Consider the following 975,175-nt stretch of genomic DNA (forward strand, 5'->3'; position numbering starts at 1 on the left):
CACGGATTTTGTATCTTGAAGAAAAAAAACATGCGATTTTTTCGGTACATTTTTAAATGCATTTTTTTCTGGACAAATTTTTTACCGAATTCAGCTTAATTCTCTATAAAATACTCCTTAAAAGTGATTTCATCTCGATTGAACAATAAATAAAAATGTACCTCGATTTTTAATAACATTATCAAAATCGACGTTTCACGGCCAGAAAAGCATATTTTGAGTATTTCTTAACTATTTTCAAATATAGCCACTGAAGCCGTTATTTTTGTACTTTTTGCTTTAATTCAAGCAAATGTAACGATAGTCATTCAAAAAACTGTTAAAATTCAATTTTCAACAAGAAATCGTTGTCACGGATTTTGTATCTTGAAGAAAAAAAACATGCGATTTTTTCGGTACATTTTTAAATGCATTTTTTTCTGGACAAATTTTTTACCGAATTCAGCTTAATTCTCTATAAAATACTCCTTAAAAGTGATTTCATCTCGAATGAACAATAAATAAAAATGTACCTCGATTTTTAATAACATTTTCAAAATCGACGTTTCACGGCCAGAAAAGCATATTTTGAGTATTTCTTAACTATTTTCAAATATAGCCACTGAAGCCGTTATTTTTGTACTTTTTGCTTTAATTCAAGCAAATGTAACGATAGTCATTCAAAAAACTGTTAAAATTCAATTTTCAACAAGAAATCGTTGTCACGGATTTTGTATCTTGAAGAAAAAAAACATGCGATTTTTTCGGTACATTTTTGAATGCATTTTTTTCTGGACAAATTTTTGACCGAATTCAGCTTAATTCTCTATAAAATACTCATTAAAAGTGATTTCATCTCGATTGAACAATAAATAAAAATGTACCTCAATTTTTCATAACATTTTCAAAATCGACGTTTCACGGCCAGAGAAGCATATTTTGAGTATTTCTTCACTATTTTCAAATTTAACCACTGAAACCATAATTTTTGTACTTTTTGCTTTAATTCAAGCAAATGTAACGATATTCATTCAAAAAACTGTTAAAATTCAATTTTCAACAAAAAATCGTTGTCACGGATTTTGTATCTTGAAGAAAAAAAACATGCGATTTTTTCGGTACATTTTTAAATGCATTTTTTTCTGGACAAATTTTTTACCGAATTCAGCTTAATTCTCTATAAAATACTCCTTAAAAGTGATTTCATCTCGATTGAACAATAAATAAAAATGTACCTCGATTTTTAATAACATTTTCAAAATCGACGTTTCACGGCCAGAAAAGCATATTTTGAGTATTTCTTAACTATTTTCAAATATAGCCACTGAAGCCGTTATTTTTGTACTTTTTGCTTTAATTCAAGCAAATGTAACGATAGTCATTCAAAAAACTGTTAAAATTCAATTTTCAACAAGAAATCGTTGTCACGGATTTTGTATCTTGAAGAAAAAAAACATGCGATTTTTTCGGTACATTTTTGAATGCATTTTTTTCTGGACAAATTTTTGACCGAATTCAGCTTAATTCTCTATAAAATACTCATTAAAAGTGATTTCATCTCGATTGAACAATAAATAAAAATGTACCTCAATTTTTCATAACATTTTCAAAATCGACGTTTCACGGCCAGAGAAGCATATTTTGAGTATTTCTTCACTATTTTCAAATTTAACCACTGAAACCATAATTTTTGTACTTTTTGCTTTAATTCAAGCAAATGTAACGATATTCATTCAAAAAACTGTTAAAATTCAGTTTTCAACAAGAAATCGTTGTCACGGATTTTGTATCTTGAAGAAAAAAAACATGCGATTTTTTCGGTACATTTTTAAATGCATTTTTTTCTGGACAAATTTTTGACCGAATTCAGCTTAATTCTCTATAAAATACTCCTTAAAAGTGATTTCATCTCGATTGAACAATAAATAAAAATGTACTTCGATTTTTAATAACATTTTCAAAATCGACGTTTCACGGCCAGAAAAGCATATTTTGAGTATTTCTTAACTATTTTCAAATATAACCACTGAAGCCGTTATTTTTGTACATTTTACTTTAATTCAAGCAAATGTAACGACATTCAATCAAAAAACTGTTAAAATTCAATTTTCAATAAGAAATCGTAGTCACGGATTTTGTATCTTGAAGAAAAAAAACATGCGATTTTTTCGGTACATTTTTGAATGCATTTTTTTCTGGACAAATTTTTTACCGAATTCAGCTTAATTCTCTATAAAAAACTCCTTAAAAGTGATTTCATCTCGATTGAACAATAAATAAAAATGTACCTCGATTTTTAATAACATTTTCAAAATCGACGTTTCACGGCCAGAAAAGCATATTTTGAGTATTTCTTAACTATTTTCAAATATAGCCACTGAAGCCGTTATTTTTGTACTTTTTGCTTTAATTCAAGCAAATGTAACGATAGTCATTCAAAAAACTGTTAAAATTCAATTTTCAACAAGAAATCGTTGTCACGGATTTTGTATCTTGAAGAAAAAAAACATGCGATTTTTTCGGTACATTTTTAAATGCATTTTTTTCTGGACAAATTTTTTACCGAATTCAGCTTAATTCTCTATAAAATACTCCTTAAAAGTGATTTCATCTCGATTGAACAATAAATAAAAATGTACCTCGATTTTTAATAACATTATCAAAATCGACGTTTCACGGCCAGAAAAGCATATTTTGAGTATTTCTTAACTATTTTCAAATATAGCCACTGAAGCCGTTATTTTTGTACTTTTTGCTTTAATTCAAGCAAATGTAACGATAGTCATTCAAAAAACTGTTAAAATTCAATTTTCAACAAGAAATCGTTGTCACGGATTTTGTATCTTGAAGAAAAAAAACATGCGATTTTTTCGGTACATTTTTAAATGCATTTTTTTCTGGACAAATTTTTTACCGAATTCAGCTTAATTCTCTATAAAATACTCCTTAAAAGTGATTTCATCTCGATTGAACAATAAATAAAAATGTACCTCGATTTTTAATAACATTTTCAAAATCGACGTTTCACGGCCAGAAAAGCATATTTTGAGTATTTCTTAACTATTTTCAAATATAGCCACTGAAGCCGTTATTTTTGTACTTTTTGCTTTAATTCAAGCAAATGTAACGATAGTCATTCAAAAAACTGTTAAAATTCAATTTTCAACAAGAAATCGTTGTCACGGATTTTGTATCTTGAAGAAAAAAAACATGCGATTTTTTCGGTACATTTTTGAATGCATTTTTTTCTGGACAAATTTTTGACCGAATTCAGCTTAATTCTCTATAAAATACTCATTAAAAGTGATTTCATCTCGATTGAACAATAAATAAAAATGTACCTCAATTTTTCATAACATTTTCAAAATCGACGTTTCACGGCCAGAGAAGCATATTTTGAGTATTTCTTCACTATTTTCAAATTTAACCACTGAAACCATAATTTTTGTACTTTTTGCTTTAATTCAAGCAAATGTAACGATATTCATTCAAAAAACTGTTAAAATTCAATTTTCAACAAGAAATCGTTGTCACGGATTTTGTATCTTGAAGAAAAAAAACATGCGATTTTTTCGGTACATTTTTAAATGCATTTTTTTCTGGACAAATTTTTTACCGAATTCAGCTTAATTCTCTATAAAATACTCCATAAAAGTGATTTCATCTCGATTGAACAATAAATAAAAATGTACCTCGATTTTTAATAACATTTTCAAAATCGACGTTTCACGGCCAGAAAAGCATATTTTGAGTATTTCTTAACTATTTTCAAATATAGCCACTGAAGCCGTTATTTTTGTACTTTTTGCTTTAATTCAAGCAAATGTAACGATAGTCATTCAAAAAACTGTTAAAATTCAATTTTCAACAAGAAATCGTTGTCACGGATTTTGTATCTTGAAGAAAAAAAACATGCGATTTTTTCGGTACATTTTTGAATGCATTTTTTTCTGGACAAATTTTTGACCGAATTCAGCTTAATTCTCTATAAAATACTCATTAAAAGTGATTTCATCTCGATTGAACAATAAATAAAAATGTACCTCAATTTTTCATAACATTTTCAAAATCGACGTTTCACGGCCAGAGAAGCATATTTTGAGTATTTCTTCACTATTTTCAAATTTAACCACTGAAACCATAATTTTTGTACTTTTTGCTTTAATTCAAGCAAATGTAACGATATTCATTCAAAAAACTGTTAAAATTCAATTTTCAACAAGAAATCGTTGTCACGGATTTTGTATCTTGAAGAAAAAAAACATGCGATTTTTTCGGTACATTTTTAAATGCATTTTTTTCTGGACAAATTTTTGACCGAATTCAGCTTAATTCTCTATAAAATACTCCTTAAAAGTGATTTCATCTCGATTGAACAATAAATAAAAATGTACTTCGATTTTTAATAACATTTTCAAAATCGACGTTTCACGGCCAGAAAAGCATATTTTGAGTATTTCTTAACTATTTTCAAATATAACCACTGAAGCCGTTATTTTTGTACATTTTACTTTAATTCAAGCAAATGTAACGACATTCAATCAAAAAACTGTTAAAATTCAATTTTCAATAAGAAATCGTAGTCACGGATTTTGTATCTTGAAGAAAAAAAACATGCGATTTTTTCGGTACATTTTTGAATGCATTTTTTTCTGGACAAATTTTTTACCGAATTCAGCTTAATTCTCTATAAAAAACTCCTTAAAAGTGATTTCATCTCGATTGAACAATAAATAAAAATGTACCTCGATTTTTAATAACATTTTCAAAATCGACGTTTCACGGCCAGAAAAGCATATTTTGAGTATTTCTTAACTATTTTCAAATATAGCCACTGAAGCCGTTATTTTTGTACTTTTTGCTTTAATTCAAGCAAATGTAACGATAGTCATTCAAAAAACTGTTAAAATTCAATTTTCAACAAGAAATCGTTGTCACGGATTTTGTATCTTGAAGAAAAAAAACATGCGATTTTTTCGGTACATTTTTGAATGCATTTTTTTCTGGACAAATTTTTGACCGAATTCAGCTTAATTCTCTATAAAATACTCCTTAAAAGTGATTTCATCTCGATTGAACAATAAATAAAAATGTACCTCGATTTTTAATAACATTTTCAAAATCGACGTTTCACGGCCAGAGAAGCATATTTTGAGTATTTCTTCACTATTTTCAAATTTAACCACTGAAACCATAATTTTTGTACTTTTTGCTTTAATTCAAGCAAATTTAACGATATTCATTCAAAAAACTGTTAAAATTCAATTTTCAACAAGAAATCGTTGTCACGGATTTTGTATCTTGAAGAAAAAAAACATGCGATTTTTTCGGTACATTTTTAAATTCATTTTTTTCTGGACAAATTTTTTACCGAATCAGCTTAATTCTCTCTAAAATACTCCTTAAAAGTGATTTCATCTCGATTGAACAATAAATAAAAATGTACCTCGATTTTTAATAACATTTTCAAAATCGACGTTTCACGGCCAGAAAAGCATATTTTGAGTATTTCTTAACTATTTTCAAATATAGCCACTGAAGCCGTTATTTTTGTACTTTTTGCTTTAATTCAAGCAAATGTAACGATAGTCATTCAAAAAACTGTTAAAATTCAATTTTCAACAAGAAATCGTTGTCACGGATTTTGTATCTTGAAAAAAAAAAACATGCGATTTTTTCGGTACATTTTTGAATGCATTTTTTTCTGGACAAATTTTTGACCGAATTCAGCTTAATTCTCTATAAAATACTCCTTAAAAGTGATTTCATCTCGATTGAACAATAAATAAAAATGTACCTCGATTTTTAATAACATTTTCAAAATCGACGTTTCACGGCCAGAGAAGCATATTTTGAGTATTTCTTCACTATTTTCAAATTTAACCACTGAAACCATAATTTTTGTACTTTTTGCTTTAATTCAAGCAAATGTAACGATATTCATTCAAAAAACTGTTAAAATTCAATTTTCAACAAGAAATCGTTGTCACGGATTTTGTATCTTGAAGAAAAAAAACATGCGATTTTTTCGGTACATTTTTGAATGCATTTTTTTCTGGACAAATTTTTGACCGAATTCAGCTTAATTCTCTATAAAATACTCCTTAAAAGTGATTTCATCTCGATTGAACAATAAATAAAAATGTACTTCGATTTTTAATAACATTTTCAAAATCGACGTTTCACGGCCAGAAAAGCATATTTTGAGTATTTCTTAACTATTTTCAAATATAACCACTGAAGCCGTTATTTTTGTACATTTTACTTTAATTCAAGCAAATGTAACGATATTCATTCAAAAAACTGTTAAAATTCAATTTTCAACAAGAAATCGTTGTCACGGATTTTGTATCTTGAAGAAAAAAAACATGCGATTTTTTCGGTACATTTTTAAATGCATTTTTTTCTGGACAAATTTTTTACCGAATTCAGCTTAATTCTCTATAAAATACTCCTTAAAAGTGATTTCATCTCGATTGAACAATAAATAAAAATGTACCTCGATTTTTAATAACATTTTCAAAATCGACGTTTCACGGCCAGAAAAGCATATTTTGAGTATTTCTTAACTATTTTCAAATATAGCCACTGAAGCCGTTATTTTTGTACTTTTTGCTTTAATTCAAGCAAATGTAACGATATTCATTCAAAAAACTGTTAAAATTCAATTTTCAACAAGAAATCGTTGTCACGGATTTTGTATCTTGAAGAAAAAAAACATGCGATTTTTTCGGTACATTTTTAAATTCATTTTTTTCTGGACAAATTTTTGACCGAATTCAGCTTAATTCTCTCTAAAATACTCCTTAAAAGTGATTTCATCTCGATTGAACAATAAATAAAAATGTACCTCGATTTTTAATAACATTTTCAAAATCGACGTTTCACGGCCAGAGAAGCATATTTTGAGTATTTCTTCACTATTTTCAAATTTAACCACTGAAACCATAATTTTTGTACTTTTTGCTTTAATTCAAGCAAATGTAACGATATTCATTCAAAAAACTGTTAAAATTCAATTTTCAACAAGAAATCGTTGTCACGGATTTTGTATCTTGAAGAAAAAAAACGTGCGATTTTTTCGGTACATTTTTGAATGCATTTTTTTCTGGACTAATTTTTGACCGAATTCAGCTTAATTCTCTATAAAATACTCCTTAAAAGTGATTTCATCTCGATTGAACAATAAATAAAAATGTACCTCGATTTTTAATAACATTTTCAAAATCGACGTTTCACGGCCAGAAAAGCATATTTTGAGTATTTCTTAACTATTTTCAAATATAGCCACTGAAGCCGTTATTTTTGTACTTTTTGCTTTAATTCAAGCAAATGTAACGATATTCATTCAAAAAACTGTTAAAATTAAATTTTCAACAAGAAATCGTTGTCACGGATTTTGTATCTTGAAGAAAAAAAACATGCGATTTTTTCGGTACATTTTTAAATTCATTTTTTTCTGGACAAATTTTTTACCGAATCAGCTTAATTCTCTCTAAAATACTCCTTAAAAGTGATTTCATCTCGATTGAACAATAAATAAAAATGTACTTCGATTTTTAATAACATTTTCAAAATCGACGTTTCACGGCCAGAGAAGCATATTTTTGAATATTTCTTCACTATTTTCAAATATAACCACTGAAGCCGTTATTTTTGTACATTTTGCTTTAATTCGAGCAAATGTAACGATATTCAATCAAAAAACTGCTAAAATTCAATTTTCAATAAGAAATCGTAGTCACGGATCTAGAAGAAAAAAAACATGCAATTTTTCGGTACACTTTTGAATGCATTTTTTTCAGGACAAATTTTTGACCGAATTCAGCTTAACTCTCTATAAAATACTCCTTAAAAGTGATTTCATCTCGATTGAACAATAAATAAAAATGTACTTCGATTTTTAATAACATTTTCAAAATCGACATTTCACGGCCAGAAAAGCATATTTTGAGTATTTCTTAACTATTTTCAAATATAGCCACTGAAGCCGTTATTTTTGTACTTTTTGCTTTAATTCAAGCAAATGTAACGATAGTCATTCAAAAAACTGTTAAAATTCAATTTTCAACAAGAAATCGTTGTCACGGATTTTGTATCTTGAAGAAAAAAAACATGCGATTTTTTCGGTACATTTTTGAATGCATTTTTTTCTGGACAAATTTTTGACCGAATTCAGCTTAATTCTCTATAAAATACTCCTTAAAAGTGATTTCATCTCGATTGAACAATAAATAAAAATGTACCTCGATTTTTAATAACATTTTCAAAATCGACGTTTCACGGCCAGAGAAGCATATTTTGAGTATTTCTTCACTATTTTCAAATTTAACCACTGAAACCATAATTTTTGCTTTAATTCAAGCAAATGTAACGATATTCATTCAAAAAACTGTTAAAATTCAATTTTCAACAAGAAATCGTTGTCACGGATTTTGTATCTTGAAGAAAAAAAACATGCGATTTTTTCGGTACATTTTTAAATGCATTTTTTTCTGGACAAATTTTTTACCGAATTCAGCTTAATTCTCTATAAAATACTCCTTAAAAGTGATTTCATCTCGATTGAACAATAAATAAAAATGTACCTCGATTTTTAATAACATTTTCAAAATCGACGTTTCACGGCCAGAAAAGCATATTTTGAGTATTTCTTAACTATTTTCAAATATAGCCACTGAAGCCGTTATTTTCGTACTTTTTGCTTTAATTCAAGCAAATGTAACGATAGTCATTCAAAAAACTGTTAAAATTCAATTTTCAACAAGAAATCGTTGTCACGGATTTTGTATCTTGAAGAAAAAAAACATGCGATTTTTTCGGTACATTTTTAAATGCATTTTTTTCTGGACAAATTTTTTACCGAATTCAGCTTAATTCTCTATAAAATACTCCTTAAAAGTGATTTCATCTCGATTGAACAATAAATAAAAATGTACCTCGATTTTTAATAACATTATCAAAATCGACGTTTCACGGCCAGAAAAGCATATTTTGAGTATTTCTTAACTATTTTCAAATATAGCCACTGAAGCCGTTATTTTTGTACTTTTTGCTTTAATTCAAGCAAATGTAACGATAGTCATTCAAAAAACTGTTAAAATTCAATTTTCAACAAGAAATCGTTGTCACGGATTTTGTATCTTGAAGAAAAAAAACATGCGATTTTTTCGGTACATTTTTAAATGCATTTTTTTCTGGACAAATTTTTTACCGAATTCAGCTTAATTCTCTATAAAATACTCCTTAAAAGTGATTTCATCTCGATTGAACAATAAATAAAAATGTACCTCGATTTTTAATAACATTTTCAAAATCGACGTTTCACGGCCAGAAAAGCATATTTTGAGTATTTCTTAACTATTTTCAAATATAGCCACTGAAGCCGTTATTTTTGTACTTTTTGCTTTAATTCAAGCAAATGTAACGATAGTCATTCAAAAAACTGTTAAAATTCAATTTTCAACAAGAAATCGTTGTCACGGATTTTGTATCTTGAAGAAAAAAAACATGCGATTTTTTCGGTACATTTTTGAATGCATTTTTTTCTGGACAAATTTTTGACCGAATTCAGCTTAATTCTCTATAAAATACTCATTAAAAGTGATTTCATCTCGATTGAACAATAAATAAAAATGTACCTCAATTTTTCATAACATTTTCAAAATCGACGTTTCACGGCCAGAGAAGCATATTTTGAGTATTTCTTCACTATTTTCAAATTTAACCACTGAAACCATAATTTTTGTACTTTTTGCTTTAATTCAAGCAAATGTAACGATATTCATTCAAAAAACTGTTAAAATTCAATTTTCAACAAGAAATCGTTGTCACGGAGTTTGTATATTGAAGAAAAAAAACATGCGATTTTTTCGGTACATTTTTAAATGCATTTTTTTCTGGACAAATTTTTTACCGAATTCAGCTTAATTCTCTATAAAATACTCCTTAAAAGTGATTTCATCTCGATTGAACAATAAATAAAAATGTACCTCGATTTTTAATAACATTTTCAAAATCGACGTTTCACGGCCAGAAAAGCATATTTTGAGTATTTCTTAACTATTTTCAAATATAGCCACTGAAGCCGTTATTTTTGTACTTTTTGCTTTAATTCAAGCAAATGTAACGATAGTCATTCAAAAAACTGTTAAAATTCAATTTTCAACAAGAAATCGTTGTCACGGATTTTGTATCTTGAAGAAAAAAAACATGCGATTTTTTCGGTACATTTTTGAATGCATTTTTTTCTGGACAAATTTTTGACCGAATTCAGCTTAATTCTCTATAAAATACTCATTAAAAGTGATTTCATCTCGATTGAACAATAAATAAAAATGTACCTCAATTTTTCATAACATTTTCAAAATCGACGTTTCACGGCCAGAGAAGCATATTTTGAGTATTTCTTCACTATTTTCAAATTTAACCACTGAAACCATAATTTTTGTACTTTTTGCTTTAATTCAAGCAAATGTAACGATATTCATTCAAAAAACTGTTAAAATTCAATTTTCAACAAGAAATCGTTGTCACGGATTTTGTATCTTGAAGAAAAAAAACATGCGATTTTTTCGGTACATTTTTAAATGCATTTTTTTCTGGACAAATTTTTTACCGAATTCAGCTTAATTCTCTATAAAATACTCCATAAAAGTGATTTCATCTCGATTGAACAATAAATAAAAATGTACCTCGATTTTTAATAACATTTTCAAAATCGACGTTTCACGGCCAGAAAAGCATATTTTGAGTATTTCTTAACTATTTTCAAATATAGCCACTGAAGCCGTTATTTTTGTACTTTTTGCTTTAATTCAAGCAAATGTAACGATAGTCATTCAAAAAACTGTTAAAATTCAATTTTCAACAAGAAATCGTTGTCACGGATTTTGTATCTTGAAGAAAAAAAACATGCGATTTTTTCGGTACATTTTTGAATGCATTTTTTTCTGGACAAATTTTTGACCGAATTCAGCTTAATTCTCTATAAAATACTCATTAAAAGTGATTTCATCTCGATTGAACAATAAATAAAAATGTACCTCAATTTTTCATAACATTTTCAAAATCGACGTTTCACGGCCAGAGAAGCATATTTTGAGTATTTCTTCACTATTTTCAAATTTAACCACTGAAACCATAATTTTTGTACTTTTTGCTTTAATTCAAGCAAATGTAACGATATTCATTCAAAAAACTGTTAAAATTCAATTTTCAACAAGAAATCGTTGTCACGGAGTTTGTATATTGAAGAAAAAAAACATGCGATTTTTTCGGTACATTTTTAAATGCATTTTTTTCTGGACAAATTTTTTACCGAATTCAGCTTAATTCTCTATAAAATACTCCTTAAAAGTGATTTCATCTCGATTGAACAATAAATAAAAATGTACCTCGATTTTTAATAACATTTTCAAAATCGACGTTTCACGGCCAGAAAAGCATATTTTGAGTATTTCTTAACTATTTTCAAATATAGCCACTGAAGCCGTTATTTTTGTACTTTTTGCTTTAATTCAAGCAAATGTAACGATAGTCATTCAAAAAACTGTTAAAATTCAATTTTCAACAAGAAATCGTTGTCACGGATTTTGTATCTTGAAGAAAAAAAACATGCGATTTTTTCGGTACATTTTTGAATGCATTTTTTTCTGGACAAATTTTTGACCGAATTCAGCTTAATTCTCTATAAAATACTCATTAAAAGTGATTTCATCTCGATTGAACAATAAATAAAAATGTACCTCAATTTTTCATAACATTTTCAAAATCGACGTTTCACGGCCAGAGAAGCATATTTTGAGTATTTCTTCACTATTTTCAAATTTAACCACTGAAACCATAATTTTTGTACTTTTTGCTTTAATTCAAGCAAATGTAACGATATTCATTCAAAAAACTGTTAAAATTCAGTTTTCAACAAGAAATCGTTGTCACGGATTTTGTATCTTGAAGAAAAAAAACATGCGATTTTTTCGGTACATTTTTAAATGCATTTTTTTCTGGACAAATTTTTGACCGAATTCAGCTTAATTCTCTATAAAATACTCCTTAAAAGTGATTTCATCTCGATTGAACAATAAATAAAAATGTACTTCGATTTTTAATAACATTTTCAAAATCGACGTTTCACGGCCAGAAAAGCATATTTTGAGTATTTCTTAACTATTTTCAAATATAACCACTGAAGCCGTTATTTTTGTACATTTTACTTTAATTCAAGCAAATGTAACGACATTCAATCAAAAAACTGTTAAAATTCAATTTTCAATAAGAAATCGTAGTCACGGATTTTGTATCTTGAAGAAAAAAAACATGCGATTTTTTCGGTACATTTTTGAATGCATTTTTTTCTGGACAAATTTTTTACCGAATTCAGCTTAATTCTCTATAAAAAACTCCTTAAAAGTGATTTCATCTCGATTGAACAATAAATAAAAATGTACCTCGATTTTTAATAACATTTTCAAAATCGACGTTTCACGGCCAGAAAAGCATATTTTGAGTATTTCTTAACTATTTTCAAATATAGCCACTGAAGCCGTTATTTTTGTACTTTTTGCTTTAATTCAAGCAAATGTAACGATAGTCATTCAAAAAACTGTTAAAATTCAATTTTCAACAAGAAATCGTTGTCACGGATTTTGTATCTTGAAGAAAAAAAACATGCGATTTTTTCGGTACATTTTTGAATGCATTTTTTTCTGGACAAATTTTTGACCGAATTCAGCTTAATTCTCTATAAAATACTCATTAAAAGTGATTTCATCTCGATTGAACAATAAATAAAAATGTACCTCAATTTTTCATAACATTTTCAAAATCGACGTTTCACGGCCAGAGAAGCATATTTTGAGTATTTCTTCACTATTTTCAAATTTAACCACTGAAACCATAATTTTTGTACTTTTTGCTTTAATTCAAGCAAATGTAACGATATTCATTCAAAAAACTGTTAAAATTCAGTTTTCAACAAGAAATCGTTGTCACGGATTTTGTATCTTGAAGAAAAAAAACATGCGATTTTTTCGGTACATTTTTAAATGCATTTTTTTCTGGACAAATTTTTGACCGAATTCAGCTTAATTCTCTATAAAATACTCCTTAAAAGTGATTTCATCTCGATTGAACAATAAATAAAAATGTACTTCGATTTTTAATAACATTTTCAAAATCGACGTTTCACGGCCAGAAAAGCATATTTTGAGTATTTCTTAACTATTTTCAAATATAACCACTGAAGCCGTTATTTTTGTACATTTTACTTTAATTCAAGCAAATGTAACGACATTCAATCAAAAAACTGTTAAAATTCAATTTTCAATAAGAAATCGTAGTCACGGATTTTGTATCTTGAAGAAAAAAAACATGCGATTTTTTCGGTACATTTTTGAATGCATTTTTTTCTGGACAAATTTTTTACCGAATTCAGCTTAATTCTCTATAAAAAACTCCTTAAAAGTGATTTCATCTCGATTGAACAATAAATAAAAATGTACCTCGATTTTTAATAACATTTTCAAAATCGACGTTTCACGGCCAGAAAAGCATATTTTGAGTATTTCTTAACTATTTTCAAATATAGCCACTGAAGCCGTTATTTTTGTACTTTTTGCTTTAATTCAAGCAAATGTAACGATAGTCATTCAAAAAACTGTTAAAATTCAATTTTCAACAAGAAATCGTTGTCACGGATTTTGTATCTTGAAGAAAAAAAACATGCGATTTTTTCGGTACATTTTTAAATGCATTTTTTTCTGGACAAATTTTTTACCGAATTCAGCTTAATTCTCTATAAAATACTCCTTAAAAGTGATTTCATCTCGATTGAACAATAAATAAAAATGTACCTCGATTTTTAATAACATTATCAAAATCGACGTTTCACGGCCAGAAAAGCATATTTTGAGTATTTCTTAACTATTTTCAAATATAGCCACTGAAGCCGTTATTTTTGTACTTTTTGCTTTAATTCAAGCAAATGTAACGATAGTCATTCAAAAAACTGTTAAAATTCAATTTTCAACAAGAAATCGTTGTCACGGATTTTGTATCTTGAAGAAAAAAAACATGCGATTTTTTCGGTACATTTTTAAATGCATTTTTTTCTGGACAAATTTTTTACCGAATTCAGCTTAATTCTCTATAAAATACTCCTTAAAAGTGATTTCATCTCGATTGAACAATAAATAAAAATGTACCTCGATTTTTAATAACATTTTCAAAATCGACGTTTCACGGCCAGAAAAGCATATTTTGAGTATTTCTTAACTATTTTCAAATATAGCCACTGAAGCCGTTATTTTTGTACTTTTTGCTTTAATTCAAGCAAATGTAACGATAGTCATTCAAAAAACTGTTAAAATTCAATTTTCAACAAGAAATCGTTGTCACGGATTTTGTATCTTGAAGAAAAAAAACATGCGATTTTTTCGGTACATTTTTGAATGCATTTTTTTCTGGACAAATTTTTGACCGAATTCAGCTTAATTCTCTATAAAATACTCATTAAAAGTGATTTCATCTCGATTGAACAATAAATAAAAATGTACCTCAATTTTTCATAACATTTTCAAAATCGACGTTTCACGGCCAGAGAAGCATATTTTGAGTATTTCTTCACTATTTTCAAATTTAACCACTGAAACCATAATTTTTGTACTTTTTGCTTTAATTCAAGCAAATGTAACGATATTCATTCAAAAAACTGTTAAAATTCAATTTTCAACAAGAAATCGTTGTCACGGATTTTGTATCTTGAAGAAAAAAAACATGCGATTTTTTCGGTACATTTTTAAATGCATTTTTTTCTGGACAAATTTTTTACCGAATTCAGCTTAATTCTCTATAAAATACTCCTTAAAAGTGATTTCATCTCGATTGAACAATAAATAAAAATGTACCTCGATTTTTAATAACATTTTCAAAATCGACGTTTCACGGCCAGAAAAGCATATTTTGAGTATTTCTTAACTATTTTCAAATATAGCCACTGAAGCCGTTATTTTTGTACTTTTTGCTTTAATTCAAGCAAATGTAACGATAGTCATTCAAAAAACTGTTAAAATTCAATTTTCAACAAGAAATCGTTGTCACGGATTTTGTATCTTGAAGAAAAAAAACATGCGATTTTTTCGGTACATTTTTGAATGCATTTTTTTCTGGACAAATTTTTGACCGAATTCAGCTTAATTCTCTATAAAATACTCATTAAAAGTGATTTCATCTCGATTGAACAATAAATAAAAATGTACCTCAATTTTTCATAACATTTTCAAAATCGACGTTTCACGGCCAGAGAAGCATATTTTGAGTATTTCTTCACTATTTTCAAATTTAACCACTGAAACCATAATTTTTGTACTTTTTGCTTTAATTCAAGCAAATGTAACGATATTCATTCAAAAAACTGTTAAAATTCAATTTTCAACAAGAAATCGTTGTCACGGATTTTGTATCTTGAAGAAAAAAAACATGCGATTTTTTCGGTACATTTTTAAATGCATTTTTTTCTGGACAAATTTTTTACCGAATTCAGCTTAATTCTCTATAAAATACTCCATAAAAGTGATTTCATCTCGATTGAACAATAAATAAAAATGTACCTCGATTTTTAATAACATTTTCAAAATCGACGTTTCACGGCCAGAAAAGCATATTTTGAGTATTTCTTAACTATTTTCAAATATAGCCACTGAAGCCGTTATTTTTGTACTTTTTGCTTTAATTCAAGCAAATGTAACGATAGTCATTCAAAAAACTGTTAAAATTCAATTTTCAACAAGAAATCGTTGTCACGGATTTTGTATCTTGAAGAAAAAAAACATGCGATTTTTTCGGTACATTTTTGAATGCATTTTTTTCTGGACAAATTTTTGACCGAATTCAGCTTAATTCTCTATAAAATACTCATTAAAAGTGATTTCATCTCGATTGAACAATAAATAAAAATGTACCTCAATTTTTCATAACATTTTCAAAATCGACGTTTCACGGCCAGAGAAGCATATTTTGAGTATTTCTTCACTATTTTCAAATTTAACCACTGAAACCATAATTTTTGTACTTTTTGCTTTAATTCAAGCAAATGTAACGATATTCATTCAAAAAACTGTTAAAATTCAATTTTCAACAAGAAATCGTTGTCACGGAGTTTGTATATTGAAGAAAAAAAACATGCGATTTTTTCGGTACATTTTTAAATGCATTTTTTTCTGGACAAATTTTTTACCGAATTCAGCTTAATTCTCTATAAAATACTCCTTAAAAGTGATTTCATCTCGATTGAACAATAAATAAAAATGTACCTCGATTTTTAATAACATTTTCAAAATCGACGTTTCACGGCCAGAAAAGCATATTTTGAGTATTTCTTAACTATTTTCAAATATAGCCACTGAAGCCGTTATTTTTGTACTTTTTGCTTTAATTCAAGCAAATGTAACGATAGTCATTCAAAAAACTGTTAAAATTCAATTTTCAACAAGAAATCGTTGTCACGGATTTTGTATCTTGAAGAAAAAAAACATGCGATTTTTTCGGTACATTTTTGAATGCATTTTTTTCTGGACAAATTTTTGACCGAATTCAGCTTAATTCTCTATAAAATACTCATTAAAAGTGATTTCATCTCGATTGAACAATAAATAAAAATGTACCTCAATTTTTCATAACATTTTCAAAATCGACGTTTCACGGCCAGAGAAGCATATTTTGAGTATTTCTTCACTATTTTCAAATTTAACCACTGAAACCATAATTTTTGTACTTTTTGCTTTAATTCAAGCAAATGTAACGATATTCATTCAAAAAACTGTTAAAATTCAGTTTTCAACAAGAAATCGTTGTCACGGATTTTGTATCTTGAAGAAAAAAAACATGCGATTTTTTCGGTACATTTTTAAATGCATTTTTTTCTGGACAAATTTTTGACCGAATTCAGCTTAATTCTCTATAAAATACTCCTTAAAAGTGATTTCATCTCGATTGAACAATAAATAAAAATGAACTTCGATTTTTAATAACATTTTCAAAATCGACGTTTCACGGCCAGAAAAGCATATTTTGAGTATTTCTTAACTATTTTCAAATATAACCACTGAAGCCGTTATTTTTGTACATTTTACTTTAATTCAAGCAAATGTAACGACATTCAATCAAAAAACTGTTAAAATTCAATTTTCAATAAGAAATCGTAGTCACGGATTTTGTATCTTGAAGAAAAAAAACATGCGATTTTTTCGGTACATTTTTGAATGCATTTTTTTCTGGACAAATTTTTTACCGAATTCAGCTTAATTCTCTATAAAAAACTCCTTAAAAGTGATTTCATCTCGATTGAACAATAAATAAAAATGTACCTCGATTTTTAATAACATTTTCAAAATCGACGTTTCACGGCCAGAAAAGCATATTTTGAGTATTTCTTAACTATTTTCAAATATAGCCACTGAAGCCGTTATTTTTGTACTTTTTGCTTTAATTCAAGCAAATGTAACGATAGTCATTCAAAAAACTGTTAAAATTCAATTTTCAACAAGAAATCGTTGTCACGGATTTTGTATCTTGAAGAAAAAAAACATGCGATTTTTTCGGTACATTTTTGAATGCATTTTTTTCTGGACAAATTTTTGACCGAATTCAGCTTAATTCTCTATAAAATACTCATTAAAAGTGATTTCATCTCGATTGAACAATAAATAAAAATGTACCTCAATTTTTCATAACATTTTCAAAATCGACGTTTCACGGCCAGAGAAGCATATTTTGAGTATTTCTTCACTATTTTCAAATTTAACCACTGAAACCATAATTTTTGTACTTTTTGCTTTAATTCAAGCAAATGTAACGATATTCATTCAAAAAACTGTTAAAATTCAGTTTTCAACAAGAAATCGTTGTCACGGATTTTGTATCTTGAAGAAAAAAAACATGCGATTTTTTCGGTACATTTTTAAATGCATTTTTTTCTGGACAAATTTTTGACCGAATTCAGCTTAATTCTCTATAAAATACTCCTTAAAAGTGATTTCATCTCGATTGAACAATAAATAAAAATGTACTTCGATTTTTAATAACATTTTCAAAATCGACGTTTCACGGCCAGAAAAGCATATTTTGAGTATTTCTTAACTATTTTCAAATATAACCACTGAAGCCGTTATTTTTGTACATTTTACTTTAATTCAAGCAAATGTAACGACATTCAATCAAAAAACTGTTAAAATTCAATTTTCAATAAGAAATCGTAGTCACGGATTTTGTATCTTGAAGAAAAAAAACATGCGATTTTTTCGGTACATTTTTGAATGCATTTTTTTCTGGACAAATTTTTTACCGAATTCAGCTTAATTCTCTATAAAAAACTCCTTAAAAGTGATTTCATCTCGATTGAACAATAAATAAAAATGTACCTCGATTTTTAATAACATTTTCAAAATCGACGTTTCACGGCCAGAAAAGCATATTTTGAGTATTTCTTAACTATTTTCAAATATAGCCACTGAAGCCGTTATTTTTGTACTTTTTGCTTTAATTCAAGCAAATGTAACGATAGTCATTCAAAAAACTGTTAAAATTCAATTTTCAACAAGAAATCGTTGTCACGGATTTTGTATCTTGAAGAAAAAAAACATGCGATTTTTTCGGTACATTTTTAAATGCATTTTTTTCTGGACAAATTTTTTACCGAATTCAGCTTAATTCTCTATAAAATACTCCTTAAAAGTGATTTCATCTCGATTGAACAATAAATAAAAATGTACCTCGATTTTTAATAACATTATCAAAATCGACGTTTCACGGCCAGAAAAGCATATTTTGAGTATTTCTTAACTATTTTCAAATATAGCCACTGAAGCCGTTATTTTTGTACTTTTTGCTTTAATTCAAGCAAATGTAACGTAAGTCATTCAAAAAACTGTTAAAATTCAATTTTCAACAAGAAATCGTTGTCACGGATTTTGTATCTTGAAGAAAAAAAACATGCGATTTTTTCGGTACATTTTTAAATGCATTTTTTTCTGGACAAATTTTTTACCGAATTCAGCTTAATTCTCTATAAAATACTCCTTAAAAGTGATTTCATCTCGATTGAACAATAAATAAAAATGTACCTCGATTTTTAATAACATTTTCAAAATCGACGTTTCACGGCCAGAAAAGCATATTTTGAGTATTTCTTAACTATTTTCAAATATAGCCACTGAAGCCGTTATTTTTGTACTTTTTGCTTTAATTCAAGCAAATGTAACGATAGTCATTCAAAAAACTGTTAAAATTCAATTTTCAACAAGAAATCGTTGTCACGGATTTTGTATCTTGAAGAAAAAAAACATGCGATTTTTTCGGTACATTTTTGAATGCATTTTTTTCTGGACAAATTTTTGACCGAATTCAGCTTAATTCTCTATAAAATACTCATTAAAAGTGATTTCATCTCGATTGAACAATAAATAAAAATGTACCTCAATTTTTCATAACATTTTCAAAATCGACGTTTCACGGCCAGAGAAGCATATTTTGAGTATTTCTTCACTATTTTCAAATTTAACCACTGAAACCATAATTTTTGTACTTTTTGCTTTAATTCAAGCAAATGTAACGATATTCATTCAAAAAACTGTTAAAATTCAATTTTCAACAAGAAATCGTTGTCACGGATTTTGTATCTTGAAGAAAAAAAACATGCGATTTTTTCGGTACATTTTTAAATGCATTTTTTTCTGGACAAATTTTTGACCGAATTCAGCTTAATTCTCTATAAAATACTCCTTAAAAGTGATTTCATCTCGATTGAACAATAAATAAAAATGTACTTCGATTTTTAATAACATTTTCAAAATCGACGTTTCACGGCCAGAAAAGCATATTTTGAGTATTTCTTAACTATTTTCAAATATAACCACTGAAGCCGTTATTTTTGTACATTTTACTTTAATTCAAGCAAATGTAACGACATTCAATCAAAAAACTGTTAAAATTCAATTTTCAATAAGAAATCGTAGTCACGGATTTTGTATCTTGAAGAAAAAAAACATGCGATTTTTTCGGTACATTTTTGAATGCATTTTTTCTGGACAAATTTTTTACCGAATTCAGCTTAATTCTCTATAAAAAACTCCTTAAAAGTGATTTCATCTCGATTGAACAATAAATAAAAATGTACCTCGATTTTTAATAACATTTTCAAAATCGACGTTTCACGGCCAGAAAAGCATATTTTGAGTATTTCTTAACTATTTTCAAATATAGCCACTGAAGCCGTTATTTTTGTACTTTTTGCTTTAATTCAAGCAAATGTAACGATAGTCATTCAAAAAACTGTTAAAATTCAATTTTCAACAAGAAATCGTTGTCACGGATTTTGTATCTTGAAGAAAAAAAACATGCGATTTTTTCGGTACATTTTTGAATGCATTTTTTTCTGGACAAATTTTTGACCGAATTCAGCTTAATTCTCTATAAAATACTCCTTAAAAGTGATTTCATCTCGATTGAACAATAAATAAAAATGTACCTCGATTTTTAATAACATTTTCAAAATCGACGTTTCACGGCCAGAGAAGCATATTTTGAGTATTTCTTCACTATTTTCAAATTTAACCACTGAAACCATAATTTTTGTACTTTTTGCTTTAATTCAAGCAAATGTAACGATATTCATTCAAAAAACTGTTAAAATTCAATTTTCAACAAGAAATCGTTGTCACGGATTTTGTATCTTGAAGAAAAAAAACATGCGATTTTTTCGGTACATTTTTAAATTCATTTTTTTCTGGACAAATTTTTTACCGAATCAGCTTAATTCTCTCTAAAATACTCCTTAAAAGTGATTTCATCTCGATTGAACAATAAATAAAAATGTACCTCGATTTTTAATAACATTTTCAAAATCGACGTTTCACGGCCAGAAAAGCATATTTTGAGTATTTCTTAACTATTTTCAAATATAGCCACTGAAGCCGTTATTTTTGTACTTTTTGCTTTAATTCAAGCAAATGTAACGATAGTCATTCAAAAAACTGTTAAAATTCAATTTTCAACAAGAAATCGTTGTCACGGATTTTGTATCTTGAAAAAAAAAACATGCGATTTTTTCGGTACATTTTTGAATGCATTTTTTTCTGGACAAATTTTTGACCGAATTCAGCTTAATTCTCTATAAAATACTCCTTAAAAGTGATTTCATCTCGATTGAACAATAAATAAAAATGTACCTCGATTTTTAATAACATTTTCAAAATCGACGTTTCACGGCCAGAGAAGCATATTTTGAGTATTTCTTCACTATTTTCAAATTTAACCACTGAAACCATAATTTTTGTACTTTTTGCTTTAATTCAAGCAAATGTAACGATATTCATTCAAAAAACTGTTAAAATTCAATTTTCAACAAGAAATCGTTGTCACGGATTTTGTATCTTGAAGAAAAAAAACATGCGATTTTTTCGGTACATTTTTGAATGCATTTTTTTCTGGACAAATTTTTGACCGAATTCAGCTTAATTCTCTATAAAATACTCCTTAAAAGTGATTTCATCTCGATTGAACAATAAATAAAAATGTACTTCGATTTTTAATAACATTTTCAAAATCGACGTTTCACGGCCAGAAAAGCATATTTTGAGTATTTCTTAACTATTTTCAAATATAACCACTGAAGCCGTTATTTTTGTACATTTTACTTTAATTCAAGCAAATGTAACGATATTCATTCAAAAAACTGTTAAAATTCAATTTTCAACAAGAAATCGTTGTCACGGATTTTGTATCTTGAAGAAAAAAAACATGCGATTTTTTCGGTACATTTTTAAATGCATTTTTTTCTGGACAAATTTTTTACCGAATTCAGCTTAATTCTCTATAAAATACTCCTTAAAAGTGATTTCATCTCGATTGAACAATAAATAAAAATGTACCTCGATTTTTAATAACATTTTCAAAATCGACGTTTCACGGCCAGAAAAGCATATTTTGAGTATTTCTTAACTATTTTCAAATATAGCCACTGAAGCCGTTATTTTTGTACTTTTTGCTTTAATTCAAGCAAATGTAACGATATTCATTCAAAAAACTGTTAAAATTCAATTTTCAACAAGAAATCGTTGTCACGGATTTTGTATCTTGAAGAAAAAAAACATGCGATTTTTTCGGTACATTTTTAAATTCATTTTTTTCTGGACAAATTTTTGACCGAATTCAGCTTAATTCTCTCTAAAATACTCCTTAAAAGTGATTTCATCTCGATTGAACAATAAATAAAAATGTACCTCGATTTTTAATAACATTTTCAAAATCGACGTTTCACGGCCAGAGAAGCATATTTTGAGTATTTCTTCACTATTTTCAAATTTAACCACTGAAACCATAATTTTTGTACTTTTTGCTTTAATTCAAGCAAATGTAACGATATTCATTCAAAAAACTGTTAAAATTCAATTTTCAACAAGAAATCGTTGTCACGGATTTTGTATCTTGAAGAAAAAAAACGTGCGATTTTTTCGGTACATTTTTGAATGCATTTTTTTCTGGACTAATTTTTGACCGAATTCAGCTTAATTCTCTATAAAATACTCCTTAAAAGTGATTTCATCTCGATTGAACAATAAATAAAAATGTACCTCGATTTTTAATAACATTTTCAAAATCGACGTTTCACGGCCAGAAAAGCATATTTTGAGTATTTCTTAACTATTTTCAAATATAGCCACTGAAGCCGTTATTTTTGTACTTTTTGCTTTAATTCAAGCAAATGTAACGATATTCATTCAAAAAACTGTTAAAATTAAATTTTCAACAAGAAATCGTTGTCACGGATTTTGTATCTTGAAGAAAAAAAACATGCGATTTTTTCGGTACATTTTTAAATTCATTTTTTTCTGGACAAATTTTTTACCGAATCAGCTTAATTCTCTCTAAAATACTCCTTAAAAGTGATTTCATCTCGATTGAACAATAAATAAAAATGTACCTCGATTTTTAATAACATTTTCAAAATCGACGTTTCACGGCCAGAAAAGCATATTTTGAGTATTTCTTAACTATTTTCAAATATAGCCACTGAAGCCGTTATTTTTGTACTTTTTGCTTTAATTCAAGCAAATGTAACGATAGTCATTCAAAAAACTGTTAAAATTCAATTTTCAACAAGAAATCGTTGTCACGGATTTTGTATCTTGAAAAAAAAAAACATGCGATTTTTTCGGTACATTTTTGAATGCATTTTTTTCTGGACAAATTTTTGACCGAATTCAGCTTAATTCTCTATAAAATACTCCTTAAAAGTGATTTCATCTCGATTGAACAATAAATAAAAATGTACCTCGATTTTTAATAACATTTTCAAAATCGACGTTTCACGGCCAGAGAAGCATATTTTGAGTATTTCTTCACTATTTTCAAATTTAACCACTGAAACCATAATTTTTGTACTTTTTGCTTTAATTCAAGCAAATGTAACGATATTCATTCAAAAAACTGTTAAAATTCAATTTTCAACAAGAAATCGTTGTCACGGATTTTGTATCTTGAAGAAAAAAAACATGCGATTTTTTCGGTACATTTTTGAATGCATTTTTTTCTGGACAAATTTTTGACCGAATTCAGCTTAATTCTCTATAAAATACTCCTTAAAAGTGATTTCATCTCGATTGAACAATAAATAAAAATGTACTTCGATTTTTAATAACATTTTCAAAATCGACGTTTCACGGCCAGAAAAGCATATTTTGAGTATTTCTTAACTATTTTCAAATATAACCACTGAAGCCGTTATTTTTGTACATTTTACTTTAATTCAAGCAAATGTAACGACATTCAATCAAAAAACTGTTAAAATTCAATTTTCAATAAGAAATCGTAGTCACGGATTTTGTATCTTGAAGAAAAAAAACATGCGATTTTTTCGGTACATTTTTGAATGCATTTTTTTCTGGACAAATTTTTTACCGAATTCAGCTTAATTCTCTATAAAAAACTCCTTAAAAGTGATTTCATCTCGATTGAACAATAAATAAAAATGTACCTCGATTTTTAATAACATTTTCAAAATCGACGTTTCACGGCCAGAAAAGCATATTTTGAGTATTTCTTAACTATTTTCAAATATAGCCACTGAAGCCGTTATTTTTGTACTTTTTGCTTTAATTCAAGCAAATGTAACGATAGTCATTCAAAAAACTGTTAAAATTCAATTTTCAACAAGAAATCGTTGTCACGGATTTTGTATCTTGAAGAAAAAAAACATGCGATTTTTTCGGTACATTTTTGAATGCATTTTTTTCTGGACAAATTTTTGACCGAATTCAGCTTAATTCTCTATAAAATACTCCTTAAAAGTGATTTCATCTCGATTGAACAATAAATAAAAATGTACCTCGATTTTTAATAACATTTTCAAAATCGACGTTTCACGGCCAGAGAAGCATATTTTGAGTATTTCTTCACTATTTTCAAATTTAACCACTGAAACCATAACTTTTGTACTTTTTGCTTTAATTCAAGCAAATGTAACGATATTCATTCAAAAAACTGTTAAAATTCAATTTTCAACAAGAAATCGTTGTCACGGATTTTGTATCTTGAAGAAAAAAAACATGCGATTTTTTCGGTACATTTTTAAATGCATTTTTTTCTGGACAAATTTTTGACCGAACTCAGCTTAATTCTCTATAAAATACTCCTTAAAAGTGATTTCATCTCGATTGAACAATAAATAAAAATGTACTTCGATTTTTAATAACATTTTCAAAATCGACGTTTCACGGCCAGAAAAGCATATTTTGAGTATTTCTTAACTATTTTCAAATATAACCACTGAAGCCGTTATTTTTGTACATTTTACTTTAATTCAAGCAAATGTAACGACATTCAATCAAAAAACTGTTAAAATTCAATTTTCAATAAGAAATCGTAGTCACGGATTTTGTATCTTGAAGAAAAAAAACATGCGATTTTTTCGGTACATTTTTGAATGCATTTTTTTCTGGACAAATTTTTTACCGAATTCAGCTTAATTCTCTATAAAAAACTCCTTAAAAGTGATTTCATCTCGATTGAACAATAAATAAAAATGTACCTCGATTTTTAATAACATTTTCAAAATCGACGTTTCACGGCCAGAAAAGCATATTTTGAGTATTTCTTAACTATTTTCAAATATAGCCACTGAAGCCGTTATTTTTGTACTTTTTGCTTTAATTCAAGCAAATGTAACGATAGTCATTCAAAAAACTGTTAAAATTCAATTTTCAACAAGAAATCGTTGTCACGGATTTTGTATCTTGAAGAAAAAAAACATGCGATTTTTTCGGTACATTTTTGAATGCATTTTTTTCTGGACAAATTTTTGACCGAATTCAGCTTAATTCTCTATAAAATACTCCTTAAAAGTGATTTCATCTCGATTGAACAATAAATAAAAATGTACCTCGATTTTTAATAACATTTTCAAAATCGACGTTTCACGGCCAGAGAGGCATATTTTGAGTATTTCTTCACTATTTTCAAATTTAACCACTGAAACCATAATTTTTGTACTTTTTGCTTTAATTCAAGCAAATGTAACGATATTCATTCAAAAAACTGTTAAAATTCAATTTTCAACAAGAAATCGTTGTCACGGATTTTGTATCTTGAAGAAAAAAACATGCGATTTTTTCGGTACATTTTTGAATGCATTTTTTTCTGGACAAATTTTTGACCGAATTCAGCTTAATTCTCTATAAAATACTCCTTAAAAGTGATTTCATCTCGATTGAACAATAAATAAAAATGTACCTCGATTTTTAATAACATTTTCAAAATCGACGTTTCACGGCCAGAGAAGCATATTTTGAGTATTTCTTCACTATTTTCAAATTGAACCACTGAAACCATAATTTTTGTACTTTTTGCTTTAATTCAAGCAAATGTAACGATATTCATTCAAAAAACTGTTAAAATTCAATTTTCAACAAGAAATCGTTGTCACGGATTTTGTATCTTGAAGAAAAAAAACATGCGATTTTTTCGGTACATTTTTGAATGCATTTTTTTCTGGACAAATTTTTTACCGAATTCAGCTTAATTCTCTATAAAAAACTCCTTAAAAGTGATTTCATCTCGATTGAACAATAAATAAAAATGTACCTCGATTTTTAATAACATTTTCAAAATCGACGTTTCACGGCCAGAAAAGCATATTTTGAGTATTTCTTAACTATTTTCAAATATAGCCACTGAAGCCGTTATTTTTGTACTTTTTGCTTTAATTCAAGCAAATGTAACGATAGTCATTCAAAAAACTGTTAAAATTCAATTTTCAACAAGAAATCGTTGTCACGGATTTTGTATCTTGAAGAAAAAAAACATGCGATTTTTTCGGTACATTTTTGAATGCATTTTTTTCTGGACAAATTTTTGGCCGAATTCAGCTTAATTCTCTATAAAATACTCCTTAAAAGTGATTTCATCTCGATTGAACAATAAATAAAAATGTACCTCGATTTTTAATAACATTTTCAAAATCGACGTTTCACGGCCAGAGAAGCATATTTTGAGTATTTCTTCACTATTTTCAAATTTAACCACTGAAACCATAATTTTTGTACTTTTTGCTTTAATTCAAGCAAATGTAACGATATTCATTCAAAAAACTGTTAAAATTCAATTTTCAACAAGAAATCGTTGTCACGGATTTTGTATCTTGAAGAAAAAAAACATGCGATTTTTTCGGTACATTTTTGAATGCATTTTTTTCTGGACAAATTTTTGACCGAATTCAGCTTAATTCTCTATAAAATACTCCTTAAAAGTGATTTCATCTCGATTGAACAATAAATAAAAATGTACCTCGATTTTTAATAACATTTTCAAAATCGACGTTTCACGGCCAGAGAAGCATATTTTGAGTAATTCTTCACTATTTTCAAATTTAACCACTGAAACCATAATTTTTGTACTTTTTGCTTTAATTCAAGCAAATGTAACGATATTCATTCAAAAAACTGTTAAAATTCAATTTTCAACAAGAAATCGTTGTCACGGATTTTGTATCTTGAAGAAAAAAAACATGCGATTTTTTCGGTACATTTTTGAATGCATTTTTTTCTGGACAAATTTTTAACCGAATTCAGCTTAATTCTCTATAAAATACTCCTTAAAAGTGATTTCATCTCGATTGAACAATAAATAAAAATGTACCTCGATTTTTAATAACATTTTCAAAATCGACGTTTCACGGCCAGAGAAGCATATTTTGAGTATTTCTTCACTATTTTCAAATTTAACCACTGAAACCATAATTTTTGCTTTAATTCAAGCAAATGTAACGATATTCATTCAAAAAACTGTTAAAATTCAATTTTCAACAAGAAATCGTTGTCACGGATTTTGTATCTTGAAGAAAAAAAACATGCGATTTTTTCGGTACATTTTTAAATGCATTTTTTTCTGGACAAATTTTTTACCGAATTCAGCTTAATTCTCTATAAAATACTCCTTAAAAGTGATTTCATCTCGATTGAACAATAAATAAAAATGTACCTCGATTTTTAATAACATTTTCAAAATCGACGTTTCACGGCCAGAGAAGCATATTTTGAGTATTTCTTCACTATTTTCAAATTTAACCACTGAAACCATAATTTTTGTACTTTTTGCTTTAATTCAAGCAAATGTAACGATATTCATTCAAAAAACTGTTAAAATTCAATTTTCAACAAGAAATCGTTGTCACGGATTTTGTATCTTGAAGAAAAAAAACATGCGATTTTTTCGGTACATTTTTGAATGCATTTTTTTCTGGACAAATTTTTGACCGAATTCAGCTTAATTCTCTATAAAATACTCCTTAAAAGTGATTTCATCTCGATTGAACAATAAATAAAAATGTACCTCGATTTTTAATAACATTTTCAAAATCGACGTTTCACGGCCAGAGAAGCATATTTTGAGTATTTTTTCACTATTTTCAAATTTAACCACTGAAACCATAATTTTTGTACTTTTTGCTTTAATTCAAGCAAATGTAACGATATTCATTCAAAAAACTGTTAAAATTCAATTTTCAACAAGAAATCGTTGTCACGGATTTTGTATCTTGAAGAAAAAAAACATGCGATTTTTTCGGTACATTTTTGAATGCATTTTTTTCTGGACAAATTTTTGACCGAATTCAGCTTAATTCTCTATAAAATACTCCTTAAAAGTGATTTCATCTCGATTGAACAATAAATAAAAATGTACCTCGATTTTTAATAACATTTTCAAAATCGACGTTTCACGGCCAGAGAAGCATATTTTGAGTATTTCTTCACTATTTTCAAATTTAACCACTGAAACCATAATTTTTGCTTTAATTCAAGCAAATGTAACGATATTCATTCAAAAAACTGTTAAAATTCAATTTTCAACAAGAAATCGTTGTCACGGATTTTGTATCTTGAAGAAAAAAAACATGCGATTTTTTCGGTACATTTTTAAATGCATTTTTTTCTGGACAAATTTTTTACCGAATTCAGCTTAATTCTCTATAAAATACTCCTTAAAAGTGATTTCATCTCGATTGAACAATAAATAAAAATGTACCTCGATTTTTAATAACATTTTCAAAATCGACGTTTCACGGCCAGAAAAGCATATTTTGAGTATTTCTTAACTATTTTCAAATATAGCCACTGAAGCCGTTATTTTTGTACTTTTTGCTTTAATTCAAGCAAATGTAACGATAGTCAATCAAAAAACTGTTAAAATTCAATTTTCAACAAGAAATCGTTGTCACGGATTTTGTATCTTGAAGAAAAAAAACATGCGATTTTTTCGGTACATTTTTGAATGCATTTTTTTCTGGACAAATTTTTGACCGAATTCAGCTTAATTCTCTATAAAATACTCCTTAAAAGTGATTTCATCTCGATTGAACAATAAATAAAAATGTACCTCGATTTTTAATAACATTTTCAAAATCGACGTTTCACGGCCAGAAAAGCATATTTTGAGTATTTCTTAACTATTTTCAAATATAACCACTGAAGCCGTTATTTTTGTACATTTTACTTTAATTCAAGCAAATGTAACGACATTCAATCAAAAAACTGTTAAAATTCAATTTTCAATAAGAAATCGTAGTCACGGATTTTGTATCTTGAAGAAAAAAAACATGCGATTTTTTCGGTACATTTTTGAATGCATTTTTTTCTGGACAAATTTTTTACCGAATTCAGCTTAATTCTCTATAAAAAACTCCTTAAAAGTGATTTCATCTCGATTGAACAATAAATAAAAATGTACCTCGATTTTTAATAACATTTTCAAAATCGACGTTTCACGGCCAGAAAAGCATATTTTGAGTATTTCTTAACTATTTTCAAATATAGCCACTGAAGCCGTTATTTTTGTACTTTTTGCTTTAATTCAAGCAAATGTAACGATAGTCATTCAAAAAACTGTTAAAATTCAATTTTCAACAAGAAATCGTTGTCACGGATTTTGTATCTTGAAGAAAAAAAACATGCGATTTTTTCGGTACATTTTGGAATGCATTTTTTTCTGGACAAATTTTTGGCCGAATTCAGCTTAATTCTCTATAAAATACTCCTTAAAAGTGATTTCATCTGGATTGAACAATAAATAAAAATGTACCTCGATTTTTAATAACATTTTCAAAATCGACGTTTCACGGCCAGAGAAGCATATTTTGAGTATTTCTTCACTATTTTCAAATTTAACCACTGAAACCATAATTTTTGTACTTTTTGCTTTAATTCAAGCAAATGTAACGATATTCATTCAAAAAACTGTTAAAATTCAATTTTCAACAAGAAATCGTTGTCACGGATTTTGTATCTTGAAGAAAAAAAACATGCGATTTTTTCGGTACATTTTTGAATGCATTTTTTTCTGGACAAATTTTTGACCGAATTCAGCTTAATTCTCTATAAAATACTCCTTAAAAGTGATTTCATCTCGATTGAACAATAAATAAAAATGTACCTCGATTTTTAATAACATTTTCAAAATCGACGTTTCACGGCCAGAGAAGCATATTTTGAGTATTTCTTCACTATTTTCAAATTTAACCACTGAAACCATAATTTTTGTACTTTTTGCTTTAATTCAAGCAAATGTAACGATATTCATTCAAAAAACTGTTAAAATTCAATTTTCAACAAGAAATCGTTGTCACGGATTTTGTATCTTGAAGAAAAAAAACATGCGATTTTTTCGGTACATTTTTGAATGCATTTTTTTCTGGACAAATTTTTGACCGAATTCAGCTTAATTCTCTATAAAATACTCCTTAAAAGTGATTTCATCTCGATTGAACAATAAATAAAAATGTACCTCGATTTTTAATAACATTTTCAAAATCGACGTTTCACGGCCAGAGAAGCATATTTTGAGTATTTCTTCACTATTTTCAAATTTAACCACTGAAACCATAATTTTTGCTTTAATTCAAGCAAATGTAACGATATTCATTCAAAAAACTGTTAAAATTCAATTTTCAACAAGAAATCGTTGTCACGGATTTTGTATCTTGAAGAAAAAAAACATGCGATTTTTTCGGTACATTTTTAAATGCATTTTTTTCTGGACAAATTTTTGACCGAATTCAGCTTAATTCTCTATAAAATACTCCTTAAAAGTGATTTCATCTCGATTGAACAATAAATAAAAATGTACCTCGATTTTTAATAACATTTTCAAAATCGACGTTTCACGGCCAGAGAAGCATATTTTGAGTATTTCTTCACTATTTTCAAATTTAACCACTGAAACCATAATTTTTGTACTTTTTGCTTTAATTCAAGCAAATGTAACGATAGTCAATCAAAAAACTGTTAAAATTCAATTTTCAACAAGAAATCGTTGTCACGGATTTTGTATCTTGAAGAAAAAAAACATGCGATTTTTTCGGTACATTTTTGAATGCATTTTTTTCTGGACAAATTTTTGACCGAATTCAGCTTAATTCTCTATAAAATACTCCTTAAAAGTGATTTCATCTCGATTGAACAATAAATAAAAATGTACCTCGATTTTTAATAACATTTTCAAAATCGACGTTTCACGGCCAGAGAAGCATATTTTGAGTATTTCTTCACTATTTTCAAATTTAACCACTGAAACCATAATTTTTGTACTTTTTGCTTTAATTCAAGCAAATGTAACGATATTCATTCAAAAAACTGTTAAAATTCAATTTTCAACAAGAAAGCGTTGTCACGGATTTTGTATCTTGAAGAAAAAAAACATGCGATTTTTTCGGTACATTTTTAAATGCATTTTTTTCTGGACAAATTTTTGACCGAATTCAGCTTAATTCTCTATAAAATACTCCTTAAAAGTGATTTCATCTCGATTGAACAATAAATAAAAATGTACTTCGATTTTTAATAACATTTTCAAAATCGACGTTTCACGGCCAGAAAAGAATATTTTGAGTATTTCTTAACTATTTTCAAATATAACCACTGAAGCCGTTATTTTTGTACATTTTACTTTAATTCAAGCAAATGTAACGATATTCATTCAAAAAACTGTTAAAATTCAATTTTCAACAAGAAATCGTTGTCACGGATTTTGTATCTTGAAGAAAAAAAACATGCGATTTTTTCGGTACATTTTTGAATGCATTTTTTTCTGGACAAATTTTTGACCGAATTCAGCTTAATTCTCTATAAAATACTCCTTAAAAGTGATTTCATCTCGATTGAACAATAAATAAAAATGTACCTCGATTTTTAATAACATTTTCAAAATCGACGTTTCACGGCCAGAGAAGCATATTTTGAGTATTTCTTCACTATTTTCAAATTTAACCACTGAAACCATAATTTTTGCTTTAATTCAAGCAAATGTAACGATATTCATTCAAAAAACTGTTAAAATTCAATTTTCAACAAGAAATCGTTGTCACGGATTTTGTATCTTGAAGAAAAAAAACATGCGATTTTTTCGGTACATTTTTAAATGCATTTTTTTCTGGACAAATTTTTGACCGAATTCAGCTTAATTCTCTATAAAATACTCCTTAAAAGTGATTTCATCTCGATTGAACAATAAATAAAAATGTACCTCGATTTTTAATAACATTTTCAAAATCGACGTTTCACGGCCAGAGAAGCATATTTTGAGTATTTCTTCACTATTTTCAAATTTAACCACTGAAACCATAATTTTTGCTTTAATTCAAGCAAATGTAACGATATTCATTCAAAAAACTGTTAAAATTCAATTTTCAACAAGAAATCGTTGTCACGGATTTTGTATCTTGAAGAAAAAAAACATGCGATTTTTTCGGTACATTTTTAAATGCATTTTTTTCTGGACAAATTTTTTACCGAATTCAGCTTAATTCTCTATAAAATACTCCTTAAAAGTGATTTCATCTCGATTGAACAATAAATAAAAATGTACCTCGATTTTTAATAACATTTTCAAAATCGACGTTTCACGGCCAGAAAAGCATATTTTGAGTATTTCTTAACTATTTTCAAATATAGCCACTGAAGCCGTTATTTTTGTACTTTTTGCTTTAATTCAAGCAAATGTAACGATAGTCAATCAAAAAACTGTTAAAATTCAATTTTCAACAAGAAATCGTTGTCACGGATTTTGTATCTTGAAGAAAAAAAACATGCGATTTTTTCGGTACATTTTTAAATGCATTTTTTTCTGGACAAATTTTTGACCGAATTCAGCTTAATTCTCTATAAAATACTCCTTAAAAGTGATTTCATCTCGATTGAACAATAAATAAAAATGTACTTCGATTTTTAATAACATTTTCAAAATCGACGTTTCACGGCCAGAAAAGCATATTTTGAGTATTTCTTAACTATTTTCAAATATAACCACTGAAGCCGTTATTTTTGTACATTTTACTTTAATTCAAGCAAATGTAACGACATTCAATCAAAAAACTGTTAAAATTCAATTTTCAATAAGAAATCGTAGTCACGGATTTTGTATCTTGAAGAAAAAAAGCATGCGATTTTTTCGGTACATTTTTGAATGCATTTTTTTCTGGACAAATTTTTGACCGAATTCAGCTTAATTCTCTATAAAATACTCCTTAAAAGTGATTTCATCTCGATTGAACAATAAATAAAAATGTACTTCGATTTTTAATAACATTTTCAAAATCGACGTTTCACGGCCAGAAAAGCATATTTTGAGTATTTCTTAACTATTTTCAAATATAACCACTGAAGCCGTTATTTTTGTACATTTTACTTTAATTCAAGCAAATATAACGACATTCAATCAAAAAACTGTTAAAATTCAATTTTCAATAAGAAATCGTAGTCACGGATTTTGTATCTTGAAGAAAAAAAACATGCGATTTTTTCGGTACATTTTTGAATGCATTTTTTTCTGGACAAATTTTTTACCGAATTCAGCTTAATTCTCTATAAAAAACTCCTTAAAAGTGATTTCATCTCGATTGAACAATAAATAAAAATGTACCTCGATTTTTAATAACATTTTCAAAATCGACGTTTCACGGCCAGAAAAGCATATTTTGAGTATTTCTTAACTATTTTCAAATATAGCCACTGAAGCCGTTATTTTTGTACTTTTTGCTTTAATTCAAGCAAATGTAACGATAGTCATTCAAAAAACTGTTAAAATTCAATTTTCAACAAGAAATCGTTGTCACGGATTTTGTATCTTGAAGAAAAAAAACATGCGATTTTTTCGGTACATTTTTGAATGCATTTTTTTCTGGACAAATTTTTGACCGAATTCAGCTTAATTCTCTATAAAATACTCCTTAAAAGTGATTTCATCTCGATTGAACAATAAATAAAAATGTACCTCGATTTTTAATAACATTTTCAAAATCGACGTTTCACGGCCAGAGAAGCATATTTTGAGTATTTCTTCACTATTTTCAAATTTAACCACTGAAACCATAATTTTTGTACTTTTTGCTTTAATTCAAGCAAATGTAACGATATTCATTCAAAAAACTGTTAAAATTCAATTTTCAACAAGAAATCGTTGTCACGGATTTTGTATCTTGAAGAAAAAAAACATGCGATTTTTTCGGTACATTTTTGAATGCATTTTTTTCTGGACAAATTTTTGACCGAATTCAGCTTAATTCTCTATAAAATACTCCTTAAAAGTGATTTCATCTCGATTGAACAATAAATAAAAATGTACCTCGATTTTTAATAACATTTTCAAAATCGACGTTTCACGGCCAGAGAAGCATATTTTGAGTATTTCTTCACTATTTTCAAATTTAACCACTGAAACCATAATTTTTGCTTTAATTCAAGCAAATGTAACGATATTCATTCAAAAAACTGTTAAAATTCAATTTTCAACAAGAAATCGTTGTCACGGATTTTGTATCTTGAAGAAAAAAAACATGCGATTTTTTCGGTACATTTTTAAATGCATTTTTTTCTGGACAAATTTTTTACCGAATTCAACTTAATTCTCTATAAAATACTCCTTAAAAGTGATTTCATCTCGATTGAACAATAAATAAAAATGTACCTCGATTTTTAATAACATTTTCAAAATCGACGTTTCACGGCCAGAAAAGCATATTTTGAGTATTTCTTAACTATTTTCAAATATAGCCACTGAAGCCGTTATTTTTGTACTTTTTGCTTTAATTCAAGCAAATGTAACGATAGTCAATCAAAAATCTGTTAAAATTCAATTTTCAACAAGAAATCGTTGTCACGGATTTTGTATCTTGAAGAAAAAAAACATGCGATTTTTTCGGTACATTTTTGAATGCATTTTTTTCTGGACAAATTTTTGACCGAATTCAGCTTAATTCTCTATAAAATACTCCTTAAAAGTGATTTCATCTCGATTGAACAATAAATAAAAATGTACCTCGATTTTTAATAACATTTTCAAAATCGACGTTTCACGGCCAGAGAAGCATATTTTGAGTATTTCTTCACTATTTTCAAATTTAACCACTGAAACCATAATTTTTGTACTTTTTGCTTTAATTCAAGCAAATGTAACGATATTCATTCAAAAAACTGTTAAAATTCAATTTTCAACAAGAAAGCGTTGTCACGGATTTTGTATCTTGAAGAAAAAAAACATGCGATTTTTTCGGTACATTTTTAAATGCATTTTTTTCTGGACAAATTTTTGACCGAATTCAGCTTAATTCTCTATAAAATACTCCTTAAAAGTGATTTCATCTCGATTGAACAATAAATAAAAATGTACTTCGATTTTTAATAACATTTTCAAAATCGACGTTTCACGGCCAGAAAAGCATATTTTGAGTATTTCTTAACTATTTTCAAATATAACCACTGAAGCTGTTATTTTTGTACATTTTACTTTAATTCAAGCAAATGTAACGACATTCAATCAAAAAACTGTTAAAATTCAATTTTCAATAAGAAATCGTAGTCACGGATTTTGTATCTTGAAGAAAAAAAACATGCGATTTTTTCGGTACATTTTTGAATGCATTTTTTTCTGGACAAATTTTTTACCGAATTCAGCTTAATTCTCTATAAAATACTCCTTAAAAGTGATTTCATCTCGATTGAACAATAAATAAAAATGTACCTCGATTTTTAATAACATTTTCAAAATCGACGTTTCACGGCCAGAAAAGCATATTTTGAGAATTTCTTAACTATTTTCATATATAGCCACTGAAGCCGTTATTTTTGTACTTTTTGCTTTAATTCAAGCAGATGTAACGATAGTCATTCAAAAAACTGTTAAAATTCAATTTTCAACAAGAAATCGTTGTCACGGATTTTGTATCTTGAAGAAAAAAAACATGCGATTTTTTCGGTACATTTTTGAATGCATTTTTTTCTGGACAAATTTTTGACCGAATTCAGCTTAATTCTCTATAAAATACTCCTTAAAAGTGATTTCATCTCGATTGAACAATAAATAAAAATGTACCTCGATTTTTAATAACATTTTCAAAATCGACGTTTCACGGCCAGAGAAGCATATTTTGAGTATTTCTTCACTATTTTCAAATATAACCAAGGAAACCATAATTTTTGTACATTTTGCTTTAATTCAAGCAAATGTAACGATATTCATTCAAAAAACTGTTAAAATTCAATTTTCAACAAGAAATCGATTTCACGGATTTTGTATCTTGAAGAAGAAAAACATGCGATTTTTTCGGTACACTTTTGAATGCATTTTTTTCTGGAAAAATTGTTGATAGAATTCAGCTTAATTTCCTATAAAATACTCCTTAAAAGTGATTTCATCTCGATTGAACAATTACTAAAAATATACCTCAATTTTTCATAACATTTTCAAAATCGACGTTTCACGGCCAGAGAAGCATATTTTTGAATATTTCTTCACTATTTTCAAATATAACCACTGAAGCCGTTATTTTTGTACATTTTGCTTTAATTCGAGCAAATGTAACGATATTCAATCAAAAAACTGCTAAAATTCAATTTTCAATAAGAAATCGTAGTCACGGATTTTGTATCTAGAAGAAAAAAAACATGGAATTTTTCGGTACACTTTTGAATGCATTTTTTTCAGGACAAATTTTTGACCGAACTCAGCTTAATTCTCTATAAAATACTCCTTAAAAGTGATTTCATCTCGATTGAACAATAAATAAAAATGTACTTCGATTTTTAATAACATTTTCAAAATCGACATTTCACGGCCAGAAAAGCATATTTTGAGTATTTCTTAACTATTTTCAAATATAGCCACTGAAGCCGTTATTTTTGTACTTTTTGCTTTAATTCAAGCAAATGTAATGATAGTCATTCAAAAAACTGTTAAAATTCAATTTTCAACAAGAAATCGTTGTCACGGATTTTGTATCTTGAAGACGAAAAACATGCGATTTTTTCGGTACATTTTTGAATGCATTTTTTTCTGGACAAATGTTTGACCGAATTCAGCTTAATTCTCTATAAAATACTCCTTAAAAGTGATTTCATCTCGATTGAACAATAAATAAAAATGTACCTCGATTTTTAATAACATTTTCAAAATCGACGTTTCACGGTCAGAAAAGCATATTTTGAGTATTTCTTAACTATTTTCAAATATAACCACTGAAGCCGTTATTTTTGTACATTTTACTTTAATTCAAGCAAATGTAACGACATTCAATCAAAAAACTGTTAAAATTCAATTTTCAATATGAAATCGTAGTCACGGATTTTGTATCTTGAAGAAAAAAACATGCGATTTTTTCGGTACATTTTTGAATGCATTTTTTTCTGGACAAATTTTTTACCGAATTCAGCTTAATTCTCTATAAAATACTCCTTAAAAGTGATTTCATCTCGATTGAACAATAAATAAAAATGTACCTCGATTTTTAATAACATTTTCAAAATCGACGTTTCACGGCCAGAAAAGCATATTTTGAGTATTTCTTAACTATTTTCAAATATAGCCACTGAAGCCGTTATTTTTGTATTTTTTGCTTTAATTCAAGCAAATGTAACGATAGTCATTCAAAAAACTGTTAAAATTCAATTTTCAACAAGAAATCGTTGTCACGGATTTTGTATCTTGAAGAAAAAAAACATGCGATTTTTTCGGTACATTTTTGAATGCATTTTTTTCTGGACAAATTTTTGACCGAATTCAGCTTAATTCTCTATAAAATACTCCTTAAAAGTGATTTCATCTCGATTGAACAATAAATAAAAATGTACCTCGATTTTTAATAACATTTTCAAAATCGACGTTTCACGGCCAGAGAAGCATATTTTGAGTATTTCTTCACTATTTTCAAATATAACCAAGGAAACCATAATTTTTGTACATTTTGCTTTAATTCAAGCAAATGTAACGATATTCATTCAAAAAACTGTTAAAATTCAATTTTCAACAAGAAATCGATTTCACGGATTTTGTATCTTGAAGAAGAAAAACATGCGATTTTTTCGGTACACTTTTGAATGCATTTTTTCTGGAAAAATTGTTGATAGAATTCAGCTTAATTTCCTATAAAATACTCCTTAAAAGTGATTTCATCTCGATTGAACAATTACTAAAAATATACCTCAATTTTTCATAACATTTTCAAAATCGACGTTTCACGGCCAGAGAAGCATATTTTTGAATATTTCTTCACTATTTTCAAATATAACCACTGAAGCCGTTATTTTTGTACATTTTGCTTTAATTCGAGCAAATGTAACGATATTCAATCAAAAAACTGCTAAAATTCAATTTTCAATAAGAAATCGTAGTCACGGATTTTGTATCTAGAAGAAAAAAAACATGGAATTTTTCGGTACACTTTTGAATGCATTTTTTTCAGGACAAATTTTTGACCGAACTCAGCTTAATTCTCTATAAAATACTCCTTAAAAGTGATTTCATCTCGATTGAACAATAAATAAAAATGTACTTCGATTTTTAATAACATTTTCAAAATCGACATTTCACGGCCAGAAAAGCATATTTTGAGTATTTCTTAACTATTTTCAAATATAGCCACTGAAGCCGTTATTTTTGTACTTTTTGCTTTAATTCAAGCAAATGTAATGATAGTCATTCAAAAAACTGTTAAAATTCAATTTTCAACAAGAAATCGTTGTCACGGATTTTGTATCTTGAAGACGAAAAACATGCGATTTTTTCGGTACATTTTTGAATGCATTTTTTTCTGGACAAATGTTTGACCGAATTCAGCTTAATTCTCTATAAAATACTCCTTAAAAGTGATTTCATCTCGATTGAACAATAAATAAAAATGTACCTCGATTTTTAATAACATTTTCAAAATCGACGTTTCACGGTCAGAAAAGCATATTTTGAGTATTTCTTAACTATTTTCAAATATAACCACTGAAGCCGTTATTTTTGTACATTTTACTTTAATTCAAGCAAATGTAACGACATTCAATCAAAAAACTGTTAAAATTCAATTTTCAATATGAAATCGTTGTCACGGATTTTGTATCTTGAAGACGAAAAACATGCGATTTTTTCGGTACATTTTTGAATGCATTTTTTTCTGGACAAATGTTTGACCGAATTCAGCTTAATTCTCTATAAAATACTCCTTAAAAGTGATTTCATCTCGATTGAACAATAAATAAAAATGTACCTCGATTTTTAATAACATTTTCAAAATCGACGTTTCACGGTCAGAAAAGCATATTTTGAGTATTTCTTAACTATTTTCAAATATAACCACTGAAGCCGTTATTTTTGTACATTTTACTTTAATTCAAGCAAATGTAACGACATTCAATCAAAAAACTGTTAAAATTCAATTTTCAACAAGAAATCGTTGTCACGGATTTTGTATCTTGAAGACGAAAAACATGCGATTTTTTCGGTACATTTTTGAATGCATTTTTTTCTGGACAAATTTTTTACCGAATTCAGCTTAATTCTCTATAAAATACTCCTTAAAAGTGATTTCATCTCGATTGAACAATAAATAAAAATTTACCTCGATTTTTAATAACATTTTCAAAATCGACGTTTCACGGGCAAAAAAGCATATTTTGAGTATTTCTTAACTATTTTCAAATATAGCCACTGAAGCCGTTATTTTTGTATTTTTTGCTTTAATTCAAGCAAATGTAACGATAGTCATTCAAAAAACTGTTAAAATTCAATTTTCAACAAGAAATCGTTGTCACGGATTTTGTATCTTGAAGAAAAAAAACATGCGATTTTTTCGGTACATTTTTGAATGCATTTTTTTCTGGACAAATTTTTGACCGAATTCAGCTTAATTCTCTATAAAATACTCCTTAAAAGTGATTTCATCTCGATTGAACAATAAATAAAAATGTACTTCGATTTTTAATAACATTTTCAAAATCGACGTTTCACGGCCAGAAAAGCATATTTTGAGTATTTCTTAACTATTTTCAAATATAGCCACTGAAGCCGTTATTTTTGTACTTTTTGCTTTAATTCAAGCAAATGTAATGATAGTCATTCAAAAAACTGTTAAAATTCAATTTTCAACAAGAAATCGTTGTCACGGATTTTGTATCTTGAAGACGAAAAACATGCGATTTTTTCGGTACATTTTTGAATGCATTTTTTTCTGGACAAATGTTTGACCGAATTCAGCTTAATTCTCTATAAAATACTCCTTAAAAGTGATTTCATCTCGATTGAACAATAAATAAAAATGTACCTCGATTTTTAATAACATTTTCAAAATCGACGTTTCACGGTCAGAAAAGCATATTTTGAGTATTTCTTAACTATTTTCAAATATAACCACTGAAGCCGTTATTTTTGTACATTTTACTTTAATTCAAGCAAATGTAACGACATTCAATCAAAAAACTGTTAAAATTCAATTTTCAATATGAAATCGTAGTCACGGATTTTGTATCTTGAAGAAAAAAACATGCGATTTTTTCGGTACATTTTTGAATGCATTTTTTTCTGGACAAATTTTTTACCGAATTCAGCTTAATTCTCTATAAAATACTCCTTAAAAGTGATTTCATCTCGATTGAACAATAAATAAAAATGTACCTCGATTTTTAATAACATTTTCAAAATCGACGTTTCACGGCCAGAAAAGCATATTTTGAGTATTTCTTAACTATTTTCAAATATAGCCACTGAAGCCGTTATTTTTGTATTTTTTGCTTTAATTCAAGCAAATGTAACGATAGTCATTCAAAAAACTGTTAAAATTCAATTTTCAACAAGAAATCGTTGTCACGGATTTTGTATCTTGAAGAAAAAAAACATGCGATTTTTTCGGTACATTTTTGAATGCATTTTTTTCTGGACAAATTTTTGACCGAATTCAGCTTAATTCTCTATAAAATACTCCTTAAAAGTGATTTCATCTCGATTGAACAATAAATAAAAATTTACCTCGATTTTTAATAACATTTTCAAAATCGACGTTTCACGGCCAGAGAAGCATATTTTGAGTATTTCTTCACTATTTTCAAATTTAACCACTGAACCCATAATTTTTGTACTTTTTGCTTTAATTCAAGCAAATGTAACGATATTCATTCAAAAAACTGTTAAAATTCAATTTTCAACAAGAAATCGTTGTCACGGATTTTGTATCTTGAAGAAAAAAAACATGCGATTTTTTCGGTACATTTTTAAATGCATTTTTTTCTGGACAAATTTTTGACCGAATTCAGCTTAATTCTCTATAAAATACTCCTTAAAAGTGATTTCATCTCGATTGAACAATAAATAAAAATGTACTTCGATTTTTAATAACATTTTCAAAATCGACGTTTCACGGCCAGAAAAGCATATTTTGAGTATTTCTTAACTATTTTCAAATATAGCCACTGAAGCCGTTATTTTTGTACTTTTTGCTTTAATTCAAGCAAATGTAATGATAGTCATTCAAAAAACTGTTAAAATTCAATTTTCAACAAGAAATCGTTGTCACGGATTTTGTATCTTGAAGACGAAAAACATGCGATTTTTTCGGTACATTTTTGAATGCATTTTTTTCTGGACAAATGTTTGACCGAATTCAGCTTAATTCTCTATAAAATACTCCTTAAAAGTGATTTCATCTCGATTGAACAATAAATAAAAATGTACCTCGATTTTTAATAACATTTTCAAAATCGACGTTTCACGGTCAGAAAAGCATATTTTGAGTATTTCTTAACTATTTTCAAATATAACCACTGAAGCCGTTATTTTTGTACATTTTACTTTAATTCAAGCAAATGTAACGACATTCAATCAAAAAACTGTTAAAATTCAATTTTCAATATGAAATCGTAGTCACGGATTTTGTATCTTGAAGAAAAAAACATGCGATTTTTTCGGTACATTTTTGAATGCATTTTTTTCTGGACAAATTTTTTACCGAATTCAGCTTAATTCTCTATAAAATACTCCTTAAAAGTGATTTCATCTCGATTGAACAATAAATAAAAATGTACCTCGATTTTTAATAACATTTTCAAAATCGACGTTTCACGGCCAGAAAAGCATATTTTGAGTATTTCTTAACTATTTTCAAATATAGCCACTGAAGCCGTTATTTTTGTATTTTTTGCTTTAATTCAAGCAAATGTAACGATAGTCATTCAAAAAACTGTTAAAATTCAATTTTCAACAAGAAATCGTTGTCACGGATTTTGTATCTTGAAGAAAAAAAACATGCGATTTTTTCGGTACATTTTTGAATGCATTTTTTTCTGGACAAATTTTTGACCGAATTCAGCTTAATTCTCTATAAAATACTCCTTAAAAGTGATTTCATCTCGATTGAACAATAAATAAAAATTTACCTCGATTTTTAATAACATTTTCAAAATCGACGTTTCACGGCCAGAGAAGCATATTTTGAGTATTTCTTCACTATTTTCAAATTTAACCACTGAACCCATAATTTTTGTACTTTTTGCTTTAATTCAAGCAAATGTAACGATATTCATTCAAAAAACTGTTAAAATTCAATTTTCAACAAGAAATCGTTGTCACGGATTTTGTATCTTGAAGAAAAAAAACATGCGATTTTTTCGGTACATTTTTAAATGCATTTTTTTCTGGACAAATTTTTGACCGAATTCAGCTTAATTCTCTATAAAATACTCCTTAAAAGTGATTTCATCTCGATTGAACAATAAATAAAAATGTACTTCGATTTTTAATAACATTTTCAAAATCGACGTTTCACGGCCAGAAAAGCATATTTTGAGTATTTCTTAACTATTTTCAAATATAGCCACTGAAGCCGTTATTTTTGTACTTTTTGCTTTAATTCAAGCAAATGTAACGATAGTCATTCAAAAAACTGTTAAAATTCAATTTTCAACAAGAAATCGTTGTCACGGATTTTGTATCTTGAAGAAAAAAAACATGCGATTTTTTCGGTACATTTTTGAATGAATTTTTTTCTGGACAAATTTTTGACCGAATTCAGCTTAATTCTCTATAAAATACTAATTAAAAGTGATTTCATCTCGATTGAACAATAAATAAAAATGTACCTCGATTTTTAATAACATTTTCAAAATCGACGTTTCACGGCCAGAGAAGCATATTTTGAGTATTTCTTCACTATTTTCAAATTTAACCACTGAAACCATAATTTTTGCTTTAATTCAAGCAAATGTAACGATAGTCATTCAAAAAACTGTTAAAATTCAATTTTCAACAAGAAATCGTTGTCACGGATTTTGTATCTTGAAGAAAAAAAACATGCGATTTTTTCGGTACATTTTTGAATGCATTTTTTTCTGGACAAATTTTTGACCGAATTCAGCTTAATTCTCTATAAAATACTCCTTAAAAGTGATTTCATCTCGATTGAACAATAAATAAAAATTTACCTCGATTTTTAATAACATTTTCAAAATCGACGTTTCACGGCCAGAGAAGCATATTTTGAGTATTTCTTCACTATTTTCAAATTTAACCACTGAACCCATAATTTTTGTACTTTTTGCTTTAATTCAAGCAAATGTAACGATATTCATTCAAAAAACTGTTAAAATTCAATTTTCAACAAGAAATCGTTGTCACGGATTTTGTATCTTGAAGAAAAAAAACATGCGATTTTTTCGGTACATTTTTAAATGCATTTTTTTCTGGACAAATTTTTGACCGAATTCAGCTTAATTCTCTATAAAATACTCCTTAAAAGTGATTTCATCTCGATTGAACAATAAATAAAAATGTACTTCGATTTTTAATAACATTTTCAAAATCGACGTTTCACGGCCAGAAAAGCATATTTTGAGTATTTCTTAACTATTTTCAAATATAGCCACTGAAGCCGTTATTTTTGTACTTTTTGCTTTAATTCAAGCAAATGTAACGATAGTCATTCAAAAAACTGTTAAAATTCAATTTTCAACAAGAAATCGTTGTCACGGATTTTGTATCTTGAAGAAAAAAAACATGCGATTTTTTCGGTACATTTTTGAATGAATTTTTTTCTGGACAAATTTTTGACCGAATTCAGCTTAATTCTCTATAAACTACTAATTAAAAGTGATTTCATCTCGATTGAACAATAAATAAAAATGTACCTCGATTTTTAATAACATTTTCAAAATCGACGTTTCACGGCCAGAGAAGCATATTTTGAGTATTTCTTCACTATTTTCAAATTTAACCACTGAAACCATAATTTTTGCTTTAATTCAAGCAAATGTAACGATATTCATTCAAAAAACTGTTAAAATTCAATTTTCAACAAGAAATCGTTGTCACGGATTTTGTATCTTGAAGAAAAAAAACATGCGATTTTTTCGGTACATTTTTGAATGCATTTTTTTCTGGACAAATTTTTGACCGAATTCAGCTTAATTCTCTATAAAATACTCCTTAAAAGTGATTTCATCTCGATTGAACAATAAATAAAAATGTACCTCGATTTTTAATAACATTTTCAAAATCGACGTTTCACGGCCAGAGAAGCATATTTTGAGTATTTCTTCACTATTTTCAAATTTAACCACTGAAACCATAATTTTTGTACTTTTTGCTTTAATTCAAGCAAATGTAACGATATTCATTCAAAAAACTGTTAAAATTCAATTTTCAACAAGAAATCGTTGTCACGGATTTTGTATCTTGAAGAAAAAAAACATGCGATTTTTTCGGTACATTTTTGAATGCATTTTTTTCTGGACAAATTTTTGACCGAATTCAGCTTAATTCTCTATAAAATACTCCTTAAAAGTGATTTCATCTCGATTGAACAATAAATAAAAATGTACCTCGATTTTTAATAACATTTTCAAAATCGACGTTTCACGGCCAGAGAAGCATATTTTGAGTATTTCTTCACTATATTCAAATTTAACCACTGAAACCATAATTTTTGTACTTTTTGCTTTAATTCAAGCAAATGTAACGATATTCATTCAAAAAACTGTTAAAATTCAATTTTCAACAAGAAATCGTTGTCACGGATTTTGTATCTTGAAGAAAAAAAACATGCGATTTTTTCGGTACATTTTTAAATGCATTTTTTTCTGGACAAATTTTTGACCGAATTCAGCTTAATTCTCTATAAAATACTCCTTAAAAGTGATTTCATCTCGATTGAACAATAAATAAAAATGTACTTCGATTTTTAATAACATTTTCAAAATCGACGTTTCACGGCCAGAAAAGCATATTTTGAGTATTTCTTAACTATTTTCAAATATAACCACTGAAGCTGTTATTTTTGTACATTTTACTTTAATTCAAGCAAATGTAACGACATTCAATCAAAAAACTGTTAAAATTCAATTTTCAATAAGAAATCGTAGTCACGGATTTTGTATCTTGAAGAAAAAAAACATGCGATTTTTTCGGTACATTTTTGAATGCATTTTTTTCTGGACAAATTTTTTACCGAATTCAGCTTAATTCTCTATAAAATACTCCTTAAAAGTGATTTCATCTCGATTGAACAATAAATAAAAATGTACCTCGATTTTTAATAACATTTTCAAAATCGACGTTTCACGGCCAGAAAAGCATATTTTGAGAATTTCTTAACTATTTTCAAATATAGCCACTGAAGCCGTTATTTTTGTACTTTTTGCTTTAATTCAAGCAGATGTAACGATAGTCATTCAAAAAACTGTTAAAATTCAATTTTCAACAAGAAATCGTTGTCACGGATTTTGTATCTTGAAGAAAAAAAACATGCGATTTTTTCGGTACATTTTTGAATGCATTTTTTTCTGGACAAATTTTTGACCGAATTCAGCTTAATTCTCTATAAAATACTCATTAAAAGTGATTTCATCTCGATTGAACAATAAATAAAAATGTACCTCAATTTTTCATAACATTTTCAAAATCGACGTTTCACGGCCAGAGAAGCATATTTTGAGTATTTCTTCACTATTTTCAAATTTAACCACTGAAACCATAATTTTTGTACTTTTTGCTTTAATTCAAGCAAATGTAACGATATTCATTCAAAAAACTGTTAAAATTCAATTTTCAACAAGAAATCGTTGTCACGGATTTTGTATCTTGAAGAAAAAAAACATGCGATTTTTTCGGTACATTTTTAAATGCATTTTTTTCTGGACAAATTTTTGACCGAATTCAGCTTAATTCTCTATAAAATACTCCTTAAAAGTGATTTCATCTCGATTGAACAATAAATAAAAATGTACTTCGATTTTTAATAACATTTTCAAAATCGACGTTTCACGGCCAGAAAAGCATATTTTGAGTATTTCTTAACTATTTTCAAATATAACCACTGAAGCCGTTATTTTTGTACATTTTACTTTAATTCAAGCAAATGTAACGACATTCAATCAAAAAACTGTTAAAATTCAATTTTCAATAAGAAATCGTAGTCACGGATTTTGTATCTTGAAGAAAAAAAACATGCGATTTTTTCGGTACATTTTTGAATGCATTTTTTTCTGGACAAATTTTTTACCGAATTCAGCTTAATTCTCTATAAAAAACTCCTTAAAAGTGATTTCATCTCGATTGAACAATAAATAAAAATGTACCTCGATTTTTAATAACATTTTCAAAATCGACGTTTCACGGCCAGAAAAGCATATTTTGAGTATTTCTTAACTATTTTCAAATATAGCCACTGAAGCCGTTATTTTTGTACTTTTTGCTTTAATTCAAGCAAATGTAACGATAGTCATTCAAAAAACTGTTAAAATTCAATTTTCAACAAGAAATCGTTGTCACGGATTTTGTATCTTGAAGAAAAAAAACATGCGATTTTTTCGGTACATTTTTGAATGCATTTTTTTCTGGACAAATTTTTGACCGAATTCAAATTCAAATTCAAATTCAAAAATGTTTATTTTTTACTTTTCATTACATTACAGTTTGCTACGGGGCTAAGTCACATTGTGACTTGTAAGCCCCGTGCCTATCTGCTTAATTTAATTTAACAATTTAATTTGATCAAATAAAAAATAGATTTAACAATGGTGTCTTATAATAATTCGTGTTAAAGATTCATGAAAAAAGATTTAATGAATATATGTTATATCCACTTAAAATTGAACAGTGGCATGGTATATTATAAAATATTTAACAATTGGTTATGCCAAAGGTGGCTTTATAAAAACAAATTAAATAAAAAAGTAAAGGTTTTATTATTTTTTTCTAATATTAGTGATTTTATAGTCTTTTTAAATCTAGTTAAAGTCGGTTTTGCTTAATTCTCTATAAAATACTCCTTAAAAGTGATTTCATCTCGATTGAACAATAAATAAAAATGTACCTCGATTTTTAATAACATTTTCAAAATCGACGTTTCACGGCCAGAGAAGCATATTTTGAGTATTTCTTCACTATTTTCAAATTTAACCACTGAAACCATAATTTTTGTACTTTTTGCTTTAATTCAAGCAAATTTAACGATATTCATTAAATCTAGTTAAAGTCGGTTTTGCTTAATTCTCTATAAAATACTCCTTAAAAGTGATTTCATCTCGATTGAACAATAAATAAAAATGTACCTCGATTTTTAATAACATTTTCAAAATCGACGTTTCACGGCCAGAGAAGCATATTTTGAGTATTTCTTCACTATTTTCAAATTTAACCACTGAAACCATAATTTTTGTACTTTTTGCTTTAATTCAAGCAAATTTAACGATATTCATTCAAAAAACTGTTAAAATTCAATTTTCAACAAGAAATCGTTGTCACGGATTTTGTATCTTGAAGAAAAAAAACATGCGATTTTTTCGGTACATTTTTAAATTCATTTTTTTCTGGACAAATTTTTTACCGAATCAGCTTAATTCTCTCTAAAATACTCCTTAAAAGTGATTTCATCTCGATTGAACAATAAATAAAAATGTACCTCGATTTTTAATAACATTTTCAAAATCGACGTTTCACGGCCAGAAAAGCATATTTTGAGTATTTCTTAACTATTTTCAAATATAGCCACTGAAGCCGTTATTTTTGTACTTTTTGCTTTAATTCAAGCAAATGTAACGATAGTCATTCAAAAAACTGTTAAAATTCAATTTTCAACAAGAAATCGTTGTCACGGATTTTGTATCTTGAAAAAAAAAAACATGCGATTTTTTCGGTACATTTTTGAATGCATTTTTTTCTGGACAAATTTTTGACCGAATTCAGCTTAATTCTCTATAAAATACTCCTTAAAAGTGATTTCATCTCGATTGAACAATAAATAAAAATGTACCTCGATTTTTAATAACATTTTCAAAATCGACGTTTCACGGCCAGAGAAGCATATTTTGAGTATTTCTTCACTATTTTCAAATTTAACCACTGAAACCATAATTTTTGTACTTTTTGCTTTAATTCAAGCAAATGTAACGATATTCATTCAAAAAACTGTTAAAATTCAATTTTCAACAAGAAATCGTTGTCACGGATTTTGTATCTTGAAGAAAAAAAACATGCGATTTTTTCGGTACATTTTTGAATGCATTTTTTTCTGGACAAATGTTTGACCGAATTCAGCTTAATTCTCTATAAAATACTCCTTAAAAGTGATTTCATCTCGATTGAACAATAAATAAAAATGTACTTCGATTTTTAATAACATTTTCAAAATCGACGTTTCACGGCCAGAAAAGCATATTTTGAGTATTTCTTAACTATTTTCAAATATAACCACTGAAGCCGTTATTTTTGTACATTTTACTTTAATTCAAGCAAATGTAACGATATTCATTCAAAAAACTGTTAAAATTCAATTTTCAACAAGAAATCGTTGTCACGGATTTTGTATCTTGAAGAAAAAAAACATGCGATTTTTTCGGTACATTTTTAAATGCATTTTTTTCTGGACAAATTTTTTACCGAATTCAGCTTAATTCTCTATAAAATACTCCTTAAAAGTGATTTCATCTCGATTGAACAATAAATAAAAATGTACCTCGATTTTTAATAACATTTTCAAAATCGACGTTTCACGGCCAGAAAAGCATATTTTGAGTATTTCTTAACTATTTTCAAATATAGCCACTGAAGCCGTTATTTTTGTACTTTTTGCTTTAATTCAAGCAAATGTAACGATATTCATTCAAAAAACTGTTAAAATTCAATTTTCAACAAGAAATCGTTGTCACGGATTTTGTATCTTAAAGAAAAAAAACATGCGATTTTTTCGGTACATTATTAAATTCATTTTTTTCTGGACAAATTTTTGACCGAATTCAGCTTAATTCTCTCTAAAATACTCCTTAAAAGTGATTTCATCTCGATTGAACAATAAATAAAAATGTACCTCGATTTTTAATAACATTTTCAAAATCGACGTTTCACGGCCAGAGAAGCATATTTTGAGTATTTCTTCACTATTTTCAAATTTAACCACTGAAACCATAATTTTTGTACTTTTTGCTTTAATTCAAGCAAATGTAACGATATTCATTCAAAAAACTGTTAAAATTCAATTTTCAACAAGAAATCGTTGTCACGGATTTTGTATCTTGAAGAAAAAAAACGTGCGATTTTTTCGGTACATTTTTGAATGCATTTTTTTCTGGACTAATTTTTGACCGAATTCAGCTTAATTCTCTATAAAATACTCCTTAAAAGTGATTTCATCTCGATTGAACAATAAATAAAAATGTACCTCGATTTTTAATAACATTTTCAAAATCGACGTTTCACGGCCAGAAAAGCATATTTTGAGTATTTCTTAACTATTTTCAAATATAGCCACTGAAGCCGTTATTTTTGTACTTTTTGCTTTAATTCAAGCAAATGTAACGATAGTCATTCAAAAAACTGTTAAAATTCAATTTTCAACAAGAAATCGTTGTCACGGATTTTGTATCTTGAAGAAAAAAAACATGCGATTTTTTCGGTACATTTTTAAATTCATTTTTTTCTGGACAAATTTTTTACCGAATCAGCTTAATTCTCTCTAAAATACTCCTTAAAAGTGATTTCATCTCGATTGAACAATAAATAAAAATGTACTTCGATTTTTAATAACATTTTCAAAATCGACGTTTCACGGCCAGAGAAGCATATTTTTGAATATTTCTTCACTATTTTCAAATATAACCACTGAAGCCGTTATTTTTGTACATTTTGCTTTAATTCGAGCAAATGTAACGATATTCAATCAAAAAACTGCTAAAATTCAATTTTCAATAAGAAATCGTAGTCACGGATCTAGAAGAAAAAAAACATGCAATTTTTCGGTACACTTTTGAATGCATTTTTTTCAGGACAAATTTTTGACCGAATTCAGCTTAACTCTCTATAAAATACTCCTTAAAAGTGATTTCATCTCGATTGAACAATAAATAAAAATGTACTTCGATTTTTAATAACATTTTCAAAATCGACATTTCACGGCCAGAAAAGCATATTTTGAGTATTTCTTAACTATTTTCAAATATAGCCACTGAAGCCGTTATTTTTGTACTTTTTGCTTTAATTCAAGCAAATGTAACGATAGTCATTCAAAAAACTGTTAAAATTCAATTTTCAACAAGAAATCGTTGTCACGGATTTTGTATCTTGAAGAAAAAAAACATGCGATTTTTTCGGTACATTTTTGAATGCATTTTTTTCTGGACAAATTTTTGACCGAATTCAGCTTAATTCTCTATAAAATACTCCTTAAAAGTGATTTCATCTCGATTGAACAATAAATAAAAATGTACCTCGATTTTTAATAACATTTTCAAAATCGACGTTTCACGGCCAGAGAAGCATATTTTGAGTATTTCTTCACTATTTTCAAATTTAACCACTGAAACCATAATTTTTGCTTTAATTCAAGCAAATGTAACGATATTCATTCAAAAAACTGTTAAAATTCAATTTTCAACAAGAAATCGTTGTCACGGATTTTGTATCTTGAAGAAAAAAAACATGCGATTTTTTCGGTACATTTTTAAATGCATTTTTTTCTGGACAAATTTTTGACCGAATTCAGCTTAATTCTCTATAAAATACTCCTTAAAAGTGATTTCATCTCGATTGAACAATAAATAAAAATGTACCTCGATTTTTAATAACATTTTCAAAATCGACGTTTCACGGCCAGAGAAGCATATTTTGAGTATTTCTTCACTATTTTCAAATTTAACCACTGAAACCATAGTTTTTGTACTTTTTGCTTTAATTCAAGCAAATGTAACGATATTCATTCAAAAAACTGTTAAAATTCAATTTTCAACAAGAAATCGTTGTCACGGATTTTGTATCTTGAAGAAAAAAAACATGCGATTTTTTCGGTACATTTTTAAATGCATTTTTTTCTGGACAAATTTTTGACCGAATTCAGCTTAATTCTCTATAAAATACTCCTTAAAAGTGATTTCATCTCGATTGAACAATAAATAAAAATGTACTTCGATTTTTAATAACATTTTCAAAATCGACGTTTCACGGCCAGAAAAGCATATTTTGAGTATTTCTTAACTATTTTCAAATATAACCACTGAAGCCGTTATTTTTGTACATTTTACTTTAATTCAAGCAAATGTAACGACATTCAATCAAAAAACTGTTAAAATTCAATTTTCAATAAGAAATCGTAGTCACGGATTTTGTATCTTGAAGAAAAAAAACATGCGATTTTTTCGGTACATTTTTGAATGCATTTTTTTCTGGACAAATTTTTTACCGAATTCAGCTTAATTCTCTATAAAAAACTCCTTAAAAGTGATTTCATCTCGATTGAACAATAAATAAAAATGTACCTCGATTTTTAATAACATTTTCAAAATCGACGTTTCACGGCCAGAGAAGCATATTTTGAGTATTTCTTCACTATTTTCAAATTGAACCACTGAAACCATAATTTTTGTACTTTTTGCTTTAATTCAAGCAAATGTAACGATATTCATTCAAAAAACTGTTAAAATTCAATTTTCAACAAGAAATCGTTGTCACGGATTTTGTATCTTGAAGAAAAAAAACATGCGATTTTTTCGGTACATTTTTAAATGCATTTTTTTCTGGACAAATTTTTGACCGAATTCAGCTTAATTCTCTATAAAATACTCCTTAAAAGTGATTTCATCTCGATTGAACAATAAATAAAAATGTACTTCGATTTTTAATAACATTTTCAAAATCGACGTTTCACGGCCAGAAAAGCATATTTTGAGTATTTCTTAACTATTTTCAAATATAACCACTGAAGCCGTTATTTTTGTACATTTTACTTTAATTCAAGCAAATGTAACGACATTCAATCAAAAAACTGTTAAAATTCAATTTTCAATAAGAAATCGTAGTCACGGATTTTGTATCTTGAAGAAAAAAAACATGCGATTTTTTCGGTACATTTTTGAATGCATTTTTTTCTGGACAAATTTTTTACCGAATTCAGCTTAATTCTCTATAAAAAACTCCTTAAAAGTGATTTCATCTCGATTGAACAATAAATAAAAATGTACCTCGATTTTTAATAACATTTTCAAAATCGACGTTTCACGGCCAGAGAAGCATATTTTGAGTATTTCTTCACTATTTTCAAATTGAACCACTGAAACCATAATTTTTGTACTTTTTGCTTTAATTCAAGCAAATGTAACGATATTCATTCAAAAAACTGTTAAAATTCAATTTTCAACAAGAAATCGTTGTCACGGATTTTGTATCTTGAAGAAAAAAAACATGCGATTTTTTCGGTACATTTTTGAATGCATTTTTTTCTGGACAAATTTTTGACCGAATTCAGCTTAATTCTCTATAAAATACTCCTTAAAAGTGATTTCATCTCGATTGAACAATAAATAAAAATGTACCTCGATTTTTAATAACATTTTCAAAATCGACGTTTCACGGCCAGAGAAGCATATTTTGAGTATTTCTTCACTATTTTCAAATTTAACCACTGAAACCATAGTTTTTGTACTTTTTGCTTTAATTCAAGCAAATGTAACGATATTCATTCAAAAAACTGTTAAAATTCAATTTTCAACAAGAAATCGTTGTCACGGATTTTGTATCTTGAAGAAAAAAAACATGCGATTTTTTCGGTACATTTTTAAATGCATTTTTTTCTGGACAAATTTTTGACCGAATTCAGCTTAATTCTCTATAAAATACTCCTTAAAAGTGATTTCATCTCGATTGAACAATAAATAAAAATGTACTTCGATTTTTAATAACATTTTCAAAATCGACGTTTCACGGCCAGAAAAGCATATTTTGAGTATTTCTTAACTATTTTCAAATATAACCACTGAAGCCGTTATTTTTGTACATTTTACTTTAATTCAAGCAAATGTAACGACATTCAATCAAAAAACTGTTAAAATTCAATTTTCAATAAGAAATCGTAGTCACGGATTTTGTATCTTGAAGAAAAAAAACATGCGATTTTTTCGGTACATTTTTGAATGCATTTTTTTCTGGACAAATTTTTTACCGAATTCAGCTTAATTCTCTATAAAAAACTCCTTAAAAGTGATTTCATCTCGATTGAACAATAAATAAAAATGTACCTCGATTTTTAATAACATTTTCAAAATCGACGTTTCACGGCCAGAGAAGCATATTTTGAGTATTTCTTCACTATTTTCAAATTGAACCACTGAAACCATAATTTTTGTACTTTTTGCTTTAATTCAAGCAAATGTAACGATATTCATTCAAAAAACTGTTAAAATTCAATTTTCAACAAGAAATCGTTGTCACGGATTTTGTATCTTGAAGAAAAAAAACATGCGATTTTTTCGGTACATTTTTGAATGCATTTTTTTCTGGACAAATTTTTGACCGAATTCAGCTTAATTCTCTATAAAATACTCCTTAAAAGTGATTTCATCTCGATTGAACAATAAATAAAAATGTACCTCGATTTTTAATAACATTTTCAAAATCGACGTTTCACGGCCAGAGAAGCATATTTTGAGTATTTCTTCACTATTTTCAAATTGAACCACTGAAACCATAATTTTTGTACTTTTTGCTTTAATTCAAGCAAATGTAACGATATTCATTCAAAAAACTGTTAAAATTCAATTTTCAACAAGAAATCGTTGTCACGGATTTTGTATCTTGAAGAAAAAAAACATGCGATTTTTTCGGTACATTTTTGAATGCATTTTTTTCTGGACAAATTTTTGACCGAATTCAGCTTAATTCTCTATAAAATACTCCTTAAAAGTGATTTCATCTCGATTGAACAATAAATAAAAATGTACCTCGATTTTTAATAACATTTTCAAAATCGACGTTTCACGGCCAGAGAAGCATATTTTGAGTATTTCTTCACTATTTTCAAATTGAACCACTGAAACCATAATTTTTGTACTTTTTGCTTTAATTCAAGCAAATGTAACGATAGTCATTCAAAAAACTGTTAAAATTCAATTTTCAACAAGAAATCGTTGTCACGGATTTTGTATCTTGAAGAAAAAAAACATGCGATTTTTTCGGTACATTTTTGAATGAATTTTTTTCTGGACAAATTTTTGACCGAATTCAGCTTAATTCTCTATAAAATACTAATTAAAAGTGATTTCATCTCGATTGAACAATAAATAAAAATGTACCTCGATTTTTAATAACATTTTCAAAATCGACGTTTCACGGCCAGAGAAGCATATTTTGAGTATTTCTTCACTATTTTCAAATTTAACCACTGAAACCATAATTTTTGCTTTAATTCAAGCAAATGTAACGATATTCATTCAAAAAACTGTTAAAATTCAATTTTCAACAAGAAATCGTTGTCACGGATTTTGTATCTTGAAGAAAAAAAACATGCGATTTTTTCGGTACATTTTTAAATGCATTTTTTTCTGGACAAATTTTTGACCGAATTCAGCTTAATTCTCTATAAAATACTCCTTAAAAGTGATTTCATCTCGATTGAACAATAAATAAAAATGTACTTCGATTTTTAATAACATTTTCAAAATAAGACGTTTCACGGCCAGAAAAGCATATTTTGAGTATTTCTTAACTATTTTCAAATATAGCCACTGAAGCCATTATTTTTGTACTTTTTGCTTTAATTCAAGCAAATGTAACGATATTCATTCAAAAAACTGTTAAAATTCAATTTTCAACAAGAAATCGTTGTCACGGATTTTGTATCTTGAAGAAAAAAAACATGCGATTTTTTCGGTACATTTTTGAATGCATTTTTTTCTGGACAAATTTTTGACCGAATTCAGCTTAATTCTCTATAAAATACTCCTTAAAAGTGATTTCATCTCGATTGAACAATAAATAAAAATGTACCTCGATTTTTAATAACATTTTCAAAATCGACGTTTCACGGCCAGAGAAGCATATTTTGAGTATTTCTTCACAATTTTCAAATTTAACCACTGAAACCATAGTTTTTGTACTTTTTGCTTTAATTCAAGCAAATGTAACGATATTCATTCAAAATACTGTTAAAATTCAATTTTCAACAAGAAATCGTTGTCACGGATTTTGTATCTTGAAGAAAAAAAACATGCGATTTTTTCGGTACATTTTTAAATGCATTTTTTTCTGGACAAATTTTTGACCGAATTCAGCTTAATTCTCTATAAAATACTCCTTAAAAGTGATTTCATCTCGATTGAACAATAAATAAAAATGTACTTCGATTTTTAATAACATTTTCAAAATCGACGTTTCACGGCCAGAAAAGCATATTTTGAGTATTTCTTAACTATTTTCAAATATAACCACTGAAGCCGTTATTTTTGTACATTTTACTTTAATTCAAGCAAATGTAACGACATTCAATCAAAAAACTGTTAAAATTCAATTTTCAATAAGAAATCGTAGTCACGGATTTTGTATCTTGAAGAAAAAAAACATGCGATTTTTTCGGTACATTTTTGAATGCATTTTTTTCTGGACAAATTTTTTACCGAATTCAGCTTAATTCTCTATAAAAAACTCCTTAAAAGTGATTTCATCTCGATTGAACAATAAATAAAAATGTACCTCGATTTTTAATAACATTTTCAAAATCGACGTTTCACGGCCAGAGAAGCATATTTTGAGTATTTCTTCACTATTTTCAAATTGAACCACTGAAACCATAATTTTTGTACTTTTTGCTTTAATTCAAGCAAATGTAACGATATTCATTCAAAAAACTGTTAAAATTCAATTTTCAACAAGAAATCGTTGTCACGGATTTTGTATCTTGAAGAAAAAAAACATGCGATTTTTTCGGTACATTTTTAAATGCATTTTTTTCTGGACAAATTTTTGACCGAATTCAGCTTAATTCTCTATAAAATACTCCTTAAAAGTGATTTCATCTCGATTGAACAATAAATAAAAATGTACTTCGATTTTTAATAACATTTTCAAAATCGACGTTTCACGGCCAGAAAAGCATATTTTGAGTATTTCTTAACTATTTTCAAATATAGCCACTGAAGCCGTTATTTTTGTACTTTTTGCTTTAATTCAAGCAAATGTAACGATAGTCATTCAAAAAACTGTTAAAATTCAATTTTCAACAAGAAATCGTTGTCACGGATTTTGTATCTTGAAGAAAAAAAACATGCGATTTTTTCGGTACATTTTTGAATGAATTTTTTTCTGGACAAATTTTTGACCGAATTCAGCTTAATTCTCTATAAACTACTAATTAAAAGTGATTTCATCTCGATTGAACAATAAATAAAAATGTACCTCGATTTTTAATAACATTTTCAAAATCGACGTTTCACGGCCAGAGAAGCATATTTTGAGTATTTCTTCACTATTTTCAAATTTAACCACTGAAACCATAATTTTTGCTTTAATTCAAGCAAATGTAACGATATTCATTCAAAAAACTGTTAAAATTCAATTTTCAACAAGAAATCGTTGTCACGGATTTTGTATCTTGAAGAAAAAAAACATGCGATTTTTTCGGTACATTTTTGAATGCATTTTTTTCTGGACAAATTTTTGACCGAATTCAGCTTAATTCTCTATAAAATACTCCTTAAAAGTGATTTCATCTCGATTGAACAATAAATAAAAATGTACCTCGATTTTTAATAACATTTTCAAAATCGACGTTTCACGGCCAGAGAAGCATATTTTGAGTATTTCTTCACTATTTTCAAATTTAACCACTGAAACCATAATTTTTGTACTTTTTGCTTTAATTCAAGCAAATGTAACGATATTCATTCAAAAAACTGTTAAAATTCAATTTTCAACAAGAAATCGTTGTCACGGATTTTGTATCTTGAAGAAAAAAAACATGCGATTTTTTCGGTACATTTTTGAATGCATTTTTTTCTGGACAAATTTTTGACCGAATTCAGCTTAATTCTCTATAAAATACTCCTTAAAAGTGATTTCATCTCGATTGAACAATAAATAAAAATGTACCTCGATTTTTAATAACATTTTCAAAATCGACGTTTCACGGCCAGAGAAGCATATTTTGAGTATTTCTTCACTATATTCAAATTTAACCACTGAAACCATAATTTTTGTACTTTTTGCTTTAATTCAAGCAAATGTAACGATATTCATTCAAAAAACTGTTAAAATTCAATTTTCAACAAGAAATCGTTGTCACGGATTTTGTATCTTGAAGAAAAAAAACATGCGATTTTTTCGGTACATTTTTAAATGCATTTTTTTCTGGACAAATTTTTGACCGAATTCAGCTTAATTCTCTATAAAATACTCCTTAAAAGTGATTTCATCTCGATTGAACAATAAATAAAAATGTACTTCGATTTTTAATAACATTTTCAAAATCGACGTTTCACGGCCAGAAAAGCATATTTTGAGTATTTCTTAACTATTTTCAAATATAACCACTGAAGCTGTTATTTTTGTACATTTTACTTTAATTCAAGCAAATGTAACGACATTCAATCAAAAAACTGTTAAAATTCAATTTTCAATAAGAAATCGTAGTCACGGATTTTGTATCTTGAAGAAAAAAAACATGCGATTTTTTCGGTACATTTTTGAATGCATTTTTTTCTGGACAAATTTTTTACCGAATTCAGCTTAATTCTCTATAAAATACTCCTTAAAAGTGATTTCATCTCGATTGAACAATAAATAAAAATGTACCTCGATTTTTAATAACATTTTCAAAATCGACGTTTCACGGCCAGAAAAGCATATTTTGAGTATTTCTTAACTATTTTCAAATATAGCCACTGAAGCCGTTATTTTTGTATTTTTTGCTTTAATTCAAGCAAATGTAACGATAGTCATTCAAAAAACTGTTAAAATTCAATTTTCAACAAGAAATCGTTGTCACGGATTTTGTATCTTGAAGAAAAAAAACATGCGATTTTTTCGGTACATTTTTGAATGCATTTTTTTCTGGACAAATTTTTGACCGAATTCAGCTTAATTCTCTATAAAATACTCCTTAAAAGTGATTTCATCTCGATTGAACAATAAATAAAAATTTACCTCGATTTTTAATAACATTTTCAAAATCGACGTTTCACGGCCAGAGAAGCATATTTTGAGTATTTCTTCACTATTTTCAAATTTAACCACTGAACCCATAATTTTTGTACTTTTTGCTTTAATTCAAGCAAATGTAACGATATTCATTCAAAAAACTGTTAAAATTCAATTTTCAACAAGAAATCGTTGTCACGGATTTTGTATCTTGAAGAAAAAAAACATGCGATTTTTTCGGTACATTTTTAAATGCATTTTTTTCTGGACAAATTTTTGACCGAATTCAGCTTAATTCTCTATAAAATACTCCTTAAAAGTGATTTCATCTCGATTGAACAATAAATAAAAATGTACTTCGATTTTTAATAACATTTTCAAAATCGACGTTTCACGGCCAGAAAAGCATATTTTGAGTATTTCTTAACTATTTTCAAATATAGCCACTGAAGCCGTTATTTTTGTACTTTTTGCTTTAATTCAAGCAAATGTAACGATAGTCATTCAAAAAACTGTTAAAATTCAATTTTCAACAAGAAATCGTTGTCACGGATTTTGTATCTTGAAGAAAAAAAACATGCGATTTTTTCGGTACATTTTTGAATGAATTTTTTTCTGGACAAATTTTTGACCGAATTCAGCTTAATTCTCTATAAAATACTAATTAAAAGTGATTTCATCTCGATTGAACAATAAATAAAAATGTACCTCGATTTTTAATAACATTTTCAAAATCGACGTTTCACGGCCAGAGAAGCATATTTTGAGTATTTCTTCACTATTTTCAAATTTAACCACTGAAACCATAATTTTTGCTTTAATTCAAGCAAATGTAACGATATTCATTCAAAAAACTGTTAAAATTCAATTTTCAACAAGAAATCGTTGTCACGGATTTTGTATCTTGAAGAAAAAAAACATGCGATTTTTTCGGTACATTTTTAAATGCATTTTTTTCTGGACAAATTTTTGACCGAATTCAGCTTAATTCTCTATAAAATACTCCTTAAAAGTGATTTCATCTCGATTGAACAATAAATAAAAATGTACTTCGATTTTTAATAACATTTTCAAAATAAGACGTTTCACGGCCAGAGAAGCATATTTTGAGTATTTCTTCACAATTTTCAAATTTAACCACTGAAACCATAGTTTTTGTACTTTTTGCTTTAATTCAAGCAAATGTAACGATATTCATTCAAAATACTGTTAAAATTCAATTTTCAACAAGAAATCGTTGTCACGGATTTTGTATCTTGAAGAAAAAAAACATGCGATTTTTTCGGTACATTTTTAAATGCATTTTTTTCTGGACAAATTTTTGACCGAATTCAGCTTAATTCTCTATAAAATACTCCTTAAAAGTGATTTCATCTCGATTGAACAATAAATAAAAATGTACTTCGATTTTTAATAACATTTTCAAAATCGACGTTTCACGGCCAGAAAAGCATATTTTGAGTATTTCTTAACTATTTTCAAATATAACCACTGAAGCCGTTATTTTTGTACATTTTACTTTAATTCAAGCAAATGTAACGACATTCAATCAAAAAACTGTTAAAATTCAATTTTCAATAAGAAATCGTAGTCACGGATTTTGTATCTTGAAGAAAAAAAACATGCGATTTTTTCGGTACATTTTTGAATGCATTTTTTTCTGGACAAATTTTTTACCGAATTCAGCTTAATTCTCTATAAAAAACTCCTTAAAAGTGATTTCATCTCGATTGAACAATAAATAAAAATGTACCTCGATTTTTAATAACATTTTCAAAATCGACGTTTCACGGCCAGAGAAGCATATTTTGAGTATTTCTTCACTATTTTCAAATTGAACCACTGAAACCATAATTTTTGTACTTTTTGCTTTAATTCAAGCAAATGTAACGATATTCATTCAAAAAACTGTTAAAATTCAATTTTCAACAAGAAATCGTTGTCACGGATTTTGTATCTTGAAGAAAAAAAACATGCGATTTTTTCGGTACATTTTTAAATGCATTTTTTTCTGGACAAATTTTTGACCGAATTCAGCTTAATTCTCTATAAAATACTCCTTAAAAGTGATTTCATCTCGATTGAACAATAAATAAAAATGTACTTCGATTTTTAATAACATTTTCAAAATCGACGTTTCACGGCCAGAAAAGCATATTTTGAGTATTTCTTAACTATTTTCAAATATAGCCACTGAAGCCGTTATTTTTGTACTTTTTGCTTTAATTCAAGCAAATGTAACGATAGTCATTCAAAAAACTGTTAAAATTCAATTTTCAACAAGAAATCGTTGTCACGGATTTTGTATCTTGAAGAAAAAAAACATGCGATTTTTTCGGTACATTTTTGAATGAATTTTTTTCTGGACAAATTTTTGACCGAATTCAGCTTAATTCTCTATAAACTACTAATTAAAAGTGATTTCATCTCGATTGAACAATAAATAAAAATGTACCTCGATTTTTAATAACATTTTCAAAATCGACGTTTCACGGCCAGAGAAGCATATTTTGAGTATTTCTTCACTATTTTCAAATTTAACCACTGAAACCATAATTTTTGCTTTAATTCAAGCAAATGTAACGATATTCATTCAAAAAACTGTTAAAATTCAATTTTCAACAAGAAATCGTTGTCACGGATTTTGTATCTTGAAGAAAAAAAACATGCGATTTTTTCGGTACATTTTTAAATGCATTTTTTTCTGGACAAATTTTTGACCGAATTCAGCTTAATTCTCTATAAAATACTCCTTAAAAGTGATTTCATCTCGATTGAACAATAAATAAAAATGTACTTCGATTTTTAATAACATTTTCAAAATAAGACGTTTCACGGCCAGAAAAGCATATTTTGAGTATTTCTTAACTATTTTCAAATATAGCCACTGAAGCCATTATTTTTGTACTTTTTGCTTTAATTCAAGCAAATGTAACGATATTCATTCAAAAAACTGTTAAAATTCAATTTTCAACAAGAAATCGTTGTCACGGATTTTGTATCTTGAAGAAAAAAAACATGCGATTTTTTCGGTACATTTTTGAATGCATTTTTTTCTGGACAAATTTTTGACCGAATTCAGCTTAATTCTCTATAAAATACTCCTTAAAAGTGATTTCATCTCGATTGAACAATAAATAAAAATGTACCTCGATTTTTAATAACATTTTCAAAATCGACGTTTCACGGCCAGAGAAGCATATTTTGAGTATTTCTTCACAATTTTCAAATTTAACCACTGAAACCATAGTTTTTGTACTTTTTGCTTTAATTCAAGCAAATGTAACGATATTCATTCAAAATACTGTTAAAATTCAATTTTCAACAAGAAATCGTTGTCACGGATTTTGTATCTTGAAGAAAAAAAACATGCGATTTTTTCGGTACATTTTTAAATGCATTTTTTTCTGGACAAATTTTTGACCGAATTCAGCTTAATTCTCTATAAAATACTCCTTAAAAGTGATTTCATCTCGATTGAACAATAAATAAAAATGTACTTCGATTTTTAATAACATTTTCAAAATCGACGTTTCACGGCCAGAAAAGCATATTTTGAGTATTTCTTAACTATTTTCAAATATAACCACTGAAGCCGTTATTTTTGTACATTTTACTTTAATTCAAGCAAATGTAACGACATTCAATCAAAAAACTGTTAAAATTCAATTTTCAATAAGAAATCGTAGTCACGGATTTTGTATCTTGAAGAAAAAAAACATGCGATTTTTTCGGTACATTTTTGAATGCATTTTTTTCTGGACAAATTTTTTACCGAATTCAGCTTAATTCTCTATAAAAAACTCCTTAAAAGTGATTTCATCTCGATTGAACAATAAATAAAAATGTACCTCGATTTTTAATAACATTTTCAAAATCGACGTTTCACGGCCAGAGAAGCATATTTTGAGTATTTCTTCACTATTTTCAAATTGAACCACTGAAACCATAATTTTTGTACTTTTTGCTTTAATTCAAGCAAATGTAACGATATTCATTCAAAAAACTGTTAAAATTCAATTTTCAACAAGAAATCGTTGTCACGGATTTTGTATCTTGAAGAAAAAAAACATGCGATTTTTTCGGTACATTTTTAAATGCATTTTTTTCTGGACAAATTTTTGACCGAATTCAGCTTAATTCTCTATAAAATACTCCTTAAAAGTGATTTCATCTCGATTGAACAATAAATAAAAATGTACTTCGATTTTTAATAACATTTTCAAAATCGACGTTTCACGGCCAGAAAAGCATATTTTGAGTATTTCTTAACTATTTTCAAATATAGCCACTGAAGCCGTTATTTTTGTACTTTTTGCTTTAATTCAAGCAAATGTAACGATAGTCATTCAAAAAACTGTTAAAATTCAATTTTCAACAAGAAATCGTTGTCACGGATTTTGTATCTTGAAGAAAAAAAACATGCGATTTTTTCGGTACATTTTTGAATGAATTTTTTTCTGGACAAATTTTTGACCGAATTCAGCTTAATTCTCTATAAACTACTAATTAAAAGTGATTTCATCTCGATTGAACAATAAATAAAAATGTACCTCGATTTTTAATAACATTTTCAAAATCGACGTTTCACGGCCAGAGAAGCATATTTTGAGTATTTCTTCACTATTTTCAAATTTAACCACTGAAACCATAATTTTTGCTTTAATTCAAGCAAATGTAACGATATTCATTCAAAAAACTGTTAAAATTCAATTTTCAACAAGAAATCGTTGTCACGGATTTTGTATCTTGAAGAAAAAAAACATGCGATTTTTTCGGTACATTTTTAAATGCATTTTTTTCTGGACAAATTTTTGACCGAATTCAGCTTAATTCTCTATAAAATACTCCTTAAAAGTGATTTCATCTCGATTGAACAATAAATAAAAATGTACTTCGATTTTTAATAACATTTTCAAAATAAGACGTTTCACGGCCAGAAAAGCATATTTTGAGTATTTCTTAACTATTTTCAAATATAGCCACTGAAGCCATTATTTTTGTACTTTTTGCTTTAATTCAAGCAAATGTAACGATATTCATTCAAAAAACTGTTAAAATTCAATTTTCAACAAGAAATCGTTGTCACGGATTTTGTATCTTGAAGAAAAAAAACATGCGATTTTTTCGGTACATTTTTGAATGCATTTTTTTCTGGACAAATTTTTGACCGAATTCAGCTTAATTCTCTATAAAATACTCCTTAAAAGTGATTTCATCTCGATTGAACAATAAATAAAAATGTACCTCGATTTTTAATAACATTTTCAAAATCGACGTTTCACGGCCAGAGAAGCATATTTTGAGTATTTCTTCACAATTTTCAAATTTAACCACTGAAACCATAGTTTTTGTACTTTTTGCTTTAATTCAAGCAAATGTAACGATATTCATTCAAAATACTGTTAAAATTCAATTTTCAACAAGAAATCGTTGTCACGGATTTTGTATCTTGAAGAAAAAAAACATGCGATTTTTTCGGTACATTTTTAAATGCATTTTTTTCTGGACAAATTTTTGACCGAATTCAGCTTAATTCTCTATAAAATACTCCTTAAAAGTGATTTCATCTCGATTGAACAATAAATAAAAATGTACTTCGATTTTTAATAACATTTTCAAAATCGACGTTTCACGGCCAGAAAAGCATATTTTGAGTATTTCTTAACTATTTTCAAATATAACCACTGAAGCCGTTATTTTTGTACATTTTACTTTAATTCAAGCAAATGTAACGACATTCAATCAAAAAACTGTTAAAATTCAATTTTCAATAAGAAATCGTAGTCACGGATTTTGTATCTTGAAGAAAAAAAACATGCGATTTTTTCGGTACATTTTTGAATGCATTTTTTTCTGGACAAATTTTTTACCGAATTCAGCTTAATTCTCTATAAAAAACTCCTTAAAAGTGATTTCATCTCGATTGAACAATAAATAAAAATGTACCTCGATTTTTAATAACATTTTCAAAATCGACGTTTCACGGCCAGAGAAGCATATTTTGAGTATTTCTTCACTATTTTCAAATTGAACCACTGAAACCATAATTTTTGTACTTTTTGCTTTAATTCAAGCAAATGTAACGATATTCATTCAAAAAACTGTTAAAATTCAATTTTCAACAAGAAATCGTTGTCACGGATTTTGTATCTTGAAGAAAAAAAACATGCGATTTTTTCGGTACATTTTTAAATGCATTTTTTTCTGGACAAATTTTTGACCGAATTCAGCTTAATTCTCTATAAAATACTCCTTAAAAGTGATTTCATCTCGATTGAACAATAAATAAAAATGTACTTCGATTTTTAATAACATTTTCAAAATCGACGTTTCACGGCCAGAAAAGCATATTTTGAGTATTTCTTAACTATTTTCAAATATAGCCACTGAAGCCGTTATTTTTGTACTTTTTGCTTTAATTCAAGCAAATGTAACGATAGTCATTCAAAAAACTGTTAAAATTCAATTTTCAACAAGAAATCGTTGTCACGGATTTTGTATCTTGAAGAAAAAAAACATGCGATTTTTTCGGTACATTTTTGAATGAATTTTTTTCTGGACAAATTTTTGACCGAATTCAGCTTAATTCTCTATAAACTACTAATTAAAAGTGATTTCATCTCGATTGAACAATAAATAAAAATGTACCTCGATTTTTAATAACATTTTCAAAATCGACGTTTCACGGCCAGAGAAGCATATTTTGAGTATTTCTTCACTATTTTCAAATTTAACCACTGAAACCATAATTTTTGCTTTAATTCAAGCAAATGTAACGATATTCATTCAAAAAACTGTTAAAATTCAATTTTCAACAAGAAATCGTTGTCACGGATTTTGTATCTTGAAGAAAAAAAACATGCGATTTTTTCGGTACATTTTTAAATGCATTTTTTTCTGGACAAATTTTTGACCGAATTCAGCTTAATTCTCTATAAAATACTCCTTAAAAGTGATTTCATCTCGATTGAACAATAAATAAAAATGTACTTCGATTTTTAATAACATTTTCAAAATAAGACGTTTCACGGCCAGAAAAGCATATTTTGAGTATTTCTTAACTATTTTCAAATATAGCCACTGAAGCCATTATTTTTGTACTTTTTGCTTTAATTCAAGCAAATGTAACGATATTCATTCAAAAAACTGTTAAAATTCAATTTTCAACAAGAAATCGTTGTCACGGATTTTGTATCTTGAAGAAAAAAAACATGCGATTTTTTCGGTACATTTTTGAATGCATTTTTTTCTGGACAAATTTTTGACCGAATTCAGCTTAATTCTCTATAAAATACTCCTTAAAAGTGATTTCATCTCGATTGAACAATAAATAAAAATGTACCTCGATTTTTAATAACATTTTCAAAATCGACGTTTCACGGCCAGAGAAGCATATTTTGAGTATTTCTTCACAATTTTCAAATTTAACCACTGAAACCATAGTTTTTGTACTTTTTGCTTTAATTCAAGCAAATGTAACGATATTCATTCAAAATACTGTTAAAATTCAATTTTCAACAAGAAATCGTTGTCACGGATTTTGTATCTTGAAGAAAAAAAACATGCGATTTTTTCGGTACATTTTTAAATGCATTTTTTTCTGGACAAATTTTTGACCGAATTCAGCTTAATTCTCTATAAAATACTCCTTAAAAGTGATTTCATCTCGATTGAACAATAAATAAAAATGTACTTCGATTTTTAATAACATTTTCAAAATCGACGTTTCACGGCCAGAAAAGCATATTTTGAGTATTTCTTAACTATTTTCAAATATAACCACTGAAGCCGTTATTTTTGTACATTTTACTTTAATTCAAGCAAATGTAACGACATTCAATCAAAAAACTGTTAAAATTCAATTTTCAATAAGAAATCGTAGTCACGGATTTTGTATCTTGAAGAAAAAAAACATGCGATTTTTTCGGTACATTTTTGAATGCATTTTTTTCTGGACAAATTTTTTACCGAATTCAGCTTAATTCTCTATAAAAAACTCCTTAAAAGTGATTTCATCTCGATTGAACAATAAATAAAAATGTACCTCGATTTTTAATAACATTTTCAAAATCGACGTTTCACGGCCAGAGAAGCATATTTTGAGTATTTCTTCACTATTTTCAAATTGAACCACTGAAACCATAATTTTTGTACTTTTTGCTTTAATTCAAGCAAATGTAACGATATTCATTCAAAAAACTGTTAAAATTCAATTTTCAACAAGAAATCGTTGTCACGGATTTTGTATCTTGAAGAAAAAAAACATGCGATTTTTTCGGTACATTTTTAAATGCATTTTTTTCTGGACAAATTTTTGACCGAATTCAGCTTAATTCTCTATAAAATACTCCTTAAAAGTGATTTCATCTCGATTGAACAATAAATAAAAATGTACTTCGATTTTTAATAACATTTTCAAAATCGACGTTTCACGGCCAGAAAAGCATATTTTGAGTATTTCTTAACTATTTTCAAATATAGCCACTGAAGCCGTTATTTTTGTACTTTTTGCTTTAATTCAAGCAAATGTAACGATAGTCATTCAAAAAACTGTTAAAATTCAATTTTCAACAAGAAATCGTTGTCACGGATTTTGTATCTTGAAGAAAAAAAACATGCGATTTTTTCGGTACATTTTTGAATGAATTTTTTTCTGGACAAATTTTTGACCGAATTCAGCTTAATTCTCTATAAACTACTAATTAAAAGTGATTTCATCTCGATTGAACAATAAATAAAAATGTACCTCGATTTTTAATAACATTTTCAAAATCGACGTTTCACGGCCAGAGAAGCATATTTTGAGTATTTCTTCACTATTTTCAAATTTAACCACTGAAACCATAATTTTTGCTTTAATTCAAGCAAATGTAACGATATTCATTCAAAAAACTGTTAAAATTCAATTTTCAACAAGAAATCGTTGTCACGGATTTTGTATCTTGAAGAAAAAAAACATGCGATTTTTTCGGTACATTTTTAAATGCATTTTTTTCTGGACAAATTTTTGACCGAATTCAGCTTAATTCTCTATAAAATACTCCTTAAAAGTGATTTCATCTCGATTGAACAATAAATAAAAATGTACTTCGATTTTTAATAACATTTTCAAAATAAGACGTTTCACGGCCAGAAAAGCATATTTTGAGTATTTCTTAACTATTTTCAAATATAGCCACTGAAGCCATTATTTTTGTACTTTTTGCTTTAATTCAAGCAAATGTAACGATATTCATTCAAAAAACTGTTAAAATTCAATTTTCAACAAGAAATCGTTGTCACGGATTTTGTATCTTGAAGAAAAAAAACATGCGATTTTTTCGGTACATTTTTGAATGCATTTTTTTCTGGACAAATTTTTGACCGAATTCAGCTTAATTCTCTATAAAATACTCCTTAAAAGTGATTTCATCTCGATTGAACAATAAATAAAAATGTACCTCGATTTTTAATAACATTTTCAAAATCGACGTTTCACGGCCAGAGAAGCATATTTTGAGTATTTCTTCACAATTTTCAAATTTAACCACTGAAACCATAGTTTTTGTACTTTTTGCTTTAATTCAAGCAAATGTAACGATATTCATTCAAAATACTGTTAAAATTCAATTTTCAACAAGAAATCGTTGTCACGGATTTTGTATCTTGAAGAAAAAAAACATGCGATTTTTTCGGTACATTTTTAAATGCATTTTTTTCTGGACAAATTTTTGACCGAATTCAGCTTAATTCTCTATAAAATACTCCTTAAAAGTGATTTCATCTCGATTGAACAATAAATAAAAATGTACTTCGATTTTTAATAACATTTTCAAAATCGACGTTTCACGGCCAGAAAAGCATATTTTGAGTATTTCTTAACTATTTTCAAATATAACCACTGAAGCCGTTATTTTTGTACATTTTACTTTAATTCAAGCAAATGTAACGACATTCAATCAAAAAACTGTTAAAATTCAATTTTCAATAAGAAATCGTAGTCACGGATTTTGTATCTTGAAGAAAAAAAACATGCGATTTTTTCGGTACATTTTTGAATGCATTTTTTTCTGGACAAATTTTTTACCGAATTCAGCTTAATTCTCTATAAAAAACTCCTTAAAAGTGATTTCATCTCGATTGAACAATAAATAAAAATGTACCTCGATTTTTAATAACATTTTCAAAATCGACGTTTCACGGCCAGAGAAGCATATTTTGAGTATTTCTTCACTATTTTCAAATTGAACCACTGAAACCATAATTTTTGTACTTTTTGCTTTAATTCAAGCAAATGTAACGATATTCATTCAAAAAACTGTTAAAATTCAATTTTCAACAAGAAATCGTTGTCACGGATTTTGTATCTTGAAGAAAAAAAACATGCGATTTTTTCGGTACATTTTTGAATGCATTTTTTTCTGGACAAATTTTTGACCGAATTCAGCTTAATTCTCTATAAAATACTCCTTAAAAGTGATTTCATCTCGATTGAACAATAAATAAAAATGTACCTCGATTTTTAATAACATTTTCAAAATCGACGTTTCACGGCCAGAAAAGCATATTTTGAGTATTTCTTCACTATTTTCAAATTGAACCACTGAAACCATAATTTTTGTACTTTTTGCTTTAATTCAAGCAAATGTAACGATATTCATTCAAAAAACTGTTAAAATTCAATTTTCAACAAGAAATCGTTGTCACGGATTTTGTATCTTGAAGAAAAAAAACATGCGATTTTTTCGGTACATTTTTGAATGCATTTTTTTCTGGACAAATTTTTGACCGAATTCAGCTTAATTCTCTATAAAATACTCCTTAAAAGTGATTTCATCTCGATTGAACAATAAATAAAAATGTACCTCGATTTTTAATAACATTTTCAAAATCGACGCTTCACGGCCAGAGAAGCATATTTTGAGTATTTCTTCACTATTTTCAAATTTAACCACTGAAACCATAATTTTTGTGCTTTTTGCTTTAATTCAAGCAAATGTAACGATTTTCATTCAAAAAACTGTTAAAATTCAATTTTCAACAAGAAATCGTTGTCACGGATTTTGTATCTTGAAGAAAAAAAACATGCGATTTTTTCGGTACATTTTTAAATGCATTTTTTTCTGGACAAATTTTTGACCGAATTCAGCTTAATTCTCTATAAAATACTCCTTAAAAGTGATTTCATGTCGATTGAACAATAAATAAAAATGTACTTCGATTTTTAATAACATTTTCAAAATCGACGTTTCACGGCCAGAAAAGCATATTTTGAGTATTTCTTAACTATTTTCAAATATAACCACTGAAGCTGTTATTTTTGTACATTTTACTTTAATTCAAGCAAATGTAACGACATTCAATCAAAAAACTGTTAAAATTCAATTTTCAATAAGAAATCGTAGTCACGGATTTTGTATCTTGAAGAAAAAAAACATGCGATTTTTTCGGTACATTTTTGAATGCATTTTTTTCTGGACAAATTTTTGACCGAATTCAGCTTAATTCTCTATAAAATACTCCTTAAAAGTGATTTCATCTCGATTGAACAATAAATAAAAATGTACCTCGATTTTTAATAACATTTTCAAAATCGACGTTTCACGGCCAGAGAAGCATATTTTGAGTATTTCTTCACTATTTTCAAATTTAACCACTGAAACCATAATTTTTGTACTTTTTGCTTTAATTCAAGCAAATGTAACGATATTCATTCAAAAAACTGTTAAAATTCAATTTTCAACAAGAAATCGTTGTCACGGATTTTGTATCTTGAAGAAAAAAAACATGCGATTTTTTCGGTACATTTTTAAATGCATTTTTTTCTGGACAAATTTTTGACCGAATTCAGCTTAATTCTCTATAAAATACTCCTTAAAAGTGATTTCATCTCGATTGAACAATAAATAAAAATGTACCTCGATTTTTAATAACATTTTCAAAATCGACGTTTCACGGCCAGAGAAGCATATTTTGAGTATTTCTTCACTATTTTCAAATTGAACCACTGAAACCATAATTTTTGTACTTTTTGCTTTAATTCAAGCAAATGTAACGATATTCATTCAAAAAACTGTTAAAATTCAATATTCAACAAGAAATCGTTGTCACGGATTTTGTATCTTGAAGAAAAAAAACATGCGATTTTTTCGGTACATTTTTGAATGCATTTTTTTCTGGACAAATTTTTGACCGAATTCAGCTTAATTCTCTATAAAATACTCCTTAAAAGTGATTTCATCTCTATTGGACAATAAATAAAAATGTACCTCGATTTTTAATAACATTTTCAAAATCGACGTTTCACGGCCAGAGAAGCATATTTTGAGTATTTCTTCACTATTTTCAAATTTAACCACTGAAACCATAATTTTTGTACTTTTTGCTTTAATTCAAGCAAATGTAACGATATTTATTCAAAAAACTGTTAAAATTCAATTTTCAACAAGAAATCGTAGTCACGGATTTTGTATCTTGAAGAAAAAAAACATGCGATTTTTTCGGTACATTTTTAAATGCATTTTTTTCTGGACAAATTTTTGACCGAATTCAGCTTAATTCTCTATAAAATACTCCTTAAAAGTGATTTCATCTCGATTGAACAATAAATAAAAATGTACTTCGATTTTTAATAACATTTTCAAAATCGACGTTTCACGGCCAGAAAAGCATATTTTGAGTATTTCTTAACTATTTTCAAATATAACCACTGAAGCCGTTATTTTTGTACATTTTACTTTAATTCAAGCAAATGTAACGACATTCAATCAAAAAACTGTTAAAATTCAATTTTCAATAAGAAATCGTAGTCACGGATTTTGTATCTTGAAGAAAAAAAACATGCGATTTTTTCGGTACATTTTTGAATGCATTTTTTTCTGGACAAATTTTTTACCGAATTCAGCTTAAATCTCTATAAAAAACTCCTTAAAAGTGATTTCATCTCGATTGAACAATAAATAAAAATGTACCTCGATTTTTAATAACATTTTCAAAATCGACGTTTCACGGCCAGAGAAGCATATTTTGAGTATTTCTTCACTATTTTCAAATTGAACCACTGAAACCATATTTTTGTACTTTTTGCTTTAATTCAAGCAAATGTAACGATATTCATTCAAAAAACTGTTAAAATTCAATTTTCAACAAGAAATCGTTGTCACGGATTTTGTATCTTGAAGAAAAAAAACATGCGATTTTTTCGGTACATTTTTGAATGCATTTTTTTCTGGACAAATTTTTGACCGAATTCAGCTTAATTCTCTATAAAATACTCCTTAAAAGTGATTTCATCTCGATTGAACAATAAATAAAAATGTACCTCGATTTTTAATAACATTTTCAAAATCGACGTTTCACGGCCAGAGAAGCATATTTTGAGTATTTCTTCACTATTTTCAAATTGAACCACTGAAACCATAGTTTTTGTACTTTTTGCTTTAATTCAAGCAAATGTAACGATATTCATTCAAAAAACTGTTAAAATTCAATTTTCAACAAGAAATCGTTGTCACGGATTTTGTATCTTGAAGAAAAAAAACATGCGATTTTTTCGGTACATTTTTGAATGCATTTTTTTCTGGACAAATTTTTGACCGAATTCAGCTTAATTCTCTATAAAATACTCCTTAAAAGTGATTTCATCTCGATTGAACAATAAATAAAAATGTACCTCGATTTTTAATAACATTTTCAAAATCGACGTTTCACGGCCAGAGAAGCATATTTTGAGTATTTCTTCACTATTTTCAAATTTAACCACTGAAACCATAATTTTTGTGCTTTTTGCTTTAATTCAAGCAAATGTAACGATATTCATTCAAAAAACTGTTAAAATTCAATTTTCAACAAGAAATCGTTGTCACGGATTTTGTATCTTGAAGAAAAAAAACATGCGATTTTTTCCGTACATTTTTAAATGCATTTTTTTCTGGACAAATTTTTGACCGAATTCAGCTTAATTCTCTATAAAATACTCCTTAAAAGTGATTTCATGTCGATTGAACAATAAATAAAAATGTACTTCGATTTTTAATAACATTTTCAAAATCGACGTTTCACGGCCAGAAAAGCATATTTTGAGTATTTCTTAACTATTTTCAAATATAACCACTGAAGCTGTTATTTTTGTACATTTTACTTTAATTCAAGCAAATGTAACGACATTCAATCAAAAAACTGTTAAAATTCAATTTTCAATAAGAAATCGTAGTCACGGATTTTGTATCTTGAAGAAAAAAAACATGCGATTTTTTCGGTACATTTTTGAATGCATTTTTTTATGGACAAATTTTTGACCGAATTCAGCTTAATTCTCTATAAAATACTCCTTAAAAGTGATTTCATCTCGATTGAACAATAAATAAAAATGTACCTCGATTTTTAATAACATTTTCAAAATCGACGTTTCACGGCCAGAGAAGCATATTTTGAGTATTTCTTCACTATTTTCAAATTTAACCACTGAAACCATAATTTTTGTACTTTTTGCTTTAATTCAAGCAAATGTAACGATATTCATTCAAAAAACTGTTAAAATTCAATTTTCAACAAGAAATCGTTGTCACGGATTTTGTATCTTGAAGAAAAAAAACATGCGATTTTTTCGGTACATTTTTAAATGCATTTTTTTCTGGACAAATTTTTGACCGAATTCAGCTTAATTCTCTATAAAATACTCCTTAAAAGTGATTTCATCTCGATTGAACAATAAATAAAAATGTACCTCGATTTTTAATAACATTTTCAAAATCGACGTTTCACGGCCAGAGAAGCATATTTTGAGTATTTCTTCACTATTTTCAAATTGAACCACTGAAACCATAATTTTTGTACTTTTTGCTTTAATTCAAGCAAATGTAACGATATTCATTCAAAAAACTGTTAAAATTCAATTTTCAACAAGAAATCGTTGTCACGGATTTTGTATCTTGAAGAAAAAAAACATGCGATTTTTTCGGTACATTTTTGAATGCATTTTTTTATGGACAAATTTTTGACCGAATTCAGCTTAATTCTCTATAAAATACTCCTTAAAAGTGATTTCATCTCGATTGAACAATAAATAAAAATGTACCTCGATTTTTAATAACATTTTCAAAATCGACGTTTCACGGCCAGAGAAGCATATTTTGAGTATTTCTTCACTATTTTCAAATTTAACCACTGAAACCATAATTTTTGTACTTTTTGCTTTAATTCAAGCAAATGTAACGATATTCATTCAAAAAACTGTTAAAATTCAATTTTCAACAAGAAATCGTTGTCACGGATTTTGTATCTTGAAGAAAAAAAACATGCGATTTTTTCCGTACATTTTTAAATGCATTTTTTTCTGGACAAATTTTTGACCGAATTCAGCTTAATTCTCTATAAAATACTCCTTAAAAGTGATTTCATGTCGATTGAACAATAAATAAAAATGTACTTCGATTTTTAATAACATTTTCAAAATCGACGTTTCACGGCCAGAAAAGCATATTTTGAGTATTTCTTAACTATTTTCAAATATAACCACTGAAGCTGTTATTTTTGTACATTTTACTTTAATTCAAGCAAATGTAACGACATTCAATCAAAAAACTGTTAAAATTCAATTTTCAATAAGAAATCGTAGTCACGGATTTTGTATCTTGAGGAAAAAAAACATGCGATTTTTTCGGTACATTTTTGAATGCATTTTTTTATGGACAAATTTTTGACCGAATTCAGCTTAATTCTCTATAAAATACTCCTTAAAAGTGATTTCATCTCGATTGAACAATAAATAAAAATGTACCTCGATTTTTAATAACATTTTCAAAATCGACGTTTCACGGCCAGAGAAGCATATTTTGAGTATTTCTTCACTATTTTCAAATTGAACCACTGAAACCATAATTTTTGTACTTTTTGCTTTAATTCAAGCAAATGTAACGATATTCATTCAAAAAACTGTTAAAATTCAATTTTCAACAAGAAATCGTTGTCACGGATTTTGTATCTTGAAGAAAAAAAACATGCGATTTTTTCGGTACATTTTTGAATGCATTTTTTTATGGACAAATTTTTGACCGAATTCAGCTTAATTCTCTATAAAATACTCCTTAAAAGTGATTTCATCTCGATTGAACAATAAATAAAAATGTACCTCGATTTTTAATAACATTTTCAAAATCGACGTTTCACGGCCAGAGAAGCATATTTTGAGTATTTCTTCACTATTTTCAAATTTAACCACTGAAACCATAATTTTTGTACTTTTTGCTTTAATTCAAGCAAATGTAACGATATTCATTCAAAAAACTGTTAAAATTCAATTTTCAACAAGAAATCGTTGTCACGGATTTTGTATCTTGAAGAAAAAAAACATGCGATTTTTTCGGTACATTTTTAAATGCATTTTTTTCTGGACAAATTTTTGACCGAATTCAGCTTAATTCTCTATAAAATACTCCTTAAAAGTGATTTCATCTCGATTGAACAATAAATAAAAATGTACTTCGATTTTTAATAACATTTTCAAAATCGACGTTTCACGGCCAGAAAAGCATATTTTGAGTATTTCTTAACTATTTTCAAATATAACCACTGAAGCTGTTATTTTTGTACATTTTACTTTAATTCAAGCAAATGTAACGACATTCAATCAAAAAACTGTTAAAATTCAATTTTCAATAAGAAATCGTAGTCACGGATTTTGTATCTTGAAGAAAAAAAACATGCGATTTTTTCGGTACATTTTTGAATGCATTTTTTTCTGGACAAATTTTTTACCGAATTCAGCTTAATTCTCTATAAAATACTCCTTTAAAGTGATTTCATCTCGATTGAACAATAAATAAAAATGTACCTCGATTTTTAATAACATTTTCAAAATCGACGTTTCACGGCCAGAAAAGCATATTTTGAGAATTTCTTAACTATTTTCAAATATAGCCACTGAAGCCGTTATTTTTGTACTTTTTGCTTTAATTCAAGCAGATGTAACGATAGTCATTCAAAAAACTGTTAAAATTCAATTTTCAACAAGAAATCGTTGTCACGGATTTTGTATCTTGAAGAAAAAAAACATGCGATTTTTTCGGTACATTTTTAAATGCATTTTTTTCTGGACAAATTTTTGACCGAATTCAGCTTAATTCTCTATAAAATACTCCTTAAAAGTGATTTCATCTCGATTGAACAATAAATAAAAATGTACTTCGATTTTTAATAACATTTTCAAAATCGACGTTTCACGGCCAGAAAAGCATATTTTGAGTATTTCTTAACTATTTTCAAATATAACCACTGAAGCCGTTATTTTTGTACATTTTACTTTAATTCAAGCAAATGTAACGACATTCAATCAAAAAACTGTTAAAATTCAATTTTCAATAAGAAATCGTAGTCACGGATTTTGTATCTTGAAGAAAAAAAACATGCGATTTTTTCGGTACATTTTTGAATGCATTTTTTTCTGGACAAATTTTTTACCGAATTCAGCTTAATTCTCTATAAAAAACTCCTTAAAAGTGATTTCATCTCGATTGAACAATAAATAAAAATGTACCTCGATTTTTAATAACATTTTCAAAATCGACGTTTCACGGCCAGAAAAGCATATTTTGAGAATTTCTTAACAATTTTCAAATATAGCCACTGAAGCCGTTATTTTTGAACTTTTTGCTTTAATTCAAGCAGATGTAACGATAGTCATTCAAAAAACTGTTAAAATTCAATTTTCAACAAGAAATCGTTGTCACGGATTTTGTATCTTGAAGAAAAAAAACATGCGATTTTTTCGGTACATTTTTAAATGCATTTTTTTCTGGACAAATTTTTGACCGAATTCAGCTTAATTCTCTATAAAATACTCCTTAAAAGTGATTTCATCTCGATTGAACAATAAATAAAAATGTACTTCGATTTTTAATAACATTTTCAAAATCGACGTTTCACGGCCAGAAAAGCATATTTTGAGTATTTCTTAACTATTTTCAAATATAACCACTGAAGCCGTTATTTTTGTACATTTTACTTTAATTCAAGCAAATGTAACGACATTCAATCAAAAAACTGTTAAAATTCAATTTTCAATAAGAAATCGTAGTCACGGATTTTGTATCTTGAAGAAAAAAAACATGCGATTTTTTCGGTACATTTTTGAATGCATTTTTTTCTGGACAAATTTTTTACCGAATTCAGCTTAATTCTCTATAAAAAACTCCTTAAAAGTGATTTCATCTCGATTGAACAATAAATAAAAATGTACCTCGATTTTTAATAACATTTTCAAAATCGACGTTTCACGGCCAGAAAAGCATATTTTGAGAATTTCTTAACAATTTTCAAATATAGCCACTGAAGCCGTTATTTTTGTACTTTTTGCTTTAATTCAAGCAGATGTAACGATAGTCATTCAAAAAACTGTTAAAATTCAATTTTCAACAAGAAATCGTTGTCACGGATTTTGTATCTTGAAGAAAAAAAACATGCGATTTTTTCGGTACATTTTTAAATGCATTTTTTTCTGGACAAATTTTTGACCGAATTCAGCTTAATTCTCTATAAAATACTCCTTAAAAGTGATTTCATCTCGATTGAACAATAAATAAAAATGTACTTCGATTTTTAATAACATTTTCAAAATCGACGTTTCACGGCCAGAAAAGCATATTTTGAGTATTTCTTAACTATTTTCAAATATAACCACTGAAGCCGTTATTTTTGTACATTTTACTTTAATTCAAGCAAATGTAACGACATTCAATCAAAAAACTGTTAAAATTCAATTTTCAATAAGAAATCGTAGTCACGGATTTTGTATCTTGAAGAAAAAAAACATGCGATTTTTTCGGTACATTTTTGAATGCATTTTTTTCTGGACAAATTTTTTACCGAATTCAGCTTAATTCTCTATAAAAAACTCCTTAAAAGTGATTTCATCTCGATTGAACAATAAATAAAAATGTACCTCGATTTTTAATAACATTTTCAAAATCGACGTTTCACGGCCAGAAAAGCATATTTTGAGTATTTCTTAACTATTTTCAAATATAGCCACTGAAGCCGTTATTTTTGTACTTTTTGCTTTAATTCAAGCAAATGTAACGATAGTCATTCAAAAAACTGTTAAAATTCAATTTTCAACAAGAAATCGTTGTCACGGATTTTGTATCTTGAAGAAAAAAACATGCGATTTTTTCGGTACATTTTTGAATGCATTTTTTTCTGGACAAATTTTTGGCCGAATTCAGCTTAATTCTCTATAAAATACTCCTTAAAAGTGATTTCATCTCGATTGAACAATAAATAAAAATGTACCTCGATTTTTAATAACATTTTCAAAATCGACGTTTCACGGCCAGAGAAGCATATTTTGAGTATTTCTTCACTATTTTCAAATTTAACCACTGAAACCATAATTTTTGTACTTTTTGCTTTAATTCAAGCAAATGTAACGATATTCATTCAAAAAACTGTTAAAATTCAATTTTCAACAAGAAATCGTTGTCACGGATTTTGTATCTTGAAGAAAAAAAACATGCGATTTTTTCGGTACATTTTTAAATGCATTTTTTTCTGGACAAATTTTTGACCGAATTCAGCTAAATTCTCTATAAAATACTCCTTAAAAGTGATTTCATCTCGATTGAACAATAAATAAAAATGTACTTCGATTTTTAATTACATTTTCAAAATCGACGTTTCACGGCCAGAAAAGCATATTTTGAGTATTTCTTAACTATTTTCAAATATAACCACTGAAGCCGTTATTTTTGTACATTTTACTTTAATTCAAGCAAATGTAACGACATTCAATCAAAAAACTGTTAAAATTCAATTTTCAATAAGAAATCGTAGTCACGGATTTTGTATCTTGAAGAAAAAAAACATGCGATTTTTTCGGTACATTTTTGAATGCATTTTTTTCTGGACAAATTTTTTACCGAATTCAACTTAATTCTCTATAAAAAACTCCTTAAAAGTGATTTCATCTCGATTGAACAATAAATAAAAATTTACCTCGATTTTAAATAACATTTTCAAAATCGACGTTTCACGGCCAGAAAAGCATATTTTGAGTATTTCTTAACTATTTTCAAATATAGCCACTGAAGCCGTTATTTTTGTACTTTTTGCTTTAATTCAAGCAAATGTAACGATAGTCATTCAAAAAACTGTTACAATTCAATTTTCAACAAGAAATCGTTGTCAAGGATTTTGTATCTTGAAGAAAAAAAACATGCGATTTTTTCGGTACATTTTTGAATGCATTTTTTTCTGGACAAATTTTTGACCGAATTCAGCTTAATTCTCTATAAAATACTCCTTAAAAGTGATTTCATCTCGATTGAACAATAAATAAAAATGTACCTCGATTTTTAATAACATTTTCAAAATCGACGTTTCACGGCCAGAGAAGCATATTTTGAGTATTTCTTCACTATTTTCAAATTGACCCACTGAAACCATAATTTTTGTACTTTTTGCTTTAATTCAAGCAAATGTAACGATATTCATTCAAAAAACTGTTAAAATTCAATTTTCAACAAGAAATCGTTGTCACGGATTTTGTATCTTGAAGAAAAAAAACATGCGATTTTTTCGGTACATTTTTGAATGCATTTTTTTCTGGACAAATTTTTGACCGAATTCAGCTTAATTCTCTATAAAATACTCCTTAAAAGTGATTTCATCTCGATTGAACAATAAATAAAAATGTACCTCGATTTTTAATAACATTTTCAAAATCGACGTTTCACGGCCAGAGAAGCATATTTTGAGTATTTCTTCACTATTTTCAAATTGACCCACTGAAACCATAATTTTTGTACTTTTTGCTTTAATTCAAGCAAATGTAACGATATTCATTCAAAAAACTGTTAAAATTCAATTTTCAATAAGAAATCGTAGTCACGGATTTTGTATCTTGAAGAAAAAAAACATGCGATTTTTTCGGTACATTTTTGAATGCATTTTTTTCTGGACAAATTTTTTACCGAATTCAGCTTAATTCTCTATAAAATACTCCTTAAAAGTGATTTCATCTCGATTGAACAATAAATAAAAATGTACCTCGATTTTTAATAACATTTTCAAAATCGACGTTTCACGGCCAGAAAAGCATATTTTGAGAATTTCTTAACTATTTTCAAATATAGCCACTGAAGCCGTTATTTTTGTACTTTTTGCTTTAATTCAAGCAGATGTAACGATAGTCATTCAAAAAACTGTTAAAATTCAATTTTCAACAAGAAATCGTTGTCACGGATTTTGTATCTTGAAGAAAAAAAACATGCGATTTTTTCGGTACATTTTTGAATGCATTTTTTTCTGGACAAATTTTTGACCGAATTCAGCTTAATTCTCTATAAAATACTCCTTAAAAGTGATTTCATCTCGATTGAACAATAAATAAAAATGTACCTCGATTTTTAATAACATTTTCAAAATCGACGTTTCACGGCCAGAGAAGCATATTTTGAGTATTTCTTCACTATTTTCAAATTTAACCACTGAAACCATAATTTTTGTACTTTTTGCTTTAATTCAAGCAAATGTAACGATATTCATTCAAAAAACTGTTAAAATTCAATTTTCAACAAGAAATCGTTGTCACGGATTTTGTATCTTGAAGAAAAAAAACATGCGATTTTTTCGGTACATTTTTAAATGCATTTTTTTCTAGACAAATTTTTGACCGAATTCAGCTTAATTCTCTATAAAATACTCCTTAAAAGTGATTTCATCTCGATTGAACAATAAATAAAAATGTACTTCGATTTTTAATTACATTTTCAAAATCGACGTTTCACGGCCAGAGAAGCATATTTTGAGTATTTCTTCACTATTTTCAAATTTAACCACTGAAACCATAATTTTTGTACTTTTTGCTTTAATTCAAGCAAATGTAACGATATTCATTCAAAAAACTGTTAAAATTCAATTTTCAACAAGAAATCGTTGTCACGGATTTTGTATCTTGAAGAAAAAAAACATGCGATTTTTTCGGTACATTTTTAAATGCATTTTTTTCTAGACAAATTTTTGACCGAATTCAGCTTAATTCTCTATAAAATACTCCTTAAAAGTGATTTCATCTCGATTGAACAATAAATAAAAATGTACTTCGATTTTTAATTACATTTTCAAAATCGACGTTTCACGGCCAGAAAAGCATATTTTGAGTATTTCTTAACTATTTTCAAATATAACCACTGAAGCCGTTATTTTTGTACATTTTACTTTAATTCAAGCAAATGTAACGACATTCAATCAAAAAACTGTTAAAATTCAATTTTCAATAAGAAATCGTAGTCACGGATTTTGTATCTTGAAGAAAAAAAACATGCGATTTTTTCGGTATATTTTTGAATGCATTTTTTTCTGGACAAATTTTTTACCGAATTCAACTTAATTCTCTATAAAAAACTCCTTAAAAGTGATTTCATCTCGATTGAACAATAAATAAAAATTTACCTCGATTTTAAATAACATTTTCAAAATCGACGTTTCACGGCCAGAAAAGCATATTTTGAGTATTTCTTAACTATTTTCAAATATAGCCACTGAAGCCGTTATTTTTGTACTTTTTGCTTTAATTCAAGCAAATGTAACGATAGTCATTCAAAAAACTGTTACAATTCAATTTTCAACAAGAAATCGTTGTCAAGGATTTTGTATCTTGAAGAAAAAAAACATGCGATTTTTTCGGTACATTTTTGAATGCATTTTTTTCTGGACAAATTTTTGACCGAATTCAGCTTAATTCTCTATAAAATACTCCTTAAAAGTGATTTCATCTCGATTGAACAATAAATAAAAATGTACCTCGATTTTTAATAACATTTTCAAAATCGACGTTTCACGGCCAGAGAAGCATATTTTGAGTATTTCTTCACTATTTTCAAATTGACCCACTGAAACCATAATTTTTGTACTTTTTGCTTTAATTCAAGCAAATGTAACGATATTCATTCAAAAAACTGTTAAAATTCAATTTTCAACAAGAAATCGTTGTCACGGATTTTGTATCTTGAAGAAAAAAAACATGCGATTTTTTCGGTACATTTTTAAATGCATTTTTTTCTGGACAAATTTTTGACCGAATTCAGCTTAATTCTCTATAAAATACTCCTTAAAAGTGATTTCATCTCGATTGAACAATAAATAAAAATGTACTTCGATTTTTAATAACATTTTCAAAATCGACGTTTCACGGCCAGAAAAGCATATTTTGAGTATTTCTTAACTATTTTCAAATATAACCACTGAAGCTGTTATTTTTATACATTTTACTTTAATTCAAGCAAATGTAACGACATTCAATCAAAAAACTGTTAAAATTCAATTTTCAATAAGAAATCGTAGTCACGGATTTTGTATCTTGAAGAAAAAAAACATGCGATTTTTTCGGTACATTTTTGAATGCATTTTTTTCTGGACAAATTTTTTACCGAATTCAGCTTAATTCTCTATAAAATACTCCTTAAAAGTGATTTCATCTCGATTGAACAATAAATAAAAATGTACCTCGATTTTTAATAACATTTTCAAAATCGACGTTTCACGGCCAGAAAAGCATATTTTGAGAATTTCTTAACTATTTTCAAATATAGCCACTGAAGCCGTTATTTTTGTACTTTTTGCTTTAATTCAAGCAGATGTAACGATAGTCATTCAAAAAACTGTTAAAATTCAATTTTCAACAAGAAATCGTTGTCACGGATTTTGTATCTTGAAGAAAAAAAACATGCGATTTTTTCGGTACATTTTTGAATGCATTTTTTTCTGGACAAATTTTTGACCGAATTCAGCTTAATTCTCTATAAAATACTCCTTAAAAGTGATTTCATCTCGATTGAACAATAAATAAAAATGTACCTCGATTTTTAATAACATTTTCAAAATCGACGTTTCACGGCCAGAGAAGCATATTTTGAGTATTTCTTCACTATTTTCAAATTTAACCACTGAAACCATAATTTTTGTACTTTTTGCTTTAATTCAAGCAAATGTAACGATATTCATTCAAAAAACTGTTAAAATTCAATTTTCAACAAGAAATCGTTGTCACGGATTTTGTATCTTGAAGAAAAAAAACATGCGATTTTTTCGGTACATTTTTAAATGCATTTTTTTCTAGACAAATTTTTGACCGAATTCAGCTTAATTCTCTATAAAATACTCCTTAAAAGTGATTTCATCTCGATTGAACAATAAATAAAAATGTACTTCGATTTTTAATTACATTTTCAAAATCGACGTTTCACGGCCAGAGAAGCATATTTTGAGTATTTCTTCACTATTTTCAAATTTAACCACTGAAACCATAATTTTTGTACTTTTTGCTTTAATTCAAGCAAATGTAACGATATTCATTCAAAAAACTGTTAAAATTCAATTTTCAACAAGAAATCGTTGTCACGGATTTTGTATCTTGAAGAAAAAAAACATGCGATTTTTTCGGTACATTTTTAAATGCATTTTTTTCTAGACAAATTTTTGACCGAATTCAGCTTAATTCTCTATAAAATACTCCTTAAAAGTGATTTCATCTCGATTGAACAATAAATAAAAATGTACTTCGATTTTTAATTACATTTTCAAAATCGACGTTTCACGGCCAGAAAAGCATATTTTGAGTATTTCTTAACTATTTTCAAATATAACCACTGAAGCCGTTATTTTTGTACATTTTACTTTAATTCAAGCAAATGTAACGACATTCAATCAAAAAACTGTTAAAATTCAATTTTCAATAAGAAATCGTAGTCACGGATTTTGTATCTTGAAGAAAAAAAACATGCGATTTTTTCGGTACATTTTTGAATGCATTTTTTTCTGGACAAATTTTTTACCGAATTCAGCTTAATTCTCTATAAAAAACTCCTTAAAAGTGATTTCATCTCGATTGAACAATAAATAAAAATTTACCTCGATTTTTAATAACATTTTCAAAATCGATGTTTCTCGGCCAGAAAAGCATATTTTGAGTATTTCTTAACTATTTTCAAATATAGCCACTGAAGCCGTTATTTTTGTACTTTTTGCTTTAATTCAAGCAAATGTAACGATAGTCATTCAAAAAACTGTTAAAATTCAATTTTCAACAAGAAATCGTTGACACGGATTTTGTATCTTGAAGAAAAAAAACATGCGATTTTTTCGGTACATTTTTGAATGCATTTTTTTCTGGACAAATTTTTGACCGAATTCAGCTTAATTCTCTATAAAATACTCCTTAAAAGTGATTTCATCTCGATTGAACAATAAATAAAAATGTACCTCGATTTTTAATAACATTTTCAAAATCGACGTTTCACGGCCAGAGAAGCATATTTTGAGTATTTCTTCACTATTTTCAAATTGAACCACTGAAACCATAATTTTTGTACTTTTTGCTTTAATTCAAGCAAATGTAACGATATTCATTCAAAAAACTGTTAAAATTCAATTTTCAACAAGAAATCGTTGTCACGGATTTTGTATCTTGAAGAAAAAAAACATGCGATTTTTTCGGTACATTTTTGAATGCATTTTTTTCTGGACAAATTTTTGACCGAATTCAGCTTAAATCTCTATAAAATACTCCTTAAAAGTGATTTCATCTCGATTGAACAATAAATAAAAATGTACCTCGATTTTTAATAACATTTTCAAAATCGACGTTTCACGGCCAGAGAAGCATATTTTGAGTATTTCTTCACTATTTTCAAATTTAACCACTGAAACCATAATTTTTGTACTTTTTGCTTTAATTCAAGCAAATGTAACGATATTCATTCAAAAAACTGTTAAAATTCAATTTTCAACAAGAAATCGTTGTCACGGATTTTGTATCTTGAAGAAAAAAAACATGCGATTTTTTCGGTACATTTTTGAATGCATTTTTTTCTGGACAAATTTTTGACCGAATTCAGCTTAATTCTCTATAAAATACTCCTTAAAAGTGATTTCATCTCGATTGAACAATAAATAAAAATGTACCTCGATTTTTAATAACATTTTCAAAATCGACGTTTCACGGCCAGAGAAGCATATTTTGAGTATTTCTTCACTATATTCAAATTTAACCACTGAAACCATAATTTTTGTACTTTTTGCTTTAATTCAAGCAAATGTAACGATATTCATTCAAAAAACTGTTAAAATTCAATTTTCAACAAGAAATCGTTGTCACGGATTTTGTATCTTGAAGAAAAAAAACATGCGATTTTTTCGGTACATTTTTAAATGCATTTTTTTCTGGACAAATTTTTGACCGAATTCAGCTTAATTCTCTATAAAATACTCCTTAAAAGTGATTTCATCTCGATTGAACAATAAATAAAAATGTACTTCGATTTTTAATAACATTTTCAAAATCGACGTTTCACGGCCAGAAAAGCATATTTTGAGTATTTCTTAACTATTTTCAAATATAACCACTGAAGCTGTTATTTTTGTACATTTTACTTTAATTCAAGCAAATGTAACGACATTCAATCAAAAAACTGTTAAAATTCAATTTTCAATAAGAAATCGTAGTCACGGATTTTGTATCTTGAAGAAAAAAAACATGCGATTTTTTCGGTACATTTTTGAATGCATTTTTTTCTGGACAAATTTTTTACCGAATTCAGCTTAATTCTCTATAAAATACTCCTTAAAAGTGATTTCATCTCGATTGAACAATAAATAAAAATGTACCTCGATTTTTAATAACATTTTCAAAATCGACGTTTCACGGCCAGAAAAGCATATTTTGAGAATTTCTTAACTATTTTCAAATATAGCCACTGAAGCCGTTATTTTTGTACTTTTTGCTTTAATTCAAGCAGATGTAACGATAGTCATTCAAAAAACTGTTAAAATTCAATTTTCAACAAGAAATCGTTGTCACGGATTTTGTATCTTGAAGAAAAAAAACATGCGATTTTTTCGGTACATTTTTGAATGCATTTTTTTCTGGACAAATTTTTGACCGAATTCAGCTTAATTCTCTATAAAATACTCCTTAAAAGTGATTTCATCTCGATTGAACAATAAATAAAAATGTACCTCGATTTTTAATAACATTTTCAAAATCGACGTTTCACGGCCAGAGAAGCATATTTTGAGTATTTCTTCACTATTTTCAAATTTAACCACTGAAACCATAATTTTTGTACTTTTTGCTTTAATTCAAGCAAATGTAACGATATTCATTCAAAAAACTGTTAAAATTCAATTTTCAACAAGAAATCGTTGTCACGGATTTTGTATCTTGAAGAAAAAAAACATGCGATTTTTTCGGTACATTTTTAAATGCATTTTTTTCTGGACAAATTTTTGACCGAATTCAGCTTAATTCTCTATAAAATACTCCTTAAAAGTGATTTCATCTCGATTGAACAATAAATAAAAATGTACTTCGATTTTTAATAACATTTTCAAAATCGACGTTTCACGGCCAGAAAAGCATATTTTGAGTATTTCTTAACTATTTTCAAATATAACCACTGAAGCCGTTATTTTTGTACATTTTACTTTAATTCAAGCAAATGTAACGACATTCAATCAAAAAACTGTTAAAATTCAATTTTCAATAAGAAATCGTAGTCACGGATTTTGTATCTTGAAGAAAAAAAACATGCGATTTTTTCGGTACATTTTTGAATGCATTTTTTCTGGACAAATTTTTTACCGAATTCAGCTTAATTCTCTATAAAATACTCCTTAAAAGTGATTTCATCTCGATTGAACAATAAATAAAAATGTACCTCGATTTTTAATAACATTTTCAAAATCGACGTTTCACGGCCAGAAAAGCATATTTTGAGAATTTCTTAACTATTTTCAAATAGCTCTTTCAATAAATTTCTCTCTTCGTGGTTTCCCCCCCGACACGAGAGAAGAGGGGAAACTTTGATAGAAAATTTCTGGCATAGCGCACCCGACCACGCGCTGCACGAGGCAAGCTGCTCGCGCCACCGTCGGTTAAAAAAATCGGTCGCGCCATGCCAAAAATCCAGTTTTTAACGGGTTTTTCTTTGGGAAACCGATGAAAACTTATATTTTTATTTGAAAATGTGTAGCTATTGCATTCGGGAATGCGACAGGTATTTCCCCTAACACGGTTGCACTGATTGAGTCTGTGCTTGAAGTTTACATATTTCAAGTTTTTCTTCAATATCTCACTCCAGAATGAGTAGCAGACGACGCGTTCTTCAAAAGCACAAAGATAAATATGTTGTCTATTCTGCCGCGAAGCTGCATCTCCTGTCCTCGCGTTAGATTATTACTCCTACTTGAAACTTTGATAGAAAATTTATTGAAGCAGCTATATAGCCACTGAAGCCGTTATTTTTGTACTTTTTGCTTTAATTCAAGCAGATGTAACGATAGTCATTCAAAAAACTGTTAAAATTCAATTTTCAACAAGAAATCGTTGTCACGGATTTTGTATCTTGAAGAAAAAAAACATGCGATTTTTTCGGTACATCAAAGTTTAAAGTTTAAGTTTATTTTGGCATAGTTAATACAAAAGCTCATGAGGAGGGACCAAGTCTTCAAGCGACTTATTGCCCTCCTTAAATTTCTTAAGATTAACGTCAATTGTACAACAAAATGATATAAAGAATATTAAATAGAAGAACCATAAAAAATAATATAAAAAAAAATTTAAATAAAGTTTTGCAAATACATTTCTTAAGATTAACGTCAATTGTACAACAAAATGATATAAAGAATATTAAAAGAGAATAACCATAAAAAATTAATATAAATTAAAATTTAAATAAAGTTTTGCAAATACATGAATATAGTTTAATATCTTTTGTAAAGCATGACTTTTTTACTTCGTTTGATATAGAATATAAACGAGTTATGTTTTTCTTTAAATAAAACAATCAAAATCAGGAATAAATAAATATATAAATAATAAATAAATAAATAAATAAATAGATCAAAGATGGCTACACACTGTTATTAAGTATATGAATTTTAAGTTTTTTTTTAACTAAAGCGAAGGATTTGGTATCACATATAAGTAAATAAATTTGGTTGTATTGTTTTACTCCTACATAAAAGATTGAGTTTAGCTTTTTTGAAGTTTTGCATTGGGGGCATTCTAAAATATTGTTTGTTCTTGTTAATATGTTAGAGGATGTTTGATTAAATAGTTTATGTACACCATTAATATTTTTATGAATAAATATTAGATTATTATACTTAATAATTTGAAATATGTCTAACGTTTTACTTTTTGCATATAATATTTTGGTATGTGATAACCAGTTCACGTTATAAATACTTCTGAGAACTCTTTTTTGCAGGATATTGATTCTGTTTAAGTTGTGTTGAGAGGTATTACCCCACGCGACCGAGCCGTATATCAATAAGGAATAGAACATACTATAGTATAGTTCGAATAGAATACATCTTGGGAATAACATACTACCTTGTTTGATAAGATAGGATGTGTTAGATAATTTTTTGCAAAGATAATTTATATGCTCATTCCAATTTACTTGATGGTCAAACCATATCCCCAGGTACTTATACGTATATACTCGATTTATAGCTGTACCACCAATTTCTATCTTACAGATAGTGTCCTCTATTCTTTTCCCATGGTTGGTGAAAACAATATATTCTGTTTTTAATTTGTTCAATTTTAGACCGTTTTCTTCTAGCCAAGAGTTTACAATTTGTAAACACGTGTTTCCTTGCAATACTAAAGCAGGTAAGTGCTTATTTTCCAATAGCAAAACTGTGTCATCGGCATAAAGACGAAGAAGCTCTTTGGGTAGCTTTTCTACTATATCGTTAATATATAGATTGAAAAGCAGTGGGGATAATACCGAACCTTGAGGGACACCGATAGTTATGTCCTGCGAATCTGATATATTATTATTTAATTTGGTTGAGCATTTCCGATTTGAGAGGTAACTTGATATCCATTTCAGAGACAGTCCTCTTGTACCCAGTCGATCCAGTTTATCTAATAGTCTTTTATGAGGCACACTATCGAAAGCTTTTTCAAGGTCAAGAAAAATCCCTAGGCAATACCATGACTTGTCAAGTGCATTCAAAATTGACTTATATAAGTTAGTAATGGCTAGCTCGGTACTACTATCTTTACGAAACCCAAATTGGTTTGTCGATAAGATATTGTATTTATCACAAAACGAGCTCAGCCTATTTAAAAAAAGTTTGTCATAAATTTTAGCAAATGTCGAGAGTACAGATATAGGTCTATAGTTGCTAAGGATAAGAGGATCACCTTTTTTTAAAATTGGTGTTATCATTGCATGTTTTAGTCGTCCAGGATAAACTCCTGTAGCGAACGAGAGGTTGATTAGGAAGACAAGGGGACCTATTAAATAGTTTGCTACAAACTTTATGGGTTTGGGGTGTATTTCGTCTTTTCCTGGTGCAGATGATTGAGGTAGACCGTCAATTACATTCTTTACCTCAAGTTCGAAAGTTTTAAATAGGGCAAAGGTTGATGGGTTTGATTTAAACATAAGCGGTACGTTAAAATTTCGGGTTGAATCAATAACTGTTGTAAAATGTATATTAATAGCGTTAGGTTTGATACTACCAGGAATCTTCGAGTTCGATTTTAGCCTGCCGGTTGCTTCATTTATTATTTTCCACTTGGATTTATTCGATGTGGCCTTAGATATCTTATTTCTAATGTATGTACTTCTAGCATTTCGTATTTGGTTATTTAAAGAATTTCTGTAGGTGGTATATTTCTTATGGTTTTCTATGGTAGGTTTTTTCCTGTAAATTTTAAACAGTTTTCTTTTGATTCTAATTGATTGTTTTAGGTTTTCTGTAATCCAGGATTCGGGGGAAAATTTTATAGTTTTAATTTTGAAACTGTTATTATAGGCGGCGATTATCTTGTCTTCAAAGAAGTTATAAGCAAGGTCTGAGTCTTTCTGGCTGTACAGATCAGTCCAATTAATATTACTGACAATGTTGGCAAATTTTAAAAGATTTGCTTCACTTAGGTCTCTGATTTGCTGGGATTTCCCGGTTGTGACTTTATCATAAGTAAGGAGGATGGGTAGGTGGTCTGAGACATCAATATCACTAAATATTTCAGCATTGGCCAGAGCGCTCGTAAATATATTGTCTATACAACTCGAGGTACTTAAGGTTACCCTAGTTGCGGCATAAATCATTCTCTTGAGACCGTAGCTAGAATAGAGATCTATAATAGATTGTGGGCAGGGAGTGTCTGAATTAAAATCGAAATTAAAGTCTCCAAGTACAGTTTTGTTAACTTTGCAGTTGCCTGCAGTGCATAAAATAGATTCGCAAGTCATTATGAATGTGTCAAAATTTGAAGAATGGGGTCGATATAAAATAACAAAAACGTCCCCAGTGTCTTGCAATTTTATACCATAACTCTCAATATCGCTATTAAATACGCAAGTTCCCTCTAATATAGAGAATTTTATGTCCTTATGAACATAAAAACCCACACCGCCTCCACGTCTGTTTCCAATACCAGTAAAAAGATAGTTTGGGATGTAGACAGAATAATTATTCTGGAACCATGTTTCAGTTAGAGCATAAATGTCAATTTTTATCTTTGCAAAGTGGCTAACAAGGCTAGGGAAATTTAAATTCGCACTTCTTATATTGGCATAAACAGCTTTCATTACAGGTTAAAAAAATGTGGATTAAATTCGAAAGGCTTTGGTTTTTATGCGGTTTTAGTGTTTTATTTGAACTCTGAGCTTAGTTTCGTTAAAATGGTAAATGTTATGTTCAAATTCCACAGTAAAATTAGTTTTAAATTTGGCGTGTTCTTTCCCCTTTTCTCTAACAAAATTTCTTAAGTGATACCTTGCAAGTTCCTGTCGTATTGTAAAGTCATGCGATATATAGATTTTTGATCCTCTTAATTTATAAGCATTTTTTAGAATTAAAGATTTAAGTTCGGCGTTATCTAGCTTTAAGACTATTCGACGGTTTTCGCCTCTCCTAGACACTTGATATGAGAAAATTTTAAAATCAATTCCTAATAACTCCTTAAGTACAGTGTTGACTTCCTTGGCCAGATTATTTCTATCTTCACCTGTTTTTTCTGGTAGACCTGTTATTACTATATTATTTTTGCGATTGTCAGTTTCAAGAATATCAAGTTGTTTTTGTAATTCCTGGATCTCCTTATTTTTCTGATCTAGCTTCCCATTTACCTCTTCAGCGAAAGCCCCTGTTTCAAATTCTAAGGTGTCTATTTTCTCGGCCTGTTTTTCTAGCTTTTCAATTCTCAATTCATGCTCGTTTACTTTCCGACATATTTTATCTATCTTAATATTAGTATCTGAAATTTTACTATTGATAGCTTCAATTTTTTTAACAACATTTTTGAATGCATTTTTTTCTGGACAAATTTTTGACCGAATTCAGCTTAATTCTCTATAAAATACTCCTTAAAAGTGATTTCATCTCGATTGAACAATAAATAAAAATGTACCTCGATTTTTAATAACATTTTCAAAATCGACGTTTCACGGCCAGAGAAGCATATTTTGAGTATTTCTTCACTATTTTCAAATTTAACCACTGAAACCATAATTTTTGTACTTTTTGCTTTAATTCAAGCAAATGTAACGATATTCATTCAAAAAACTGTTAAAATTCAATTTTCAACAAGAAATCGTTGTCACGGATTTTGTATCTTGAAGAAAAAAAACATGCGATTTTTTCGGTACATTTTTAAATGCATTTTTTTCTAGACAAATTTTTGACCGAATTCAGCTTAATTCTCTATAAAATACTCCTTAAAAGTGATTTCATCTCGATTGAACAATAAATAAAAATGTACTTCGATTTTTAATTACATTTTCAAAATCGACGTTTCACGGCCAGAAAAGCATATTTTGAGTATTTCTTAACTATTTTCAAATATAACCACTGAAGCCGTTATTTTTGTACATTTTACTTTAATTCAAGCAAATGTAACGACATTCAATCAAAAAACTGTTAAAATTCAATTTTCAATAAGAAATCGTAGTCACGGATTTTGTATCTTGAAGAAAAAAAACATGCGATTTTTTCGGTACATTTTTGAATGCATTTTTTTCTGGACAAATTTTTTACCGAATTCAGCTTAATTCTCTATAAAAAACTCCTTAAAAGTGATTTCATCTCGATTGAACAATAAATAAAAATTTACCTCGATTTTTAATAACATTTTCAAAATCGATGTTTCTCGGCCAGAAAAGCATATTTTGAGTATTTCTTAACTATTTTCAAATATAGCCACTGAAGCCGTTATTTTTGTACTTTTTGCTTTAATTCAAGCAAATGTAACGATAGTCATTCAAAAAACTGTTAAAATTCAATTTTCAACAAGAAATCGTTGACACGGATTTTGTATCTTGAAGAAAAAAAACATGCGATTTTTTCGGTACATTTTTGAATGCATTTTTTTCTGGACAAATTTTTGACCGAATTCAGCTTAATTCTCTATAAAATACTCCTTAAAAGTGATTTCATCTCGATTGAACAATAAATAAAAATTTACCTCGATTTTTAATAACATTTTCAAAATCGATGTTTCTCGGCCAGAAAAGCATATTTTGAGTATTTCTTAACTATTTTCAAATATAACCACTGAAGCCGTTATTTTTGTACATTTTACTTTAATTCAAGCAAATGTAACGACATTCAATCAAAAAACTGTTAAAATTCAATTTTCAATAAGAAATCGTAGTCACGGATTTTGTATCTTGAAGAAAAAAAACATGCGATTTTTTCGGTACATTTTTGAATGCATTTTTTTCTGGACAAATTTTTTACCGAATTCAGCTTAATTCTCTATAGAAAACTCCTTAAAAGTGATTTCATCTCGATTGAACAATAAATAAAAATTTACCTCGATTTTTAATAACATTTTCAAAATCGATGTTTCTCGGCCAGAAAAGCATATTTTGAGTATTTCTTAACTATTTTCAAATATAGCCACTGAAGCCGTTATTTTTGTACTTTTTGCTTTAATTCAAGCAAATGTAACGATAGTCATTCAAAAAACTGTTAAAATTCAATTTTCAACAAGAAATCGTTGACACGGATTTTGTATCTTGAAGAAAAAAAACATGCGATTTTTTCGGTACATTTTTGAATGCATTTTTTTCTGGACAAATTTTTGACCGAATTCAGCTTAATTCTCTATAAAATACTCCTTAAAAGTGATTTCATCTCGATTGAACAATAAATAAAAATGTACCTCGATTTTTAATAACATTTTCAAATTCGACGTTTCACGGCCAGAGAAGCATATTTTGAGTATTTCTTCACTATTTTCAAATTGAACCACTGAAACCATAATTTTTGTACTTTTTGCTTTAATTCAAGCAAATGTAACGATATTCATTCAAAAAACTGTTAAAATTCAATTTTCAACAAGAAATCGTTGTCACGGATTTTGTATCTTGAAGAAAAAAAACATGCGATTTTTTCGGTACATTTTTGAATGCATTTTTTTCTGGACAAATTTTTGACCGAATTCAGCTTAATTCTCTATAAAATACTCCTTAAAAGTGATTTCATCTCGATTGAACAATAAATAAAAATGTACCTCGATTTTTAATAACATTTTCAAAATCGACGTTTCACGGCCAGAGAAGCATATTTTGAGTATTTCTTCACTATTTTCAAATTTAACCACTGAAACCATAATTTTTGTACTTTTTGCTTTAATTCAAGCAAATGTAACGATATTCATTCAAAAAACTGTTAAAATTCAATTTTCAACAAGAAATCGTTGTCACGGATTTTGTATCTTGAAGAAAAAAAACATGCGATTTTTTCGGTACATTTTTGAATGCATTTTTTTCTGGACAAATTTTTGACCGAATTCAGCTTAATTCTCTATAAAATACTCCTTAAAAGTGATTTCATCTCGATTGAACAATAAATAAAAATGTACCTCGATTTTTAATAACATTTTCAAAATCGACGTTTCACGGCCAGAGAAGCATATTTTGAGTATTTCTTCACTATTTTCAAATTTAACCACTGAAACCATAATTTTTGTACTTTTTGCTTTAATTCAAGCAAATGTAACGATATTCATTCAAAAAACTGTTAAAATTCAATTTTCAACAAGAAATCGTTGTCACGGATTTTGTATCTTGAAGAAAAAAAACATGCGATTTTTTCGGTACATTTTTGAATGCATTTTTTTCTGGACAAATTTTTTACCGAATTCAGCTTAATTCTCTATAAAATACTCCTTAAAAGTGATTTCATCTCGATTGAACAATAAATAAAAATGTACCTCGATTTTTAATAACATTTTCAAAATCGACGTTTCACGGCCAGAAAAGCATATTTTGAGAATTTCTTAACTATTTTCAAATATAGCCACTGAAGCCGTTATTTTTGTACTTTTTGCTTTAATTCAAGCAGATGTAACGATAGTCATTCAAAAAACTGTTAAAATTCAATTTTCAACAAGAAATCGTTGTCACGGATTTTGTATCTTGAAGAAAAAAAACATGCGATTTTTTCGGTACATTTTTGAATGCATTTTTTTCTTGACAAATTTTTGACCGAATTCAGCTTAATTCTCTATAAAATACTCCTTAAAAGTGATTTCATCTCGATTGAACAATAAATAAAAATGTACCTCGATTTTTAATAACATTTTCAAAATCGACGTTTCACGGCCAGAGAAGCATATTTTGAGTATTTCTTCACTATTTTCAAATTTAACCACTGAAACCATAATTTTTGTACTTTTTGCTTTAATTCAAGCAAATGTAACGATATTCATTCAAAAAACTGTTAAAATTCAATTTTCAACAAGAAATGGTTGTCACGGATTTTGTATCTTGAAGAAAAAAAACATGCGATTTTTTCGGTACATTTTTAAATGCATTTTTTTCTGGACAAATTTTTGACCGAATTCAGCTTAATTCTCTATAAAATACTCCTTAAAAGTGATTTCATCTCGATTGAACAATAAATAAAAATGTACTTCGATTCTTAATAACATTTTCAAAATCGACGTTTCACGGCCAGAAAAGCATATTTTGAGTATTTCTTAACTATTTTCAATTATAACCACTGAAGCCGTTATTTTTGTACATTTTACTTTAATTCAAGCAAATGTAACGACATTCAATCAAAAAACTGTTAAAATTCAATTTTCAATAAGAAATCGTAGTCACGGATTTTGTATCTTGAAGAAAAAAAACATGCGATTTTTTCGGTACATTTTTGAATGCATTTTTTTCTGGACAAATTTTTTACCGAATTCAGCTTAATTCTCTATAAAAAACTCCTTAAAAGTGATTTCATCTCGATTGAACAATAAATAAAAATGTACCTCGATTTTTAATAACATTTTCAAAATCGACGTTTCAAGGCCAGAAAAGCATATTTTGAGTATTTCTTAACTATTTTCAAATATAGCCACTGAAGCCGTTATTTTTGTACTTTTTGCTTTAATTCAAGCAAATGTAACGATAGTCATTCAAAAAACTGTTAAAATTCAATTTTCAACAAGAAATCGTTGTCACGGATTTTGTATCTTGAAGAAAAAAAACATGCGATTTTTTCGGTACATTTTTGAATGCATTTTTTTCTGGACAAATTTTTGGCCGAATTCAGCTTAATTCTCTATAAAATACTCCTTAAAAGTGATTTCATCTCGATTGAACAATAAATAAAAATGTACCTCGATTTTTAATAACATTTTCAAAATCGACGTTTCACGGCCAGAGAAGCATATTTTGAGTATTTCTTCACTATTTTCAAATTTAACCACTGAAACCATAATTTTTGTACTTTTTGCTTTAATTCAAGCAAATGTAACGATATTCATTCAAAAAACTGTTAAAATTCAATTTTCAACAAGAAATGGTTGTCACGGATTTTGTATCTTGAAGAAAAAAAACATGCGATTTTTTCGGTACATTTTTAAATGCATTTTTTTCTGGACAAATTTTTGACCGAATTCAGCTTAATTCTCTATAAAATACTCCTTAAAAGTGATTTCATCTCGATTGAACAATAAATAAAAATGTACTTCGATTCTTAATAACATTTTCAAAATCGACGTTTCACGGCCAGAAAAGCATATTTTGAGTATTTCTTAACTATTTTCAATTATAACCACTGAAGCCGTTATTTTTGTACATTTTACTTTAATTCAAGCAAATGTAACGACATTCAATCAAAAAACTGTTAAAATTCAATTTTCAATAAGAAATCGTAGTCACGGATTTTGTATCTTGAAGAAAAAAAACATGCGATTTTTTCGGTACATTTTTGAATGCATTTTTTTCTGGACAAATTTTTTACCGAATTCAGCTTAATTCTCTATAAAAAACTCCTTAAAAGTGATTTCATCTCGATTGAACAATAAATAAAAATGTACCTCGATTTTTAATAACATTTTCAAAATCGACGTTTCAAGGCCAGAAAAGCATATTTTGAGTATTTCTTAACTATTTTCAAATATAGCCACTGAAGCCGTTATTTTTGTACTTTTTGCTTTAATTCAAGCAAATGTAACGATAGTCATTCAAAAAACTGTTAAAATTCAATTTTCAACAAGAAATCGTTGTCACGGATTTTGTATCTTGAAGAAAAAAAACATGCGATTTTTTCGGTACATTTTTGAATGCATTTTTTTCTGGACAAATTTTTGGCCGAATTCAGCTTAATTCTCTATAAAATACTCCTTAAAAGTGATTTCATCTCGATTGAACAATAAATAAAAATGTACCTCGATTTTTAATAACATTTTCAAAATCGACGTTTCACGGCCAGAGAAGCATATTTTGAGTATTTCTTCACTATTTTCAAATTTAACCACTGAAACCATAATTTTTGTACTTTTTGCTTTAATTCAAGCAAATGTAACGATATTCATTCAAAAAACTGTTAAAATTCAATTTTCAACAAGAAATCGTTGTCACGGATTTTGTATCTTGAAGAAAAAAAACATGCGATTTTTTCGGTACATTTTTAAATGCATTTTTTTCTGGACAAATTTTTGACCGAATTCAGCTTAATTCTCTATAAAATACTCCTTAAAAGTGATTTCATCTCGATTGAACAATAAATAAAAATGTACTTCGATTTTTAATAATATTTTCAAAATCGACGTTTCACGGCCAGAAAAGCATATTTTGAGTATTTCTTAACTATTTTCAAATATAACCACTGAAGCCGTTATTTTTGTACATTTTACTTTAATTCAAGCAAATGTAACGACATTCAATCAAAAAACTGTTAAAATTCAATTTTCAATAAGAAATCGTAGTCACGGATTTTGTATCTTGAAGAAAAAAAAACATGCGATTTTTTCGGTACATTTTTGAATGCATTTTTTTCTGGACAAATTTTTTACCGAATTCAGCTTAATTCTCTATAAAAAACTCCTTAAAAGTGATTTCATCTCGATTGAACAATAAATAAAAATTTACCTCGATTTTTAATAACATTTTCAAAATCGACGTTTCACGGCCAGAAAAGCATATTTTGAGTATTTCTTAACTATTTTCAAATATAGCCACTGAAGCCGTTATTTTTGTACTTTTTGCTTTAATTCAAGCAAATGTAACGACATTCAATCAAAAAACTGTTAAAATTCAATTTTCAATAAGAAATCGTAGTCACGGATTTTGTATCTTGAAGAAAAAAAACATGCGATTTTTTCGGTACATTTTTGAATGCATTTTTTTCTGGACAAATTTTTTACCGAATTCAGCTTAATTCTCTATAAAAAACTCCTTAAAAGTGATTTCATCTCGATTGAACAATAAATAAAAATGTACCTCGATTTTTAATAACATTTTCAAAATCGACGTTTCACGGCCAGAAAAGCATATTTTGAGTATTTCTTAACTATTTGCAAATATAGCCACTGAAGCCGTTATTTTTGTACTTTTTGCTTTAATTCAAGCAAATGTAACGATAGTCATTCAAAAAACTGTTAAAATTCAATTTTCAACAAGAAATCGTTGTCACGGATTTTGTATCTTGAAGAAAAAAAACATGCGATTTTTTCGGTACATTTTTGAATGCATTTTTTTCTGGACAAATTTTTGGCCGAATTCAGCTTAATTCTCTATAAAATACTCCTTAAAAGTGATTTCATCTCGATTGAACAATAAATAAAAATGTACCTCGATTTTTAATAACATTTTCAAAATCGACGTTTCACGGCCAGAGAAGCATATTTTGAGTATTTCTTCACTATTTTCAAATTTAACCACTGAAACCATAATTTTTGTACTTTTTGCTTTAATTCAAGCAAATGTAACGATATTCATTCAAAAAACTGTTAAAATTCAATTTTCAACAAGAAATCGTTGTCACGGATTTTGTATCTTGAAGAAAAAAAACATGCGATTTTTTCGGTACATTTTTAAATGCATTTTTTTCTGGACAAATTTTTGACCGAATTCAGCTTAATTCTCTATAAAATACTCCTTAAAAGTGATTTCATCTCGATTGAACAATAAATAAAAATGTACTTCGATTTTTAATAACATTTTCAAAATCGACGTTTCACGGCCAGAAAAGCATATTTTGAGTATTTCTTAACTATTTTCAATTATAACCACTGAAGCCGTTATTTTTGTACATTTTACTTTAATTCAAGCAAATGTAACGACATTCAATCAAAAAACTGTTAAAATTCAATTTTCAATAAGAAATCGTAGTCACGGATTTTGTATCTTGAAGAAAAAAAACATGCGATTTTTTCGGTACATTTTTGAATGCATTTTTTTCTGGACAAATTTTTTACCGAATTCAGCTTAATTCTCTATAAAAAACTCCTTAAAAGTGATTTCATCTCGATTGAACAATAAATAAAAATTTACCTCGACTTTTAATAACATTTTCAAAATCGACGTTTCACGGCCAGAAAAGCATATTTTGAGTATTTCTTAACTATTTTCAAATATAGCCACTGAAGCCGTTATTTTTGTACTTTTTGCTTTAATTCAAGCAAATGTAACGATAGTCATTCAAAAAACTGTTACAATTCAATTTTCAACAAGAAATCGTTGTCACGGATTTTGTATCTTGAAGAAAAAAAACATGCGATTTTTTCGGTACATTTTTGAATGCATTTTTTTCTGGACAAATTTTTGACCGAATTCAGCTTAATTCTCTATAAAATACTCCTTAAAAGTGATTTCATCTCGATTGAACAATAAATAAAAATGTACCTCGATTTTTAATAACATTTTCAAAATCGACGTTTCACGGCCAGAGAAGCATATTTTGAGTATTTCTTCACTATTTTCAAATTGACCCACTGAAACCATAATTTTTGTACTTTTTGCTTTAATTCAAGCAAATGTAACGATATTCATTCAAAAAACTGTTAAAATTCAATTTTCAACAAGAAATCGTTGTCACGGATTTTGTATCTTGAAGAAAAAAACATGCGATTTTTTCGGTACATTTTTAAATGCATTTTTTTCTGGACAAATTTTTGACCGAATTCAGCTTAATTCTCTATAAAATACTCCTTAAAAGTGATTTCATCTCGATTGAACAATAAATAAAAATGTACTTCGATTTTTAATAACATTTTCAAAATCGACGTTTCACGGCCAGAAAAGCATATTTTGAGTATTTCTTAACTATTTTCAAATATAACCACTGAAGCTGTTATTTTTGTACATTTTACTTTAATTCAAGCAAATGTAACGACTTTCAATCAAAAAACTGTTAAAATTCAATTTTCAATAAGAAATCGTAGTCACGGATTTTGTATCTTGAAGAAAAAAAACATGCGATTTTTTCAGTACATTTTTGAATGCATTTTTTTCTGGACAAATTTTTTACCGAATTCAGCTTAATTCTCTATAAAAAACTCCTTAAAAGTGATTTCATCTCGATTGAACAATAAATAAAAATGTACCTCGATTTTTAATAACATTTTCAAAATCGACGTTTCACGGCCAGAAAAGCATATTTTGAGTATTTCTTAACTATTTTCAAATATAGCCACTGAAGCCGTTATTTTTGTACTTTTTGCTTTAATTCAAGCAAATGTAACGACATTCAATCAAAAAACTGTTAAAATTCAATTTTCAATAAGAAATCGTAGTCACGGATTTTGTATCTTGAAGAAAAAAAACATGCGATTTTTTCGGTACATTTTTGAATGCATTTTTTTCTGGACAAATTTTTTACCGAATTCAGCTTAATTCTCTATAAAAAACTCCTTAAAAGTGATTTCATCTCGATTGAACAATAAATAAAAATGTACCTCGATTTTTAATAACATTTTCAAAATCGACGTTTCACGGCCAGAAAAGCATATTTTGAGTATTTCTTAACTATTTTCAAATATAGCCACTGAAGCCGTTATTTTTGTACTTTTTGCTTTAATTCAAGCAAATGTAACGATAGTCATTCAAAAAACTGTTAAAATTCAATTTTCAACAAGAAATCGTTTTCACGGATTTTGTATCTTGAAGAAAAAAAACATGCGATTTTTTCGGTACATTTTTGAATGCATTTTTTTCTGGACAAATTTTTGGCCGAATTCAGCTTAATTCTCTATAAAATACTCCTTAAAAGTGATTTCATCTCGATTGAACAATAAATAAAAATGTACCTCGATTTTTAATAACATTTTCAAAATCGACGTTTCACGGCCAGAGAAGCATATTTTGAGTATTTCTTCACTATTTTCAAATTTAACCACTGAAACCATAATTTTTGTACTTTTTGCTTTAATTCAAGCAAATGTAACGATATTCATTCAAAAAACTGTTAAAATTCAATTTTCAACAAGAAATCGTTGTCACGGATTTTGTATCTTGAAGAAAAAAAACATGCGATTTTTTCGGTACATTTTTAAATGCATTTTTTTCTAGACAAATTTTTGACCGAATTCAGCTTAATTCTCTATAAAATACTCCTTAAAAGTGATTTCATCTCGATTGAACAATAAATAAAAATGTACTTCGATTTTTAATTACATTTTCAAAATCGACGTTTCACGGCCAGAAAAGCATATTTTGAGTATTTCTTAACTATTTTCAAATATAACCACTGAAGCCGTTATTTTTGTACATTTTACTTTAATTCAAGCAAATGTAACGACATTCAATCAAAAAACTGTTAAAATTCAATTTTCAATAAGAAATCGTTGTCACGGATTTTGTATCTTGAAGAAAAAAAACATGCGATTTTTTCGGTACATTTTTGAATGCATTTTTTTCTGGACAAATGTTTTACCGAATTCAGCTTAATTCTCTATAAAAAACTCCTTAAAAGTGATTTCATCTCGATTGAACAATAAATAAAAATTTACCTCGATTTTAATAACATTTTCAAAATCGATGTTTCTCGGCCAGAAAAGCATATTTTGAGTATTTCTTAACTATTTTCAAATATAGCCACTGAAGCCGTTATTTTTGATGTTTTTGCTTTAATTCAAGCAAATGTAACGATAGTCATTCAAAAAACAGTTAAAATTCAATTTTCAACAAGAAATCGTTGTCACGGATTTTGTATCTTGAAGAAAAAAAACATGCGATTTTTTCGGTACATTTTTGAATGCATTTTTTTCTGGACAAATTTTTGACCGAATTCAGCTTAATTCTCTATAAAATACTCCTTAAAAGTTAGTTCATCTCGATTGAACAATAAATAAAAATGTACCTCGATTTTTAATAACATTTTCAAAATCGACGTTTCACGGCCAGAGAAGCATATTTTGAGTATTTCTTCACTATTTTCAAATTTAACCACTGAAACCATAATTTTTGTACTTTTTGCTTTAATTCAAGCAAATGTAACGATATTCATTCAAAAAACTGTTAAAATTCAATTTTCAACAAGAAATTGTTGTCACGGATTTTGTATCTTGAAGAAAAAAAACATGCGATTTTTTCGGTACATTTTTAAATGCATTTTTTTCTGGACAAATTTTTTACCGAATTCAGCTTAATTCTCTATAAAATACTCCTTAAAAGTGATTTCATCTCGATTGAACAATAAATAAAAATGTACCTCGATTTTTAATAACATTTTCAAAATCGACGTTTCACGGCCAGAAAAGCATATTTTGAGAATTTCTTAACTATTTTCAAATATAGCCACTGAAGCCGTTATTTTTGTACTTTTTGCTTTAATTCAAGCAGATGTAACGATAGTCATTCAAAAAACTGTTAAAATTCAATTTTCAACAAGAAATCGTTGTCACGGATTTTGTATCTTGAAGAAAAAAAACATGCGATTTTTTCGGTACATTTTTGAATGCATTTTTTTCTGGACAAATTTTTGACCGAATTCAGCTTAATTCTCTATAAAATACTCCTTAAAAGTGATTTCATCTCGATTGAACAATAAATAAAAATGTACCTCGATTTTTAATAACATTTTCAAAATCGATGTTTCACGGCCAGAGAAGCATATTTTGAGTATTTCTTCACTATTTTCAAATTTAACCACTGAAACCATAATTTTTGTACTTTTTGCTTTAATTCAAGCAAATGTAACGATATTCATTCAAAAAACTGTTAAAATTCAATTTTCAACAAGAAATCGTTGTCACGGATTTTGTATCTTGAAGAAAAAAAACATGCGATTTTTTCGGTACATTTTTAAATGCATTTTTTTCTGGACAAATTTTTGACCGAATTCAGCTTAATTCTCTATAAAATACTCCTTAAAAGTGATTTCATCTCGATTGAACAATAAATAAAAATGTACTTCGATTTTTAATTACATTTTCAAAATCGACGTTTCACGGCCAGAAAAGCATATTTTGAGTATTTCTTAACTATTTTCAAATATAACCACTGAAGCCGTTATTTTTGTACATTTTACCTCGATTTTTAATAACATTTTCAAAATCGACGTTTCACGGCCAGAAAAGCATATTTTGAGTATTTCTTAACTATTTTCAAATATAGCCACTGAAGCCGTTATTTTTGTACTTTTTGCTTTAATTCAAGCAAATGTAACGATATTCATTCAAAAAACTGTTAAAATTCAATTTTCAACAAGAAATCAATGTCACGGATTTTGTATCTTGAAGAAAAAAAACATGCGTTTTTTTCGGTACATTTTTAAATGCATTTTTTTCTGAACAAATTTTTGACCGAATTCAGCTTAATTCTCTATAAAATACTCCTTAAAAGTGATTTCATCTCGATTGAACAATAAATAAAAATGTACTTCGATTTTTAATAACATTTTCAAAATCGACGTTTCACGTCCAGAAAAGCATATTTTGAGTATTTCTTAACTATTTTCAAATATAACCACTGAAGCCGTTATTTTTGTACATTTTACTTTAATTCAAGCAAATGTAACGACATTCAATCAAAAAACTGTTAAAATTCAATTTTCAATAAGAAATCGTAGTCACGGATTTTGTATCTTGAAGAAAAAAAACATGCGATTTTTTCGGTACATTTTTGAATGCATTTTTTTCTGGACAAATTTTTTACCGAATTCAGCTTAATGCTCTATAAAATACTCCTTAAAAGTGATTTCATCTCGATTGAACAATAAATAAAAATGTACCTCGATTTTTAATAACATTTTCAAAATCGACGTTTCACGGCCAGAGAAGCATATTTTGAGTATTTCTTCACTATTTTAAAATTGAACCACTGAAACCATAATTTTTGTACTTTTTGCTTTAATTCAAGCAAATGTAACGATATTCATTCAAAAAACTGTTAAAATTCAATTTTCAACAAGAAATCGTTGTCACGGATTTTGTATCTTGAAGAAAAAAAACATGCGATTTTTTCGGTACATTTTTGAATGCATTTTTTTCTGGACAAATTTTTTACCGAATTCAGCTTAATTCTCTATAAAATACTCCTTAAAAGTGATTTCATCTCGATTGAACAATAAATAAAAATGTACCTCGATTTTTAATAACATTTTCAAAATCGACGTTTCACGGCCAGAAAAGCATATTTTGAGTATTTCTTAACTATTTTCAAATATAGCCACTGAAGCCGTTATTTGTGTACTTTTTGCTTTAATTCAAGCAAATGTAACGATAGTCATTCAAAAAACTGTTAAAATTCAATTTTCAACAAGAAATCGTTGTCACGGATTTTGTATCTTGAAGAAAAAAAACATGCGATTTTTTCGGTACATTTTTAAATGCATTTTTTTCTGGACAAATTTTTGACCGAATTCAGCTTAATTCTCTATAAAATACTCCTTAAAAGTGATTTCATCTCGATTGAACAATAAATAAAAATGTACTTCGATTTTTAATTACATTTTCAAAATCGACGTTTCACGGCCAGAAAAGCATATTTTGAGTATTTCTTAACTATTTTCAAATATAACCACTGAAGCCGTTATTTTTGTACATTTTACCTCGATTTTTAATAACATTTTCAAAATCGACGTTTCACGGCCAGAAAAGCATATTTTGAGTATTTCTTAACTATTTTCAAATATAGCCACTGAAGCCGTTATTTTTGTACTTTTTGCTTTAATTCAAGCAAATGTAACGATATTCATTCAAAAAACTGTTAAAATTCAATTTTCAACAAGAAATCAATGTCACGGATTTTGTATCTTGAAGAAAAAAAACATGCGTTTTTTTCGGTACATTTTTAAATGCATTTTTTTCTGAACAAATTTTTGACCGAATTCAGCTTAATTCTCTATAAAATACTCCTTAAAAGTGATTTCATCTCGATTGAACAATAAATAAAAATGTACTTCGATTTTTAATAACATTTTCAAAATCGACGTTTCACGGCCAGAAAAGCATATTTTGAGTATTTCTTAACTATTTTCAAATATAACCACTGAAGCCGTTATTTTTGTACATTTTACTTTAATTCAAGCAAATGTAACGACATTCAATCAAAAAACTGTTAAAATTCAATTTTCAATAAGAAATCGTAGTCACGGATTTTGTATCTTGAAGAAAAAAAACATGCGATTTTTTCGGTACATTTTTGAATGCATTTTTTTCTGGACAAATTTTTTACCGAATTCAGCTTAATGCTCTATAAAATACTCCTTAAAAGTGATTTCATCTCGATTGAACAATAAATAAAAATGTACTTCGATTTTTAATAACATTTTCAAAATCGACGTTTCACGGCCAGAAAAGCATATTTTGAGTATTTCTTAACTATTTTCAAATATAGCCACTGAAGCCGTTATTTTTGTACTTTTTGCTTTAATTCAAGCAAATGTAACGATATTCATTCAAAAAACTGTTAAAATTCAATTTTCAACAAGAAATCAATGTCACGGATTTTGTATCTTGAAGAAAAAAAACATGCGTTTTTTTCGGTACATTTTTAAATGCATTTTTTTCTGAACAAATTTTTGACCGAATTCAGCTTAATTCTCTATAAAATACTCCTTAAAAGTGATTTCATCTCGATTGAACAATAAATAAAAATGTACTTCGATTTTTAATAACATTTTCAAAATCGACGTTTCACGGCCAGAAAAGCATATTTTGAGTATTTCTTAACTATTTTCAAATATAACCACTGAAGCCGTTATTTTTGTACATTTTACTTTAATTCAAGCAAATGTAACGACATTCAATCAAAAAACTGTTAAAATTCAATTTTCAATAAGAAATCGTAGTCACGGATTTTGTATCTTGAAGAAAAAAAACATGCGATTTTTTCGGTACATTTTTGAATGCATTTTTTTCTGGACAAATTTTTTACCGAATTCAGCTTAATGCTCTATAAAATACTCCTTAAAAGTGATTTCATCTCGATTGAACAATAAATAAAAATGTACCTCGATTTTTAATAACATTTTCAAAATCGACGTTTCACGGCCAGAGAAGCATATTTTGAGTATTTCTTCACTATTTTAAAATTGAACCACTGAAACCATAATTTTTGTACTTTTTGCTTTAATTCAAGCAAATGTAACGATATTCATTCAAAAAACTGTTAAAATTCAATTTTCAACAAGAAATCGTTGTCACGGATTTTGTATCTTGAAGAAAAAAAACATGCGATTTTTTCGGTACATTTTTGAATGCATTTTTTTCTGGACAAATTTTTTACCGAATTCAGCTTAATTCTCTATAAAATACTCCTTAAAAGTGATTTCATCTCGATTGAACAATAAATAAAAATGTACCTCGATTTTTAATAACATTTTCAAAATCGACGTTTCACGGCCAGAAAAGCATATTTTGAGTATTTCTTAACTATTTTCAAATATAGCCACTGAAGCCGTTATTTGTGTACTTTTTGCTTTAATTCAAGCAAATGTAACGATAGTCATTCAAAAAACTGTTAAAATTCAATTTTCAACAAGAAATCGTTGTCACGGATTTTGTATCTTGAAGAAAAAAAACATGCGATTTTTTCGGTACATTTTTGAATGCATTTTTTTCTGGACAAATTTTTGACCGAATTCAGCTTAATTCTCTATAAAATACTCCTTAAAAGTGATTTTATCTCGATTGAACAATAAATAAAAATGTACCTCGATTTTTAATAACATTTTCAAAATCGACGTTTCACGGCCAGAAAAGCATATTTTGAGTATTTCTTAACTATTTTCAAATATAGCCACTGAAGCCGTTATTTTTGTACTTTTTGCTTTAATTCAAGCAAATGTAACGATAGTCATTCAAAAAACTGTTAAAATTCAATTTTCAACAAGAAATCGTTGTCACGGATTTTGTATCTTGAAGAAAAAAAACATGCGATTTTTTCGGTACATTTTTAAATGCATTTTTTTCTGGACAAATTTTTGACCGAATTCAGCTTAATTCTCTATAAAATACTCCTTAAAAGTGATTTCATCTCGATTGAACAATAAATAAAAATGTACTTCGATTTTTAATTACATTTTCAAAATCGACGTTTCACGGCCAGAAAAGCATATTTTGAGTATTTCTTAACTATTTTCAAATATAACCACTGAAGCCGTTATTTTTGTACATTTTACCTCGATTTTTAATAACATTTTCAAAATCGACGTTTCACGGCCAGAAAAGCATATTTTGAGTATTTCTTAACTATTTTCAAATATAGCCACTGAAGCCGTTATTTTTGTACTTTTTGCTTTAATTCAAGCAAATGTAACGATATTCATTCAAAAAACTGTTAAAATTCAATTTTCAACAAGAAATCAATGTCACGGATTTTGTATCTTGAAGAAAAAAAACATGCGTTTTTTTCGGTACATTTTTAAATGCATTTTTTTCTGAACAAATTTTTGACCGAATTCAGCTTAATTCTCTATAAAATACTCCTTAAAAGTGATTTCATCTCGATTGAACAATAAATAAAAATGTACTTCGATTTTTAATAACATTTTCAAAATCGACGTTTCACGGCCAGAAAAGCATATTTTGAGTATTTCTTAACTATTTTCAAATATAACCACTGAAGCCGTTATTTTTGTACATTTTACTTTAATTCAAGCAAATGTAACGACATTCAATCAAAAAACTGTTAAAATTCAATTTTCAATAAGAAATCGTAGTCACGGATTTTGTATCTTGAAGAAAAAAAACATGCGATTTTTTCGGTACATTTTTGAATGCATTTTTTTCTGGACAAATTTTTTACCGAATTCAGCTTAATGCTCTATAAAATACTCCTTAAAAGTGATTTCATCTCGATTGAACAATAAATAAAAATGTACTTCGATTTTTAATAACATTTTCAAAATCGACGTTTCACGGCCAGAAAAGCATATTTTGAGTATTTCTTAACTATTTTCAAATATAGCCACTGAAGCCGTTATTTTTGTACTTTTTGCTTTAATTCAAGCAAATGTAACGATATTCATTCAAAAAACTGTTAAAATTCAATTTTCAACAAGAAATCAATGTCACGGATTTTGTATCTTGAAGAAAAAAAACATGCGTTTTTTTCGGTACATTTTTAAATGCATTTTTTTCTGAACAAATTTTTGACCGAATTCAGCTTAATTCTCTATAAAATACTCCTTAAAAGTGATTTCATCTCGATTGAACAATAAATAAAAATGTACTTCGATTTTTAATAACATTTTCAAAATCGACGTTTCACGGCCAGAAAAGCATATTTTGAGTATTTCTTAACTATTTTCAAATATAACCACTGAAGCCGTTATTTTTGTACATTTTACTTTAATTCAAGCAAATGTAACGACATTCAATCAAAAAACTGTTAAAATTCAATTTTCAATAAGAAATCGTAGTCACGGATTTTGTATCTTGAAGAAAAAAAACATGCGATTTTTTCGGTACATTTTTGAATGCATTTTTTTCTGGACAAATTTTTTACCGAATTCAGCTTAATGCTCTATAAAATACTCCTTAAAAGTGATTTCATCTCGATTGAACAATAAATAAAAATGTACTTCGATTTTTAATAACATTTTCAAAATCGACGTTTCACGGCCAGAAAAGCATATTTTGAGTATTTCTTAACAATTTTCAAATATAACCACTGAAGCCGTTATTTTTGTACATTTTACTTTAATTTAAGCAAATGTAACGACATTCAATCAAAAAACTGTTAAAATTCAATTTTCAATAAGAAATCGTAGTCATGGATTTTGTATCTTGAAGAAAAAAAACATGCGATTTTTTCGGTACATTTTTGAATGCATTTTTTTCTGGACAAATTTTTTACCGAATTCAGCTTAATGCTCTATAAAATACTCCTTAAAAGTGATTTCATCTCGATTGAACAATAAATAAAAATGTACCTCGATTTTTAATAACATTTTCAAAATCGACGTTTCACGGCCAGAGAAGCATATTTTGAGTATTTCTTCACTATTTTCAAATTTAACCACTGAAACCATAATTTTTGTACTTTTTGCTTTAATTCAAGCAAATGTAACGATATTCATTCAAAAAACTGTTAAAATTCAATTTTCAACAAGAAATCGTTGTCACGGATTTTGTATCTTGAAGAAAAAAAACATGCGATTTTTTCGGTACATTTTTGAATGCATTTTTTTCTGGACAAATTTTTTACCGAATTCAGCTTAATTCTCTATAAAATACTCCTTAAAAGTGATTTCATCTCGATTGAACAATAAATAAAAATGTACCTCGATTTTTAATAACATTTTCAAAATCGACGTTTCACGGCCAGAAAAGCATATTTTGAGTATTTCTTAACTATTTTCAAATATAGCCACTGAAGCCGTTATTTTTGTACTTTTTGCTTTAATTCAAGCAAATGTAACGATAGTCATTCAAAAAACTGTTAAAATTCATTTTTCAACAAGAAATCGTTGTCACGGATTTTGTATCTTGAAGAAAAAAAACATGCGATTTTTTCGGTACATTTTTGAATGCATTTTTTTCTGGACAAATTTTTGACCGAATTCAGCTTAATTCTCTATAAAATACTCCTTAAATGTGATTTCATCTCGATTGAACAATAAATAAAAATGTACCTCGATTTTTAATAACATTTTCTAAATCGACGTTTCACGGCCAGAGAAGCATATTTTGAGTATTTCTTCATTATTTTCAAATTTAACCACTGAAACCATAATTTTTGTACTTTTTGCTTTAATTCAAGCAAATGTAACGATATTCATTCAAAAAACTGTTAAAATTCAATTTTCAACAAGAAATCGTTGTCACGGATTTTGTATCTTGAAGAAAAAAAACATGCGATTTTTTTGGTACATTTTTGAATGCATTTTTTTCTGGACAAATTTTTTACCGAATTCAGCTTAATTCTCTATAAAATACTCCTTAAAAGTGATTTCATCTCGATTGAACAATAAATAAAAATGTACCTCGATTTTTAATAACATTTTCAAAATCGACGTTTCACGGCCAGAAAAGCATATTTTGAGTATTTCTTAACTATTTTCAAATATAGCCACTGAAGCCGTTATTTTTGTACTTTTTGCGTTAATTCAAGCAAATGTAACGATAGTCATTCAAAAAACTGTTAAAATTCAATTTTCAACAAGAAATCGTTGTCACGGATTTTGTATCTTGAAGAAAAAAAACATGCGATTTTTTCGGTACATTTTTGAATGCATTTTTTTCTGGACAAATTTTTGACCGAATTCAGCTTAATTCTCTATAAAATACTCCTTAAATGTGATTTCATCTCGATTGAACAATAAATAAAAATGTACCTCGATTTTTAATAACATTTTCTAAATCGACGTTTCACGGCCAGAGAAGCATATTTTGAGTATTTCTTCACTATTTTCAAAATTTAACCACTGAAACCATAATTTTTGTACTTTTTACTTTAATTCAAGCAAATGTAACGATATTCATTCAAAAAACTGTTAAAATTCAATTTTCAACAAGAAATCAATGTCACGGATTTTGTATCTTGAAGAAAAAAAACATGCGATTTTTTCGGTACATTTTTAAATGCATTTTTTTCTGAACAAATTTTTGACCGAATTCAGCTTAATTCTCTATAAAATACTCCTTAAAAGTGATTTCATCTCGATTGAACAATAAATAAAAATGTACTTCGATTTTTAATAACATTTTCAAAATCGACGTTTCACGGCCAGAAAAGCATATTTTGAGTATTTCTTAACTATTTTCAAATATAACCACTGAAGCCGTTATTTTTGTACATTTTACTTTAATTCAAGCAAATGTAACGACATTCAATCAAAAAACTGTTAAAATTCAATTTTCAATAAGAAATCGTAGTCACGGATTTTGTATCTTGAAAAAAAAAACATGCGATTTTTTCGGTACATTTTTGAATGCATTTTTTTCTGGACAAATTTTTTACCGAATTCAGCTTAATGCTCTATAAAATACTCCTTAAAAGTGATTTCATCTCGATTGAACAATAAATAAAAATGTACTTCGATTTTTAATAACATTTTCAAAATCGACGTTTCACGGCCAGAAAAGCATATTTTGAGTATTTCTTAACTATTTTCAAATATAACCACTGAAGCCGTTATTTTTGTACATTTTACTTTAATTCAAGCAAATGTAACGACATTCAATCAAAAAACTGTTAAAATTCAATTTTCAATAAGAAATCGTAGTCACGGATTTAGTATCTTGAAGAAAAAAACATGCGATTTTTTCGGTACATTTTTGAATGCATTTTTTTTCTGGACAAATTTTTTACCGAATTCAGCTTAATGCTCTATAAAATACTCCTTAAAAGTGATTTCATCTCGATTGAACAATAAATAAAAATGTACCTCGATTTTTAATAACATTTTCATAATCGACGTTTCACGGCCAGAAAAGCATATTTTGAGTATTTCTTCACTATTTTCAAATATAGCCACTGAAGCCGTTATTTTTGTACTTTTTGCTTTAATTCAAGCAAATGTAACGATAGTCATTCAAAAAACTGTTAAAATTCAATTTTCAACAAGAAATCGTTGTCACGGATTTTGTATCTTGAAGAAAAAAAACATGCGATTTTTTCGGTACATTTTTGAATGCATTTTTTTCTGGACAAATTTTTGACCGAATTCAGCTTAATTCTCTATAAAATACTCCTTAAAAGTGATTTCATCTCGATTGAACAATAAATAAAAATGTACCTCGATTTTTAATAACATTTTCTAAATCGACGTTTCACGGCCAGAGAAGCATATTTTGAGTATTTCTTCACTATTTTCAAATTTAACCACTGAAACCATAATTTTTGTACTTTTTGCTTTAATTTAAGCAAATGTAACGACATTCAATCAAAAAACTGTTAAAATTCAATTTTCAATAAGAAATCGTAGTCATGGATTTTGTATCTTGAAGAAAAAAAACATGCGATTTTTTCGGTACATTTTTGAATGCATTTTTTTCTGGACAAATTTTTTACCGAATTCAGCTTAATGCTCTATAAAATACTCCTTAAAAGTGATTTCATCTCGATTGAACAATAAATAAAAATGTACCTCGATTTTTAATAACATTTTCAAAATCGACGTTTCACGGCCAGAGAAGCATATTTTGAGTATTTCTTCACTATTTTCAAATTTAACCACTGAAACCATAATTTTTGTACTTTTTGCTTTAATTCAAGCAAATGTAACGATATTCATTCAAAAAACTGTTAAAATTCAATTTTCAACAAGAAATCGTTGTCACGGATTTTGTATCTTGAAGAAAAAAAACATGCGATTTTTTCGGTACATTTTTGAATGCATTTTTTTCTGGACAAATTTTTTACCGAATTCAGCTTAATTCTCTATAAAATACTCCTTAAAAGTGATTTCATCTCGATTGAACAATAAATAAAAATGTACCTCGATTTTTAATAACATTTTCAAAATCGACGTTTCACGGCCAGAAAAGCATATTTTGAGTATTTCTTAACTATTTTCAAATATAGCCACTGAAGCCGTTATTTTTGTACTTTTTGCTTTAATTCAAGCAAATGTAACGATAGTCATTCAAAAAACTGTTAAAATTCATTTTTCAACAAGAAATCGTTGTCACGGATTTTGTATCTTGAAGAAAAAAAACATGCGATTTTTTCGGTACATTTTTGAATGCATTTTTTTCTGGACAAATTTTTGACCGAATTCAGCTTAATTCTCTATAAAATACTCCTTAAAAGTGATTTCATCTCGATTGAACAATAAATAAAAATGTACCTCGATTTTTAATAACATTTTCTAAATCGACGTTTCACGGCCAGAGAAGCATATTTTGAGTATTTCTTCACTATTTTCAAATTTAACCACTGAAACCATAATTTTTGTACTTTTTGCTTTAATTCAAGCAAATGTAACGATAGTCATTCAAAAAACTGTTAAAATTCAATTTTCAACAAGAAATCGTTGTCACGGATTTTGTATCTTGAAGAAAAAAAACATGCGATTTTTTCGGTACATTTTTGAATGCATTTTTTTCTGGACAAATTTTTTACCGAATTCAGCTTAATGCTCTATAAAATACTCCTTAAAAGTGATTTCATCTCGATTGAACAATAAATAAAAATGTACTTCGATTTTTAATAACATTTTCAAAATCGACGTTTCACGGCCAGAAAAGCATATTTTGAGTATTTCTTAACTATTTTCAAATATAACCACTGAAGCCGTTATTTTTGTACATTTTACTTTAATTCAAGCAAATGTAACGACATTCAATCAAAAAACTGTTAAAATTCAATTTTCAATAAGAAATCGTAGTCACGGATTTTGTATCTTGAAGAAAAAAAACATGCGATTTTTTCGGTACATTTTTGAATGCATTTTTTTCTGGACAAATTTTTTACCGAATTCAGCTTAATGCTCTATAAAATACTCCTTAAAAGTGATTTCATCTCGATTGAACAATAAATAAAAATGTACCTCGATTTTTAATAACATTTTCAAAATCGACGTTTCACGGCCAGAGAAGCATATTTTGAGTATTTCTTCATTATTTTCAAATTTAACCACTGAAACCATAATTTTTGTACTTTTTGCTTTAATTCAAGCAAATGTAACGATATTCATTCAAAAAACTGTTAAAATTCAATTTTCAACAAGAAATCGTTGTCACGGATTTTGTATCTTGAAGAAAAAAAACATGCGATTTTTTTGGTACATTTTTGAATGCATTTTTTTCTGGACAAATTTTTTACCGAATTCAGCTTAATTCTCTATAAAATACTCCTTAAAAGTGATTTCATCTCGATTGAACAATAAATAGAAATGTACCTCGATTTTTAATAACATTTTCAAAATCGACGTTTCACGGCCAGAAAAGCATATTTTGAGTATTTCTTAACTATTTTCAAATATAGCCACTGAAGCCGTTATTTTTGTACTTTTTGCTTTAATTCAAGCAAATGTAACGATAGTCATTCAAAAAACTGTTAAAATTCAATTTTCAACAAGAAATCGTTGTCACGGATTTTGTATCTTGAAGAAAAAAAACATGCGATTTTTTCGGTACATTTTTGAATGCATTTTTTTCTGGACAAATTTTTGACCGAATTCAGCTTAATTCTCTATAAAATACTCCTTAAATGTGATTTCATCTCGATTGAACAATAAATAAAAATGTACCTCGATTTTTAATAACATTTTCTAAATCGACGTTTCACGGCCAGAGAAGCATATTTTGAGTATTTCTTCACTATTTTCAAAATTTAACCACTGAAACCATAATTTTTGTACTTTTTACTTTAATTCAAGCAAATGTAACGATATTCATTCAAAAAACTGTTAAAATTCAATTTTCAACAAGAAATCAATGTCACGGATTTTGTATCTTGAAGAAAAAAAACATGCGATTTTTTCGGTACATTTTTAAATGCATTTTTTTCTGAACAAATTTTTGACCGAATTCAGCTTAATTCTCTATAAAATACTCCTTAAAAGTGATTTCATCTCGATTGAACAATAAATAAAAATGTACTTCGATTTTTAATAACATTTTCAAAATCGACGTTTCACGGCCAGAAAAGCATATTTTGAGTATTTCTTAACTATTTTCAAATATAACCACTGAAGCCGTTATTTTTGTACATTTTACTTTAATTCAAGCAAATGTAACGACATTCAATCAAAAAACTGTTAAAATTCAATTTTCAATAAGAAATCGTAGTCACGGATTTTGTATCTTGAAAAAAAAAACATGCGATTTTTTCGGTACATTTTTGAATGCATTTTTTTCTGGACAAATTTTTTACCGAATTCAGCTTAATGCTCTATAAAATACTCCTTAAAAGTGATTTCATCTCGATTGAACAATAAATAAAAATGTACTTCGATTTTTAATAACATTTTCAAAATCGACGTTTCACGGCCAGAAAAGCATATTTTGAGTATTTCTTAACTATTTTCAAATATAACCACTGAAGCCGTTATTTTTGTACATTTTACTTTAATTCAAGCAAATGTAACGACATTCAATCAAAAAACTGTTAAAATTCAATTTTCAATAAGAAATCGTAGTCACGGATTTAGTATCTTGAAGAAAAAAACATGCGATTTTTTCGGTACATTTTTGAATGCATTTTTTTTCTGGACAAATTTTTTACCGAATTCAGCTTAATGCTCTATAAAATACTCCTTAAAAGTGATTTCATCTCGATTGAACAATAAATAAAAATGTACCTCGATTTTTAATAACATTTTCATAATCGACGTTTCACGGCCAGAAAAGCATATTTTGAGTATTTCTTCACTATTTTCAAATATAGCCACTGAAGCCGTTATTTTTGTACTTTTTGCTTTAATTCAAGCAAATGTAACGATAGTCATTCAAAAAACTGTTAAAATTCAATTTTCAACAAGAAATCGTTGTCACGGATTTTGTATCTTGAAGAAAAAAAACATGCGATTTTTTCGGTACATTTTTGAATGCATTTTTTTCTGGACAAATTTTTGACCGAATTCAGCTTAATTCTCTATAAAATACTCCTTAAAAGTGATTTCATCTCGATTGAACAATAAATAAAAATGTACCTCGATTTTTAATAACATTTTCTAAATCGACGTTTCACGGCCAGAGAAGCATATTTTGAGTATTTCTTCACTATTTTCAAATTTAACCACTGAAACCATAATTTTTGTACTTTTTGCTTTAATTCAAGCAAATGTAACGATATTCATTCAAAAAACTGTTAAAATTCAATTTTCAACAAGAAATCAATGTCACGGATTTTGTATCTTGAAGAAAAAAAACATGCGATTTTTTCGGTACATTTTTAAATGCATTTTTTTCTGAACAAATTTTTGACCGAATTCAGCTTAATTCTCTATAAAATACTCCTTAAAAGTGATTTCATCTCGATTGAACAATAAATAAAAATGTACCTCGATTTTTAATAACATTTTCAAAATCGACGTTTCACGGCCAGAAAAGCATATTTTGAGTATTTCTTCACTATTTTCAAATATAGCCACTGAAGCCGTTATTTTTGTACTTTTTGCTTTAATTCAAGCAAATGTAACGATAGTCATTCAAAAAACTGTTAAAATTCAATTTTCAACAAGAAATCGTTGTCACGGATTTTGTATCTTGAAGAAAAAAAACATGCGATTTTTTCGGTACATTTTTAAATGCATTTTTTTCTAGACAAATTTTTGACCGAATTCAGCTTAATTCTCTATAAAATACTCCTTAAAAGTGATTTCATCTCGATTGAACAATAAATAAAAATGTACCTCGATTTTTAATAACATTTTCAAAATCGACGTTTCACGGCCAGAAAAGCATATTTTGAGTATTTCTTCACTATTTTCAAATATAGCCACTGAAGCCGTTATTTTTGTACTTTTTGCTTTAATTCAAGCAAATGTAACGATAGTCATTCAAAAAACTGTTAAAATTCAATTTTCAATAAGAAATCGTAGTCACGGATTTTGTATCTTGAAAAAAAAAACATGCGATTTTTTCGGTACATTTTTGAATGCATTTTTTTCTGGACAAATTTTTTACCGAATTCAGCTTAATGCTCTATAAAATACTCCTTAAAAGTGATTTCATCTCGATTGAACAATAAATAAAAATGTACTTCGATTTTTAATAACATTTTCAAAATCGACGTTTCACGGCCAGAAAAGCATATTTTGAGTATTTCTTAACTATTTTCAAATATAACCACTGAAGCCGTTATTTTTGTACATTTTACTTTAATTCAAGCAAATGTAACGACATTCAATCAAAAAACTGTTAAAATTCAATTTTCAATAAGAAATCGTAGTCACGGATTTAGTATCTTGAAGAAAAAAACATGCGATTTTTTCGGTACATTTTTGAATGCATTTTTTTTCTGGACAAATTTTTTACCGAATTCAGCTTAATGCTCTATAAAATACTCCTTAAAAGTGATTTCATCTCGATTGAACAATAAATAAAAATGTACCTCGATTTTTAATAACATTTTCATAATCGACGTTTCACGGCCAGAAAAGCATATTTTGAGTATTTCTTCACTATTTTCAAATATAGCCACTGGAAGCCGTTATTTTTGTACTTTTTGCTTTAATTCAAGCAAATGTAACGATAGTCATTCAAAAAACTGTTAAAATTCAATTTTCAACAAGAAATCGTTGTCACGGATTTTGTATCTTGAAGAAAAAAAACATGCGATTTTTTCGGTACATTTTTGAATGCATTTTTTTCTGGACAAATTTTTGACCGAATTCAGCTTAATTCTCTATAAAATACTCCTTAAAAGTGATTTCATCTCGATTGAACAATAAATAAAAATGTACCTCGATTTTTAATAACATTTTCTAAATCGACGTTTCACGGCCAGAGAAGCATATTTTGAGTATTTCTTCACTATTTTCAAATTTAACCACTGAAACCATAATTTTTGTACTTTTTGCTTTAATTCAAGCAAATGTAACGATATTCATTCAAAAAACTGTTAAAATTCAATTTTCAACAAGAAATCAATGTCACGGATTTTGTATCTTGAAGAAAAAAAACATGCGATTTTTTCGGTACATTTTTAAATGCATTTTTTTCTAGACAAATTTTTGACCGAATTCAGCTTAATTCTCTATAAAATACTCCTTAAAAGTGATTTCATCTCGATTGAACAATAAATAAAAATGTACTTCGATTTTTAATTACATTTTCAAAATCGACGTTTCACGGCCAGAAAAGCATATTTTGAGTATTTCTTAACTATTTTCAAATATAACCACTGAAGCCGTTATTTTTGTACATTTTACTTTAATTCAAGCAAATGTAACGACATTCAATCAAAAAACTGTTAAAATTCAATTTTCAATAAGAAATCGTAGTCACGGATTTTGTATCTTGAAGAAAAAAAACATGCGATTTTTTCGGTACATTTTTGAATGCATTTTTTTCTGGACAAATTTTTGACCGAATTCAGCTTAATTCTCTATAAAATACTCCTTAAAAGTGATTTCATCTCGATTGAACAATAAATAAAAATGTACCTCGATTTTTAATAACATTTTCAAAATCGACGTTTCACGGCCAGAAAAGCATATTTTGAGTATTTCTTAACTATTTTCAAATATAGCCACTGAAGCCGTTATTTTTGTACTTTTTGCTTTAATTCAAGCAAATGTAACGATAGTCATTCAAAAAACTGTTAAAATTCAATTTTCAACAAGAAATCGTTGTCACGGATTTTGTATCTTGAAGAAAAAAAACATGCGATTTTTTCGGTACATTTTTGAATGCATTTTTTTCTGGACAAATTTTTGACCGAATTCAGCTTAATTCTCTATAAAATACTCCTTAAATGTGATTTCATCTCGATTGAACAATAAATAAAAATGTACCTCGATTTTTAATAACATTTTCTAAATCGACGTTTCACGGCCAGAGAAGCATATTTTGAGTATTTCTTCACTATTTTCAAAATTTAACCACTGAAACCATAATTTTTGTACTTTTTACTTTAATTCAAGCAAATGTAACGATATTCATTCAAAAAACTGTTAAAATTCAATTTTCAACAAGAAATCAATGTCACGGATTTTGTATCTTGAAGAAAAAAAACATGCGATTTTTTCGGTACATTTTTAAATGCATTTTTTTCTGAACAAATTTTTGACCGAATTCAGCTTAATTCTCTATAAAATACTCCTTAAAAGTGATTTCATCTCGATTGAACAATAAATAAAAATGTACTTCGATTTTTAATAACATTTTCAAAATCGACGTTTCACGGCCAGAAAAGCATATTTTGAGTATTTCTTAACTATTTTCAAATATAACCACTGAAGCCGTTATTTTTGTACATTTTACTTTAATTCAAGCAAATGTAACGACATTCAATCAAAAAACTGTTAAAATTCAATTTTCAATAAGAAATCGTAGTCACGGATTTTGTATCTTGAAAAAAAAAACATGCGATTTTTTCGGTACATTTTTGAATGCATTTTTTTCTGGACAAATTTTTTACCGAATTCAGCTTAATGCTCTATAAAATACTCCTTAAAAGTGATTTCATCTCGATTGAACAATAAATAAAAATGTACTTCGATTTTTAATAACATTTTCAAAATCGACGTTTCACGGCCAGAAAAGCATATTTTGAGTATTTCTTAACTATTTTCAAATATAACCACTGAAGCCGTTATTTTTGTACATTTTACTTTAATTCAAGCAAATGTAACGACATTCAATCAAAAAACTGTTAAAATTCAATTTTCAATAAGAAATCGTAGTCACGGATTTAGTATCTTGAAGAAAAAAACATGCGATTTTTTCGGTACATTTTTGAATGCATTTTTTTTCTGGACAAATTTTTTACCGAATTCAGCTTAATGCTCTATAAAATACTCCTTAAAAGTGATTTCATCTCGATTGAACAATAAATAAAAATGTACCTCGATTTTTAATAACATTTTCATAATCGACGTTTCACGGCCAGAAAAGCATATTTTGAGTATTTCTTCACTATTTTCAAATATAGCCACTGAAGCCGTTATTTTTGTACTTTTTGCTTTAATTCAAGCAAATGTAACGATAGTCATTCAAAAAACTGTTAAAATTCAATTTTCAACAAGAAATCGTTGTCACGGATTTTGTATCTTGAAGAAAAAAAACATGCGATTTTTTCGGTACATTTTTGAATGCATTTTTTTCTGGACAAATTTTTGACCGAATTCAGCTTAATTCTCTATAAAATACTCCTTAAAAGTGATTTCATCTCGATTGAACAATAAATAAAAATGTACCTCGATTTTTAATAACATTTTCTAAATCGACGTTTCACGGCCAGAGAAGCATATTTTGAGTATTTCTTCACTATTTTCAAATTTAACCACTGAAACCATAATTTTTGTACTTTTTGCTTTAATTCAAGCAAATGTAACGATATTCATTCAAAAAACTGTTAAAATTCAATTTTCAACAAGAAATCAATGTCACGGATTTTGTATCTTGAAGAAAAAAAACATGCGATTTTTTCGGTACATTTTTAAATGCATTTTTTTCTGAACAAATTTTTGACCGAATTCAGCTTAATTCTCTATAAAATACTCCTTAAAAGTGATTTCATCTCGATTGAACAATAAATAAAAATGTACCTCGATTTTTAATAACATTTTCAAAATCGACGTTTCACGGCCAGAAAAGCATATTTTGAGTATTTCTTCACTATTTTCAAATATAGCCACTGAAGCCGTTATTTTTGTACTTTTTGCTTTAATTCAAGCAAATGTAACGATAGTCATTCAAAAAACTGTTAAAATTCAATTTTCAACAAGAAATCGTTGTCACGGATTTTGTATCTTGAAGAAAAAAAACATGCGATTTTTTCGGTACATTTTTAAATGCATTTTTTTCTAGACAAATTTTTGACCGAATTCAGCTTAATTCTCTATAAAATACTCCTTAAAAGTGATTTCATCTCGATTGAACAATAAATAAAAATGTACCTCGATTTTTAATAACATTTTCAAAATCGACGTTTCACGGCCAGAAAAGCATATTTTGAGTATTTCTTCACTATTTTCAAATATAGCCACTGAAGCCGTTATTTTTGTACTTTTTGCTTTAATTCAAGCAAATGTAACGATAGTCATTCAAAAAACTGTTAAAATTCAATTTTCAATAAGAAATCGTAGTCACGGATTTTGTATCTTGAAAAAAAAAACATGCGATTTTTTCGGTACATTTTTGAATGCATTTTTTTCTGGACAAATTTTTTACCGAATTCAGCTTAATGCTCTATAAAATACTCCTTAAAAGTGATTTCATCTCGATTGAACAATAAATAAAAATGTACTTCGATTTTTAATAACATTTTCAAAATCGACGTTTCACGGCCAGAAAAGCATATTTTGAGTATTTCTTAACTATTTTCAAATATAACCACTGAAGCCGTTATTTTTGTACATTTTACTTTAATTCAAGCAAATGTAACGACATTCAATCAAAAAACTGTTAAAATTCAATTTTCAATAAGAAATCGTAGTCACGGATTTAGTATCTTGAAGAAAAAAACATGCGATTTTTTCGGTACATTTTTGAATGCATTTTTTTTCTGGACAAATTTTTTACCGAATTCAGCTTAATGCTCTATAAAATACTCCTTAAAAGTGATTTCATCTCGATTGAACAATAAATAAAAATGTACCTCGATTTTTAATAACATTTTCATAATCGACGTTTCACGGCCAGAAAAGCATATTTTGAGTATTTCTTCACTATTTTCAAATATAGCCACTGGAAGCCGTTATTTTTGTACTTTTTGCTTTAATTCAAGCAAATGTAACGATAGTCATTCAAAAAACTGTTAAAATTCAATTTTCAACAAGAAATCGTTGTCACGGATTTTGTATCTTGAAGAAAAAAAACATGCGATTTTTTCGGTACATTTTTGAATGCATTTTTTTCTGGACAAATTTTTGACCGAATTCAGCTTAATTCTCTATAAAATACTCCTTAAAAGTGATTTCATCTCGATTGAACAATAAATAAAAATGTACCTCGATTTTTAATAACATTTTCTAAATCGACGTTTCACGGCCAGAGAAGCATATTTTGAGTATTTCTTCACTATTTTCAAATTTAACCACTGAAACCATAATTTTTGTACTTTTTGCTTTAATTCAAGCAAATGTAACGATATTCATTCAAAAAACTGTTAAAATTCAATTTTCAACAAGAAATCAATGTCACGGATTTTGTATCTTGAAGAAAAAAAACATGCGATTTTTTCGGTACATTTTTAAATGCATTTTTTTCTAGACAAATTTTTGACCGAATTCAGCTTAATTCTCTATAAAATACTCCTTAAAAGTGATTTCATCTCGATTGAACAATAAATAAAAATGTACTTCGATTTTTAATTACATTTTCAAAATCGACGTTTCACGGCCAGAAAAGCATATTTTGAGTATTTCTTAACTATTTTCAAATATAACCACTGAAGCCGTTATTTTTGTACATTTTACTTTAATTCAAGCAAATGTAACGACATTCAATCAAAAAACTGTTAAAATTCAATTTTCAATAAGAAATCGTAGTCACGGATTTTGTATCTTGAAGAAAAAAAACATGCGATTTTTTCGGTACATTTTTGAATGCATTTTTTTCTGGACAAATTTTTGACCGAATTCAGCTTAATTCTCTATAAAATACTCCTTAAAAGTGATTTCATCTCGATTGAACAATAAATAAAAATGTACCTCGATTTTTAATAACATTTTCTAAATCGACGTTTCACGGCCAGAAAAGCATATTTTGAGTATTTCTTAACTATTTTCAAATATAACCACTGAAGCCGTTATTTTTGTACATTTTACTTTAATTCAAGCAAATGTAACGACATTCAATCAAAAAACTGTTAAAATTCAATTTTCAATAAGAAATCGTAGTCACGGATTTTGTATCTTGAAGAAAAAAAACATGCGATTTTTTCGGTACATTTTTGAATGCATTTTTTTCTGGACAAATTTTTTACCGAATTCAGCTTAATGCTCTATAAAATACTCCTTAAAAGTGATTTCATCTCGATTGAACAATAAATAAAAATGTACTTCGATTTTTAATAACATTTTCAAAATCGACGTTTCACGGCCAGAAAAGCATATTTTGAGTATTTCTTAACTATTTTCAAATATAACCACTGAAGCCGTTATTTTTGTACATTTTACTTTAATTCAAGCAAATGTAACGACATTCAATCAAAAAACTGTTAAAATTCAATTTTCAATAAGAAATCGTAGTCACGGATTTTGTATCTTGAAGAAAAAAAACATGCGATTTTTTCGGTACATTTTTGAATGCATTTTTTTCTGGACAAATTTTTTACCGAATTCAGCTTAATGCTCTATAAAATACTCCTTAAAAGTGATTTCATCTCGATTGAACAATAAATAAAAATGTACTTCGATTTTTAATAACATTTTCAAAATCGACGTTTCACGGCCAGAAAAGCATATTTTGAGTATTTCTTCACTATTTTCAAATATAACCACTGAAGCCGTTATTTTTGTACATTTTACTTTAATTCAAGCAAATGTAACGACATTCAATCAAAAAACTGTTAAAATTCAATTTTCAATAAGAAATCGTAGTCACGGATTTTGTATCTTGAAAAAAAAAACATGCGATTTTTTCGGTACATTTTTGAATGCATTTTTTTCTGGACAAATTTTTTACCGAATTCAGCTTAATTCTCTATAAAATACTCCTTAAAAGTGATTTCATCTCGATTGAACAATAAATAAAAATGTACTTCGATTTTTAATAACATTTTCAAAATCGACGTTTCACGGCCAGAAAAGCATATTTTGAGTATTTCTTAACTATTTTCAAATATAACCACTGAAGCCGTTATTTTTGTACATTTTGCTTTAATTCGAGCAAATGAAACGAAATTCAATCAAAAAACTGCTAAAATTCAATTTTCAATAAGAAATCGTAGTCACGGATTTTGTATCTAGAAGAAAAAAAAACATGCAATTTTTCGGTACACTTTTGAATGCATATTTTCTGGAAAAATTTTTGACCTAATTCAGCTTAATTCCCTATAAAATACTCCTTAAAAGTGATTTCATCTCGATTGAACAATAAATAAAAATGTACTTCGATTTTTAGTAACATTTTCAAAATCGACGTTTCACGGCCAGAAAAGCATTTTTTGAGTATTTCTTAACTATTTTCAAATATAGCCACTGAAGCCGTTATTTTTGTACTTTTTGCTTTAATTCAAGCAAATGTAACGATAGTCAATCAAAAAACTGTTAAAATTCAATTTTCAACAAGAAATCGTTGTCACGGATTTTGTATCTTGAAGAAAAAAAACATGCGATTTTTTCGGTACATTTTTGAATGCATTTTTTTCTGGACAAATTTTTGGCCGAATTCAGCTTAATTCTCTATAAAATACTCCTTAAAAGTGATTTCATCTCGATTGAACAATAAATAAAAATGTACCTCGATTTTTAATAACATTTTCAAAATCGACGTTTCACGGCCAGAGAAGCATATTTTGAGTATTTCTTCACTATTTTCAAATTTAACCACTGAAACCATAATTTTTGTACTTTTTGCTTTAATTCAAGCAAATGTAACGATATTCATTCAAAAAACTGTTAAAATTCAATTTTCAACAAGAAATCGTTGTCACGGATTTTGTATCTTGAAGAAAAAAAACATGCGATTTTTTCGGTACATTTTTAAATGCATTTTTTTCTGGACAAATTTTTGACCGAATTCAGCTTAATTCTCTATAAAATACTCCTTAAAAGTGATTTCATCTCGATTGAACAATAAATAAAAATGTACTTCGATTTTTAATAACATTTTCAAAATCGACGTTTCACGGCCAGAAAAGCATATTTTGAGTATTTCTTAACTATTTTCAAATATAACCACTGAAGCCGTTATTTTTGTACATTTTACTTTAATTCAAGCAAATGTAACGACATTCAATAAAAAAACTGTTAAAATTCAATTTTCAATAAGAAATCGTAGTCACGGATTTTGTATCTTGAAGAAAAAAAACATGCGATTTTTTCGGTACATTTTTGAATGCATTTTTTTCTGGACAAATTTTTTACCGAATTCAGCTTAATGCTCTATAAAATACTCCTTAAAAGTGATTTCATCTCGATTGAACAATAAATAAAAATGTACCTCGATTTTTAATAACATTTTCAAAATCGACGTTTCACGGCCAGAGAAGCATATTTTGAGTATTTCTTCACTATTTTCAAATTTAACCACTGAAACCATAATTTTTGTACTTTTTGCTTTAATTCAAGCAAATGTAACGATATTCATTCAAAAAACTGTTAAAATTCAATTTTCAACAAGAAATCGTTGTCACGGATTTTGTATCTTGAAGAAAAAAAACATGCGATTTTTTCGGTACATTTTTGAATGCATTTTTTTCTGGACAAATTTTTTACCGAATTCAGCTTAATTTTCTATAAAATACTCCTTAAAAGTGATTTCATCTCGATTGAACAATAAATAAAAATGTACTTCGATTTTTAATAACATTTTCAAAATCGACGTTTCACGGCCAGAAAAGCATATTTTGAGTATTTCTTAACTATTTTCAAATATAACCACTGAAGCCGTTATTTTTGTACATTTTGCTTTAATTCGAGCAAATGAAACGAAATTCAATCAAAAAACTGCTAAAATTCAATTTTCAATAAGAAATCGTAGTCACGGATTTTGTATCTAGAAGAAAAAAAAACATGCAATTTTTCGGTACACTTTTGAATGCATATTTTCTGGAAAAATTTTTGACCTAATTCAGCTTAATTCCCTATAAAATACTCCTTAAAAGTGATTTCATCTCGATTGAACAATAAATAAAAATGTACTTCGATTTTTAGTAACATTTTCAAAATCGACGTTTCACGGCCAGAAAAGCATTTTTTGAGTATTTCTTAACTATTTTCAAATATAGCCACTGAAGCCGTTATTTTTGTACTTTTTGCTTTAATTCAAGCAAATGTAACGATAGTCAATCAAAAAACTGTTAAAATTCAATTTTCAACAAGAAATCGTTGTCACGGATTTTGTATCTTGAAGAAAAAAAACATGCGATTTTTTCGGTACATTTTTGAATGCATTTTTTTCTGGACAAATTTTTGGCCGAATTCAGCTTAATTCTCTATAAAATACTCCTTAAAAGTGATTTCATCTCGATTGAACAATAAATAAAAATGTACCTCGATTTTTAATAACATTTTCAAAATCGACGTTTCACGGCCAGAGAAGCATATTTTGAGTATTTCTTCACTATTTTCAAATTTAACCACTGAAACCATAATTTTTGTACTTTTTGCTTTATTTCAAGCAAATGTAACGATATTCATTCAAAAAACTGTTAAAATTCAATTTTCAACAAGAAATCGTTGTCACGGATTTTGTATCTTGAAGAAAAAAAACATGCGATTTTTTCGGTACATTTTTAAATGCATTTTTTTCTGGACAAATTTTTGACCGAATTCAGCTTAATTCTCTATAAAATACTCCTTAAAAGTGATTTCATCTCGATTGAACAATAAATAAAAATGTACTTCGATTTTTAATAACATTTTCAAAATCGACGTTTCACGGCCAGAAAAGCATATTTTGAGTATTTCTTAACTATTTTCAAATATAACCACTGAAGCCGTTATTTTTGTACATTTTACTTTAATTCAAGCAATCGAGATGAAATCACTTTTAAGGAGTATTTTATAAGGAATTAAGCTGAATTAGGTCAAAAATTTTTCCAGAAAATATGCATTCAAAAGTGTACCGAAAAATTGCATGTTTTTTTTTCTTCTAGATACAAAATCCGTGACTACGATTTCTTATTGAAAATTGAATTTTAGCAGTTTTTTGATTGAATTTCGTTTCATTTGCTCGAATTAAAGCAAAATGTACAAAAATAACGGCTTCAGTGGTTATATTTGAAAATAGTTAAGAAATACTCAAAATATGCTTTTCTGGCCGTGAAACGTCGATTTTGAAAATGTTATTAAAAATCGAAGTACATTTTTATTTATTGTTCAATCGAGATGAAATCACTTTTAAGGAGTATTTTATAGAGAATTAAGCTGAATTCGGTAAAAAATTTGTCCAGAAAAAAATGCATTTAAAAATGTACCGAAAAAATCGCATGTTTTTTTTCTTCAAGATACAAAATCCGTGACAACGATTTCTTGTTGAAAATTGAATTTTAACAGTTTTTTGAATGAATATCGTTACATTTGCTTGAATTAAAGCAAAAAGTACAAAAATTATGGTTTCAGAGGTTAAATTTGAAAATAGTGAAGAAATACTCAAAATATGCTTCTCTGGCCGTGAAACGTCGATTTTGAAAATGTTATTAAAAATCGAGGTACATTTTTATTTATTGTTCAATCGAGATGAACTAACTTTTAAGGAGTATTTTATTGAGAATTAAGCTGAATTCGGTCAAAAATTTGTCCAGAAAAAAATGCATTCAAAAATGTACCGAAAAAATCGCATGTTTTTTTTCTTCAAGATACAAAATCCGTGACAACGATTTCTTGTTGAAAATTGAATTTTAACAGTTTTTTGAATGAATATCGTTACATTTTCTTGAATTAAAGCAAAATGTACAAAAATAACGGCTTCAGTGGTTATATTTGAAAATAGTTAAGAAATACTCAAAATATGCTTTTCTGGCCGTGAAACGTCGATTTTGAAAATGTTATTAAAAATCGAAGTACATTTTTATTTATTGTTCAATCGAGATGAAATCACTTTTAAGGAGTATTCTATAGAGAATTAAGCTGAATTCGGTCAAAAATTTGTCCAGAAAAAAATGCATTTAAAAATGTACCGAAAAAATCGCATGTTTTTTTTCTTCAAGATACAAAATCCGTGACAACGATTTCTTGTTGAAAATTGAATTTTAACAGTTTTTTGATTGAATTTCGTTTCATTTGCTCGAATTAAAGCAAAATGTACAAAAATAACGGCTTCAGTGGTTATATTTGAAAATAGTTAAGAAATACTCAAAATATGCTTTTCTGGCCGTGAAACGTCGATTTTGAAAATGTTATTAAAAATCGAAGTACATTTTTATTTATTGTTCAATCGAGATGAAATCACTTTTAAGGAGTATTTTATAGAGAATTAAGCTGAATTCGGTCAAAAATTTGTCCAGAAAAAAATGCATTTAAAAATGTACCGAAAAAATCGCATGTTTTTTTTCTTCAAGATACAAAATCCGTGACAACGATTTCTTGTTGAAAATTGAATTTTAACAGTTTTTTGAATGAATATCGTTACATTTGCTTGAATTAAAGCAAAAAGTACAAAAATTATGGTTTCAGTGGTTAAATTTGAAAATAGTGAAGAAATACTCAAAATATGCTTCTCTGGCCGTGAAACGTCGATTTTGAAAATGTTATTAAAAATCGAGGTACATTTTTATTTATTGTTCAATCGAGATGAACTAACTTTTAAGGAGTATTTTATAGAGAATTAAGCTGAATTCGGTCAAAAATTTGTCCAGAAAAAAATGCATTCAAAAATGTACCGAAAAAATCGCTTGTTTTTTTTCTTCAAGATACAAAATCCGTGACAACGATTTCTTGTTGAAAATTGAATTTTAACAGTTTTTTGAATGAATATCGTTACATTTTCTTGAATTAAAGCAAAATGTACAAAAATAACGGCTTCAGTGGTTATATTTGAAAATAGTTAAGAAATACTCAAAATATGCTTTTCTGGCCGTGAAACGTCGATTTTGAAAATGTTATTAAAAATCGAAGTACATTTTTATTTATTGTTCAATCGAGATGAAATCACTTTTAAGGAGTATTCTATAGAGAATTAAGCTGAATTCGGTCAAAAATTTGTCCAGAAAAAAATGCATTTAAAAATGTACCGAAAAAATCGCATGTTTTTTTTCTTCAAGATACAAAATCCGTGACAACGATTTCTTGTTGAAAATTGAATTTTAACAGTTTTTTGAATGAATATCGTTACATTTGCTTGAATTAAAGCAATAAGTACAAAAATTATGGTTTCAGTGGTTAAATTTGAAAATAGTGAAGAAATACTCAAAACATGATTCGCTGGCCGTGAAACGTCGATTTTGAAAATGTTATTAAAAATCGAGGTACATTTTTATTTATTGTTCAATCGAGATGAACTCACTTTTAAGGAGTATTTTATAGAGAATTAAGCTGAATTCGGTCAAAAATTTGTCCAGAAAAAAATGCATTTAAAAATGTACCGAAAAAATCGCATGTTTTTTTTCTTGAAGATACAAAATCCGTGACAACGATTTCTTGTTGAAAATTGAATTTTAACAGTTTTTTGAATGAATATCGTTACATTTGCTTGAATTAAAGCAAAAAGTACAAAAATTATGGTTTCAGTGGTTAAATTTGAAAATAGTGAAGAAATACTCAAAATATGCTTCTCTGGCCGTGAAACGTCGATTTTGAAAATGTTATTAAAAATCGAGGTACATTTTTATTTATTGTTCAATCGAGATGAAATCACTTTTAAGGAGTATTTTATAGAGAATTAAGCTGAATTCGGTCAAAAATTTGTCCAGAAAAAAATGCATTCAAAAATGTACCGAAAAAATCGCATGTTTTTTTTCTTCAAGATACAAAATCCGTGAAAACGATTTCTTGTTGAAAATTGAATATTAACAGTTTTTTGAATGACTATCGTTACATTTGCTTGAATTAAAGCAAAAAGTACAAAAATAACGGCTTCAGTGGCTATATTTGAAAATAGTTAAGAAATACTCAAAATATGCTTTTCCGGCCGTGAAACGTCGATTTTGAAAATGTTATTAAAAATCGAGGTACATTTTTATTTATTGTTCAATCGAGATGAAATCACTTTTAAGGAGTATTTTATAGAGAATTAAGCTGAATTCGGTAAAAAATTTGTCCAGAAAAAAATGCATTCAAAAATGTACCGAAAAAATCGCATGTTTTTTTTCTTCAAGATACAAAATCCGTGACTACGATTTCTTATTGAAAATTGAATTTTAACAGTTTTTTGATTGAATGTCGTTACATTTGCTTGAATTAAAGTAAAATGTACAAAAATAACGGCTTCAGTGGTTATATTTGAAAATAGTTAAGAAATACTCAAAATATGCTTTTCTGGCCGTGAAACGTCGATGCGAAACATTTTTCACATAATTGTCCAATTGACGTAATTTTTCCCGAGAACGTAATTTATCCCGAGCACGTAATTAGTCCCGGGCGCGTAATTAATCCCGGGTTTCGGCACCATTTTATGTTGCGACTTCCATCCCAACATAAGAGTTTGTGATAATTCCTGATATCACATCGGCGGACTGAAACACCGATCTAAATCCCTAACTTATGTGTATGTCTTTATTTCAATAACGAAGAAGCTCCAAATGCAATCATCAATATTTTCTTTAATTACTGTATTGTCTTATCAAATCATACTTAAATCAAGATATCATTACAATAATTTTCCTTGAAAACACGTCCGTTTAACTAAAGTTTCTAAGTCTTTCTTTTACAACCTCTCTCGGCAGAGTCGGTTTGCGATCTATATTGCCCGATGGTAACAAGCGCTCTTTCTCCATCAAGAGTCCAATACGTTCTACTCATGCTTTGCTTTTGCTAGTTTTTACACAAAGTTCAAGTTTTTACCCCTATTATTGTTACCAAGCGAGCGCTACCCATAATTCGTCACTCCTAAGTTTTATGACTTTACAGGGCCAGAGGGCCTTTTAACACACTAGTAACAAAAACCATCCGTCGATCCTTTCAAATGCATTACTATAGCCTTTACAATAGGACAGTATTTCTTAGCAATTACAAGCCGTGCTCTACGACAGTTCTTATTTTGGTTTATAGTACAATGTTATTCTTAAAAGTCTTTACATATAAAACATATCAAACATAAGTATTCACTATAAGTAAATCTTAACTTAACCTTAACCTTAACTAAGCTATATCTAACTAAATTTGGACCATAAAAACCCATAGCTTCTGCTTATGGGAAAAAAGGTCCTGGGAAAACCCCAGTGGGGAAAACCATTACTTCAATTATTATTTAAGTCTAAATGACCAGGCTTGTTGTGGATCGCCGGATTCAACATTGTGAGGTCTCAGAAGTAACATAAAAAATCAAAGTTTTTCCAAAATACCTGCCGATCATTTAATTTCTGAGTTTCCGTGGCTCAATGGTTAGCGCGTTCGGCTGTCAACCGAAAGGTTGGTGGTTCGAGCCCACCCAGGAGCGGAGTTGTGAGGCCTCAGATGTAACATAAAAAGTCAAAGTTTTTCTACAATACTGACGACAATTTATTTTCAAAACTTCCGTGGCACAATGGTTAGCGCGTTCGGCTGTTAACCGAAAGATTGCTAGTTCGAGCCCACCCGGGAACGTTGGTGTGTTTTGGTATAAATAACGTAAAAAGTCAAAGTTTTTCCATAATACCTGACGACCATTTAATTTTTGGGCTTCCGTGGGGCAATGGTTAGCGCGTTCAGCTCTTTATCAAAAGGTTGGTGGTTCGAGCCCACCCGGGAGCGGTGTCGTGTTGTCTCAGATGAAACGTAAAAAGTCAAAGTTTTTCTACAATACCTGACGACAATCAACTTTCTAAACTTCCGTGGCACATTGGTTAGCGCGTTCGGCTGTTAACCGAAAGATTGCTAGTTCGAGCCCACCCGGGAACGTTGGTGTGTTTTGTGATAAATAACGTAAAAAGTCAAAGTTTTTCCATAATACCTGAAGACCATTTAATTTTTGGGCTTCCGTGGCGCAATAGTTAGCGCGTTCAGCTGTTAATCAAAAGGTTGTTGGTTCGAGCCCAACCGGGAGCGGAGTTGTGAGGTCTCAGAAGTAACATAAAAAGTCAAAGTTTTTCCACAATACCTGCCGATCATTTAATTTCTGAGTTTCCGTGGCTCAATGGTTAGCGCGTTCGGCTGTTAACCGAAAGGTTGGTGGTTCGAGCAGACCCGGGAGCGGAGTTGCGAGGCCTGAGATGTAACATAAAAAGTCAAAGTTTTTCTACAATACTGACGACAATTTATTTTCAAAACTTCCGTGGCACAATGGTTAGCGCGTTCGGCTGTTAACCGAAAGATTGCTAGTTCGAGCCCACCCGGGAACGTTGGTGTGTTTTGGTATAAATAACGTAAAAAGTCAAAGTTTTTCCATAATACCTGACGACCATTTAATTTTTGGGCTTCCGTGGCGCAATGGTTAGCGCGTTCAGCTGTTTATCAAAAGGTTGGTGGTTCGAGCCCACCCGGGAGCGGTGTCGTGTTGTCTCAGATGAAACGTAAAAAGTCAAAGTTTTTCTACAATACCTGACGACAATCAATTTTCTAAACTTCCGTGGCACAATGGTTAGCGCGTTCGGCTGTTAACCGAAAGATTGCTAGTTCGAGCCCACCCGGGAACGTTGGTGTGTTTTGTGATAAATAACGTAAAAAGTCAAAGTTTTTCCATAATACCTGAAGACCATTTAATTTTTGGGCTTCCGTGGCGCAATAGTTAGCGCGTTCAGCTGTTAATCAAATGGTTGGTGGTTCGAGCCCAACCGGGAGCGGAGTTGTGAGGTCTCAGAAGTAACATAAAAAGTCAAAGTTTTTCCACAATACCTGCCGATCATTTAATTTCTGAGTTTCCGTGGCTCAATGGTAAGCGCGTTCGGCTGTTAACCGAAAGTTTGGTGGTTCGAGCCCACCCGGGAGCGGAGTTGCGAGGCCTCAGATGTAACATAAAAAGTCAAAGTTTTTCTACAATACTGACGACAATTTATTTTCAAAACTTCCGTGGAACAATGGTTAGCGCGTTCGACTGTTAACCGAAAGATTGCTAGTTCGAGCCCACCCGGGAACGTTGGTGTGTTTTGGTATAAATAACGTAAAAAGTCAAAGTTTTTCTACAATACTGACGACAATTTATTTTCAAAACTTCCGTGGCACAATGGTTAGCGCGTTCGGCTGTTAACCGAAAGATTGCTAGTTCGAGCCCACCCGGGAACGTTGGTGTGTTTTGGTATAAATAACGTAAAAAGTCAAAGTTTTTCCATAATACCTGACGACCATTTAATTTTTGGGCTTCCGTGGCGCAATGGTTAGCGCGTTCAGCTGTTAATCAAAAGGTTGGTGGTTCGAGCCCACCCGGGAGCGGTGTTGTGTTGTCTCAGATGTAACGTAAAAAGTCAAAGTTTTTCTACAATACCTGACGACAATCTATTTTCTAAACCTCCGTGGCACAATGGTTAGCGCGTTCGGCTGTTAACCGAAAGATTGCTAGTTCGAGCCCACCCGGGAACGTTGGTGTGTTTTGTGATAAATAACGTAAAATTCAAAGTTTTTCCATAATACCTGAAGACCATTTAATTTTCGGGCTTCCGTGGCGCAATAGTTAGCGCGTTCAGCTGTTAATCAAAAGGTTGGTGGTTCGAGCCCAACCGGGAGCGGAGTTGTGAGGTCTCAGAAGTAACATAAAAAGTCAAAGTTTTTCCACAATACCTACCGATCATTTAATTTCTGAGTGTCCGTGGCTCAATGGTTTGCGCGTTCGGCTGTTAACCGAAAGGTTGGTGGTTCGAGCCCACCCGGGAGCGGTGTTTTGCAATCTCAAATGTAACGTATAAATCCAAAATTTTTCCACAATAGTCGTCAGGTATTATGGAAAAACTTTGACTTTTTACGTTATTTATCACAAAACACACCAACGTTCCCGGGTGGGCTCGAACTAGCAATCTTTCGGTTAACAGCCGAACGCGCTTACCATTGTGCCACGGAAGTTTAGAAAAAAATTGTCGTCAGGTATATAAAAAAACTTTGACTTTTTACGTAACATCTGAGACAACACAACACCGCTCCCGGGTGGGCTCGAACCACCAACCTTTCGGTTAACAGCCGAACGCGCTAACCATTGAGCCACGGAAACTCAGAAATTAAATGGTCGTCAGGTATTATGGAAAAACTTTGGCTTTTTACGTCATTTATACCAAAACACACCAACGTTCCCGGATGGGCTCGAACTAGCAATCTTTCGGTTAACAGTCGAACGCGCTAAATATTGTGCCACGGAAGTTTAGAAAATGAATTGTCGTCAGGTATTGTAGAAAAACTTTGACTTTTTACGTTACATCTGAGACAACACAACACCGCTCCCGGGTGGGTTCGAACCACCAACGTTTCGGTTAACAGCCGAACGCGCTAACCATTGAGCCACGGAAGTTTTGAAAATAAATTATCGTCAGGTATTGTGGAAAAACTTTGAATTTTTACGTTATTTATCACAAATAGCGCGTTCGGCTGTTAACCGAAAGGTTGGTGGTTCGAGCCCACCCGGGAGCGGAGTTGTGAGGCCTCAGATGTAACATAAAAAGTCAAAGATTTTCCACAATACCTGCCGATCATTTAACACCTGAGTTTCCTTGGCTCAATTGTTAGCACGATCGGCTGTTAACCGAAAGGTTGGTGGTTCGAGCCCAGCCGGGAGCGGTGTTGTGTTGTGTCAGATGTAACGTAAAAAGTCAAAGTTTTTCTACAATACCTGACGACATTTTATTTTCTAAACTTCCGTGGCACAATGGTTAGCGCGTTCGGCTGTTAACCGAAAGATTGCTAGTTCGAGCCCACCCGGGAACGTTGGTGTGTTTTGGTATAAATAACGTAAAAAGTCAAAGTTTTTCCATAATACTTGACGACCATTTAATTTTTGGGCTTCCGTGGCGCAATGATTAGCGCGTTCGGCTGTTAACCGAAAGGTTGGTGGTTCGAGCCCACCCGGGAGCGGTGTTGTGTTGTGTCAGATGTAACGTAAAAGTCAAAGTTTTTCTACAATACCTGACGACAATTTATTTTCTAAACTTCCATGGCACAATGGTTAGCGCGTTCGCCGTTTAACCGAAAGATTGCTAGTTCGAGCCCACCCGGGAACGTTGGTGTGTTTTGTGATAAATAACGTAAAAGTCAAAGTTTTTCCATAATACCTGACGACCGTTTAATTTTTGGGCTTCCGTGGCGCAATTGTTAGCGCGTTCAGCTGTTAGTAAAAAGGTTGGTGGTTCGAGCCCAACCGGGAGCGGAGTTGTGAGGTCTCAGATGTAACATAAAAAGTCAAAGTTTTTCCACAATACCAGCCGATCATTTAATTTCTGAGTTTCCGTGGCTCAATGGTTAGCGCGTTCGGCTATTAACCGAAAGGTTAGTGGTTCGAGCCCACCCGGGAGCGGAGTTGTGAGGCCTCAGATGTAACATAAAAAGTCAAAGTTTTTCCACAATACCTGCCGATCGTTTAATTTCTGAGTTTCCGTGGCTCAATGGTTAGTGCGTTCGGCTGTTAACCGAAAGGTTGGTGGTTCGAGCCCACCCGGGAGCGGTGTTGTGTTGTCTCAGATGTAACGTAAAAAGTCAAGGTTTTTCTAGAATACCTGACGAGAATTTTTTTCTAAACTTCCGTGGCACAATGGTTAGCGCGTCCGGCTGTTAACCGAAAGATTACTAGTTCGAGCCCACCCGGGAACGTTGGTGTGTTTTGGTATAAATAACGTAAAAAGTCAAAGTTTTTCCATAATACTTGACGACCATTTAATTTTTGGGCTTCCGTGGCGCAATGATTAGCGCGTTCGGCTGTTAACCGAAAGGTTGGTGGTTCGAGCCCACCCGGGAGCGGTGTTGTGTTGTGTCAGATGTAACGTAAAAGTCAAAGTTTTTCTACAATACCTGACGACAATTTATTTTCTAAACTTCCATGGCACAATGGTTAGCGCGTTCGCCGTTTAACCGAAAGATTGCTAGTTCGAGCCCACCCGGGAACGTTGGTGTGTTTTGTGATAAATAACGTAAAAGTCAAAGTTTTTCCATAATACCTGACGACCGTTTAATTTTTGGGCTTCCGTGGCGCAATTGTTAGCGCGTTCAGCTGTTAGTAAAAAGGTTGGTGGTTCGAGCCCAACCGGGAGCGGAGTTGTGAGGTCTCAGATGTAACATAAAAAGTCAAAGTTTTTCCACAATACCAGCCGATCATTTAATTTCTGAGTTTCCGTGGCTCAATGGTTAGCGCGTTCGGCTATTAACCGAAAGGTTAGTGGTTCGAGCCCACCCGGGAGCGGAGTTGTGAGGCCTCAGATGTAACATAAAAAGTCAAAGTTTTTCCACAATACCTGCCGATCGTTTAATTTCTGAGTTTCCGTGGCTCAATGGTTAGTGCGTTCGGCTGTTAACCGAAAGGTTGGTGGTTCGAGCCCACCCGGGAGCGGTGTTGTGTTGTCTCAGATGTAACGTAAAAAGTCAAGGTTTTTCTAGAATACCTGACGAGAATTTTTTTCTAAACTTCCGTGGCACAATGGTTAGCGCGTCCGGCTGTTAACCGAAAGATTACTAGTTCGAGCCCACCCGGGAACGTTGGTGTGTTTTGGTATAAATAACGTAAAAAGTCAAAGTTTTTCCATAATACTTGACGACCATTTAATTTTTGGGCTTCCGTGGCGCAATGATTAGCGCGTTCGGCTGTTAACCGAAAGGTTGGTGGTTCGAGCCCACCCGGGAGCGGTGTTGTGTTGTGTCAGATGTAACGTAAAAGTCAAAGTTTTTCTACAATACCTGACGACAATTTATTTTCTAAACTTCCATGGCACAATGGTTAGCGCGTTCGCCGTTTAACCGAAAGATTGCTAGTTCGAGCCCACTCGGGAACGTTGGTGTGTTTTGGTATAAATAACGTAAAAAGTCAAAGTTTTTCCATAATTCCTGACGACCATTGAATTTTTGGGCTTACGTGGCGCAATGGTTAGCGCGTTCAGCTGCTAATCAAAAGGTTGGTGGTTCGAGCCCACCCGGGAACGGTGCTGTGGTGCGTCAGATGTAACGTAAAAAGTCAAAGTTTTTCTACAATACTGACGACAATTTATTTTCAAAACTACCGTGACACAATGGTTAGCGCGTTCGGCTGTTAACCGAAAGATTGCTAGTTCGAGCCCACCCGGGAACGTTGGTGTGTTTTGTGATAAATAACGTAAAAAGTCAAAGTTTTTCCATAATACCTGAAGACCATTTAATTTTTGACTTCCGTGGCGCAATGGTTATCGCGTTCAGCTGTTAGTAAAAAGGTTGGTGGTTCAGCCCAACCGGGAGCAGAGTTGTTAGGTCTCAGATGTAACATAAGAAGTCAAAGTTTTTCCACAATACCTGCCGATCATTTAATTTCTGAGTTTCCGTGGCTCAATGGTTAGCGCTTTCGGCTGTTAACCGAGAGGTTGGTGGTTCGAGCCCATCCGGGAGCGGTGCTGTGTTGTGTCAGATGTAACGTAAAAAGTCAAAGTTTTTCTACAATACCTGACGACAATTTATTTTCTAAACTTCCGTGGCACAATGGTTAGCACGTTCGCCGTTTAACCGAAAGATTGCTAGTTCGAGCCCACTCGGGAACGTTGGTGTGTTTTGGTATAAATAACGTAAAAAGTCAAAGTTTTTCCATAATTCCTGACGACCATTGAATTTTTGGGCTTACGTGGCGCAATGGTTTGCGCGTTCAGCTGCTAATCAAAAGGTTGGTGGTTCGAGCCCAACCGGGAACGGTGCTGTGGTGCGTCAGATGTAACGTAAAAAGTCAAAGTTTTTCTACAATACCTGAAGACCATTTAATTTTTGACTTCCGTGGCGCAATGGTTAGCGCGTTCAGCTGTTAGTAAAAAGGTTGGTGGTTCAGCCCAAACGGGAGCAGAGTTGTGAGGTCTCAGATGTAACATAAAAAGTCAAAGTTTTTCCACAATACCTGACGATAATTTATTTTCAAAACTTCCGTGGCACAATGGTTAGCGCGTTCGGCTGTTAACCGAAAGATTGCTAGTTCGAGCCCACCCGGGAACGTTATTGTGTTTTGGTATAAATAACGTAAAAAGTCAAAGTTTTTCCATAATACCTGACGACCATTTAATTTTTGGGCTTCCGTGTCACAATGGTTAGCGCGTTCGGCTGTTAACCAATAGGTTGGTGGTTCGAGCCCACCCGGGAGCGGTGTTGTGGAATCTCAAATGTAACGTATAAATCCAAAGTTTTTCCACAATACCTGACGACCCTTTAATTTTTGGGCTTCCGTGGCGCAATGGTTAGCGCGTTCGGCTGTTAACCGAAAGGTTGTTGGTTCGAGCCCATACGGGAGCGGTGTTGTGAGGTCTCAGAAGTAACATAAAAAGTCAAAGTTTTTCCACAATACCTGCCGATCATTTCATTTTTGGGCTTCCGTGGCGCAATGGTTAGCGCGTTCGGCTGTTAACCGAAAGGTTGTTGGTTCGAGCCCATACGGGAGCGGTGTTGTGAGGTCTCAGATGTAACATAAAAAGTCAAAGTTTTTCCACAATACCTGCCGATCATTTAATTTCTGAGTTTCCGTGGCTCAATGGTTAGCGCGTTCGGCTGTGAACCGAAAGGTTGGTGGTTCGAGCCCACCCTGGAGCGGAGTTGTGAGGCCTCAAATGTAATATAAAAAGTCAAAGTTTTTCTACAATACTGACGACAATTTATTTTCAAAACTACCGTGACACAATGGTTAGCGCGTTCGGCTGTTAACCGAAAGATTGCTAGTTCGAGCCCACCCGGGAACGTTGGTGTGTTTTGTGATAAATAACGTAAAAAGTCAAAGTTTTTCCATAATACCTGAAGACCATTTAATTTTTGACTTCCGTGGCGCAATGGTTATCGCGTTCAGCTGTTAGTAAAAAGGTTGGTGGTTCAGCCCAACCGGGAGCAGAGTTGTGAGGTCTCAGATGTAACATAAGAAGTCAAAGTTTTTCCACAATACCTGCCGATCATTTAATTTCTGAGTTTCCGTGGCTCAATGGTTAGCGCTTTCGGCTGTTAACCGAGAGGTTGGTGGTTCGAGCCCATCCGGGAGCGGTGCTGTGTTGTGTCAGATGTAACGTAAAAAGTCAAAGTTTTTCTACAATACCTGACGACAATTTATTTTCTAAACTTCCGTGGCACAATGGTTAGCACGTTCGGCTGTTAACCGAAAGATGGCTAGTTCGAGCCCACCCGGGAACGTTGGTGTGTTTTGTGATAAATAACGTAAAAAGTCAAAGTTTTTCCATAATACCTGAAGACCATTTAATTTTTGGGCTTCCGTGCGCGCTTTAGTTAGCGCGTTCAGCTGTTAATCAAAAGGTTGGTGGTTCGAGTCCAACCGGGAGAGGAGTTGTTTGGTCTCAGATGTAACATAAAAAGTCAAAGTTTTTCCACAATACCTGACGATAATTTGTTTTCAAAACTTCCGTGGCACAATGGTTAGCACGTTCGGCTGTTAACCGAAAGATGGCTAGTTCGAGCCCACCCGGGAACGTTGGTGTGTTTTGTGATAAATAACGTAAAAAGTCAAAGTTTTTCCATAATACCAGAAGACCATTTAATTTTTGGGCTTCCGTGGCGCAATAGTTAGCGCGTTCAGCTGTTAATCAAAAGGTTGGTGGTTCGAGCCCAACCGGGAGCGGAGTTGTGAGGTCTCAGAAGTAACATAAAAAGTCAAAGTTTTTCCACAATACCTGCCGATCATTTAATTTCTGAGTTTCCGTGGCTCAATGGTTAGCGCGTTCGGCTGTTAACCGAAAGGTTGGTGGTTCGAGCCCACCCAGGAGCGGAGTTGTGAGGCCTCAGATGTAACATAAAAAGTCAAAGTTTTTCTACAATACTGACGACAATTCATTTTCAAAACTTCCGTGGCACAATGGTTAGCGCGTTCGGCTGTTAACCGAAAGATTGCTAGTTCGAGCCCACCCGGGAACGTTGGTGTGTTTTGGTATAAATAACGTAAAAAGTCAAAGTTTTTCCATAATACCTGACGACCATTTAATTTTTGGGCTTCCGTGGCGCAATGGTTAGCGCGTTCAGCTGTTTATCAAAAGGTTGGTGGTTCGAGCCCACCCGGGAGCGGTGTCGTGTTGTCTCAGATGTAACGTAAAAAGTCAAAGTTTTTCTACAATACCTGACGACAATCAGTTTTCTAAACTTCCGTGGCACAATGGTTAGCGCGTTCGGCTGTTAACCGAAAGATTGCTAGTTCGAGCCCACCCGGAAACGTTGGTGTGTTTTGTGATAAATAACGTAAAAAGTCAAAGTTTTTCCATAATACCTGAAGACCATTTAATTTTTGGGCTTCCGTGGCGCAATAGTTAGCGCGTTCGGCTGTTAACCGAAATGTTGTTGGTTCGAGCCCATACGGGAGCGGTGTTGTGAGGTCTCAGATGTAACATAAAAAGTCAAAGTTTTTCCACAATACCTGCCGATCATTTAATTTCTGAGTTTCCGTGGCTCAATGGTTAGCGCGTTCGGCTGTTAACCGAAAGGTTGTTGGCTCGAACCACCAACCTTTTGAATAACAGCGGAGCGCGCTAACCATTGCGCCACGGAAGCCCAAAAATTATATGGTCGTCAGGTATTGTGGAAAAACTATGGCTTTATACGTGACATTTGAGATCCCACAACACCTCTCCCGAGTGGGCTCGAACCACCAACCTATTGGCTAATAGCCGAACGCGCTAACCATTGAGCCACGGAAGCTCAGAAACTAAATGGTTGTCATGTATTGTGGAAAAGTTTTGACTTTTAACGCTACATCTAAAACCCCACAACACCTCTCCCGGGTGGGCTCTAACCACCAACCTTTCGGTTAACAGCCGAACGCGCTAACCATTGAGCCACGGAAGCCCAAAAATTACATGTTCGTCAGGTATTGTGGAAAAACTCTGAATTTAAACGTTACATTTGAGATCCCACAACACCGCTCCCGGTTGGGCTCGAACCATCAACCTTTTGAATAACAGCGGAGCACGCTAACCATTGCGCCACGGAAGCCCAAAAATTATATGGTCGTCAGGTATTGTAGAAAAACTCTGAATTTAAACGTTACATTTGAGACCTCACAACACCGCTCCCGAATGGGCTCGAACCACCAACATTTTGAATAACAGCGGAGCGCGCTAACCATTGCGCCACGGAAGCCCAAAAATTATTTGGTCGTCAGGTATTGTGGAAAAACTTTGGCTTTATACGTGACATTTGAGATCCCACAACACCGCTCCCGGGTGGGCTCGAACCACCAACCTATTGGTTAACAGCCGAACGCGCTAACCATTGAGCCACGGAAGCTCAGAAATTAAATGGTTGTCAGGTATTGTGGAAAAGCTATGGCTTTTTACGCTAAATCTGAGACCTCACAACACCGCTCCCGGGTGGGCTCGAACCACCAACCTTTTGAATAACAGCGGAGCGCGCTAACCATTGCGCCATGGAAGCCCAAAAATTATATGGTCGTCAGGTATTGTGGAAAAACTTTGGCTTTATACGTGACATTTGTGATCCCACAACACCGCTCCCGGGTGGGCTCGAACCACCAACCTATTGGTTACCAGCCGAACGCGCTAACAATTGAGCCACGGAAGCTCAGAAATTAAATGGTTGTCAGGTATTGTGGAAAAGCTATGACTTTTTACGCTACACCTGAGACCTCACAACACCGCTCCCGGGTGGGCTCGAATCACCAGCCTTTTGAATAACAGCTGAGCGTGCTAACCATTGCGCCACGGAAGCCCAAAAATTATATGGTCGTCAGGTATTGTGGAAAAACTATGGCTCTATTCGTGACATTTGAGATCCCACAACACCTCTCCCGGGTTGGCTTGAACAACCAACCTATTGGTTAACAGCCGAACGCGCTAACCATTGAGCCACGGAAGCTCAGAAACTAAATGGTTGTCACGTATTGTGGAAAAGTTTTGACTTTTTACGCTACATCTAAGACCCCACAACACCGCTCCCGGGTGGGCTCGAACCACCAACCTATTGGTTAACAGCCAAACGCGCTAACCATTGAGCCACGGAAGCCCAAAAATTACATGTTCGTCAGGTATTGTGGAAAAACTCTGAATTTAAACGTTACATTTGAGATCCCACAACACCGCTCCCGGTTGGGCTCGAACCACCAACCTTTTGAATAATAGCGGAGCGCGCTAACCATTGCGCCACGGAAGCCCAAAAATTATATGGTCGTCAGGTATTGTGGAAAAACTTTGGCTTTATACGTGACATTTGAGATCCCACAACACCGCTCCCGGGTGGGCTCGAACCACCAACCTATTGGTTAACAGCCGAACGCGCTAACCATTGAGCCACGGAAGCTCAGAAATTAAATGGTTGTCAGGTATTGTGGAAAAGCTATGACTTTTTACGCTAAATCTGAGACCTCACAAAACCGCTCCCGGGTGGGCTCGAACCACCAACCTTTTGAATAACAGCGGAGCGCGCTAACCATTGCGCCATGGAAGCCCAAAAATTATATGGTCGTCAGGTATTGTGGAAAAACTTTGGCTTTATACGTGACATTTGTGATCCCACAACACCGCTCCCGGGTGGGCTCGAACCACCAACCTATTGGTTACCAGCCGAACGCGCTAACCATTGAGCCACGGAAGCTCAGAAATTAAATGGTTGTCAGGTATTGTGGAAAAGCTATGACTTTTTACGCTACACCTGAGACCTCACAACACCGCTCCCGGGTGGGCTCGAATCACCAGCCTTTTGAATAACAGCTGAGCGTGCTAACCATTGCGCCACGGAAGCCCAAAAATTATATGGTCGTCAGGTATTGTGGAAAAACTATGGCTCTATTCGTGACATTTGAGATCCCACAACACCTCTCCCGGGTGGGCTTGAACAACCAACCTATTGGTTAACAGCCGAACGCGCTAACCATTGAGCCACGGAAGCTCAGAAACTAAATGGTTGTCACGTATTGTGGAAAAGTTTTGACTTTTTACGCTACATCTAAGACCCCACAACACCGCTCCCGGGTGGGCTCGAACCACCAACCTATTGGTTAACAGCCAAACGCGCTAACCATTGAGCCACGGAAGCCCAAAAATTACATGTTCGTCAGGTATTGTGGAAAAACTCTGAATTTAAACGTTACATTTGAGATCCCACAACACCGCTCCCGGTTGGGCTCGAACCACCAACCTTTTAAATAACAGCGGAGCGCGCTAACCATTGCTCCACGGAAGCCCAAAAATTATATGGTCGTCAGGTATTGTGGAAAAACTCTGAATTTAAACGTTACATTTGAGACCTCACAACACCGCTCCCGAATGGGCTCGAACCACCAACATTTTGAATAACAGCGGAGCGCGCTAACCATTGCGCCACGGAAGCCCAAAAATTATTTGGTCGTCAGGTATTGTGGAAAAACTTTGGCTTTATACGTGACATTTGAGATCCCACAACACCGCTCCCGGGTGGGCTCGAACCACCAACCTATTGGTTAACAGCCGAACGCGCTAACCAAAGTCAAAGTTTTTCCATAATACCTGACGACCATTTAATTTTTGGGCGTCCGTGTCACAATGGTTAGCGCGTTCGGCTGTTAACCAATAGGTTGGTGGTTCGAGCCCACCCGGGAGCGGTGTTGTGGAATCTCAAATGTAACGTATAAATCCAAAGTTTTTCCACAATACCTGACGACCATTTAATTTTTGGGCTTCCGTGGCGCAATGGTTAGCGCGTTCGGCTGTTAACCGAAAGGTTGTTGGTTCGAGCCCATACGGGAGCGGTGTTGTGAGGTCTCAGAAGTAACATAAAAAGTCAAAGTTTTTCCACAATACCTGCCGATCATTTCATTTTTGGGCTTCCGTGGCGCAATGGTTAGCGCGTTCGGCTGTTAACCGAAAGGTTGTTGGTTCGAGCCCATACGGGAGCGGTGTTGTGAGGTCTCAGATGTAACATAAATAGTCAAAGTTTTTCCAAAATACCTGCCGATCATTTAATTTCTGAGTTTCCGTGGCTCAATGGTTAGCGCGTTCGGCTGTTAACCGAAAGGTTGGTGGTTCGAGCCCACCCTGGAGCGGAGTTGTGAGGCCTCAAATGTAATATAAAAAGTCAAAGTTTTTCTACAATACTGACGACAATTTATTTTCAAAACTACCGTGACACAATGGTTAGCGCGTTCGGCTATTAACCGAAAGATTGCTAGTTCGAGCCCACCCGGGAACGTTGGTGTGTTTTGTGATAAATAACGTAAAAAGTCAAAGTTTTTCCATAATACCTGAAGACCATTTAATTTTTGACTTCCGTGGCGCAATGGTTATCGCGTTCAGCTGTTAGTAAAAAGGTTGGTGGTTCAGCCCAACCGGGAGCAGAGTTGTGAGGTCTCAGATGTAACATAATAAGTCAAAGTTTTTCCACAATACCTGCCGATCATTTAATTTCTGAGTTTCCGTGGCTCAATGGTTAGCGCTTTCGGCTGTTAACCGAGAGGTTGGTGGTTCGAGCCCATCCGGGAGCGGTGCTGTGTTGTGTCAGATGTAACGTAAAAAGTCAAAGTTTTTCTACAATACCTGACGACAATTTATTTTCTAAACTTCCGTGGCACAATGGTTAGCACGTTCGGCTGTTAACCGAAAGATGGCTAGTTCGAGCCCACCCGGGAACGTTGGTGTGTTTTGTGATAAATAACGTAAAAAGTCAAAGTTTTTCCATAATACCTGAAGACCATTTAATTTTTGGGCTTCCGTGCGCGCTTTAGTTAGCGCGTTCAGCTGTTAATCAAAAGGTTGGTGGTTCGAGTCCAACCGGGAGCGGAGTTGTTTGGTCTCAGATGTAACATAAAAAGTCAAAGTTTTTCCACAATACCTGACGATAATTTATTTTCAAAACTTCCGTGGCACAATGGTTAGCGCTTTCGGCTGTTAACCGAAAGATTGCTAGCTCGAGCCCACCCGGGAACGTTGGTGTGTTTTGTGATAAATAACGTAAAAAGTCAAAGTTTTTCCATAATACCTGAAGACCATTTAATTTTTGGGCTTCCGTGGCGCAATAGTTAGCGCGTTCAGCTGTTAATCAAAAGGTTGGTGGTTCGAGCCCAACCGGGAGCGGAGTTGTGAGGTCTCAGAAGTAACATAAAAAGTCAAAGTTTTTCCACAATACCTGCCGATCATTTAATTTCCGAGTTTCCGTGGCTCAATGGTTAGCGCGTTCGGCTGTTAACCGAAAGGTTGGTGGTTCGAGCCCACCCAGGAGCGGAGTTGTGAGGCCTCAGATGTAACATAAAAAGTCAAAGTTTTTCTACAATACTGACGACAATTCATTTTCAAAACTTCCGTGGCACAATGGTTAGCGCGTTCGGCTGTTAACCGAAAGATTGCTAGTTCGAGCCCACCCGGGAACGTTGGTGTGTTTTGGTATAAATAACGTAAAAAGTCAAAGTTTTTCCATAATACCTGACGACCATTTAATTTTTGGGCTTCCGTGGCGCAATGGTTAGCGCGTTCAGCTGTTTATCAAAAGGTTGGTGGTTCGAGCCCACCCGGGAGCGGTGTCGTGTTGTCTCAGATGTAACGTAAAAAGTCAAAGTTTTTCTACAATACCTGACGACAATCAATTTTCTAAACTTCCGTGGCACAATGGTTAGCGCGTTCGGCTGTTAACCGAAAGATTGCTAGTTCGAGCCCACCCGGAAACGTTGGTGTGTTTTGTGATAAATAACGTAAAAAGTCAAAGTTTTTCCATAATACCTGAAGACCATTTAATTTTTGGGCTTCCGTGGCGCAATAGTTAGCGCGTTCGGCTGTTAACCGAAATGTTGTTGGTTCGAGCCCATACGGGAGCGGTGTTGTGAGGTCTCAGATGTAACATAAAAAGTCAAAGTTTTTCCACAATACCTGCCGATCATTTAATTTCTGAGTTTCCGTGGCTCAATGGTTAGCGCGTTCGGCTGTTAACCGAAAGGTTGTTGGCTCGAACCACCAACCTTTTGAATAACAGCGGAGCGCGCTAACCATTGCGCCACGGAAGCCCAAAAATTATTTGGTCGTCAGGTATTGTGGAAAAACTTTGGCTTTATACGTGACATTTGAGATCCCACAACACCGCTCCCGGGTGGGCTCGAACCACCAACCTTTTGAATAACAGCAGAGCGCGCTAACCATTGCGCCACGGAAGCCCAAAAATTATATGGTCGTCAGGTATTGTGGAAAAACTATGGCTTTATACGTGACATTTGAGATCCCACAACACCTCTCCCGAGTGGGCTCGAACCACCAACCTATTGGCTAATAGCCGAACGCGCTAACCATTGAGCCACGGAAGCTCAGAAACTAAATGGTTGTCATGTATTGTGGAAAAGTTTTGACTTTTAACGCTACATCTAAAACCCCACAACACCTCTCAGGGGTGGGCTCTAACCACCAACCTTTCGATTAACAGCCGAACGCGCTAACCATTGAGCCACGGAAGCCCAAAAATTACATGTTCGTCAGGTATTGTGGAAAAACTCTGAATTTAAACGTTACATTTGAGATCCCACAACACCGCTCCCGGTTGGGCTCGAACCACCAACCTTTTGAATAACAGCGGAGCACGCTAACCATTGCGCCACGGAAGCCCAAAAATTATATGGTCGTCAGGTATTGTGGAAAAACTCTGAATTTAAACGTTACATTTGAGACCTCACAACACCGCTCCCGAATGGGCTCGAACCACCAACATTTTGAATAACAGCGGAGCGCGCTAACCATTGCGCCACGGAAGCCCAAAAATTATTTGGTCGTCAGGTATTGTGGAAAAACTTTGGCTTTATACGTGACATTTGAGATCCCACAACACCGCTCCCGGGTGGGCTCGAACCACCAACCTATTGGTTAACAGCCGAACGCGCTAACCATTGAGCCACGGAAGCTCAGAAATTAAATGGTTGTCAGGTATTGTGGAAAAGCTATGACTTTTTACGCTAAATCTGAGACCTCACAACACCGCTCCCGGGTGGGCTCGAACCACCAACCTTTTGAATAACAGCGGAGCGCGCTAACCATTGCGCCATGGAAGCCCAAAAATTATATGGTCGTCAGGTATTGTGGAAAAACTTTGGCTTTATACGTGACATTTGTGATCCCACAACACCGCTCCCGGGTGGGCTCGAACCACCAACCTATTGGTTACCAGCCGAACGCGCTAACCATTGAGCCACGGAAGCTCAGAAATTAAATGGTTGTCAGGTATTGTGGAAAAGCTATGACTTTTTACGCTACACCTGAGACCTCACAACACCGCTCCCGGGTGGGCTCGAATCACCAGCCTTTTGAATAACAGCTGAGCGTGCTAACCATTGCGCCACGGAAGCCCAAAAATTATATGGTCGTCAGGTATTGTGGAAAAACTATGGCTCTATTCGTGACATTTGAGATCCCACAACACCTCTCCCGGGTGGGCTTGAACAACCAACCTATTGGTTAACAGCCAAACGCGCTAACCATTGAGCCACGGAAGCTCAGAAACTAAATGGTTGTCACGTATTGTGGAAAAGTTTTGACTTTTTACGCTACATCTAAGACCCCACAACACCGCTCCCGGGTGGGCTCGAACCACCAACCTATTGGTTAACAGCCAAACGCGCTAACCATTGAGCCACGGAAGCCCAAAAATTACATGTTCGTCAGGTATTGTGGAAAAACTCTGAATTTAAACGTTATATTTGAGACCTCACAACACCGCTCCCGAATGGGCTCGAACCACCAACCTTTTGAATAACAGCGGAGCGCGCTAACCATTGCGGAACGGAAGCCCAAAAATTATTTGGTCGTCAGGTATTGTGGAAAAACTTTGGCATTATACGTGACATTTGAGATCCCACAACACCGCTCCCGGGTGGGCTCGAACCACCAACCTATTGGTTAACAGCCAAACGCGCTAACCATTGAGCCACGGAAGCCCAAAAATTACATGTTCGTCAGGTATCGTGGAAAAACTCTGAATTTAAACGTTACATTTGAGATCCCACAACACCGCTCCCGGTTGGGCTCGAACCACCAACCTTTTGAATAACAGCGGAGCGCGCTAACCATTGCGCCACGGAAGCCCAAAAATTATATGGTCGTCAGGTATTGTGGAAAAACTCTGAATTTAAACGTTACATTTGAGACCTCACAACACCGCTCCCGAATGGGCTCGAACCACCAACATTTTGAATAACAGCGGAGCGCGCTAACCATTGCGCCACGGAAGCCCAAAAATTATTTGGTCGTCAGGTATTGTGGAAAAACTTTGGCATTATACGTGACATTTGAGATCCCACAACACCGCTCCCGGGTGGGCTCGAACCACCAACCTATTGGTTAACAGCCGAACGCGCTAACCATTGAGCCACGGAAGCTCAGAAATTAAATGCTTGTCAGGTATTGTGGAAAAGCTATGACTTTTTACGCTACACCTGAGACCTCACAACACCGCTCCCGGGTGGGCTCGAATCACCAGCCTTTTGAATAACAGCTGAGCGTGCTAACCATTGCGCCACGGAAGCCCAAAAATTATATGGTCGTCAGGTATTGTGGAAAAACTATGGCTCTATTCGTGACATTTGAGATCCCACAACACCTCTCCCGGGTGGGCTTGAACAACCAACCTATTGGTTAACAGCCGAACGCGCTAACCATTGAGCCACGGAAGCTCAGAAACTAAATGGTTGTCACGTATTGTGGAAAAGTTTTGACTTTTTACGCTACATCTAAGACCCCACAACACCGATCCCGGGTGGGCTCGAACCACCAACCTATTGGTTAACAGCCAAACGCGCTAACCATTGAGCCACGGAAGCCCAAAAATTACATGTTCGTCAGGTATTGTGGAAAAACTCTGAATTTAAACGTTACATTTGAGATCCCACAACACCGCTCCCGGTTGGGCTCGAACCACCAACCTTTTGAATAACAGCGGAGCGCGCTAACCATTGCGCCACGGAAGCCCAAAAATTATATGGTCGTCAGGTATTGTGGAAAAACTCTGAATTTAAACGTTACATTTGAGACCTCACAACACCGCTCCCGAATGGGCTCGAACCACCAACATTTTGAATAACAGCGGAGCGCGCTAACCATGGCGCCACGGAAGCCCAAAAATTATTTGGTCGTCAGGTATTGTGGAAAAACTTTGGCTTTATACGTGACATTTGAGATCCCACAACACCGCTCCCGGGTGGGCTCGAACCACCAACCTATTGGTTAACAGCCGAACGCGCTAACCATTGAGCCACGGAAGCTCAGAAATTAAATGGTTGTCAGGTATTGTGGAAAAGCTATGACTTTTTACACTACACCTGAGACCTCACAACACCGCTCCCGGGTGGGCTCGAATCACCAACCTTTTGAATAACAGCTGAGCGTGCTAACCATTGCGCCACGGAAGCCCAAAAATTATATGCACGTCAGGTATTGTGGAAAAACTATGGCTCTATACGTGACATTTGAGATCCCACAACACCTCTCCCGGGTGGGCTTGAACAACCAACCTATTGGTTAACAGCCGAACGCGCTAACCATTGAGCCACGGAAGCTCAGAAACTAAATGGTTGTCACGTATTGTGGAAAAGTTTTGACTTTTTACGCTACATCTAAGACCCCACAACACCGCTCCCGGGTGGGCTCGAACCACCAACCTATTGGTTAACAGCCGAACGCGCTAACCATTGAGCCACGGAAGCCCAAAAATTACATGTTCGTCAGGTATTGTAGAAAAACTATGGCTCTATTCGTGACATTTGAGATCCCACAACACCTCTCCCGGGTGGGCTTGAACAAACAACCTATTGGTTAACAGCCGAACGCGCTAACCATTGAGCCACGGAAGCTCAGAAACTAAATGGTTGTCACGTATTGTGGAAAAGTTTTGACTTTTTACGCTACATCTAAGACCCCACAACACCGCTCCCGGGTGGGCTCGAACCACCAACCTATTGGTTAACAGCCAAACGCGCTAACCATTGAGCCACGGAAGCCCAAAAATTACATGTTCGTCAGGTATTGTGGAAAAACTCTGAATTTAAACGTTATATTTGAGACCTCACAACACCGCTCCCGAATGGGCTCGAACCACCAACCTTTTGAATAACAGCGGAGCGCGCTAACCATTGCGGAACGGAAGCCCAAAAATTATTTGGTCGTCAGGTATTGTGGAAAAACTTTGGCATTATACGTGACATTTGAGATCCCACAACACCGCTCCCGGTTGGGCTCAAACCACCAACCTATTAGTTAACAGCCGAACGCGCTAACCATTGACCCACGAAGCTCAGAAATTAAATGGTTGTCAGGTATTGTGGAAAAGCTATGACTTTTTACGCTACACCTGAGACCTCAAAACACCGCTCCCGGGTGGGCTCGAATCACCAACCTTTTGAATAACAGCTGAGCGCGCTAACCATTGCGCCACGGAAGCCCAAAAATTATATGGTCGTCAGGTATTGTGGAAAAACTATGGCTTTATACGTGACATTTGAGATCCAACAACACCGCTCCCGGGTGGGCTCGAACCACCAACCTATTGGTTAACAGACGAACGCGCTAACCACTGAGCCACGGAAGCTCAGAAAATAAATGGTTGTCAGGTATTGTGGAAAAGCTATAACTTTTTACGCTAAATCTGAGACCTCACAACACCGCTCCCGGGTGGGCTCGAATCACCAACCTTTTGAATAACAGCGGAGCGCGCTAACCATTGCACCACGGAAGCCCAAAAATTATATGGTCGTCAGGTATTGTGGAAAAACTTTGGCTTTATACGTGACATTTGAGATCCCACAACACCGCTCCCGAATGGGCTCGAACCACCAACCTTTTGAATAACAGCGGAGCGCGCTAACCATTGCGCCACGGAAGCCCAAAAATTATATGGTCGTCAGGTATTGTGGAAAAACTATGGCTCTATACGTGACATTTGAGATCCCACAACACCTCTCCCGGGTGGGCTTGAACCACCAACCTATTGGTTAACAGCCGAACGCGCTAACCATTGAGCCACGGAAGCTCAGAAACTAAATGGTTGTCACGTATTGTGGAAACGTTTTGACTTTTTACGCTACATCTAAGACCCCACAACACCGCTCCCGGGTGGGCTCGAACCACCAACCTATTGGTTAACAGCCGAACGCGCTAACCATTGAACCACGGCAGGTCAGATATTAAATGGTTGTCAGGTATTGTGGAAAAGCTATGACTTTTTACGCTACACCTGAGACCTCACAACACCGCTTCCGGGTGGGCTCGAATCACCAACCTTTTGAATAACAGCTGAGCGCGCTAACCATTGCGCCACGGAAGCCCAAAAATTTAATGGTCGTCAGGTATTGTGGAAAAACTCTGAATTTAAACGTTGCATTTGAGACCTCACAACACCGCTCCCGAATGGGCTCGAACCACCAACCTTTTGAATAACAGCGGAGCGCGCTAACCATTGCGCCACGGAAGCCCAAATATATTTGGTCGTCAGGTATTGTGGAAAATCTTTGGCTTTATACGTGACATTTGAGATCCCACAACACCGCTCCCGGGTGGGCTCGAACCACCAACCTATTGGTTAACAGCCGAACGCGCTAACCATTGAGCCACGGAAGCTCAGAAATTAAATGGTTGTCAGGTATTGTGGAAAAGCTATGACTTTTTACGCTACACCTGAGACCTCACAACACCGCTCCCGGGTGGGCTCGAATCACCAACCTTTTGAATAACAGCTGAGCGCGCTAACCATTGCGCCACGGAAGCCCAAATATTATATGGTCGTCAGGTATTGTGGAAAAACTCTGAATTTAAACGTTACATTTGAGACCTCACAACACCGCTCCCGAATGGGCTCGAACCACCAACCTTTTGAATAACAGCGGAGCGCGCTAACCATTGCGCCACGGAAGCCCAAAAATTATTTGGTCGTCAGGTATTGTGGAAAAACTTTGGCTTTATACGTGACATATGAGATCCCACAACACCGCTTCCGGGTGGGCTCGAACCACCAACCTATTGGTTAACAGCCGAACGCGCTAACCATTGAGCCACGGAAGCTCAGAAATTAAATGGTTGTCAGGTATTGTGGAAAAGCTATGACTTTTTACGCTAAATCTGAGACGTCACAACACCGCTCCCGGGTGGGCTCGAACCACCAACCTTTTGAATAACAGCGGAGCGCGCTAACCATTGCGCCATGGAAGCCCAAAAATTATATGGTCGTCAGGTATTGTGGAAAAACTTTGGCTTTATACGTGACATTTGAGATCCCACAACACCGCTCCCGGGTGGGCTCGAACCACCAACCTATTGGTTAACAGCCGAACGCGCTAACCATTGAGCCACGGAAGCTCAGAAATTAAATGGTTGTCAGGTATTGTGGAAAAGCTATGACTTTTTACGCTACACCTGAGACCTCACAACACCGCTCCCGGGTGGGCTCGAATCACCAACCTTTTGAACAACAGCTGAGCGTGCTAACCATTGCGCCACGGAAGCCCAAAAATTATATGGTCGTCAGGTATTGTGGAAAAACTATGGCTCTATACGTGACATTTGAGATCCCACAACACCTCTCCCGGGTGGGCTTGAACAGCCGAACGCGCTAACCATTGAGCCACGGAAGCTCAGAAACTAAATGGTTGTCACGTATTGTGGAAAAGTTTTGACTTTTTACGCTACATCTAAGACCCCACAACACCGCTCCCGGGTGGGCTCGAACCACCAACCTATTGGTTAACAGCCGAACGCGCTAACCATTGAGCCACGGAAGCGCAAAAATTACATGTTCGTCAGGTATTGTAGAAAAGCTCTGAATTTAAACGTTACATTTGAGACCTCACAACACCGCTCCCGAACGGGCTCGAACCACCAACCTTTTGAATAACAGCGGAGCGCGCTAACCATTGCGCCACGGAAGCCCAAAAATTATTTGGTCGTCAGGTATTGTGGAAAAACTTTGGCTTTATACGTGACATTTGAGATCCCACAACACCGCTCCCGGGTGGGCTCGAACCACCAACCTATTGGTTAACAGCCGAACGCGCTAACCATTGAGCCACGGAAGCTCAGAAATTAAATGGTTGTCAGGTATTGTGGAAAAGCTATCACTTTTTACGCTAAATCTGAGACCTCACAACACCGCTCCCGGGTGGGCTCGAACCACCAACCTTTTGAATAACAGCGGAGCGCGCTAACCATTGCGCCATGGAAGCAAAAAATTATATGGTCGTCAGGTATTGTGGAAAAACTTTGGCTTTATACGTGACATTTGAGATCCCACAACACCGCTCCCGGGTGGGCTCGAACCACCAACCTATTGGTTAACAGCCGAACGCGCTAACCATTGAGCCACGGAAGCTCAGAAATTAAATGGTTGTCAGGTATTGTGGAAAAGCTATGACTTTTTACGCTACACCTGAGACCTCACAACACCGCTCCCGGGTGGGCTCGAATCACCAACCTTTTGAATAACAGCTGAGCGCGCTAACCATTGCGCCACGGAAGCCCAAATATTATATGGTCGTCAGGTATTGTGGAAAAACTCTGAATTTAAACGTTACATTTGAGACCTCACAACACCGCTCCCGAATGGGCTCGAACCACCAACCTTTTGAATAACAGCGGAGCGCGCTAACCATTGCGCCACGGAAGCCCAAAAATTATTTGGTCGTCAGGTATTGTGGAAAAACTTTGGCTTTATACGTGACATTAGAGATCCCACAACACCGCTCCCGAGTGGGCTCGAACCACCAACCTATTGGTTAACAGCCGAACGCGCTAACCATTGAGCCACGGAAGCTCAGATATTAAATGGTTGTCAGGTATTGTGGAAAAGCTATGACTTTTTACGCTAAATCTGAGACCTCACAACACCGCTCCCGGGTGGGCTCGAACCACCAACCTTTTGAATAACAGCGGAGCGCGCTAACCATTGCGCCATGGAAGCCCAAAAATTATATGTTCGTCAGGTATTGTGGAAAAACTTTGGCTTTATACGTGACATTTGATATCCCACGACACCGCTCCCGGGTGGGCTCGAACCACCAACCTATTGGTTAACAGCCGAACGCGCTAACCATTGAGCCACGGAAGCTCAGAAATTAAATGGTTGTCAGGTATTGTGGAAAAGCTATGACTTTTTACGCTACACCTGAGACCTCACAACACCGCTCCCGGGTGGGCTCGAATCACCAACCTTTTGAACAACAGCTGAGCGTGCTAACCATTGCGCCACGGAAGCCCAAAAATTATATGGTCGTCAGGTATTGTGGAAAAACTATGGCTCTATACGTGACATTTGAGATCCCACAACACCTCTCCCGGGTGGGCTTGAACCACCAATCTATTGGTTAACAGCCGAACGCGCTAACCATTGAGCCACGGAAGCTCAGAAATTAAATGGTTGTCACGTATTGTGGAAAAGTTTTGACTTTTTACGCTACATCTAAGACCCCACAACACCGCTCCCGGGTGGGCTCGAACTACCAACCTATTGGTTAACAGCCGAACGCGCTAACCATTGAGCCACGGAAGCGCAAAAATTACATGTTCGTCAGGTATTGTGGAAAAACTCTGAATTTAAACGTTACATTTGAGACCTCACAACACCGCTCCCGAACGGGCTCGAACCACCAACCTTTTGAATAACAGCGGAGCGCGCTAACCATTGCGCCACGGAAGCCCAAAAATTATTTGGTCGTCAGGTATTGTGGAAAAACTTTGGCTTTATACGTGACATTTGAGATCCCACAACACCGCTCCCGGGTGGGCTCGAACCACCAACCTATTGGTTAACAGCCGAACGCGCTAACCATTGAGCCACGGAAGCTCAGAAATTAAATGGTTGTCAGGTATTGTGGAAAAGCTATCACTTTTTACGCTAAATCTGAGACCTCACAACACCGCTCCCGGGTGGGCTCGAACCACCAACCTTTTGAATAACAGCGGAGCGCGCTAACCATTGCGCCATGGAAGCAAAAAATTATATGGTCGTCAGGTATTGTGGAAAAACTTTGGCTTTATACGTGACATTTGAGATCCCACAACACCGCTCCCGGGTGGGCTCGAACCACCAACCTATTGGTTAACAGCCGAACGCGCTAACCATTGAGCCACGGAAGCTCAGAAATTAAATGGTTGTCAGGTATTGTGGAAAAGCTATGACTTTTTACGCTAAATCTGAGACCTCACAACACCGCTCCCGGGTGGGCTCGAACCACCAACCTTTTGAATAACAGCGGAGCGCGCTAACCATTGCGCCATGGAAGCCCAAAAATTATATGGTCGTCAGGTATTGTGGAAAAACTTTGGCTTTATACGTGACATTTGAGATCCCACAACACCGCTCCCGGGTGGGCTCGAACCACCAACCTATTGGTTAACAGCCGAACGCGCTAACCATTGAGCCACGGAAGCTCAGAAATTAAATGGTTGTCAGGTATTGTGGAAAAGCTATGACTTTTTACGCTACACCTGAGACCTCACAACACCGCTCCCGGGTGGGCTCGAATCACCAACCTTTTGAACAACAGCTGAGCGTGCTAACCATTGCGCCACGGAAGCCCAAAAATTATATGGTCGTCAGGTATTGTGGAAAAACTATGGCTCTATACGTGACATTTGAGATCCCACAACACCTCTCCCGGGTGGGCTTGAACCACCAATCTATTGGTTAACAGCCGAACGCGCTAACCATTGAGCCACGGAAGCTCAGAAATTAAATGTTTGTCACGTATTGTGGAAAAGTTTTGACTTTTTACGCTACATCTAAGACCCCACAACACCGCTCCCGGGTGGGCTCGAACTACCAACCTATTGGTTAACAGCCGAACGCGCTAACCATTGAGCCACGGAAGCGCAAAAATTACATGTTCGTCAGGTATTGTGGAAAAACTCTGAATTTAAACGTTACATTTGAGACCTCACAACACCGCTCCCGAACGGGCTCGAACCACCAACCGTTTGAATAACAGCGGAGCGCGCTAACCATTGCGCCACGGAAGCCCAAAAATTATTTGGTCGTCAGGTATTGTGGAAAAACTTTGGCTTTATACGTGACATTTGAGATCCCACAACACCGCTCCCGGGTGGGCTCGAACCACCAACCTATTGGTTAACAGCCGAACGCGCTAACCATTGAGCCAAGGAAGCTCAGAAATTAAATGGTTGTCAGGTATTGTGGAAAAGCTATGACTTTTTACGCTAAATCTGAGACCTCACAACACCGCTCCCGGGTGGGCTCGAACCACCAACCTTTTGAATAACAGCGGAGCGCGCTAACCATTGCGCCATGGAAGCCCAAAAATTATATGGTCGTCAGGTATTGTGGAAAAACTTTGGCTTTATACGTGACATTTGAGATCCCACAACACCGCTCCCGGGTGGGCTCGAACCACCAACCTATTGGTTAACAGCCGAACGCGCTAACCATTGAGCCACGGAAGCTCAGAAATTAAATGGTTGTCAGGTATTGTGGAAAAGCTATGACTTTTTACGCTACACCTGAGACCTCACAACACCGCTCCCGGGTGGGCTCGAATCACCAACCTTTTGAACAACAGCTGAGCGTGCTAACCATTGCGCCACGGAAGCCCAAAAATTATATGGTCGTCAGGTATTGTGGAAAAACTATGGCTCTATACGTTACATTTGAGATCCCACAACACCTCTCCCGGATGGGCTTGAACCACCAACCTATTGGTTAACAGCCGAACGCGCTAACCATTGAGCCACGGAAGCTCAGAAACTAAATGGTTGTCACGTATTGTGGAAAAGTTTTGACTTTTTACGCTACATCTAAGACCCCACAACACCGCTCCCGGGTGGGCTCGAACCACCAACCTATTGGTTAACAGCCGAACGCGCTAAGCATTGAGCCACGGAAGCGCAAAAATTACATGTTCGTCAGGTATTGTGGAAAAACTCTGAATTAAAACGTTACATTTGAGACCTCACAACACCGCTCCCGAACGGGCTCGAACCACCAACCTTTTGAATAACAGCGGAGCGCGCTAACCATTGCGCCACGGAAGCCCAAAAATTATTTGGTCGTCAGGTATTGTGGAAAACTTTGGCTTTATACGTGACATTTGAGATCCCACAACACCGCTCCCGGGTGGGCTCGAACCACCAAACTATTGGTTAACAGCCAAACGCGCTAACCATTGAGCCACGGAAGCTCAGAAATTAAATGGTTGTCAGGTATTGTGGAAAAGCTATGACTTTTTTCGCTAAATCTGAGACCTCACAGCACCGCTCCCGGGTGGGCTCGAACCACCAACCTTTTGAATAACAGCGGAGCGCGCTAACCATTGCGCCATGGAAGCCCAAAAATTATATGGTCGTCAGGTATTGTGGAAAAACTTTGGCTTTATACGTGACATTTGAGATCCCACAACACCGCTCCCGGGTGGGCTTGAACCACCAACCTATTGGTTAACAGCCGAACGCGCTAACCATTGAGCCACGGAAGCTCAGAAATTAAATGGTTGTCAGGTATTGTGGAAAAGCTATGACTTTTTACGCTACACCTGAGACCTCACAACACCGCTCCCGGGTGGGCTCGAATCACCAACCTTTTGAACAACAGCTGAGCGTGCTAACCATTGCGCCACGGAAGCCCAAAAATTATATGGTCGTCAGGTATTGTGGAAAAACTATGGCTCTATACGTGACATTTGAGATCCCACAACACCTCTCCCGGATGGGCTTGAACCACCAACCTATTGGTTAACAGCCGAACGCGCTAACCATTGAGCCACGGAAGCTCAGAAACTAAATGGTTGTCACGTATTGTGGAAAAGTTTTGACTTTTTACGCTACATCTAAGACCCCACAACACCGCTCCCCGGTGGGCTCGAACCACCAACCTATTGGTTAACAGCCGAACGCGCTAACCATTGAGCCACGGCAGCTCAGATATTAAATGGTTGTCAGGTATTGTGGAAAAGCTATGACTTTTTACGCTACACCTGAGACCTCACAACACCGCTTCCGGGTGGGCTCGAATCACCAACCTTTTGAATAACAGCTGAGCGCGCTAACCATTGCGCCACGGAAGCCCAAAAATTATATGGTCGTCAGGTATTGTGGAAAAACTCTGAATTTAAACGTTACATTTGAGACCTCACAACACCGTTCCCGAATGGGCTCGAACCACCAACCTTTTGAATAACAGCGGAGCGCGCTAACCATTGCGCCACGGAAGCCCAAAAATTATTTGGTCGTCAGGTATTGTGGAAAATCTTTGGCTTTATACGTGACATTTGAGATCCCACAACACTGCTCACGGGTGGGCTCGAACCACCAACCTATTGGTTAACAGCCAAACGCGCTAACCATTGAGCCACGGAAGCTCAGAAATTAAATGGTTGTCAGGTATTGTGGAAAAGCTATGACTTTTTACGCTACACCTGAGACCTCACAACACCGCTCCCGGGTGGGCTCGAATCACCAACCTTTTGAATAACAGCTGAGCGCGCTAACCATTGCGCCACGGAAGCCCAAATATTATATGGTCGTCAGGTATTGTGGAAAAACTCTGAATTTAAACGTTACATTTGAGACCTCACAACACCGCTCCCGAATGGGCTCGAACCACCAACCTTTTGAATAACAGCGGAGCGCGCTAACCATTGCGCCACGGAAGCCCAAAAATTATTTGGTCGTCAGGTATTGTGGAAAAACTTTGGCTTTATACGTGACATTTGAGATCCCACAACACCGCTCCCGGGTGGGCTCGAACCACCAAACTATTGGTTAACAGCCGAACGCGCTAACCATTGAGCCACGGAAGCTCAGAAATTAAATGGTTGTCAGGTATTGTGGAAAAGCTATGACTTTTTACGCTAAATCTGAGACCTCACAACACCGCTCCCGGGTGGGCTCGAACCACCAACCTTTTGAATAACAGCGGAGCGCGCTAACCATTGCGCCACGGAAGCCCAAAAATTATTTGGTCGTCAGGTATTGTGGAAAATCTTTGGCTTTATACGTGACATTTGAGATCCCACAACACCGCTCCCGGGTGGGCTCGAACCACCAACCTATTGGTTAACAGCCGAACGCCCTAACCATTGAGCCACGGAAGCTCAGAAATTAAATGGTTGTCAGGTATTGTGGAAAAGCTATGACTTTTTACGCTACACCTGAGACCTCACAACACCGCTCCCGGGTGGGCTCGAATCACCAACCTTTTGAATAACAGCTGAGCGCGCTAACCATTGCGCCACGGAAGCCCAAATATTATATGGTCGTCAGGTATTGTGGAAAAACTATGGCTCTATACGTGACATTTGAGATCCCACAACACCTCTCCCGGGTGGGCTTGAACCACCAATCTATTGGTTAACAACCGAACGCGCTAACCATTGAGCCACGGAAGCTCAGAAACTAAATGGTTGTCACGTATTGTGGAAAAGTTTTGACTTTTTACGCTACATCTAAGACCCCACAACACCGCTCCCGGGTGGGCTCGAACCACCAACCTATTGGTTAACAGCCGAACGCGCTAACCATTGAGCCACGGAAGCGCAAAAATTACATGTTCGTCAGGTATTGTGGAAAAACTCTGAATTTAAACGTTACATTTGAGACCTCACAACACCGCTCCCGAACGGGCTCGAACCACCAACCTTTTGAATAACAGCGGAGCGCGCTAACCATTGCGCCACGGAAGCCCAAAAATTATTTGGTCGTCAGGTATTGTGGAAAAACTTTGGCTTTATACGTGACATTTGAGATCCCACAACACCGCTCCCGGGTGGGCTCGAACCACCAACCTATTGGTTAACAGCCGAACGCGCTAACCATTGAGCCACGGAAGCTCAGAAATTAAATGGTTGTCAGGTATTGTGGAAAAGCTATGACTTTTTACGCTAAATCTGAGACCTCACAACACCGCTCCCGGGTGGGCTCGAACCACCAACCTTTTGAATAACAGCGGAGCGCGCTAACCATTGCGCCATGGAAGCCCAAAAATTATATGGTCGTCAGGTATTGTGGAAAAACTTTGGCTTTATACGTGACATTTGAGATCCCACAACACCGCTCCCGGGTGGGCTCGAACCACCAACCTATTGGTTAACAGCCGAACGCGCTAACCATTGAGCCACGGAAGCTCAGAAATTAAATGGTTGTCAGGTATTGTGGAAAAGCTATGACTTTTTACGCTACACATGAGACCTCACAACACCGCTCCCGGGTGGGCTCGAATCACCAACCTTTTGAACAACAGCTGAGCGTGCTAACCATTGCGCCACGGAAGCCCAAAAATTATATGGTCGTCAGGTATTGTGGAAAAACTATGGCTCTATACGTGACATTTGAGATCCCACAACACCTCTCCCGGGTGGGCTTGAACCACCAACCTATTGGTTAACAGCCGAACGCGCTAACCATTGAGCCACGGAAGCTCAGAAACTAAATGGTTGTCACGTATTGTGGAAAAGTTTTGACTTTTTACGCTACATCTAAGACCCCACAACACCGCTCCCGGGTGGGCTCGAACCACCAACCTATTGGTTAACAGCCGAACGCGCTAACCATTGAGCCACGGAAGCGCAAAAATTACATGTTCGTCAGGTATTGTGGAAAAACTCTGAATTTAAACGTTACATTTGAGACCTCACAACACCGCTCCCGAACGGGCTCGAACCACCAACCTTTTGAATAACAGCGGAGCGCGCTAACCATTGCGCCACGGAAGCCCAAAAATTATTTGGTCGTCAGGTATTGTGGAAAAACTTTGGCTTTATACGTGACATTTGAGATCCCACAACACCGCTCCCGGGTGGGCTCGAACCACCAACCTATTGGTTAACAGCCGAACGCGCTAACCATTGAGCCACGGAAGCTCAGAAATTAAATGGTTGTCAGGTATTGTGGAAAAGCTATGACTTTTTACGCTAAATCTGAGACCTCACAACACCGCTCCCGGGTGGGCTCGAACCACCAACCTTTTGAATAACAGCGGAGCGCGCTAACCATTGCGCCACGGAAGCCCAAAAATTATATGGTCGTCAGGTATTGTGGAAAAACTATGGCTCTATACGTGACATTTGAGATCCCACAACACCTCTCCCGGGTGGGCTTGAACCACCAACCTATTGGTTAACAGCCGAACGCGCTAACCATTGAGCCACGGAAGCTCAGAAACTAAATGGTTGTCACGTATTGTGGAAAAGTTTTGACTTTTTACGCTACATCTAAGACCCCACAACACCGCTCCCGGGTGGGCTCGAACCACCAACCTATTGGTTAACAGCCGAACGCGCTAACCATTGAGCCACGGAAGCGCAAAAATTACATGTTCGTCAGGTATTGTGGAAAAACTCTGAATTTAAACGTTACATTTGAGACCTCACAACACCGCTCCCGAACGGGCTCGAACCACCAACCTTTTGAATAACAGCGGAGCGCGCTAACCATTGCGCCACGGAAGCCCAAAAATTATTTGGTCGTCAGGTATTGTGGAAAAACTTTGGCTTTATACGTGACATTTGAGATCCCACAACACCGCTCCCGGGTGGGCTCGAACCACCAACCTATTGGTTAACAGCCGAACGCGCTAACCATTGAGCCACGGAAGCTCAGAAATTAAATGGTTGTCAGGTATTGTGGAAAAGCTATGACTTTTTACGCTAAATCTGAGACCTCACAACACCGCTCCCGGGTGGGCTCGAACCACCAACCTTTTGAATAACAGCGGAGCGCGCTAACCATTGCGCCATGGAAGCCCAAAAATTATATGGTCGTCAGGTATTGTGGAAAAACTATGGCTCTATACGTGACTTTTGAGATCCCACAACACCTCTCCCGGGTGGGCTTGAACCACCAACCTATTGGTTAACAGCCGAACGCGCTAACCATTGAGCCACGGAAGCTCAGAAACTAAATGGTTGTCACGTATTGTGGAAAAGTTTTGACTTTTTACGCTACATCTAAGACCGCACAACACCGCTCCCGGGTGGGCTCGAACCACCAACCTATTGGTTAACAGCCGAACGCGCTAACCATTGAGCCACGGAAGCGCAAAAATTACATGTTCGTCAGGTATTGTGGAAAAACTCTGAATTTAAACGTTACATTTGAGACCTCACAACACCGCTCCCGAACGGGCTCGAACCACCAACCTTTTGAATAACAGCGGAGCGCGCTAACCATTGCGCCACTGAAGCCCAAAAATTATTTGGTCGTCAGGTATTGTGGAAAAACTTTGGCTTTATACGTGACATTTGAGATCCCACAACACCGCTCCCGGGTGGGCTCGAACCACCAACCTATTGGTTAACAGCCGAACGCGCTAACCATTGAGCCACGGAACCTCAGAAACTAAATGGTTGTCACGTATTGTGGAAAAGTTTTGACATTTTACGCTACATCTAAGACCCCACAACACCGCTCCCGGGTGGGCTCGAACCACCAACCTTTTGAATAACAGCGGAGTGCGCTAACCATTGCGCCACCGAAGCCCAAAAAGTATATGGTCGTCAGGTAATGTGGAAAAACTTTGGCTTTATACGTGACATTTGAGATCCCACAACACCGCTCCCGGGTGGGCTCGAACCACCAACCTATTGGTTAACAGCCGAACGCGCTAACCATTGAGCCACGGAAGCTCAGAAATTAAATGGTTGTCAGGTATTGTGGAAAAGCTATGACTTTTTACGCTACACCTGAGACCTCACAACACCGCTCCCGGGTGGGCTCGAATCACCAACCTTTTGAATAACAGCTGAGCGCGCTAACCATTGCGCCACGGAAGCCCAAAAACTATATGGTCGTCAGGTATTGTGGAAAAACTCTGAATTTAAACGTTACATTTGAGACCTCACAACACCGCTCCCGAATGGGCTCGAACCACCAACCTTTTGAATAACAGCGGAGCGCGCTAACCATTGCGCCACGGAAGCCCAAAAATTATATGGTCGTCATGTATTGTGGAAAAACTATGGCTTTATACGTGACATTTGAGATTCCACAACACCTCTCCCGGGTGGGCTCGAACCACCAACCTATTGGTTAACAGCCGAACGCGCTAACCATTGAGCCACGGAACCTCAGAAACTAAATGGTTGTCACGTATTGTGGAAAAGTTTTGACATTTTACGCTACATCTAAGACCCCACAACACCGCTCCCGGGTGGGCTCGAACCACCAACCTATTGGTTAACAGCCGAACGCGCTAACCATTGAGCCACGGAAGCTCAGAAACTAAATGGTTGTCAGGTATTGTGGAAAAGCTATGACTTTTTACGCTAAATCTGAGACCTCGCAACACCGCTCCCGGGTGGGCTCGAACCACCAACCTTTTGAATAACAGCTGAGCGCGCTAACCATTACCCCACGGAAGCCCAAAAATTATATGGTCGTCAGGTATTGTGGAAAAACTTTCGCTTTATACGTGACATTTGAGATCCCACAACACCGCTCCCGGGTGGGCTCGAACCACAAACCTATTGGTTAACAGCCGAACGCGCTAACCATTGAGCCACGGAAGCTCAGAAATTAAATCTTTGTCACGTATTGTGGAAATGTTTTGACTTTTTACGCTACATCTAAGACCCCACAAAACTTCTCCCGTGTGGGCTCTAACCACCAACCTTTCGGTTAACAGCTGAACGCGCTAACTATTGTGCCACGGAAGCCCGAAAATTACATGTTCGTCAGGTATTGTGGAAAAACTCTGAATTTAAACGTTACATTTGAAACCTCACAACACCGCTCCCGAATGGGCTCGAACCACCAACCTTTTGAATAACAGCGGAGCGCGCTAACCATTGCGCCACGGAAGCCCAAAAAGTATATGGTCATCAGGTATTGTGGAAAAACTTTGGCTTTATACGTGACATTTGAGATCCCACAACACCGCTCCCGGGTGGGCTCGAACCACCAACCTATTGGTTAACAGCCGAACGCGCTAGCCATTGAGCCACGGAAGCTCAGAAATTAAATGGTTGTCAGGTATTGCGGAAAAGCTATGACTTTTTACGCTACATCTGAGACCTCACAACACCGCTCCCGGGTGGGCTCGAACCACCAACCTTTTGAATAACAGCGGAGTGCGCTAACCATTGCGCCACCGAAGCCCAAAAAGTATATGGTCGTCAGGTATTGTGGAAAAACTTTGGCTTTATACGTGACATTTGAGATCCCACAACACCGCTCCCGGGTGGGCTCGAACCACCAACCTATTGGTTAACAGCCGAACGCGCTAACCATTGAGCCACGGAAGCTCAGAAATTAAGTGGTTGTCAGGTATTGTGGAAAAGCTATGACATTTTACGCTAAATCTGAGACCTCACAACACCGCTCCCGGGTGGTCTCGAACCACCAACCTTTTGAATAACAGCGGAGCGCGCTAACCATTGCTCCACGGAAGCCCAAAAATTATATGGACGTTTCACGGCCAGAGAAGCATATTTTGAGTATTTCTTCACTTTTTTCAAATTTAACCACTGAAACCATAATTTTTGTACTTTTTGCTTTAATTCAAGCAAATGTAACGATATTCATTCAAAAAACTGTTAAAATTCAATTTTCAACAAGAAATCGTTGTCACGGATTTTGTATCTTGAAGAAAAAAAACATGCGATTTTTTCGGTACATTTTTGAATGCATTTTTTCAGGACCAATTTTTGACCGAATTCAGCTTAATTCCCTATAAAATACTCCTTAAAAGTGATTTCATCTCGATTGAACAATAAATAAAAATGTACCTCGATTTTTAATAACATTTTCTAAATCGACGTTTCACGGCCAGAAAAGCATATTTTGAGTATTTCTTAACTATTTTCAAATATAACCACTGAAGCCGTTATTTTTGTACATTTTACTTTAATTCAAGCAAATGTAACGACATTCAATCAAAAAACTGTTAAAATTCAATTTTCAACAAGAAATCGTAGTCACGGATTTTGTATCTTGTAGAAAAAAAACATGCGACATTTTCGGTACAATGCATTTTTTTCTGGACAAATTTTTGACCGAATTCAGCTTAATTCTCTATAAAATACTCCTTAAAAGTGATTTCATCTCGATTGAACAATAAATAAAAATGTACCTCGATTTTTAATAACATTTTCAAAATCGACGTTTCACGGCCAGAGAAGCATATTTTGAGTATTTCTTTATTATTTTCAAATTTAACCACTGAAACCATAATTTTTGTACTTTTTGCTTTAACTGTCTCAGATGTGACGTAAAAATCCAAAGTTTTTCCACAATATCTGACGACCATATCATTTCTGAGCTTCCTTGGCTCCATGGATAGCGCGTTCAGATGTTAACCAAAAGGTTGGTGGTTCGAGCCCACCAGGGAGCGGTGTTGTGGGATCTCAAATGTAACATATAAAGCCAAAGTTTTTCCACAATACCTGACGAACATTTTATTTCTGAGCTTACTTGACTCCATGGTTAGCGCGTTCGGATGTGAACCAAAAGGTTGGTGGTTCGAGCCCACCCGGGAGCGGTGTTGTGGGGTCTCAAATGTATCGTAAAAAGCAAAAGTTTTTCCACAATACCTGACGACCATTTAATTTTTGGGCTTCCGTGGCGCAATGGTTAGCGCGCTCAGCTGTTATTCAAAAGATTGGTGGTTCGAACCCACCCGGGAGCGGTGTTGTGAGGTCTCAGATGTGACGTAAAAAATAAGAGTTTTTCCACAATACCTGACGAACATTTAATTTTTGGGCTTCCGTTGCGCAATGGTTAGAGCGTTCAGCTGTTAACCGAAAGGTTGGTGGTTCGAACCCACCCGGGACAGGTGTTATGAGGTCTCAGATGTTACGTAAAAATCCAAAGTTTTTCCACAATATCTGACGACCATATCATTTCTGAGCTTCCTTGGCTCCATGGATAGCGCGTTCGGATGTTAACCAAAAGGTTGGTGGTTCGAGCCCACCAGGGAGCGGTGTTGTGGGGTCTCAAATGTAACGTGAAAAGCAAAAGTTTTTCCACAATACCTGACGACCTTTTAATTTTTGGGCTTCCGTGGCGCAATGGTTAGCGCGCTCAGCTGTTATTCAAAAGATTGGTGGTTCGAACCCACCCGGGACGGTAATTTGAGATCTCAGATGTAACGTAAAGAGTCAGAGTTTTTCCACAATACCTGATGAACATTTAGTTTTTGGGCTTCCGTGGCGCGATGGTTAGCGCGTTCAGCTGTTAACCGAAAGGTTGGTGGTTCGAGCCCACCCGGGAGAGTTGTTATGAGGTCTCAGATGTAGCGTAAAAATTCAAAACTTTTTCACAATACGTGATAACCATTTAATTTCTGAGCTTCCGTGGTTCAATGGTTAGCGCGTTAAACAAAAGTTTGGTGGTTCGAGCCCACCCGGGAGCGGTGTTGTGGGGTCTCAAATGTAACGTAAAAAGCAAAAGTTTTTCCACAATACCTGACGACCATTTAATTTTTGGGCTTCCGTGGCGCAATGGTTAGCGCGCTCAGCTGTTATTCAAAAGATTGGTGGTTCGAACCCACCCGGGACGGTGTTTTGAGGTCTCAGATGTAACGTAAAAAGTGAGAGTTTTTCCACAATACCTGATGAACATTTAATTTCTGAGCTTCCGTGGTTCAATGGTTAGCGCGTTAAACAAAAGGTTGGTGGTTCAAGCCCACCCGGGAGCGGTGTTGTGAAGTCTCAAATGTAACGTAAAAAGCAAAGTTGTTCCACAATACCAGACGACCATTTAATTTTTGGGCTTCCGTGGCGCAATAGTTAGCGCGTTCGGCTGTTAACCGAAATTTGGTGGTTCGAGCCCATCCGGGAGCGGTGTTGTGAGGTCTCAGATGTGACGTAAAAAGTCAAAGTTTTACCACAATACCCGACGACCATTTCATTTCTGAGCTTCCTTGGCTCCATGGTTATCGCGTTCGGATGTTAACCAAAAGCTTGTTGGTTCGAGCCCACCCGGGAGCGGTGTTGTAGGGTCTCAAATGTAACGTAAAAAGCAAAAGTTTTTCCACAATACCTGACGACCATTTAATTTTTGGGCTTCCGTGGCGCAATGGTTAGCGCGCTCAGCTGTTATTCAAAAGATTGGTGGTTCGAACCCACCCGGGACGGTGTTTTGAGGTCTCAGATGTAACGTAAAAAGTCAGAGTTTTTCCAAAATACCTGATGAACATTTAATTTTTGGGCTTCCGTGGCGCAATGGTTAGAGCGTTCAGCTGTTAACCGAAAGGTTGGTGGTTCGAGCCCACCCGGGACAGGTGTTATGGGGTCTCAGATGTGACGTAAAAATCCAAAGTTTTTCCACAATACCAGACGACCATTTAATTTTTGGGCTTCCGTGGCGCAATAGTTAGCGCGTTCGGCTGTTAACCGAAATTTGGTGGTTCGAGCCCATCCGGGAGCGGTGTTGTGAGGTCTCAGATTTGACGTAAAAATTCAAAGTTTTTCCACAATACCCGACGACCATTTCATTTCTGAGCTTCCTTGGCTCCATGGTTATCGCGTTCGGATGTTAACCAAAAGGTTGTTGGTTCGAGCCCACCCGGGAGCGGTGTTGTGAGGTCTCAGATGTGACGTAAAAAATAAGAGTTTTTCCACAATACCTGACGAACATTTAATTTTTGGGCTTCCGTGGCGCAATGGTTAGAGCGTTCAGCTGTTAACCGAAAGGTTGGTGGTTCGAGCCCACCCGGGACAGGTGTTATGGGGTCTCAGATGTGACGTAAAAATCCAAAGTTTTTCCACAATACCTGACGACCATATCATTTCTGAGCTTCCTTGACTCCATGGATAGCGCGTTCGGATGTTAACCAAAAGGTTGGTGATTCGAGCCCACCAGGGAGCGGTGTTGTGGGATCTCAAACGTAACATATAAAGCCAAAGTTTTTCCACAATACCTGACGACCATTTCATTTCTGAGCTTCCTCGGCTCCATTTTTAGCGCGTTCGGATGTGAACCAAAAGGTTGGTGGTTCGAGCCCACCCGGGAGCGGTGTTGTGGGGTCTCAAATGTAACGTAAAAAGCAAAAGTTTTTCCACAATACCTGACGACAATTTAATTTTTGGGCTTCCGTGGCGCAATGGTTAGCGCGCTCAGCTGTTATTCAAAAGATTGGTGGTTCGAACCCACCCGGGACGGTGTTTTGAGGTCTCAGATGTAACGTAAAAAGTCAGAGTTTTTCCAAAATACCTGATGAACATTTAATTTTTGGGCTTCCGTGGCGCAATGGTTAGAGCGTTCAGCTGTTAACCGAAAGGTTGGTGGTTCGAGCCCACCCGGGACAGGTGTTATGGGGTCTCAGATGTGACGTAAAAATCCAAAGTTTTTCCACAATACCTGACGACCATATCATTTCTGAGCTTCCTTGACTCCATGGATAGCGCGTTCGGATGTTAACCAAAAGGTTGGTGATTCGAGCCCACCAGGGAGCGGTGTTGTGGGATCTCAAATGTAACATATAAAGCCAAAGTTTTTCCACAATACCTGACGACCATTTCATTTCTGAGCTTCCTTGACTCCATGGTTAGCGCGTTCGGATGTGAACCAAAAGGTTGGTGGTTCGAGCCCACCCGGGAGCGGTGTTGTGGGGTCTCAAATGTAACGTAAAAAGCAAAATTTTTTCCACAATACCTGACGACCATTTAATTTTTGGGCTTCTGTGGTGCAATGGTTAGCGCGCTCAGCTGTTATTCAAAAGATTGGTGGTTCGAACCCACCCGGGACGGTGTTTTGAGGTCTCAGATGTAACGTAAAGAGTCAGAGTTTTTCCACAATACCTGATGAACATTTAGTTTTTGGGCTTCCATGGCGCGATGGTTAGCGCGTTAAACAAAAGGTTGGTGGTTCAAGCCCACCCGGGAGCGGTGTTGTGAAGTCTCAAATGTAACGTAAAAACAAAGTTTTTCCACAATACCAGACGACCATTTAATTTTTGGGCTTCCGTGGCGCAATAGTTAGCGCGTTCGGCTGTTAACCGAAATTTGGTGGTTCGAGCCCATCCGGGAGCGGTGTTGTGAGGTCTCAGATGTGACGTAAAAAGTCAAAGTTTTTCCACAATACCCGACGACCATTTCATTTCTGAGCTTCCTTGGCTCCATGGTTATCGCGTTCGGATGTTAACCAAAAGGTTGTTGGTTCGAGCCCACCCGGGAGCGGTGTTGTGAGGTCTCAGATGTGACGTAAAAAATAAGAGTTTTTCCACAATACCTGACGAACATTTAATTTTTGGGCTTCCGTGGCGCAATGGTTAGAGCGTTCAGCTGTTAACCGAAAGGTTGGTGGTTCGAGCCCACCCGGGACAGGTGTTATGGGGTCTCAGATGTGACGTGAAAATCCAAAGTTTTTCCACAATACCTGACGACCAATTCATTTCTGAGCTTCCTTGGCTCCATGGATAGCGCGTTCGGATGTTAACCAAAAGGTTGGTGGTTCGAGCCCTCCAGGGAGCGGTGTTGTGGGATCTCAAATGTAACATATAAAGCCAAAGTTTTTCCACAATACCTGACGACCATTTCATTTCTGAGCTTCCTCGGCTCCATGGTTAGCGCGTTCGGATGTGGACCAAAAGGTTGCTGGTTCGAGCCCACCCGGGAGCGGTGTTGTGGGGTCTCAAATGTAACGTAACAAGCAAAAGTTTTTCCACAATACCTGACGACCATTTAATTTTTGGGCTTCCGTGGTGCAATGGTTAGCGCGCTCAGCTGTTATTCAAAAGATTGGTGGTTCGAACCCACCCGGGACGGTGTTTTGAGGTCTCAGATGTAACGTAAAGAGTCAGAGTTTTTCCACAATACCTGATGAACATTTAGTTTTTGGGCTTCCATGGCGCGATGGTTAGCGCGTTCAGCTGTTAACCGAAAGGTTGGTGGTTCGAGCCCACCCGGGAGAGGTGTTATGAGGTCTCAGATGTAGCGTAAAAATTCAAAACTTTTTCACAATACGTGATAACCATTTAATTTCTGAGCTTCCGTGGTTCAATGGTTAGCGCGTTAAACAAAAGGTTGGTGGTTCGAGCCCACCCGGGAGCGGTGTTGTGGGGTCTCAAATGTAACGTAAAAAGCAAAAGTTTTTCCACAATACCTGACGACCATTTAATTTTTGGGCTTCCGTGGCGCAATGGTTAGCGCGCTCAGCTGTTATTCAAAAGATTGGTGGTTCGAACCCACCCGGGACGGTGTTTTGAGGTCTCAGATGTAACGTAAAAAGTGAGAGTTTTTCCACAATACCTGAAGAACATTTAATTTCTGAGCTTCCGTGGTTCAATGGTTAGCGCGTTAAACAAAAGGTTGGTGGTTCAAGCCCACCCCGGAGCGGTGTTGTGAAGTCTCAAATGTAACGTAAAAAGCAAAGTTTTTCCACAATACCTGACGACCATTTAATTTTTGGGCTTCCGTGGCGCAATGGTTAGCGCGCTCAGCTGTTATTCAAAAGATTAGTGGTTCAAACCCACCCGGGACGGTGTTTTGACTTCTCAAATAATATGCTTTTTCCAAAACATTACTGTTATGTTATGTTTGGTTTGCTTTGGTTAGGTTTGGTTAGGTTAGGTTTGGTTAGGTTAGGTTGAGCGCCGTAAATGTTTCGTACTTTTCATGAAAATACCATTGGAAACTTACTTTAGGGTAACATTAAAGAAAATGTTGCGGTTAACGGCTTATTTTAGCTTTCCCTTAAATTAACATAAGCCTTTTAAACCGATTCCACGGTTAACTCATTGCAACTTCGTTTTTATTAGAGATAACTAGGCAGTGCACACTAACGTTAAGTGCAGCCTTTCATGGCTATCTCCACTTTTCGTAAACCGCCCAAGGTGCGGGATTGCGGTCCAATGGGACCTCTCTTCTTTGATTTCGGTTGAATGGGATTTCGTTCCAATGGGAGGGAATCGTTCAAACATCCTCATATTGTTAGTCACTTTAGCAGTGTTTACTTAAAAGCCGGACCAATCAGTCACACGCGCATGCTAGTGCTCTTTAATTATGGTCCACCAACCTTTTGGTAAACATCCGAACGCGCTAACCATTGCGCCACGGAAGCCCAAACATTAAATGTTCGTCAGGTATTGTGGAAAAACTTTTGCTTTTTACGTTACATTTGAGACCCCTCAACACCGCTCCCGGGTGGGCTCGAACCACCAACCTTTTGGTTCATATCCGAACGCTCTATCCATGGAGCCAAGGAAGCTCAGAAATGAAATGGTCGTCAGGTATTGTGGAAAAACTTTGACTTTTTACGTCACATCTGACACCCCATAACACCTGTCCCGGGTGGGCTCGAACCACCAACCTTTCGGTTAACAGCTGAACGCTCTAACCATTGCGCCACGGAAGCCCAAAAATTAAATGTTCGTCAGGTATTGTGGAAAAAATCTTATTTTTTACGTCACATCTGAAACCTCACAACACCGCTTCCGGGTGGGCTCGAACGAACAACCTTTTGGTTAACATCCGAACGCGATAACCATGGAGCCAAGGAAGCTCAGAAATGAAATGGTCGTCAGGTATTGTGGAAAAACTTTGACTTTTTACGTCACATCTGAGACCTCACAACACCGCTCCCGGATGGGCTCGAACCACCAAATTTCGGTTAACAGCCGAACGCGCTAACCATTGCGCCACGGAAGCCCAAAAATTAAATGGTCGTCAGGTATTGTGGAGAAACTTTGGCTTTATATATTACATTTGAGATCCCACAACACCGCTCCCGGGTGGGCTCGAACCACCAACCTTTTGGTTAACATCCGAACGCGCTATCCATGGAGCCAAGGAAGCTCATAAATGAAATGGTCATCACGTATTGTGGAAAAACTTTGACTTTTTACGTCACATCTGAGACCCCATAACACCTGTCCCGGGTGGGCTCGAACCACCAACCTTTCGGTTAACAGCTGAACGCGCTAACCATCGCGCCACGGAAGCCCAAAAATTAAATGTTCATCAGGTATTGTGGAAAAACTTTTGCTTTTTACGTTACATTTGAGACCCCACAACACCGCTCCCGGGTGGGCTCGAACCACCAACCTTTTGGCTCACATCCGAACGCGCTAACCATGGAGCCGAGGAAGCTCAGAAATGAAATGATCGTCAGGTATTGTGGAAAAACTTTGGCTTTATATGTTACATTTGAGATCCCACAACACCGCTCCCTGGTGGGCTCGAACCACCAACCTTTTGGTTAACATCCGAACGCGCTATCCATGGAGCCAAGGAAGCTCAGAAATGATATGGTCGTCAGGTATTGTGGAAAAACTTTGGATTTTTACGTCACATCTGAGACCCCATAACACCTGTCCCGGGTGGGCTCGAACCACCAACCTTTCGGTTAACAGCTGAACGCTCTAACCATTGCGCCACGGAAGCCCAAAAATTAAATGTTCGTCAGGTATTGTGGAGAAACTCTTATTTTTTACGTTACATCTGAGACCTCAAAACACCGTTCCCGGGTGGGCTCGAACCAACAACCTTTTGGTTAACATCCGAACGCGATAACCATGGAGTCAAGGAAGCTCAGAAATGAAATGGTCGTCGGGTATTGTGGAAAAACTTTGACTTTTTACGTCACATCTGAGACCTCACAACACCGCTCCCGGATGGGCTCGAACCACCAAATTTCGGTTAACAGCCGAACGCGCTAACTATCGCGCCACGGAAGCCCAAAAATTAAATGGTCGTCTAATATTGTGGAAAAACTTTGCTTTTTACGTTACATTTGAGACTTCACAACACCGCTCCCGGGTGGGCTTGAACCACAAACCTTTTGTTTAACGCGCTAACCATTGAACCACGGAAGCTCAGAAATTATATGTTCATCAGGTATTGTGGAAAAACTCTCACTTTTTACGTTACATCTGAGACCTCAAAACACCGTCCCGGGTGGGTTCGAACCACCAATCTTTTGAATAACAGCTGAGCGCGCTAACCATTGCGCCACGGAAGCCCAAAAATTAAATGGTCGTCAGGTATTGTGGAAAACTTTTGCTTTTAACGTTACATTTGAGACCCCACAACACCGCTCCCGGGTGGGCTCGAACCACCAACCTTTTGTTTAACGCGCTAACCATTGAACCACGGAAGCTCAGAAATTAAATGGTTATCACGTATTGTGAAAAAGTTTTGAATTTTTACGCTACATCTGAGACCTCATAACACCTCTCCCGGGTGGGCTCGAACCACCAACCTTTCGGTTAACAGCTGAACGCGCTAACCATCGCGCCATGGAAGCCCAAAAACTAAATGTTCATCAGGTATTGTGGAAAAACTCTGACTCTTTACGATACATCTGAGACCTCAAAACACCGTCCCGGGTGGGTTCGAACCACTAATCTTTTGAATAACAGCTGAGCGCGCTAACCATTGCACCACGGAAGCCCAAAAATTAAATGGTCGTCAGGTATTTTGGAAAAACTTTTGCTTTTTACGTTACATTTGAGACCCCACAACACCGCTCCCGGGTGGGCTCGAACCACCAACCTTTTGGTTCACATCCGAACGCGCTAACCATGGAGCCGAGGAAGCTCAGAAATGAAATGGTCGTCAGGTATTGTGGAAAAACTTTGGCTTTATATGTTACATTTGAGATCCCACAACACCGCTCCCTGGTGGGCTCGAACCACCAACCTTTTGGTTAACATCCGAACGCGCTATCCATGGAGCCAAGGAAGCTCAGAAATGAAATGGTCGTCAGGTATTGTGGAAAAACTTTGGATTTTCACGTCACATCTGAGACCCCATAACACCTGTCCCGGGTGGGCTCGAACCACCAACCTTTCGGTTAACAGCTGAACGCTCTAACCATTGCGCCACGGAAGCCCAAAAATTAAATGTTCGTCAGGTATTGTGGAAAAACTCTTATTTTTTACGTCACATCTGAGACCTCACAACACCGCTCCCGGGTGGGCTCGAACCAACAACCTTTTGGTTAACATCCGAACGCGATAACCATGGAGCCAAGGAAGCTCAGAAATGAAATGGTCGTCGGGTATTGTGGAAAAACTTTGACTTTTTACGTCACATCTGAGACCTCACAACACCGCTCCCGGATGGGCTCGAACCACCAAATTTCGGTTAACAGCCGAACGCGCTAACTATTGCGCCACGGAAGCCCTAAAATTAAATGGTCGTCTGGTATTGTGGAAAAACTTTGCTTTTTACGTTACATTTGAGACTTCACAACACCGCTCCCGGGTGGGCTTGAAACACCAACCTTTTGTTTAACGCGCTAACCATCGCGCCATGGAAGCCCAAAAACTAAATGTTCATCAGGTATTGTGGAAAAACTCTGACTCTTTACGTTACATCTGAGACCTCAAAACACCGTCCCGGGTGGGTTCGAACCACCAATCTTTTGAATAACAGCTGAGCGCGCTAACCATTGCACCACAGAAGCCCAAAAATTAAATGGTCGTCAGGTATTGTGGAAAAAATTTGGCTTTTTACGTTACATTTGAGACCCCACAACACCGCTCCCGGGTGGGCTCGAACCACCAACCTTTTGGTTCACATCCGAACGCGCTAACCATGGAGTCAAGGAAGCTCAGAAATGAAATAGTCGTCAGGTATTGTGGAAAAACTTTGGCTTTATATGTTACATTTGAGATCCCACAACACCGCTCCCTGGTGGGCTCGAATCACCAACCTTTTGGTTAACATCCGAACGCGCTATCCATGGAGCCAAGGAAGCTCAGAAATGATATGGTCGTCAGGTATTGTGGAAAAACTTTGGATTTTTACGTCACATCTGAGACCCCATAACACCTGTCCCGGGTGGGCTCGAACCACCAACTTTTCGGTTAACAGCTGAACGCTCTAACCATTGCGCCACGGAAGCCCAAAAATTAAATGTTCATCAGGTATTGTGGAAAAACTCTGACTTTTTACGTTACATCTGAGACCTCAAAACACCGTCCCGGGTGGGTTCGAACCACCAATCTTTTGAATAACAGCTGAGCGCGCTAACCATTGCGCCACGGAAGCCCAAAAATTAAATTGTCGTCAGGTATTGTGGAAAAACTTTTGCTTTTTACGTTACATTTGAGACCCCACAACACCGCTCCCGGATGGGCTCGAACCACCAAATTTCGGTTAACAGCCGAACGCGCTAACTATTGTGCCACGGAAGCCCAAAAATTAAATGGTCGTCTGGTATTGTGGAAAAACTTTGCTTTTTACGTTACATTTGAGACTTCACAACACCGCTCCCGGCTGGGCTTGAACCACCAACCTTTTGTTTAACGCGCTAACCATTGAACCACGGAAGCTCAGAAATTAAATGTTCATCAGGTATTGTGGAAAAGTTTTGAATTTTTACGCTACATCTGAGACCTCATAACAACTCTCCCGGGTGGGCTCGAACCACCAACCTTTCGGTTAACAGCTGAACGCGCTAACCATCGCGCCACGGAAGCCCAAAAACTAAATGTTCATCAGGTATTGTGGAAAAACTCTGACTCTTTACGTTACATCTGAGATCTCAAATTACCGTCCCGGGTGGGTTCGAACCACCAATCTTTTGAATAACAGCTGAGCGCGCTAACCATTGCGCCACGGAAGCCCAAAAATTAAAAGGTCGTCAGGTATTGTGGAAAAACTTTTGCTTTTCACGTTACATTTGAGACCCCACAACACCGCTCCCGGGTGGGCTCGAACCACCAACCTTTTGGTTCACATCCGAACGCGCTAACCATGGAGTCAAGGAAGCTCAGAAATGAAATGGTCGTCAGGTATTGTGGAAAAACTTTGGCTTTATATGTTACATTTGAGATCCCACAACACCGCTCCCTGGTGGGCTCGAACCACCAACCTTTTGGTTAACATCCGAACGCGCTATCCATGGAGCCAAGGAAGCTCAGAAATGATATGGTCGTCAGATATTGTGGAAAAACTATGGATTTTTACGTCACATCTGAGACCCCATAACACCTGTCCCGGGTGGGCTCGAACCACCAACCTTTCGGTTAACAGCTGAACGCGATAACCATGGAGCCAAGGAAGCTCAGAAATTAAATGGTCGTCAGGTATTGTGGAAAAACTCTTATTTTTTACGTCACATCTGAGACCTCACAACACCGCTCCCTGGTGGGCTCGAACCACCAACCTTTTGGTTAACATCCGAACGCGCTATCCATGGAGCCAAGGAAGCTCAGAAATGATATGGTCGTCAGATATTGTGGAAAAACTTTGGATTTTTACGTCACATCTGAGACCTCACAACACCGCTCCCGGGTGGGTTCGAACCACCAATCTTTTGAATAACAGCTGAGCGCGCTAACCATTGCGCCACGGAAGCCCAAAAATTAAATGGTCGTCAGGTATTGTGGAAAAACTTTTGCTTTTTACGATACATTTGAGACCCCACAACACCGCTCCCGGGTGGGCTCGAACCACCAACCTTTTGGTTCACATCCGAACGCGCTAACCATGGAGTCAAGTAAGCTCAGAAATGAAATGGTCGTCAGGTATTGTGGAAAAACTTTGGCTTTATATGTTACATTTGAGATCCCACAACACCGCTCCCTGGTGGGCTCGAACCACCAACCTTTTGGTTAACATCCGAACACGCTATCCATGGAGCCAAGGAAGCTCAGAAATGATATGGTCGTCAGATATTGTGGAAAAACTTTGGATTTTTACGTCACATCTGAGACAGTTAAAGCAAAAAGTACAAAAATTATGGTTTCAGTGGTTAAATTTGAAAATAATAAAGAAATACTCAAAACATGCTTCTATGGCCGTGAAACGTCGATTTTGAAAATGTTATTAAAAATCGAGGTACATTTTTATTTATTGTTCAATCGAGATGAAATCACTTTTAAGGAGTATTTTATAGAGAATTAAGCTGAATTCGTTCAAAAATTTGTCCAGAAAAAAATGCATTTAAAAATGTACCGAAAAAATCGCATGTTTTTTTTCTTCAAGATACAAAATCCGTGACTACGATTTCTTATTGAAAATTGAATTTTAACAGTTTTTTGATTGAATGTCGTTACATTTGCTTGAATTAAAGTAAAATGTACAAAAATAACGGCTTCAGTGGTTATATTTGAAAATAGTTAAGAAATACTCAAAATATGCTTTTCTGGCCGTGAAACGTCGATTTAGAAAATGTTATTAAAAATCGAGGTACATTTTTATTTATTGTTCAATCGAGATGAAATCACTTTTAAGGAGTATTTTATAGGGAATTAAGCTGAATTCGGTCAAAAATTGGTCCTGAAAAAATGCATTCAAAAATGTACCGAAAAAATCGCATGTTTTTTTTCTTCAAGATACAAAATCCGTGACAACGATTTCTTGTTGAAAATTGAATTTTAACAGTTTTTTGAATGAATATCGTTACATTTGCTTGAATTAAAGCAAAAAGTACAAAAATTATGGTTTCAGTGGTTAAATTTGAAAAAAGTGAAGAAATACTCAAAATATGCTTCTCTGGCCGTGAAACGTCCATATAATTTTTGGGCTTCCGTGGAGCAATGGTTAGCGCGCTCCGCTGTTATTCAAAAGGTTGGTGGTTCGAGACCACCCGGGAGCGGTGTTGTGAGGTCTCAGATTTAGCGTAAAATGTCATAGCTTTTCCACAATACCTGACAACCATTTAATATCTGAGCTTCCGTGGCTCAATGGTTAGCGCGTTCGGCTGTTAACCAATAGGTTGGTGGTTCGAGCCCACCCGGGAGCGGTGTTGTGGGATCTCAAATGTCACGTATAAAGCCAAAGTTTTTCCACAATACCTGACGACCAAATAATTTTTGGGCTTCCGTGGCGCAATGGTTAGCGCGCTCCGCTGTTATTCAAAAGGTTGGTGGTTCGAGCCCATTCGGGAGCGGTGTTGTGAGGTCTCAAATGTAACGTTTAAATTCAGAGTTTTTCCACAATACCTGACGACCATATAATTTTTGGGCTTCCGTGGCGCAATGGTTAGCGCGCTCAGCTGTTATTCAAAAGGTTGGTGATTCGAGCCCACCCGGGAGCGGTGTTGTGAGGTCTCAGGTGTAGCGTAAAAAGTCAAAACTTTTCCACAATACGTGACAACCATTTAGTTTCTGAGCTTCCGTGGCTCAATGGTTAGCGCGTTCGGCTGTTAACCAATAGGTTGGTGGTTCAAGCCCACCCGGGAGAGGTGTTGTGGGATCTCAAATGTCACGTATAGAGCCATAGTTTTTCCACAATACCTGACGACCATATAATTTTTGGGCTTCCGTGGCGCAATGGTTAGCACGCTCAGCTGTTGTTCAAAAGGTTGGTGATTCGAGCCCACCCGGGAGCGGTGTTGTGAGGTCTCAGGTGTAGCGTAAAAAGTCATAGCTTTTCCACAATACCTGACAACCATTTAATTTCTGAGCTTCCGTGGCTCAATGGTTAGCGCGTTCGGCTGTTAACCAATAGGTTGGTGGTTCGAGCCCACCCGGGAGCGGTGTTGTGGGATCTCAAATGTCACGTATAAAGCCAAAGTTTTTCCACAATACCTGACGACCATATAATTTTTGGGCTTCCATGGCGCAATGGTTAGCGCGCTCCGCTGTTATTCAAAAGGTTGGTGGTTCGAGCCCACCCGGGAGCGGTGTTGTGAGGTCTCAGATTTAGCGTAAAAAGTCATAGCTTTTCCACAATACCTGACGAACATGTAATTTTCGGGCTTCCGTGGCACAATAGTTAGCGCGTTCAGCTGTTAACCGAAAGGTTGGTGGTTAGAGCCCACACGGGAGAAGTTTTGTGGGGTCTTAGATGTAGCGTAAAAAGTCAAAACATTTCCACAATACGTGACAAAGATTTAATTTCTGAGCTTCCGTGGCTCAATGGTTAGCGCGTTCGGCTGTTAACCAATAGGTTGGTGGTTCAAGCCCACCCGGGAGAGGTGTTGTGGGATCTCAAATGTCACGTATAGAGCCATAGTTTTTCCACAATACCTGACGACCATATAATTTTTGGGCTTCCGTGGCGCAATGGTTAGCACGCTCAGCTGTTGTTCAAAAGGTTGGTGATTCGAGCCCACCCGGGAGCGGTGTTGTGAGGTCTCAGGTGTAGCGTAAAAAGTCATAGCTTTTCCACAATACCTGACAACCATTTAATTTCTGAGCTTCCGTGGCTCAATGGTTAGCGCGTTCGGCTGTTAACCAATAGGTTGGTGGTTCGAGCCCACCCGGGAGCGGTGTTGTGGGATCTCAAATGTCACGTATAAAGCCAAAGTTTTTCCACAATACCTGACGACCATATAATTTTTGGGCTTCCATGGCGCAATGGTTAGCGCGCTCCGCTGTTATTCAAAAGGTTGGTGGTTCGAGCCCACCCGGGAGCGGTGTTGTGAGGTCTCAGATTTAGCGTAAAAAGTCATAGCTTTTCCACAATACCTGACGAACATGTAATTTTCGGGCTTCCGTGGCACAATAGTTAGCGCGTTCAGCTGTTAACCGAAAGGTTGGTGGTTAGAGCCCACACGGGAGAAGTTTTGTGGGGTCTTAGATGTAGCGTAAAAAGTCAAAACATTTCCACAATACGTGACAAAGATTTAATTTCTGAGCTTCCGTGGCTCAATGGTTAGCGCGTTCGGCTGTTAACCAATAGGTTGGTGGTTCGAGCCCACCCGGGAGCGGTGTTGTGGGATCTCAAATGTCACGTATAAAGCCAAAGTTTTTCCACAATACCTGACGACCATATACTTTTTGGGCTTCGGTGGCGCAATGGTTAGCGCACTCCGCTGTTATTCAAAAGGTTGGTGGTTCGAGCCCACCCGGGAGCGGTGTTGCGAGGTCTCAGATTTAGCGTAAAAAGTCAAAACTTTTCCACAATACGTGACAACCATTTAGTTTCTGAGCTTCCGTGGCTCAATGGTTAGCGCGTTCGGCTGTTAACCAATAGGTTGGTGGTTCGAGCCCACCCGGGAGCGGTGTTGTGGGATCTCAAATGTCACGTATAAAGCCAAAGTTTTTCCACAATACCTGACGACCAAATAATTTTTGGGCTTCCGTGGCGCAATGGTTAGCGCGCTCCGCTGTTATTCAAAAGGTTGGTGGTTCGAGCCCGTTCGGGAGCGGTGATGTGAGGTCTCAAATGTAACGTTTAAATTCAGAGTTTTTCCACAATACCTGACGAACATGTAATTTTTGCGCTTCCGTGGCTCAATGGTTAGCGCGTTCGGCTGTTAACCAATAGGTTGGTGGTTCGATCCCACCCGGGAGCGGTGTTGTGGGGTCTTAGATGTAGCGTAAAAAGTCAAAACTTTTCCACAATACGTGACAACCATTTAGTTTCTGAGCTTCCGTGGCTCAATGGTTAGCGCGTTCGGCTGTTAACCAATAGGTTGGTGGTTCAAGCCCACCCGGGAGAGGTGTTGTGGGATCTCAAATGTCACGTATAGAGCCATAGTTTTTCCACAATACCTGACGACCATATAATTTTTGGGCTTCCGTGGCGCAATGGTTAGCACGCTCAGCTGTTGTTCAAAAGGTTGGTGATTCGAGCCCACCCGGGAGCGGTGTTGCGAGGTCTCAGGTGTAGCGTAAAAAGTCATAGCTTTTCCACAATATCTGACGACCATATAATTTTTGGGCTTCCATGGCGCAATGGTTAGCGCGCTCCGCTGTTATTCAAAAGGTTGGTGGTTCGAGCCCACCCGGGAGCGGTGTTGTGAGGTCTCAGATTTAGCGTAAAAAGTCATAGCTTTTCCACAATACCTGACGAACATGTAATTTTCGGGCTTCCGTGGCACAATAGTTAGCGCGTTCAGCTGTTAACCGAAAGGTTGGTGGTTAGAGCCCACACGGGAGAAGTTTTGTGGGGTCTTAGATGTAGCGTAAAAAGTCAAAACATTTCCACAATACGTGACAAAGATTTAATTTCTGAGCTTCCGTGGCTCAATGGTTAGCGCGTTCGGCTGTTAACCAATAGGTTGGTGGTTCAAGCCCACCCGGGAGAGGTGTTGTGGGATCTCAAATGTCACGTATAGAGCCATAGTGTTTCCACAATACCTGACGACCATATAATTTTTGGGCTTCCGTGGCGCAATGGTTAGCACGCTCAGCTGTTGTTCAAAAGGTTGGTGATTCGAGCCCACCCGGGAGCGGTGTTGTGAGGTCTCAGGTGTAGCGTAAAAAGTCATAGCTTTTCCACAATACCTGACAACCATTTAATTTCTGAGCTTCCGTGGCTCAATGGTTAGCGCGTTCGGCTGTTAACCAATAGGTTGGTGGTTCGAGCCCACCCGGGAGCGGTGTTGTGGGATCTCAAATGTCACGTATAAAGCCCAAGTTTTTCCACAATACCTGACGACCATATACTTTTTGGGCTTCGGTGGCGCAATGGTTAGCGCACTCCGCTGTTATTCAAAAGGTTGGTGGTTCGAGCCCACCCGGGAGCGGTGTTGCGAGGTCTTAGATGTAGCGTAAAATGTCAAAACTTTTCCACAATACGTGACAACCATTTAGTTTCTGAGGTTCCGTGGCTCAATGGTTAGCGCGTTCGGCTGTTAACCAATAGGTTGGTGGTTCGAGCCCACCCGGGAGCGGTGTTGTGGGATCTCAAATGTCACGTATAAAGCCAAAGTTTTTCCACAATACCTGACGACCAAATAATTTTTGGGCTTCCGTGGCGCAATGGTTAGCGCGCTCCGCTGTTATTCAAAAGGTTGGTGGTTCGAGCCCGTTCGGGAGCGGTGTTGTGAGGTCTCAAATGTAACGTTTAAATTCAGAGTTTTTCCACAATACCTGACGAACATGTAATTTTTGCGCTTCCGTGGCTCAATGGTTAGCGCGTTCGGCTGTTAACTAATAGGTTGGTGGTTCGAGCCCACCCGGGAGCGGTGTTGTGGGGTCTTAGATGTAGCGTAAAAAGTCAAAACTTTTCCACAATACGTGACAACCATTTAGTTTCTGAGCTTCCGTGGCTCAATGGTTAGCGCGTTCGGCTGTTAACCAATAGGTTGGTGGTTCAAGCCCACCCGGGAGAGGTGTTGTGGGATCTCAAATGTCACGTATAGAGCCATAGTTTTTCCACAATACCTGACGACCATATAATTTTTGGGCTTCCGTGGCGCAATGGTTAGCACGCTCAGCTGTTGTTCAAAAGGTTGGTGATTCGAGCCCACCCGGGAGCGGTGTTGTGAGGTCTCAGGTGTAGCGTAAAAAGTCATAGCTTTTCCACAATATCTGACAACCATTTAATTTCTGAGCTTCCGTGGCTCAATGGTTAGCGCGTTCGGCTGTTAACCAATAGGTTGGTGGTTCGAGCCCACCCGGGAGCGGTGTTGTGGGATCTCAAATGTCACGTATAAAGCCAAAGTTTTTCCACAATACCTGACGACCATATAATTTTTGGGCTTCCATGGCGCAATGGTTAGCGCGCTCCGCTGTTATTCAAAAGGTTGGTGGTTCGAGCCCACCCGGGAGCGGTGTTGTGAGGTCTCAGATTTAGCGTAAAAAGTCATAGCTTTTCCACAATACCTGACGAACATGTAATTTTCGGGCTTCCGTGGCACAATAGTTAGCGCGTTCAGCTGTTAACCGAAAGGTTGGTGGTTAGAGCCCACACGGGAGAAGTTTTGTGGGGTCTTAGATGTAGCGTAAAAAGTCAAAACATTTCCACAATACGTGACAAAGATTTAATTTCTGAGCTTCCGTGGCTCAATGGTTAGCGCGTTCGGCTGTTAACCAATAGGTTGGTGGTTCAAGCCCACCCGGGAGAGGTGTTGTGGGATCTCAAATGTCACGTATAGAGCCATAGTGTTTCCACAATACCTGACGACCATATAATTTTTGGGCTTCCGTGGCGCAATGGTTAGCACGCTCAGCTGTTGTTCAAAAGGTTGGTGATTCGAGCCCACCCGGGAGCGGTGTTGTGAGGTCTCAGGTGTAGCGTAAAAAGTCATAGCTTTTCCACAATACCTGACAACCATTTAATTTCTGAGCTTCCGTGGCTCAATGGTTAGCGCGTTCGGCTGTTAACCAATAGGTTGGTGGTTCGAGCCCACCCGGGAGCGGTGTTGTGGGATCTCAAATGTCACGTATAAAGCCAAAGTTTTTCCACAATACCTGACGACCATATACTTTTTGGGCTTCGGTGGCGCAATGGTTAGCGCACTCCGCTGTTATTCAAAAGGTTGGTGGTTCGAGCCCACCCGGGAGCGGTGTTGCGAGGTCTCAGATTTAGCGTAAAAAGTCAAAACTTTTCCACAATACGTGACAACCATTTAGTTTCTGAGCTTCCGTGGCTCAATGGTTAGCGCGTTCGGCTGTTAACCAATAGGTTGGTGGTTCGAGCCCACCCGGGAGCGGTGTTGTGGGGTCTTAGATGTAGCGTAAAAAGTCAAAACTTTTCCACAATACGTGACAACCATTTAGTTTCTGAGCTTCCGTGGCTCAATGGTTAGCGCGTTCGGCTGTTAACCAATAGGTTGGTGGTTCAAGCCCACCCGGGAGAGGTGTTGTGGGATCTCAAATGTCACGTATAGAGCCATAGTTTTTCCACAATACCTGACGACCATATAATTTTTGGGCTTCCGTGGCGCAATGGTTAGCACGCTCAGCTGTTGTTCAAAAGGTTGGTGATTCGAGCCCACCCGGGAGCGGTGTTGTGAGGTCTCAGGTGTAGCGTAAAAAGTCATAGCTTTTCCACAATATCTGACAACCATTTAATTTCTGAGCTTCCGTGGCTCAATGGTTAGCGCGTTCGGCTGTTAACCAATAGGTTGGTGGTTCGAGCCCACCCGGGAGCGGTGTTGTGGGATCTCAAATGTCACGTATAAAGCCAAAGTTTTTCCACAATACCTGACGACCATATAATTTTTGGGCTTCCATGGCGCAATGGTTAGCGCGCTCCGCTGTTATTCAAAAGGTTGGTGGTTCGAGCCCACCCGGGAGCGGTGTTGTGAGGTCTCAGATTTAGCGTAAAAAGTCATAGCTTTTCCACAATACCTGACGAACATGTAATTTTCGGGCTTCCGTGGCACAATAGTTAGCGCGTTCAGCTGTTAACCGAAAGGTTGGTGGTTAGAGCCCACACGGGAGAAGTTTTGTGGGGTCTTAGATGTAGCGTAAAAAGTCAAAACATTTCCACAATACGTGACAAAGATTTAATTTCTGAGCTTCCGTGGCTCAATGGTTAGCGCGTTCGGCTGTTAACCAATAGGTTGGTGGTTCAAGCCCACCCGGGAGAGGTGTTGTGGGATCTCAAATGTCACGTATAGAGCCATAGTGTTTCCACAATACCTGACGACCATATAATTTTTGGGCTTCCGTGGCGCAATGGTTAGCACGCTCAGCTGTTGTTCAAAAGGTTGGTGATTCGAGCCCACCCGGGAGCGGTGTTGTGAGGTCTCAGGTGTAGCGTAAAAAGTCATAGCTTTTCCACAATACCTGACAACCACTTAATTTCTGAGCTTCCGTGGCTCAATGGTTAGCGCGTTCGGCTGTTAACCAATAGGTTGGTGGTTCGAGCCCACCCGGGAGCGGTGTTGTGGGATCTCAAATGTCACGTATAAAGCCAAAGTTTTTCCACAATACCTGACGACCATATACTTTTTGGGCTTCGGTGGCGCAATGGTTAGCGCACTCCGCTGTTATTCAAAAGGTTGGTGGTTCGAGCCCACCCGGGAGCGGTGTTGTGAGGTCTCAGATGTAGCGTAAAAAGTCATAGCTTTTCCACAATACCTGACAACCATTTAATTTCTGAGCTTCCGTGGCTCAATGGCTAGCGCGTTCGGCTGTTAACCAATAGGTTGGTGGTTCGAGCCCACCCGGGAGCGGTGTTGTGGGATCTCAAATGTCACGTATAAAGCCAAAGTTTTTCCACAATACCTGACGACCATATACTTTTTGGGCTTCCGTGGCGCAATGGTTAGCGCGCTCCGCTGTTATTCAAAAGGTTGGTGGTTCGAGCCCATTCGGGAGCGGTGTTGTGAGGTTTCAAATGTAACGTTTAAATTCAGAGTTTTTCCACAATACCTGACGAACATGTAATTTTCGGGCTTCCGTGGCACAATAGTTAGCGCGTTCAGCTGTTAACCGAAAGGTTGGTGGTTAGAGCTCACACGGGAGAAGTTTTGTGGGGTCTTAGATGTAGCGTAAAAAGTCAAAACATTTCCACAATACGTGACAAAGATTTAATTTCTGAGCTTCCGTGGCTCAATGGTTAGCGCGTTCGGCTGTTAACCAATAGGTTGGTGGGTCGAGCCCACCCGGGAGCGGTGTTGTGGGATCTCAAATGTCACGTATAAAGCCAAAGTTTTTCCACAATACCTGACGACCATATACTTTTTGGGCTTCGGTGGCGCAATGGTTAGCGCACTCCGCTGTTATTCAAAAGGTTGGTGGTTCGAGCCCACCCGGGAGCGGTGTTGCGAGGTCTCAGATTTAGCGTAAAAAGTCAAAACTTTTCCACAATACGTGACAACCATTTAGTTTCTGAGCTTCCGTGGCTCAATGGTTAGCGCGTTCGGCTGTTAACCAATAGGTTGGTGGTTCGAGCCCACCCGGGAGAGGTGTTGTGGGATCTCAAATGTCACGTATAAAGCCATAGTTTTTCCACAATACCTGACGACCATATAATTTTTGGGCTTCCATGGCGCAATGGTTAGCGCGCTCAGCTGTTATTCAAAAGGTTGGTGATTCGAGCCCACCTGGGAGCAGTGTTGTGAGGTCTCAGGTGTAGCGTAAAAAGTCATAGCTTTTCCACAATACCTGACAACCATTTAATTTCTGAGCTTCCGTGGCTCAATGGTTAGCGCGTTCGGCTGTTAACCAATAGGTTGGTGGTTTGAGCCCACCCGGGAGCGGTGTTGTGGGATCTCAAATGTCACGTATAAAGCCAAAGTTTTTCTACAATACCTGACGACCATTTAATTTTTGGGCTTCCGTGGCGCAATGGTTAGCGCGCTCCGCTGTTATTCAAAAGGTTGGTGGTTCAAGCCCACCCGGGAGCGGTGTTGTGAGGTCTCAGATTTAGCGTAAAAAGTCATAGCTTTTCCACAATACCTGACAACCATTTAATTTCTGAGCTTCCGTGGCTCAATGGTTAGCGCGTTCGGCTGTTAACCAATAGGTTGGTGGTTCGAGCCCACCCGGGAGCGGTGTTGTGGGATCTCAAATGTCACGTATAAAGCCAAAGTTTTTCCACAATACCTGACGACCATATACTTTTTGGGCTTCCGTGGCGCAATGGTTAGCGCGCTCCGCTGTTATTCAAAAGGTTGGTGGTTCGAGCCCATTCGGGAGCGGTGTTGTGAGGTTTCAAATGTAACGTTTAAATTCAGAGTTTTTCCACAATACCTGACGAACATGTAATTTTCGGGCTTCCGTGGCACAATAGTTAGCGCGTTCAGCTGTTAACCGAAAGGTTGGTGGTTAGAGCTCACACGGGAGAAGTTTTGTGGGGTCTTAGATGTAGCGTAAAAAGTCAAAACATTTCCACAATACGTGACAAAGATTTAATTTCTGAGCTTCCGTGGCTCAATGGTTAGCGCGTTCGGCTGTTAACCAATAGGTTGGTGGTTCGAGCCCACCCGGGAGCGGTGTTGTGGGATCTCAAATGTCACGTATAAAGCCAAAGTTTTTCCACAATACCTGACGACCATATACTTTTTGGGCTTCGGTGGCGCAATGGTTAGCGCACTCCGCTGTTATTCAAAAGGTTGGTGGTTCGAGCCCACCCGGGAGCGGTGTTGCGAGGTCTCAGATTTAGCGTAAAAAGTCAAAACTTTTCCACAATACGTGACAACCATTTAGTTTCTGAGCTTCCGTGGCTCAATGGTTAGCGCGTTCGGCTGTTAACCAATAGGTTGGTGGTTCGAGCCCACCCGGGAGAGGTGTTGTGGGATCTCAAATGTCACGTATAAAGCCATAGTTTTTCCACAATACCTGACGACCATATAATTTTTGGGCTTCCATGGCGCAATGGTTAGCGCGCTCAGCTGTTATTCAAAAGGTTGGTGATTCGAGCCCACCTGGGAGCAGTGTTGTGAGGTCTCAGGTGTAGCGTAAAAAGTCATAGCTTTTCCACAATACCTGACAACCATTTAATTTCTGAGCTTCCGTGGCTCAATGGTTAGCGCGTTCGGCTGTTAACCAATAGGTTGGTGGTTTGAGCCCACCCGGGAGCGGTGTTGTGGGATCTCAAATGTCACGTATAAACCAAAGTTTTTCTACAATACCTGACGACCATTTAATTTTTGGGCTTCCGTGGCGCAATGGTTAGCGCGCTCCGCTGTTATTCAAAAGGTTGGTGGTTCAAGCCCACCCGGGAGCGGTGTTGTGAGGTCTCAGATTTAGCGTAAAAAGTCATAGCTTTTCCACAATACCTGACAACCATTTAATTTCTGAGCTTCCGTGGCTCAATGGTTAGCGCGTTCGGCTGTTAACCAATAGGTTGGTGGTTCGAGCCCACCCGGGAGCGGTGTTGTGGGATCTCAAATGTCACGTACAAAGCCAAAGTTTTTCCACAATACCTGACGACCAAATAATTTTTGGGCTTCCGTGGCGCAATGGTTAGCGCGCTCCGCTGTTATTCAAAAGGTTGGTGGTTCGAGCCCGTTCGGGAGCGGTGTTGTGAGGTCTCAAATGTAACGTTTAAATTCAGAGTTTTTCCACAATACCTGACGAACATGTAATTTTTGCGCTTCCGTGGCTCAATGGTTAGCGCGTTCGGCTGTTAACCAATAGGTTGGTGGTTCGAGCCCACCCGGGAGCGGTGTTGTGGGGTCTTAGATGTAGCGTAAAAAGTCAAAACTTTTCCACAATACGTGACAACCATTTAGTTTCTGAGCTTCCGTGGCTCAATGGTTAGCGCGTTCGGCTGTTAACCAATAGGTTGGTGGTTCAAGCCCACCCGGGAGAGGTGTTGTGGGATCTCAAATGTCACGTATAGAGCCATAGTTTTTCCACAATACCTGACGACCATATAATTTTTGGGCTTCCGTGGCGCAATGGTTAGCACGCTCAGCTGTTGTTCAAAAGGTTGGTGATTCGAGCCCACCCGGGAGCGGTGTTGTGAGGTCTCAGGTGTAGCGTAAAAAGTCATAGCTTTTCCACAATACCTGACAACCATTTAATTTCTGAGCTTCCGTGGCTCAATGGTTAGCGCGTTCGGCTGTTAACCAATAGGTTGGTGGTTCGAGCCCACCCGGGAGCGGTGTTGTGGGATCTCAAATGTCACGTATAAAGCCAAAGATTTTCCACAATACCTGACGACCAAATAATTTTTGGGCTTCCGTGGCGCAATGGTTAGCGCGCTCCGCTGTTATTCAAAAGGTTGGTGGTTCGAGCCCATTCGGGAGCGGTGTTGTGAGGTCTCAAATGTAACGTTTAAATTCAGAGTTTTTCCACAATACCTGACGACCATATAATTTTTGGGCTTCCGTGGCGCAATGGTTAGCGCGCTCAGCTGTTATTCAAAAGGTTGGTGATTCGAGCCCACCCGGAAGCGGTGTTGTGAGGTCTCAGGTGTAGCGTAAAAAGTCATAGCTTTTCCACAATACCTGACAACCATTTAATATCTGAGCTGCCGTGGCTCAATGGTTAGCGCGTTCGGCTGTTAACCAATAGGTTGGTGGTTCGAGCCCACCGGGGAGCGGTGTTGTGGGGTCTTAGATGTAGCGTAAAAAGTCAAAACTTTTCCACAATACGTGACAACCATTTAGTTTCTGAGCTTCCGTGGCTCAATGGTTAGCGCGTTCGGCTGTTAACCAATAGGTTGTTGGTTCAAGCCCATCCGGGAGAGGTGTTGTGGGATCTCAAATGTCACGTATAGAGCCATAGTTTTTCCACAATACCTGACGACCATATACTTTTTGGGCTTCGGTGGCGCAATGGTTAGCGCACTCCGCTGTTATTCAAAAGGTTGGTGGTTCGAGCCCACCCGGGAGCGGTGTTGCGAGGTCTCAGATTTAGCGTAAAAAGTCAAAACTTTTCCACAATACGTGACAACCATTTAGTTTCTGAGCTTCCGTGGCTCAATGGTTAGCGCGTTCGGCTGTTAACCAATAGGTTGGTGGTTCGAGCCCACCCGGGAGAGGTGTTGTGGGATCTCAAATGTCACGTATAAAGCCATAGTTTTTCCACAATACCTGACGACCATATAATTTTTGGGCTTCCGTGGCGCAATGGTTAGCGCGCTCAGCTGTTATTCAAAAGGTTGGTGATTCGAGCCCACCCGGGAGCGGTGTTGTGAGGTCTCAGGTGTAGCGTAAAAAGTCATAGCTTTTCCACAATACCTGACAACCACTTAATTTCTGAGCTTCCGTGGCTCAATGGTTAGCGCGTTCGGCTGTTAACCAATAGGTTGGTGGTTCGAGCCCACCCGGGAGCGGTGTTGTGGGATCTCAAATGTCACGTATAAAGCCAAAGTTTTTCCACAATACCTGACGACCATATACTTTTTGGGCTTCGGTGGCGCAATGGTTAGCGCACTCCGCTGTTATTCAAAAGGTTGGTGGTTCGAGCCCACCCGGGAGCGGTGTTGTGAGGTCTCAGATGTAGCGTAAAAAGTCATAGCTTTTCCACAATACGTGACAAAGATTTAATTTCTGAGCTTCCGTGGCTCAATGGTTAGCGCGTTCGGCTGTTAACCAATAGGTTGGTGGTTCGAGCCCACCCGGGAGCGGTGTTGTGGGATCTCAAATGTCACGTATAAAGCCAAAGTTTTTCCACAATACCTGACGACCATATACTTTTTGGGCTTCGGTGGCGCAATGGTTAGCGCACTCCGCTGTTATTCAAAAGGTTGGTGGTTCGAGCCCACCCGGGAGCGGTGTTGCGAGGTCTCAGATTTAGCGTAAAAAGTCAAAACTTTTCCACAATACGTGACAACCATTTAGTTTCTGAGCTTCCGTGGCTCAATGGTTAGCGCGTTCGGCTGTTAACCAATAGGTTGGTGGTTCGAGCCCACCCGGGAGAGGTGTTGTGGGATCTCAAATGTCACGTATAAAGCCATAGTTTTTCCACAATACCTGACGACCATATAATTTTTGGGCTTCCATGGCGCAATGGTTAGCGCGCTCAGCTGTTATTCAAAAGGTTGGTGATTCGAGCCCACCTGGGAGCAGTGTTGTGAGGTCTCAGGTGTAGCGTAAAAAGTCATAGCTTTTCCACAATACCTGACAACCATTTAATTTCTGAGCTTCCGTGGCTCAATGGTTAGCGCGTTCGGCTGTTAACCAATAGGTTGGTGGTTTGAGCCCACCCGGGAGCGGTGTTGTGGGATCTCAAATGTCACGTATAAAGCCAAAGTTTTTCTACAATACCTGACGACCATTTAATTTTTGGGCTTCCGTGGCGCAATGGTTAGCGCGCTCCGCTGTTATTCAAAAGGTTGGTGGTTCGAGCCCACCCGGGAGCGGTGTTGTGAGGTCTCAGATTTAGCGTAAAAAGTCATAGCTTTTGCACAATACCTGACAACCATTTAATTTCTGAGCTTCCGTGGCTCAATGGTTAGCGCGTTCGGCGGTTAACCAATAGGTTGGTGGTTCGAGCCCACCCGGGAGCGGTGTTGTGGGATCTCAAATGTCACGTACAAAGCCAAAGTTTTTCCACAATACCTGACGACCAAATAATTTTTGGGCTTCCGTGGCGCAATGGTTAGCGCGCTCCGCTGTTATTCAAAAGGTTGGTGGTTCGAGCCCGTTCGGGAGCGGTGTTGTGAGGTCTCAAATGTAACGTTTAAATTCAGAGTTTTTCCACAATACCTGACGAACATGTAATTTTTGCGCTTCCGTGGCTCAATGGTTAGCGCGTTCGGCTGTTAACCAATAGGTTGGTGGTTCGAGCCCACCCGGGAGCGGTGTTGTGGGGTCTTAGATGTAGCGTAAAAAGTCAAAACTTTTCCACAATACGTGACAACCATTTAGTTTCTGAGCTTCCGTGGCTCAATGGTTAGCGCGTTCGGCTGTTAACCAATAGTTTGGTGGTTCAAGCCCACCCGGGAGAGGTGTTGTGGGATCTCAAATGTCACGTATAGAGCCATAGTTTTTCCACAATACCTGACGACCATATAATTTTTGGGCTTCCGTGGCGCAATGGTTAGCACGCTCAGCTGTTGTTCAAAAGGTTGGTGATTCGAGCCCACCCGGGAGCGGTGTTGTGAGGTCTCAGGTGTAGCGTAAAAAGTCATAGCTTTTCCACAATACCTGACAACCATTTAATTTCTGAGCTTCCGTGGCTCAATGGTTAGCGCGTTCGGCTGTTAACCAATAGGTTGGTGGTTCGAGCCCACCCGGGAGCGGTGTTGTGGGATCTCAAATGTCACGTATAAAGCCAAAGATTTTCCACAATACCTGACGACCAAATAATTTTTGGGCTTCCGTGGCGCAATGGTTAGCGCGCTCCGCTGTTATTCAAAAGGTTGGTGGTTCGAGCCCATTCGGGAGCGGTGTTGTGAGGTCTCAAATGTAACGTTTAAATTCAGAGTTTTTCCACAATACCTGACGACCATATAATTTTTGGGCTTCCGTGGCGCAATGGTTAGCGCGCTCAGCTGTTATTCAAAAGGTTGGTGATTCGAGCCCACCCGGAAGCGGTGTTGTGAGGTCTCAGGTGTAGCGTAAAAAGTCATAGCTTTTCCACAATACCTGACAACCATTTAATATCTGAGCTGCCGTGGCTCAATGGTTAGCGCGTTCGGCTGTTAACCAGGTTGGTGGTTCGAGCCCACCGGGGAGCGGTGTTGTGGGGTCTTAGATGTAGCGTAAAAAGTCAAAACTTTTCCACAATACGTGACAACCATTTAGTTTCTGAGCTTCCGTGGCTCAATGGTTAGCGCGTTCGGCTGTTAACCAATAGGTTGGTGGTTCAAGCCCATCCGGGAGAGGTGTTGTGGGATCTCAAATGTCACGTATAGAGCCATAGTTTTTCCACAATACCTGACGACCATATAATTTTTGGGCTTCCGTGGCGCAATGGTTAGCACGCTCAGCTGTTGTTCAAAAGGTTGGTGATTCGAGCCCACCCGGGAGCGGTGTTGTGAGGTCTCAGGTGTAGCGTAAAAAGTCATAGCTTTTCCACAATACCTGACAACCATTTAATTTCTGAGCTTCCGTGGCTCAATGGTTAGCGCGTTCGGCTGTTAACCAATAGGTTGGTGGTTCAAGCCCACCCGGGAGCGGTGTTGTGGGATCTCAAATGTCACGTATAAAGCCAAAGTTTTTCCACAATACCTGACGACCATATAATTTTTGGGCTTCCATGGCGCAATGGTTAGCGCGCTCCACTGTTATTCAAAAGGTTGGTGGTTCGAGCCCACCCGGGAGCGGTGTTGTGAGGTCTCAGATTTAGCGTAAAAAGTCATAGCTTTTCCACAATACCTGACAACCATTTAATTTCTGAGCTTCCGTGGCTCAATGGTTAGCGCGTTCGGCTGTTAACCAATAGTTTGGTGGTTCGAGCCCACCCGGGAGCGGTGTTGTGGGATCTCAAATGTCACGTATAAAGCCAAAGTTTTTCCACAATACCTGACGACCAAATAATTTTTGGGCTTCCGTGGCGCAATGGTTAGCGCGCTCCGCTGTTATTCAAAAGGTTGGTGGTTCGAGCCCATTCGGGAGCGGTGTTGTGAGGTCTCAAATGTAACGTTTAAATTCAGAGTTTTTCCACAATACCTGACGACCATATAATATTTGGGCTTCCGTGGCGCAATGGTTAGCACGCTCAGCTGTTATTCAAAAGGTTGGTGATTCGAGCCCACCCGGGAGCGGTGTTGTGAGGTCTCAGATTTAGCGTAAAAAGTCATAGCTTTTCCACAATACCTGACAACCATTTAATTTCTGAGCTTCCGTGGCTCAATGGTTAGCGCGTTCGGCTGTTAACCAATAGGTTGGTGGTTCGAGCCCACCCGGGAGCGGTGTTGTGGGATCTCAAATGTCACGTATAAAGCCAAAGTTTTTCCACAATACCTGACGACCAAATAATTTTTGGGCTTCCGTGGCGCAATGGTTAGCGCGCTCCGCTGTTATTCAAAAGGTTGGTGGTTCGAGCCCATTCGGGAGCGGTGTTGTGAGGTCTCAAATGTAACGTTTAAATTCAGAGTTTTTCCACAATACCTGACGACCATATAATATTTGGGCTTCCGTGGCGCAATGGTTAGCGCGCTCAGCTGTTATTCAAAAGGTTGGTGATTCGAGCCCACCCGGGAGCGGTGTTGTGAGGTCTCAGGTGTAGCGTAAAAAGTCATAGCTTTTCCACAATACCTGACAACCATTTAATATCTGAGCTTCCGTGGCTCAATGGTTAGCGCGTTCGGCTGTTAACCAATAGGTTGGTGGTTCGAGCCCACCCGGGAGCGGTGTTGTGGGATCTCAAATGTCACGTATAAAGCCAAAGATTTTCCACAATACCTGACGACCAAATAATTTTTGGGCTTCCGTGGCGCAATGGTTAGCGCGCTCCGCTGTTATTCAAAAGGTTGGTGGCTCGAGCCCATTCGGGAGCGGTGTTGTGAGGTCTCAAATGTAACGTTTAAATTCAGAGTTTTTCCACAATACCTGACGACCATATAATTTTTGGGCTTCCGTGGCGCAATGGTTAGCGCGCTCAGCTGTTATTCAAAAGGTTGGTGATTCGAGCCCACCCGGAAGCGGTGTTGTGAGGTCTCAGGTGTAGCGTAAAAAGTCATAGCTTTTCCACAATACCTGACAACCATTTAATATCTGAGCTGCCGTGGCTCAATGGTTAGCGCGTTCGGCTGTTAACCAATAGGTTGGTGGTTCGAGCCCACCGGGGAGCGGTGTTGTGGGGTCTTAGATGTAGCGTAAAAAGTCAAAACTTTTCCACAATACGTGACAACCATTTAGTTTCTGAGCTTCCGTGGCTCAATGGTTAGCGCGTTCGGCTGTTAACCAATAGGTTGGTGGTTCAAGCCCATCCGGGAGAGGTGTTGTGGGATCTCAAATGTCACGTATAGAGCCATAGTTTTTCCACAATACCTGACGACCATATAATTTTTGGGCTTCCGTGGCGCAATGGTTAGCACGCTCAGCTGTTGTTCAAAAGGTTGGTGATTCGAGCCCACCCGGGAGCGGTGTTGTGAGGTCTCAGGTGTAGCGTAAAAAGTCATAGCTTTTCCACAATACCTGACAACCATTTAATTTCTGAGCTTCCGTGGCTCAATGGTTAGCGCGTTCGGCTGTTAACCAATAGGTTGGTGGTTCAAGCCCACCCGGGAGCGGTGTTGTGGGATCTCAAATGTCACGTATAAAGCCAAAGTTTTTCCACAATACCTGACGACCATATAATTTTTGGGCTTCCATGGCGCAATGGTTAGCGCGCTCCGCTGTTATTCAAAAGGTTGGTGGTTCGAGCCCACCCGGGAGCGGTGTTGTGAGGTCTCAGATTTAGCGTAAAAAGTCATAGCTTTTCCACAATACCTGACAACCATTTAATTTCTGAGCTTCCGTGGCTCAATGGTTAGCGCGTTCGGCTGTTAACCAATAGTTTGGTGGTTCGAACCCACCCGGGAGCGGTGTTGTGGGATCTCAAATGTCACGTATAAAGCCAAAGTTTTTCCACAATACCTGACGACCAAATAATTTTTGGGCTTCCGTGGCGCAATGGTTAGCGCGCTCCGCTGTTATTCAAAAGGTTGGTGGTTCGAGCCCATTCGGGCGCGGTGTTGTGAGGTCTCAAATGTAACGTTTAAATTCAGAGTTTTTCCACAATACCTGACGACCATATAATATTTGGGCTTCCGTGGCGCAATGGTTAGCGCGCTCAGCTGTTATTCAAAAGGTTGGTGATTCGAGCCCACCCGGGAGCGGTGTTGTGAGGTCTCAGGTGTAGCGTAAAAAGTCATAGCTTTTCCACAATACCTGACAACCATTTAATTTCTGAGCTTCCGTGGCTCAATGGTTAGCGCGTTCGGCTGTTAACCAATAGGTTGGTGGTTCTAGCCCACCCGTGAGCGGTGTTGTGGGATCTCAAATGTCACGTATAGAGCCATAGTTTTTCCACAATACCTGACGACCATATAATTTTTGGGCTTCCGTGGCGCAATGGTTAGCGCGCTCAGCTGTTATTCAAAAGGTTGGTGATTCGAGCCCACCCGGAAGCGGTGTTGTGAGGTAGCGTAAAAAGTCATAGCTTTTCCACAATACCTGACAACCATTTAATATCTGAGCTGCCGTGGCTCAATGGTTAGCGCGTTCGGCTGTTAACCAATAGGTTGGTGGTTCGAGCCCACCGGGGAGCGGTGTTGTGGGGTCTTAGATGTAGCGTAAAAAGTCAAAACTTTTCCACAATACGTGACAACCATTTAATTTCTGAGCTTCCGTGGCTCAATGGTTAGCGCGTTCGGCTGTTAACCAATAGTTTGGTGGTTCGAACCCACCCGGGAGCGGTGTTGTGGGATCTCAAATGTCACGTATAAAGCCAAAGTTTTTCCACAATACCTGACGACCAAATAATTTTTGGGCTTCCGTGGCGCAATGGTTAGCGCGCTCCGCTGTTATTCAAAAGGTTGGTGGTTCGAGCCCATTCGGGAGCGGTGTTGTGAGGTCTCAAATGTAACGTTTAAATTCAGAGTTTTTCCACAATACCTGACGACCATATAATATTTGGGCTTCCGTGGCGCAATGGTTAGCGCGCTCAGCTGTTATTCAAAAGGTTGGTGATTCGAGCCCACCCGGGAGCGGTGTTGTGAGGTCTCAGGTGTAGCGTAAAAAGTCATAGCTTTTCCACAATACCTGACAACCATTTAATTTCTGAGCTTCCGTGGCTCAATGGTTAGCGCGTTCGGCTGTTAACCAATAGGTTGGTGGTTCGAGCCCACCCGGGAGCGGTGTTGTGGGATCTCAAATGTCACGTATAAAGCCAAAGATTTTCCACAATACCTGACGACCAAATAATTTTTGGGCTTCCGTGGCGCAATGGTTAGCGCGCTCCGCTGTTATTCAAAAGGTTGGTGGTTCGAGCCCATTCGGGAGCGGTGTTGTGAGGTCTCAAATGTAACGTTTAAATTCAGAGTTTTTCCACAATACCTGACGACCATATAATTTTTGGGCTTCCGTGGCGCAATGGCTAGCGCGCTCAGCTGTTATTCAAAAGGTTGGTGATTCGAGCCCACCCGGAAGCGGTGTTGTGAGGTCTCAGGTGTAGCGTAAAAAGTCATAGCTTTTCCACAATACCTGACAACCATTTAATATCTGAGCTGCCGTGGCTCAATGGTTAGCGCGTTCGGCTGTTAACCAATAGGTTGGTGGTTCGAGCCCACCCGGGAGCGGTGTTGTGGGGTCTTAGATGTAGCGTAAAAAGTCAAAACTTTTCCACAATACGTGACAACCATTTAGTTTCTGAGCTTCCGTGGCTCAATGGTTAGCGCGTTCGGCTGTTAACCAATAGGTTGGTGGTTCAAGCCCATCCGGGAGAGGTGTTGTGGGATCTCAAATGTCACGTATAGAGCCATAGTTTTTCCACAATACCTGACGACCATATAATTTTTGGGCTTCCGTGGCGCAATGGTTAGCACGCTCAGCTGTTGTTCAAAAGGTTGGTGATTCGAGCCCACCCGGGAGCGGTGTTGTGAGGTCTCAGGTGTAGCGTAAAAAGTCATAGCTTTTCCACAATACCTGACAACCATTTAATTTCTGAGCTTCCGTGGCTCAATGGTTAGCGCGTTCGGCTGTTAACCAATAGGTTGGTGGTTCGAGCCCACCCGGGAGCGGTGTTGTGGGATCACAAATGTCACGTATAAAGCCAAAGTTTTTCCACAATACCTGACGACCATATAATTTTTGGGCTTCCATGGCGCAATGGTTAGCGCGCTCCGCTGTTATTCAAAAGGTTGGTGGTTCGAGCCCGTTCGGGAGCGGTGTTGTGAGGTCTCAAATGTAACGTTTTAATTCAGAGTTTTTCCACAATACCTGACTAACATGTAATTTTTGCGCTTCCGTGGCTCAATGGTTAGCGCGTTCGGCTGTTAACCAATAGGTTGGTGGTTCGAGCCCACCCGGGAGCGGTGTTGTGGGGTCTTAGATGTAGCGTAAAAAGTCAAAACTTTTCCACAATACGTGACAACCATTTAGTTTCTGAGCTTCCGTGGCTCAATGGTTAGCGCGTTCGGCTGTTAACCAATAGGTTGGTGGTTCAAGCCCACCCGGGAGAGGTGTTGTGGGATCTCAAATGTCACGTATAGAGCCATAGTTTTTCCACAATACCTGACGACCATATAATTTTTGGGCTTCCGTGGCGCAATGGTTAGCACGCTCAGCTGTTGTTCAAAAGGTTGGTGATTCGAGCCCACCCGGGAGCGGTGTTGTGAGGTCTCAGGTGTAGCGTAAAAAGTCATAGCTTTTCCACAATACCTGACAACCATTTAATATCTGAGCTGCCGTGGCTCAATGGTTAGCGCGTTCGGCTGTTAACCAATAGGTTGGTGGTTCGAGCTCACCCGGGAGCGGTGTTGTGGGGTCTTAGATGTAGCGTAAAAAGTCAAAACTTTTCCACAATACGTGACAACCATTTAGTTTCTGAGCTTCCGTGGCTCAATGGTTAGCGCGTTCGGCTGTTAACCAATAGGTTGGTGGTTCAAGCCCATCCGGGAGAGGTGTTGTGGGATCTCAAATGTCACGTATAGAGACATAGTTTTTCCACAATACCTGACGACCATATAATTTTTGGGCTTCCGTGGCGCAATGGTTAGCACGCTCAGCTGTTGTTCAAAAGGTTGGTGATTCGAGCCCACCCGGGAGCGGTGTTGTGAGGTCTCAGGAGTAGCGTAAAAAGTCATAGCTTTTCCACAATACCTGACAACCATTTAATTTCTGAGCTTCCGTGGCTCAATTGTTAGCGCGTTCGGCTGTTAACCAATAGGTTGGTGGTTCGAGCCCACTCGGGAGCGGTGTTGTGGGATCTCAAATGTCACGTATAAAGCCAAAGTTTTTCCACAATACCTGACGACCAAATAATTTTTGGGCTTCCGTGGCGCATTGGTTAGCGCGCTCCGCTGTTATTCAAAAGGTTGGTGGTTCGAGCCCGTTCGGGAGCGGTGTTGTGAGGTCTCAAATGTAACGTTTTAATTCAGAGTTTTTCCACAATACCTGACGAACATGTAATTTTTGCGCTTCCGTGGCTCAATGGTTAGCGCGTTCGGCTGTTAACCAATAGGTTGGTGGTTCGAGCCCACCCGGGAGCGGTGTTGTGGGGTCTTAGATGTAGCGTAAAAAGTCAAAACTTTTCCACAATACGTGACAACCATTTAGTTTCTGAGCTTCCGTGGCTCAATGGTTAGCGCGTTCGGCTGTTAACCAATAGGTTGGTGGTTCAAGCCCACCCGGGAGAGGTGTTGTGGGATCTCAAATGTCACGTATAGAGCCATAGTTTTTCCACAATACCTGACGACCATATAATTTTTGGGCTTCCGTGGCGCAATGGTTAGCACGCTCAGCTGTTGTTCAAAAGGTTGGTGATTCGAGCCAACCCGGGAGCGGTGTTGTGAGGTCTCAGGTGTAGCGTAAAAAGTCATAGCTTTTCCACAATACCTGACAACCATTTAATTTCTGAGCTTCCGTGGCTCAATGGTTAGCGCGTTCGGCTGTTAACCAATAGGTTGGTGGTTCGAGCCCACCCGGGAGCGGTGTTGTGGGATCTCAAATGTCACGTATAAAGCCAAAGATTTTCCACAATACCTGACGACCATATAATTTTTGGGCTTCCATGGCGCAATGGTTAGCGCGCTCCGCTGTTATTCAAAAGGTTGGTGGTTCGAGCCCACCCGGGAGCGGTGTTGTGAGGTCTCAGATTTAGCGTAAAAAGTCATAGCTTTTCCACAATACCTGACAACCATTTAATTTCTGAGCTTCCGTGGCTCAATGGTTAGCGCGTTCGGCTGTTAACCAATAGGTTGGTGGTTCGAGCCCAACCGGGAGCGGTGTTGTGGGATCTCAAATGTCACGTATAAAGCCAAAGTTTTTCCACAATACCTGACGACCAAATAATTTTTGGGCTTCCGTGGCGCAATGGTTAGCGCGCTCCGCTGTTATTCAAACGGTTGGTGGTTCGAGCCCGTTCGGGAGCGGTGTTGTGAGGTCTCAAATGTAACGTTTAAATTCAGAGTTTTTCCACAATACCTGACGAACATGTAATTTTTGCGCTTCCGTGGCTCAATGGTTAGCGCGTTCGGCTGTTAACCAATAGGTTGGTGGTTCGAGCCCACCCGGGAGCGGTGTTGTGGGGTCTTAGATGTAGCGTAAAAAGTCAAAACTTTTCCACAATACGTGACAACCATTTAGTTTCTGAGCTTCCGTGGCTCAATGGTTAGCGCGTTCGGCTGTTAACCAATAGATTGGTGGTTCAAGCCCACCCGGGAGAGGTGTTGTGGGATCTCAAATGTCACGTATAGAGCCATAGTTTTTCCACAATACCTGACGACCATATAATTTTTGGGCTTCCGTGGCGCAATGGTTAGCACGCTCAGCTGTTGTTCAAAAGGTTGGTGATTCGAGCCCACCCGGGAGCGGTGTTGTGAGGTCTCAGGTGTAGCGTAAATAGTCATAGTTTTCCACAATACCTGACAACCATTTAATTTCTGAGCTTCCGTGGCTCAATGGTTAGCGCGTTCGGCTGTTAACCAATAGGTTGGTGGTTCGAGCCCACCCGGGAGCGGTGTTGTGGGGTCTTAGATGTAGCGTAAAAAGTCAAAACTTTTCCACAATACGTGACAACCATTTAGTTTCTGAGCTTCCGTGGCTCAATGGTTAGCGCGTTCGGCTGTTAACCAATAGGTTGGTGGTTCAAGCCCACCCGGGAGAGGTGTTGTGGGATCTCAAATGTCACGTATAGAGCCATAGTTTTTCCACAATACCTGACGACCATATAATTTTTGGGCTTCCGTGGCGCAATGGTTAGCACGCTCAGCTGTTGTTCAAAAGGTTGGTGATTCGAGCCCACCCGGGAGCGGTGTTGTGAGGTCTCAGGTGTAGCGTAAAAAGTCATAGCTTTTCCACAATACCTGACAACCATTTAATTTCTGAGCTTCCGTGGCTCAATGGTTAGCGCGTTCGGCCTTTAACCAATAGGTTGGTGGTTCGAGCCCACCCGGGAGCGGTGTTGTGGGATCTCAAATGTCACGTTTAAAGCCAAAGTTTTTCCACAATACCTGACGACCAAATAATTTTTGGGCTTCCGTGGCGCAATGGTTAGCGCGCTCCGCTGTTATTCAAACGGTTGGTGGTTCGAGCCCGTTCGGGAGCGGTGTTGTGAGGTCTCAAATGTAACGTTTAAATTCAGAGTTTTTCCACAATACCTGACGAACATGTAATTTTTGCGCTTCCGTGGCTCAATGGTTAGCGCGTTCGGCTGTTAACCAATAGGTTGGTGGTTCGAGCCCACCCGGGAGCGGTGTTGTGGGGTCTTAGATGTAGCGTAAAAAGTCAAAACTTTTCCACAATACGTGACAACCATTTAGTTTCTGAGCTTCCGTGGCTCAATGGTTAGCGCGTTCGGCTGTTAACCAATAGATTGGTGGTTCAAGCCCACCCGGGAGAGGTGTTGTGGGATCTCAAATGTCACGTATAGAGCCATAGTTTTTCCACAATACCTGACGACCATATAATTTTTGGGCTTCCGTGGCGCAATGGTTAGCACGCTCAGCTGTTGTTCAAAAGGTTGGTGATTCGAGCCCATTCAAAATCGACGTTTCACGGCCAGAGAAGCATATTTTGAGTATTTCTTCACTATTTTCAAATTTAACCACTGAAACCATAATTTTTGTACTTTTTGCTTTAATTCAAGCAAATGTAACGATATTCATTCAAAAAACTGTTAAAATTCAATTTTCAACAAGAAATCGTTGTCACGGATTTTGTATCTTGAAGAACAAAAACATGCGATTTTTTCGGTACATTTTTGAATGCATTTTTTTCTGGACAAATTTTTGACCGAATTCAGCTTCATTCTCTATAAAATACTCCTTAAAAGTGATTTCATCTCGATTGAACAATAAATAAAAATGTACCTCGATTTTTAATAACATTTTCAAAATCGACGTTTCACGGCCAGAGAAGCATATTTTGAGTATTTCTTCACTATTTTCAAATTTAACCACTGAAACCATAATTTTTGCTTTAATTCAAGCAAATGTAACGATATTCATTCAAAAAACTGTCAAAATTCAATTTTCAACAAGAAATCGTTGTCACGGATTTTGTATCTTGAAGAAAAAAAACATGCGATTTTTTCGGTACATTTTTAAATGCATTTTTTTCTGGACAAATTTTTTACCGAATTCAGCTTAATTCTCTATAAAATACTCCTTAAAAGTGATTTCATCTCGATTGAACAATAAATAAAAATGTACCTCGATTTTTAATAACATTTTCAAAATCGACGTTTCACGGCCAGAAAAGCATATTTTGAGTATTTCTTAACTATTTTCAAATATAGCCACTGAAGCCGTTATTTTTGTACTTTTTGCTTTAATTCAAGCAAATGTAACGATAGTCATTCAAAAAACTGTTAAAATTCAATTTTCAACAAGAAATCGTTGTCACGGATTTTGTATCTTGAAGAAAAAAAACATGCGATTTTTTCGGTACATTTTTAAATGCATTTTTTTCTGGACAAATTTTTTACCGAATTCAGCTTAATTCTCTATAAAATACTCCTTAAAAGTGATTTCATCTCGATTGAACAATAAATAAAAATGTACCTCGATTTTTAATAACATTTTCAAAATCGACGTTTCACGGCCAGAGAAGCATATTTTGAGTATTTCTTCACTATTTTCAAATTTAACCACTGAAACCATAATTTTTGTACTTTTTGCTTTAATTCAAGCAAATGTAACGATATTCATTCAAAAAACTGTTAAAATTCCATTTTCAACAAGAAATCGTTGTCACGGATTTTGTATCTTGAAGAAAAAAAACATGCGATTTTTTCGGTACATTTTTGAATGCATTTTTTTCTGGACAAATTTTTGACCGAATTCAGCTTAATTCTCTATAAAATACTCCTTAAAAGTGATTTCATCTCGATTGAACAATAAATAAAAATGTACCTCGATTTTTAATAACATTTTCAAAATCGACGTTTCACGGCCAGAGAAGCATATTTTGAGTATTTCTTCACTATTTTCAAATTTAACCACTGAAACCATAATTTTTGCTTTAATTCAAGCAAATGTAACGATATTCATTCAAAAAACTGTCAAAATTCAATTTTCAACAAGAAATCGTTGTCACGGATTTTGTATCTTGAAGAAAAAAAACATGCGATTTTTTCGGTACATTTTTAAATGCATTTTTTTCTGGACAAATTTTTTACCGAATTCAGCTTAATTCTCTATAAAATACTCCTTAAAAGTGATTTCATCTCGATTGAACAATAAATAAAAATGTACCTCGATTTTTAATAACATTTTCAAAATCGACGTTTCACGGCCAGAAAAGCATATTTTGAGTATTTCTTAACTATTTTCAAATATAGCCACTGAAGCCGTTATTTTTGTACTTTTTGCTTTAATTCAAGCAAATGTAACGATAGTCATTCAAAAAACTGTTAAAATTCAATTTTCAACAAGAAATCGTTGTCACGGATTTTGTATCTTGAAGAAAAAAAACATGCGATTTTTTCGGTACATTTTTAAATGCATTTTTTTCTGGACAAATTTTTTACCGAATTCAGCTTAATTCTCTATAAAATACTCCTTAAAAGTGATTTCATCTCGATTGAACAATAAATAAAAATGTACCTCGATTTTTAATAACATTTTCAAAATCGACGTTTCACGGCCAGAAAAGCATATTTTGAGTATTTCTTAACTATTTTCAAATATAGCCACTGAAGCCGTTATTTTTGTACTTTTTGCTTTAATTCAAGCAAATGTAACGATAGTCAATCAAAAAACTGTTAAAATTCAATTTTCAACAAGAAATTGTTGTCACGGATTTTGTATCTTGAAGAAAAAAAACATGCGATTTTTTCGGTACATTTTTGAATGCATTTTTTTCTGGACAAATTTTTGACCGAATTCAGCTTAATTCTCTATAAAATACTCCTTAAAAGTGATTTCATCTCGATTGAACAATAAATAAAAATGTACCTCGATTTTTAATAACATTTTCAAAATCGACGTTTCACGGCCAGAGAAGCATATTTTGAGTATTTCTTCACTAATTTCAAATTTAACCACTGAAACCATAATTTTTGTACTTTTTGCTTTAATTCAAGCAAATGTAACGATATTCATTCAAAAAACTGTTAAAATTCAATTTTCAACAAGAAATCGTTGTCACGGATTTTGTATCTTGAAGAAAAAAAACATGCGATTTTTTCGGTACATTTTTAAATGCATTTTTTTCTGGACAAATTTTTGACCGAATTCAGCTTAATTCTCTATAAAATACTCCTTAAAAGTGATTTCATCTCGATTGAACAATAAATAAAAATGTACTTCGATTTTTAATAACATTTTCAAAATCGACGTTTCACGGCCAGAAAAGCATATTTTGAGTATTTCTTAACTATTTTCAAATATAACCACTGAAGCCGTTATTTTTGTACATTTTACTTTAATTCAAGCAAATGTAACGACATTCAATCAAAAAACTGTTAAAATTCAATTTTCAATAAGAAATCGTAGTCACGGATTTTGTATCTTGAAGAAAAAAACATGCGATTTTTTCGGTACATTTTTGAATGCATTTTTTTCTGGACAAATTTTTTACCGAATTCAGCTTAATTCTCTATAAAAAAACTCCTTAAAAGTGATTTCATCTCGATTGAACAATAAATAAAAATGTACCTCGATTTTTAATAACATTTTCAAAATCGACGTTTCACGGCCAGAAAAGCATATTTTGAGTATTTCTTAACTATTTTCAAATATAGCCACTGAAGCCGTTATTTTTGTACTTTTTGCTTTAATTCAAGCAAATGTAACGATAGTCATTCAAAAAACTGTTAAAATTCAATTTTCAACAAGAAATCGTTGTCACGGATTTTGTATCTTGAAGAAAAAATACATGCGATTTTTTCGGTACATTTTTGAATGCATTTTTTTCTGGACAAATTTTTGGCCGAATTCAGCTTAATTCTCTATAAAATACTCCTTAAAAGTGATTTCATCTCGATTGAACAATAAATAAAAATGTACCTCGATTTTTAATAACATTTTCAAAATCGACGTTTCACGGCCAGAGAAGCATATTTTGAGTATTTCTTCACTATTTTCAAATTTAACCACTGAAACCATAATTTTTGTACTTTTTGCTTTAATTCAAGCAAATGTAACGATATTCATTCAAAAAACTGTTAAAATTCAATTTTCAACAAGAAATCGTTGTCACGGATTTTGTATCTTGAAGAAAAAAAACATGCGATTTTTTCGGTACATTTTTGAATGCATTTTTTTCTGGACAAATTTTTGACCGAATTCAGCTTAATTCTCTATAAAATACTCCTTAAAAGTGATTTCATCTCGATTGAACAATAAATAAAAATGTACCTCGATTTTTAATAACATTTTCAAAATCGACGTTTCACGGCCAGAGAAGCATATTTTGAGTATTTCTTCACTATTTTCAAATTTAACCACTGAAACCATAATTTTTGTACTTTTTGCTTTAATTCAAGCAAATGTAACGATATTCATTCAAAAAACTGTTAAAATTCAATTTTCAACAAGAAATCGTTGTCACGGATTTTGTATCTTGAAGAAAAAAAACATGCGATTTTTTCGGTACATTTTTGAATGCATTTTTTTCTGGACAAATTTTTGACCGAATTCAGCTTAATTCTCTATAAAATACTCCTTAAAAGTTATTTCATCTCGATTGAACAATAAATAAAAATGTACCTCGATTTTTAATAACATTTTCAAAATCGACGTTTCACGGCCAGGAACATATTTTGAGTATTTCTTCACTATTTTCAAATTTAACCACTGAAACCATAATTTTTGCTTTAATTCAAGCAAATGTAACGATATTCATTCAAAAAACTGTTAAAATTCAATTTTCAACAAGAAATCGTTGTCACGGATTTTGTATCTTGAAGAAAAAAAACATGCGATTTTTTCGGTACATTTTTAAATGCATTTTTTTCTGGACAAATTTTTTACCGAATTCAGCTTAATTCTCTATAAAATACTCCTTAAAAGTGATTTCATCTCGATTGAACAATAAATAAAAATGTACCTCGATTTTTAATAACATTTTCAAAATCGACGTTTCACGGCCAGAGAAGCATATTTTGAGTATTTCTTCACTATTTTCAAATTTAACCACTGAAACCATAATTTTTGTACTTTTTGCTTTAATTCAAGCAAATGTAACGATATTCATTCAAAAAACTGTTAAAATTCAATTTTCAACAAGAAATCGTTGTCACGGATTTTGTATCTTGAAGAAAAAAAACATGCGATTTTTTCGGTACATTTTTGAATGCATTTTTTTCTGGACAAATTTTTGACCGAATTCAGCTTAATTCTCTATAAAATACTCCTTAAAAGTGATTTCATCTCGATTGAACAATAAATAAAAATGTACCTCGATTTTTAATAACATTTTCAAAATCGACGTTTCACGGCCAGAGAAGCATATTTTGAGTATTTCTTCACTATTTTCAAATTTAACCACTGAAACCATAATTTTTGTACTTTTTGCTTTAATTCAAGCAAATGTAACGATATTCATTCAAAAAACTGTTAAAATTCAATTTTCAACAAGAAATCGTTGTCACGGATTTTGTATCTTGAAGAAAAAAAACATGCGATCTTTTCGGTACATTTTTGAATGCATTTTTTTCTGGACAAATTTTTGACCGAATTCAGCTTAATTCTCTATAAAATACTCCTTAAAAGTGATTTCATCTCGATTGAACAATAAATAAAAATGTACCTCGATTTTTAATAACATTTTCAAAATCGACGTTTCACGGCCAGAGAAGCATATTTTGAGTATTTCTTCACTATTTTCAAATTTAACCACTGAAACCATAATTTTTGCTTTAATTCAAGCAAATGTAACGATATTCATTCAAAAAACTGTCAAAATTCAATTTTCAACAAGAAATCGTTGTCACGGATTTTGTATCTTGAAGAAAAAAAACATGCGATTTTTTCGGTACATTTTTAAATGCATTTTTTTCTGGACAAATTTTTTACCGAATTCAGCTTAATTCTCTATAAAATACTCCTTAAAAGTGATTTCATCTCGATTGAACAATAAATAAAAATGTACCTCGATTTTTAATAACATTTTCAAAATCGACGTTTCACGGCCAGAAAAGCATATTTTGAGTATTTCTTAACTATTTTCAAATATAGCCACTGAAGCCGTTATTTTTGTACTTTTTGCTTTAATTCAAGCAAATGTAACGATAGTCATTCAAAAAACTGTTAAAATTCAATTTTCAACAAGAAATCGTTGTCACGGATTTTGTATCTTGAAGAAAAAAAACATGCGATTTTTTCGGTACATTTTTAAATGCATTTTTTTCTGGACAAATTTTTTACCGAATTCAGCTTAATTCTCTATAAAATACTCCTTAAAAGTGATTTCATCTCGATTGAACAATAAATAAAAATGTACCTCGATTTTTAATAACATTTTCAAAATCGACGTTTCACGGCCAGAAAAGCATATTTTGAGTATTTCTTAACTATTTTCAAATATAGCCACTGAAGCCGTTATTTTTGTACTTTTTGCTTTAATTCAAGCAAATGTAACGATAGTCAATCAAAAAACTGTTAAAATTCAATTTTCAATAAGAAATTGTTGTCACGGATTTTGTATCTTGAAGAAAAAAACATGCGATTTTTTCGGTACATTTTTCAATGCATTTTTTTCTGGACAAATTTTTTACCGAATTCAGCTTAATTCTCTATAAAAAACTCCTTAAAAGTGATTTCATCTCGATTGAACAATAAATAAAAATGTACCTCGATTTTTAATAACATTTTCAAAATCGACGTTTCACGGCCAGAAAAGCATATTTTGAGTATTTCTTAACTATTTTCAAATATAGCCACTGAAGCCGTTATTTTTGTACTTTTTGCTTTAATTCAAGCAAATGTAACGATAGTCATTCAAAAAACTGTTAAAATTCAATTTTCAACAAGAAATCGTTGTCACGGATTTTGTATCTTGAAGAAAAAATACATGCGATTTTTTCGGTACATTTTTGAATGCATTTTTTTCTGGACAAATTTTTGGCCGAATTCAGCTTAATTCTCTATAAAATACTCCTTAAAAGTGATTTCATCTCGATTGAACAATAAATAAAAATGTACCTCGATTTTTAATAACATTTTCAAAATCGACGTTTCACGGCCAGAGAAGCATATTTTGAGTATTTCTTCACTATTTTCAAATTTAACCACTGAAACCATAATTTTTGTACTTTTTGCTTTAATTCAAGCAAATGTAACGATATTCATTCAAAAAACTGTTAAAATTCAATTTTCAACAAGAAATCGTTGTCACGGATTTTGTATCTTGAAGAAAAAAAACATGCGATTTTTTCGGTACATTTTTGAATGCATTTTTTTCTGGACAAATTTTTGACCGAATTCAGCTTAATTCTCTATAAAATACTCCTTAAAAGTGATTTCATCTCGATTGAACAATAAATAAAAATGTACCTCGATTTTTAATAACATTTTCAAAATCGACGTTTCACGGCCAGAAAAGCATATTTTGAGTATTTCTTAACTATTTTCAAATATAGCCACTGAAGCCGTTATTTTTGTACTTTTTGCTTTAATTCAAGCAAATGTAACGATAGTCAATCAAAAAACTGTTAAAATTCAATTTTCAACAAGAAATCGTTGTCACGGATTTTGTATCTTGAAGAAAAAAAACATGCGATTTTTTCGGTACATTTTTGAATGCATTTTTTTCTGGACAAATTTTTGACCGAATTCAGCTTAATTCTCTATAAAATACTCCTAAAAAGTGATTTCATCTCGATTGAACAATAAATAAAAATGTACCTCGATTTTTAATAACATTTTCAAAATCGACGTTTCACGGCCAGAGAAGCATATTTTGAGTATTTCTTCACTATTTTCAAATTTAACCACTGAAACCATAATTTTTGTACTTTTTGCTTTAATTCAAGCAAATGTAACGATATTCATTCAAAAAACTGTTAAAATTCAATTTTCAACAAGAAATCGTTGTCACGGATTTTGTATCTTGAAGAAAAAAAACATGCGACTTTTTCGGTACATTTTTAAATGCATTTTTTTCTGGACAAATTTTTTACCGAATTCAGCTTTATTCTCTATAAAATACTCCTTAAAAGTGATTTCATCTCGATTGAACAATAAATAAAAATGTACCTCGATTTTTAATAACATTTTCAAAATCGACGTTTCACGGCCAGAGAAGCATATTTTGAGTATTTCTTCACTATTTTCAAATTTAACCACTGAAACCATAATTTTTGTACTTTTTGCTTTAATTCAAGCAAATGTAACGATATTCATTCAAAAAACTGTTAAAATTCAATTTTCAACAAGAAATCGTTGTCACGGATTTTGTATCTTGAAGAAAAAAAACATGCGATTTTTTCGGTACATTTTTGAATGCATTTTTTTCTGGACAAATTTTTGACCGAATTCAGCTTAATTCTCTATAAAATACTCCTTAAAAGTGATTTCATCTCGATTGAACAATAAATAAAAATGTACCTCGATTTTTAATAACATTTTCAAAATCGACGTTTCACGGCCAGAAAAGCATATTTTGAGTATTTCTTAACTATTTTCAAATATAGCCACTGAAGCCGTTATTTTTGTACTTTTTGCTTTAATTCAAGCAAATGTAACGATAGTCATTCAAAAAACTGTTAAAATTCAATTTTCAACAAGAAATCGTTGTCACGGATTTTGTATCTTGAAGAAAAAATACATGCGATTTTTTCGGTACATTTTTGAATGCATTTTTTTCTGGACAAATTTTTGGCCGAATTCAGCTTAATTCTCTATAAAATACTCCTTAAAAGTGATTTCATCTCGATTGAACAATAAATAAAAATGTACCTCGATTTTTAATAACATTTTCAAAATCGACGTTTCACGGCCAGAGAAGCATATTTTGAGTATTTCTTCACTATTTTCAAATTTAACCACTGAAACCATAATTTTTGTACTTTTTGCTTTAATTCAAGCAAATGTAACGATATTCATTCAAAAAACTGTTAAAATTCAATTTTCAACAAGAAATCGTTGTCACGGATTTTGTATCTTGAAGAAAAAAAACATGCGATTTTTTCGGTACATTTTTGAATGCATTTTTTTCTGGACAAATTTTTGACCGAATTCAGCTTAATTCTCTATAAAATACTCCTTAAAAGTGATTTCATCTCGATTGAACAATAAATAAAAATGTACCTCGATTTTTAATGACATTTTCAAAATCGACGTTTCACGGCCAGAGAAGCATATTTTGAGTATTTCTTCACTATTTTCAAATTTAACCACTGAAACCATAATTTTTGTACTTTTTGCTTTAATTCAAGCAAATGTAACGATATTCATTCAAAAAACTGTTAAAATTCAATTTTCAACAAGAAATCGTTGTCACGGATTTTGTATCTTGAAGAAAAAAAACATGCGATTTTTTCGGTACATTTTTGAATGCATTTTTTTCTGGACAAATTTTTGACCGAATTCAGCTTAATTCTCTATAAAATACTCCTTAAAAGTGATTTCATCTCGATTGAACAATAAATAAAAATGTACCTCGATTTTTAATAACATTTTCAAAATCGACGTTTCACGGCCAGGAACATATTTTGAGTATTTCTTCACTATTTTCAAATTTAACCACTGAAACCATAATTTTTGCTTTAATTCAAGCAAATGTAACGATATTCATTCAAAAAACTGTTAAAATTCAATTTTCAACAAGAAATCGTTGTCACGGATTTTGTATCTTGAAGAAAAAAAACATGCGATTTTTTCGGTACATTTTTAAATGCATTTTTTTCTGGACAAATTTTTTACCGAATTCAGCTTAATTCTCTATAAAATACTCCTTAAAAGTGATTTCATCTCGATTGAACAATAAATAAAAATGTACCTCGATTTTTAATAACATTTTCAAAATCGACGTTTCACGGCCAGAGAAGCATATTTTGAGTATTTCTTCACTATTTTCAAATTTAACCACTGAAACCATAATTTTTGTACTTTTTGCTTTAATTCAAGCAAATGTAACGATATTCATTCAAAAAACTGTTAAAATTCAATTTTCAACAAGAAATCGTTGTCACGGATTTTGTATCTTGAAGAAAAAAAACATGCGATTTTTTCGGTACATTTTTGAATGCATTTTTTTCTGGACAAATTTTTGACCGAATTCAGCTTAATTCTCTATAAAATACTCCTTAAAAGTGATTTCATCTCGATTGAACAATAAATAAAAATGTACCTCGATTTTAAATAACATTTTCAAAATCGACGTTTCACGGCCAGAGAAGCATATTTTGAGTATTTCTTCACTATTTTCAAATTTAACCACTGAAACCATAATTTTTGTACTTTTTGCTTTAATTCAAGCAAATGTAACGATATTCATTCAAAAAACTGTTAAAATTCAATTTTCAACAAGAAATCGTTGTCACGGATTTTGTATCTTGAAGAAAAAAAACATGCGATTTTTTCGGTACATTTTTGAATGCATTTTTTTCTGGACAAATTTTTGACCGAATTCAGCTTAATTCTCTATAAAATACTCCTTAAAAGTGATTTCATCTCGATTGAACAATAAATAAAAATGTACCTCGATTTTTAATAACATTTTCAAAATCGACGTTTCACGGCCAGAGAAGCATATTTTGAGTATTTCTTCACTATTTTCAAATTTAACCACTGAAACCATAATTTTTGCTTTAATTCAAGCAAATGTAACGATATTCATTCAAAAAACTGTTAAAATTCAATTTTCAACAAGAAATCGTTGTCACGGATTTTGTATCTTGAAGAAAAAAAACATGCGATTTTTTCGGTACATTTTTAAATGCATTTTTTTCTGGACAAATTTTTTACCGAATTCAGCTTAATTCTCTATAAAATACTCCTTAAAAGTGATTTCATCTCGATTGAACAATAAATAAAAATGTACCTCGATTTTTAATAACATTTTCAAAATCGACGTTTCACGGCCAGAAAAGCATATTTTGAGTATTTCTTAACTATTTTCAAATATAGCCACTGAAGCCGTTATTTTTGTACTTTTTGCTTTAATTCAAGCAAATGTAACGATAGTCAATCAAAAAACTGTTAAAATTCAATTTTCAACAAGAAATCGTTGTCACGGATTTTGTATCTTGAAGAAAAAAAACATGCGATTTTTTCGGTACATTTTTGAATGCATTTTTTTCTGGACAAATTTTTGACCGAATTCAGCTTAATTCTCTATAAAATACTCCTAAAAAGTGATTTCATCTCGATTGAACAATAAATAAAAATGTACCTCGATTTTTAATAACATTTTCAAAATCGACGTTTCACGGCCAGAGAAGCATATTTTGAGTATTTCTTCACTATTTTCAAATTTAACCACTGAAACCATAATTTTTGTACTTTTTGCTTTAATTCAAGCAAATGTAACGATATTCATTCAAAAAACTGTTAAAATTCAATTTTCAACAAGAAATCGTTGTCACGGATTTTGTATCTTGAAGAAAAAAAACATGCGACTTTTTCGGTACATTTTTAAATGCATTTTTTTCTGGACAAATTTTTTACCGAATTCAGCTTTATTCTCTATAAAATACTCCTTAAAAGTGATTTCATCTCGATTGAACAATAAATAAAAATGTACCTCGATTTTTAATAACATTTTCAAAATCGACGTTTCACGGCCAGAGAAGCATATTTTGAGTATTTCTTCACTATTTTCAAATTTAACCACTGAAACCATAATTTTTGTACTTTTTGCTTTAATTCAAGCAAATGTAACGATATTCATTCAAAAAACTGTTAAAATTCAATTTTCAACAAGAAATCGTTGTCACGGATTTTGTATCTTGAAGAAAAAAAACATGCGATTTTTTCGGTACATTTTTGAATGCATTTTTTTCTGGACAAATTTTTGACCGAATTCAGCTTAATTCTCTATAAAATACTCCTTAAAAGTGATTTCATCTCGATTGAACAATAAATAAAAATGTACCTCGATTTTAAATAACATTTTCAAAATCGACGTTTCACGGCCAGAGAAGCATATTTTGAGTATTTCTTCACTATTTTCAAATTTAACCACTGAAACCATAATTTTTGTACTTTTTGCTTTAATTCAAGCAAATGTAACGATATTCATTCAAAAAACTGTTAAAATTCAATTTTCAACAAGAAATCGTTGTCACGGATTTTGTATCTTGAAGAAAAAAAACATGCGATTTTTTCGGTACATTTTTGAATGCATTTTTTTCTGGACAAATTTTTGACCGAATTCAGCTTAATTCTCTATAAAATACTCCTTAAAAGTGATTTCATCTCGATTGAACAATAAATAAAAATGTACCTCGATTTTTAATAACATTTTCAAAATCGACGTTTCACGGCCAGAGAAGCATATTTTGAGTATTTCTTCACTATTTTCAAATTTAACCACTGAAACCATAATTTTTGCTTTAATTCAAGCAAATGTAACGATATTCATTCAAAAAACTGTTAAAATTCAATTTTCAACAAGAAATCGTTGTCACGGATTTTGTATCTTGAAGAAAAAAAACATGCGATTTTTTCGGTACATTTTTAAATGCATTTTTTTCTGGACAAATTTTTTACCGAATTCAGCTTAATTCTCTATAAAATACTCCTTAAAAGTGATTTCATCTCGATTGAACAATAAATAAAAATGTACCTCGATTTTTAATAACATTTTCAAAATCGACGTTTCACGGCCAGAAAAGCATATTTTGAGTATTTCTTAACTATTTTCAAATATAGCCACTGAAGCCGTTATTTTTGTACTTTTTGCTTTAATTCAAGCAAATGTAACGATAGTCAATCAAAAAACTGTTAAAATTCAATTTTCAACAAGAAATCGTTGTCACGGATTTTGTATCTTGAAGAAAAAAAACATGCGATTTTTTCGGTACATTTTTGAATGCATTTTTTTCTGGACAAATTTTTGACCGAATTCAGCTTAATTCTCTATAAAATACTCCTAAAAAGTGATTTCATCTCGATTGAACAATAAATAAAAATGTACCTCGATTTTTAATAACATTTTCAAAATCGACGTTTCACGGCCAGAGAAGCATATTTTGAGTATTTCTTCACTATTTTCAAATTTAACCACTGAAACCATAATTTTTGTACTTTTTGCTTTAATTCAAGCAAATGTAACGATATTCATTCAAAAAACTGTTAAAATTCAATTTTCAACAAGAAATCGTTGTCACGGATTTCGTATCTTGAAGAAAAAAAACATGCGATTTTTTCGGTACATTTTTAAATGCATTTTTTTCTGGACAAATTTTTTACCGAATTCAGCTTAATTCTCTATAAAATACTCCTTAAAAGTGATTTCATCTCGATTGAACAATAAATAAAAATGTACCTCGATTTTTAATAACATTTTCAAAATCGACGTTTCACGGCCAGAGAAGCATATTTTGAGTATTTCTTCACTATTTTCAAATTTAACCACTGAAACCATAATTTTTGTACTTTTTGCTTTAATTCAAGCAAATGTAACGATATTCATTCAAAAAACTGTTAAAATTCAATTTTCAACAAGAAATCGTTGTCACGGATTTTGTATCTTGAAGAAAAAAAACATGCGATTTTTTCGGTACATTTTTGAATGCATTTTTTTCTGGACAAATTTTTGACCGAATTCAGCTTAATTCTCTATAAAATACTCCTTAAAAGTGATTTCATCTCGATTGAACAATAAATAAAAATGTACCTCGATTTTAAATAACATTTTCAAAATCGACGTTTCACGGCCAGAGAAGCATATTTTGAGTATTTCTTCACTATTTTCAAATTTAACCACTGAAACCATAATTTTTGTACTTTTTGCTTTAATTCAAGCAAATGTAACGATATTCATTCAAAAAACTGTTAAAATTCAATTTTCAACAAGAAATCGTTGTCACGGATTTTGTATCTTGAAGAAAAAAAACATGCGATTTTTTCGGTACATTTTTAAATGCATTTTTTTCTGGACAAATTTTTTACCGAATTCAGCTTAATTCTCTATAAAATACTCCTTAAAAGTGATTTCATCTCGATTGAACAATAAATAAAAATGTACCTCGATTTTTAATAACATTTTCAAAATCGACGTTTCACGGCCAGAAAAGCATATTTTGAGTATTTCTTAACTATTTTCAAATATAGCCACTGAAGCCGTTATTTTTGTACTTTTTGCTTTAATTCAAGCAAATGTAACGATAGTCAATCAAAAAACTGTTAAAATTCAATTTTCAACAAGAAATCGTTGTCACGGATTTTGTATCTTGAAGAAAAAAAACATGCGATTTTTTCGGTACATTTTTGAATGCATTTTTTTCTGGACAAATTTTTGACCGAATTCAGCTTAATTCTCTATAAAATACTCCTAAAAAGTGATTTCATCTCGATTGAACAATAAATAAAAATGTACCTCGATTTTTAATAACATTTTCAAAATCGACGTTTCACGGCCAGAGAAGCATATTTTGAGTATTTCTTCACTATTTTCAAATTTAACCACTGAAACCATAATTTTTGTACTTTTTGCTTTAATTCAAGCAAATGTAACGATATTCATTCAAAAAACTGTTAAAATTCAATTTTCAACAAGAAATCGTTGTCACGGATTTTGTATCTTGAAGAAAAAAAACATGCGATTTTTTCGGTACATTTTTAAATGCATTTTTTTCTGGACAAATTTTTTACCGAATTCAGCTTTATTCTCTATAAAATACTCCTTAAAAGTGATTTCATCTCGATTGAACAATAAATAAAAATGTACCTCGATTTTTAATAACATTTTCAAAATCGACGTTTCACGGCCAGAGAAGCATATTTTGAGTATTTCTTCACTATTTTCAAATTTAACCACTGAAACCATAATTTTTGTACTTTTTGCTTTAATTCAAGCAAATGTAACGATATTCATTCAAAAAACTGTTAAAATTCAATTTTCAACAAGAAATCGTTGTCACGGATTTTGTATCTTGAAGAAAAAAAACATGCGATTTTTTCGGTACATTTTTGAATGCATTTTTTTCTGGACAAATTTTTGACCGAATTCAGCTTAATTCTCTATAAAATACTCCTTAAAAGTGATTTCATCTCGATTGAACAATAAATAAAAATGTACCTCGATTTTAAATAACATTTTCAAAATCGACGTTTCACGGCCAGAGAAGCATATTTTGAGTATTTCTTCACTATTTTCAAATTTAACCACTGAAACCATAATTTTTGTACTTTTTGCTTTAATTCAAGCAAATGTAACGATATTCATTCAAAAAACTGTTAAAATTCAATTTTCAACAAGAAATCGTTGTCACGGATTTTGTATCTTGAAGAAAAAAAACATGCGATTTTTTCGGTACATTTTTGAATGCATTTTTTTCTGGACAAATTTTTGACCGAATTCAGCTTAATTCTCTATAAAATACTCCTTAAAAGTGATTTCATCTCGATTGAACAATAAATAAAAATGTACCTCGATTTTTAATAACATTTTCAAAATCGACGTTTCACGGCCAGAGAAGCATATTTTGAGTATTTCTTCACTATTTTCAAATTTAACCACTGAAACCATAATTTTTGCTTTAATTCAAGCAAATGTAACGATATTCATTCAAAAAACTGTTAAAATTCAATTTTCAACAAGAAATCGTTGTCACGGATTTTGTATCTTGAAGAAAAAAAACATGCGATTTTTTCGGTACATTTTTAAATGCATTTTTTTCTGGACAAATTTTTTACCGAATTCAGCTTAATTCTCTATAAAATACTCCTTAAAAGTGATTTCATCTCGATTGAACAATAAATAAAAATGTACCTCGATTTTTAATAACATTTTCAAAATCGACGTTTCACGGCCAGAAAAGCATATTTTGAGTATTTCTTAACTATTTTCAAATATAGCCACTGAAGCCGTTATTTTTGTACTTTTTGCTTTAATTCAAGCAAATGTAACGATAGTCAATCAAAAAACTGTTAAAATTCAATTTTCAACAAGAAATCGTTGTCACGGATTTTGTATCTTGAAGAAAAAAAACATGCGATTTTTTCGGTACATTTTTGAATGCATTTTTTTCTGGACAAATTTTTGACCGAATTCAGCTTAATTCTCTATAAAATACTCCTAAAAAGTGATTTCATCTCGATTGAACAATAAATAAAAATGTACCTCGATTTTTAATAACATTTTCAAAATCGACGTTTCACGGCCAGAGAAGCATATTTTGAGTATTTCTTCACTATTTTCAAATTTAACCACTGAAACCATAATTTTTGTACTTTTTGCTTTAATTCAAGCAAATGTAACGATATTCATTCAAAAAACTGTTAAAATTCAATTTTCAACAAGAAATCGTTGTCACGGATTTTGTATCTTGAAGAAAAAAAACATGCGATTTTTTCGGTACATTTTTGAATGCATTTTTTTCTGGACAAATTTTTGACCGAATTCAGCTTAATTCTCTATAAAATACTCCTTAAAAGTGATTTCATCTCGATTGAACAATAAATAAAAATGTACCTCGATTTTAAATAACATTTTCAAAATCGACGTTTCACGGCCAGAGAAGCATATTTTGAGTATTTCTTCACTATTTTCAAATTTAACCACTGAAACCATAATTTTTGTACTTTTTGCTTTAATTCAAGCAAATGTAACGATATTCATTCAAAAAACTGTTAAAATTCAATTTTCAACAAGAAATCGTTGTCACGGATTTTGTATCTTGAAGAAAAAAAACATGCGATTTTTTCGGTACATTTTTGAATGCATTTTTTTCTGGACAAATTTTTGACCGAATTCAGCTTAATTCTCTATAAAATACTCCTTAAAAGTGATTTCATCTCGATTGAACAATAAATAAAAATGTACCTCGATTTTTAATAACATTTTCAAAATCGACGTTTCACGGCCAGAGAAGCATATTTTGAGTATTTCTTCACTATTTTCAAATTTAACCACTGAAACCATAATTTTTGCTTTAATTCAAGCAAATGTAACGATATTCATTCAAAAAACTGTTAAAATTCAATTTTCAACAAGAAATCGTTGTCACGGATTTTGTATCTTGAAGAAAAAAAACATGCGATTTTTTCGGTACATTTTTAAATGCATTTTTTTCTGGACAAATTTTTTACCGAATTCAGCTTAATTCTCTATAAAATACTCCTTAAAAGTGATTTCATCTCGATTGAACAATAAATAAAAATGTACCTCGATTTTTAATAACATTTTCAAAATCGACGTTTCACGGCCAGAAAAGCATATTTTGAGTATTTCTTAACTATTTTCAAATATAGCCACTGAAGCCGTTATTTTTGTACTTTTTGCTTTAATTCAAGCAAATGTAACGATAGTCAATCAAAAAACTGTTAAAATTCAATTTTCAACAAGAAATCGTTGTCACGGATTTTGTATCTTGAAGAAAAAAAACATGCGATTTTTTCGGTACATTTTTGAATGCATTTTTTTCTGGACAAATTTTTGACCGAATTCAGCTTAATTCTCTATAAAATACTCCTAAAAAGTGATTTCATCTCGATTGAACAATAAATAAAAATGTACCTCGATTTTTAATAACATTTTCAAAATCGACGTTTCACGGCCAGAGAAGCATATTTTGAGTATTTCTTCACTATTTTCAAATTTAACCACTGAAACCATAATTTTTGTACTTTTTGCTTTAATTCAAGCAAATGTAACGATATTCATTCAAAAAACTGTTAAAATTCAATTTTCAACAAGAAATCGTTGTCACGGATTTTGTATCTTGAAGAAAAAAAACATGCGATTTTTTCGGTACATTTTTAAATGCATTTTTTTCTGGACAAATTTTTTACCGAATTCAGCTTAATTCTCTATAAAATACTCCTTAAAAGTGATTTCATCTCGATTGAACAATAAATAAAAATGTACCTCGATTTTTAATAACATTTTCAAAATCGACGTTTCACGGCCAGAGAAGCATATTTTGAGTATTTCTTCACTATTTTCAAATTTAACCACTGAAGCCATAATTTTTGTACTTTTTGCTTTAATTCAAGCAAATGTAACGATATTCATTCAAAAAACTGTTAAAATTCAATTTTCAACAAGAAATCGTTGTCACGGATTTTGTATCTTGAAGAAAAAAAACATGCGATTTTTTCGGTACATTTTTAAATGCATTTTTTTCTGGACAAATTTTTTACCGAATTCAGCTTAATTCTCTATAAAATACTCCTTAAAAGTGATTTCATCTCGATTGAACAATAAATAAAAATGTACTTCGATTTTTAATAACATTTTCAAAATCGACGTTTCACTTGTTGAAAATTGAATTTTAACAGTTTTTTGAATGACTTTCGTTACATTTGCTTGAATTAAAGCAAAAAGTACAAAAATAACGGCTTCAGTGGCTATATTTGAAAATAGTTAAGAAATACTCAAAATATGCTTTTCTGGCCGTGAAACGTCGATTTTGAAAATGTTATTAAAAATCGAGGTACATTTTTATTTATTGTTCAATCGAGATGAAATCACTTTTAAGGAGTATTTTATAGAGAATTAAGCTGAATTCGGTAAAAAATTTGTCCAGAAAAAAATGCATTCAAAAATGTACCGAAAAAATCGCATGTTTTTTTTCTTCAAGATACAAAATCCGTGACTACGATTTCTTATTGAAAATTGAATTTTAACAGTTTTTTGATTGAATGTCGTTACATTTGCTTGAATTAAAGTAAAATGTACAAAAATAACGGCTTCAGTGGTTATATTTGAAAATAGTTAAGAAATACTCAAAATATGCTTTTCTGGCCGTGAAACGTCGATTTTGAAAATGTTATTAAAAATCGAAGTACATTTTTATTTATTGTTCAATCGAGATGAAATCACTTTTAAGGAGTATTTTATAGAGAATTAAGCTGAATTCGTTCAAAAATTTGTCCAGAAAAAAATGCATTTAAAAATGTACCGAAAAAATCGCATGTTTTTTTCTACAAGATACAAAATCCGTGACTACGATTTCTTATTGAAAATTGAATTTTAACAGTTTTTTGATTGAATGTCGTTACATTTGCTTGAATTAAAGTAAAATGTACAAAAATAACGGCTTCAGTGGTTATATTTGAAAATAGTTAAGAAATACTCAAAATATGCTTTTCTGGCCGTGAAACGTCGATTTGGAAAATGTTATTAAAAATCGAGGTACATTTTTATTTATTGTTCAATCGAGATGAAATCACTTTTAAGGAGTATTTTATAGGGAATTAAGCTGAATTCGGTCAAAAATTGGTCCTGAAAAAATGCATTCAAAAATGTACCGAAAAAATCGCATGTTTTTTTTCTTCAAGATACAAAATCCGTGACAACGATTTCTTGTTGAAAATTGAATTTTAACAGTTTTTTGAATGAATATCGTTACATTTGCTTGAATTAAAGCAAAAAGTACAAAAATTATGGTTTCAGTGGTTAAATTTGAAAAAAGTGAAGAAATACTCAAAATATGCTTCTCTGGCCGTGAAACGTCCATATAATTTTTGGGCTTCCGTGGAGCAATGGTTATTCAAAAGGTTGGTGGTTCGAGCCCATTCGGGAGCGGTGTTGTGAGGTCTCAAATGTAACGTTTAAATTCAGAGTTTTTCCACAATACCTGACGACCATATAATTTTTGGGCTTCCGTGGCGCAATGGTTAGCGCGCTCAGCTGTTATTCAACAGGTTGGTGATTCGAGCCCACCCGGGAGCGGTGTTGTGAGGTCTCAGGTGTAGCGTAAAAAGTCAAAACTTTTCCACAATACGTGACAACCATTTAGTTTCTGAGCTTCCGTGGCTCAATGGTTAGCGCGTTCGGCTGTTAACCAATAGGTTGGTGGTTCAAGCCCACCCGGGAGAGGTGTTGTGGGATCTCAAATGTCACGTATAGAGCCATAGTTTTTCCACAATACCTGACGACCATATAATTTTTGGGCTTCCGTGGCGCAATGGTTAGCACGCTCAGCTGTTGTTCAAAAGGTTGGTGATTCGAGCCCACCCGGGAGCGGTGTTGTGAGGTCTCAGGTGTAGCGTAAAAAGTCATAGCTTTTCCACAATACCTGACAACCATTTAATTTCTGAGCTTCCGTGGCTCAATGGTTAGCGCGTTCGGCTGTTAACCAATAGGTTGGTGGTTCGAGCCCACCCGGGAGCGGTGTTGTGGGATCTCAAATGTCACGTATAAAGCCAAAGTTTTTCCACAATACCTGACGACCATATAATTTTTGGGCTTCCATGGCGCAATGGTTAGCGCGCTCCGCTGTTATTCAAAAGGTTGGTGGTTCGAGCCCACCCGGGAGCGGTGTTGTGAGGTCTCAGATTTAGCGTAAAAAGTCATAGCTTTTCCACAATACCTGACGAACATGTAATTTTCGGGCTTCCGTGGCACAATAGTTAGCGCGTTCAGCTGTTAACCGAAAGGTTGGTGGTTAGAGCCCACACGGGAGAAGTTTTGTGGGGTCTTAGATGTAGCGTAAAAAGTCAAAACATTTCCACAATACGTGACAAATATTTAATTTCTGAGCTTCCGTGGCTCAATGGTTAGCGCGTTCGGCTGTTAACCAATAGGTTGGTGGTTCGAGCCCACCCGGGAGCGGTGTTGTGGGATCTCAAATGTCACGTATAAAGCCAAAGTTTTTCCACAATACCTGACGACCATATACTTTTTGGGCTTCGGTGGCGCAATGGTTAGCGCACTCCGCTGTTATTCAAAAGGTTGGTGGTTCGAGCCCACCCGGGAGCGGTGTTGCGAGGTCTCAGATTTAGCGTAAAAAGTCAAAACTTTTCCACAATACGTGACAACCATTTAGTTTCTGAGCTTCCGTGGCTCAATGGTTAGCGCGTTCGGCTGTTAACCAATAGGTTGGTGGTTCGAGCCCACCCGGGAGCGGTGTTGTGGGATCTCAAATGTCACGTATAAAGCCAAAGTTTTTCCACAATACCTGACGACCATATACTTTTTGGGCTTCGGTGGCGCAATGGTTAGCGCACTCCGCTGTTATTCAAAAGGTTGGTGGTTCGAGCCCACCCGGGAGCGGTGTTGTGGGGTCTTAGATGTAGCGTAAAATGTCAAAACTTTTCCACAATACGTGACAACCATTTAGTTTCTGAGGTTCCGTGGCTCAATGGTTAGCGCGTTCGGCTGTTAACCAATAGGTTGGTGGTTCGAGCCCACCCGGGAGCGGTGTTGTGGGATCTCAAATGTCACGTATAAAGCCAAAGTTTTTCCACAATACCTGACGACCAAATAATTTTTGGGCTTCCGTGGCGCAATGGTTAGCGCGCTCCGCTGTTATTCAAAAGGTTGGTGGTTCGAGCCCGTTCGGGAGCGGTGTTGTGAGGTCTCAGGTGTAGCGTAAAAAGTCATAGCTTTTCCACAATACCTGACAACCATTTCATTTCTGAGCTTCCGTGGCTCAATGGTTAGCGCGTTCGGCTGTTAACCAATAGGTTGGTGGTTCGAGCCCACCCGGGAGCGGTGTTGTGGGATCTCAAATGTCACGTATAAAGCCAAAGTTTTTCCACAATACCTGACGACCATATACTTTTTGGGCTTCGGTGGCGCAATGGTTAGCGCACTCCGCTGTTATTCAAAAGGTTGGTGGTTCGAGCCCACCCGGGAGCGGTGTTGTGAGGTCTCAGATGTAGCGTAAAAAGTCATAGCTTTTCCACAATACCTGACAACCATGTAATTTCTGAGCTTCCGTGGCTCAATGGCTAGCGCGTTCGGCTGTTAACCAATAGGTTGGTGGTTCGAGCCCACCCGGGAGCGGTGTTGTGGGATCTCAAATGTCACGTATAAAGCCAAAGTTTTTCCACAATACCTGACGACCAAATAATTTTTGGGCTTCCGTGGCGCAATGGTTAGCGCGCTCCGCTGTTATTCAAAAGGTTGGTGGTTCGAGCCCATTCGGGAGCGGTGTTGTGAGGTCTCAAATGTAACGTTTAAATTCAGAGTTTTTCCACAATACCTGACGACCATATAATATTTGGGCTTCCGTGGCTCAATGGTTAGCGCGTTCGGCTGTTATTCAAAAGGTTGGTGATTCGAGCCCACCCGGGAGCGGTGTTGTGGGATCTCAAATGTCACGTATAAAGCCAAAGTTTTTCCACAATACCTGACGACCATATACTTTTTGGGCTTCGGTGGCGCAATGGTTAGCGCACTCCGCTGTTATTCAAAAGGTTGGTGGTTCGAGCCCACCCGGGAGCGGTGTTGCGAGGTCTCAGATTTAGCGTAAAAAGTCAAAACTTTTCCACAATACGTGACAACCATTTAGTTTCTGAGCTTCCGTGGCTCAATGGTTAGCGCGTTCGGCTGTTAACCAATAGGTTGGTGGTTCGAGCCCACCCGGGAGCGGTGTTGTGGGATCTCAAATGTCACGTATAAAGCCAAAGATTTTCCACAATACCTGACGACCAAATAATTTTTGGGCTTCCGTGGCGCAATGGTTAGCGCGCTCCGCTGTTATTCAAAAGGTTGGTGGTTCGAGCCCATTCGGGAGCGGTGTTGTGAGGTCTCAAATGTAACGTTTAAATTCAGAGTTTTTCCACAATACCTGACAACCATATAATTTTTGGGCTTCCGTGGCGCAATGGTTAGCGCGCTCAGCTGTTATTCAAAAGGTTGGTGATTCGAGCCCACCCGGAAGCGGTGTTGTGAGGTCTCAGGTGTAGCGTAAAAAGTCATAGCTTTTCCACAATACCTGACAACCATTTAATATCTGAGCTGCCGTGGCTCAATGGTTAGCGCGTTCGGCTGTTAACCAATAGGTTGGTGGTTCGAGCCCACCGGGGAGCGGTGTTGTGGGGTCTTAGATGTAGCGTAAAAAGTCAAAACTTTTCCACAATACGTGACAACCATTTAGTTTCTGAGCTTCCGTGGCTCAATGGTTAGCGCGTTCGGCTGTTAACCAATAGGTTGGTGGTTCAAGCCCATCCGGGAGAGGTGTTGTGGGATCTCAAATGTCACGTATAGAGCCATAGTTTTTCCACAATACCTGACGACCATATAATTTTGGGCTTCCGTGGCGCAATGGTTAGCACGCTCAGCTGTTGTTCAAAAGGTTGGTGATTCGAGCCCACCCGGGAGCGGTGTTGTGAGGTCTCAGGTGTAGCGTAAAAAGTCATAGCTTTTCCACAATACCTGACAACCATTTAATTTCTGAGCTTCCGTGGCTCAATGGTTAGCGCGTTCGGCTGTTAACCAATAGGTTGGTGGTTCAAGCCCACCCGGGAGCGGTGTTGTGGGATCTCAAATGTCACGTATAAAGCCAAAGTTTTTCCACAATACCTGACGACCATATAATTTTTGGGCTTCCATGGCGCAATGGTTAGCGCGCTCCGCTGTTATTCAAAAGGTTGGTGGTTCGAGCCCACCCGGGAGCGGTGTTGTGAGGTCTCAGATTTAGCGTAAAAAGTCATAGCTTTTCCACAATACCTGACAACCATTTAATTTCTGAGCTTCCGTGGCTCAATGGTTAGCGCGTTCGGCTGTTAACCAATAGTTTGGTGGTTCGAGCCCACCCGGGAGCGGTGTTGTGGGATCTCAAATGTCACGTATAAAGCCAAAGTTTTTCCACAATACCTGACGACCAAATAATTTTTGGGCTTCCGTGGCGCAATGGTTAGCGCGCTCCGCTGTTATTCAAAAGGTTGGTGGTTCGAGCCCATTCGGGAGCGGTGTTGTGAGGTCTCAAATGTAACGTTTAAATTCAGAGTTTTTCCACAATACCTGACGACCATATAATATTTGGGCTTCCGTGGCGCAATGGTTAGCGCGCTCAGCTGTTATTCAAAAGGTTGGTGATTCGAGCCCACCCGGGAGCGGTGTTGTGAGGTCTCAGGTGTAGCGTAAAAAGTCATAGCTTTTCCACAATACCTGACAACCATTTAATTTCTGAGCTTCCGTGGCTCAATGGTTAGCGCGTTCGGCTGTTAACCAATAGGTTGGTGGTTCAAGCCCACCCGGGAGCGGTGTTGTGGGATCTCAAATGTCACGTATAAAGCCAAAGTTTTTCCACAATACCTGACGACCATATAATTTTTGGGCTTCCATGGCGCAATGGTTAGCGCGCTCCGCTGTTATTCAAAAGGTTGGTGGTTCGAGCCCACCCGGGAGCGGTGTTGTGAGGTCTCAGATTTAGCGTAAAAAGTCATAGCTTTTCCACAATACCTGACAACCATTTAATTTCTGAGCTTCCGTGGCTCAATGGTTAGCGCGTTCGGCTGTTAACCAATAGTTTGGTGGTTCGAGCCCACCCGGGAGCGGTGTTGTGGGATCTCAAATGTCACGTATAAAGCCAAAGTTTTTCCACAATACCTGACGACCAAATAATTTTTGGGCTTCCGTGGCGCAATGGTTAGCGCGCTCCGCTGTTATTCAAAAGGTTGGTGGTTCGAGCCCATTCGGGAGCGGTGTTGTGAGGTCTCAAATGTAACGTTTAAATTCAGAGTTTTTCCACAATACCTGACGACCATATAATATTTGGGCTTCCGTGGCGCAATGGTTAGCGCGCTCAGCTGTTATTCAAAAGGTTGGTGATTCGAGCCCACCCGGGAGCGGTGTTGTGAGGTCTCAGGTGTAGCGTAAAAAGTCATAGCTTTTCCACAATACCTGACAACCATTTAATTTCTGAGCTTCCGTGGCTCAATGGTTAGCGCGTTCGGCTGTTAACCAATAGGTTGGTGGTTCGAGCCCACCCGGGAGCGGTGTTGTGGGATCTCAAATGTCACGTATAAAGCCAAAGATTTTCCACAATACCTGACGACCAAATAATTTTTGGGCTTCCTTGGCGCAATGGTTAGCGCGCTCCGCTGTTATTCAAAAGGTTGGTGGTTCGAGCCCATTCGGGAGCGGTGTTGTGAGGTCTCAAATGTAACGTTTAAATTCAGAGTTTTTCCACAATACCTGACGACCATATAATATTTGGGCTTCCGTGGCGCAATGGTTAGCGCGCTCAGCTGTTATTCAAAAGGTTGGTGATTCGAGCCCACCCGGGAGCGGTGTTGTGAGGTCTCAGGTGTAGCGTAAAAAGTCATAGCTTTTCCACAATACCTGACAACCATTTAATTTCTGAGCTTCCGTGGCTCAATGGTTAGCGCGTTCGGCTGTTAACCAATAGGTTGGTGGTTCGAGCCCACCCGGGAGCGGTGTTGTGGGATCTCAAATGTCACGTATAAAGCCAAAGATTTTCCACAATACCTGACGACCAAATAATTTTTGGGCTTCCGTGGCGCAATGGTTAGCGCGCTCCGCTGTTATTCAAAAGGTTGGTGGCTCGAGCCCATTCGGGAGCGGTGTTGTGAGGTCTCAAATGTAACGTTTAAATTCAGAGTTTTTCCACAATACCTGACGACCATATAATTTTTGGGCTTCCGTGGCGCAATGGTTAGCGCGCTCAGCTGTTATTCAAAAGGTTGGTGATTCGAGCCCACCCGGAAGCGGTGTTGTGAGGTCTCAGGTGTAGCGTAAAAAGTCATAGCTTTTCCACAATACCTGACAACCATTTAATATCTGAGCTGCCGTGGCTCAATGGTTAGCGCGTTCGGCTGTTAACCAATAGGTTGGTGGTTCGAGCCCACCGGGGAGCGGTGTTGTGGGGTCTTAGATGTAGCGTAAAAAGTCAAAACTTTTCCACAATACGTGACAACCATTTAGTTTCTGAGCTTCCGTGGCTCAATGGTTAGCGCGTTCGGCTGTTAACCAATAGGTTGGTGGTTCAAGCCCATCCGGGAGAGGTGTTGTGGGATCTCAAATGTCACGTATAGAGCCATAGTTTTTCCACAATACCTGACGACCATATAATTTTTGGGCTTCCGTGGCGCAATGGTTAGCACGCTCAGCTGTTGTTCAAAAGGTTGGTGATTCGAGCCCACCCGGGAGCGGTGTTGTGAGGTCTCAGGTGTAGCGTAAAAAGTCATAGCTTTTCCACAATACCTGACAACCATTTAATTTCTGAGCTTCCGTGGCTCAATGGTTAGCGCGTTCGGCTGTTAACCAATAGGTTGGTGGTTCAAGCCCACCCGGGAGCGGTGTTGTGGGATCTCAAATGTCACGTATAAAGCCAAAGTTTTTCCACAATACCTGACGACCATATAATTTTTGGGCTTCCATGGCGCAATGGTTAGCGCGCTCCGCTGTTATTCAAAAGGTTGGTGGTTCGAGCCCACCCGGGAGCGGTGTTGTGAGGTCTCAGATTTAGCGTAAAAAGTCATAGCTTTTCCACAATACCTGACAACCATTTAATTTCTGAGCTTCCGTGGCTCAATGGTTAGCGCGTTCGGCTGTTAACCAATAGTTTGGTGGTTCGAACCCACCCGGGAGCGGTGTTGTGGGATCTCAAATGTCACGTATAAAGCCAAAGTTTTTCCACAATACCTGACGACCAAATAATTTTTGGGCTTCCGTGGCGCAATGGTTAGCGCGCTCCGCTGTTATTCAAAAGGTTGGTGGTTCGAGCCCATTCGGGAGCGGTGTTGTGAGGTCTCAAATGTAACGTTTAAATTCAGAGTTTTTCCACAATACCTGACGACCATATAATATTTGGGCTTCCGTGGCGCAATGGTTAGCGCGCTCAGCTGTTATTCAAAAGGTTGGTGATTCGAGCCCACCCGGGAGCGGTGTTGTGAGGTCTCAGGTGTAGCGTAAAAAGTCATAGCTTTCCACAATACCTGACAACCATTTAATTTCTGAGCTTCCGTGGCTCAATGGTTAGCGCGTTCGGCTGTTAACCAATAGGTTGGTGGTTCGAGCCCACCCGGGAGCGGTGTTGTGGGATCTCAAATGTCACGTATAGAGCCATAGTTTTTCCACAATACCTGACGACCATATAATTTTTGGGCTTCCGTGGCGCAATGGTTAGCGCGCTCAGCTGTTATTCAAAAGGTTGGTGATTCGAGCCCACCCGGAAGCGGTGTTGTGAGGTCTTAGGTGTAGCGTAAAAAGTCATAGCTTTTCCACAATACCTGACAACCATTTAATATCTGAGCTGCCGTGGCTCAATGGTTAGCGCGTTCGGCTGTTAACCAATAGGTTGGTGGTTCGAGCCCACCGGGGAGCGGTGTTGTGGGGTCTTAGATGTAGCGTAAAAAGTCAAAACTTTTCCACAATACGTGACAACCATTTAGTTTCCGAGCTTCCGTGGCTCAATGGTTAGCGCGTTCGGCTGTTAACCAATAGGTTGGTGGTTCAAGCCCATCCGGGAGAGGTGTTGTGGGATCTCAAATGTCACGTATAGAGCCATAGTTTTTCCACAATACCTGACGACCATATAATTTTTGGGCTTCCGTGGCGCAATGGTTAGCACGCTCAGCTGTTGTTCAAAAGGTTGGTGATTCGAGCCCACCCGGGACCGGTGTTGTGAGGTCTCAGGTGTAGCGTAAAAAGTCATAGCTTTTCCACAATACCTGACAACCATTTAATTTCTCAGCTTCCGTGGCTCAATGGTTAGCGCGTTCGGCTGTTAACCAATAGGTTGGTGGTTCAAGCCCACCCGGGAGCGGTGTTGTGGGATCTCAAATGTCACGTATAAAGCCAAAGTTTTTCCACAATACCTGACGACCATATAATTTTTGGGCTTCCATGGCGCAATGGTTAGCGCGCTCCGCTGTTATTCAAAAGGTTGGTGGTTCGAGCCCACCCGGGAGCGGTGTTGTGAGGTCTCAGATTTAGCGTAAAAAGTCATAGCTTTTCCACAATACCTGACAACCATTTAATTTCTGAGCTTCCGTGGCTCAATGGTTAGCGCGTTCGGCTGTTAACCAATAGTTTGGTGGTTCGAACCCACCCGGGAGCGGTGTTGTGGGATCTCAAATGTCACGTATAAAGCCAAAGTTTTTCCACAATACCTGACGACCAAATAATTTTTGGGCTTCCGTGGCGCAATGGTTAGCGCGCTCCGCTGTTATTCAAAAGGTTGGTGGTTCGAGCCCATTCGGGAGCGGTGTTGTGAGGTCTCAAATGTAACGTTTAAATTCAGAGTTTTTCCACAATACCTGACGACCATATAATATTTGGGCTTCCGTGGCGCAATGGTTAGCGCGCTCAGCTGTTATTCAAAAGGTTGGTGATTCGAGCCCACCCGGGAGCGGTGTTGTGAGGTCTCAGGTGTAGCGTAAAAAGTCATAGCTTTTCCACAATACCTGAGAACCATTTAATTTCTGAGCTTCCGTGGCTCAATGGTTAGCGCGTTCGGCTGTTAACCAATAGGTTGGTGGTTCGAGCCCACCCGGGAGCGGTGTTGTGGGATCTCAAATGTCACGTATAAAGCCAAAGATTTTCCACAATACCTGACGACCAAATAATTTTTGGGCTTCCGTGGCGCAATGGTTAGCGCGCTCCGCTGTTATTCAAAAGGTTGGTGGTTCGAGCCCATTCGGGAGCGGTGTTGTGAGGTCTCAAATGTAACGTTTAAATTCAGAGTTTTTCCACAATACCTGACGACCATATAATTTTTGGGCTTCCGTGGCGCAATGGCTAGCGCGCTCAGCTGTTATTCAAAAGGTTGGTGATTCGAGCCCACCCGGAAGCGGTGTTGTGAGGTCTCAGGTGTAGCGTAAAAAGTCATAGCTTTTCCACAATACCTGACAACCATTTAATATCTGAGCTGCCGTGGCTCAATGGTTAGCGCGTTCGGCTGTTAACCAATAGGTTGGTGGTTCGAGCCCACCCGGGAGCGGTGTTGTGGGGTCTTAGATGTAGCGTAAAAAGTCAAAACTTTTCCACAATACGTGACAACCATTTAGTTTCTGAGCTTCCGTGGCTCAATGGTTAGCGCGTTCGGCTGTTAACCAATAGGTTGGTGGTTCAAGCCCATCCGGGAGAGGTGTTGTGGGATCTCAAATGTCACGTATAGAGCCATAGTTTTTCCACAATACCTGACGACCATATAATTTTTGGGCTTCCGTGGCGCAATGGTTAGCACGCTCAGCTGTTGTTCAAAAGGTTGGTGATTCGAGCCCACCCGGGAGCGGTGTTGTGAGGTCTCAGGTGTAGCGTAAAAAGTCATAGCTTTTCCACAGTACCTGACAACCATTTAATTTCTGAGCTTCCGTGGCTCAATGGTTAGCGCGTTCGGCTGTTAACCAATAGGTTGGTGGTTCGAGCCCACCCGGGAGCGGTGTTGTGGGATCTCAAATGTCACGTATAAAGCCAAAGATTTTCCACAATACCTGACGACCATATAATTTTTGGGCTTCCATGGCGCAATGGTTAGCGCGCTCCGCTGTTATTCAAAAGGTTGGTGGTTCGAGCCCACCCGGGAGCGGTGTTGTGAGGTCTCAGATTTAGCGTAAAAAGTCATAGCTTTTCCACAATACCTGACAACCATTTAATTTCTGAGCTTCCGTGGCTCAATGGTTAGCGCGTTCGGCTGTTAACCAATAGGTTGGTGGTTCGAGCCCAACCGGGAGCGGTGTTGTGGGATCTCAAATGTCACGTATAAAGCCAAAGTTTTTCCACAATACCTGACGACCAAATAATTTTTGGGCTTCCGTGGCGCAATGGTTAGCGCGCTCCGCTGTTATTCAAACGGTTGGTGGTTCGAGCCCGTTCGGGAGCGGTGTTGTGAGGTCTCAAATGTAACGTTTAAATTCAGAGTTTTTCCACAATACCTGACGAACATGTAATTTTTGCGCTTCCGTGGCTCAATGGTTAGCGCGTTCGGCTGTTAACCAATAGGTTGGTGGTTCGAGCCCACCCGGGAGCGGTGTTGTGGGGTCTTAGATGTAGCGTAAAAAGTCAAAACTTTTCCACAATACGTGACAACCATTTAGTTTCTGAGCTTCCGTGGCTCAATGGTTAGCGCGTTCGGCTGTTAACCAATAGATTGGTGGTTCAAGCCCACCCGGGAGAGGTGTTGTGGGATCTCAAATGTCACGTATAGAGCCATAGTTTTTCCACAATACCTGACGACCATATAATTTTTGGGCTTCCGTGGCGCAATGGTTAGCACGCTCAGCTGTTGTTCAAAAGGTTGGTGATTCGAGCCCACCCGGGAGCGGTGTTGTGAGGTCTCAGGTGTAGCGTAAAAAGTCATAGCTTTTCCACAATACCTGACAACCATTTAATTTCTGAGCTTCCGTGGCTCAATGGTTAGCGCGTTCGGCTGTTAACCAATAGGTTGGTGGTTCGGGCCCACCCGGGAGCGGTGTTGTGGGATCTCAAATGTCACGTATAAAGCCAAAGTTTTTCCACAATACCTGACGACCATATAATTTTTGGGCTTCCATGGCGCAATGGTTAGCGCGCTCCGCTGTTATTCAAAAGGTTGGTGGTTCGAGCCCACCCGGGAGTGGTGTTGTGAGGTCTCAGATTTAGCGTAAAAAGTCATAGCTTTTCCACAATACCTGACAACCATTTAATTTCTGAGCTTCCGTGGCTCAATGGTTAGCGCGTTCGGCTGTTAACCAATAGGTTGGTGGTTCGAGCCCACCCGGGAGCGGTGTTGTGGTTTCTCAAATGTCACGTATAAAGCCAAAGTTTTTCCACAATACCTGACGACCAAATAATTTTTGGGCTTCCGTGGCGCAATGGTTAGCGCGCTCCGCTGTTATTCAAAAGGTTGGTGGTTCGAGCCCATTCGGGAGCGGTGTTGTGAGGTCTCAAATGTAACGTTTAAATTCAGAGTTTTTCCACAATACCTGACGACCATATAATATTTGGGCTTCCGTGGCGCAATGGTTAGCGCGCTCAGCTGTTATTCAAAAGGTTGGTGATTCGAGCCCACCCGGGAGCGGTGTTGTGAGGTCTCAGGTGTAGCGTAAAAAGTCATAGCTTTTCCACAATACCTGACAACCATTTAATTTCTGAGCTTCCGTGGCTCAATGGTTAGCGCGTTCGGCTGTTAACCAATAGGTTGGTGGTTCGAGCCCACCCGGGAGCGGTGTTGTGGGGTCTTAGATGTAGCGTAAAAAGTCAAAACTTTTCCACAATACGTGACAACCATTTAGTTTCTGAGCTTCCGTGGCTCAATGGTTAGCGCGTTCGGCTGTTAACCAATAGGTTGGTGGTTCAAGCCCACCCGGGAGAGGTGTTGTGGGATCTCAAATGTCACGTATAGAGCCATAGTTTTTCCACAATACCTGACGACCATATAATTTTTGGGCTTCCGTGGCGCAATGGTTAGCACGCTCAGCTGTTGTTCAAAAGGTTGGTGATTCGAGCCCACCCGGGAGCGGTGTTGTGAGGTCTCAGGTGTAGCGTAAAAAGTCATAGCTTTTCCACAATACCTGACAACCATTTAATTTCTGAGCTTCCGTGGCTCAATGGTTAGCGCGTTCGGCTGTTAACCAATAGGTTGGTGGTTCGAGCCCACTCGGGAGCGGTGTTGTGGGATCTCAAATGTCACGTATAAAGCCAAAGTTTTTCCACAATACCTGACGACCAAATAATTTTTGGGCTTCCGTGGCGCAATGGTTAGCGCGCTTCGCTGTTATTCAAAAGGTTGGTGGTTCGAGCCCGTTCGGGAGCGGTGTTGTGAGGTCTCAAATGTAACGTTTTAATTCAGAGTTTTTCCACAATACCTGACGAACATGTAATTTTTGCGCTTCCGTGGCTCAATGGTTAGCGCGTTCGGCTGTTAACCAATAGGTTGATGGTTCGAGCCCACCCGGGAGCGGTGTTGTGGGGTCTTAGATGTAGCGTAAAAAGTCAAAACTTTTCCACAATACGTGACAACCATTTAGTTTCTGAGCTTCCGTGGCTCAATGGTTAGCGCGTTCGGCTGTTAACCAATAGGTTGGTGGTTCAAGCCCACCCGGGAGAGGTGTTGTGGGATCTCAAATGTCACGTATAGAGCCATAGTTTTTCCACAATACCTGACGACCATATAATTTTTGGGCTTCCGTGGCGCAATGGTTAGCACGCTCAGCTGTTGTTCAAAAGGTTGGTGATTCGAGCCCACCCGGGAGCGGTGTTGTGAGGTCTCAGGTGTAGCGTAAAAAGTCATAGCTTTTCCACAATACCTGACAACCATTTAATTTCTGAGCTTCCGTGGCTCAATGGTTAGCGCGTTCGGCTGTTAACCAATAGGTTGGTGGTTCGAGCCCACCCGGGAGCGGTGTTGTGGGATCTCAAATGTCACGTATAAAGCCAAAGATTTTCCACAATACCTGACGACCATATAATTTTTGGGCTTCCATGGCGCAATAGTTAGCGCGCTCCGCTGTTATTCAAAAGGTTGGTGGTTCGAGCCCACCCGGGAGCGGTGTTGTGAGGTCTCAGATTTAGCGTAAAAAGTCATAGCTTTTCCACAATACCTGACAACCATTTAATTTCTGAGCTTCCGTGGCTCAATGGTTAGCGCGTTCGGCTGTTAACCAATAGGTTGGTGGTTCGAGCCCACCCGGGAGCGGTGTTGTGGGATCTCAAATGTCACGTATAAAGCCAAAGTTTTTCCACAATACCTGACGACCAAATAATTTTTGGGCTTCCGTGGCGCAATGGTTAGCGCGCTCCGCTGTTATTCAAACGGTTGTTGGTTCGAGCCCGTTCGGGAGCGGTGTTGTGAGGTCTCAAATGTAACGTTTAAATTCAGAGTTTTTCCACAATACCTGACGAACATGTAATTTTTGCGCTTCCGTGGCTCAATGGTTAGCGCGTTCGGCTGTTAACCAATAGGTTGGTGGTTCGAGCCCACCCGGGAGCGGTGTTGTGGGGTCTTAGATGTAGCGTAAAAAGTCAAAACTTTTCCACAATACGTGACAACCATTTAGATTCTGAGCTTCCGTGGCTCAATGGTTAGCGCGTTCGGCTGTTAACCAATAGATTGGTGGTTCAAGCCCACCCGGGAGAGGTGTTGTGGGATCTCAAATGTCACGTATAGAGCCATAGTTTTTCCACAATACCTGACGACCATATAATTTTTGGGCTTCCGTGGCGCAATGGTTAGCACGCTCAGCTGTTGTTCAAAAGGTTGGTGATTCGAGCCCACCCGGGAGCGGTGTTGTGAGGTCTCAGGTGTAGCGTAAAAAGTCATAGCTTTTCCACAATACCTGACAACCATTTAATTTCTGAGCTTCCGTGGCTCAATGGTTAGCGCGTTCGGCTGTTAACCAATAGGTTGGTGGTTCGAGCCCACCCGGGAGCGGTGTTGTGGGGTCTTAGATGTAGCGTAAAAAGTCAAAACTTTTCCACAATACGTGACAACCATTTAGTTTCTGAGCTTCCGTGGCTCAATGGTTAGCGCGTTCGGCTGTTAACCAATAGGTTGGTGGTTCAAGCCCACCCGGGAGAGGTGTTGTGGGATCTCAAATGTCACGTATAGAGCCATAGTTTTTCCACAATACCTGACGACCATATAATTTTTGGGCTTCCGTGGCGCAATGGTTAGCACGCTCAGCTGTTGTTCAAAAGGTTGGTGATTCGAGTCCACCTGGGAGCGGTGTTGTGAGGTCTCAGGTGTAGCGTAAAAAGTCATAGCTTTTCCACAATACCTGACAACCATTTAATTTCTGAGCTTCCGTGGCTCAATGGTTAGCGCGTTCGGCTGTTAACCAATAGGTTGGTGGTTCGAGCCCACCCGGGAGCGGTGTTGTGGGGTCTTAGATGTAGCGTAAAAAGTCAAAACTTTTCCACAATACGTGACAACCATTTAGTTTCTGAGCTTCCGTGGCTCAATGGTTAGCGCGTTCGGCTGTTAACCAATAGGTTGGTGGTTCAAGCCCACCCGGGAGAGGTGTTGTGGGATCTCAAATGTCACGTATAGAGCCATAGTTTTTCCACAATACCTGACGACCATATAATTTTTGGGCTTCCGTGGCGCAATGGTTAGCACGCTCAGCTGTTGTTCAAAAGGTTGGTGATTCGAGCCCACCCGGGAGCGGTGTTGTGAGGTCTCAGGTGTAGCGTAAAAAGTCATAGCTTTTCCACAATACCTGACAACCATTTAATTTCTGAGCTTCCGTGGCTCAATGGTTAGCGCGTTCGGCTGTTAACCAATAGGTTGGTGGTTCGAGCCCACCCGGGAGCGGTGTTGTGGGATCTCAAATGTCACGTATAAAGCCAAAGATTTTCCACAATACCTGACGACCATATAATTTTTGGGCTTCCATGGCGCAATAGTTAGCGCGCTCCGCTGTTATTCAAAAGGTTGGTGGTTCGAGCCCACCCGGGAGCGGTGTTGTGAGGTCTCAGATTTAGCGTAAAAAGTCATAGCTTTTCCACAATACCTGACAACCATTTAATTTCTGAGCTTCCGTGGCTCAATGGTTAGCGCGTTCGGCTGTTAACCAATAGGTTGGTGGTTCGAGCCCACCCGGGAGCGGTGTTGTGGGATCTCAAATGTCACGTATAAAGCCAAAGTTTTTCCACAATACCTGACGACCAAATAATTTTTGGGCTTCCGTGGCGCAATGGTTAGCGCGCTCCGCTGTTATTCAAACGGTTGGTGGTTCGAGCCCGTTCGGGAGCGGTGTTGTGAGGTCTCAAATGTAACGTTTAAATTCAGAGTTTTTCCACAATACCTGACGAACATGTAATTTTTGCGCTTCCGTGGCTCAATGGTTAGCGCGTTCGGCTGTTAACCAATAGGTTGGTGGTTCGAGCCCACCCGGGAGCGGTGTTGTGGGGTCTTAGATGTAGCGTAAAAAGTCAAAACTTTTCCACAATACGTGACAACCATTTAGATTCTGAGCTTCCGTGGCTCAATGGTTAGCGCGTTCGGCTGTTAACCAATAGATTGGTGGTTCAAGCCCACCCGGGAGAGGTGTTGTGGGATCTCAAATGTCACGTATAGAGCCATAGTTTTTCCACAATACCTGACGACCATATAATTTTTGGGCTTCCGTGGCGCAATGGTTAGCACGCTCAGCTGTTGTTCAAAAGGTTGGTGATTCGAGCCCACCCGGGAGCGGTGTTGTGAAGTCTCAGGTGTAGCGTAAAAAGTCATAGCTTTTCCACAATACCTGACAACCATTTAATTTCTGAGCTTCCGAGGCTCAATGGTTAGCGCGTTCGGCTGTTAACCAATAGGTTGGTGGTTCGAGCCCACCCGGGAGCGGTGTTGTGGGGTCTTAGATGTAGCGTAAAAAGTCAAAACTTTTCCACAATACGTGACAACCATTTAGTTTCTGAGCTTCCGTGGCTCAATGGTTAGCGCGTTCGGCTGTTAACCAATAGGTTGGTGGTTCAAGCCCACCCGGGAGAGGTGTTGTGGGATCTCAAATGTCACGTATAGAGCCATAGTTTTTCCACAATACCTGACGACCATATAATTTTTGGGCTTCCGTGGCGCAATGGTTAGCACGCTCAGCTGTTGTTCAAAAGGTTGGTGATTCGAGCCCACCCGGGAGCGGTGTTGTGAGGTCTCAGGTGTAGCGTAAAAAGTCATAGCTTTTCCACAATACCTGACAACCATTTAATTTCTGAGCTTCCGTGGCTCAATGGTTAGCGCGTTCGGCTGTTAACCAATAGGTTGGTGGTTCGAGCCCACCCGGGAGCGGTGTTGTGGGATCTCAAATGTCACGTATAAAGCCAAAGTTTTTCCACAATACCTGACGACCATATAATTTTTGGGCTTCCATGGCGCAATGGTTAGCGCGCTCCGCTGTTATTCAAAAGGTTGGTGGTTCGAGCCCACCCGGGAGCGGTGTTGTGAGGTCTCAGATTTAGCGTAAAAAGTCATAGCTTTTCCACAATACCTGACAACCATTTAATTTCTGAGCTTCCGTGGCTCAATGGTTAGCGCGTTCGGCTGTTAACCAATAGGTTGGTGGTTCGAGCCCACCCGGGAGCGGTGTTGTGGGATCTCAAATGTCACGTTTAAAGCCAAAGTTTTTCCACAATACCTGACGACCAAATAATTTTTGGGCTTCCGTGGCGCAATGGTTAGCGCGCTCCGCTGTTATTCAAACGGTTGGTGGTTCGAGCCCGTTCGGGAGCGGTGTTGTGAGGTCTCAAATGTAACGTTTAAATTCAGAGTTTTTCCACAATACCTGACGAACATGTAATTTTTGCGCTTCCGTGGCTCAATGGTTAGCGCGTTCGGCTGTTAACCAATAGGTTGGTGGTTCGAGCCCACCCGGGAGCGGTGTTGTGGGGTCTTAGATGTAGCGTAAAAAGTCAAAACTTTTCCACAATACGTGACAACCATTTAGTTTCTGAGCTTCCGTGGCTCAATGGTTAGCGCGTTCGGCTGTTAACCAATAGATTGGTGGTTCAAGCCCACCCGGGAGAGGTGTTGTGGGATCTCAAATGTCACGTATAGAGCCATAGTTTTTCCACAATACCTGACGACCATATAATTTTTGGGCTTCCGTGGCGCAATGGTTAGCACGCTCAGCTGTTGTTCAAAAGGTTGGTGATTCGAGCCCACCCGGGAGCGGTGTTGTGAGGTCTCAGGTGTAGCGTAAAAAGTCATAGCTTTTCCACAATACCTGACAACCATTTAATTTCTGAGCTTCCGTGGCTCAATGGTTAGCGCGTTCGGCTGTTAACCAATAGGTTGGTGGTTCGAGCCCACCCGGGAGCGGTGTTGTGGGATCTCAAATGTCACGTATAAAGCCAAAGTTTTTCCACAATACCTGACGACCAAATAATTTTTGGGCTTCCGTGGCGCAATGGTTAGCGCGCTCTGCTGTTATTCAAAAGGTTGGTGGTTCGAGCCCACCCGGGAGAGGTGTTGTGGGATCTCAAATTTCACGTATAGAGCCATAGTTTTTCCACAATACCTGACGACCATATAATTTTTGGGCTTCCGTGGCGCAATGGTTAGCACGCTCAGCTGTTGTTCAAAAGGTTGGTGATTCGAGCCCACCCGGGAGCGGTGTTGTGAGGTCTCAGGTGTAGCGTAAAAAGTCATAGCTTTTCCACAATACCTGACAACCATTTAATTTCTGAGCTTCCGTGGCTCAATGGTTAGCGCGTTCGGCTGTTAACCAATAGGTTGGTGGTTCGAGCCCACCCGGGAGCGGTGTTGTGGGATCTCAAATGTCACGTATAAAGCCAAAGTTTTTCCACAATACCTGACGACCATATAATTTTTGGGCTTCCATGGCGCAATGGTTAGCGCGCTCCGCTGTTATTCAAAAGGTTGGTGGTTCGAGCCCACCCGGGAGCGGTGTTGTGAGGTCTCAGATTTAGCGTAAAAAGTCATAGCTTTTCCACAATACCTGACAACCATTTAATTTCTGAGCTTCCGTGGCTCAATGGTTAGCGCGTTCGGCTGTTAACCAATAGGTTGGTGGTTCGAGCCCACCCGGGAGCGGTGTTGTGGTTTCTCAAATGTCACGTATAAAGCCAAAGTTTTTCCACAATACCTGACGACCAAATAATTTTTGGGCTTCCGTGGCGCAATGGTTAGCGCGCTCCGCTGTTATTCAAAAGGTTGGTGGTTCGAGCCCATTCGGGAGCGGTGTTGTGAGGTCTCAAATGTAACGTTTAAATTCAGAGTTTTTCCACAATACCTGACGACCATATAATATTTGGGCTTCCGTGGCGCAATGGTTAGCGCGCTCAGCTGTTATTCAAAAGGTTGGTGATTCGAGCCCACCCGGGAGCGGTGTTGTGAGGTCTCAGGTGTAGCGTAAAAAGTCATAGCTTTTCCACAATACCTGACAACCATTTAATTTCTGAGCTTCCTTGGCTCAATGGTTAGCGCGTTCGGCTGTTAACCAATAGGTTGGTGGTTCGAGCCCACCCGGGAGCGGTGTTGTGGGGTCTTAGATGTAGCGTAAAAAGTCAAAACTTTTCCACAATACGTGACAACCATTTAGTTTCTGAGCTTCCGTGGCTCAATGGTTAGCGCGTTCGGCTGTTAACCAATAGGTTGGTGGTTCAAGCCCACCCGGGAGAGGTGTTGTGGGATCTCAAATGTCACGTATAGAGCCATAGTTTTTCCACAATACCTGACGACCATATAATTTTTGGGCTTCCGTGGCGCAATGGTTAGCACGCTCAGCTGTTGTTCAAAAGGTTGGTGATTCGAGCCCACCCGGGAGCGGTGTTGTGAGGTCTCAGGTGTAGCGTAAAAAGTCATAGCTTTTCCACAATACCTGACAACCATTTAATTTCTGAGCTTCCGTGGCTCAATGGTTAGCGCGTTCGGCTGTTAACCAATAGGTTGGTGGTTCGAGCCCACTCGGGAGCGGTGTTGTGGGATCTCAAATGTCACGTATAAAGCCAAAGTTTTTCCACAATACCTGACGACCAAATAATTTTTGGGCTTCCGTGGCGCAATGGTTAGCGCGCTTCGCTGTTATTCAAAAGGTTGGTGGTTCGAGCCCGTTCGGGAGCGGTGTTGTGAGGTCTCAAATGTAACGTTTTAATTCAGAGTTTTTCCACAATACCTGACGAACATGTAATTTTTGCGCTTCCGTGGCTCAATGGTTAGCGCGTTCGGCTGTTAACCAATAGGTTGGTGGTTCGAGCCCACCCGGGAGCGGTGTTGTGGGGTCTTAGATGTAGCGTAAAAAGTCAAAACTTTTCCACAATACGTGACAACCATTTAGTTTCTGAGCTTCCGTGGCTCAATGGTTAGCGCGTTCGGCTGTTAACCAATAGATTGGTGGTTCAAGCCCACCCGGGAGAGGTGTTGTGGGATCTCAAATGTCACGTATAGAGCCATAGTTTTTCCACAATACCTGACGACCATATAATTTTTGGGCTTCCGTGGCGCAATGGTTAGCACGCTCAGCTGTTGTTCAAAAGGTTGGTGATTCGAGCCCACCCGGGAGCGGTGTTGTGAGGTCTCAGGTGTAGCGTAAAAAGTCATAGTTTTCCACAATACCTGACAACCATTTAATTTCTGAGCTTCCGTGGCTCAATGGTTAGCGCGTTCGGCTGTTAACCAATAGGTTGGTGGTTCGAGCCCACCCGGGAGCGGTGTTGTGGGATCTCAAATGTCACGTATAAAGCCAAAGTTTTTCCACAATACCTGACGACCATATAATTTTTGGGCTTCCATGGCGCAATGGTTAGCGCGCTCCGCTGTTATTCAAAAGGTTGGTGGTTCGAGCCCACCCGGGAGCGGTGTTGTGAGGTCTCAGATTTAGCGTAAAAGTCATAGCTTTTCCACAATACCTGACAACCATTTAATTTCTGAGCTTCCGTGGCTCAATGGTTAGCGCGTTCGGCTGTTAACCAATAGGTTGGTGGTTCGAGCCCACCCGGGAGCGGTGTTGTGGTTTCTCAAATGTCACGTATAAAGCCAAAGTTTTTCCACAATACCTGACGACCAAATAATTTTTGGGCTTCCGTGGCGCAATGGTTAGCGCGCTCCGCTGTTATTCAAAAGGTTGGTGGTTCGAGCCCATTCGGGAGCGGTGTTGTGAGGTCTCAAATGTAACGTTTAAATTCAGAGTTTTTCCACAATACCTGACGACCATATAATATTTGGGCTTCCGTGGCGCAATGGTTAGCGCGCTCAGCTGTTATTCAAAAGGTTGGTGATTCGAGCCCACCCGGGAGCGGTGTTGTGAGGTCTCAGGTGTAGCGTAAAAAGTCATAGCTTTTCCACAATACCTGACAACCATTTAATTTCTGAGCTTCCGTGGCTCAATGGTTAGCGCGTTCGGCTGTTAACCAATAGGTTGGTGGTTCGAGCCCACCCGGGAGCGGTGTTGTGGGGTCTTAGATGTAGCGTAAAAAGTCAAAACTTTTCCACAATACGTGACAACCATTTAGTTTCTGAGCTTCCGTGGCTCAATGGTTAGCGCGTTCGGCTGTTAACCAATAGGTTGGTGGTTCAAGCCCACCCGGGAGAGGTGTTGTGGGATCTCAAATGTCACGTATAGAGCCATAGTTTTTCCACAATACCTGACGACCATATAATTTTTGGGCTTCCGTGGCGCAATGGTTAGCACGCTCAGCTGTTGTTCAAAAGGTTGGTGATTCGAGCCCACCCGGGAGCGGTGTTGTGAGGTCTCAGGTGTAGCGTAAAAAGTCATAGCTTTTCCACAATACCTGACAACCATTTAATTTCTGAGCTTCCGTGGCTCAATGGTTAGCGCGTTCGGCTGTTAACCAATAGGTTGGTGGTTCGAGCCCACTCGGGAGCGGTGTTGTGGGATCTCAAATGTCACGTATAAAGCCAAAGTTTTTCCACAATACCTGACGACCAAATAATTTTTGGGCTTCCGTGGCGCAATGGTTAGCGCGCTTCGCTGTTATTCAAAAGGTTGGTGGTTCCAGCCCGTTCGGGAGCGGTGTTGTGAGGTCTCAAATGTAACGTTTTAATTCAGAGTTTTTCCACAATACCTGACGAACATGTAATTTTTGCGCTTCCGTGGCTCAATGGTTAGCGCGTTCGGCTGTTAACCAATAGGTTGGTGGTTCGAGCCCACCCGGGAGCGGTGTTGTGGGGTCTTAGATGTAGCGTAAAAAGTCAAAACTTTTCCACAATACGTGACAACCATTTAGTTTCTGAGCTTCCGTGGCTCAATGGTTAGCGCGTTCGGCTGTTAACCAATAGGTTGGTGGTTCAAGCCCACCCGGGAGGGGTGTTGTGGGATCTCAAATGTCACGTATAGAGCCATAGTTTTTCCACAATACCTGACGACCATATAATTTTTGGGCTTCCATGGCGCAATAGTTAGCGCGCTCCGCTGTTATTCAAAAGGTTGGTGGTTCGAGCCCACCCGGGAGCGGTGTTGTGAGGTCTCGGATTTAGCGTAAAAAGTCATAGCTTTTCCACAATACCTGACAACCATCTAATTTCTGAGCTTCCGTGGCTCAATGGTTAGCGCGTTCGGCTGTTAACCAATAGGTTGGTGGTTCGAGCCCACCCGGGAGCGGTGTTGTGAGGTCTCAAATGTAACGTTTAAATTCAGAGTTTTTCCACAATACCTGACGAACATGTAATTTTTGCGCTTCCGTGGCTCAATGGTTAGCGCGTTCGGCTGTTAACCAATAGGTTGGTGGTTCGAGCCCACCCGGGAGCGGTGTTGTGGGGTCTTAGATGTAGCGTAAAAAGTCAAAACTTTTCCACAATACGTGACAACCATTTAGTTTCTGAGCTTCCGTGGCTCAATGGTTAGCGCGTTCGGCTGTTAACCAATAGATTGGTGGTTCAAGCCCACCCGGGAGAGGTGTTGTGGGATCTCAAATGTCACGTATAGAGCCATAGTTTTTCCACAATACCTGACGACCATATAATTTTTGGGCTTCCGTGGCGCAATGGTTAGCACGCTCAGCTGTTGTTCAAAAGGTTGGTGATTCGAGCCCACCCGGGAGCGGTGTTGTGAGGTCTCAGGTGTAGCGTAAAAAGTCATAGCTTTTCCACAATACCTGACAACCATTTAATTTCTGAGCTTCCGTGGCTCAATGGTTAGCGCGTTCGGCTGTTAACCAATAGGTTGGTGGTTCGAGCCCACCCGGGAGCGGTGTTGTGGGGTCTTAGATGTAGCGTAAAAAGTCAAAACTTTTCCACAATACGTGACAACCATTTAGTTTCTGAGCTTCCGTGGCTCAATGGTTAGCGCGTTCGGCTGTTAACCAATAGGTTGGTGGTTCAAGCCCACCCGGGAGAGGTGTTGTGGGATCTCAAATGTCACGTATAGAGCCATAGTTTTTCCACAATACCTGACGACCATATAATTTTTGGGCTTCCGTGGCGCAATGGTTAGCACGCTCAGCTGTTGTTCAAAAGGTTGGTGATTCGAGCCCACCCGGGAGCGGTGTTGTGAGGTCTCAGGTGTAGCGTAAAAAGTCATAGCTTTTCCACAATACCTGACAACCATTTAATTTCTGAGCTTCCGTGGCTCAATGGTTAGCGCGTTCGGCTGTTAACCAATAGGTTGGTGGTTCGAGCCCACCCGGGAGCGGTGTTGTGGGATCTCAAATGTCACGTATAAAGCCAAAGTTTTTCCACAATACCTGACGACCATATAATTTTTGGGCTTCCATGGCGCAATGGTTAGCGCGCTCCGCTGTTATTCAAAAGGTTGGTGGTTCGAGCCCACCCGGGAGCGGTGTTGTGAGGTCTCAGATTTAGCGTAAAAAGTCATAGCTTTTCCACAATACCTGACAACCATTTAATTTCTGAGCTTCCGTGGCTCAATGGTTAGCGCGTTCGGCTGTTAACCAATAGGTTGGTGGTTCGAGCCCACCCGGGAGCGGTGTTGTGGGATCTCAAATGTCACGTATAAAGCCAAAGTTTTTCCACAATACCTGACGACCAAATAATTTTTGGGCTTCCGTGGCGCAATGGTTAGCGCGCTCCGCTGTTATTCAATCGGTTGGTGGTTCGAGCCCGTTCGGGAGCGGTGTTGTGAGGTCTCAAATGTAACGTTTAAATTCAGAGTTTTTCCACAATACCTGACGAACATGTAATTTTTGCGCTTCCGTGGCTCAATGGTTAGCGCGTTCGGCTGTTAACCAATAGGTTGGTGGTTCGAGCTCACCCGGGAGCGGTGTTGTGGGGTCTTAGATGTAGCGTAAAAAGTCAAAACTTTTCCACAATACGTGACAACCATTTAGTTTCTGAGCTTCCGTGGCTCAATGGTTAGCGCGTTCGGCTGTTAACCAATAGATTGATGGTTCAAGCCCACCCGGGAGAGGTGTTGTGGGATCTCAAATGTCACGTATAGAGCCATAGTTTTTCCACAATACCTGACGACCATATAATTTTTGGGCTTCCGTGGCGCAATGGTTAGCACGCTCAGCTGTTGTTCAAAAGGTTGGTGATTCGAGCCCACCCGGGAGCGGTGTTGTGAGGTCTCAGGTGTAGCGTAAAAAGTCATAGCTTTTCCACAATACCTGACAACCATTTAATTTCTGAGCTTCCGTGGCTCAATGGTTAGCGCGTTCGGCTGTTAACCAATAGGTTGGTGGTTCGAGCCCACCCGGGAGCGGTGTTGTGGGATCTCAAATGTCACGTATAAAGCCAAAGTTTTTCCACAATACCTGACGACCAAATAATTTTTGGGCTTCCGTGGCGCAATGGTTAGCGCGCTCCGCTGTTATTCAAAAGGTTGGTGGTTCGAGCCCACCCGGGAGCGGTGTTGTGAGGTCTCAGATTTAGCGTAAAAAGTCATAGCTTTTCCACAATACCTGACAACCATTTAATTTCTGAGCTTCCGTGGCTCAATGGTTAGCGCGTTCGGCTGTTAACCAATAGGTTGGTGGTTCGAGCCCACCCGGGAGCGGTGTTGTGGGATCTCAAATGTCACGTATAAAGCCAAAGTTTTTCCACAATACCTGACGACCAAATAATTTTTGGGCTTCCGTGGCGCAATGGTTAGCGCGCTCCGCTGTTATTCAATCGGTTGGTGGTTCGAGCCCGTTCGGGAGCGGTGTTGTGAGGTCTCAAATGTAACGTTTAAATTCAGAGTTTTTCCACAATACCTGACGAACATGTAATTTTTGCGCTTCCGTGGCTCAATGGTTAGCGCGTTCGGCTGTTAACCAATAGGTTGGTGGTTCGAGCTCACCCGGGAGCGGTGTTGTGGGGTCTTAGATGTAGCGTAAAAAGTCAAAACTTTTCCACAATACGTGACAACCATTTAGTTTCTGAGCTTCCGTGGCTCAATGGTTAGCGCGTTCGGCTGTTAACCAATAGATTGATGGTTCAAGCCCACCCGGGAGAGGTGTTGTGGGATCTCAAATGTCACGTATAGAGCCATAGTTTTTCCACAATACCTGACGACCATATAATTTTTGGGCTTCCGTGGCGCAATGGTTAGCACGCTCAGCTGTTGTTCAAAAGGTTGGTGATTCGAGCCCACCCGGGAGCGGTGTTGTGAGGTCTCAGGTGTAGCGTAAAAAGTCATAGCTTTTCCACAATACCTGACAACCATTTAATTTCTGAGCTTCCGTGGCTCAATGGTTAGCGCGTTCGGCTGTTAACCAATAGGTTGGTGGTTCGAGCCCACCCGGGAGCGGTGTTGTGGGATCTCAAATGTCACGTATAAAGCCAAAGTTTTTCCACAATACCTGACGACCAAATAATTTTTGGGCTTCCGTGGCGCAATGGTTAGCGCGCTCCGCTGTTATTCAAAAGGTTGGTGGTTCGAGCCCGTTCGGGAGCGGTGTTGTGAGGTCTCAAATGTAACGTTTAAATTCAGAGTTTTTCCACAATACCTGACGAACATGTAATTTTTGCGCTTCCGTGGCTCAATGGTTAGCGCGTTCGGCTGTTAACCAATAGGTTGGTGGTTCGAGCCCACCCGGGAGCGGTGTTGTGGGGTCTTAGATGTAGCGTAAAAAGTCAAAACTTTTCCACAATACGTGACAACCATTTAGTTTCTGAGCTTCCGTGGCTCAATGGTTAGCGCGTTTGGCTGTTAACCAATAGATTGGTGGTTCAAGCCCACCCGGGAGAGGTGTTGTGGGATCTCAAATGTCACGTATAGAGCCATAGTTTTTCCACAATACCTGACGACCATATAATTTTTGGGCTTCCGTGGCGCAATGGTTAGCACGCTCAGCTGTTGTTCAAAAGGTTGGTGATTCGAGCCCACCCGGGAGCGGTGTTGTGAGGTCTCAGGTGTAGCGTAAAAAGTCATAGCTTTTCCACAATACCTGACAACCATTTAATTTCTGAGCTTCCGTGGCTCAATGGTTAGCGCGTTCGGCTGTTAACCAATAGGTTGGTGGTTCGAGCAAACCCGGGAGCGGTGTTGTGGGATCTCAAATGTCACGTATAAAGCCAAAGTTTTTCCACAATACCTGACGACCATATAATTTTTGGGCTTCCATGGCGCAATGGTTAGCGCGCTCCGCTGTTATTCAAAAGGTTGGTGGTTCGAGCCCACCCGGGAGCGGTGTTGTGAGGTCTCAGATTTAGCGTAAAAAGTCATAGATTTTCCACAATACCTGACAACCATTTAATTTCTGAGCTTCCGTGGCTCAATGGTTAGCGCGTTCGGCTGTTAACCAATAGGTTGGTGGTTCGAGCCCACCCGGGAGCGGTGTTGTGGGATCTCAAATGTCACGTATAAAGCCAAAGTTTTTCCACAATACCTGACGACCAAATAATTTTTGGGCTTCCGTGGCGCAATGGTTAGCGCGCTCCGCTGTTATTCAAAAGGTTGGTGGTTCGAGCCCATTCGGGAGCGGTGTTGTGAGGTCTCAAATGTAACGTTTAAATTCAGAGTTTTTCCACAATACCTGACGACCATATAATATTTGGGCTTCCGTGGCGCAATGGTTAGCGCGCTCAGCTGTTATTCAAAAGGTTGGTGATTCGAGCCCACCCGGGAGCGGTGTTGTGAGGTCTCAGGTGTAGCGTAAAAAGTCATAGCTTTTCCACAATACCTGACAACCATTTAATTTCTGAGCTTCCGTGGCTCAATGGTTAGCGCGTTCGGCTGTTAACCAATAGGTTGGTGGTTCGAGCCCACCCGGGAGCGGTGTTGTGGGATCTCAAATGTCACGTATAAAGCCAAAGATTTTCCACAATACCTGACGACCAAATAATTTTTGGGCTTCCGTGGCGCAATGGTTAGCGCGCTCCGCTGTTATTCAAAAGGTTGGTGGTTCGAGCCAATTCGGGAGCGGTGTTGTGAGGTCTCAAATGCAACGTTTAAATTCAGAGTTTTTCCACAATACCTGACGACCATTAAATTTTTGGGCTTCCGTGGCGCAATGGTTAGCGCGCTCAGCTGTTATTCAAAAGGTTGGTGATTCGAGCCCACCCGGAAGCGGTGTTGTGAGGTCTCAGGTGTAGCGTAAAAAGTCATAGCTTTTCCACAATACCTGACAACCATTTAATATCTGACCTGCCGTGGTTCAATGGTTAGCGCGTTCGGCTGTTAACCAATAGGTTGGTGGTTCGAGCCCACCCGGGAGCGGTGTTGTGGGGTCTTAGATGTAGCGTAAAAAGTCAAAACTTTTCCACAATACGTGACAACCATTTAGTTTCTGAGATTCCGTGGCTCAATGGTTAGCGCGTTCGGCTGTTAACCAATAGGTTGGTGGTTCAAGCCCACCCGGGAGAGGTGTTGTGGGATCTCAAATGTCACGTATAGAGCCATAGTTTTTCCACAATACCTGACGACCATATAATTTTTGGGCTTCCGTGGCGCAATGGTTAGCGCGCTCCGCTGTTATTCAAAAGGTTGGTGGTTCGAGCCCATTCGGGAGCGGTGTTGTCACGTATAAAGCCAAAGTTTTTCCACAATACCTGACGACCATATAATTTTTGGGCTTCCGTGGTGCAATGGTTAGCGCGCTCCGCTGTTATTCAAAAGGTTAGTGATTCGAGCCCACCCGGGAGCGGTGTTGTGAGGTCTCAGATTTAGCGTAAAAAGTTATAGCTTTTCCACAATACCTGACAACCATTTATTTTCTGAGCTTCCGTGGCTCAGTGGTTAGCGCGTTCGTCTGTTAACCAATAGGTTGGTGGTTCGAGCCCACCCGGGAGCGGTGTTGTTGGATCTCAAATGTCACGTATAAAGCCATAGTTTTTCCACAATACCTGACGACCATATAATTTTTGGGCTTCCGTGGCGCAATGGTTAGCGCGCTCAGCTGTTATTCAAAAAGTTGGTGATTCGAGCCCACCCGGGAGCGGTGTTGTGAGGTCTCAGGTGTAGCGTAAAAAGTCATAGCTTTTCCACAATACCTGACAACCATTTAATTTCTGAGCTTCGTGGGTCAATGGTTAGCGCGTTCGGCTGTTAACCAATAGGTTGGTGGTTTGAGCCCAACCGGGAGCGGTGTTGTGGGATCTCAAATGTCACGTATAATGCCAAAGTTTTTCCACAATACCTGACGACCAAATAATTTTTGGGCTTCCGTTCCGCAATGGTTAGCGCGCTCCGCTGTTATTCAAAAGGTTGGTGGTTCGAGCCCATTCGGGAGCGGTGTTGTGAGGTCTCAAATATAACGTTTAAATTCAGAGTTTTTCCACAATACCTGACGAACATGTAATTTTTGGGCTTCCGTGGCTCAATGGTTAGCGCGTTCGGCTGTTAACCAATAGGTTGGTGGTTCGAGGCCACCCGGGAGCGGTGTTGTGGGGTCTTAGATGTAGCGTAAAAAGTCAAAACTTTTCCACAATACGTGACAACCATTTAGTTTCTGAGATTCCGTGGCTCAATGGTTAGCGCGTTCGGCTGTTAACCAATAGGTTGGTGGTTCAAGCCCACCCGGGAGAGGTGTTGTGGGATCTCAAATGTCACGTATAGAGCCATAGTTTTTCCACAATACCTGACGACCATATAATTTTTGGGCTTCCGTGGCGCAATGGTTAGCGCGCTCCGCTGTTATTCAAAAGGTTGGTGGTTCGAGCCCATTCGGGAGCGGTGTTGTCACGTATAAAGCCAAAGTTTTTCCACAATACCTGACGACCATATAATTTTTGGGCTTCCGTGGTGCAATGGTTAGCGCGCTCCGCTGTTATTCAAAAGGTTGGTGATTCGAGCCCACCCGGGAGCGGTGTTGTGAGGTCTCAGATTTAGCGTAAAAAGTTATAGCTTTTCCACAATACCTGACAACCATTTATTTTCTGAGCTTCCGTGGCTCAGTGGTTAGCGCGTTCGTCTGTTAACCAATAGGTTGGTGGTTCGAGCCCACCCGGGAGCGGTGTTGTTGGATCTCAAATGTCACGTATAAAGCCATAGTTTTTCCACAATACCTGACGACCATATAATTTTTGGGCTTCCGTGGCGCAATGGTTAGCGCGCTCAGCTGTTATTCAAAAGGTTGGTGATTCGAGCCCACCCGGGAGCGGTGTTGTGAGGTCTCAGGTGTAGCGTAAAAAGTCATAGCTTTTCCACAATACCTGACAACCATTTAATTTCTGAGCTTCGTGGGTCAATGGTTAGCGCGTTCGGCTGTTAACCAATAGGTTGGTGGTTTGAGCCCAACCGGGAGCGGTGTTGTGGGATCTCAAATGTCACGTATAATGCCAAAGTTTTTCCACAATACCTGACGACCAAATAATTTTTGGGCTTCCGTTCCGCAATGGTTAGCGCGCTCCGCTGTTATTCAAAAGGTTGGTGGTTCGAGCCCATTCGGGAGCGGTGTTGTGAGGTCTCAAATATAACGTTTAAATTCAGAGTTTTTCCACAATACCTGACGAACATGTAATTTTTGGGCTTCCGTGGCTCAATGGTTAGCGCGTTTGGCTGTTAACCAATAGGTTGGTGGTTCGAGCCCACCCGGGAGCGGTGTTGTGGGGTCTTAGATGTAGCGTAAAATGTCAAAACTTTTCCACAATACGTGACAACCATTTAGTTTCTGAGCTTCCGTGGCTCAATGGTTAGCGCGTTCGGCTGTTAACCAATAGGTTGGTGGTTCAAGCCCACCCGGGAGAGGTGTTGTGGGATCTCAAATGTCACGTATAGAGCCATAGTTTTTCCACAATACCTGACGACCATATAATTTTTGGGCTTCCGTGGCGCAATGGTTAGCACGCTCAGCTGTTATTCAAAAGGTTGGTGATTCGAGCCCAACCGGGAGCGGTGTTGTGGGATCTCAAATGTAACGTTTAAATTCAGAGTTTTTCCACAATACCTGACGAACATGTAATTTTTGGGCTTCCGTGGCTCAATGGTTAGCGCGTTTGGCTGTTAACCAATAGGTTGGTGGTTCGAGCCCACCCGGGAGCGGTGTTGTGGGGTCTTAGATGTAGCGTAAAAAGTCAAAACTTTTCCACAATACGTGACAACCATTTAGTTTCTGAGCTTCCGTGGCTCAATGGTTAGCGCGTTCGGCTGTTAACCAATAGGTTGGTTGTTCAAGCCCACCCGGGAGAGGTGTTGTGGGATCTCAAATGTCACGAATAGAGCCATAGTTTTTCCACAATACCTGACGAACATGTAATTTTTGGGCTTCCGTGGCTCAATGGTTAGCGCGTTCGGCTGTTAACCAATAGGTTGGTGGTTCGAGCCCACCCGGGAGCGGTGTTGTGGGGTCTTAGATGTAGCGTAAAAAGTCAAAACTTTTCCACAATACGTGACAACCATTTAGTTTCTGAGCTTCCGTGGCTCAATGGTTAGCGCGTTCGGCTGTTAACCAATAGGTTGGTTGTTCAAGCCCACCCGGGAGAGGTGTTGTGGGATCTCAAATGTCACGTATAGAGCCATAGTTTTTCCACAATACCTGACGACCATATAATTTTTGGGCTTCCGTGGCGCAATGGTGAGCACGCTCAGCTGTTATTCAAAAGGTTGGTGATTCGAGCCCACCCGGGAGCGGTGTTGTGAGGTCTCAGGTGTAGTGTAAAAAGTCATAGCTTTTCCACAATACCTGACAACCATTTAATTTCTGAGCTTCCGTGGCTCAATGGTTAGCGCGTTCGGCTGTTAACCAATAGGTTGGTGGTTCGAGCCCACCCGGGAGCGGTGTTGTGGGATCTCAAATGTCACGTATAAAGCCAAAGTTTTTCCACAATACCTGACGACCAAATCATTTTTGGGCTTCCGTGGCGCAATGGTTAGCGCGCTCCGCTGTTATTCAAAATGTTGGTGGTTCGAGCCCATTCGGGAGCGGTGTTGTGAGGTCTCAAATGTAACGTTTAAATTCAGAGTTTTTCCACAATACCTGACGACCATATAATTTTTGGGCTTCCGTGGCGCAATGGTTAGCGCGCTCCGCTGTTATTCAAAAGGTTGGTGGTTCGAGCCCAACCGGGAGCGGTGTTGTGGGATCTCAAATGTAACGTTTAAATTCAGAGTTTTTCCACAATACCTGACGAACATGTAATTTTGGGGCTTCCGTGGCTCAATGGTTAGCGCGTTTGGCTGTTAACCAATAGGTTGGTGATTCGAGCCCACCCGGGAGCGGTGTTGTGAGGTCTCAGGTGTAGCGTAAAAAGTCATAGCTTTTCCACAATACCTGACAACCATTTAATTTCTGAGCTTCCGTGGCTCAATGGTTAGCGCGTTCGGCTGGTAACCAATAGGTTGGTGGTTCGAGCCCACCCGGGAGCGGTGTTGTGGGATCACAAATGTCACGTATAAAGCCAAAGTTTTTCCACAATACCTGACGACCATATAATTTTTGGGCTTCCATGGCGCAATGGTTAGCGCGCTCCGCTGTTATTCAAAAGGTTGGTGGTTCGAGCGCACCCGGGAGCGGTGTTGTGAGGTCTCAGATTTAGCGTAAAAAGTCATAGCTTTTCCACAATACCTGACAACCATTCAATTTCTGAGCTTCCGTGGCTCAATGGTTAGCGCGTTCGGCTGTTAACCAATAGGTTGGTGGTTCGAGCCCACCCGGGAGCGGTGTTGTGGGATCTCAAATGTCACGTATAAAGCCAAAGTTTTTCCACAATACCTGACGACCATATAATTTTTGGGCTTCCGTGGCGCAATGGTTAGCGTGCTCCGCTGTTATTCAAAAGGTTGGTGGTTCGAGCCCAACCGGGAGCGGTGTTGTGGGATCTCAAATGTAACGTTTAAATTCAGAGTTTTTCCACAATACCTGACGAACATGTAATTTTTGGGCTTCCGTGGCTCAATGGTTAGCGCGTTCGGCTGTTAACCGAAAGGTTGGTGGTTAGAGCCCACCCGGGAGAGGTGTTGTGGGGTTTTAGATGTAGCGTTAAAAGTCAAAACTTTTCCACAATACATGACAACCATTTAGTTTCTGAGCTTCCGTGGCTCAATGGTTAGCGCGTTCGGCTATTAGCCAATAGGTTGGTGGTTCGAGCCCACTCGGGAGAGGTGTTGTGGGATCTCAAATGTCACGTATAAAGCCATAGTTTTTCCACAATACCTGACGACCATATAATTTTTGGGCTTCCGTGGCGCAATGGTTAGCGCGCTCCGCTGTTATTCAAAAGGTTGGTGGTTCGAGCCCACCCGGGAGCGGTGTTGTGGGATCTCAAATGTCACGTATAAAGCCAAAGTTTTTCCACAATACCTGACGACCAAATAATTTTTGGGCTTCCGTGGCGCAATGGTTAGCGCGCTCCGCTGTTATTCAAAAGGTTGGTGGTTCGAGCCAACAACCTTTCGGTTAACAGCCGAACGCGCTAACCATTGAGCCACGGAAACTCAGAAATTAAATGATCGGCAGGTATTGTGGAAAAACTTTGACTTTTTATGTTACATCTGAGACCTCACAACACCGCTCCCGTATGGGCTCGAACCAACAACATTTCGGTTAACAGCCGAACGCGCTAACTATTGCGCCACGGAAGCCCAAAAATTAAATGGTCTTCAGGTATTATGGAAAAACTTTGACTTTTTACGTTATTTATCACAAAACACACCAACGTTTCCGGGTGGGCTCGAACTAGCAATCTTTCGGTTAACAGCCGAACGCGCTAACCATTGTGCCACGGAAGTTTAGAAAATTGATTGTCGTCAGGTATTGTAGAAAAACTTTGACTTTTTACGTTACATCTGAGACAACACGACACCGCTCCCGGGTGGGCTCGAACCACCAACCTTTTGATAAACAGCTGAACGCGCTAACCATTGCGCCACGGAAGCCCAAAAATTAAATGGTCGTCAGGTATTATGGAAAAACTTTGACTTTTTACGTTATTTATACCAAAACACACCCACGTTCCCGGGTGGGCTCGAACCACCAACCTCTCGGTTAACAGCCGAAAGCGCTAACCATTGAGCCACGGAAACTCAGAAATTAAATGATCGGCAGGTATTGTGGAAAAACTTTGACTTCTTATGTTACATCTGAGACCTCACAACTCTGCTCCCGGTTGGGCTGAACCACCAACCTTTTTACTAACAGCTGAACGCGATAACCATTGCGCCACGGAAGTCAAAAATTAAATGGTCTTCAGGTATTATGGAAAAACTTTGACTTTTTACGTTATTTATCACAAAACACACCAACGTTCCCGGGTGGGCTCGAACTAGCAATCTTTCGGTTAACAGCCGAACGCGCTAACCATTGTGTCACGGTAGTTTTGAAAATAATTTGTCGTCAGTATTGTAGAAAAACTTTGACTTTTTATATTACATTTAACAGTTTTTTGAATGAATATCGTTACATTTTCTTGAATTAAAGCAAAAAGTACAAAAATTATGGTTTCAGTGGTTAAATTTGAAAATAGTGAAGAAATACTCAAAATATGCTTCTCTGGCCGTGAAACGTCGATTTTGAAAATGTTATTAAAAATCGAGGTACATTTTTATTTATTGTTCAATCGAGATGAAATCACTTTTAAGGAGTATTTTATAGAGAATTAAGCTGAATTCGGTCAAAAATTTGTCCAGAAAAAAATGCATTCAAAAATGTACCGAAAAAATCGCATGTTTTTTTTCTTCAAGATACAAAATCCGTGACAACGATTTCTTGTTGAAAATTGAATTTTAACAGTTTTTTGAATGACTATCGTTACATTTGCTTGAATTAAAGCAAAAAGTACAAAAATAACGGCTTCAGTGGCTATATTTGAAAATAGTTAAGAAATACTCAAAATATGCTTTTCTGGCCGTGAAACGTCGATTTTGAAAATGTTAGTAAAAATCGAGGTACTTTTTTATTTATTGTTCAATCGAGATGAAATCACTTTTAAGGAGTATTTTATAGGGAATTAAGCTGAATTAGGTCAAAAATTTTTCCAGAAAATATGCATTCAAAAGTGTACCGAAAAATTGCATGTTTTTTTTTCTTCTAGATACAAAATCCGTGACTACGATTTCTTATTGAAAATTGAATTTTAGCAGTTTTTTGATTGAATTTCGTTTCATTTGCTCGAATTAAAGCAAAATGTACAAAAATAACGGCTTCAGTGGTTATATTTGAAAATAGTTAAGAAATACTCAAAATATGCTTTTCTGGCCGTGAAACGTCGATTTTGAAAATGTTATTAAAAATCGAAGTACATTTTTATTTATTGTTCAATCGAGATGAAATCACTTTTAAGGAGTATTTTATAGAGAATTAAGCTGAATTCGGTCAAAAATTTGTCCAGAAAAAAATGCATTTAAAAATGTACCGAAAAAATCGCATGTTTTTTTTCTTCAAGATACAAAATCCGTGACAACGATTTCTTGTTGAAAATTGAATTTTAACAGTTTTTTGAATGAATATCGTTACATTTGCTTGAATTAAAGCAAAAAGTACAAAAATTATGGTTTCAGTGGTTAAATTTGAAAATAGTGAAGAAATACTCAAAATATGCTTCTCTGGCCGTGAAACGTCGATTTTGAAAATGTTATTAAAAATCGAGGTACATTTTTATTTATTGTTCAATCGAGATGAAATCACTTTTAAGGAGTATTTTATAGAGAATTAAGCTGAATTCGGTCAAAAATTTGTCCAGAAAAAAATGCATTCAAAAATGTACCGAAAAAATCGCATGTTTTTTTTCTTCAAGATACAAAATCCGTGACAACGATTTCTTGTTGAAAATTGAATTTTAACAGTTTTTTGAATGACTATCGTTACATTTGCTTGAATTAAAGCAAAAAGTACAAAAATAACGGCTTCAGTGGCTATATTTGAAAATAGTTAAGAAATACTCAAAATATGCTTCTCTGGCCGTGAAACGTCGATTTTGAAAATGTTATTAAAAATCGAGGTACATTTTTATTTATTGTTCAATCGAGATGAAATCACTTTTAAGGAGTATTTTATAGGGAATTAAGCTGAATTAGGTCAAAAATTTTTCCAGAAAATATGCATTCAAAAGTGTACCGAAAAAATCGCATGTTTTTTTTCTTCAAGATACAAAATCCGTGACAACGATTTCTTGTTGAAAATTGAATTTTAACAGTTTTTTGAATGACTATCGTTACATTTGCTTGAATTCAAGCAAAAAGTACAAAAATAACGGCTTCAGTGGCTATATTTGAAAATAGTTAAGAAATACTCAAAATATGCTTTTCTGGCCGTGAAACGTCGATTTTGAAAATGTTATTAAAAATCGAGGTACATTTTTATTTATTGTTCAATCGAGATGAAATCACTTTTAAGGAGTATTTTATAGAGAATTAAGCTGAATTCGGTCAAAAAATTTGTCCAGAAAAAAATGCATTCAAAAATGTACCGAAAAAATCGCATGTTTTTTTTCTTCAAGATACAAAATCCGTGACAACGATTTCTTGTTGAAAATTGAATTTTAACAGTTTTTTGAATGACTATCGTTACATTTGCTTGAATTAAAGCAAAAAGTACAAAAATAACGGCTTCAGTGGCTATATTTGAAAATAGTTAAGAAATACTCAAAATATGCTTTTCTGGCCGTGAAACGTCGATTTTGAAAATGTTATTAAAAATCGAGGTACATTTTTATTTATTGTTCAATCGAGATGAAATCACTTTTAAGGAGTATTTTATAGAGCATTAAGCTGAATTCGGTAAAAAATTTGTCCAGAAAAAAATGCATTCAAAAATGTACCGAAAAAATCGCATGTTTTTTTTCTTCAAGATACAAAATCCGTGACTACGATTTCTTATTGAAAATTGAATTTTAACAGTTTTTTGATTGAATGTCGTTACATTTGCTTGAATTAAAGTAAAATGTACAAAAATAACGGCTTCAGTGGTTATATTTGAAAATAGTTAAGAAATACTCAAAATATGCTTTTCTGGCCGTGAAACGTCGACTTTGAAAATGTTATTAAAAATCGAAGTACATTTTTATTTATTGTTCAATAGAGATGAAATCACTTTTAAGGAGTATTTTATAGAGCATTAAGCTGAATTCGGTAAAAAATTTGTCCAGAAAAAAATGCATTCAAAAATGTACCGAAAAAATCGCATGTTTTTTTTCTTCAAGATACAAAATCCGTGACTACGATTTCTTATTGAAAATTGAATTTTAACAGTTTTTTGATTGAATGTCGTTACATTTGCTTGAATTAAAGTAAAATGTACAAAAATAACGGCTTCAGTGGTTATATTTGAAAATAGTTAAGAAATACTCAAAATATGCTTTTCTGGCCGTGAAACGTCGATTTTGAAAATGTTATTAAAAATCGAAGTACATTTTTATTTATTGTTCAATCGAGATGAAATCACTTTTAAGGAGTATTTTATAGAGCATTAAGCTGAATTCGGTAAAAAATTTGTCCAGAAAAAAATGCATTCAAAAATGTACCGAAAAAATCGCATGTTTTTTTTCTTCAAGATACAAAATCCGTGACTACGATTTCTTATTGAAAATTGAATTTTAACAGTTTTTTGATTGAATGTCGTTACATTTGCTTGAATCAAAGTAAAATGTACAAAAATAACGGCTTCAGTGGTTATATTTGAAAATAGTTAAGAAATACTCAAAATATGCTTTTCTGGCCGTGAAACGTCGATTTTGAAAATGTTATTAAAAATCGAAGTACATTTTTATTTATTGTTCAATCGAGATGAAATCACTTTTAAGGAGTATTTTATAGAGAATTAAGCTGAATTCGGTCAAAAATTTGTTCAGAAAAAAATGCATTTAAAAATGTACCGAAAAAATCGCATGTTTTTTTTCTTCAAGATACAAATTCCGTGACATTGATTTCTTGTTGAAAATTGAATTTTAACAGTTTTTTGAATGAATATCGTTACATTTGCTTGAATTAAAGCAAAAAGTACAAAAATTATGGTTTCAGTGGTTAAATTTGAAAATAGTGAAGAAATACTCAAAATATGCTTCTCTGGCCGTGAAACGTCGATTTTGAAAATGTTATTAAAAATCGAGGTACATTTTTATTTATTGTTCAATCGAGATGAAATCACTTTTAAGGAGTATTTTATAGAGAATTAAGCTGAATTCGGTCAAAAATTTGTGCAGAAAAAAATGCATTCAAAAATGTACCGAAAAAATCGCATGTTTTTTTTCTTCAAGATACAAAATCCGTGACAACGATTTCTTGTTGAAAATTGAATTTTAACAGTTTTTTGAATGACTATCGTTACATTTGCTTGAATTAAAGCAAAAAGTACAAAAATAACGGCTTCAGTGGCTATATTTGAAAATAGTTAAGAAATACTCAAAATATGCTTTTCTGGCCGTGAAACGTCGATTTTGAAAATGTTATTAAAAATCGAGGTACATTTTTATTTATTGTTCAATCGAGATGAAATCACTTTTAAGGAGTATTTTATAGGGAATTAAGCTGAATTAGGTCAAAAATTTTTCCAGAAAATATGCATTCAAAAGTGTACCGAAAAATTGCATGTTTTTTTTTCTTCTAGATACAAAATCCGTGACTACGATTTCTTATTGAAAATTGAATTTTAGCAGTTTTTTGATTGAATTTCGTTTCATTTGCTCGAATTAAAGCAAAATGTACAAAAATAACGGCTTCAGTGGTTATATTTGAAAATAGTTAAGAAATACTCAAAATATGCTTTTCTGGCCGTGAAACGTCGATTTTGAAAATGTTATTAAAAATCGAAGTACATTTTTATTTATTGTTCAATCGAGATGAAATCACTTTTAAGGAGTATTTTATAGAGAATTAAGCTGAATTCGGTCAAAAAATTTGTCCAGAAAAAAATGCATTCAAAAATGTACCGAAAAAATCGCATGTTTTTTTTCTTCAAGATACAAAATCCGTGACAACGATTTCTTGTTGAAAATTGAATTTTAACAGTTTTTTGAATGACTATCGTTACATTTGCTTGAATTAAAGCAAAAAGTACAAAAATAACGGCTTCAGTGGCTATATTTGAAAATAGTTAAGAAATACTCAAAATATGCTTTTCTGGCCGTGAAACGTCGATTTTGAAAATGTTATTAAAAATCGAGGTACATTTTTATTTATTGTTCAATCGAGATGAAATCACTTTTAAGGAGTATTTTATAGGGAATTAAGCTGAATTAGGTCAAAAATTTTTCCAGAAAATATGCATTCAAAAGTGTACCGAAAAATTGCATGTTTTTTTTTCTTCTAGATACAAAATCCGTGACTACGATTTCTTATTGAAAATTGAATTTTAGCAGTTTTTTGATTGAATTTCGTTTCATTTGCTCGAATTAAAGCAAAATGTACAAAAATAACGGCTTCAGTGGTTATATTTGAAAATAGTTAAGAAATACTCAAAATATGCTTTTCTGGCCGTGAAACGTCGATTTTGAAAATGTTATTAAAAATCGAAGTACATTTTTATTTATTGTTCAATCGAGATGAAATCACTTTTAAGGAGTATTTTATAGAGAATTAAGCTGAATTCGGTCAAAAAATTTGTCCAGAAAAAAATGCATTCAAAAATGTACCGAAAAAATCGCATGTTTTTTTTCTTCAAGATACAAAATCCGTGACAACGATTTCTTGTTGAAAATTGAATTTTAACAGTTTTTTGAATGACTATCGTTACATTTGCTTGAATTAAAGCAAAAAGTACAAAAATAACGGCTTCAGTGGCTATATTTGAAAATAGTTAAGAAATACTCAAAATATGCTTTTCTGGCCGTGAAACGTCGATTTTGAAAATGTTATTAAAAATCGAGGTACATTTTTATTTATTGTTCAATCGAGATGAAATCACTTTTAAGGAGTATTTTATAGGGAATTAAGCTGAATTAGGTCAAAAATTTTTCCAGAAAATATGCATTCAAAAGTGTACCGAAAAATTGCATGTTTTTTTTTCTTCTAGATACAAAATCCGTGACTACGATTTCTTATTGAAAATTGAATTTTAGCAGTTTTTTGATTGAATTTCGTTTCATTTGCTCGAATTAAAGCAAAATGTACAAAAATAACGGCTTCAGTGGTTATATTTGAAAATAGTTAAGAAATACTCAAAATATGCTTTTCTGGCCGTGAAACGTCGATTTTGAAAATGTTATTAAAAATCGAAGTACATTTTTATTTATTGTTCAATCGAGATGAAATCACTTTTAAGGAGTATTTTATAGAGAATTAAGCTGAATTCGGTCAAAAAATTTGTCCAGAAAAAAATGCATTCAAAAATGTACCGAAAAAATCGCATGTTTTTTTTCTTCAAGATACAAAATCCGTGACAACGATTTCTTGTTGAAAATTGAATTTTAACAGTTTTTTGAATGACTATCGTTACATTTGCTTGAATTGAAGCAAAAAGTACAAAAATAACGGCTTCAGTGGCTATATTTGAAAATAGTTAAGAAATACTCAAAATATGCTTTTCTGGCCGTGAAACGTCGATTTTGAAAATGTTATTAAAAATCGAGGTACATTTTTATTTATTGTTCAATCGAGATGAAATCACTTTTAAGTAGTATTTTATAGAGCATTAAGCTGAATTCGGTAAAAAATTTGTCCAGAAAAAAATGCATTCAAAAATGTACCGAAAAAATCGCATGTTTTTTTTCTTCAAGATACAAAATCCGTGACTACGATTTCTTATTGAAAATTGAATTTTAACAGTTTTTTGATTGAATGTCGTTACATTTGCTTGAATTAAAGTAAAATGTACAAAAATAACGGCTTCAGTGGTTATATTTGAAAATAGTTAAGAAATACTCAAAATATGCTTTTCTGGCCGTGAAACGTCGACTTTGAAAATGTTATTAAAAATCGAAGTACATTTTTATTTATTGTTCAATCGAGATGAAATCACTTTTAAGGAGTATTTTATAGAGCATTAAGCTGAATTCGGTAAAAAATTTGTCCAGAAAAAAATGCATTCAAAAATGTACCGAAAAAATCGCATGTTTCTTTTCTTCAAGATACAAAATCCGTGACTACGATTTCTTATTGAAAATTGAATTTTAACAGTTTTTTGATTGAATGTCGTTACATTTGCTTGAATTAAAGTAAAATGTACAAAAATAACGGCTTCAGTGGTTATATTTGAAAATAGTTAAGAAATACTCAAAATATGCTTTTCTGGCCGTGAAACGTCGATTTTGAAAATGTTATTAAAAATCGAAGTACATTTTTATTTATTGTTCAATCGAGATGAAATCACTTTTAAGGAGTATTTTATAGAGCATTAAGCTGAATTCGGTAAAAAATTTGTCCAGAAAAAAATGCATTCAAAAATGTACCGAAAAAATCGCATGTTTTTTTTCTTCAAGATACAAAATCCGTGACTACGATTTCTTATTGAAAATTGAATTTTAACAGTTTTTTGATTGAATGTCGTTACATTTGCTTGAATCAAAGTAAAATGTACAAAAATAACGGCTTCAGTGGTTATATTTGAAAATAGTTAAGAAATACTCAAAATATGCTTTTCTGGCCGTGAAACGTCGATTTTGAAAATGTTATTAAAAATCGAAGTACATTTTTATTTATTGTTCAATCGAGATGAAATCACTTTTAAGGAGTATTTTATAGAGAATTAAGCTGAATTCGGTCAAAAATTTGTTCAGAAAAAAATGCATTTAAAAATGTACCGAAAAAATCGCATGTTTTTTTTCTTCAAGATACAAAATCCGTGACATTGATTTCTTGTTGAAAATTGAATTTTAACAGTTTTTTGAATGAATATCGTTACATTTGCTTGAATTAAAGCAAAAAGTACAAAAATTATGGTTTCAGTGGTTAAATTTGAAAATAGTGAAGAAATACTCAAAATATGCTTCTCTGGCCGTGAAACGTCGATTTTGAAAATGTTATTAAAAATCGAGGTACATTTTTATTTATTGTTCAATCGAGATGAAATCACTTTTAAGGAGTATTTTATAGAGAATTAAGCTGAATTCGGTCAAAAATTTGTGCAGAAAAAAATGCATTCAAAAATGTACCGAAAAAATCGCATGTTTTTTTTTCTTCTAGATACAAAATCCGTGACTACGATTTCTTATTGAAAATTGAATTTTAGCAGTTTTTTGATTGAATTTCGTTTCATTTGCTCGAATTAAAGCAAAATGTACAAAAATAACGGCTTCAGTGGTTATATTTAAAAATAGTTAAGAAATACTCAAAATATGCTTTTCTGGCCGTGAAACGTCGATTTTGAAAATGTTATTAAAAATCGAAGTACATTTTTATTTATTGTTCAATCGAGATGAAATCACTTTTAAGGAGTATTTTATAGAGAATTAAGCTGAATTCGGTCAAAAATTTGTCCAGAAAAAAATGCATTTAAAAATGTACCGAAAAAATCGCATGTTTTTTTTCTTCAAGATACAAAATCCGTGACAACGATTTCTTGTTGAAAATTGAATTTTAACAGTTTTTTGAATGAATATCGTTACATTTGCTTGAATTAAAGCAAAAAGTACAAAAATTATGGTTTCAGTGGTTAAATTTGAAAATAGTGAAGAAATCCTCAAAATATGCTTCTCTGGCCGTGAAACGTCGATTTTGAAAATGTTATTAAAAATCGAGGTACATTTTTATTTATTGTTCAATCGAGATGAAATCACTTTTAAGGAGTATTTTATAGAGAATTAAGCTGAATTCGGTCAAAAATTTGTGCAAAAAAAAATGCATTCAAAAATGTACCGAAAAAATCGCATGTTTTTTTTTCTTCTAGATACAAAATCCGTGACTACGATTTCTTATTGAAAATTGAATTTTAGCAGTTTTTTGATTGAATTTCGTTTCATTTGCTCGAATTAAAGCAAAATGTACAAAAATAACAGCTTCAGTGGTTATATTTGAAAATAGTTAAGAAATACTCAAAATATGCTTTTCTGGCCGTGAAACGTCGATTTTGAAAATGTTATTAAAAATCGAAGTACATTTTTATTTATTGTTCAATCGAGATGAAATCACTTTTAAGGAGTATTTTATAGAGAATTAAGCTGAATTCGGTCAAAAATTTGTCCAGAAAAAATGCATTTAAAAATGTACCGAAAAAATCGCATGTTTTTTTTCTTCAAGATACAAAATCCGTGACAACGATTTCTTGTTGAAAATTGAATTTTAACAGTTTTTTGAATGAATATCGTTACATTTGCTTGAATTAAAGCAAAAAGTACAAAAATTATGGTTTCAGTGGTTAAATTTGAAAATAGTGAAGAAATCCTCAAAATATGCTTCTCTGGCCGTGAAACGTCGATTTTGAAAATGTTATTAAAAATCGAGGTACATTTTTATTTATTGTTCAATCGAGATGAAATCACTTTTAAGGAGTATTTTATAGAGAATTAAGCTGAATTCGGTCAAAAATTTGTCCAGAAAAAAATGCATTCAAAAATGTACCGAAAAAATCGCATGTTTTTTTTCTTCAAGATACAAAATCCGTGACAACGATTTCTTGTTGAAAATTGAATTTTAACAGTTTTTTGAATGACTATCGTTACATTTGCTTGAATTAAAGCAAAAAGTACAAAAATAACGGCTTCAGTGGCTATATTTGAAAATAGTTAAGAAATACTCAAAATATGCTTCTCTGGCCGTGAAACGTCGATTTTGAAAATGTTATTAAAAATCGAGGTACATTTTTATTTATTGTTCAATCGAGATGAAATCACTTTTAAGGAGTATTTTATAGGGAATTAAGCTGAATTAGGTCAAAAATTTTTCCAGAAAATATGCATTCAAAAGTGTACCGAAAAATTGCATGTTTTTTTTTCTTCTAGATACAAAATCCGTGACTACGATTTCTTATTGAAAATTGAATTTTAGCAGTTTTTTGATTGAATTTCGTTTCATTTGCTCGAATTAAAGCAAAATGTACAAAAATAACGGCTTCAGTGGTTATATTTGAAAATAGTTAAGAAATACTCAAAATATGCTTTTCTGGCCGTGAAACGTCGATTTTGAAAATGTTATTAAAAATCGAAGTACATTTTTATTTATTGTTCAATCGAGATGAAATCACTTTTAAGGAGTATTTTATAGAGAATTAAGCTGAATTCGGTCAAAAAATTTGTCCAGAAAAAAATGCATTCAAAAATGTACCGAAAAAATCGCATGTTTTTTTTCTTCAAGATACAAAATCCGTGACAACGATTTCTTGTTGAAAATTGAATTTTAACAGTTTTTTGAATGACTATCGTTACATTTGCTTGAATTAAAGCAAAAAGTACAAAAATAACGGCTTCAGTGGCTATATTTGAAAATAGTTAAGAAATACTCAAAATATGCTTTTCTGGCCGTGAAACGTCGATTTTGAAAATGTTATTAAAAATCGAGGTACATTTTTATTTATTGTTCAATCGAGATGAAATCACTTTTAAGGAGTATTTTATAGAGCATTAAGCTGAATTCGGTAAAAAATTTGTCCAGAAAAAAATGCATTCAAAAATGTACCGAAAAAATCGCATGTTTTTTTTCTTCAAGATACAAAATCCGTGACTACGATTTCTTATTGAAAATTGAATTTTAACAGTTTTTTGATTGAATGTCGTTACATTTGCTTGAATTAAAGTAAAATGTACAAAAATAACGGCTTCAGTGGTTATATTTGAAAATAGTTAAGAAATACTCAAAATATGCTTTTCTGGCCGTGAAACGTCGACTTTGAAAATGTTATTAAAAATCGAAGTACATTTTTATTTATTGTTCAATCGAGATGAAATCACTTTTAAGGAGTATTTTATAGAGCATTAAGCTGAATTCGGTAAAAAATTTGTCCAGAAAAAAATGCATTCAAAAATGTACCGAAAAAATCGCATGTTTTTTTTCTTCAAGATACAAAATCCGTGACTACGATTTCTTATTGAAAATTGAATTTTAACAGTTTTTTGATTGAATGTCGTTACATTTGCTTGAATTAAAGTAAAATGTACAAAAATAACGGCTTCAGTGGTTATATTTGAAAATAGTTAAGAAATACTCAAAATATGCTTTTCTGGCCGTGAAACGTCGATTTTGAAAATGTTATTAAAAATCGAAGTACATTTTTATTTATTGTTCAATCGAGATGAAATCACTTTTAAGGAGTATTTTATAGAGCATTAAGCTGAATTCGGTAAAAAATTTGTCCAGAAAAAAATGCATTCAAAAATGTACCGAAAAAATCGCATGTTTTTTTTATTCAAGATACAAAATCCGTGACTACGATTTCTTATTGAAAATTGAATTTTAACAGTTTTTTGATTGAATGTCGTTACATTTGCTTGAATCAAAGTAAAATGTACAAAAATAACGGCTTCAGTGGTTATATTTGAAAATAGTTAAGAAATACTCAAAATATGCTTTTCTGGCCGTGAAACGTCGATTTTGAAAATGTTATTAAAAATCGAAGTACATTTTTATTTATTGTTCAATCGAGATGAAATCACTTTTAAGGAGTATTTTATAGAGAATTAAGCTGAATTCGGTCAAAAAATTTGTCCAGAAAAAAATGCATTCAAAAATGTACCGAAAAAATCGCATGTTTTTTTTCTTCAAGATACAAAATCCGTGACAACGATTTCTTGTTGAAAATTGAATTTTAACAGTTTTTTGAATGACTATCGTTACATTTGCTTGAATTAAAGCAAAAAGTACAAAAATAACGGCTTCAGTGGCTATATTTGAAAATAGTTAAGAAATACTCAAAATATGCTTTTCTGGCCGTGAAACGTCGATTTTGAAAATGTTATTAAAAATCGAGGTACATTTTTATTTATTGTTCAATCGAGATGAAATCACTTTTAAGGAGTATTTTATAGAGAATTAAGCTGAATTCGGTCAAAAATTTGTGCAGAAAAAAATGCATTCAAAAATGTACCGAAAAAATCGCATGTTTTTTTTCTTCAAGATACAAAATCCGTGACAACGATTTCTTGTTGAAAATTGAATTTTAACAGTTTTTTGAATGACTATCGTTACATTTGCTTGAATTAAAGCAAAAAGTACAAAAATAACGGCTTCAGTGGCTATATTTGAAAATAGTTAAGAAATACTCAAAATATGCTTTTCTGGCCGTGAAACGTCGATTTTGAAAATGTTATTAAAAATCGAGGTACATTTTTATTTATTGTTCAATCGAGATGAAATCACTTTTAAGGAGTATTTTATAGGGAATTAAGCTGAATTAGGTCAAAAATTTTTCCAGAAAATATGCATTCAAAAGTGTACCGAAAAATTGCATGTTTTTTTTTCTTCTAGATACAAAATCCGTGACTACGATTTCTTATTGAAAATTGAATTTTAGCAGTTTTTTGATTGAATTTCGTTTCATTTGCTCGAATTAAAGCAAAATGTACAAAAATAACGGCTTCAGTGGTTATATTTGAAAATAGTTAAGAAATACTCAAAATATGCTTTTCTGGCCGTGAAACGTCGATTTTGAAAATGTTATTAAAAATCGAAGTACATTTTTATTTATTGTTCAATCGAGATGAAATCACTTTTAAGGAGTATTTTATAGAGAATTAAGCTGAATTCGGTCAAAAAATTTGTCCAGAAAAAAATGCATTCAAAAATGTACCGAAAAAATCGCATGTTTTTTTTCTTCAAGATACAAAATCCGTGACAACGATTTCTTGTTGAAAATTGAATTTTAACAGTTTTTTGAATGACTATCGTTACATTTGCTTGAATTAAAGCAAAAAGTACAAAAATAACGGCTTCAGTGGCTATATTTGAAAATAGTTAAGAAATACTCAAAATATGCTTTTCTGGCCGTGAAACGTCGATTTTGAAAATGTTATTAAAAATCGAGGTACATTTTTATTTATTGTTCAATCGAGATGAAATCACTTTTAAGGAGTATTTTATAGAGCATTAAGCTGAATTCGGTAAAAAATTTGTCCAGAAAAAAATGCATTCAAAAATGTACCGAAAAAATCGCATGTTTTTTTTCTTCAAGATACAAAATCCGTGACTACGATTTCTTATTGAAAATTGAATTTTAACAGTTTTTTGATTGAATGTCGTTACATTTGCTTGAATTAAAGTAAAATGTACAAAAATAACGGCTTCAGTGGTTATATTTGAAAATAGTTAAGAAATACTCAAAATATGCTTTTCTGGCCGTGAAACGTCGACTTTGAAAATGTTATTAAAAATCGAAGTACATTTTTATTTATTGTTCAATCGAGATGAAATCACTTTTAAGGAGTATTTTATAGAGCATTAAGCTGAATTCGGTAAAAAATTTGTCCAGAAAAAAATGCATTCAAAAATGTACCGAAAAAATCGCATGTTTTTTTTCTTCAAGATACAAAATCCGTGACTACGATTTCTTATTGAAAATTGAATTTTAACAGTTTTTTGATTGAATGTCGTTACATTTGCTTGAATTAAAGTAAAATGTACAAAAATAACGGCTTCAGTGGTTATATTTGAAAATAGTTAAGAAATACTCAAAATATGCTTTTCTGGCCGTGAAACGTCGATTTTGAAAATGTTATTAAAAATCGAAGTACATTTTTATTTATTGTTCAATCGAGATGAAATCACTTTTAAGGAGTATTTTATAGAGCATTAAGCTGAATTCGGTAAAAAATTTGTCCAGAAAAAAATGCATTCAAAAATGTACCGAAAAAATCGCATGTTTTTTTTCTTCAAGATACAAAATCCGTGACTACGATTTCTTATTGAAAATTGAATTTTAACAGTTTTTTGATTGAATGTCGTTACATTTGCTTGAATCAAAGTAAAATGTACAAAAATAACGGCTTCAGTGGTTATATTTGAAAATAGTTAAGAAATACTCAAAATATGCTTTTCTGGCCGTGAAACGTCGATTTTGAAAATGTTATTAAAAATCGAAGTACATTTTTATTTATTGTTCAATCGAGATGAAATCACTTTTAAGGAGTATTTTATAGAGAATTAAGCTGAATTCGGTCAAAACTTTGTCCAGAAAAAAATGCATTTAAAAATGTACCGAAAAAATCGCATGTTTTTTTTCTTCAAGATACAAAATCCGTGACAACGATTTCTTGTTGAAAATTGAATTTTAACAGTTTTTTGAATGAATATCGTTACATTTGCTTGAATTAAAGCAAAAAGTACAAAAATTATGGTTTCAGTGGTTAAATTTGAAAATAGTGAAGAAATCCTCAAAATATGCTTCTCTGGCCGTGAAACGTCGATTTTGAAAATGTTATTAAAAATCGAGGTACATTTTTATTTATTGTTCAATCGAGATGAAATCACTTTTAAGGAGTATTTTATAGAGAATTAAGCTGAATTCGGTCAAAAATTTGTGCAGAAAAAAATGCATTCAAAAATGTACCGAAAAAATCGCATGTTTTTTTTTCTTCTAGATACAAAATCCGTGACTACGATTTCTTATTGAAAATTGAATTTTAGCAGTTTTTTGATTGAATTTCGTTTCATTTGCTCGAATTAAAGCAAAATGTACAAAAATAACGGCTTCAGTGGTTATATTTGAAAATAGTTAAGAAATACTCAAAATATGCTTTTCTGGCCGTGAAACGTCGATTTTGAAAATGTTATTAAAAATCGAAGTACATTTTTATTTATTGTTCAATCGAGATGAAATCACTTTTAAGGAGTATTTTATAGAGAATTAAGCTGAATTCGGTCAAAAATTTGTCCAGAAAAAATGCATTTAAAAATGTACCGAAAAAATCGCATGTTTTTTTTCTTCAAGATACAAAATCCGTGACAACGATTTCTTGTTGAAAATTGAATTTTAACAGTTTTTTGAATGAATATCGTTACATTTGCTTGAATTAAAGCAAAAAGTACAAAAATTATGGTTTCAGTGGTTAAATTTGAAAATAGTGAAGAAATCCTCAAAATATGCTTCTCTGGCCGTGAAACGTCGATTTTGAAAATGTTATTAAAAATCGAGGTACATTTTTATTTATTGTTCAATCGAGATGAAATCACTTTTAAGGAGTATTTTATAGAGAATTAAGCTGAATTCGGTCAAAAATTTGTCCAGAAAAAAATGCATTCAAAAATGTACCGAAAAAATCGCATGTTTTTTTTCTTCAAGATACAAAATCCGTGACAACGATTTCTTGTTGAAAATTGAATTTTAACAGTTTTTTGAATGACTATCGTTACATTTGCTTGAATTAAAGCAAAAAGTACAAAAATAACGGCTTCAGTGGCTATATTTGAAAATAGTTAAGAAATACTCAAAATATGCTTCTCTGGCCGTGAAACGTCGATTTTGAAAATGTTATTAAAAATCGAGGTACATTTTTATTTATTGTTCAATCGAGATGAAATCACTTTTAAGGAGTATTTTATAGGGAATTAAGCTGAATTAGGTCAAAAATTTTTCCAGAAAATATGCATTCAAAAGTGTACCGAAAAATTGCATGTTTTTTTTTCTTCTAGATACAAAATCCGTGACTACGATTTCTTATTGAAAATTGAATTTTAGCAGTTTTTTGATTGAATTTCGTTTCATTTGCTCGAATTAAAGCAAAATGTACAAAAATAACGGCTTCAGTGGTTATATTTGAAAATAGTTAAGAAATACTCAAAATATGCTTTTCTGGCCGTGAAACGTCGATTTTGAAAATGTTATTAAAAATCGAAGTACATTTTTATTTATTGTTCAATCGAGATGAAATCACTTTTAAGGAGTATTTTATAGAGAATTAAGCTGAATTCGGTCAAAAAATTTGTCCAGAAAAAAATGCATTCAAAAATGTACCGAAAAAATCGCATGTTTTTTTTCTTCAAGATACAAAATCCGTGACAACGATTTCTTGTTGAAAATTGAATTTTAACAGTTTTTTGAATGACTATCGTTACATTTGCTTGAATTAAAGCAAAAAGTACAAAAATAACGGCTTCAGTGGTTATATTTGAAAATAGTTAAGAAATACTCAAAATATGCTTTTCTGGCCGTGAAACGTCGATTTTGAAAATGTTATTAAAAATCGAAGTACATTTTTATTTATTGTTCAATCGAGATGAAATCACTTTTAAGGAGTATTTTATAGAGCATTAAGCTGAATTCGGTAAAAAATTTGTCCAGAAAAAAATGCATTCAAAAATGTACCGAAAAAATCGCATGTTTTTTTTCTTCAAGATACAAAATCCGTGACTACGATTTCCTATTGAAAATTGAATTTTAACAGTTTTTTGATTGAATGTCGTTACATTTGCTTGAATCAAAGTAAAATGTACAAAAATAACGGCTTCAGTGGTTATATTTGAAAATAGTTAAGAAATACTCAAAATATGCTTTTCTGGCCGTGAAACGTCGATTTTGAAAATGTTATTAAAAATCGAAGTACATTTTTATTTATTGTTCAATCGAGATGAAATCACTTTTAAGGAGTATTTTATAGAGAATTAAGCTGAATTCGGTCAAAAATTTGTTCAGAAAAAAATGCATTTAAAAATGTACCGAAAAAATCGCATGTTTTTTTTCTTCAAGATACAAAATCCGTGACATTGATTTCTTGTTGAAAATTGAATTTTAACAGTTTTTTGAATGAATATCGTTACATTTGCTTGAATTAAAGCAAAAAGTACAAAAATTATGGTTTCAGTGGTTAAATTTGAAAATAGTGAAGAAATACTCAAAATATGCTTCTCTGGCCGTGAAACGTCGATTTTGAAAATGTTATTAAAAATCGAGGTACATTTTTATTTATTGTTCAATCGAGATGAAATCACTTTTAAGGAGTATTTTATAGAGAATTAAGCTGAATTCGGTCAAAAATTTGTGCAGAAAAAAATGCATTCAAAAATGTACCGAAAAAATCGCATGTTTTTTTTTCTTCTAGATACAAAATCCGTGACTACGATTTCTTATTGAAAATTGAATTTTAGCAGTTTTTTGATTGAATTTCGTTTCATTTGCTCGAATTAAAGCAAAATGTACAAAAATAACGGCTTCAGTGGTTATATTTGAAAATAGTTAAGAAATACTCAAAATATGCTTTTCTGGCCGTGAAACGTCGATTTTGAAAATGTTATTAAAAATCGAAGTACATTTTTATTTATTGTTCAATCGAGATGAAATCACTTTTAAGGAGTATTTTATAGAGAATTAAGCTGAATTCGGTCAAAAATTTGTTCAGAAAAAAATGCATTTAAAAATGTACCGAAAAAATCGCATGTTTTTTTTCTTCAAGATACAAAATCCGTGACATTGATTTCTTGTTGAAAATTGAATTTTAACAGTTTTTTGAATGAATATCGTTACATTTGCTTGAATTAAAGCAAAAAGTACAAAAATTATGGTTTCAGTGGTTAAATTTGAAAATAGTGAAGAAATACTCAAAATATGCTTCTCTGGCCGTGAAACGTCGATTTTGAAAATGTTATTAAAAATCGAGGTACATTTTTATTTATTGTTCAATCGAGATGAAATCACTTTTAAGGAGTATTTTATAGAGAATTAAGCTGAATTCGGTCAAAAATTTGTGCAGAAAAAAATGCATTCAAAAATGTACCGAAAAAATCGCATGTTTTTTTTTCTTCTAGATACAAAATCCGTGACTACGATTTCTTATTGAAAATTGAATTTTAGCAGTTTTTTGATTGAATTTCGTTTCATTTGCTCGAATTAAAGCAAAATGTACAAAAATAACGGCTTCAGTGGTTATATTTAAAAATAGTTAAGAAATACTCAAAATATGCTTTTCTGGCCGTGAAACGTCGATTTTGAAAATGTTATTAAAAATCGAAGTACATTTTTATTTATTGTTCAATCGAGATGAAATCACTTTTAAGGAGTATTTTATAGAGAATTAAGCTGAATTCGGTCAAAACTTTGTCCAGAAAAAAATGCATTTAAAAATGTACCGAAAAAATCGCATGTTTTTTTTCTTCAAGATACAAAATCCGTGACAACGATTTCTTGTTGAAAATTGAATTTTAACAGTTTTTTGAATGAATATCGTTACATTTGCTTGAATTAAAGCAAAAAGTACAAAAATTATGGTTTCAGTGGTTAAATTTGAAAATAGTGAAGAAATCCTCAAAATATGCTTCTCTGGCCGTGAAACGTCGATTTTGAAAATGTTATTAAAAATCGAGGTACATTTTTATTTATTGTTCAATCGAGATGAAATCACTTTTAAGGAGTATTTTATAGAGAATTAAGCTGAATTCGGTCAAAAATTTGTGCAGAAAAAAATGCATTCAAAAATGTACCGAAAAAATCGCATGTTTTTTTTTCTTCTAGATACAAAATCCGTGACTACGATTTCTTATTGAAAATTGAATTTTAGCAGTTTTTTGATTGAATTTCGTTTCATTTGCTCGAATTAAAGCAAAATGTACAAAAATAACGGCTTCAGTGGTTATATTTGAAAATAGTTAAGAAATACTCAAAATATGCTTTTCTGGCCGTGAAACGTCGATTTTGAAAATGTTATTAAAAATCGAAGTACATTTTTATTTATTGTTCAATCGAGATGAAATCACTTTTAAGGAGTATTTTATAGAGAATTAAGCTGAATTCGGTCAAAAATTTGTCCAGAAAAAATGCATTTAAAAATGTACCGAAAAAATCGCATGTTTTTTTTCTTCAAGATACAAAATCCGTGACAACGATTTCTTGTTGAAAATTGAATTTTAACAGTTTTTTGAATGAATATCGTTACATTTGCTTGAATTAAAGCAAAAAGTACAAAAATTATGGTTTCAGTGGTTAAATTTGAAAATAGTGAAGAAATCCTCAAAATATGCTTCTCTGGCCGTGAAACGTCGATTTTGAAAATGTTATTAAAAATCGAGGTACATTTTTATTTATTGTTCAATCGAGATGAAATCACTTTTAAGGAGTATTTTATAGAGAATTAAGCTGAATTCGGTCAAAAATTTGTCCAGAAAAAAATGCATTCAAAAATGTACCGAAAAAATCGCATGTTTTTTTTCTTCAAGATACAAAATCCGTGACAACGATTTCTTGTTGAAAATTGAATTTTAACAGTTTTTTGAATGACTATCGTTACATTTGCTTGAATTAAAGCAAAAAGTACAAAAATTATGGTTTCAGTGGTTAAATTTGAAAATAGTGAAGAAATCCTCAAAATATGCTTCTCTGGCCGTGAAACGTCGATTTTGAAAATGTTATTAAAAATCGAGGTACATTTTTATTTATTGTTCAATCGAGATGAAATCACTTTTAAGGAGTATTTTATAGAGAATTAAGCTGAATTCGGTCAAAAATTTGTTCAGAAAAAAATGCATTTAAAAATGTACCGAAAAAATCGCATGTTTTTTTTCTTCAAGATACAAAATCCGTGACATTGATTTCTTGTTGAAAATTGAATTTTAACAGTTTTTTGAATGAATATCGTTACATTTGCTTGAATTAAAGCAAAAAGTACAAAAATTATGGTTTCAGTGGTTAAATTTGAAAATAGTGAAGAAATACTCAAAATATGCTTCTCTGGCCGTGAAACGTCGATTTTGAAAATGTTATTAAAAATCGAGGTACATTTTTATTTATTGTTCAATCGAGATGAAATCACTTTTAAGGAGTATTTTATAGAGAATTAAGCTGAATTCGGTCAAAAATTTGTGCAGAAAAAAATGCATTCAAAAATGTACCGAAAAAATCGCATGTTTTTTTTTCTTCTAGATACAAAATCCGTGACTACGATTTCTTATTGAAAATTGAATTTTAGCAGTTTTTTGATTGAATTTCGTTTCATTTGCTCGAATTAAAGCAAAATGTACAAAAATAACGGCTTCAGTGGTTATATTTGAAAATAGTTAAGAAATACTCAAAATATGCTTTTCTGGCCGTGAAACGTCGATTTTGAAAATGTTATTAAAAATCGAAGTACATTTTTATTTATTGTTCAATCGAGATGAAATCACTTTTAAGGAGTATTTTATAGAGAATTAAGCTGAATTCGGTCAAAAATTTGTCCAGAAAAAATGCATTTAAAAATGTACCGAAAAAATCGCATGTTTTTTTTCTTCAAGATACAAAATCCGTGACAACGATTTCTTGTTGAAAATTGAATTTTAACAGTTTTTTGAATGAATATCGTTACATTTGCTTGAATTAAAGCAAAAAGTACAAAAATTATGGTTTCAGTGGTTAAATTTGAAAATAGTGAAGAAATCCTCAAAATATGCTTCTCTGGCCGTGAAACGTCGATTTTGAAAATGTTATTAAAAATCGAGGTACATTTTTATTTATTGTTCAATCGAGATGAAATCACTTTTAAGGAGTATTTTATAGAGAATTAAGCTGAATTCGGTCAAAAATTTGTCCAGAAAAAAATGCATTCAAAAATGTACCGAAAAAATCGCATGTTTTTTTTCTTCAAGATACAAAATCCGTGACAACGATTTCTTGTTGAAAATTGAATTTTAACAGTTTTTTGAATGACTATCGTTACATTTGCTTGAATTAAAGCAAAAAGTACAAAAATAACGGCTTCAGTGGCTATATTTGAAAATAGTTAAGAAATACTCAAAATATGCTTCTCTGGCCGTGAAACGTCGATTTTGAAAATGTTATTAAAAATCGAGGTACATTTTTATTTATTGTTCAATCGAGATGAAATCACTTTTAAGGAGTATTTTATAGGGAATTAAGCTGAATTAGGTCAAAAATTTTTCCAGAAAATATGCATTCAAAAGTGTACCGAAAAATTGCATGTTTTTTTTTCTTCTAGATACAAAATCCGTGACTACGATTTCTTATTGAAAATTGAATTTTAGCAGTTTTTTGATTGAATTTCGTTTCATTTGCTCGAATTAAAGCAAAATGTACAAAAATAACGGCTTCAGTGGTTATATTTGAAAATAGTTAAGAAATACTCAAAATATGCTTTTCTGGCCGTGAAACGTCGATTTTGAAAATGTTATTAAAAATCGAAGTACATTTTTATTTATTGTTCAATCGAGATGAAATCACTTTTAAGGAGTATTTTATAGAGAATTAAGCTGAATTCGGTCAAAAAATTTGTCCAGAAAAAAATGCATTCAAAAATGTACCGAAAAAATCGCATGTTTTTTTTCTTCAAGATACAAAATCCGTGACAACGATTTCTTGTTGAAAATTGAATTTTAACAGTTTTTTGAATGACTATCGTTACATTTGCTTGAATTAAAGCAAAAAGTACAAAAATAACGGCTTCAGTGGCTATATTTGAAAATAGTTAAGAAATACTCAAAATATGCTTTTCTGGCCGTGAAACGTCGATTTTGAAAATGTTATTAAAAATCGAGGTACATTTTTATTTATTGTTCAATCGAGATGAAATCACTTTTAAGGAGTATTTTATAGAGCATTAAGCTGAATTCGGTAAAAAATTTGTCCAGAAAAAAATGCATTCAAAAATGTACCGAAAAAATCGCATGTTTTTTTTCTTCAAGATACAAAATCCGTGACTACGATTTCTTATTGAAAATTGAATTTTAACAGTTTTTTGATTGAATGTCGTTACATTTGCTTGAATTAAAGTAAAATGTACAAAAATAACGGCTTCAGTGGTTATATTTGAAAATAGTTAAGAAATACTCAAAATATGCTTTTCTGGCCGTGAAACGTCGACTTTGAAAATGTTATTAAAAATCGAAGTACATTTTTATTTATTGTTCAATCGAGATGAAATCACTTTTAAGGAGTATTTTATAGAGCATTAAGCTGAATTCGGTAAAAAATTTGTCCAGAAAAAAATGCATTTAAAAATGTACCGAAAAAATCGCATGTTTTTTTTCTTCAAGATACAAAATCCGTGACTACGATTTCTTATTGAAAATTGAATTTTAACAGTTTTTTGATTGAATGTCGTTACATTTGCTTGAATTAAAGTAAAATGTACAAAAATAACGGCTTCAGTGGTTATATTTGAAAATAGTTAAGAAATACTCAAAATATGCTTTTCTGGCCGTGAAACGTCGATTTTGAAAATGTTATTAAAAATCGAAGTACATTTTTATTTATTGTTCAATCGAGATGAAATCACTTTTAAGGAGTATTTTATAGAGCATTAAGCTGAATTCGGTAAAAAATTTGTCCAGAAAAAAATGCATTCAAAAATGTACCGAAAAAATCGCATGTTTTTTTTCTTCAAGATACAAAATCCGTGACTACGATTTCTTATTGAAAATTGAATTTTAACAGTTTTTTGATTGAATGTCGTTACATTTGCTTGAATCAAAGTAAAATGTACAAAAATAACGGCTTCAGTGGTTATATTTGAAAATAGTTAAGAAATACTCAAAATATGCTTTTCTGGCCGTGAAACGTCGATTTTGAAAATGTTATTAAAAATCGAGGTACATTTTTATTTATTGTTCAATCGAGATGAAATCACTTTTAAGGAGTATTTTATAGAGAATTAAGCTGAATTCGGTCAAAAATTTGTTCAGAAAAAAATGCATTCAAAAATGTACCGAAAAAATCGCATGTTTTTTTTTCTTCTAGATACAAAATCCGTGACTACGATTTCTTATTGAAAATTGAATTTTAGCAGTTTTTTGATTGAATTTCGTTTCATTTGCTCGAATTAAAGCAAAATGTACAAAAATAACGGCTTCAGTGGTTATATTTGAAAATAGTTAAGAAATACTCAAAATATGCTTTTCTGGCCGTGAAACGTCGATTTTGAAAATGTTATTAAAAATCGAAGTACATTTTTATTTATTGTTCAATCGAGATGAAATCACTTTTAAGGAGTATTTTATAGAGAATTAAGCTGAATTCGGTCAAAAATTTGTCCAGAAAAAATGCATTTAAAAATGTACCGAAAAAATCGCATGTTATTTTTCTTCAAGATACAAAATCCGTGACAACGATTTCTTGTTGAAAATTGAATTTTAACAGTTTTTTGAATGACTATCGTTACATTTGCTTGAATTAAAGCAAAAAGTACAAAAATTATGGTTTCAGTGGTTAAATTTGAAAATAGTGAAGAAATCCTCAAAATATGCTTCTCTGGCCGTGAAACGTCGATTTTGAAAATGTTATTAAAAATCGAGGTACATTTTTATTTATTGTTCAATCGAGATGAAATCACTTTTAAGGAGTATTTTATAGAGAATTAAGCTGAATTCGGTCAAAAATTTGTGCAGAAAAAAATGCATTTAAAAATGTACCGAAAAAATCGCATGTTATTTTTCTTCAAGATACAAAATCCGTGACAACGATTTCTTGTTGAAAATTGAATTTTAACAGTTTTTTGAATGACTATCGTTACATTTGCTTGAATTAAAGCAAAAAGTACAAAAATTATGGTTTCAGTGGTTAAATTTGAAAATAGTGAAGAAATCCTCAAAATATGCTTCTCTGGCCGTGAAACGTCGATTTTGAAAATGTTATTAAAAATCGAGGTACATTTTTATTTATTGTTCAATCGAGATGAAATCACTTTTAAGGAGTATTTTATAGAGAATTAAGCTGAATTCGGTCAAAAATTTGTGCAGAAAAAAATGCATTCAAAAATGTACCGAAAAAATCGCATGTTTTTTTTTCTTCTAGATACAAAATCCGTGACTACGATTTCTTATTGAAAATTGAATTTTAGCAGTTTTTTGATTGAATTTCGTTTCATTTGCTCGAATTAAAGCAAAATGTACAAAAATAACGGCTTCAGTGGTTATATTTGAAAATAGTTAAGAAATACTCAAAATATGCTTTTCTGGCCGTGAAACGTCGATTTTGAAAATGTTATTAAAAATCGAAGTACATTTTTATTTATTGTTCAATCGAGATGAAATCACTTTTAAGGAGTATTTTATAGAGAATTAAGCTGAATTCGGTCAAAAATTTGTCCAGAAAAAATGCATTTAAAAATGTACCGAAAAAATCGCATGTTATTTTTCTTCAAGATACAAAATCCGTGACAACGATTTCTTGTTGAAAATTGAATTTTAACAGTTTTTTGAATGAATATCGTTACATTTGCTTGAATTAAAGCAAAAAGTACAAAAATTATGGTTTCAGTGGTTAAATTTGAAAATAGTGAAGAAATCCTCAAAATATGCTTCTCTGGCCGTGAAACGTCGATTTTGAAAATGTTATTAAAAATCGAGGTACATTTTTATTTATTGTTCAATCGAGATGAAATCACTTTTAAGGAGTATTTTATAGAGAATTAAGCTGAATTCGGTCAAAAATTTGTCCAGAAAAAAATGCATTCAAAAATGTACCGAAAAAATCGCATGTTTTTTTTCTTCAAGATACAAAATCCGTGACAACGATTTCTTGTTGAAAATTGAATTTTAACAGTTTTTTGAATGACTATCGTTACATTTGCTTGAATTAAAGCAAAAAGTACAAAAATAACGGCTTCAGTGGCTATATTTGAAAATAGTTAAGAAATACTCAAAATTTGCTTCTCTGGCCGTGAAACGTCGATTTTGAAAATGTTATTAAAAATCGAGGTACATTTTTATTTATTGTTCAATCGAGATGAAATCACTTTTAAGGAGTATTTTATAGAGCATTAAGCTGAATTCGGTAAAAAATTTGTCCAGAAAAAAATGCATTCAAAAATGTACCGAAAAAATCGCATGTTTTTTTTCTTCAAGATACAAAATCCGTGACTACGATTTCTTATTGAAAATTGAATTTTAACAGTTTTTTGATTGAATGTCGTTACATTTGCTTGAATTAAAATAAAATGTACAAAAATAACGGCTTCAGTGGTTATATTTGAAAATAGTTAAGAAATACTCAAAATATGCTTTTCTGGCCGTGAAACGTCGATTTTGAAAATGTTATTGAAAATCGAAGTACATTTTTATTTATTGTTCAATCGAGATGAAATCACTTTTAAGGAGTATTTTATAGAGCATTAAGCTGAATTCGGTAAAAAATTTGTCCAGAAAAAAATGCATTTAAAAATGTACCGAACAAATCGCATGTTTTTTTTCTTCAAGATACAAAATCCGTGACAACGATTTCTTGTTGAAAATTGAATTTTAACAGTTTTTTGAATGAATATCGTTACATTTGCTTGAATTAAAGCAAAAAGTACAAAAATTATGGTTTCAGTGGTTAAATTTGAAAATAGTGAAGAAATACTCAAAATATGCTTCTCTGGCCGTGAAACGTCGATTTTGAAAATGTTATTAAAATCGAGGTACATTTTTATTTATTGTTCAATCGAGATGAACTCACTTTTAAGGAGTATTTTATAGAGAATTAAGCTGAATTCAGTCAAAAATTTGTCCAGAAAAAAATGCATTCAAAAATGTACCGAAAAAATCGCATGTTTTTTTTCTTCAAGATACAAAATCCGTGACAACGATTTCTTGTTGAAAATTGAATTTTAACAGTTTTTTGAATGACTATCGTTACATTTGCTTGAATTAAAGCAAAAAGTACAAAAATAACGGCTTCAGTGGCTATATTTGAAAATAGTTAAGAAATACTCAAAATATGCTTTTCTGGCCGTGAAACGTCGATTTTGAAAATGTTATTAAAAATCGAGGTACATTTTTATTTATTGTTCAATCGAGATGAAATCACTTTTAAGGAGTATTTTATAGAGAATTAAGCTGAATTCGGTCAAAAATTTGTCCAGAAAAAAATGCATTTAAAAATGTACCGAAAAAATCGCATGTTTTTTTTCTTCAAGATACAAAATCCGTGAAAACGATTTCTTGTTGAAAATTGAATTTTAACAGTTTTTTGAATGACTATCGTTACATTTGCTTGAATTAAAGCAAAAAGTACAAAAATAACGGCTTCAGTGGCTATATTTGAAAATAGTTAAGAAATACTCAAAATATGCTTTTCTGGCCGTGAAACGTCGATTTTGAAAATGTTATTAAAAATCGAGGTACATTTTTATTTATTGTTCAATCGAGATGAAATCACTTTTAAGGAGTATTTTATAGAGAATTAAGCTGAATTCGGTAAAAAATTTGTCCAGTTTTTTGAATGACTATCGTTACATTTGCTTGAATTAAAGCATTCAATCAAAAAACTGTTAAAATTCAATTTTCAATAAGAAATCGTAGTCACGGATTTTGTATCTCGAAGAAAAAAAACATGCGACATTTTCGGTACAATGCATTTTTTTCTGGACAAATTTTTGACCGAATTCAGCTTAATTCTCTATAAAATACTCCTTAAAAGTGATTTCATCTCGATTGAACAATAAATAAAAATGTACCTCGATTTTTAATAACATTTTTCAAAATCGACGTTTCACGGCCAGATCAGTTATTTTGAGTATTTCTTCATTATTTTCAAATTTAACCACTGAAACCATAATTTTTGTACTTTTTGCTTTAATTCAAGCAAATGTAACGATATTCATTCAAAAAACTGTTAAAATTCAATTTTCAACAAGAAATCGTTGTCACGGATTTTGTATCTTGAAGAAAAAAACATGCGATTTTTTCGGTACGTTTTTGAATGCATTTTTTTCTGGACAAATTTTTGACCGAATTCAGCTTAATTCTCTATAAAATATTCCTTAAAAGTGATTTCATCTCGATTGAACAATAAATAAAAATGTACCTCGATTTTTAATAACATTTTCAAAATCGACGTTTCACGGCCAGAGAAGCATATTTTGAGTATTTCTTCATTATTTTCAAATTTAACCACTGAAACCATAATTTTTGTACTTTTTGCTTTAATTCAAGGAAATGTAACGATATTCATTAAAAAAACTGTTAAAATTCAATTTTCAACAAGAAATCGTTGTCACGGGTTTTGTATCTTGAAGCAAAAAACATGCGATTTTTTCGGTACATTTTTGAATGCATTTTTTTCTGGACAAATTTTTTACCAAATTCAGCTTAATTCCCTATAAAATACTCCTTAAAAGTGATTTCATCTCGATTGAACAATAAATAAAAATGTACCTCGATTTTTAATAACATTTTCAAAATCGACGTTTCACGGCCAGAGAAGCATATTTTGAGTTTTTCTTCATTATTTTCAAATTTAACGACTGAAACCATAATTTTTGTACTTTTTGCTTTAATTCAAGCAAATGTAACGATATTCATTCAAAAAACTGTTAAAATTCAATTTTCAATAAGAAATCGTAGTCACGGATTTTGTATCTTGAAGAGAAAAACATGCGATTTTTTCGGTACATTTTTGAATGCATTTTTTTCTGGACAAATTTTTTACCGAATTCAGCTTAATTCCCTATAAAATGCTCCTTAAAAGTGATTTCATCTCGATTGAACAATAAATAAAAATGTACCTCGATTTTTAATAACATTTTCAAAATCGACGTTTCACGGCCAGAGAAGCATATTTTGAGTATTTCTTCATTATTTTCAAATTTAACCACTGAAACCATAATTTTTGTACTTTTTGCTTTAATTCAAGGAAATGTAACGATATTCATTCAAAAAACTGTTAAAATTCAATTTTCAATAAGAAATCGTAGTCACTGATTTTGTATCTTGAAGAAAAAAACATGCGATTTTTTCGGTACATTTTTGAATGCATTTTTTTCTCGACAAATTTTTTACCGAATTCAGCTTAATTCCCTATAAAATGCTCCTTAAAAGTGATTTCATCTCGATTGAACAATAAATAAAAATGTACCTCGATTTTTAATAACATTTTCAAAATCGACGTTTCACGGCCAGAGAAGCATATTTTGAGTATTTCTTCATTATTTTCAAATTTAACCACTGAAACCATAATTTTTGTACTTTTTGCTTTAATTCAAGGAAATGTAACGATATTCATTCAAAAAACTGTTAAAATTCAATTTTCAACAAGAAATCGTTGTCACGGGTTTTGTATCTTGAAGCAAAAAACATGCGATTTTTTCGGTACATTTTTGAATGCATTTTTTTCTGGACAAATTTTTTACCGAATTCAGCTTAATTCCCTATAAAATACTCCTTAAAAGTGATTTCATCTCGATTGAACAATAAATAAAAATGTACCTCGATTTTTAATAACATTTTCAAAATCGACGTTTCACGGCCAGAAATGCATATTTTGAGTATTTCTTAACTATTTTCAAATATAACCACTGAAGCCGTTATTTTTGTACATTTTACTTTAATTCAAGCAAATGTAACGACATTCAATCAAAAAACTGTTAAAATTCAATTTTCAATAAGAAATCGTAGTCACGGATTTTGTATCTCGAAGAAAAAAAACATGCGACATTTTCGGTACAATGCATTTTTTTCTGGACAAATTTTTGACCGAATTCAGCTTAATTCTCTAAAAAATACTCCTTAAAAGTGATTTCATCTCGATTGAACAATAAATAAAAATGTACCTCGATTTTTAATAACATTTTCAAAATCGACGTTTCACGGCCAGAGAAGCATATTTTGAGTATTTCTTCATTATTTTCAAATTTAACCACTGAAACCATAATTTTTGTACTTTTTGCTTTAATTCAAGGAAATGTAACGATATTCATTCAAAAAACTGTTAAAATTCAATTTTCAACAAGAAATCGTTGTCACGGGTTTTGTATCTTGAAGCAAAAAACATGCGATTTTTTCGGTACATTTTTGAATGCATTTTTTTCTGGACAAATTTTTTACCTAATTCAACTTAATTCCCTATAAAATACTCCTTAAAAGTGATTTCATCTCGATTGAACAATAAATAAAAATGTACCTCGATTTTTAATAACATTTTCAAAATCGACGTTTCACGGCCAGAGAAGCATATTTTGAGATTTTCTTCATTATTTTCAAATTTAACCACTGAAACCATAATTTTTGTACTTTTTGCTTTAATTCAAGGAAATGTAACGATAATCATTCAAAAAACTTTTAAAATTCAATTTTCAACAAGAAATCGTTGTCACGGATTTTGTATCTCGAAGAAAAAAAACATGCGACATTTTCGGTACAATGCATTTTTTTCTGGACAAATATTTGACCGAATTCAGCTTAATTCTCTATAAAATACTCCTTAAAAGTGATTTCATCTCGATTGAACAATAAATAAAAATGTACCTCGATTTTTAATAACATTTTCAAAATCGACGTTTCACGGCCAGAGAAGCATATTTTGAGTATTTCTTCATTATTTTCAAATTTAACCACTGAAACCATAATTTTTGTACTTTTTGCTTTAATTCAAGGAAATGTAACGATATTCATTCAAAAAACTGTTAAAATTCAATTTTCAACAAGAAATCGTTGTCACGGGTTTTGTATCTTGAAGCAAAAAACATGCGATTTTTTCGGTACATTTTTGAATGCATTTTTTTCTGGACAAATTTTTTACCAAATTCAGCTTAATTCCCTATAAAATGCTCCTTAAAAGTGATTTCATCTCGATTGAACAATAAATAAAAATGTACCTCGATTTTTAATAACATTTTCAAAATCGACGTTTCACGGCCAGAGAAGCATATTTTGAGTTTTTCTTCATTATTTTCAAATTTAACCACTGAAACCATAATTTTTGTACTTTTTGCTTTAATTCAAGGAAATGTAACGATAATCATTCAAAAAACTTTTAAAATTCAATTTTCAACAAGAAATCGTTGTCACGGATTTTGTATCTCGAAGAAAAAAAACATGCGACATTTTCGGTACAATGCATTTTTTTCTGGACAAATATTTGACCGAATTCAGCTTAATTCTCTATAAAATACTCCTTAAAAGTGATTTCATCTCGATTGAACAATAAATAAAAATGTACCTCGATTTTTAATAACATTTTCAAAATCGACGTTTCACGGCCAGAGAAGTATATTTTGAGTATTTCTTCATTATTTTTAAATTTAACCACTGAAACCATAATTTTTGTACTTTTTGCTTTAATTCAAGGAAATGTAACGATAATCATTCAAAAAACTTTTAAAATTCAATTTTCAACAAGAAATCGTTGTCACGGATTTTGTATCTCGAAGAAAAAAAACATGCGACATTTTCGGTACAATGCATTTTTTTCTGGACAAATATTTGACCGAATTCAGCTTAATTCTCTATAAAATACTCCTTAAAAGTGATTTCATCTCGATTGAACAATAAATAAAAATGTACCTCGATTTTTAATAACATTTTCAAAATCGACGTTTCACGGCCAGAGAAGCATATTTTGAGTATTTCTTCATTATTTTCAAATTTAACCACTGAAACCATAATTTTTGTACTTTTTGCTTTAATTCAAGGAAATGTAACGATATTCATTCAAAAAACTGTTAAAATTCAATTTTCAACAAGAAATCGTTGTCACGGGTTTTGTATCTTGAAGCAAAAAACATGCGATTTTTTCGGTACATTTTTGAATGCATTTTTTTCTGGACAAATTTTTTACCAAATTCAGCTTAATTCCCTATAAAATACTCCTTAAAAGTGATTTCATCTCGATTGAACAATAAATAAAAATGTACCTCGATTTTTAATAACATTTTCAAAATCGACGTTTCACGGCCAGAGAAGCATATTTTGAGTTTTTCTTCATTATTTTCAAATTTAACCACTGAAACCATAATTTTTGTACTTTTTGCTTTAATTCAAGGAAATGTAACGATATTCATTCAAAAAACTGTTAAAATTCAATTTTCAATAAGAAATCGTAGTCACTGATTTTGTATCTTGAAGAAAAAAACATGCGATTTTTTCGGTACATTTTTGAATGCATTTTTTTCTCGACAAATTTTTTACCGAATTCAGCTTAATTCCCTATAAAATGCTCCTTAAAAGTGATTTCATCTCGATTGAACAATAAATAAAAATGTACCTCGATTTTTAATAACATTTTCAAAATCGACGTTTCACGGCCAGAGAAGCATATTTTGAGTATTTCTTCATTATTTTCAAATTTAACCACTGAAACCATAATTTTTGTACTTTTTGCTTTAATTCAAGGAAATGTAACGATATTCATTCAATAAACTGTTAAAATTCAATTTTCAACAAGAAATCGTTGTCACGGGTTTTGTATCTTGAAGCAAAAAACATGCGATTTTTTCGGTACATTTTTGAATGCATTTTTTTCTGGACAAATTTTTTACCGAATTCAGCTTAATTCCCTATAAAATACTCCTTAAAAGTGATTTCATCTCGATTGAACAATAAATAAAAATGTACCTCGATTTTTAATAACATTTTCAAAATCGACGTTTCACGGCCAGAAATGCATATTTTGAGTATTTCTTAACTATTTTCAAATATAACCACTGAAGCCGTTATTTTTGTACATTTTACTTTAATTCAAGCAAATGTAACGACATTCAATCAAAAAACTGTTAAAATTCAATTTTCAATAAGAAATCGTAGTCACGGATTTTGTATCTCGAAGAAAAAAAACATGCGACATTTTCGGTACAATGCATTTTTTTCTGGACAAATTTTTGACCGAATTCAGCTTAATTCTCTAAAAAATACTCCTTAAAAGTGATTTCATCTCGATTGAACAATAAATAAAAATGTACCTCGATTTTTAATAACATTTTCAAAATCGACGTTTCACGGCCAGAGAAGCATATTTTGAGTATTTCTTCATTATTTTCAAATTTAACCACTGAAACCATAATTTTTGTACTTTTTGCTTTAATTCAAGGAAATGTAACGATATTCATTCAAAAAACTGTTAAAATTCAATTTTCAACAAGAAATCGTTGTCACGGGTTTTGTATCTTGAAGCAAAAAACATGCGATTTTTTCGGTACATTTTTGAATGCATTTTTTTCTGGACAAATTTTTTACCTAATTCAACTTAATTCCCTATAAAATACTCCTTAAAAGTGATTTCATCTCGATTGAACAATAAATAAAAATGTACCTCGATTTTTAATAACATTTTCAAAATCGACGTTTCACGGCCAGAGAAGCATATTTTGAGTTTTTCTTCATTATTTTCAAATTTAACCACTGAAACCATAATTTTTGTACTTTTTGCTTTAATTCAAGGAAATGTAACGATAATCATTCAAAAAACTTTTAAAATTCAATTTTCAACAAGAAATCGTTGTCACGGATTTTGTATCTCGAAGAAAAAAAACATGCGACATTTTCGGTACAATGCATTTTTTTCTGGACAAATATTTGACCGAATTCAGCTTAATTCTCTATAAAATACTCCTTAAAAGTGATTTCATCTCGATTGAACAATAAATAAAAATGTACCTCGATTTTTAATAACATTTTCAAAATCGATGTTTCACGGCCAGAAAAGCATATTTTGAGTATTTCTTAACTATTTTCAAATATAACCACTGAAGCCTTTATTTTTGTACATTTTACTTTAATTCAAGCAAATGTAACGACATTCAATCAAAAAACTGTTAAAATTCAATTTTCAATAAGAAATCGTAGTCACGGATTTTGTATCTCGAAGAAAAAAAACATGCGACATTTTCGGTACAATGCATTTTTTTCTGGACAAATTTTTGACCGAATTCAGCTTAATTCTCTAAAAAATACTCCTTAAAAGTGATTTCATCTCGATTGAACAATAAATAAAAATGTACCTCGATTTTTAATAACATTTTCAAAATCGACGTTTCACGGCCAGAAAAGCATATTTTGAGTATTTCTTAACTATTTTCAAATATAACCACTGAAGCCGTTATTTTTGTACATTTTACTTTAACTCAAGCAAATGTAACGACATTCAATCAAAAAACTGTTAAAATTCAATTTTCAATAAGAAATCGTAGTCACGGATTTTGTATCTTGAAGAAAAAAAACATGCGATTTTTTCGGTACATTTTTGAATGCATTTTTTTCTGGACAAATTTTTGACCGAATTCGGCTTAATTCTCTATAAAATACTCCTTAAAAGTGATTTCATCTCGATTGAACAATAAATAAAAATGTACCTCGATTTTTAATAACATTTTCAAAATCGACGTTTCACGGCCAGAAATGCATATTTTGAGTATTTCTTAACTATTTTCAAATATAACCACTGAAGCCGTTATTTTTGTACATTTTACTTTAATTCAAGCAAATGTAACGACATTCAATCAAAAAACTGTTAAAATTCAATTTTCAATAAGAAATCGTAGTCACGGATTTTGTATCTCGAAGAAAAAAAACATGCGACATTTTCGGTACAATGCATTTTTTTCTGGACAAATTTTTGACCGAATTCAGCTTAATTCTCTAAAAAATACTCCTTAAAAGTGATTTCATCTCGATTGAACAATAAATAAAAATGTACCTCGATTTTTAATAACATTTTCAAAATCGACGTTTCACGGCCAGAGAAGCATATTTTGAGTATTTCTTCATTATTTTCAAATTTAACCACTGAAACCATAATTTTTGTACTTTTTGCTTTAATTCAAGGAAATGTAACGATATTCATTCAAAAAACTGTTAAAATTCAATTTTCAACAAGAAATCGTTGTCACGGGTTTTGTATCTTGAAGCAAAAAACATGCGATTTTTTCGGTACATTTTTGAATGCATTTTTTTCTGGACAAATTTTTTACCTAATTCAACTTAATTCCCTATAAAATACTCCTTAAAAGTGATTTCATCTCGATTGAACAATAAATAAAAATGTACCTCGATTTTTAATAACATTTTCAAAATCGACGTTTCACGGCCAGAGAAGCATATTTTGAGATTTTCTTCATTATTTTCAAATTTAACCACTGAAACCATAATTTTTGTACTTTTTGCTTTAATTCAAGGAAATGTAACGATAATCATTCAAAAAACTTTTAAAATTCAATTTTCAACAAGAAATCGTTGTCACGGATTTTGTATCTCGAAGAAAAAAAACATGCGACATTTTCGGTACAATGCATTTTTTTCTGGACAAATATTTGACCGAATTCAGCTTAATTCTCTATAAAATACTCCTTAAAAGTGATTTCATCTCGATTGAACAATAAATAAAAATGTACCTCGATTTTTAATAACATTTTCAAAATCGACGTTTCACGGCCAGAGAAGCATATTTTGAGTATTTCTTCATTATTTTCAAATTTAACCACTGAAACCATAATTTTTGTACTTTTTGCTTTAATTCAAGGAAATGTAACGATATTCATTCAAAAAACTGTTAAAATTCAATTTTCAACAAGAAATCGTTGTCACGGGTTTTGTATCTTGAAGCAAAAAACATGCGATTTTTTCGGTACATTTTTGAATGCATTTTTTTCTGGACAAATTTTTTACCAAATTCAGCTTAATTCCCTATAAAATGCTCCTTAAAAGTGATTTCATCTCGATTGAACAATAAATAAAAATGTACCTCGATTTTTAATAACATTTTCAAAATCGACGTTTCACGGCCAGAGAAGCATATTTTGAGTTTTTCTTCATTATTTTCAAATTTAACCACTGAAACCATAATTTTTGTACTTTTTGCTTTAATTCAAGGAAATGTAACGATAATCATTCAAAAAACTTTTAAAATTCAATTTTCAACAAGAAATCGTTGTCACGGATTTTGTATCTCGAAGAAAAAAAACATGCGACATTTTCGGTACAATGCATTTTTTTCTGGACAAATATTTGACCGAATTCAGCTTAATTCTCTATAAAATACTCCTTAAAAGTGATTTCATCTCGATTGAACAATAAATAAAAATGTACCTCGATTTTTAATAACATTTTCAAAATCGACGTTTCACGGCCAGAGAAGCATATTTTGAGTATTTCTTCATTATTTTTAAATTTAACCACTGAAACCATAATTTTTGTACTTTTTGCTTTAATTCAAGGAAATGTAACGATAATCATTCAAAAAACTTTTAAAATTCAATTTTCAACAAGAAATCGTTGTCACGGATTTTGTATCTCGAAGAAAAAAAACATGCGACATTTTCGGTACAATGCATTTTTTTCTGGACAAATATTTGACCGAATTCAGCTTAATTCTCTATAAAATACTCCTTAAAAGTGATTTCATCTCGATTGAACAATAAATAAAAATGTACCTCGATTTTTAATAACATTTTCAAAATCGACGTTTCACGGCCAGAGAAGCATATTTTGAGTATTTCTTCATTATTTTCAAATTTAACCACTGAAACCATAATTTTTGTACTTTTTGCTTTAATTCAAGGAAATGTAACGATATTCATTCAAAAAACTGTTAAAATTCAATTTTCAACAAGAAATCGTTGTCACGGGTTTTGTATCTTGAAGCAAAAAACATGCGATTTTTTCGGTACATTTTTGAATGCATTTTTTTCTGGACAAATTTTTTACCAAATTCAGCTTAATTCCCTATAAAATACTCCTTAAAAGTGATTTCATCTCGATTGAACAATAAATAAAAATGTACCTCGATTTTTAATAACATTTTCAAAATCGACGTTTCACGGCCAGAGAAGCATATTTTGAGTTTTTCTTCATTATTTTCAAATTTAACCACTGAAACCATAATTTTTGTACTTTTTGCTTTAATTCAAGGAAATGTAACGATATTCATTCAAAAAACTGTTAAAATTCAATTTTCAATAAGAAATCGTAGTCACTGATTTTGTATCTTGAAGAAAAAAACATGCGATTTTTTCGGTACATTTTTGAATGCATTTTTTTCTCGACAAATTTTTTACCGAATTCAGCTTAATTCCCTATAAAATGCTCCTTAAAAGTGATTTCATCTCGATTGAACAATAAATAAAAATGTACCTCGATTTTTAATAACATTTTCAAAATCGACGTTTCACGGCCAGAGAAGCATATTTTGAGTATTTCTTCATTATTTTCAAATTTAACCACTGAAACCATAATTTTTGTACTTTTTGCTTTAATTCAAGGAAATGTAACGATATTCATTCAATAAACTGTTAAAATTCAATTTTCAACAAGAAATCGTTGTCACGGGTTTTGTATCTTGAAGCAAAAAACATGCGATTTTTTCGGTACATTTTTGAATGCATTTTTTTCTGGACAAATTTTTTACCGAATTCAGCTTAATTCCCTATAAAATACTCCTTAAAAGTGATTTCATCTCGATTGAACAATAAATAAAAATGTACCTCGATTTTTAATAACATTTTCAAAATCGACGTTTCACGGCCAGAGAAGCATATTTTGAGTTTTTCTTCATTATTTTCAAATTTAACCACTGAAACCATAATTTTTGTACTTTTTGCTTTAATTCAAGGAAATGTAACGATAATCATTCAAAAAACTTTTAAAATTCAATTTTCAACAAGAAATCGTTGTCACGGATTTTGTATCTCGAAGAAAAAAAACATGCGACATTTTCGGTACAATGCATTTTTTTCTGGACAAATATTTGACCGAATTCAGCTTAATTCTCTATAAAATACTCCTTAAAAGTGATTTCATCTCGATTGAACAATAAATAAAAATGTACCTCGATTTTTAATAACATTTTCAAAATCGATGTTTCACGGCCAGAAAAGCATATTTTGAGTATTTCTTAACTATTTTCAAATATAACCACTGAAGCCTTTATTTTTGTACATTTTACTTTAATTCAAGCAAATGTAACGACATTCAATCAAAAAACTGTTAAAATTCAATTTTCAATAAGAAATCGTAGTCACGGATTTTGTATCTCGAAGAAAAAAAACATGCGACATTTTCGGTACAATGCATTTTTTTCTGGACAAATTTTTGACCGAATTCAGCTTAATTCTCTAAAAAATACTCCTTAAAAGTGATTTCATCTCGATTGAACAATAAATAAAAATGTACCTCGATTTTTAATAACATTTTCAAAATCGACGTTTCACGGCCAGAGAAGCATATTTTGAGTATTTCTTCATTATTTTCAAATTTAACCACTGAAACCATAATTTTTGTACTTTTTGCTTTAATTCAAGGAAATGTAACGATATTCATTCAATAAACTGTTAAAATTCAATTTTCAACAAGAAATCGTTGTCACGGGTTTTGTATCTTGAAGCAAAAAACATGCGATTTTTTCGGTACATTTTTGAATGCATTTTTTTCTGGACAAATTTTTTACCGAATTCAGCTTAATTCCCTATAAAATACTCCTTAAAAGTGATTTCATCTCGATTGAACAATAAATAAAAATGTACCTCGATTTTTAATAACATTTTCAAAATCGACGTTTCACGGCCAGAAATGCATATTTTGAGTATTTCTTAACTATTTTCAAATATAACCACTGAAGCCGTTATTTTTGTACATTTTACTTTAATTCAAGCAAATGTAACGACATTCAATCAAAAAACTGTTAAAATTCAATTTTCAATAAGAAATCGTAGTCACGGATTTTGTATCTCGAAGAAAAAAAACATGCGACATTTTCGGTACAATGCATTTTTTTCTGGACAAATTTTTGACCGAATTCAGCTTAATTCTCTAAAAAATACTCCTTAAAAGTGATTTCATCTCGATTGAACAATAAATAAAAATGTACCTCGATTTTTAATAACATTTTCAAAATCGACGTTTCACGGCCAGAGAAGCATATTTTGAGTATTTCTTCATTATTTTCAAATTTAACCACTGAAACCATAATTTTTGTACTTTTTGCTTTAATTCAAGGAAATGTAACGATATTCATTCAAAAAACTGTTAAAATTCAATTTTCAACAAGAAATCGTTGTCACGGGTTTTGTATCTTGAAGCAAAAAACATGCGATTTTTTCGGTACATTTTTGAATGCATTTTTTTCTGGACAAATTTTTTACCTAATTCAACTTAATTCCCTATAAAATACTCCTTAAAAGTGATTTCATCTCGATTGAACAATAAATAAAAATGTACCTCGATTTTTAATAACATTTTCAAAATCGACGTTTCACGGCCAGAGAAGCATATTTTGAGTTTTTCTTCATTATTTTCAAATTTAACCACTGAAACCATAATTTTTGTACTTTTTGCTTTAATTCAAGGAAATGTAACGATAATCATTCAAAAAACTTTTAAAATTCAATTTTCAACAAGAAATCGTTGTCACGGATTTTGTATCTCGAAGAAAAAAAACATGCGACATTTTCGGTACAATGCATTTTTTTCTGGACAAATATTTGACCGAATTCAGCTTAATTCTCTATAAAATACTCCTTAAAAGTGATTTCATCTCGATTGAACAATAAATAAAAATGTACCTCGATTTTTAATAACATTTTCAAAATCGATGTTTCACGGCCAGAAAAGCATATTTTGAGTATTTCTTAACTATTTTCAAATATAACCACTGAAGCCGTTATTTTTGTACATTTTGCTTTAATTCGAGCAAATGAAACGAAATTCAATCAAAAAACTGCTAAAATTCAATTTTCAATAAGAAATCGTTGTCACGGATTTTGTATCTTGAAGAAAAAACATGCGATTTTTTCGGTACATTTTTGAATGCATTTTTTTCTGGACAAATTTTTGACCGAATTCAGCTTAATTCTCTATAAAATACTCCTTAAAAGTGATTTCATCTCGATTGAACAATAAATAAAAATGTACCTCGATTTTTAATAACATTTTCAAAATCGACGTTTCACGGCCAGAAAAGCATATTTTGAGTATTTCTTAACTATTTTCAAATATAACCACTGAAGCCGTTATTTTTGTACATTTTACTTTAATTCAAGCAAATGTAACGACAATCAATCAATAAACTGTTAAAATTCAATTTTCAATAAGAAATCGTAGTCACGGATTTTGTATCTTGAAGAAAAAAACATGCGATTTTTTCGGTACATTTTTGAATGCATTTTTTTCTGGACAAATTTTTTACCGAATTCAGCTTAATTCCCTATAAAATGCTCCTTAAAAGTGATTTCATCTCGATTGAACAATAAATAAAAGTGTACCTCGATTTTTAATAACATTTTCAAAATCGACGTTTCACGGCCAGAGAAGCATATTTTGAGTATTTCTTCATTATTTTCAAATTTAACCACTGAAACCATAATTTTTGTACTTTTAGCTTTAATTCAAGGAAATGTAACGATATTCATTCAAAAAACTGTTAAAATTCAATTTTCAACAAGAAATCGTTGTCACGGATTTTGTATCTTAAAGAAAAAAAACATGCAATTTTTTCGGTACATTTTTGAATGCATTTTTTTCTGGACAAATTTTTTACCGAATTCAGCTTAATTCCCTAAAAAATACTCCTTAAAAGTGATTTCATCTCGATTGAACAATAAATAAAAATGTACCTCGATTTTTAATAACATTTTCAAAATCGACGTTTCACGGCCAGAAAAGCATATTTTGAGTATTTCTTAACTATTTTCAAATATAACCACTGAAGCCGTTATTTTTGTACATTTTACTTTAACTCAAGCAAATGTAACGACATTCAATCAAAAAACTGTTAAAATTCAATTTTCAATAAGAAATCGTAGTCACGGATTTTGTATCTTGAAGAAAAAAAACATGCGATTTTTTCGGTACATTTTTGAATGCATTTTTTTCTGGACAAATTTTTGACCGAATTCGGCTTAATTCTCTATAAAATACTCCTTAAAAGTGATTTCATCTCGATTGAACAATAAATAAAAATGTACCTCGATTTTTAATAACATTTTCAAAATCGACGTTTCACGGCCAGAGAAGCATATTTTGAGTATTTCTTCATTATTTTCAAATTTAACCACTGAAACCATAATTTTTGTACTTTTTGCTTTAATTCAAGGAAATGTAACGATATTCATTCAATAAACTGTTAAAATTCAATTTTCAACAAGAAATCGTTGTCACGGGTTTTGTATCTTGAAGCAAAAAACATGCGATTTTTTCGGTACATTTTTGAATGCATTTTTTTCTGGACAAATTTTTTACCGAATTCAGCTTAATTCCCTATAAAATACTCCTTAAAAGTGATTTCATCTCGATTGAACAATAAATAAAAATGTACCTCGATTTTTAATAACATTTTCAAAATCGACGTTTCACGGCCAGAAATGCATATTTTGAGTATTTCTTAACTATTTTCAAATATAACCACTGAAGCCGTTATTTTTGTACATTTTACTTTAATTCAAGCAAATGTAACGACATTCAATCAAAAAACTGTTAAAATTCAATTTTCAATAAGAAATCGTAGTCACGGATTTTGTATCTCGAAGAAAAAAAACATGCGACATTTTCGGTACAATGCATTTTTTTCTGGACAAATTTTTGACCGAATTCAGCTTAATTCTCTAAAAAATACTCCTTAAAAGTGATTTCATCTCGATTGAACAATAAATAAAAATGTACCTCGATTTTTAATAACATTTTCAAAATCGACGTTTCACGGCCAGAGAAGCATATTTTGAGTATTTCTTCATTATTTTCAAATTTAACCACTGAAACCATAATTTTTGTACTTTTTGCTTTAATTCAAGGAAATGTAACGATATTCATTCAAAAAACTGTTAAAATTCAATTTTCAACAAGAAATCGTTGTCACGGGTTTTGTATCTTGAAGCAAAAAACATGCGATTTTTTCGGTACATTTTTGAATGAATTTTTTTCTGGACAAATTTTTTACCTAATTCAACTTAATTCCCTATAAAATACTCCTTAAAAGTGATTTCATCTCGATTGAACAATAAATAAAAATGTACCTCGATTTTTAATAACATTTTCAAAATCGACGTTTCACGGCCAGAGAAGCATATTTTGAGTTTTTCTTCATTATTTTCAAATTTAACCACTGAAACCATAATTTTTGTACTTTTTGCTTTAATTCAAGGAAATGTAACGATAATCATTCAAAAAACTTTTAAAATTCAATTTTCAACAAGAAATCGTTGTCACGGATTTTGTATCTCGAAGAAAAAAAACATGCGACATTTTCGGTACAATGCATTTTTTTCTGGACAAATATTTGACCGAATTCAGCTTAATTCTCTATAAAATACTCCTTAAAAGTGATTTCATCTCGATTGAACAATAAATAAAAATGTACCTCGATTTTTAATAACATTTTCAAAATCGATGTTTCACGGCCAGAAAAGCATATTTTGAGTATTTCTTAACTATTTTCAAATATAACCACTGAAGCCTTTATTTTTGTACATTTTACTTTAATTCAAGCAAATGTAACGACATTCAATCAAAAAACTGTTAAAATTCAATTTTCAATAAGAAATCGTAGTCACGGATTTTGTATCTCGAAGAAAAAAAACATGCGACATTTTCGGTACAATGCATTTTTTTCTGGACAAATTTTTGACCGAATTCAGCTTAATTCTCTAAAAAATACTCCTTAAAAGTGATTTCATCTCGATTGAACAATAAATAAAAATGTACCTCGATTTTTAATAACATTTTCAAAATCGACGTTTCACGGCCAGAAAAGCATATTTTGAGTATTTCTTAACTATTTTCAAATATAACCACTGAAGCCGTTATTTTTGTACATTTTACTTTAACTCAAGCAAATGTAACGACATTCAATCAAAAAACTGTTAAAATTCAATTTTCAATAAGAAATCGTAGTCACGGATTTTGTATCTTGAAGAAAAAAAACATGCGATTTTTTCGGTACATTTTTGAATGCATTTTTTTCTGGACAAATTTTTGACCGAATTCGGCTTAATTCTCTATAAAATACTCCTTAAAAGTGATTTCATCTCGATTGAACAATAAATAAAAATGTACCTCGATTTTTAATAACATTTTCAAAATCGACGTTTCACGGCCAGAGAAGCATATTTTGAGTATTTCTTCATTATTTTCAAATTTAACCACTGAAACCATAATTTTTGTACTTTTTGCTTTAATTCAAGGAAATGTAACGATATTCATTCAATAAACTGTTAAAATTCAATTTTCAACAAGAAATCGTTGTCACGGGTTTTGTATCTTGAAGCAAAAAACATGCGATTTTTTCGGTACATTTTTGAATGCATTTTTTTCTGGACAAATTTTTTACCGAATTCAGCTTAATTCCCTATAAAATACTCCTTAAAAGTGATTTCATCTCGATTGAACAATAAATAAAAATGTACCTCGATTTTTAATAACATTTTCAAAATCGACGTTTCACGGCCAGAAATGCATATTTTGAGTATTTCTTAACTATTTTCAAATATAACCACTGAAGCCGTTATTTTTGTACATTTTACTTTAATTCAAGCAAATGTAACGACATTCAATCAAAAAACTGTTAAAATTCAATTTTCAATAAGAAATCGTAGTCACGGATTTTGTATCTCGAAGAAAAAAAACATGCGACATTTTCGGTACAATGCATTTTTTTCTGGACAAATTTTTGACCGAATTCAGCTTAATTCTCTAAAAAATACTCCTTAAAAGTGATTTCATCTCGATTGAACAATAAATAAAAATGTACCTCGATTTTTAATAACATTTTCAAAATCGACGTTTCACGGCCAGAGAAGCATATTTTGAGTATTTCTTCATTATTTTCAAATTTAACCACTGAAACCATAATTTTTGTACTTTTTGCTTTAATTCAAGGAAATGTAACGATATTCATTCAAAAAACTGTTAAAATTCAATTTTCAACAAGAAATCGTTGTCACGGGTTTTGTATCTTGAAGCAAAAAACATGCGATTTTTTCGGTACATTTTTGAATGCATTTTTTTCTGGACAAATTTTTTACCTAATTCAACTTAATTCCCTATAAAATACTCCTTAAAAGTGATTTCATCTCGATTGAACAATAAATAAAAATGTACCTCGATTTTTAATAACATTTTCAAAATCGACGTTTCACGGCCAGAGAAGCATATTTTGAGTTTTTCTTCATTATTTTCAAATTTAACCACTGAAACCATAATTTTTGTACTTTTTGCTTTAATTCAAGGAAATGTAACGATAATCATTCAAAAAACTTTTAAAATTCAATTTTCAACAAGAAATCGTTGTCACGGATTTTGTATCTCGAAGAAAAAAAACATGCGACATTTTCGGTACAATGCATTTTTTTCTGGACAAATATTTGACCGAATTCAGCTTAATTCTCTATAAAATACTCCTTAAAAGTGATTTCATCTCGATTGAACAATAAATAAAAATGTACCTCGATTTTTAATAACATTTTCAAAATCGATGTTTCACGGCCAGAAAAGCATATTTTGAGTATTTCTTAACTATTTTCAAATATAACCACTGAAGCCTTTATTTTTGTACATTTTACTTTAATTCAAGCAAATGTAACGACATTCAATCAAAAAACTGTTAAAATTCAATTTTCAATAAGAAATCGTAGTGTCACGGATTTTGTATCTCGAAGAAAAAAAACATGCGACATTTTCGGTACAATGCATTTTTTTCTGGACAAATTTTTGACCGAATTCAGCTTAATTCTCTAAAAAATACTCCTTAAAAGTGATTTCATCTCGATTGAACAATAAATAAAAATGTACCTCGATTTTTAATAACATTTTCAAAATCGACGTTTCACGGCCAGAAAAGCATATTTTGAGTATTTCTTAACTATTTTCAAATATAACCACTGAAGCCGTTATTTTTGTACATTTTACTTTAACTCAAGCAAATGTAACGACATTCAATCAAAAAACTGTTAAAATTCAATTTTCAATAAGAAATCGTAGTCACGGATTTTGTATCTTGAAGAAAAAAAACATGCGATTTTTTCGGTACATTTTTGAATGCATTTTTTTCTGGACAAATTTTTGACCGAATTCGGCTTAATTCTCTATAAAATACTCCTTAAAAGTGATTTCATCTCGATTGAACAATAAATAAAAATGTACCTCGATTTTTAATAACATTTTCAAAATCGACGTTTCACGGCCAGAGAAGCATATTTTGAGTATTTCTTCATTATTTTCAAATTTAACCACTGAAACCATAATTTTTGTACTTTTTGCTTTAATTCAAGGAAATGTAACGATATTCATTCAAAAAACTGTTAAAATTCAATTTTCAACAAGAAATCGTTGTCACGGGTTTTGTATCTTGAAGCAAAAAACATGCGATTTTTTCGGTACATTTTTGAATGCATTTTTTTCTGGACAAATTTTTTACCGAATTCAGCTTAATTCCCTATAAAATACTCCTTAAAAGTGATTTCATCTCGATTGAACAATAAATAAAAATGTACCTCGATTTTTAATAACATTTTCAAAATCGACGTTTCACGGCCAGAGAAGCATATTTTGAGTATTTCTTCATTATTTTCAAATTTAACCACTGAAACCATAATTTTTGTACTTTTTGCTTTAATTCAAGGAAATGTAACGATATTCATTCAAAAAACTGTTAAAATTCAATTTTCAACAAGAAATCGTTGTCACGGGTTTTGTATCTTGAAGCAAAAAACATGCGATTTTTTCGGTACATTTTTGAATGAATTTTTTTCTGGACAAATTTTTTACCTAATTCAACTTAATTCCCTATAAAATACTCCTTAAAAGTGATTTCATCTCGATTGAACAATAAATAAAAATGTACCTCGATTTTTAATAACATTTTCAAAATCGACGTTTCACGGCCAGAGAAGCATATTTTGAGTTTTTCTTCATTATTTTCAAATTTAACCACTGAAACCATAATTTTTGTACTTTTTGCTTTAATTCAAGGAAATGTAACGATAATCATTCAAAAAACTTTTAAAATTCAATTTTCAACAAGAAATCGTTGTCACGGATTTTGTATCTCGAAGAAAAAAAACATGCGACATTTTCGGTACAATGCATTTTTTTCTGGACAAATATTTGACCGAATTCAGCTTAATTCTCTATAAAATACTCCTTAAAAGTGATTTCATCTCGATTGAACAATAAATAAAAATGTACCTCGATTTTTAATAACATTTTCAAAATCGATGTTTCACGGCCAGAAAAGCATATTTTGAGTATTTCTTAACTATTTTCAAATATAACCACTGAAGCCTTTATTTTTGTACATTTTACTTTAATTCAAGCAAATGTAACGACATTCAATCAAAAAACTGTTAAAATTCAATTTTCAATAAGAAATCGTAGTCACGGATTTTGTATCTCGAAGAAAAAAAACATGCGACATTTTCGGTACAATGCATTTTTTTCTGGACAAATTTTTGACCGAATTCAGCTTAATTCTCTAAAAAATACTCCTTAAAAGTGATTTCATCTCGATTGAACAATAAATAAAAATGTACCTCGATTTTTAATAACATTTTCAAAATCGACGTTTCACGGCCAGAAAAGCATATTTTGAGTATTTCTTAACTATTTTCAAATATAACCACTGAAGCCGTTATTTTTGTACATTTTACTTTAACTCAAGCAAATGTAACGACATTCAATCAAAAAACTGTTAAAATTCAATTTTCAATAAGAAATCGTAGTCACGGATTTTGTATCTTGAAGAAAAAAAACATGCGATTTTTTCGGTACATTTTTGAATGCATTTTTTTCTGGACAAATTTTTGACCGAATTCGGCTTAATTCTCTATAAAATACTCCTTAAAAGTGATTTCATCTCGATTGAACAATAAATAAAAATGTACCTCGATTTTTAATAACATTTTCAAAATCGACGTTTCACGGCCAGAGAAGCATATTTTGAGTATTTCTTCATTATTTTCAAATTTAACCACTGAAACCATAATTTTTGTACTTTTTGCTTTAATTCAAGGAAATGTAACGATATTCATTCAAAAAACTGTTAAAATTCAATTTTCAACAAGAAATCGTTGTCACGGGTTTTGTATCTTGAAGCAAAAAACATGCGATTTTTTCGGTACATTTTTGAATGCATTTTTTTCTGGACAAATGTTTTACCGAATTCAGTTTAATTCCCTATAAAATACTCCTTAAAAGTGATTTCATCTCGATTGAACAATAAATAAAAATGTACCTCGATTTTTAATAACATTTTCAAAATCGACGTTTCACGGCCAGAGAAGCATATTTTGAGTTTTTCTTCATTATTTTCAAATTTAACCACTGAAACCATAATTTTTGTACTTTTTGCTTTAATTCAAGCAAATGTAACGATATTCATTCAAAAAACTGTTAAAATTCAATTTTCAACAAGAAATCGTTGTCACAGATTTTGTATCTTGAAGAAAAAAACATGCGATTTTTTCGGTACGTTTTTGAATGCATTTTTTTCTGGACAAATTTTTGACCGAATTCAGCTTAATTCTCTATAAAATACTCCTTAAAAGTGATTTCATCTCGATTGAACAATAAATAAAAATGTACCTCGATTTTTAATAACATTTTCAAAATCGACGTTTCACGGCCAGAAAAGCATATTTTGAGTATTTCTTAACTATTTTCAAATATAACCACTGAAGCCGTTATTTTTGTACATTTTACTTTAATTCAAGCAAATGTAACGACAATCAATCAATAAACTGTTAAAATTCAATTTTCAATAAGAAATCGTAGTCACGGATTTTGTATCTTGAAGAAAAAAACATGCGATTTTTTCGGTACATTTTTGAATGCATTTTTTTCTGGACAAATTTTTTACCGAATTCAGCTTAATTCCCTATAAAATACTCCTTAAAAGTGATTTCATCTCGATTGAACAATAAATAAAAATGTACCTCGATTTTTAATAACATTTTCAAAATCGACGTTTCACGGCCAGAAATGCATATTTTGAGTATTTCTTAACTATTTTCAAATATAACCACTGAAGCCGTTATTTTTGTACATTTTACTTTAATTCAAGCAAATGTAACGACATTCAATCAAAAAACTGTTAAAATTCAATTTTCAATAAGAAATCGTAGTCACGGATTTTGTATCTCGAAGAAAAAAAACATGCGACATTTTCGGTACAATGCATTTTTTTCTGGACAAATTTTTGACCGAATTCAGCTTAATTCTCTAAAAAATACTCCTTAAAAGTGATTTCATCTCGATTGAACAATAAATAAAAATGTACCTCGATTTTTAATAACATTTTCAAAATCGACGTTTCACGGCCAGAGAAGCATATTTTGAGTATTTCTTCATTATTTTCAAATTTAACCACTGAAACCATAATTTTTGTACTTTTTGCTTTAATTCAAGGAAATGTAACGATATTCATTCAAAAAACTGTTAAAATTCAATTTTCAACAAGAAATCGTTGTCACGGGTTTTGTATCTTGAAGCAAAAAACATGCGATTTTTTCGGTACATTTTTGAATGCATTTTTTTCTGGACAAATTTTTTACCTAATTCAACTTAATTCCCTATAAAATACTCCTTAAAAGTGATTTCATCTCGATTGAACAATAAATAAAAATGTACCTCGATTTTTAATAACATTTTCAAAATCGACGTTTCACGGCCAGAGAAGCATATTTTGAGTTTTTCTTCATTATTTTCAAATTTAACCACTGAAACCATAATTTTTGTACTTTTTGCTTTAATTCAAGGAAATGTAACGATAATCATTCAAAAAACTTTTAAAATTCAATTTTCAACAAGAAATCGTTGTCACGGATTTTGTATCTCGAAGAAAAAAAACATGCGACATTTTCGGTACAATGCATTTATTTCTGGACAAATATTTGACCGAATTCAGCTTAATTCTCTATAAAATACTCCTTAAAAGTGATTTCATCTCGATTGAACAATAAATAAAAATGTACCTCGATTTTTAATAACATTTTCAAAATCGATGTTTCACGGCCAGAAAAGCATATTTTGAGTATTTCTTAACTATTTTCAAATATAACCACTGAAGCCTTTATTTTTGTACATTTTACTTTAATTCAAGCAAATGTAACGACATTCAATCAAAAAACTGTTAAAATTCAATTTTCAATAAGAAATCGTAGTCACGGATTTTGTATCTCGAAGAAAAAAAACATGCGACATTTTCGGTACAATGCATTTTTTTCTGGACAAATTTTTGACCGAATTCAGCTTAATTCTCTAAAAAATACTCCTTAAAAGTGATTTCATCTCGATTGAACAATAAATAAAAATGTACCTCGATTTTTAATAACATTTTCAAAATCGACGTTTCACGGCCAGAAAAGCATATTTTGAGTATTTCTTAACTATTTTCAAATATAACCACTGAAGCCGTTATTTTTGTACATTTTACTTTAACTCAAGCAAATGTAACGACATTCAATCAAAAAACTGTTAAAATTCAATTTTCAATAAGAAATCGTAGTCACGGATTTTGTATCTTGAAGAAAAAAAACATGCGATTTTTTCGGTACATTTTTGAATGCATTTTTTTCTGGACAAATTTTTGACCGAATTCGGCTTAATTCTCTATAAAATACTCCTTAAAAGTGATTTCATCTCGATTGAACAATAAATAAAAATGTACCTCGATTTTTAATAACATTTTCAAAATCGACGTTTCACGGCCAGAAAAGCATATTTCGAGTATTTCTTAACTATTTTCAAATATAACCACTGAAGCCGTTATTTTTGTACATTTTACTTTAATTCAAGCAAATGTAACGACATTCAATCAAAAAACTGTTAAAATTCAATTTTCAATAAGAAATCGTAGTCACGGATTTTGTATCTTGAAGAAAAAAACATGCGATTTTTTCGGTACATTTTTGAATGCATTTTTTTCTGGACAAATTTTTTACCGAATTCAGCTTAATTCCCTATAAAATGCTCCTTAAAAGTGATTTCATCTCGATTGAACAATAAATAAAAATGTACCTCGATTTTTAATAACATTTTCAAAATCGACGTTTCACGGCCAGAAAAGCATATTTTGAGTATTTCTTAACTATTTTCAAATATAACCACTGAAGCCGTTATTTTTGTACGTTTTACTTTAACTCAAGCAAATGTAACGACATTCAATCAAAAAACTGTTAAAATTCAATTTTCAATAAGAAATCGTAGTCACGGATTTTGTATCTTGAAGAAAAAAAACATGCGATTTTTTCGGTACATTTTTGAATGCATTTTTTTCTGGACAAATTTTTTACCGAATTCAGCTTAATTCCCTATAAAATGCTCCTTAAAAGTGATTTCATCTCGATTGAACAATAAATAAAAATGTACCTCGATTTTTAATAACATTTTCAAAATCGACGTTTCACGGCCAGAGAAGCATATTTTGAGTATTTCTTCATTATTTTCAAATTTAACCACTGAAACCATAATTTTTGTACTTTTTGCTTTAATTCAAGGAAATGTAACGATATTCATTCAAAAAACTGTTAAAATTCAATTTTCAACAAGAAATCGTTGTCACGGGTTTTGTATCTTGAAGCAAAAAAACATGCGATTTTTTCGGTACATTTTTTAATGCATTTTTTTCTGGACAAATTTTTGACCGAATTCAGCTTAATTCCCTATAAAATACTCCTTAAAAGTGATTTCATCTCGATTGAACAATAAATAAAAATGTACCTCGATTTTTAATAACATTTTCAAAATCGACGTTTCACGGCCAGAGAAGCATATTTTGAGTATTTCTTCATTATTTTCAAATTTAACCACTGAAACCATAATTTTTGTACTTTTTGCTTTAATTCAAGGAAATGTAACGACAATCATTCAAAAAACTTTTAAAATTCAATTTTCAACAAGAAATCGTTGTCACGGATTTTGTATCTCGAAGAAAAATACATGCGACATTTTCGGTACAATGCATTTTTTTCTGGACAAATTTTTGACCGAATTCAGCTTAATTCTCTATAAAATACTCCTTAAAAGTGATTTCATCTCGATTGAACAATAAATAAAAATGTACCTCGATTTTTAATAACATTTTCAAAATCGACGTTTCACGGCCAGAAAAGCATATTTTGAGTATTTCTGAACTATTTTCAAATATAACCACTGAAGCCGTTATTTTTGTACATTTTACTTTAATTCAAGCAAATGTAACGACATTCAATCAAAAAATGGTTAAAATTCAATTTTCAATAAGAAATCGTAGTCACGGATTTTGTATTTTGAAGAAAAAAAACATGCGATTTTTTCGGTACATTTTTGAATGCATTTTTTTCTGGACAAATTTTTGACCGAATTCAGCTTATTTCTCTATAAAATACTCCTTAAAAGTGATTTCATCTCGATTGAACAATAAATAAAAATGTACCTCGATTTTTAATAACATTTTCAAAATCGACGTTTCACGGCCAGAAAAGCATATTTTGAGTATTTCTTCACTATTTTCAAATTTAACCACTGAAACCATAATTTTTGTACTTTTTGCTTTAATTCAAGCAAATGTAACGATATTCATTCAAAAAACTGTTAAAATTCAATTTTCAACACGAAATCGTTGTCACGGATTTTGTATCTTGAAGAAAAAAACATGCGATTTTTTCGGTACATTTTTGAATGCATTTTTTTCTGGACAAATTTTTGACCGAATTCAGCTTAATTCTCTATAAAATACTCCTTAAAAGTGATTTCATCTCGATTGAACAATAAATAAAAATGTACCTCGATTTTTAATAACATTTTCAAAATCGACGTTTCACGGCCAGAAAAGCATATTTTGAGTATTTCTTAACTATTTTCAAATATAACCACTGAAGCCGTTATTTTTGTACATTTTACTTTAATTCAAGCAAATGTAACGACAATCAATCAATAAACTGTTAAAATTCAATTTTCAATAAGAAATCGTAGTCACGGATTTTGTATCTTGAAGAAAAAAACATGCGATTTTTTCGGTACATTTTTGAATGCATTTTTTTCTGGACAAATTTTTTACCGAATTCAGCTTAATTCCCTATAAAATGCTCCTTAAAAGTGATTTCATCTCGATTGAACAATAAATAAAAATGTACCTCGATTTTTAATAACATTTTCAAAGTCGACGTTTCACGGCCAGAAAAGCATATTTTGAGTATTTCTTAACTATTTTCAAATATAACCACTGAAGCCGTTATTTTTGTACATTTTACTTTAATTCAAGCAAATGTAACGACATTCAATCAAAAAACTGTTAAAATTCAATTTTCAATAAGAAATCGTAGTCACGGATTTTGTATCTTGAAGAAAAAAACATGCGATTTTTTCGGTACATTTTTGAATGCATTTTTTTCTGGACAAATTTTTTACCGAATTCAGCTTAATTCCCTATAAAATACTCCTTAAAAGTGATTTCATCTCGATTGAACAATAAATAAAAATGTACCTCGATTTTTAATAACATTTTCAAAATCGACGTTTCACGGCCAGAAATGCATATTTTGAGTATTTCTTAACTATTTTCAAATATAACCACTGAAGCCGTTATTTTTGTACATTTTACTTTAATTCAAGCAAATGTAACGACATTCAATCAAAAAACTGTTAAAATTCAATTTTCAATAAGAAATCGTAGTCACGGATTTTGTATCTCGAAGAAAAAAAACATGCGACATTTTCGGTACAATGCATTTTTTTCTGGACAAATTTTTGACCGAATTCAGCTTAATTCTCTAAAAAATACTCCTTAAAAGTGATTTCATCTCGATTGAACAATAAATAAAAATGTACCTCGATTTTTAATAACATTTTCAAAATCGACGTTTCACGGCCAGAGAAGCATATTTTGAGTATTTCTTCATTATTTTCAAATTTAACCACTGAAACCATAATTTTTGTACTTTTTGCTTTAATTCAAGCAAATGTAACGATATTCATTCAAAAAACTGTTAAAATTCAATTTTCAACAAGAAATCGTTGTCACGGATTTTGTATCTTGAAGAAAAAAACATGCGATTTTTTCGGTACGTTTTTTGAATGCATTTTTTTCTGGACAAATTTTTGACCGAATTCAGCTTAATTCTCTATAAAATATTCCTTAAAAGTGATTTCATCTCGATTGAACAATAAATAAAAATGTACCTCGATTTTTAATAACATTTTCAAAATCGACGTTTCACGGCCAGAAAAGCATATTTTGAGTATTTCTTAACTATTTTCAAATATAACCACTGAAGCCGTTATTTTTGTACATTTTACTTTAACTCAAGCAAATGTAAAGACATTCAATCAAAAAACTGTTAAAATTCAATTTTCAATAAGAAATCGTAGTCACTGATTTTGCATCTTGAAGAAAAAAACATGCGATTTTTTCGGTACATTTTTGAATGCATTTTTTTCTGGACAAATTTTTTACCGAATTCAGCTTAATTCCCTATAAAATGCTCCTTAAAAGTGATTTCATCTCGATTGAACAATAAATAAAAATGTACCTCGATTTTTAATAACATTTTCAAAATCGACGTTTCACGGCCAGAGAAGCATATTTTGAGTATTTCTTCATTATTTTCAAATTTAACCACTGAAACCATAATTTTTGTACTTTTTGCTTTAATTCAAGGAAATGTAACGATATTCATTCAAAAAACTGTTAAAATTCAATTTTCAACAAGAAATCGTTGTCACGGGTTTTGTATCTTGAAGCAAAAAACATGCGATTTTTTCGGTACATTTTTGAATGCATTTTTTTCTGGACAAATTTTTTACCTAATTCAACTTAATTCCCTATAAAATACTCCTTAAAAGTGATTTCATCTCGATTGAACAATAAATAAAAATGTACCTCGATTTTTAATAACATTTTCAAAATCGACGTTTCACGGCCAGAGAAGCATATTTTGAGTTTTTCTTCATTATTTTCAAATTTAACCACTGAAACCATAATTTTTGTACTTTTTGCTTTAATTCAAGGAAATGTAACGAAAATCATTCAAAAAACTTTTAAAATTCAATTTTCTACAAGAAATCGTTGTCACGGATTTTGTATCTCGAAGAAAAAAAACATGCGACATTTTCGGTACAATGCATTTTTTTCTGGACAAATATTTGACCGAATTCAGCTTAATTCTCTATAAAATACTCCTTAAAAGTGATTTCATCTCGATTGAACAATAAATAAAAATGTACCTCGATTTTTAATAACATTTTCAAAATCGATGTTTCACGGCCAGAAAAGCATATTTTGAGTATTTCTTAACTATTTTCAAATATAACCACTGAAGCCGTTATTTTTGTACATTTTACTTTAATTCAAGCAAATGTAACGACATTCAATCAAAAAACTGTTAAAATTCAATTTTCAATAAGAAATCGTAGTCACGGATTTTGTATCTCGAAGAAAAAAAACATGCGACATTTTCGGTACAATGCATTTTTTTCTGGACAAATTTTTGACCGAATTCAGCTTAATTCTCTAAAAAATACTCCTTAAAAGTGATTTCATCTCGATTGAACAATAAATAAAAGTGTACCTCGATTTTTAATAACATTTTCAAAATCGACGTTTCACGGCCAGAAAAGCATATTTTGAGTATTTCTTAACTATTTTCAAATATAACCACTGAAGACGTTATTTTTGTACATTTTACTTTAACTCAAGCAAATGTAACGACATTCAATCAAAAAACTGTTAAAATTCAATTTTCAATAAGAAATCGTAGTCACGGATTTTGTATCTTGAAGAAAAAAAACATGCGATTTTTTCGGTACATTTTTGAATGCATTTTTTTCTGGACAAATTTTTGACCGAATTCGGCTTAATTCTCTATAAAATACTCCTTAAAAGTGATTTCATCTCGATTGAACAATAAATAAAAATGTACCTCGATTTTTAATAACATTTTCAAAATCGACGTTTCACGGCCAGAAAAGCATATTTTGAGTATTTCTTAACTATTTTCAAATATAACCACTGAAGCCGTTATTTTTGTACATTTTACTTTAATTCAAGCAAATGTAACGACATTCAATCAAAAAACTGTTAAAATTCAATTTTCAATAAGAAATCGTAGTCACGGATTTTGTATCTTGAAGCAAAAAACATGCGATTTTTTCGGTACATTTTTGAATGCATTTTTTTCTGGACAAATGTTTTACCGAATTCAGTTTAATTCCCTATAAAATACTCCTTAAAAGTGATTTCATCTCGATTGAACAATAAATAAAAATGTACCTCGATTTTTAATAACATTTTCAAAATCGACGTTTCACGGCCAGAGAAGCATATTTTGAGTTTTTCTTCATTATTTTCAAATTTAACCACTGAAACCATAATTTTTGTACTTTTTGCTTTAATTCAAGCAAATGTAACGATATTCATTCAAAAAACTGTTAAAATTCAATTTTCAACAAGAAATCGTTGTCACAGATTTTGTATCTTGAAGAAAAAAACATGCGATTTTTTCGGTACGTTTTTGAATGCATTTTTTTCTGGACAAATTTTTGACCGAATTCAGCTTAATTCTCTATAAAATACTCCTTAAAAGTGATTTCATCTCGATTGAACAATAAATAAAAATGTACCTCGATTTTTAATAACATTTTCAAAATCGACGTTTCACGGCCAGAAAAGCATATTTTGAGTATTTCTTAACTATTTTCAAATATAACCACTGAAGCCGTTATTTTTGTACATTTTACTTTAATTCAAGCAAATGTAACGACAATCAATCAATAAACTGTTAAAATTCAATTTTCAATAAGAAATCGTAGTCACGGATTTTGTATCTTGAAGAAAAAAACATGCGATTTTTTCGGTACATTTTTGAATGCATTTTTTTCTGGACAAATTTTTTACCGAATTCAGCTTAATTCCCTATAAAATGCTCCCTAAAAGTGATTTCATCTCGATTGAACAATAAATAAAAATGTACCTCGATTTTTAATAACATTTTCAAAATCGACGTTTCACGGCCAGAGAAGCATATTTTGAGTATTTCTTCATTATTTTCAAATTTAACCACTGAAACCATAATTTTTGTACTTTTTGCTTTAATTCAAGGAAATGTAACGATATTCATTCAAAAAACTGTTAAAATTCAATTTTCAACAAGAAATCGTTGTCACGGGTTTTGTATCTTGAAGCAAAAAAACATGCGATTTTTTCGGTACATTTTTGAATGCATTTTTTTCTGGACAAATTTTTGACCGAATTCTGCTTAATTCCCTATAAAATACTCCTTAAAAGTGATTTCATCTCGATTGAACAATAAATGAAAATGTACCTCGATTTTTAATAACATTTTCAAAATCGACGTTTCACGGCCAGAGAAGCATATTTTGAGTATTTCTTCATTATTTTCAAATTTAACCACTGAAGCCGTTATTTTTGTACATTTTACTTTACCTCAAGCAAATGTAACGACATTCAATCAAAAAACTGTTAAAATTCAATTTTCAATAAGAAATCGTAGTCACGGATTTTGTATCTTGAAGAAAAAAACATGCGATTTTTTCGGTACATTTTTGAATGCATTTTTTTCTGGACAAATTTTTTACCGAATTCAGCTTAATTCCCTATAAAATGCTCCCTAAAAGTGATTTCATCTCGATTGAACAATAAATAAAAATGTACCTCGATTTTTAATAACATTTTCAAAATCGACGTTTCACGGCCAGAGAAGCATATTTTGAGTATTTCTTCATTATTTTCAAATTTAACCACTGAAACCATAATTTTTGTACTTTTTCCTTTAATTCAAGGAAATGTAACGATATTCATTCAAAAAACTGTTAAAATTCAATTTTCAACAAGAAATCGTTGTCACGGGTTTTGTATCTTGAAGCAAAAAAACATGCGATTTTTTCGGTACATTTTTGAATGCATTTTTTTCTGGACAAATTTTTGACCGAATTCAGCTTAATTCCCTATAAAATACTCCTTAAAAGTGATTTCATCTCGATTGAACAATAAATAAAAATGTACCTCGATTTTTAATAACATTTTCAAAATCGACGTTTCACGGCCAGAGAAGCATATTTTGAGTATTTCTTCATTATTTTCAAATTTAACCACTGAAGCCGTTATTTTTGTACATTTTACTTTAACTCAAGCAAATGTAACGACATTCAATCAAAAAACTGTTAAAATTCAATTTTCAATAAGAAATCGTAGTCACGGATTTTGTATCTTGAAGAAAAATAACATGCGATTTTTTCGGTACATATTTGAATGCATTTTTTGCTGGACAAATTTTTGACCGAATTCAGCTTAATTCTCTATGAAATACTCCTTAAAAGTGATTTCATCTCGATTGAACAATAAATAAAAATGTACCTCGATTTTTAATAACATTTTCAAAATCGACGTTTCACGGCCAGAAAAGCATATTTTGAGTATTTCTGAACTATTTTCAAATATAACCACTGAAGCCGTTATTTTTGTACATTTTACTTTAATTCAAGCAAATGTAACGACAATCAATCAATAAACTTTTAAAATTCAATTTTCAATAAGAAATCGTAGTCACGGATTTTGTATCTTGAAGAAAAAAACATGCGATTTTTTCGGTACATTTTTGAATGCATTTTTTTCTGGACAAATTTTTTACCGAATTCAGCTTAATTCCCTATAAAATGCTCCTTAAAAGTGATTTCATCTCGATTGAACAATAAATAAAAATGTACCTCGATTTTTAATAACATTTTCAAAATCGACGTTTCACGGCCAGAAAAGCATATTTTGAGTATTTCTTAACTATTTTCAAATATAACCACTGAAGCCGTTATTTTTGTACATTTTACTTTAATTCAAGCAAATGTAACGACATTCAATCAAAAAACTGTTAAAATTCAATTTTCAATAAGAAATCGTAGTCACGGATTTTGTATCTTGAAGAAAAAAACATGCGATTTTTTCGGTACATTTTTGAATGCATTTTTTTCTGGACAAATTTTTTACCGAATTCAGCTTAATTCCCTATAAAATGCTCCTTAAAAGTGATTTCATCTCGATTGAACAATAAATAAAAATGTACCTCGATTTTTAATAACATTTTCAAAATCGACGTTTCACGGCCAGAGAAGCATATTTTGAGTATTTCTTCATTATTTTCAAATTTAACCACTGAAACCATAATTTTTGTACTTTTTGCTTTAATTCAAGGAAATGTAACGATATTCATTCAAAAAACTGTTAAAATTCAATTTTCAACAAGAAATTGTTGTCACGGGTTTTGTATCTTGAAGCAAAAAAACATGCGATTTTTTCGGTACATTTTTGAATGCATTTTTTTCTGGACAAATTTTTGACCGAATTCAGCTTAATTCCCTATAAAATACTCCATAAAAGTGATTTCATCTCGATTGAACAATAAATAAAAATGTACCTCGATTTTTAATAACATTTTCAAAATCGACGTTTCACGGCCAGAGAAGCATATTTTGAGTATTTCTTAACTATTTTCATATATAGCCACTGAAGCCGTTATTTTTGTACTTTTTGCTTTAATTCAAGGAAATGTAACGACAATCATTCAAAAAACTTTTAAAATTCAATTTTCAACAAGAAATCGTTGTCACGGATTTGTATCTCGAAGAAAAAAACATGCGACATTTTCGGTACAATGCATTTTTTTCTGGACAAATTTTTGACCGAATTCAGCTTAATTCTCTATAAAATACTCCTTAAAAGTGATTTCATCTCGATTGAACAATAAATAAAAATGTACCTCGATTTTTAATAACATTTTCAAAATCGACGTTTCACGGCCAGAAAAGCATATTTTGAGTATTTCTGAACTATTTTCAAATATAACCACTGAAGCCGTTATTTTTGTACATTTTACTTTAATTCAAGCAAATGTAACGACATTCAATCAAAAAATTGTTAAAATTCAATTTTCAATAAGAAATCGTAGTCACGGATTTTGTATCTTGAAGAAAAAAAACATGCGATTTTTTCGGTACATTTTTGAATGCATTTTTTTCTGGACAAATTTTTGACCGAATTCAGCTTATTTCTCTATAAAATACTCCTTAAAAGTGACTTCATCTCGATTGAACAATAAATAAAAATGTACCTCGATTTTTAATAACATTTTCAAAATCGACGTTTCACGGCCAGAAAAGCATATTTTGAGTATTTCTTCACTATTTTCAAATTTAACCACTGAAACCATAATTTTTGTACTTTTTGCTTTAATTCAAGCAAATGTAACGATATTCATTCAAAAAACTGTTAAAATTCAATTTTCAACACGAAATCGTTGTCACGGATTTTGTATCTTGAAGAAAAAAACATGCGATTTTTTCGGTACATTTTTGAATGCATTTTTTTCTGGACAAATTTTTGACCGAATTCAGCTTAATTCTCTATAAAATACTCCTTAAAAGTGATTTCATCTCGATTGAACAATAAATAAAAATGTACCTCGATTTTTAATAACATTTTCAAAATCGACGTTTCACGGCCAGAAAAGCATATTTTGAGTATTTCTTAACTATTTTCAAATATAACCACTGAAGCCGTTATTTTTGTACATTTTACTTTAATTCAAGCAAATGTAACGACAATCAATCAATAAACTGTTAAAATTCAATTTTCAATAAGAAATCGTAGTCACGGATTTTGTATCTTGAAGAAAAAAACATGCGATTTTTTCGGTACATTTTTGAATGCATTTTTTTCTGGACAAATTTTTTACCGAATTCAGCTTAATTCCCTATAAAATGCTCCCTAAAAGTGATTTCATCTCGATTGAACAATAAATAAAAATGTACCTCGATTTTTAATAACATTTTCAAAATCGACGTTTCACGGCCAGAGAAGCATATTTTGAGTTTTTCTTCATTATTTTCAAATTTAACCACTGAAACCATAATTTTTGTACTTTTTGCTTTAATTCAAGCAAATGTAACGATATTCATTCAAAAAACTGTTAAAATTCAATTTTCAACAAGAAATCGTTGTCACAGATTTTGTATCTTGAAGAAAAAAACATGCGATTTTTTCGGTACGTTTTTGAATGCATTTTTTTCTGGACAAATTTTTGACCGAATTCAGCTTAATTCTCTATAAAATACTCCTTAAAAGTGATTTCATCTCGATTGAACAATAAATAAAAATGTACCTCGATTTTTAATAACATTTTCAAAATCGACGTTTCACGGCCAGAAAAGCATATTTTGAGTATTTCTTAACTATTTTCAAATATAACCACTGAAGCCGTTATTTTTGTACATTTTACTTTAATTCAAGCAAATGTAACGACAATCAATCAATAAACTGTTAAAATTCAATTTTCAATAAGAAATCGTAGTCACGGATTTTGTATCTTGAAGAAAAAAACATTCGATTTTTTCGGTACATTTTTGAATGCATTTTTTTCTGGACAAATTTTTTACCGAATTCAGCTTAATTCCCTATAAAATGCTCCCTAAAAGTGATTTCATCTCGATTGAACAATAAATAAAAATGTACCTCGATTTTTAATAACATTTTCAAAATCGACGTTTCACGGCCAGAGAAGCATATTTTGAGTTTTTCTTCATTATTTTCAAATTTAACCACTGAAACCATAATTTTTGTACTTTTTGCTTTAATTCAAGGAAATGTAACGATATTCATTCAAAAAACTGTTAAAATTCAATTTTCAACAAGAAATCGTTGTCACGGGTTTTGTATCTTGAAGCAAAAAAACATGCGATTTTTTCGGTACATTTTTGAATGCATTTTTTTCTGGACAAATTTTTGACCGAATTCAGCTTAATTCCCTATAAAATACTCCTTAAAAGTGATTTCATCTCGATTGAACAATAAATAAAAATGTACCTCGATTTTTAATAACATTTTCAAAATCGACGTTTCACGGCCAGAGAAGCATATTTTGAGTATTTCTTCATTATTTTCAAATTTAACCACTGAAACCATAATTTTTGTACTTTTTGCTTTAATTCAAGGAAATGTAACGACAATCATTCAAAAAACTTTTAAAATTCAATTTTCAACAAGAAATCGTTGTCACGGATTTTGTATCTCGAAGAAAAATACATGCGACATTTTCGGTACAATGCATTTTTTTCTGGACAAATTTTTGACCGAATTCAGCTTAATTCTCTATAAAATACTCCTTAAAAGTGATTTCATCTCGATTGAACAATAAATAAAAATGTACCTCGATTTTTAATAACATTTTCAAAATCGACGTTTCACGGCCAGAAAAGCATATTTTGAGTATTTCTGAACTATTTTCAAATATAACCACTGAAGCCGTTATTTTTGTACATTTTACTTTAATTCAAGCAAATGTAACGACATTCAATCAAAAAATTGTTAAAATTCAATTTTCAATAAGAAATCGTAGTCACGGATTTTGTATCTTGAAGAAAAAAAACATGCGATTTTTTCGGTACATTTTTGAATGCATTTTTTTCTGGACAAATTTTTGACCGAATTCAGCTTATTTCTCTATAAAATACTCCTTAAAAGTGATTTCATCTCGATTGAACAATAAATAAAAATGTACCTCGATTTTTAATAACATTTTCAAAATCGAAGTTTCACGGCCAGAAAAGCATATTTTGAGTATTTCTTCACTATTTTCAAATTTAACCACTGAAACCATAATTTTTGTACTTTTTGCTTTAATTCAAGCAAATGTAACGATATTCATTCAAAAAACTGTTAAAATTCAATTTTCAACACGAAATCGTTGTCACGGATTTTGTATCTTGAAGAAAAAAACATGCGATTTTTTCGGTACATTTTTGAATGCATTTTTTTCTGGACAAATTTTTGACCGAATTCAGCTTAATTCTCTATAAAATACTCCTTAAAAGTGATTTCATCTCGATTGAACAATAAATAAAAATGTACCTCGATTTTTAATAACATTTTCAAAATCGACGTTTCACGGCCAGAAAAGCATATTTTGAGTATTTCTTAACTATTTTCAAATATAACCACTGAAGCCGTTATTTTTGTACATTTTACTTTAATTCAAGCAAATGTAACGACAATCAATCAATAAACTGTTAAAATTCAATTTTCAATAAGAAATCGTAGTCACGGATTTTGTATCTTGAAGAAAAAAACATGCGATTTTTTCGGTACATTTTTGAATGCATTTTTTTCTGGACAAATTTTTTACCGAATTCAGCTTAATTCCCTATAAAATGCTCCTTAAAAGTGATTTCATCTCGATTGAACAATAAATAAAAATGTACCTCGATTTTTAATAACATTTTCAAAATCGACGTTTCACGGCCAGAGAAGCATATTTTGAGTATTTCTTCATTATTTTCAAATTTAACCACTGAAACCATAATTTTTGTACTTTTTGCTTTAATTCAAGGAAATGTAACGATATTCATTCAAAAAACTGTTAAAATTCAATTTTCAACAAGAAATCGTTGTCACAGGTTTTGTATCTTGAAGCAAAAAAACATGCGATTTTTTCGGTACATTTTTGAATGCATTTTTTTCTGGACAAATTTTTGACCGAATTCAGCTTAATTCCCTATAAAATACTCCTTAAAAGTGATTTCATCTCGATTGAACAATAAATAAAAATGTACCTCGATTTTTAATAACATTTTCAAAATCGACGTTTCACGGCCAGAGAAGCATATTTTGAGTATTTCTTCATTATTTTCAAATTTAACCACTGAAACCATAATTTTGGTACTTTTTGCTTTAATTCAAGGAAATGTAACGACAATCATTCAAAAAACTTTTAAAATTCAATTTTCAACAAGAAATCGTTGTCACGGATTTTGTATCTCGAAGAAAAATACATGCGACATTTTCGGTACAATGCATTTTTTTCTGGACAAATTTTTGACCGAATTCAGCTTAATTCTCTATAAAATTCTCCTTAAAAGTGATTTCATCTCGATTGAACAATAAATAAAAATGTACCTCGATTTTTAATAACATTTTCAAAATCGACGTTTCACGGCCAGAAAAGCATATTTTGAGTATTTCTGAACTATTTTCAAATATAACCACTGAAGCCGTTATTTTTGTACATTTTACTTTAATTCAAGCAAATGTAACGACATTCAATCAAAAAATTGTTAAAATTCAATTTTCAATAAGAAATCGTAGTCACGGATTTTGTATCTTGAAGAAAAAAAACATGCGATTTTTTCGGTACATTTTTGAATGCATTTTTTTCTGGACAAATTTTTGACCGAATTCAGCTTATTTCTCTATAAAATACTCCTTAAAAGTGATTTCATCTCGATTGAACAATAAATAAAAATGTACCTCGATTTTTAATAACATTTTCAAAATCGACGTTTCACGGCCAGAAAAGCATATTTTCAGTATTTCTTCACTATTTTCAAATTTAACCACTGAAACCATAATTTTTGTACTTTTTGCTTTAATTCAAGCAAATGTAACGATATTCATTCAAAAAACTGTTAAAATTCAATTTTCAACACGAAATCGTTGTCACGGATTTTGTATCTTGAAGAAAAAACATGCGATTTTTTCGGTACATTTTTGAATGCATTTTTTTCTGGACAAATTTTTGACCGAATTCAGCTTAATTCTCTATAAAATACTCCTTAAAAGTGATTTCATCTCGATTGAACAATAAATAAAAATGTACCTCGATTTTTAATAACATTTTCAAAATCGACGTTTCACGGCCAGAAAAGCATATTTTGAGTATTTCTTAACTATTTTCAAATATAACCACTGAAGCCGTTATTTTTGTACATTTTACTTTAATTCAAGCAAATGTAACGACAATCAATCAATAAACTGTTAAAATTCAATTTTCAATAAGAAATCGTAGTCACGGATTTTGTATCTTGAAGAAAAAAACATGCGATTTTTTCGGTACATTTTTGAATGCATTTTTTTCTGGACAAATTTTTTACCGAATTCAGCTTAATTCCCTATAAAATGCTCCTTAAAAGTGATTTCATCTCGATTGAACAATAAATAAAAGTGTACCTCGATTTTTAATAACATTTTCAAAATCGACGTTTCACGGCCAGAGAAGCATATTTTGAGTATTTCTTCATTATTTTCAAATTTAACCACTGAAACCATAATTTTTGTACTTTTAGCTTTAATTCAAGGAAATGTAACGATATTCATTCAAAAAACTGTTAAAATTCAATTTTCAACAAGAAATCGTTGTCACGGATTTTGTATCTTAAAGAAAAAAAACATGCAATTTTTTCGGTACATTTTTGAATGCATTTTTTTCTGGACAAATTTTTTACCGAATTCAGCTTAATTCCCTATAAAATGCTCCCTAAAAGTGATTTCATCTCGATTGAACAATAAATAAAAATGTACCTCGATTTTTAATAACATTTTCAAAATCGACGTTTCACGGCCAGAGAAGCATATTTTGAGTATTTCTTCACTATTTTCAAATTTAACCACTGAAACCATAATGTTTGTCCTTTTTGCTTTAATTCAAGCAAATGTAACGATATTCATTCAAAAAACTGTTAAAATTCAATTTTCAACAAGAAATCGTTGTCACGGATTTTGTATCTTGAAGAAAAAAAACATGCGATTTTTTCGGTACATTTTTGAATGCATTTTTTTCTGGACAAATTTTTTACCGAATTCAGCTTAATTCCCTATAAAATGCTCCTTAAAAGTGATTTCATCTCGATTGAACAATAAATAAAAATGTACCTCGATTTTTAATAACATTTTCAAAATCGACGTTTCACGGCCAGAAAAGCATATTTTGAGTATTTCTTAACTATTTTCAAATATAACCACTGAAGCCGTTATTTTTGTACATTTTACTTTAATTCAAGCAAATGTAACGACATTCAATCAAAAAACTGTTAAAATTCAATTTTCAATAAGAAATCGTAGTCACGGATTTTGTATCTTGAAGAAAAAAACATGCGATTTTTTCGGTACATTTTTGAATGCATTTTTTTCTGGACAAATTTTTTACCGAATTCAGCTTAATTCCCTATAAAATGCTCCTTAAAAGTGATTTCATCTCGATTGAACAATAAATAAAAATGTACCTCGATTTTTAATAACATTTTCAAAATCGACGTTTCACGGCCAGAGAAGCATATTTTGAGTATTTCTTCATTATTTTCAAATTTAACCACTGAAACCATAATTTTTGTACTTTTTGCTTTAATTCAAGGAAATGTAACGACAATCATTCAAAAAACTTTTAAAATTCAATTTTCAACAAGAAATCGTTGTCACGGATTTGTATCTCGAAGAAAAAAACATGCGACATTTTCGGTACAATGCATTTTTTTCTGGACAAATTTTTGACCGAATTCAGCTTAATTCTCTATAAAATACTCCTTAAAAGTGATTTCATCTCGATTGAACAATAAATAAAAATGTACCTCGATTTTTAATAACATTTTCAAAATCGACGTTTCACGGCCAGAAAAGCATATTTTGAGTATTTCTGAACTATTTTCAAATATAACCACTGAAGCCGTTATTTTTGTACATTTTACTTTAATTCAAGCAAATGTAACGACATTCAATCAAAAAATTGTTAAAATTCAATTTTCAATAAGAAATCGTAGTCACGGATTTTGTATCTTGAAGAAAAAAAACATGCGATTTTTTCGGTACATTTTTGAATGCATTTTTTTCTGGACAAATTTTTGACCGAATTCAGCTTATTTCTCTATAAAATACTCCTTAAAAGTGATTTCATCTCGATTGAACAATAAATAAAAATGTACCTCGATTTTTAATAACATTTTCAAAATCGACGTTTCACGGCCAGAAAAGCATATTTTGAGTATTTCTTCACTATTTTCAAATTTAACCACTGAAACCATAATTTTTGTACTTTTTGCTTTAATTCAAGCAAATGTAACGATATTCATTCAAAAAACTGTTAAAATTCAATTTTCAACACGAAATCGTTGTCACGGATTTTGTATCTTGAAGAAAAAAACATGCGATTTTTTCGGTACATTTTTGAATGCATTTTTTTCTGGACAAATTTTTGACCGAATTCAGCTTAATTCTCTATAAAATACTCCTTAAAAGTGATTTCATCTCGATTGAACAATAAATAAAAATGTACCTCGATTTTTAATAACATTTTCAAAATCGACGTTTCACGGCCAGAAAAGCATATTTTGAGTATTTCTTAACTATTTTCAAATATAACCACTGAAGCCGTTATTTTTGTACATTTTACTTTAATTCAAGCAAATGTAACGACAATCAATCAATAAACTGTTAAAATTCAATTTTCAATAAGAAATCGTAGTCACGGATTTTGTATCTTGAAGAAAAAAACATGCGATTTTTTCGGTACATTTTTGAATGCATTTTTTTCTGGACAAATTTTTTACCGAATTCAGCTTAATTCCCTATAAAATGCTCCTTAAAAGTGATTTCATCTCGATTGAACAATAAATAAAAATGTACCTCGATTTTTAATAACATTTTCAAAATCGACGTTTCACGGCCAGAGAAGCATATTTTGAGTATTTCTTCATTATTTTCAAATTTAACCACTGAAACCATAATTTTTGTACTTTTTGCTTTAATTCAAGGAAATGTAACGATATTCATTCAAAAAACTGTTAAAATTCAATTTTCAACAAGAAATCGTTGTCACAGGTTTTGTATCTTGAAGCAAAAAAACATGCGATTTTTTCGGTACATTTTTGAATGCATTTTTTTCTGGACAAATTTTTGACCGAATTCAGCTTAATTCCCTATAAAATACTCCTTAAAAGTGATTTCATCTCGATTGAACAATAAATAAAAATGTACCTCGATTTTTAATAACATTTTCAAAATCGACGTTTCACGGCCAGAGAAGCATATTTTGAGTATTTCTTCATTATTTTCAAATTTAACCACTGAAACCATAATTTTTGTACTTTTTGCTTTAATTCAAGGAAATGTAACGACAATCATTCAAAAAACTTTTAAAATTCAATTTTCAACAAGAAATCGTTGTCACGGATTTTGTATCTCGAAGAAAAATACATGCGACATTTTCGGTACAATGCATTTTTTTCTGGACAAATTTTTGACCGAATTCAGCTTAATTCTCTATAAAATTCTCCTTAAAAGTGATTTCATCTCGATTGAACAATAAATAAAAATGTACCTCGATTTTTAATAACATTTTCAAAATCGACGTTTCACGGCCAGAGAAGCATATTTTGAGTATTTCTTCATTATTTTCAAATTTAACCACTGAAACCATAATTTTTGTACTTTTTGCTTTAATTCAAGGAAATGTAACGACAATCATTCAAAAAACTTTTAAAATTCAATTTTCAACAAGAAATCGTTGTCACGGATTTTGTATCTCGAAGAAAAATACATGCGACATTTTCGGTACAATGCATTTTTTTCTGGACAAATTTTTGACCGAATTCAGCTTAATTCTCTATAAAATACTCCTTAAAAGTGATTTCATCTCGATTGAACAATAAATAAAAATGTACCTCGATTTTTAATAACATTTTCAAAATCGACGTTTCACGGCCAGAAAAGCATATTTTGAGTATTTCTGAACTATTTTCAAATATAACCACTGAAGCCGTTATTTTTGTACATTTTACTTTAATTCAAGCAAATGTAACGACATTCAATCAAAAAATTGTTAAAATTCAATTTTCAATAAGAAATCGTAGTCACGGATTTTGTATCTTGAAGAAAAAAAACATGCGATTTTTTCGGTACATTTTTGAATGCATTTTTTTCTGGACAAATTTTTGACCGAATTCAGCTTATTTCTCTATAAAATACTCCTTAAAAGTGATTTCATCTCGATTGAACAATAAATAAAAATGTACCTCGATTTTTAATAACATTTTCAAAATCGACGTTTCACGGCCAGAAAAGCATATTTTGAGTATTTCTTCACTATTTTCAAATTTAACCACTGAAACCATAATTTTTGTACTTTTTGCTTTAATTCAAGCAAATGTAACGATATTCATTCAAAAAACTGTTAAAATTCAATTTTCAACACGAAATCGTTGTCACGGATTTTGTATCTTGAAGAAAAAAACATGCGATTTTTTCGGTACATTTTTGAATGCATTTTTTTCTGGACAAATTTTTGACCGAATTCAGCTTAATTCTCTATAAAATACTCCTTAAAAGTGATTTCATCTCGATTGAACAATAAATAAAAATGTACCTCGATTTTTAATAACATTTTCAAAATCGACGTTTCACGGCCAGAAAAGCATATTTTGAGTATTTCTTAACTATTTTCAATTATAACCACTGAAGCCGTTATTTTTGTACATTTTACTTTAATTCAAGCAAATGTAACGACAATCAATCAATAAACTGTTAAAATTCAATTTTCAATAAGAAATCGTAGTCACGGATTTTGTATCTTGAAGAAAAAAACATGCGATTTTTTCGGTACATTTTTGAATGCATTTTTTTCTGGACAAATTTTTTACCGAATTCAGCTTAATTCCCTATAAAATGCTCCTTAAAAGTGATTTCATCTCGATTGAACAATAAATAAAAATGTACCTCGATTTTTAATAACATTTTCAAAATCGACGTTTCACGGCCAGAGAAGCATATTTTGAGTATTTCTTCATTATTTTCAAATTTAACCACTGAAACCATAATTTTTGTACTTTTTGCTTTAATTCAAGGAAATGTAACGATATTCATTCAAAAAACTGTTAAAATTCAATTTTCAACAAGAAATCGTTGTCACAGGTTTTGTATCTTGAAGCAAAAAAACATGCGATTTTTTCGGTACATTTTTGAATGCATTTTTTTCTGGACAAATTTTTGACCGAATTCAGCTTAATTCCCTATAAAATACTCCTTAAAAGTGATTTCATCTCGATTGAACAATAAATAAAAATGTACCTCGATTTTTAATAACATTTTCAAAATCGACGTTTCACGGCCAGAGAAGCATATTTTGAGTATTTCTTCATTATTTTCAAATTTAACCACTGAAACCATAATTTTTGTACTTTTTGCTTTAATTCAAGGAAATGTAACGATATTCATTCAAAAAACTGTTAAAATTCAATTTTCAACAAGAAATCGTTGTCACGGGTTTTGTATCTTGAAGCAAAAAAACATGCGATTTTTTCGATACATTTTTGAATGCATTTTTTTCTGGACAAATTTTTGACCGAATTCAGCTTAATTCCCTATAAAATACTCCTTAAAAGTGATTTCATCTCGATTGAACAATAAATAAAAATGTACCTCGATTTTTAATAACATTTTCAAAATCGACGTTTCACGGCCAGAGAAGCATATTTTGAGTATTTCTTCATTATTTTCAAATTTAACCACTGAAACCATAATTTTTGTACTTTTTGCTTTAATTCAAGGAAATGTAACGACAATCATTCAAAAAACTTTTAAAATTCAATTTTCAACAAGAAATCGTTGTCACGGATTTTGTATCTCGAAGAAAAATACATGCGACATTTTCGGTACAATGCATTTTTTTCTGGACAAATTTTTGACCGAATTCAGCTTGATTCTCTATAAAATACTCCTTAAAAGTGATTTCATCTCGATTGAACAATAAATAAAAATGTACCTCGATTTTTAATAACATTTTCAAAATCGACGTTTCACGGCCAGAAAAGCATATTTTGAGTATTTCTGAACTATTTTCAAATATAACCACTGAAGCCGTTATTTTTGTACATTTTACTTTAATTCAAGCAAATGTAACGACATTCAATCAAAAAATTGTTAAAATTCAATTTTCAATAAGAAATCGTAGTCACGGATTTTGTATCTTGAAGAAAAAAAACATGCGATTTTTTCGGTACATTTTTGAATGCATTTTTTTCTGGACAAATTTTTGACCGAATTCAGCTTATTTCTCTATAAAATACTCCTTAAAAGTGATTTCATCTCGATTGAACAATAAATAAAAATGTACCTCGATTTTTAATAACATTTTCAAAATCGACGTTTCACGGCCAGAAAAGCATATTTTGAGTATTTCTTAACTATTTTCAAATATAACCACTGAAGCCGTTATTTTTGTACATTTTACTTTAATTCAAGCAAATGTAACGACAATCAATCAATAAACTGTTAAAATTCAATTTTCAATAAGAAATCGTAGTCACGGATTTTGTATCTTGAAGAAAAAAACATGCGATTTTTTCGGTACATTTTTGAATGCATTTTTTTCTGGACAAATTTTTTACCGAATTCAGCTTAATTCCCTATAAAATGCTCCTTAAAAGTGATTTCATCTCGATTGAACAATAAATAAAAATGTACCTCGATTTTTAATAACATTTTCAAAATCGACGTTTCACGGCCAGAGAAGCATATTTTGAGTATTTCTTCATTATTTTCAAATTTAACCACTGAAACCATAATTTTTGTACTTTTTGCTTTAATTCAAGGAAATGTAACGATATTCATTCAAAAAACTGTTAAAATTCAATTTTCAACAAGAAATCGTTGTCACAGGTTTTGTATCTTGAAGCAAAAAAACATGCGATTTTTTCGGTACATTTTTGAATGCATTTTTTTCTGGACAAATTTTTGACCGAATTCAGCTTAATTCCCTATAAAATACTCCTTAAAAGTGATTTCATCTCGATTGAACAATAAATAAAAATGTACCTCGATTTTTAATAACATTTTCAAAATCGACGTTTCACGGCCAGAGAAGCATATTTTGAGTATTTCTTCATTATTTTCAAATTTAACCACTGAAACCATAATTTTTGTACTTTTTGCTTTAATTCAAGGAAATGTAACGACAATCATTCAAAAAACTTTTAAAATTCAATTTTCAACAAGAAATCGTTGTCACGGATTTTGTATCTCGAAGAAAAATACATGCGACATTTTCGGTACAATGCATTTTTTTCTGGACAAATTTTTGACCGAATTCAGCTTAATTCTCTATAAAATTCTCCTTAAAAGTGATTTCATCTCGATTGAACAATAAATAAAAATGTACCTCGATTTTTAATAACATTTTCAAAATCGACGTTTCACGGCCAGAGAAGCATATTTTGAGTATTTCTTCATTATTTTCAAATTTAACCACTGAAACCATAATTTTTGTACTTTTTGCTTTAATTCAAGGAAATGTAACGACAATCATTCAAAAAACTTTTAAAATTCAATTTTCAACAAGAAATCGTTGTCACGGATTTTGTATCTCGAAGAAAAATACATGCGACATTTTCGGTACAATGCATTTTTTTCTGGACAAATTTTTGACCGAATTCAGCTTAATTCTCTATAAAATACTCCTTAAAAGTGATTTCATCTCGATTGAACAATAAATAAAAATGTACCTCGATTTTTAATAACATTTTCAAAATCGACGTTTCACGGCCAGAAAAGCATATTTTGAGTATTTCTGAACTATTTTCAAATATAACCACTGAAGCCGTTATTTTTGTACATTTTACTTTAATTCAAGCAAATGTAACGACATTCAATCAAAAAATTGTTAAAATTCAATTTTCAATAAGAAATCGTAGTCACGGATTTTGTATCTTGAAGAAAAAAAACATGCGATTTTTTCGGTACATTTTTGAATGCATTTTTTTCTGGACAAATTTTTGACCGAATTCAGCTTATTTCTCTATAAAATACTCCTTAAAAGTGATTTCATCTCGATTGAACAATAAATAAAAATGTACCTCGATTTTTAATAACATTTTCAAAATCGACGTTTCACGGCCAGAAAAGCATATTTTGAGTATTTCTTCACTATTTTCAAATTTAACCACTGAAACCATAATTTTTGTACTTTTTGCTTTAATTCAAGCAAATGTAACGATATTCATTCAAAAAACTGTTAAAATTCAATTTTCAACACGAAATCGTTGTCACGGATTTTGTATCTTGAAGAAAAAAACATGCGATTTTTTCGGTACATTTTTGAATGCATTTTTTTCTGGACAAATTTTTGACCGAATTCAGCTTAATTCTCTATAAAATACTCCTTAAAAGTGATTTCATCTCGATTGAACAATAAATAAAAATGTACCTCGATTTTTAATAACATTTTCAAAATCGACGTTTCACGGCCAGAAAAGCATATTTTGAGTATTTCTTAACTATTTTCAATTATAACCACTGAAGCCGTTATTTTTGTACATTTTACTTTAATTCAAGCAAATGTAACGACAATCAATCAATAAACTGTTAAAATTCAATTTTCAATAAGAAATCGTAGTCACGGATTTTGTATCTTGAAGAAAAAAACATGCGATTTTTTCGGTACATTTTTGAATGCATTTTTTTCTGGACAAATTTTTTACCGAATTCAGCTTAATTCCCTATAAAATGCTCCTTAAAAGTGATTTCATCTCGATTGAACAATAAATAAAAATGTACCTCGATTTTTAATAACATTTTCAAAATCGACGTTTCACGGCCAGAGAAGCATATTTTGAGTATTTCTTCATTATTTTCAAATTTAACCACTGAAACCATAATTTTTGTACTTTTTGCTTTAATTCAAGGAAATGTAACGATATTCATTCAAAAAACTGTTAAAATTCAATTTTCAACAAGAAATCGTTGTCACAGGTTTTGTATCTTGAAGCAAAAAAACATGCGATTTTTTCGGTACATTTTTGAATGCATTTTTTTCTGGACAAATTTTTGACCGAATTCAGCTTAATTCCCTATAAAATACTCCTTAAAAGTGATTTCATCTCGATTGAACAATAAATAAAAATGTACCTCGATTTTTAATAACATTTTCAAAATCGACGTTTCACGGCCAGAGAAGCATATTTTGAGTATTTCTTCATTATTTTCAAATTTAACCACTGAAACCATAATTTTTGTACTTTTTGCTTTAATTCAAGGAAATGTAACGATATTCATTCAAAAAACTGTTAAAATTCAATTTTCAACAAGAAATCGTTGTCACGGGTTTTGTATCTTGAAGCAAAAAAACATGCGATTTTTTCGGTACATTTTTGAATGCATTTTTTTCTGGACAAATTTTTGACCGAATTCAGCTTAATTCCCTATAAAATACTCCTTAAAAGTGATTTCATCTCGATTGAACAATAAATAAAAATGTACCTCGATTTTTAATAACATTTTCAAAATCGACGTTTCACGGCCAGAGAAGCATATTTTGAGTATTTCTTCATTATTTTCAAATTTAACCACTGAAACCATAATTTTTGTACTTTTTGCTTTAATTCAAGGAAATGTAACGACAATCATTCAAAAAACTTTTAAAATTCAATTTTCAACAAGAAATCGTTGTCACGGATTTTGTATCTCGAAGAAAAATACATGCGACATTTTCGGTACAATGCATTTTTTTCTGGACAAATTTTTGACCGAATTCAGCTTGATTCTCTATAAAATACTCCTTAAAAGTGATTTCATCTCGATTGAACAATAAATAAAAATGTACCTCGATTTTTAATAACATTTTCAAAATCGACGTTTCACGGCCAGAAAAGCATATTTTGAGTATTTCTGAACTATTTTCAAATATAACCACTGAAGCCGTTATTTTTGTACATTTTACTTTAATTCAAGCAAATGTAACGACATTCAATCAAAAAATTGTTAAAATTCAATTTTCAATAAGAAATCGTAGTCACGGATTTTGTATCTTGAAGAAAAAAAACATGCGATTTTTTCGGTACATTTTTGAATGCATTTTTTTCTGGACAAATTTTTGACCGAATTCAGCTTATTTCTCTATAAAATACTCCTTAAAAGTGATTTCATCTCGATTGAACAATAAATAAAAATGTACCTCGATTTTTAATAACATTTTCAAAATCGACGTTTCACGGCCAGAAAAGCATATTTTGAGTATTTCTTCACTATTTTCAAATTTAACCACTGAAACCATAATTTTTGTACTTTTTGCTTTAATTCAAGCAAATGTAACGATATTCATTCAAAAAACTGTTAAAATTCAATTTTCAACACGAAATCGTTGTCACGGATTTTGTATCTTGAAGAAAAAAACATGCGATTTTTTCGGTACATTTTTGAATGCATTTTTTTCTGGACAAATTTTTGACCGAATTCAGCTTAATTCTCTATAAAATACTCCTTAAAAGTGATTTCATCTCGATTGAACAATAAATAAAAATGTACCTCGATTTTTAATAACATTTTCAAAATCGACGTTTCACGGCCAGAAAAGCATATTTTGAGTATTTCTTAACTATTTTCAAATATAACCACTGAAGCCGTTATTTTTGTACATTTTACTTTAATTCAAGCAAATGTAACGACAATCAATCAATAAACTGTTAAAATTCAATTTTCAATAAGAAATCGTAGTCACGGATTTTGTATCTTGAAGAAAAAAACATGCGATTTTTTCGGTACATTTTTGAATGCATTTTTTTCTGGACAAATTTTTTACCGAATTCAGCTTAATTCCCTATAAAATGCTCCTTAAAAGTGATTTCATCTCGATTGAACAATAAATAAAAATGTACCTCGATTTTTAATAACATTTTCAAAATCGACGTTTCACGGCCAGAGAAGCATATTTTGAGTATTTCTTCATTATTTTCAAATTTAACCACTGAAACCATAATTTTTGTACTTTTTGCTTTAATTCAAGGAAATGTAACGATATTCATTCAAAAAACTGTTAAAATTCAATTTTCAACAAGAAATCGTTGTCACGGGTTTTGTATCTTGAAGCAAAAAAACATGCGATTTTTTCGGTACATTTTTGAATGCATTTTTTTCTGGACAAATTTTTGACCGAATTAAGCTTAATTCCCTATAAAATACTCCTTAAAAGTGATTTCATCTCGATTGAACAATAAATAAAAATGTACCTCGATTTTTAATAACATTTTCAAAATCGACGTTTCACGGCCAGAGAAGCATATTTTGAGTATTTCTTCATTATTTTCAAATTTAACCACTGAAACCATAATTTTTGTACTTTTTGCTTTAATTCAAGGAAATGTAACGATATTCATTCAAAAAACTGTTAAAATTCAATTTTCAACAAGAAATCGTTGTCACAGATTTTGTATCTTGAAGAAAAAAACATGCGATTTTTTCGGTACGTTTTTGAATGCATTTTTTTCTGGACAAATTTTTGACCGAATTCAGCTTAATTCTCTATAAAATACTCCTTAAAAGTGATTTCATCTCGATTGAACAATAAATAAAAATGTACCTCGATTTTTAATAACATTTTCAAAATCGACGTTTCACGGCCAGAAAAGCATATTTTGAGTATTTCTTAACTATTTTCAAATATAACCACTGAAGCCGTTATTTTTGTACATTTTACTTTAATTCAAGCAAATGTAACGACAATCAATCAATAAACTGTTAAAATTCAATTTTCAATAAGAAATCGTAGTCACGGATTTTGTATCTTGAAGAAAAAAACATGCGATTTTTTCGGTACATTTTTGAATGCATTTTTTTCTGGACAAATTTTTTACCGAATTCAGCTTAATTCCCTATAAAATGCTCCCTAAAAGTGATTTCATCTCGATTGAACAATAAATAAAAATGTACCTCGATTTTTAATAACATTTTCAAAATCGACGTTTCACGGCCAGAGAAGCATATTTTGAGTATTTCTTCATTATTTTCAAATTTAACCACTGAAACCATAATTTTTGTACTTTTTGCTTTAATTCAAGGAAATGTAACGATATTCATTCAAAAAACTGTTAAAATTCAATTTTCAACAAGAAATCGTTGTCACGGGTTTTGTATCTTGAAGCAAAAAAACATGCGATTTTTTCGGTACATTTTTGAATGCATTTTTTTCTGGACAAATTTTTGACCGAATTCAGCTTAATTCCCTATAAAATACTCCTTAAAAGTGATTTCATCTCGATTGAACAATAAATAAAAATGTACCTCGATTTTTAATAACATTTTCAAAATCGACGTTTCACGGCCAGAGAAGCATATTTTGAGTATTTCTTCATTATTTTCAAATTTAACCACTGAAACCATAATTTTTGTACTTTTTGCTTTAATTCAAGGAAATGTAACGACAATCATTCAAAAAACTTTTAAAATTCAATTTTCAACAAGAAATCGTTGTCACGGATTTTGTATCTCGAAGAAAAATACATGCGACATTTTCGGTACAATGCATTTTTTTCTGGACAAATTTTTGACCGAATTCAGCTTGATTCTCTATAAAATACTCCTTAAAAGTGATTTCATCTCGATTGAACAATAAATAAAAATGTACCTCGATTTTTAATAACATTTTCAAAATCGACGTTTCACGGCCAGAAAAGCATATTTTGAGTATTTCTGAACTATTTTCAAATATAACCACTGAAGCCGTTATTTTTGTACATTTTACTTTAATTCAAGCAAATGTAACGACATTCAATCAAAAAATTGTTAAAATTCAATTTTCAATAAGAAATCGTAGTCACGGATTTTGTATCTTGAAGAAAAAAAACATGCGATTTTTTCGGTACATTTTTGAATGCATTTTTTTCTGGACAAATTTTTGACCGAATTCAGCTTATTTCTCTATAAAATACTCCTTAAAAGTGATTTCATCTCGATTGAACAATAAATAAAAATGTACCTCGATTTTTAATAACATTTTCAAAATCGACGTTTCACGGCCAGAAAAGCATATTTTGAGTATTTCTTCACTATTTTCAAATTTAACCACTGAAACCATAATTTTTGTACTTTTTGCTTTAATTCAAGCAAATGTAACGATATTCATTCAAAAAACTGTTAAAATTCAATTTTCAACACGAAATCGTTGTCACGGATTTTGTATCTTGAAGAAAAAACATGCGATTTTTTCGGTACATTTTTGAATGCATTTTTTTCTGGAGAAATTTTTGACCGAATTCAGCTTAATTCTCTATAAAATACTCCTTAAAAGTGATTTCATCTCGATTGAACAATAAATAAAAATGTACCTCGATTTTTAATAACATTTTCAAAATCGACGTTTCACGGCCAGAAAAGCATATTTTGAGTATTTCTTAACTATTTTCAAATATAACCACTGAAGCCGTTATTTTTGTACATTTTACTTTAATTCAAGCAAATGTAACGACAATCAATCAATAAACTGTTAAAATTCAATTTTCAATAAGAAATCGTAGTCACGGATTTTGTATCTTGAAGAAAAAAACATGCGATTTTTTCGGTACATTTTTGAATGCATTTTTTTCTGGACAAATTTTTTACCGAATTCAGCTTAATTCCCTATAAAATGCTCCTTAAAAGTGATTTCATCTCGATTGAACAATAAATAAAAGTGTACCTCGATTTTTAATAACATTTTCAAAATCGACGTTTCACGGCCAGAGAAGCATATTTTGAGTATTTCTTCATTATTTTCAAATTTAACCACTGAAACCATAATTTTTGTACTTTTAGCTTTAATTCAAGGAAATGTAACGATATTCATTCAAAAAACTGTTAAAATTCAATTTTCAACAAGAAATCGTTGTCACGGATTTTGTATCTTAAAGAAAAAAAACATGCAATTTTTTCGGTACATTTTTGAATGCATTTTTTTCTGGACAAATTTTTTACCGAATTCAGCTTAATTCCCTATAAAATGCTCCCTAAAAGTGATTTCATCTCGATTGAACAATAAATAAAAATGTACCTCGATTTTTAATAACATTTTCAAAATCGACGTTTCACGGCCAGAGAAGCATATTTTGAGTATTTCTTCACTATTTTCAAATTTAACCACTGAAACCATAATGTTTGTCCTTTTTGCTTTAATTCAAGCAAATGTAACGATATTCATTCAAAAAACTGTTAAAATTCAATTTTCAACAAGAAATCGTTGTCACGGATTTTGTATCTAGAAGAAAAAAAACATGCGATTTTTTCGGTACATTTTTGAATGCATTTTTTTCTGGACAAATTTTTTACCGAATTCAGCTTAATTCCCTATAAAATGCTCCTTAAAAGTGATTTCATCTCGATTGAACAATAAATAAAAATGTACCTCGATTTTTAATAACATTTTCAAAATCGACGTTTCACGGCCAGAAAAGCATATTTTGAGTATTTCTTAACTATTTTCAAATATAACCACTGAAGCCGTTATTTTTGTACATTTTACTTTAATTCAAGCAAATGTAACGACATTCAATCAAAAATCTGTTAAAATTCAATTTTCAATAAGAAATCGTAGTCACGGATTTTGTATCTTGAAGAAAAAAACATGCGATTTTTTCGGTACATTTTTGAATGCATTTTTTTCTGGACAAATTTTTTACCGAATTCAGCTTAATTCCCTATAAAATGCTCCTTAAAAGTGATTTCATCTCGATTGAACAATAAATAAAAATGTACCTCGATTTTTAATAACATTTTCAAAATCGACGTTTCACGGCCAGAGAAGCATATTTTGAGTATTTCTTCATTATTTTCAAATTTAACCACTGAAACCATAATTTTTGTACTTTTTGCTTTAATTCAAGGAAATGTAACGACAATCATTCAAAAAACTTTTAAAATTCAATTTTCAACAAGAAATCGTTGTCACGGATTTGTATCTCGAAGAAAAAAACATGCGACATTTTCGGTACAATGCATTTTTTTCTGGACAAATTTTTGACCGAATTCAGCTTAATTCTCTATAAAATACTCCTTAAAAGTGATTTCATCTCGATTGAACAATAAATAAAAATGTACCTCGATTTTTAATAACATTTTCAAAATCGACGTTTCACGGCCAGAAAAGCATATTTTGAGTATTTCTGAACTATTTTCAAATATAACCACTGAAGCCGTTATTTTTGTACATTTTACTTTAATTCAAGCAAATGTAACGACATTCAATCAAAAAATTGTTAAAATTCAATTTTCAATAAGAAATCGTAGTCACGGATTTTGTATCTTGAAGAAAAAAAACATGCGATTTTTTCGGTACATTTTTGAATGCATTTTTTTCTGGACAAATTTTTGACCGAATTCAGCTTATTTCTCTATAAAATACTCCTTAAAAGTGATTTCATCTCGATTGAACAATAAATAAAAATGTACCTCGATTTTTAATAACATTTTCAAAATCGACGTTTCACGGCCAGAGAAGCATATTTTGAGTATTTCTTCATTATTTTCAAATTTAACCACTGAAACCATAATTTTTGTACTTTTTGCTTTAATTCAAGGAAATGTAACGATATTCATTCAAAAAACTGTTAAAATTCAATTTTCAACAAGAAATCGTTGTCACGGGTTTTGTATCTTGAAGCAAAAAACATGCGATTTTTTCGGTACATTTTTGAATGCATTTTTTTCTGGACAAATTTTTGACCGAATTCAGCTTAATTCCCTATAAAATACTCCTTAAAAGTGATTTCATCTCGATTGAACAATAAATAAAAATGTACCTCGATTTTTAATAACATTTTCAAAATCGACGTTTCACGGCCAGAGAAGCATATTTTGAGTATTTCTTCATTATTTTCAAATTTAACCACTGAAACCATAATTTTTGTACTTTTTGCTTTAATTCAAGGAAATGTAACGACAATCATTCAAAAAACTTTTAAAATTCAATTTTCAACAAGAAATCGTTGTCACGGATTTTGTATCTCGAAGAAAAATACATGCGACATTTTCGGTACAATGCATTTTTTTCTGGACAAATTTTTGACCGAATTCAGCTTGATTCTCTATAAAATACTCCTTAAAAGTGATTTCATCTCGATTGAACAATAAATAAAAATGTACCTCGATTTTTAATAACATTTTCAAAATCGACGTTTCACGGCCAGAAAAGCATATTTTGAGTATTTCTGAACTATTTTCAAATATAACCACTGAAGCCGTTATTTTTGTACATTTTACTTTAATTCAAGCAAATGTAACGACATTCAATCAAAAAATTGTTAAAATTCAATTTTCAATAAGAAATCGTAGTCACGGATTTTGTATCTTGAAGAAAAAAAACATGCGATTTTTTCGGTACATTTTTGAATGCATTTTTTTCTGGACAAATTTTTGACCGAATTCAGCTTATTTCTCTATAAAATACTCCTTAAAAGTGATTTCATCTCGATTGAACAATAATTAAAAATGTACCTCGATTTTTAATAACATTTTCAAAATCGACGTTTCACGGCCAGAGAAGCATATTTTGAGTATTTCTTCATTATTTTCAAATTTAACCACTGAAACCATAATTTTTGTACTTTTTGCTTTAATTCAAGGAAATGTAACGATATTCATTCAAAAAACTGTTAAAATTCAATTTTCAACAAGAAATCGTTGTCACGGGTTTTGTATCTTGAAGCAAAAAAACATGCGATTTTTTCGGTACATTTTTGAATGCAATTTTTTCTGGACAAATTTTTGACCGAATTCAGCTTAATTCCCTATAAAATACTCCTTAAAAGTGATTTCATCTCGATTGAACAATAAATAAAAATGTACCTCGATTTTTAATAACATTTTCAAAATCGACGTTTCACGGCCAGAGAAGCATATTTTGAGTATTTCTTCATTATTTTCAAATTTAACCACTGAAACCATAATTTTTGTACTTTTTGCTTTAATTCAAGGAAATGTAACGACAATCATTCAAAAAACTTTTAAAATTCAATTTTCAACAAGAAATCGTTGTCACGGATTTTGTATCTCGAAGAAAAATACATGCGACATTTTCGGTACAATGCATTTTTTTCTGGACAAATTTTTGACCGAATTCAGCTTGATTCTCTATAAAATACTCCTTAAAAGTGATTTCATCTCGATTGAACAATAAATAAAAATGTACCTCGATTTTTAATAACATTTTCAAAATCGACGTTTCACGGCCAGAAAAGCATATTTTGAGTATTTCTGAACTATTTTCAAATATAACCACTGAAGCCGTTATTTTTGTACATTTTACTTTAATTCAAGCAAATGTAACGACATTCAATCAAAAAATTGTTAAAATTCAATTTTCAATAAGAAATCGTAGTCACGGATTTTGTATCTTGAAGAAAAAAAACATGCGATTTTTTCGGTACATTTTTGAATGCATTTTTTTCTGGACAAATTTTTGACCGAATTCAGCTTAATTCCCTATAAAATGCTCCTTAAAAGTGATTTCATCTCGATTGAACAATAAATAAAAGTGTACCTCGATTTTTAATAACATTTTCAAAATCGACGTTTCACGGCCAGAGAAGCATATTTTGAGTATTTCTTCATTATTTTCAAATTTAACCACTGAAACCATAATTTTTGTACTTTTAGCTTTAATTCAAGGAAATGTAACGATATTCATTCAAAAAACTGTTAAAATTCAATTTTCAACAAGAAATCGTTGTCACGGATTTTGTATCTTAAAGAAAAAAAACATGCAATTTTTTCGGTACATTTTTGAATGCATTTTTTTCTGGACAAATTTTTTACCGAATTCAGCTTAATTCCCTATAAAATGCTCCCTAAAAGTGATTTCATCTCGATTGAACAATAAATAAAAATGTACCTCGATTTTTAATAACATTTTCAAAATCGACGTTTCACGGCCAGAGAAGCATATTTTGAGTATTTCTTCACTATTTTCAAATTTAACCACTGAAACCATAATGTTTGTCCTTTTTGCTTTAATTCAAGCAAATGTAACGATATTCATTCAAAAAACTGTTAAAATTCAATTTTCAACAAGAAATCGTTGTCACGGATTTTGTATCTAGAAGAAAAAAAACATGCGATTTTTTCGGTACATTTTTGAATGCATTTTTTTCTGGACAAATTTTTTACCGAATTCAGCTTAATTCCCTATAAAATGCTCCTTAAAAGTGATTTCATCTCGATTGAACAATAAATAAAAATGTACCTCGATTTTTAATAACATTTTCAAAATCGACGTTTCACGGCCAGAAAAGCATATTTTGAGTATTTCTTAACTATTTTCAAATATAACCACTGAAGCCGTTATTTTTGTACATTTTACTTTAATTCAAGCAAATGTAACGACATTCAATCAAAAATCTGTTAAAATTCAATTTTCAATAAGAAATCGTAGTCACGGATTTTGTATCTTGAAGAAAAAAACATGCGATTTTTTCGGTACATTTTTGAATGCATTTTTTTCTGGACAAATTTTTTACCGAATTCAGCTTAATTCCCTATAAAATGCTCCTTAAAAGTGATTTCATCTCGATTGAACAATAAATAAAAATGTACCTCGATTTTTAATAACATTTTCAAAATCGACGTTTCACGGCCAGAGAAGCATATTTTGAGTATTTCTTCATTATTTTCAAATTTAACCACTGAAACCATAATTTTTGTACTTTTTGCTTTAATTCAAGGAAATGTAACGACAATCATTCAAAAAACTTTTAAAATTCAATTTTCAACAAGAAATCGTTGTCACGGATTTGTATCTCGAAGAAAAAAACATGCGACATTTTCGGTACAATGCATTTTTTTCTGGACAAATTTTTGACCGAATTCAGCTTAATTCTCTATAAAATACTCCTTAAAAGTGATTTCATCTCGATTGAACAATAAATAAAAATGTACCTCGATTTTTAATAACATTTTCAAAATCGACGTTTCACGGCCAGAAAAGCATATTTTGAGTATTTCTGAACTATTTTCAAATATAACCACTGAAGCCGTTATTTTTGTACATTTTACTTTAATTCAAGCAAATGTAACGACATTCAATCAAAAAATTGTTAAAATTCAATTTTCAATAAGAAATCGTAGTCACGGATTTTGTATCTTGAAGAAAAAAAACATGCGATTTTTTCGGTACATTTTTGAATGCATTTTTTTCTGGACAAATTTTTGACCGAATTCAGCTTATTTCTCTATAAAATACTCCTTAAAAGTGATTTCATCTCGATTGAACAATAAATAAAAATGTACCTCGATTTTTAATAACATTTTCAAAATCGACGTTTCACGGCCAGAGAAGCATATTTTGAGTATTTCTTCATTATTTTCAAATTTAACCACTGAAACCATAATTTTTGTACTTTTTGCTTTAATTCAAGGAAATGTAACGATATTCATTCAAAAAACTGTTAAAATTCAATTTTCAACAAGAAATCGTTGTCACGGGTTTTGTATCTTGAAGCAAAAAACATGCGATTTTTTCGGTACATTTTTGAATGCATTTTTTTCTGGACAAATTTTTGACCGAATTCAGCTTAATTCCCTATAAAATACTCCTTAAAAGTGATTTCATCTCGATTGAACAATAAATAAAAATGTACCTCGATTTTTAATAACATTTTCAAAATCGACGTTTCACGGCCAGAGAAGCATATTTTGAGTATTTCTTCATTATTTTCAAATTTAACCACTGAAACCATAATTTTTGTACTTTTTGCTTTAATTCAAGGAAATGTAACGACAATCATTCAAAAAACTTTTAAAATTCAATTTTCAACAAGAAATCGTTGTCACGGATTTTGTATCTCGAAGAAAAATACATGCGACATTTTCGGTACAATGCATTTTTTTCTGGACAAATTTTTGACCGAATTCAGCTTGATTCTCTATAAAATACTCCTTAAAAGTGATTTCATCTCGATTGAACAATAAATAAAAATGTACCTCGATTTTTAATAACATTTTCAAAATCGACGTTTCACGGCCAGAAAAGCATATTTTGAGTATTTCTGAACTATTTTCAAATATAACCACTGAAGCCGTTATTTTTGTACATTTTACTTTAATTCAAGCAAATGTAACGACATTCAATCAAAAAATTGTTAAAATTCAATTTTCAATAAGAAATCGTAGTCACGGATTTTGTATCTTGAAGAAAAAAAACATGCGATTTTTTCGGTACATTTTTGAATGCATTTTTTTCTGGACAAATTTTTGACCGAATTCAGCTTATTTCTCTATAAAATACTCCTTAAAAGTGATTTCATCTCGATTGAACAATAATTAAAAATGTACCTCGATTTTTAATAACATTTTCAAAATCGACGTTTCACGGCCAGAGAAGCATATTTTGAGTATTTCTTCATTATTTTCAAATTTAACCACTGAAACCATAATTTTTGTACTTTTTGCTTTAATTCAAGGAAATGTAACGATATTCATTCAAAAAACTGTTAAAATTCAATTTTCAACAAGAAATCGTTGTCACGGGTTTTGTATCTTGAAGCAAAAAAACATGCGATTTTTTCGGTACATTTTTGAATGCAATTTTTTCTGGACAAATTTTTGACCGAATTCAGCTTAATTCCCTATAAAATACTCCTTAAAAGTGATTTCATCTCGATTGAACAATAAATAAAAATGTACCTCGATTTTTAATAACATTTTCAAAATCGACGTTTCACGGCCAGAGAAGCATATTTTGAGTATTTCTTCATTATTTTCAAATTTAACCACTGAAACCATAATTTTTGTACTTTTTGCTTTAATTCAAGGAAATGTAACGACAATCATTCAAAAAACTTTTAAAATTCAATTTTCAACAAGAAATCGTTGTCACGGATTTTGTATCTCGAAGAAAAATACATGCGACATTTTCGGTACAATGCATTTTTTTCTGGACAAATTTTTGACCGAATTCAGCTTGATTCTCTATAAAATACTCCTTAAAAGTGATTTCATCTCGATTGAACAATAAATAAAAATGTACCTCGATTTTTAATAACATTTTCAAAATCGACGTTTCACGGCCAGAAAAGCATATTTTGAGTATTTCTGAACTATTTTCAAATATAACCACTGAAGCCGTTATTTTTGTACATTTTACTTTAATTCAAGCAAATGTAACGACATTCAATCAAAAAATTGTTAAAATTCAATTTTCAATAAGAAATCGTAGTCACGGATTTTGTATCTTGAAGAAAAAAAACATGCGATTTTTTCGGTACATTTTTGAATGCATTTTTTTCTGGACAAATTTTTGACCGAATTCAGCTTAATTCCCTATAAAATGCTCCTTAAAAGTGATTTCATCTCGATTGAACAATAAATAAAAGTGTACCTCGATTTTTAATAACATTTTCAAAATCGACGTTTCACGGCCAGAGAAGCATATTTTGAGTATTTCTTCATTATTTTCAAATTTAACCACTGAAACCATAATTTTTGTACTTTTAGCTTTAATTCAAGGAAATGTAACGATATTCATTCAAAAAACTGTTAAAATTCAATTTTCAACAAGAAATCGTTGTCACGGATTTTGTATCTTAAAGAAAAAAAACATGCAATTTTTTCGGTACATTTTTGAATGCATTTTTTTCTGGACAAATTTTTTACCGAATTCAGCTTAATTCCCTATAAAATGCTCCCTAAAAGTGATTTCATCTCGATTGAACAATAAATAAAAATGTACCTCGATTTTTAATAACATTTTCAAAATCGACGTTTCACGGCCAGAGAAGCATATTTTGAGTATTTCTTCACTATTTTCAAATTTAACCACTGAAACCATAATGTTTGTCCTTTTTGCTTTAATTCAAGCAAATGTAACGATATTCATTCAAAAAACTGTTAAAATTCAATTTTCAACAAGAAATCGTTGTCACGGATTTTGTATCTTGAAGAAAAAAAACATGCGATTTTTTCGGTACATTTTTGAATGCATTTTTTTCTGGACAAATTTTTTACCGAATTCAGCTTAATTCCCTATAAAATGCTCCTTAAAAGTGATTTCATCTCGATTGAACAATAAATAAAAATGTACCTCGATTTTTAATAACATTTTCAAAATCGACGTTTCACGGCCAGAAAAGCATATTTTGAGTATTTCTTAACTATTTTCAAATATAACCACTGAAGCCGTTATTTTTGTACATTTTACTTTAATTCAAGCAAATGTAACGACATTCAATCAAAAAACTGTTAAAATTCAATTTTCAATAAGAAATCGTAGTCACGGATTTTGTATCTTGAAGAAAAAAACATGCGATTTTTTCGGTACATTTTTGAATGCATTTTTTTCTGGACAAATTTTTACCGAATTCAGCTTAATTCCCTATAAAATGCTCCTTAAAAGTGATTTCATCTCGATTGAACAATAAATAAAAATGTACCTCGATTTTTAATAACATTTTCAAAATCGACGTTTCACGGCCAGAGAAGCATATTTTGAGTATTTCTTCATTATTTTCAAATTTAACCACTGAAACCATAATTTTTGTACTTTTTGCTTTAATTCAAGGAAATGTAACGACAATCATTCAAAAAACTTTTAAAATTCAATTTTCAACAAGAAATCGTTGTCACGGATTTGTATCTCGAAGAAAAAAACATGCGACATTTTCGGTACAATGCATTTTTTTCTGGACAAATTTTTGACCGAATTCAGCTTAATTCTCTATAAAATACTCCTTAAAAGTGATTTCATCTCGATTGAACAATAAATAAAAATGTACCTCGATTTTTAATAACATTTTCAAAATCGACGTTTCACGGCCAGAAAAGCATATTTTGAGTATTTCTGAACTATTTTCAAATATAACCACTGAAGCCGTTATTTTTGTACATTTTACTTTAATTCAAGCAAATGTAACGACATTCAATCAAAAAATTGTTAAAATTCAATTTTCAATAAGAAATCGTAGTCACGGATTTTGTATCTTGAAGAAAAAAAACATGCGATTTTTTCGGTACATTTTTGAATGCATTTTTTTCTGGACAAATTTTTGACCGAATTCAGCTTATTTCTCTATAAAATACTCCTTAAAAGTGATTTCATCTCGATTGAACAATAAATAAAAATGTACCTCGATTTTTAATAACATTTTCAAAATCGACGTTTCACGGCCAGAAAAGCATATTTTGAGTATTTCTTCACTATTTTCAAATTTAACCACTGAAACCATAATTTTTGTACTTTTTGCTTTAATTCAAGCAAATGTAACGATATTCATTCAAAAAACTGTTAAAATTCAATTTTCAACACGAAATCGTTGTCACGGATTTTGTATCTTGAAGAAAAAAACATGCGATTTTTTCGGTACATTTTTGAATGCATTTTTTTCTGGACAAATTTTTGACCGAATTCAGCTTAATTCTCTATAAAATACTCCTTAAAAGTGATTTCATCTCGATTGAACAATAAATAAAAATGTACCTCGATTTTTAGTAACATTTTCAAAATTGACGTTTCACGGCCAGAAAAGCATATTTTGAGTATTTCTTCACTATTTTCAAATTTAACCACTGAAACCATAATTTTTGTACTTTTTGCTTTAATTCAAGCAAATGTAACGATATTCATTCAAAAAACTGTTAAAATTCAATTTTCAACACGAAATCGTTGTCACGGATTTTGTATCTTGAAGAAAAAAACATGCGATTTTTTCGGTACATTTTTGAATGCATTTTTTTCTGGACAAATTTTTGACCGAATTCAGCTTAATTCTCTATAAAATACTCCTTAAAAGTGATTTCATCTCGATTGAACAATAAATAAAAATGTACCTCGATTTTTAATAACATTTTCAAAATCGACGTTTCACGGCCAGAGAAGCATATTTTGAGTATTTCTTCATTATTTTCAAATTTAACCACTGAAACCATAATTTTTGTACTTTTTGCTTTAATTCAAGGAAATGTAACGATATTCATTCAAAAAACTGTTAAAATTCAATTTTCAACAAGAAATCGTTGTCACGGGTTTTGTATCTTGAAGCAAAAAAACATGCGATTTTTTCGGTACATTTTTGAATGCATTTTTTTCTGGACAAATTTTTGACCGAATTCAGCTTAATTCCCTATAAAATACTCCATAAAAGTGATTTCATCTCGATTGAACAATAAATAAAAATGTACCTCGATTTTTAATAACATTTTCAAAATCGACGTTTCACGGCCAGAGAAGCATATTTTGAGTATTTCTTCATTATTTTCAAATTTAACCACTGAAACCATAATTTTTGTACTTTTTGCTTTAATTCAAGGAAATGTAACGACAATCATTCAAAAAACTTTTAAAATTCAATTTTCAACAAGAAATCGTTGTCACGGATTTGTATCTCGAAGAAAAAAACACGCGACATTTTCGGTACAATGCATTTTTTTCTGGACAAATTTTTGACCGAATTCAGCTTAATTCTCTATAAAATACTCCTTAAAAGTGATTTCATCTCGATTGAACAATAAATAAAAATGTACCTCGATTTTTAATAACATTTTCAAAATCGACGTTTCACGGCCAGAAAAGCATATTTTGAGTATTTCTGAACTATTTTCAAATATAACCACTGAAGCCGTTATTTTTGTACATTTTACTTTAATTCAAGCAAATGTAACGACATTCAATCAAAAAATTGTTAAAATTCAATTTTCAATAAGAAATCGTAGTCACGGATTTTGTATCTTGAAGAAAAAAACATGCGATTTTTTCGGTACATTTTTGAATGCATTTTTTTCTGGACAAATTTTTGACCGAATTCAGCTTAATTCTCTATAAAATACTCCTTAAAAGTGATTTCATCTCGATTGAACAATAAATAAAAATGTACCTCGATTTTTAATAACATTTTCAAAATTGACGTTTCACGGCCAGAAAAGCATATTTTGAGTATTTCTTCACTATTTTCAAAATTAACCACTGAAACCATAATTTTTGTACTTTTTGCTTTAATTCAAGCAAATGTAACGATATTCATTCAAAAAACTGTTAAAATTCAATTTTCAACACGAAATCGTTGTCACGGATTTTGTATCTTGAAGAAAAAAACATGCGATTTTTTCGGTACATTTTTGAATGCATTTTTTTCTGGACAAATTTTTGACCGAATTCAGCTTAATTCTCTATAAAATACTCCTTAAAAGTGATTTCATCTCGATTGAACAATAAATAAAAATGTACCTCGATTTTTAATAACATTTTCAAAATCGACGTTTCACGGCCAGAAAAGCATATTTTGAGTATTTCTTAACTATTTTCAAATATAACCACTGAAGCCGTTATTTTTGTACATTTTACTTTAACTCAAGCAAATGTAACGACATTCAATCAAAAAACTGTTAAAATTCAATTTTCAATAAGAAATCGTAGTCACGGATTTTGTATCTTGAAGAAAAATAACATGCGATTTTTTCGGTACATTTTTGAATGCATTTTTTGCTGGACAAATTTTTGACCGAATTCAGCTTAATTCTCTATGAAATACTCCTTAAAAGTGATTTCATCTCGATTGAACAATAAATAAAAATGTACCTCGATTTTTAATAACATTTTCAAAATCGACGTTTCACGGCCAGAAAAGCATATTTTGAGTATTTCTTAACTATTTTCAAATATAACCACTGAAGCCGTTATTTTTGTACATTTTACTTTAATTCAAGCAAATGTAACGACATTCAATCAAAAAGCTGTTAAAATTCAATTTTCAATAAGAAATCGTACTCACGGATTTTGTATCTTGAAGAAAAAAAACATGCGATTTTTTCGGTACATTTTTGAATGCATTTTTTTCTGGACAAATTTTTGACCGAATTCAGCTTAATTCCCTATAAAATGCTCCTTAAAAGTGATTTCATCTCGATTGAGCAATAAATAAAAATGTACCTCGATTTTTAATAACATTTTCAAAATCGACGTTTCACGGCCAGAGAAGCATATTTTGAGTATTTCTTCACTATTTTCAAATATAACAACAGAAACCATAATTTTTGTACTTTTTGCTTTAATTCAAGCAAATGTAACGATATTCATTCAAAAAACTGTTAAAATTCAATTTTCAATAAGAAATCGTTGCCACGGATTTTGTATCTTGAAGAACAAAACATGCGATTTTTTCGGTACATTTTTGAATGCATTTTTTCAGGACAAATGTTTGACCGAATTCAGCTTAATTCCCTATAAAATACTCCTTAAAAGTGATTTCATCTCGATTGAACAATAAATAAAAATGTACCTCGATTTTTAATAACATTTTCAAAATTGACGTTTCACGGCCAGAAAAGCATATTTTGAGTATTTCTTAACTATTTTCAAATATAACCACTGAAGCCGTTATTTTTGTACATTTTACTTTAACTCAAGCAAATGTAACGACATTCAATCAAAAAACTGTTAAAGTTCAATTTTCAATAAGAAATCGTAGTCACGGATTTTGTATCTTGAAGAAAAAAACATGCGATTTTTTCGGTACATTTTTGAATGCATTTTTTTCTGGACAAATTTTTGACCGAATTCAGCTTAATTCTCTATAAAATACTCCTTAAAAGTGATTTCATCTCGATTGAACAATAAATAAAAATGTACCTCGATTTTTAATAACATTTTCATAATTGACGTTTCACGGCCAGAAAAGCATATTTTGAGTATTTCTTAACTATTTTCAAATATAACCACTGAAGCCGTTATTTTTGTACATTTTACTTTAACTCAAGCAAATGTAACGACATTCAATCAAAAAACTGTTAAAATTCAATTTTCAATAAGAAATCGTAGTCACGGATTTTGTATCTTGAAGAAAAAAACATGCGATTTTTTCGGTACATTTTTGAATGCATTTTTTTCTGGACAAATTTTTAACCGAATTCAGCTTTATTCCCTATAAAATGCTCCTTAAAAGTGATTTCATCTCGATTGAACAATAAATAAAAATGTACCTCGATTTTTAATAACATTTTCAAAATCGACGTTTCACGGCCAGAGAAGCATATTTTGAGTATTTCTTCATTATTTTCAAAATTTAACCACTAAACCATAATTTTTGTGATTTTTGCTTTAATTCAAGGAAATGTAACGATATTCATTCAAAAAACTGTTAAAATTCAATTTTCAACAAGAAATCGTTGTCACGGGTTTTGTAGATATCTTGAAGCAAAAAAACATGCGATTTTTTCGGTACATTTTTGAATGCATTTTTTTCTGGACAAATTTTTGACCGAATTCAGCTTAATTCTCTATAAAATACTCCTTAAAAGTGATTTCATCTCGATTGAACAATAAATAAAAATGTACCTCGATTTTTAATAACATTTTCAAAATCGACGTTTCACGGCCAGAAAAGCATATTTTGAGTATTTCTTAACTATTTTCAAATATAACCACTGAAGCCGTTATTTTTGTACATTTTACTTTAATTCAAGCAAATGTAACGACATTCAATCAAAAAACTGTTAAAATTCAATTTTCAATAAGAAATCGTACTCACGGATTTTGTATCTTGAAGAAAAAAAACATGCGATTTTTTCGGTACATTTTTGAATGCATTTTTTTCTGGACAAATTTTTGACCGAATTCAGCTTAATTCCCTATAAAATGCTCCTTAAAAGTGATTTCATCTCGATTGAACAATAAATAAAAATGTACCTCGATTTTTAATAACATTTTCAAAATCGACGTTTCACTGCCAGAGAAGCATATTTTGAGTATTTCTTCACTATTTTCAAATATAACAACTGAAACCATAATTTTTGTACTTTTTGCATTAATTCAAGCAAATGTAACGATATTCATTCAAAAAACTGTTAAAATTCAATTTTCAATAAGAAATCGTTGCCACGGATTTTGTATCTTGAAGAACAAAACATGCGATTTTTTCGGTACATTTTTGAATGCATTTTTTCAGGACAAATGTTTGACCGAATTCAGCTTAATTCCCTATAAAATACTCCTTAAAAGTGATTTCATCTCGATTGAACAATAAATAAAAATGTACCTCGATTTTTAATAACATTTTCAAAATTGACGTTTCACGGCCAGAAAAGCATATTTTGAGTATTTCTTAACTATTTTCAAATATAACCACTGAAGCCGTTATTTTTGTACATTTTACTTTAACTCAAGCAAATGTAACGACATTCAATCAAAAAACTGTTATAGTTCAATTTTCAATAAGAAATCGTAGTCACGGATTTTGTATCTTGAAGAAAAAAACATGCGATTTTTTCGGTACATTTTGAATGCATTTTTTTCTGGACAAATTTTTGACCGAATTCAGCTTAATTCTCTATAAAATACTCCTTAAAAGTGATTTCATCTCGATTGAACAATAAGTAAAAATGTACCTCGATTTTTAATAACATTTTCAAAATCGACGTTTCACGGCCAGAAAAGCATATTTTGAGTATTTCTTAACTATTTTCAAATATAACCACTGAAGCCGTTATTTTTGTACATTTTACTTTAATTCAAGCAAATGTAACGACATTCAATCAAAAAACTGTTAAAATTCAATTTTCAATAAGAAATCGTACTCACGGATTTTGTATCTTGAAGAAAAAAAACATGAGATTTTTTCGGTACATTTTTGAATGCATTTTTTTCTGGACAAATTTTTGACCGAATTCAGCTTAATTCCCTATAAAATGCTCCTTAAAAGTGATTTCATCTCGATTGAACAATAAATAAAAATGTACCTCGATTTTTAATAACATTTTCAAAATCGACGTTTCACGGCCAGAGAAGCATATTTTGAGTATTTCTTCACTATTTTCAAATATAACAACTGAAACCATAATTTTTGTACTTTTTGCTTTAATTCAAGCAAATGTAACGATATTCATTCAAAAAACTGTTAAAATTCAATTTTCAATAAGAAATCGTTGCCACGGATTTTGTATCTTGAAGAACAAAACATGCGATTTTTTCGGTACATTTTTGAATGCATTTTTTCAGGACAAATGTTTGACCGAATTCAGCTTAATTCCCTATAAAATACTCCTTAAAAGTGATTTCATCTCGATTGAACAATAAATAAAAATGTACCTCGATTTTTAATAACATTTTCAAAATTGACGTTTCACGGCCAGAAAAGCATATTTTGAGTATTTCTTAACTATTTTCAAATATAACCACTGAAGCCGTTATTTTTGTACATTTTACTTTAACTCAAGCAAATGTAACGACATTCAATCAAAAAACTGTTATAGTTCAATTTTCAATAAGAAATCGTAGTCACGGATTTTGTATCTTGAAGAAAAAAACATGCGATTTTTTCGGTACATTTTTGAATGCATTTTTTTCTGGACAAATTTTTGACCGAATTCAGCTTAATTCTCTATAAAATACTCCTTAAAAGTGATTTCATCTCGATTGAACAATAAATAAAAATGTACCTCGATTTTTAATAACATTTTCAAAATCGACGTTTCACGGCCAGAAAAGCATATTTTGAGTATTTCTTCACTATTTTCAAATTTAACCACTGAAACCATAATTTTTGTACTTTTTGCTTTAATTCAAGCAAATGTAACGATATTCATTCAAAAAACTGTTAAAATTCAATTTTCAACACGAAATCGTTGTCACGGATTTTGTATCTTGAAGAAAAAAATATGCGATTTTTTCGGTACATTTTTGAATGCATTTTTTTCTGGACAAATTTTTGACCGAATTCAGCTTAATTCTCTATAAAATACTCCTTAAAAGTGATTTCATCTCGATTGAACAATAAATAAAAATGTACCTTGATTTTTAATAACATTTTCAAAATCGACGTTTCACGGCCAGAAAAGCATATTTTGAGTATTTCTTTACTATTTTCAAATTTAACCACTGAAACCATAATTTTTGTACTTTTTGCTTTAATTCAAGCAAATGTAACGATATTCATTCAAAAAACTGTTAAAATTCAATTTTCAACACGAAATCGTTGTCACGGATTTTGTATCTTGAAGAAAAAAACATGCGATTTTTTCGGTACATTTTTGAATGCATTTTTTTCTGGACAAATTTTTTACCGAATTCAGCTTAATTCCCTATAAAATGCTCCTTAAAAGTGATTTCATCTCGATTGAACAATAAATAAAAATGTACCTCGATTTTTAATAATATTTTCAAAATCGACGTTTCACGGCCAGAAAAGCATATTTTGAGTATTTCTTAACTATTTTCAAATATAACCACTGAAGCCGTTATTTTTGTACATTTTACTTTAATTCAAGCAAATGTAACGACATTCAATCAAAAAACTGTTAAAATTCAATTTTCAATAAGAAATCGTAGTCACGGATTTTGTATCTTGAAGAAAAAAACATGCGATTTTTTCGGTACATTTTTGAATGCATTTTTTTCTGGACAAATTTTTGACCGAATTCAGCTTAATTCTCTATAAAATACTCCTTAAAAGTGATTTCATCTCGATTGAACAATAAATAAAAATGTACCTCGATTTTTAATAACATTTTCAAAATCGACGTTTCACGGCCAGAAAAGCATATTTTGAGTATTTCTTAACTATTTTCAAATATAACCACTGAAGCCGTTATTTTTGTACATTTTACTTTAATTCAAGCAAATGTAACGACAATCAATCAATAAACTGTTAAAATTCAATTTTCAATAAGAAATCGTAGTCACGGATTTTGTATCTTGAAGAAAAAAACATGCGATTTTTTCGGTACATTTTTGAATGCATTTTTTTCTGGACAAATTTTTTACCGAATTCAGCTTAATTCCCTATAAAATGCTCCTTAAAAGTGATTTCATCTCGATTGAACAATAAATAAAAATGTACCTCGATTTTTAATAACATTTTCAAAATCGACGTTTCACGGCCAGAAAAGCATATTTTGAGTATTTCTTAACTATTTTCAAATATAACCACTGAAGCCGTTATTTTTGTACATTTTACTTTAATTCAAGCAAATGTAACGACATTCAATCAAAAAACTGTTAAAATTCAATTTTCAATAAGAAATCGTAGTCACGGATTTTGTATCTTGAAGAAAAAAACATGCGATTTTTTCGGTACATTTTTGAATGCATTTTTTTCTGGACAAATTTTTTACCGAATTCAGCTTAATTCCCTATAAAATGCTCCTTAAAAGTGATTTCATCTCGATTGAACAATAAATAAAAATGTACCTCGATTTTTAATAACATTTTCAAAATCGACGTTTCACGGCCAGAGAAGCATATTTTGAGTATTTCTTCATTATTTTCAAATTTAACCACTGAAACCATAATTTTTGTACTTTTTGCTTTAATTCAAGGAAATGTAACGATATTCATTCAAAAACTGTTAAAATTCAATTTTCAACAAGAAATCGTTGTCACGGGTTTTGTATCTTGAAGCAAAAAAACATGCGATTTTTTCGGTACATTTTTGAATGCATTTTTTTCTGGACAAATTTTTGACCGAATTCAGCTTAATTCCCTATAAAATACTCCATAAAAGTGATTTCATCTCGATTGAACAATAAATAAAAATGTACCTCGATTTTTAATAACATTTTCAAAATCGACGTTTCACGGCCAGAGAAGCATATTTTGAGTATTTCTTCATTATTTTCAAATTTAACCACTGAAACCATAATTTTTGTACTTTTTGCTTTAATTCAAGGAAATGTAACGACAATCATTCAAAAAACTTTTAAAATTCAATTTTCAACAAGAAATCGTTGTCACGGATTTGTATCTCGAAGAAAAAAACATGCGACATTTTCGGTACAATGCATTTTTTTCTGGACAAATTTTTGACCGAATTCAGCTTAATTCTCTATAAAATACTGCTTAAAAGTGATTTCATCTCGATTGAACAATAAATAAAAATGTACCTCGATTTTTAATAACATTTTCAAAATCGACGTTTCACGGCCAGAAAAGCATATTTTGAGTATTTCTGAACTATTTTCAAATATAACCACTGAAGCCGTTATTTTTGTACATTTTACTTTAATTCAAGCAAATGTAACGACATTCAATCAAAAAATTGTTAAAATTCAATTTTCAATAAGAAATCGTAGTCACGGATTTTGTATCTTGAAGAAAAAAAACATGCGATTTTTTCGGTACATTTTTGAATGCATTTTTTTCTGGACAAATTTTTGACCGAATTCAGCTTATTTCTCTATAAAATACTCCTTAAAAGTGATTTCATCTCGATTGAACAATAAATAAAAATGTACCTCGATTTTTAATAACATTTTCAAAATCGACGTTTCACGGCCAGAAAAGCATATTTTGAGTATTTCTTCACTATTTTCAAATTTAACCACTGAAACCATAATTTTTGTACTTTTTGCTTTAATTCAAGCAAATGTAACGATATTCATTCAAAAAACTGTTAAAATTCAATTTTCAACACGAAATCGTTGTCACGGATTTTGTATCTTGAAGAAAAAAACATGCGATTTTTTCGGTACATTTTTGAATGCATTTTTTTCTGGACAAATTTTTGACCGAATTCAGCTTAATTCTCTATAAAATACTCCTTAAAAGTGATTTCATCTCGATTGAACAATAAATAAAAATGTACCTCGATTTTTAATAACATTTTCAAAATCGACGTTTCACGGCCAGAGAAGCATATTTTGAGTTTTTCTTCATTATTTTCAAATTTAACCACTGAAACCATAATTTTTGTACTTTTTGCTTTAATTCAAGCAAATGTAACGATATTCATTCAAAAAACTGTTAAAATTCAATTTTCAATAAGAAATCGTAGTCACGGATTTTGTATCTTGAAGAAAAAAACATGCGATTTTTTCGGTACATTTTTGAATGCATTTTTTTCTGGACAAATTTTTTACCGAATTCAGCTTAATTCCCTATAAAATGCTCCCTAAAAGTGATTTCATCTCGATTGAACAATAAATAAAAATGTACCTCGATTTTTAATAACATTTTCAAAATCGACGTTTCACGGCCAGAGAAGCATATTTTGAGTATTTCTTCATTATTTTCAAATTTAACCACTGAAACCATAATTTTTGTACTTTTTGCTTTAATTCAAGGAAATGTAACGATATTCATTCAAAAAACTGTTAAAATTCAATTTTCAACAAGAAATCGTTGTCACGGGTTTTGTATCTTGAAGCAAAAAAACATGCGATTTTTTCGGTACATTTTTGAATGCATTTTTTTCTGGACAAATTTTTGACCGAATTCAGCTTAATTCCCTATAAAATACTCCTTAAAAGTGATTTCATCTCGATTGAACAATAAATAAAAATGTACTTCGATTTTTAATAACATTTTCAAAATCGACGTTTCACGGCCAGAGAAGCATATTTTGAGTATTTCTTCATTATTTTCAAATTTAACCACTGAAACCATAATTTTTGTACTTTTTGCTTTAATTCAAGGAAATGTAACGACAATCATTCAAAAAACTTTTAAAATTCAATTTTCAACAAGAAATCGTTGTCACGGATTTTGTATCTCGAAGAAAAATACATGCGACATTTTCGGTACAATGCATTTTTTTCTGGACAAATTTTTGACCGAATTCAGCTTAATTCTCTATAAAATACTCCTTAAAAGTGATTTCATCTCGATTGAACAATAAATAAAAATGTACCTCGATTTTTAATAACATTTTCAAAATCGACGTTTCACGGCCAGAAAAGCATATTTTGAGTATTTCTGAACTATTTTCAAATATAACCACTGAAGCCGTTATTTTTGTACATTTTACTTTAATTCAAGCAAATGTAACGACAATCAATCAATAAACTGTTAAAATTCAATTTTCAATAAGAAATCGTTGTCACGGGTTTTGTATCTTGAAGCAAAAAAACATGCGATTTTTTCGGTACATTTTTGAATGCATTTTTTTCTGGACAAATTTTTGACCGAATTCAGCTTAATTCTCTATAAAATACTCATTAAAAGTGATTTCATCTCGATTGAACAATAAATAAAAATGTACCTCAATTTTTCATAACATTTTCAAAATCGACGTTTCACGGCCAGAGAAGCATATTTTGAGTATTTCTTCACTATTTTCAAATTTAACCACTGAAACCATAATTTTTGTACTTTTTGCTTTAATTCAAGCAAATGTAACGATATTCATTCAAAAAACTGTTAAAATTCAATTTTCAACAAGAAATCGTTGTCACGGATTTTGTATCTCGAAGAAAAATACATGCGACATTTTCGGTACAATGCATTTTTTTCTGGACAAATTTTTGACCGAATTCAGCTTAATTCTCTATAAAATACTCCTTAAAAGTGATTTCATCTCGATTGAACAATAAATAAAAATGTACCTCGATTTTTAATAACATTTTCAAAATCGACGTTTCACGGCCAGAAAAGCATATTTTGAGTATTTCTTAACTATTTTCAAATATAGCCACTGAAGCCGTTATTTTCGTACTTTTTGCTTTAATTCAAGCAAATGTAACGATAGTCATTCAAAAAACTGTTAAAATTCAATTTTCAACAAGAAATCGTTGTCACGGATTTTGTATCTTGAAGAAAAAAAACATGCGATTTTTTCGGTACATTTTTAAATGCATTTTTTTCTGGACAAATTTTTTACCGAATTCAGCTTAATTCTCTATAAAATACTCCTTAAAAGTGATTTCATCTCGATTGAACAATAAATAAAAATGTACCTCGATTTTTAATAACATTATCAAAATCGACGTTTCACGGCCAGAAAAGCATATTTTGAGTATTTCTTAACTATTTTCAAATATAGCCACTGAAGCCGTTATTTTTGTACTTTTTGCTTTAATTCAAGCAAATGTAACGATAGTCATTCAAAAAACTGTTAAAATTCAATTTTCAACAAGAAATCGTTGTCACGGATTTTGTATCTTGAAGAAAAAAAACATGCGATTTTTTCGGTACATTTTTGAATGCATTTTTTTCTGGACAAATTTTTGACCGAATTCAGCTTAATTCTCTATAAAATACTCCTTAAAAGTGATTTCATCTCGATTGAACAATAAATAAAAATGTACCTCGATTTTTAATAACATTTTCAAAATCGACGTTTCACGGCCAGAAAAGCATATTTTGAGTATTTCTTCACTATTTTCAAATTTAACCACTGAAACCATAATTTTTGTACTTTTTGCTTTAATTCAAGCAAATGTAACGATATTCATTCAAAAAACTGTTAAAATTCAATTTTCAACACGAAATCGTTGTCACGGATTTTGTATCTTGAAGAAAAAAATATGCGATTTTTTCGGTACATTTTTGAATGCATTTTTTTCTGGACAAATTTTTGACCGAATTCAGCTTAATTCTCTATAAAATACTCCTTAAAAGTGATTTCATCTCGATTGAACAATAAATAAAAATGTACCTTGATTTTTAATAACATTTTCAAAATCGACGTTTCACGGCCAGAAAAGCATATTTTGAGTATTTCTTTACTATTTTCAAATTTAACCACTGAAACCATAATTTTTGTACTTTTTGCTTTAATTCAAGCAAATGTAACGATATTCATTCAAAAAACTGTTAAAATTCAATTTTCAACACGAAATCGTTGTCACGGATTTTGTATCTTGAAGAAAAAAACATGCGATTTTTTCGGTACATTTTTGAATGCATTTTTTTCTGGACAAATTTTTTACCGAATTCAGCTTAATTCCCTATAAAATGCTCCTTAAAAGTGATTTCATCTCGATTGAACAATAAATAAAAATGTACCTCGATTTTTAATAATATTTTCAAAATCGACGTTTCACGGCCAGAAAAGCATATTTTGAGTATTTCTTAACTATTTTCAAATATAACCACTGAAGCCGTTATTTTTGTACATTTTACTTTAATTCAAGCAAATGTAACGACATTCAATCAAAAAACTGTTAAAATTCAATTTTCAATAAGAAATCGTAGTCACGGATTTTGTATCTTGAAGAAAAAAACATGCGATTTTTTCGGTACATTTTTGAATGCATTTTTTTCTGGACAAATTTTTGACCGAATTCAGCTTAATTCTCTATAAAATACTCCTTAAAAGTGATTTCATCTCGATTGAACAATAAATAAAAATGTACCTCGATTTTTAATAACATTTTCAAAATCGACGTTTCACGGCCAGAAAAGCATATTTTGAGTATTTCTTAACTATTTTCAAATATAACCACTGAAGCCGTTATTTTTGTACATTTTACTTTAATTCAAGCAAATGTAACGACAATCAATCAATAAACTGTTAAAATTCAATTTTCAATAAGAAATCGTAGTCACGGATTTTGTATCTTGAAGAAAAAAACATGCGATTTTTTCGGTACATTTTTGAATGCATTTTTTTCTGGACAAATTTTTTACCGAATTCAGCTTAATTCCCTATAAAATGCTCCTTAAAAGTGATTTCATCTCGATTGAACAATAAATAAAAATGTACCTCGATTTTTAATAACATTTTCAAAATCGACGTTTCACGGCCAGAAAAGCATATTTTGAGTATTTCTTAACTATTTTCAAATATAACCACTGAAGCCGTTATTTTTGTACATTTTACTTTAATTCAAGCAAATGTAACGACATTCAATCAAAAAACTGTTAAAATTCAATTTTCAATAAGAAATCGTAGTCACGGATTTTGTATCTTGAAGAAAAAAACATGCGATTTTTTCGGTACATTTTTGAATGCATTTTTTTCTGGACAAATTTTTTACCGAATTCAGCTTAATTCCCTATAAAATGCTCCTTAAAAGTGATTTCATCTCGATTGAACAATAAATAAAAATGTACCTCGATTTTTAATAACATTTTCAAAATCGACGTTTCACGGCCAGAGAAGCATATTTTGAGTATTTCTTCATTATTTTCAAATTTAACCACTGAAACCATAATTTTTGTACTTTTTGCTTTAATTCAAGGAAATGTAACGATATTCATTCAAAAACTGTTAAAATTCAATTTTCAACAAGAAATCGTTGTCACGGGTTTTGTATCTTGAAGCAAAAAAACATGCGATTTTTTCGGTACATTTTTGAATGCATTTTTTTCTGGACAAATTTTTGACCGAATTCAGCTTAATTCCCTATAAAATACTCCATAAAAGTGATTTCATCTCGATTGAACAATAAATAAAAATGTACCTCGATTTTTAATAACATTTTCAAAATCGACGTTTCACGGCCAGAGAAGCATATTTTGAGTATTTCTTCATTATTTTCAAATTTAACCACTGAAACCATAATTTTTGTACTTTTTGCTTTAATTCAAGGAAATGTAACGACAATCATTCAAAAAACTTTTAAAATTCAATTTTCAACAAGAAATCGTTGTCACGGATTTGTATCTCGAAGAAAAAAACATGCGACATTTTCGGTACAATGCATTTTTTTCTGGACAAATTTTTGACCGAATTCAGCTTAATTCTCTATAAAATACTGCTTAAAAGTGATTTCATCTCGATTGAACAATAAATAAAAATGTACCTCGATTTTTAATAACATTTTCAAAATCGACGTTTCACGGCCAGAAAAGCATATTTTGAGTATTTCTGAACTATTTTCAAATATAACCACTGAAGCCGTTATTTTTGTACATTTTACTTTAATTCAAGCAAATGTAACGACATTCAATCAAAAAATTGTTAAAATTCAATTTTCAATAAGAAATCGTAGTCACGGATTTTGTATCTTGAAGAAAAAAAACATGCGATTTTTTCGGTACATTTTTGAATGCATTTTTTTCTGGACAAATTTTTGACCGAATTCAGCTTATTTCTCTATAAAATACTCCTTAAAAGTGATTTCATCTCGATTGAACAATAAATAAAAATGTACCTCGATTTTAATAACATTTTCAAAATCGACGTTTCACGGCCAGAAAAGCATATTTTGAGTATTTCTTCACTATTTTCAAATTTAACCACTGAAACCATAATTTTTGTACTTTTTGCTTTAATTCAAGCAAATGTAACGATATTCATTCAAAAAACTGTTAAAATTCAATTTTCAACACGAAATCGTTGTCACGGATTTTGTATCTTGAAGAAAAAAACATGCGATTTTTTCGGTACGTTTTTGAATGCATTTTTTTCTGGACAAATTTTTGACCGAATTCAGCTTAATTCTCTATAAAATACTCCTTAAAAGTGATTTCATCTCGATTGAACAATAAATAAAAATGTACCTCGATTTTTAATAACATTTTCAAAATCGACGTTTCACGGCCAGAAAAGCATATTTTGAGTATTTCTTAACTATTTTCAAATATAACCACTGAAGCCGTTATTTTTGTACATTTTACTTTAATTCAAGCAAATGTAACGACAATCAATCAATAAACTGTTAAAATTCAATTTTCAATAAGAAATCGTAGTCACGGATTTTGTATCTTGAAGAAAAAAACATGCGATTTTTTCGGTACATTTTTGAATGCATTTTTTTCTGGACAAATTTTTTACCGAATTCAGCTTAATTCCCTATAAAATGCTCCCTAAAAGTGATTTCATCTCGATTGAACAATAAATAAAAATGTACCTCGATTTTTAATAACATTTTCAAAATCGACGTTTCACGGCCAGAGAAGCATATTTTGAGTATTTCTTCATTATTTTCAAATTTAACCACTGAAACCATAATTTTTGTACTTTTTGCTTTAATTCAAGGAAATGTAACGATATTCATTCAAAAAACTGTTAAAATTCAATTTTCAACAAGAAATCGTTGTCACAGATTTTGTATCTTGAAGAAAAAAACATGCGATTTTTTCGGTACATTTTTGAATGCATTTTTTTCTGGACAAATTTTTTACCGAATTCAGCTTAATTCCCTATAAAATGCTCCCTAAAAGTGATTTCATCTCGATTGAACAATAAATAAAAATGTACCTCGATTTTTAATAACATTTTCAAAATCGACGTTTCACGGCCAGAGAAGCATATTTTGAGTTTTTCTTCATTATTTTCAAATTTAACCACTGAAACCATAATTTTTGTACTTTTTGCTTTAATTCAAGCAAATGTAACGATATTCATTCAAAAAACTGTTAAAATTCAATTTTCAACAAGAAATCGTTGTCACAGATTTTGTATCTTGAAGAAAAAAACATGCGATTTTTTCGGTACGTTTTTGAATGCATTTTTTTCTGGACAAATTTTTGACCGAATTCAGCTTAATTCTCTATAAAATACTCCTTAAAAGTGATTTCATCTCGATTGAACAATAAATAAAAATGTACCTCGATTTTTAATAACATTTTCAAAATCGACGTTTCACGGCCAGAAAAGCATATTTTGAGTATTTCTGAACTATTTTCAAATATAACCACTGAAGCCGTTATTTTTGTACATTTTACTTTAATTCAAGCAAATGTAACGACAATCAATCAATAAACTGTTAAAATTCAATTTTCAATAAGAAATCGTAGTCACGGATTTTGTATCTTGAAGAAAAAAACATGCGATTTTTTCGGTACATTTTTGAATGCATTTTTTTCTGGACAAATTTTTTACCGAATTCAGCTTAATTCCCTATAAAATGCTCCTTAAAAGTGATTTCATCTCGATTGAACAATAAATAAAAATGTACCTCGATTTTTAATAACATTTTCAAAATCGACGTTTCACGGCCAGAAAAGCATATTTTGAGTATTTCTTAACTATTTTCAAATATAACCACTGAAGCCGTTATTTTTGTACATTTTACTTTAATTCAAGCAAATGTAACGACATTCAATCAAAAAACTGTTAAAATTCAATTTTCAATAAGAAATCGTAGTCACGGATTTTGTATCTTGAAGAAAAAAACATGCGATTTTTTCGGTACATTTTTGAATGCATTTTTTTCTGGACAAATTTTTTACCGAATTCAGCTTAATTCCCTATAAAATGCTCCTTAAAAGTGATTTCATCTCGATTGAACAATAAATAAAAATGTACCTCGATTTTTAATAACATTTTCAAAATCGACGTTTCACGGCCAGAGAAGCATATTTTGAGTATTTCTTCATTATTTTCAAATTTAACCACTGAAACCATAATTTTTGTACTTTTTGCTTTAATTCAAGCAAATGTAACGATATTCATTCAAAAAACTGTTAAAATTCAATTTTCAACACGAAATCGTTGTCACGGATTTTGTATCTTGAAGAAAAAAACATGCGATTTTTTCGGTACATTTTTGAATGCATTTTTTTCTGGACAAATTTTTGACCGAATTCAGCTTAATTCTCTATAAAATACTCCTTAAAAGTGATTTCATCTCGATTGAACAATAAATAAAAATGTACCTCGATTTTTAATAACATTTTCAAAATCGACGTTTCACGGCCAGAGAAGCATATTTTGAGTTTTTCTTCATTATTTTCAAATTTAACCACTGAAACCATAATTTTTGTACTTTTTGCTTTAATTCAAGCAAATGTAACGACATTCATTCAAAAAACTGTTAAAATTCAATTTTCAACAAGAAATCGTTGTCACAGATTTTGTATCTTGAAGAAAAAAACATGCGATTTTTTCGGTACGTTTTTGAATGCATTTTTTTCTGGACAAATTTTTGACCGAATTCAGCTAATTCTCTATAAAATACTCCTTAAAAGTGATTTCATCTCGATTGAACAATAAATAAAAATGTACCTCGATTTTTAATAACATTTTCAAAATCGACGTTTCACGGCCAGAAAAGCATATTTTGAGTATTTCTTAACTATTTTCAAATATAACCACTGAAGCCGTTATTTTTGTACATTTTACTTTAATTCAAGCAAATGTAACGACAATCAATCAATAAACTGTTAAAATTCAATTTTCAATAAGAAATCGTAGTCACGGATTTTGTATCTTGAAGAAAAAAACATGCGATTTTTTCGGTACATTTTTGAATGCATTTTTTTCTGGACAGATTTTTTACCGAATTCAGCTTAATTCCCTATAAAATGCTCCCTAAAACTATTTTCAAATATAACCACTGAAGCCGTTATTTTTGTACATTTTACTTTAATTCAAGCAAATGTAACGCCAATCAATCAATAAACTGTTAAAATTCAATTTTCAATAAGAAATCGTAGTCACGGATTTTGTATCTTGAAGAAAAAAACATGCGATTTTTTCGGTACATTTTTGAATGCATTTTTTTCTGGACAAATTTTTTACCGAATTCAGCTTAATTCCCTATAAAATGCTCCCTAAAAGTGATTTCATCTCGATTGAACAATAAATAAAAATGTACCTCGATTTTTAATAACATTTTCAAAATCGACGTTTCACGGCCAGAGAAGCATATTTTGAGTTTTTTTTCATTATTTTCAAATTTAACCACTGAAACCATAATTTTTGTACTTTTTGCTTTAATTCAAGCAAATGTAACGATATTCATTCAAAAAACTGTTAAAATTCAATTTTCAACAAGAAATCGTTGTCACAGATTTTGTATCTTGAAGAAAAAAACATGCGATTTTTTCGGTACGTTTTTGAATGCATTTTTTTCTGGAAAAATTTTTGACCGAATTCAGCTTAATTCTCTATAAAATACTCCTTAAAAGTGATTTCATCTCGATTGAACAATAAATAAAAATGTACCTCGATTTTTAATAACATTTTCAAAATCGACGTTTCACGGCCAGAAAAGCATATTTTGAGTATTTCTTAACTATTTTCAAATATAACCACTGAAGCCGTTATTTTTGTACATTTTACTTTAATTCAAGCAAATGTAACGACAATCAATCAATAAACTGTTAAAATTCAATTTTCAATAAGAAATCGTAGTCAAGGATTTTGTATCTTGAAGAAAAAAACATGCGATTTTTTCGGTACATTTTTGAATGCATTTTTTTCTGGACAAATTTTTTACCGAATTCAGCTTAATTCCCTATAAAATGCTCCCTAAAAGTGATTTCATCTCGATTGAACAATAAATAAAAATGTACCTCGATTTTTAATAACATTTTCAAAATCGACGTTTCACGGCCAGAGAAGCATATTTTGAGTATTTCTTCACTATTTTCAAATTTAACCACTGAAACCATAATTTTTGTACTTTTTGCTTTAATTCAAGCAAATGTAACGATATTCATTCAAAAAACTGTTAAAATTCAATTTTCAACAGGAAATCGTTGTCACGGATTTTGTATCTTGAAGAAAAAAAACATGCGATTTTTTCGGTACATTTTTAAATGCATTTTTTTCTGGACAAATTTTTTACCGAATTCAGCTTAATTCTCTATAAAATACTCCTTAAAAGTGATTTCATCTCGATTGAACAATAAATAAAAATGTACCTCGATTTTTAATAACATTTTCAAAATCGACGTTTCACGGCCAGAAAAGCATATTTTGAGCATTTCTTAACTATTTTCAAATATAACCACTGAAGCCGTTATTTTTGTACATTTTACTTTAATTCAAGCAAATGTAACGACAATCAATCAATAAACTGTTAAAATTCAATTTTCAATAAGAAATCGTAGTCAAGGATTTTGTATCTTGAAGAAAAAAACATGCGATTTTTTCGGTACATTTTTGAATGCATTTTTTTCTGGACAAATTTTTTACCGAATTCAGCTTAATTCCCTATAAAATGCTCCCTAAAAGTGATTTCATCTCGATTGAACAATAAATAAAAATGTACCTCGATTTTTAATAACATTTTCAAAATCGACGTTTCACGGCCAGAGAAGCATATTTTGAGTATTTCTTCATTATTTTCAAATTTAACCACTGAAACCATAATTTTTGTACTTTTTGCTTTAATTCAAGGAAATGTAACGATATTCATTCAAAAAACTGTTAAAATTCAATTTTCAACAAGAAATCGTTGTCACGGGTTTTGTATCTTGAAGCAAAAAAACATGCGATTTTTTCGGTACATTTTTGAATGCATTTTTTTCTGGACAAATTTTTGACCGAATTCAGCTTAATTCCCTATAAAATACTCCTTAAAAGTGATTTCATCTCGATTGAACAATAAATAAAAATGTACCTCGATTTTTAATAACATTTTCAAAATCGACGTTTCACGGCCAGAGAAGCATATTTTGAGTATTTCTTCATTATTTTCAAATTTAACCACTGAAACCATAATTTTTGTACTTTTTGCTTTAATTCAAGGAAATGTAACGACAATCATTCAAAAAACTTTTAAAATTCAATTTTCAACAAGAAATCGTTGTCACGGATTTTGTATCTCGAAGAAAAATACATGCGACATTTTCGGTACAATGCATTTTTTTCTGGACAAATTTTTGACCGAATTCAGCTTAATTCTCTATAAAATACTCCTTAAAAGTGATTTCATCTCGATTGAACAATAAATAAAAATGTACCTCGATTTTTAATAACATTTTCAAAATCGACGTTTCACGGCCAGAAAAGCATATTTTGAGTATTTCTGAACTATTTTCAAATATAACCACTGAAGCCGTTATTTTTGTACATTTTACTTTAATTCAAGCAAATGTAACGACATTCAATCAAAAAATTGTTAAAATTCAATTTTCAATAAGAAATTGTAGTCACGGATTTTGTATCTTGAAGAAAAAAAACATGCGATTTTTTCGGTACATTTTTGAATGCATTTTTTTCTGGACAAATTTTTGACCGAATTCAGCTTATTTCTCTATAAAATACTCCTTAAAAGTGATTTCATCTCGATTGAACAATAAATAAAGATGTACCTCGATTTTTAATAACATTTTCAAAATCGACGTTTCACGGCCAGAAAAGCATATTTTGAGTATTTCTTCATTATTTTCAAATTTAACCACTGAAACCATAATTTTTGTACTTTTTGCTTTAATTCAAGCAAATGTAACGATTATCATTCAAAAAACTGTTAAAATTCAATTTTCAACACGAAATCGTTGTCACGGATTTTGTATCTTGAAGAAAAAAACATGCGATTTTTTCGGTACATTTTTGAATGCATTTTTTTCTGGACAAATTTTTGACCGAATTCAGCTTAATTCTCTATAAAATACTCCTTAAAAGTGATTTCATCTCGATTGAACAATAAATAAAAATGTACCTCGATTTTTAATAACATTTTCAAAATCGACATTTCACGGCCAGAGAAGCATATTTTGAGTTTTTCTTCATTATTTTCAAATTTAACCACTGAAACCATAATTTTTGTACTTTTTGCTTTAATTCAAGCAAATGTAACGACATTCATTCAAAAAACTGTTAAAATTCAATTTTCAACAAGAAATCGTTGTCACAGATTTTGTATCTTGAAGAAAAAAACATGCGATTTTTTCGGTACGTTTTTGAATGCATTTTTTTCTGGACAAATTTTTGACCGAATTCAGCTAATTCTCTATAAAATACTCCTTAAAAGTGATTTCATCTCGATTGAACAATAAATAAAAATGTACCTCGATTTTTAATAACATTTTCAAAATCGACGTTTCACGGCCAGAAAAGCATATTTTGAGTATTTCTTAACTATTTTCAAATATAACCACTGAAGCCGTTATTTTTGTACATTTTACTTTAATTCAAGCAAATGTAACGACAATCAATCAATAAACTGTTAAAATTCAATTTTCAATAAGAAATCGTAGTCACGGATTTTGTATCTTGAAGAAAAAAACATGCGATTTTTTCGGTACATTTTTGAATGCATTTTTTTCTGGACAAATTTTTTACCGAATTCAGCTTAATTCCCTATAAAATGCTCCCTAAAAGTGATTTCATCTCGATTGAACAATAAATAAAAATGTACCTCGATTTTTAATAACATTTTCAAAATCGACGTTTCACGGCCAGAGAAGCATATTTTGAGTTTTTCTTCATTATTTTCAAATTTAACCACTGAAACCATAATTTTTGTACTTTTTGCTTTAATTCAAGCAAATGTAACGATATTCATTCAAAAAACTGTTAAAATTCAATTTTCAACAAGAAATCGTTGTCACAGATTTTGTATCTTGAAGAAAAAAACATGCGATTTTTTCGGTACGTTTTTGAATGCATTTTTTTCTGGACAAATTTTTGACCGAATTCAGCTTAATTCTCTATAAAATACTCCTTAAAAGTGATTTCATCTCGATTGAACAATAAATAAAAATGTACCTCGATTTTTAATAACATTTTCAAAATCGACGTTTCACGGCCAGAAAAGCATATTTTGAGTATTTCTTAACTATTTTCAAATATAACCACTGAAGCCGTTATTTTTGTACATTTTACTTTAATTCAAGCAAATGTAACGACAATCAATCAATAAACTGTTAAAATTCAATTTTCAATAAGAAATCGTAGTCACGGATTTTGTATCTTGAAGAAAAAAACATGCGATTTTTTCGGTACATTTTTGAATGCACTTTTTTTCTGGACAAATTTTTTACCGAATTCAGCTTAATTCCCTATAAAATGCTCCCTAAAAGTGATTTCATCTCGATTGAACAATAAATAAAAATGTACCTCGATTTTTAATAACATTTTCAAAATCGACGTTTCACGGCCAGAGAAGCATATTTTGAGTATTTCTTCATTATTTTCAAATTTAACCACTGAAACCATAATTTTTGTACTTTTTGCTTTAATTCAAGGAAATGTAACGATATTCATTCAAAAAACTGTTAAAATTCAATTTTCAACAAGAAATCGTTGTCACGGGTTTTGTATCTTGAAGCAAAAAAACATGCGATTTTTTCGGTACATTTTTGAATGCATTTTTTTCTGGACAAATTTTTGACCGAATTCAGCTTAATTCCCTATAAAATACTCCTTAAAAGTGATTTCATCTCGATTGAACAATAAATAAAAATGTACCTCGATTTTTAATAACATTTTCAAAATCGACGTTTCACGGCCAGAGAAGCATATTTTGAGTATTTCTTCATTATTTTCAAATTTAACCACTGAAACCATAATTTTTGTACTTTTTGCTTTAATTCAAGGAAATGTAACGACAATCATTCAAAAAACTTTTAAAATTCAATTTTCAACAAGAAATCGTTGTCACGGATTTTGTATCTCGAAGAAAAATACATGCGACATTTTCGGTACAATGCATTTTTTTCTGGACAAATTTTTGACCGAATTCAGCTTAATTCTCTATAAAATACTCCTTAAAAGTGATTTCATCTCGATTGAACAATAAATAAAAATGTACCTCGATTTTTAATAACATTTTCAAAATCGACGTTTCACGGCCAGAAAAGCATATTTTGAGTATTTCTGAACTATTTTCAAATATAACCACTGAAGCCGTTATTTTTGTACATTTTACTTTAATTCAAGCAAATGTAACGACATTCAATCAAAAAATTGTTAAAATTCAATTTTCAATAAGAAATCGTAGTCACGGATTTTGTATCTTGAAGAAAAAAAACATGCGATTTTTTCGGTACATTTTTGAATGCATTTTTTTCTGGACAAATTTTTGAGCGAATTCAGCTTATTTCTCTATAAAATACTCCTTAAAAGTGATTTCATCTCGATTGAACAATAAATAAAAATGTACCTCGATTTTTAATAACATTTTCAAAATCGACGTTTCACGGCCAGAAAAGCATATTTTGAGTATTTCTTCACTATTTTCAAATTTAACCACTGAAACCATAATTTTTGTACTTTTTGCTTTAATTCAAGCAAATGTAACGATATTCATTCAAAAAACTGTTAAAATTCAATTTTCAACACGAAATCGTTGTCACGGATTTTGTATCTTGAAGAAAAAAACATGCGATTTTTTCGGTACATTTTTGAATGCATTTTTTTCTGGACAAATTTTTGACCGAATTCAGCTTAATTCTCTATAAAATACTCCTTAAAAGTGATTTCATCTCGATTGAACAATAAATAAAAATGTACCTCGATTTTTAATAACATTTTCAAAATCGACGTTTCACGGCCAGAAAAGCATATTTTGAGTATTTCTTAACTATTTTCAAATATAACCACTGAAGCCGTTATTTTTGTACATTTTACTTTAATTCAAGCAAATGTAACGACAATCAATCAATAAACTGTTAAAATTCAATTTTCAATAAGAAATCGTAGTCACGGATTTTGTATCTTGAAGAAAAAAACATGCGATTTTTTCGGTACATTTTTGAATGCATTTTTTTCTGGACAAATTTTTTACCGAATTCAGCTTAATTCCCTATAAAATGCTCCTTAAAAGTGATTTCATCTCGATTGAACAATAAATAAAAATGTACCTCGATTTTTAATAACATTTTCAAAATCGACGTTTCACGGCCAGAGAAGCATATTTTGAGTATTTCTTCATTATTTTCAAATTTAACCACTGAAACCATAATTTTTGTACTTTTTGCTTTAATTCAAGGAAATGTAACGATATTCATTCAAAAAACTGTTAAAATTCAATTTTCAACAAGAAATCGTTGTCACGGGTTTTGTATCTTGAAGCAAAAAAACATGCGATTTTTTCGGTACATTTTTGAATGCATTTTTTTCTGGACAAATTTTTGACCGAATTCAGCTTAATTCCCTATAAAATACTCCTTAAAAGTGATTTCATCTCGATTGAACAATAAATAAAAATGTACCTCGATTTTTAATAACATTTTCAAAATCGACGTTTCACGGCCAGAGAAGCATATTTTGAGTATTTCTTCATTATTTTCAAATTTAACCACTGAAACCATAATTTTTGTACTTTTTGCTTTAATTCAAGGAAATGTAACGACAATCATTCAAAAAACTTTTAAAATTCAATTTTCAACAAGAAATCGTTGTCACGGATTTTGTATCTCGAAGAAAAATACATGCGACATTTTCGGTACAATGCATTTTTTTCTGGACAAATTTTTGACCGAATTCAGCTTAATTCTCTATAAAATACTCCTTAAAAGTGATTTCATCTCGATTGAACAATAAATAAAAATGTACCTCGATTTTTAATAACATTTTCAAAATCGACGTTTCACGGCCAGAAAAATATATTTTGAGTATTTCTGAACTTTTTTCAAATATAACCACTGAAGCCGTTATTTTTGTACATTTTACTTTAATTCAAGCAAATGTAACGACATTCAATCAAAAAATTGTTAAAATTCAATTTTCAATAAGAAATCGTAGTCACGGATTTTGTATCTTGAAGAAAAAAAACATGCGATTTTTTCGGTACATTTTTGAATGCATTTTTTTCTGGACAAATTTTTGACCGAATTCAGCTTATTTCTCTATAAAATACTCCTTAAAAGTGATTTCATCTCGATTGAACAATAAATAAAAATGTACCTCGATTTTTAATAACATTTTCAAAATCGACGTTTCACGGCCAGAAAAGCATATTTTGAGTATTTCTTCACTATTTTCAAATTTAACCACTGAAACCATAATTTTTGTACTTTTTGCTTTAATTCAAGCAAATGTAACGATATTCATTCAAAAAACTGTTAAAATTCAATTTTCAACACGAAATCGTTGTCACGGATTTTGTATCTTGAAGAAAAAAACATGCGATTTTTTCGGTACATTTTTGAATGCATTTTTTTCTGGACAAATTTTTTACCGAATTCAGCTTAATTCTCTATAAAATACTCCTTAAAAGTGATTTCATCTCGATTGAACAATAAATAAAAATGTACCTCGATTTTTAATAACATTTTCAAAATCGACATTTCACGGCCAGAGAAGCATATTTTGAGTTTTTCTTCATTATTTTCAAATTTAACCACTGAAACCATAATTTTTGTACTTTTTGCTTTAATTCAAGCAAATGTAACGACATTCATTCAAAAAACTGTTAAAATTCAATTTTCAACAAGAAATCGTTGTCACAGATTTTGTATCTTGAAGAAAAAAACATGCGATTTTTTCGGTACGTTTTTGAATGCATTTTTTTCTGGACAAATTTTTGACCGAATTCAGCTAATTCTCTATAAAATACTCCTTAAAAGTGATTTCATCTCGATTGAACAATAAATAAAAATGTACCTCGATTTTTAATAACATTTTCAAAATCGACGTTTCACGGCCAGAAAAGCATATTTTGAGTATTTCTTAACTATTTTCAAATATAACCACTGAAGCCGTTATTTTTGTACATTTTACTTTAATTCAAGCAAATGTAACGACAATCAATCAATAAACTGTTAAAATTCAATTTTCAATAAGAAATCGTAGTCACGGATTTTGTATCTTGAAGAAAAAAACATGCGATTTTTTCGGTACATTTTTGAATGCATTTTTTTCTGGACAAATTTTTTACCGAATTCAGCTTAATTCCCTATAAAATGCTCCCTAAAAGTGATTTCATCTCGATTGAACAATAAATAAAAATGTACCTCGATTTTTAATAACATTTTCAAAATCGACGTTTCACGGCCAGAGAAGCATATTTTGAGTTTTTCTTCATTATTTTCAAATTTAACCACTGAAACCATAATTTTTGTACTTTTTGCTTTAATTCAAGCAAATGTAACGATATTCATTCAAAAAACTGTTAAAATTCAATTTTCAACAAGAAATCGTTGTCACAGATTTTGTATCTTGAAGAAAAAAACATGCGATTTTTTCGGTACATTTTTGAATGCATTTTTTTCTGGACAAATTTTTTACCGAATTCAGCTTAATTCCCTATAAAATGCTCCCTAAAAGTGATTTCATCTCGATTGAACAATAAATAAAAATGTACCTCGATTTTTAATAACATTTTCAAAATCGACGTTTCACGGCCAGAGAAGCATATTTTGAGTATTTCTTCATTATTTTCAAATTTAACCACTGAAACCATAATTTTTGTACTTTTTGCTTTAATTCAAGGAAATGTAACGATATTCATTCAAAAAACTGTTAAAATTCAATTTTCAACAAGAAATCGTTGTCACGGGTTTTGTATCTTGAAGCAAAAAAACATGCGATTTTTTCGGTACATTTTTGAATGCATTTTTTTCTGGACAAATTTTTGACCGAATTCAGCTTAATTCCCTATAAAATACTCCTTAAAAGTGATTTCATCTCGATTGAACAATAAATAAAAATGTACCTCGATTTTTAATAACATTTTCAAAATCGACGTTTCACGGCCAGAGAAGCATATTTTGAGTATTTCTTCATTATTTTCAAATTTAACCACTGAAACCATAATTTTTGTACTTTTTGCTTTAATTCAAGGAAATGTAACGACAATCATTCAAAAAACTTTTAAAATTCAATTTTCAACAAGAAATCGTTGTCACGGATTTTGTATCTCGAAGAAAAATACATGCGACATTTTCGGTACAATGCATTTTTTTCTGGACAAATTTTTGACCGAATTCAGCTTAATTCTCTATAAAATACTCCTTAAAAGTGATTTCATCTCGATTGAACAATAAATAAAAATGTACCTCGATTTTTAATAACATTTTCAAAATCGACGTTTCACGGCCAGAAAAGCATATTTTGAGTATTTCTGAACTATTTTCAAATATAACCACTGAAGCCGTTATTTTTGTACATTTTACTTTAATTCAAGCAAATGTAACGACATTCAATCAAAAAATTGTTAAAATTCAATTTTCAATAAGAAATCGTAGTCACGGATTTTGTATCTTGAAGAAAAAAAACATGCGATTTTTTCGGTACATTTTTGAATGCATTTTTTTCTGGACAAATTTTTGACCGAATTCAGCTTATTTCTCTATAAAATACTCCTTAAAAGTGATTTCATCTCGATTGAACAATAAATAAAAATGTACCTCGATTTTTAATAACATTTTCAAAATCGACGTTTCACGGCCAGAAAAGCATATTTTGAGTATTTCTTCACTATTTTCAAATTTAACCACTGAAACCATAATTTTTGTACTTTTTGCTTTAATTCAAGCAAATGTAACGATATTCATTCAAAAAACTGTTAAAATTCAATTTTCAACACGAAATCGTTGTCACGGATTTTGTATCTTGAAGAAAAAAACATGCGATTTTTTCGGTACATTTTTGAATGCATTTTTTTCTGGACAAATTTTTGACCGAATTCAGCTTAATTCTCTATAAAATACTCCTTAAAAGTGATTTCATCTCGATTGAACAATAAATAAAAATGTACCTCGATTTTTAATAACATTTTCAAAATCGACGTTTCACGGCCAGAAAAGCATATTTTGAGTATTTCTTAACTATTTTCAAATATAACCACTGAAGCCGTTATTTTTGTACATTTTACTTTAATTCAAGCAAATGTAACGACAATCAATCAATAAACTGTTAAAATTCAATTTTCAATAAGAAATCGTAGTCACGGATTTTGTATCTTGAAGAAAAAAACATGCGATTTTTTCGGTACATTTTTGAATGCATTTTTTTCTGGACAAATTTTTTACCGAATTCAGCTTAATTCCCTATAAAATGCTCCTTAAAAGTGATTTCATCTCGATTGAACAATAAATAAAAATGTACCTCGATTTTTAATAACATTTTCAAAATCGACGTTTCACGGCCAGAGAAGCATATTTTGAGTATTTCTTCATTATTTTCAAATTTAACCACTGAAACCATAATTTTTGTACTTTTTGCTTTAATTCAAGGAAATGTAACGATATTCATTCAAAAAACTGTTAAAATTCAATTTTCAACAAGAAATCGTTGTCACGGGTTTTGTATCTTGAAGCAAAAAAACATGCGATTTTTTCGGTACATTTTTGAATGCATTTTTTTCTGGACAAATTTTTGACCGAATTCAGCTTAATTCCCTATAAAATACTCCTTAAAAGTGATTTCATCTCGATTGAACAATAAATAAAAATGTACCTCGATTTTTAATAACATTTTCAAAATCGACGTTTCACGGCCAGAGAAGCATATTTTGAGTATTTCTTCATTATTTTCAAATTTAACCACTGAAACCATAATTTTTGTACTTTTTGCTTTAATTCAAGGAAATGTAACGACAATCATTCAAAAAACTTTTAAAATTCAATTTTCAACAAGAAATCGTTGTCACGGATTTTGTATCTCGAAGAAAAATACATGCGACATTTTCGGTACAATGCATTTTTTTCTGGACAAATTTTTGACCGAATTCAGCTTAATTCTCTATAAAATACTCCTTAAAAGTGATTTCATCTCGATTGAACAATAAATAAAAATGTACCTCGATTTTTAATAACATTTTCAAAATCGACGTTTCACGGCCAGAAAAATATATTTTGAGTATTTCTGAACTTTTTTCAAATATAACCACTGAAGCCGTTATTTTTGTACATTTTACTTTAATTCAAGCAAATGTAACGACATTCAATCAAAAAATTGTTAAAATTCAATTTTCAATAAGAAATCGTAGTCACGGATTTTGTATCTTGAAGAAAAAAAACATGCGATTTTTTCGGTACATTTTTGAATGCATTTTTTTCTGGACAAATTTTTGACCGAATTCAGCTTATTTCTCTATAAAATACTCCTTAAAAGTGATTTCATCTCGATTGAACAATAAATAAAAATGTACCTCGATTTTTAATAACATTTTCAAAATCGACGTTTCACGGCCAGAAAAGCATATTTTGAGTATTTCTTCATTATTTTCAAATTTAACCACTGAAACCATAATTTTTGTACTTTTTGCTTTAATTCAAGCAAATGTAACGATATTCATTCAAAAAACTGTTAAAATTCAATTTTCAACACGAAATCGTTGTCACGGATTTTGTATCTTGAAGAAAAAAACATGCGATTTTTTCGGTACATTTTTGAATGCATTTTTTTCTGGACAAATTTTTTACCGAATTCAGCTTAATTCTCTATAAAATACTCCTTAAAAGTGATTTCATCTCGATTGAACAATAAATAAAAATGTACCTCGATTTTTAATAACATTTTCAAAATCGACGTTTCACGGCCAGAGAAGCATATTTTGAGTTTTTCTTCATTATTTTCAAATTTAACCACTGAAACCATAATTTTTGTACTTTTTGCTTTAATTCAAGCAAATGTAACGATATTCATTCAAAAAACTGTTAAAATTCAATTTTCAACAAGAAATCGTTGTCACAGATTGTGTATCTTGAAGAAAAAAACATGCGATTTTTTCGGTACGTTTTTGAATGCATTTTTTTCTGGACAAATTTTTGACCGAATTCAGCTTAATTCTCTATAAAATACTCCTTAAAAGTGATTTCATCTCGATTGAACAATAAATAAAAATGTACCTCGATTTTTAATAACATTTTCAAAATCGACGTTTCACGGCCAGAAAAGCATATTTTGAGTATTTCTTCACTATTTTCAAATTTAACCACTGAAACCATAATTTTTGTACTTTTTGCTTTAATTCAAGCAAATGTAACGATATTCATTCAAAAAACTGTTAAAATTCAATTTTCAACACGAAATCGTTGTCACGGATTTTGTATCTTGAAGAAAAAAACATGCGATTTTTTCGGTACATTTTTGAATGCATTTTTTTCTGGACAAATTTTTTACCGAATTCAGCTTAATTCTCTATAAAATACTCCTTAAAAGTGATTTCATCTCGATTGAACAATAAATAAAAATGTACCTCGATTTTTAATAACATTTTCAAAATCGACGTTTCACGGCCAGAGAAGCATATTTTGAGTTTTTCTTCATTATTTTCAAATTTAACCACTGAAACCATAATTTTTGTACTTTTTGCTTTAATTCAAGCAAATGTAACGATATTCATTCAAAAAACTGTTAAAATTCAATTTTCAACAAGAAATCGTTGTCACAGATTGTGTATCTTGAAGAAAAAAACATGCGATTTTTTCGGTACGTTTTTGAATGCATTTTTTTCTGGACAAATTTTTGACCGAATTCAGCTTAATTCTCTATAAAATACTCCTTAAAAGTGATTTCATCTCGATTGAACAATAAATAAAAATGTACCTCGATTTTTAATAACATTTTCAAAATCGACGTTTCACGGCCAGAAAAGCATATTTTGAGTATTTCTTAACTATTTTCAAATATAACCACTGAAGCCGTTATTTTTGTACATTTTACTTTAATTCAAGCAAATGTAACGACAATCAATCAATAAACTGTTAAAATTCAATTTTCAATAAGAAATCGTAGTCACGGATTTTGTATCTTGAAGAAAAAAACATGCGATTTTTTCGGTACATTTTTGAATGCATTTTTTTCTGGACAATTTTTTTACCGAATTCAGCTTAATTCCATATAAAATGCTCCCTAAAAGTGATTTCATCTCGATTGAACAATAAATAAAAATGTACCTCGATTTTTAATAACATTTTCAAAATCGACGTTTCACGGCCAGAGAAGCATATTTTGAGTATTTCTTCATTATTTTCAAATTTAACCACTGAAACCATAATTTTTGTACTTTTTGCTTTAATTCAAGGAAATGTAACGACAATCATTCAAAAAACTTTTAAAATTCAATTTTCAACAAGAAATCGTTGTCACGGATTTTGTATCTCGAAGAAAAATACATGCGACATTTTCGGTACAATGCATTTTTTTCTGGACAAATTTTTGACCGAATTCAGCTTAATTCTCTATAAAATACTCCTTAAAAGTGATTTCATCTCGATTGAACAATAAATAAAAATGTACCTCGATTTTTAATAACATTTTCAAAATCGACGTTTCACGGCCAGAAAAACATATTTTGAGTATTTCTGAACTATTTTCAAATATAACCACTGAAGCCGTTATTTTTGTACATTTTACTTTAATTCAAGCAAATGTAACGACATTCAATCAAAAAATTGTTAAAATTCAATTTTCAATAAGAAATCGTAGTCACGGATTTTGTATCTTGAAGAAAAAAAACATGCGATTTTTTCGGTACATTTTTGAATGCATTTTTTTCTGGACAAATTTTTGACCGAATTCAGCTTATTTCTCTATAAAATACTCCTTAAAAGTGATTTCATCTCGATTGAACAATAAATAAAAATGTACCTCGATTTTTAATAACATTTTCAAAATCGACGTTTCACGGCCAGAAAAGCATATTTTGAGTATTTCTTCACTATTTTCAAATTTAACCACTGAAACCATAATTTTTGTACTTTTTGCTTTAATTCAAGCAAATGTAACGATATTCATTCAAAAAACTGTTAAAATTCAATTTTCAACACGAAATCGTTGTCACGGATTTTGTATCTTGAAGAAAAAAACATGCGATTTTTTCGGTACATTTTTGAATGCATTTTTTTCTGGACAAATTTTTGACCGAATTCAGCTTAATTCTCTATAAAATACTCCTTAAAAGTGATTTCATCTCGATTGAACAATAAATAAAAATGTACCTCGATTTTTAATAACATTTTCAAAATCGACGTTTCACGGCCAGAAAAGCATATTTTGAGTATTTCTTAACTATTTTCAAATATAACCACTGAAGCCGTTATTTTTGTACATTTTACTTTAATTCAAGCAAATGTAACGACAATCAATCAATAAACTGTTAAAATTCAATTTTCAATAAGAAATCGTAGTCACGGATTTTGTATCTTGAAGAAAAAAACATGCGATTTTTTCGGTACATTTTTGAATGCATTTTTTTCTGGACAAATTTTTTACCGAATTCAGCTTAATTCCCTATAAAATGCTCCTTAAAAGTGATTTCATCTCGATTGAACAATAAATAAAAATGTACCTCGATTTTTAATAACATTTTCAAAATCGACGTTTCACGGCCAGAGAAGCATATTTTGAGTATTTCTTCATTATTTTCAAATTTAACCACTGAAACCATAATTTTTGTACTTTTTGCTTTAATTCAAGGAAATGTAACGATATTCATTCAAAAAACTGTTAAAATTCAATTTTCAACAAGAAATCGTTGTCACGGGTTTTGTATCTTGAAGCAATAAAACATGCGATTTTTTCGGTACATTTTTGAATGCATTTTTTTCTGGACAAATTTTTGACCGAATTCAGCTTAATTCCCTATAAAATACTCCTTAAAAGTGATTTCATCTCGATTGAACAATAAATAAAAATGTACCTCGATTTTTAATAACATTTTCAAAATCGACGTTTCACGGCCAGAGAAGCATATTTTGAGTATTTCTTCATTATTTTCAAATTTAACCACTGAAACCATAATTTTTGTACTTTTTGCTTTAATTCAAGGAAATGTAACGACAATCATTCAAAAAACTTTTAAAATTCAATTTTCAACAAGAAATCGTTGTCACGGATTTTGTATCTCGAAGAAAAATACATGCGACATTTTCGGTACAATGCATTTTTTTCTGGACAAATTTTTGACCGAATTCAGCTTAATTCTCTATAAAATACTCCTTAAAAGTGATTTCATCTCGATTGAACAATAAATAAAAATGTACCTCGATTTTTAATAACATTTTCAAAATCGACGTTTCACGGCCAGAAAAATATATTTTGAGTATTTCTGAACTATTTTCAAATATAACCACTGAAGCCGTTATTTTTGTACATTTTACTTTAATTCAAGCAAATGTAACGACATTCAATCAAAAAATTGTTAAAATTCAATTTTCAATAAGAAATCGTAGTCACGGATTTTGTATCTTGAAGAAAAAAAACATGCGATTTTTTCGGTACATTTTTGAATGCATTTTTTTCTGGACAAATTTTTGACCGAATTCAGCTTATTTCTCTATAAAATACTCCTTAAAAGTGATTTCATCTCGATTGAACTATAAATAAAAATGTACCTCGATTTTTAATAACATTTTCAAAATCGACGTTTCACGGCCAGAAAAGCATATTTTGAGTATTTCTTCACAATTTTCAAATTTAACCACTGAAACCATAATTTTTGTACTTTTTGCTTTAATTCAAGAAAATGTAACGATATTCATTCAAAAAAATGTTAAAATTCAATTTTCAACACGAAATCGTTGTCACGGATTTTGTATCTTGAAGAAAAAAACATGCGATTTTTTCGGTACATTTTTGAATGCATTTTTTTCTGGACAAATTTTTGACCGAATTCAGCTTAATTCTCTATAAAATACTCCTTAAAAGTGATTTCATCTCGATTGAACAATAAATAAAAATGTACCTCGATTTTTAATAACATTTTCAAAATCGACGTTTCACGGCCAGAAAAGCATATTTTGAGTATTTCTTAACTATTTTCAAATATAACCACTGAAGCCGTTATTTTTGTACATTTTACTTTAATTCAAGCAAATGTAACGACAATCAATCAATAAACTGTTAAAATTCAATTTTCAATAAGAAATCGTAGTCACGGATTTTGTATCTTGAAGAAAAAAACATGCGATTTTTTCGGTACATTTTTGAATGCATTTTTTTCTGGACAAATTTTTTACCGAATTCAGCTTAATTCCCTATAAAATGCTCCTTAAAAGTGATTTCATCTCGATTGAACAATAAATAAAAATGTACCTCGATTTTTAATAACATTTTCAAAATCGACGTTTCACGGCCAGAGAAGCATATTTTGAGTATTTCTTCACTATTTTCAAATTTAACCACTGAAACCATAATGTTTGTCCTTTTTGCTTTAATTCAAGCAAATGTAACGATATTCATTCAAAAAACTGTTAAAATTCAATTTTCAACAAGAAATCGTTGTCACGGATTTTGTATCTTGAAGAAAAAAAACATGCGATTTTTTCGGTACATTTTTGAATGCATTTTTTTCTGGACAAATTTTTTACCGAATTCAGCTTAATTCCCTATAAAATGCTCCTTAAAAGTGATTTCATCTCGATTGAACAATAAATAAAAATGTACCTCGATTTTTAATAACATTTTCAAAATCGACGTTTCACGGCCAGAAAAGCATATTTTGAGTATTTCTTAACTATTTTCAAATATAACCACTGAAGCCGTTATTTTTGTACATTTTACTTTAATTCAAGCAAATGTAACGACATTCAATCAAAAAACTGTTAAAATTCAATTTTCAATAAGAAATCGTAGTCACGGATTTTGTATCTTGAAGAAAAAAACATGCGATTTTTTCGGTACATTTTTGAATGCATTTTTTTCTGGACAAATTTTTTACCGAATTCAGCTTAATTCCCTATAAAATGCTCCTTAAAAGTGATTTCATCTCGATTGAACAATAAATAAAAATGTACCTCGATTTTTAATAACATTTTCAAAATCGACGTTTCACGGCCAGAGAAGCATATTTTGAGTATTTCTTCATTATTTTCAAATTTAACCACTGAAACCATAATTTTTGTACTTTTTGCTTTAATTCAAGGAAATGTAACGATATTCATTCAAAAAACTGTTAAAATTCAATTTTCAACAAGAAATCGTTGTCACGGGTTTTGTATCTTGAAGCAAAAAAACATGCGATTTTTTCGGTACATTTTTGAATGCAATTTTTTCTGGACAAATTTTTGACCGAATTCAGCTTAATTCCCTATAAAATACTCCATAAAATTGATTTCATCTCGATTGAACAATAAATAAAAATGTACCTCGATTTTTAATAACATTTTCAAAATCGACGTTTCACGGCCAGAGAAGCATATTTTGAGTATTTCTTCATTATTTTCAAATTTAACCACTGAAACCATAATTTTTGTACTTTTTGCTTTAATTCAAGGAAATGTAACGACAATCATTCAAAAAACTTTTAAAATTCAATTTTCAACAAGAAATCGTTGTCACGGATTTGTATCTCGAAGAAAAAAACATGCGACATTTTCGGTACAATGCATTTTTTTCTGGACAAATTTTTGACCGAATTCAGCTTAATTCTCTATAAAATACTCCTTAAAAGTGATTTCATCTCGATTGAACAATAAATAAAAATGTACCTCGATTTTTAATAACATTTTCAAAATCGACGTTTCACGGCCAGAAAAGCATATTTTGAGTATTTCTGAACTATTTTCAAATATAACCACTGAAGCCGTTATTTTTGTACATTTTACTTTAATTCAAGCAAATGTAACGACATTCAATCAAAAAATTGTTAAAATTCAATTTTCAATAAGAAATCGTAGTCACGGATTTTGTATCTTGAAGAAAAAAAACATGCGATTTTTTCGGTACATTTTCGAATGCATTTTTTTCTGGACAAATTTTTGACCGAATTCAGCTTATTTCTCTATAAAATACTCCTTAAAAGTGATTTCATCTCGATTGAACAATAAATAAAAATGTACCTCGATTTTTAATAACATTTTCAAAATCGACGTTTCACGGCCAGAAAAGCATATTTTGAGTATTTCTTAACTATTTTCAAATATAACCACTGAAGCCGTTATTTTTGTACATTTTACTTTAATTCAAGCAAATGTAACGACAATCAATCAATAAACTGTTAAAATTCAATTTTCAATAAGAAATCGTAGTCACGGATTTTATATCTTGAAGAAAAAAACATGCGATTTTTTCGGTACATTTTTGAATGCATTTTTTTCTGGACAAATTTTTTACCGAATTCAGCTTAATTCCCTATAAAATGCTCCCTAAAAGTGATTTCATCTCGATTGAACAATAAATAAAAATGTACCTCGATTTTTAATAACATTTTCAAAATCGACGTTTCACGGCCAGAGAGGCATATTTTGAGTATTTCTTCATTATTTTCAAATTTAACCACTGAAACCATAATTTTTGTACTTTTTGCTTTAATTCAAGGAAATGTAACGATATTCATTCAAAAAACTGTTAAAATTCAATTTTCAACAAGAAATCGTTGTCACGGGTTTTGTATCTTGAAGCAAAAAAACATGCGATTTTTTCGGTACATTTTTGAATGCATTTTTTTCTGGACAAATTTTTGACCGAATTCAGCTTAATTCCCTATAAAATACTCCTTAAAAGTGATTTCATCTCGATTGAACAATAAATAAAAATGTACCTCGATTTTTAATAACATTTTCAAAATCGACGTTTCACGGCCAGAGAAGCATATTTTGAGTATTTCTTCATTATTTTCAAATTTAACCACTGAAACCATAATTTTTGTACTTTTTGCTTTAATTCAAGGAAATGTAACGACATTCAATCAAAAAATTGTTAAAATTCAATTTTCAATAAGAAATCGAAGTCACGGATTTTGTATCTTGAAGAAAAAAAACATGCGATTTTTTCGGTACATTTTCGAATGCATTTTTTTCTGGACAAATTTTTGACCGAATTCAGCTTATTTCTCTATAAAATACTCCTTAAAAGTGATTTCATCTCGATTGAACAATAAATAAAAATGTACCTCGATTTTTAATAACATTTTCAAAATCGACGTTTCACGGCCAGAAAAGCATATTTTGAGTATTTCTTAACTATTTTCAAATATAACCACTAAAGCCGTTATTTTTGTACATTTTACTTTAATTCAAGCAAATGTAACGACAATCAATCAATAAACAGTTAAAATTCAATTTTCAATAAGAAATCGTAGTCACGGATTTTATATCTTGAAGAAAAAAACATGCGATTTTTTCGGTACATTTTTGAATGCATTTTTTTCTGGACAAATTTTTTACCGAATTCAGCTTAATTCCCTATAAAATGCTCCCTAAGCGTGATTTCATCTCGATTGAACAATAAATAAAAATGTACCTCGATTTTTAATAACATTTTCAAAATCGACGTTTCACGGCCAGAGAGGCATATTTTGAGTATTTCTTCATTATTTTCAAATTTAACCACTGAAACCATAATTTTTGTACTTTTTGCTTTAATTCAAGGAAATGTAACGATATTCATTCAAAAAACTGTTAAAATTCAATTTTCAACAAGAAATCGTTGTCACGGGTTTTGTATCTTGAAGCAAAAAAACATGCGATTTTTTCGGTACATTTTTGAATGCATTTTTTTCTGGACAAATTTTTGACCGAATTCAGCTTAATTCCCTATAAAATACTCCTTAAAAGTGATTTCATCTCGATTGAACAATAAATAAAAATGTACCTCGATTTTTAATAACATTTTCAAAATCGACGTTTCACGGCCAGAGAAGCATATTTTGAGTATTTCTTCATTATTTTCAAATTTAACCACTGAAACCATAATTTTTGTACTTTTTGCTTTAATTCAAGGAAATGTAACGACAATCATTCAAAAAACTTTTAAAATTCAATTTTCAACAAGAAATCGTTGTCACGGATTTTGTATCTCGAAGAAAAATACATGCGACATTTTCGGTACAATGCATTTTTTTCTGGACAAATTTTTGACCGAATTCAGCTTGATTCTCTATAAAATACTCCTTAAAAGTGATTTCATCTCGATTGAACAATAAATAAAAATGTACCTCGATTTTTAATAACATTTTCAAAATCGACGTTTCACGGCCAGAAAAGCATATTTTGAGTATTTCTGAACTATTTTCAAATATAACCACTGAAGCCGTTATTTTTGTACATTTTACTTTAATTCAAGCAAATGTAACGACATTCAATCAAAAAATTGTTAAAATTCAATTTTCAATAAGAAATCGTAGTCACGGATTTTGTATCTTGAAGAAAAAAAACATGCGATTTTTTCGGTACATTTTTGAATGCATTTTTTTCTGGACAAATTTTTGACCGAATTCAGCTTATTTCTCTATAAAATACTCCTTAAAAGTGATTTCATCTCGATTGAACAATAAATAAAAATGTACCTCGATTTTTAATAACATTTTCAAAATCGACGTTTCACGGCCAGAAAAGCATATTTTGAGTATTTCTTCACAATTTTCAAATTTAACCACTGAAACCATAATTTTTGTACTTTTTGCTTTAATTCAAGAAAATGTAACGATATTCATTCAAAAAAATGTTAAAATTCAATTTTCAACACGAAATCGTTGTCACGGATTTTGTATCTTGAAGAAAAAAACATGCGATTTTTTCGGTACATTTTTGAATGCATTTTTTTCTGGACAAATTTTTGACCGAATTCAGCTTAATTCTCTATAAAATACTCCTTAAAAGTGATTTCATCTCGATTGAACAATAAATAAAAATGTACCTCGATTTTTAATAACATTTTCAAAATCGACGTTTCACGGCCAGAAAAGCATATTTTGAGTATTTCTTAACTATTTTCAAATATAACCACTGAAGCCGTTATTTTTGTACATTTTACTTTAATTCAAGCAAATGTAACGACAATCAATCAATAAACTGTTAAAATTCAATTTTCAATAAGAAATCGTAGTCACGGATTTTGTATCTTGAAGAAAAAAACATGCGATTTTTTCGGTACATTTTTGAATGCATTTTTTTCTGGACAAATTTTTTACCGAATTCAGCTTAATTCCCTATAAAATGCTCCTTAAAAGTGATTTCATCTCGATTGAACAATAAATAAAAATGTACCTCGATTTTTAATAACATTTTCAAAATCGACGTTTCACGGCCAGAGAAGCATATTTTGAGTATTTCTTCACTATTTTCAAATTTAACCACTGAAACCATAATGTTTGTCCTTTTTGCTTTAATTCAAGCAAATGTAACGATATTCATTCAAAAAACTGTTAAAATTCAATTTTCAACAAGAAATCGTTGTCACGGATTTTGTATCTTGAAGAAAAAAAACATGCGATTTTTTCGGTACATTTTTGAATGCATTTTTTTCTGGACAAATTTTTTACCGAATTCAGCTTAATTCCCTATAAAATGCTCCTTAAAAGTGATTTCATCTCGATTGAACAATAAATAAAAATGTACCTCGATTTTTAATAACATTTTCAAAATCGACGTTTCACGGCCAGAAAAGCATATTTTGAGTATTTCTTAACTATTTTCAAATATAACCACTGAAGCCGTTATTTTTGTACATTTTACTTTAATTCAAGCAAATGTAACGACATTCAATCAAAAAACTGTTAAAATTCAATTTTCAATAAGAAATCGTAGTCACGGATTTTGTATCTTGAAGAAAAAAACATGCGATTTTTTCGGTACATTTTTGAATGCATTTTTTTCTGGACAAATTTTTTACCGAATTCAGCTTAATTCCCTATAAAATGCTCCTTAAAAGTGATTTCATCTCGATTGAACAATAAATAAAAATGTACCTCGATTTTTAATAACATTTTCAAAATCGACGTTTCACGGCCAGAGAAGCATATTTTGAGTATTTCTTCATTATTTTCAAATTTAACCACTGAAACCATAATTTTTGTACTTTTTGCTTTAATTCAAGGAAATGTAACGATATTCATTCAAAAAACTGTTAAAATTCAATTTTCAACAAGAAATCGTTGTCACGGGTTTTGTATCTTGAAGCAAAAAAACATGCGATTTTTTCGGTACATTTTTGAATGCATTTTTTTCTGGACAAATTTTTGACCGAATTCAGCTTAATTCCCTATAAAATACTCCTTAAAAGTGATTTCATCTCGATTGAACAATAAATAAAAATGTACCTCGATTTTTAATAACATTTTCAAAATCGACGTTTCACGGCCAGAGAAGCATATTTTGAGTATTTCTTCATTATTTTCAAATTTAACCACTGAAACCATAATTTTTGTACTTTTTGCTTTAATTCAAGGAAATGTAACGACAATCATTCAAAAAACTTTTAAAATTCAATTTTCAACAAGAAATCGTTGTCACGGATTTTGTATCTCGAAGAAAAATACATGCGACATTTTCGGTACAATGCATTTTTTTCTGGACAAATTTTTGACCGAATTCAGCTTGATTCTCTATAAAATACTCCTTAAAAGTGATTTCATCTCGATTGAACAATAAATAAAAATGTACCTCGATTTTTAATAACATTTTCAAAATCGACGTTTCACGGCCAGAAAAGCATATTTTGAGTATTTCTGAACTATTTTCAAATATAACCACTGAAGCCGTTATTTTTGTACATTTTACTTTAATTCAAGCAAATGTAACGACATTCAATCAAAAAATTGTTAAAATTCAATTTTCAATAAGAAATCGTAGTCACGGATTTTGTATCTTGAAGAAAAAAAACATGCGATTTTTTCGGTACATTTTTGAATGCATTTTTTTCTGGACAAATTTTTGACCGAATTCAGCTTATTTCTCTATAAAATAGGGTGGTAGCTTGTAATTCCGAACACTTTTTTAAAATCGATTGAAACATGACACACGTATAATGTTATGAGAAATATTTGATATTGTACCAAATAGCTTGAACATTTGCGCTACTTTTGAGCCTATTTTGAGCCAAAATTACCGGTAACTTGTGGAGAAATATCTATTTCCCCATTTCTAGTAGTGGCGTCCAATTCCGAACTGATGTCTTGTAATTCCGACGTAGGGGGTTTCAATTCCGACCCCCCGCTTCCAATTTCTGACCCCCCGCTTCTAATTGCCGACCCCCCGCTTCTAATTTCCGAACCCCCGCTTCTAATTTCCGACCCCCCGCTTCTAATTTCCGAACCCCCGCTTCTAATTACCGAACCTGCTTACAGGGTTGGCAAAAATCCGGATAATTTGAATAAAATCCAGACCAGTGGTTTTTATTGGATTAAACCGGATTTTTTAAAAACACGAGTTATTTTAGGGTTTTTTGAAGGCAAAGTACTTCTGTGTAGCTCTTATTTTAGTTTTGGGGCACTTCCCGACCCCTAGCCCCGATTCCAATGTAAAATAGTCTGCTAGTTTAACTGATAAAATGTTTCATGAAATCAATTTATTTCCTGAGTGCACGAACCTAACACTAGCGCGGCTCCAGTGGATCCCTTACAAGGGGACTTTCCTTCTAAACTCCGGGTTTGGCTTGGCAAAGGCGAGTGGGCGGGATTTATACATGCACGTACAAATTCCGCCCACAAATGCCTCTAGCTTTCCCAAGCCAAAACTGGAGTTCGTAAGGAAAGTCAAGTTGTCCACTGGAACCAACGCTATGCTTTAAGTTCGAGTAATACTGGAAAAATATTGTAAGCTGTAACTGGACAGTAACCGGTAACATAACTATTAGTTTTATCATTTATAATAAATAATCTTTAGTTGTCGCGTCATATATTTTTCCCTTGTTTCTGGTTGTATTTTAATTATTTTTATGGCACAAAATAGATTTTTCCCCATTCATAATTAAGCCGGATATTTTACGTGGTTTTTTAACACCACCACCTGTAATGTGGTATAACTATGGTGAAATAAACTTCAGCGCCTATCTCATTTGTATGCTAAATTGGGATTATCTAAAACTGAAATATTTTTTTCATTAGGTGAATCGGGATAAAATTCCCTAACCAAGGCTTAAGTTTTGGGACGTTAATTCTATAATAAATTTCGCTTTCAAGTTTTAAATCTCTCGTAGGTTAATAGGATAAAAAAGATTATTAATAAATGCAACAGCGATTTACATTACCTTGATCGTCATATTCCATATTCAAGTAGGTATAAACCTTTAGCGACCCGTTTATGCAAAAGTTTGAAACGCGCGAACGCAAATTTTCAAACTTGGCGCGAGATTGAACCGTTATTTTTTTTTATCGCGGAATAGTGTACGAGTACGAGTGACGGCGCCGCGGCGGGGAGGGAAGGAAACAGGGACTTTACGCTAGCCGGGTTAAACTAAAGTTGTCTGCTTGAAAAGCCCGGGAAAACGTATCGCCGTATTATCGAGGATAACTAATCTGTTAAACCATGTCGTTTAATAGCGTTAAATTTAATTTTACTGTCGATAATTTATGATTAATGGAGTGTTGTTTCGAGTGGTCGGAATTAGCTGCTCGCAAAGGTTTTTATAAATATTCTTTTATTAATTTAATTTTGAGCCAAAATTTCGTTACGAATGCTTATTTTGTGGGGGAAAACTTGACGTTTTGGCTGAAATTGAGTTTATTTGCCTCTGATTTATCTGAAGAAAATGAAACCTTATTTTCGGAGGCATCAGGGTCGGCATTCCCTTTAATTGACATTAAATTAAATTCGCAAATTAGGTACATTTTTATTTCGTGTCACATCGTTCCCTGACTTTTAGATATGGATTTGAAATGATGTTTTTCGGATAGACAATGAATCAAGGCATAATTTAAGCCTATTTTTCACGGTCTAAAGCCTCGCAAGTAAAAGAAAAATCAATTTAAAAAAACTGTTCGGAATTAGAAGCGTTCGGAATTACAAGCCACCACCCTACTCCTTAAAAGTGATTTCATCTCGATTGAACAATAAATAAAAATGTACCTCGATTTTTAATAACATTTTCAAAATCGACGTTTCACGGCCAGAAAAGCATATTTTGAGTATTTCTTCACAATTTTCAAATTTAACCACTGAAACCATAATTTTTGTACTTTTTGCTTTAATTCAAGAAAATGTAACGATATTCATTCAAAAAAATGTTAAAATTCAATTTTCAACACGAAATCGTTGTCACGGATTTTGTATCTTGAAGAAAAAAACATGCGATTTTTTCGGTACATTTTTGAATGCATTTTTTTCTGGACAAATTTTTGACCGAATTCAGCTTAATTCTCTATAAAATACTCCTTAAAAGTGATTTCATCTCGATTGAACAATAAATAAAAATGTACCTCGATTTTTAATAACATTTTCAAAATCGACGTTTCACGGCCAGAAAAGCATATTTTGAGTATTTCTTAACTATTTTCAAATATAACCACTGAAGCCGTTATTTTTGTACATTTTACTTTAATTCAAGCAAATGTAACGACAATCAATCAATAAACTGTTAAAATTCAATTTTCAATAAGAAATCGTAGTCACGGATTTTGTATCTTGAAGAAAAAAACATGCGATTTTTTCGGTACATTTTTGAATGCATTTTTTTCTGGACAAATTTTTTACCGAATTCAGCTTAATTCCCTATAAAATGCTCCTTAAAAGTGATTTCATCTCGATTAAACAATAAATAAAAATGTACCTCGATTTTTAATAACATTTTCAAAATCGACGTTTCACGGCCAGAGAAGCATATTTTGAGTATTTCTTCACTATTTTCAAATTTAACCACTGAAACCATAATGTTTGTCCTTTTTGCTTTAATTCAAGCAAATGTAACGATATTCATTCAAAAAACTGTTAAAATTCAATTTTCAACAAGAAATCGTTGTCACGGATTTTGTATCTTGAAGAAAAAAAACATGCGATTTTTTCGGTACATTTTTGAATGCATTTTTTTCTGGACAAATTTTTTACCGAATTCAGCTTAATTCCCTATAAAATGCTCCTTAAAAGTGATTTCATCTCGATTGAACAATAAATAAAAATGTACCTCGATTTTTAATAACATTTTCAAAATCGACGTTTCACGGCCAGAAAAGCATATTTTGAGTATTTCTTAACTATTTTCAAATATAACCACTGAAGCCGTTATTTTTGTACATTTTACTTTAATTCAAGCAAATGTAACGACATTCAATCAAAAAACTGTTAAAATTCAATTTTCAATAAGAAATCGTAGTCACGGATTTTGTATCTTGAAGAAAAAAACATGCGATTTTTTCGGTACATTTTTGAATGCATTTTTTTTTGGACAAATTTTTTACCGAATTCAGCTTAATTCCCTATAAAATGCTCCTTAAAAGTGATTTCATCTCGATTGAACAATAAATAAAAATGTACCTCGATTTTTAATAACATTTTCAAAATCGACGTTTCACGGCCAGAGAAGCATATTTTGAGTATTTCTTCATTATTTTCAAATTTAACCACTGAAACCATAATTTTTGTACTTTTTGCTTTAATTCAAGGAAATGTAACGATATTCATTCAAAAAACTGTTAAAATTCAATTTTCAACAAGAAATCGTTGTCACGGGTTTTGTATCTTGAAGCAAAAAAACATGCGATTTTTTCGGTACATTTTTGAATGCAATTTTTTCTGGACAAATTTTTGACCGAATTCAGCTTAATTCCCTATAAAATACTCCATAAAATTGATTTCATCTCGATTGAACAATAAATAAAAATGTACCTCGATTTTTAATAACATTTTCAAAATCGACGTTTCACGGCCAGAGAAGCATATTTTGAGTATTTCTTCATTATTTTCAAATTTAACCACTGAAACCATAATTTTTGTACTTTTTGCTTTAATTCAAGGAAATGTAACGACAATCATTCAAAAAACTTTTAAAATTCAATTTTCAACAAGAAATCGTTGTCACGGATTTGTATCTCGAAGAAAAAAACATGCGACATTTTCGGTACAATGCATTTTTTTCTGGACAAATTTTTGACCGAATTCAGCTTAATTCTCTATAAAATACTCCTTAAAAGTGATTTCATCTCGATTGAACAATAAATAAAAATGTACCTCGATTTTTAATAACATTTTCAAAATCGACGTTTCACGGCCAGAAAAGCATATTTTGAGTATTTCTGAACTATTTTCAAATATAACCACTGAAGCCGTTATTTTTGTACATTTTACTTTAATTCAAGCAAATGTAACGACATTCAATCAAAAAATTGTTAAAATTCAATTTTCAATAAGAAATCGTAGTCACGGATTTTGTATCTTGAAGAAAAAAAACATGCGATTTTTTCGGTACATTTTCGAATGCATTTTTTTCTGGACAAATTTTTGACCGAATTCAGCTTATTTCTCTATAAAATACTCCTTAAAAGTGATTTCATCTCGATTGAACAATAAATAAAAATGTACCTCGATTTTTAATAACATTTTCAAAATCGACGTTTCACGGCCAGAAAAGCATATTTTGAGTATTTCTTCACTATTTTCAAATTTAACCACTGAAACCATAATTTTTGTACTTTTTGCTTTAATTCAAGCAAATGTAACGATATTCATTCAAAAAACTGTTAAAATTCAATTTTCAACACGAAATCGTTGTCACGGATTTTGTATCTTGAAGAAAAAAACATGCGATTTTTTCGGTACATTTTTGAATGCATTTTTTTCTGGACAAATTTTTGACCGAATTCAGCTTAATTCTCTATAAAATACTCCTTAAAAGTGATTTCATCTCGATTGAACAATAAATAAAAATGTACCTCGATTTTTAATAACATTTTCAAAATCGACGTTTCACGGCCAGAAAAGCATATTTTGAGTATTTCTTCACTATTTTCAAATATAACAACTGAAACCATAATTTTTGTACTTTTTGCTTTAATTCAAGCAAATGTAACGATATTCATTCAAAAAACTGTTAAAATTCAATTTTCAATAAGAAATCGTTGCCACGGATTTTGTATCTTGAAGTACAAAACATGCGATTTTTTCGGTACATTTTTGAATGCATTTTTTCAGGACAAATGTTTGACCGAATTCAGCTTAATTCCCTATAAAATACTCCTTAAAAGTGATTTCATCTCGATTGAACAATAAATAAAAATGTACCTCGATTTTTAATAACATTTTCAAAATTGACGTTTCACGGCCAGAAAAGCATATTTTGAGTATTTCTTCACTATTTTCAAATTTAACCACTGAAACCATAATTTTTGTACTTTTTGCTTTAATTCAAGCAAATGTAACGATATTCATTCAAAAAACTGTTAAAATTCAATTTTCAACACGAAATCGTTGTCACGGATTTTGTATCTTGAAGAAAAAAACATGCGATTTTTTCGGTACATTTTTGAATGCATTTTTTTCTGGACAAATTTTTGACCGAATTCAGCTTAATTCTCTATAAAATACTCCTTAAAAGTGATTTCATCTCGATTGAACAATAAATAAAAATGTACCTCGATTTTTAATAACATTTTCAAAATCGACGTTTCACGGCCAGAAAAGCATATTTTGAGTATTTCTTAACTATTTTCAAATATAACCACTGAAGCCGTTATTTTTGTACATTTTACTTTAACTCAAGCAAATCTAACGACATTCAATCAAAAAACTGTTAAAATTCAATTTTCAATAAGAAATCGTAGTCACGGATTTTGTATCTTGAAGAAAAATAACATGCGATTTTTTCGGTACATTTTTGAATGCATTTTTTGCTGGACAAATTTTTGACCGAATTCAGCTTAATTCTCTATGAAATACTCCTTAAAAGTGATTTCATCTCGATTGAACAATAAATAAAAATGTACCTCGATTTTTAATAACATTTTCAAAATCGACGTTTCACGGCCAGAAAAGCATATTTTGAGTATTTCTTAACTATTTTCAAATATAACCACTGAAGCCGTTATTTTTGTACATTTTACTTTAATTCAAGCAAATGTAACGACATTCAATCAAAAAGCTGTTAAAATTCAATTTTCAATAAGAAATCGTACTCACGGATTTTGTATCTTGAAGAAAAAAAACATGCGATTTTTTCGGTACATTTTTGAATGCATTTTTTTCTGGACAAATTTTTGACCGAATTCAGCTTAATTCCCTATAAAATGCTCCTTAAAGGTGATTTCATCTCGATTGAACAATAAATAAAAATGTACCTCGATTTTTAATAACATTTTCAAAATCGACGTTTCACGGCCAGAGAAGCATATTTTGAGTATTTCTTCACTATTTTCAAATATAACAACAGAAACCATAATTTTTGTACTTTTTGCTTTAATTCAAGCAAATGTAACGATATTCATTCAAAAAACTGTTAAAATTCAATTTTCAATAAGAAATCGTTGCCACGGATTTTGTATCTTGAAGAACAAAACATGCGATTTTTTCGGTACATTTTTGAATGCATTTTTTCAGGACAAATGTTTGACCGAATTCAGCTTAATTCCCTATAAAATACTCCTTAAAAGTGATTTCATCTCGATTGAACAATAAATAAAAATGTACCTCGATTTTAATAACATTTTCAAAATTGACGTTTCACGGCCAGAAAAGCATATTTTGAGTATTTCTTAACTATTTTCAAATATAACCACTGAAGCCGTTATTTTTGTACATTTTACTTTAACTCAAGCAAATGTAACGACATTCAATCAAAAAACTGTTAAAGTTCAATTTTCAATAAGAAATCGTAGTCACGGATTTTGTATCTTGAAGAAAAAAACATGCGATTTTTTCGGTACATTTTTGAATGCATTTTTTTCTGGACAAATTTTTGACCGAATTCAGCTTAATTCTCTATAAAATACTCCTTAAAAGTGATTTCATCTCGATTGAACAATAAATAAAAATGTACCTCGATTTTTAATAACATTTTCAAAATCGACGTTTCACGGCCAGAAAAACATATTTTGAGTATTTCTTAACTATTTTCAAATATAACCACTGAAGCCGTTATTTTTGTACATTTTACTTTAATTCAAGCAAATGTAACGACATTCAATCAAAAAACTGTTAAAATTCAATTTTCAATAAGAAATCGTAGTCACGGATTTTGTATCTTGAAGAAAAAAACATGCGATTTTTTCGGTACATTTTTGAATGCATTTTTTTCTGGACAAATTTTTGACCGAATTCAGCTTAATTCCCTATAAAATGCTCCTTAAAAGTGATTTCATCTCGATTGAACAATAAATAAAAATGTACCTCGATTTTTAATAACATTTTCAAAATCGACGTTTCACGGCCAGAAAAGCATATTTTGAGTATTTCTTCACTATTTTCAAATTTAACCACTGAAACCATAATTTTTGTACTTTTTGCTTTAATTCAAGCAAATGTAACGATATTCATTCAAAAAACTGTTAAAATTCAATTTTCAACACGAAATCGTTGTCACGGGTTTTGTAGATATCTTGAAGCAAAAAAACATGCGATTTTTTCGGTACATTTTTGAATGCATTTTTTTCTGGACAAATTTTTGACCGAATTCAGCTTAATTCTCTATAAAATACTCCTTAAAAGTGATTTCATCTCGATTGAACAATAAATAAAAATGTACCTCGATTTTTAATAACATTTTCCAAATCGACGTTTCACGGCCAGAAAAGCATATTTTGAGTATTTCTTAACTATTTTCAAATATAACCACTGAAGCCGTTATTTTTGTACATTTTACTTTAACTCAAGCAAATGTAACGACATTCAATCAAAAAACTGTTAAAATTCAATTTTCAATAAGAAATCGTAGTCACGGATTTTGTATCTTGAAGAAAAATAACATGCGATTTTTTCGGTACATATTTGAATGCATTTTTTGCTGGACAAATTTTTGACCGAATTCAGCTTAATTCTCTATGAAATACTCCTTAAAAGTGATTTCATCTCGATTGAACAATAAATAAAAATGTACCTCGATTTTTAATAACATTTTCAAAATCGACGTTTCACGGCCAGAAAAGCATATTTTGAGTATTTCTTAACTATTTTCAAATATAACCACTGAAGCCGTTATTTTTGTACATTTTACTTTAATTCAAGCAAATGTAACGACATTCAATCAAAAAGCTGTTAAAATTCAATTTTCAATAAGAAATCGTACTCACGGATTTTGTATCTTGAAGAAAAAAAACATGCGATTTTTTCGGTACATTTTTGAATGCATTTTTTTCTGGACAAATTTTTGACCGAATTCAGCTTAATTCCCTATAAAATGCTCCTTAAAAGTGATTTCATCTCGATTGAACAATAAATAAAAATGTACCTCGATTTTTAATAACATTTTCAAAATCGACGTTTCACGGCCAGAGAAGCATATTTTGAGTATTTCTTCACTATTTTCAAATATAACAACAGAAACCATAATTTTTGTACTTTTTGCTTTAATTCAAGCAAATGTAACGATATTCATTCAAAAAACTGTTAAAATTCAATTTTCAATAAGAAATCGTTGCCACGGATTTTGTATCTTGAAGAAAGAAATATGCGATTTTTTCGGTACATTTTTGAATGCATTTTTTTCTGGACAAATTTTTGACCGAATTCAGCTTAATTCTCTATAAAATACTCCTTAAAAGTGATTTCATCTCGATTGAACAATAAATAAAAATGTACCTCGATTTTTAATAACATTTTCCAAATCGACGTTTCACGGCCAGAAAAGCATATTTTGAGTATTTCTTAACTATTTTCAAATATAACCACTGAAGCCGTTATTTTTGTACATTTTACTTTAACTCAAGCAAATGTAACGACATTCAATCAAAAAACTGTTAAAATTCAATTTTCAATAAGAAATCGTAGTCACGGATTTTGTATCTTGAAGAAAAATAACATGCGATTTTTTCGGTACATTTTTGAATGCATTTTTTGCTGGACAAATTTTTGACCGAATTCAGCTTAATTCTCTATGAAATACTCCTTAAAAGTGATTTCATCTCGATTGAACAATAAATAAAAATGTACCTCGATTTTTAATAACATTTTCAAAATCGACGTTTCACGGCCAGAAAAGCATATTTTGAGTATTTCTTAACTATTTTCAAATATAACCACTGAAGCCGTTATTTTTGTACATTTTACTTTAATTCAAGCAAATGTAACGACATTCAATCAAAAAGCTGTTAAAATTCAATTTTCAATAAGAAATCGTACTCACGGATTTTGTATCTTGAAGAAAAAAAACATGCGATTTTTTCGGTACATTTTTGAATGCATTTTTTTCTGGACAAATTTTTTACCGAATTCAGCTTAATTCTCTATAAAATACTCCTTAAAAGTGATTTCATCTCGATTGAACAATAAATAAAAATGTACCTCGATTTTTAATAACATTTTCAAAATCGACGTTTCACGGCCAGAAAAGCATATTTTGAGTATTTCTTAACTATTTTCAAATATAACCACTGAAGCCGTTATTTTTGTACATTTTACTTTAATTCAAGCAAATGTAACGACATTCAATCAAAAAACTGTTAAAATTCAATTTTCAATAAGAAATCGTAGTCACGGATTTTGTATCTTGAAGAAAAAACATGCGATTTTTTCGGTACATTTTTGAATGCATTTTTTTCTGGACAAATTTTTTACCGAATTCAGCTTAATTCCCTATAAAATGCTCCTTAAAAGTGATTTCATCTCGATTGAACAATAAATAAAAATGTACCTCGATTTTTAATAACATTTTCAAAATCGACGTTTCACGGCCAGAGAAGCATATTTTGAGTATTTCTTCACTATTTTCAAATATAACAACTGAAACCATAATTTTTGTACTTTTTGCTTTAATTCAAGCAAATGTAACGATATTCATTCAAAAAACTGTTAAAATTCAATTTTCAATAAGAAATCGTTGCCACGGATTTTGTATCTTGAAGAAAAAAACATGCGATTTTTTCGGTACATTTTTGAATGCATTTTTTTCTGGACAAATTTTTGACCGAATTCAGCTTAATTCTCTATAAAATACTCCTTAAAAGTGATTTCATCTCGATTGAACAATAAATAAAAATGTACCTCGATTTTTAATAACATTTTCAAAATCGACGTTTCACGGCCAGAAAAGCATATTTTGAGTATTTCTTAACTATTTTCAAATATAACCACTGAAGCCGTTATTTTTGTACATTTTACTTTAATTCAAGCAAATGTAACGACATTCAATCAAAAAGCTGTTAAAATTCAATTTTCAATAAGAAATCGTACTCACGGATTTTGTATCTTGAAGAAAAAAAACATGCGATTTTTTCGGTACATTTTTGAATGCATTTTTTTCTGGACAAATTTTTTACCGAATTCAGCTTAATTCTCTATAAAATACTCCTTAAAAGTGATTTCATCTCGATTGAACAATAAATAAAAATGTACCTCGATTTTTAATAACATTTTCAAAATCGACGTTTCACGGCCAGAAAAGCATATTTTGAGTATTTCTTAACTATTTTCAAATATAACCACTGAAGCCGTTATTTTTGTACATTTTACTTTAATTCAAGCAAATGTAACGACATTCAATCAAAAAACTGTTAAAATTCAATTTTCAATAAGAAATCGTAGTCACGGATTTTGTATCTTGAAGAAAAAACATGCGATTTTTTCGGTACATTTTTGAATGCATTTTTTTCTGGACAAATTTTTTACCGAATTCAGCTTAATTCCCTATAAAATGCTCCTTAAAAGTGATTTCATCTCGATTGAACAATAAATAAAAATGTACCTCGATTTTTAATAACATTTTCAAAATCGACGTTTCACGGCCAGAGAAGCATATTTTGAGTATTTCTTCACTATTTTCAAATATAACAACTGAAACCATAATTTTTGTACTTTTTGCTTTAATTCAAGCAAATGTAACGATATTCATTCAAAAAACTGTTAAAATTCAATTTTCAATAAGAAATCGTTGCCACGGATTTTGTATCTTGAAGAAAAAAACATGCGATTTTTTCGGTACATTTTTGAATGCATTTTTTTCTGGACAAATTTTTGACCGAATTCAGCTTAATTCTCTATAAAATACTCCTTAAAAGTGATTTCATCTCGATTGAACAATAAATAAAAATGTACCTCGATTTTTAATAACATTTTCAAAATCGACGTTTCACGGCCAGAAAAGCATATTTTGAGTATTTCTTAACTATTTTCAAATATAACCACTGAAGCCGTTATTTTTGTACATTTTACTTTAATTCAAGCAAATGTAACGACATTCAATCAAAAAACTGTTAAAATTCAATTTTCAATAAGAAATCGTAGTCACGGATTTTGTATCTTGAAGAAAAAAACATGCGATTTTTTCGGTACATTTTTGAATGCATTTTTTTCTGGACAAATTTTTTACCGAATTCAGCTTTATTCCCTATAAAATGCTCCTTAAAAGTGATTTCATCTCGATTGAACAATAAATAAAAATGTACCTCGATTTTTAATAACATTTTCAAAATCGACGTTTCACGGCCAGAGAAGCATATTTTGAGTATTTCTTCATTATTTTCAAATTTAACCACTAAACCATAATTTTTGTACTTTTTGCTTTAATTCAAGGAAATGTAACGATATTCATTCAAAAAACTGTTAAAATTCAATTTTCAACAAGAAATCGTTGTCACGGGTTTTGTAGATATCTTGAAGCAAAAAAACATGCGATTTTTTCGGTACATTTTTGAATGCATTTTTTTCTGGACAAATTTTTTACCGAATTCAGCTTAATTCCCTATAAAATACTCCTTAAAAGTGATTTCATCTCGATTGAACAATAAATAAAAATGTACCTCGATTATTAATAACATTTTCAAAATCGACGTTTCACGGCCAGAAAAGCATATTTTGAGTATTTCTTAACTGTTTTCAAATATAGCTACTGAAGCCGTTATTTTTGTACTTTTTGCTTTAATTCAAGCAAATGTAACGATTGTCATTCAAAAAACTGTTAAAATTCAATTTTCAACAAGAAATCGTTGTCACGGATTTTGTATCTTGAAGAAAAAAAACATGCGATTTTTTCGGTACATTTTTGAATGCATTTTTTTCTGGACATATTTTTTACCGAATTCAGCTTTATTCCCTATAAAATACTCCTTAAAAGTGATTTCATCTCGATTGAACAATAAATAAAAATGTACCTCGATTTTTAATAACATTTTCAAAATCGACGTTTCACGGCCAGAAAAGCATATTTTGAGTATTTCTTAACTATTTTCAAATATAACCACTGAAGCCGTTATTTTTGTACATTTTACTTTAATTCAAGCAAATGTAACGACATTCAATCAAAAAACTGTTAAAATTCAATTTTCAATAAGAAATCGTAGTCACGGATTTTGTATCTCGAAGAAAAAAAACATGCGACATTTTCGGTACAATGCATTTTTTTCTGGACAAATTTTTGACCGAATTCAGCTTAATTCTCTATAAAATACTCCTTAAAAGTGATTTCATCTCGATTGAACAATAAATAAAAATGTACCTCGATTTTTAATAACATTTTCAAAATCGACGTTTCACGGCCTGAGAAGCATATTTTGAGTATTTCTTCACTATTTTCAAATATAACAACTGAAACCATAATTTTTGTACTTTTTGCTTTAATTCAAGCAAATGTAACGATATTCATTCAAAAAACTGTTAAAATTCAATTTTCAATAAGAAATCGTTGCCACGGATTTTGTATCTTGAAGAACAAAACATGCGATTTTTTCGGTACATTTTTGAATGCATTTTTTCAGGACAAATGTTTGACCGAATTCAGCTTAATTCCCTATAAAATACTCCTTAAAAGTGATTTCATCTCGAGTGAACAATAAATAAAAATGTACCTCGATTTTTAATAACATTTTCAAAATTGACGTTTCACGGCCAGAAAAGCATATTTTGAGTATTTCTTAACTATTTTCAAATATAACCACTGAAGCCGTTATTTTTGTACATTTTACTTTAACTCAAGCAAATGTAACGACATTCAATCAAAAAACTGTTATAGTTCAATTTTCAATAAGAAATCGTAGTCACGGATTTTGTATCTTGAAGAAAAAACATGCGATTTTTTCGGTACATTTTTGAATGCATTTTTTTCTGGACAAATTTTTGACCGAATTCAGCTTAATTCTCTATAAAATACTCCTTAAAAGTGATTTCATCTCGATTGAACAATAAATAAAAATGTACCTCGATTTTTAATAACATTTTCAAAATCGACGTTTCACGGCCAGAAAAGCATATTTTGAGTATTTCTTAACTATTTTCAAATATAACCACTGAAGCCGTTATTTTTGTACATTTTACTTTAATTCAAGCAAATGTAACGACATTCAATCAAAAAACTGTTAAAATTCAATTTTCAATAAGAAATCGTAGTCACGGATTTTGTATCTTGAAGAAAAAACATGCGATTTTTTCGGTACATTTTTGAATGCATTTTTTTCTGGACAAATTTTTTACCGAATTCAGCTTTATTCCCTATAAAATGCTCCTTAAAAGTGATTTCATCTCGATTGAACAATAAATAAAAATGTACCTCGATTTTTAATAACATTTTCAAAATCGACGTTTCACGGCCAGAGAAGCATATTTTGAGTATTTCTTCATTATTTTCAAATTTAACCACTAAACCATAATTTTTGTACTTTTTGCTTTAATTCAAGGAAATGTAACGATATTCATTCAAAAAACTGTTAAAATTCAATTTTCAACAAGAAATCGTTGTCACGGGTTTTGTAGATATCTTGAAGCAAAAAAACATGCGATTTTTTCGGTACATTTTTGAATGCATTTTTTTCTGGACAAATTTTTGACCGAATTCAGCTTAATTCTCTATAAAATACTCCTTAAAAGTGATTTCATCTCGATTGAACAATAAATAAAAATGTACCTCGATTTTTAATAACATTTTCAAAATCGACGTTTCACGGCCAGAAAAGCATATTTTGAGTATTTCTTCATTATTTTCAAATTTAACCACTGAAACCATAATTTTTGTACTTTGTGCTTTAATTCAAGGAAATGTAACGATATTCATTCAAAAAACTGTTAAAGTTCAATTTTCAACAAGAAATCGTTGTCACGGGTTTTGTATCTTGAAGCAAAAAACATGCGATTTTTTCGGTACATTTTTGAATGCATTTTTTTCTGGACAAATTTTTTACCGAATTCAGCTTAATTCCCTATAAAATACTCCTTAAAAGTTATTTCATCTCGATTGAACAATAAATAAAAATGTACCTCGATTTTTAATAACATTTTCAAAATCGACGTTTCACGGCCAGAGAAGCATATTTTGAGTTTTTCTTCATTATTTTCAAATTAAACCACTGAAACCATAATTTTTGTACTTTCTGCTTTAATTCAAGCAAATGTAACGATATTCATTCAAAAAACTGTTAAAATTCAATTTTCAACAAGAAATCGTTGTCACGGATTTTGTATCTTGAAGAAAAAAACATGCGATTTTTTCGGTACGTTTTTGAATGCATTTTTTCAGTACCAATTTTTGACCGAATTCAGCTTAATTCCCTATAAAATACTCCTTAAAAGTGATTTCATCTCGATTGAACAATAAATAAAAATGTACCTCGATTTTTAATAACATTTTCAAAATCGACGTTTCACGGCCAGAAAAGCATATTTTGAGTATTTCTTAACTATTTTCAAATATAACCACTGAAGCCGTTATTTTTGTACATTTTACTTTAATTCAAGCAAATGTAACGACATTCAATCAAAAAACTGTTAAAATTCAATTTTCAATAAGAAATCGTAGTCACGGATTTTGTATCTCGAAGAAAAAAAACATGCGACATTTTCGGTACAATGCATTTTTTTCTGGACAAATTTTTGACCGAATTCAGCTTAATTCTCTATAAAATACTCCTTAAAAGTGATTTCATCTCGATTGAACAATAAATAAAAATGTACCTCGATTTTTAATAACATTTTCAAAATCGACGTTTCACGGCCTGAGAAGCATATTTTGAGTATTTCTTCACTATTTTCAAATATAACAACTGAAACCATAATTTTTGTACTTTTTGCTTTAATTCAAGCAAATGTAACGATATTCATTCAAAAAACTGTTAAAATTCAATTTTCAATAAGAAATCGTTGCCACGGATTTTGTATCTTGAAGAACAAAACATGCGATTTTTTCGGTACATTTTTGAATGCATTTTTTCAGGACAAATGTTTGACCGAATTCAGCTTAATTCCCTATAAAATACTCCTTAAAAGTGATTTCATCTCGATTGAACAATAAATAAAAATGTACCTCGATTTTTAATAACATTTTCAAAATTGACGTTTCACGGCCAGAAAAGCATATTTTGAGTATTTCTTAACTATTTTCAAATATAACCACTGAAGCCGTTATTTTTGTACATTTTACTTTAACTCAAGCAAATGTAACGACATTCAATCAAAAAACTGTTATAGTTCAATTTTCAATAAGAAATCGTAGTCACGGATTTTGTATCTTGAAGAAAAAACATGCGATTTTTTCGGTACATTTTTGAATGCATTTTTTTCTGGACAAATTTTTGACCGAATTCAGCTTAATTCTCTATAAAATACTCCTTAAAAGTGATTTCATCTCGATTGAACAATAAATAAAAATGTACCTCGATTTTTAATAACATTTTCAAAATCGACGTTTCACGGCCAGAAAAGCATATTTTGAGTATTTCTTAACTATTTTCAAATATAACCACTGAAGCCGTTATTTTTGTACATTTTACTTTAATTCAAGCAAATGTAACGACATTCAATCAAAAAACTGTTATTATTCAATTTTCAATAAGAAATCGTAGTCACGGATTTTGTATCTTGAAGAAAAAACATGCGATTTTTTCGGTACATTTTTGAATGCATTTTTTTCTGGACAAATTTTTTACCGAATTCAGCTTTATTCCCTATAAAATGCTCCTTAAAAGTGATTTCATCTCGATTGAACAATAAATAAAAATGTACCTCGATTTTTAATAACATTTTCAAAATCGACGTTTCACGGCCAGAGAAGCATATTTTGAGTATTTCTTCATTATTTTCAAATTTAACCACTAAACCATAATTTTTGTACTTTTTGCTTTAATTCAAGGAAATGTAACGATATTCATTCAAAAAACTGTTAAAATTCAATTTTCAACAAGAAATCGTTGTCACGGGTTTTGTAGATATCTTGAAGCAAAAAAACATGCGATTTTTTCGGTACATTTTTGAATGCATTTTTTTCTGGACAAATTTTTGACCGAATTCAGCTTAATTCTCTATAAAATACTCCTTAAAAGTGATTTCATCTCGATTGAACAATAAATAAAAATGTACCTCGATTTTTAATAACATTTTCAAAATCGACGTTTCACGGCCAGAAAAGCATATTTTGAGTATTTCTTCATTATTTTCAAATTTAACCACTGAAACCATAATTTTTGTACTTTGTGCTTTAATTCAAGGAAATGTAACGATATTCATTCAAAAAACTGTTAAAGTTCAATTTTCAACAAGAAATCGTTGTCACGGGTTTTGTATCTTGAAGCAAAAAACATGCGATTTTTTCGGTACATTTTTGAATGCATTTTTTTCTGGACAAATTTTTTACCGAATTCAGCTTAATTCCCTATAAAATACTCCTTAAAAGTTATTTCATCTCGATTGAACAATAAATAAAAATGTACCTCGATTTTTAATAACATTTTCAAAATCGACGTTTCACGGCCAGAGAAGCATATTTTGAGTTTTTCTTCATTATTTTCAAATTAAACCACTGAAACCATAATTTTTGTACTTTCTGCTTTAATTCAAGCAAATGTAACGATATTCATTCAAAAAACTGTTAAAATTCAATTTTCAACAAGAAATCGTTGTCACGGATTTTGTATCTTGAAGAAAAAAACATGCGATTTTTTCGGTACGTTTTTGAATGCATTTTTTCAGTACCAATTTTTGACCGAATTCAGCTTAATTCCCTATAAAATACTCCTTAAAAGTGATTTCATCTCGATTGAACAATAAATAAAAATGTACCTCGATTTTTAATAACATTTTCAAAATCGACGTTTCACGGCCAGAAAAGCATATTTTGAGTATTTCTTAACTGTTTTCAAATATAACCACTGAAGCCGTTATTTTTGTACTTTTTGCTTTAATTCAAGCAAATGTAACGATAGTCATTCAAAAAACTGTTAAAATTCAATTTTCAACAAGAAATCGTTGTCACGGATTTTGTATCTTGAAGCAAAAAACATGCGATTTTTTCGGTACATTTTTGAATGCATTTTTTTCTGGACAAATTTTTTACCGAATTCAGCTTAATTCCCTATAAAATACTCCTTAAAAGTGATTTCATCTCGATTGAACAATAAATAAAAATGTACCTCGATTATTAATAACATTTTCAAAATCGACGTTTCACGGCCAGAAAAGCATATTTTGAGTATTTCTTAACTGTTTTCAAATATAGCTACTGAAGCCGTTATTTTTGTACTTTTTGCTTTAATTCAAGCAAATGTAACGATTGTCATTCAAAAAACTGTTAAAATTCAATTTTCAACAAGAAATCGTTGTCACGGATTTTGTATCTTGAAGAAAAAAAAACATGCGATTTTTTCGGTACATTTTTGAATGCATTTTTTTCTGGACAAATTTTTTACCGAATTCAGCTTTATTCCCTATAAAATACTCCTTAAAAGTGATTTCATCTCGATTGAACAATAAATAAAAATGTACCTCGATTTTTAATAACATTTTCAAAATCGACGTTTCACGGCCAGAAAAGCATATTTTGAGTATTTCTTAACTATTTTCAAATATAACCACTGAAGCCGTTATTTTTGTACATTTTACTTTAATTCAAGCAAATGTAACGACATTCAATCAAAAAACCTTTAAAATCCAATTTTCAATAAGAAATCGTAGTCACGGATTTTGTATCTTGAAGAAAAAACATGCGATTTTTTCGGTACATTTTTGAATGCATTTTTTTCTGGACAAATTTTTTACCGAATTCAGCTTTATTCCCTATAAAATGCTCCTTAAAAGTGATTTCATCTCGATTGAACAATAAATAAAAATGTACCTCGATTTTTAATAACATTTTCAAAATCGACGTTTCACGGCCAGAGAAGCATATTTTGAGTATTTCTTCATTATTTTCAAATTTAACCACTAAACCATAATTTTTGTACTTTTTGCTTTAACTCAAGGAAATGTAACGATATTCATTCAAAAAACTGTTAAAATTCAATTTTCAACAAGAAATCGTTGTCACGGGTTTTGTAGATATCTTGAAGCAAAAAAACATGCGATTTTTTCGGTACATTTTTGAATGCATTTTTTTCTGGACAAATTTTTGACCGAATTCAGCTTAATTCTCTATAAAATACTCCTTAAAAGTGATTTCATCTCGATTGAACAATAAATAAAAATGTACCTCGATTTTTAATAACATTTTCAAAATCGACGTTTCACGGCCAGAAAAGCATATTTTGAGTATTTCTTCATTATTTTCAAATTTAACCACTGAAACCATAATTTTTGTACTTTGTGCTTTAATTCAAGGAAATGTAACGATATTCATTCAAAAAACTGTTAAAGTTCAATTTTCAACAAGAAATCGTTGTCACGGGTTTTGTATCTTGAAGCAAAAAACATGCGATTTTTTCGGTACATTTTTGAATGCATTTTTTTCTGGACAAATTTTTTACCGAATTCAGCTTAATTCCCTATAAAATACTCCTTAAAAGTTATTTCATCTCGATTGAACAATAAATAAAAATGTACCTCGATTTTTAATAACATTTTCAAAATCGACGTTTCACGGCCAGAGAAGCATATTTTGAGTTTTTCTTCATTATTTTCAAATTAAACCACTGAAACCATAATTTTTGTACTTTCTGCTTTAATTCAAGCAAATGTAACGATATTCATTCAAAAAACTGTTAAAATTCAATTTTCAACAAGAAATCGTTGTCACGGATTTTGTATCTTGAAGAAAAAAACATGCGATTTTTTCGGTACGTTTTTGAATGCATTTTTTCAGTACCAATTTTTGACCGAATTCAGCTTAATTCCCTATAAAATACTCCTTAAAAGTGATTTCATCTCGATTGAACAATAAATAAAAATGTACCTCGATTTTTAATAACATTTTCAAAATCGACGTTTCACGGCCAGAAAAGCATATTTTGAGTATTTCTTAACTGTTTTCAAATATAACCACTGAAGCCGTTATTTTTGTACTTTTTGCTTTAATTCAAGCAAATGTAACGATAGTCATTCAAAAAACTGTTAAAATTCAATTTTCAACAAGAAATCGTTGTCACGGATTTTGTATCTTGAAGCAAAAAACATGCGATTTTTTCGGTACATTTTTGAATGCATTTTTTTCTGGACAATTTTTTTACCGAATTCAGCTTAATTCCCTATAAAATACTCCTTAAAAGTTATTTCATCTCGATTGAACAATAAATAAAAATGTACCTCGATTTTTAATAACATTTTCAAAATCGACGTTTCACGGCCAGAGAAGCATATTTTGAGTTTTTCTTCATTATTTTCAAATTAAACCACTGAAACCATAATTTTTGTACTTTCTGCTTTAATTCAAGCAAATGTAACGATATTCATTCAAAAAACTGTTAAAATTCAATTTTCAACAAGAAATCGTTGTCACGGATTTTGTATCTTGAAGAAAAAAACATGCGATTTTTTCGGTACGTTTTTGAATGCATTTTTTCAGTACCAATTTTTGACCGAATTCAGCTTAATTCCCTATAAAATACTCCTTAAAAGTGATTTCATCTCGATTGAACAATAAATAAAATGTACCTCGATTATTAATAACATTTTCAAAATCGACGTTTCACGGCCAGAGAAGCATATTTTGAGTATTTCTTCATTATTTTCAAATTTAACCACTGAAACCATAATTTTTGTACTTTTTGCTTTAATTCAAGGAAATGTAACGATATTCATTCAAAAAACTGTTAAAATTCAATTTTCAACAAGAAATCGTTGTCACGGGTTTTGTATCTTGAAGCAAAAAACATGCGATTTTTTCGGTACATTTTTAATGCATTTTTTTCTGGACAAATTTTTTACCGAATTCAGCTTAATTCCTTATAAAATACTCCTTAAAAGTGATTTCATCTCGATTGAACAATAAATAAAAATGTACCTCGATTTTTAATAACATTTTCAAAATCGACGTTCTTAACTATTTTCAAATATAACCACTGAAGCCGTTATTTTTGTACATTTTACTTTAATTCAAGCAAATGTAACGACATTCAATCAAAAAACTGTTAAAATTCAATTTTCAATAAGAAATCGTAGTCACGGATTTTGTATCTTGAAGAAAAAAACATGCGATTTTTTCGGTACATTTTTGAATGCATTTTTTTCTGGACAAATTTTTTACCGAATTCAGCTTAATTCCCTATAAAATGCTCCTTAAAAGTGATTTCATCTCGATTGAACAATAAATAAAAATGTACCTCGATTTTTAATAACATTTTCAAAATCGACGTTTCACGGCCAGAGAAGCATATTTTGAGTATTTCTTCATTATTTTCAAATTTAACCACTGAAACCATAATTTTTGTACTTTTTGCTTTAATTCAAGGAAATGTAACGATATTCATTCAAAAAACTGTTAAAATTCAATTTTCAAAAAGAAATCGTAGTCACGGGTTTTGTATCTTGAAGCAAAAAAACATGCGATTTTTTCGGTACATTTTTGAATGCATTTTTTTCTGGACAAATGTTTTACCGAATTCAGCTTAATTCCCTATAAAATGCTCCTTAAAAGTGATTTCATCTCGATTGAACAATAAATAATAATGTACCTCGATTTTTAATAACATTTTCAAAATCGACGTTTCACGGCCAGAGAAGCCTATTTTGAGTATTTCTTCATTATTTTCAAATTTAACCACTGAAACCATAATTTTTGTACTTTTTGCTTTAATTCAAGCAAATGTAACGATATTCATTCAAAAAACTGTTAAAATTCAATTTTCAACAAGAAATCGTTGTCACGGATTTTGTATCTTGAAGAAGAAAACATGCGATTTTTTCGGTACATTTTTGAATGCATTTTTTTCTGGACAAATTTTTGACAGAATTCAGCTTAATTCTCTATAAAATACTCCTTAAAAGTGATTTCATCTCGATTGAACAATAAATAAAAATGTACCTCGATTTTTAATAACATTTTCAAAATCGACGTTTCACGGCCAGAAAAGCATATTTTGAGTATTTCTTAACTATTTTCAAATATAACCACTGAAGCCGTTATTTTTGTACATTTTACTTTAATTCAAGCAAATGTAACGTTATTCATTCAAAAAACTGTTAAAATTCAATTTTCAACAAGAAATCGTTGTCACGGATTTTGTATCTTGAAGAAAAAAAACATGCGATTTTTCCGGTACATTTTTGAATGCATTTTTTCAGTACCAATTTTTGACCGAATTCAGCTAATTCCCTATAAAATACTCCTTAAAAGTGATTTCATCTCGATTGAACAATAAATAAAAATGTACCTCGATTTTTAATAACATTTTCAAAATCGACGTTTCACGGCCAGAAAAGCATATTTTGAGTAATTCTTAACTGTTTTCAAATATAACCACTGAAGCCGTTATTTTTGTACTTTTTGCTTTAATTCAAGCAAATGTAACGATAGTCATTCAAAAAACTGTTAAAATTCAATTTTCAACAAGAAATCGTTGTCACGGATTTTGTATCTTGAAGAAAAAAAACATGCGATTTTTTCGGTACATTTTTGAATGCATTTTTTCTGGACAATTTTTGACCGAATTCAGCTTAATTCCCTATAAAATACTCCTTAAAAGTGATTTCATCTCGATTGAACAATAAATAAAATGTACCTCGATTATTAATAACATTTTCAAAATCGACGTTTCACGGCCAGAGAAGCATATTTTGAGTATTTCTTCATTATTTTCAAATTTAACCACTGAAACCATAATTTTTGTACTTTTTGCTTTAATTCAAGGAAATGTAACGATATTCATTCAAAAAACTGTTAAAATTCAATTTTCAACAAGAAATCGTTGTCACGGGTTTTGTATCTTGAAGCAAAAAACATGCGATTTTTTCGGTACATTTTTAATGCATTTTTTTCTGGACAAATTTTTTACCGAATTCAGCTTAATTCCTTATAAAATACTCCTTAAAAGTGATTTCATCTCGATTGAACAATAAATAAAAATGTACCTCGATTTTTAATAACATTTTCAAAATCGACGTTCTTAACTATTTTCAAATATAACCACTGAAGCCGTTATTTTTGTACATTTTACTTTAATTCAAGCAAATGTAACGACATTCAATCAAAAAACTGTTAAAATTCAATTTTCAATAAGAAATCGTAGTCACGGATTTTGTATCTTGAAGAAAAAAACATGCGATTTTTTCGGTACATTTTTGAATGCATTTTTTTCTGGACAAATTTTTTACCGAATTCAGCTTAATTCCCTATAAAATGCTCCTTAAAAGTGATTTCATCTCGATTGAACAATAAATAAAAATGTACCTCGATTTTTAATAACATTTTCAAAATCGACGTTTCACGGCCAGAGAAGCATATTTTGAGTATTTCTTCATTATTTTCAAATTTAACCACTGAAACCATAATTTTTGTACTTTTTGCTTTAATTCAAGGAAATGTAACGATATTCATTCAAAAAACTGTTAAAATTCAATTTTCAACAAGAAATCGTAGTCACGGGTTTTGTATCGTGAAGCAAAAAAACATGCGATTTTTTCGGTACATTTTTGAATGCATTTTTTTCTGGACAAATGTTTTACCGAATTCAGCTTAATTCCCTATAAAATGCTCCTTAAAAGTGATTTCATCTCGATTGAACAATAAATAATAATGTACCTCGATATTTAATAACATTTTCAAAATCGACGTTTCACGGCCAGAGAAGCCTATTTTGAGTATTTCTTCATTATTTTCAAATTTAACCACTGAAACCATAATTTTTGTACTTTTTGCTTTAATTCAAGCAAATGTAACGATATTCATTCAAAAAACTGTTAAAATTCAATTTTCAACAAGAAATCGTTGTCACGGATTTTGTATCTTGAAGAAAAAAAACATGCGATTTTTTCGGTACATTTTTGAATGCATTTTTTCAGTACCAATTTTTGACCGAATTCAGCTTAATTCCCTATAAAATTCTCCTTAAAAGTGATTTCATCTCGATTGAACAATAAATAAAAATGTACCTCGATTATTAATAACATTTTCAAAATCGACGTTTCACGGCCAGAAAAGCATATTTTGAGTATTTCTTCACTATTTTCAAATTTAACCACTGAAACCATAATTTTTGTACTTTTTGCTTTAATTCAAGCAAATTTAACGATATTCATTCAAAAAACTGTAAAAATTCAATTTTCAATAAGAAATCGTTGTCACGGATTTTGTATCTTGAAGAAGAAAACATGCGATTTTTTCGGTACATTTTTGAATGCATTTTTTTCTGGACAAATTTTTGACAGAATTCAGCTTAATTCTCTATAAAATACTCCTTAAAAGTGATTTCATCTCGATTGAACAATAAATAAAAATGTACCTCGATTTTTAATAACATTTTCAAAATCGACGTTTCACGGCCAGAAAAGCATATTTTGAGTATTTCTTCACTATTTTCAAATTTAACCACTGAAACCATAATTTTTGTAGTTTTTGCTTTAATTCAAGCAAATGTAACGATATTCATTCAAAAAACTGTTAAAATTCAATTTTAACAAGAAATCGTTGTCACGGATTTTGTATCTTGAAGAAGAAAACATGCGATTTTTTCGGTACATTTTTGAATGCATTTTTTTCTGGACAAATTTTTGACAGAATTCAGCTTAATTCTCTATAAAATACTCCTTAAAAGTGATTTCATCTCGATTGAACAATAAATAAAAATGTACCTCGATTTTTAATAACATTTTCAAAATCGACGTTTCACGGCCAGAAAAGCATATTTTGAGTATTTCTTCACTATTTTCAAATTTAACCACTGAAACCATAATTTTTGTACTTTTTGCTTTAATTCAAGCAAATGTAACGATATTCATTCAAAAAACTGTTAAAATTCAATTTTCAACAAGAAATCGTTGTCACGGATTTTGTATCTTGAAGAAAAAAAACATGCGATTTTTTCGGTACATTTTTGAATGCATTTTTTCAGTACCAATTTTTGACCGAATTCAGCTTAATTCCCTATAAAATACTCCTTAAAAGTGATTTCATCTCGATTGAACAATAAATAAAAATGTACCTCGATTATTAATAACATTTTCAAAATCGACGTTTCACGGCCAGAAAAGCATATTTTGAGTATTTCTTCACTATTTTCAAATTTAACCACTGAAACCATAATTTTTGTACATTTTGCTTTAATTCAAGCAAATGTAACGATATTCATTCAAAAAACTGTAAAAATTCAATTTTCAATAAGAAATCGTTGTCACGGATTTTGTATCTTGAAGAAGAAAACATGCGATTTTTTCGGTACATTTTTGAATGCATTTTTTTCTGGACAAATTTTTGACAGAATTCAGCTTAATTCTCTATAAAATACTCCTTAAAAGTGATTTCATCTCGATTGAACAATAAATAAAAATGTACCTCGATTTTTAATAACATTTTCAAAATCGACGTTTCACGGCCAGAAAAGCATATTTTGAGTATTTCTTAACTATTTTCAAATATAACCACTGAAGCCGTTATTTTTGTACATTTTACTTTAACTCAAGCAAATGTAACGACATTCAATCAAAAAACTGTTAAAATTCAATTTTCAATAAGAAATCGTAGTCACGGATTTTGTATCTTGAAGAATAAAAACATGCGATTTTTTCGGTACATTTTTGAATGCATTTTTTCTGGACAATTTTTGACCGAATTCAGCTTAATTCCCTATAAAATTCTCCTTAAAAGTGATTTCATCTCGATTGAACAATAAATAAAAATGTACCTCGATTTTTAATAACATTTTCAAAATCGACGTTTCACGGCCAGAAAAGCATATTTTGAGTATTTCTTCACTATTTTCAAATTTAACCACTGAAACCATAATTTTTGTACTTTTTGCTTTAATTCAAGCAAATGTAACGATATTCATTCAAAAAACTGTTAAAATTCAATTTTCAACAAGAAATCGTTGTCACGGATTTTGTATCTTGAAGAAAAAAAACATGCGATTTTTTCGGTACATTTTTGAATGCATTTTTTCTGGACAAATTTTTTACCGAATTCAGCTTAATTCCCTATAAAATACTCCTTAAAAGTGATTTCATCTCGATTGAACAATAAATAAAAATGTACCTCGATTATTAATAACATTTTCAAAATCGACGTTTCACGGCCAGAAAAGCATATTTTGAGTATTTCTTAACTGTTTTCAAATATAGCCACTGAAGCCGTTATTTTTGTACTTTTTGCTTTAATTCAAGCAAATGTAACGATAGTCATTCAAAAAACTGTTAAAATTCAATTTTCAACAAGAAATCGTTGTCACGGATTTTGTATCTTGAAGAAAAAAAACATGCGATTTTTTCGGTACATTTTTGACTGCATTTTTTTCTGGACCAATTTTTTACCGAATTCAGCTTAATTCCCTATAAAATACTCCTTAAAAGTGATTTCATCTCGATTGAACAATAAATAAAAATGTACCTCGATTTTTAATAACATTTTCAAAATCGACGTTTCACGGCCAGAGAAGCATATTTTGAGTTTTTCTTCATTATTTTCAAATATAACCACTGAAACCATTATATTTGTAATTTTTGCGTTAATTCAAGCAAATGTAACGATATTCATTCAATAAAATGTTAAAATTCAATTTTAAATAAGAAATCGTTGTCACGGATTTTGTATCTTGAAGAAAAAAAACATGCGATTTTTTCGGTACACTTTTAAATGCATTTTTTTCTGGAGAAATGTTTGACCGAATTCAGCTTAATTCCCTATAAACACTCATTAAAAGTGATTTCATCTCGATTGAACAATAATTAAAAATGTACCTCGATTTTTAATAACATTTTAAAAATAGACGTTTCACGGCCAAAGAAGCATATTTTGAGTATTTCTTCACTATTTTCAAATATATTCACTGAAACCATTATTTTTATACTTTTTGCTTTAATTCAAGCAATGTAACGATATTCATTCAAAAAACTGTTAAAATTCAATTTTCAATAAGAAATCGTACTCACGGATTTTTTATCTTGAAGAAGAAAAACATGCGATTTTTCGGTACACTTTTGAATGCATTTTTTTCTGGAGAAATGTTTGACCGAATTCAGCTTAATTCCCTATAAAACACTCATTAAAAGTGATTTCATCTCGATTGAACAATAATTAAAAATGTACCTCGATTTTTAATAACATTTTCAAAATCGACGTTTCACGGCCAAAGAAGCATATTTTGAGTATTTCATCACTATTTTCAAATATATTCACTGAAACCATTATTTTTATACTTTTTGCTTTAATTCAAGCAATGTAACGATATTCATTCAAAAAACTGTTAAAATTCAATTTTCAATTGCTTGAAATTAACGCAAAAATTACAAAAATAATGGTTTCAGTGGTTATATTTGAAAATAGAGAACAAATACTCAAAATGTTTTTCTTAGGCCGAGTTACGTCGATTTTGAAAATGTTATTAAAAATCGAGGTACATTTTTATTCATTGTTCAATCGAGATGAAATCACTTTTAATGAGTGTTTTATAGGGAATTAAGCTGAATTCGGTCAAAAATTTCTCCAGAAAAAAATGCATTCAAAAGTGTACCGAAAAAATCGCATGTTTTTCTTCTTCAAGATACAAAATCTGTGACAACGATTTCTTATTGAAAAATTGAATTTTAACAGTTTTTTGAATGAATATCGTTACATTTGCTTGAATTAATCCAAAAGGATAAAAATAATGGTTTCTGTGGTTATATTTGAAAATAGTGAAGAAATACTCGAAATATGCTTCTTTGGCCGTGAAACGTCGATTTTGAAAATGTTATTAAAAATCGAGGTACATTTTTATTTATTGTTCAATCGAGATGAAATCACTTTAAATGAGTGTTTTATAGGGAATTAAGCTGAATTCGGTCAAACATTTCTCCAGAAAAAAATGCATTCAAAAGTGTACCGAAAAAATCGCATGTTTTTCTTCTTCAAGATAAAAAAATCCGTGAGTACGATTTCTTATTGAAAATTGAATTTTAACAGTTTTTTGAATGATTATCGTTACATTGCTTGAATTAAAGCAAAAAGTATAAAAATAATGGTTTCAGTGAATATATTTGAAAATAGTGAAGAAATACTCAAAATATGCTTCTTTGGCCGTGAAACGTCGATTTTGAAAATGTTATTAAAAATCGACGTACATTTTTATTTATTGTTCAATCGAGATGAAATCACTTTTAATGAGTGTTTTATAGGGAATTAAGCTGAATTCGGTCAAAAATTTCTCCAGAAAAAAATGCATTCAAAAGTGTACCGAAAAAATCGCATGTTTTTCTTCTTCAAGATACAAAATACGTGACAACGATTTCTTATTGAAAAATTAAATTTTAACAGTTTTTTGAATGAATATCGTTACATTTGCTTGAATTAAACCAAAAGGATAAAAATAATGGTTTCAGTGGTTATATTTGAAAATAGTGAAGAAATACTCAAAATATGCTTCTTTGGCCGTGAAACGTCGATTTTGAAAATGTTATTAAAAATCGAGGTACATTTTTATTTATTGTTCAATCGAGATGAAATCACTTTTAATGAGTGTTTTATAGGGAATTAAGCTGAATTCGGTCAAACATTTCTCCAGAAAAAAATGCATTTAAAAGTGTACCGAAAAAATCGCATGTTTTTTTTCTTCAAGATACAAAATCCGTGACAACGATTTCTTATTTAAAATTGAATTTTAACAGTTTATTGAATGAATATCGTTACATTTGCTTGAATTAACGCAAAAATTACAAAAATAATGGTTTCAGTGGTTATATTTGAAAATAGAGAACAAATACTCAAAATGTTTTTCTTAGGCCGAGTTACGTCGATTTTGAAAATGTTATTAAAAATCGAGGTACATTTTTATTCATTGTTCAATCGAGATGAAATCACTTTTAATGAGTGTTTTATAGGGAATTAAGCTGAATTCGGTCAAAAATTTCTCCAGAAAAAAATGCATTCAAAAAAGTACCGAAAAAATCGCATGTTTTTCTTCTTCAAGACACAAAATCCGTGAATACGATTTCTTATTGAAAATTGAATTTTAACAGTTTTCAAAGTTTCAAAGTTTCAAAGTTTCAAAGTTTATTTGGCATATGTTAGTACAAAAGCTCATGAGGAGGGACCAAGTCTTCAAGCGACTTATTGCCCTCCTTAAATTTCTTAAGATTAACGTCAATTGGACAACAAAATTAGATAAAGAACATTAAAAGAGAATAACCGTAAAAAAAATAATATAAATTAAAATTTAAATAAAGTTTTGCAAATACATGGATATAGTTTAATATCTTTTGTAAAGCATGACTTTTTTACTTCGTTTAATATAAAATATGAACGAGTTATTGTTTTTCTTTAAATAAAACAATCAAAATCAGGAATAAATAAATATATAAACAAGTAGATCAAAGATGGCTACACACTGCCATTAAGTATATGAATTTTAAGTTTTTTGATTGAATATCGTTACATTTGCTTGAATTAAAGCAAAAAGTATAAAAATAATGGTTTCAGTGAACATATTTGAAAATAGTGAAGAAATACTCAAAGTATGCTTCTTTGGCCGTGAAACGTCGATTTTGAAAATGTTATTAAAAATCGAGGTAAATTATTAATTATTGTTCAATCGAGATGAAATCATTTTCAATGAGTGTTTTATAGGGAATTAAGCTGAATTCGGTCAAAAATTTCTCCAGAAAAAAATGCATTCAAAAAAGTACCGAAAAAATCGCATGTTTTTTTTCTTCAAGATACAAAATCCGTGACAACGATTTCTTATTGAAAAATTGAATTTTAACAGTTTTCAAAGTTTCAAAGTTTCAAAGTTTATTTGGCATAGTTTAGTACAAAAGCTCATGAGGAGGGACCAAGTCTTCAAGCGACTTATTGCCCTCCTTAAATTTCTTAAGATTAACGTCAATTGGACAACAAAATTAGATAAAGAACATTAAAAGAGAATAACCGTAAAAAAAATAATATAAATTAAAATTTAAATAAAGTTTTGCAAATACATGGATATAGTTTAATATCTTTTGTAAAGCATGACTTTTTTACTTCGTTTAATATAAAATATGAACGAGTTATTGTTTTTCTTTAAATAAAACAATCAAAATCAGGAATAAATAAATATATAAATAAAAAAATAAATAAACAAGTAGATCAAAGATGGCTACACACTGCCATTAAGTATATGAATTTTAAGTTTTTTGATTGAATATCGTTACATTTGCTTGAATTAAAGCAAAAAGTATAAAAATAATGGTTTCAGTGAACATATTTGAAAATAGTGAAGAAATACTCAAAGTATGCTTCTTTGGCCGTGAAACGTCGATTTTGAAAATGTTATTAAAAATCGAGGTAAATTATTAATTATTGTTCAATCGAGATGAAATCATTTTCAATGAGTGTTTTATAGGGAATTAAGCTGAATTCGGTCCAAAATTTCTCCAGAAAAAAAATGCATTCAAAAAAGTACCGAAAAAATCGCATGTTTTTTTTCTTCAAGATACAAAATCCGTGACAACGATTTCTTATTGAAAAATTGAATTTTAACAGTTTTCAAAGTTTCAAAGTTTCAAAGTTTCAAAGTTTATTTGGCATAGTTTAGTACAAAAGCTCATGAGGAGGGACCAAGTCTTCAAGCGACTTATTGCCCTCCTTAAATTTCTTAAGATTAACGTCAATTGGACAACAAAATTAGATAAAGAACATTAAAAGAGAATAACCGTAAAAAAAATAATATAAATTAAAATTTAAATAAAGTTTTGCAAATACATGGATATAGTTTAATATCTTTTGTAAAGCATGACTTTTTTACTTCGTTTAATATAAAATATGAACGAGTTATTGTTTTTCTTTAAATAAAACAATCAAAATCAGGAATAAATAAATATATAAATAAAAAAATAAATAAACAAGTAGATCAAAGATGGCTACACACTGCCATTAAGTATATGAATTTTAAGTTTTTTGATTGAATATCGTTACATTTGCTTGAATTAAAGCAAAAAGTATAAAAATAATGGTTTCAGTGTGGAAAAACTTTGGGTTTTTACGTTACATTAGAGATCCCACAACACCGCTCCCGGATGGGCTCGAACCACCAACCTTTCGGTTAACAGCCGAACGCGCTAACCATTGCGCCACGGAAGCCCAAATATTAAATGTTCGTCAGTTATTGTGGAAAAACTATGACATTTTACGTTACATCTGAGACCTCACAACACCGCTTTCGGGTGGGCTCGAACCACCAACCTTTCGGTTAACAGCCGAATGCGCTAACCATTGCGCCACGGAAGCCCAAATATTAACTGGTCGTCAGGTATTGTGGAAAAACCTCGTCTTTTTACTTCACATCTGAGACATCACAACACCGCTCATGGGCACGCTCGAACCACCAACCTTTTGAATAACAGTTGAGCGCGCTAACCATTGCGCCACGGAAGCACAGAAATAAAATGTTCGTCAGGTATTGTGGAAAAACTCTGACTTTTTACGTCACATCTGAGACCTCACAACACCGCTCCCGGATGGGCACGAACCACCAACCTTTCGGTTCATAGCCAAACGCGCTAACCAATGCGGCACGGAAACCCAAAAATTAAATGGTTGTCAGGTATTGTGGAAAAACTTTGGTTTTTACGTTACATTTGAGATCCCACAACACCGGTCCCGGGTGGGCTCGAACCACCACTTTCAATGAGTGTTTTATAGGGAATTAAGCTGAATTCGGTCAAAAATTTCTCCAGAAAAAAATGCATTCAAAAAAGTACCGAAAAAATCGCAGGTTTTTCTTCTTCAAGACACAAAATCCGTGAATACGATTTCTTATTGAAAATTGAATTTTAACAGTTTTTTGAATGAATATCGTTACATTGCTTGAATTAAAGCAAAAACTATAAAAATAATGGTTTCAATGAATATATTTGAAAATAGTGAAGAATTACTCAAAGTATGCTTCTTTGGCCGTGAAACGTCGATTTTGAAAATGTTATTAAAAATCGAGGTAAATTTTTAATTATTGTTCAATCGAGATGAAATCACTTTCAATGAGTGTTTTATAGGGAATTAAGCTGAATTCGGTCAAAAATTTCTCCAGAAAAAAATGCATTCAAAAGTGTACCGAAAAAATCGCATGTTTTTCTTCTTCAAGATACAAAATCCGTGACAACGATTTCTTATTGAAAAATTGAATTTTAACAGTTTTTTGAATGAATATCGTTACATTTGCTTGAATTAAAGCAAAAAGTATAAAAATAATGGTTTCAGCGGTTATATTTGAAAATAGTGAAGAAATACTCAAAATATACTTCTTTGGCCGTGAAACGTCGATTTTGAAAATGTTATTAAAAATCGAGGTACATTTTTATTTATTGTTCAATCGAGATAAAATCACTTTTAATGAGTGTTTTATAGGGAATTAAGCTGAATTCGGTCAAAAATTTCTCCAGAAAAAAATGCATTCAAAAAAGTACCGAAAAAATCGCATGTTTTTCTTCTTCAAGATACAAAATCCGTGACAACGATTTCTTATTGAAAAATTTAATTTTAACAGTTTTTTGATTGAATATCGTTACATTTGCTTGAATTAAAGCAAAAAGTATAAAAATAATGGTTTCAGTGAACATATTTGAAAATAGTGAAGAAATACTCAAAGTATGCTTCTTTGGCCGTGAAACGTCGATTTTGAAAATGTTATTAAAAATCGAGGTAAATTATTAATTATTGTTCAATCGAGATGAAATCATTTTCAATGAGTGTTTTATAGGGAATTAAGCTGAATTCGGTCAAAAATTTCTCCAGAAAAAAATGCATTCAAAAAAGTTCCGAAAAAATCGCATGTTTTTTTTCTTCAAGATACAAAATCCGTGACAACGATTTCTTATTGAAAAATTGAATTTTAACAGTTTTCAAAGTTTCAAAGTTTCAAAGTTTCAAAGTTTATTTGGCATAGTTTAGTACAAAAGCTCATGAGGAGGGACCAAGTCTTCAAGCGACTTATTGCCCTCCTTAAATTTCTTAAGATTAACGTCAATTGGACAACAAAATTAGATAAAGAACATTAAAAGAGAATAACCGTAAAAAAAATAATATAAATTAAAATTTAAATAAAGTTTTGCAAATACATGGATATAGTTTAATATCTTTTGTAAAGCATGACTTTTTTTACTTCGTTTAATATAAAATATGAACGAGTTATTGTTTTTCTTTAAATAAAACAATCAAAATCAGGAATAAATAAATATATAAATAAAAAAATAAATAAACAAGTAGATCAAAGATGGCTACACACTGCCATTAAGTATATGAATTTTAAGTTTTTTGATTGAATATCGTTACATTTGCTTGAATTAAAGCAAAAAGTATAAAAATAATGGTTTCAGTGAACATATTTGAAAATAGTGAAGAAATACTCAAAGTATGCTTCTTTGGCCGTGAAACGTCGATTTTGAAAATGTTATTAAAAATTGAGGTACATTTTTATTTATTGTTCAATCGAGATGAAATCACTTTTAATGAGTGTTTTATAGGGAATTAAGCTGAATTCGGTCAAAAATTTCTCCAGAAAAAAATGCATTCAAAAAAGTACCGAAAAAATCGCATGTTTTTCTTCTTCAAGATACAAAATCCGTGACAACGATTTTTTCAAAGTTCAAAGTTTTTTTTTTTTTTTCAAAGTTTCAAAGTTTATTTTGGCATAGTTAATACAAAAGCTCATGAGGAGGGACCAAGTCTTCAAGCGACTTATTGCCCTCCTTAAATTTCTTAAGATTAACGTCAATTGTACAACAAAATGAATTGAAAAATTGAATTTTAACAGTTTTCAAAGTTTCAAAGTTTCAAAGTTTCAAAGTTTATTTGGCATAGTTTAGTACAAAAGCTCATGAGGAGGGACCAAGTCTTCAAGCGACTTATTTCCCTCCTTAAATTTCTTAAGATTAACGTCAATTGGACAACAAAATTAGATAAAGAACATTAAAAGAGAATAACCATAAAAAAATAATATAAATTAAAATTTAAATAAAGTTTTGCAAATACATGGATATAGTTTAATATCTTTTGTAAAGCATGACTTTTTTACTTCGTTTAATATAATATATGAACGAGTTATTGTTTTTCTTTGAATAAAACAATCAAAATCAGGAATAAATAAATATATAAATAAAAAAATAAATAAACAAGTAGATCAAAGATGGCTACACACTGCCATTAAGTATATGAATTTTAAGTTTTTTGATTGAATATCGTTACATTTGCTTGAATTAAAGCAAAAAGTATAAAAATAATGGTTTCAGTGTGGAAAAACTTTGGGTTTTTACGTTACATTAGAGATCCCACAACACCGCTCCCGGATGGGCTCGAACCACCAACCTTTCGGTTAACAGCCGAACGCGCTAACCATTGCGCCACGGAAGCCCAAATATTAAATGTTCGTCAGTTATTGTGGAAAAACTATGACATTTTACGTTACATCTGAGACCTCACAACACCGCTTTCGGGTGGGCTCGAACCACCAACCTTTCGGTTAACAGCCGAACGCGCTAACCATTGCGCCACGGAAGCCCAAATATTAACTGGTCGTCAGGTATTGTGGAAAAACCTCGACTTTTTACTTCACATCTGAGACATCACAACACCGCTCATGGGCACGCTCGAACCACCAACCTTTTGAATAACAGTTGAGCGCGCTAACCATTGCGCCACGGAAGCACAGAAATAAAATGTTCGTCTGGTATTGTGGAAAAACTCTGACTTTTTACGTCACATCTGAGACCTCACAACACCGCTCCCGGATGGGCACGAACCACCAACCTTTCGGTTCATAGCCGAACGCGCTAACCAATGCGGCACGGAAACCCAAAAATTAAATGGTTGTCAGGTATTGTGGAAAAACTTTGGTTTTTACGTTACATTTGAGATCCCACAACACCGGTCCCGGGTGGGCTCGAACCACCACTTTCAATGAGTGTTTTATAGGGAATTAAGCTGAATTCGGTCAAAAATTTCTCCAGAAAAAAATGCATTCAAAAAAGTACCGAAAAAATCGCAGGTTTTTCTTCTTCAAGACACAAAATCCGTGAATACGATTTCTTATTGAAAATTGAATTTTAACAGTTTTTTGAATGAATATCGTTACATTGCTTGAATTAAAGCAAAAACTATAAAAATAATGGTTTCAATGAATATATTTGAAAATAGTGAAGAATTACTCAAAGTATGCTTCTTTGGCCGTGAAACGTCGATTTTGAAAATGTTATTAAAAATCGAGGTAAATTTTTAATTATTGTTCAATCGAGATGAAATCACTTTCAATGAGTGTTTTATAGGGAATTAAGCTGAATTCGGTCAACAATTTCTCCAGAAAAAAATGCATTCAAAAGTGTACCGAAAAAATCGCATGTTTTTCTTCTTCAAGATACAAAATCCGTGACAACGATTTCTTATTGAAAAATTGAATTTTAACAGTTTTTTGAATGAATATCGTTACATTTGCTTGAATTAAAGCAAAAAGTATAAAAATAATGGTTTCAGCGGTTATATTTGAAAATAGTGAAGAAATACTCAAAATATGCTTCTTTGGCCGTGAAACGTCGATTTTGAAAATGTTATTAAAAATCGAGGAACATTTTTATTTATTGTTCAATCGAGATAAAATCACTTTTAATGAGTGTTTTATAGGGAATTAAGCTGAATTCGGTCAAAAATTTCTCCAGAAAAAAATGCATTCAAAAAAGTACCGAAAAAATCGCATGTTTTTCTTCTTCAAGATACAAAATCCGTGACAACGATTTCTTATTGAAAAATTTAATTTTAACAGTTTTTTGATTGAATATCGTTACATTTGCTTGAATTAAAGCAAAAAGTATAAAAATAATGGTTTCAGTGAACATATTTGAAAATAGTGAAGAAATACTCAAAGTATGCTTCTTTGGCCGTGAAACGTCGATTTTGAAAATGTTATTAAAAATCGAGGTACATTTTTATTTATTGTTCAATCGAGATGAAATCACTTTTAATGAGTGTTTTATAGGAAATTAAGCTGAATTCGGTCAAAAATTTCTCCAGAAAAAAATGCATTCAAAAGTGTACCGAAAAAATCGCATGTTTTTCTTCTTCAAGATAAAAAAATCCGTGAGTACGATTTCTTATTGAAAATTGAATTTTAACAGTTTTTTGAATGAATATCCGTACATTGCTTGAATTAAAGCAAAAACTATAAAAATAATGGTTTCAGTGAATATATTTGAAAATAGTGATAAAAAATACTCAAAATATGCTTCTTTGGCCGTGAAACGTCGATTTTGAAAATGTTATTAAAAATCGAGGTACATTTTTATTTATTGTTCAATCGAGATGAAATCACTTTTAATGAGTGTTTTATAGGGAGTTAAGCTGAATTCGGTCAAACATTTCTCCAGAAAAAAATGCATTCAAAAAAGTACCGAAAAAATCGCATGTTTTTCTTCTTCAAGACACAAAATCCGTGAATACGATTTCTTATTGAAAATTGAATTTTAACAGTTTTTTGAATGATTATCGTTACATTGCTTGAATTAAAGCAAAAAGTATAAAAATAATGGTTTCAGTGAATATATTTGAAAATAGTGAAGAAATACTCAAAATATGCTTCTTTGGCCGTGAAACGTCGATTTTGAAAATGTTATTAAAAATCGACGTACATTTTTATTTATTGTTCAATCGAGATGAAATCACTTTTAATGAGTGTTTTATAGGGAATTAAGCTGAATTCGGTCAATAATTTCTCCAGAAAAAAATGCATTCAAAAGTGTACCGAAAAAATCGCATGTTTTTCTTCTTCAAGATACAAAATACGTGACAACGATTTCTTATTGAAAAATTAAATTTTAACAGTTTTTTGAATGAATATCGTTACATTTGCTTGAATTAAACCAAAAGGATAAAAATAATGGTTTCAGTGGTTATATTTGAAAATAGTGAAGAAATACTCAAAATATGCTTCTTTGGCCGTGAAACGTCGATTTTGAAAATGTTATTAAAAATCGAGGTACATTTTTATTTATTGTTCAATCGAGATGAAATCACTTTTAATGAGTGTTTTATAGGGAATTAAGCTGAATTCGGTCAAACATTTCTCCAGAAAAAAATGCATTTAAAAGTGTACCGAAAAAATCGCATGTTTTTTTTCTTCAAGATACAAAATCCGTGACAACGATTTCTTATTTAAAATTGAATTTTAACAGTTTATTGAATGAATATCGTTACATTTGCTTGAATTAACGCAAAAATTACAAAAATAATGGTTTCAGTGGTTATATTTGAAAATAGAGAACAAATACTCAAAATGTTTTTCTTAGGCCGAGTTACGTCGATTTTGAAAATGTTATTAAAAATCGAGGTACATTTTTATTCATTGTTCAATCGAGATGAAATCACTTTTAATGAGTGTTTTGTAGGGAATTAAGCTGAATTCGGTCAAAAATTTCTCCAGAAAAAAATGCATTCAAAAAAGTACCGAAAAAATCGCATGTTTTTCTTCTTCAAGACACAAAATCCGTGAATACGATTTCTTATTGAAAATTGAATTTTAACAGTTTTTTGAATGATTATCGTTACATTGCTTGAATTAAAGCAAAATTATAAAAATAATGGTTTCAGCGGTTATATTTGAAAATAGTGAAGAAATACTCAAAATATGCTTCTTTGGCCGTGAAACGTCGATTTTGAAAATGTTATTAAAAATCGAGGTACATTTTTATTTATTGTTCAATCGAGATAAAATCACTTTCAATGAGTGTTTTATAGGGAATTAAGCTGAATTCGGTCAAAAATTTCTCCAGAAAAAAATGCATTCAAAAAAGTACCGAAAAAATCGCATGTTTTTCTTCTTCAAGATACAAAATCCGTGACAACGATTTCTTATTGAAAAATTTAATTTTAACAGTTTTTTGATTGAATATCGTTACATTTGCTTGAATTAAAGCAAAAAGTATAAAAATAATGGTTTCAGTGAACATATTTGAAAATAGTGAAGAAATACTCAAAGTATGCTTCTTTGGCCGTGAAACGTCGATTTTGAAAATGTTATTAAAAATCGAGGTACATTTTTATTTATTGTTCAATCGAGATGAAATCACTTTTAATGAGTGTTTTATAGGGAATTAAGCTGAATTCGGTCAAAAATTTCTCCAGAAAAAAATGCATTCAAAAAAGTACCGAAAAAATCGCATGTTTTTTTTCTTCAAGATACAAAATCCGTGACAACGATTTCTTATTGAAAAATTGAATTTTAACAGTTTTCAAAGTTTCAAAGTTTCAAAGTTTCAAAGTTTATTTGGCATATGTTAGTACAAAAGCTCATGAGGAGGGACCAAGTCTTCAAGCGACTTATTGCCCTCCTTAAATTTCTTAAGATTAACGTCAATTGGACAACAAAATTAGATAAAGAACATTAAAAGAGAATAACCGTAAAAAAAATAATATAAATTAAAATTTAAATAAAGTTTTGCAAATACATGGATATAGTTTAATATCTTTTGTAAAGCATGACTTTTTTACTTCGTTTAATATAAAATATGAACGAGTTATTGTTTTTCTTTAAATAAAACAATCAAAATCAGGAATAAATAAATATATAAATAAAAAAATAAATAAACAAGTAGATCAAAGATGGCTACACACTGCCATTAAGTATATGAATTTTAAGTTTTTTGATTGAATATCGTTACATTTGCTTGAATTAAAGCAAAAAGTATAAAAATAATGGTTTCAGTGAACATATTTGAAAATAGTGAAGAAATACTCAAAGTATGCTTCTTTGGCCGTGAAACGTCGATTTTGAAAATGTTATTAAAAATCGATGTAAATTATTAATTATTGTTCAATCGAGATGAAATCATTTTCAATGAGTGTTTTATAGGAAATTAAGCTGAATTCGGTCAAAAATTTCTCCAGAAAAAAATGCATTCAAAAAAGTACCGAAAAAATTGCATGTTTTTTTTCTTCAAGATACAAAATCCGTGACAACGATTTCTTATTGAAAAATTGAATTTTAACAGTTTTCAAAGTTTCAAAGTTTCAAAGTTTATTTGGCATAGTTTAGTACAAAAGCTCATGAGGAGGGACCAAGTCTTCAAGCGACTTATTGCCCTCCTTAAATTTCTTAAGATTAACGTCAATTGGACAACAAAATTAGATAAAGAACATTAAAAGAGAATAACCGTAAAAAAAATAATATAAATTAAAATTTAAATAAAGTTTTGCAAATACATGGATATAGTTTAATATCTTTTGTAAAGCATGACTTTTTTACTTCGTTTAATATAAAATATGAACGAGTTATTGTTTTTCTTTAAATAAAACAATCAAAATCAGGAATAAATAAATATATAAATAAAAAAATAAATAAACAAGTAGATCAAAGATGGCTACACACTGCCATTAAGTATATGAATTTTAAGTTTTTTGATTGAATATCGTTACATTTGCTTGAATTAAAGCAAAAAGTATAAAAATAATGGTTTCAGTGAACATATTTGAAAATAGTGAAGAAATACTCAAAGTATGCTTCTTTGGCCGTGAAACGTCGATTTTGAAAATGTTATTAAAAATCGAGGTAAATTTTTAATTATTGTTCAATCGAGATGAAATCACTTTCAATGAGTGTTTTATAGGGAATTAAGCTGAATTCGGTCAAAAATTTCTCCAGAAAAAAATGCATTCAAAAGTGTACCGAAAAAATCGCATGTTTTTCTTCAAGATACAAAATCCGTGACAACGATTTCTTATTGAAAAATTGAATTTTAACAGTTTTTTGAATGAATATCGTTACATTTGCTTGAATTAAAGCAAAAAGTATAAAAATAATGGTTTCAGCGGTTATATTTGAAAATAGTGAAGAAATACTCAAAATATGCTTCTTTGGCCGTGAAACGTCGATTTTGAAAATGTTATTAAAAATCGAGGTACATTTTTATTTATTGTTCAATCGAGATAAAATCACTTTTAATGAGTGTTTTATAGGGAATTAAGCTGAATTCGGTCAAAAATTTCTCCAGAAAAAAATGCATTCAAAAAGTACCGAAAAAATCGCATGTTTTTCTTCTTCAAGATACAAAATCCGTGACAACGATTTCTTATTGAAAAATTTAATTTTAACAGTTTTTTGATTGAATATCGTTACATTTGCTTGAATTAAAGCAAAAAGTATAAAAATAATGGTTTCAGTGAACATATTTGAAAATAGTGAAGAAATACTCAAAGTATGCTTCTTTGGCCGTGAAACGTCGATTTTGAAAATGTTATTAAAAATCGATTTACATTTTTATTTATTGTTCAATCGAGATAAAATCACTTTTAATGAGTGTTTTATAGGGAATTAAGCTGAATTCGGTCAAAAATTTCTCCAGAAAAAAATGCATTCAAAAAAGTACCGAAAAAATCGCATGTTTTTCTTCTTCAAGATACAAAATCCGTGACAACGATTTCTTATTGAAAAATTTAATTTTAACAGTTTTTTGATTGAATATCGTTACATTTGCTTGAATTAAAGCAAAAAGTATAAAAATAATGGTTTCAGTGAACATATTTGAAAATAGTGAAGAAATACTCAAAGTATGCTTCTTTGGCCGTGAAACGTCGATTTTGAAAATGTTATTAAAAATCGAGGTACATTTTTATTTATTGTTCAATCGAGATGAAATCACTTTTAATGAGTGTTTTATAGGAAATTAAGCTGAATTCGGTCAAAAATTTCTCCAGAAAAAAATGCATTCAAAAAAGTACCGAAAAAATCGCAAGTTTTTCTTCTTCAAGATACAAAATCCGTGACAACGATTTCTTATTGAAAAATTTAATTTTAACAGTTTTTTGATTGAATATCGTTACATTTGCTTGAATTAAAGCAAAAAGTATAAAAATAATGGTTTCAGTGAACATATTTGAAAATAGTGAAGAAATACTCAAAGTATGCTTCTTTGGCCGTGAAACGTCGATTTTGAAAATGTTATTAAAAATCGAGGTACATTTTTATTTATTGTTCAATCGAGATGAAATCACTTTTAATGAGTGTTTTATAGGGAATCAAGCTGAATTCGGTCAAAAATTTCTCCAGAAAAAAATGCATTCAAAAAAGTACCGAAAAAATCGCATGTTTTTCTTCTTCAAGATACAAAATCCGTGACAACGATTTCTTATTGAAAAATTGAATTTTAACCGTTTTCAAAGTTTCAAAGTTTATTTGGCATAGTTTAGTACAAAAGCTCATGAGGAGGGACCAAGTCTTCAAGCGACTTATTTCCCTCCTTAAATTTCTTAAGATTAACGTCAATTGGACAACAAAATTAGATAAAGAACATTAAAAGAGAATAACCATAAAAAAATAATATAAATTAAAATTTAAATAAAGTTTTGCAAATACATGGATATAGTTTAATATCTTTTGTAAAGCATGACTTTTTTACTTCGTTTAATATAAAATATGAACGAGTTATTGTTTTTCTTTGAATAAAACAATCAAAATCAGGAATAAATAAATATATAAATAAAAAAATAAATAAACAAGTAGATCAAAGATGGCTACACACTGCCATTAAGTATATGAATTTTAAGTTTTTTGATTGAATATCGTTACATTTGCTTGAATTAAAGCAAAAAGTATAAAAATAATGGTTTCAGTGTGGAAAAACTTTGGGTTTTTACGTTACATTAGAGATCCCACAACACCGCTCCCGGATGGGCTCGAACCACCAACCTTTCGGTTAACAGCCGAACGCGCTAACCATTGCGCCACGGAAGCCCAAATATTAAATGTTCGTCAGTTATTGTGGAAAAACTATGACATTTTACGATACATCTGAGACCTCACAACACCGCTTTCGGGTGGGTTCGAACCACCAACCTTTCGGTTAAAAGCCGAACGCGCTAACCATTGCGCCACGGAAGCCCAAATATTAAATGGTCGTCAGGTATTGTGGAAAAACCTCGACTTTTTACTTCACATCTGAGACATCACAACACCGCTCATGGGTACGCTCGAACCACCAACCTTTTGAATAACAGTTGAGCGCGCTAACCATTGCGCCACGGAAGCACAGAAATTAAATGTTCGTCAGGTATTGTGGAAAAACTCTGACTTTTTACGTCACATCTGAGACCTCACAACACCGCTCCCGGATGGGCACGAACCACCAACCTTTCGGTTCATAGCCGAACGCGCTAACCAATGCGGCACGGAAACCCAAAAATTAAATGGTTGTCAGGTATTGTGGAAAAACTTTGGTTTTTACGTTACATTTGAGATCCCACAACACCGGTCCCGGGTGGGCTCGAACCACCACTTTCAATGAGTGTTTTATAGGGAATTAAGCTGAATTCGGTCAAAAATTTCTCCAGAAAAAAATGCATTCAAAAAAGTACCGAAAAAATCGCAGGTTTTTCTTCTTCAAGACACAAAATCCGTGAATACGATTTCTTATTGAAAATTGAATTTTAACAGTTTTTTGAATGAATATCGTTACATTGCTTGAATTAAAGCAAAAAGAATAAAAATAATGGTTTCAATGAATATATTTGAAAATAGTGAAGAATTACTCAAAGTATGCTTCTTTGGCCGTGAAACGTCGATTTTGAAAATGTTATTAAAAATCGAGGTAAATTTTTAATTATTGTTCAATCGAGATGAAATCACTTTCAATGAGTGTTTTATAGGGAATTAAGCTGAATTCGGTCAAAAATTTCTCCAGAAAAAAATGCATTCAAAAGTGTACCGAAAAAATCGCATGTTTTTCTTCAAGATACAAAATCCGTGACAACGATTTCTTATTGAAAAATTGAATTTTAACAGTTTTTTGAATGAATATCGTTACATTTGCTTGAATTAAAGCAAAAAGTATAAAAATAATGGTTTCAGCGGTTATATTTGAAAATAGTGAAGAAATACTCAAAATATGCTTCTTTGGCCGTGAAACGTCGATTTTGAAAATGTTATTAAAAATCGAGGTACATTTTTATTTATTGTTCAATCGAGATAAAATCACTTTTAATGAGTGTTTTATAGGGAATTAAGCTGAATTCGGTCAAAAATTTCTCCAGAAAAAAATGCATTCAAAAAAGTACCGAAAAAATCGCATGTTTTTCTTCTTCAAGATACAAAATCCGTGACAACGATTTCTTATTGAAAAATTTAATTTTAACAGTTTTTTGATTGAATATCGTTACATTTGCTTGAATTAAAGCAAAAAGTATAAAAATAATGGTTTCAGTGAACATATTTGAAAATAGTGAAGAAATACTCAAAGTATGCTTCTTTGGCCGTGAAACGTCGATTTTGAAAATGTTATTAAAAATCGAGGTACATTTTTATTTATTGTTCAATCGAGATGAAATCACTTTTAATGAGTGTTTTATAGGAAATTAAGCTGAATTCGGTCAAAAATTTCTCCAGAAAAAAATGCATTCAAAAAAGTACCGAAAAAATCGCAAGTTTTTCTTCTTCAAGATACAAAATCCGTGACAACGATTTCTTATTGAAAAATTTAATTTTAACAGTTTTTTGATTGAATATCGTTACATTTGCTTGAATTAAAGCAAAAAGTATAAAAATAATGGTTTCAGTGAACATATTTGAAAATAGTGAAGAAATACTCAAAGTATGCTTCTTTGGCCGTGAAACGTCGATTTTGAAAATGTTATTAAAAATCGAGGTACATTTTTATTTATTGTTCAATCGAGATGAAATCACTTTTAATGAGTGTTTTATAGGGAATCAAGCTGAATTCGGTCAAAAATTTCTCCAGAAAAAAATGCATTCAAAAAAGTACCGAAAAAATCGCATGTTTTTCTTCTTCAAGATACAAAATCCGTGACAACGATTTCTTATTGAAAAATTGAATTTTAACCGTTTTCAAAGTTTCAAAGTTTATTTGGCATAGTTTAGTACAAAAGCTCATGAGGAGGGACCAAGTCTTCAAGCGACTTATTTCCCTCCTTAAATTTCTTAAGATTAACGTCAATTGGACAACAAAATTAGATAAAGAACATTAAAAGAGAATAACCATAAAAAAATAATATAAATTAAAATTTAAATAAAGTTTTGCAAATACATGGATATAGTTTAATATCTTTTGTAAAGCATGACTTTTTTACTTCGTTTAATATAAAATATGAACGAGTTATTGTTTTTCTTTGAATAAAACAATCAAAATCAGGAATAAATAAATATATAAATAAAAAAATAAATAAACAAGTAGATCAAAGATGGCTACACACTGCCATTAAGTATATGAATTTTAAGTTTTTTGATTGAATATCGTTACATTTGCTTGAATTAAAGCAAAAAGTATAAAAATAATGGTTTCAGTGTGGAAAAACTTTGGGTTTTTACGTTACATTAGAGATCCCACAACACCGCTCCCGGATGGGCTCGAACCACCAACCTTTCGGTTAACAGCCGAACGCGCTAACCATTGCGCCACGGAAGCCCAAATATTAAATGTTCGTCAGTTATTGTGGAAAAACTATGACATTTTACGATACATCTGAGACCTCACAACACCGCTTTCGGGTGGGTTCGAACCACCAACCTTTCGGTTAAAAGCCGAACGCGCTAACCATTGCGCCACGGAAGCCCAAATATTAAATGGTCGTCAGGTATTGTGGAAAAACCTCGACTTTTTACTTCACATCTGAGACATCACAACACCGCTCATGGGTACGCTCGAACCACCAACCTTTTGAATAACAGTTGAGCGCGCTAACCATTGCGCCACGGAAGCACAGAAATTAAATGTTCGTCAGGTATTGTGGAAAAACTCTGACTTTTTACGTCACATCTGAGACCTCACAACACCGCTCCCGGATGGGCACGAACCACCAACCTTTCGGTTCATAGCCGAACGCGCTAACCAATGCGGCACGGAAACCCAAAAATTAAATGGTTGTCAGGTATTGTGGAAAAACTTTGGTTTTTACGTTACATTTGAGATCCCACAACACCGGTCCCGGGTGGGCTCGAACCACCACTTTCAATGAGTGTTTTATAGGGAATTAAGCTGAATTCGGTCAAAAATTTCTCCAGAAAAAAATGCATTCAAAAAAGTACCGAAAAAATCGCAGGTTTTTCTTCTTCAAGACACAAAATCCGTGAATACGATTTCTTATTGAAAATTGAATTTTAACAGTTTTTTGAATGAATATCGTTACATTGCTTGAATTAAAGCAAAAAGAATAAAAATAATGGTTTCAATGAATATATTTGAAAATAGTGAAGAATTACTCAAAGTATGCTTCTTTGGCCGTGAAACGTCGATTTTGAAAATGTTATTAAAAATCGAGGTAAATTTTTAATTATTGTTCAATCGAGATGAAATCACTTTCAATGAGTGTTTTATAGGGAATTAAGCTGAATTCGGTCAAAAATTTCTCCAGAAAAAAATGCATTCAAAAGTGTACCGAAAAAATCGCATGTTTTTCTTCAAGATACAAAATCCGTGACAACGATTTCTTATTGAAAAATTGAATTTTAACAGTTTTTTGAATGAATATCGTTACATTTGCTTGAATTAAAGCAAAAAGTATAAAAATAATGGTTTCAGCGGTTATATTTGAAAATAGTGAAGAAATACTCAAAATATGCTTCTTTGGCCGTGAAACGTCGATTTTGAAAATGTTATTAAAAATCGAGGTACATTTTTATTTATTGTTCAATCGAGATAAAATCACTTTTAATGAGTGTTTTATAGGGAGTTAAGCTGAATTCGGTCAAAAATTTCTCCAGAAAAAAATGCATTCAAAAAAGTACCGAAAAAATAGCATGTTTTTCTTCTTCAAGATACAAAATCCGTGACAACGATTTCTTATTGAAAAATTTAATTTTAACAGTTTTTTGATTGAATATCGTTACATTTGCTTGAATTAAAGCAAAAAGTATAAAAATAATGGTTTCAGTGAACATATTTGAAAATAGTGAAGAAATACTCAAAGTATGCTTCTTTGGCCGTGAAACGTCGATTTTGAAAATGTTATTAAAAATCGATTTACATTTTTATTTATTGTTCAATCGAGATAAAATCACTTTTAATGAGTGTTTTATAGGGAATTAAGCTGAATTCGGTCAAAAATTTCTCCAGAAAAAAATGCATTCAAAAAAGTACCGAAAAAATCGCATGTTTTTCTTCTTCAAGATACAAAATCCGTGACAACGATTTCTTATTGAAAAATTTAATTTTAACAGTTTTTTGATTGAATATCGTTACATTTGCTTGAATTAAAGCAAAAAGTATAAAAATAATGGTTTCAGTGAACATATTTGAAAATAGTGAAGAAATACTCAAAGTATGCTTCTTTGGCCGTGAAACGTCGATTTTGAAAATGTTATTAAAAATCGAGGTACATTTTTATTTATTGTTCAATCGAGATGAAATCACTTTTAATGAGTGTTTTATAGGAAATTAAGCTGAATTCGGTCAAAAATTTCTCCAGAAAAAAATGCATTCAAAAAAGTACCGAAAAAATCGCAAGTTTTTCTTCTTCAAGATACAAAATCCGTGACAACGATTTCTTATTGAAAAATTTAATTTTAACAGTTTTTTGATTGAATATCGTTACATTTGCTTGAATTAAAGCAAAAAGTATAAAAATAATGGTTTCAGTGAACATATTTGAAAATAGTGAAGAAATACTCAAAGTATGCTTCTTTGGCCGTGAAACGTCGATTTTGAAAATGTTATTAAAAATCGAGGTACATTTTTATTTATTGTTCAATCGAGATGAAATCACTTTTAATGAGTGTTTTATAGGGAATTAAGCTGAATTCGGTCAAAAATTTCTCCAGAAAAAAATGCATTCAAAAAAGTACCGAAAAAATCGCATGTTTTTCTTCTTCAAGATACAAAATCCGTGACAACGATTTCTTATTGAAAAATTGAATTTTAACCGTTTTCAAAGTTTCAAAGTTTCAAAGTTTATTTGGCATAGTTTAGTACAAAAGCTCATGAGGAGGGACCAAGTCTTCAAGCGACTTATTTCCCTCCTTAAATTTCTTAAGATTAACGTCAATTGGACAACAAAATTAGATAAAGAACATTAAAAGAGAATAACCATAAAAAAATAATATAAATTAAAATTTAAATAAAGTTTTGCAAATACATGGATATAGTTTAATATCTTTTGTAAAGCATGACTTTTTTACTTCGTTTAATATAAAATATGAACGAGTTATTGTTTTTCTTTGAATAAAACAATCAAAATCAGGAATAAATAAATATATAAATAAAAAAATAAATAAACAAGTAGATCAAAGATGGCTACACACTGCCATTAAGTATATGAATTTTAAGTTTTTTGATTGAATATCGTTACATTTGCTTGAATTAAAGCAAAAAGTATAAAAATAATGGTTTCAGTGTGGAAAAACTTTGGGTTTTTACGTTACATTAGAGATCCCACAACACCGCTCCCGGATGGGCTCGAACCACCAACCTTTCGGTTAACAGCCGAACGCGCTAACCATTGCGCCACGGAAGCCCAAATATTAAATGTTCGTCAGTTATTGTGGAAAAACTATGACATTTTACGTTACATCTGAGACCTCACAACACCGCTTTCGGGTGGGTTCGAACCACCAACCTTTCGGTTAAAAGCCGAACGCGCTAACCATTGCGCCACGGAAGCCCAAATATTAAATGGTCGTCAGGTATTGTGGAAAAACCTCGACTTTTTACTTCACATCTGAGACATCACAACACCGCTCATGGGTACGCTCGAACCACCAACCTTTTGAATAACAGTTGAGCGCGCTAACCATTGCGCCACGGAAGCACAGAAATTAAATGTTCGTCAGGTATTGTGGAAAAACTCTGACTTTTTACGTCACATCTGAGACCTCACAACACCGCTCCCGGATGGGCACGAACCACCAACCTTTCGGTTCATAGCCGAACGCGCTAACCAATGCGGCACGGAAACCCAAAAATTAAATGGTTGTCAGGTATTGTGGAAAAACTTTGGTTTTTACGTTACATTTGAGATCCCACAACACCGGTCCCGGGTGGGCTCGAACCACCACTTTCAATGAGTGTTTTATAGGGAATTAAGCTGAATTCGGTCAAAAATTTCTCCAGAAAAAAATGCATTCAAAAAAGTACCGAAAAAATCGCAGGTTTTTCTTCTTCAAGACACAAAATCCGTGAATACGATTTCTTATTGAAAATTGAATTTTAACAGTTTTTTGAATGAATATCGTTACATTGCTTGAATTAAAGCAAAAAGTATAAAAATAATGGTTTCAATGAATATATTTGAAAATAGTGAAGAATTACTCAAAGTATGCTTCTTTGGCCGTGAAACGTCGATTTTGAAAATGTTATTAAAAATCGAGGTAAATTTTTAATTATTGTTCAATCGAGATGAAATCACTTTCAATGAGTGTTTTATAGGGAATTAAGCTGAATTCGGTCAAAAATTTCTCCAGAAAAAAATGCATTCAAAAGTGTACCGAAAAAATCGCATGTTTTTCTTCTTCAAGATACAAAATCCGTGACAACGATTTCTTATTGAAAAATTGAATTTTAACAGTTTTTTGAATGAATATCGTTACATTTGCTTGAATTAAAGCAAAAAGTATAAAAATAATGGTTTCAGCGGTTATATTTGAAAATAGTGAAGTAATACTCAAAATATGCTTCTTTGGCCGTGAAACGTCGATTTTGAAAATGTTATTAAAAATCGAGGTACATTTTTATTTATTGTTCAATCGAGATAAAATCACTTTTAATGAGTGTTTTATAGGGAATTAAGCTGAATTCGGTCAAAAATTTCTCCAGAAAAAAATGCATTCAAAAAAGTACCGAAAAAATCGCATGTTTTTCTTCTTCAAGATACAAAATCCGTGACAACGATTTCTTATTGAAAAATTTAATTTTAACAGTTTTTTGATTGAATATCGTTACATTTGCTTGAATTAAAGCAAAAAGTATAAAAATAATGGTTTCAGTGAACATATTTGAAAATAGTGAAGAAATACTCAAAGTATGCTTCTTTGGCCGTGAAACGTCGATTTTGAAAATGTTATTAAAAATCGAGGTACATTTTTATTTATTGTTCAATCGAGATAAAATCACTTTCAATGAGTGTTTTATAGGGAATTAAGCTGAATTCGGTCAAAAATTTCTCCAGAAAAAAATGCATTCAAAAGTGTACCGAAAAAATCGCATGTTTTTCTTCTTCAAGATACAAAATCCGTGACAACGATTTCTTATTGAAAAATTGAATTTTAACAGTTTTTTGAATGAATATCGTTACATTTGCTTGAATTAAAGCAAAAAGTATAAAAATAATGGTTTCAGCGGTTATATTTGAAAATAGTGAAGTAATACTCAAAATATGCTTCTTTGGCCGTGAAACGTCGATTTTGAAAATGTCATTAAAAATCGAGGTACATTTTTATTTATTGTTCAATCGAGATAAAATCACTTTTAATGAGTGTTTTATAGGGAATTAAGCTGAATTCGGTCAAAAATTTCTCCAGAAAAAAATGCATTCAAAAAAGTACCGAAAAAATCGCATGTTTTTCTTCTTCAAGATACAAAATCCGTGACAACGATTTCTTATTGAAAAATTTAATTTTAACAGTTTTTTGATTGAATATCGTTACATTTGCTTGAATTAAAGCAAAAAGTATAAAAATAATGGTTTCAGTGAACATATTTGAAAATAGTGAAGAAATACTCAAAGTATGCTTCTTTGGCCGTGAAACGTCGATTTTGAAAATGTTATTAAAAATCGAGGTACATTTTTATTTATTGTTCAATCGAGATAAAATCACTTTTAATGAGTGTTTTATAGGGAATTAAGCTGAATTCGGTCAAAAATTTCTCCAGAAAAAAATGCATTCAAAAAAGTACCGAAAAAATCGCATGTTTTTCTTCTTCAAGATACAAAACCCGTGACAACGATTTCTTATTGAAAAATTTAATTTTAACAGTTTTTTGATTGAATATCGTTACATTTGCTTGAATTAAAGCAAAAAGTATAAAAATAATGGTTTCAGTGAACATATTTGAAAATAGTGAAGAAATACTCAAAGTATGCTTCTTTGGCCGTGAAACGTCGATTTTGAAAATGTTATTAAAAATCGAGGTACATTTTTATTTATTGTTCAATCGAGATGAAATCACTTTTAATGAGTGTTTTATAGGAAATTAAGCTGAATTCGGTCAAAAATTTCTCCAGAAAAAAATGCATTCAAAAAAGTACCGAAAAAATCGCAAGTTTTTCTTCTTCAAGATACAAAATCCGTGACAACGATTTCTTATTGAAAAATTTAATTTTAACAGTTTTTTGATTGAATATCGTTACATTTGCTTGAATTAAAGCAAAAAGTATAAAAATAATGGTTTCAGTGAACATATTTGAAAATAGTGAAGAAATACTCAAAGTATGCTTCTTTGGCCGTGAAACGTCGATTTTGAAAATGTTATTAAAAATCGAGGTACATTTTTATTTATTGTTCAATCGAGATGAAATCACTTTTAATGAGTGTTTTATAGGGAATTAAGCTGAATTCGGTCAAAAATTTCTCCAGAAAAAAATGCATTCAAAAAAGTACCGAAAAAATCGCATGTTTTTCTTCTTCAAGATACAAAATCCGTGACAACGATTTCTTATTGAAAAATTGAATTTTAACAGTTTTCAAAGTTTCAAAGTTTCAAAGTTTATTTGGCATAGTTTAGTACAAAAGCTCATGAGGAGGGACCAAGTCTTCAAGCGACATATTTCCCTCCTTAAATTTCTTAAGATTAACGTCAATTGGACAACAAAATTAGATAAAGAACATTAAAAGAGAATAACCATAAAAAAATAATATAAATTAAAATTTAAATAAAGTTTTGCAAATACATGGGTATAGTTTAATATCTTTTGTAAAGCATGACTTTTTTACTTCGTTTAATATAAAATATGAACGAGTTATTGTTTTTCTTTGAATAAAACAATCAAAATCAGGAATAAATAAATATATAAATAAAAAAATAAATAAACAAGTAGATCAAAGATGGCTACACACTGCCATTAAGTATATGAATTTTAAGTTTTTTGATTGAATATCGTTACATTTGCTTGAATTAAAGCAAAAAGTATAAAAATAATGGTTTCAGTGTGGAAAAACTTTGGGTTTTTACGTTACATTAGAGATCCCACAACACCGCTCCCGGATGGGCTCGAACCACCAACCTTTCGGTTAACAGCCGAACGCGCTAACCATTGCGCCACGGAAGCCCAAATATTAAATGTTCGTCAGTTATTGTGGAAAAACTATGACATTTTACGTTACATCTGAGACCTCACAACACCGCTTTCGGGTGGGTTCGAACCACCAACCTTTCGGTTAAAAGCCGAACGCGCTAACCATTGCGCCACGGAAGCCCAAATATTAAATGGTCGTCAGGTATTGTGGAAAAACCTCGACTTTTTACTTCACATCTGAGACATCACAACACCGCTCATGGGTACGCTCGAACCACCAACCTTTTGAATAACAGTTGAGCGCGCTAACCATTGCGCCACGGAAGCACAGAAATTAAATGTTCGTCAGGTATTGTGGAAAAACTCTGACTTTTTACGTCACATCTGAGACCTCACAACACCGCTCCCGGATGGGCACGAACCACCAACCTTTCGGTTCATAGCCGAACGCGCTAACCAATGCGGCACGGAAACCCAAAAATTAAATGGTTGTCAGGTATTGTGGAAAAACTTTGGTTTTTACGTTACATTTGAGATCCCACAACACCGGTCCCGGGTGGGCTCGAACCACCACTTTCAATGAGTGTTTTATAGGGAATTAAGCTGAATTCGGTCAAAAATTTCTCCAGAAAAAAATGCATTCAAAAAAGTACCGAAAAAATCGCAGGTTTTTCTTCTTCAAGACACAAAATCCGTGAATACGATTTCTTATTGAAAATTGAATTTTAACAGTGTTTTGAATGAATATCGTTACATTGCTTGAATTAAAGCAAAAAGTATAAAAATAATGGTTTCAATGAATATATTTGAAAATAGTGAAGAATTACTCAAAGTATGCTTCTTTGGCCGTGAAACGTCGATTTTGAAAATGTTATTAAAAATCGAGGTAAATTTTTAATTATTGTTCAATCGAGATGAAATCACTTTCAATGAGTGTTTTATAGGGAATTAAGCTGAATTCGGTCAAAAATGTCTCCAGAAAAAAATGCATTCAAAAGTGTACCGAAAAAATCGCATGTTTTTCTTCTTCAAGATACAAAATCCGTGACAACGATTTCTTATTGAAAAATAGAATTTTAACAGTTTTTTGAATGAATATCGTTACATTTGCTTGAATTAAAGCAAAAAGTATAAAAATAATGGTTTCAGCGGTTATATTTGAAAATAGTGAAGAAATACTCAAAATATGCTTCTTTGGCCGTGAAACGTCGATTTTGAAAATGTTATTAAAAATCGAGGTACATTTTTATTTATTGTTCAATCGAGATAAAATCACTTTTAATGAGTGTTTTATAGGGAATTAAGCTGAATTCGGTCAAAAATTTCTCCAGAAAAAAATGCATTCAAAAAAGTACCGAAAAAATCGCATGTTTTTCTTCTTCAAGATACAAAATCCGTGACAACGATTTCTTATTGAAAAATTTAATTTTAACAGTTTTTTGATTGAATATCGTTACATTTGCTTGAATTAAAGCAAAAAGTATAAAAATAATGGTTTCAGTGAACATATTTGAAAATAGTGAAGAAATACTCAAAGTATGCTTCTTTGGCCGTGAAACGTCGATTTTGAAAATGTTATTAAAAATCGAGGTACATTTTTATTTATTGTTCAATCGAGATGAAATCACTTTTAATGAGTGTTTTATAGGGAATTAAGCTGAATTCGGTCAAAAATTTCTCCAGAAAAAAATGCATTCAAAAAAGTACCGAAAAAATCGCATGTTTTTCTTCTTCAAGATACAAAATCCGTGACAACGATTTCTTATTGAAAAATTGAATTTTAACAGTTTTCAAAGTTTCAAAGTTTCAAAGTTTATTTGGCATAGTTTAGTACAAAAGCTCATGAGGAGGGACCAAGTCTTCAAGCGACTTATTTCCCTCCTTAAATTTCTTAAGATTAACGTCAATTGGACAACAAAATTAGATAAAGAACATTAAAAGAGAATAACCATAAAAAAATAATATAAATTAAAATTTAAATAAAGTTTTGCAAATACATGGATATAGTTTAATATCTTTTGTAAAGCATGACTTTTTTACTTCGTTTAATATAAAATATGAACGAGTTATTGTTTTTCTTTGAATAAAACAATCAAAATCAGGAATAAATAAATATATAAATAAAAAAATAAATAAACAAGTAGATCAAAGATGGCTACACACTGCCATTAAACATATGAATTTTAAGTTTTTTGATTGAATATCGTTACATTTGCTTGAACTAAAGCAAAAAGTATAAAAATAATGGTTTCAGTGTGGAAAAACTTTGGGTTTTTACGTTACATTAGAGATCCCACAACACCGCTCCCGGATGGGCTCGAACCACCAACCTTTCGGTTAACTGCCGAACGCGCTAACCATTGCGCCACGGAAGCCCAAATATTAAATGTTCGTCAGTTATTGTGGAAAAACTATGACATTTTACGTTACATCTGAGACCTCACAACACCGCTTTCGGGTGGGCTCGAACCACCAACCTTTCGGTTAACAGCCGAACGCGCTAACCATTGCGCCACGGAAGCCCAAATATTAAATGGTCGTCAGGTATTGTGGAAAAACCTCGACTTTTTACTTCACATCTGAGACATCACAACACCGCTCATGGGTACGCTCGAACCACCAACCTTTTGAATAACAGTTGAGCGCGCTAACCATTGCGCCACGGAAGCACAGACATAAAATGTTCGTCAGGTATTGTGGAAAAACTCTGACTTTTTACGTCACATCTGAGACCTCACAACACCGCTCCCGGATGGGCACGAACCACCAACCTTTCGGTTCATAGCCAAACGCGCTAACCAATGCGGCACGGAAACCCAAAAATTAAATGGTTGTCAGGTATTGTGGAAAAACTTTGGTTTTTACGTTACATTTGAGATCCCACAACACCGGTCCCGGGTGGGCTCGAACCACCACTTTCAATGAGTGTTTTATAGGGAATTAAGCTGAATTCGGTAAAAATTTCTCCAGAAAAAAATGCATTCAAAAAAGTACCGAAAAAATCGCAGGTTTTTCTTCTCCAAGACACAAAATCCGTGAATACGATTTCTTATTGAAAATTGAATTTTAACAGTTTTTTGAATGAATATCGTTACATTGCTTGAATTAAAGCAAAAAGTATAAAAATAATGGTTTCAATGAATATATTTGAAAATAGTGAAGAATTACTCAAAGTATGCTTCTTTGGCCGTGAAACGTCGATTTTGAAAATGTTATTAAAAATCGAGGTAAATTTTTAATTATTGTTCAATCGAGATGAAATCACTTTCAATGAGTGTTTTATAGGGAATTAAGCTGAATTCGGTCAAAAATTTCTCCAGAAAAAAATGCATTCAAAAGTGTACCGAAAAAATCGCATGTTTTTCTTCTTCAAGATAAAAAATCCGTGAGTACGATTTCTTATTGAAAATTGAATTTTAACAGTTTTTTGAATGAATATCGTTACATTGCTTGAATTAAAGCAAAAAGTATAAAAATAATGGTTTCAGTGAATATATTTGAAAATAGTGAAGAAATACTCAAAATATGCTTCTTTGGTATATTTATTTATTTTATCTCGATTGAACAATAAATAAAAATGTACCTCGATTTTTAATAACATTTTCAAAATCGACGTTTCACGGCCAAAGAAGCATACTTTGAGTTTTTCTTCACTATTTTCAAATATGTTCACTGAAACCATTATTTTTATACTTTTTGCTTTAATTCAAGCAAATGTAACGATATTCAATCAAAAAACTTAAAATTCATATACTTAATGGCAGTGTGTAGCCATCTTTGATCTACTTGTTTATTTATTTTTTTATTTATATATTTATTTATTCCTGATTTTGATTGTTTTATTTAAAGAAAAACAATAACTCGTTCATATTTTATATTAAACGAAGTAAAAAAGTCATGCTTTACAAAAGATATTAAACTATATCCATGTATTTGCAAAACTTTATTTAAATTTTAATTTATATTATTTTTTTACGGTTATTCTCTTTTAATGTTCTTTATCTAATTTTGTTGTCCAATTGACGTTAATCTTAAGAAATTTAAGGAGGGCAATAAGTCGCTTGAAGACTTGGTCCCTCCTCATGAGCTTTTGTACTAAACTATGCCAAATAAACTTTGAAACTTTGAAAACTGTTAAAATTCAATTTTTCAATAAGAAACCGTTGTCACGGATTTTGTATCTTGAAGAAAAAAAACATGCGATTTTTTCGGTACTTTTTTGAATGCATTTTTTTCTGGAGAAATTTTTGACCGAATTCAGCTTAATTCTCTATAAAACCGAATTCAGCTTATTACCTATAAAATACTCATTAAAAGTGATTTCATATCGATTGATCAATAAATAAAAATGTACCTCGAGTTTTAATAACATTTTCAAAATCGACGTTTCTCGGCCAGAGAAGCACATTTTGAGAATTTTTTCACTATTTTAAAATATAACCACTGAAACCATTATTTTTGTACTTATTGCTTTAATTCAAGCAAATATAACGATATTCATCCAAAAAACTGTTAAAATTCAATTTCCAATAAGAAATCGTTGTCACGGATTTTGTATCTTGAAGAAAAAAATATAAGATTTTTTCGGTACACTTTTGAATGCATTTTTTCTGGACAAATTTTTGACCGAATTCAGCTTATTTACCTATAAAATACTCATTAAAAGTGATTTCATTTCGATTGATCAATAAATAAAAATGAACCTCGATTTTTAATAACATTTTCAAAATCGACGTTTCTCGGCCAGAGAAAAACATTTTGAGAATTTTTTCACTATTTTAAAATATAACCATTGAAACCATTATTTTTGTACTTTTTGCTTTAATTCAAGCAAATATAACGATATTCATCCAAAAAACTGTTAAAATTCAATTTCCAATAAGAAATAGTTGTCACGGATTTTGTATCTTGAAGAAAAAAATATGCGATTTTTTCGGTACACTTTTGAATGCATTTTTTTCTGGACAAATTTTTGACCGAATTCAGCTTATTTACCTATAAAATACTCATTAAAAGTGATTTCATATCAATTGATCAATAAATAAAAATGTACCTTTATTTTTAATAACATTTTCGAAATCGACGTTTCTCGGCCAGAGAAGCACATTTTGAGATTTTTTTCACTATTTTAAAATATAACCACTGAAACCACTATTTTTGTACTTTTTGCTTTAATTCAAGCAAATATAACGATATTCATTCAAAAAACTGTTCAAATTCAATTTTCAATAAGAAATCGTTGTCACGGATTTTGCATCTTGAAGAAAAAAAACATGCGATTTTTTCGGTACACTTTTTAATGCATTTTTTTCTGGACAAACTTTTGACCGAATTCAGCTTATTTACCTATAAAATACTCACTAAAAGTGATTTCATTTCGATTGATCAATAAATAAAAATGAACCTCGATTTTTAATAACATTTTCAAAATCGACGTTTCTCGGCCAGAGAAAAACATTTTGAGAATTTTTTCACTATTTTAAAATATAACCATTGAAACCATTATTTTTGTACTTTTTGCTTTAATTCAAGCAAATATAACGATATTCATCCAAAAAACTGTTAAAATTCAATTTCCAATAAGAAATAGTTGTCACGGATTTTGTATCTTGAAGAAAAAAAACATGCGATTTTTTCGGTACACTTTTTAATGAATTTTTTCTGGACAAATTTTTGACCGAATTCAGCTTATTACCTATAAAATACTCATTAAAAGTGATTTCATATCGATTGATCAATAAATAAAAATGTACCTCGAGTTTTAATAACATTTTCAAAATCGACGTTTCTCGGCCAGAGAAGCACATTTTGAGAATTTTTTCACTATTTTAAAATATAACCACTGAAACCATTATTTTTGTACTTATTGCTTTAATTCAAGCAAATATAACGATATTCATCCAAAAAACTGTTAAAATTCAATTTCCAATAAGAAATCGTTGTCACGGATTTTGTATCTTGAAGAAAAAAATATAAGATTTTTTCGGTACACTTTTGAATGCATTTTTTCTGGACAAATTTTTGACCGAATTCAGCTTATTTACCTATAAAATACTCATTAAAAGTGATTTCATTTCGATTGATCAATAAATAAAAATGAACCTCGATTTTTAATAACATTTTCAAAATCGACGTTTCTCGGCCAGAGAAAAACATTTTGAGAATTTTTTCACTATTTTAAAATATAACCATTGAAACCATAATTTTTGTACTTTTTGCTTTAATTCAAGCAAATATAACGATATTCATCCAAAAAACTGTTAAAATTCAATTTCCAATAAGAAATAGTTGTCACGGATTTTGTATCTTGAAGAAAAAAATATGCGATTTTTTCGGTACACTTTTGAATGCATTTTTTTCTGGACAAATTTTTGACCGAATTCAGCTTATTTACCTATAAAATACTCATTAAAAGTGATTTCATATCAATTGATCAATAAATAAAAATGTACCTTTATTTTTAATAACATTTTCGAAATCGACGTTTCTCGGCCAGAGAAGCACATTTTGAGATTTTTTTCACTATTTTAAAATATAACCACTGAAACCACTATTTTTGTACTTTTTGCTTTAATTCAAGCAAATATAACGATATTCATTCAAAAAACTGTTCAAATTCAATTTTCAATAAGAAATCGTTGTCACGGATTTTGCATCTTGAAGAAAAAAAACATGCGATTTTTTCGGTACACTTTTTAATGCATTTTTTTCTGGACAAACTTTTGACCGAATTCAGCTTATTTACCTATAAAATACTCACTAAAAGTGATTTCATTTCGATTGATCAATAAATAAAAATGAACCTCGATTTTTAATAACATTTTCAAAATCGACGTTTCTCGGCCAGAGAAAAACATTTTGAGAATTTTTTCACTATTTTAAAATATAACCATTGAAACCATTATTTTTGTACTTTTTGCTTTAATTCAAGCAAATATAACGATATTCATCCAAAAAACTGTTAAAATTCAATTTCCAATAAGAAATAGTTGTCACGGATTTTGTATCTTGAAGAAAAAAAACATGCGATTTTTTCGGTACACTTTTTAATGAATTTTTTCTGGACAAATTTTTGACCGAATTCAGCTTATTACCTATAAAATACTCATTAAAAGTGATTTCATATCGATTGATCAATAAATAAAAATGTACCTCGAGTTTTAATAACATTTTCAAAATCGACGTTTCTCGGCCAGAGAAAAACATTTTGAGAATTTTTTCACTATTTTAAAATATAACCATTGAAACCATTATTTTTGTACTTTTTGCTTTAATTCAAGCAAATATAACGATATTCATCCAAAAAACTGTTAAAATTCAATTTCCAATAAGAAATAGTTGTCACGGATTTTGTATCTTGAAGAAAAAAATATGCGATTTTTTCGGTACACTTTTGAATGCATTTTTTTCTGGACAAATTTTTGACCGAATTCAGCTTATTTACCTATAAAATACTCATTAAAAGTGATTTCATATCAATTGATCAATAAATAAAAATGTACCTTTATTTTTAATAACATTTTCGAAATCGACGTTTCTCGGCCAGAGAAGCACATTTTGAGATTTTTTTCACTATTTTAAAATATAACCACTGAAACCACTATTTTTGTACTTTTTGCTTTAATTCAAGCAAATATAACGATATTCATTCAAAAAACTGTTCAAATTCAATTTTCAATAAGAAATCGTTGTCACGGATTTTGCATCTTGAAGAAAAAAAACATGCGATTTTTTCGGTACACTTTTTAATGCATTTTTTTCTGGACAAACTTTTGACCGAATTCAGCTTATTTACCTATAAAATACTCACTAAAAGTGATTTCATTTCGATTGATCAATAAATAAAAATGAACCTCGATTTTTAATAACATTTTCAAAATCGACGTTTCTCGGCCAGAGAAAAACATTTTGAGAATTTTTTCACTATTTTAAAATATAACCATTGAAACCATTATTTTTGTACTTTTTGCTTTAATTCAAGCAAATATAACGATATTCATCCAAAAAACTGTTAAAATTCAATTTCCAATAAGAAATAGTTGTCACGGATTTTGTATCTTGAAGAAAAAAAACATGCGATTTTTTCGGTACACTTTTTAATGAATTTTTTCTGGACAAATTTTTGACCGAATTCAGCTTATTACCTATAAAATACTCATTAAAAGTGATTTCATATCGATTGATCAATAAATAAAAATGTACCTCGAGTTTTAATAACATTTTCAAAATCGACGTTTCTCGGCCAGAGAAAAACATTTTGAGAATTTTTTCACTATTTTAAAATATAACCATTGAAACCATTATTTTTGTACTTTTTGCTTTAATTCAAGCAAATATAACGATATTCATCCAAAAAACTGTTAAAATTCAATTTCCAATAAGAAATCGTTGTCACGGAGTTTGTATCTTGAAGAAAAAAAACAAGCGATTTTTTCGGTACACTTTTGAATGCATTTTTTTCTGGACAAATTTTTGACCGAATTCAGCTTATTTACCTATAAAATACTCATTAAAAGTGATTTCATATCGATTGATCATAAATAAAAATGTACCTTTATTTTTAATAACATTTTCAAAATCGACGTTTCTCGGCCAGAGAAAAAAATTTTGAGAATTTTTTCACTATTTTAAAATATAACCATTGAAACCATTATTTTTGTACTTTTTGCTTTAATTCAAGAAAATATAACGATATTCATCCAAAAAACTATTAAAATTCAATTTCCAATAAGAAATAGTTGTCACGGATTTTGTATCTTGAAGAAAAAAAACATGCGATTTTTTCGGTACACTTTTTAATGAATTTTTTTCTGGACAAACTTTTGACCGAATTCAGCTTATTTACCTATAAAATACTCATTAAAAGTGACTTCATATCGATTGATCAATAAATAAAAATGTACCCCTATTTTTAATAACATTTTCAAAATCGACGTTTCTCGGCCAGAGAAGCACATTTTGAGAATTTTTTCACTATTTTCAAATATAACCACTGAAACCACTATTTTTGTACTTTTTGCTTTAATTCAAGCAAATATAACGATATACATTCAAAAAACTGTTCAAATTCAATTTCAAATAAGAAATCGTTGTCACGGATTTTGTATCTTGAAGAAAAAAACATGCGATTTTTTCGGTACACTTTTTAATGAATTTTTTTCTGGACAAACTTTTGATCGAATTCAGCTTATTTACCTATAAAATACTCATTAAAAGTGACTTCATATCGATTGATCAATAAATAAAAATGTACCTTTATTTTTAATAACATTTTCAAAATCGACGTTTCTCGGCCAGAGAAGCACATTTTGAGAATTGTTTCACTATTTTAAAATATAACCACTGAAACCACTATTTTTGTACTTTTTGCTTTAATTCAAGCAAATATAACGATATACATTCAAAAAACTGTTCAAATTCAATTTCCAATAAGAAATCGTTGTCACGGATTTTGTATCTTGAAGAAAAAAAACATGCGATTTTTTCGGTACACTTTTTAATGAATTTTATTCTGGACAAACTTTTGACCGAATTCAGCTTATTTACCTATTTAAATACTCATTAAAAGTGACTTCATATCGATTGATCAATAAATAAAAATGTACCTTTATTTTTAATAACATTTTCAAAATCGACGTTTCTCGGCCAGAGAAGCACATTTTGAGAATTTTTTCACTATTTTCAAATATAACTACTGAAACCATTTTTTTTTGTACTTTTTGCTTTAATTCAATCAAATATAACGATATTCATCCAAAAAACTGTTATAATTCAATTTCCAATAAGAAATCGTTGTCACGGAGTTTGTATCTTGAAGAAAAAAAACATGCGATTTTTTCGGTACACTTTTGAATGCATTTTTTTCTGGACAAATTTTTGACCGAATTCAGCTTATTTACCTATAATATACTCATTAAAAGTGATTTCATATCGATTGATCAATAAATAAAAATGTACCTTTATTTTTAATAACATTTTCAAAATCGACGTTTCTCGGCCAGAGAAAAACATTTTGAGAATTTTTTCACTATTTTAAAATATAACCATTGAAACCATTATTTTTGTACTTTTTGCTTTAATTCAAGCAAATATAACGATATTCATCCAAAAAACTGTAAAAATTCAATTTCCAATAAGAAATCGTTGTCACGGATTTTGTATCTTGAAGAAAAAAAACATGCGATTTTTTCGGTACACTTTTTAATGAATTTTTTTCTGGACAAACTTTTGATCGAATTCAGCTTATTTACCTATAAAATACTCATTAAAAGTGACTTCATATCGATTGATCAATAAATAAAAATGTACCCCTATTTTTAATAACATTTTCAAAATCGACGTTTCTCGGCCAGAGAAGCACATTTTGAGAATTTTTTCACTATTTTCAAATATAACCACTGAAACCACTATTTTTGTACTTTTTGCTTTAATTCAAGCAAATATAACGATATACATTCAAAAAACTGTTCAAATTCAATTTCAAATAAGAAATCGTTGTCACGGATTTTGTATCTTGAAGAAAAAAAACATGCGATTTTTTCGGTACACTTTTTAATGAATTTTTTTCTGGACAAACTTTTGACCGAATTCAGCTTATTTACCTATAAAATACTCATTAAAAGTGACTTCATATCGATTGATCAATAAATAAAAATGTACCTTTATTTTTAATAACATTTTCAAAATCGACGTTTCTCGGCCAGAGAAGCACATTTTGAGAATTTTTTCACTATTTTCAAATATAACCACTGAAACCATTTTTTTTTTGTACTTTTTGCTTTAATTCAATCAAATATAACGATATTCATCCAAAAAACTGTTAAAATTCAATTTCCAATAAGAAATCGTTGTCACGGAGTTTGTATCTTGAAGAAAAAAAACATGCGATTTTTTCGGTACACTTTTGAATGCATTTTTTTCTGGACAAATTTTTGACCGAATTCAGCTTATTTACCTATAATATACTCATTAAAAGTGATTTCATATCGATTGATCAATAAATAAAAATGTACCTTTATTTTTAATAACATTTTCAAAATCGACGTTTCTCGGCCAGAGAAAAACATTTTGAGAATTTTTTCACTATTTTAAAATATAACCATTGAAACCATTATTTTTGTACTTTTTGTTTTAATTCAAGCAAATATAACGATATTCATCCAAAAAACTGTAAAAATTCAATTTCCAATAAGAAATCGTTGTCACGGATTTTGTATCTTGAAGAAAAAAAACATGCGATTTTTTCGGTACACTTTTTAATGAATTTTTTTCTGGACAAACTTTTGATCGAATTCAGCTTATTTACCTGTAAAATACTCATTAAAAGTGACTTCATATTGATTGATCAATAAATAAAAATGTACCCCTATTTTTAATAACATTTTCAAAATCGACGTTTCTCGGCCAGAGAAGCACATTTTGAGAATTTTTTCACTATTTTCAAATATAACCACTGAAACCATTTTTTTTGTACTTTTTGCTTTAATTCAATCAAATATAACGATACTCATCCAAAAAACTGTTAAAATTCAATTTCCAATAAGAAATCGTTGTCACGGAGTTTGTATCTTGAAGAAAAAAAACAAGCGATTTTTTCGGTACACTTTTGAATGCATTTTTTTCTGGACAAATTTTTGACCGAATTCAGCTTATTTACCTATAAAATACTCATTAAAAGTGATTTCATATCGATTGATCAATAAATAAAAATGTACCTTTATTTTTAATAACATTTTCAAAATCGACGTTTCTCGGCCAGAGAAAAACATTTTGAGAATTTTTTCACTATTTTAAAATATAACCATTGAAACCATTATTTTTGTACTTTTTGCTTTAATTCAAGAAAATATAACGATATTCATCTAAAAAACTGTTAAAATTCAATTTCCAATAAGAAATAGTTGTCACGGATTTTGTATCTTGAAGAAAAAAAAACATGCGATTTTTTCGGTACACTTTTTAATGAATTTTTGTCTGGACAAATTTTTGACCGAATTCAGCTTATTTACCTATAAAATACTCATTAAAAACGATTTCATATCGATTGATCAATAAATAAAAATGTACCTTTATTTTTAATAACATTTTCAAAATCGACGTTTCTCGGCCAGAGAAAAACATTTTGAGAATTTTTTCACTATTTTAAAATATAACCATTGAAACCATTATTTTTGTATTTTTTGCTTTAATTCAAGAAAATATAACGATATTCATCCAAAAAACTGTTAAAATTCAATTTCCAATAAGAAATAGTTGTCACGGATTTTGTATCTTGAAGAAAAAAAACATGCGATTTTTTCGGTACACTTTTTAATGAATTTTTTTCTGGACAAACTTTTGATCGAATTCAGCTTATTTACCTATAAAATACTCATTAAAAGTGACTTCATATCGATTGATCAATAAATAAAAATGTACCTTTATTTTTAATAACATTTTCAAAATCGACGTTTCTCGGCCAGAGAAGCACATTTTGAGAATTGTTTCACTATTTTAAAATATAACCACTGAAACCACTATTTTTGTACTTTTTGCTTTAATTCAAGCAAATATAACGATATACATTCAAAAAACTGTTCAAATTCAATTTCCAATAAGAAATCGTTGTCACGGATTTTGTATCTTGAAGAAAAAAAACATGCGATTTTTTCGGTACACTTTTTAATGAATTTTTTTCTGGACAAACTTTTGACCGAATTCAGCTTATTTACCTTTAAAATACTCATTAAAAGTGACTTCATATCGATTGATCAATAAATAAAAATGTACCTTTATTTTTAATAACATTTTCAAAATCGACGTTTCTCGGCCAGAGAAGCACATTTTGAGAATTTTTTCACTATTTTCAAATATAACCACTGAAACCATTTTTTTTTGTACTTTTTGCTTTAATTCAATCAAATATAACGATATTCATCCAAAAAACTGTTAAAATTCAATTTCCAATAAGAAATCGTTGTCACGGAGTTTGTATCTTGAAGAAAAAAAACATGCGATTTTTTCGGTACACTTTTGAATGCATTTTTTTCTGGACAAATTTTTGACCGAATTCAGCTTATTTACCTATAATATACTCATTAAAAGTGATTTCATATCGATTGATCAATAAATAAAAATGTACCTTTATTTTTAATAACATTTTCAAAATCGACGTTTCTCGGCCAGAGAAAAACATTTTGAGAATTTTTTCACTATTTTAAAATATAACCATTGAAACCATTATTTTTGTACTTTTTGCTTTAATTCAAGCAAATATAACGATATTCATCCAAAAAACTGTAAAAATTCAATTTCCAATAAGAAATCGTTGTCACGGATTTTGTATCTTGAAGAAAAAAAACATGCGATTTTTTCGGTACACTTTTTAATGAATTTTTTTCTGGACAAACTTTTGATCGAATTCAGCTTATTTACCTGTAAAATACTCATTGAAAGTGACTTCATATCGATTGATCAATAAATAAAAATGTACCCCTATTTTTAATAACATTTTCAAAATCGACGTTTCTCGGCCAGAGAAGCACATTTTGAGAATTTTTTCACTATTTTCAAATATAACCACTGAAACCATTTTTTTTGTACTTTTTGCTTTAATTCAATCAAATATAACGATACTCATCCAAAAAACTGTTAAAATTCAATTTCCAATAAGAAATCGTTGTCACGGAGTTTGTATCTTGAAGAAAAAAAACAAGCGATTTTTTCGGTACACTTTTTAATGAATTTTTTTCTGGACAAACTTTTGATCGAATTCAGCTTATTTACCTATAAAATACTCATTAAAAGTGATTTCATATCGATTGATCAATAAATAAAAATGTACCTTTATTTTTAATAACATTTTCAAAATCGACGTTTCTCGGCCAGAGAAAAACATTTTGAGAATTTTTTCACTATTTTAAAATATAACCATTGAAACCATTATTTTTGTACTTTTTGCTTTAATTCAAGAAAATATAACGATATTCATCCAAAAAACTGTTAAAATTCAATTTCCAATAAGAAATAGTTGTCACGGATTTTGTATCTTGAAGAAAAAAAACATGCGATTTTTTCGGTACACTTTTTAATGAATTTTTGTCTGGACAAATTTTTGACCGAATTCAGCTTATTTACCTATAAAATACTCATTAAAAGTGATTTCATATCGATTGATCAATAAATAAAAATGTACCTTTATTTTTAATAACATTTTCAAAATCGACGTTTCTCGGCCAAAGAAAAACATTTTGAGAATTTTTTCACTATTTTAAAATATAACCATTGAAACCATTATTTTTGTACTTTTTGCTTTAGTTCAAGAAAATATAACGATATTCATCCAAAAAACTGTTAAAATTCAATTTCCAATAAGAAATAGTTGTCACGGATTTTGTATCTTGAAGAAAAAAAACATGCGATTTTTTCGGTACACTTTTTAATGAATTTTTTTCTGGACAAACTTTTGATCGAATTCAGCTTATTTACCTATAAAATACTCATTAAAAGTGACTTCATATCGATTGATCAATAAATAAAAATGTACCTTTATTTTTAATAACATTTTCAAAATCGACGTTTCTCGGCCAGAGAAGCACATTTTGAGAATTTTTTCACTATTTTAAAATATAACCACTGAAACCACTATTTTTGTACTTTTTGCTTTAATTCAAGCAAATATAACGATATACATTCAAAAAACTGTTCACATTCAATTTCCAATAAGAAATCGTTGTCACGGATTTTGCATCTTGAAGAAAAAAAACATGCGATTATTTCGGTACACTTTTTAATGAATTTTTTTCTGGACAAACTTTTGACCGAATTCAGCTTATTTACCTATAAAATACTCATTAAAAGTGATTTCATATCGATTGATCAATAAATAAAAATGTACCTCGAGTTTTAATAACATTTTCAAAATCGACGTTTCTCGGCCAGAGAAGCATATTTTGAGAATTTTTTCACTATTTTAAAATATAACCACTGAAACCATTATTTTTGTACCTTTTTCTTTAATTCAAGCAAATATAACGATATTCATCCAAAAAACTGTAAAAATTCAATTTGCAATAAGAAATCGTTGTCACGGATTTTGTATCTTGAAGAAAAAAAAACATGCGATTTATTCGGTACACTTTTTAATGAATTTTTTTCTGGACAAACTTTTGATCGAATTCAGCTTATTTACCTATAAAATACTCATTAAAAGTGACTTCATATCGATTGATCAATAAATAAAAATGTACCTTTATTTTTAATAACATTTTCAAAATCGACGTTTCTCGGCCAGAGAAGCACATTTTGAGAATTTTTTCACTATTTTCAAATATAACCACTGAAACCATTTTTTTTTGTACTTTTTGCTTTAATTCAATCAAATATAACGATATTCATCCAAAATACTGTTAAAATTCAATTTCCAATAAGAAATCGTTGTCACGGAGTTTGTATCTTGAAGAAAAAAAACATGCGATTTTTTCGGTACACTTTTGAATGCATTTTTTTCTGGACAAATTTTTGACCGAATTCAGCTTATTTACCTATAAAATACTCATTAAAAGTGATTTCATATCGATTGATCAATAAATAAAAATGTACCTTTATTTTTAATAACATTTTCAAAATCGACGTTTCTCGGCCAGAGAAAAACATTTTGAGAATTTTTTCACTATTTTAAAATATAACCATTGAAACCATTATTTTTGTATTTTTTGCTTTAATTCAAGAAAATATAACGATATTCATCCAAAAAACTGTTAAAATTCAATTTCCAATAAGAAATCGTTGTCACGGAGTTTGTATCTTGAAGAAAAAAAACATGCGATTTTTTCGGTACACTTTTGAATGCATTTTTTTCTGGACAAATTTTTGACCGAATTCAGCTTATTTACCTATAAAATACTCATTAAAAGTGATTTCATATCGATTGATCAATAAATAAAAATGTACCTTTATTTTTAATAACATTTTCAAAATCGACGTTTCTCGGCCAGAGAAAAACATTTTGAGAATTTTTTCACCATTTTAAAATATAACCATTGAAACCATTATTCTTGTACTTTTTGCTTTAATTCAAGAAAATATAACGATATTCATCCAAAAAACTGTTAAAATTCAATTTCCAATAAGAAATAGTTGTCACGGATTTTGTATCTTGAAGAAAAAAAACATGCGATTTTTTCGGTACACTTTTAATGAATTTTTTTCTGGACAAATTTTTGACCGAATTCAGCTTATTTACCTATAAAATACTCATTGAAAGTGATTTCATATCGATTGATCAATAAATAAAAATGTACCTCGAGTTTTAATAACATTTTCAAAATCGACGTTTCTCGGCCAGAGAAGCATATTTTGAGAATTTTTTCACTATTTTAAAATATAACCACTGAAACCATTATTTTTGTACCTTTTGCTTTAATTCAAGCAAATATAACGATATTCATCCAAAAAACTGTAAAAATTCAATTTCCAATAAGATATCGTTGTCACGGATTTTGTATCTTGAAGAAAAAAAAACATGCGATTTTTTCGGTACACTTTTTAATGAATTTTTTTCTGGACAAACTTTTGACCGAATTCAGCTTATTTACCTATAAAATACTCATTAAAAGTGATTTCATATCGATTGATCAATAAATAAAAATGTACCTCGAGTTTTAATAACATTTTCAAAATCGACGTTTCTCGGCCAGAGAAGCATATTTTGAGAATTTTTTCACTATTTTAAAATATAACCACTGAAACCATTATTTTTGTACCTTTTGCTTTAATTCAAGCAAATATAACGATATTCATCCAAAAAACTGTAAAAATTCAATTTCCAATAAGAAATCGTTGTCACGGATTTTGTATCTTGAAGAAAAAAATATGCGATTTTTTCGGTACACTTTTGAATGCATTTTTTTCTGGACAAATTTTTGACCGAATTCAGCTTATTTACCTATAAAATACTCATTAAAAGTGATTTCATATCAATTGATCAATAAATAAAAATGTACCTTTATTTTTAATAACATTTTCAAAATCGACGTTTCTCGGCCAGAGAAGCACATTTTGAGATTTTTTTCACTATTTTAAAATATAACCACTGAAACCACTATTTTTGTACTTTTTGCTTTAATTCAAGCAAATATAACGATATTCATTCAAAAAACTGTTCAAATTCAATTTCCAATAAGAAATCGTTGTCACGGATTTTGCATCTTGAAGAAAAAAAACATGCGATTTTTTCGGTACACTTTTTAATGCATTTTTTTCTGGACAAACTTTTGATCGAATTCAGCTTATTTACCTATAAAATACTCATTAAAAGTGATTTCATTGCGATTGATCAATAAATAAAAATGAACCTCGATTTTTAATAACATTTTCAAAATCGACGTTTCTCGGCCAGAGAAAAACATTTTGAGAATTTTTTCACTATTTTAAAATATAACCATTGAAACCATTATTTTTGTACTTTTTGCTTTAATTCAAGCAAATATAACGATATTCATCCAAAAAACTGTTAAAATTCAATTTCCAATAAGAAATAGTTGTCACGGATTTTGTATCTTGAAGAAAAAAACATGCGATTTTTTCGGTACACTTTTTAATGAATTTTTTTCTGGACAAATTTTTGACCGAATTCAGCTTATTACCTATAAAATACTCATTAAAAGTGATTTCATATCGATTGATCAATAAATAAAAATGTACCTCGAGTTTTAATAACATGTTCAAAATCGACGTTTCTCGGCCAGAGAAGCACATTTTGAGAATTTTTTCACTATTTTAAAATATAACCACTGAAACCATTATTTTTGTACTTATTGCTTTAATTCAAGCAAATATAACGATATTCATCCAAAAAACTGTTAAAATTCAATTTCCAATAAGAAATCGTTGTCACGGATTTTATATCTTGAAGAAAAAAATATAAGATTTTTTCGGTACACTTTTGAATGCATTTTTTCTGGACAAATTTTTGACCGAATTCAGCTTATTTACCTATAAAATACTCATTAAAAGTGATTTCATATCGATTGATCAATAAATAAAAATGTACCTTTATTTTTAATAACATTTTCAAAATCGACGTTTCTCGGCCAGAGAAAAACATTTTGAGAATTTTTTCACCATTTTAAAATATAACCATTGAAACCATTATTCTTGTACTTTTTGCTTTAATTCAAGAAAATATAACAATATTCATCCAAAAAACTGTTAAAATTCAATTTCCAATAAGAAATAGTTGTCACGGATTTTGTATCTTGAAGAAAAAAAACATGCGATTTTTTCGGTACACTTTTTAATGAATTTTTTTCTGGACAAATTTTTGACCGAATTCAGCTTATTTACCTATAAAATACTCATTGAAAGTGATTTCATATCGATTGATCAATAAATAAAAATGTACCTCGAGTTTTAATAACATTTTCAAAATCGACGTTTTTCGGCCAGAGAAGCACATTTTGAGAATTTTTTCACTATTTTAAAATATAACCACTGAAACCATTTTTTTGTACCTTTTGTTTTAATTCAAGCAAATATAACGATATTCATCCAAAAAACTGTAAAAATTCAATTTCCAATAAGAAATCGTTGTCACGGATTTTGTATCTTGAAGAAAAAAAAACATGCGATTTTTTCGGTACACTTTTTAATGAATTTTTTTCTGGACAAATTTTTGACCGAATTCAGCTTATTTACCTATAAAATACTCATTAAAAGTGATTTCATATCGATTGATCAACAAATAAAAATGAACCTCGATTTTTAATAACATTTTCAAAATCGACGTTTCTCGGCCAGAGAAGCATATTTTGAGAATTTTTTCACTATTTTAAAATATAACCACTGAAACCATTATTTTTGTACCTTTTGCTTTAATTCAAGCAAATATAACGATATTCATCCAAAAAACTGTAAAAATTCAATTTCCAATAAGATATCGTTGTCACGGATTTTGTATCTTGAAGAAAAAAAAACATGCGATTTTTTCGGTACACTTTTTAATGAATTTTTTTCTGGACAAACTTTTGACCGAATTCAGCTTATTTACCTATAAAATACTCATTAAAAGTGATTTCATATCGATTGATCAATAAATAAAAATGTACCTCGAGTTTTAATAACATTTTCAAAATCGACGTTTCTCGGCCAGAGAAGCATATTTTGAGAATTTTTTCACTATTTTAAAATATAACCACTGAAACCATTATTTTTGTACCTTTTGCTTTAATTCAAGCAAATATAACGATATTCATCCAAAAAACTGTAAAAATTCAATTTCCAATAAGAAATCGTTGTCACGGATTTTGTATCTTGAAGAAAAAAATATGCGATTTTTTCGGTACACTTTTGAATGCATTTTTTTCTGGACAAATTTTTGACCGAATTCAGCTTATTTACCTATAAAATACTCATTAAAAGTGATTTCATATCAATTGATCAATAAATAAAAATGTACCTTTATTTTTAATAACATTTTCAAAATCGACGTTTCTCGGCCAGAGAAGCACATTTTGAGATTTTTTTCACTATTTTAAAATATAACCACTGAAACCACTATTTTTGTACTTTTTGCTTTAATTCAAGCAAATATAACGATATTCATTCAAAAAACTGTTCAAATTCAATTTCCAATAAGAAATCGTTGTCACGGATTTTGCATCTTGAAGAAAAAAAACATGCGATTTTTTCGGTACACTTTTTAATGCATTTTTTTCTGGACAAACTTTTGATCGAATTCAGCTTATTTACCTATAAAATACTCATTAAAAGTGACTTCATATCGATTGATCAATAAATAAAAATGTACCTTTATTTTTAATAACATTTTCAAAATCGACGTTTCTCGGCCAGAGAAGCAGATTTTGAGAATTTTTTCACTATTTTAAAATATAACCACTGAAACCACTATTTTTGTACTTTTTGCTTTAATTCAAGCAAATATAACGATATACATTCAAAAAACTGTTCAAATTCAATTTCCAATAAGAAATCGTTGTCACGGATTTTGTATCTTGAAGAAAAAAATATGCGATTTTTTCGGTACACTTTTGAATGCATTTTTTTCTGGACAAATTTTTGACCGAATTCAGCTTATTTACCTATAAAATACTCACTAAAAGTGATTTCATATCAATTGATCAATAAATAAAAATGTACCTTTATTTTTAATAACATTTTCAAAATCGACGTTTCTCGGCCAGAGAAGCACATTTTGAGATTTTTTTCACTATTTTAAAATATAACCACTGAAACCACTATTTTTGTACTTTTTGCTTTAATTCAAGCAAATATAACGATATTCATTCAAAAAACTGTTCAAATTCAATTTTCAATAAGAAATCGTTGTCACGGATTTTGCATCTTGAAGAAAAAAACATGCGATTTTTTCGGTACACTTTTTAATGCATTTTTTTCTGGACAAACTTTTGACCGAATTCAGCTTATATACCTATAAAATACTCACTAAAAGTGATTTCATTGCGATTGATCAATAAATAAAAATGAACCTCGATTTTTAATAACATTTTCAAAATCGACGTTTCTCGGCCAGAGAAAAACATTTTGAGAATTTTTTCACTATTTTAAAATATAACCATTGAAACCATTATTTTTGTACTTTTTGCTTTAATTCAAGCAAATATAACGATATTCATCCAAAAAACTGTTAAAATTCAATTTCCAATAAGAAATAGTTGTCACGGATTTTGTATCTTGAAGAAAAAAACATGCGATTTTTTCGGTACACTTTTTAATGAATTTTTTTCTGGACAAATTTTTGACCGAATTCAGCTTATTACCTATAAAATACTCATTAAAAGTGATTTCATATCGATTGATCAATAAATAAAAATGTACCTCGAGTTTTAATAACATGTTCAAAATCGACGTTTCTCGGCCAGAGAAGCATATTTTGAGAATTTTTTCACTATTTTAAAATATAACCACTGAAACCATTATTTTTGTACCTTTTGCTTTAATTCAAGCAAATATAACGATATTCATCCAAAAAACTGTAAAAATTCAATTTCCAATAAGATATCGTTGTCACGGATTTTGTATCTTGAAGAAAAAAAAACATGCGATTTTTTCGGTACACTTTTTAATGAATTTTTTTCTGGACAAACTTTTGACCGAATTCAGCTTATTTACCTATAAAATACTCATTAAAAGTGATTTCATATCGATTGATCAATAAATAAAAATGTACCTCGAGTTTTAATAACATTTTCAAAATCGACGTTTCTCGGCCAGAGAAGCATATTTTGAGAATTTTTTCACTATTTTAAAATATAACCACTGAAACCATTATTTTTGTACCTTTTGCTTTAATTCAAGCAAATATAACGATATTCATCCAAAAAACTGTAAAAATTCAATTTCCAATAAGAAATCGTTGTCACGGATTTTGTATCTTGAAGAAAAAAATATGCGATTTTTTCGGTACACTTTTGAATGCATTTTTTTCTGGACAAATTTTTGACCGAATTCAGCTTATTTACCTATAAAATACTCATTAAAAGTGATTTCATATCAATTGATCAATAAATAAAAATGTACCTTTATTTTTAATAACATTTTCAAAATCGACGTTTCTCGGCCAGAGAAGCACATTTTGAGATTTTTTTCACTATTTTAAAATATAACCACTGAAACCACTATTTTTGTACTTTTTGCTTTAATTCAAGCAAATATAACGATATTCATTCAAAAAACTGTTCAAATTCAATTTCCAATAAGAAATCGTTGTCACGGATTTTGCATCTTGAAGAAAAAAAACATGCGATTTTTTCGGTACACTTTTTAATGCATTTTTTTCTGGACAAACTTTTGATCGAATTCAGCTTATTTACCTATAAAATACTCATTAAAAGTGATTTCATTGCGATTGATCAATAAATAAAAATGAACCTCGATTTTTAATAACATTTTCAAAATCGACGTTTCTCGGCCAGAGAAAAACATTTTGAGAATTTTTTCACTATTTTAAAATATAACCATTGAAACCATTATTTTTGTACTTTTTGCTTTAATTCAAGCAAATATAACGATATTCATCCAAAAAACTGTTAAAATTCAATTTCCAATAAGAAATAGTTGTCACGGATTTTGTATCTTGAAGAAAAAAACATGCGATTTTTTCGGTACACTTTTTAATGAATTTTTTTCTGGACAAATTTTTGACCGAATTCAGCTTATTACCTATAAAATACTCATTAAAAGTGATTTCATATCGATTGATCAATAAATAAAAATGTACCTCGAGTTTTAATAACATGTTCAAAATCGACGTTTCTCGGCCAGAGAAGCACATTTTGAGAATTTTTTCACTATTTTAAAATATAACCACTGAAACCATTATTTTTGTACTTATTGCTTTAATTCAAGCAAATATAACGATATTCATCCAAAAAACTGTTAAAATTCAATTTCCAATAAGAAATCGTTGTCACGGATTTTATATCTTGAAGAAAAAAATATAAGATTTTTTCGGTACACTTTTGAATGCATTTTTTCTGGACAAATTTTTGACCGAATTCAGCTTATTTACCTATAAAATACTCATTAAAAGTGATTTCATATCGATTGATCAATAAATAAAAATGTACCTTTATTTTTAATAACATTTTCAAAATCGACGTTTCTCGGCCAGAGAAAAACATTTTGAGAATTTTTTCACCATTTTAAAATATAACCATTGAAACCATTATTCTTGTACTTTTTGCTTTAATTCAAGAAAATATAACAATATTCATCCAAAAAACTGTTAAAATTCAATTTCCAATAAGAAATAGTTGTCACGGATTTTGTATCTTGAAGAAAAAAAACATGCGATTTTTTCGGTACACTTTTTAATGAATTTTTTTCTGGACAAATTTTTGACCGAATTCAGCTTATTTACCTATAAAATACTCATTGAAAGTGATTTCATATCGATTGATCAATAAATAAAAATGTACCTCGAGTTTTAATAACATTTTCAAAATCGACGTTTTTCGGCCAGAGAAGCACATTTTGAGAATTTTTTCACTATTTTAAAATATAACCACTGAAACCATTTTTTTGTACCTTTTGTTTTAATTCAAGCAAATATAACGATATTCATCCAAAAAACTGTAAAAATTCAATTTCCAATAAGAAATCGTTGTCACGGATTTTGTATCTTGAAGAAAAAAAAACATGCGATTTTTTCGGTACACTTTTTAATGAATTTTTTTCTGGACAAATTTTTGACCGAATTCAGCTTATTTACCTATAAAATACTCATTAAAAGTGATTTCATATCGATTGATCAACAAATAAAAATGAACCTCGATTTTTAATAACATTTTCAAAATCGACGTTTCTCGGCCAGAGAAGCATATTTTGAGAATTTTTTCACTATTTTAAAATATAACCACTGAAACCATTATTTTTGTACCTTTTGCTTTAATTCAAGCAAATATAACGATATTCATCCAAAAAACTGTAAAAATTCAATTTCCAATAAGATATCGTTGTCACGGATTTTGTATCTTGAAGAAAAAAAAACATGCGATTTTTTCGGTACACTTTTTAATGAATTTTTTTCTGGACAAACTTTTGACCGAATTCAGCTTATTTACCTATAAAATACTCATTAAAAGTGATTTCATATCGATTGATCAATAAATAAAAATGTACCTCGAGTTTTAATAACATTTTCAAAATCGACGTTTCTCGGCCAGAGAAGCATATTTTGAGAATTTTTTCACTATTTTAAAATATAACCACTGAAACCATTATTTTTGTACCTTTTGCTTTAATTCAAGCAAATATAACGATATTCATCCAAAAAACTGTAAAAATTCAATTTCCAATAAGAAATCGTTGTCACGGATTTTGTATCTTGAAGAAAAAAATATGCGATTTTTTCGGTACACTTTTGAATGCATTTTTTTCTGGACAAATTTTTGACCGAATTCAGCTTATTTACCTATAAAATACTCATTAAAAGTGATTTCATATCAATTGATCAATAAATAAAAATGTACCTTTATTTTTAATAACATTTTCAAAATCGACGTTTCTCGGCCAGAGAAGCACATTTTGAGATTTTTTTCACTATTTTAAAATATAACCACTGAAACCACTATTTTTGTACTTTTTGCTTTAATTCAAGCAAATATAACGATATTCATTCAAAAAACTGTTCAAATTCAATTTCCAATAAGAAATCGTTGTCACGGATTTTGCATCTTGAAGAAAAAAAACATGCGATTTTTTCGGTACACTTTTTAATGCATTTTTTTCTGGACAAACTTTTGATCGAATTCAGCTTATTTACCTATAAAATACTCATTAAAAGTGACTTCATATCGATTGATCAATAAATAAAAATGTACCTTTATTTTTAATAACATTTTCAAAATCGACGTTTCTCGGCCAGAGAAGCAGATTTTGAGAATTTTTTCACTATTTTAAAATATAACCACTGAAACCACTATTTTTGTACTTTTTGCTTTAATTCAAGCAAATATAACGATATACATTCAAAAAACTGTTCAAATTCAATTTCCAATAAGAAATCGTTGTCACGGATTTTGTATCTTGAAGAAAAAAATATGCGATTTTTTCGGTACACTTTTGAATGCATTTTTTTCTGGACAAATTTTTGACCGAATTCAGCTTATTTACCTATAAAATACTCACTAAAAGTGATTTCATATCAATTGATCAATAAATAAAAATGTACCTTTATTTTTAATAACATTTTCAAAATCGACGTTTCTCGGCCAGAGAAGCACATTTTGAGATTTTTTTCACTATTTTAAAATATAACCACTGAAACCACTATTTTTGTACTTTTTGCTTTAATTCAAGCAAATATAACGATATTCATTCAAAAAACTGTTCAAATTCAATTTTCAATAAGAAATCGTTGTCACGGATTTTGCATCTTGAAGAAAAAAACATGCGATTTTTTCGGTACACTTTTTAATGCATTTTTTTCTGGACAAACTTTTGACCGAATTCAGCTTATATACCTATAAAATACTCACTAAAAGTGATTTCATTGCGATTGATCAATAAATAAAAATGAACCTCGATTTTTAATAACATTTTCAAAATCGACGTTTCTCGGCCAGAGAAAAACATTTTGAGAATTTTTTCACTATTTTAAAATATAACCATTGAAACCATTATTTTTGTACTTTTTGCTTTAATTCAAGCAAATATAACGATATTCATCCAAAAAACTGTTAAAATTCAATTTCCAATAAGAAATAGTTGTCACGGATTTTGTATCTTGAAGAAAAAAACATGCGATTTTTTCGGTACACTTTTTAATGAATTTTTTTCTGGACAAATTTTTGACCGAATTCAGCTTATTACCTATAAAATACTCATTAAAAGTGATTTCATATCGATTGATCAATAAATAAAAATGTACCTCGAGTTTTAATAACATGTTCAAAATCGACGTTTCTCGGCCAGAGAAGCACATTTTGAGAATTTTTTCACTATTTTAAAATATAACCACTGAAACCATTATTTTTGTACTTATTGCTTTAATTCAAGCAAATATAACGATATTCATCCAAAAAACTGTTAAAATTCAATTTCCAATAAGAAATCGTTGTCACGGATTTTATATCTTGAAGAAAAAAATATAAGATTTTTTCGGTACACTTTTGAATGCATTTTTTCTGGACAAATTTTTGACCGAATTCAGCTTATTTACCTATAAAATACTCATTAAAAGTGATTTCATTGCGATTGATCAATAAATAAAAATGAACCTCGATTTTTAATAACATTTTCAAAATCGACGTTTCTCGGCCAGAGAAAAACATTTTGAGAATTTTTTCACTATTTTAAATTATAACCATTGAAACCATTATTTTTGTACTTTTTGCTTTAATTCAAGCAAATATAACGATATTCATCCAAAAAACTGTTAAAATTCAATTTCCAATAAGAAATAGTTGTCACGGATTTTGTATCTTGAAGAAAAAAACATGCGATTTTTTCGGTACACTTTTTAATGAATTTTTTTCTGGACAAATTTTTGACCGAATTCAGCTTATTACCTATAAAATACTCATTAAAAGTGATTTCATATCGATTGATCAATAAATAAAAATGTACCTCGAGTTTTAATAACATGTTCAAAATCGACGTTTCTCGGCCAGAGAAGCACATTTTGAGAATTTTTTCACTATTTTAAAATATAACCACTGAAACCATTATTTTTGTACTTATTGCTTTAATTCAAGCAAATATAACGATATTCATCCAAAAAACTGTTAAAATTCAATTTCCAATAAGAAATCGTTGTCACGGATTTTATATCTTGAAGAAAAAAATATAAGATTTTTTCGGTACACTTTTGAATGCATTTTTTCTGGACAAATTTTTGACCGAATTCAGCTTATTTACCTATAAAATACTCATTAAAAGTGATTTCATTTCGATTGATCAATAAATAAAAATGAACCTCGATTTTTAATAACATTTTCAAAATCGACGTTTCTCGGCCAGAGAAGCATATTTTGAGAATTTTTTCACTATTTTAAAATATAACCACTGAAACCATTATTTTTGTACCTTTTGCTTTAATTCAAGCAAATATAACGATATTCATCCAAAAAACTGTAAAAATTCAATTTCCAATAAGATATCGTTGTCACGGATTTTGTATCTTGAAGAAAAAAAAACATGCGATTTTTTCGGTACACTTTTTAATGAATTTTTTTCTGGACAAACTTTTGACCGAATTCAGCTTATTTACCTATAAAATACTCATTAAAAGTGATTTCATATCGATTGATCAATAAATAAAAATGTACCTCGAGTTTTAATAACATTTTCAAAATCGACGTTTCTCGGCCAGAGAAGCATATTTTGAGAATTTTTTCACTATTTTAAAATATAACCACTGAAACCATTATTTTTGTACCTTTTGCTTTAATTCAAGCAAATATAACGATATTCATCCAAAAAACTGTAAAAATTCAATTTCCAATAAGAAATCGTTGTCACGGATTTTGTATCTTGAAGAAAAAAATATGCGATTTTTTCGGTACACTTTTGAATGCATTTTTTTCTGGACAAATTTTTGACCGAATTCAGCTTATTTACCTATAAAATACTCATTAAAAGTGATTTCATATCAATTGATCAATAAATAAAAATGTACCTTTATTTTTAATAACATTTTCAAAATCGACGTTTCTCGGCCAGAGAAGCACATTTTGAGATTTTTTTCACTATTTTAAAATATAACCACTGAAACCACTATTTTTGTACTTTTTGCTTTAATTCAAGCAAATATAACGATATTCATTCAAAAAACTGTTCAAATTCAATTTCCAATAAGAAATCGTTGTCACGGATTTTGCATCTTGAAGAAAAAAAACATGCGATTTTTTCGGTACACTTTTTAATGCATTTTTTTCTGGACAAACTTTTGATCGAATTCAGCTTATTTACCTATAAAATACTCATTAAAAGTGACTTCATATCGATTGATCAATAAATAAAAATGTACCTTTATTTTTAATAACATTTTCAAAATCGACGTTTCTCGGCCAGAGAAGCACATTTTGAGAATTTTTTCACTATTTTAAAATATAACCACTGAAACCACTATTTTTGTACTTTTTGCTTTAATTCAAGCAAATATAACGATATACATTCAAAAAACTGTTCAAATTCAATTTCCAATAATAAATCGTTGTCACGGATTTTGTATCTTGAAGAAAAAAACATGCGATTTTTTCGGTACACTTTTTAATGAATTTTTTTCTGGACAAACTTTTGACCGAATTCAGCTTATTTACCTATAAAATACTCATTAAAAGTGATTTCATATCGATTGATCAATAAATAAAAATGTACCTCGAGTTTTAATAACATTTTCAAAATCGAGGTTTCTCGGCCAGAGAAGCATATTTTGAGAATTTTTTCACTATTTTAAAATATAACCACTGAAACCATTATTTTTGTACCTTTTGCTTTAATTCAAGCAAATATAACGATATTCATCCAAAAAACTGTAAAAATTCAATTTCCAATAAGAAATCGTTGTCACGGATTTTGTATCTTGAAGAAAAAAAAACATGCGATTTTATCGGTACACTTTTTAATGAATTTTTTTCTGGACAAAGTTTTGACCGAATTCAGCTTATTTACCTATAAAATACTCATTAAAAGTGATTTCATATCGATTGATCAATAAATAAAAATGTACCTTTATTTTTAATAACATTTTCAAAATCGACGTTTCTCGGCCAGAGAAGCAGATTTTGAGAATTTTTTCACTATTTTAAAATATAACCACTGAAACCACTATTTTTGTACTTTTTGCTTTAATTCAAGCAAATATAACGATATTCATTCAAAAAACTGTTCAAATTCAATTTTCAATAAGAAATCGTTGTCACGGATTTTGTATCTTGAAGAAAAAAATATGCGATTTTTTCGGTACACTTTTTAATGAATTTTTTTCTGGACAAACTTTTGACCGAATTCAGCTTATTTACCTATAAAATACTCATTAAAAGTGATTTCATATCGATTGATCAATAAATAAAAATGTACCTCGAGTTTTAATAACATTTTCAAAATCGACGTTTCTCGGCCAGAGAAGCATATTTTGAGAATTTTTTCACTATTTTAAAATATAACCACTGAAACCATTATTTTTGTACCTTTTGCTTTAATTCAAGCAAATATAACGATATTCATTCAAAAAACTGTTCAAATTCAATTTCCAATAAGAAATCGTTGTCACGGATTTTGCATCTTGAAGAAAAAAAAACATGCGATTTTTTCGGTACACTTTTTAATGAATTTTTTTCTGGACAAACTTTTGACCGAATTCAGCTTATTTACCTATAAAATACTCATTAAAAGTGATTTCATATCGATTGATCAATAAATAAAAATGTACCTCGAGTTTTAATAACATTTTCAAAATCGACGTTTCTCGGCCAGAGAAGCATATTTTGAGAATTTTTTCACTATTTTAAAATATAACCACTGAAACCATTATTTTTGTACCTTTTGCTTTAATTCAAGCAAATATAACGATATTCATCCAAAAAACTGTAAAAATTCAATTTCCAATAAGAAATCGTTGTCACGGATTTTGTATCTTGAAGAAAAAAATATGCGATTTTTTCGGTACACTTTTGAATGCATTTTTTTCTGGACAAATTTTTGACCGAATTCAGCTTATTTACCTATAAAATACTCATTAAAAGTGATTTCATATCAATTGATCAATAAATAAAAATGTACCTTTATTTTTAATAACATTTTCAAAATCGACGTTTCTCGGCCAGAGAAGCACATTTTGAGATTTTTTTCACTATTTTAAAATATAACCACTGAAACCACTATTTTTGTACTTTTTGCTTTAATTCAAGCAAATATAACGATATTCATTCAAAAAACTGTTCAAATTCAATTTCCAATAAGAAATCGTTGTCACGGATTTTGCATCTTGAAGAAAAAAAACATGCGATTTTTTCGGTACACTTTTTAATGCATTTTTTTCTGGACAAACTTTTGACCGAATTCAGCTTATTTACCTATAAAATACTCACTAAAAGTGATTTCATTTCGATTGATCAATAAATAAAAATGAACCTCGATTTTTAATAACATTTTCAAAATCGATGTTTCTCGGCCAGAGAAAAACATTTTGAGAATTTTTTCACTATTTTAAAATATAACCATTGAAACCATTATTTTTGTACTTTTTGCTTTAATTCAAGCAAATATAACGATATTCATCCAAAAAACTGTTAAAATTCAATTTCCAATAAGAAATAGTTGTCACGGATTTTGTATCTTGAAGTAAAAAAACATGCGATTTTTTCGGTACACTTTTTAATGAATTTTTTTCTGGACAAATTTTTGACCGAATTCAGCTTATTACCTATAAAATACTCATTAAAAGTGATTTCATATCGATTGATCAATAAATAAAAATGTACCTCGAGTTTTAATAACATTTTCAAAATCGACGTTTCTCGGCCAGAGAAGCATATTTTGAGAATTTTTTCACTATTTTAAAATATAACCACTGAAACCATTATTTTTGTACCTTTTGCTTTAATTCAAGCAAATATAACGATATTCATCCAAAAAACTGTAAAAATTCAATTTCCAATAAGAAATCGTTGTCACGGATTTTGTATCTTGAAGAAAAAAATATGCGATTTTTTCGCTACACTTTTGAATGCATTTTTTTCTGGACAAATTTTTGACCGAATTCAGCTTATTTACCTATAAAATACTCATTAAAAGTGATTTCATATCAATTGATCTATAAATAAAAATGTACCTTTATTTTTAATAACATTTTCAAAATCGACGTTTCTCGGCCAGAGAAGCACATTTTGAGATTTTTTTCACTATTTTAAAATATAACCACTGAAACCATTATTTTTGTACCTTTTGCTTTAATTCAAGCAAATATAACGATATTCATCCAAAAAACTGTAAAAATTCAATTTCCAATAAGAAATCGTTGTCACGGATTTTGTATCTTGAAGAAAAAAAAACATGCGATTTTATCGGTACACTTTTTAATGAATTTTTTTCTGGACAAAGTTTTGACCGAATTCAGCTTATTTACCTATAAAATACTCATTAAAAGTGATTTCATATCGATTGATCAATAAATAAAAATGTACCTTTATTTTTAATAACATTTTCAAAATCGACGTTTCTCGGCCAGAGAAAAACATTTTGAGAATTTTTTCACTATTTTAAAATATAACCATTGAAACCATTATTTTTGTACTTTTTGCTTTAATTCAAGAAAATATAACGATATTCATCCAAAAAACTGTTAAAATTCAATTTCCAATAAGAAATAGTTGTCACGGATTTTGTATCTTGAAGAAAAAAAACATGCGATTTTTTCGGTACACTTTTTAATGAATTTTTTTCTGGACAAACTTTTGATCGAATTCAGCTTATTTACCTATAAAATACTCATTAAAAGTGACTTCATATCGATTGATCAATAAATAAAAATGTACCTTTATTTTTAATAACATTTTCAAAATCGACGTTTCTCGGCCAGAGAAGCACATTTTGAGAATTTTTTCACTATTTTAAAATATAACCACTGAAACCACTATTTTTGTACCTTTTGCTTTAATTCAAGCAAATATAACGATATTCATCCAAAAAACTGTAAAAATTCAATTTCCAATAAGATATCGTTGTCACGGATTTTGTATCTTGAAGAAAAAAAAACATGCGATTTTTTCGGTACACTTTTTAATGAATTTTTTTCTGGACAAACTTTTGACCGAATTCAGCTTATTTACCTATAAAATACTCATTAAAAGTGATTTCATATCGATTGATCAATAAATAAAAATGTACCTCGAGTTTTAATAACATTTTCAAAATCGACGTTTCTCGGCCAGAGAAGCATATTTTGAGAATTTTTTCACTATTTTAAAATATAACCACTGAAACCATTATTTTTGTACCTTTTGCTTTAATTCAAGCAAATATAACGATATTCATCCAAAAAACTGTAAAAATTCAATTTCCAATAAGAAATCGTTGTCACGGATTTTGTATCTTGAAGAAAAAAATATGCGATTTTTTCGGTACACTTTTGAATGCATTTTTTTCTGGACAAATTTTTGACCGAATTCAGCTTATTTACCTATAAAATACTCATTAAAAGTGATTTCATATCAATTGATCAATAAATAAAAATGTACCTTTATTTTTAATAACATTTTCAAAATCGACGTTTCTCGGCCAGAGAAGCACATTTTGAGATTTTTTTCACTATTTTAAAATATAACCACTGAAACCACTATTTTTGTACTTTTTGCTTTAATTCAAGCAAATATAACGATATTCATTCAAAAAACTGTTCAAATTCAATTTCCAATAAGAAATCGTTGTCACGGATTTTGCATCTTGAAGAAAAAAAACATGCGATTTTTTCGGTACACTTTTTAATGCATTTTTTTCTGGACAAACTTTTGACCGAATTCAGCTTATTTACCTATAAAATACTCACTAAAAGTGATTTCATTTCGATTGATCAATAAATAAAAATGAACCTCGATTTTTAATAACATTTTCAAAATCGACGTTTCTCGGCCAGAGAAAAACATTTTGAGAATTTTTTCACTATTTTAAAATATAACCATTGAAACCATTATTTTTGTACTTTTTGCTTTAATTCAAGCAAATATAACGATATTCATCCAAAAAACTGTTAAAATTCAATTTCCAATAAGAAATAGTTGTCACGGATTTTGTATCTTGAAGTAAAAAAACATGCGATTTTTTCGGTACACTTTTTAATGAATTTTTTTCTGGACAAATTTTTGACCGAATTCAGCTTATTACCTATAAAATACTCATTAAAAGTGATTTCATATCGATTGATCAATAAATAAAAATGTACCTCGAGTTTTAATAACATTTTCAAAATCGACGTTTCTCGGCCAGAGAAGCATATTTTGAGAATTTTTTCACTATTTTAAAATATAACCACTGAAACCATTATTTTTGTACCTTTTGCTTTAATTCAAGCAAATATAACGATATTCATCCAAAAAACTGTAAAAATTCAATTTCCAATAAGAAATCGTTGTCACGGATTTTGTATCTTGAAGAAAAAAATATGCGATTTTTTCGCTACACTTTTGAATGCATTTTTTTCTGGACAAATTTTTGACCGAATTCAGCTTATTTACCTATAAAATACTCATTAAAAGTGATTTCATATCAATTGATCTATAAATAAAAATGTACCTTTATTTTTAATAACATTTTCAAAATCGACGTTTCTCGGCCAGAGAAGCACATTTTGAGATTTTTTTCACTATTTTAAAATATAACCACTGAAACCATTATTTTTGTACCTTTTGCTTTAATTCAAGCAAATATAACGATATTCATCCAAAAAACTGTAAAAATTCAATTTCCAATAAGAAATCGTTGTCACGGATTTTGTATCTTGAAGAAAAAAAAACATGCGATTTTATCGGTACACTTTTTAATGAATTTTTTTCTGGACAAAGTTTTGACCGAATTCAGCTTATTTACCTATAAAATACTCATTAAAAGTGATTTCATATCGATTGATCAATAAATAAAAATGTACCTTTATTTTTAATAACATTTTCAAAATCGACGTTTCTCGGCCAGAGAAAAACATTTTGAGAATTTTTTCACTATTTTAAAATATAACCATTGAAACCATTATTTTTGTACTTTTTGCTTTAATTCAAGAAAATATAACGATATTCATCCAAAAAACTGTTAAAATTCAATTTCCAATAAGAAATAGTTGTCACGGATTTTGTATCTTGAAGAAAAAAAACATGCGATTTTTTCGGTACACTTTTTAATGAATTTTTTTCTGGACAAACTTTTGATCGAATTCAGCTTATTTACCTATAAAATACTCATTAAAAGTGACTTCATATCGATTGATCAATAAATAAAAATGTACCTTTATTTTTAATAACATTTTCAAAATCGACGTTTCTCGGCCAGAGAAGCACATTTTGAGAATTTTTTCACTATTTTAAAATATAACCACTGAAACCACTATTTTTGTACCTTTTGCTTTAATTCAAGCAAATATAACGATATTCATCCAAAAAACTGTAAAAATTCAATTTCCAATAAGATATCGTTGTCACGGATTTTGTATCTTGAAGAAAAAAAAACATGCGATTTTTTCGGTACACTTTTTAATGAATTTTTTTCTGGACAAACTTTTGACCGAATTCAGCTTATTTACCTATAAAATACTCATTAAAAGTGATTTCATATCGATTGATCAATAAATAAAAATGTACCTCGAGTTTTAATAACATTTTCAAAATCGACGTTTCTCGGCCAGAGAAGCATATTTTGAGAATTTTTTCACTATTTTAAAATATAACCACTGAAACCATTATTTTTGTACCTTTTGCTTTAATTCAAGCAAATATAACGATATTCATCCAAAAAACTGTAAAAATTCAATTTCCAATAAGAAATCGTTGTCACGGATTTTGTATCTTGAAGAAAAAAATATGCGATTTTTTCGGTACACTTTTGAATGCATTTTTTTCTGGACAAATTTTTGACCGAATTCAGCTTATTTACCTATAAAATACTCATTAAAAGTGATTTCATATCAATTGATCAATAAATAAAAATGTACCTTTATTTTTAATAACATTTTCAAAATCGACGTTTCTCGGCCAGAGAAGCACATTTTGAGATTTTTTTCACTATTTTAAAATATAACCACTGAAACCACTATTTTTGTACTTTTTGCTTTAATTCAAGCAAATATAACGATATTCATTCAAAAAACTGTTCAAATTCAATTTCCAATAAGAAATCGTTGTCACGGATTTTGCATCTTGAAGAAAAAAAACATGCGATTTTTTCGGTACACTTTTTAATGCATTTTTTTCTGGACAAACTTTTGACCGAATTCAGCTTATTTACCTATAAAATACTCACTAAAAGTGATTTCATTTCGATTGATCAATAAATAAAAATGAACCTCGATTTTTAATAACATTTTCAAAATCGACGTTTCTCGGCCAGAGAAAAACATTTTGAGAATTTTTTCACTATTTTAAAATATAACCATTGAAACCATTATTTTTGTACTTTTTGCTTTAATTCAAGCAAATATAACGATATTCATCCAAAAAACTGTTAAAATTCAATTTCCAATAAGAAATAGTTGTCACGGATTTTGTATCTTGAAGTAAAAAAACATGCGATTTTTTCGGTACACTTTTTAATGAATTTTTTTCTGGACAAATTTTTGACCGAATTCAGCTTATTACCTATAAAATACTCATTAAAAGTGATTTCATATCGATTGATCAATAAATAAAAATGTACCTCGAGTTTTAATAACATTTTCAAAATCGACGTTTCTCGGCCAGAGAAGCACATTTTGAGAATTTTTTCACTATTTTAAAATATAACCACTGAAACCATTATTTTTGTACTTATTGCTTTAATTCAAGCAAATATAACGATATTCATCCAAAAAACTGTTAAAATTCAATTTCCAATAAGAAATCGTTGTCACGGATTTTGTATCTTGAAGAAAAAAAAACATGCGATTTTTTCGGTACACTTTTTAATGAATTTTTTTCTGGACAAAGTTTTGACCGAATTCAGCTTATTTACCTATAAAATACTCATTAAAAGTGATTTCATATCGATTGATCAATAAATAAAAATGTACCTTTATTTTTAATAACATTTTCAAAATCGACGTTTCTCGGCCAGAGAAAAACATTTTGAGAATTTTTTCACTATTTTAAAATATAACCATTGAAACCATTATTTTTGTACTTTTTGCTTTAATTCAAGAAAATATAACGATATTCATCCAAAAAACTGTTAAAATTCAATTTCCAATAAGAAATAGTTGTCACGGATTTTGTATCTTGAAGAAAAAAAACATGCGATTTTTTCGGTACACTTTTTAATGAATTTTTTTCTGGACAAACTTTTGATCGAATTCAGCTTATTTACCTATAAAATACTCATTAAAAGTGACTTCATATCGATTGATCAATAAATAAAAATGTACCTTTATTTTTAATAACATTTTCAAAATCGACGTTTCTCGGCCAGAGAAGCACATTTTGAGAATTTTTTCACTATTTTAAAATATAACCACTGAAACCACTATTTTTGTACTTTTTGCTTTAATTCAAGCAAATATTACGATATACATTCAAAAAACTGTTCAAATTCAATTTCCAATAAGAAATCGTTGTCACGGATTTTGTATCTTGAAGAAAAAAAACATGCGATTTTTTCGGTACACTTTTTAATGAATTTTTTTCTGGACAAACTTTTGACCGAATTCAGCTTATTTACCTATAAAATACTCATTAAAAGTGATTTCATATCGATTGATCAATAAATAAAAATGTACCTCGAGTTTTAATAACATTTTCAAAATCGACGGTTCTCGGCCAGAGAAGCATATTTTGAGAATTTTTTCACTATTTTAAAATATAACCACTGAAACCATTATTTTTGTACCTTTTGCTTTAATTCAAGCAAATATAACGATATTCATCCAAAAAACTGTAAAAATTCAATTTCCAATAAGAAATCGTTGTCACGGATTTTGTATCTTGAAGAAAAAAATATGCGATTTTTTCGGTATACTTTTGAATGCATTTTTTTCTGGACAAATTTTTGACCGAATTCAGCTTATTTACCTATAAAATACTCATTAAAAGTGATTTCATATCAATTGATCAATAAATAAAAATGTACCTTTATTTTTAATAACATTTTCAAAATCGACGTTTCTCGGCCAGAGAAGCACATTTTGAGATTTTTTCACTATTTTAAAATATAACCACTGAAACCACTATTTTTGTACTTTTTGCTTTAATTCAAGCAAATATAACGATATTCATTCAAAAAACTGTTCAAATTCAATTTCCAATAAGAAATCGTTGTCACGGATTTTGCATCTTGAAGAAAAAAAACATGCGATTTTTTCGGTACACTTTTTAATGCATTTTTTTCTGGACAAACTTTTGACCGAATTCAGCTTATTTACCTATAAAATACTCATTAAAAGTGATTTCATATCGATTGATCAATAAATAAAAATGTACCTTTATTTTTAATAACATTTTCAAAATCGACGTTTCTCGGCCAGAGAAGCACATTTTGAGATTTTTTTCACTATTTAAAATATAACCACTGAAACCACTATTTTTGTACTTTTTGCTTTAATTCAAGCAAATATAACGATATTCATTCAAAAAACTGTTCAAATTCAATTTCCAATAAGAAATCGTTGTCACGGATTTTGCATCTTGAAGAAAAAAAACATGCGATTTTTTCGGTACACTTTTTATTGCATTTTTTTCTGGACAAACTTTTGACCGAATTCAGCTTATTTACCTATAAAATACTCACTAAAAGTGATTTCATATCGATTGATCAATAAATAAAAATGTACCTTTATTTTTAATAAGATTTTCAAAATCGACGTTTCTCGGCCAGAGAAGCACATTTTGAGAATTTTTTCACTATTTTAAAATATAACCACTGAAACCACTATTTTTGTACTTTTTGCTTTAATTCAAGCAAATATAACGATATTCATTCAAAAAACTGTTCAAATTCAATTTCCAATAAGAAATCGTTGTCACGGATTTTGCATCTTGAAGAAAAAAAACATGCGATTTTTTCGGTACACTTTTTAATGCATTTTTTTCTGGACAAACTTTTGACCGAATTCAGCTTATTTACCTATAAAATACTCACTAAAAGTGATTTCATTTCGATTGATCAATAAATAAAAATGTACCTCGAGTTTTAATAACATTTTCAAAATCGACGTTTCTCGGCCAGAGAAGCACATTTTGATAATTTTTTCACTATTTTAAAATATAACCACTGAAACCATTATTTTTGTACTTATTGCTTTAATTCAAGCAAATATAACGATATTCATCCAAAAAACTGTTAAAATTCAATTTCCAATAAGAAATCGTTGTCACGGATTTTGTATCTTGAAGAAAAAAATATGCGATTTTTTCGGTACACCTTTGAATGCATTTTTTTCTGGACAAATTTTTGACCGAATTCAGCTTATTTACCTATAAAATACTCATTAAAAGTGATTTCATATCGATTGATCAATAAATAAAAATGTACCTTTATTTTTAATAAGATTTTCAAAATCGACGTTTCTCGGCCAGAGAAGCACATTTTGAGAATTTTTTCACTATTTTAAAATATAACCACTGAAACCACTATTTTTGTACTTTTTGCTTTAATTCAAGCAAATATAACGATATTCATTCAAAAAACTGTTCAAATTCAATTTTCAATAAGAAATCGTTGTCACGGATTTTGCATCTTGAAGAAAAAAACATGCGATTTTTTCGGTACACTTTTTAATGAATTTTTTTCTGGAAAAAATTTTGTCCGAATTCAGCTTATTTACCTATAAAATACTCATTAAAAGTGATTTCATATCGATTGATCAATAAATAAAAATGTACCTTTATTTTTAATAACATTTTCAAAATCGACGTTTCTCGGCCAGAGAAGCACATTTTGAGAATTTTTTCACTATTTTAAAATATAACCACTGAAACCACTATTTTTGTACTTTTTGCTTTAATTCAAGCAAATATAACGATATTCATTCAAAAAACTGTTCAAATTCAATTTTCAATAAGAAATAGTTGTCACGGATTTTGCATCTTGAAGAATAAAACATGCGATTTTTTCGGTACACTTTTTAATGAATTTTTTTCTGGACAAATTTTTGACCGAATTCAGCTTATTACCTATAAAATACTCATTAAAAGTGATTTCATATCGATTGATCAATAAATAAAAATGTACCTCGAGTTTTAATAACATGTTCAAAATCGACGTTTCTCGGCCAGAGAAGCACATTTTGAGAATTTTTTCACTATTTTAAAATATAACCACTGAAACCATTATTTTTGTACTTATTGCTTTAATTCAAGCAAATATAATGATATTCATCCAAAAAACTGTTAAAATTCAATTTCCAATAAGAAATCGTTGTCACGGATTTTATATCTTGAAGAAAAAAATATAAGATTTTTTCGGTACACTTTTGAATGCATTTTTTCTGGACAAATTTTTGACCGAATTCAGCTTATTTACCTATAAAATTCTCATTAAAAGTGATTTCATTTCGATTGATCAATAAATAAAAATGAACCTCGATTTTTAATAACAATTTCAAAATCGACGTTTCTCGGCCAGAGAAGCATATTTTTAGAATTTTTTCACTATTTTAAAATATAACCACTGAAACCATTATTTTTGTACCTTTTGCTTTAATTCAAGCAAATATAACGATATTCATCCAAAAAACTGTAAAAATTCAATTTCCAATAAGAAATAGTTGTCACGGATTTTGTATCTTGAAGAAAAAAACATGCGATTTTTTCGGTACACTTTTTAATGAATTTTTTTCTGGACAAATGTTTGACCGAATTCAGCTTATTACCTATAAAATACTCATTAAAAGTGATTTCATATCGATTGATCAATAAATAAAAATGTACCTCGAGTTTTAATAACATTTTCAAAATCGACGTTTCTCGGCCAGAGAAGCACATTTTGAGAATTTTTTCACTATTTTAAAATATAACCACTGAAACCACTATTTTTGTACTTTTTGCTTTAATTCAAGCAAATATAACCATATTCATTCAAAAAACTGTTCAAATTCAATTTTCAATAAGAAATCGTTGTCACGGATTTTGCATCTTGAAGAAAAAAAACATACGATTTTTTCGGTACACTTTTTAATGCATTTTTTCTGGACAAATATTTGACCGAATTCAAATTAATTACCTATAGAATACTCACTAAAAGTGATTTCATTTCGATTGATCAATAAATAAAAATGAACCTCGATTTTTAATAACATTTTCAAAATCGACGTTTCTCGGCCAGAGAAAAACTTTGAGAATTTTTTCACTATTTTAAAATATAACCATTGAAACCATTATTTTTGTACTTTTTGCTTTAATTCAAGCAAATATAACGATATTCATCCAAAAAACTGTTAAAATTCAATTTCCAATAAGAAATAGTTGTCACGGATTTTGTATCTTGAAGTAAAAAAACATGCGATTTTTTCGGTACACTTTTTAATGAATTTTTTTCTGGACAAATTTTTGACCGAATTCAGCTTATTACCTATAAAATACTCATTAAAAGTGATTTCATATCGATTGATCAATAAATAAAAATGTACCTCGAGTTTTAATTACATTTTCAAAATCGACGTTTCTCGGCCAGAGAAGCACATTTTGAGAATTTTTTCACTATTTTAAAATATAACCACTGAAACCATTATTTTTGTACTTATTGCTTTAATTCAAGCAAATATAACGATATTCATCCAAAAAACTGTTAAAATTCAATTTCCAATAAGAAATCGTTGTCACGGATTTTGTATCTTGAAGAAAAAAATATGCGATTTTTTCGGTACACCTTTGAATGCATTTTTTTCTGGACAAATTTTTGACCGAATTCAGCTTATTTACCTATAAAATACTCATTAAAAGTGATTTCATATCGATTGATCAATAAATAAAAATGTACCTTTATTTTTAATAACATTTTCAAAATCGACGTTTCTCGGCCAGAGAAGCACATTTTGAGAATTTTTTCACTATTTTAAAATATAACCACTGAAACCACTATTTTTGTACTTTTTGCTTTAATTCAAGCAAATATAACGATATTCATTCAAAAAACTGTTCAAATTCAATTTTCAATAAGAAATCGTTGTCACGGATTTTGCATCTTGAAGAAAAAAACATGCGATTTTTTCGGTAAACTTTTTAATGAATTTTTTTCTGGAAAAAATTTTGTCCGAATTCAGCTTATTTACCTATAAAATACTCATTAAAAGTGATTTCATATCGATTGATCAATAAATAAAAATGTACCTTTATTTTTAATAACATTTTCAAAATCGACGTTTCTCGGACAGAGAAGCACATTTTGAGAATTTTTTCACTATTTTAAAATATAACCACTGAAACCACTATTTTTGTACTTTTTGCTTTAATTCAAGCAAATATAACGATATTCATTCAAAAAACTGTTCAAATTCAATTTTCAATAAGAAATCGTTGTCACGGATTTTGCATCTTGAAGAAAAAAAACATACGATTTTTTCGGTACACTTTTTAATGCATTTTTTCTGGACAAATATTTGACCGAATTCAAATTAATTACCTATAGAATACTCACTAAAAGTGATTTCATTTCGATTGATCAATAAATAAAAATGAACCTCGATTTTTAATAACATTTTCAAAATCGACGTTTCTCGGCCAGAGAAAAACTTTGAGAATTTTTTCACTATTTTAAAATATAACCATTGAAACCATTATTTTTGTACTTTTTGCTTTAATTCAAGCAAATATAACGATATTCATCCAAAAAACTGTTAAAATTCAATTTCCAATAAGAAATAGTTGTCACGGATTTTGTATCTTGAAGTAAAAAAACATGCGATTTTTTCGGTACACTTTTTAATGAATTTTTTTCTGGACAAATTTTTGACCGAATTCAGCTTATTACCTATAAAATACTCATTAAAAGTGATTTCATATCGATTGATCAATAAATAAAAATGTACCTCGAGTTTTAATTACATTTTCAAAATCGACGTTTCTCGGCCAGAGAAGCACATTTTGAGAATTTTTTCACTATTTTAAAATATAACCACTGAAACCATTATTTTTGTACTTATTGCTTTAATTCAAGCAAATATAACGATATTCATCCAAAAAACTGTTAAAATTCAATTTCCAATAAGAAATCGTTGTCACGGATTTTGTATCTTGAAGAAAAAAATATGCGATTTTTTCGGTACACCTTTGAATGCATTTTTTTCTGGACAAATTTTTGACCGAATTCAGCTTATTTACCTATAAAATACTCATTAAAAGTGATTTCATATCGATTGATCAATAAATAAAAATGTACCTTTATTTTTAATAACATTTTCAAAATCGACGTTTCTCGGCCAGAGAAGCACATTTTGAGAATTTTTTCACTATTTTAAAATATAACCACTGAAACCACTATTTTTGTACTTTTTGCTTTAATTCAAGCAAATATAACGATATTCATTCAAAAAACTGTTCAAATTCAATTTTCAATAAGAAATCGTTGTCACGGATTTTGCATCTTGAAGAAAAAAACATGCGATTTTTTCGGTAAACTTTTTAATGAATTTTTTTCTGGAAAAAATTTTGTCCGAATTCAGCTTATTTACCTATAAAATACTCATTAAAAGTGATTTCATATCGATTGATCAATAAATAAAAATGTACCTTTATTTTTAATAACATTTTCAAAATCGACGTTTCTCGGACAGAGAAGCACATTTTGAGAATTTTTTCACTATTTTAAAATATAACCACTGAAACCACTATTTTTGTACTTTTTGCTTTAATTCAAGCAAATATAACGATATTCATTCAAAAAACTGTTCAAATTCAATTTTCAATAAGAAATCGTTGTCACGGATTTTGCATCTTGAAGAATAAAACATGCGATTTTTTCGGTACACTTTTTAATGAATTTTTTTCTGGACAAATTTTTGACCGAATTCAGCTTATTACCTATAAAATACTCATTAAAAGTGATTTCATATCGATTGATCAATAAATAAAAATGTACCTCGAGTTTTAATAACATGTTCAAAATCGACGTTTCTCGGCCAGAGAAGCACATTTTGAGAATTTTTTCACTATTTTAAAATATAACCACTGAAACCATTATTTTTGTACTTATTGCTTTAATTCAAGCAAATATAACGATATTCATCCAAAAAACTGTTAAAATTCAATTTCCAATAAGAAATCGTTGTCACGGATTTTATATCTTGAAGAAAAAAATATAAGATTTTTTCAGTACACTTTTGAATGCATTTTTTCTGGACAAATTTTTGACCGAATTCAGCTTATTTACCTATAAAATACTCATTAAAAGTGATTTCATTTCGATTTATCAATAAATAAAAATGAACCTCGATTTTTAATAACATTTTCAAAATCGACGTTTCTCGGCCAGAGAAGCATATTTTGAGAATTTTTTCACTATTTTAAAATATAACCACTGAAACCATTATTTTTGTACCTTTTGCTTTAATTCAAGCAAATATAACGATATTCATCCAAAAAACTGTAAAAATTCAATTTCCAATAAGATATCGTTGTCACGGATTTTGTATCTTGAAGAAAAAAAACATGCGATTTTTTCGGTACACTTTTTAATGCATTTTTTTCTGGACAAATTTTTGACCGAATTCAGCTTATTTACCTATAAAATACTCATTAAAAGTGATTTCATATCAATTGATCAATAAATAAAAATGTACCTTTATTTTTAATAACATTTTCAAAATCGACGTTTCTCGGCCAGAGAAGCACATTTTGAGATTTTTTTCACTATTTTAAAATATAACCACTGAAACCACTATTTTTGTACTTTTTGCTTTAATTCAAGCAAATATAACGATATTCATTCAAAAAACTGTTCAAATTCAATTTCCAATAAGAAATCGTTGTCACGGATTTTGCATCTTGAAGAAAAAAAACATGCGATTTTTTCGGTACACTTTTTAATGCATTTTTTTCTGGACAAACTTTTGATCGAATTCAGCTTATTTACCTATAAAATACTCATTAAAAGTGACTTCATATCGATTGATCAATAAATAAAAATGTACCTTTATTTTTAATAACATTTTCAAAATCGACGTTTCTCGGCCAGAGAAGCACATTTTGAGAATTTTTTCACTATTTTAAAATATAACCACTGAAACCACTATTTTTGTACTTTTTGCTTTAATTCAAGCAAATATAACGATATACATTCAAAAAACTGTTCAAATTCAATTTCCAATAAGAAATCGTTGTCACGGATTTTGTATCTTGAAGAAAAAAAACATGCGATTTTTTCGGTACACTTTTTAATGAATTTTTTTCTGGACAAACTTTTGACCGAATTCAGCTTATTTACCTATAAAATACTCATTAAAAGTGATTTCATATCGATTGATCAATAAATAAAAATGTACCTCGAGTTTTAATAACATTTTCAAAATCGACGTTTCTCGGCCAGAGAAGCACATTTTGAGAATTTTTTCACTATTTTAAAATATAACCACTGAAACCACTATTTTTGTACTTTTTGCTTTAATTCAAGCAAATATAACCATATTCATTCAAAAAACTGTTCAAATTCAATTTTCAATAAGAAATCGTTGTCACGGATTTTGCATCTTGAAGAAAAAAAACATACGATTTTTTCGGTACACTTTTTAATGCATTTTTTCTGGACAAATATTTGACCGAATTCAAATTAATTACCTATAGAATACTCACTAAAAGTGATTTCATTTCGATTGATCAATAAATAAAAATGAACCTCGATTTTTAATAACATTTTCAAAATCGACGTTTCTCGGCCAGAGAAAAACATTTTGAGAATTTTTTCACTATTTTAAAATATAACCATTGAAACCATTATTTTTGTACTTTTTGCTTTAATTCAAGCAAATATAACGATATTCATCCAAAAAACTGTTAAAATTCAATTTCCAATAAGAAATAGTTGTCACGGATTTTGTATCTTGAAGTAAAAAAACATGCGATTTTTTCGGTACACTTTTTAATGAATTTTTTTCTGGACAAATTTTTGACCGAATTCAGCTTATTACCTATAAAATACTCATTAAAAGTGATTTCATATCGATTGATCAATAAATAAAAATGTACCTCGAGTTTTAATAACATTTTCAAAATCGACGTTTCTCGGCCAGAGAAGCACATTTTGAGAATTTTTTCACTATTTTAAAATATAACCACTGAAACCATTATTTTTGTACTTATTGCTTTAATTCAAGCAAATATAACGATATTCATCCAAAAAACTGTTAAAATTCAATTTCCAATAAGAAATCGTTGTCACGGATTTTGTATCTTGAAGAAAAAAATATGCGATTTTTTCGGTACACCTTTGAATGCATTTTTTTCTGGACAAATTTTTGACCGAATTCAGCTTATTTACCTATAAAATACTCATTAAAAGTGATTTCATATCGATTGATCAATAAATAAAAATGTACCTTTATTTTTAATAACATTTTCAAAATCGACGTTTCTCGGCCAGAGAAGCACATTTTGAGAATTTTTTCACTATTTTAAAATATAATCACTGAAACCACTATTTTTGTACTTTTTGCTTTAATTCAAGCAAATATAACGATATTCATTCAAAAAACTGTTCAAATTCAATTTTCAATAAGAAATCGTTGTCACGGATTTTGCATCTTGAAGAAAAAAACATGCGATTTTTTCGGTACACTTTTTAATGAATTTTTTTCTGGACAAACTTTTGTCCGAATTCAGCTTATTTACCTATAAAATACTCATTAAAAGTTATTTCATATCGATTGATCAATAAATAAAAATGTACCTTTATTTTTAATAACATTTTCAAAATCGACGTTTCTCGGCCAGAGAAGCACATTTTGAGAATTTTTTCACTATTTTAAAATATAACCACTGAAACCACTATTTTTGTACTTTTTGCTTTAATTCAAGCAAATATAACGATATTCATTCAAAAAACTGTTCAAATTCAATTTTCAATAAGAAATCGTTGTCACGGATTTTGCATCTTGAAGAAAAAAACATGCGATTTTTTCGGTACACTTTTTAATGAATTTTTTTCTGGACAAATTTTTGACCGAATTCAGCTTATTTACCTATAAAATACTCATTAAAAGTGATTTCATATCGATTGATCAATAAATAAAAATGTACCTTTATTTTTAATAACATTTTCAAAATCGACGTTTCTCGGCCAGAGAAGCACATTTTGAGAATTTTTTCACTATTTTAAAATATAACCACTGAAACCACTATTTTTGTACTTTTTGCTTTAATTCAAGCAAATATAACGATATTCATTCAAAAAACTGTTCAAATTCAATTTTCAATAAGAAATCGTTGTCACGGATTTTGCATCTTGAAGAAAAAAACATGCGATTTTTTCGGTACACTTTTTAATGAATTTTTTTCTGGACAAACTTTTGTCCGAATTCAGCTTATTTACCTATAAAATACTCATTAAAAGTTATTTCATATCGATTGATCAATAAATAAAAATGTACCTTTATTTTTAATAACATTTTCAAAATCGACGTTTCTCGGCCAGAGAAAAACATTTTGAGAATTTTTTCACTATTTTAAAATATAACCATTGAAACCATTATTTTTGTACTTTTTGCTTTAATTCAAGCAAATATAACGATATTCATCCAAAAAACTGTTCAAATTCAATTTCCAATAAGAAATCGTTGTCACGGATTTTGTATCTTGAAGAAAAAAAACATGCGATTTTTTCGGTACACTTTTTAATGAATTTTTTTCTGGACAAACTTTTGACCGAATTCAGCTTATTTACCTATAAAATACTCATTGAAAGTGATTTCATATCGATTGATCAATAAATAAAAATGTACCTCGAGTTTTAATAACATTTTCAAAATCGACGTTTCTCGGCCAGAGAAGCACATTTTGAGAATTTTTTCACTATTTTAAAATATAACCACTGAAACCATTATTTTTGTACCTTTTGCTTTAATTCAAGCAAATATAACGATATTCATCCAAAAAACTGTAAAAATTCAATTTCCAATAAGAAATCGTTGTCACGGATTTTGTATCTTGAAGAAAAAAAACATGCGATTTTTTCGGTACACTTTTTAATGAATTTTTTTCTGGACAAATTTTTGACCGAATTCAGCTTATTTACCTATAAAATACTCATTAAAAGTGATTTCATATCGATTGATCAATAAATAAAAATGTACCTTTATTTTTAATAACATTTTCAAAATCGACGTTTCTCGGCCAGAGAAAAACATTTTGAGAATTTTTTCACTATTTTAAAATATAACCATTGAAACCATTATTTTTGTACTTTTTGCTTTAATTCAAGAAAATATAACGATATTCATCCAAAAAACTGTTAAAATTCAATTTCCAATAAGAAATAGTTGTCACGGATTTTGTATCTTGAAGAAAAAAAACATGCGATTTTTTCGGTACACTTTATAATGAATTTTTTTCTGGACAAACTTTTGATCGAATTCAGCTTATTTACCTATAAAATACTCATTAAAAGTGACTTCATATCGATTGATCAATAAATAAAAATGTACCTTTATTTTTAATAACATTTTCAAAATCGACGTTTCTCGGCCAGAGAAGCACATTTTGAGAATTTTTTCACTATTTTAAAATATAACCACTGAAACCACTATTTTTGTACTTTTTGCTTTAATTCAAGCAAATATAACGATATACATTCAAAAAACTGTTCAAATTCAATTTCCAATAAGAAATCGTTGTCACGGATTTTGTATCTTGAGGAAAAAAAACATGCGATTTTTTCGGTACACTTTTTAATGAATTTTTTTCTGGACAAACTTTTGACCGAATTCAGCTTATTTACCTATAAAATACTCATTAAAAGTGATTTCATATCGATTGATCAATAAATAAAAATGTACCTCGAGTTTTAATAACATTTTCAAAATCGACGTTTCTCGGCCAGAGAAGCATATTTTGAGAATTTTTTCACTATTTTAAAATATAACCACTGAAACCATTATTTTTGTACCTTTTGCTTTAATTCAAGCAAATATAACGATATTCATCCAAAAAACTGTAAAAATTCAATTTCCAATAAGATATCGTTGTCACGGATTTTGTATCTTGAAGAAAAAAAAACATGCGATTTTTTCGGTACACTTTTTAATGAATTTTTTTCTGGACAAACTTTTGACCGAATTCAGCTTATTTACCTATAAAATACTCATTAAAAGTGATTTCATATCGATTGATCAATAAATAAAAATGTACCTCGAGTTTTAATAACATTTTCAAAATCGACGTTTCTCGGCCAGAGAAGCATATTTTGAGAATTTTTTCACTATTTTAAAATATAAACACTGAAACCATTATTTTTGTACCTTTTGCTTTAATTCAAGCAAATATAACGATATTTATCCAAAAAACTATAAAAATTCAATTTCCAATAAGAAATCGTTGTCACGGATTTTGTATCTTGAAGAAAAAAATATGCGATTTTTTCGGTACACTTTTGAATGCATTTTTTTCTGGACAAATTTTTGACCGAATTCAGCTTATTTACCTATAAAATACTCATTAAAAGTGATTTCATATCAATTGATCAATAAATAAAAATGTACCTTTATTTTTAATAACATTTTCAAAATCGACGTTTCTCGGCCAGAGAAGCACATTTTGAGATTTTTTTCACTATTTTAAAATATAACCACTGAAACCACTATTTTTGTACTTTTTGCCTTAATTCAAGCAAATATAACGATATTCATTCAAAAAACTGTTCAAATTCAATTTTCAATAAGAAATCGTTGTCACGGATTTTGCATCTTGAAGAAAAAAAACATGCGATTTTTTCGGTACACTTTTTAATGCATTTTTTTCTGGACAAACTTTTGACCGAATTCAGCTTATTTACCTATAAAATACTCACTAAAAGTGATTTCATTTCGATTGATCAATAAATAAAAATGAACCTCGATTTTTAATAACATTTTCAAAATCGACGTTTCTCGGCCAGAGAAAAACATTTTGAGAATTTTTTCACTATTTTAAAATATAACCATTGAAACCATTATTTTTGTACTTTTTGCTTTAATTCAAGCAAATATAACGATATTCATCCAAAAAACTGTTAAAATTCAATTTCCAATAAGAAATAGTTGTCACGGATTTTGTATCTTGAAGAAAAAAAACATGCGATTTTTTCGGTACACTTTTTAATGAATTTTTTTCTGGACAAATTTTTGACCGAATTCAGCTTATTACCTATAAAATACTCATTAAAAGTGATTTCATATCGATTGATCAATAAATAAAAATGTACCTCGAGTTTTAATAACATTTTCAAAATCGACGTTTCTCGGCCAGAGAAGCACATTTTGAGAATTTTTTCACTATTTTAAAATATAACCACTGAAACCATTATTTTTGTACTTATTGCTTTAATTCAAGCAAATATAACGATATTCATCCAAAAAACTGTTAAAATTCAATTTCCAATAAGAAATCGTTGTCACGGATTTTGTATCTTGAAGAAAAAAATATGCGATTTTTTCGGTACACTTTTGAATGCATTTTTTCTGGACAAATTTTTGACCGAATTCAGCTTATTTACCTATAAAATACTCACTAAAAGTGATTACATTTCGATTGATCAATAAATAAAAATGAACCTCGAGTTTTAATAACATTTTCAAAATCGACGTTTCTCGGCCAGAGAAGCATATTTTGAGAATTTTTTCACTATTTTAAAATATAACCACTGAAACCATTATTTTTGTACCTTTTGCTTTAATTCAAGCAAATATAACGATATTCATCCAAAAAACTGTAAAAATTCAATTTCCAATAAGATATCGTTGTCACGGATTTTGTATCTTGAAGAAAAAAAAACATGCGATTTTTTCGGTACACTTTTTAATGAATTTTTTTCTGGACAAACTTTTGACCGAATTCAGCTTATTTACCTATAAAATACTCATTAAAAGTGATTTCATATCGATTGATCAATAAATAAAAATGTACCTTGAGTTTTAATAACATTTTCAAAATCGACGTTTCTCGGCCAGAGAAGCATATTTTGAGAATTTTTTCACTATTTTAAAATATAACCACTGAAACCATTATTTTTGTACCTTTTGCTTTAATTCAAGCAAATATAACGATATTCATCCAAAAAACTGTAAAAATTCAATTTCCAATAAGATATCGTTGTCACGGATTTTGTATCTTGAAGAAAAAAAAACATGCGATTTTTTCGGTACACTTTTTAATGAATTTTTTTCTGGACAAACTTTTGACCGAATTCAGCTTATTTACCTATAAAATACTCATTAAAAGTGATTTCATATCGATTGATCAATAAATAAAAATGTACCTCGAGTTTTAATAACATTTTCAAAATCGACGTTTCTCGGCCAGAGAAGCATATTTTGAGAATTTTTTCACTATTTTAAAATATAAACACTGAAACCATTATTTTTGTACCTTTTGCTTTAATTCAAGCAAATATAACGATATTTATCCAAAAAACTATAAAAATTCAATTTCCAATAAGAAATCGTTGTCACGGATTTTGTATCTTGAAGAAAAAAATATGCGATTTTTTCGGTACACTTTTGAATGCATTTTTTTCTGGACAAATTTTTGACCGAATTCAGCTTATTTACCTATAAAATACTCATTAAAAGTGATTTCATATCAATTGATCAATAAATAAAAATGTACCTTTATTTTTAATAACATTTTCAAAATCGACGTTTCTCGGCCAGAGAAGCACATTTTGAGATTTTTTTCACTATTTTAAAATATAACCACTGAAACCACTATTTTTGTACTTTTTGCCTTAATTCAAGCAAATATAACGATATTCATTCAAAAAACTGTTCAAATTCAATTTTCAATAAGAAATCGTTGTCACGGATTTTGCATCTTGAAGAAAAAAAACATGCGATTTTTTCGGTACACTTTTTAATGCATTTTTTTCTGGACAAACTTTTGACCGAATTCAGCTTATTTACCTATAAAATACTCACTAAAAGTGATTTCATTTTGATTGATCAATAAATAAAAATGAACCTCGATTTTTAATAACATTTTCAAAATCGACGTTTCTCGGCCAGAGAAAAACATTTTGAGAATTTTTTCACTATTTCAAATATAACCATTGAAACCATTATTTTTGTACTTTTGCTTTAATTCAAGCAAATATAACGATATTCATCCAAAAAACTGTTAAAATTCAATTTCCAATAAGAAATAGTTGTCACGGATTTTGTATCTTGAAGAAAAAAAACATGCGATTTTTTCGGTACACTTTTTAATGAATTTTTTTCTGGACAAATTTTTGACCGAATTCAGCTTATTACCTATAAAATACTCATTAAAAGTGATTTCATTTCGATTGATCAATAAATAAAAATGAACCTCGATTTTTAATAACATTTTCAAAATCGACGTTTCTCGGCCAGAGAACAACATTTTGAGAATTTTTTCACTATTTTAAAATATAACCATTGAAACCATTATTTTTGTACTTTTTGCTTTAATTCAAGCAAATTTAACGATATTCATCCAAAAAACTGTTAAAATTCAATTTCCAATAAGAAATAGTTGTCACGGATTTTGTATCTTGAAGAAAAAAAACATGCGATTTTTTCGGTACACTTTTTAATGAATTTTTTTCTGGACAAATTTTTGACCGAATTCAGCTTATTTACCTATAAAATACTCATTGAAAGTGATTTCATATCGATTGATCAATAAATAAAAATGTACCTCGAGTTTTAATAACATTTTCAAAATCGACGTTTCTCGGCCAGAGAAGCACATTTTGAGAATTTTTTCACTATTTTAAAATATAACCACTGAAACCATTATTTTTGTACTTATTGCTTTAATTCAAGCAAATATAACGATATTCATCCAAAAAAATGTTAAAATTCAATTTCCAATAAGAAATCATTGTCACGGATTTTGTATCTTGAAGAAAAAAATATGCGATTTTTTCGGTACACTTTTGAATGCATTTTTTCTGGACAAATTTTTGACCGAATTCAGCTTATTTACCTATAAAATACTCATTAAAAGTGATTTCATTTCGATTGATCAATAAATAAAAATGAACCTCGATTTTTAATAACAATTTCAAAATCGACGTTTCTCGGCCAGAGAAAAACATTTTGAGAATTTTTTCACTATTTTAAAATATAACCATTGAAACCATTATTTTTGTACTTTTTGCTTTAATTCAAGCAAATATAACGATATTCATCCAAAAAACTGTTAAAATTCTATTTCCAATAAGAAATCGTTGTCACGGATTTTGTATCTTGAAGAAAAAAATATGCGATTTTTTCGGTACACTTTTGAATGCATTTTTTCTGGACAAATTTTTGACCGAATTCAGCTTATTTACCTATAAAATACTCATTAAAAGTGATTTCATATCGATTGATCGATAAATAAAAATGTACCTCGAGTTTTAATAACATTTTCAAAATCGACGTTTCTCGGCCAGAGAAGCATATTTTGAGAATTTTTTCACTATTTTAAAATATAACCACTGAAACCATTATTTTTGTACCTTTTGCTTTAATTCAAGCAAATATAACGATATTCATCCAAAAAACTGTAAAAATTCAATTTCCAATAAGAAATCGTTGTCACGGATTTTGTATCTTGAAGAAAAAAAAAACATGCGATTTTTTCGGTACACTTTTTAATGAATTTTTTTCTGGACAAACTTTTGACCGAATTCAGCTTTTTTACCTATAAAATACTCATTAAAAGTGATTTCATATCGATTGATCAATAAATAAAAATGTACCTCGAGTTTTAATAACATTTTCAAAATCGACGTTTCTCGGCCAGAGAAGCATATTTTGAGAATTTTTTCACTATTTTAAAATATAACCACTGAAACCATTATTTTTGTACCTTTTGCTTTAATTCAAGCAAATATAACCATATTCATTCAAAAAACTGTTCAAATTCAATTTTCAATAAGAAATCGTTGTCACGGATTTTGTATCTTGAAGAAAAAAAACATGCGATTTTTTCGGTACACTTTTTAATGAATTTTTTTCTGGACAAACTTTTGACCGAATTCAGCTTATTTACCTATAAAATACTCATTAAAAGTGATTTCATATCGATTGATCAATAAATAAAAATGTACCTTTATTTTTAATAACATTTTCAAAATCGACGTTTCTCGGCCAGAGAAGCACATTTTGAGAATTTTTTCACTATTTTAAAATATAACCACTGAAACCACTATTCTTGTACTTTTTGCTTTAATTCAAGCAAATATAACGATATTCATTCAAAAAACTGTTCAAATTCAATTTTCAATAAGAAATCGTTGTCACGGATTTTGCATCTTGAAGAAAAAAACATGCGATTTTTTCGGTACACTTTTTAATGAATTTTTTTCTGGACAAATTTTTGACCGAATTCAGCTTATTTACCTATAAAATACTCATTAAAAGTGATTTCATATCGATTGATCGATAAATAAAAATGTACCTCGAGTTTTAATAACATTTTCAAAATCGACGTTTCTCGGCCAGAGAAGCACATTTTGAGAATTTTTTCACTATTTTAAAATATAACCACTGAAACCACTATTTTTGTACTTTTTGCTTTAATTCAAGCAAATATAACGATATTCATTCAAAAAACTGTTCAAATTCAATTTTCAATAAGAAATCGTTGTCACGGATTTTGCATCTTGAAGAAAAAAACATGCGATTTTTTCGGTACACTTTTTAATGAATTTTTTTCTGGACAAATTTTTGACCGAATTCAGCTTATTTACCTATAAAATACTCATTAAAAGTGATTTCATATCGATTGATCGATAAATAAAAATGTACCTCGAGTTTTAATAACATTTTCAAAAGCGACGTTTCTCGGCCAGAGAAGCACATTTTGAGAATTTTTTCACTATTTTAAAATATAACCACTGAAACCACTATTTTTGTACTTTTTGCTTTAATTCAAGCAAATATAACGATATTCATTCAAAAAACTGTTCAAATTCAATTTTCAATAAGAAATCGTTGTCACGGATTTTGCATCTTGAAGAAAAAAAACATGCGATTTTTTCGGTACACTTTTTAATGCATTTTTTTCTGGACAAATTTTTGACCGAATTCAGCTTATTTACCTATAAAATGCTCATTAAAAGTGATTTCATTTCGATTGATCAATAAATAAAAATGAACCTCGATTTTTAATAACATTTTCAAAATCGACGTTTCTCGGCCAGAGAAAAACATTTTGAGAATTTTTCACTATTTTAAAATATAACCATTGAAACCATTATTTTTGTACTTTTTGCTTTAATTCAAGCAAATATAACGATATTCATTCAAAAAACTGTTCAAATTCAATTTCCAATAAGAAATCGTTGTCACGGATTTTGTATCTTGAAGAAAAAAAACATGCGATTTTTTCGGTACACTTTTTAATGAATTTTTTTCTGGACAAACTTTTGACCGAATTCAGCTTATTTACCTATAAAATACTCATTAAAAGTGATTTCATATCGATTGATCAATAAATAAAAATGTACCTTTATTTTTAATAACATTTTCAAAATCGACGTTTCTCGGCCAGAGAAGCACATTTTGAGAATTTTTTCACTATTTTAAAATATAACCACTGAAACCACTATTCTTGTACTTTTTGCTTTAATTCAAGCAAATATAACGATATTCATTCAAAAAACTGTTCAAATTCAATTTTCAATAAGAAATCGTTGTCACGGATTTTGCATCTTGAAGAAAAAAACATGCGATTTTTTCGGTACACTTTTTAATGAATTTTTTTCTGGACAAATTTTTGACCGAATTCAGCTTATTTACCTATAAAATACTCATTAAAAGTGATTTCATATCGATTGATCGATAAATAAAAATGTACCTCGAGTTTTAATAACATTTTCAAAATCGACGTTTCTCGGCCAGAGAAGCACATTTTGAGAATTTTTTCACTATTTTAAAATATAACCACTGAAACCACTATTTTTGTACTTTTTGCTTTAATTCAAGCAAATATAACGATATTCATTCAAAAAACTGTTCAAATTCAATTTTCAATAAGAAATCGTTGTCACGGATTTTGCATCTTGAAGAAAAAAAACATGCGATTTTTTCGGTACACTTTTTAATGCATTTTTTTCTGGACAAATATTTGACCGAATTCAAATTAATTACCTATAGAATACTCACTAAAAGTGATTTAATTTCGATTGATCAATAAATAAAAATGAACCTCGATTTTTAATAACATTTTCAAAATCGACGTTTCTCGGCCAGAGAAAAACATTTTGAGAATTTTTCACTATTTTAAAATATAACCATTGAAACCATTATTTTTGTACTTTTTGCTTTAATTCAAGCAAATATAACGATATTCATTCAAAAAACTGTTCAAATTCAATTTCCAATAAGAAATCGTTGTCACGGATTTTGTATCTTGAAGAAAAAAAACATGCGATTTTTTCGGTACACTTTTTAATGAATTTTTTTCTGGACAAACTTTTGACCGAATTCAGCTTATTTACCTATAAAATACTCATTAAAAGTGATTTCATATCGATTGATCAAAAAATAAAAATGTACCTTTATTTTTAATAACATTTTCAAAATTGACGTTTCTCGGCCAGAGAAGCACATTTTGAAAATTTTTTCACTATTTTAAAATATAACCACTGAAACCACTATTTTTGTACTTTTTGCTTTAATTCAAGCAAATATAACGATATTCATTCAAAAAACTGTTCAAATTCAATTTTCAATAAGAAATCGTTGTCACGGATTTTGCATCTTGAAGAAAAAAACATGCGATTTTTTCGGTACACTTTTTAATGCATTTTTTTCTGGACAAATTTTTGACCGAATTCAGCTTATTTACCTATAAAATACTCATTAAAAGTGATTTCATATCGATTGATCGATAAATAAAAATGTACCTCGAGTTTTAATAACATTTTCAAAAGCGACGTTTCTCGGCCAGAGAAGCACATTTTGAGAATTTTTTCACTATTTTAAAATATAACCACTGAAACCACTATTTTTGTACTTTTTGCTTTAATTCAAGCAAATATAACGATATTCATTCAAAAAACTGTTCAAATTCAATTTTCAATAAGAAATCGTTGTCACGGATTTTGCATCTTGAAGAAAAAAAACATGCGATTTTTTCGGTACACTTTTTAATGCATTTTTTTCTGGACAAATTTTTGACCGAATTCAGCTTATTTACCTATAAAATGCTCATTAAAAGTGATTTCATTTCGATTGATCAATAAATAAAAATGAACCTCGATTTTTAATAACATTTTCAAAATCGACGTTTCTCGGCCAGAGAAAAACATTTTGAGAATTTTTCACTATTTTAAAATATAACCATTGAAACCATTATTTTTGTACTTTTTGCTTTAATTCAAGCAAATATAACGATATTCATTCAAAAAACTGTTCAAATTCAATTTCCAATAAGAAATCGTTGTCACGGATTTTGTATCTTGAAGAAAAAAAACATGCGATTTTTTCGGTACACTTTTTAATGAATTTTTTTCTGGACAAACTTTTGACCGAATTCAGCTTATTTACCTATAAAATACTCATTAAAAGTGATTTCATATCGATTGATCAATAAATAAAAATGTACCTTTATTTTTAATAACATTTTCAAAATCGACGTTTCTCGGCCAGAGAAGCACATTTTGAGAATTTTTTCACTATTTTAAAATATAACCACTGAAACCACTATTCTTGTACTTTTTGCTTTAATTCAAGCAAATATAACGATATTCATTCAAAAAACTGTTCAAATTCAATTTTCAATAAGAAATCGTTGTCACGGATTTTGCATCTTGAAGAAAAAAACATGCGATTTTTTCGGTACACTTTTTAATGAATTTTTTTCTGGACAAATTTTTGACCGAATTCAGCTTATTTACCTATAAAATACTCATTAAAAGTGATTTCATATCGATTGATCGATAAATAAAAATGTACCTCGAGTTTTAATAACATTTTCAAAATCGACGTTTCTCGGCCAGAGAAGCACATTTTGAGAATTTTTTCACTATTTTAAAATATAACCACTGAAACCACTATTTTTGTACTTTTTGCTTTAATTCAAGCAAATATAACGATATTCATTCAAAAAACTGTTCAAATTCAATTTTCAATAAGAAATCGTTGTCACGGATTTTGCATCTTGAAGAAAAAAAACATGCGATTTTTTCGGTACACTTTTTAATGCATTTTTTTCTGGACAAATATTTGACCGAATTCAAATTAATTACCTATAGAATACTCACTAAAAGTGATTTAATTTCGATTGATCAATAAATAAAAATGAACCTCGATTTTTAATAACATTTTCAAAATCGACGTTTCTCGGCCAGAGAAAAACATTTTGAGAATTTTTCACTATTTTAAAATATAACCATTGAAACCATTATTTTTGTACTTTTTGCTTTAATTCAAGCAAATATAACGATATTCATTCAAAAAACTGTTCAAATTCAATTTCCAATAAGAAATCGTTGTCACGGATTTTGTATCTTGAAGAAAAAAAACATGCGATTTTTTCGGTACACTTTTTAATGAATTTTTTTCTGGACAAACTTTTGACCGAATTCAGCTTATTTACCTATAAAATACTCATTAAAAGTGATTTCATATCGATTGATCAAAAAATAAAAATGTACCTTTATTTTTAATAACATTTTCAAAATTGACGTTTCTCGGCCAGAGAAGCACATTTTGAGAATTTTTTCACTATTTTAAAATATAACCACTGAAACCACTATTCTTGTACTTTTTGCTTTAATTCAAGCAAATATAACGATATTCATTCAAAAAACTGTTCAAATTCAATTTTCAATAAGAAATCGTTGTCACGGATTTTGCATCTTGAAGAAAAAAACATGCGATTTTTTCGGTACACTTTTTAATGAATTTTTTTCTGGACAAATTTTTGACCGAATTCAGCTTATTTACCTATAAAATACTCATTAAAAGTGATTTCATATCGATTGATCGATAAATAAAAATGTACCTCGAGTTTTAATAACATTTTCAAAATCGACGTTTCTCGGCCAGAGAAGCACATTTTGAGAATTTTTTCACTATTTTAAAATATAACCACTGAAACCACTATTTTTGTACTTTTTGCTTTAATTCAAGCAAATATAACGATATTCATTCAAAAAACTGTTCAAATTCAATTTTCAATAAGAAATCGTTGTCACGGATTTTGCATCTTGAAGAAAAAAAACATGCGATTTTTTCGGTACACTTTTTAATGCATTTTTTTCTGGACAAATATTTGACCGAATTCAAATTAATTACCTATAGAATACTCACTAAAAGTGATTTAATTTCGATTGATCAATAAATAAAAATGAACCTCGATTTTTAATAACATTTTCAAAATCGACGTTTCTCGGCCAGAGAAGCACATTTTGAGAATTTTTTCACTATTTTAAAATATAACCACTGAAACTATTATTTTTGTACATATTGCTTTAATTCAAGCAAATATAACGGTATTCATCCAAAAAACTGTTAAAATTCAATTTCCAATAAGAAATCGTTGTCACGGATATTCTATCTTGAAGAAAAAAATATGCGATTTTTTCGGTACACCTTTGAATGCATTTTTTTCTGGACAAATTTTTGACCGAATTCAGCTTATTTACCTATAAAATACTCATTAAAAGTGATTTCATATCGATTGATCGATAAATAAAAATGTACCTCGAGTTTTAATAACATTTTCAAAATCGACGTTTCTCGGCCAGAGAAGAACATTTTGAGAATTTTTTCACTATTTTAAAATATAACCACTGAAACCACTATTTTTGTACTTTTTGCTTTAATTCAAGCAAATATAACGATATTCATTCAAAAAACTGTTCAAATTCAATATTCAATAAGAAATCGTTGTCACGGATTTTGCATCTTGAAGAAAAAAACATGCGATTTTTTCGGTACACTTTTTAATGATTTTTTTTCTGGACAAACTTTTGTCCGAATTCAGCTTATTTACCTATAAAATACTCATTAAAAGTGATTTCATATCGATGGATCAATAAATAAAAATGTACCTTTATTTTTAATAACATTTTCAAAATCGACGTTTCTCGGCCAGAGAAGCACATTTTGAGAATTTTTTCACTATTTTAAAATATAACCACTGAAACCACTATTTTTGTACTTTTTGCTTTAATTCAAGCAAATATAACGATATTCATTCAAAAAACTGTTCAAATTCAATTTTCAATAAGAAATCGTTGTCACGGATTTTGCATCTTGAAGAAAAAAACATGCGATTTTTTCGGTACACTTTTTAATGAATTTTTTTCTGGACAAATTTTTGACCGAATTCAGCTTATTTACCTATAAAATACTCATTAAAAGTGATTTCATATCGATTGATCGATAAATAAAAATGTACCTCGAGTTTTAATAACATTTTCAAAATCGACGTTTCTCGGCCAGAGAAGCACATTTTGAGAATTTTTTCACTATTTTAAAATATAACCACTGAAACCACTATTTTTGTACTTTTTGCTTTAATTCAAGCAAATATAACGATATTCATTCAAAAAACTGTTCAAATTCAATTTTCAATAAGAAATCGTTGTCACGGATTTTGCATCTTGAAGAAAAAAACATGCGATTTTTTCGGTACACTTTTTAATGAATTTTTTTCTGGACAAACTTTTGTCCGAATTCAGCTTATTTACCTATAAAATACTCATTAAAAGTGATTTCATATCGATGGATCAATAAATAAAAATGTACCTTTATTTTTAATAACATTTTCAAAATCGACGTTTCTCGGCCAGAGAAGCACATTTTGAGAATTTTTTCACTATTTTAAAATATAACCACTGAAACCACTATTTTTGTACTTTTTGCTTTAATTCAAGCAAATATAACGATATTCATTCAAAAAACTGTTCAAATTCAATTTTCAATAAGAAATCGTTGTCACGGATTTTGCATCTTGAAGAAAAAAACATGCGATTTTTTCGGTACACTTTTTAATGAATTTTTTTCTGGACAAATTTTTGACCGAATTCAGCTTATTTACCTATAAAATACTCATTAAAAGTGATTTCATATCGATTGATCGATAAATAAAAATGTACCTCGATTTTTAATAACATTTTCAAAATCGACGTTTCTCGGCCAGAGAAAAACATTTTGAGAATTTTTTCACTATTTTAAAATATAACCATTGAAACCATTATTTTTGTACTTTTTGCTTTAATTCAAGCAAATATAACGATATTCATTCAAAAAACTGTTCAAATTCAATTTCCAATAAGAAATCGTTGTCACGGATTTTGTATCTTGAAGAAAAAAAACATGCGATTTTTTCGGTACACTTTTTAATGAATTTTTTTCTGGACAAACTTTTGACCGAATTCAGCTTATTTACCTATAAAATACTCATTAAAAGTGATTTCATATCGATTGATCAATAAATAAAAATGTACCTTTATTTTTAATAACATTTTCAAAATCGACGTTTCTCGGCCAGAGAAGCACATTTTGAGAATTTTTTCACTATTTTAAAATATAACCACTAAAACTATTATTTTTGTACATATTGCTTTAATTCAAGCAAATATAACGATATTCATCCAAAAAACTGTTAAAATTCAATTTCCAATAAGAAATCGTTGTCACGGATATTGTATCTTGAAGAAAAAAATATGCGATTCTTTCGGTACACCTTTGAATGCATTTTTTTCTGGACAAATTTTTGACCGAATTCAGCTTATTTACCTATAAAATACTCATTAAAAGTGATTTCATTTCAATTGATCAATAAATAAAAATGAACCTCGATTTTTAATAACATTTTCAAAATCGACGTTTCTCGGCCAGAGAAAAACATTTTGAGAATTTTTCACTATTTTAAAATATAACCATTGAAACCATTATTTTTGTACTTTTTGCTTTAATTCAAGCAAATATAACGATATTCATTCAAAAAACTGTTCAAATTCAATTTCCAATAAGAAATCGTTGTCACGGATTTTGTATCTTGAAGAAAAAAAACATGCGATTTTTTCGGTACACTTTTTAATGAATTTTTTTCTGGACAAACTTTTGACCGAATTCAGCTTATTTACCTATAAAATACTCATTAAAAGTGATTTCATATCGATTGATCAATAAATAAAAATGTACCTTTATTTTTAATAACATTTTCAAAATCGACGTTTCTCGGCCAGAGAAGCACATTTTGAGAATTTTTTCACTATTTTAAAATATAACCACTGAAACCACTATTTTTGTACTTTTTGCTTTAATTCAAGCAAATATAACGATATTCATTCAAAAAACTGTTCAAATTCAATTTTCAATAAGAAATCGTTGTCACGGATTTTGCATCTTGAAGAAAAAAAACATGCGATTTCTTCGGTACACTTTTTAATGCATTTTTTTCTGGACAAATATTTGACCGAATTCAAATTAATTACCTATAGAATACTCACTAAAAGTGATTTCATATCGCTTGATCAATAAATAAAAATGTACCTTTATTTTTAATAACATTTTCAAAATCGACGTTTCTCGGCCAGAGAAGCACATTTTGAGAATTTTTTCACTATTTTAAAATATAACCACTGAAACCACTATTTTTGTACTTTTTGCTTTAATTCAAGCAAATATAACGATATTCATTCAAAAAACTGTTCAAATTCAATTTTCAATAAGAAATCGTTGTCACGGATTTTGCATCTTGAAGAAAAAAACATGCGATTTCTTCGGTACACTTTTTAATGCATTTTTTTCTGGACAAATATTTGACCGAATTCAAATTAATTACCTATAGAATACTCACTAAAAGTGATTTCATTTCGATTGATCAATAAATAAAAATGAACCTCGATTTTTAATAACATTTTCAAAATCGACGTTTCTCGGCCAGAGAAGCACATTTTGAGAATTTTTTCACTATTTTAAAATATAACCACTGAAACCATTATTTTTGTACTTATTGCTTTAATTCAAGCAAATATAACGATATTCATCCAAAAAACTGTTAAAATTCAATTTCCAATAAGAAATCGTTGTCACGGATATTGTATCTTGAAGAAAAAAATATGCGATTTTTTCGGTACACCTTTGAATGCATTTTTTTCTGGAAAAATTTTTGACCGAATTCAGCTTATTTACCTATAAAATACTCATTAAAAGTGATTTCATATCGATTGATCAATAAATAAAAATGTACCTTTATTTTTAATAACATTTTCAAAATCGACGTTTCTCGGCCAGAGAAGCACATTTTGAGAATTTTTTCACTATTTTAAAATATAACCACTGAAACCACTATTTTTGTACTTTTTGCTTTAATTCAAGCAAATATAACGATATTCATTCAAAAAACTGTTCAAATTCAATTTTCAATAAGAAATCGTTGTCACGGATTTTGCATCTTGAAGAAAAAAACATGCGATTTTTTCGGTACACTTTTTAATGAATTTTTTTCTGGACAAATTTTTGACCGAATTCAGCTTATTTACCCATAAAATACTCATTAAAAGTGATTTCATATCGATTGATCGATAAATAAAAATGTACCTCGAGTTTTAATAACATTTTCAAAATCGACGTTTCTCGGCCAGAGAAGCACATTTTGAGAATTTTTTCACTATTTTAAAATATAACCACTGAAACCACTATTTTTGTACTTTTTGCTTTAATTCAAGCAAATATAACGATATTCATTCAAAAAACTGTTCAAATTCAATTTTCAATAAGAAATCGTTGTCACGGATTTTGCATCTTGAAGAAAAAAAACATGCGATTTTTTCGGTACACTTTTTAATGCATTTTTTTCTGGACAAATATTTGACCGAATTCAAATTAATTACCTATAGAATACTCACTAAAAGTGATTTAATTTCGATTGATCAATAAATAAAAATTAACCTCGATTTTTAATAACATTTTCAAAATCGACGTTTCTCGGCCAGAGAAGCACATTTTGAGAATTTTTTCACTATTTTAAAATATAACCACTGAAACTATTATTTTTGTACATATTGCTTTAATTCAAGCAAATATAACGGTATTCATCCAAAAAACTGTTAAAATTCAATTTCCAATAAGAAATCGTTGTCACGGATATTCTATCTTGAAGAAAAAAATATGCGATTTTTTCGGTACACCTTTGAATGCATTTTTTTCTGGACAAATTTTTGACCGAATTCAGCTTATTTACCTATAAAATACTCATTAAAAGTGATTTCATATCGATTGATCGATAAATAAAAATGTACCTCGAGTTTTAATAACATTTTCAAAATCGACGTTTCTCGGCCAGAGAAGCACATTTTGAGAATTTTTTCACTATTTTAAAATATAACCACTGAAACCACTATTTTTGTACTTTTTGCTTTAATTCAAGCAAATATAACGATATTCATTCAAAAAACTGTTCAAATTCAATTTTCAATAAGAAATCGTTGTCACGGATTTTGCATCTTGAAGAAAAAAACATGCGATTTTTTCGGTACACTTTTTAATGAATTTTTTTCTGGACAAACTTTTGTCCGAATTCAGCTTATTTACCTATAAAATACTCATTAAAAGTGATTTCATATCGATGGATCAATAAATAAAAATGTACCTTTATTTTTAATAACATTTTCAAAATCGACGTTTCTCGGCCAGAGAAGCACATTTTGAGAATTTTTTCACTATTTTAAAATATAACCACTGAAACCACTATTTTTGTACTTTTTGCTTTAATTCAAGCAAATATAACGATATTCATTCAAAAAACTGTTCAAATTCAATTTTCAATAAGAAATCGTTGTCACGGATTTTGCATCTTGAAGAAAAAAACATGCGATTTTTTCGGTACACTTTTTAATGAATTTTTTTCTGGACAAATTTTTGACCGAATTCAGCTTATTTACCTATAAAATACTCATTAAAAGTGATTTCATATCGATTGATCGATAAATAAAAATGTACCTCGAGTTTTAATAACATTTTCAAAATCGACGTTTCTCGGCCAGAGAAGCACATTTTGAGAATTTTTTCACTATTTTAAAATATAACCACTGAAACCACTATTTTTGTACTTTTTGCTTTAATTCAAGCAAATATAACGATATTCATTCAAAAAACTGTTCAAATTCAATTTTCAATAAGAAATCGTTGTCACGGATTTTGCATCTTGAAGAAAAAAAACATGCGATTTTTTCGGTTCACTTTTTAATGCATTTTTTTCTGGACAAATATTTGACCGAATTCAAATTAATTACCTATAGAATACTCACTAAAAGTGATTTCATTTCGATTGATCAATAAATAAAAATGAACCTCGATTTTTAATAACATTTTCAAAATCGACGTTTCTCGGCCAGAGAAAAACATTTTGAGAATTTTTTCACTATTTTAAAATATAACCATTGAAACCATTATTTTTGTACGTTTTGCTTTAATTCAAGCAAATATAACGATATTCATTCAAAAAACTGTTCAAATTCAATTTCCAATAAGAAATCGTTGTCACGGATTTTGTATCTTGAAGAAAAAAAACATGCGATTTTTTCGGTACACTTTTTAATGAATTTTTTTCTGGACAAACTTTTGACCGAATTCAGCTTATTTACCTATAAAATACTCATTAAAAGTGATTTCATATCGATTGATCAATAAATAAAAATGTACCTTTATTTTTAATAACATTTTCAAAATCGACGTTTCTCGGCCAGAGAAGCACATTTTGAGAATTTTTTCACTATTTTAAAATATAACCACTAAAACTATTATTTTTGTACATATTGCTTTAATTCAAGCAAATATAACGATATTCATCCAAAAAACTGTTAAAATTCAATTTCCAATAAGAAATCGTTGTCACGGATATTGTATCTTGAAGAAAAAAATATGCGATTCTTTCGGTACACCTTTGAATGCATTTTTTTCTGGACAAATTTTTGACCGAATTCAGCTTATTTACCTATAAAATACTCATTAAAAGTGATTTCATTTCAATTGATCAATAAATAAAAATGAACCTCGATTTTTAATAACATTTTCAAAATCGACGTTTCTCGGCCAGAGAAAAACATTTTGAGAATTTTTCACTATTTTAAAATATAACCATTGAAACCATTATTTTTGTACTTTTTGCTTTAATTCAAGCAAATATAACGATATTCATTCAAAAAACTGTTCAAATTCAATTTCCAATAAGAAATCGTTGTCACGGATTTTGTATCTTGAAGAAAAAAAACATGCGATTTTTTCGGTACACTTTTTAATGAATTTTTTTCTGGACAAACTTTTGACCGAATTCAGCTTATTTACCTATAAAATACTCATTAAAAGTGATTTCATATCGATTGATCAATAAATAAAAATGTACCTTTATTTTTAATAACATTTTCAAAATCGACGTTTCTCGGCCAGAGAAGCACATTTTGAGAATTTTTTCACTATTTTAAAATATAACCACTGAAACCACTATTTTTGTACTTTTTGCTTTAATTCAAGCAAATATAACGATATTCATTCAAAAAACTGTTCAAATTCAATTTTCAATAAGAAATCGTTGTCACGGATTTTGCATCTTGAAGAAAAAAAACATGCGATTTCTTCGGTACACTTTTTAATGCATTTTTTTCTGGACAAATATTTGACCGAATTCAAATTAATTACCTATAGAATACTCACTAAAAGTGATTTCATATCGATTGATCAATAAATAAAAATGTACCTTTATTTTTAATAACATTTTCAAAATCGACGTTTCTCGGCCAGAGAAGCACATTTTGAGAATTTTTTCACTATTTTAAAATATAACCACTGAAACCACTATTTTTGTACTTTTTGCTTTAATTCAAGCAAATATAACGATATTCATTCAAAAAACTGTTCAAATTCAATTTTCAATAAGAAATCGATGTCACGGATTTTGCATCTTGAAGAAAAAAAACATGCGATTTCTTCGGTACACTTTTTAATGCATTTTTTTCTGGACAAATATTTGACCGAATTCAAATTAATTACCTATAGAATACTCACTAAAAGTGATTTCATTTCGATTGATCAATAAATAAAAATGAACCTCGATTTTTAATAACATTTTCAAAATCGACGTTTCTCGGCCAGAGAAGCACATTTTGAGAATTTTTTCACTATTTTAAAATATAACCACTGAAACCATTATTTTTGTACTTATTGCTTTAATTCAAGCAAATATAACGATATTCATCCAAAAAACTGTTAAAATTCAATTTCCAATAAGAAATCGTTGTCACGGATATTGTATCTTGAAGAAAAAAATATGCGATTCTTTCGGTACACCTTTGAATGCATTTTTTTCTGGACAAATTTTTGACCGAATTCAGCTTATTTACCTATAAAATACTCATTAAAAGTGATTTCATTTCAATTGATCAATAAATAAAAATGAACCTCGATTTTTAATAACATTTTCAAAATCGACGTTTCTCGGCCAGAGAAAAACATTTTGAGAATTTTTCACTATTTTAAAATATAACCATTGAAACCACTATTTTTGTACTTTTTGCTTTAATTCAAGCAAATATAACGATATTCATCCAAAAAACTGTTAAAATTCAATTTCCAATAAGAAATCGTTGTCACGGATTTTGTATCTTGAAGAAAAAAAACATGCGATTTTTTCGGTACACTTTTTAATGAATTTTTTTCTGGACAAACTTTTGACCGAATTCAGCTTATTTACCTATAAAATACTCATTAAAAGTGATTTCATATCGATTGATCAATAAATAAAAATGTACCTTTATTTTTAATAACATTTTCAAAATCGACGTTTCTCGGCCAGAGAAGCACATTTTGAGAATTTTTTCACTATTTTAAAATATAACCACTGAAACCACTATTTTTGTACTTTTTGCTTTAATTCAAGCAAATATAACGATATTCATTCAAAAACTGTTCAAATTCAATTTTCAATAAGAAATCGTTGTCACGGATTTTGTATCTTGAAGAAAAAAAACATGCGATTTTTTCGGTACACTTTTTAATGAATTTTTTTCTGGACAAACTTTTGACCGAATTCAGCTTATTTACCTATAAAATACTCATTAAATGTGATTTCATATCGATTGATCAATAAATAAAAATGTACCTTTATTTTTAATAACATTTTCAAAATCGACGTTTCTCGGCCAGAGAAGCACATTTTGAGAATTTTTTCACTATTTTAAAATATAACCACTGAAACCACTATTTTTGTACTTTTTGCTTTAATTCAAGCAAATATAACGATATTCATTCAAAAACTGTTCAAATTCAATTTTCAATAAGAAATCGTTGTCACGGATTTTGTATCTTGAAGAAAAAAAACATGCGATTTTTTCGGTACACTTTTTAATGAATTTTTTTCTGGACAAACTTTTGACCGAATTCAGCTTATTTACCTATAAAATACTCATTAAATGTGATTTCATATCGATTGATCAATAAATAAAAATGTACCTTTATTTTTAATAACATTTTCAAAATCGACGTTTCTCGGCCAGAGAAGCACATTTTGAGAATTTTTTCACTATTTTAAAATATAACCACTGAAACCACTATTTTTGTACTTTTTGCTTTAATTCAAGCAAATATAACGATATTCATTCAAAAAACTGTTCAAATTCAATTTTGAATAAGAAATCGTTGTCACGGATTTTGTATCTTGAAGAAAAAAAACATGCGATTTTTTCGGTACACTTTTTAATGAATTTTTTTCTGGGCAAACTTTTGTCCGAACTCAGCTTATTTACCTATAAAATACTCATTTAAAGTGATTTCATATCGATTGATCAATAAATAAAAATGTACCTTTATTTTTAATAACATTTTCAAAATCGACGTGAAAAAGAAAATAAGTTTGCTTTTTTCATATCTATTGGAATTTAAAAGAGGAAAAAAAGTGAAAAAGCCAACAGCACGCATTGTTCCTAAGTGGTCTCCCTCCCAAGTACTGACTGCGCTCGACGCTGCTTAACTTCGGTGATCGGACGAGAACCGGTGTTTTCAGCGTGATATGGCCGTTACCGAAAGTGCTATTTAATAATTTGAATTTAATTAACTTTCATCTTTATAAAACAATATCAAAAAGAAGATATGTTTGTTTTTTCATATCTGGTGGAATTTAAAATAGGAAACAAAAAGGAAAAAGCCAACGGCACGCAGTGTTCCCAAGTACTGACTGCGCTCGACGCTGCTTAACTTCGGTGATCGGACGAGAACCGGTGTTTTCAGCGTGATATGGCCGTTGCCGAGAGTGCTAGATAATAATTCGAATTTAAATTAAGTGAGACAAATTGACCTTCATCTTTTTAAAACAATAACAAAAAGAAAATATTTTTGCTTTTTTCATACCTATTGGAATTTAAAAGAGGAAAAAAAATTAAAAAGCCAACGGCACGCAGTGTTAATAAAGTGGTCTCCCTCCCAAGTACTGACTGCGCTCGACTATGCTTAACTTCGGTGATCGCACGAGAACCGTTGTTTTCAGCGTGATATGGCCGTTGCCGAGAGTGCTATTTAATAAATCGAATTTAATTAACCTTCATCTTTATAAATCAATAAGAAAAAGAAGATATGTTTGCTTTTTTCATATCTCATGGAATTTAAAAGAGGAAATAAAAGTGAAAAAGCCAACGGCACGCAAAGTTTCCAAGTACTGACTGCGCTCGACGCTGCTTAACTTCGGTGATCGGACGAGAACCGGTGTTTTCAGCGTGATATGGCCGTTGCCGCAGATGCTACATAATAATTCGAAGTTAAATTAAGTGAGACAAATTAACCATCATCTTTTTAAAACAATAACAAAAAGAAAATATGTTTGCTTTTTTCATTTCTATTGGAATTTAAAAGAGGAAAAAAAAGTGAAAAAGCCAACGGCACGCAGTGTTCCTAAGTGGTCTCCCTCCCAAGTACTGACTGCGCTCGACGCTGCTTAACTTCGGTGATCGGACGAGAACCGGTGTTTTCAGCGTGATATGGCCGTTGCCGAGAGTGCTATTTAATAATTCGAATTTAAATTAAGTGAGACAAATTAACCTTCATCTTTTTAAAACAATAACAAAAAGAAAATATGTTTGCTTTTTTCATATCTATTGGAATTTAAAAGAGGAAAAAAAGTGAAAAAGCCAACGGCACGCAGTGTTCCTAAGTGGTCTCCCTCCCAAGTACTGACTGCGCTCGACGCTGCTTAACTTCGGTGATCCGACGAGAACCGGTGTTTTCAGCGTGATATGGCCGTTGCCGAGAGTGCTAGATAATAATTCGAATTTAAATTAAGTGAGACAAATTGACCATCTTTTTAAAACAATAACAAAAAGAAAATATGTTTGCTTTTTTCATATCTATAGGAATTTAAAAGAGGAAAAAAAAGTGAAAAAGCCAACGGCACGCAGTGTTCCTAAGTGGTCTCCTCCCAGTAGTGACTGCGCTCGACGCTGCTTAACTTCGGTGATCGCACGAGAACCGGTGTTTTCTGCGTGATATGGCCGTTGCCGAGAGTGCTATTTAATAATTCGAATTTAAATGAAGTGAGACAAATTAACCTTCATCTTTTTGAAACAATAACAAAAAGAAAATATGTTTGCTTTTTTCATATCTATTGGAATTTAAAAGAGGAAAAAAAAGTGAAAAAGCCAACGGCACGCAGTGTTCCTAAGTGGTCTCCCTCCCAAGTACTGACTGCGCTCGACGCTGCTTAACTTCGGTGATCCGACGAGAACCGGTGTTTTCAGCGTGATATGGCCGTTGCCGAGATTGCTAGATAATAATTCGAATTTAAATTAAGTGAGACAAATTGACCTTCATCTTTTTAAAACAATAACAAAAAGAAAATATGTTTGCTTTCTTCATATCTATAGGAATTTAAAAAAGGAAAAAAAAGTGAAAAACCCAACGGCACGCAGTGTTCCTAAGTGGTCTCCCTCCCAAGTACTGACTGCGCTCGACGCTGCTTAACTTCGGTGATCCGACGAGAACCGGTGTTTTCAGCGTGATATGGCCGTTGCCGAGAGTGCTAGATAATAATTCGAATTTAAATTAAGTGAGACAAATTAACCATCATCTTTTTAAAACAATAACAAAAAGAAAATATGTTTGCTTTTTTCATATCTATTGGAATTTAAAAGAGGAAAAAAAAGTGAAAAAGCCAACGGCACGCAGTGTTCCTAAGTGGTCTCCCTCCCAAGTACTGACTGCGCTCGACGCTGCTTAACTTCGGTGATCCGACGAGAACCGGTGTTTTCAGCGTGATATGGCCGTTACCGAGAGTGCTAGATAATAATTCGAATTTAAATTAAGTGAGACAAATTGACCATCTTTTTAAAACAATAACAAAAAGAAAATATGTTTGCTTTTTTCATATCTATAGGAATTTAAAAGAGGAAAAAAAAGTGAAAAAGCCAACGGCACGCAGTGTTCCTAAGTGGTCTCCTCCCAGTACTGACTGCGCTCGACGCTGCTAAACTTCGGTGATCGGACGAGAACCGGTGTTTTCAGCGTGATATGGCCGTTGCCGAGAGTGCTAGATAATAATTCGAATTTAAATTAAGTGAGACAAATTAACCTTCATCTTTTTAAAACAATAACAAAAAGAAAATATGTTTGCTTTTTTCATATCTATTGGAATTTAAAAGAGGAAAAAAAGTGAAAAAGCCAACGGCACGCAGTGTTCCTAAGTGGTCTCCCTCCCAAGTACTGACTGCGCTCGACGCTGCTTAACTTCGGTGATCCGACGAGAACCGGTGTTTTCAGCGTGATATGGCCGTTGCCGAGAGTGCTAGATAATAATTCGAATTTAAATTAAGTGAGACAAATTGACCATCTTTTTAAAACAATAACAAAAAGAAAATATGTTTGCTTTTTTCATATCTATAGGAATTTAAAAGAGGAAAAAAAAGTGAAAAAGCCAACGGCACGCAGTGTTCCTAAGTGGTCTCCTCCCAGTAGTGACTGCGCTCGACGCTGCTTAACTTCGGTGATCGCACGAGAACCGGTGTTTTCTGCGTGATATGGCCGTTGCCGAGAGTGCTATTTAATAATTCGAATTTAAATGAAGTGAGACAAATTAACCTTCATCTTTTTGAAACAATAACAAAAAGAAAATATGTTTGCTTTTTTCATATCTATTGGAATTTAAAAGAGGAAAAAAAAGTGAAAAAGCCAACGGCACGCAGTGTTCCTAAGTGGTCTCCCTCCCAAGTACTGACTGCGCTCGACGCTGCTTAACTTCGGTGATCCGACGAGAACCGGTGTTTTCAGCGTGATATGGCCGTTGCCGAGATTGCTAGATAATAATTCGAATTTAAATTAAGTGAGACAAATTGACCTTCATCTTTTTAAAACAATAACAAAAAGAAAATATGTTTGCTTTCTTCATATCTATAGGAATTTAAAAAAGGAAAAAAAAGTGAAAAACCCAACGGCACGCAGTGTTCCTAAGTGGTCTCCCTCCCAAGTACTGACTGCGCTCGACGCTGCTTAACTTCGGTGATCCGACGAGAACCGGTGTTTTCAGCGTGATATGGCCGTTGCCGAGAGTGCTAGATAATAATTCGAATTTAAATTAAGTGAGACAAATTAACCATCATCTTTTTAAAACAATAACAAAAAGAAAATATGTTTGCTTTTTTCATATCTATTGGAATTTAAAAGAGGAAAAAAAAGTGAAAAAGCCAACGGCACGCAGTGTTCCTAAGTGGTCTCCCTCCCAAGTACTGACTGCGCTCGACGCTGCTTAACTTCGGTGATCCGACGAGAACCGGTGTTTTCAGCGTGATATGGCCGTTACCGAGAGTGCTAGATAATAATTCGAATTTAAATTAAGTGAGACAAATTGACCATCTTTTTAAAACAATAACAAAAAGAAAATATGTTTGCTTTTTTCATATCTATAGGAATTTAAAAGAGGAAAAAAAAGTGAAAAAGCCAACGGCACGCAGTGTTCCTAAGTGGTCTCCTCCCAGTACTGACTGCGCTCGACGCTGCTAAACTTCGGTGATCGGACGAGAACCGGTGTTTTCAGCGTGATATGGCCGTTGCCGAGAGTGCTAGATAATAATTCGAATTTAAATTAAGTGAAACAAATTGACCTTCATCTTTTTAAAACAATAACAAAAAGAAAATATGTTTGCTTTTTTCATATCTATAGGAATTTAAAAGAGGAAAAAAAAAGTGAAAAAGCCAACGGCACGCAGTGTTCCTAAGTGGTCTCCCTCCCAAGTACTGACTGCGCTCGACGCTGCTTAACTTCGGTGATCGGACGAGAACCGGTGTTTTCAGCGTGATATGGCCGTTGCCGAGAGTGCTAGATAATAATTCGAATTTAAATTAAGTGAAACAAATTGACCTTCATCTTTATAAAACAATAACAAAAAGAAAATATGTTTGCTTTTTTCATATCTATAGGAATTTAAAAGAGGAAAAAAAAGTGAAAGAGCCAACGGCACGCAGTGTTCCTAAGTGGTCTCCCTCCCAAGTACTGACTGCGCTCGACGCTGCTTAACTTCGGTGATCCGACGAGAACCGGTGTTTTCAGCGTGATATGGCCGTTGCCGAGAGTGCTAGATAATAACTCGAATTTAAATTAAGTGAGACAAATTAACCATCATCTTTTTAAAACAATAACAAAAAGAAAATATGTTTGCTTTTTTCATATCTATTGGAATTTAAAAGAGGAAAAAAAAGTGAAAAAGCCAACGGCACGCAGTGTTCCTAAGTGGTCTCCCTCCCAAGTACTGACTGCGCTTGACGCTGCTTAACTTCGGTGATCCGACGAGAACCGGTGTTTTCAGCGTGATATGGCCGTTACCGAGAGTGCTAGATAATAATTCGAATTTAAATTAAGTGAGACAAATTGACCATCTTTTTAAAACAATAACAAAAAGAAAATATGTTTGCTTTTTTCATATCTATAGGAATTTAATAGAGGAAAAAAAAGTGAAAAAGCCAACGGCACGCAGTGTTCCTAAGTGGTCTCCTCCCAGTACTGACTGCGCTCGACGCTGCTAAACTTCGGTGATCGGACGAGAACCGGTGTTTTCAGCGTGATATGGCCGTTGCCGAGAGTGCTAGATAATAATTCGAATTTAAATTAAGTGAAACAAATTGACCTTCATCTTTTTAAAACAATAACAAAAAGAAAATATGTTTGCTTTTTTCATATCTATAGGAATTTAAAAGAGGAAAAAAAAGTGAAAAAGCCAACGGCACGCAGTGTTCCTAAGTGGTCTCCCTCCCAAGTACTGACTGCGCTCGACGCTGCTTAACTTCGGTGATCGGACGAGAACCGGTGTTTTCAGCGTGATATGGCCGTTGCCGAGAGTGCTAGATAATAATTCGAATTTAAATTAAGTGAGACAAATTGACCATCTTTTTAAAACAATAACAAAAAGAAAATATGTTTGCTTTTTTCATATCTATAGGAATTTAAAAGAGGAAAAAAAAGTGAAAAAGCCAACGGCACGCAGTGTTCCTAAGTGGTCTCCTCCCAGTAGTGACTGCGCTCGACGCTGCTTAACTTCGGTGATCGCACGAGAACCGGTGTTTTCTGCGTGATATGGCCGTTGCCGAGAGTGCTATTTAATAATTCGAATTTAAATGAAGTGAGACAAATTAACCTTCATCTTTTTGAAACAATAACAAAAAGAAAATATGTTTGCTTTTTTCATATCTATTGGAATTTAAAAGAGGAAAAAAAAGTGAAAAAGCCAACGGCACGCAGTGTTCCTAAGTGGTCTCCCTCCCAAGTACTGACTGCGCTCGACGCTGCTTAACTTCGGTGATCCGACGAGAACCGGTGTTTTCAGCGTGATATGGCCGTTGCCGAGATTGCTAGATAATAATTCGAATTTAAATTAAGTGAGACAAATTGACCTTCATCTTTTTAAAACAATAACAAAAAGAAAATATGTTTGCTTTTTTCATATCTATAGGAATTTAAAAGAGGAAAAAAAAGTGAAAAACCCAACGGCACGCAGTGTTCCTAAGTGGTCTCCCTCCCAAGTACTGACTGCGCTCGACGCTGCTTAACTTCGGTGATCCGACGAGAACCGGTGTTTTCAGCGTGATATGGCCGTTGCCGAGAGTGCTAGATAATAATTCGAATTTAAATTAAGTGAGACAAATTAACCATCATCTTTTTAAAACAATAACAAAAAGAAAATATGTTTGCTTTTTTCATATCTATTGGAATTTAAAAGAGGAAAAAAAAGTGAAAAAGCCAACGGCACGCAGTGTTCCTAAGTGGTCTCCCTCCCAAGTACTGACTGCGCTCGACGCTGCTTAACTTCGGTGATCCGACGAGAACCGGTGTTTTCAGCGTGATATGGCCGTTACCGAGAGTGCTAGATAATAATTCGAATTTAAATTAAGTGAGACAAATTGACCATCTTTTTAAAACAATAACAAAAAGAAAATATGTTTGCTTTTTTCATATCTATAGGAATTTAAAAGAGGAAAAAAAAGTGAAAAAGCCAACGGCACGCAGTGTTCCTAAGTGGTCTCCTCCCAGTACTGACTGCGCTCGACGCTGCTAAACTTCGGTGATCGGACGAGAACCGGTGTTTTCAGCGTGATATGGCCGTTGCCGAGAGTGCTAGATAATAATTCGAATTTAAATTAAGTGAAACAAATTGACCTTCATCTTTTTAAAACAATAACAAAAAGAAAATATGTTTGCTTTTTTCATATCTATAGGAATTTAAAAGAGGAAAAAAAAAGTGAAAAAGCCAACGGCACGCAGTGTTCCTAAGTGGTCTCCCTCCCAAGTACTGACTGCGCTCGACGCTGCTTAACTTCGGTGATCCGACGAGAACCGGTGTTTTCAGCGTGATATGGCCGTTGCCGAGAGTGCTAGATAATAACTCGAATTTAAATTAAGTGAGACAAATTAACCATCATCTTTTTAAAACAATAACAAAAAGAAAATATGTTTGCTTTTTTCATATCTATTGGAATTTAAAAGAGGAAAAAAAAGTGAAAAAGCCAACGGCACGCAGTGTTCCTAAGTGGTCTCCCTCCCAAGTACTGACTGCGCTTGACGCTGCTTAACTTCGGTGATCCGACGAGAACCGGTGTTTTCAGCGTGATATGGCCGTTACCGAGAGTGCTAGATAATAATTCGAATTTAAATTAAGTGAGACAAATTGACCATCTTTTTAAAACAATAACAAAAAGAAAATATGTTTGCTTTTTTCATATCTATAGGAATTTAAAAGAGGAAAAAAAAGTGAAAAAGCCAACGGCACGCAGTGTTCCTAAGTGGTCTCCTCCCAGTACTGACTGCGCTCGACGCTGCTAAACTTCGGTGATCGGACGAGAACCGGTGTTTTCAGCGTGATATGGCCGTTGCCGAGAGTGCTAGATAATAATTCGAATTTAAATTAAGTGAAACAAATTGACCTTCATCTTTTTAAAACAATAACAAAAAGAAAATATGTTTGCTTTTTTCATATCTATAGGAATTTAAAAGAGGAAAAAAAAGTGAAAAAGCCAACGGCACGCAGTGTTCCTAAGTGGTCTCCCTCCCAAGTACTGACTGCGCTCGACGCTGCTTAACTTCGGTGATCGGACGAGAACCGGTGTTTTCAGCGTGATATGGCCGTTGCCGAGAGTGCTAGATAATAATTCGAATTTAAATTAAGTGAAACAAATTGACCTTCATCTTTATAAAACAATAACAAAAAGAAAATATTTTTGCTTTTTTCATATCTATAGGAATTTAAAAGAGGAAAAAAAAGTGAAAAAGCCAACGGCACGCAGTGTTCCTAAGTGGTCTCCCTCCCACGTACTGACTGCGCTCGACGCTGCTTAACTTCGGTGATCCGACGAGAACCGGTGTTTTCAGCGTGATATGGCCGTTACCGAGAGTGCTAGATAATAATTCGAATTTAAATTAAGTGAGACAAATTGACCATCTTTTTAAAACAATAACAAAAAGAAAATATGTTTGCTTTTTTTCATATCTATTGGAATTTAAAAGAGGAAAAAAAAGTGAAAAAGCCAACGGCACGCAGTGTTCCTAAGTGGTCTCCCTCCCAAGTACTGACTGCGCTCGACGCTGCTTAACTTCGGTGATCCGACGAGAACCGGTGTTTTCAGCGTGATATGGCCGTTGCCGAGAGTGCTAGATAATAATTCGAATTTAAATTAAGTGAGACAAATTGACCTTCATCTTTTTAAATCAATAACAAAAAGAAAATATGTTTGCTTTTTTCATATCTATAGGAATTTAAAAGAGGAAAAAAAAGTGAAAAAGCCAACGGCACGCAGTGTTCCTAAGTGGTCTCCCTCCCAAGTACTGACTGCGCTCGACGCTGCTTAACTTCGGTGATCGGACGAGAACCGGTGTTTTCAGCGTGATATGGCCGTTGCCGAGAGTGCTAGATAATAATTCGAATTTAAATTAAGTGAAACAAATTGACCTTCATCTTTATAAAACAATAACAAAAAGAAAATATGTTTGCTTTTTTCATATCTATAGGAATTTAAAAGAGGAAAAAAAAGTGAAAAAGCCAACGGCACGCAGTGTTCCTATGTGGTCTCCCTCCCAAGTACTGACTGCGCTCGACGCTGCTTAACTTCGGTGATCCGACGAGAACCGGTGTTTTCAGCGTGATATGGCCGTTACCGAGAGTGCTAGATAATAATTCGAATTTAAATTAAGTGAGACAAATTGACCATCTTTTTAAAACAATAACAAAAAGAAAATATGTTTGCTTTTTTCATATCTATAGGAATTTAAAAGAGGAAAAAAAAGTGAAAAAGCCAACGGCACGCAGTGTTCCTAAGTGGTCTCCCTCCCAAGTACTGACTGCGCTCGACGCTGCTTAACTTCGGTGATCGGACGAGAACCGGTGTTTTCAGCGTGATATGGCCGTTGCCGAGAGTGCTAGATAATAATTCGAATTTAAATTAAGTGAGACAAATTGACCATCTTTTTAAAACAATAACAAAAAGAAAATATGTTTGCTTTTTTCATATCTATAGGAATTTAAAAGAGGAAAAAAAAGTGAAAAAGCCAACGGCACGCAGTGTTCCTAAGTGGTCTCCTCCCAGTAGTGACTGCGCTCGACGCTGCTTAACTTCGGTGATCGCACGAGAACCGGTGTTTTCTGCGTGATATGGCCGTTGCCGAGAGTGCTATTTAATAATTCGAATTTAAATGAAGTGAGACAAATTAACCTTCATCTTTTTGAAACAATAACAAAAAGAAAATATGTTTGCTTTTTTCATATCTATTGGAATTTAAAAGAGGAAAAAAAAGTGAAAAAGCCAACGGCACGCAGTGTTCCTAAGTGGTCTCCCTCCCAAGTACTGACTGCGCTCGACGCTGCTTAACTTCGGTGATCCGACGAGAACCGGTGTTTTCAGCGTGATATGGCCGTTGCCGAGATTGCTAGATAATAATTCGAATTTAAATTAAGTGAGACAAATTGACCTTCATCTTTTTAAAACAATAACAAAAAGAAAATATGTTTGCTTTTTTCATATCTATAGGAATTTAAAAGAGGAAAAAAAAGTGAAAAACCCAACGGCACGCAGTGTTCCTAAGTGGTCTCCCTCCCAAGTACTGACTGCGCTCGACGCTGCTTAACTTCGGTGATCCGACGAGAACCGGTGTTTTCAGCGTGATATGGCCGTTGCCGAGAGTGCTAGATAATAATTCGAATTTAAATTAAGTGAGACAAATTAACCATCATCTTTTTAAAACAATAACAAAAAGAAAATATGTTTGCTTTTTTCATATCTATTGGAATTTAAAAGAGGAAAAAAAAGTGAAAAAGCCAACGGCACGCAGTGTTCCTAAGTGGTCTCCCTCAAAAGTACTGACTGCGCTCGACGCTGCTTAACTTCGGTGATCCGACGAGAACCGGTGTTTTCAGCGTGATATGGCCGTTACCGAGAGTGCTAGATAATAATTCGAATTTAAATTAAGTGAGACAAATTGACCATCTTTTTAAAACAATAACAAAAAGAAAATATGTTTGCTTTTTTCATATCTATAGGAATTTAAAAGAGGAAAAAAAAGTGAAAAAGCCAACGGCACGCAGTGTTCCTAAGTGGTCTCCTCCCAGTACTGACTGCGCTCGACGCTGCTAAACTTCGGTGATCGGACGAGAACCGGTGTTTTCAGCGTGATATGGCCGTTGCCGAGAGTGCTAGATAATAATTCGAATTTAAATTAAGTGAAACAAATTGACCTTCATCTTTTTAAAACAATAACAAAAAGAAAATATGTTTGCTTTTTTCATATCTATAGGAATTTAAAAGAGGAAAAAAAAAGTGAAAAAGCCAACGGCACGCAGTGTTCCTAAGTGGTCTCCCTCCCAAGTACTGACTGCGCTCGACGCTGCTTAACTTCGGTGATCGGACGAGAACCGGTGTTTTCAGCGTGATATGGCCGTTGCCGAGAGTGCTAGATAATAATTCGAATTTAAATTAAGTGAAACAAATTGACCTTCATCTTTATAAAACAATAACAAAAAGAAAATATGTTTGCTTTTTTCATATCTATAGGAATTTAAAAGAGGAAAAAAAAGTGAAAGAGCCAACGGCACGCAGTGTTCCTAAGTGGTCTCCCTCCCAAGTACTGACTGCGCTCGACGCTGCTTAACTTCGGTGATCCGACGAGAACCGGTGTTTTCAGCGTGATATGGCCGTTGCCGAGAGTGCTAGATAATAACTCGAATTTAAATTAAGTGAGACAAATTAACCATCATCTTTTTAAAACAATAACAAAAAGAAAATATGTTTGCTTTTTTCATATCTATTGGAATTTAAAAGAGGAAAAAAAAGTGAAAAAGCCAACGGCACGCAGTGTTCCTAAGTGGTCTCCCTCCCAAGTACTGACTGCGCTTGACGCTGCTTAACTTCGGTGATCCGACGAGAACCGGTGTTTTCAGCGTGATATGGCCGTTACCGAGAGTGCTAGATAATAATTCGAATTTAAATTAAGTGAGACAAATTGACCATCTTTTTAAAACAATAACAAAAAGAAAATATGTTTGCTTTTTTCATATCTATAGGAATTTAAAAGAGGAAAAAAAAGTGAAAAAGCCAACGGCACGCAGTGTTCCTAAGTGGTCTCCTCCCAGTACTGACTGCGCTCGACGCTGCTAAACTTCGGTGATCGGACGAGAACCGGTGTTTTCAGCGTGATATGGCCGTTGCCGAGAGTGCTAGATAATAATTCGAATTTAAATTAAGTGAAACAAATTGACCTTCATCTTTTTAAAACAATAACAAAAAGAAAATATGTTTGCTTTTTTCATATCTATAGGAATTTAAAAGAGGAAAAAAAAGTGAAAAAGCCAACGGCACGCAGTGTTCCTAAGTGGTCTCCCTCCCAAGTACTGACTGCGCTCGACGCTGCTTAACTTCGGTGATCGGACGAGAACCGGTGTTTTCAGCGTGATATGGCCGTTGCCGAGAGTGCTAGATAATAATTCGAATTTAAATTAAGTGAAACAAATTGACCTTCATCTTTATAAAACAATAACAAAAAGAAAATATTTTTGCTTTTTTCATATCTATAGGAATTTAAAAGAGGAAAAAAAAGTGAAAAAGCCAACGGCACGCAGTGTTCCTAAGTGGTCTCCCTCCCACGTACTGACTGCGCTCGACGCTGCTTAACTTCGGTGATCCGACGAGAACCGGTGTTTTCAGCGTGATATGGCCGTTACCGAGAGTGCTAGATAATAATTCGAATTTAAATTAAGTGAGACAAATTGACCATCTTTTTAAAACAATAACAAAAAGAAAATATGTTTGCTTTTTTTCATATCTATTGGAATTTAAAAGAGGAAAAAAAAGTGAAAAAGCCAACGGCACGCAGTGTTCCTAAGTGGTCTCCCTCCCAAGTACTGACTGCGCTCGACGCTGCTTAACTTCGGTGATCCGACGAGAACCGGTGTTTTCAGCGTGATATGGCCGTTGCCGAGAGTGCTAGATAATAATTCGAATTTAAATTAAGTGAGACAAATTGACCTTCATCTTTTTAAATCAATAACAAAAAGAAAATATGTTTGCTTTTTTCATATCTATAGGAATTTAAAAGAGGAAAAAAAAGTGAAAAAGCCAACGGCACGCAGTGTTCCTAAGTGGTCTCCCTCCCAAGTACTGACTGCGCTCGACGCTGCTTAACTTCGGTGATCGGACGAGAACCGGTGTTTTCAGCGTGATATGGCCGTTGCCGAGAGTGCTAGATAATAATTCGAATTTAAATTAAGTGAAACAAATTGACCTTCATCTTTATAAAACAATAACAAAAAGAAAATATGTTTGCTTTTTTCATATCTATAGGAATTTAAAAGAGGAAAAAAAAGTGAAAAAGCCAACGGCACGCAGTGTTCCTATGTGGTCTCCCTCCCAAGTACTGACTGCGCTCGACGCTGCTTAACTTCGGTGATCCGACGAGAACCGGTGTTTTCAGCGTGATATGGCCGTTACCGAGAGTGCTAGATAATAATTCGAATTTAAATTAAGTGAGACAAATTGACCATCTTTTTAAAACAATAACAAAAAGAAAATATGTTTGCTTTTTTCATATCTATAGGAATTTAAAAGAGGAAAAAAAAGTGAAAAAGCCAACGGCACGCAGTGTTCCTAAGTGGTCTCCCTCCCAAGTACTGACTGCGCTCGACGCTGCTTAACTTCGGTGATCGGACGAGAACCGGTGTTTTCAGCGTGATATGGCCGTTGCCGAGAGTGCTAGATAATAATTCGAATTTAAATTAAGTGAAACAAATTGACCTTCATCTTTATAAAACAATAACAAAAAGAAAATATGTTTGCTTTTTTCATATCTATAGGAATTTAAAAGAGGAAAAAAAAGTGAAAAAGCCAACGGCACGCAGTGTTCCTATGTGGTCTCCCTCCCAAGTACTGACTGCGCTCGACGCTGCTTAACTTCGGTGATCCGACGAGAACCGGTGTTTTCAGCGTGATATGGCCGTTACCGAGAGTGTTAGATAATAATTCGAATTTAAATTAAGTGAGACAAATTGACCATCTTTTTAAAACAATAACAAAAAGAAAATATGTTTGCTTTTTTTCATATCTATTGGAATTTAAAAGAGGAAAAAAAAGTGAAAAAGCCAACGGCACGCAGTGTTCCTAAGTGGTCTCCCTCCCAAGTACTGACTGCGCTCGACGCTGCTTAACTTCGGTGATCCGACGAGAACCGGTGTTTTCAGCGTGATATGGCCGTTGCCGAGAGTGCTAGATAATAATTCGAATTTAAATTAAGTGAGACAAATTGACCTTCATCTTTTTAAATCAATAACAAAAAGAAAATATGTTTGCTTTTTTCATATATATAGGAATTTAAAAGAGGAAAAAAAAGTGAAAAACCCAACGGCACGCAGTGTTCCTAAGTGGTCTCCCTCCCAAGTACTGACTGCGCTCGACGCTGCTTAACTTCGGTGATCCGACGAGAACCGGCGTTTTCAGCGTGATATGGCCGTTGCCGAGAGTGCTAGATAATAATTCGAATTTAAATTAAGTGAGACAAATTAACCATCATCTTTTTAAAACAATAACAAAAAGAAAATATGTTTGCTTTTTTCATATCTATTGGAATTTAAAAGAGGAAAAAAAAGTGAAAAAGCCAACGGCACGCAGTGTTCCTAAGTGGTCTCCCTCCCACGTACTGACTGCGCTCGACGCTGCTTAACTTCGGTGATCCGACGAGAACCGGTGTTTTCAGCGTGATATGGCCGTTGCCGAGAGTGCTAGATAATAATTCGAATTTAAATTAAGTGAAACAAATTGACCTTCATCTTTTTAAAACAATAACAAAAAGAAAATATTTTTGCTTTTTTCATATCTATAGGAATTTAAAAGAGGAAAAAAAAGTGAAAAAGCCAACGGCACGCAGTGTTCCTAAGTGGTCTCCCTCCCACGTACTGACTGCGCTCGACGCTGCTTAACTTCGGTGATCCGACGAGAACCGGTGTTTTCAGCGTGATATGGCCGTTACCGAGAGTGCTAGATAATAATTCGAATTTAAATTAAGTGAGACAAATTGACCATCTTTTTAAAACAATAACAAAAAGAAAATATGTTTGCTTTTTTTCATATCTATTGGAATTTAAAAGAGGAAAAAAAAGTGAAAAAGCCAACGGCACGCAGTGTTCCTAAGTGGTCTCCCTCCCAAGTACTGACTGCGCTCGACGCTGCTTAACTTCGGTGATCCGACGAGAACCGGTGTTTTCAGCGTGATATGGCCGTTGCCGAGAGTGCTAGATAATAATTCGAATTTAAATTAAGTGAGACGAATTGACCTTCATCTTTTTAAATCAATAACAAAAAGAAAATATGTTTGCTTTTTTCATATCTATAGGAATTTAAAAGAGGAAAAAAAAAGTGAAAAAGCCAACGGCACGCAGTGTTCCTAAGTGGTCTCCCTCCCAAGTACTGACTGCGCTCGACGCTGCTTAACTTCGGTGATCGGACGAGAACCGGTGTTTTCAGCGTGATATGGCCGTTGCCGAGAGTGCTAGATAATAATTCGAATTTAAATTAAGTGAAACAAATTGACCTTCATCTTTATAAAACAATAACAAAAAGAAAATATGTTTGCTTTTTTCATATCTATAGGAATTTAAAAGAGGAAAAAAAAGTGAAAAAGCCAACGGCACGCAGTGTTCCTAAGTGGTCTCCCTCCCAAGTACTGACTGCGCTCGACGCTGCTTAACTTCGGTGATCCGACGAGAACCGGTGTTTTCAGCGTGATATGGCCGTTACCGAGAGTGCTAGATAATAATTCGAATTTAAATTAAGTGAGACAAATTGACCATCTTTTTAAAACAATAACAAAAAGAAAATATGTTTGCTTTTTTTCATATCTATTGGAATTTAAAAGAGGAAAAAAAAGTGAAAAAGCCAACGGCACGCAGTGTTCCTAAGTGGTCTCCCTCCCAAGTACTGACTGCGCTCGACGCTGCTTAACTTCGGTGATCCGACGAGAACCGGTGTTTTCAGCGTGATATGGCCGTTGCCGAGAGTGCTAGATAATAATTCGAATTTAAATTAAGTGAGACAAATTGACCTTCATCTTTTTAAATCAATAACAAAAAGAAAATATGTTTGCTTTTTTCATATATATAGGAATTTAAAAGAGGAAAAAAAAGTGAAAAACCCAACGGCACGCAGTGTTCCTAAGTGGTCTCCCTCCCAAGTACTGACTGCGCTCGACGCTGCTTAACTTCGGTGATCCGACGAGAACCGGCGTTTTCAGCGTGATATGGCCGTTGCCGAGAGTGCTAGATAATAATTCGAATTTAAATTAAGTGAGACAAATTAACCATCATCTTTTTAAAACAATAACAAAAAGAAAATATGTTTGCTTTTTTCATATCTATTGGAATTTAAAAGAGGAAAAAAAAGTGAAAAAGCCAACGGCACGCAGTGTTCCTAAGTGGTCTCCCTCCCAAGTACTGACTGCGCTCGACGCTGCTTAACTTCGGTGATCCGACGAGAACCGGTGTTTTCAGCGTGATATGGCCGTTGCCGAGAGTGCTAGATAATAACTCGAATTTAAATTAAGTGAGACAAAATAACCATCATCTTTTTAAAACAATAACAAAAAGAAAATATGTTTGCTTTTTTCATATCTATTGGAATTTAAAAGAGGAAAAAAAAGTGAAAAAGCCAACGGCACGCAGTGTTCCTAAGTGGTCTCCCTCCCAAGTACTGACTGCGCTCGACGCTGCTTAACTTCGGTGATCCGACGAGAACCGGTGTTTTCAGCGTGATATGGCCGTTACCGAGAGTGCTAGATAATAATTCGAATTTAAATTAAGTGAGACAAATTGACCATCTTTTTAAAACAATAACAAAAAGAAAATATGTTTGCTTTTTTCATATCTATAGGAATTTAAAAGAGGAAAAAAAAGTGAAAAAGCCAACGGCACGCAGTGTTGCTAAGTGGTCTCCTTCCAGTACTGACTGCGCTCGACGCTGCTTAACTTCGGTGATCGGACGAGAACCGGTGTTTTCAGCGTGATATGGCCGTTGCCGAGAGTGCTATTTAATAATTCGAATTTAAATTAAGTGAGACAAATTAACCTTCATCTTTTTAAAACAATAACAAAAAGAAAATATGTTGGCTTTTTTCATATCTATTGGAATTTAAAAGAGGAAAAAAAAGTGAAAAAACCAACGGCGCGCAGTGTTCCTAAGTGGTCTCCCTCCCAAGTACTGACTGCGCTCGACGCTGCTTAACTTCGGTGATCCGACGAGAACCGGTGTTTTCAGCGTGATATGGCCGTTGCCGAGAGTGCTAGATAATAATTCGAATTTAAATTAAGTGAGACAAATTGACCTTTTTAAAACAATAACAAAAAGAAAATATGTTGGCTTTTTTCATATCTATTGGAATTTAAAAGAGGAAAAAAAAGTGAAAAAGCCAACGGCACGCAGTGTTCCTAAGTGGTCTCCCTCCCACGTACTGACTGCGCTCGACGCTGCTTAACTTCGGTGATCCGACGAGAACCGGTGTTTTCAGCGTGATATGGCCGTTGCCGAGAGTGCTAGATAATAATTCGAATTTAAATTAAGTGAAACAAATTGACCTTCATCTTTTTAAAACAATAACAAAAAGAAAATATTTTTGCTTTTTTCATATCTATAGGAATTTAAAAGAGGAAAAAAAAGTGAAAAAGCCAACGGCACGCAGTGTTCCTAAGTGGTCTCCCTCCCACGTACTGACTGCGCTCGACGCTGCTTAACTTCGGTGATCCGACGAGAACCGGTGTTTTCAGCGTGATATGGCCGTTACCGAGAGTGCTAGATAATAATTCGAATTTAAATTAAGTGAGACAAATTGACCATCTTTTTAAATCAATAACAAAAAGAAAATATGTTTGCTTTTTTTCATATCTATTGGAATTTAAAAGAGGAAAAAAAAGTGAAAAAGCCAACGGCACGCAGTGTTCCTAAGTGGTCTCCCTCCCAAGTACTGACTGCGCTCGACGCTGCTTAACTTCGGTGATCCGACGAGAACCGGTGTTTTCAGCGTGATATGGCCGTTGCCGAGAGTGCTAGATAATAATTCGAATTTAAATTAAGTGAGACAAATTGACCTTCATCTTTTTAAATCAATAACAAAAAGAAAATATGTTTGCTTTTTTCATATCTATAGGAATTTAAAAGAGGAAAAAAAAGTGAAAAAGCCAACGGCACGCAGTGTTCCTAAGTGGTCTCCCTCCCAAGTACTGACTGCGCTCGACGCTGCTTAACTTCGGTGATCGGACGAGAACCGGTGTTTTCAGCGTGATATGGCCGTTGCCGAGAGTGCTAGATAATAATTCGAATTTAAATTAAGTGAAACAAATTGACCTTCATCTTTATAAAACAATAACAAAAAGAAAATATGTTTGCTTTTTTCATATCTATAGGAATTTAAAAGAGGAAAAAAAAGTGAAAAAGCCAACGGCACGCAGTGTTCCTAAGTGGTCTCCCTCCCAAGTACTGACTGCGCTCGACGCTGCTTAACTTCGGTGATCCGAGGAGAACCGGTGTTTTCAGCGTGATATGGCCGTTACCGAGAGTGCTAGATAATAATTCGAATTTAAATTAAGTGAGACAAATTGACCATCTTTTTAAAACAATAACAAAAAGAAAATATGTTTGCTTTTTTTCATATCTATTGGAATTTAAAAGAGGAAAAAAAAGTGAAAAAGCCAACGGCACGCAGTGTTCCTAAGTGGTCTCCCTCCCAAGTACTGACTGCGCTCGACGCTGCTTAACTTCGGTGATCCGACGAGAACCGGTGTTTTCAGCGTGATATGGCCGTTGCCGAGAGTGCTAGATAATAATTCGAATTTAAATTAAGTGAGACAAATTGACCTTCATCTTTTTAAATCAATAACAAAAAGAAAATATGTTTGCTTTTTTCATATATATAGGAATTTAAAAGAGGAAAAAAAAGTGAAAAACCCAACGGCACGCAGTGTTCCTAAGTGGTCTCCCTCCCAAGTACTGACTGCGCTCGACGCTGCTTAACTTCGGTGATCCGACGAGAACCGGCGTTTTCAGCGTGATATGGCCGTTGCCGAGAGTGCTAGATAATAATTCGAATTTAAATTAAGTGAGACAAATTAACCATCATCTTTTTAAAACAATAACAAAAAGAAAATATGTTTGCTTTTTTCATATCTATTGGAATTTAAAAGAGGAAAAAAAAGTGAAAAAGCCAACGGCACGCAGTGTTCCTAAGTGGTCTCCCTCCCAAGTACTGACTGCGCTCGACGCTGCTTAACTTCGGTGATCCGACGAGAACCGGTGTTTTCAGCGTGATATGGCCGTTGCCGAGAGTGCTAGATAATAACTCGAATTTAAATTAAGTGAGACAAAATAACCATCATCTTTTTAAAACAATAACAAAAAGAAAATATGTTTGCTTTTTTCATATCTATTGGAATTTAAAAGAGGAAAAAAAAGTGAAAAAGCCAACGGCACGCAGTGTTCCTAAGTGGTCTCCCTCCCAAGTACTGACTGCGCTCGACGCTGCTTAACTTCGGTGATCCGACGAGAACCGGTGTTTTCAGCGTGATATGGCCGTTACCGAGAGTGCTAGATAATAATTCGAATTTAAATTAAGTGAGACAAATTGACCATCTTTTTAAAACAATAACAAAAAGAAAATATGTTTGCTTTTTTCATATCTATAGGAATTTAAAAGAGGAAAAAAAAGTGAAAAAGCCAACGGCACGCAGTGTTGCTAAGTGGTCTCCTTCCAGTACTGACTGCGCTCGACGCTGCTTAACTTCGGTGATCGGACGAGAACCGGTGTTTTCAGCGTGATATGGCCGTTGCCGAGAGTGCTAGATAATAATTCGAATTTAAATTAAGTGAAACAAATTGACCTTCATCTTTTTAAAACAATAACAAAAAGAAAATATGTTTGCTTTTTTCATATCTATAGGAATTTAAAAGAGGAAAAAAAAGTGAAAAAGCCAACGGCACGCAGTGTTGCTAAGTGGTCTCCTTCCAGTACTGACTGCGCTCGACGCTGCTTAACTTCGGTGATCGGACGAGAACCGGTGTTTTCAGCGTGATATGGCCGTTGCCGAGAGTGCTAGATAATAATTCGAATTTAAATTAAGTGAAACAAATTGACCTTCATCTTTTTAAAACAATAACAAAAAGAAAATATGTTTGCTTTTTTCATATCTATAGGAATTTAAAAGAGGAAAAAAAAGTGAAAAAGCCAACGGCACGCAGTGTTCCTAAGTGGTCTCCCTCCCAAGTACTGACTGCGCTAGACGCTGCTTAACTTCGGTGATCCGGCGAGAACCGGTGTTTTCAGCGTGATATGGCCGTTACCGAGAGTGCTAGATAATAATTCGAATTTAAATTAAGTGAGACAAATTAACCTTCATCTTTTTAAAACAATAACAAAAAGAAAATATGTTTGCTTTTTTCATATCTATAGGAATTTAAAAGAGGAAAAAAAAGTGAAAAAACCAACGGCGCGCAGTGTTCCTAAGTGGTCTCCCTCCCAAGTACTGACTGCGCTTGACGCTGCTTAACTTCGGTGATCCGACGAGAACCGGTGTTTTCAGCGTGATATGGCCGTTGCCGAGAGTGCTAGATAATAATTCGAATTTAAATTAAGTGAGACAAATTAACCTTCATCTTTTTAAAACAATAACAAAAAGAAAATATGTTGGCTTTTTTCATATCTATTGGAATTTAAAAGAGGAAAAAAAAGTGAAAAAACCAACGGCGCGCAGTGTTCCTAAGTGGTCTCCCTCCCAAGTACTGACTGCGCTCGACGCTGCTTAACTTCGGTGATCCGACGAGAACCGGTGTTTTCAGCGTGATATGGCCGTTGCCGAGAGTGCTAGATAATAATTCGAATTTAAATTAAGTGAGACAAATTGACCTTTTTAAAACAATAACAAAAAGAAAATATGTTTGCTTTTTTCATATCTATAGGAATTTAAAAGAGGAAAAAAAAGTGAAAAAGCCAACGGCACGCAGTGTTCCTAAGTGGTCTCCTCCCAGTACTGACTGCGCTCGACGCTGCTTAACTTCGGTGATCGCACGAGAACCGGTGTTTTCAGCGTGATATGGCCGTTGCCGAGAGTGCTATTTAATAATTCGAATTTAAATTAAGTGAGACAAATTAACCTTCATCTTTTTAAAACAATAACAAAAAGAAAATATGTTGGCTTTTTTCATATCTATTGGAATTTAAAAGAGGAAAAAAAAGTGAAAAAGCCAACGGCACGCAGTGTTCCTAAGTGGTCTCCTCCCAGTACTGACTGCGCTCGACGCTGCTTAACTTCGGTGATCGCACGAGAACCGGTGTTTTCAGCGTGATATGGCCGTTGCCGAGAGTGCTATTTAATAATTCGAATTTAAATTAAGTGAGACAAATTAACCTTCATCTTTTTAAAACAATAACAAAAAGAAAATATGTTGGCTTTTTTCATATCTATTGGAATTTAAAAGAGGAAAAAAAAGTGAAAAAACCAACGGCGCGCAGTGTTCCTAAGTGGTCTCCCTCCCAAGTACTGACTGCGCTCGACGCTGCTTAACTTCGGTGATCCGACGAGAACCGGTGTTTTCAGCGTGATATGGCCGTTGCCGAGAGTGCTAGATAATAATTCGAATTTAAATTAAGTGAGACAAATTGACCTTTTTAAAACAATAACAAAAAGAAAATATGTTTGCTTTTTTCATATCTATAGGAATTTAAAAGAGGAAAAAAAAGTGAAAAAGCCAACGGCACGCAGTGTTCCTAAGTGGTCTCCTCCCAGTACTGACTGCGCTCGACGCTGCTTAACTTCGGTGATCGCACGAGAACCGGTGTTTTCAGCGTGATATGGCCGTTGCCGAGAGTGCTATTTAATAATTCGAATTTAAATTAAGTGAGACAAATTAACCTTCATCTTTTTAAAACAATAACAAAAAGAAAATATGTTGGCTTTTTTCATATCTATTGGAATTTAAAAGAGGAAAAAAAAGTGAAAAAGCCAACGGCGCGCAGTGTTCCTAAGTGGTCTCCCTCCCAAGTACTGACTGCGCTCGACGCTGCTTAACTTCGGTTATCGGACGAGAACCGGTGTTTTCAGCGTGATATGGCCGTTACCGAGAGTGCTATTTAATAATTCGAATTTAATTAACCTTCATCTTTATAAATCAATAAGAAAAAGAAGATATGTTTGCTTTTTTCATATCTCATGGAATTTAAAAGAGGAAATAAAAGTGAAAAAGCCAACGGCACGCAAAGTTTCCAAGTACTGACTGCGCTCGACGCTGCTTAACTTCGGTGATCGGACGAGAACCGGTGTTTTCAGCGTGATATGGCCGTTGCCGAGAGTGCTAGATAATAATTCGAATTTAAATTAAGTGAGACAAATTGACCTTCATCTTTTTAAAACAATAACAAAAAGAAAATATGTTTGCTTTTTTCATATCTATAGGAATTTAAAAGAGGAAAAAAAAGTGAAAAAGCCAACGGCACGCAGTGTTCCTAAGTGGTCTCCCTCCCAAGTACTGACTGCGCTCGACGCTGCTTAACTTCGGTGATCCGACGAGAACCGGTGTTTTCAGCGTGATATGGCCTTTGCCGAGAGTGCTAGATAATAATTCGAATTTAAATTAAGTGAGACAAATTGACCTTCATCTTTTTAAAACAATAACAAAAAGAAAATATGTTTGCTTTTTTCATATCTATAGGAATTTAAAAGAGGAAAAAAAAGTGAAAAAGCCAACGGCACGCAGTGTTCCTAAGTGGTCTCCCTCCCAAGTACTGACTGCGCTCGACGCTGCTTAACTTCGGTGATCCGACGAGAACCGGGGTTTTCAGCGTGATATGGCCGTTGCCGAGAGTGCTAGATAATAATTCGAATTTAAATTAAGTGAGACAAATTGACCATCTTTTTAAAACAATAACAAAAAGAAAATATGTTGGCTTTTTTCATATCTATTGGAATTTAAAAGAGGAAAAAAAAGTGAAAAAGCCAACGGCGCGCAGTGTTCCTAAGTGGTCTCCCTCCCAAGTACTGACTGCGCTCGACGCTGCTTAACTTCGGTTATCGGACGAGAACCGGTGTTTTCAGCGTGATATGGCCGTTGCCGAGAGTGCTATTTAATAATTCGAATTTAATTAACCTTCATCTTTATAAATCAATAAGAAAAAGAAGATATGTTTGCTTTTTTCATATCTCATGGAATTTAAAAGAGGAAATAAAAGTGAAAAAGCCAACGGCACGCAAAGTTTCCAAGTACTGACTGCGCTCGACGCTGCTTAACTTCGGTGATCGGACGAGAACCGGTGTTTTCAGCGTGATATGGCCGTTGCCGAGAGTGCTAGATAATAATTCGAATTTAAATTAAGTGAGACAAATTGACCTTCATCTTTTTAAAACAATAACAAAAAGAAAATATGTTTGCTTTTTTCATATCTATAGGAATTTAAAAGAGGAAAAAAAAGTGAAAAAGCCAACGGCACGCAGTGTTCCTAAGTGGTCTCCCTCCCAACTACTGACTGCGCTCGACGCTGTTTAACTTCGGTGATCCGACGAGAACCGGTGTTTTCAGCGTGATATGGCCGTTGCCGAGAGTGCTAGATAATAATTCGAATTTAAATTAAGTGAGACAAATTGACCTTCATCTTCTTAAAACAATAACAAAAAGAAAATATGTTTGCTTTTTTCATATCTATAGGAATTTAAAAGAGGAAAAAAAGTGAAAAAGCCAACGGCACGCAGTGTTCCTAAGTGGTCTCTCTCCCAAGTACTGACTGCGCTCGACGCTGCTTAACTTCGGTGATCCGACGAGAACCGGTGTTTTCAGCGTGATATGGCCGTTGCCGAGAGTGCTATTTAATAATTCGAAATTAAATTAAGTGAGACAAATTCACCTTCATCTTTTTAAAACAATAACAAAAAGAAAATATGTTTGCTTTTTTCATATCTATAGGAATTTAAAAGAGGGAAAAAAAGTGAAAAAGCCAACGGCACGCAGTGTTCCTAAGTGGTCTCCCTCCCAAGTACTGACTGCGCTCGACGCTGCTTAACTTCGGTGATCCGACGAGAACCGGTGTTTTCAGTGTGATATGGCCGTTGCCGAGAGTGCTACATAATAATTCGAATTTAAATTAAGTGAGACAAATTGACCTTCATCTTTTTAAAACAATAACAAAAAGAAAATATGTTTGCTTTTTTCATATCTATAGGAATTTAAAAGAGGAAAAAAAAGTGAAAAAGCCAACGGCACGCAGTGTTCTTAAGTGGTCTCCCTCCCAAGTACTGACTGCGCTCGACGCTGCTTAACTTCGGTGATCCGACGAGAACCGGGGTTTTCAGCGTGATATGGCCGTTGCCGAGAGTGCTAGATAATAATTCGAATTTAAATTAAGTGAGACAAATTGACCATCTTTTTAAAACAGTAACAAAAAGAAAATATGTTTGCTTTTTTCATATCTATAGGAATTTAAAAGAGGAAAAAAAAGTGAAAAAGCCAACGGCACGCAGTGTTCCTAAGTGGTCTCTCTCCCAAGTACTGACTGCGCTCGACGCTGCTTAACTTCGGTGATCCGACGAGAACCGGTGTTTTCAGCGTGATATGGCCGTTGCCGAGAGTGCTATTTAATAATTCGAATTTAAATTAAGTGAGACAAATTAACCTTCATCTTTTTAAAACAATAACAAAAAGAAAATATGTTGGCTTTTTTCATATCTATTGGAATTTAAAAGAGGAAAAAAAAGTGAAAAAACCAACTGCGCGCAGTGTTCCTAAGTGGTCTCCCTCCCAAGTACTGACTGCGCTCGACGCTGCTTAACTTCGGTGATCGGACGTGAACCGGTGTTTTCAGGGTGATATGGCCGTTGCCGAGAGTGCTAGTTAATAATTCGAATTTAAATTAAGTGAGACAAATTAACCTTCATCATTTTAAAACAATAACAAAATGAAAACATGTTTGCTTTTTACATATCTATTAAAATTTAAAAGAGGAAAAAAAAGTGAAAAAGCCAACGGCACGCAGTGTTCCTAAGTGGTCTCCCTCACAAGTAGTGACTGCGCTCGACGCTGCTTAACTTCGGTTATCGGACGAGAACCGGTGTATTCAGCGTGATATGGCCGTTGCCGAGAGTGCTAGTTAATAATTTTAATTTAATTAACTTTCATCTTTATAAAACAATAACAAAAAGAAGATATGTTTGCTTTTTTCATATTTGGTGGAATTTGAAAGAGGAAACAAAAGTGAAAAACCAACGGCACGTCGTATTCCCAAGTACTGACTGCGCTCGACGCTGCTAACGTCGGCGATCGGACGAGAACCGGTGTTCTCAGCGTGATATGGCCGTTGCCGAGAGTGCTAGATAATAATTCGAATTTTAATTAAGTGAGACAAATTAACCTTCATCTTTTTAAAACAATAACAAAAAGAAAATATGTTTGCTTTTTTCATATCTATTGGAATTTAAAAGAGGAAAAAAAAGTGAAAAAGCTAACGGCACGCAGTGTTCCTAAGTGGTCGCCCTCCCAAATACTGACTGCGCTCGACGCTGCTTAAATTCGGTTATCGTACGAGAACCGGTGTATTCTGCGTGTTATGGCCGTTGCCGATAGTGCTAGTTAATAATTTGAATTAAATTAACTCACATCTTTATAACACAATAACAAAAAGAAGATATGTTTGCTTTTTTCATATCTGGTGGAATTTGAAAGAGAAAACAAAAGTGAAAAAGCCAACGGCACGCAGTATTCCCAAGTACTGTATGCGCTCGACGCTACTTAACTTCGGTGATCGGACGAGAACCGGTGTTTTCAGCGTGATATGGCCGTTGCCTAGAGTGCTAGATAATAATTCGAATTTAAATTAAGTGAGACAATTTGACCTTCATCTTTTTAAAACAATAACAAAAAAAACATGTTTGCTTTTTTCATATCTATTAAAATTTAAAAGAGGAAAAAAAGTGAAAAAGCCAACGGCACGCAGTGTTCCTAAGTGGTCTCCCTCACAAGTAGTGACTGCGCTCGACGCTGCTTAACTTCGGTTATCGGACGAGAACCGGTGTATTCAGCGTGATATGGCCGTTGCCGAGAGTGCTAGTTAATAATTTTAATTTAATTAACTTTCATCTTTATAAAACAATAACAAAAAGAAGATATGTTTGCTTTTTTCATATTTGGTGGAATTTGAAAGAGGAAACAAAAGTGAAAAACCAACGGCACGTCGTATTCCCAAGTACTGACTGCGCTCGACGCTGCTAACGTCGGCGATCGGACGAGAACCGGTGTTCTCAGCGTGATATGGCCGTTGCCGAGAGTGCTAGATAATAATTCGAATTTAAATTAAGTGAGACAAATTAACCTTCATCTTTTTAAAACAATAACAAAAAGAAAATATGTTTGCTTTTTTCATATCTATTGGAATTTAAAAGAGGAAAAAAAAGTGAAAAAGCTAACGGCACGCAGTGTTCCTAAGTGGTCGCCCTCCCAAATACTGACTGCGCTCGACGCTGCTTAACTACGATGAACAGACGAGAACCGGTGTATTCAGCGTGATATGGCCGTTGCCGAGAGTGCTAGTTAATAATTTGAATTAAATTAACTTTCATCTTTATAACACAATAACAAAAAGAAGATATGTTTGCTTTTTTCATATCTGGTGGAATTTGAAAGAGAAAACAAAAGTGAAAAAGCCAACGGCACGCAGTATTCCCAAGTACTGTATGCGCTCGACGCTGCTTAACTTCGGTTATCGGACGAGAACCGTCATCTTTTTAAAACAATAACAAAAAGAAAATAAGTTTGCTTGTTTCAAATCTATTGGAATTTTAAAGAGGAAAAAAAAGTGAAAAAGCCAACGGCACGCAGTGTACCTAAGTGGTTTCCCTCCCAAGTAGTGACTGCGCTCGATGCTGCTTAACTTCGGTGTATTCAGCGTGATATGGCCGTTGCCGAGAGTGCTAGTTAATAATTTGAATTTAATTAACTTTCATCTTTATAAAACAATAACAAAAAGAAGATATGTTTGCTTTTTCCATATCTGATGGAATTTTAAAGAGGGAAATGCTTCTTTCATATCTATTAAAATTTAAAAGACGAAAAAAAAATTGACACTGGGTCTCGTCCGATCGCCGAAGTTAAGCACCGTCGAGCGCAGTCAGTACTTGGGAGGGAGTACACTTAGGAACACTGCGTGCCGTTGGCTTTTTCACTTTTTTTCCTCTTTTAAATTTTAATAGATATGAAAAAAGCAAACTTGTTTTAATTTTGTTATTGTTTTAAAAAGATGAAGGATAATTTGTCTCACTTAATTTAAATTCGAATTATTATCTAGCACCCTCGGCAACGGCCATATCACGCTGAAAACACCGGTTCTCCTCCGATCACCGCAGTTGAGCAGCGTCGAGCGCAGTCAGTACTTGGAAACTCTGCGTGCCGTTGGCTTTTTCACTTTTGTTTCCTCTTTTAAATTCCATCAGATATGAAAAAAGCAAACATATCTTCTTTTTGTTATTTTTTATAAAGATGAAGGTTAATTGTATTCAAATTATTAAATAGCACTCTCGGCAACGGCCATATCAAGCTGAAAACACCGGTTATCGTCCGATCACCGAAGTTAAGCAGCGTCGAGCGCAGTCAGTACTTGGAAACTTTGCGTGCCGTTGGCTTTTTCACTTTAATTTCCTCTTTTAAATTCCATGAGATATGAAAAAAGCAAACATATCTTCTTTTTCTTATTGATTTATAAAGATGAAGGTTAATTAAATTCGAATTTTTAAATAGCACTCTCGGCAACGGCCATATCACGCTGAAAACACCGGTTCTCGTCCGATAACCGAAGTTAAGCAGCGCCGAGCGCAGTCAGCACTTGGGAGGGAGACCACTTAGGAACACTGCGTGCCGTTGGCTTTTTCACTTCTTTTTCCTCTTTTAAATTCCTATAGATATGAAAAAAGCAAACATATTTTCTTTTTGTTATGGTTTTAAAAAGATGAAGGTCAATTTGTCTCACTTAATTTAAATTCGAATTATTATCTAGCACTCTCGGCAACGGCCATATCACGCTGAAAACACCGGTTCTCGTCGGATCACCGAAGTTAAGCAGCGTCGAGCGCAGTCAGTACTTGGGAGGGAGACCACTTAGGAACACTGCGCGCCGTTGGCTTTTTCACTTTTTTTTCCTCTTTTAAATTCCAATAGATATGAAAAAAGCCAACATATTTTCTTTTTGTTATTGTTTTAAAAAGATGAATGTTAATTTGTCTCACTTAATTTAAATTCGAATTATTAAATAGCACTCTCGGCAACGGCCATATCACGCTGAAAACACCGGTTCTCGTCCGATCACCGAAGTTAAGCAGCGTCGAGCGCATTCAGTACTTGGGAGGAGACCACTTAGGAACACTGCGTGCCGTTGGCTTTTTCACTTTTTTATCCTCTTTTAAATTCCTATAGATATGAAAAAAGCAAACATATTTTCTTTTTGTTATTGTTTTAAAAAGATGGTCAATTTGTCTCACTTAATTTAAATTCGAATTATTAAATAGCACTCTCGGCAACGGCCATATCACGCTGAAAACACCGGTTCTCGTCCGATCACCGAAGTTAAGCAGCGTCGAGCGCAGTCAGTACTTGGGAGGGAGACCACTTAGGAACACTGCGTGCCGTTGGCTTTTTCACTTTTTTTTCCCTTTTAAATACCTATAGATATGAAAAAAGCAAACATATTTTCTTTTTGTTATTGTTTTAAAAAGATGATGGTTAATTTGTCTCACTTAATTTAAATTCGAATTATTATCTAGCACTCTCGGCAACGGCCATATCACGCTGAAAACACCGGTTCTCGTCCGAACACCGAAGTTAAGCAGCGTCGAGCGCAGTCAGTACTTGGAAACTTTGCGTGCCGTTGGCTTTTTCACTTTTATTTCCTCTTTTAAATTCCATGAGATATGAAAAAAGCAAACATATCTTCTTTTTCTTATTGATTTATAAAGATGAAGGTTAATTAAATTCGAATTATTAAATAGCACTCTCGGCAACGGCCATATCACGCTGAAAACACCGGTTCTCGTCCGATAACCGAAGTTAAGCAGCTCCGAGCGCAGTCAGCACTTGGGAGGGAGACCACTTAGGAACACTGCGTGCCGTTGGCTTTCTCACTTTTTTTTCCTCTTTTAAATTCCTATAGATATGAAAAAAGCAAACATATTTTCTTTTTGTTATGGTTTTAAAAAGATGGTCAATTTGTCTCACTTAATTTAAATTCGAATTTTTATCTAGCACTCTCGGCAACGGCCATATCACGCTGAAAACACCGGTTCTCGTCGGATCACCGAAGTTAAGCAGCGTCGAACGCAGTCAGTACTTGAAAACTTTGCGTGCCGTTGGCTTTTTCACTTTTATTTCCTCTTTTAAATTCCATCAGATATGAAAAAAGCAAACATATCTTCTTTTTCTTATTGATTTATAAAGATGAAGGTTAATTAAATTCGAATTATTAAATAGCACTCTCGGCAACGGACATATCACGCTGAAAACACCGGTTCTCGTCCGATAACCGAAGTTAAGCAGCGCCGAGCGCAGTCAGCACTTGGGAGGGAGACCACTTAGGAACACTGCGTGCCGTTGGCTTTTTCACTTTTATTTCCTCTTTTAAATTCCATGAGATATGAAAAAAGCAAACATATCTTCTTTTTCTTATTGATTTATAAAGATGAAGGTTAATTAAATTCGAATTATTAAATAGCACTCTCGGCAACGGCCATATCACGCTGAAAACACCGGTTCTCGTCCGATAACCGAAGTTAAGCAGCTCCGAGCGCAGTCAGCACTTGGGAGGGAGACCACTTAGGAACACTGCGTGCCGTTGGTTTTTCACTTTTTTTTCCTCTTTTAAATTCCTATAGATATGAAAAAAGCAAACATATTTTCTTTTTGTTATGGTTTTAAAAAGATGGTCAATTTGTCTCACTTAATTTAAATTCGAATTATTATCTAGCACTCTCGGCAACGGCCATATCACGCTGAAAACACCGGTTCTCGTCGGATCACCGAAGTTAAGCAGCGTCGAGCGCAGTCAGTACTTGGGAGGGAGACCACTTAGGAACACTGCGCGCCGTTGGCTTTTTCACTTTTTTTTTCCTCTTTTAAATTCCAATAGATATGAAAAAAGCCAACATATTTTCTTTTTGTTATTGTTTTAAAAAGATGAATGTTAATTTGTCTCACTTAATTTAAATTCGAATTATTAAATAGCACTCTCGGCAACGGCCATATCACGCTGAAAACACCGGTTCTCGTCCGATCACCGAAGTTAAGCAGCGTCGAGCGCAGTCAGTACTTGGGAGGAGACCACTTAGGAACACTGCGTGCCGTTGGCTTTTTCACTTTTTTTTCCTCTTTTAAATTCCTATAGATATGAAAAAAGCAAACATATTTTCTTTTTGTTATTGTTTTAAAAAGATGGTCAATTTGTCTCACTTAATTTAAATTCGAATTATTAAATAGCACTCTCGGCAACGGCCATATCACGCTGAATACACCGGTTCTCGTCCGATCACCGAAATTAAGCAGCGTCGAGCGCAGTCAGTACTTGGGAGGGAGACCACTTAGGAACACTGCGTGCCGTTGGCTTTTTCACTTTTTTTTCCCTTTTAAATACCTATAGATATGAAAAAAGCAAACATATTTTCTTTTTGTTATTGTTTTAAAAAGATGATGGTTAATTTGTCCCACTTAATTTAAATTCGAATTATTATCTAGCACTCTCGGCAACGGCCATATCACGCTGAAAACACCGGTTCTCGTCCGAACACCGAAGTTAAGCAGCGTCGAGCGCAGTCAGTACTTGGAAACTTTGCGTGCCGTTGGCTTTTTCACTTTTATTTCCTCTTTTAAATTCCATGAGATATGAAAAAAGCAAACATATCTTCTTTTTCTTATTGATTTATAAAGATGAAGGTTAATTAAATTCGAATTATTAAATAGCACTCTCGGCAACGGCCATATCACGCTGAAAACACCGGTTCTCGTCCGATAACCGAAGTTAAGCAGCTCCGAGCGCAGTCAGCACTTGGGAGGGAGACCACTTAGGAACACTGCGTGCCGTTGGTTTTTCACTTTTTTTTCCTCTTTTAAATTCCTATAGATATGAAAAAAGCAAACATATTTTCTTTTTGTTATGGTTTTAAAAAGATGGTCAATTTGTCTCACTTAATTTAAATTCGAATTATTATCTAGCACTCTCGGCAACGGCCATATCACGCTGAAAACACCGGTTCTCGTCGGATCACCGAAGTTAAGCAGCGTCGAGCGCAGTCAGTACTTGGGAGGGAGACCACTTAGGAACACTGCGCGCCGTTGGCTTTTTCACTTTTTTTTCCTCTTTTAAATTCCAATAGATATGAAAAAAGCCAACATATTTTCTTTTTGTTATTGTTTTAAAAAGATGAATGTTAATTTGTCTCACTTAATTTAAATTCGAATTATTAAATAGCACTCTCGGCAACGGCCATATCACGCTGAAAACACCGGTTCTCGTCCGATCACCGAAGTTAAGCAGCGTCGAGCGCAGTCAGTACTTGGGAGGAGACCACTTAGGAACACTGCGTGCCGTTGGCTTTTTCACTTTTTTTTCCTCTTTTAAATTCCTACAGATATGAAAAAAGCAAACATATTTTCTTTTTGTTATTGTTTTAAAAAGATGGTCAATTTGTCTCACTTAATTTAAATTCGAATTATTAAATAGCACTCTCGGCAACGGCCATATCACGCTGAAAACACCGGTTCTCGTCCGATCATTGAAGTTAAGCAGCGTCGAGCGCAGTCAGTACTTGGAAGGGAGACCACTTAGGAACACTGCGTGCCGTTGGCTTTTTCACTTTTTTTTCCCTTTTAAATACCTATAGATATGAAAAAAGCAAACATATTTTCTTTTTGTTATTGTTTTAAAAAGATGATGGTTAATTTGTCTCACTTAATTTAAATTCGAATTATTATCTAGCACTCTCGGCAACGGCCATATCACGCTGAAAACACCGGTTCTCGTCCGAACACCAAAGTTAAGCAGCGTCGAGCGCAGTCAGTACTTGGGAGGAGACCACTTAGGAACACTGCGTGCCGTTGGCTTTTTCACTTTTTTTTCCTCTTTTAAATTCCTATAGATATGAAAAAAGCAAACATATTTTCTTTTTGTTATTGTTTTAAAAAGATGGTCAATTTGTCTCACTTAATTTAAATTCGAATTATTAAATAGCACTCTCGGCAACGGCCATATCACGCTGAATACACCGGTTCTCGTCCGATCACCGAAGTTAAGCAGCGTCGAGCGCAGTCAGTACTTGGGAGGGAGACCACTTAGGAACACTGCGTGCCGTTGGCTTTTTCACTTTTTTTTCCCTTTTAAATACCTATAGATATGAAAAAAGCAAACATATTTTCTTTTTGTTATTGTTTTAAAAAGATGATGGTTAATTTGTCCCACTTAATTTAAATTCGAATTATTATCTAGCACTCTCGGCAACGGCCATATCACGCTGAAAACACCGGTTCTCGTCCGAACACCGAAGTTAAGCAGCGTCGAGCGCAGTCAGTACTTGGAAACTTTGCGTGCCGTTGGCTTTTTCACTTTTATTTCCTCTTTTAAATTCCATGAGATATGAAAAAAGCAAACATATCTTCTTTTTCTTATTGATTTATAAAGATGAAGGTTAATTAAATTCGAATTATTAAATAGCACTCTCGGCAACGGCCATATCACGCTGAAAACACCGGTTCTCGTCCGATAACCGAAGTTAAGCAGCGCCGAGCGCAGTCAGCACTTGGGAGGGAGACCACTTAGGAACACTGCGTGCCGTTGGCTTTTTCACTTTTTTTTCCTCTTTTAAATTCCTATAGATATGAAAAAAGCAAACATATTTTCTTTTTGTTATGGTTTTAAAAAGATGAAGGTCAATTTGTCTCACTTAATTTAAATTCGAATTATTATCTAGCACTCTCGGCAACGGCCATATCACGCTGAAAACACCGGTTCTCGTCGGATCACCGAAGTTAAGCAGCGTCGAGCGCAGTCAGTACTTGAGAGGGAGACCACTTAGGAACACTGCGCGCCGTTGGCTTTTTCACTTTTTTTTCCTCTTTTAAATTCCAATAGATATGAAAAAAGCCAACATATTTTCTTTTTGTTATTGTTTTAAAAAGATGAAGGTTAATTTGTCTCACTTAATTTAAATTCGAATTATTAAATAGCACTCTCGGCAACGGCCATATCACGCTGAAAACACCGGTTCTCGTCCGATCACCGAAGTTAAGCAGCGTCGAGCGCAGTCAGTACTTGGAAACTTTGCGTGGCGTTGGCATTTTCACTTTTATTTCCTCTTTTAAATTCCATCAGATATGAAAAAAGCAAACATATCTTCTTTTTCTTATTGATTTATAAAGATGAAGGTTAATTAAATTCAAATTATTAAATAGCACTCTCGGCAACGGCCATATCACGCTGAACACACCGGTTCTCGTCCGATCACCGAAGTTAAGCAGCGTCGAGCGCAGTCAGTACTTGGGATGGAGACCACTTAGGAACACTGCTTGCCGTTGGCTTTTTCACTTTTTTTTCCTCTTTTAAATTCCAATAGATATGAAAAAAGCCAACATATTTTCTTTTTGTTATTGTTTTAAAAAGATGAAGGTTAATTTGTCTCACTTAATTTAAATTCGAATTATTAAATAGCACTCTCGGCAACGGCCATATCACGCTGAAAACACCGGTTCTCGTCCGATCACCGAAGTTAAGCAGCGTCCAGCGCAGTCAGTACTTGGGAGGAGACCACTTAGGAACACTGCGTGCCGTTGGCTTTTTCACTTTTTTTTCCTCTTTTAAATTCCTATAGATATGAAAAAAGCAAACATATTTTCTTTTTGTTATTGTTTTAAAAAGATGGTCAATTTGTCTCACTTAATTTAAATTCGAATTATTATCTAGCACTCTCGGCAACGTCCATATCACGCTGAAAACACCGGTTCTCGTCGGATCACCGAAGTTAAGCAGCGTCGAGCGCAGTCAGTACTTGGGAGGGAGACCAATTAGGAACACTGCGTGCCGTTGGCTTTTTCACTTTTTTTTCCTCTTTTAAATTCCTATAGATATGAAAAAAGCAAACATATTTTCTTTTTGTTATGGTTTTAAAAAGATGAAGGTCAATTTGTCTCACTTAATTTAAATTCGAATTATTATCTAGCACTCGCGGCAACGGCCATATCACGCTGAAAACACCGGTTCTCGTCGGATCACCGAAGTTAAGCAGCGTCGAGCGCAGTCAGTACTTGAGAGGGAGACCACTTAGGAACACTGCGCACCGTTGGCTTTTTCACTTTTTTTTCCTCTTTTAAATTCCAATAGATATGAAAAAAGCCAACATATTTTCTTTTTGTTATTGTTTTAAAAAGATGAAGGTTAATTTGTCTCACTTAATTTAAATTCGAATTATTAAATAGCACTCTCGGCAACGGCCATATCACGCTGAAAACACCGGTTCTCGTCCGATCACCGAAGTTAAGCAGCGTCGAGCGCAGTCAGTACTTGGAAACTTTGCGTGGCGTTGGCATTTTCACTTTTATTTCCTCTTTTAAATTCCATCAGATATGAAAAAAGCAAACATATCTTCTTTTTCTTATTGATTTATAAAGATGAAGGTTAATTAAATTCAAATTATTAAATAGCACTCTCGGCAACGGCCGTATCACGCTGAACACACCGGTTCTCGTCCGATCACCGAAGTTATGCAGCGTCGAGCGCAGTCAGTACTTGGGATGGAGACCACTTAGGAACACTGCTTGCCGTTGGCTTTTTCACTTTTTTTTCCTCTTTTAAATTCCAATAGATATGAAAAAAGCCAACATATTTTCTTTTTGTTATTGTTTTAAAAAGATGAATGTTAATTTGTCTCACTTAATTTAAATTCGAATTATTAAATAGCACTCTCGGCAACGGCCATATCACGCTGAAAACACCGGTTCTCGTCCGATCACCGAAGTTAAGCAGCGTCGAGCGCAGTCAGTACTTGGGAGGAGACCACTTAGGAACACTGCGTGCCGTTGGCTTTTTCACTTTTTTTTCCCTTTTAAATACCTATAGATATGAAAAAAGCAAACATATTTTCTTTTTGTTATTGTTTTAAAAAGATGATGGTTAATTTGTCTCACTTAATTTAAATTCGAATTATTATCTAGCACTCTCGGCAACGTCCATATCACGCTGAAAACACCGGTTCTCGTCGGATCACCGAAGTTAAGCAGCGTCGAGCGCAGTCAGTACTTGGGAGGGAGACCAATTAGGAACACTGCGTGCCGTTGGCTTTTTCACTTTTTTTTCCTCTTTTAAATTCCTATAGATATGAAAAAAGCAAACATATTTTCTTTTTGTTATGGTTTTAAAAAGATGGAAGGTCAATTTGTCTCACTTAATTTAAATTCGAATTATTATCTAGCACTATCGGCAACGGCCATATCACGCTGAAAACACCGGTTCTCGTCGGATCACCGAAGTTAAGCAGCGTCGAGCGCAGTCAGTACTTGGGAGGGAGACCACTTAGGAACACTGCGCGCCGTTGGCTTTTTCACTTTTTTTTCCTCTTTTAAATTCCAATAGATATGAAAAAAGCCAACATATTTTCTTTTTGTTATTGTTTTAAAAAGATGAAGGTTAATTTGTCTCACTTAATTTAAATTCGAATTATTAAATAGCACTCTCGGCAACGGCCATATTACGCTGAAAACACCGGTTCTCGTCCGATCACCGAAGTTAAGCAGCGTCGAGCGCAGTCAGTACTTGGGAGGAGACCACTTAGGAACACTGCGTGCCGTTGGCTTTTTCACTTTTTTTTCCTCTTTTAAGTTCCTATAGATATGAAAAAAGCAAACATATTTTCTTTTTGTTATTGTTTTAAAAAGATGGTCAATTTGTCTCACTTAATTTAAATTCGAATTATTATCTAGCACTCTCGGCATCGGCCATATCACGCTGAAAACACCGGTTCTCGTCGGATCACCGAAGTTAAGCAGCGTCGAGCGCAGTCAGTACTTGGGAGGGAGACCACTTAGGAACACTGCGTGCCGTTGGCTTTTTCACTTTTTTTTCCTCTTTTAAATTCCAATAGATATGAAAAAAGCCAACATATTTTCTTTTTGTTATTTTTTTAAAAAGATGAAGGTTAATTTGTCTCACTTAATTTAAATTCGAGTTATTAAATAGCACTCTCGGCAACGGCCATATCACGCTGAAAACACCGGTTCTCGTCCGATCACCGAAGTTAAGCAGCGTCGAGCGCAGTCAGTACTTGGAAACTCTGCGTGCCGTTGGCTTTTTCACTTTTATTTCCCCTTTTAAATTCCATGAGATATGAAAAAGCCAACACATCTTCTTTTTCTTATTGATTTATAAAGATGAAGGTTAATTAAATTCAAATTATTAAATAGCACTCTCGGCAACGGCCATATCACGCTGAAAACACCGGTTCTCGTCCGATCACCGAAGTTAAGCAGCGTCGAGCGCAGTCAATGCTTGGGAGGGAGACCACTTAGGAACACTGCGTGCCGTTGGCTTTTTCACTTTTTTTTCCTCTTTTAAATTCCTATAGATATGAAAAAAGCAAACATATTTTCTTTTTGTTATTGTTTTAAAAAGATGAAGGTCAATTTGTCTCACTTAATTTAAATTCGAATTATTATCTAGCACTCTTGGCAACGGCCATATCACGCTGAAAACACCGGTTCTCGTCGGATCACCGAAGTTAAGCAGCGTCGAGCGCAGTCAGTACTTGGGAGGGGGACCACTTAGGAACACTGCGTGCCGTTGGCTTTTTCACTTTTTTTTCCTCATTTAAATTCCAATAGATATGAAAAAAGCAAACATATTTTCTTTTTGTTATTGTTTTAAAAAGATGAAGGTTAATTTGTCTCACTTAATTTAAATTCGAGTTATTAAATAGCACTCTCGGCAACGGCCATATCACGCTGAAAACACCGGTTCTCGTCCGATCACCGAAGTTAAGCAGCGTCGAGCGCAGTCAGTACTTGGGAGGGAGACCACATAGGAACACTGCGTGCCGTTGACTTTTTCACTTTTTTTTCCTCATTTAAAATCCAATAGATATGAAAAAAGCAAACATATTTTCTTTTTGTTATTGTTTTAAAAAGATGATGGTTAATTTGTCTCACTTAATTTAAATTCGAATTATTATCTAGCACTCTCGGCAACGGCCATATCACGCTGAAGACACCGGTTCTCGTCCTATCACCGAAGTTAAGCAGCGTCGAGCGCAGTCGGTACTTGAAAACTCTGCGTGCCGTTGGCTTTTTCACTTTTATTTCCTCTTTTAAATTCCATCAGATATGAAAAAAGCAAACATATCTTCTTTTTGTTATTGTTTTATAAAGATGAAGGTTTTTAAATTCAAATTATTATCTAGCACTCTCGGCAACTGCCATATCACGCTGAAAACACCGGTTCTCATCCGATCACCGAAGTTAAGCAGCGTCGAACGCAGTCAGTACTTGGAAACTTTGCGTGCCGTTAGCTTTTTCACTTTTATTTCCACTTTTAAATTCCATCAGATATGAAAAAAGCAAACATATCTTCTTTTTCTTATTGATTTTTAAAGATGAAGGTTAATTAAATTCAAATTATTAAATAGCACTCTCGGCAACGGCCATATCACGCTGAAAACACCGGTTCTCGTCCGATCACCGAAGTTAAGCAGCGTCGAGCGCAGTCAGTACTTGGGAGGGAGACCACTTAGGAACACTGCGTGCCGTTGGCTTTTTCACTTTTTTTCCTCTTTTAAAATCCAATAGATATGAAAAAAGCAAACATATTTTCTTTTTGTTATTGTTTTAAAAAGATGATGGTTAATTTGTCTCACTTAATTTAAATTCGAATTATTATCTAGCACTCTCGGCAACGGCCATATCACGCTGAAGACACCGGTTCTCGTCCGATCACCGAAGTTAAGCAGCGTCGAGCGCAGTCAGTACTTGGAAACTCTGCGTGCCGTTGGCTTTTTCACTTTTATTTCCTCTTTTAAATTCCATCAGATATGAAAAAAGCAAACATATCTTCTTTTTGTTATTGTTTTATAAAGATGAAGGTTTTTAAATTCAAATTATTAAATAGCACTCTCGGCAACGGCCATATCACGCTGAAAACACCGGTTCTCGTCCGATCACCGAAGTTAAGCAGCGTCGAGCGCAGTCAGTACTTGGGAGGGAGACCACTTAGGAACACTGCGTGCCGTTGGCTTTTTCACTTTTTTTTCCTCTTTTAAATTCCAATAGATATGAAAAAAAAACATAATTTCTTTTTGTTATTGTTTTAAAAAGATGAAGGTTAATTTGTCTCACTTAATTTAAATTCGAATTATTAAATAGCACTCTCGGCAACGGCCATATCACGCTGAAAACACCGGTTCTCGTCCGATCACCGAAGTTAAGCAGCGTCGAGCGCAGTCAGTACTTGGGAGGGGGACCACTTAGGAACACTGCGTGCCGTTGGCTTTTTCACTTTTTTTTCCTCATTTAAATTCCAATAGATATGAAAAAAGCAAACATATTTTCTTTTTGTTATTGTTTTAAAAAGATGAAGGTCAATTTGTCTCACTTAATTTAAATTCGAATTATTATCTAGCACTCTTGGCAACGGCCATATCACGCTGAAAACACCGGTCCTCGTCGGATCACCGAAGTTAAGCAGCGTCGAGCGCAGTCAGTACTTGGGAGGGAGACCACTTAGGAACACTGCGTGCCGTTGGCTTTTTCACTTTCTTTTCCTCTTTTAAATTCCAATAGATATGAAAAAAGCAAACATATTTTCTTTTTGTTATTGTTTTAAAGAGATGAAGGTTAATTTGTCTCACTTAATTTAAATTCGAATTATTAAATAGCACTCTCGGCAACGGCCATATCACGCTGAAAACACCGGTTCTCGTCCGATCACCGAAGTTAAGCAGCGTCGAGCGCAGTCAGTACTGGGAGGGAGACCACATAGGAACACTGCGTGCCGTTGGCTTTTTCACTTTTTTTTCCTCATTTAAAATCCAATAGATATGAAAAAAGCAAACATATTTTCTTTTTGTTATTGTTTTAAAAAGATGATGGTTAATTTGTCTCACTTAATTTAAATTCGAATTATTATCTAGCACTCTCGGCAACGGCCATATCACGCTGAAGACACCGGTTCTCGTCCGATCACCGAAGTTAAGCAGCGTCGAGCGCAGTCAGTACTTGGAAACTCTGCGTGCCGTTGGCTTTTTCACTTTTATTTCCTCTTTTAAATTCCATCAGATATGAAAAAAGCAAACATATCTTCTTTTTGTTATTGTTTTACAAAGATGAAGGTTTTTAAATTCAAATTATTAAATAGCACTCTCGGCAACGGCCATATCACGCTGAAAACACCGGTTCTCGTCCGATCACCGAAGTTAAGCAGCGTCGAGCGCAGTCAGTACTTGGGAGGGAGACCACTTAGGAACACTGCGTGCCGTTGGCTTTTTCACTTTTTTTTCCTCTTTTAAATTCCAATAGATATGAAAAAAAAAACATAATTTCTTTTTGTTATTGTTTTAAAAAGATGAAGGTTAATTTGTCTCACTTAATTTAAATTCGAATTCTAGAGGGCCGGTAGGCCCTTCTAGATAAGAACCCACACCCTCCCGTAATGTTAATGAAATAATTCACAGATTTTAGGCTTAGCGTCCCATAGAAAAAGCATGGGATTTTTGGTGGTCCACTCCATCGAATAACTCAGAAACTACTGCGAAGTTAAGGTTCGGAACACTTTTGAATTATCAAGCAACTATTGAATGTTGAACTTCTGAAGTTTGATTAAGAACAATTAAGTCTAAGTATTTTATTTTAATTAATTTATAAATCATGGTAAAACCGTTACATATATTACACTGTATGCATAGCATTTTGTTCAGCCTCCATCGGGTTTGTGGCGCATAGGATAACGCGTCTGCCTATGGAGCAGAAGATTGCAGGTTCGAGTCCTGGCAAGATCGGTGTTTAATTTTACAGATTTTTTTCAACATAAATGAAATAATCCTATAAATACAGTGTTTGGATAATTTTTTGTTGCGAAGTACGGGCTTGTGGCGTAATGGATAACGCGTTTGCATTCGAGGCAAAACATTGCAGGTTCGAGTCTTGGAAAGCTCGTTGTCTATTTTTGATGAAGATTCTTGGTATATGGAAGGGAAAATTCTTAAATAACAAAGTTTCAATGAAATGTGCGCGTGCTGGCGCGTGGTTTAGAAATAACTTTTTTTTTAAATCAATACAAAAAGGTCAACTAAACTTAATTGAGTCACCAACCGCCATTTTACATGAAATAAGTTACCACCCGCCTACCAATTGTGAATTAATTTACCACTCCCCTGCCAAATGATTTAAAATTTTAATCTTTCCCATAAAATAATGAGAGACACTTGGAGTGAGCCAATATGCTCACGAACATCATACTGGAACATCGAATTAATGACGTTTGACAAGCATATTATGATTTTTATAATAGATTATTACAAATTAAGGCTGAAGGAACAGATATTATATAAAAAAGACTTGGTTTGCCCAAGCCTTAAAAACAAAACGATAAGAGTTTTTCCAGTTGTCTGAAGCGCGGATATTATTTTTTTTCTATTGAATTTTAAAGACAATCCGCATTTTACTACTCTTTAGAATTTAATTCAATCACCTGATTTTACTGCTAATGGATTAGTTTCCTATAAATTAATTGAAATAAAAAATCACTTATCTCAGATTTTTCAACACCATTTCCATTTTCCTGAAACATTTGATCATGCATTTATTATTTTGAGGGATATCGTGCAAATTTAATCAAATTGACTCTTTCTTTTTTAATTTCCGAGAATTTTCCTTTCAAAAGGTTTTAAACACATCAAGTTTTCATAATGTTGTCAACTAAATAGCAACTCAACCAACACTTCTAAAATCTTCCCCACAAGTACTGATATGCACAGTTCAATAATTGTGACTGTGCTTAAAGAAGAAACGAACCCCTTTATCAAATATAAGAAAGGTGATAACAGCCTCCTTTTGTATTCGAAAAGACCGCATAGAATACATTATTAATGAGAGTATTATTTGAAAATTAAAGTACGTTCTCCATTGAAAAGAAAAAATTTCATGATAAAATTTTTCAGGAAAATGGAATTTTTCTTGAAAAATCTGAGATAAGAAATTTTTATTTCAATTAATTTATAGGAAACTAATCCATTAGCAGTAAAATCAGGTGATTGAATTAAATTCTAAAAGAGTAGTAAAATGCGGATTGTCTTTAAAATTCAATAGAAAAAAAATAATATCCGCGCTTCAGACAACTGGAAAAACTCTTATCGTTTTGTTTTTAAGGCTTGGGCAAACCAAGTCTTTTTTATATAATTATTAAATAGCACTCTCGGCAACGGCCATATCACGCTGAAAACACCGGTTCTCGTCCGATCACCGAAGTTAAGCAGCGTCGAGCGCAGTCAGTACTTGGGAGGGAGACCACTTAGGAACACTGCGTGCCGTTGGCTTTTTCACTTTTTTTTCCTCTTTTAAATTCCAATAGATATGAAAAAAAAACATAATTTCTTTTTGTTATTGTTTTAAAAAGATGAAGGTTAATTTGTCTCACTTAATTTAAATTCGAATTATTAAATAGCGCTCTCGGCAACGGCCATATCACGCTGAAAACACCGGTTCTCGTCCGATCACCGAAGTTAAGCAGCGTCGAGCGCAGTCAGTACTTGGGAGGGGGACCACTTAGGAACACTGCGTGCCGTTGGCTATTTCACTTTTTTTTCCTCATTTAAATTCCAATAGATATGAAAAAAGCAAACATATTTTCTTTTTGTTATTGTTTTAAAAAGATGAAGGTCAATTTGTCTCACTTAATTTAAATTCGAATTATTATCTAGCACTCTTGGCAACGGCCATATCACGCTGAAAACACCGGTCCTCGTCGGATCACCGAAGTTAAGCAGCGTCGAGCGCAGTCAGTACTTGGGAGGGAGACCACTTAGGAACACTGCGTGCCGTTGGCTTTTTCACTTTTTTTTCCTCTTTTAAATTCCAATAGATATGAAAAAAGCAAACATATTTTCTTTTTGTTATTGTTTTAAAAAGATGAAGGTTAATTTGTCTCACTTAATTTAAATTCGAATTATTAAATAGCACTTTCGGCAACGGCCATATCACGCTGAAAACACCGGTTCTCGTCCGATCACCGAAGTTAAGCAGCGTCGAGCGCAGTCAGTACTTGGGAGGGAGACCACATAGGAACACTGCGTGCCGTTGGCTTTTTCACTTTTTTTTCCTCATTTAAAATCCAATAGATATGAAAAAAGCAAACATATTTTCTTTTTGTTATTGTTTTAAAAAGATGATGGTTAATTTGTCTCACTTAATTTAAATTCGAATTATTATCTAGCACTCTCGGCAACGGCCATATCACGCTGAAGACACCGGTTCTCGTCCGATCACCGAAGTTAAGCAGCGTCGAGCGCAGTCAGTACTTGGAAACTCTGCGTGCCGTTGGCTTTTTCACTTTTATTTCCTCTTTTAAATTCCATCAGATATGAAAAAAGCAAACATATCTTCTTTTTGTTATTGTTTTATAAAGATGAAGGTTTTTAAATTCAAATTATTAAATAGCACTCTCGGCAACGGCCATATCACGCTGAAAACACCGGTTCTCGTCCGATCACCGAAGTTAAGCAGCGTCGAGCGCAGTCAGTACTTGGGAGGGAGACCACTTAGGAACACTGCGTGCCGTTGGCTTTTTCACTTTTTTTTCCTCTTTTAAATTCCAATAGATATGAAAAAAAACATAATTTCTTTTTGTTATTGTTTTAAAAAGATGAAGGTTAATTTGTCTCACTTAATTTAAATTCGAATTATTAAATAGCACTCTCGGCAACGGCCATATCACGCTGAAAACACCGGTTTTCGTCCGATCACCGAAGTTAAGCAGCGTCGAGCGCAGTCAGTACTTGGGAGGGGGACCACTTAGGAACACTGCGTGCCGTTGGCTTTTTCACTTTTTTTTCCTCATTTAAATTCCAATAGATATGAAAAAAGCAAACATATTTTGTTTTTGTTATTGTTTTAAAAAGATGAAGGTCAATTTGTCTCACTTAATTTAAATTCGAATTATTATCTAGCACTCTTGGCAACGGCCATATCACGCTGAAAACACCGGTCCTCGTCGGATCACCGAAGTTAAGCAGCGTCGAGCGCAGTCAGTACTTGGGAGGGAGACCACTTAGGAACACTGCGTGCCGTTGGCTTTTTCACTTTTTTTTCCTCTTTTAAATTCCAATAGATATGAAAAAAGCAAACATATTTTCTTTTTGTTATTGTTTTAAAAAGATGAAAGTTAATTTGTCTCACTTAATTTAAATTCGAATTATTAAGTAGCACTCTCGGCAACGGCCATATCACGCTGAAAACACCGGTTCTCGTCCGATCACCGAAGTTAAGCAGCGTCGAGCGCAGTCAGTACTTGGGAGGGAGACCACATAGGAACACTGCGTGCCGTTGGCTTTTTCACTTTTTTTTCCTCATTTAAAATCCAATAGATATGAAAAAAGCAAACATATTTTCTTTTTGTTATTGTTTTAAAAAGATGATGGTTAATTTGTCTCACTTAATTTAAATTCGAATTATTATCTAGCACTCTCGGCAACGGCCATATCACGCTGAAGACACCGGTTCTCGTCCGATCACCGAAGTTAAGCAGCGTCGAGCGCAGTCAGTACTTGGAAACTCTGCGTGCCGTTGGCTTTTTCACTTTTATTTCCTCTTTTAAATTCCATCAGATATGAAAAAAGCAAACATATCTTCTTTTTGTTATTGTTTTATAAAGATGAATGTTTTTAAATTCAAATTATTAAATAGCACTCTCGGCAACGGCCATATCACGCTGAAAACACCGGTTCTCGTCCGATCACCGAAGTTAAGCAGCGTCGAGCGCACTCAGTACTTGGAAACTCTGCGTGCCGTTGGCTTTTTCACTTTTATTTCCCCTTTTAAATTCCATGAGATATGAAAAAAGCAAACATATCTTGTTTTTCTTATTGATTTATAAAGATGAAGGTTAATTAAATTCAAATTATTAAATAGCACTCTCGGCAACGGCCATATCACGCTGAAAACACCGGTTCTCGTCCGATCACCGAAGTTAAGCAGCGTCGAGCGCAGTCAGTACTTGGGAGGGAGACCACTTAGGAACACTGCGTGCCGTTGGCTTTTTCACTTTTTTTTCCTCTTTTAAATTCCAATAGATATGAAAAAAGCAAACATATTTCCTTTTTGTTATTGTTTTAAAAAGATGATGGTTAATTTGTCTCACTTAGTTTAAATTCGAATTATTATCTAGCACTCTCGGCAACTGCCATATCACGCTGAAAACACCGGTTCTCGTCCGATCACCGAAGTTAAGCAGCGTCGAGCGCAGTCAGTACTTGGAAACTCTGCGTGCCGTTGGCTTTTTCACTTTTATTTCCTCTTTTAAATTCCATCAGATATGAAAAAAGCAAACATATCTTCTTTTTGTTATTGTTTTATAAAGATGAAGGTTTTTAAATTCAAATTATTAAATAGTACTCTCGGCAACGGCCATATCACGCTGAAAACACCGGTTCTCGTCCGATCACCGAAGTTAAGCAGCGTCGAGCGCAGTCAGTACTTGGAAACTCTGCGTGCCGTTGGCTTTTTCACTTTTATTTCCTCTTTTAAATTCCATCAGATATGAAAAAAGCAAACATATCTTCTTTTTGTTATTGTTTTATAAAGATGAAGGTTTTTAAATTCAAATTATTTATAATAATTAATTTAATAATTATTAATTTAATAATTTGAATTTAATTAACTTTCATCTTTATAAAACAATATCAGTGTTTCCAAGTACTGACTGCGCTCGACGCTAGTTAACTTCGGTGATAGGACTAGAACCGGGGTTTTCAGCGTGATATGTCCGTTGCCGAGAGTGCTAGTTAATAATTCGAATTTAAATTAAGTGAGACAAATTAACCTTCATCTTTTTAAAACTATAACAAAAAGAAAATAAGTTTGCTTTTTTCATATCTATTGGAATTTAAAAAAGGAAAGAAAAGTAAAAAAAAGCCAACGGCACGCAGTGTTCCTAAGTGGTCTCCCTCCCAAGTACTGACTGCGCTCGACGCTGCTTAACTTCGGTGATCGGACGAGAACCGGTGTTTTCAGCGTGATATGGCCGTTGCTGAGAGTGCTAGATAATAATTTGAATTTAATTAACTTTCATCTTTATAAAACAATATCAAAAAGAAGATATGTTTGCTTTTTTCATATCTGGAGGAATTTAAAAGAGGAAACAAAAAGGAAAAAGCCAAAGGCACGCAGTGTTCCCAAGTACTGACTGCGCTCGACGCTGCTTAACTTCGGTGATCGGACGAGAACCGTTTTTTTCAGCGTGATATGACCGTTGCCGAGAGTGCTAGTTAATAATTCGAATTTAAATTAAGTGAGACAAATTAACCTGCATCTTTTCAAACAATAACAAAAAGAAAATAAGTTTGCTTTTTTCATATCTATTGGAATTTAAAAGTGAAAAAAAAGCGAAAAAGCCAACGGCACGTAGTGTTCCTAAGTGGTCTCCCTCCCAAGTACTGACTGCGCTCGACGCTGCTTAACTTCGGTGATCGGACGAGAACCGGTGTATTCAGCATGATATGGCCGTTGCCGAGAGTGATAGTTAATAATTCGAATTTAAATTAAGTGAGAAAATTAACCTTCATCTTTTTAAAACAATAACAAAAAGAAAATTATGTTTGGTTTTTTCATATCTGGTGGAATTTAAAAGAGGAAACAAAAAGGAAAAAGCCAACGGCACGCAGTGTTCCCAAGTACTGACTGCGCTCGACGCTGCTTAACTTCGGTGATCGGACGAGAACCGGTGTTTTCAGCGTGATATGGCCGTTGCTGAGAGTGCTAGATAATAATTCGAATTTATATTAAGTGAGACAAATTAACCTTCATCTTTTTAAAACAATAACAAATAGAAAATAAGTTTGCTTTTTTCATATCTATTGGAATTTAAAAGAGGAAAAAAAAGTGAAAAAGCCAACGGTACGCAGTGTTCCTAAGTGGTCTCCCTCCCAAGTACTGACTGCGCTCGACGCTTCTTAACTTCGGTGATCGGACGAGAACCGGTGTATTCAGCATGATATGGCCGTTGCCGAGAGTGCTAGTTAATAATTTGAATTCAATTAAACTTCATCTTTATAAAACAATAACAAAAAGAAGATATGTTTGCTTTTTTCATATCTGGTGGAATTTGAAAGAGGAAACAAAAGTGAAAAAGCAAACGGCACGCAGTATTCCCAAGTACTGACTGCGCTCGACGCTGCTAACGTCGGCGATCGGACGAGAACCGGTGTTCTCAGCGTGATATGGCCGTTGCCGAGAGTGCTAGATAATAATTCGAATTTAAATTAAGTGAGACAAATTAACCTTCATCTTATTCAAACAATAACTAAAAGAAAATATGTTTGCTTTTTTCATATCTATTGGAATTTAAAAGAGGAAAAAAAAGAGTAAAAAGCTAACGGCACGCAGTGTTCCTAAATGGTCGCCCTCCCAAGTACTGACTGCGCTCGACGCTGCTTAACTACGGTTATCGGACGAGAACCGGTGTATTCAGCGTGATATGGCCGTTGATGAGTGCTAGTTAATAATTTGAATTTAATTAACCTTCATCTTTATAAAACAATAACAAAAAGAAGATATGTTTGCTTTTTTCATATCTGGTGGAATTTAAAAGAGGAAACAAAAGTGAAAAAACAAACGGCACGCAGTATTCCCAAGTACTGTATGCGCTCGACGCTGCTTAACTTCGGTGATCGGACGTGAACCGGTGTTTTCAGCGTGATATGGCCGTTGCCGAGAGTGCTTGCTAATAATTCGAATTTAAATTAAGTGAGACAAATTAACCTTCATAATTTTAAAACAATAACAAAAAGAAAACATGTTTGCTTTTTTCATATCTATTTAAATTTAAAAGAGGAAAAAAAAGTGAAAAAGCCAACGGCACGCAGTGTTCCTAAGTGGTCTCCCTCCTAAGTAGTGACTGCGCTCGACGGTGCTTAACTTCGGTTATCGGACGAGAACCGGTGTATTCAGCGTGATATGGCCGTTGCCGAGAATGCTAGTTAATAATTTGAATTTAATTAACTTTCTTCTTTATAAAACAATAACAAAAAGAAGATATGTTTGCTTTTTTCATATCTGGTGGAATTTAAAAGAGGAAACAAAAAGGAAAAAGCCAACGGCACGCAGTGTTCTAAAGTACTGACTGCACTCGACGCTGCTTAACTTCGGTGATCGGACGAGAACCGGTGTTTTCAGCGTGATATGGCCGTTGCCGAGAGTGCTAGATAATAATTCGAATTTAAATTAAGTGAGACAAATTGACCATCTTTTTAAAACAATAACAAAAAGAAAATATTTTTGCTTTTTTCATACCTATTGGAATTTAAAAGAGGAAAAAAAAATTAAAAAGCCAACGGCACGCAGTGTTAATAAAGTGGTCTCCCTCCCAAGTACTGACTACGCTCGACGCTGCTTAACTTCGGTGATCGGACGAGAACCGTTGTTTTCAGCGTGATATGGCCGTTACCGAAAGTGCTATTTAATAATTTGAATTTAATTAACTTTCATCTTTATAAAACAATAACAAAAAGAAGATATGTTTGCTTTTTTCATATCTGGTGGAATTTAAAAGAGGAAAAAAAAGTGAAAAAGCTAACGGCACGCAGTGTTCCTAAGTGGTCTCCCTCCCAAGTACTGACTGCGCTCGACGCTGCTTAACTTCGGTTATCGGACGAGAACCGGTGTATTCAGCGTGATATGGCCGTTGCCGAGAGTGCTAGTTAATAATTCGAATTTTAATTAAGTGAGACAAATTAACCTTCATCATTTTAAACCAATAACAAAAAGAAAACGTGTTTGCTTTTTTCATATCTATTAAAATTTAAAAGAGGAAAAAAAAGCGAAAAAGCCAACGGTAAGCAGTGTTCCTAAGTGGTCTCCCTCCCAAGTAATGACTGCGCTCGACGCTGCTTAACTTCGGTTATCGGACGAGAACCGGTGTACTCAGCGTGATATGGCCGTTGCCGAGAGTGCTAGTTAATAATTTGAATTTAATTAACTTTCATCTTTATAAAACAATAACAAAAAGAAGATATGTTTGCTTTTTTCATATCTGGTGGAATTTGAAAGAGGAAACAAAAGTGAAAAAGCCAACGGCACGCAGTATTCCCAAGTACTGTATGCGCTCGACGCATCTTAACTTCGGTGATCGGACGTGAACCGTTGTTTTCAGCGTGATATGACCGTTGCCGAGAGTGCTAGTTAATAATTCGAATTTAAATTAAGTGAGACAAATTAACCTTCATCTTTTTCAAACAATAACAAAAAGAAAATATGTTTGCTTTTTTCATATCTGGTGGAATTTGTAAGAGGAAACAAAAGTGAAAAAGCAAACGGCACGCAGTATTCCCAAGTACTGACTGCGCTCGACGCTGCTAACGTCGGCGATCGGACGAGAACCGGTGTTCTCAGCGTGATATGGCCGTTGCCGAGAGTGCTAGATAATAATTCGAATTTAAATTAAGTGAGACAAATTAACCTTCATCTTTTTCAAACAATAACAAAAAGAAAATATGTTTGCTTTTTTCATATCTATTGGAATTTAAAAGAGGAAAAAAAAGTGAAAAAGCTAACGGCACGCAGTGTTCCTAAATGGTCGCCCTCCCAAGTACTGACTGCGCTCGACGCTGCTTAACTTCGGTTATCGGACGAGAACCGGTGTATTCAGCGTGATATGGCCGTTGCCGAGAGTGCTAGTTAATAATTTGAATTTAATTAACCTTCATCTTTATAAAACAATAACAAAAAGAAGATATGTTTGTTTTTTTCATATCTGGTGGAATTTAAAAGAGGAAACAAAAGTGAAAAAACAAACGGCACGCAGTAATCCCAAGTACTGTATGCGCTCGACGCTGCTTAACTTTGGTGATCGGTCGAGAACCGGTGTTTTCAGTGTGATATGGCCGTTGCCGAGAGTGCTAGTTAATAATTCGAATTTAAATTAAGTGAGACAAATTAACCTTCATCATTTTAAACCAATAACAAAAAGAAAACGTGTTTGCTTTTTTCATATCTATTAAAATTTAAAAGAGGAAAAAAAAGCGAAAAAGCCAACGGCAAGCAGTGTTCCTAAGTGGTCTCCCTCCCAAGTAATGACTGCGCTCGACGCTGCTTAACTTCGGTTATCGGACGAGAACCGGTGTACTCAGCGTGATATGGCAGTTGCCGAGAGTGCTAGTTAATAATTTGAATTTAATTAACTGTCATCTTTATAAAACAATAACAAAAAGAAGATATGTTTGCTTTTTTCATATCTGGTGGAATTTGAAAGAGGAAACAAAAGTGAAAAAACAAACGGCACGCAGTAATCCCAAGTACTGTATGCGCTCGACGCTGCTTAACTTCGGTGATCGGACGTGAACCGGTGTTTTCAGCGTGATATGGCCGTTGCCGAGTGTGCTAGTTAATAATTCGAATTTAAATTAAGTGAGACAAATTAACCTTCATCATTTTAAACCAATAACAAAAAGAAAACGTGTTTGCTTTTTTCATATCTATTAAAATTTAAAAGAGGAAAAAAAAGCGAAAAAGCCAACGGCAAGCAGTGTTCCTAAGTGGTCTCCCTCCCAAGTAATGACTGCGCTCGACGCTGCTTAACTTCGGTTATCGGACGAGAACCGGTGTACTCAGCGTGATATGGCCGTTGCCGAGAGTGCTAGTTAATAATTTGAATTTAATTAACTGTCATCTTTATAAAAAATAACAAAAAGAAGATATGTTTGCTTTTTTCATATCTGGTGGAATTTGAAAGAGGAAACAAAAGTGAAAAAGCCAACGGCACGCAGTATTCCCAAGTACTGTATGCGCTCGACGCTGCTTAACTTCGGTGATCGGACGTGAACCGTTGTTTTCAGCGTGATATGACCGTTGCCGAGAGTGCTAGTTAATAATTCGAATTTAAATTAAGTGAGACAAATTAACCTTCATCTTTTTCAAACAATAACAAAAAGAAAATATGTTTGCTTTTTTCATATCTATTGGAATTTAAAAGAGGAAAAAAAAGTGAAAAAGCTCTAGGCACGCAGTGTTCATAAGTGGTCGCCCTCCCAAGTACTGACTGCGCTCGACGCTGCTTAACTTCGGTTATCGGACGAGAACCGGTGTATTCAGCGTGATATGGCCGTTGCCGAGAGTGCTAGTTAATAATTTGAATTTAATTAACCTTCATCTTTATAAAACAATAACAAAAAGAAGATATGTTTGTTTTTTTCATATCTGGTGGAATTTAAAAGAGGAAACAAAAGTGAAAAAACAAACGGCACGCAGTAATCCCAAGTACTGTATGCGCTCGACGCTGATTAACTTTGGTGATCGGACGAGAACCGGTGTTTTCAGTGTGATATGGCCGTTGCCGAGAGTGCTAGTTAATAATTCGAATTTAAATTAAGTGAGACAAATTAACCTCCAACATTTTAAACCAATAACAAAAAGAAAACGTGTTTGCTTTTTTCATATCTATTAAAATTTAAAAGAGGAAAAAAAAGCGAAAAAGCCAACGGCAAGCAGTGTTCCTAAGTGGTCTCCCTCCCAAGTAATGACTGCGCTCGACGCTGCTTAACTTCGGTTATCGGACGAGAACCGGTGTACTCAGCGTGATATGGCCGTTGCCGAGAGTGCTAGTTAATAATTTGAATTTAATTAACTGTCATCTTTATAAAACAATAACAAAAAGAAGATATGTTTGCTTTTTTCATATCTGGTGGAATTTGAAAGAGGAAACAAAAGTGAAAAAACAAACGGCACGCAGTAATCCCAAGTACTGTATGCGCTCGACGCTGCTTAACTTCGGTGATCGGACTTGAACCGGTGTTTTCAGCGTGATATGGCCGTTGCCGAGAGTGCTAGTTAATAATTCGAATTTAAATTAAGTGAGACAAATTAACCTTCATCATTTTAAACCAATAACAAAAAGAAAACGTGTTTGCTTTTTTCATATCTATTAAAATTTAAAAGAGGAAAAAAAAGCGAAAAAGCCAACGGCAAGCAGTGTTCCTAAGTGGTCTCCCTCCCAAGTAATGACTGCGCTCGACGCTGCTTAACTTCGGTTATCGGACGAGAACCGGTGTATTCAGCGTGATATGGCCGTTGCCGAGAGTGCTAGTTAATAATTTGAATTTAATTAACCTTCATCTTTATAAAACAATAACAAAAAGAAGATATGTTTGTTTTTTTCATATCTGGTGGAATTTAAAAGAGGAAACAAAAGTGAAAAAACAAACGGCACGCAGCAATCCCAAGTACTGTATGCGCTCGACGCTGATTAACTTTGGTGATCGGACGAGAACCGGTGTTTTCAGTGTGATATGGCCGTTGCCGAGAGTGCTAGTTAATAATTCGAATTTAAATTAAGTGAGACAAATTAACCTTCAACATTTTAAACCAATAACAAAAAGAAAACGTGTTTGCTTTTTTCATATCTATTAAAATTTAAAAGAGGAAAAAAAAGCGAAAAAGCCAACGGCAAGCAGTGTTCCTAAGTGGTCTCCCTCCCAAGTAATGACTGCGCTCGACGCTGCTTAACTTCGGTTATCGGACGAGAACCGGTGTACTCAGCGTGATATGGCCGTTGCCGAGAGTGCTAGTTAATAATTTGAATTTAATTAACTGTCATCTTTATAAAAAATAACAAAAAGAAGATATGTTTGCTTTTTTCATATCTGGTGGAATTTGAAAGAGGAAACAAAAGTGAAAAAGCCAACGGCACGCAGTATTCCCAAGTACTGTATGCGCTCGACGCTGCTTAACTTCGGTGATTGGACGTGAACCGTTGTTTTCAGCGTGATATGACCGTTGCCGAGAGTGCTAGTTAATAATTCGAATTTAAATTAAGTGAGACAAATTAACCTTCATCTTTTTCAAACAATAACAAAAAGAAAATATGTTTGCTTTTTTCATATCTATTGGAATTTAAAAGAGGAAAAAAAAGTGAAAAAGCTAACGGCACGCAGTGTTCATAAGTGGTCGCCCTCCCAAGTACTGACTGCGCTCGACGCTGCTTAACTTCGGTTATCGGACGAGAACCGGTGTATTCAGCGTGATATGGCAGTTGCCGAGAATGCTAGTTAATAATTTGAATTTAATTAACCTTCATCTTTATAAAACAATAACAAAAAGAAGATATGTTTGTTTTTTTCATATCTGGTGGAATTTAAAAGAGGAAACAAAAGTGAAAAAACAAACGGCACGCAGTATTCCCAAGTACTGTATGCGCTCGACGCTGCTTAACTTCGGTGATCGGACGTGAACCGGTGTTTTCAGCGTGATATGGCCGTTGCCGAGAGTGCTAGTTAGTAATTCGAATTTAAATTAAGTGAGACAAATTAACCTTCATCATTTTAAAACAATAACAAAAAGAAAACATGTTTGCTTTTTTCATATCTATTAAAATTTAAAAGAGGAAAAAAAGTGAAAAAGCCAACGGCATGCAGTGTTCCTAAGTGGTCTCCCTCCCAAGTAGTGACTGCGCTCGACGCTGCTTAACTTCGGTTATCGGACGAGAACCGGTGTATTCAGCGTGATATGGCCGTTGCCGAGAGTCCTAGTTAATAATTTGAATTTAATTAACTTTCATCTTTATAAAACAATAACAAAAAGAAGATATGTTTGCTTTTTTCATATCTGGTGGAATTTGAAAGAGGAAACAAAAGTGAAAAAGCCAACGGCACGCAGTATTCCCAAGTACTGTATGCGCTCCACGCTGCTTAACTTCGGTGATCGGACGTAAACCGTTGTTTTCAGCGTGATATGGCCGTTGCCGAGAGTGTTAGTTAATAATTCGAATTTAAATTAAGTGCGACAAATTAACCTTCATCTTTTTCAAACAATAAAAAAAAGAAAATATGTTTGCTTTTTTCATATCTATTGGAATTTAAAAGAGGAAAAAAAGTTAAAAAGCTAACGGCACGCAGTGTTCCTAAGTGGTCGCCCTCCCGAGTACTGACTGCGCTCGACGCTGCTTAACTTCGGTTATCGGACGAGAACCGGTGTATTCAGCGTGATATGGCCGTTGCCGAGAGTGCTAGTTAATAATTTGAATTTAATTAACTTTCATCTTTATAAAACAATAACAAAAAGAAGATATGTTTGCTTTTTTCATATCCGGTGGAATTTGAAAGAGGAAAGAAAAGTGAAAAAGCCAACGGCACGCAGTATTCCCAAGTACCGTATGCGCTCGACGCTGCTTAACTTCGGTGATCGGACGTGAACCGGTGTTTTCAGCGTGATATGGCCGTTGCCGAGAGTGCTAGTTAATAATTCGAATTTAAATTAAGTGAGACAACTTAACCTTCATCATTTTAAAACAATAACAAAAAGAAAACCTGTTTGCTTTTTACATATCTATTAAAATTTAAAAGAGGAAAAAAAAGTGAAAAAGCCAACGGCACGCAGTGTTCCTAAGTGGTCTCCCTCCCAAGTAATGACTGCGCTCGACGCAGCTTAACTTCGGTTATCGGACGAGAAACGGTGTATTCAGCGTGATATGGCCGTTGCCGAGAATGCTAGTTAATAATTTGAATTTAATTAACTTTCTTCTTTATAAAACAATAACAAAAAGAAGATATGTTTGCTTTTTTCATATCTGGTGGAATTTAAAAGAGGAAACAAAAGTGAAAAAGCAAACTTCACGCAGTATTCCCAAGTACTGTATGCGCTCGACGCTGCTTTACTTCGGTGATCGGACGTGAACCGGTGTTTTCAGCGTGATATGGCCGTTGCCGAGAGTGCTAGTTAATAATTTGAATATAATTAACTTTCATCTTTATAAAACAATAACAAAAAGAAGATATGTTTGCTTTTTTCATATCTGGTGGAATTTGAAAGAGGAAACAAAAGTGAAAAAGCCAACGGCACGCAGTATTCCCAAGTACCGTATGCGCTCGACGCTGCTTAACTTCGGTGATCGGACGTGAACCGGTGTTTTCAGCGTGATATGGCCGTTGCCGAGAGTGCTAGATAATAATTCGAATTTAAATTAAGTGAGACAAATTAACCTTCATCTTTTTCAAACAATAACAAAAAGAATATATGTTTGCTTTTTTTCATATCTATTGGAATTTAAAAGAGGAAAAAAAGTGAAAAAGCTAACGGCACGCAGTGTTCCTAAATGGTCGCCCTCCCAAGTACTGACTGCGCTCGACGCTGCTTAACTTCGGTTATCGGACGAGAACCGGTGTATTCAGCGTGATATGGCCGTTGCCGAGAGTGCTAGTTAATAATTTGAATTTAATTAACCTTCATCTTTATAAAACAATAACAAAAAGAAGATATGTTTGTTTTTTTCATATCTGGTGGAATTTAAAAGAGGAAACAAAAGTGAAAAAACAAACGGCACGCAGTATTCCCAAGTACTGTATGCGCTCGACGCTGCTTAACTTCGGTGATCGGACGTGAACCGGTGTTTTCAGCGTGATATGGCCGTTGCCGAGAGTGCTAGTTAATAATTCGAATTTAAATTAAGTGAGACAAATTAACCTTCAACTTTTTCATACAATAACAAAAAGAAAATATGTTTGCTTTTCTCATATCTATTGGAATTTAAAAGAGGAAAAAAAAGTGAAAAAGCTAACGGCACGCAGTGTTCCTAAGTGGTCGCCCTCCCAAGTAATGACTGCGCTCGACGCTGCTTAACTTCGGTTATCGGACGAGAACCGGTGTATTCAGCGTGTTATGGCCGTTGCCGATAGTGCTAGTTAATAATTTGAATTAAATTAACTTTCATCTTTATAAAACAATAACAAAAAGAAGATATGTTTGCTTTTTTCAAATTGGGTGGAATTTAAAAGAGGAAACAAAAGTGAAAAACCAACGGCACGCAGTATTCCCAAGTACTGACTGGGCTCGACGCTGCTAACGTCGGCGATCGGACAAGAACCGCTGTTCTCAGCGTGATATGGCCGTTGCCGAGAGTGCTAGTTAAAAATTCGAATTTAAATTAAGTGAGACAAATTAACCTTCATCTTTATAAAACAATAACAAAAAGAAGATATGTTTGCTTTTTTCATATCGGGTGGAATTTAAAAGAGGAAACAAAAGTGAAAAAGCAAACTTCACGCAGTATTCCCAAGTACTGTATGCGCTCGACGCTGCTTTACTTCGGTGATCGGACGTGAACCGGTGTTTTCAGCGTGATATGGCCGTTGCCGAGAGTGCTAGTTAATAATTCGAATTTATATTAAGTGAGACAAATTAACCCTCATCATTTTAAAACAATAACAAAAAGAAAACGTGTTTGCTTTTTTCATATCTATTAAAATTTAAAAGAGGAAAAAAAAGTGAAAAAGCCAACGGCACGCAGTGTTCCTAAGTTGTCTCCTTCCCAAGTAATGACTGCGCTCGACGCTGCTTAACTTCGGTTATCGGACGAGAATCGGTGTATTCAGCGTGATATGGCCGTTGCCGAGAGTGCTAGTTAATAATTTGAATTTAATTAACCTTCATCTTTATAAAACAATAACAAAAAGAAGATATGTTTGTTTTTTTCATATCTGGTGGAATTTAAAAGAGGAAACAAAAGTGAAAAAACAAACGGCACGCAGTATTCCCAAGTACTGTATGCGCTCGACGCTGCTTAACTTCGGTGATCGGACGTGAACCGGTGTTTTCAGCGTGATATGGCCGTTGCCGAGAGTGCTAGTTAATAATTCGAATTTAAATTAAGTGAGACAAATTAACCTTCAACTTTTTCATACAATAACAAAAAGAAAATATGTTTGCTTTTCTCATATCTATTGGAATTTAAAAGAGGAAAAAAAAGTGAAAAAGCTAACGGCACGCAGTGTTCCTAAGTGGTCGCCCTCCCAAGTAATGACTGCGCCCGACGCTGCTTAACTTCGGTTATCGGACGAGAACCGGTGTATTCAGCGTGTTATGGCCGTTGCCGATAGTGCTAGTTAATAATTTGAATTAAATTAACTTTCATCTTTATAAAACAATAACAAAAAGAAGATATGTTTGCTTTTTTCAAATCGGGTGGAATTTAAAAGAGGAAACAAAAGTGAAAAACCAACGGCACGCAGTATTCCCAAGTACTGACTGGGCTCGACGCTGCTAACGTCGGCGATCGGACGAGAACCGGTTTTCTCAGCGTGATATGGCCGTTGCCGAGAGTGCTAGATAATAATTCGAATTTAAATTAAGTGAGACAAATTAACCTTCATCTTTATAAAACAATAACAAAAAGAAGATATGTTTGCTTTTTTCATATCGGGTGGAATTTAAAAGAGGAAACAAAAGTGAAAAAGCCAACGGCACGCAGTATTCCCAAGTACTGACTGCGCTCGACGCTGCTTAACTTCGGCGATCGGACGAGAACCGGTGTTCTCAGCGTGATATGGCCGTTGCCGAGAGTGCTAGATAATAATTCGAATTTAAATTAAGTGAGACAAATTAACCTTCATCTTTTTAAAACAATAACAAAAAGAAAATATGTTTGCTTTTTTCATATCTATTGGAATTTAAAAGAGGAAAAGAAAGTGAAAAAGCTAACGGCACGCAGCGTTCCTAAGTGGTCGCCCTCCCAAATACTGACTGCGCTCGACGCTGCTTAACTTCGGTTATCGGACGAGAACCGGTGTATTCAGCGTGTTATGGCCGTTGCCGAGAATGCTAGTTAATAATTTGAATTAAATTAACTTTCATCTTTATAAAACAATAACAAAAAGAAGATATGTTTGCTTTTTTCATATCTGGTGGAATTTGAAAGAGGAAACAAAAGTGAAAAAGCCAACGGCACGCAGTATTCCATATTACTGTATGCGCTCGACGCTGCTTAACTTCGGTGATCGGACGAGAACCGGTATTTTCAGCGTGATATGGCCGTTGCCGAGAGTGCTAGTTAATAATTCGAATTTAAATTAAGTGAGACAAATTAACCTTCATCATTTTAAAACAATAACAAACAAGTTGGGAAAACCAAAATATTACCTCTCCGTGTCAAGAAGATTATATAAACTTAAGTATCCAATAAAAACGTTATTATGTTTCTGAGTTGGGGTTTCCCATTTTTGTTGTTGTTTTGAAAAATATATCGCAATGCACGGGCCTTGATAGATATAGGAGGCAATGAATGAAATATATCTCAATGCACGGGCCTTGATAGATATAGGAGGCAATGAATGAAATACATCACAATGCATGGGCCTTGATAGATATAGGAGGCAACGAAGGAAATATATCGCATGCACGGGCCTTGGTAGATATAGGAGGCAATGATAATCTCTCTCTTTGCACGAGAGGTTTATCTTTAATATTTAAATAAATATAATTATTTTTAATTATTTTAATCTTCAATAATTAACATTGATAATAGTTAAATCGTTTAAAATAAAGTTATACCTATTATCTTCTCAAACTTTGCTAATATTGACGTTTAAAGTGAAGGGTACTCCTCTTGCCCGCTTTTTTCAAATTTGGGGTATATATACGATTCGTTTCCATTATAATAGTAAGGAAAATGCGCAATTACGAAAACCTTTGGTGGCGATCCCACCTTAGGGAGGCTAGACGTTTCTCGTAACCCTAGCTGATCGCCGCGTATATCCTAAAACCAAACGATGATAATGGAGTAGAAGCCAATGATACAGATTGGTGTCTATGTGGAATAGACGGAAGACCAGTGGATGGTGGTGTTAGAAGCCAGTGTAAGTGCAGACTGGTGTCAATGTTGGGATTGACAAAGAACAGAAGATGGTGGTGATTAGAAGCCAGTAAGAACAGACTGGTGTCCGTGTGGGATGGACATAGACCAGAAGATGGTGGTGTGAGAACTCAAGTAGAGGAGCCATTTCCGTGACTGTGAAAGCAGTTCGGAAATGGCGAACACGTTTGCTCCGATACGCAAACTGCGAACGCGGTCACGTGGGTGTAACAACGGACAGACAGACACACAGACAGACACACAGACACACAGACAGACAGACACACACACAGACACGGCCGTTACAGAACCTCTCCTGGACTACGTCACACGGAGAGGTAAAAAAACATGTTTGCTTTTATCATATCTATTAAAATTTAAAAGAGGAAAAAAAAGTGAAAAAGCCAACGGCACGCAGTGTTCCTAAGTGGTCTCCCTCCCAAGTACTGACTGCGCTCGACGCTGCTTAACTTCGGTGATCGGACGAGAACCGCTGTATTCAGCGTGATATGGTCGTTGCCGAGAGTGCTAGTTAATAATTCGAATTTAAATTAAGTGAGACAAATTAACCTTCATCATTTTAAAACAATAACAAAAAAGAAAACCTGTTTGCTTTTTACATATCTATTAAAATTTAAAAGAGGAAAAAAAAGTGAAAAAGCCAACGGCACGCAGTGTTCCTAAGTGGTCTCCCTCCCAAGTAATGACTGCGCTCGACGCTGCTTAACTTCGGTTATCGGACGAGAACCGGTGTATTCAGCGTGATATGGCCGTTGCCGAGAATGCTAGTTAATAATTTGAATTTAATTAACTTTCTTCTTTATAAAACAATAAGAAAAAGAAGATATGTTTGCTTTTTTCATATCTGGTGGAATTTAAAAGAGGAAACAAAAGTGAAAAAGCAAACTTCACGCAGTATTCCCAAGTACTGTATGCGCTCGACGCTGCTTTACTTCGGTGATCGGACGTGAACCGGTGTTTTCAGCGTGATATGGCCGTTGCCGAGAGTGCTAGTTAATAATTCGAATTTATATTAAGTGAGACAAATTAACCCTCATCATTTTAAAACAATAACAAAAAGAAAACGTGTTTGCTTTTTTCATATCTATTAAAGTTTAAAAGAGGAAAAAAAAGTGAAAAAGCCAACGGCACGCAGTGTTCCTAAGTTGTCTCCCTCCCAAGTAATGACTGCGCTCGACGCTGCTTAACTTCGGTTATCGGACGAGAATCGGTGTATTCAGCGTGATATGGCCGTTGCCGAGAGTGCTAGTTAATAATTTGAATTTAATTAACTTTCATCTTTATAAAACAATAACAAATAGAAGATATGTTTGCTTTTTTCATATCTGGTGGAATTTGAAAGAGGAACAAAAGTGAAAAAGCAAACGGCACGCAGTATTCCCAAGTACTGACTGCGCTCGACGCTGCTAACGTCGGCGATCGGACGAGAACCGGTGTTCTCAGCGTGATATGGCCGTTGCCGAGAGTGCTAGATAATAATTCGAATTTAAATTAAGTGAGACAAATTAACCTTCATCTTTTTCAAACAATAACAAAAAGAAAATATGTTTGCTTTTCTCATATCTATTGGAATTTAAAAGAGGAAAAAAAAAGTGAAAAAGCTAACGGCACGCAGTGTTCCTAAGTGGTCGCCCTCCCAAGTAATGACTGCGCTCGACGCTGCTTAACTTCGGTTATCGGACGAGAATCGGTGTATTCAGCGTGATATGGCCGTTGCCGAGAGTGCTAGTTAATAATTTGAATTTAATTAACTTTCATCTTTATAAAACAATAACAAAAAGAAGATATGTTTGCTTTTTTCAAATCGGGTGGAATTTAAAAGAGGAAACAAAAGTGAAAAACCAACGGCACGCAGTATTCCCAAGTACTGACTGGGCTCGACGCTGCTAACGTCGGCGATCGGACGAGAACCGGTGTTCTCAGCGTGATATGGCCGTTGCCGAGAGTGCTAGTTAAAAATTCGAATTTAAATTAAGTGAGACAAATTAACCTTCATCTTTATAAAACAATAACAAAAAGAAGATATGTTTGCTTTTTTCATATCGGGTGGAATTTAAAAGAGGAAAAAAAAGTGAAAAAGCTAACGGCACGCAGTGTTCCTAAGTGGTCGCCCTCCCAAATACTGACTGCGCTCGACGCTGCTTAACTTCGGTTATCGGACGAGAACCGGTGTATTCAGCGTGATATGGCCGTTGCCGAGAGTGCTATTTAATAATTTGAATATAATTAACCTTCTTCTTTATAAAACAATAACAAAAAGAAGATATGTTTGCTTTTTTCATATCTGGTGGAATTTGAAAGAGGAAACAAAAGTGAAAAAGCCAACGGCACGCAGTATTCCCAAGTACTGTATGCGCTCGACGCTGCTTAACTTAGGTGATCGGACGAGAACCGGTGTTTTCAGCGTGATATGGCCGTTGCCGAGAGTGCTAGTTAATAATTCCAATTTAAATTAAGTGAGACAAATTAACCTTCATAATTTTAAAACAATAACAAAAAAGCATGTTTGCTTTTTTCATATCTATTAAAATTTAAAAGAGGAAAAAAAAGTGAAAAACCCAACGGCACGCAGTATTCCTAAGTGGTCTCCCTCCCAAGTACTGACTGCGCTCGACGCTGCTTAACTTCGGTTATCGGACGAGAACCGGTGTATTCAGCGTGTTATGGCCGTTGCCGAAAATGCTAGTTAATAATTTGAATTAAATTAACTTTCATCTTTATAAAACAATAACAAAAAGAAGATATGTTTGCTTTTTTCATATCTGGTGGAATTTGAAAGAGGAAACAAAAGTGAAAAAGCCAACGGCACGCAGTATTCCCAATTACTGTATGCGCACGACGCTGCTTAACTTCGGTGATCGGACGAGAACCGGTATTTTCAGCGTGATATGGCCGTTGCCGAGAGTGCTAGTTAATAATTCGAATTTAAATTAAGTGAGACAAATTAACCTTCATCATTTTAAAACAATAACAAACAAGTTGGGAAAACCAAAATATTACCTCTCCGTGTCAAGAAGATTATATAAACTTAAGTATCCAATAAAAACGTTATTATGTTTCTGAGTTGGGGTTTCCCATTTTTGTTGTTGTTTTGAAAAATATATCGCAATGCACGGGCCTTGATAGATATAGGAGGCAATGAATGAAATATATCACAATGCACGGGCCTTGATAGATATAGGAGGCAATGAATGAAATACATCACAATGCACGGGCCTTGATAGATATAGGAGGCAACGAAGGAAATATATCGCATGCACGGGCCTTGGTAGATATAGGAGGCAATGATAATCTCTCTCTTTGCACGAGAGGTTTATCTTTAATATTTAAATAAATATAATTATTTTTAATTATTTTAATCTTCAATAATTAACATTAATAATAGTTAAATCGTTTAAAATAAAGTTATACCTATTATCTTCTCAAACTTTGCTAATATTGACGTTTAAAGTGAAGGGTACTCCTCTTGCCCGCTTTTTTCAAATTTGGGGTATATATACGATTCGTTTCCATTATAATAGTAAGGAAAAAGCGCAATTGCGAAAACCTTTGGTGGCGATCCCACCTTAGGGAGGCTAGACGTTTCTCGTAACCCTAGCTGATCGCCGCGTATATCCTAAAACCAAACGATGATAATGGAGTAGAAGCCAATGATACAGATTGGTGTCTATGTGGAATAGACGGAAGACCAGTGGATGGTGGTGTTAGAAGCCAGTGTAAGTGCAGACTGGTGTCAATGTTGGGATTGACAAAGAACAGAAGATGGTGGTGATTAGAAGCCAGTAAGAACAGACTGGTGTCCGTGTGGGATGGACATAGACCAGAAGATGGTGGTGTGAGAACTCAAGTAGAGGAGCCATTTCCGTGACTGTGAAAGCAGTTCGGAAATGGCGAACACGTTTGCTCCGATACGCAAACTGCGAACGCGGTCACGTGGGTGTAACAACGGACAGACAGACACACAGACAGACACACACCCACACAGCCAGACAGACACACACACAGACACGGCCGTTACAGAACCTCTCCTGGACTACGTCACACGGAGAGGTAAAAAAACATGTTTGCTTTTATCATATCTATTAAAATTTAAAAGAGGAAAAAAAAGTGAAAAAGCCAACGGCACGCAGTGTTCCTAAGTGGTCTCCCTCCCAAGTACTGACTGCGCTCGACGCTGCTTAACTTCGGTGATCGGACGTGAACCGGTGTTTTCAGCTTGATATGGCCGTTGCCGAGAGTGCTAGTTAATAATTCGAATTTAAATTAAGTGAGACAAATTAACCTTCAACATTTTAAAACATTAAAAAAATGAAAACATGTTTGCTTTTTTCATATCTATTAAAATTTAAAAGAGGAAAAGAAAAGTGAAAAAGCCAACGACACGCAGTGTTCCTAAGTGGTCTTCCTCCCAAGTAGTGACTGCGCTCGACGCTGCTTAACTTCGGTTATCGGACGAGAACCGGTGTATTCAGCGTGATATGGCCGTTGCCGAGAGTGCTAGTTAATAATTCGAATTTAAATTAAGTGAGACAAATTAACCTTCATAATTTTAAAACAATAACAAAAAAGCATGTTTGCTTTTTTCATATCTATTAAAATTTAAAAGAGGAAAAAAAAGTGAAAAACCCAACGGCACGCAGTGTTCCTAAGTGGTCTCCCTCCCAAGTACTGTATGCGCTCGACGCTGCTTAACTTCGGTTATCGGACGAGAACCGGTGTATTCAGCGTGTTATGGCCGTTGCCGATAGTGCTAGTTAATAATTTGAATTAAATTAACTTTCATCTTTATAAAACGATAACAAAAAGAAGATATGTTTGCTTTTTTCAAATCGGGTGGAATTTAAAAGAGGAAACAAAAGTGAAAAACCAACGGCACGCAGTATTCCCAAGTACTGACTGGGCTCGACGCTGCTAACGTCGGCGATCGGACGAGAACCGGTGTTCTCAGCGTGATATGGCCGTTGCCGAGAGTGCTAGTTAAAAATTCGAATTTAAATTAAGTGAGACAAATTAACCTTCATCTTTATAAAACAATAACAAAAAGAAGATATGTTTGCTTTTTTCATATCGGGTGGAATTTAAAAGAGGAAAAAAAAGTGAAAAAGCTAACGGCACGCAGTGTTCCTAAGTGGTCGCCCTCCCAAATACTGACTGCGCTCGACGCTGCTTAACTTCGGTTATCGGACGAGAACCGGTGTATTCAGCGTGATATGGCCGTTGCCGAGAGTGCTATTTAATAATTTGAATATAATTAACCTTCTTCTTTATAAAACAATAACAAAAAGAAAACGTGTTTGCTTTTTTCATATCTATTAAAATTTAAAAGAGGAAAAAAAAGTGTATAAGCCAACGGCACGCAGTGTTCCTAAGTTGTCTCCCTCCCAAGTAATGACTGCGCTCGACGCTGCTTAACTTCGTGATCGGACGAGAACCGCTGTATTCAGCGTGATATGGCCGTTGCCGAGAGTGCTAGTTAATAATTTGAATTTAAATTAAGTGAGACAAATTAACCTTCATCATTTTAAAACAATAACAAAATGAAAACATGTTTGCTTTTTTCATATCTATTAAAATTTAAAAGAGGAAAAAAAAAGTGAAAAAGCCAACGGCACGCAGTGTTCCTAAGTGGTCTTCCTCCCAAGTAGTGACTGCGCTCGACGCTGCTAAACTTCGGTTATCGGACGAGAACCGGTGTATTCAGCGTGATATGGCCGTTGCCGAGAGTGCTAGTTAATAATTTGAATTTAATTAACTTTCATCTTTATAAAACAATAACAAAAAGAAGATATGTTTGCTTTTTTCATATCGGGTGGAATTTAATAGAGGAAACAAAAGTGAAAAACCAACGGCACGCAGTATTCCCAAGTACTGTATGCGCTCGACGCTGCTTAACTTCGGTGATCGGACGAGAACCGGTGTTTGCAGCGAGATATGGCCTTTGCCGAGAGTGCTAGTTAATAATTCGAATTTAAATTAAGTGAGACAAATTAACCTTCATCTTTATAAAACAATAAAAAAAGAAGATATGTTTGCTTTTTTCATATCGGGTGGAATTTAAAAGAGGAAACAAAAGTGAAAAAGCCAACGGCACGCAGTATTCCCAAGTACTGACTGCGCTCGACGCTGCTAACGTCGGCGATAGGATGAGTATCGGTGTTCTCTGCGTGATATGGCCGTTGCCGAGAGTGCTAGATAATAATTCGAATTTAAATTAAGTGAGACAAATTAACCTTCATATTTTTAAAACAATAACAAAAAGAAAATATGTTTCCTTTTTTCATATCTATTGGAATTTAAAAGAGGAATAAAAAGTGAAAAAGCTAAAGGCACGCAGTGTTCCTAAGTGGTCGCCCTCCCAAGTACTGACTGCGCTCGACGCTGCTTAACTTCGGTTATCGGACGAGAGCTGGTGTATTCAGCGTGTTATGGCCGTTGCCGAGAGTGCTAGTTAATAATTTGAATTTAATTAACTTTCATCTTTATAAAACAATAACAAAAAGAAGATATGTTTGCTTTTTTCATATCTGGTGGAATTTGAAAGAGGAAACAAAAGTGAAAAAGCCAACGGCACGCAGTATTCCCAAGTACTGTATGCGCTCGACGCTGCTTAACTTCGGTGATCGGACGAGAACCGGTGTTTTCAGCGTGATATGGCCGTTGCCGAGAGTGCTAGTTAATAATTCGAATTTAAATTAAGTGAGACAAATTTACCTTCATCATTTTAAAACAATAACAAAAAAAAACATGTTTGCTTTTTTCATATCTATTAAAATTTAAAAGAGAAAAAAAAAGTGAAAAAATCAACGGCACGCAGTGTTCCTAAGTGGTCTCCCTCCCAAGTACTGACTGCGCTCGACGCTGCTTAACTTCGTTGATCGGACGAGAACCGGTGTATTCAGCGTGATATGGTCATTGCCGAGAGTGCTAGTTAATAATTTGAATTTAATTAACCTTCATCTTTATAAAACAATAAAAAAAAGAAGATATGTTTGCTTTTTTCATATCTATTGGAATTTAAAAGAGGAAAAAAGTGAAAAAGCCAACGGCACGCAGTATTCCCAAGTACTGACTGCGCTCGACGCTGCTAACGTCGGTGATCGGACGAGAACCGGTGTTCTCAGCGTGATATGGCCGTTGCCGAGAGTGCTAGTTAATAATTCGAATTTAAATTAAGTGAGACAAATTAACATTCATCATTTTAAAACTATAACAAAAAGAAAACATGTTTGCTTTTTTCATATCTATTAAAATTTAAAAGAGGAAAAAAAAGTGAAAAAGAAAACGGCACGCAGTGTTCCTAAGTGGTCTCCCTCTCAAGTACTGACTGCGCTCGACGCTTCTTTACTTCGGTTATCGGACGAGAACCGGTGTATTCAGCGTGTTATGGCCGTTGCCGAGAGTGATAGTTAATAATTTGAATTAAATTAACTTTCATCTTTATAAAACAATATCAAAAAGAAGATATGTTTGCTTTTTTCATATCTGGTGGAATTTGAAAGAGGAAACAAAAGTGAAAAAGCCAACGGCACGCAGTATTCCCAAGTACTGTATGCGCTCGACGCTGCTTAACTTCGGTGATCGGACGAGAACCGGTGTTTTCAGCGTGATATGGCCGTTGCCGAGAGTGCTAGTTAATAATTCGAATTTAAATTAAGTGAGACAAATTAACCTTCATCATTTTAAAACAATAACAAAAAAATATGTTTGCTTTTTTCATATCTATTAAAATTTAAAAGAGGAAAAAAAAGTGAAAAAGAAAACGGCACGCAGTGTTCATAAGTGGTCTCCCTCCCAAGTACTGACTGCGCTCGACGCTGCTTAACTTCGGTGATCGGACGTGAACCGGTGTATTCAGCGTGATATGGTCGTTGCCGAGAGTGCTAGTTAAAAATTTGAATTTAATTAACCTTCATCTTTATAAAACAATAACAAAAAGAAGATATGTTTGCTTTTTTCATATCTATTGGAATTTAAAAGAGGAAAAAAGTGAAAAAGCCAACGGCACGCAGTATTCCCAAGTACTGACTGCGCTCGACGCTGCTAACGTCGGTGATCGGACGAGAACCGGTGTTCTCAGCGTGATATGGCCGTTGCCGAGAGTGCTAGTTAATAATTCGAATTTAAATTAAGTGAGACAAATTAACATTCATCATTTTAAAACTATAACAAAAAGAAAACATGTTTGCTTTTTTCATATCTATTAAAATTTAAAAGAGGAAAAAAAAGTGAAAAAGAAAACGGCACGCAGTGTTCCTAAGTGGTCTCCCTCTCAAGTACTGACTGCGCTCGACGCTTCTTTACTTCGGTTATCGGACGAGAACCGGTGTATTCAGCGTGTTATGGCCGTTGCCGAGAGTGATAGTTAATAATTTGAATTTAATTAACTTTCATCTTTATAAAACAATATCAAAAAGAAGATATGTTTGCTTTTTTCATATCTGGTGGAATTTGAAAGAGGAAACAAAAGTGAAAAAGCCAACGGCACGCAGTATTCCCAAGTACTGTATGCACTCGACGCTGCTTAACTTCGGTGATCGGACGAGAACCGGTGTTTTCAGCGTGATATGGCCGTTGCCGAGAGTGCTAGTTAATAATTCGAATTTAAATTAAGTGAGACAAATTAACCTTCATCATTTTAAAACAATAACAAAAAAATATGTTTGCTTTTTTCATATCTATTAAAATTTAAAAGAGGAAAAAAAAGTGAAAAAGAAAACGGCACGCAGTGTTCATAAGTGGTCTCCCTCCCAAGTACTGACTGCGCTCGACGCTGCTTAACTTCGGTGATCGGACGAGAACCGGTGTATTCAGCGTGATATGGTCGTTGCCGAGAGTGCTAGTTAAAAATTTGAATTTAATTAACCTTCATCTTTATAAAACAATAACAAAAGGAAGATATGTTTGCTTTTTTCATATCTATTGGAATTTAAAAGAGGAAAAAAAAGTGAAAAAGCCAACGGCACGCAGTGTTCCTAAGTGGTCTCCCTCCCAAGTACTGTATGCGTCCGACGCTGCTCAACTTCGGTGATCGGACGAGAACCGGTGTTTTCAGCGTGATATGGCCGTTGCCGAGAGTGCTAGTTAATAATTCGAATTTAAATTAAGTGAGACAAATTAACCTTCATCATTTTAAAACAATAACAAAAAAAAATTTTTGCTTTTTTCATATCTATTAAAATTTAAAAGAGGAAAAAAAAGTGAAAAAGCCAACGGCACGCAGTGTTCCTAAGTGGTCTCTCTCCCAAGTAGTGACTGCGCTCGACGCTGCTTAACTTCGGTTATCGGACGAGAACCGGTGTATTCAGCGTGATATGGTCGTTGCCGAGAGTGCTAGTTAATAATTCGAATTTAAATTAAGTGAGACAAATTAACCTTCATCATTTTAAAACAATAACAAAAAGAAAACATGTTTGCTTTTTTATATCTATTAAATATTCAAAGAGGAAAAAAAAGTGAAAAAGCCAACGGCACGCAGTGTTCCTAAGTGGTCTCCCTCCCAAGTAGTGACTGCGCTCGACGCTGCTTAACTTCGGTTATCGGACGAGAACCGGTGTATTCAGCGTGATATGGCCGTTGCCGAGAGTGCTTGTTAATAATTTGAATTTAATTAACTTTCATCTTTATAACACAATAACAAAAAGAAGATATGTTTGCTTTTTTCATATCTGGTGGAATTTGAAAGAGAAAACAAAAGTGAAAAAGCCAACGGCACGCAGTATTCCCAAGTACTGTATGCGCTCGACGCTGCTTAACTTCGGTGATCGGACGAGAACCGGTGTATTCAGCGTGATATGGTCGTTGCCGAGAGTGCTAGTTAAAAATTTGAATTTAAATAACCTTCATCTTTATAAAACAATAACAAAAAGAAGGTATGTTTGCTTTTTTCATATATATTGGAATTTAAAAGAGGAAAAAAAGTGAAAAAGCCAACGGCACGCAGTGTTCCTAAGTGGTCTCCCTCCCAAGTACTGTATGCGCTCGACGCTGCTCAACTTCGGTGATCGGACGAGAACCGGTGTTTTCAGCGTGATATGGCCGTTGCCGAGAGTGCTAGTTAATAATTCGAATTTAAATTAAGTGAGACAAATTAACCTTCATCATTTTAAAACAATAAGAAAAAGAAAACATGTTTGCTTTTTTCATATCTATTAAAATTTAAAAGAGGAAAAAAAATGAAAAAGCCAACGGCACGCAGTGTTCCTAAGTGGTCTCTCTCCCAAGTAGTGACTGCGCTCGACGCTGCTTAACTTCGGTTATCGGACGAGAACCGGTGTATTCAGCGTGATATGGTCGTTGCCGAGAGTGCTAGTTAATAATTCGAATTTAAATTAAGTGAGACAAATTAACCTTCATCATTTTAAAACAATAACAAAAAGAAAACATGTTTGCTTTTTTCATATCTATTAAAATTTAAACGAGGAAAAAAAAGTGAAAAAGCCAACGGTACGCAGTGTTCCTAAGTGGTCTCCCTCCCAAGTAGTGACTGCGCTCGACGCTGCTTAACTTCGGTTATCGGACGAGAACCGGTGTATTTAGCGTGATATGGCCGTTGCCGAGAGTGCTAGTTAATAATTTGAATTTAATTAACTTTCATCTTTATAAAACAATAACAAAAAGAAGATATGTTTGCTTTTTTCATATCTGGTGGAATTTGAAAGAGGAAACAAAAGTGAAAAAACCAACGGCACGCAGTATTCCCAAGTACTGTATGCGCTCGACGCTGCTTAACTTCGGTGATCGGACGTGAACCGGTGTTTTCAGCGTGATATGGCCGTTGCCGAGAGTGCTAGTAAATAATTCGAATTTAAATTGAGACAAATTAACCTTCATCATTTTAAAACAATAACAAAAAGAAAACATGTTTGCTTTTTTCATATCTATTAAAATTTCAAAGAGGAAAAAAAAGTGAAAAAGCCAACGGCACGCAGTGTTCCTAAGTGGTCTCCCTCCCAAGTACTGTATGCGCTCGACGCTGCTCAACTTCGGTGATCGGACGAGAACCGGTGTTTTCAGCGTGATATGGCCGTTGCCGAGAGTGCTAGTTAATAATTCGAATTTAAATTAAGTGAGACAAATTAACCTTCATCATTTTAAAACAATAACAAAAAAACATGTTTGCTTTTTTCATATCTATTAAAATTTAAAAGAGAAAAAAAAAGTGAAAAAATCAACGGCACGCAGTGTTCCTAAGTGGTCTCCCTCCCAAGTACTGACTGCGCTCGACGCTGCTTAACTTCGGTGATCAGACGAGAACCGGTGTATTCAGCGTGTTATGGCCGTTGCCGAGAGTGCTAGTTAATAATTTGAATTTAATTAACTTTCATCTTTATAAAACAATAACAAAAAGAAGATATGTTTGCTTTTTTCATATCTGGTGGAATTTGAAAGAGGAAACAAAAGTGAAAAAGCCAACGGCACGCAGTATTCCCAAGTACTGTATGCGCTCGACGCTGCTTAACTTCGGTGATCGGACGAGAACCGGTGTTTTCAGCGTGATATGGCCGTTGCCGAGAGTTCTAGTTAATAATTCGAATTTAAATTAAGTGAGACAAATTAACCTTCATCATTTTAAAACAATAACAAAAAAACATGTTTGCTTTTTTCATATCTATTAAAATTTAAAAGAGAAAAAAAAAGTGAAAAAATCAACGGCACGCAGTGTTCCTAAGTGGTCTCCCTCCCAAGTACTGACTGCGCTCGACGCTGCTTAACTTCGGTGATCGGACGAGAACCGGTGTATTCAGCGTGATATGGTCGTTGCCGAGAGTGCTAGTTAAAAATTTGAATTTAATTAACCTTCATCTTTATAAAACAATAACAAAAAGAAGGTATGTTTGCTTTTTCATATATATTGGAATTTAAAAGAGGAAAAAAAAGTGAAAAAGCCAACGGCACGCAGTGTTCCTAAGTGGTCTCCCTCCCAAGTACTGTATGCGCTCGACGCTGCTCAACTTCGGTGATCGGACGAGAACCGGTGTTTTCAGCGTGATATGGCCGTTGCCGAGAGTGCTAGTTAATAATTCGAATTTAAATTAAGTGAGACAAATTAACCTTCATCATTTTAAAACAATAAGAAAAAGAAAACATGTTTGTTTTTTTCATATCTATTAAAATTTAAAAGAGGAAAAAAAATGAAAAAGCCAACGGCACGCAGTGTTCCTAAGTGGTCTCCCTCCCAAGTAGTGACTGCGCTCGACGCTGCTTAACTTCGGTTATCGGACGAGAACCGGTGTATTCAGCGTGATATGGTCGTTCCCGAGAGTGCTAGTTAATAATTTGAATTTAATTAACCTTCATCTTTATAAAACAATAACAAAAAGAAGATATGTTTGCTTTTTTCATATCTATTGGAATTTAAAAGAGGAAAAAAAAGTGAAAAAGCCAACGGCACGCAGTATTCCCAAGTACTGACTGCGCTCGACGCTGCTAACGTCGGCGATCGGACGAGAACCGGTGTTCTCAGCGTGATATGGCCGTTGCCGAGAGTGCTAGTTAATAATTCGAATTTAAATTAAGTGAGACAAATTAACCTTCATCATTTTAAAACAATAACAAAAAGAAAACATGTTTGCTTTTTTCATATCTATTAAAATTTAAAAGAGGAAAAAAAAGTGAAAAAGAAAACGGCACGCAGTGTTCCTAAGTGGTCTCTCTCCCAAGTACTGACTGCGCTCGACGCTTCTTTACTTCGGTTATCGGACGAGAACCGGTGTATTCAGCGTGTTATGGCCGTTGCCGAGAGTGCTAGTTAGTAATTTGAATTTAATTAACTTTCATCTTTATAAAACAATAACAAAAAGAAGATATGTTTGCTTTTTTCATATCTGGTGGAATTTGAAAGAGGAAACAAAAGTGAAAAAGCCAACGGCACGCAGTATTCCCAAGTACTGACTGCGCTCGACGCTGCTTAACTTCGGTGATCGGACGAGAACCGGTGTTTTCAGCGTGATATGGCCGTTGCCGAGAGTGCTAGTTAATAATTCGAATTTAAATTAAGTGAGACAAATTAACCTTCATCATTTTAAAACAATAACAAAAAAAACATGTTTGCTTTTTTCATATCTATTAAAATTTAAAAGAGAAAAAAAAAGTGAAAAAATCAACGGCACGCAGTGTTCCTAAGTGGTCTCCCTCCCAAGTACTGACTGCGCTCGACGCTGCTTAACTTCGTTGATCGGACGAGAACCGGTGTATTCAGCGTGATATGGTCGTTCCCGAGAGTGCTAGTTAATAATTTGAATTTTATTAACCTTCATCTTTATAAAACAATAACAAAAAGAAGATATGTTTGCTTTTTTCATATCTATTGGAATTTAAAAGAGGAAAAAAAAGTGAATAAGCCAACGGCACGCAGTATTCCCAAGTAGTGACTGCGCTCGACGCTGCTAACGTCGGCGATCGGACGAGAACCGGTGTATTCAGCGTGATATGGCCGTTGCCGAGAGTGCTAGTTAATAATTTGAATTTAATTAACTTTCATCTTTATAAAACAATAACAAAAAGAAGATATGTTTGCTTTTTTCATATCTGGTGGAATTTGAAAGAGGAAACAAAAGTGAAAAAGCCAACGGCACGCAGTATTCCCAAGTACTGACTGCGCTCGACGCTGCTTAACTTCGGTGATCGGACGAGAACCGGTGTTTTCAGCGTGATATGGCCGTTGCGAGAGTGCTAGTTAATAATTCGAATTTAAATTAAGTGAGACAAATTAACCTTCATCATTTTAAAACAATAACAAAAAAAACATGTTTGCTTTTTTCATATCTATTAAAATTTAAAAGAGAAAAAAAAAGTGAAAAAATTCAACGGCACGCAGTGTTCCTGAGTGGTCTCCCTCCCAAGTACTGACTGCGCTCGACGCTGCTTAACTTCGTTGATCGGACGAGAACCGGTGTATTCAGCGTGATATGGTCGTTCCCGAGAGTGCTAGTTAATAATTTGAATTTAATTAACCTTCATCTTTATAAAACGATAACAAAAAGAAGATATGTTTGCTTTTTTCATATCTATTGGAATTTAAAAGAGGAAAAAAAGTGAAAAAGCCAACGGCACGCAGTATTCCCAAGTACTGACTGCGCTCGACGCTGCTAACGTCGGCGATCGGACGAGAACCGGTGTTCTCAGCGTGATATGGCCGTTGCCGAGAGTGCTAGTTAATAATTTGAATTTTATTAACCTTCATCTTTATAAAACAATAACAAAAAGAAGATATGTTTGCTTTTTTCATATCTATTGGAATTTAAAAGAGGAAAAAAAGTGAAAAAGCCAACGGCACGCAGTATTCCCAAGTACTGACTGCGCTCGACGCTGCTAACGTCGGCGATCGGACGAGAACCGGTGTTCTCAGCGTGATATGGCCGTTGCCGAGAGTGCTAGTTAATAATTCGAATTTAAATTAAGTGAGACAAATTAACCTTCATCATTTTAAAACAATAACAAAAAGAAAACATGTTTGCTTTTTTCATATCTATTAAAATTTAAAAGAGGAAAAAAAAGTGAAAAAGAAAACGGCACGCAGTTTTCCTAAGTGGTCTCTCTCCCAAGTACTGACTGCGCTCGACGCTTCTTTACTTCGGTTATCGGACGAGAACCGGTGTATTCAGCGTGTTATGGCCGTTGCCGAGAGTGCTAGTTAGTAATTTGAATTTAATTAACTTTCATCTTTATAAAACAATAACAAAAAGAAGATATGTTTGCTTTTTTCATATCTGGTGGAATTTGAAAGAGGAAACAAAAGTGAAAAAGCCTACGGCACGCAGTATTCCCAAGTACTGTATGCGCTCGACGCTGCTTAACTTCGGTGATCGGACGAGAACCGGTGTTTTTAGCGTGATATGGCCGTTGCCGAGAGTGCTAGTTAATAATTCGAATTTAAATTAAGTGAGACAAATTAACCTTCATCATTTTAAAACAATAACAAAAAAACATGTTTGCTTTTTTCATATCTATTAAAATTTAAAAGAGAAAAAAAAAGTGAAAAAATCAACGGCACGCAGTGTTCCTAAGTGGTCTCCCTCCCAAGTACTGACTGCGCTCGACGCTGCTTAACTTCGGTGATCAGACGAGAACCGGTGTATTCAGCGTGTTATGGCCGTTGCCGAGAGTGCTAGTTAATAATTTGAATTTAATTAACTTTCATCTTTATAAAACAATAACAAAAAGAAGATATGTTTGCTTTTTTCATATCTGGTGGAATTTGAAAGAGGAAACAAAAGTGAAAAAGCCAACGGCACGCAGTATTCCCAAGTACTGTATGCGCTCGACGCTGCTTAACTTCGGTGATCGGACGAGAACCGGTGTTTTCAGCGTGATATGGCCGTTGCCGAGAGTTCTAGTTAATAATTCGAATTTAAATTAAGTGAGACAAATTAACCTTCATCATTTTAAAACAATAACAAAAAAACATGTTTGCTTTTTTCATATCTATTAAAATTTAAAAGAGAAAAAAAAAGTGAAAAAATCAACGGCACGCAGTGTTCCTAAGTGGTCTCCCTCCCAAGTACTGACTGCGCTCGACGCTGCTTAACTTCGGTGATATGGTCGTTGCCGAGAGTGCTAGTTAAAAATTTGAATTTAATTAACCTTCATCTTTATAAAACAATAACAAAAAGAGGGTATGTTTGCTTTTTCATATATATTGGAATTTAAAAGAGGAAAAAAAAGTGAAAAAGCCAACGGCACGCAGTGTTCCTAAGTGGTCTCCCTCCCAAGTACTGTATGCGCTCGACGCTGCTCAACTTCGGTGATCGGACGAGAACCGGTGTTTTCAGCGTGATATGGCCGTTGCCGAGAGTGCTAGTTAATAATTCGAATTTAAATTAAGTGAGACAAATTAACCTTCATCATTTTAAAACAATAAGAAAAAGAAAACATGTTTGTTTTTTTCATATCTATTAAAATTTAAAAGAGGAAAAAAAATGAAAAAGCCAACGGCACGCAGTGTTCCTAAGTGGTCTCCCTCCCAAGTAGTGACTGCGCTCGACGCTGCTTAACTTCGGTTATCGGACGAGAACCGGTGTATTCAGCGTGATATGGTCGTTCCCGAGAGTGCTAGTTAATAATTTGAATTTAATTAACCTTCATCTTTATAAAACAATAACAAAAAGAAGATATGTTTGCTTTTTTCATATCTATTGGAATTTAAAAGAGGAAAAAAAAGTGAAAAAGCCAACGGCACGCAGTATTCCCAAGTACTGACTGCGCTCGACGCTGCTAACGTCGGCGATCGGACGAGAACCGGTGTTCTCAGCGTGATATGGCCGTTGCCGAGAGTGCTAGTTAATAATTCGAATTTAAATTAAGTGAGACAAATTAACCTTCATCATTTTAAAACAATAACAAAAAGAAAACATGTTTGCTTTTTTCATATCTATTAAAATTTAAAAGAGGAAAAAAAATGAAAAAGCCAACGGCACGCAGTGTTCCTAAGTGGTCTCCCTCCCAAGTAGTGACTGCGCTCGACGCTTCTTTACTTCGGTTATCGGACGAGAACCGGTGTATTCAGCGTGTTATGGCCGTTGCCGAGAGTGCTAGTTAGTAATTTGAATTTAATTAACTTTCATCTTTATAAAACAATAACAAAAAGAAGATATGTTTGCTTTTTTCATATCTGGTGGAATTTGAAAGAGGAAAAAAAAGTGAAAAAGCCAACGGTACGCAGTGTTCCTAAGTGGTCTCCCTCCCAAGTAGTGACTGCGCTCGACGCTGCTTAACTTCGGTTATCGGACGAGAACCGGTGTATTTAGCGTGATATGGCCGTTGCCGAGAGTGCTAGTTAATAATTTGAATTTAATTAACTTTCATCTTTATAAAACAATAACAAAAAGAAGATATGTTTGCTTTTTTCATATCTGGTGGAATTTGAAAGAGGAAACAAAAGTGAAAAAACCAACGGCACGCAGTATTCCCAAGTACTGTATGCGCTCGACGCTGCTTAACTTCGGTGATCGGACGTGAACCGGTGTTTTCAGCGTGATATGGCCGTTGCCGAGAGTGCTAGTAAATAATTCGAATTTAAATTGAGACAAATTAACCTTCATCATTTTAAAACAATAACAAAAAGAAAACATGTTTGCTTTTTTCATATCTATTAAAATTTCAAAGAGGAAAAAAAAGTGAAAAAGCCAACGGCACGCAGTGTTCCTAAGTGGTCTCCCTCCCAAGTACTGTATGCGCTCGACGCTGCTCAACTTCGGTGATCGGACGAGAACCGGTGTTTTCAGCGTGATATGGCCGTTGCCGAGAGTGCTAGTTAATAATTCGAATTTAAATTAAGTGAGACAAATTAACCTTCATCATTTTAAAACAATAACAAAAAAACATGTTTGCTTTTTTCATATCTATTAAAATTTAAAAGAGAAAAAAAAAGTGAAAAAATCAACGGCACGCAGTGTTCCTAAGTGGTCTCCCTCCCAAGTACTGACTGCGCTCGACGCTGCTTAACTTCGGTGATCAGACGAGAACCGGTGTATTCAGCGTGTTATGGCCGTTGCCGAGAGTGCTAGTTAATAATTTGAATTTAATTAACTTTCATCTTTATAAAACAATAACAAAAAGAAGATATGTTTGCTTTTTTCATATCTGGTGGAATTTGAAAGAGGAAACAAAAGTGAAAAAGCCAACGGCACGCAGTATTCCCAAGTACTGTATGCGCTCGACGCTGCTTAACTTCGGTGATCGGACGAGAACCGGTGTTTTCAGCGTGATATGGCCGTTGCCGAGAGTTCTAGTTAATAATTCGAATTTAAATTAAGTGAGACAAATTAACCTTCATCATTTTAAAACAATAACAAAAAAACATGTTTGCTTTTTTCATATCTATTAAAATTTAAAAGAGAAAAAAAAAGTGAAAAAATCAACGGCACGCAGTGTTCCTAAGTGGTCTCCCTCCCAAGTAGTGACTGCGCTCGACGCTTCTTTACTTCGGTTATCGGACGAGAACCGGTGTATTCAGCGTGTTATGGCCGTTGCCGAGAGTGCTAGTTAGTAATTTGAATTTAATTAACTTTCATCTTTATAAAACAATAACAAAAAGAAGATATGTTTGCTTTTTTCATATCTGGTGGAATTTGAAAGAGGAAAAAAAAGTGAAAAAGCCAACGGTACGCAGTGTTCCTAAGTGGTCTCCCTCCCAAGTAGTGACTGCGCTCGACGCTGCTTAACTTCGGTTATCGGACGAGAACCGGTGTATTTAGCGTGATATGGCCGTTGCCGAGAGTGCTAGTTAATAATTTGAATTTAATTAACTTTCATCTTTATAAAACAATAACAAAAAGAAGATATGTTTGCTTTTTTCATATCTGGTGGAATTTGAAAGAGGAAACAAAAGTGAAAAAACCAACGGCACGCAGTATTCCCAAGTACTGTATGCGCTCGACGCTGCTTAACTTCGGTGATCGGACGTGAACCGGTGTTTTCAGCGTGATATGGCCGTTGCCGAGAGTGCTAGTAAATAATTCGAATTTAAATTGAGACAAATTAACCTTCATCATTTTAAAACAATAACAAAAAGAAAACATGTTTGCTTTTTTCATATCTATTAAAATTTCAAAGAGGAAAAAAAAGTGAAAAAGCCAACGGCACGCAGTGTTCCTAAGTGGTCTCCCTCCCAAGTACTGTATGCGCTCGACGCTGCTCAACTTCGGTGATCGGACGAGAACCGGTGTTTTCAGCGTGATATGGCCGTTGCCGAGAGTGCTAGTTAATAATTCGAATTTAAATTAAGTGAGACAAATTAACCTTCATCATTTTAAAACAATAACAAAAAAACATGTTTGCTTTTTTCATATCTATTAAAATTTAAAAGAGAAAAAAAAAGTGAAAAAATCAACGGCACGCAGTGTTCCTAAGTGGTCTCCCTCCCAAGTACTGACTGCGCTCGACGCTGCTTAACTTCGGTGATCAGACGAGAACCGGTGTATTCAGCGTGTTATGGCCGTTGCCGAGAGTGCTAGTTAATAATTTGAATTTAATTAACTTTCATCTTTATAAAACAATAACAAAAAGAAGATATGTTTGCTTTTTTCATATCTGGTGGAATTTGAAAGAGGAAACAAAAGTGAAAAAGCCAACGGCACGCAGTATTCCCAAGTACTGTATGCGCTCGACGCTGCTTAACTTCGGTGATCGGACGAGAACCGGTGTTTTCAGCGTGATATGGCCGTTGCCGAGAGTTCTAGTTAATAATTCGAATTTAAATTAAGTGAGACAAATTAACCTTCATCATTTTAAAACAATAACAAAAAAACATGTTTGCTTTTTTCATATCTATTAAAATTTAAAAGAGAAAAAAAAAGTGAAAAAATCAACGGCACGCAGTGTTCCTAAGTGGTCTCCCTCCCAAGTACTGACTGCGCTCGACGCTGCTTAACTTCGGTGATATGGTCGTTGCCGAGAGTGCTAGTTAAAAATTTGAATTTAATTAACCTTCATCTTTATAAAACAATAACAAAAAGAGGGTATGTTTGCTTTTTCATATATATTGGAATTTAAAAGAGGAAAAAAAAGTGAAAAAGCCAACGGCACGCAGTGTTCCTAAGTGGTCTCCCTCCCAAGTACTGTATGCGCTCGACGCTGCTCAACTTCGGTGATCGGACGAGAACCGGTGTTTTCAGCGTGATATGGCCGTTGCCGAGAGTGCTAGTTAATAATTCGAATTTAAATTAAGTGAGACAAATTAACCTTCATCATTTTAAAACAATAAGAAAAAGAAAACATGTTTGTTTTTTTCATATCTATTAAAATTTAAAAGAGGAAAAAAAATGAAAAAGCCAACGGCACGCAGTGTTCCTAAGTGGTCTCCCTCCCAAGTAGTGACTGCGCTCGACGCTGCTTAACTTCGGTTATCGGACGAGAACCGGTGTATTCAGCGTGATATGGTCGTTCCCGAGAGTGCTAGTTAATAATTTGAATTTAATTAACCTTCATCTTTATAAAACAATAACAAAAAGAAGATATGTTTGCTTTTTTCATATCTATTGGAATTTAAAAGAGGAAAAAAAAGTGAAAAAGCCAACGGCACGCAGTATTCCCAAGTACTGACTGCGCTCGACGCTGCTAACGTCGGCGATCGGACGAGAACCGGTGTTCTCAGCGTGATATGGCCGTTGCCGAGAGTGCTAGTTAATAATTCGAATTTAAATTAAGTGAGACAAATTAACCTTCATCATTTTAAAACAATAACAAAAAGAAAACATGTTTGCTTTTTTCATATCTATTAAAATTTAAAAGAGGAAAAAAAAGTGAAAAAGAAAACGGCACGCAGTGTTCCTAAGTGGTCTCTCTCCCAAGTACTGACTGCGCTCGACGCTTCTTTACTTCGGTTATCGGACGAGAACCGGTGTATTCAGCGTGTTATGGCCGTTGCCGAGAGTGCTAGTTAGTAATTTGAATTTAATTAACTTTCATCTTTATAAAACAATAACAAAAAGAAGATATGTTTGCTTTTTTCATATCTGGTGGAATTTGAAAGAGGAAACAAAAGTGAAAAAGCCAACGGCACGCAGTATTCCCAAGTACTGACTGCGCTCGACGCTGCTTAACTTCGGTGATCGGACGAGAACCGGTGTTTTCAGCGTGATATGGCCGTTGCCGAGAGTGCTATTTAATAATTCGAATTTAAATTAAGTGAGACAAATTAACCTTCATCATTTTAAAACAATAACAAAAAAAACATGTTTGCTTTTTTCATATCTATTAAAATTTAAAAGAGAAAAAAAAAGTGAAAAAATCAACGGCACGCAGTGTTCCTAAGTGGTCTCCCTCCCAAGTACTGACTGCGCTCGACGCTGCTTAACTTCGTTGATCGGACGAGAACCGGTGTATTCAGCGTGATATGGTCGTTCCCGAGAGTGCTAGTTAATAATTTGAATTTTATTAACCTTCATCTTTATAAAACAATAACAAAAAGAAGATATGTTTGCTTTTTTCATATCTATTGGAATTTAAAAGAGGAAAAAAAAGTGAAAAAGCCAACGGCACGCAGTATTCCCAAGTAGTGACTGCGCTCGACGCTGCTAACGTCGGCGATCGGACGAGAACCGGTGTATTCAGCGTGATATGGCCGTTGCCGAGAGTGCTAGTTAATAATTTGAATTTAATTAACTTTCATCTTTATAAAACAATAACAAAAAGAAGATATGTTTGCTTTTTTCATATCTGGTGGAATTTGAAAGAGGAAACAAAAGTGAAAAAGCCAACGGCACGCAGTATTCCCAAGTACTGACTGCGCTCGACGCTGCTTAACTTCGGTGATCGGACGAGAACCGGTGTTTTCAGCGTGATATGGCCGTTGCGAGAGTGCTAGTTAATAATTCGAATTTAAATTAAGTGAGACAAATTAACCTTCATCATTTTAAAACAATAACAAAAAAAACATGTTTGCTTTTTTCATATCTATTAAAATTTAAAAGAGAAAAAAAAAGTGAAAAAATTCAACGGCACGCAGTGTTCCTGAGTGGTCTCCCTCCCAAGTACTGACTGCGCTCGACGCTGCTTAACTTCGTTGATCGGACGAGAACCGGTGTATTCAGCGTGATATGGTCGTTCCCGAGAGTGCTAGTTAATAATTTGAATTTAATTAACCTTCATCTTTATAAAACGATAACAAAAAGAAGATATGTTTGCTTTTTTCATATCTATTGGAATTTAAAAGAGGAAAAAAAGTGAAAAAGCCAACGGCACGCAGTATTCCCAAGTACTGACTGCGCTCGACGCTGCTAACGTCGGCGATCGGACGAGAACCGGTGTTCTCAGCGTGATATGGCCGTTGCCGAGAGTGCTAGTTAATAATTTGAATTTTATTAACCTTCATCTTTATAAAACAATAACAAAAAGAAGATATGTTTGCTTTTTTCATATCTATTGGAATTTAAAAGAGGAAAAAAAGTGAAAAAGCCAACGGCACGCAGTATTCCCAAGTACTGACTGCGCTCGACGCTGCTAACGTCGGCGATCGGACGAGAACCGGTGTTCTCAGCGTGATATGGCCGTTGCCGAGAGTGCTAGTTAATAATTCGAATTTAAATTAAGTGAGACAAATTAACCTTCATCATTTTAAAACAATAACAAAAAGAAAACATGTTTGCTTTTTTCATATCTATTAAAATTTAAAAGAGGAAAAAAAAGTGAAAAAGAAAACGGCACGCAGTTTTCCTAAGTGGTCTCTCTCCCAAGTACTGACTGCGCTCGACGCTTCTTTACTTCGGTTATCGGACGAGAACCGGTGTATTCAGCGTGTTATGGCCGTTGCCGAGAGTGCTAGTTAATAATTTGAATTTAATTAACTTTCATCTTTATAAAACAATAACAAAAAGAAGATATGTTTGCTTTTTTCATATCTGGTGGAATTTGAAAGAGGAAACAAAAGTGAAAAAGCCAACGGCACGCAGTATTCCCAAGTACTGTATGCGCTCGACGCTGCTTAACTTCGGTGATCGGACGAGAACCGGTGTTTTCAGCGTGATATGGCCGTTGCCGAGAGTTCTAGTTAATAATTCGAATTTAAATTAAGTGAGACAAATTAACCTTCATCATTTTAAAACAATAACAAAAAAACATGTTTGCTTTTTTCATATCTATTAAAATTTAAAAGAGAAAAAAAAAGTGAAAAAATCAACGGCACGCAGTGTTCCTAAGTGGTCTCCCTCCCAAGTACTGACTGCGCTCGACGCTGCTTAACTTCGGTGATATGGTCGTTGCCGAGAGTGCTAGTTAAAAATTTGAATTTAATTAACCTTCATCTTTATAAAACAATAACAAAAAGAGGGTATGTTTGCTTTTTCATATATATTGGAATTTAAAAGAGGAAAAAAAAGTGAAAAAGCCAACGGCACGCAGTGTTCCTAAGTGGTCTCCCTCCCAAGTACTGTATGCGCTCGACGCTGCTCAACTTCGGTGATCGGACGAGAACCGGTGTTTTCAGCGTGATATGGCCGTTGCCGAGAGTGCTAGTTAATAATTCGAATTTAAATTAAGTGAGACAAATTAACCTTCATCATTTTAAAACAATAAGAAAAAGAAAACATGTTTGTTTTTTTCATATCTATTAAAATTTAAAAGAGGAAAAAAAATGAAAAAGCCAACGGCACGCAGTGTTCCTAAGTGGTCTCCCTCCCAAGTAGTGACTGCGCTCGACGCTGCTTAACTTCGGTTATCGGACGAGAACCGGTGTATTCAGCGTGATATGGTCGTTCCCGAGAGTGCTAGTTAATAATTTGAATTTAATTAACCTTCATCTTTATAAAACAATAACAAAAAGAAGATATGTTTGCTTTTTTCATATCTATTGGAATTTAAAAGAGGAAAAAAAAGTGAAAAAGCCAACGGCACGCAGTATTCCCAAGTACTGACTGCGCTCGACGCTGCTAACGTCGGCGATCGGACGAGAACCGGTGTTCTCAGCGTGATATGGCCGTTGCCGAGAGTGCTAGTTAATAATTCGAATTTAAATTAAGTGAGACAAATTAACCTTCATCATTTTAAAACAATAACAAAAAGAAAACATGTTTGCTTTTTTCATATCTATTAAAATTTAAAAGAGGAAAAAAAAGTGAAAAAGAAAACGGCACGCAGTGTTCCTAAGTGGTCTCTCTCCCAAGTACTGACTGCGCTCGACGCTTCTTTACTTCGGTTATCGGACGAGAACCGGTGTATTCAGCGTGTTATGGCCGTTGCCGAGAGTGCTAGTTAGTAATTTGAATTTAATTAACTTTCATCTTTATAAAACAATAACAAAAAGAAGATATGTTTGCTTTTTTCATATCTGGTGGAATTTGAAAGAGGAAACAAAAGTGAAAAAGCCAACGGCACGCAGTATTCCCAAGTACTGACTGCGCTCGACGCTGCTTAACTTCGGTGATCGGACGAGAACCGGTGTTTTCAGCGTGATATGGCCGTTGCCGAGAGTGCTATTTAATAATTCGAATTTAAATTAAGTGAGACAAATTAACCTTCATCATTTTAAAACAATAACAAAAAAAACATGTTTGCTTTTTTCATATCTATTAAAATTTAAAAGAGAAAAAAAAAGTGAAAAAATCAACGGCACGCAGTGTTCCTAAGTGGTCTCCCTCCCAAGTACTGACTGCGCTCGACGCTGCTTAACTTCGTTGATCGGACGAGAACCGGTGTATTCAGCGTGATATGGTCGTTCCCGAGAGTGCTAGTTAATAATTTGAATTTTATTAACCTTCATCTTTATAAAACAATAACAAAAAGAAGATATGTTTGCTTTTTTCATATCTATTGGAATTTAAAAGAGGAAAAAAAAGTGAAAAAGCCAACGGCACGCAGTATTCCCAAGTAGTGACTGCGCTCGACGCTGCTAACGTCGGCGATCGGACGAGAACCGGTGTATTCAGCGTGATATGGCCGTTGCCGAGAGTGCTAGTTAATAATTTGAATTTAATTAACTTTCATCTTTATAAAACAATAACAAAAAGAAGATATGTTTGCTTTTTTCATATCTGGTGGAATTTGAAAGAGGAAACAAAAGTGAAAAAGCCAACGGCACGCAGTATTCCCAAGTACTGACTGCGCTCGACGCTGCTTAACTTCGGTGATCGGACGAGAACCGGTGTTTTCAGCGTGATATGGCCGTTGCGAGAGTGCTAGTTAATAATTCGAATTTAAATTAAGTGAGACAAATTAACCTTCATCATTTTAAAACAATAACAAAAAAAACATGTTTGCTTTTTTCATATCTATTAAAATTTAAAAGAGAAAAAAAAAGTGAAAAAATTCAACGGCACGCAGTGTTCCTGAGTGGTCTCCCTCCCAAGTACTGACTGCGCTCGACGCTGCTTAACTTCGTTGATCGGACGAGAACCGGTGTATTCAGCGTGATATGGTCGTTCCCGAGAGTGCTAGTTAATAATTTGAATTTAATTAACCTTCATCTTTATAAAACGATAACAAAAAGAAGATATGTTTGCTTTTTTCATATCTATTGGAATTTAAAAGAGGAAAAAAAGTGAAAAAGCCAACGGCACGCAGTATTCCCAAGTACTGACTGCGCTCGACGCTGCTAACGTCGGCGATCGGACGAGAACCGGTGTTCTCAGCGTGATATGGCCGTTGCCGAGAGTGCTAGTTAATAATTTGAATTTTATTAACCTTCATCTTTATAAAACAATAACAAAAAGAAGATATGTTTGCTTTTTTCATATCTATTGGAATTTAAAAGAGGAAAAAAAGTGAAAAAGCCAACGGCACGCAGTATTCCCAAGTACTGACTGCGCTCGACGCTGCTAACGTCGGCGATCGGACGAGAACCGGTGTTCTCAGCGTGATATGGCCGTTGCCGAGAGTGCTAGTTAATAATTCGAATTTAAATTAAGTGAGACAAATTAACCTTCATCATTTTAAAACAATAACAAAAAGAAAACATGTTTGCTTTTTTCATATCTATTAAAATTTAAAAGAGGAAAAAAAAGTGAAAAAGAAAACGGCACGCAGTTTTCCTAAGTGGTCTCTCTCCCAAGTACTGACTGCGCTCGACGCTTCTTTACTTCGGTTATCGGACGAGAACCGGTGTATTCAGCGTGTTATGGCCGTTGCCGAGAGTGCTAGTTAGTAATTTGAATTTAATTAACTTTCATCTTTATAAAACAATAACAAAAAGAAGATATGTTTGCTTTTTTCATATCTGGTGGAATTTGAAAGAGGAAACAAAAGTGAAAAAGCCTACGGCACGCAGTATTCCCAAGTACTGTATGCGCTCGACGCTGCTTAACTTCGGTGATCGGACGAGAACCGGTGTTTTTAGCGTGATATGGCCGTTGCCGAGAGTGCTAGTTAATAATTCGAATTTAAATTAAGTGAGACAAATTAACCTTCATCATTTTAAAACAATAACAAAAAAACATGTTTGCTTTTTTCATATCTATTAAAATTTAAAAGAGAAAAAAAAAGTGAAAAAATCAACGGCACGCAGTGTTCCTAAGTGGTCTCCCTCCCAAGTACTGACTGCGCTCGACGCTGCTTAACTTCGGTGATCAGACGAGAACCGGTGTATTCAGCGTGTTATGGCCGTTGCCGAGAGTGCTAGTTAATAATTTGAATTTAATTAACTTTCATCTTTATAAAACAATAACAAAAAGAAGATATGTTTGCTTTTTTCATATCTGGTGGAATTTGAAAGAGGAAACAAAAGTGAAAAAGCCAACGGCACGCAGTATTCCCAAGTACTGTATGCGCTCGACGCTGCTTAACTTCGGTGATCGGACGAGAACCGGTGTTTTCAGCGTGATATGGCCGTTGCCGAGAGTTCTAGTTAATAATTCGAATTTAAATTAAGTGAGACAAATTAACCTTCATCATTTTAAAACAATAACAAAAAAACATGTTTGCTTTTTTCATATCTATTAAAATTTAAAAGAGAAAAAAAAAGTGAAAAAATCAACGGCACGCAGTGTTCCTAAGTGGTCTCCCTCCCAAGTACTGACTGCGCTCGACGCTGCTTAACTTCGGTGATATGGTCGTTGCCGAGAGTGCTAGTTAAAAATTTGAATTTAATTAACCTTCATCTTTATAAAACAATAACAAAAAGAGGGTATGTTTGCTTTTTCATATATATTGGAATTTAAAAGAGGAAAAAAAAGTGAAAAAGCCAACGGCACGCAGTGTTCCTAAGTGGTCTCCCTCCCAAGTACTGTATGCGCTCGACGCTGCTCAACTTCGGTGATCGGACGAGAACCGGTGTTTTCAGCGTGATATGGCCGTTGCCGAGAGTGCTAGTTAATAATTCGAATTTAAATTAAGTGAGACAAATTAACCTTCATCATTTTAAAACAATAACAAAAAGAAAACATGTTTGCTTTTTTCATATCTATTAAAATTTAAAAGAGGAAAAAAAAGTGAAAAAGAAAACGGCACGCAGTGTTCCTAAGTGGTCTCTCTCCCAAGTACTGACTGCGCTCGACGCTTCTTTACTTCGGTTATCGGACGAGAACCGGTGTATTCAGCGTGTTATGGCCGTTGCCGAGAGTGCTAGTTAGTAATTTGAATTTAATTAACTTTCATCTTTATAAAACAATAACAAAAAGAAGATATGTTTGCTTTTTTCATATCTGGTGGAATTTGAAAGAGGAAACAAAAGTGAAAAAGCCAACGGCACGCAGTATTCCCAAGTACTGACTGCGCTCGACGCTGCTTAACTTCGGTGATCGGACGAGAACCGGTGTTTTCAGCGTGATATGGTCGTTCCCGAGAGTGCTAGTTAATAATTTGAATTTTATTAACCTTCATCTTTTTAAAACAATAACAAAAAGAAGATATGTTTGCTTTTTTCATATCTATTGGAATTTAAAAGAGGAAAAAAAGTGAAAAAGCCAACGGCACGCAGTATTCCCAAGTACTGACTGCGCTCGACGCTGCTAACGTCGGCGATCGGACGAGAACCGGTGTTCTCAGCGTGATATGGCCGTTGCCGAGAGTGCTAGTTAATAATTCGAATTTAAATTAAGTGAGACAAATTAACCTTCATCATTTTAAAACAATAACAAAAAGAAAACATGTTTGCTTTTTTCATATCTATTAAAATTTAAAAGAGGAAAAAAAAGTGAAAAAGAAAACGGCACGCAGTTTTCCTAAGTGGTCTCTCTCCCAAGTACTGACTGCGCTCGACGCTTCTTTACTTCGGTTATCGGACGAGAACCGGTGTATTCAGCGTGTTATGGCCGTTGCCGAGAGTGCTAGTTAGTAATTTGAATTTAATTAACTTTCATCTTTATAAAACAATAACAAAAAGAAGATATGTTTGCTTTTTTCATATCTGGTGGAATTTGAAAGAGGAAACAAAAGTGAAAAAGCCTACGGCACGCAGTATTCCCAAGTACTGTATGCGCTCGACGCTGCTTAACTTCGGTGATCGGACGAGAACCGGTGTTTTTAGCGTGATATGGCCGTTGCCGAGAGTGCTAGTTAATAATTCGAATTTAAATTAAGTGAGACAAATTAACCTTCATCATTTTAAAACAATAACAAAAAAAACATGTTTGCTTTTTTCATATCTATTAAAATTTAAAAGAGAAAAAAAAAGTGAAAAAATCAACGGCACGCAGTGTTCCTAAGTGGTCTCCCTCCCAAGTACTGACGGCGCTCGACGCTGCTTAACTTCGTTGATCGGACGAGAACCGGTGTATTCAGCGTGATATGGTCGTTCCCGAGAGTGCTAGTTAATAATTTGAATTTAATTAACCTTCATCTTTATAAAACAATAACAAAAAGAAGATATGTTTGCTTTTTTCATATCTATTGGAATTTAAAAGAGGAAAAAAAGTGAAAAAGCCAACGGCACGCAGTATTCCCCAGTACTGACTGCGCTCGACGCTGCTAACGTCGGCGATCGGACGAGAACCGGTGTTCTCAGCGTGATATGGCCGTTGCCGAGAGTGCTAGTTAATAATTCGAATTTAAATTAAGTGAGACAAATTAACCTTCATCATTTTAAAACAATAACAAAAAGAAAACATGTTTGCTTTTTTCATATCTATTAAAATTTAAAAGAGGAAAAAAAAGTGAAAAAGAAAACGGTACGCAGTGTTCCTAAGTGGTCTCTCTCCCAAATACTGACTGCGCTCGACGCTTCTTTACTTCGGTTATCGGACGAGAACCGGTGTATTCAGCGTGTTATGGCCGTTGCCGAGAGTGCTAGTTAATAATTTGAATTTAATTAACTTTCATCTTTATAAAACAATAACAAAAAGAAGATATGTTTGCTTTTTTCATATCTGGTGGAATTTGAAAGAGGAAACAAAAGTGAAAAAGCCAACGGCACGCAGTATTCCCAAGTACTGTATGCGCTCGACGCTGCTTAACTTCGGTGATCGGACGAGAACCGGTGTTTTCAGCGTGATATGGCCGTTGCCGAGAGTGCTAGTTAATAATTCGAATTTAAATTAAGTGAGACAAATTAACCTTCATCATTTTAAAACAATAACAAAAAAACATGTTTGCTTTTTTCATATCTATTAAAATTTAAAAGAGAAAAAAAAAGTGAAAAAATCAACGGCACGCAGTGTTCCTAAGTGGTCTCCCTCCCTAGTACTGACTGCGCTCGACGCTGCTTAACTTCGGTGATCGGACGAGAACCGGTGTATTCAGCGTGATATGGTCGTTGCCGAGAGTGCTAGTTAATAATTTGAATTTAATTAACCTTCATCTTTATAAAACAATAACAAAAAGAAGATATGTTTGCTTTTTTCATATCTATTGGAATTTAAAAGAGGAAAAAAAAGTGAAAAAGCCAACGGCACGCAGTGTTCCTAAGTGGTCTCCCTCCCAAGTACTGTATACGCTTGACGCTGCTCAACTTCGGTGATCGGACGAGAACCGGTGTTTTCAGCGTGATATGGCCGTTGCCGAGAGTGCTAGTTAATAATTCGAATTTAAATTAAGTGAGACAAATTATCCTTCATCATTTTAAAACAATAACAAAAAAACATGTTTGCTTTTTTCATATCTATTAAAATTTAAAAGAGAAAAAAAAAGTGAAAAAGCCAACGGCACGCAGTGTTCCTAAGTGGTCTCCCTCCCAAGTACTGTATGCGCTCGACGCTGCTCAACTTCGGTGATCGGACGAGAACCGGTGTTTTCAGCGTGATATGGCCGTTGCCGAGAGTGCTAGTTAATAATTTGAATTTAATTAACCTTCATCTTTATAAAACAATAACAAAAAGAAGATATGTTTGCTTTTTTCATATCTATTGGAATTTAAAAGAGGAAAAAAAAGTGAAAAAGCCAACGGCACGCAGTGTTCCTAAGTGGTCTCCCTCCCAAGTACTGTATGCGCTTGACGCTGCTCAACTTCGGTGATCGGACGAGAACCGGTGTTTTCAGCGTGATATGGCCGTTGCCGAGAGTGCTAGTTAATAATTCGAATTTAAATTAAGTGAGACAAATTATCCTTCATCATTTTAAAACAATAACAAAAAAACATGTTTGCTTTTTTCATATCTATTAAAATTTAAAAGAGAAAAAAAAAGTGAAAAAGCCAACGGCACGCAGTGTTCCTAAGTGGTCTCCCTCCCAAGTACTGTATGCGCTCGACGCTGCTCAACTTCGGTGATCGGACGAGAACCGGTGTTTTCAGCGTGATATGGCCGTTGCCGAGAGTGCTAGTTAATAATTCGAATTTAAATTAAGTGAGACAAATTAACCTTCATCATTTTAAAACAATAACAAAAAAACATGTTTGCTTTTTTCATATCTATTAAAATTTAAAAGAGAAAAAAAAAAGTGAAAAAGCCAACGGCACGCAGTGTTCCTAAGTGGTCTCCTTCCCAAGTACTGTATGCGCTCGACGCTGCTCAACTTCGGTGATCGGACGAGAACCGGTGTTTTCAGCGTGATATGGCCGTTGCCGAGAGTGCTAGTTAATAATTCGAATTTAAATTAAGTGAGACAAATTAACCTTCATCATTTTAAAACAATAAGAAAAAGAAAACATGTTTGCTTTTTTCATATCTATTAAAATTTAAAAGAGGAAAAAAAAGTGAAAAAGCCAACGGCACGCAGTGTTCCTAAGTGGTCTCCCTCCCAAGTAGTGACTGCGCTCAACGCTGCTTAACTTCGGCTATCGGACGAGAACCGGTGTTTTCAGTGTGATATGGCCGTTGCCGAGAGTGCTAGTTAATAATTTGAATTTAATTAACTTTCATATTTATAAAACAATAACAAAAAGAAGATATGTTTGCTGTTTTCATATCTGGTGGAATTTGAAAGAGGAAACAAAAGTGAAAAAGCAAACGGCACGCAGTATTCCCAAGTACTGTATGCGCTCGACGCTGCTTAACTTCGGAGATCGGACGTGAACCGGTGTTTTCAGCGTGATATGGCCGTTGCCGAGAGTGCTAGTAAATAATTCGAATTTAAATTAAGTGAGACAAGTTAACCTTCATCATTTTAAAACAATAACAAAAAGAAAACATGTTTGCTTTTTTATATCTATTAAAATTTCAAAGAGGAAAAAAAAGTGAAAAAGCCAACGGCACGCAGTGTTCCTAAGTGGTCTCCCTCCCAAGTAGTGACTGCGCTCGACGCTGCTTAACTTCGGAAATCGGACGAGAACCGGTGTATTCAGCGTGATATGGCCGTTGCCGAGAGTGCTTGTTAATAATTTGAATTTAATTAACTTTCATCTTTATAAAACAATAACAAAAAGAAGATGTGTTTGCTTTTTTCATATCTGGTGGAATTTGAAAGAGGAAACAAAAGTGAAAAAGCCAACGGCACGCAGTATTCCCAAGTACTGACTGCGCTCGACGCTGCTTAACTTCGGTGATCGGACGAGAACCGGTGTTTTCAGCGTGATATGGCCGTTGCCGAGAGTGCTAGTTAATAACTCGAATTTAAATTAAGTGAGACAAATTAACCTTCACCATTTTAAAACAATAACAAAAAAAACATGTTTGCTTTTTTCATATCTATTAAAATTTAAAAGAGAAAAAAAATGTGAAAAAATCAACGGCACGCAGTGTTCCTAAGTGGTCTCCCTCCCAAGTACTGACTGCGCTCGAAGCTGCTTAACTTCGTTGATCGGACGAGAACCGGTGTATTCAGCGTGATATGGTCGTTGCCGAGAGTGCTAGTTAATAATTTGAATTTAATTAACCTTCATATTTATAAAACAATAACAAAAAGAAGATATGTTTGCTTTTTTCATATCTATTGGAATTTAAAAGAGGAAAAAAAAGTGAAAAAGCCAACGGCACGCAGTGTTCCTAAGTGGTCTCCCTCCCAAGTACTGATTCCCAGATGTTACCACGCGCTACCGAAGAAACAACGAATTTTCCATGAACTTCATTGCTTCACGGACGCAAGCGAAAGGGCTTACGGCGCTGTGGTTTACCTGAGAACGGCATTTCCTAATAATGTATTTGAAGTTAACATAGTATCTGCATTAACGACCATATCACGCTGAAAACACCGGTTCTCGTCCGATCACCGAAGTTAAGCAGCGTCGAGCGCAGTCAGTACTTGGGAGGGAGACCACTTAGGAACACTGCGTGCCGTTGGTTTTTTCTCTTTTTTTTCCTCTTTTAAATTCCAATAGATATGAAAAAAGCAAACATATATTTTCTTTTTGTTATTGTTTTAAAAAGATGATGGTTAATTTGTCTCACTTAATTTAAATTCGAATTATTATCTAGCACTCTCGGCAACGGCCATATCACGCTGAAAACACCGGTTCTCGTCCGATCACCGAAGTTAAGCAGCGTCGAGCGCAGTCTGTATTTGGAAACTCTGCGTGCCGTTGGCTTTTAAACTTTTGTTTCCTCTTTTAAATTACATCAGATATGAAAAAAGCAAACATATTTTCTTTTTGTTATTGTTTTAAAAAGATGAAGGTTAATTTGTCTCATTGAATTTAAATTCGAATTATTATCTAGCACCCTCGTCAACGGCCATATCACGCTGAAAACACCGGTTCTCGTCCGATCACCGAAGTTAAGCAGCGTCGAGCGCAGTTAATACTTGGAAACTCTGCGTGCCGTTGGCTTTTTCACTTTTATTTCCTCTTTTAAATTCCATCAGATATGAAAAAAGAAAACATATCTTCTTTTTCTTATTGTTTTATAAAGATGAAGGTTAATTAAATTCCAATTATTAAATAGCACTCTCGGCAACGGCCATATCACGCTGAAAACACCGGTTCTCGTCCGATCACCGAAGTTAGCAGCGTCGAGCGCAGTCAGTACTTGGAAACTTTGCGTGCCGTTGGCTTTTTCACTTTTATTTCCTCTTTTAAATTCCATCAGATATGAAAAAAGCAAACATATCTTCTTTTTGTTATTGATTTATAAAGATGAAGGTTAATTAAATTCAAATTATTAAATAGCACTCTCGGCAACGGCCATATCACGCTGAAAACACCGGTTCTCGTCGGATCACCGAAGTTAAGCAGCGTCGAGCGCAGTCAGTACTTGGGAGGGAGACCACTTAGGAACACTGCGTGCCGTTGGCTTTTTCACTTTTTTTCCTCTTTTAAATTCCAATAGATATGAAAAAAGCAAACATATTTTCTTTTTGTTATTGTTTTAAAAATATGATGGTTAATTTGTCTCACTTAATTTAAATACGAATTATTATCTAGCACTCTAGGCAACGGCCATGTCACGCTGAAAACACCGGTTCTCGTCCGATCACCGAAGTTAAGCAGCGTCGAGCGCAGTCTGTGCTTGGGAGGGAGACCACTGAGGAACACTGCGTGCCGTTGGCTTTGTTAAATGTCGTATTTCAAGTAGGCTTTCGGGGTGAAGGGGAATTTAAGCGAACTGGGGACTTGGACAATTTATCTCAATGTGGCTAAAGGAATTATCTATTTTATGAAGACAACCAGGATTTATTAATTTAAACTAATATTTAAAATCTTATATTTATTCATAAAAATATTAATGGTGTACATAAACTATTTAATACAACATCCTCTAACATATTAACAAGAACAAACAATATTTTAGAATGCTTCCAATGCAAAACTTCAAAAAAGCTAAACTCAATCTTTTATGTAGGAGTAAAACTATACAACCAAATTTATTTACTTATATGTGATACCAAATCCTTTGCTTTAGTTAAAAAAAACTTAAAATTCATATACTTAATGGCAGTGTGTAGCCATCTTTGATCTATTTGTTTATTTATTTTTTTATTTATATATTTATTTATTCCTGATTTTGATTGTTTTATTTAAAGAAAAACAATAACTCGTTTATATTTTATATTAAACGAAGTAAAAAAGTCATGCTTTACAAAAGATATTAAACTATATTCATGTATTTGCAAAACTTTATTTAAATTTTAATTTATATTATTTTTTTATGGTTATTCTCTTTTAATGTTCTTTATCTAATTTTGTTGTCCAATTGACGTTAATCTTAAGAAATTTAAGGAGGGCAATAAGTCGCTTGAAGACTTGGTCCCTCCTCATGAGCTTTTGTACTAAACTATGCCAAATAAACTTTGAAACTTTGAAACTTTATTTAAAATGCATATAGTTATAACACCGCGTCTTGGGATTGATTAAACAACAAACTAATTCAAGAAATATCTAGGCTAGAACTGATGATTAAATTGATTCTGAGTTAGTTTTTATATACAAATGATAGTAATTTAAAAACATCATCCGGCTGGTCTATTTTTTAACGATAACGTTTAAGTTTAAAATCTAATCTAATTTTTGCCAACATTAAATATTATTAGATTAAATTTAGATACAGTTCTAATCTATTTTTTAACATCCTCCCCCCGATAATATTTTGTGTTGAGAGTCGCTATCCTTTAGTTCCATTGGGTACAGGAGTTGCACCGGTCTGCGAAGAGTACCCTTTGCTGTTTTCACTAAGCATGCTCTAATTTTTCCGTCTCTGCCGGGATATAGCTCTTCAATTCGTCCAATTCGCCAAAGGTGTCGAGGGCACTTGTCTTCATGTATCAAGACCAGGTCATTGATTTGTAGATACATCGAGGGTTTGGTGTCAGAAGACATATGGGCAGATCTTAGTTCGAGCAAATATTCGTTGCGCCAGCGTTGCCAGAATTTATTGAGCAATGATTCTCGATACAGCCATCTTTTTGTCATGTCGCTCCGGTTTGAAATTTCCTTCAGTTGAATCTTCGGTGGAAGGGAGTTGAGGCGTCTTCCAATTAATAGATGAGCGGGCGTCAATGGAGATGGCTCGGATGGGTCGCTGTTGAAATAAGTTAATGGTCTAGAGTTTATAGTACCTTCGATTTCGACCAATAAGGGTTCCAATTCCTCATATTTGACTAAGGCGCGACCTAAGGTTTTCTTTAAACATGTCTTGACCGTTCTCACTAGGCGTTTGAAAAATACTCCCCACCATGGTGCTCGTTCGACGTTGAATTTCCATTTGATGTTAAAGGTGATGAAGAATTCTTTGAGTTCGGTTTTAGATATCTTCTTCCAGAGGTCCTGTATTTTTCCATTGGCTCTCTTGAACGTCTTGGCATTGTCGGATAGAATTACTTCGCATATGCCCCGTCTTCCGATGAATCGTTTCAGCGCTAGTATAAACGTTTCCGTGCTGAGGTTGGTTGCAAGTTATAAGTGAACTGCTCGACTCGTTGCGCATGTGAATAGTACGACGTACGTTTTCTCCGTTCTTGTTTCGGTGTTGGCTTTTACGAAAATCGGACCCGCAAAGTCGATGCCCGTTGCTTGGAATGGGATTGTGTTGGAAATACGATCTCGTGGCAAGGGTGCGGTTTCTTGTGTGATGGCTTTCGCTTGTAGCTTTCGGCATATCCAGCACTTTGACAGGAGTTGTTTAACGACTTGACGCCCTTTTGGGATCCAAAAACGATCTCGAAGATGTGTTTGAGTACTGGTGAGGCCCAAGTGGAACATCCTTTCATGGCTGTTGATAATTTGTAGTTTGGCAAAGTGAGTATTCCCAGGGAGAATTATAGGATGAGAAACGTCGAAGTCGAATTGAGATTGTTGTAGTCGCCCTCCTGCTCGTAGAATGAGTTGGTCGTCTAGGAAAGGTCGAAGGTTCTTGATCTTGGAGTCATGTTTTATTTCTTGATTGCTTGCTAGGCACTTGATTTCGTCGGAAAAGACTTCAAGTTGAACAAGTTTCATCCAATAAGTAGTAGCTGCGTCCAAGTCGGTGATCTCCAATTCTTTACTATGTCGTCTATTAGTTTTGTGTGTGAGATTGTGGTAATATCGCAGGACCCAGGCAGTGACGCGTAGAAGTCGGTTAAGGGAGCTAAAGCGTGTCGGAACTATGACGGGCTCTTGGATTCGAATGTGGCAGGTCGCTTGTGTAATTTGGACTATCTTCCTTTGTCGTCGCAATTCTGGATCTTGTAATTCTTCAGTTGGCTGCGTTGGTTGAATCTTCTTCGGCCAAAGATCGTTTGGTTTTGAGAGGAATTTGGGTCCATGCCACCAGTTTTCACTGTTGTGTAAAGCTTCTATTTTCATGCCTCGGCTGAGAATGTCGGCTGGATTATCGGGACCGGGTACGTGGGACCATTGACTGGGTTCTGAATTCATCTGGATTTCCACGATGCGATTTTGAGACGAATGGTTTCCAGTTGGTGGCTGCGTCTCTTATCCAATGGTAGACAATCATGCTGTCCGTCCAGAAATGTTGAGTTGGTTGATCGTTCTCGAAACAGGTAGCGACGGATTTCATAAGCCGTGATCCTATTACGGCGGCTAATAACTCTAATCTTGGGATCGTTGCTTTCTTGAGTGGAGCAACACGGGTCTTTGCAGATACGATGTTAACTTCAAATACATTATTAGGAAATGCCGTTCTCAGGTAAACCACAGCGCCGTAAGCCCTTTCGCTTGCGTCCGTGAAGCAATGAAGTTCATGGAAAATTCGTTGTTTCTTCGGTAGCGCGTGGTAACATCTGGGAATCTTTATTTTTTTTCAGCGCGTTCGGCTGTTATCCGAAAGGTTGGTGGTTCGAGCACGCCCAGGAGCGGTGTTGTGAGGTCTCAGATGTAACGTAAAAAGTCAAAGCTTTCCACAATACCTGACGACCATTTTTTTTCTGAGCTTCCGTGGCTCAATGGTTAGTGCGTTCAGCTGTTAACCGAAAGGTTGGTGGTTCGAGCCCACCCGGGAGCGGTGTTGTTGGATCTCAGATGTAACGTAAAAAGTCAAAGTTTTTCCATAATAATTTTTTCACTTTTTTATTCTCTTTTAAATTTTAATAGATATGAAAAAAGCAAACATGTTTTTTTTTGTTATTGTTTTAAAATGGTGAAGGTTAATTTGTCTCACTTAATTTAAATTCGAGTTATTAACTAGCACTCTCGGCAACGGCCATATCACGCTGAAAACACCGGTTCTCGTCCGATCACCGAAGTTAAGCAGCGTCGAGCGCAGTCAGTACTTGGGAATACTGCGTGCCGTTGGCTTTTTCACTTTTGTTTCCTCTTTCAAATTCCACCAGATATGAAAAAAGCAAACACATCTTCTTTTTGTTATTGTTTTATAAAGATGAAAGTTAATTAAATTCAAATTATTAACAAGCACTCTCGGCAACGGCCATATCACGCTGAATACACCGGTTCTCGTCCGATTTCCGAAGTTAAGCAGCGTCGAGCGCAGTCACTACTTGGGAGGGAGACCACTTAGGAACACTGCGTGCCGTTGGCTTTTTCACTTTTTTTTCCTCTTTGAAATTTTAATAGATATAAAAAAGCAAACATGTTTTCTTTTTGTTATTGTTTTAAAATGATGAAGGTTAACTTGTCTCACTTAATTTAAATTCGAATTATTTACTAGCACTCTCGGCAACGGCCATATCACGCTGAAAACACCGGTTCACGTCCGATCTCCGAAGTTAAGCAGCGTCGAGCGCATACAGTACTTGGGAATACTGCGTGCCGTTTGCTTTTTCCCTTTTGTTTCCTCTTTCAAATTCCACCAGATATGAAAACAGCAAACATATCTTCTTTTTGTTATTGTTTTATAAATATGAAAGTTAATTAAATTCAAATTATTAACTAGCACTCTCGGCAACGGCCATATCACGCTGAAAACACCGGTTCTCGTCCGATAGCCGAAGTTAAGCAGCGTTGAGCGCAGTCACTACTTGGGAGGGAGACCACTTAGGAACACTGCGTGCCGTTGGCTTTTTCACTTTTTTTTCCTCTTTTAAATTTTAATAGATATGAAAAAAGCAAACATGTTTTCTTTTTCTTATTGTTTTAAAATGATGAAGGTTAATTTGTCTCACTTAATTTAAATTCGAATTATTAACTAGCACTCTCGGCAACGGCCATATCACGCTGAAAACACCGGTTCTCGTCCGATCACCGAAGTTGAGCAGCGTCGAGCGCATACAGTACTTGGGAAGGAGACCACTTAGGAACACTGCGTGCCGTTGGCTTTTTCACTTTTTTTTTCTCTTTTAAATTTTAATAGATATGAAAAAAGCAAACATGTTTTTTTGTTATTGTTTTAAAATGATGAAGGTTAATTGGTCTCACTTAATTTAAATTCGAATTATTAACTAGCACTCTCGGCAACGGCCATATCACGCTGAAAACACCGGTTCTCGTCCGATCACCGAAGTTGAGCAGCGTCGAGCGCATACAGTACTTGGGAGGGAGACCACTTAGGAACACTGCGTGCCGTTGGCTTTTTCACTTTTTTTTCTCTTTTAAATTTTAATAGATATGAAAAAAGCAAACATGTTTTTTTGTTATTGTTTTAAAATGATGAAGGATAATTTGTCTCACTTAATTTAAATTCGAATTATTAACTAGCACTCTCGGCAACGGCCATATCACGCTGAAAACACCGGTTCTCGTCCGATCACCGAAGTTGAGCAGCGTCAAGCGCATACAGTACTTGGGAGGGAGACCACTTAGGAACACTGCGTGCCGTTGGCTTTTTCACTTTTTTTTCCTCTTTTAAATTCCAATAGATATGAAAAAAGCAAACATATCTTCTTTTTGTTATTGTTTTATAAAGATGAAGGTTAATTAAATTCAAATTATTAACTAGCACTCTCGGCAACGGCCATATCACGCTGAAAACACCGGTTCTCGTCCGATCACCGAAGTTGAGCAGCGTCGAGCGCATACAGTACTTGGGAGGGAGACCACTTAGGAACACTGCGTGCCGTTGGCTTTTTCACTTTTTTTTTCTCTTTTAAATTTTAATAGATATGAAAAAAGCAAACATGTTTTTTTGTTATTGTTTTAAAATGATGAAGGATAATTTGTCTCACTTAATTTAAATTCGAATTATTAACTAGCACTCTCGGCAACGGCCATATCACGCTGAAAACACCGGTTCTCGTCCGATCACCGAAGTTGAGCAGCGTCAAGCGCATACAGTACTTGGGAGGGAGACCACTTAAGAACACTGCGTGCCGTTGGCTTTTTCACTTTTTTTTCCTCTTTTAAATTCCAATAGATATGAAAAAAGCAAACATATCTTCTTTTTGTTATTGTTTTATAAAGATGAAGGTTAATTAAATTCAAATTATTAACTAGCACTCTCGGCAACGACCATATCACGCTGAATACACCGGTTCTCGTCCGATCACCGAAGTTAAGCAGCGTCGAGCGCAGTCAGTACTTGGGAGGGAGACCACTTAGGAACACTGCGTGCCGTTGATTTTTTCACTTTTTTTTTCTCTTTTAAATTTTAATAGATATGAAAAAAGCAAACATGTTTTTTTGTTATTGTTTTAAAATGATGAAGGTTAATTTGTCTCACTTAATTTAAATTCGAATTATTAACTAGCACTCTCGGCAACGGCCATATCACGCTGAAAACACCGGTTCTCGTCCGATCACCGAAGTTAAGCAGCGTCGAGCGCATACAGTACTTGGGAATACTGCGTGCCGTTGGCTTTTTCACTTTTGTTTCCTCTTTCAAATTCCACCAGATATGAAAAAAGCAAACATATCTTCTTTTTGTTATTGTTTTATAAAGATGAAAGTTAATTAAATTCAAATTATTAACTAGCACTCTCGGCAACGGCCATAACACGCTGAATACACCGGTTCTCGTCCGATAACCGAAGTAAAGAAGCGTCGAGCGCAGTCAGTACTTGGGAGAGAGACCACTTAGGAACACTGCGTGCCGTTTTCTTTTTCACTTTTTTTTCCTCTTTTAAATTTTAATAGATATGAAAAAAGCAAACATGTTTTCTTTTTGTTATTGTTTTAAAATGATGAAGGTTAATTTGTCTCACTTAATTTAAATTCGAATTATTAACTAGCACTCTCGGCAACGGCCATATCACGCTGAGAACACCGGTTCTCGTCCGATCGCCTACGTTAGCAGCGTCGAGCGCAGTCAGTACTTGGGAATACTGCGTGCCGTTGGCTTTTTCACTTTTTTTTCCTCTTTTAAATTCCAATAGATATGAAAAAAGCAAACATATCTTCTTTTTGTTATTGTTTTATAAAGATGAAGGTTAATAAAATTCAAATTATTAACTAGCACTCTCGGGAACGACCATATCACGCTGAATACACCGGTTCTCGTCCGATCAACGAAGTTAAGCAGCGTCGAGCGCAGTCAGTACTTGGGAGGGAGACCACTTAGGAACACTGCGTGCCGTTGATTTTTTCACTTTTTTTTTCTCTTTTAAATTTTAATAGATATGAAAAAAGCAAACATGTTTTTTTTGTTATTGTTTTAAAATGATGAAGGTTAATTTGTCTCACTTAATTTAAATTCGAATTATTAACTAGCACTCTCGGCAACGGCCATATCACGCTGAAAACACCGGTTCTCGTCCGATCACCGAAGTTAAGCAGCGTCGAGCGCAGTCAGTACTTGGGAATACTGCGTGCCGTTGGCTTTTTCACTTTTGTTTCCTCTTTCAAATTCCACCAGATATGAAAAAAGCAAACATATCTTCTTTTTGTTATTGTTTTATAAAGATGAAAGTTAATTAAATTCAAATTACTAACTAGCACTCTCGGCAACGGCCATAACACGCTGAATACACCGGTTCTCGTCCGATAACCGAAGTGAAGAAGCGTCGAGCGCAGTCAGTACTTGGGAGAGAGACCACTTAGGAACACTGCGTGCCGTTTTCTTTTTCACTTTTTTTTCCTCTTTTAAATTTTAATAGATATGAAAAAAGCAAACATGTTTTCTTTTTGTTATTGTTTTAAAATGATGAAGGTTAATTTGTCTCACTTAATTTAAATTCGAATTATTAACTAGCACTCTCGGCAACGGCCATATCACGCTGAGAACACCGGTTCTCGTCCGATCGCCGACGTTAGCAGCGTCGAGCGTAGTCAGTACTTGGGAATACTGCGTGCCGTTGGCTTTTTCACTTTTTTTTCCTATTTTAAATTCCAATAGATATGAAAAAAGCAAACATATCTTCTTTTTGTTATTGTTTTATAAAGATGAAGGTTAATAAAATTCAAATTATTAACTAGCACTCTCGGGAACGACCATATCACGCTGAATACACCGGTTCTCGTCCGATCAACGAAGTTAAGCAGCGTCGAGCGCAGTCAGTACTTGGGAGGGAGACCACTTAGGAACACTGCGTGCCGTTGATTTTTTCACTTTTTTTTTCTCTTTTAAATTTTAATAGATATGAAAAAAGCAAACATGTTTTTTTGTTATTGTTTTAAAATGATGAAGGTTAATTTGTCTCACTTAATTTAAATTCGAATTATTAACTAGCACTCTCGGCAACGGCCATATCACGCTGAAAACACCGGTTCTCGTCCGATCACCGAAGTTAAGCAGCGTCGAGCGCAGTCAGTACTTGGGAATACTGCGTGCCGTTGGCTTTTTCACTTTTGTTTCCTCTTTCAAATTCCACCAGATATGAAAAAAGCAAACATATCTTCTTTTTGTTATTGTTTTATAAAGATGAAAGTTAATTAAATTCAAATTACTAACTAGCACTCTCGGCAACGGCCATAACACGCTGAATACACCGGTTCTCGTCCGATAACCGAAGTGAAGAAGCGTCGAGCGCAGTCAGTACTTGGGAGAGAGACCACTTAGGAACACTGCGTGCCGTTTTCTTTTTCACTTTTTTTTCCTCTTTTAAATTTTAATAGATATGAAAAAAGCAAACATGTTTTCTTTTTGTTATTGTTTTAAAATGATGAAGGTTAATTTGTCTCACTTAATTTAAATTCGAATTATTAACTAGCACTCTCGGCAACGGCCATATCACGCTGAGAACACCGGTTCTCGTCCGATCGCCGACGTTAGCAGCGTCGAGCGCAGTCAGTACTTGGGAATACTGCGTGCCGTTGGCTTTTTCACTTTTTTTTCCTCTTTTAAATTCCAATAGATATGAAAAAAGCAAACATATCTTCTTTTTGTTATTGTTTTATAAAGATGAAGGTTAATTAAATTCAAATTATTAACTAGCACTCTCGGGAACGACCATATCACGCTGAATACACCGGTTCTCGTCCGATCAACGAAGTTAAGCAGCGTCGAGCGCAGTCAGTACTTGGGAGGGAGACCACTCAGGAACACTGCGTGCCGTTGATTTTTTCACTTTTTTTTTCTCTTTTAAATTTTAATAGATATGAAAAAAGCAAACATGTTTTTTTTGTTATTGTTTTAAAATGATGAAGGTTAATTTGTCTCACTTAATTTAAATTCGAATTATTAACTAGCACTCTCGGCAACGGCCATATCACGCTGAAAACACGGGTTCTCGTCCGATCACCGAAGTTAAGCAGCGTCGAGCGCAGTCAGTACTTGGGAATACTGCGTGCCGTTGGCTTTTTCACTTTTGTTTCCTCTTTCAAATTCCACCAGATATGAAAAAAGCAAACATATCTTCTTTTTGTTATTGTTTTATAAAGATGAAAGTTAATTAAATTCAAATTATTAACTAGCACTCTCGGCAACGGCCATATCACGCTGAATACACCGGTTCTCGTCCGATAACCGAAGTTAAGCAGCGTCGAGCGCAGTCACTACTTGGGAGGGAGACCACTTAGGAACACTGCGTGCCGTTGGCTTTTTCATTTTTTTTCCTCTTTTAAATTTTAATAGATATGAAAAAAGCAAACATATCTTCTTTTTGTTATTGTTTTATAAAGATGAAGGTTAATTAAATTCAAATTATTAACTAGCACTCTCGGCAACGACCATATCACGCTGAATACACCGGTTCTCGTCCGATCACCGAAGTTAAGCAGCGTCGAGCGCAGTCAGTACTTGGGAGGGAGACCACTTAGGAACACTGCGTGCCGTTGATTTTTTCACTTTTTTTTCTCTTTTAAATTTTAATAGATATGAAAAAAGCAAACATGTTTTTTTGTTATTGTTTTAAAAAGATGAAGGTTAATTTGTCTCACTTAATTTAAATTCGAATTATTAACTAGCACTCTCGGCAACGGCCATATCACGCTGAAAACACCGGTTCTCGTCCGATCACCGAAGTTAAGCAGCGTCGAGCGCATACAGTACTTGGGAATACTGCGTGCCGTTGGCTTTTTCACTTTTGTTTCCTCTTTCAAATTCCACCAGATATGAAAAAAGCAAACATATCTTCTTTTTGTTATTGTTTTATAAAGATGAAAGTTAATTAAATTCAAATTATTAACTAGCACTCTCGGCAACGGCCATAACACGCTGAATACACCGGTTCTCGTCCGATAACCGAAGTAAAGAAGCGTCGAGCGCAGTCAGTACTTGGGAGAGAGACCACTTAGGAACACTGCGTGCCGTTTTCTTTTTCACTTTTTTTTCCTCTTTTAAATTTTAATAGATATGAAAAAAGCAAACATGTTTTCTTTTTGTTATTGTTTTAAAATGATGAAGGTTAATTTGTCTCACTTAATTTAAATTCGAATTATTAACTAGCACTCTCGGCAACGGCCATATCACGCTGAGAACACCGGTTCTCGTCCGATCGCCTACGTTAGCAGCGTCGAGCGCAGTCAGTACTTGGGAATACTGCGTGCCGTTGGCTTTTTCACTTTTTTTTCCTCTTTTAAATTCCAATAGATATGAAAAAAGCAAACATATCTTCTTTTTGTTATTGTTTTATAAAGATGAAGGTTAATAAAATTCAAATTATTAACTAGCACTCTCGGGAACGACCATATCACGCTGAATACACCGGTTCTCGTCCGATCAACGAAGTTAAGCAGCGTCGAGCGCAGTCAGTACTTGGGAGGGAGACCACTTAGGAACACTGCGTGCCGTTGATTTTTTCACTTTTTTTTTCTCTTTTAAATTTTAATAGATATGAAAAAAGCAAACATGTTTTTTTTGTTATTGTTTTAAAATGATGAAGGTTAATTTGTCTCACTTAATTTAAATTCGAATTATTAACTAGCACTCTCGGCAACGGCCATATCACGCTGAAAACACCGGTTCTCGTCCGATCACCGAAGTTAAGCAGCGTCGAGCGCAGTCAGTACTTGGGAATACTGCGTGCCGTTGGCTTTTTCACTTTTGTTTCCTCTTTCAAATTCCACCAGATATGAAAAAAGCAAACATATCTTCTTTTTGTTATTGTTTTATAAAGATGAAAGTTAATTAAATTCAAATTACTAACTAGCACTCTCGGCAACGGCCATAACACGCTGAATACACCGGTTCTCGTCCGATAACCGAAGTGAAGAAGCGTCGAGCGCAGTCAGTACTTGGGAGAGAGACCACTTAGGAACACTGCGTGCCGTTTTCTTTTTCACTTTTTTTTCCTCTTTTAAATTTTAATAGATATGAAAAAAGCAAACATGTTTTCTTTTTGTTATTGTTTTAAAATGATGAAGGTTAATTTGTCTCACTTAATTTAAATTCGAATTATTAACTAGCACTCTCGGCAACGGCCATATCACGCTGAGAACACCGGTTCTCGTCCGATCGCCGACGTTAGCAGCGTCGAGCGTAGTCAGTACTTGGGAATACTGCGTGCCGTTGGCTTTTTCACTTTTTTTTCCTATTTTAAATTCCAATAGATATGAAAAAAGCAAACATATCTTCTTTTTGTTATTGTTTTATAAAGATGAAGGTTAATAAAATTCAAATTATTAACTAGCACTCTCGGGAACGACCATATCACGCTGAATACACCGGTTCTCGTCCGATCAACGAAGTTAAGCAGCGTCGAGCGCAGTCAGTACTTGGGAGGGAGACCACTTAGGAACACTGCGTGCCGTTGATTTTTTCACTTTTTTTTTCTCTTTTAAATTTTAATAGATATGAAAAAAGCAAACATGTTTTTTTGTTATTGTTTTAAAATGATGAAGGTTAATTTGTCTCACTTAATTTAAATTCGAATTATTAACTAGCACTCTCGGCAACGGCCATATCACGCTGAAAACACCGGTTCTCGTCCGATCACCGAAGTTAAGCAGCGTCGAGCGCAGTCAGTACTTGGGAATACTGCGTGCCGTTGGCTTTTTCACTTTTGTTTCCTCTTTCAAATTCCACCAGATATGAAAAAAGCAAACATATCTTCTTTTTGTTATTGTTTTATAAAGATGAAAGTTAATTAAATTCAAATTACTAACTAGCACTCTCGGCAACGGCCATAACACGCTGAATACACCGGTTCTCGTCCGATAACCGAAGTGAAGAAGCGTCGAGCGCAGTCAGTACTTGGGAGAGAGACCACTTAGGAACACTGCGTGCCGTTTTCTTTTTCACTTTTTTTTCCTCTTTTAAATTTTAATAGATATGAAAAAAGCAAACATGTTTTCTTTTTGTTATTGTTTTAAAATGATGAAGGTTAATTTGTCTCACTTAATTTAAATTCGAATTATTAACTAGCACTCTCGGCAACGGCCATATCACGCTGAGAACACCGGTTCTCGTCCGATCGCCGACGTTAGCAGCGTCGAGCGCAGTCAGTACTTGGGAATACTGCGTGCCGTTGGCTTTTTCACTTTTTTTTCCTCTTTTAAATTCCAATAGATATGAAAAAAGCAAACATATCTTCTTTTTGTTATTGTTTTATAAAGATGAAGGTTAATTAAATTCAAATTATTAACTAGCACTCTCGGGAACGACCATATCACGCTGAATACACCGGTTCTCGTCCGATCAACGAAGTTAAGCAGCGTCGAGCGCAGTCAGTACTTGGGAGGGAGACCACTCAGGAACACTGCGTGCCGTTGATTTTTTCACTTTTTTTTTCTCTTTTAAATTTTAATAGATATGAAAAAAGCAAACATGTTTTTTTTGTTATTGTTTTAAAATGATGAAGGTTAATTTGTCTCACTTAATTTAAATTCGAATTATTAACTAGCACTCTCGGCAACGGCCATATCACGCTGAAAACACGGGTTCTCGTCCGATCACCGAAGTTAAGCAGCGTCGAGCGCAGTCAGTACTTGGGAATACTGCGTGCCGTTGGCTTTTTCACTTTTGTTTCCTCTTTCAAATTCCACCAGATATGAAAAAAGCAAACATATCTTCTTTTTGTTATTGTTTTATAAAGATGAAAGTTAATTAAATTCAAATTATTAACTAGCACTCTCGGCAACGGCCATATCACGCTGAATACACCGGTTCTCGTCCGATAACCGAAGTTAAGCAGCGTCGAGCGCAGTCACTACTTGGGAGGGAGACCACTTAGGAACACTGCGTGCCGTTGGCTTTTTCATTTTTTTTCCTCTTTTAAATTTTAATAGATATGAAAAAAGCAAACATATCTTCTTTTTGTTATTGTTTTATAAAGATGAAGGTTAATTAAATTCAAATTATTAACTAGCACTCTCGGCAACGACCATATCACGCTGAATACACCGGTTCTCGTCCGATCACCGAAGTTAAGCAGCGTCGAGCGCAGTCAGTACTTGGGAGGGAGACCACTTAGGAACACTGCGTGCCGTTGATTTTTTCACTTTTTTTTCTCTTTTAAATTTTAATAGATATGAAAAAAGCAAACATGTTTTTTTGTTATTGTTTTAAAAAGATGAAGGTTAATTTGTCTCACTTAATTTAAATTCGAATTATTAACTAGCACTCTCGGCAACGGCCATATCACGCTGAAAACACCGGTTCTCGTCCGATCACCGAAGTTAAGCAGCGTCGAGCGCATACAGTACTTGGGAATACTGCGTGCCGTTGGCTTTTTCACTTTTGTTTCCTCTTTCAAATTCCACCAGATATGAAAAAAGCAAACATATCTTCTTTTTGTTATTGTTTTATAAAGATGAAAGTTAATTAAATTCAAATTATTAACTAGCACTCTCGGCAACGGCCATAACACGCTGAATACACCGGTTCTCGTCCGATAACCGAAGTAAAGAAGCGTCGAGCGCAGTCAGTACTTGGGAGAGAGACCACTTAGGAACACTGCGTGCCGTTTTCTTTTTCACTTTTTTTTCCTCTTTTAAATTTTAATAGATATGAAAAAAGCAAACATGTTTTCTTTTTGTTATTGTTTTAAAATGATGAAGGTTAATTTGTCTCACTTAATTTAAATTCGAATTATTAACTAGCACTCTCGGCAACGGCCATATCACGCTGAGAACACCGGTTCTCGTCCGATCGCCGACGTTAGCAGCGTCGAGCGCAGTCAGTACTTGGGAATACTGCGTGCCGTTGGCTTTTTCACTTTTTTTTCCTCTTTTAAATTCCAATAGATATGAAAAAAGCAAACATATCTTCTTTTTGTTATTGTTTTATAAAGATGAAGGTTAATAAAATTCTAATTATTAACTAGCACTCTCGGGAACGACCATATCACGCTGAATACACCGGTTCTCGTCCGATCAACGAAGTTAAGCAGCGTCGAGCGCAGTCAGTACTTGGGAGGGAGACCACTTAGGAACACTGCGTGCCGTTGATTTTTTCACTTTTTTTTTCTCTTTTAAATTTTAATAGATATGAAAAAAGCAAACATGTTTTTTTTGTTATTGTTTTAAAATGATGAAGGTTAATTTGTCTCACTTAATTTAAATTCGAATTATTAACTAGCACTCTCGGCAACGGCCATATCACGCTGAAAACACCGGTTCTCGTCCGATCACCGAAGTTAAGCAGCGTCGAGCGCAGTCAGTACTTGGGAATACTGCGTGCCGTTGGCTTTTTCACTTTTGTTTCCTCTTTCAAATTCCACCAGATATGAAAAAAGCAAACATATCTTCTTTTTGTTATTGTTTTATAAAGATGAAAGTTAATTAAATTCAAATTACTAACTAGCACTCTCGGCAACGGCCATAACACGCTGAATACACCGGTTCTCGTCCGATAACCGAAGTGAAGAAGCGTCGAGCGCAGTCAGTACTTGGGAGAGAGACCACTTAGGAACACTGCGTGCCGTTTTCTTTTTCACTTTTTTTTCCTCTTTTAAATTTTAATAGATATGAAAAAAGCAAACATGTTTTCTTTTTGTTATTGTTTTAAAATGATGAAGGTTAATTTGTCTCACTTAATTTAAATTCGAATTATTAACTAGCACTCTCGGCAACGGCCATATCACGCTGAGAACACCGGTTCTCGTCCGATCGCCGACGTTAGCAGCGTCGAGCGCAGTCAGTACTTGGGAATACTGCGTGCCGTTGGCTTTTTCACTTTTTTTTCCTCTTTTAAATTCCAATAGATATGAAAAAAGCAAACATATGTTCTTTTTGTTATTGTTTTATAAAGATGAAGGTTAATTAAATTCAAATTATTAACTAGCACTCTCGGGAACGACCATATCACGCTGAATACACCGGTTCTCGTCCGATCAACGAAGTTAAGCAGCGTCGAGCGCAGTCAGTACTTGGGAGGGAGACCACTCAGGAACACTGCGTGCCGTTGATTTTTTCACTTTTTTTTTCTCTTTTAAATTTTAATAGATATGAAAAAAGCAAACATGTTTTTTTTGTTATTGTTTTAAAATGATGAAGGTTAATTTGTCTCACTTAATTTAAATTCGAATTATTAACTAGCACTCTCGGCAACGGCCATATCACGCTGAAAACACGGGTTCTCGTCCGATCACCGAAGTTAAGCAGCGTCGAGCGCAGTCAGTACTTGGGAATACTGCGTGCCGTTGGCTTTTTCACTTTTGTTTCCTCTTTCAAATTCCACCAGATATGAAAAAAGCAAACATATCTTCTTTTTGTTATTGTTTTATAAAGATGAAAGTTAATTAAATTCAAATTATTAACTAGCACTCTCGGCAACGGCCATATCACGCTGAATACACCGGTTCTCGTCCGATAACCGAAGTTAAGCAGCGTCGAGCGCAGTCACTACTTGGGAGGGAGACCACTTAGGAACACTGCGTGCCGTTGGCTTTTTCATTTTGTTTCCTCTTTTAAATTTTAATAGATATGAAAAAAGCAAACATGTTTTCTTTTTGTTATTGTTTTAAAATGATGAAGGTTAATTTGTCTCACTTAATTTAAATTCGAATTATTAACTAGCACTCTCGGCAACGGCCATATCACGCTGAGAACACCGGTTCTCGTCCGATCGCCGACGTTAGCAGCGTCGAGCGCAGTCAGTACTTGGGAATACTGCGTGCCGTTGGCTTTTTCACTTTTTTTTCCTCTTTTAAATTCCAATAGATATGAAAAAAGCAAACATATCTTCTTTTTGTTATTGTTTTATAAAGATGAAGGTTAATTAAATTCAAATTATTAACTAGCACTCTCGGGAACGACCATATCACGCTGAATACACCGGTTCTCGTCCGATAACCGAAGTTAAGCAGCGTCGAGCGCAGTCACTACTTGGGAGAGAGACCACTTAGGAACACTGCGTGACGTTGGCTTTTTCATTTTTTTTCCTCTTTTAAATTTTAATAGATATGAAAAAAGCAAACATGTTTTCTTTTTCTTATTGATTTAAAATGATGAAGGTTAATTTGTCTCACTTAATTTAAATTCGAATTATTAACTAGCACTCTCGGCAACGGCCATATCACGCTGAAAACACCGGTTCTCGTCCGATCACCGAAGTTGAGCAGCGTCGAGCGCATACAGTACTTGGGAGGGAGACCACTTAGGAACACTGCGTGCCGTTGGCTTTTTCACTTTTTTTTCCTCTTTTAAATTCCAATATATATGAAAAAAGCAAACATACCTTCTTTTTGTTATTGTTTTATAAAGATGAAGGTTAATTAAATTCAAATTTTTAACTAGCACTCTCGGCAACGACCATATCACGCTGAATACACCGGTTCTCGTCCGATCACCGAAGTTAAGCAGCGTCGAGCGCATACAGTACTTGGGAATACTGCGTGCCGTTGGCTTTTTCACTTTAGTTTTCTCTTTCAAATTCCACCAGATATGAAAAAAGCAAACATATCTTCTTTTTGTTATTGTGTTATAAAGATGAAAGTTAATTAAATTCAAATTATTAACAAGCACTCTCGGCAACGGCCATATCACGCTGAATACACCGGTTCTCGTCCGATAACCGAAGTTAAGCAGCGTCGAGCGCAGTCACTACTTGGGAGGGAGACCACTTAGGAACACTGCGTGCCGTTGGCTTTTTCACTTTTTTTTCCTCTTTGAAATTTTAATAGATATAAAAAAGCAAACATGTTTTCTTTTTGTTATTGTTTTAAAATGATGAAGGTTAACTTGTCTCACTTAATTTAAATTCGAATTATATACTAGCACTCTCGGCAACGGCCATATCACGCTGAAAACACCAGTTCACGTCCGATCACCGAAGTTAAGCAGCGTCAAGCGCATACAGTACTTGGGAATACTGCGTGCCGTTTGCTTTTTCACTTTTGTTTCCTCTTTCAAATTCCACCAGATATGAAAACAGCAAACATATCTTCTTTTTGTTATTGTTTTATAAATATGAAAGTTAATTAAATTCAAATTATTAACTAGCACTCTCGGCAACGGCCATATCACGCTGAAAACACCGGTTCTCGTCCGATACCCGAAGTTACGCAGCGTTGAGCGCAGTCACTACTTGGGAGGGAGACCACTTAGGAACACTGCGTGCCGTTGGCTTTTTCACTTTTTTTTCCTCTTTTAAATTTTAATAGATATGAAAAAAGCAAACATTTTTTTTGTTATTGTTTTAAAATGATGAAGGTTAATTTGTCTCACTTAATTTAAATTCGAATTATTAACTAGCACTCTCGGCAACGGCCATATCACGCTGAAAACACCGGTTCTCGTCCGATCACCGAAGTTGAGCAGCGTCGGACGCATACAGTACTTGGGAGGGAGACCACTTAGGAACACTGCGTGCCGTTGGCTTTTTCACTTTTTTTTCCTCTTTTAAATTCCAATAGATATAAAAAAAGCAAACATATCTTCTTTTTGTTATTGTTTTATAAAGATGAAAGTTAATTAAATTCAAATTACTAACTAGCACTCTCGGCAACGGCCATAACACGCTGAATACACCGGTTCTCGTCCGATAACCGAAGTGAAGAAGCGTCGAGCGCAGTCAGTACTTGGGAGAGAGACCACTTAGGAACACTGCGTGCCGTTTTCTTTTTCACTTTTTTTTCCTCTTTTAAATTTTAATAGATATGAAAAAAGCAAACATGTTTTCTTTTTGTTATTGTTTTAAAATGATGAAGGTTAATTTGTCTCACTTAATTTAAATTCGAATTATTAACTAGCACTCTCGGCAACGGCCATATCACGCTGAGAACACCGGTTCTCGTCCGATCGCCGACGTTAGCAGCGTCGAGCGTAGTCAGTACTTGGGAATACTGCGTGCCGTTGGCTTTTTCACTTTTTTTTCCTATTTTAAATTCCAATAGATATGAAAAAAGCAAACATATCTTCTTTTTGTTATTGTTTTATAAAGATGAAGGTTAATAAAATTCAAATTATTAACTAGCACTCTCGGGAACGACCATATCACGCTGAATACACCGGTTCTCGTCCGATCAACGAAGTTAAGCAGCGTCGAGCGCAGTCAGTACTTGGGAGGGAGACCACTTAGGAACACTGCGTGCCGTTGATTTTTTCACTTTTTTTTTCTCTTTTAAATTTTAATAGATATGAAAAAAGCAAACATGTTTTTTTGTTATTGTTTTAAAATGATGAAGGTTAATTTGTCTCACTTAATTTAAATTCGAATTATTAACTAGCACTCTCGGCAACGGCCATATCACGCTGAAAACACCGGTTCTCGTCCGATCACCGAAGTTAAGCAGCGTCGAGCGCAGTCAGTACTTGGGAATACTGCGTGCCGTTGGCTTTTTCACTTTTGTTTCCTCTTTCAAATTCCACCAGATATGAAAAAAGCAAACATATCTTCTTTTTGTTATTGTTTTATAAAGATGAAAGTTAATTAAATTCAAATTACTAACTAGCACTCTCGGCAACGGCCATAACACGCTGAATACACCGGTTCTCGTCCGATAACCGAAGTGAAGAAGCGTCGAGCGCAGTCAGTACTTGGGAGAGAGACCACTTAGGAACACTGCGTGCCGTTTTCTTTTTCACTTTTTTTTCCTCTTTTAAATTTTAATAGATATGAAAAAAGCAAACATGTTTTCTTTTTGTTATTGTTTTAAAATGATGAAGGTTAATTTGTCTCACTTAATTTAAATTCGAATTATTAACTAGCACTCTCGGCAACGGCCATATCACGCTGAGAACACCGGTTCTCGTCCGATCGCCGACGTTAGCAGCGTCGAGCGCAGTCAGTACTTGGGAATACTGCGTGCCGTTGGCTTTTTCACTTTTTTTTCCTCTTTTAAATTCCAATAGATATGAAAAAAGCAAACATATCTTCTTTTTGTTATTGTTTTATAAAGATGAAGGTTAATTAAATTCAAATTATTAACTAGCACTCTCGGGAACGACCATATCACGCTGAATACACCGGTTCTCGTCCGATCAACGAAGTTAAGCAGCGTCGAGCGCAGTCAGTACTTGGGAGGGAGACCACTCAGGAACACTGCGTGCCGTTGATTTTTTCACTTTTTTTTTCTCTTTTAAATTTTAATAGATATGAAAAAAGCAAACATGTTTTTTTTGTTATTGTTTTAAAATGATGAAGGTTAATTTGTCTCACTTAATTTAAATTCGAATTATTAACTAGCACTCTCGGCAACGGCCATATCACGCTGAAAACACGGGTTCTCGTCCGATCACCGAAGTTAAGCAGCGTCGAGCGCAGTCAGTACTTGGGAATACTGCGTGCCGTTGGCTTTTTCACTTTTGTTTCCTCTTTCAAATTCCACCAGATATGAAAAAAGCAAACATATCTTCTTTTTGTTATTGTTTTATAAAGATGAAAGTTAATTAAATTCAAATTATTAACTAGCACTCTCGGCAACGGCCATATCACGCTGAATACACCGGTTCTCGTCCGATAACCGAAGTTAAGCAGCGTCGAGCGCAGTCACTACTTGGGAGGGAGACCACTTAGGAACACTGCGTGCCGTTGGCTTTTTCATTTTTTTTCCTCTTTTAAATTTTAATAGATATGAAAAAAGCAAACATATCTTCTTTTTGTTATTGTTTTATAAAGATGAAGGTTAATTAAATTCAAATTATTAACTAGCACTCTCGGCAACGACCATATCACGCTGAATACACCGGTTCTCGTCCGATCACCGAAGTTAAGCAGCGTCGAGCGCAGTCAGTACTTGGGAGGGAGACCACTTAGGAACACTGCGTGCCGTTGATTTTTTCACTTTTTTTTCTCTTTTAAATTTTAATAGATATGAAAAAAGCAAACATGTTTTTTTGTTATTGTTTTAAAAAGATGAAGGTTAATTTGTCTCACTTAATTTAAATTCGAATTATTAACTAGCACTCTCGGCAACGGCCATATCACGCTGAAAACACCGGTTCTCGTCCGATCACCGAAGTTAAGCAGCGTCGAGCGCATACAGTACTTGGGAATACTGCGTGCCGTTGGCTTTTTCACTTTTGTTTCCTCTTTCAAATTCCACCAGATATGAAAAAAGCAAACATATCTTCTTTTTGTTATTGTTTTATAAAGATGAAAGTTAATTAAATTCAAATTATTAACTAGCACTCTCGGCAACGGCCATAACACGCTGAATACACCGGTTCTCGTCCGATAACCGAAGTAAAGAAGCGTCGAGCGCAGTCAGTACTTGGGAGAGAGACCACTTAGGAACACTGCGTGCCGTTTTCTTTTTCACTTTTTTTTCCTCTTTTAAATTTTAATAGATATGAAAAAAGCAAACATGTTTTCTTTTTGTTATTGTTTTAAAATGATGAAGGTTAATTTGTCTCACTTAATTTAAATTCGAATTATTAACTAGCACTCTCGGCAACGGCCATATCACGCTGAGAACACCGGTTCTCGTCCGATCGCCGACGTTAGCAGCGTCGAGCGCAGTCAGTACTTGGGAATACTGCGTGCCGTTGGCTTTTTCACTTTTTTTTCCTCTTTTAAATTCCAATAGATATGAAAAAAGCAAACATATCTTCTTTTTGTTATTGTTTTATAAAGATGAAGGTTAATAAAATTCTAATTATTAACTAGCACTCTCGGGAACGACCATATCACGCTGAATACACCGGTTCTCGTCCGATCAACGAAGTTAAGCAGCGTCGAGCGCAGTCAGTACTTGGGAGGGAGACCACTTAGGAACACTGCGTGCCGTTGATTTTTTCACTTTTTTTTTCTCTTTTAAATTTTAATAGATATGAAAAAAGCAAACATGTTTTTTTTGTTATTGTTTTAAAATGATGAAGGTTAATTTGTCTCACTTAATTTAAATTCGAATTATTAACTAGCACTCTCGGCAACGGCCATATCACGCTGAAAACACCGGTTCTCGTCCGATCACCGAAGTTAAGCAGCGTCGAGCGCAGTCAGTACTTGGGAATACTGCGTGCCGTTGGCTTTTTCACTTTTGTTTCCTCTTTCAAATTCCACCAGATATGAAAAAAGCAAACATATCTTCTTTTTGTTATTGTTTTATAAAGATGAAAGTTAATTAAATTCAAATTACTAACTAGCACTCTCGGCAACGGCCATAACACGCTGAATACACCGGTTCTCGTCCGATAACCGAAGTGAAGAAGCGTCGAGCGCAGTCAGTACTTGGGAGAGAGACCACTTAGGAACACTGCGTGCCGTTTTCTTTTTCACTTTTTTTTCCTCTTTTAAATTTTAATAGATATGAAAAAAGCAAACATGTTTTCTTTTTGTTATTGTTTTAAAATGATGAAGGTTAATTTGTCTCACTTAATTTAAATTCGAATTATTAACTAGCACTCTCGGCAACGGCCATATCACGCTGAGAACACCGGTTCTCGTCCGATCGCCGACGTTAGCAGCGTCGAGCGCAGTCAGTACTTGGGAATACTGCGTGCCGTTGGCTTTTTCACTTTTTTTTCCTCTTTTAAATTCCAATAGATATGAAAAAAGCAAACATATGTTCTTTTTGTTATTGTTTTATAAAGATGAAGGTTAATTAAATTCAAATTATTAACTAGCACTCTCGGGAACGACCATATCACGCTGAATACACCGGTTCTCGTCCGATCAACGAAGTTAAGCAGCGTCGAGCGCAGTCAGTACTTGGGAGGGAGACCACTCAGGAACACTGCGTGCCGTTGATTTTTTCACTTTTTTTTTCTCTTTTAAATTTTAATAGATATGAAAAAAGCAAACATGTTTTTTTTGTTATTGTTTTAAAATGATGAAGGTTAATTTGTCTCACTTAATTTAAATTCGAATTATTAACTAGCACTCTCGGCAACGGCCATATCACGCTGAAAACACGGGTTCTCGTCCGATCACCGAAGTTAAGCAGCGTCGAGCGCAGTCAGTACTTGGGAATACTGCGTGCCGTTGGCTTTTTCACTTTTGTTTCCTCTTTCAAATTCCACCAGATATGAAAAAAGCAAACATATCTTCTTTTTGTTATTGTTTTATAAAGATGAAAGTTAATTAAATTCAAATTATTAACTAGCACTCTCGGCAACGGCCATATCACGCTGAATACACCGGTTCTCGTCCGATAACCGAAGTTAAGCAGCGTCGAGCGCAGTCACTACTTGGGAGGGAGACCACTTAGGAACACTGCGTGCCGTTGGCTTTTTCATTTTGTTTCCTCTTTTAAATTTTAATAGATATGAAAAAAGCAAACATGTTTTCTTTTTGTTATTGTTTTAAAATGATGAAGGTTAATTTGTCTCACTTAATTTAAATTCGAATTATTAACTAGCACTCTCGGCAACGGCCATATCACGCTGAGAACACCGGTTCTCGTCCGATCGCCGACGTTAGCAGCGTCGAGCGCAGTCAGTACTTGGGAATACTGCGTGCCGTTGGCTTTTTCACTTTTTTTTCCTCTTTTAAATTCCAATAGATATGAAAAAAGCAAACATATCTTCTTTTTGTTATTGTTTTATAAAGATGAAGGTTAATTAAATTCAAATTATTAACTAGCACTCTCGGGAACGACCATATCACGCTGAATACACCGGTTCTCGTCCGATAACCGAAGTTAAGCAGCGTCGAGCGCAGTCACTACTTGGGAGAGAGACCACTTAGGAACACTGCGTGACGTTGGCTTTTTCATTTTTTTTCCTCTTTTAAATTTTAATAGATATGAAAAAAGCAAACATGTTTTCTTTTTCTTATTGATTTAAAATGATGAAGGTTAATTTGTCTCACTTAATTTAAATTCGAATTATTAACTAGCACTCTCGGCAACGGCCATATCACGCTGAAAACACCGGTTCTCGTCCGATCACCGAAGTTGAGCAGCGTCGAGCGCATACAGTACTTGGGAGGGAGACCACTTAGGAACACTGCGTGCCGTTGGCTTTTTCACTTTTTTTTCCTCTTTTAAATTCCAATATATATGAAAAAAGCAAACATACCTTCTTTTTGTTATTGTTTTATAAAGATGAAGGTTAATTAAATTCAAATTTTTAACTAGCACTCTCGGCAACGACCATATCACGCTGAATACACCGGTTCTCGTCCGATCACCGAAGTTAAGCAGCGTCGAGCGCATACAGTACTTGGGAATACTGCGTGCCGTTGGCTTTTTCACTTTAGTTTTCTCTTTCAAATTCCACCAGATATGAAAAAAGCAAACATATCTTCTTTTTGTTATTGTGTTATAAAGATGAAAGTTAATTAAATTCAAATTATTAACAAGCACTCTCGGCAACGGCCATATCACGCTGAATACACCGGTTCTCGTCCGATAACCGAAGTTAAGCAGCGTCGAGCGCAGTCACTACTTGGGAGGGAGACCACTTAGGAACACTGCGTGCCGTTGGCTTTTTCACTTTTTTTTCCTCTTTGAAATTTTAATAGATATAAAAAAGCAAACATGTTTTCTTTTTGTTATTGTTTTAAAATGATGAAGGTTAACTTGTCTCACTTAATTTAAATTCGAATTATATACTAGCACTCTCGGCAACGGCCATATCACGCTGAAAACACCAGTTCACGTCCGATCACCGAAGTTAAGCAGCGTCAAGCGCATACAGTACTTGGGAATACTGCGTGCCGTTTGCTTTTTCACTTTTGTTTCCTCTTTCAAATTCCACCAGATATGAAAACAGCAAACATATCTTCTTTTTGTTATTGTTTTATAAATATGAAAGTTAATTAAATTCAAATTATTAACTAGCACTCTCGGCAACGGCCATATCACGCTGAAAACACCGGTTCTCGTCCGATACCCGAAGTTACGCAGCGTTGAGCGCAGTCACTACTTGGGAGGGAGACCACTTAGGAACACTGCGTGCCGTTGGCTTTTTCACTTTTTTTTCCTCTTTTAAATTTTAATAGATATGAAAAAAGCAAACATTTTTTTTGTTATTGTTTTAAAATGATGAAGGTTAATTTGTCTCACTTAATTTAAATTCGAATTATTAACTAGCACTCTCGGCAACGGCCATATCACGCTGAAAACACCGGTTCTCGTCCGATCACCGAAGTTGAGCAGCGTCGGACGCATACAGTACTTGGGAGGGAGACCACTTAGGAACACTGCGTGCCGTTGGCTTTTTCACTTTTTTTTCCTCTTTTAAATTCCAATAGATATAAAAAAAGCAAACATATCTTCTTTTTGTTATTGTTTTATAAAGATGAAGGTTAATTAAATTCAAATTTTTAACTAGCACTCTCGGCAACGACCATATCACGCTGAATACACCGGTTCTCGTCCGATCACCGAAGTTAAGCAGCGTCGAGCGCAGTCAGTACTTGGGAGGGAGACCACTTATGAAAACTGCGTGCCGTTTTCTTTTTCACTTTTTTTTCCTCTTTTAAATTTTAATAGATATGAAAAAAGCAAACATATTTTTTTGTTATTGTTTTAAAATGATGAAGGTTAATTTGTCTCACTTAATTTAAATTCGAATTATTAACTAGCACTCTCGGCAACGGCCATATCACGCTGAAAACACCGGTTCTCGTCCGATCACCGAAGTTAAGCAGCGTCGAGCGCATACAGTACTTGGGAATACTGCGTGCCGTTGGCTTTTTCACTTTTGTTTCCTCTTTCAAATTCCACCAGATATGAAAAAAGCAAACATATCTTCTTTTTGATATTGTTTTATAAAGATGAAAGTTAATTTAATTCAAATTATTAACTATCACTCTCGGCAACGGCCATAACACGCTGAATACACCGGTTCTCGTCCGCAGTGTTCCTAAGTGGTCTCCCTCCCAAGTACTGTATGCGCTCGACGCTGCTCAACTTCGGTGATCGGACGAGAACCGGTGTTTTCAGCGTGATATGGCCGTTGCCGAGAGTGCTAGTTAATAATTCGAATTTAAATTAAGTGAGACAAATTAACCTTCATCATTTTAAAACAATAAGAAAAAGAAAACATGTTTGCTTTTTTCATATCTATTAAAATTTAAAAGAGGAAAAAAAATGAAAAAGCCAACGGCACGCAGTGTTCCTAAGTGGTCTCCCTCCCAAGTAGTGACTGCGCTCGACGCTGCTTAACTTCGGTTATCGGACGAGAACCGGTGTATTCAGCGTGATATGGTCGTTCCCGAGAGTGCTAGTTAATAATTTGAATTTAATTAACCTTCATCTTTATAAAACAATAACAAAAAGAAGATATGTTTGCTTTTTTCATATCTATTGGAATTTAAAAGAGGAAAAAAAAGTGAAAAAGCCAACGGCACGCAGTATTCCCAAGTACTGACTGCGCTCGACGCTGCTAACGTCGGCGATCGGACGAGAACCGGTGTTCTCAGCGTGATATGGCCGTTGCCGAGAGTGCTAGTTAATAATTCGAATTTAAATTAAGTGAGACAAATTAACCTTCATCATTTTAAAACAATAACAAAAAGAAAACATGTTTGCTTTTTTCATATCTATTAAAATTTAAAAGAGGAAAAAAAAGTGAAAAAGAAAACGGCACGCAGTGTTCCTAAGTGGTCTCTCTCCCAAGTACTGACTGCGCTCGACGCTTCTTTACTTCGGTTATCGGACGAGAACCGGTGTATTCAGCGTGTTATGGCCGTTGCCGAGAGTGCTAGTTAGTAATTTGAATTTAATTAACTTTCATCTTTATAAAACAATAACAAATAGAAGATATGTTTGCTTTTTTCATATCTGGTGGAATTTGAAAGAGGAAACAAAAGTGAAAAAGCCAACGGCACGCAGTATTCCCAAGTACTGACTGCGCTCGACGCTGCTTAACTTCGGTGATCGGACGAGAACCGGTGTTTTCAGCGTGATATGGCCGTTGCCGAGAGTGCTAGTTAATAATTCGAATTTAAATTAAGTGAGACAAATTAACCTTCATCATTTTAAAACAATAACAAAAAAAACATGTTTGCTTTTTTCATATCTATTAAAATTTAAAAGAGAAAAAAAAAGTGAAAAAATCAACGGCACGCAGTGTTCCTAAGTGGTCTCCCTCCCAAGTACTGACTGCGCTCGACGCTGCTTAACTTCGTTGATCGGACGAGAACCGGTGTATTCAGCGTGATATGGTCGTTCCCGAGAGTGCTAGTTAATAATTTGAATTTTATTAACCTTCATCTTTATAAAACAATAACAAAAAGAAGATATGTTTGCTTTTTTCATATCTATTGGAATTTAAAAGAGGAAAAAAAAGTGAAAAAGCCAACGGCACGCAGTATTCCCAAGTACTGACTGCGCTCGACGCTGCTAACGTCGGCGATCGGACGAGAACCGGTGTTCTCAGCGTGATATGGCCGTTGCCGAGAGTGCTAGTTAATAATTCGAATTTAAATTAAGTGAGACAAATTAACCTTCATAATTTTAAAACAATAACAAAAAGAAAACATGTTTGCTTTTTTCATATCTATTAAAATTTAAAAGAGGAAAAAAAAGTGAAAAAGAAAACGGCACGCAGTGTTCCTAAGTGGTCTCTCTCCCAAGTACTGACTGCGCTCGACGCTTCTTCACTTCGGTTATCGGACGAGAACCGGTGTATTCAGCGTGTTATGGCCGTTGCCGAGAGTGCTAGTTAGTAATTTGAATTTAATTAACTTTCATCTTTATAAAACAATAACAAAAAGAAGATATGTTTGCTTTTTTCATATCTGGTGGAATTTGAAAGAGGAAACAAAAGTGAAAAAGCCAACGGCACGCAGTATTCCCAAGTACTGACTGCGCTCGACGCTGCTTAACTTCGGTGATCGGACGAGAACCGGTGTTTTCAGCGTGATATGGCCGTTGCCGAGAGTGCTAGTTAATAATTCGAATTTAAATTAAGTGAGACAAATTAACCTTCATCATTTTAAAACAATAACAAAAAAAACATGTTTGCTTTTTTCATATCTATTAAAATTTAAAAGAGAAAAAAAAAGTGAAAAAATCAACGGCACGCAGTGTTCCTAAGTGGTCTCCCTCCCAAGTACTGACTGCGCTCGACGCTGCTTAACTTCGTTGATCGGACGAGAACCGGTGTATTCAGCGTGATATGGTCGTTCCCGAGAGTGCTAGTTAATAATTAGAATTTTATTAACCTTCATCTTTATAAAACAATAACAAAAAGAAGATATGTTTGCTTTTTTCATATCTATTGGAATTTAAAAGAGGAAAAAAAAGTGAAAAAGCCAACGGCACGCAGTATTCCCAAGTACTGACTGCGCTCGACGCTGCTAACGTCGGCGATCGGACGAGAACCGGTGTTCTCAGCGTGATATGGCCGTTGCCGAGAGTGCTAGTTAATAATTCGAATTTAAATTAAGTGAGACAAATTAACCTTCATCATTTTAAAACAATAACAAAAAGAAAACATGTTTGCTTTTTTCATATCTATTAAAATTTAAAAGAGGAAAAAAAAGTGAAAAAGAAAACGGCACGCAGTGTTCCTAAGTGGTCTCTCTCCCAAGTACTGACTGCGCTCGACGCTTCTTTACTTCGGTTATCGGATAAGAACCGGTGTATTCAGCGTGTTATGGCCGTTGCCGAGAGTGCTAGTTAATAATTTGAATTTAATTAACTTTCATCTTTATAAAACAATAACAAAAAGAAGATATGTTTGCTTTTTTCATATCTGGTGGAATTTGAAAGAGGAAACAAAAGTGAAAAAGCCAACGGCACGCAGTATTCCCAAGTACTGTATGCGCTCGACGCTGCTTAACTTCGGTGATCGGACGAGAACCGGTGTTTTTAGCGTGATATGGCCGTTGCCGAGAGTGCTAGTTAATAATTCGAATTTAAATTAAGTGAGACAAATTAACCTTCATCATTTTAAAACAATAACAAAAAAACATGTTTGCTTTTTTCATATCTATTAAAATTTAAAAGAGAAAAAAAAAGTGAAAAAATCAACGGCACGCAGTGTTCCTAAGTGGTCTCCCTCCCAAGTACTGACTGCGCTCGACGCTGCTTAACTTCGGTGATCGGACGAGAACCGGTGTATTCAGCGTGATATGGTCGTTGCCGAGAGTGCTAGTTAATAATTTGAATTTAATTAACCTTCATCTTTATAAAACAATAACAAAAAGAAGATATGTTTGCTTTTTTCATATATATTGGAATTTAAAAGAGGAAAAAAAAGTGAAAAAGCCAACGGCACGCAGTGTTCCTAAGTGGTCTCCCTCCCAAGTACTGTATGCGCTCGACGCTGCTCAACTTCGGTGATCGGACGAGAACCGGTGTTTTCAGCGTGATATGGCCGTTGCCGAGAGTGCTAGTTAATAATTCGAATTTAAATTAAGTGAGACAAATTAACCTTCATCATTTTAAAACAATAAGAAAAAGAAAACATGTTTGCTTTTTTCATATCTATTAAAATTTAAAAGAGGAAAAAAATGAAAAAGCCAACGGCACGCAGTGTTCCTAAGTGGTCTCCCTCCCAAGTAGTGACTGCGCTCGACGCTGCTTAACTTCGGTTATCGGACGAGAACCGGTGTATTCAGCGTGATATGGCCGTTGCCGAGAGTGCTAGTTAATAATTTGAATTTAATTAACTTTCATCTTTATAAAACAATAACAAAAAGAAGATATGTTTGCTTTTTTCATATCTGGTGGAATTTGAAAGAGGAAACAAAAGTGAAAAAGCCAACGGCACGCAGTATTCCCAAGTACTGACTGCGCTCGACGCTGCTAACGTCGGCGATCGGACGAGAACCGGTGTTCTCAGCGTGATATGGCCGTTGCCGAGAGTGCTAGTTAATAATTCGAATTTAAATTAAGTGAGACAAATTAACCTTCATCATTTTAAAACAATAACAAAAAGAAAACATGTTTGCTTTTTTCATATCTATTAAAATTTAAAAGAGGAAAAAAAAGTGAAAAAGAAAACGGCACGCAGTGTTCCTAAGTGGTCTCTCTCCCAAGTACTGACTGCGCTCGACGCTTCTTTACTTCGGTTATCGGACGAGAACCGGTGTATTCAGCGTGTTATGGCCGTTGCCGAGAGTGCTAGTTAATAATTTGAATTTAATTAACTTTCATCTTTATAAAACAATAACAAAAAGAAGATATGTTTGCTTTTTTCATATCTGGTGGAATTTGAAAGAGGAAACAAAAGTGAAAAAGCCAACGGCACGCAGTATTCCCAAGTACTGTATGCGCTCGACGCTGCTTAACTTCGGTGATCGGACGAGAACCGGTGTTTTTAGCGTGATATGGCCGTTGCCGAGAGTGCTAGTTAATAATTCGAATTTAAATTAAGTGAGACAAATTAACCTTCATCATTTTAAAACAATAACAAAAAAACATGTTTGCTTTTTTCATATCTATTAAAATTTAAAAGAGAAAAAAAAAGTGAAAAAATCAACGGCACGCAGTGTTCCTAAGTGGTCTCCCTCCCAAGTACTGACTGCGCTCGACGCTGCTTAACTTCGGTGATCGGACGAGAACCGGTGTATTCAGCGTGATATGGTCGTTGCCGAGAGTGCTAGTTAATAATTTGAATTTAATTAACCTTCATCTTTATAAAACAATAACAAAAAGAAGATATGTTTGCTTTTTTCATATATATTGGAATTTAAAAGAGGAAAAAAAAGTGAAAAAGCCAACGGCACGCAGTGTTCCTAAGTGGTCTCCCTCCCAAGTACTGTATGCGCTCGACGCTGCTCAACTTCGGTGATCGGACGAGAACCGGTGTTTTCAGCGTGATATGGCCGTTGCCGAGAGTGCTAGTTAATAATTCGAATTTAAATTAAGTGAGACAAATTAACCTTCATCATTTTAAAACAATAAGAAAAAGAAAACATGTTTGCTTTTTTCATATCTATTAAAATTTAAAAGAGGAAAAAAAATGAAAAAGCCAACGGCACGCAGTGTTCCTAAGTGGTCTCCCTCCCAAGTAGTGACTGCGCTCGACGCTGCTTAACTTCGGTTATCGGACGAGAACCGGTGTATTCAGCGTGATATGGCCGTTGCCGAGAGTGCTAGTTAATAATTTGAATTTAATTAACTTTCATCTTTATAAAACAATAACAAAAAGAAGATATGTTTGCTTTTTTCATATCTGGTGGAATTTGAAAGAGGAAACAAAAGTGAAAAAGCCAACGGCACGCAGTATTCCCAAGTACTGACTGCGCTCGACGCTGCTTAACTTCGGTGATCGGACGAGAACCGGTGTTTTCAGCGTGATATGGCCGTTGCGAGAGTGCTAGTTAATAATTCGAATTTAAATTAAGTGAGACAAATTAACCTTCATCATTTTAAAACAATAACAAAAAAAACATGTTTGCTTTTTTCATATCTATTAAAATTTAAAAGAGAAAAAAAAAGTGAAAAAATCAACGGCACGCAGTGTTCCTAAGTGGTCTCCCTCCCAAGTACTGACTGCGCTCGACGCTGCTTAACTTCGTTGATCGGACGAGAACCGGTGTATTCAGCGTGATATGGTCGTTCCCGAGAGTGCTAGTTAATAATTTGAATTTTATTAACCTTCATCTTTATAAAACAATAACAAAAAGAAGATATGTTTGCTTTTTTCATATCTATTGGAATTTAAAAGAGGAAAAAAAGTGAAAAAGCCAACGGCACGCAGTATTCCCAAGTACTGACTGCGCTCGACGCTGCTAACGTCGGCGATCGGACGAGAACCGGTGTTCTTAGCGTGATATGGCCGTTGCCGAGAGTGCTAGTTAATAATTCGAATTTAAATTAAGTGAGACAAATTAACCTTCATCATTTTAAAACAATAACAAAAAGAAAACATGTTTGCTTTTTTCATATCTATTAAAATTTAAAAGAGGAAAAAAAAGTGAAAAAGAAAACGGCACGCAGTTTTCCTAAGTGGTCTCTCTCCCAAGTACTGACTGCGCTCGACGCTTCTTCACTTCGGTTATCGGACGAGAACCGGTGTATTCAGCGTGTTATGGCCGTTGCCGAGAGTGCTAGTTAGTAATTTGAATTTAATTAACTTTCATCTTTATAAAACAATAACAAAAAGAAGATATGTTTGCTTTTTTCATATCTGGTGGAATTTGAAAGAGGAAACAAAAGTGAAAAAGCCAACGGCACGCAGTATTCCCAAGTACTGACTGCGCTCGACGCTGCTTAACTTCGGTGATCGGACGAGAACCGGTGTTTTCAGCGTGATATGGCCGTTGCGAGAGTGCTAGTTAATAATTCGAATTTAAATTAAGTGAGACAAATTAACCTTCATCATTTTAAAACAATAACAAAAAAAACATGTTTGCTTTTTTCATATCTATTAAAATTTAAAAGAGAAAAAAAAAGTGAAAAAATCAACGGCACGCAGTGTTCCTAAGTGGTCTCCCTCCCAAGTACTGACTGCGCTCGACGCTGCTTAACTTCGTTGATCGGACGAGAACCGGTGTATTCAGCGTGATATGGTCGTTCCCGAGAGTGCTAGTTAATAATTTGAATTTTATTAACCTTCATCTTTATAAAACAATAACAAAAAGAAGATATGTTTGCTTTTTTCATATCTATTGGAATTTAAAAGAGGAAAAAAAGTGAAAAAGCCAACGGCACGCAGTATTCCCAAGTACTGACTGCGCTCGACGCTGCTAACGTCGGCGATCGGACGAGAACCGGTGTTCTCAGCGTGATATGGCCGTTGCCGAGAGTGCTAGTTAATAATTCGAATTTAAATTAAGTGAGACAAATTAACCTTCATCATTTTAAAACAATAACAAAAAGAAAACATGTTTGCTTTTTTCATATCTATTAAAATTTAAAAGAGGAAAAAAAAGTGAAAAAGAAAACGGCACGCAGTTTTCCTAAGTGGTCTCTCTCCCAAGTACTGACTGCGCTCGACGCTTCTTCACTTCGGTTATCGGACGAGAACCGGTGTATTCAGCGTGTTATGGCCGTTGCCGAGAGTGCTAGTTAGTAATTTGAATTTAATTAACTTTCATCTTTATAAAACAATAACAAAAAGAAGATATGTTTGCTTTTTTCATATCTGGTGGAATTTGAAAGAGGAAACAAAAGTGAAAAAGCCAACGGCACGCAGTATTCCCAAGTACTGACTGCGCTCGACGCTGCTTAACTTCGGTGATCGGACGAGAACCGGTGTTTTCAGCGTGATATGGTCGTTCCCGAGAGTGCTAGTTAATAATTTGAATTTTATTAACCTTCATCTTTATAAAACAATAACAAAAAGAAGATATGTTTGCTTTTTTCATATCTATTGGAATTTAAAAGAGGAAAAAAAGTGAAAAAGCCAACGGCACGCAGTATTCCCAAGTACTGACTGCGCTCGACGCTGCTAACGTCGGCGATCGGACGAGAACCGGTGTTCTCAGCGTGATATGGCCGTTGCCGAGAGTGCTAGTTAATAATTCGAATTTAAATTAAGTGAGACAAATTAACCTTCATCATTTTAAAACAATAACAAAAAGAAAACATGTTTGCTTTTTTCATATCTATTAAAATTTAAAAGAGGAAAAAAAAGTGAAAAAGAAAACGGCACGCAGTTTTCCTAAGTGGTCTCTCTCCCAAGTACTGACTGCGCTCGACGCTTCTTCACTTCGGTTATCGGACGAGAACCGGTGTATTCAGCGTGTTATGGCCGTTGCCGAGAGTGCTAGTTAGTAATTTGAATTTAATTAACTTTCATCTTTATAAAACAATAACAAAAAGAAGATATGTTTGCTTTTTTCATATCTGGTGGAATTTGAAAGAGGAAACAAAAGTGAAAAAGCCAACGGCACGCAGTATTCCCAAGTACTGACTGCGCTCGACGCTGCTTAACTTCGGTGATCGGACGAGAACCGGTGTTTTCAGCGTGATATGGCCGTTGCCGAGAGTGCTAGTTAATAATTCGAATTTAAATTAAGTGAGACAAATTAACCTTCATCATTTTAAAACAATAACAAAAAAAACATGTTTGCTTTTTTCATATCTATTAAAATTTAAAAGAGAAAAAAAAAGTGAAAAAATCAACGGCACGCAGTGTTCCTAAGTGGTCTCCCTCCCAAGTACTGACGGCGCTCGACGCTGCTTAACTTCGTTGATCGGACGAGAACCGGTGTATTCAGCGTGATATGGTCGTTCCCGAGAGTGCTAGTTAATAATTTGAATTTTATTAACCTTCATCTTTATAAAACAATAACAAAAAGAAGATATGTTTGCTTTTTTCATATCTATTGGAATTTAAAAGAGGAAAAAAAAGTGAAAAAGCCAACGGCACGCAGTATTCCCAAGTACTGACTGCGCTCGACGCTGCTAACGTCGGCGATCGGACGAGAACCGGTGTTCTCAGCGTGATATGGCCGTTGCCGAGAGTGCTAGTTAATAATTCGAATTTAAATTAAGTGAGACAAATTAACCTTCATCATTTTAAAACAATAACAAAAAGAAAACATGTTTGCTTTTTTCATATCTATTAAAATTTAAAAGAGGAAAAAAAAGTGAAAAAGAAAACGGTACGCAGTGTTCCTAAGTGGTCTCTCTCCCAAGTACTGACTGCGCTCGACGCTTCTTTACTTCGGTTATCGGACGAGAACCGGTGTATTCAGCGTGTTATGGCCGTTGCCGAGAGTGCTAGTTAATAATTTGAATTTAATTAACTTTCATCTTTATAAAACAATAACAAAAAGAAGATATGTTTGCTTTTTTCATATCTGGTGGAATTTGAAAGAGGAAACAAAAGTGAAAAAGCCAACGGCACGCAGTATTCCCAAGTACTGTATGCGCTCGACGCTGCTTAACTTCGGTGATCGGACGAGAACCGGTGTTTTCAGCGTGATATGGCCGTTGCCGAGAGTGCTAGTTAATAATTCGAATTTAAATTAAGTGAGACAAATTAACCTTCATCATTTTAAAACAATAACAAAAAAACATGTTTGCTTTTTTCATATCTATTAAAATTTAAAAGAGAAAAAAAAAGTGAAAAAATCAACGGCACGCAGTGTTCCTAAGTGGTCTCCCTCCCTAGTACTGACTGCGCTCGACGCTGCTTAACTTCGGTGATCGGACGAGAACCGGTGTATTCAGCGTGATATGGTCGTTGCCGAGAGTGCTAGTTAATAATTTGAATTTAATTAACCTTCATCTTTATAAAACAATAACAAAAAGAAGATATGTTTGCTTTTTTCATATCTATTGGAATTTAAAAGAGGAAAAAAAAGTGAAAAAGCCAACGGCACGCAGTGTTCCTAAGTGGTCTCCCTCCCAAGTAATGTATAGGCTTGACGCTGCTCAACTTCGGTGATCGGACGAGAACCGGTGTTTTCAGCGTGATATGGCCGTTGCCGAGAGTGCTAGTTAATAATTCGAATTTAAATTAAGTGAGACAAATTATCCTTCATCATTTTAAAACAATAACAAAAAAACATGTTTGCTTTATTCATATCTATTAAAATTTAAAAGAGAAAAAAAAAGTGAAAAAGCCAACGGCACGCAGTGTTCCTAAGTGGTCTCCCTCCCAAGTACTGTATGCGCTCGACGCTGCTCAACTTCGGTGATCGGACGAGAACCGGTGTTTTCAGCGTGATATGGCCGTTGCCGAGAGTGCTAGTTAATAATTTGAATTTAATTAACCTTCATCTTTATAAAACAATAACAAAAAGAAGATATGTTTGCTTTTTTCATATCTATTGGAATTTAAAAGAGGAAAAAAAAGTGAAAAAGCCAACGGCACGCAGTGTTCCTAAGTGGTCTCCCTCCCAAGTACTGTATGCGCTTGACGCTGCTCAACTTCGGTGATCGGACGAGAACCGGTGTTTTCAGCGTGATATGGCCGTTGCCGAGAGTGCTAGTTAATAATTCGAATTTAAATTAAGTGAGACAAATTATCCTTCATCATTTTAAAACAATAACAAAAAAACATGTTTGCTTTTTTCATATCTATTAAAATTTAAAAGAGAAAAAAAAAGTGAAAAAGCCAACGGCACGCAGTGTTCCTAAGTGGTCTCCCTCCCAAGTACTGTATGCGCTCGACGCTGCTCAACTTCGGTGATCGGACGAGAACCGGTGTTTTCAGCGTGATATGGCCGTTGCCGAGAGTGCTAGTTAATAATTCGAATTTAAATTAAGTGAGACAAATTAACCTTCATCATTTTAAAACAATAACAAAAAAACATGTTTGCTTTTTTCATATCTATTAAAATTTAAAAGAGAAAAAAAAAAGTGAAAAAGCCAACGGCACGCAGTGTTCCTAAGTGGTCTCCTTCCCAAGTACTGTATGCGCTCGACGCTGCTCAACTTCGGTGATCGGACGAGAACCGGTGTTTTCAGCGTGATATGGCCGTTGCCGAGAGTGCTAGTTAATAATTCGAATTTAAATTAAGTGAGACAAATTAACCTTCATCATTTTAAAACAATAAGAAAAAGAAAACATGTTTGCTTTTTTCATATCTATTAAAATTTAAAAGAGGAAAAAAAAGTGAAAAAGCCAACGGCACGCAGTGTTCCTAAGTGGTCTCCCTCCCAAGTAGTGACTGCGCTCAACGCTGCTTAACTTCGGCTATCGGACGAGAACCGGTGTTTTCAGCGTGATATGGCCGTTGCCGAGAGTGCTAGTTAATAATTTGAATTTAATTAACTTTCATATTTATAAAACAATAACAAAAAGAAGATATGTTTGCTGTTTTCATATCTGGTGGAATTTGAAAGAGGAAACAAAAGTGAAAAAGCAAACGGCACGCAGTATTCCCAAGTACTGTATGCGCTCGACGCTGCTTAACTTCGGAGATCGGACGTGAACCGGTGTTTTCAGCGTGATATGGCCGTTGCCGAGAGTGCTAGTAAATAATTCGAATTTAAATTAAGTGAGACAAGTTAACCTTCATCATTTTAAAACAATAACAAAAAGAAAACATGTTTGCTTTTTTATATCTATTAAAATTTCAAAGAGGAAAAAAAAGTGAAAAAGCCAACGGCACGCAGTGTTCCTAAGTGGTCTCCCTCCCAAGTAGTGACTGCGCTCGACGCTGCTTAACTTCGGAAATCGGACGAGAACCGGTGTATTCAGCGTGATATATCCGTTGCCGAGAGTGCTTGTTAATAATTTGAATTTAATTAACTTTCATCTTTATAAAACAATAACAAAAAGAAGATGTGTTTGCTTTTTTCATATCTGGTGGAATTTGAAAGAGGAAACAAAAGTGAAAAAGCCAACGGCACGCAGTATTCCCAAGTACTGACTGCGCTCGACGCTGCTAACGTCGGCGATCGGACGAGAACCGGTGTTCTCAGCGTGATATGGCCGTTGCCGAGAGTGCTAGTTAATAATTCGAATTTAAATTAAGTGAGACAAATTAACCTTCATCATTTTAAAACAATAACAAAAAGAAAACATGTTTGCTTTTTTCATATCTATTAAAATTTAAAAGAGGAAAAAAAAGTGAAAAAGAAAACGGCACGCAGTTTTCCTAAGTGGTCTCTCTCCCAAGTACTGACTGCGCTCGACGCTTCTTCACTTCGGTTATCGGACGAGAACCGGTGTATTCAGCGTGTTATGGCCGTTGCCGAGAGTGCTAGTTAGTAATTTGAATTTAATTAACTTTCATCTTTATAAAACAATAACAAAAAGAAGATATGTTTGCTTTTTTCATATCTGGTGGAATTTGAAAGAGGAAACAAAAGTGAAAAAGCCAACGGCACGCAGTATTCCCAAGTACTGACTGCGCTCGACGCTGCTTAACTTCGGTGATCGGACGAGAACCGGTGTTTTCAGCGTGATATGGCCGTTGCCGAGAGTGCTAGTTAATAATTCGAATTTAAATTAAGTGAGACAAATTAACCTTCATCATTTTAAAACAATAACAAAAAAAACATGTTTGCTTTTTTCATATCTATTAAAATTTAAAAGAGAAAAAAAAAGTGAAAAAATCAACGGCACGCAGTGTTCCTAAGTGGTCTCCCTCCCAAGTACTGACGGCGCTCGACGCTGCTTAACTTCGTTGATCGGACGAGAACCGGTGTATTCAGCGTGATATGGTCGTTCCCGAGAGTGCTAGTTAATAATTTGAATTTTATTAACCTTCATCTTTATAAAACAATAACAAAAAGAAGATATGTTTGCTTTTTTCATATCTATTGGAATTTAAAAGAGGAAAAAAAAGTGAAAAAGCCAACGGCACGCAGTATTCCCAAGTACTGACTGCGCTCGACGCTGCTAACGTCGGCGATCGGACGAGAACCGGTGTTCTCAGCGTGATATGGCCGTTGCCGAGAGTGCTAGTTAATAATTCGAATTTAAATTAAGTGAGACAAATTAACCTTCATCATTTTAAAACAATAACAAAAAGAAAACATGTTTGCTTTTTTCATATCTATTAAAATTTAAAAGAGGAAAAAAAAGTGAAAAAGAAAACGGTACGCAGTGTTCCTAAGTGGTCTCTCTCCCAAGTACTGACTGCGCTCGACGCTTCTTTACTTCGGTTATCGGACGAGAACCGGTGTATTCAGCGTGTTATGGCCGTTGCCGAGAGTGCTAGTTAATAATTTGAATTTAATTAACTTTCATCTTTATAAAACAATAACAAAAAGAAGATATGTTTGCTTTTTTCATATCTGGTGGAATTTGAAAGAGGAAACAAAAGTGAAAAAGCCAACGGCACGCAGTATTCCCAAGTACTGTATGCGCTCGACGCTGCTTAACTTCGGTGATCGGACGAGAACCGGTGTTTTCAGCGTGATATGGCCGTTGCCGAGAGTGCTAGTTAATAATTCGAATTTAAATTAAGTGAGACAAATTAACCTTCATCATTTTAAAACAATAACAAAAAAACATGTTTGCTTTTTTCATATCTATTAAAATTTAAAAGAGAAAAAAAAAGTGAAAAAATCAACGGCACGCAGTGTTCCTAAGTGGTCTCCCTCCCTAGTACTGACTGCGCTCGACGCTGCTTAACTTCGGTGATCGGACGAGAACCGGTGTATTCAGCGTGATATGGTCGTTGCCGAGAGTGCTAGTTAATAATTTGAATTTAATTAACCTTCATCTTTATAAAACAATAACAAAAAGAAGATATGTTTGCTTTTTTCATATCTATTGGAATTTAAAAGAGGAAAAAAAAGTGAAAAAGCCAACGGCACGCAGTGTTCCTAAGTGGTCTCCCTCCCAAGTAATGTATAGGCTTGACGCTGCTCAACTTCGGTGATCGGACGAGAACCGGTGTTTTCAGCGTGATATGGCCGTTGCCGAGAGTGCTAGTTAATAATTCGAATTTAAATTAAGTGAGACAAATTATCCTTCATCATTTTAAAACAATAACAAAAAAACATGTTTGCTTTATTCATATCTATTAAAATTTAAAAGAGAAAAAAAAAGTGAAAAAGCCAACGGCACGCAGTGTTCCTAAGTGGTCTCCCTCCCAAGTACTGTATGCGCTCGACGCTGCTCAACTTCGGTGATCGGACGAGAACCGGTGTTTTCAGCGTGATATGGCCGTTGCCGAGAGTGCTAGTTAATAATTTGAATTTAATTAACCTTCATCTTTATAAAACAATAACAAAAAGAAGATATGTTTGCTTTTTTCATATCTATTGGAATTTAAAAGAGGAAAAAAAAGTGAAAAAGCCAACGGCACGCAGTGTTCCTAAGTGGTCTCCCTCCCAAGTACTGTATGCGCTTGACGCTGCTCAACTTCGGTGATCGGACGAGAACCGGTGTTTTCAGCGTGATATGGCCGTTGCCGAGAGTGCTAGTTAATAATTCGAATTTAAATTAAGTGAGACAAATTATCCTTCATCATTTTAAAACAATAACAAAAAAACATGTTTGCTTTTTTCATATCTATTAAAATTTAAAAGAGAAAAAAAAAGTGAAAAAGCCAACGGCACGCAGTGTTCCTAAGTGGTCTCCCTCCCAAGTACTGTATGCGCTCGACGCTGCTCAACTTCGGTGATCGGACGAGAACCGGTGTTTTCAGCGTGATATGGCCGTTGCCGAGAGTGCTAGTTAATAATTCGAATTTAAATTAAGTGAGACAAATTAACCTTCATCATTTTAAAACAATAACAAAAAAACATGTTTGCTTTTTTCATATCTATTAAAATTTAAAAGAGAAAAAAAAAAGTGAAAAAGCCAACGGCACGCAGTGTTCCTAAGTGGTCTCCTTCCCAAGTACTGTATGCGCTCGACGCTGCTCAACTTCGGTGATCGGACGAGAACCGGTGTTTTCAGCGTGATATGGCCGTTGCCGAGAGTGCTAGTTAATAATTCGAATTTAAATTAAGTGAGACAAATTAACCTTCATCATTTTAAAACAATAAGAAAAAGAAAACATGTTTGCTTTTTTCATATCTATTAAAATTTAAAAGAGGAAAAAAAAGTGAAAAAGCCAACGGCACGCAGTGTTCCTAAGTGGTCTCCCTCCCAAGTAGTGACTGCGCTCAATGCTGCTTAACTTCGGCTATCGGACGAGAACCGGTGTTTTCAGCGTGATATGGCCGTTGCCGAGAGTGCTAGTTAATAATTTGAATTTAATTAACTTTCATATTTATAAAACAATAACAAAAAGAAGATATGTTTGCTGTTTTCATATCTGGTGGAATTTGAAAGAGGAAACAAAAGTGAAAAAGCAAACGGCACGCAGTATTCCCAAGTACTGTATGCGCTCGACGCTGCTTAACTTCGGAGATCGGACGTGAACCGGTGTTTTCAGCGTGATATGGCCGTTGCCGAGAGTGCTAGTAAATAATTCGAATTTAAATTAAGTGAGACAAGTTAACCTTCATCATTTTAAAACAATAACAAAAAGAAAACATGTTTGCTTTTTTATATCTATTAAAATTTCAAAGAGGAAAAAAAAGTGAAAAAGCCAACGGCACGCAGTGTTCCTAAGTGGTCTCCCTCCCAAGTAGTGACTGCGCTCGACGCTGCTTAACTTCGGAAATCGGACGAGAACCGGTGTATTCAGCGTGATATATCCGTTGCCGAGAGTGCTTGTTAATAATTTGAATTTAATTAACTTTCATCTTTATAAAACAATAACAAAAAGAAGATGTGTTTGCTTTTTTCATATCTGGTGGAATTTGAAAGAGGAAACAAAAGTGAAAAAGCCAACGGCACGCAGTATTCCCAAGTACTGACTGCGCTCGACGCTGCTTAACTTCGGTGATCGGACGAGAACCGGTGTTTTCAGCGTGATATGGCCGTTGCCGAGAGTGCTAGTTAATAACTCGAATTTAAATTAAGTGAGACAAATTAACCTTCACTATTTTAAAACAATAACAAAAAAAACATGTTTGCTTTTTTCATATCTATTAAAATTTAAAAGAGAAAAAAAAAGTGAAAAAATCAACGGCACGCAGTGTTCCTAAGTGGTCTCCCTCCCAAGTACTGACTGCGCTCGAAGCTGCTTAACTTCGTTGATCGGACGAGAACCGGTGTATTCAGCGTGATATGGTCGTTGCCGAGAGTGCTAGTTAATAATTTGAATTTAATTAACCTTCATATTTATAAAACAATAACAAAAAGAAGATATGTTTGCTTTTTTCATATCTATTGGAATTTAAAAGAGGAAAAAAAAGTGAAAAAACCAACGGCACGCAGTGTTCCTAAGTGGTCTCCCTCCCAAGTACTGATTCCCAGATGTTACCACGCGCTACCGAAGAAACAACGAATTTTCCATGAACTTCATTGCTTCACGGACGCAAGCGAAAGGGCTTACGGCGCTGTGGTTTACCTGAGAACGGCATTTCCTAATAATGTATTTGAAGTTAACATAGTATCTGCATTAACGACCATATCACGCTGAAAACACCGGTTCTCGTCCGATCACCGAAGTTAAGCAGCGTCGAGCGCAGTCAGTACTTGGGAGGGAGACCACTTAGGAACACTGCGTGCCGTTGGTTTTTTCTCTTTTTTTTCCTCTTTTAAATTCCAATAGATATGAAAAAAGCAAACATATATTTTCTTTTTGTTATTGTTTTAAAAAGATGATGGTTAATTTGTCTCACTTAATTTAAATTCGAATTATTATCTAGCACTCTCGGCAACGGCCATATCACGCTGAAAACACCGGTTCTCGTCCGATCACCGAAGTTAAGCAGCGTCGAGCGCAGTCTGTATTTGGAAACTCTGCGTGCCGTTGGCTTTTAAACTTTTGTTTCCTCTTTTAAATTACATCAGATATGAAAAAAGCAAACATATTTTCTTTTTGTTATTGTTTTAAAAAGATGAAGGTTAATTTGTCTCATTGAATTTAAATTCGAATTATTATCTAGCACCCTCGTCAACGGCCATATCACGCTGAAAACACCGGTTCTCGTCCGATCACCGAAGTTAAGCAGCGTCGAGCGCAGTTAATACTTGGAAACTCTGCGTGCCGTTGGCTTTTTCACTTTTATTTCCTCTTTTAAATTCCATCAGATATGAAAAAAGAAAACATATCTTCTTTTTCTTATTGTTTTATAAAGATGAAGGTTAATTAAATTCAAATTATTAAATAGCACTCTCGGCAACGGCCATATCACGCTGAAAACACCGGTTCTCGTCCGATCACCGAAGTTAGCAGCGTCGAGCGCAGTCAGTACTTGGAAACTTTGCGTGCCGTTGGCTTTTTCACTTTTATTTCCTCTTTTAAATTCCATCAGATATGAAAAAAGCAAACATATCTTCTTTTTGTTATTGATTTATAAAGATGAAGGTTAATTAAATTCAAATTATTAAATAGCACTCTCGGCAACGGCCATATCACGCTGAAAACACCGGTTCTCGTCGGATCACCGAAGTTAAGCAGCGTCGAGCGCAGTCAGTACTTGGGAGGGAGACCACTTAGGAACACTGCGTGCCGTTGGCTTTTTCACTTTTTTTTCCTCTTTTAAATTCCAATAGATATGAAAAAAGCAAACATATTTTCTTTTTGTTATTGTTTTAAAAATATGATGGTTAATTTGTCTCACTTAATTTAAATACGAATTATTATCTAGCACTCTAGGCAACGGCCATGTCACGCTGAAAACACCGGTTCTCGTCCGATCACCGAAGTTAAGCAGCGTCGAGCGCAGTCTGTGCTTGGGAGGGAGACCACTGAGGAACACTGCGTGCCGTTGGCTTTGTTAAATGTCGTATTTCAAGTAGGCTTTCGGGGTGAAGGGGAATTTAAGCGAACTGGGGACTTGGACAATTTATCTCAATGTGGCTAAAGGAATTATCTATTTTATGAAGACAACCAGGATTTATTAATTTAAACTAATATTTAAAATCTTATATTTATTCATAAAAATATTAATGGTGTACATAAACTATTTAATACAACATCCTCTAACATATTAACAAGAACAAACAATATTTTAGAATGCTTCCAATGCAAAACTTCAAAAAAGCTAAACTCAATCTTTTATGTAGGAGTAAAACTATACAACCAAATTTATTTACTTATATGTGATACCAAATCCTTTGCTTTAGTTAAAAAAAACTTAAAATTCATATACTTAATGGCAGTGTGTAGCCATCTTTGATCTATTTGTTTATTTATTTTTTTATTTATATATTTATTTATTCCTGATTTTGATTGTTTTATTTAAAGAAAAACAATAACTCGTTTATATTTTATATTAAACGAAGTAAAAAAGTCATGCTTTACAAAAGATATTAAACTATATTCATGTATTTGCAAAACTTTATTTAAATTTTAATTTATATTATTTTTTTATGGTTATTCTCTTTTAATGTTCTTTATCTAATTTTGTTGTCCAATTGACGTTAATCTTAAGAAATTTAAGGAGGGCAATAAGTCGCTTGAAGACTTGGTCCCTCCTCATGAGCTTTTGTACTAAACTATGCCAAATAAACTTTGAAACTTTGAAACTTTATTTAAAATGCATATAGTTATAACACCGCGTCTTGGGATTGATTAAACAACAAACTAATTCAAGAAATATCTAGGCTAGAACTGATGATTAAATTGATTCTGAGTTAGTTTTTATATACAAATGATAGTAATTTAAAAACATCATCCGGCTGGTCTATTTTTTAACGATAACGTTTAAGTTTAAAATCTAATCTAATTTTTGCCAACATTAAATATTATTAGATTAAATTTAGATACAATTCTAATCTATTTTTTAACATCCTCCCCCCGATAATATTTTGTGTTGAGAGTCGCTATCCTTTAGTTCCATTGGGTACAGGAGTTGCACCGGTCTGCGAAGAGTACCCTTTGCTGTTTTCACTAAGCATGCTCTAATTTTTCCGTCTCTGCCGGGATATAGCTCTTCAATTCGTCCAATTCGCCAAAGGTGTCGAGGGCACTTGTCTTCATGTATCAAGACCAGGTCATTGATTTGTAGATACATCGAGGGTTTGGTGTCAGAAGACATATGGGCAGATCTTAGTTCGAGCAAATATTCGTTGCGCCAGCGTTGCCAGAATTTATTGAGCAATGATTCTCGATACAGCCATCTTTTTGTCATGTCGCTCCGGTTTGAAATTTCCTTCAGTTGAATCTTCGGTGGAAGGGAGTTGAGGCGTCTTCCAATTAATAGATGAGCGGGCGTCAATGGAGATGGCTCGGATGGGTCGCTGTTGAAATAAGTTAATGGTCTAGAGTTTATAGTACCTTCGATTTCGACCAATAAGGGTTCCAATTCCTCATATTTGACTAAGGCGCGACCTAAGGTTTTCTTTAAACATGTCTTGACCGTTCTCACTAGGCGTTTGAAAAATACTCCCCACCATGGTGCTCGTTCGACGTTGAATTTCCATTTGATGTTAAAGGTGATGAAGAATTCTTTGAGTTCGGTTTTAGATATCTTCTTCCAGAGGTCCTGTATTTTTCCATTGGCTCTCTTGAACGTCTTGGCATTGTCGGATAGAATTACTTCGCATATGCCCCGTCTTCCGATGAATCGTTTCAGCGCTAGTATAAACGTTTCCGTGCTGAGGTTGGTTGCAAGTTATAAGTGAACTGCTCGACTCGTTGCGCATGTGAATAGTACGACGTACGTTTTCTCCGTTCTTGTTTCGGTGTTGGCTTTTACGAAAATCGGACCCGCAAAGTCGATGCCCGTTGCTTGGAATGGGATTGTGTTGGAAATACGATCTCGTGGCAAGGGTGCGGTTTCTTGTGTGATGGCTTTCGCTTGTAGCTTTCGGCATATCCAGCACTTTGACAGGAGTTGTTTAACGACTTGACGCCCTTTTGGGATCCAAAAACGATCTCGAAGATGTGTTTGAGTACTGGTGAGGCCCAAGTGGAACATCCTTTCATGGCTGTTGATAATTTGTAGTTTGGCAAAGTGAGTATTCCCAGGGAGAATTATAGGATGAGAAACGTCGAAGTCGAATTGAGATTGTTGTAGTCGCCCTCCTGCTCGTAGAATGAGTTGGTCGTCTAGGAAAGGTCGAAGGTTCTTGATCTTGGAGTCATGTTTTATTTCTTGATTGCTTGCTAGGCACTTGATTTCGTCGGAAAAGACTTCAAGTTGAACAAGTTTCATCCAATAAGTAGTAGCTGCGTCCAAGTCGGTGATCTCCAATTCTTTACTATGTCGTCTATTAGTTTTGTGTGTGAGATTGTGGTAATATCGCAGGACCCAGGCAGTGACGCGTAGAAGTCGGTTAAGGGAGCTAAAGCGTGTCGGAACTATGACGGGCTCTTGGATTCGAATGTGGCAGGTCGCTTGTGTAATTTGGACTATCTTCCTTTGTCGTCGCAATTCTGGATCTTGTAATTCTTCAGTTGGCTGCGTTGGTTGAATCTTCTTCGGCCAAAGATCGTTTGGTTTTGAGAGGAATTTGGGTCCATGCCACCAGTTTTCACTGTTGTGTAAAGCTTCTATTTTCATGCCTCGGCTGAGAATGTCGGCTGGATTATCGGGACCGGGTACGTGGGACCATTGACTGGGTTCTGAATTCATCTGGATTTCCACGATGCGATTTTGAGACGAATGGTTTCCAGTTGGTGGCTGCGTCTCTTATCCAATGGTAGACAATCATGCTGTCCGTCCAGAAATGTTGAGTTGGTTGATCGTTCTCGAAACAGGTAGCGACGGATTTCATAAGCCGTGATCCTATTACGGCGGCTAATAACTCTAATCTTGGGATCGTTGCTTTCTTGAGTGGAGCAACACGGGTCTTTGCAGATACGATGTTAACTTCAAATACATTATTAGGAAATGCCGTTCTCAGGTAAACCACAGCGCCGTAAGCCCTTTCGCTTGCGTCCGTGAAGCAATGAAGTTCATGGAAAATTCGTTGTTTCTTCGGTAGCGCGTGGTAACATCTGGGAATCTTTATTTTTTTTCAGCGCGTTCGGCTGTTATCCGAAAGGTTGGTGGTTCGAGCACGCCCAGGAGCGGTGTTGTGAGGTCTCAGATGTAACGTAAAAAGTCAAAGCTTTCCACAATACCTGACGACCATTTTTTTTCTGAGCTTCCGTGGCTCAATGGTTAGTGCGTTCAGCTGTTAACCGAAAGGTTGGTGGTTCGAGCCCACCCGGGAGCGGTGTTGTTGGATCTCAGATGTAACGTAAAAAGTCAAAGTTTTTCCATAATAATTTTTTCACTTTTTTTTTCTCTTTTAAATTTTAATAGATATGAAAAAAGCAAACATGTTTTTTTTGTTATTGTTTTAAAATGGTGAAGGTTAATTTGTCTCACTTAATTTAAATTCGAGTTATTAACTAGCACTCTCGGCAACGGCCATATCACGCTGAAAACACCGGTTCTCGTCCGATCACCGAAGTTAAGCAGCGTCGAGCGCAGTCAGTACTTGGGAATACTGCGTGCCGTTGGCTTTTTCACTTTTGTTTCCTCTTTCAAATTCCACCAGATATGAAAAAAGCAAACACATCTTCTTTTTGTTATTGTTTTATAAAGATGAAAGTTAATTAAATTCAAATTATTAACAAGCACTCTCGGCAACGGCCATATCACGCTGAATACACCGGTTCTCGTCCGATTTCCGAAGTTAAGCAGCGTCGAGCGCAGTCACTACTTGGGAGGGAGACCACTTAGGAACACTGCGTGCCGTTGGCTTTTTCACTTTTTTTTCCTCTTTGAAATTTTAATAGATATAAAAAAGCAAACATGTTTTCTTTTTGTTATTGTTTTAAAATGATGAAGGTTAACTTGTCTCACTTAATTTAAATTCGAATTATTTACTAGCACTCTCGGCAACGGCCATATCACGCTGAAAACACCGGTTCACGTCCGATCTCCGAAGTTAAGCAGCGTCGAGCGCATACAGTACTTGGGAATACTGCGTGCCGTTTGCTTTTTCCCTTTTGTTTCCTCTTTCAAATTCCACCAGATATGAAAACAGCAAACATATCTTCTTTTTGTTATTGTTTTATAAATATGAAAGTTAATTAAATTCAAATTATTAACTAGCACTCTCGGCAACGGCCATATCACGCTGAAAACACCGGTTCTCGTCCGATAGCCGAAGTTAAGCAGCGTTGAGCGCAGTCACTACTTGGGAGGGAGACCACTTAGGAACACTGCGTGCCGTTGGCTTTTTCACTTTTTTTTCCTCTTTTAAATTTTAATAGATATGAAAAAAGCAAACATGTTTTCTTTTTCTTATTGTTTTAAAATGATGAAGGTTAATTTGTCTCACTTAATTTAAATTCGAATTATTAACTAGCACTCTCGGCAACGGCCATATCACGCTGAAAACACCGGTTCTCGTCCGATCACCGAAGTTGAGCAGCGTCGAGCGCATACAGTACTTGGGAAGGAGACCACTTAGGAACACTGCGTGCCGTTGGCTTTTTCACTTTTTTTTTCTCTTTTAAATTTTAATAGATATGAAAAAAGCAAACATGTTTTTTTTGTTATTGTTTTAAAATGATGAAGGTTAATTTGTCTCACTTAATTTAAATTCGAATTATTAACTAGCACTCTCGGCAACGGCCATATCACGCTGAAAACACCGGTTCTCGTCCGATCACCGAAGTTAAGCAGCGTCGAGCGCAGTCAGTACTTGGGAATACTATGTGCCGTTGGCTTTTCACTTTTGTTTCCTCTTTCAAATTCCACCAGATATGAAAAAAGCAAACATATCTTCTTTTTGTTATTGTTTTATAAAGATGAAAGTTAATTAAATTCAAATTACTAACTAGCACTCTCGGCAACGGCCATAACACGCTGAATACACCGGTTCTCGTCCGATAACCGAAGTAAAGAAGCGTCGAGCGCAGTCAGTACTTGGGAGAGAGACCACTTAGGAACACTGCGTGCCGTTTTCTTTTTCACTTTTTTTTCCTCTTTTAAATTTTAATAGATATGAAAAAAGCAAACATGTTTTCTTTTTGTTATTGTTTTAAAATGATGAAGGTTAATTTGTCTCACTTAATTTAAATTCGAATTATTAACTAGCACTCTCGGCAACGGCCATATCACGCTGAGAACACCGGTTCTCGTCCGATCGCCGACGTTAGCAGCGTCGAGCGCAGTCAGTACTTGGGAATACTGCGTGCCGTTGGCTTTTTCACTTTTTTTTCCTCTTTTAAATTCCAATAGATATGAAAAAAGCAAACATATCTTCTTTTTGTTATTGTTTTATAAAGATGAAGGTTAATTAAATTCAAATTATTAACTAGCACTCTCGGGAACGACCATATCACGCTGAATACACCGGTTCTCGTCCGATCAACGAAGTTAAGCAGCGTCGAGCGCAGTCAGTACTTGGGAGGGAGACCACTCAGGAACACTGCGTGCCGTTGATTTTTTCACTTTTTTTTTCTCTTTTAAATTTTAATAGATATGAAAAAAGCAAACATGTTTTTTTTGTTATTGTTTTAAAATGATGAAGGTTAATTTGTCTCACTTAATTTAAATTCGAATTATTAACTAGCACTCTCGGCAACGGCCATATCACGCTGAAAACACGGGTTCTCGTCCGATCACCGAAGTTAAGCAGCGTCGAGCGCAGTCAGTACTTGGGAATACTGCGTGCCGTTGGCTTTTTCACTTTTGTTTCCTCTTTCAAATTCCACCAGATATGAAAAAAGCAAACATATCTTCTTTTTGTTATTGTTTTATAAAGATGAAAGTTAATTAAATTCAAATTATTAACTAGCACTCTCGGCAACGGCCATATCACGCTGAATACACCGGTTCTCGTCCGATAACCGAAGTTAAGGAGCGTCGAGCGCAGTCACTACTTGGGAGGGAGACCACTTAGGAACACTGCGTGCCGTTGGCTTTTTCATTTTTTTTCCTCTTTTAAATTTTAATAGATATTAAAAAAGCAAACATGTTTTCTTTTTCTTATTGTTTTAAAATGATGAAGGTTAATTTGTCTCACTTAATTTAAATTCGAATTATTAACTAGCACTCTCGGCAACGGCCATATCACGCTGAAAACACCGGTTCTCGTCCGATCACCGAAGTTGAGCAGCGTCGAGCGCATACAGTACTTGGGAGGGAGACCACTTAGGAACACTGCGTGCCGTTGGCTTTTTCACTTTTTTTTCCTCTTTTAAATTCCAATATATATGAAAAAAGCAAACATATCTTCTTTTTGTTATTGTTTTATAAAGATGAAGGTTAATTAAATTCAAATTATTAACTAGCACTCTCGGCAACGACCATATCACGCTGAATACACCGGTTCTCGTCCGATCACCGAAGTTAAGCAGCGTCGAGCGCAGTCAGTACTTGGGAGGGAGACCACTTAGGAACACTGCGTGCCGTTGATTTTTTCACTTTTTTTTCTCTTTTAAATTTTAATAGATATGAAAAAAGCAAACATGTTTTTTTGTTATTGTTTTAAAATGATGAAGGTTAATTTGTCTCACTTAATTTAAATTCGAATTATTAACTAGCACTCTCGGCAACGGCCATATCACGCTGAAAACACCGGTTCTCGTCCGATCACCGAAGTTAAGCAGCGTCGAGCGCATACAGTACTTGGGAATACTGCGTGCCGTTGGCTTTTTCACTTTTGTTTCCTCTTTCAAATTCCACCAGATATGAAAAAAGCAAACATATCTTCTTTTTGTTATTGTTTTATAAAGATGAAAGTTAATTAAATTCAAATTATTAACTAGCACTCTCGGCAACGGCCATAACACGCTGAATACACCGGTTCTCGTCCGATAACCGAAGTAAAGAAGCGTCGAGCGCAGTCAGTACTTGGGAGAGAGACCACTTAGGAACACTGCGTGCCGTTTTCTTTTTCACTTTTTTTTCCTCTTTTAAATTTTAATAGATATGAAAAAAGCAAACATGTTTTCTTTTTGTTATTGTTTTAAAATGATGAAGGTTAATTTGTCTCACTTAATTTAAATTCGAATTATTAACTAGCACTCTCGGCAACGGCCATATCACGCTGAGAACACCGGTTCTCGTCCGATCGCCGACGTTAGCAGCGTCGAGCGCAGTCAGTACTTGGGAATACTGCGTGCCGTTGGCTTTTTCACTTTTTTTTCCTCTTTTAAATTCCAATAGATATGAAAAAAGCAAACATATCTTCTTTTTGTTATTGTTTTATAAAGATGAAGGTTAATAAAATTCTAATTATTAACTAGCACTCTCGGGAACGACCATATCACGCTGAATACACCGGTTCTCGTCCGATCAACGAAGTTAAGCAGCGTCGAGCGCAGTCAGTACTTGGGAGGGAGACCACTTAGGAACACTGCGTGCCGTTGATTTTTTCACTTTTTTTTTCTCTTTTAAATTTTAATAGATATGAAAAAAGCAAACATGTTTTTTTTGTTATTGTTTTAAAATGATGAAGGTTAATTTGTCTCACTTAATTTAAATTCGAATTATTAACTAGCACTCTCGGCAACGGCCATATCACGCTGAAAACACCGGTTCTCGTCCGATCACCGAAGTTAAGCAGCGTCGAGCGCAGTCAGTACTTGGGAATACTGCGTGCCGTTGGCTTTTTCACTTTTGTTTCCTCTTTCAAATTCCACCAGATATGAAAAAAGCAAACATATCTTCTTTTTGTTATTGTTTTATAAAGATGAAAGTTAATTAAATTCAAATTACTAACTAGCACTCTCGGCAACGGCCATAACACGCTGAATACACCGGTTCTCGTCCGATAACCGAAGTTAAGCAGCGTCGAGCGCAGTCACTACTTGGGAGGGAGACCACTTAGGAACACTGCGTGCCGTTGGCTTTTTCATTTTTTTCCTCTTTTAAATTTTAATAGATATGAAAAAAGCAAACATGTTTTCTTTTTCTTATTGTTTTAAAATGATGAAGGTTAATTTGTCTCACTTAATTTAAATTCGAATTATTAACTAGCACTCTCGGCAACGGCCATATCACGCTGAAAACACCGGTTCTCGTCCGATCACCGAAGTTGAGCAGCGTCGAGCGCATACAGTACTTGGGAGGGAGACCACTTAGGAACACTGCGTGCCGTTGGCTTTTTCACTTTTCTTTCCTCTTTTAAATTCCAATATATATGAAAAAAGCAAACATATCTTCTTTTTGTTATTGTTTTATAAAGATGAAGGTTAATTAAATTCAAATTATTAACTAGCACTCTCGGCAACGACCATATCACGCTGAATACACCGGTTCTCGTCCGATCACCGAAGTTAAGCAGCGTCGAGCGCAGTCAGTACTTGGGAGGGAGACCACTTAGGAACACTGCGTGCCGTTGATTTTTTCACTTTTTTTTTCTCTTTTAAATTTTAATAGATATGAAAAAAGCAAACATGTTTTTTTGTTATTGTTTTAAAATGATGAAGGTTAATTTGTCTCACTTAATTTAAATTCGAATTATTAACTAGCACTCTCGGCAACGGCCATATCACGCTGAAAACACCGGTTCTCGTCCGATCACCGAAGTTAAGCAGCGTCGAGCGCATACAGTACTTGGGAATACTGCGTGCCGTTGGCTTTTTCACTTTTGTTTCCTCTTTCAAATTCCACCAGATATGAAAAAAGCAAACATATCTTCTTTTTGTTATTGTTTTATAAAGATGAAAGTTAATTAAATTCAAATTATTAACTAGCACTCTCGGCAACGGCCATAACACGCTGAATACACCGGTTCTCGTCCGATAACCGAAGTAAAGAAGCGTCGAGCGCAGTCAGTACTTGGGAGAGAGACCACTTAGGAACACTGCGTGCCGTTTTCTTTTTCACTTTTTTTTCCTCTTTTAAATTTTAATAGATATGAAAAAAGCAAACATGTTTTCTTTTTGTTATTGTTTTAAAATGATGAAGGTTAATTTGTCTCACTTAATTTAAATTCGAATTATTAACTAGCACTCTCGGCAACGGCCATATCACGCTGAGAACACCGGTTCTCGTCCGATCGCCGACGTTAGCAGCGTCGAGCGCAGTCAGTACTTGGGAATACTGCGTGCCGTTGGCTTTTTCACTTTTTTTTCCTCTTTTAAATTCCAATAGATATGAAAAAAGCAAACATATCTTCTTTTTGTTATTGTTTTATAAAGATGAAGGTTAATAAAATTCTAATTATTAACTAGCACTCTCGGGAACGACCATATCACGCTGAATACACCGGTTCTCGTCCGATCAACGAAGTTAAGCAGCGTCGAGCGCAGTCAGTACTTGGGAGGGAGACCACTTAGGAACACTGCGTGCCGTTGATTTTTTCACTTTTTTTTTCTCTTTTAAATTTTAATAGATATGAAAAAAGCAAACATGTTTTTTTGTTATTGTTTTAAAATGATGAAGGTTAATTTGTCTCACTTAATTTAAATTCGAATTATTAACTAGCACTCTCGGCAACGGCCATATCACGCTGAAAACACCGGTTCTCGTCCGATCACCGAAGTTAAGCAGCGTCGAGCGCATACAGTACTTGGGAATACTGCGTGCCGTTGGCTTTTTCACTTTTGTTTCCTCTTTCAAATTCCACCAGATATGAAAAAAGCAAACATATCTTCTTTTTGTTATTGTTTTATAAAGATGAAAGTTAATTAAATTCAAATTATTAACTAGCACTCTCGGCAACGGCCATAACACGCTGAATACACCGGTTCTCGTCCGATAACCGAAGTAAAGAAGCGTCGAGCGCAGTCAGTACTTGGGAGAGAGACCACTTAGGAACACTGCGTGCCGTTTTCTTTTTCACTTTTTTTTCCTCTTTTAAATTTTAATAGATATGAAAAAAGCAAACATGTTTTCTTTTTGTTATTGTTTTAAAATGATGAAGGTTAATTTGTCTCACTTAATTTAAATTCGAATTATTAACTAGCACTCTCGGCAACGGCCATATCACGCTGAGAACACCGGTTCTCGTCCGATCGCCGACGTTAGCAGCGTCGAGCGCAGTCAGTACTTGGGAATACTGCGTGCCGTTGGCTTTTTCACTTTTTTTTCCTCTTTCAAATTCCACCAGATATGAAAAAAGCAAACATATCTTCTTTTTGTTATTGTTTTATAAAGATGAAAGTTAATTAAATTCAAATTATTAACTAGCACTCTCGGCAACGGCCATATCACGCTAAATACACCGGTTCTCGTCCGATAACCGAAGTTAAGCAGCGTCGAGCGCAGTCACTACTTGGGAGAGAGACCACTTAGGAACACTGCGTACCGTTGGCTTTTTCACTTTTTTTTCCTTTTTTAAATTTTAATAGATATGAAAAAAGCAAACATGTTTTCTTTTTGTTATTGTTTTAAAATGATGAAGGTTAATTTGTCTCACTTAATTTAAATTCGAATTATTAACTAGCACTCTCGGCAACGACCATATCACGCTGAATACACCGGTTCTCGTCCGATAACCGAAGTTAAGCAGCGTCGAGCGCAGTCACTACTTGGGAGAGAGACCACTTAGGAACACTGCGTGCCGTTGGCTTTTTCATTTTTTTTCCTCTTTTAAATTTTAATAGATATGAAAAAAGCAAACATGTTTTCTTTTTCTTATTGTTTTAAAATGATGAAGGTTAATTTGTCTCACTTAATTTAAATTCGAATTATTAACTAGCACTCTCGGCAACGGCCATATCACGCTGAAAACACCGGTTCTCGTCCGATCACCGAAGTTGAGCAGCGTCGAGCGCATACAGTACTTGGGAATACTGCGTGCCGTTGGCTTTTTCACTTTAGTTTTCTCTTTCAAATTCCACCAGATATGAAAAAAGCAAACATATCTTCTTTTTGTTATTGTGTTATAAAGATGAAAGTTAATTAAATTCAAATTATTAACAAGCACTCTCGGCAACGGCCATATCACGCTGAATACACCGGTTCTCGTCCGATAACCGAAGTTAAGCAGCGTCGAGCGCAGTCACTACTTGGGAGGGAGACCACTTAGGAACACTGCGTGCCGTTGGCTTTTTCACTTTTTTTTCCTCTTTTAAATTCCAATATATATGAAAAAAGCAAACATACCTTCTTTTTGTTATTGTTTTATAAAGATGAAGGTTAATTAAATTCAAATTTTTAACTAGCACTCTCGGCAACGACCATATCACGCTGAATACACCGGTTCTCGTCCGATCACCGAAGTTAAGCAGCGTCGAGCGCATACAGTACTTGGGAATACTGCGTGCCGTTGGCTTTTTCACTTTAGTTTTCTCTTTCAAATTCCACCAGATATGAAAAAAGCAAACATATCTTCTTTTTGTTATTGTGTTATAAAGATGAAAGTTAATTAAATTCAAATTATTAACAAGCACTCTCGGCAACGGCCATATCACGCTGAATACACCGGTTCTCGTCCGATAACCGAAGTTAAGCAGCGTCGAGCGCAGTCACTACTTGGGAGGGAGACCACTTAGGAACACTGCGTGCCGTTGGCTTTTTCACTTTTTTTTCCTCTTTGAAATTTTAATAGATATAAAAAAGCAAACATGTTTTCTTTTTGTTATTGTTTTAAAATGATGAAGGTTAACTTGTCTCACTTAATTTAAATTCGAATTATATACTAGCACTCTCGGCAACGGCCATATCACGCTGAAAACACCAGTTCACGTCCGATCACCGAAGTTAAGCAGCGTCGAGCGCATACAGTACTTGGGAATACTGCGTGCCGTTTGCTTTTTCACTTTTGTTTCCTCTTTCAAATTCCACCAGATATGAAAACAGCAAACATATCTTCTTTTTGTTATTGTTTTATAAATATGAAAGTTAATTAAATTCAAATTATTAACTAGCACTCTCGGCAACGGCCATATCACGCTGAAAACACCGGTTCTCGTCCGATACCCGAAGTTACGCAGCGTTGAGCGCAGTCACTACTTGGGAGGGAGACCACTTAGGAACACTGCGTGCCGTTGGCTTTTTCACTTTTTTTTCCTCTTTTAAATTTTAATAGATATGAAAAAAGCAAACATTTTTTTTTGTTATTGTTTTAAAATGATGAAGGTTAATTTGTCTCACTTAATTTAAATTCGAATTATTAACTAGCACTCTCGGCAACGGCCATATCACGCTGAAAACACCGGTTCTCGTCCGATCACCGAAGTTGAGCAGCGTCGGACGCATACAGTACTTGGGAGGGAGACCACTTAGGAACACTGCGTGCCGTTGGCTTTTTCACTTTTTTTTCCTCTTTTAAATTCCAATAGATATAAAAAAAGCAAACATATCTTCTTTTTGTTATTGTTTTATAAAGATGAAGGTTAATTAAATTCAAATTTTTAACTAGCACTCTCGGCAACGACCATATCACGCTGAATACACCGGTTCTCGTCCGATCACCGAAGTTAAGCAGCGTCGAGCGCAGTCAGTACTTGGGAGGGAGACCACTTATGAAAACTGCGTGCCGTTTTCTTTTTCACTTTTTTTTCCTCTTTTAAATTTTAATAGATATGAAAAAAGCAAACATATTTTTTTTGTTATTGTTTTAAAATGATGAAGGTTAATTTGTCTCACTTAATTTAAATTCGAATTATTAACTAGCACTCTCGGCAACGGCCATATCACGCTGAAAACACCGGTTCTCGTCCGATCACCGAAGTTAAGCAGCGTCGAGCGCATACAGTACTTGGGAATACTGCGTGCCGTTGGCTTTTTCACTTTTGTTTCCTCTTTCAAATTCCACCAGATATGAAAAAAGCAAACATATCTTCTTTTTGATATTGTTTTATAAAGATGAAAGTTAATTAAATTCAAATTATTAACTATCACTCTCGGCAACGGCCATAACACGCTGAATACACCGGTTCTCGTCCGATAACCGAAGTAAAGAAGCGTCGAGCGCAGTCAGTACTTGAGAGGGAGACCACTTAGGAACACTGCGTGCCGTTTTCTTTTTCACTTTTTTTTCCTCTTTTAAATTTTAATAGATATGAAAAAAGCAAACATGTTTTCTTTTTGTTATAGTTTTAAAATGATGAATGTTAATTTGTCTCACTTAATTTAAATTCGAATTATTAACTAGCACTCTCGGCAACGGCCATATCACGCTGAGAACACCGGTTCTCGTCCGATCACCGACGTTAGCAGCGTCGAGCGCAGTCAGTACTTGGGAATACTGCGTGCCGTTGGCTTTTTCACTTTTTTTTCCTCTTTTAAATTCCAATAGATATGAAAAAAGCAAACATATCTTCTTTTTTTTATTGTTTTATAAAGATGAAGGTTAATTAAATTCAAATTATTAACTAGCACTCTCGGCAATGACCATATCACGCTGAATACACCGGTTCTCGTCCGATCAACGAAGTTAAGCAGCGTCGAGCGCAGTCAGTACTTGGGAGGGAGACCACTTAGGAACACTGCGTGCCGTTGATTTTTTCACTTTTTTTTTCTCTTTTAAATTTTAATAGATATGAAAAAAGCAAACATGTTTTTTTGTTATTGTTTTAAAATGATGAAGGTAAATCTGTCTCACTTAATTTAAATTCGAATTATTAACTAGCACTCTCGGCAACGGCCATATCACGCTGAAAACACCGGTTCTCGTCCGATCACCGAAGTTAAGCAGCGTCGAGCGCATACAGTACTTGGGAATACTGCGTGCCGTTGGCTTTTTCACTTTTGTTTCCTCTTTCAAATTCCACCAGATATGAAAAAAGCAAACAAATCTTCTTTTTGTTATTGTTTTATAAAGATGAAAGTTAATTAAATTCAAATTATTAACTAGCACTCTCGGCAACGGCCATAACACGCTGAATACACCAGCTCTCGTCCGATAACCGAAGTTAAGCAGCGTCGAGCGCAGTCAGTACTTGGGAGGGCGACCACTTAGGAACACTGCGTGCCTTTAGCTTTTTCACTTTTTATTCCTCTTTTAAATTCCAATAGATATGAAAAAAGGAAACATATTTTCTTTTTGTTATTGTTTTAAAAATATGAAGGTTAATTTGTCTCACTTAATTTAAATTCGAATTATTATCTAGCACTCTCGGCAACGGCCATATCACGCAGAGAACACCGATACTCATCCTATCGCCGACGTTAGCAGCGTCGAGCGCAGTCAGTACTTGGGAATACTGCGTGCCGTTGGCTTTTTCACTTTTGTTTCCTCTTTTAAATTCCACCCGATATGAAAAAAGCAAACATATCTTCTTTTTTTTATTGTTTTATAAAGATGAAGGTTAATTTGTCTCACTTAATTTAAATTCGAATTATTAACTAGCACTCTCGGCAACGGCCATATCTCGCTGCAAACACCGGTTCTCGTCCGATCACCGAAGTTAAGCAGCGTCGAGCGCATACAGTACTTGGGAATACTGCGTGCCGTTGGTTTTTCACTTTTGTTTCCTCTATTAAATTCCACCCGATATGAAAAAAGCAAACATATCTTCTTTTTGTTATTGTTTTATAAAGATGAAAGTTAATTAAATTCAAATTATTAACTAGCACTCTCGGCAACGGCCATATCACGCTGAATACACCGGTTCTCGTCCGATAACCGAAGTTTAGCAGCGTCGAGCGCAGTCACTACTTGGGAGGAAGACCACTTAGGAACACTGCGTGCCGTTGGCTTTTTCACTTTTTTTTTCCTCTTTTAAATTTTAATAGATATAAAAAAGCAAACATGTTTTCTTTTTGTTATTGTTTTAAAATGATGAAGGTTAACTTGTCTCACTTAATTTAAATTCGAATTATTTACTAGCACTCTCGGCAACGGCCATATCACGCTGAATACAGCGGTTCTCGTCCGATCACGAAGTTAAGCAGCGTCGAGCGCAGTCATTACTTGGGAGGGAGACAACTTAGGAACACTGCGTGCCGTTGGCTTATACACTTTTTTTTCCTCTTTTAAATTTTAATAGATATGAAAAAAGCAAACACGTTTTCTTTTTGTTATTGTTTTATAAAGAAGAAGGTTAATTATATTCAAATTATTAAATAGCACTCTCGGCAACGGCCATATCACGCTGAATACACCGGTTCTCGTCCGATAACCGAAGTTAAGCAGCGTCGAGCGCAGTCAGTATTTGGGAGGGCGACCGCTTAGGAACACTGCGTGCCGTTAGCTTTTTCACTTTTTTTTCCTCTTTTAAATTCCACCCGATATGAAAAAAGCAAACATATCTTCTTTTTGTTATTGTTTTATAAAGATGAAGGTTAATTTGTCTCACTTAATTTAAATTCGAATTTTTAACTAGCACTCTCGGCAACGGCCATATCACGCTGAGAACACCGGTTCTCGTCCGATCGCCGACGTTAGCAGCGTCGAGCCCAGTCAGTACTTGGGAATACTGCGTGCCGTTGGTTTTTCACTTTTGTTTCCTCTTTTAAATTCCACCCGATTTGAAAAAAGCAAACATATCTTCTTTTTGTTATCGTTTTATAAAGATGAAAGTTAATTTAATTCAAATTATTAACTAGCACTATCGGCAACGGCCATAACACGCTGAATACACCGGTTCTCGTCCGATAACCGAAGTTAAGCAGCGTCGAGCGCATACAGTACTTGGGAGGGAGACCACTTAGGAACACTGCGTACCGTTGGGTTTTCCACTTTTTTTTCCTCTTTTAAATTTTAATAGATATGAAAAAAGCAAACATGCTTTTTTGTTATTGTTTTAAAATTATGAAGGTTAATTTGTCTCACTTAATTTAAATTCGAATTATTAACTAGCACTCTCGGCAACGGCCATATCACACTGAAAACACCGGTTCTCGTCCGATCACCAAAGTTAAGCAGCGTCGAGCGCATACAGTACTTGGGAATACTGCGTGCCGTTGGCTTTTTCACTTTTGTTTCCTCTTTCAAATTCCACCAGATATGAAAAAAGCAAACATATCTTCTTTTTGTTATTGTTTTATAAAGATGAAGGTTAATTAAATTCAAATTATTAACTAGCACTCTCGGCAACGGCCATATCACGCTGAATACACCGGTTCTCGTCCGATAACCGAAGTTAAGCAGCGTCGAGCGCAGTCAGTACTTGGGAGGGCGACTACTTATGAACACTGCGTGCCGTTAGCTTTTTCACTTTTTTTTCCTCTTTTAAATTCCAATAGATATGAAAAAAGCAAACATATTTTCTTTTTGTTATTGTTTGAAAAAGATGAAGGTTAATTTGTCTCACTTAATTTAAATTCGAATTATTAACTAGCACTCTCGGCAACGGTCATATCACGCTGAAAACAACGGTTCACGTCCGATCACCGAAGTTAAGCAGCGTCGAGCGCATACAGTACTTGGGAATACTGCGTGCCGTTGGCTTTTTCACTTTTGTTTCCTCTTTCAAATTCCACCAGATATGAAAAAAGCAAACATATCTTCTTTTTGTTATTTTTTATAAAGATGAAAGTTAATTAAATTCAAATTATTAACTAGCACTCTCGGCAACGGCCATATCACGCTGAGTACACCGGTTCTCGCCCGATAACCGAAGTTAAGCAGCGTCGAGCGCAGTCATTACTTGGGAGGGAGACCACTTAGGAACACTGCTTGCCGTTGGCTTTTTCGCTTTTTTTTCCTCTTTTAAATTTTAATAGATATGAAAAAAGCAAACACGTTTTCTTTTTGTTATTGGTTTAAAATGATGAAGGTTAATTTGTCTCACTTAATTTAAATTCGAATTATTAACTAGCACTCTCGGCAACGGCCATATCACGCTGAAAACACCGGTTCACGTCCGATCACCGAAGTTAAGCAGCGTCGAGCGCATACAGTACTTGGGATTACTGCGTGCCGTTTGTTTTTTCACTTTTGTTTCCTCTTTCAAATTCCACCAGATATGAAAAAAGCAAACATATCTTCTTTTTGTTATTGTTTTATAAAGATGACAGTTAATTAAATTCAAATTATTAACTAGCACTCTCGGCAACGGCCATATCACGCTGAGTACACCGGTTCTCGTCCGATAACCGAAGTTAAGCAGCGTCGAGCGCAGTCATTACTTGGGAGGGAGACCACTTAGGAACACTGCTTGCCGTTGGCTTTTTCGCTTTTTTTTCCTCTTTTAAATTTTAATAGATATGAAAAAAGCAAACACGTTTTCTTTTTGTTATTGGTTTAAAATGTTGAAGGTTAATTTGTCTCACTTAATTTAAATTCGAATTATTAACTAGCACTCTCGGCAACGGCCATATCACACTGAAAACACCGGTTCTCGTCCGATCACCAAAGTTAATCAGCGTCGAGCGCATACAGTACTTGGGATTACTGCGTGCCGTTTGTTTTTTCACTTTTGTTTCCTCTTTTAAATTCCACCAGATATGAAAAAAACAAACATATCTTCTTTTTGTTATTGTTTTATAAAGATGAAGGTTAATTAAATTCAAATTATTAACTAGCACTCTCGGCAACGGCCATATCACGCTGAATACACCGGTTCTCGTCCGATAACCGAAGTTAAGCAGCGTCGAGCGCAGTCAGTACTTGGGAGGGCGACCACTTATGAACACTGCGTGCCGTTAGCTTTTTCACTTTTTTTTCCTCTTTTAAATTCCAATAGATATGAAAAAAGCAAACATATTTTCTTTTTGTTATTGTTTGAAAAAGATGAAGGTTAATTTGTCTCACTTAATTTAAATTCGAATTATTAACTAGCACTCTCGGCAACGGTCATATCACGCTGAAAACAACGGTTCACGTCCGGTCACCGAAGTTAAGCAGCGTCGAGCGCATACAGTACTTGGGAATACTGCGTGCCGTTGGCTTTTTCACTTTTGTTTCCTCTTTCAAATTCCACCAGATATGAAAAAAGCAAACATATCTTCTTTTTGTTATTTTTTATAAAGATGAAAGTTAATTAAATTCAAATTATTAACTAGCACTCTCGGCAACGGCCATATCACGCTGAGTACACCGGTTCTCGTCCGATAACCGAAGTTAAGCAGCGTCGAGCGCAGTCATTACTTGGGAGGGAGACCACTTAGGAACACTGCTTGCCGTTTTCTTTTTCGCTTTTTTTTCCTCTTTTAAATTTTAATAGATATGAAAAAAGCAAACACGTTTTCTTTTTGTTATTGGTTTAAAATGATGAAGGTTAATTTGTCTCACTTAATTTAAATTCGAATTATTAACTAGCACACTCGGCAACGGCCATATCACGCTGAAAACACCGGTTCACGTCCGATCACCGAAGTTAAGCAGCGTCGAGCGCATACAGTACTTGGGATTACTGCGTGCCGTTTGTTTTTTCACTTTTGTTTCCTCTTTCAAATTCCACCAGATATGAAAAAAGCAAACATATCTTCTTTTTGTTATTGTTTTATAAAGATGACAGTTAATTAAATTCAAATTATTAACTAGCACTCTCGGCAACGGCCATATCACGCTGAGTACACCGGTTCTCGTCCGATAACCGAAGTTAAGCAGCGTCGAGCGCAGTCATTACTTGGGAGGGAGACCACTTAGGAACACTGCTTGCCGTTGGCTTTTTCCCTTTTTTTTCCTCTTTTAAATTTTAATAGATATGAAAAAAGCAAACACGTTTTCTTTTTGTTATTGGTTTAAAATGATGAAGGTTAATTTGTCTCACTTAATTTAAATTCGAATTATTAACTAGCACTCTCGGCAACGGCCATATCACGCTGAAAACACCGGTTCACGTCCGATCACCGAAGTTAAGCAGCGTCGAGCGCATACAGTACTTGGGATTACTGCGTGCCGTTTGTTTTTTCACTTTTGTTTCCTCTTTCAAATTCCACCAGATATGAAAAAAGCAAACATATCTTCTTTTTGTTATTGTTTTATAAAGATGACAGTTAATTAAATTCAAATTATTAACTAGCACTCTCGGCAACGGCCATATCACGCTGAGTACACCGGTTCTCGTCCGATAACCGAAGTTAAGCAGCGTCGAGCGCAGTCATTACTTGGGAGGGAGACCACTTAGGAACACTGCTTGCCGTTGGCTTTTTCGCTTTTTTTTCCTCTTTTAAATTTTAATAGATATGAAAAAAGCAAACACGTTTTCTTTTTGTTATTGGTTTAAAATGTTGAAGGTTAATTTGTCTCACTTAATTTAAATTCGAATTATTAACTAGCACTCTCGGCAACGGCCATATCACACTGAAAACACCGGTTCTCGTCCGATCACCAAAGTTAATCAGCGTCGAGCGCATACAGTACTTGGGATTACTGCGTGCCGTTTGTTTTTTCACTTTTGTTTCCTCTTTTAAATTCCACCAGATATGAAAAAAACAAACATATCTTCTTTTTGTTATTGTTTTATAAAGATGAAGGTTAATTAAATTCAAATTATTAACTAGCACTCTCGGCAACGGCCATATCACGCTGAATACACCGGTTCTCGTCCGATAACCGAAGTTAAGCAGCGTCGAGCGCAGTCAGTACTTGGGAGGGCGACCACTTATGAACACTGCGTGCCGTTAGCTTTTTCACTTTTTTTTCCTCTTTTAAATTCCAATAGATATGAAAAAAGCAAACATATTTTCTTTTTGTTATTGTTTGAAAAAGATGAAGGTTAATTTGTCTCACTTAATTTAAATTCGAATTATTAACTAGCACTCTCGGCAACGGTCATATCACGCTGAAAACAACGGTTCACGTCCGATCACCGAAGTTAAGCAGCGTCGAGCGCATACAGTACTTGGGAATACTGCGTGCCGTTGGCTTTTTCACTTTTGTTTCCTCTTTCAAATTCCACCAGATATGAAAAAAGCAAACATATCTTCTTTTTGTTATTTTTTATAAAGATGAAAGTTAATTAAACTCAAATTATTAACTAGCACTCTCGGCAACGGCCATATCACGCTGAGTACACCGGTTCTCGTCCGATAACCGAAGTTAAGCAGCGTCGAGCGCAGTCATTACTTGGGAGGGAGACCACTTAGGAACACTGCTTGCCGTTGGCTTTTTCGCTTTTTTTTCCTCTTTTAAATTTTAATAGATATGAAAAAAGCAAACACGTTTTCTTTTTGATATTGGTTTAAAATGTTGAAGGTTAATTTGTCTCACTTAATTTAAATTCGAATTATTAACTAGCACTCTCGGCAACGGCCATATCACACTGAAAACACCGGTTCTCGTCCGATCACCAAAGTTAATCAGCGTCGAGCGCATACAGTACTTGGGATTACTGCGTGCCGTTTGTTTTTTCACTTTTGTTTCCTCTTTTAAATTCCACCAGATATGAAAAAAACAAACATATCTTCTTTTTGTTATTGTTTTATAAAGATGAAGGTTAATTAAATTCAAATTATTAACTAGCACTCTCGGCAACGGCCATATCACGCTGAATACACCGGTTCTCGTCCGATAACCGAAGTTAAGCAGCGTCGAGCGCAGTCAGTACTTGGGAGGGCGACCACTTATGAACACTGCGTGCCGTTAGCTTTTTCACTTTTTTTTCCTCTTTTAAATTCCAATAGATATGAAAAAAGCAAACATATTTTCTTTTTGTTATTGTTTGAAAAAGATGAAGGTTAATTTGTCTCACTTAATTTAAATTCGAATTATTAACTAGCACTCTCGGCAACGGTCATATCACGCTGAAAACAACGGTTCACGTCCGATCACCGAAGTTAAGCTGCGTCGAGCGCATACAGTACTTGGGAATACTGCGTGCCGTTGGCTTTTTCACTTTTGTTTCCTCTTTCAAATTCCACCAGATATGAAAAAAGCAAACATATCTTCTTTTTGTTATTGTTTTATAAAGATGAAAGTTAATTAAATTCAAATTATTAACTAGCACTCTCGGCAACGGCCATATCACGCTGAGTACACCGGTTCTCGTCCGATAACCGAAGTTAAGCAGCGTCGAGCGCAGTCATTACTTGGGAGAGAGACCACTTAGGAACACTGCTTGCCGTTGGCTTTTTCGCTTTTTTTTCCTCTTTTAAATTTTAATAGATATGAAAAAAGCAAACACGTTTTCTTTTTGTTATTGGTTTAAAATGATGAAGGTTAATTTGTCTCACTTAATTTAAATTCGAATTATTAACTAGCACTCTCGGCAACGGCCATATCACGCTGAAAACACCGGTTCACGTCCGATCACCGAACTTAAGCAGCGTCGAGCGCATACAGTACTTGGGATTACTGCGTGCCGTTTGTTTTTTCACTTTTGTTTCCTCTTTCAAATTCCACCAGATATGAAAAAAGCAAACATATCTTCTTTTTGTTATTGTTTTATAAAGATGAAAGTTAATTAAATTCAAATTATTAACTAGCACTCTCGGCAACGGCCATATCACGCTGAGTACACCGGTTCTCGTCCGATAACCGAAGTTAAGCAGCGTCGAGCGCAGTCATTACTTGGGAGGGAGACCACTTAGGAACACTGCTTGCCGTTGGCTTTTTCGCTTTTTTTTCCTCTTTTAAATTTTAATAGATATGGAAAAAGCAAACACGTTTTCTTTTTGTTATTGGTTTAAAATGATGAAGGTTAATTTGTCTCACATAATTTAAATTCGAATTATTAACTAGCACTCTCGGCAACGGCCATATCACGCTGAAAACACCGGTTCACGTCCGATCACCGAAGTTGAGCAGCGTCGAGCGCATACAGTACTTGGGATTACTGCGTGCCGTTTGTTTTTTCACTTTTGTTTCCTCTTTTAAATTCCACCAGATATGAAAAAAACAAACATATCTTCTTTTTGTTATTGTTTTATAAAGATGAAGGTTAATTAAATTCAAATTATTAACTAGCACTCTCGGCAACGGCCATATCACGCTGAATACACCGGTTCTCGTCCGATAACCGAAGTTAAGCAGCGTCGAGCGCAGTCAGTACTTGGGAGGGAGACCACTTAGGAACACTGCGTGCCGTTAGCTTTTTCACTTTTTTTTCCTCTTTTAAATTCCACCAGATATGAAAAAAGCAAACATATCTTCTTTTTGTTATTGTTTTATAAAGATGAAAGTTAATTAAATTCAAATTATTAAATAGCACTTTCGGTAACGGCCATATCACGCTGAAAACAACGGTTCTCGTCCGATCACCGAAGTTAAGCAGCGTCGAGCGTAGTCAGTACTTGGGAGGGAGACCACTTTTTTAACACTGCGTGCAGTTGGCTTTTTAAATTTTTTTTCCTCTTTTAAATTCCAATAGGTATGAAAAAAGCAAAAATATTTTCTTTTTGTTATTGTTTTAAAATGATGAAGGTCAATTTGTCTCACTTAATTTAAATTCGAATTATTATCTAGCACTCTCGGCAACGGCCATATCACGCTGAAAACACCGGTTCTCGTCCGATCACCGAAGTTAAGCAGCGTCGAGTGCAGTCAGTACTTGGGAACACTGCGTGCCGTTGGCTTTTTCCTTTTTGTTTCCTCTTTTAAATTCCACCAGATATGAAAAAAGCAAACATATCTTCTTTTTGTTATTGTTTTATAAAGAAGAAAGTTAATTAAATTCAAATTATTAACTAGCATTCTCGGCAACGGCCATATCACGCTGAATACACCGGTTCTCGTCCGATAACCGAAGTTAAGCACCGTCGAGCGCAGTCACTACTTAGGAGGGAGACCACTTAGGAACACTGCGTGCCGTTGGCTTTTTCACTTTTTTTTCCTCTTTTAAATTTAAATAGATATGAAAAAAGCAAACATGTTTTCTTTTTGTTATTGTTTTAAAATTATGAAGGTTAATTTGTCTCACTTAATTTAAATTCGAATTATTAGCAAGCACTCTCGGCAACGGCCATATCACGCTGAAAACACCGGTTCACGTCCGATCACCGAAGTTAAGCAGCGTCGAGCGCATACAGTACTTGGGAATACTGCGTGCCGTTTGTTTTTTCACTTTTGTTTCCTCTTTTAAATTCCACCAGATATGAAAAAAGCAAACATATCTTCTTTTTGTTATTGTTTTATAAAGATGAAGGTTAATTAAATTCAAATTATTAACTAGCACTCATCAACGGCCATATCACGCTGAATACACCGGTTCTCGTCCGATAACCGTAGTTAAGCAGCGTCGAGCGCAGTCAGTACTTGGAAGGGCGACCATTTAGGAACACTGCGTGCCGTTAGCTTTTTCACTTTTTTTTCCTCTTTTAAATTCCAATAGATATGAAAAAAGCAAACATATTTTCTTTTAGTTATTGTTTGAAAAAGATGAAGGTTAATTTGTCTCACTTAATTTAAATTCGAATTATTATCTAGCACTCTCGGCAACGGCCATATCACGCTGAGAACACCGGTTCTCGTCCGATCGCCGACGTTAGCAGCGTCGAGCGCAGTCAGTACTTGGGAATACTGCGTGCCGTTTGCTTTTTCACTTTTGTTTCCTCTTTCAAATTCCACCAGATATGAAAAAAGCAAACATATCTTCTTTTTGTTATTGTTTTATAAAGATGAAGGTTAATTAAATTCAAATTATTAACTAGCACTCATCAACGGCCATATCACGCTGAATACACCGGTTCTCGTCCGATAACCGTAGTTAAGCAGCGTCGAGCGCAGTCAGTACTTGGGAGGGCGACCATTTAGGAACACTGCGTGCCGTTAGCTTTTTCACTTTTTTTTCCTCTTTTAAATTCCAATAGATATGAAAAAAGCAAACATATTTTCTTTTAGTTATTGTTTTAAAAAGATGAAGGTTAATTTTCTCACTTAATTTAAATTCGAATTATTAACTATCACTCTCGGCAACGGCCATATCATGCTGAATACACCGGTTCTCGTCCGATCACCGAAGTTAAGCAGCGTCGAGCGCAGTCAGTACTTGGGAGGGAGACCACTTAGGAACACTACGTGCCGTTGGCTTTTTCGCTTTTTTTTCCTCTTTTAAATTTTAATAGATATGGAAAAAGCAAACACGTTTTCTTTTTGTTATTGGTTTAAAATGATGAAGGTTAATTTGTCTCACTTAATTTAAATTCGAATTTTTAACATTTCGTTCATATTTCTCTTCATCCTGAAGATTTTTTATTACCGCTAATACCTTGACAATGACCACACATTGCCCAGCAAGCTAATCCGGATCATCTACATTCACAGTTCTTTATACAAGATGTTCTGCAGACTGCAGGTACCAATAATAAGTGTTACAAAATCTTCTGATGCCGGAAGGAGAACGGTGTGAATGGGATTAAATTGTTTCCTAGCTATTTTGGACTTGAAGATACGCTCGGAAAAAATGTAGTTCTGCGGTGTCGGTTGTTGGATGAAGCTTAGCGAGATCAAATGAGGACTAGACAGTAAGTATGGTATCGGTTCCATTATGCGTGTAATATCTACAGAGTTGAAGCGTGACGTGTCCATTATCACCTTAAAAATCGACAAGAAATCTCTCTTCTGTACCAGCTATGGCTTTCTTAGATGCAATATATTAAAAAAGCGCAACGAATTTATAACATGCTGTTTATCTGTCATTATTTTAAACCACGCCTTATCATTACCATACCCAGTTACAGCACGTAAATGAAAGAAGTGCTCTCTTAACCTTTTTATATCAAAGGACTTGTCGTGGCAGAGGGGGCCCGTGTTCAGTGTGACCGTTCGGGAGTTCCTTGGGTTCGCTCTTGGTTCAGACCGTTCCTTGCCCCATTCCGTGAAGGTTTTGCTGGGCCGTTTCGCCCCCACCCAGGTGTTGCCTTGGCTCGCCCCCGCTATTGGCAACCCTCTAGGGGTCGCGGATACACTATTTGTTTGGGCCGTATGTCACTGTTGTGCTTGGAGAGAACTTCCCCGTCCCCTCGAGTCTTCTGCTGCCTTAATCCTTCCCTGTCACCGACCACCTCCTGAATGGGCTCGCCGCTTACGGTGTCCAGCTTCTGTCACCTGCTCAAGTGGCGTTTGTCGGTCCCACTGGCTGATCCCGTGTGCCATGACGGCAGTTCCGCAGGTTCAATTTGGAATATGATGGGGAGGGGCGCTGATAAGGCCCCCAGCTATGTGTAGCGCCTAATCAAGGGTTGTGACATGCAATTATTATGAAAAATCTTCAGGATGACGATGAATGTGTATGAAATGCTAGAGATCTGTCTAAATTCTAATCTTAAACAGCAGTAGAATGTATAAACCCCATATTAAATCATATTCTCTAATCAACATGTTGAGAATAACAGCTTAGAATAACTTTTCTTTCTTTCAGAATTTAGGGCTATGATTTTCATGTGGCCATTTTTAAAGATGGTGTCGGTAATTTCGACTTCGAGATATCCATTTTTTGTTGTTTATTACGTTAATGAAAATCATCTGTTCAAAAAAGGAATTTCAAAAAGATTAATATATTTGAAATATATTTAGCATTTCCAGCAGTCATTTTCGAAGATGGCGCCCAAACTATCAGTAGCACGTCTTCAATATTCAAGTATGATGCTTAGACGGTCTTCAACATAATTATTACCAATTTTCATAATTTTTTAACCGTATACCGTATCTATATGACATTGATGGCGGCCATTTTCCAACATGGCGGCCAAACTATCTGACTAATGGCTTCAATATTTTACTATGAGATTCACACAGCTCTGATTATAATACCTATCAATTTTCATAGTTTTCCAACAACATGGTGAAATATACTGTACCTAGCATTAACGGCGGCCATTTTCCAATATGGCGACCAAACTATTCAACACAGAGCTTTAAAATTTTGCCATGATGTTCACGTTGTACCAATCATAATGCGTACCAATTTTCATAATTTTTGAAGAAGAACGTGGAATACATTGTAGCTGTAATTCCAGGCGGCCATTTTCCAAGATGGCGGCGAAGGCTCGCGCTCTACAGCAGGGGACTTTTAGTATAATTTTTGTTGGGTCAAAAACAACACCAATTTTCATCTTTATGTTCAAATGTTCTAGGTCAAGCCCTTTTTTGGCCTATCTGTCCTGGCCTATTACTGACTGCGCTCGGCGCTGCTTAACTTCGGTGATCCGACGAGAACCGGTGTTTTCAGCGCGATATGGCCGTTGCCGAGAGTGCTAGATAATAATTCGAATTTAAATTAAGTGAGACAAATTGACCATTTTTTTAAAACAATAACAAAAAGAAAATATGTTTGCTTTTTTCATATCTATAGGAATTTAAAAAAGGAAAAAAAAGTGAAAAAGCCAACGGCACGCAGTGTTCCTAAGTGGTCTCCTCCCAAGTACTGACTGCGCTCGACGCTGCTTAACTTCGGTGATCGGACGAGAACCGGTGTTTTCAGCGTGATATGGCCGTTGCCGAGAGTGCTATTTAATAATTCGAATTTAAATTAAGTGAGACAAATAACCTTCATCTTTTTAAAACAATAACAAAAAGAAAATATGTTGGCTTTTTTCATATCTATTGGAATTTAATAGAGGAAAAAAAAGTGAAAAAACCAACGGCGCGCAGTGTTCCTAAGTGGTCTCCCTCCCAAGTACTGACTGCGCTCGACGCTGCTTAACTTCGGTTATCGGACGAGAACCGGTGTTTTCAGCGTGATATGGCCGTTGCCGAGAGTGCTTATTTAATAATTCGAATTTAATTAACCTTCATCTTTATAAATCAATAAGAAAAAGAAGATATGTTTGCTTTTTTCATATCTCATGGAATTTAAAAGAGGAAATAAAAGTGAAAAAGCCAACGGCACGCAAAGTTTCCAAGTACTGACTGCGCTCGACGCTGCTTAACTTCGGTGATCGGACGAGAACCGGTGTTTTCAGCGTGATATGGCCGTTGCCGAGAGTGCTAGATAATAATTCGAATTTAAATTAAGTGAGACAAATTAACCATCATCTTTTTAAAACAATAACAAAAAGAAAATATGTTTGCTTTTTTCATATCTATTGGAATTTTAAAGAGGAAAAAAAAGTGAAAAAGCCAACGGCACGCAGTGTTCCTAAGTGGTCTCCCTCCCAATAGGCCAGGACAGATAGGCCAAAAAAGGGCTTGACCTAGAACATTTGAACATAAAGATGAAAATTGGTACATGTGTTGTTTTTGACCCAACAAAAATTATACTAAAAGTCCCCTGCTGTAGAGCGCGAGCTTTCGCCGCCATCTTGGAAAATGGCCGCCTGGAATTACAGCTACAATGTATTCCACGTTCTTCTTCAAAAATTATGAAAATTGGTACGCATTATGATTGGTACAACGTGAACATCATGGCAAAATTTTAAAGCTCTGTGTTGAATAGTTTGGTCGCCATATTGGAAAATGGCCGCCGTTAATGCTAGGTACAGTATATTTCACCATGTTGTTGGAAAACTATGAAAATTGATAGGTATTATAATCAGAGCTGTGTGAATCTCATAGTAAAATATTGAAGCCATTAGTCAGATAGTTTGGCCGCCATGTTGGAAAATGGCCGCCATCAATGTCATTTAGATACTGTATATGGTTCAAAAATTATGAAAATTGGTAATAATTATGTTGAAGACCGTCTAAACATCATACTTGAATATTGAAGACGTGTTACTGATAGTTTGGGCGCCATCTTCGAAAATGACTGCTTGAAATGGCAAATATATTGCCGATATATAAATTTTTTCGATATTTTTTATTGAGTAGATGATTTTCATGAACGTATAAAACGCCATAAAAATAACTATTTTCGAGTCTAAATTATCGACCCATCTTCAAAAATGGTCACTGAAATATTATTATCCTTAAATCTGGAATAAGAAAAGGAAAGCCATATTACTCGAATTTTGGTTAGGAAAAACCATTTTATATGGGGTATAAACATTCTAGTGTCGTTAAGGATTAGATGTACGACACATTTTTAACATTTCGTTCATATTTCTCTTCATCCTGAAGATTTTTTATTACCGCTAAGACCTTGACAATGACCACACATTGCCCAGCAAGCTAATCCGGATCATCTACATTCACAGTTCTTTATACAAGATGTTCTGCAGACTGCAGGTACCAATAATAAGTGTTACAAAATCTTCTGATGCCGGAAGGAGAACGGTGTGAATGGGATTAAATTGTTTCCTAGCTATTTTGGACTTGAAGATACGCTCGGAAAAAATGTAGTTCTGCGGTGTCGGTTGTTGGATGAAGCTTAGCGAGATCAAATGAGGACTAGACAGTAAGTATGGTATCGGTTCCATTATGCGTGTAATATCTACAGAGTTGAAGCGTGACGTGTCCATTATCACCCTAAAGATCGACAAGAAATCTCTCTTCTGTAGCAGCTATGGCTTTCTTAGATGCAATATATTAAAAAAGCGCAACGAATTTATAACATGCTGTTTATCTGTCATTATTTTAAACCACGCCTTATCATTACCATACCCAGTTACAGCACGTAAATGAAAGAAGTGCTCTCTTAACCTTTTTATATCAAAGGACTTGTCGTGGCAGAGGGGGCCCGTGTTCAGTGTGACCGTTCGGGAGTTCCTTGGGTTCGCTCTTGGTTCAGACCGTTCCTTGCCCCATTCCGTGAAGGTTTTGCTGGGCCGTTTCGCCCCCACCCAGGTGTTGCCTTGGCTCGCCCCCGCTATTGGCAACCCTCTAGGGGTCGCGGATACACTATTTGTTTGGGCCGTATGTCACTGTTGTGCTTGGAGAGAACTTCCCCGTCCCCTCGAGTCTTCTGCTGCCTTAATCCTTCCCTGTCACCGACCACCTCCTGAATGGGCTCGCCGCTTACGGTGTCCAGCTTCTGTCACCTGCTCAAGTGGCGTTTGTCGGTCCCACTGGCTGATCCCGTGTGCCATGACGGCAGTTCCGCAGGTTCAATTTGGAATATGATGGGGAGGGGCGCTGATAAGGCCCCCAGCTATGTGTAGCGCCTAATCAAGGGTTGTGACATGCAATTATTATGAAAAATCTTCAGGATGACGATGAATGTGTATGAAATGCTAGAGATCTGTCTAAATTCAAATCTTAAACAGCAGTAGAATGTATAAACCCCATATTAAATCATATTCTCTAATCAACATGTTGAGAATAACAGCTTAGAATAACTTTTCTTTCTTTCAGAATTTAGGGCTATGATTTTCATGTGGCCATTTTTAAAGATGGTGTCGGTAATTTCGACTTCGAGATATCCATTTTTTGTTGTTTATTACGTTAATGAAAATCATCTATTCAAAAAAGGAATTTCAAAAAGATTAATATATTTGAAATATATTTAGCATTTCCAGCAGTCATTTTCGAAGATGGCGCCCAAACTATCAGTAGCACGTCTTCAATATTCAAGTATGATGCTTAGACGGTCTTCAACATAATTATTACCAATTTTCATAATTTTTTAACCGTATACCGTATCTATATAACATTGATGGCGGCCATTTTCCAACATGGCGGCCAAACTATCTGATTAATGGCTTCAATATTTTACTATGAGGTTCAGAAAGCTCTGATTGTAATACCTATCAATTTTCATAATTTTCCAACAACATGGTGAAATATACTGTACCTAGCATTAACGGCGGCCATTTTCAAATATGGCGGCCAAACTATTGAACACAGAGCTATAAAATTTTGCCATGATGTTCTAGTGGTTACAATAATAATGTGTACCAATTTTCATATTTTTTGAAGAAGAACGTGGAATACATTGTAGCTAGCATTCCCGGCGGCCATTTTCCAAGATGGCGGCGAAAGCTTGCGCTCTACAGCAGGGAACTTTTAGTATATTTTTTGTTGGGCCAAAAACAACACATGTACCAATTTTCATCTTTATATTCAAATATTCTAGGTCAAACCCTAAAAGTCCTGTGCTACAAGTACTGACTGCGCTCGACGCTGCTTAACTTCGGTGATCGGACGAGAACCGGTGTTTTCAGCGTGATATGGCCGTTGCCGAGAGTGCTATTTAATAATTCGAATTTAAATTAAGTGAGACAAATTAACCTTCATCTTTTTAAAACAATAACAAAAAGAAAATATGTTTGCTTTTTTCATATCTATAGGAATTTAAAAGAGGAAAAAAAGTGAAAAAGCCAACAGCACGCAGTGTTCCTAAGTGGTCTCCTCCCAGTACTGACTGCGCTCGACGCTGCTTAACTTCGGTGATAGGACGAGAACCGGTGTTTTCAGCGTGATATGGCCGTTGCCGAGAGTGCTATTTAATAATTCGAATTTAAATTAAGTGAGACAAATTAACCTTCATCTTTTTAAAACAATAACAAAAAGAAAATATGTTGGCTTTTTTCATATCTATTGGAATTTAAAAGAGGAAAAAAAAGTGAAAAAGCCAACGGCGCGCAGTGTTCCTAAGTGGTCTCCCTCCCAAGTACTGACTGCGCTCGACGCTGCTTAACTTCGGTGATCAGACGAGAACCGGTGTTTTCAGCGTGATATGGCCGTTGCCGAGAGTGCTTATTTAATAATTCGAATTTAATTAACCTTCATCTTTATAAATCAATAAGAAAAAGAAGATATGTTTGCTTTTTTCATATCTCATGGAATTTAAAAGAGGAAATAAAAGTGAAAAAGCCAACGGCACGCAAAGTTTCCAAGTACTGACTGCGCTCGACGCTGCTTAACTTCGGTGATCGGACGAGAACCGGTTTTTTCAGCGTGATATGGCCGTTGCCGAGAGTGCTAGATAATAATTCGAATTTAAATTAAGTGAGACAAATTAACCATCATCTTTTTAAAACAATAACAAAAAGAAAATATGTTTGCTTTTTTCATATCTATTGGAATTTTAAAGAGGAAAAAAAAGTGAAAAAGCCAACGGCACGCAGTGTTCCTAAGTGGTCTCCCTCCCAATAGGCCAGGACAGATAGGCCAAAAAAGGGCTTGACCTAGAACATTTGAACATAAAGATGAAAATTGGTACATGTGTTGTTTTTGACCCAACAAAAATTATACTAAAAGTCCCCTGCTGTAGAGCGCGAGCTTTCGCCGCCATCTTGGAAAATGGCCGCCTGGAATTACAGCTACAATGTATTCCACGTTCTTCTTCAAAAATTATGAAAATTGGTACGCATTATGATTGGTACAACGTGAACATCATGGCAAAATTTTAAAGCTCTGTGTTGAATAGTTTGGTCGCCATATTGGAAAATGGCCGCCGTTAATGCTAGGTACAGTATATTTCACCATGTTGTTGGAAAACTATGAAAATTGATAGGTATTATAATCAGAGCTGTGTGAATCTCATAGTAAAATATTGAAGCCATTAGTCAGATAGTTTGGCCGCCATGTTGGAAAATGGCCGCCATCAATGTCATTTAGATACAGTATATGGTTCAAAAATTATGAAAATTGGTAATAATTATGTTGAAGACCGTCTAAACATCATACTTGAATATTGAAGACGTGTTACTGATAGTTTGGGCGCCATCTTCGAAAATGACTGCTTGAAATGGCAAATATATTGCCGATATATAAATTTTTTCGATATTTTTTATTGAGTAGATGATTTTCATGAACGTATAAAACGCCATAAAAATAACTATTTTCGAGTCTAAATTATCGACCCATCTTCAAAAATGGTCACTGAAATATTACTATCCTTAAATCTGGAATAAGAAAAGGAAAGCCATATTACTCGAATTTTGGTTAGGAAAAACCATTTTATATGGGGTATAAACATTCTAGTGTCGTTAAGGATTAGATTTACGACACATTTTTAACATTTCGTTCATATTTCTCTTCATCCTGAAGATTTTTTATTACCGCTAAGACCTTGACAATGACCACACATTGCCCAGCAAGCTAATCCGGATCATCTACATTCACAGTTCTTTATACAAGATGTTCTGCAGACTGCAGGTACCAATAATAAGTGTTACAAAATCTTCTGATGCCGGAAGGAGAACGGTGTGAATGGGATTAAATTGTTTCCTAGCTATTTTGTACTTGAAGATACGCTCGGAAAAAATGTAGTTCTGCGGTGTCGGTTGTTGGATGAAGCTTAGCGAGATCAAATGAGGACTAGACAGTAAGTATGGTATCGGTTCCATTATGCGTGTAATATCTACAGAGTTGAAGCGTGACGTGTCCATTATCACCCTAAAAATCGACAAGAAATCTCTCTTCTGTAGCAGCTATGGCTTTCTTAGATGCAATATATTAAAAAAGCGCAACGAATTTATAACATGCTGTTTATCTGTCATTATTTTAAACCACGCCTTATCATTACCATACCCAGTTACAGCACGTAAATGAAAGAAGTGCTCTCTTAACCTTTTTATATCAAAGGACTTGTCGTGGCAGAGGGGGCCCGTGTTCAGTGTGACCGTTCGGGAGTTCCTTGGGTTCGCTCTTGGTTCAGACCGTTCCTTGCCCCATTCCGTGAAGGTTTTGCTGGGCCGTTTCGCCCCCACCCAGGTGTTGCCTTGGCTCGCCCCCGCTATTGGCAACCCTCTAGGGGTCGCGGATACACTATTTGTTTGGGCCGTATGTCACTGTTGTGCTTGGAGAGAACTTCCCCGTCCCCTCGAGTCTTCTGCTGCCTTAATCCTTCCCTGTCACCGACCACCTCCTGAATGGGCTCGCCGCTTACGGTGTCCAGCTTCTGTCACCTGCTCAAGTGGCGTTTGTCGGTCCCACTGGCTGATCCCGTGTGCCATGACGGCAGTTCCGCAGGTTCAATTTGGAATATGATGGGGAGGGGCGCTGATAAGGCCCCCAGCTATGTGTAGCGCCTAATCAAGGGTTGTGACATGCAATTATTATGAAAAATCTTCAGGATGACGATGAATGTGTATGAAATGCTAGAGATCTGTCTAAATTCTAATCTTAAACAGCAGTAGAATGTATAAACCCCATATTAAATCATATTCTCTAATCAACATGTTGAGAATAACAGCTTAGAATAACTTTTCTTTCTTTCAGAATTTAGGGCTATGATTTTCATGTGGCCATTTTTAAAGATGGTGTCGGTAATTTCGACTTCGAGATATCCATTTTTTGTTGTTTATTACGTTAATGAAAATCATCTATTCAAAAAAGGAATTTCAAAAAGATTAATATATTTGAAATATATTTAGCATTTCCAGCAGTCATTTTCGAAGATGGCGCCCAAACTATCAGTAGCACGTCTTCAATATTCAAGTATGATGCTTAGACGGTCTTCAACATAATTATTACCAATTTTCATAATTTTTTAACCGTATACCGTATCTATATAACATTGATGGCGGCCATTTTCCAACATGGCGGCCAAACTATCTGATTAATGGCTTCAATATTTTACTATGAGGTTCAGAAAGCTCTGATTGTAATACCTATCAATTTTCATAATTTTCCAACAACATGGTGAAATATACTGTACCTAGCATTAACGGCGGCCATTTTCAAATATGGCGGCCAAACTATTGAACACAGAGCTATAAAATTTTGCCATGATGTTCTAGTGGTTACAATAATAATGTGTACCAATTTTCATATTTTTTGAAGAAGAACGTGGAATACATTGTAGCTAGCATTCCCGGCGGCCATTTTCCAAGATGGCGGCGAAAGCTTGCGCTCTACAGCAGGGAACTTTTAGTATATTTTTTGTTGGGCCAAAAACAACACATGTACCAATTTTCATCTTTATATTCAAATATTCTAGGTCAAACCCTAAAAGTCCTGGGCTACAAGTACTGACTGCGCTCGACGCTGCTTAACTTCGGTGATCGGACGAGAACCGGTGTTTTCAGCGTGATATGGCCGTTGCCGAGAGTGCTATTTAATAATTCGAATTTAAATTAAGTGAGACAAATTAACCTTCATCTTTTTAAAACAATAACAAAAAGAAAATATGTTTGCTTTTTTCATATCTATAGGAATTTAAAAGAGGAAAAAAAGTGAAAAAGCCAACAGCACGCAGTGTTCCTAAGTGGTCTCCTCCCAGTACTGACTGCGCTCGACGCTGCTTAACTTCGGTGATAGGACGAGAACCGGTGTTTTCAGCGTGATATGGCCGTTGCCGAGAGTGCTATTTAATAATTCGAATTTAAATTAAGTGAGACAAATTAACCTTCATCTTTTTAAAACAATAACAAAAAGAAAATATGTTGGCTTTTTTCATATCTATTGGAATTTAAAAGAGGAAAAAAAAGTGAAAAAGCCAACGGCGCGCAGTGTTCCTAAGTGGTCTCCCTCCCAAGTACTGACTGCGCTCGACGCTGCTTAACTTCGGTGATCGGACGAGAACCGGTGTTTTCAGCGTGATATGGCCGTTGCCGAGAGTGCTAGATAATAATTCGAATTTAAATTAAGTGAGACAAAATAACCATCATCTTTTTAAAACAATAACAAAAAGAAAATATGTTTGCTTTTTTCATATCTATTGGAATTTAAAAGAGGAAAAAAAAGTGAAAAAGCCAACGGCACGCAGTGTTCCTAAGTGGTCTCCCTCCCAAGTACTGACTGCGCTCGACGCTGCTTAACTTCGGTGATCCCACGAGAACCGGTGTTTTCAGCGTGATATGGCCGTTGCCGAGAGTGCTAGATAATAATTCGAATTTAAATTAAGTGAGACAAATTGACCATCTTTTTAAAACAATAACAAAAAGAAAATATGTTTGCTTTTTTCATATCTATAGGAATTTAAAAGAGGAAAAAAAGTGAAAAAGCCAACGGCACGCAGTGTTCCTAAGTGGTCTCCCTCCCAAGTACTGACTGCGCTCGACGCTGCTTAACTTCGGTGATCCGACGAGAACCGGTGTTTTCAGCGTGATATGGCCGTTGCCGAGAGTGCTAGATAATAATTCGAATTTAAATTAAGTGAGACAAATTGACCATCTTTTTAAAACAATAACAAAAAGAAAATATGTTTGCTTTTTTCATATCTATAGGAATTTAAAAGAGGAAAAAAAAGTGAAAAAGCCAACGGCAAGCAGTGTTCCTAAGTGGTCTCCTCCCAGTAGTGACTGCGCTCGACGCTGCTTAACTTCGGTGATCGCACGAGAACCGGTGTTTTCTGCGTGATATGACCGTTACCGAGAGTGCTATTTAATAATTCGAATTTAAATGAAGTGAGACAAATTAACCTTCATCTTTTTAAAACAATAACAAAAAGAAAATATGTTTGCTTTTTTCATATCTATTGGAATTTAAAAGAGGAAAAAAAAGTGAAAAAGCCAACGGCACGCAGTGTTCCTAAGTGGTCTCCCTCCCAAGTACTGACTGCGCTCGACGCTGCTTAACTTCGGTGATCCGACGAGAACCGGTGTTTTCAGCGTGATATGGCCGTTGCCGAGAGTGCTAGATAATAATTCGAATTTAAATTAAGTGAGACAAATTAACCATCATCTTTTTAAAACAATAACAAAAAGAAAATATGTTTGCTTTTTTCATATCTATTGGAATTTAATAGAGGAAAAAAAAGTGAAAAAGCCAACGGCACGCAGTGTTCCTAAGTGGTCTCCCTCCCAAGTACTGACTGCGCTCGACGCTGCTTAACTTCGGTGATCCGACGAGAACCGGTGTTTTCAGCGTGATATGGCCGTTGCCGAGAGTGCTAGATAATAACTCGAATTTAAATTAAGTGAGACAAATTAACCATCATCTTTTTAAAACAATAACAAAAAGAAAATATGTTTGCTTTTTTCATATCTATTGGAATTTAAAAGAGGAAAAAAAAGTGAAAAAGCCAACGGCACGCAGTGTTCCTAAGTGGTCTCCCTCCCAAGTACTGACTGCGCTCGACGCTGCTTATCTTCGGTGATCGGACGAGAACCGGTGTTTTCAGCGTGATATGGCCGTTACCGAGAGTGCTAGATAATAATTCGAATTTAAATTAAGTGAGACAAATTGACCATCTTTTTAAAACAATAACAAAAAGAAAATATGTTTGCTTTTTTCATATCTATAGGAATTTAAAAGAGGAAAAAAAAGTGAAAAACCCAACGGCACGCAGTGTTCCTAAGTGGTCTCCCTCCCAAGTACTGACTGCGCTCGACGCTGCTTAACTTCGGTGATCCGACGAGAACCGGTGTTTTCAGCGTGATATGGCCGTTGCCGAGAGTGCTAGATAAAAATTCGAATTTAAATTAAGTGAGACAAATTGACCTTCATCTTTTTAAATCAATAACAAAAAGAAAATATGTTTGCTTTTTTCATATCTATAGGAATTTAAAAGAGGAAAAAAAAGTGAAAAAGCCAACGGCACGCAGTGTTCCTAAATGGTCTCCCTCCCAAGTACTGACTGCGCTCGACGCTGCTTAACTTCGGTGATCGGACGAGAACCGGTGTTTTCAGCGTGATATGGCCGTTGCCGAGAGTGCTAGATAATAATTCGAATTTAAATTAAGTGAAACAAATTGACCTTCATCTTTATAAAACAATAACAAAAAGAAAATATGTTTGCTTTTTTCATATCTATAGGAATTTAAAAGAGGAAAAAAAAGTGAAAAAGCCAACGGCACGCAGTGTTCCTAAGTGGTCTCCCTCCCAAGTACTGACTGCGCTCGACCCTGCTTAACTTCGGTGATCCGACGAGAACCGTTGTTTTCAGCGTGATATGGCCGTTACCGAGAGTGCTAGATAATAATTCGAATTTAAATTAAGTGAGACAAATTGACCATCTTTTTAAAACAATAACAAAAAGAAAATATGTTTGCTTTTTTTCATATCTATTGGAATTTAAAAGAGGAAAAAAAAGTGAAAAAGCCAACGGCACGCAGTGTTCCTAAGTGGTCTCCCTCCCAAGTACTGACTGCGCTCGACGCTGCTTAACTTCGGTGATCCGACGAGAACCGGTGTTTTCAGCGTGATATGGCCGTTGCCGAGAGTGCTAGATAATAATTCGAATTTAAATTAAGTGAGACAAATTGACCTTCATCTTTTTAAATCAATAACAAAAAGAAAATATGTTTGCTTTTTTCATATATATAGGAATTTAAAAGAGGAAAAAAAAGTGAAAAACCCAACGGCACGCAGTGTTCCTAAGTGGTCTCCCTCCCAAGTACTGACTGCGCTCGACGCTGCTTAACTTCGGTGATCGGACGAGAACCGGTGTTTTCAGCGTGATATGGCCGTTGCCGAGAGTGCTAGATAATAATTCGAATTTAAATTAAGTGAGACAAATTGACCATCTTTTTAAAACAATAACAAAAAGAAAATATGTTTGCTTTTTTCATATCTATAGGAATTTAAAAGAGGAAAAAAAAGTGAAAAAGCCAACGGCAAGCAGTGTTCCTAAGTGGTCTCCTCCCAGTAGTGACTGCGCTCGACGCTGCTTAACTTCGGTGATCGCACGAGAACCGGTGTTTTCTGCGTGATATGACCGTTACCGAGAGTGCTATTTAATAATTCGAATTTAAATGAAGTGAGACAAATTAACCTTCATCTTTTTAAAACAATAACAAAAAGAAAATATGTTTGCTTTTTTCATATCTATTGGAATTTAAAAGAGGAAAAAAAAGTGAAAAAGCCAACGGCACGCAGTGTTCCTAAGTGGTCTCCCTCCCAAGTACTGACTGCGCTCGACGCTGCTTAACTTCGGTGATCCGACGAGAACCGGTGTTTTCAGCGTGATATGGCCGTTGCCGAGAGTGCTAGATAATAATTCGAATTTAAATTAAGTGAGACAAATTAACCATCATCTTTTTAAAACAATAACAAAAAGAAAATATGTTTGCTTTTTTCATATCTATTGGAATTTAATAGAGGAAAAAAAAGTGAAAAAGCCAACGGCACGCAGTGTTCCTAAGTGGTCTCCCTCCCAAGTACTGACTGCGCTCGACGCTGCTTAACTTCGGTGATCCGACGAGAACCGGTGTTTTCAGCGTGATATGGCCGTTGCCGAGAGTGCTAGATAATAACTCGAATTTAAATTAAGTGAGACAAATTAACCATCATCTTTTTAAAACAATAACAAAAAGAAAATATGTTTGCTTTTTTCATATCTATTGGAATTTAAAAGAGGAAAAAAAAGTGAAAAAGCCAACGGCACGCAGTGTTCCTAAGTGGTCTCCCTCCCAAGTACTGACTGCGCTCGACGCTGCTTATCTTCGGTGATCGGACGAGAACCGGTGTTTTCAGCGTGATATGGCCGTTACCGAGAGTGCTAGATAATAATTCGAATTTAAATTAAGTGAGACAAATTGACCATCTTTTTAAAACAATAACAAAAAGAAAATATGTTTGCTTTTTTCATATCTATAGGAATTTAAAAGAGGAAAAAAAAGTGAAAAACCCAACGGCACGCAGTGTTCCTAAGTGGTCTCCCTCCCAAGTACTGACTGCGCTCGACGCTGCTTAACTTCGGTGATCCGACGAGAACCGGTGTTTTCAGCGTGATATGGCCGTTGCCGAGAGTGCTAGATAAAAATTCGAATTTAAATTAAGTGAGACAAATTGACCTTCATCTTTTTAAATCAATAACAAAAAGAAAATATGTTTGCTTTTTTCATATCTATAGGAATTTAAAAGAGGAAAAAAAAGTGAAAAAGCCAACGGCACGCAGTGTTCCTAAATGGTCTCCCTCCCAAGTACTGACTGCGCTCGACGCTGCTTAACTTCGGTGATCGGACGAGAACCGGTGTTTTCAGCGTGATATGGCCGTTGCCGAGAGTGCTAGATAATAATTCGAATTTAAATTAAGTGAAACAAATTGACCTTCATCTTTATAAAACAATAACAAAAAGAAAATATGTTTGCTTTTTTCATATCTATAGGAATTTAAAAGAGGAAAAAAAAGTGAAAAAGCCAACGGCACGCAGTGTTCCTAAGTGGTCTCCCTCCCAAGTACTGACTGCGCTCGACCCTGCTTAACTTCGGTGATCCGACGAGAACCGTTGTTTTCAGCGTGATATGGCCGTTACCGAGAGTGCTAGATAATAATTCGAATTTAAATTAAGTGAGACAAATTGACCATCTTTTTAAAACAATAACAAAAAGAAAATATGTTTGCTTTTTTTCATATCTATTGGAATTTAAAAGAGGAAAAAAAAGTGAAAAAGCCAACGGCACGCAGTGTTCCTAAGTGGTCTCCCTCCCAAGTACTGACTGCGCTCGACGCTGCTTAACTTCGGTGATCCGACGAGAACCGGTGTTTTCAGCGTGATATGGCCGTTGCCGAGAGTGCTAGATAATAATTCGAATTTAAATTAAGTGAGACAAATTGACCTTCATCTTTTTAAATCAATAACAAAAAGAAAATATGTTTGCTTTTTTCATATATATAGGAATTTAAAAGAGGAAAAAAAAGTGAAAAACCCAACGGCACGCAGTGTTCCTAAGTGGTCTCCCTCCCAAGTACTGACTGCGCTCGACGCTGCTTAACTTCGGTGATCCGACGAGAACCGGTGTTTTCAGCGTGATATGGCCGTTGCCGAGAGTGCTAGATAATAACTCGAATTTAAATTAAGTGAGACAAATTAACCATCATCTTTTTAAAACAATAACAAAAAGAAAATATGTTTGCTTTTTTCATATCTATTGGAATTTAAAAGAGGAAAAAAAAGTGAAAAAGCCAACGGCACGCAGTGTTCCTAAGTGGTCTCCCTCCCAAGTACTGACTGCGCTCGACGCTGCTTATCTTCGGTGATCGGACGAGAACCGGTGTTTTCAGCGTGATATGGCCGTTACCGAGAGTGCTAGATAATAATTCGAATTTAAATTAAGTGAGACAAATTGACCATCTTTTTAAAACAATAACAAAAAGAAAATATGTTTGCTTTTTTCATATCTATAGGAATTTAAAAGAGGAAAAAAAAGTGAAAAACCCAACGGCACGCAGCGTTCCTAAGTGGTCTCCCTCCCAAGTACTGACTGCGCTCGACGCTGCTTAACTTCGGTGATCCGACGAGAACCGGTGTTTTCAGCGTGATATGGCCGTTGCCGAGAGTGCTAGATAAAAATTCGAATTTAAATTAAGTGAGACAAATTGACCTTCATCTTTTTAAATCAATAACAAAAAGAAAATATGTTTGCTTTTTTCATATCTATAGGAATTTAAAAGAGGAAAAAAAAGTGAAAAAGCCAACGGCACGCAGTGTTCCTAAATGGTCTCCCTCCCAAGTACTGACTGCGCTCGACGCTGCTTAACTTCGGTGATCGGACGAGAACCGGTGTTTTCAGCGTGATATGGCCGTTGCCGAGAGTGCTAGATAATAATTCGAATTTAAATTAAGTGAAACAAATTGACCTTCATCTTTATAAAACAATAACAAAAAGAAAATATGTTTGCTTTTTTCATATCTATAGGAATTTAAAAGAGGAAAAAAAAGTGAAAAATTCAACGGCACGCAGTGTTCCTAAGTGGTCTCCCTCCCAAGTACTGACTGCGCTCGACCCTGCTTAACTTCGGTGATCCGACGAGAACCGTTGTTTTCAGCGTGATATGGCCGTTACCGAGAGTGCTAGATAATAATTCGAATTTAAATTAAGTGAGACAAATTGACCATCTTTTTAAAACAATAACAAAAAGAAAATATGTTTGCTTTTTTTCATATCTATTGGAATTTAAAAGAGGAAAAAAAAGTGAAAAAGCCAACGGCACGCAGTGTTCCTAAGTGGTCTCCCTCCCAAGTACTGACTGCGCTCGACGCTGCTTAACTTCGGTGATCCGACGAGAACCGGTGTTTTCAGCGTGATATGGCCGTTGCCGAGAGTGCTAGATAATAATTCGAATTTAAATTAAGTGAGACAAATTGACCTTCATCTTTTTAAATCAATAACAAAAAGAAAATATGTTTGCTTTTTTCATATATATAGGAATTTAAAAGAGGAAAAAAAAGTGAAAAACCCAACGGCACGCAGTGTTCCTAAGTGGTCTCCCTCCCAAGTACTGACTGCGCTCGACGCTGCTTAACTTCGGTGATCCGACGAGAACCGGCGTTTTCAGCGTGATATGGCCGTTGCCGAGAGTGCTAGATAATAATTCGAATTTAAATTAAGTGAGACAAATTAACCATCATCTTTTTAAAACAATAACAAAAAGAAAATATGTTTGCTTTTTTCATATCTATTGGAATTTAAAAGAGGAAAAAAAAGTGAAAAAGCCAACGGCACGCAGTGTTCCTAAGTGGTCTCCCTCCCAAGTACTGACTGCGCTCGACGCTGCTTAACTTCGGTGATCCGACGAGAACCGGTGTTTTCAGCGTGATATGGCCGTTGCCGAGAGTGCTAGATAATAACTCGAATTTAAATTAAGTGAGACAAAATAACCATCATCTTTTTAAAACAATAACAAAAAGAAAATATGTTTGCTTTTTTCATATCTATTGGAATTTAAAAGAGGAAAAAAAAGTGAAAAAGCCAACGGCACGAAGTGTTCCTAAGTGGTCTCCCTCCCAAGTACTGACTGCGCTCGACGCTGCTTAACTTCGGTGATCCGACGAGAACCGGTGTTTTCAGCGTGATATGGCCGTTACCGAGAGTGCTAGATAATAATTCGAATTTAAATTAAGTGAGACAAATTGACCATCTTTTTAAAACAATAACAAAAAGAAAATATGTTTGCTTTTTTCATATCTATAGGAATTTAAAAGAGGAAAAAAAAGTGAAAAAGCCAACGGCACGCAGTGTTGCTAAGTGGTCTCCTCCCAGTACTGACTGCGCTCGACGCTGCTTAACTTCGGTGATCGGACGAGAACCGGTGTTTTCAGCGTGATATGGCCGTTGCCGAGAGTGCTAGATAATAATTCGAATTTAAATTAAGTGAAACAAATTGACCTTCATCTTTTTAAAACAATAACAAAAAGAAAATATGTTTGCTTTTTTCATATCTATAGGAATTTAAAAGAGGAAAAAAAAGTGAAAAAGCCAACGGCACGCAGTGTTCCTAAGTGGTCTCCCTCCCAAGTACTGACTGCGCTAGACGCTGCTTAACTTCGGTGATCCGGCGAGAACCGGTGTTTTCAGCGTGATATGGCCGTTACCGAGAGTGCTAGATAATAATTCGAATTTAAATTAAGTGAGACAAATTGACCATCTTTTTAAAACAATAACAAAAAGAAAATATGTTTGCTTTTTTCATATCTATAGGAATTTAAAAGAGGAAAAAAAAGTGAAAAAGCCAACGGCACGCAGTGTTCCTAAGTGGTCTCCTCCCAGTACTGACTGCGCTCGACGCTGCTTAACTTCGGTGATCGCACGAGAACCGGTGTTTTCAGCGTGATATGGCCGTTGCCGAGAGTGCTATTTAATAATTCGAATTTAAATTAAGTGAGACAAATTAACCTTCATCTTTTTAAAACAATAACAAAAAGAAAATATGTTTGCTTTTTTCATATCTATTGGAATTTAAAAGAGGAAAAAAAAGTGAAAAACCCAACGGCACGCAGTGTTCCTAAGTGGTCTCCCTCCCAAGTACTGACTGCGCTCGACGCTGCTTAACTTCGGTGATCCGACGAGAACCGGTGTTTTCAGCGTGATATGGCCGTTGCCGAGAGTGCTAGATAAAAATTCGAATTTAAATTAAGTGAGACAAATTGACCTTCATCTTTTTAAATCAATAACAAAAAGAAAATATGTTTGCTTTTTTCATATCTATAGGAATTTAAAAGAGGAAAAAAAAGTGAAAAAGCCAACGGCACGCAGTGTTCCTAAATGGTCTCCCTCCCAAGTACTGACTGCGCTCGACGCTGCTTAACTTCGGTGATCCGACGAGAACCGGTGTTTTCAGCGTGATATGGCCGTTACCGAGAGTGCTAGATAATAATTCGAATTTAAATTAAGTGAGACAAATTGACCATCTTTTTAAAACAATAACAAAAAGAAAATATGTTTGCTTTTTTCATATCTATAGGAATTTAAAAGAGGAAAAAAAAGTGAAAAAGCCAACGGCACGCAGTGTTCCTAAGTGGTCTCCCTCCCAAGTACTGACTGCGCTCGACCCTGCTTAACTTCGGTGATCCGACGAGAACCGTTGTTTTCAGCGTGATATGGCCGTTACCGAGAGTGCTAGATAATAATTCGAATTTAAATTAAGTGAGACAAATTGACCATCTTTTTAAAACAATAACAAAAAGAAAATATGTTTGCTTTTTTTCATATCTATTGGAATTTAAAAGAGGAAAAAAAAGTGAAAAAGCCAACGGCACGCAGTGTTCCTAAGTGGTCTCCCTCCCAAGTACTGACTGCGCTAGACGCTGCTTAACTTCGGTGATCCGGCGAGAACCGGTGTTTTCAGCGTGATATGGCCGTTACCGAGAGTGCTAGATAATAATTCGAATTTAAATTAAGTGAGACAAATTGACCATCTTTTTAAAACAATAACAAAAAGAAAATATGTTTGCTTTTTTCATATCTATAGGAATTTAAAAGAGGAAAAAAAAGTGAAAAAGCCAACGGCACGCAGTGTTCCTAAGTGGTCTCCTCCCAGTACTGACTGCGCTCGACGCTGCTTAACTTCGGTGATCGCACGAGAACCGGTGTTTTCAGCGTGATATGGCCGTTGCCGAGAGTGCTATTTAATAATTCGAATTTAAATTAAGTGAGACAAATTAACCTTCATCTTTTTAAAACAATAACAAAAAGAAAATATGTTTGCTTTTTTCATATCTATTGGAATTTAAAAGAGGAAAAAAAAGTGAAAAAGCCAACGGCACGCAATGTTCCTAAGTGGTCTCCCTCCCAAGTACTGACTGCGCTCGACGCTGCTTATCTTCGGTGATCGGACGAGAACCGGTGTTTTCAGCGTGATATGGCCGTTACCGAGAGTGCTAGATAATAATTCGAATTTAAATTAAGTGAGACAAATTGACCATCTTTTTAAAACAATAACAAAAAGAAAATATGTTTGCTTTTTTCATATCTATAGGAATTTAAAAGAGGAAAAAAAAGTGAAAAACCCAACGGCACGCAGTGTTCCTAAGTGGTCTCCCTCCCAAGTACTGACTGCGCTCGACGCTGCTTAACTTCGGTGATCCGACGAGAACCGGTGTTTTCAGCGTGATATGGCCGTTGCCGAGAGTGCTAGATAAAAATTCGAATTTAAATTAAGTGAGACAAATTGACCTTCATCTTTTTAAATCAATAACAAAAAGAAAATATGTTTGCTTTTTTCATATCTATAGGAATTTAAAAGAGGAAAAAAAAGTGAAAAAGCCAACGGCACGCAGTGTTCCTAAATGGTCTCCCTCCCAAGTACTGACTGCGCTCGACGCTGCTTAACTTCGGTGATCCGACGAGAACCGGTGTTTTCAGCGTGATATGGCCGTTACCGAGAGTGCTAGATAATAATTCGAATTTAAATTAAGTGAGACAAATTAACCATCTTTTTAAAACAATAACAAAAAGAAAATATGTTTGCTTTTTTCATATCTATAGGAATTTAAAAGAGGAAAAAAAAGTGAAAAAGCCAACGGCACGCAGTGTTCCTAAGTGGTCTCCCTCCCAAGTACTGACTGCGCTCGACCCTGCTTAACTTCGGTGATCCGACGAGAACCGTTGTTTTCAGCGTGATATGGCCGTTACCGAGAGTGCTAGATAATAATTCGAATTTAAATTAAGTGAGACAAATTGACCATCTTTTTAAAACAATAACAAAAAGAAAATATGTTTGCTTTTTTTCATATCTATTGGAATTTAAAAGAGGAAAAAAAAGTGAAAAAGCCAACGGCACGCAGTGTTCCTAAGTGGTCTCCCTCCCAAGTACTGACTGCGCTAGACGCTGCTTAACTTCGGTGATCCGGCGAGAACCGGTGTTTTCAGCGTGATATGGCCGTTACCGAGAGTGCTAGATAATAATTCGAATTTAAATTAAGTGAGACAAATTGACCATCTTTTTAAAACAATAACAAAAAGAAAATATGTTTGCTTTTTTCATATCTATAGGAATTTAAAAGAGGAAAAAAAAGTGAAAAAGCCAACGGCACGCAGTGTTCCTAAGTGGTCTCCTCCCAGTACTGACTGCGCTCGACGCTGCTTAACTTCGGTGATCGCACGAGAACCGGTGTTTTCAGCGTGATATGGCCGTTGCCGAGAGTGCTATTTAATAATTCGAATTTAAATTAAGTGAGACAAATTAACCTTCATCTTTTTAAAACAATAACAAAAAGAAAATATGTTTGCTTTTTTCATATCTATTGGAATTTAAAAGAGGAAAAAAAAGTGAAAAAGCCAACGGCACGCAATGTTCCTAAGTGGTCTCCCTCCCAAGTACTGACTGCGCTCGACGCTGCTTAACTTCGGTGATCCGACGAGAACCGGTGTTTTCAGCGTGATATGGCCGTTACCGAGAGTGCTAGATAATAATTCGAATTTAAATTAAGTGAGACAAATTGACCATCTTTTTAAAACAATAACAAAAAGAAAATATGTTTGCTTTTTTCATATCTATAGGAATTTAAAAGAGGAAAAAAAAGTGAAAAAGCCAACGGCACGCAGTGTTCCTAAGTGGTCTCCCTCCCAAGTACTGACTGCGCTCGACCCTGCTTAACTTCGGTGATCCGACGAGAACCGTTGTTTTCAGCGTGATATGGCCGTTACCGAGAGTGCTAGATAATAATTCGAATTTAAATTAAGTGAGACAAATTGACCATCTTTTTAAAACAATAACAAAAAGAAAATATGTTTGCTTTTTTTCATATCTATTGGAATTTAAAAGAGGAAAAAAAAGTGAAAAAGCCAACGGCACGCAGTGTTCCTAAGTGGTCTCCCTCCCAAGTACTGACTGCGCTAGACGCTGCTTAACTTCGGTGATCCGGCGAGAACCGGTGTTTTCAGCGTGATATGGCCGTTACCGAGAGTGCTAGATAATAATTCGAATTTAAATTAAGTGAGACAAATTGACCATCTTTTTAAAACAATAACAAAAAGAAAATATGTTTGCTTTTTTCATATCTATAGGAATTTAAAAGAGGAAAAAAAAGTGAAAAAGCCAACGGCACGCAGTGTTCCTAAGTGGTCTCCTCCCAGTACTGACTGCGCTCGACGCTGCTTAACTTCGGTGATCGCACGAGAACCGGTGTTTTCAGCGTGATATGGCCGTTGCCGAGAGTGCTATTTAATAATTCGAATTTAAATTAAGTGAGACAAATTAACCTTCATCTTTTTAAAACAATAACAAAAAGAAAATATGTTTGCTTTTTTCATATCTATTGGAATTTAAAAGAGGAAAAAAAAGTGAAAAAGCCAACGGCACGCAGTGTTCCTAAGTGGTCTCCCTCCCAAGTACTGACTGCGCTCGACGCTGCTTATCTTCGGTGATCGGACGAGAACCGGTGTTTTCAGCGTGATATGGCCGTTACCGAGAGTGCTAGATAATAATTCGAATTTAAATTAAGTGAGACAAATTGACCATCTTTTTAAAACAATAACAAAAAGAAAATATGTTTGCTTTTTTCATATCTATAGGAATTTAAAAGAGGAAAAAAAAGTGAAAAACCCAACGGCACGCAGTGTTCCTAAGTGGTCTCCCTCCCAAGTACTGACTGCGCTCGACGCTGCTTAACTTCGGTGATCCGACGAGAACCGGTGTTTTCAGCGTGATATGGCCGTTGCCGAGAGTGCTAGATAAAAATTCGAATTTAAATTAAGTGAGACAAATTGACCTTCATCTTTTTAAATCAATAACAAAAAGAAAATATGTTTGCTTTTTTCATATCTATAGGAATTTAAAAGAGGAAAAAAAAGTGAAAAAGCCAACGGCACGCAGTGTTCCTAAATGGTCTCCCTCCCAAGTACTGACTGCGCTCGACGCTGCTTAACTTCGGTGATCGGACGAGAACCGGTGTTTTCAGCGTGATATGGCCGTTGCCGAGAGTGCTAGATAATAATTCGAATTTAAATTAAGTGAAACAAATTGACCTTCATCTTTATAAAACAATAACAAAAAGAAAATATGTTTGCTTTTTTCATATCTATAGGAATTTAAAAGAGGAAAAAAAAGTGAAAAAGCCAACGGCACGCAGTGTTCCTAAGTGGTCTCCCTCCCAAGTACTGACTGCGCTCGACCCTGCTTAACTTCGGTGATCCGACGAGAACCGTTGTTTTCAGCGTGATATGGCCGTTACCGAGAGTGCTAGATAATAATTCGAATTTAAATTAAGTGAGACAAATTGACCATCTTTTTAAAACAATAACAAAAAGAAAATATGTTTGCTTTTTTTCATATCTATTGGAATTTAAAAGAGGAAAAAAAAGTGAAAAAGCCAACGGCACGCAGTGTTCCTAAGTGGTCTCCCTCCCAAGTACTGACTGCGCTCGACGCTGCTTAACTTCGGTGATCCGACGAGAACCGGTGTTTTCAGCGTGATATGGCCGTTGCCGAGAGTGCTAGATAATAATTCGAATTTAAATTAAGTGAGACAAATTGACCTTCATCTTTTTAAATCAATAACAAAAAGAAAATATGTTTGCTTTTTTCATATATATAAGAATTTAAAAGAGGAAAAAAAAGTGAAAAAGCCAACGGCACGCAGTGTTCCTAAGTGGTCTCCCTCCCAAGTACTGACTGCGCTCGACGCTGCTTAACTTCGGTGATCCGACGAGAACCGGTGTTTTCAGCGTGATATGGCCGTTGCCGAGAGTGCTAGATAATAATTCGAATTTAAATTAAGTGAGACAAATTGACCTTCATCTTTTTAAATCAATAACAAAAAGAAAATATGTTTGCTTTTTTCATATATATAGGAATTTAAAAGAGGAAAAAAAAGTGAAAAACCCAACGGCACGCAGTGTTCCTAAGTGGTCTCCCTCCCAAGTACTGACTGCGCTCGACGCTGCTTAACTTCGGTGATCCGACGAGAACCGGCGTTTTCAGCGTGATATGGCCGTTGCCGAGAGTGCTAGATAATAATTCGAATTTAAATTAAGTGAGACAAATTAACCATCATCTTTTTAAAACAATAACAAAAAGAAAATATGTTTGCTTTTTTCATATCTATTGGAATTTAAAAGAGGAAAAAAAAGTGAAAAAGCCAACGGTACGCAGTGTTCCTAAGTGGTCTCCCTCCCAAGTACTGACTGCGCTCGACGCTGCTTAACTTCGGTGATCCGACGAGAACCGGTGTTTTCAGCGTGATATGGCCGTTGCCGAGAGTGCTAGATAATAACTCGAATTTAAATTAAGTGAGACAAAATAACCATCATCTTTTTAAAACAATAACAAAAAGAAAATATGTTTGCTTTTTTCATATCTATAGGAATTTAAAAGAGGAAAAAAAAGTGAAAAAGCCAACGGCACGCAGTGTTCCTAAGTGGTCTCCTCCCAGTACTGACTGCGCTCGACGCTGCTTAACTTCGGTGATCGCACGAGAACCGGTGTTTTCAGCGTGATTTGGCCGTTGCCGAGAGTGCTATTTAATAATTCGAATTTAAATTAAGTGAGACAAATTAACCTTCATCTTTTTAAAACAATAACAAAAAGAAAATATGTTTGCTTTTTTCATATCTATAGGAATTTAAAAGAGGAAAAAAAAGTGAAAAAACCAACGGCGCGCAGTGTTCCTAAGTGGTCTCCCTCCCAAGTACTGACTGCGCTCGACACTGCTTAACTTCGGTGATCCGACGAGAACCGGTGTTTTCAGCGTGATATGGCCGTTGCCGAGAGTGCTAGATAATAATTCGAATTTAAATTAAGTGAGACAAATTGACCTTTTTAAAACAATAACAAAAAGAAAATATGTTTGCTTTTTTCATATCTATAGGAATTTAAAAGAGGAAAAAAAAGTGAAAAAGCCAACGGCACGCGGTGTTCCTAAGTGGTCTCCTCCCAGTACTGACTTCGCTCGACGCTGCTTAACTTCGGTTATCGGACGAGAACCGGTGTTTTCAGCGTGATATGGCCGTTGCCGAGAGTGCTATTTAATAATTCGAATTTAATTAACCTTCATCTTTATAAATCAATAAGAAAAAGAAGATATGTTTGCTTTTTTCATATCTCATGGAATTTAAAAGAGGAAATAAAAGTGAAAAAGCCAACGGCACGCAAAGTTTCCAAGTACTGACTGCGCTCGACGCTGCTTAACTTCGGTGATCGGACGAGAACCGGTGTTTTCAGCGTGATATGGCCGTTGCCGAGAGTGCTAGATAATAATTCGAATTTAAATTAAGTGAGACAAATTGACCTTCATCTTTTTAAAACAATAACAAAAAGAAAATATGTTTGCTTTTTTCATATCTATAGGAATTTAAAAGAGGAAAAAAAAGTGAAAAAGCCAACGGCACGCAGTGTTCCTAAGTGGTCTCCCTCCCAAGTACTGACTGCGCTCGACGCTGCTTAACTTCGGTGATCCGACGAGAACCGGTGTTTTCAGCGTGATATGGCCTTTGCCGAGAGTGCTAGATAATAATTCGAATTTAAATTAAGTGAGACAAATTGACCATCTTTTTAAAACAATAACAAAAAGAAAATATGTTTGCTTTTTTCATATCTATAGGAATTTAAAAGAGGAAAAAAAAGTGAAAAAGCCAACGGCACGCAGTGTTCCTAAGTGGTCTCCCTCCCAAGTACTGACTGCGCTCGATGCTGCTTAACTTCGGTGATCCGACGAGAACCGGGGTTTTCAGCGTGATATGGCCGTTGCCGAGAGTGCTATTTAATAATTCGAATTTAAATTAAGTGAGACAAATTAACCTTCATCTTTTTAAAACAATAACAAAAAGAAAATATGTTTGCTTTTTTCATATCTATAGGAATTTAAAAGAGGAAAAAAAAGTGAAAAAGCCAACGGCACGCAGTGTTCCTAAGTGGTCTCCCTCCCAAGTACTGACTGCGCTCGACGCTGCTTATCTTCGGTGATCGGACGAGAACCGGTGTTTTCAGCGTGATATGGCCGTTACCGAGAGTGCTAGATAATAATTCGAATTTAAATTAAGTGAGACAAATTGACCATCTTTTTAAAACAATAACAAAAAGAAAATATGTTTGCTTTTTTCATATCTATAGGAATTTAAAAGAGGAAAAAAAAGTGAAAAACCCAACGGCACGCAGTGTTCCTAAGTGGTCTCCCTCCCAAGTACTGACTGCGCTCGACGCTGCTTAACTTCGGTGATCCGACGAGAACCGGTGTTTTCAGCGTGATATGGCCGTTGCCGAGAGTGCTAGATAAAAATTCGAATTTAAATTAAGTGAGACAAATTGACCTTCATCTTTTTAAATCAATAACAAAAAGAAAATATGTTTGCTTTTTTCATATCTATAGGAATTTAAAAGAGGAAAAAAAAGTGAAAAAGCCAACGGCACGCAGTGTTCCTAAATGGTCTCCCTCCCAAGTACTGACTGCGCTCGACGCTGCTTAACTTCGGTGATCGGACGAGAACCGGTGTTTTCAGCGTGATATGGCCGTTGCCGAGAGTGCTAGATAATAATTCGAATTTAAATTAAGTGAAACAAATTGACCTTCATCTTTATAAAACAATAACAAAAAGAAAATATGTTTGCTTTTTTCATATCTATAGGAATTTAAAAGAGGAAAAAAAAGTGAAAAAGCCAACGGCACGCAGTGTTCCTAAGTGGTCTCCCTCCCAAGTACTGACTGCGCTCGACCCTGCTTAACTTCGGTGATCCGACGAGAACCGTTGTTTTCAGCGTGATATGGCCGTTACCGAGAGTGCTAGATAATAATTCGAATTTAAATTAAGTGAGACAAATTGACCATCTTTTTAAAACAATAACAAAAAGAAAATATGTTTGCTTTTTTTCATATCTATTGGAATTTAAAAGAGGAAAAAAAAGTGAAAAAGCCAACGGCACGCAGTGTTCCTAAGTGGTCTCCCTCCCAAGTACTGACTGCGCTCGACGCTGCTTAACTTCGGTGATCCGACGAGAACCGGTGTTTTCAGCGTGATATGGCCGTTGCCGAGAGTGCTAGATAATAATTCGAATTTAAATTAAGTGAGACAAATTGACCTTCATCTTTTTAAATCAATAACAAAAAGAAAATATGTTTGCTTTTTTCATATATATAAGAATTTAAAAGAGGAAAAAAAAGTGAAAAAGCCAACGGCACGCAGTGTTCCTAAGTGGTCTCCCTCCCAAGTACTGACTGCGCTCGACGCTGCTTAACTTCGGTGATCCGACGAGAACCGGTGTTTTCAGCGTGATATGGCCGTTGCCGAGAGTGCTAGATAATAATTCGAATTTAAATTAAGTGAGACAAATTGACCTTCATCTTTTTAAATCAATAACAAAAAGAAAATATGTTTGCTTTTTTCATATATATAGGAATTTAAAAGAGGAAAAAAAAGTGAAAAACCCAACGGCACGCAGTGTTCCTAAGTGGTCTCCCTCCCAAGTACTGACTGCGCTCGACGCTGCTTAACTTCGGTGATCCGACGAGAACCGGCGTTTTCAGCGTGATATGGCCGTTGCCGAGAGTGCTAGATAATAATTCGAATTTAAATTAAGTGAGACAAATTAACCATCATCTTTTTAAAACAATAACAAAAAGAAAATATGTTTGCTTTTTTCATATCTATTGGAATTTAAAAGAGGAAAAAAAAGTGAAAAAGCCAACGGTACGCAGTGTTCCTAAGTGGTCTCCCTCCCAAGTACTGACTGCGCTCGACGCTGCTTAACTTCGGTGATCCGACGAGAACCGGTGTTTTCAGCGTGATATGGCCGTTGCCGAGAGTGCTAGATAATAACTCGAATTTAAATTAAGTGAGACAAAATAACCATCATCTTTTTAAAACAATAACAAAAAGAAAATATGTTTGCTTTTTTCATATCTATAGGAATTTAAAAGAGGAAAAAAAAGTGAAAAAGCCAACGGCACGCAGTGTTCCTAAGTGGTCTCCTCCCAGTACTGACTGCGCTCGACGCTGCTTAACTTCGGTGATCGCACGAGAACCGGTGTTTTCAGCGTGATTTGGCCGTTGCCGAGAGTGCTATTTAATAATTCGAATTTAAATTAAGTGAGACAAATTAACCTTCATCTTTTTAAAACAATAACAAAAAGAAAATATGTTTGCTTTTTTCATATCTATAGGAATTTAAAAGAGGAAAAAAAAGTGAAAAAACCAACGGCGCGCAGTGTTCCTAAGTGGTCTCCCTCCCAAGTACTGACTGCGCTCGACACTGCTTAACTTCGGTGATCCGACGAGAACCGGTGTTTTCAGCGTGATATGGCCGTTGCCGAGAGTGCTAGATAATAATTCGAATTTAAATTAAGTGAGACAAATTGACCTTTTTAAAACAATAACAAAAAGAAAATATGTTTGCTTTTTTCATATCTATAGGAATTTAAAAGAGGAAAAAAAAGTGAAAAAGCCAACGGCACGCGGTGTTCCTAAGTGGTCTCCTCCCAGTACTGACTTCGCTCGACGCTGCTTAACTTCGGTTATCGGACGAGAACCGGTGTTTTCAGCGTGATATGGCCGTTGCCGAGAGTGCTATTTAATAATTCGAATTTAATTAACCTTCATCTTTATAAATCAATAAGAAAAAGAAGATATGTTTGCTTTTTTCATATCTCATGGAATTTAAAAGAGGAAATAAAAGTGAAAAAGCCAACGGCACGCAAAGTTTCCAAGTACTGACTGCGCTCGACGCTGCTTAACTTCGGTGATCGGACGAGAACCGGTGTTTTCAGCGTGATATGGCCGTTGCCGAGAGTGCTAGATAATAATTCGAATTTAAATTAAGTGAGACAAATTGACCTTCATCTTTTTAAAACAATAACAAAAAGAAAATATGTTTGCTTTTTTCATATCTATAGGAATTTAAAAGAGGAAAAAAAAGTGAAAAAGCCAACGGCACGCAGTGTTCCTAAGTGGTCTCCCTCCCAAGTACTGACTGCGCTCGACGCTGCTTAACTTCGGTGATCCGACGAGAACCGGTGTTTTCAGCGTGATATGGCCTTTGCCGAGAGTGCTAGATAATAATTCGAATTTAAATTAAGTGAGACAAATTGACCATCTTTTTAAAACAATAACAAAAAGAAAATATGTTTGCTTTTTTCATATCTATAGGAATTTAAAAGAGGAAAAAAAAGTGAAAAAGCCAACGGCACGCAGTGTTCCTAAGTGGTCTCCCTCCCAAGTACTGACTGCGCTCGATGCTGCTTAACTTCGGTGATCCGACGAGAACCGGGGTTTTCAGCGTGATATGGCCGTTGCCGAGAGTGCTATTTAATAATTCGAATTTAAATTAAGTGAGACAAATTAACCTTCATCTTTTTAAAACAATAACAAAAAGAAAATATGTTTGCTTTTTTCATATCTATAGGAATTTAAAAGAGGAAAAAAAAGTGAAAAAGCCAACGGCACGCAGTGTTCCTAAGTGGTCTCCCTCCCAAGTACTGACTGCGCTCGACGCTGCTTAACTTCGGTGATCCGACGAGAACCGGGGTTTTCAGCGTGATATGGCCGTTGCCGAGAGTGCTAGATAATAATTCGAATTTAAATTAAGTGAGACAAATTGACCATCTTTTTAAAACAATAACAAAAAGAAAATATGTTTGCTTTTTTCATATCTATAGGAATTTAAAAGAGGAAAAAAAAGTGAAAAAGCCAACGGCACGCAGTGTTCTTAAGTGGTCTCCCTCCCAAGTACTGACTGCGCTCGACGCTGCTTAACTTCGGTGATCGCACGAGAACCGGTGTTTTCAGCGTGATATGGCCGTTGCCGAGAGTGCTATTTAATAATTCGAATTTAAATTAAGTGAGACAAATTAACCTTCATCTTTTTAAAACAATAACAAAAAGAAAATATGTTGGCTTTTTTCATATCTATTGGAATTTAAAAGAGGAAAAAAAAGTGAAAAAGCCAACGGCACGCAGTGTTCCTAAGTGGTCTCCTCCCAGTACTGACTGCGCTCGACGCTGCTTAACTTCGGTGATCGCACGAGAACCGGTGTTTTCAGCGTGATATGGCCGTTGCCGAGAGTGCTATTTAATAATTCGAATTTAAATTAAGTGAGACAAATTAACCTTCATCTTTTTAAAACAATAACAAAAAGAAAATATGTTGGCTTTTTTCATATCTATTGGAATTTAAAAGAGGAAAAAAGTGAAAAAGCCAACGGCGCGCAGTGTTCCTAAGTGGTCTCCCTCCCAAGTACTGACTGCGCTCGACGCTGCTTAACTTCGGTTATCGGACGAGAACCGGTGTTTTCAGCGTGATATGGCCGTTGCCGAGAGTGCTATTTAATAATTCGAATTTAATTAACCTTCATCTTTATAAATCAATAAGAGAAAGAAGATATGTTTGCTTTTTTCATATCTCATGGAATTTAAAAGAGAAAAAAAAGTGAAAAAGCCAACGGCACGCAGTGTTCCTAAGTGGTCTCCCTCCCAAGTACTGACTGCGCTCGACGCTGCTTAACTTCGGTGATCCGACGAGAACCGGGGTTTTCAGCGTGATATGGCCGTTGCCGAGAGTGCTAGATAATAATTCGAATTTAAATTAAGTGAGACAAATTGACCATCTTTTTAAATCAATAAGAAAAAGAAGATATGTTTGCTTTTTTCATATCTCATGGAATTTAAAAGAGGAAAAAAAAGTGAAAAAGCCAACGGCACGCAGTGTTCCTAAGTGGTCTCCCTCCCAAGTACTGACTGCGCTCGACGCTGCTTAACTTCGGTGATCCGACGAGAACCGGTGTTTTCAGCGTGATATGGCCGTTGCCGAGAGTGCTAGATAATAATTCGAATTTAAATTAAGTGAGACAAATTAACCTTCATCTTTTTAAAACAATAACAAAAAGAAAATATGTTTGCTTTTTTCATATCTATAGGAATTTAAAAGAGGAAAAAAAAGTGAAAAAGCCAACGGCACGCAGTGTTCCTAAGTGGTCTCCTCCCAGTACTGACTGCGCTCGACGCTGCTTAACTTCGGTGATCGCACGAGAACCGGTGTTTTCAGCGTGATATGGCCGTTGCCGAGAGTGCTAGATAATAATTCGAATTTAAATTAAGTGAGACAAATTAACCTTCATCTTTTTAAAACAATAACAAAAAGAAAATATGTTGGCTTTTTTCATATCTATTGGAATTTAAAAGAGGAAAAAAGTGAAAAAGCCAACGGCGCGCAGTGTTCCTAAGTGGTCTCCCTCCCAAGTACTGACTGCGCTCGACGCTGCTTAACTTCGGTTATCGGACGAGAACCGGTGTTTTCAGCGTGATATGGCCGTTGCCGAGAGTGCTATTTAATAATTCGAATTTAATTAACCTTCATCTTTATAAATCAATAAGAAAAAGAAGATATGTTTGCTTTTTTCATATCTCATGGAATTTAAAAGAGAAAAAAAAGTGAAAAAGCCAACGGCACGCAGTGTTCCTAAGTGGTCTCCCTCCCAAGTACTGACTGCGCTCGACGCTGCTTAACTTCGGTGATCCGACGAGAACCGGGGTTTTCAGCGTGATATGGCCGTTGCCGAGAGTGCTATTTAATAATTCGAATTTAAATTAAGTGAGACAAATTAACCTTCATCTTTTTAAAACAATAACAAAAAGAAAATATGTTGGCTTTTTTCATATCTATTGGAATTTAAAAGAGGAAAAAAAAGTGAAAAAGCCAACGGCGCGCAGTGTTCCTAAGTGGTCTCCCTCCCAAGTACTGACTGCGCTCGACGCTGCTTAACTTCGGTTATCGGACGAGAACCGGTGTTTTCAGCGTGATATGGCCGTTGCCGAGAGTGCTATTTAATAATTCGAATTTAATTAACCTTCATCTTTATAAATCAATAAGAAAAAGAAGATATGTTTGCTTTTTTCATATCTCATGGAATTTAAAAGAGGAAAAAAAGTGAAAAAGCCAACGGCACGCAGTGTTCCTAAGTGGTCTCCCTCCCAAGTACTGACTGCGCTCGACGCTGCTTAACTTCGGTGATCCGACGAGAACCGGTGTTTTCAGCGTGATATGGCCGTTGCCGAGAGTGCTAGATAATAATTCGAATTTAAATTAAGTGAGACAAATTAACCTTCATCTTTTTAAAACAATAACAAAAAGAAAATATGTTTGCTTTTTTCATATCTATAGCAATTTAAAAGAGGAAAAAAAAGTGAAAAAGCCAACGTCACGCAGTGTTCCTAAGTGGTCTCCCTCCCAAGTACTGACTGCGCTCGACGCTGCTTAACTTCGGTGATCCGACGAGAACCGGTGTTTTCAGCGTGATATGGCCGTTGCCGAGAGTGCTATTTAATAATTTTAATTTAAATTAAGTGAGACAAATTAACCTTCATCTTTTTAAAACAATAACAAAAAGAAAATATGTTGGCTTTTTTCATATATATTGGAATTTAAAAGAGGACAAAAAAGTGCAAAAACCATTGGCGCGCAGTGTTCCTAAGTGGTCTCCCTCCCAAGTACTGACTGCGCTCGACGCTGCTTAACTTCGGTGATCCGACGAGAACCGGTGTTTTCAGCGTGATATGGCCGTTGCCGAGAGTGCTAGATAATAATTCGAATTTAAATTAAGTGAGACAAATTGACCTTCATCTTTTTAAAACAATAACAAAAAGAAAATATGTTTGCTTTTTTCATATCTATAGGAATTTAAAAGAGGAAAAAAAAGTGAAAAAGCCAACGGCACGCAGTGTTCCTAAGTGGTCTCCCTCCCAAGTACTGACTGCGCTCGACGCTGCTTAACTTCGGTGATCGGACGAGAACCGGTGTTTTCAGCGTGATATGGCCGTTGCCGACAGTGCTATTTAATAATTCGAATTTAAATTAAGTGAGACAAATTAACCTTCATCTTTTTAAAACAATAACAAAAAGAAAATATGTTGGCTTTTTTCATATCTATTGGAATTTAAAAGAGGAAAAAAAAGTGAAAAAACCAACTGCGCGCAGTGTTCCTAAGTGGTCTCCCTCCCAAGTACTGACTGCGCTCGACGCTGCTTAACTTCGGTTATCGGACGAGAACCGGTGTTTTTAGCGTGATATGGCCGTTGCCGAGAGTGCTATTTAATAATTCGAATTTAATTAACCTTCATCTTTATAAATCAATAAGAAAAAGAAGATATGTTTGCTTTTTTCATATCTCATGGAATTTAAAAGAGGAAATAAAAGTGAAAAAGCCAACGGCACGCAAAGTTTCCAAGTACTGACTGCGCTCGACGCTGCTTAACTTCGGTGATCGGACGAGAACCGGTGTTTTCAGCGTGATATGGCCGTTGCCGAGAGTGCTAGATAATAATTCGAATTTAAATTAAGTGAGACAAATTCACCTTCATCTTTTTAAAACAATAACAAAAAGAAAATATGTTTGCTTTTTTCATATCTATAGGAATTTAAAAGAGGGAAAAAAAGTGAAAAAGCCAACGGCACGCAGTGTTCCTAAGTGGTCTCCCTCCCAAGTACTGACTGCGCTCGACGCTGCTTAACTTCGGTGATCCGACGAGAACCGGTGTTTTCAGTGTGATATGGCCGTTGCCGAGAGTGCTACATAATAATTCGAATTTAAATTAAGTGGGACAAATTGACCATCTTTTTAAAACAGTAACAAAAAGAAAATATGTTTGCTTTTTACATATCTATAGGAATTTAAAAGAGGAAAAAAAAGTGAAAAAGCCAACGGCACGCAGTGTTCCTAAGTGGTCTCTCTCCCAAGTACTGACTGCGCTCGACGCTGCTTAACTTCGGTGATCCGACGAGAACCGGTGTTTTCAGCGTGATATGGCCGTTGCCGAGAGTGCTATTTAATAATTCGAATTTAAATTAAGTGAGACAAATTAACCTTCATCTTTATAAAACAATAACAAAAAGAAAATATGTTGGCTTTTTTCATATCTATTGGAATTTAAAAGAGGAAAAAAAAGTGAAAAAACCAACTGCGCGCAGTGTTCCTAAGTGGTCTCCCTCCCAAGTACTGACTGCGCTCGACGCTGCTTAACTTCGGTTATCGGACGAGAACCGGTGTTTTTAGCGTGATATGGCCGTTGCCGAGAGTGCTATTTAATAATTCGAATTTAATTAACCTTCATCTTTATAAATCAATAAGAAAAAGAAGATATGTTTGCTTTTTTCATATCTCATGGAATTTAAAAGAGGAAATAAAAGTGAAAAAGCCAACGGCACGCAAAGTTTCCAAGTACTGACTGCGCTCGACGCTGCTTAACTTCGGTGATCGGACGAGAACCGGTGTTTTCAGCGTGATATGGCCGTTGCCGAGAGTTCTAGATAATAATTCGAATTTAAATTAAGTGAGACAAATTGACCTTCATCTTTTTAAAACAATAACAAAAAGAAAATATGTTTGCTTTTTTCATATCTATAGGAATTTAAAAGAGGGAAAAAAAGTGAAAAAGCCAACGGCACGCAGTGTTCCTAAGTGGTCTCCCTCCCAAGTACTGACTGCGCTCGACGCTGCTTAACTTCGGTGATCCGACGAGAACCGGGGTTTTCAGCGTGATATGGCCGTTGCCGAGAGTGCTAGATAATAATTCGAATTTAAATTAAGTGAGACAAATTGACCATCTTTTTAAAACAGTAACAAAAAGAAAATATGTTTGCTTTTTTCATATCTATAGGAATTTAAAAGAGGAAAAAAAAGTGAAAAAGCCAACGGCACGCAGTGTTCCTAAGTGGTCTCCCTCCCAAGTACTGACTGCGCTCGACGCTGCTTAACTTCGGTGATCGGACGAGAACCGGTGTTTTCAGCGTGATATGGCCGTTGCCGACAGTGCTATTTAATAATTCGAATTTAAATTAAGTGAGACAAATTAACCTTCATCTTTTTAAAACAATAACAAAAAGAAAATATGTTGGCTTTTTTCATATCTATTGGAATTTAAAAGGGAAAAAAAAGTGAAAAAGCCAACGGCGCGCAGTGTTCCTAAGTGGTCTTCCTCCCAAGTACTGACTGCGCTCGACACTGCTTAACTTCGGTGATCCGACGAGAACCGGTGTTTTCAGCGGATATGGCCGTTGCCGAGAGTGCTAGATAATAATTCGAATTTAAATTAAGTGAGACAAATTGACCATCTTTTTAAAACAATAACAAAAAGAAAATATGTTTGCTTTTTTCATATCTATAGGAATTTAAAAGAGGAAAAAAAGTGAAAAAGCCAACGGCACGCAGTGTTCCTAAGTGGTCTCATTCCCAAGTACTGACTGCGCTCGACGCTGCTTATTTTCGGTTATCGGACGAGAACCGGTGTTTTCAGCGTGATATGGCCGTTGCCGAGAGTGCTATTTAATATTTCGAATTTAATTAACTTTCATCTTTATAAAACAATAACAAAAAGAAGATATGTTTGCTTTTTTCATATCTGGTGGAATTTGAAAGAGGAAACAAAAGTGAAAAAGCCAACGGCACGCAGTATTCCCAAGTACTGTATGCGCTCGACGCTGCTTAACTTCGGTGATCGGACGTGAACCGGTGTTTTCAGCGTGATATGGCCGTTGCCGAGAGTGCTAGTAAATAATTCGAATTTAAATTAAGTGAGACAAATTAACCTTCATCATTTTAAAACAATAACAAAAAGAAAACATGTTTGCTTTTTTCATATCTATTAAAATTTCAAAGAGGAAAAAAAAGTGAAAAAGCCAACGGCACGCAGTGTTCCTAAGTGGTCTCCCTCCCAATTAGTGACTGCGCTCGACGCTGCTTAACTTCGGTTATCGGACGAGAACCGGTGTTTTCAGCGTGATATGGCCGTTGCCGAGAGTGCTAGTTAATAATTTGAATTTAATTAACTTTCATCTTTATAAAACAATATCAAAAAGAAGATATGTTTGCATTTTTCATATTGGGTGGAATTTAAAAGAGGAAACAAAAGTGAAAAAGCCAACGGCACGCAGTATTCCCAAGTACTGACTGCGCTCGACGCTGCTAACGTCGGCGATCGGACGAGAACCGGTGTTCTCAGCGTGATATGGCCGTTGCCGAGAGTGCTAGATAATAATTCGAATTTAAATTAAGTGAGACAAATTAACCTTCATCTTTTTAAAACAATAACAAAAAGAAAATATGTTTGCTTATTTTCATATCTATTGGAATTTAAAAGAGGATAAAAAGTGAAAAAGCTAACGGCACGCAGTGTTCCTAAGTGGTCGCCCTCCCAAGTACTGACTGTGCTCGACGCTGCTTAACTTCGGTTATCGGACGAGAACCGGTGTATTCAGCGAGATATGGCCGTTGCCGAGAGTGCTAGTTAATAATTTGAATTTAATTAACCTTCATTTTTATAAAACAATAACAAAAAGAAGATTTGTTTGCTTTTTTCATATCTGGTGGAATTTAAAAGAGGAAACAAAAGTGAAAAAGCCAACGGCACGCAGTATTCCCAAGTACTGTATGCGCTCGACGCTGCTTAACTTCGGTGATCGGACGTGAACCGGTGTTTTTAGCGTGATATGGCCGTTGCCGAGAGTGCTAGTTAATAATTCGAATTTAATTAACCTTCATCTTTATAAATCAATAAGAAAAAGAAGATATGTTTGCTTTTTTCATATCTCATGGAATTTAAAAGAGGAAATAAAAGTGAAAAAGCCAACGGCACGCAAAGTTTCCAAGTACTGACTGCGCTCGACGCTGCTTAACTTCGGTGATCGGACGAGAACCGGTGTTTTCAGCGTGATATGGCCGTTGCCGAGAGTGCTAGATAATAATTCGAATTTAAATTAAGTGAGACAAATTCACCTTCATCTTTTTAAAACAATAACAAAAAGAAAATATGTTTGCTTTTTTCATATCTATAGGAATTTAAAAGAGGGAAAAAAAGTGAAAAAGCCAACGGCACGCAGTGTTCCTAAGTGGTCTCCCTCCCAAGTACTGACTGCGCTCGACGCTGCTTAACTTCGGTGATCCGACGAGAACCGGTGTTTTCAGTTTGATATGGCCGTTGCCGAGAGTGCTACATAATAATTCGAATTTAAATTAAGTGAGACAAATTGACCTTCATCTTTTTAAAACAATAACAAAAAGAAAATATGTTTGCTTTTTTCATATCTATAGGAATTTAAAAGAGGAAAAAAAAGTGAAAAAGCCAACGGCACGCAGTGTTCTTAAGTGGTCTCCCTCCCAAGTACTGACTGCGCTCGACGCTGCTTAACTTCGGTGATCCGACGAGAACCGGGGTTTTCAGCGTGATATGGCCGTTGCCGAGAGTGCTAGATAATAATTCGAATTTAAATTAAGTGAGACAAATTGACCATCTTTTTAAAACAGTAACAAAAAGAAAATATGTTTGCTTTTTTCATATCTATAGGAATTTAAAAGAGGAAAAAAAAGTGAAAAAGCCAACGGCACGCAGTGTTCCTAAGTGGTCTCTCTCCCAAGTACTGACTGCGCTCGACGCTGCTTAACTTCGGTGATCCGACGAGAACCGGTGTTTTCAGCGTGATATGGCCGTTGCCGAGAGTGCTATTTAATAATTCGAATTTAAATTAAGTGAGACAAATTAACCTTCATCTTTTTAAAACAATAACAAAAAGAAAATATGTTGGCTTTTTTCATATCCATTGGAATTTAAAAGAGGAAAAAAAAGTGAAAAAACCAACTGCGCGCAGTGTTCCTAAGTGGTCTCCCTCCCAAGTACTGACTGCGCTCGACGCTGCTTAACTTCGGTTATCGGACGAGAACCGGTGTTTTTAGCGTGATATGGCCGTTGCCGAGAGTGCTATTTAATAATTCGAATTTAATTAACCTTCATCTTTATAAATCAATAAGAAAAAGAAGATATGTTTGCTTTTTCATATCTCATGGAATTTAAAAGAGGAAATAAAAGTGAAAAAGCCAACGGCACACAAAGTTTCCAAGTACTGACTGCGCTCGACGCTGCTTAACTTCGGTGATCGGACGAGAACCGGTGTTTTCAGCGTGATATGGCCGTTGCCGAGAGTTCTAGATAATAATTCGAATTTAAATTAAGTGAGACAAATTGACCTTCATCTTTTTAAAACAATAAAAAAAGAAAATATGTTTGCTTTTTTCATATCTATAGGAATTTAAAAGAGGGAAAAAAAGTGAAAAAGCCAACGGCACGCAGTGTTCCTAAGTGGTCTCCCTCCCAAGTACTGACTGCGCTCGACGCTGCTTAACTTCGGTGATCCGACGAGAACCGGTGTTTTCAGTGTGATATGTCCGTTGCCGAGAGTGCTACATAATAATTCGAATTTAAATTAAGTGAGACAAATTGACCTTCATCTTTTTAAAACAATAACAAAAAGAAAATATGTTTGCTTTTTTCATATCTATAGGAATTTAAAAGAGGAAAAAAAAGTGAAAAAGCCAACGGCACGCAGTGTTCTTAAAGTGGTCTCCCTCCCAAGTACTGACTGCGCTCGACGCTGCTTAACTTCGGTGATCCGACGAGAACCGGGGTTTTCAGCGTGATATGGCCGTTGCCGAGAGTTCTAGATAATAATTCGAATTTAAATTAAGTGAGACAAATTGACCTTCATCTTTTTAAAACAATAAAAAAAGAAAATATGTTTGCTTTTTTCATATCTATAGGAATTTAAAAGAGGGAAAAAAAGTGAAAAAGCCAACGGCACGCAGTGTTCCTAAGTGGTCTCCCTCCCAAGTACTGACTGCGCTCGACGCTGCTTAACTTCGGTGATCCGACGAGAACCGGTGTTTTCAGTGTGATATGTCCGTTGCCGAGAGTGCTACATAATAATTCGAATTTAAATTAAGTGAGACAAATTGACCTTCATCTTTTTAAAACAATAACAAAAAGAAAATATGTTTGCTTTTTTCATATCTATAGGAATTTAAAAGAGGAAAAAAAAAGTGAAAAAGCCAACGGCACGCAGTGTTCCTAAGTGGTCTCCCTCCCAAGTACTGACTGCGCTCGACGCTGCTTAACTTCGGTGATCGGACGAGAACCGGTGTTTTCAGCGTGATATGGCCGTTGCCGACAGTGCTATTTAATAATTCGAATTTAAATTAAGTGAGACAAATTAACCTTCATCTTTTTAAAACAATAACAAAAAGAAAATATGTTGGCTTTTTTCATATCTATTGGAATTTAAAAGGGAAAAAAAAGTGAAAAAGCCAACGGCGCGCAGTGTTCCTAAGTGTTCTCCCTCCCAAGTACAGACTGCGCTCGACACTGCTTAACTTCCGTGATCCGACGAGAACCGGTGTTTTCAGCGTGATATGGCCGTTGCCGAGAGTGCTAGATAATAATTCGAATTTAAATTAAGTGAGACAAATTGACCATCTTTTTAAAACAATAACAAAAAGAAAATATGTTTGCTTTTTTCATATCTATAGGAATTTAAAAGAGGAAAAAAAGTGAAAAAGCCAACGGCACGCAGTGTTCCTAAGTGGTCTCATTCCCAAGTACTGACTGCGCTCGACGCTGCTTATTTTCGGTTATCGGACGAGAACCGGTGTTTTCAGCGTGATATGGCCGTTGCCGAGAGTGCTATTTAATATTTCGAATTTAATTAACTTTCATCTTTATAAAACAATAACAAAAAGAAGATATGTTTGCTTTTTTCATATCTGGTGGAATTTGAAAGAGGAAACAAAAGTGAAAAAGCCAACGGCACGCAGTATTCCCAAGTACTGTATGCGCTCGACGCTGCTTAACTTCGGTGATCGGACGTGAACCGGTGTTTTCAGCGTGATATGGCCGTTGCCGAGAGTGCTAGTAAATAATTCGAATTTAAATTAAGTGAGACAAATTAACCTTCATCATTTTAAAACAATAACAAAAAGAAAACATGTTTGCTTTTTTCATATCTATTAAAATTTCAAAGAGGAAAAAAAAGTGAAAAAGCCAACGGCACGCAGTGTTCCTAAGTGGTCTCCCTCCCAATTAGTGACTGCGCTCGACGCTGCTTAACTTCGGTTATCGGACGAGAACCGGTGTTTTCAGCGTGATATGGCCGTTGCCGAGAGTGCTAGTTAATAATTTGAATTTAATTAACTTTCATCTTTATAAAACAATAACAAAAAGAAGATATGTTTGCATTTTTCATATTGGGTGGAATTTAAAAGAGGAAACAAAAGTGAAAAAGCCAACGGCACGCAGTATTCCCAAGTACTGACTGCGCTCGACGCTGCTAACGTCGGCGATCGGACGAGAACCGGTGTTCTCAGCGTGATATGGCCGTTGCCGAGAGTGCTAGATAATAATTCGAATTTAAATTAAGTGAGACAAATTAACCTTCATCTTTTTAAAACAATAACAAAAAGAAAATATGTTTGCTTATTTTCATATCTATTGGAATTTAAAAGAGGAAAAAAAGTGAAAAAGCTAACGGTACGCAGTGTTCCTAAGTGGTCGCCCTCCCAAGTACTGACTGTGCTCGACGCTGCTTAACTTCGGTTATCGGACGAGAACCGGTGTATTCAGCGAGATATGGCCGTTGCCGAAAGTGCTAGTTAATAATTTGAATTTAATTAACCTTCATTTTTATAAAACAATAACAAAAAGAAGATATGTTTGATATTTCATATCTGGCGGAATTTAAAAGAGGAAACAAAAGTGAAAAAGCAAACGGCACGCAGTATTCCCAAGTACTGTATGAGCTCGACGCTGCTTAACTTCGGTGATCGGACGTGAACCGGTGTTTTCAGGGTGATATGGCCGTTGCCGAGAGTGCTAGTTAATAATTCGAATTTAAATTAAGTGAGACAAATTAACCTTCATCATTTTAAAACAATAACAAAAAGAAAACCTGTTTGCTTTTTTCATATCTATTAAAATTTAAAAGAGGAAAAAAAGTGAAAAAGCCAACGGCACGCAGTGTTCCTAAGTGGTCTCCCTCCCAAGTAGTGACTGCGCTCGACGCTGCTTAACTTCGGTGATCGGACGTGAACCGGTGTTTTTAGCGTGATATGGCCGGTGCCGAGAGTGATAGTTAATAATTTGAATTTAATTAACTTTCATCTTTATAAAACAATAACAAATAGAAGATATGTTTGCTTTTTTCATATCTGGTGGAATTTAAAAGAGGAAACAAAAGTGAAAAAGCAAACGGCACGCAGTATTCCCAAGTACTGTATGCGCTCGACGCTGCTTTACTTCGGTGATCGGACGTGAACCGGTGTTTTCAGCGTGATATGGCCGTTGCCGAGAGTGCTAGTTAATAATTCGAATTTAAATTAAGTGAGACAAATTAACCTTCATCATTTTAAAACAATAACAAAAAGAAAACGTGTTTGCTTTTTTCATATCTATTAAAATTTAAAAGAGGAAAAAAAAGTGAAAAAGCCAACGGCCCGCAGTGTTCCTAAGTGGTCTCCCTCCCAAGTAGTGACTGCGCTCGACGCTGCTTAACTTCGGTTATCGGACGAGAACCGGTGTATTCAGCGTGATATGGCCCTTGCCGAGAGTGCTAGTTAATAATTTAAATTTAATTAACTTTCATCTTTATAAAACAATAACAAAAAAGAAGATATGTTTGATATTTCATATCTGGCGGAATTTAAAAGAGGAAACAAAAGTGAAAAAGCAAACGGCACGCAGTATTCCCAAGTACTGTATGAGCTCGACGCTGCTTAACTTCGGTGATCGGACGTGAACCGGTGTTTTCAGGGTGATATGGCCGTTGCCGAGAGTGCTAGTTAATAATTCGAATTTAAATTAAGAGAGACAAATTAACCTTCATCATTTTAAAACAATAACAAAAAGAAAACCTGTTTGCTTTTTACATATCTATTAAAATTTAAAAGAGGAAAAAAAAGTGAAAAAGCCAACGGCACGCAGTGATCCTAAGTTGTCTCCCTCCCAAGTAATGACTGCGCTCGACGCTGCTTAACTTCGGTTATGGGACGAGAATCGGTGTATTCAGCGTGATATGGCCGTTGCCGAGAGTGCTAGTTAATAATTTGAATTTCATTAACTTTCATCTTTATAAAACAATAACAAAAAGAAGATATGTTTGCTTTTTTCATATCTGGTGGAATTTGAAAGAGGAAACAAAAGTGATAAAGCCAACGGCACGCAAAGTTTCCAAGTACTGACTGCGCTCGACGCTGCTTAACTTCGGTGATCGGACGAGAACCGGTGTTTTCAGCGTGATATGGCCGTTGCCGAGAGTGCTAGATAATAATTCGAATTTAAATTAAGTGAGACAAATTCACCTTCATCTTTTTAAAACAATAACAAAAAGAAAATATGTTTGCTTTTTTCATATCTATAGGAATTTAAAAGAGGGAAAAAAAGTGAAAAAGCCAACGGCACGCAGTGTTCCTAAGTGGTCTCCCTCCCAAGTACTGACTGCGCTCGACGCTGCTTAACTTCGGTGATCCGACGAGAACCGGTGTTTTCAGTTTGATATGGCCGTTGCCGAGAATGCTACATAATAATTCGAATTTAAATTAAGTGAGACAAATTGACCTTCCATCTTTTTAAAACAATAACAAAAAGAAAATATGTTTGCTTTTTTCATATCTATAGGAATTTAAAAGAGGAAAAAAAAGTGAAAAAGCCAACGGCACGCAGTGTTCTTAAGTGGTCTCCCTCCCAAGTACTGACTGCGCTCGACGCTGCTTAACTTCGGTGATCCGACGAGAACCGGGGTTTTCAGCGTGATATGGCCGTTGCCGAGAGTGCTATTTAATAATTCGAATTTAAATTAAGTGAGACAAATTAACCTTCATCTTTTTAAAACAATAACAAAAAGAAAATATGTTGGCTTTTTTCATATCCATTGGAATTTAAAAGAGGAAAAAAAAGTGAAAAAACCAACTGCGCGCAGTGTTCCTAAGTGGTCTCCCTCCCAAGTACTGACTGCGCTCGACGCTGCTTAACTTCGGTTATCGGACGAGAACCGGTGTTTTTAGCGTGATATGGCCGTTGCCGAGAGTGCTATTTAATAATTCGAATTTAATTAACCTTCATCTTTATAAATCAATAAGAAAAAGAAGATATGTTTGCTTTTTTCTTATCTCATGGAATTTAAAAGAGGAAATAAAAGTGAAAAAGCCAACGGCACACAAAGTTTCCAAGTACTGACTGCGCTCGACGCTGCTGAACTTCGGTGATCGGACGAGAACCGGTGTTTTCAGCGTGATATGGCCGTTGCCGAGAGTTCTAGATAATAATTCGAATTTAAATTAAGTGAGACAAATTGACCTTCATCTTTTTAAAACAATAACAAAAAGAAAATATGTTTGCTTTTTTCATATCTATAGGAATTTAAAAGAGGGAAAAAAAGTGAAAAAGCCAACGGCACGCAGTGTTCCTAAGTGGTCTCCCTCCCAAGTACTGACTGCGCTCGACGCTGCTTAACTTCGGTGATCCGACGAGAACCGGTGTTTTCAGTGTGATATGTCCGTTGCCGAGTGTGCTACATAATAATTCGAATTTAAATTAAGTGAGACAAATTGACCTTCATCTTTTTAAAACAATAACAAAAAGAAAATATGTTTGCTTTTTTCATATCTATAGGAATTTAAAAGAGGAAAAAAAAGTGAAAAAGCCAACGGCACGCAGTGTTCTTAAGTGGTCTCCCTCCCAAGTACTGACTGCGCTCGACGCTGCTTAACTTCGGTGATCCGACGAGAACCGGGGTTTTCAGCGTGATATGGCCGTTGCCGAGAGTGCTAGATAATAATTCGAATTTAAATTAAGTGAGACAAATTGACCATCTTTTTAAAACAGTAACAAAAAGAAAATATGTTTGCTTTTTTCATATCTATAGGAATTTAAAAGAGGAAAAAAAAAAGTGAAAAAGCCAACGGCACGCAGTGTTCCTAAGTGGTCTCCCTCCCAAGTACTGACTGCGCTCGACGCTGCTTAACTTCGGTGATCGGACGAGAACCGGTGTTTTCAGCGTGATATGGCCGTTGCCGACAGTGCTATTTAATAATTCGAATTTAAATTAAGTGAGACAAATTAACCTTCATCTTTTTAAAACAATAACAAAAAGAAAATATGTTGGCTTTTTTCATATCTATTGGAATTTAAAAGGGAAAAAAAAGTGAAAAAGCCAACGGCGCGCAGTGTTCCTAAGTGGTCTCCCTCCCAAGTACAGTCTGCGCTCGACACTGCTTAACTTCCGTGATCCGACGAGAACCGGTGTTTTCAGCGTGATATGGCCGTTGCCGAGAGTGCTAGATAATAATTCGAATTTAAATTAAGTGAGACAAATTGACCATCTTTTTAAAACAATAACAAAAAGAAAATATGTTTGCTTTTTTCATATCTATAGGAATTTAAAAGAGGAAAAAAAGTGAAAAAGCCAACGGCACGCAGTGTTCCTAAGTGGTCTCATTCCCAAGTACTGACTGCGCTCGACGCTGCTTATTTTCGGTTATCGGACGAGAACCGGTGTTTTCAGCGTGATATGGCCGTTGCCGAGAGTGCTATTTAATATTTCGAATTTAATTAACTTTCATCTTTATAAAACAATAACAAAAAGAAGATATGTTTGCTTTTTTCATATCTGGTGGAATTTGAAAGAGGAAACAAAAGTGAAAAAGCCAACGGCACGCAGTATTCCCAAGTACTGTATGCGCTCGACGCTGCTTAACTTCGGTGATCGGACGTGAACCGGTGTTTTCAGCGTGATATGGCCGTTGCCGAGAGTGCTAGTAAATAATTCGAATTTAAATTAAGTGAGACAAATTAACCTTCATCATTTTAAAACAATAACAAAAAGAAAACATGTTTGCTTTTTTCATATCTATTAAAATTTCAAAGAGGAAAAAAAAGTGAAAAAGCCAACGGCACGCAGTGTTCCTAAGTGGTCTCCCTCCCAATTAGTGACTGCGCTCGACGCTGCTTAACTTCGGTTATCGGACGAGAACCGGTGTTTTCAGCGTGATATGGCCGTTGCCGAGAGTGCTAGTTAATAATTTGAATTTAATTAACTTTCATCTTTATAAAACAATAACAAAAAGAAGATATGTTTGCATTTTTCATATTGGGTGGAATTTGAAAGAGGAAACAAAAGTGAAAAAGCCAACGGCACGCAAAGTTTCCAAGTACTGACTGCGCTCGACGCTGCTTAACTTCGGTGATCGGACGAGAACCGGTGTTTTCAGCGTGATATGGCCGTTGCCGAGAGTGCTAGATAATAATTCGAATTTAAATTAAGTGAGACAAATTCACCTTCATCTTTTTAAAACAATAACAAAAAGAAAATATGTTTGCTTTTTTCATATCTATAGGAATTTAAAAGAGGGAAAAAAAGTGAAAAAGCCAACGGCACGCAGTGTTCCTAAGTGGTCTCCCTCCCAAGTACTGACTGCGCTCGACGCTGCTTAACTTCGGTGATCCGACGAGAACCGGTGTTTTCAGTTTGATATGGCCGTTGCCGAGAGTGCTACATAATAATTCGAATTTAAATTAAGTGAGACAAATTGACCTTCATCTTTTTAAAACAATAACAAAAAGAAAATATGTTTGCTTTTTTCATATCTATAGGAATTTAAAAGAGGAAAAAAAAGTGAAAAAGCCAACGGCACGCAGTGTTCTTAAGTGGTCTCCCTCCCAAGTACTGACTGCGCTCGACGCTGCTTAACTTCGGTGATCCGACGAGAACCGGGGTTTTCAGCGTGATATGGCCGTTGCCGAGAGTGCTATTTAATAATTCGAATTTAAATTAAGTGAGACAAATTAACCTTCATCTTTTTAAAACAATAACAAAAAGAAAATATGTTGGCTTTTTTCATATCCATTGGAATTTAAAAGAGGAAAAAAAAGTGAAAAAACCAACTGCGCGCAGTGTTCCTAAGTGGTCTCCCTCCCAAGTACTGACTGCGCTCGACGCTGCTTAACTTCGGTTATCGGACGAGAACCGGTGTTTTTAGCGTGATATGGCCGTTGCCGAGAGTGCTATTTAATAATTCGAATTTAATTAACCTTCATCTTTATAAATCAATAAGAAAAAGAAGATATGTTTGCTTTTTTCATATCTCATGGAATTTAAAAGAGGAAATAAAAGTGAAAAAGCCAACGGCACACAAAGTTTCCAAGTACTGACTGCGCTCGACGCTGCTGAACTTCGGTGATCGGACGAGAACCGGTGTTTTCAGCGTGATATGGCCGTTGCCGAGAGTTCTAGATAATAATTCGAATTTAAATTAAGTGAGACAAATTGACCTTCATCTTTTTAAAACAATAACAAAAAGAAAATATGTTTGCTTTTTTCATATCTATAGGAATTTAAAAGAGGGAAAAAAAGTGAAAAAGCCAACGGCACGCAGTGTTCCTAAGTGGTCTCCCTCCCAAGTACTGACTGCGCTCGACGCTGCTTAACTTCGGTGATCCGACGAGAACCGGTGTTTTCAGTGTGATATGTCCGTTGCCGAGAGTGCTACATAATAATTCGAATTTAAATTAAGTGAGACAAATTGACCTTCATCTTTTTAAAACAATAACAAAAAGAAAATATGTTTGCTTTTTTCATATCTATAGGAATTTAAAAGAGGAAAAAAAAGTGAAAAAGCCAACGGCACGCAGTGTTCTTAAGTGGTCTCCCTCCCAAGTACTGACTGCGCTCGACGCTGCTTAACTTCGGTGATCCGACGAGAACCGGGGTTTTCAGCGTGATATGGCCGTTGCCGAGAGTGCTAGATAATAATTCGAATTTAAATTAAGTGAGACAAATTGACCATCTTTTTAAAACAGTAACAAAAAGAAAATATGTTTGCTTTTTTCATATCTATAGGAATTTAAAAGAGGAAAAAAAAAAAGTGAAAAAGCCAACGGCACGCAGTGTTCCTAAGTGGTCTCCCTCCCAAGTACTGACTGCGCTCGACGCTGCTTAACTTCGGTGATCGGACGAGAACCGGTGTTTTCAGCGTGATATGGCCGTTGCCGACAGTGCTATTTAATAATTCGAATTTAAATTAAGTGAGACAAATTAACCTTCATCTTTTTAAAACAATAACAAAAAGAAAATATGTTGGCTTTTTTCATATCTATTGGAATTTAAAAGGGAAAAAAAAGTGAAAAAGCCAACGGCGCGCAGTGTTCCTAAGTGGTCTCCCTCCCAAGTACAGTCTGCGCTCGACACTGCTTAACTTCCGTGATCCGACGAGAACCGGTGTTTTCAGCGTGATATGGCCGTTGCCGAGAGTGCTAGATAATAATTCGAATTTAAATTAAGTGAGACAAATTGACCATCTTTTTAAAACAATAACAAAAAGAAAATATGTTTGCTTTTTTCATATCTATAGGAATTTAAAAGAGGAAAAAAAGTGAAAAAGCCAACGGCACGCAGTGTTCCTAAGTGGTCTCATTCCCAAGTACTGACTGCGCTCGACGCTGCTTATTTTCGGTTATCGGACGAGAACCGGTGTTTTCAGCGTGATATGGCCGTTGCCGAGAGTGCTATTTAATATTTCGAATTTAATTAACTTTCATCTTTATAAAACAATAACAAAAAGAAGATATGTTTGCTTTTTTCATATCTGGTGGAATTTGAAAGAGGAAACAAAAGTGAAAAAGCCAACGGCACGCAGTATTCCCAAGTACTGTATGCGCTCGACGCTGCTTAACTTCGGTGATCGGACGTGAACCGGTGTTTTCAGCGTGATATGGCCGTTGCCGAGAGTGCTAGTAAATAATTCGAATTTAAATTAAGTGAGACAAATTAACCTTCATCATTTTAAAACAATAACAAAAAGAAAACATGTTTGCTTTTTTCATATCTATTAAAATTTCAAAGAGGAAAAAAAAGTGAAAAAGCCAACGGCACGCAGTGTTCCTAAGTGGTCTCCCTCCCAATTAGTGACTGCGCTCGACGCTGCTTAACTTCGGTTATCGGACGAGAACCGGTGTTTTCAGCGTGATATGGCCGTTGCCGAGAGTGCTAGTTAATAATTTGAATTTAATTAACTTTCATCTTTATAAAACAATAACAAAACGAAGATATGTTTGCATTTTTCATATTGGGTGGAATTTAAAAGAGGAAACAAAAGTGAAAAAGCCAACGGCACGCAGTATTCCCAAGTACTGACTGCGCTCGACGCTGCTAACGTCGGCGATCGGACGAGAACCGGTGTTCTCAGCGTGATATGGCCGTTGCCGAGAGTGCTAGATAATAATTCGAATTTAAATTAAGTGAGACAAATTAACCTTCATCTTTTTAAAACAATAACAAAAAGAAAATATGTTTGCTTATTTTCATATCTATTGGAATTTAAAAGAGGAAAAAAAGTGAAAAAGCTAACGGCACGCAGTGTTCCTAAGTGGTCGCCCTCCCAAGTACTGACTGTGCTCGACGCTGCTTAACTTCGGTTATCGGACGAGAACCGGTGTATTCAGCGAGATATGGCCGTTGCCGAAAGTGCTAGTTAATAATTTGAATTTAATTAACCTTCATTTTTATAAAACAATAACAAAAAGAAGATATGTTTGCTTTTTTCATATCTGGTGGAATTTGAAAGAGGAAACAAAAGTGAAAAAGCCAACGGCACGCAGTATTCCCAAGTACTGTATGCGCTCGACGCTGCTTAACTTCGGTGATCGGACGTGAACCGGTGTTTTCAGCGTGATATGGCCGTTGCCGAGAGTGCTAGTAAATAATTCGAATTTAAATTAAGTGAGACAAATTAACCTTCATCATTTTAAAACAATAACAAAAAGAAAACGTGTTTGCTTTTTTCATATCTATTAAAATTTAAAAGAGGAAAAAAAAGTGAAAAAGCCAACGGCACGCAGTGTTCTTAAGTGGTCTCGCTCCCAAGTAGTGACTGCGCTCGACGCTGCTTAACTTCGGTTATCGGACGAGAACCGGAGTATTCAGCGTGATATGGCCGTTGCCGAGAGTGCTAGTTAATAATTTGAATTTAATTAACTTTCATCTTTATGAAACAATAACAAAAAGGAAGATATGTTTGCTTTTTTCATATCTGGTGGAATTTAAAAGAGGAAACAAAAGTGAAAAAGCAAACGGCACGCAGTATTCCCAAGTACTGTATGCGCTCGACGCTGCTTAACTTCGGTGATCGGACGTGAACCGGTGTTTTCAGCGTGATATGGCCGTTGCCGAGAGTGCTAGTTAATAATTCGAATTTAAATTAAGTGAGACAAATTAACCTTCATCATTTTAAAACAATAACAAAAAGAAAACGTGTTTGCTTTTTTCATATCTATTAAAATTTAAAAGAGGAAAAAAAAGTGAAAAAGCCAACGGCACGCAGTGTTCCTAAGTGGTCTCCCTCCCAAGTAGTGACTGCGCTCGACGCTGCTTAACTTCGGTTATCGGACGAGAACCGGTGTATTCAGCGTGATATGGCCCTTGCCGAGAGTGCTAGTTAATAATTTAAATTTAATTAACTTTCATCTTTATAAAACAATAACAAAAAAGAAGATATGTTTGATAATTCATATCTGGCGGAATTTAAAAGAGGAAACAAAAGTGAAAAAGCAAACGGCACGCAGTATTCCCAAGTACTGTATGAGCTCGACGCTGCTTAACTTCGGTGATCGGACGTGAACCGGTGTTTTCAGGGTGATATGGCCGTTGCCGAGAGTGCTAGTTAATAATTCGAATTTAAATTAAGTGAGACAAATTAACCTTCATCATTTTAAAACAATAACAAAAAGAAAACCTGTTTGCTTTTTTCATATCTATTAAAATTTAAAAGAGGAAAAAAAGTGAAAAAGCCAACGGCACGCAGTGTTCCTAAGTGGTCTCCCTCCCAAGTAGTGACTGCGCTCGACGCTGCTTAACTTCGGTGATCGGACGTGAACCGGTGTTTTTAGCGTGATATGGCCGTTGCCGAGAGTGCTAGTTAATAATTTGAATTTAATTAACTTTCATCTTTATAAAACAATAACAAATAGAAGATATGTTTGCTTTTTTCATATCTGGTGGAATTTAAAAGAGGAAACAAAAGTGAAAAAGCAAACGGCACGCAGTATTCCCAAGTACTGTATGCGCTCGACGCTGCTTTACTTCGGTGATCGGACGTGAACCGGTGTTTTCAGCGTGATATGGCCGTTGCCGAGAGTGCTAGTTAATAATTCGAATTTAAATTAAGTGAGACAAATTAACCTTCATCATTTTAAAACAATAACAAAAAGAAAACGTGTTTGCTTTTTTCATATCTATTAAAATTTAAAAGAGGAAAAAAAAGTGAAAAAGCCAACGGCCCGCAGTGTTCCTAAGTGGTCTCCCTCCCAAGTAGTGACTGCGCTCGACGCTGCTTAACTTCGGTTATCGGACGAGAACCGGTGTATTCAGCGTGATATGGCCCTTGCCGAGAGTGCTAGTTAATAATTTAAATTTAATTAACTTTCATCTTTATAAAACAATAACAAAAAAGAAGATATGTTTGATATTTCATATCTGGCGGAATTTAAAAGAGGAAACAAAAGTGAAAAAGCAAACGGCACGCAGTATTCCCAAGTACTGTATGAGCTCGACGCTGCTTAACTTCGGTGATCGGACGTGAACCGGTGTTTTCAGGGTGATATGGCCGTTGCCGAGAGTGCTAGTTAATAATTCGAATTTAAATTAAGTGAGACAAATTAACCTTCATCATTTTAAAACAATAACAAAAAGAAAACCTGTTTGCTTTTTACATATCTATTAAAATTTAAAAGAGGAAAAAAAAGTGAAAAAGCCAACGGCACGCAGTGATCCTAAGTTGTCTCCCTCCCAAGTAATGACTGCGCTCGACGCTGCTTAACTTCGGTTATGGGACGAGAATCGGTGTATTCAGCGTGATATGGCCGTTGCCGAGAGTGCTAGTTAATAATTTGAATTTCATTAACTTTCATCTTTATAAAACAATAACAAAAAGAAGATATGTTTGCTTTTTTCATATCTGGTGGAATTTGAAAGAGGAAACAAAAGTGAAAAAGCCAACGGCACGCAGTATTCCCAAGTACTGTATGCGCTCGACGCTGCTTAACTTCGATGATCGGACGTGAACCGGTGTTTTCAGCGTGATATGGCCGTTGCCGAGAGTGCTAGTTAATAATTCGAATTTAAATTAAGTGAGACAAATTAACCTTCATCATTTTAAAACAATAACAAAAAGAAAACGTGTTTGCGTTTTTCATATCTATTAAAATTTAAAAGAGGAAACAAATGTGAAAAAGCCAACGGCACGCAGTATTCCCAAGTACTGTATGCGCTCGTCGCTGCTTAACTTCGGTGATCGGACGTGAACCGGTGTATTCAGCGTGATATGGCCCTTGCCGAGAGTGCTAGTTAATAATTTGAATTTAATTAACTTTCATCTTTATAAAACAATAACAAAAAAGAAGGTATGTTTGCTTTTTTCATATCTGGTGGAATTTAAAAGAGGAAACAAAAGTGAAAAAGCAAATGGCACGCAGTATTCCCAAGTACTGTATGCGCTCGACGGTGCTTAACTTCGGTGATCGGACGTGAACCGGTGTTTTCAGCGTGATATGGCCGTTGCCGAGAGTGCTAGTTAATAATTTGAATTTAATTAACTTTCATCTTTATAAAACAATAACAAAAAAGAAGATATGTTTGCTTTTTTCATATCTGGTGGAATTTAAAAGAGGAAACAAAAGTGAAAAAGCAAATGGCACGCAGTATTCCCAAGTACTGTATGCGCTCGACGCTGCTTAACTTCGGTGATCGGACGTGAACCGGTGTTTTCAGCGTGATATGGCCGTTGCCGAGAGTGCTAGTTAATAATTCGAATTTAAATTAAGTGAGACAAATTAACCTTCATAATTTTAAAACAATAACAAAAAGAAAACCTGTTTGCTTTTTACATATCTATTAAAATTTAAAAGAGGAAAAAAAAGTGAAAAAACCAACGGCACGCAGTGATTCTAAGTGGTCTCCCTCCCAAGTAATGACTGCGCTCGACGCTGCTTAACTTCGGTTATCGAACGAGAACCGGTGTATTCAGCGTGATATGGCCGTTGCCGAGAATGCTAGTTAATAATTTGAATTTAATTAACTTTCTTCTTTATAAAACAATAACAAAAAGAAGATATGTTTGCTTTTTTCATGTCTGGTGGAATTTAAAAGAGGAAAGAAAAGTGAAAAAGCAAACGGCACGCAGTATTCCCAAGTACTGTATGCGCTCGACGCTGCTGTACTTCGGTGATCGGACGTGAACCGGTGTTTTCAGCGTGATATGGCCGTTGCCGAGAGTGCTAGTTAATAATTCGAATTTAAATTAAGTGAGACAAATTAACCTTCATCATTTTAAAACATTAACAAAAAGAAAACGTGTTTGCTTTTTTCATATCTATTAAAATTTAAAAGAGGAAAAAAAAGTGAAAAAGCCAACGGCACGCAGTGTTCCTAAGTGGTCTCCCTCCCAAGTAATGACTGCGCTCGACGCTGCTTAACTTCGGTTATCGGACGAGAACCGGTGTATTCAGCGTGATATGGCCCTTGCCGAGAGTGCTAGTTAATAATTTGAATTTAATTAACTTTCATCTTTATAAAACAATAACAAAAAAGAAGATATGTTTGCTTTTTTCATATCTGGTGGAATTTAAAAGAGGAAACAAAAGTGAAAAAGCAAATGGCACGCAGTATTCCCAAGTACTGTATGCGCTCGACGCTGCTTAACTTCGGTGATCGGACGTGAACCGGTGTTTTCAGCGTGATATGGCCGTTGCCGAGAGTGCTAGTTAATAATTCGAATTTAAATTAAGTGAGACAAATTAACCTTCATCATTTTAAAACAATAACAAATAGAAAACCTGTTTGCTTTTTACATATCTATTAAAATTTAAAAGAGGAAAAAAAGTGAAAAAGCCAACGGCACGCAGTGTTCCTAAGTGGTCTCCCTCCCAAGTAATGACTGCGCTCGACGCTGCTTAACTTCGGTTATCGGACGAGAACCGGTGTATTCAGCGTGATATGGCCGTTGCCGAGAATGCTAGTTAATAATTTGAATTTAATTAACTTTCTTCTTTATAAAACAATAACAAAAAGAAGATATGTTTGCTTTTTTCATGTCTGGTGGAATTTAAAAGAGGAAACAAAAGTGAAAAAGCAAACGGCACGCAGTATTCCCAAGTACTGTATGCGCTCGACGCTGCTGTACTTCGGTGATCGGACGTGAACCGGTGTTTTCAGCGTGATATGGCCGTTGCCGAGAGTGCTAGTTAATAATTCGAATTTAAATTAAGTGAGACAAATTAACCTTCATCATTTTATAACAATAACAAAAAGAAAACGTGTTTGCTTTTTTCATATCTATTAAAATTTAAAAGAGGAAACAAAAGTGAAAAAGCCAACGGCACGCAGTGTTCCTAAGTGGTCTCCCTCCCAAGTAATGACTGCGCTCGACGCTGCTTAACTTCGGCTATGGGACGAGAATCGGTGTATTCAGCGTGATATGGCCGTTGCCGAGAGTGCTAGTTAATAATTTGAATTTCATTAACTTTCATCTTTATAAAACAATAACAAAAAGAAGATATGTTTTCTTTTTTCATATCTGGTGGAATTTGAAAGAGGAAACAAAAGTGAAAAAGCCAACGGCACGCAGTATTCCCAAGTACTGTATGCGCTCGACGCTGCTTAACTTCGATGATCGGACGTGAACCGGTGTTTTCAGCGTGATATGGCCGTTGCCGAGAGTGCTAGTTAATAATTCGAATTTAAATTAAGTGAGACAAATTAACCTTCATCATTTTAAAACAATAACAAAAAGAAAACGTGTTTGCTTTTTTCATATCTATTAAAATTTAAAAGAGGAAACAAAAGTGAAAAAGCCAACGGCACGCAGTATTCCCAAGTACTGTATGCGCTCGACGCTGCTTAACTTCGGTGATCGGACGTGAACCGGTGTTTTCAGCGTGATATGGCCGTTGCCGAGAGTGCTAGTTAATAATTCGAATTTCAATTAAGTGAGACAAATTAACCTTCATCATTTTAAAACAATAACAAAAAGAAAACCTGTTTGCTTTTTACATATCTATTAAAATTTAAAAGAGGAAAAAAAGTGAAAAACCCAACGGCACGCAGTGTTCCTAAGTGGTCTCCCTCCCAAGTAGTGACTGCGCTCGACGCTGCTTAACTTCGGTTATCGGACGAGAACCGGTGTATTCAGCGTGATATGGCCGTTGCCGAGAGTGCTAGTTAAAAATTTGAATTTAATTAACTTTCATCTTTATAAAACAATAACAAAAAGAAGATATGTTTGCTTCTTTCATATCTGGTGGAATTTAAAAGAGGACACAAAAGTGAAAAAGCAAACGGCACGCAGTATTCCCAAGTACTGTATGCGCTCGACGCTGCTTTACTTCGGTGATCGGACGTGAACCGGTGTTTTCAGCGTGATATGGCCGTTGCCGAGAGTGCTAGTTAATAATTCGAATTTAATTTAAGTGAGACAAATTAACCTTCATCATTTTAAAACAATAACAAAAAGAAGACGTGTTTGCTTTTTTCATATCTATTAAAATTTAAAAGAGGAAAAAAAAGTGAAAAAGCCAACGGCACGCAGTGTTCCTAAGTGGTCTCCCTCCCACGTAGTGACTGCGCTCGACGCTGCTTAACTTCGGTGATCGGACGTGAACCGGTGTTTTTAGCGTGATATGGCCGTTGCCGAGAGTGCTAGTTAATAATTTGAATTTAATTAACTTTCATCTTTATAAAACAATAACAAAAAGAAGATATGTTTGCTTTTTTCATATCTGGTGGAATTTAAAAGAGGAAACAAAAGTGAAAAAGCAAACGGCACGCAGTATTCCCAAGTACTGTATGCGCTCGACGCTGCTTTACTTCGGTGATCGGACGTGAACCGGTGTTTTCAGCGTGATATGGCCGTTGCCGAGAGTGCTAGTTAATAATTCGAATTTAAATTAAGTGAGACAAATTAACCTTCATCATTTTAAAACAATAACAAAAAGAAAACCTGTTTGCTTTTTACATATCTATTAAAATTTAAAAGAGGAAAAAAAAGTGAAAAAGCCAACGGCACGCAGTGATCCTAAGTTGTCTCCCTCCCAAGTAATGACTGCGCTCGACGCTGCTTAACTTCGGTTATGGGACGAGAATCGGTGTATTCAGCGTGATATGGCCGTTGCCGAGAGTGCTAGTTAATAATTTGAATTTCATTAACTTTCATCTTTATAAAACAATAACAAAAAGAAGATATGTTTGCTTTTTTCATTTCTGGTGGAATTTGAAATAGGAAACAAAAGTGAAAAAGCCAGCGGCACGCAGTATTCCCAAGTACTGTATGTGCTCGACGCTGCTTAACTTCGATGATCGGACGTGAACCGGTGTTTTCAGCGTGATATGGCCGTTGCCGAGAGTGCTAGTTAATAATTCGAATTTAAATTAAGTGAGACAAATTAACCTTCATCATTTTAAAACAATAACAAAAAGAAAACGTGTTTGCTTTTTTCATATCTATTAAAATTTAAAAGAGGAAACAAATGTGAAAAAGCCAACGGCACGCAGTATTCCCAAATACTGTATGCGCTCGACGCTGCTTAACTTCGGTGATCGGACGTGAACCGGTGTTTTCAGCGTGATATGGCCGTTGCCGAGAGTGCTAGTTAATAATTCGAATTTAAATTAAGTGAGACAAATTAACCTTCATAATTTTAAAACAATAACAAAAAGAAAACCTGTTTGCTTTTTACATATCTATTAAAATTTAAAAGAGGAAAAAAAAGTGAAAAAACCAACGGCACGCAGTGATTCTAAGTGATCTCCCTCCCAAGTAATGACTGCGCTCGACGCTGCTTAACTTCGGCTATGGGACGAGAATCGGTGTATTCAGCGTGATATGGCCGTTGCCGAGAGTGCTAGTTAATAATTTGAATTTCATTAACTTTCATCTTTATAAAACAATAACAAAAAGAAGATATGTTTTCTTTTTTCATATCTGGTGGAATTTGAAAGAGGAAACAAAAGTGAAAAAGCCAACGGCACGCAGTATTCCCAAGTACTGTATGCGCTCGACGCTGCTTAACTTCGATGATCGGACGTGAACCGGTGTTTTCAGCGTGATATGGCCGTTGCCGAGAGTGCTAGTTAATAATTCGAATTTAAATTAAGTGAGACAAATTAACCTTCATCATTTTAAAACAATAACAAAAAGAAAACGTGTTTGCTTTTTTCATATCTATTAAAATTTAAAAGAGGAAACAAAAGTGAAAAAGCCAACGGCACGCAGTATTCCCAAGTACTGTATGCGCTCGACGCTGCTTAACTTCGGTGATCGGACGTGAACCGGTGTTTTCAGCGTGATATGGCCGTTGCCGAGAGTGCTAGTTAATAATTCGAATTTCAATTAAGTGAGACAAATTAACCTTCATCATTTTAAAACAATAACAAAAAGAAAACCTGTTTGCTTTTTACATATCTATTAAAATTTAAAAGAGGAAAAAAAGTGAAAAACCCAACGGCACGCAGTGTTCCTAAGTGGTCTCCCTCCCAAGTAGTGACTGCGCTCGACGCTGCTTAACTTCGGTTATCGGACGAGAACCGGTGTATTCAGCGTGATATGGCCGTTGCCGAGAGTGCTAGTTAAAAATTTGAATTTAATTAACTTTCATCTTTATAAAACAATAACAAAAAGAAGATATGTTTGCTTCTTTCATATCTGGTGGAATTTAAAAGAGGACACAAAAGTGAAAAAGCAAACGGCACGCAGTATTCCCAAGTACTGTATGCGCTCGACGCTGCTTTACTTCGGTGATCGGACGTGAACCGGTGTTTTCAGCGTGATATGGCCGTTGCCGAGAGTGCTAGTTAATAATTCGAATTTAATTTAAGTGAGACAAATTAACCTTCATCATTTTAAAACAATAACAAAAAGAAGACGTGTTTGCTTTTTTCATATCTATTAAAATTTAAAAGAGGAAAAAAAAGTGAAAAAGCCAACGGCACGCAGTGTTCCTAAGTGGTCTCCCTCCCACGTAGTGACTGCGCTCGACGCTGCTTAACTTCGGTGATCGGACGTGAACCGGTGTTTTTAGCGTGATATGGCCGTTGCCGAGAGTGCTAGTTAATAATTTGAATTTAATTAACTTTCATCTTTATAAAACAATAACAAAAAGAAGATATGTTTGCTTTTTTCATATCTGGTGGAATTTAAAAGAGGAAACAAAAGTGAAAAAGCAAACGGCACGCAGTATTCCCAAGTACTGTATGCGCTCGACGCTGCTTTACTTCGGTGATCGGACGTGAACCGGTGTTTTCAGCGTGATATGGCCGTTGCCGAGAGTGCTAGTTAATAATTCGAATTTAAATTAAGTGAGACAAATTAACCTTCATCATTTTAAAACAATAACAAAAAGAAAACCTGTTTGCTTTTTACATATCTATTAAAATTTAAAAGAGGAAAAAAAAGTGAAAAAGCCAACGGCACGCAGTGATCCTAAGTTGTCTCCCTCCCAAGTAATGACTGCGCTCGACGCTGCTTAACTTCGGTTATGGGACGAGAATCGGTGTATTCAGCGTGATATGGCCGTTGCCGAGAGTGCTAGTTAATAATTTGAATTTCATTAACTTTCATCTTTATAAAACAATAACAAAAAGAAGATATGTTTGCTTTTTTCATTTCTGGTGGAATTTGAAATAGGAAACAAAAGTGAAAAAGCCAGCGGCACGCAGTATTCCCAAGTACTGTATGTGCTCGACGCTGCTTAACTTCGATGATCGGACGTGAACCGGTGTTTTCAGCGTGATATGGCCGTTGCCGAGAGTGCTAGTTAATAATTCGAATTTAAATTAAGTGAGACAAATTAACCTTCATCATTTTAAAACAATAACAAAAAGAAAACGTGTTTGCTTTTTTCATATCTATTAAAATTTAAAAGAGGAAACAAATGTGAAAAAGCCAACGGCACGCAGTATTCCCAAATACTGTATGCGCTCGACGCTGCTTAACTTCGGTGATCGGACGTGAACCGGTGTTTTCAGCGTGATATGGCCGTTGCCGAGAGTGCTAGTTAATAATTCCAATTTAAATTAAGTGAGACAAATTAACCTTCATAATTTTAAAACAATAACAAAAAGAAAACCTGTTTGCTTTTTACATATCTATTAAAATTTAAAAGAGGAAAAAAAAGTGAAAAAACCAACGGCACGCAGTGATTCTAAGTGGTCTCCCTCCCAAGTAATGACTGCGCTCGACGCTGCTTAACTTCGGCTATGGGACGAGAATCGGTGTATTCAGCGTGATATGGCCGTTGCCGAGAGTGCTAGTTAATAATTTGAATTTCATTAACTTTCATCTTTATAAAACAATAACAAAAAGAAGATATGTTTGCTTTTTTCATATCTGGTGGAATTTGAAAGAGGAAACAAAAGTGAAAAAGCCAACGGCACGCAGTATTCCCAAGTACTGTATGCGCTCGACGCTGCTTAACTTCGGTGATCGGACGTGAACCGGTGTTTTCAGCGTGATATGGCCGTTGCCGAGAGTGCTAGTTAATAATTCGAATTTAAATTAAGTGAGACAAATTAACCTTCATCATTTTAAAACAATAACAAAAAGAAAACCTGTTTGCTTTTTACATATCTATTAAAATTTAAAAGAGGAAAAAAAAGTGAAAAAGCCAACGGCACGCAGTGTTCCTAAGTGGTCTCCCTCCCAAGTAATGACTGCGCTCGACGCTGCTTAACTTCGGTAATCGGACGAGAACCGGTGTATTCAGCGTGATATGGCCGATGCCGAGAATGCTAGTTAATAATTTGAATTTAATTAACTTTTTACTTTATAAAACAATAACAAAAAGAAGATATGTTTGCTTTTTTCATGTCTGGTGGAATTTAAAAGAGGAAACAAAAGTGAAAAAGCAAACGGCACGCAGTATTCCCAAGTACTGTATGCGCTCGACGCTGCTAACTTCGGTGATCGGACGAGAACCGGTGTTTTCAGCGTGATATGGCCGTTGCCGAGAGTGCTATTTAATAATTTGAATTTAATTAACCTTCATCTTTATAAAACAATAAGAAAAAGAAGATATATTTTCTTTTTTCATATCTGATGGAATTTAAAAGAGGAAATAAAAGTGAAAAAGCCAACGGCACGCAGAGTTCCTAAGTGGTCTCCCTCCCAAGTAATGACTGCGCTCGACGCTGCTTAACTTCGGTTATCGGACGAGAACCGGTGTATTCAGCGTGATATGGCCCTTGCCGAGAGTGCTAGTTAATAATTTGAATTTAATTAACTTTCATCTTTATAAAACAATAACAAAAAAGAAGATATGTTTGCTTTTTTCATATCTGGTGGAATTTAAAAGAGGAAACAAAAGTGAAAAAGCAAATGGCACGCAGTATTCCCAAGTACTGTATGCGCTCGACGCTGCTTAACTTCGGTGATCGGACGTGAACCGGTGTTTTCAGCGTGATATGGCCGTTGCCGAGAGTGCTAGTTAATAATTCGAATTTAAATTAAGTGAGACAAATTAACCTTCATAATTTTAAAACAATAACAAAAAGAAAACCTGTTTGCTTTTTACATATCTATAAAAATTTAAAAGAGGAAAAAAAAGTGAAAAAACCAACGGCACGCAGTGATTCTAAGTGGTCTCCCTCCCAAGTAATGACTGCGCTCGACGCTGCTTAACTTCGGCTATGGGACGAGAATCGGTGTATTCAGCGTGATATGGCCGTTGCCGAGAGTGCTAGTTAATAATTTGAATTTCATTAACTTTCATCTTTATAAAACAATAACAAAAAGAAGATATGTTTGCTTTTTTCATATCTGGTGGAATTTGAAAGAGGGAACAAAAGTGAAAAAGCCAACGGCACGCAGTATTCCCAAGTACTGTATGCGCTCGACGCTGCTTAACTTCGATGATCGGACGTGAACCGGTGTTTTCAGCGTGATATGGCCGTTGCCGAGAGTGCTAGTTAATAATTCAAATTTAAATTAAGTGAGACAAATTAACCTTCATCATTTTAAAACAATAACAAAAAGAAAACCTGTTTGCTTTTTACATATCTATTAAAATTTAAAAGAGGAAAAAAAAGTGAAAAAGCCAACGGCACGCAGTGTTCCTAAGTGGTCTCCCTCCCAAGTAATGACTGCGCTCGACGCTGCTTAACTTCGGTTATCGGACGAGAACCGGTGTATTCAGCGTGATATGGCCGTTGCCGAGAATGCTAGTTAATAATTTGAATTTAATTAACATTCTTCTTTATAAAACAATAACAAAAAGAAGATATGTTTGCTTTTTTCATGTCTGGTGGAATTTAAAAGAGGAAACAAAAGTGAAAAAGAAAACGGCACGCAGTATTCCCAAGTACTGTATGCGCTCGACGCTGCTTAACTTCGGTGATCGGACGTGAACCGGTGTTTTCAGCGTGATATGGCCGTTGCCGAGAGTGCTAGTTAATAATTCGAATTTAAATTAAGTGAGACAAATTAACCTTCATCATTTTAAAACAATAACAAAAAGAAAACCTGTTTGCTTTTTACATATCTATTAAAATTTAAAAGAGGAAAAAAAAGTGAAAAGGCCAACGGCACGCAGTGTTCCTAAGTGGTCTCCCTCCCAAGTAATGACTGCGCTCGACGCTGCTTAACTTCGGTTATCGGACGAGAACCGGTGTATTCAGCGTGATATGGCCCTTGCCGAGAGTGCTAGTTAATAATTTGAATTTAATTAACTTTCATCTTTATAAAACAATAACAAAAAAGAAGATATGTTTGCTTTTTTCATATCTGGTGGAATTTAAAAGAGGAAACAAAAGTGAAAAAGCAAATGGCACGCAGTATTCCCAAGTACTGTATGCGCTCGACGCTGCTTAACTTCGGTGATCGGACGTGAACCGGTGTTTTCAGCGTGATATGGCCGTTGCCGAGAGTGCTAGTTAATAATTCGAATTTAAATTAAGTGAGACAAATTAACCTTCATAATTTTAAAACAATAACAAAAAGAAAACCTGTTTGCTTTTTACATATCTATTAAAATTTAAAAGAGGAAAAAAAGTGAAAAAACCAACGGCACGCAGTGATTCTAAGTGGTCTCCCTCCCAAGTAATGACTGCGCTCGACGCTGCTTAACTTCGGCTATGGGACGAGAATCGGTGTATTCAGCGTGATATGGCCGTTGCCGAGAGTGCTAGTTAATAATTTGAATTTCATTAACTTTCATCTTTATAAAACAATAACAAAAAGAAGATATGTTTGCTTTTTCCATATCTGGTGGAATTTGAAAGAGGAAACAAAAGTGAAAAAGCCAACGGCACGCAGTATTCCCAAGTACTGTATGCGCTCGACGCTGCTTAACTTCGATGATCGGACGTGAACCGGTGTTTTCAGCGTGATATGGCCGTTGCCGAGAGTGCTAGTTAATAATTCGAATTTATATTAAGTGAGACCAATTAACCTTCATCATTTTAAAACAATAACAAAAAGAAAACGTGTTTGCTTTTTTCATATCTATTAAAATTTAAAAGAGGAAACAAAAGTGAAAAAGCCAACGGCACGCAGTATTCCCAAGTACTGTATGCGCTCGACGCTGCTTAACTTCGGTGATCGGACGTGAACCGGTGTTTTCAGCGTGATATGGCCGTTGCCGAGAGTGCTAGTTAATAATTCGAATTTAAATTAAGTGAGACAAATTAACCTTCATCATTTTAAAACAATAACAAAAAGAAAACCTGTTTGCTTTTTACATATCTATTAAAATTTAAAAGAGGAAAAAAAAGTGAAAAAGTAAACGGCACGCAGTGTTCCTAAGTGGTCTCCCTCCCAAGTAATGACTGCGCTCGACGCTGCTTAACTTCGGTTATCGGACGAGAACCGGTGTATTCAGCGTGATATGGCCGTTGCCGAGAATGCTAGTTAATAATTTGAATTTAATTAACTTTCTTCTTTATAAAACAATAACAAAAAGAAGATATGTTTGCTTTTTTCATGTCTGGTGGAATTTAAAAGAGGAAACAAAAGTGAAAAAGAAAACGGCACGCAGTATTCCCAAGTACTGTATGCGCTCGACGCTGCTTAACTTCGGTGATCGGACGTGAACCGGTGTTTTCAGCGTGATATGGCCGTTGCCGAGAGTGCTAGTTAATAATTCGAATTTAAATTAAGTGAGACAAATTAACCTTCATCATTTTAAAACAATAACAAAAAGAAAACCTGTTTGCTTTTTACATATCTATTAAAATTTAAAAGAGGAAAAAAAAGTGAAAAGGCCAACGGCACGCAGTGTTCCTAAGTGGTCTCCCTCCCAAGTAATGACTGCGCTCGACGCTGCTTAACTTCGGTTATCGGACGAGAACCGGTGTATTCAGCGTGATATGGCCCTTGCCGAGAGTGCTAGTTAATAATTTGAATTTAATTAACTTTCATCTTTATAAAACAATAACAAAAAAGAAGATATGTTTGCTTTTTTCATATCTGGTGGAATTTAAAAGAGGAAACAAAAGTGAAAAAGCAAATGGCACGCAGTATTCCCAAGTACTGTATGCGCTCGACGCTGCTAAACTTCGGTGATCGGACGTGAACCGGTGTTTTCAGCGTGATATGGCCGTTGCCGAGAGTGCTAGTTAATAATTCGAATTTAAATTAAGTGAGACAAATTAACCTTCATAATTTTAAAACAATAACAAAAAGAAAACCTGTTTGCTTTTTACATATCTATTAAAATTTAAAAGAGGAAAAAAGTGAAAAAACCAACGGCACGCAGTGATTCTAAGTGGTCTCCCTCCCAAGTAATGACTGCGCTCGACGCTGCTTAACTTCGGCTATGGGACGAGAATCGGTGTATTCAGCGTGATATGGCCGTTGCCGAGAGTGCTAGTTAATAATTTGAATTTCATTAACTTTCATCTTTATAAAACAATAACAAAAAGAAGATATGTTTGCTTTTTCCATATCTGGTGGAATTTGAAAGAGGAAACAAAAGTGAAAAAGCCAACGGCACGCAGTATTCCCAAGTACTGTATGCGCTCGACGCTGCTTAACTTCGATGATCGGACGTGAACCGGTGTTTTCAGCGTGATATGGCCGTTGCCGAGAGTGCTAGTTAATAATTCGAATTTATATTAAGTGAGACCAATTAACCTTCATCATTTTAAAACAATAACAAAAAGAAAACGTGTTTGCTTTTTTCATATCTATTAAAATTTAAAAGAGGAAACAAAAGTGAAAAAGCCAACGGCACGCAGTATTCCCAAGTACTGTATGCGCTCGACGCTGCTTAACTTCGGTGATCGGACGTGAACCGGTGTTTTCAGCGTGATATGGCCGTTGCCGAGAGTGCTAGTTAATAATTCGAATTTAAATTAAGTGAGACAAATTAACCTTCATCATTTTAAAACAATAACAAAAAGAAAACCTGTTTGCTTTTTACATATCTATTAAAATTTAAAAGAGGAAAAAAGTGAAAAAACCAACGGCACGCAGTGATTCTAAGTGGTCTCCCTCCCAAGTAATGACTGCGCTCGACGCTGCTTAACTTCGGCTATGGGACGAGAATCGGTGTATTCAGCGTGATATGGCCGTTGCCGAGAGTGCTAGTTAATAATTTGAATTTCATTAACTTTCATCTTTATAAAACAATAACAAAAAGAAGATATGTTTGCTTTTTTCATATCTGGTGGAATTTAAAAGAGGAAACAAAAGTGAAAAAGCAAATGGCACGCAGTATTCCCAAGTACTGTATGCGCTCGACGCTGCTAAACTTCGGTGATCGGACGTGAACCGGTGTTTTCAGCGTGATATGGCCGTTGCCGAGAGTGCTAGTTAATAATTCGAATTTAAATTAAGTGAGACAAATTAACCTTCATAATTTTAAAACAATAACAAAAAGAAAACCTGTTTGCTTTTTACATATCTATTAAAATTTAAAAGAGGAAAAAAGTGAAAAAACCAACGGCACGCAGTGATTCTAAGTGGTCTCCCTCCCAAGTAATGACTGCGCTCGACGCTGCTTAACTTCGGCTATGGGACGAGAATCGGTGTATTCAGCGTGATATGGCCGTTGCCGAGAGTGCTAGTTAATAATTTGAATTTCATTAACTTTCATCTTTATAAAACAATAACAAAAAGAAGATATGTTTGCTTTTTCCATATCTGGTGGAATTTGAAAGAGGAAACAAAAGTGAAAAAGCCAACGGCACGCAGTATTCCCAAGTACTGTATGCGCTCGACGCTGCTTAACTTCGATGATCGGACGTGAACCGGTGTTTTCAGCGTGATATGGCCGTTGCCGAGAGTGCTAGTTAATAATTCGAATTTATATTAAGTGAGACCAATTAACCTTCATCATTTTAAAACAATAACAAAAAGAAAACGTGTTTGCTTTTTTCATATCTATTAAAATTTAAAAGAGGAAACAAAAGTGAAAAAGCCAACGGCACGCAGTATTCCCAAGTACTGTATGCGCTCGACGCTGCTTAACTTCGGTGATCGGACGTGAACCGGTGTTTTCAGCGTGATATGGCCGTTGCCGAGAGTGCTAGTTAATAATTCGAATTTAAATTAAGTGAGACAAATTAACCTTCATCATTTTAAAACAATAACAAAAAGAAAACCTGTTTGCTTTTTACATATCTATTAAAATTTAAAAGAGGAAAAAAAAGTGAAAAAGTAAACGGCACGCAGTGTTCCTAAGTGGTCTCCCTCCCAAGTAATGACTGCGCTCGACGCTGCTTAACTTCGGTTATCGGACGAGAACCGGTGTATTCAGCGTGATATGGCCGTTGCCGAGAATGCTAGTTAATAATTTGAATTTAATTAACTTTCTTCTTTATAAAACAATAACAAAAAGAAGATATGTTTGCTTTTTTCATGTCTGGTGGAATTTAAAAGAGGAAACAAAAGTGAAAAAGCAAACGGCACGCAGTATTCCCAAGTACTGTATGCGCTCGACGCTGCTTAACTTCGGTGATCGGACGTGAACCGGTGTTTTCAGCGTGATATGGCCGTTGCCGAGAGTGCTAGTTAATAATTCGAATTTAAATTAAGTGAGACAAATTAACCTTCATCATTTTAAAACAATAACAAAAAGAAAACGTGTTTGCTTTTTTCATATCTATTAAAATTTAAATGAGGAAAAAAAAGTGAAAAAGCCAACGGCACGCAGTGTTCCTAAGTGGTCTCCCTCCCAAGTAATGACTGCGCTCGACGCTGCTTAACTTCGGTTATCGGACGAGAACCGGTGTATTCAGCGTGATATGGCCCTTGCCGAGAGTGCTAGTTAATAATTTGAATTTAATTAACTTTCATCTTTATAAAACAATAACAAAAAAGAAGATATGTTTGCTTTTTTCATATCTGGTGGAATTTAAAAGAGGAAACAAAAGTGAAAAAGCAAATGGCACGCAGTATTCCCAAGTACTGTATGCGCTCGACGCTGCTAAACTTCGGTGATCGGACGTGAACCGGTGTTTTCAGCGTGATATGGCCGTTGCCGAGAGTGCTAGTTAATAATTCGAATTTAAATTAAGTGAGACAAATTAACCTTCATAATTTTAAAACAATAACAAAAAGAAAACCTGTTTGCTTTTTACATATCTATTAAAATTTAAAAGAGGAAAAAAGTGAAAAAACCAACGGCACGCAGTGATTCTAAGTGGTCTCCCTCCCAAGTAATGACTGCGCTCGACGCTGCTTAACTTCGGCTATGGGACGAGAATCGGTGTATTCAGCGTGATATGGCCGTTGCCGAGAGTGCTAGTTAATAATTTGAATTTCATTAACTTTCATCTTTATAAAACAATAACAAAAAGAAGATATGTTTGCTTTTTCCATATCTGGTGGAATTTGAAAGAGGAAACAAAAGTGAAAAAGCCAACGGCACGCAGTATTCCCAAGTACTGTATGCGCTCGACGCTGCTTAACTTCGATGATCGGACGTGAACCGGTGTTTTCAGCGTGATATGGCCGTTGCCGAGAGTGCTAGTTAATAATTCGAATTTATATTAAGTGAGACCAATTAACCTTCATCATTTTAAAACAATAACAAAAAGAAAACGTGTTTGCTTTTTTCATATCTATTAAAATTTAAAAGAGGAAACAAAAGTGAAAAAGCCAACGGCACGCAGTATTCCCAAGTACTGTATGCGCTCGACGCTGCTTAACTTCGGTGATCGGACGTGAACCGGTGTTTTCAGCGTGATATGGCCGTTGCCGAGAGTGCTAGTTAATAATTCGAATTTAAATTAAGTGAGACAAATTAACCTTCATCATTTTAAAACAATAACAAAAAGAAAACCTGTTTGCTTTTTACATATCTATTAAAATTTAAAAGAGGAAAAAAGTGAAAAAACCAACGGCACGCAGTGATTCTAAGTGGTCTCCCTCCCAAGTAATGACTGCGCTCGACGCTGCTTAACTTCGGCTATGGGACGAGAATCGGTGTATTCAGCGTGATATGGCCGTTGCCGAGAGTGCTAGTTAATAATTTGAATTTCATTAACTTTCATCTTTATAAAACAATAACAAAAAGAAGATATGTTTGCTTTTTTCATATCTGGTGGAATTTAAAAGAGGAAACAAAAGTGAAAAAGCAAATGGCACGCAGTATTCCCAAGTACTGTATGCGCTCGACGCTGCTAAACTTCGGTGATCGGACGTGAACCGGTGTTTTCAGCGTGATATGGCCGTTGCCGAGAGTGCTAGTTAATAATTCGAATTTAAATTAAGTGAGACAAATTAACCTTCATAATTTTAAAACAATAACAAAAAGAAAACCTGTTTGCTTTTTACATATCTATTAAAATTTAAAAGAGGAAAAAAGTGAAAAAACCAACGGCACGCAGTGATTCTAAGTGGTCTCCCTCCCAAGTAATGACTGCGCTCGACGCTGCTTAACTTCGGCTATGGGACGAGAATCGGTGTATTCAGCGTGATATGGCCGTTGCCGAGAGTGCTAGTTAATAATTTGAATTTCATTAACTTTCATCTTTATAAAACAATAACAAAAAGAAGATATGTTTGCTTTTTCCATATCTGGTGGAATTTGAAAGAGGAAACAAAAGTGAAAAAGCCAACGGCACGCAGTATTCCCAAGTACTGTATGCGCTCGACGCTGCTTAACTTCGATGATCGGACGTGAACCGGTGTTTTCAGCGTGATATGGCCGTTGCCGAGAGTGCTAGTTAATAATTCGAATTTATATTAAGTGAGACCAATTAACCTTCATCATTTTAAAACAATAACAAAAAGAAAACGTGTTTGCTTTTTTCATATCTATTAAAATTTAAAAGAGGAAACAAAAGTGAAAAAGCCAACGGCACGCAGTATTCCCAAGTACTGTATGCGCTCGACGCTGCTTAACTTCGGTGATCGGACGTGAACCGGTGTTTTCAGCGTGATATGGCCGTTGCCGAGAGTGCTAGTTAATAATTCGAATTTAAATTAAGTGAGACAAATTAACCTTCATCATTTTAAAACAATAACAAAAAGAAAACCTGTTTGCTTTTTACATATCTATTAAAATTTAAAAGAGGAAAAAAAAGTGAAAAAGTAAACGGCACGCAGTGTTCCTAAGTGGTCTCCCTCCCAAGTAATGACTGCGCTCGACGCTGCTTAACTTCGGTTATCGGACGAGAACCGGTGTATTCAGCGTGATATGGCCGTTGCCGAGAATGCTAGTTAATAATTTGAATTTAATTAACTTTCTTCTTTATAAAACAATAACAAAAAGAAGATATGTTTGCTTTTTTCATGTCTGGTGGAATTTAAAAGAGGAAACAAAAGTGAAAAAGCAAACGGCACGCAGTATTCCCAAGTACTGTATGCGCTCGACGCTGCTTAACTTCGGTGATCGGACGTGAACCGGTGTTTTCAGCGTGATATGGCCGTTGCCGAGAGTGCTAGTTAATAATTCGAATTTAAATTAAGTGAGACAAATTAACCTTCATCATTTTAAAACAATAACAAAAAGAAAACGTGTTTGCTTTTTTCATATCTATTAAAATTTAAATGAGGAAAAAAAAGTGAAAAAGCCAACGGCACGCAGTGTTCCTAAGTGGTCTCCCTCCCAAGTAGTGACTGCGCTCGACGCTGCTTAACTTCGGTTATCGGACGAGAACCGGAGTATTCAGCGTGATATGGCCGTTGTAGAGAGTGCTAGTTAATAATTTGAATTTAATTAACTTTCATCTTGATAAAACAATAAAAAAAAGAAGATATGTTTGCTTTTTTCATATCTGGTGGAATTTAAAAGAGGAAACAAAAGTGAAAAAGCAAACGGCACGCAGTATTCCCAAGTACTGTATGCGCTCGACGCTGCTTAACTTCGGTGATCGGACGTGAACCAGTGTTTTCAGCGTGATATGGCCGTTGCCGAAAGTGCTAGTTAATAATTCGAATTTAAATTAAGTGAGACAAATTAACCTTCATCATTTTAAAACAATAACAAAAAGAAAACATGTTTGCTTTTTTCATATCTATTAAAATTTAAAAGAGGAAAAAAAAGTGAAAAAGCCAACGGCACGCAGTGTTCCTAAGTGGTCTCCCTCCCAAGTAGTGACTGCGCTCGACGCTGCTTAACTTCGGTTATCGGACGAGAACCGGTGTATTCAGCGTGATATGGCCGTTGCCGAGAGTGCTAGTTAATAATTTGAATTTAATTAACTTTCATCTTTATAAAACAATAACAAAAAAGAAGATATGTTTGCTTTTTTCATATCTGGTGGAATTTGAAAGAGGAAACAAAAGTGAAAAAGCCAACGGCACGCAGTATTCCCAAGTACTGTATGCGCTGGACGCTGCTTAACTTCGGTGATCGGACGTGAACCGGTGTTTTTAGCGTGATATGGCCGTTGCCGAGAGTGCTAGTTAATAATTCGAATTTAAATTAAGTGAGACAAATTAACCTTCATCATTTTAAAACAATAACAAAAAGAAAACGTGTTCGCTTTTTTCATATCTATTAAAATTTAAAAGAGGAAAAAAATGTGAAAAAGCCAACGGCACGCAGTGTTCCTAAGTGGTCTCCCTCCCAAGTAGTGACTGCGCACGACGCTGCTTAACCTCGGTTATCGGACGAGAACCGGAGTATTCAGCGTGATATGGCCGTTGCCGAGAGTGCTAGTTAATAATTTGAATTTAATTAACTTTCATCTTTATAAAACAATAACAAAAAAGAAGATATGTTTGCTTTTTTCATATCTGGTGGAATTTAAAAGAGGAAACAAAAGTGAAAAAGCAAACGGCACGCAGTATTCCCAAGTACTGTATGCGCTCGACGCTGCTTAACTTCGGTGATCGGACGTGAACCGGTGCTTTCAGCGTGATATGGCCGTTGCCGAAAGTGCTAGTTAATAATTCGAATTTAAATTAAGTGAGACAAATTAACCTTCATCATTTTAAAACAATAACAAAAAGAAAACATGTTTGCTTTTTTCATATCTATTAAAATTTAAAAGAGGAAAAAAAAGTGAAAAAGCCAACGGCACGCAGTGTTCCTAAGTGGTCTCCCTCCCAAGTAATGACTGCGCTCGACGCTGCTTAACTTCGGTTATCGGACGAGAACCGGTGTATTCAGCGTGATATGGCCGTTGCCGAGAATGCTAGTTAATAATTTGAATTTAATTAACTTTCATCTTTATAAAACAATAACAAAAAGAAGATATGTTTGCTTTTTTCATATCTGGTGGAATTTGAAAGAGGAAACAAAAGTGAAAAAGCCAACGGCACGCAGTATTCCCAAGTACTGTATGCGCTCGACGCTGCTTAACTTCGGTGATCGGACGTGAACCGGTGTTTTCAGCGTGATATGGCCGTTGCCGAGAGTGCTAGTTAATAATTCGAATTTAAATTAAGTGAGACAAATTAACCTTCATCATTTTAAAACAATAACAAAAAGAAAACCTGTTTGCTTTTTACATATCTATTAAAATTTAAAAGAGAAAAAAAGTGAAAAAGCCAACGGCACGCAGTGATCCTAAGTGGTCTCCCTTCCAAGTAATGACTGCGCTCGACGCTGCTTAACTTCGGCTATGGGACGAGAATCGGTGTATTCAGCGTGATATGGCCGTTGCCGAGAGTGCTAGTTAATAATTTGAATTTCATTAACTTTCATCTTTATAAAACAATAACAAAAAGAAGATATGTTTGCTTTTTTCATATCTGGTGGAATTTGAAAGAGGAAACAAAAGTGAAAAAGCCAACGGCACGCAGTATTCCCAAGTACTGTATGCGCTCGACGCTGCTTAACTTCGGTGATCGGACGTGAACCGGTGTTTTCAGCGTAATATGGCCGTTGCCGAGAGTGCTAGTTAATAATTCGAATTTAAATTAAGTGAGACAAGTTAACCTTCATCATTTTAAAACAATAACAAAAAGAAAACGTGTTTGCTTTTTTCATATCTATTAAAATTTAAAAGAGGAAAAAAAAGTGAAAAAGCCAACGGCACGCAGTGTTCCTAAGTGGTCTCCCTCCCAAGTAGTGACTGCGCTCGACGCTGCTTAACCTCGGTTATCGGACGAGAACCGGAGTATTCAGCGTGATATGGCCGTTGCCGAGAGTGCTAGTTAATAATTTGAATTTAATTAACATTCATCTTTATAAAACAATAACAAAAAAGAAGATATGTTTGCTTTTTTCATATCTGGTGGAATTTAAAAGAGGAAACAAAAGTGAAAAAGCAAACGGCACGTAGTATTCCCAAGTACTGTATGCGCTCGACGCTGCTTAACTTCGGTGATCGGACGTGAACCGGTGCTTTCAGCGTGATATGGCCGTTGCCGAGAGTGCTAGTTAATAATTTGAATTTAATTAACATTCATCTTTATAAAACAATAACAAAAAAGAAGATATGTTTGCTTTTTTCATATCTGGTGGAATTTAAAAGAGGAAACAAAAGTGAAAAAGCAAACGGCACGCAGTATTCCCAAGTACTGTATGCGCTCGACGCTGCTTAACTTCGGTGATCGGACGTGAACCGGTGCTTTCAGCGTGATATGGCCGTTGCCGAAAGTGCTAGTTAATAATTCGAATTTAAATTAAGTGAGACAAATTAACCTTCATCATTTTAAAACAATAACAAAAAGAAAACATGTTTGCTTTTTTCATATCTATTAAAATTTAAAAGAGGAAAAAAAAGTGAAAAAGCCAACGGCACGCAGTGTTCCTAAGTGGTCTCCCTCCCAAGTAATGACTGCGCTCGACGCTGCTTAACTTCGGTTATCGGACGAGAACCGGTGTATTCAGCGTGATATGGCCGTTGCCGAGAATGCTAGTTAATAATTTGAATTTAATTAACTTTCATCTTTATAAAACAATAACAAAAAGAAGATATGTTTGCTTTTTTCATATCTGGTGGAATTTGAAAGAGGAAACAAAAGTGAAAAAGCCAACGGCACGCAGTATTCCCAAGTACTGTATGCGCTCGACGCTGCTTAACTTCGGTGATCGGACGTGAACCGGTGTTTTCAGCGTGATATGGCCGTTGCCGAGAGTGCTAGTTAATAATTCGAATTTAAATTAAGTGAGACAAATTAACCTTCATCATTTTAAAACAATAACAAAAAGAAAACCTGTTTGCTTTTTACATATCTATTAAAATTTAAAAGAGAAAAAAAGTGAAAAAGCCAACGGCACGCAGTGATCCTAAGTGGTCTCCCTTCCAAGTAATGACTGCGCTCGACGCTGCTTAACTTCGGCTATGGGACGAGAATCGGTGTATTCAGCGTGATATGGCCGTTGCCGAGAGTGCTAGTTAATAATTTGAATTTCATTAACTTTCATCTTTATAAAACAATAACAAAAAGAAGATATGTTTGCTTTTTTCATATCTGGTGGAATTTGAAAGAGGAAACAAAAGTGAAAAAGCCAACGGCACGCAGTATTCCCAAGTACTGTATGCGCTCGACGCTGCTTAACTTCGGTGATCGGACGTGAACCGGTGTTTTCAGCGTAATATGGCCGTTGCCGAGAGTGCTAGTTAATAATTCGAATTTAAATTAAGTGAGACAAGTTAACCTTCATCATTTTAAAACAATAACAAAAAGAAAACGTGTTTGCTTTTTTCATATCTATTAAAATTTAAAAGAGGAAAAAAAAGTGAAAAAGCCAACGGCACGCAGTGTTCCTAAGTGGTCTCCCTCCCAAGTAGTGACTGCGCTCGACGCTGCTTAACCTCGGTTATCGGACGAGAACCGGAGTATTCAGCGTGATATGGCCGTTGCCGAGAGTGCTAGTTAATAATTTGAATTTAATTAACATTCATCTTTATAAAACAATAACAAAAAAGAAGATATGTTTGCTTTTTTCATATCTGGTGGAATTTAAAAGAGGAAACAAAAGTGAAAAAGCAAACGGCACGTAGTATTCCCAAGTACTGTATGCGCTCGACGCTGCTTAACTTCGGTGATCGGACGTGAACCGGTGCTTTCAGCGTGATATGGCCGTTGCCGAGAGTGCTAGTTAATAATTTGAATTTAATTAACATTCATCTTTATAAAACAATAACAAAAAAGAAGATATGTTTGCTTTTTTCATATCTGGTGGAATTTAAAAGAGGAAACAAAAGTGAAAAAGCAAACGGCACGCAGTATTCCCAAGTACTGTATGCGCTCGACGCTGCTTAACTTCGGTGATCGGACGTGAACCGGTGCTTTCAGCGTGATATGGCCGTTGCCGAAAGTGCTAGTTAATAATTCGAATTTAAATTAAGTGAGACAAATTAACCTTCATCATTTTAAAACAATAACAAAAAGAAAACATGTTTGCTTTTTTCATATCTATTAAAATTTAAAAGAGCAAAAAAAGTGAAAAAGCCAACGGCACGCAGTGTTCCTAAGTGGTCTCCCTCCCAAGTAGTGACTGCGCTCGACGCTGCTTAACTTCGGTTATCGGACGAGAACCGGTGTATTCAGCGTGATATGGCCGTTTCCGAGAATGCTAGTTAATAATTTGAATTTAATTAACTTTCATCTTTATAAAACAATAACAAAAAGAAGATATGTTTGCTTTTTTCATATCTGGTGGAATTTGAAAGAGGAAACAAAAGTGAAAAAGCCAACGGCACGCAGTATTCCCAAGTACTGTATGCGCTCGACGCTGCTTAACTTCGGTGATCGGACGTGAACCGGTGTTTTCAGCGTGATATGGCCGTTGCCGAGAGTGCTAGTTAATAATTCGAATTTAAATTAAGTGAGACAAATTAACCTTCATCATTTTAAAACAATAACAAAAAGAAAACGTGTTTGCTTTTTTCATATCTATTAAAATTTGAAAGAGGAAAAAAAAGTGAAAAAGCCAACGGCACGCAGTGTTCCTAAGTGGTCTCCCTCCCAAGTAGTGACTGCGCTCGACGCTGCTTAACTTCGGTTATCGGACGAGAACCGGAGTATTCAGCGTGATATGGCCGTTGCCGAGAGTGCTAGTTAATAATTTGAATTTAATTAACTTTCATCTTGATAAAACAATAACAAAAAAGAAGATATGTTTGCTTTTTTCATATCTGGTGGAATTTAAAAGAGGAAACAAAAGTGAAAAAGCAAACGGCTCGCAGTATTCCCAAGTACTGTATGCGCTCGACGCTGCTTAACTTCGGTGATCGGACGTGAACCAGTGTTTTCAGCGTGATATGGCCGTTGCCGAAAGTGCTAGTTAATAATTCGAATTTAAATTAAGTGAGACAAATTAACCTTCATCATTTTAAAACAATAACAAAAAGAAAACATGTTTGCTTTTTTCATATCTATTAAAATTTAAAAGAGGAAAGAAAAGTGAAAAAGCCAACGGCACGCAGTGTTCCTAAGTGGTCTCCCTCCCAAGTAGTGACTGCGCTCGACGCTGCTTAACTTCGGTTATCGGACGAGAACCGGTGTATTCAGCGTGATATGGCCGTTGCCGAGAGTGCTAGTTAATAATTTGAATTTAATTAACTTTCATCTTTATAAAACAATAACAAAAAAGAAGATATGTTTGCTTTTTTCATATCTGGTGGAATTTAAAAGAGGAAACAAAAGTGAAAAAGCAAACGGCACGCAGTATTCCCAAGTACTGTATGCGCTCGACGCTGCTTAACTTCGGTGATCGGACGTGAACCGGTGCTTTCAGCGTGATATGGCCGTTGCCGAGAGTGCTAGTTAATAATTTGAATTTAATTAACATTCATCTTTATAAAACAATAACAAAAAAGAAGATATGTTTGCTTTTTTCATATCTGGTGGAATTTAAAAGAGGAAACAAAAGTGAAAAAGCAAACGGCACGCAGTATTCCCAAGTACTGTATGCGCTCGACGCTGCTTAACTTCGGTGATCGGACGTGAACCGGTGCTTTCAGCGTGATATGGCCGTTGCCGAAAGTGCTAGTTAATAATTCGAATTTAAATTAAGTGAGACAAATTAACCTTCATCATTTTAAAACAATAACATAAAGAAAACATGTTTGCTTTTTTCATATCTATTAAAATTTAAAAGAGCAAAAAAAAGTGAAAAAGCCAACGGCACGCAGTGTTCCTAAGTGGTCTCTCTCCCAAGTAGTGACTGCGCTCGACGCTGCTTAACTTCGGTTATCGGACGAGAACCGGTGTAATCAGCGTGATATGGCCGTTGCCGAGAATGCTAGTTAATAATTTGAATTTAATTAACTTTCATCTTTATAAAACAATAACAAAAAGAAGATATGTATGCTTTTTTCATATCTGGTGGAATTTGAAAGAGGAAACAAAAGTGAAAAAGCCAACGGCACGCAGTATTCCCAAGTACTGTATGCGCTCGACGCTGCTTAACTTCGGTGATCGGACGTGAACCGGTGTTTTCAGCGTGATATGGCCGTTGCCGAGAGTGCTAGTTAATAATTCGAATTTAAATTAAGTGAGACAAATTAACCTTCATCATTTTAAAACAATAACAAAAAGAAAACCTGTTTGCTTTTTACATATCTATTAAAATTTAAAAGAGGGAAAAAAAGTGAAAAAGCCAACGGCACGCAGTGATCCTAAGTGGTCTCCCTCCCAAGTAATGACTGCGCTCGACGCTGCTTAACTTCGGCTATGGGACGAGAATCGGTGTATTCAGCGTGATATGGCCGTTGCCGAGAGTGCTAGTTAATAATTTGAATTTCATTAACTTTCATCTTTATAAAACAATAACAAAAAGAAGATATGTTTGCTTTTTTCATATCTGGTGGAATTTGAAAGAGGAAACAAAAGTGAAAAAGCAAACGGCACGCAGTATTCCCAAGTACAGTATGCGCTCGACGCTGCTTAACTTCGGTGATCGGACGTGAACCGGTGCTTTCAGCGTGATATGGCCGTTGCCGAAAGTGCTAGTTCGAATTTAAATTAAGTGAGACAAATTAACCTTCATCATTTTAAAACAATAACAAAAAGAAAACATGTTTGCTTTTTTCATATCTATTAAAATTTAAAAGAGCAAAAAAAAGTGAAAAAGCCAACGGCACGCAGTGTTCCTAAGTGGTCTCCCTCCCTAGTAGTGACTGCGCTCGACGCTGCTTAACTTCGGTTATCGGACGAGAACCGGTGTATTCAGCGTGATATGGCCGTTGCCGAGAATGCTAGTTAATAATTTGAATTTAATTAACTTTCATCTTTATAAAACAATAACAAAAAGAAGATATGTTTGCTTTTTTCATATCTGGTGGAATTTGAAAGAGGAAACAAAAGTGAAAAAGCCAACGGCACGCAGTATTCCCAAGTACTGTATGCGCTCGACGCTGCTTAACTTCGGTGATCGGACGTGAACCGGTGTTTTCAGCGTGATATGGCCGTTGCCAAGAGTGCTAGTTAATAATTCGAATTTAAATTAAGTGAGACAAATTAACCTTCATCATTTTAAAACAATAACAAAAAGAAAACCTGTTTGCTTTTTACATATCTATTAAAATTTAAAAGAGGAAAAAAAAGTGAAAAAGCCAACGGCACGCAGTGATCCTAAGTTGTCTCCCTCCCAAGTAATGACTGCGCTCGACGCTGCTTAACTTCGGCTATGGGACGAGAATCGGTGTATTCAGCGTGATATGGCCGTTGCCGAGAGTGCTAGTTAATAATTTGAATTTCATTAACTTTCATCTTTATAAAACAATAACAAAAAGAAGATATGTTTGCTTTTTTCATATCTGGTGGAATTTGAAAGAGGAAACAAAAGTGAAAAAGCAAACGGCACGCAGTATTCCCAAGTACCGTATGCGCTCGACGCTGCTTAACTTCGGTGATCGGACGTGAACCGGTGCTTTCAGCGTGATATGGCCGTTGCCGAAAGTGCTAGTTAATAATTCGAATTTAAATTAAGTGAGACAAATTAACCTTCATCATTTTAAAACAATAACAAAAAGAAAACATGTTTGCTTTTTTCATATCTATTAAAATTTAAAAGAGCAAAAAAAAAAGAAAAAGCCAACGGCACGCAGTGTTCCTAAGTGGTCTCCCTCCCAAGTAGTGACTGCGCTCGACGCTGCTTAACTTCGGTTATCGGACGAGAACCGGTGTATTCAGCGTGATATGGCCGTTGCCGAGAATGCTAGTTAATAATTTGAATTTAATTAACTTTCATCTTTATAAAACAATAACAAAAAGAAGATATGTTTGCTTTTTTCATATCTGGTGGAATTTGAAAGAGGAAACAAAAGTGAAAAAGCCAACGGCGCGCAGTATTCCCAAGTACTGTATGCGCTCGACGCTGCTTAACTTCGGTGATCGGACGTGAACCGGTGTTTTCAGCGTGATATGGCCGTTGCCGAGAGTGCTAGTTAATAATTCGAATTTAAATTAAGTGAGACAAATTAACCTTCATCATTTTAAAACAATAACAAAAAGAAAACGTGTTTGCTTTTTTCATATCTATTAAAATTTGAAAGAGGAAAAAAAAGTGAAAAAGCCAACGGCACGCAGTGTTCCTAAGTGGTCTCCCTCCCAAGTAGTGACTGCGCTCGACGCTGCTTAACTTCGGTTATCGGACGAGAACCGGAGTATTCAGCGTGATATGGCCGTTGCCGAGAGTGCTAGTTAATAATTTGAATTTAATTAACTTTCATCTTGATAAAACAATAACAAAAAAGAAGATATGTTTGCTTTTTTCATATCTGGTGGAATTTAAAAGAGGAAACAAAAGTGAAAAAGCAAACGGCTCGCAGTATTCCCAAGTACTGTATGCGCTCGACGCTGCTTAACTTCGGTGATCGGACGTGAACCAGTGTTTTCAGCGTGATATGGCCGTTGCCGAAAGTGCTAGTTAATAATTCGAATTTAAATTAAGTGAGACAAATTAACCTTCATCATTTTAAAACAATAACAAAAAGAAAACATGTTTGCTTTTTTCATATCTATTAAAATTTAAAAGAGGAAAGAAAAGTGAAAAAGCCAACGGCACGCAGTGTTCCTAAGTGGTCTCCCTCCCAAGTAGTGACTGCGCTCGACGCTGCTTAACTTCGGTTATCGGACGAGAACCGGTGTATTCAGCGTGATATGGCCGTTGCCGAGAGTGCTAGTTAATAATTTGAATTTAATTAACTTTCATCTTTATAAAACAATAACAAAAAAGAAGATATGTTTGCTTTTTTCATATCTGGTGGAATTTAAAAGAGGAAACAAAAGTGAAAAAGCAAACGGCACGCAGTATTCCCAAGTACTGTATGCGCTCGACGCTGCTTAACTTCGGTGATCGGACGTGAACCGGTGCTTTCAGCGTGATATGGCCGTTGCCGAGAGTGCTAGTTAATAATTTGAATTTAATTAACATTCATCTTTATAAAACAATAACAAAAAAGAAGATATGTTTGCTTTTTTCATATCTGGTGGAATTTAAAAGAGGAAACAAAAGTGAAAAAGCAAACGGCACGCAGTATTCCCAAGTACTGTATGCGCTCGACGCTGCTTAACTTCGGTGATCGGACGTGAACCGGTGCTTTCAGCGTGATATGGCCGTTGCCGAAAGTGCTAGTTAATAATTCGAATTTAAATTAAGTGAGACAAATTAACCTTCATCATTTTAAAACAATAACATAAAGAAAACATGTTTGCTTTTTTCATATCTATTAAAATTTAAAAGAGCAAAAAAAAGTGAAAAAGCCAACGGCACGCAGTGTTCCTAAGTGGTCTCTCTCCCAAGTAGTGACTGCGCTCGACGCTGCTTAACTTCGGTTATCGGACGAGAACCGGTGTAATCAGCGTGATATGGCCGTTGCCGAGAATGCTAGTTAATAATTTGAATTTAATTAACTTTCATCTTTATAAAACAATAACAAAAAGAAGATATGTATGCTTTTTTCATATCTGGTGGAATTTGAAAGAGGAAACAAAAGTGAAAAAGCCAACGGCACGCAGTATTCCCAAGTACTGTATGCGCTCGACGCTGCTTAACTTCGGTGATCGGACGTGAACCGGTGTTTTCAGCGTGATATGGCCGTTGCCGAGAGTGCTAGTTAATAATTCGAATTTAAATTAAGTGAGACAAATTAACCTTCATCATTTTAAAACAATAACAAAAAGAAAACCTGTTTGCTTTTTACATATCTATTAAAATTTAAAAGAGGGAAAAAAAGTGAAAAAGCCAACGGCACGCAGTGATCCTAAGTGGTCTCCCTCCCAAGTAATGACTGCGCTCGACGCTGCTTAACTTCGGCTATGGGACGAGAATCGGTGTATTCAGCGTGATATGGCCGTTGCCGAGAGTGCTAGTTAATAATTTGAATTTCATTAACTTTCATCTTTATAAAACAATAACAAAAAGAAGATATGTTTGCTTTTTTCATATCTGGTGGAATTTGAAAGAGGAAACAAAAGTGAAAAAGCAAACGGCACGCAGTATTCCCAAGTACAGTATGCGCTCGACGCTGCTTAACTTCGGTGATCGGACGTGAACCGGTGCTTTCAGCGTGATATGGCCGTTGCCGAAAGTGCTAGTTCGAATTTAAATTAAGTGAGACAAATTAACCTTCATCATTTTAAAACAATAACAAAAAGAAAACATGTTTGCTTTTTTCATATCTATTAAAATTTAAAAGAGCAAAAAAAAGTGAAAAAGCCAACGGCACGCAGTGTTCCTAAGTGGTCTCCCTCCCTAGTAGTGACTGCGCTCGACGCTGCTTAACTTCGGTTATCGGACGAGAACCGGTGTATTCAGCGTGATATGGCCGTTGCCGAGAATGCTAGTTAATAATTTGAATTTAATTAACTTTCATCTTTATAAAACAATAACAAAAAGAAGATATGTTTGCTTTTTTCATATCTGGTGGAATTTGAAAGAGGAAACAAAAGTGAAAAAGCCAACGGCACGCAGTATTCCCAAGTACTGTATGCGCTCGACGCTGCTTAACTTCGGTGATCGGACGTGAACCGGTGTTTTCAGCGTGATATGGCCGTTGCCAAGAGTGCTAGTTAATAATTCGAATTTAAATTAAGTGAGACAAATTAACCTTCATCATTTTAAAACAATAACAAAAAGAAAACCTGTTTGCTTTTTACATATCTATTAAAATTTAAAAGAGGAAAAAAAAGTGAAAAAGCCAACGGCACGCAGTGATCCTAAGTTGTCTCCCTCCCAAGTAATGACTGCGCTCGACGCTGCTTAACTTCGGCTATGGGACGAGAATCGGTGTATTCAGCGTGATATGGCCGTTGCCGAGAGTGCTAGTTAATAATTTGAATTTCATTAACTTTCATCTTTATAAAACAATAACAAAAAGAAGATATGTTTGCTTTTTTCATATCTGGTGGAATTTGAAAGAGGAAACAAAAGTGAAAAAGCAAACGGCACGCAGTATTCCCAAGTACCGTATGCGCTCGACGCTGCTTAACTTCGGTGATCGGACGTGAACCGGTGCTTTCAGCGTGATATGGCCGTTGCCGAAAGTGCTAGTTAATAATTCGAATTTAAATTAAGTGAGACAAATTAACCTTCATCATTTTAAAACAATAACAAAAAGAAAACATGTTTGCTTTTTTCATATCTATTAAAATTTAAAAGAGCAAAAAAAAAAGAAAAAGCCAACGGCACGCAGTGTTCCTAAGTGGTCTCCCTCCCAAGTAGTGACTGCGCTCGACGCTGCTTAACTTCGGTTATCGGACGAGAACCGGTGTATTCAGCGTGATATGGCCGTTGCCGAGAATGCTAGTTAATAATTTGAATTTAATTAACTTTCATCTTTATAAAACAATAACAAAAAGAAGATATGTTTGCTTTTTTCATATCTGGTGGAATTTGAAAGAGGAAACAAAAGTGAAAAAGCCAACGGCGCGCAGTATTCCCAAGTACTGTATGCGCTCGACGCTGCTTAACTTCGGTGATCGGACGTGAACCGGTGTTTTCAGCGTGATATGGCCGTTGCCGAGAGTGCTAGTTAATAATTCGAATTTAAATTAAGTGAGACAAATTAACCTTCATCATTTTAATACAATAACAAAAAGAAAACCTGTTTGCTTTTTACATATCTATTAAAATTTAAAAGAGGAAAAAAAAGTGAAAAAGCCAACGGCACGCAGTGATCCTAAGTGGTCTCCCTCCCAAGTAATGACTGCGCTCGACGCTGCTTAACTTCGGCTATGGGACGAGAATCGGTGTATTCAGCGTGATATGGCCGTTGCCGAGAGTGCTAGTTAATAATTTGAATTTCATTAACTTTCATCTTTATAAAACAATAACAAAAAGAAGATATGTTTGCTTTTTTCATATCTGGTGGAATTTGAAAGAGGAAACAAAAGTGAAAAAGCAAACGGCACGCAGTATTCCCAAGTACTGTATGCGCTCGACGCTGCTTAACTTCGGTGATCGGACGTGAACCGGTGCTTTCAGCGTGATATGGCCGTTGCCGAAAGTGCTAGTTAATAATTCGAATTTAAATTAAGTGAGACAAATTAACCTTCATCATTTTAAAACAATAACAAAAAGAAAACATGTTTGCTTTTTTCATATCTATTAAAATTTAAAAGAGCAAAAAAAAAAGAAAAAGCCAACGGCACGCAGTGTTCCTAAGTGGTCTCCCTCCCAAGTAGTGACTGCGCTCGACGCTGCTTAACTTCGGTTATCGGACGAGAACCGGTGTATTCAGCGTGATATGGCCGTTGCCGAGAATGCTAGTTAATAATTTGAATTTAATTAACTTTCATCTTTATAAAACAATAACAAAAAGAAGATATGTTTGCTTTTTTCATATCTGGTGGAATTTGAAAGAGGAAACAAAAGTGAAAAAGCCAACGGCGCGCAGTATTCCCAAGTACTGTATGCGCTCGACGCTGCTTAACTTCGGTGATCGGACGTGAACCGGTGTTTTCAGCGTGATATGGCCGTTGCCGAGAGTGCTAGTTAATAATTCGAATTTAAATTAAGTGAGACAAATTAACCTTCATCATTTTAATACAATAACAAAAAGAAAACCTGTTTGCTTTTTACATATCTATTAAAATTTAAAAGAGGAAAAAAAAGTGAAAAAGCCAACGGCACGCAGTGATCCTAAGTGGTCTCCCTCCCAAGTAATGACTGCGCTCGACGCTGCTTAACTTCGGCTATGGGACGAGAATCGGTGTATTCAGCGTGATATGGCCGTTGCCGAGAGTGCTAGTTAATAATTTGAATTTCATTAACTTTCATCTTTATAAAACAATAACAAAAAGAAGATATGTTTGCTTTTTTCATATCTGGTGGAATTTGAAAGAGGAAACAAAAGTGAAAAAGCAAACGGCACGCAGTATTCCCAAGTACTGTATGCGCTCGACGCTGCTTAACTTCGGTGATCGGACGTGAACCGGTGCTTTCAGCGTGATATGGCCGTTGCCGAAAGTGCTAGTTAATAATTCGAATTTAAATTAAGTGAGACCAATTAACCTTCATCATTTTAAAACAATAACAAAAAGAAAACATGTTTGCTTTTTTCATATCTATTAAAATTTAAAAGAGCAAAAAAAAGTGAAAAAGCCAACGGCACGCAGTGTTCCTAAGTGGTCTCCCTCCCAAGTAGTGACTGCGCTCGACGCTGCTTAACTTCGGTTATCGGACGAGAACCGGTGTATTCAGCGTGATAAGGCCGTTGCCGAGAATGCTAGTTAATAATTTGAATTTAATTAACTTTCATCTTTATAAAACAATAACAAAAAGAAGATATGTTTGCTTTTTTCATATCTGGTGGAATTTGAAAGAGGAAACAAAAGTGAAAAAGCCAACGGCACGCAGTATTCCCAAGAACTGTATGCGCTCGACGCTGCTTAACTTCGGTGATCGGACGTGAACCGGTGTTTTCAGCGTGATATGGCCGTTGCCGAGAGTGCTAGTTAATAATTCGAATTTAAATTAAGTGAGACAAATTAACCTTCATCATTTTAAAACAATAAAAAAAAGAAAACCTGTTTGCTTTTTACATATCTATTAAAATTTAAAAGAGGAAAAAAAGTGAAAAAGCCAACGGCACGCAGTGATCCTAAGTGGTCTCCCTCCCAAGTAATGACTGCGCTCGACGCTGATTAACTTCGGCTATGGGACGAGAATCGGTGTATTCAGCGTGATATGATATGGCCGTTGCCGAGAGTGCTAGTTAATAATTTGAATTTCATTAACTTTCATCTTTATAAAACAATAACAAAAAGAAGATATGTTTGCTTTTTTCATATCTGGTGGAATTTGAAAGAGGAAACAAAAGTGAAAAAGCCAACGGCACGCAGTATTCCCAAGTACTGTATGCGCTCGACGCTGCTTAACTTCGGTGATCGGACGTGAACCGGTGTTTTCAGCGTGATATGGCCGTTGCCGAGAGTGCTAGTTAATAATTCGAATTTAAATTAAGTGAGACAAATTAACCTTCATCATTTTAAAACAATAACAAAAAGAAAACCTGTTTGCTTTTTACATATCTATTAAAATTTAAAAGAGGAAAAAAAGTGAAAATGCCAACGTCACGCAGTGATCCTAAGTGGTCTCCCTCCCAAGTAATGACTGCGCTCGACGCTGATTAACTTCGGCTATGGGACGACAATCGGTGTATACAGCGTGATATGGCCGTTGCCGAGAGTGCTAGTTAATAATTTGAATTTCATTAACTTTCATCTTTATAAAACAATAACAAAAAGAAGATATGTTTGCTTTTTTCATATCTGGTGGAATTTGAAAGAGGAAACAAAAGTGAAAAAGCCAACGGCACGCAGTATTCCCAAGTACTGTATGCGCTCGACGCTGCTTAACTTCGGTGATCGGACGTGAACCGGTGTTTTCAGCGTGATATGGCCGTTGCCGAGAGTGCTAGTTAATAATTCGAATTTAAATTAAGTGAGACAAGTTAACCTTCATCATTTTAAAACAATAACAAAAAGAAAACGTGTTTGCTTTTTTCATATATATTAAAATTTAATAGAGGAAAAAAAAGTGAAAAAGCCAACGGCACGCAGTGTTCCTAAGTGGTCTCCCTCCCAAGTAGTGACTGCGCTCGACGCTGCTTAACTTCGGTTATCGGACGAGAACCGGTGTATTCAGCGTGATAAGGCCGTTGCCGAGAATGCTAGTTAATAATTTGAATTTAATTAACTTTCATCTTTATAAAACAATAACAAAAAGAAGATATGTTTGCTTTTTTCATATCTGGTGGAATTTGAAAGAGGAAACAAAAGTGAAAAAGCCAACGGCACGCAGTATTCCCAAGAACTGTATGCGCTCGACGCTGCTTAACTTCGGTGATCGGACGTGAACCGGTGTTTTCAGCGTGATATGGCCGTTGCCGAGAGTGCTAGTTAATAATTCGAATTTAAATTAAGTGAGACAAATTAACCTTCATCATTTTAAAACAATAAAAAAAAGAAAACCTGTTTGCTTTTTACATATCTATTAAAATTTAAAAGAGGAAAAAAAGTGAAAAAGCCAACGGCACGCAGTGATCCTAAGTGGTCTCCCTCCCAAGTAATGACTGCGCTCGACGCTGATTAACTTCGGCTATGGGACGAGAATCGGTGTATTCAGCGTGATATGATATGGCCGTTGCCGAGAGTGCTAGTTAATAATTTGAATTTCATTAACTTTCATCTTTATAAAACAATAACAAAAAGAAGATATGTTTGCTTTTTTCATATCTGGTGGAATTTGAAAGAGGAAAAAAAAGTGAAAAAGCCAACGGCACGCAGTATTCCCAAGTACTGTATGCGCTCGACGCTGCTTAACTTCGGTGATCGGACGTGAGCCGGTGTTTTCAGCGTGATATGGCCGTTGCCGAGAGTGCTAGTTAATAATTCGAATTTAAATTAAGTGAGACAAGTTAACCTTCATCTTTTTAAAACAATAACAAAAAGAAAACGTGTTTGCTTTTTTCATATCTATTAAAATTTAAAAGTGGAAAAAAAAGTGAAAAAGCCAACGGCACGCAGTGATCCTAAGTGGTCTCCCTCCCAAGTAGTGACTGCGCTCGACGCTGCTTAACTTCGGTTATCGGACGAGAACCGGTGTATTCAGCGTGATATGGCCGTTGCCGAGAATGCTAGTTAATAATTTGAATTTAATTAACTTTCATCTTTATAAAACAATAACAAAAAGAAGATATGTTTGCTTTTTTCATATCTGGTGGAATTTGAAAGAGGAAACAAAAGTGAAAAAGCCAACGGCACGCAGTATTCCCAAGTACTGTATGCGCTCGACGCTGCTTAACTTCGGTGATCGGACGTGAACCGGTGTTTTCAGCGTGATATGGCCGTTGCCGAGAGTGCTAGTTAATAATTCGAATTTAAATTAAGTGAGACAAATTAACCTTCATCATTTTAAAACAATAACAAAAAGAAAACCTGTTTGCTTTTTACATATCTATTAAAATTTAAAAGAGGAAAAAAAGTGAAAAAGCCAACGTCACGCAGTGATCCTAAGTGGTCTCCCTCCCAAGTAATGACTGCGCTCGACGCTGATTAACTTCGGCTATGGGACGACAATCGGTGTATACAGCGTGATATGGCCGTTGCCGAGAGTGCTAGTTAATAATTTGAATTTCATTAACTTTCATCTTTATAAAACAATAACAAAAAGAAGATATGTTTGCTTTTTTCATATCTGGTGGAATTTGAAAGAGGAAACAAAAGTGAAAAAGCCAACGGCACGCAGTATTCCCAAGTACTGTATGCGCTCGACGCTGCTTAACTTCGGTGATCGGACGTGAACCGGTGCTTTCAGCGTGATATGGCCGTTGCCGAGAGTGCTAGTTAATAATTCGAATTTAAATTAAGTGAGACAAGTTAACCTTCATCATTTTAAAACAATAACAAAAAGAAAACGTGTTTGCTTTTTTCATATCTATTAAAATTTAAAAGAGGAAAAAAAAGTGAAAAAGCCAACGGCACGCAGTGTTCCTAAGTGGTCTCCCTCCCAAGTAGTGACTGCGCTCGACGCTGCTTAACCTCGGTTATCGGACGAGAACCGGAGTATTCAGCGTGATATGGCCGTTGCCGAGAGTGCTAGTTAATAATTTGAATTTAATTAACATTCATCTTTATAAAACAATAACAAAAAAGAAGATATGTTTGCTTTTTTCATATCTGGTGGAATTTAAAAGAGGAAACAAAAGTGAAAAAGCAAACGGCACAGCATTCCTAAGTACTGTATGCGCTCGACGCTGCTTAACTTCGGTGATCGGACGTGAACCGGTGTTTTCAGCGTGATATGGCCGTTGCCGAAAGTGCTAGTTAATAATTCGAATTTAAATTAAGTGAGACAAATTAACCTTCATCATTTTAAAACAATAACAAAAAGAAAACGTGTTTGCTTTTTTCATATCTATTAAAATTTAAAAGAGGAAAAAAAAGTGAAAAAGCCAACGGCACGCAGTGTTCCTAAGTGGTCTCCCTCCCAAGTACTGACTGCGCTCGACGCTTCCTAACTTCGGTTATCGGACGAGAACCGGTGTATTCAGCGTGTTATGGCCGTTGCCGAGAGTGCTAGTTAATAATTTGAATTAAATTAACTTTCATCTTTATAAAACAATAACAAAAAGAAGATATGTTTGCTTTTTTCATATCTGGTGGAATTTAAAAGAGGAAACAAAAGTGAAAAAGCCAACAGCACGCAGTATTCCCAAGTACTGTATGCGCTCGACGCTGCTTTACTTCGGTGATCGGACGTGAACCGGTGTTTTCAGCGTGATATGGCCGTTGCCGAGAGTGCTAGTTAATAATTCGAATTTAAATTAAGTGAGACAAATTAACCTTCATCATTTTAAAACAATAACAAAAAGAAAACGTGTTTGCTTTTTTCATATCTATTAAAATTTAAAAAAGGAAAAAAAAGTGAAAAAGCCAACGGCACGCAGTGTTCCTAAGTGGTCTCCCTCCCAAGTACTGACTGCGCTCGACGCTGCTTAACTTCGGTGATCGGACGAGAACCGGTGTTTTCAGCGTGATATGGCCGTTGCCGAGATTGCTAGATAATAATTCGAATTTAAATTAAGTGAGACAAATTAACCATCATCTTTTTAAAACAATAACAGAAAGAAAATATGTTTGCTTTTTTCATATCTATTGGAATTTAAAAGAGGAAAAAAAAGTGAAAAAGCCAACGGCACGCAGTGTTCCTAAGTGGTCTCCCTCCCAAGTACTGACTGCGCTCGACGCTGCTTAACTTCGGTGATCGGACGAGAACCGGTGTTTTCAGCGTGATATGGCCGTTGCCGAGAGTGCTATTTAATAATTTGAATTTAAAAACCTTCATCTTTATAAAACAATAACAAAAAGAAGATATGTTTGCTTTTTTCATATCTGATGGAATTTAAAAGAGGAAATAAAAGTGAAAAAGCCAACGGCACGCAAAGTTTCCAAGTACTGACTGCGTTCGACGCTGCTTAACTTCGGTGATCGGACGAGAACCGGTGTTTTCAGCGTGATATGGCAGTTGCCGAGAGTGCTAGATAATAATTCGAATTTAAACTAAGTGAGACAAATTAACCATCATCTTTTTAAAACAATAACAAAAAGGAAATATGTTTGCTTTTTTCATATCTATTGGAATTTAAAAGAGGAAAAAAAAGTGAAAAAGCCAACGGCACGCAGTGTTCCTAAGTGGTCTCCCTCCCAAGTACTGACTGCGCTCGACGCTGCTTAACTTCGGTGATCGGACGAGAACCGGTGTTTTCAGCGTGATATGGCCGTTGCCGAGAGTGCTATTTAATAATTTGAATTTAATTAACCTTCATCTTTATAAATCAATAAGAAAAAGAAGATATGTTTGCTTTTTTCATATCTCATGGAATTTAAAAGGGGAAATAAAAGTGAAAAAGCCAACGGCACGCAGAGTTTCCAAGTACTGACTAAGCTCGACGCTGCTTAACTTCGGTGATCGGACGAGAACCGGTGTTTTCAGCGTGATATGGCCGTTGCCGAGAGTGCTATTTAATAATTTGAATTTAATTAACCTTCATCTTTATAAATCAATAAGAAAAAGAAGATATGTTTGCTTTTTTCATATCTCATGGAATTTAAAAGGGGAAATAAAAGTGAAAAAGCCAACGGCACGCAGAGTTTCCAAGTACTGACTGCGCTCGACGCTGCTTAACTTCGGTGATCGGACGAGAACCGGTGTCTTCAGCGTGATATGGCAGTTGCCGAGAGTGCTAGATAATAATTCGAATTTAAACTAAGTGAGACAAATTAACCATCATCTTTTTAAAACAATAACAAAAAGGAAATATGTTTGGTTTTTTCATATCTATTGGAATTTAAAAGAGGAAAAAAAAGTGAAAAAGCCAACGGCACGCAGTGTTCCTAAGTGGTCTCCCTCCCAAGTACTGACTGCGCTCGACGCTGCTTAACTTCGGTGATCGGACGAGAACCGGTGTTTTCAGCGTGATATGGCCGTTGCCGAGAGTGCTATTTAATAATTTGAATTTAATTAACCTTCATCTTTATAAATCAATAAGAAAAAGAAGATATGTTTGCTTTTTTCATATCTCATGGAATTTAAAAGGGGAAATAAAAGTGAAAAAGCCAACGGCACGCAGAGTTTCCAAGTACTGACTGCGCTCGACGCTGCTTAACTTCGGTGATCGGACGAGAACCGGTGTTTTCAGCGTGATATGGCCGTTGCCGAGAGTGCTAGTTAATAATTTGAATTTAATTAACCTTCATCTTTATAAATCAATAAGAAAAAGAAGATATGTTTGCTTTTTTCATATCTCATGGAATTTAAAAGGGGAAATAAAAGTGAAAAAGCCAACGGCACGCAGAGTTTCCAAGTACTGACTGCGCTCGACGCTGCTTAACTTCGGTGATCGGACGAGAACCGGTGTCTTCAGCGTGATATGGCCGTTGCCGAGAGTGCTAGATAATAATTCGAATTTAAATTAAGTGAGACAAATTAACCATCATCTTTTTAAAACAATAACAAAATGAAAATATGTTTGCTTTTTTCATATCTATTGGAATTTAAAAGAGAAAAAAAAGTGAAAAAGCCAACGGCACGCATTGTTCCAAAGTGGTCTCCCTCCCAAGTACTGACTTCGCTCGACGCTGCTTAACTTCGGTGATCGGACGAGAACCGGTGTATTCAGCGTGTTATGGCCGTTGCCGAGAGTGCTAGTTAATAATTTGAATTAAATTAACTTTCATCTTTATAAAACAATAACAAAAAGAAGATATGTTCGCTTTTTTCATATCTGGTGGAATTTAAAAGAGGAAACAAAAGTGAAAAAGCCAACGGCACGCAGTATTCCCAAGTACTGTATGCGCTCGACGCTGCTTAACTTCGGTGATCGGACGAGAACCGGTGTCTTCAGCGTGATATGGCCGTTGCCGAGAGTGCTAGATAATAATTCGAATTTAAATTAAGTGAGACAAATTAACCATCATCTTTTTAAAACAATAACAAAAAGAAAATATGTTTGCTTTTTTCATATCTATTGGATTTTAAAAGAGGAAAAAAAGTGAAAAAGCCAACGGCACGCAGTGTTCCTAAGTGGTCTCCCTCCCAAGTACTGACTGCGCTCGACGCTGCTTAACTTCGGTGATCGGACGAGAACCGGTTTTTTCAGCGTGATATGGCCGTTGCCGAGAGTGCTATTTAATAATTTGAATTTAATTAACCTTCATCTTTAAAAATCAATAAGAAAAAGAAGATATGTTCGCTTTTTTCATATCTGGTGGAATTTAAAAGAGGAAACAAAAGTGAAAAAGCCAACGGCACGCAGTATTCCCAAGTACTGTATGCGCTCGACGCTGCTTAACTTCGGTGATCGGACGAGAACCGGTGTCTTCAGCGTGATATGGCCGTTGCCGAGAGTGCTAGATAATAATTCGAATTTAAATTAAGTGAGACAAATTAACCATCATCTTTTTAAAACAATAACAAAAAGAAAATATGTTTGCTTTTTTCATATCTATTGGATTTTAAAAGAGGAAAAAAAGTGAAAAAGCCAACGGCACGCAGTGTTCCTAAGTGGTCTCCCTCCCAAGTACTGACTGCGCTCGACGCTGCTTAACTTCGGTGATCGGACGAGAACCGGTGTTTTCAGCGTGATATGGCCGTTGCCGAGAGTGCTAGATATTAATTCGAATTTAAATTAAGTGAGACAAATTAACCATCATCTTTTTAAAACAATAACAGAAAGAAAATATGTTTGCTTTTTTCATATCTATTGGAATTTAAAAGAGGAAAAAAAAGTGAAAAAGCCAACGGCACGCAGTGTTCCTAAGTGGTCTCCCTCCCAAGTACTGACTGCGCTCGACGCTGCTTAACTTCGGTGATCGGACGAGAACCGGTGTTTTCAGCGTGATATAGCCGTTGCCGAGAGTGCTATTTAATCATTTGAATTTAAAAACCTTCATCTTTATAAAACAATAACAAAAAGAAGATATGTTTGCTTTTTTCATATCTGATGGAATTTAAAAGAGGAAATAAAAGTGAAAAAGCCAACGGCACGCAGAGTTTCCAAGTACTGACTGCGCTCGACGCTGCTTAACTTCGGTGATCGGACGAGAACCGGTGTCTTCAGCGTGATATGGCCGTTGCCGAGAGTGCTAGATAATAATTCGAATTTAAACTAAGTGAGACAAATTAACCATCAACTTTTTAAAACAATAACAAAAAGGAAATATGTTTGCTTTTTTCATATCTATTGGAATTTAAAAGAGGAAAAAAAAGTGAAAAAGCCAACGGCACGCAGTGTTCCTAAGTGTTCTCCCTCCCAAGTACTGACTGCGCTCGACGCTGCTTAACTTCGGTGATCGGACGAGAACCGGTGTTTTCAGCGTGATATGGCCGTTGCCGAGAGTGCTATTTAATAATTTGAATTTAATTAACCTTCATCTTTATGAATCAATAAGAAAAAGAAGATATGTTTGCTTTTTTCATATCTCATGGAATTTAAAACGGGAAATAAAAGTGAAAAAGCCAACGGCACGCAGAGTTTCCAAGTACTGACTGCGCTCGACGCTGCTTAACTTCGGTGATCGGACGAGAACCGGTGTTTTCAGCGTGATATGGCCGTTGCCGAGAGTGCTATTTAATAATTTGAATTTAAAAACCTTCATCTTTATAAAACAATAACAAAAAGAAGATATGTTTGCTTTTTTCATATCTGATGGAATTTAAAAGAGGAAATAAAAGTGAAAAAGCCAACGGCACGCAGAGTTTCCAAGTACTGACTGCGCTCGACGCTGCTTAACTTCGGTGATCGGACGAGAACCGGTGTTTTCAGCGTGATATGGCCGTTGCCGGGAGTGCTATTTAATAATTTGAATTTAAAAACCTTCATCTTTATAAAACAATAACAAAAAGAAGATATGTTTGCTTTTTTCATATCTGATGGAATTTAAAAGAGGAAATAAAAGTGAAAAAGCCAACGGCACGCAGAGTTTCCAAGTACTGACTGCGCTCGACGCTGCTTAACTTCGGTGATCGGACGAGAACCGGTGTCTTCAGCGTGATATGGCCGTTGCCGAGAGTGCTAGATAATAATTCGAATTTAAATTAAGTGAGACAAATTAACCATCATCTTTTTAAAACAATAACAAAAAGAAAATATGTTTGCTTTTTTCATATCTATTGGAATTTAAAAGAGGAAAAAAAAGTGAAAAAGCCAACGGCACGCAGTGTTCCTAAGTGGTCTCCCTCCCAAGTACTGACTGCGCTCGGCGCTGCTTAACTTCGGTGATCCGACGAGGACCGGTGTTTTCAGCGTGATATGGCCGTTGCCAAGAGTGCTAGATAATAATTCGAATTTTAATTAAGTGAGACAACTTGACCTTCATCTTTTTAAAACAATAACAAAAAGAAAATATGTTTGCTTTTTTCATATCTATTGGAATTTAAAAGAGGAAAAAAAAGTGAAAAAGCCAACGGCACGCAGTGTTCCTAAGTGGTCCCCCTCCCAAGTACTGACTGCGCTCGACGCTGCTTAACTTCGGTGATCGGACGAGAACCGGTGTTTTCAGCGTGATATGGCCGTTGCCGAGAGTGCTATTTAATAATTCGAATTTAAATTAAGTGAGACAAATTAACCTTCATCTTTTTAAAACCATAACAAAAAGAAAATATGTTTGCTTTTTTCATATCTATTGGAATTTAAAAGAGGAAAAAAAAGTGAAAAAGCCAACGGCACGCAGTGTTCCTAAGTGGTCTCCCTCCCAAGTACTGACTGCGCTCGACGCTGCTTAACTTCGGTGATCGGACGAGAACCGGTGTTTTCAGCGTGATATGGCCGTTGCCGAGAGTGCTATTTAATAATTTGTATTTAAAAACCTTCATCTTTATAAAACAATAACAAAAAGAAGATATGTTTGCTTTTTCCATATCTGATGGAATTTAAAAGAGGAAATAAAAGTGAAAAAGCCAACGGCACGCAGAGTTTCCAAGTACTGACTGCGCTCGACGCTGCTTAACTTCGGTGATCGGACGAGAACCGGTGTCTTCAGCGTGATATGGCCGTTGCCGAGAGTGCTAGATAATAATTCGAATTTAAATTAAGTGAGACAAATTAACCATCATCTTTTTAAAACAATAACAAAAAGAAAATATGTTTGCTTTTTTCATATCTATTGGATTTTAAAAGAGGAAAAAAAGTGAAAAAGCCAACGGCACGCAGTGTTCCTAAGTGGTCTCCCTCCCAAGTACTGACTGCGCTCGACGCTGCTTAACTTCGGTGATCGGACGAGAACCGGTGTTTTCAGCGTGATATGGCCGTTGCCGAGAGTGCTATTTAATAATTTGAATTTAATTAACCTTCATCTTTAAAAATCAATAAGAAAAAGAAGATATGTTTGCTTTTTTCATATCTGATGGAATTTAAAAGAGGAAATAAAAGTGAAAAAGCCAACGGCACGCAAAGTTTCCAAGTACTGACTGCGTTCGACGCTGCTTAACTTCGGTGATCGGATGAGAACCGGTGTTTTCAGCGTGATATGGCAGTTGCCGAGAGTGCTAGATAATAATTTGAATTTAAAAACCTTCATCTTTATAAAACAATAACAAAAAGAAGATATGTTTGCTTTTTTCATATCTGATGGAATTTAAAAGAGGAAATAAAAGTGAAAAAGCCAACGGCACGCAGAGTTTCCAAGTACTGACTGCGCTCGACGCTGCTTAACTTCGGTGATAGGACGAGAACCGGTGTCTTCAGCGTGATATGGCCGTTGCCGAGAGTGCTAGATAATAATTCGAATTTAAATTAAGTGAGACAAATTAACCATCATCTTTTTAAAACAATAACAAAAAGAAAATATGTTTGCTTTTTTCATATCTATTGGAATTTAAAAGAGGAAAAAAAAGTGAAAAAGCCAACGGCACGCATTGTTCCAAAGTGGTCTCCCTCCCAAGTACTGACTGCGCTCGACGCTGCTTAACTTCGGTGATCGGACGAGAACCGGTGTTTTCAGCGTGATATGGCCGTTGCCGAGAGTGCTATTTAATAATTTGAATTTAATTAACCTTCATCTTTAAAAATCAATAAGAAAAAGAAGATATGTTTGCTTTTTTCATATCTGATGGAATTTAAAAGAGGAAATAAAAGTGAAAAAGCCAACGGCACGCAAAGTTTCCAAGTACTGACTGCGTTCGACGCTGCTTAACTTCGGTGATCGGATGAGAACCGGTGTTTTCAGCGTGATATGGCAGTTGCCGAGAGTGCTAGATAATAATTTGAATTTAAAAACCTTCATCTTTATAAAACAATAACAAAAAGAAGATATGTTTGCTTTTTTCATATCTGATGGAATTTAAAAGAGGAAATAAAAGTGAAAAAGCCAACGGCACGCAGAGTTTCCAAGTACTGACTGCGCTCGACGCTGCTTAACTTCGGTGATCGGACGAGAACCGGTGTCTTCAGCGTGATATGGCCGTTGCCGAGAGTGCTAGATAATAATTCGAATTTAAATTAAGTGAGACAAATTAACCATCATCTTTTTAAAACAATAACAAAAAGAAAATATGTTTGCTTTTTTCATATCTATTGGAATTTAAAAATAAAAAAAAAGTGAAAAAGCCAACGGCACGCAGTGTTCCTAAGTGGTCTCCCTCCCAAGTACTGACTGCGCTCGGCGCTGCTTAACTTCGGTGATCCGACGAGGACCGGTGTTTTCAGCGTGATATGGCCGTTGCCAAGAGTGCTAGATAATAATTCGAATTTTAATTAAGTGAGACAACTTGACCTTCATCTTTTTAAAACAATAACAAAAAGAAAATATGTTTGCTTTTTTCATATCTATTGGAATTTAAAAGAGGAAAAAAAAGTGAAAAAGCCAACGGCACGCAGTGTTCCTAAGTGGTCCCCCTCCCAAGTACTGACTGCGCTCGACGCTGCTTAACTTCGGTGATCGGACGAGAACCGGTGTTTTCAGCGTGATATGGCCGTTGCCGAGAGTGCTATTTAATAATTCGAATTTAAATTAAGTGAGACAAATTAACCTTCATCTTTTTAAAACAATAACAAAAAGAAAATATGTTTGCTTTTTTCATATCTATTGGAATTTAAAAGAGGAAAAAAAAGTGAAAAAGCCAACGGCACGCAGTGTTCCTAAGTGGTCTCCCTCCCAAGTACTGACTGCGCTCGACGCTGCTTAACTTCGGTGATCGGACGAGAACCGGTGTTTTCAGCGTGATATGGCCGTTGCCGAGAGTGCTATTTAATAATTTGAATTTAAAAACCTTCATCTTTATAAAACAATAACAAAAAGAAGATATGTTTGCTTTTTCCATATCTGATGGAATTTAAAAGAGGAAATAAAAGTGAAAAAGCCAACGGCACGCAGAGTTTCCAAGTACTGACTGCGCTCGACGCTGCTTAACTTCGGTGATCGGACGAGAACCGGTGTCTTCAGCGTGATATGGCCGTTGCCGAGAGTGCTAGATAATAATTCGAATTTAAATTAAGTGAGACAAATTAACCATCATCTTTTTAAAACAATAACAAAAAGAAAATATGTTTGCTTTTTTCATATCTATTGGATTTTAAAAGAGGAAAAAAAGTGAAAAAGCCAACGGCACGCAGTGTTCCTAAGTGGTCTCCCTCCCAAGTACTGACTGCGCTCGACGCTGCTTAACTTCGGTGATCGGACGAGAACCGGTGTTTTCAGCGTGATATGGCCGTTGCCGAGAGTGCTATTTAATAATTTGAATTTAATTAACCTTCATCTTTAAAAATCAATAAGAAAAAGAAGATATGTTTGCTTTTTTCATATCTGATGGAATTTAAAAGAGGAAATAAAAGTGAAAAAGCCAACGGCACGCAAAGTTTCCAAGTACTGACTGCGTTCGACGCTGCTTAACTTCGGTGATCGGATGAGAACCGGTGTTTTCAGCGTGATATGGCAGTTGCCGAGAGTGCTAGATAATAATTTGAATTTAAAAACCTTCATCTTTATAAAACAATAACAAAAAGAAGATATGTTTGCTTTTTTCATATCTGATGGAATTTAAAAGAGGAAATAAAAGTGAAAAAGCCAACGGCACGCAGAGTTTCCAAGTACTGACTGCGCTCGACGCTGCTTAACTTCGGTGATAGGACGAGAACCGGTGTCTTCAGCGTGATATGGCCGTTGCCGAGAGTGCTAGATAATAATTCGAATTTAAATTAAGTGAGACAAATTAACCATCATCTTTTTAAAACAATAACAAAAAGAAAATATGTTTGCTTTTTTCATATCTATTGGAATTTAAAAGAGGAAAAAAAAGTGAAAAAGCCAACGGCACGCATTGTTCCAAAGTGGTCTCCCTCCCAAGTACTGACTGCGCTCGACGCTGCTTAACTTCGGTGATCGGACGAGAACCGGTGTTTTCAGCGTGATATGGCCGTTGCCGAGAGTGCTATTTAATAATTTGAATTTAATTAACCTTCATCTTTATAAATCAATAAGAAAAAGAAGATATGTTTGCTTTTTTCATATCTCATGGAATTTAAAAGGGGAAATAAAAGTGAAAAAGCCAACGGCACCCAGAGTTTCCAAGTACTGACTGCGCTCGACGCTGCCTAACTTCGGTGATCGGACGAGAACCGGTGTCTTCAGCGTGATATGGCCGTTGCCGAGAGTGCTAGATAATAATTCGAATTTAAATTAAGTGAGACAAATTAACCAGCATCTTTTTAAAACAATAACAAAAAGAAAATATGTTTGCTTTTTTCATATCTATTGGATTTTAAAAGAGGAAAAAAAGTGAAAAAAGCCAACGGCACGCAGTGTTCCTAAGTGGTCTCCCTCCCAAGTACTGACTGCGCTCGACGCTGCTTAACTTCGGTGATCGGACGAGAACCGGTGTTTTCAGCGTGATATGGCCGTTGCCGAGAGTGCTATTTAATAATTTGAATTTAATTAACCTTCATCTTTAAAAATCAATAAGAAAAAGAAGATATGTTTGCTTTTTTCATATCTGATGGAATTTAAAAGAGGAAATAAAAGTGAAAAAGCCAACGGCACGCAAAGTTTCCAAGTACTGACTGCGCTCGACGCTGCTTAACTTCGGTGATCGGACGAGAACCAGTGTTTTCAGCGTGATATGGCAGTTGCCGAGAGTGCTAGATAATAATTCGAATTTTAATTAAGTGAGACAAATTGACCTTCATCTTTTTAAAACAATAACAAAAAGAAAATATGTTTGCTTTTTTCATATCTATTGGAATTTAAAAGAGGAAAAAAAAGTGAAAAAGCCAACGGCACGCAGTGTTCCTAAGTGGTCCCCCTCCCAAGTACTGACTGCGCTCGACGCTGCTTAACTTCGGTGATCGGACGAGAACCGGTGTTTTCAGCGTGATATGGCCGTTGCCGAGAGTGCTATTTAATAATTCGAATTTAAATTAAGTGAGACAAATTAACCTTCATCTTTTTAAAACAATAACAAAAAGAAAATATGTTTGCTTTTTTCATATCTATTGGAATTTAAAAGAGGAAAAAAAAGTGAAAAAGCCAACGGCACGCAGTGTTCCTAAGTGGTCTCCCTCCCAAGTACTGACTGCGCTCGACGCTGCTTAACTTCGGTGATCGGACGAGAACCGGTGTTTTCAGCGTGATATGGCCGTTGCCGAGAGTGCTATTTAATAATTTGAATTTAAAAACCTTCATCTTTATAAAACAATAACAAAAAGAAGATATGTTTGCTTTTTCCATATCTGATGGAATTTAAAAGAGGAAATAAAAGTGAAAAAGCCAACGGCACGCAAAGTTTCCAAGTACTGACTGCGTTCGACGCTGCTTAACTTCGGTGATCGGATGAGAACCGGTGTTTTCAGCGTGATATGGCAGTTGCCGAGAGTGTTAGATAATAATTTGAATTTAAAAACCTTCATCTTTATAAAACAATAACAAAAAGAAGATATGTTTGCTTTTTTCATATCTGATGGAATTTAAAAGAGGAAATAAAAGTGAAAAAGCCAACGGCACGCAGAGTTTCCAAGTACTGACTGCGCTCGACGCTGCTTAACTTCGGTGATAGGACGAGAACCGGTGTCTTCAGCGTGATATGGCCGTTGCCGAGAGTGCTAGATAATAATTCGAATTTAAATTAAGTGAGACAAATTAGCCATCATCTTTTTAAAACAATAACAAAAAGAAAATATGTTTGCTTTTTTCATATCTATTAGAATTTAAAAGAGGAAAAAAAAGTGAAAAAGCCAACGGCACGCATTGTTCCAAAGTGGTCTCCCTCCCAAGTACTGACTGCGCTCGACGCTGCTTAACTTCGGTGATCGGACGAGAACCGGTGTTTTCAGCGTGATATGGCCGTTGCCGAGAGTGCTATTTAATAATTTGAATTTAATTAACCTTCATCTTTATAAATCAATAAGAAAAAGAAGATATGTTTGCTTTTTTCATATCTCATGGAATTTAAAAGGGGAAATAAAAGTGAAAAAGCCAACGGCACGCAGAGTTTCCAAGTACTGACTGCGCTCGACGCTGCTTAACTTCGGTGATCGGACGAGAACCGGTGTTTTCAGCGTGATATGGCAGTTGCCGAGAGTGCTAGATAATAATTCGAATTTAAATTAAGTGAGACAAATTAACCATCATCTTTTTAAAACAATAACAAAAAGAAAATATGTTTGCTTTTTTCATATCTATTGGATTTTAAATGAGGAAAAAAAAGTGAAAAAGCCAACGGCACGCAGTGTTCCTATGTGGTCTCCCTCCCAAGTACTGACTGCGCTCGACGCTGCTTAACTTCGGTGATCGGACGAGAACCGGTGTTTTCAGCGTGATATGGCCGTTGCCGAGAGTGCTATTTAATAATTTGAATTTAAAAACCTTCATCTTTATAAAACAATAACAAAAAGAAGATATGTTTGCTTTTTCCATATCTGATGGAATTTAAAAGAGGAAATAAAAGTGAAAAAGCCAACGGCACGCAGAGTTTCCAAGTACTGACTGCGCTCGACGCTGCTTAACTTCGGTGATCGGACGAGAACCGGTGTCTTCAGCGTGATATGGCCGTTGCCGAGAGTGCTAGATAATAATTCGAATTTAAATTAAGTGAGACAAATTAACCATCATCTTTTTAAAACAATAACAAAAAGAAAATATGTTTGCTTTTTTCATATCTATTGGATTTTAAAAGAGGAAAAAAAGTGAAAAAGCCAACGGCACGCAGTGTTCCTAAGTGGTCTCCCTCCCAAGTACTGACTGCGCTCGACGCTGCTTAACTTCGGTGATCGGACGAGAACCGGTGTTTTCAGCGTGATATGGCCGTTGCCGAGAGTGCTATTTAATAATTTGAATTTAATTAACCTTCATCTTTAAAAATCAATAAGAAAAAGAAGATATGTTTGCTTTTTTCATATCTGATGGAATTTAAAAGAGGAAATAAAAGTGAAAAAGCCAACGGCACGCAAAGTTTCCAAGTACTGACTGCGTTCGACGCTGCTTAACTTCGGTGATCGGATGAGAACCGGTGTTTTCAGCGTGATATGGCAGTTGCCGAGAGTGCTAGATAATAATTTGAATTTAAAAACCTTCATCTTTATAAAACAATAACAAAAAGAAGATATGTTTGCTTTTTTCATATCTGATGGAATTTAAAAGAGGAAATAAAAGTGAAAAAGCCAACGGCACGCAGAGTTTCCAAGTACTGACTGCGCTCGACGCTGCTTAACTTCGGTGATAGGACGAGAACCGGTGTCTTCAGCGTGATATGGCCGTTGCCGAGAGTGCTAGATAATAATTCGAATTTAAATTAAGTGAGACAAATTAACCATCATCTTTTTAAAACAATAACAAAAAGAAAATATGTTTGCTTTTTTCATATCTATTGGAATTTAAAAGAGGAAAAAAAAGTGAAAAAGCCAACGGCACGCATTGTTCCAAAGTGGTCTCCCTCCCAAGTACTGACTGCGCTCGACGCTGCTTAACTTCGGTGATCGGACGAGAACCGGTGTTTTCAGCGTGATATGGCCGTTGCCGAGAGTGCTATTTAATAATTTGAAATTAATTAACCTTCATCTTTAAAAATCAATAAGAAAAAGAAGATATGTTTGCTTTTTTCATATCTGATGGAATTTAAAAGAGGAAATAAAAGTGAAAAAGCCAACGGCACGCAAAGTTTCCAAGTACTGACTGCGTTCGACGCTGCTTAACTTCGGTGATCGGACGAGAACCGGTGTCTTCAGCGTGATATGGCCGTTGCCGAGAGTGCTAGATAATAATTCGAATTTAAATTAAGTGAGACAAATTAACCATCATCTTTTTAAAACAATAACAAAAAGAAAATATGTTTGCTTTTTTCATATCTATTGGATTTTAAAAGAGGAAAAAAAGTGAAAAAGCCAACGGCACGCAGTGTTCCTAAGTGGTCTCCCTCCCAAGTACTGACTGCGCTCGACGCTGCTTAACTTCGGTGATCGGACGAGAACCGGTGTTTTCAGCGTGATATGGCCGTTGCCGAGAGTGCTATTTAATAATTTGAATTTAATTAACCTTCATCTTTAAAAATCAATAAGAAAAAGAAGATATGTTTGCTTTTTTCATATCTGATGGAATTTAAAAGAGGAAATAAAAGTGAAAAAGCCAACGGCACGCAAAGTTTCCAAGTACTGACTGCGTTCGACGCTGCTTAACTTCGGTGATCGGATGAGAACCGGTGTTTTCAGCGTGATATGGCAGTTGCCGAGAGTGCTAGATAATAATTTGAATTTAAAAACCTTCATCTTTATAAAACAATAACAAAAAGAAGATATGTTTGCTTTTTTCATATCTGATGGAATTTAAAAGAGGAAATAAAAGTGAAAAAGCCAACGGCACGCAGAGTTTCCAAGTACTGACTGCGCTCGACGCTGCTTAACTTCGGTGATAGGACGAGAACCGGTGTCTTCAGCGTGATATGGCCGTTGCCGAGAGTGCTAGATAATAATTCGAATTTAAATTAAGTGAGACAAATTAACCATCATCTTTTTAAAACAATAACAAAAAGAAAATATGTTTGCTTTTTTCATATCTATTGGAATTTAAAAGAGGAAAAAAAAGTGAAAAAGCCAACGGCACGCATTGTTCCAAAGTGGTCTCCCTCCCAAGTACTGACTGCGCTCGACGCTGCTTAACTTCGGTGATCGGACGAGAACCGGTGTTTTCAGCGTGATATGGCCGTTGCCGAGAGTGCTATTTAATAATTTGAATTTAATTAACCTTCATCTTTAAAAATCAATAAGAAAAAGAAGATATGTTTGCTTTTTTCATATCTGATGGAATTTAAAAGAGGAAATAAAAGTGAAAAAGCCAACGGCACGCAAAGTTTCCAAGTACTGACTGCGTTCGACGCTGCTTAACTTCGGTGATCGGATGAGAACCGGTGTTTTCAGCGTGATATGGCAGTTGCCGAGAGTGCTAGATAATAATTTGAATTTAAAAACCTTCATCTTTATAAAACAATAACAAAAAGAAGATATGTTTGCTTTTTTCATATCTGATGGAATTTAAAAGAGGAAATAAAAGTGAAAAAGCCAACGGCACGCAGAGTTTCCAAGTACTGACTGCGCTCGACGCTGCTTAACTTCGGTGATCGGACGAGAACCGGTGTCTTCAGCGTGATATGGCCGTTGCCGAGAGTGCTAGATAATAATTCGAATTTAAATTAAGTGAGACAAATTAACCATCATCTTTTTAAAACAATAACAAAAAGAAAATATGTTTGCTTTTTTTCATATCTATTGGAATTTAAAAATAAAAAAAAAGTGAAAAAGCCAACGGCACGCAGTGTTCCTAAGTGGTCTCCCTCCCAAGTACTGACTGCGCTCGGCGCTGCTTAACTTCGGTGATCCGACGAGGACCGGTGTTTTCAGCGTGATATGGCCGTTGCCAAGAGTGCTAGATAATAATTCGAATTTTAATTAAGTGAGACAACTTGACCTTCATCTTTTTAAAACAATAACAAAAAGAAAATATGTTTGCTTTTTTCATATCTATTGGAATTTAAAAGAGGAAAAAAAAGTGAAAAAGCCAACGGCACGCAGTGTTCCTAAGTGGTCCCCCTCCCAAGTACTGACTGCGCTCGACGCTGCTTAACTTCGGTGATCGGACGAGAACCGGTGTTTTCAGCGTGATATGGCCGTTGCCGAGAGTGCTATTTAATAATTCGAATTTAAATTAAGTGAGACAAATTAACCTTCATCTTTATAAAACAATAACAAAAAGAAGATATGTTTGCTTTTTCCATATCTGATGGAATTTAAAAGAGGAAATAAAAGTGAAAAAGCCAACGGCACGCAGAGTTTCCAAGTACTGACTGCGCTCGACGCTGCTTAACTTCGGTGATCGGACGAGAACCGGTGTCTTCAGCGTGATATGGCCGTTGCCGAGAGTGCTAGATAATAATTCGAATTTAAATTAAGTGAGACAAATTAACCATCATCTTTTTAAAACAATAACAAAAAGAAAATATGTTTGCTTTTTTCATATCTATTGGATTTTAAAAGAGGAAAAAAAGTGAAAAAGCCAACGGCACGCAGTGTTCCTAAGTGGTCTCCCTCCCAAGTACTGACTGCGCTCGACGCTGCTTAACTTCGGTGATCGGACGAGAACCGGTGTTTTCAGCGTGATATGGCCGTTGCCGAGAGTGCTATTTAATAATTTGAATTTAATTAACCTTCATCTTTAAAAATCAATAAGAAAAAGAAGATATGTTTGCTTTTTTCATATCTGATGGAATTTAAAAGAGGAAATAAAAGTGAAAAAGCCAACGGCACGCAAAGTTTCCAAGTACTGACTGCGTTCGACGCTGCTTAACTTCGGTGATCGGATGAGAACCGGTGTTTTCAGCGTGATATGGCAGTTGCCGAGAGTGCTAGATAATAATTTGAATTTAAAAACCTTCATCTTTATAAAACAATAACAAAAAGAAGATATGTTTGCTTTTTTCATATCTGATGGAATTTAAAAGAGGAAATAAAAGTGAAAAAGCCAACGGCACGCAGAGTTTCCAAGTACTGACTGCGCTCGACGCTGCTTAACTTCGGTGATAGGACGAGAACCGGTGTCTTCAGCGTGATATGGCCGTTGCCGAGAGTGCTAGATAATAATTCGAATTTAAATTAAGTGAGACAAATTAACCATCATCTTTTTAAAACAATAACAAAAAGAAAATATGTTTGCTTTTTTCATATCTATTGGAATTTAAAAGAGGAAAAAAAAGTGAAAAAGCCAACGGCACGCATTGTTCCAAAGTGGTCTCCCTCCCAAGTACTGACTGCGCTCGACGCTGCTTAACTTCGGTGATCGGACGAGAACCGGTGTTTTCAGCGTGATATGGCCGTTGCCGAGAGTGCTATTTAATAATTTGAATTTAATTAACCTTCATCTTTAAAAATCAATAAGAAAAAGAAGATATGTTTGCTTTTTTCATATCTGATGGAATTTAAAAGAGGAAATAAAAGTGAAAAAGCCAACGGCACGCAAAGTTTCCAAGTACTGACTGCGTTCGACGCTGCTTAACTTCGGTGATCGGACGAGAACCGGTGTCTTCAGCGTGATATGGCCGTTGCCGAGAGTGCTAGATAATAATTCGAATTTAAATTAAGTGAGACAAATTAACCATCATCTTTTTAAAACAATAACAAAAAGAAAATATGTTTGCTTTTTTCATATCTATTGGATTTTAAAAGAGGAAAAAAAGTGAAAAAGCCAACGGCACGCAGTGTTCCTAAGTGGTCTCCCTCCCAAGTACTGACTGCGCTCGACGCTGCTTAACTTCGGTGATCGGACGAGAACCGGTGTTTTCAGCGTGATATGGCCGTTGCCGAGAGTGCTATTTAATAATTTGAATTTAATTAACCTTCATCTTTAAAAATCAATAAGAAAAAGAAGATATGTTTGCTTTTTTCATATCTGATGGAATTTAAAAGAGGAAATAAAAGTGAAAAAGCCAACGGCACGCAAAGTTTCCAAGTACTGACTGCGTTCGACGCTGCTTAACTTCGGTGATCGGATGAGAACCGGTGTTTTCAGCGTGATATGGCAGTTGCCGAGAGTGCTAGATAATAATTTGAATTTAAAAACCTTCATCTTTATAAAACAATAACAAAAAGAAGATATGTTTGCTTTTTTCATATCTGATGGAATTTAAAAGAGGAAATAAAAGTGAAAAAGCCAACGGCACGCAGAGTTTCCAAGTACTGACTGCGCTCGACGCTGCTTAACTTCGGTGATAGGACGAGAACCGGTGTCTTCAGCGTGATATGGCCGTTGCCGAGAGTGCTAGATAATAATTCGAATTTAAATTAAGTGAGACAAATTAACCATCATCTTTTTAAAACAATAACAAAAAGAAAATATGTTTGCTTTTTTCATATCTATTGGATTTTAAAAGAGGAAAAAAAGTGAAAAAGCCAACGGCACGCAGTGTTCCTAAGTGGTCTCCCTCCCAAGTACTGACTGCGCTCGACGCTGCTTAACTTCGGTGATCGGACGAGAACCGGTGTTTTCAGCGTGATATGGCCGTTGCCGAGAGTGCTATTTAATAATTTGAATTTAATTAACCTTCATCTTTAAAAATCAATAAGAAAAAGAAGATATGTTTGCTTTTTTCATATCTGATGGAATTTAAAAGAGGAAATAAAAGTGAAAAAGCCAACGGCACGCAAAGTTTCCAAGTACTGACTGCGTTCGACGCTGCTTAACTTCGGTGATCGGATGAGAACCGGTGTTTTCAGCGTGATATGGCAGTTGCCGAGAGTGCTAGATAATAATTTGAATTTAAAAACCTTCATCTTTATAAAACAATAACAAAAAGAAGATATGTTTGCTTTTTTCATATCTGATGGAATTTAAAAGAGGAAATAAAAGTGAAAAAGCCAACGGCACGCAGAGTTTCCAAGTACTGACTGCGCTCGACGCTGCTTAACTTCGGTGATCGGACGAGAACCGGTGTTGTCAGCGTGGTATGGCCGTTGCCGAGAGTGCTATTTAATAATTTGAATTTAATTAACCTTCATCTTTAAAAATCAATAAGAAAAAGAAGATATGTTTGCTTTTTTCATATCTGATGGAATTTAAAAGAGGAAATAAAAGTGAAAAAGCCAACGGCACGCAAAGTTTCCAAGTACTGACTGCGTTCGACGCTGCTTAACTTCGGTGATCGGATGAGAACCGGTGTTTTCAGCGTGATATGGCAGTTGCCGAGAGTGTTAGATAATAATTTGAATTTAAAAACCTTCATCTTTATAAAACAATAACAAAAAGAAGATATGTTTGCTTTTTTCATATCTGATGGAATTTAAAAGAGGAAATAAAAGTGAAAAAGCCAACGGCACGCAGAGTTTCCAAGTACTGACTGCGCTCGACGCTGCTTAACTTCGGTGATAGGACGAGAACCGGTGTCTTCAGCGTGATATGGCCGTTGCCGAGAGTGCTAGATAATAATTCGAATTTAAATTAAGTGAGACAAATTAGCCATCATCTTTTTAAAACAATAACAAAAAGAAAATATGTTTGCTTTTTTCATATCTATTGGAATTTAAAAGAGGAAAAAAAAGTGAAAAAGCCAACGGCACGCATTGTTCCAAAGTGGTCTCCCTCCCAAGTACTGACTGCGCTCGACGCTGCTTAACTTCGGTGATCGGACGAGAACCGGTGTTTTCAGCGTGATATGGCCGTTGCCGAGAGTGCTATTTAATAATTTGAATTTAATTAACCTTCATCTTTATAAATCAATAAGAAAAAGAAGATATGTTTGCTTTTTTCATATCTCATGGAATTTAAAAGGGGAAATAAAAGTGAAAAAGCCAACGGCACGCAGAGTTTCCAAGTACTGACTGCGCTCGACGCTGCTTAACTTCGGTGATCGGACGAGAACCGGTGTTTTCAGCGTGATATGGCAGTTGCCGAGAGTGCTAGATAATAATTCGAATTTAAATTAAGTGAGACAAATTAACCATCATCTTTTTAAAACAATAACAAAAAGAAAATATGTTTGCTTTTTTCATATCTATTGGATTTTAAATGAGGAAAAAAAAGTGAAAAAGCCAACGGCACGCAGTGTTCCTATGTGGTCTCCCTCCCAAGTACTGACTGCGCTCGACGATGCTTAACTTCGGTGATCGGACGAGAACCGGTGTTTTCAGCGTGATATGGCCGTTGCCGAGAGTGCTATTTAATAATTCGAATTTAAATTAAGTGAGACAAATTAACCTTCATCTTTTTAAAACAATAACAAAAAGAAAATATGTTTGCTTTTTTCATATCTATTGGAATTTAAAAGAGGAAAAAAAAGTGAAAAAGCCAACGGCACGCAGTGTTCCTATGTGGTCTCCCTCCCAAGTACTGACTGCGCTCGACGCTGCTTAACTTCGGTGATCGGACGAGAACCGGTGTTTTCAGCGTGATATGGCAGTTGCCGAGAGTGCTAGATAATAATTCGAATTTAAATTAAGTGAGACAAATTAACCATCATCTTTTTAAAACAATAACAAAAAGAAAATATGTTTGCTTTTTTCATATCTATTGGATTTTAAATGAGGAAAAAAAAGTGAAAAAGCCAACGGCACGCAGTGTTCCTATGTGGTCTCCCTCCCAAGTACTGACTGCGCTCGACGATGCTTAACTTCGGTGATCGGACGAGAACCGGTGTTTTCAGCGTGATATGGCCGTTGCCGAGAGTGCTATTTAATAATTCGAATTTAAATTAAGTGAGACAAATTAACCTTCATCTTTTTAAAACAATAACAAAAAGAAAATATGTTTGCTTTTTTCATATCTATAGGAATTTAAAAGAGAAAAAAAAGTGAAAAAGCCAACGGCACGCAGTGTTTCTAAGTGGTCTCCCTCCCAAGCATTGACTGCGCTCGACGCTGCTTAACTTCGGTGATCGGACGAGAACCGGTGTTTTCAGCGTGATATGGCCGTTGCCGAGAGTGCTATTTAATAATTTGAATTTAATTAACCTTCATCTTTATAAATCAATAAGAAAAAGAAGATATGTTTGCTTTTTCATATCTCATGGAATTTAAAAGGGGAAATAAAAGTGAAAAAGCCAACGGCACGCAGAGTTTCCAAGTACTGACTGCGCTCGACGCTGCTTAACTTCGGTGATCGGACGAGAACCGGTGTTGTCAGCGTGGTATGGCCGTTGCCGAGAGTGCTATTTAATAATTTGAATTTAATTAACCTTCATCTTTAAAAATCAATAAGAAAAAGAAGATATGTTTGCTTTTTTCATATCTGATGGAATTTAAAAGAGGAAATAAAAGTGAAAAAGCCAACGGCACGCAAAGTTTCCAAGTACTGACTGCGTTCGACGCTGCTTAACTTCGGTGATCGGATGAGAACCGGTGTTTTCAGCGTGATATGGCAGTTGCCGAGAGTGTTAGATAATAATTTGAATTTAAAAACCTTCATCTTTATAAAACAATAACAAAAAGAAGATATGTTTGCTTTTTTCATATCTGATGGAATTTAAAAGAGGAAATAAAAGTGAAAAAGCCAACGGCACGCAGAGTTTCCAAGTACTGACTGCGCTCGACGCTGCTTAACTTCGGTGATAGGACGAGAACCGGTGTCTTCAGCGTGATATGGCCGTTGCCGAGAGTGCTAGATAATAATTCGAATTTAAATTAAGTGAGACAAATTAGCCATCATCTTTTTAAAACAATAACAAAAAGAAAATATGTTTGCTTTTTTCATATCTATTGGAATTTAAAAGAGGAAAAAAAAGTGAAAAAGCCAACGGCACGCATTGTTCCAAAGTGGTCTCCCTCCCAAGTACTGACTGCGCTCGACGCTGCTTAACTTCGGTGATCGGACGAGAACCGGTGTTTTCAGCGTGATATGGCCGTTGCCGAGAGTGCTATTTAATAATTTGAATTTAATTAACCTTCATCTTTATAAATCAATAAGAAAAAGAAGATATGTTTGCTTTTTTCATATCTCATGGAATTTAAAAGAGGAAATAAAAGTGAAAAAGCCAACGGCACGCAGAGTTTCCAAGTACTGACTGCGCTCGACGCTGCTTAACTTCGGTGATCGGACGAGAACCGGTGTTTTCAGCGTGATATGGCAGTTGCCGAGAGTGCTAGATAATAATTCGAATTTAAATTAAGTGAGACAAATTAACCATCATCTTTTTAAAACAATAACAAAAAGAAAATATGTTTGCTTTTTTCATATCTATTGGATTTTAAATGAGGAAAAAAAAGTGAAAAAGCCAACGGCACGCAGTGTTCCTATGTGGTCCACCTCCCAAGTACTGACTGCGCTCGACGATGCTTAACTTCGGTGATCGGACGAGAACCGGTGTTTTCAGCGTGATATGGCAGTTGCCGAGAGTGCTAGATAATAATTCGAATTTAAATTAAGTGAGACAAATTAACCATCATCTTTTTAAAACAATAACAAAAAGAAAATATGTTTGCTGTTTTCATATCTATTGGATTTTAAATGAGGATAAAAAAGTGAAAAAGCCAACGGCACGCAGTGTTCCTATGTGGTCTCCCTCCCAAGTACTGACTGCGCTCGACGATGCTTAACTTCGGTGATCGGACGAGAACCGGTGTTTTCAGCGTGATATGGCCGTTGCCGAGAGTTCTATTTAATAATTCGAATTTAAATTAAGTGAGACAAATTAACCTTCATCTTTTTAAAACAATAACAAAAAGAAAATATGTTTGCTTTTTTCATATCTATTGGAATTTAAAAGAGGAAAAAAAAAGTGAAAAAGCCAACGGCACGCAGTGTTCCTAAGTGGTCTCCCTCCCAAGTACTGACTGCGCTCGACGCTGCTTAACTTCGGTGATCCGACGACGACCGGTGTTTTCAGCGTGATATGGCCGTTGCCAAGAGTGCTAGATAATAATTCGAATTTAAATTAAGTGAGACAAATTGACCATCTTTTTAAAACAATAACAAAAAGAAAATATGTTTCCTTTTTTCATATCTATAGGAATTTAAAAGAGAAAAAAAAGTGAAAAAGCCAACGGCACGCAGTTTTCCTAAGTGGTCTCCCTCCCAAGTACTGACTGCGCTCGACGCTGCTTAACTTCGGTGATCGGACGAGAACCGGTGTTTTCAGCGTGATATGGCCGTTGCCAAGAGTGCTAGATAATAATTCGAATTTAAATTAAGTGAGACGAATTGACCTTCATCTTTTTAAAACACAAAAAGAAAATATGTTTGCTTTTTTCATATCTATAGGAATTTAAAAGAGGAAAAAAAAGTGAAAAAGCCAACGGCACGCAGTGTTCCTAAGTGGTCTCCCTCCCAAGCATTGACTGCGCTCGACGCTGCTTAACTTCGGTGATCGGACGAGAACCGGTGTTTTCAGCGTGATATGGCCGTTGCCGAGAGTGCTATTTAATAATTTGAATTTAATTAACCTTCATCTTTATAAATCAATAAGAAAAAGAAGATATGTTTGCTTTTTCATATCTCATGGAATTTAAAAGGGGAAATAAAAGTGAAAAAGCCAACGGCACGCAGAGTTTCCAAGTACTGACTGCGCTCGACGCTGCTTAACTTCGGTGATCGGACGAGAACCGGTGTTGTCAGCGTGGTATGGCCGCTGCCGAGAGTGCTATTTAATAATTTGAATTTAATTAACCTTCATCTTTAAAAATCAATAAGAAAAAGAAGATATGTTTGCTTTTTTCATATCTGATGGAATTTAAAAGAGGAAATAAAAGTGAAAAAGCCAACGGCACGCAAAGTTTCCAAGTACTGACTGCGTTCGACGCTGCTTAACTTCGGTGATCGGATGAGAACCGGTGTTTTCAGCGTGATATGGCAGTTGCCGAGAGTGCTAGATAATAATTTGAATTTAAAAACCTTCATCTTTATAAAACAATAACAAAAAGAAGATATGTTTGCTTTTTTCATATCTGATGGAATTTAAAAGAGGAAATAAAAGTGAAAAAGCCAACGGCACGCAGAGTTTCCAAGTACTGACTGCGCTCGACGCTGCTTAACTTCGGTGATAGGACGAGAACCGGTGTCTTCAGCGTGATATGGCCGTTGCCGAGAGTGCTAGATAATAATTCGAATTTAAATTAAGTGAGACAAATTAGCCATCATCTTTTTAAAACAATAACAAAAAGAAAATATGTTTGCTTTTTTCATATCTATTGGAATTTAAAAGAGGAAAAAAAAGTGAAAAAGCCAACGGCACGCATTGTTCCAAAGTGGTCTCCCTCCCAAGTACTGACTGCGCTCGACGCTGCTTAACTTCGGTGATCGGACGAGAACCGGTGTTTTCAGCGTGATATGGCCGTTGCCGAGAGTGCTATTTAATAATTTTAATTTAATTAACCTTCATCTTTATAAATCAATAAGAAAAAGAAGATATGTTTGCTTTTTTCATATCTCATGGAATTTAAAAGGGGAAATAAAAGTGAAAAAGCCAACGGCACGCAGAGTTTCCAAGTACTGACTGCGCTCGACGCTGCTTAACTTCGGTGATCGGACGAGAACCGGTGTTTTCAGCGTGATATGGCAGTTGCCGAGAGTGCTAGATAATAATTCGAATTTAAATTAAGTGAGACAAATTAACCATCATCTTTTTAAAACAATAACAAAAAGAAAATATGTTTGCTTTTTTCATATCTATTGGATTTTAAATGAGGAAAAAAAAGTGAAAAAGCCAACGGCACGCAGTGTTCCTATGTGGTCCACCTCCCAAGTACTGACTGCGCTCGACGATGCTTAACTTCGGTGATCGGACGAGAACCGGTGTTTTCAGCGTGATATGGCCGTTGCCGAGAGTGCTAGATAATAATTCGAATTTAAATTAAGTGAGACAAATTAACCATCATCTTTTTAAAACAATAACAAAAAGAAAATATGTTTGCTTTTTTCATATCTATTGGATTTTAAAAGAGGAAAAAAAAGTGAAAAAGCCAACGGCACGCAGTGTTCCTAAGTTGTCTCCCTCCCAAGTACTGACTGCGCTCGACGCTGCTTAACTTCGGTGATCCGACGAGAACCGGTGTTTTCAGCGTGATATGGCCGTTGCCGAGAGTGCTGGATAATAATTCGAATTTAAATTAAGTGAGACAAATTGACCTTCATCTTTTTAAAACAATAACAAAAAGAAAATATGTTTGCTTTTTTCATATCTATAGGAATTTAAAAGAGGAAAAAAAAGTGAAAAAGCCAACGGCACGCAGTGTTCCTAAGTGGTCTCCCTCCCAAGTACTGACTGCGCTCGACGCTGCTTTACTTCGGTGATCGGACGAGAACCGGTGTTTTCAGCGTGATATGGCCGTTGCCGAGAGTGCTATTTAATAATTCGAATTTAAATTAAGTGAGACAAATTAACCTTCATCTTTTAAAACAATAACAAAAAGAAAATATGTTTGCTTTTTTCATATCTATTGGAATTTAAAAGAGGAAAAAAAAGTGAAAAAGCCAACGGCAAGCAGTGTTCCTAAGTGGTCTCCCTCCCAAGTACTGACTGCGCTCGACGCTGCTTAATTTCGGTGATCGGACGAGAACCGGTGTGTTCAGCGTGATATGGCCGTTGCCGAGAGTGCTATTTAATAATTTGAATTTAATTAACCTTCATCTTTATAAATCAATAAGAAAAAGAAGATATGTTTGCTTTTTCATATCTCATGGAATTTAAAAGGGGAAATAAAAGTGAAAAAGCCAACGGCACGCAGAGTTTCCAAGTACTGACTGCGCTCGACGCTGCTTAACTTCGGTGATCGGACGAGAACCGGTGTTGTCAGCGTGGTATGGCCGTTGCCGAGAGTGCTATTTAATAATTTGAATTTAATTAACCTTCATCTTTAAAAATCAATAAGAAAAAGAAGATATGTTTGCTTTTTTCATATCTGATGGAACTTAAAAGAGGAAATAAAAGTGAAAAAGCCAACGGCACGCAAAGTTTCCAAGTACTGACTGCGTTCGACGCTGCTTAACTTCGGTGATCGGATGAGAACCGGTGTTTTCAGCGTGATATGGCAGTTGCCGAGAGTGTTAGATAATAACTTGAATTTAAAAACCTTCATCTTTATAAAACAATAACAAAAAGAAGATATGTTTGCTTTTTTCATATCTGATGGAATTTAAAAGAGGAAATAAAAGTGAAAAAGCCAACGGCACGCAGAGTTTCCAAGTACTGACTGCGCTCGACGCTGCTTAACTTCGGTGATAGGACGAGAACCGGTGTCTTCAGCGTGATATGGCCGTTGCCGAGAGTGCTAGATAATAATTCGAATTTAAATTAAGTGAGACAAATTAGCCATCATCTTTTTAAAACAATAACAAAAAGAAAATATGTTTGCTTTTTTCATATCTATTGGAATTTAAAAGAGGAAAAAAAAGTGAAAAAGCCAACGGCACGCATTGTTCCAAAGTGGTCTCCCTCCCAAGTACTGACTGCGCTCGACGCTGCTTAACTTCGGTGATCGGACGAGAACCGGTGTTTTCAGCGTGATATGGCCGTTGCCGAGAGTGCTATTTAATAATTTTAATTTAATTAACCTTCATCTTTATAAATCAATAAGAAAAAGAAGATATGTTTGCTTTTTTCATATCTCATGGAATTTAAAAGGGGAAATAAAAGTGAAAAAGCCAACGGCACGCAGAGTTTCCAAGTACTGACTGCGCTCGACGCTGCTTAACTTCGGTGATCGGACGAGAACCGGTGTTTTCAGCGTGATATGGCAGTTGCCGAGAGTGCTAGATAATAATTCGAATTTAAATTAAGTGAGACAAATTAACCATCATCTTTTTAAAACAATAACAAAAAGAAAATATGTTTGCTTTTTTCATATCTATTGGATTTTAAATGAGGAAAAAAAAGTGAAAAAGCCAACGGCACGCAGTGTTCCTATGTGGTCTCCCTCCCAAGTACTGACTGCGCTCGACGATGCTTAACTTCGGTGATCGGACGAGAACCGGGGTTTTCAGCGTGATATGGCCGTTGCCGAGAGTGCTATTTAATAATTCGAATTTAAATTAAGTGAGACAAATTAACCTTCATCTTTTTAAAACAATAACAAAAAGAAAATATGTTTGCTTTTTTCATATCTATTGGAATTTAAAAGAGGAAAAAAAAGTGAAAAAGCCAACGGCACGCAGTGTTCCTATGTGGTCTCCCTCCCAAGTACTGACTGCGCTCGACGCTGCTTAACTTCGGTGATCGGACGAGAACCGGTGTTTTCAGCGTGATATGGCAGTTGCCGAGAGTGCTAGATAATAATTCGAATTTAAATTAAGTGAGACAAATTAACCATCATCTTTTTAAAACAATAACAAAAAGAAAATATGTTTGCTTTTTTCATATCTATTGGATTTTAAATGAGGAAAAAAAAGTGAAAAAGCCAACGGCACGCAGTGTTCCTATGTGGTCTCCCTCCCAAGTACTGACTGCGCTCGACGATGCTTAACTTCGGTGATCGGACGAGAACCGGTGTTTTCAGCGTGATATGGCCGTTGCCGAGAGTGCTATTTAATAATTCGAATTTAAATTAAGTGAGACAAATTAACCTTCATCTTTTTAAAACAATAACAAAAAGAAAATATGTTTGCTTTTTTCATATCTATAGGAATTTAAAAGAGAAAAAAAAGTGAAAAAGCCAACGGCACGCAGTGTTCCTAAGTGGTCTCCCTCCCAAGCATTGACTGCGCTCGACGCTGCTTAACTTCGGTGATCGGACGAGAACCGGTGTTTTCAGCGTGATATGGCCGTTGCCGAGAGTGCTATTTAATAATTTGAATTTAATTAACCTTCATCTTTATAAATCAATAAGAAAAAGAAGATATGTTTGCTTTTTCATATCTCATGGAATTTAAAAGGGGAAATAAAAGTGAAAAAGCCAACGGCACGCAGAGTTTCCAAGTACTGACTGCGCTCGACGCTGCTTAACTTCGGTGATCGGACGAGAACCGGTGTTGTCAGCGTGGTATGGCCGTTGCCGAGAGTGCTATTTAATAATTTGAATTTAATTAACCTTCATCTTTAAAAATCAATAAGAAAAAGAAGATATGTTTGCTTTTTTCATATCTGATGGAATTTAAAAGAGGAAATAAAAGTGAAAAAGCCAACGGCACGCAAAGTTTCCAAGTACTGACTGCGTTCGACGCTGCTTAACTTCGGTGATCGGATGAGAACCGGTGTTTTCAGCGTGATATGGCAGTTGCCGAGAGTGCTAGATAATAATTTGAATTTAAAAACCTTCATCTTTATAAAACAATAACAAAAAGAAGATATGTTTGCTTTTTTCATATCTGATGGAATTTAAAAGAGGAAATAAAAGTGAAAAAGCCAACGGCACGCAGAGTTTCCAAGTACTGACTGCGCTCGACGCTGCTTCACTTCGGTGATAGGACGAGAACCGGTGTCTTCAGCGTGATATGGCCGTTGCCGAGAGTGCTAGATAATAATTCGAATTTAAATTAAGTGAGACAAATTAGCCATCATCTTTTTAAAACAATAACAAAAAGAAAATATGTTTGCTTTTTTCATATCTATTGGAATTTAAAAGAGGAAAAAAAAGTGAAAAAGCCAACGGCACGCATTGTTCCAAAGTGGTCTCCCTCCCAAGTACTGACTGCGCTCGACGCTGCTTAACTTCGGTGATCGGACGAGAACCGGTGTTTTCAGCGTGATATGGCCGTTGCCGAGAGTGCTATTTAATAATTTGAATTTAATTAACCTTCATCTTTATAAATCAATAAGAAAAAGAAGATATGTTTGCTTTTTTCATATCTCATGGAATTTAAAAGGGGAAATAAAAGTGAAAAAGCCAACGGCACGCAGAGTTTCCAAGTACTGACTGCGCTCGACGCTGCTTAACTTCGGTGATCGGACGAGAACCGGTGTTTTCAGCGTGATATGGCAGTTGCCGAGAGTGCTAGATAATAATTCGAATTTAAATTAAGTGAGACAAATTAACCATCATCTTTTTAAAACAATAACAAAAAGAAAATATGTTTGCTTTTTTCATATCTATTGGATTTTAAATGAGGAAAAAAAAGTGAAAAAGCCAACGGCACGCAGTGTTCCTATGTGGTCCACCTCCCAAGTACTGACTGCGCTCGACGATGCTTAACTTCGGTGATCGGACGAGAACCGGTGTTTTCAGCGTGATATGGCAGTTGCCGAGAGTGCTAGATAATAATTCGAATTTAAATTAAGTGAGACAAATTAACCATCATCTTTTTAAAACAATAACAAAAAGAAAATATGTTTGCTGTTTTCATATCTATTGGATTTTAAATGAGGAAAAAAAAGTGAAAAAGCCAACGGCACGCAGTGTTCCTATGTGGTCTCCCTCCCAAGTACTGACTGCGCTCGACGATGCTTAACTTCGGTGATCGGACGAGAACCGGTGTTTTCAGCGTGATATGGCCGTTGCCGAGAGTTCTATTTAATAATTCGAATTTAAATTAAGTGAGACAAATTAACCTTCATCTTTTTAAAACAATAACAAAAAGAAAATATGTTTGCTTTTTTCATATCTATTGGAATTTAAAAGAGGAAAAAAAAAGTGAAAAAGCCAACGGCACGCAGTGTTCCTAAGTGGTCTCCCTCCCAAGTACTGACTGCGCTCGACGCTGCTTAACTTCGGTGATCCGACGACGACCGGTGTTTTCAGCGTGATATGGCCGTTGCCAAGAGTGCTAGATAATAATTCGAATTTAAATTAAGTGAGACAAATTGACCATCTTTTTAAAACAATAACAAAAAGAAAATATGTTTGCTTTTTTCATATCTATAGGAATTTAAAAGAGAAAAAAAAGTGAAAAAGCCAACGGCACGCAGTTTTCCTAAGTGGTCTCCCTCCCAAGTACTGACTGCGCTCGACGCTGCTTAACTTCGGTGATCGGACGAGAACCGGTGTTTTCAGCGTGATATGGCCGTTGCCAAGAGTGCTAGATAATAATTCGAATTTAAATTAAGTGAGACGAATTGACCTTCATCTTTTTAAAACACAAAAAGAAAATATGTTTGCTTTTTTCATATCTATAGGAATTTAAAAGAGGAAAAAAAAGTGAAAAAGCCAACGGCACGCAGTGTTCCTAAGTGGTCTCCCTCCCAAGCATTGACTGCGCTCGACGCTGCTTAACTTCGGTGATCGGACGAGAACCGGTGTTTTCAGCGTGATATGGCCGTTGCCGAGAGTGCTATTTAATAATTTGAATTTAATTAACCTTCATCTTTATAAATCAATAAGAAAAAGAAGATATGTTTGCTTTTTCATATCTCATGGAATTTAAAAGGGGAAATAAAAGTGAAAAAGCCAACGGCACGCAGAGTTTCCAAGTACTGACTGCGCTCGACGCTGCTTAACTTCGGTGATCGGATGAGAACCGGTGTTTTCAGCGTGATATGGCAGTTGCCGAGAGTGCTAGATAATAATTTGAATTTAAAAACCTTCATCTTTATAAAACAATAACAAAAAGAAGATATGTTTGCTTTTTTCATATCTGATGGAATTTAAAAGAGGAAATAAAAGTGAAAAAGCCAACGGCACGCAGAGTTTCCAAGTACTGACTGCGCTCGACGCTGCTTAACTTCGGTGATAGGACGAGAACCGGTGTCTTCAGCGTGATATGGCCGTTGCCGAGAGTGCTAGATAATAATTCGAATTTAAATTAAGTGAGACAAATTAGCCATCATCTTTTTAAAACAATAACAAAAAGAAAATATGTTTGCTTTTTTCATATCTATTGGAATTTAAAAGAGGAAAAAAAAGTGAAAAAGCCAACGGCACGCATTGTTCCAAAGTGGTCTCCCTCCCAAGTACTGACTGCGCTCGACGCTGCTTAACTTCGGTGATCGGACGAGAACCGGTGTTTTCAGCGTGATATGGCCGTTGCCGAGAGTGCTATTTAATAATTTGAATTTAATTAACCTTCATCTTTATAAATCAATAAGAAAAAGAAGATATGTTTGCTTTTTTCATATCTCATGGAATTTAAAAGGGGAAATAAAAGTGAAAAAGCCAACGGCAAGCAGAGTTTCCAAGTACTGACTGCGCTCGACGCTGCTTAACTTCGGTGATCGGACGAGAACCGGTGTTTTCAGCGTGATATGGCAGTTGCCGAGAGTGCTAGATAATAATTCGAATTTAAATTAAGTGAGACAAATTAACCATCATCTTTTTAAAACAATAACAAAAAGAAAATATGTTTGCTTTTTTCATATCTATTGGATTTTAAATGAGGAAAAAAAAGTGAAAAAGCCAACGGCACGCAGTGTTCCTATGTGGTCCACCTCCCAAGTACTGACTGCGCTCGACGATGCTTAACTTCGGTGATCGGACGAGAACCGGTGTTTTCAGCGTGATATGGCCGTTGCCGAGAGTGCTATTTAATAATTCGAATTTAAATTAAGTGAGACAAATTAACCTTCATCTTTTTAAAACAATAACAAAAAGAAAATATGTTTGCTTTTTTCATATCTATTGGAATTTAAAAGAGGAAAAAAAGTGAAAAAGCCAACGGCACGCAGTGTTCCTAAATGGACTCCCTCCCAAGTACTGACTGCGCGCGACGCTGCTTAACTTCGGTGATCCGACGAGAACCGGTGTTTTCAGCGTGATATGGCAGTTGCCGAGAGTGCTAGATAATAATTCGAATTTAAATTAAGTGAGACAAATTAACCATCATCTTTTTAAAACAATAACAAAAAGAAAATATGTTTGCTTTTTTCATATCTATAGGAATTTAAAAGAGAAAAAAAAGTGAAAAAGCCAACGGCACGCAGTTTTCCAAAGTGGTCTCCCTCCCAAGTACTGACTGCGCTCGACGCTGCTTAACTTCGGTGATCGGACGAGAACCGGTGTTTTCAGCGTGATATGGCCGTTGCCAAGAGTGCTAGATAATAATTCGAATTTAAATTAAGTGAGACGAATTGACCTTCATCTTTTTAAAACACAAAAAGAAAATATGTTTGCTTTTTTCATATCTATAGGAATTTAAAAGAGGAAAAAAAAGTGAAAAAGCCAACGGCACGCAGTGTTCCTAAGTGATCTCCCTCCCAAGCATTGACTGCGCTCGACGCTGCTTAACTTCGGTGATCGGACGAGAACCGGTGTTTTCAGCGTGATATGGCCGTTGCCGAGAGTGCTATTTAATAATTTGAATTTAATTAACCTTCATCTTTATAAATCAATAAGAAAAAGAAGATATGTTTGCTTTTTCATATCTCATGGAATTTAAAAGGGGAAATAAAAGTGAAAAAGCCAACGGCACGCAGAGTTTCCAAGTACTGACTGCGCTCGACGCTGCTTAACTTCGGTGATCGGACGAGAACCGGTGTTGTCAGCGTGGTATGGCCGCTGCCGAGAGTGCTATTTAATAATTTGAATTTAATTAACCTTCATCTTTAAAAATCAATAAGAAAAAGAAGATATGTTTGCTTTTTTCATATCTGATGGAATTTAAAAGAGGAAATAAAAGTGAAAAAGCCAACGGCACGCAAAGTTTCCAAGTACTGACTGCGTTCGACGCTGCTTAACTTCGGTGATCGGATGAGAACCGGTGTTTTCAGCGTGATATGGCAGTTGTCGAGAGTGCTAGATAATAATTTGAATTTAAAAACCTTCATCTTTATAAAACAATAACAAAAAGAAGATATGTTTGCTTTTTTCATATCTGATGGAATTTAAAAGAGGAAATAAAAGTGAAAAAGCCAACGGCACGCAGAGTTTCCAAGTACTGACTGCGCTCGACGCTGCTTAACTTCAGTGATAGGACGAGAACCGGTGTCTTCAGCGTGATATGGCCGTTGCCGAGAGTGCTAGATAATAATTCGAATTTAAATTAAGTGAGACAAATTAGCCATCATCTTTTTAAAACAATAACAAAAAGAAAATATGTTTGCTTTTTTCATATCTATTGGAATTTAAAAGAGGAAAAAAAAGTGAAAAAGCCAACGGCACGCATTGTTCCAAAGTGGTCTCCCTCCCAAGTACTGACTGCGCTCGACGCTGCTTAACTTCGGTGATCGGACGAGAACCGGTGTTTTCAGCGTGATATGGCCGTTGCCGAGAGTGCTATTTAATAATTTGAATTTAATTAACCTTCATCTTTATAAATCAATAAGAAAAAGAAGATATGTTTGCTTTTTTCATATCTCATGGAATTTAAAAGGGGAAATAAAAGTGAAAAAGCCAACGGCACGCAGAGTTTCCAAGTACTGACTGCGCTCGACGCTGCTTAACTTCGGTGATCGGACGAGAACCGGTGTTTTCAGCGTGATATGGCAGTTGCCGAGAGTGCTAGATAATAATTCGAATTTAAATTAAGTGAGACAAATTAACCATCATCTTTTTAAAACAATAACAAAAAGAAAATATGTTTGCTTTTTTCATATCTATTGGATTTTAAATGAGGAAAAAAAAGTGAAAAAGCCAACGGCACGCAGTGTTCCTATGTGGTCCACCTCCCAAGTACTGACTGCGCTCGACGATGCTTAACTTCGGTGATCGGACGAGAACCGGTGTTTTCAGCGTGATATGGCCGTTGCCGAGAGTGCTATTTAATAATTCGAATTTAAATTAAGTGAGACAAATTAACCTTCATCTTTTTAAAACAATAACAAAAAGAAAATATGTTTGCTTTTTTCATATCTATTGGAATTTAAAAGAGGAAAAAAAAGTGAAAAAGCCAACGGCACGCAGTGTTCCTAAATGGACTCCCTCCCAAGTACTGACTGCGCTCGACGCTGCTTAACTTCGGTGATCCGACGAGAACCGGTGTTTTCAGCGTGATATGGCAGTTGCCGAGAGTGCTAGATAATAATTCGAATTGAAATTAAGTGAGACAAATTAACCATCATCTTTTTAAAACAATAACAAAAAGAAAATATGTTTGCTTTTTTCATATCTATTGGATTTTAAATGAGGAAAAAAAAGTGAAAAAGCCAACGGCACGCAGTGTTCCTATGTGGTCTCCCTCCCAAGTACTGACTGCGCTCGACGATGCTTAACTTCGGTGATCGGACGAGAACCGGTGTTTTCAGCGTGATATGGCCGTTGCCAAGAGTACTATTTAATAATTCGAATTTAAATTAAGTGAGACAAAATAACCTTCATCTTTTTAAAACAATAACAAAAAGAAAATATGTTTGCTTTTTTCATATCTATTGGAATTTAAAAGAGGAAAAAAAAGTGAAAAAGCCAACGGCACGCAGTGTTCCTAAATGGACTCCCTCCCAAGTACTGACTGCGCTCGACGCTGCTTAACTTCGGTGATCCGACGAGAACCGGTGTTTTCAGCGTGATATGGCAGTTGCCGAGAGTGCTAGATAATAATTCGAATTTAAATTAAGTGAGACAAATTGACCATCTTTTTAAAACAATAACAAAAAGAAAATATGTTTGCTTTTTTCATATCTATAGGAATTTAAAAGAGAAAAAAAAGTGAAAAAGCCAACGGCACGCAGTGTTCCTAAGTGGTCTCCCTCCCAAGCATTGACTGCGCTCGACGCTGCTTAACTTCGGTGATCGGACGAGAACCGGTGTTTTCAGCGTGATATGGCCGTTGCCGAGTGTGCTATTTAATAATTTGAATTTAATTAACCTTCATCTTTATAAATCAATAAGAAAAAGAAGATATGTTTGCTTTTTCATATCTCATGGAATTTAAAAGGGGAAATAAAAGTGAAAAAGCCAACGGCACGCAGAGTTTCCAAGTACTGACTGCGCTCGACGCTGCTTAACTTCGGTGATCGGACGAGAACCGGTGTTGTCAGCGTGGTATGGCCGTTGCCGAGAGTGCTATTTAATAATTTGAATTTAATTAACCTTCATCTTTAAAAAACAATAACAAAAAGAAGATATGTTTGCTTTTTTATATCTGGTGGAATTTAAAAGAGGAAATAAAAGTTTGAAAGCAAACGGCACGCAGAGTTTCCAAGTACTGATTGCGCTCGACGCTGCTTAACTTCGGGGATCGGACGAGAACCGGTGTTTTCAGCGTTATATGGCCGTTGCCGAGAGTGCTAGATAATAATTCGAATTTAAATTAAGTGAGACAAATTAACCATCATCTTTTTAAAACAATAACAAAAAGAAAATATGTTTGCTTTTTTCATATCTATTGGATTTTAAAAGAGGAAAAAAAAGTGAAAAAGCCAACGGCACGCAGTGTTCCTAAGTGGTCTCCCTCCCAAGTACTGACTGCGCTCGACGCTGCTTAACTTCGGTGATCCGACGAGAACCGGTGTTTTCAGCGTGATATGGCCGTTGCCGAGAATGCTGGATAATAATTCGAATTTAAATTAAGTGAGACAAATTGACCTTCATCTTTTTAAAACAATAACAAAAAGAAAATATGTTTGCTTTTTTCATATCTATAGGAATTTAAAAGAGGAAAAAAAAGTGAAAAAGCCAACGGCACGCAGTGTTCCTAAGTGGTCTCCCTCCCAAGTACTGACTGCGCTCGACGCTGCTTTACTTCGGTGATCGGACGAGAACCGGTGTTTTCAGCGTGATATGGCCGTTGCCGAGAGTGCTATTTAATAATTCGAATTTAAATTAAGTGAGACAAATTAACCTTCATCTTTTAAAACAATAACAAAAAGAAAATATGTTTGCTTTTTTCATATCTATTGGAATTTAAAAGAGGAAAAAAAAGTGAAAAAGCCAACGGCAAGCAGTGTTCCTAAGTGGTCTCCCTCCCAAGTACTGACTGCGCTCGACGCTGCTTAATTTCGGTGATCGGACGAGAACCGGTGTGTTCAGCGTGATATGGCCGTTGCCGAGAGTGCTATTTAATAATTTGAATTTAATTAACCTTCATCTTTATAAATCAATAAGAAAAAGAAGATATGTTTGCTTTTTTCATATCTGATGGAATTTAAAAGAGGAAATAAAAGTGAAAATGCCAACGCCACGCAAAGTTTCCAAGTACTGACTGCGCTCGACGCTGCTTAACTTCAGTGATCGGACGAGAACCGGTGTTTTCAGCGTGATATGGCCGTCTAAAGAATTGCTTATCGCAGGCGACTTTAACCTTCCCAATATATGTTGGGACACTTATAGCACCACTTCCGGTTCAAATGCAGCTCACAAAGAATTCCTCAATGTATTACACTCATGTGGTCTGCACCAACACGTCAATTTTCCCACGCGTCTAAGTCAATCAGCCTCTGCAAGCCTCAGTACTCTTGATCTAGTGATCACAAAAGCCAACGTGCGTCCTTCTGTCACATCTCATTCCCCCGTGGGTGGTAGTGATCACTTTACAATACGTACAGCCTACCCTCTCATTACTACTGACTCTTGCGGCCCTCCTAAGCAATTCACCCGCGATTATGATTATAGTCGTGGTGACTATAATAAGCTTAACGCTTTACTCTTCGCCTTTGATTGGACCCCCTTGGGTCAACTACCCACTGAAGCTGCGTGGTCGTTTTTTAAGAATACACTCTTTAGTTGTGTCGAACAGGCTGTCCCTCTTTACAACCACAACATTGGCAATAAAACACGTCCATGGATCTCCCGCTCCTCGAAACGCGCAGTGCGAAAAAAAGAAAAACTCTGGAAAAAATTACGTAAAGCCGCTAGTTCTGAAAACCGTACTCGTTACATTCAATTGAAATCTATATACAATGCCCAGGTGCGCCTAGTGAAATCACTCATATATGTCGCTACTGATAGAAGTCATAAGAGAAAACTAAAAACTGTTAAAAATAATCCCCGTGCCTTCTATAGATTTGTAAAACACCAGATTCGAAGCCAACCCCCTCGTCTAAATATTCGCCTCTCTACAGGGGAAAAGACTGATTCTGATTATGACATGTCCAATTGTTTAAACGAAACTCTAGTTAAAAATTTTAGTTCACTGCCGCTTGACCTAACTAACTTGCCAGATAGCCTTACAACCAGAATGGCAGACTTCCTCCCTGATTTAGCAGATATTACACTCACTCTCAAAAATTTGGACATCAAGAGTGCTTCAGGCCCTGACGATATCCCTAACCGCCTCTTAAAGAATTGTGCTCTTTCCTTAGCAAGGCCCCTTCTTACACTCTTCAAGACTTCCCTTGCAGAAGGTGCCCTTCCATCGGACTGGTGTGTGGCGCATGTAACACCAATTTATAAGGGTAAGGGTAGTAGGAGTGATGCAGGTAATTACCGTCCCATTAGCTTAACCTCGACAATTTGCAAAGTAATGGAAAGGTGTCTTCGGATTCCATTGCTTAATTTTATCCTACCCCATCTTAACGCCTTCCAGCATGGTTTCATCCACAATCGATCTGTTGAAACAAACCTTTTATCGGCCTTTAACATTTGGCTATCAGCTTTTGATGAAGGTCACCGGGTGGATGTCATCTATTTAGACATAGCGAAAGCTTTTGACTCAGTGCCTCATCAGCGGCTTTTGGCTAAACTGCAAATATTAGGAATAAATAATAACATCTTTCGGTGGATTAAATCGTATCTCCTTTATAGAACCCAGGCAGTACGTGTTGGCAAGTCCTTAAGTAATTTCCTCCCTGTCTTAAGCGGTGTTCCGCAAGGCAGTGTCCTTGGGCCTTTGCTATTCTTATTGTATATAAATGATCTCCCCAGCGTCCTGTCATCACCTCTAGGTCTCTTTGCCGATGATCTAAAAATATTTCGTGTGATCCATTCATATAAGGATGTCCTTAGCCTACAAGCTGATCTAAACCATTTAGAATCTTGGGCTGCCAATAATGGGCTTAATTTTAATAGTCAAAAGTCAATGGTTCTCTCCCTCCAAAGATCAAAAGTTGATGAAGCCCTACCATCCCCTTACTTTCTCGGTATTAACAACATTCGACGGGTAAATGAATGTCGGGATTTAGGAATACATGTCTCACATGACTTGAAATTCCACTCTCATATTAAACGTACCTGCGGTCGTGCCAATTCTATCTTAGCAACAATCAAGGCAAATTTCCCTAATCTATCCTCTAGCCTCCTTACGCGCCTCTTTAATTGCTATGTCCGTCCCCTCCTTGAGTTCGGAAGTCAAATCTGGAACCCCTACATGACCTGTGATATTAATATGCTGGAAGGTGTTCAAGCTCGTGCATCTAAAATCCCGCTCACTCTGCGTCACCAGCCTCGTAACGTGCGGTTATCTACCCTGGGTTGGGAATCGTTGGCCACCCGCCGTACCTATCTTGAACTAGTTAGCCTTTTCCGCCTCTTGCTTAATGAAAATCAGAACTACTTTACCATGGCACCCCTTCACCTAGTCACTAGAGGTAATTCGCGTAAACTTTTCCTACCCCCCTCTCGTCGTGATCCTATGAAGCACTCTTTCTTCCGACGGGTGATCCCCATCTGGAATTCGCTTCCTACTGATGTGGTATCCTCGACTTCATTGGGACACTTTAAACTAACTCTCAAAAAATTCTTAGGTCTTCTCTAATCCGCTCGTTGTATGGCTATCTCTTTCTAATTAATTCCCCAAATTACCTTCTATTGTCAATTAATTACCTAAACTAGCATATAAATATGTGTATAAATATATAAAAAAATTTTTGGAGCTGTAAGGCTGTTTTAGCCCTAGCTCGTCGCTGAAAAGGAACAAAAAAAAAAAAAAAAAAATAACAAAAAGAAAATATGTTTGCTTTTTTCATATCTATAGGAATTTAAAAGAGGAAAAAAAAGTGAAAAAGCCAACGGCACGCAGTGTTCCTAAGTGGTCTCCTCCCAAGTACTGACTGCGCTCGACGCTGCTTAACTTCGGTGATCGGACGAGAACCGGTGTTTTCAGCGTAATATGGCCGTTGCCGAGAGTGCTATTTAATAATTCGAATTTAAATTAAGTGAGACAAATTAACCTTCATCTTTTTAAAACAATAACAAAAAGAAAATATGTTGGCTTTTTTCATATCTATAGGAATTTAAAAGAGGAAAAAAAGTGAAAAAGCCAACGGCACGCAGTGTTCCTAAGTGGTCTCCTCCCAAGTACTGACTGCGCTCGACGCTGCTTAACTTCGGTGATCGGACGAGAACCGGTGTTTTCAGCGTGATATGGCCGTTGCCGAGAGTGCTATTTAATAATTCGAATTTAAATTAAGTGAGACAAATTAACCTTCATCTTTTAAAACAATAACAAAAAGAAAATATGTTTGCTTTTTTCATATCTATTGGAATTTAAAAGAGGAAAAAAAAGTGAAAAAGCCAACGGCAAGCAGTGTTCCTAAGTGGTCTCCCTCCCAAGTACTGACTGCGCTCGACGCTGCTTAATTTCGGTGATCGGACGAGAACCGGTGTGTTCAGCGTGATATGGCCGTTGCCGAGAGTGCTATTTAATAATTTGAATTTAATTAACCTTCATCTTTATAAATCAATAAGAAAAAGAAGATATGTTTGCTTTTTTCATATCTGATGGAATTTTAATGAGGAAATAAAAGTGAAAATGCCAACGCCACGAAAAGTTTCCAAGTACTGACTGCGCTCGACGCTGCTTAACTTCAGTGATCGGACGAGAACCGGTGTTTTCAGCGTGATATGGCCGTTGCCGAGAGTGCTATTTAATAATTCGAATTTAAATTAAGTGAGACAAATTAACCTTCATCTTTTTAAAACAATAACAAAAAGAAAATATGTTGGCTTTTTTCATATCTATTGGAATTTAAAAGAGGAAAAAAAAAGTGAAAAAGCCAACGGCACGCAGTGTTCCTAAGTGGTCTCCCTCCCAAGTACTGACTGCGCTCGACGCTGCTTAACTTCGGTGATCCGACGAGAACCGGTGTTTTCAGCGTGATATGGCCGTTGCCGAGAGTGCTAGATAATAATTCGAATTTAAATTAAGTGAGACAAATTGACCATATTTTTAAAACAATAACAAAAAGAAAATATGTTTGCTTTTTCATATCTATAGGAATTTAAAAGAGGAAAAAAAAGTGAAAAAGCCAACGGCACGCAGTGTTCCTAAGTGGTCTCCTCCCAAGTACTGACTGCGCTCGACGCTGCTTAACTTCGGTGATCGGACGAGAACCGGTGTTTTCAGCGTGATATGGCCGTTGCCGAGAGTGCTATTTAATAATTCGAATTTAAATTAAGTGAGACAAATTAACCTTCATCTTTTAAAACAATAACAAAAAGAAAATATGTTTGCTTTTTTCATATCTATTGGAATTTAAAAGAGGAAAAAAAAAGTGAAAAAGCCAACGGCAAGCAGTGTTCCTAAGTGGTCTCCCTCCCAAGTACTGACTGCGCTCGACGCTGCTTAATTTCGGTGATCGGACGAGAACCGGTGTGTTCAGCGTGATATGGCCGTTGCCGAGAGTGCTATTTAATAATTTGAATTTAATTAACCTTCATCTTTATAAATCAATAAGAAAAAGAAGATATGTTTGCTTTTTTCATATCTGATGGAATTTAAATGAGGAAATAAAAGTGAAAATGCCAACGCCACGAAAAGTTTCCAAGTACTGACTGCGCTCGACGCTGCTTAACTTCAGTGATCGGACGAGAACCGGTGTTTTCAGCGTGATATGGCCGTTGCCGAGAGTGCTATTTAATAATTCGAATTTAAATTAAGTGAGACAAATTAACCTTCATCTTTTTAAAACAATAACAAAAAGAAAATATGTTGGCTTTTTCATATCTATTGGAATTTAAAAGAGGAAAAAAAAAGTGAAAAAGCCAACGGCACGCAGTGTTCCTAAGTGGTCTCCCTCCCAAGTACTGACTGCGCTCGACGCTGCTTAACTTCGGTGATCCGACGAGAACCGGTGTTTTCAGCGTGATATGGCCGTTGCCGAGAGTGCTAGATAATAATTCGAATTTAAATTAAGTGAGACAAATTGACCATATTTTTAAAACAATAACAAAAAGAAAATATGTTTGCTTTTTCATATCTATAGGAATTTAAAAGAGGAAAAAAAAGTGAAAAAGCCAACGGCACGCAGTGTTCCTAAGTGGTCTCCTCCCAAGTACTGACTGCGCTCGACGCTGCTTAACTTCGGTGATCGGACGAGAACCGGTGTTTTCAGCGTAATATGGCCGTTGCCGAGAGTGCTATTTAATAATTCGAATTTAAATTAAGTGAGACAAATTAACCTTCATCTTTTTAAAACAATAACAAAAAGAAAATATGTTGGCTTTTTTCATATCTATAGGAATTTAAAAGAGGAAAAAAAAGTGAAAAAGCCAACGGCACGCAGTGTTCCTAAGTGGTCTCCTCCCAAGTACTGACTGCGCTCGACGCTGCTTAACTTCGGTGATCGGACGAGAACCGGTGTTTTCAGCCTAATATGGCCGTTGCCGAGAGTGCTATTTAATAATTCGAATTTAAATTAAGTGAGACAAATTAACCTTCTTCTTTTTAAAACAATAACAAAAAGAAAATATGTTGGCTTTTTTCATATCTATTGGAATTTAAAAGAGGAAAAAAAAGTGAAAAAGCCAACGGCGCGCAGTGTTCCTAAGTGGTCTCCCTCCCAAGTACTGACTGCGCTCGACGCTGCTTAACTTCGGTGATCCGACGAGAACCGGTGTTTTCAGCGTGATATGGCCGTTGCCGAGGGTGCTAGATAATAATTCGAATTTAAATTAAGTGAGACAAATTGACCATCTTTTTAAAACCATAACAAAAAGAAAATATGTTTGCTTTTTTCATATCTATAGGAATTTAAAAGAGGAAAAAAAAGTGAAAAAGCCAACGGCACGCAGTGTTCCTAAGTGGTCTCCCTCCCATGTACTGACTGCGCTCGGCGCTGCTTAACTTCGGTTATCGGACGAGAACCGGTGTTTTCAGCGTGATATGGCCGTTGCCGAAAGTGCTATTTAATAATTCGAATTTAATTAACCTTCATCTTTATAAATCAATAAGAAAAAGAAGATATGTTTGCTTTTTTCATATCTCATGGAATTTAAAAGAGGAAATAAAAGTGAAAAAGCCAACGGCACGCAAAGTTTCCAAGTACTGACTGCGCTCGACGCTGCTTAACTTCGGTGATCGGACGAGAACCGGTGTTTTCAGCGTGATATGGCCGTTGCCGAGAGTGCTATTTAATAATTCGAATTTAAATTAAGTGAGACAAATTAACCTTCATCTTTTTAAAACAATAACAAAAAGAAAATATGTTGGCTTTTTTCATATCTATTGGAATTTAAAAGAGGAAAAAAAAGTGAAAAAGCCAACGGCACGCAGTGTTCCTAAGTGGTCTCCCTCCTAAGTACTGACTGCGCTCGACGCTGCTTAACTTCGGTGATCCGACGAGAACCGGTGTTTTCAGCGTGATATGGCCGTTGCCGAGAGTGCTAGATAATAATTCGAATTTAAATTAAGTGAGACAAATTGACCATCTTTTTAAAACAATAACAAAAAGAAAATATGTTTGCTTTTTTCATATCTATAGGAATTTAAAAGAGGAAAAAAAAGTGAAAAAGCCAACGACACGCATAGTTCCTAAGTGGTCTCCTCCCAAGTACTGACTGCGCTCGACGCTGCTTAACTTCGGTGATCGGACGAGAACCGGTTTTTTCAGCGTGATATGGCCGTTGCCGAGAGTGCTATTTAATAATTCGAATTTAAATTAAGTGAGACAAATTAACCTTCATCTTTTTAAAACAATAACAAAAAGAAAATATGTTGGCTTTTTTCATATCTATTGGAATTTAAAAGAGGAAAAAAAAGTGAAAAAGCCAACGGCAAGCAGTGTTCCTAAGTGGTCTCCCTCCCAAGTACTGACTGCGCTCGACGCTGCTTAACTTCGGTGATCGGACGAGAACCGGTGTGTTCAGCGTGATATGGCCGTTGCCGAGAGTGCTATTTAATAATTTGAATTTAATTAACCTTCATCTTTATAAATCAATAAGAAAAAGAAGATATGTTTGCTTTTTTCATATCTGATGGAATTTAAAAGAGGAAATAAAAGTGAAAATGCCAACGCCACGCAAAGTTTCCAAGTACTGACTGCGCTCGACGCTGCTTAACTTCGGTGATCGGACGAGAACCGGTATTTTCAGCGTGATATGGCCGTTGCCGAGAGTGCTATTTAATAATTCGAATTTAAATTAAGTGAGACAAATTAACCTTCATCTTTTTAAAACCATAACAAAAAGAAAATATGTTTGCTTTTTTCATATCTATAGGAATTTAAAAGAGGAAAAAAAGTGAAAAAGCCAACGGCACGCAGTGTTCCTAAGTGGTCTCCCTCCCAAGTTCTGACTGCGCTCGGCGCTGCTTAACTTCGGTTATCGGACGAGAACTGGTGTTTTCAGCGTGATATGGCCGTTGCCGAGAGTGCTATTTAATAATTCGAATTTAAATTAAGTGAGACAAATTAACCTTCATCTTTTTAAAACAATAACAAAAAGAAAATATGTTGGCTTTTTTCATATCTATTGGAATTTAAAAGAGGAAAAAAAAGTGAAAAAGCCAACGGCAAGCAGTGTTCCTAAGTGGTCTCCCTCCCAAGTACTGACTGCGCTCGACGCTGCTTAACTTCGGTGATCGGACGAGAACCGGTGTGTTCAGCGTGATATGGCCGTTGCCGAGAGTGCTATTTAATAATTTGAATTTAATTAACCTTCATCTTTATAAATCAATAAGAAAAAGAAGATATGTTTGCTTTTTTCATATCTGATGGAATTTAAAAGAGGAAATAAAAGTGAAAATGCCAACGCCACGCAAAGTTTCCAAGTACTGACTGCGCTCGACGCTGCTTAACTTCGGTGATCGGACGAGAACCGGTATTTTCAGCGTGATATGGCCGTTGCCGAGAGTGCTATTTAATAATTCGAATTTAAATTAAGTGAGACAAATTAACCTTCATCTTTTTAAAACCATAACAAAAAGAAAATATGTTTGCTTTTTTCATATCTATAGGAATTTAAAAGAGGAAAAAAAGTGAAAAAGCCAACGGCACGCAGTGTTCCTAAGTGGTCTCCCTCCCAAGTTCTGACTGCGCTCGGCGCTGCTTAACTTCGGTTATCGGACGAGAACTGGTGTTTTCAGCGTGATATGGCCGTTGCCGAGAGTGCTATTTAATAATTCGAATTTAAATTAAGTGAGACAAATTAACCTTCATCTTTTTAAAACAATAACAAAAAGAAAATATGTTGGCTTTTTTCATATCTATTGGAATTTAAAAGAGGAAAAAAAAGTGAAAAAGCCAACGGCAAGCAGTGTTCCTAAGTGGTCTCCCTCCCAAGTACTGACTGCGCTCGACGCTGCTTAACTTCGGTGATCGGACGAGAACCGGTGTGTTCAGCGTGATATGGCCGTTGCCGAGAGTGCTATTTAATAATTTGAATTTAATTAACCTTCATCTTTATAAATCAATAAGAAAAAGAAGATATGTTTGCTTTTTTCATATCTGATGGAATTTAAAAGAGGAAATAAAAGTGAAAATGCCAACGCCACGCAAAGTTTCCAAGTACTGACTGCGCTCGACGCTGCTTAACTTCGGTGATCGGACGAGAACCGGTATTTTCAGCGTGATATGGCCGTTGCCGAGAGTGCTATTTAATAATTCGAATTTAAATTAAGTGAGACAAATTAACCTTCATCTTTTTAAAACCATAACAAAAAGAAAATATGTTTGCTTTTTTCATATCTATAGGAATTTAAAAGAGGAAAAAAAGTGAAAAAGCCAACGGCACGCAGTGTTCCTAAGTGGTCTCCCTCCCAAGTTCTGACTGCGCTCGGCGCTGCTTAACTTCGGTTATCGGACGAGAACTGGTGTTTTCAGCGTGATATGGCCGTTGCCGAGAGTGCTATTTAATAATTCGAATTTAATTAACCTTTATCTTTATAAATCAATAAGAAAAAGAAGATATGTTTGCTTTTTTCATATCTGATGGAATTTAAAAGAGGAAATAAAAGTGAAAAAGCCAACGGCGCGCAGTGTTCCTAAGTGGTCTCCCTCCCAAGTACTGACTGCGCTCGACGCTGCTTAACTTCGGTGATCCGACGAGAACCGGTGTTTTCAGCGTGATATGGCCGTTGCCGAGAGTGCTAGATAATAATTCGAATTTAAATTAAGTGAGACAAATTGACCATCTTTTTAAAACAATAACAAAAAGAAAATATGTTTGCTTTTTTCATATCTATAGGAATTTAAAAGAGGAAAAAAAAGTGAAAAAGCCAACGACACGCATAGTTCCTAAGTGGTCTCCTCCCAAGTACTGACTGCGCTCGACGCTGCTTAACTTCGGTGATCGGACGAGAACCGGTTTTTTCAGCGTGATATGGCCGTTGCCGAGAGTGCTATTTAATAATTCGAATTTAAATTAAGTGAGACAAATTAACCTTCATCTTTTTAAAACAATAACAAAAAGAAAATATGTTGGCTTTTTTCATATCTATTGGAATTTAAAAGAGGAAAAAAAAGTGAAAAAGCCAACGGCAAGCAGTGTTCCTAAGTGGTCTCCCTCCCAAGTACTGACTGCGCTCGACGCTGCTTAACTTCGGTGATCGGACGAGAACCGGTGTGTTCAGCGTGATATGGCCGTTGCCGAGAGTGCTATTTAATAATTTGAATTTAATTAACCTTCATCTTTATAAATCAATAAGAAAAAGAAGATATGTTTGCTTTTTTCATATCTGATGGAATTTAAAAGAGGAAATAAAAGTGAAAATGCCAACGCCACGCAAAGTTTCCAAGTACTGACTGCGCTCGACGCTGCTTAACTTCGGTGATCGGACGAGAACCGGTATTTTCAGCGTGATATGGCCGTTGCCGAGAGTGCTATTTAATAATTCGAATTTAAATTAAGTGAGACAAATTAACCTTCATCTTTTTAAAACCATAACAAAAAGAAAATATGTTTGCTTTTTTCATATCTATAGGAATTTAAAAGAGGAAAAAAAGTGAAAAAGCCAACGGCACGCAGTGTTCCTAAGTGGTCTCCCTCCCAAGTTCTGACTGCGCTCGGCGCTGCTTAACTTCGGTTATCGGACGAGAACTGGTGTTTTCAGCGTGATATGGCCGTTGCCGAGAGTGCTATTTAATAATTCGAATTTAATTAACCTTTATCTTTATAAATCAATAAGAAAAAGAAGATATGTTTGCTTTTTTCATATCTGATGGAATTTAAAAGAGGAAAAAAAAGTGAAAAATCCAACGGCACGCAAAGTTTCCAAGTACTGACTGCGCTCGACGCTGCTTTACTTCGGTGATCGGACGAGAACCGGTGTTTTCAGCGTGATATGGCCGTTGCCGAGAGTGCTATTTAATAATTCGAATTTAAATTAAGTGAGACAAATCAACCTTCATCTTTTTAAAACAATAACAAAAAGAAAATATGTTGGCTTTTTTCATATCTATTGGAATTTAAAAGAGGAAAAAAAAGTGAAAAAGCCAACGGCACGCAGTGTTCCTAAGTGGTCTCCCTCCCAAGTACTGACTGCGCTCGACGCTGCTTAACTTCGGTGATCCGACGAGAACCGGTGTTTTCAGCGTGATATGGCCGTTGCCGAGAGTGCTAGATAATAATTCGAATTTAAATTAAGTAAGACAAATTGACCATCTTTTTAAAACAATAACAAAGAGAAAATATGTTTGCTTTTTTCATATCTATAGGAATTTAAAAGAGGAAAAAAAAGTGAAAAAGCCAACGGCACGCAGTGTTACTAAGTGGTCTCCTCCCAAGTACTGACTGCGTTCGACGCTGCTTAACTAAGGTGATCCGACGAGGACCGGTGTTTTCAGCGTGATATGGCCGTTGCCAAGAGTGCTAGATAATAATTCGAATTTAAATTAAGTGAGACAAATTGACCATCTTTTTAAAACAATAACAAAAAGAAAATATGTTTGCTTTTTTCATATCTATAGGAATTTAAAAGAGAAAAAAAAAGTGAAAAAGCCAACGGCACGCAGTTTTCCTAAGTGGTCTCCCTCCCAAGTACTGACTGCGCTCGACGCTGCTTAACTTCGGTGATCGGACGAGAACCGGTGTTTTCAGCGTGATATGGCCGTTGCCAAGAGTGCTAGATAATAATTCGAATTTAAATTAAGTGAGACGAATTGACCTTCATCTTTTTAAAACAATAACAAAAAGAAAATATGTTTGCTTTTTTCATATTTATAGGAATTTAAAAGAGGAAAAAAAAGTGAAAAAGCCAACGACACGCATAGTTCCTAAGTGGTCTCCTCCCAAGTACTGACTGCGCTCGACGCTGCTTAACTTCGGTGATCGGACGAGAACCGGTTTTTTCAGCGTGATATGGCCGTTGCCGAGAGTGCTATTTAATAATTCGAATTTAAATTAAGTGAGACAAATTAACCTTCATCTTTTTAAAACAATAACAAAAAGAAAATATGTTGGCTTTTTTCATATCTATTGGAATTTAAAAGAGGAAAAAAAAGTGAAAAAGCCAACGGCAAGCAGTGTTCCTAAGTGGTCTCCCTCCCAAGTACTGACTGCGCTCGACGCTGCTTAACTTCGGTGATCGGACGAGAACCGGTGTGTTCAGCGTGATATGGCCGTTGCCGAGAGTGCTATTTAATAATTTGAATTTAATTAACCTTCATCTTTATAAATCAATAAGAAAAAGAAGATATGTTTGCTTTTTTCATATCTGATGGAATTTAAAAGAGGAAATAAAAGTGAAAATGCCAACGCCACGCAAAGTTTCCAAGTACTGACTGCGCTCGACGCTGCTTAACTTCGGTGATCGGACGAGAACCGGTATTTTCAGCGTGATATGGCCGTTGCCGAGAGTGCTATTTAATAATTCGAATTTAAATTAAGTGAGACAAATTAACCTTCATCTTTTTAAAACCATAACAAAAAGAAAATATGTTTGCTTTTTTCATATCTATAGGAATTTAAAAGAGGAAAAAAAGTGAAAAAGCCAACGGCACGCAGTGTTCCTAAGTGGTCTCCCTCCCAAGTTCTGACTGCGCTCGGCGCTGCTTAACTTCGGTTATCGGACGAGAACTGGTGTTTTCAGCGTGATATGGCCGTTGCCGAGAGTGCTATTTAATAATTCGAATTTAAATTAAGTGAGACAAATTAACCTTCATCTTTTTAAAACAATAACAAAAAGAAAATATGTTGGCTTTTTTCATATCTATTGGAATTTAAAAGAAGAAAAAAAAGTGAAAAAGCCAACGGCAAGCAGTGTTCCTAAGTGGTCTCCCTCCCAAGTACTGACTGCGCTCGACGCTGCTTAACTTCGGTGATCGGACGAGAACCGGTGTGTTCAGCGTGATATGGCCGTTGCCGAGAGTGCTATTTAATAATTTGAATTTAATTAACCTTCATCTTTATAAATCAATAAGAAAAAGAAGATATGTTTGCTTTTTTCATATCTGATGGAATTTAAAAGAGGAAATAAAAGTGAAAATGCCAACGCCACGCAAAGTTTCCAAGTACTGACTGCGCTCGACGCTGCTTAACTTCGGTGATCGGACGAGAACCGGTATTTTCAGCGTGATATGGCCGTTGCCGAGAGTGCTATTTAATAATTCGAATTTAAATTAAGTGAGACAAATTAACCTTCATCTTTTTAAAACCATAACAAAAAGAAAATATGTTTGCTTTTTTCATATCTATAGGAATTTAAAAGAGGAAAAAAAGTGAAAAAGCCAACGGCACGCAGTGTTCCTAAGTGGTCTCCCTCCCAAGTTCTGACTGCGCTCGGCGCTGCTTAACTTCGGTTATCGGACGAGAACTGGTGTTTTCAGCGTGATATGGCCGTTGCCGAGAGTGCTATTTAATAATTCGAATTTAATTAACCTTTATCTTTATAAATCAATAAGAAAAAGAAGATATGTTTGCTTTTTTCATATCTGATGGAATTTAAAAGAGGAAATAAAAGTGAAAAAGCCAACGGCGCGCAGTGTTCCTAAGTGGTCTCCCTCCCAAGTACTGACTGCGCTCGACGCTGCTTAACTTCGGTGATCCGACGAGAACCGGTGTTTTCAGCGTGATATGGCCGTTGCCGAGGGTGCTAGATAATAATTCGAATTTAAATTAAGTGAGACAAATTGACCATCTTTTTAAAACCATAACAAAAAGAAAATATGTTTGCTTTTTTCATATCTATAGGAATTTAAAAGAGGAAAAAAAAGTGAAAAAGCCAACGGCACGCAGTGTTCCTAAGTGGTCTCCCTCCCATGTACTGACTGCGCTCGGCGCTGCTTAACTTCGGTTATCGGACGAGAACCGGTGTTTTCAGCGTGATATGGCCGTTGCCGAAAGTGCTATTTAATAATTCGAATTTAATTAACCTTCATCTTTATAAATCAATAAGAAAAAGAAGATATGTTTGCTTTTTTCATATCTCATGGAATTTAAAAGAGGAAATAAAAGTGAAAAAGCCAACGGCACGCAAAGTTTCCAAGTACTGACTGCGCTCGACGCTGCTTAACTTCGGTGATCGGACGAGAACCGGTGTTTTCAGCGTGATATGGCCGTTGCCGAGAGTGCTATTTAATAATTCGAATTTAAATTAAGTGAGACAAATTAACCTTCATCTTTTTAAAACAATAACAAAAAGAAAATATGTTGGCTTTTTTCATATCTATTGGAATTTAAAGAGGAAAAAAAACTGAAAAAGCCAACGGCACGCAGTGTTCCTAAGTGGTCTCCCTCCTAAGTACTGACTGCGCTCGACGCTGCTTAACTTCGGTGATCCGACGAGAACCGGTGTTTTCAGCGTGATATGGCCGTTGCCGAGAGTGCTAGATAATAATTCGAATTTAAATTAAGTGAGACAAATTGACCATCTTTTTAAAACAATAACAAAAAGAAAATATGTTTGCTTTTTTCATATCTATAGGAATTTAAAAGAGGAAAAAAAAGTGAAAAAGCCAACGACACGCATAGTTCCTAAGTGGTCTCCTCCCAAGTACTGACTGCGCTCGACGCTGCTTAACTTCGGTGATCGGACGAGAACCGGTTTTTTCAGCGTGATATGGCCGTTGCCGAGAGTGCTATTTAATAATTCGAATTTAAATTAAGTGAGACAAATTAACCTTCATCTTTTTAAAACAATAACAAAAAGAAAATATGTTGGCTTTTTTCATATCTATTGGAATTTAAAAGAGGAAAAAAAAGTGAAAAAGCCAACGGCAAGCAGTGTTCCTAAGTGGTCTCCCTCCCAAGTACTGACTGCGCTCGACGCTGCTTAACTTCGGTGATCGGACGAGAACCGGTGTGTTCAGCGTGATATGGCCGTTGCCGAGAGTGCTATTTAATAATTTGAATTTAATTAACCTTCATCTTTATAAATCAATAAGAAAAAGAAGATATGTTTGCTTTTTTCATATCTGATGGAATTTAAAAGAGGAAATAAAAGTGAAAATGCCAACGCCACGCAAAGTTTCCAAGTACTGACTGCGCTCGACGCTGCTTAACTTCGGTGATCGGACGAGAACCGGTATTTTCAGCGTGATATGGCCGTTGCCGAGAGTGCTATTTAATAATTCGAATTTAAATTAAGTGAGACAAATTAACCTTCATCTTTTTAAAACCATAACAAAAAGAAAATATGTTTGCTTTTTTCATATCTATAGGAATTTAAAAGAGGAAAAAAAGTGAAAAAGCCAACGGCACGCAGTGTTCCTAAGTGGTCTCCCTCCCAAGTTCTGACTGCGCTCGGCGCTGCTTAACTTCGGTTATCGGACGAGAACTGGTGTTTTCAGCGTGATATGGCCGTTGCCGAGAGTGCTATTTAATAATTCGAATTTAATTAACCTTTATCTTTATAAATCAATAAGAAAAAGAAGATATGTTTGCTTTTTTCATATCTGATGGAATTTAAAAGAGGAAAAAAAAGTGAAAAATCCAACGGCACGCAAAGTTTCCAAGTACTGACTGCGCTCGACGCTGCTTTACTTCGGTGATCGGACGAGAACCGGTGTTTTCAGCGTGATATGGCCGTTGCCGAGAGTGCTATTTAATAATTCGAATTTAAATTAAGTGAGACAAATCAACCTTCATCTTTTTAAAACAATAACAAAAAGAAAATATGTTGGCTTTTTTCATATCTATTGGAATTTAAAAGAGGAAAAAAAAGTGAAAAAGCCAACGGCACGCAGTGTTCCTAAGTGGTCTCCCTCCCAAGTACTGACTGCGCTCGACGCTGCTTAACTTCGGTGATCCGACGAGAACCGGTGTTTTCAGCGTGATATGGCCGTTGCCGAGAGTGCTAGATAATAATTCGAATTTAAATTAAGTAAGACAAATTGACCATCTTTTTAAAACAATAACAAAGAGAAAATATGTTTGCTTTTTTCATATCTATAGGAATTTAAAAGAGGAAAAAAAAGTGAAAAAGCCAACGGCACGCAGTGTTCCTAAGTGGTCTCCTCCCAAGTACTGACTGCGTTCGACGCTGCTTAACTAAGGTGATCCGACGAGGACCGGTGTTTTCAGCGTGATATGGCCGTTGCCAAGAGTGCTAGATAATAATTCGAATTTAAATTAAGTGAGACAAATTGACCATCTTTTTAAAACAATAACAAAAAGAAAATATGTTTGCTTTTTTCATATCTATAGGAATTTAAAAGAGAAAAAAAAAGTGAAAAAGCCAACGGCACGCAGTTTTCCTAAGTGGTCTCCCTCCCAAGTACTGACTGCGCTCGACGCTGCTTAACTTCGGTGATCGGACGAGAACCGGTGTTTTCAGCGTGATATGGCCGTTGCCAAGAGTGCTAGATAATAATTCGAATTTAAATTAAGTGAGACGAATTGACCTTCATCTTTTTAAAACAATAACAAAAAGAAAATATGTTTGCTTTTTTCATATTTATAGGAATTTAAAAGAGGAAAAAAAAGTGAAAAAGCCAACGGCACGCAGTGTTCCTAAGTGGTCTCCCTCCCAAGCATTGACTGCGCTCGACGCTGCTTAACTTCGGTGATCGGACGAGAACCGGTGTTTTCAGCGTGATATGGCCGTTGCCGAGAGTGCTATTTAATAATTTGAATTTAAATTAAGTGAGACAAATTAACCTTCATCTTTTTAAAACAATAACAAAAAGAAAATATGTTGGCTTTTTTCATATCTATTGGAATTTAAAAGAGGAAAAAAAAGTGAAAAAGCCAACGGCGCGCAGTGTTCCTAAGTGGTTTCCCTCCCAAGTACTGACTGCGCTCGACGCTGCTTAACTTCGGTTATCGGACGAGAACCGGTGTTTTCAGCGTGATATGGCCGTTGCCGAGAGTGCTATTTAATAATTCGAATTTATTTAACCTTCATCTTTATAAATCAATAAGAAAAAGAAGATATGTTTGCTTTTTTCATATCTCATGGAATTTAAAAGAGGAAATAAAAGTGAAAAAGCCAACGGCACGCAAAGTTTCCAAGTACTGACTGCGCTCGACGCTGCTTAACTTCGGTGATCGGACGAGAACCGGTGTTTTCAGCGTGATATGGCCGTTGCCGAGAGTGCTATTTAATAATTCGAATTTAAATTAAGTGAGACAAATTAAAATTCATCTTTTTAAAACAATAACAAAAAGAAAATATGTTGGCTTTTTTCATATCTATTGGAATTTAAAAGAGGAAAAAAAAGTGAAAAAGCCAACGGCGCGCAGTGTTCCTAAGTGGTCTCCCTCCCAAGTACTGACTGCGCTCGACGCTGCTTAACTTCGGTGATCGGACGAGAACCGGTGTTTTCAGCGTGATATGGCCGTTGCCGAGAGTGCTATTTAATAATTTGAATTTAATTAACCTTCATCTTTATAAATCAATAAGAAAAAGAAGATATGTTTGCTTTTTTCATGTCTGATGGAATTTAAAAGAGGAAATAAAAGTGAAAATGCCAACGCCACGCAAAGTTTCCAAGTACTGACTGCGCTCGACGCTGCTTATCTTCGGTGATCGGACGAGAACCGGTGTTTTCAGCGTGATATGGCCGTTGCCGAGAGTGCTAGATAATAATTCGAATTTAAATTAAGTGAGACAAATTGACCTTCATCTTTTTAAAACAATAACAAAAAGAAAATATGTTTGCTTTTTTCATATCTATAGGAATTTAAAAGAGGAAAAAAAAGTGAAAAAGCCAACGGCACCCAGTTTTCCTAAGTGGTCTCCCTCCCAAGTACTGACTGCGCTCGACGCTGCTTAACTTCGGTGATCGGACGAGAACCGGTGTTTTCAGCGTGATATGACCGTTGCCGAGAGTGCTAGATAATAATTCGAATTTAAATTAAGTGAGACAAATTAACCATCATCTTTTTAAAACAATAACAAAAAGAAAATATGTTTGCTTTTTTCATATCTATTGGAATTTTAAAGAGGAAAAAAAAAATTGAAAAAGCCAACGGCACGCAGTGTTCCTAAGTGGTCTCCCTCCCAAGTACTGACTGCGCTCGACGCTGCTTAACTTCGGTGGTCCGACGAGAACCGGTGTTTTCAGCGTGATATGGCCGTTGCCGAGAGTGCTAGATAATAATTCGAATTTAAATTAAGTGAGACAAATTGACCATCTTTTTAAAACAATAACAAAAAGAAAATATGTTTGCTTTTTTCATATCTATAGGAATTTAAAAGAGGAAAAAAAAGTGAAAAGCCAACGGCACGCAGTGTTCCTAAGTGGTCTCCTCCCAAGTACTGACTGCGCTCGACGCTGCTTAACTTCGGTGATCGGACGAGAACCGGTGTTTTCAGCGTAATATGGCCGTTGCCGAGAGTGCTAGATAATAATTCGAATTTAAATTAAGTGAGACAAATTGACCTTCATCTTTTTAAAACAATAACAAAAAGAAAATATGTTTGCTTTTTTCATATCTATAGGAATTTAAAAGAGGAAAAAAAAGTGAAAAAGCCAACGGCACCCAGTTTTCCTAAGTGGTCTCCCTCCCAAGTACTGACTGCGCTCGACGCTGCTTAACTTCGGTGATCGGACGAGAACCGGTGTTTTCAGCGTGATATGACCGTTGCCGAGAGTGCTAGATAATAATTCGAATTTAAATTAAGTGAGACAAATTAACCATCATCTTTTTAAAACAATAACAAAAAGAAAATATGTTTGCTTTTTTCATATCTATTGGAATTTTAAAGAGGAAAAAAAAAATTGAAAAAGCCAACGGCACGCAGTGTTCCTAAGTGGTCTCCCTCCCAAGTACTGACTGCGCTCGACGCTGCTTAACTTCGGTGATCCGACGAGAACCGGTGTTTTCAGCGTGATATGGCCGTTGCCGAGAGTGCTAGATAATAATTCGAATTTAAATTAAGTGAGACAAATTGACCATCATCTTTTTAAAACAATAACAAAAAGAAAATATGTTTGCTTTTTTCATATCTATAAGAATTTAAAAGAGGAAAAAAAACTGAAAAAGCCAACGGCACGCAGTGTTCCTAAGTGGTCTCCCTCCCAAGTACTGACTGCGCTCGACGCTGCTTAACTTCGGTGGTCCGACGAGAACCGGTGTTTTCAGCGTGATATGGCCGTTGCCGAGAGTGCTAGATAATAATTCGAATTTAAATTAAGTGAGACAAATTGACCATCTTTTTAAAACAATAACAAAAAGAAAATATGTTTGCTTTTTTCATATCTATAGGAATTTAAAAGAGGAAAAAAAAGTGAAAAAGCGAACGGCACCCAGTTTTCCTAAGTGGTCTCCCTCCCAAGTACTGACTGCGCTCGACGCTGCTTAACTTCGGTGATCGGACGAGAACCGGTGTTTTCAGCGTGATATGGCCGTTGCCGAGAGTGCTAGATAATAATTCGAATTTAAATTAAGTGAGACAAATTAACCATCATCTTTTTAAAACAATAACAAAAAGAAAATATGTTTGCTTTTTTCATATCTATTGGAATTTTAAAGAGGAAAAAAAAATTGAAAAAGCCAACGGCACGCAGTGTTCCTAAGTGGTCTCCCTCCCAAGTACTGACTGCGCTCGACGCTGCTTAACTTCGGTGATCCGACGAGAACCGGTGTTTTCAGCGTGATATGGCCGTTGCCGAGAGTGCTAGATAATAATTCGAATTTAAATTAAGTGAGACAAATTGACCATCATCTTTTTAAAACAATAACAAAAAGAAAATATGTTTGCTTTTTTCATATCTATAAGAATTTAAAAGAGGAAAAATAAGTGAAAAAGCCAACGGCACGCAGTGTTCCTAAGTGGTCTCCCTCCCAAGTACTGACTGCGCTCGACGCTGCTTAACTTCGGTTATCGGACGAGAACCGGTGTATTCAGCGAGATATGGCCGTTGCCGAGAGTGCTAGTTAATAATTTGAATTTAATTAACCTTCATCTTTATAAAACAATAACAAAAAGAAGATTTGTTTGCTTTTTTCATATCAGGTGGAAATTAAAAGAGGAAACAAAAGTGAAAAAGCCAACGGCACGCAGTATTCCCAAGTACTGTATGCGCTCGACGCTGCTTAACTTCGGAGATCGGACGTGAACCGGTGTTTTTAGCGTGATATGGCCGTTGCCGAGAGTGCTAGTTAATAATTCGAATTTAAATTAAGTGAGACAAATTAACCTTCATCATTTTAAAACAATAACAAAAAGAAAACATGTTTGCTTTTTTCATATCTATTAAAATTTAAAAGAGGAAAAAAAAGTGAAAACGCCAACGGCACGCAGTGATCCTAAGTGGTCTCCCTCCCAAGTAGTGACTGCGCTCGACGCTGCTTAACTTCGGTTATCGGACGAGAACCGGTGTATTCAGCGTGATATGGCCGTTGCCGAGAGTGCTAGTTAATAATTTGAATTTAATTAACTTTCATCTTTATAAAACAATAACAAAAAGAAGATATGTTTGCTTTTTTCATATCTGGTGGAATTTAAAAGAGGAAACAAAAGTGAAAAGCAAACGGCACGCAGTATTCCCAAGTACTGTATGCGCTCGACGCTGCTTTACTTCGGTGATCGGACGTGAACCGGTGTTTTCAGCGTGATATGGCCGTTGCCGAGAGTGCTAGTTAATAATTCGAATTTAAATTAAGTGAGACAAATTAACCTTCATCATTTTAAAACAATAACAAAAAGAAAACATGTTTGCTTTTTTCATATCTATTAAAATTTAAAAGAGGAAAAAAAAGTGAAAACGCCAACGGCACGCAGTGATCCTAAGTGGTCTCCCTCCCAAGTAGTGACTGCGCTCGACGCTGCTTAACTTCGGTTATCGGACGAGAACCGGTGTATTCAGCGTGATATGGCCGTTGCCGAGAGTGCTAGTTAATAATTTGAATTTAATTAACTTTCATCTTTATAAAACAATAACAAAAAGAAGATATGTTTGCTTTTTTCATATCTGGTGGAATTTAAAAGAGGAAACAAAAGTGAAAAAGCAAACGGCACGCAGTATTCCCAAGTACTGTATGCGCTCGACGCTGCTTTACTTCGGTGATCGGACGTGAACCGGTGTTTTCAGCGTGATATGGCCGTTGCCGAGAGTGCTAGTTAATAATTCGATTTTAAATTAAGTGAGACAAATTAACCTTCATCATTTTAAAACAATAACAAAAAGAAAACGTGTTTGCTTTTTTCATATCTATTAAAATTTAAAAGAGGAAAAAAAAGTGAAAAAGCCAACGGCACGCAGTGTTCCTAAGTGGTCTCCCTCCCAAGTAGTGACTGCGCTCGACGCTGCTTAACTTCGTTTATGGGACGAGAATCGGTGTATTCAGCGTGATATGGCCGTTGCCGAGAGTGCTAGTTAATAATTTGAATTTCATTAACTTTCATCTTTATAAAACAATAACAAAAAGAAGATATGTTTGCTTTTTTCATATCTGGTGGAATTTAAAAGAGGAAACAAAAGTGAAAAAGCAAACGGCACGCAGTATTCCCAAGTACTGTATGCGCTCGACGTAGCTTTACTTCGGTGATCGGACGTGAACCGGTGTTTTCAGCGTGATATGGCCGTTGCCGAGAGTGCTAGTTAATAATTCGATTTTAAATTAAGTGAGACAAATTAACCTTCATCATTTTAAAACAATAACAAAAAGAAAACGTGTTTGCTTTTTTCATATCTATTAAAATTTAAAAGAGGAAAAAAATGTGAAAAAGCCAACGGCACGCAGTGTTCCTAAGTGGTCTCCCTCCCAAGTAGTGACTGCGCTCGACGCTGCTTAACTTCGGTTATGGGACGAGAATCGGTGTATTCAGCGTGATATGGCCGTTGCCGAGAGTGCTAGTTAATAATTTGAATTTCATTAACTTTCATCTTTATAAAACAATAACAAAAAGAAGATATGTTTGCTTTTTTCATATCTGGTGGAAATTAAAAGAGGAAACAAAAGTGAAAAAGCAAACGGCACGCAGTATTCCCAAGTACTGTATGCGCTCGACGCTGCTTAACTTCGGTGATCGGACGTGAACCGGTGTTTTCAGCGTGATATGGCCGTTGCCGAGAGTGCTACACTGTTAAAAATAATGGTTCATAAATGGTATAAAAAGGGTATATCCTCTCCCGCTGCACCATTAATGGTTTAAATTTAGCTAGACAATGGTGTGATTATGGTTTGCTTTGATTGGCAAACCATTGATGGTGTATGAATGGTTTATCTTAAATGTTTGACTGTTCCATATATGGTTTGATAATGGCATGTTAGGATAAGTGGTTAAAATATGGTTAAGAAATGGTTTATGTTAAAAACTTTTGACCATTCCATACATGGTTTGATAATGGAAAGTTGGCTATATGGTTCGAATTTGGTTTAAAAATAATTAACCATTTTTTCTCTATTCCATATATGGTTTGGTAATGGAAAGTCAGGATATCTGGTTAAAATATGGTATAAACATAGTTATACATTTTTCTATATTCCATATTAGGTTTGATAATGGAAAATTAGGGTATATGGTTAAAATTTGGTTTAAAAATAGTTAACAATTTTTACTCTATTCCATAACAAGCATAAAATTTAAACGTTGGCCCATTCGTTTAAATTTAAACTGTTGACACAGCCATAGTTTTTTCTTCTCAGAGTGACAATGACGTCACGGAGAGGTATTACACTGGACGTGTCTGTGTGTGTCTGTCTGTCAGCGCGTTCGCAGTTAGCAAATCGTAGCTAACGTGTTCCCAATTTCCGGACCGAGTTCGCAGTATACAGAAATTGTGAAAATTTTACTTCCTTGCTTTATCCATCTTATTTAACGCTAATCATTAACTCTCCATTACACCTTCATCTGCTGTCTAACCGCCATTGTTTCACCCAATGCCAACCGCTATTTAATGGCTTCTAAAAACAACACTGTGCACTCGCCTTTCGTGTACACCGCAAGCACAATAATCTGTTCTTATTGTCTTCTAACACCACCATCTACTGGTCTTTCGTCTATACCACATAGACACCAATCTGCAACATTGGCTTCTACTCCATCATCGTCGTTAGGCTTAAAATGTACGCGGCGAGGGGCTAGGATTAAGATAAACGTCTAGCCACCCAATGGCAGGGCTTCCACCAAAGGTTCACGCAATTGCGCATTTTCTTATCCCATAGTGTGAATCAATCGCCTTATATACCCTAAATTTACAAAAGATCTGATATAGGTGATCCCTAGAAGTATAACGTTAAAGATATCTGTGTTTAAAATTATTTTAGGAATTAAGATTCATAAACCGACTTAACTATAATTAACGTAAAACACTGACGATTAAAATATTTAATATCAGTTACATTTATTTAACTATTTAAGATAAACCTCTTTCTTTGGAATGACACAAGAGAGAGTTTATATAGAACGAGTAATGAAGATTGCATCTGAATCGAAACACTACACGCATACCAAAGTTAATATCATGTTAATATAAAGCGAGTAGGATGAAAAGATCTGTTACAAAACGGTAACATTTTCTTTTTGCAGAATATTGAAAGGAAATATTTTAAATATTTTTCGGCATTACGATTCTTTTAGTAGTTGTGTAGGTGTAAAACTCTGTTTCATGTCAATATTTAAGAACATCTTTTGATATTAACATTTCAAATTTGGTGTTTAATTTTTAATTCAGCTTTACTACATTTATATATAGTGTAAACGTAAATTATAACTTCAATAGATGATATGAATATTAATACTTCATTTAAACGATCGGTTCTATGAAATAATATGTCTTAGATAAAAACGAAAATTGACCTTGTTTCGTGCCCTCTTTAAGGAGGTCTTTACGGTTCAGAGTGAGCCGAACGTTAAATCCACATTTAAGTGATAGATATTAGGTTCGCATTAGAATTGAGGATAGATAGAAAATGATAATACGCTTCAACCTTTACAAATGCCCTTGGCAATAACTCGCCAAATGCGAACTATGTATTTCCGGTTTTTCTCATTAACTAATGGACCTGTGTTTAGAAAGTGATTTTTTGTTTGAAAGAGTACGCCCTCGTCTCAACTCGGAGACGTTTATTTTGGTTTCCCAACTTTTAGTGAAACCATTTACAATTTATTTTTATTACCTCTCCGAGTGAATTATTTCACGGAGAGGTCCGAGTTTCGAGGTGTGTGTCTGTTGCTACACCCCAGGGGACCGCGTTCTCAGTTTGCAAATCGGAGCAAAAGTGTGCTCAATTTCCGAACCGCATATACAGTACTCGGAAATTTCTAAAATTGTATTCCTCTTACACTGTCTAACACTACAAACTTCTTGTTTTTGTCCATTCCACATGGACACCAGTCTGTACTTACTGGCTTCAATACACCACCATCATCCGGTCTTTTGTCCTTAGCACATGGACACCAGTCTGTGCTTACTGGCTTCTATCTCTATCATCATCGTTAAGGTTAAGACAGACGCAGTGATCAGCTAGGGTTACGAGAAACGTCTAGCCTCCCAATGGTGGGGCTTCCATCAAAAGTTCACGCAGTTGCGCTGCCCTTATCAATATCTGAGATTTGAGTACAGCGAAACAGCAGGCGTATCCTTCATTTCAAACGTCAATATTAGTCAAGTCTCTCAAGAATGTCTAATTTTTTTTTTAAAACGATGTAACGCTCAACAAGGTGAATAATTAACGAAGAAAATATATAATATTAATTATATTTATTTTAGAATTTAAGATAATCTGGTTTATCAATTCAAAATTAATACAGACAGAGTTAAATAGCAGTATATGTGTTTGTCTGTGTGTGTCTGTCCGTTGCTATACTAATTCTCTGCGTTAACAGTTCGCTTGTGTAAAGAAATCTTACAAAACTTTAATATTTCCTTTTTTCGTAATATAAAGTGATTTCATGGAAATATTTTCGTAATTTCGATTCTTTTAGTAGTTAGGTAGTTTTAACTCTCTGTTTCATTTTGAGATTCCAAGGATATTCTTAAATATTATTATTTGAAATGGCTGTTTATATATTACTTAAGCTATACTACATCTGTATATAGAATAATCCTTGCTTTAGATAATACAAAAAGAACGCGAAGGCTTATACTTCGTCGGAAAACTCAACCATTATCCATAATAGGCCTAGAGAATCAAAGAGTAGACAATTGAGGCCCGAGGTGAATTAAAATATGGGTTTTGTTATTCGTCTCTGTAATGAAGAGACATTAACGGTTCAGAGTGAGCCGAAAGTCAAATATACATTTAAATAATCGGGTTTAGATTTTAAACTAAAATAAAGCATTATGGTGGCCATCAGATTATTGAAAGGTCCTGTCGTAATCGGTTTCTAGCTACTATGAATGTAGTTGGGGTGAAACGAGAGGATGGTGTTTACACGGCAATCGAGAAGTTAATGTAGCTTTCATCATAAAGGGTATAAATATCATCCATGGTGGGAATAATAACGGTTAAAATATCATCGATTATGGGAATAATAACGGTTTAAAAAACATCCATGATGGGAATAATAACGGTTAAAATATCATCCATGATAGGCATAGTAACGGTTAAAAGAACACCCATGATGGGAATAATAAGGGGTTAAATAACATCCATGGTGGGAATAATAACGGGTTAAGAAACATCCATGGTTGGAATAATGATAGTTTAAATAACATCCATGATGGGAATAATAATGGTTAAATTATCATCGATTATAGGAATAATAACGGTATAAAAATATCCATGATGGGAATTATAACGGTTAAAATATCATCCATGATAGGCATAATAACGGTTAAAAGAGCACCCATGATGGGAATAATAACGGGTTAAATAACATCCATGGTGGGAATAATAACGGGTTAAGAAACATCCATGGTTGGAATAATGATGGTTTAAATAACATCCATGATGGGAATAATGATGGTTTAAATAACATCCATAATGAGAATGATATTGGTGCTGTACCGATCCATTACATATGCCCATAATGGTTTAAATAACATCCATAATGAGAATGATATTGGTGCTATACCGATCCATTACATATGCCCATAATGGTTTAAATAACATCCATGATGGGAATGATATTGGTGCTGTACCGATCCATTACATATGCCCATAAGGGTTCAAAAACAAACCGGATAGGGTTTGGTTTTCTGACAAAAGTGATATATCCATTAATGGAATAGAAGTAAACCATTATTTTTTACAGTGTAGTTAATAATTCGAATTTAAATTAAGTGAGACAAATTAACCTTCATCATTTTAAAACAATAACAAAAAGAAAACATGTTTGCTTTTTTCATATCTATTAAAATTTAAAAGAGGAAAAAAAAGTGAAAAAGCCAACGGCACGCAGTGTTCCTAAGTGGTCTCCCTCCCAACTACTGACTGCGCTCGACGTTTCTTAACTTCGGTTATCGGACGAGAACCGGTGTATTCAGCGTGTTATGGCCGTTGCCGAGAGTGCTAGTTAATAATTTGAGTTAAATTAACTTTCATCTTTATAAAACAATAACAAAAAGAAGATATGTTTGCTTTTTTCATATCTGGTGGAATTTAAAAGAGGAAACAAAAGTGAAAAAGCCAACGGCACGCAGTATTCCCAAGTACTGTATGCGCTCGACGCTGCTTAACTTCGGTGATCGGACGAGAACCGGTGTTTTCAGCGTGATATGACCGTTGCCGAGAGTGATAGTTAATAATTCGAATTTAAATTAAGTGAGACAAATTAACCTTCATCTTTATAAAACAATAACAAAAAGAAGATACGTTTGCTTTTTTCATATCTATTGTAATTTAAAAGAGGAAACAAAAGTGAAAAAGCCAACGGCACGCAGCATACCCAAGTACTATATGCGCTCAACGCTGCTTAACTTCGGTGATCGGACGTGAACCGGTGTTTTCAGCGTGATATGGCCGTTGCCGAGAGTGCTAGTTAATAATTTGAGTTAAATTAACTTTCATCTTTATAAAACAATAACAAAAAGAAGATATGTTTACTTTTTTCATATCTGGTGGAATTTGAAAGAGGAAACAAAAGTGAAAAAGCCAACGGCACGCAGTATTCCCAAGTACTGTATGCGCTCGACGCTGCTTAACTTCGGTGATCGGACGAGAACCGGTGTTTTCAGCGTGATATGGCCGTTGCACGCAGTATTCCCAAGTACTGACTGCGCTCGACGCTGCTAACGTCGGCGGTCGGAAGAGAACCGGTGTTCTCAGCGTGATATGGCCGTTGCCGAGAGTGCTAGATAATAATTCGAATTTAATTAACCTTCATCTTTATAAAACAATAACAAAAAGAAGATACGTTTGCTTTTTTCATATCTTTTGCAATTTAAAAGAGGAAACAAAAGTGAAAAAGCCAACGGCACGCAGTATACCCAAGTACTGTATGCGCTCGACGCTGCTTAACTTCGTTGATCGGACGTGAACCGGTGTTTTCAGCGTGATATGGCCGTTGCCGAGAGTGCTAGTTAATAATTTGAATTAAATTAACTTTCATCTTTATAAAACAATATCAAAAAGAAGATATGTTTGCTTTTTTCATATTTGGTGGAATTTGAATGAGGAAACAAAAGTGAAAAAGCCAACGGCACGCAGTATTCCCAAGTACTGTATGCGCTCGACGCTGCTTAACTTCGGAGATCGGACAAGAACCGGTGTTTTCAGCGTGATATGGCCGTTGCCTAGAGTGCTAGATAATAATTCGAATTTAAATTAAGTGAGACAATTTGACCTTCATCTTTTTAAAACAATAACAAAAAAAAACATGTTTGCTTTTTTCATATCTATTAAAATTTAAAAGAGGAAAAAAAAGTGAAAAAGCCAACGGCACGCAGTGTTCCTAAGTGGTCTCCCTCCCAAGTATTGACTGCGCTCGACGCTGCTTAACTTCGGTGAACGGACGAGAACCGGTGTATTCAGCGTGATATGGTCGTTGCCGAGAGTGCTAGTTAATAATTCGAATTTAAATTAAGTGAGACAAATTAACCTTCATCATTTTAAAACAATAACAAAATGAAAACATGTTTGCTTTTTTCAAATCTATTAAAATTTAAAAGACGAAAAAAAAGTGAAAAAGCCAACGGCACGCAGTGTTCCTAAGTGGTCTCCCTTCCAAGTAGTGACTGCGCTCGACGATGCTTAACTTCGACTATCGGACGAGAACCGGTGTATTCAGCGTGATATGGCCGTTGCCGAGAGTGCTAGTTAATAATTTTAATTTAATTAACTTTCATCTTTATAAAACAATAACAAAAAGAAGATATGTTTGCTTTTTTCATATTTGGTGGAATTTGAAAGAGGAAACAAAAGTGAAAAAGCCAACGGCACGCAGTATTCCCAAGTACTGTATGCGCTCGACGCTGCTTAACTTCGGTTATCGGACGAGAACCGGTGTATTCAGCGTGATATGGCCGTTGCCGAGAGTGCTAGTTAATAATTCGAATTTAAATTAAGTGAGACAAATTAACCTTCATCATTTTTAAACAATAACAAAAAAAACATGTTTGCTTTTTTTCATATCTATTAAAATTTAAAAGAGGAAAAAAAAGTGAAAAAGCCAACGGCACGCAGTGTTCCTAAGTGGTCTCCCTCCCATGTACTGACTGCGCTGGACGCTGCATAACTTCGGTGATCGGACGAGAACCGGTGTATTCAGCGTGATACGGTCGTTGCCGAGAGTGCTAGTTAATAATTCGAATTTAAATTAAGTGAGACAAATTAACCTTCATCATTTTAAAACAATAACAAAATGAAAACATGTTTGCTTTTTTCATATCTATTAAAATTTAAAAGAGGAAAAAAAAGTGAAAAAGCCAACGGCACGCAGTGTTCCTAAGAGGTCTCCCTCACAAGTAGTGACTGCGCTCGACGCTGCTTAACTTCGGTTATCGGACGAGAACCGGTGTATTCAGCGTGATATGGCCGTTGCCGAGAGTGCTAGTTAATAATTTTAATTTAATTAACTTTCATCTTTATAAAACAATAACAAAAAGAAGATATGTTTGCTTTTTTCATATTTGGTGGAATTTGAAAGAGGAAACAAAAGTGAAAAACCAACGGCACGCAGTATTCCCAAGTACTGACTGCGCTCGACGCTGCTAACGTCGGCGATCGGACGAGAACCGGTGTTCTCAGCGTGATATGGCCGTTGCCGAGAGTGCTAGATAATAATTCGAATTTAAATTAAGTGAGACAAATTAACCTTCATCTTTTTAAAACAATAACAAAAAGAAAATATGTTTGCTTTTTTCATATCTATTGGAATTTAAAAGAGGAAAAAAAAAGTGAAAAAGCTAACGGCACGCAGTGTTCCTAAGTGGTCGCCCTCCCAAATACTGACTGCGCTCGACGCTGCTTAAATTCGGTTATCGTACGAGAACCGGTGTATTCAGCGTGTTATGGCCGTTGCCGATAGTGCTAGTTAATAATTTGAATTAAATTAACTTTCATCTTTATAACACAATAACAAAAAGAAGATATGTTTGCTTTTTCATATCTGGTGGAATTTGAAAGAGAAAACAAAGTGAAAAAGCCAACGGCACGCAGTATTCCCAAGTACTGTATGCGCTCGACGCTACTTAACTTTGGTGATCGGACGAGAACCGGTGTTTTCAGCGTGATATGGCCGTTGCCTAGAGTGCTAGATAATAATTCGAATTTAAATTAAGTGAGAAAATTTGACCTTCATCTTTTTAAAACAATAACAAAAAAAAACATGTTTGCTTTTTTCATATCTATTAAAATTTAAAAGAGGAAAAAAAAGTGAAAAAGCCAACGGCACGCAGTGTTCCTAAGTGGTCTCCCTCCCAAGTAGTGACTGCGCTCGACGCTGCTTAACTACGATGAACGGACGAGAACCGGTGTATTCAGCGTGATACGGTCGTTGCCGAGAGTGCTAGTTAATAATTCGAATTTAAATTAAGTGAGACAAATTAACCTTCATCATTTTAAAACAATAACAAAATGAAAACATGTTTGCTTTTTTCATATCTATTAAAATTTAAAAGAGGAAAAAAAAGTGAAAAAGCCAACGGCACGCAGTGTTCCTAAGTGGTCTCCCTCACAAGTAGTGACTGCGCTCGACGCTGCTTAACTTCGGTTATCGGACGAGAACCGGTGTATTCAGCGTGATATGGCCGTTGCCGAGAGTGCTAGTTAATAATTTTAATTTAATTAACTTTCATCTTTATAAAACAATAACAAAAAGAAGATATGTTTGCTTTTCTCATATCTGGTGGAATTTGAAAGAGAAAACAAAAGTGAAAAAGCCAACGGCACGCAGTATTCCCAAGTACTGTATGCGCTCGACGCTGCTTAACTTCGGTTATCGGACGAGAACCGGTTTATTCAGCGTGATATGGCCGTTGCCGAGAGTGCTAGGTAATAATTCGAATTTAAATTAAGTGAGACAAATTAACCATCATCTTTTTAAAACAATAACAAAAAGAAAATAAGTTTGCTTGTTTCAAATCTATTGGAATTTAAAAGAGGAAAAAAAAGTGAAAAAGCCAACGGCACGCAGTGTACCTAAGTGGTTTCCCTCCCAAGTAGTGACTGCGCTCGATGCTGCTTAACTTCGGTGTATTCAGCGTGATATGGCCGTTGCCGAGAGTGCTAGTTAATAATTTGAATTTAATTAACTTTCGTCTTTATAAAACAATAAGAAAAAGAAGATATATTTGCTTTTTCCATATCTGATGGAATTTTAAAGAGGGAAATGCTTCTTTCATATCTATTAAAATTTAAAAGACGAAAAAAAAATTGACACTGGGTCTCGTCCGATCGCCGAAGTTAAGCACCGTCGAGCGCAGTCAGTACTTGGGAGGGAGTACACTTAGGAACACTGCGTGCCGTTGGCTTTTTCACTTTTTTTCCTCTTTTAAATTTTAATAGATATGAAAAAAGCAAACTTGTTTTAATTTTGTTATTGTTTTAAAAAGATGAAGGATAATTTGTCTCACTTAATTTAAATTCGAATTATTATCTAGCACCCTCGGCAACGGCCATATCACGCTGAAAACACCGGTTCTCCTCCGATCACCGCAGTTAAGCAGCGTCGAGCGCAGTCAGTACTTGGAAACTCTTCGTGCCGTTGGCTTTTTCACTTTTGTTTCCTCTTTTAAATTCCATCAGATATGAAAAAAGCAAACATATCTTCTTTTTGTTATTTTTTATAAAGATGAAGGTTAATTGTATTCAAATTATTAAATAGCACTCTCGGCAACGGCCATATCAAGCTGAAAACACCGGTTATCGTCCGATCACCGAAGTTAAGCAGCGTCGAGCGCAGTCAGTACTTGGAAACTCTGCGTGCCGTTGGCTTTTTCACTTTTGTTTCCTCTTTTAAATTCCATCAGATATGAAAAAAGCAAACATATCTTCTTTTTGTTATTGTTTTATAAAGATGAAGGTTAATTAAATTCAAATTATTAAATAGCACTCTCGGCAACGGCCATATCAAGCTGAAAACACCGGTTCTCGTCCGATCACCGAAAATAAGCACCGTCGAGCGCAGTCATTACTTGGAAACTCTGCGTGGCGTTGGCTTTTTCACTTATGTTTCCTCTTTTAAATTCCATCAGATATGAAAAAAGCAAACATATCTTCTTTTTGTTATTGTTTTATAAAGATGAAGGTTAATTAAATTCAAATTATTAATTAGCACTCTCGGCAACGGCCATATCACGCTGAAAACACCGGTTCTCGTGCGATCACCGAAGTTAAGAAGCGTCGAGCGCTTTCAGTACTTGGGAGGGAGATTACTTAGGAACACTGCGTGCCGTTGGCTTTTTCACTTTTTTTTCATCTTTTAAATTCCAATAGATATGAAAAAAGCAAACATATTTTCTTTTTGTTATGGTTTTAAAAAGATGATGGTTAATTTTTCTCACTTAATTTAAATTCGAATTATTATCTAGCACTCTCGGCAATGGCCATATGACGCTGAAAACACCGGTTCTCGTCCGATCACTGAAGTTAAGAAGCGTCGAGCGCAGTCAGTACTTGGGAGGGAGACCACTTAGGAACACTGCGTGCCGTTGGCTTTTTCACTTTTTTTTCCTCTTTTAAATTCCAATAGATATGAAAAAAGCCAACATATTTTCTTTTTGTTATTGTTTTAAAAAGATGAAGGTTAATTTGTCTCACTTAATTTAAATTCGAATTATTAAATAGCACTCTCGGCAACGACCATATCACGCTGAAAACACCGGTTCTCGTCCGATCACTGAAGTTAAGCAGCGTCGAGCGCAGTCAGTACTTGGAAACTTTGCGTGGCGTTGGCATTTTCACTTTTATTTCCTCTTTTAAATTCCATCAGATATGAAAAAAGCAAACATATCTTCTTTTTCTTATTGATTTATAAAGATGAAGGTTAATTAAATTCAAATTATTAAATAGCACTCTCGGCAACGGCCATATCACGCTGAACACACCGGTTCTCGTCCGATCACCGAAGTTAAGCAGCGTCGAGCGCAGTCAGTACTTGGGAGGAAGACCACTTAGGAACACTGCTTGCCGTTGGCTTTTTCACTTTTTTTCCTCTTTTAAATTCCAATAGATATGAAAAAAGCAAACATATTTTCTTTTTGTTATTGTTTTAAAAAGATGAAGGTTAATTTGTCTCACTTAATTTAAATTCGAATTATTAAATAGCACTCTCGGCAACGGCCATATTACGCTGAAAACACCGGTTCTCGTCCGATCACCGAAGTTAAGCAGCGTCGAGCGCAGCCAGTACTTGGGAGGAGACCACTTAGGAACACTGCGTGCCGTTGGCTTTTTCACTTTTATTTCCTCTTTTAAATTCCTATAGATATGAAAAAAGCAAACATATTTTCTTTTTGTTATGGTTTTAAAAAGATGAAGGTCAATTTGTCTCACTTAATTTAAATTCGAATTATTATCTAGCACTCTCGGCAACGGCCATATCACGCTGAAAACACCGGTTCTCGTCGGATCACCGAAGTTAAGCAGCGTCGAGCGCAGTCAGTACTTGGGAGGGAGACCACTTAGGAACACTGCGCGCCGTTGGCTTTTTCACTTTTTTTTCCTCTTTTAAATTCCAATAGATATGAAAAAAGCCAACATATTTTCTTTTTGTTATTGTTTTAAAAAGATGAAGGTTAATTTGTCTCACTTAATTTAAATTCGAATTATTAAATAGCACTCTCGGCAACGGCCATATTACGCTGAAAACACCGGTTCTCGTCCGATCACCGAAGTTAAGCAGCGTCGAGCGCAGCCAGTACTTGGGAGGAGACCACTTAGGAACACTGCGTGCCGTTGGCTTTTTCACTTTTTTTTCCTCTTTTAAATTCCTATAGATATGAAAAAAGCAAACATATTTTCTTTTTGTTATTGTTTTAAAAAGATGAAGGTCAATTTGTCTCACTTAATTTAAATTCGAATTATTATCTAGCACTCTTGGCAACGGCCATATCACGCTCAAAACACCGGTCCTCGTCGGATCACCGAAGTTAAGCAGCGTCGAGCGCAGTCAGTACTTGGAAACTCTGCGTGCCGATGGCTTTTTCACTTTTATTTCCCCTTTTAAATTCCATGAGATATGAAAAAGCAAACACATCTTCTTTTTATTATTGATTTATAAAGATGAAGGTTAATTGTATTCAAATTATTAAATAGCACTCTCGGCAACGGCCATATCAAGCTGAAAACACCGGTTATCGTCCGATCACCGAAGTTAAGCAGCGTCGAGCGCAGTCAGTACTTGGAAACTCTGCGTGCCGTTGGCTTTTTCACTTTTGTTTCCTCTTTTAAATTCCATCAGATATGAAAAAAGCAAACATATCTTCTTTTTGTTATTGTTTTATAAAGATGAAGGTTAATTAAATTCAAATTATTAAATAGCACTCTCGGCAACGGCCATATCAAGCTGAAAACACCGGTTCTCGTCCGATCACCGAAAATAAGCACCGTCGAGCGCAGTCATTACTTGGAAACTCTGCGTGGCGTTGGCTTTTTCACTTATGTTTCCTCTTTTAAATTCCATCAGATATGAAAAAAGCAAACATATCTTCTTTTTGTTATTGTTTTATAAAGATGAAGGTTAATTAAATTCAAATTATTAATTAGCACTCTCGGCAACGGCCATATCACGCTGAAAACACCGGTTCTCGTGCGATCACCGAAGTTAAGAAGCGTCGAGCGCTTTCAGTACTTGGGAGGGAGATTACTTAGGAACACTGCGTGCCGTTGGCTTTTTCACTTTTTTTTCATCTTTTAAATTCCAATAGATATGAAAAAAGCAAACATATTTTCTTTTTGTTATGGTTTTAAAAAGATGATGGTTAATTTTTCTCACTTAATTTAAATTCGAATTATTATCTAGCACTCTCGGCAATGGCCATATGACGCTGAAAACACCGGTTCTCGTCCGATCACTGAAGTTAAGAAGCGTCGAGCGCAGTCAGTACTTGGGAGGGAGACCACTTAGGAACACTGCGTGCCGTTGGCTTTTTCACTTTTTTTTCCTCTTTTAAATTCCAATAGATATGAAAAAAGCCAACATATTTTCTTTTTGTTATTGTTTTAAAAAGATGAAGGTTAATTTGTCTCACTTAATTTAAATTCGAATTATTAAATAGCACTCTCGGCAACGACCATATCACGCTGAAAACACCGGTTCTCGTCCGATCACTGAAGTTAAGCAGCGTCGAGCGCAGTCAGTACTTGGAAACTTTGCGTGGCGTTGGCATTTTCACTTTTATTTCCTCTTTTAAATTCCATCAGATATGAAAAAAGCAAACATATCTTCTTTTTCTTATTGATTTATAAAGATGAAGGTTAATTAAATTCAAATTATTAAATAGCACTCTCGGCAACGGCCATATCACGCTGAACACACCGGTTCTCGTCCGATCACCGAAGTTAAGCAGCGTCGAGCGCAGTCAGTACTTGGGAGGAAGACCACTTAGGAACACTGCTTGCCGTTGGCTTTTTCACTTTTTTTCCTCTTTTAAATTCCAATAGATATGAAAAAAGCAAACATATTTTCTTTTTGTTATTGTTTTAAAAAGATGAAGGTTAATTTGTCTCACTTAATTTAAATTCGAATTATTAAATAGCACTCTCGGCAACGGCCATATTACGCTGAAAACACCGGTTCTCGTCCGATCACCGAAGTTAAGCAGCGTCGAGCGCAGCCAGTACTTGGGAGGAGACCACTTAGGAACACTGCGTGCCGTTGGCTTTTTCACTTTTATTTCCTCTTTTAAATTCCTATAGATATGAAAAAAGCAAACATATTTTCTTTTTGTTATGGTTTTAAAAAGATGAAGGTCAATTTGTCTCACTTAATTTAAATTCGAATTATTATCTAGCACTCTCGGCAACGGCCATATCACGCTGAAAACACCGGTTCTCGTCGGATCACCGAAGTTAAGCAGCGTCGAGCGCAGTCAGTACTTGGGAGGGAGACCACTTAGGAACACTGCGCGCCGTTGGCTTTTTCACTTTTTTTTCCTCTTTTAAATTCCAATAGATATGAAAAAAGCCAACATATTTTCTTTTTGTTATTGTTTTAAAAAGATGAAGGTTAATTTGTCTCACTTAATTTAAATTCGAATTATTAAATAGCACTCTCGGCAACGGCCATATTACGCTGAAAACACCGGTTCTCGTCCGATCACCGAAGTTAAGCAGCGTCGAGCGCAGCCAGTACTTGGGAGGAGACCACTTAGGAACACTGCGTGCCGTTGGCTTTTTCACTTTTTTTTCCTCTTTTAAATTCCTATAGATATGAAAAAAGCAAACATATTTTCTTTTTGTTATTGTTTTAAAAAGATGAAGGTCAATTTGTCTCACTTAATTTAAATTCGAATTATTATCTAGCACTCTTGGCAACGGCCATATCACGCTCAAAACACCGGTCCTCGTCGGATCACCGAAGTTAAGCAGCGTCGAGCGCAGTCAGTACTTGGAAACTCTGCGTGCCGATGGCTTTTTCACTTTTATTTCCCCTTTTAAATTCCATGAGATATGAAAAAGCAAACACATCTTCTTTTTATTATTGATTTATAAAGATGAAGGTTAATTAAATTCAAATTATTAAATAGCACTCTCGGCAACGGCCATATCACGCTGAAAACACCGGTTCTCGTCCGATCACCGAAGTTAAGCAGCGTCGAGCGCAGTCAGTACTTGGGAGGGAGACCACTTTGGAACAATGCGAGCCGTTGGCTTTTTCACTTTTTTTTCCTCTTTTAAATTCCAATAGATATGAAAAAAGCAAACATATTTTCTTTTTGTTATTGTTTTAAAAAGATGATGGTTAATTTGTCTCACTTAATTTAAATTCGAATTATTATCTAGCACTCTCGGGAACGGCCATATCACGCTGAAGACACCGGTTCTCGTCCTATCACCGAAGTTAAGCAGCGTCGAGCGCAGTCAGTACTTGGGAGGGGGACCACTTAGGAACACTGCGTGCCGTTGGCTTTTTCACTTTTTTTTCCTCATTTAAATTCCAATAGATATGAAAAAAGCAAACATATTTTCTTTTTGTTATTGTTTTAAAAAGATGAAGGTCAATTTGTCTCACTTATATTAAATTCGAATTATTAAATAGCACTCTCGGCAACGGCCATATCACGCTGAAAACACCGGTTCTCGTCCGATCACCGAAGTTAAGCAGCGTCGAGCGCAGTCAGTACTTGGGAGGGAGACCACATAGGAACACTGCGTGCCGTTGGCTTTTTCACTTTTTTTCCTCATTTAAAATCCAATAGATATGAAAAAAGCAAACATATTTTCTTTTTGTTATTGTTTTAAAAAGATGATGGTTAATTTGTCTCACTTAATTTAAATTCGAATTATTATCTAGCACTCTCGGCAACGGCCATATCACGCTGAAGACACCGGTTCTCGTCCGATCACCGAAGTTAAGCAGCGTCGAGCGCAGTCAGTACTTGGAAACTCTGCGTGCCGTTGGCTTTTTCACTTTTATTTCCTCTTTTAAATTCCATCAGATATGAAAAAAGCAAACATATCTTCTTTTTGTTATTGTTTTATAAAGATGAATGTTTTTAAATTCAAATTATTAAATAGCACTCTCGGCAACGGCCATATCACGCTGAAAACACCGGTTTTCGTCCGATCACCGAAGTTAAGCAGCGTCGAGCGCAGTCAGTACTTGGGAGGGAGACCACTTAGGAACACTGCGTGCCGTTGGCTTTTTCACTTTTTTTTCCTCTTTTAAATTCCAATAGATATGAAAAAAGCAAACATATTTCCTTTTTGTTATTGTTTTAAAAAGATGATGGTTAATTTGTCTCACTTAGTTTAAATTCGAATTATTATCTAGCACTCTCGGCAACTGCCATATCACGCTGAAAACACCGGTTCTCGTCCGATCACCGAAGTTAAGCAGCGTCGAGCGCAGTCAGTACTTGGAAACTCTGCGTGCCGTTGGCTTTTTCACTTTTATTTCCTCTTTTAAATTCCATCAGATATGAAAAAAGCAAACATATCTTCTTTTTGTTATTGTTTTATAAAGATGAAGGTTTTTAAATTCAAATTATTAAATAGCACTCTCGGCAACGGCCATATCACGCTGAAAACACCGGTTCTCGTCCGATCACCGAAGTTAAGCAGCGTCGAGCGCAGTCAGTACTTGGAAACTCTGCGTGCCGTTGGCTTTTTCACTTATGTTTCCTCTTTTAAATTCCATCAGATATGAAAAAAGCAAACATATCTTCTTTTTGTTATTGTTTTATAAAGATGAAGGTTAATTAAATTCAAATTATTAATTAGCACTCTCGGCAACGGCCATATCACGCTGAAAACACCGGTTCTCGTCCGATCACCGAAGTTAAGAAGCGTCGAGCGCATTCAATGCTTGGGAGGGAGACCACTTAGGAACACTGCGTGCCGTTGGCTTTTTCACTTTTTTTTCCTCTTTTAAATTCCTATAGATATGAAAAAAGCAAACATATTTTCTTTTTGTTATTGTTTTAAAAAGATGAAGGTTAATTTGTCTCACTTAATTTAAATTCGAATTATTAAATAGCACTCTCGGCAACGGCCATATCACGCTGAAAACACCGGTTCTCGTCCGATCACCGAAGTTAAGCAGCGTCGAGCGCAGTCAGTACTTGGGAGGGAGACCACATAGGAACACTGCGTGCCGTTGGCTTTTTCACTTTTTTTTCCTCATTTAAAATCCAATAGATATGAAAAAAGCAAACATATTTTCTTTTTGTTATTGTTTTAAAAAGATGATGGTTAATTTGTCTCACTTAATTTAAATTCGAATTATTATCTAGCACTCTCGGCAACTGCCATATCACGCTGAAAACACCGGTTCTCGTCCGATCACCGAAGTTAAGCAGCGTCGAGCGCAGTCAGTACTTGGAAACTCTGCGTGCCGTTGGCTTTTTCACTTTTATTTCCCCTTTTAAATTCCATGAGATATGAAAAAAGCAAACATATCTTCTTTTTCTTATTGATTTATAAAGATGAAGGTTAATTAAATTCAAATTATTAAATAGCACTCTCGGCAACGGCCATATCACGCTGAAAACACCGGTTCTCGTCCGATCACCGAAGTTAAGCAGCGTCGAGCGCAGTCAGTACTTGGGAGGGAGACCACTTAGGAACACTGCGTGCCGTTGGCTTTTTCACTTTTTTTTCCTCTTTTAAATTCCAATAGATATGAAAAAAGCAAACATATTTCCTTTTTGTTATTGTTTTAAAAAGATGATGGTTAATTTGTCTCACTTAGTTTAAATTCGAATTATTATCTAGCACTCTCGGCAACTGCCATATCACGCTGAAAACACCGGTTCTCGTCCGATCACCGAAGTTAAGCAGCGTCGAGCGCAGTCAGTACTTGGAAACTCTGCGTGCCGTTGGCTTTTTCACTTTTATTTCCTCTTTTAAATTCCATCAGATATGAAAAAAGCAAACATATCTTCTTTTTGTTATTGTTTTATAAAGATGAATGTTTTTAAATTCAAATTATTAAATAGCACTCTCGGCAACGGCCATATCACGCTGAAAACACCGGTTCTCGTCCGATCACCGAAGTTAAGCAGCGTCGAGCGCAGTCAGTACTTGGAAACTCTGCGTGCCGTTGGCTTTTTCACTTATGTTTCCTCTTTTAAATTCCATCAGATATGAAAAAAGCAAACATATCTTCTTTTTCTTATTGATTTTTAAAGATGAAGGTTAATTAAATTCAAATTATTAAATAGCACTCTCGGCAATGGCCATATCACGCTGAAAACACCGGTTCTCGTCCGATCACCGAAGTTAAGCAGCGTCGAGCGCAGTCAGTACTTGGGAGGGAGACCACTTAGGAACACTGCGTGCCGTTGGCTTTTTCACTTTTTTTCCTCTTTTAAAATCCAATAGATATGAAAAAAGCAAACATATTTTCTTTTTGTTATTGTTTTAAAAAGATGATGGTTAATTTGTCTCACTTAATTTAAATTCGAATTACTATCTAGCACTCTCGGCAACGGCCATATCACGCTGAAGACACCGGTTCTCGTCCGATCACCGAAATTAAGCAGCGTCGAGCGCAGTCAGTACTTGGAAACTCTGCGTGCCGTTGGCTTTTTCACTTTTATTTCCTCTTTTAAATTCCATGAGATATGAAAAAAGCAAACATATCTTCTTTTTCTTATTGATTTTTAAAGATGAAGGTTAATTAAATTCAAATTATTAAATAGCACTCTCGGCAACGGCCATATCACGCTGAAAACACCGGTTCTCGTCCGATCACCGAAGTTAAGCAGCGTCGAGCGCAGTCAGTACTTGGGAGGGAGACCACTTAGGAACACTGCGTGCCGTTGGCTTTTTCACTTTTTTTCCTCTTTTAAAATCCAATAGATATGAAAAAAGCAAACATATTTTCTTTTTGTTATTGTTTTAAAAAGATGATGGTTAATTTGTCTCACTTAATTTAAATTCGAATTACTATCTAGCACTCTCGGCAACGGCCATATCACGCTGAAGACACCGGTTCTCGTCCGATCACCGAAGTTAAGCAGCGTCGAGCGCAGTCAGTACTTGGAAACTCTGCGTGCCGTTGGCTTTTTCACTTTTATTTCCTCTTTTAAATTCCATCAGATATGAAAAAAGCAAACATATCTTCTTTTTGTTATTGTTTTATAAAGATGAAGGTTTTTAAATTCAAATTATTAAATAGCACTCTCGGCAACGGCCATATCACGCTGAAAACACCGGTTCTCGTCCGATCACCGAAGTTAAGCAGCGTCGAGCGCAGTCAGTACTTGGGAGGGAGACTACTTAGGAACACTGCGTGCCGTTGGCTTTTTCACTTTTTTTTCCTCTTTTAAATTCCAATAGATATGAAAAAAGCAAACATATTTTCTTTTTGTTATTGTTTTAAAAAGATGAAGATTAATTTGTCTCACTTAATTTAAATTCGAATTATTAAATAGCACTCTCGGCAACGGCCATATCACGCTGAAAACACCGGTTCTCGTCCGATCACCGAAGTTAAGCAGCGTCGAGCGCAGTCAGTACTTGGGAGGGGGACCACTTAGGAACACTGCGTGCCGTTGGCTTTTTCACTTTTTTTTCCTCTTTTAAATTCCAATAGATATGAAAAAAGCAAACATATTTTCTTTTTGTTATTGTTTTAAAAAGATGAAGGTTAATTTGTCTCACGTAATTTAAATTCGAATTATTAAATAGCACTCTCGGCAACGGCCATATCACGCTGAAAACACCGGTTCTCGTCCGATCACCGAAGTTAAGCAGCGTCGAGCGCAGTCAGTACTTGGGAGGGAGACCACATAGGAACACTGCGTGCCGTTGGCTTTTTCACTTTTTTTTCCTCATTTAAAATCCAATAGATATGAAAAAAGCAAACATATTTTCTTTTTGTTATTGTTTTAAAAAGATGATGGTTAATTTGTCTCACTTAATTTAAATTCGAATTATTATCTAGCACTCTCGGCAACGGCCATATCACACTGAAGACACCGGTTCTCGTCCGATCACCGAAGTTAAGCAGCGTCGAGCGCAGTCAGTACTTGGAAACTCTGCGTGCCGTTGGCTTTTTCACTTTTATTTCCTCTTTTAAATTCCATCAGATATGAAAAAAGCAAACATATCTTCTTTTTGTTATTGTTTTATAAAGATGAAGGTTTTTAAATTCAAATTATTAAATAGCACTCTCGGCAACGGCCATATCACGCTGAAAACACCGGTTCTCGTCCGATCACCGAAGTTAAGCAGCGTCGAGCGCAGTCAGTACTTGGGAGGGAGACTACTTAGGAACACTGCGTGCCGTTGGCCTTTTCACTTTTTTTTCCTCTTTTAAATTCCAATAGATATGAAAAAAGCAAACATATTTTCTTTTTGTTATTGTTTTAAAAAGATGAAGGTTAATTTGTCTCACTTAATTTAAATTCGAATTATTAAATAGCACTCTCGGCAACGGCCATATCACGCTGAAAACACCGGTTCTCGTCCGATCACCGAAGTTAAGCAGCGTCGAGCGCAGTCAGTACTTGGGAGGGAGACCACTTTGGAACAATGCGTGCCGTTGGCTTTTTCACTTTTTTTTCCTCTTTTAAATTCCAATAGATATGAAAAAAGCAAACATATTTTCTTTTTGTTATTGTTTTAAAAAGATGATGGTTAATTGGCTCACTTAATTTAAATTCGAATTATTATCTAGCACTCTCGGCAACGGCCATATCACGCTGAAGACACCGGTTCTCGTCCTATCACCGAAGTTAAGCAGCGTCGAGCGCAGTCAATACTTGGAAACTCTGCGTGCCGTTGGCTTTTTCACTTTTATTTCCTCTTTTAAATTCCATCAGATATGAAAAAAGCAAACATATCTTCTTTTTGTTATTGTTTTATAAAGATGAAGGTTTTTAAATTCAAATTATTATCTAGCACTCTCGGCAACTGCCATATCACGCTGAAAACACCGGTTCTCATCCGATCACCGAAGTTAAGCAGCGTCGAACGCAGTCAGTACTTGGAAACTTTGCGTGCCGTTGGCTTTTTCACTTTTATTTCCTCTTTTAAATTCCATCAGATATGAAAAAAGCAAACATATCTTCTTTTTCTTATTGATTTTTAAAGATGAAGGTTAATTAAATTCAAATTATTAAATAGCACTCTCGGCAACGGCCATATCACGCTGAACACACCGGTTCTCGTCCGATCACCGAAGTTAAGCAGCGTCGAGCGCAGTCAGTACTTGGGAGGGAGACCACTTAGGAACACTGCGTGCCGTTGGCTTTTTCACTTTTTTTTCCTCTTTTAAATTCCAATAGACATGAAAAAAGCCAACATAATTTCTTTTTGTTATTGTTTTAAAAAGATGAAGGTTAATTTGTCTCACTTAATTTAAATTCGAATTATTAAATAGCACTCTCGGCAACGGCCATATCACGCTGAAAACACCGGTTCTCGTCCGATCACCGAAGTTAAGCAGCGTCGAGCGCAGTCAGTACTTGGGAGGGAGACCACTTAGGAACACTGCGTGCCGTTGGCTTTTTCACTTTTTTTCCTCTTTTAAAATCCAATAGATATGAAAAAAGCAAACATATTTTCTTTTTGTTATTGTTTTAAAAAGATGATGGTTAATTTGTCTCACTTAATTTAAATTCGAATTACTATCTAGCACTCTCGGCAACGGCCATATCACGCTGAAGACACCGGTTCTCGTCCGATCACCGAAGTGAAGCAGCGTCGAGCGCAGTCAGTACTTGGAAACTCTGCGTGCCGTTGGCTTTTTCACTTTTATTTCCTCTTTTAAATTCCATCAGATATGAAAAAAGCAAACATATCTTCTTTTTGTTATTGTTTTATAAAGATGAAGGTTTTTAAATTCAAATTATTAAATAGCACTCTCGGCAACGGCCATATCACGCTGGAAACACCGGTTCTCGTCTGATCACCGAAGTTAAGCAGCGTCGAGCGCAGTCAGTACTTGGGAGGGAGACTACTTAGGAACACTGCGTGCCGTTGGCTTTTTCACTTTTTTTCCACTTTTAAATTCCAATAGATATGAAAAAAGCAAACATATTTTCTTTTTGTTATTGTTTTAAAAAGATGAAGGTTAATTTGTCTCACTTAATTTAAATTCGAATTATTAAATAACACTCTCGGCAACGGCCATATCACGCTGAAAACACCGGTTCTCGTCCGATCACCGAAGTTAAGCAGCGTCGAGCGCAGTCAGTACTTGGGAGGGGGACCACTTAGGAACACTGCGTGCCGTTGGCTTTTTCACTTTTTTTTCCTCTTTTAAATTCCAATAGATATGAAAAAAGCAAACATATTTTCTTTTTGTTATTGTTTTAAAAAGATGAAGGTTAATTTGTCTCACTTAATTTAAATTCGAATTATTAAATAGCACTCTCGGCAACGGCCATATCACGCTGAAAACACCGGTTCTCGTCCGATCACCGAAGTTAAGCAGCGTCGAGCGCAGTCAGTACTTGGGAGGGAGACCACTTAGGAACACTGCGTGCCGTTGGCTTTTTCACTTTTTTTCCTCTTTTAAAATCCAATAGATATGAAAAAAGCAAACATATTTTCTTTTTGTTATTGTTTTAAAAAGATGATGGTTAATTTGTCTCACTTAATTTAAATTCGAATTACTATCTAGCACTCTCGGCAACGGCCATATCACGCTGAAGACACCGGTTCTCGTCCGATCACCGAAGTTAAGCAGCGTCGAGCGCAGTCAGTACTTGGAAACTCTGCGTGCCGTTGGCTTTTTCACTTTTATTTCCTCTTTTAAATTCCATCAGATATGAAAAAAGCAAACATATCTTCTTTTTGTTATTGTTTTATAAAGATGAAGGTTTTTAAATTCAAATTATTAAATAGCACTCTCGGCAACGGCCATATCACGCTGGAAACACCGGTTCTCGTCTGATCACCGAAGTTAAGCAGCGTCGAGCGCAGTCAGTACTTGGGAGGGAGACTACTTAGGAACACTGCGTGCCGTTGGCTTTTTCACTTTTTTTCCTCTTTTAAATTCCAATAGATATGAAAAAAGCAAACATATTTTCTTTTTGTTATTGTTTTAAAAAGATGAAGGTTAATTTGTCTCACTTAATTTAAATTCGAATTATTAAATAACACTCTCGGCAACGGCCATATCACGCTGAAAACACCGGTTCTCGTCCGATCACCGAAGTTAAGCAGCGTCGAGCGCAGTCAGTACTTGGGAGGGGGACCACTTAGGAACACTGCGTGCCGTTGGCTTTTTCACTTTTTTTTCCTCTTTTAAATTCCAATAGATATGAAAAAAGCAAACATATTTTCTTTTTGTTATTGTTTTAAAAAGATGAAGGTTAATTTGTCTCACTTAATTTAAATTCGAATTATTAAATAGCACTCTCGGCAACGGCCATATCACGCTGAAAACACCGGTTCTCGTCCGATCACCGAAGTTAAGCAGCGTCGAGCGCAGTCAGTACTTGGGAGGGAGACCACTTAGGAACACTGCGTGCCGTTGGCTTTTTCACTTTTTTTCCTCTTTTAAAATCCAATAGATATGAAAAAAGCAAACATATTTTCTTTTTGTTATTGTTTTAAAAAGATGATGGTTAATTTGTCTCACTTAATTTAAATTCGAATTACTATCTAGCACTCTCGGCAACGGCCATATCACGCTGAAGACACCGGTTCTCGTCCGATCACCGAAGTTAAGCAGCGTCGAGCGCAGTCAGTACTTGGAAACTCTGCGTGCCGTTGGCTTTTTCACTTTTATTTCCTCTTTTAAATTCCATCAGATATGAAAAAAGCAAACATATCTTCTTTTTGTTATTGTTTTATAAAGATGAAGGTTTTTAAATTCAAATTATTAAATAGCACTCTCGGCAACGGCCATATCACGCTGGAAACACCGGTTCTCGTCTGATCACCGAAGTTAAGCAGCGTCGAGCGCAGTCAGTACTTGGGAGGGAGACTACTTAGGAACACTGCGTGCCGTTGGCTTTTTCACTTTTTTTTCCTCTTTTAAATTCCAATAGATATGAAAAAAGCAAACATATTTTCTTTTTGTTATTGTTTTAAAAAGATGAAGGTTAATTTGTCTCACTTAATTTAAATTCGAATTATTAAATAGCACTCTCGGCAACGGCCATATCACGCTGAAAACACCGGTTCTCGTCCGATCACCGAAGTTAAGCAGCGTCGAGCGCAGTCAGTACTTGGGAGGGGGACCACTTAGGAACACTGCGTGCCGTTGGCTTTTTCACTTTTTTTTCCTCTTTTAAATTCCAATAGATATGAAAAAAGCAAACATATTTTCTTTTTGTTATTGTTTTAAAAAGATGAAGGTTAATTTGTCTCACTTAATTTAAATTCGAATTATTAAATAGCACTCTCGGCAACGGCCATATCACGCTGAAAACACCGGTTCTCGTCCGATCACCGAAGTTAAGCAGCGTCGAGCGCAGTCAGTACTTGGGAGGGAGACCACATAGGAACACTGCGTGCCGTTGGCTTTTTCACTTTTTTTTCCTCATTTAAAATCCAATAGATATGAAAAAAGCAAACATATTTTCTTTTTGTTATTGTTTTAAAAAGATGATGGTTAATTTGTCTCACTTAATTTAAATTCGAATTATTATCTAGCACTCTCGGCAACGGCCATATCACGCTGAAGACACCGGTTCTCGTCCGATCACCGAAGTTAAGCAGCGTCGAGCGCAGTCAGTACTTGGAAACTCTGCGTGCCGTTGGCTTTTTCACTTTTATTTCCTCTTTTAAATTCCATCAGATATGAAAAAAGCAAACATATCTTCTTTTTGTTATTGTTTTATAAAGATGAAGGTTTTTAAATTCAAATTATTAAATAGCACTCTCGGCAACGGCCATATCACGCTGAAAACACCGGTTCTCGTCCGATCACCGAAGTTAAGCAGCGTCGAGCGCAGTCAGTACTTGGGAGGGAGACTACTTAGGAACACTGCGTGCCGTTGGCTTTTTCACTTTTTTTTCCTCTTTTAAATTCCAATAGATATGAAAAAAGCAAACATATTTTCTTTTTGGTATTGTTTTAAAAAGATGAAGGTTAATTTGTCTCACTTAATTTAAATTCGAATTATTAAATAGCACTCTCGGCAACGGCCATATCACGCTGAAAACACCGGTTCTCGTCCGATCACCGAAGTTAAGCAGCGTCGAGCGCAGTCAGTACTTGGGAGGGAGACCACATAGGAACACTGCGTGCCGTTGGCTTTTTCACTTTTTTTTCCTCATTTAAAATCCAATAGATATGAAAAAAGCAAACATATTTTCTTTTTGTTATTGTTTTAAAAAGATGATGGTTAATTTGTCTCACTTAATTTAAATTCGAATTATTGTCTAGCACTCTCGGCAACGGCCATATCACGCTGAAGACACCGGTTCTCGTCCGATCACCGAAGTTAAGCAGCGTCGAGCGCAGTCAGTACTTGGAAACTCTGCGTGCCGTTGGCTTTTTCACTTTTATTTCCTCTTTTAAATTCCATCAGATATGAAAAAAGCAAACATATCTTCTTTTTGTTATTGTTTTATAAAGATGAAGGTTTTTAAATTCAAATTATTAAATAGCACTCTCGGCAACGGCCATATCACGCTGAAAACACCGGTTCTCGTCCGATCACCGAAGTTAAGCAGCGTCGAGAGCAGTCAGTACTTGGAAACTCTGCGTGCCGTTGGCTTTTTCACTTTTATTTCCCCTTTTAAATTCCATGAGATATGAAAAAAGCAAACATATCTTCTTTTTCTTATTGATTTATAAAGATGAAGGTTAATTAAATTCAATTTATTAAATAGCACTCTCGGCAACGGCCATATCACGCTGAAAACACCGGTTCTCGTCCGATCACCGAAGTTAAGCAGCGTCGAGCGCAGTCAGTACTTGGGAGGGAGACCACTTAGGAACACTGCGTGCCGTTGGCTTTTTCACTTTTTTTTCCTCTTTTAAATTCCAATAGATATGAAAAAAGCAAATATATTTCCTTTTTGTTATTGTTTTAAAAAGATGATGGTTAATTTGTCTCACTTAGTTTAAATTCGAATTATTATCTAGCACTCTCGGCAACGGCTATATCAAGCTGAAAACACCGGTTACCGTCCGATCACCGAAGTTAAGCAGCGTCGAGCGCAGTCAGTACTTGGGAGGGAGACCACTTAGGAACACTGCGTGCCGTTGGCTTTTTCACTTTTATTTCCTCTTTTAAATTCCATCAGATATGAAAAAAGCAAACATATCTTCTTTTTGTTATTGTTTTATAAAGATGAAGGTTTTTAAATTCAAATTATTAAATAGCACTCTCGGCAACGGCCATATCACGCTGAAAACACCGGTTCTCGTCCGATCACCGAAGTTAAGCAGCGTCGAGCGCAGTCAGTACTTGGGAGGGAGACTACTTAGGAACACTGCGTGCCGTTGGCTTTTTCACTTTTTTTTCCTCTTTTAAATTCCAATAGATATGAAAAAAGCAAACATATTTTCTTTTTGTTATTGTTTTAAAAAGATGAAGGTTAATTTGTCTCACTTAATTTAAATTCGAATTATTAAATAGCACTCTCGGCAACGGCCATATCACGCTGAAAACACCGGTTCTCGTCCGATCACCGAAGTTAAGCAGCGTCGAGCGCAGTCAGTACTTGGGAGGGAGACCACATAGGAACACTGCGTGCCGTTGGCTTTTTCACTTTTTTTTCCTCATTTAAAATCCAATAGATATGAAAAAAGCAAACATATTTTCTTTTTGTTATTGTTTTAAAAAGATGATGGTTAATTTGTCTCACTTAATTTAAATTCGAATTATTATCTAGCACTCTCGGCAACGGCCATATCACGCTGAAGACACCGGTTCTCGTCCGATCACCGAAGTTAAGCAGCGTCGAGCGCAGTCAGTACTTGGAAACTCTGCGTGCCGTTGGCTTTTTCACTTTTATTTCCTCTTTTAAATTCCATCAGATATGAAAAAAGCAAACATATCTTCTTTTTGTTATTGTTTTATAAAGATGAAGGTTTTTAAATTCAAATTATTAAATAGCACTCTCGGCAACGGCCATATCACGCTGAAAACACCGGTTCTCGTCCGATCACCGAAGTTAAGCAGCGTCGAGCGCAGTCAGTACTTGGGAGGGAGACTACTTAGGAACACTGCGTGCCGTTGGCTTTTTCACTTTTTTTTCCTCTTTTAAATTCCAATAGATATGAAAAAAGCAAACATATTTTCTTTTTGTTATTGTTTTAAAAAGATGAAGGTTAATTTGTCTCACTTAATTTAAATTCGAATTATTAAATAGCACTCTCGGCAACGGCCATATCACGCTGAAAACACCGGTTCTCGTCCGATCACCGAAGTTAAGCAGCGTCGAGCGCAGTCAGTACTTGGGAGGGAGACCACATAGGAACACTGGGTGCCGTTGGCTTTTTCACTTTTTTTTCCTCATTTAAAATCCAATAGATATGAAAAAAGCAAACATATTTTCTTTTTGTTATTGTTTTAAAAAGATGATGGTTAATTTGTCTCACTTAATTTAAATTCGAATTATTATCTAGCACTCTCGGCAACGGCCATATCACGCTGAAGACACCGGTTCTCGTCCGATCACCGAAGTTAAGCAGCGTCGAGCGCAGTCAGTACTTGGAAACTCTGCGTGCCGTTGGCTTTTTCACTTTTATTTCCTCTTTTAAATTCCATCAGATATGAAAAAAGCAAACATATCTTCTTTTTGTTATTGTTTTATAAAGATGAAGGTTTTTAAATTCAAATTATTAAATAGCACTCTCGGCAACGGCCATATCACGCTGAAAACACCGGTTCTCGTCCGATCACCGAAGTTAAGCAGCGTCGAGCGCAGTCAGTACTTGGAAACTCTGCGTGCCGTTGGCTTTTTCACTTTTATTTCCCCTTTTAAATTCCATGAGATATGAAAAAAGCAAACATATCTTCTTTTTCTTATTGATTTATAAAGATGAAGGTTTTTAAATTCAAATTATTAAATAGCACTCTCGGCAACGGCCATATCACGCTGAAAACACCGGTTCTCGTCCGATCACCGAAGTTAAGCAGCGTCGAGCGCAGTCAGTACTTGGGAGGGAGACCACTTAGGAACACTGCGTGCCGTTGGCTTTTTCACTTTTTTTTCCTCTTTTAAATTCCAATAGATATGAAAAAAGCAAATATATTTCCTTTTTGTTATTGTTTTAAAAAGATGATGGTTAATTTGTCTCACTTAGTTTAAATTCGAATTATTATCTAGCACTCTCGGCAACGGCTATATCAAGCTGAAAACACCGGTTACCGTCCGATCACCGAAGTTAAGCAGCGTCGAGCGCAGTCAGTACTTGGAAACTCTGCGTGCCGTTGGCTTTTTCACTTTTGTTTCCTCTTTTAAATTCCATCAGATATGAAAAAAGCAAACATATCTTCTTTTTGTTATTGTTTTATAAAGATGAAGGTTAATTAAATTCGAATTATTAAATAGCACTCTCGGCAACGGCCATATCACGCTGAAAACACCGGTTCTCCTCCGATCACCGAAGTTAAGCAGCGTCGAGCGCAGTCAGTACTTGGAAACTCTGCGTGCCGTTGGCTTTTTCACTTTTATTTCCTCTTTTAAATTCCATCAGATATGAAAAAAGCAAACATATCTTCTTTTTGTTATTGTTTTATAAAGATGAAGGTTTTTAATTTCAAATTATTAAATAGCACTCTCGGCAACGGCCATATCACGCTGAAAACACCGGTTCTCGTCCGATCACCGAAGTTAAGCAGCGTCGAGCGCAGTCAGTACTTGGGAGGGAGACCACTTAGGAACACTGCGTGCCGTTGGCTTTTTCACTTTTTTTTCCTCTTTTAAATTCCAATAGATATGAAAAAAGCAAATATATTTCCTTTTTGTTATTGTTTTAAAAAGATGATGGTTAATTTGTCTCACTTAGTTTAAATTCGAATTATTATCTAGCACTCTCGGCAACGGCTATATCAAGCTGAAAACACCGGTTACCGTCCGATCACCGAAGTTAAGCAGCGTCGAGCGCAGTCAGTACTTGGAAACTCTGCGTGCCGTTGGCTTTTTCACTTTTGTTTCCTCTTTTAAATTCCATCAGATATGAAAAAAGCAAACATATCTTCTTTTTGTTATTGTTTTATAAAGATGAAGGTTAATTAAATTCGAATTATTAAATAGCACTCTCGGCAACGGCCATATCACGCTGAAAACACCGGTTCTCCTCCGATCACCGAAGTTAAGCAGCGTCGAGCGCAGTCAGTACTTGGGAGGAGACCACTTAGGAACACTGCGTGCCGTTGGCTTTTTCACTTTTCTTTCCTCTTTTAAATTCCTATAGATATAAAAAAAGCAAACATATTTTTTTTTGTTATTGTTTTAAAAAGATGGTCAATTTGTCTCACTTAATTTAAATTCGAATTATTATCTAGCACTCTCGGCAACGGCCATATCACGCTGAAAACACCGGTTCTCGTCGGATTACCGAAGTTAAGCAGCGTCGAGCGCAGTCAGTACTTGGGAGGGAGACCACTTAGGAACACTGCGTGCCGTTGGCTTTTTCACTTTTTTTTCCTCTTTTAAATTCCAATAGATATGAAAAAAACCAACATGTTTTCTTTTTGTTATTGTTTTAAAATGATGAAGGTTAATTTGTCTCACTTAATTTAAATTCGAATTATTAACTAGCACTCTCGGCAACGGCCATATCACGCTGAAAACACCGGTTCTCGTCCGATTACCGAAGTTAAGCAGCGTCGAGCGCATACAGTACTTGGGAATACTGCGTGCCGTTTGCTTTTTCACTTTTGTTTCCTCTTTCAAATTCCACCAGATATGAAAAAAGCAAACATATCTTCATTATGATATTGTTTTATAAAGATGAAAGTTAATTAAATTCAAATTATAAACTAGCACTCTCGGCAACGGTCATATCACGCTGAATACACGGGTTCTCGTCCGATAACCGAAGTTAAGCAGCGTCGAGCGCAGTCACTACTTGGGAGGGAGACCACTTAGGAACACTGCGTTCCGTTGGCTTTTTCACTTTTTTTCCTCTTTTAAATTTTAATAGATATGAAAAAAGCAAACATGTTTTCTTTTTGTTATTGTTTTAAAATGATGAAGGTTAATTTGTCTCACTTAATTTAAATTCGAATTATTAACTAGCACTCTCGGCAACGGCCACATCACGCTGAAAACACCGGTTCACGTCCGATCACCGAAGTTAAGCAGCGTCGAGCGCATACAGTACTTGGGAGGGAGACCACTTAGGAACACTGCGTGCCGTTGGCTTTTTCACTTTTTTTTCCTCTTTTAAATTCCAATAGATATGCAAAAAGCAAACATAACTTCTTTTTGTTATTGTTTTATAAAGATGGAAGTAAATTAAATGCAAATTATTAACTAGCACTCTCGGCAACGGCCATATCACGCTGAATACACCGGTTCTTGTCCGATAACCGAAGTTAAGCAGCGTCGAGCGCAGTCACTACTTGGGAGGGAGACCACTTAGGAACACTGCGTTCCGTTGGCTTTTTCACTTTTTTTTCCTCTTTTAAATTTTAATAGATATGAAAAAAGCAAACATGTTTTCTTTTTGTTATTGTTTTCAAATGATGAAGGTTAATTTGTCTCACTTAATTTAAATTCGAATTATTAACTAGCACTCTCAGCAACGGCCATATCACGCTGAAAACACCGGTTCTCGTCCGATCACCGAAGTTAAGCAGCGTCGAGCGCATACAGTACTTGGGAATACTGCGTGCCGTTTGCTTTTTCACTTTTGTTTCCTCTTTCAAATTCCACCAGATATGAAAAAAGCAAACATATCTTCTTTTTGATATTGTTTTATAAAGATGAAAGTTAATTAAATTCAAATTATTAACTAGCACTCTCGGCAACGGCCATTTCACGCTGAATACACCGGTTCTCGTCCGATCACCGAAGTTAAGCAGCGTCAAGCGCAGTCAGTACTTGGGAGGGAGAGTACTTAGGAACACTGCATGCCGTTGGCTTTTTCACTTTTTTTCCCTCTTTTAAATTTTAATAGATATGAAAAAAGCAAACATGTTTTCTTTTTGTTATTGTTTTAAAATGATGAAGGTTAATTTGTCTCACTTAATTTAAATTCGAATTATCATCTAGCACTCTCGGCAACGGCCAAATCACGCTGAGAACACCGGTTCTCGTCCGATCGCCGACGTTAGCAGCGTCGAGCGCAGTCAGTACTTGGGAATACTGCGTGCCGTTGGTTTTTCACTTTTGATTCCTCTTTTAAATTCCACCCGATTTGAAAGAAGCACACATATCTTCTTTTTGTTATTGTTTTATAAAGATGAAAGTTAATTTAATTCAAATTATTAACTAGCACTATCGGCAACGGCCATATCACGCTGAATACACCGGTTCTCGTCCGATCACCGAAGTTAAGCAGCGTCGAGCGCAGTCAGTACTTGGGAGGGAGACCACTTAGGAACACTGCGTGCCGTTGGCTTTTTCACTTTTTTTTCCTCTTTTAAATTTTAATAGATATGAAAAAAGCAAAAATGTTTTTTTTTGTTATTGTTTAAAAATGATGAAGGTTAATTTGTCTCACTTAATTTAAATTCGAATTATTAACTAGCACTCTCGGCAACGGCCATATCACGCTGAATACACCGGTTCTCGTCCGATAACCGAAGTTAAGCAGCGTCGAGCGCATACAGTACTTGGGAATACTGCGTGCCGTTGGCTTTTTCACTTTTGTTTCCTCTTTCAAATTCCACCAAATATGAAAAAAGCAAACATATCTTCTTTTTGTTATTGTTTTATAAAGATGAAAGTTAATTTAATTCAAATTATTAACTAGCACTATCGGCAACGGCCATAACACTCTGAATACACAGGTTCTCGTACGATAACCGAATTTAAGCAGCGTCGAGCGCAGTCAGTATTTGGGAGGGCGACCACTTAGGAACACTGCGTGCCGTTAGCTTTTTCACTTTTTTTCCTCTTTTAAAATCCAATAGATATGAAAAAAGCAAACATATTTTCTTTTTGTTATTGTTTTAAAAAGATGATGGTTAATTTGTCTCACTTAATTTAAATTCGAATTACTATCTAGCACTCTCGGCAACGGCCATATCACGCTGAAGACACCGGTTCTCGTCCGATCACCGAAGTTAAGCAGCGTCGAGCGCAGTCAGTACTTGGAAACTCTGCGTGCCGTTGGCTTTTTCACTTTTATTTCCTCTTTTAAATTCCATCAGATATGAAAAAAGCAAACATATCTTCTTTTTGTTATTGTTTTATAAAGATGAAGGTTTTTAAATTCAAATTATTAACTAGCACTCTCGGCAACGGCCATTTCACGCTGAATACACCGGTTCTCGTCCGATCACCGAAGTTAAGCAGCGTCAAGCGCAGTCAGTACTTGGGAGGGAGACTACTTAGGAACACTGCATGCCGTTGGCTTTTTCACTTTTTTTTCCTCTTTTAAATTTTAATAGATATGAAAAAAGCAAACATGTTTTCTTTTTGTTATTGTTTTAAAATGATGAAGGTTAATTTGTCTCACTTAATTTAAATTCGAATTATTAACTAGCACTCTCGGCAACGGCCATATCACGCTGAAAACACCGGTTCTCGTCCGATTACCGAAGTTAAGCAGCGTCAAGCGCATACAGTACTTGGGAATACTGCGTGCCGTTGGTTTTTCACTTTTGTTTCCTCTTTTAAATTCCACCCGATTTGAAAAAAGCACACATATCTTCTTTTTGTTATTGTTTTATAAAGATGAAAGTTAATTTAATTCAAATTATTAACTAGCACTATCGGCAACGGCCATATCACGCTGAGAACACCGGTTCTCGTCCGATCGCCGACGTTAGCAGCGTCGAGCGCAGTCAGTACTTGGGTATACTGCGTGCCGTTGGCTTTTTCACTTTTGTTTCCTCTTTTAAATTCCACCCGATATGAAAAAAGCAAACATATCTTCTTTTTGTTATTGTTTTATAAAGATGAAAGTTAATTAAATTCAAATTATTAACTAGCACTCTCGGCAACGGCCATATCACGCTTTATACACCGGTTCTCGTCCGATCACCGAAGTTAAGCAGCGTCGAGCGCAGTCAGTACTTGGGAGGGAGACCACTTAGGAACACTGCGTGCCGTTGGCTTTTTCACTTTTTTTTCCTCTTTTAAATTTTAATAGATATGAAAAAAGCAAAAATGTTTTTTTTTGTTATTGTTTAAAAATGATGAAGGTTAATTTGTCTCACTTAATTTAAATTTGAATTATTAACTAGCACTCTCGGCAACGGCCATATCACGCTGAATACACCGGTTCTCGTCCGATAACCGAAGTTAAGCAGCGTCGAGCGCATACAGTACTTGGGAATACTGCGTGCCGTTGGCTTTTTCACTTTTGTTTCCTCTTTCAAATTCCACCAAATATGAAAAAAGCAAACATATCTTCTTTTTGTTATTGTTTTATAAAGATGAAAGTTAATTTAATTCAAATTATTAACTAGCACTATCGGCAACGGCCATAACACTCTGAATACACAGGTTCTCGTACGATAACCGAATTTAAGCAGCGTCGAGCGCAGTCAGTATTTGGGAGGGCGACCACTTAGGAACACTGCGTGCCGTTAGCTTTTTCACTTTTTTTCCTCTTTTAAAATCCAATAGATATGAAAAAAGCAAACATATTTTCTTTTTGTTATTGTTTTAAAAAGATGATGGTTAATTTGTCTCACTTAATTTAAATTCGAATTACTATCTAGCACTCTCGGCAACGGCCATATCACGCTGAAGACACCGGTTCTCGTCCGATCACCGAAGTTAAGCAGCGTCGAGCGCAGTCAGTACTTGGAAACTCTGCGTGCCGTTGGCTTTTTCACTTTTATTTCCTCTTTTAAATTCCATCAGATATGAAAAAAGCAAACATATCTTCTTTTTGTTATTGTTTTATAAAGATGAAGGTTTTTAAATTCAAATTATTAACTAGCACTCTCGGCAACGGCCATTTCACGCTGAATACACCGGTTCTCGTCCGATCACCGAAGTTAAGCAGCGTCAAGCGCAGTCAGTACTTGGGAGGGAGACTACTTAGGAACACTGCATGCCGTTGGCTTTTTCACTTTTTTTTCCTCTTTTAAATTTTAATAGATATGAAAAAAGCAAACATGTTTTCTTTTTGTTATTGTTTTAAAATGATGAAGGTTAATTTGTCTCACTTAATTTAAATTCGAATTATTAACTAGCACTCTCGGCAACGGCCATATCACGCTGAAAACACCGGTTCTCGTCCGATTACCGAAGTTAAGCAGCGTCAAGCGCATACAGTACTTGGGAATACTGCGTGCCGTTGGCTTTTTCACTTTTGTTTCCTCTTTCAAATTCCACCAAATATGAAAAAAGCAAACATATCTTCTTTTTGTTATTGTTTTATAAAGATGAAAGTTAATTTAATTCAAATTATTAACTAGCACTATCGGCAACGGCCATAACACTCTGAATACACAGGTTCTCGTACGATAACCGAATTTAAGCAGCGTCGAGCGCAGTCAGTATTTGGGAGGGCGACCACTTAGGAACACTGCGTGCCGTTAGCTTTTTCACTTTTTTTCCTCTTTTAAAATCCAATAGATATGAAAAAAGCAAACATATTTTCTTTTTGTTATTGTTTTAAAAAGATGATGGTTAATTTGTCTCACTTAATTTAAATTCGAATTACTATCTAGCACTCTCGGCAACGGCCATATCACGCTGAAGACACCGGTTCTCGTCCGATCACCGAAGTTAAGCAGCGTCGAGCGCAGTCAGTACTTGGAAACTCTGCGTGCCGTTGGCTTTTTCACTTTTATTTCCTCTTTTAAATTCCATCAGATATGAAAAAAGCAAACATATCTTCTCTTTGTTATTGTTTTATAAAGATGAAGGTTTTTAAATTCAAATTATTAACTAGCACTCTCGGCAACGGCCATTTCACGCTGAATACACCGGTTCTCGTCCGATCACCGAAGTTAAGCAGCGTCAAGCGCAGTCAGTACTTGGGAGGGAGACTACTTAGGAACACTACATGCCGTTGGCTTTTTCACTTTTTTTTCCTCTTTTAAATTTTAATAGATATGAAAAAAGCAAACATGTTTTCTTTTTGTTATTGTTTTAAAATGATGAAGGTTAATTTGTCTCACTTAATTTAAATTCGAATTATTAACTAGCACTCTCGGCAACGGCCATATCACGCTGAAAACACCGGTTCTCGTCCGATTACCGAAGTTAAGCAGCGTCAAGCGCATACAGTACTTGGGAATACTGCGTGCCGTTGGCTTTTTCACTTTTGTTTCCTCTTTCAAATTCCACCAAATATGAAAAAAGCAAACATATCTTCTTTTTGTTATTGTTTTATAAAGATGAAAGTTAATTTAATTCAAATTATTAACTAGCACTATCGGCAACGGCCATAACACTCTGAATACACAGGTTCTCGTACGATAACCGAATTTAAGCAGCGTCGAGCGCAGTCAGTATTTGGGAGGGCGACCACTTAGGAACACTGCGTGCCGTTAGCTTTTTCACTTTTTTTCCTCTTTTAAATTCCAATAGATTTGAAAAAAGCAAACTTATTTTCTTTTTGTTATTGTTTTAAAAAGATGATGGTTAATTTGTCTCACTTAATTTAAATTCGAATTATTAACTAGCACTCTCGGCAACGACCATATCACGCTGAATACAGCGGTTCTCGTCCGATCACCGAAGTTAAGCAGCGTCGAGCGCAGTCAGTACTTGGGAGGGAGACCACTTAGGAACACTGCGTGCCGTTGGCTTTTTCACTTTTTTTTCCTCTTTTAAATTTTAATAGATATGAAAAAAGCAAACATGTTTTTTTTTGTTATTGTTTTAAAAAGATGAAGGTCAAATTGTCTCACTTAATTGAAATTCGAATTATTATCTAGCACTCTAGGCAACGGCCATATCACGCTGAGAACACCGGTTCTCGTCCGATCACCGAAGTTAAGCAGCGTCGAGCGCATACAGTACTTGGGAATACTGCGTGCCGTTGGCTTTTTCACTTTTGCTTCCTCTTTCAAATTCCACCAAATATGAAAAAAGCAAACATATCTTCTTTTTGTTATTGTTTTATAAAGATGAAAGTTAATTTAATTCAAATTATTAACTAGCACGCTCGGCAACGGCCATAACACGCTGAATACACCGGTTGTCGTCCGATAACCGAAGTTAAGAAGCGTCGAGCGCAGTCAGTACTTGGGAGGGAGACCACTTAGGAACACTGCGTGCCGTTGGCTTTTTCACTTTTTTTTCCTCTTTTAAATTTTAATAGATATGAAAAAAGCAAACATATTTTCTTTTTGTTATTGTTTTAAAAAGATGAAGGTTAATTTGTCTCACTTAATTTAAATTCGAATTATTATCTAGCACTCTCGGCAACGGCCATATCACGCTGAGAACACCGGTTCTCGTCCGACCGCCGACGTTAGCAGCGTCGAGCGCAGTCAGTACTTGGGAATACTGCGTGCCGTTGGCTTTTTCACTTTTGTTTCCTCTTTTAAATTCCACCCGATATGAAAAAAGCAAACATATCTTCTTTTTGTTATTGTTTTATAAAGATAAAGGTTAATTTGTCTCACTTAATTTAAATTCGAATTAATAACTAGCACTCTCGGCAACGGTCATATCACGCTAAAAACACCGGTTCTCGTCCGATCACCGAAGTTAAGCAGCGTCGAGCGCATACAGTACTTGGGAATACTGCGTGCCGTTGGTTTTTCGCTTTTGTTTCCTCTTTTAAATTCCACCCGATATGAAAAAAGCAAACATATCTTCTTTTTGTTATTGTTTTATAATGATGAAAGTTAATTAAATTCAAATTATTAACTAGCACTCTCGGCAACGGCCATATCACGCTGAATACTCCGGTTCTAGTCCGATAACCGAAGTTAAGCAGCGTCGAGCGCAGTCAGTACTTGGGAGGGAGACCACTTAGGAACACTGCGTGCCGTTGGCTTTTTCACTTTTTTTTCCTCTTTTAAATTTTAATAGATATGAAAAAAGCAAACATGTTTTCTTTTTGTTATTGTTTTAAAATGATGAAGGTTAATTTGTCTTACTTAATTTAAATTCGAATTATTACCTAGCACTCTCGGCAACGGCCATATCACGCTGAGAACACCGGTTCTCGTCCGATGACCGAAGTTAAGCAGCGTCGAGCGCATACAGTACTTGGGAATACTGCGTGCCGTTTGCTTTTTCACTTTTGTTTCCTCTTTTAAATTCCACCAGATATGAAAAAAGCAAACATATCTTCTTTTTGTTATTGTTTTATAAAGATGAAAGTTAATTAAATTCAAATTATTAACTAGCACTATCGGCAACGGCCATATCACGCTGAATACTCCGGTTCTAGTCCGATAACCGAAGTTAAGCAGCGTCGAGCGCAGTCAGTACTTGGGAGGGAGACCACTTAGGAACACTGCGTGCCGTTGGCTTTTTCACTTTTTTTTCCTCTTTTAAATTTTAATAGATATGAAAAAAGCAAACATGTTTTCTTTTTGTTATTGTTTTAAAATGATGAAGGTTAATTTGTCTTACTTAATTTAAATTCGAATTATTACCTAGCACTCTCGGCAACGGCCATATCACGCTGAGAACACCGGTTCTCGTCCGACCGCCGACGTTAGCAGCGTCGAGCGCAGTCAGTACTTGGGAATACTGCGTGCAACGGCCATATCAGGCTGAAAACACCGGTTCTCGTCCGATCACCGAAGTTAAGCAGCGTCGAGCGCATACAGTACTTGGGAATACTGCGTGCCGTTGGCTTTTTCACTTTTGTTTCCTCTTTTAAATTCCACCAGATATGAAAAAAGCAAACATATCTTCTTTTTGTTATTGTTTTATAAAGATGAAAGTTAATTTAATTCAAATTATTAACTAGCACTCTCGGCAACGGCCATAACACGCTGAATACACCGGTTCTCGTCCGATTACCGAAGTTAAGAAGCGTCGAGCGCAGTCAGTACTTGGGAGGGCGACCACTTAGGAACACTGCGTGCCGTTAGCGTTTTCACTTTTTTTTCCTCTTTTAAATTTTAATAGATATGAAAAATGCAAACATGTTTTCTTTTTGTTATTGTTTTAAAATGATGAAGGTTAATTTGTCTCACTTAATTTAAATTCGAATTATTAACTAGCACTCTCGGCAACGGCCATATCACGCTGAAAACACCGGTTCACGTCCGATCACCGAAGTTAAGCAGCGTCGAGCGCATACAGTACTTGGGAATACTGCGTGCCGTTTGCTTTTTCACTTTTGTTTCCTCTTTTAAATTCCACCAGATATGAAAAAAGCAAACATATCTTCTTTTTGTTATTGTTTTATAAAGATGAAAGTTAATTAAATTCAAATTATTAACTAGCACTCTCGACAACGGCCATATCACGCTGAATACTTCGGTTCTAGTCCGTTAACCGAAGTTAAGCAGCGTCGAGCGCAGTCACTACTTGGGAGCGAGACCACTTAAGAACACTGCGTGCCGTTGGCTTTTTCACTTTTTTTTCCTCTTTTAAATTTTAATAGATATGAAAAAAGCAAACACGTTTTCTTTTTGTTATTGTTTTAAAATGATGAAGGTTAATTTGTCTCACTTAATTTAAATTCGAATTATTAACTAGCACTCTCGGCAACGGCCATATCACGCTGAAAACACCGGTTCACGTCCGATCACCGAAGTAAAGCAGCGTCGAGCGCATACAGTACTTGGGAATACTTCGTGCCGTTTGGTTTTTCACTTTTGTTTCCTCTTTTAAATTCCACCAGATATGAAAAAAGCAAACATATCTTCTTTTTGTTAATGTTTTATAAAGAAGAAAGTTAATTAAATTCAAATTATTAACTAGCATTCTCGGCAACGGCCATATCACGCTGAATACACCGGGTCTCGTCCGATAACCGAAGTTAAGCAGCGCCGAGCGCAGTCATTACTTGGGAGGGAGACCACTTAGGAACACTGCGTGCCGTTGGCTTTTTCACTTTTTTTTCCTCTTTTAAATTTTAATAGATATGTAAAAAGCAAACAGGTTTTCTTTTTGTTATTGTTTTAAAATGATGAAGGTTAATTTGTCTCACTTAATTTAAATTCGAATTATTAACTAGCACTCTCGGCAACGGCCATATCACGCTGAAAACACCGGTTCACGTCCGATCACCGAAGTTAAGCAGCGTCGAGCGCATACAGTACTTGGGAATACTGCGTGCCGTTTGCTTTTTCGCTTTTGTTTCCTCTTTTAAATTCCATCCGATATGAAAAAAGCAAACATATCTTCTTTTTGTTATTGTTTTATAATGATGAAAGTTAATTAAATTCAAATTATTAACTAGCACTCTCGGCAACGGCCATATCACGCTGAATACTCCGGTTCTCGTCCGATAACCGAAGTTAAGCAGCGTCGAGCGCAGTCATTAATTGGGAGGGAGACCACTTAGGAACACTGCGTGTCGTTGGCTTTTTCACTTTTTTTTCCTCTTTTAAATTTTAATAGATATGTAAAAAGCAAACAGGTTTTCTTTTTGTTATTGTTTTAAAATGATGAAGGTTAATTTGTCTCACTTAATTTAAATTCGAATTATTAACTAGCACTCTCGGCAACGGCCATATCACGCTGAAAACACCGGTTCACGTCCGATCACCGAAGTTAAGCAGCGTCGAGCGCATACAGTACTTGGGAACACTGCGTGCCGTTGGCTTTTTCACTTTTTTTTCCTCTTTTAAATTTTAATAGATATGAAAAAAGCAAACATGTTTTCTTCTTGTTATTGTTTTAAAATGATGAAGGTTAATTTGTCTTACTTAATTTAAATTCGAATTATTACCTAGCACTCTCGGCAACGGCCATATCACGCTGAAAACACCGGTTCTCGTCCGACCGCCGACGTTAGCAGCGTCGAGCGCAGTCAGTACTTGGGAATACTGCGTGCAACGGCCATATCACGCTGAAAACACCGGTTCTCGTCCGATCACCGAAGTTAAGCAGCGTCGAGCGCATACAGTACTTGGGAATACTGCGTGCCGTTGGCTTTTTCACTTTTGTTTCCTCTTTTAAATTCCACCAGATATGAAAAAAGCAAACATATCTTCTTTTTGTTATTGTTTTATAAAGATGAAAGTTAATTTAATTCAAATTATTAACTAGCACTCTCGGCAACGGCCATAACACGCTGAATACACCGGTTCTCGTCCGATTACCGAAGTTAAGAAGCGTCGAGCGCAGTCAGTACTTGGGAGGGCGACCACTTAGGAACACTGCGTGCCGTGATTTACTCCCATTTAACCCAAACCGATTCTCCCAATTCCCATATCTCCCAATCCCATTTGACCCAACACTATGTCTTTTCCCCCAATTTCTTTTCTCCCAATTCAGCATAAAACAAATGTTAATAAATTCAAAGAGAATTTTTTTGTTTTATTAACAATGATATGTTTTACATATTCAGTTTAGTTTGAATTTCCATTTTATGGTTTCTAGATATTCAAATGGCGTTTTTCTCCCCGCATCCAGTTCCCTTTTTAGTTGTTTTATTCTTTCCTCCTGAATCTTGTATTTTCTGTTTGGTGGTCGAACAGGTTACCCCCCATTTCACCCAATTTAAAACACCCAATTCCCATTTACCCAAACAGCATTCAACCCAATTCCCAGTTCTCCCATTCTAATTAACCCTATATTGCATACCCAAAAAGACTCAAATAGAGTAGAATTTGATGGTTTTATTTATTTATTTTTTCATTTCATAAGGGATACACTTACTTGAAGTGTATAACCGCTCCAAAGAGGAAGAGACGTCCTCCTAACCAAACCAAACCTAACCTAACATAACATAACAGTAATGTTTTGGAAAAGGCATATTATTTGAGAAGTCAATGAAGCTAAACATCAATTTTTTAGAAAAGGCGTACCATAGCTAAATGATTTATAAAATATTATTAACCAAACCTAACCTAACATAACATAACAGTAACGTTTTGGAAAAGGCATATTATTTGAGAAGTCAATGAAGCTAAACATCAATATTTTGGAAAAGGCGTACCATAGCTAAATGATTTATAAAATATTATTAACCAAACCTAACCTAACATAACATAACAGTAATGTTTTGGAAAAGGCAAATTATTTGAGAAGTCAATGAAGCTAAACATCAATATTTTGGAAAATTCGTACCACAGTTAAATGATTTATAAAATATTACTAACCTAACCAACCCAAATTTAACCTAACATAACAGTAATGTTTTGGAAAAGGCATACTATTTGAGAAGTCAATGAAGTTAAACATTAATATTTTGGAAAAGGCGTACCATAAATAAATGATTTATAAAACACGAACTTTCTCGTGGATCTAGCAGAAAAATATAATACATTTAGAATAACACTTCACATTAATTGGTCGGAAAATTATTTAACCTAACATAACATAGCCTAACCTAACCAAACCAAACTTAACCTAACATAACATAGCCTAACCTAACCAAACCAAACTTAACCTAACATAACATAGCCTAACCTAACCTAACCTAACCTATTCGCATTAAAAATAATCAAAAGTCGTTTTGAAAGCAACCCTTTGCAGCATAAAATATTAGACGAAACCATTCGATTGGGAGAAATGAGAATTGAATAGGTTGGGATAAAAATTCCGATTGGGAAATATAAGATTGGGAGAACTGGGAATCGGAAAGTTTGGGATAAAAATGTATTTTGGGAAACACAGAATTGGGAGAAATGGGACCATACCCGTGCCGTTAGCGTTTTCACTTTTTTTTCCTCTTTTAAATTTTAATAGATATGAAAAAAGCAAACATGTTTTCTTTTTGTTATTGTTTTAAAATGATGAAGGTTAATTTATCTCACTTAATTTAAATTCGAATTATTAACTAGCACTCTCGGCAACGGCCATATCACGCTGAAAACACCGGTTCACGTCCGATCACCGAAGTTAAGCAGCGTCGAGCGCATACAGTACTTGGGTATACTGCGTGCCATTGGCTTTTTCACTTTTGTTTCCTCTTTTTAATTACAATAGATATGAAAAAAGCAAACGTATCTTCTTTTTGTTATTGTTTTATAAAGATGAAGGTTAATTAAATTCAAATTATTAACTAGCACTCTCGGCAACGGCCATATCACGCTGAATACTCCGGTTCTCGTCCGATAACCGAAGTTAAGCAGCGTCGAGCGCAGTCACTACTTGGGAGCGAGACCACTTAAGAACACTGCGTGCCGTTGGCTTTTTCACTTTTTTTCCTCTTTTAAATTATAATAGATATGAAAAAAGCAAACACGTTTTCTTTTTGTTATTGTTTTAAAATGATGAAGGTTAATTTGTCTCACTTAATTTAAATTCGAATTATTAACTAGCACTCTCGGCAACGGCCATATCACGCTGAAAACACCGGTTCACGTCCGATCACCGAAGTAAAGCAGCGTCGAGCGCATACAGTACTTGGGAATACTGCGTGCCGTTTGCTTTTTCACTTTTGTTTCCTCTTTTAAATTCCACCAGATATGAAAAAAGCAAACATATCTTCTTTTTGTTATTGTTTTATAAAGAAGAAAGTTAATTAAATTCAAATTATTAACTAGCATTCTCGGCAACGGCCATATCACGCTGAATACACCGGTTCTCGTCCGATAACCGAAGTTAAGCAGCGTCGAGCGCAGTCACTACTTGGGAGCGAGACCACTTAAGAACACTGCGTGCCGTTGGCTTTTTCACTTTTTTTTCCTCTTTTAAATTTTAATAGATATGAAAAAAGCAAACACGTTTTCTTTTTGTTATTGTTTTAAAATGATGAAGGTTAATTTGTCTCACTTAATTTAAATTCGAATTATTAACTAGCACTCTCGGCAACGGCCATATCACGCTGAAAACACCGGTTCACGTCCGATGACCGAAGTTAAGCAGCGTCGAGCGCATACAGTACTTGGGAATACTGCGTGCCGTTTGCTTTTTCACTTTTGTTTCCTCTTTTAAATTCCACCAGATATGAAAAAAGCAAACATATCTTCTTTTTTGTTATTGTTTTATAAAGATGAAAGTTAATTAAATTCAAATTATTAACTAGCACTCTCGGCAACGGCCATATCACGCTGAATAGTCCGGTTCTCGTCCGATAACCGAAGTTAAGCAGCGTCGAGCGCAGTCACAACTTGGGAGCGAGACCACTTAAGAACACTGCGTGCCGTTGGCTTTTTCACTTTTTTTTCCTCTTTTAAATTTTAATAGATATGAAAAAAGCAAACACGTTTTCTTTTTGTTATTGTCTTAAAATGATGAAGGTTAATTTGTCTCACTTAATTTAAATTCGAATTATTAACTAGCACTCTCGGCAACGGCCATATCACGCTGAAAACACCGGTTCACGTCCGATCACCGAAGTAAAGCAGCGTCGAGCGCATACAGTACTTGGGAATACTTCGTGCCGTTTGCTTTTTCACTTTTGATTCCTCTTTTAAATTCCACCAGATATGAAAAAAGCAAACATATCTTCTTTTTGTTATTGTTTTATAAAGAAGAAAGTTAATTAAATTCAAATTATTAACTAGCATTCTCAGCAACGGCCATATCACGCTGAATACACCGGGTCTCGTCCGATAACCGAAGTTAAGCAGCGCCGAGCGCAGTCATTACTTGGGAGGGAGACCACTTAGGAACACTGCGTGCCGTTGGCTTTTTCATTTTTTTTTACTCTTTTAAATTTTAATAGATATGTAAAAAGCAAACAGGTTTTCTTTTTGTTATTGTTTTAAAATGATGAAGGTTAATTTGTCTCACTTAATTTAAATTCGAATTATTAACTAGCACTCTCGGCAACGGCCATATCACGCTGAAAACACCGGTTCACGTCCGATCACCGAAGTTAAGCAGCGTCGAGCGCATACAGTACTTGGGAATACTGCGTGCCGTTGGCTTTTTCACTTTTGTTTCCTCTTTCAAATTCCACCAGATATGAAAAAAGCAAACATATCTTCTTTTTGTTATTTTTTTATAAAGATGAAGGTTACTTAAATTCAAATTTTTAACTAGCACTCTCGTCAACGGCCATATCACGCTGAATACACCGGTTCTCGTCCGATAACCGAAGTTAAGCAGCGTCGAGCGCAGTCACTACTTGGGAGGGAGACCACTTAGGAACACTGCGTGCCGTTGGCTTTTTCACTTTTCTCCTCTTTTAAATTTTAATAGATATGAAAAAAGCAAACACGTTTTCTTTTTGTTATTGTTTTAAAATGATGAAGGTTAATTTGTCTCACTTAATTTAAATTCGAATTATTAACTAGCACTCTCGGCAACGGCCATATCACGCTGAAAACACCGGTTCACGTCCGATGACCGAAGTTAAGCAGCGTCGAGCGCATACAGTACTTGGGAATACTGCGTGCCGTTTGCTTTTTCACTTTTGTTTCCTCTTTTAAATTCCACCAGATATGATAAAGCAAACATATCTTCTTTTTTGTTATTGTTTTATAAAGATGAAAGTTAATTAAATTCAAATTATTAACTAGCACTCTCGGCAACGGCCATATCACGCTGAATAGTCCGGTTCTCGTCCGATAACCGAAGTTAAGCAGCGTCGAGCGCAGTCACAACTTGGGAGCGAGACCACTTAAGAACACTGCGTGCCGTTGGCTTTTTCACTTTTTTTTCCTCTTTTAAATTTTAATAGATATGAAAAAAGCAAACACGTTTTCTTTTTGTTATTGTCTTAAAATGATGAAAGTTAATTTGTCTCACTTAATTTAAATTCGAATTATTAACTAGCACTCTCGGCAACGGCCATATCACGCTGAAAACACCGGTTCACGTCCGATCACCGAAGTAAAGCAGCGTCGAGCGCATACAGTACTTGGGAATACTTCGTGCCGTTTGCTTTTTCACTTTTGTTTCCTCTTTTAAATTCCACCAGATATGAAAAAAGCAAACATATCTTCTTTTTGTTATTGTTTTATAAAGAAGAAAGTTAATTAAATTCAAATTATTAACTAGCATTCTCAGCAACGGCCATATCACGCTGAATACACCGGGTCTCGTCCGATAACCGAAGTTAAGCAGCGCCGAGCGCAGTCATTACTTGGGAGGGAGACCACTTAGGAACACTGCGTGCCGTTGGCTTTTTCATTTTTTTTTTACTCTTTTAAATTTTAATAGATATGTAAAAAGCAAACAGGTTTTCTTTTTGTTATTGTTTTAAAATGATGAAGGTTAATTTGTCTCACTTAATTTAAATTCGAATTATTAACTAGCACTCTCGGCAACGGCCATATCACGCTGAAAACACCGGTTCACGTCCGATCACCGAAGTTAAGCAGCGTCGAGCGCATACAGTACTTGGGAATACTGCGTGCCGTTGGCTTTTTCACTTTTGTTTCCTCTTTCAAATTCCACCAGATATGAAAAAAGCAAACATATCTTCTTTTTGTTATTTTTTTATAAAGATGAAGGTTACTTAAATTCAAATTTTTAACTAGCACTCTCGTCAACGGCCATATCACGCTGAATACACCGGTTCTCGTCCGATAACCGAAGTTAAGGAGCGTCGAGCGCAGTCACTACTTGGGAGGGAGACCACTTAGGAACACTGCGTGCCGTTGGCTTTTTCACTTTTTTCCTCTTTTAAATTTTAATAGATATGAAAAAAGCAAACACGTTTTCTTTTTGTTATTGTTTTAAAATGATGAAGGTTAATTTGTCTCACTTAATTTAAATTCGAATTATTAACTAGCACTCTCGGCAACGGCCATATCACGCTGAAAACACCGCTTCACGTCCGATCACCGAAGTTAAGCAGCGTCGAGCGCAGTCACTACTTGGGAGCGAGACCACTTAAGAACACTGCGTGCCGTTGGCTTTTTCACTTTTTTTTCCTCTTTTAAATTTTAATAGATATGAAAAAAGCAAACACGTTTTCTTTTTGTTATTGTTTTAAAATGATGAAGGTTAATTTGTCTCACTTAATTTAAATTCGAATTATTAACTAGCACTCTCGGCAACGGCCATATCACGCTGAAAACACCGGTTCACGTCCGATGACCGAAGTTATGCAGCGTCGAGCGCATACAGTACTTGGGAATACTGCGTGCCGTTTGCTTTTTCACTTTTGTTTCCTCTTTTAAATTCCACCAGATATGAAAAAAGCAAACATATCTTCTTTTTTGTTATTGTTTTATAAAGATGAAAGTTAATTAAATTCAAATTATTAACTAGCACTCTCGGCAACGGCCATATCACGCTGAATAGTCCGGTTCTCGTCCGATAACCGAAGTTAAGCAGCGTCGAGCGCAGTCACAACTTGGGAGCGAGACCACTTAAGAACACTGCGTGCCGTTGGCTTTTTCACTTTTTTTTCCTCTTTTAAATTTTAATAGATATGTAAAAAGCAAACAGGTTTTCTTTTTGTTATTGTTTTTTAAAATGATGAAGGTTAATTTGTCTCACTTAATTTAAATTCGAATTATTAACTAGCACTCTCGGCAACGGCCATATCACGCTGAAAACACCGGTTCACGTCCGATCACCGAAGTTAAGCAGCGTCGAGCGCATACAGTACTTGGGAATACTGCGTGCCGTTGGCTTTTTCACTTTTGTTTCCTCTTTCAAATTCCACCAGATATGAAAAAAGCAAACATATCTTCTTTTTGTTATTGTTTTATAAAGATGAAGGTTAATTAAATTCAAATTTTTAACTAGCACTCTCGTCAACGGCCATATCACGCTGAATACACCGGTTCTCGTCCGATAACCGAAGTTAAGCAGCGTCGAGCGCAGTCACTACTTGGGAGGGAGACCACTTAGGAACACTGCGTGCCGTTGGCTTTTTCACTTTTTTCCTCTTTTAAATTTTAATAGATATGAAAAAAGCAAACACTTTTTCTTTTTGTTATTGTTTTAAAATGATGAAGGTTAATTTGTCTCACTTAATTTAAATTCGAATTATTAACTAGCACTCTCGGCAACGGCCATATAACGCTGAAAACACCGGTTCACGTCCGATCACCGAAGTTAAGCAGCGTCGAGCGCATACAGTACTTGGGAATACTGCGTGCCGTTTGCTTTTTCACTTTTGTTTCCTCTTTTAAATTCCACCAGATATGAAAAAAGCAAACATATCTTCTTTTTTGTTATTGTTTTATAAAGATGAAAGTTAATTAAATTCAAATTATTAACTAGCACTCTCGGCAACGGCCATATCACGCTGAATACTCCGGTTCTCGTCCGATAACCGAAGTTAAGCAGCGTCGAGCGCAGTCACTACTTGGGAGCGAGACCACTTAAGAACACTGCGTGCCGTTGGCTTTTTCTCTTTTGTTTCCTCTTTTAAATTCCACCAGATATGAAAAAAGCAAACATATCTTCTTTTTGTTATTGTTTTATAAAGATGAAAGTTAATTTAATTCAAATTATTAACTAGCACACTCGGCAACGGCCATAACACGCTGAATACACCGGTTCTCGTCCGATAACGAAGTTAAGCAGCGCCGAGCGCAGTCATTACTTGGGAGGGAGACCACTTAGGAACACTGCGTGTCGTGGCTTTTTCACTTTTTTTTCCTCTTTTAAATTTTAATAGATATGTAAAAAGCAAACAGGTTTTCTTTTTGTTATTGTTTTAAAATGATGAAGGTTAATTTGTCTCACTTAATTTAAATTCGAATTATTAACTAGCACTCTCGGCAACGGCCATATCACGCTGAAAACACCGGTTCACGTCCGATCACCGAAGTTAAGCAGCGTCGAGCGCATACAGTACTTGGGAATACTGCGTGCCGTTGGCTTTTTCACTTTTGTTTCCTCTTTCAAATTCCACCAGATATGAAAAAAGCAAACATATCTTCTTTTTGTTATTTTTTTATAAAGATGAAGGTTAATTAAATTAAAATTTTTAACTAGCACTCTCGTCAACGGCCATATCACGCTGAATACACCGGTTCTCGTCCGATAACCGAAGTTAAGCAGCGTCGAGCGCAGTCACTACTTGGGAGGGAGACCACTTAGGAACACTGCGTGCCGTTGGCTTTTTCACTTTTTTCCTCTTTTAAATTTTAATAGATATGAAAAAAGCAAACACGTTTTCTTTTTGTTATTGTTTTAAAATGATGAAGGTTAATTTGTCTCACTTAATTTAAATTCGAATTATTAACTAGCACTCTCGGCAACGGCCATATCACGCTGAAAACACCGGTTCACGTCCGATCACCGAAGTTAGGCAGCGTCGAGCGCATACAGTACTTGGGAATACTGCGTGCCGTTTGCTTTTTCACTTTTGTTTCCTCTTTTAAATTCCACCAGATATGAAAAAAGCAAACATATCTTCTTCTTGTTATTGTTTTATAAAGAAGAAAGTAAATTAAATTCAAATTATTAACTAGCATTCTCGGCAACGGCCATATAACGCTGAATACACCGGGTCTCGTCCGATAACCGAAGTTAAGCAGCGCCGAGCGCAGTCATTACTTGGGAGGGAGACCACTTAGGAACACTGCGTGCCGTTGGCTTTTTCACTTTTTTTTCCTCTTTTAAATTTTAATAGATATGTAAAAAGCAAACAGGTTTTCTTTTTGTTATTGTTTTAAAATGATGAAGGTTAATTTGTCTCACTTAATTTAAATTCGAATTATTAACTAGCACTCTCGGCAACGGCCATATCACGCTGAAAACACCGGTTCACGTCCGATCACCGAAGTTAAGCAGCGTCGAGCGCATACAGTACTTGGGAATACTGCGTGCCGTTGGCTTTTTCACTTTTGTTTCCTCTTTCAAATTCCACCAGATATGAAAAAAGCAAACATATCTTCTTTTTGTTATTTTTTTATAAAGATGAAGGTTAATTAAATTCAAATTTTTAACTAGCACTCTCGTCAACGGCCATATCACGCTGAATACACCGGTTCTCGTCCGATAACCGAAGTTAAGCAGCGTCGAGCGCAGTCACTACTTGGGAGGGAGACCACTTAGGAACACTGCGTGCCGTTGGCTTTTTCACTTTTTTCCTCTTTTAAATTTTAATAGATATGAAAAAAGCAAACACGTTTTCTTTTTGTTATTGTTTTAAAATGATGAAGGTTAATTTGTCTCACTTAATTTAAATTCGAATTATTAACTAGCACTCTCGGCAACGGCCATATCACGCTGAAAACACCGGTTCACGTCCGATCACCGAAGTTAAGCAGCGTCGAGCGCATACAGTACTTGGGAATACTGCGTGCCGTTTGCTTTTTCACTTTTGTTTCCTCTTTTAAATTCCACCAGATATGAAAAAAGCAAACATATCTTCTTTTTGTTATTGTTTTATAAAGATGAAAGTTTATTTAATTCAAATTATTAACTAGCACACTCGGCAACGGCCGTAACACGCTGAATACACCGGTTCTCGTCCGATAACCGAAGTTAAGCAGCGCCGAGCGCAGTCATTACTTGGGAGGGAGACCACTTAGGAACACTGCGTGCCGTTGGCTTTTCCACTTTTTTTTCCTCTTTTAAATTTTAATAGATATGTAAAAAGCAAACAGGTTTTCTTTTTGTTATTGTTTTAAAATGATGAAGGTTAATTTGTCTCACTTAATTTAAATTCGAATTATTAACTAGCACTCTCGGCAACGGCCATATCAAGCTGAAAACACCGGTTCACGTCCGATCACCGAAGTTAAGCAGCGTCGAGCGCATACAGTACTTGGGAATACTGCGTGCCGTTGGCTTTTTCACTTTTGTTTCCTCTTTCAAATTCCACCAGATATGAAAAAAGCAAACATATCTTCTTTTTGTTATTGTTTTATAAAGATGAAGGTTAATTAAATTCAAATTTTTAACTAGCACTCTCGTCAACGGCCATATCACGCTGAATACACCGGTTCTCGTCCGATAACCGAAGTTAAGCAGCGTCGAGCGCAGTCACTACTTGGGAGGGAGACCACTTAGGAACACTGCGTGCCGTTGGCTTTTTCACTTTTTTCCTCTTTTAAATTTTAATAGATATGAAAAAAGCAAACACGTTTTCTTTTTGTTATTGTTTTAAAATGATGAAGGTTAATTTGTCTCACTTAATTTAAATTCGAATTATTAACTAGCACTCTCGGCAACGGCCATATCACGATGAAAACACCGGTTCACGTCCGATCACCGAAGTTAAGCAGCGTCGAGCGCATACAGTACTTGGGAATACTGCGTGCCGTTTTCTTTTTCACTTTTGTTTCCTCTTTTAAATTCCACCATATATGAAAAAAGCAAACATATCTTCTTTTTTGTTATTGTTTTATAAAGATGAAAGTTAATTAAATTCAAATTATTAACTAGCACTCTCGTCAACGGCCATATCACGCTGAATACACCGGTTCTCGTCCGATAACCGAAGTTAAGCAGCGTCGAGCGCAGTCACTACTTGGGAGGGAGACCACTTAGGAACACTGCGTGCCGTTGGCTTTTTCACTTTTTTCCTCTTTTAAATTTTAATAGATATGAAAAAAGCAAACACGTTTTCTTTTTGTTATTGTTTTAAAATGATGAAGGTTAATTTGTCTCACTTAATTTAAATTCGAATTATTAACTAGCACTCTCGGCAACGGCCATATCACGCTGAAAACACCGGTTCACGTCCGATCACCGAAGTTAAGCAGCGTCGAGCGCATACAGTACTTGGGAATACTGCGTGCCGTTTTCTTTTTCACTTTTGTTTCCTCTTTTAAATTCCACCATATATGAAAAAAGCAAACATATCTTCTTTTTTGTTATTGTTTTATAAAGATGAAAGTTAATTAAATTCAAATTATTAACTAGCACTCTCGGCAACGGCCATATCACGCTGAATACACCGGTTCTCGTCCGATAACCGAAGTTAAGAAGCGACGAGCGCAATCAGTACTTGGGAGGGAGACCACTTAGGAACACTGCGTGCCGTTGGCTTTTTCACTTTTTTCCTCTTTTAAATTTTAATAGATATGAAAAAAGCAAACACGTTTTCTTTTTGTTATTGTTTTAAAATGATGAAGGTTAATTTGTCTCACTTAATTTAAATTCGAATTATTAACTAGCACTCTCGGCAACGGCCATATCACGCTGAAAACACCGGTTCACGTCCGATCACCGAAGTAAAGCAGCGTCGAGCGCATACAGTACTTGGGAATACTGCGTGCCGTTTGCTTTTTCACTTTTGTTTCCTCTTTTAAATTCCACCAGATATGAAAAAAGCAAACATATCTTCTTTTTGTTATTGTTTTATAAAGAAGAAAGTTAATTAAATTCAAATTATTAACTAGCATTCTCGGCAACGGCCATATCACGCTGAATACACCGGTTCTCGTCCGATAACCGAAGTTAAGCAGCGTCGAGCGCAGTCAATACTTGGGAGGGAGACCACTTAGGAACACTGCGTGCCGTTGGCTTTTTCACTTTTTTTTCCTCTTTTAAATTTTAATAGATATGTAAAAAGCAAACAGGTTTTCTTTTTGTTATTGTTTTAAAAAGATGAAGGTTAATTTGTCTCACTTAATTTAAATTCGTATTATTATCTAGCACTCTCGGCAACGGCCATATCTTGCTGAGAACACCGGTTCTCGTCCGATCGCCGACGTTAGCAGCGTCGAGCGCAGTCAGTACTTGGGAATACTGCGTGCCGTTGGCTTTTTCACTTTTGTTTCCTCTTTCAAATTCCACCAGATATGAAAAAAGCAAACATATGTTCTTTTTGTTATTGTTTTATAAAGATGAAGGTTAATTAAATTCAAATTATTAACTAGCACTCTCGGCAACGGCCATATCACGCTGAATACACCGGTTCTCGTCCGATAACCGAAGTTAAGGAGCGTCGAGCGCAGTCACTACTAGGGAGGGAGACCACTTAGGAACACTGCGTGCCGTTGGCTTTTTCACTTTTTTCCTCTTTTAAATTTTAATAGATATGAAAAAAGCAAACACGTTTTCTTTTTGTTATTGTTTTAAAATGATGAAGGTTAATTTGTCTCACTTAATTTAAATTCGAATTATTAACTAGCACTCTCGGCAACGGCCATATCACGCTGAAAACACCGGTTCACGTCCGATCACCGAAGTTAAGCAGCGTCGAGCGCATACAGTACTTGGGAATACTGCGTGCCGTTTGCTTTTTCACTTTTGTTTCCTCTTTTAAATTCCACCAGATATGAAAAAAGCAAACATATCTTCTTTTTTGTTATTGTTTTATAAAGATGAAAGTTAATTAAATTCAAATTATTAACTAGCACTCTCGGCAACGGCCATATCACGCTGAATACTCCGGTTCTCGTCCGATAACCGAAGTTAAGCAGCGTCGAGCGCAGTCACTACTTGGGAGCGAGACCACTTAAGAACACTGCGTGCCGTTGGCTCTTTCACTTTTTTCCTCTTTTAAATTTTAATAGATATGAAAAAAGCAAACACGTTTTCTTTTTGTTATTGTTTTAAAATGATGAAGGTTAATTTGTCTCACTTAATTTAAATTCGAATTATTAACTAGCACTCTCGGCAACGGCCATATCACGCTGAAAACACCGGTTCACGTCCGATCACCGAAGTAAAGCAGCGTCGAGCGCATACAGTACTTGGGAATACTGCGTGCCGTTTGCTTTTTCACTTTTGTTTCCTCTTTTAAATTCCACCAGATATGAAAAAAGCAAACATATCTTCTTTTTGTTATTGTTTTATAAAGAAGAAAGTCAATTAAATTCAAATTATTAACTAGCATTCTCGGCAACGGCCATATCACGCTGAATACGCCGGTTCTCGTCCGATAACCGAAGTTAAGCAGCGTCGAGCGCAGTCAATACTTGGGAGGGAGACCACTTAGGAACACTGCGTGCCGTTGGCTTTTTCACTTTTTTTTCCTCTTTTAAATTTTAATAGATATGTAAAAAGCAAACAGGTTTTCTTTTTGTTATTGTTTTAAAAAGATGAAGGTTAATTTGTCTCACTTAATTTAAATTCGTATTATTATCTAGCACTCTCGGCAACGGCCATATCTTGCTGAGAACACCGGTTCTCGTCCGATCGCCGACGTTAGCAGCGTCGAGCGCAGTCAGTACTTGGGAATACTGCGTGCCGTTGGCTTTTTCACTTTTGTTTCCTCTTTTAAATTCCACCCGATATGAAAAAAGCAAACATATCTTCTTTTTGTTATTGTTTTATAAAGATGAAAGTTAATTAAATTAAAATTATTAACTAGCACTCTCGGCAACGGCCATATCACGCTGAATACACCGGTTCTCGTCCGATAACCGAAGTTAAGCAGCGTCGAGCGCAGTCACTACTTGGGAGGGAGACCACTTAGGAACACTGCGTGCCGTTGGCTTTTTCACTTTTTTCCTCTTTTAAATTTTAATAGATATGAAAAAAGCAAACACGTTTTCTTTTTGTTATTGTTTTAAAATGATGAAGGTTAATTTGTCTCACTTAATTTAAATTCGAATTATTAACTAGCACTCTCGGCAACGGCCATATCACGCTGAAAACACCGGTTCACGTCCGATCACCGAAGTAAGGCAGCGTCGAGCGCATACAGTACTTGGGAATACTGCGTGCCGTTTACTTTTTCACTTTTGTTTCCTCTTTTAAATTCCACCAGATATGAAAAAAGCAAACATATCTTCTTTTTTGTTATTGTTTTATAAAGATGAAAGTTAATTAAATTCAAATTATTAACTAGCACTCTCGGCAACGGCCATATCACGCTGAATACTCCGGTTCTCGTCCGATAACCGAATTTAAGCAGCGTCGAGCGCAGTCACTACTTGGGAGGGAGACCACTTAGGAACACTGCGTGCCGTTGGCTTTTTCACTTTTTTTTCCTCTTTTAAATTTTAATAGATATGAAAAAAGCAAACACGTTTTCGTTTTGTTATTGTTTTAAAATGATGAAGGTTAATTTGTCTCACTTAATGTAAATCCGAATTATTAACTAGCACTCTCGGCCACGGCCATATGACGCTGAAAACACCGGTTCACGTCCGATCACCGAAGTAAAGCAGCGTCGAGCGCATACAGTACTTGGGAATACTGCGTGCCGTTTGCTTTTTCACTTTTGTTTCCTCTTTTAAATTCCACCAGATATGAAAAAAGCAAACATATCTTCTTTTTGTTATTGTTTTATAAAGAAGAAAGTTAATTAAATTCAAATTATTAACTAGCATTCTCGGCAACGGCCATATCACGCTGAATACACCGGTTCTCGTCCGATAACCGAAGTTAAGCAGCGTCGAGCGCAGTCATTACTTGAGAGGGAGACCACTTAGGAACACTGCGTGCCGTGGGCTTTTTCACTTTTTTTTCCTCTTTTAAATTTTAATAGATATTTAAAAAGCAAACAGGTTTTCTTTTTGTTATTGTTTTAAAATGATGAAGGTTAATTTGTCTCACTTAATTTTAATTCGAATTATTATCTAGCACTCTCGGCAACGGCCATATCACGCTGAGAACACCGGTTCTCGTCCGACCGCCGACGTTAGCAGCGTCGAGCGCAGTCAGTACTTGGGAATGCTGCGTGCCGTTGGCTTTTTCACTTTTGTTTCCTCTTTTAAATTCCACCAGACATGAAAAAAGCAAACATATCTTCCTTTTGTTATTGTTTTATAAAGATGAAAGTTAATTAAATTAAAATTATTAACTAGCACTCTCGGCAACGGCCATATCACGCTGAATACACCGGTTCTCGTCCGATAACCGAAGTTAAGCAGCGTCGAGCGCAGTCACTACTTGGGAGGGAGACCACTTAGGAACACTGCGTGCCGTTGGCTTTTTCACTTTTTTTTCCTCTTTTAAATTTTAATAGATATGAAAAAAGCAAACACGTTTTCTTTTTGTTATTGTTTTAAAATGATGAAGGTTAATTTGTCTCACTTAATTTAAATTCGAATTATTAACTAGCACTCTCGGCAACGGCCATATCACGCTGAAAACACCGGTTCACGTCCGATCACCGAAGTAAAGCAGCGTCGAGCGCATACAGTACTTGGGAATACTGCGTGCCGTTTGATTTTTCACTTTTGTTTCCTCTTTTAAATTCCACCAGATATGAAAAAAGCAAACATATCTTCTTTTTGTTATTGTTTTATAAAGAAGAAAGTTAATTAAATTCAAATTATTAACTAGCATTCTCGGCAACGGCCATATCACGCTGAATACACCGGTTCTCGTCCGATAACCGAAGTTAAGCAGCGTCGAGCGCAGTCATTACTTGGGAGGGAGACCACTTAGGAACACTGCGTGCCGTTGGCTTTTTCACTTTTTTTTTCCTCTTTTAAATTTTAATAGATATTTAAAAAGCAAACAGGTTTTCTTTTTGTTATTGTTTTAAAATGATGAAGGTTAATTTGTCTCACTTAATTTAAATTCGAATTATTATCTAGCACTCTCGGCAACGGCCATATCACGCTGAGAACACCGGTTCTCGTCCGACCGCCGACGTTAGCAGCGTCGAGCGCAGTCAGTACTTGGGAATACTGCGTGCCGTTGGCTTTTTCACTTTTGTTTCCTCTTTTAAATTCCACCCGATATGAAAAAAGCAAACATATCTTCTTTTTGTTATTGTTTTATAAAGATGAAAGTTAATTAAATTAAAATTATTAACTAGCACTCTCGGCAACGGCCATATCACGCTGAATACACCGGTTCTCGTCCGATAACCGAAGTTAAGCAGCGTCGAGCGCAGTCACTACTTGGGAGGGAGACCACTTAGGAACACTGCGTGCCGTTGGCTTTTCCACTTTTTTCCTCTTTTAAATTTTAATAGATATGAAAAAAGCAAACACGTTTTCTTTTTGTTATTGTTTTAAAATGATGAAGGTTAATTTGTCTCACTTAATTTAAATTCGAATTATTAACTAGCACTCTCGGCAACGGCCATATCACGCTGAAAACACCGGTTCACGTCCGATCACCGAAGTTAAGCAGCGTCGAGCGCATACAGTACTTGGGAATACTGCGTGCCGTTTGCTTTTTCACTTTTGTTTCCTCTTTTAAATTCCACCAGATATGAAAAAAGCAAAGATATCTTCTTTTTTGTTATTGTTTTATAAAGATGAAAGTTAATTAAATTCAAATTATTAACTAGCACTCTCGGCAACGGCCATATCACGCTGAATACTCCGGTTCTCGTTCGATAACCGAAGTTAAGCAGCGTCGAGCGCAGTCACTACTTGGGAGCGAGACCACTTAAGAACACTGCGTGCCGTTGGCTTTTTCACTTTTTTTTCCTCTTTTAAATTTTAATAGATATGAAAAAAGCAAACACGTTTTCTTTTTGTTATTGTTTTAAAATGATGAAGGTTAATTTGTCTCACTTAATTTAAATTCGAATTATTAACTAGCACTCTCGGCAACGGCCATATCACGCTGAAAACACCGGTTCACGTCCGATCACCGAAGTTAAGCAGCGTCGAGTGCATACAGTACTTGGGAATACTGCGTGCCGTTGGCTTTTTCACTTTTTTTTTCCTCTTTTAAATTTTAATAGATATTTAAAAAGCAAACAGGTTTTCTTTTTGTTATTGTTTTAAAATGATGAAGGTTAATTTGTCTCACTTAATTTAAATTCGAATTATTATCTAGCACTCTCGGCAACGGCCATATCACGCTGAGAACACCGGTTCTCGTCCGACCGCCGACGTTAGCAGCGTCGAGCGCAGTCAGTACTTGGGAATACTGCGTGCCGTTGGCTTTTTCACTTTTGTTTCCTCTTTTAAATTCCACCCGATATGAAAAAAGCAAACATATCTTCTTTTTGTTATTGTTTTATAAAGATGAAAGTTAATTAAATTAAAATTATTAACTAGCACTCTCGGCAACGGCCATATCACGCTGAATACACCGGTTGTCGTCCGATAACCGAAGTTAAGCAGCGTCGAGCGCAGTCACTACTTGGGAGGGAGACCACTTAGGAACACTGCGTGCCGTTGGCTTTTTCACTTTTTTCCTCTTTTAAATTTTAATAGATATGAAAAAAGCAAACACGTTTTCTTTTTGTTATTGTTTTAAAATGATGAAGGTTAATTTGTCTCACTTAATTTAAATTCGAATTATTAACTAGCACTCTCGGCAACGGCCATATCACGCTGAAAACACCTGTTCACGTCCGATCACCGAAGTTAAGCAGCGTCGAGCGCATACAGTACTTGGGAATACTGCGTGCCGTTGGCTTTTTCACTTTTTTTTTCCTCTTTTAAATTTTAATAGATATTTAAAAAGCAAACAGGTTTTCTTTTTGTTATTGTTTTAAAATGATGAAGGTTAATTTGTCTCACTTAATTTAAATTCGAATTATTATCTAGCACTCTCGGCAACGGCCATATCACGCTGAGAACACCGGTTCTCGTCCGACCGCCGACGTTAGCAGCGTCGAGCGCAGTCAGTACTTGGGAATACTGCGTGCCGTTGGCTTTTTCACTTTTGTTTCCTCTTTTAAATTCCACCCGATATGAAAAAAGCAAACATATCTTCTTTTTGTTATTGTTTTATAAAGATGAAAGTTAATTAAATTAAAATTATTAACTAGCACTCTCGGCAACGGCCATATCACGCTGAATACACCGGTTCTCGTCCGATAACCGAAGTTAAGCAGCGTCGAGCGCAGTCACTACTTGGGAGGGAGACCACTTAGGAACACTGCGTGCCGTTGGCTTTTCCACTTTTTTCCTCTTTTAAATTTTAATAGATATGAAAAAAGCAAACACGTTTTCTTTTTGTTATTGTTTTAAAATGATGAAGGTTAATTTGTCTCACTTAATTTAAATTCGAATTATTAACTAGCACTCTCGGCAACGGCCATATCACGCTGAAAACACCGGTTCACGTCCGATCACCGAAGTTAAGCAGCGTCGAGCGCATACAGTACTTGGGAATACTGCGTGCCGTTTGCTTTTTCACTTTTGTTTCCTCTTTTAAATTCCACCAGATATGAAAAAAGCAAAGATATCTTCTTTTTTGTTATTGTTTTATAAAGATGAAAGTTAATTAAATTCAAATTATTAACTAGCACTCTCGGCAACGGCCATATCACGCTGAATACTCCGGTTCTCGTTCGATAACCGAAGTTAAGCAGCGTCGAGCGCAGTCACTACTTGGGAGCGAGACCACTTAAGAACACTGCGTGCCGTTGGCTTTTTCACTTTTTTTTCCTCTTTTAAATTTTAATAGATATGAAAAAAGCAAACACGTTTTCTTTTTGTTATTGTTTTAAAATGATGAAGGTTAATTTGTCTCACTTAATTTAAATTCGAATTATTAACTAGCACTCTCGGCAACGGCCATATCACGCTGAAAACACCGGTTCACGTCCGATCACCGAAGTTAAGCAGCGTCGAGTGCATACAGTACTTGGGAATACTGCGTGCCGTTGGCTTTTTCACTTTTTTTTTCCTCTTTTAAATTTTAATAGATATTTAAAAAGCAAACAGGTTTTCTTTTTGTTATTGTTTTAAAATGATGAAGGTTAATTTGTCTCACTTAATTTAAATTCGAATTATTATCTAGCACTCTCGGCAACGGCCATATCACGCTGAGAACACCGGTTCTCGTCCGACCGCCGACGTTAGCAGCGTCGAGCGCAGTCAGTACTTGGGAATACTGCGTGCCGTTGGCTTTTTCACTTTTGTTTCCTCTTTTAAATTCCACCCGATATGAAAAAAGCAAACATATCTTCTTTTTGTTATTGTTTTATAAAGATGAAAGTTAATTAAATTAAAATTATTAACTAGCACTCTCGGCAACGGCCATATCACGCTGAATACACCGGTTGTCGTCCGATAACCGAAGTTAAGCAGCGTCGAGCGCAGTCACTACTTGGGAGGGAGACCACTTAGGAACACTGCGTGCCGTTGGCTTTTTCACTTTTTTCCTCTTTTAAATTTTAATAGATATGAAAAAAGCAAACACGTTTTCTTTTTGTTATTGTTTTAAAATGATGAAGGTTAATTTGTCTCACTTAATTTAAATTCGAATTATTAACTAGCACTCTCGGCAACGGCCATATCACGCTGAAAACACCTGTTCACGTCCGATCACCGAAGTTAAGCAGCGTCGAGCGCATACAGTACTTGGGAATACTGCGTGCCGTTGGCTTTTTCACTTTTTTTTTCCTCTTTTAAATTTTAATAGATATTTAAAAAGCAAACAGGTTTTCTTTTTGTTATTGTTTTAAAATGATGAAGGTTAATTTGTCTCACTTAATTTAAATTCGAATTATTATCTAGCACTCTCGGCAACGGCCATATCACGCTGAGAACACCGGTTCTCGTCCGACCGCCGACGTTAGCAGCGTCGAGCGCAGTCAGTACTTGGGAATACTGCGTGCCGTTGGCTTTTTCACTTTTGTTTCCTCTTTTAAATTCCACCCGATATGAAAAAAGCAAACATATCTTCTTTTTGTTATTGTTTTATAAAGATGAAAGTTAATTAAATTAAAATTATTAACTAGCACTCTCGGCAACGGCCATATCACGCTGAATACACCGGTTCTCGTCCGATAACCGAAGTTAAGCAGCGTCGAGCGCAGTCACTACTTGGGAGGGAGACCACTTAGGAACACTGCGTGCCGTTGGCTTTTTCACTTTTTTCCTCTTTTAAATTTTAATAGATATGAAAAAAGCAAACACGTTTTCTTTTTGTTATTGTTTTAAAATGATGAAGGTTAATTTGTCTCACTTAATTTAAATTCGAATTATTAACTAGCACTCTCGGCAACGGCCATATCACGCTGAAAACACCGGTTCACGTCCGATCACCGAAGTAAAGCAGCGTCGAGCGCATACAGTACTTGGGAATACTGCGTGCCGTTTGCTTTTTCACTTTTGTTTCCTCTTTTAAATTCCACCAGATATGAAAAAAGCAAACATATCTTCTTTTTGTTATTGTTTTATAAAGAAGAAAGTTAATTAAATTGAAATTATTAACTAGCATTCTCGGCAACGGCCATATCACGCTGAATACACCGGTTCTCGTCCGATAACCGAAGTTAAGCAGCGTCGAGCGCAGTCATTACTTGGGAGGGAGACCACTTAGGAACACTGCGTGCCGTTGGCTTTTTCACTTTTTTTTTCCTCTTTTAAATTTTAATAGATATTTAAAAAGCAAACAGGTTTTCTTTCTGTTATTGTTTTAAAATGATGAAGGTTAATTTGTCTCACTTAATTTAAATTCGAATTATTATCTAGCACTCTCGGCAACGGCCATATCACGCTGAGAACACCGGTTCTCGTCCGACCGCCGACGTTAGCAGCGTCGAGCGCAGTCAGTACTTGGGAATACTGCGTGCCGTTGGCTTTTTCACTTTTGTTTCCTCTTTTAAATTCCACCCGATATGAAAAAAGCAAACATATCTTCTTTTTGTTATTGTTTTATAAAGATGAAAGTTAATTAAATTAAAATTATTAACTAGCACTCTCGGCAACGGCCATATCACGCTGAATACACCGGTTCTCGTCCGATAACCGAAGTTAAGCAGCGTCGAGCGCAGTCACTACTTGGGAGGGAGACCACTTAGGAACACTGCGTGCCGTTGGCTTTTCCACTTTTTTCCTCTTTTAAATTTTAATAGATATGAAAAAAGCAAACACGTTTTCTTTTTGTTATTGTTTTAAAATGATGAAGGTTAATTTGTCTCACTTAATTTAAATTCGAATTATTAACTAGCACTCTCGGCAACGGCCATATCACGCTGAAAACACCGGTTCACGTCCGATCACCGAAGTTAAGCAGCGTCGAGCGCATACAGTACTTGGGAATACTGCGTGCCGTTTGCTTTTTCACTTTGGTTTCCTCTTTTAAATTCCACCAGATATGAAAAAAGCAAAGATATCTTCTTTTTTGTTATTGTTTTATAAAGATGAAAGTTAATTAAATTCAAATTATTAACTAGCACTCTCGGCAACGGCCATATCACGCTGAATACTCCGGTTCTCGTTCGATAACCGAAGTTAAGCAGCGTCGAGCGCAGTCACTACTTGGGAGCGAGACCACTTAAGAACACTGCGTGCCGTTGGCTTTTTCACTTTTTTTTCCTCTTTTAAATTTTAATAGATATGAAAAAAGCAAACACGTTTTCTTTTTGTTATTGTTTTAAAATGATGAAGGTTAATTTGTCTCACTTAATTTAAATTCGAATTATTAACTAGCACTCTCGGCAACGGCCATATCACGCTGAAAACACCGGTTCACGTCCGATCACCGAAGTTAAGCAGCGTCGAGTGCATACAGTACTTGGGAATACTGCGTGCCGTTGGCTTTTTCACTTTTTTTTTCCTCTTTTAAATTTTAATAGATATTTAAAAAGCAAACAGGTTTTCTTTTTGTTATTGTTTTAAAATGATGAAGGTTAATTTGTCTCACTTAATTTAAATTCGAATTATTATCTAGCGCTCTCGGCAACGGCCATATCACGCTGAGAACACCGGTTCTCGTCCGACCGCCGACGTTAGCAGCGTCGAGCGCAGTCAGTACTTGGGAATACTGCGTGCCGTTGGCTTTTTCACTTTTGTTTCCTCTTTTAAATTCCACCCGATATGAAAAAAGCAAACATATCTTCTTTTTGTTATTGTTTTATAAAGATGAAAGTTAATTAAATTAAAATTATTAACTAGCACTCTCGGCAACGGCCATATCACGCTGAATACACCGGTTCTCGTCCGATAACCGAAGTTAAGCAGCGTCGAGCGCAGTCACTACTTGGGAGGGAGACCACTTAGGAACACTGCGTGCCGTTGGCTTTTTCACTTTTTTCCTCTTTTAAATTTTAATAGATATGAAAAAAGCAAACACGTTTTCTTTTTGTTATTGTTTTAAAATGATGAAGGTTAATTTGTCTCACTTAATTTAAATTCGAATTATTAACTAGCACTCTCGGCAACGGCCATATCACGCTGAAAACACCGGTTCACGTCCGATCACCGAAGTTAAGCAGCGTCGAGCGCATACAGTACTTGGGAATACTGCGTGCCGTTTGCTTTTTCACTTTTGTTTCCTCTTTTAAATTCCACCAGATATGAAAAAAGCAAAGATATCTTCTTTTTTGTTATTGTTTTATAAAGATGAAAGTTAATTAAATTAAAATTATTAACTAGCACTCTCGGCAACGGCCATATCACGCTGAATACACCGGTTCTCGTCCGATAACCGAAGTTAAGCAGCGTCGAGCGCAGTCACTACTTGGGAGGGAGACCACTTAGGAACACTGCGTGCCGTTGGCTTTTTCACTTTTTTCCTCTTTTAAATTTTAATAGATATGAAAAAAGCAAACACGTTTTCTTTTTGTTATTGTTTTAAAATGATGAAGGTTAATTTGTCTCACTTAATTTAAATTCGAATTATTAACTAGCACTCTCGGCAACGGCCATATCACGCTGAAAACACCGGTTCACGTCCGATCACCGAAGTAAAGCAGCGTCGAGCGCATACAGTACTTGGGAATACTGCGTGCCGTTTGCTTTTTCACTTTTGTTTCCTCTTTTAAATTCCACCAGATATGAAAAAAGCAAACATATCTTCTTTTTGTTATTGTTTTATAAAGAAGAAAGTTAATTAAATTCAAATTATTAACTAGCATTCTCGGCAACGGCCATATCACGCTGAATACACCGGTTCTCGTCCGATAACCGAAGTTAAGCAGCGTCGAGCGCAGTCATTACTTGGGAGGGAGACCACTTAGGAACACTGCGTGCTGTTGGCTTTTTCATTTTTTTTTCCTCTTTTAAATTTTAATAGATATGTAAAAAGCAAACAGGTTTTCTTTTTGTTATTGTTTTAAAATGATGAAGGTTAATTTGTCTCACTTAATTTAAATTCGAATTATTAACTAGCACTCTCGGCAACGGCCATATCACGCTGAAAACACCGGTTCACGTCCGATCACCGAAGTTAAGCAGCGTCGAGCGCATACAGTACTTGGGAATACTGCGTGCCGTTGGCTTTTTCACTTTTGTTTCCTCTCTCAAATTCCAAAAGATATGAAAAAAGCAAACATATCTTCTTTTTGTTATTGTTTTATAAAGATGAAGGTAAATTAAATTCAAATTATTAACTAGCACTCTTGGCAACGGCCATATCACGCTGAATACACCGGTTCTCGTCCGATAACCGAAGTTAAGCAGCGTCGAGCGCAGTCACTACTTCGGAGGGAGACCACTTAGGAACACTGCGTGCCCTTGGCTTTTTCACTTTTTTTTCCTCTTTTAAATTTTAATAGATATGAAAAAAGCAAACATGTTTTCTTTTTGTTATTGTTTTAAAATGATGAAGGTTAATTTGTCTCACTTAATTTAAATTCGAATTATTAACTAGCACTCTCGGCAACGGCCATATCACGCTGAAAACACCGGTTCACGTCCGATCACCGAAGTAAAGCAGCGTCGAGCGCATACAGTACTTGGGAATACTACGTGCCGTTTGCTTTTTCACTTTTGTTTCCTCTTTTAAATTCCACCAGATATGAAAAAAGCAAACATATCTTCTTTTTGTTATTGTTTTATAAAGAAGAAAGTTAATTAAATTCAAATTATTAACTAGCATTCTCGGCAACGGCCATATCACGCTGAATACACCGGTTCTCGTCCGATAACCGAAGTTAAGCAGCGTCGAGCGCAGTCATTACTTGGGAGGGAGACCACTTAGGAACACTGCGTGCCGTTGGCTTTTTCACTTTTTTTTCCTCTTTTAAATTTTAATAGATATGTAAAAAGCAAACAGGTTTTCTTTTTGTTATTGTTTTAAAATGATGAAGGTTAATTTGTCTCACTTAATTTAAATTCGAATTATTATCTAGCACTCTCGGCAACGGCCATATCACGCTGAGAACACCGGTTCTCGTCCGACCGCCGACGTTAGCAGCGTCGAGCGCAGTCAGTACTTGGGAATACTGCGTGCCGTTGGCTTTTTCACTTTTGTTTCCTCTTTTAAATTCCACCCGATATGAAAAAAGCAAACATATCTTCTTTTTGTTATTGTTTTATAAAGATGAAAGTTAATTTGATTAAAATTATTAACTAGCACTCTCGGCAACGGCCATATCACGCTGAATACACCGGTTCTCGTCCGATAACCGAAGTTAAGCAGCGTCGAGCGCAGTCACTACTTGGGAGGGAGACCACTTAGGAACACTGCGTGCCGTTGGCTTTTTCACTTTTTTCCTCTTTTAAATTTTAATAGATATGAAAAAAGCAAACACGTTTTCTTTTTGTTATTGTTTTAAAATGATGAAGGTTAATTTGTCTCACTTAATTTAAATTCGAATTATTAACTAGCACTCTCGGCAACGGCCATATCACGCTGAAAACACCGGTTCACGTCCGATCACCGAAGTTAAGCAGCGTCGAGCGCATACAGTACTTGGGAATACTGCGTGCCGTTGGCTTTTTCACTTTTGTTTCCTCTCTCAAATTCCACCAGATATGAAAAAAGCAAACATATCTTCTTTTTGTTATTGTTTTATAAAGATGAAGGTTAATTAAATTCAAATTATTAACTAGCACTCTTGGCAACGGCCATATCACGCTGAATACACCGGTTTTCGTCCGATAACCGAAGTTAAGCAGCGTCGAGCGCAGTCACTACTTGGGAGGGAGACCACTTAGGAACACTGCGTGCCGTTGGCTTTTTCACTTTTTTTTCCTCTTTTAAATTTTAATAGATATGAAAAAAGCAAACATGTTTTCTTTTTGTTATTGTTTTAAAATGATGAAGGTTAATTTGTCTCACTTAATTTAAATTCGAATTATTAACTAGCACTCTCGGCAACGGCCATATCACGCTGAAAACACCGGTTCACGTCCGATCACCGAAGTTAAGCAGCGTCGAGCGCATACAGTACTTGGGAATACTGCGTGCCGTTGGCTTTTTCACTTTTGTTTCCTCTTTCAAATTCCACCAGATATGAAAAAAGCAAACATATCTTCTTTTTTGTTATTGTTTTATAAAGATGAAAGTTAATTAAATTCAAATTATTAACTAGCACTCTCGGCAACGGCCATATCACGCTGAATACACCGGTTCTCGTCCGATAACCGAAGTTAAGCAGCGTCGAGCGCAGTCACTACTTGGGAGGGAGACCACTTAGGAACACTGCGTGCCGTTGGCTTTTTCACTTTTTTTTCCTCTTTTAAATTTTAATAGATATGAAAAAAGCAAACATGTTTTCTTTTTGTTATTGTTTTAAAATGATGAAGGTTATTTTGTCTCACTTAATTTAAATTCGAATTATTAACTAGCACTTTCGGCAACGGCCATATCACGCTGAAAACACTGGTTCACGTCCGATCACCGAAGTTAAGCAGCGTGGAGCGCATACAGTACTTGGGAATACTGCGTGCCGTTTGCTTTTTCACTTTTGTTTCCTCTTTCAAATTCCACCAGATATGAAAAAAGCAAACATATCTTCTTTTTGTTATTGTTTTATAAAGATGAAAGTTAATTAAATTCAAATTATTAACTAGCACTCTCGGCAACGGCCATATCACGCTGTATACTCCGGTTCTCGTCCGATAACCGAAGTTAAGCAGCGTCGAGCGCAGTCATTACTTGGGAGGGAGACCACTTAGGAACACTGCGTGCTGTTGGCTTTTTCACTTTTTTTTCCTCTTTTAAATTTTAATAGATATGAAAAAAGCAAACATGTTTTCTTTTTGTTATTGTTTTAAAATGATGAAGGTTAATTTGTCTCACTTAATTTAAATTCGAATTATTAACTAGCACTCTCGGCAACGGCCATATCACGCTGAAAACACCGGTTCACGTCCGATCACCGAAGTTAAGCAGCGTCGAGCGCATACAGTACTTGGGAATACTGCGTGCCGTTGGCTTTTTCACTTTTGTTTCCTCTTTCAAATTCCACCAGATATGAAAAAAGCAAACATATCTTCTTTTTTGTTATTGTTTTATAAAGATGAAAGTTAATTAAATTCAAATTATTAACTAGCACTCTCGGCAACGGCCATATCACGCTGAATACACCGGTTCTCGTCCGATAACCGAAGTTAAGCAGCGTCGAGCGCAGTCACTACTTGGGAGGGAGACCACTTAGGAACACTGCGTGCCGTTGGCTTTTTCACTTTTTTTTCCTCTTTTAAATTTTAATAGATATGAAAAAAGCAAACATGTTTTCTTTTTGTTATTGTTTTAAAATGATGAAGGTTAATTTGTCTCACTTAATTTAAATTCGAATTATTAACTAGCACTTTCGGCAACGGCCATATCACGCTGAAAACACTGGTTCACGTCCGATCACCGAAGTTAAGCAGCGTGGAGCGCATACAGTACTTGGGAATACTGCGTGCCGTTTGCTTTTTCACTTTTGTTTCCTCTTTCAAATTCCACCAGATATGAAAAAAGCAAACATATCTTCTTCTTGTTATTGTTTTATAAAGATGAAAGTTAATTAAATTCAAATTATTAACTAGCACTCTCGGCAACGGCCATATCACGCTGTATACTCCGGTTCTCGTCCGATAACCGAAGTTAAGCAGCGTCGAGCGCAGTCATTACTTGGGAGGGAGACCACTTAGGAACACTGCGTGCTGTTGGCTTTTTCACTTTTTTTTCCTCTTTTAAATTTTAATAGATATGAAAAAAGCAAACATGTTTTCTTTTTGTTATTGTTTTAAAATGATGAAGGTTAATTTGTCTCACTTAATTTAAATTCGAATTATTAACTAGCACTCTCGGCAACGGCCATATCACGCTGAAAACACCGGTTCACGTCCGATCACCGAAGTTAAGCAGCGTCGAGCGCATACAGTACTTGGGAATACTGCGTGCCGTTGGCTTTTTCACTTTTGTTTCCTCTTTCAAATTCCACCAGATATGAAAAAAGCAAACATATCTTCTTTTTTGTTATTGTTTTATAAAGATGAAAGTTAATTAAATTCAAATTATTAACTAGCACTCTCGGCAACGGCCATATCACGCTGAATACACCGGTTCTCGTCCGATAACCGAAGTTAAGCAGCGTCGAGCGCAGTCACTACTTGGGAGGGAGACCACTTAGGAACACTGCGTGCCGTTGGCTTTTTCACTTTTTTTTCCTCTTTTAAATTTTAATAGATATGAAAAAAGCAAACATGTTTTCTTTTTGTTATTGTTTTAAAATGATGAAGGTTAATTTGTCTCACTTAATTTAAATTCGAATTATTAACTAGCACTTTCGGCAACGGCCATATCACGCTGAAAACACTGGTTCACGTCCGATCACCGAAGTTAAGCAGCGTGGAGCGCATACAGTACTTGGGAATACTGCGTGCCGTTTGCTTTTTCACTTTTGTTTCCTCTTTCAAATTCCACCAGATATGAAAAAAGCAAACATATCTTCTTTTTGTTATTGTTTTATAAAGATGAAAGTTAATGAAATTCAAATTATTAACTAGCACTCTCGGCAACGGCCATATCACGCTGAATACACCGATTCTCGTCCCATAGCCGAAGTTAAGCAGCGTCGAGCGCAGTCATTACTTGGGAGGGAGACCACTTAGGATCACTGCGTGCCGTTGGCTTTTTCACTTTTTTTTCCTCTTTTAAATTTTAATAGATATGTAAAAAGCAAACAGGTTTTCTTTTTGTTATTGTTTTAAAATGATGAAGGTTAATTTGTCTCACTTAATTTAAATTCGAATTATTAACTAGCACTCTCGACAACGGCCATATCACGCTCAAAACACCGGTTCACGTCCGATCACCGAAGTTAAGCAGCTTCGAGCGCATACAGTACTTGGGAATACTGCGTGCCGTTGGCTTTTTCACTTTTGTTTCCTCTCTCAAATTCCACCAGATATGAAAAAAGCAAACATATCTTCTTTTTGTTATTGTTTTATAAAGATGAAGGTTAATTAAATTCAAATTATTAACTAGCACTCTTGGCAACGGCCATATCACGCTGAATACACCGGTTCTCGTGCGATCACCGAAGTTAAGCAGCGTCGATCGCAGTCAGTACTGGGAGGAGACCACTTAGGAACACTGCGTGCCGTTGGCTTTTTCACTTTTTTTCCCTCTTTTAAATTCCTATAGATATGAAAAAGGCAAACATATTTTCTTTTTGTTATTGTTTTAAAAAGATGGTCAATTTGTCTCACTTAATTTAAATTCGAATTATTATCTAGCACTCTCGGCAACGGCCATATCACGCTGAAAACCCCGGTTCTCAACGGATCACCGAAGCTAAGCAGCGTCGAGCGCAGTCAGTACTTGGGAGGGAGACCACTTAGGAACACTGCGTGCCGTTGGCTTTTTCACTTTTTTTTCCTCTTTTAAATTCCTATAGATATGAAAAAAGCAAACATATTTTCTTTTTGTTATTGTTTTAAAAAGATGAAGGTCAATTTGTCTCACTTAATTTAAATTCGAATTATTATCTAGCATTCTCGGCAACGGCCATATCACGCTGAAAACACCGGTTCTCGTCGGATCACCGAAGTTAAGCAGCGTCGAGCGCAGTCAGTACTTGGGAGGGAGACCACTTAGGAACACTGTGTGCCGTTGGCTTTTTCACTTTTTTTTCCTCTTTTAAATTCCTATAGATATGAAAAAAGCAAACATATTTTCTTTTTGTTATTGTTTTAAAAAGATGGTCAATTTGTCTCACTTAATTTAAATTCGAATTATTATCTAGCACTCTCGGCAACGGCCATATCACGCTGAAAACCCCGGTTCTCAACGGATCACCGAAGTTAAGCAGCGTCGAGCGCAGTCAGTACTTGGGAGGGAGACCACTTAGGAACACTGCGTGCCGTTGGCTTTTTCACTTTTTTTCCTCTTTTAAATTCCTATAGATATGAAAAAAGCAAACATATTTTCTTTTTGTTATTGTTTTAAAAAGATGAAGGTCAATTTGTCTCACTTAATTTAAATTCGAATTATTATCTAGCATTCTCGGCAACGGCCATATCACGCTGAAAACACCGGTTCTCGTCGGATCACCGAAGTTAAGCAGCGTCGAGCGCAGTCAGTACTTGGGAGGGAGACCACTTAGGAACACTGCGTGCCGTTGGCTTTTTCACTTTTTTTTCCTCTTTTAAATTCCTATAGATATGAAAAAAGCAAACATATTTTCTTTTTGTTATTGTTTTAAAAAGATGATGGTTAATTTGTCTCACTTAATTTAAATTCGAATTATTATCTAGCACTCTCGGCAACAGCCATATCACGCTGAAAACACCGGTTCTCGTCCGATCACCGAAATTAAGCAGCGTCGAGCGCAGTCAGTACTTGGAAACTTTGCGTGCCGTTGGCTTTTTCACTTTTATTTCCTCTTTTAAATTCCATGAGATATGAAAAAAGCAAACATATCTTCTTTTTCTTATTGATTTATAAAGATGAAGGTTAATTAAATTCGAATTATTAAATAGCACTCTCGGCAACGGCCATATCACGCTGAAAACACCGGTTCTCGTCCGATAACCGAAGTTAAGCAGCGTCGAGCGCAGTCAGTACTTGGGAGGGAGACCACTTAGGAACACTGCGCGCCGTTGGCTTTTTCACTTTTTTTTCCTCTTTTAAATTCCAATAGATATGAAAAAAGCCAACATATTTTCTTTTTGTTATTGTTTTAAAAAGATGATGGTTAATTTGTCTCACTTAATTTAAATTCGAATTATTATCTAGCACTCTCGGCAACAGCCATATCACGCTGAAAACACCGGTTCTCGTCCGATCACCGAAGTTAAGCAGCGTCGAGCGCAGTCAGTACTTGGAAACTTTGCGTGCCGTTGGCTTTTTCACTTTTATTTCCTCTTTTAAATTCCATGAGATATGAAAAAAGCAAACATATCTTCTTTTTCTTATTGATTTATAAAGATGAAGGTTAATTAAATTCGAATTATTAAATAGCACTCTCGGCAACGGCCATATCACGCTGAAAACACCGGTTCTCGTCGGATCACCGAAGTTAAGCAGTGTCGAGCGCAGTCAGTACTGGGAGGAGACCACTTAGGAACACTGCGTGCCGTTGGCTTTTTCACTTTTTTTTCCTCTTTTAAATTCCTATAGATATGAAAAAAGCAAACATATTTTCTTTTTGTTATTGTTTTAAAAAGATGGTCAATTTGTCTCACTTAATTTAAATTCGAATTATTATCTAGCACTCTCGGCAACGGCCATATCACGCTGAAAACCCCGGTTCTCAACGGATCACCGAAGCTAAGCAGCGTCGAGCGCAGTCAGTACTTGGGAGGGAGACCACTTAGGAACACTGCGTGCCGTTGGCTTTTTCACTTTTTTTTCCTCTTTTAAATTCCTATAGATATGAAAAAAGCAAACATATTTTCTTTTTGTTATTGTTTTAAAAAGATGAAGGTTAATTTGTCTCACTTAATTTAAATTCGAATTATTATCTAGCACTCTCGGCAACGGCCATATCACGCTGAAAACACCGGTTCTCGTCGGATCACCGAAGTTAAGCAGCGTCGAGCGCAGTCAGTACTTGGGAGGGAGACCACTTAGGAACACTGCGTGCCGTTGGCTTTTTCACTTTTTTTTCCTCTTTTAAATTCCTATAGATATGAAAAAAGCAAACATATTTTCTTTTTGTTATTGTTTTAAAAAGATGATGGTTAATTTGTCTCACTTAATTTAAATTCGAATTATTATCTAGCACTCTCGGCAACAGCCATATCACGCTGAAAACACCGGTTCTCGTCCGATCACCGAAGTTAAGCAGCGTCGAGCGCAGTCAGTACTTGGAAACTTTGCGTGCCGTTGGCTTTTTCACTTTTATTTCCTCTTTTAAATTCCATGAGATATGAAAAAAGCAAACATATCTTCTTTTTCTTATTGATTTATAAAGATGAAGGTTAATTAAATTCGAATTATTAAATAGCACTCTCGGCAACGGCCATATCACGCTGAAAACACCGGTTCTCGTCCGATAACCGAAGTTAAGCAGCGTCGAGCGCAGTCAGTACTTGGGAGGGAGACCACTTAGGAACACTGCGCGCCGTTGGCTTTTTCACTTTTTTTTCCTCTTTTAAATTCCAATAGATATGAAAAAAGCCAACATATTTTCTTTTTGTTATTGTTTTAAAAAGATGAAGGTCAATTTGTCTCACTTAATTTAAATTCATATTATTATCTAGCATTCTCGGCAACGGCCATATCACGCTGAAAACCCCGGTTCTCAACGGATCACCGAAGTTAAGAAGCGTCGAGCGCAGTCAGTACTTGGGAGGGAGACCACTTAGGAACACTGCGTGCCGTTGGCTTTTTCACTTTTTTTTCTCTTTTAAATTCCTATAGATATGAAAAAAGCAAACATATTTTCTTTTTGTTATTGTTTTAAAAAGATGATGGTTAATTTGTCTCACTTAATTTAAATTCGAATTATTATCTAGCACTCTCGGCAACAGCCATATCACGCTGAAAACACCGGTTCTCGTCCGATCACCGAAGTTAAGCAGCGTCGAGCGCAGTCAGTACTTGGAAACTTTGCGTGCCGTTGGCTTTTTCACTTTTATTTCCTCTTTTAAATTCCATGAGATATGAAAAAAGCAAACATATCTTCTTTTTCTTATTGATTTATAAAGATGAAGGTTAATTAAATTCGAATTATTAAATAGCACTCTCGGCAACGGCCATATCACGCTGAAAACACCGGTTCTCGTGCGATCACCGAAGTTAAGCAGCGTCGAGCGCAGTCAGTACTGGGAGGAGACCACTTAGGAACACTGCGTGCCGTTGGCTTTTTCACTTTTTTTTCCTCTTTTAAATTCCTATAGATATGAAAAAAGCAAACATATTTTCTTTTTGTTATTGTTTTAAAAAGATGGTCAATTTGTCTCACTTAATTTAAATTCGAATTATTATCTAGCACTCTCGGCAACGGCCATATCACGCTGAAAACACCGGTTCTCGTCCGATCACCGAAGTTAAGCAGCGTCGAGCGCAGTCAGTACTTGGAAACTTTGCGTGCCGTTGGCTTTTTCACTTTTATTTCCTCTTTTAAATTCCATGAGATATGAAAAAAGCAAACATATCTTCTTTTTCTTATTGATTTATAAAGATGAAGGTTAATTAAATTCGAATTATTAAATAGCACTCTCGGCAACGGCCATATCACGCTGAAAACACCGGTTCTCGTCGGATCACCGAAGTTAAGCAGTGTCGAGCGCAGTCAGTACTGGGAGGAGACCACTTAGGAACACTGCGTGCCGTTGGCTTTTTCACTTTTTTTTCCTCTTTTAAATTCCTATAGATATGAAAAAAGCAAACATATTTTCTTTTTGTTATTGTTTTAAAAAGATGGTCAATTTGTCTCACTTAATTTAAATTCGAATTATTATCTAGCACTCTCGGCAACGGCCATATCACGCTGAAAACCCCGGTTCTCAACGGATCACCGAAGCTAAGCAGCGTCGAGCGCAGTCAGTACTTGGGAGGGAGACCACTTAGGAACACTGCGTGCCGTTGGCTTTTTCACTTTTTTTTCCTCTTTTAAATTCCTATAGATATGAAAAAAGCAAACATATTTTCTTTTTGTTATTGTTTTAAAAAGATGATGGTTAATTTGTCTCACTTAATTTAAATTCGAATTATTATCTAGCACTCTCGGCAACAGCCATATCACGCTGAAAACACCGGTTCTCGTCCGATCACCGAAGTTAAGCAGCGTCGAGCGCAGTCAGTACTTGGAAACTTTGCGTGCCGTTGGCTTTTTCACTTTTATTTCCGCTTTTAAATTCCATGAGATATGAAAAAAGCAAACATATCTTCTTTTTCTTATTGATTTATAAAGATGAAGGTTAATTAAATTCGAATTATTAAATAGCACTCTCGGCAACGGCCATATCACGCTGAAAACACCGGTTCTCGTCCGATAACCGAAGTTAAGCAGCGTCGAGCGCAGTCAGTACTTGGGAGGGAGACCACTTAGGAACACTGCGCGCCGTTGGCTTTTTCACTTTTTTTTCCTCTTTTAAATTCCAATAGATATGAAAAAAGCCAACATATTTTCTTTTTGTTATTGTTTTAAAAAGATGAAGGTTAATTTGTCTCACTTAATTTAAATTCGAATTATTAAATAGCACTCTCGGCAACGGCCATATCACGCTGAAAACACCGGTTCTCGTGCGATCACCGAAGTTAAGCAGCGTCGATCGCAGTCAGTTCTGGGAGGAGACCACTTAGGAACACTGCGTGCCGTTGGCTTTTTCACTTTTTTTTCCTCTTTTAAATTCCTATAGATATGAAAAAAGCAAACATATTTTCTTTTTGTTATTGTTTTAAAAAGATGGTCAATTTGTCTCACTTAATTTAAATTCGAATTATTATCTAGCATTCTCGGCAACGGCCATATCACGCTGAAAACACCGGTTCTCGTCGGATCACCGAAGTTAAGCAGCGTCGAGCGCAGTCAGTACTTGGGAGGGAGACCACTTAGGAACACTGTGTGCCGTTGGCTTTTTCACTTTTTTTTCCTCTTTTAAATTCCTATAGATATGAAAAAAGCAAACATATTTTCTTTTTGTTATTGTTTTAAAAAGATGGTCAATTTGTCTCACTTAATTTAAATTCGAATTATTATCTAGCACTCTCGGCAACGGCCATATCACGCTGAAAACCCCGGTTCTCAACGGATCACCGAAGTTAAGCAGCGTCGAGCGCAGTCAGTACTTGGGAGGGAGACCACTTAGGAACACTGCGTGCCGTTGGCTTTTTCACTTTTTTTCCTCTTTTAAATTCCTATAGATATGAAAAAAGCAAACATATTTTCTTTTTGTTATTGTTTTAAAAAGATGAAGGTCAATTTGTCTCACTTAATTTAAATTCGAATTATTATCTAGCATTCTCGGCAACGGCCATATCACGCTGAAAACACCGGTTCTCGTCGGATCACCGAAGTTAAGCAGCGTCGAGCGCAGTCAGTACTTGGGAGGGAGACCACTTAGGAACACTGCGTGCCGTTGGCTTTTTCACTTTTTTTTCCTCTTTTAAATTCCTATAGATATGAAAAAAGCAAACATATTTTCTTTTTGTTATTGTTTTAAAAAGATGATGGTTAATTTGTCTCACTTAATTTAAATTCGAATTATTATCTAGCACTCTCGGCAACAGCCATATCACGCTGAAAACACCGGTTCTCGTCCGATCACCGAAATTAAGCAGCGTCGAGCGCAGTCAGTACTTGGAAACTTTGCGTGCCGTTGGCTTTTTCACTTTTATTTCCTCTTTTAAATTCCATGAGATATGAAAAAAGCAAACATATCTTCTTTTTCTTATTGATTTATAAAGATGAAGGTTAATTAAATTCGAATTATTAAATAGCACTCTCGGCAACGGCCATATCACGCTGAAAACACCGGTTCTCGTCCGATAACCGAAGTTAAGCAGCGTCGAGCGCAGTCAGTACTTGGGAGGGAGACCACTTAGGAACACTGCGCGCCGTTGGCTTTTTCACTTTTTTTTCCTCTTTTAAATTCCAATAGATATGAAAAAAGCCAACATATTTTCTTTTTGTTATTGTTTTAAAAAGATGATGGTTAATTTGTCTCACTTAATTTAAATTCGAATTATTATCTAGCACTCTCGGCAACAGCCATATCACGCTGAAAACACCGGTTCTCGTCCGATCACCGAAGTTAAGCAGCGTCGAGCGCAGTCAGTACTTGGAAACTTTGCGTGCCGTTGGCTTTTTCACTTTTATTTCCTCTTTTAAATTCCATGAGATATGAAAAAAGCAAACATATCTTCTTTTTCTTATTGATTTATAAAGATGAAGGTTAATTAAATTCGAATTATTAAATAGCACTCTCGGCAACGGCCATATCACGCTGAAAACACCGGTTCTCGTCGGATCACCGAAGTTAAGCAGTGTCGAGCGCAGTCAGTACTGGGAGGAGACCACTTAGGAACACTGCGTGCCGTTGGCTTTTTCACTTTTTTTTCCTCTTTTAAATTCCTATAGATATGAAAAAAGCAAACATATTTTCTTTTTGTTATTGTTTTAAAAAGATGGTCAATTTGTCTCACTTAATTTAAATTCGAATTATTATCTAGCACTCTCGGCAACGGCCATATCACGCTGAAAACCCCGGTTCTCAACGGATCACCGAAGCTAAGCAGCGTCGAGCGCAGTCAGTACTTGGGAGGGAGACCACTTAGGAACACTGCGTGCCGTTGGCTTTTTCACTTTTTTTTCCTCTTTTAAATTCCTATAGATATGAAAAAAGCAAACATATTTTCTTTTTGTTATTGTTTTAAAAAGATGAAGGTTAATTTGTCTCACTTAATTTAAATTCGAATTATTATCTAGCACTCTCGGCAACGGCCATATCACGCTGAAAACACCGGTTCTCGTCGGATCACCGAAGTTAAGCAGCGTCGAGCGCAGTCAGTACTTGGGAGGGAGACCACTTAGGAACACTGCGTGCCGTTGGCTTTTTCACTTTTTTTTCCTCTTTTAAATTCCTATAGATATGAAAAAAGCAAACATATTTTCTTTTTGTTATTGTTTTAAAAAGATGATGGTTAATTTGTCTCACTTAATTTAAATTCGAATTATTATCTAGCACTCTCGGCAACAGCCATATCACGCTGAAAACACCGGTTCTCGTCCGATCACCGAAGTTAAGCAGCGTCGAGCGCAGTCAGTACTTGGAAACTTTGCGTGCCGTTGGCTTTTTCACTTTTATTTCCTCTTTTAAATTCCATGAGATATGAAAAAAGCAAACATATCTTCTTTTTCTTATTGATTTATAAAGATGAAGGTTAATTAAATTCGAATTATTAAATAGCACTCTCGGCAACGGCCATATCACGCTGAAAACACCGGTTCTCGTCCGATAACCGAAGTTAAGCAGCGTCGAGCGCAGTCAGTACTTGGGAGGGAGACCACTTAGGAACACTGCGCGCCGTTGGCTTTTTCACTTTTTTTTCCTCTTTTAAATTCCAATAGATATGAAAAAAGCCAACATATTTTCTTTTTGTTATTGTTTTAAAAAGATGAAGGTCAATTTGTCTCACTTAATTTAAATTCATATTATTATCTAGCATTCTCGGCAACGGCCATATCACGCTGAAAACCCCGGTTCTCAACGGATCACCGAAGTTAAGAAGCGTCGAGCGCAGTCAGTACTTGGGAGGGAGACCACTTAGGAACACTGCGTGCCGTTGGCTTTTTCACTTTTTTTTCTCTTTTAAATTCCTATAGATATGAAAAAAGCAAACATATTTTCTTTTTGTTATTGTTTTAAAAAGATGATGGTTAATTTGTCTCACTTAATTTAAATTCGAATTATTATCTAGCACTCTCGGCAACAGCCATATCACGCTGAAAACACCGGTTCTCGTCCGATCACCGAAGTTAAGCAGCGTCGAGCGCAGTCAGTACTTGGAAACTTTGCGTGCCGTTGGCTTTTTCACTTTTATTTCCTCTTTTAAATTCCATGAGATATGAAAAAAGCAAACATATCTTCTTTTTCTTATTGATTTATAAAGATGAAGGTTAATTAAATTCGAATTATTAAATAGCACTCTCGGCAACGGCCATATCACGCTGAAAACACCGGTTCTCGTGCGATCACCGAAGTTAAGCAGCGTCGAGCGCAGTCAGTACTGGGAGGAGACCACTTAGGAACACTGCGTGCCGTTGGCTTTTTCACTTTTTTTTCCTCTTTTAAATTCCTATAGATATGAAAAAAGCAAACATATTTTCTTTTTGTTATTGTTTTAAAAAGATGGTCAATTTGTCTCACTTAATTTAAATTCGAATTATTATCTAGCACTCTCGGCAACGGCCATATCACGCTGAAAACACCGGTTCTCGTCCGATCACCGAAGTTAAGCAGCGTCGAGCGCAGTCAGTACTTGGAAACTTTGCGTGCCGTTGGCTTTTTCACTTTTATTTCCTCTTTTAAATTCCATGAGATATGAAAAAAGCAAACATATCTTCTTTTTCTTATTGATTTATAAAGATGAAGGTTAATTAAATTCGAATTATTAAATAGCACTCTCGGCAACGGCCATATCACGCTGAAAACACCGGTTCTCGTCGGATCACCGAAGTTAAGCAGTGTCGAGCGCAGTCAGTACTGGGAGGAGACCACTTAGGAACACTGCGTGCCGTTGGCTTTTTCACTTTTTTTTCCTCTTTTAAATTCCTATAGATATGAAAAAAGCAAACATATTTTCTTTTTGTTATTGTTTTAAAAAGATGGTCAATTTGTCTCACTTAATTTAAATTCGAATTATTATCTAGCACTCTCGGCAACGGCCATATCACGCTGAAAACCCCGGTTCTCAACGGATCACCGAAGCTAAGCAGCGTCGAGCGCAGTCAGTACTTGGGAGGGAGACCACTTAGGAACACTGCGTGCCGTTGGCTTTTTCACTTTTTTTTCCTCTTTTAAATTCCTATAGATATGAAAAAAGCAAACATATTTTCTTTTTGTTATTGTTTTAAAAAGATGATGGTTAATTTGTCTCACTTAATTTAAATTCGAATTATTATCTAGCACTCTCGGCAACAGCCATATCACGCTGAAAACACCGGTTCTCGTCCGATCACCGAAGTTAAGCAGCGTCGAGCGCAGTCAGTACTTGGAAACTTTGCGTGCCGTTGGCTTTTTCACTTTTATTTCCGCTTTTAAATTCCATGAGATATGAAAAAAGCAAACATATCTTCTTTTTCTTATTGATTTATAAAGATGAAGGTTAATTAAATTCGAATTATTAAATAGCACTCTCGGCAACGGCCATATCACGCTGAAAACACCGGTTCTCGTCCGATAACCGAAGTTAAGCAGCGTCGAGCGCAGTCAGTACTTGGGAGGGAGACCACTTAGGAACACTGCGCGCCGTTGGCTTTTTCACTTTTTTTTCCTCTTTTAAATTCCAATAGATATGAAAAAAGCCAACATATTTTCTTTTTGTTATTGTTTTAAAAAGATGAAGGTTAATTTGTCTCACTTAATTTAAATTCGAATTATTAAATAGCACTCTCGGCAACGGCCATATCACGCTGAAAACACCGGTTCTCGTGCGATCACCGAAGTTAAGCAGCGTCGATCGCAGTCAGTTCTGGGAGGAGACCACTTAGGAACACTGCGTGCCGTTGGCTTTTTCACTTTTTTTTCCTCTTTTAAATTCCTATAGATATGAAAAAAGCAAACATATTTTCTTTTTGTTATTGTTTTAAAAAGATGGTCAATTTGTCTCACTTAATTTAAATTCGAATTATTATCTAGCACTCTCGGTAACGGCCATATCACGCTGAGAACCCCGGTTCTCAACGGATCACCGAAGTTAAGCAGCGTCGAGCGCAGTCAGTACTTGGGAGGGAGACCACTTAGGAACACTGCGTGCCGTTGGCTTTTTCACTTTTTTTTCCTCTTTTAAATTCCTATAGATATGAAAAAAGCAATCATATTTTCTTTTTGTTATTGTTTTAAAAAGATGAAGGTCAATTTGTCTCACTTAATTTAAATTCGAATTATTATCTAGCATTCTCGGCAACGGCCATATCACGCTGAAAACACCGGTTCTCGTCGGATCACCGAAGTTAAGCAGCGTCGAGCGCAGTCAGTACTTGGGAGGGAGACCACTTAGGAACACTGCGTGCCGTTGGCTTTTTCACTTTTTTTTCCTCTTTTAAATTCCTATAGATATGAAAAAAGCAAACATATTTTCTTTTTGTTATTGTTTTAAAAAGATGGTCAATTTGTCTCACTTAATTTAAATTCGAATTATTATCTAGCACTCTCGGTAACGGCCATATCACGCTGAAAACCCCGGTTCTCAACGGATCACCGAAGTTAAGCAGCGTCGAGCGCAGTCAGTACTTGGGAGGGAGACCACTTAGGAACACTGCGTGCCGTTGGCTTTTTCACTTTTTTTTCCTCTTTTAAATTCCTATAGATATGAAAAAAGCAAACATATTTTCTTTTTGTTATTGTTTTAAAAAGATGAAGGTCAATTTGTCTCACTTAATTTAAATTCGAATTATTATCTAGCATTCTCGGCAACGGCCATATCACGCTGAAAACACCGGTTCTCGTCGGATCACCGAAGTTAAGCAGCGTCGAGCGCAGTCAGTACTTGGAGGGAGACCACTTAGGAACACTGCGTGCCGTTGGCTTTTTCACTTTTTTTTCCTCTTTTAAATTCCTATAGATATGAAAAAAGCAAACATATTTTCTTTTTGTTATTGTTTTAAAAAGATGATGGTTAATTTGTCTCACTTAATTTAAATTCGAATTATTATCTAGCACTCTCGGCAACAGCCATATCACGCTGAAAACACCGGTTCTCGTCCGATCACCGAAGTTAAGCAGCGTCGAGCGCAGTCAGTACTTGGAAACTTTGCGTGCCGTTGGCTTTTTCACTTTTATTTCCTCTTTTAAATTCCATGAGATATGAAAAAAGCAAACATATCTTCTTTTTCTTATTGATTTATAAAGATGAAGGTTAATTAAATTCGAATTATTAAATAGCACTCTCGGCAACGGCCATATCACGCTGAAAACACCGGTTCTCGTCCGATAACCGAAGTTAAGCAGCGTCGAGCGCAGTCAGTACTTGGGAGGGAGACCACTTAGGAACACTGCGCGCCGTTGGCTTTTTCACTTTTTTTTCCTCTTTTATATTCCAATAGATATGAAAAAAGCCAACATATTTTCTTTTTGTTATTGTTTTAAAAAGATGAAGGTTAATTTGTCTCACTTAATTTAAATTCGAATTATTAAATAGCACTCTTGGCAACGGCCATATCACGCTGAAAACACCGGTTCTCGTGCGATCACCGAAGTTAAGCAGCGTCGATCGCAGTCAGTTCTGGGAGGAGACCACTTAGGAACACTGCGTGCCGTTGGCTTTTTCACTTTTTTTTCCTCTTTTAAATTCCTATAGATATGAAAAAAGCAAACATATTTTCTTTTTGTTATTGTTTTAAAAAGATGGTCAATTTGTCTCACTTAATTTAAATTCGAATTATTATCTAGCACTCTCGGTAACGGCCATATCACGCTGAAAACCCCGGTTCTCAACGGATCACCGAAGTTAAGCAGCGTCGAGCGCAGTCAGTACTTGGGAGGGAGACCACTTAGGAACACTGCGTGAAGTTGGCTTTTTCACTTTTTTTTCCTCTTTTAAATTCCTATAGATATGAAAAAAGCAAACATATTTTCTTTTTGTTATTGTTTTAAAAAGATGAAGGTTAATTTGTCTCACTTAATTTAAATTCGAATTATTAAATAGCACTCTCGGCAACGGCCATATCACGCTGAAAACACCGGTTCTCGTGCGATCACCGAAGTTAAGCAGCGTCGAGCGCAGTCAGTACTGGGAGGAGACCACTTAGGAACACTGCGTGCCGTTGGCTTTTTCACTTTTTTTTCCTCTTTTAAATTCCTAAAGATATGAAAAAAGCAAACATATTTTCTTTTTGTTATTGTTTTAAAAAGATGAAGGTCAATTTGTCTCACTTAATTTAAATTCGAATTATTATCTAGCACTCTCGGCAACGGCCATATCACGCTGAAAACACCGGTTCTCGTCCGATCACCGAAGTTAAGCAGCGTCGAGCGCAGTCAGTACTTGGAAACTTTGCGTGCCGTTGGCTTTTTCACTTTTATTTCCTCTTTTAAATTCCATGAGATATGAAAAAAGCAAACATATCTTCTTTTTCTTATTGATTTATAAAGATGAAGGTTAATTAAATTCGAATTATTAAATAGCACTCTCGGCAACGGCCATATCACGCTGAAAACACCGGTTCTCGTCGGATCACCGAAGTTAAGCAGTGTCGAGCGCAGTCAGTACTGGGAGGAGACCACTTAGGAACACTGCGTGCCGTTGGCTTTTTCACTTTTTTTCCTCTTTTAAATTCCTATAGATATGAAAAAAGCAAACATATTTTCTTTTTGTTATTGTTTTAAAAAGATGGTCAATTTGTCTCACTTAATTTAAATTCGAATTATTATCTAGCACTCTCGGCAACGGCCATATCACGCTGAAAACCCCGGTTCTCAACGGATCACCGAAGCTAAGCAGCGTCGAGCGCAGTCAGTACTTGGGAGGGAGACCACTTAGGAACACTGCGTGCCGTTGGCTTTTTCACTTTTTTTTCCTCTTTTAAATTCCTATAGATATGAAAAAAGCAAACATATTTTCTTTTTGTTATTGTTTTAAAAAGATGATGGTTAATTTGTCTCACTTAATTTAAATTCGAATTATTATCTAGCACTCTCGGCAACAGCCATATCACGCTGAAAACACCGGTTCTCGTCCGATCACCGAAGTTAAGCAGCGTCGAGCGCAGTCAGTACTTGGAAACTTTGCGTGCCGTTGGCTTTTTCACTTTTATTTCCTCTTTTAAATTCCTATAGATATGAAAAAAGCAAACATATTTTCTTTTTGTTATTGTTTTAAAAAGATGGTCAATTTGTCTCACTTAATTTAAATTCGAATTATTATCTAGCACTCTCGGTAACGGCCATATCACGCTGAAAACCCCGGTTCTCAACGGATCACCGAAGTTAAGCAGCGTCGAGCGCAGTCAGTACTTGGGAGGGAGACCACTTAGGAACACTGCGTGAAGTTGGCTTTTTCACTTTTTTTTCCTCTTTTAAATTCCTATAGATATGAAAAAAGCAAACATATTTTCTTTTTGTTATTGTTTTAAAAAGATGAAGGTTAATTTGTCTCACTTAATTTAAATTCGAATTATTAAATAGCACTCTCGGCAACGGCCATATCACGCTGAAAACACCGGTTCTCGTGCGATCACCGAAGTTAAGCAGCGTCGAGCGCAGTCAGTACTGGGAGGAGACCACTTAGGAACACTGCGTGCCGTTGGCTTTTTCACTTTTTTTTCCTCTTTTAAATTCCTAAAGATATGAAAAAAGCAAACATATTTTCTTTTTGTTATTGTTTTAAAAAGATGAAGGTCAATTTGTCTCACTTAATTTAAATTCGAATTATTATCTAGCACTCTCGGCAACGGCCATATCACGCTGAAAACACCGGTTCTCGTCCGATCACCGAAGTTAAGCAGCGTCGAGCGCAGTCAGTACTTGGAAACTTTGCGTGCCGTTGGCTTTTTCACTTTTATTTCCTCTTTTAAATTCCATGAGATATGAAAAAAGCAAACATATCTTCTTTTTCTTATTGATTTATAAAGATGAAGGTTAATTAAATTCGAATTATTAAATAGCACTCTCGGCAACGGCCATATCACGCTGAAAACACCGGTTCTCGTCGGATCACCGAAGTTAAGCAGTGTCGAGCGCAGTCAGTACTGGGAGGAGACCACTTAGGAACACTGCGTGCCGTTGGCTTTTTCACTTTTTTTCCTCTTTTAAATTCCTATAGATATGAAAAAAGCAAACATATTTTCTTTTTGTTATTGTTTTAAAAAGATGGTCAATTTGTCTCACTTAATTTAAATTCGAATTATTATCTAGCACTCTCGGCAACGGCCATATCACGCTGAAAACCCCGGTTCTCAACGGATCACCGAAGCTAAGCAGCGTCGAGCGCAGTCAGTACTTGGGAGGGAGACCACTTAGGAACACTGCGTGCCGTTGGCTTTTTCACTTTTTTTTCCTCTTTTAAATTCCTATAGATATGAAAAAAGCAAACATATTTTCTTTTTGTTATTGTTTTAAAAAGATGATGGTTAATTTGTCTCACTTAATTTAAATTCGAATTATTATCTAGCACTCTCGGCAACAGCCATATCACGCTGAAAACACCGGTTCTCGTCCGATCACCGAAGTTAAGCAGCGTCGAGCGCAGTCAGTACTTGGAAACTTTGCGTGCCGTTGGCTTTTTCACTTTTATTTCCTCTTTTAAATTCCATGAGATATGAAAAAAGCAAACATATCTTCTTTTTCTTATTGATTTATAAAGATGAAGGTTAATTAAATTCGAATTATTAAATAGCACTCTCGGCAACGGCCATATCACGCTGAAAACACCGGTTCTCGTCCGATAACCGAAGTTAAGCAGCGTCGAGCGCAGTCAGTACTTGGGAGGGAGACCACTTAGGAACACTGCGCGCCGTTGGCTTTTTCACTTTTTTTTCCTCTTTTAAATTCCAATAGATATGAAAAAAGCCAACATATTTTCTTTTTGTTATTGTTTTAAAAAGATGAAGGTTAATTTGTCTCACTTAATTTAAATTCGAATTATTAAATAGCACTCTCGGCAACGGCCATATCACGCTGAAAACACCGGTTCTCGTGCGATCACCGAAGTTAAGCAGCGTCGATCGCAGTCAGTTCTGGGAGGAGACCACTTAGGAACACTGCGTGCCGTTGGCTTTTTCACTTTTTTTTTCCTCTTTTAAATTCCTATAGATATGAAAAAAGCAAACATATTTTCTTTTTGTTATTGTTTTAAAAAGATGTTCAATTTGTCTCACTTAATTTAAATTCGAATTATTATCTAGCACTCTCGGTAACGGCCATATCACGCTGAAAACCCCGGTTCTCAACGGATCACCGAAGTTAAGCAGCGTCGAGCGCAGTCAGTACTTGGGAGGGAGACCACTTAGGAACACTGCGTGCCGTTGGCTTTTTCACTTTTTTTTCCTCTTTTAAATTCCTATAGATATGAAAAAAGCAAACATATTTTCTTTTTGTTATTGTTTTAAAAAGATGAAGGTCAATTTGTCTCACTTAATTTATATTCGAATTATTATCTAGCATTCTCGGCAACGGCCATATCACGCTGAAAACACCGGTTCTCGTCGGATCACCGAAGTTAAGCAGCGTCGAGCGCAGTCAGTACTTGGGAGGGAGACCACTTAGGAACACTGCGTGCCGTTGGCTTTTTCACTTTTTTTTCCTCTTTTAAATTCCTATAGATATGAAAAAAGCAAACATATTTTCTTTTTGTTATTGTTTTAAAAAGATGAAGGTTAATTTGTCTCACTTAATTTAAATTCGAATTATTAAATAGCACTCTCGGCAACGGTCATATCACGCTGAAAACACCGGTTCTCGTGCGATCACCGAAGTTAAGCAGCGTCGAGCGCAGTCAGTACTTGGGAGGGAGACCACTTAGGAACACTGCGTGCCGTTGGCTTTTTCACTTTTTTTTCCTCTTTTAAATTCCTATAGATATGAAAAAAGCAAACATATTTTCTTTTTGTTATTGTTTTAAAAAGATGAAGGTCAATTTGTCTCACTTAATTTAAATTCATATTATTATCTAGCATTCTCGGCAACGGCCATATCACGCTGAAAACCCCGGTTCTCAACGGATCACCGAAGTTAAGCAGCGTCGAGCGCAGTCAGTACTTGGGAGGGAGACCACTTAGGAACACTGCGTGCCGTTGGCTTTTTCACTTTTTTTTCTCTTTTAAATTCCTATAGATATGAAAAAAGCAAACATATTTTCTTTTTGTTATTGTTTTAAAAAGATGATGGTTAATTTGTCTCACTTAATTTAAATTCTAATTATTATCTAGCACTCTCGGCAACAGCCATATCACGCTGAAAACACCGGTTCTCGTCCGATCACCGAAGTTAAGCAGCGTCGAGCGCAGTCAGTACTTGGAAACTTTGCGTGCCGTTGGCTTTTTCACTTTTATTTCCTCTTTTAAATTCCATGAGATATGAAAAAAGCAAACATATCTTCTTTTTCTTATTGATTTATAAAGATGAAGGTTAATTAAATTCGAATTATTAAATAGCACTCTCGGCAACGGCCATATCACGCTGAAAACACCGGTTCTCGTCCGATAACCGAAGTTAAGCAGCGTCGAGCGCAGTCAGTACTTGGGAGGGAGACCACTTAGGAACACTGCGCGCCGTTGGCTTTTTCACTTTTTTTTCCTCTTTTAAATTCCAATAGATATGAAAAAAGCCAACATATTTTCTTTTTGTTATTGTTTTAAAAAGATGAAGGTTAATTTGTCTCACTTAACTTAAATTCGAATTATTAAATAGCACTCTCGGCAACGGCCATATCACGCTGAAAACACCGGTTCTCGTGCGATCACCGAAGTTAAGCAGCGTCGATCGCAGTCAGTTCTGGGAGGAGACCACTTAGGAACACTGCGTGCCGTTGGCTTTTTCACTTTTTTTTCCTCTTTTAAATTCCTATAGATATGAAAAAAGCAAACATATTTTCTTTTTGTTATTGTTTTAAAAAGATGGTCAATTTGTCTCACTTAATTTAAATTCGAATTATTATCTAGCACTCTCGGTAACGGCCATATCACGCTGAAAACCCCGGTTCTCAACGGATCACCGAAGTTAAGCAGCGTCGAGCGCAGTCAGTACTTGGGAGGGAGACCACTTAGGAACACTGCGTGCCGTTGGCTTTTTCACTTTTTTTTCCTCTTTTAAATTCCTATAGATATGAAAAAAGCAAACATATTTTCTTTTTGTTATTGTTTTAAAAAGATGAAGGTCAATTTGTCTCACTTAATTTAAATTCGAATTATTATCTAGCATTCTCGGCAACGGCCATATCACGCTGAAAACACCGGTTCTCGTCGGATCACCGAAGTTAAGCAGCGTCGAGCGCAGTCAGTACTTGGGAGGGAGACCACTTAGGAACACTGCGTGCCGTTGGCTTTTTCACTTTTTTTTCCTCTTTTAAATTCCTATAGATATGTAAAAAGCAAACATATTTTCTTTTTGTTATTGTTTTAAAAAGATGAAGGTTAATTTGTCTCACTTAATTTAAATTCGAATTATTAAATAGCACTCTCGGCAACGGCCATATCACGCTGAAAACACCGGTTCTCCTGCGATCACCGAAGTTAAGCAGCGTCGAGCGCAGTCAGTACTGGGAGGAGACCACTTAGGAACACTGCGTGCCGTTGGCTTTTTCACTTTTTTTTCCTCTTTTAAATTCCTATAGATATGAAAAAAGCAAACATTTTTTCTTTTTGTTATTGTTTTAAAAAGATGGTCAATTTGTCTCACTTAATTTAAATTCATATTATTATCTAGCACTCTCGGCAACGGCCATATCACGCTGAAAACCCCGGTTCTCAACGGATCACCGAAGTTAAGCAGCGTCGAGCGCAGTCAGTACTTGGGAGGGAGACCACTTAGGAACACTGCGTGCCGTTGGCTTTTTCACTTTTTTTTCCTCTTTTAAATTCCTATAGATATGAAAAAAGCAAACATATTTTCTTTTTGTTATTGTTTTAAAAAGATGAAGGTCAATTTGTCTCACTTAATTTAAATTCGAATTATTATCTAGCACTCTCGGCAACGGCCATATCACGCTGAAAACACCGGTTCTCGTCCGATCACCGAAGTTAAGCAGCGTCGAGCGCAGTCAGTACTTGGAAACTTTGCGTGCCGTTGGCTTTTTCACTTTTATTTCCTCTTTTAAATTCCATGAGATATGAAAAAAGCAAACATATCTTCTTTTTCTTATTGATTTATAAAGATGAAGGTTAATTAAATTCGAATTATTAAATAGCACTCTCGGCAACGGCCATATCACGCTGAAAACACCGGTTCTCGTCCGATAACCGAAGTTAAGCAGCGTCGAGCGCAGTCAGTACTTGGGAGGGAGACCACTTAGGAACACTGCGCGCCGTTTTCTTTTTCACTTATTTTCCTCTTTTAAATTCCTATAGATATGAAAAAAGCAAACATATTTTCTTTTTGTTATTGTTTTAAAAAGATGAAGGTTAATTTGTCTCACTTAATTTAAATTCGAATTATTATCTAGCACTCTCGGCAACGGCCATATCACGCTGAAAACACCGGTTCTCGTCGGATCACCGAAGTTAAGCAGCGTCGAGCGCAGTCAGTACTTGGGAGGGAGACCACTTAGGAACACTGCGTGCCGTTGGCTTTTTCACTTTCTTTTCCTCTTTTAAATTCCTATAGATATGAAAAAAGCAAACATATTTTCTTTTTGTTATTGTTTTAAAAAGATGATGGTTAATTTGTCTCACTTTATTTAAATTCGAATTATTATCTAGCACTCTCGGCAACGGCCATATCACGCTGAAAACACCGGTTCTCGTCCGATCACCGAAGTTAAGCAGCGTCGAGCGCAGTCAGTACTTGGAAACTTTGCGTGCCGTTGGCTTTTTCACTTTTATTTCCTCTTTTAAATTCCATGAGATATGAAAAAAGCAAACATATCTTCTTTTTCTTATTGATTTATAAAGATGAAGGTTAATTAAATTCGAATTATTAAATAGCACTCTCGGCAACGGCCATATCACGCTGAAAACACCGGTTCTCGTTCGATAACCGAAGTTAAGCAGCGTCGAGCGCAGTCAGTACTGGGAGGAGACCACTTAGGAACACTGCGTGCCGTTGGCTTTTTCACTTTTTTTTCCTCTTTTAAATTCCTATAGATATGAAAAAAGCAAACATATTTTCTTTTTGTTATTGTTTTAAAAAGATGGTCAATTTGTCTCACTTAATTTAAATTCGAATTATTATCTAGCACTCTCGGCAACGGCCATATCACGCTGAAAACCCCGGTTCTCGTCGGATCACCGAAGTTAAGCAACGTCGAGCGCAGTCAGTACTTAGGAGGGAGACCACTTAGGAACACTGCGTGCCGTTGGCTTTTTCACTTTTTTTTCCTCTTTTAAATTCCTATAGATATGAAAAAAGCAAACATATTTTCTTTTTGTTATTGTTTTAAAAAGATGATGGTTAATTTGTCTCACTTAATTTAAATTCGAATTATTATCTAGCACTCTCGGCAACAGCCATATCACGCTGAAAACACCGGTTCTCGTCCGATCACCGAAGTTAAGCAGCGTCGAGCGCAGTCAGTACTTGGAAACTTTGCGTGCCGTTGGCTTTTTCACTTTTATTTCCTCTTTTAAATTCCATGAGATATGAAAAAAGCAAACATATCTTCTTTTTCTTATTGATTTATAAAGATGAAGGTTAATTAAATTCGAATTATTAAATAGCACTGTCGGCAACGGCCATATCACGCTGAAAACACCGGTTCTCGTCCGATCACCGAAGTTAAGCAGCGTCGAGTGCAGTCAGTACTTGGGAGGGAGACCACTTAGGAACACTGCGTGCCGTTGGCTTTTTCACTTTTCTTTCCTCTTTTAAATTCCTATAGATATGAAAAAAGCAAACATATTTTCTTTTTGTTATTGTTTTAAAAAGATGAAGGTCAATTTGTCTCACTTAATTCAAATTCGAATTATTATCTAGCACTCTCGGCAACGGCCATATCACGCTGAAAACACCGGTTCTCGTCGGATCACCGAAGTTAAGCAGCGTCGAGCGCAGTCAGTACTTGGGAGGGAGACCACTTAGGAACACTGCGCGCCAATGGTTTTTTCACTTTTTTTTCCTCTTTTAAATTCCAATATATATGAAAAAAGCCAACATATTTTCTTTTTGTTATTGTTTTAAAAAGATGAAGGTTAATTTGTCTCACTTAATTTAAATTCGAATTATTAAATAGCACTCTCGGCAACGGCCATATCACGCTGAATACACCGGTTCTCGTCGGATCATCGAAGTTAAGCAGCGTCGAGCGCAGTCAGTACTTGGGAGGGAGACCACTTAGGAACACTGCGTGCCGTTGGCTTTTTCACTTATTTTCCTCTTTTAAATTCCTATAGATATGAAAAAAGCAAACATATTTTCTTTTTGTTATTGTTTTAAAAAGATGAAGGTTAATTTGTCTCACTTAATTTAAATTCAAATTATTATCTAGCACTCTCGGCAACGGCCATATCACGCTGAAAACACCGGTTCTCGTCGGATCACCGAAGTTAAGCAGCGTCGAGCGCAGTCAGTACTTGGGAGGGAGACCACTTAGGAACACTGCGTGCCGTTGGCTTTTTCACTTTTTTTTCCTCTTTTAAATTCCTATAGATATGAAAAAAGCAAACATATTTTCTTTTTGTTATTGTTTTAAAAAGATGATGGTTAATTTGTCTCACTTTATTTAAATTCGAATTATTATCTAGTACTCTCGGCAACGGCCATATCACGCTGAAAACACCGGTTCTCGTCCGATCACCGAAGTTAAGCAGCGTCGAGCGCAGTCAGTACTTGGGAGGGAGACCACTTAGGAACACTGCGCGCCGTTGGCTTTTTCACTTTTTTTTCCTCTTTTAAATTCCAATAGATATGAAAAAAGCCAACATATTTTCTTTTTGTTATTGTTTTAAAAAGATGAAGGTTAATTTGTCTCACTTAATTTAAATTCGAATTATTAAATAGCACTCTCGGCAACGGCCATATCACGCTGAAAACACCGGTTCTCGTGCGATCACCGAAGTTAAGCAGCGTCGATCGCAGTCAGTTCTGGGAGGAGACCACTTAGGAACACTGCGTGCCGTTGGCTTTTTCACTTTTTTTTTCCTCTTTTAAATTCCTATAGATATGAAAAAAGCAAACATATTTTCTTTTTGTTATTGTTTTAAAAAGATGTTCAATTTGTCTCACTTAATTTAAATTCGAATTATTATCTAGCACTCTCGGTAACGGCCATATCACGCTGAAAACCCCGGTTCTCAACGGATCACCGAAGTTAAGCAGCGTCGAGCGCAGTCAGTACTTGGGAGGGAGACCACTTAGGAACACTGCGTGCCGTTGGCTTTTTCACTTTTTTTTCCTCTTTTAAATTCCTATAGATATGAAAAAAGCAAACATATTTTCTTTTTGTTATTGATTTAAAAAGATGAAGGTTAATTTGTCTCACTTAATTTAAATTCGAATTATTAAATAGCACTCTCGGCAACGGCCATATCACGCTGAAAACACCGGTTCTCGTGCGATCACCGAAGTTAAGCAGCGTCGAGCGCAGTCAGTACTGGGAGGAGACCACTTAGGAACACTGCGTGCCGTTGGCTTTTTCACTTTTTTTTCCTCTTTTAAATTCCTATAGATATGAAAAAAGCAAACATATTTTCTTTTTGTTATTGTTTTAAAAAGATGGTCAATTTGTCTCACTTAATTTAAATTCATATTATTATCTAGCACTCTCGGCAACGGCCATATCACGCTGAAAACCCCGGTTCTCAACGGATCACCGAAGTTAAGCAGCGTCGAGCGCAGTCAGTACTTGGGAGGGAGACCACTTAGGAACACTGCGTGCCGTTGGCTTTTTCACTTTTTTTTCCTCTTTTAAATTCCTATAGATATGAAAAAAGCAAACATATTTTCTTTTTGTTATTGTTTTAAAAAGATGAAGGTCAATTTGTCTCACTTAATTTAAATTCGAATTATTATCTAGCACTCTCGGCAACGGCCATATCACGCTGAAAACACCGGTTCTCGTCCGATCACCGAAGTTAAGCAGCGTCGAGCGCAGTCAGTACTTGGAAACTTTGCGTGCCGTTGGCTTTTTCACTTTTATTTCCTCTTTTAAATTCCATGAGATATGAAAAAAGCAAACATATCTTCTTTTTCTTATTGATTTATAAAGATGAAGGTTAATTAAATTCGAATTATTAAATAGCACTCTCGGCAACGGCCATATCACGCTGAAAACACCGGTTCTCGTCGGATCACCGAAGTTAAGCAGTGTCGAGCGCAGTCAGTACTTGGGAGGGAGACCACTTAGGAACACTGCGCGCCGTTGGCTTTTTCACTTTTTTTTCCCTTTTAAATTCCAATAGATATGAAAAAAGCCATCATATTTTCTTTTTGTTATTGTTTTAAAAAGATGAAGGTTAATTTGTCTCACTTAATTTAAATTCGAATTATTAAATAGCACTGTCGGCAACGGCCATATCACGCTGAAAACACCGGTTCTCGTCCGATCACCGAAGTTAAGCAGCGTCGAGTGCAGTCAGTACTTGGGAGGGAGACCACTTAGGAACACTGCGTGCCGTTGGCTTTTTCACTTTTCTTTCCTCTTTTAAATTCCTATAGATATGAAAAAAGCAAACATATTTTCTTTTTGTTATTGTTTTAAAAAGATGAAGGTCAATTTGTCTCACTTAATTCAAATTCGAATTATTATCTAGCACTCTCGGCAACGGCCATATCACGCTGAAAACACCGGTTCTCGTCGGATCACCGAAGTTAAGCAGCGTCGAGCGCAGTCAGTACTTGGGAGGGAGACCACTTAGGAACACTGCGCGCCAATGGTTTTTTCACTTTTTTTTCCTCTTTTAAATTCCAATATATATGAAAAAAGCCAACATATTTTCTTTTTGTTATTGTTTTAAAAAGATGAAGGTTAATTTGTCTCACTTAATTTAAATTCGAATTATTAAATAGCACTCTCGGCAACGGCCATATCACGCTGAATACACCGGTTCTCGTCGGATCATCGAAGTTAAGCAGCGTCGAGCGCAGTCAGTACTTGGGAGGGAGACCACTTAGGAACACTGCGTGCCGTTGGCTTTTTCACTTATTTTCCTCTTTTAAATTCCTATAGATATGAAAAAAGCAAACATATTTTCTTTTTGTTATTGTTTTAAAAAGATGAAGGTTAATTTGTCTCACTTAATTTAAATTCGAATTATTATCTAGCACTCTCGGCAACGGCCATATCACGCTGAAAACACCGGTTCTCGTCGGATCACCGAAGTTAAGCAGCGTCGAGCGCAGTCAGTACTTGGGAGGGAGACCACTTAGGAACACTGCGTGCCGTTGGCTTTTTCACTTTTTTTTCCTCTTTTAAATTCCTATAGATATGAAAAAAGCAAACATATTTTCTTTTTGTTATTGTTTTAAAAAGATGATGGTTAATTTGTCTCACTTTATTTAAATTCGAATTATTATCTAGTACTCTCGGCAACGGCCATATCACGCTGAAAACACCGGTTCTCGTCCGATCACCGAAGTTAAGCAGCGTCGAGCGCAGTCAGTACTTGGAAACTTTGCGTGCCGTTGGCTTTTTCACTTTTATTTCCTCTTTTAAATTCCATGAGATATGAAAAAAGCAAACATATCTTCTTTTTCTTATTGATTTATAAAGATGAAGGTTAATTAAATTCGAATTATTAAATAGCACTCTCGGCAACGGCCATATCACGCTGAAAACACCGGTTCTCGTCGGATCACCGAAGTTAAGCAGTGTCGAGCGCAGTCAGTACTTGGGAGGGAGACCACTTAGGAACACTGCGCGCCGTTGGCTTTTTCACTTTTTTTTCCCTTTTAAATTCCAATAGATATGAAAAAAGCCAACATATTTTCTTTTTGTTATTGTTTTAAAAAGATGAAGGTTAATTTGTCTCACTTAATTTAAATTCGAATTATTAAATAGCACTATCGGCAACGGCCATATCACGCTGAAAACACCGGTTCTCGTCCGATCACCGAAGTTAAGCAGCGTCGAGTGCAGTCAGTACTTGGGAGGGAGACCACTTAGGAACACTGCGTGCCGTTGGCTTTTTCACTTATTTTCCTCTTTTAAATTCCTATAGATATGAAAAAAGCAAACATAGTTTCTTTTTGATATTGTTTTAAAAAGATGAAGGTTAATTTGTCTCACTTAATTTAAATTCGAATTATTATCTAGCATTCTCGGCAACGGCCATATCACGCTGAAAACACCGGTTCTCGTCGGATCACCGAAGTTAAGCAGCGTCGAGCGCAGTCAGTACTTGGGAGGGAGACCACTTAGGAACACTGCGTGCCGTTGGCTTTTTCACTTTCTTTTCCTCTTTTAAATTCCTATAGATATGAAAAAAGCAAACATATTTTCTTTTTGTTATTGTTTTAAAAAGATGATGGTTAATTTGTCTCACTTTATTTAAATTCGAATTATTATCTAGCACTCTCGGCAACGGCCATATCACGCTGAAAACACCGGTTCTCGTCCGATCACCGAAGTTAAGCAGCGTCGAGCGCAGTCAGTACTTGGAAACTTTGCGTGCCGTTGGCTTTTTCACTTTAATTTCCTCTTTTAAATTCCATGAGATATGAAAAAAGCAAACATATCTTCTTTTTCTTATTGATTTATAAAGATGAAGGTTAATTAAATTCGAATTATTAAATAGCACTCTCGGCAACGGCCATATCACGCTGAAAACACCGGTTCTCGTCCGATAACCGAAGTTAAGCAGCGTCGAGCGCAGTCAGTACTGGGAGGAGACCACTTAGGAACACTGCGTGCCGTTGGCCTTTTCACTTTTTTTTCCTCTTTTAAATTCCTATAGATATGAAAAAAGCAAACATATTTTCTTTTTGTTATTGTTTTAAAAAGATGGTCAATTTGTCTCACTTAATTTAAATTCGAATTATTATCTAGCACTCTCGGCAACGGCCATATCACGCTGAAAACCCCGGTTCTCGTCGGATCACCGAAGTTAAGCAACGTCGAGCGCAGTCAGTACTTAGGAGGGAGACCACTTAGGAACACTGCGTGCCGTTGGCTTTTTCACTTTTTTTTCCTCTTTTAAATTCCTATAGATATGAAAAAAGCAAACATATTTTCTTTTTGTTATTGTTTTAAAAAGATGGTCAATTTGTCTCACTTAATTTAAATTCGAATTATTATCTAGCACTCTCGGCAACGGCCATATCACGCTGAAAACACCGGTTCTCGTCGGATCACCGAAGTTAAGCAGCGTCGAGCGCAGTCAGTACTTGGGAGGGAGACCACTTAGGAACACTGCGTGCCGTTGGCTTTTTCACTTTTTTTCCTCTTTTAAATTCCTATAGATATGAAAAAAGCAAACATATTTTCTTTTTGTTATTGTTTTAAAAAGATGAAGGTCAATTTGTCTCACTTAATTTAAATTCGAATTATTATCTAGCACTCTCGGCAACGGCCATATCACGCTGAAAACACCGGTTCTCGTCCGATCACCGAAGTTAATCAGCGTCGAGCGCAGTCAGTACCTGGAAACTTTGCGTGCCGTTGGCTTTTTCACTTTTATTTCCTCTTTTAAATTCCATGAGATATGAAAAAAGCAAACATATCTTCTTTTTCTTATTGATTTATAAAGATGAAGGTTAATTAAATTCGAATTATTAAATAGCACTCTCGGCAACGGCCATATCACGCTGAAAACACCGGTTCTCGTCCGATAACCGAAGTTAAGCAGCGTCGAGCGCAGTCAGTACTTTGGAGGGAGACCACTTAGGAACACTGCGCGCAGTTGGTTTTTTCACATTTTTTTTCCTCTTTTAAATTCCAATAGATATGAAAAAAGCCAACATATTTTCTTTTTGTTATTGTTTTAAAAAGATGAAGGTTAATTTGTCTCACTTAATTTAAATTCGAATTATTAAATAGCAGTCTCGGCAACGGCCATATCACGCTGAAAACACCGGTTCTCGTCGGATCACCGAAGTTAAGCAGCGTCGAGCGCAGTCAGTACTTGGGAGGGAGACCACTTAGGAACACTGCGTGCCGTTGGCTTTTTCACTTTTATTTCCTCTTTTAAATTCATATAGATATGAAAAAAGCAAACATATTTTCTTTTTGTTATTGTTTTAAAAAGATGGTCAATTTGTCTCACTTAATTTAAATTCGAATTATTATCTAGCACTCTCGGCAACGGCCATATCACGCTGAAAACCCCGGTTCTCGTCGGATCACCGAAGTTAAGCAGCGTCGAGCGCAGTCAGTACTTGGGAGGGAGACCACTTAGGAACACTGCGTGCCGTTGGCTTTTTCACTTTTTTTTCCTCTTTTAAATTCCTATAGATATGAAAAAAGCAAACATATTTTCTTTTTGTTATTGTTTTAAAAAGATGAAGGTCAATTTGTCTCACTTAATTTAAATTCGAATTATTATCTAGCACTCTCGGCAACGGCCATATCACGCTGAAAACACCGGTTCTCGTCCGATCACCGAAGTTAAGCAGCGTCGAGCGCAGTCAGTACTTGGAAACTTTGCGTGCCGTTGGCTTTTTCACTTTTATTTCCTCTTTTAAATTCCATGAGATATGAAAAAAGGAAACATATCTTCTTTTTCTTATTGATTTATAAAGATGAAGGTTAATTAAATTCGAATTATTAAATAGCACTCTCGGCAACGGCCATATCACGCTGAAAACACCGGTTCTCGTCGGATCACCGAAGTTAAGCAGTGTCGAGCGCATTCAGTACTTGGGAGGGAGACCACTTAGGAACACTGCGCGCCGTTGGCTTTTTCACTTTTTTTTCCCTTTTAAATTCCAATAGATATGAAAAAAGCCAACATATTTTCTTTTTGTTATTGTTTTAAAAAGATGAAGGTTAATTTGTCTCACTTAATTTAAATTCGAATTATTAAATAGCACTGTCGGCAACGGCCATATCACGCTGAAAACACCGGTTCTCGTCCGATCACCGAAGTTAAGCAGCGTCGAGTGCAGTCAGTACTTGGGAGGGAGACCACTTAGGAACACTGCGTGCCGTTGGCTTTTTCACTTTTTTTTCCTCTTTTAAATTCCTATAGATATGAAAAAAGCAAACATATTTTCTTTTTGTTATTGTTTTAAAAAGATGAAGGTCAATTTGTCTCACTTAATTTAAATTCGAATTATTATCTAGCACTCTCGGCAACGGCCATATCACGCTGAAAACACCGGTTCTCGTCGGATCACCGAAGTTAAGCAGCGTCGAGCGCAGTCAGTACTTGGGAGGGAGACCACTTAGGAACACTGCGTGCCGTTGGCTTTTTCACTTAATTTCCTCTTTTAAATTCCTATAGATATGAAAAAAGCAAACATATTTTCTTTTTGTTATTGTTTTAAAAAGATGAAGGTTAATTTGTCTCACTTAATTTAAATTCGAATTATTATCTAGCACTCTCGGCAACGGCCATATCACGCTGAAAACACCGGTTCTCGTCGGATCACCGAAGTTAAGCAGCGTCGAGCGCAGTCAGTACTTGGGAGGGAGACCACTTAAGAACACTGCGTGCCGTTGGCTTTTTCACTTTTTTTCCTCTTTTAAATTCCTATAGATATGAAAAAAGCAAACATATTTTCTTTTTGTTATTGTTTTAAAAAGATGAAGGTCAATTTGTCTCACTTAATTTAAATTCGAATTATTATTTAGCACTCTCGGCAACGGCCATATCACGCTGAAAACACCGGTTCTCGTCCGATCACCGAAGTTAATCAGCGTCGAGCGCAGTCAGTACTTGGAAACTTTGCGTGCCGTTGGCTTTTTCACTTTAATTTCCTCTTTTAAATTCCATGAGATATGAAAAAAGCAAACATATCTTCTTTTTCTTATTGATTTATAAAGATGAAGGTTAATTAAATTCGAATTATTAAATAGCACTCTCGGCAACGGCCATATCACGCTGAAAACACCGGTTCTCGTCCGATAACCGAAGTTAAGCAGCGTCGAGCGCAGTCAGTACTTGGGAGGGAGACCACTTAGGAACACTGCGCGCAGTTGGTTTTTTCACTTTTTTTTTCCCCTTTTAAATTCCAATAGATATGAAAAAAGCCAACATATTTTCTTTTTGTTATTGTTTTAAAAAGATGAAGGTTAATTTGTCTCACTTAATTTAAATTCGAATTATTAAATAGCAGTCTCGGCAACGGCCATATCACGCTGAAAACACCGGTTCTCGTCGGATCACCGAAGTTAAGCAGCGTCGAGCGCAGTCAGTACTTGGAAGGGAGACCACTTAGGAACACTGCGTGCCGTTGGCTTTTTCACTTTTTTTTCCTCTTTTAAATTCCTATAGATATGAAAAAAGCAAACATATTTTCTTTTTGTTATTGTTTTAAAAAGATGAAGGTCAATTTGTCTCACTTAATTTAAATTCGAATTATTATCTAGCACTCTCGGCAACGGCCATATCACGCTGAAAACACCGGTTCTCGTCGGATCACCGAAGTTAAGCAGCGTCGAGCGCAGTCAGTACTTGGGAGGGAGACCACTTAGGAACACTGCGTGCCGTTGGCTTTTTCACTTTTTTTTTCCTCTTTTAAATTCCTATAGATATGAAAAAAGCAAACATATTTTCTTTTTGTTATTGTTTTAAAAAGATGAAGGTCAATTTGTCTCACTTAATTTAAATTCGAATTATTATCTAGCACTCTCGGCAACGGCCATATCACGCTGAAAACACCGGTTCTCGTCCGATCACCGAAGTTAACAACGTCGAGCGCAGTCAGTACTAGGAAACTTTGCGTGCCGTTGGCTTTTTCACTTTTATTTCCTCTTTTAAATTCCATGAGATATGAAAAAAGCAAACATATCTTCTTTTTCTTATTGATTTATAAAGATGAAGGTTAATTAAATTCGAATTATTAAATAGCACTCTCGGCAACGGCCATATCACGCTGAAAACACCGGTTCTCGTCCGATAACCGAAGTTAAGCAGCGTCGAGCGCAGTCAGTACTTGGGATGGAGACCACTGAGGAACACTGCGTGCCGTTGGCTTTTTCACTTATTTTCCTCTTTCAAATTCCTATAGATATGAAAAAAGCAAACATATTTTCTTTTTGTTATTGTTTTAAAAAGATGGTCAATTTGTCTCACTTAATTTAAATTCGAATTATTATCTAGCACTCTCGGCAACGGCCATATCACGCTGAAAACACCGGTTCTCGTCGGATCACCGAAGTTAAGCAGCGTCGAGCGCAGTCAGTACTTGGGAGGGAGACCACTTAGGAACACTGCGTGCCGTTGGCTTTTTCACTTTTTTTCCTCTTTTAAATTCCTATAGATATGAAAAAAGCAAACATATTTTCTTTTTGTTATTGTTTTAAAAAGATGAAGGTCAATTTGTCTCACTTAATTTAAATTCGAATTATTATCTAGCACTCTCGGCAACGGCCATATCACGCTGAAAACACCGGTTCTCGTCCGATCACCGAAGTTAATCAGCGTCGAGCGCAGTCAGTACCTGGAAACTTTGCGTGCCGTTGGCTTTTTCACTTTTATTTCCTCTTTTAAATTCCATGAGATATGAAAAAAGCAAACATATCTTCTTTTTCTTATTGATTTATAAAGATGAAGGTTAATTAAATTTGAATTATTAAATAGCACTCTCGGCAACGGCCATATCACGCTGAAAACACCGGTTCTCGTCCGATAACCGAAGTTAAGCAGCGTCGAGCGCAGTCAGTACTTTGGAGGGAGACCACTTAGGAACACTGCGCGCAGTTGGTTTTTTCACATTTTTTTTCCTCTTTTAAATTCCAATAGATATGAAAAAAGCCAACATATTTTCTTTTTGTTATTGTTTTAAAAAGATGAAGGTTAATTTGTCTCACTTAATTTAAATTCGAATTATTAAATAGCAGTCTCGGCAACGGCCATATCACGCTGAAAACACCGGTTCTCGTCGGATCACCGAAGTTAAGCAGCGTCGAGCGCAGTCAGTACTTGGGAGGGAGACCACTTAGGAACACTGCGTGCCGTTGGCTTTTTCACTTTTATTTCCTCTTTTAAATTCATATAGATATGAAAAAAGCAAACATATTTTCTTTTTGTTATTGTTTTAAAAAGATGGTCAATTTGTCTCACTTAATTTAAATTCGAATTATTATCTAGCACTCTCGGCAACGGCCATATCACGCTGAAAACCCCGGTTCTCGTCGGATCACCGAAGTTAAGCAGCGTCGAGCGCAGTCAGTACTTGGGAGGGAGACCACTTAGGAACACTGCGTGCCGTTGGCTTTTTCACTTTTTTTTCCTCTTTTAAATTCCTATAGATATGAAAAAAGCAAACATATTTTCTTTTTGTTATTGTTTTAAAAAGATGAAGGTCAATTTGTCTCACTTAATTTAAATTCGAATTATTATCTAGCACTCTCGGCAACGGCCATATCACGCTGAAAACACCGGTTCTCGTCCGATCACCGAAGTTAAGCAGCGTCGAGCGCAGTCAGTACTTGGAAACTTTGCGTGCCGTTGGCTTTTTCACTTTTATTTCCTCTTTTAAATTCCATGAGATATGAAAAAAGGAAACATATCTTCTTTTTCTTATTGATTTATAAAGATGAAGGTTAATTAAATTCGAATTATTAAATAGCACTCTCGGCAACGGCCATATCACGCTGAAAACACCGGTTCTCGTCGGATCACCGAAGTTAAGCAGTGTCGAGCGCATTCAGTACTTGGGAGGGAGACCACTTAGGAACACTGCGCGCCGTTGGCTTTTTCACTTTTTTTTCCCTTTTAAATTCCAATAGATATGAAAAAAGCCAACATATTTTCTTTTTGTTATTGTTTTAAAAAGATGAAGGTTAATTTGTCTCACTTAATTTAAATTCGAATTATTAAATAGCACTGTCGGCAACGGCCATATCACGCTGAAAACACCGGTTCTCGTCCGATCACCGAAGTTAAGCAGCGTCGAGTGCAGTCAGTACTTGGGAGGGAGACCACTTAGGAACACTGCGTGCCGTTGGCTTTTTCACTTTTTTTTCCTCTTTTAAATTCCTATAGATATGAAAAAAGCAAACATATTTTCTTTTTGTTATTGTTTTAAAAAGATGAAGGTCAATTTGTCTCACTTAATTTAAATTCGAATTATTATCTAGCACTCTCGGCAACGGCCATATCACGCTGAAAACACCGGTTCTCGTCGGATCACCGAAGTTAAGCAGCGTCGAGCGCAGTCAGTACTTGGGAGGGAGACCACTTAGGAACACTGCGTGCCGTTGGCTTTTTCACTTAATTTCCTCTTTTAAATTCCTATAGATATGAAAAAAGCAAACATATTTTCTTTTTGTTATTGTTTTAAAAAGATGAAGGTTAATTTGTCTCACTTAATTTAAATTCGAATTATTATCTAGCACTCTCGGCAACGGCCATATCACGCTGAAAACACCGGTTCTCGTCGGATCACCGAAGTTAAGCAGCGTCGAGCGCAGTCAGTACTTGGGAGGGAGACCACTTAGGAACACTGCGTGCCGTTGGCTTTTTCACTTTTTTTCCTCTTTTAAATTCCTATAGATATGAAAAAAGCAAACATATTTTCTTTTTGTTATTGTTTTAAAAAGATGAAGGTCAATTTGTCTCACTTAATTTAAATTCGAATTATTATTTAGCACTCTCGGCAACGGCCATATCACGCTGAAAACACCGGTTCTCGTCCGATCACCGAAGTTAATCAGCGTCGAGCGCAGTCAGTACTTGGAAACTTTGCGTGCCGTTGGCTTTTTCACTTTAATTTCCTCTTTTAAATTCCATGAGATATGAAAAAAGCAAACATATCTTCTTTTTCTTATTGATTTATAAAGATGAAGGTTAATTAAATTCGAATTATTAAATAGCACTCTCGGCAACGGCCATATCACGCTGAAAACACCGGTTCTCGTCCGATAACCGAAGTTAAGCAGCGTCGAGCGCAGTCAGTACTTGGGAGGGAGACCACTTAGGAACACTGCGCGCAGTTGGTTTTTTCACTTTTTTTTTCCTCTTTTAAATTCCAATAGATATGAAAAAAGCCAACATATTTTCTTTTTGTTATTGTTTTAAAAAGATGAAGGTTAATTTGTCTCACTTAATTTAAATTCGAATTATTAAATAGCAGTCTCGGCAACGGCCATATCACGCTGAAAACACCGGTTCTCGTCGGATCACCGAAGTTAAGCAGCGTCGAGCGCAGTCAGTACTTGGGAGGGAGACCACTTAGGAACACTGCGTGCCGTTGGCTTTTTCACTTTTTTTTCCTCTTTTAAATTCCTATAGATATGAAAGAAGCAAACATATTTTCTTTTTGTTATTGTTTTAAAAAGATGAAGGTCAATTTGTCTCACTTAATTTAAATTCGAATTATTATCTAGCACTCTCGGCAACGTCCATATCACGCTGGAAACACCGGTTCTCGTCGGATCACCGAAGTTAAGCAGCGTCGAGCGCAGTCAGTACTTGGGAGGGAGACCACTTAGGAACACTGCGTGCCGTTGGCTTTTTCACTTTTTTTTTCCTCTTTTAAATTCCTATAGATATGAAAAAAGCAAACATGTTTTCTTTTTGTTATTGTTTTAAAAAGATGAAGGTCAATTTGTCTCACTTAATTTAAATTCGAATTATTATCTAGCACTCTCGGCAACGGCCATATCACGCTGAAAACACCGGTTCTCGTCCGATCACCGAAGTTAAGCAGCGTCGAGCGCAGTCAGTACTTGGAAACTTTGCGTGCCGTTGGCTTTTTCACTTTTATTTCCTCTTTTAAATTCCATGAGATATGAAAAAAGCAAACATATCTTCTTTTTCTTATTGATTTATAAAGATGAAGGTTAATTAAATTCGAATTATTAAATAGCACTCTCGGCAACGGCCATATCACGCTGAAAACACCGGTTCTCGTCCGATAACCGAAGTTAAGCAGCGTCGAGCGCAGTCAGTACTTGGGAGGGAGACCACTTAGGAACACTGCGCGCCGTTGGCTTTTTCACTTTTTTTTCCCCTTTTAAATTCCAATAGATATGAAAAAATCCAACATATTTTCTTTTTGTTATTGTTTTAAAAAGATGAAGGTTAATTTGTCTCACTTAATTTAAATTCGAATTATTAAATAGCACTCTCGGCAACGGCCATATCACGCTGAAAACACCGGTTCTCGTGCGATCACCGAAGTTAAGCAGCGTCGAGCGCAGTCAGTACTGGGAGGAGACCACTTAGGAACACTGCGTGCCGTTGGCTTTTTCACTTTTTTTTCCTCTTTTAAATTCCTATAGATATGAAAAAAGCAAACATATTTTCTTTTTGTTATTGTTTTAAAAAGATGGTCAATTTGTCTCACTTAATTTAAATTCGAATTATTATCTAGCACTCTCGGCAACGGCCATATCACGCTGAAAACACCGGTTCTCGTCGGATCACCGAAGTTAAGCAGCGTCGAGCGCCGTCAGTACTTGGGAGGGAGACCACTTAGGAACACTGCGCGCCGTTGGTTTTTTCACTTTTTTTCCTCTTTTAAATTCCAATAGATATGAAAAAAGCCAACATATTTTCTTTTTGTTATTGTTTTAAAAAGATGAAGGTTAATTTGTCTCACTTAATTTAAATTCGAATTATTAAATAGCACTCTCGGCAACGGCCATATCACGCTGAAAACATCGGTTATCGTCGGATCACCGAAGTTAAGCAGCGTCGAGCGCAGTCAGTACTTGGGAGGGAGACCACTTAGGAACACTGCGTGCCGTTGGCTTTTTCACTTTTTTTTTCCTCTTTTAAATTCCTATAGATATGAAAAAAGCAAACATATTTTCTTTTTGTTATTGTTTTAAAAAGATGAAGGTCAATTTGTCTCACTTAATTTAAATTCGAATTATTATCTAGCACTCTCGGCAACGGCCATATCACGCTGAAAACACCGGTTCTCGTCGGATCACCGAAGTTAAGCAGCGTCGAGCGCAGTCAGTACTTGGGAGGGAGACCACTTAGGAACACTGCGTGCCGTTGGCTTTTTCACTTTTTTTTCCTCTTTTAAATTCCTATAGATATGAAAAAAGCAAACATATTTTCTTTTTGTTATTGTTTTAAAAAGATGAAGGTCAATTTGTCTCACTTAATTTAAATTCGAATTATTATCTAGCACTCTCGGCAACGGCCATATCACGCTGAAAACACCGGTTCTCGTCGGATCACCGAAGTTAAGCAGCGTCGAGCGCCGTCAGTACTTGGGAGGGAGACCACTTAGGAACACTGCGCGCCGATGGTTTTTTCACTTTTTTTCCTCTTTTAAATTCCAATAGATATGAAAAAAGCCAACATATTTTCTTTTTGTTATTGTTTTAAAAAGATGAAGGTTAATTTGTCTCACTTAATTTAAATTCGAATTATTAAATAGCACTCTCGGCAACGGCCATATCACGCTGAAAACACCGGTTATCGTCGGATCATCGAAGTTAAGCAGCGTCGAGCGCAGTCAGTACTTGGGAGGGAGACCACTTAGGAACAGTGCGTGCCGTTGGCTTTTTCACTTTTTTTTCCTCTTTTAAATTCCTATAGATATGAAAAAAGCAAACATATTTTCTTTTTGTTATTGTTTTAAAAAGATGAAGGTTAATTTGTCTCACTTAATTTAAATTCGAATTATTAAATAGCACTCTCGGCAACGGCCATATCACGCTGAAAACACCGGTTCTCGTGCGATCACCGAAGTTAAGCAGCGTCGAGCGCAGTCAGTACTGGGAGGAGACCACTTAGGAACACTGCGTGCCGTTGGCTTTTTCACTTTTTTTTCCTCTTTTAAATTCCTATAGATATGAAAAAAGCAAACATATTTTCTTTTTGTTATTGTTTTAAAAAGATGGTCAATTTGTCTCACTTAATTTAAATTCGAATTATTATCTAGCACTCTCGGCAACGGCCATATCACGCTGAAAACACCGGTTCTCGTCGGATCACCGAAGTTAAGCAGCGTCGAGCGCCGTCAGTACTTGGGAGGGAGACCACTTAGGAACACTGCGCGCCGTTGGTTTTTTCACTTTTTTTCCTCTTTTAAATTCCAATAGATATGAAAAAAGCCAACATATTTTCTTTTTGTTATTGTTTTAAAAAGATGAAGGTTAATTTGTCTCACTTAATTTAAATTCGAATTATTAAATAGCACTCTCGGCAACGGCCATATCACGCTGAAAACATCGGTTATCGTCGGATCACCGAAGTTAAGCAGCGTCGAGCGCAGTCAGTACTTGGGAGGGAGACCACTTAGGAACACTGCGTGCCGTTGGCTTTTTCACTTTTTTTTTCCTCTTTTAAATTCCTATAGATATGAAAAAAGTAAACATATTTTCTTTTTGTTATTGTTTTAAAAAGATGAAGGTCAATTTGTCTCACTTAATTTAAATTCGAATTATTATCTAGCACTCTCGGCAACGGCCATATCACGCTGAAAACACCGGTTCTCGTCGGATCACCGAAGTTAAGCAGCGTCGAGCGCAGTCAGTACTTGGGAGGGAGACCACTTAGGAACACTGCGTGCCGTTGGCTTTTTCACTTTTTTTTCCTCTTTTAAATTCCTATAGATATGAAAAAAGCAAACATATTTTCTTTTTGTTATTGTTTTAAAAAGATGAAGGTCAATTTGTCTCACTTAATTTAAATTCGAATTATTATCTAGCACTCTCGGCAACGGCCATATCACGCTGAAAACACCGGTTCTCGTCGGATCACCGAAGTTAAGCAGCGTCGAGCGCCGTCAGTACTTGGGAGGGAGACCACTTAGGAACACTGCGCGCCGTTGGTTTTTTCACTTTTTTTCCTCTTTTAAATTCCAATAGATATGAAAAAAGCCAACATATTTTCTTTTTGTTATTGTTTTAAAAAGATGAAGGTTAATTTGTCTCACTTAATTTAAATTCGAATTATTAAATAGCACTCTCGGCAACGGCCATATCACGCTGAAAACACCGGTTATCGTCGGATCACCGAAGTTAAGCAGCGTCGAGCGCAGTCAGTACTTGGGAGGGAGACCACTTAGGAACAGTGCGTGCCGTTGGCTTTTTCACTTTTTTTTCCTCTTTTAAATTCCTATAGATATGAAAAAAGCAAACATATTTTCTTTTTGTTATTGTTTTAAAAAGATGAAGGTTAATTTGTCTCACTTAATTTAAATTCGAATTATTAAATAGCACTCTCGGCAACGGCCATATCACGCTGAAAACACCGGTTCTCGTGCGATCACCGAAGTTAAGCAGCGTCGAGCGCAGTCAGTACTGGGAGGAGACCACTTAGGAACACTGCGTGCCGTTGGCTTTTTCACTTTTCTTTCCTCTTTTAAATTCCTATAGATATGAAAAAAGCAAACATATTTTCTTTTTGTTATTGTTTTAAAAAGATGGTCAATTTGTCTCACTTAATTTAAATTCGAATTATTATCTAGCACTCTCGGCAACGGCCATATCACGCTGAAAACACCGGTTCTCGTCGGATCACCGAAGTTAAGCAGCGTCGAGCGCAGTCAGTACTTGGGAGGGAGACCACTTAGGAACACTGCGCGCCGTTGGTTTTTTCACTTTTTTTTCCTCTTTTAAATTCCTATAGATATGAAAAAAGCAAACATATTTTCTTTTTGTTATTGTTTTAAAAAGATGAAGGTCAATTTGTCTCACTTAATTTAAATTCGAATTATTATCTAGCACTCTCGGCAACGGCCATATCACGCTGAAAACACCGGTTCTCGTCGGATCACCGAAGTTAAGCAGCGTCGAGCGCAGTCAGTACTTGGGAGGGAGACCACTTAGGAACACTGCGTGCAGTTGGCTTTTTCACTTTTTTTTCCTCTTTTAAATTCCTATAGATATGAAAAAAGCAAACATATTTTCTTTTTGTTATTGTTTTAAAAAGATGAAGGTCAATTTGTCTCACTTAATTTAAATTCGAATTATTATCTAGCACTCTCGGCAACGGCCATATCACGCTGAAAACACCGGTTCTCGTCGGATCACCGAAGTTAAGCAGCGTCGAGCGCAGTCAGTACTTGGGAGGGAGACCACTTAGGAACACTGCGTGCCGTTGGCTTTTTCACTTTTTTTTTCCTCTTTTAAATTCCTATATATATGAAAAAAGCAAACATATTTTCTTTTTGTTATTGTTTTAAAAAGATGAAGGTCAATTTGTCTCACTTAATTTAAATTCGAATTATTATCTAGCACTTTCGGCAACGGCCATATCACGCTGAAAACACCGGTTCTCGTCCGATCACCGAAGTTAAGCAGCGTCGAGCGCAGTCAGTACTTGGGAGGGAGACCACTTAGGAACACTGCGTGCCGTTGGCTTTTTCACTTTTTTTTCCTCTTTAAATTCCTATAGATATGAAAAAAGCAAACATATTTTCTTTTTGTTATTGTTTTAAAAAGATGAAGGTCAATTTGTCTCACTTAATTTAAATTCGAATTATTATCTAGCACTCTCGGCAACGGCCATATCACGCTGAAAACACCGGTTATCGTCGGATCACCGAAGTTAAGCAGCGTCGAGCGCAGTCAGTACTTGGGAGGGAGACAACTTAGGAACACTGCGTGCCGTTGGCTTTTTCACTTTTTTTTTCCTCTTTTAAATTCCTATAGATATGAAAAAAGCAAACATATTTTCTTTTTGTTATTGTTTTAAAAAGATGAAGGTCAATTTGTCTCACTTAATTTAAATTCGAATTATTATCTAGCACTCTCGGCAACGGCCATATCACGCTGAAAACACCGGTTCTCGTCGGATCACCGAAGTTAAGCAGCGTCGAGCGCAGTCAGTACTTGGGAGGGAGACCACTTAGGAACACTGCGTGCCGTTGGCTTTTTCACTTTTTTTTCCTCTTTTAAATTCCTATAGATATGAAAAAAGCAAACATATTTTCTTTTTGTTATTGTTTTAAAAAGATGAAGGTCAATTTGTCTCACTTAATTTAAATTCGAATTATTATCTAGCACTCTCGGCAACGGCCATATCAAGCTGAAAACACCGGTTCTCGTCGGATCACCGAAGTTAAGCAGCGTCGAGCGCCGTCAGTACTTGGGAGGGAGACCACTTAGGAACACTGCGCGCCGTTGGTTTTTTCACTTTTTTTCCTCTTTTAAATTCCAATAGATATGAAAAAAGCCAACATATTTTCTTTTTGTTATTGTTTTAAAAAGATGAAGGTTAATTTGTCTCACTTAATTTAAATTCGAATTATTAAATAGCACTCTCGGCAACGGCCATATCACGCTGAAAACACCGGTTATCGTCGGATCACCGAAGTTAAGCAGCGTCGAGCGCAGTCAGTACTTGGGAGGGAGACCACTTAGGAACAGTGCGTGCCGTTGGCTTTTTCACTTTTTTTTTCCTCTTTTAAATTCCTATAGATATGAAAAAAGCAAACATATTTTCTTTTTGTTATTGTTTTAAAAAGATGAAGGTCAATTTGTCTCACTTAATTTAAATTCGAATTATTATATAGCACTCTCGGCAACGGCCATATCACGCTGAAAACACCGGTTCTCGTCGGATCACCGAAGTTAAGCAGCGTCGAGCGCAGTCAGTACTTGGGAGGGAGACCACTTAGGAACACTGCGTGCCGTTGGCTTTTTCACTTTTTTTTCCTCTTTTAAATTCCTATAGATATGAAAAAAGCAAACATATTTTCTTTTTGTTATTGTTTTAAAAAGATGAAGGTCAATTTGTCTCACTTAATTTAAATTCGAATTATTATCTAGCACTCTCGGCAACGGCCATATCACGCTGAAAACACCGGTTCTCGTCGGATCACGAAGTTAAGCAGCGTCGAGCGCAGTCAGTACTTGGGAGGGAGACCACTTAGGAACACTGCGTGCCGTTGGCTTTTTCACTTTTTTTTTCCTCTTTTAAATTCCTATAGATATGAAAAAAGCAAACATATTTTCTTTTTGTTATTGTTTTAAAAAGATGAAGGTTAATTTGTCTCACTTAATTTAAATTCGAATTATTAAATAGCACTCTCGGCAACGGCCATATCACGCTGAAAACACCGGTTCTCGTGCGATCACCGAAGTTAAGCAGCGTCGAGCGCAGTCAGTACTGGGAGGAGACCACTTAGGAACACTGCGTGCCGTTGGCTTTTTCACTTTTTTTTCCTCTTTTAAATTCCTATAGATATGAAAAAAGCAAACATATTTTCTTTTTGTTATTGTTTTAAAAAGATGGTCAATTTGTCTCACTTAATTTAAATTCGAATTATTATCTAGCACTCTCGGCAACGGCCATATCACGCTGAAAACACCGGTTCTCGTCGGATCACCGAAGTTAAGCAGCGTCGAGCGCAGTCAGTACTTGGGAGGGAGACCACTTAGGAACACTGCGCGCCGTTGGTTTTTTCACTTTTTTTTCCTCTTTTAAATTCCTATAGATATGAAAAAAGCAAACATATTTTCTTTTTGTTATTGTTTTAAAAAGATGAAGGTCAATTTGTCTCACTTAATTTAAATTCGAATTATTATCTAGCACTCTCGGCAACGGCCATATCACGCTGAAAACACCGGTTCTCGTCGGATCACCGAAGTTAAGCAGCGTCGAGCGCAGTCAGTACTTGGGAGGGAGACCACTTAGGAACACTGCGTGCAGTTGGCTTTTTCACTTTTTTTTCCTCTTTTAAATTCCTATAGATATGAAAAAAGCAAACATATTTTCTTTTTGTTATTGTTTTAAAAAGATGAAGGTCAATTTGTCTCACTTAATTTAAATTCGAATTATTATCTAGCACTCTCGGCAACGGCCATATCACGCTGAAAACACCGGTTCTCGTCGGATCACCGAAGTTAAGCAGCGTCGAGCGCAGTCAGTACTTGGGAGGGAGACCACTTAGGAACACTGCGTGCCGTTGGCTTTTTCACTTTTTTTTTCCTCTTTTAAATTCCTATATATATGAAAAAAGCAAACATATTTTCTTTTTGTTATTGTTTTAAAAAGATGAAGGTCAATTTGTCTCACTTAATTTAAATTCGAATTATTATCTAGCACTTTCGGCAACGGCCATATCACGCTGAAAACACCGGTTCTCGTCCGATCACCGAAGTTAAGCAGCGTCGAGCGCAGTCAGTACTTGGGAGGGAGACCACTTAGGAACACTGCGTGCCGTTGGCTTTTTCACTTTTTTTTCCTCTTTTAAATTCCTATAGATATGAAAAAAGCAAACATATTTTCTTTTTGTTATTGTTTTAAAAAGATGGTCAATTTGTCTCACTTAATTTAAATTCGAATTATTATCTAGCACTCTCGGCAACGGCCATATCACGCTGAAAACACCGGTTCTCGTCGGATCACCGAAGTTAAGCAGCGTCGAGCGCAGTCAGTACTTGGGAGGGAGACCACTTAGGAACACTGCGCGCCGTTGGTTTTTTCACTTTTTTTTCCTCTTTTAAATTCCTATAGATATGAAAAAAGCAAACATATTTTCTTTTTGTTATTGTTTTAAAAAGATGAAGGTCAATTTGTCTCACTTAATTTAAATTCGAATTATTATCTAGCACTCTCGGCAACGGCCATATCACGCTGAAAACACCGGTTCTCGTCGGATCACCGAAGTTAAGCAGCGTCGAGCGCAGTCAGTACTTGGGAGGGAGACCACTTAGGAACACTGCGTGCCGTTGGCTTTTTCACTTTTTTTTTCCTCTTTTAAATTCCTATATATATGAAAAAAGCAAACATATTTTCTTTTTGTTATTGTTTTAAAAAGATGAAGGTCAATTTGTCTCACTTAATTTAAATTCGAATTATTATCTAGCACTTTCGGCAACGGCCATATCACGCTGAAAACACCGGTTCTCGTCCGATCACCGAAGTTAAGCAGCGTCGAGCGCAGTCAGTACTTGGGAGGGAGACCACTTAGGAACACTGCGTGCCGTTGGCTTTTTCACTTTTTTTTCCTCTTTTAAATTCCTATAGATATGAAAAAAGCAAACATATTTTCTTGTTTGTTATTGTTTTAAAAAGATGGTCAATTTGTCTCACTTAATTTAAATTCGAATTATTATCTAGCACTCTCGGCAACGGCCATATCACGCTGAAAACACCGGTTCTCGTCGGATCACCGAAGTTAAGCAGCGTCGAGCGCAGTCAGTACTTGGGAGGGAGACCACTTAGGAACACTGCGCGCCGTTGGTTTTTTCACTTTTTTTTCCTCTTTTAAATTCCTATAGATATGAAAAAAGCAAACATATTTTCTTTTTGTTATTGTTTTAAAAAGATGGTCAATTTGTCTCACTTAATTTAAATTCGAATTATTATCTAGCACTCTCGGCAACGGCCATATCACGCTGAAAACACCGGTTCTCGTCGGATCACCGAAGTTAAGCAGCGTCGAGCGCAGTCAGTACTTGGGAGGGAGACCACTTAGGAACACTGCGTGCCGTTGGCTTTTTCACTTTTTTTTCCTCTTTTAAATTCCTATAGATATGAAAAAAGCAAACATATTTTCTTTTTGTTATTGTTTTAAAAAGATGAAGGTTAATTTGTCTCACTTAATTTAAATTCGAATTATTAAATAGCACTCTCGGCAACGGCCATATCACGCTGAAAACACCGGTTCTCGTGCGATCACCGAAGTTAAGCAGCGTCGAGCGCAGTCAGTACTGGGAGGAGACCACTTAGGAACACTGCGTGCCGTTGGCTTTTTCACTTTTTTTTCCTCTTTTAAATTCCTATAGATATGAAAAAAGCAAACATATTTTCTTTTTGTTATTGTTTTAAAAAGATGGTCAATTTGTCTCACTTAATTTAAATTCGAATTATTATCTAGCACTCTCGGCAACGGCCATATCACGCTGAAAACACCGGTTCTCGTCGGATCACCGAAGTTAAGCAGCGTCGAGCGCAGTCAGTACTTGGGAGGGAGACCACTTAGGAACACTGCGCGCCGTTGGTTTTTTCACTTTTTTTTTCTCTTTTAAATTCGAATAGATATGAAAAAAGCCAACATATTTTCTTTTTGTTATTGTTTTAAAAAGATGAAGGTTAATTTGTCTCACTTAATTTAAATTCGAATTATTAAATAGCACTCTCGGCTACGGCCATATCACGCTGAAAACACCGGTTCTCGTCGGATCACCGAAGTTAAGCAGCGTCGAGCGCAGTCAGTACTTGGGAGGGAGACCACTTAGGAACACTGCGTGCCGTTGGCTTTTTCACTTTTTTTTCCTCTTTTAAATTCCTATAGATATGAAAAAAGCAAACATATTTTCTTTTTGTTATTGTTTTAAAAAGATGAAGGTCAATTTGTCTCACTTAATTTAAATTCGAATTATTATCTAGCACTCTCGGCAACGGCCATATCACGCTGAAAACACCGGTACTCGTCGGATCACCGAAGTTAAGCAGCGTCGAGCGCAGTCAGTACTTGGAGGGAGACCACTTAGGAACACTGCGTGCCGTTGGCTTTTTCACTTTTTTTTCCTCTTTTAAATTCCTATAGATATGAAAAAAGCAAACATATTTTCTTTTTGTTATTGTTTTAAAAAGATGAAGGTCAATTTGTCTCACTTAATTTAAATTCGAATTATTATCTAGCACTTTCGGCAACGGCCATATCACGCTGAAAACACCGGTTCTCGTCCGATCACCGAAGTTAAGCAGCGTCGAGCGCAGTCAGTACTTGGGAGGGAGACCACTTAGGAACACTGCGTGCCGTTGGCTTTTTCACTTTTTTTTCCTCTTTTAAATTCCTATAGATATGAAAAAAGCAAACATATTTTCTTTTTGTTATTGTTTTAAAAAGATGGTCAATTTGTCTCACTTAATTTAAATTCGAATTATTATCTAGCACTCTCGGCAACGGCCATATCACGCTGAAAACACCGGTTCTCGTCGGATCACCGAAGTTAAGCAGCGTCGAGCGCAGTCAGTACTTGGGAGGGAGACCACTTAGGAACACTGCGCGCCGTTGGTTTTTTCACTTTTTTTTCCTCTTTTAAATTCCAATAGATATGAAAAAAGCCAACATATTTTCTTTTTGTTATTGTTTTAAAAAGATGAAGGTTAATTTGTCTCACTTAATTTAAATTCGAATTATTAAATAGCACTCTCGGCAACGGCCATATCACGCTGAAAACACCGGTTCTCGTCGGATCACCGAAGTTAAGCAGCGTCGAGCGCAGTCAGTACTTGGGAGGGAGACCACTTAGGAACACTGCGTGCCGTTGGCTTTTTCACTTTTTTTTCCTCTTTTAAATTCCTATAGATATGAAAAAAGCAAACATATTTTCTTTTTGTTATTGTTTTAAAAAGATAAAGGTCAATTTGTCTCACTTAATTTAAATTCGAATTATTATCTAGCACTCTCGGCAACGGCCATATCACGCTGAAAACACCGGTTCTCGTCGGATCACCGAAGTTAAGCAGCGTCGAGCGCAGTCAGTACTTGGGAGGGAGACCACTTAGGAACACTGCGTGCCGTTGGCTTTTTCACTTTTTTTTTCCCCTTTTAAATTCCTATAGATATGAAAAAAGCAATCATATTTTCTTTTTGTTATTGTTTTAAAAAGATGAAGGTCAATTTGTCTCACTTAATTTAAATTCGAATTATTATCTAGCACTCTCGGCAACGGCCATATCACGCTGAAAACACCGGTTCTCGTCCGATCACCGAAGTTAAGCAGCGTCGAGCGCAGTCAGTACTTGGAAACTTTACGTGCCGTTGGCTTTTTCACTTTTATTTCCTCTTTTAAATTCCATGAGATATGAAAAAAGCAAACATATCTTCTTTTTCTTATTGATTTATAAAGATGAAGGTTAATTAAATTCGAATTATTAAATAGCACTCTCGGCAACGGCCATATCACGCTGAAAACACCGGTTCTCGTCCGATAACCGAAGTTAAGCAGCGTCGAGCGCAGTCAGTACTTGGGAGGGAGACCACTTAGGAACACTGCGCGCCGTTGGCTTTTTCACTTTTTTTTCCTCTTTTAAATTCCAATAGATATGAAAAAAGCCAACATATTTTCTTTTTGTTATTGTTTTAAAAAGATGAAGGTTAATTTGTCTCACTTAATTTAAATTCGAATTATTAAATAGCACTCTCGGCAACGGCCATATCACGCTGAAAACACCGGTTCTCGTGCGATCACCGAAGTTAAGCAGCGTCGAGCGCAGTCAGTACTGGGAGGAGACCACTTAGGAACACTGCGTGCCGTTGGCTTTTTCACTTTTTTTTCCTCTTTTAAATTCCTATAGATATGAAAAAAGCAAACATATTTTCTTTTTGTTATTGTTTTAAAAAGATGGTCAATTTGTCTCACTTAATTTAAATTCGAATTATTATCTAGCACTCTCGGCAACGGCCATATCACGCTGAAAACACCGGTTCTCGTCGGATCACCGAAGTTAAGCAGCGTCGAGCGCAGTCAGTGCTTGGGAGGGAGACCACTTAGGAACACTGCGTGCCGTTGGCTTTTTCACTTTTTTTTTCCTCTTTTAAATTCCTATAGATATGAAAAAAGCAAACATATTTTCTTTTTGTTATTGTTTTAAAAAGATGAAGGTCAATTTGTCTCACTTAATTTAAATTCGAATTATTATCTAGCACTCTCGGCAACGGCCATATCACGCTGAAAACACCGGTTCTCGTCCGATCACCGAAGTTAAGCAGCGTCGAGCGCAGTCAGTACTTGGAAACTTTACGTGCCGTTGGCTTTTTCACTTTTATTTCCTCTTTTAAATTCCATGAGATATGAAAAAAGCAAACATATCTTCTTTTTCTTATTGATTTATAAAGATGAAGGTTAATTAAATTCGAATTATTAAATAGCACTCTCGGCAACGGCCATATCACGCTGAAAACACCGGTTCTCGTCCGATAACCGAAGTTAAGCAGCGTTGAGCGCAGTCAGTACTTGGGAGGGAGACCACTTAGGAACACTGCGCGCCGTTGGCTTTTTCACTTTTTTTTCCTCTTTTAAATTCCAATAGATATGAAAAAAGCCAACATATTTTCTTTTTGTTATTGTTTTAAAAAGATGAAGGTTAATTTGTCTCACTTAATTTAAATTCGAATTATTAAATAGCACTCTCGGCAACGGCCATATCACGCTGAAAACACCGGTTCTCGTGCGATCACCGAAGTTAAGCAGCGTCGAGCGCAGTCAGTACTGGGAGGAGACCACTTAGGAACACTGCGTGCCGTTGGCTTTTTCACTTTTTTTTCCTCTTTTAAATTCCTATAGATATGAAAAAAGCAAACATATTTTCTTTTTGTTATTGTTTTAAAAAGATGGTCAATTTGTCTCACTTAATTTAAATTCGAATTATTATCTAGCACTCTCGGCAACGGCCATATCACGCTGAAAACACCGGTTCTCGTCGGATCACCGAAGTTAAGCAGCGTCGAGCGCAGTCAGTACTTGGGAGGGAGACCACTTAGGAACACTGCGTGCCGTTGGCTTTTTCACTTTTTTTTTCCTCTTTTAAATTCCTATAGATATGAAAAAAGCAAACATATTTTCTTTTTGTTATTGTTTTAAAAAGATGAAGGTCAATTTGTCTCACTTAATTTAAATTCGAATTATTATCTAGCACTCTCGGCAACGGCCATATCACGCTGAAAACACCGGTTCTCGTCGGATCACCGAAGTTAAGCAGCGTCGAGCGCAGTCAGTACTTGGGAGGGAGACCACTTAGGAACACTGCGTGCCGTTGGCTTTTTCACTTTTTTTTTCCCCTTTTAAATTCCTATAGATATGAAAAAAGCAATCATATTTTCTTTTTGTTATTGTTTTAAAAAGATGAAGGTCAATTTGTCTCACTTAATTTAAATTCGAATTATTATCTAGCACTCTCGGCAACGGCCATATCACGCTGAAAACACCGGTTCTCGTCCGATCACCGAAGTTAAGCAGCGTCGAGCGCAGTCAGTACTTGGAAACTTTACGTGCCGTTGGCTTTTTCACTTTTATTTCCTCTTTTAAATTCCATGAGATATGAAAAAAGCAAACATATCTTCTTTTTCTTATTGATTTATAAAGATGAAGGTTAATTAAATTCGAATTATTAAATAGCACTCTCGGCAACGGCCATATCACGCTGAAAACACCGGTTCTCGTCCGATAACCGAAGTTAAGCAGCGTCGAGCGCAGTCAGTACTTGGGAGGGAGACCACTTAGGAACACTGCGCGCCGTTGGCTTTTTCACTTTTTTTTCCTCTTTTAAATTCCAATAGATATGAAAAAAGCCAACATATTTTCTTTTTGTTATTGTTTTAAAAAGATGAAGGTTAATTTGTCTCACTTAATTTAAATTCGAATTATTAAATAGCACTCTCGGCAACGGCCATATCACGCTGAAAACACCGGTTCTCGTGCGATCACCGAAGTTAAGCAGCGTCGAGCGCAGTCAGTACTGGGAGGAGACCACTTAGGAACACTGCGTGCCGTTGGCTTTTTCACTTTTTTTTCCTCTTTTAAATTCCTATAGATATGAAAAAAGCAAACATATTTTCTTTTTGTTATTGTTTTAAAAAGATGGTCAATTTGTCTCACTTAATTTAAATTCGAATTATTATCTAGCACTCTCGGCAACGGCCATATCACGCTGAAAACACCGGTTCTCGTCGGATCACCGAAGTTAAGCAGCGTCGAGCGCAGTCAGTGCTTGGGAGGGAGACCACTTAGGAACACTGCGTGCCGTTGGCTTTTTCACTTTTTTTTTCCTCTTTTAAATTCCTATAGATATGAAAAAAGCAAACATATTTTCTTTTTGTTATTGTTTTAAAAAGATGAAGGTCAATTTGTCTCACTTAATTTAAATTCGAATTATTATCTAGCACTCTCGGCAACGGCCATATCACGCTGAAAACACCGGTTCTCGTCCGATCACCGAAGTTAAGCAGCGTCGAGCGCAGTCAGTACTTGGAAACTTTACGTGCCGTTGGCTTTTTCACTTTTATTTCCTCTTTTAAATTCCATGAGATATGAAAAAAGCAAACATATCTTCTTTTTCTTATTGATTTATAAAGATGAAGGTTAATTAAATTCGAATTATTAAATAGCACTCTCGGCAACGGCCATATCACGCTGAAAACACCGGTTCTCGTCCGATAACCGAAGTTAAGCAGCGTTGAGCGCAGTCAGTACTTGGGAGGGAGACCACTTAGGAACACTGCGCGCCGTTGGCTTTTTCACTTTTTTTTCCTCTTTTAAATTCCAATAGATATGAAAAAAGCCAACATATTTTCTTTTTGTTATTGTTTTAAAAAGATGAAGGTTAATTTGTCTCACTTAATTTAAATTCGAATTATTAAATAGCACTCTCGGCAACGGCCATATCACGCTGAAAACACCGGTTCTCGTGCGATCACCGAAGTTAAGCAGCGTCGAGCGCAGTCAGTACTGGGAGGAGACCACTTAGGAACACTGCGTGCCGTTGGCTTTTTCACTTTTTTTTCCTCTTTTAAATTCCTATAGATATGAAAAAAGCAAACATATTTTCTTTTTGTTATTGTTTTAAAAAGATGGTCAATTTGTCTCACTTAATTTAAATTCGAATTATTATCTAGCACTCTCGGCAACGGCCATATCACGCTGAAAACACCGGTTCTCGTCGGATCACCGAAGTTAAGCAGCGTCGAGCGCAGTCAGTACTTGGGAGGGAGACCACTTAGGAACACTGCGTGCCGTTGGCTTTTTCACTTTTTTTTTCCTCTTTTAAATTCCTATAGATATGAAAAAAGCAAACATATTTTCTTTTTGTTATTGTTTTAAAAAGATGAAGGTCAATTTGTCTCACTTAATTTAAATTCGAATTATTATCTAGCACTCTCGGCAACGGCCATATCACGCTGAAAACACCGGTTCTCGTCCGATCAAAGAAGTTAAGCAGCGTCGAGCGCAGTCAGTACTTGGAAACTTTACGTGCCGTTGGCTTTTTCACTTTTATTTCCTCTTTTAAATTCCATGAGATATGAAAAAAGCAAACATATCTTCTTTTTCTTATTGATTTATAAAGATAAAGGTTAATTAAATTCGAATTATTAAATAGCACTCTCGGCAACGGCCATATCACGCTGAAAACACCGGTTCTCGTCCGATAACCGAAGTTAAGCAGCGTCGAGCGCAGTCAGTACTGGGAGGAGACCACTTAGGAACACTGCGTGCCGTTGGCTTTTTCACTTTTTTTTCCTTTTTTAATTCCTATAGATATGAAAAAAGCAAACATATTTTCTTTTTGTTATTGTTTTAAAAAGATGGTCAATTTGTCTCACTTAATTTAAATTCGAATTATTATCTAGCACTCTCGGCAACGGCCATATCACGCTGAAAACACCGGTTCTCGTGCGATCACCGAAGTTAAGAGGCGTCGAGCGCAGTCAGTACTTGGGAGGGAGACCACTTAGGAACACTGCGTGCCGATGGCTTTTTCACTTTTTTTTCCTCTTTTAAATTCCTATAGATATGAAAAAAGCAAACATATTTTCTTTTTGTTATTGTTTTAAAAAGATGAAGGTCAATTTGTCTCACTTAATTTAAATTCGAATTATTATCTAGCACTCTCGGCAACGGCCATATCACGCTGAAAACACCGGTTCTCGTCGGATCACCGAAGTTAAGCAGCGTCGAGCGCAGTCAGTACTTGGAGGGAGACCACTTAGGAACACTGCGTGCCGTTGGCTTTTTCACTTTTTTTTCCTCTTTTAAATTCCTATAGATATGAAAAAAGCAAACATATTTTCTTTTTGTTATTGTTTTAAAAAGATGAAGGTCAATTTGTCTCACTTAATTTAAATTCGAATTATTATCTAGCACAATCGGCAACGGCCATATCACGCTGAAAACACCGGTTCTCGTCGGATCACCGAAGTTAAGCAGGGTCGAGCGCAGTCAGTACTTGGGAGGGAGACCACTTAGGAACACTGCGTGCCGTTGGCTTTTTCACTTTTTTTTCCTCTTTTAAATTCCTATAGATATGAAAAAAGCAAACATATTTTCTTTTTGTTATTGTTTTAAAAAGATGAAGGTCAATTTGTCTCACTTAATTTAAATTCGAATTATTATCTAGCACTCTCGGCAACGGCCATATCACGCTGAAAACACCGGTTCTCGTCCGATCACCGAAGTTAAGCAGCGTCGAGCGCAGTCAGTACTTGGAAACTTTGCGTGCCGTTGGCTTTTTCACTTTTATTTCTTCTTTTAAATTCCATGAGATATGAAAAAAGCAAACATATCTTCTTTTTCTTATTGATTTATAAAGATGAAGGTTAATTAAATTCGAATTATTAAATAGCACTCTCGGCAACGGCCATATCACGCTGAAAACACCGATTCTCGTCGGATCACCGAAGTTAAGCAGCGTCGAGCGCAGTCAGTACTTGGGAGAGAGACCACTTAGGAACACTGCGCGCCGTTGGTTTTTTCACTTTTTTTTCCTCTTTTAAATTCCAATAGATATGAAAAAAGCCAACATATTTTCTTTTTGTTATTGTTTTAAAAAGATGAAGGTTAATTTGTCTCACTTAATTTAAATTCGAATTATTAAATAGCACTCTCGGCAACGGCCATATCACGCTGAAAACACCGGTTCTCGTCGGATCATTGAAGTTAAGCAGCGTCGAGCGCAGTCAGTACTTGGGAGGGAGACCACTTAGGAACACTGCGTGCCGTTGGCTTTTTCACTTTTTTTTCCTCTTTTAAATTCCTATAGATATGAAAAAAGCAAACATATTTTCTTTTTGTTATTGTTTTAAAAAGATGAAGGTCAATTTGTCTCACTTAATTTAAATTCGAATTATTATCTAGCACTCTCGGCAACGGCCATATCACGCTGAAAACACCGGTTCTCGTCGGATCACCGAAGTTAAGCAGCGTCGAGCGCAGTCAGTACTTGGGAGGGAGACCACTTAGGAACACTGCGTGCCGTTGGCTTTTTCACTTTTTTTTCCTCTTTTAAATTCCTATAGATATGAAAAAGTTAAACATATTTTCTTTTTGTTATTGTTTTAAAAAGATGAAGGTCAATTTGTCTCACTTAATTTAAATTCGAATTATTATCTAGCACTCTCGGCAACGGCCATATCACGCTGAAAACACCGGTTCTCGTCGGATCACCGAAGTTAAGCAGCGTCGAGCGCAGTCAGTACTTGGGAGGGAGACCACTTAGGAACACTGCGTGCCGTTGGCTTTTTCACTTTTTTTTTCCTCTTTTAAATTCCTATAGATATGAAAAAAGCAAACATATTTTCTTTTTGTTATTGTTTTAAAAGATGAAGGTCAATTTGTCTCACTTAATTTAAATTCGAATTATTATCTAGCACTCTCGGCAACGGCCATATCACGCTGAAAACACCGGTTCTCGTCGGATCACCGAAGTTAAGCAGCGTCGAGCGTAGTCAGTACTTGGGAGGGAGACCACTTAGGAACACTGCGTGCCGTTGGCTTTTTCACTTTTTTTTCCTCTTTTAAATTCCTATAGATATGAAAAAAGCAAACATATTTTCTTTTTGTTATTGTTTTAAAAAGATGAAGGTCAATTTGTCTCACTTAATTTAAATTCGAATTATTATCTAGCACTCTCGGCAACGGCCATATCACGCTGAAAACACCGGTTCTCGTCGGATCACCGAAGTTAAGCAGCGTCGAGCGCAGTCAGTACTTGGGAGGGAGACCACTTAGGAACACTGCGTGCCGTTGGCTTTTTCACTTTTTTTTCCTCTTTTAAATTCCTATAGATATGAAAAAAGCAAACATATTTTCTTTTTGTTATTGTTTTAAAGAGATGAAGGTCAATTTGTCTCACTTAATTTAAATTCGAATTACTATCTAGCACTCTCGGCAACGGCCATATCACGCTGAAAACACCGGTTCTCGTGCGATCACCGAAGTTAAGCAGCGTCGAGCGCAGTCAGTACTGGAAGGAGACCACTTAGGAACACTGCGTGCCGTTGGCTTTTTCACTTTATTTTCCTCTTTTAAATTCCTATTGATATGAAAAAAGCCAACATATTTTCTTTTTGTTATTGTTTTAAAAAGATGAAGGTTAATTTGTCTCACTTAATTTAAATTCGAATTATTAAATAGCACTCTCGGCAACGGCCATATCACGCTGAAAACACCGGTTCTCGTCGGATCACCGCAGTTAAGCAGCGTCGAGCGCAGTCAGTACTTGGGAGGGAGACCACTTAGGAACACTGCGTGCCGTTGGCTTTTTCACTTTTTTTTCCTCTTTTAAATTCCTATAGATATGAAAAAAGCAAACATATTTTGTTTTTGTTATTGTTTTAAAAAGATGAAGGTCAATTTGTCTCACTTAATTTAAATTCGAATTATTATCTAGCACTCTCGGCAACGGCCATATCACGCTGAAAACACCGGTTCTCGTCGGATCACCGAAGTTAAGCAGCGTCGAGCGCAGTCAGTACTTGGGAGGGAGACCACTTAGGAACACTGCGTGCCGTTGGCTTTTTCACTTTTTTTTCCTCTTTTTAATTCCTATAGATATGAAAAAAGCAAACATATTTTCTTTTTGTTATTGTTTTAAAAAGATGAAGGTCAATTTGTCTCACTTAATTTAAATTCGAATTATTATCTAGCACTCTCGGCAACGGCCATATCACGCTGAAAACACCGGTTCTCGTCCGATCACCGAAGTTAAGCAGCGTCGAGCGCAGTCAGTACTTGGAAACTTTGCGTGCCGTTGGCTTTTTCACTTTTATTTCCTCTTTTAAATTCCATGAGATATGAAAAAAGCAAACATATCTTCTTTTTCTTATTGATTTATAAAGATGAAGGTTAATTAAATTTGAATTATTAAATAGCACTCTCGGCAACGGCCATATCACGCTGAAAACACCGGTTCTCGTCCGATAACCGAAGTTAAGCAGCGTCGAGCGCAGTCAGTACTTGGGAGGGAGACCACTTAGGAACACTGCGCGCCGTTGGCTTTTTCACTTTTTTTTCCTCTTTTAAATTCCTATAGATATGAAAAAGTTAAACATATTTTCTTTTTGTTATTGTTTTAAAAAGATGAAGGTCAATTTGTCTCACTTAATTTAAATTCGAATTATTATCTAGCACTCTCGGCAACGGCCATATCACGCTGAAAACACCGGTTCTCGTCGGATCACCGAAGTTAAGCAGCGTCGAGCGCAGTCAGTACTTGGGAGGGAGACCACTTAGGAACACTGCGTGCCGTTGGCTTTTTCACTTTTTTTTTCCTCTTTTAAATTCCTATAGATATGAAAAAAGCAAACATATTTTCTTTTTGTTATTGTTTTAAAAGATGAAGGTCAATTTGTCTCACTTAATTTAAATTCGAATTATTATCTAGCACTCTCGGCAACGGCCATATCACGCTGAAAACACCGGTTCTCGTCGGATCACCGAAGTTAAGCAGCGTCGAGCGTAGTCAGTACTTGGGAGGGAGACCACTTAGGAACACTGCGTGCCGTTGGCTTTTTCACTTTTTTTTCCTCTTTTAAATTCCTATAGATATGAAAAAAGCAAACATATTTTCTTTTTGTTATTGTTTTAAAAAGATGAAGGTCAATTTGTCTCACTTAATTTAAATTCGAATTATTATCTAGCACTCTCGGCAACGGCCATATCACGCTGAAAACACCGGTTCTCGTCGGATCACCGAAGTTAAGCAGCGTCGAGCGCAGTCAGTACTTGGGAGGGAGACCACTTAGGAACACTGCGTGCCGTTGGCTTTTTCACTTTTTTTTCCTCTTTTAAATTCCTATAGATATGAAAAAAGCAAACATATTTTCTTTTTGTTATTGTTTTAAAGAGATGAAGGTCAATTTGTCTCACTTAATTTAAATTCGAATTATTATCTAGCACTCTCGGCAACGGCCATATCACGCTGAAAACACCGGTTCTCGTGCGATCACCGAAGTTAAGCAGCGTCGAGCGCAGTCAGTACTGGAAGGAGACCACTTAGGAACACTGCGTGCCGTTGGCTTTTTCACTTTATTTTCCTCTTTTAAATTCCTATTGATATGAAAAAAGCCAACATATTTTCTTTTTGTTATTGTTTTAAAAAGATGAAGGTTAATTTGTCTCACTTAATTTAAATTCGAATTATTAAACAGCACTCTCGGCAACGGCCATATCACGCTGAAAACACCGGTTCTCGTCGGATCATTGAAGTTAAGCAGCGTCGAGCGCAGTCAGTACTTGGGAGGGAGACCACTTAGGAACACTGCGTGCCGTTGGCTTTTTCACTTTTTTTTCCTCTTTTAAATTCCTATAGATATGAAAAAAGCAAACATATTTTCTTTTTGTTATTGTTTTAAAAAGATGAAGGTCAATTTGTCTCACTTAATTTAAATTCGAATTATTATCTAGCACTCTCGGCAACGGCCATATCACGCTGAAAACACCGGTTCTCGTCGGATCACCGAAGTTAAGCAGCGTCGAGCGCAGTCAGTACTTGGGAGGGAGACCACTTAGGAACACTGCGTGCCGTTGGCTTTTTCACTTTTTTTTCCTCTTTTAAATTCCTATAGATATGAAAAAGTTAAACATATTTTCTTTTTGTTATTGTTTTAAAAAGATGAAGGTCAATTTGTCTCACTTAATTTAAATTCGAATTATTATCTAGCACTCTCGGCAACGGCCATATCACGCTGAAAACACCGGTTCTCGTCGGATCACCGAAGTTAAGCAGCGTCGAGCGCAGTCAGTACTTGGGAGGGAGACCACTTAGGAACACTGCGTGCCGTTGGCTTTTTCACTTTTTTTTCCTCTTTTAAATTCCTATAGATATGAAAAAAGCAAACATATTTTCTTTTTGTTATTGTTTTAAAAGATGAAGGTCAATTTGTCTCACTTAATTTAAATTCGAATTATTATCTAGCACTCTCGGCAACGGCCATATCACGCTGAAAACACCGGTTCTCGTCGGATCACCGAAGTTAAGCAGCGTCGAGCGTAGTCAGTACTTGGGAGGGAGACCACTTAGGAACACTGCGTGCCGTTGGCTTTTTCACTTTTTTTTCCTCTTTTAAATTCCTATAGATATGAAAAAAGCAAACATATTTTCTTTTTGTTATTGTTTTAAAAAGATGAAGGTCAATTTGTCTCACTTAATTTAAATTCGAATTATTATCTAGCACTCTCGGCAACGGCCATATCACGCTGAAAACACCGGTTCTCGTCGGATCACCGAAGTTAAGCAGCGTCGAGCGTAGTCAGTACTTGGGAGGGAGACCACTTAGGAACACTGCGTGCCGTTGGCTTTTTCACTTTTTTTTCCTCTTTTAAATTCCTATAGATATGAAAAAAGCAAACATATTTTCTTTTTGTTATTGTTTTAAAAAGATGAAGGTCAATTTGTCTCACTTAATTTAAATTCGAATTATTATCTAGCACTCTCGGCAACGGCCATATCACGCTGAAAACACCGGTTCTCGTCGGATCACCGAAGTTAAGCAGCGTCGAGCGCAGTCAGTACTTGGGAGGGAGACCACTTAGGAACACTGCGTGCCGTTGGCTTTTTCACTTTTTTTTCCTCTTTTAAATTCCTATAGATATGAAAAAAGCAAACATATTTTCTTTTTGTTATTGTTTTAAAGAGATGAAGGTCAATTTGTCTCACTTAATTTAAATTCGAATTATTATCTAGCACTCTCGGCAACGGCCATATCACGCTGAAAACACCGGTTCTCGTGCGATCACCGAAGTTAAGCAGCGTCGAGCGCAGTCAGTACTGGAAGGAGACCACTTAGGAACACTGCGTGCCGTTGGCTTTTTCACTTTATTTTCCTCTTTTAAATTCCTATTGATATGAAAAAAGCCAACATATTTTCTTTTTGTTATTGTTTTAAAAAGATGAAGGTTAATTTGTCTCACTTAATTTAAATTCGAATTATTAAATAGCACTCTCGGCAACGGCCATATCACGCTGAAAACACCGGTTCTCGTCGGATCACCGAAGTTAAGCAGCGTTGAGCGCAGTCAGTACTTGGGAGGGAGACCACTTAGGAACACTGCGTGCCGTTGGCTTTTTCACTTTTTTTTCCTCTTTTAAATTCCTATAGATATGAAAAAAGCAAACATATTTTCTTTTTGTTATTGTTTTAAAAAGATGAAGGTCAATTTGTCTCACTTAATTTAAATTCGAATTATTATCTAGCACTCTCGGCAACGGCCATATCACGCTGAAAACACCGGTTCTCGTCGGATCACCGCAGTTAAGCAGCGTCGAGCGCAGTCAGTACTTGGGAGGGAGACCACTTAGGAACACTGCGTGCCGTTGGCTTTTTCACTTTTTTTCCTCTTTTAAATTCCTATAGATATGAAAAAAGCAAACATATTTTGTTTTTGTTATTGTTTTAAAAAGATGAAGGTCAATTTGTCTCACTTAATTTAAATTCGAATTATTATCTAGCACTCTCGGCAACGGCCATATCACGCTGAAAACACCGGTTCTCGTCGGATCACCGAAGTTAAGCAGCGTCGAGCGCAGTCAGTACTTGGGAGGGAGACCACTTAGGAACACTGCGTGCCGTTGGCTTTTTCACTTTTTTTTCCTCTTTTTAATTCCTATAGATATGAAAAAAGCAAACATATTTTCTTTTTGTTATTGTTTTAAAAAGATGAAGGTCAATTTGTCTCACTTAATTTAAATTCGAATTATTATCTAGCACTCTCGGCAACGGCCATATCACGCTGAAAACACCGGTTCTCGTCCGATCACCGAAGTTAAGCAGCGTCGAGCGCAGTCAGTACTTGGAAACTTTGCGTGCCGTTGGCTTTTTCACTTTTATTTCCTCTTTTAAATTCCATGAGATATGAAAAAAGCAAACATATCTTCTTTTTCTTATTGATTTATAAAGATGAAGGTTAATTAAATTTGAATTATTAAATAGCACTCTCGGCAACGGCCATATCACGCTGAAAACACCGGTTCTCGTCCGATAACCGAAGTTAAGCAGCGTCGAGCGCAGTCAGTACTTGGGAGGGAGACCACTTAGGAACACTGCGCGCCGTTGGCTTTTTCACTTTTTTTTCCTCTTTTAAATTCCAATAGATATGAAAAAAGCCAACATATTTTCTTTTTGTTATTGTTTTAAAAAGATGAAGGTTAATTTGTCTCACTTAATTTAAATTCGAATTATTAAATAGCACTCTCGGCAACGGCCATATCACGCTGAAAACACCGGTTCTCGTGCGATCACCGAAGTTAAGCAGCGTCGAGCGCAGTCAGTACTGGAAGGAGACCACTTAGGAACACTGCGTGCCGTTGGCTTTTTCACTTTTTTTTCCTCTTTTAAATTCCTATTGATATGAAAAAAGCAAACATATTTTCTTTTTGTTATTGTTTTAAAAAGATGAAGGTCAATTTGTCTCACTTAATTTAAATTCGAATTATTATCTAGCACTCTCGGCAACGGCCATATCACGCTGAAAACACCGGTTCTCGTCGGATCACCGCAGTTAAGCAGCGTCGAGCGCAGTCAGTACTTGGGAGGGAGACCACTTAGGAACACTGCGTGCCGTTGGCTTTTTCACTTTTTTTCCTCTTTTAAATTCCTATAGATATGAAAAAAGCAAACATATTTTGTTTTTGTTATTGTTTTAAAAAGATGAAGGTCAATTTGTCTCACTTAATTTAAATTCGAATTATTATCTAGCACTCTCGGCAACGGCCATATCACGCTGAAAACACCGGTTCTCGTCGGATCACCGAAGTTAAGCAGCGTCGAGCGCAGTCAGTACTTGGGAGGGAGACCACTTAGGAACACTGCGTGCCGTTGGCTTTTTCACTTTTTTTCCTCTTTTTAATTCCTATAGATATGAAAAAAGCAAACATATTTTCTTTTTGTTATTGTTTTAAAAAGATGAAGGTCAATTTGTCTCACTTAATTTAAATTCGAATTATTATCTAGCACTCTCGGCAACGGCCATATCACGCTGAAAACACCGGTTCTCGTCCGATCACCGAAGTTAAGCAGCGTCGAGCGCAGTCAGTACTTGGAAACTTTGCGTGCCGTTGGCTTTTTCACTTTTATTTCCTCTTTTAAATTCCATGAGATATGAAAAAAGCAAACATATCTTCTTTTTCTTATTGATTTATAAAGATGAAGGTTAATTAAATTTGAATTATTAAATAGCACTCTCGGCAACGGCCATATCACGCTGAAAACACCGGTTCTCGTCCGATAACCGAAGTTAAGCAGCGTCGAGCGCAGTCAGTACTTGGGAGGGAGACCACTTAGGAACACTGCGCGCCGTTGGCTTTTTCACTTTTTTTTCCTCTTTTAAATTCCAATAGATATGAAAAAAGCCAACATATTTTCTTTTTGTTATTGTTTTAAAAAGATGAAGGTTAATTTGTCTCACTTAATTTAAATTCGAATTATTAAATAGCACTCTCGGCAACGGCCATATCACGCTGAAAACACCGGTTCTCGTGCGATCACCGAAGTTAAGCAGCGTCGAGCGCAGTCAGTACTGGAAGGAGACCACTTAGGAACACTGCGTGCCGTTGGCTTTTTCACTTTTTTTTCCTCTTTTAAATTCCTATTGATATGAAAAAAGCAAACATATTTTCTTTTTGTTATTGTTTTAAAAAGATGAAGGTCAATTTGTCTCACTTAATTTAAATTCGAATTATTATCTAGCACTCTCGGCAACGGCCATATCACGCTGAAAACACCGGTTCTCGTCCGATCACCGAAGTTAAGCAGCGTCGAGCGCAGTCAGTACTTGGAAACTTTGCGTGCCGTTGGCTTTTTCACTTTTATTTCTTCTTTTAAATTCCATGAGATATGAAAAAAGCAAACATATCTTCTTTTTCTTATTGATTTATAAAGATGAAGGTTAATTAAATTCGAATTATTAAATAGCACTCTCGGCAACGGCCATATCACGCTGAAAACACCGGTTCTCGTCGGATCACCGAAGTTAAGCAGCGTCGAGCGCAGTCAGTACTTGGGAGGGAGACCACTTAGGAACACTGCGTGCCGTTGGCTTTTTCACTTTTTTTTCCACTTTTAAATTCTTATAGATATGAAAAAAGCAAACATATTTTCTTTTTGTTATTGTTTTAAAAAGATGAAGGTAAATTTGTCTCACTTAATTTAAATTCGAATTATTATCTAGCACTCTCGGCAACGGCCATATCACGCTGAAAACACCGGTTCTCGTCGGATCACCGAAGTTAAGCAGCGTCGAGCGCAGTCAGTACTTGGGAGGGAGACCACTTAGGAACAATGCGTGCCGTTGGCTTTTTCACTTTTTTTTCCTCTTTTAAATTCCTATAGATATGAAAAAAGCAAACATATTTTCTTTTTGTTATTGTTTTAAAAAGATGAAGGTCAATTAGTCTCACTTAATTTAAATTCGAATTACTATCTAGCACTCTCGGCAACGGCCATATCACGCTGAAAACACCGGTTCTCGTCCGATCACCGAAGTTAAGCAGCGTCGAGCGCAGTCAGTACTTGGAAACTTTGCGTGCCGTTGGCTTTTTCACTTTTATTTCCTCTTTTAAATTCCATGAGATATGAAAAAAGCAAACATATCTTCTTTTTCTTATTGATTTATAAAGATGAAGGTTAATTAAATTCGAATTATTAAATAGCACTCTCGGCAACGGCCATATCACGCTGAAAACACCGGTTCTCGTCCGATAACCGAAGTTAAGCAGCGTCGAGCGCAGTCAGTACTTGGGAGGGAGACCACTTAGGAACACTGCGTGCCGTTGGCTTTTTCACTTTTTTTTCCTCTTTTAAATTCCTATAGATATGAAAAAAGCAAACATATTTTCTTTTTGTTATTGTTTTAAAAAGATGGTCAATTTGTCTCACTTAATTTAAATTCGAATTATTATCTAGCACTCTCGGCAACGGCCATATCACGCTGAAAACACCGGTTCTCGTCGGATCACCGAAGTTAAGCAGCGTCGAGCGCAGTCAGTACTTGGGAGGGAGACCACTTAGGAACACTGCGTGCCGTTGGCTTTTTCACTTTTTTTTCCTCTTTTAAATTCCTATAGATATGAAAAAAGCAAACATATTTTCTTTTTGTTATTGTTTTAAAAAGATGAAGGTCAATTTGTCTCACTTAATTTAAATTCGAATTATTATCTAGCACTCTCGGCAACGGCCATATCACGCTGAAAACACCGGTTCTCGTCCGATCACCGAAGTTAAGCAGGGTCGAGCGCAGTCAGTACTTGGGAGGGAGACCACTTAGGAACACTGCGTGCCGTTGGCTTTTTCACTTTTTTTTCCTCTTTTAAATTCCTATAGATATGAAAAAAGCAAACATATTTTCTTTTTGTTATTGTTTTAAAAAGATGAAGGTCAATTTGTCTCACTTAATTTAAATTCGAATTATTATCTAGCACCGTCGGCAACGGCCATATCACGCTGAAAACACCGGTTCTCGTCGGATCACCGAAGTTAAGCAGCGTCGAGCGCAGTCAGTACTTGGGAGGGAGACCACTTAGGAACACTGCGTGCCGTTGGCTTTTTCACTTTTTTTTCCTCTTTTAAATTCCTATAGATATGAAAAAAGCAAACATATTTTCTTTTTGTTATTGTTTTAAAAAGATGAAGGTCAATTAGTCTCACTTAATTTAAATTCGAATTACTATCTAGCACTCTCGGCAACGGCCATATCACGCTGAAAACACCGGTTCTCGTCCGATCACCGAAGTTAAGCAGCGTCGAGCGCAGTCAGTACTTGGAAACTTTGCGTGCCGTTGGCTTTTTCACTTTTATTTCCTCTTTTAAATTCCATGAGATATGAAAAAAGCAAACATATCTTCTTTTTCTTATTGATTTATAAAGATGAAGGTTAATTAAATTCGAGTTATTAAATAGCACTCTCGGCAACGGCCATATCACGCTGAAAACACCGGTTCTCGTCCGATAACCGAAGTTAAGCAGCGTCGAGCGCAGTCAGTACTTGGGAGGGAGACCACTTAGGAACACTGCGCGCCGTTGGCTTTTTCACTTTTTTTTCCTCTTTTAAATTACAATAGATATGAAAAAAGCCAACATATTTTCTTTTTGTTATGGTTTTAAAAAGATGAAGGTTAATTTGTCTCACTTAATTTAAATTCGAATTATTAAATAGCACTCTCGGCAACGGCCATATCACGCTGAAAACACCGGTTCTCGTCGGATCACCGAAGATAAGCAGCGTCGAGCGCAGTCAGTACTTGGGAGGGAGACCACTCAGGAACACTGCGTGCCGTTGGCTTTTTCACTTTTTTTTCCTCTTTTAAATTCCTATAGATATGAAAAAAGCAAACATATTTTCTTTTTGTTATTGTTTTAAAAAGATGGTCAATTTGTCTCACTTAATTTAAATTCGAATTATTATCTAGCACTCTCGGCAACGGCCATATCACGCTGAAAACACCGGTTCTCGTCGAATCACCGAAGTTAAGCAGCGTCGAGCGCAGTCAGTACTTGGGAGGGAGACCACTTAGGAACACTGCGTGCCGTTGGCTTTTTCACTTTTTTTTTCCTCTTTTAAATTCCTATAGATATGAAAAAAGCAAACATATTTTCTTTTTGTTATTGTTTTAAAAAGATGAAGGTCAATTTGTCTCACTTAATTTAAATTCGAATTATTATCTAGCACTCTCGGCAACGTCCATATCACGCTGAAAACACCGGTTCTCGTCGGATCACCGAAGTTAAGCAGGGTCGAGCGCAGTCAGTACTTGGGAGGGAGACCACTTAGGAACACTGCGTGCCGTTGGCTTTTTCACTTTTTTTTCCTCTTTTAAATTCCTATAGATATGAAAAAAGCAAACATATTTTCTTTTTGTTATTGTTTTAAAAAGATGAAGGTCAATTTGTCTCACTTAATTTAAATTTGAATTATTATCTAGCACTCTCGGCAACGGCCATATCACGCTGAAAACACCGGTTCTCGTCCGATCACCGAAGTTAAGCAGCGTCGAGCGCAGTCAGTACTTGGAAACTTTGCGTGCCGTTGGCTTTTTCACTTTTATTTCTTCTTTTAAATTCCATGAGATATGAAAAAAGCAAACATATCTTCTTTTTCTTATTGATTTATAAAGATGAAGGTTAATTAAATTCGAATTATTAAATAGCACTCTCGGCAACGGCCATATCACGCTGAAAACACCGGTTCTCGTCGGATCACCGAAGTTAAGCAGCGTCGAGCGCAGTCAGTACTTGGGAGGGAGACCACTTAGGAACACTGCGTGCCGTTGGCTTTTTCACTTTTTTTTCCTCTTTTAAATTCTCATAGATATGAAAAAAGCAAACATATTTTCTTTTTGTTATTGTTTTAAAAAGATGAAGGTCAATTAGTCTCACTTAATTTAAATTCGAATTACTATCTAGCACTCTCGGCAACGGCCATATCACGCTGAAAACACCGGTTCTCGTCGGATCACCGAAGTTAAGCAGCGTCGAGCGCAGTCAGTACTTGGGAGGGAGACCACTTAGGAACACTGCGTGCCGTTGGGTTTTTCACTTTTTTTTCCTCTTTTAAATTCCTATAGATATGAAAAAAGCAAACATATTTTCTTTTTGTTATTGTTTTAAAAAGATGGTCAATTTGTCTCACTTAATTTAAATTCGAATTATTATCTAGCACTCTCGGCAACGGCCATATCACGCTGAAAACACCGGTTCTCGTCGGATCACCGAAGTTAAGCAGCGTCGAGCGCAGTCAGTACTTGGGAGGGAGACCACTTAGGAACACTGCGTGCCGTTGGCTTTTTCACTTTTTTTCCTCTTTTAAATTCCAATAGATATGAAAAAAGCAAACATATTTTCTTTTTGTTATTGTTTTAAAAAGATGAAGGTCAATTTGTCTCACTTAATTTAAATTCGAATTATTATCTAGCACTCTCGGCAACGGCCATATCACGCTGAAAACACCGGTTCTCGTCGGATCACCGAAGTTAAGCAGCGTCGAGCGCAGTCAGTACTTGGGAGGGAGACCACTTAGGAACACTGCGTGCCGTTGGCTTTTTCACTTTTTTTTTCCTCTTTTAAATTCCTATAGATATGAAAAAAGCAAACATATTTTCTTTTTGTTATTGTTTTAAAAAGATGAAGGTCAATTTGTCTCACTTAATTTAAATTCGAATTATTATCTAGCACTCTCGGCAACGGCCATATCACGCTGAAAACACCGGTTCTCGTCGGATCACCGAAGTTAAGCAGGGTCGAGCGCAGTCAGTACTTGGGAGGGAGACCACTTAGGAACACTGCGTGCCGTTGGCTTTTTCACTTTTTTTTCCTCTTTTAAATTCCTATAGATATGAAAAAAGCAAACATATTTTCTTTTTGTTATTGTTTTAAAAAGATGAAGGTCAATTTGTCTCACTTAATTTAAATTTGAATTATTATCTAGCACTCTCGGCAACGGCCATATCACGCTGAAAACACCGGTTCTCGTCCTATCACCGAAGTTAAGCAGCGTCGAGCGCAGTCAGTACTTGGGAGGGAGACCACTTAGGAACACTGCGTGCCGTTGGCTTTTTCACTTTTTTTCCTCTTTTAAATTCCAATAGATATGAAAAAAGCAAACATATTTTCTTTTTGTTATTGTTTTAAAAAGATGAAGGTCAATTTGTCTCACTTAATTTAAATTCGAATTATTATCTAGCACTCTCGGCAACGGCCATATCACGCTGAAAACACCGGTTCTCGTCGGATCACCGAAGTTAAGCAGCGTCGAGCGCAGTCAGTACTTGGGAGGGAGACCACTTAGGAACACTGCGTGCCGTTGGCTTTTTCACTTTTTTTTTCCTCTTTTAAATTCCTATAGATATGAAAAAAGCAAACATATTTTCTTTTTGTTATTGTTTTAAAAAGATGAAGGTCAATTTGTCTCACTTAATTTAAATTTGAATTATTATCTAGCACTCTCGGCAACGGCCATATCACGCTGAAAACACCGGTTCTCGTCCGATCACCGAAGTTAAGCAGCGTCGAGCGCAGTCAGTACTTGGAAACTTTGCGTGCCGTTGGCCTTTTCACTTTTATTTCTTCTTTTAAATTCCATGAGATTTGAAAAAAGCAAACATATCTTCTTTTTCTTATTGATTTATAAAGATGAAGGTTAATTAAATTCGAATTATTAAATAGCACTCTCGGCAACGGCCATATCACGCTGAAAACACCGGTTCTCGTCGGATCACCGAAGTTAAGCAGCGTCGAGCGCAGTCAGTACTTGGGAGGGAGACCACTTAGGAACACTGCGTGCCGTTGGCTTTTTCACTTTTTTTTCCTCTTTTAAATTCTCATAGATATGAAAAAAGCAAACATATTTTCTTTTTGTTATTGTTTTAAAAAGATGAATATCAATTAGTCTCACTTAATTTAAATTCGAATTACTATCTAGCACTCTCGGCAACGGCCATATCACGCTGAAAACACCGGTTCTCGTCCGATCACCGAAGTGAAGCAGCGTCGAGCGCAGTCAGTACTTGGGAGGGAGACCACTTAGGAACACTGCGCGCCGTTGGCTTTTTCACTTTTTTTTCCTCTTTTAAATTCCAATAGATATGAAAAAAGCCAACATATTTTCTTTTTGTTATTGTTTTAAAAAGATGAAGGCTAATTAAATTCGAATTATTAAATAGCACTCTCGGCAACGGCCATATCACGCTGAAAACACCGGTTCTCGTGCGATCACTGAAGTTAAGCAGCGTCGAGCGCAGTCAGTACTGGGAGGAGACCACTTAGGAACACTGCGTGCCGTTTGCTTTTTCACTTTTTTTTCCTCTTTTAAATTCCTATAGATATGAAAAAAGCAAACATATTTTCTTTTTGTTATTGTTTTAAAAAGATGGTCAATTTGTCTCACTTAATTTAAATTCGAATTATTATCTAGCACTCTCGGCAACGGCCATATCACGCTGAAAACACCGGTTCTCGTCCGATCACCGAAGTGAAGCAGCGTCGAGCGCAGTCAGTGCTTGGGAGGGAGACCACTTAGGAACACTGCGTGCCGTTGGCTTTTTCACTTTTTTTCCTCTTTTAAATTCCAATAGATATGAAAAAAGCAAACATATTTTCTTTTTGTTATTCTTTTAATGATGGTTAATTTGTCTCACTTAATTTAAATTCGAATTATTATCTAGCACTCTCGGCAACGGCCATATCACGCTGAAAACACCGGTTCTCGTCGGATCACCGAAGTTAAGCAGCGTCGAGCGCAGTCAGTACTTGGGAGGGAGACCACTTAGGAACACGGCGTGCCGTTGGGTTTTCACTTTTTTTTCCTCTTTTAAATTCCTATAGATATGAAAAAAGCAAACATATTTTCTTTTTGTTATTGTTTTAAAAAGATGAAGGTCAATTTGTCTCACTTAATTTAAATTCGAATTATTATCTAGCACTCTCGGCAACGGCCATATCACGCTGAAAACACCGGTTCTCGTCGGATCACCGAAGTTAAGCAGCGTCGAGCGCAGTCAGTACTTGGGAGGGAGACCACTTAGGAACGCTGCGTGCCGTTGGGTTTTTCACTTTTTTTTCCTCTTTTAAATTCCTATAGATATGAAAAAAGCAAACATATTTTCTTTTTGTTATTGTTTTAAAAAGATGGTCAATTTGTCTCACTTAATTTAAATTCGAATTATTATCTAGCACTCTCGGCAACGGCCATATCACGCTGAAAACACCGGTTCTCGTCGGATCACCGAAATTAAGCAGCGTCGAGCGCAGTCAGTACTTGGGAGGGAGACCACTTAGGAACACTGCGTGCCGTTGGCTTTTTCACTTTTTTTCCTCTTTTAAATTCCAATAGATATGAAAAAAGCAAACATATTTTCTTTTTGTTATTGTTTTAAAAAGATGAAGGTCAATTTGTCTCACTTAATTTAAATTCGAATTATTATCTAGCACTCTCGGCAACGGCCATATCACGCTGAAAACACCGGTTCTCGTCGGATCACCGAAGTTAAGCAGCGTCGAGCGCAGTCAGTTATTGGGAGGGAGCCAACTTAGGAACACTGCGTGCCGTTGGCTTTTTCACTTTTTTTTTCCTCTTTTAAATTCCTATAGATATGAAAAAAGCAAACATATTTTCTTTTTGTTATTGTTTTAAAAAGATGAAGGTCAATTTGTCTCACTTAATTTAAATTCGAATTATTATCTAGCACTCTCGGCAACGGCCATATCACGCTGAAAACACCGGTTCTCGTCGGATCACCGAAGTTAAGCAGGGTCGAGCGCAGTCAGTACTTGGGAGGGAGACCACTTAGGAACACTGCGTGCCGTTGGCTTTTTCACTTTTTTTTCCTCTTTTAAATTCCTATAGATATGAAAAAAGCAAACATATTTTCTTTTTGTTATTGTTTTAAAAAGATGAAGGTCAATTTGTCTCACTTAATTTAAATTTGAATTATTATCTAGCACTCTCGGCAACGGCCATATCACGCTGAAAACACCGGTTCTCGTCCGATAACCGAAGTTAAGCAGCGTCGAGCGCAGTCAGTACTTGGAAACTTTGCGTGCCGTTGGCTTTTTCACTTTTATTTCTTCTTTTAAATTCCATGAGATATGAAAAAAGCAAACATATCTTCTTTTTCTTATTGATTTATAAAGATGAAGGTTAATTAAATTCGAATTATTAAATAGCACTCTCGGCAACGGCCATATCACGCTGAAAACACCGGTTCTCGTCGGATCACCGAAGTTAAGCAGCGTCGAGCGCAGTCAGTACTTGGGAGGGAGACCACTTAGGAACACTGCGTGCCGTTGGCTTTTTCACTTTTTTTTCCTCTTTTAAATTCTCATAGATATGAAAAAAGCAAACATATTTTCTTTTTGTTATTGTTTTAAAAAGATGAATATCAATTAGTCTCACTTAATTTAAATTCGAATTACTATCTAGCACTCTCGGCAACGGCCATATCACGCTGAAAACACCGGTTCTCGTCCGATCACCGAAGTTAAGCAGCGTCGAGCGCAGTCAGTACTTGGAAACTTTGCGTGCCGTTGGCTTTTTCACTTTTATTTCCTCTTTTAAATTCCATGAGATATGAAAAAAGCAAACATATCTTCTTTTTCTTATTGATTTATAAAGATGAAGGTTAATTAAATTCGAATTATTAAATAGCACTCTCGGCAACGGCCATATCACGCTGAAAACACCGGTTCTCGTCGGATCACCGAAGTTAAGCAGCGTCGAGCGCAGTCAGTACTTGGGAGGGAGACCACTTAGGAACACTGCGTGCCGTTGGCTTTTTCACTTTTTTTTCCTCTTTTAAATTCTCATAGATATGAAAAAAGCAAACATATTTTCTTTTTGTTATTGTTTTAAAAAGATGAAGGTCAATTAGTCTCACTTAATTTAAATTCGAATTACTATCTAGCACTCTCGGCAACGGCCATATCACGCTGAAAACACCGGTTCTCGTCCGATCACCGAAGTTAAGCAGCGTCGAGCGCAGTCAGTACTTGGAAACTTTGCGTGCCGTTGGCTTTTTCACTTTTATTTCTTCTTTTAAATTCCATGAGATATGAAAAAAGCAAACATATCTTCTTTTTCTTATTGATTTATAAAGATGAAGGTTAATTAAATTCGAATTATTAAATAGCACTCTCGGCAACGGCCATATCACGCTGAAAACACCGGTTCTCGTCGGATCACCGAAGTTAAGCAGCGTCGAGCGCAGTCAGTACTTGGGAGGGAGACCACTTAGGAACACTGCGTGCCGTTGGCTTTTTCACTTTTTTTTCCTCTTTTAAATTCTCATAGATATGAAAAAAGCAAACATATTTTCTTTTTGTTATTGTTTTAAAAAGATGAATATCAATTAGTCTCACTTAATTTAAATTCGAATTACTATCTAGCACTCTCGGCAACGGCCATATCACGCTGAAAACACCGGTTCTCGTCCGATCACCGAAGTTAAGCAGCGTCGAGCGCAGTCAGTACTTGGAAACTTTGCGTGCCGTTGGCTTTTTCACTTTTATTTCCTCTTTTAAATTCCATGAGATATGAAAAAAGCAAACATATCTTCTTTTTCTTATTGATTTATAAAGATGAAGGTTAATTAAATTCGAATTATTAAATAGCACTCTCGGCAACGGCCATATCACGCTGAAAACACCGGTTCTCGTCGGATCACCGAAGTTAAGCAGCGTCGAGCGCAGTCAGTACTTGGGAGGGAGACCACTTAGGAACACTGCGTGCCGTTGGCTTTTTCACTTTTTTTTCCTCTTTTAAATTCTCATAGATATGAAAAAAGCAAACATATTTTCTTTTTGTTATTGTTTTAAAAAGATGAAGGTCAATTAGTCTCACTTAATTTAAATTCGAATTACTATCTAGCACTCTCGGCAACGGCCATATCACGCTGAAAACACCGGTTCTCGTCCGATCACCGAAGTTAAGCAGCGTCGAGCGCAGTCAGTACTTGGAAACTTTGCGTGCCGTTGGCTTTTTCACTTTTATTTCCTCTTTTAAATTCCATGAGATATGAAAAAAGCAAACATATCTTCTTTTTCTTATTGATTTATAAAGATGAGGGTTAATTAAATTCGAATTATTAAATAGCACTCTCGGCAACGGCCATATCACGCTGAAAACACCGGTTCTCGTCCGATCACCGAAGTTAAGCAGCGTCGAGCGCAGTCAGTACTTGGAAACTTTGCGTTCCGTTGGCTTTTTCACTTTTATTTCCTCTTTTAAATTCCGTGAGATATGAAAAAAGCAAACATATCTTCTTTTTCTTATTGATTTATAAAGATGAGGGTTAATTAAATTCGAATTATTAAATAGCACTCTCGGCAACGGCCATATCACGCTGAAAACACCGGTTCTCGTCCGATAACCGAAGTTAAGCAGCGTCGAGCGCAGTCAGTACTTGGGAGGGAGACCACTTAGGAACACTGCGCGCCGTTGGCTTTTTCACTTTTTTTTCCTCTTTTAAATTCCAATAGATATGAAAAAAGCCAACATATTTTCTTTTTGCTATTGTTTTAAAAAGATGAAGGTTAATTAAATTCGAATTATTAAATAGCACTCTCGGCAACGGCCATATCACGCTGAAAACACCGGTTCTCGTGCGATCACCGAAGTTAAGCAGCGTCGAGCGCAGTCAGTACTGGGAGGAGACCACTTAGGAACACTGCGTGCCGCTTGCTTTTTCACTTTTTTTTCCTCTTTTAAATTCCTATAGATATGAAAAAAGCAAACATATTTTCTTTTTGTTATTGTTTTAAAAAGATGGTCAATTTGTCTCACTTAATTTAAATTCGAATTATTATCTAGCACTCTCGGCAACGGCCATATCACGCTGAAAACACCGGTTCTCGTCCGATCACCGAAGTGAAGCAGCGTCGAGCGCAGTCAGTACTTGGGAGGGAGACCACTTAGGAACACTGCGTGCCGTTGGCTTTTTCACTTTTTTTTCCTCTTTTAAATTCCAATAGATATGAAAAAAGCAAACATATTTTCTTTTTGTTATTGTTTTAATGATGGTTAATTTGTCTCACTTAATTTAAATTCGAATTATTATCTAGCACTCTCGGCAACGGCCATATCACGCTGAAAACACCGGTTCTCGTCGGATCACCGAAGTTAAGCAGCGTCGAGCGCAGTCAGTACTTGGGAGGGAGACCACTTAGGAACACTGCGTGCCGTTGGGTTTTTCACTTTTTTTTCCTCTTTTAAATTCCTATAGATATGAAAAAAGCAAACATATTTTCTTTTTGTTATTGTTTTAAAAAGATGGTCAATTTGTCTCACTTAATTTAAATTCGAATTATTATCTAGCACTCTCGGCAACGGCCATATCACGCTGAAAACACCGGTTCTCGTCGGATCACCGAAGTTAAGCAGCGTCGAGCGCAGTCAGTACTTGGGAGGGAGACCACTTAGGAACACTGCGCGCCGTTGGCTTTTTCACTTTTTTTTCCTCTTTTAAATTCCAATAGATATGAAAAAAGCCAACATATTTTCTTTTTGTTATTGTTTTAAAAAGATGAAGGTTAATTTGTCTCACTTCATTTAAATTCGAATTATTAAATAGCACTCTCGGCAACGGCCATATCACGCTGAAAACACCGGTTCTCGTCCGATCACCGAAGTTAAGCAGCGTCGAGCGCAGTCAGTACTTGGAAACTTTGCGTGCCGTTGGCTTTTTCACTTTTATTTCCTCTTTTAAAATCCATGAGATATGAAAAAAGCAAACATATCTTCTTTTTCTTATTGATTTATAAAGATGAAGGTTAATTAAATTCGAATTATTAAATAGCACTCTCGGCAACGGCCATATCACGCTGAAAACACCGGTTCTCGTCCGATAACCGAAGTTAAGCAGCGTCGAGCGCAGTCAGTACTTGGGAGGGAGACCACTTAGGAACACTGCGCGCCGTTGGCTTTTTCACTTTTTTTTCCTCTTTTAAATTCCAATAGATATGAAAAAAGCCAACATATTTTCTTTTTGTTATTGTTTTAAAAAGATGAAGGTTAATTAAATTCGAATTATTAAATAGCACTCTCGGCAACGGCCATATCACGCTGAAAACACCGGTTCTCGTGCGATCACCGAAGTTAAGCAGCGTCGAGCGCAGTCAGTACTGGGAGGAGACCACTTAGGAACACTGCGTGCCGTTTGCTTTTTCACTTTTTTTTCCTCTTTTAAATTCCTATAGATATGAAAAAAGCAAACATATTTTCTTTTTGTTATTGTTTTAAAAAGATGGTCAATTTGTCTCACTTAATTTAAATTCGAATTATTATCTAGCACTCTCGGCAACGGCCATATCACGCTGAAAACACCGGTTCTCGTCGGATCACCGAAGTTAAGCAAAGTCGAGCGCAGTCAGTACTTGGGAGGGAGACCACTTAGGAACACTGCGTGCCGTTGGGTTTTTCACTTTTTTTTCCTCTTTTAAATTCCTATAGATATGAAAAAAGCAAACATATTTTCTTTTTGTTATTGTTTTAAAAAGATGAAGGTCAATTTGTCTCACTTAATTTAAATTCGAATTATTATCTAGCACTCTCGGCAACGGCCATATCACGCTGAAAACACCGGTTCTCGTCGGATCACCGAAGTTAAGCAGCGTCGAGCGCAGTCAGTACTTGGGAGGGAGACCACTTAGGAACACTGCGTGCCGTTGGGTTTTTCACTTTTTTTTCCTCTTTTAAATTCCTATAGATATGAAAAAAGCAAACATATTTTCTTTTTGTTATTGTTTTAAAAAGATGGTCAATTTGTCTCACTTAATTTAAATTCGAATTATTATCTAGCACTCTCGGCAACGGCCATATCACGCTGAAAACACCGGTTCTCGTCGGATCACCGAAGTTAAGCAGCGTCGCGCGCAGTCAGTACTTGGGAGGGAGACCACTTAGGAACACTGCGCGCCGTTGGCTTTTTCACTTTTTTTTCCTCTTTTAAATTCCAATAGATATGAAAAAAGCCAACATATTTTCTTTTTGTTATTGTTTTAAAAAGATGAAGGTTAATTTGTCTCACTTCATTTAAATTCGAATTATTAAATAGCACTCTCGGCAACGGCCATATCACGCTGAAAACACCGGTTCTCGTCCGATCACCGAAGTTAAGCAGCGTCGAGCGCAGTCAGTACTTGGAAACTTTGCGTGCCGTTGGCTTTTTCACTTTTATTTCCTCTTTTAAATTCCATGAGATATGAAAAAAGCAAACATATCTTCTTTTTCTTATTGATTTATAAAGATGAAGGTTAATTAAATTCGAATTATTAAATAGCACTCTCGGCAACGGCCATATCACGCTGAAAACACCGGTTCTCGTCCGATAACCGAAGTTAAGCAGCGTCGAGCGCAGTCAGTACTTGGGAGGGAGACCACTTAGGAACACTGCGCGCCGTTGGCTTTTTCACTTTTTTTTCCTCTTTTAAATTCCAATAGATATGAAAAAAGCCAACATATTTTCTTTTTGTTATTGTTTTAAAAAGATGAAGGTTAATTAAATTCGAATTATTAAATAGCACTCTCGGCAACGGCCATATCACGCTGAAAACACCGGTTCTCGTGCGATCACCGAAGTTAAGCAGCGTCGAGCGCAGTCAGTACTGGGAGGAGACCACTTAGGAACACTGCGTGCCGTTTGCTTTTTCACTTTTCTTTCCTCTTTTAAATTCCTATAGATATGAAAAAAGCAAACATATTTTCTTTTTGTTATTGTTTTAAAAAGATGGTCAATTTGTCTCACTTAATTTAAATTCGAATTATTATCTAGCACTCTCGGCAACGGCCATATCACGCTGAAAACACCGGTTCTCGTCGGATCACCGAAGTTAAGCAGCGTCGAGCGCAGTCAGTACTTGGAAACTTTGCGTGCCGTTGGCTTTTTCACTTTTATTTCCTCTTTTAAATTCCATGAGATATGAAAAAAGCAAACATATCTTCTTTTTCTTATTGATTTATAAAGATGAAGGTTAATTAAATTCGAATTATTAAATAGCACTCTCGGCAACGGCCATATCACGCTGAAAACACCGGTTCTCGTCCGATAACCGAAGTTAAGCAGCGTCGAGCGCAGTCAGTACTTGGGAGGGAGACCACTTAGGAACACTGCGCGCCGTTGGCTTTTTCACTTTTTTTTCCTCTTTTAAATTCCAATAGACATGAAAAAAGCCAACATATTTTCTTTTTGTTATTGTTTTAAAAAGATGAAGGTTAATTAAATTCGAATTATTAAATAGCACTCTCGGCAACGGCCATATCACGCTGAAAACACCGGTTCTCGTGCGATCACCGAAGTTAAGCAGCGTCGAGCGCAGTCAGTACTGGGAGGAGACCACTTAGGAACACTGCGTGCCGTTTGCTTTTTCACTTTTTTTTCCTCTTTTAAATTCCTATAGATATGAAAAAAGCAAACATATTTTCTTTTTGTTATTGTTTTAAAAAGATGGTCAATTTGTCTCACTTAATTTAAATTCGAATTATTATCTAGCACTCTCGGCAACGGCCATATCACGCTGAAAACACCGGTTCTCGTCGGATCACCGAAGTTAAGCAGCGTCGAGCGCAGTCAGTACTTGGAAACTTTGCGTGCCGTTGGCTTTTTCACTTTTATTTCCTCTTTTAAATTCCATGAGATATGAAAAAAGCAAACATATCTTCTTTTTCTTATTGATTTATAAAGATGAAGGTTAATTAAATTCGAATTATTAAATAGCACTCTCGGCAACGGCCATATCACGCTGAAAACACCGGTTCTCGTCCGATAACCGAAGTTAAGCAGCGTCGAGCGCAGTCAGTACTTGGGACGGAGACCACTTAGGAACACTGCGCGCCGTTGGCTTTTTCACTTTTTTTTCCTCTTTTAAATTCCAATAGACATGAAAAAAGCCAACATATTTTCTTTTTGTTATTGTTTTAAAAAGATGAAGGTTAATTAAATTCGAATTATTAAATAGCACTCTCGGCAACGGCCATATCACGCTGAAAACACCGGTTCTCGTGCGATCACCGAAGTTAAGCAGCGTCGAGCGCAGTCAGTACTGGGAGGAGACCACTTAGGAACACTGCGTGCCGTTTGCTTTTTCACTTTTTTTTCCTCTTTTAAATTCCTATAGATATGAAAAAAGCAAACATATTTTCTTTTTGTTATTGTTTTAAAAAGATGGTCAATTTGTCTCACTTAATTTAAATTCGAATTATTATCTAGCACTCTCGGCAACGGCCATATCACGCTGAAAACACCGGTTCTCGTCCGATCACCGAAGTGAAGCAGCGTCGAGCGCAGTCAGTACTTGGGAGGGAGACCACTTAGGAACACTGCGTGCCGTTGGCTTTTTCACTTTTTTTTCCTCTTTTAAATTCCAATAGATATGAAAAAAGCAAACATATTTTCTTTTTGTTATTGTTTTAATGATGGTTAATTTGTCTCACTTAATTTAAATTCGAATTATTATCTAGCACTCTCGGCAACGGCCATATCACGCTGAAAACACCGGTTCTCGTCGGATCACCGAAGTTAAGCAGCGTCGAGCGCAGTCAGTACTTGGGAGGGAGACCACTTAGGAACACTGCGTGCCGTTGGGTTTTTCACTTTTTTTTCCTCTTTTAAATTCCTATAGATATGAAAATAGCAAACATATTTTCTTTTTGTTATTGTTTTAAAAAGATGAAGGTCAATTTGTCTCACTTAATTTAAATTCGAATTATTATCTAGCACTCTCGGCAACGGCCATATCACGCTGAAAACACCGGTTCTCGTCGGATCACCGAAGTTAAGCAGCGTCGAGCGCAGTCAGTACTTGGGAGGGAGACCACTTAGGAACACTGCGTGCCGTTGGGTTTTTCACTTTTTTTTCCTCTTTTAAATTCCTATAGATATGAAAAAAGCAAACATATTTTCTTTTTGTTATTGTTTTAAAAAGATGGTCAATTTGTCTCACTTAATTTAAATTCGAATTATTATCTAGCACTCTCGGCAACGGCCATATCACGCTGAAAACACCGGTTCTCGTCGGATCACCGAAGTTAAGCAGCGTCGAGCGCAGTCAGTACTTGGGAGGGAGACCACTTAGGAACACTGCGTGCCGTTGGCTTTTTCACTTTTTTTTCCTCTTTTAAATTCCAATAGATATGAAAAAAGCAAACATATTTTCTTTTTGTTATTGTTTTAAAAAGATGAAGGTCAATTTGTCTCACTTAATTTAAATTCGAATTATTATCTAGCACTCTCGGCAACGGCCATATCACGCTGAAAACACCGGTTCTCGTCGGATCACCGAAGTTAAGCAGCGTCGAGCGCAGTCAGTACTTGGGAGGGAGACCACTTAGGAACACTGCGTGCCGTTGACTTTTTCACTTTTTTTCCACTTTTAAATTCCTATAGATATGAAAAAAGCAAACATATTTTCTTTTTGTTATTGTTTTAAAAAGATGAAGGTCAATTTGTCTCACTTAATATAAATTCGAATTATTATCTAGCACTCTCGGCAACGGCCATATCACGCTGAAAACACCGGTTCTCGTCGGATCACCGAAGTTAAGCAGCGTCGAGCGCAGTCAGTACTTGGGAGGGAGACCACTTAGGAACACTGCGCGCCGTTGGCTTTTTCACTTTTTTTTCCTCTTTTAAATTCCAATAGATATGAAAAAAGCCAACATATTTTCTTTTTGTTATTGTTTTAAAAAGATGAAGGTTAATTTGTCTCACTTCATTTAAATTCGAATTATTAAATAGCACTCTCAGCAACGGCCATATCACGCTGAAAACACCGGTTCTCGTGCGATCACCGAAGTTAAGCAGCGTCGAGCGCAGTCACTACTGGGAGGAGACCACTTAGGAACACTGCGTGCCGTTGGCTTTTTCACTTTTTTTTCCTCTTTTAAATTCCTATAGATATGAAAAAAGCAAACATATTTTCTTTTTGTTATTGTTTTAAAAAGATGGTCAATTTGTCTCACTTAATTTAAATTCGAATTATTATCTAGCACTCTCGGCAACGGCCATATCACGCTGAAAACACCGGTTCTCGTCGGATCACCGAAGTTAAGCAGCGTCGAGCGCAGTCACTACTTGGGAGGGAGACCACTTAGGAACACTGCGTGCCGTTGGCTTTTTCACTTTTTTTTCCTCTTTTAAATTCCAATAGATATGAAAAAAGCAAACATATTTTCTTTTTGTTATTGTTTTAAAAAGATGAAGGTCAATTTGTCTCACTTAATTTAAATTCGAATTATTATCTAGCACTCTCGGCAACGGCCATATCACGCTGAAAACACCGGTTTTCGTCGGATCACCGAAGTTAAGCAGCGTCGAGCGCAGTCAGTTCTTGGGAGGGAGACCACTTAGGAACACTGCGCGCCGTTGGCTTTTTCACTTTTTTTTCCTCTTTTAAATTCCAATAGATATGAAAAAAGCCAACATATTTTCTTTTTGTTATTGTTTTAAAAAGATGGTCAATTTGTCTCACTTAATTTAAATTCGAATTATTATCTAGCACTCTCGGCAACGGCCATATCACGCTGAAAACACCGGTTCTCGTCGGATCACCGAAGTTAAGCAGCGTCGAGCGCAGTCAGTACTTGGGAGGGAGACCACTTAGGAACACTGCGTGCCGTTGACTTTTTCACTTTTTTTCCACTTTTAAATTCCTATAGATATGAAAAAAGCAAACATATTTTCTTTTTGTTATTGTTTTAAAAAGATGAAGGTCAATTTGTCTCACTTAATATAAATTCGAATTATTATCTAGCACTCTCGGCAACGGCCATATCACGCTGAAAACACCGGTTCTCGTCGGATCACCGAAGTTAAGCAGCGTCGAGCGCAGTCAGTACTTGGGAGGGAGACCACTTAGGAACACTGCGCGCCGTTGGCTTTTTCACTTTTTTTTCCTCTTTTAAATTCCAATAGATATGAAAAAAGCCAACATATTTTCTTTTTGTTATTGTTTTAAAAAGATGAAGGTTAATTTGTCTCACTTCATTTAAATTCGAATTATTAAATAGCACTCTCAGCAACGGCCATATCACGCTGAAAACACCGGCTCTCGTGCGATCACCGAAGTTAAGCAGCGTCGAGCGCAGTCACTACTGGGAGGAGACCACTTAGGAACACTGCGTGCCGTTGGCTTTTTCACTTTTTTTTCCTCTTTTAAATTCCTATAGATATGAAAAAAGCAAACATATTTTCTTTTTGTTATTGTTTTAAAAAGATGGTCAATTTGTCTCACTTAATTTAAATTCGAATTATTATCTAGCACTCTCGGCAACGGCCATATCACGCTGAAAACACCGGTTCTCGTCGGATCACCGAAGTTAAGCAGCGTCGAGCGCAGTCAGTACTTGGGAGGGAGACCACTTAGGAACACTGCGTGCCGTTGGCTTTTTCACTTTTTTTTCCTCTTTTAAATTCCAATAGATATGAAAAAAGCAAACATATTTTCTTTTTGTTATTGTTTTAAAAAGATGAAGGTTAATTTGTCTCACTTCATTTAAATTCGAATTATTAAATAGCACTCTCAGCAACGGCCATATCACGCTGAAAACACCGGTTCTCGTGCGATCACCGAAGTTAAGCAGCGTCGAGCGCAGTCACTACTGGGAGGAGACCACTTAGGAACACTGCGTGCCGTTGGGTTTTTCACTTTTTTTTCCTCTTTTAAATTCCTATAGATATGAAAAAAGCAAACATATTTTCTTTTTGTTATTGTTTTAAAAAGATGGTCAATTTGTCTCACTTAATTTAAATTCGAATTATTATCTAGCACTCTCGGCAACGGCCATATCACGCTGAAAACACCGGTTCTCGTCGGATCACCGAAGTTAAGCAGCGTCGAGCGCAGTCAGTACTTGGGAGGGAGACCACTTAGGAACACTGCGTGCCGTTGACTTTTTCACTTTTTTTCCACTTTTAAATTCCTATAGATATGAAAAAAGCAAACATATTTTCTTTTTGTTATTGTTTTAAAAAGATGAAGGTCAATTTGTCTCACTTAATATAAATTCGAATTATTATCTAGCACTCTCGGCAACGGCCATATCACGCTGAAAACACCGGTTCTCGTCGGATCACCGAAGTTAAGCAGCGTCGAGCGCAGTCAGTACTTGGGAGGGAGACCACTTAGGAACACTGCGCGCCGTTGGCTTTTTCACTTTTTTTTCCTCTTTTAAATTCCAATAGATATGAAAAAAGCCAACATATTTTCTTTTTGTTATTGTTTTAAAAAGATGAAGGTTAATTTGTCTCACTTCATTTAAATTCGAATTATTAAATAGCACTCTCAGCAACGGCCATATCACGCTGAAAACACCGGTTCTCGTGCGATCACCGAAGTTAAGCAGCGTCGAGCGCAGTCACTACTGGGAGGAGACCACTTAGGAACACTGCGTGCCGTTGGCTTTTTCACTTTTTTTTCCTCTTTTAAATTCCTATAGATATGAAAAAAGCAAACATATTTTCTTTTTGTTATTGTTTTAAAAAGATGGTCAATTTGTCTCACTTAATTTAAATTCGAATTATTATCTAGCACTCTCGGCAACGGCCATATCACGCTGAAAACAACGGTTCTCGTCGGATCACCGAAGTTAAGCAGCGTCGAGCGCAGTCAGTACTTGGGAGGGAGACCACTTAGGAACACTGCGTGCCGTTGGCTTTTTCACTTTTTTTTCCTCTTTTAAATTCCAATAGATATGAAAAAAGCAAACATATTTTCTTTTTGTTATTGTTTTAAAAAGATGAAGGTCAATTTGTCTCACTTAATTTAAATTCGAATTATTATCTAGCACTCTCGGCAACGGCCATATCACGCTGAAAACACCGGTTTTCGTCGGATCACCGAAGTTAAGCAGCGTCGAGCGCAGTCAGTTCTTGGGAGGGAGACCACTTAGGAACACTGCGCGCCGTTGGCTTTTTCACTTTTTTTTCCTCTTTTAAATTCCAATAGATATGAAAAAAGCCAACATATTTTCTTTTTGTTATTGTTTTAAAAAGATGAAGGTTAATTTGTCTCACTTCATTTAAATTCGAATTATTAAATAGCACTCTCAGCAACGGCCATATCACGCTGAAAACACCGGTTCTCGTGCGATCACCGAAGTTAAGCAGCGTCGAGCGCAGTCACTACTGGGAGGAGACCACTTAGGAACACTGCGTGCCGTTGGGTTTTTCACTTTTTTTTCCTCTTTTAAATTCCTATAGATATGAAAAAAGCAAACATATTTTCTTTTTGTTATTGTTTTAAAAAGATGGTCAATTTGTCTCACTTAATTTAAATTCGAATTATTATCTAGCACTCTCGGCAACGGCCATATCACGCTGAAAACACCGGTTCTCGTCGGATCACCGAAGTTAAGCAGCGTCGAGCGCAGTCAGTACTTGGGAGGGAGACCACTTAGGAACACTGCGTGCCGTTGACTTTTTCACTTTTTTTCCACTTTTAAATTCCTATAGATATGAAAAAAGCAAACATATTTTCTTTTTGTTATTGTTTTAAAAAGATGAAGGTCAATTTGTCTCACTTAATATAAATTCGAATTATTATCTAGCACTCTCGGCAACGGCCATATCACGCTGAAAACACCGGTTCTCGTCGGATCGCCGAAGTTAAGCAGCGTCGAGCGCAGTCAGTACTTGGGAGGGAGACCACTTAGGAACACTGCGCGCCGTTGGCTTTTTCACTTTTTTTTCCTCTTTTAAATTCCAATAGATATGAAAAAAGCCAACATATTTTCTTTTTGTTATTGTTTTAAAAAGATGAAGGTTAATTTGTCTCACTTCATTTAAATTCGAATTATTAAATAGCACTCTCAGCAACGGCCATATCACGCTGAAAACACCGGTTCTCGTGCGATCACCGAAGTTAAGCAGCGTCGAGCGCAGTCACTACTGGGAGGAGACCACTTAGGAACACTGCGTGCCGTTGGCTTTTTCACTTTTTTTTCCTCTTTTAAATTCCTATAGATATGAAAAAAGCAAACATATTTTCTTTTTGTTATTGTTTTAAAAAGATGGTCAATTTGTCTCACTTAATTTAAATTCGAATTATTATCTAGCACTCTCGGCAACGGCCATATCACGCTGAAAACACCGGTTCTCGTCGGATCACCGAAGTTAAGCAGCGTCGAGCGCAGTCAGTACTTGGGAGGGAGACCACTTAGGAACACTGCGTGCCGTTGGCTTTTTCACTTTTTTTTCCTCTTTTAAATTCCAATAGATATGAAAAAAGCAAACATATTTTCTTTTTGTTATTGTTTTAAAAAGATGAAGGTCAATTTGTCTCACTTAATTTAAATTCGAATTATTATCTAGCACTCTCGGCAACGGCCATATCACGCTGAAAACACCGGTTTTCGTCGGATCACCGAAGTTAAGCAGCGTCGAGCGCAGTCAGTTCTTGGGAGGGAGACCACTTAGGAACACTGCGCGCCGTTGGCTTTTTCACTTTTTTTTCCTCTTTTAAATTCCAATAGATATGAAAAAAGCCAACATATTTTCTTTTTGTTATTGTTTTAAAAAGATGAAGGTTAATTTGTCTCACTTCATTTAAATTCGAATTATTAAATAGCACTCTCAGCAACGGCCATATCACGCTGAAAACACCGGTTCTCGTGCGATCACCGAAGTTAAGCAGCGTCGAGCGCAGTCACTACTGGGAGGAGACCACTTAGGAACACTGCGTGCCGTTGGCTTTTTCACTTTTTTTTCCTCTTTTAAATTCCTATAGATATGAAAAAAGCAAACATATTTTCTTTTTGTTATTGTTTTAAAAAGATGGTCAATTTGTCTCACTTAATTTAAATTCGAATTATTATCTAGCACTCTCGGCAACGGCCATATCACGCTGAAAACACCGGTTCTCGTCGGATCACCGAAGTTAAGCAGCGTCGAGCGCAGTCAGTACTTGGGAGGGAGACCACTTAGGAACACTGCGTGCCGTTGGCTTTTTCACTTTTTTTTCCTCTTTTAAATTCCAATAGATATGAAAAAAGCAAACATATTTTCTTTTTGTTATTGTTTTAAAAAGATGATGGTTATTTTGTCTCACTTAATTTAAATTCGAATTATTATCTAGCACTCTCGGCAACGGCCATATCACGCTGAAAACACCGGTTCTCGTGCGATCACCGAAGTTAAGCAGCGTCGAGCGCAGTCACTACTGGGAGGAGACCACTTAGGAACACTGCGTGCCGTTGGCTTTTTCACTTTTTTTACTCTTTTAAATTCCTATAGATATGAAAAAAGCAAACATATTTTCTTTTTGTTATTGTTTTAAAAAGATGAAGGTCAATTTGTCTCACTTAATTTAAATTCGAATTATTATCTAGCACCCTCGGCAACGGCCATATCACGCTGAAAACACCGGTTCTCGTCGGATCACCGAAGTTAAGCAGCGTCGAGCGCAGTCAGTACTTGGGAGGGAGACCACTTAGGAACACTGCGCACCGTTGGCTTTTTCACTTTTTTTTCCTCTTTTAAATTCCAATAGATATGAAAAAAGCCAACATATTTTCTTTTTGTTATTGTTTTAAAAAGATGAAGGTTAATTTGTCTCACTTCATTTAAATTCGAATTATTAAATAGCACTCTCGGCAACGGCCATATCACGCTGAAAACATAGGTTCTCGTGCGATCACCGAAGTTAAGCAGCGTCGAGCGCTGTCACTACTGGGAGGAGACCACTTAGGAACACTGCGTGCCGTTGGCTTTTTCACTTTTTTTTCCTCTTTTAAATTCCTATAGATATGAAAAAAGCAAACATATTTTCTTTTTGTTATTGTTTTAAAAAGATGGTCAATTTGTCTCACTTAATTTAAATTCTAATTATTATCTAGCACTCTCGGCAACGGCCATATCACGCTGAAAACACCGGTTCTCGTCGGATCACCGAAGTTAAGCAGCGTCGAGCGCAGTCAGTACTTGGGAGGGAGACCACTTAGGAACACTGCGTGCCGTTGGCTTTTTCACTTTTTTTTCCTCTTTTAAATTCCAATAGATATGAAAAAAGCAAACATATTTTCTTTTTGTTATTGTTTTAAAAAGATGATGGTTATTTTGTCTCACTTAATTTAAATTCGAATTATTATCTAGCACTCTCGGCAACGGCCATATCACGCTGAAAACACCGGTTCTCGTCCGATCACCGAAGTTAAGCAGCGTCGAGCGCAGTCAGTACTTGGGAGGGAGACCACTTAGGAACACTGCGTGCCGTTGGCTTTTTCACTTTTTTTTCCTCTCTTAAATTCCAATAGATATGAAAAAAGCAAACATATTTTCTTTTTGTTATTGTTTTAAAAAGATGATGGTTATTTTGTCTCACTTAATTTAAATTCGAATTATTATCTAGCACTCTCGGCAACGGCCATATCACGCTGAAAACACCGGTTCTCGTCGGATCACCGAAGTTAAGCAGCGTCGAGCGCAGTCAGTACTTGGGAGGGAGACCACTTAGGAACACTGCGTGCCGTTGGCTTTTTCACTTTTTTTTCCTCTTTTAAATTCCAATAGATGTGAAAAAAGCAAACATATTTTCTTTTTGTTATTGTTTTAAAAAGATGATGGTTATTTTGTCTCACTTAATTTAAATTCGAATTATTATCTAGCACTCTCGGCAACGGCCATATCACGCTGAAAACACCGGTTCTCGTCCGATCACCGAAGTTAAGCAGCGTCGAGCGCAGTCAGTACTTGGGAGGGAGACCACTTAGGAACACTGCGTGCCGTTGGCTTTTTCACTTTTTTTTCCTCTTTTAAATTCCAATAGATATGAAAAAAGCAAACATATTTTCTTTTTGTTATTGTTTTAAAAAGATGATGGTTATTTTGTCTCACTTAATTTAAATTCGAATTATTATCTAGCACTCTCGGCAACGGCCATATCACGCTGAAAACACCGGTTCTCGTCGGATCACCGAAGTTAAGCAGCGTCGAGCGCAGTCAGTACTTGGGAGGGAGACCACTTAGGAACACTGCGTGCCGTTGGCTTTTTCACTTTTTTTACTCTTTTAAATTCCTATAGATATGAAAAAAGCAAACATATTTTCTTTTTGTTATTGTTTTAAAAAGATGAAGGTCAATTTGTATCACTTAATTTAAATTCGAATTATTATCTAGCACTCTCGGCAACGGCCATATCACGCTGAAAACACCGGTTCTCGTCGGATCACCGAAGTTAAGCAGCGTCGAGCGCAGTCAGTACTTGGGAGGGAGACCACTTAGGAACACTGCGCGCCGTTGGCTTTTTCACTTTTTTTTCCTCTTTTAAATTCCAATAGATATGAAAAAAGCCAACATATTTTCTTTTTGTTATTGTTTTAAAAAGATGAAGGTTAATTTGTCTCACTTCATTTAAATTCGAATTATTATCTAGCACTCTCGGCAACGGCCATATCACGCTGAAAACACCGGTTCTCGTGCGATCACCGAAGTTAAGCAGCGTCGAGCGCAGTCACTACTGGGAGGAGACCACTTAGGAACACTGCGTGCCGTTGGCTTTTTCACTTTTTTTACTCTTTTAAATTCCTATAGATATGAAAAAAGCAAACATATTTTCTTTTTGTTATTGTTTTAAAAAGATGAAGGTCAATTTGTCTCACTTAATTTAAATTCGAATTATTATCTAGCACCCTCGGCAACGGCCATATCACGCTGAAAACACCGGTTCTCGTCGGATCACCGAAGTTAAGCAGCGTCGAGCGCAGTCAGTACTTGGGAGGGAGACCACTTAGGAACACTGCGCACCGTTGGCTTTTTCACTTTTTTTTCCTCTTTTAAATTCCAATAGATATGAAAAAAGCCAACATATTTTCTTTTTGTTATTGTTTTAAAAAGATGAAGGTTAATTTGTCTCACTTCATTTAAATTCGAATTATTAAATAGCACTCTCGGCAACGGCCATATCACGCTGAAAACACCGGTTCTCGTGCGATCACCGAAGTTAAGCAGCGTCGAGCGCTGTCACTACTGGGAGGAGACCACTTAGGAACACTGCGTGCCGTTGGCTTTTTCACTTTTTTTTCCTCTTTTAAATTCCTATAGATATGAAAAAAGCAAACATATTTTCTTTTTGTTATTGTTTTAAAAAGATGGTCAATTTGTCTCACTTAATTTAAATTCGAATTATTATCTAGCACTCTCGGCAACGGCCATATCACGCTGAAAACACCGGTTCTCGTCGGATCACCGAAGTTAAGCAGCGTCGAGCGCAGTCAGTACTTGGGAGGGAGACCACTTAGGAACACTGCGTGCCGTTGGCTTTTTCACTTTTTTTTCCTCTTTTAAATTCCAATAGATATGAAAAAAGCAAACATATTTTCTTTTTGTTATTGTTTTAAAAAGATGATGGTTATTTTGTCTCACTTAATTTAAATTCGAATTATTATCTAGCACTCTCGGCAACGGCCATATCACGCTGAAAACACCGGTTCTCGTCCGATCACCGAAGTTAAGCAGCGTCGAGCGCAGTCAGTACTTGGGAGGGAGACCACTTAGGAACACTGCGTGCCGTTGGCTTTTTCACTTTTTTTTCCTCTCTTAAATTCCAATAGATATGAAAAAAGCAAACATATTTTCTTTTTGTTATTGTTTTAAAAAGATGATGGTTATTTTGTCTCACTTAATTTAAATTCGAATTATTATCTAGCACTCTCGGCAACGGCCATATCACGCTGAAAACACCGGTTCTCGTCGGATCACCGAAGTTAAGCAGCGTCGAGCGCAGTCAGTACTTGGGAGGGAGACCACTTAGGAACACTGCGTGCCGTTGGCTTTTTCACTTTTTTTTCCTCTTTTAAATTCCAATAGATGTGAAAAAAGCAAACATATTTTCTTTTTGTTATTGTTTTAAAAAGATGATGGTTATTTTGTCTCACTTAATTTAAATTCGAATTATTATCTAGCACTCTCGGCAACGGCCATATCACGCTGAAAACACCGGTTCTCGTCCGATCACCGAAGTTAAGCAGCGTCGAGCGCAGTCAGTACTTGGGAGGGAGACCACTTAGGAACACTGCGTGCCGTTGGCTTTTTCACTTTTTTTTCCTCTTTTAAATTCCAATAGATATGAAAAAAGCAAACATATTTTCTTTTTGTTATTGTTTTAAAAAGATGATGGTTATTTTGTCTCACTTAATTTAAATTCGAATTATTATCTAGCACTCTCGGCAACGGCCATATCACGCTGAAAACACCGGTTCTCGTCGGATCACCGAAGTTAAGCAGCGTCGAGCGCAGTCAGTACTTGGGAGGGAGACCACTTAGGAACACTGCGTGCCGTTGGCTTTTTCACTTTTTTTACTCTTTTAAATTCCTATAGATATGAAAAAAGCAAACATATTTTCTTTTTGTTATTGTTTTAAAAAGATGAAGGTCAATTTGTATCACTTAATTTAAATTCGAATTATTATCTAGCACTCTCGGCAACGGCCATATCACGCTGAAAACACCGGTTCTCGTCGGATCACCGAAGTTAAGCAGCGTCGAGCGCAGTCAGTACTTGGGAGGGAGACCACTTAGGAACACTGCGCGCCGTTGGCTTTTTCACTTTTTTTTCCTCTTTTAAATTCCAATAGATATGAAAAAAGCCAACATATTTTCTTTTTGTTATTGTTTTAAAAAGATGAAGGTTAATTTGTCTCACTTCATTTAAATTCGAATTATTAAATAGCACTCTCGGCAACGGCCATATCACGCTGAAAACACCGGTTCTCGTGCGATCACCGAAGTTAAGCAGCGTCGAGCGCAGTCACTACTGGGAGGAGACCACTTAGGAACACTGCGTGCCGTTGGCTTTTTCACTTTTTTTTCCTCTTTTAAATTCCTATAGATATGAAAAAAGCAAACATATTTTCTTTTTGTTATTGTTTTAAAAAGATGGTCAATTTGTCTCACTTAATTTAAATTCGAATTATTATCTAGCACTCTCGGCAACGGCCATATCACGCTGAAAACACCGGTTCTCGTCGGATCACCGAAGTTAAGCAGCGTCGAGCGCAGTCAGTACTTGGGAGGGAGACCACTTAGGAACACTGCGTGCCGTTGGCTTTTTCACTTTTTTTTCCTCTTTTAAATTCCAATAGATATGAAAAAAGCAAACATTTTTTCTTTTTGTTATTGTTTTAAAAAGATGATGGTTATTTTGTCTCACTTAATTTAAATTCGAATTATTATCTAGCACTCTCGGCAACGGCCATATCACGCTGAAAACACCGGTTCTCGTCCGATCACCGAAGTTAAGCAGCGTCGAGCGCAGTCAGTACTTGGGAGGGAGACCACTTAGGAACACTGCGTGCCGTTGGCTTTTTCACTTTTTTTTCCTCTTTTAAATTCCAATAGATATGAAAAAAGCAAACATATTTTCTTTTTGTTATTGTTTTAAAAAGATGATGGTTATTTTGTCTCACTTAATTTAAATTCGAATTATTATCTAGCACTCTCGGCAACGGCCATATCACTCTGAAAACACCGGTTCTCGTCGGATCACCGAAGTTAAGCAGCGTCGAGCGCAGTCAGTACTTGGGAGGGAGACCACTTAGGAACACTGCGTGCCGTTGGCTTTTTCACTTCTTTTACTCTTTTAAATTCCTATAGATATGAAAAAAGCAAACATATTTTCTTTTTGTTATTGTTTTAAAAAGATGAAGGTCAATTTGTCTCACTTAATTTAAATTCGAATTATTATCTAGCACTCTCGGCAACGGCCATATCACGCTGAAAACACCGGTTCTCGTCGGATCACCGAAGTTAAGCAGCGTCGAGCGCAGTCAGTACTTGGGAGGGAGACCACTTAGGAACACTGCGCACCGTTGGCTTTTTCACTTTTTTTTCGTCTTTTAAATTCCAATAGATATGAAAAAAGCCAACATATTTTCTTTTTGTTATTGTTTTAAAAAGATGAAGGTTAATTTGTCTCACTTCATTTAAATTCGAATTATTAAATAGCACTCTCGGCAACGGCCATATCACGCTGAAAACACCGGTTCTCGTGCGATCACCGAAGTTAAGCAGCGTCGAGCGCAGTCACTACTGGGAGGAGACCACTTAGGAACACTGCGTGCCGTTGGCTTTTTCACTTTTTTTTCCTCTTTTAAATTCCTATAGATATGAAAAAAGCAAACATATTTTCTTTTTGTTATTGTTTTAAAAAGATGGTCAATTTGTCTCACTTAATTTAAATTCGAATTATTATCTAGCACTCTCGGCAACGGCCATATCACGCTGAAAACACCGGTTCTCGTCGGATCACCGAAGTTAAGCAGCGTCGAGCGCAGTCAGTACTTGGGAGGGAGACCACTTAGGAACACTGCGTGCCGTTGGCTTTTTCACTTTTTTTTCCTCTTTTAAATTCCAATAGATATGAAAAAAGCAAACATATTTTCTTTTTGTTATTGTTTTAAAAAGATGATGGTTATTTTGTCTCACTTAATTTAAATTCGAATTATTATCTAGCACTCTCGGCAACGGCCATATCACGCTGAAAACACCGGTTCTCGTCGGATCACCGAAGTTAAGCAGCGTCGAGCGCAGTCAGTACTTGGGAGGGAGACCACTTAGGAACACTGCGTGCCGTTGGCTTTTTCACTTTTTTTCCTCTTTTAAATTCCTATAGATATGAAAAAAGCAAACATATTTTCTTTTTGTTATTGTTTTAAAAAGATGAAGGTCAATTTGTCTCACTTAATTTAAATTCGAATTATTATCTAGCACTCTCGGCAACGGCCATATCACGCTGAAAACACCGGTTCTCGTCGGATCACCGAAGTTTAGCAGCGTCGAGCGCAGTCAGTACTTGGGAGGGAGACCACTTAGGAACACTGCGCACCGTTGGCTTTTTCACTTTTTTTTCCTCTTTTAAATTCCAATAGATATGAAAAAAGCCAACATATTTTCTTTTTGTTATTGTTTTAAAAAGATGAAGGTTAATTTGTCTCACTTCATTTAAATTCGAATTATTAAATAGCACTCTCGGCAACGGCCATATCACGCTGAAAACACCGGTTCTCGTGCGATCACCGAAGTTAAGCAGCGTCGAGCGCAGTCACTACTGGGAGGAGACCACTTAGGAACAATGCGTGCCGTTGGCTTTTTCACTTTTTTTTCCTCTTTTAAATTCCTATAGATATGAAAAAAGCAAACATATTTTCTTTTTGTTATTGTTTTAAAAAGATGGTCAATTTGTCTCACTTAATTTAAATTCGAATTATTATCTAGCACTCTCGGCAACGGCCATATCACGCTGAAAACACCGGTTCTCGTCGGATCACCGAAGTTAAGCAGCGTCGAGCGCAGTCAGTACTTGGGAGGGAGACCACTTAGGAACACTGCGTGCCGTTGGCTTTTTCACTTTTTTTTCCTCTTTTAAATTCCAATAGATATGAAAAAAGCAAACATATTTTCTTTTTGTTATTGTTTTAAAAAGATGATGGTTATTTTGTCTCACTTAATTTAAATTCGAATTATTATCTAGCACTCTCGGCAACGGCCATATCACGCTGAAAACACCGGTTCTCGTCGGATCACCGAAGTTAAGCAGCGTCGAGCGCAGTCAGTACTTGGGAGGGAGACCACTTAGGAACACTGCGTGCCGTTGGCTTTTTCACTTTTTTTCCTCTTTTAAATTCCTAAAGATATGAAAAAAGCAAACATATTTTCTTTTTGTTATTGTTTTAAAAAGATGGTCAATTTGTCTCACTTAATTTAAATTCGAATTATTATCTAGCACTCTCGGCAACGGCCATATCACGCTGAAAACACCGGTTCTCGTCGGATCACCGAAGTTAAGCAGCGTCGAGCGCAGTCAGTACTTGGGAGGGAGACCACTTAGGAACACTGCGCGCCGTTGGCTTTTTCACTTTTTTTTCCTCTTTTAAATTCCAATAGATATGAAAAAAGCAAACATATTTTCTTTTTGTTTTTGTTTTAAAAAGATGATGGTTAAATTGTCTCACTTAATTTAAATTCAAATTATTATCTAGCACTCTCGGCAACGGCCATATCACGCTGAAAACACCGGTTCTCGTCGGATCACCGAAGTTAAGCAGCGTCGAGCGCAGTCAGTACTTGGGAGGGAGACCACTTAGGAACACTGCGTGCCGTTGGCTTTTTCACTTTTTTTTCCTCTTTTAAATTCCTATAGATATGAAAAGAGCAAACATATTTTCTTTTTGTTATTGTTTTAAAAAGATGAAGGTCAATTTGTCTCACTTAATTTAAATTCGAATTATTATCTAGCACTCTCGGCAACGGCCATATCACGCTGAAAACACCGGTTCTCGTCGGATCACCGAAGTTAAGCAGCGTCGAGCGCAGTCAGTACTTGGGAGGGAGACCACTTAGGAACACTGCGTGCCGTTGGCTTTTTCACTTTTTTTCCTCTTTTAAATTCCTATAGATATGAAAAAAGCAAACATATTTTCTTTTTGTTATTGTTTTAAAAAGATGGTCAATTTGTCTCACTTAATTTAAATTCGAATTATTATCTAGCACTCTCGGCAACGGCCATATCACGCTGAAAACACCGGTTCTCGTCGGATCACCGAAGTTAAGCAGCGTCGAGCGCAGTCAGTACTTGGGAGGGAGACCACTTAGGAACACTGCGCACCGTTGGCTTTTTCACTTTTTTTTCCTCTTTTAAATTCCAATAGATATGAAAAAAGCCAACATATTTTCTTTTTGTTATTGTTTTAAAAAGATGAAGGTTAATTTGTCTCACTTCATTTAAATTCGAATTATTAAATAGCACTCTCGGCAACGGCCATATCACGCTGAAAACACCGGTTCTCGTGCGATCACCGAAGTTAAGCAGCGTCGAGCGCAGTCACTACTGGGAGGAGACCACTTAGGAACAATGCGTGCCGTTGGCTTTTTCACTTTTTTTTCCTCTTTTAAATTCCTATAGATATGAAAAAAGCAAACATATTTTCTTTTTGTTATTGTTTTAAAAAGATGGTCAATTTGTCTCACTTAATTTAAATTCGAATTATTATCTAGCACTCTCGGCAACGGCCATATCACGCTGAAAACACCGGTTCTCGTCGGATCACCGAAGTTAAGCAGCGTCGAGCGCAGTCAGTACTTGGGAGGGAGACCACTTAGGAACACTGCGTGCCGTTGGCTTTTTCACTTTTTTTTCCTCTTTTAAATTCCAATAGATATGAAAAAAGCAAACATATTTTCTTTTTGTTATTGTTTTAAAAAGATGATGGTTATTTTGTCTCACTTAATTTAAATTCGAATTATTATCTAGCACTCTCGGCAACGGCCATATCACGCTGAAAACACCGGTTCTCGTCGGATCACCGAAGTTAAGCAGCGTCGAGCGCAGTCAGTACTTGGGAGGGAGACCACTTAGGAACACTGCGTGCCGTTGGCTTTTTCACTTTTTTTCCTCTTTTAAATTCCTAAAGATATGAAAAAAGCAAACATATTTTCTTTTTGTTATTGTTTTAAAAAGATGGTCAATTTGTCTCACTTAATTTAAATTCGAATTATTATCTAGCACTCTCGGCAACGGCCATATCACGCTGAAAACACCGGTTCTCGTCGGATCACCGAAGTTAAGCAGCGTCGAGCGCAGTCAGTACTTGGGAGGGAGACCACTTAGGAACACTGCGCGCCGTTGGCTTTTTCACTTTTTTTTCCTCTTTTAAATTCCAATAGATATGAAAAAAGCAAACATATTTTCTTTTTGTTTTTGTTTTAAAAAGATGATGGTTAAATTGTCTCACTTAATTTAAATTCAAATTATTATCTAGCACTCTCGGCAACGGCCATATCACGCTGAAAACACCGGTTCTCGTCGGATCACCGAAGTTAAGCAGCGTCGAGCGCAGTCAGTACTTGGGAGGGAGACCACTTAGGAACACTGCGTGCCGTTGGCTTTTTCACTTTTTTTTCCTCTTTTAAATTCCTATAGATATGAAAAGAGCAAACATATTTTCTTTTTGTTATTGTTTTAAAAAGATGAAGGTCAATTTGTCTCACTTAATTTAAATTCGAATTATTATCTAGCACTCTCGGCAACGGCCATATCACGCTGAAAACACCGGTTCTCGTCGGATCACCGAAGTTAAGCAGCGTGGAGCGCAGTCAGTACTTGGGAGGGAGACCACTTAGGAACACTGCGTGCCGTTGGCTTTTTCACTTTTTTTTCCTCTTTTAAATTCCAATAGATATGAAAAAAGCAAACATATTTTCTTTTTGTTATTGTTTTAAAAAGATGAAGGTTAATTTGTCTCACTTAATTTAAATTCGAATTATTAAATAGCACTCTCGGCAACGGCCATATCACGCTGAAAACTCCGGTTCTCGTCCGATCACCGAAGTTAAGCAGCGTCGAGCGCAGTCAGTACTTGGGAGGGAGACCACTTAGGAACACTGCGTGCCGTTGGCTTTTTCACTTTTTTTCCTCTTTTAAATTCCAATAGATATGAAAAAAGCAAACATATTTTCTTTTTGTTATTGCTTTAAAAAGATGATGGTTAATTTGTCTCACTTAATTTAAATTCGAATTATAATCTAGCACTCTCGGCAACGGCCATATCACGCTGAAAACACCGGTTCTCGTCCGATCACCGAAGTTAAGCAGTGTCGAGAGCAGTCAGTACTTGGAAACTTTGCGTGCCGTTGGCTTTTTCACTTTTATTTCCTCTTTTAAATTCCTATAGATATGAAAAAAGCAAACATATTTTCTTTTTGTTATTGTTTTAAAAAGATGAAGGTCAATTTGTCTCACTTAATTTAAATTCGAATTATTAAATAGCACTCTCGGCAACGGCCATATGACGCTGAAAACACCGGTTCTCGTCCGATCACCGAAGTTAAGCAGCGTCGAGCGCAGTCAGTACTTGGGAGGAGACCACTTAGGAACACTGCGTGCCGTTGGCTTTTTCACTTTTTTTTCCTCTTTTAAATTCCTATAGATATGAAAAAAGCAAACATATTTTCTTTTTGTTATTGTTTTAAAAAGATGGTCAATTTGTCTCACTTAATTTAAATTCGAATTATTATCTAGCACTCTCGGCAACGGCCATATCACGCTGAAAACACCGGTTCTCGTCGGATCACCAAAGTTAAGCAGCGTGGAGCGCAGTCAGTACTTGGGAGGGAGACCACTTAGGAACACTGCGTGCCGTTGGCTTTTTCACTTTTTTTTCCTCTTTTAAATTCCAATAGATATGAAAAAAGCAAACATATTTTCTTTTTGTTATTGTTTTAAAAAGATGAAGGTTAATTTGTCTCACTTAATTTAAATTCGAATTATTAAATAGCACTCTCGGCAACGGCCATATCACGCTGAAAACACCGGTTCTCGTCCGATCACCGAAGTTAAGCAGCGTCGAGCGCAGTCACTACTTGGGAGGGAGACCACTTAGGAACACTGCGTGCCGTTGGCTTTTTCACTTTTTTTCCTCTTTTAAATTCCAATAGATATGAAAAAAGCAAACATATTTTCTTTTTGTTATTGTTTTAAAAAGATAATGGTTAATTTGTCTCACTTAATTTAAATTCGAATTATTATCTAGCACTCTCGGCAACGGCCATATCACGCTGAAAACACCGGTTCTCGTCCGATCACCGAAGTTAAGCAGTGTCGAGCGCAGTCAGTACTTGGAAACTTTGCGTGCCGTTGGCTTTTTCACTTTTATTTCCTCTTTTAAATTCCTATAGATATGAAAAAAGCAAACATATTTTCTTTTTGTTATTGTTTTAAAAAGATGAAGGTCAATTTGTCTCACTTAATTTAAATTCGAATTATTAAATAGCACTCTCGGCAACGGCCATATCACGCTGAAAACACCGGTTCTCGTCCGATCACCGAAGTTAAGCAGCGTCGAGCGCAGTCAGTACTTGGGAGGAGACCACTTAGGAACACTGCGTGCCGTTGGCTTTTTCACTTTTTTTTCCTCTTTTAAATTCCTATAGATATGAAAAAAGCAAACATATTTTCTTTTTGTTATTGTTTTAAAAAGATGGTCAATTTGTCTCACTTAATTTAAATTCGAATTATTATCTAGCACCCTCGGCAACGGCCATATCACGCTGAAAACACCGGTTTTCGTCGGATCACCGAAGTTAAGCAGCGTCGAGCGCAGTCAGTACTTGGGAGGGAGACCACTTAGGAACACTGCGTGCCGTTGGCTTTTTCAATTTTTTTTCCTCTTTTAAATTCCAATAGATATGAAAAAAGCAAACATATTTTCTTTTTCTTATTGTTTTAAAAAGATGAAGGTCAATTTGTCTCACTTAATTTAAATTCGAATGATTATCTAGCACTCTCGGCAACGGCCATATCACGCTGAAAACACCGGTTCTCGTCGGATCACCGAAGTTAAGCAGCGTCGAGCGCAGTCAGTACTTGGGAGGGAGACCACTTAGGAACACTGCGTGCCGTTGGCTTTTTCAATTTTTTTTCCTCTTTTAAATTCCAATAGATATGATAAAAGCAAACATATTTTCTTTTTGTTATTGTTTTAAAAAGATGATGGTTAATTTGTCTCACTTAATTTAAATTCGAATTATTATCTAGCACTCTCAACAACGGCCATAGCACGCTGAAAACACCGGTTCTCGTCCGATCACCGAAGTTAAGCAGCGTCGAGCGCAGTCAGTACTTGGAAACTTTGCTTGCCGTTGGCTTTTTCACTTTTATTTCCTCTTTTAAATTCCATGAGATATGAAAAAAGCAAACATATCTTCTTTTTCTTATTGATTTATAAAGATGAAGGTTAATTAAATTCGAATTATTAAATAGCACTCTTGGCAACGGCCATATCACGCTGAAAACACCGGTACTCGTCCGATAACCGAAGTTAAGCAGCGTCGAGCGCAGTCAGTACTTGGGAGGGAGACCACTTAGGAACACTGCGTGCCGTTGGCTTTTTCACTTTTTTTTCCTCTTTTAAATTCCTATAGATATGAAAAAAGCAAACATATTTTCTTTTTGTTATTGTTTTAAAAATATGAAGGTCAATTTGTCTCACTTAATTTAAATTCGAATTATTAAATAGCACTCTTGGCAACGGCCATATCACGCTGAAAACACCGGTTCTCGTCGGATCACCGAAGTTAAGCAGCGTCGAGCGCAGTCAGTACTTGGGAGGGAGACCACTTAGGAACACTGCGTGCCGTTGGCTTTTTCACTTTTTTTTCCTCTTTTAAATTCCTATAGATATGAAAAAAGCAAACATATTTTCTTTTTGTTATTGTTTTAAAAAGATGAAGGTCAATTTGTCTCACTTAATTTAAATTCGAATTATTATCTAGCACTCTCGGCAACGGCCATATCACGCTGAAAACACCGGTTCTCGTCGGATCACCGAAGTTAAGCAGCGTCGAGCGCAGTCAGTACTTGGGAGGGAGACCACTTAGGAACACTGCGTGCCGTTGGCTTTTTCACTTTTTTTCCTCTTTTAAATTCCTATAGATATGAAAAGAGCAAACATATTTTCTTTTTGTTATTGTTTTAAAAAGATGAAGGTGAATTTGTCTCACTTAATTTAAATTCGAATTATTATCTAGCACTCTCGGCAACGGCCATATCACGCTGAAAACACCGGTTCTCGTCGGATCACCGAAGTTAAGCAGCGTGGAGCGCAGTCAGTACTTGGGAGGGAGACCACTTAGGAACACTGCGTGCCGTTGGCTTTTTCACTTTTTTTTCCTCTTTTAAATTCCAATAGATATGAAAAAAGCAAACATATTTTCTTTTTGTTATTGTTTTAAAAAGATGAAGGTTAATTTGCCTCACTTAATTTAAATTCGAATTATTAAATAGCACTCTCGGCAACGGCCATATCACGCTGAAAACACCGGTTCTCGTCCGATCACCGAAGTTAAGCAGCGTCGAGCGCAGTCAGTACTTGGGAGGGAGACCACTTAGGAACACTGCGTGCCGTTGGCCTTTTCACTTTTTTTCCTCTTTTAAATTCCAATAGATATGAAAAAAGCAAACATATTTTCTTTTTGTTATTGTTTTAAAAAGATGATGGTTAATTTGTCTCACTTAATTTAAATTCGAATTATTATCTAGCACTCTCGGCAACGGCCATATCACGCTGAAAACACCGGTTCTCGTCCGATCACCGAAGTTAAGCAGTGTCGAGCGCAGTCAGTACTTGGAAACTTTGCGTGCCGTTGGCTTTTTCACTTTTATTTCCTCTTTTAAATTCCTATAGATATGAAAAAAGCAAACATATTTTCTTTTTGTTATTGTTTTAAAAAGATGAAGGTCAATTTGTCTCACTTAATTTAAATTCGAATTATTAAATAGCACTCTCGGAAACGGCCATATCACGCTGAAAACACCGGTTCTCGTCCGATCACCGAAGTTAAGCAGCGTCGAGCGCAGTCAGTACTTGGGAGGAGACCACTTAGGAACACTGCGTGCCGTTGGCTTTTTCACTTTTTTTTCCTCTTTTAAATTCCTATAGATATGAAAAAAGCAAACATATTTTCTTTTTGTTATTGTTTTAAAAAGATGAAGGTCAATTTGTCTCACTTAATTTAAATTCGAATTATTATCTAGCACTCTCGGCAACGGCCATATCACGCTGAAAACACCGGTTCTCGTCGGATCACCGAAGTTAAGCAGCGTCGAGCGCAGTCAGTACTTGGGAGGGAGACCACTTAGGAACACTGCGTGCCGTTGGCTTTTTCAATTTTTTTTCCTCTTTTAAATTCCAATAGATATGATAAAAGCAAACATATTTTCTTTTTGTTATTGTTTTAAAAAGATGATGGTTAATTTGTCTCACTTAATTTAAATTCGAATTATTATCTAGCACTCTCAACAACGGCCATAGCACGCTGAAATCACCGGTTCTCGTCCGATCACCGAAGTTAAGCAGCGTCGAGCGCAGTCAGTACTTGGGAGGGAGACCACTTAGGAACACTGCGTGCCGTCGGCTTTTTCACTTTTTTTTCCTCTTTTAAATTCCTATAGATATGAAAAAAGCAAACATATTTTCTTTTTGTTATTGTTTTAAAAAGATGGTCAATTTGTCTCACTTAATTTAAATTCGAATTATTATCTAGCACTCTCGGCAACGGCCATATCACGCTGAAAACACCGGTTCTCGTCGGATCACCGAAGTTAAGCAGCGTCGAGCGCAGTCAGTACTTGGGAGGGAGACCACTTAGGAACACTGCGTGCCGTTGGCTTTTTCAATTTTTTTTCCTCTTTTAAATTCCAATAGATACGATAAAAGCAAACATATTTTCTTTTTGTTATTGTTTTAAAAAGATGATGGTTAATTTGTCTCACTTAATTTAAATTCGAATTATTATCTAGCACTCTCGGCAACGGCCATAGCACGCTGAAAACACCGGTTCTCGTCCGATCACCGAAGTTAAGCAGCGTCGAGCGCAGTCAGTACTTGGAAACTTTGCGTGCCGTTGGCTTTTTCACTTTTATTTCCTCTTTTAAATTCCATGAGATATGAAAAAAGCAAACATATCTTCTTTTTCTTATTGATTTATAAAGATGAAGGTTAATTAAATTCGAATTATTAAATAGCACTCTTGGCAACGGCCAAATCACGCTGAAAACACCGGTACTCGTCCGATAACCGAAGTTAAGCAGCGTCGAGCGCAGTCAGTACTTGGGAGGGAGACCACTTAGGAACACTGCGTGCCGTTGGCTTTTTCACTTTTTTTTCCTCTTTTAAATTCCTATAGATATGAAAAAAGCAATAATATTTTCTTTTTGTTATTGTTTTAAAAAGATGAAGGTCAATTTGTCTCACTTAATTTAAATTCGAATTATTAAATAGCACTCTCGGCAACGGCCATATCACGCTGAAAACACCGGTTCTCGTCCGATCACCGAAGTTAAGCAGCGTCGAGCGCAGTCAGTACTTGGGAGGAGACCACTTAGGAACACTGCGTGCCGTTGGCTTTTTCACTTTTTTTTCCTCTTTTAAATTCCTATAGATATGAAAAAAGCAAACATATTTTCTTTTTGTTATTGTTTTAAAAAGATGGTCAATTTGTCTCACTTAATTTAAATTCGAATTATTATCTAGCACTCTCGGCAACGGCCATATCACGCTGAAAACACCGGTTCTCGTCGGATCACCGAAGTTAAGCAGCGTCGAGCGCAGTCAGTACTTGGGAGGGAGACCACTTAGGAACACTGCGTGCCGTTGGCTTTTTCACTTTTTTTTCCTCTTTTAAATTCCAATAGATATGAAAAAAGCAAACATATTTTCTTTTTGTTTTTGTTTTAAAAAGATGATGGTTAATTTGTCTCACTTAATTTAAATTCGAATTATTATCTAGCACTCTCGGCAACGGCCATATCACGCTGAAAACACCGGTTCTCGTCGGATCACCGAAGTTAAGCAGCGTCGAGCGCAGTCAGTACTTGGGAGGGAGACCACTTAGGAACACTGCGTGCCGTTGGCTTTTTCACTTTTTTTCCTCTTTTAAATTCCTATAGATATGAAAAGAGCAAACATATTTTCTTTTTGTTATTGTTTTAAAAAGATGAAGGTTAATTTGTCTCACTTAATTTAAATTCGAATTATTATCTAGCACTCTCGGCAACGGCCATATCACGCTGAAAACACCGGTTCTCGTCGGATCACCGAAGTTAAGCAGCGTGGAGCGCAGTCAGTACTTGGGAGGGAGACCACTTAGGAACACTGCGTGCCGTTGGCTTTTTCACTTTTTTTTCCTCTTTTAAATTCCAATAGATATGAAAAAAGCAAACATATTTTCTTTTTGTTATTGTTTTAAAAAGATGAAGGTTAATTTGCCTCACTTAATTTAAATTCGAATTATTAAATAGCACTCTCGGCAACGGCCATATCACGCTGAAAACACCGGTTCTCGTCCGATCACCGAAGTTAAGCAGCGTCGAGCGCAGTCAGTACTTGGGAGGGAGACCACTTAGGAACACTGCGTGCCGTTGGCCTTTTCACTTTTTTTCCTCTTTTAAATTCCAATAGATATGAAAAAAGCAAACATATTTTCTTTTTGTTATTGTTTTAAAAAGATGATGGTTAATTTGTCTCACTTAATTTAAATTCGAATTATTATCTAGCACTCTCGGCAACGGCCATATCACGCTGAAAACACCGGTTCTCGTCCGATCACCGAAGTTAAGCAGTGTCGAGCGCAGTCAGTACTTGGAAACTTTGCGTGCCGTTGGCTTTTTCACTTTTATTTCCTCTTTTAAATTCCTATAGATATGAAAAAAGCAAACATATTTTCTTTTTGTTATTGTTTTAAAAAGATGAAGGTCAATTTGTCTCACTTAATTTAAATTCGAATTATTAAATAGCACTCTCGGAAACGGCCATATCACGCTGAAAACACCGGTTCTCGTCCGATCACCGAAGTTAAGCAGCGTCGAGCGCAGTCAGTACTTGGGAGGAGACCACTTAGGAACACTGCGTGCCGTTGGCTTTTTCACTTTTTTTTCCTCTTTTAAATTCCTATAGATATGAAAAAAGCAAACATATTTTCTTTTTGTTATTGTTTTAAAAAGATGAAGGTCAATTTGTCTCACTTAATTTAAATTCGAATTATTATCTAGCACTCTCGGCAACGGCCATATCACGCTGAAAACACCGGTTCTCGTCGGATCACCGAAGTTAAGCAGCGTCGAGCGCAGTCAGTACTTGGGAGGGAGACCACTTAGGAACACTGCGTGCCGTTGGCTTTTTCAATTTTTTTTCCTCTTTTAAATTCCAATAGATATGAAAAAAGCAAACATATTTTCTTTTTGTTATTGTTTTAAAAAGATGATGGTTAATTTGTCTCACTTAATTTAAATTCGAATTATTATCTAGCACTCTCGGCAACGGCCATATCACGCTGAAAACACCGGTTCTCGTCCGATCACCGAAGTTAAGCAGCGTCGAGCGCAGTCAGTACTTGGGAGGGAGACCACTTAGGAAAACTGGGTGCCGTTGGCTTTTTCACTATTTTTTCCTCTTTTAAATTCCTATAGATATGAAAAAAGCAAACATATTTTCTTTTTGTTATTGTTTTAAAAAGATGAAGGTCAATTTGTCTCACTTAATTTAAATTCGAATTATTATCTAGCACTCTCGGCAACGGCCATATCACGCTGAAAACACCGGTTCTCGTCGGTTCACCGAAGTTAAGCAGCGTCGAGCGCAGTCAGTACTTGGGAGGGAGACCACTTAGGAACACTGCGTGCCGTTGGCTTTTTCAATTTTTTTTCCTCTTTTAAATTCCAATAGATATGATAAAAGCAAACATATTTTCTTTTTGTTATTGTTTTAAAAAGATGATGGTTAATTTGTCTCACTTAATTTAAATTCGAATTATTATCTAGCACTCTCGGCAACGGCCATAGCACGCTGAAAACACCGGTTCTCGTCCGATCACCGAAGTTAAGCAGCGTCGAGCGCAGTCAGTACTTGGAAACTTTGCGTGCCGTTGGCTTTTTCACTTTTATTTCCTCTTTTAAATTCCATGAGATATGAAAAAAGCAAACATATCTTCTTTTTCTTATTGATTTATAAAGATGAAGGTTAATTAAATTCGAATTATTAAATAGCACTCTTGGCAACGGCCATATCACGCTGAAAACACCGGTACTCGTCCGATAACCGAAGTTAAGCAGCGTCGAGCGCAGTCAGTACTTGGGAGGGAGACCACTTAGGAACACTGCGTGCCGTTGGCTTTTTCACTTTTTTTTCCTCTTTTAAATTCCTATAGATATGAAAAAAGCAATAATATTTTCTTTTTGTCATTGTTTTAAAAAGATGAAGGTCAATTTGTCTCACTTAATTTAAATTCGAATTATTAAATAGCACTCTCGGCAACGGCCATATCACGCTGAAAACACCGGTTCTCGTCCGATCACCGAAGTTAAGCAGCGTCGAGCGCAGTCAGTACTTGGGAGGAGACCACTAAGGAACACTGCGTGCCGTTGGCTTTTTCACTTTTTTTTCCTCTTTTAAATTCCTATAGATATGAAAAAAGCAAACATATTTTCTTTTTGTTATTGTTTTAAAAAGATGAAGGTCAATTTGTCTCACTTAATTTAAATTCGAATTATTATCTAGCACTCTCGGCAACGGCCATATCACGCTGAAAACACCGGTTCTCGTCGGATCACCGAAGTTAAGCAGCGTCGAGCGCAGTCAGTACTTGGGAGGGAGACCACTTAGGAACACTGCGTGCCGTTGGCTTTTTCAATTTTTTTTCCTCTTTTAAATTCCAATAGATATGAAAAAAGCAAACATATTTTCTTTTTGTTATTGTTTTAAAAAGATGAAGGTCAATTTGTCTCACTTAATTTAAATTCGAATTATTAAATAGCACTCTCGGAAACGGCCATATCACGCTGAAAACACCGGTTCTCGTCCGATCACCGAAGTTAAGCAGCGTCGAGCGCAGTCAGTACTTGGGAGGAGACCACTTAGGAACACTGCGTGCCGTTGGCTTTTTCACTTTTTTTTCCTCTTTTAAATTCCTATAGATATGAAAAAAGCAAACATATTTTCTTTTTGTTATTGTTTTAAAAAGATGAAGGTCAATTTGTCTCACTTAATTTAAATTCGAATTATTATCTAGCACTCTCGGCAACGGCCATATCACGCTGAAAACACCGGTTCTCGTCGGATCACCGAAGTTAAGCAGCGTCGAGCGCAGTCAGTACTTGGGAGGGAGACCACTTAGGAACACTGCGTGCCGTTGGCTTTTTCAATTTTTTTTCCTCTTTTAAATTCCAATAGATATGAAAAAAGCAAACATATTTTCTTTTTGTTATTGTTTTAAAAAGATGATGGTTAATTTGTCTCACTTAATTTAAATTCGAATTATTATCTAGCACTCTCGGCAACGGCCATATCACGCTGAAAACACCGGTTCTCGTCCGATCACCGAAGTTAAGCAGCGTCGAGCGCAGTCAGTACTTGGGAGGGAGACCACTTAGGAAAACTGGGTGCCGTTGGCTTTTTCACTATTTTTTCCTCTTTTAAATTCCTATAGATATGAAAAAAGCAAACATATTTTCTTTTTGTTATTGTTTTAAAAAGATGAAGGTCAATTTGTCTCACTTAATTTAAATTCGAATTATTATCTAGCACTCTCGGCAACGGCCATATCACGCTGAAAACACCGGATCTCGTCCGATCACCGAAGTTAAGCAGCGTCGAGCGCAGTCAGTACTTGGAAACTTTGCGTGCCGTTGGCTTTTTCACTTTTATTTCCTCTTTTAAATTCCATGAGATATGAAAAAAGCAAACATATCTTCTTTTTCTTATTGATTTATAAAGATGAAGGTTAATTAAATTCGAATTATTATATAGCACTCTTGGCAACGGCCATATCACGCTGAAAACACCGGTACTCGTCCGATAACCGAAGTTAAGCAGCGTCGAGCGCAGTCAGTACTTGGGAGGGAGACCACTTAGGAACACTGCGTGCCGTTGGCTTTTTCACTTTTCTTTCCTCTTTTAAATTCCTCTAGATATGAAAAAAGCAAACATATTTTCTTTTTGTTATTGTTTTAAAAAGATGAAGGTCAATTTGTCTCACTTAATTTAAATTCGAATTATTAAATAGCACTCTCGGCAACGGCCATATCACGCTGAAAACACCGGTTCTCGTCCGATCACCGAAGTTAAGCAGCGTCGAGCGCAGTCAGTACTTGGGAGGGAGACCACTTAGGAACACTGCGTGCCGTTGGCTTTTTCACTTTTTTTTCCTCTTTTAAATTCCTATAGATATGAAAAAAGCAAACATATTTTCTTTTTGTTATTGTTTTAAAAAGATGGTCAATTTGTCTCACTTAATTTAAATTCGAATTATTATCTAGCACTCTCGGCAACGGCCATATCACGCTGAAAACACCGGTTCTCGTCGGATCACCGAAGTTAAGCAGCGTCGAGCGCAGTCAGTACTTGGGAGGGAGACCACTTAGGAACACTGCGTGCCGTTGGCTTTTTCAATTTTTTTTCCTCTTTTAAATTCCAATAGATATGATAAAAGCAAACATATTTTCTTTTTGTTATTGTTTTAAAAAGATGATGGTTAATTTGTCTCACTTAATTTAAATTCGAATTATTATCTAGCACTCTCGGCAACGGCCATAGCACGCTGAAAACACCGGTTCTCGTCCGATCACCGAAGTTAAGCAGCGTCGAGCGCAGTCAGTACTTGGAAACTTTGCGTGCCGTTGGCTTTTTCACTTTTATTTCCTCTTTTAAATTCCATGAGATATGAAAAAAGCAAACATATCTTCTTTTTCTTATTGATTTATAAAGATGAAGGTTAATTAAATTCGAATTATTAAATAGCACTCTTGGCAACGGCCATATCACGCTGAAAACCCCGGTACTCGTCCGATAACCGAAGTTAAGCAGCGTCGAGCGCAGTCAGTACTTGGGAGGGAGACCACTTAGGAACACTGCGTGCCGTTGGCTTTTTCACTTTTTTTTCCTCTTTTAAATTCCTATAGATATGAAAAAAGCAATAATATTTTCTTTTTGTTATTGTTTTAAAAAGATGAAGGTCAATTTGTCTCACTTAATTTAAATTCGAATTATTAAATAGCACTCTCGGCAACGGCCATATCACGCTGAAAACACCGGTTCTCGTCCGATCACCGAAGTTAAGCAGCGTCGAGCGCAGTCAGTACTTGGGAGGAGACCACTTAGGAACACTGCGTGCCGTTGGCTTTTTCACTTTTTTTTCCTCTTTTAAATTCCTATAGATATGAAAAAAGCAAACATATTTTCTTTTTGTTATTGTTTTAAAAAGATGGTCAATTTGTCTCACTTAATTTAAATTCGAATTATTATCTAGCACTCTCGGCAACGGCCATATCACGCTGAAAACACCGGTTCTCGTCGGATCACCGAAGTTAAGCAGCGTCGAGCGCAGTCTGTACTTGGGAGGGAGACCACTTAGGAACACTGCGTGCCGTTGGCTTTTTCAATTTTTTTTCCTCTTTTAAATTCCAATAGATATGAAAAAAGCAAACATATTTTCTTTTTGTTATTGTTTTAAAAAGATGATGGTTAATTTGTCTCACTTAATTTAAATTCGAATTATTATCTAGCACTCTCGGCAACGGCCATATCACGCTGAAAACACCGGTTCTCGTCCGATCACCGAAGTTAAGCATTGTCGAGCGCAGTCAGTACTTGGGAGGGAGACCACTTAGGAAAACTGGGTGCCGTTGGCTTTTTCACTATTTTTTCCTCTTTTAAATTCCTATAGATATGAAAAAAGCAAACATATTTTCTTTTTGTTATTGTTTTAAAAAGATGAAGGTCAATTTGTCTCACTTAATTTAAATTCGAATTATTATCTAGCACTCTCGGCAACGGCCATATCACGCTGAAAACACCGGATCTCGTCCGATCACCGAAGTTAAGCAGCGTCGAGCGCAGTCAGTACTTGGAAACTTTGCGTGCCGTTGGCTTTTTCACTTTTATTTCCTCTTTTAAATTCCATGAGATATGAAAAAAGCAAACATATCTTCTTTTTCTTATTGATTTATAAAGATGAAGGTTAATTAAATTCGAATTATTAAATAGCACTCTTGGCAACGGCCATATCACGCTGAAAACACCGGTACTCGTCCGATAACCGAAGTTAAGCAGCGTCGAGCGCAGTCAGTACTTGGGAGGGAGACCACTTAGGAACACTGCGTGCCGTTGGCTTTTTCACTTTTTTTTCCTCTTTTAAATTCCTATAGATATGAAAAAAGCAATAATATTTTCTTTTTGTTATTGTTTTAAAAAGATGAAGGTCAATTTGTCTCACTTAATTTAAATTCGAATTATTAAATAGCACTCTCGGCAACGGCCATATCACGCTGAAAACACCGGTTCTCGTCCGATCACCGAAGTTAAGCAGCGTCGAGCGCAGTCAGTACTTGGGAGGAGACCACTTAGGAACACTGCGTGCCGTTGGCTTTTTTACTTTTTTTTCCTCTTTTAAATTCCTATAGATATGAAAAAAGCAAACATATTTTCTTTTTGTTATTGTTTTAAAAAGATGGTCAATTTGTCTCACTTAATTTAAATTCGAATTATTATCTAGCACTCTCGGCAACGGCCATATCACGCTGAAAACACCGGTTCTCGTCGGATCACCGAAGTTAAGCAGCGTCGAGCGCAGTCAGTACTTGGGAGGGAGACCACTTAGGAACACTGCGTGCCGTTGGCTTTTTCAATTTTTTTTCCTCTTTTAAATTCCAATAGATATGAAAAAAGCAAACATATTTTCTTTTTGTTATTGTTTTAAAAAGATGATGGTTAATTTGTCTCACTTAATTTAAATTCGAATTATTATCTAGCACTCTCGGCAACGGCCATATCACGCTGAAAACACCGGTTCTCGTCCGATCACCGAAGTTAAGCATTGTCGAGCGCAGTCAGTACTTGGGAGGGAGACCACTTAGGAAAACTGGGTGCCGTTGGCTTTTTCACTATTTTTTCCTCTTTTAAATTCCTATAGATATGAAAAAAGCAAACATATTTTCTTTTTGTTATTGTTTTAAAAAGATGAAGGTCAATTTGTCTCACTTAATTTAAATTCGAATTATTATCTAGCACTCTCGGCAACGGCCATATCACGCTGAAAACACCGGATCTCGTCCGATCACCGAAGTTAAGCAGCGTCGAGCGCAGTCAGTACTTGGAAACTTTGCGTGCCGTTGGCTTTTTCACTTTTATTTCCTCTTTTAAATTCCATGAGATATGAAAAAAGCAAACATATCTTCTTTTTCTTATTGATTTATAAAGATGAAGGTTAATTAAATTCGAATTATTAAATAGCACTCTTGGCAACGGCCATATCACGCTGAAAACACCGGTACTCGTCCGATAACCGAAGTTAAGCAGCGTCGAGCGCAGTCAGTACTTGGGAGGGAGACCACTTAGGAACACTGCGTGCCGTTGGCTTTTTCACTTTTTTTTCCTCTTTTAAATTCCTATAGATATGAAAAAAGCAATAATATTTTCTTTTTGTTATTGTTTTAAAAAGATGAAGGTCAATTTGTCTCACTTAATTTAAATTCGAATTATTAAATAGCGCTCTCGGCAACGGCCATATCACGCTGAAAACACCGGTTCTCGTCCGATCACCGAAGTTAAGCAGCGTCGAGCGCAGTCAGTACTTGGGAGGAGACCACTTAGGAACACTGCGTGCCGTTGGCTTTTTCACTTTTTTTTCCTCTTTTAAATTCCTATAGATATGAAAAAAGCAAACATATTTTCTTTTTGTTATTGTTTTAAAAAGATGGTCAATTTGTCTCACTTAATTTAAATTCGAATTATTATCTAGCACTCTCGGCAACGGCCATATCACGCTGAAAACACCGGTTCTCGTCGGATCACCGAAGTTAAGCAGCGTCGAGCGCAGTCAGTACTTGGGAGGGAGACCACTTAGGAACACTGCGTGCCGTTGGCTTTTTCAATTTTTTTTCCTCTTTTAAATTCCAATAGATATGAAAAAAGCAAACATATTTTCTTTTTGTTATTGTTTTAAAAAGATGATGGTTAATTTGTCTCACTTAATTTAAATTCGAATTATTATCTAGCACTCTCGGCAACGGCCATATCACGCTGAAAACACCGGTTCTCGTCCGATCACCGAAGTTAAGCATTGTCGAGCGCAGTCAGTACTTGGGAGGGAGACCACTTAGGAAAACTGGGTGCCGTTGGCTTTTTCACTATTTTTTCCTCTTTTAAATTCCTATAGATATGAAAAAAGCAAACATATTTTCTTTTTGTTATTGTTTTAAAAAGATGAAGGTCAATTTGTCTCACTTAATTTAAATTCGAATTATTATCTAGCACTCTCGGCAACGGCCATATCACGCTGAAAACACCGGATCTCGTCCGATCACCGAAGTTAAGCAGCGTCGAGCGCAGTCAGTACTTGGAAACTTTGCGTGCCGTTGGCTTTTTCACTTTTATTTCCTCTTTTAAATTCCATGAGATATGAAAAAAGCAAACATATCTTCTTTTTCTTATTGATTTATAAAGATGAAGGTTAATTAAATTCGAATTATTAAATAGCACTCTTGGCAACGGCCATATCACGCTGAAAACACCGGTACTCGTCCGATAACCGAAGTTAAGCAGCGTCGAGCGCAGTCAGTACTTGGGAGGGAGACCACTTAGGAACACTGCGTGCCGTTGGCTTTTTCACTTTTCTTTCCTCTTTTAAAGTCCTCTAGATATGAAAAAAGCAAACATATTTTCTTTTTGTTATTGTTTTAAAAAGATGAAGGTCAATTTGTCTCACTTAATTTAAATTCGAATTATTAAATAGCACTCTCGGCAACGGCCATATCACGCTGAAAACACCGGTTCTCGTCCGATCACCGAAGTTAAGCAGCGTCGAGCGCAGTCAGTACTTGGGAGGGAGACCACTTAGGAACACTGCGTGCCGTTGGCTTTTTCACTTTTTTTTCCTCTTTTAAATTCCTATAGATATGAAAAAAGCAAACATATTTTCTTTTTGTTATTGTTTTAAAAAGATGATGGTTAATTTGTCTCACTTAATTTAAATTCGAATTATTATCTAGCACTCTCGGCAACGGCCATAGCACGCTGAAAACACCGGTTCTCGTCCGATCACCGAAGTTAGGCAGCGTCGAGCGCAGTCAGTACTTGGAAACTTTGCGTGCCGTTGGCTTTTTCACTTTTATTTCCTCTTTTAAATTCCATGAGATATGAAAAAAGCAAACATATCTTCTTTTTCTTATTGATTTATAAAGATGAAGGTTAATTAAATTCGAATTATTAAATAGCACTCTTGACAACGGCCATATCACGATGAAAACACCGGTACTCGTCCGATCACCGAAGTTAAGCAGCGTCGAGCGCAGTCAGTACTTGGGAGGGAGACCACTTAGGAACACTGCGTGCCGTTGGCTTTTTCACTTTTCTTTCCTCTTTTAAATTCCTATAGATATGAAAAAAGCAAACATATTTTCTTTTTGTTATTGTTATAAAAAGATGAAGGTCAATTTGTCTCACTTAATTTAAATTCGAATTATTAAATAGCACTCTCGGTAACGGCCATATCACGCTGAAAACAAGAAAATATAACGATATTCATCCAAAAAACTGTTAAAATTCAATTTCCAATAAGAAATAGTTGTCACGGATTTTGTATCTTGAAGAAAAAAAACATACGATTTTTTCGGTACACTTTTTAATGAATTTTTTTCTGGACAAACTTTTGATCGAATTCAGCTTATTTACCTATAAAATACTCATTAAAAGTGACTTCATATCGATTGATCAATAAATAAAAATGTACCTTTATTTTTAATAACATTTTCAAAATCGACGTTTCTCGGCCAGAGAAGCACATTTTGAGAATTTTTTCACTATTTTAAAATATAACCACTGAAACCACTATTTTTGTAATTTTTGCTTTAATTCAAGCAAATATAACGATATACATTCAAAAAACTGTTCAAATTCAATTTCCAATAAGAAATCGTTGTCACGGATTTTGTATCTTGAAGAAAAAAAACATGCGATTTTTTCGGTACACTTTTTAATGAATTTTTTTCTGGACAAACTTTTGACCGAATTCAGCTTATTTACCTATAAAATACTCATTAAAAGTGATTTCATATCGATTGATCAATAAATAAAAATGTACCTCGAGTTTTAATAACATTTTCAAAATCGACGTTTCTCGGCCAGAGAAGCATATTTTGAGAATTTTTTCACTATTTTAAAATATAACCACTGAAACCATTATTTTTGTACCTTTTGCTTTAATTCAAGCAAATATAACGATATTCATCCAAAAAACTGTAAAAATTCAATTTCCAATAAGAAATCGTTGTCACGGATTTTGTATCTTGAAGAAAAAAACATGCGATTTTTTCGGTACACTTTTTAATGAATTTTTTTCTGGACAAACTTTTGACCGAATTCAGCTTATTTACCTATAAAATACTCATTAAAAGTGATTTCATATCGATTGATCAATAAATAAAAATGTACCTCGAGTTTTAATAACATTTTCAAAATCGACGTTTCTCGGCCAGAGAAGCATATTTTGAGAATTTTTTCACTATTTTAAAATATAACCACTGAAACCATTATTTTTGTACCTTTTGCTTTATTTCAAGCAAATATAACTATATTCATCCAAAAAACTGTAAAAATTCAATTTCCAATAAGAAATCGTTGTCACGGATTTTGTATCTTGAAGAAAAAAACATGCGATTTTTTCGGTACACTTTTTAATGAATTTTTTTCTGGACAAACTTTTGATCGAATTCAGCTTATTTACCTATAAAATACTCATTAAAAGTGACTTCATATCGATTGATCAATAAATAAAAATGTACCTTTATTTTTAATAACATTTTCAAAATCGACGTTTCTCGGCCAGAGAAGCACATTTTGAGAATTTTTTCACTATTTTCAAATATAACCACTGAAACCATTTTGTTTCGTACTTTTTGCTTTAATTCAATCAAATATAGCGATATTCATCCAAAAAACTGTTAAAATTCAATTTCCAATAAGAATTAGTTGTCACGGATTTTGTATCTTGAAGAAAAAAAACATGCGATTTTTTCGGTACACTTTTTAATGAATTTTTTTCTGGACAAATTTTTGACCGATTTCAGCTTATTTACCTATAAAATACTCATTAAAGTGATTTCATATCGATTGATCAATAAATAAAAATGTACCTTTATTTTTAATAACATTTTCAAAATCGACGTTTCTCGGCCAGAGAAGCACATTTTGAGAATTTTTTCACTATTTTAAAATATAACCACTGAAACCATTATTTTTGTACCTTTTGCTTTAATTCAAGCAAATATAACGATATTCATCCAAAAAACTGTTAAAATTCAATTTCCAATAAAAATTAGTTGTCACGGATTTTGTATCTTGAAGAAAAAAAACATGCGATTTTTTCGGTACACTTTTTAATGAATTTTTTTCTGGACAAATTTTTGACCGAATTCAGCTTATTTACCTATAAAATACTCATTAAAAGTGATTTCATATCGATTGATCAATAAATAAAAATGTACCTCGAGTTTTAATAACATTTTCAAAATCGACGTTTCTCGGCCAGAGAAGCATATTTTGAGAATTTTTTCACTATTTTAAAATATAACCACTGAAACCATTATTTTTGTACCTTTTGCTTTAATTCAAGCAAATATAACGATATTCATCCAAAAAACTGTAAAAATTCAATTTCCAATAAGAAATCGTTGTCACGGATTTTGTATCTTGAAGAAAAAAACATGCGATTTTTTCGGTACACTTTTTAATGAATTTTTTTCTGGACAAACTTTTGACCGAATTCAGCTTATTTACCTATAAAATACTCATTAAAAGTGATTTCATATCGATTGATCAATAAATAAAAATGTACCTCGAGTTTTAATAACATTTTCAAAATCGACGTTTCTCGGCCAGAGAAGCATATTTTGAGAATTTTTTCACTATTTTAAAATATAACCACTGAAACCATTATTTTTGTACCTTTTGCTTTATTTCAAGCAAATATAACTATATTCATCCAAAAAACTGTAAAAATTCAATTTCCAATAAGAAATCGTTGTCACGGATTTTGTATCTTGAAGAAAAAAACATGCGATTTTTTCGGTACACTTTTTAATGAATTTTTTTCTGGACAAACTTTTGATCGAATTCAGCTTATTTACCTATAAAATACTCATTAAAAGTGACTTCATATCGATTGATCAATAAATAAAAATGTACCTCGAGTTTTAATAACATTTTCAAAATCGACGTTTCTCGGCCAGAGAAGCATATTTTGAGAATTTTTTCACTATTTTAAAATATAACCACTGAAACCATTATTTTTGTACCTTTTGCTTTATTTCAAGCAAATATAACTATATTCATCCAAAAAACTGTAAAAATTCAATTTCCAATAAGAAATCGTTGTCACGGATTTTGTATCTTGAAGAAAAAAACATGCGATTTTTTCGGTACACTTTTTAATGAATTTTTTTCTGGACAAACTTTTGATCGAATTCAGCTTATTTACCTATAAAATACTCATTAAAAGTGACTTCATATCGATTGATCAATAAATAAAAATGTACCTTTATTTTTAATAACATTTTCAAAATCGACGTTTCTCGGCCAGAGAAGCACATTTTGAGAATTTTTTCACTATTTTCAAATATAACCACTGAAACCATTTTGATTCGTACTTTTTGCTTTAATTCAATCAAATATAGCGATATTCATCCAAAAAACTGTTAAAATTCAATTTCCAATAAGAATTAGTTGTCACGGATTTTGTATCTTGAAGAAAAAAAACATGCGATTTTTTCGGTACACTTTTTAATGAATTTTTTTCTGGACAAATTTTTGACCGATTTCAGCTTATTTACCTATAAAATACTCATTAAAAGTGATTTCATATCGATTGATCAATAAATAAAAATGTACCTTTATTTTTAATAACATTTTCAAAATCGACGTTTCTCGGCCAGAGAAGCACATTTTGAGAATTTTTTCACTATTTTAAAATATAACCACTGAAACCATTATTTTTGTACCTTTTGCTTTAATTCAAGCAAATATAACGATATTCATCCAAAAAACTGTTAAAATTCAATTTCCAATAAAAATTAGTTGTCACGGATTTTGTATCTTGAAGAAAAAAAACATGCGATTTTTTCGGTACACTTTTTAATGAATTTTTTTCTGGACAAATTTTTGACCGAATTCAGCTTATTTACCTATAAAATACTCATTAAAAGTGATTTCATATCGATTGATCAATAAATAAAAATGTACCTCGAGTTTTAATAACATTTTCAAAATCGACGTTTCTCGGCCAGAGAAGCATATTTTGAGAATTTTTTCACTATTTTAAAATATAACCACTGAAACCATTATTTTTGTACCTTTTGCTTTAATTCAAGCAAATATAACGATATTCATCCAAAAAACTGTAAAAATTCAATTTCCAATAAGAAATCGTTGTCACGGATTTTGTATCTTGAAGAAAAAAACATGCGATTTTTTCGGTATACTTTTTAATGAATTTTTTTCTGGACAAACTTTTGACCGAATTCAGCTTATTTACCTATAAAATACTCATTAAAAGTGATTTCATATCGATTGATCAATAAATAAAAATGTACCTCGAGTTTTAATAACATTTTCAAAATCGACGTTTCTCGGCCAGAGAAGCATATTTTGAGAATTTTTTCACTATTTTAAAATATAACCACTGAAACCATTATTTTTGTACCTTTTGCTTTATTTCAAGCAAATATAACTATATTCATCCAAAAAACTGTAAAAATTCAATTTCCAATAAGAAATCGTTGTCACGGATTTTGTATCTTGAAGAAAAAAACATGCGATTTTTTCGGTACACTTTTTAATGAATTTTTTTCTGGACAAACTTTTGATCGAATTCAGCTTATTTACCTATAAAATACTCATTAAAAGTGACTTCATATCGATTGATCAATAAATAAAAATGTACCTTTATTTTTAATAACATTTTCAAAATCGACGTTTCTCGGCCAGAGAAGCACATTTTGAGAATTTTTTCACTATTTTCAAATATAACCACTGAAACCATTTTGATTCGTACTTTTTGCTTTAATTCAATCAAATATAGCGATATTCATCCAAAAAACTGTTAAAATTCAATTTCCAATAAGAATTAGTTGTCACGGATTTTGTATCTTGAAGAAAAAAAACATGCGATTTTTTCGGTACACTTTTTAATGAATTTTTTTCTGGACAAATTTTTGACCGATTTCAGCTTATTTACCTATAAAATACTCATTAAAAGTGATTTCATATCGATTGATCAATAAATAAAAATGTACCTTTATTTTTAATAACATTTTCAAAATCGACGTTTCTCGGCCAGAGAAGCACATTTTGAGAATTTTTTCACTATTTTAAAATATAACCACTGAAACCATTATTTTTGTACCTTTTGCTTTAATTCAAGCAAATATAACGATATTCATCCAAAAAACTGTTAAAATTCAATTTCCAATAAAAATTAGTTGTCACGGATTTTGTATCTTGAAGAAAAAAAACATGCGATTTTTTCGGTACACTTTTTAATGAATTTTTTTCTGGACAAATTTTTGACCGAATTCAGCTTATTTACCTATAAAATACTCATTAAAAGTGATTTCATATCGATTGATCAATAAATAAAAATGTACCTCGAGTTTTAATAACATTTTCAAAATCGACGTTTCTCGGCCAGAGAAGCATATTTTGAGAATTTTTTCACTATTTTAAAATATAACCACTGAAACCATTATTTTTGTACCTTTTGCTTTAATTCAAGCAAATATAACGATATTCATCCAAAAAACTGTAAAAATTCAATTTCCAATAAGAAATCGTTGTCACGGATTTTGTATCTTGAAGAAAAAAACATGCGATTTTTTCGGTACACTTTTTAATGAATTTTTTTCTGGACAAACTTTTGATCGAATTCAGCTTATTTACCTATAAAATACTCATTAAAAGTGACTTCATATCGATTGATCAATAAATAAAAATGTACCTTTATTTTTAATAACATTTTCAAAATCGACGTTTCTCGGCCAGAGAAGCACATTTTGAGAATTTTTTCACTATTATCAAATATAACCACTGAAACCACTATTTTTGTACTTTTTGCTTTAATTCAAGCAAATATAACGATATACATTCAAAAAACTGTTCAAATTCAATTTCCAATAAGAAATCGTTGTCACGGATTTTGTATCTTGAAGAAAAAAAACATGCGATTTTTTCGGTACACTTTTTAATGAATTTTTTTCTGGACAAATTTTTGACCGAATTCAGCTTATTTACCTATAAAATACTCATTAAAAGTGATTTCATATCGATTGATCAATAAATAAAAATGTACCTCGAGTTTTAATAACATTTTCAAAATCGACGTTTCTCGGCCAGAGAAGCATATTTTGAGAATTTTTTCACTATTTTAAAATATAACCACTGAAACCATTATTTTTGTACCTTTTGCTTTATTTCAAGCAAATATAACGATATTCATCCAAAAAACTGTAAAAATTCAATTTCCAATAAGAAATCGTTGTCACGGATTTTGTATCTTGAAGAAAAAAAACATGCGATTTTTTCGGTACACTTTTTAATGAATTTTTTTCTGGACAAACTTTTGATCGAATTCAGCTTATTTACCTATAAAATACTCATTAAAAGTGACTTCATATCGATTGATCAATAAATAAAAATGTACCTTTATTTTTAATAACATTTTCAAAATCGACGTTTCTCGGCCAGAGAAGCACATTTTGAGAATTTTTTCACTATTTTCAAATATAACCACTGAAACCATTTTGTTTCGTACTTTTTGCTTTAATTCAATCAAATATAGCGATATTCATCCAAAAAACTGTTAAAATTCAATTTCCAATAAGAATTAGTTGTCACGGATTTTGTATCTTGAAGAAAAAAAACATGCGATTTTTTCGGTACACTTTTTAATGAATTTTTTTCTGGACAAATTTTTGACCGATTTCAGCTTATTTACCTATAAAATACTCATTAAAAGTGATTTCATATCGATTGATCAATAAATAAAAATGTACCTTTATTTTTAATAACATTTTCAAAATCGACGTTTCTCGGCCAGAGAAGCACATTTTGAGAATTTTTTCACTATTTTAAAATATAACCACTGAAACCATTATTTTTGTACCTTTTGCTTTAATTCAAGCAAATATAACGATATTCATCCAAAAAACTGTTAAAATTCAATTTCCAATAAGAATTAGTTGTCACGGATTTTGTATCTTGAAGAAAAAAAACATGCGATTTTTTCGGTACACTTTTTAATGAATTTTTTTCTGGACAAATTTTTGACCGAATTCAGCTTATTTACCTATAAAATACTCATTAAAAGTGATTTCATATCGATTGATCAATAAATAAAAATGTACCTCGAGTTTTAATAACATTTTCAAAATCGACGTTTCTCGGCCAGAGAAGCATATTTTGAGAATTTTTTCACTATTTTAAAATATAACCACTGAAACCATTATTTTTGTACCTTTTGCTTTAATTCAAGCAAATATAACGATATTCATCCAAAAAACTGTAAAAATTCAATTTCCAATAAGAAATCGTTGTCACGGATTTTGTATCTTGAAGAAAAAAACATGCGATTTTTTCGGTACACTTTTTAATGAATTTTTTTCTGGACAAACTTTTGATCGAATTCAGCTTATTTACCTATAAAATACTCATTAAAAGTGACTTCATATCGATTGATCAATAAATAAAAATGTACCTTTATTTTTAATAACATTTTCAAAATCGACGTTTCTCGGCCAGAGAAGCACATTTTGAGAATTTTTTCACTATTATCAAATATAACCACTGAAACCACTATTTTTGTACTTTTTGCTTTAATTCAAGCAAATATAACGATATACATTCAAAAAACTGTTCAAATTCAATTTCCAATAAGAAATCGTTGTCACGGATTTTGTATCTTGAAGAAAAAAAACATGCGATTTTTTCGGTACACTTTTTAATGAATTTTTTTCTCGACAAATTTTTGACCGAATTCAGCTTATTTACCTATAAAATACTCATTAAAAGTGATTTCATATCGATTGATCAATAAATAAAAATGTACCTCGAGTTTTAATAACATTTTCAAAATCGACGTTTCTCGGCCAGAGAAGCACATTTTGAGAATTTTTTCACTATTTTAAAATATAACCACTGAAACCACTATTTTTGTACTTTTCGCTTTAATTCAAGCAAATATAACGATATTCATTCAAAAAACTGTTCAAATTCAATTTCCAATAAGACATCGTTGTCACGGATTTTGTATCTTGAAGAAAAAAAACATGCGATTTTTTCGGTACACTTTTGAATGCATTATTTTCTGGACAAACTTTTGATCGAATTCAGCTTATTTACCTATAAAATACTCATTAAAAGTGATTTCATATCGATTGATCAATAAATAAAAATGTACCTCGAGTTTTAATAACATTTTCAAAATCGACGTTTCTCGGCCAGAGAAGCACATTTTGAGAATGTTTTCACTATTTTAAAATATAACCACTGAAACCATTTTTTTTGTACTTTTTGCTTTAATTCAATCAAATATAACGATATTCATCCAAAAAACTGTTAAAATTCAATTTCTAATAAGAAATCGTTGTCACGGAGTTTGTATCTTGAAGAAAAAAAACATGCGATTTTTTCGGTACACTTTTGAATGCATTTTTTTCTGGACAAATTTTTGACCGAATTCAGCTTATTTATCTATAAAATACTCATTTAAAGTGATTTCATATCGATTGATCAATAAATAAAAATGTACCTCGAGTTTTAATAACATTTTCAAAATCGACGTTTCTCGGCCAGAGAAGCACATTTTGAGAATTTTTTCACTATTTTCAAATATAACCACTGAAACCATTTTTTTTTGTACTTTTTGCTTTAATTGAATCGAATATAACGATATTCATCCAAAAAACTGTTAAAATTCAATTTCCAATAAGAAATCGTTGTCACGGAGTTTGTATCTTGAAGAAAAAAAACATGCGATTTTTTCGGTACACTTTTGAATGCATTTTTTTCTGGACAAATTTTTGACCGAATTCAGCTTATTTACCTATAAAATACTCATTAAAAGTGATTTCATATCGATTGATCAATAAATAAAAATGTACCTTTATTTTTAATAACATTTTCAAAATCGACGTTTCTCGGCCAGAGAAAAACATTTTGAGAATTTTTTCACTATTTTAAAATATAACCATTGAAACCATTATTTTTGTACTTTTTGCTTTAATTCAAGAAAATATAACGATATTCATCCAAAAAACTGTTAAAATTCAATTTCCAATAAGAAATAGTTGTCACGGATTTTGTATCTTGAAGAAAAAAAACATGCGATTTTTTCGGTACACTTTTTAATGAATTTTTTTCTGGACAAATTTTTGACCGAATTCAGCTTATTTACCTATAAAATACTCATTGAAAGTGATTTCATATCGATTGATCAATAAATAAAAATGTACCTCGAGTTTTAATAACATTTTCAAAATCGACGTTTCTCGGCCAGAGAAGCACATTTTGAGAATTTTTTCACTATTTTAAAATATAACCACTGAAACCACTATTTTTGTACTTTTTGCTTTAATTCAAGCAAATATAACGATATTCATTCAAAAAACTGTTCAAATTCAATTTCCAATAAGAAATCGTTGTCACGGATTTTGTATCTTGAAGAAAAAAAACATGCGATTTTTTCGGTACGCTTTTTAATGAATTTTTTTCTGGACAAACTTTTGATCGAATTCAGCTTATTTACCTATAAAATACTCATTAAAAGTGATTTCATATCGATTGATCAATAAATAAAAATGTACCTCGAGTTTTAATAACATTTTCAAAATCGACGTTTCTCGGCCAGAGAAGCACATTTTGAGAATGTTTTCACTATTTTAAAATATAACCACTGAAACCACTATTTTTTTGTACTTTTTGCTTTAATTCAATCAAATATAACGATATTCATCCAAAAAACTGTAAAAATTCAATTTCCAATAAGAAATCGTTGTCACGGATTTTGTATCTTGAAGAAAAAAAACATGCGATTTTTTCGGTACACTTTTTAATGAATTTTTTTCTGGACAAACTTTTGATCGAATTCAGCTTATTTACCTATAAAATACTCATTAAAAGTGACTTCATATCGATTGATCAATAAATAAAAATGTACCTTTATTTTTAATAACATTTTCAAAATCGACGTTTCTCGGCCAGAGAAGCATATTTTGAGAATTTTTTCACTATTTGAAAATATAACCACTGAAACCATTATTTTTGTACCTTTTGCTTTAATTCAAGCAAATATAACGATATTCATCCAAAAAACTGTAAAAATTCAATTTCCAATAAGAAATCGTTGTCACGGATTTTGTATCTTGAAGAAAAAAAACATGCGATTTTTTCGGTACACTTTTTAATGAATTTTTTTCTGGACAAACTTTTGACCGAATTCAGCTTATTTACCTATAAAATACTCATTAAAAGTGACTTCATATCGATTGATCAATAAATAAAAATGTACCTTTATTTTTAATAACATTTTCAAAATCGACGTTTCTCGGCCAGAGAAGCACATTTTGAGAATTTTTTCACTATTTTCAAATATAACCATTGAAACCATTTTTTTTGTACTTTTTGCTTTAATTCAATCAAATATAACGATATTCATCCAAAAAACTGTTAAAATTCAATTTCCAATAAGAAATCGTTGTCACGGAGTTTGTATCTTGAAGAAAAAAAACATGCGATTTTTTCGGTACACTTTTGAATGCATTATTTTCTCGACAAATTTTTGACCGAATTCAGCTTATTTACCTATAAAATACTCATTAAAAGTGATTTCATATCGATTGATCAATAAATAAAAATGTACCTCGAGTTTTAATAACATTTTCAAAATCGACGTTTCTCGGCCAGAGAAGCACATTTTGAGAATTTTTTCACTATTTTAAAATATAACCACTGAAACCACTATTTTTGTACTTTTCGCTTTAATTCAAGCAAATATAACGATATTCATTCAAAAAACTGTTCAAATTCAATTTCCAATAAGAAATCGTTGTCACGGATTTTGTATCTTGAAGAAAAAAAACATGCGATTTTTTCGGTACGCTTTCTAATGAATTTTTTTCTGGACAAACTTTTGATCGAATTCAGCTTATTTACCTATAAAATACTCATTAAAAGTGATTTCATATCGATTGATCAATAAATAAAAATGTACCTCGAGTTTTAATAACATTTTCAAAATCGACGTTTCTCGGCCAGAGAAGCACATTTTGAGAATGTTTTCACTATTTTAAAATATAACCACTGAAACCACTATTTTTTTGTACTTTTTGCTTTAATTCAATCAAATATAACGATATACATTCAAAAAACTGTTAAAATTCAATTTCCAATAAGAAATCGTTGTCACGGATTTTGTATCTTGAAGAAAAAAAACATGCGATTTTTTCGGTACACTTTTTAATGAATTTTTTTCTGGAAAAACTTTTGATCGAATTCAGCTTATTTACCTATAAAATACTCATTAAAAGTGACTTCATATCGATTGATCAATAAATAAAAATGTACCTTTATTTTTAATAACATTTTCAAAATCGACGTTTCTCGGCCAGAGAAGCACATTTTGAGAATTTTTTCACTATTTTCAAATATAACCACTGAAACCATTTTTTTTTGTACTTTTTGCTTTAATTCAATCAAATATAACGATATTCATCCAAAAAACTGTTAAAATTCAATTTCCAATAAGAAATCGTTGTCACGGATTTTGTATCTTGAAGAAAAAAAACATGCGATTTTTTCGGTACACTTTTTAATGAATTTTTTTCTGGACAAATTTTTGACCGAATTCAGCTTATTTACCTATAAAATACTCATTAAAAGTGATTTCATATCGATTGATCAATAAATAAAAATGTACCTCGAGTTTTAATAACATTTTCAAAATCGACGTTTCTCGGCCAGAGAAGCATATTTTGAGAATTTTTTCACTATTTTAAAAT

General features: G+C 34.8%; 2 protein-coding genes, 354 non-coding genes and 1154 pseudogenes across 356 annotated transcripts; 792 read left to right on the plus strand and 718 right to left on the minus strand.

Annotated features, from left to right (window-relative positions):
• The first annotated feature begins 129,636 nt into the window (after positions 1-129,636).
• On the plus strand, positions 129,637-129,709 carry TRNAD-GUC (transfer RNA aspartic acid (anticodon GUC)). Its single transcript has one exon. It is a non-coding gene; the product is annotated as a tRNA-Asp (tRNA).
• A 3,896-nt stretch (positions 129,710-133,605) lies between these two features.
• On the plus strand, positions 133,606-133,678 carry TRNAN-AUU (transfer RNA asparagine (anticodon AUU)). The gene has a single exon. It is a non-coding gene; the product is annotated as a tRNA-Asn (tRNA).
• An 806-nt stretch (positions 133,679-134,484) lies between these two features.
• TRNAN-AUU (transfer RNA asparagine (anticodon AUU)) lies at positions 134,485-134,557 on the plus strand. Its single transcript has one exon. It is a non-coding gene; the product is annotated as a tRNA-Asn (tRNA).
• Positions 134,558-136,829: 2,272 nt separating this feature from the next.
• Positions 136,830-136,902, plus strand: TRNAH-GUG (transfer RNA histidin (anticodon GUG)). Its single transcript has one exon. It is a non-coding gene; the product is annotated as a tRNA-His (tRNA).
• A 3,932-nt stretch (positions 136,903-140,834) lies between these two features.
• Positions 140,835-140,907, minus strand: TRNAT-GGU (transfer RNA threonine (anticodon GGU)). The gene has a single exon. It is a non-coding gene; the product is annotated as a tRNA-Thr (tRNA).
• Positions 140,908-145,383: 4,476 nt separating this feature from the next.
• On the minus strand, positions 145,384-145,456 carry TRNAT-GGU (transfer RNA threonine (anticodon GGU)). Its single transcript has one exon. It is a non-coding gene; the product is annotated as a tRNA-Thr (tRNA).
• Positions 145,457-248,067: 102,611 nt separating this feature from the next.
• TRNAT-GGU (transfer RNA threonine (anticodon GGU)) lies at positions 248,068-248,140 on the plus strand. Its single transcript has one exon. It is a non-coding gene; the product is annotated as a tRNA-Thr (tRNA).
• Positions 248,141-416,755: 168,615 nt separating this feature from the next.
• Positions 416,756-416,828, minus strand: TRNAK-UUU (transfer RNA lysine (anticodon UUU)). The gene has a single exon. It is a non-coding gene; the product is annotated as a tRNA-Lys (tRNA).
• A 2,610-nt stretch (positions 416,829-419,438) lies between these two features.
• Positions 419,439-419,511, minus strand: TRNAK-UUU (transfer RNA lysine (anticodon UUU)). Its single transcript has one exon. It is a non-coding gene; the product is annotated as a tRNA-Lys (tRNA).
• A 2,970-nt stretch (positions 419,512-422,481) lies between these two features.
• TRNAK-UUU (transfer RNA lysine (anticodon UUU)) lies at positions 422,482-422,554 on the minus strand. The gene has a single exon. It is a non-coding gene; the product is annotated as a tRNA-Lys (tRNA).
• Positions 422,555-426,231: 3,677 nt separating this feature from the next.
• On the minus strand, positions 426,232-426,304 carry TRNAK-UUU (transfer RNA lysine (anticodon UUU)). The gene has a single exon. It is a non-coding gene; the product is annotated as a tRNA-Lys (tRNA).
• Positions 426,305-493,303: 66,999 nt separating this feature from the next.
• On the minus strand, positions 493,304-493,422 carry LOC149597494 (5S ribosomal RNA; annotated as a pseudogene).
• Positions 493,423-493,543: 121 nt separating this feature from the next.
• LOC149597495 (5S ribosomal RNA) lies at positions 493,544-493,646 on the minus strand (annotated as a pseudogene).
• Positions 493,647-493,782: 136 nt separating this feature from the next.
• On the minus strand, positions 493,783-493,902 carry LOC149597496 (5S ribosomal RNA; annotated as a pseudogene).
• A 122-nt stretch (positions 493,903-494,024) lies between these two features.
• LOC149597497 (5S ribosomal RNA) lies at positions 494,025-494,127 on the minus strand (annotated as a pseudogene).
• Positions 494,128-494,264: 137 nt separating this feature from the next.
• LOC149597498 (5S ribosomal RNA) lies at positions 494,265-494,383 on the minus strand. Its single transcript, XR_016378910.1, has one exon. It is a non-coding gene; the product is annotated as a 5S ribosomal RNA (ribosomal RNA).
• A 136-nt stretch (positions 494,384-494,519) lies between these two features.
• Positions 494,520-494,638, minus strand: LOC149597499 (5S ribosomal RNA). The gene has a single exon (XR_016377935.1). It is a non-coding gene; the product is annotated as a 5S ribosomal RNA (ribosomal RNA).
• Positions 494,639-494,772: 134 nt separating this feature from the next.
• Positions 494,773-494,889, minus strand: LOC149597500 (5S ribosomal RNA; annotated as a pseudogene).
• A 137-nt stretch (positions 494,890-495,026) lies between these two features.
• On the minus strand, positions 495,027-495,145 carry LOC149597501 (5S ribosomal RNA). The gene has a single exon (XR_016377936.1). It is a non-coding gene; the product is annotated as a 5S ribosomal RNA (ribosomal RNA).
• Positions 495,146-495,282: 137 nt separating this feature from the next.
• On the minus strand, positions 495,283-495,401 carry LOC149597502 (5S ribosomal RNA; annotated as a pseudogene).
• A 137-nt stretch (positions 495,402-495,538) lies between these two features.
• On the minus strand, positions 495,539-495,657 carry LOC149597503 (5S ribosomal RNA). Its single transcript, XR_016378723.1, has one exon. It is a non-coding gene; the product is annotated as a 5S ribosomal RNA (ribosomal RNA).
• Positions 495,658-495,791: 134 nt separating this feature from the next.
• Positions 495,792-495,908, minus strand: LOC149597504 (5S ribosomal RNA; annotated as a pseudogene).
• Positions 495,909-496,044: 136 nt separating this feature from the next.
• On the minus strand, positions 496,045-496,163 carry LOC149597505 (5S ribosomal RNA). The gene has a single exon (XR_016377937.1). It is a non-coding gene; the product is annotated as a 5S ribosomal RNA (ribosomal RNA).
• A 134-nt stretch (positions 496,164-496,297) lies between these two features.
• On the minus strand, positions 496,298-496,414 carry LOC149597506 (5S ribosomal RNA; annotated as a pseudogene).
• A 137-nt stretch (positions 496,415-496,551) lies between these two features.
• Positions 496,552-496,670, minus strand: LOC149597507 (5S ribosomal RNA). The gene has a single exon (XR_016377938.1). It is a non-coding gene; the product is annotated as a 5S ribosomal RNA (ribosomal RNA).
• A 137-nt stretch (positions 496,671-496,807) lies between these two features.
• On the minus strand, positions 496,808-496,926 carry LOC149597508 (5S ribosomal RNA; annotated as a pseudogene).
• Positions 496,927-497,063: 137 nt separating this feature from the next.
• LOC149597509 (5S ribosomal RNA) lies at positions 497,064-497,182 on the minus strand. The gene has a single exon (XR_016378724.1). It is a non-coding gene; the product is annotated as a 5S ribosomal RNA (ribosomal RNA).
• A 134-nt stretch (positions 497,183-497,316) lies between these two features.
• Positions 497,317-497,433, minus strand: LOC149597510 (5S ribosomal RNA; annotated as a pseudogene).
• A 138-nt stretch (positions 497,434-497,571) lies between these two features.
• On the minus strand, positions 497,572-497,690 carry LOC149597511 (5S ribosomal RNA). Its single transcript, XR_016378922.1, has one exon. It is a non-coding gene; the product is annotated as a 5S ribosomal RNA (ribosomal RNA).
• A 137-nt stretch (positions 497,691-497,827) lies between these two features.
• Positions 497,828-497,946, minus strand: LOC149597512 (5S ribosomal RNA). The gene has a single exon (XR_016377940.1). It is a non-coding gene; the product is annotated as a 5S ribosomal RNA (ribosomal RNA).
• A 137-nt stretch (positions 497,947-498,083) lies between these two features.
• Positions 498,084-498,202, minus strand: LOC149597513 (5S ribosomal RNA; annotated as a pseudogene).
• A 134-nt stretch (positions 498,203-498,336) lies between these two features.
• LOC149597514 (5S ribosomal RNA) lies at positions 498,337-498,453 on the minus strand (annotated as a pseudogene).
• A 137-nt stretch (positions 498,454-498,590) lies between these two features.
• On the minus strand, positions 498,591-498,709 carry LOC149597515 (5S ribosomal RNA). Its single transcript, XR_016378933.1, has one exon. It is a non-coding gene; the product is annotated as a 5S ribosomal RNA (ribosomal RNA).
• Positions 498,710-498,843: 134 nt separating this feature from the next.
• On the minus strand, positions 498,844-498,960 carry LOC149597516 (5S ribosomal RNA; annotated as a pseudogene).
• A 137-nt stretch (positions 498,961-499,097) lies between these two features.
• Positions 499,098-499,216, minus strand: LOC149597517 (5S ribosomal RNA). The gene has a single exon (XR_016377941.1). It is a non-coding gene; the product is annotated as a 5S ribosomal RNA (ribosomal RNA).
• A 137-nt stretch (positions 499,217-499,353) lies between these two features.
• On the minus strand, positions 499,354-499,472 carry LOC149597518 (5S ribosomal RNA; annotated as a pseudogene).
• A 137-nt stretch (positions 499,473-499,609) lies between these two features.
• On the minus strand, positions 499,610-499,728 carry LOC149597519 (5S ribosomal RNA). Its single transcript, XR_016378725.1, has one exon. It is a non-coding gene; the product is annotated as a 5S ribosomal RNA (ribosomal RNA).
• Positions 499,729-499,862: 134 nt separating this feature from the next.
• On the minus strand, positions 499,863-499,979 carry LOC149597520 (5S ribosomal RNA; annotated as a pseudogene).
• Positions 499,980-500,117: 138 nt separating this feature from the next.
• Positions 500,118-500,236, minus strand: LOC149597521 (5S ribosomal RNA). Its single transcript, XR_016377942.1, has one exon. It is a non-coding gene; the product is annotated as a 5S ribosomal RNA (ribosomal RNA).
• A 137-nt stretch (positions 500,237-500,373) lies between these two features.
• LOC149597522 (5S ribosomal RNA) lies at positions 500,374-500,492 on the minus strand (annotated as a pseudogene).
• A 134-nt stretch (positions 500,493-500,626) lies between these two features.
• On the minus strand, positions 500,627-500,743 carry LOC149597523 (5S ribosomal RNA; annotated as a pseudogene).
• Positions 500,744-500,880: 137 nt separating this feature from the next.
• Positions 500,881-500,999, minus strand: LOC149597524 (5S ribosomal RNA). The gene has a single exon (XR_016378944.1). It is a non-coding gene; the product is annotated as a 5S ribosomal RNA (ribosomal RNA).
• Positions 501,000-501,136: 137 nt separating this feature from the next.
• On the minus strand, positions 501,137-501,255 carry LOC149597525 (5S ribosomal RNA; annotated as a pseudogene).
• A 135-nt stretch (positions 501,256-501,390) lies between these two features.
• Positions 501,391-501,509, minus strand: LOC149597526 (5S ribosomal RNA). The gene has a single exon (XR_016377943.1). It is a non-coding gene; the product is annotated as a 5S ribosomal RNA (ribosomal RNA).
• Positions 501,510-501,646: 137 nt separating this feature from the next.
• On the minus strand, positions 501,647-501,765 carry LOC149597527 (5S ribosomal RNA). Its single transcript, XR_016378955.1, has one exon. It is a non-coding gene; the product is annotated as a 5S ribosomal RNA (ribosomal RNA).
• A 137-nt stretch (positions 501,766-501,902) lies between these two features.
• LOC149597528 (5S ribosomal RNA) lies at positions 501,903-502,021 on the minus strand. The gene has a single exon (XR_016378648.1). It is a non-coding gene; the product is annotated as a 5S ribosomal RNA (ribosomal RNA).
• Positions 502,022-502,155: 134 nt separating this feature from the next.
• Positions 502,156-502,274, minus strand: LOC149597529 (5S ribosomal RNA). The gene has a single exon (XR_016378966.1). It is a non-coding gene; the product is annotated as a 5S ribosomal RNA (ribosomal RNA).
• A 134-nt stretch (positions 502,275-502,408) lies between these two features.
• Positions 502,409-502,525, minus strand: LOC149597530 (5S ribosomal RNA; annotated as a pseudogene).
• Positions 502,526-502,662: 137 nt separating this feature from the next.
• On the minus strand, positions 502,663-502,781 carry LOC149597531 (5S ribosomal RNA). Its single transcript, XR_016377944.1, has one exon. It is a non-coding gene; the product is annotated as a 5S ribosomal RNA (ribosomal RNA).
• A 137-nt stretch (positions 502,782-502,918) lies between these two features.
• On the minus strand, positions 502,919-503,037 carry LOC149597532 (5S ribosomal RNA; annotated as a pseudogene).
• A 137-nt stretch (positions 503,038-503,174) lies between these two features.
• On the minus strand, positions 503,175-503,293 carry LOC149597533 (5S ribosomal RNA; annotated as a pseudogene).
• A 134-nt stretch (positions 503,294-503,427) lies between these two features.
• Positions 503,428-503,544, minus strand: LOC149597534 (5S ribosomal RNA; annotated as a pseudogene).
• A 138-nt stretch (positions 503,545-503,682) lies between these two features.
• Positions 503,683-503,801, minus strand: LOC149597535 (5S ribosomal RNA). The gene has a single exon (XR_016378977.1). It is a non-coding gene; the product is annotated as a 5S ribosomal RNA (ribosomal RNA).
• A 137-nt stretch (positions 503,802-503,938) lies between these two features.
• LOC149597536 (5S ribosomal RNA) lies at positions 503,939-504,057 on the minus strand. The gene has a single exon (XR_016377945.1). It is a non-coding gene; the product is annotated as a 5S ribosomal RNA (ribosomal RNA).
• Positions 504,058-504,194: 137 nt separating this feature from the next.
• Positions 504,195-504,313, minus strand: LOC149597537 (5S ribosomal RNA; annotated as a pseudogene).
• Positions 504,314-504,447: 134 nt separating this feature from the next.
• LOC149597538 (5S ribosomal RNA) lies at positions 504,448-504,564 on the minus strand (annotated as a pseudogene).
• A 137-nt stretch (positions 504,565-504,701) lies between these two features.
• Positions 504,702-504,820, minus strand: LOC149597539 (5S ribosomal RNA). Its single transcript, XR_016378989.1, has one exon. It is a non-coding gene; the product is annotated as a 5S ribosomal RNA (ribosomal RNA).
• A 137-nt stretch (positions 504,821-504,957) lies between these two features.
• Positions 504,958-505,076, minus strand: LOC149597540 (5S ribosomal RNA; annotated as a pseudogene).
• A 135-nt stretch (positions 505,077-505,211) lies between these two features.
• Positions 505,212-505,330, minus strand: LOC149597541 (5S ribosomal RNA). The gene has a single exon (XR_016377946.1). It is a non-coding gene; the product is annotated as a 5S ribosomal RNA (ribosomal RNA).
• Positions 505,331-505,467: 137 nt separating this feature from the next.
• Positions 505,468-505,586, minus strand: LOC149597542 (5S ribosomal RNA). Its single transcript, XR_016379001.1, has one exon. It is a non-coding gene; the product is annotated as a 5S ribosomal RNA (ribosomal RNA).
• Positions 505,587-505,723: 137 nt separating this feature from the next.
• LOC149597543 (5S ribosomal RNA) lies at positions 505,724-505,842 on the minus strand. Its single transcript, XR_016378650.1, has one exon. It is a non-coding gene; the product is annotated as a 5S ribosomal RNA (ribosomal RNA).
• Positions 505,843-505,976: 134 nt separating this feature from the next.
• LOC149597544 (5S ribosomal RNA) lies at positions 505,977-506,095 on the minus strand. The gene has a single exon (XR_016379012.1). It is a non-coding gene; the product is annotated as a 5S ribosomal RNA (ribosomal RNA).
• A 137-nt stretch (positions 506,096-506,232) lies between these two features.
• Positions 506,233-506,351, minus strand: LOC149597545 (5S ribosomal RNA). Its single transcript, XR_016378651.1, has one exon. It is a non-coding gene; the product is annotated as a 5S ribosomal RNA (ribosomal RNA).
• Positions 506,352-506,486: 135 nt separating this feature from the next.
• On the minus strand, positions 506,487-506,605 carry LOC149597546 (5S ribosomal RNA). The gene has a single exon (XR_016377947.1). It is a non-coding gene; the product is annotated as a 5S ribosomal RNA (ribosomal RNA).
• A 137-nt stretch (positions 506,606-506,742) lies between these two features.
• On the minus strand, positions 506,743-506,861 carry LOC149597547 (5S ribosomal RNA; annotated as a pseudogene).
• Positions 506,862-506,998: 137 nt separating this feature from the next.
• On the minus strand, positions 506,999-507,117 carry LOC149597548 (5S ribosomal RNA; annotated as a pseudogene).
• A 137-nt stretch (positions 507,118-507,254) lies between these two features.
• LOC149597549 (5S ribosomal RNA) lies at positions 507,255-507,373 on the minus strand (annotated as a pseudogene).
• A 135-nt stretch (positions 507,374-507,508) lies between these two features.
• Positions 507,509-507,627, minus strand: LOC149597550 (5S ribosomal RNA). Its single transcript, XR_016377948.1, has one exon. It is a non-coding gene; the product is annotated as a 5S ribosomal RNA (ribosomal RNA).
• A 138-nt stretch (positions 507,628-507,765) lies between these two features.
• Positions 507,766-507,884, minus strand: LOC149597551 (5S ribosomal RNA). The gene has a single exon (XR_016379023.1). It is a non-coding gene; the product is annotated as a 5S ribosomal RNA (ribosomal RNA).
• Positions 507,885-508,021: 137 nt separating this feature from the next.
• LOC149597552 (5S ribosomal RNA) lies at positions 508,022-508,140 on the minus strand. Its single transcript, XR_016378726.1, has one exon. It is a non-coding gene; the product is annotated as a 5S ribosomal RNA (ribosomal RNA).
• A 135-nt stretch (positions 508,141-508,275) lies between these two features.
• LOC149597553 (5S ribosomal RNA) lies at positions 508,276-508,394 on the minus strand. Its single transcript, XR_016377949.1, has one exon. It is a non-coding gene; the product is annotated as a 5S ribosomal RNA (ribosomal RNA).
• Positions 508,395-508,531: 137 nt separating this feature from the next.
• On the minus strand, positions 508,532-508,650 carry LOC149597554 (5S ribosomal RNA; annotated as a pseudogene).
• A 137-nt stretch (positions 508,651-508,787) lies between these two features.
• LOC149597555 (5S ribosomal RNA) lies at positions 508,788-508,906 on the minus strand. The gene has a single exon (XR_016377951.1). It is a non-coding gene; the product is annotated as a 5S ribosomal RNA (ribosomal RNA).
• Positions 508,907-509,043: 137 nt separating this feature from the next.
• Positions 509,044-509,162, minus strand: LOC149597556 (5S ribosomal RNA). Its single transcript, XR_016378728.1, has one exon. It is a non-coding gene; the product is annotated as a 5S ribosomal RNA (ribosomal RNA).
• Positions 509,163-509,296: 134 nt separating this feature from the next.
• On the minus strand, positions 509,297-509,413 carry LOC149597557 (5S ribosomal RNA; annotated as a pseudogene).
• Positions 509,414-509,550: 137 nt separating this feature from the next.
• LOC149597558 (5S ribosomal RNA) lies at positions 509,551-509,669 on the minus strand (annotated as a pseudogene).
• Positions 509,670-509,800: 131 nt separating this feature from the next.
• On the minus strand, positions 509,801-509,919 carry LOC149597559 (5S ribosomal RNA; annotated as a pseudogene).
• Positions 509,920-510,056: 137 nt separating this feature from the next.
• Positions 510,057-510,175, minus strand: LOC149597560 (5S ribosomal RNA; annotated as a pseudogene).
• Positions 510,176-510,310: 135 nt separating this feature from the next.
• LOC149597561 (5S ribosomal RNA) lies at positions 510,311-510,429 on the minus strand. The gene has a single exon (XR_016377952.1). It is a non-coding gene; the product is annotated as a 5S ribosomal RNA (ribosomal RNA).
• A 137-nt stretch (positions 510,430-510,566) lies between these two features.
• LOC149597562 (5S ribosomal RNA) lies at positions 510,567-510,685 on the minus strand. The gene has a single exon (XR_016379035.1). It is a non-coding gene; the product is annotated as a 5S ribosomal RNA (ribosomal RNA).
• A 137-nt stretch (positions 510,686-510,822) lies between these two features.
• Positions 510,823-510,941, minus strand: LOC149597563 (5S ribosomal RNA; annotated as a pseudogene).
• A 135-nt stretch (positions 510,942-511,076) lies between these two features.
• Positions 511,077-511,195, minus strand: LOC149597564 (5S ribosomal RNA). Its single transcript, XR_016377953.1, has one exon. It is a non-coding gene; the product is annotated as a 5S ribosomal RNA (ribosomal RNA).
• Positions 511,196-511,332: 137 nt separating this feature from the next.
• Positions 511,333-511,451, minus strand: LOC149597565 (5S ribosomal RNA; annotated as a pseudogene).
• Positions 511,452-511,588: 137 nt separating this feature from the next.
• LOC149597566 (5S ribosomal RNA) lies at positions 511,589-511,707 on the minus strand. Its single transcript, XR_016377954.1, has one exon. It is a non-coding gene; the product is annotated as a 5S ribosomal RNA (ribosomal RNA).
• A 137-nt stretch (positions 511,708-511,844) lies between these two features.
• On the minus strand, positions 511,845-511,963 carry LOC149597567 (5S ribosomal RNA). Its single transcript, XR_016378729.1, has one exon. It is a non-coding gene; the product is annotated as a 5S ribosomal RNA (ribosomal RNA).
• A 134-nt stretch (positions 511,964-512,097) lies between these two features.
• Positions 512,098-512,214, minus strand: LOC149597568 (5S ribosomal RNA; annotated as a pseudogene).
• A 137-nt stretch (positions 512,215-512,351) lies between these two features.
• Positions 512,352-512,468, minus strand: LOC149597569 (5S ribosomal RNA; annotated as a pseudogene).
• Positions 512,469-512,605: 137 nt separating this feature from the next.
• On the minus strand, positions 512,606-512,724 carry LOC149597570 (5S ribosomal RNA; annotated as a pseudogene).
• Positions 512,725-512,861: 137 nt separating this feature from the next.
• Positions 512,862-512,980, minus strand: LOC149597571 (5S ribosomal RNA; annotated as a pseudogene).
• Positions 512,981-513,117: 137 nt separating this feature from the next.
• LOC149597572 (5S ribosomal RNA) lies at positions 513,118-513,236 on the minus strand (annotated as a pseudogene).
• Positions 513,237-513,367: 131 nt separating this feature from the next.
• LOC149597573 (5S ribosomal RNA) lies at positions 513,368-513,484 on the minus strand (annotated as a pseudogene).
• A 137-nt stretch (positions 513,485-513,621) lies between these two features.
• Positions 513,622-513,738, minus strand: LOC149597574 (5S ribosomal RNA; annotated as a pseudogene).
• Positions 513,739-513,875: 137 nt separating this feature from the next.
• LOC149597575 (5S ribosomal RNA) lies at positions 513,876-513,994 on the minus strand (annotated as a pseudogene).
• Positions 513,995-514,125: 131 nt separating this feature from the next.
• On the minus strand, positions 514,126-514,242 carry LOC149597576 (5S ribosomal RNA; annotated as a pseudogene).
• Positions 514,243-514,379: 137 nt separating this feature from the next.
• LOC149597577 (5S ribosomal RNA) lies at positions 514,380-514,498 on the minus strand (annotated as a pseudogene).
• A 122-nt stretch (positions 514,499-514,620) lies between these two features.
• LOC149597578 (5S ribosomal RNA) lies at positions 514,621-514,723 on the minus strand (annotated as a pseudogene).
• A 137-nt stretch (positions 514,724-514,860) lies between these two features.
• LOC149597579 (5S ribosomal RNA) lies at positions 514,861-514,979 on the minus strand (annotated as a pseudogene).
• Positions 514,980-515,116: 137 nt separating this feature from the next.
• Positions 515,117-515,235, minus strand: LOC149597580 (5S ribosomal RNA; annotated as a pseudogene).
• Positions 515,236-515,369: 134 nt separating this feature from the next.
• On the minus strand, positions 515,370-515,488 carry LOC149597581 (5S ribosomal RNA; annotated as a pseudogene).
• A 122-nt stretch (positions 515,489-515,610) lies between these two features.
• On the minus strand, positions 515,611-515,713 carry LOC149597582 (5S ribosomal RNA; annotated as a pseudogene).
• Positions 515,714-515,850: 137 nt separating this feature from the next.
• Positions 515,851-515,969, minus strand: LOC149597583 (5S ribosomal RNA; annotated as a pseudogene).
• Positions 515,970-516,105: 136 nt separating this feature from the next.
• LOC149597584 (5S ribosomal RNA) lies at positions 516,106-516,224 on the minus strand (annotated as a pseudogene).
• A 137-nt stretch (positions 516,225-516,361) lies between these two features.
• LOC149597585 (5S ribosomal RNA) lies at positions 516,362-516,480 on the minus strand (annotated as a pseudogene).
• A 137-nt stretch (positions 516,481-516,617) lies between these two features.
• Positions 516,618-516,736, minus strand: LOC149597586 (5S ribosomal RNA; annotated as a pseudogene).
• Positions 516,737-516,870: 134 nt separating this feature from the next.
• LOC149597587 (5S ribosomal RNA) lies at positions 516,871-516,989 on the minus strand (annotated as a pseudogene).
• A 137-nt stretch (positions 516,990-517,126) lies between these two features.
• Positions 517,127-517,245, minus strand: LOC149597588 (5S ribosomal RNA; annotated as a pseudogene).
• A 137-nt stretch (positions 517,246-517,382) lies between these two features.
• LOC149597589 (5S ribosomal RNA) lies at positions 517,383-517,501 on the minus strand (annotated as a pseudogene).
• Positions 517,502-517,861: 360 nt separating this feature from the next.
• On the minus strand, positions 517,862-517,980 carry LOC149597590 (5S ribosomal RNA; annotated as a pseudogene).
• Positions 517,981-518,102: 122 nt separating this feature from the next.
• LOC149597591 (5S ribosomal RNA) lies at positions 518,103-518,205 on the minus strand (annotated as a pseudogene).
• A 134-nt stretch (positions 518,206-518,339) lies between these two features.
• LOC149597592 (5S ribosomal RNA) lies at positions 518,340-518,458 on the minus strand (annotated as a pseudogene).
• A 360-nt stretch (positions 518,459-518,818) lies between these two features.
• On the minus strand, positions 518,819-518,937 carry LOC149597593 (5S ribosomal RNA; annotated as a pseudogene).
• Positions 518,938-520,158: 1,221 nt separating this feature from the next.
• On the plus strand, positions 520,159-520,277 carry LOC149597594 (5S ribosomal RNA; annotated as a pseudogene).
• Positions 520,278-520,414: 137 nt separating this feature from the next.
• LOC149597595 (5S ribosomal RNA) lies at positions 520,415-520,533 on the plus strand (annotated as a pseudogene).
• A 137-nt stretch (positions 520,534-520,670) lies between these two features.
• On the plus strand, positions 520,671-520,788 carry LOC149597596 (5S ribosomal RNA; annotated as a pseudogene).
• A 134-nt stretch (positions 520,789-520,922) lies between these two features.
• On the plus strand, positions 520,923-521,041 carry LOC149597597 (5S ribosomal RNA). The gene has a single exon (XR_016379046.1). It is a non-coding gene; the product is annotated as a 5S ribosomal RNA (ribosomal RNA).
• A 136-nt stretch (positions 521,042-521,177) lies between these two features.
• Positions 521,178-521,280, plus strand: LOC149597598 (5S ribosomal RNA; annotated as a pseudogene).
• Positions 521,281-521,402: 122 nt separating this feature from the next.
• Positions 521,403-521,521, plus strand: LOC149597599 (5S ribosomal RNA; annotated as a pseudogene).
• Positions 521,522-521,880: 359 nt separating this feature from the next.
• On the plus strand, positions 521,881-521,999 carry LOC149597600 (5S ribosomal RNA; annotated as a pseudogene).
• Positions 522,000-522,121: 122 nt separating this feature from the next.
• Positions 522,122-522,240, plus strand: LOC149597601 (5S ribosomal RNA; annotated as a pseudogene).
• A 133-nt stretch (positions 522,241-522,373) lies between these two features.
• LOC149597602 (5S ribosomal RNA) lies at positions 522,374-522,492 on the plus strand (annotated as a pseudogene).
• A 138-nt stretch (positions 522,493-522,630) lies between these two features.
• Positions 522,631-522,748, plus strand: LOC149597603 (5S ribosomal RNA). Its single transcript, XR_016378698.1, has one exon. It is a non-coding gene; the product is annotated as a 5S ribosomal RNA (ribosomal RNA).
• A 134-nt stretch (positions 522,749-522,882) lies between these two features.
• LOC149597604 (5S ribosomal RNA) lies at positions 522,883-523,001 on the plus strand. The gene has a single exon (XR_016378757.1). It is a non-coding gene; the product is annotated as a 5S ribosomal RNA (ribosomal RNA).
• Positions 523,002-523,137: 136 nt separating this feature from the next.
• Positions 523,138-523,240, plus strand: LOC149597605 (5S ribosomal RNA; annotated as a pseudogene).
• A 122-nt stretch (positions 523,241-523,362) lies between these two features.
• On the plus strand, positions 523,363-523,481 carry LOC149597606 (5S ribosomal RNA; annotated as a pseudogene).
• Positions 523,482-523,614: 133 nt separating this feature from the next.
• LOC149597607 (5S ribosomal RNA) lies at positions 523,615-523,733 on the plus strand (annotated as a pseudogene).
• A 137-nt stretch (positions 523,734-523,870) lies between these two features.
• On the plus strand, positions 523,871-523,988 carry LOC149597608 (5S ribosomal RNA). Its single transcript, XR_016378699.1, has one exon. It is a non-coding gene; the product is annotated as a 5S ribosomal RNA (ribosomal RNA).
• Positions 523,989-524,122: 134 nt separating this feature from the next.
• On the plus strand, positions 524,123-524,241 carry LOC149597609 (5S ribosomal RNA; annotated as a pseudogene).
• Positions 524,242-524,377: 136 nt separating this feature from the next.
• LOC149597610 (5S ribosomal RNA) lies at positions 524,378-524,495 on the plus strand (annotated as a pseudogene).
• Positions 524,496-524,629: 134 nt separating this feature from the next.
• On the plus strand, positions 524,630-524,748 carry LOC149597611 (5S ribosomal RNA). The gene has a single exon (XR_016379062.1). It is a non-coding gene; the product is annotated as a 5S ribosomal RNA (ribosomal RNA).
• Positions 524,749-524,884: 136 nt separating this feature from the next.
• On the plus strand, positions 524,885-524,987 carry LOC149597612 (5S ribosomal RNA; annotated as a pseudogene).
• Positions 524,988-525,109: 122 nt separating this feature from the next.
• On the plus strand, positions 525,110-525,228 carry LOC149597613 (5S ribosomal RNA; annotated as a pseudogene).
• A 137-nt stretch (positions 525,229-525,365) lies between these two features.
• On the plus strand, positions 525,366-525,484 carry LOC149597614 (5S ribosomal RNA; annotated as a pseudogene).
• A 362-nt stretch (positions 525,485-525,846) lies between these two features.
• LOC149597615 (5S ribosomal RNA) lies at positions 525,847-525,965 on the plus strand (annotated as a pseudogene).
• A 137-nt stretch (positions 525,966-526,102) lies between these two features.
• Positions 526,103-526,220, plus strand: LOC149597616 (5S ribosomal RNA; annotated as a pseudogene).
• Positions 526,221-526,354: 134 nt separating this feature from the next.
• Positions 526,355-526,473, plus strand: LOC149597617 (5S ribosomal RNA; annotated as a pseudogene).
• Positions 526,474-526,610: 137 nt separating this feature from the next.
• LOC149597618 (5S ribosomal RNA) lies at positions 526,611-526,729 on the plus strand (annotated as a pseudogene).
• Positions 526,730-527,091: 362 nt separating this feature from the next.
• LOC149597619 (5S ribosomal RNA) lies at positions 527,092-527,210 on the plus strand (annotated as a pseudogene).
• A 137-nt stretch (positions 527,211-527,347) lies between these two features.
• On the plus strand, positions 527,348-527,465 carry LOC149597620 (5S ribosomal RNA). The gene has a single exon (XR_016378700.1). It is a non-coding gene; the product is annotated as a 5S ribosomal RNA (ribosomal RNA).
• A 136-nt stretch (positions 527,466-527,601) lies between these two features.
• Positions 527,602-527,720, plus strand: LOC149597621 (5S ribosomal RNA; annotated as a pseudogene).
• A 138-nt stretch (positions 527,721-527,858) lies between these two features.
• Positions 527,859-527,977, plus strand: LOC149597622 (5S ribosomal RNA; annotated as a pseudogene).
• Positions 527,978-528,114: 137 nt separating this feature from the next.
• Positions 528,115-528,232, plus strand: LOC149597623 (5S ribosomal RNA; annotated as a pseudogene).
• Positions 528,233-528,366: 134 nt separating this feature from the next.
• LOC149597624 (5S ribosomal RNA) lies at positions 528,367-528,485 on the plus strand (annotated as a pseudogene).
• Positions 528,486-528,622: 137 nt separating this feature from the next.
• On the plus strand, positions 528,623-528,725 carry LOC149597625 (5S ribosomal RNA; annotated as a pseudogene).
• Positions 528,726-528,846: 121 nt separating this feature from the next.
• LOC149597626 (5S ribosomal RNA) lies at positions 528,847-528,965 on the plus strand (annotated as a pseudogene).
• Positions 528,966-529,102: 137 nt separating this feature from the next.
• Positions 529,103-529,221, plus strand: LOC149597627 (5S ribosomal RNA). The gene has a single exon (XR_016378226.1). It is a non-coding gene; the product is annotated as a 5S ribosomal RNA (ribosomal RNA).
• Positions 529,222-529,358: 137 nt separating this feature from the next.
• LOC149597628 (5S ribosomal RNA) lies at positions 529,359-529,477 on the plus strand. Its single transcript, XR_016379141.1, has one exon. It is a non-coding gene; the product is annotated as a 5S ribosomal RNA (ribosomal RNA).
• A 586-nt stretch (positions 529,478-530,063) lies between these two features.
• LOC149597629 (5S ribosomal RNA) lies at positions 530,064-530,182 on the plus strand. The gene has a single exon (XR_016379057.1). It is a non-coding gene; the product is annotated as a 5S ribosomal RNA (ribosomal RNA).
• Positions 530,183-530,318: 136 nt separating this feature from the next.
• On the plus strand, positions 530,319-530,421 carry LOC149597630 (5S ribosomal RNA; annotated as a pseudogene).
• Positions 530,422-530,542: 121 nt separating this feature from the next.
• On the plus strand, positions 530,543-530,661 carry LOC149597631 (5S ribosomal RNA). Its single transcript, XR_016379068.1, has one exon. It is a non-coding gene; the product is annotated as a 5S ribosomal RNA (ribosomal RNA).
• Positions 530,662-530,796: 135 nt separating this feature from the next.
• Positions 530,797-530,915, plus strand: LOC149597632 (5S ribosomal RNA). Its single transcript, XR_016379015.1, has one exon. It is a non-coding gene; the product is annotated as a 5S ribosomal RNA (ribosomal RNA).
• Positions 530,916-531,052: 137 nt separating this feature from the next.
• LOC149597633 (5S ribosomal RNA) lies at positions 531,053-531,171 on the plus strand (annotated as a pseudogene).
• Positions 531,172-531,308: 137 nt separating this feature from the next.
• On the plus strand, positions 531,309-531,426 carry LOC149597634 (5S ribosomal RNA). Its single transcript, XR_016379034.1, has one exon. It is a non-coding gene; the product is annotated as a 5S ribosomal RNA (ribosomal RNA).
• Positions 531,427-531,563: 137 nt separating this feature from the next.
• Positions 531,564-531,666, plus strand: LOC149597635 (5S ribosomal RNA; annotated as a pseudogene).
• A 121-nt stretch (positions 531,667-531,787) lies between these two features.
• LOC149597636 (5S ribosomal RNA) lies at positions 531,788-531,906 on the plus strand. The gene has a single exon (XR_016379079.1). It is a non-coding gene; the product is annotated as a 5S ribosomal RNA (ribosomal RNA).
• A 1,931-nt stretch (positions 531,907-533,837) lies between these two features.
• On the plus strand, positions 533,838-533,956 carry LOC149597637 (5S ribosomal RNA). The gene has a single exon (XR_016379091.1). It is a non-coding gene; the product is annotated as a 5S ribosomal RNA (ribosomal RNA).
• Positions 533,957-534,091: 135 nt separating this feature from the next.
• On the plus strand, positions 534,092-534,210 carry LOC149597638 (5S ribosomal RNA). The gene has a single exon (XR_016379016.1). It is a non-coding gene; the product is annotated as a 5S ribosomal RNA (ribosomal RNA).
• A 137-nt stretch (positions 534,211-534,347) lies between these two features.
• LOC149597639 (5S ribosomal RNA) lies at positions 534,348-534,466 on the plus strand (annotated as a pseudogene).
• A 137-nt stretch (positions 534,467-534,603) lies between these two features.
• On the plus strand, positions 534,604-534,722 carry LOC149597640 (5S ribosomal RNA). Its single transcript, XR_016377933.1, has one exon. It is a non-coding gene; the product is annotated as a 5S ribosomal RNA (ribosomal RNA).
• Positions 534,723-534,859: 137 nt separating this feature from the next.
• On the plus strand, positions 534,860-534,962 carry LOC149597641 (5S ribosomal RNA; annotated as a pseudogene).
• Positions 534,963-535,083: 121 nt separating this feature from the next.
• On the plus strand, positions 535,084-535,202 carry LOC149597642 (5S ribosomal RNA). Its single transcript, XR_016379102.1, has one exon. It is a non-coding gene; the product is annotated as a 5S ribosomal RNA (ribosomal RNA).
• Positions 535,203-535,336: 134 nt separating this feature from the next.
• Positions 535,337-535,455, plus strand: LOC149597643 (5S ribosomal RNA). The gene has a single exon (XR_016378185.1). It is a non-coding gene; the product is annotated as a 5S ribosomal RNA (ribosomal RNA).
• Positions 535,456-535,592: 137 nt separating this feature from the next.
• LOC149597644 (5S ribosomal RNA) lies at positions 535,593-535,711 on the plus strand (annotated as a pseudogene).
• A 137-nt stretch (positions 535,712-535,848) lies between these two features.
• On the plus strand, positions 535,849-535,967 carry LOC149597645 (5S ribosomal RNA). Its single transcript, XR_016378044.1, has one exon. It is a non-coding gene; the product is annotated as a 5S ribosomal RNA (ribosomal RNA).
• Positions 535,968-536,104: 137 nt separating this feature from the next.
• LOC149597646 (5S ribosomal RNA) lies at positions 536,105-536,207 on the plus strand (annotated as a pseudogene).
• A 121-nt stretch (positions 536,208-536,328) lies between these two features.
• LOC149597647 (5S ribosomal RNA) lies at positions 536,329-536,431 on the plus strand (annotated as a pseudogene).
• Positions 536,432-536,553: 122 nt separating this feature from the next.
• On the plus strand, positions 536,554-536,672 carry LOC149597648 (5S ribosomal RNA). Its single transcript, XR_016379113.1, has one exon. It is a non-coding gene; the product is annotated as a 5S ribosomal RNA (ribosomal RNA).
• Positions 536,673-536,809: 137 nt separating this feature from the next.
• LOC149597649 (5S ribosomal RNA) lies at positions 536,810-536,912 on the plus strand (annotated as a pseudogene).
• Positions 536,913-537,033: 121 nt separating this feature from the next.
• Positions 537,034-537,136, plus strand: LOC149597650 (5S ribosomal RNA; annotated as a pseudogene).
• Positions 537,137-537,546: 410 nt separating this feature from the next.
• LOC149597651 (5S ribosomal RNA) lies at positions 537,547-537,665 on the minus strand. The gene has a single exon (XR_016377910.1). It is a non-coding gene; the product is annotated as a 5S ribosomal RNA (ribosomal RNA).
• A 360-nt stretch (positions 537,666-538,025) lies between these two features.
• On the minus strand, positions 538,026-538,144 carry LOC149597652 (5S ribosomal RNA). The gene has a single exon (XR_016379114.1). It is a non-coding gene; the product is annotated as a 5S ribosomal RNA (ribosomal RNA).
• A 137-nt stretch (positions 538,145-538,281) lies between these two features.
• LOC149597653 (5S ribosomal RNA) lies at positions 538,282-538,384 on the minus strand (annotated as a pseudogene).
• Positions 538,385-538,521: 137 nt separating this feature from the next.
• LOC149597654 (5S ribosomal RNA) lies at positions 538,522-538,640 on the minus strand (annotated as a pseudogene).
• Positions 538,641-539,002: 362 nt separating this feature from the next.
• On the minus strand, positions 539,003-539,121 carry LOC149597655 (5S ribosomal RNA; annotated as a pseudogene).
• A 360-nt stretch (positions 539,122-539,481) lies between these two features.
• On the minus strand, positions 539,482-539,600 carry LOC149597656 (5S ribosomal RNA; annotated as a pseudogene).
• A 122-nt stretch (positions 539,601-539,722) lies between these two features.
• On the minus strand, positions 539,723-539,825 carry LOC149597657 (5S ribosomal RNA; annotated as a pseudogene).
• A 134-nt stretch (positions 539,826-539,959) lies between these two features.
• Positions 539,960-540,079, minus strand: LOC149597658 (5S ribosomal RNA; annotated as a pseudogene).
• A 122-nt stretch (positions 540,080-540,201) lies between these two features.
• On the minus strand, positions 540,202-540,320 carry LOC149597659 (5S ribosomal RNA; annotated as a pseudogene).
• A 137-nt stretch (positions 540,321-540,457) lies between these two features.
• On the minus strand, positions 540,458-540,576 carry LOC149597660 (5S ribosomal RNA; annotated as a pseudogene).
• Positions 540,577-541,177: 601 nt separating this feature from the next.
• Positions 541,178-541,296, minus strand: LOC149597661 (5S ribosomal RNA; annotated as a pseudogene).
• A 362-nt stretch (positions 541,297-541,658) lies between these two features.
• Positions 541,659-541,777, minus strand: LOC149597662 (5S ribosomal RNA; annotated as a pseudogene).
• Positions 541,778-542,139: 362 nt separating this feature from the next.
• On the minus strand, positions 542,140-542,258 carry LOC149597663 (5S ribosomal RNA; annotated as a pseudogene).
• Positions 542,259-542,379: 121 nt separating this feature from the next.
• On the minus strand, positions 542,380-542,482 carry LOC149597664 (5S ribosomal RNA; annotated as a pseudogene).
• A 137-nt stretch (positions 542,483-542,619) lies between these two features.
• On the minus strand, positions 542,620-542,732 carry LOC149597665 (5S ribosomal RNA; annotated as a pseudogene).
• Positions 542,733-543,100: 368 nt separating this feature from the next.
• Positions 543,101-543,219, minus strand: LOC149597666 (5S ribosomal RNA; annotated as a pseudogene).
• A 362-nt stretch (positions 543,220-543,581) lies between these two features.
• On the minus strand, positions 543,582-543,700 carry LOC149597667 (5S ribosomal RNA; annotated as a pseudogene).
• Positions 543,701-544,062: 362 nt separating this feature from the next.
• On the minus strand, positions 544,063-544,181 carry LOC149597668 (5S ribosomal RNA; annotated as a pseudogene).
• Positions 544,182-544,542: 361 nt separating this feature from the next.
• LOC149597669 (5S ribosomal RNA) lies at positions 544,543-544,661 on the minus strand (annotated as a pseudogene).
• Positions 544,662-545,022: 361 nt separating this feature from the next.
• On the minus strand, positions 545,023-545,141 carry LOC149597670 (5S ribosomal RNA; annotated as a pseudogene).
• Positions 545,142-545,502: 361 nt separating this feature from the next.
• LOC149597671 (5S ribosomal RNA) lies at positions 545,503-545,621 on the minus strand (annotated as a pseudogene).
• A 122-nt stretch (positions 545,622-545,743) lies between these two features.
• LOC149597672 (5S ribosomal RNA) lies at positions 545,744-545,846 on the minus strand (annotated as a pseudogene).
• Positions 545,847-545,983: 137 nt separating this feature from the next.
• On the minus strand, positions 545,984-546,102 carry LOC149597673 (5S ribosomal RNA; annotated as a pseudogene).
• A 347-nt stretch (positions 546,103-546,449) lies between these two features.
• LOC149597674 (5S ribosomal RNA) lies at positions 546,450-546,552 on the minus strand (annotated as a pseudogene).
• Positions 546,553-546,689: 137 nt separating this feature from the next.
• On the minus strand, positions 546,690-546,808 carry LOC149597675 (5S ribosomal RNA; annotated as a pseudogene).
• Positions 546,809-547,170: 362 nt separating this feature from the next.
• Positions 547,171-547,289, minus strand: LOC149597676 (5S ribosomal RNA; annotated as a pseudogene).
• Positions 547,290-547,889: 600 nt separating this feature from the next.
• Positions 547,890-548,008, minus strand: LOC149597677 (5S ribosomal RNA; annotated as a pseudogene).
• Positions 548,009-548,370: 362 nt separating this feature from the next.
• Positions 548,371-548,489, minus strand: LOC149597678 (5S ribosomal RNA; annotated as a pseudogene).
• A 360-nt stretch (positions 548,490-548,849) lies between these two features.
• On the minus strand, positions 548,850-548,952 carry LOC149597679 (5S ribosomal RNA; annotated as a pseudogene).
• A 137-nt stretch (positions 548,953-549,089) lies between these two features.
• Positions 549,090-549,208, minus strand: LOC149597680 (5S ribosomal RNA; annotated as a pseudogene).
• Positions 549,209-549,330: 122 nt separating this feature from the next.
• On the minus strand, positions 549,331-549,433 carry LOC149597681 (5S ribosomal RNA; annotated as a pseudogene).
• A 1,214-nt stretch (positions 549,434-550,647) lies between these two features.
• On the minus strand, positions 550,648-550,766 carry LOC149597682 (5S ribosomal RNA; annotated as a pseudogene).
• A 138-nt stretch (positions 550,767-550,904) lies between these two features.
• Positions 550,905-551,023, minus strand: LOC149597683 (5S ribosomal RNA; annotated as a pseudogene).
• A 362-nt stretch (positions 551,024-551,385) lies between these two features.
• Positions 551,386-551,504, minus strand: LOC149597684 (5S ribosomal RNA; annotated as a pseudogene).
• Positions 551,505-551,865: 361 nt separating this feature from the next.
• LOC149597685 (5S ribosomal RNA) lies at positions 551,866-551,984 on the minus strand (annotated as a pseudogene).
• Positions 551,985-552,344: 360 nt separating this feature from the next.
• LOC149597686 (5S ribosomal RNA) lies at positions 552,345-552,463 on the minus strand (annotated as a pseudogene).
• A 122-nt stretch (positions 552,464-552,585) lies between these two features.
• Positions 552,586-552,688, minus strand: LOC149597687 (5S ribosomal RNA; annotated as a pseudogene).
• Positions 552,689-552,822: 134 nt separating this feature from the next.
• Positions 552,823-552,941, minus strand: LOC149597688 (5S ribosomal RNA; annotated as a pseudogene).
• Positions 552,942-554,380: 1,439 nt separating this feature from the next.
• Positions 554,381-554,499, minus strand: LOC149597689 (5S ribosomal RNA). Its single transcript, XR_016378575.1, has one exon. It is a non-coding gene; the product is annotated as a 5S ribosomal RNA (ribosomal RNA).
• A 138-nt stretch (positions 554,500-554,637) lies between these two features.
• Positions 554,638-554,756, minus strand: LOC149597690 (5S ribosomal RNA; annotated as a pseudogene).
• Positions 554,757-554,890: 134 nt separating this feature from the next.
• Positions 554,891-555,009, minus strand: LOC149597691 (5S ribosomal RNA; annotated as a pseudogene).
• Positions 555,010-555,369: 360 nt separating this feature from the next.
• Positions 555,370-555,488, minus strand: LOC149597692 (5S ribosomal RNA; annotated as a pseudogene).
• Positions 555,489-555,610: 122 nt separating this feature from the next.
• Positions 555,611-555,728, minus strand: LOC149597693 (5S ribosomal RNA; annotated as a pseudogene).
• A 138-nt stretch (positions 555,729-555,866) lies between these two features.
• Positions 555,867-555,985, minus strand: LOC149597694 (5S ribosomal RNA; annotated as a pseudogene).
• Positions 555,986-556,584: 599 nt separating this feature from the next.
• Positions 556,585-556,703, minus strand: LOC149597695 (5S ribosomal RNA; annotated as a pseudogene).
• A 122-nt stretch (positions 556,704-556,825) lies between these two features.
• LOC149597696 (5S ribosomal RNA) lies at positions 556,826-556,928 on the minus strand (annotated as a pseudogene).
• A 136-nt stretch (positions 556,929-557,064) lies between these two features.
• On the minus strand, positions 557,065-557,183 carry LOC149597697 (5S ribosomal RNA; annotated as a pseudogene).
• Positions 557,184-557,542: 359 nt separating this feature from the next.
• On the minus strand, positions 557,543-557,661 carry LOC149597698 (5S ribosomal RNA; annotated as a pseudogene).
• A 122-nt stretch (positions 557,662-557,783) lies between these two features.
• LOC149597699 (5S ribosomal RNA) lies at positions 557,784-557,886 on the minus strand (annotated as a pseudogene).
• A 134-nt stretch (positions 557,887-558,020) lies between these two features.
• Positions 558,021-558,139, minus strand: LOC149597700 (5S ribosomal RNA; annotated as a pseudogene).
• Positions 558,140-558,498: 359 nt separating this feature from the next.
• Positions 558,499-558,617, minus strand: LOC149597701 (5S ribosomal RNA; annotated as a pseudogene).
• A 122-nt stretch (positions 558,618-558,739) lies between these two features.
• Positions 558,740-558,842, minus strand: LOC149597702 (5S ribosomal RNA; annotated as a pseudogene).
• Positions 558,843-558,976: 134 nt separating this feature from the next.
• On the minus strand, positions 558,977-559,095 carry LOC149597703 (5S ribosomal RNA; annotated as a pseudogene).
• A 122-nt stretch (positions 559,096-559,217) lies between these two features.
• Positions 559,218-559,336, minus strand: LOC149597704 (5S ribosomal RNA; annotated as a pseudogene).
• Positions 559,337-559,470: 134 nt separating this feature from the next.
• Positions 559,471-559,589, minus strand: LOC149597705 (5S ribosomal RNA; annotated as a pseudogene).
• Positions 559,590-559,725: 136 nt separating this feature from the next.
• LOC149597706 (5S ribosomal RNA) lies at positions 559,726-559,844 on the minus strand (annotated as a pseudogene).
• A 122-nt stretch (positions 559,845-559,966) lies between these two features.
• LOC149597707 (5S ribosomal RNA) lies at positions 559,967-560,069 on the minus strand (annotated as a pseudogene).
• Positions 560,070-560,190: 121 nt separating this feature from the next.
• Positions 560,191-560,309, minus strand: LOC149597708 (5S ribosomal RNA; annotated as a pseudogene).
• Positions 560,310-560,445: 136 nt separating this feature from the next.
• On the minus strand, positions 560,446-560,564 carry LOC149597709 (5S ribosomal RNA; annotated as a pseudogene).
• Positions 560,565-560,701: 137 nt separating this feature from the next.
• Positions 560,702-560,820, minus strand: LOC149597710 (5S ribosomal RNA; annotated as a pseudogene).
• Positions 560,821-560,942: 122 nt separating this feature from the next.
• On the minus strand, positions 560,943-561,045 carry LOC149597711 (5S ribosomal RNA; annotated as a pseudogene).
• A 133-nt stretch (positions 561,046-561,178) lies between these two features.
• Positions 561,179-561,297, minus strand: LOC149597712 (5S ribosomal RNA; annotated as a pseudogene).
• A 134-nt stretch (positions 561,298-561,431) lies between these two features.
• LOC149597713 (5S ribosomal RNA) lies at positions 561,432-561,550 on the minus strand (annotated as a pseudogene).
• A 122-nt stretch (positions 561,551-561,672) lies between these two features.
• LOC149597714 (5S ribosomal RNA) lies at positions 561,673-561,775 on the minus strand (annotated as a pseudogene).
• Positions 561,776-561,909: 134 nt separating this feature from the next.
• On the minus strand, positions 561,910-562,028 carry LOC149597715 (5S ribosomal RNA; annotated as a pseudogene).
• A 121-nt stretch (positions 562,029-562,149) lies between these two features.
• On the minus strand, positions 562,150-562,268 carry LOC149597716 (5S ribosomal RNA; annotated as a pseudogene).
• Positions 562,269-562,404: 136 nt separating this feature from the next.
• On the minus strand, positions 562,405-562,523 carry LOC149597717 (5S ribosomal RNA; annotated as a pseudogene).
• Positions 562,524-562,884: 361 nt separating this feature from the next.
• On the minus strand, positions 562,885-563,003 carry LOC149597718 (5S ribosomal RNA; annotated as a pseudogene).
• Positions 563,004-563,125: 122 nt separating this feature from the next.
• Positions 563,126-563,228, minus strand: LOC149597719 (5S ribosomal RNA; annotated as a pseudogene).
• A 135-nt stretch (positions 563,229-563,363) lies between these two features.
• Positions 563,364-563,482, minus strand: LOC149597720 (5S ribosomal RNA; annotated as a pseudogene).
• Positions 563,483-563,828: 346 nt separating this feature from the next.
• LOC149597721 (5S ribosomal RNA) lies at positions 563,829-563,931 on the minus strand (annotated as a pseudogene).
• Positions 563,932-564,066: 135 nt separating this feature from the next.
• LOC149597722 (5S ribosomal RNA) lies at positions 564,067-564,185 on the minus strand (annotated as a pseudogene).
• A 583-nt stretch (positions 564,186-564,768) lies between these two features.
• LOC149597723 (5S ribosomal RNA) lies at positions 564,769-564,887 on the minus strand (annotated as a pseudogene).
• A 359-nt stretch (positions 564,888-565,246) lies between these two features.
• LOC149597724 (5S ribosomal RNA) lies at positions 565,247-565,365 on the minus strand (annotated as a pseudogene).
• A 122-nt stretch (positions 565,366-565,487) lies between these two features.
• LOC149597725 (5S ribosomal RNA) lies at positions 565,488-565,590 on the minus strand (annotated as a pseudogene).
• Positions 565,591-565,935: 345 nt separating this feature from the next.
• LOC149597726 (5S ribosomal RNA) lies at positions 565,936-566,054 on the minus strand (annotated as a pseudogene).
• A 136-nt stretch (positions 566,055-566,190) lies between these two features.
• Positions 566,191-566,309, minus strand: LOC149597727 (5S ribosomal RNA; annotated as a pseudogene).
• A 360-nt stretch (positions 566,310-566,669) lies between these two features.
• Positions 566,670-566,788, minus strand: LOC149597728 (5S ribosomal RNA; annotated as a pseudogene).
• Positions 566,789-566,910: 122 nt separating this feature from the next.
• LOC149597729 (5S ribosomal RNA) lies at positions 566,911-567,029 on the minus strand (annotated as a pseudogene).
• Positions 567,030-567,151: 122 nt separating this feature from the next.
• On the minus strand, positions 567,152-567,254 carry LOC149597730 (5S ribosomal RNA; annotated as a pseudogene).
• A 133-nt stretch (positions 567,255-567,387) lies between these two features.
• On the minus strand, positions 567,388-567,506 carry LOC149597731 (5S ribosomal RNA; annotated as a pseudogene).
• A 134-nt stretch (positions 567,507-567,640) lies between these two features.
• LOC149597732 (5S ribosomal RNA) lies at positions 567,641-567,759 on the minus strand (annotated as a pseudogene).
• A 122-nt stretch (positions 567,760-567,881) lies between these two features.
• LOC149597733 (5S ribosomal RNA) lies at positions 567,882-567,984 on the minus strand (annotated as a pseudogene).
• Positions 567,985-568,118: 134 nt separating this feature from the next.
• Positions 568,119-568,237, minus strand: LOC149597734 (5S ribosomal RNA; annotated as a pseudogene).
• Positions 568,238-568,359: 122 nt separating this feature from the next.
• Positions 568,360-568,478, minus strand: LOC149597735 (5S ribosomal RNA; annotated as a pseudogene).
• Positions 568,479-568,600: 122 nt separating this feature from the next.
• On the minus strand, positions 568,601-568,703 carry LOC149597736 (5S ribosomal RNA; annotated as a pseudogene).
• Positions 568,704-568,836: 133 nt separating this feature from the next.
• Positions 568,837-568,955, minus strand: LOC149597737 (5S ribosomal RNA; annotated as a pseudogene).
• A 134-nt stretch (positions 568,956-569,089) lies between these two features.
• Positions 569,090-569,208, minus strand: LOC149597738 (5S ribosomal RNA; annotated as a pseudogene).
• A 122-nt stretch (positions 569,209-569,330) lies between these two features.
• On the minus strand, positions 569,331-569,433 carry LOC149597739 (5S ribosomal RNA; annotated as a pseudogene).
• A 345-nt stretch (positions 569,434-569,778) lies between these two features.
• On the minus strand, positions 569,779-569,897 carry LOC149597740 (5S ribosomal RNA; annotated as a pseudogene).
• A 136-nt stretch (positions 569,898-570,033) lies between these two features.
• LOC149597741 (5S ribosomal RNA) lies at positions 570,034-570,152 on the minus strand (annotated as a pseudogene).
• A 361-nt stretch (positions 570,153-570,513) lies between these two features.
• Positions 570,514-570,632, minus strand: LOC149597742 (5S ribosomal RNA; annotated as a pseudogene).
• Positions 570,633-570,754: 122 nt separating this feature from the next.
• On the minus strand, positions 570,755-570,857 carry LOC149597743 (5S ribosomal RNA; annotated as a pseudogene).
• A 135-nt stretch (positions 570,858-570,992) lies between these two features.
• Positions 570,993-571,111, minus strand: LOC149597744 (5S ribosomal RNA; annotated as a pseudogene).
• A 346-nt stretch (positions 571,112-571,457) lies between these two features.
• On the minus strand, positions 571,458-571,560 carry LOC149597745 (5S ribosomal RNA; annotated as a pseudogene).
• A 135-nt stretch (positions 571,561-571,695) lies between these two features.
• Positions 571,696-571,814, minus strand: LOC149597746 (5S ribosomal RNA; annotated as a pseudogene).
• A 583-nt stretch (positions 571,815-572,397) lies between these two features.
• LOC149597747 (5S ribosomal RNA) lies at positions 572,398-572,516 on the minus strand (annotated as a pseudogene).
• Positions 572,517-572,638: 122 nt separating this feature from the next.
• On the minus strand, positions 572,639-572,741 carry LOC149597748 (5S ribosomal RNA; annotated as a pseudogene).
• Positions 572,742-573,086: 345 nt separating this feature from the next.
• LOC149597749 (5S ribosomal RNA) lies at positions 573,087-573,205 on the minus strand (annotated as a pseudogene).
• A 136-nt stretch (positions 573,206-573,341) lies between these two features.
• On the minus strand, positions 573,342-573,460 carry LOC149597750 (5S ribosomal RNA; annotated as a pseudogene).
• A 361-nt stretch (positions 573,461-573,821) lies between these two features.
• Positions 573,822-573,940, minus strand: LOC149597751 (5S ribosomal RNA; annotated as a pseudogene).
• A 122-nt stretch (positions 573,941-574,062) lies between these two features.
• Positions 574,063-574,165, minus strand: LOC149597752 (5S ribosomal RNA; annotated as a pseudogene).
• A 135-nt stretch (positions 574,166-574,300) lies between these two features.
• LOC149597753 (5S ribosomal RNA) lies at positions 574,301-574,419 on the minus strand (annotated as a pseudogene).
• Positions 574,420-574,765: 346 nt separating this feature from the next.
• On the minus strand, positions 574,766-574,868 carry LOC149597754 (5S ribosomal RNA; annotated as a pseudogene).
• Positions 574,869-575,003: 135 nt separating this feature from the next.
• LOC149597755 (5S ribosomal RNA) lies at positions 575,004-575,122 on the minus strand (annotated as a pseudogene).
• Positions 575,123-575,705: 583 nt separating this feature from the next.
• Positions 575,706-575,824, minus strand: LOC149597756 (5S ribosomal RNA; annotated as a pseudogene).
• Positions 575,825-576,183: 359 nt separating this feature from the next.
• LOC149597757 (5S ribosomal RNA) lies at positions 576,184-576,302 on the minus strand (annotated as a pseudogene).
• Positions 576,303-576,424: 122 nt separating this feature from the next.
• Positions 576,425-576,527, minus strand: LOC149597758 (5S ribosomal RNA; annotated as a pseudogene).
• Positions 576,528-576,872: 345 nt separating this feature from the next.
• On the minus strand, positions 576,873-576,991 carry LOC149597759 (5S ribosomal RNA; annotated as a pseudogene).
• Positions 576,992-577,128: 137 nt separating this feature from the next.
• LOC149597760 (5S ribosomal RNA) lies at positions 577,129-577,247 on the minus strand (annotated as a pseudogene).
• A 122-nt stretch (positions 577,248-577,369) lies between these two features.
• Positions 577,370-577,472, minus strand: LOC149597761 (5S ribosomal RNA; annotated as a pseudogene).
• A 360-nt stretch (positions 577,473-577,832) lies between these two features.
• On the minus strand, positions 577,833-577,951 carry LOC149597762 (5S ribosomal RNA; annotated as a pseudogene).
• A 360-nt stretch (positions 577,952-578,311) lies between these two features.
• LOC149597763 (5S ribosomal RNA) lies at positions 578,312-578,430 on the minus strand (annotated as a pseudogene).
• Positions 578,431-578,790: 360 nt separating this feature from the next.
• LOC149597764 (5S ribosomal RNA) lies at positions 578,791-578,909 on the minus strand (annotated as a pseudogene).
• A 122-nt stretch (positions 578,910-579,031) lies between these two features.
• LOC149597765 (5S ribosomal RNA) lies at positions 579,032-579,134 on the minus strand (annotated as a pseudogene).
• A 134-nt stretch (positions 579,135-579,268) lies between these two features.
• LOC149597766 (5S ribosomal RNA) lies at positions 579,269-579,387 on the minus strand (annotated as a pseudogene).
• A 122-nt stretch (positions 579,388-579,509) lies between these two features.
• Positions 579,510-579,628, minus strand: LOC149597767 (5S ribosomal RNA; annotated as a pseudogene).
• A 134-nt stretch (positions 579,629-579,762) lies between these two features.
• On the minus strand, positions 579,763-579,881 carry LOC149597768 (5S ribosomal RNA; annotated as a pseudogene).
• Positions 579,882-580,003: 122 nt separating this feature from the next.
• Positions 580,004-580,122, minus strand: LOC149597769 (5S ribosomal RNA; annotated as a pseudogene).
• A 134-nt stretch (positions 580,123-580,256) lies between these two features.
• LOC149597770 (5S ribosomal RNA) lies at positions 580,257-580,375 on the minus strand (annotated as a pseudogene).
• A 135-nt stretch (positions 580,376-580,510) lies between these two features.
• LOC149597771 (5S ribosomal RNA) lies at positions 580,511-580,629 on the minus strand (annotated as a pseudogene).
• A 137-nt stretch (positions 580,630-580,766) lies between these two features.
• LOC149597772 (5S ribosomal RNA) lies at positions 580,767-580,885 on the minus strand (annotated as a pseudogene).
• A 361-nt stretch (positions 580,886-581,246) lies between these two features.
• Positions 581,247-581,365, minus strand: LOC149597773 (5S ribosomal RNA; annotated as a pseudogene).
• A 122-nt stretch (positions 581,366-581,487) lies between these two features.
• On the minus strand, positions 581,488-581,590 carry LOC149597774 (5S ribosomal RNA; annotated as a pseudogene).
• Positions 581,591-581,725: 135 nt separating this feature from the next.
• On the minus strand, positions 581,726-581,844 carry LOC149597775 (5S ribosomal RNA; annotated as a pseudogene).
• A 321-nt stretch (positions 581,845-582,165) lies between these two features.
• Positions 582,166-582,284, plus strand: LOC149597776 (5S ribosomal RNA). The gene has a single exon (XR_016378264.1). It is a non-coding gene; the product is annotated as a 5S ribosomal RNA (ribosomal RNA).
• A 139-nt stretch (positions 582,285-582,423) lies between these two features.
• LOC149597777 (5S ribosomal RNA) lies at positions 582,424-582,526 on the plus strand (annotated as a pseudogene).
• A 137-nt stretch (positions 582,527-582,663) lies between these two features.
• On the plus strand, positions 582,664-582,766 carry LOC149597778 (5S ribosomal RNA; annotated as a pseudogene).
• A 346-nt stretch (positions 582,767-583,112) lies between these two features.
• On the plus strand, positions 583,113-583,231 carry LOC149597779 (5S ribosomal RNA). Its single transcript, XR_016377955.1, has one exon. It is a non-coding gene; the product is annotated as a 5S ribosomal RNA (ribosomal RNA).
• A 136-nt stretch (positions 583,232-583,367) lies between these two features.
• On the plus strand, positions 583,368-583,486 carry LOC149597780 (5S ribosomal RNA; annotated as a pseudogene).
• Positions 583,487-584,497: 1,011 nt separating this feature from the next.
• LOC149597781 (uncharacterized) lies at positions 584,498-586,291 on the minus strand. Its single transcript, XM_089860913.1, has 2 exons — positions 585,378-586,291; positions 584,498-585,311 (listed from the first exon to the last, which is right to left on the minus strand). Exons 1-2 carry the CDS (start codon positions 586,289-586,291, stop codon positions 584,498-584,500), a joined length of 1,728 nt encoding a protein of 575 aa, XP_089717039.1.
• A 776-nt stretch (positions 586,292-587,067) lies between these two features.
• Positions 587,068-587,170, plus strand: LOC149597782 (5S ribosomal RNA; annotated as a pseudogene).
• A 122-nt stretch (positions 587,171-587,292) lies between these two features.
• On the plus strand, positions 587,293-587,411 carry LOC149597783 (5S ribosomal RNA; annotated as a pseudogene).
• Positions 587,412-587,772: 361 nt separating this feature from the next.
• Positions 587,773-587,891, plus strand: LOC149597784 (5S ribosomal RNA; annotated as a pseudogene).
• A 137-nt stretch (positions 587,892-588,028) lies between these two features.
• LOC149597785 (5S ribosomal RNA) lies at positions 588,029-588,147 on the plus strand (annotated as a pseudogene).
• Positions 588,148-588,281: 134 nt separating this feature from the next.
• On the plus strand, positions 588,282-588,400 carry LOC149597786 (5S ribosomal RNA; annotated as a pseudogene).
• Positions 588,401-588,533: 133 nt separating this feature from the next.
• On the plus strand, positions 588,534-588,652 carry LOC149597787 (5S ribosomal RNA; annotated as a pseudogene).
• Positions 588,653-588,774: 122 nt separating this feature from the next.
• Positions 588,775-588,893, plus strand: LOC149597788 (5S ribosomal RNA; annotated as a pseudogene).
• Positions 588,894-589,027: 134 nt separating this feature from the next.
• LOC149597789 (5S ribosomal RNA) lies at positions 589,028-589,146 on the plus strand (annotated as a pseudogene).
• A 122-nt stretch (positions 589,147-589,268) lies between these two features.
• On the plus strand, positions 589,269-589,387 carry LOC149597790 (5S ribosomal RNA; annotated as a pseudogene).
• A 134-nt stretch (positions 589,388-589,521) lies between these two features.
• Positions 589,522-589,624, plus strand: LOC149597791 (5S ribosomal RNA; annotated as a pseudogene).
• A 122-nt stretch (positions 589,625-589,746) lies between these two features.
• Positions 589,747-589,865, plus strand: LOC149597792 (5S ribosomal RNA; annotated as a pseudogene).
• A 361-nt stretch (positions 589,866-590,226) lies between these two features.
• Positions 590,227-590,345, plus strand: LOC149597793 (5S ribosomal RNA; annotated as a pseudogene).
• Positions 590,346-590,480: 135 nt separating this feature from the next.
• Positions 590,481-590,583, plus strand: LOC149597794 (5S ribosomal RNA; annotated as a pseudogene).
• A 122-nt stretch (positions 590,584-590,705) lies between these two features.
• Positions 590,706-590,824, plus strand: LOC149597795 (5S ribosomal RNA; annotated as a pseudogene).
• A 361-nt stretch (positions 590,825-591,185) lies between these two features.
• On the plus strand, positions 591,186-591,304 carry LOC149597796 (5S ribosomal RNA; annotated as a pseudogene).
• A 134-nt stretch (positions 591,305-591,438) lies between these two features.
• Positions 591,439-591,541, plus strand: LOC149597797 (5S ribosomal RNA; annotated as a pseudogene).
• A 122-nt stretch (positions 591,542-591,663) lies between these two features.
• On the plus strand, positions 591,664-591,782 carry LOC149597798 (5S ribosomal RNA; annotated as a pseudogene).
• Positions 591,783-592,143: 361 nt separating this feature from the next.
• Positions 592,144-592,262, plus strand: LOC149597799 (5S ribosomal RNA; annotated as a pseudogene).
• Positions 592,263-592,397: 135 nt separating this feature from the next.
• On the plus strand, positions 592,398-592,500 carry LOC149597800 (5S ribosomal RNA; annotated as a pseudogene).
• A 122-nt stretch (positions 592,501-592,622) lies between these two features.
• LOC149597801 (5S ribosomal RNA) lies at positions 592,623-592,741 on the plus strand (annotated as a pseudogene).
• Positions 592,742-592,862: 121 nt separating this feature from the next.
• LOC149597802 (5S ribosomal RNA) lies at positions 592,863-592,981 on the plus strand (annotated as a pseudogene).
• A 133-nt stretch (positions 592,982-593,114) lies between these two features.
• LOC149597803 (5S ribosomal RNA) lies at positions 593,115-593,217 on the plus strand (annotated as a pseudogene).
• Positions 593,218-593,339: 122 nt separating this feature from the next.
• On the plus strand, positions 593,340-593,458 carry LOC149597804 (5S ribosomal RNA; annotated as a pseudogene).
• Positions 593,459-593,819: 361 nt separating this feature from the next.
• On the plus strand, positions 593,820-593,938 carry LOC149597805 (5S ribosomal RNA; annotated as a pseudogene).
• Positions 593,939-594,073: 135 nt separating this feature from the next.
• LOC149597806 (5S ribosomal RNA) lies at positions 594,074-594,176 on the plus strand (annotated as a pseudogene).
• Positions 594,177-594,298: 122 nt separating this feature from the next.
• Positions 594,299-594,417, plus strand: LOC149597807 (5S ribosomal RNA; annotated as a pseudogene).
• Positions 594,418-594,778: 361 nt separating this feature from the next.
• LOC149597808 (5S ribosomal RNA) lies at positions 594,779-594,897 on the plus strand (annotated as a pseudogene).
• Positions 594,898-595,031: 134 nt separating this feature from the next.
• Positions 595,032-595,134, plus strand: LOC149597809 (5S ribosomal RNA; annotated as a pseudogene).
• A 122-nt stretch (positions 595,135-595,256) lies between these two features.
• On the plus strand, positions 595,257-595,375 carry LOC149597810 (5S ribosomal RNA; annotated as a pseudogene).
• A 361-nt stretch (positions 595,376-595,736) lies between these two features.
• On the plus strand, positions 595,737-595,855 carry LOC149597811 (5S ribosomal RNA; annotated as a pseudogene).
• Positions 595,856-595,990: 135 nt separating this feature from the next.
• On the plus strand, positions 595,991-596,093 carry LOC149597812 (5S ribosomal RNA; annotated as a pseudogene).
• A 122-nt stretch (positions 596,094-596,215) lies between these two features.
• LOC149597813 (5S ribosomal RNA) lies at positions 596,216-596,334 on the plus strand (annotated as a pseudogene).
• Positions 596,335-596,455: 121 nt separating this feature from the next.
• On the plus strand, positions 596,456-596,574 carry LOC149597814 (5S ribosomal RNA; annotated as a pseudogene).
• Positions 596,575-596,707: 133 nt separating this feature from the next.
• LOC149597815 (5S ribosomal RNA) lies at positions 596,708-596,810 on the plus strand (annotated as a pseudogene).
• A 122-nt stretch (positions 596,811-596,932) lies between these two features.
• Positions 596,933-597,051, plus strand: LOC149597816 (5S ribosomal RNA; annotated as a pseudogene).
• Positions 597,052-597,412: 361 nt separating this feature from the next.
• LOC149597817 (5S ribosomal RNA) lies at positions 597,413-597,531 on the plus strand (annotated as a pseudogene).
• Positions 597,532-597,666: 135 nt separating this feature from the next.
• On the plus strand, positions 597,667-597,769 carry LOC149597818 (5S ribosomal RNA; annotated as a pseudogene).
• A 122-nt stretch (positions 597,770-597,891) lies between these two features.
• On the plus strand, positions 597,892-598,010 carry LOC149597819 (5S ribosomal RNA; annotated as a pseudogene).
• Positions 598,011-598,371: 361 nt separating this feature from the next.
• LOC149597820 (5S ribosomal RNA) lies at positions 598,372-598,490 on the plus strand (annotated as a pseudogene).
• A 135-nt stretch (positions 598,491-598,625) lies between these two features.
• LOC149597821 (5S ribosomal RNA) lies at positions 598,626-598,728 on the plus strand (annotated as a pseudogene).
• A 122-nt stretch (positions 598,729-598,850) lies between these two features.
• On the plus strand, positions 598,851-598,969 carry LOC149597822 (5S ribosomal RNA; annotated as a pseudogene).
• A 360-nt stretch (positions 598,970-599,329) lies between these two features.
• Positions 599,330-599,448, plus strand: LOC149597823 (5S ribosomal RNA; annotated as a pseudogene).
• Positions 599,449-599,584: 136 nt separating this feature from the next.
• LOC149597824 (5S ribosomal RNA) lies at positions 599,585-599,703 on the plus strand (annotated as a pseudogene).
• A 122-nt stretch (positions 599,704-599,825) lies between these two features.
• LOC149597825 (5S ribosomal RNA) lies at positions 599,826-599,928 on the plus strand (annotated as a pseudogene).
• A 122-nt stretch (positions 599,929-600,050) lies between these two features.
• Positions 600,051-600,169, plus strand: LOC149597826 (5S ribosomal RNA; annotated as a pseudogene).
• A 361-nt stretch (positions 600,170-600,530) lies between these two features.
• LOC149597827 (5S ribosomal RNA) lies at positions 600,531-600,649 on the plus strand (annotated as a pseudogene).
• Positions 600,650-600,782: 133 nt separating this feature from the next.
• Positions 600,783-600,901, plus strand: LOC149597828 (5S ribosomal RNA; annotated as a pseudogene).
• Positions 600,902-601,023: 122 nt separating this feature from the next.
• On the plus strand, positions 601,024-601,142 carry LOC149597829 (5S ribosomal RNA; annotated as a pseudogene).
• Positions 601,143-601,503: 361 nt separating this feature from the next.
• On the plus strand, positions 601,504-601,622 carry LOC149597830 (5S ribosomal RNA; annotated as a pseudogene).
• A 134-nt stretch (positions 601,623-601,756) lies between these two features.
• On the plus strand, positions 601,757-601,859 carry LOC149597831 (5S ribosomal RNA; annotated as a pseudogene).
• Positions 601,860-601,981: 122 nt separating this feature from the next.
• Positions 601,982-602,100, plus strand: LOC149597832 (5S ribosomal RNA; annotated as a pseudogene).
• Positions 602,101-602,461: 361 nt separating this feature from the next.
• On the plus strand, positions 602,462-602,580 carry LOC149597833 (5S ribosomal RNA; annotated as a pseudogene).
• Positions 602,581-602,715: 135 nt separating this feature from the next.
• LOC149597834 (5S ribosomal RNA) lies at positions 602,716-602,818 on the plus strand (annotated as a pseudogene).
• A 122-nt stretch (positions 602,819-602,940) lies between these two features.
• Positions 602,941-603,059, plus strand: LOC149597835 (5S ribosomal RNA; annotated as a pseudogene).
• A 121-nt stretch (positions 603,060-603,180) lies between these two features.
• On the plus strand, positions 603,181-603,299 carry LOC149597836 (5S ribosomal RNA; annotated as a pseudogene).
• Positions 603,300-603,432: 133 nt separating this feature from the next.
• LOC149597837 (5S ribosomal RNA) lies at positions 603,433-603,535 on the plus strand (annotated as a pseudogene).
• A 122-nt stretch (positions 603,536-603,657) lies between these two features.
• Positions 603,658-603,776, plus strand: LOC149597838 (5S ribosomal RNA; annotated as a pseudogene).
• Positions 603,777-604,137: 361 nt separating this feature from the next.
• On the plus strand, positions 604,138-604,256 carry LOC149597839 (5S ribosomal RNA; annotated as a pseudogene).
• A 135-nt stretch (positions 604,257-604,391) lies between these two features.
• LOC149597840 (5S ribosomal RNA) lies at positions 604,392-604,494 on the plus strand (annotated as a pseudogene).
• Positions 604,495-604,616: 122 nt separating this feature from the next.
• LOC149597841 (5S ribosomal RNA) lies at positions 604,617-604,735 on the plus strand (annotated as a pseudogene).
• Positions 604,736-605,096: 361 nt separating this feature from the next.
• On the plus strand, positions 605,097-605,215 carry LOC149597842 (5S ribosomal RNA; annotated as a pseudogene).
• A 135-nt stretch (positions 605,216-605,350) lies between these two features.
• LOC149597843 (5S ribosomal RNA) lies at positions 605,351-605,453 on the plus strand (annotated as a pseudogene).
• A 122-nt stretch (positions 605,454-605,575) lies between these two features.
• On the plus strand, positions 605,576-605,694 carry LOC149597844 (5S ribosomal RNA; annotated as a pseudogene).
• A 360-nt stretch (positions 605,695-606,054) lies between these two features.
• Positions 606,055-606,173, plus strand: LOC149597845 (5S ribosomal RNA; annotated as a pseudogene).
• Positions 606,174-606,309: 136 nt separating this feature from the next.
• On the plus strand, positions 606,310-606,428 carry LOC149597846 (5S ribosomal RNA; annotated as a pseudogene).
• Positions 606,429-606,550: 122 nt separating this feature from the next.
• LOC149597847 (5S ribosomal RNA) lies at positions 606,551-606,653 on the plus strand (annotated as a pseudogene).
• A 122-nt stretch (positions 606,654-606,775) lies between these two features.
• LOC149597848 (5S ribosomal RNA) lies at positions 606,776-606,894 on the plus strand (annotated as a pseudogene).
• Positions 606,895-607,255: 361 nt separating this feature from the next.
• LOC149597849 (5S ribosomal RNA) lies at positions 607,256-607,374 on the plus strand (annotated as a pseudogene).
• Positions 607,375-607,507: 133 nt separating this feature from the next.
• On the plus strand, positions 607,508-607,626 carry LOC149597850 (5S ribosomal RNA; annotated as a pseudogene).
• Positions 607,627-607,748: 122 nt separating this feature from the next.
• Positions 607,749-607,867, plus strand: LOC149597851 (5S ribosomal RNA; annotated as a pseudogene).
• Positions 607,868-608,001: 134 nt separating this feature from the next.
• On the plus strand, positions 608,002-608,104 carry LOC149597852 (5S ribosomal RNA; annotated as a pseudogene).
• A 405-nt stretch (positions 608,105-608,509) lies between these two features.
• LOC149597853 (5S ribosomal RNA) lies at positions 608,510-608,628 on the minus strand (annotated as a pseudogene).
• A 361-nt stretch (positions 608,629-608,989) lies between these two features.
• Positions 608,990-609,108, minus strand: LOC149597854 (5S ribosomal RNA; annotated as a pseudogene).
• A 122-nt stretch (positions 609,109-609,230) lies between these two features.
• On the minus strand, positions 609,231-609,333 carry LOC149597855 (5S ribosomal RNA; annotated as a pseudogene).
• Positions 609,334-609,468: 135 nt separating this feature from the next.
• Positions 609,469-609,587, minus strand: LOC149597856 (5S ribosomal RNA; annotated as a pseudogene).
• A 361-nt stretch (positions 609,588-609,948) lies between these two features.
• Positions 609,949-610,067, minus strand: LOC149597857 (5S ribosomal RNA; annotated as a pseudogene).
• A 122-nt stretch (positions 610,068-610,189) lies between these two features.
• LOC149597858 (5S ribosomal RNA) lies at positions 610,190-610,292 on the minus strand (annotated as a pseudogene).
• A 135-nt stretch (positions 610,293-610,427) lies between these two features.
• On the minus strand, positions 610,428-610,546 carry LOC149597859 (5S ribosomal RNA; annotated as a pseudogene).
• Positions 610,547-610,907: 361 nt separating this feature from the next.
• On the minus strand, positions 610,908-611,026 carry LOC149597860 (5S ribosomal RNA; annotated as a pseudogene).
• A 122-nt stretch (positions 611,027-611,148) lies between these two features.
• On the minus strand, positions 611,149-611,251 carry LOC149597861 (5S ribosomal RNA; annotated as a pseudogene).
• Positions 611,252-611,385: 134 nt separating this feature from the next.
• On the minus strand, positions 611,386-611,504 carry LOC149597862 (5S ribosomal RNA; annotated as a pseudogene).
• Positions 611,505-611,626: 122 nt separating this feature from the next.
• Positions 611,627-611,745, minus strand: LOC149597863 (5S ribosomal RNA; annotated as a pseudogene).
• Positions 611,746-611,880: 135 nt separating this feature from the next.
• LOC149597864 (5S ribosomal RNA) lies at positions 611,881-611,999 on the minus strand (annotated as a pseudogene).
• A 361-nt stretch (positions 612,000-612,360) lies between these two features.
• On the minus strand, positions 612,361-612,479 carry LOC149597865 (5S ribosomal RNA; annotated as a pseudogene).
• A 122-nt stretch (positions 612,480-612,601) lies between these two features.
• On the minus strand, positions 612,602-612,704 carry LOC149597866 (5S ribosomal RNA; annotated as a pseudogene).
• A 134-nt stretch (positions 612,705-612,838) lies between these two features.
• On the minus strand, positions 612,839-612,957 carry LOC149597867 (5S ribosomal RNA; annotated as a pseudogene).
• A 122-nt stretch (positions 612,958-613,079) lies between these two features.
• On the minus strand, positions 613,080-613,198 carry LOC149597868 (5S ribosomal RNA; annotated as a pseudogene).
• A 136-nt stretch (positions 613,199-613,334) lies between these two features.
• On the minus strand, positions 613,335-613,453 carry LOC149597869 (5S ribosomal RNA; annotated as a pseudogene).
• Positions 613,454-613,575: 122 nt separating this feature from the next.
• LOC149597870 (5S ribosomal RNA) lies at positions 613,576-613,678 on the minus strand (annotated as a pseudogene).
• A 134-nt stretch (positions 613,679-613,812) lies between these two features.
• On the minus strand, positions 613,813-613,931 carry LOC149597871 (5S ribosomal RNA; annotated as a pseudogene).
• A 360-nt stretch (positions 613,932-614,291) lies between these two features.
• On the minus strand, positions 614,292-614,410 carry LOC149597872 (5S ribosomal RNA; annotated as a pseudogene).
• Positions 614,411-614,532: 122 nt separating this feature from the next.
• Positions 614,533-614,635, minus strand: LOC149597873 (5S ribosomal RNA; annotated as a pseudogene).
• Positions 614,636-614,769: 134 nt separating this feature from the next.
• Positions 614,770-614,888, minus strand: LOC149597874 (5S ribosomal RNA; annotated as a pseudogene).
• Positions 614,889-615,248: 360 nt separating this feature from the next.
• On the minus strand, positions 615,249-615,367 carry LOC149597875 (5S ribosomal RNA; annotated as a pseudogene).
• Positions 615,368-615,489: 122 nt separating this feature from the next.
• Positions 615,490-615,592, minus strand: LOC149597876 (5S ribosomal RNA; annotated as a pseudogene).
• Positions 615,593-615,952: 360 nt separating this feature from the next.
• On the minus strand, positions 615,953-616,071 carry LOC149597877 (5S ribosomal RNA; annotated as a pseudogene).
• Positions 616,072-616,193: 122 nt separating this feature from the next.
• Positions 616,194-616,296, minus strand: LOC149597878 (5S ribosomal RNA; annotated as a pseudogene).
• Positions 616,297-616,431: 135 nt separating this feature from the next.
• LOC149597879 (5S ribosomal RNA) lies at positions 616,432-616,550 on the minus strand (annotated as a pseudogene).
• A 361-nt stretch (positions 616,551-616,911) lies between these two features.
• LOC149597880 (5S ribosomal RNA) lies at positions 616,912-617,030 on the minus strand (annotated as a pseudogene).
• Positions 617,031-617,152: 122 nt separating this feature from the next.
• LOC149597881 (5S ribosomal RNA) lies at positions 617,153-617,255 on the minus strand (annotated as a pseudogene).
• A 134-nt stretch (positions 617,256-617,389) lies between these two features.
• Positions 617,390-617,508, minus strand: LOC149597882 (5S ribosomal RNA; annotated as a pseudogene).
• A 122-nt stretch (positions 617,509-617,630) lies between these two features.
• On the minus strand, positions 617,631-617,749 carry LOC149597883 (5S ribosomal RNA; annotated as a pseudogene).
• A 134-nt stretch (positions 617,750-617,883) lies between these two features.
• Positions 617,884-618,002, minus strand: LOC149597884 (5S ribosomal RNA; annotated as a pseudogene).
• A 122-nt stretch (positions 618,003-618,124) lies between these two features.
• Positions 618,125-618,243, minus strand: LOC149597885 (5S ribosomal RNA; annotated as a pseudogene).
• A 134-nt stretch (positions 618,244-618,377) lies between these two features.
• Positions 618,378-618,496, minus strand: LOC149597886 (5S ribosomal RNA; annotated as a pseudogene).
• A 135-nt stretch (positions 618,497-618,631) lies between these two features.
• Positions 618,632-618,750, minus strand: LOC149597887 (5S ribosomal RNA; annotated as a pseudogene).
• Positions 618,751-618,887: 137 nt separating this feature from the next.
• On the minus strand, positions 618,888-619,006 carry LOC149597888 (5S ribosomal RNA; annotated as a pseudogene).
• A 361-nt stretch (positions 619,007-619,367) lies between these two features.
• Positions 619,368-619,486, minus strand: LOC149597889 (5S ribosomal RNA; annotated as a pseudogene).
• Positions 619,487-619,847: 361 nt separating this feature from the next.
• Positions 619,848-619,966, minus strand: LOC149597890 (5S ribosomal RNA; annotated as a pseudogene).
• Positions 619,967-620,088: 122 nt separating this feature from the next.
• On the minus strand, positions 620,089-620,191 carry LOC149597891 (5S ribosomal RNA; annotated as a pseudogene).
• Positions 620,192-620,326: 135 nt separating this feature from the next.
• On the minus strand, positions 620,327-620,445 carry LOC149597892 (5S ribosomal RNA; annotated as a pseudogene).
• Positions 620,446-620,806: 361 nt separating this feature from the next.
• Positions 620,807-620,925, minus strand: LOC149597893 (5S ribosomal RNA; annotated as a pseudogene).
• A 122-nt stretch (positions 620,926-621,047) lies between these two features.
• On the minus strand, positions 621,048-621,150 carry LOC149597894 (5S ribosomal RNA; annotated as a pseudogene).
• A 134-nt stretch (positions 621,151-621,284) lies between these two features.
• LOC149597895 (5S ribosomal RNA) lies at positions 621,285-621,403 on the minus strand (annotated as a pseudogene).
• A 122-nt stretch (positions 621,404-621,525) lies between these two features.
• Positions 621,526-621,644, minus strand: LOC149597896 (5S ribosomal RNA; annotated as a pseudogene).
• Positions 621,645-621,778: 134 nt separating this feature from the next.
• LOC149597897 (5S ribosomal RNA) lies at positions 621,779-621,897 on the minus strand (annotated as a pseudogene).
• Positions 621,898-622,019: 122 nt separating this feature from the next.
• Positions 622,020-622,138, minus strand: LOC149597898 (5S ribosomal RNA; annotated as a pseudogene).
• Positions 622,139-622,272: 134 nt separating this feature from the next.
• On the minus strand, positions 622,273-622,391 carry LOC149597899 (5S ribosomal RNA; annotated as a pseudogene).
• Positions 622,392-622,526: 135 nt separating this feature from the next.
• Positions 622,527-622,645, minus strand: LOC149597900 (5S ribosomal RNA; annotated as a pseudogene).
• Positions 622,646-622,782: 137 nt separating this feature from the next.
• On the minus strand, positions 622,783-622,901 carry LOC149597901 (5S ribosomal RNA; annotated as a pseudogene).
• Positions 622,902-623,262: 361 nt separating this feature from the next.
• On the minus strand, positions 623,263-623,381 carry LOC149597902 (5S ribosomal RNA; annotated as a pseudogene).
• Positions 623,382-623,503: 122 nt separating this feature from the next.
• On the minus strand, positions 623,504-623,606 carry LOC149597903 (5S ribosomal RNA; annotated as a pseudogene).
• Positions 623,607-623,741: 135 nt separating this feature from the next.
• LOC149597904 (5S ribosomal RNA) lies at positions 623,742-623,860 on the minus strand (annotated as a pseudogene).
• Positions 623,861-624,181: 321 nt separating this feature from the next.
• On the plus strand, positions 624,182-624,300 carry LOC149597905 (5S ribosomal RNA). Its single transcript, XR_016378265.1, has one exon. It is a non-coding gene; the product is annotated as a 5S ribosomal RNA (ribosomal RNA).
• Positions 624,301-624,439: 139 nt separating this feature from the next.
• On the plus strand, positions 624,440-624,542 carry LOC149597906 (5S ribosomal RNA; annotated as a pseudogene).
• Positions 624,543-624,679: 137 nt separating this feature from the next.
• Positions 624,680-624,782, plus strand: LOC149597907 (5S ribosomal RNA; annotated as a pseudogene).
• Positions 624,783-625,128: 346 nt separating this feature from the next.
• LOC149597908 (5S ribosomal RNA) lies at positions 625,129-625,247 on the plus strand. The gene has a single exon (XR_016377956.1). It is a non-coding gene; the product is annotated as a 5S ribosomal RNA (ribosomal RNA).
• Positions 625,248-625,384: 137 nt separating this feature from the next.
• On the plus strand, positions 625,385-625,503 carry LOC149597909 (5S ribosomal RNA; annotated as a pseudogene).
• Positions 625,504-626,514: 1,011 nt separating this feature from the next.
• LOC149597910 (uncharacterized) lies at positions 626,515-628,308 on the minus strand. Its single transcript, XM_089860914.1, has 2 exons — positions 627,395-628,308; positions 626,515-627,328 (listed from the first exon to the last, which is right to left on the minus strand). The coding sequence occupies exons 1-2, from the start codon at positions 628,306-628,308 to the stop codon at positions 626,515-626,517; spliced, it is 1,728 nt and encodes a 575-aa protein (XP_089717040.1).
• Positions 628,309-629,083: 775 nt separating this feature from the next.
• On the plus strand, positions 629,084-629,186 carry LOC149597911 (5S ribosomal RNA; annotated as a pseudogene).
• Positions 629,187-629,308: 122 nt separating this feature from the next.
• LOC149597912 (5S ribosomal RNA) lies at positions 629,309-629,427 on the plus strand (annotated as a pseudogene).
• A 361-nt stretch (positions 629,428-629,788) lies between these two features.
• Positions 629,789-629,907, plus strand: LOC149597913 (5S ribosomal RNA; annotated as a pseudogene).
• Positions 629,908-630,044: 137 nt separating this feature from the next.
• LOC149597914 (5S ribosomal RNA) lies at positions 630,045-630,163 on the plus strand (annotated as a pseudogene).
• Positions 630,164-630,298: 135 nt separating this feature from the next.
• Positions 630,299-630,401, plus strand: LOC149597915 (5S ribosomal RNA; annotated as a pseudogene).
• Positions 630,402-630,522: 121 nt separating this feature from the next.
• LOC149597916 (5S ribosomal RNA) lies at positions 630,523-630,641 on the plus strand (annotated as a pseudogene).
• Positions 630,642-631,002: 361 nt separating this feature from the next.
• On the plus strand, positions 631,003-631,121 carry LOC149597917 (5S ribosomal RNA; annotated as a pseudogene).
• Positions 631,122-631,256: 135 nt separating this feature from the next.
• Positions 631,257-631,359, plus strand: LOC149597918 (5S ribosomal RNA; annotated as a pseudogene).
• A 122-nt stretch (positions 631,360-631,481) lies between these two features.
• On the plus strand, positions 631,482-631,600 carry LOC149597919 (5S ribosomal RNA; annotated as a pseudogene).
• Positions 631,601-631,736: 136 nt separating this feature from the next.
• LOC149597920 (5S ribosomal RNA) lies at positions 631,737-631,855 on the plus strand (annotated as a pseudogene).
• Positions 631,856-631,977: 122 nt separating this feature from the next.
• LOC149597921 (5S ribosomal RNA) lies at positions 631,978-632,096 on the plus strand (annotated as a pseudogene).
• A 133-nt stretch (positions 632,097-632,229) lies between these two features.
• Positions 632,230-632,332, plus strand: LOC149597922 (5S ribosomal RNA; annotated as a pseudogene).
• Positions 632,333-632,454: 122 nt separating this feature from the next.
• LOC149597923 (5S ribosomal RNA) lies at positions 632,455-632,573 on the plus strand (annotated as a pseudogene).
• A 361-nt stretch (positions 632,574-632,934) lies between these two features.
• On the plus strand, positions 632,935-633,053 carry LOC149597924 (5S ribosomal RNA; annotated as a pseudogene).
• Positions 633,054-633,188: 135 nt separating this feature from the next.
• LOC149597925 (5S ribosomal RNA) lies at positions 633,189-633,291 on the plus strand (annotated as a pseudogene).
• Positions 633,292-633,413: 122 nt separating this feature from the next.
• LOC149597926 (5S ribosomal RNA) lies at positions 633,414-633,532 on the plus strand (annotated as a pseudogene).
• Positions 633,533-633,667: 135 nt separating this feature from the next.
• On the plus strand, positions 633,668-633,786 carry LOC149597927 (5S ribosomal RNA; annotated as a pseudogene).
• A 122-nt stretch (positions 633,787-633,908) lies between these two features.
• Positions 633,909-634,027, plus strand: LOC149597928 (5S ribosomal RNA; annotated as a pseudogene).
• A 134-nt stretch (positions 634,028-634,161) lies between these two features.
• On the plus strand, positions 634,162-634,264 carry LOC149597929 (5S ribosomal RNA; annotated as a pseudogene).
• A 122-nt stretch (positions 634,265-634,386) lies between these two features.
• On the plus strand, positions 634,387-634,505 carry LOC149597930 (5S ribosomal RNA; annotated as a pseudogene).
• A 361-nt stretch (positions 634,506-634,866) lies between these two features.
• LOC149597931 (5S ribosomal RNA) lies at positions 634,867-634,985 on the plus strand (annotated as a pseudogene).
• A 134-nt stretch (positions 634,986-635,119) lies between these two features.
• Positions 635,120-635,222, plus strand: LOC149597932 (5S ribosomal RNA; annotated as a pseudogene).
• Positions 635,223-635,344: 122 nt separating this feature from the next.
• LOC149597933 (5S ribosomal RNA) lies at positions 635,345-635,463 on the plus strand (annotated as a pseudogene).
• A 361-nt stretch (positions 635,464-635,824) lies between these two features.
• On the plus strand, positions 635,825-635,943 carry LOC149597934 (5S ribosomal RNA; annotated as a pseudogene).
• A 137-nt stretch (positions 635,944-636,080) lies between these two features.
• On the plus strand, positions 636,081-636,199 carry LOC149597935 (5S ribosomal RNA; annotated as a pseudogene).
• A 136-nt stretch (positions 636,200-636,335) lies between these two features.
• On the plus strand, positions 636,336-636,438 carry LOC149597936 (5S ribosomal RNA; annotated as a pseudogene).
• A 122-nt stretch (positions 636,439-636,560) lies between these two features.
• LOC149597937 (5S ribosomal RNA) lies at positions 636,561-636,679 on the plus strand (annotated as a pseudogene).
• A 122-nt stretch (positions 636,680-636,801) lies between these two features.
• LOC149597938 (5S ribosomal RNA) lies at positions 636,802-636,904 on the plus strand (annotated as a pseudogene).
• A 122-nt stretch (positions 636,905-637,026) lies between these two features.
• LOC149597939 (5S ribosomal RNA) lies at positions 637,027-637,145 on the plus strand (annotated as a pseudogene).
• A 361-nt stretch (positions 637,146-637,506) lies between these two features.
• Positions 637,507-637,625, plus strand: LOC149597940 (5S ribosomal RNA; annotated as a pseudogene).
• Positions 637,626-637,759: 134 nt separating this feature from the next.
• On the plus strand, positions 637,760-637,878 carry LOC149597941 (5S ribosomal RNA; annotated as a pseudogene).
• Positions 637,879-638,000: 122 nt separating this feature from the next.
• On the plus strand, positions 638,001-638,119 carry LOC149597942 (5S ribosomal RNA; annotated as a pseudogene).
• A 135-nt stretch (positions 638,120-638,254) lies between these two features.
• Positions 638,255-638,357, plus strand: LOC149597943 (5S ribosomal RNA; annotated as a pseudogene).
• A 122-nt stretch (positions 638,358-638,479) lies between these two features.
• Positions 638,480-638,598, plus strand: LOC149597944 (5S ribosomal RNA; annotated as a pseudogene).
• A 361-nt stretch (positions 638,599-638,959) lies between these two features.
• Positions 638,960-639,078, plus strand: LOC149597945 (5S ribosomal RNA; annotated as a pseudogene).
• A 134-nt stretch (positions 639,079-639,212) lies between these two features.
• Positions 639,213-639,315, plus strand: LOC149597946 (5S ribosomal RNA; annotated as a pseudogene).
• A 122-nt stretch (positions 639,316-639,437) lies between these two features.
• LOC149597947 (5S ribosomal RNA) lies at positions 639,438-639,556 on the plus strand (annotated as a pseudogene).
• Positions 639,557-639,932: 376 nt separating this feature from the next.
• LOC149597948 (5S ribosomal RNA) lies at positions 639,933-640,035 on the plus strand (annotated as a pseudogene).
• A 121-nt stretch (positions 640,036-640,156) lies between these two features.
• LOC149597949 (5S ribosomal RNA) lies at positions 640,157-640,275 on the plus strand (annotated as a pseudogene).
• Positions 640,276-640,412: 137 nt separating this feature from the next.
• On the plus strand, positions 640,413-640,530 carry LOC149597950 (5S ribosomal RNA; annotated as a pseudogene).
• A 122-nt stretch (positions 640,531-640,652) lies between these two features.
• Positions 640,653-640,771, plus strand: LOC149597951 (5S ribosomal RNA; annotated as a pseudogene).
• A 360-nt stretch (positions 640,772-641,131) lies between these two features.
• LOC149597952 (5S ribosomal RNA) lies at positions 641,132-641,250 on the plus strand (annotated as a pseudogene).
• Positions 641,251-641,609: 359 nt separating this feature from the next.
• LOC149597953 (5S ribosomal RNA) lies at positions 641,610-641,728 on the plus strand (annotated as a pseudogene).
• Positions 641,729-641,865: 137 nt separating this feature from the next.
• LOC149597954 (5S ribosomal RNA) lies at positions 641,866-641,968 on the plus strand (annotated as a pseudogene).
• Positions 641,969-642,089: 121 nt separating this feature from the next.
• LOC149597955 (5S ribosomal RNA) lies at positions 642,090-642,208 on the plus strand (annotated as a pseudogene).
• Positions 642,209-642,570: 362 nt separating this feature from the next.
• On the plus strand, positions 642,571-642,689 carry LOC149597956 (5S ribosomal RNA; annotated as a pseudogene).
• A 362-nt stretch (positions 642,690-643,051) lies between these two features.
• Positions 643,052-643,170, plus strand: LOC149597957 (5S ribosomal RNA; annotated as a pseudogene).
• Positions 643,171-643,531: 361 nt separating this feature from the next.
• Positions 643,532-643,650, plus strand: LOC149597958 (5S ribosomal RNA; annotated as a pseudogene).
• A 362-nt stretch (positions 643,651-644,012) lies between these two features.
• LOC149597959 (5S ribosomal RNA) lies at positions 644,013-644,131 on the plus strand (annotated as a pseudogene).
• Positions 644,132-644,493: 362 nt separating this feature from the next.
• LOC149597960 (5S ribosomal RNA) lies at positions 644,494-644,612 on the plus strand (annotated as a pseudogene).
• Positions 644,613-644,974: 362 nt separating this feature from the next.
• LOC149597961 (5S ribosomal RNA) lies at positions 644,975-645,093 on the plus strand (annotated as a pseudogene).
• Positions 645,094-645,230: 137 nt separating this feature from the next.
• On the plus strand, positions 645,231-645,333 carry LOC149597962 (5S ribosomal RNA; annotated as a pseudogene).
• Positions 645,334-645,454: 121 nt separating this feature from the next.
• On the plus strand, positions 645,455-645,573 carry LOC149597963 (5S ribosomal RNA; annotated as a pseudogene).
• A 362-nt stretch (positions 645,574-645,935) lies between these two features.
• LOC149597964 (5S ribosomal RNA) lies at positions 645,936-646,054 on the plus strand (annotated as a pseudogene).
• A 362-nt stretch (positions 646,055-646,416) lies between these two features.
• Positions 646,417-646,535, plus strand: LOC149597965 (5S ribosomal RNA; annotated as a pseudogene).
• A 362-nt stretch (positions 646,536-646,897) lies between these two features.
• Positions 646,898-647,016, plus strand: LOC149597966 (5S ribosomal RNA; annotated as a pseudogene).
• Positions 647,017-647,378: 362 nt separating this feature from the next.
• On the plus strand, positions 647,379-647,497 carry LOC149597967 (5S ribosomal RNA; annotated as a pseudogene).
• Positions 647,498-647,619: 122 nt separating this feature from the next.
• Positions 647,620-647,739, plus strand: LOC149597968 (5S ribosomal RNA; annotated as a pseudogene).
• Positions 647,740-647,876: 137 nt separating this feature from the next.
• Positions 647,877-647,979, plus strand: LOC149597969 (5S ribosomal RNA; annotated as a pseudogene).
• A 122-nt stretch (positions 647,980-648,101) lies between these two features.
• Positions 648,102-648,220, plus strand: LOC149597970 (5S ribosomal RNA; annotated as a pseudogene).
• A 360-nt stretch (positions 648,221-648,580) lies between these two features.
• Positions 648,581-648,699, plus strand: LOC149597971 (5S ribosomal RNA; annotated as a pseudogene).
• A 359-nt stretch (positions 648,700-649,058) lies between these two features.
• On the plus strand, positions 649,059-649,177 carry LOC149597972 (5S ribosomal RNA; annotated as a pseudogene).
• Positions 649,178-649,313: 136 nt separating this feature from the next.
• On the plus strand, positions 649,314-649,432 carry LOC149597973 (5S ribosomal RNA). The gene has a single exon (XR_016379115.1). It is a non-coding gene; the product is annotated as a 5S ribosomal RNA (ribosomal RNA).
• Positions 649,433-651,724: 2,292 nt separating this feature from the next.
• On the minus strand, positions 651,725-651,842 carry LOC149597974 (5S ribosomal RNA). Its single transcript, XR_016378701.1, has one exon. It is a non-coding gene; the product is annotated as a 5S ribosomal RNA (ribosomal RNA).
• Positions 651,843-651,978: 136 nt separating this feature from the next.
• Positions 651,979-652,097, minus strand: LOC149597975 (5S ribosomal RNA; annotated as a pseudogene).
• A 123-nt stretch (positions 652,098-652,220) lies between these two features.
• Positions 652,221-652,323, minus strand: LOC149597976 (5S ribosomal RNA; annotated as a pseudogene).
• A 3,214-nt stretch (positions 652,324-655,537) lies between these two features.
• Positions 655,538-655,654, minus strand: LOC149597977 (5S ribosomal RNA; annotated as a pseudogene).
• Positions 655,655-655,791: 137 nt separating this feature from the next.
• Positions 655,792-655,910, minus strand: LOC149597978 (5S ribosomal RNA). The gene has a single exon (XR_016378211.1). It is a non-coding gene; the product is annotated as a 5S ribosomal RNA (ribosomal RNA).
• A 123-nt stretch (positions 655,911-656,033) lies between these two features.
• On the minus strand, positions 656,034-656,136 carry LOC149597979 (5S ribosomal RNA; annotated as a pseudogene).
• Positions 656,137-659,350: 3,214 nt separating this feature from the next.
• LOC149597980 (5S ribosomal RNA) lies at positions 659,351-659,467 on the minus strand (annotated as a pseudogene).
• A 137-nt stretch (positions 659,468-659,604) lies between these two features.
• Positions 659,605-659,723, minus strand: LOC149597981 (5S ribosomal RNA). Its single transcript, XR_016379134.1, has one exon. It is a non-coding gene; the product is annotated as a 5S ribosomal RNA (ribosomal RNA).
• A 137-nt stretch (positions 659,724-659,860) lies between these two features.
• LOC149597982 (5S ribosomal RNA) lies at positions 659,861-659,979 on the minus strand (annotated as a pseudogene).
• Positions 659,980-660,112: 133 nt separating this feature from the next.
• Positions 660,113-660,231, minus strand: LOC149597983 (5S ribosomal RNA). Its single transcript, XR_016377957.1, has one exon. It is a non-coding gene; the product is annotated as a 5S ribosomal RNA (ribosomal RNA).
• A 134-nt stretch (positions 660,232-660,365) lies between these two features.
• LOC149597984 (5S ribosomal RNA) lies at positions 660,366-660,482 on the minus strand (annotated as a pseudogene).
• A 137-nt stretch (positions 660,483-660,619) lies between these two features.
• Positions 660,620-660,738, minus strand: LOC149597985 (5S ribosomal RNA). The gene has a single exon (XR_016377958.1). It is a non-coding gene; the product is annotated as a 5S ribosomal RNA (ribosomal RNA).
• A 137-nt stretch (positions 660,739-660,875) lies between these two features.
• Positions 660,876-660,994, minus strand: LOC149597986 (5S ribosomal RNA). Its single transcript, XR_016377959.1, has one exon. It is a non-coding gene; the product is annotated as a 5S ribosomal RNA (ribosomal RNA).
• Positions 660,995-661,131: 137 nt separating this feature from the next.
• On the minus strand, positions 661,132-661,250 carry LOC149597987 (5S ribosomal RNA). Its single transcript, XR_016378402.1, has one exon. It is a non-coding gene; the product is annotated as a 5S ribosomal RNA (ribosomal RNA).
• Positions 661,251-661,384: 134 nt separating this feature from the next.
• Positions 661,385-661,503, minus strand: LOC149597988 (5S ribosomal RNA; annotated as a pseudogene).
• Positions 661,504-661,640: 137 nt separating this feature from the next.
• Positions 661,641-661,759, minus strand: LOC149597989 (5S ribosomal RNA). Its single transcript, XR_016379053.1, has one exon. It is a non-coding gene; the product is annotated as a 5S ribosomal RNA (ribosomal RNA).
• A 137-nt stretch (positions 661,760-661,896) lies between these two features.
• LOC149597990 (5S ribosomal RNA) lies at positions 661,897-662,015 on the minus strand (annotated as a pseudogene).
• Positions 662,016-662,150: 135 nt separating this feature from the next.
• LOC149597991 (5S ribosomal RNA) lies at positions 662,151-662,269 on the minus strand. Its single transcript, XR_016377960.1, has one exon. It is a non-coding gene; the product is annotated as a 5S ribosomal RNA (ribosomal RNA).
• Positions 662,270-662,406: 137 nt separating this feature from the next.
• On the minus strand, positions 662,407-662,525 carry LOC149597992 (5S ribosomal RNA). The gene has a single exon (XR_016378221.1). It is a non-coding gene; the product is annotated as a 5S ribosomal RNA (ribosomal RNA).
• A 134-nt stretch (positions 662,526-662,659) lies between these two features.
• Positions 662,660-662,776, minus strand: LOC149597993 (5S ribosomal RNA; annotated as a pseudogene).
• A 137-nt stretch (positions 662,777-662,913) lies between these two features.
• LOC149597994 (5S ribosomal RNA) lies at positions 662,914-663,032 on the minus strand. Its single transcript, XR_016377962.1, has one exon. It is a non-coding gene; the product is annotated as a 5S ribosomal RNA (ribosomal RNA).
• Positions 663,033-663,169: 137 nt separating this feature from the next.
• On the minus strand, positions 663,170-663,288 carry LOC149597995 (5S ribosomal RNA). Its single transcript, XR_016377963.1, has one exon. It is a non-coding gene; the product is annotated as a 5S ribosomal RNA (ribosomal RNA).
• Positions 663,289-663,425: 137 nt separating this feature from the next.
• LOC149597996 (5S ribosomal RNA) lies at positions 663,426-663,544 on the minus strand. Its single transcript, XR_016378403.1, has one exon. It is a non-coding gene; the product is annotated as a 5S ribosomal RNA (ribosomal RNA).
• Positions 663,545-663,678: 134 nt separating this feature from the next.
• On the minus strand, positions 663,679-663,797 carry LOC149597997 (5S ribosomal RNA; annotated as a pseudogene).
• A 137-nt stretch (positions 663,798-663,934) lies between these two features.
• On the minus strand, positions 663,935-664,053 carry LOC149597998 (5S ribosomal RNA). Its single transcript, XR_016379054.1, has one exon. It is a non-coding gene; the product is annotated as a 5S ribosomal RNA (ribosomal RNA).
• A 137-nt stretch (positions 664,054-664,190) lies between these two features.
• LOC149597999 (5S ribosomal RNA) lies at positions 664,191-664,309 on the minus strand (annotated as a pseudogene).
• A 135-nt stretch (positions 664,310-664,444) lies between these two features.
• Positions 664,445-664,563, minus strand: LOC149598000 (5S ribosomal RNA). Its single transcript, XR_016377964.1, has one exon. It is a non-coding gene; the product is annotated as a 5S ribosomal RNA (ribosomal RNA).
• Positions 664,564-664,700: 137 nt separating this feature from the next.
• Positions 664,701-664,819, minus strand: LOC149598001 (5S ribosomal RNA; annotated as a pseudogene).
• A 137-nt stretch (positions 664,820-664,956) lies between these two features.
• On the minus strand, positions 664,957-665,075 carry LOC149598002 (5S ribosomal RNA). The gene has a single exon (XR_016378404.1). It is a non-coding gene; the product is annotated as a 5S ribosomal RNA (ribosomal RNA).
• A 134-nt stretch (positions 665,076-665,209) lies between these two features.
• On the minus strand, positions 665,210-665,328 carry LOC149598003 (5S ribosomal RNA; annotated as a pseudogene).
• Positions 665,329-665,465: 137 nt separating this feature from the next.
• Positions 665,466-665,584, minus strand: LOC149598004 (5S ribosomal RNA). The gene has a single exon (XR_016379055.1). It is a non-coding gene; the product is annotated as a 5S ribosomal RNA (ribosomal RNA).
• A 137-nt stretch (positions 665,585-665,721) lies between these two features.
• LOC149598005 (5S ribosomal RNA) lies at positions 665,722-665,840 on the minus strand (annotated as a pseudogene).
• Positions 665,841-665,975: 135 nt separating this feature from the next.
• LOC149598006 (5S ribosomal RNA) lies at positions 665,976-666,094 on the minus strand. The gene has a single exon (XR_016377965.1). It is a non-coding gene; the product is annotated as a 5S ribosomal RNA (ribosomal RNA).
• Positions 666,095-666,231: 137 nt separating this feature from the next.
• Positions 666,232-666,350, minus strand: LOC149598007 (5S ribosomal RNA; annotated as a pseudogene).
• A 137-nt stretch (positions 666,351-666,487) lies between these two features.
• LOC149598008 (5S ribosomal RNA) lies at positions 666,488-666,606 on the minus strand. The gene has a single exon (XR_016377966.1). It is a non-coding gene; the product is annotated as a 5S ribosomal RNA (ribosomal RNA).
• Positions 666,607-666,743: 137 nt separating this feature from the next.
• LOC149598009 (5S ribosomal RNA) lies at positions 666,744-666,862 on the minus strand. Its single transcript, XR_016378459.1, has one exon. It is a non-coding gene; the product is annotated as a 5S ribosomal RNA (ribosomal RNA).
• Positions 666,863-666,996: 134 nt separating this feature from the next.
• On the minus strand, positions 666,997-667,113 carry LOC149598010 (5S ribosomal RNA; annotated as a pseudogene).
• Positions 667,114-667,250: 137 nt separating this feature from the next.
• On the minus strand, positions 667,251-667,369 carry LOC149598011 (5S ribosomal RNA; annotated as a pseudogene).
• A 134-nt stretch (positions 667,370-667,503) lies between these two features.
• LOC149598012 (5S ribosomal RNA) lies at positions 667,504-667,620 on the minus strand (annotated as a pseudogene).
• A 137-nt stretch (positions 667,621-667,757) lies between these two features.
• On the minus strand, positions 667,758-667,876 carry LOC149598013 (5S ribosomal RNA; annotated as a pseudogene).
• Positions 667,877-668,013: 137 nt separating this feature from the next.
• LOC149598014 (5S ribosomal RNA) lies at positions 668,014-668,132 on the minus strand (annotated as a pseudogene).
• Positions 668,133-668,266: 134 nt separating this feature from the next.
• LOC149598015 (5S ribosomal RNA) lies at positions 668,267-668,385 on the minus strand (annotated as a pseudogene).
• A 135-nt stretch (positions 668,386-668,520) lies between these two features.
• On the minus strand, positions 668,521-668,639 carry LOC149598016 (5S ribosomal RNA; annotated as a pseudogene).
• A 134-nt stretch (positions 668,640-668,773) lies between these two features.
• On the minus strand, positions 668,774-668,890 carry LOC149598017 (5S ribosomal RNA; annotated as a pseudogene).
• A 137-nt stretch (positions 668,891-669,027) lies between these two features.
• LOC149598018 (5S ribosomal RNA) lies at positions 669,028-669,146 on the minus strand (annotated as a pseudogene).
• Positions 669,147-669,280: 134 nt separating this feature from the next.
• On the minus strand, positions 669,281-669,399 carry LOC149598019 (5S ribosomal RNA; annotated as a pseudogene).
• Positions 669,400-669,536: 137 nt separating this feature from the next.
• On the minus strand, positions 669,537-669,655 carry LOC149598020 (5S ribosomal RNA; annotated as a pseudogene).
• Positions 669,656-669,789: 134 nt separating this feature from the next.
• On the minus strand, positions 669,790-669,908 carry LOC149598021 (5S ribosomal RNA; annotated as a pseudogene).
• Positions 669,909-670,043: 135 nt separating this feature from the next.
• On the minus strand, positions 670,044-670,162 carry LOC149598022 (5S ribosomal RNA; annotated as a pseudogene).
• A 134-nt stretch (positions 670,163-670,296) lies between these two features.
• On the minus strand, positions 670,297-670,413 carry LOC149598023 (5S ribosomal RNA; annotated as a pseudogene).
• A 137-nt stretch (positions 670,414-670,550) lies between these two features.
• On the minus strand, positions 670,551-670,669 carry LOC149598024 (5S ribosomal RNA; annotated as a pseudogene).
• Positions 670,670-670,803: 134 nt separating this feature from the next.
• On the minus strand, positions 670,804-670,922 carry LOC149598025 (5S ribosomal RNA; annotated as a pseudogene).
• A 135-nt stretch (positions 670,923-671,057) lies between these two features.
• On the minus strand, positions 671,058-671,176 carry LOC149598026 (5S ribosomal RNA; annotated as a pseudogene).
• Positions 671,177-671,310: 134 nt separating this feature from the next.
• On the minus strand, positions 671,311-671,427 carry LOC149598027 (5S ribosomal RNA; annotated as a pseudogene).
• A 137-nt stretch (positions 671,428-671,564) lies between these two features.
• Positions 671,565-671,683, minus strand: LOC149598028 (5S ribosomal RNA). The gene has a single exon (XR_016378406.1). It is a non-coding gene; the product is annotated as a 5S ribosomal RNA (ribosomal RNA).
• Positions 671,684-671,817: 134 nt separating this feature from the next.
• Positions 671,818-671,936, minus strand: LOC149598029 (5S ribosomal RNA; annotated as a pseudogene).
• A 137-nt stretch (positions 671,937-672,073) lies between these two features.
• On the minus strand, positions 672,074-672,192 carry LOC149598030 (5S ribosomal RNA). The gene has a single exon (XR_016379056.1). It is a non-coding gene; the product is annotated as a 5S ribosomal RNA (ribosomal RNA).
• A 137-nt stretch (positions 672,193-672,329) lies between these two features.
• On the minus strand, positions 672,330-672,448 carry LOC149598031 (5S ribosomal RNA; annotated as a pseudogene).
• Positions 672,449-672,583: 135 nt separating this feature from the next.
• Positions 672,584-672,702, minus strand: LOC149598032 (5S ribosomal RNA). The gene has a single exon (XR_016377967.1). It is a non-coding gene; the product is annotated as a 5S ribosomal RNA (ribosomal RNA).
• Positions 672,703-672,839: 137 nt separating this feature from the next.
• On the minus strand, positions 672,840-672,958 carry LOC149598033 (5S ribosomal RNA). The gene has a single exon (XR_016377968.1). It is a non-coding gene; the product is annotated as a 5S ribosomal RNA (ribosomal RNA).
• A 137-nt stretch (positions 672,959-673,095) lies between these two features.
• Positions 673,096-673,214, minus strand: LOC149598034 (5S ribosomal RNA; annotated as a pseudogene).
• Positions 673,215-673,351: 137 nt separating this feature from the next.
• Positions 673,352-673,470, minus strand: LOC149598035 (5S ribosomal RNA; annotated as a pseudogene).
• Positions 673,471-673,607: 137 nt separating this feature from the next.
• Positions 673,608-673,724, minus strand: LOC149598036 (5S ribosomal RNA; annotated as a pseudogene).
• A 137-nt stretch (positions 673,725-673,861) lies between these two features.
• LOC149598037 (5S ribosomal RNA) lies at positions 673,862-673,980 on the minus strand (annotated as a pseudogene).
• Positions 673,981-674,111: 131 nt separating this feature from the next.
• Positions 674,112-674,228, minus strand: LOC149598038 (5S ribosomal RNA; annotated as a pseudogene).
• Positions 674,229-674,350: 122 nt separating this feature from the next.
• LOC149598039 (5S ribosomal RNA) lies at positions 674,351-674,453 on the minus strand (annotated as a pseudogene).
• A 137-nt stretch (positions 674,454-674,590) lies between these two features.
• LOC149598040 (5S ribosomal RNA) lies at positions 674,591-674,709 on the minus strand (annotated as a pseudogene).
• Positions 674,710-674,843: 134 nt separating this feature from the next.
• LOC149598041 (5S ribosomal RNA) lies at positions 674,844-674,962 on the minus strand (annotated as a pseudogene).
• Positions 674,963-675,099: 137 nt separating this feature from the next.
• On the minus strand, positions 675,100-675,218 carry LOC149598042 (5S ribosomal RNA). The gene has a single exon (XR_016378407.1). It is a non-coding gene; the product is annotated as a 5S ribosomal RNA (ribosomal RNA).
• A 134-nt stretch (positions 675,219-675,352) lies between these two features.
• LOC149598043 (5S ribosomal RNA) lies at positions 675,353-675,471 on the minus strand (annotated as a pseudogene).
• A 137-nt stretch (positions 675,472-675,608) lies between these two features.
• LOC149598044 (5S ribosomal RNA) lies at positions 675,609-675,727 on the minus strand. The gene has a single exon (XR_016379058.1). It is a non-coding gene; the product is annotated as a 5S ribosomal RNA (ribosomal RNA).
• A 137-nt stretch (positions 675,728-675,864) lies between these two features.
• Positions 675,865-675,983, minus strand: LOC149598045 (5S ribosomal RNA; annotated as a pseudogene).
• A 135-nt stretch (positions 675,984-676,118) lies between these two features.
• LOC149598046 (5S ribosomal RNA) lies at positions 676,119-676,237 on the minus strand. The gene has a single exon (XR_016377969.1). It is a non-coding gene; the product is annotated as a 5S ribosomal RNA (ribosomal RNA).
• A 137-nt stretch (positions 676,238-676,374) lies between these two features.
• On the minus strand, positions 676,375-676,493 carry LOC149598047 (5S ribosomal RNA). The gene has a single exon (XR_016377970.1). It is a non-coding gene; the product is annotated as a 5S ribosomal RNA (ribosomal RNA).
• A 137-nt stretch (positions 676,494-676,630) lies between these two features.
• Positions 676,631-676,749, minus strand: LOC149598048 (5S ribosomal RNA; annotated as a pseudogene).
• A 137-nt stretch (positions 676,750-676,886) lies between these two features.
• Positions 676,887-677,005, minus strand: LOC149598049 (5S ribosomal RNA; annotated as a pseudogene).
• A 137-nt stretch (positions 677,006-677,142) lies between these two features.
• On the minus strand, positions 677,143-677,259 carry LOC149598050 (5S ribosomal RNA; annotated as a pseudogene).
• A 137-nt stretch (positions 677,260-677,396) lies between these two features.
• On the minus strand, positions 677,397-677,515 carry LOC149598051 (5S ribosomal RNA; annotated as a pseudogene).
• A 131-nt stretch (positions 677,516-677,646) lies between these two features.
• Positions 677,647-677,763, minus strand: LOC149598052 (5S ribosomal RNA; annotated as a pseudogene).
• A 122-nt stretch (positions 677,764-677,885) lies between these two features.
• On the minus strand, positions 677,886-677,988 carry LOC149598053 (5S ribosomal RNA; annotated as a pseudogene).
• A 137-nt stretch (positions 677,989-678,125) lies between these two features.
• LOC149598054 (5S ribosomal RNA) lies at positions 678,126-678,244 on the minus strand (annotated as a pseudogene).
• Positions 678,245-678,378: 134 nt separating this feature from the next.
• On the minus strand, positions 678,379-678,497 carry LOC149598055 (5S ribosomal RNA; annotated as a pseudogene).
• Positions 678,498-678,634: 137 nt separating this feature from the next.
• On the minus strand, positions 678,635-678,753 carry LOC149598056 (5S ribosomal RNA; annotated as a pseudogene).
• Positions 678,754-678,887: 134 nt separating this feature from the next.
• LOC149598057 (5S ribosomal RNA) lies at positions 678,888-679,006 on the minus strand. The gene has a single exon (XR_016377921.1). It is a non-coding gene; the product is annotated as a 5S ribosomal RNA (ribosomal RNA).
• A 137-nt stretch (positions 679,007-679,143) lies between these two features.
• Positions 679,144-679,260, minus strand: LOC149598058 (5S ribosomal RNA; annotated as a pseudogene).
• Positions 679,261-679,395: 135 nt separating this feature from the next.
• Positions 679,396-679,514, minus strand: LOC149598059 (5S ribosomal RNA; annotated as a pseudogene).
• Positions 679,515-679,635: 121 nt separating this feature from the next.
• On the minus strand, positions 679,636-679,754 carry LOC149598060 (5S ribosomal RNA; annotated as a pseudogene).
• A 134-nt stretch (positions 679,755-679,888) lies between these two features.
• On the minus strand, positions 679,889-680,007 carry LOC149598061 (5S ribosomal RNA). Its single transcript, XR_016377971.1, has one exon. It is a non-coding gene; the product is annotated as a 5S ribosomal RNA (ribosomal RNA).
• A 137-nt stretch (positions 680,008-680,144) lies between these two features.
• LOC149598062 (5S ribosomal RNA) lies at positions 680,145-680,261 on the minus strand (annotated as a pseudogene).
• Positions 680,262-680,396: 135 nt separating this feature from the next.
• Positions 680,397-680,515, minus strand: LOC149598063 (5S ribosomal RNA; annotated as a pseudogene).
• A 121-nt stretch (positions 680,516-680,636) lies between these two features.
• Positions 680,637-680,755, minus strand: LOC149598064 (5S ribosomal RNA; annotated as a pseudogene).
• Positions 680,756-680,892: 137 nt separating this feature from the next.
• On the minus strand, positions 680,893-681,011 carry LOC149598065 (5S ribosomal RNA; annotated as a pseudogene).
• Positions 681,012-681,132: 121 nt separating this feature from the next.
• LOC149598066 (5S ribosomal RNA) lies at positions 681,133-681,251 on the minus strand. Its single transcript, XR_016377973.1, has one exon. It is a non-coding gene; the product is annotated as a 5S ribosomal RNA (ribosomal RNA).
• A 137-nt stretch (positions 681,252-681,388) lies between these two features.
• LOC149598067 (5S ribosomal RNA) lies at positions 681,389-681,507 on the minus strand (annotated as a pseudogene).
• Positions 681,508-681,644: 137 nt separating this feature from the next.
• Positions 681,645-681,763, minus strand: LOC149598068 (5S ribosomal RNA; annotated as a pseudogene).
• A 137-nt stretch (positions 681,764-681,900) lies between these two features.
• Positions 681,901-682,019, minus strand: LOC149598069 (5S ribosomal RNA). The gene has a single exon (XR_016379124.1). It is a non-coding gene; the product is annotated as a 5S ribosomal RNA (ribosomal RNA).
• Positions 682,020-682,156: 137 nt separating this feature from the next.
• LOC149598070 (5S ribosomal RNA) lies at positions 682,157-682,275 on the minus strand (annotated as a pseudogene).
• A 122-nt stretch (positions 682,276-682,397) lies between these two features.
• Positions 682,398-682,500, minus strand: LOC149598071 (5S ribosomal RNA; annotated as a pseudogene).
• A 137-nt stretch (positions 682,501-682,637) lies between these two features.
• On the minus strand, positions 682,638-682,756 carry LOC149598072 (5S ribosomal RNA; annotated as a pseudogene).
• Positions 682,757-682,890: 134 nt separating this feature from the next.
• Positions 682,891-683,009, minus strand: LOC149598073 (5S ribosomal RNA; annotated as a pseudogene).
• Positions 683,010-683,146: 137 nt separating this feature from the next.
• Positions 683,147-683,265, minus strand: LOC149598074 (5S ribosomal RNA; annotated as a pseudogene).
• Positions 683,266-683,387: 122 nt separating this feature from the next.
• Positions 683,388-683,490, minus strand: LOC149598075 (5S ribosomal RNA; annotated as a pseudogene).
• A 137-nt stretch (positions 683,491-683,627) lies between these two features.
• LOC149598076 (5S ribosomal RNA) lies at positions 683,628-683,746 on the minus strand (annotated as a pseudogene).
• A 134-nt stretch (positions 683,747-683,880) lies between these two features.
• Positions 683,881-683,999, minus strand: LOC149598077 (5S ribosomal RNA). Its single transcript, XR_016379135.1, has one exon. It is a non-coding gene; the product is annotated as a 5S ribosomal RNA (ribosomal RNA).
• Positions 684,000-684,135: 136 nt separating this feature from the next.
• LOC149598078 (5S ribosomal RNA) lies at positions 684,136-684,253 on the minus strand (annotated as a pseudogene).
• A 133-nt stretch (positions 684,254-684,386) lies between these two features.
• Positions 684,387-684,505, minus strand: LOC149598079 (5S ribosomal RNA; annotated as a pseudogene).
• A 122-nt stretch (positions 684,506-684,627) lies between these two features.
• On the minus strand, positions 684,628-684,730 carry LOC149598080 (5S ribosomal RNA; annotated as a pseudogene).
• A 137-nt stretch (positions 684,731-684,867) lies between these two features.
• LOC149598081 (5S ribosomal RNA) lies at positions 684,868-684,986 on the minus strand (annotated as a pseudogene).
• A 361-nt stretch (positions 684,987-685,347) lies between these two features.
• Positions 685,348-685,466, minus strand: LOC149598082 (5S ribosomal RNA; annotated as a pseudogene).
• A 122-nt stretch (positions 685,467-685,588) lies between these two features.
• Positions 685,589-685,691, minus strand: LOC149598083 (5S ribosomal RNA; annotated as a pseudogene).
• A 122-nt stretch (positions 685,692-685,813) lies between these two features.
• LOC149598084 (5S ribosomal RNA) lies at positions 685,814-685,916 on the minus strand (annotated as a pseudogene).
• Positions 685,917-686,053: 137 nt separating this feature from the next.
• Positions 686,054-686,172, minus strand: LOC149598085 (5S ribosomal RNA; annotated as a pseudogene).
• Positions 686,173-686,309: 137 nt separating this feature from the next.
• On the minus strand, positions 686,310-686,428 carry LOC149598086 (5S ribosomal RNA; annotated as a pseudogene).
• A 134-nt stretch (positions 686,429-686,562) lies between these two features.
• LOC149598087 (5S ribosomal RNA) lies at positions 686,563-686,681 on the minus strand (annotated as a pseudogene).
• Positions 686,682-686,818: 137 nt separating this feature from the next.
• Positions 686,819-686,937, minus strand: LOC149598088 (5S ribosomal RNA; annotated as a pseudogene).
• A 121-nt stretch (positions 686,938-687,058) lies between these two features.
• Positions 687,059-687,161, minus strand: LOC149598089 (5S ribosomal RNA; annotated as a pseudogene).
• Positions 687,162-687,297: 136 nt separating this feature from the next.
• Positions 687,298-687,416, minus strand: LOC149598090 (5S ribosomal RNA; annotated as a pseudogene).
• Positions 687,417-687,553: 137 nt separating this feature from the next.
• Positions 687,554-687,673, minus strand: LOC149598091 (5S ribosomal RNA; annotated as a pseudogene).
• Positions 687,674-687,809: 136 nt separating this feature from the next.
• Positions 687,810-687,928, minus strand: LOC149598092 (5S ribosomal RNA; annotated as a pseudogene).
• A 138-nt stretch (positions 687,929-688,066) lies between these two features.
• Positions 688,067-688,185, minus strand: LOC149598093 (5S ribosomal RNA). Its single transcript, XR_016379147.1, has one exon. It is a non-coding gene; the product is annotated as a 5S ribosomal RNA (ribosomal RNA).
• A 136-nt stretch (positions 688,186-688,321) lies between these two features.
• On the minus strand, positions 688,322-688,440 carry LOC149598094 (5S ribosomal RNA; annotated as a pseudogene).
• A 133-nt stretch (positions 688,441-688,573) lies between these two features.
• On the minus strand, positions 688,574-688,692 carry LOC149598095 (5S ribosomal RNA; annotated as a pseudogene).
• Positions 688,693-688,814: 122 nt separating this feature from the next.
• On the minus strand, positions 688,815-688,917 carry LOC149598096 (5S ribosomal RNA; annotated as a pseudogene).
• Positions 688,918-689,054: 137 nt separating this feature from the next.
• On the minus strand, positions 689,055-689,173 carry LOC149598097 (5S ribosomal RNA; annotated as a pseudogene).
• A 361-nt stretch (positions 689,174-689,534) lies between these two features.
• Positions 689,535-689,653, minus strand: LOC149598098 (5S ribosomal RNA; annotated as a pseudogene).
• Positions 689,654-690,013: 360 nt separating this feature from the next.
• Positions 690,014-690,132, minus strand: LOC149598099 (5S ribosomal RNA; annotated as a pseudogene).
• A 362-nt stretch (positions 690,133-690,494) lies between these two features.
• LOC149598100 (5S ribosomal RNA) lies at positions 690,495-690,613 on the minus strand (annotated as a pseudogene).
• A 603-nt stretch (positions 690,614-691,216) lies between these two features.
• Positions 691,217-691,319, minus strand: LOC149598101 (5S ribosomal RNA; annotated as a pseudogene).
• Positions 691,320-691,456: 137 nt separating this feature from the next.
• Positions 691,457-691,575, minus strand: LOC149598102 (5S ribosomal RNA; annotated as a pseudogene).
• Positions 691,576-691,713: 138 nt separating this feature from the next.
• On the minus strand, positions 691,714-691,832 carry LOC149598103 (5S ribosomal RNA; annotated as a pseudogene).
• Positions 691,833-691,969: 137 nt separating this feature from the next.
• Positions 691,970-692,088, minus strand: LOC149598104 (5S ribosomal RNA; annotated as a pseudogene).
• A 122-nt stretch (positions 692,089-692,210) lies between these two features.
• On the minus strand, positions 692,211-692,313 carry LOC149598105 (5S ribosomal RNA; annotated as a pseudogene).
• Positions 692,314-692,450: 137 nt separating this feature from the next.
• LOC149598106 (5S ribosomal RNA) lies at positions 692,451-692,569 on the minus strand (annotated as a pseudogene).
• Positions 692,570-692,706: 137 nt separating this feature from the next.
• LOC149598107 (5S ribosomal RNA) lies at positions 692,707-692,825 on the minus strand (annotated as a pseudogene).
• Positions 692,826-692,961: 136 nt separating this feature from the next.
• Positions 692,962-693,080, minus strand: LOC149598108 (5S ribosomal RNA). Its single transcript, XR_016379158.1, has one exon. It is a non-coding gene; the product is annotated as a 5S ribosomal RNA (ribosomal RNA).
• A 136-nt stretch (positions 693,081-693,216) lies between these two features.
• LOC149598109 (5S ribosomal RNA) lies at positions 693,217-693,335 on the minus strand (annotated as a pseudogene).
• Positions 693,336-693,468: 133 nt separating this feature from the next.
• Positions 693,469-693,587, minus strand: LOC149598110 (5S ribosomal RNA; annotated as a pseudogene).
• Positions 693,588-693,709: 122 nt separating this feature from the next.
• On the minus strand, positions 693,710-693,812 carry LOC149598111 (5S ribosomal RNA; annotated as a pseudogene).
• Positions 693,813-693,949: 137 nt separating this feature from the next.
• On the minus strand, positions 693,950-694,068 carry LOC149598112 (5S ribosomal RNA; annotated as a pseudogene).
• Positions 694,069-694,190: 122 nt separating this feature from the next.
• LOC149598113 (5S ribosomal RNA) lies at positions 694,191-694,293 on the minus strand (annotated as a pseudogene).
• A 137-nt stretch (positions 694,294-694,430) lies between these two features.
• Positions 694,431-694,549, minus strand: LOC149598114 (5S ribosomal RNA; annotated as a pseudogene).
• A 137-nt stretch (positions 694,550-694,686) lies between these two features.
• LOC149598115 (5S ribosomal RNA) lies at positions 694,687-694,805 on the minus strand (annotated as a pseudogene).
• A 137-nt stretch (positions 694,806-694,942) lies between these two features.
• LOC149598116 (5S ribosomal RNA) lies at positions 694,943-695,061 on the minus strand (annotated as a pseudogene).
• Positions 695,062-695,183: 122 nt separating this feature from the next.
• Positions 695,184-695,286, minus strand: LOC149598117 (5S ribosomal RNA; annotated as a pseudogene).
• Positions 695,287-695,423: 137 nt separating this feature from the next.
• Positions 695,424-695,542, minus strand: LOC149598118 (5S ribosomal RNA; annotated as a pseudogene).
• A 137-nt stretch (positions 695,543-695,679) lies between these two features.
• LOC149598119 (5S ribosomal RNA) lies at positions 695,680-695,798 on the minus strand (annotated as a pseudogene).
• A 137-nt stretch (positions 695,799-695,935) lies between these two features.
• On the minus strand, positions 695,936-696,054 carry LOC149598120 (5S ribosomal RNA). The gene has a single exon (XR_016379169.1). It is a non-coding gene; the product is annotated as a 5S ribosomal RNA (ribosomal RNA).
• A 136-nt stretch (positions 696,055-696,190) lies between these two features.
• LOC149598121 (5S ribosomal RNA) lies at positions 696,191-696,309 on the minus strand (annotated as a pseudogene).
• Positions 696,310-696,442: 133 nt separating this feature from the next.
• LOC149598122 (5S ribosomal RNA) lies at positions 696,443-696,561 on the minus strand (annotated as a pseudogene).
• A 122-nt stretch (positions 696,562-696,683) lies between these two features.
• LOC149598123 (5S ribosomal RNA) lies at positions 696,684-696,786 on the minus strand (annotated as a pseudogene).
• Positions 696,787-696,923: 137 nt separating this feature from the next.
• On the minus strand, positions 696,924-697,042 carry LOC149598124 (5S ribosomal RNA; annotated as a pseudogene).
• Positions 697,043-697,403: 361 nt separating this feature from the next.
• LOC149598125 (5S ribosomal RNA) lies at positions 697,404-697,522 on the minus strand (annotated as a pseudogene).
• Positions 697,523-697,644: 122 nt separating this feature from the next.
• On the minus strand, positions 697,645-697,747 carry LOC149598126 (5S ribosomal RNA; annotated as a pseudogene).
• Positions 697,748-697,884: 137 nt separating this feature from the next.
• Positions 697,885-698,003, minus strand: LOC149598127 (5S ribosomal RNA; annotated as a pseudogene).
• A 123-nt stretch (positions 698,004-698,126) lies between these two features.
• Positions 698,127-698,229, minus strand: LOC149598128 (5S ribosomal RNA; annotated as a pseudogene).
• Positions 698,230-698,366: 137 nt separating this feature from the next.
• Positions 698,367-698,485, minus strand: LOC149598129 (5S ribosomal RNA; annotated as a pseudogene).
• Positions 698,486-698,846: 361 nt separating this feature from the next.
• On the minus strand, positions 698,847-698,965 carry LOC149598130 (5S ribosomal RNA; annotated as a pseudogene).
• Positions 698,966-699,327: 362 nt separating this feature from the next.
• On the minus strand, positions 699,328-699,446 carry LOC149598131 (5S ribosomal RNA; annotated as a pseudogene).
• A 603-nt stretch (positions 699,447-700,049) lies between these two features.
• LOC149598132 (5S ribosomal RNA) lies at positions 700,050-700,152 on the minus strand (annotated as a pseudogene).
• An 829-nt stretch (positions 700,153-700,981) lies between these two features.
• Positions 700,982-701,100, minus strand: LOC149598133 (5S ribosomal RNA; annotated as a pseudogene).
• A 362-nt stretch (positions 701,101-701,462) lies between these two features.
• On the minus strand, positions 701,463-701,581 carry LOC149598134 (5S ribosomal RNA; annotated as a pseudogene).
• A 362-nt stretch (positions 701,582-701,943) lies between these two features.
• On the minus strand, positions 701,944-702,062 carry LOC149598135 (5S ribosomal RNA; annotated as a pseudogene).
• A 362-nt stretch (positions 702,063-702,424) lies between these two features.
• On the minus strand, positions 702,425-702,543 carry LOC149598136 (5S ribosomal RNA; annotated as a pseudogene).
• A 122-nt stretch (positions 702,544-702,665) lies between these two features.
• Positions 702,666-702,768, minus strand: LOC149598137 (5S ribosomal RNA; annotated as a pseudogene).
• A 137-nt stretch (positions 702,769-702,905) lies between these two features.
• On the minus strand, positions 702,906-703,008 carry LOC149598138 (5S ribosomal RNA; annotated as a pseudogene).
• A 136-nt stretch (positions 703,009-703,144) lies between these two features.
• On the minus strand, positions 703,145-703,263 carry LOC149598139 (5S ribosomal RNA; annotated as a pseudogene).
• A 362-nt stretch (positions 703,264-703,625) lies between these two features.
• On the minus strand, positions 703,626-703,744 carry LOC149598140 (5S ribosomal RNA; annotated as a pseudogene).
• Positions 703,745-704,587: 843 nt separating this feature from the next.
• On the minus strand, positions 704,588-704,690 carry LOC149598141 (5S ribosomal RNA; annotated as a pseudogene).
• Positions 704,691-705,068: 378 nt separating this feature from the next.
• On the minus strand, positions 705,069-705,171 carry LOC149598142 (5S ribosomal RNA; annotated as a pseudogene).
• A 137-nt stretch (positions 705,172-705,308) lies between these two features.
• Positions 705,309-705,411, minus strand: LOC149598143 (5S ribosomal RNA; annotated as a pseudogene).
• Positions 705,412-705,547: 136 nt separating this feature from the next.
• Positions 705,548-705,666, minus strand: LOC149598144 (5S ribosomal RNA; annotated as a pseudogene).
• A 362-nt stretch (positions 705,667-706,028) lies between these two features.
• LOC149598145 (5S ribosomal RNA) lies at positions 706,029-706,147 on the minus strand (annotated as a pseudogene).
• An 843-nt stretch (positions 706,148-706,990) lies between these two features.
• On the minus strand, positions 706,991-707,093 carry LOC149598146 (5S ribosomal RNA; annotated as a pseudogene).
• Positions 707,094-707,471: 378 nt separating this feature from the next.
• Positions 707,472-707,574, minus strand: LOC149598147 (5S ribosomal RNA; annotated as a pseudogene).
• A 137-nt stretch (positions 707,575-707,711) lies between these two features.
• On the minus strand, positions 707,712-707,830 carry LOC149598148 (5S ribosomal RNA; annotated as a pseudogene).
• A 346-nt stretch (positions 707,831-708,176) lies between these two features.
• Positions 708,177-708,295, minus strand: LOC149598149 (5S ribosomal RNA; annotated as a pseudogene).
• Positions 708,296-708,899: 604 nt separating this feature from the next.
• On the minus strand, positions 708,900-709,002 carry LOC149598150 (5S ribosomal RNA; annotated as a pseudogene).
• Positions 709,003-709,139: 137 nt separating this feature from the next.
• On the minus strand, positions 709,140-709,258 carry LOC149598151 (5S ribosomal RNA; annotated as a pseudogene).
• A 122-nt stretch (positions 709,259-709,380) lies between these two features.
• LOC149598152 (5S ribosomal RNA) lies at positions 709,381-709,483 on the minus strand (annotated as a pseudogene).
• Positions 709,484-709,620: 137 nt separating this feature from the next.
• LOC149598153 (5S ribosomal RNA) lies at positions 709,621-709,739 on the minus strand (annotated as a pseudogene).
• A 603-nt stretch (positions 709,740-710,342) lies between these two features.
• On the minus strand, positions 710,343-710,445 carry LOC149598154 (5S ribosomal RNA; annotated as a pseudogene).
• Positions 710,446-710,582: 137 nt separating this feature from the next.
• LOC149598155 (5S ribosomal RNA) lies at positions 710,583-710,685 on the minus strand (annotated as a pseudogene).
• A 137-nt stretch (positions 710,686-710,822) lies between these two features.
• Positions 710,823-710,941, minus strand: LOC149598156 (5S ribosomal RNA; annotated as a pseudogene).
• A 122-nt stretch (positions 710,942-711,063) lies between these two features.
• Positions 711,064-711,166, minus strand: LOC149598157 (5S ribosomal RNA; annotated as a pseudogene).
• Positions 711,167-711,303: 137 nt separating this feature from the next.
• On the minus strand, positions 711,304-711,422 carry LOC149598158 (5S ribosomal RNA; annotated as a pseudogene).
• A 602-nt stretch (positions 711,423-712,024) lies between these two features.
• Positions 712,025-712,127, minus strand: LOC149598159 (5S ribosomal RNA; annotated as a pseudogene).
• Positions 712,128-712,264: 137 nt separating this feature from the next.
• LOC149598160 (5S ribosomal RNA) lies at positions 712,265-712,367 on the minus strand (annotated as a pseudogene).
• An 855-nt stretch (positions 712,368-713,222) lies between these two features.
• LOC149598161 (5S ribosomal RNA) lies at positions 713,223-713,325 on the minus strand (annotated as a pseudogene).
• Positions 713,326-713,462: 137 nt separating this feature from the next.
• On the minus strand, positions 713,463-713,565 carry LOC149598162 (5S ribosomal RNA; annotated as a pseudogene).
• Positions 713,566-713,702: 137 nt separating this feature from the next.
• Positions 713,703-713,821, minus strand: LOC149598163 (5S ribosomal RNA; annotated as a pseudogene).
• Positions 713,822-713,943: 122 nt separating this feature from the next.
• Positions 713,944-714,046, minus strand: LOC149598164 (5S ribosomal RNA; annotated as a pseudogene).
• A 137-nt stretch (positions 714,047-714,183) lies between these two features.
• Positions 714,184-714,302, minus strand: LOC149598165 (5S ribosomal RNA; annotated as a pseudogene).
• Positions 714,303-714,904: 602 nt separating this feature from the next.
• LOC149598166 (5S ribosomal RNA) lies at positions 714,905-715,007 on the minus strand (annotated as a pseudogene).
• A 137-nt stretch (positions 715,008-715,144) lies between these two features.
• On the minus strand, positions 715,145-715,247 carry LOC149598167 (5S ribosomal RNA; annotated as a pseudogene).
• Positions 715,248-716,102: 855 nt separating this feature from the next.
• On the minus strand, positions 716,103-716,205 carry LOC149598168 (5S ribosomal RNA; annotated as a pseudogene).
• A 137-nt stretch (positions 716,206-716,342) lies between these two features.
• On the minus strand, positions 716,343-716,445 carry LOC149598169 (5S ribosomal RNA; annotated as a pseudogene).
• A 137-nt stretch (positions 716,446-716,582) lies between these two features.
• LOC149598170 (5S ribosomal RNA) lies at positions 716,583-716,701 on the minus strand (annotated as a pseudogene).
• Positions 716,702-716,823: 122 nt separating this feature from the next.
• Positions 716,824-716,926, minus strand: LOC149598171 (5S ribosomal RNA; annotated as a pseudogene).
• Positions 716,927-717,063: 137 nt separating this feature from the next.
• LOC149598172 (5S ribosomal RNA) lies at positions 717,064-717,182 on the minus strand (annotated as a pseudogene).
• A 362-nt stretch (positions 717,183-717,544) lies between these two features.
• Positions 717,545-717,663, minus strand: LOC149598173 (5S ribosomal RNA; annotated as a pseudogene).
• A 363-nt stretch (positions 717,664-718,026) lies between these two features.
• Positions 718,027-718,145, minus strand: LOC149598174 (5S ribosomal RNA; annotated as a pseudogene).
• Positions 718,146-718,268: 123 nt separating this feature from the next.
• LOC149598175 (5S ribosomal RNA) lies at positions 718,269-718,371 on the minus strand (annotated as a pseudogene).
• Positions 718,372-718,508: 137 nt separating this feature from the next.
• LOC149598176 (5S ribosomal RNA) lies at positions 718,509-718,627 on the minus strand (annotated as a pseudogene).
• A 122-nt stretch (positions 718,628-718,749) lies between these two features.
• On the minus strand, positions 718,750-718,852 carry LOC149598177 (5S ribosomal RNA; annotated as a pseudogene).
• A 376-nt stretch (positions 718,853-719,228) lies between these two features.
• Positions 719,229-719,331, minus strand: LOC149598178 (5S ribosomal RNA; annotated as a pseudogene).
• Positions 719,332-719,468: 137 nt separating this feature from the next.
• LOC149598179 (5S ribosomal RNA) lies at positions 719,469-719,587 on the minus strand (annotated as a pseudogene).
• A 123-nt stretch (positions 719,588-719,710) lies between these two features.
• LOC149598180 (5S ribosomal RNA) lies at positions 719,711-719,813 on the minus strand (annotated as a pseudogene).
• Positions 719,814-719,936: 123 nt separating this feature from the next.
• Positions 719,937-720,039, minus strand: LOC149598181 (5S ribosomal RNA; annotated as a pseudogene).
• A 137-nt stretch (positions 720,040-720,176) lies between these two features.
• LOC149598182 (5S ribosomal RNA) lies at positions 720,177-720,295 on the minus strand (annotated as a pseudogene).
• Positions 720,296-720,417: 122 nt separating this feature from the next.
• Positions 720,418-720,520, minus strand: LOC149598183 (5S ribosomal RNA; annotated as a pseudogene).
• Positions 720,521-720,896: 376 nt separating this feature from the next.
• Positions 720,897-720,999, minus strand: LOC149598184 (5S ribosomal RNA; annotated as a pseudogene).
• A 137-nt stretch (positions 721,000-721,136) lies between these two features.
• Positions 721,137-721,255, minus strand: LOC149598185 (5S ribosomal RNA; annotated as a pseudogene).
• Positions 721,256-721,378: 123 nt separating this feature from the next.
• Positions 721,379-721,481, minus strand: LOC149598186 (5S ribosomal RNA; annotated as a pseudogene).
• A 123-nt stretch (positions 721,482-721,604) lies between these two features.
• LOC149598187 (5S ribosomal RNA) lies at positions 721,605-721,707 on the minus strand (annotated as a pseudogene).
• A 136-nt stretch (positions 721,708-721,843) lies between these two features.
• Positions 721,844-721,962, minus strand: LOC149598188 (5S ribosomal RNA; annotated as a pseudogene).
• Positions 721,963-722,084: 122 nt separating this feature from the next.
• Positions 722,085-722,187, minus strand: LOC149598189 (5S ribosomal RNA; annotated as a pseudogene).
• A 137-nt stretch (positions 722,188-722,324) lies between these two features.
• LOC149598190 (5S ribosomal RNA) lies at positions 722,325-722,443 on the minus strand (annotated as a pseudogene).
• Positions 722,444-722,806: 363 nt separating this feature from the next.
• LOC149598191 (5S ribosomal RNA) lies at positions 722,807-722,925 on the minus strand (annotated as a pseudogene).
• A 123-nt stretch (positions 722,926-723,048) lies between these two features.
• LOC149598192 (5S ribosomal RNA) lies at positions 723,049-723,151 on the minus strand (annotated as a pseudogene).
• A 123-nt stretch (positions 723,152-723,274) lies between these two features.
• Positions 723,275-723,377, minus strand: LOC149598193 (5S ribosomal RNA; annotated as a pseudogene).
• A 137-nt stretch (positions 723,378-723,514) lies between these two features.
• Positions 723,515-723,633, minus strand: LOC149598194 (5S ribosomal RNA; annotated as a pseudogene).
• Positions 723,634-723,755: 122 nt separating this feature from the next.
• Positions 723,756-723,858, minus strand: LOC149598195 (5S ribosomal RNA; annotated as a pseudogene).
• A 611-nt stretch (positions 723,859-724,469) lies between these two features.
• Positions 724,470-724,588, minus strand: LOC149598196 (5S ribosomal RNA; annotated as a pseudogene).
• A 122-nt stretch (positions 724,589-724,710) lies between these two features.
• Positions 724,711-724,813, minus strand: LOC149598197 (5S ribosomal RNA; annotated as a pseudogene).
• Positions 724,814-725,431: 618 nt separating this feature from the next.
• Positions 725,432-725,550, minus strand: LOC149598198 (5S ribosomal RNA; annotated as a pseudogene).
• A 122-nt stretch (positions 725,551-725,672) lies between these two features.
• Positions 725,673-725,775, minus strand: LOC149598199 (5S ribosomal RNA; annotated as a pseudogene).
• A 137-nt stretch (positions 725,776-725,912) lies between these two features.
• On the minus strand, positions 725,913-726,031 carry LOC149598200 (5S ribosomal RNA; annotated as a pseudogene).
• Positions 726,032-726,394: 363 nt separating this feature from the next.
• LOC149598201 (5S ribosomal RNA) lies at positions 726,395-726,513 on the minus strand (annotated as a pseudogene).
• A 123-nt stretch (positions 726,514-726,636) lies between these two features.
• On the minus strand, positions 726,637-726,739 carry LOC149598202 (5S ribosomal RNA; annotated as a pseudogene).
• Positions 726,740-726,862: 123 nt separating this feature from the next.
• Positions 726,863-726,965, minus strand: LOC149598203 (5S ribosomal RNA; annotated as a pseudogene).
• A 137-nt stretch (positions 726,966-727,102) lies between these two features.
• Positions 727,103-727,221, minus strand: LOC149598204 (5S ribosomal RNA; annotated as a pseudogene).
• Positions 727,222-727,343: 122 nt separating this feature from the next.
• Positions 727,344-727,446, minus strand: LOC149598205 (5S ribosomal RNA; annotated as a pseudogene).
• Positions 727,447-728,057: 611 nt separating this feature from the next.
• Positions 728,058-728,176, minus strand: LOC149598206 (5S ribosomal RNA; annotated as a pseudogene).
• A 122-nt stretch (positions 728,177-728,298) lies between these two features.
• Positions 728,299-728,401, minus strand: LOC149598207 (5S ribosomal RNA; annotated as a pseudogene).
• Positions 728,402-729,019: 618 nt separating this feature from the next.
• LOC149598208 (5S ribosomal RNA) lies at positions 729,020-729,138 on the minus strand (annotated as a pseudogene).
• Positions 729,139-729,260: 122 nt separating this feature from the next.
• On the minus strand, positions 729,261-729,363 carry LOC149598209 (5S ribosomal RNA; annotated as a pseudogene).
• A 378-nt stretch (positions 729,364-729,741) lies between these two features.
• LOC149598210 (5S ribosomal RNA) lies at positions 729,742-729,844 on the minus strand (annotated as a pseudogene).
• A 137-nt stretch (positions 729,845-729,981) lies between these two features.
• Positions 729,982-730,100, minus strand: LOC149598211 (5S ribosomal RNA; annotated as a pseudogene).
• Positions 730,101-730,222: 122 nt separating this feature from the next.
• On the minus strand, positions 730,223-730,325 carry LOC149598212 (5S ribosomal RNA; annotated as a pseudogene).
• A 378-nt stretch (positions 730,326-730,703) lies between these two features.
• Positions 730,704-730,806, minus strand: LOC149598213 (5S ribosomal RNA; annotated as a pseudogene).
• A 137-nt stretch (positions 730,807-730,943) lies between these two features.
• On the minus strand, positions 730,944-731,062 carry LOC149598214 (5S ribosomal RNA; annotated as a pseudogene).
• Positions 731,063-731,184: 122 nt separating this feature from the next.
• Positions 731,185-731,287, minus strand: LOC149598215 (5S ribosomal RNA; annotated as a pseudogene).
• Positions 731,288-731,669: 382 nt separating this feature from the next.
• Positions 731,670-731,772, minus strand: LOC149598216 (5S ribosomal RNA; annotated as a pseudogene).
• A 377-nt stretch (positions 731,773-732,149) lies between these two features.
• Positions 732,150-732,252, minus strand: LOC149598217 (5S ribosomal RNA; annotated as a pseudogene).
• A 137-nt stretch (positions 732,253-732,389) lies between these two features.
• Positions 732,390-732,508, minus strand: LOC149598218 (5S ribosomal RNA; annotated as a pseudogene).
• A 122-nt stretch (positions 732,509-732,630) lies between these two features.
• On the minus strand, positions 732,631-732,733 carry LOC149598219 (5S ribosomal RNA; annotated as a pseudogene).
• A 382-nt stretch (positions 732,734-733,115) lies between these two features.
• Positions 733,116-733,218, minus strand: LOC149598220 (5S ribosomal RNA; annotated as a pseudogene).
• A 137-nt stretch (positions 733,219-733,355) lies between these two features.
• Positions 733,356-733,474, minus strand: LOC149598221 (5S ribosomal RNA; annotated as a pseudogene).
• A 122-nt stretch (positions 733,475-733,596) lies between these two features.
• Positions 733,597-733,699, minus strand: LOC149598222 (5S ribosomal RNA; annotated as a pseudogene).
• Positions 733,700-734,076: 377 nt separating this feature from the next.
• On the minus strand, positions 734,077-734,179 carry LOC149598223 (5S ribosomal RNA; annotated as a pseudogene).
• Positions 734,180-734,316: 137 nt separating this feature from the next.
• On the minus strand, positions 734,317-734,435 carry LOC149598224 (5S ribosomal RNA; annotated as a pseudogene).
• Positions 734,436-734,796: 361 nt separating this feature from the next.
• On the minus strand, positions 734,797-734,915 carry LOC149598225 (5S ribosomal RNA; annotated as a pseudogene).
• A 122-nt stretch (positions 734,916-735,037) lies between these two features.
• On the minus strand, positions 735,038-735,140 carry LOC149598226 (5S ribosomal RNA; annotated as a pseudogene).
• A 137-nt stretch (positions 735,141-735,277) lies between these two features.
• On the minus strand, positions 735,278-735,396 carry LOC149598227 (5S ribosomal RNA). The gene has a single exon (XR_016379180.1). It is a non-coding gene; the product is annotated as a 5S ribosomal RNA (ribosomal RNA).
• Positions 735,397-735,533: 137 nt separating this feature from the next.
• On the minus strand, positions 735,534-735,652 carry LOC149598228 (5S ribosomal RNA). Its single transcript, XR_016379191.1, has one exon. It is a non-coding gene; the product is annotated as a 5S ribosomal RNA (ribosomal RNA).
• A 361-nt stretch (positions 735,653-736,013) lies between these two features.
• LOC149598229 (5S ribosomal RNA) lies at positions 736,014-736,132 on the minus strand. Its single transcript, XR_016377882.1, has one exon. It is a non-coding gene; the product is annotated as a 5S ribosomal RNA (ribosomal RNA).
• A 122-nt stretch (positions 736,133-736,254) lies between these two features.
• On the minus strand, positions 736,255-736,357 carry LOC149598230 (5S ribosomal RNA; annotated as a pseudogene).
• Positions 736,358-736,719: 362 nt separating this feature from the next.
• On the minus strand, positions 736,720-736,838 carry LOC149598231 (5S ribosomal RNA). The gene has a single exon (XR_016377893.1). It is a non-coding gene; the product is annotated as a 5S ribosomal RNA (ribosomal RNA).
• A 122-nt stretch (positions 736,839-736,960) lies between these two features.
• Positions 736,961-737,063, minus strand: LOC149598232 (5S ribosomal RNA; annotated as a pseudogene).
• Positions 737,064-737,185: 122 nt separating this feature from the next.
• Positions 737,186-737,288, minus strand: LOC149598233 (5S ribosomal RNA; annotated as a pseudogene).
• Positions 737,289-737,424: 136 nt separating this feature from the next.
• On the minus strand, positions 737,425-737,543 carry LOC149598234 (5S ribosomal RNA; annotated as a pseudogene).
• A 122-nt stretch (positions 737,544-737,665) lies between these two features.
• LOC149598235 (5S ribosomal RNA) lies at positions 737,666-737,768 on the minus strand (annotated as a pseudogene).
• A 136-nt stretch (positions 737,769-737,904) lies between these two features.
• Positions 737,905-738,023, minus strand: LOC149598236 (5S ribosomal RNA). Its single transcript, XR_016378267.1, has one exon. It is a non-coding gene; the product is annotated as a 5S ribosomal RNA (ribosomal RNA).
• A 122-nt stretch (positions 738,024-738,145) lies between these two features.
• Positions 738,146-738,248, minus strand: LOC149598237 (5S ribosomal RNA; annotated as a pseudogene).
• Positions 738,249-738,384: 136 nt separating this feature from the next.
• LOC149598238 (5S ribosomal RNA) lies at positions 738,385-738,503 on the minus strand. The gene has a single exon (XR_016377904.1). It is a non-coding gene; the product is annotated as a 5S ribosomal RNA (ribosomal RNA).
• Positions 738,504-738,640: 137 nt separating this feature from the next.
• LOC149598239 (5S ribosomal RNA) lies at positions 738,641-738,759 on the minus strand. The gene has a single exon (XR_016379107.1). It is a non-coding gene; the product is annotated as a 5S ribosomal RNA (ribosomal RNA).
• Positions 738,760-738,880: 121 nt separating this feature from the next.
• LOC149598240 (5S ribosomal RNA) lies at positions 738,881-738,983 on the minus strand (annotated as a pseudogene).
• Positions 738,984-739,120: 137 nt separating this feature from the next.
• On the minus strand, positions 739,121-739,239 carry LOC149598241 (5S ribosomal RNA; annotated as a pseudogene).
• A 122-nt stretch (positions 739,240-739,361) lies between these two features.
• Positions 739,362-739,464, minus strand: LOC149598242 (5S ribosomal RNA; annotated as a pseudogene).
• A 121-nt stretch (positions 739,465-739,585) lies between these two features.
• LOC149598243 (5S ribosomal RNA) lies at positions 739,586-739,688 on the minus strand (annotated as a pseudogene).
• A 121-nt stretch (positions 739,689-739,809) lies between these two features.
• LOC149598244 (5S ribosomal RNA) lies at positions 739,810-739,912 on the minus strand (annotated as a pseudogene).
• Positions 739,913-740,049: 137 nt separating this feature from the next.
• On the minus strand, positions 740,050-740,168 carry LOC149598245 (5S ribosomal RNA; annotated as a pseudogene).
• Positions 740,169-740,305: 137 nt separating this feature from the next.
• On the minus strand, positions 740,306-740,424 carry LOC149598246 (5S ribosomal RNA). The gene has a single exon (XR_016379017.1). It is a non-coding gene; the product is annotated as a 5S ribosomal RNA (ribosomal RNA).
• Positions 740,425-740,561: 137 nt separating this feature from the next.
• Positions 740,562-740,680, minus strand: LOC149598247 (5S ribosomal RNA). Its single transcript, XR_016377915.1, has one exon. It is a non-coding gene; the product is annotated as a 5S ribosomal RNA (ribosomal RNA).
• A 121-nt stretch (positions 740,681-740,801) lies between these two features.
• Positions 740,802-740,904, minus strand: LOC149598248 (5S ribosomal RNA; annotated as a pseudogene).
• A 136-nt stretch (positions 740,905-741,040) lies between these two features.
• Positions 741,041-741,159, minus strand: LOC149598249 (5S ribosomal RNA). The gene has a single exon (XR_016377927.1). It is a non-coding gene; the product is annotated as a 5S ribosomal RNA (ribosomal RNA).
• A 586-nt stretch (positions 741,160-741,745) lies between these two features.
• On the minus strand, positions 741,746-741,864 carry LOC149598250 (5S ribosomal RNA). Its single transcript, XR_016378192.1, has one exon. It is a non-coding gene; the product is annotated as a 5S ribosomal RNA (ribosomal RNA).
• A 346-nt stretch (positions 741,865-742,210) lies between these two features.
• LOC149598251 (5S ribosomal RNA) lies at positions 742,211-742,313 on the minus strand (annotated as a pseudogene).
• Positions 742,314-742,449: 136 nt separating this feature from the next.
• Positions 742,450-742,568, minus strand: LOC149598252 (5S ribosomal RNA; annotated as a pseudogene).
• A 137-nt stretch (positions 742,569-742,705) lies between these two features.
• LOC149598253 (5S ribosomal RNA) lies at positions 742,706-742,824 on the minus strand. The gene has a single exon (XR_016379018.1). It is a non-coding gene; the product is annotated as a 5S ribosomal RNA (ribosomal RNA).
• A 137-nt stretch (positions 742,825-742,961) lies between these two features.
• Positions 742,962-743,080, minus strand: LOC149598254 (5S ribosomal RNA). The gene has a single exon (XR_016377939.1). It is a non-coding gene; the product is annotated as a 5S ribosomal RNA (ribosomal RNA).
• Positions 743,081-743,201: 121 nt separating this feature from the next.
• Positions 743,202-743,304, minus strand: LOC149598255 (5S ribosomal RNA; annotated as a pseudogene).
• Positions 743,305-743,440: 136 nt separating this feature from the next.
• On the minus strand, positions 743,441-743,559 carry LOC149598256 (5S ribosomal RNA). Its single transcript, XR_016377950.1, has one exon. It is a non-coding gene; the product is annotated as a 5S ribosomal RNA (ribosomal RNA).
• A 586-nt stretch (positions 743,560-744,145) lies between these two features.
• Positions 744,146-744,264, minus strand: LOC149598257 (5S ribosomal RNA). Its single transcript, XR_016378193.1, has one exon. It is a non-coding gene; the product is annotated as a 5S ribosomal RNA (ribosomal RNA).
• A 362-nt stretch (positions 744,265-744,626) lies between these two features.
• On the minus strand, positions 744,627-744,745 carry LOC149598258 (5S ribosomal RNA). Its single transcript, XR_016377961.1, has one exon. It is a non-coding gene; the product is annotated as a 5S ribosomal RNA (ribosomal RNA).
• A 362-nt stretch (positions 744,746-745,107) lies between these two features.
• Positions 745,108-745,226, minus strand: LOC149598259 (5S ribosomal RNA). The gene has a single exon (XR_016379019.1). It is a non-coding gene; the product is annotated as a 5S ribosomal RNA (ribosomal RNA).
• A 137-nt stretch (positions 745,227-745,363) lies between these two features.
• Positions 745,364-745,482, minus strand: LOC149598260 (5S ribosomal RNA). Its single transcript, XR_016377972.1, has one exon. It is a non-coding gene; the product is annotated as a 5S ribosomal RNA (ribosomal RNA).
• A 585-nt stretch (positions 745,483-746,067) lies between these two features.
• On the minus strand, positions 746,068-746,186 carry LOC149598261 (5S ribosomal RNA). Its single transcript, XR_016378195.1, has one exon. It is a non-coding gene; the product is annotated as a 5S ribosomal RNA (ribosomal RNA).
• Positions 746,187-746,308: 122 nt separating this feature from the next.
• LOC149598262 (5S ribosomal RNA) lies at positions 746,309-746,411 on the minus strand (annotated as a pseudogene).
• A 137-nt stretch (positions 746,412-746,548) lies between these two features.
• LOC149598263 (5S ribosomal RNA) lies at positions 746,549-746,667 on the minus strand. The gene has a single exon (XR_016378155.1). It is a non-coding gene; the product is annotated as a 5S ribosomal RNA (ribosomal RNA).
• Positions 746,668-746,788: 121 nt separating this feature from the next.
• LOC149598264 (5S ribosomal RNA) lies at positions 746,789-746,891 on the minus strand (annotated as a pseudogene).
• Positions 746,892-747,027: 136 nt separating this feature from the next.
• On the minus strand, positions 747,028-747,146 carry LOC149598265 (5S ribosomal RNA). The gene has a single exon (XR_016377983.1). It is a non-coding gene; the product is annotated as a 5S ribosomal RNA (ribosomal RNA).
• Positions 747,147-747,732: 586 nt separating this feature from the next.
• LOC149598266 (5S ribosomal RNA) lies at positions 747,733-747,851 on the minus strand. The gene has a single exon (XR_016378196.1). It is a non-coding gene; the product is annotated as a 5S ribosomal RNA (ribosomal RNA).
• A 122-nt stretch (positions 747,852-747,973) lies between these two features.
• On the minus strand, positions 747,974-748,076 carry LOC149598267 (5S ribosomal RNA; annotated as a pseudogene).
• Positions 748,077-748,212: 136 nt separating this feature from the next.
• LOC149598268 (5S ribosomal RNA) lies at positions 748,213-748,331 on the minus strand. Its single transcript, XR_016377994.1, has one exon. It is a non-coding gene; the product is annotated as a 5S ribosomal RNA (ribosomal RNA).
• Positions 748,332-748,917: 586 nt separating this feature from the next.
• LOC149598269 (5S ribosomal RNA) lies at positions 748,918-749,036 on the minus strand. Its single transcript, XR_016378197.1, has one exon. It is a non-coding gene; the product is annotated as a 5S ribosomal RNA (ribosomal RNA).
• Positions 749,037-749,382: 346 nt separating this feature from the next.
• On the minus strand, positions 749,383-749,485 carry LOC149598270 (5S ribosomal RNA; annotated as a pseudogene).
• Positions 749,486-749,622: 137 nt separating this feature from the next.
• On the minus strand, positions 749,623-749,741 carry LOC149598271 (5S ribosomal RNA; annotated as a pseudogene).
• Positions 749,742-749,878: 137 nt separating this feature from the next.
• LOC149598272 (5S ribosomal RNA) lies at positions 749,879-749,997 on the minus strand. The gene has a single exon (XR_016379020.1). It is a non-coding gene; the product is annotated as a 5S ribosomal RNA (ribosomal RNA).
• A 137-nt stretch (positions 749,998-750,134) lies between these two features.
• LOC149598273 (5S ribosomal RNA) lies at positions 750,135-750,237 on the minus strand (annotated as a pseudogene).
• A 136-nt stretch (positions 750,238-750,373) lies between these two features.
• LOC149598274 (5S ribosomal RNA) lies at positions 750,374-750,492 on the minus strand. The gene has a single exon (XR_016378005.1). It is a non-coding gene; the product is annotated as a 5S ribosomal RNA (ribosomal RNA).
• Positions 750,493-751,078: 586 nt separating this feature from the next.
• Positions 751,079-751,197, minus strand: LOC149598275 (5S ribosomal RNA). Its single transcript, XR_016378198.1, has one exon. It is a non-coding gene; the product is annotated as a 5S ribosomal RNA (ribosomal RNA).
• Positions 751,198-751,319: 122 nt separating this feature from the next.
• Positions 751,320-751,422, minus strand: LOC149598276 (5S ribosomal RNA; annotated as a pseudogene).
• A 136-nt stretch (positions 751,423-751,558) lies between these two features.
• LOC149598277 (5S ribosomal RNA) lies at positions 751,559-751,677 on the minus strand. The gene has a single exon (XR_016378016.1). It is a non-coding gene; the product is annotated as a 5S ribosomal RNA (ribosomal RNA).
• A 585-nt stretch (positions 751,678-752,262) lies between these two features.
• Positions 752,263-752,381, minus strand: LOC149598278 (5S ribosomal RNA). Its single transcript, XR_016378027.1, has one exon. It is a non-coding gene; the product is annotated as a 5S ribosomal RNA (ribosomal RNA).
• Positions 752,382-752,727: 346 nt separating this feature from the next.
• Positions 752,728-752,830, minus strand: LOC149598279 (5S ribosomal RNA; annotated as a pseudogene).
• A 586-nt stretch (positions 752,831-753,416) lies between these two features.
• On the minus strand, positions 753,417-753,535 carry LOC149598280 (5S ribosomal RNA). Its single transcript, XR_016378199.1, has one exon. It is a non-coding gene; the product is annotated as a 5S ribosomal RNA (ribosomal RNA).
• A 122-nt stretch (positions 753,536-753,657) lies between these two features.
• Positions 753,658-753,760, minus strand: LOC149598281 (5S ribosomal RNA; annotated as a pseudogene).
• Positions 753,761-753,897: 137 nt separating this feature from the next.
• Positions 753,898-754,016, minus strand: LOC149598282 (5S ribosomal RNA). Its single transcript, XR_016378233.1, has one exon. It is a non-coding gene; the product is annotated as a 5S ribosomal RNA (ribosomal RNA).
• Positions 754,017-754,153: 137 nt separating this feature from the next.
• On the minus strand, positions 754,154-754,272 carry LOC149598283 (5S ribosomal RNA; annotated as a pseudogene).
• Positions 754,273-754,409: 137 nt separating this feature from the next.
• Positions 754,410-754,528, minus strand: LOC149598284 (5S ribosomal RNA). Its single transcript, XR_016378234.1, has one exon. It is a non-coding gene; the product is annotated as a 5S ribosomal RNA (ribosomal RNA).
• Positions 754,529-754,664: 136 nt separating this feature from the next.
• LOC149598285 (5S ribosomal RNA) lies at positions 754,665-754,783 on the minus strand (annotated as a pseudogene).
• A 121-nt stretch (positions 754,784-754,904) lies between these two features.
• Positions 754,905-755,007, minus strand: LOC149598286 (5S ribosomal RNA; annotated as a pseudogene).
• Positions 755,008-755,593: 586 nt separating this feature from the next.
• LOC149598287 (5S ribosomal RNA) lies at positions 755,594-755,712 on the minus strand. Its single transcript, XR_016378200.1, has one exon. It is a non-coding gene; the product is annotated as a 5S ribosomal RNA (ribosomal RNA).
• Positions 755,713-755,834: 122 nt separating this feature from the next.
• LOC149598288 (5S ribosomal RNA) lies at positions 755,835-755,937 on the minus strand (annotated as a pseudogene).
• A 137-nt stretch (positions 755,938-756,074) lies between these two features.
• LOC149598289 (5S ribosomal RNA) lies at positions 756,075-756,193 on the minus strand (annotated as a pseudogene).
• Positions 756,194-756,330: 137 nt separating this feature from the next.
• LOC149598290 (5S ribosomal RNA) lies at positions 756,331-756,449 on the minus strand. The gene has a single exon (XR_016378235.1). It is a non-coding gene; the product is annotated as a 5S ribosomal RNA (ribosomal RNA).
• Positions 756,450-756,587: 138 nt separating this feature from the next.
• Positions 756,588-756,706, minus strand: LOC149598291 (5S ribosomal RNA; annotated as a pseudogene).
• A 133-nt stretch (positions 756,707-756,839) lies between these two features.
• LOC149598292 (5S ribosomal RNA) lies at positions 756,840-756,958 on the minus strand. Its single transcript, XR_016378865.1, has one exon. It is a non-coding gene; the product is annotated as a 5S ribosomal RNA (ribosomal RNA).
• A 133-nt stretch (positions 756,959-757,091) lies between these two features.
• LOC149598293 (5S ribosomal RNA) lies at positions 757,092-757,210 on the minus strand (annotated as a pseudogene).
• Positions 757,211-758,020: 810 nt separating this feature from the next.
• Positions 758,021-758,139, minus strand: LOC149598294 (5S ribosomal RNA). The gene has a single exon (XR_016378201.1). It is a non-coding gene; the product is annotated as a 5S ribosomal RNA (ribosomal RNA).
• Positions 758,140-758,261: 122 nt separating this feature from the next.
• Positions 758,262-758,364, minus strand: LOC149598295 (5S ribosomal RNA; annotated as a pseudogene).
• Positions 758,365-758,501: 137 nt separating this feature from the next.
• On the minus strand, positions 758,502-758,620 carry LOC149598296 (5S ribosomal RNA; annotated as a pseudogene).
• A 137-nt stretch (positions 758,621-758,757) lies between these two features.
• Positions 758,758-758,876, minus strand: LOC149598297 (5S ribosomal RNA; annotated as a pseudogene).
• Positions 758,877-759,013: 137 nt separating this feature from the next.
• On the minus strand, positions 759,014-759,132 carry LOC149598298 (5S ribosomal RNA). Its single transcript, XR_016379148.1, has one exon. It is a non-coding gene; the product is annotated as a 5S ribosomal RNA (ribosomal RNA).
• A 136-nt stretch (positions 759,133-759,268) lies between these two features.
• Positions 759,269-759,387, minus strand: LOC149598299 (5S ribosomal RNA; annotated as a pseudogene).
• A 121-nt stretch (positions 759,388-759,508) lies between these two features.
• Positions 759,509-759,611, minus strand: LOC149598300 (5S ribosomal RNA; annotated as a pseudogene).
• A 586-nt stretch (positions 759,612-760,197) lies between these two features.
• On the minus strand, positions 760,198-760,316 carry LOC149598301 (5S ribosomal RNA). The gene has a single exon (XR_016378202.1). It is a non-coding gene; the product is annotated as a 5S ribosomal RNA (ribosomal RNA).
• Positions 760,317-760,438: 122 nt separating this feature from the next.
• On the minus strand, positions 760,439-760,541 carry LOC149598302 (5S ribosomal RNA; annotated as a pseudogene).
• Positions 760,542-760,678: 137 nt separating this feature from the next.
• On the minus strand, positions 760,679-760,797 carry LOC149598303 (5S ribosomal RNA; annotated as a pseudogene).
• A 137-nt stretch (positions 760,798-760,934) lies between these two features.
• Positions 760,935-761,053, minus strand: LOC149598304 (5S ribosomal RNA; annotated as a pseudogene).
• Positions 761,054-761,190: 137 nt separating this feature from the next.
• On the minus strand, positions 761,191-761,309 carry LOC149598305 (5S ribosomal RNA). Its single transcript, XR_016378236.1, has one exon. It is a non-coding gene; the product is annotated as a 5S ribosomal RNA (ribosomal RNA).
• A 136-nt stretch (positions 761,310-761,445) lies between these two features.
• Positions 761,446-761,564, minus strand: LOC149598306 (5S ribosomal RNA; annotated as a pseudogene).
• Positions 761,565-761,685: 121 nt separating this feature from the next.
• Positions 761,686-761,788, minus strand: LOC149598307 (5S ribosomal RNA; annotated as a pseudogene).
• A 586-nt stretch (positions 761,789-762,374) lies between these two features.
• Positions 762,375-762,493, minus strand: LOC149598308 (5S ribosomal RNA). The gene has a single exon (XR_016378203.1). It is a non-coding gene; the product is annotated as a 5S ribosomal RNA (ribosomal RNA).
• A 122-nt stretch (positions 762,494-762,615) lies between these two features.
• Positions 762,616-762,718, minus strand: LOC149598309 (5S ribosomal RNA; annotated as a pseudogene).
• Positions 762,719-762,855: 137 nt separating this feature from the next.
• On the minus strand, positions 762,856-762,974 carry LOC149598310 (5S ribosomal RNA; annotated as a pseudogene).
• Positions 762,975-763,111: 137 nt separating this feature from the next.
• On the minus strand, positions 763,112-763,230 carry LOC149598311 (5S ribosomal RNA). Its single transcript, XR_016378237.1, has one exon. It is a non-coding gene; the product is annotated as a 5S ribosomal RNA (ribosomal RNA).
• Positions 763,231-763,368: 138 nt separating this feature from the next.
• Positions 763,369-763,487, minus strand: LOC149598312 (5S ribosomal RNA; annotated as a pseudogene).
• Positions 763,488-763,620: 133 nt separating this feature from the next.
• LOC149598313 (5S ribosomal RNA) lies at positions 763,621-763,739 on the minus strand. The gene has a single exon (XR_016378876.1). It is a non-coding gene; the product is annotated as a 5S ribosomal RNA (ribosomal RNA).
• Positions 763,740-763,872: 133 nt separating this feature from the next.
• On the minus strand, positions 763,873-763,991 carry LOC149598314 (5S ribosomal RNA; annotated as a pseudogene).
• A 121-nt stretch (positions 763,992-764,112) lies between these two features.
• LOC149598315 (5S ribosomal RNA) lies at positions 764,113-764,215 on the minus strand (annotated as a pseudogene).
• A 361-nt stretch (positions 764,216-764,576) lies between these two features.
• Positions 764,577-764,695, minus strand: LOC149598316 (5S ribosomal RNA). The gene has a single exon (XR_016378204.1). It is a non-coding gene; the product is annotated as a 5S ribosomal RNA (ribosomal RNA).
• A 362-nt stretch (positions 764,696-765,057) lies between these two features.
• On the minus strand, positions 765,058-765,176 carry LOC149598317 (5S ribosomal RNA; annotated as a pseudogene).
• A 136-nt stretch (positions 765,177-765,312) lies between these two features.
• On the minus strand, positions 765,313-765,431 carry LOC149598318 (5S ribosomal RNA; annotated as a pseudogene).
• A 136-nt stretch (positions 765,432-765,567) lies between these two features.
• Positions 765,568-765,686, minus strand: LOC149598319 (5S ribosomal RNA). The gene has a single exon (XR_016379026.1). It is a non-coding gene; the product is annotated as a 5S ribosomal RNA (ribosomal RNA).
• A 133-nt stretch (positions 765,687-765,819) lies between these two features.
• LOC149598320 (5S ribosomal RNA) lies at positions 765,820-765,938 on the minus strand (annotated as a pseudogene).
• A 346-nt stretch (positions 765,939-766,284) lies between these two features.
• On the minus strand, positions 766,285-766,387 carry LOC149598321 (5S ribosomal RNA; annotated as a pseudogene).
• A 361-nt stretch (positions 766,388-766,748) lies between these two features.
• Positions 766,749-766,867, minus strand: LOC149598322 (5S ribosomal RNA). The gene has a single exon (XR_016378206.1). It is a non-coding gene; the product is annotated as a 5S ribosomal RNA (ribosomal RNA).
• A 122-nt stretch (positions 766,868-766,989) lies between these two features.
• On the minus strand, positions 766,990-767,092 carry LOC149598323 (5S ribosomal RNA; annotated as a pseudogene).
• A 137-nt stretch (positions 767,093-767,229) lies between these two features.
• LOC149598324 (5S ribosomal RNA) lies at positions 767,230-767,348 on the minus strand (annotated as a pseudogene).
• A 137-nt stretch (positions 767,349-767,485) lies between these two features.
• Positions 767,486-767,604, minus strand: LOC149598325 (5S ribosomal RNA; annotated as a pseudogene).
• Positions 767,605-767,741: 137 nt separating this feature from the next.
• On the minus strand, positions 767,742-767,860 carry LOC149598326 (5S ribosomal RNA). Its single transcript, XR_016378239.1, has one exon. It is a non-coding gene; the product is annotated as a 5S ribosomal RNA (ribosomal RNA).
• A 137-nt stretch (positions 767,861-767,997) lies between these two features.
• On the minus strand, positions 767,998-768,116 carry LOC149598327 (5S ribosomal RNA; annotated as a pseudogene).
• Positions 768,117-768,249: 133 nt separating this feature from the next.
• LOC149598328 (5S ribosomal RNA) lies at positions 768,250-768,368 on the minus strand (annotated as a pseudogene).
• Positions 768,369-768,489: 121 nt separating this feature from the next.
• On the minus strand, positions 768,490-768,592 carry LOC149598329 (5S ribosomal RNA; annotated as a pseudogene).
• A 361-nt stretch (positions 768,593-768,953) lies between these two features.
• Positions 768,954-769,072, minus strand: LOC149598330 (5S ribosomal RNA). Its single transcript, XR_016377974.1, has one exon. It is a non-coding gene; the product is annotated as a 5S ribosomal RNA (ribosomal RNA).
• A 137-nt stretch (positions 769,073-769,209) lies between these two features.
• LOC149598331 (5S ribosomal RNA) lies at positions 769,210-769,328 on the minus strand. Its single transcript, XR_016379149.1, has one exon. It is a non-coding gene; the product is annotated as a 5S ribosomal RNA (ribosomal RNA).
• Positions 769,329-769,464: 136 nt separating this feature from the next.
• On the minus strand, positions 769,465-769,583 carry LOC149598332 (5S ribosomal RNA; annotated as a pseudogene).
• A 2,892-nt stretch (positions 769,584-772,475) lies between these two features.
• LOC149598333 (5S ribosomal RNA) lies at positions 772,476-772,593 on the minus strand (annotated as a pseudogene).
• A 136-nt stretch (positions 772,594-772,729) lies between these two features.
• Positions 772,730-772,847, minus strand: LOC149598334 (5S ribosomal RNA). Its single transcript, XR_016378702.1, has one exon. It is a non-coding gene; the product is annotated as a 5S ribosomal RNA (ribosomal RNA).
• Positions 772,848-772,983: 136 nt separating this feature from the next.
• On the minus strand, positions 772,984-773,102 carry LOC149598335 (5S ribosomal RNA; annotated as a pseudogene).
• A 363-nt stretch (positions 773,103-773,465) lies between these two features.
• LOC149598336 (5S ribosomal RNA) lies at positions 773,466-773,584 on the minus strand. The gene has a single exon (XR_016377975.1). It is a non-coding gene; the product is annotated as a 5S ribosomal RNA (ribosomal RNA).
• Positions 773,585-773,717: 133 nt separating this feature from the next.
• Positions 773,718-773,835, minus strand: LOC149598337 (5S ribosomal RNA). The gene has a single exon (XR_016378703.1). It is a non-coding gene; the product is annotated as a 5S ribosomal RNA (ribosomal RNA).
• A 137-nt stretch (positions 773,836-773,972) lies between these two features.
• On the minus strand, positions 773,973-774,091 carry LOC149598338 (5S ribosomal RNA; annotated as a pseudogene).
• Positions 774,092-774,453: 362 nt separating this feature from the next.
• On the minus strand, positions 774,454-774,572 carry LOC149598339 (5S ribosomal RNA). Its single transcript, XR_016377976.1, has one exon. It is a non-coding gene; the product is annotated as a 5S ribosomal RNA (ribosomal RNA).
• Positions 774,573-774,705: 133 nt separating this feature from the next.
• LOC149598340 (5S ribosomal RNA) lies at positions 774,706-774,823 on the minus strand (annotated as a pseudogene).
• A 137-nt stretch (positions 774,824-774,960) lies between these two features.
• LOC149598341 (5S ribosomal RNA) lies at positions 774,961-775,078 on the minus strand (annotated as a pseudogene).
• Positions 775,079-775,215: 137 nt separating this feature from the next.
• On the minus strand, positions 775,216-775,334 carry LOC149598342 (5S ribosomal RNA; annotated as a pseudogene).
• A 134-nt stretch (positions 775,335-775,468) lies between these two features.
• LOC149598343 (5S ribosomal RNA) lies at positions 775,469-775,587 on the minus strand (annotated as a pseudogene).
• Positions 775,588-775,709: 122 nt separating this feature from the next.
• Positions 775,710-775,812, minus strand: LOC149598344 (5S ribosomal RNA; annotated as a pseudogene).
• Positions 775,813-775,949: 137 nt separating this feature from the next.
• Positions 775,950-776,068, minus strand: LOC149598345 (5S ribosomal RNA). The gene has a single exon (XR_016378253.1). It is a non-coding gene; the product is annotated as a 5S ribosomal RNA (ribosomal RNA).
• Positions 776,069-776,202: 134 nt separating this feature from the next.
• Positions 776,203-776,320, minus strand: LOC149598346 (5S ribosomal RNA; annotated as a pseudogene).
• Positions 776,321-776,457: 137 nt separating this feature from the next.
• LOC149598347 (5S ribosomal RNA) lies at positions 776,458-776,576 on the minus strand (annotated as a pseudogene).
• A 361-nt stretch (positions 776,577-776,937) lies between these two features.
• On the minus strand, positions 776,938-777,056 carry LOC149598348 (5S ribosomal RNA; annotated as a pseudogene).
• Positions 777,057-777,193: 137 nt separating this feature from the next.
• LOC149598349 (5S ribosomal RNA) lies at positions 777,194-777,312 on the minus strand (annotated as a pseudogene).
• A 361-nt stretch (positions 777,313-777,673) lies between these two features.
• LOC149598350 (5S ribosomal RNA) lies at positions 777,674-777,792 on the minus strand (annotated as a pseudogene).
• Positions 777,793-777,929: 137 nt separating this feature from the next.
• Positions 777,930-778,048, minus strand: LOC149598351 (5S ribosomal RNA; annotated as a pseudogene).
• Positions 778,049-778,409: 361 nt separating this feature from the next.
• LOC149598352 (5S ribosomal RNA) lies at positions 778,410-778,528 on the minus strand (annotated as a pseudogene).
• A 122-nt stretch (positions 778,529-778,650) lies between these two features.
• On the minus strand, positions 778,651-778,769 carry LOC149598353 (5S ribosomal RNA; annotated as a pseudogene).
• Positions 778,770-778,903: 134 nt separating this feature from the next.
• LOC149598354 (5S ribosomal RNA) lies at positions 778,904-779,021 on the minus strand (annotated as a pseudogene).
• Positions 779,022-779,158: 137 nt separating this feature from the next.
• Positions 779,159-779,277, minus strand: LOC149598355 (5S ribosomal RNA; annotated as a pseudogene).
• A 361-nt stretch (positions 779,278-779,638) lies between these two features.
• On the minus strand, positions 779,639-779,757 carry LOC149598356 (5S ribosomal RNA; annotated as a pseudogene).
• Positions 779,758-779,879: 122 nt separating this feature from the next.
• On the minus strand, positions 779,880-779,982 carry LOC149598357 (5S ribosomal RNA; annotated as a pseudogene).
• A 137-nt stretch (positions 779,983-780,119) lies between these two features.
• LOC149598358 (5S ribosomal RNA) lies at positions 780,120-780,238 on the minus strand. Its single transcript, XR_016377977.1, has one exon. It is a non-coding gene; the product is annotated as a 5S ribosomal RNA (ribosomal RNA).
• Positions 780,239-780,372: 134 nt separating this feature from the next.
• LOC149598359 (5S ribosomal RNA) lies at positions 780,373-780,490 on the minus strand (annotated as a pseudogene).
• A 134-nt stretch (positions 780,491-780,624) lies between these two features.
• LOC149598360 (5S ribosomal RNA) lies at positions 780,625-780,743 on the minus strand. The gene has a single exon (XR_016378888.1). It is a non-coding gene; the product is annotated as a 5S ribosomal RNA (ribosomal RNA).
• A 137-nt stretch (positions 780,744-780,880) lies between these two features.
• LOC149598361 (5S ribosomal RNA) lies at positions 780,881-780,998 on the minus strand (annotated as a pseudogene).
• A 137-nt stretch (positions 780,999-781,135) lies between these two features.
• LOC149598362 (5S ribosomal RNA) lies at positions 781,136-781,254 on the minus strand (annotated as a pseudogene).
• Positions 781,255-781,615: 361 nt separating this feature from the next.
• Positions 781,616-781,734, minus strand: LOC149598363 (5S ribosomal RNA; annotated as a pseudogene).
• A 137-nt stretch (positions 781,735-781,871) lies between these two features.
• Positions 781,872-781,990, minus strand: LOC149598364 (5S ribosomal RNA; annotated as a pseudogene).
• Positions 781,991-782,351: 361 nt separating this feature from the next.
• LOC149598365 (5S ribosomal RNA) lies at positions 782,352-782,470 on the minus strand (annotated as a pseudogene).
• Positions 782,471-782,592: 122 nt separating this feature from the next.
• Positions 782,593-782,711, minus strand: LOC149598366 (5S ribosomal RNA; annotated as a pseudogene).
• Positions 782,712-782,845: 134 nt separating this feature from the next.
• Positions 782,846-782,964, minus strand: LOC149598367 (5S ribosomal RNA; annotated as a pseudogene).
• A 122-nt stretch (positions 782,965-783,086) lies between these two features.
• Positions 783,087-783,189, minus strand: LOC149598368 (5S ribosomal RNA; annotated as a pseudogene).
• A 136-nt stretch (positions 783,190-783,325) lies between these two features.
• LOC149598369 (5S ribosomal RNA) lies at positions 783,326-783,444 on the minus strand. The gene has a single exon (XR_016378254.1). It is a non-coding gene; the product is annotated as a 5S ribosomal RNA (ribosomal RNA).
• Positions 783,445-783,578: 134 nt separating this feature from the next.
• LOC149598370 (5S ribosomal RNA) lies at positions 783,579-783,696 on the minus strand (annotated as a pseudogene).
• Positions 783,697-783,833: 137 nt separating this feature from the next.
• LOC149598371 (5S ribosomal RNA) lies at positions 783,834-783,952 on the minus strand (annotated as a pseudogene).
• Positions 783,953-784,313: 361 nt separating this feature from the next.
• On the minus strand, positions 784,314-784,432 carry LOC149598372 (5S ribosomal RNA; annotated as a pseudogene).
• A 122-nt stretch (positions 784,433-784,554) lies between these two features.
• Positions 784,555-784,657, minus strand: LOC149598373 (5S ribosomal RNA; annotated as a pseudogene).
• Positions 784,658-784,794: 137 nt separating this feature from the next.
• On the minus strand, positions 784,795-784,913 carry LOC149598374 (5S ribosomal RNA). Its single transcript, XR_016377978.1, has one exon. It is a non-coding gene; the product is annotated as a 5S ribosomal RNA (ribosomal RNA).
• Positions 784,914-785,047: 134 nt separating this feature from the next.
• Positions 785,048-785,165, minus strand: LOC149598375 (5S ribosomal RNA; annotated as a pseudogene).
• Positions 785,166-785,299: 134 nt separating this feature from the next.
• On the minus strand, positions 785,300-785,418 carry LOC149598376 (5S ribosomal RNA). Its single transcript, XR_016378899.1, has one exon. It is a non-coding gene; the product is annotated as a 5S ribosomal RNA (ribosomal RNA).
• Positions 785,419-785,555: 137 nt separating this feature from the next.
• LOC149598377 (5S ribosomal RNA) lies at positions 785,556-785,674 on the minus strand (annotated as a pseudogene).
• A 137-nt stretch (positions 785,675-785,811) lies between these two features.
• Positions 785,812-785,930, minus strand: LOC149598378 (5S ribosomal RNA; annotated as a pseudogene).
• A 122-nt stretch (positions 785,931-786,052) lies between these two features.
• On the minus strand, positions 786,053-786,155 carry LOC149598379 (5S ribosomal RNA; annotated as a pseudogene).
• A 137-nt stretch (positions 786,156-786,292) lies between these two features.
• On the minus strand, positions 786,293-786,411 carry LOC149598380 (5S ribosomal RNA). Its single transcript, XR_016379136.1, has one exon. It is a non-coding gene; the product is annotated as a 5S ribosomal RNA (ribosomal RNA).
• Positions 786,412-786,773: 362 nt separating this feature from the next.
• LOC149598381 (5S ribosomal RNA) lies at positions 786,774-786,892 on the minus strand (annotated as a pseudogene).
• A 139-nt stretch (positions 786,893-787,031) lies between these two features.
• On the minus strand, positions 787,032-787,150 carry LOC149598382 (5S ribosomal RNA). The gene has a single exon (XR_016378456.1). It is a non-coding gene; the product is annotated as a 5S ribosomal RNA (ribosomal RNA).
• Positions 787,151-787,283: 133 nt separating this feature from the next.
• Positions 787,284-787,401, minus strand: LOC149598383 (5S ribosomal RNA; annotated as a pseudogene).
• A 137-nt stretch (positions 787,402-787,538) lies between these two features.
• On the minus strand, positions 787,539-787,657 carry LOC149598384 (5S ribosomal RNA; annotated as a pseudogene).
• Positions 787,658-787,796: 139 nt separating this feature from the next.
• Positions 787,797-787,915, minus strand: LOC149598385 (5S ribosomal RNA). Its single transcript, XR_016377979.1, has one exon. It is a non-coding gene; the product is annotated as a 5S ribosomal RNA (ribosomal RNA).
• A 137-nt stretch (positions 787,916-788,052) lies between these two features.
• On the minus strand, positions 788,053-788,171 carry LOC149598386 (5S ribosomal RNA). The gene has a single exon (XR_016378457.1). It is a non-coding gene; the product is annotated as a 5S ribosomal RNA (ribosomal RNA).
• A 134-nt stretch (positions 788,172-788,305) lies between these two features.
• LOC149598387 (5S ribosomal RNA) lies at positions 788,306-788,424 on the minus strand (annotated as a pseudogene).
• A 138-nt stretch (positions 788,425-788,562) lies between these two features.
• On the minus strand, positions 788,563-788,681 carry LOC149598388 (5S ribosomal RNA). The gene has a single exon (XR_016377980.1). It is a non-coding gene; the product is annotated as a 5S ribosomal RNA (ribosomal RNA).
• Positions 788,682-788,818: 137 nt separating this feature from the next.
• LOC149598389 (5S ribosomal RNA) lies at positions 788,819-788,937 on the minus strand (annotated as a pseudogene).
• Positions 788,938-789,299: 362 nt separating this feature from the next.
• On the minus strand, positions 789,300-789,418 carry LOC149598390 (5S ribosomal RNA; annotated as a pseudogene).
• A 361-nt stretch (positions 789,419-789,779) lies between these two features.
• LOC149598391 (5S ribosomal RNA) lies at positions 789,780-789,898 on the minus strand (annotated as a pseudogene).
• A 362-nt stretch (positions 789,899-790,260) lies between these two features.
• On the minus strand, positions 790,261-790,379 carry LOC149598392 (5S ribosomal RNA; annotated as a pseudogene).
• Positions 790,380-790,741: 362 nt separating this feature from the next.
• LOC149598393 (5S ribosomal RNA) lies at positions 790,742-790,860 on the minus strand (annotated as a pseudogene).
• A 122-nt stretch (positions 790,861-790,982) lies between these two features.
• On the minus strand, positions 790,983-791,085 carry LOC149598394 (5S ribosomal RNA; annotated as a pseudogene).
• Positions 791,086-795,347: 4,262 nt separating this feature from the next.
• LOC149598395 (5S ribosomal RNA) lies at positions 795,348-795,466 on the minus strand (annotated as a pseudogene).
• Positions 795,467-795,588: 122 nt separating this feature from the next.
• On the minus strand, positions 795,589-795,691 carry LOC149598396 (5S ribosomal RNA; annotated as a pseudogene).
• A 137-nt stretch (positions 795,692-795,828) lies between these two features.
• LOC149598397 (5S ribosomal RNA) lies at positions 795,829-795,931 on the minus strand (annotated as a pseudogene).
• Positions 795,932-796,053: 122 nt separating this feature from the next.
• LOC149598398 (5S ribosomal RNA) lies at positions 796,054-796,156 on the minus strand (annotated as a pseudogene).
• Positions 796,157-796,833: 677 nt separating this feature from the next.
• LOC149598399 (5S ribosomal RNA) lies at positions 796,834-796,952 on the minus strand (annotated as a pseudogene).
• A 137-nt stretch (positions 796,953-797,089) lies between these two features.
• Positions 797,090-797,208, minus strand: LOC149598400 (5S ribosomal RNA; annotated as a pseudogene).
• Positions 797,209-797,330: 122 nt separating this feature from the next.
• LOC149598401 (5S ribosomal RNA) lies at positions 797,331-797,433 on the minus strand (annotated as a pseudogene).
• A 136-nt stretch (positions 797,434-797,569) lies between these two features.
• Positions 797,570-797,688, minus strand: LOC149598402 (5S ribosomal RNA; annotated as a pseudogene).
• Positions 797,689-797,825: 137 nt separating this feature from the next.
• LOC149598403 (5S ribosomal RNA) lies at positions 797,826-797,944 on the minus strand (annotated as a pseudogene).
• A 361-nt stretch (positions 797,945-798,305) lies between these two features.
• Positions 798,306-798,424, minus strand: LOC149598404 (5S ribosomal RNA; annotated as a pseudogene).
• A 359-nt stretch (positions 798,425-798,783) lies between these two features.
• LOC149598405 (5S ribosomal RNA) lies at positions 798,784-798,902 on the minus strand (annotated as a pseudogene).
• A 137-nt stretch (positions 798,903-799,039) lies between these two features.
• LOC149598406 (5S ribosomal RNA) lies at positions 799,040-799,158 on the minus strand (annotated as a pseudogene).
• An 851-nt stretch (positions 799,159-800,009) lies between these two features.
• Positions 800,010-800,112, plus strand: LOC149598407 (5S ribosomal RNA; annotated as a pseudogene).
• A 571-nt stretch (positions 800,113-800,683) lies between these two features.
• On the plus strand, positions 800,684-800,802 carry LOC149598408 (5S ribosomal RNA; annotated as a pseudogene).
• A 137-nt stretch (positions 800,803-800,939) lies between these two features.
• On the plus strand, positions 800,940-801,058 carry LOC149598409 (5S ribosomal RNA; annotated as a pseudogene).
• A 362-nt stretch (positions 801,059-801,420) lies between these two features.
• LOC149598410 (5S ribosomal RNA) lies at positions 801,421-801,539 on the plus strand (annotated as a pseudogene).
• Positions 801,540-801,675: 136 nt separating this feature from the next.
• LOC149598411 (5S ribosomal RNA) lies at positions 801,676-801,793 on the plus strand (annotated as a pseudogene).
• A 137-nt stretch (positions 801,794-801,930) lies between these two features.
• LOC149598412 (5S ribosomal RNA) lies at positions 801,931-802,049 on the plus strand (annotated as a pseudogene).
• A 137-nt stretch (positions 802,050-802,186) lies between these two features.
• LOC149598413 (5S ribosomal RNA) lies at positions 802,187-802,304 on the plus strand (annotated as a pseudogene).
• Positions 802,305-803,115: 811 nt separating this feature from the next.
• On the plus strand, positions 803,116-803,234 carry LOC149598414 (5S ribosomal RNA; annotated as a pseudogene).
• Positions 803,235-803,371: 137 nt separating this feature from the next.
• Positions 803,372-803,490, plus strand: LOC149598415 (5S ribosomal RNA; annotated as a pseudogene).
• Positions 803,491-803,852: 362 nt separating this feature from the next.
• Positions 803,853-803,971, plus strand: LOC149598416 (5S ribosomal RNA; annotated as a pseudogene).
• A 136-nt stretch (positions 803,972-804,107) lies between these two features.
• LOC149598417 (5S ribosomal RNA) lies at positions 804,108-804,225 on the plus strand (annotated as a pseudogene).
• A 137-nt stretch (positions 804,226-804,362) lies between these two features.
• LOC149598418 (5S ribosomal RNA) lies at positions 804,363-804,481 on the plus strand (annotated as a pseudogene).
• A 137-nt stretch (positions 804,482-804,618) lies between these two features.
• LOC149598419 (5S ribosomal RNA) lies at positions 804,619-804,736 on the plus strand (annotated as a pseudogene).
• Positions 804,737-805,097: 361 nt separating this feature from the next.
• On the plus strand, positions 805,098-805,216 carry LOC149598420 (5S ribosomal RNA; annotated as a pseudogene).
• A 137-nt stretch (positions 805,217-805,353) lies between these two features.
• Positions 805,354-805,472, plus strand: LOC149598421 (5S ribosomal RNA; annotated as a pseudogene).
• A 137-nt stretch (positions 805,473-805,609) lies between these two features.
• On the plus strand, positions 805,610-805,728 carry LOC149598422 (5S ribosomal RNA). Its single transcript, XR_016378266.1, has one exon. It is a non-coding gene; the product is annotated as a 5S ribosomal RNA (ribosomal RNA).
• Positions 805,729-805,864: 136 nt separating this feature from the next.
• On the plus strand, positions 805,865-805,967 carry LOC149598423 (5S ribosomal RNA; annotated as a pseudogene).
• Positions 805,968-806,088: 121 nt separating this feature from the next.
• LOC149598424 (5S ribosomal RNA) lies at positions 806,089-806,207 on the plus strand. Its single transcript, XR_016377920.1, has one exon. It is a non-coding gene; the product is annotated as a 5S ribosomal RNA (ribosomal RNA).
• Positions 806,208-806,344: 137 nt separating this feature from the next.
• On the plus strand, positions 806,345-806,447 carry LOC149598425 (5S ribosomal RNA; annotated as a pseudogene).
• A 121-nt stretch (positions 806,448-806,568) lies between these two features.
• LOC149598426 (5S ribosomal RNA) lies at positions 806,569-806,671 on the plus strand (annotated as a pseudogene).
• Positions 806,672-806,793: 122 nt separating this feature from the next.
• On the plus strand, positions 806,794-806,912 carry LOC149598427 (5S ribosomal RNA; annotated as a pseudogene).
• Positions 806,913-807,049: 137 nt separating this feature from the next.
• LOC149598428 (5S ribosomal RNA) lies at positions 807,050-807,168 on the plus strand. Its single transcript, XR_016378377.1, has one exon. It is a non-coding gene; the product is annotated as a 5S ribosomal RNA (ribosomal RNA).
• Positions 807,169-807,305: 137 nt separating this feature from the next.
• LOC149598429 (5S ribosomal RNA) lies at positions 807,306-807,408 on the plus strand (annotated as a pseudogene).
• A 122-nt stretch (positions 807,409-807,530) lies between these two features.
• Positions 807,531-807,649, plus strand: LOC149598430 (5S ribosomal RNA). The gene has a single exon (XR_016378038.1). It is a non-coding gene; the product is annotated as a 5S ribosomal RNA (ribosomal RNA).
• Positions 807,650-807,786: 137 nt separating this feature from the next.
• Positions 807,787-807,889, plus strand: LOC149598431 (5S ribosomal RNA; annotated as a pseudogene).
• Positions 807,890-808,010: 121 nt separating this feature from the next.
• LOC149598432 (5S ribosomal RNA) lies at positions 808,011-808,113 on the plus strand (annotated as a pseudogene).
• Positions 808,114-808,235: 122 nt separating this feature from the next.
• On the plus strand, positions 808,236-808,354 carry LOC149598433 (5S ribosomal RNA). The gene has a single exon (XR_016379098.1). It is a non-coding gene; the product is annotated as a 5S ribosomal RNA (ribosomal RNA).
• Positions 808,355-808,490: 136 nt separating this feature from the next.
• Positions 808,491-808,593, plus strand: LOC149598434 (5S ribosomal RNA; annotated as a pseudogene).
• Positions 808,594-808,715: 122 nt separating this feature from the next.
• On the plus strand, positions 808,716-808,834 carry LOC149598435 (5S ribosomal RNA). The gene has a single exon (XR_016378050.1). It is a non-coding gene; the product is annotated as a 5S ribosomal RNA (ribosomal RNA).
• Positions 808,835-808,970: 136 nt separating this feature from the next.
• LOC149598436 (5S ribosomal RNA) lies at positions 808,971-809,073 on the plus strand (annotated as a pseudogene).
• Positions 809,074-809,194: 121 nt separating this feature from the next.
• Positions 809,195-809,313, plus strand: LOC149598437 (5S ribosomal RNA). Its single transcript, XR_016377890.1, has one exon. It is a non-coding gene; the product is annotated as a 5S ribosomal RNA (ribosomal RNA).
• Positions 809,314-809,450: 137 nt separating this feature from the next.
• On the plus strand, positions 809,451-809,569 carry LOC149598438 (5S ribosomal RNA). Its single transcript, XR_016379021.1, has one exon. It is a non-coding gene; the product is annotated as a 5S ribosomal RNA (ribosomal RNA).
• A 137-nt stretch (positions 809,570-809,706) lies between these two features.
• LOC149598439 (5S ribosomal RNA) lies at positions 809,707-809,825 on the plus strand. Its single transcript, XR_016378488.1, has one exon. It is a non-coding gene; the product is annotated as a 5S ribosomal RNA (ribosomal RNA).
• Positions 809,826-809,962: 137 nt separating this feature from the next.
• Positions 809,963-810,065, plus strand: LOC149598440 (5S ribosomal RNA; annotated as a pseudogene).
• A 121-nt stretch (positions 810,066-810,186) lies between these two features.
• LOC149598441 (5S ribosomal RNA) lies at positions 810,187-810,305 on the plus strand. Its single transcript, XR_016379189.1, has one exon. It is a non-coding gene; the product is annotated as a 5S ribosomal RNA (ribosomal RNA).
• A 137-nt stretch (positions 810,306-810,442) lies between these two features.
• LOC149598442 (5S ribosomal RNA) lies at positions 810,443-810,561 on the plus strand. The gene has a single exon (XR_016378207.1). It is a non-coding gene; the product is annotated as a 5S ribosomal RNA (ribosomal RNA).
• A 585-nt stretch (positions 810,562-811,146) lies between these two features.
• Positions 811,147-811,265, plus strand: LOC149598443 (5S ribosomal RNA). Its single transcript, XR_016379096.1, has one exon. It is a non-coding gene; the product is annotated as a 5S ribosomal RNA (ribosomal RNA).
• Positions 811,266-811,402: 137 nt separating this feature from the next.
• Positions 811,403-811,521, plus strand: LOC149598444 (5S ribosomal RNA). Its single transcript, XR_016378061.1, has one exon. It is a non-coding gene; the product is annotated as a 5S ribosomal RNA (ribosomal RNA).
• A 136-nt stretch (positions 811,522-811,657) lies between these two features.
• LOC149598445 (5S ribosomal RNA) lies at positions 811,658-811,760 on the plus strand (annotated as a pseudogene).
• A 121-nt stretch (positions 811,761-811,881) lies between these two features.
• Positions 811,882-812,000, plus strand: LOC149598446 (5S ribosomal RNA). Its single transcript, XR_016378355.1, has one exon. It is a non-coding gene; the product is annotated as a 5S ribosomal RNA (ribosomal RNA).
• Positions 812,001-812,136: 136 nt separating this feature from the next.
• LOC149598447 (5S ribosomal RNA) lies at positions 812,137-812,255 on the plus strand. Its single transcript, XR_016379022.1, has one exon. It is a non-coding gene; the product is annotated as a 5S ribosomal RNA (ribosomal RNA).
• Positions 812,256-812,392: 137 nt separating this feature from the next.
• LOC149598448 (5S ribosomal RNA) lies at positions 812,393-812,511 on the plus strand. Its single transcript, XR_016378072.1, has one exon. It is a non-coding gene; the product is annotated as a 5S ribosomal RNA (ribosomal RNA).
• A 136-nt stretch (positions 812,512-812,647) lies between these two features.
• Positions 812,648-812,750, plus strand: LOC149598449 (5S ribosomal RNA; annotated as a pseudogene).
• A 121-nt stretch (positions 812,751-812,871) lies between these two features.
• Positions 812,872-812,990, plus strand: LOC149598450 (5S ribosomal RNA). Its single transcript, XR_016378356.1, has one exon. It is a non-coding gene; the product is annotated as a 5S ribosomal RNA (ribosomal RNA).
• Positions 812,991-813,126: 136 nt separating this feature from the next.
• Positions 813,127-813,245, plus strand: LOC149598451 (5S ribosomal RNA). Its single transcript, XR_016379024.1, has one exon. It is a non-coding gene; the product is annotated as a 5S ribosomal RNA (ribosomal RNA).
• A 137-nt stretch (positions 813,246-813,382) lies between these two features.
• On the plus strand, positions 813,383-813,501 carry LOC149598452 (5S ribosomal RNA). Its single transcript, XR_016378083.1, has one exon. It is a non-coding gene; the product is annotated as a 5S ribosomal RNA (ribosomal RNA).
• A 136-nt stretch (positions 813,502-813,637) lies between these two features.
• LOC149598453 (5S ribosomal RNA) lies at positions 813,638-813,740 on the plus strand (annotated as a pseudogene).
• A 121-nt stretch (positions 813,741-813,861) lies between these two features.
• Positions 813,862-813,980, plus strand: LOC149598454 (5S ribosomal RNA). The gene has a single exon (XR_016378357.1). It is a non-coding gene; the product is annotated as a 5S ribosomal RNA (ribosomal RNA).
• Positions 813,981-814,117: 137 nt separating this feature from the next.
• LOC149598455 (5S ribosomal RNA) lies at positions 814,118-814,236 on the plus strand. Its single transcript, XR_016379025.1, has one exon. It is a non-coding gene; the product is annotated as a 5S ribosomal RNA (ribosomal RNA).
• Positions 814,237-814,373: 137 nt separating this feature from the next.
• LOC149598456 (5S ribosomal RNA) lies at positions 814,374-814,492 on the plus strand. Its single transcript, XR_016378599.1, has one exon. It is a non-coding gene; the product is annotated as a 5S ribosomal RNA (ribosomal RNA).
• A 137-nt stretch (positions 814,493-814,629) lies between these two features.
• LOC149598457 (5S ribosomal RNA) lies at positions 814,630-814,732 on the plus strand (annotated as a pseudogene).
• A 121-nt stretch (positions 814,733-814,853) lies between these two features.
• On the plus strand, positions 814,854-814,972 carry LOC149598458 (5S ribosomal RNA). The gene has a single exon (XR_016377891.1). It is a non-coding gene; the product is annotated as a 5S ribosomal RNA (ribosomal RNA).
• Positions 814,973-815,109: 137 nt separating this feature from the next.
• LOC149598459 (5S ribosomal RNA) lies at positions 815,110-815,228 on the plus strand. Its single transcript, XR_016378710.1, has one exon. It is a non-coding gene; the product is annotated as a 5S ribosomal RNA (ribosomal RNA).
• Positions 815,229-815,365: 137 nt separating this feature from the next.
• On the plus strand, positions 815,366-815,468 carry LOC149598460 (5S ribosomal RNA; annotated as a pseudogene).
• Positions 815,469-815,589: 121 nt separating this feature from the next.
• LOC149598461 (5S ribosomal RNA) lies at positions 815,590-815,692 on the plus strand (annotated as a pseudogene).
• A 122-nt stretch (positions 815,693-815,814) lies between these two features.
• Positions 815,815-815,933, plus strand: LOC149598462 (5S ribosomal RNA). The gene has a single exon (XR_016378094.1). It is a non-coding gene; the product is annotated as a 5S ribosomal RNA (ribosomal RNA).
• A 137-nt stretch (positions 815,934-816,070) lies between these two features.
• Positions 816,071-816,189, plus strand: LOC149598463 (5S ribosomal RNA; annotated as a pseudogene).
• Positions 816,190-816,310: 121 nt separating this feature from the next.
• LOC149598464 (5S ribosomal RNA) lies at positions 816,311-816,429 on the plus strand. Its single transcript, XR_016377892.1, has one exon. It is a non-coding gene; the product is annotated as a 5S ribosomal RNA (ribosomal RNA).
• A 137-nt stretch (positions 816,430-816,566) lies between these two features.
• On the plus strand, positions 816,567-816,685 carry LOC149598465 (5S ribosomal RNA). The gene has a single exon (XR_016378787.1). It is a non-coding gene; the product is annotated as a 5S ribosomal RNA (ribosomal RNA).
• A 137-nt stretch (positions 816,686-816,822) lies between these two features.
• Positions 816,823-816,925, plus strand: LOC149598466 (5S ribosomal RNA; annotated as a pseudogene).
• A 121-nt stretch (positions 816,926-817,046) lies between these two features.
• Positions 817,047-817,165, plus strand: LOC149598467 (5S ribosomal RNA). Its single transcript, XR_016377894.1, has one exon. It is a non-coding gene; the product is annotated as a 5S ribosomal RNA (ribosomal RNA).
• A 137-nt stretch (positions 817,166-817,302) lies between these two features.
• On the plus strand, positions 817,303-817,421 carry LOC149598468 (5S ribosomal RNA). The gene has a single exon (XR_016378354.1). It is a non-coding gene; the product is annotated as a 5S ribosomal RNA (ribosomal RNA).
• Positions 817,422-817,558: 137 nt separating this feature from the next.
• LOC149598469 (5S ribosomal RNA) lies at positions 817,559-817,661 on the plus strand (annotated as a pseudogene).
• A 121-nt stretch (positions 817,662-817,782) lies between these two features.
• On the plus strand, positions 817,783-817,885 carry LOC149598470 (5S ribosomal RNA; annotated as a pseudogene).
• Positions 817,886-818,006: 121 nt separating this feature from the next.
• Positions 818,007-818,125, plus strand: LOC149598471 (5S ribosomal RNA). The gene has a single exon (XR_016378105.1). It is a non-coding gene; the product is annotated as a 5S ribosomal RNA (ribosomal RNA).
• A 362-nt stretch (positions 818,126-818,487) lies between these two features.
• LOC149598472 (5S ribosomal RNA) lies at positions 818,488-818,590 on the plus strand (annotated as a pseudogene).
• A 121-nt stretch (positions 818,591-818,711) lies between these two features.
• LOC149598473 (5S ribosomal RNA) lies at positions 818,712-818,830 on the plus strand. Its single transcript, XR_016378116.1, has one exon. It is a non-coding gene; the product is annotated as a 5S ribosomal RNA (ribosomal RNA).
• Positions 818,831-819,192: 362 nt separating this feature from the next.
• Positions 819,193-819,310, plus strand: LOC149598474 (5S ribosomal RNA; annotated as a pseudogene).
• A 133-nt stretch (positions 819,311-819,443) lies between these two features.
• LOC149598475 (5S ribosomal RNA) lies at positions 819,444-819,562 on the plus strand (annotated as a pseudogene).
• A 362-nt stretch (positions 819,563-819,924) lies between these two features.
• On the plus strand, positions 819,925-820,043 carry LOC149598476 (5S ribosomal RNA; annotated as a pseudogene).
• Positions 820,044-820,179: 136 nt separating this feature from the next.
• Positions 820,180-820,298, plus strand: LOC149598477 (5S ribosomal RNA; annotated as a pseudogene).
• A 122-nt stretch (positions 820,299-820,420) lies between these two features.
• Positions 820,421-820,539, plus strand: LOC149598478 (5S ribosomal RNA; annotated as a pseudogene).
• A 137-nt stretch (positions 820,540-820,676) lies between these two features.
• LOC149598479 (5S ribosomal RNA) lies at positions 820,677-820,780 on the plus strand (annotated as a pseudogene).
• Positions 820,781-820,901: 121 nt separating this feature from the next.
• Positions 820,902-821,020, plus strand: LOC149598480 (5S ribosomal RNA; annotated as a pseudogene).
• A 360-nt stretch (positions 821,021-821,380) lies between these two features.
• Positions 821,381-821,499, plus strand: LOC149598481 (5S ribosomal RNA). The gene has a single exon (XR_016379063.1). It is a non-coding gene; the product is annotated as a 5S ribosomal RNA (ribosomal RNA).
• Positions 821,500-821,635: 136 nt separating this feature from the next.
• Positions 821,636-821,738, plus strand: LOC149598482 (5S ribosomal RNA; annotated as a pseudogene).
• Positions 821,739-822,115: 377 nt separating this feature from the next.
• On the plus strand, positions 822,116-822,218 carry LOC149598483 (5S ribosomal RNA; annotated as a pseudogene).
• Positions 822,219-822,339: 121 nt separating this feature from the next.
• On the plus strand, positions 822,340-822,458 carry LOC149598484 (5S ribosomal RNA; annotated as a pseudogene).
• A 585-nt stretch (positions 822,459-823,043) lies between these two features.
• Positions 823,044-823,162, plus strand: LOC149598485 (5S ribosomal RNA). Its single transcript, XR_016378734.1, has one exon. It is a non-coding gene; the product is annotated as a 5S ribosomal RNA (ribosomal RNA).
• A 136-nt stretch (positions 823,163-823,298) lies between these two features.
• LOC149598486 (5S ribosomal RNA) lies at positions 823,299-823,401 on the plus strand (annotated as a pseudogene).
• Positions 823,402-823,778: 377 nt separating this feature from the next.
• On the plus strand, positions 823,779-823,881 carry LOC149598487 (5S ribosomal RNA; annotated as a pseudogene).
• A 121-nt stretch (positions 823,882-824,002) lies between these two features.
• Positions 824,003-824,121, plus strand: LOC149598488 (5S ribosomal RNA; annotated as a pseudogene).
• Positions 824,122-824,738: 617 nt separating this feature from the next.
• Positions 824,739-824,841, plus strand: LOC149598489 (5S ribosomal RNA; annotated as a pseudogene).
• Positions 824,842-824,962: 121 nt separating this feature from the next.
• LOC149598490 (5S ribosomal RNA) lies at positions 824,963-825,081 on the plus strand (annotated as a pseudogene).
• Positions 825,082-825,698: 617 nt separating this feature from the next.
• Positions 825,699-825,817, plus strand: LOC149598491 (5S ribosomal RNA; annotated as a pseudogene).
• A 136-nt stretch (positions 825,818-825,953) lies between these two features.
• Positions 825,954-826,056, plus strand: LOC149598492 (5S ribosomal RNA; annotated as a pseudogene).
• A 122-nt stretch (positions 826,057-826,178) lies between these two features.
• LOC149598493 (5S ribosomal RNA) lies at positions 826,179-826,297 on the plus strand (annotated as a pseudogene).
• A 600-nt stretch (positions 826,298-826,897) lies between these two features.
• Positions 826,898-827,016, plus strand: LOC149598494 (5S ribosomal RNA; annotated as a pseudogene).
• A 362-nt stretch (positions 827,017-827,378) lies between these two features.
• LOC149598495 (5S ribosomal RNA) lies at positions 827,379-827,497 on the plus strand (annotated as a pseudogene).
• Positions 827,498-827,950: 453 nt separating this feature from the next.
• On the plus strand, positions 827,951-828,069 carry LOC149598496 (5S ribosomal RNA; annotated as a pseudogene).
• A 137-nt stretch (positions 828,070-828,206) lies between these two features.
• On the plus strand, positions 828,207-828,309 carry LOC149598497 (5S ribosomal RNA; annotated as a pseudogene).
• Positions 828,310-828,912: 603 nt separating this feature from the next.
• LOC149598498 (5S ribosomal RNA) lies at positions 828,913-829,031 on the plus strand (annotated as a pseudogene).
• A 137-nt stretch (positions 829,032-829,168) lies between these two features.
• Positions 829,169-829,271, plus strand: LOC149598499 (5S ribosomal RNA; annotated as a pseudogene).
• A 122-nt stretch (positions 829,272-829,393) lies between these two features.
• LOC149598500 (5S ribosomal RNA) lies at positions 829,394-829,512 on the plus strand (annotated as a pseudogene).
• Positions 829,513-829,649: 137 nt separating this feature from the next.
• LOC149598501 (5S ribosomal RNA) lies at positions 829,650-829,752 on the plus strand (annotated as a pseudogene).
• A 228-nt stretch (positions 829,753-829,980) lies between these two features.
• Positions 829,981-830,083, plus strand: LOC149598502 (5S ribosomal RNA; annotated as a pseudogene).
• Positions 830,084-830,205: 122 nt separating this feature from the next.
• LOC149598503 (5S ribosomal RNA) lies at positions 830,206-830,324 on the plus strand (annotated as a pseudogene).
• Positions 830,325-832,169: 1,845 nt separating this feature from the next.
• LOC149598504 (5S ribosomal RNA) lies at positions 832,170-832,288 on the plus strand (annotated as a pseudogene).
• Positions 832,289-832,649: 361 nt separating this feature from the next.
• Positions 832,650-832,768, plus strand: LOC149598505 (5S ribosomal RNA; annotated as a pseudogene).
• Positions 832,769-833,612: 844 nt separating this feature from the next.
• Positions 833,613-833,731, plus strand: LOC149598506 (5S ribosomal RNA; annotated as a pseudogene).
• Positions 833,732-833,868: 137 nt separating this feature from the next.
• On the plus strand, positions 833,869-833,971 carry LOC149598507 (5S ribosomal RNA; annotated as a pseudogene).
• A 122-nt stretch (positions 833,972-834,093) lies between these two features.
• On the plus strand, positions 834,094-834,212 carry LOC149598508 (5S ribosomal RNA; annotated as a pseudogene).
• Positions 834,213-835,053: 841 nt separating this feature from the next.
• LOC149598509 (5S ribosomal RNA) lies at positions 835,054-835,172 on the plus strand (annotated as a pseudogene).
• A 138-nt stretch (positions 835,173-835,310) lies between these two features.
• Positions 835,311-835,413, plus strand: LOC149598510 (5S ribosomal RNA; annotated as a pseudogene).
• A 122-nt stretch (positions 835,414-835,535) lies between these two features.
• On the plus strand, positions 835,536-835,654 carry LOC149598511 (5S ribosomal RNA; annotated as a pseudogene).
• Positions 835,655-835,789: 135 nt separating this feature from the next.
• On the plus strand, positions 835,790-835,908 carry LOC149598512 (5S ribosomal RNA; annotated as a pseudogene).
• A 621-nt stretch (positions 835,909-836,529) lies between these two features.
• On the plus strand, positions 836,530-836,632 carry LOC149598513 (5S ribosomal RNA; annotated as a pseudogene).
• A 122-nt stretch (positions 836,633-836,754) lies between these two features.
• Positions 836,755-836,873, plus strand: LOC149598514 (5S ribosomal RNA; annotated as a pseudogene).
• Positions 836,874-837,234: 361 nt separating this feature from the next.
• LOC149598515 (5S ribosomal RNA) lies at positions 837,235-837,353 on the plus strand (annotated as a pseudogene).
• A 122-nt stretch (positions 837,354-837,475) lies between these two features.
• Positions 837,476-837,593, plus strand: LOC149598516 (5S ribosomal RNA; annotated as a pseudogene).
• A 136-nt stretch (positions 837,594-837,729) lies between these two features.
• LOC149598517 (5S ribosomal RNA) lies at positions 837,730-837,832 on the plus strand (annotated as a pseudogene).
• A 122-nt stretch (positions 837,833-837,954) lies between these two features.
• On the plus strand, positions 837,955-838,073 carry LOC149598518 (5S ribosomal RNA; annotated as a pseudogene).
• A 360-nt stretch (positions 838,074-838,433) lies between these two features.
• Positions 838,434-838,552, plus strand: LOC149598519 (5S ribosomal RNA; annotated as a pseudogene).
• A 137-nt stretch (positions 838,553-838,689) lies between these two features.
• Positions 838,690-838,792, plus strand: LOC149598520 (5S ribosomal RNA; annotated as a pseudogene).
• A 122-nt stretch (positions 838,793-838,914) lies between these two features.
• Positions 838,915-839,033, plus strand: LOC149598521 (5S ribosomal RNA; annotated as a pseudogene).
• A 135-nt stretch (positions 839,034-839,168) lies between these two features.
• LOC149598522 (5S ribosomal RNA) lies at positions 839,169-839,271 on the plus strand (annotated as a pseudogene).
• A 122-nt stretch (positions 839,272-839,393) lies between these two features.
• LOC149598523 (5S ribosomal RNA) lies at positions 839,394-839,512 on the plus strand (annotated as a pseudogene).
• A 137-nt stretch (positions 839,513-839,649) lies between these two features.
• On the plus strand, positions 839,650-839,752 carry LOC149598524 (5S ribosomal RNA; annotated as a pseudogene).
• A 122-nt stretch (positions 839,753-839,874) lies between these two features.
• Positions 839,875-839,993, plus strand: LOC149598525 (5S ribosomal RNA; annotated as a pseudogene).
• A 135-nt stretch (positions 839,994-840,128) lies between these two features.
• LOC149598526 (5S ribosomal RNA) lies at positions 840,129-840,231 on the plus strand (annotated as a pseudogene).
• A 123-nt stretch (positions 840,232-840,354) lies between these two features.
• LOC149598527 (5S ribosomal RNA) lies at positions 840,355-840,473 on the plus strand (annotated as a pseudogene).
• Positions 840,474-840,608: 135 nt separating this feature from the next.
• Positions 840,609-840,711, plus strand: LOC149598528 (5S ribosomal RNA; annotated as a pseudogene).
• A 123-nt stretch (positions 840,712-840,834) lies between these two features.
• LOC149598529 (5S ribosomal RNA) lies at positions 840,835-840,953 on the plus strand (annotated as a pseudogene).
• Positions 840,954-841,313: 360 nt separating this feature from the next.
• On the plus strand, positions 841,314-841,432 carry LOC149598530 (5S ribosomal RNA; annotated as a pseudogene).
• Positions 841,433-841,793: 361 nt separating this feature from the next.
• Positions 841,794-841,912, plus strand: LOC149598531 (5S ribosomal RNA; annotated as a pseudogene).
• A 135-nt stretch (positions 841,913-842,047) lies between these two features.
• On the plus strand, positions 842,048-842,150 carry LOC149598532 (5S ribosomal RNA; annotated as a pseudogene).
• A 123-nt stretch (positions 842,151-842,273) lies between these two features.
• On the plus strand, positions 842,274-842,392 carry LOC149598533 (5S ribosomal RNA; annotated as a pseudogene).
• A 360-nt stretch (positions 842,393-842,752) lies between these two features.
• On the plus strand, positions 842,753-842,871 carry LOC149598534 (5S ribosomal RNA; annotated as a pseudogene).
• Positions 842,872-843,232: 361 nt separating this feature from the next.
• Positions 843,233-843,351, plus strand: LOC149598535 (5S ribosomal RNA; annotated as a pseudogene).
• A 361-nt stretch (positions 843,352-843,712) lies between these two features.
• LOC149598536 (5S ribosomal RNA) lies at positions 843,713-843,831 on the plus strand (annotated as a pseudogene).
• Positions 843,832-844,193: 362 nt separating this feature from the next.
• Positions 844,194-844,312, plus strand: LOC149598537 (5S ribosomal RNA; annotated as a pseudogene).
• A 361-nt stretch (positions 844,313-844,673) lies between these two features.
• On the plus strand, positions 844,674-844,792 carry LOC149598538 (5S ribosomal RNA; annotated as a pseudogene).
• Positions 844,793-845,154: 362 nt separating this feature from the next.
• On the plus strand, positions 845,155-845,273 carry LOC149598539 (5S ribosomal RNA; annotated as a pseudogene).
• A 362-nt stretch (positions 845,274-845,635) lies between these two features.
• Positions 845,636-845,754, plus strand: LOC149598540 (5S ribosomal RNA; annotated as a pseudogene).
• Positions 845,755-845,889: 135 nt separating this feature from the next.
• LOC149598541 (5S ribosomal RNA) lies at positions 845,890-845,992 on the plus strand (annotated as a pseudogene).
• A 123-nt stretch (positions 845,993-846,115) lies between these two features.
• On the plus strand, positions 846,116-846,234 carry LOC149598542 (5S ribosomal RNA; annotated as a pseudogene).
• A 137-nt stretch (positions 846,235-846,371) lies between these two features.
• LOC149598543 (5S ribosomal RNA) lies at positions 846,372-846,474 on the plus strand (annotated as a pseudogene).
• A 362-nt stretch (positions 846,475-846,836) lies between these two features.
• On the plus strand, positions 846,837-846,955 carry LOC149598544 (5S ribosomal RNA; annotated as a pseudogene).
• A 135-nt stretch (positions 846,956-847,090) lies between these two features.
• On the plus strand, positions 847,091-847,193 carry LOC149598545 (5S ribosomal RNA; annotated as a pseudogene).
• Positions 847,194-847,555: 362 nt separating this feature from the next.
• Positions 847,556-847,674, plus strand: LOC149598546 (5S ribosomal RNA; annotated as a pseudogene).
• A 135-nt stretch (positions 847,675-847,809) lies between these two features.
• On the plus strand, positions 847,810-847,912 carry LOC149598547 (5S ribosomal RNA; annotated as a pseudogene).
• Positions 847,913-848,035: 123 nt separating this feature from the next.
• LOC149598548 (5S ribosomal RNA) lies at positions 848,036-848,154 on the plus strand (annotated as a pseudogene).
• A 137-nt stretch (positions 848,155-848,291) lies between these two features.
• Positions 848,292-848,394, plus strand: LOC149598549 (5S ribosomal RNA; annotated as a pseudogene).
• A 362-nt stretch (positions 848,395-848,756) lies between these two features.
• LOC149598550 (5S ribosomal RNA) lies at positions 848,757-848,875 on the plus strand (annotated as a pseudogene).
• A 135-nt stretch (positions 848,876-849,010) lies between these two features.
• On the plus strand, positions 849,011-849,113 carry LOC149598551 (5S ribosomal RNA; annotated as a pseudogene).
• Positions 849,114-849,475: 362 nt separating this feature from the next.
• Positions 849,476-849,594, plus strand: LOC149598552 (5S ribosomal RNA; annotated as a pseudogene).
• Positions 849,595-849,954: 360 nt separating this feature from the next.
• On the plus strand, positions 849,955-850,073 carry LOC149598553 (5S ribosomal RNA; annotated as a pseudogene).
• Positions 850,074-850,435: 362 nt separating this feature from the next.
• Positions 850,436-850,554, plus strand: LOC149598554 (5S ribosomal RNA; annotated as a pseudogene).
• A 135-nt stretch (positions 850,555-850,689) lies between these two features.
• On the plus strand, positions 850,690-850,792 carry LOC149598555 (5S ribosomal RNA; annotated as a pseudogene).
• Positions 850,793-850,915: 123 nt separating this feature from the next.
• On the plus strand, positions 850,916-851,034 carry LOC149598556 (5S ribosomal RNA; annotated as a pseudogene).
• Positions 851,035-851,171: 137 nt separating this feature from the next.
• LOC149598557 (5S ribosomal RNA) lies at positions 851,172-851,274 on the plus strand (annotated as a pseudogene).
• A 362-nt stretch (positions 851,275-851,636) lies between these two features.
• Positions 851,637-851,755, plus strand: LOC149598558 (5S ribosomal RNA; annotated as a pseudogene).
• A 135-nt stretch (positions 851,756-851,890) lies between these two features.
• Positions 851,891-851,993, plus strand: LOC149598559 (5S ribosomal RNA; annotated as a pseudogene).
• Positions 851,994-852,116: 123 nt separating this feature from the next.
• LOC149598560 (5S ribosomal RNA) lies at positions 852,117-852,235 on the plus strand (annotated as a pseudogene).
• A 360-nt stretch (positions 852,236-852,595) lies between these two features.
• On the plus strand, positions 852,596-852,714 carry LOC149598561 (5S ribosomal RNA; annotated as a pseudogene).
• A 137-nt stretch (positions 852,715-852,851) lies between these two features.
• Positions 852,852-852,954, plus strand: LOC149598562 (5S ribosomal RNA; annotated as a pseudogene).
• A 122-nt stretch (positions 852,955-853,076) lies between these two features.
• Positions 853,077-853,195, plus strand: LOC149598563 (5S ribosomal RNA; annotated as a pseudogene).
• A 137-nt stretch (positions 853,196-853,332) lies between these two features.
• LOC149598564 (5S ribosomal RNA) lies at positions 853,333-853,435 on the plus strand (annotated as a pseudogene).
• A 122-nt stretch (positions 853,436-853,557) lies between these two features.
• Positions 853,558-853,676, plus strand: LOC149598565 (5S ribosomal RNA; annotated as a pseudogene).
• Positions 853,677-854,037: 361 nt separating this feature from the next.
• On the plus strand, positions 854,038-854,156 carry LOC149598566 (5S ribosomal RNA; annotated as a pseudogene).
• Positions 854,157-854,291: 135 nt separating this feature from the next.
• LOC149598567 (5S ribosomal RNA) lies at positions 854,292-854,394 on the plus strand (annotated as a pseudogene).
• Positions 854,395-854,516: 122 nt separating this feature from the next.
• LOC149598568 (5S ribosomal RNA) lies at positions 854,517-854,635 on the plus strand (annotated as a pseudogene).
• Positions 854,636-854,772: 137 nt separating this feature from the next.
• On the plus strand, positions 854,773-854,875 carry LOC149598569 (5S ribosomal RNA; annotated as a pseudogene).
• A 123-nt stretch (positions 854,876-854,998) lies between these two features.
• On the plus strand, positions 854,999-855,117 carry LOC149598570 (5S ribosomal RNA; annotated as a pseudogene).
• A 362-nt stretch (positions 855,118-855,479) lies between these two features.
• On the plus strand, positions 855,480-855,598 carry LOC149598571 (5S ribosomal RNA; annotated as a pseudogene).
• Positions 855,599-855,735: 137 nt separating this feature from the next.
• LOC149598572 (5S ribosomal RNA) lies at positions 855,736-855,838 on the plus strand (annotated as a pseudogene).
• Positions 855,839-855,961: 123 nt separating this feature from the next.
• Positions 855,962-856,080, plus strand: LOC149598573 (5S ribosomal RNA; annotated as a pseudogene).
• A 362-nt stretch (positions 856,081-856,442) lies between these two features.
• LOC149598574 (5S ribosomal RNA) lies at positions 856,443-856,561 on the plus strand (annotated as a pseudogene).
• A 137-nt stretch (positions 856,562-856,698) lies between these two features.
• LOC149598575 (5S ribosomal RNA) lies at positions 856,699-856,801 on the plus strand (annotated as a pseudogene).
• Positions 856,802-856,924: 123 nt separating this feature from the next.
• On the plus strand, positions 856,925-857,043 carry LOC149598576 (5S ribosomal RNA; annotated as a pseudogene).
• Positions 857,044-857,886: 843 nt separating this feature from the next.
• On the plus strand, positions 857,887-858,003 carry LOC149598577 (5S ribosomal RNA; annotated as a pseudogene).
• Positions 858,004-858,137: 134 nt separating this feature from the next.
• Positions 858,138-858,256, plus strand: LOC149598578 (5S ribosomal RNA; annotated as a pseudogene).
• A 137-nt stretch (positions 858,257-858,393) lies between these two features.
• LOC149598579 (5S ribosomal RNA) lies at positions 858,394-858,512 on the plus strand. Its single transcript, XR_016378694.1, has one exon. It is a non-coding gene; the product is annotated as a 5S ribosomal RNA (ribosomal RNA).
• A 134-nt stretch (positions 858,513-858,646) lies between these two features.
• On the plus strand, positions 858,647-858,765 carry LOC149598580 (5S ribosomal RNA; annotated as a pseudogene).
• A 136-nt stretch (positions 858,766-858,901) lies between these two features.
• On the plus strand, positions 858,902-859,020 carry LOC149598581 (5S ribosomal RNA). The gene has a single exon (XR_016377981.1). It is a non-coding gene; the product is annotated as a 5S ribosomal RNA (ribosomal RNA).
• A 362-nt stretch (positions 859,021-859,382) lies between these two features.
• LOC149598582 (5S ribosomal RNA) lies at positions 859,383-859,501 on the plus strand (annotated as a pseudogene).
• A 137-nt stretch (positions 859,502-859,638) lies between these two features.
• Positions 859,639-859,741, plus strand: LOC149598583 (5S ribosomal RNA; annotated as a pseudogene).
• Positions 859,742-859,863: 122 nt separating this feature from the next.
• Positions 859,864-859,980, plus strand: LOC149598584 (5S ribosomal RNA; annotated as a pseudogene).
• Positions 859,981-860,114: 134 nt separating this feature from the next.
• On the plus strand, positions 860,115-860,233 carry LOC149598585 (5S ribosomal RNA; annotated as a pseudogene).
• Positions 860,234-860,370: 137 nt separating this feature from the next.
• LOC149598586 (5S ribosomal RNA) lies at positions 860,371-860,489 on the plus strand. Its single transcript, XR_016377982.1, has one exon. It is a non-coding gene; the product is annotated as a 5S ribosomal RNA (ribosomal RNA).
• A 137-nt stretch (positions 860,490-860,626) lies between these two features.
• LOC149598587 (5S ribosomal RNA) lies at positions 860,627-860,729 on the plus strand (annotated as a pseudogene).
• A 122-nt stretch (positions 860,730-860,851) lies between these two features.
• LOC149598588 (5S ribosomal RNA) lies at positions 860,852-860,970 on the plus strand (annotated as a pseudogene).
• A 137-nt stretch (positions 860,971-861,107) lies between these two features.
• Positions 861,108-861,226, plus strand: LOC149598589 (5S ribosomal RNA; annotated as a pseudogene).
• A 136-nt stretch (positions 861,227-861,362) lies between these two features.
• Positions 861,363-861,465, plus strand: LOC149598590 (5S ribosomal RNA; annotated as a pseudogene).
• Positions 861,466-861,587: 122 nt separating this feature from the next.
• Positions 861,588-861,704, plus strand: LOC149598591 (5S ribosomal RNA; annotated as a pseudogene).
• Positions 861,705-861,838: 134 nt separating this feature from the next.
• LOC149598592 (5S ribosomal RNA) lies at positions 861,839-861,941 on the plus strand (annotated as a pseudogene).
• A 122-nt stretch (positions 861,942-862,063) lies between these two features.
• On the plus strand, positions 862,064-862,180 carry LOC149598593 (5S ribosomal RNA; annotated as a pseudogene).
• Positions 862,181-862,314: 134 nt separating this feature from the next.
• LOC149598594 (5S ribosomal RNA) lies at positions 862,315-862,433 on the plus strand (annotated as a pseudogene).
• A 137-nt stretch (positions 862,434-862,570) lies between these two features.
• LOC149598595 (5S ribosomal RNA) lies at positions 862,571-862,673 on the plus strand (annotated as a pseudogene).
• A 122-nt stretch (positions 862,674-862,795) lies between these two features.
• LOC149598596 (5S ribosomal RNA) lies at positions 862,796-862,914 on the plus strand (annotated as a pseudogene).
• Positions 862,915-863,051: 137 nt separating this feature from the next.
• On the plus strand, positions 863,052-863,168 carry LOC149598597 (5S ribosomal RNA; annotated as a pseudogene).
• Positions 863,169-863,302: 134 nt separating this feature from the next.
• On the plus strand, positions 863,303-863,421 carry LOC149598598 (5S ribosomal RNA). Its single transcript, XR_016378695.1, has one exon. It is a non-coding gene; the product is annotated as a 5S ribosomal RNA (ribosomal RNA).
• Positions 863,422-863,555: 134 nt separating this feature from the next.
• Positions 863,556-863,674, plus strand: LOC149598599 (5S ribosomal RNA; annotated as a pseudogene).
• A 136-nt stretch (positions 863,675-863,810) lies between these two features.
• Positions 863,811-863,929, plus strand: LOC149598600 (5S ribosomal RNA). Its single transcript, XR_016377984.1, has one exon. It is a non-coding gene; the product is annotated as a 5S ribosomal RNA (ribosomal RNA).
• Positions 863,930-864,291: 362 nt separating this feature from the next.
• LOC149598601 (5S ribosomal RNA) lies at positions 864,292-864,410 on the plus strand (annotated as a pseudogene).
• Positions 864,411-864,547: 137 nt separating this feature from the next.
• LOC149598602 (5S ribosomal RNA) lies at positions 864,548-864,650 on the plus strand (annotated as a pseudogene).
• Positions 864,651-864,772: 122 nt separating this feature from the next.
• LOC149598603 (5S ribosomal RNA) lies at positions 864,773-864,889 on the plus strand (annotated as a pseudogene).
• A 134-nt stretch (positions 864,890-865,023) lies between these two features.
• Positions 865,024-865,142, plus strand: LOC149598604 (5S ribosomal RNA; annotated as a pseudogene).
• Positions 865,143-865,279: 137 nt separating this feature from the next.
• LOC149598605 (5S ribosomal RNA) lies at positions 865,280-865,398 on the plus strand. Its single transcript, XR_016377985.1, has one exon. It is a non-coding gene; the product is annotated as a 5S ribosomal RNA (ribosomal RNA).
• Positions 865,399-865,535: 137 nt separating this feature from the next.
• LOC149598606 (5S ribosomal RNA) lies at positions 865,536-865,638 on the plus strand (annotated as a pseudogene).
• Positions 865,639-865,760: 122 nt separating this feature from the next.
• Positions 865,761-865,879, plus strand: LOC149598607 (5S ribosomal RNA; annotated as a pseudogene).
• Positions 865,880-866,016: 137 nt separating this feature from the next.
• Positions 866,017-866,135, plus strand: LOC149598608 (5S ribosomal RNA; annotated as a pseudogene).
• Positions 866,136-866,271: 136 nt separating this feature from the next.
• On the plus strand, positions 866,272-866,374 carry LOC149598609 (5S ribosomal RNA; annotated as a pseudogene).
• Positions 866,375-866,496: 122 nt separating this feature from the next.
• LOC149598610 (5S ribosomal RNA) lies at positions 866,497-866,613 on the plus strand (annotated as a pseudogene).
• Positions 866,614-866,747: 134 nt separating this feature from the next.
• Positions 866,748-866,850, plus strand: LOC149598611 (5S ribosomal RNA; annotated as a pseudogene).
• Positions 866,851-866,972: 122 nt separating this feature from the next.
• LOC149598612 (5S ribosomal RNA) lies at positions 866,973-867,089 on the plus strand (annotated as a pseudogene).
• A 134-nt stretch (positions 867,090-867,223) lies between these two features.
• Positions 867,224-867,342, plus strand: LOC149598613 (5S ribosomal RNA; annotated as a pseudogene).
• A 137-nt stretch (positions 867,343-867,479) lies between these two features.
• LOC149598614 (5S ribosomal RNA) lies at positions 867,480-867,582 on the plus strand (annotated as a pseudogene).
• A 122-nt stretch (positions 867,583-867,704) lies between these two features.
• LOC149598615 (5S ribosomal RNA) lies at positions 867,705-867,823 on the plus strand (annotated as a pseudogene).
• Positions 867,824-867,960: 137 nt separating this feature from the next.
• On the plus strand, positions 867,961-868,077 carry LOC149598616 (5S ribosomal RNA; annotated as a pseudogene).
• Positions 868,078-868,211: 134 nt separating this feature from the next.
• Positions 868,212-868,330, plus strand: LOC149598617 (5S ribosomal RNA; annotated as a pseudogene).
• Positions 868,331-868,467: 137 nt separating this feature from the next.
• LOC149598618 (5S ribosomal RNA) lies at positions 868,468-868,586 on the plus strand. Its single transcript, XR_016377986.1, has one exon. It is a non-coding gene; the product is annotated as a 5S ribosomal RNA (ribosomal RNA).
• A 134-nt stretch (positions 868,587-868,720) lies between these two features.
• Positions 868,721-868,839, plus strand: LOC149598619 (5S ribosomal RNA; annotated as a pseudogene).
• A 137-nt stretch (positions 868,840-868,976) lies between these two features.
• Positions 868,977-869,094, plus strand: LOC149598620 (5S ribosomal RNA). Its single transcript, XR_016378414.1, has one exon. It is a non-coding gene; the product is annotated as a 5S ribosomal RNA (ribosomal RNA).
• Positions 869,095-869,231: 137 nt separating this feature from the next.
• Positions 869,232-869,334, plus strand: LOC149598621 (5S ribosomal RNA; annotated as a pseudogene).
• Positions 869,335-869,456: 122 nt separating this feature from the next.
• Positions 869,457-869,575, plus strand: LOC149598622 (5S ribosomal RNA; annotated as a pseudogene).
• Positions 869,576-869,712: 137 nt separating this feature from the next.
• Positions 869,713-869,829, plus strand: LOC149598623 (5S ribosomal RNA; annotated as a pseudogene).
• A 134-nt stretch (positions 869,830-869,963) lies between these two features.
• LOC149598624 (5S ribosomal RNA) lies at positions 869,964-870,082 on the plus strand (annotated as a pseudogene).
• A 137-nt stretch (positions 870,083-870,219) lies between these two features.
• Positions 870,220-870,336, plus strand: LOC149598625 (5S ribosomal RNA; annotated as a pseudogene).
• Positions 870,337-870,473: 137 nt separating this feature from the next.
• On the plus strand, positions 870,474-870,576 carry LOC149598626 (5S ribosomal RNA; annotated as a pseudogene).
• A 122-nt stretch (positions 870,577-870,698) lies between these two features.
• On the plus strand, positions 870,699-870,815 carry LOC149598627 (5S ribosomal RNA; annotated as a pseudogene).
• A 133-nt stretch (positions 870,816-870,948) lies between these two features.
• Positions 870,949-871,067, plus strand: LOC149598628 (5S ribosomal RNA; annotated as a pseudogene).
• Positions 871,068-871,204: 137 nt separating this feature from the next.
• LOC149598629 (5S ribosomal RNA) lies at positions 871,205-871,307 on the plus strand (annotated as a pseudogene).
• Positions 871,308-871,441: 134 nt separating this feature from the next.
• LOC149598630 (5S ribosomal RNA) lies at positions 871,442-871,560 on the plus strand (annotated as a pseudogene).
• A 137-nt stretch (positions 871,561-871,697) lies between these two features.
• LOC149598631 (5S ribosomal RNA) lies at positions 871,698-871,814 on the plus strand (annotated as a pseudogene).
• A 137-nt stretch (positions 871,815-871,951) lies between these two features.
• LOC149598632 (5S ribosomal RNA) lies at positions 871,952-872,054 on the plus strand (annotated as a pseudogene).
• Positions 872,055-872,176: 122 nt separating this feature from the next.
• LOC149598633 (5S ribosomal RNA) lies at positions 872,177-872,293 on the plus strand (annotated as a pseudogene).
• Positions 872,294-872,426: 133 nt separating this feature from the next.
• LOC149598634 (5S ribosomal RNA) lies at positions 872,427-872,545 on the plus strand (annotated as a pseudogene).
• Positions 872,546-872,682: 137 nt separating this feature from the next.
• On the plus strand, positions 872,683-872,785 carry LOC149598635 (5S ribosomal RNA; annotated as a pseudogene).
• Positions 872,786-872,907: 122 nt separating this feature from the next.
• Positions 872,908-873,026, plus strand: LOC149598636 (5S ribosomal RNA; annotated as a pseudogene).
• Positions 873,027-873,163: 137 nt separating this feature from the next.
• LOC149598637 (5S ribosomal RNA) lies at positions 873,164-873,280 on the plus strand (annotated as a pseudogene).
• A 135-nt stretch (positions 873,281-873,415) lies between these two features.
• LOC149598638 (5S ribosomal RNA) lies at positions 873,416-873,534 on the plus strand (annotated as a pseudogene).
• Positions 873,535-873,671: 137 nt separating this feature from the next.
• On the plus strand, positions 873,672-873,790 carry LOC149598639 (5S ribosomal RNA). The gene has a single exon (XR_016377987.1). It is a non-coding gene; the product is annotated as a 5S ribosomal RNA (ribosomal RNA).
• Positions 873,791-873,927: 137 nt separating this feature from the next.
• Positions 873,928-874,046, plus strand: LOC149598640 (5S ribosomal RNA). Its single transcript, XR_016378240.1, has one exon. It is a non-coding gene; the product is annotated as a 5S ribosomal RNA (ribosomal RNA).
• Positions 874,047-874,183: 137 nt separating this feature from the next.
• LOC149598641 (5S ribosomal RNA) lies at positions 874,184-874,302 on the plus strand (annotated as a pseudogene).
• A 136-nt stretch (positions 874,303-874,438) lies between these two features.
• LOC149598642 (5S ribosomal RNA) lies at positions 874,439-874,541 on the plus strand (annotated as a pseudogene).
• Positions 874,542-874,663: 122 nt separating this feature from the next.
• On the plus strand, positions 874,664-874,782 carry LOC149598643 (5S ribosomal RNA; annotated as a pseudogene).
• Positions 874,783-874,919: 137 nt separating this feature from the next.
• Positions 874,920-875,036, plus strand: LOC149598644 (5S ribosomal RNA; annotated as a pseudogene).
• A 134-nt stretch (positions 875,037-875,170) lies between these two features.
• LOC149598645 (5S ribosomal RNA) lies at positions 875,171-875,289 on the plus strand (annotated as a pseudogene).
• A 137-nt stretch (positions 875,290-875,426) lies between these two features.
• LOC149598646 (5S ribosomal RNA) lies at positions 875,427-875,545 on the plus strand. Its single transcript, XR_016377988.1, has one exon. It is a non-coding gene; the product is annotated as a 5S ribosomal RNA (ribosomal RNA).
• A 137-nt stretch (positions 875,546-875,682) lies between these two features.
• LOC149598647 (5S ribosomal RNA) lies at positions 875,683-875,799 on the plus strand (annotated as a pseudogene).
• Positions 875,800-875,933: 134 nt separating this feature from the next.
• On the plus strand, positions 875,934-876,052 carry LOC149598648 (5S ribosomal RNA; annotated as a pseudogene).
• Positions 876,053-876,189: 137 nt separating this feature from the next.
• LOC149598649 (5S ribosomal RNA) lies at positions 876,190-876,292 on the plus strand (annotated as a pseudogene).
• A 122-nt stretch (positions 876,293-876,414) lies between these two features.
• LOC149598650 (5S ribosomal RNA) lies at positions 876,415-876,533 on the plus strand (annotated as a pseudogene).
• A 136-nt stretch (positions 876,534-876,669) lies between these two features.
• Positions 876,670-876,788, plus strand: LOC149598651 (5S ribosomal RNA). Its single transcript, XR_016377989.1, has one exon. It is a non-coding gene; the product is annotated as a 5S ribosomal RNA (ribosomal RNA).
• A 137-nt stretch (positions 876,789-876,925) lies between these two features.
• LOC149598652 (5S ribosomal RNA) lies at positions 876,926-877,028 on the plus strand (annotated as a pseudogene).
• Positions 877,029-877,150: 122 nt separating this feature from the next.
• On the plus strand, positions 877,151-877,267 carry LOC149598653 (5S ribosomal RNA; annotated as a pseudogene).
• A 134-nt stretch (positions 877,268-877,401) lies between these two features.
• On the plus strand, positions 877,402-877,520 carry LOC149598654 (5S ribosomal RNA; annotated as a pseudogene).
• A 137-nt stretch (positions 877,521-877,657) lies between these two features.
• LOC149598655 (5S ribosomal RNA) lies at positions 877,658-877,760 on the plus strand (annotated as a pseudogene).
• Positions 877,761-877,882: 122 nt separating this feature from the next.
• Positions 877,883-878,001, plus strand: LOC149598656 (5S ribosomal RNA). Its single transcript, XR_016377922.1, has one exon. It is a non-coding gene; the product is annotated as a 5S ribosomal RNA (ribosomal RNA).
• Positions 878,002-878,138: 137 nt separating this feature from the next.
• On the plus strand, positions 878,139-878,257 carry LOC149598657 (5S ribosomal RNA; annotated as a pseudogene).
• A 137-nt stretch (positions 878,258-878,394) lies between these two features.
• Positions 878,395-878,513, plus strand: LOC149598658 (5S ribosomal RNA; annotated as a pseudogene).
• A 136-nt stretch (positions 878,514-878,649) lies between these two features.
• LOC149598659 (5S ribosomal RNA) lies at positions 878,650-878,768 on the plus strand. Its single transcript, XR_016377990.1, has one exon. It is a non-coding gene; the product is annotated as a 5S ribosomal RNA (ribosomal RNA).
• Positions 878,769-878,905: 137 nt separating this feature from the next.
• LOC149598660 (5S ribosomal RNA) lies at positions 878,906-879,024 on the plus strand. Its single transcript, XR_016379137.1, has one exon. It is a non-coding gene; the product is annotated as a 5S ribosomal RNA (ribosomal RNA).
• A 137-nt stretch (positions 879,025-879,161) lies between these two features.
• LOC149598661 (5S ribosomal RNA) lies at positions 879,162-879,278 on the plus strand (annotated as a pseudogene).
• A 135-nt stretch (positions 879,279-879,413) lies between these two features.
• On the plus strand, positions 879,414-879,532 carry LOC149598662 (5S ribosomal RNA; annotated as a pseudogene).
• A 137-nt stretch (positions 879,533-879,669) lies between these two features.
• On the plus strand, positions 879,670-879,786 carry LOC149598663 (5S ribosomal RNA; annotated as a pseudogene).
• Positions 879,787-879,920: 134 nt separating this feature from the next.
• LOC149598664 (5S ribosomal RNA) lies at positions 879,921-880,039 on the plus strand (annotated as a pseudogene).
• Positions 880,040-880,176: 137 nt separating this feature from the next.
• Positions 880,177-880,279, plus strand: LOC149598665 (5S ribosomal RNA; annotated as a pseudogene).
• A 122-nt stretch (positions 880,280-880,401) lies between these two features.
• LOC149598666 (5S ribosomal RNA) lies at positions 880,402-880,520 on the plus strand (annotated as a pseudogene).
• Positions 880,521-880,656: 136 nt separating this feature from the next.
• LOC149598667 (5S ribosomal RNA) lies at positions 880,657-880,775 on the plus strand. The gene has a single exon (XR_016377923.1). It is a non-coding gene; the product is annotated as a 5S ribosomal RNA (ribosomal RNA).
• A 137-nt stretch (positions 880,776-880,912) lies between these two features.
• On the plus strand, positions 880,913-881,031 carry LOC149598668 (5S ribosomal RNA; annotated as a pseudogene).
• A 137-nt stretch (positions 881,032-881,168) lies between these two features.
• LOC149598669 (5S ribosomal RNA) lies at positions 881,169-881,287 on the plus strand (annotated as a pseudogene).
• A 136-nt stretch (positions 881,288-881,423) lies between these two features.
• LOC149598670 (5S ribosomal RNA) lies at positions 881,424-881,542 on the plus strand. Its single transcript, XR_016377991.1, has one exon. It is a non-coding gene; the product is annotated as a 5S ribosomal RNA (ribosomal RNA).
• A 137-nt stretch (positions 881,543-881,679) lies between these two features.
• LOC149598671 (5S ribosomal RNA) lies at positions 881,680-881,782 on the plus strand (annotated as a pseudogene).
• A 122-nt stretch (positions 881,783-881,904) lies between these two features.
• On the plus strand, positions 881,905-882,023 carry LOC149598672 (5S ribosomal RNA; annotated as a pseudogene).
• A 136-nt stretch (positions 882,024-882,159) lies between these two features.
• LOC149598673 (5S ribosomal RNA) lies at positions 882,160-882,278 on the plus strand. The gene has a single exon (XR_016377924.1). It is a non-coding gene; the product is annotated as a 5S ribosomal RNA (ribosomal RNA).
• Positions 882,279-882,414: 136 nt separating this feature from the next.
• LOC149598674 (5S ribosomal RNA) lies at positions 882,415-882,533 on the plus strand. Its single transcript, XR_016377992.1, has one exon. It is a non-coding gene; the product is annotated as a 5S ribosomal RNA (ribosomal RNA).
• Positions 882,534-882,670: 137 nt separating this feature from the next.
• LOC149598675 (5S ribosomal RNA) lies at positions 882,671-882,773 on the plus strand (annotated as a pseudogene).
• Positions 882,774-882,895: 122 nt separating this feature from the next.
• On the plus strand, positions 882,896-883,012 carry LOC149598676 (5S ribosomal RNA; annotated as a pseudogene).
• Positions 883,013-883,146: 134 nt separating this feature from the next.
• LOC149598677 (5S ribosomal RNA) lies at positions 883,147-883,265 on the plus strand (annotated as a pseudogene).
• Positions 883,266-883,399: 134 nt separating this feature from the next.
• LOC149598678 (5S ribosomal RNA) lies at positions 883,400-883,518 on the plus strand. Its single transcript, XR_016377993.1, has one exon. It is a non-coding gene; the product is annotated as a 5S ribosomal RNA (ribosomal RNA).
• Positions 883,519-883,654: 136 nt separating this feature from the next.
• Positions 883,655-883,757, plus strand: LOC149598679 (5S ribosomal RNA; annotated as a pseudogene).
• A 122-nt stretch (positions 883,758-883,879) lies between these two features.
• LOC149598680 (5S ribosomal RNA) lies at positions 883,880-883,998 on the plus strand (annotated as a pseudogene).
• Positions 883,999-884,136: 138 nt separating this feature from the next.
• LOC149598681 (5S ribosomal RNA) lies at positions 884,137-884,255 on the plus strand. Its single transcript, XR_016377995.1, has one exon. It is a non-coding gene; the product is annotated as a 5S ribosomal RNA (ribosomal RNA).
• Positions 884,256-884,389: 134 nt separating this feature from the next.
• On the plus strand, positions 884,390-884,508 carry LOC149598682 (5S ribosomal RNA; annotated as a pseudogene).
• Positions 884,509-884,645: 137 nt separating this feature from the next.
• LOC149598683 (5S ribosomal RNA) lies at positions 884,646-884,748 on the plus strand (annotated as a pseudogene).
• A 122-nt stretch (positions 884,749-884,870) lies between these two features.
• On the plus strand, positions 884,871-884,989 carry LOC149598684 (5S ribosomal RNA; annotated as a pseudogene).
• A 136-nt stretch (positions 884,990-885,125) lies between these two features.
• LOC149598685 (5S ribosomal RNA) lies at positions 885,126-885,244 on the plus strand. The gene has a single exon (XR_016377925.1). It is a non-coding gene; the product is annotated as a 5S ribosomal RNA (ribosomal RNA).
• Positions 885,245-885,381: 137 nt separating this feature from the next.
• LOC149598686 (5S ribosomal RNA) lies at positions 885,382-885,500 on the plus strand. Its single transcript, XR_016377996.1, has one exon. It is a non-coding gene; the product is annotated as a 5S ribosomal RNA (ribosomal RNA).
• Positions 885,501-885,636: 136 nt separating this feature from the next.
• On the plus strand, positions 885,637-885,755 carry LOC149598687 (5S ribosomal RNA). Its single transcript, XR_016378263.1, has one exon. It is a non-coding gene; the product is annotated as a 5S ribosomal RNA (ribosomal RNA).
• Positions 885,756-885,891: 136 nt separating this feature from the next.
• Positions 885,892-885,994, plus strand: LOC149598688 (5S ribosomal RNA; annotated as a pseudogene).
• A 122-nt stretch (positions 885,995-886,116) lies between these two features.
• LOC149598689 (5S ribosomal RNA) lies at positions 886,117-886,235 on the plus strand (annotated as a pseudogene).
• Positions 886,236-886,373: 138 nt separating this feature from the next.
• On the plus strand, positions 886,374-886,492 carry LOC149598690 (5S ribosomal RNA). Its single transcript, XR_016378189.1, has one exon. It is a non-coding gene; the product is annotated as a 5S ribosomal RNA (ribosomal RNA).
• Positions 886,493-886,629: 137 nt separating this feature from the next.
• On the plus strand, positions 886,630-886,748 carry LOC149598691 (5S ribosomal RNA). The gene has a single exon (XR_016377997.1). It is a non-coding gene; the product is annotated as a 5S ribosomal RNA (ribosomal RNA).
• Positions 886,749-887,110: 362 nt separating this feature from the next.
• On the plus strand, positions 887,111-887,229 carry LOC149598692 (5S ribosomal RNA; annotated as a pseudogene).
• A 133-nt stretch (positions 887,230-887,362) lies between these two features.
• LOC149598693 (5S ribosomal RNA) lies at positions 887,363-887,481 on the plus strand. Its single transcript, XR_016377998.1, has one exon. It is a non-coding gene; the product is annotated as a 5S ribosomal RNA (ribosomal RNA).
• A 136-nt stretch (positions 887,482-887,617) lies between these two features.
• On the plus strand, positions 887,618-887,720 carry LOC149598694 (5S ribosomal RNA; annotated as a pseudogene).
• A 122-nt stretch (positions 887,721-887,842) lies between these two features.
• On the plus strand, positions 887,843-887,961 carry LOC149598695 (5S ribosomal RNA; annotated as a pseudogene).
• A 138-nt stretch (positions 887,962-888,099) lies between these two features.
• On the plus strand, positions 888,100-888,218 carry LOC149598696 (5S ribosomal RNA). Its single transcript, XR_016377999.1, has one exon. It is a non-coding gene; the product is annotated as a 5S ribosomal RNA (ribosomal RNA).
• A 134-nt stretch (positions 888,219-888,352) lies between these two features.
• LOC149598697 (5S ribosomal RNA) lies at positions 888,353-888,471 on the plus strand (annotated as a pseudogene).
• A 137-nt stretch (positions 888,472-888,608) lies between these two features.
• On the plus strand, positions 888,609-888,711 carry LOC149598698 (5S ribosomal RNA; annotated as a pseudogene).
• A 122-nt stretch (positions 888,712-888,833) lies between these two features.
• Positions 888,834-888,952, plus strand: LOC149598699 (5S ribosomal RNA; annotated as a pseudogene).
• Positions 888,953-889,088: 136 nt separating this feature from the next.
• LOC149598700 (5S ribosomal RNA) lies at positions 889,089-889,207 on the plus strand. Its single transcript, XR_016377926.1, has one exon. It is a non-coding gene; the product is annotated as a 5S ribosomal RNA (ribosomal RNA).
• Positions 889,208-889,344: 137 nt separating this feature from the next.
• On the plus strand, positions 889,345-889,463 carry LOC149598701 (5S ribosomal RNA). Its single transcript, XR_016378000.1, has one exon. It is a non-coding gene; the product is annotated as a 5S ribosomal RNA (ribosomal RNA).
• Positions 889,464-889,599: 136 nt separating this feature from the next.
• On the plus strand, positions 889,600-889,718 carry LOC149598702 (5S ribosomal RNA). Its single transcript, XR_016378001.1, has one exon. It is a non-coding gene; the product is annotated as a 5S ribosomal RNA (ribosomal RNA).
• Positions 889,719-889,854: 136 nt separating this feature from the next.
• On the plus strand, positions 889,855-889,957 carry LOC149598703 (5S ribosomal RNA; annotated as a pseudogene).
• Positions 889,958-890,079: 122 nt separating this feature from the next.
• LOC149598704 (5S ribosomal RNA) lies at positions 890,080-890,198 on the plus strand (annotated as a pseudogene).
• Positions 890,199-890,336: 138 nt separating this feature from the next.
• On the plus strand, positions 890,337-890,455 carry LOC149598705 (5S ribosomal RNA). Its single transcript, XR_016378002.1, has one exon. It is a non-coding gene; the product is annotated as a 5S ribosomal RNA (ribosomal RNA).
• A 137-nt stretch (positions 890,456-890,592) lies between these two features.
• LOC149598706 (5S ribosomal RNA) lies at positions 890,593-890,711 on the plus strand (annotated as a pseudogene).
• Positions 890,712-890,849: 138 nt separating this feature from the next.
• Positions 890,850-890,952, plus strand: LOC149598707 (5S ribosomal RNA; annotated as a pseudogene).
• Positions 890,953-891,074: 122 nt separating this feature from the next.
• LOC149598708 (5S ribosomal RNA) lies at positions 891,075-891,193 on the plus strand (annotated as a pseudogene).
• Positions 891,194-891,330: 137 nt separating this feature from the next.
• On the plus strand, positions 891,331-891,447 carry LOC149598709 (5S ribosomal RNA; annotated as a pseudogene).
• A 134-nt stretch (positions 891,448-891,581) lies between these two features.
• LOC149598710 (5S ribosomal RNA) lies at positions 891,582-891,700 on the plus strand (annotated as a pseudogene).
• A 136-nt stretch (positions 891,701-891,836) lies between these two features.
• LOC149598711 (5S ribosomal RNA) lies at positions 891,837-891,955 on the plus strand (annotated as a pseudogene).
• A 138-nt stretch (positions 891,956-892,093) lies between these two features.
• On the plus strand, positions 892,094-892,212 carry LOC149598712 (5S ribosomal RNA). The gene has a single exon (XR_016378003.1). It is a non-coding gene; the product is annotated as a 5S ribosomal RNA (ribosomal RNA).
• A 137-nt stretch (positions 892,213-892,349) lies between these two features.
• LOC149598713 (5S ribosomal RNA) lies at positions 892,350-892,468 on the plus strand (annotated as a pseudogene).
• A 136-nt stretch (positions 892,469-892,604) lies between these two features.
• On the plus strand, positions 892,605-892,723 carry LOC149598714 (5S ribosomal RNA; annotated as a pseudogene).
• Positions 892,724-892,860: 137 nt separating this feature from the next.
• On the plus strand, positions 892,861-892,977 carry LOC149598715 (5S ribosomal RNA; annotated as a pseudogene).
• Positions 892,978-893,111: 134 nt separating this feature from the next.
• Positions 893,112-893,230, plus strand: LOC149598716 (5S ribosomal RNA; annotated as a pseudogene).
• Positions 893,231-893,366: 136 nt separating this feature from the next.
• LOC149598717 (5S ribosomal RNA) lies at positions 893,367-893,485 on the plus strand (annotated as a pseudogene).
• A 138-nt stretch (positions 893,486-893,623) lies between these two features.
• On the plus strand, positions 893,624-893,742 carry LOC149598718 (5S ribosomal RNA). Its single transcript, XR_016378004.1, has one exon. It is a non-coding gene; the product is annotated as a 5S ribosomal RNA (ribosomal RNA).
• Positions 893,743-893,879: 137 nt separating this feature from the next.
• LOC149598719 (5S ribosomal RNA) lies at positions 893,880-893,998 on the plus strand (annotated as a pseudogene).
• A 136-nt stretch (positions 893,999-894,134) lies between these two features.
• On the plus strand, positions 894,135-894,253 carry LOC149598720 (5S ribosomal RNA; annotated as a pseudogene).
• A 137-nt stretch (positions 894,254-894,390) lies between these two features.
• LOC149598721 (5S ribosomal RNA) lies at positions 894,391-894,507 on the plus strand (annotated as a pseudogene).
• A 134-nt stretch (positions 894,508-894,641) lies between these two features.
• On the plus strand, positions 894,642-894,760 carry LOC149598722 (5S ribosomal RNA; annotated as a pseudogene).
• A 137-nt stretch (positions 894,761-894,897) lies between these two features.
• Positions 894,898-895,016, plus strand: LOC149598723 (5S ribosomal RNA; annotated as a pseudogene).
• A 137-nt stretch (positions 895,017-895,153) lies between these two features.
• LOC149598724 (5S ribosomal RNA) lies at positions 895,154-895,272 on the plus strand. Its single transcript, XR_016378006.1, has one exon. It is a non-coding gene; the product is annotated as a 5S ribosomal RNA (ribosomal RNA).
• A 138-nt stretch (positions 895,273-895,410) lies between these two features.
• On the plus strand, positions 895,411-895,529 carry LOC149598725 (5S ribosomal RNA). Its single transcript, XR_016378127.1, has one exon. It is a non-coding gene; the product is annotated as a 5S ribosomal RNA (ribosomal RNA).
• Positions 895,530-895,665: 136 nt separating this feature from the next.
• LOC149598726 (5S ribosomal RNA) lies at positions 895,666-895,784 on the plus strand (annotated as a pseudogene).
• Positions 895,785-895,922: 138 nt separating this feature from the next.
• On the plus strand, positions 895,923-896,041 carry LOC149598727 (5S ribosomal RNA). The gene has a single exon (XR_016378007.1). It is a non-coding gene; the product is annotated as a 5S ribosomal RNA (ribosomal RNA).
• A 137-nt stretch (positions 896,042-896,178) lies between these two features.
• LOC149598728 (5S ribosomal RNA) lies at positions 896,179-896,297 on the plus strand (annotated as a pseudogene).
• Positions 896,298-896,433: 136 nt separating this feature from the next.
• Positions 896,434-896,552, plus strand: LOC149598729 (5S ribosomal RNA; annotated as a pseudogene).
• A 138-nt stretch (positions 896,553-896,690) lies between these two features.
• LOC149598730 (5S ribosomal RNA) lies at positions 896,691-896,809 on the plus strand. Its single transcript, XR_016378008.1, has one exon. It is a non-coding gene; the product is annotated as a 5S ribosomal RNA (ribosomal RNA).
• A 137-nt stretch (positions 896,810-896,946) lies between these two features.
• Positions 896,947-897,064, plus strand: LOC149598731 (5S ribosomal RNA; annotated as a pseudogene).
• A 138-nt stretch (positions 897,065-897,202) lies between these two features.
• On the plus strand, positions 897,203-897,319 carry LOC149598732 (5S ribosomal RNA; annotated as a pseudogene).
• Positions 897,320-897,453: 134 nt separating this feature from the next.
• LOC149598733 (5S ribosomal RNA) lies at positions 897,454-897,572 on the plus strand (annotated as a pseudogene).
• Positions 897,573-897,709: 137 nt separating this feature from the next.
• On the plus strand, positions 897,710-897,828 carry LOC149598734 (5S ribosomal RNA; annotated as a pseudogene).
• A 137-nt stretch (positions 897,829-897,965) lies between these two features.
• Positions 897,966-898,084, plus strand: LOC149598735 (5S ribosomal RNA). The gene has a single exon (XR_016378009.1). It is a non-coding gene; the product is annotated as a 5S ribosomal RNA (ribosomal RNA).
• A 138-nt stretch (positions 898,085-898,222) lies between these two features.
• Positions 898,223-898,341, plus strand: LOC149598736 (5S ribosomal RNA). The gene has a single exon (XR_016378138.1). It is a non-coding gene; the product is annotated as a 5S ribosomal RNA (ribosomal RNA).
• Positions 898,342-898,475: 134 nt separating this feature from the next.
• On the plus strand, positions 898,476-898,594 carry LOC149598737 (5S ribosomal RNA; annotated as a pseudogene).
• A 137-nt stretch (positions 898,595-898,731) lies between these two features.
• LOC149598738 (5S ribosomal RNA) lies at positions 898,732-898,850 on the plus strand. Its single transcript, XR_016378010.1, has one exon. It is a non-coding gene; the product is annotated as a 5S ribosomal RNA (ribosomal RNA).
• A 138-nt stretch (positions 898,851-898,988) lies between these two features.
• LOC149598739 (5S ribosomal RNA) lies at positions 898,989-899,107 on the plus strand. Its single transcript, XR_016378149.1, has one exon. It is a non-coding gene; the product is annotated as a 5S ribosomal RNA (ribosomal RNA).
• Positions 899,108-899,242: 135 nt separating this feature from the next.
• On the plus strand, positions 899,243-899,361 carry LOC149598740 (5S ribosomal RNA; annotated as a pseudogene).
• Positions 899,362-899,495: 134 nt separating this feature from the next.
• Positions 899,496-899,614, plus strand: LOC149598741 (5S ribosomal RNA). Its single transcript, XR_016378011.1, has one exon. It is a non-coding gene; the product is annotated as a 5S ribosomal RNA (ribosomal RNA).
• Positions 899,615-899,751: 137 nt separating this feature from the next.
• On the plus strand, positions 899,752-899,868 carry LOC149598742 (5S ribosomal RNA; annotated as a pseudogene).
• Positions 899,869-900,002: 134 nt separating this feature from the next.
• LOC149598743 (5S ribosomal RNA) lies at positions 900,003-900,121 on the plus strand (annotated as a pseudogene).
• Positions 900,122-900,258: 137 nt separating this feature from the next.
• LOC149598744 (5S ribosomal RNA) lies at positions 900,259-900,377 on the plus strand (annotated as a pseudogene).
• Positions 900,378-900,514: 137 nt separating this feature from the next.
• LOC149598745 (5S ribosomal RNA) lies at positions 900,515-900,632 on the plus strand (annotated as a pseudogene).
• A 137-nt stretch (positions 900,633-900,769) lies between these two features.
• LOC149598746 (5S ribosomal RNA) lies at positions 900,770-900,888 on the plus strand. Its single transcript, XR_016378161.1, has one exon. It is a non-coding gene; the product is annotated as a 5S ribosomal RNA (ribosomal RNA).
• Positions 900,889-901,022: 134 nt separating this feature from the next.
• On the plus strand, positions 901,023-901,141 carry LOC149598747 (5S ribosomal RNA; annotated as a pseudogene).
• Positions 901,142-901,278: 137 nt separating this feature from the next.
• Positions 901,279-901,397, plus strand: LOC149598748 (5S ribosomal RNA). The gene has a single exon (XR_016378012.1). It is a non-coding gene; the product is annotated as a 5S ribosomal RNA (ribosomal RNA).
• Positions 901,398-901,534: 137 nt separating this feature from the next.
• On the plus strand, positions 901,535-901,653 carry LOC149598749 (5S ribosomal RNA). Its single transcript, XR_016378013.1, has one exon. It is a non-coding gene; the product is annotated as a 5S ribosomal RNA (ribosomal RNA).
• A 138-nt stretch (positions 901,654-901,791) lies between these two features.
• Positions 901,792-901,894, plus strand: LOC149598750 (5S ribosomal RNA; annotated as a pseudogene).
• Positions 901,895-902,016: 122 nt separating this feature from the next.
• On the plus strand, positions 902,017-902,135 carry LOC149598751 (5S ribosomal RNA; annotated as a pseudogene).
• A 137-nt stretch (positions 902,136-902,272) lies between these two features.
• On the plus strand, positions 902,273-902,389 carry LOC149598752 (5S ribosomal RNA; annotated as a pseudogene).
• Positions 902,390-902,523: 134 nt separating this feature from the next.
• LOC149598753 (5S ribosomal RNA) lies at positions 902,524-902,642 on the plus strand (annotated as a pseudogene).
• A 138-nt stretch (positions 902,643-902,780) lies between these two features.
• On the plus strand, positions 902,781-902,883 carry LOC149598754 (5S ribosomal RNA; annotated as a pseudogene).
• A 122-nt stretch (positions 902,884-903,005) lies between these two features.
• On the plus strand, positions 903,006-903,124 carry LOC149598755 (5S ribosomal RNA; annotated as a pseudogene).
• A 137-nt stretch (positions 903,125-903,261) lies between these two features.
• LOC149598756 (5S ribosomal RNA) lies at positions 903,262-903,378 on the plus strand (annotated as a pseudogene).
• A 134-nt stretch (positions 903,379-903,512) lies between these two features.
• LOC149598757 (5S ribosomal RNA) lies at positions 903,513-903,631 on the plus strand. Its single transcript, XR_016378014.1, has one exon. It is a non-coding gene; the product is annotated as a 5S ribosomal RNA (ribosomal RNA).
• A 138-nt stretch (positions 903,632-903,769) lies between these two features.
• Positions 903,770-903,888, plus strand: LOC149598758 (5S ribosomal RNA). The gene has a single exon (XR_016378015.1). It is a non-coding gene; the product is annotated as a 5S ribosomal RNA (ribosomal RNA).
• Positions 903,889-904,026: 138 nt separating this feature from the next.
• Positions 904,027-904,129, plus strand: LOC149598759 (5S ribosomal RNA; annotated as a pseudogene).
• A 122-nt stretch (positions 904,130-904,251) lies between these two features.
• On the plus strand, positions 904,252-904,370 carry LOC149598760 (5S ribosomal RNA; annotated as a pseudogene).
• A 137-nt stretch (positions 904,371-904,507) lies between these two features.
• LOC149598761 (5S ribosomal RNA) lies at positions 904,508-904,624 on the plus strand (annotated as a pseudogene).
• A 134-nt stretch (positions 904,625-904,758) lies between these two features.
• On the plus strand, positions 904,759-904,877 carry LOC149598762 (5S ribosomal RNA; annotated as a pseudogene).
• A 138-nt stretch (positions 904,878-905,015) lies between these two features.
• Positions 905,016-905,118, plus strand: LOC149598763 (5S ribosomal RNA; annotated as a pseudogene).
• A 122-nt stretch (positions 905,119-905,240) lies between these two features.
• Positions 905,241-905,359, plus strand: LOC149598764 (5S ribosomal RNA; annotated as a pseudogene).
• Positions 905,360-905,496: 137 nt separating this feature from the next.
• LOC149598765 (5S ribosomal RNA) lies at positions 905,497-905,613 on the plus strand (annotated as a pseudogene).
• Positions 905,614-905,747: 134 nt separating this feature from the next.
• LOC149598766 (5S ribosomal RNA) lies at positions 905,748-905,866 on the plus strand. The gene has a single exon (XR_016378017.1). It is a non-coding gene; the product is annotated as a 5S ribosomal RNA (ribosomal RNA).
• Positions 905,867-906,229: 363 nt separating this feature from the next.
• LOC149598767 (5S ribosomal RNA) lies at positions 906,230-906,346 on the plus strand (annotated as a pseudogene).
• A 133-nt stretch (positions 906,347-906,479) lies between these two features.
• LOC149598768 (5S ribosomal RNA) lies at positions 906,480-906,598 on the plus strand (annotated as a pseudogene).
• Positions 906,599-906,735: 137 nt separating this feature from the next.
• LOC149598769 (5S ribosomal RNA) lies at positions 906,736-906,853 on the plus strand. The gene has a single exon (XR_016378415.1). It is a non-coding gene; the product is annotated as a 5S ribosomal RNA (ribosomal RNA).
• Positions 906,854-906,990: 137 nt separating this feature from the next.
• LOC149598770 (5S ribosomal RNA) lies at positions 906,991-907,109 on the plus strand (annotated as a pseudogene).
• Positions 907,110-907,246: 137 nt separating this feature from the next.
• On the plus strand, positions 907,247-907,349 carry LOC149598771 (5S ribosomal RNA; annotated as a pseudogene).
• Positions 907,350-907,471: 122 nt separating this feature from the next.
• On the plus strand, positions 907,472-907,590 carry LOC149598772 (5S ribosomal RNA; annotated as a pseudogene).
• A 137-nt stretch (positions 907,591-907,727) lies between these two features.
• Positions 907,728-907,846, plus strand: LOC149598773 (5S ribosomal RNA; annotated as a pseudogene).
• Positions 907,847-907,983: 137 nt separating this feature from the next.
• Positions 907,984-908,102, plus strand: LOC149598774 (5S ribosomal RNA). Its single transcript, XR_016378018.1, has one exon. It is a non-coding gene; the product is annotated as a 5S ribosomal RNA (ribosomal RNA).
• Positions 908,103-908,239: 137 nt separating this feature from the next.
• LOC149598775 (5S ribosomal RNA) lies at positions 908,240-908,358 on the plus strand. Its single transcript, XR_016378019.1, has one exon. It is a non-coding gene; the product is annotated as a 5S ribosomal RNA (ribosomal RNA).
• Positions 908,359-908,495: 137 nt separating this feature from the next.
• Positions 908,496-908,614, plus strand: LOC149598776 (5S ribosomal RNA). The gene has a single exon (XR_016379156.1). It is a non-coding gene; the product is annotated as a 5S ribosomal RNA (ribosomal RNA).
• A 137-nt stretch (positions 908,615-908,751) lies between these two features.
• On the plus strand, positions 908,752-908,870 carry LOC149598777 (5S ribosomal RNA). Its single transcript, XR_016378020.1, has one exon. It is a non-coding gene; the product is annotated as a 5S ribosomal RNA (ribosomal RNA).
• A 137-nt stretch (positions 908,871-909,007) lies between these two features.
• On the plus strand, positions 909,008-909,124 carry LOC149598778 (5S ribosomal RNA; annotated as a pseudogene).
• Positions 909,125-909,261: 137 nt separating this feature from the next.
• LOC149598779 (5S ribosomal RNA) lies at positions 909,262-909,380 on the plus strand. The gene has a single exon (XR_016378448.1). It is a non-coding gene; the product is annotated as a 5S ribosomal RNA (ribosomal RNA).
• A 137-nt stretch (positions 909,381-909,517) lies between these two features.
• Positions 909,518-909,636, plus strand: LOC149598780 (5S ribosomal RNA). The gene has a single exon (XR_016378021.1). It is a non-coding gene; the product is annotated as a 5S ribosomal RNA (ribosomal RNA).
• A 137-nt stretch (positions 909,637-909,773) lies between these two features.
• On the plus strand, positions 909,774-909,876 carry LOC149598781 (5S ribosomal RNA; annotated as a pseudogene).
• A 122-nt stretch (positions 909,877-909,998) lies between these two features.
• LOC149598782 (5S ribosomal RNA) lies at positions 909,999-910,117 on the plus strand (annotated as a pseudogene).
• A 137-nt stretch (positions 910,118-910,254) lies between these two features.
• LOC149598783 (5S ribosomal RNA) lies at positions 910,255-910,373 on the plus strand. Its single transcript, XR_016378022.1, has one exon. It is a non-coding gene; the product is annotated as a 5S ribosomal RNA (ribosomal RNA).
• A 137-nt stretch (positions 910,374-910,510) lies between these two features.
• Positions 910,511-910,629, plus strand: LOC149598784 (5S ribosomal RNA). The gene has a single exon (XR_016379157.1). It is a non-coding gene; the product is annotated as a 5S ribosomal RNA (ribosomal RNA).
• A 137-nt stretch (positions 910,630-910,766) lies between these two features.
• On the plus strand, positions 910,767-910,885 carry LOC149598785 (5S ribosomal RNA). Its single transcript, XR_016378023.1, has one exon. It is a non-coding gene; the product is annotated as a 5S ribosomal RNA (ribosomal RNA).
• A 137-nt stretch (positions 910,886-911,022) lies between these two features.
• LOC149598786 (5S ribosomal RNA) lies at positions 911,023-911,139 on the plus strand (annotated as a pseudogene).
• A 137-nt stretch (positions 911,140-911,276) lies between these two features.
• On the plus strand, positions 911,277-911,395 carry LOC149598787 (5S ribosomal RNA; annotated as a pseudogene).
• A 137-nt stretch (positions 911,396-911,532) lies between these two features.
• Positions 911,533-911,651, plus strand: LOC149598788 (5S ribosomal RNA). The gene has a single exon (XR_016378024.1). It is a non-coding gene; the product is annotated as a 5S ribosomal RNA (ribosomal RNA).
• Positions 911,652-911,788: 137 nt separating this feature from the next.
• Positions 911,789-911,907, plus strand: LOC149598789 (5S ribosomal RNA). The gene has a single exon (XR_016378025.1). It is a non-coding gene; the product is annotated as a 5S ribosomal RNA (ribosomal RNA).
• A 136-nt stretch (positions 911,908-912,043) lies between these two features.
• On the plus strand, positions 912,044-912,162 carry LOC149598790 (5S ribosomal RNA). Its single transcript, XR_016379159.1, has one exon. It is a non-coding gene; the product is annotated as a 5S ribosomal RNA (ribosomal RNA).
• A 137-nt stretch (positions 912,163-912,299) lies between these two features.
• Positions 912,300-912,418, plus strand: LOC149598791 (5S ribosomal RNA). Its single transcript, XR_016379160.1, has one exon. It is a non-coding gene; the product is annotated as a 5S ribosomal RNA (ribosomal RNA).
• A 137-nt stretch (positions 912,419-912,555) lies between these two features.
• LOC149598792 (5S ribosomal RNA) lies at positions 912,556-912,674 on the plus strand. The gene has a single exon (XR_016378026.1). It is a non-coding gene; the product is annotated as a 5S ribosomal RNA (ribosomal RNA).
• Positions 912,675-912,811: 137 nt separating this feature from the next.
• On the plus strand, positions 912,812-912,928 carry LOC149598793 (5S ribosomal RNA; annotated as a pseudogene).
• Positions 912,929-913,065: 137 nt separating this feature from the next.
• LOC149598794 (5S ribosomal RNA) lies at positions 913,066-913,184 on the plus strand. The gene has a single exon (XR_016379161.1). It is a non-coding gene; the product is annotated as a 5S ribosomal RNA (ribosomal RNA).
• A 137-nt stretch (positions 913,185-913,321) lies between these two features.
• On the plus strand, positions 913,322-913,440 carry LOC149598795 (5S ribosomal RNA). Its single transcript, XR_016378450.1, has one exon. It is a non-coding gene; the product is annotated as a 5S ribosomal RNA (ribosomal RNA).
• A 136-nt stretch (positions 913,441-913,576) lies between these two features.
• LOC149598796 (5S ribosomal RNA) lies at positions 913,577-913,695 on the plus strand. The gene has a single exon (XR_016378028.1). It is a non-coding gene; the product is annotated as a 5S ribosomal RNA (ribosomal RNA).
• A 137-nt stretch (positions 913,696-913,832) lies between these two features.
• LOC149598797 (5S ribosomal RNA) lies at positions 913,833-913,935 on the plus strand (annotated as a pseudogene).
• Positions 913,936-914,057: 122 nt separating this feature from the next.
• LOC149598798 (5S ribosomal RNA) lies at positions 914,058-914,176 on the plus strand (annotated as a pseudogene).
• A 137-nt stretch (positions 914,177-914,313) lies between these two features.
• On the plus strand, positions 914,314-914,430 carry LOC149598799 (5S ribosomal RNA; annotated as a pseudogene).
• A 137-nt stretch (positions 914,431-914,567) lies between these two features.
• On the plus strand, positions 914,568-914,686 carry LOC149598800 (5S ribosomal RNA). The gene has a single exon (XR_016378451.1). It is a non-coding gene; the product is annotated as a 5S ribosomal RNA (ribosomal RNA).
• A 136-nt stretch (positions 914,687-914,822) lies between these two features.
• LOC149598801 (5S ribosomal RNA) lies at positions 914,823-914,941 on the plus strand. Its single transcript, XR_016378029.1, has one exon. It is a non-coding gene; the product is annotated as a 5S ribosomal RNA (ribosomal RNA).
• A 136-nt stretch (positions 914,942-915,077) lies between these two features.
• LOC149598802 (5S ribosomal RNA) lies at positions 915,078-915,180 on the plus strand (annotated as a pseudogene).
• A 122-nt stretch (positions 915,181-915,302) lies between these two features.
• Positions 915,303-915,421, plus strand: LOC149598803 (5S ribosomal RNA; annotated as a pseudogene).
• Positions 915,422-915,558: 137 nt separating this feature from the next.
• On the plus strand, positions 915,559-915,675 carry LOC149598804 (5S ribosomal RNA; annotated as a pseudogene).
• A 137-nt stretch (positions 915,676-915,812) lies between these two features.
• LOC149598805 (5S ribosomal RNA) lies at positions 915,813-915,915 on the plus strand (annotated as a pseudogene).
• Positions 915,916-916,037: 122 nt separating this feature from the next.
• Positions 916,038-916,156, plus strand: LOC149598806 (5S ribosomal RNA). The gene has a single exon (XR_016378030.1). It is a non-coding gene; the product is annotated as a 5S ribosomal RNA (ribosomal RNA).
• Positions 916,157-916,293: 137 nt separating this feature from the next.
• On the plus strand, positions 916,294-916,412 carry LOC149598807 (5S ribosomal RNA; annotated as a pseudogene).
• A 137-nt stretch (positions 916,413-916,549) lies between these two features.
• LOC149598808 (5S ribosomal RNA) lies at positions 916,550-916,652 on the plus strand (annotated as a pseudogene).
• A 122-nt stretch (positions 916,653-916,774) lies between these two features.
• On the plus strand, positions 916,775-916,893 carry LOC149598809 (5S ribosomal RNA). The gene has a single exon (XR_016378470.1). It is a non-coding gene; the product is annotated as a 5S ribosomal RNA (ribosomal RNA).
• A 134-nt stretch (positions 916,894-917,027) lies between these two features.
• LOC149598810 (5S ribosomal RNA) lies at positions 917,028-917,146 on the plus strand. Its single transcript, XR_016378031.1, has one exon. It is a non-coding gene; the product is annotated as a 5S ribosomal RNA (ribosomal RNA).
• Positions 917,147-917,283: 137 nt separating this feature from the next.
• On the plus strand, positions 917,284-917,402 carry LOC149598811 (5S ribosomal RNA). Its single transcript, XR_016378230.1, has one exon. It is a non-coding gene; the product is annotated as a 5S ribosomal RNA (ribosomal RNA).
• Positions 917,403-917,539: 137 nt separating this feature from the next.
• LOC149598812 (5S ribosomal RNA) lies at positions 917,540-917,658 on the plus strand. The gene has a single exon (XR_016378032.1). It is a non-coding gene; the product is annotated as a 5S ribosomal RNA (ribosomal RNA).
• A 137-nt stretch (positions 917,659-917,795) lies between these two features.
• LOC149598813 (5S ribosomal RNA) lies at positions 917,796-917,898 on the plus strand (annotated as a pseudogene).
• A 122-nt stretch (positions 917,899-918,020) lies between these two features.
• Positions 918,021-918,139, plus strand: LOC149598814 (5S ribosomal RNA; annotated as a pseudogene).
• Positions 918,140-918,276: 137 nt separating this feature from the next.
• Positions 918,277-918,395, plus strand: LOC149598815 (5S ribosomal RNA; annotated as a pseudogene).
• A 134-nt stretch (positions 918,396-918,529) lies between these two features.
• On the plus strand, positions 918,530-918,648 carry LOC149598816 (5S ribosomal RNA; annotated as a pseudogene).
• A 138-nt stretch (positions 918,649-918,786) lies between these two features.
• Positions 918,787-918,905, plus strand: LOC149598817 (5S ribosomal RNA; annotated as a pseudogene).
• A 137-nt stretch (positions 918,906-919,042) lies between these two features.
• On the plus strand, positions 919,043-919,145 carry LOC149598818 (5S ribosomal RNA; annotated as a pseudogene).
• Positions 919,146-919,267: 122 nt separating this feature from the next.
• LOC149598819 (5S ribosomal RNA) lies at positions 919,268-919,386 on the plus strand. The gene has a single exon (XR_016378033.1). It is a non-coding gene; the product is annotated as a 5S ribosomal RNA (ribosomal RNA).
• Positions 919,387-919,523: 137 nt separating this feature from the next.
• On the plus strand, positions 919,524-919,642 carry LOC149598820 (5S ribosomal RNA; annotated as a pseudogene).
• Positions 919,643-919,776: 134 nt separating this feature from the next.
• On the plus strand, positions 919,777-919,895 carry LOC149598821 (5S ribosomal RNA). Its single transcript, XR_016378034.1, has one exon. It is a non-coding gene; the product is annotated as a 5S ribosomal RNA (ribosomal RNA).
• Positions 919,896-920,031: 136 nt separating this feature from the next.
• On the plus strand, positions 920,032-920,150 carry LOC149598822 (5S ribosomal RNA). Its single transcript, XR_016378035.1, has one exon. It is a non-coding gene; the product is annotated as a 5S ribosomal RNA (ribosomal RNA).
• A 138-nt stretch (positions 920,151-920,288) lies between these two features.
• LOC149598823 (5S ribosomal RNA) lies at positions 920,289-920,407 on the plus strand (annotated as a pseudogene).
• Positions 920,408-920,544: 137 nt separating this feature from the next.
• Positions 920,545-920,663, plus strand: LOC149598824 (5S ribosomal RNA; annotated as a pseudogene).
• A 136-nt stretch (positions 920,664-920,799) lies between these two features.
• Positions 920,800-920,918, plus strand: LOC149598825 (5S ribosomal RNA). Its single transcript, XR_016378036.1, has one exon. It is a non-coding gene; the product is annotated as a 5S ribosomal RNA (ribosomal RNA).
• A 138-nt stretch (positions 920,919-921,056) lies between these two features.
• LOC149598826 (5S ribosomal RNA) lies at positions 921,057-921,159 on the plus strand (annotated as a pseudogene).
• Positions 921,160-921,281: 122 nt separating this feature from the next.
• Positions 921,282-921,400, plus strand: LOC149598827 (5S ribosomal RNA). Its single transcript, XR_016378037.1, has one exon. It is a non-coding gene; the product is annotated as a 5S ribosomal RNA (ribosomal RNA).
• A 137-nt stretch (positions 921,401-921,537) lies between these two features.
• On the plus strand, positions 921,538-921,656 carry LOC149598828 (5S ribosomal RNA). Its single transcript, XR_016378268.1, has one exon. It is a non-coding gene; the product is annotated as a 5S ribosomal RNA (ribosomal RNA).
• A 122-nt stretch (positions 921,657-921,778) lies between these two features.
• LOC149598829 (5S ribosomal RNA) lies at positions 921,779-921,895 on the plus strand (annotated as a pseudogene).
• Positions 921,896-922,029: 134 nt separating this feature from the next.
• Positions 922,030-922,148, plus strand: LOC149598830 (5S ribosomal RNA; annotated as a pseudogene).
• Positions 922,149-922,279: 131 nt separating this feature from the next.
• Positions 922,280-922,398, plus strand: LOC149598831 (5S ribosomal RNA; annotated as a pseudogene).
• Positions 922,399-922,534: 136 nt separating this feature from the next.
• On the plus strand, positions 922,535-922,653 carry LOC149598832 (5S ribosomal RNA; annotated as a pseudogene).
• Positions 922,654-922,787: 134 nt separating this feature from the next.
• On the plus strand, positions 922,788-922,906 carry LOC149598833 (5S ribosomal RNA; annotated as a pseudogene).
• A 136-nt stretch (positions 922,907-923,042) lies between these two features.
• On the plus strand, positions 923,043-923,161 carry LOC149598834 (5S ribosomal RNA; annotated as a pseudogene).
• A 138-nt stretch (positions 923,162-923,299) lies between these two features.
• LOC149598835 (5S ribosomal RNA) lies at positions 923,300-923,418 on the plus strand (annotated as a pseudogene).
• Positions 923,419-923,555: 137 nt separating this feature from the next.
• LOC149598836 (5S ribosomal RNA) lies at positions 923,556-923,658 on the plus strand (annotated as a pseudogene).
• Positions 923,659-923,780: 122 nt separating this feature from the next.
• On the plus strand, positions 923,781-923,899 carry LOC149598837 (5S ribosomal RNA). Its single transcript, XR_016378039.1, has one exon. It is a non-coding gene; the product is annotated as a 5S ribosomal RNA (ribosomal RNA).
• A 137-nt stretch (positions 923,900-924,036) lies between these two features.
• LOC149598838 (5S ribosomal RNA) lies at positions 924,037-924,139 on the plus strand (annotated as a pseudogene).
• A 122-nt stretch (positions 924,140-924,261) lies between these two features.
• Positions 924,262-924,380, plus strand: LOC149598839 (5S ribosomal RNA). The gene has a single exon (XR_016378040.1). It is a non-coding gene; the product is annotated as a 5S ribosomal RNA (ribosomal RNA).
• A 137-nt stretch (positions 924,381-924,517) lies between these two features.
• LOC149598840 (5S ribosomal RNA) lies at positions 924,518-924,620 on the plus strand (annotated as a pseudogene).
• A 122-nt stretch (positions 924,621-924,742) lies between these two features.
• On the plus strand, positions 924,743-924,861 carry LOC149598841 (5S ribosomal RNA). Its single transcript, XR_016378041.1, has one exon. It is a non-coding gene; the product is annotated as a 5S ribosomal RNA (ribosomal RNA).
• Positions 924,862-924,998: 137 nt separating this feature from the next.
• LOC149598842 (5S ribosomal RNA) lies at positions 924,999-925,101 on the plus strand (annotated as a pseudogene).
• Positions 925,102-925,223: 122 nt separating this feature from the next.
• On the plus strand, positions 925,224-925,342 carry LOC149598843 (5S ribosomal RNA). Its single transcript, XR_016378042.1, has one exon. It is a non-coding gene; the product is annotated as a 5S ribosomal RNA (ribosomal RNA).
• A 137-nt stretch (positions 925,343-925,479) lies between these two features.
• Positions 925,480-925,582, plus strand: LOC149598844 (5S ribosomal RNA; annotated as a pseudogene).
• Positions 925,583-925,704: 122 nt separating this feature from the next.
• Positions 925,705-925,807, plus strand: LOC149598845 (5S ribosomal RNA; annotated as a pseudogene).
• A 122-nt stretch (positions 925,808-925,929) lies between these two features.
• On the plus strand, positions 925,930-926,048 carry LOC149598846 (5S ribosomal RNA; annotated as a pseudogene).
• Positions 926,049-926,171: 123 nt separating this feature from the next.
• LOC149598847 (5S ribosomal RNA) lies at positions 926,172-926,287 on the plus strand (annotated as a pseudogene).
• Positions 926,288-926,421: 134 nt separating this feature from the next.
• On the plus strand, positions 926,422-926,540 carry LOC149598848 (5S ribosomal RNA). The gene has a single exon (XR_016379122.1). It is a non-coding gene; the product is annotated as a 5S ribosomal RNA (ribosomal RNA).
• Positions 926,541-926,672: 132 nt separating this feature from the next.
• LOC149598849 (5S ribosomal RNA) lies at positions 926,673-926,791 on the plus strand (annotated as a pseudogene).
• A 134-nt stretch (positions 926,792-926,925) lies between these two features.
• LOC149598850 (5S ribosomal RNA) lies at positions 926,926-927,044 on the plus strand (annotated as a pseudogene).
• A 137-nt stretch (positions 927,045-927,181) lies between these two features.
• LOC149598851 (5S ribosomal RNA) lies at positions 927,182-927,284 on the plus strand (annotated as a pseudogene).
• Positions 927,285-927,406: 122 nt separating this feature from the next.
• On the plus strand, positions 927,407-927,525 carry LOC149598852 (5S ribosomal RNA; annotated as a pseudogene).
• A 122-nt stretch (positions 927,526-927,647) lies between these two features.
• On the plus strand, positions 927,648-927,764 carry LOC149598853 (5S ribosomal RNA; annotated as a pseudogene).
• Positions 927,765-927,898: 134 nt separating this feature from the next.
• Positions 927,899-928,017, plus strand: LOC149598854 (5S ribosomal RNA; annotated as a pseudogene).
• A 137-nt stretch (positions 928,018-928,154) lies between these two features.
• Positions 928,155-928,273, plus strand: LOC149598855 (5S ribosomal RNA; annotated as a pseudogene).
• Positions 928,274-928,407: 134 nt separating this feature from the next.
• Positions 928,408-928,526, plus strand: LOC149598856 (5S ribosomal RNA; annotated as a pseudogene).
• A 137-nt stretch (positions 928,527-928,663) lies between these two features.
• Positions 928,664-928,766, plus strand: LOC149598857 (5S ribosomal RNA; annotated as a pseudogene).
• Positions 928,767-928,888: 122 nt separating this feature from the next.
• LOC149598858 (5S ribosomal RNA) lies at positions 928,889-929,007 on the plus strand (annotated as a pseudogene).
• A 122-nt stretch (positions 929,008-929,129) lies between these two features.
• Positions 929,130-929,246, plus strand: LOC149598859 (5S ribosomal RNA; annotated as a pseudogene).
• A 134-nt stretch (positions 929,247-929,380) lies between these two features.
• LOC149598860 (5S ribosomal RNA) lies at positions 929,381-929,483 on the plus strand (annotated as a pseudogene).
• Positions 929,484-929,605: 122 nt separating this feature from the next.
• LOC149598861 (5S ribosomal RNA) lies at positions 929,606-929,724 on the plus strand (annotated as a pseudogene).
• A 122-nt stretch (positions 929,725-929,846) lies between these two features.
• LOC149598862 (5S ribosomal RNA) lies at positions 929,847-929,963 on the plus strand (annotated as a pseudogene).
• A 134-nt stretch (positions 929,964-930,097) lies between these two features.
• On the plus strand, positions 930,098-930,200 carry LOC149598863 (5S ribosomal RNA; annotated as a pseudogene).
• Positions 930,201-930,322: 122 nt separating this feature from the next.
• LOC149598864 (5S ribosomal RNA) lies at positions 930,323-930,441 on the plus strand (annotated as a pseudogene).
• A 122-nt stretch (positions 930,442-930,563) lies between these two features.
• On the plus strand, positions 930,564-930,680 carry LOC149598865 (5S ribosomal RNA; annotated as a pseudogene).
• Positions 930,681-930,814: 134 nt separating this feature from the next.
• LOC149598866 (5S ribosomal RNA) lies at positions 930,815-930,933 on the plus strand. Its single transcript, XR_016379123.1, has one exon. It is a non-coding gene; the product is annotated as a 5S ribosomal RNA (ribosomal RNA).
• A 132-nt stretch (positions 930,934-931,065) lies between these two features.
• On the plus strand, positions 931,066-931,184 carry LOC149598867 (5S ribosomal RNA; annotated as a pseudogene).
• Positions 931,185-931,321: 137 nt separating this feature from the next.
• On the plus strand, positions 931,322-931,440 carry LOC149598868 (5S ribosomal RNA; annotated as a pseudogene).
• Positions 931,441-931,574: 134 nt separating this feature from the next.
• On the plus strand, positions 931,575-931,693 carry LOC149598869 (5S ribosomal RNA). Its single transcript, XR_016378043.1, has one exon. It is a non-coding gene; the product is annotated as a 5S ribosomal RNA (ribosomal RNA).
• A 137-nt stretch (positions 931,694-931,830) lies between these two features.
• On the plus strand, positions 931,831-931,949 carry LOC149598870 (5S ribosomal RNA). The gene has a single exon (XR_016377895.1). It is a non-coding gene; the product is annotated as a 5S ribosomal RNA (ribosomal RNA).
• A 136-nt stretch (positions 931,950-932,085) lies between these two features.
• On the plus strand, positions 932,086-932,204 carry LOC149598871 (5S ribosomal RNA; annotated as a pseudogene).
• A 137-nt stretch (positions 932,205-932,341) lies between these two features.
• LOC149598872 (5S ribosomal RNA) lies at positions 932,342-932,458 on the plus strand (annotated as a pseudogene).
• A 134-nt stretch (positions 932,459-932,592) lies between these two features.
• LOC149598873 (5S ribosomal RNA) lies at positions 932,593-932,711 on the plus strand (annotated as a pseudogene).
• A 137-nt stretch (positions 932,712-932,848) lies between these two features.
• Positions 932,849-932,967, plus strand: LOC149598874 (5S ribosomal RNA; annotated as a pseudogene).
• A 134-nt stretch (positions 932,968-933,101) lies between these two features.
• Positions 933,102-933,220, plus strand: LOC149598875 (5S ribosomal RNA). Its single transcript, XR_016377896.1, has one exon. It is a non-coding gene; the product is annotated as a 5S ribosomal RNA (ribosomal RNA).
• A 136-nt stretch (positions 933,221-933,356) lies between these two features.
• LOC149598876 (5S ribosomal RNA) lies at positions 933,357-933,475 on the plus strand (annotated as a pseudogene).
• A 137-nt stretch (positions 933,476-933,612) lies between these two features.
• On the plus strand, positions 933,613-933,729 carry LOC149598877 (5S ribosomal RNA; annotated as a pseudogene).
• A 134-nt stretch (positions 933,730-933,863) lies between these two features.
• On the plus strand, positions 933,864-933,982 carry LOC149598878 (5S ribosomal RNA). The gene has a single exon (XR_016378045.1). It is a non-coding gene; the product is annotated as a 5S ribosomal RNA (ribosomal RNA).
• Positions 933,983-934,119: 137 nt separating this feature from the next.
• LOC149598879 (5S ribosomal RNA) lies at positions 934,120-934,236 on the plus strand (annotated as a pseudogene).
• A 134-nt stretch (positions 934,237-934,370) lies between these two features.
• Positions 934,371-934,489, plus strand: LOC149598880 (5S ribosomal RNA). The gene has a single exon (XR_016377897.1). It is a non-coding gene; the product is annotated as a 5S ribosomal RNA (ribosomal RNA).
• Positions 934,490-934,625: 136 nt separating this feature from the next.
• On the plus strand, positions 934,626-934,744 carry LOC149598881 (5S ribosomal RNA; annotated as a pseudogene).
• Positions 934,745-934,881: 137 nt separating this feature from the next.
• On the plus strand, positions 934,882-934,998 carry LOC149598882 (5S ribosomal RNA; annotated as a pseudogene).
• Positions 934,999-935,132: 134 nt separating this feature from the next.
• On the plus strand, positions 935,133-935,251 carry LOC149598883 (5S ribosomal RNA; annotated as a pseudogene).
• Positions 935,252-935,388: 137 nt separating this feature from the next.
• Positions 935,389-935,507, plus strand: LOC149598884 (5S ribosomal RNA; annotated as a pseudogene).
• A 137-nt stretch (positions 935,508-935,644) lies between these two features.
• Positions 935,645-935,761, plus strand: LOC149598885 (5S ribosomal RNA; annotated as a pseudogene).
• Positions 935,762-935,895: 134 nt separating this feature from the next.
• On the plus strand, positions 935,896-936,014 carry LOC149598886 (5S ribosomal RNA). The gene has a single exon (XR_016377898.1). It is a non-coding gene; the product is annotated as a 5S ribosomal RNA (ribosomal RNA).
• Positions 936,015-936,150: 136 nt separating this feature from the next.
• LOC149598887 (5S ribosomal RNA) lies at positions 936,151-936,269 on the plus strand (annotated as a pseudogene).
• A 137-nt stretch (positions 936,270-936,406) lies between these two features.
• Positions 936,407-936,523, plus strand: LOC149598888 (5S ribosomal RNA; annotated as a pseudogene).
• Positions 936,524-936,657: 134 nt separating this feature from the next.
• On the plus strand, positions 936,658-936,776 carry LOC149598889 (5S ribosomal RNA). The gene has a single exon (XR_016378046.1). It is a non-coding gene; the product is annotated as a 5S ribosomal RNA (ribosomal RNA).
• A 137-nt stretch (positions 936,777-936,913) lies between these two features.
• On the plus strand, positions 936,914-937,032 carry LOC149598890 (5S ribosomal RNA; annotated as a pseudogene).
• A 137-nt stretch (positions 937,033-937,169) lies between these two features.
• Positions 937,170-937,286, plus strand: LOC149598891 (5S ribosomal RNA; annotated as a pseudogene).
• Positions 937,287-937,420: 134 nt separating this feature from the next.
• LOC149598892 (5S ribosomal RNA) lies at positions 937,421-937,539 on the plus strand. The gene has a single exon (XR_016378047.1). It is a non-coding gene; the product is annotated as a 5S ribosomal RNA (ribosomal RNA).
• A 137-nt stretch (positions 937,540-937,676) lies between these two features.
• Positions 937,677-937,793, plus strand: LOC149598893 (5S ribosomal RNA; annotated as a pseudogene).
• Positions 937,794-937,929: 136 nt separating this feature from the next.
• LOC149598894 (5S ribosomal RNA) lies at positions 937,930-938,048 on the plus strand (annotated as a pseudogene).
• Positions 938,049-938,185: 137 nt separating this feature from the next.
• LOC149598895 (5S ribosomal RNA) lies at positions 938,186-938,302 on the plus strand (annotated as a pseudogene).
• A 134-nt stretch (positions 938,303-938,436) lies between these two features.
• LOC149598896 (5S ribosomal RNA) lies at positions 938,437-938,555 on the plus strand. The gene has a single exon (XR_016378048.1). It is a non-coding gene; the product is annotated as a 5S ribosomal RNA (ribosomal RNA).
• A 137-nt stretch (positions 938,556-938,692) lies between these two features.
• Positions 938,693-938,811, plus strand: LOC149598897 (5S ribosomal RNA). The gene has a single exon (XR_016378172.1). It is a non-coding gene; the product is annotated as a 5S ribosomal RNA (ribosomal RNA).
• A 137-nt stretch (positions 938,812-938,948) lies between these two features.
• LOC149598898 (5S ribosomal RNA) lies at positions 938,949-939,067 on the plus strand. Its single transcript, XR_016378049.1, has one exon. It is a non-coding gene; the product is annotated as a 5S ribosomal RNA (ribosomal RNA).
• A 137-nt stretch (positions 939,068-939,204) lies between these two features.
• Positions 939,205-939,323, plus strand: LOC149598899 (5S ribosomal RNA). Its single transcript, XR_016378183.1, has one exon. It is a non-coding gene; the product is annotated as a 5S ribosomal RNA (ribosomal RNA).
• Positions 939,324-939,460: 137 nt separating this feature from the next.
• Positions 939,461-939,579, plus strand: LOC149598900 (5S ribosomal RNA). Its single transcript, XR_016378051.1, has one exon. It is a non-coding gene; the product is annotated as a 5S ribosomal RNA (ribosomal RNA).
• Positions 939,580-939,715: 136 nt separating this feature from the next.
• LOC149598901 (5S ribosomal RNA) lies at positions 939,716-939,834 on the plus strand (annotated as a pseudogene).
• A 137-nt stretch (positions 939,835-939,971) lies between these two features.
• On the plus strand, positions 939,972-940,088 carry LOC149598902 (5S ribosomal RNA; annotated as a pseudogene).
• A 136-nt stretch (positions 940,089-940,224) lies between these two features.
• On the plus strand, positions 940,225-940,343 carry LOC149598903 (5S ribosomal RNA; annotated as a pseudogene).
• A 137-nt stretch (positions 940,344-940,480) lies between these two features.
• LOC149598904 (5S ribosomal RNA) lies at positions 940,481-940,597 on the plus strand (annotated as a pseudogene).
• Positions 940,598-940,731: 134 nt separating this feature from the next.
• Positions 940,732-940,850, plus strand: LOC149598905 (5S ribosomal RNA). The gene has a single exon (XR_016378052.1). It is a non-coding gene; the product is annotated as a 5S ribosomal RNA (ribosomal RNA).
• Positions 940,851-940,987: 137 nt separating this feature from the next.
• LOC149598906 (5S ribosomal RNA) lies at positions 940,988-941,106 on the plus strand. Its single transcript, XR_016378194.1, has one exon. It is a non-coding gene; the product is annotated as a 5S ribosomal RNA (ribosomal RNA).
• A 137-nt stretch (positions 941,107-941,243) lies between these two features.
• Positions 941,244-941,362, plus strand: LOC149598907 (5S ribosomal RNA). The gene has a single exon (XR_016378053.1). It is a non-coding gene; the product is annotated as a 5S ribosomal RNA (ribosomal RNA).
• Positions 941,363-941,499: 137 nt separating this feature from the next.
• On the plus strand, positions 941,500-941,618 carry LOC149598908 (5S ribosomal RNA). Its single transcript, XR_016378205.1, has one exon. It is a non-coding gene; the product is annotated as a 5S ribosomal RNA (ribosomal RNA).
• A 137-nt stretch (positions 941,619-941,755) lies between these two features.
• On the plus strand, positions 941,756-941,874 carry LOC149598909 (5S ribosomal RNA). The gene has a single exon (XR_016378054.1). It is a non-coding gene; the product is annotated as a 5S ribosomal RNA (ribosomal RNA).
• Positions 941,875-942,010: 136 nt separating this feature from the next.
• On the plus strand, positions 942,011-942,129 carry LOC149598910 (5S ribosomal RNA; annotated as a pseudogene).
• Positions 942,130-942,266: 137 nt separating this feature from the next.
• On the plus strand, positions 942,267-942,383 carry LOC149598911 (5S ribosomal RNA; annotated as a pseudogene).
• A 134-nt stretch (positions 942,384-942,517) lies between these two features.
• LOC149598912 (5S ribosomal RNA) lies at positions 942,518-942,636 on the plus strand. Its single transcript, XR_016378055.1, has one exon. It is a non-coding gene; the product is annotated as a 5S ribosomal RNA (ribosomal RNA).
• A 137-nt stretch (positions 942,637-942,773) lies between these two features.
• Positions 942,774-942,892, plus strand: LOC149598913 (5S ribosomal RNA). The gene has a single exon (XR_016378216.1). It is a non-coding gene; the product is annotated as a 5S ribosomal RNA (ribosomal RNA).
• A 137-nt stretch (positions 942,893-943,029) lies between these two features.
• LOC149598914 (5S ribosomal RNA) lies at positions 943,030-943,148 on the plus strand (annotated as a pseudogene).
• A 136-nt stretch (positions 943,149-943,284) lies between these two features.
• Positions 943,285-943,403, plus strand: LOC149598915 (5S ribosomal RNA; annotated as a pseudogene).
• Positions 943,404-943,540: 137 nt separating this feature from the next.
• On the plus strand, positions 943,541-943,657 carry LOC149598916 (5S ribosomal RNA; annotated as a pseudogene).
• Positions 943,658-943,791: 134 nt separating this feature from the next.
• LOC149598917 (5S ribosomal RNA) lies at positions 943,792-943,910 on the plus strand. Its single transcript, XR_016378056.1, has one exon. It is a non-coding gene; the product is annotated as a 5S ribosomal RNA (ribosomal RNA).
• Positions 943,911-944,047: 137 nt separating this feature from the next.
• On the plus strand, positions 944,048-944,166 carry LOC149598918 (5S ribosomal RNA). Its single transcript, XR_016378057.1, has one exon. It is a non-coding gene; the product is annotated as a 5S ribosomal RNA (ribosomal RNA).
• A 136-nt stretch (positions 944,167-944,302) lies between these two features.
• Positions 944,303-944,421, plus strand: LOC149598919 (5S ribosomal RNA; annotated as a pseudogene).
• A 137-nt stretch (positions 944,422-944,558) lies between these two features.
• Positions 944,559-944,675, plus strand: LOC149598920 (5S ribosomal RNA; annotated as a pseudogene).
• A 134-nt stretch (positions 944,676-944,809) lies between these two features.
• On the plus strand, positions 944,810-944,928 carry LOC149598921 (5S ribosomal RNA). The gene has a single exon (XR_016378058.1). It is a non-coding gene; the product is annotated as a 5S ribosomal RNA (ribosomal RNA).
• A 137-nt stretch (positions 944,929-945,065) lies between these two features.
• Positions 945,066-945,184, plus strand: LOC149598922 (5S ribosomal RNA). Its single transcript, XR_016378059.1, has one exon. It is a non-coding gene; the product is annotated as a 5S ribosomal RNA (ribosomal RNA).
• Positions 945,185-945,317: 133 nt separating this feature from the next.
• On the plus strand, positions 945,318-945,436 carry LOC149598923 (5S ribosomal RNA; annotated as a pseudogene).
• Positions 945,437-945,573: 137 nt separating this feature from the next.
• On the plus strand, positions 945,574-945,692 carry LOC149598924 (5S ribosomal RNA). Its single transcript, XR_016378060.1, has one exon. It is a non-coding gene; the product is annotated as a 5S ribosomal RNA (ribosomal RNA).
• Positions 945,693-945,829: 137 nt separating this feature from the next.
• LOC149598925 (5S ribosomal RNA) lies at positions 945,830-945,948 on the plus strand. The gene has a single exon (XR_016378062.1). It is a non-coding gene; the product is annotated as a 5S ribosomal RNA (ribosomal RNA).
• Positions 945,949-946,081: 133 nt separating this feature from the next.
• Positions 946,082-946,200, plus strand: LOC149598926 (5S ribosomal RNA; annotated as a pseudogene).
• Positions 946,201-946,337: 137 nt separating this feature from the next.
• LOC149598927 (5S ribosomal RNA) lies at positions 946,338-946,454 on the plus strand (annotated as a pseudogene).
• A 134-nt stretch (positions 946,455-946,588) lies between these two features.
• Positions 946,589-946,707, plus strand: LOC149598928 (5S ribosomal RNA). Its single transcript, XR_016378063.1, has one exon. It is a non-coding gene; the product is annotated as a 5S ribosomal RNA (ribosomal RNA).
• Positions 946,708-946,844: 137 nt separating this feature from the next.
• Positions 946,845-946,963, plus strand: LOC149598929 (5S ribosomal RNA). Its single transcript, XR_016378064.1, has one exon. It is a non-coding gene; the product is annotated as a 5S ribosomal RNA (ribosomal RNA).
• A 133-nt stretch (positions 946,964-947,096) lies between these two features.
• Positions 947,097-947,215, plus strand: LOC149598930 (5S ribosomal RNA; annotated as a pseudogene).
• A 137-nt stretch (positions 947,216-947,352) lies between these two features.
• On the plus strand, positions 947,353-947,471 carry LOC149598931 (5S ribosomal RNA). Its single transcript, XR_016378065.1, has one exon. It is a non-coding gene; the product is annotated as a 5S ribosomal RNA (ribosomal RNA).
• A 137-nt stretch (positions 947,472-947,608) lies between these two features.
• On the plus strand, positions 947,609-947,727 carry LOC149598932 (5S ribosomal RNA). The gene has a single exon (XR_016378255.1). It is a non-coding gene; the product is annotated as a 5S ribosomal RNA (ribosomal RNA).
• A 137-nt stretch (positions 947,728-947,864) lies between these two features.
• On the plus strand, positions 947,865-947,983 carry LOC149598933 (5S ribosomal RNA). The gene has a single exon (XR_016379152.1). It is a non-coding gene; the product is annotated as a 5S ribosomal RNA (ribosomal RNA).
• Positions 947,984-948,359: 376 nt separating this feature from the next.
• Positions 948,360-948,477, plus strand: LOC149598934 (5S ribosomal RNA; annotated as a pseudogene).
• A 134-nt stretch (positions 948,478-948,611) lies between these two features.
• On the plus strand, positions 948,612-948,730 carry LOC149598935 (5S ribosomal RNA; annotated as a pseudogene).
• Positions 948,731-948,867: 137 nt separating this feature from the next.
• Positions 948,868-948,986, plus strand: LOC149598936 (5S ribosomal RNA). Its single transcript, XR_016378730.1, has one exon. It is a non-coding gene; the product is annotated as a 5S ribosomal RNA (ribosomal RNA).
• Positions 948,987-949,122: 136 nt separating this feature from the next.
• On the plus strand, positions 949,123-949,225 carry LOC149598937 (5S ribosomal RNA; annotated as a pseudogene).
• A 137-nt stretch (positions 949,226-949,362) lies between these two features.
• Positions 949,363-949,480, plus strand: LOC149598938 (5S ribosomal RNA). Its single transcript, XR_016378705.1, has one exon. It is a non-coding gene; the product is annotated as a 5S ribosomal RNA (ribosomal RNA).
• Positions 949,481-949,614: 134 nt separating this feature from the next.
• LOC149598939 (5S ribosomal RNA) lies at positions 949,615-949,733 on the plus strand (annotated as a pseudogene).
• A 137-nt stretch (positions 949,734-949,870) lies between these two features.
• Positions 949,871-949,989, plus strand: LOC149598940 (5S ribosomal RNA). Its single transcript, XR_016378066.1, has one exon. It is a non-coding gene; the product is annotated as a 5S ribosomal RNA (ribosomal RNA).
• A 362-nt stretch (positions 949,990-950,351) lies between these two features.
• On the plus strand, positions 950,352-950,470 carry LOC149598941 (5S ribosomal RNA; annotated as a pseudogene).
• Positions 950,471-950,607: 137 nt separating this feature from the next.
• On the plus strand, positions 950,608-950,726 carry LOC149598942 (5S ribosomal RNA). The gene has a single exon (XR_016378067.1). It is a non-coding gene; the product is annotated as a 5S ribosomal RNA (ribosomal RNA).
• A 137-nt stretch (positions 950,727-950,863) lies between these two features.
• LOC149598943 (5S ribosomal RNA) lies at positions 950,864-950,982 on the plus strand. Its single transcript, XR_016378068.1, has one exon. It is a non-coding gene; the product is annotated as a 5S ribosomal RNA (ribosomal RNA).
• A 136-nt stretch (positions 950,983-951,118) lies between these two features.
• On the plus strand, positions 951,119-951,237 carry LOC149598944 (5S ribosomal RNA). Its single transcript, XR_016378256.1, has one exon. It is a non-coding gene; the product is annotated as a 5S ribosomal RNA (ribosomal RNA).
• Positions 951,238-951,374: 137 nt separating this feature from the next.
• LOC149598945 (5S ribosomal RNA) lies at positions 951,375-951,493 on the plus strand. The gene has a single exon (XR_016378832.1). It is a non-coding gene; the product is annotated as a 5S ribosomal RNA (ribosomal RNA).
• A 136-nt stretch (positions 951,494-951,629) lies between these two features.
• Positions 951,630-951,732, plus strand: LOC149598946 (5S ribosomal RNA; annotated as a pseudogene).
• A 137-nt stretch (positions 951,733-951,869) lies between these two features.
• Positions 951,870-951,987, plus strand: LOC149598947 (5S ribosomal RNA; annotated as a pseudogene).
• A 137-nt stretch (positions 951,988-952,124) lies between these two features.
• Positions 952,125-952,243, plus strand: LOC149598948 (5S ribosomal RNA). Its single transcript, XR_016378069.1, has one exon. It is a non-coding gene; the product is annotated as a 5S ribosomal RNA (ribosomal RNA).
• Positions 952,244-952,380: 137 nt separating this feature from the next.
• On the plus strand, positions 952,381-952,499 carry LOC149598949 (5S ribosomal RNA; annotated as a pseudogene).
• Positions 952,500-952,633: 134 nt separating this feature from the next.
• On the plus strand, positions 952,634-952,752 carry LOC149598950 (5S ribosomal RNA). Its single transcript, XR_016378070.1, has one exon. It is a non-coding gene; the product is annotated as a 5S ribosomal RNA (ribosomal RNA).
• A 137-nt stretch (positions 952,753-952,889) lies between these two features.
• On the plus strand, positions 952,890-952,992 carry LOC149598951 (5S ribosomal RNA; annotated as a pseudogene).
• Positions 952,993-953,114: 122 nt separating this feature from the next.
• LOC149598952 (5S ribosomal RNA) lies at positions 953,115-953,233 on the plus strand (annotated as a pseudogene).
• A 137-nt stretch (positions 953,234-953,370) lies between these two features.
• Positions 953,371-953,488, plus strand: LOC149598953 (5S ribosomal RNA). The gene has a single exon (XR_016378706.1). It is a non-coding gene; the product is annotated as a 5S ribosomal RNA (ribosomal RNA).
• A 134-nt stretch (positions 953,489-953,622) lies between these two features.
• LOC149598954 (5S ribosomal RNA) lies at positions 953,623-953,741 on the plus strand. The gene has a single exon (XR_016378071.1). It is a non-coding gene; the product is annotated as a 5S ribosomal RNA (ribosomal RNA).
• Positions 953,742-953,878: 137 nt separating this feature from the next.
• LOC149598955 (5S ribosomal RNA) lies at positions 953,879-953,997 on the plus strand. Its single transcript, XR_016378073.1, has one exon. It is a non-coding gene; the product is annotated as a 5S ribosomal RNA (ribosomal RNA).
• Positions 953,998-954,133: 136 nt separating this feature from the next.
• LOC149598956 (5S ribosomal RNA) lies at positions 954,134-954,252 on the plus strand. The gene has a single exon (XR_016378257.1). It is a non-coding gene; the product is annotated as a 5S ribosomal RNA (ribosomal RNA).
• A 137-nt stretch (positions 954,253-954,389) lies between these two features.
• LOC149598957 (5S ribosomal RNA) lies at positions 954,390-954,508 on the plus strand. The gene has a single exon (XR_016378843.1). It is a non-coding gene; the product is annotated as a 5S ribosomal RNA (ribosomal RNA).
• A 136-nt stretch (positions 954,509-954,644) lies between these two features.
• On the plus strand, positions 954,645-954,747 carry LOC149598958 (5S ribosomal RNA; annotated as a pseudogene).
• A 137-nt stretch (positions 954,748-954,884) lies between these two features.
• Positions 954,885-955,002, plus strand: LOC149598959 (5S ribosomal RNA; annotated as a pseudogene).
• Positions 955,003-955,139: 137 nt separating this feature from the next.
• On the plus strand, positions 955,140-955,258 carry LOC149598960 (5S ribosomal RNA). Its single transcript, XR_016378074.1, has one exon. It is a non-coding gene; the product is annotated as a 5S ribosomal RNA (ribosomal RNA).
• A 137-nt stretch (positions 955,259-955,395) lies between these two features.
• On the plus strand, positions 955,396-955,514 carry LOC149598961 (5S ribosomal RNA). Its single transcript, XR_016378362.1, has one exon. It is a non-coding gene; the product is annotated as a 5S ribosomal RNA (ribosomal RNA).
• A 137-nt stretch (positions 955,515-955,651) lies between these two features.
• Positions 955,652-955,770, plus strand: LOC149598962 (5S ribosomal RNA; annotated as a pseudogene).
• A 137-nt stretch (positions 955,771-955,907) lies between these two features.
• LOC149598963 (5S ribosomal RNA) lies at positions 955,908-956,010 on the plus strand (annotated as a pseudogene).
• A 122-nt stretch (positions 956,011-956,132) lies between these two features.
• Positions 956,133-956,251, plus strand: LOC149598964 (5S ribosomal RNA; annotated as a pseudogene).
• Positions 956,252-956,388: 137 nt separating this feature from the next.
• On the plus strand, positions 956,389-956,506 carry LOC149598965 (5S ribosomal RNA; annotated as a pseudogene).
• Positions 956,507-956,643: 137 nt separating this feature from the next.
• Positions 956,644-956,762, plus strand: LOC149598966 (5S ribosomal RNA). The gene has a single exon (XR_016378075.1). It is a non-coding gene; the product is annotated as a 5S ribosomal RNA (ribosomal RNA).
• A 137-nt stretch (positions 956,763-956,899) lies between these two features.
• On the plus strand, positions 956,900-957,017 carry LOC149598967 (5S ribosomal RNA; annotated as a pseudogene).
• Positions 957,018-957,154: 137 nt separating this feature from the next.
• On the plus strand, positions 957,155-957,273 carry LOC149598968 (5S ribosomal RNA). Its single transcript, XR_016378076.1, has one exon. It is a non-coding gene; the product is annotated as a 5S ribosomal RNA (ribosomal RNA).
• A 137-nt stretch (positions 957,274-957,410) lies between these two features.
• Positions 957,411-957,529, plus strand: LOC149598969 (5S ribosomal RNA). Its single transcript, XR_016378363.1, has one exon. It is a non-coding gene; the product is annotated as a 5S ribosomal RNA (ribosomal RNA).
• Positions 957,530-957,666: 137 nt separating this feature from the next.
• Positions 957,667-957,769, plus strand: LOC149598970 (5S ribosomal RNA; annotated as a pseudogene).
• A 122-nt stretch (positions 957,770-957,891) lies between these two features.
• LOC149598971 (5S ribosomal RNA) lies at positions 957,892-958,010 on the plus strand (annotated as a pseudogene).
• Positions 958,011-958,147: 137 nt separating this feature from the next.
• LOC149598972 (5S ribosomal RNA) lies at positions 958,148-958,266 on the plus strand. Its single transcript, XR_016378227.1, has one exon. It is a non-coding gene; the product is annotated as a 5S ribosomal RNA (ribosomal RNA).
• A 134-nt stretch (positions 958,267-958,400) lies between these two features.
• Positions 958,401-958,519, plus strand: LOC149598973 (5S ribosomal RNA). The gene has a single exon (XR_016378077.1). It is a non-coding gene; the product is annotated as a 5S ribosomal RNA (ribosomal RNA).
• A 137-nt stretch (positions 958,520-958,656) lies between these two features.
• LOC149598974 (5S ribosomal RNA) lies at positions 958,657-958,759 on the plus strand (annotated as a pseudogene).
• A 122-nt stretch (positions 958,760-958,881) lies between these two features.
• On the plus strand, positions 958,882-959,000 carry LOC149598975 (5S ribosomal RNA; annotated as a pseudogene).
• Positions 959,001-959,137: 137 nt separating this feature from the next.
• LOC149598976 (5S ribosomal RNA) lies at positions 959,138-959,255 on the plus strand. Its single transcript, XR_016378707.1, has one exon. It is a non-coding gene; the product is annotated as a 5S ribosomal RNA (ribosomal RNA).
• Positions 959,256-959,389: 134 nt separating this feature from the next.
• LOC149598977 (5S ribosomal RNA) lies at positions 959,390-959,508 on the plus strand (annotated as a pseudogene).
• A 137-nt stretch (positions 959,509-959,645) lies between these two features.
• On the plus strand, positions 959,646-959,764 carry LOC149598978 (5S ribosomal RNA; annotated as a pseudogene).
• Positions 959,765-959,901: 137 nt separating this feature from the next.
• Positions 959,902-960,004, plus strand: LOC149598979 (5S ribosomal RNA; annotated as a pseudogene).
• A 122-nt stretch (positions 960,005-960,126) lies between these two features.
• LOC149598980 (5S ribosomal RNA) lies at positions 960,127-960,245 on the plus strand (annotated as a pseudogene).
• A 137-nt stretch (positions 960,246-960,382) lies between these two features.
• On the plus strand, positions 960,383-960,500 carry LOC149598981 (5S ribosomal RNA). Its single transcript, XR_016378708.1, has one exon. It is a non-coding gene; the product is annotated as a 5S ribosomal RNA (ribosomal RNA).
• Positions 960,501-960,634: 134 nt separating this feature from the next.
• On the plus strand, positions 960,635-960,753 carry LOC149598982 (5S ribosomal RNA). Its single transcript, XR_016378078.1, has one exon. It is a non-coding gene; the product is annotated as a 5S ribosomal RNA (ribosomal RNA).
• Positions 960,754-960,890: 137 nt separating this feature from the next.
• Positions 960,891-961,009, plus strand: LOC149598983 (5S ribosomal RNA; annotated as a pseudogene).
• Positions 961,010-961,146: 137 nt separating this feature from the next.
• Positions 961,147-961,249, plus strand: LOC149598984 (5S ribosomal RNA; annotated as a pseudogene).
• A 122-nt stretch (positions 961,250-961,371) lies between these two features.
• LOC149598985 (5S ribosomal RNA) lies at positions 961,372-961,490 on the plus strand (annotated as a pseudogene).
• Positions 961,491-961,627: 137 nt separating this feature from the next.
• On the plus strand, positions 961,628-961,745 carry LOC149598986 (5S ribosomal RNA). Its single transcript, XR_016378709.1, has one exon. It is a non-coding gene; the product is annotated as a 5S ribosomal RNA (ribosomal RNA).
• Positions 961,746-961,879: 134 nt separating this feature from the next.
• LOC149598987 (5S ribosomal RNA) lies at positions 961,880-961,998 on the plus strand. The gene has a single exon (XR_016378079.1). It is a non-coding gene; the product is annotated as a 5S ribosomal RNA (ribosomal RNA).
• A 137-nt stretch (positions 961,999-962,135) lies between these two features.
• LOC149598988 (5S ribosomal RNA) lies at positions 962,136-962,254 on the plus strand (annotated as a pseudogene).
• Positions 962,255-962,391: 137 nt separating this feature from the next.
• On the plus strand, positions 962,392-962,494 carry LOC149598989 (5S ribosomal RNA; annotated as a pseudogene).
• A 122-nt stretch (positions 962,495-962,616) lies between these two features.
• Positions 962,617-962,735, plus strand: LOC149598990 (5S ribosomal RNA; annotated as a pseudogene).
• A 137-nt stretch (positions 962,736-962,872) lies between these two features.
• On the plus strand, positions 962,873-962,991 carry LOC149598991 (5S ribosomal RNA). Its single transcript, XR_016378238.1, has one exon. It is a non-coding gene; the product is annotated as a 5S ribosomal RNA (ribosomal RNA).
• Positions 962,992-963,353: 362 nt separating this feature from the next.
• Positions 963,354-963,472, plus strand: LOC149598992 (5S ribosomal RNA; annotated as a pseudogene).
• The last annotated feature ends 11,703 nt before the right edge of the window (positions 963,473-975,175 follow it).

The sequence above is a fragment of the Phalangium opilio genome, unplaced genomic scaffold (assembly GCF_054372755.1).
Source record: "Phalangium opilio isolate 3A_F unplaced genomic scaffold, DU_Popi_V2 ptg000360l_1, whole genome shotgun sequence".
NCBI classification, from domain to species: Eukaryota; Metazoa; Arthropoda; class Arachnida; order Opiliones; family Phalangiidae; genus Phalangium; species Phalangium opilio.

Excerpts from the sequence above, each read along its gene's own strand:
- LOC149597781 (XM_089860913.1), bottom strand. The coding sequence starts at position 586,291 with ATGAATTCAGAACCCAGTCAATGGTCCCACGTACCCGGTCCCGATAAT. Across the intron at positions 585,312-585,377 it reads GAAACAAGAACGGAGAAAAC|CACGGAAACGTTTATACTAG; the intron begins GTACGTCGTACT and ends AACCAACCTCAG.
- LOC149597910 (XM_089860914.1), bottom strand. The coding sequence starts at position 628,308 with ATGAATTCAGAACCCAGTCAATGGTCCCACGTACCCGGTCCCGATAAT. Across the intron at positions 627,329-627,394 it reads GAAACAAGAACGGAGAAAAC|CACGGAAACGTTTATACTAG; the intron begins GTACGTCGTACT and ends AACCAACCTCAG.